The sequence below is a fragment of the Odontesthes bonariensis genome, chromosome 1 (genome assembly GCF_027942865.1).
Source record: "Odontesthes bonariensis isolate fOdoBon6 chromosome 1, fOdoBon6.hap1, whole genome shotgun sequence".
Classification (NCBI taxonomy): domain Eukaryota; kingdom Metazoa; phylum Chordata; class Actinopteri; order Atheriniformes; family Atherinopsidae; genus Odontesthes; species Odontesthes bonariensis.
The window spans coordinates 11,704,065-12,793,949 of NC_134506.1; the positions used below are offsets into that span (position 1 = coordinate 11,704,065).

Consider the following 1,089,885-nt stretch of genomic DNA (forward strand, 5'->3'; position numbering starts at 1 on the left):
TGACTTAATGAATTAAGACTAAGTGCGGAAATAAACTGTGCTCACCCGTTCCGTCCTCTTCGTTTGTGAAGATTCACTGTAAGGGAGCAGTTTGCACATGATCGAAGTAGCACAAACACAGTAAAGGGAGTGTTTAGAGATCATTTCACAAGCCTGTTTAATAAGACTCTAGTCAAAGCTGTGTGTGTTTTTCAGTGAGTTTTCCCCTTTCTGTCTATCAGGTTGCTGGTTAGTCCTACGATGATAAACCTGTGAAACAAGCAGTGAATTACACTTACAGGAACACTGCATCATTAACTGCATGTAGTTAAATGTTATTGGCAAACTGCTTGTCTTTGAGGACAGAAGGAATAAGGTGTAAAAGTGTGCCATGAGAAAAAGGTTGAAGAGAGAAAAAGGGGGAAAGAACCTTTATTTATGCAAAAAAAAAAAGCTGACAGGGGGAACTTGCTCTTTTCCAACACCCTTCAAGTTCTCACTCGCATATTAAGAAGTTACAGTTGGCAGCAAAGTTATTCCGACCCCATATTATAAATCTTTTCACATGGTTTTCCGAGGCTATTTTCCTTGTGCTGTTGGTCAGTTGTGGTTTACGTATTGGAATTTGGGCTTTTTACCATTCAATGTGAAGTGTGTGTGTGTCAAGAACTGTGTCAAGCGAAACCTTGGTGCCTTCAGCCACCAGGTCTTTCTGCAAGTCTTTTGCAGTCAACTCAACTTTTATCTACGACTACATTTCAACTCTCATTGTCTGCCTCGCCCAGGTCATGTAGCAACTGAACCATGAATTTCCGAACTATGCTCCCAATTGCACCTGTAGAATGACATGAGTCATTCATGAATAGAAATGAGTGCATTTTCTACCATTTTGTATCGTTTCCTTGCTTGTGCAAGGCAAACATCTCTTAACTTTCTGGACAGTTCTCTTGTCTTAGTCTGATTGCTGTTTATACAGTGAAACGCCCTATGCACATGTAAACTTCATCAAAAGGCAATTTGGCTCTAGAACTTTGGGATTGCTAAAATAACTAATGCAGGCCTCTTATAAAGGTTGGTGCAATGTTTCAGAACACTTGACATGCATATATTTGTTATTATGACATTGTTTTCCAGGAGGTTGATTGAATTTGCAAGCCTGGAAATCACAAAAAGATACCAGGTGTGATGAGTTTGGAGAAAACACCTGTCATATCGATTGTATTGAGCTATTTATAATGCCCTTTGAGATCTGGTTATAGCAAACAGCTGGAAAGTAATATAAACCTAATGTGCAATGGGGGTTGAATAATTTTGCTGCCAACTGTAGATATGGGAGTTGCCACTTGTCTGCTGCTGCTGCTGGCAACCACAGTGCCTGTAGGCATTTTACTGGTGGTTATAATAGGCAAAAAATGCCTTAAATTGCTGATTTCTCCCAAACTGAAAAGTTTCTGTGTAGGAAACTAAGATAAAATCATAAAGTTTTCAGTCAATAAAGATTTGATTGATTATTTGACTCAAATTCAGAGAGCAACTGAATCCAAAAAACACATTTTAAAGTTACTTGAGGGCACAAGTGGTGAGGACAGGACTCAAATGCTTTGACACTGTGTTATTCTATAGAGTTACACCTATTAAAATCTATATGTTCTATTTCTATGCTGCAGCAGAATGTGGAGACATCCTGAGGAATAATTGAGTTTCCAATTCCATAAATTCCCACCTCTCTTCATTCTGCTTGTACTCTTCTTCTCTGCATGTATAAGTCTATTTTGTGCTGAACAGCGTACTCCCTTCCACACCGATCCCCCATCCATACATGAGTGTTCACAATGTTTTCTTTTTATTCAGTTTGAGATTCTTTAATGTATTTTGTTACAGTAAACTGATCAATTATTGTGCCTCGTCATTCCTCTATTTCTTTGGTTTGAGCTTTTGATCCTGGTTGTAAAGTTCATAGATTAGATGAGTAAGTCCTCATTGCTGAAATAAGTGTCACAGCTGAAGTTTCCATCTTCATCATTACTGTGTTGCATACACAAGGTAAATATGCAAATTTGCTCATATTCAACTAGCAAATAAATGTGTTGATTATAAAAAAAAATATATGTAATGAGATTACATATTTACTTTTCATATTTAAGGACATTTGATTGATACTTATACTGACGTATAAAATGTTTGTTCCTGTGCCTGCCTACTCCTTCTAAAACAGCAGAAAAGTAATTAATGTTTAGATTAGTAATAATTTAATAAAGGTCTGACACAACTGAAAGTGACTGAATAAGCCAATTAGTGTAATAACATCAACAGTAAAATCATCTGGGCAGAGATATCAGCATCTGAATCTTGTGTCATATCTTTGTATTTTTTTCCTTTTGACTTTTACCTCCTTTAAAAACCAAACATCTTGCAAAGAAACTCCCCCACCTCCTGTCTTTTGTAAATTAGGAGGGAGGGCAACTATTTCTGTCTGTATTTCAGCGTCTTTTAAATAGCAGCTGATATCTGATGTCTTCTCAGCCTTTTGTCATACCATTGTTCCCTTTGTCGCTCCAAGTAATCCACATCAAGAGAGAAAGCCCTCCGAGCATCGTGTCATTACTTTGCTTGTCACGCTTTGCTTCAGAATCAGTTTTATTCTTCGGTGTCAGTCGTTTTGCGGAATTGGACACTTCAATCCATTAGGCTGTTTACAAGTATAGTAGTTTTCTGTTTGCTTTAGTCAAAGTGCTGCCATAAATTGAAAATATTTGTCTCTTTCAAAAGGCAGATGGTGTTGACAAAATGATCAACAAAATCTTTGTGAAAAGTAATCTTGTGAACACACCAATCAATGCTGCTTATTGACTCTACAAAGAGAAGGGGGTAATGTTTAGCACTGCTGGAGCCAGAGATTGTTGACAGAAAAAGAGATTTGATTGGATAACTTGGATCAGGGTCTTATTCATTTAGTGATAACCCACAGGCAGACATCATTTAGACAGACGAGAGCTCTGCACTGTTGTGCACACACACTTAGTGTGTATTCCTGCTTGGTTTTTTCCTTTCATTTTGACCATATGCTCTAAGCAGTTATGGCTAACTCCGTAGCTGAACCAAACGGCAGTGTCCAATTTTCTCTCTTGCAGCGTCAATGTGGTTCTTCCACCATTCCTGCCTCTAATCTTTGCCTCACTGTCTATTCTCCATTGCTGTCCTGATCCCCTGTACCCCAGTCTGTTTTTCTCTCCAGAGGGTTTGTGACAACTGTAAAGCCTTGTATCAAGGTGCTGACCCACGACGTGCTGCCCTATCCCCCCCCCCCTCTCTCCTCCCCTTCACCCCTCCATTCTGTGACTCTCCCGTTCGACACTTTGTTGAAGTATACCCTCCCCCTCCTCCTCATCTCCACTGGCCCCTCTGCCACTGCAACGAAGCTATCAGCAGCTGATGCTGTGGAGCTGATAACAGTCTCTTTTATCTGTCGCTTAGCAGCACAAAGGGACCTGGGCATTGATCAAATGCCAGCAGACTGATGGCTGCTCAACAGGCTGCTTTTTACACCCACGACACTGCCTATGGGACAGAGGGAGGAAAGGAGGAGGATTCAGCACTGACTGAAAATACAAAGTCTAATCTGACAGTCTGCGTTTACGGTAATAGAGAAGAAAAATGACACAAAGTGAACAGGTTTTTGTAGAATACGAGGAGTGGATTAAATAAACTGTCTGCTTGAGTTGATGGTTAATCTGATGCTGGGAGTTGTATGGTAAAAGTTTACATTAAGTCAACAGAAAAGCATTTTACCAGCACAGATGTATTTAGCATTTCTTGTATGAGAAACCATGTACTTTTTACATATCACATATCCTGTTAACTTTAATAATTCAAATGCCTGTAAATCTAATGAAGTTTCTGTCAGCCTGTTAATTGTACATACCGGTATGTTTAGAATAGAAATAGAATAGAAAAATACTTTCATCTTCCAATGGGGGAAATTCATATTAGTGAAGTAGCTCAAATTTTTTTTTAATATTTACAGTGATTGTATATTAACAACAAAAACATTTTAAAAAATTAATATAATAATAAATTACTAAATAAATAAATTTGAGAAAAACATGTCAGCAGTCACTGTTAAAAAGCCTTATGGCTGTGGGAACAAAGGACCATCTGAACCTCTCAGTCCTGCAGCGCAGAGAGATGAGCCTCTCACTGCAGCTGCTCCTCTGTGCTGCCTGGATGCTGTGGAGAGGATGTTCATTATTCTCCATCACAGAATATAATTTCCCCCTCATCCGTTGCTCCACCACACCACTGAGAGGGTCCAGCCTTCTGCCTACTACCGAAGCAGCCTTTTTCACCAGTTTGTCCAGGCGCTGGTCTTGGTGGTTTTCAGGAGCAAACAGTTCTTTTTGGTCCAGCCATAGAAGGACTCCACAAGGTCCCTGTACTCCTTCTCCTGTCCACCACGCACACATGCCACAACAGCCGTATCATCAGAATACTTCTGTATGTGGCAGGACTCTGAGTTGTACCTGAAGTCTGATGTGTACAGGGTGAAAAGAAAAGGAGCCAAAACCGTACCCTGCGGAGCCCCAGTACCGCACTCCAGTGTTCCAGAAACACATTTCCCCATCCTGACATACTGTGGTCTGGCAGAGAAATAGTCTATAATCCATGATGTCAGGGAGGGGGCCACATCCATACTTAGAAGCTTGTCTTTCAGTATGGGAGGCTGTATGGTGTTGAAGGCACTGGAGAAGTCAAAGAACATGATTCTCACATATGAACCAGGCACATCCAGATAAGCATATGCCCGATGCAACATGTACAGAATCGCGTCTTCCACTCCTATGTGTTTCTGGCAGGCAAACTGGAGGGGGTCAAGAGCCTCAGCAACCTGCAATCTCATGAAAGCGAACAAGGAGTGTCTCCAAGGTCTTCATGATATGAGATGTCAAAGTCACCAGTCTATAGTCATTCAGCTCCACCGGTTGCTCTAATTTGGGCGAGAAGTTTTCCACAGCACTGAGACTTTTTCCATCTGAAGGCTCATATTGAGTGATTTTATGTTTAGAGAGTGTTTGCATGGGTTCCTGCTTTCAAGATAATGAGAGTTTTCTCTGTTTTAACCAATACATTTAAACAAACTAGAAGGTGACTTAATGTCTTTTTAAAAAAGCCAAAAAAAAGTGGACTACACAGGGTATTCAGCCATATCATGTAAGATTCTAAACCACGGGATGCAGAACTACTCAGTTCAAAGGCAACTGTGAAGTCTGAAGAAAAGAACATATCACTCATCACTTCACAATAAGATAAATCGCAAGACTACTCAACATTGATCATTGTTCTCATTACTGATGTGATTTAAAGGGTTAAGTTGCTTTTTGTAAAATATTTCAAATAAAATTTCTCTCTCTTTAGGAAAATGCAGCTGCTGACATCCCTTTGGCTACCCTAGCTGTGGACCAACTTTTATTACGAGAAGCTCGGAAATGGTGTGCATCTTAAGTTTAGCAAGAGAGAAGTAATGAAAAAAAACAAAATAAAACTTTAAAATACATCAGTATAAAGCGTTGTCATCTTTTCATTGGACCCATGGATGATAACAATTAATGTTTCAATCACATGAATGCCACAATGAAAGGGCTTTGTGCTGGTAGTTGTAAATTGTTTCCTGAATAGTTCATGAACGGGAGAGGGATAATTAGCTTTGCACTAGTGCCAAATGAATAACTTTGAATTCATGCTAAAATAACCATCTACAATGGTTCACAAAATAAGAGTTGGTCCTTGTATTTTCAGGCCACAAAGAAACAGCGTGAAAGTCCACCTGGAAATAGTTAAAGATCCTTATTCCGTGATCCACATATATCCACTGATTTATGATTTCATAAACATGATTTATCCTTCACCCTGCTTCATTGTAGTAAAAGTAAAAGCCATTTTAGGATGGACTGGCCACCTATTCAGGATGTACCTTGCCTCTTTTCCAGTGGCAGCGTGGATAGGCTCCTGAGCCCCCCGAAATTCCTGTTTTCCTGTAACTGGAAATTAAAGGTGATACTCAGTAAAGCACATTTTTTGAATGCATCACTTGAGCTCATATAGAAGCAATTGAGATGACGTCAATAATAATGCATTGCTAATCAGCTTAAATGATTGGTTTGCTTAAAGGGGAAGTTAGTTTTTTCTAAAACCTGGACCTTATTTATGGCATAAAATACATTCATCTACTCATCGATAATAGTTTGGTGAAAGTCGGCATCCTTCGGACGCTATTTAGATCCCTCGAGATCCGCGTATATCCATATAACGGGAGAGAACAGGGCATTGACAGTACAGCCTCTAAATAAGGCATTATCTGTCTTTATTTCACCAATACTTTAAGACGAATGAATGAACGCGTACTATTGCACTGTTAGTTAAGAGCTGCCGTGTTGTTGTTATCAGGGGGATGACGTCATCGTTGCGCGCCGCTGCAGCACATCTCTTTCACTCCATGCTTTGTGACGGTAGGCTATCTTTACACGGAGTAGCAAATTTCGTGTAAAGATGCTGCTGCGGCAGCTGCCCGTCGATGACGTCTTCCCAGTAGACGCGTGTGTAGAAAGCCCCTCGATAGCCCCCAATAAGGCACAATTATCGGTGTTATTGGTGAGTAGATTAACGTATTGTATGCCAGAAATAAGGTCCAGTTTTGAAAAAAACAAACTTCCCCTTTAAGCCGTCCATGGTCAGTCCCTTCTACTGCATGCCATAAACATTTATTCGGTGACTGACTGATGAGCTAAAGCAACATGAAAGTCATGAAATGGTGATTTCATCTTCAGGTTTGTTTATAATATTGATAAAATCTTTCCATCTCCGGTCACCAGAACATTGCAGAGGTTCAATGAAAATATCACTTTAAGCTTATTAAAGTTTACTCTGACGTCTCGATACCTCACTGTTATCTTGTCTAGATAATCCTTTTCACAGCTGTAACTATTATTAGAGGGCGTTGCCTGTGCACCCGTGTGTTTCATTCTGTGAACACATTATTAAATTCCTGTTAGACAATAGCACATTAGTCTTTGGGAATTCATACAAAACGGTGAACTTTTGTGAAACCGCATGTCACTTCTCTGAACAAAGCCAGAGATGTAGGAGATCCCTGCAGCAGTCTCAGCTAAGAATAGAAACACATAATGACATTTTAATTTTGTGCTGCTAACAAACCCAGTGCTTCCCCTTCCCCTCATCTTTGTCTAAACTGTCAAACCTTCAACATCGCTGCTTTCAGAATAAAACAGAGGGTGTCAAGCAAGAAAAAAGTTAGATTGGCATTATTCTTAGACAGAGGCCACCTTTGGAATTTTTTTAGGCTGATGCCAGAGATACTTGTGTCAGAATTGAATCAGGGTGGAACAGCAAGGCTTTCTGTGGCTGTTATCTCCCCATGAATGAGGCAAGCAGCATCCTCAGTTATTAACTCACACTTTCCTTACATCCTTACATTATGAAGTAATCAACATCTTTAAAGAGACACTCCAACCAAACCCTTGCTACAAGGTAAGAGTTTTGGTTTTATCTGCAGGAGTTTGGAGATAGGAGTCTCTGAGATTTCTCTGCAACCTCAGTACAGCAGGGGGTGAAATGGAATCAAATGGACCGTGGCAGCAGAAGCATTACAAGTGGATACCATGTTATAACTGACGGGAAAAGAAAAGAACAAGATTGAAGTGTATTTATTTGTTTTCATGTTTCATTATCAGTATTTGGTATTTGCCACCGGACTGTCTGATTGGAATATTCTTAAAATGCAAGTTTACACCTACTACTGATTAAGTGCTTGGGTGAGTGTTTGTCAGTGTTGTGTGTTTCCAAATTGATATGCAACAGTCAAGTGGCCAAAAAAAAGATCCTATAGATTTTTGCCTTTGTCATTGGCAAAACAATATTAATTACAAACACTGCAAATTACTCTGCATTCATACCAACCTTAGTCCTGCATTTCCATTTTGTCAACTGGAGCCGGACCAGCAGCACAGCGGTGGTGCTAACAGAAAGCAACTACAAAAAACCCTTGGGTCATTGGACAGAAAAGTCAAAGGCAGACTAAAAATAAAATTCCTAAAAATACCCATCCATTTTCTATACCCGCTTTATCTAATTCAGGGTGGCGGGGGGGAGCTGGAGCCTACCCCAGCGGTCATTGGGCGAGAGGCGGGGTACACCCTGGACAGGCTGCCAGTCCATCACAGGCCCACACAGAGACAAACGAGACAAACAACCATGCACTCTCACTCACTTCTATACGGTCAATTTAGAGTCACCAATTAACCTGACATGCATGTCTTTGGGCGGTGGGAGGAAGCCGGAGTACCCGGAGAGAACAAACGCATAGCCTACACGGGGAGAACATGCAAACTCCACACAGAAAGGCCCCAGCCTGGAATCGAACCTGGAAATATATCTTAGGGAGAACTATAAGAAATGTCCTCATAACTTGGAACTGTTTTAAATTCAAATAGCCGTCCTTACCTTACTTTACTCTCTCCGTATGTTATGGCTACAGCTTGGCTGGGACAGTTGATATGACTCTCCATTCTTCACTCTGCTTTTCATAGAATACATGCATGGGAGGGGAATAGGTTGATTGATTGCATGTTCCAATTCCACTATGATATGTTATGATATGCCCCCTTTCAGTTTGTTAGTTTTGGGATTTTTGTGGTTTACTTATTGTGTTATGTTTATCTGGCAGCAAGTCATTACCATGTCGAGTGGTGAGTTTGACATCTTTACAGCTTTGTTAAGAGCTTAAAAAAAATGCTTTATTCTTGTTATCATCTTCTTTTTTTTTTTTACAAAAGAAGTGCATGTTTTTCTGTGGATTGTTCCCGTCTTCTTTTGGTATTGATTTTAAGTCTCAGCCAAAAACAGGAACTGAGGAACACATGTCAATTATCTCGGTCAGTTTGAGCCTCACTGAATGTGTAAGCTCGTGAGAGATTTGAATTCCAACAATATTATCTGGGTGTGTAAGCCCAACTTTGGGAAATTCTTTTTGACTAAAATCTCAGTCAATCTGACATGTTTACAAGTATTTTTTATATTGTGGTTAACAAACAGGTTTAATTCTGAACCAGTCTCTGCAGAAAAGGCTGAAAAAAAATCAGTAAACTGCTACACGAACAACAAAAAGTAATGTATTACAGCTTGTAGCAAAATCTAATCACTCTGATTCTCTCTGTTATGTTCTACTTTGTTACATGAAAACAGCAGTTTTGATATAAAGTAGCATTTTTTAATATCTTTTTCAGATCTGAGTGTTAATGAAGGCTCCCAGGACCTACGGGATGAAGCTGAAGCTTTGATACTGCGCTCACAGCTATCTTGTTCACTGTCAGTGGGAATTAACACAAAGGACAAGCAAGAGGTTTACTCTGAATATACATCCTGTACATTTAAATTCTCCTTTACAGATTTTTGTTTCCTGAAACAAAAAGATAACATAACCCAGGACACGTGCGCTTACACTGCTTTAAGAATGCGGACACGTGCATCCCAGAAAACCTCTGAATGAGTCTCACCACGTCTTCCGTGTTTCTTCTGGGAGTAGAAACCTGTCACTTTCCATTTGAGACCAGGTCACCAGTGCTAATACTGGGTGTAAACAGGCGATAGTTTAACTTTTTTTTTTCAGCAGCATTACAGTTCCACTGATACTGCTTTTTGAAGAACAGAAGAGTTTGAGGATCATGTTTGCAAAAAGTTGCTGAAAATAGTTGTGCTTCCACACCAGAATGGTCTGAGGGACTCAGGGTGGGGAATGCAAACCCTGACTCCCGATTGGGTGGGGAATGCAAACCCTGACTCCCGATTGGGTGGGGAATGCAAACCCTGACTCCCGATTGGGTGGGGAATGCAAAATTTCACACGTTCATTTGGTTTGTACATAAGCTGAGAACGGCCGTGGATTTTTATTTTATTTTATGCACCGTTATCTCGAGATAACGACTTATTATTTGTTTATCTCATGATAACGAATTATCTCGAGATAAACAAAGATCGTTTTCTCGTGATAACGAATTAATTTCAGATGTGTTCATCTTGATTTCAACCAACAAGAGCTGCGTAGCCACTGGGTGTCACTGTCATCGACATAAAGAGGTCATGTGAAGATGATTTATTTATATGTCTAAGTAGCTGCAGCCTACTGATAAGTTACACTTTACGTTAGTTTGTTTACTTGACTGTGTTTGTTTAGGGGCTACCGGTTAGCAGATGAGAGGCTGACAAATTCCTATCTATCCGGCTGCTTCAGCTAAGCTAACAATTAATTCGTTATCACGAGAAAACAATCTTTGTTATATCGAGATAACAAGATAATAAGTCGTTCTCACGAGATAACAGTGCATAAAATAAATGATAATCCACAGCCATTCTCGGCTTCCGTAGGTTTGGTTTACTTTCACACTGCTCTTTTGAAAGTGGACCAAACCGCCTGGACACTGACCAGAAAGGGAAAAAGCATGAGGAAGAAGAAAACCCGGCTCAATAGCCGCTTTTGGACTGTAGGAACCTTTGGCAGTTCTAATAACCTTTTAATCCGCGGGGCCGTTTTCTCCCGTGTTCGGACATACAGGAACTCGGGACCATCTCCCTTAGTTCCTATAACCATTTCAGCTCCTTCTCCGAGGTCGGGTCTTTTCATGGTTCTATAGAACGCATCTGACGGAGGTGTGTGGTGGTCGGTAGCTACGCCCCATGTCATGCTGTCACAGCTGAAATGTTTCATCATACCACACGGACACAACCGGCACGTGTTTAATAAGTTAAACTTACTCTGGTCTCCTTTGTCTGCGGCGCTCTGCTCTCCTTTCTTCCTTCATGAAATGAAAAAGTATCTCCTGACTCTCTCTGTGAGCTTTTCCAGCCTCGATATTAGACGCCTGATGTGATCGTCCATGATTAATATCACCATCATGCAGACCATGAACACGGTGGCCTCCCCGCTCTCCATATTAGCGTCTTTGTGGTGTTTTTTCTTCTCTCCTTACTTTTACCGGGTTTTGTTTAGTTTTGTTTTGTTGTTGAATGTGGCGCTAAACGGCTAACGTAACACGTCACTGACGCAGACGGCTGCGCACGGCGCATCAGTCCCGACCTGGTCCCGACTCATGTGCGAATGCAGACTGAAACAGTTCCGCTGGGGAAGGACAGTTATCAGAACGAAATTCGAGTAGGACAGTTCTGATAACTGCGTTCTTATAACTACTCTGTCCGAAAGCGGCTATTGATTGGCTAGGACTGAAAACGGAAATCCATCCCCTTCAGCTGGCTTGTTCACTGCAAGCAATAACCCTAGCCAAAAGCAACCGTAATATATATTCCTCTGACCATATCTCAATAAGCGCCTCACTACTCATTTCCAACTTTTTCTTTGTTTACCTCTGCTTCTTCAATTTCGCGCTGTTGACTTTGTTTTTTTTTTTAATCCAAAATGCACTGCGCTCTGTGTCACTTCCACTCTTTGGTTCGCTGGATAGTCAGTTTGCATTCCCACTGTAAGCTAACCGCACCAGGGTTCACTTGCAAATGAACTGAGACCCATGTTTTCGGGCAGACTGAAATTCGCTTGTTTGGTCCCCACCAGCCCTTGGATGAGCTTTCACACCTGCCCAAACGAAGCGGACTATCTGAGCAAACAAACTGGTCTGTTTAAAGCGAACCAAACAGTGCTAGTGTGAAAGCACCCTTAGCCTTCCTTTGAACCAACCTGTTCTCCTTAACAACCTGCTTGGTCAGTAGCCCACCGTATCTGTTTTGAACACTTTCAGGCATGCATTTTTTTTCTGAGCTGGCAATGCACCAAGGCAAAGATGAAAATGTTGGCAACAAAATTGCCGTTTTAGTGACTAACCAGGATGTTTTCCTAAACTTAACCAAGTACTTATTGGCTAATCTTAACCAAATACTTTGAAAGCCTAACCAGGCTTATCCAAGTACTAATACATTGTGAAGTAGTTAGACTAGTGGAGTGAAGGACGTCTAAATTAAGTTGTAAAATAAACAGCAGTTTCACAATTGTATTAGGGTCCCATGTCTGGGAATCCCCCCTCCAACCTCCTCCATGCAACATGTTGATAAATCCGAAATTGTATAATGATGTTTTGCTGTTGTCGTTTACCATTGGCCCAAGCCAGAACTTCCACGGCAACAGGATAAATAGCAACATGCAGACTGAAGAGCAGTCCCCTGTGTATCAAAAGGTGATGGTAAAGGAGTACCTTGTGTGTTGAAAAATACAGATACGCACTTATTTCAAACACTTTTTTTTACCCGATGACTCCACTTGTATCTTTTTATTTTTTATGTCTCTGTGTGGGTGTGTGTGTGTGTGTGTGTGTGTGTGTATGTATATATATATATATATATATACATATATATATATATATATACATAACAGACTGTAATGGAACAAGAAGGAGCATCCAAAGTGAGCTGTTAGATGAAGAGCTGCAGGTAACAAGCTGCACACCTCAAGCTTCTCAACAAGATAATTCTCCTTTCACTGTGCCCCGCTGAGTCCACACTCATGCCGTGTGCGGAATAAAATCAGATCACGGGTGCCCAGAGAATGATGTGAAATTGCCCAGTTATTGCATGAATTGCTTATTGAAAGGACAATAGTTTGTTTTTCTGCCCCCAGAGTTCTGTCAGAATTCAACATCTGTTGTTTTTAGGACTGAAATCTTCAAATGTGGCATTTAAATGCCCTTTTTACGCTGGTTTAGAAAAAAATTCTTTTTGCAGTGGGTGAGTGCTTAATCGGCATTCATTCACTTGTTAAATAACTGTAGTAGTTATAAGCTCAAGCTCTGAACCTATAACGGCTTTTACTGGCTATGGGAAACTATCTAACAGCAACAACATTAAAGACGTCATATGATACTTTGGATTTTATGCGCAAGCAGTTCAGGATGTTGCAAGGACTATTTTGTGCAAATTAAAAGACTGAAAACGGATTCAAATCACAAGGCTGAGGGACAATCAGAAATTATGAACTTGAAAAGGATTCTAAAGAAATTTAGAAGGACTAAATGTAGGTCACAGCGTGTTCATGTAGCTTTTTGTGTTCAACCTCCAAAGTCTTAATTCAGATGGCTGTTAGCAGTACCTGTTAGCGTTCCTTTATTAGAATAAATATTTGCAAAATATTTTAATCAAATTGTTTGATTAGACCTTTTTCTAACACAAATGTCTTCTCCGAGGTGTTTTGGCAGCTATATATATATATATATATATAGACAGAAAGAGAGAGAAAAGAGGCAACAATTGATCTGATACTATGACACTCCCTTCTTTTCCACAAATGCCCTGTTTAGCACCCCTCCGTCTCTTTTCAGCATGTATCCATCTATCTTTTTTTTCCCTTTCCCTTTTTCCTTAAAAATGACAATGGCACTCATCCCTCATGCCATCACTGATGCTGCTGTAAATCTAACCTCTGAGAAGATTGGAAAAAAAGTGTCTCGGCTGATTTATGAAACCTCTCGTACTATTGATACAAAATGCAAAATCCAATGTGGAAAGCAGCCTGGTGACATTTGTCTTGCAGTGGATCCAGTCTGTATGCAGTTTTCCAGTAAGATAAAATAGGCTATCTCTGCCATTTGTGACACCAAGTCTCAGCTTCTCATGTGAAATAATTGACTTAATTCACCAAAGGCTCTTCTTTAAAAGGGAACTGTGAAGTAGAAATACCACATTAGAGTTTGAAACACCGATGGTTGACCGGACACAAGTGAATGCCGTTCAACTTCATACCTTGCTTGTACCTTAACCGTTCACATTTGGTGTGAGGTAGGAAGGTTACAATTGCATCAAAATATTTTACAGGGTGCCTCCCCCTTTCTTTTTTTCCCTCTGTTCTTGCAGACATGAAATGTAAAAAATAACATAAGAAGATGTGTACCCACTTGCTTCCCTGAGTATTCAGCTATCTGCTAATTTCAGAATATTGCAGCCTCTTCAGCCCGTTCCTGTTCCCATGGCACAAGTGGCTCTTGTGGGGTTTTTCATAGAAATTCAAGGAGGGGTTCTGGCCTTTCTGTATAACACAGGTGCAGAGACAAAGAGCAATTATTCCAACCTTTTTGCAAAAAGCCACATTGAGACGTGGGTTGCGGAAACTGGCTGTGTTATTTTCTGTCCTCCCAAATAAAGAACCAAACCATCCAGTGTAGGTTTAGTGAATGCCTCGTTTCCAGATATATTGCTTTTTGTATCCATTTGTGACAATATATCCAGTGGAATATGTGGCGCAATGCAATGGGTTATTCTCTGAGGTCTTTTTATTTTATGTTTAGGTCAAGATAAAATACAGTGCCCCGAAAAGTTGAAAAATATAGCATCAAGTATTCAGCTAATGACATATACACACAGTTTGTATAAAATATCAGTGTCACAGAATAACGCAACACAATCAGCCAGCCTCTTTTAGAAAAGTCACCTAAATATTCTGATCCTTTAACTCACTGAATTCCTTGTTATGTTCGACTTTATTTAATCCCAAATGGATAGCATTATCCTGCATTATGCAAATGTGAAAAGATGTCAACTTTTTCACATTCATAAAAAATGTGTTCGGTGCTTTGTAGATGCTGCTTCGGCAAAAAACAAAAACTGTGCTGTTGTCTGTTTTGGTCTGAGTCCTCTCTCCCCGGACTTGTCTTAGGCAGCAGGATAAGAACGTGAAGAAATTGCTGTGACACTTGTAGCTTTGCAGCATTGTATCACGTGAACAGTTAATCTGCATCTGCCTGCTGATTCCAACAACACTGTATTCCAGACACCCCCAAACAGAGCTGGGGGGAGGATGCTGGGTTGGAGGATGTCTTGCCTTGCAATCAGGCCCAAGCAGCACATGGAGAGCTGCTGTAATTAAGGAGAAACGTCCCCCGTGAATCCTATCCATGAAACAGGACTTTAATTCCTCACTAATTGAGGCCAATGTGGGAAAGGCAGAGGGAGGGGTGAAGTATTGAAGGCTCCTGCCGGCTGGACCGACCACTGAGTTAGATGATTAGCTGTGGTGTAGCAAAGGTAACAAGGAAACTGAACCTCACCAGCACAGCCAGACACACCTGCCCACCTCTGCTTGCTCCTTTACCCCCCCCACACACACACCACTGCTCTGAGAAGGAAATCCGACCTGAAATTAAGCAAACTTTTCCATCTCAAATCCACTTTTAAGGAGCATTTTTCTCTGCTTGTGGGAGGCAGTTTGGGAAAGGTTGTGGGGGTGAGGAGGAGTGGAAGAGGGGCATGCAGTTAGACTGATTAGCTTCGATGGTTTTTACTGTCAATGGGACTGCTTTGTACAATTTCACAGAAAACAACAGAGAAAACGCTCAGTGTTCCCCAGTTCTACGTGTAATAAAGGGAATCGTGGACGTGTAAAATTGAGTTTATTCATTGTGCACGTCCTACAGTTGCACTGACAGAGAGGTTTCATTTGGTTTTATGCTTTTCACAGTTGACTGTAAACAAACTGCTCAAGGTAAAGAGAGGTGAGCCATCAAATGCGTTTGCTCCAGCTGCAGTTGATTTTGTAAAGGTGCCGTTCACTGTTTTGAACACCCCCCCCCCAAAAAAAAATTCTCACAGTTTAGTCAAAATACTAGCAACTGAAAAATAATCTCCCTCTGAATGAGACGTTTTGTTCAAACAGTGGGCCTTTCGCTATCAAAACGCAATCTGTTCGGTTTCATAAAGGCCTCAATAAGATAAAAAGTCTTGTTGAAGCGAGTTTAATGTGGAGGCTCTTCATTTAATATGTGTGCCACTCAGTACAACAGAACATACAATGTGAGGACCAGTAAGAGGGAGTAGCTGGTGGTGGGAACTACAGTCATTTTGTATCAGGATGTCAGAAACTAAAATGTTTGTGGAAATCATGTCTGTTCTAAAGCGCGTGCTGCTGTGTCCTTCTTTGAAGTACCTGCATTCTTTGATTTATCTAGGTTTGTAACCTTGGCCAATTCCCCACAAACACACTCCTTTGCAGTTTTTCCACTGTGAAGGGGAATGTCCCCTCCCATTACACTTTTGTTGCTTGCCTTGCACAAAAAACACAATAGTTAATTGGTGATATCTCTGACCTTGTTTCTTTGCATCTGATGACGTTTTCCCCCTGATCATTTGTAATTCAGTTTTGTCCTCAAAGTGCAGGGCACCCCTTTATTTACTTTTGGAAATCACTAGAGGTCCAGCAATCAAGCCTTGCTTGTTTTTGCCTATTCATCTTTTTACCCACAAGGGGCAAAAAAATGAAGGATGGCCTCAAAGAGTCGGCTGGCACACCAGACCAAAAGGTCTGAAAAATTGATAGGTTTGAAATTTACATATCTGTTGTACTACTGCATTCCCTGTGGCCAGCTTGAGTGCACAGTTCATCAATAAAATATGAACGGATGAGCAACAAACATTGACAAGATGCCTGTCCACATAAAGTTTGGAAATGTGCATATGTTTTAAACGGGCAACAGAGGTCAAAGAAGGTGTTGCTTGTGTTTTAACAGAGAAGAAATCAAGGTTTTTTTTTTTTGTCGATTTGCATAGATCTAACATCTAGGTGAAAGGGAGATTTATTTAGCTGTTGTTCTCTGTTTACGGGGGGGGGGGGGGGGGGGGTTGCATTTAAAATGTGAGGTTGAGGAAGACAAAGCCCATCAATGTGGAATTAATGAGCAGCTACTGCCATCTAGTGGTCACAACTGTTTGATGTTTTTGCCTCTCGCATACATCTCACCAGCAGGTCTTTCAAACAACACCACCTTGCCAGCTTTTGTGCAGATGTGTAAATATGCGTGTACATGCTGTCGATAGCTCTGTATTTATGAGATGATGGGATGCAAAGAAATGCATATCCAGGGAGGAGGAGGAGGATTTGGTTCAGGCATCAGCTTCTGGGAGGAAAAACTAAGGATGAGGTTTACATAGATTCATTCACAAACAAACACAACAGGAGCAAATATGGACAGGAGAAAGACATAAAAGAGGCGAGCAGTTTGTCTGCAGCCGCTTGGATGCTGTCTCCTCAAGGGCACAGGGTTAACAGGCAGGTGGGCACTGCAGCAGCTGGTGCCTGCAGGGCCCCAAGGATCCTGATCAATTCTTACATTTCATGGGAAAATGATGAGAAACCACCGCTCAGAGGAAGATGGATGAGAGAGAGTCGCTGTAAACACACAGATCAATAATATTCATAGCTTTGAGGAGAAAATTCGCTAAGTAAAAGCTTTTTACTCAAATGGATCTGAGGGGGGATGCTGGGAAAAGCATCTTTATGCTCCAGAGAAGGAGAGACAGATGGAATTAATAATTGTTTTTTAAAAAAAGGAAAAATGTTCAAAGTTCTACGTGGTTATACTTTGTTAGAGTGGTGTTCAAGCTGCTTTTGCTGCAGTATGACAAAACAGATGATGGATTGTTTTCAAAATATCTAAGAGAGCAGGAATTCTTTATCTAGCAGGGTCAGTGGACACTGGGTTTAGCTTCTGAACTGATGAGCTCCAGAATATTCCCAAAAAAGAGGAAGCTTTTGCTTTAAAATTGAATTTGAAGGTTTGCATAGACTGCAGCGGTCGAGGAGTCCCAGAAGTCACCCGCTGCAGACAGAAAACACATGTACGGTGCGGTTATGAAGTCATTTGGGTGCTCCAAAAGCCAAATAACAAACGCACAACAAACTTTGCAGAGTTGACAAAAGCATAAGAGCTGTAATGAGATGAAAGGAGCAAGAGATAGGCAGGATGTGTTGTGAGTTTGAAAAATTTAGGCGGAGGACTCAGTGGAGAGGGAGAGGTGAGGTGAGGTGAGGAGGATGTAAAAACAACAACAACAAAAACAGAAAGATGAAGATGGATAGTAGGAGGAGGATAATGAGAGACAGGGTGGGTTCACCAGAGCTGAGGAGGTTTAGTAAGGCTCGAGCGAGAGATCTGTGGGTCTTTACCAGACTCTTAAATCATCCAGTGTGACAGAGAGACAAAGGCTCGCCTTGACGCAGAGCTGCCAGTCGTCTTCTAAGCTCTTAATCATGGAGATCTGTGAGGGGCAGATCTCTTAATGTTGAGGGAGACGCCTGGCAGCAACAAATGAGACCCACACTACGCCACACACCTCTAAAGCCCTGCAAGGACTGTGATCTACCTGCAATCACCCTGCAGCAAATACCCAGCGCTCCTCTGCACAAGCTCCAACATTGCCTCTGTGTGTGTGTGTATGTGTGTGGCAAAGAGAAAGGGGGTTAAGAAGGTGAAGAAAGGGATAAGGGAGTGTGTGTGTGACTGCTATCTTTCTGTATGTGTGGGCACGTGCCCAGTGAACTCTGCCTGATACACGAGTACTGATGGAGAGGTGGCGCTGAAATATGACAGCTCTCACTTGTGAAGCCTGCCCTCGGAGTAAGCCCTGCAAGAAATAAAGAGATCACTCTCACTTTCTCTCCATTTTCACACACACACACACACACATACTCAGATGGTACTCTGTTAAGATGTGATTAGGCTGGCTGTCAGTTGTGAAGGGTCCTATCAAGGTTCACTGCACGCCAAGAGCACACAAACGACGTTCTTAGCCAGTCTGCCTGACAGAGCGCTGGTGGAGGAATGTCAAGGCTGGAAATAACAACCGACCCTGACTTACAGCCGGACCAGCAACGACCGGGGCTTTGCCAGCTGAAGAAAAAAAAAAGGTAAGATGGACCTCAAGAGCATGTTTTAAACAGGAAAGAAATACCTGCATCGATCAGCCTGGCTAGAGAAGGTATTAAGAGAGACAGGCCTATTTTGGAGTTGACAGAGCAGAGCATCTACTTTGGCTCAGTGTGCACATTGTGTGTCAACCTTCCAAAAAGGGTGAACTGTTGTATTTGCTTAACTTTGGATAGGTTTTCAGATAAGTTCTCATAGACGGAGGTAATTAAAGTAGATATGAAAGCTGATGGGATGAAATTTAAAGCAGCTACCTCGGGGGCTTTCCGAGGCCGTACCATAGCACAGCAGTGGTTTCAAAACAATGACGCCAAATAAAGCCTCATCTCCACAAAGCTTTGTGAACATATGAGCACTAATTGGCATTCCACTATGTGTACAAAATTAACAAAACTCCTTTCTATCTAACTTTATGGTACAGTGAGCTGTGCTTTCTTATTCACTTACTCCCTTCTAAATACATTTTCAAGTGATTACAATTTTACATACATACATATAATGTTAGTGTGGCTGTGTGAATGTAGATAAATCTCTGTAATTTACAACATAAGTGGATTTGAATGGGAGCTAGAAAGATGCTGCTCCAGAATGTGAATGAGAACTGTTGCTTGTAGAAATACAAAATAAAAAACATGATAAAAGAAAATGATAATATTCAGTTCCAGTACCATGTTCCAAAAAGCTACTGGTTTTTACACAAACAGAAATAATTAATACAATTCTAAAAAATGACCCCAAACATTTATATTATGGCCGTTTGTAACCTTTCCTACAGGTAATTTCATTCTAATGTTTATAAATATAGCCAAAAAATGCACAGGATCTTGTGTAAAATTAAAGCTAATAACTGTATTTTAATTATTGAAAAGTGGGTTTGTGTTTCAATTAATGTACCTTCTTTCATGCGCCTGCATCGTCAAAGACTGGGACCTTGTTATCTAGTGATGCATAATTTTAATCAGTGAACAATAGATGATTTTGAGTACAGTGTAATCCAAAATCACTACAGTTTGAGATCCCTCACTCTGAGGAGGATTACTCTTTGTTTGACTGTGCTATTTACCAAAATATGCTTTACTTCTCAGTTTCATATGTGAAAAGATCAAAAGATAAACAACCTGGAAAGTTAAAAACAACCAGTTGGGAGTTGGAAGGTCAGGGGTATGATCCATGGCTTCCCAAGACCACACGTCTAAGTGTCCTTGGGCAAGACACTGAGCTCCACGTTGCCTCCGATTTGTCGGTGTGTTTTTGTGAGGGAGTAAAAGATAGACTGAGAGGCGCTGTGTGAGTGTATGAGTATGTGTGAATGCGGCTTGGAATGTAAAAGCACTTGAAGAGGTCAACAAGACTAGAAAAGAGCCATATAAATGCAATCCACTTACCATTTAAAAAAATTAAATACTTCATTTCTGTCTTTATTTGAATCTTGGTCCTTGTATCTCAGCAGCAGATTGATGTGGCTCTTTATGCTAAGATAACCAATATATTTGATTATCTGGAACAGGATGAAGGATGGTCAAATAGAAATTGTCACATCAGATCAGCAGTGAAATCTTTGTCCCACTGAGAGGTAGACATCACAAGCCGGATTGTGAAAACTATGTATAAACTCTCCTTGACACAGTTATACACTTGTAAATACATTAATTCAAGCAGAAAATGCAGACATTCATTTGGGAAAGCATGTAAAATGCGCCTGCACAAACAAACAACACAAGAATGGTCTTAGTAACATACCTTGAAAATCAACATGATGCTCAGTAAACAGATTCACTTGTGTGTACGTTAGCGGAGCTGCTATATTTATGTGGGTCCCAGCTTGCCGATAAACAGCACGCAGCGGTGTGAGGACTCCAGGCTCCTCATGCAGACGGTTTGGTTAAAGAGAACAGAAAATTGCACATATAGAGTAAAAGTGATATACTGTAGCAATTACACCAAGATATTTTTCACCAAACTCAGGTTCCTGTAAGCTTTATAGAGCATTTTTAGTATCTTTAGAGACATTGTTTTGGATCTATGGCTTGCAGCTGTAATGCTCTAATTTGTTCTAATAGGTTTAAGAGTGTTCCGCTTTCCATTGAAGGTCACCAAACTTTATCAAAGAAGTTTAGTTCTTGTCTTGATTTAAAGACACCAAAGGGTCTTGTCATTTCTATAGTTTTTTGCCTTCTCATCTCCTCTGTTGTCCTGCATGCAACCCAGAAATCGATCTCAGCCAAACATCCTGTCTAGAGTGCACATAAAGGAGAGGAGTGAAGAGAAGGGATGCTCGCTGCAAGAGCTATAAGCGAGGATACACAGGTGTATTCTTAGCTGGAGTGTTTTTGGCATTGAAAGGTACAGTATTAAAGGGGCATAACAGATCAACTTACAATGTAAACTGCATTCAAGGTAGATGTGTAAACTAAACTGTTCATTTGACAGAGATGATAAAATAAAGAGGTAGGTTATTCCAAGTGAGAACAGAGGATGCTGCCATGTGTCATCTTTGAAGTTAAATTACTGCAAGTTCTTTTTCCCTTCCTATGTTTGAACTGCACGTGGCATAGACTTTGCACAAGGATATACAAAGTGTGACAGAAGAAAAGGGCCTCACTGTAGAAATTGTGTAGAAATACAAACAAACTTTGCTAACTCAGTCATGTGGGTTTGGACATGTGGTGAAAAGTGCATTCATCAGAGCTTGATTATAGCAGAGGAAGTGAATGAGAATTGTTAAGTTTATACTTCTAAAACCAAAAAAATGATAAATAGATGAGTTTCTATGCAACATAATCACATAATAGTCTGAGAAAAATCATCAAGCAACCCATGATAACCAATAACAATTAACAATAAGACAAGTATACACTAATTTTGATCTTACTGCTTATACTGTTGACGTTATAACAAGGTCTACACATTTACTGTTTCATTTTTGCGATTAGCATTTTTTTTTTAGCACAAACATGGTTGCAAACATGGCAACACCATATACCTTTAAAGGAAACCTTGCGTTTGAGTTTTTGTGTAGATATTACTTACCACATGTACCACCACATCCTTCAAAACTCATAAAATCCCAATCCACAGGTGTAGTTGGAACATGCTTCATCCAAGGATGATCCAAACCCCGCAACTGCCAGACAACAAAAGACACCCCCAAATGTCCTATGCCCATGGCCCAATGAGTCAGAGCTGTTCTGGCAAAGTAAAAGTCAATAAAATACGGCACGCCACCTGAACAGCTTAAGTCCCTCCTGTTGATTCAGTAACGTGGAAATGGGACGTCATTAGGACGCCAACAATGTGATGAGCCAAACCCCAAGCTGTGCCTTGAGAGCAGTGTAAAGAAACTTAAGAAAGAAATGATACAATCTTTAGTTTTTATCATGCAACTGCAAGTTTTGTGCAGTGGACAAATGCAGCTTTTTCACTGTCAACTTAAATAGTGTCATGCCAGGCGATATGTGTCTTCATTGGCTAAAGGTGATCACTCAGAACAAGTTCGTAACTATTTTGTTTGAAATGACTGCTTCCCTCCAAGGGCACAAAATGACCCAAACCATGCCTGCCAAATGGCCACAACAGCAGAACATAGCCCCCAGAATCAGATCCCGTCACTGTAGGGATTAAAGGCGACATGTTATGGAAAAATCTCTTTTTTCTGTTCTTGGGAGAATACATTTAGGTGTATCAAGTCACCAGCAGGATAAAACTTCAGTGTGGCTTCAAATAATCTTTTCAATTACTGTAACTAATGTGCCAGAAGAGATATTGACTTTCTAGAGAGAAAGACTAGAGCGACTGGATGGGTTTTCATGCTGGAAACTAAGAACGATTTCATTAAAACCAATTTTTTTCTTTTTGTGGAAAGAAAGCGTCTTTAACTTTGCTATTTCACAAGTTCAAGTTTTTTTTCTTTGTCTTCTGTTACTTAATCCAAGCTCTGGGGGATAAAAAAGTAATTCAGCTCATTCTGTTTCTTAATGTTATCATGTCAAATATCAAATGTGGCTTTTATCCTGTATAAATAAATGCTGAGCATTAAAAAAGCATTTTTTTTCTCTTTTCTTTTCTTTGATAAGTACGGTAGGTTATATACAGCTTCTTCCAACAGCATTTTTATGAGTAAATGGTGTGTCGCACTGAGATGTAGTCATCCAAATGGTTGGTAAGCTCAGTGTTTGCTGGGAGACAGGGGGGAGGCTCACTATAACACTACGCACTGAATTATTCCTTGATTTCTTATTACGATGAGAGAGCAGGCCATATGATTTTGTCCATTAGTGAAATGAAACCTCCAGACATTTTTTTACGCTTTGTGAGCTCAATGACATCAAATCAAATGCAAGAATGTCATCTCTTATCTCCTCCTTCCAAACCTCTACATTTTTATCAGGCTTCTGTTTACAACACACCAACATTGTTCTCTCGTCAAAGCAAAACCTCTTGCTAGCTAGACTGCACCCACTCTTGCTCTGCAATCATCCTCTTCTCTCCCTCTTCACCCTCCTGTTGTCTTTCCAAGGCCTGCAGATAGCCTTGCTCATTATTCATCTCATTTTGTCTGCAATCACAAGAGAGAATGCAGGGAATAAAAGAAAGACAGATTGATGGTCAAGTTATTTACCAAAGTGATACAGAAGAGATAAAGATGGCCACTGCAGCGCAGCTGAATACAATGTTTTTTGTACACAAATATGCATGTTTTCATTGCATTAACATGATTGGAATGCCCAAAAACATTAATTGTCCTGCTATGATTGAGGAGTTTGGAGACAGGGCAAGCAGATAAAGTGTGAAGGAAAAGTGATGATGACTGATTACCAACATCTCATATGAACTCTCACGGGGATAGAAGGGTGACAGGCCAAACCTGTGGTGTGTCCAAAAACTGAAATAACATGTTGCTGTACACCTGACAAATGGATAATCATACATTACGACCCATAATAACTTAAAGAAAGGCATATGCATCCAGATGCCTGTAAGTATACAACAAAAAGCGAGCTAAAAACACTAGACTGTTCTTGTTTTCATGATGGCTTTCTAGTTTCAGAAACTTCAAAAGGAAAATACAAAAAATGACAACATATATAATAAATCAACACGTTTTCAAATGTGAAAGTCTTTCCAGTTCATATGTAATCAGTTACCTGGTGACACCACTTTGGCAGAGGAGCGTCAGCAGCCACATTGCTTTCTTTAACACAGTCCATGCGTTCTGTCTTTTACTTCTTTACAAAATGCATTGGTCAAGTACTCCAGGAGGGAAACACACATTATTGGGCAGCTCTGTGTGTGGTGAGCAATCGCCTCTGAACGGCCTGTGTGGCAGTGATTCCTTCAGAAGCCACGTGCCGCAGACTCAGAGGTGTCAGGTCTCTATTGCTTCTTGCTGGAGCAGGACTTGCAGCACTGCTGTCCGTAGAATTTATGGTTACAAACACCATGTTGGGGAACCAAATGGCACCAGCTGAAGTGGTCAACACAGTGTTCATCTGCAGAGAAAACCAAAGACACATTCAGTTCAAGCAAGCTGCAATGTATTACTATCATATCTTCTTAGTGTTCTCAGTGTTCACCGATTGTTCAGCTTAGACAATGACCAAAAGAAGCTACCAAATTAGACAGAAACCTAGACAGCACGCTAATTCAGTGGAGCGAAACTCCAGAGTTTGTCTGAAGTCTGAAGAAATTCAACATATAATTGACATGTAATAAATAGATGAAACAGTAGCACCTTTGTAACCAGAAAACATTTGACAACATGGTTATTTGAAGTTACATGACAAAACTTGTTATCAAAATTTAGCTTAGCTTGCTTCTTTAAAGAATTTATTTCAGAGTTTTAAGATTTTCTTAAAAGGTTTTTCTTGAGGTATATTTTAAATCAGTAGCCTATTGTAAACAGATATTACTGTGAAAATACTTATTGTACGTAAATTAAAAAAAATTCTAGAATATTGCTTTTTGTTTTTAGGATTTGTAGGTTTTTATTCTATTCTGTTCTTTAACAAGCTGCCTTTTTTAAAACGTTGCATTGTAACTTCAGCAAGCTTCAAGGACTGATGGATAATGTTGCTATACAACTTACTGTGAAATAATGAACTGCTGTTTAGTTCTTAAATACAAAGGTTACAGACCCATTTGAATTGATCAAGCTTTTCTGCTGCTTAGCATTGGACAAGCTTTTGTAGTCCACTTCAAAAGGAACTACTGGAAAATCAGAACACACCCAATGCCAAAACTAGCTCTTCAACAAATTCATTACTCACTACCTTAATTTAGCATGTTTGTATGCTGAGTTTACTAAAGCATACTAAAGAGCTATGCCGTCTACGTCTTAGTTTGACAAGATAGCACGCTGACGTTTGGAAAGTGGCACGAAGCACAAAATACGGAAGACTACTTTGGTAATGGTCTATCAATAGTTGCAGAAATATTCCACTGAAAAACTCAGTGTAATGGGGATGCAAGAGGAGAAGCCACTATGATTCATCCTGCAAGGACCAAGATTATTGCATCACGTTTTCTAAGTGAAAAAACGAGGTAGCTGGACAAATGAGTCTTCGCAGAATGCGTTGAATTCACTTCATGAGCAGAAATCTCCCTGAAGCTGGACAAATCTGTCTTTTTCCTTCAAAGGACTTTACCTTTCAGTGTCGGCCCAGCAGCTGTGACCCGGCTGCTGGGGCGTTGTGCTGGAGCCGGGGGAGCCGGGGGAGCCGCGGGGCAAAAGTGTGTGTTGCACGCCCTAGAAGTGACAGGCCTCTGGTGGGGCATGCAGCCAGCTGCGGGGCGACCTTGCCGGAGACACTGGATGGTTCGAGTCTGAACACCTCCTCCGCAGGTCACAGAGCACTAAGACATGGGCAGAAGAAAAGCAGCAGAGAGACAGATACATAAGATTAAGCAGCGTGAGGAGAGACTTGACAGGGAACACAGGAATACAAATAAGAGAAGGAGATGAAACTCAGATGCACTAGAAGTGAAAGTATTTGTCATAAAAGGAACACAGGAGGGAGGGGGAAGGATGGAAAAAAAATCTATGCAGAGACAAAGAACAGATGAAGAATACAAACATCCCAAACAACATGTACTCGCCCTCCAGCAAGCTGTCAGGAGATAGCTTGTCTTGTGGAAACATACAGGCATCACAAGCTTGAGATCAAGCAGAACAACACGCAGTGTTATAAGAGGTTGCCCCTAAGACTTTTTGCATAATAGATGATGCAACGCATAGCCCACAAATATACCCCCAAAAAGACTCTGAAAGAGACTGAGGCTTTCTGATTTCATCTGAGGGCCATTCCCCATAGCCATGATTATACTGCTGCCAAGACCTTATTTACATCTGTGAGTTTGCACTGCCTACACTCTATAGTCTACCACTGAGGTTACAGAAATATTGGTACAATGGAGCCACTTGTGATCTCATGTTTGAGAAGTTTTGGCCAAGATTATTCTAGTCTTATCCGTGCCAGAGAAGAAAGCTCGATGTACTAAAATCAATGACATAGGAGGATTTGAGAGGCGAAAGGAATGTCATGAATTCTTTTTCTATATGTAGGGGACTGGGGAAACTGTGTAAACCGGCATCCTATCACATTTTTAAGTTAGTAGTTGCTTGGCCAGATACACATCACTGAGAATGTCACTGAGTGTTTTTACAAAGGAAAACACTATCAACCGCAGTAACGGCAACCACCTGAGCGACAGCTGCTCTGGCTTCCTATTGAACAAAGTGTCCTGAAATAACTGTTTTGGAAGCACGATTTGAACACGTCGTTATTGTCATCGTAGAATGGGTATCATATGTGGGAGAAAACCCCCTAACTGATGGATTGTTAGCTGGAACGCGCATGTAGCTCTTAAAGTCTGCCATGTAAACAGTTTGGGATGAAAGCAGGGGCAGATGTACCTGCTGCCAGGGAGACGAGTACCAGCCTAAGACCACAGCGCTGGAGGGTGTTCTGCCAGGGAGCACCCGCGGAAGCTCTGGGCACAGACCTCGGTTACACACTTGCTGGACATCCACCAAAGGTTTGGCTATATTCCTGCACCTCCGTATGGGGAACTCCACATACCTGTGTGGGAGAAGACAGGCTGTCTGCTCAAAATGACTATTCCCCAGAGAAGTTCACATTTGAAAAGATAGAAAATCGTGGATGGCACACTATTGATGACACAGTGGGATCTCAAGTGACCTTTGACTGTATTAAAGTGTGAAGGATGACTTGGTGTGTGTGTGTATGAACGTACCCCCCCTGCAAGTCTCTCTCCCCGCAGCGAAGCTCTCTCCTCTGGATGCCTGAGCCACAGGACATGGAGCACTGAAACAGAGTGCAGGCAGGAGGGACCATTTCAGAAAATGAACTCTGAGTGTGTGCCGGCGATGTGGACGGTTACAGCTGCAGACACTGAAAGCTCACTCATCAGTGTCGTAATAGAGCCAAAAAGCAATATTTTCTACACTGTATTTCACAGTCATTAAAGAGCAGACAAACAGAGCGTGTGTCTGCGCTGTTTTTTCTGGCTAGTTTACAGACTTTTTAAAGGACTTTTTTTCATTTCATATCCGAGAGACATCGAATACTCCCATTTCATTTTCTTAATCTACTGCATGTCATATTAATATTAAAGAGGTGTTTGCAGCAGTTTTTAGGCTGATAATTTGCCTTGGACTGAGCGAGCACACTGTGCGGATCAACAGCAAATCTTAGATGGAATATATTGTCCACCAGGATCATTTGTTAGCGCTGACCCTTCAAGCAGAAATTGGCGAAGGCTGTGTTTGAACAACACAATGTTGTCCAAAGGTCTGAGAACACATCAAAATTCAAACATATTGCAATCCAAACCCAAACACAAAGTTTTGACATGTAACATTAAGAAAAAACATTTTAGTTTTCTATTCTTTGCAACAGATACAAAGTAGTTGCTTTGACTATGTCAACTGTTTTTGTACAAAGGACAAAGGTCAGATTGTGTGTGGTTGGATTCACACATTAAAGCAGTGCAGAGTTCAACAGAAGCCTCGAAAGCCAAGTGAAGAAAATCATTTTTAACGATCCATTTTCTTTTTTCTTTGTTGCACCCATGACAACCAAACTGAGTGAAACAAAAAAGTTTTGGAAAGAGATTAAAAAAAAAAAATAGCGCAAAGTGTTTGTATGAGGAGAAGCTCATTAGTCTAGGCTACTACCCTTGACTTATATTTTATTCATTGCTTTTGCAACATTTTAACATTTTTGTTCGCACTTTGTATTTATTATGTTTGCATTTATTGGTTCATGTTTCCACCCAAAGAAAGAGTAAATAAACATAATTATTAAAGCAGGATTACAGGCCAACACCAGGGGGCTCGCTCTCCATAAAAACAATAGAATTTGTGGATCATTTTTCAGGCTCACTAAAATATAGATAACATGTTATAAAATCACCAATAAAGGATAATATACTGCCTCCCTTTGTACAGCTCTCCTGCTGACCCACACCACTGTTACTGTTCACATTCTTACTCAGGTTACTGAGAGAGGGCACTGACAGTGAGTCATGTGGCAACCCTCCAAATATCCCCTTTAATTAGAGGTAGAAGTCAGACTTTAGAAAAAATAATAGGAATTTTTCATCTGTTTACAAGTCAGAAACTCAAGACAAAAAACTGAAAATAATTTATAGCTGACTGAAAGACACGGATCACCACCCTTAATCCCCTCACTTTTTGTTCAGGGTTGCTGTAGTGTTCTGACGACACTGGGTTTAACTGATTCATCGGAGGTTTGTTCAAATGAAAGAAACTCGTTTGTTCGAAATATTCCAGTGCCGCAGGATTAGTAACAAGAGAATCAAACAATAAGAAAGCTTTGGTGTTCTTAGTAAAGAAGGGCTTTCTCTGAGTCGAATCGCAGCTAGACGGATGTTTACCAAGGAAGCAGTGCATTAAACTCTTAAACACTTTGTGAAAATTGGATTGGTTGCACCCAAAACACAACCAGGCGGGAAAAAAAGTACGACGGTTAATTAGTCAAGGTTAGAGAGACAGAAACACAACTTTACCATGGATACTGAGTTTGCTAAATGACAAGATACAACTCCCATAAGCACAAGTTGTTAAAATAAAGCTGCCTATTTGTGTTCTTAGGGAATGTACACTATAAAACTCTTCTTATGAGAGGAATAAGATGCTAAAATAAAGTATCATTTACTGATTTATCCAAGCTAGAAATGTGACAGTAACACGGGGGTGGCTGTGAGAAGGTGATCAGAGCAGAGAATGATAGAGTAACATGTTGGTGAGAATAACTGCGTTGTTTTCTTTCTCCAAAGTTGGACAACAACAGTGAATGACCTCCACTCTGACCCTGAGATTACTACTTTGTTCCTTTGAGACATCTATCACCGGCTGAGTGGTGGTTAGCACCGTGGCCTCGCGGCTCCTAGTTTGGCTGGGGCCTTTCTGTGTGGAGTTTGCATGTTCTCCCCCTGTATCTATTCAGGTACTCTGGGTTCCTCCCACCACCCAAAAACATCCATGTTAGGTTAATTGATGTCTCTAAACTGACCCTGGGAGCGAGTGTGAGTGTGCATGGTTGTTTGTCTCTATGTGGCTCCCTGTGATGGACTGGCGACCTGTACTGGGTATACTTTGCCAAATGACAGCTGGGATAGTCTCCCACATCCTGAGTTGTATTATATATATATATATATAGAGAATGGATATATAATGAATATATATGAATGGATATCCTTCTGCTTAGCATTTCAGGCTTGACAAAACATACCTGTACCTCATTTGAAAAAAGAAATTGTGTCGACAAAGCACTGTTTACAAAGCAGCTGGTTATGTGTTGGATTATGTAGCAGTAAACTCCATTGCCTTTATTCTTCCATTCTGGGAAAATGTATGGATTTATGTGCAGACATGTAAAAAGTCTATTTCGCAAGGTTAACACCAACACTATCATGCAGGCGTATTCTAGTTCTCATTCAGCCAAGGGGAAGTTTTGTCACATACTCAGAACAGAACGTGGGACAGTCTTCATCCTGGCCAGAGCTTTGGAGGATATTCGTTTCAGTCCAAGAACTGGGTTTACATGTGGATGACTGGTAGAAATTGGTGCATTTGTCAAAATACCTTCGTTCATGTGTAGAATAGAATAGTTTTTCATTGTCTTTGTCACAGGTAAACCGAAATTAAAAAACATTTGTAAATACTCTGTCAGTCACTTTGTTCCAACAATCAGAAGCCAGTGTCTCTTTTAAGAAGCTGCCTCGCGCTCTGAAAACTAAAGCAATTAAAGCCAACAAACCAGTTGAAGATGATAAGCTGATAGAAAAATGCGTTCAGATATTCAAACAGAGTCTCATTGGATTCACACTGCTGCAGGACAATGAACGAAAACACTCTTTGAAGAACTACCTTGAAAGACTAAAAAAAAAGAGTGATGAATGCTGTCGTCAATACACTGTTGAGTATTTTCTGGTGCACTTAGAGAAAAAAGCATTCCTGACATTAAAGCCGTTGAAGTTTGGAACGTTGTTAAATCCTACTGAATCACAGGCAACCTGTTCTGAGAAGATTGAAGATTTGCTCTCAAATTTGCTTTCAATGCAGAGGTGAAGGGACTCAACTCTGAGCTCCTTCCTCCCAGCAATTCTTTCGGATTATATTGAAGAACTCATTCTTTTGGTCACTGTCCACAGCTCATGACCATAGGTGAGGGTTGGAACGTAGATCCATGGGTAAAATCGACAGCTTCGCCTTCCAACTCAGCTCTCTGTTTACCACGACAGACCGATACGTCGTCCACATCTCTGCAGATGCTGCCTCAGTCCACATGTCAATCTCCCGCTCTTTTCTACCCCCCAGTGTTAATATATTAGTGCTGTGCAGTGATGGCAGCTTTTGAGGCTATAATTAACAATTAGAACCGTTAGTGATTACTCATTCATAATCATTATGTTCATTTCTCACAATTAGACAATTACTCATCAAGGCAACAACATGTCTAATTATTACAGCAGCATAGTGCTGGCGCAACGACATGAAATGTAATCAGTTGGAAACTATTTTACAACAGTTTAAAAAAAGCAAAGGTGTAAAATCTTTTGTGCTTGATAGAACTGATTAAAGAAGTGCTAAATGATCAAACTGCAGTCAACTCATAACACAAATTCTTTGCTGCTTCAATGGTAAATGTTCCACACATATAAAACACTTCTTTAACCTTTTCATTCAGGATTAAAAAACATCCCTTATCATACATTTGCACTCTATATACAATGAGCAGAGCTTTTCCTTTACGATCACATACAAGTGAACATATCGGGGGCAACGTGGGGCTTGGCATCTTGCCCAAGGACACATTGACATAGTGGGGATCAAACCACCAAACATCTGCTCAAAAGACGTCCACTTTATCAGCTGAGCCAGTCTGTGCAACGCTTTCCCATCTAATTCCAAGTACATGGAGTTGCTTCTCCACCTGCCTCCGGTACTTCCAGCTCAGATTGTTTTTTTTGTCAGCATCATTTTCAACCCGCGCATTGAGGTGAACGCTGAGCAGTAATGATAGTTGAGGATGAAGCCAGTTGCTTTGCTTGTTAGTCTCTTGAGGATTCTGACTGTGGAACAGATTTCTATGCTCTGTTATGGATTTCTACCTAAATGACTGTTTCTTTAAAAAAAAAATGAAAACGCTAAAGAAGAGGCCTTTGTATTCTAAATTCAAAGGGGCTGACATCAAAGCTGGGAAAATTTTCTTTTGAAGTTATTTCTTCTGCATTTTGAGAGAGACATACACACCAATAAGCAACAACATAGATGAACAAATAAAAGTGCTTTTGCCAAAAAAAAAAAAAAAAGTAATTCTGTTTTGGGGTTTTTTTTTGTTAAAAAAAAAGTAAAACTTTCTTTTTCTGTGAAAGGTTTTCCTTTGCGTCTTACCTCTCCCCAGGGGGTTGGAATCCACTGCAGCTTCTCATTCTTGGGGCAGCGCCGCAGGACGCAGGTCTCTTGGGCTTTGGGTCTGTGATGCTGTCTGCACATGCTGTCAGGAACCACCACGGCATTGGCCCCTGGATCGGTGCTCCGACAGAACACATTACGCTTCCTCAGTCCTCGGCCGCAGGACTTGGAGCACTGGGAGTGGACAAGAGGGCGGAGTTATAATACAGTCAACACAGGTGATTCTCAGGATATTTTATTTGATCTATTTATCACTTCCTGCTTCGTTCCCAACAGTTGTTAACGATACACAAATAAATTCAACAAGAAGCTGAAGCTTAAGGTCGTTACACCATTTTTATGTGACAATGATTGGAATTCGCTTTTCCTACTTTTCCTGCTAACTTCACCAAAAAACGCAGACAAACTCCAGCTGTAAAAACAATATTAAGACTATGCATTATACGTGAGCGTCAAAAGAAATATTTAAAAAACAAAAACATAAATAATCCACAAAAGTAGTGAAAATTAATCTGTTAACAACCTGATTTCTGTGCAGCATAATGTTAATTCCTCATTACTGTTTACTCCTCGAACAGATATACATGATTTTTTAATATCTGTCCTCACCCTTGCTTTTTTGAACATGAATTTTTCCTCTGAGTTCACACTTTTTTTTTCTCTAATTTCAAACAACATCTGAATGCAGTTAGAAAGGAGGTCATTCAATTAATATCAGTGACTCAGTAAGAAATTGATTAATGACAGATTAAATCATAAATGCTTGCTCATACTCTGTAACTTCAGAGTCTCGTTTGATTGCTTTAACCTCAGATTCCGTCACATTTACACTCCAGCCCATATTACCAGAGATTAAATCCTTGGCACAGACACTGTGAATGCTTTTTGTTATTCACCACATGGTGCACAAGCAAACAGAAGGTCACTGCTTTGATGGCAACACATTATAGACTTTCATTAAATTCAATAAACCAATAGCTGTGACATGAATGTGACCCCATCAACGTCTGGCCCGACAGGAGACAGTGCCGCTGTAAACTCCATGTGAACTGCTCAGAGACAGACAACAGAGTCAAACTGCTCCTCTGGGACGGACAACCACAGCCGGCGTGGACGTTTATCTGACAACGTCCCATTCATTTATCGGACAAAGGACACAGACACACATGCCTCTGCATCTAGATTCCTTAACTGCATTTATCCCAGTTGTCCTCTTGTCACTAAAATTGTGATTGATCTTTTCAGGGAGACTGGCCTCGTCCCTGCATGACCGCAGACTGAACTTGAACTAGTGATACAAATGGGCGCAAGCACACAACCCAAGGGGCGATGACTGAATGACAGCCGGATGTCCAGATTGTAAGGATAACGACAGCGTATAATTCCACAATGATTGACAAACTATCAGTGTAATGTGTGATGCACATCAGTTTAAAAAGATCCAGTCTAGCATTCCGAAAATGTGTCAATAACCAGAGATTAAAAAGCTAAATCAGATGACGGGTTTGAAAAGATTAAAAAAAAAGTCACTTCTCCGCAACAATGAATCAGAATCAGACCACTTTTGTCTGACTGCTGTTACTCACAATACAGCCACATAAAGAGTGCATGTGAAACAATATCTTTGAGACTATGATGAAAAAAATAACTGTATGAAGGTGTATGATATAAAGGTTTATGGATAAAAAAGGTTTTTGTATTGTGACTTTTAAATTCTATCATTTGCTTATAGTGTCTTTCCAACAGAGGGCAGCAGAGCATTTGTTTTAGCTTGACTGGGACTGGGACTCTGACAGGCTGCATTGTGATATGCCTGTGTATGCCCTCTCTTAGGCTTCATGTCATCCTGATTTGTAAACATATCAGCCAACAAACTAAAAACTGGCAAAGAAACAACAGATAATGGTACTCTATGTTTCAACATGCTTTTCTTTTAAAATCACTTTTACCAGTACAAAAAACAGTAGTTGAAATGTTCTGGGGTTGTGTTATGTGGCCCATGGTATGGCATCCATAAGTCACTGTTAATGTTATTGATCGTGCTAATTCAAATATGATCAAGGCTAAAACGAGATCAGCTGGACTATGTCAAGTCAAGAATCAAACTCCGGACTTCTGATGTATAAAAGCTTCATAAGCCATGCTGATCCGAAAGCATTAAAGCACAACCTCAATTAAAAAAAAAAAAAAAATGTGATGCTGGTTGAAATGTTTATAAAAAACAGAAGGAGATTATTTTCAGATCTCATGAACCAATACGTAATTCACAACAGAGCAAGTGAAAACAAAGGAGAAAAAATGAGCTCATCTTGAATTTGATGGCAGAAACATGTCTCATAAAAATAACATGGCCCTATCCCAACTTTGTTGCTGCCATCAAATTCAAGTTGAGCTAATATCTTTTATGAAATAATAAAAAAGTCTCACAAAACACAAGTTTTTTTTATGTGCTCTACTGTAAATAAAATATTAGTTCAAGAGATTAAGAAATCATTGCTTGTGTAAATGAGAATCTTACAAGCCGGGACACGGAGGATGTCATCAAGTCAAAATTCATGTCTGTGCACTGACTCATATCGCCAACTCCGAAAGCAGATCAACAGCCACAAACCCACCTGTGACCAGGATCCAGCGCTCCACTCTGGTGGACAGGCCTGTGTGTGGCATGGCTGGACTTGAGCAGGCGAGATGACGGGGCAGAGGGAGTGCTGCGCCACCTCTTCCCTCTGGTAGGTCACCTTTCTCAGGCAGCGCAGCATCCTGGTCTGTTGGCCTCCTCCACACGAGCGACTGCAGGGCCCCCAATCTCCTGTCGCCCAACTGTGAAGAGAGAGAGAGGGAATGTGGAGGGTTTGTGGCCATTGGCAAAAAAACAGTATGGACGATGCCAGGAGTGAGCGGATGAAGTGGCCATTTGTACGTGCAGCCTAAACTCAGCCTTTTATCAGGAAACCAACCGCATGACTGAGGTCCTTATCGGGGGCTACTTGTCACTGAGCTATTAAAAAATTCAAACAATGATGCAGCCTGGTTGTGTGTAAAAGTTCTGATTCTTAGAGCAGGAGACTTGCTGCTTTCACCAGTTTCACACATTGATCTGTCACTTTAGAGACCTGTGGTGCAGCGCAGAAAAGTAAATACACAACCCTCACATTTATATTTTCATGGCCCGCCCATTCCATCCATCTCTACTATTCCTATGAAAACTAAACATGGAAACCATATTGTATACAACCCTATGTAACAGCTTTCCCAGATTTCCTCAGCTAACCACACTATACAACGCTCAATAAGGCTAAAGACAGATGTTGACTGCCTCGTGTTTTTCTTCCCCTTTGCCTTTTTCTTGTCTTCACCTTACATTTCTCACCTGTCTTCTCTGCCCTCAACACTTGATTTCTAATCTCTTCACACTTGTCCGGTGTTCTTTGCCTTGTCTTTGAATTTCGAGCTGCCCCTGTCAAAAAGCCAAATGCTGTGTCTAAAATAGCCTCTGTTTGGCATCAGGGCTGAAGGGGGAGATTTCAACAAATGAGTGGTCTGACAACCACATGCTTAGAGGAGGGAGAGAGAGGAGATGGGCAGATGGCTCCGTCCAGTTTTGAGACGGCGTGCTACCACAGAGACCGTTCCTCTACGCCGCCGACCTGCTTCAGGGGAAGAAAAAAATGCTTTCATTCCCTTTAAAACGCTGCAGACAAATGAAACAGCAGGACGGAACTGTAATTTGGAAATGGGAAAGTTGTGGACCATTGGGAGCCGAAAGCATTGGTTTGGGACTTTTGGCTTGTGAACTGTTTGTTTTTTTCCCCTCTGTTTTCCCTGACTTATAAATAACAATATATCATTGGGAAAAAGTGGCTGATGCGCCACTCCGCTTTGTAATTTGTAAATCTAAAGTGGCATATTTGGAGGTAGGAAGAATGCAAGGATAGTTCTGAGAGGCCAAATCCATGCCTTTGCCTGTAGAAAACTTTTAGGCTACAGACAAGATGACATTATATTCTTTACCTAATAATAATGAGTGTGATTAGAGGCCTCCAGCTTTGAGATTTATATCTGCTCTTGCCATCACTTGAACTGAAATCACTGAAAGAGTTGACCTATTTTACAGAAGAAATTTCAACGTTATTGTACAAAAAGCACAATTGCAAATAGTAAAGTGAGTGAGGAATGCTTCTGTCTTAAAAAACAGAGAGATTTGACTGAAGCTTTTGCAGCTGCTTCACTGTCACTAAGGACAAGACAAGAACAGGTACACTGATACAAAGTCAAAGCCCACATTCTGATAGTGTGGCAGCATGTGAAGGCTGTCACAAGAGAACCGCCTTAGTTCGTTAAAAGATTCCTCTTATCGCAACATCCCAAACTGTCAGCTCTTAAAAGTACAGAAAGTTTTTTTCGAATTGCAGATATCATGATACTCGACAAAGTTCTCTTTTAAGCAATAAGTGCAACTGAGGGCAATAGTGTAGCTCAAGCTTTCTTCTTGCAAAAGATTATTTTCATCAATTCAGGGTGCGCATAGCAAAGGACAATGCCAGCACTGATTTCACTCCAGATTCACGGGCACCGTCCCGTCTTCAGTGATCTCATTACAGTAGAGCTAACTGATAGGATAGCAGAGAGGTGTTAGACACACAAAGAGCGTTGTGCTGCAGACAAATGGTGGAGTTATGGCAAACTGCGGGGAATGGTAAAGCTGGGTGGATCTATGCTTTGTAGTGAAAAACAGTTCCTGCAAATGTACACATGGTGCCGGGGATGCTAGTCTGGTGATATTAATATTATCCAGGAAAACAATGAGCTGGAGAAAGATATTAATGGTAAAAAAAAAAGTGTATCTTCCCCCAATAAAAAAAATATATATATGAACTGAGCAATAGTTCAGAAACAGGGGTCTAAAACGAACCATGGATGTAAATCTCTCACTGCATGCCTTCTTTGACTTGTCTAATAGGATCAGAAGGTTTGTTTTCTTCTCCAGTTTCCCATTTAGCAAATGTCCTGCATCTCATGGACATAAGATTATTTCCTGGGATACTTCCTGAGTTTCAAACTGTAAAATTGATTTTCTAAAAGAGCTCTTTGTCTTTTTGAGCAATTGCCTGAAAGATTTGGTTTGATTGAAATTCCTTGTGTCATTTGATTATTCATGACATCAATGTAGAGTTTTACCTGCAACTATCATTCATTGTAGGATAAAAAAAATGGGTCAGTTGCTGATTGTGTTTTAGTTATTTATTCATTTTTCTCATTTTTCTGAAAACAATTCTACAAAATTCCTCTTTTTCCTTTTGGCAGAGATAGCATATGTCACTGTGATTTGTTTCCATATGCCCGGAATGCACACAGAAATATGCAATCTGCCAAGAGAAAAAGCAAAAATGGTGTAAAAGAGTAAATGGAACTCCGGAAGAGGAGAAGATTTGGGATGGATTCTTGGGATACAATAAACAGAGTAAAATATATATAATATATATATGACCGTATCTATTTTACTGCAAGCTGGCCTGGATGATTGAGCTGACTTTTTAAAATTCTTCCTGCATCCCTGCTTTATGTTAAAAAATTCTCCAACACCACAGTCTAGTTTCCCGACAATGAGGGGAGAGAAGGTTAAAAGCGAGCCTAGAGCTAAAGAGGTTGGCAGAAACTGAAAGGGCGCAGGCGTGTGCATGGGGGTTTAAACGAGTTCTCCACGGCTCGACTGGCCGGGCCCCCGTGGGAATCCCGCCGTCTCTGCACAATAAAACACGGATAGGGCTGTCAGCACCCGCGATACACATTACAGAGATAAACAGGCATTTTCACATTCTCCTCCTGTCACACACATGCACACGCAGCGTAAATCCCACCTCTTGTCAATTTCTCTTTTCTGCTGGGCTCCTGAATGCGTGCCCGTAGAGCCTGAAGATCTTAATGCAGTCATTAAAGCTTTCATGCTGCTCAATCAACTCAACTTTTCCTGAGTTGTACCCATAAGCTTGGCTGAACTCACAGCCAGCTCTGAAATGGTGTCCACTACCACACATAATAAGATCCATGGATGTCAAACTGCTTTATTCTCCTGAATGGACAATCGCCCTGATATCTGGACTATACCATTTTCTTAACCCAAACAAAGAAGGGACCTCAGGACACACAAGGCTGTTCAATAGCTTTCGCCAAGATAAGAGAAATGGTATGCTTAAGATTAGGGTCCGGAAATGTCCTCTCAGATGGTGGGAAACTTAGTGGAAAACAGTGGCTGTATGTTGGAAGTGTAACCGATAGCTGTCTGGCTTGTTCAGCCTCTGACACCGGAGAAAGTTCCATCCAGACTTGTTGCAGCATGGCCGATGATGAACAAAATCACATCATTTACATCAAACACAGGCAGCTTACATTTCTATTTTTACCATGTGGTGTGAACCCAAAATGCATTGTCTCAGCATCCTACATTTAGAAAATATTTTTGTGAATGCAACCGAACAATAAGTGAGCACAATGTATTTGTGTTTGTATGTGTAGTGTCTCTGAACCCAAGACACGGATCTCTGACTGTTCTTTGGGGCAGTGCTGTAAATCAAGCCAGCTCCAGTTCACTCTGTGGAAGCGAGGCCATTAATTCAGTGCTGTTTCAACTTGTTACTTCACTGCACTTTCACCTGGTTTCCTCCTTTGCCTGCTGTACAGGTCCCTGAATGTACACTCTCCCTTAAAAATGCATGCCATTAAGCACACTGTCTGGACTAATTTTTCTTCAGAGAAATGAAGGAATCTTGGTGCTGAAAATAAGTGAGATGAAAGTATAAATGACACTCACTGTAAGCCGGCGTTAATGTATTCTTCCATCTGTTTAACTTGGTCTGTTTACCATCATTTTCCAATATCTTTCAAAGTCTGTAAAGATTCTATTCCAGATTTAGAAACATAATTTCCCGCGCACTTCATGGTTCAGCCTTACTGTATGTGCAGTGTTTAAACATACCGCAGGACTGTAAACACCCTGGCAGTGGTCACTACCCAAATTCCAAAACAAAGCCCTCGGAAAAAAAAATCTCTGATGAGCCACTAACTAACCAGAAATGTCTAACCTTTTTTCAAAAAGCACGAGCTACATGCTGATGGCATGCTAATATGCTAACAATATTGACGCTAATATGCTTTTGTTCTGTTTCTTAAAATATTTGCCATCATTTACAGTCGATCTATATTTTATCTGTATCTGTAATTTCAACCTACTGGATGACATTTAACATGACAATTTAACTCTTCTTTAGAGGCTATGCTGCCTGTTGACTCACTGCCGGCTCCTTCTAATTCTAATTGCAAAAATAATTCCTAAAGACAGGAAGCTAGCCAACTGACAACTAACAATAGGATGAGCATATGCCAACTTAAATCCTACTGCTAATACTAAGCGGGTCAGTCTTCATAATAGTCACCTTTACACATGTACAGTTTACATTCTATAATTATTACATATACGATTTTAGCACAAACATAGCAACGAACATAACGCTGTGAGAAAAGTTATTGCTACAACATAAGCTGCAAATTCCGCATCAGATTTCAGTCTTTAACTATCCAAAAACAACAACTCGTTTTGGCTCGTCTTTTGTGATTTTGTGTCTTTGATGCTGAACGCAGTTTCTTTGCGGGAGGATGTGTTGGCGAAGGCACTGTTCGCTTCCCAGGAGCTTCCACCACTGTTGTAAATTACTGTGCTTTTCATGAATTTCTACTCAACTCTGTGCTCTGTTTGTTTGTTTCTCCATGTTCCATCATATGTCTGTTATACAAATGTTTCTCCTTCTGTTCCTTTCAGGGCAGACCAGACTCATGTCCCACTTAGTGGTACCAAATGTTATTACAGTAAATAGGGGTCTCGTCCCAATGTATCTCAGTTGTATATTTCAGCTGCATAGCACATACATTTCTTACTTTCTTTTGGGTTTTTTTAAATTCTGTTGAGAGCTGTTGTTTCGTTTTTGACATTTTAAACAGTTTTATACAAAGAGCACTTTTAAGAAAGAAAAACAATAAGTTATTGAGATACATGTAATGGTTAATGGTTGATTCATAACTAGAACAAATCGTGGGGAAAGTAAAGATTCACACCTCTAAACACGACTCATCTATTAGAATTCACCAGACAGCTCAGACTGAAGACTTAGTAGTAGAGCAAAGATAAAAAGAAAAAAAAAGACATTAGATATCAGCAGTGGCTGAGGACTGATTGAAAAGAACAGGGGATGCAAAGTGCTTTCGTGTGTTTTTCAAAAAGGGAAAACAGGAAAAAAAGAAAAATTAGAGAGTAAGTAGAGTGGGGAGATGAACACAGGCTGAGCGGAGTGGTGGCTGACCACAGCAAACAGGCAACCTCCAGACTGCTCAACCACAGTGTATGTGTGCCTGTGTGGGCGCACCTATAATAAAACAGATCCACGGGTTCCTGAAAATTTGGCAACATTAGAAGCCATGCCACATATCCCACAAACGAGCACGCGCAAAAAAAATGCTCTGACCAACACACACAGCAGCACTTACTATGCAGGGCAGGGCTGTGTGTTGCAGAGATGGGAGCCCAGCGTCGGCCTGGTGTGGGGGTTACACATGCTGGAGTTCACCTGACTTTTCTGGTCCTGCAGACAGATAGCTTTGGTCGAGATGCGACCTGATGGAGAGATGGGAGGAAAAAAGGACCACATTGATCTAGATTAGATGAATAATTTGACATCTTTAGAGTTCATGCCTAAAAGACAGAAATGTGAAAAGCTCAGTCTTGTGACTGTAAAAAAATAAATTTCCTGCCAAAACTGAGCATCCTCACCAGTTAATGATCCAGGTGGAAACATGAAAAGAAAACTGTTTCTGAATTGCAAGAACACTGAAACGTGATGATGCGCTTCATATTGTTATTGCTAAAGAAAAAGGTGCCACCACAGTCCTGTTCACACATTTTTAACACGAGTAGACGACCTGTTCTGACTCCCAACTCACCACAAACTGATGCAAGGTCAGGAGCTTGCAGCATCAGTTTAGAATGCAGTTCACCCCCAAAGTGTCACTTTTGGTGTGCAAGATTTCCCGATAAATGTAAGTCATTAGAAGTGTCACCATGACAACATAGAAAATGTAATATTTGCACTTTTAAATAATCAAAATAAAATACACAATATATATCAATTGTGTATAAATAAAATAGAATGAAAAAAGTCAAAACTTAGATAGGCTTAGATAGATAATGAAGACAGAAAAAAAAGAAAGTGGACCAGCAACCTCACAGCTAAACAGATGTTTGAATGAGGAGTCGGGTCTCTTTCCCCCTCCTCCCCTCTGACCGCCTCATGTGGTTTGCCGAGGGAAAACTGGGAAGAGAGTAGGGCTGTGGAGCATCCTATAGCAGTGATGGTCAAGGGTTACCATGTGGGCAGAAAATTGACGTTAAGAGCTCTTGACCAAGCATCAGTGTGTGAGGAGTCAGGAATGAGAGAATGAGTTGGGAAAGAAAGCCAAACTAAGTTGGGAAAATTGCAGCTCAGGGCAGAGCTTCAGCAAAAGTCATTTCCTCTACATATCACACAAATATGTACACAAAGAATGCTATCTTAAAATAGGAGCTAAAGTTCAACAGAGTACTCCAGCGATGGTCTCTTTATTGGAAGATTTCAGTACAAAGTTGCTAATCTGATGTTATCCATTTGTCTTTGGGAAATTCTCTAAGTAAAAAAACACTGAGAACGTTGGCAGGTGAGCCAAAATGTTTGGCCATGTGCACAGACCAGCTTTGAAACAGTCTCACCTCCAGCACACGGAGCAGAGCAGTCCGAGCGCACCACACCCCAGCTGTACTCAGGTTTCCTCTCAGTGCGAGGCAGGGTGTACTCCCACAACACACCCGGGTTCTTTCCCTGAAGAAGGATCTGCGAGCCAAGAAAACGGAATGTCAGAAAGGTGTCAGCTGTGTGAGTAGAATTTGTCTTGCAACCTTTGTTCAACTTGGGAAAACACACTGATCACTGCTACCAGAACCTCTTTTCTGCTGCTAAGAGGGAGACAAACCAGCAACCATCAATTGCTACCAAAGATCTCCAAGTAAATATTAGAATGCAGGCAAGAAACTTAATGTAAAACCAATGAGGATGTACAAGACAAGTTTACTCATACTGCTGGATCCAACTAAAAATAAAATTCTAGAAACCATCTCTATTCCAAAGCACCTGAGTAAGCATTTATGGCTCAATGCAGAGTGACCATAATGTGGCCATTTCTTTTTTAGAAGTTATCTCTCTTTTCTACCACATCCTTCACATTGACCTGTTACCATCTCCATGGGATTTATTTGGACATTCAAGTCAAGCACAGAGGAACGGATGAATGAAAGTAGACATACCCATTATAGGAGAAGAATTAGGCTGTCATTAAAAGAACCCCATGAGAATAAACTGCTATGGTGAAGAGTTTTATTTGAGGTGTATTTACATAGTCAGCTCTTAGTTTGTCATTTGAAACCATTTCCGAACATTGCCCTGGATTTGGGGCAGTTAAGTTGTGTTTCTTCTGCAGCACACCTGTTTTATTCACTTTGGGTCGTGAATGATCCTCAATCCATTTGGCAGTTTCTATAAAGTCCAGCTGTCATGATCAATTCTTGTGCTTGACGAACATCAGTCCATCAGTATGTGCATAAGAAGCTTTCACAGGCATGTTTTCTTTGGTGTATATTCTACAGAACAAAGGAATCTACCATTAGTCGTCCAACTTGGACGAACAAGAACCTCATGGGCTCAATCCACTTTAACACTTCTGGAGCGCTTCCACTGACTCAACCAATCACCTTCTAATGCTTGAAAACTGTTGAATTGGTATAGCTGGCCCGGCGTTAGAAGGGGTAAGAGGACAGACGTTCATCTCAAGTGAAGCAAGAAGCTGTTGTCTAATGTCTGCGGCATATGCAGGCAAAAGCATATCCAGACTTTTGAATAGCTGGAGGGACATATCAGTGTACGGAAACATTTAGAAATAAATGGATACACTGACAGAGGCAGGCAAACTCAGTAATCCAAAAGGGCTGCTGTTCATACAGAGAAACACGAGGCAAAGACACGAAAGGAAAAATGTTTGCTTTCTTATGAGAGGTTAGTTATTGGTGTTTGTTCTGATCATTTGTCCCATTCACCAACACTTGCAGCCACAGCAATAGCTGGGACACACTGCACATGTGAGCAATAAACCAATTTTGGACACAGATACTATTTGCACATTTTTAGCTCCATTGTGACCATAACTGCCGATGTAACTCCTGTGGTTGCAAAGAAAAAAGTCAAATTCAAAAAAAGCCTGTGAGAAAATGAACAAATTTCTCACTTGATTTCCTCCCTCAGTAGATGTTTTCCTTAAGATTTCCGGTAGTAATCTCTAGTTTCATGTGTTTTTTCTAATACAGCACGGTGCTCATTTTGTGAAGTCGCTACCCTGGCAGTGAAGGTTTCAGTTTGAAAAGAGCAAAATGGTCACCACCAAACTCAAGGCACTAACCACAAACCAATGGGTGATGACATGGTGGATATCTATTTCATACAGTCTGTAATTGTGACTTACACTTAATAATATGATTTTTATGCTGCAGAGACCATGTTATTTCTCAACAAAGAACATTCTGTCTATGGGCAAAGTTGAAAAAATTGATATATTTCAACTTTTCATTTAATGCTCCCAAATCCAGTTTGCTAAATATCTAAACATCTAAATATCATTTTGCATCCATTTTTGCAAGCTTGTAGTATTCTTCTTTTGTTGATACATTTCCTGCTGCATTACAACCACCAAATATAAATCAGTGCACATGGGAGACAAGTAAAAAAAATGCTGCCAATTACAGCTACATATTTCTTTTGTTCCTATCTACCTTTTTGCCAACTATCATCCAGAGGACAAACAAATATGGGACCAGTCATCCAGACTCACTCAGCCTCTTGAAGTTTCTCATTAGTTGTATGTATATCGTGACAAACAGTAACTTGTTGCTGACAGTAAACGGTTTCTACTTCAATCCTCTCTGCTGTCAGTCAGATGAGTCCATACTAGAGATCCACTGAATCTTTTCATAATGTTTTGTTCTGTAGATGATGAAATATCTTTCATCAAGTCTTTGCAATTTTACATTGAGGAACATTAATATGAAATTGCTCTAAAATTTGTAACCGCAGTTATTTACAGATTGCTGAACCGCTTCCCATCTTCGCTTCTGAGAGACTCTGCTACTCTGAGGTGCTCTTTTTATACCCAATCACGTTAATGACCCAACAAGTTCCATCAGCAGTTTCTTTTTAAAACCACTTACTTTTCAAACTTCTGTTGACCACATCCCATTTTTTAAGACGTGTGACTGATACTGAATTCAAGATAGGCTAATATTTTTCATGAAATCATAAAATGTCTCACTTTGAAAGCCTATTGTAAATAAAATATTGGTTTATGAGATGTGAAAATAGTTTTTTTGTGTGTTTTTTATTTTACATTTTACACACCATCACAACTTTTTTGGAATTGAGGTTGGACTTAAGTTTTGTATGTCAGTGCTAGAATGCCCATGAGCCTAAGGGCCACACTTTCAATTCAAAATGCTTTGAATTAAGCTCAAATATGCATACAGTTATACAGCAATACAGGTAAAAAAAAAGGGGGAAACAAACATGGTTCTTGAGTGATGAAACCATATATGGTTTAAGGTAAAAAAGAGTCCTCTATTGACTTGAATTTTTCCTTTCTATTTAGCATGTAGGAATATTCAATGTTGGCTACTGAATGACTTCCATAATAACAGCTGGAGATCCTGAGGTTGTGTGACTGCTGTTAATCTGTCTAAATACAGCCCAACAGCAGACCACACAATATCTTGGTTTTCACAACCCAACAACTATACCACTCATCAAGTCAGATGAGTCGATGATGAATTACAATGTGGTGGATACAGATACCAGACTTACAATGCTTTCCCCTGGACTGGCATGAACTTGCCTTACCAAACCACAAGCATCTCAATTCCAGGGGGGGAAATAATCCGACATGGCATCCAATCTGGAAGCAGCCATATGTTATGTCTTTTGCCTTCTCCTCCTCCTCTCGTGAACTACTTCAACTCCCCTTTCCCTCCTCAGTTCAACCAGCTGAGCGGCTGTGCAGATGTGAACACCTTGTAACAGTTTACGCTCACACTCCCCATTTGTTTTTCTATCAATGTTTCAAGCTGAGTAAGGGTCTGCGAGTGAGGGTCTGTGCACACATCCTCCCCCATCTCCCTCAGTTTTTCTGTCACAGGGCCAGTTAAGCAGAATGTGTGAAACAGATGAAGATCTCCACTGAAAAAGAAAGGAAAAAAAAAACAAAACTTGCTTTGCTTCATTTGCAGTTAAAGTCCCTGACCTTAACTTCTCACATCCAAAGTTCAATTGCAGAATTCTTAATCTTTTAATCTCCATCCCCTCTCTCTATCCTCCCTTCTCTGTCAACCTTTGTCTCCTTTTTTGTAATTACAGGACATACTTATAGAGATTATGCTCGCATCATCTGCAAATCAGCTGCATGCTGTCACTGAGTGCTCTGCAGGACAGATGCGTGACTGGGACTCACAGACAAGCAAGAAGAACTCAGCCAGACTTAGAAAGCTCCTTTCTTTAGAAAATCTTTTTACCTTACTGCATGTTACTTCATTACTGTACAGAAATGGTCTATTTTGGTTTTGACAACAATGTATCAAACCAGACAAAGTGGTGGTGATTTTGGTTGCACAATAAGTACAACCACAGCGTGTGTTATAATCTCCCCGCTGTACATAGCTAACGTGAGTATGCCAAGCATATACTGAAGCAGGAAATCAGTTTATAAACTGTGATGGCTATTTATCTGAAGCATGACAGACAGCTTCATTCTACTGTTTGTTTGCAATTTCCTTCCAAAGTAATTTTAACTGAATCTTTCAGCTGTGATAATGCCACGCTCCTTGATCCCAGCAATTAACTTGCCAATAACAATGTCATCATCCTGCTGCGTTCCAGCTATTCTCTGGCTTACGCTAGGCTATGCTGAGTTTTCTGGTGTCCACTGGACACATTTCAGCAGTTTCACATTTCTAATATTATTCACAGTTGTTTCCCTGGCACTTTTATTTAGTTAAAGTTACTTCACATTCACACATTCACACTGTATGTACTGTAAAAGATGGGTATAGCCACTGTGATGTCATCAAGTGACATGTGAACTGTCGTCTTCAAGCCTCAAATTTGTCAGTTTACCGTTGCCATGTTAGCAAACAAAAGCAACATACAATGCTGGGTACTTTTTAATTTGTAGAATATAGGGCTGATATGAAATCTGAGTACAACTAAAAAATTATATGAGAGGAGATATTGTGGGAGGGAAACAAACAGATTATAACTGCCAACACTCAAGGACAGTATGTGGGATAAAAAATACAAGTAAACTATTTGTATACAAGTATACAAATAAACTCACATAAATGTCAACAACTATACTCACAACTAAAATGAATGCATGATTGTAGCTAGTTTAGAAGCTTTGCGTTTGCACTTGAATGAGACAATTCTTAGTGCATCTAATTTTCATAATCACTAAACATCAATGCATAGCAATTTTGTCACATAATGTAGTGACAGTGAAATAATTATTTGATGTGCACCGTGTAAAGGAGAAGAACTCTATTGTCAATTTGGCTACATTAAAACACAGCACTGTTGATGACAGAGAGCAGGACAGGCTGTGGCAACACTCCCTTCCTTCCTCTCTTGTTAATTACAAACAAGAAAACAATGTGCTACAGCATTATAATTATCAAAAGTATTTAAGTGTTTAAACTAAACTTAGCATAACAAATGAATGTTTATGTATTTAATGCATTTTTTCCACTGCAGTGTGAAGGGCTATTTGAACTTCAGAGAAGAAGTCTGTCAACATAAACGTCACATGGAGAACGTCATGTTAGTGGATAATCCATAGATGTTTCGACAATATTGGATTCTGGACTCAAAAACAGTGCCCACGCTACCATTAAGACCTTAAGTTACCTCTAAACAAGGGCACAGAAACCCTCATATGTCACACAAGAGCTAAATGAGTACAATGAAATGTCTTGCCTGGCACTTGAGCCAAAAAATGTGTAGCTTCCGGATCTGCTTCCAACTTGTGGGGCCCACATGCACATTAGTGTTTCCACTGCTGGTCTTGCCTTAGCAATGGTCTAAACACAAAGCACAGCTGAGACAGAGGAAAGTTGTGTGGGCGTTTAGTCATAAACCAAAATACCAAGTCCAGATCTGGGAACTATAAATGTCAAATATTCCAAATTTTGTGTCAATCCAGCTGGTAGGGGTTTCTATAAGTAAGTGAAAATAGTGATCTGCTTATGAACCATCTATTTTCTACGTCCACATTTGGTGCTACAGAAAAGGTTAGGGGATCATCAACTAAAGTGACTAACCAGGATCCATTCTGTGATCACCAACTTTATAGCAATCCTTTAAGCTGTTGAAAATTTTCATTGTGAACCATAGCAGTGAATCAGTTAATGAACAGTCCAGCACCGCAAAGCCCCAGGACTCGCATGCCCAAAAAAAGTGAATCTGCTATGGTTCTGAGCTGAGACTGAAACCACAAAACAAATGTTGACGTTCTTGTGTTTTAGCGCTACAGTCCACTCTCCCCATGACATGTAACCCATTAGCCAGCTTACCCAATTCTGGTGTTTCTGGTGTAGCTACAGCATTTTTGCTGCCTAACTTCAGGACTTAGCCACACCTAACAATTTTATTCTCATGAGTCAAGAACTACGTCATGCATAGATAACAAAAAAGGATAATAGCTTTGAACTATATCTTTCAAGCAACAGCCAACTACACAAAGGTAGGGGCTTTAGGTATAGTGTATTTCATTAGGGGCTGCACGGTGGTGTGGCAGTTAGCAATGATGCCTCACAGCCAGAGGGTTCCTGGTTCAAATCCTGCTATCTAGGTTCGAGGAAGATTTATGAAAACTAAGTACTTTGAAGGCTTGACAGAGATATAGCAGTGTTCTTTGTTTGTTAAAATTTCAACCCCTTTTTTTGAGACTTTCTTGCAAACTAGACAGACAAAACCACTTTGGTCGTATAGTGGAAGAGACCTTTAGATAACTAGCTTTTTACAGGAAGTGTGTGATTTTTAGCCCGGTGACCTTGTTGAGCGAAAGGCTTGCAAGCCATTCAGGAAGTCTGAACTGGACATGTATCAGAATAAAAGAGTACCCCAAATAAACCTCTCAAAGACACACATCAGAGCGTTCTTGTAGGCACATCAATGGGCTGTTCATTTGGCAACTACAACAGTAGCTCAATTTAGCTGCTCACAGACCGAAGCCTCTTTACTAAAATAGCTACATAAACACTTGGATATTTTCTGATGGTCAAACAACTGACCAGCCAAGTACGTATGAAATATAACACTGGCATTTGTCTTGGAGTTATAGGGCAATGGTTCCTGCTTTAACCACTATATGCCAGTTACAGCCCAGGGGACTGAGTGGAGACTAGCTTTTACATGAACATCACACGTGTTGGAGGGAAAAAAAACCTCCAGGGCTCAGAGGTCAAGAGAAAAATAGATGCTTTTGCTGACAAAGTTATTGAGAACATCCCCAACCATTCACTGAAACCTTCATATGACTCTGCTATTTGTTGAATGTTGGTTTTGCTTTCAGCGGTACAGGCCTGTCCAGCATCATATTTTGCTGCTTGAGGACAAGCAAAGACTTGCACTCTCTTCAAAGCTCTGGTTTCTAACACACCACTCATTACAAATGTGAAGGAAAGAAAGGGAAAAAAAATACCTGCTCATAAATCATCTGCTATACTGTGCAGAACATCTCACTCCAGGCAACCATCTGATTTTATACTCTTCATCCCTGCCTCCAAAGAGTAGCTGACATAAGGCTTTTACTCGCTCTATTAGCTTCACATCACATGGCTGCAACAGAGCACTTTTGAGGTCAGAGGCCACGGGGGCCACGTCCATGGGTTAGAGTGTTCATACATGGACTTGAACATGTGACTGTGTTTACACTAGAGCTGGTGGTACCAAGAGGCTGTTCTGCTTATAAGCGAGGGGAGAGCTTCTGCCATGGGAGACTGATCTGAATTGTGAAAGTTGCACAAAGGCTGAGTTAGACTAATTGTGCCACAACTTGCTCTTTGATGTCTGCATTATTCCCCTGTCATTCTGTTGACGCCTTAATGATTGGTTCACACAAACTTCAAAAACATTGTTTTCTCAACTACAAACCAATGGCCGAGTGACCAGTCGTGCTTAATTTTCTGTTGTGCACAGCCCCATGAGAAGCCTGCTCATTTTATGTGACCAAACAGAGGCAAAAGTTTCCTTTGTTCTTCATCTTGTTTCCTCTACACATTTTAAAACTGAGCTACATAAAAACCAGAGTGTGACAATAACCTTTTTCTCTCTCTCTTTCTTCTGTGTCTTACATTTTATCTAAAGAAAGAACTACACCCATCCATTCCCGACATGAACAAGCACTTAAAAATAATTTATCTCACACAGAAGATCCCCAGCAATAAGCACCTTTGTTCTCTTTACCAAACCAAACTACTTTTTCAACCTAAGCCTCATCATGTCCAGGCTTAAGGACAGGAGTTGCAGCAGCTCTGAGGTCTTGTCATAGTCAATTGCCATAAACGAACGTCACTCGGCAGCGGCGGCTTACTTCAAACACCATCGTCTCATTAGTAGGTCCGGCACCATACAGGCTCTCCGGCTTGTTGAAAGAGCGCTGGTAGTCGAACAAGGTCCCGCCAAAGTAGAACTTCCCCGGCCAGTCCACAGTCCAGTCCCCGGTCAGGAAGTACTTTCTCTTCAGGGAACGGACGGCCAGGTAGCTGGTGGACACTTCCATTTCCTGAATATGAATGCTTCGAGCCCCAGCTGGAACTGTCACCATGGAGTAATACTCTGGAGCAAAAGAAGAAGGAAATCAGTTATGGTTAAATCAACATCACACATTTTCTTATTATTGCTTTTTAATCCCTACGGTATGTCGTGTTTGACCCTCCTGTGATTCTACCATGCACTCAACCCCTTTCTCTGCTGAGTCAGCTCATTATCTAGATGGATTAGACCCACGTGTCTGTCCATAGTTGTACTCTGTGGCCATGTTGGTCCACTTATGTCTTCCTTTGTCATGGAGCAATACTCAGTGTATGCTACTTAACATGTACAGACACACAACACACCAAGATAAACTGACCATTAGCCCGGTGCTGAAGGGTGTACTGGCCCTTGAAGAACTTGCAAGTAGAGTTGCCCCCCTTACAGACCCCACAGGCATCCAGAGAAACCTTGGAGCCCAGAATCTGGTCACAGCCCACACCCTAAACATACACAAAAAAGAACCCATAGCGTAAGTGAGAATGGAGTCAAGATAAAAATAGAAATTTCCTTTACAAAGCGCTGTATGCGGAATTAATTAAACTAATGCATATATTGTTATCGATGTTAACATCTGGTTGATTATAACTTCTGCACCCTGGTGAGTGGATAAGACAGACAATACAACCATGGGAAGGAGATGTGCATTATTCACGTCTTTCAACTAAATGAATCTTTCTTTCTGCAATAAAACGCACTTTAACTTCTTCTAATTGTGTTCTTCTATATCCTGTGTACTCATATTACAAATTTTCTTTCAGTGTCATCACACAAAAAAATATCTCAAAAAGCAACATTTTTCTTGAGGGCAAATTTACCTCACACACTCCGTCAATGCATACATCTCCTTTGTGGTCAGAGCAGGAGGTGCCATCTTTCACCTTGCTGGACATTGCGAAGAAAAAGTCAAAGTCTTCCGCAATGCAGTACAGCTTACAGATGTCCTCATCTGCGCAGACAAGGAACAGTTATACACAGTAACATAAAGATCAACAAGAAAGGTTGCATCAATAAACTGTGCAAATTGTTGAAGCTACAGCCGCTACTGTGTTGCAAACTGTCACAAACACAGAGCATAAAGTTGCTGCTGGGACTGAAGTGGAAATGACAGAAACTGGCTATGAATGCATCCAGAGGTGCTCACGAGGGGCCACAAGTTTATTCTTTATTTCATATCAGTCATCACAGACAAGTTTCTACAGTCATCTTTGATTAAAATAAATGACGGTTAAGGTGACTTGGCCCAAGGTCCCATAAGGCAGTTCAGCATCTGTTCCTCTCTACATCACCCCCCATTCATCAGCAGCTTAAACCAGTCTGGGACGACAGCCAAACACTCTGCTCTACCTTGCGGCACTCTCTGTCTCCCTTTCTCAATGTAAAAAAGCTGGCCCGCAGGCTTCCTTTTTAAATCCATCCCCACTGTGTCTGAAGGTACAGGTAGCGACATGCACACTACACAAAGCCACAGTTTCCTCTGGCTTTTTGGCTCCAATCATTACAAAAGTAAATAGAGGTTTGCATTATAGAAATGCTTTATAAAAAGATCTGGACAAGCAGTGGAGCACAGAACATACAAGATCTGCAGAATTAAGACAAGAAAAAGCTTGTCCTGAGCCACCTGTAAATCACTTTGCATTCAGCAGCTCTGAACTTCGAACAATGCCAAGAATAGGGTTAATCACTTTTTTTATTTAATCAGCTGACCACCTTACCATCTACTTTGGTGTAGGGCTTCCATTTATAGTACCAGCCCCTAAAAGGCTTGCTGTTGTACTCAGCACACTGTTGGGCCCGGAAGTCCACAGCTCCGGGAGGGCAAGGCCGAGTGTTACACAGCTGGTTGAGACGACTGGAACCCGAGCAAAATTTACCATTGTTCTGTGGCCTAGGTAGAATACAAGGCAAATGAACATTTGTTGTATTATCACAGCACTGTTGGAAATGTACCAATAGTGTCACTCAGGTTAAGCTTTAAATAAACTTTGATTCATCAGATTAGTTCACAGGAGAACCAACAGATCAGAGGACAAGACCCACCCAAGATTCTCTGTGAAACTATTTGCCTTCGTCTTGTGCTTTTACTGCTTAGGTGGGTTATCTGTGTCAAAAGGCCATCACATTCCATAACATTGTGTTGCATGGTTAGACTTGGGTTAGCTTAGGTTACAGATACTAAATGATGACATCAAAATACTGCGACATTTTCTGCGAGATGACTAAATTGGAGCGATCTTCAAAACAACAAGGCTTTTAGGATGGTTCCAGTTACCAGCGGTGTGGACTAAGCAGCAGTGGTCTAAGGGGAGGGGAGATGGTTCGAGCTGCAGTGAAAGATTTTTAAATAATGTCAGTATTTATTGGCTGCTTAGTTTCTAATTTGCTGTATTGGTCAGGTAGACGTAAAAAAAAATCCATTTTTTTAGCTCCAAGCCTGGACTGATCCGAATATCCCTTAGAAGTAACACCAGAGAATTTGACACGTTTCTGCTCTTTGGCTCCCCCTACAGTTGTGGGATGTAACACCACCAGAATAAATAACAAATGTCTGTGTCAGTCCACCAAATATACAGCCATGCACATGAATTTGTTGTCATGTTGAAGATGCCACAAAGGTGCCATCGAACAACAGTCAAGCGACTGTGAGGCATCGCTGCGTATCTTAGCTACCGGGCAGTTTCAGGCCCTGGAGCATGAATAACAAGTCAATGTACATCAAAATGAGTCTGAAACACATAGTTTCAAGGTTCAAAAACGTATCTAGTATTGCTTAAAGTGTTGTCTAGTTATAGTGAAGCTATAACTTGGTGAAGTTACATTTAGATCAAGGTTTTAATTGGAAAAGACCTCATTCAAAGGGACCATTTCTGTCTTGAGTCTTTGCCAGTTGCATGGCAACCTGAGTCAAACCATCATTATGGAGGTCAAAAAAACACTTCAGCACATGAAGTTGTCAAAAAGCAACAATTTTGTTTGTAAAGACCATCTTTTGTAAGGATTCAATTAACATTAGTGAAGAGACAGGCTATCAGCTTCCCCTCATCCACTTTTAATTAGAAACTTTGCTAACTGCATTACCTCTTCTGTCAGTTTATTGTTACCCATTGGCAAAGTTGAAATGTTAGTTTGGAGCAACAGGTTTGAAACTGTAGGAGCATGATGAAACTTTAACATGTCATCAAAATTATTATTGAAATCCCCACTTGTTAGACAGAGGGAAGCGGAGTCTTTTAATGAACATCAGGATGCCGTGTCAAACTTCCAGGGCTTTCTTAACTCATGCCAGGCATTCCGACACAACCACCAACAGAGAAAATTGAGTTTAGTTGTTTACCAAAGTGGCTTGCACACACACACAAAAGCCACACGCTCAGCCTGGGGAACCATACTGTCTCTAATAAAAACAGTTCACCGAGTGTTAAAATGAAGCAAAACGCTTTGGAAAGGGATCTAAAAGAATGCCGAACAGAACCAGTTCACACCAGAACGCATCTCCTCTGAATATTTCTGCAGCAGCATTGGAAATGTCTGCATGAAATAGATGTCAGCAACAATGACAAGCAAATACCGTACTCATGTTGACTGCTAGATTGCATTTTTTTTCTTCAACTCAACAGCTCATTCCCTCCATTTGGACCTGGACTCAATCACAGAATGGCTTTGCTGCCAAGACTGACAGAGCTCCATTCAAGGTGTGTGTGCATGTGTGTAGATCTGCTCTGGAGCAATCATGCTTCCCTTGGTGAGAGGGGGAGATTTGGTGCAGGTTTTCATAGTCCTGATCCTATTAAGACTTAATGGCAGACAAACACAGCCCATATGGTAATGTGCTTAGAGCGGGCCAGTGGGGGACTACACGGCATACCCTATCAGTCAAGTCCTCACGATCAGAGCACAGAGGATGGACAATTTACTTGAGAAGGGAGATGGACCAACTTCATTGACTTCGGACTGTCTGTCCATAGTCCTTGTTTCTGTTCCTCGTCTCTCCGTCACCCTATTCTCTTTTCTGTGGATCAGCTTCACAATAACACGGCAGAAAGCAAATCTGAAAGTTTTTAGTGTGCAACCCTCCTGACCCTTATGGGTGCTAACATGTCCCAGTAGCCTGATAAATCTGCCCGGCGACAGAAGCGGAAACTCCTGCAGGCCAGAGGTCATCACTTGAACTGTTGTCTTCCTCATGACTCACCTGCTTCCTCCCGGCCCCACTCAGGATTTCCCACTCTGCATTTCACACATGCAAATAGATCCACATTCCTCTGCCGTGCTTCTGGTCTTTAGCCAACTAGTCAAGAGCTTTACATGTCTCTTCTAAACAAGAGTCCATCTGAGCACCACTGCATTGTTCATCCTAATAAATCAAGTGTATAACAAAACGCGCTCCCTGCAAACCAGGTCAAGATCTTGAACGTAATCTCCCAAGCTTGTTTGTGAGGATTAAGTTGACTGTATTTGATCTGGCAGGTGGTCTTCAGGGAATGAAGGAGCAGGGAAGGAAGTGGATGAAGGGTGGACAAGAAGGGGAGAAGATTCATTCAGATTTTAGAGCTGCTCCTAAAAAGCAAAAAAGGCTCATCCTCAGATATCCTTTATGAAACTGGGAAGAAGATACATACTTGCCTCCTAAAAATGTATGTGTTTGTTTGGAATAAACTGAGCAGGACGTCCCTTACTGTCCAGACGGTTCCGTTTTGGGGTTGAAGATGACTTTGGAGAGAAGATTCAGGCTAATCCTTGTTGTTCGGTGCAGATTAAGCACAGAGGGAACTTACCAAAACAATTGCAGAGATTACTGTGGACAAATTGGGGTTGTGGACTAAAACGTGACTCAGGGGTACACACTCCAGTCGGGATGACGTCTAGCTGTACTCTGTGAACTCTAAAGGGTGTAGGTGTGTTGGACTGAGGATATTGATATTGATATTGGGGGAGAAATGATGCCGTATTAGGTAAAGCACCAGTTTAATTTTACTGTCTTCATGGTTCAGCTCTACCGGTCCAGACGAGAAGTTGACTCATCCTCTTATAATGATATCATGACTTGGCATTATTGGATTTAATGTCTATCCCTCACCATCTTTCCATCCCCTCTATGTCCCACTGACCCTTAAGTTCATCGTTTAGCAGCTTCAATTCATTCTTTCAGCAGCTGCTACAACAAAGTTCCCTTTAGTGGCACAGGAATGATAAATGCACTTGACAGCTAACCTGCTTTAAAAGGCTCTCTGGCCCTTTTCGGTCTGCCAGTCATGGTATATAATGTGTATCATATGAGGACCAGAGTGCCTCTGAAAACGTCTTTGATCTCTGAAAGGGATTAGGAGACGAGTCGGCTGAGACGGTCAGAGCGGCCACATCGGTGTCTGCCTCACTGTTTGGAAGGCAGCAGTGAGACGTAGATGAGGGAGTATGGGGGGCATAATGTAGAGGAAAGCCATTATTATATGAGCAGACGCCTTTAAATGGGTTGTTGAAATGGAAAATTGAAAAAAAAAAAAGAAATATGGTATGAAAACGAAAAAGTGCACACAGCTGAAATTTTTCATTTGAAACTTTTCAAAAGGGGTGAAAAAGCTCGAGTCACACAATAGTTGATGTGTCTGCCGGAGTACAATTACTAAAAGAAACTGAGAAAATAAGGTCCAGAATCAAAAAGTCTTTAGAGCTGCCAAAATAGGCATCTGTCCTCCTACTGGTAACCATGATAATTTAATGACAGATCACCTGTTGACAGGAAAGCATGCTAGTTTCATCTCTATGGCAGCAGCCAGCCATTTCGTATGCATTGATTTCTGCAAGTAGATTAAAGCAACACAAAGTTCAATTATACCATATACCAGTTATCATTTTATGGTCACTATTGAGTAGGAAAGTGGGTAAGGCACTCTTGTTTTCAGAATTGGTTTTCTTCATTTAAGTCTTTCCCAAAGTGTTTCCCAGAAACAACCGAATGCTTGTACAGCCACCAATTTCAGCTGCTTTCTCTGACAGCGCCACACATGTGTTTTTGTTTGCTTTTCGCTTTAAAGTGGAGAACACATTTGTTTTTGTTTTTTTTTTCAAGGAAAACAATAACGGAGCAATAACAAAGACGCATTTCCAACTGTGTGCAATTTTCTACACCGAGTTAAAAAGCAAAAACACAGCATTTTTGTCACACAGCGTTTCACAACTGCATTTGATGTATTTTGTCGCTAGTCATGGCTGAGCTGACCCCCATTGAAATGGAAGAGGATGCCTAAAGCTTTAAGACATTCTCCTTCTCAACTTATCACAACTTATTCACAAAGGAAATCATTGCATTGCACACGTCACGCTCCCGGTGTGAGGCTGGTGTCAGTATGCAACGAGTTTGGAGTGAAAACATGTTGAAGCTCAGTGTGACAAAGTGGGTGAGTGACCATTTGTCACCATATGTAACATACTTACAACAGTCTGTTAACCATATCTGTTTGTTTTGATTTAATTATTTTAGCTACACATTAGTCATTGGTCAGTAGACACAAACTATCCTGGGTTTGTTTGTGTTGTGCTTTCTATTTGATTTTAGCTAAAATACATCAACATCTGTTAAATCGAGACGCATCAGTATTCATTTAGTTAACGCTCTTTATTGTTGAAAACTGTTTAATTATTTACTTCTGCGTACTCACCATGTGTTTATGGTCAAAAGGAGGAAGCAAAGAATTACTTCCTGTTTTTATAGCTTTTGACTTAATTTGTGACATCACTGGAGGAGACAAAGTGTTAGGGAAGATATCTGGTTTCGTTCAGTTATAGAAATTGTTTTCTATTCTGTTAGTTTTATGGTTGAAAGACTGTATATACATCAGTTTACATATCTGAGAGGTGTACTGCACATTAGTACATTCATTGTACCGTGTAAACCTGCAGAGAACTGACTTGCCTCTCTAGGTGGAAGAGTCCAAGGAAGCCATTTTATGATAAGGATCCTCAGGGTATTTAAGACCTGACCTTTTGTCTGAGCAAGGAAGGGTCATGACCACGAAGCTTATTTATGGTTTGTTTGAGTTCAGTTATGCTTAGTTTGACAAGTTAACTGTCAGTTATGTAGTTTTTTTTCATACAGTTTTTTTTTTTGCAACAAGCACTCAGTCAATAAACACCTGGGTGTCTGGAAGCTATTTGCCTTCTGCCACTAATTCAGCAACCCGGGTTTCGCAACTATCTCACACTCAGGTCAGACTCAGATGCTTGGTTAAAAGCCCCTGGTGTCAGTTTTCAAAGCACAGGGTACCCCTTTAGCTCCAATAGCGATTTTATTATTCCGTGGTGGATTATCAACTATTAATAGAGAATGCATCAGGACTACTTGACTTTTAACTTTCATGTCTCAACTATAATGTTACCAGTTAGGGAAACCCTGCCAGTCTAAAAGTGATGCTTCGAGGTATCCTCAGGCCAGCTTTACACCAAGAACATTGTGTGCGCTTTGCTGAACTGCTGTGTCATGGCTGCATGTGTGAGGTAACTGCCTGCACAACTGTTTTTGAACACAGCGTTGCCTCTGGTCATGACCATAGATACTCAGCTTTGTAGAATGCATAGTTGATATAACTCAAAAAGGAAAAACATCAAAGTTGCTAAATCTATTGAAATTCATTGATTGACATCATTAATGATCATCAAAAAAAGTGAGCTGTAGTTTTTACTGTCTATGAAACACTGCGTACACACTGAAACCACGATGAAAGGTGTGCTGTTGCTGTTATGAGGTCAGCATGGTGACTAACAAGTGTGAACAATGTGTTTTTTGCTAATAACCGCTTCCCTGATGCTCATCTCGTGCGTGGAAAAATAAGCACCACGTCAAAAGATGTCTCGCTGCTGCAGCACAGCTCAGATGCAAGTCTCATGCAGCCGTTATGGATGCTCTCATCTGTTAACACGGGGGCCAAAAAGAAAATCGTTACATTACACATATGTCACGCTCCCGGTGTGGAGCTGGTGTCAGTGTGCAACGAGTTTGGAGTGGAAACAGGTTGACTTCTTGGAAGCAAAGCTCAGGTCAGACTCAGATTCTCTTACTCTATTGAAACTGCTGCTAAGACTCCAAGAATAATGACCACTGAAACCAGTTGAACTCATGAATGTACTTTTTTCCCTGGTATCCTTGCCATGATACAAACATTTCACCTGCACTCAAACACAGAAGCAACTGAAGAAACTGTGAGCATGCATGTGTTATTGGACGTGAAATGTCACTCTGATGTAGCTGACTCCTAAATGAGTCAATGCAATCACCTTATTCTTCGTAGAGTACCTGTCGACCAACCTAAACAGAGTTGGATGTAGGTCAGTAGTCATGATCCTACTGAACGATTATTTCTCGTATGACTCAGGTTATACTTTGTGTTCATGTGTGGGTTTGCATGCTCAGCCATGAATATAAGCTCTACGTGGTCGAGTTTCCTTTTATTGTTAAATCTTATTTACAAAATTTTGAAATGAAAATGCTCTAAATATGTCAGACAACTGCGAGCTGGTTCAAATAAATGCCCTGCAAGCAGAAGACTGTAAAGCCTTGACAACGATGCATTACCACCCATGTATGAAAGGAAAAAAAGGACTAAAATCATCGAATAAATCCCCAAGTGTTCTCAGCAATAACAAGGGTCTGCATGTCTGTTAGGGAATTTAACACAAATACCAAAAATATCTGTTGTGCTTGTAGCAATACACATTGCTCTTTGCTAACAAAGACATATGCACGGTGGGATGGGGATCTGCAGAATTTTGTAGAACTGTATGAGTACAAGTGAGCCGCAATAGTGAATATTTACTGTCTTGCCATCTTTCAAAGAAAAAGAGGACGCTATTAGGAGTTTTTCCTTGGCTAGAGCATGGGGAGAGGTAGTCTGTCTGTCTGGACTGTCAGCCTGACAGATGAGAGCCGTTATCATTGTATTTGTGCATGTGTGTGCGTACAGATATCCATGCTGACAGCTACCTGGCAGACAGCTCTTTCAGGTGTTCAGAAAGGAAAGTTTTTGGGACATGAGCCCTTCAAGAATTTCTTTCTGGCCCAAGCTGCAGCTCAGATTTTTACTGTCAGCTGCGTGACAACATGAATCACTTTGTCATCTGTTTGGCAACTTAATCTGATCTAAAGTATTAGCATGAAGGTGATGAATCATATTATGACTATACAAGTGTGTGCAAGTGTGTGTATACCTTGGGCTGGTGCAGGAGCGCTCCCTGTACATGACCCCTCCTCCACAGGTTCGGGAGCAGTCTGACCACTGGGACCAGGCTGACCACTGGCCATGGACAGCCCTAGGACCGTGCTCCCCATATTTAACACACTGACCCCTCCGACACCACTGGAAGGAAAAAAAAAAAAAAAGAAGGAAATAAAAGAAGAGAAGAGGACAGAAATAGCTTCCTTATCAGTGCTCGGGTGTCTTGCCTGAGTTTCATGTTTTGGACAAATGCCCAACACCACACCTGGACACCCAGGCTCTCTATCTGCGGCCAAAGCATTCACACACACAAACACACGTGCATACACATCCATTGTGTACCAGACCCCAGGTGATCCAAGCCAAAACACATATCACCACCTCTCTCTCTGTCGAAATATCTAGTTTCAATACATAAGAGGAGGTGCAGTGCAGCTTAGAGAGTTTACGGTGCCCAAAAGGCTTTTGTCAATGCATTTGTGAACGGCATATATTACCATCAAGTTGATGTATTTTCCCATGATTTAGCAGGACAAAGCCAGACCTAATTCTGCTTGACTTACAGCAGCGTGACTTCATAGACACAGGGTGTGTGTTGACTGGCCTGCCTGAAGTCCAGATCTGTCTCCAGTTGAGAATGTATAATGTATCATGAGGAGCCGAATCAGACAACAACCACAGACTGTTGAGCAGTCTGGAGTCCTTTTGCAAAACTGCAACAATCAATTTTGAAATTTGTTTTTCTGAACAAGTTAAAGTTGGTCAGTAAACACACAGAAAAGCATTATCTCTGTACTTACGTCTTTTGAATAAAATTTCAAATGAATTAACAACAGATTTAAGTTTTGACTGTATTTTAGAAAAAGATTATTTATTGTAAATAAGGGTGTGGGCCAAATGTGTCCACTTATCGCTTATTAAAATTGTATGCATGTGGTCTAACTAGGTCAGTGAGTGAAATTGTCAGGCAGGTGATTTAGAGAATTTTCTCTGCGATATTTCCCAAGAACAAGGGAACCTTTCCTCACCATGTCTGGACCGCAGCTGGTGCCCTCTGCAGCAGGCATGAACTTGGTCTCGCACCGGTGTCCTGTGCGGTGACACCACAGCGACTTGCAGATATCCTGCCAAATAAAATACCCACAGACACAATGAGACATGCATAAAAAATATGGGTTTTAAGCCATCATCAGTTGTGGCAAATGGCAATGAGAGAGGAAACGGGGTGGTTTGATTCCCTGTCCTTATCAAAATCTACCTCTCACATATTGAGCAGGTAGGGGACAGCAATCCCACCATACCTAAAAACGGGGCCCTCGGGGACAAGAACAAATGGTGCAAACATGTGAAAGACTGGCCCCAAATCCGCTGTAGCATGTAGGTTAATTTACCACCCACTGTCTTGTACACAGGTCTAAGACATGCAGATGTACTATTTGATCTTCTGTTAGGGAACATATGGGGAAATGTTGAATAGCCAAGGCAATGTCATGTGAGGAAAATCCCTCAATATACGCTTTGACAAAGTCAGTTTCCCAGCAGCCCTGCAAAAGGAGAGCTTGTGGTATCTTAAACAACATTTACATGTGAATTAACATCTCTGAATGCACAGAGCATAAAGGCTTACATTTAGACGACAATGATTCTGGGTGGAGTTGTATGGGGTACTCATTCAAATCATAGAAAGGAATTTAATGGAGGATTAAATGTGGGGGGTGGGTAAGGCTGCAGTGAAATGATCATGCTAATCAATAAAGAGCCAGTTTAGCACTGGATCATTAGCGCTGTAAAGCAGACAATTCCAGCAAGTATATGAAATAGCAGCGCTCCTCATTATTAAAGGCTCCGGTGAATCTCAAAGCAGGCAAAGGGATGCATGAATATTAAGTGAGTGAGGTTTGTTAGCGCATGTAAAACCAGCACTACTTTCCTTCAATAGATTAAGATCTCTATAGCTCAAACAGAGGGCTAGGTTAATGATCTGTTGTGAGAATGACATATATTTGGCATTTAATGATTTATGTGTTTACTCCTGATGTACTCCTTAAATTTTGTCAGACAGTTTACTGCGGGCCATTACTTTTACAAAGAACTAATAGATGATAATTGTTTTTGCTTTTCTTTGTCTCTTTCTGTCCTTTTACTGTCTCATAGTCAGTATCTTTGGATTAAACCAGAAGAATTTTGACTGACAGCTATTCAGCAGCAGGATACATTAGGCAGCCGCTTGCGAGCAATGACACAAAGTGACATGAACATTCTCAGTTGACAAAATAGCGCCCAAGTAAACGATCATCTGATGCAAGGTGGCACGACGTAAAAATAACTGCTATGATGTTTGAAAAGAATTTTTAGATGGTTAAATTTGCTCTTTTGTGGATCTTCTCTGATTAGCTTTTAGCTCCCCTATCAGAACTTCTCTGTGCTTCTTTAAAGTACTACAGGTAAGACAACTATTGTACGTAGATTTGTCAGATTTCATCCAGAAGCATTTTCGTCTGAGCCCTATAATAATATCCCTTGGAAAAGGATTGAAAGGTTCCAGAGGAATTCACATATGTGCATATGTGAGGCAATGCAAGGCTATATAGATGCTAAATAAATTGCTGTGGGATAATATATTATTTTACCATATCTAACCTGGATAATGAGCTTCATAAGACAGCATGAAAACATTGTATATGTATAACTAGGTAAAACCCATCGTAACCCTCATGGTTAATCAATGGCAAAATTAAAAAAAATAAGCAGTGATAAATCAAAAGTCACCTTGACAAAATCAAGGCTGCACAGTTTAGCTTTGGAGCCAAACTGCCACTTGCATTGTGTGTCTGCGTCATACAGCTGCCCGGGGAGCTGCTCGGGATACTTGTACTGACCAATCTGCTTGGGCTCGTCCCCAAGACAGGATGCCTGGGCTGTTCTGGTAAACACAGCACACCAACAGTTTCAGTCAGGAGGAGAGCAACAACATCCGTGTGGCTAAATTAACAGTGCATGAATGGAAAGACTACCCAAGGAAACGACTGAGGTACTGCCGACTGCAGGTAGACCAGGAGAAGACCCCATTGTTGCCAGCCAGAGTGGGGGACATAATGTTGCCCTCTGTCTTGCGACAAGGGTTCCCTTCCCCATCATGGATCATTCCAAAACTGTGAAAAGTCAGAAACAGAAATTCAACATACCACGACGCCGACTAGCATGTAATGTAAGCTCTTTGTGAGAAAAGTATCTATCTCTTGGGATAGGAAACATAGTTTAGTTGCATGAGAGTTTCTGCGTTCCTCTGTTCATCATCAAGTAATATGTTGAGCAATTACTTTTTTGTTGATTTGCAAGTAATGAACAAAATCAGGATACTGATGGATGAAGTAAGATGGATGAAGTAAGAAAAAACACAACAAAAAACAAAATACAGATATCAAACGTCCAATCGCTCTGGAAACATAGAAAAAGAAACAGTTCCCATTGTTCTTTTATCAAGTGTCATAGAGGGGAGGGAGACGTGCTGTAACATACTGCTCATTTTTCAGACTGTATTCACCTCTTCAAATCAGACCATATTTGTCATTTAACATCGATGCATCTCATCCATTCATAGCGCATATCAAATTAAACAGCATCACTCTACAGTGACAATACAGACTTATTTTAAGATGGGGTTTTTTCAGATGTGGAATACAGAAAGTCAGTTTAAACATACTTGTGTCCAGACTCGTGAGCGATCGTGAAAGCCAAGCCCAGTCCTGTATCCTCATTGATGGTACAGCTTCTGTACTTACTGCACATGCCACTGATAGGAGCGAAACCTGCAAAGATAAAACAAAAAGGAAGACAAGTAAAGTGTTAGTAGGTATCATCCACTTTTCAACGCATTCCAATATGACAGATTTTGCTGGCAGCAAAAGTCTGTCACATAAGCAGGATTCTAATGTATATGCGTACAAGAGGAATTTTAAGCAAACTGCCAGGTGCAGCGTTACAAGCCCTGGACAAATCACAGTAAGATTGACAGACTGTTGCTGATACGCCAAGACAATTGCTGATGGTCAACCTTAAACCCATTCATCCACTTTATATGCTAGCTGTATCTTGATCTGGCTCACGGGAGGCTGGAGCTTATCCAAGCTGCCTCTGAAGGAGAGGCGGGGAACATCCTGGACAGATGTGGACCTGACAACTTTCGGAATAAGATAACTAATCCTAGATGTGGGATTTAGTATAACTGACAAGCTAGTAAGAGTATTCAAAAGCAGTTCCTGTTCTTTTCTTTTTCTCTGGCAGCAGTTTCTCCCAAAGGACCCTAAAACATAAGAGCTTTTGCAGAAAAACCTCAATATGCAGTTGTCGAATGTGACTCAGACTTCTAGTGCAAGAGGTTAAACTTTAACCGCACTGGCTTAGTTTTATTTTCTTTGTTTCAGTTAAGGCAGATCTGTTGACTTTGATGTTTTCGCCCCTTCTTTTACTCAAACGAATCTTTGACATATCGCCATGATAAGATACTTTTTTTCGTTTCCCCCTTTCCCTTCAAGACTTTTGTTGCCGAATGTTTCCTGTTTGTACCCACACTGTCACTATCCATGAAAGGCAAAATACTACAAAAATAACACCATGCTTGGAGCATATAGCAGTCATTAAATACTCCGAGAAAGTCACAGTGACAAAAACTTGCCAGTCCCCACTTTTTTTCTCTCCACTCAGTCTTGGTGGAACGTGTCAAGCCTCCACGTTATAGTGTATACACCTACGCAACCACCCTCAAAATGCTCAAAATGACTGCAGTTTTGGTTCCTGAGAGATTCTGTGTTGTCACAGCTGCAGACAGATGCCACATCATTTTCACCATGTTCCACAATATCTACAACTGTTTCTTACTTGTCTCGCACGATATGGTGAGCTGAAAAACTGTCTTACCCAGGGTGTCACAGGGCTCGTTCTTCCAGGAACAAATGTCAAGTCCGGTGAGGAGAACGGCATGGTCATGCCGCTTACCTCCTTTCCCCACCAGACCTGACTGCCACTGACAGAAACTATTGAGAGACTGGTCAGCATGGTGACTTAAAGTCAAACCCAACTGGAGAGAAAAGAGACAAATAGAGTTGAAGGGTAGCTGAGTAAATTAGTGCCCAGTAAATAAAAAAGGAACCTGATTAAGTCATGCAGAGTTTGTCTGAATCCACTCACTGGGTCTTGTTCCAGCAGCAACAAGCTAACCACCACAATGTTGATGTCTGTTCCAATGGTTCCATCTTTGAAAAGACTGGAAACCTACGAAAAGAGTTGAAAACGGTCTTTTTTAGTAACATCCAAGTTCTTTTTTTCTTTTAACTCCCAGGTACTCTCAACTTCAATCAAATGAATGTTCAGGTTTATCCAATGCCCTCCATCTGAGTAGACATGTAAAATAATACTCAGCCTTGAGTTTGGATGCTTAGCAAACTTGCCTTGAGTACTATAAATGATGCAAAAAGTGAAGAGAAGTCAAATCTTGTACAGCAGATCTATACGGCCCGCTAAAAGTCTGCTCATCAAACCTTTCACCTTTATTTAGTTTTAAAACATTGGGATTCTATTGATACAGAAGTTACTTATTTTCCTATAACTACTTAAGCTAATTGCTTATTGTTGACTAATCAGGGCTGTCTGCTCATGAATTGAACACCACACTAGGGTAATCAACTTTTCTTGTGCTTTAACACCAGGCATCTGATTTCTTGTGCAGTAAAAAAAACAAGTGAACATCAAACAGCATAGAACAAGAGCACTTAACAACAACCTCAACTTTTTCCAGCCAATCAGGGAAAAAATGGGAAATGTGCACAAATCTGTTATATTGTAATTTACTTCTATATGTGCTGCTCAGAGTGAACCTGCTCCTTTTAAGGAACTTTTCATTTGCTAGTTCTGCATAAGTTACATTACATTAAGTTTTTTACTCATAATCATTTCCTCTTCCGATTAGCCCAATAATGTACCATTCTTAAAACATTGTCTTTTTTTCCAGAGGAATATTCTAAGATTCCTTGGAAATTTTGTATCTTTCCAGATTTACTCTCCCACTTTAAAGCATAAACAGGAATCCATGAGAGTCATTATTTTTCTTAGTGGGAATAAACAAAAATAAAATAACTAGAAACAGCTTTGCCAAGAAATTATAAGGGAACCCCTAGAGATTTAGAGCCATTCTTCAAGTGGAAACCATCCCAAATCAAAAGGCTTTAGGGCAGTCAGCAGTACAAAGAAAAGTGAACTGTGCGTCACATATTGTCCATTCATTCAGGAAAACTCTGTTCAACATTCAAAATTTTTAATGTCATCAATTCATCAACATTCATCAACCACCACTATAATTGCCAACACATATCTCACTCCAGACTGAATTCCAAAGTTTAAAATTCACCTTTTCACAAGCAAGAGAATTAAAATGCTATTACTTCTCTCTAAGGCTACAAAAGTCCTCTAAAAATCCCTATATTGTAAATTACTTTACAATTTCTGCTGTAACACTTTCAGAAGAGCTTATTAGAAAGACTGTAAAGTTTAGGGCCGGAAGAAAAGCAAAATTCAAAAGAAAAATAAATAAATATCTTTGATTAATTGTTTTAGCATTGGCTAAATTGGTTAGCTCTAGCTTGGTTAGCGGCTTAGAACAGTATGTGTCCCTCGCCTTGCAGGTAAGAGTGGCATGTTGACAGTATACTACAATAGATCAATAAAATAAAAAACTGTGAAAAACACATTAATTCAACAGACTTTCCATGTATTTTGTACATCATCCATCGCCCTTCCTTTCCTCTCCCTCCCTTGTCTTTCCCACCCTCACCATATTCATGACGGTGAGGACGTAAGTGGTAACATTCTCCCTGCCGTGCTTCTCCAGCATCTTCCTGTCTGCCACCACCAGGGTCTCCACATTCAGTCCTCCCACTCTGTTAGAGTTGATGGGTGATCTTTTTGTCCTCCCTGGCTCCTCCACCTCGGGTAACACAAACTCATCAGGCATGATAAACCTGTCCTCTGTGGGGGGCTTGGGAGAGTCTAGGAAGAGAAAAAGGGAAGGCCAAAAAGGAAGGGAGGAGACACAGAGTGAGAGGAAGAGAGTATGATACGGAGATGTGAACACAGAACACACTCTGGTATTGAAATGACAGGAAATTGACTTCCCATGCTGCTTCCTCTCTCCACCAAAGCCTAAATAGCCTGAGGAATAAGTAGCATCAGACTGTTACACAATGCTGGCAGATATATTATTCATTTAAATTCATCCATCCATGTATCCATGTACTGTATGCACTTTACCTGTAAAGGACGACAGGGTGGCTGGAACCTATAGTTCCTTGCAAAAGCATCCCTACTCCAAAACTGCACTTGTTTCATTGATGTTTGCAGCACAATACTAAAACTTACTGCTGTAACGTGAACAAAAAAAGATCAGATGTATTAGGGTATGAGGAATAAAAGGTTCCCTTACATACATTGCTTGCGGCGGCCGCAGAAGTGTCGCCTTTGCTGCTTCCCTTGTTGGAAGTCATGATGCTGCTGCTGACGATGAAAGTGAAGATATGGATTGTCAGACGTGGAGGAATCTGCATCAGATGGGCTTCTGGGACTTCTGTGAACAATGTGCTCCGCGGAACGCTTGTAAATTACATGTGGGTGATGACCATCTGGGGCGCTGTAGTTGTGCTGCTCAGCAAGATGTTGGGGAAGCGGAGCTATGAAATATTCCTCCTGTGACACACGGATCAAGCCTGACTGGGAAACACACACATGCAAATCATGGTGAATGATTAAAAACAGGATTGCTCATTTAATTCCACATAAACTCTTGCTAAATAAATGAGACAATTATGTTACTATTGCTGCCAAATATATTTGAAAAAATCAAAGTGCTTACGTTTTTAAAAAACAATGGGCCTCATGCAAGAACCGTTCGTACGCACAGATTTGTTCTTAAATCGTCCGTACGAGTGATTTAAGAGAATTTGCGCATTCACCAATCTTTTCGTATTTTACGTTTTCTTTCAGGTACGAACAGAATTTACGAGTGATCCAGAGCTGTCGTAGGAGTTTCGTAAAATAATCCGCTGTTATTCCAATCAAGTTTGTTTGACTAATGGATTGTATATTTAATTACTTTGAAGAAAACATAAATAAATATATACATTATACCCCATAATTATGCTGACATTTTTCTGTTTGACTTAAATTGTGCACTAATTGAAGGTTCATTTGAACCTGTAACGGGAAGCGCAGCGGCTGTCTTGCTACTTTTGGATGCCTTAGCGCGTCAGGCTCTTGGAAGAGACCGTGTGGAGACAGACGAATCGCTGACATCGCGATTAAGATTGCCAAGGACTGTGCTGCTACAAATATGATGTTTGTTAGAGCCACAACTCCAGAGAAAAACAGGCCGATCAAACCCAATTCCACCACACGTCCAGGTCCTCAGCACCCTTGGATTTTTGGCCACTGGAACCTTTCAGAGGGAGATTGGAGACAGATCGGGGGTGTCCCAGTCCTCTGTGAGCCGTGCGCTCCCCTTGGTCATCAAAACTCTCATCAGTTTATCACCCATGGTACATCAAATTCCCATACACCGCTGTCCAACAAGTACAAATTAAGAGGGACTTTCATGCCGTGGCTGGACTGCCAATCATAAACATAAACGCATCAAAGCACCCGTGCTGTCGTGGAGCGCACTGAGCTGAAGGCCAGGTGGGTGTGTCTCGATACCTCGTTCATGGCGCAATATTGCCATGAACGAGGGTCTCCACCTGAACCAGCCCAGGCAGACCAGAAGGTGTGGTGCCAGAAGACCCCCCTCATGGACCACCCCATCAAAGTGCCATCATGATGAGGCAACAACTGATTGCACGGCTTTAGTTGCAGTCATCGATCGCCTGCCCATGGCGAGACGTTTTTTTTAAGCCATTTTCATATCAAACCATTTCTTTTTTATTTCGGTGACATTACGAACTACAGGTGACATGGTATTAACAGCACTCGTAATTGCTTCCCATTTCTTCGCTTTAGCAGGTCCCGTAATTCCACTGCTGACACTGCTAAAAATGACAGATTTTCCTTTTTGGATCTCTGAAAGCAGAACTTCAGTCTCAGAGCCCCTAAAGTTGTTCTTTTTGCGCCTTGATGCCATTCTCATGACTCAACTTTTCCTGACACAGGAGCGAGGAAGCACAGCCTTATATGGTATAATTTTGGGCGTGGAGCATGCAAATCTACTATCCTCGTGCACGTGAACTTAGATACGCACAGGTGTGATTCATCATTTACGCAGGTCGTTTACACACTTTTTCCAAAGTTAAGAGCGCTTGTTGAATCTGACGTGGCGTGTTCGTACGAGACCTTCTTACGAAAAAAGTAAGAGAAATTTAGAATAAAAATACGAAAATGTTCTTGCATGAGGCCCAATGTGTTTCACAGTTACCCTCACATATGTTTTCAGCCATGACAGGTTTGTTCTCATTGCACCCTGTTCCTAAATGAACTATGCAGAAATGACGAAAGGACCACAAGAATCTGTCTGAGGAGTTAACAAGTCCTGCTGTGTATTTATATATAATATATAATCTTATCATATATATATATATATATATAGGGATGGGAATTGATAAGATTTTTACGATTCCAATTCCATTTTAGATTCTGCTTAACGATTTGGTTCTTTATCGGTTCCCTTATCGATTCTCATTTGGAGAAAAAGGACAACAAACCGGTCGATTAGCATCAACTTTGTTTAGTTTAGAAGTAACACGAGTCATGACCTTCCAAACCCAACAACGGTGAGGTCCACATTGGTCTATCATGGGTAATTTAACTCTTCCCTGCTCTGGTGAAAGGAGAAGCTGGAGGTAGACCTTAACTGGGGGTAGTACCACCAGCCTCTGGCTCTGAGCCAGTCAGGCTCTGTCTCTCATGATTTCATCTAAATGTAATGCCTGAGAAGGCATTCATTTAAGCTTAACCGTTACTAACAGCAGGTTTTAAAATGAGGCAAATGGCGCTAACATGATAGGCAGTGTTTGTTAGTTAGTTAGTGACCTGCAGTGTTAGCCGAGGACATGCTAACATTGCTAACGTTGCTGGGTTCAGATTCACCGACGTTGATCATTCATTCATAGTTATTGCATGTTGGTAGTATTTCCTCCCTTTGGTGAAATATTCACTTTGCAAGTTGCCTTGTTGTCGTCTTTTTTAGGGATGTGTAACCAAACTTTCGAGCCTTTGTACCGCTTGGGCACCATGTTTACTGTTGACTGCTGGCTGCACTGGACTCGCCGCGCAACGTTGCGTGGTGACGTCATTCGCGCCCACTGGAATCGAAAAGGGAATCGTTTGCAAAATCGCCAAACGATTCCAAAGAATTGAAACACTGGGAACCGGTTCTCAACAAGAACCGGTTTTCGATTCCCATCCCTATATACTGTATATATACACACACATGCACATTTTCAAAGGACAAGTTTGTTTCCTACATGTTGAACATTCTGTATTATGAGGTGTAAAAATGCAGAGACATGCATTACACACTGAAGTCAGCTCTATAATGGATTTGACTGCAGAAAGCTGTCCAATTTGCATTGTCAGGCTATGTACAAGGACAGTGGACCTGAAGCAGCTGTCCTGCAATCAGTCCGACTTCACCTAACTACCAGTCTCAAATAGCCAGTTTCTTCTATTGTTTCATCTACTGTCACTTTCACTGCCAACTTGGTAGATTTGTCACTAGACCTAACCAGTTTTCAGAGCTCCTCACTTGCTTTGTGACTCACAACTATACAGCAGTATATGACATCATACCGTGACTTCAGCAAAAGTTTTTTTTTTCAGACATTAGCTCCATTTTATTGGAAACCCTTACTGTCATCTTTACTGGAATACATGGCAAACATTGGGGCAAAGCTACATTATGCAAGGAATGTTAACATCTAACTTGACTTCAGTTCTACAAATACACTCTACATTTAAGAAGACAGACATTTTTATGCAACTCTCCTCAGACACAATATAGACCAAATCAATTTATCTGGCCAACATGTCAAGTTTTGCCACTGTTTTGGCTCGCTGTTTCAGTCAAGTGCTTCGAACTGCCCTCTGAACTGAGAGACTGAGCTACTGAACCTTAAACATTCCGTCTGACCATGGAGTTCTATCTAATTCATTCTGCGACTCAGCAAATGTACACATAGCTGTGCAATCAAAAGACACCCATTCAATGGATTTAATAAAAACACATACACATACACCCACTGACCCAGTGACCTCTGACCTATTTCTGTGAATGCATGTGTCATGTTCTTCGCTGGCAGTGTATACATGTGTGTGTGAATGTGTGTGTGACAGCACCCGGCTCTACTTTAACTGACCCCATTCCCCCAGACTAGCAGGTGGCAAAATAAACAGAGGATGGACAAAAGGAAAGCCATGGCGAGGCTCTTGTTGTCAAAACAGTGGCTGGATATATGGCAGACTGCCATCATCGGAACCATCCATCCATTCATCCATCCATACAAGCATCCATCTCATCCAGCTGCATATCCTTCATGTGTCCATATATCATCTGTTTCCTACATCAGTCCTCCATGGTGCAATGTTGCAAGGTTTTTTAGGAAGTTAACTGTCAAAATCCATTATTTTGATGAGTCCTCATGATCCATAAGTGGGCAAGTATTTCTGTAGTGTCAACATTTTAACCCCTAACATTTCAATACCTACCCAAAGAAACAAAAAGAAAAGAAACCTTCAAATCCGATACTTTAAAACTACCTGGAAGAAAAATCCCTCTCAGCTATGAATAAAATATATAAACTCAAAGATCTGGAGAAAAAAAGACAAAAGACAAGATGCCCTCAGCAAAAAGTGACTACTGCTTCCTGAAGCAGATTGGAATCTAAAAGAGAACTAGTGAAGGTCAAAGGAGGTGTCTCGCATCAGCAAACTCTTGCAGTTGCTCCTTGTTTGCCCGTCCTTTCATCTGTCTAACATTCACCACAACCCTGACCTGTATAAACATACATCTCATCAGATAGCCTACCTTTAAAGATGCAACATGTTTTTTCTTTTGACAGCTCCTTCTGTCAAACAGGTGTGTGTCTGTGCAGTCAACCCACAACAAGGAGGGATCATTTCATTACTTATTTTCCTCAACTGAGCATTTATTAAGAGATTAAAAGGAATTAATAGTATGTTTCAACTAAGTATGAAATTATAGTGAACATGTATACATAAGTATGTATATGTATATGTATATATATTGGATTAGATTTCTCATCATATAAGGATGCCATTAGTGACTTGTTCTCTGCTTCATTAACTCACATCTCTAAAGTCTCTGCAGCAGCACCACATCTGCCAGCTCTCCACTTTCTTTCCCAGCAGTTAGCTGATGGAAGTGTCTGTGATGATAATGACAGGAAATGAATTTCATCTGCAGCAACGGCAGTAATTGTGGTCTCTCTGTGTGTGTGTTTGTGAGTCTATCAATAAAATCTTCTTTTGTCAGCATGTACTATATGCTTGGTGACTACAGCATGGCTTCACTTTAGACTCTTAATGTTTGCGTGCTGAGTGGTACGTTGAGATACATGAGCACATATGTCAACTATGCACTCTATGTGTGAAGTTTATCTGCACTTGAGTGAGAATCTATGGCCAAAACTTGCAAAGAAAACTATTTGGATTAGCAGTAATTTGAAATACCAAAGTGTATTTATTCATGTAGTGAAGATTCAAGCATTTTTTTAACTTTATTTGAGCATTTCAATTTTATACTTCTTTATACTTCCACTTTACTATATCTCAGAGAAAAGTATTCCACCTTTTTTCGACTACATTTACTCTGTATTCAGACTAACATCTACACAGTACAAACATTGCTAAAGTTAAAACGTGTGGTCTCCAGCCTGACACCATAAACAAACAGTGTGTAGCTGTGGTCACATTTCACATCTACGCCATAGTCTGCGGTTTTGTTATGTTCTTTGCTTCTTTCCTCTATTTAGGATTTTGTCTTTTGGTTTTCGGGATAGCAATTTGCTTTGCATGTTAGGTATCTAAATTCAACAAATGTAACCTGTTTGTTTGATGGTTTTTCACCTGCCGGGGGTCTTTGTCAGACCCACATCTTTGCAACCAGTTTGTTACCAGCTCTGTTTCCTGTCCTGCTTTGCCTTGTAATTTTAGATTTATGTTTGTTTGGAGCAATCTTCTTTGAACTCCAGCATCAGCATCCAGCAGTCTATAACCTGATAACAGCTTCACCAAATATTGAGTTTTCCCTCTACGGTTCCCATATGGTTGCATTTCAATACATTTTCACATGCTCGATTAGAAACCCAAGTTCCAAAACTAAAACCAGATTTGTGTACCAGAACTTTGTTTTTTTCCCTCTTCTTTCAATAATCATTTGACAAGCTGACCACATTTATATGGTGTCTCTGCACATAAAATAGTACCATATATGTAGTAGTTCTGATTAGCTCCGCCTCCAATTGATCCATCCCACGTGACGTCACAACAAAAGCGTCAGCCATTTTGGACGTGAAAACGAGTAGTCTACAACGGAGGAGCGAGGAACATTCAAAGGAAAATATCGATTCGATCAGTAAGGTTTACATCATGCCGGCATACATGCCAAATAAAGATAAAGCCTGAGAGGGATTTTCCATGGCACACCAGATGATCTCTCATGGCACACTAGTGTTCCCCCGTGCCATTTCAGGGTTGCCTTTCTACTAGATAAAACATAACACAGCGCCTTTAGTAAAGCACTACGACTTGGTCATTGCAATTCTCGTGATAGCAAGATTATAACACCGTGTCAACGGGTTTACATGTCGTTTATCCTTGTGAACAACGTTAAATGAAAAATGCAAACAAACCTTAGCTGTAAAAAGATGGCGCCCACCGGCTCCAGGGACGATCCACTGGAAAAGGCAGGTCACATAGCCCGACACAAAATATTTGTAGGCATCCAAACTCTTGTATGCCTTTAGATCCTTTCCCGTGTATGGCGATGGTTTTTTACAACATAAATATAAAGGTCGTGGGGGCCAAAGTCGGGTAAAGACGAGGCGGTGGCATGCTGTCGGACGTCTGTAAACAGCCCTGGTGGAAGCAAGTACACGTCGTTTTCTAAACCTCCAATTTTCAGCTTCTCCAAATACCTCTCCCTCTGCTGGCCCACTAAATGCCCGACCTTGCTGGATAGTGGAGTTTTTTTCTGCATCTTGTTCTTTCTTCTTTTATTCAATTTTCAGTCTGTCTGTATCGTTACTGTTACTATCGTTACTCGCAAATCGTTGTCTTCTATACGTCCAAAATGGAGGTTGCTTTACGAAAGTCACGTGACTGGGAAGGGTCAATAGCTACCAAAACAGCATGCTGATTTCAATCTTAATAATCTCACCCTTATAGATGGCACATATAAAGTACATAACAATACATTTAAAAACACATGCTTTGGCAGTTACCAAAGTCTACATAGTTATGGTTTACACATTTCACTGTCCATGGCTCATGAGTGCTGTCATGTGACTTTAAGGGTGCCCTCCAGAAAACAGCCATTTAAAAATGTGCAAACACAACTTTGTCCATATGGACAAATGTACCATGGCATGCACAATAGGTATTAGTCAAGATGAATACATCTTATTCTCATGAATAAATCATAGTTGGAAGTCAGTTAGGACCAGCAATAGTGCTTTATGTGGTTTTCTAAACTAGAGAGCTAAGACTACTGTTTGTAAAAGAGAGAGAGAAAGAGCTCTTCAATCATTCTCAGACTTAAGAAGGAAAAGAGGCAAATCACAAAAAGGTTAAGATCATCCCAGAAGTGGGCTTTGAGCATGCTTGGAACCTATAAAAACTTTCTGAACTTCAGTGTGCACCTTTACATGGCACAAAGAAAAACTTTCATTTTGTTTAACCAAACCTGAAATTTTACACATGTAAGTCCGACCAAACAAAGTCTAGTTAGCTCTGATAGCTAGCTAGCTAGCTTTTGAGTCACTCCTACATGATTGAGTCACTCCTACATGAACAGACTCAACTGGACTCAATTGTATGTATATTGATTAAGCAACCCCCTCCAAAAAATAAATAAATAAAGCTGATCTCATATTAATATTTTTCTGTTTCTTTTATATGTTGAAATGTAGAAATTGTGACTGAAAAGCAGAAAAGCAATGTAGTCTTAATGGGCTCCACATCATAGTGGCATTGGACATACTTCATTGAATAACTTTATTCCCTTCCCATGCATGGATACTGGGACAACAACAGGATAACCGATGACACTTTTGGCAATTTAGTCCAAATTGAGGGCACACTTAACTAGCATCACTACTATGGGATTCTGCAGTAACGTGAGCTCCTCTCTGACCTGAGCTCAGTGGGAACTTTGTATGCTTTTCATCAGAACAACAACCCAAAACACTCCCCAAGTCTATATAAGAAGAGAGATGAAGAGGAATGAAGAGGTGAGTGCATCAGATGACTTGGGCTCCACATTCACCGGACCTTAACCCAACTGAGATAGTTTAGGAAGTGTTGGACCGAAGAGTGAAAGAGAAGCAGCCAACAAGGGTTTAACATATCTGGGAACTTCTTCAACACTGTTGGAAAAGCATTCCAGGCAATTATGAAGCTGGTTTGGCAGAATGCCAAGACTGTGCAAGTTGTCATGAAGGCAAAAGTCAACAATTTGTAAGAATCTAAAGTGTGAAACTGTTCGACAACAATGTTTAGGGTCCCCAAGGATTGTAACATATCCCAACTGTATAAAGTCAGATGTGGGGCACACCCCGGACATGTTACCAGATCATCACAGCACTAACAGACAGAGAGACAATCACAGCCTTAAATAGAATAGAATAAAATAGAAAAATACTTTATTTATCCCCCAATGGGGGAAATTCAAATTCGTCAAATAGCTCAACATTTTTTTAAATATTTACAATGATTGAATTAACAACAATAAAACAACAATAATAATACTACTACTAACTAAATAATAATAAATGACTAAATGGCAAAATAAACAAATACATAAAAATCAATCAATCAATTTGAGAAGAACTCAGCAGTCAATGTTATAAAGCCTTATGGCTGTGGGAACAAAGGACCTCCTGAACCTCTCAGTCCTGCACCGCAGAGAGATGAGCCTCTCACTGCAGCTGCTCCTCTGTCCTGCCAGGATGCTGTGGAGAGGATGTTTATTATTCTTCATCACAGAATCTAACTTCCTCCTCATCCGTTGCTCCACCACAGCACTGAGAGGGTCCAGCCTTCTGCCTACAACAGAACCAGCCTTTTTCACCAGTTTGTCCAGGCGCCTACAGTTTCTGTCTGTAGTGCAACTCCCCCAGCAGACAGCAGCATAGAACAGTGCACTCTCAATGATAGTGTGATAAAACATGCACATCATATCACTGCAGACATTGAACGACCTGAGCCGTCTCAGGAAGAAGAGACAGCTCTGGCCCCTCCTTTACACTGCTTCTATGTTGGCAGACCACTCCAGTTTATTATCCAGCACCACCCCCAGGTATTTGCAGGTCTGAACAGTCTCTATGTCCCCTCCATCAATGCAGACTGACTGGTATGGGGCTTTAGATCTCCTGAAGTCCACCACCAGCTCTTTGGTCTTGGTGGTGTTCAAGAGCAAACAGTTCTTTTTGGTCCAGTCAGTAAAGGCCTACATAAGGTCCCTGTACTCCTTCTCCTGTCCACCACGCACACATGCCACAACAGCCGTATCATCAGAATACTTCTGTATGTGGCAGGACTCTGAGTTGTACCTGAAGTCTGATGTGTACAGGGTGAAAAGAAAAGGAGCCAAAACAGTACCCTGCGGAGCCCCAGTACTGCATTCCAGTGTTCCAGAAACACATTTCCCCATCCTGACATACTGTGGTCTAGCAGACAAATAGTCTATAATCCATGATGTCAGGGAGGGGGCCACACCCATACCGAGCAGCTTGTCTTTCAGTATGGGAGGCTGTATGGTGTTGAAGGCACTGGAGAAGTCAAAGAACATGATTCTCACATATGAACCAGGCACATCCAGATAAGCATATGCCCGATGCAACATGGATGTGCCTGGTTCATATGTGAGAATAAATACAGTCAATCGCCACTTAACCTAACACGTATGTCCTTGGACTGTGGGGGGAAACTACAGAAAACCCATGCAGACAAAGGGAGCATATGGAAAATCCACATACAAAAGTAATACAAATGTTTGGCATTTTTCCAATTTTTCTTTCTTTTTACTTGCTTTACAATCTGCAATTGATTTTTGGAGTGGTTGCGGTAACTTGCAACTTTGGCTTGTAATGTTTTTTGGGGTTTAAATACTTTGTAGAGGTCCCTTTTGCAATACTTTACAGCTGCAAGTGTTCTGGGGTATGTTTCTATAAAACTGCTAAACTGTTTCAGTTCCTTCCAACTGGGTGGGTTTCTTAAGGGTCTAGCGATCTTTAAGTCAGTTAAAAAAGAACTTGAGTGTTGCTTTAGCCATATTTTCAGGGTCATTATAATGTTGAAAGGTAAACCTCTATCCCAGAATCAATTAAATTCAAGACAGAAAATGTTTGATCTCAAGAATGTTTCTGTTTTAACATCATTCATCATTCCTTAAATGTTGTACAATTTCCTAGACCCTGCCGAAGAGGAATATCACCACAGCCCGGTGCTGCCATCCCCATGCTTCACAGAAAGGACAGTGTTCTTTGAGTAAGGGGTTTGTGCTCATTTTTGGCAAGTTCCTTGATAGCCGTAAAGCTCATTAATTATTTTCACTTGACCAGAGTATCTTCTTTTCCAGGTCTGTATGTCTCCAAACTCTGAATCATTCCATCTTTGTGTAGTGAGCAGCTTTAAATGGCACTAATAGACAGACAGTCCGATATCTGATGAGGAGCTTTGCAGTCCCTCCAGGATTACCTATGACCTTGGTCTTCACTGGACTGCAACAGGTACATGACACTGACTGCATACAGATGGACCAAACGTAACCAATAATGTGACTTCTAAATATTAATGGTAGCATTTGATTCTAGTTTAGGGCTTAATAGCAAACGGACTGAATAAATATGCACATACTACTATTCAGTTTTCTATTTGTCTATTTGAAATTTTCCTTTTTTCACTATCTCACCTTTGAGTACAATTTTGTATAGGTCTATAAAATCCCAAACAGACCCATTTTAATTACAGGTTGTAATGAAACAAAATAGGAGAAAAACAATATGTAAATATCTATACAGTATTTACACATCTAGACATCTACACAGGTGCTGCTCCATACGTTTGATAATTACATGATATATAAGCTGTATAGTCTTGCAGGCGCCGCCATCAAAGACCAGAGGTAGGAAAGCTGTAACGTCAATAGAAAAGACCTTTAGTTATCTCTCTGCATTTACACTTGTAAGACTTTGCTAGATTAAAGGGATGAACACTCACATGCTAAACACCACTTTGCTTCCTCCTCCATGCATCCATGCAGATTCACACATTTCTTTGGCTCTCACACTTGTTCAATAGGTTGAACCAGGTCACCTCCAATCGTGAGAAAAAAAAGAAGAATTTCTGTTTCTTTGAGTAAAGTCAATACCAGCTTCTGAAACAACTCTGCCTCCTTGGCATTGCACCAGTTTCTGTCAGGGGAAGACAGCAGCTTTAGCTTGTCTCTGTATAAACTAGTCTCTTTCAAGACTTCCTACCATGATATTACGAGGCAAATGAGTAAGTGCTTACATGCTGTTAAAGACCGGGGCCGAGCGGTGAGAAGCCCCAAGCTGGTGATTACCAAACTCTAAAGCACATCTGCACTCCAGCTCAGCGGAGACCACATGAGCACAGTGTGTGGTGAAGGGGGGGGGGGATCATGCAGGAGCAAAGGAGGCCCTTCAGGGATCTAACATGCTCAATGGAATCATAGTCTGAGTAATTACAGTTTGCTCATGTCAATTATGTGTCTTTAAAATGGGGTAAGAATTGAGTAAAGAAGAGATGTTAATTTTGGATCTTGGATGAGAATGAGACAAGAGCCAAGCTGCAATGACAGGGCAAAACACAAAGTTTCTCCTCCTGTAACTTCAAATGATTCTATTTTTCCACCACAGTGGAGCATTCATACCAAAATAGTAAGATTGCTGAATTACAATTGGACAATTTATAATCAACCTATTAAAGATGGCATTCATAGATAACCCTCATTATGTACAACTCATTAAGATCAAAATGAGCCAGGGGTCTTCCAGCCCTTGTTTGTCCCTACTAATTATATTTGAACAACCTACTGACACCCTCTAAGCATGTTTAGGGAACACAGCAGAGGACGGCACACACAAAGAAAGAAACTGATGATGTTGGATGAGTCTTTTGTCAGTTGGAGCCATTGGGCACAGTCCCACTTTTTATTCCATGTAGACACAGCAGGGAACAGGAGGACAACTCCCACATCAGTCCATCCAAATGGAAATGACCTCTTTCAATGTGCTGTTAATTGCTCTCTAACTGGGTTACAGTGCAGTTCTGGCCATTTTTACTGACTTAAGACATTACAGAACTGCTGTGGTGCAAATGAGATGTAACTCAAATCAACTTAAAATACATAAATCTCCTGAATCTGTATGACAGTAGCTCTTCAATTTTGCAACAGAAGTGGTGCGGCCCACGTTAACACATTCTGGGGCTGGAAGGGTGGAGATGACAGAGATGGGAGGCCGATGTCACAACGTTTGGAAAAAGTGAAGCAATTGCACTACAGTGGGTCATGATACATGGTGTAGGTTTGAAACAGTTTGGATTGTAACGCAGCAGTTTGAAGAATTTTAGCTCTTTAAAATATATAAATATAACCCTCTTTTTAAGGACTGACATGTAAAAGGATGAATAAACATAACAATTTTCATGTCCATAGACATCACCAAAGAGTATTTTGTCATACTTTATTGCACTTATCTTTATTTCTCGTTTTAAGTCTTTCTGTTTTTAGTTTTGTCTTCAGCAAGTGAAATGAAGCTGAATCAGGTTGAAATCAATCCATTAACAGGGCAATTGTGGAATGTTCCACTTCTGTACATCCTTGGTTGCCAGCAAAATCTTTTTGGCAATTATCAATATGTACTGTGAAAGACTGCCCCATAAACTTTGTTGCATTTGGTAGAATCTGTTCATACAGTATATCACTATACACTTCAGAATTCATTTCACTGTTTCAGTGTCCCAGAGTCCTCGTATGCTACGCATGCCGGTGCCATCGCACTGCCTCTTTATGTTTTACATAGGATGTTGTATGTTTAAAATCATGGGTTGTTGAAAGCCATGTGCATAATTTTGGGACAAGTTGATCCTAGTTTAATCTGTACAAAGAATGCTGTTCCAAAACTTTTTGGGATTTTGAAGATGTTTTTATGGCAAAGTTTAATCTGTCCCTTCTGTTCTTGAGGCTTATGAATGTAGAACTCCTTAACAACTTGTGGTGATTACTCTGTTTTTTCTTGTGACATCTTCTCCCCATGGAAGACATTGTGATAATGATATGCTTCCCAACTGAAGAGGGTTCTTGCCTTGGTTGCATGTTGTAAGGGTTTTCTTTTAAGCATGGAAAATATCTTTTTATGGTGCTGAGCTCACCAGCTGACAAAGAAATAGCAAAAGAATGGATGACAGAGATTCATGTAACAGCAGTTTCATTCACTCCGTTTAATACAGAAAATAAGTAATAACCATATATTTCCTGTGAAAAAAAACAGGGAAACCTAAATTAAATCTACCTTGGCCTTTCAGTGAAGTTTTATCCCAGGAAGCTATATCTAACTTGACTTGATGATTATTTTCTTTAAATGGAAGCAAGCACATATTACTAGAGATAACAATAACAATACTGTTAAATATAGTCATTCCAAATGGCCACACTGGGAAGTCAGGGTAAAGTTAGCTGAAACAGAGAGGGGCAAGATGCAATACTACACACATGAAATGACTTTCAATGAGGTGTATCCCAAGTGCAACGCCCTGCTCCTCTCTCACCTCCATCCAATCAGCCCATCACAGCGTGAAGCAGATCTAAATGTTATATGTATACTTGTATAGAAAATAAATATACATTAAAAAAAAATCAACCTTAACTATTTTTTAACCTTGCAAACACCCCCACTTCACCCACCAATTGAAGACAGGAAATAGCCACAGTTTGACCATAGCCTTCCACACATGCGTGATAAGTTCTCATTCAAAACAGCTAAAAACCCTTTTCCCTTCCTGTGTGATCAGGCACGACCAACCTTTATCATACAATAAAACTTTGGAAATCTTCCAGAAATTGGAAGTCACTTTGTCAAATTTGTCTGAAAACAGAAATAAATGAGTCATACTTTCTCTGTGCAGGTGTGCACAGGTGTGAAAATGGGTGGAATTCCAATGCCGAAGTATTCCTTTTATGGGTAGTATTTGAAATCCCTGTTTCGCTGTAACATTCAGCTCTGTGTTGGCAGTGATGAAGATTATGAGCTTTCAGGAATAGGATAGGGAGGTATGAACAAGTAGAAATGCCTGACCATTGCAGATGGAGACAGTTTAGCTTCACAAAAACAACAAAGTATTTGTCTAGTATTCCCAGCAAATTGATGTCTTCATATCACTCGTCTAATATAAACATAATTTTAAACAACAATTGGTGTTTGTGAACAATATTTGCTACGACTAATATTCCCACTAGTACCTGGTAAGAATGAACACATCATTTTGAAAAGGGCCTATAAACACCAGCTGAAAATATTCAAACATGTTAAAAAAGCTTAGCTGCATGTGGTGCAGCATTCACAGATGTGACCAGCTTTATAAAAGCAACATAAGAAATATTATATTCAAACAGCAGGAAAAAAGAAGGAACTATGCTGTTGCCTTCTTCCACTGATGTTTCCACTTCAATTGCATGTTGCAGCTTGTTTTTTTGAATTTTTTCATTGTTCTGTTTTGAATTAAGCAGGCTAAACACTAGACTGGCTTTGGACTTTTATACACAGTGACCAAGTAACTTCAGCTGGTCTGGTTGGTCTCTATAATCCTTCATGCATGAAATGCATGTAAACATGTTGTCTGACTGAAATTGTACAAAATCAAGCGTCTCAAAAGAGGACAAATACACCCAGATAATGCAGGGATCAAATCACTCTGGCATCCATACACTCAACTGGACTCAAATGGGCCAAGGTGCTCTGCACATGCTCCAAAGTTCCATTTTTTCCCATGTTCTTGTAAAAAAAAGTAAAGTGAAAGCAGATATTGATAAATGAATTCCCAATAAAGATGCTCTCATTAACATATTTTTCTGTTTCTTTTGTCAGATGGCTAAACAAGTCAGAAATGTGGGACTACAAAGCAGCCCATTGAGTCACTGAAAGCATTTTCAGACTGCCAAATCTAACCTAAGGTCTAATCCTGGTTTCATAACCACAGCGTCATCTTACAAAATCACTATCAAGTAACTTAATCAGTGCAGTGAATTCAGCTATATTTACATGTATGATGACCTTTTACAGGGGAGCTCTCACAGTCCACAGAAATGCAGCTTGATTCCGCTCCATTGGATGTTTACTTGAACAAGGACGGTGGTCCATTTAAAAGGCATTGTTCAGGTGTAACTGTGGCTCGACTCAACTATGCATGAAACGGTATTAATTGAGTGGTGGCTCACTACACCCCCATAAAGCTGGCTGTAGGGAACTCAGTTGTTAAGACCAGCTTGAAAATGGTATGGTGGTACTAAACCTTTGTGGTATTTTGGCCAGGTTGTCATTCATAAAGGGCATAATCCCTTGAAAACTACTTCCTTTGGCCTGGCCAACAAAATCTGAAGAAAAACTAAATAAACCTATCTAAAACTTTAACAATCTGTCAAACTACTTGCTTCGTCGTTTTACAACAACGCCAGTCAATAGAGTGCTGTGGTGACAATAGTAGGTCAGATTTGATGCATGAGCTCTGTTTGTGAAAGCTACAGCATCCACTTGAACACTTCAACACTGACCATTAATCTTGTGTGAGAAAGACTCCGTACAGAGTAGAAGGGATGTTAAAGCACACACACACACACACACACACACACAGAGAAACACTGTCTGGTTTTTCTCTTCCTTTCATACACACAACATCCCACACCCATGCTGAGAGCCTGATCCCCCTCTCCTGCTGGCATCTAACAGTGGGCACTACATCACTGTCAGAATCCAGACCACCAGGGAAAAGCTCCGGGCCACTCTCCTCCTGCAGAGCCAAGCTCCAAGCCCCGAGCGCCCATTCGCTGAATTATGGCCAAGCTTGAGAAGCATATAGTGGTGAGGAGACACTTCAATTTGTTGGCCTTTTCAGAAAATGGACAGGTACAAATGGCCCAAGAGCCCTTTGGAAATCAGTCACTCGAGTATGTTTCAACGCAGCGAAGGCCCAAAGGATTTGGCGCACACTGCCAAACAGACACATCATATGTCTACATTCCCAGCACCATAGATTAGTTTTCACATATATTTCATGTTGTCTCTTCGAGAAGTCAAAAGAGAATACAACAGCTACACATGTTAAATATTCAAACAGAGCCAGCGAGTGTTTAGTGGTATGCTTTTGTCATGTTTTTTTTCAGAATTTTTCTTATAAATGATCAGATCATTCTGAAATACAACCATATTTCCAAAAAAGTCGCTGTGTAACGTAAATAAAAACAGAATGCAATGATTTGCAAAACTCATCAATCAATATTTTATTCACAGCGGAGCATAGAAAACATTAGAAGAAGTTGAGAGTGAGACGTCTTACTATTTTGTGAAAAATATGAGCTCATTTTGAATTTGATGGCAGCAACACGTCTCAGAAAAGTTGGGACAGGGCTATGTTTACCACTGTGTAGCATCCCCTGGAAACGTTTCTGGACGATGTTCAAACATCGCTCCTTCTTCTCATGATAGACTTTTAACCTGCATTTGTGGATGGCACGGAGAACTGCGTTCACAGCCAATAATGCCAGGAAGCGTTTCTATAAAACCATGAGTTGATTTACTGGACAGAATCCTGTTTGTTTTCAGTGCGGTCTGAGGGCCCGAAGATTATGGATGGATGGATTATGGATCCAATATTGATTTTCAGCTATGTCCCTGCACACGCAGATGACTCCAGATTATTCTAATCTTTTGTTGATATAATAAACTGCCAACAATAGATGATTCAGAGTTTCGGCATTTTACTGTAAGGAACATTAATCTGAAATTGTTCCACAGTTAGAATTTGTTTTTGCAATTGAATCTCTTCCCATTTTTACATCTGAGAGACTCTATCTCTCTAAGATGCTCTTTTTATACCTAGCCATGCATCTGGCCTGTTGCAAATTAACCTAATTAGTTGCACTGTGTAACTCCAGCTGTTTCTTATTGCTACAACTTACTTTTTGAGCCTCATGTCGCCTGTTTCCCAACTTTTTTGAGATTTGTTGCCGCCATTAAATTCAAGATGAGCTCATTTTCTTTCATGAAATACTCAAATTTCTCACTTTCAACATTTAATATATTTTCATGTCCTATTATGATTAAAATTTGTGGTTTGTATTTGCAAATCATTGCATTCTTGTCATTTTCATTTTACACAGTGTTCCAACCTTTTTGGAACTGGGGTTGTAGACGATCAATTCAAATAAACTATTCAAGAGTTCATGGACTTTGGAGCGAGCAACAATTCTGAGAGAGATAATGGTTTTCAATGAGAAATTGAGCTCAAACTATTCATTATTCAGGGCACATTAATTTTGGAATGGGATCTATGACATCAAAGTGCATCAAGCATCAACAACGTCTGGGAAAAGAGCAAGAGTTTTTCTTCACACCACAGGGAGCCCCTCAGTGTTCTTTATTTACAACAGTCACTGCTGGTTGCGGCACCGTGTCAACGACGCCCATCAGACAGCAAGTTTGATCTTAGATGCCTCAAAAGGGCTGGGGGAGGTGTGTAACGGGACTTTATCCAGTGGTTTTTGTTTCACATTTGAGTGTGGAAACACACATTTAAGCTGTAAACAGACGTACCAAAGGGGGGACAAAGGCTCATTATAACCTAAGAAACATCTAGGAATCTAATCTCAAACCAAATCAAGTACAGAATTTCACCACGTATTGTTGAGTCTGGTTTATTGTGTTTACTTAGAATTCACCGAATCTGGAGCCTACAGAGACTGAAACATTGAAAACATTAAAGATGAATAAAGTGGATCCAACAATTCGGCAAAGGAAAATTGGTATGGTTTGTGGGTTATCGTCCATGGCTTTCTGTCCATAACTTATAAACATGGTCAGTAAAATGTCTGTATATTTAAGGCTTATGTGATTATAAAAGTAAAGTTACACCATAAATTGCTTGATTTTGCACTCAGTGGGTCTACATGATGAGAGTAATTTGATTATTTATATATATATATATGTATATATATATATATATATATATATATATATATATATATATATAGCTAGCTATAGTTGGGTTATGCTCCTTATTTGAGCAAGGGTAATTATCTTTGGATATATGGCGGTGAATGAATGTCATACATATGAATGTCATGCATGTCATACCCTGATACAATAGGTGGCGCTGAACACATTTCAACTATTGCTAATAGAGCCACTTCCGGTTGACCGCTTCACCACCAACAACAATAACAAACTCAGGCATTCGAGAAAGATGGCGAACCAAGATGAAGCTACGTCCCCTCTACATTTCGTCTGTGATGGGCTGCTTATTGCACAAACGCGATGCACAACGGCGCATTCTCCATCACAGTAATATTGTCTCCTTTGACTTCCGGGTGACGATCCCGGGAAAAAATCTCGAGCATACGCAGAACGCAAAGTCCAATTAACCACATGCTTCACCGTCTACAAGCACGTTTAGTGTGACTTTCAACTGAGTCTTAATCCGACTGCGAGTAACCCGATCCGGTCCAATTTTTAGTCAAACTAAGGTGAATACAAGAACTTCATAACTCAGTCTTACTGTAATTTAGCCTTTAATCCGATTCTTTCAGTGGCATGTAACCCCACTGATTGATATTTGTGGAAGCTCTCTTTATTCTAGTGTATCACACAAAATGGCCATTTGATTTGAACAATGATCTTTTCCCAGTATGCATGCATGGGGATAATGAGTTGTTATCCAAGATTGTTGGTCACCACAACGCTGTGGACTGACGCCTCTAACTTTTTCTGTGGGAGATCATTGTGTGTGTAAGAATTGCTGTACGTCGTGCTTTCAAAAGTCGTTTGATGATGCTGTGTTTGCTGTGCTGTTTTCAGTGAGCCCAACCTGTCTCTGACCTGGCCTGTAGGGGCCTTGGAAAGGTCACAGTAAAATCGTGGTCAGCTCCTCCACAACCTAAGACAGCCAGCCTGACGCCGGATGTATCCATGAAGAGGATATGGCAAGACACAGTGGAAATTAAAAAATTTGCAATAGTGATAGTGATTTTTTTTTAGGACCCATTCAGTTCTATTATATACATTTTCAATAACTATTATTAAGTTATTGTCAAATAAGTGGCATAAACTTGCTGGTTCAGGCTGCTTGTGCACCAGGATTTCCTCCTTTTGTTTAACATCTATTTCAAACTGAACATGATAGTGTGATATATCTGATTACATTCTGAGTATTCATATTATGTGACTGTTTTGCACATGGAGCTTAGAACAGGCCTGGCAGTGCAAGACTCAGATCTGCCCTAGTCACCCCAGAGAGAAGAATCCTATCCAGGGAGGGGGCTGAGAGGAAAGAGGGGAGCTGTAAATCACTTCAGTCTTCTGCAATCACTTGAGTGGTGAGCAGCTCTGAACTTGTACTACATAGTTAGAACCTGTGGGGTTGACACCCACCAACCCCCCATACACCCAAGCAGGAAGGATTGAGGTCAAGCAGCGGAGTGACCTCAGCTGAGAGACCCTCAAAAAAAGAACGAAAAAAGATGCATACCACCCCAATGCACTTCTCTTACAAATAAGAGAGCAATACATCTGAAATGACATCTCTTCGTCACTCATACAAAAGCAAGAATGACTTTTTTTTTCACCCAAAAAACATGAGCAGGGTTTTCCTTACGGACAGAGAGGGTGATTAAAACTACCAAATAACACCATGTGCTATTAACAGGGATTTACAGTAGAAAATCCTACTTCATCTGTCATCAATCCATCCAGCTCTGCTCTTAATACCATATCGCCCTAGTCTTCATTTAAACGGCTATATCCCACTTCCATCTGTCTGGGCTTGGTTTGGTCCAGAAGCTGGTCGTGACACCTCAGCTGTTTCCAAAAGAGTCTGTCTATGTACCCTATTTCAAATTCTGTTCTGTTTTCTCTTCTTTCCTCCTCTTGAAAGGAGCCAATAAAATGAAGATCAGTGAAGCTCCTTTTCTTTGTATATCTCCCTCTCCTCCTCTCACTCCATTTCTTCTCCAAAGCCCTTCTGACATAAACTGAGTCATCACTCCAACTCTCTGTAAAGAGACCATCCAGCCTCCCTGGGAGCTTCATCCCCACACAATAAATTCACATAATTCTTGCACAACACTTTCACTCACTAGCACTACGCTCCCAGCACAGCACAGCCAAGCACAGATCACTTCTCATTCATTGCTTCTCCCTCTTTTCTGTGCTCCCTTTTGGGTTTTCCTAGTCATCATCTTTTACTTTTCTGGCTTCTTCCTTTCCAACATTGCAATTTAATTCTGCTTTAATCCCCTACTCGAGCCCTTCAGTGTACAGAGCAAGCTTTAAAGTCTCCTTCCTCATCTTTATTTAATCCAAGTATAGTGCTAAAGACTTGATGTAAAACCAGGGTTAAACTGCTTTTAATGTCCAAGCTTAAAAGCAGGTCAATCTACACATAGATTGATTATATAGTATAAAGTGACAGACAGACAGTATTTTATTTTGTTTTTCTTTCAATTTTTATAAGAATGCTGTTCGTCTGCCCTAAAAAACATGAAACTGTGTAAAGATAGATCCAACTACTGATGGCATCAGGGTCACACTTTTCGAGCGGAAGAAGAAAAAAATCAAATGAAAGTGTTCAGAAGGAGTAAAAATAGATCAAAACGTTCATACTGGCCCATTCAAAAGCAATCAAAACCCAATCACATTGTGTCCTCGCAGCGCTTTTAAGAGAACGGGTCAGTGGTGTTTTATTGTGAGTGGGAGCAAGCCTAATGAAAGGGACAATGCGAAGATTAGCAGTGCCAGCCAGGCGGCTCAAACTTCACCCTGTCTTTAATTGCTGCAAACAAGAAGCGACGTAGAAGCAGGGCAAACAGGGGACAAAAGAGCAGGGCAGCCGCAGGAGCAAGACGTAAGAGGAGGTATGGAGGCTGGATGATAGATGGAGGCATGGCTTTTATGGTGTGTAATGTGTCCACCTGGTCCAGGCTGGTGTAGGATGTGTCAAGGAATGTGTGAAGCCTGCTGGGTCTAGACAACTCATAAACCACAAATGAAAGTGGAGGATCTTGTAATTACAGAGTCTTTGTGGGTTAAGGGAAAAAATATATATGTCTTTTGAATGGGAAGTGTTGGTGTAAATCAGTGTAATTATAGCTGAGGAAGTTCTGTCAAATCTGAACGAGAAATTAGAACATCATAAATCCGTAGGAGAATATAATTCAAGAGGTTTGGGTTATATTCCCTATTGTTTTAATTCTGATATGAGACCTCTTTAATTTGTTTTTGCTAGCTATGGAGCAGGAGTCAGGACATGATCAGTTGGTAAGGAAAAAGACTGGAAGCAGAGGATATGGAGCTAATGCACATTGTTAAAACTGAAACAAAATACTCCTCTTAAGCTAACTCCTAAATGAAAAGAAAACTAAAAATTTTGGATTTTAAGATAAGTTATATGTCAATGCAAAAAACAAAGCGGTAAATCCTTCCTATGTTTAGCATGATTAGATAGGTATACCGGTAAAAAACACAAATGAAAAAACAACATATGTGACAAAACAAATGTAAAAAACACGATTAAGACATGTTTTTTTGTCAAAAGGCTAGCTTTTTCCTCTGTCCACATCATGCTACTCACTTTGCATGCTTAGAGTACATGAAGAAGAAGAAAACACGTAGCCTGGCAAGCTAGGCTAATACACAAGCTTTAAACGCAAATTTTGCTGATAGCTACCAAGGGAAACTCCAAAGGTTGTATAGAAGTTTATGAGAAAAAATACCCCTCGATCCATAGCATAATCGCTGGTTTCAAGTCCTCAATAAGCAGTGAGCAACCAGACCTATATTGAATCACAATGAACTGAAACCAGTCAACAGGTCACTTGCTAACTTTGTATGGGCTTTCTTTGAGGTGAAAGGAAAAACTGCCCTTTGTGTGCTGTACAATTTGCAGTTTAACATCTCTCACCATTTTATCCCTTCATTCTCTAATATCCACTCAGTATTCAAAATAAGGCCAAATGACTAAGCACGAGAAACTGATGCTTACACTTAAGTGTAATGATGTCACGTTACAGTTCACCTGTACTATGACCAAAGAAACCAGGCTTTTAGAGCATAAAGGTACTGAGCTTGAGGAAGTTTTGAGATAAAAAGATTTAGAAAAAATTGGTAAAAAACTATCTATAAAAAGCATGTAATCCACTAGTTGATAGTCACTGTAGGTAAACGTAGAGGTGACTCTGTTAGAGGTTTTTGGCAGACACTTACCAGTCCCGAACACGTTGATATGGCTGCCGAGGAGGCTGACAGGTTGCGGATAAATCCCTGATACAGGCAGTTGTGAAATCCTGCGTCAGTAGTTACTTCGGAGACGCCATCGGAGCTAATCGTCTGTATGGTGAACCCTGGGCCAACCACAGAGGATGGGTGCAGGTCCAGGTGCATGTCATGCCCGAAGGCAGAGAGCTGGTAGTGCAGAAAAGGAGAGAGTGACCTCCTGCTGCGATGGCTTCTCCTGGTCACATCATGTGTCAGGTATGTGCCATCAGAGTCCACCTCCACTGGTGTTACAAACATGTAGTCTGAGGGAAAAGAGGGAACAGGTGAAATACCTTGGCTTGACTCTCTGGCGTACTGCTTAGTCTCCTACTGCTTGCATGTGTTTCCAACCTTTTCCAGTAGATTTTTAGTCCGAAGAGGACTGCGATAATTTGTATTTAGCCTGTGGTTATATGTGTCAGTGGAGACACATAAGTAACACAGACAGACTTTCATTGTTTCCTCTTTCTTTGAGGGTTGTTAAATACTTCAACAGTGTAACTCTTGGAGTATTGCAGGGAGTAAATCAGTAAAATGTAAATCATCTCTGCAAGACAAAGCAGCCAAGAGGGAATCCTTGAATGAGCACAGAACTTACTTATAAAGCTTTCATGGTAGCTGCAGCAATCAAAGCACAAGGTTTAAGATCCAAACAAAGATTCCGGACATCTTTACCACATAAGCAACAGACATTTAACTCTATTTCACAATGAGCTTGTATTCGTCCTAATTGTTTTACTCAAGACTTTCTCTTTGGGAACTAGCACTTGGGAACCAAAGGCATCACTGCCATGTAACTAATTTCATTCCCATTCTCTCTACAAACATGGGCCGATGCCAACTGGAATAAAACACCCATAGATGTCAAAAGACAAGCACTCACCATGATTTAATCCATGGCTGTTGTTGAAAGAATAGCTGGCCAAAACAGAGTGGGAGGTGTGTGTGCAGTAGATGTGCAGAGTCTGCAAAAAAGAAAAGAGAAAAACTAATAAATGGACAGGTAGCAACAGGTTGCAAGCAGATGCCAAAAAGTGGTAATAAATGGAGTTCCTCTGCTGAAGCATGAGCTGCACTTTAGTTTAATTTGTCATCACTTCCCAGCACAATGGAAGACATTAACAGTGCAGACACCAATTTGTTGCTGACATAAAATAATGCTGGAATTGCAGATGCACGTGTTAAAAATGAAAGTGTAAATATTTCTGAAGTGCAACATGCCTTGATGATATTCCAGGACAAGAGGGTGGAGAGTAGCTTGATTGAGGTGCAGCCGACCAGCGGGATGGGTAAAGTCCATATCAGAAGAAAAAGGCAGTCCATGGCGGTGGCATGCAAGTTTACACCTCCCTCGTTACCTCCTAAAAGAGCGCAAAATTAGTATTAATCTGCGGCAGCGCATAATGCAATTGGCTCGCATTGTTTGCTGGTTCTGCTCCGCCGCCTGGCTCGTTCAGGTGAAGTCAGCTGGTTGCATGGGCGCGCGGACGCGACGCGCACTCATCAGTGTGTCTCCGTGAGAGTGTGTGTGAGTGTGTGTGAGGAAAGCGGTGGGTAGTGGTGTCGGGGATCACCGTGAGGAGCGCTGACTGAGCACTGGGGCTCTCTGTGAGAGTCGGCATGCGGGATGGAGCACAAGTCAGCTGCCGGCAGCCAATCAGCTCACAGCGTCATTTACCACGCGCAGATAAAAGAGAAGAAAGAGATTCTCCTCCTGGCAGCGGCTGCCTTCAGAAGCCGCTCGGAAACTTCGCATTTAGATTGTCTAATGTGCAGATAAAGGAGCCTTCTCGTGATTTTTCTTCTGCTTTTCAGTGGCAGAAAGAAAATGCAAATGACGTTATTTGAAGCTGCGACTTTTAAACAGGTGAGGAAGAAAAAAAAGAAAGGAACAAAATTCAAGAAATACAGGGAGCATTCATATGAGATAATAGAATAGAAAATAGAATAGAATAGAAAAATACTTTATTTATCCTCCAATGGGGGAAATTCAAATTCGTCAAGTAGCTCAACATTTTTTTAAAATATTTACAATGATTGAATTAACAACAATAAAATAACAATAATAATAATACTACTAACAAATAATAATAAATGATTAAATGGCAAAATAAACAAATAAATAAATAAAAATTAATCAATCAATTTGAAACCCAGACGTCCCTGTCCCCGGCCACTTCCTCCAGCTCTTCTGGGGGGGACCCCGAAGAAACATTTTTTTTAAAAAGAGGGGGGGGGGGGTTCTAGTAGAGACTGGGGTCCATTGTTGCATTGCATGTGTTTTGACACAAAAATGTTTTCTTTATTGCTTAAGAGGGATCATGGATTTAAGATGTAAAATGAGTTGCTTATTGTCAGTTTTCTCAGATATGTATAGATTTCACAGATAGACCCTGACAGTTCACCAGTCCATCGCAGGTTAAACACAGAGACAAACAACCATGCATGCTCACAATCCATCCTATGGTCAATTAGGAATCAGCAATGAGCAATAAGCTGTTAACCTAACATGCATGTTGTCAGATTGTGGGAGGAAGCCAGAGTCACCAGGGAAAACACACTGGCACAGGCGTGGCAAGCAAACTTCACACATAATAGTCAAAGCTCAGATTCAGGAGGAGCAATGCAAATTTCTGTCCCGGTCATGGAACACTGGACCAGTTCTTAAAACTTCCAAGGATATATTTTGAGGACTTTGAGAAGGCTTATGTAGGTGTCTCTCATGGGAGGTACTTCAAAGTGAGAGCTTGGTTCACATTGCCAGCAGTAAGTCAGAATTTACTGGTATGTGTTGGACTCCATCAGGGCTGCCCTTAATAACCATTTCTCCTCATAACTTTGATAGACAGAATTTCTATGTGCAGCCAAGTTCTGAAGGATTTCCAGTTAATTTGCCTTCGGACTGTCTCTTTGCTTTTTGCAGATGATGTTGTCCTGTGAGCTTCATCCAACCGAGAGGCACTGTGACGGGAGTGTGAAGCGGCTGCTCCAAATCTGAGGCCATGATTGTCGGTCGTAAAAGAGAGGAGTCCTCATTCTGTGTTGGAGGTGAGTTGCTGCTGCGAGTGCAGGGGTACAGTGGTCATGTTCATGAGAGGAGGTAGAAAGGAGCAGGAGAATGACAGGTAGTTTGGGGCAGCATTTACAGTGATGTGGATGTCATACAATTTCAGTTCAATTCAATTCATTTTTATTTATATAGCGCCAAATACAACAAATGTCATGTCAAGGCACTTAGATAGTAAGTCCAATTCAAGCCAATTGGAATTCAATAAATTAATAATAATCATAATTCATAAAATAATCCAATGCGTTCATATAGAGCCAATTCAAAAACAATTTCCTAGCTAAGAAAACCAACAGATTGCACTGAAAACTTTTTGTTTTTCGGTCCAATCTTCCGGCCTGAGCGTGCCTGAGGCGACTGTGGAGAGAAACGACTCCCTTTTAACAGGAAGAAATCTCTGGCAGAACCAGAACCAGGAAGGGTGGCCAGCTGGGGTTTGAGAAGACAGAAAGGGGGGGAGGGGGGGGGGGGCGGCACTGTAACACCATTCAAAGGATATCTGTTGGAACAGGGAAACACGAGTTAGTGACTACAATAATATCACATATACATAAAGAGAGTAAAGTGAGGAAAGGTGTGACAGACGAGGCCCCCCAGCAGTCTAGGCCTATAGCAGCTTAACTATGGGATGTTTCAGGATTACCTGAGCCATCCCTATTCAAGGTAAACACAAGAAACTTGTGCTGACGAAAAAAAAAATAAATAAATAAATAAAGGACCAGACTCAGTGAGTAATTCCCTATACTCCCTATATAGATCTGCTCCTCACACCACAACAACCATCTTTTTACAGCCACAAGCTACCTCAGCCTCTCACCAACTGCACACCAGTCACAGCAAGGTGGGGATGCAAACCCTGGTTCGGGTAGGGGGAGAAATAAGAGGTAAGATAAGCGGGAATGGGATTCAAACCCTGGTTCGGGTAGGGGGTAATGAAAGTATAGAAGGTGCCAGAGGTGGAGGCAGGACAAGACACACTAGCAGATACACCAGACAAATTCACCTAAACAGTCCTATATTCACTAAAAATACCAGCAAAAACAAAGCCATACAACTCACTCTCACCAACTGCACACCAGTCACAGCGGGGTGGGGATGCAAACCCTGGTTTGGGTAGGGGGAAAAATAAAAGAGGTAAGATAGGCGGGAATGGGATTTAAACCCTGGTTCGGGTAGGGGGTAATGAAAGTATAGAGGGTGCCAGAGGTGGAGGCAGAACAAGACACACTAGCAGACACACTATCAGATTCAACAGACCTAACTATAAGCTTTATAAAAAAGGAAACTTTTAAGCCTGGTCTTAAAAGTGGAAAGGGTGTCTGCTTCCCGGACATTTATTGGCAGCTTATTCCACAATAAAGGGGCCTGATAACTGAAGGCTCTGCCTCCCATTCTACTTTTAGAAACTCTGGGAACCTCAAGTAAACCTGAAGTTTGGGAACGAAGTGCTCTGTTAGGAAAATATCTTACAATGAGATCTTTAAGATATGATGGAGCTCGGTCATTAAGAGCTTTATATGTAAGGAGAAGAATCTTAAATTCTATTCTGAATTTAACAGGGAGCCAATGAAGAGAAGCTAAAACTGGAGAAATATGATCTCTCCTGTTAGTTCTCATCAGAACTCTGGCTGCAGGATTTTGGATCAACTGAAGGCTTTTCAGAGAATATGTGGGACAGCCCAATAATAAAGAATTACAGTAGTCCAATCTTGAAGTAACAAATGCATGGACTAGTTTTTCTGCATCACTCTGAGACAAGATGTTCCTGATTTTAACAATATTACGAAGATGAAAGAAGGCAGTCCTAGAAACCTGTTTTATATGCGAGTCAAATGATAAGTTCTGGTCAAAAATAACTCCAAGGTTCCTCACTGTAGAACTAGAAGCCAAGGAAATACCATCTAGAGTAACTATATAGCTAGACAATTTCTCCCTGAAACGCTCAGGTCCAAAGATAACGACTTCAGTTTTGTCTGAATTTAGAAGCAGAAAGTTCTGAGTCATCCAGGTCTTTATGTCTTTAAGACATGCTTGTAGTCTGACCAACCTATTAGGTTCATCTGGTTTTATAGATAAGTACAGCTGAGTATCATCAGCATAGCAATGGAAATTTATGCCATGCTGTCTAATAATGTTACCTAATGGAAGCATGTATAAAGTGAAAAGAATCGGTCCAAGCACAGAACCCTGGGGAACTCCATGACTTACTCTGGTGTGTGAGGAGGATTCTTCATTTACAAGAACAAACTGAAATCTATCAGATAAATATGACTTAAACCAGCCTAATGCAGTTCCTTTAATCCCAATAACATGTTCAAGTCTCTGTAATAAGATACTGTGATCGACCGTATCAAATGCAGCACTGAGATCCAACGGGACAAGCACAGACACAAGTCCGCTATCAGAGGCTAAGAGGAGATCATTGGTAACTTCCACTAATGCAGTTTCTGTGCTATGATGCACTCTGAATCCTGACTGAAACTCTTCAAACAGATTATTTCTGTGTAAGTGACAACAAGTCTGTCGTGGTGAAGAGAGAGCTAAGTAGGAAGGGGAAGTTTTTATCTCTGCTACAACACTGCATATACAGCCAGTGGAAATGAGCTTCATCCAAAGGATGGCTGGGCTCACCTATAGGGGTGGGGTTAGGAGCTCAGTCATCCAGGCAGGGCTCGGAGTAAAGTCCCTGCTCCTCAACACTGAGGGAAGCCAGTTCAGGTAATTCAGGCTTCTTCAGATGCCCCCCATGGAATATATTTCCCACAAGGAGGAGGTCTGGGATGGATACTTTAATGTTTTCAAATAAATATGGCTTGCAAAAAGTGTTTTACTCTTTTGAAAATATTCTGCTTTTTCCAAAGTAGGTTTGATATAAAGTGATTTTCCAAAGCAATGACTTTGTAGTCACTCACCTAAAAAACAGGATACATTCATAGAACCCGTGTCAAGATAACATTAATTTGGTTTAAGACAGTTGTATTTTTGGTTGAGCTTACATCATTGTGAGTTTAGATACTTACATCACCTCGATGATCTACAGTTGCCAGCTTGAAAGCAAATAGAATACTTTACTATCGCAGATGAGCCAGATGACGATTTGAATGAACTTGCTGGGTACATTCCATTATGGTATGATAAACTGTTGCTGTAAGCATCCCAAACAGGACGCTAAAGCATGCAGAAAAAACTGTCAGACAATCCTGGACATTCTGGCTAAGAAATCTGCTAATAGATGATCTATTTACATTGTATAGCTAAAAAAATAGCTAAAATAAATTAGTAGCCATACTACTTATTTTATGCCATGTTTAATGTCATGTTTATTGACATTAAATAGCAGTGCAACATGCTGTGAAAATGGACATGCAGCTATCACCAAGGCTACGCCTTGAAAACGGGTACGAAAATTATTGCGACCACATGTGAAAGCTGCTGTAAAGACTCAGGTCCAGATGGTAACGATGAAAACGATGAAAACGATGCAGTACACACGAAACACCTCTAGGTGCGCTGTAAGCCACCCCCACCGGTTACACCAGAACAATAGAAGAAGCAATGTGCATGCGTGTACGCCCCTACTTCTACCAGCGCGAAGCTCACGTTGTTCCTTCAACAACGCCGCTGTAGTTAGTAGTGTCTGCAGCAGTGCTGCTATCAATGTTGTGGGGTCCATGATGATCGCTGTCTGTCCTTGTTGTGTTGTCTTCTTCTTCCGGATTTTGAATGGAAGCCGCTTTTTGTTCTGGTCACTGACGTATGTGTATACGTCACTGCGTTGGCCATGTGGCTGTGACACAGATGTAAACTAATCCGTTTTGGCTGTAACAATGGAAACGAAACGACGCCGTTGTCAGATCTTCCCACTCTGGAACCCGTTCTCAAAAACTATCGTTTTGGGGTAGTGGGAACGCCGGCTCCGTGTGGTCGCGACAGCCAAACGATAAGAAAAAGTATCGTTTACAGTGAAAAACGTTTTCGTGTAGCCGTAGCCTAACAAGGATGAGTGAACCGTTTTGAACCTCATTGGTCAATAAAGGTTGGATAAGAAAGAACAAACCTTCCTTTGCAATTAGTTCAAAATGTTTACTTTCAAGAACTTCTAAACAGTTCTGTCTTCTTTCCATTGCATTTGTCAAATGTGTGTTTTTCTTATATATGTATGTTACATACAGTGCAAAAGTCTTAGGCCAAACTTCACACATTTCTGCTCTCCTATAATTAATTTTTAAAGCTACTCAAATTGAGGGATACACTAGTGTAGTAGACAATTTAGCAAATAACCCATTTTAAATTGCATCTTTAGAAATTAATCTGTTCCCATTTCTTTAGTTGCATCTATTAAATATGCCAAAGATTACTCCATTTGACGGGCATAAAATTGTATTTTTGCACCAACAACAAGATTCCTAAGAAGCTATTAGCGGAAAAAACTTGACATATCTCAGCATGGTGCGGTTGATTTTAAGAGACATGAACAATAGGATGCAGGAAGGAGTATTAGGCCTAAAAAAGCTGTCTACAGAAGAAGAACTGTATCTGAAAGTTATGTCCTCAAGAAATAGGATAAAAAAATTGAGAAAAGGCCTTACGCAGCACCTGAGAGATGTGCCTGGCTCTCCAGCTGATCCATCCACTGTTCACTGAAGCCTCATCCGAAATGGTCTTCATGGAAGGGTGGCTGTCAAGAAGCTATTCTGAGGGAAGGGACACAGTGGGGAAAAGGCTGTAGTATGCCAGATGACACCAGAACTGGACTTAAAATCAGAGGCAGCAGGTCTTATGGAGGGATGAATCCTCCACAGAGCCCAGACCTCAACATTATTGTAGCAGTGTGGGGGTGACAGAGAACAGAACCAAAGGCAGCCAACATCCAAAGAAGAGCTTAGGAATGTCCCTCAATCCCTGAAGACTACTTTGAAAGATGAAAAGAACGTGTATCTAAGAGGGTTCAAGCTGTGTAATACCTCTGCTTTTGCCTTACATACTGTATTTTCATTTGTTTGAACATGTTTCACTGAATCGCTGCATCTTTTCATTCCCTGCCAACAAATAAAGAAATGAGGGGTGGCTCAAGACTCACTATCTCACTGGCTTATTACATTGTCTGCTTGTCATGCAGATGCAAGATATCATTTTGGTGACCTAAGTGAAAGTGTCAATGATTTGGGGTTGTTAGAAAACTTCCTTCTTTGAACTGCACTTTAGAGGATGAGTACATTGTCATCAACACAGCATTATATCAAGTTAAACACAAGTTCCTTGTAGAAAACTGCTCAGTGTTTGATATTTCTGTTCTACACAGTAGCACAATACAAGAGGAAACTGAAAAGATTGCTCAAAGTCAGGGGCAATTTAAAGTTGAACTGATAATGTTTCTGCTCTTGATACTACTGTAGCTTTTACTACTCCACTGTTCACTTGTTTCTCTGTGCACAAATGCCTAAGACGGTGGTGGCCACAGATGTTTTTATATCCAAAATCTGAATAGTGTTAAACATTGGCACACCACAGCTCACAGCACAATGCCACTGTGTTGACAGATGATGTGTTTATTTATGGGACACTAAACCAACTCTCGAAAGTTCTTAGCAGCCTCTTCCTTTCTCATACTGTCTGCGTCCGAGTTGGTTTGTAGAGTTACCAGGCGCTGTCAGGCCAGTCCGATGTTAGTTACCCAAAACCAATGCAACATATCCAGTTGCAGCTGGAAATATAAGCATTTGGTTTTTCTGGCCATGGATGGAAATAGATTGTAAGATTTTGAGACCACACTGAGATGAGATCCAGTCTTCTGTTCTGGGAAGGTGATGTGAGGCGAACAAGAGTAAAGAGACCCTATGACAAGTTGATTGTATCTCCAAAAGAGCTGTTTTAATGTAGTAAGAAGGCAACATAAGAAAGGTTTGAAAGTATTTGTCTGCAAGGTGGCACTTAAAGGTCTTTGACATAAAACACGACTGTTCGGTGTTTGTGACACTGAACATGACTGGCTGTGGATTTCGGATCCACTACAAAAATGCTGTTCCCAAAGAATACATTTATATATTCATATTCTTCTAGGCCACCAGTATGGTAACATTCTTTTATTTATCCTGTGAAACCTGAGCTACATGCAGTAGTCAAAATGACATCTTTCCACAAGTGATTTAGCCTTAAAATTGTGGTGATCTCTGACTTTTCCTGTAATGGCACCACAAAGTGAAATGACTTGACAAAAGGTGGCTCATCATCAGGTCAAAACTTGGATTTAATAAAAACAATGTTATCCAAATTACAAATGTTAAACATGCCTCTATCAACCCTGTCATAAGGATGTAATATGTGTGAATAAGCTTGTTGAGATTTTGGCAGCTAATTTAAGAGCAATTAACATACATCCAGCAGGATCCATTGCTGTGTCTCAAATTTTGTTTGAACCTTTACGCAATTCTAACTGATAATGACACCTACAGTAGTGAGTAGCCTCCATGAATGTGGGGCCACTTAGAAAGTATTTAGAAAAGCTTACTCTATGGCCACTATCTTTGCTATGTCCAGTAGCAAAAGGGTCAGAACAACCAATATTTTTTTCCAGCTAGTGAGAAGGATTCTTTCTAAATGTCAATTGCACTGCTAATGCCAGCTGTGGGGTTTTTGTCAGGCATAAACAACAAATGTTGCTGCGCTATTTGATGTTTGTGTGCAAAATTGTCACCCTAAAAACCATGCACTATGCAATTTATTATACAATGCAAATAGTGCACAAATTCAATTCAATTCAATTAATTTTTATTTATATAGCGCCAAATACAACAAATGTCATCTCAAGGCACTTAATAAAGTCCAATTCAAGCCAATTGGAATTCAATTAAATGTAATCATAATTATTCATAAAATAATCCAATTCGTTCATATAGAGCCAATTCAAAAACAATTTCCTAGCAAGGTAAACCAACAGATTGCACTGAAACATGTCTTCAGTCCAATCTCCCGTCCTGAGAATGCCTGAGGCGACTGTGGAAAGGAACGACTCCCTTTTAACAGGAAGAAACCTCTGGCGGGGGGGGGGGGGCACTGTAACACCATTCAAAGGATATCTGTTGGAACAGGGAAACACGAGTTAAGTGACCACAATAATGTCACATATAAATAATGTCATTTGAGAAATTAAACAGGGGAAAAAGAGAGTAAAGTGAGGAAAGGTGTGTCAGATGAGGCCCCCCAGCAGTGTAGGCCTATAGCAGCTTAACTATGGGATGTTTCAGGATCACCTGAGCCATCCCTAACCATAAGCTTTATCAAAAAGGAAAGTTTTAAGCCTGGTCTTAAAAGTGGAAAGGGTGTCTGTTTCCTGGACATTTACTGGCAGCTTATTCCACAAGAGACGGGCCTGATAACTGAAGGCTCTGCCTCCCATTCTACCTTTAGAAACTCTGGGAACCTCAAGTAAACCTGCAGTTTGGGAACGGAGTGCTCTGTTAGGAAAATATCTTACAATGAGATCTTTAAGATATGATGGAGCTCGGTCATTAAGAGCTTTATATGTGAGGAGAAGAATCTTAAATTCTATTCTGAATTTAATAGGGAGCCAATGAAGAGAAGCTAAAACTGGAGAAATATGATCTCTCCTGTTAGTTCTCATCAGAACTCTGACTGCAGCATTTTGCATCAGGAATGGTTCGCAAGGCCTAAAGAAGAAGCATTCAAGCCGAAACGGCATCAAAGCTGTTTAAATTAAAAAATTTAAAGCGGCGAACTGTCCCTTTAAAGAGGCGAACTGTCCCTTTAAAGAGGTTAACTGTCCCTTTAAAGAGGCGAACTGTCCCTTTAAAGAGGTGAACTGTCCCTTTAAATCAGCGAACTGTCCCTTTAAAGAGGTGAACTGTCCCTTTAAAGCGGCGAACTGTCCCTTTAAAGAGGCAAACTGTCCCTTTAAAGCGGCGAACTGTCCCTTTAAAGTGGGGAACTGGCTGGGCCACTAATGACAAAATTCTCGCAGAATGAGCGAGGGACGCCTTTGGACTTCAATATTCTTGCGTTTCAGATCTGTAGCACATTCACAGTGAAAGCACGGATGAGAGAAAGAAGGGCTGCAGGAGCTGCTGAGATACTGAGAATTGGATGAATTAAAATGGGGATTTGAGGTCTTTGAGCCCCGACATCACTTTGCTCTGAGGGGCTCTGAGAGCAAACGGTCAGCCCTAGATGAAATATGAAAACATTTTATGAATCCCAACATGCGTGCCTTTATTATGACAGTACGTAATGGCATTGGAGCGATATTTGTAGGCGTGAGGAAAATGAATCTCAGGTCAGAACTCTTGCTCTTCCCACACTCTAATGAAATGGCAGTTGTGCTCTAAAAATTCAAATTTTGCAGATTTTGGCCAAAACTTTGGGTCGATTGGAGGCATGCTGTGGGAAATCTGTAGCAGGTATCGACATGGCGTCTTCACTTTAGAATACAGCACAGACTTATCTACAAACTGACATTTGAATGGCGTTTCTAGGTTAATGCATGATGACACAGTAACCGCTCAAAATTTTGGGTTTTTTATGATTTTTCCAGGTCATCCCCCTGTTTATTCCTAGGGGGGCTTTGGGGGGCTGTTTATTTGCTTATTACGTCGCCATGGTAACTCCAATCTTCAATGAAAGTAGTAGCCCGCGAAAACTCATGGAGCCGTCGTTTTGATATATATATTGTTGGGATGTGCAGGCCCGGAAGAATAAGTATAGCCTACCTATAAATAAAGAGACACGTTTTCAATGTTAAATCCCATAGATTTTTGCCAACGGAATAGTAATAGGTGCTTTGCCATGCATTTGCTCTCTATGCAATGCTATGGTAGGCCCCAATTACAGTTGTCCAATCTTGAAGTAACAAATGCATGGACTAGTTTTTCTGCATCACTCTGAGACAAGATGTTCCTGATTTTAACAATATTACGAAGATGAAAGAAGGCAGTCCTAGAAACCTGTTTTATATGTGAGTCAAATGATAAATTCTGGTCAAAAATAACTCCAAGGTTCCTCACTGTAGAACTAGAAGCCAAGGAAATACCATCTAGAGTAACTATATAGCTAGACAATTTCTCCCTGAAACGCTCAGGTCCAAAGATAACGACTTCAGTTTTGTCTGAATTTAGAAGCAGACAGTTCTGAGTCATCCAGGTCTTTATGTCTTTAAGACATGCTTGTAGTCTGACCAACCTATTAGGTTCATCTGGTTTTATAGATAAGTACAACTGGGTATCATCAGCATAGCAATGGAAATTTATGCCATGCTGTCTAATAATGTTACCTAATGGAAGCATGTATAAAGTGAAAAGAATCGGTCCAAGCACAGAACCCTGAGGAACTCCATGATTTACCCTGGTAAATGTAAATACTAAAGGAAGCACCCACACTCTGACATAAGGTTCTACTCTAGAATGTAGATAAAGATGGATGAGATGAAGGATTTTCCCATTTCATGAAACCAAAATACTTTTAGCATCTTTGTTAGGTTCTTGCAATATAAGTCATAAACATTGTGCCTGTATGTGTGAGTGAGAAAGAGAGAGAGCATGATCTTCTTTTTCTACACTTACGGCAACCAACACTTTATGGAGACCATCGTGTTGGACCGTGTTTAAGGGTGTTTTTTGAAGGTCAAAACTCGGGTTAATAGTTCATTCACACATTGTCCACACGTAGCCGGGTATTTTTAAAACCGAATGTTTCCCCCCTCCGTTTATAAAAAAATCTGTATCCACATTACCTCGTTTTCGAAAAAAACACCTTCCACACATAACCGAACATCTGCGTTTTCACCTGTCTTGACAACCCAAATGCATTTGCTGTTTTGCGCAATCTGCCCTCGTCAGCTAAATAATAAAGTGTGCACGCCACTTTTTTGAGCACACGGACAGGTGATCGTATGACAGTGGACTGCCCCTCGATGTGAGGACGTAATAATTCCGACAGCGACAGGAGTGAGGAGTACGACTTGGGCGTGTAAAATCAAGGCAGTAAACAGCGCCTGCACAATAATAACCACCACAGTTCTCAAGGCATCCATGCTTCTTCAGTAAACAAAGGTCGCACTTTAGACTTTTAAGCAGATTTGTTGTTGTTTTGGCGCATATTGTGACGTTCGAAAACGCAAATCTCCGGTTATCTCTGTCTACACGCAGCTGCATAAACGGAGTTTTCAAAAATCTTCACTTTGCCCGGAGTTTTTAAAAACATTCGTTTACGATGCGTTTTTATGCGTTTTCATGTGGATGACAGGTCCAAACGTAGAAAAATATATTCGTTTTAGCAGATACCCGGCTACGTGTGGATGGGGCCTCAGTCCTCATGGGGATAGAGGGGATCGGTATAGAAACAATATTAGGTGTGTAAATGTGTGTCGTCATGGTAAAATGCGGACCTGGAAAGACCTGCTGTCAAAGATGGCCTCATAAATGTGCAAGATAGAATCAGACAGTACGACGAGCAGGGCTAATGAGTGTCAACATACTGACCGATGACAAGCATTTTCATTTGCATTGTTTTCAAAAACAATTCAAACTAGCAAGCCGTGCAACTTTTATTTGTTTTGTTCTTGTTCTTTTTAATTTTCAGATGAAAAAAGAAGCATCCTTTAAGTTCTTTGACAAGATTCCTACTTCCTACAAGGCCAACAAGAAGGGATCTTCGAATAGGACCCCTGTGGAAGGATACTGGAAACTAATAAGTCTCTCTACCTTTATCAACGGGCCAGAGTGCATCTTGAAAAACTCATAAGAAATAAAATCAAAACATTCAGGAACATCCGGCTTGGAAAGTGATAAACATCTTCACTGGTGTCCTGTTTGACAATTTCATAAATACAAACCTTTTCTTTAACATTGATAAGTTCTCCTAAAATTTTGTACAGTAACAATTTGCTTTGTGTCAAGTAGCAGTCAGTCAAAGTATCTCAGCTTAAAAGGGGAAATATGGCACTCATATTTCTAATTTCTCCACTATTTGTTTAACTGTGTTCACATTATACTACTGAGCGTGTATCTAAACTGCTGCCAGCAGTCTCCAGGCCCCGTTTTGTGAGTGAGTCCTGGGTGCTTGTGCTGGTGCTGGGCACATGCTGGACTTCACTTGTATCACTCAACACCACTTCAATATTTTTATTATACTGTGCCACGCAGTAACCTGTGAGGGAGACCCCTTGCTTGGCTGCTTGCAGTGCTAGCCTCTGTTTCTAATCTGACATAGGGCCTATTTACAGAAAAGTCAAACACTTCAGTGAAGCTTTAACAGACCCAAGCTGTAACTCCAGGAATAAGTTAGCTTTTCTTCAGATTTTTCCTCTGTTCATTTGTTTGTTTGTTTTTCCTGTCAGGAGGCAGTGCATTTTCTAGTGTGGGCTCCAGAATGTACTATTCCAACACAAGACAGTCCTCTTGTGTCCTCTCGGCCTACGTCTGGTCCTCATTTCAGACCTTGTAATTTCCCTTCTGCTTAAATCTGTGGAATTTTTGGGGATAAATTTGTGTCTTTATGTCCATCCCAAAATTATTTTTAACTGTGTCAGCGGTTGCCACGGTGGCAGGCATCTCTTTGCCTGTCACTCACATCACGTCCTTTGCAGCCCTGCGTAATCTCGTCTTCCATGCAGACTGAAATAAACAGAGTATGGGCAAACCACATACAAGATGTGTGTGTCTGTGTGATAACTTTGAAATAATAACACGAATTAAGTCAAAATCTGTTGAAAATTCTTTGAAAACGAGACTGTCAGTTTATTTTTAGGGATGTGCAATACTTTAAATACAGATGTAGTGTATCGTGCATTCAGTTTACTGTGTGTCTCTTTGAATGTGTGTTTCCAACTATTAGTCAATGTCACTGATTTTTCTGAGTAGCTCCAATGCAGTCTGACCTCCTGGTATTCGTCTCCACCCCCCACCAGCATCAAAGACATGAAATAGTATGGTTTAGTTCACAGTCGTCCCATCTAGAGTTCTGAAACAGCATCTGTGATATCAGTCATCTAAGAGGAAACTGCAGCTTTGATTGTATAGCTCTGGAGCAGGGCCGGCTCATTCATTTAAATAGATGAAACAGAGCTTAATAAAAACATTCACAAGAGAAAAATGGCAGATACAAACTACATGTCCGTTATTTTTACGGTTGCTGCATATCAAAACCTTTTCATGCATGAACACCAGAGCATGTCTGCTTTCTCCATTGTTGCTCATTTACAGAAGAAGATCCACCTTGTGAATCCATTTCTTACGACTGAAAATACTCACACACAGCGCCTGGGTAGAGTGCACAGGAGACGGGACAATGAGGTTACATTCAACACACGTTTAGATGCATCCATAATATTAACATTCAAATGGAAAGCAGAAAGGAGTAAGAAATGGTACTGTTGCAAGCACCAATGTTCAGTTGCTGTGAATTCTCCAGAGGATAACCTGCCATATTAACACATAATCTAACACGTCATTTTCCATACATCATTACCAGGAATACTAAGTGGTTGAACAAACTCAACCGCAAGTCCAACGCTGTGGACAAATGTGTTTTCACATTCAGCCCAAAGTAAAATGTCTGCAGTGCTTATGTGAAAATGAGTTTAGACAAAGTAACACTAAACTATGCTGGCAGAGACAGCCACTGACAAAAATCAAATTACTTGAAAAAAAACAATTAACTCAGCCTCACTGCTCAATTGATTCCAGTTGGTGTGATCTGTAAGATGTTTAAAAAAGTTTAAACAGGGTTTATAATGGAGGATAGGCCTGCTGAAAAAAGCAAATTAAATCCTTTCACACTGCCAGTAATAGATTGTTTACACTTGCTTTGGGGGTTACAGTGCATACAGAGCAGGTCCAGTAAACTACCAGTACCTCCCAGGAGACAATCCTGCAACTACAACATGGGATAAAGACATTAAACTCCTGCAGGCTAGTTTACTATTTTTCGAATCACCTGTGAAAGTCAGTCCATATATCGGGACTAAGAGAGAACTGCACGCTGTCTTTAAGACCAAAAACAATCAGTGTTGTCTCTTTTTATCCTTGTGCATCCAGGAGTTTTGTTCCCATCAACGCTGATCAGAGCCAGAAATGAGACATTCTCCTAACTACCACAGAGTCAATGAGACTGAATGCTGTTAAACACTTTCTAATTGCACTCAAAAGCTAGACGTTTGCAGGTGTTGGTGGATTTTTTTGACGAGTAAAAGGTCATCGGTTTGGAGAAATAGGGAGGAACTCTCTGACAGGGGAGCTAAGCTATGATCTTGTCAGAAGGGGGCCTCGATAGACTTGATTTCCACTTTCTGAAACAATGCAAACCAAAACTTAAAGGGGAAGTTTTTTTTAAACCTGGACCTTATTTCTGGCATAAAATACATTCATCTACTCACCGATAATAATAAGGCATTATCTGTCTTTATTTCACCAACACTTTAAGAGGAATTGATGAATGAACGCGTACTACTGCACTGTTAGCTCATAGCTGCCGTGTTGTTGTTATTATTTAGAAGCTGTATTGTCTCTGCCCTGTTCACTCACTTATATGGATAAACGCGGATCTCGAGTGATCTAAATAGCGTCCGAATGACTCCGACTTTCACCAAACTGTTATAGGTGAGTAGATGAACGTATTTTATGCCAGGAATAAGGTCCAGGTTTAAAAAAGAAAAAAATGAACTTCCCCATTAAACAGCGGTTTCAGAAAATGCACGGTGGCTTCCCAGTGTCCCCTTTCACAATATAGCATCTGCTCTACGAAATTTTTGAAGTCTGAGTTATTTCCCCCATCAGAATTCCACTTTCAAAAAATAATTTTACTGTGATTGACAGGAATCTTGTAGGAAGTATTATCTGCAAGTAATTTTCTCATTGAATTTATTGGTTTGTTGAAAAAAAATCTCTCTTAGATCACAATGCCATCACAATGTTTACTTTGTGTAAACCTTTAAATCAAAATAATTGAGAAGAAAAGCAGTAAATTACCTCATTTATAAAGGAGCAACTGTAAAATATTGGTATTTTTACCGATCAAATTTATCTAAATTATTTATTTATTTAGTTTATGATTGAAAAACTAATGTTTCAGCTGTAAGTTGCTCTAAATCTATCTTTAACACACAACATTTCTTAATACTTTTTTTTAAAATTTGAAGATTTTCCCCTAAAATATGGTGAAGCAGAAGTATAGTAAATCAAAAATCAAATCAAATTTATTTGTATAGGGCATTTCATGTACAGAACAATTCAAAGTGCTAGTAAGGCCCACATATCTCACTATTCAACCCAGTCTCATAGCAAAAACAGGAAAAAGTGACCAAACTTGCAGATGAGCACGAATTGTGTATTTTACTCATGTCCACAGGCAAAAATTGCCATTTTGTGTTTTTTGTCAGGAAGTAAATCAGAAAAAGTAGACTTTTACGTGGTACTTTACATGCCAGTCTCACGGCAAAACTTGAATTAGTGTTGCTTAACTAGTCCTGCCCCCTCCGGTAAACACACAAAACATGGACACAAGAAACAGATGTCCTATGAAAATATATTACTTTGAAATTTTTGTTGGATGGCTCACTTAAAAAAAAAGAAACACAAGCTCAGTCTTTGTCAGTATCAATACAAAGTTTTCTGTTATTAATTCTATATCTGTGAGACTGGCCTGTGCACCACGACGGTGTGTTCATTCGTGTTCACATCAAGTGAACTGAGAGCACTGACTTCAACGTCCAAATGAAGACTTGTTATACTACTCTGACTTGTCTATTTGTTCCCCAAATTTCCCCAGAACGATACAATTAAGGGCTTAATTTTAAAAAAATTAAATAAATTCTTTCACTTGGGCAGCGTGGCCCAATTTCTGGGGCTCACAAGTCAAACTCTGTTTCCAAAAATCTGTCATTTTAATTCAGATTACAGTCTTACGGAAAGGAGGACAGAGGACTTCTCTTTTACTGAACTGGAAGATGACAGCACTGTTTGTTAGTGCTCTTTGTGACTGTGGCATATCTAAATATTGCCACATGTTAAAGTCCCACATGTCTGAATGATGCAAAGCCAAGTCTGTCAAAGTAACAATGCAGCATTTGACATGTTTGAAAGGGAGGGTTTTTTTTTTGCTACATTATTTGCGATCGAAATGGTTTTAATGTTATAAAACGTTTTTTAGAGTGCACACAGTTTTTTCAAACAAATGTTTGATGTCAGAGTACTCATTCATTCTTGCGTTTGCACTGTATTTTTATCACTTTTCTGTAATGCCACAGAATATATTTTTCTTAAAACCTGTTTCAGAGTTCAACATCTAAAGAAAATCTATGTAAATAACAAGCTATTTTCACTCTTGGCCACACCACAAAGAAAACACAAATGTACATTATATTCACATGCTTTGTGCATGTGTGTGCATCTGAGACGGGATTCCCCTACTTTCACTTAGAAGTTGAGGGAGATTATTACATGAAAAGAGAGATGTCATCAGTTGTCAACCAGGTGCCATGAGTCAAGGGAAAGCAAAAGAGAACATTTCCTTTCCCATCACCACCTGTAATTCCTGTCTTGGATGACGTGAACAGCGCCCGTGCCAGTGGAGGTGCTAACTGTTCGCACCGTGTGTGTCTGTTTGATGGGTTGCAGCAAGGCCGGATTAACTTTATGGGCCTGCGGCACAGTGCCCAGGGGCACCAACCATTCACAGCCAGTGGGGGGGCACCACACGACAAACTTTAAAAATAGTTTTTTCATGAATGTTTGTACACTTAAAATGATTACACTTGACACTTGACATAAATATTCATATAAAATTCATTCTGAGCAATAGTGGCCTAATGTGAACATTAACCCCCCTCCCCTCAACCTGTAAGTTGAGCCCGTCCACCAATGGTGAAATGTATCATGTTTTTTTAAAAACGCGGTAAAAATAAAAAAAAATGGATAGACATCAATTGAGTGGTTGTGCGAAGAGAAAAATAAAAAAAGAGAAAGACTCCAGGCGTTTAGCGGCAATTAAAAATGTTCCAGTGTTAGATCGTTTTTTTATAAAAACATCGACAACTGCTGACAACCAGCTGGCTATTGCTAACGGTCCCACCATCTACCACAACCGGGCGGCTAAATATGCAGCATCAGCACGGCACGACGCTAAGAAAACCAGGTTTCTTACAAATGATCTCTTCCAATGCCAGCTGCCGAACAAACAGTCAGTGTCTAGAGATTGGCTAATCTATTCCCCTTCAACCGGCATGGTGTATTGTTTTGCGTGTAAATGCCTGGCCGGGCAGCAAAATGCTTTCACCGAGGGGTACAGTGACTGGAAACACCCGGACAGAGTCACAGCCCACGAGAAAAGCGCAAGCCACCGCGAGTGTCTGCTCGCACTTCTCAGGAGGTCACGGAATGCGGGTACGGTTGATGTTGTTCTCAGACAACAAAAAGAGGATGTGGCGAAGTATTGGAGAGAGGTGTTGCGACGCATTGTGGCCGTGATTAACTTTTTAAGTGTGCGTGGTTTGGCATTCCGGGGAGACAACTTATGGTGCTCTGGGACGGCTGTGGCAATGACGTCTCCCAGGATAATAGGAGTGTTGTTAGTTCTGCATAGGTGGATGCTCTTTGAATTGATAATATATTTCAATATAGACAAATGCTCTTCGAATTGATACACATTTTGAATCTGTACATTTTAATATATGGATGCTGTTTGGATTGATAGTGAATTGAATTGATTGGTTTTAAATGGAGATATTTGAATAATCCTACATACTGTATATAGATGGATGCTGCTTTAATTGTTACTGATTTTGAATGAATACGTTTGAAAATGTAGCCTAGATGATTACTGTTATGTTGCTTCCTTATAGTGTAAGTAAACTATTTTGCCCGAGACACAACAGGGAGGACATGTTGCTGGTTCAGTCATTTTATTCTGCTGTAGAACTCGTGGTTACAAAGTAAGCCCCAGTGGCGGTCTGCTATCTACTGGTGATAATTGATATGTCTAGGTTCATACAGGACAGATACTTTTTGAATTTATGCACATATGTAAATAATTGTACAACTGAATATGCTGTACTGGATGTTATTTGAATTTATATTTCGAATTTTCAATTTATTTCAATATGCCTATCCTTGGTTGTTTTCAGTGCATTTGATGAGCTGGTGTAGCCTATGGCCCTGGTTGCAGTATTTGTGGCCAGACTGACTGAAACACCAAGTGAGCCTTTTTTTTCAGATGAACCTCTTTGTTTTACATTTATTATGAAATACATGTGAAGTTTCTGTCACAAAAGCCTGGAGCTTTCATACTTTCACATCAAAGATCTTTAACCCTTTATTTAGTTACACTTAGAAGTCTTACACACAACAAGGGATGCACTTTACATTTGTGCTATGAGGTAAAATAAAATAAAAACTTCACCACAACTGCAACAGAAGAATAAAAAAAAGAAAGAAAGAGCTGCATAACTGAAAAGAATATCTTATGAGTTATCTAAGGACTCGGCGACTATCTTTCAGTGAGCATTTGCAGAATGTCTGAGGAGCATATATACGTCACACTCCCATCTGGCTTTGTTCATTAATTGACTCATCAAGCAATTTGTGACACAGATATGTCAAAAAAAGTTAATGCATAAAGTTAAAGTGCTTACAGAGAGTACTATTTTTTTCACGAGAGCCACATTGGCAGAGCAAAGTCAAGGCGAGGGCCACTTTTACTACCAAGTCACCCACAGAGATGTAGAACCTTTCTACATATAAACTGGTCATCCCACAAAAAAGGAAACTCAGCCAATACTTTGATTGAAGGCCATGTTTACCTCAATACTGGGATGAGCAGTAGCTGGCATGCATGTCCTTGATTTTCTTAAAGCTGCGGTCGGCAACTTTTTTTTAGTCATATTAGCTTGAACTGTCATGGGATTCAGGAAGTAGAATATTAAATAGGCTGTTTAGGAAAAATAACGAAATCTGTAGCTCCCTCTGAAGCCTGTAATCATGCTTGCAAAAACCGAGCGCTCCCGGCTGTTTTTAACCAATCAAGTTAGGGTGGAGGAATCCTACCTGTCAATCACAGCTTGTGCACACGCTGCTGAGCATGAGTCTGCCCCAGCTTGTGTGCGCTCACACTGGTGTGAACTCACGTGCACAACCTCGTCCACAGAGGGGGAGGGGTTTGGGGGGCAATTCGGAGCTTGTTAGAGGTTGGGGGAGGGACCTGAAAGTTGTGTCAGTTCGAATTTTCCGACTTTAGACTCGGAATTTTGAAAACCTGCCGACTGCAGCTTTCATGTTGTATATGTAGTTTGTTGCAATCACAGTGAGGCATTCGAGATGAGAATGGGTCAGGCGGCTTCTCCATTTTCTCTTGATAGTGCTACTATCATGTGGAAATTGATCAAATTGGGCATTTCATCTCTTTTATTCATGAAGCCAACAAGACATGCTTGAGGCACCGTCCGTACACACACACCTACAAGTTTTGACCAGTTGAGGTTTTTTTCCTCAAAAATAAACTAAAAGTATATTTTGTATATCCTTGCCTCTTGTTTGGCCATGAAGTAGGCACAACATTTCCTCTCGACAAGAGTTTTCTTTTGGGTGACCACATCCAAACACACAGCTGAGCAGCATCAGTGATATCGGTGCTTTCATGGCGCTGCTCTCAGATCAGACCACGTATGTCCTTACCGATGTCTTCCATCCGCCTCCTCATTGTATCGTTGAATCAGATGACCGTATTTCTTTTATTTATCTAAGAATCTCGTCCTTGTTGTCAAAGTCTATGAACAATATTTTATAAAAAATTATCCTTTTTGTGTATGTCACATTAGCTAGCGGTGCTATCGTAACCTGCAAGAATGCACAGGCCAGTGCAGTCAAATAAGAAGGGAATGTCGGCGTGGGTTTGACAGTTATGCCGCTTTTAGAAACAACCTTAATTGAGGTGAAAGGAGACATACAGTATCACTCGTAAATTGTAAAATTAAACATTTTTAATTCTCCAAAAATATTATATGCCAACGTTTTCCTTTGCACATAGCAACATGTCTAGATTTTGCATTGCATGACGCAATCACAAAAGTAATACTTGTCGTGTTCGTTAGTCTGAGAGAGGAAATAGAAAACTCCAAGTCAAGTTCCGAATTTGTTGAAGTTACACAGCGCTGTGGACCTCTGTCTGCCAGGCAGTCTGATCAGAAAAAGGGTACCACTCTTTTGCAAAATGAACTTTTATATTGCCATACAAATATGATGAAAATATTATTGGTCCAAAAGTTGGTGAGAAGCCGTGGTTTAGACTTGGCTTTCCCTGATTGGTCCTTGGTCCGATATCAGTCTCGTACCCCATCACTGCTACATTCAGATGTCTTCTCCCTTTGTGGGAAAACTCCTCCCTATCTCCCTGTATCCGGTACTTTTCCACTATAGGCTTCATCCCACCTGTTCTGACTCTCCTTGTAAGCATGTAGCAGTTTCTCGCAACACTCTACTCAGTCTCTTTTTTGTTTTAACCCTTCACACTGTGGGGTCAATGCTTGTTCCCTTCAAACAGGAGTGTATTAACTCTGAGACACATCTTTAGAAATCTGATCTGAATCAAATACAAAGAGCTCTCTTAAATCTTTTAGAAATCTATATAATGGCATCTGAACATTAGCATCTACAGGAATTATTTCTAAACACTCCGGATTTTAAACTTTTTTTTTAGCTATCCCACACTTCCTTCGTCCTGCCTTGCTTTTCATCTTGAGCAGCTGCTACAAAACTCCAACTAAAGAAGTTATGTACATATGTAACACAGTGATGGATAGGCTCAGGCCAAAGTCTCAATGTTTGGTTGACGGGACTTCATGAGTAATGCCTAAAGAAACTTTTAAATGAAGACTTTGAATGGTGAAAGAGATGGATTTTAGTCGCTTTACAGCACAAAAGGAGTCTGACATCACTTTAATCCATCCTAAACCTCTTGTTTTCCAACAGATCCAGCCCAGTACTTTAAATATGTGTACTAAATTTCATTATAATCCTCATTGGGATTTTGTGACTGTTTTATTTTTGTCTCAACCACAAATGTAAACCAATTCAGTTAACTGGATTGGCCTTCGACCGAACTGAAATTCTGACTGGTAGATGATTTCCTGAGCCAAAACCACTTTGTTTTGAGGAGTAATGCAGGGACATGGGATGATATATCAAAAAAAGTAATGCGTTTAAGTCGTATTTTACTCTACCAGCACTTCATATTAGTTGATTATTGTAGCGTTAAATGTGAGAAGAATGCATGCAAGATTCCATTTTTTTTATTTTTTTTTTTAACAGGACAGTGCATATTAATAACAGTACAACACAAGGTTTACACTGGGTCAAAAGAGAATCACACATTCACAAGTGAAACACGTTATGTCAGCAGCAGGGGTTTAATGTTGACAAGTCTGACTACTGATCAGCCATTGTTTAAAATGAGCGCGAAATAATTTATACGCGTTGATGTCTCTAATTGCTGTGGGAATGGTATTCCATTCGTGAGAAGCTTTAACAGCAAAAGCTGACTGACTAAAGGCACTTTTTCTTTATGGAATAATACAGTCACCCCGAGACACTCCTCGAGTGGTTCTATGTGTGGATGTTCTTAGACTGATAAAATCACTAAGAGGAGGTGACTATTGTGACTATTGTGAGGTACTGCATCAAACTTGCTGCTCACCACAACTGTTGCATTCTATCACATAGGTCACACACTGAGCTCAGCTCAAAGTTTACAATTTGAAATGTACAGCTTGAGCTCGTTCAACTTTTGTGATGGGGGTGGCCACACGGAGGGTTGATGGGTAATGTTTTTCATACACTGTTTAATTCTCTTTAGATATGGTCTGGTATTGCCCTGGGGTGTTCGTTTATGTGGCAGGCTTCCCACACATACATAAACAATCATACAAGCATGCTACACTCCCTATTGCCTATGTTTATAGACCTTATGATATATTTTGAAACAATGCAGAGATGTTCCTTCTTGTCGAGTTGTTGCTTATCAGTTGCTTATCTGTCTTATCCTGACGGTAAGACAGACTGATAGATGTTCTATGTCATATAAGTTCCCCAGTGCTATCACAGTGCCCTAAAATGGCTCGAGTTTGAGTGTAATAAGCGTGTTGACTGAGACAACATTCACGGCAGGACTAATAGACTAATAGAAGCAACACATTGAGACCTAAAACATTTGAACAAAATTATTTATGAACACGGTTTACTGAGTCCTTAAGATCTAATTCATGCCTTCCACTTGTGTCTGTGTGAGTTCCAATGGCAAGAATTGTGTCATAACCTTCTGCAGAATTCCACACGGTGCCCAATAATTGTGTTTTCACCGACTGTATACATTGTAAGAGCAGTACTTAAAGACGTGGTACTTATGCCAGTCAGTCTGCATTGATGGAGGGGAGATAGAGACTGTTCAGACCTGCAAATACCTGGGGGTGGTACTTTATAATAAACTGGAGTGGTCTGCCAACATAGAAGCAGTGTACAGGAGAGGCCAGAGCAGTCGCTTCTTCCTGAGACGCTCAAGTCTTTCAATGTCTGCAGTGACATGATGTGCATGTTTTATCACACTATCATTGAGAGTGCACTGTTCTATGCTGCTGTCTGCTGGGGGAGTTGCACTACAGACATAAACTGTAGGCGCCTGGACAAACTGGTGAAAAAGGCTGGTTCTGTTGTAGGCAGAAGGCTGGACCCTCCCACGTAGGTGGTCCCCTTTGCTGCACTCTGCAGCCCCCCGCCCTTGTTTTAATTACACCTTAGACATCACTAATCATGAGACACACACACACACACACACACATTAGGTTTTGGGGGGGGATAGCAGTGAGTGGTATCTGGTGGGCGGGGCTCTTTGGGTATGTAGGCTGCCCGGAGGGCCACGCTCCCAGTTCCACAAGGTTGCTTGCCCCTCAATTTTAAATGCTCAACATTAGAAAATATCAAAGAGCCGGAGGGGGGAGGGGGGAGGGGTTTCTTCCCGCACCCCTGTTGCCTGGTTGCTGCCTGGGGCAGGGGGAGCCAGGAGGAGGAGTTGTCCTGCTGGTTCGGGGTCTGTGGTGGCTGGGGGGGCTGCTGGCCCCCGGATGTGCCCACTGCGCCACACTCCAGCTGAGTTGGGGGATGGATGCATGTGCTGTACGAGTGTTTGTGGATGTGTTTTATTTTTTTTCTATTTATGTATGTATTTATTTTTTAATTTTTTTTAATTTTTTTTATTATATGATTTATGGGGTGACTGGGTCTGGGTCTGGGTCTTGCTGTCCTCTGGCCTGCTTGTGCTGTTCCTGATGGGGGGGGGGCATTGCTTCTCCCCGCTGCTCGCGGCCTCACCCACCTGTGGGCACGTCTTGACTCCCGGGCCGCTTGCCCAGGGGCGCTAGCCCAGGGGCACTGGGGCGTGCGCTGACCCACTGCGGTTGGCTGTCTGGGGCGCTCGGGCTCGCGGGGTCCGGTTCCGGCGCGCGGCCCATGTCTGGGTGGCAGGGGCCTGGCGGGGCTGGTAAGCTGCCACCTCTGGTCGCCGCGGGGGCTCTGCCCGATGCTTGTGGGGGCTCTGTCCGGGGGCTTCCTCTGCTGTCTTCTGGGGGGATGCGTGGTCGTCCCTGTGGTGGGCTTCCCGGGTTCTGTGCTCCTTGGGGGCTGTTGGTGGCCTGGGTCTGGGGGCCCTCTCGGCCTGCTTCTGATTGCTGGGGGGGTGGGGATTGTGGCCCTATACACTGATATTTAAGCATGGTTATTATGTGGAACCATCTATTTGTATTGCATGTTCATGCACAGTGCACACACACACACACACACACACACACACACACACACAAACACACGCTCTCTCTCACACACACATTCATTAGCCCAGTAGCATGCTCACTAAGCAGTTGTTGTGCTGTCCTGTGGTTTAAGGTCACCTGTGTATTATATGAGATTGCTGCTGCTTGTGTTTTTTTTGTTTGTTTGTTTGTTTGTCCTCTGCTTGTCTGCTTACAGGTGCTCCTGGTACTTCTAAGGTTGGATTCCCCACAAAAGCCGTGAATCGTCTTCAGTTTTGTTTTTACAGGTGTAGCAGCTGGTTGTCTTATTTTTCATTGTTTTTTATGTTTGTCTCTTCATGTTTCTGTTCCTTTTTTCTTTCCTTTTTTTCTCTTCTTCGCTCTCCCTCTTTCTCTGTCCCCCGGTCCGGTTCGGCACTATTATCATATCATGTTAAATATTGTAACAAAAATAAATAAATAAAAATGAGGAGTTGATGGGCATCAAGGGGAGCTTTACATTCATAAAGCTTCCCTTGGCATAGCGAATGTGTTTAGCATAAACGGTATTCAGATTACAATTCTGCTGCCATAATGCTGGACAGGACAAGGGAAAAAAAATAAAAAAATGAAGGCTGGACCCTCTCAGTGCTGTGGTGGAGCAACGGATGAGGGGGAAATTATATTCTGTTTTGGAGAATAATAAATATCCTCTCCACAGCATCCTGGCAGGACAGAGGAGCAGCTGCAGTGAGAGGCTCATCTCTCTGCGACTGAGAGGTTCAGGAGGTCCTTTGTCCCCATATGGCTTTTTAACAGTCACTGCTGACATGTTCTTCTCAAATTTATTTATTTAGTCATTTAGTATTATTATCATTATTATTATTATTATTATTATTATTATTGTTGTTGTTGTTATAATATACAATCATTGTAAATATTTAAAAAATGTGAGCTACTTGACAATTTTAATTTCATCCCACTGGGGGATGAATAAAGTATTTTTCTATTCTATTTCTATTCTATCTATTTGCAGCTTTATTATTTATCACTAAAGGAACATGCATAGAAGGAGACAAAGTTAGTGATGGGAAATGGGAACCAATTAAAAAATAAAAAGTGTCAGAATCATATGCTGTTGCAGTGTGTATTGAATGCAAATCAACAACGTTATACATATGTATGTGTTGCTGTAAAAATGGAGTCCAGAAAAGGTGATAGCAGCACTAGTTCCAATGGCTGCAAAATGTCTATTTTACCAGCAGCACACTAAAGAATCTTTAAAGTGCTACTGCTTTTATGTACCAACAGCTGATCATCTTTAACTGACAACAGATATCTTGCATTTTTGTGTCATCAGCACTGTGCTTTGCTTCTTTGACTAAGAAAGCCTAAATGAAAACAACATTCTCTCCGTTCCTCTGTCTTATGAAAGTTTCTTATGAAAGGCCTGCATCTCTTCTAAACTTTAGAACTCTCTCTATATTCTCTTTAAATTATTTAGAAATGTCAAGTTAGTGTGATGTACTTTACTTGTAGAAAATTGGTTTGAGAATCAATAAGGGAACTGATAAGCAGAATCAATAATGCCATGGTTATCTTATCAACTTCCATCTTTATACACAGTTATATTCTTTTTTTACATTGAGCTTCTATTGTTGCTGTCTTATTTTTATTCACAATAACTATAAACAAAAAATATCAGCCTACAGTATCCATACCCAAAAGTCCATTATGACTTACTTACACAGACTTGGAAACCATTAATTGGCCTTAAAGATTCACTGTTGCACAAAGTTTCTCAGCTGGTCATGTCTGCAAAACAAAATGCAATGAAGCATAAGCATACATAAGTCTACATACAGCATCATAACTGTAATTAAGTGATACTGGCTTCTCATGAAGATTCATCTTAAGCTTTGAAAAGTTGCTTTAGCTTTCATACTAAGCACTACCAGGCTCTGCTACCCTGGTTTAAAACAGGTTCATCTTTGAAAAAATATCTTCTTTTGAAACCCCTTTAAGCCATCCTGTAACACCATTGTTGGCTTTAGACATACAATGTATCCTATTCAAAAAGTTTGTAATAACTTATGTGTATCTTGTTTAAAGTGTTAGTTCGCCATTTTGCACATTAAGCCCTGTTTGGGGGTATTCTGGGATGAGTTAGAGATGTTCTGATCACAATTTGGACATTTGGTGCTGAACGGAGCATTTAGGTATCCACTGCTGCAGCCCCCCCACCTTTGCATTGAGTCAATGACCACTCAAGCAAACAATCATAAAACGGCATTAAACTTTCGTTTGCAGAGACATGAAACTCACCGTGTGGTCTGTGGTGGACAGCGATATGTTGGCTCGAAAATCACCGCGAAATACGCTTCCAGAGAAGTTATATTACCATTATTGTCCGTCTTCATTGATTTGTATTGGTTTGACTAGTATTACTCCGCGCGCTGTATGTCGCTGGATGTCTTGCTGCTGCTATTCAACGGTGTCCGGAAAAATAGGTCCACCAAATGCTAAAACAACTGTTAGAAGGCACATTTCGCTGCGATTTTCGGGTCAATTTATCGCTGTCCACCACTGACCACACGGTGAGTTCCATGTCTTTTCAAACGAAAGTTTAATGCCGTTTTATGATTGTTTGCTTGAGTGGTCATTGACTCAATGCAAAGGTGGGGGGGGCTGCAGTAGTGGATACCTAAATGCTCCGTTGAGCACCAAATGTCCAAATTGTGATCAGAACATCTATAATTCACCCCAGACTACCTAAAAACAGGGCTTAATGTGCAAAATGGCGAACTAACCCTTTAATATCTAAAGCTTGCCTGCATTTAAATTAAAGAACCAATGTTGACCCTTTTTGCAGTTTATGTGTGTATTTATATAGATGTATATAGATCTATATCTATATATATATATATATATATATATATATATATATATATATATATATATATATATATATATGCTAATACACACACATTGAATGAAAGAAAACTAAAATAAACGATTCCCATTTGTGCACAATGTGTTTTCAAAAGAACAATAAATCCAGACCCAGGAACAGCTTTTCACATAGCAACCTGTGTTTACTTTTGCTTCCACAAGATCACACAAACTAATACATGCACAAACCGAAATTTGGCAGAAATAGAAGCTCCATCAAGAGATGACTCAATTATGTGTTTGGCCAAGCATTGTGTCAGTGAGAAAGACGATGGTAGGGCTGAAAGGTTTAAATATGCCAAACGGCTGTCAACTCTCACCTCATCTGTTCTCCGATGAAAATAGGAAGCCTTTAATAAACCCCTCATTGGACCAAAAATATTTACACAACTGACTATAGGGGTAATCCTTTGATATCTTAATACTGCTAGATGAAGGCAAGTCTGAGCTGGGGAAAAGAGGTAGATCTGCTGGACATGCAGGTGCTGCAAAGACTTTTGCAGTTGGTTCCGGGGAAAAAAGAAAAGAAAAAAAGGGAGACATGGGACACTGAAGGTTTTATGATGGTATCTGCATGTACGCCTATCATGTAAGCGGGGCAGCATTACCTCATTTTATTTCCCCCTGGAGCGTCAGGTAAAGAATAACAGAAGGGGCATTTGTTTATTGTCACATGGCGCCCTGGAGCCCTCAGATACCTGCTGAATGGCTTTACACAGACAATAAGTTTCAGGCGTCAGGTGACAGGTGATATAAAGAGCTCATGTTTAGCAAAACCTCCCAGTCAGCACTATTCTATTCATATCTAAGCCTTTTTTTTAAATCTGTCAATGGGTGAGGCAATTGGGACAGCTGACAACTGAACCCTCCAGGTTCAAGTGCAACACATGATCTGCCTGAGCATCACTTACACCAGCGCAGGTTGTAGGAAGTAAACACTGAACACACAGAAACAGACATCCTCCAACAAAGGACATTAAATAAAACTTCTTGCCATGAGTCAGCGAAGTGTGTTATTAGTCTTTCAGTGAGCTAAGTTTTCACTCCAACAGGCGTCATTCATCTTGATAAAGTGTGCATTTATCTAACACTGCACCAGCTCCAAAAAATGTTGGGAACACAGTGGAATTTGACTGACACTTGGGAGGTGGATTACAGTATAGTGCAGAAACATTTCTGTAAAATTCAAGCAGTCTACAGCTGGTGTTCAATGTGAAGGACGAAAGTAAAGCTGTCACACGCAAGACTACATTTAGTTGACAACAGCCTAATTTTGCACCTGCCTATTGCACCCTCTATGAAGGTAAATGAACAGTGGGTTTATTTCACTAAAGCAATTTCTGAACACTATTTAAATGCAGACCATGAATGGTGTCCATCCAACAATCCTTTCTCCATACCTACTTTGTCCTGTTCTGGGTTGTGGGAGGCAGGGAAAACAGTTTCTCATTAGTTATTTTGAAATCTAACTTTATAACAACAAGTCCTCCAATCAAAACTAATAAATGGATAGTTTGTTTATAACAGAATCCATAGTGGGCATCCTCCTGTAACCAGTAGGAGGGAAATATGACTCATATGACCATTTAAATGTCATAGCAAATGTCATTCTCAAATGTTTCCTTTAAAAAGCCACAAAGTTCTTTATAGGAGGATGGAGGGGTGGACGGGTGATTGTACACAGCGCTTTCAACCACAGGACACAAGTTTGACACTCAGATACAACAGCTGTTTAGTATGGTTGCTTGTGTGTTTATTCATTTCTAGGTTACATTTGTAACACCATAAGTCTCACTTCGTCACTTCTTGTTTGGGTTGAAGCAGGGTCATGTCCGTGATGATTGGACTGAAAGTAAAAACACTTCAGGATCAAAACGTTGTGCAGTAAAAGGGCCAAAATTTAGATTTGTAGCAGGAGGCTTTATTGCTACCAAAACAAACTACTGCCTGTTCAATGATGAGCATGTATTGGTAACTGAGTGGCAGGCCGTGGCAAATGAGAGGGCAAAAAGTAAATTAACTTGTGCATCTAACACAGCTACTCATAGGACCATCTGTTGTCTTGGCTAGGCACTGAACAGGCCAACAAATAGCATATTATACTTATGACCCACTGGATTAGATACTATCTTGGCTTGTAAAGAAAATGCCAAAAATTGTCTTTTAAGTAGGGAGATTTACATTGGTATGTAAATCTGGTGATGCACCTTAATCTTTGGCTTGGTGTAATACAGATGGCAAGTGTCTCTTTTTTATTTATTTCTGTCTCTCTAAAAAATAGTAATCACAGCCTGGTGGTAATTAAATCTGAGAACAAAGGATGAATGTTTAGCTACTCCTCTGGTATTTCACCTCATATTGTTGAGGCATTGCAATGCATCAAATGATGAAAGGACAGTGATCCGTTAGTGATGTAGAAACAGAACATTTTAATAGTCATTGAATCACATTTTTTCCTTAAAGACATTGTGGAGAGATGCCTGTGTTTGTTTTACCACCAAATCATCTACATTATTGTCTTAAGAGAGCTAAGCAAGCTATAGATGAGATGAAAACCTATGAAGCAGCAGGTGTTATAAGCTCTAACTCTTGACTTTTCCAAGCAGTTATCTTCTGTATTCCCACACACTCGCATTATGTCCTTTTCCAGACATAGAATTTGTAAGGTTGCAGGGTAAATTCTGCACAAAAAGCCCTGTCCATCAGATGGGCAAATTGAGTTACATGTGAACGCAAATAGCAACAAAATTCTGTCTCTTCCTGGTAGGGTTTAGGCAATAAAATCACTTGGTTATGTTTAGGAATCAGAGTTACTTGACTGCGTTGGGAAATCATCATGATTAGGGATAAAATATTATTTTCACAACATTATTGCTGCCTTTGTGGATGGTATTTTTACAATTTATGTGCAGTCACAATTATCACTTGTCCTGACCTGCACGAACGCCCCTGGGGGTTGAATGTAGGAGGAGGATTTGTTAAGTTTTTTGTTATAATTGTTAAAACCCTTTTTTTCTGACTCTGTGTCTCTTTCTGTATTTCAGGTAGCTGTCTCGATATATCAACACTGGCTCCTTAAAATACAAGCTTCTCTTCTTTATCCGACATTCACCATGCTCCAATGGTAGCATACAATAAGACAACATTGACAGAAGATAACACCTGTAAAAGCTTCTTGCTGCTTGATTTTTTTTTTAGATCTTCCTACTGTATGCATAAACAGGAGTTTACCCAAAACAAAGGATGATAAAGGAAGATTTGTTAGAAGTTTAAAGCTGATGTTGGTCTTGCCCACCTTCGTTATGCTAGTACACTATGGTTAAACTAGCTGATGACAGGCAGGATATTCCAGCAAATTGCAAGCTAGTTATTTATCAAATCATGAAATGTGTCTGCTGAATTCAAAGGATGCTGTGTATGGAGGATTTAGAGAGAAAAAGAATAGAGAAAGAAGAACCCATAAGTAGACAAGCAGGCAAAGGCAGGTGGATGAATAATAAAGTGAACTTAATAGCAAAGAAAAATATTGCAGAAGCAGGTGATGAATTGTTGGAACAAAACAATAAGCCAAAACAATGTGGGTCAAGCAGAGCATGAACAAAAATGGGGGTAAAGATAAGTATAAGTAGTACAAAGAAGTACAAAGAAAATCGGGATGCATTGAAGGAATGTAATTAACACCGAACACAGGTTTAGAGCAACCAGCTAACTGATACCAGAGGTCCGTTTCACGTAGCAGGTTTAGTGAAAACTCTGAGTTGGTTAACCCTGAAATGAGGGAAACCCTGAGTTTTCCGTTTCACAAAGGGAGGTAACTCAACCCTGAGAAAGAGGGGTAACTCTAGCCTGTTTCACAAAGAGAGGTAACTTAACCTCTCGGTCAGTTACCGTAGTAACAGACTCTCTGAACCTAACCTGGTCGGGACCAGGTTTTATTCAAGAAACCTCGAGTTTCTTTCTGTCTCCGCCCTCTTTCAGCCACACACGCCATTTGATTTCCTCATTCATTCAGTCAGCAGAGCGAGTTCTTCTACTTCTAGAAGTCCATTAGGCACAGTAGGAGACGACTTTTTTCACGAACATGTCCTTTTGACAACGATCCCGTGGATGAAGGTGCAGCATTATTGCGCAGAGAAATAAATATTCGTTGGAGATGGTTATCAGACCGCGCACAGATTTTTGCATTTACAGACAATTATCTTTTTGAGTGGCACCATCAGAATGTGTTGGGACAAAAGAAAAAAAGACATAAAAGACAAATAAATATTTGTATGAATAGGCTTAAAAAAGACATATATAGGCCTATTATATTTTATAAAGGCACTCGTGTCTTGGGGGTGGACTCCCTCCGGGGATTCCCTCAGCCACTGCCCTCCCGTTAGAGGTGGCGGTGCTGAGCACCACCCGTTGTACGGGCATCTGCCTTCTTTCTGTTGGCTCAGTAGAAGTCTGTGTTAGTTTAAATAGGCTTAATTATTTAACAGAACATGATATAGATGATGACTCTAAATTTTCCTTAGGAGTGAGTGTGAGTGTGCATGGTTGTTTGTCTCTATGTGGCCCTGTGATGGACTGGCGGCCTGTCCAGGGTGTACCCCGCCTCTTGCCCATTGACCGCTGGGATAGGCTCCAGCCCCCCCGCGACCCGACTGACGAATTCAGCGGTATAGATAATGGATGGATGGATGATATAGATGAGAAGACATAGTTTATGTGTGTGAAAACAGCATTATGTTGGGAATAAAATAACTGCACAGTCAAATAGCCACTTAATATTTATTTTACAGTGTAAAACATGATCAAAATGAGGTACCTCCATGCCGAGGTCTCACCTGTTTGAACAATGTTTTTATATTTCATCTGAAACTTTCAACTTAAACTTAAAGTGCGGTTCTCCCCCGCAAGATTGCACCTAAATGAAATAAATGAATGGGCTACCATTCAAGCAGTTTCCCTGTAATATTATTGTGATTGCAAAGGACTACATTTAAACTTACACTTTTGCTGCTGCTGCAGCGGTGTTGCACTTATTTCTAAAAACGTATTGAAACTCGCCGTATGAGCGCATTAAGATTTCCAATTCGAGGTTGGTGAAAAACGCAGCACCTCCTCTTCCCCATTGCCAAGGTGACTCCTCGAATCGGGGCTCTATTGATGCTGGCTTTTTAAAGTTGTGGTGCACGCGCTAAACTCAAGGTGAACCTACTCAGAGTTGATTAACCTCACTCAAATCAGCGTTTCTGAGTAGATCAACTCAGAGATCAGAAATAGACTCAGAGTTGGTTGAACCTGCTACGTGAAACGGACCCCTGGTGTAAAGCATCAAAAACAAGTACACACCAGGAATACACACAAAAAAAGCTGTTTTCAAATAAGGCAGGAGGTAAAGCTAACTAAGACATATAATCTTAAATGCTGCTCAGTTTTCATTGGGCATTGTAACGTTATCTAATTTCTTCAAATCAGTTTTTTATTGGAATTTGACTCAACACTGAAAGGCACTGTAATTATTCAGTCATTTTTCATGCAAGTTCAGATATTGCATTTGAAGTAAATCTATTACCTTGTTTTTATTTCAAATTGTGCTTTGGTACATACTGGTACCGACAACTCAAACCCTGTGGAGCGTTTACCATTTAATCTGATTGTATTTTCAATACCCATAAAAGCTTTTGTTGTTGATTGTTATTGCTTTTGCGTGTTTTTCAATCTACTTAGGCTCATATTTTGAGTAAACAAAGTAATAAATGAAACTAACAAATAGCATTTTTCTTTTTTTTTTTCAATAAATACCACAAAGGGAGGAAACCGATATGGTGAATGACCTTATTTCATTAATTGTAATGTAAATGTTATCTGTTGTTTCATCCTTATACTGTACATTACCTATTTAACTATTGTTGCAGCTTGTGCATTTGGTTTTTGGTTGTCTCAAAATATTTTCTATGAATCTGTATTATTCATTGTTGAATTTGACTATCCATTGCACATAGACCGTTTCATGGCCTTGGTAAAACATATTTCAATGCCTTTATTTGTACAAAGTACTTTTAATGCACATGACAAATACACTTAAGCTTACATGTGAGAGGTTCAGTAACTATAGTAGAATGGTGCAAGCAGAATATTAAACATACAAAGAAGGAAAGTGAACAATGAAGAATCATCTCAAACAGATAGTGGGAGCGTGACAGCAGAAAAAGTCTGCCTCAGTGAGTCACTTCAGAGCAGATGGGATAACGAGTTCTGGCCAATAGCATCACACTTGCAGTTTTGTGTTTTCCACCATGCTACAATCAACGTGACAACTAGCAGCGCTCATCTCTGTCCATCTGGGATGCACCACTTGCCAACACCACATCAGTGTCCAACCCAAGCCCATTTCTGTCATCACATAGCCCAGTGTCTGCTGGCACACCATCAGTGCAGGACCACTGGCTTGGCACTGAGTACCCATAGTCAGCCCTGGTGTCCCACATACACCGTTACCCCACACTTCTCTTGGGGTCAGATTAAACCCTCTCAGGTCTTAGGTGGACGTGACAGAGCGCAGGTCCATGGCTGTGCTATTATGCCAGATTGACTGCCGTTTGCCATGGATTCTTTTTTTTTTCTTTTAACACTATGCACATTGATATTGTCACTAATGAGGTCTTATCGTAAAAAGAATCAGATTTCAACACTGCTATTTGTCAAATGTTCCATGTTCCACCAAATAATGGGGATACTCAGTCTAATTCTAGCCCCTTGCATTCAATTTCTAAGTAAGTCTTTTTTCTTTTTTTATGTGGACAAACAAAAAAAACAACATGTGTCATTGGTTTCCAGAACAAAACATTTGGAAGTCTGTCTTTGCAAATGTGAACTGTGATCTGTTGCAGACACTCGAAGGGACAGTTGACGGAGTTCAACAATGCATCTGAAAATCCTGTGAAGTTGTATATGAAAATGTTTCTCATGATGAGAAGTGTTTGGATTGTGGGAAACCAGTGAACAAGGAGAAGATGAATCATATTTGGGGAAGTGTCCACGTAGAAGGGTCAAAACCAAGTAGCCACTGCCATTTTGTTGAATTGTAGTTTGTGATATGTGAATACTTGTGTCCTGGTCTATATTAATACAGTCCATGCAAGAGCACACCCCTGAAAGGTTGTGAAGTCATTCACAGGTTCGGCACAGAGATGGACAACCATCCATGCTTACACTCAGTCCTACGGTTAATCAACCTAACGTGCATGTTTTCTGTCTATGGCAGAAAGCAGGAGTACCTGGAGAGAAGCCTCCCAGCATGGAGAGAACCATGATCAGTTAATCGAGAACATTTGTAAAAATCAATTTGCAAATATCACAATATGCTGTGATAAAACTCTCTCATGCAAACCACCACAGGAAGGGAGGACAAAGATTTACCTCTGCTGCAGAAGAGAAGTGCTTATTAGGAGTTAGGAGAGTGGGTAACTACCTGGTTACGATCAGAAAAAGGGTCATCGTTTGGGCTAAAATGCGTTCTTTCAGGATTATTTTGTTATATTACAGTAGGAATTTTGGTGGTTGCCTAGGTGACAAACTAACAGAAGAATTAACAATGTGAACCATTAGGCACAATGGGTGCTTACTGGCCCATAAAATCAGCTGTTGAGAGACAGAAAATAGTAACTGCATGAGTGAATCCCATTGAGAAGCACGGAGGAGGAGGTGTTATGGTGTGGGTGAAATCAAATTATTATGTTAATCATTTTAAAATGTATCTAAACATGTTAGTCCCTAAAATTGTACTCAGCTTTTCAAAAACCAGACTAACACACAGATGATGCAGTTGGGGTTTGAAACATTGCTGCATATATATATATACCCATTGTATTTAAATATATATGTATATGTAAAAAAAAAATATATATATATATATATATATATATATATACAATGGGTATATATACAACAAATTCTATTCAAATTTTATTCAAATTAAAGGCAGAACAAAACTTTTCAACAGGACATCAAGCAAACTCACACCTCTCAGCTCTGTCATGGATTTTGCATCAGGAGAGAGTGATGGAGTGTTGCGTCACTACACCAGAGTCTTAGAGGTTAGACAACCTGACTCCCATAGTCACCTCTTCAAAAGAAGGTTTTGGATAAGTTGGAAAGGTTTCCTTTTACAACATGAAGGAAAAGCAGGCACGTGCTCAGCATACAGTGTTGAGGAACTGTTTTAAGACTTCTGGAAAACCATCAGGTGGAGACCTCCAGAACTCACTGAGAGAATGCAAACAATGTAAAACGAGTGGTGAAAGTTTGCAGCTTTTTAGAATTTAAAATGGTTTGCTTTATTTACACCTTGATCAAATTCCCTTATAAAGGGGTAACAAAACAATTTTTCAATAGTTGTTTAGAGGCACTGATGACTTAAATACCACAGGAAAGTTACTAAATGTGCATTCTCTCTGTGTGTCCAGACCACGTCTGAGGTGGTGCAAGTTACACGAGTGTTACTGTATCAACCAGAGGAGAAACTATGAGCAGTTAAGGCCAGTTTGAGCTAGTGGTCAGCAGCCACAACCTCTCTCCTTCCCCTAGAGATCAACAGACAGACACAGAGACGAATGAAGGACCCACAATTACAGCTCAACCAGCATTTTAAGGATAAACATCTCTTGTAAAAATACACCAAATAGCCAGGAGCAGAAAATCCAGCAGGTTCACCAACCAGGGCGCGACAGGGGGAAGGCAAGTTGGCATGCTATATTTAGAACCTCTCTTCTTAAGGATAATCTCATCCCTTGACTTTTGCACATGGTTCTCAATTTGTGGCTTCTCTGAGAGACCAAAGGTCGAACGGCCATCCTTTGATGTATCTATAAATATGTATTGCTTGTTTGTTGAAAGTGCCCACAAAGCAGAAGGAAAGCAAAGAGTACAGTAGAGCTTTGAACCACAGGGAGGTAATTTATTCCATGTTAAAAAGTGTCTCATTGGCAAGACAAATAGCTTAAGCCTTGCAACTTACAGTGCTGTGTTTGGAAAAAAAGAAGAAAAAAAGCTATCAAAATCAAAAGAGGATATCTTGGAGTACTGACTATTTTCCGCTGAACTGATTTTAATCCACCAAGCCTGCACAGTTCACTTCCATAAAATCATCTTTTCGTCACAACCATAACCAAAAGGCAAACAAACCAAGGTGTGTCAAGACAAATTATCCATCTGACCCATTATTCTGTACATAGACCCTTGTACTTTGTTAATCCTGGGCCCCTCCAAGTGCCCCATTGTATGGGGGCAGAAGCTGGAAACTCTCCCCTGTTTCTGGCCTCCATGGCTGGACAATGGGGAAAGACAAACCTCTGACACCCTGTCCTCCAAGGGGACAACAATGTTGACTTTTCTACCTTAACTGTTCTCACTGGTGTGTGTGTGTGTGTGTGTGTGTGTGTGTTAGTTGGCGGGTAAGCCAATTTGCTTTTTCAATCAAAAGAAAACACAAAAGGAAATACAGCGAGTAAGAGGAGAGGACAAAAGATCGAGGGCCTCAATGATTAAGTGACCTGAAGAGAGGTGAGATCATTTCAAAGGGGATTACATCCACATACACCAGCTTCATTGTCCCCCCCCCCCCCCAGAGTATTGCTGCCATGCAGTCTTTTCACCATGTGGTCTCAAGCCTGCTGAGTTAGGTTTTTTAGGGCCGGCAAGCACAGAGTTCTCTTAAAGAGGATTCTGCTGCGAACAGAAAATACAGACTGGTTTCTACAAATAATGAGGTAAATCTTTTTAAAAAAAAAAAAAGCATTTGTAATAGCCGAAAAGGATTGTAAAATAAATCATGGACAGATCATCTTCACCATCCTTGAGCAGGGACATGCCCCTCGTCCTCCTCTTTCCTGACTAAGTTTTTTGGTGATCCTGCAGGGCATGACTGATCATGGGAGTGGCTCACGAGAACATGATGCATGCTTAGTATTAGATTTACTTTCCTCATTCAATTATCAATACCTCTCAGCTCTCAACTGTACATGTGTACAAGTGATCTAAGTAAATTGTGACCAATAGAGAACTGTTATTTTCTGCACAGCATCAAATGGCGTGAATAGCCCACACAGTTGGCAGACGCAGTGGCTCTTGAAGCCTCTGTGGGAGGCACGTATGCTGATCAAATGTAATGTGACAGCATGAAAAACTTCAAAACAGCAGCAGCACAGTGCTGACTAGCACAAGATGTACATGTTGTCCACAAATTACAGACCTAAATCGAAGGCTTATGTGACAAGAAAACAAAGCACTAACTGTCAGTCAACCAACGACGACGCAAACAATGAACACCTTCAGTATATCTCATGTGGCTCTGCGTGGCTGAATCAAAATGAAGGGATTAATGTACTGACTTTGTCATTTGGAAGCTGCAGAAACATTCTGCCTCGTTTGATGTGACTTAATGATTAAGCACCTTCAATCAGGGCCGTAACCAGGATTTTTCAAATACCGAGGTCAAATATTGCGATAAATCTTATTTGACAAAAAAACCATCCTAATATGTTGACTTTTTAGAATACAGTTTGGAAATGTGAATAAACAGAGGTAAATCACAAGCCCATCAAGGAGGTGAATATGTAGGTGAACAAGTTTATTATAACAACTCTACTGACTCTCTCTTCAACTCCCTCATTCTCATCCTCTCCTGTGTCATCTGTTTTAAAATATCATCATCAGCATCACCATTAATATTATTGTTATTATTAATATTACATTATTATTATAATTACTATTGTCACCATCATCACCATGCATGTGCATGACCCACTAAAAGGTCAAATGAATGAGTTGGGTTATTGGTCTAACCGATGTGCAAAATTTTAGACACCATTTGCAATAAAATCCAAATGGTTCATTAGGAAAAATGCAATCATTTTACCTAAGTAACTGGTTGAATCCACCCACTAAATTAACATCGTAGAATGTGCCAAACAGACCACAAGGTGTTGGCTGTATTTTAGATGTATAGTCTCAATTCAATCCATTCACTCAACACAGAGAAGACATAGGTATCATGCTGGGCCTGACAACTAGCTAAATGCTGGTAAAACTTGGCTTAATGCACCATGAGCAGCACAACTAACCTCAAGATTGTGTCATATGAGAGAGTACACGGGGTATTTCATTCTGTTATTTTGCCCCGTGTGCATCATCAATTGTTTTAAGTAAAATGAAAAATACAAGTTTCTGACCCAGTTTCTATTAGTCTGCTTTATTTACATGTAGGAAGCCATATAGCACTGAACAAAACTGTAGCTAGTGAGGCTGAATGACCACTAGCCACAGTTGGCACAAAACTGTCAAGCCCTGATTAAAAAAAAAAAAAAAGTTAGCTTAACAGCCCAAGCCGTGTCACGATTCCCAACAATTCCATTACAGGTCGCTACTTTTCTTTTTGGAAAATCGAATTGAGAGAGAGATTTGTGTGCAGTGTGTTTGTGCCGACTGGAAAACGAAATCCTAACCAAGGGGCTTTGTGACTGTTGCTTGAAATACTGAGGACAATGATCTAGCATCCTCCTATTCCTAGCCGCGCTTTGAACGCATATGAACATTATGAACTGTCACTCATTCTCACTGGCGATTGGCGAAATGAACTCACCTCCTTCTCTCTTTCTTTTCCCCTGGTCAGTTGGCTTTCCAAAGCTGAGTTTAGTTTGTTTAGTAGATTTCTTCATCTTGCTTCCATTTCCTAGCTGACTTTCGCGTCGAAGCTGTGTAATATGATAAACATGTTTCCAATGGCGGGTGGCGTAAAAAAAAAAGAAAAAAAAGTCGGGTGGCGTTTTTCCGCTCAGTTTTAAAATATAACGTGATGATAAAGGGATTATGTGGACTTTATTTTCAGAAAAACAAATGAGAATGCATGCTGATCTTTCCACCAATCAAAGTCAGAACGATTTTCATCATATATTAATTTGACATTTCTCTGAATAAAAAAAATTAAAAATTAAAAAAATTAAAAAAAACACCGGGGAAAATACCGAGGTCATGACCTGTGTGTCCTCAATGCTGGTTACGGCACTGCCTTCAATACTGCATCTTCAATCGACAGGCCTTCAGACTCAACCACATTCCTTATAGGAATCACAGAGTAGTATTAAAAAACACTCAAATAAACTTGTGTAAGAAAAGGCTTTAAGTTTCTTTTTGCAGGGCAACAATGATGACTGAGCTTAAAGGTTGAAAATAACAAATTCAGGAGAAAGCATTGTCAGATGGGATGTTGGACTAGTGAATGACAACTAAAGTCAGCTAAACACTGCAACTTTAGCTTTCTTATAAGTCTACTGCTGTGTGACAGGTATCTCATTAACTTAGTTTTGACATCATGTGAACATCATGATCCGAACTATATAATGGCAATACTTGCTGAATCATAGTAAGCTGTGACTGGGATGAGCAACGGATTTTAAGCAGTTTGTTAATGAAAAGAAGGTTTTATGAACTGAGAAATCAATCTACTGTTTACTATGATGTCCACTAATATGTTGGCTGGTTCGATATTCACCTGGGAGCTGTAATTTCCTTGTTATTTCCTTCCATCCAGTACCTATGTGGCACAGTCATGGTATGAGTAGGATGATATATCATATAGAAAAGACATTTGCTGACAAAACTACTAGATTGGAATTGGAATTCTGAGATTTTTGCTCCTGCTATCATTGGTGCAACCACTCAAAGTGTTTGATGTAGAATTCCTGCTTTTAGCCACCATCAGAGATATTAACAATTCTTATGTGTCTTCTAAATCATCCATCCATCCATTTTCATTATCCAAGGTCGGGTCGCGGAGGCAGCAGGTCCAGGAGAGAAACCCAGACATCTCTCTGCCCAGCGACACTCTCCAGCTCCTCCTGGGGGATCCAGAGGTGTTTCCAGGCCTTTCTAAATCATTGTAATGTAATAAACACACAAAGCAAAGTTCTGAAGTCTGTAAACTGATCACGTCCACATTTAGAAGATTTAGCTTCAGTGCCATCTCAGATCACTTTACAGATAAAGTTAAATGCTAAAAGTTCTGTTATATGTAATCCAGTTAACTGTCATAGATATATGCCTACATGCTAATGCATACTAATGCATGCATAGATGGTAAAGACAGGCCCTTCTTTACTTTGCTTGTGACGGTTCCTGACCATGGTCCTGTGAATGAGAACTTTACATTTTGTGATTATGCCCAAACGGTTGAGGGTTGGACATGAGCCGACAATTACCTTTAAACTAAAAGTAAGCCACGGATTCATATTTTACTGATGTAAGCAAATTTGAAGAGGTATTTTAACCTTTCACCCCCTACAAAACCATGTTCAAAGTGTGACAAATGTCCATGCATGTATGGTCAAGAAGTAACCTTGTGTCAATGCTTCCAAATCAGTTAACAGGTTTATTGTGTATTGTTTGTATGTATCCATTTGAGAACACCCACCTTCTGAGTGGAGATATATGTGGTCTGTTACTGTTTCTTAGCCATACTCAAACACCTTTTTTTAACAGGTACTGTGGTTTCAAATCCAGAATAAGTTGTTTATTGCACACATATGACTCTGGTGGCTTAGCATCTTTAAAGCCTGATGCAGAAAATATTCAGCCTTTCTTCCTAATGATTTAAACCATCATGAATGTTGTGGCATATAATCAGGCTTTCTACTCTGACACCCCTGATTCCTACAAAATAATAGAAACTATCATGCACTTTTCGTAAGCTATTATTATAGAGCATATCTCACATGTGAGTCACTGTAATGCTCTGAACTGTGGCAGCTGTAAATGTAAATTTGACAGATTAACTCTACATTAATTGTAACTGTAATCTACATTAATTGCATTACATGACATAAACCCAGCATATTCTAATTCAGAGTTAAGGAGAATTCAGAGGACGTTAAGTAAGTTGCTGTAGGACAGAAACACTGAGGATTTACAGATTTACTACATGAGGGAGGTTTCACATCTCCTGAGGTTTTGGCTTAAAGTTATTTAATATCAAATATCAAAGAGAAAGAGGGAGAACTGAGGTTCATTCACACACTACAGCCAAGTCAGCCACACTTTTTAAAAAATCCTTCATTGGGTGAACTAATGAAAGTAATACAACCGTCAGTGAGACAATGGTTCATTATTCCTCCTGCAATAAGAGACATCTGAAAGGAGCAGAAAGCCATAACCTAAAAGGAAGCCGCTTTCAAGGAAAATCTGCATAACTGCAAAAACTAGTCGTAGGTAAGGTAGTTGCTCAGGTTTTAGCCAAGCAGTTCTTTAAAGAAAACAAAAAAAGGCATATTAGATCCATTTCAGTTCTCAGTAGATCAAATCAAACAACAGCTGACATTTTTACAAAATGGGTCCAAATAAGTTACTTTTACAGGGTTGTTAGTTTTCCTGCTCCTGGGGGGCTGTAGTGGTCATCTGCCAGTCGGAAGGTTGGTGGTTTGATCCCCAGCTTCCACTGACCACATGTCGTCTCCTTGGGCAAGACACTGAACCTTACATTGCCTCTGATGCATTATGGGTGTGTGAATGTGTGTGATAGATATAAAAGCACTGTATAGACTGAGAGGTGCTGTATGAGATTATCTGTGAGTGGGCGAATATGGCTTGTAGTGTCAACAAATCTTGGAAAGATCTAAGTAATTGCAGGCCATTTACAACACTGACTTAGCATGAAATTGTATATGGAGAGCATGCTTGGAAACTGTGACTTTTTACATCCTTCAAACAGGCACGACAACAATAAAATATATCCAAGGTATTTATTTGAGTTTGGATAACTGGCCTCAAGGTGAAGGTATAATAGAGTACCAACAGCAACAATCTTTTAGCTTAGGTTTAATATCCAACAACTTGTAAGGGGAAATATCTGTTGTGTATTTTAGACACACTCCACCAACTTTGGCTGTGTTTGGAATGTCAACTGATTCACTTACTCACCCCCCATCCATTTCGGATTCTATTTGAATCCAGCAGAACTTCATGTGACGGACAGCACAAAGTTGCAATTACAATTGTTGGTTGAGAACATGTTGTGACTGATATCTTTCTATATAAGGTTGACATAAAGTTGTATGACACAAATACAGACAAACTTATAATCTTTTGCAATTGCATTTTAATTGCACTGTATCCACCTACACAACCCTTGGCTACAGCTAAAATGATTTATTACCAACAAAAAGCAATTGAATTTGTCAAAGCATAACAACTCTTGGTAAACAAGCATAATTACAGCCACAATGTTCGCATTGTTGTAGCTTGCATGCAAACATTTAACCCTTTAACTTCCTTTAATAGAGCACATTTTTCAGTGATTATAACACATCTTGTTAAAAATGTTTGGAAGTTAGGCTTCCTCAACCATCTCTAACACTAAGTTGAGGTCTTACCAAAAATAAGTAAACGTTACTTTTTTATTTTTTCAAGTTTCCATACTTTTACCCTGAAGTAATATCTCAGCAGTCTTAAAAAGGAATTTAAAAATCATAAAAAAAACAGTTATTCTTATTATTCTTGTGTAAACTAAATGAATAGAAAGAAACATGTTTTCTTTATTATTTTTCCCTCAAAGAGGACATTAGGGATTAAAAAGCGAGTAATATATTGACCTACTGAAGATCTTTATTAGTGCATATAAAAACAACTCGGGGAATAAAGTGATATCTAGACTTTATAAGGGACTCCAGGGTATCAAAACAGTAGATAGCACATATAAACAAAAATGGGAAAAGGAGAGTAACATGTGCATCCCAAGGTAAGCCTGGACTAAATATTGTGAATTCCAATGGAGGATCTCAAGCTCACCTTTCTGGAGAACATTTGGCTGGAAGACTCTTAGTAGATATTTTATCACTCCAGCTCAATCACTTCACTATTCAGGTTCCTCCAGCTGCTGGAGGAATTGTGGTTCTCAGGATGCTAATCACTTTCATGTGTTTTGGGACTGTCCAAAGGTACACACTTTCTGGCGTAAGATTCACTCCGAAATAGAAATCAAATTCGGAACAAAAATCATTTTTAACTGGTACGACCTTTTTTTTTGGACTCCAAATTTCAACAAACACAAACATAACAACAAAGAAACTGTTTGGAATGCTGAGTGCAGCTGCTAGAAAAGCAATCACAAGGAAATGGCTTAAACCAGATACCCCAACTATTAGGGAATGGTATGATATTATAAATGAAATCTATCAAATGGAGAGAATTACTTTCTCTGTGAGGCTCCAGGACTGTAAACTTGAGGAAATTTGGAATACATGGAAAGTGTACATTCTTCCGAGATACCCTGCCTATGTTTAGCAGGAAAAAGCTTATTAACATCTTGCTTGTATGTGTTAGTGTTTTTCTCTCTTTTTTTCTTTTTTTCTTTTTTCTTTATTTTATTATTTATTTGTTTATTTTTCTTTCCCTTTGTGGTTTTATTTTTGTATATCACCTCATGTTTCTGTTCTAGTTATATATATATATATATATAAAAAGGATCAGACTGTAAAGGGATGTAACCTCTGATAAATAATATGATTGATCCTGTAACGATCCTGAATAAAGACAAAATTTAAAAAAAAAAAGCGAGTAATATTACAACTTACCCATGCTTAGACAAAAAAACTTCAACTCTAAATAAGGCAGAGAAGGAGACAATTCAGAGGAGAACACTGGACTCTTTCCTTTGCCACATTTGTCTGACAACTGATGTTACATTTTACATAAAATCAGTAAAAGATTTTTAAAAATCTGTCGTGATATTAAGATAAAATCAAATGTCTTACAGGTAAATATAGTAGTAAATATATCTCAGTAAGCCAAAATATTGAATGTTGCTTTCAACCAGACCAAGCCATATATCTGTAACATTTGTTTATGTAAGGTTAGTGCAACCTGGGAGTAGAGCAAGTGACTAAATGTCTTTCACTGATTTGACCACTGAGCATTTAGCTGCTATAGTTCTGTATGTTTTTAAAACAGAATTGTTGAAATTGAAATTCCACAGGATGGGTTCGTAGTTCAGGTAGTTGATTAAACCTTTATATTGCAGTTTGGGCAGGGTTACTTTTTCAAAAGTTTAGGTAGATAAAAATGAAAAATTGAAAGTTAATAACATTGACCCATGTGTCACCGGACTGCATTTGTTTTTTATCTCTCATGAGGTAGAAACCGGTGTAAACCAAATTAAACATTACCCTCTGATTATTACATGGTTACAGATATGTTTCAAAACACAAACGAACTACTGCACAACTCTGACTCAATGTGTGAAAATGTGTGAATGTGTAAAAATTGTCCTTGTGAGTGTGAGCGTGTGTGTGGTTGTTTGTCTCGTTTGTCTCTGTGTGGCCCTGTGAGGGACTGGCGGCCTGTCCAGGGTGTACCGCGCCTCTCGCCCCCGCAACCCGACCGACGGATTCAGCGGCATAGAAAATGGATGATTGGATGGAGGAAGACAACCACAGTTTGATGGAACTTTGAACAAGGTGCACTACCGACCGCATTTTCTTAGTTCCTATAGCTGTCGGGGGCAGGTTGCTTTCTCATTTGTATCAGCACTTTTATAAGCTCTTACTTTAGAATATGAGCTTTCATAGCATGAGAGGACCCATTTGTCAGGCAGCTGAACGCTGATTGGTCAAACCTACGTACCTGTAAGATGATCACGCCAGATGATATTAGTGTAAGGTCATTGGTTTCAGCACAACACCATCACAGTTTATATCAAGCACTGAACTTCCTGCAGTTCTCTTTTTAAACAGTAGGCATTAATACTGAGAATATGCCATTACCACACCACAGAAATAACTCTAGACGTTGTACATGAAGTACAGTATGCATACACAACATAACTACACCTTCTCTGATTCATTTTCAGCAGGGTTTTTTTTGTTGGTAACATTTACAATTGTTGCACCTTCTTTGGTCTTGAAGGGTCGCACAGATGTCTCTAGAGACATACACTTCCTTCATCTCTTCTTTTTGTCAAACGCGCCACTCACAAAGTGCCAAAAGTTGGTGTTCCATGATCACCCAGAATGAGAACAAAACGCCTGCTGTGTACACTGTTGTTACCTTATTGTTTGCACATGTTTGTGAGACCATAAACCAATCATTTGAACTATTTGGTCCAAATGTGCCAAAAATTGACTTTAGACAGAAGCAGAGCTTACGCTATTCCCGATGTTAGAGTTAGATGTTAGTTAGTCAATTTTTGCACAGAACTAGTTCAAACGAGTGAATGAATAAACCCGTAATTCCTCGAATGTAATCGAATATCACCACCCCTCCACACACAGATACACATGCACGCAGTGCTTTGAACACACATATGTTAAATTCATCCATCAGGCTGCCAATATGCTTTCTGCAACATGAACAGCTGAGTGGCTTCGCTCTTCACTACACAGAACATAACTGTCAAGTATATCGTGGCTCTAGTTCCATAATAAGTTCCTAGAATCCCTGTCCCAAACCAACACAGATGGGACACATGTCTTTGCATATGAATCTTGCTTTTTTGTTGTTGATGGCATTATTACAATCTCTGGTAAGGAACATGTCATGGCTGACTGGGCCTGACATTGACTCATTTGTGGTGTCTCCGCTGCCTCTCTTAAGTAGGTGGCAACCTAGCACATGAGCAGATGTGTTGCTGTAGACAGCTGGTTGCAGAGTCAAAAAACAGCCTTTGTTCATTACTATACCATTTACTGTGTAAATTTCAAAATACTAGCAAACACTGTGGTTTTGCTCTTGAGGTTCATCCATTTTCGTAGCAACGCAACAAAGGGGAACATTAGCAACATTACATTGTTGTACTGAGAGGTTACCAGTACATATATTAGGCTTAGCTGATACTAGTTCATCCTGGAGTACGAGGTATACTACTTCTAACAATGTGATGCATCTGTTTACACATCATGCTGTCTGAGGCACTTACAGACTGTAAGTTTTGAATTTGAACAGGATACTGATGTGAACCAGCTGTTCAAACTTAAGAGTAAAGAGGATGAGCCAACAAAAAAAGTGACAACCAACAAAAAAAACACAACAGACATGGTAAAGTCTTGGGTCCAGCCCAAAGAAATGTTGATCCAGAAGTGCCTTTATGAAGAGAAAGCATAGGGTGATTTTCAAAGGACATTGATGTGAAAAACTGGCCTATTGAGTCATTCAGAACTGGATGTCCCTCACTATAAAACTCATTCATGGCGCCCTATAATAAGCTAACTGTATGAGGGCCTTTGATCTATTGTTCACATAAGAATATTGATTATAGCAGCTTGAAAGTGTACTTATTTGGTAGATAACAGATGTTTAGTTGATAGATTAGATAATCTGTAGTGAGGTATTTTCCAATGATACACAAAGTAATTTTGCATTTCCCTGGAATGAAAGACTTTTTCTTTCATTAGTCAAGACAGTAGTGTCTAAGTTGAGAGTAGGAGCCTCTTACTTCTAAAGAAACACACAAACTTGACAGTAATAGCTTCTGACTGTGACAGATACATTGATGGCTTTGCAGACTTTTCATGGTTTGTGATCTGAGCTCCTCTTCACAAAGAAGTTGCACGTCAGCGCCACCAAACACCAGCAACAGTAAATTATGACAAGAAGAGCTACCACCCCGCATATGAGCTCATGCTTCAAAGTCCCACCCACACGGCAGCGGAGTGGCGGGGAGCATCAGAGGGGTGATCCCGCTCCTCTAGTCATCTGTTACAATAGAAGCTTAACTCGGCTCGTCTGATCCCACCGACCATTTTCAACTGCTGCCAGGGCCACAGGAAGCCAGTCATCATCAGTGTTTAAGTGTGTGTTGGATGAAAGTCCAGCAGGGAAGGGGTCTCTTGTCTCTCAATTTTCCGCCCTGATTGGACTGAATGAGTAGCCATTCTGTTGCTCTGCTGAATCTCTCTCCCATTTTTTTCTTTGAGTGCACAGCGTGGAGGCAAAATGACACACTCTTACAGCCTGAGACATGACATCATCAAGGATGCACACCAACACAGACAATTAGCATTTTTTTTATGTCTAAAACTCAAGACTGCATTAGAATAAAAGAAGGATTCCGGAAAACAGATCTTTTGTTTTTTTTGTTAAAGATTTTTAAGCGACACTCATTGCCAGTAGGCTTTAATAATATATATATATATATATATATATATTTCTTTTACCACAAACATTCTTCAAAAATTCCTGTTACACTTGTTCCTGTTATCAATACAGAAACTTCAACATTTAACAATCCTGCATTTTGATAGCAGGCGACTGGCGACCTGTCCAGGGTGTACCCCGCCTCTCGCCCAATGGCAGCTGGGATAGGCTCCTGCCCCCCCGCGACCCGACAGTTGGATTAAGTGGGTATAGAAAATGGATGGATGGATGGATGGATGGATGGATGGATGGATGGATGGAGTGAGTGTGAGTGTGCATGGTGGTGTCTTGTCTGTCTCTGTATGGCCCTGAGATGGACTGGTGTACCCTGCCTCTCGCCCAATGACAGCTGGGATAGGCTCCTAGACCCTAAAATTGGATTAAGTGGGTATAGAAAACAGATGGATGGATATTAAATGTGAGAAGGTGAAGACATTGAGCCTCTTTACAATTGCTCTGTAAAACAGCATATGTTTGTAAAGCTAATGGGTTCAAGTTTAGAGTATGACATGTGTCCCCCAATGTTCACTAACACAGTCCATCTAACAGGACAAGGAATTTTCTCTCAGATCACAGCCTTCCTTTCAACTAAGCTGCTGTCTTCAGCAAGTTAGTGTATATAAGGAGGCATGCTGGCTCTTGATGGTGGATATTTTGTGATATGTGTGCATTGTGTGTAAAAACGTTTACAAATTAGATTTGTTTTCACTGTTGCCAAGGATTGACTTTAAATATGTTGGACTTCCAACAAATATCTCTTCAAATCCTTGTGAAAATTATGACTCAATCATCGCTCGAGGTAATAAGTGTTTACGCTCCGTTTTACATAATGGTGGTTTAAGAATCCCTCTGTACAGTGGGAAGGTTAACGCCCAAACGCGCATCCCTCGCCCCAGGACTTTTCTCTAATTTTCTGTAGCAAAGAGCAGATACAATAATGGGCCTCTGCAAATTCATTGGCCCGAAAATGTAGAAACACATGTCGATGTTCTGCCAAAGGTGGAGGGCCAACAGTGAGAGGTTACATGGATTGAGGGTGCTCAGGCAAGAAAGTGCCTCCCACACACCAACATCAAACATACAGTTTTTATCATTCCAAGCAAAGAAACAGCATTTCTTCAGTTTGCAACATTTAGCTTGTGTGTATGAGCGAACATTTCCATTTCAGCTCTGAATATTTTATTAGCATGCCAAAATTTAGATTTATATTACATCTTTAATATCTTGTGTTAGAAATAGTAATGGGACAAGTTTTTTTTTATTTTTTGCTTGTATATTGCATATTCATACACTAACTCAATAACAAGTTGCACAGCCTTTATTTGCCATCACAGTGATCAAAGACAGTTGCCGGTTCAGTGTTCTATTAAAGCTGATTAGTCAACTCCAAGAAAGTCGTCATATGCCTTTTACACAGGGAGGCTTCCATCAAGCTGTTCTATCATCAGCTCTTTTTAAGACATGTGCTGCTCTCCAATTATCTGATGGCAACTGAACGTGCCAGTGTCACCGGTGAATGATGTGTTTCTGTAAAATTTTGAGACGGCAGTCTGACTCGGTTCGACCTTGTAACGATCTCTTTCAACACAGCTTGAGTCTGAACTGCTGCAGTTTCATTACCAGAGACACACATAAAAGTTTGGGGTTCATTTGACATGTGATCAGCAGTTCAGAGGAAACCAACAGACTTGCCCAAACATTCTTTTTTATTTCAACTACAATAATCAGCTGCAGCAATAGGTCTTTGTTTTTAAGTGAGCATCTGAGCCAACTGAACAAGTGAGAATTGTTTGAGCTGTATCTAAAGCTTCTGCTTTTTAGAAGACCACGTATCAATATTTTTAAACTGCTCCCATCCACTGTAGGTTTGTTAGCTTCATCTTAATTTTTATGGTAAAATTAAAACTGTGACCCCAGAAAGACTTCTGAGTTTTTTTGTGTTAATTCAGCTTCCCTTCTGTAAACAGATGTCAGCATCATCTTCTCCTTGAGCTGGTAACAGCCGCACACTTTCTGTAGTGCAGTTAAGCCCTGACAGTTTTACACTGACTGTTTAATAAGCTAAAACATGTTGACAAGGGACATTTTCAGCTGCTTCTATTCACGACTGCAGAGCTTCACACAACCACTGTGTTTGCTATGAATTGTTGTGGTGACGTGCTGTTGTGAGAAATTGCAACTTTATGTTGTTGCAGAACTGAAGACGTACGCAACCCATGGATTTACTACAATCAGTAAAATTAACTTTTACTACAGCCTACGTATTAACATTTTTCACCAGATGTAAGAATGAAAAATTGAGAAAATGAAGCGTGTCTTTCAGCAAAGAAGCCCTGAGCATTATCACATCATCCCAAACAGAATTATTGGGGAAGCATTTTAATAAGACCTCACAATCAAAGTGCTGCTAAGATAGTTTTTATCTCTGCATAAGACTTATGAAGCCTGACACCTATTTCAGGGAAAATGCCAACTCATTTCTTATCTGTGCTGCTGGTACTTGCCTTGCTACTGTTTGATCATGAAAATCTACAGAGAATTTTTTTAACTTTAAGGATCACTTTTTGTTACACCTTACGTCACTCTTGGTGTCCAATCTATAGACTAAACACAAGTGAAGGCCAATTGAACCAGATCTTCCTCCAGAGCGTTGCATCTGGAAAATGGTTTGGCTGCACCACCTAAACATATATCGAAAAAAACAGTACATTTAGATGTCAGTGTTTCCTGTAATGACAGAGTTTTATAACTGTTCCTCACAGATAGTCGAAGGAGCTACTCAAAATGAATGGTTGATCATCTGGCTTGGCTCAGTTACTGCCTGAGCCTCAGTACAATCCAACTGACTACGGACTAAAGAAAAGTGTCTTATTCAGTGTGATTGAGGGGGAAGAATACATTTAGTCCATTTAGAATTTAAACTTAACCTCTACAGAGCAAAACATAAAGAGGTCAGGGTACTATATTCCTTTTAGCTGAGTGTCTCATATGGGCCTCAGCTATGCAATGACAGTTTGTCGCTGTGCAGAGCAAAGCACACATGCAGCACATCGTGAGCTCACCTTGGTGCATTGTAACAAATACTCTCACAGTCTACAGGCACATAAAGTAAAAAGGGAAGAAAAGTTGATATTGTGTGTATCCGAGCACACAGCTCTTCTGCTGTGTTGTGTCCCAACACAGATTAGCACGTTGGTATTCTCACTGGCAGAGATAGTGCAATTCCTTTTTCTTTCTTTTAACACGGGACAAATAAATTTCCTTCCTGGCAACATGCACAGTGTATTCAAACCAGGAAATGACACATTCAAAGTTTGGAAAATTGGAGAACTCCAGACTATTTTGCTCTGTATTTTATTCCTCTTTAAACCAATGTGTTGAACCCAGAATGTGGCAGAAACCCAACATCTCTTATTCTGTCTCAAGGGCAAAAAAGATGCTTGGCTTCTTAATGTGTTTTAATTTGTGATTCAATAACACAGCTCTATAGCATGTCATTATTGTTACAATATAAATCCCAATTGTTGGTTTGAATAAAACAGCTGTTCTGACCATTTTTCTTACAGGTAGCGGGTAGTTGCATGTTAATTGTATAATTCTTTAATGGACAAACTGTAGCTCAAATAGACATCCAGGAACCCAACTCACATTTTTTAATCGTAAACTTGTGCACCTTAATACTGTTAGAGAGTTATAGTTCATTCTTCCCTGTATGCATACACACAAAAAATACTAAAATGACAAGCGGAATCTTACAAGATTGGTGAACATTTGATCAATGCCTTTAAGAGTATGAACACACACAAAAAGTTTGAATCTGGTCTGTAAAAAAAAGGGGGGTTCACTGAGTTTATGGTCATTTTGCGACTTTTGTTTCAGTCAGATGCTGTTCAGAGCTGGCACTCTGCAGGCAGCTGTACAACCTGAGTGTAAACACGGCCTTCTAATCAGTTATTCATAGCATTCCTGCCGCCTCAGGGCAACCTTTGTTGGCAAATGGTGCTTTGTAAACCAAAAAGAAGTGCACTGCAAAGAATCAGTGTATAATGACGCTGTTATTAGAGCATGCATACAGCAGCTACGCTTTTAATACACACTAAAGAAACAATTAGCAGCACACAATTCTCAGGGTGCTCAGGACCAGGAAATTAAAGCACTTAAAACTTCGAAGAGAGCAAAACATGCAAATATGGCTTTTATTCCCACTCTCTCATGTGCACTACAGAAGAAAGTGAATGGATAAGTGATTTCTCACACATTTTACTGAAGAAAAAAACAGTATAGTCTGAACACACACCCTAATGCTCAAGAATATACGTCCTTAACAAAATGATACCTGCATCCGTCAAAAGAGTAGCAACTAAACATTGCCCTTGACTGTGTATCTCCAACTTACAGTGGTTTGCAAAAGTATTCGCCCCCCTTGGCATTTTTTATGTTTTGTTGCCTCACAACCTGGAATTAAAATGGATTGTTTGACCATTTCATTAACAGAAAATGCCTACAAATTTGAAGATGTATTATTATTTTTTTGTCAAGCAAACGACAAATAAGACAAAATAACTTCAGCGTACATAACTGTCCCCCCCCCCCCCCCCCCCCCCCCGCCCCTAAAGTCAGTACTTTGTAGAGCCACCTATTGTGGCACTTACAGCTGCAAGTCGCTTTGGATAAGTCTCTATGAGCTTGCCACATCTTGCCACTGGGATTTTTGCCCATTCCTGAAGCAAAACTCTTCCAGCTCCTTCACGTTGGATAGTTTTCACTTGTGAACAGCAATCTTCAAATCTAACCACAGATTCTCAATTGGATTGAGGTCTGGACTTTGACTATGCCATTCCAACACATTTAAATGTTTCCCCTTAAACAACTCTAGTGTTGCTTTAGCAGTATCCTCCGGCCATTGAACTACTGGAAGGTGAACCTCCGTCCCAGTCTCAAATCACAGGAAGACTGACACATGTTTTGCTAAAGAATATCTCTGTATTTAGCACCATCCATTTTTCCCTCAGGACCAGTTTCCCAGTCCCTGCTGCTGAAAAACATCCCCACAGCATGATGCTGCCACCACCATGTTTCACTGTGGGGATGGTGTTCTTCGGGGTGATGGGATGTGTTGGGTTTGCACCAGATGGAGTGTTTTCCTTGGTGGCCGAAAAGTTCATTTTTAGTCTCTTTTAGGTCCTTGGTATTCATGGTGTGATTCCTCTTTTTTAGATATATTCTTCCAATTTCATTTCACCAACTTAGACTATTTTGTGCAGATCCATCACATTAAATAAGATTTGAAAACATTTAAATTACAGGTTGGAATGTAACAAAACAGGTTAAAAGCCAAGGGGGGTGAATGCATTTGTAAGGCACTGTAAATAGAAAGCATAACTTATGAAATGTCTTAATACTTTGAAAGAATGGGTCCTTGATTCCACACAAGGGTACATTTCTAGTGCAATTTCATTGCTGAAATGACAGCTGACACTGGAAGTTTTCACCAGCTCTGATAAGCTATCGTATTATGTTGTAATAAAAGACTGAGGTGTAATAATAAAGGCATAATAAAGGAGCTAAAATTGAGAAAAAAACAATAGCTTTGTTGGTAGACTTTCAAAATAAATAGCAACCAGCTCTTTATATAGTTTACTGCAAATGGGAATCCATTACAAAAGCATCTGAACAAAACAATAGCTTCTCTAGCTTGGTAAAAACTAAAAAAAAAAAAATCAGAGGTAGTCCCAGTTTAACAAGTTTTTTCACCACTAGAGGGGGCAGAAGGCCCTTGGATGAATGCCAATGCTGGACAGGACAAGAGGGAAAAAATTAAAAAATTATTATTATTATTTTATTTATTTATTTATTTAAATCGGCAGATATGGATCAGCCCATTGTCACCCAATAAAAAGAGCTCCTTAGAGAAGCAGAGTCTCTTAGAGATAAAGATTAGCAGAGGCTCAGTGATCTGCATCTACAAATTGTGGAGACGTGTACATAACCATGCATAATACAATTGATACACATTATCAATCATAATATTGTCAAAAGGCTGCATCTCCGAGAGTATGGGGGGTGTATTAGTGCCTATACAAATGGCAATTTGCAAATCTAGAAAAACACTATCGGTACCGAAAGTTGTAAACCGGTTTTAGGCCAATATATGCTCAAATCCAGCTGACATTTTATTGGGAAACTTTGCATATTTCAGCAAGACAAAACGAAAGCATAGACTACATCTATTACAACAGCATAGCGTCACAGTAGGAAAGTCCACATGCTGGATTGACCTGCCTACAGTCCAGACCTTTTACCAACAGTAAAATATCTCACTTTTAAGGTTTGATATATTTGACCTTTTCTATTATGTGTAAAATATTGGTTTATGAGGTTTGGGAATCATTGCCGAGTTTTTTTGGTTACATTTTATGCATCTTGTTGGAAATTTGCCTATGGTGATCAATATAAGGGCATCAGTTTTATTCTGGTGGTTTATAATACAGAACAAAATATTCTACACCCAAAGGCAGAGCCAGCAGGCCATATTTGTTGAATTTGTTGTTGTCCATCTCCATCTTGTGGCTAGCTTTGGTATGGAATAGCAAGTACACATATCAGTTATTCATTTCTTAGATGCTTGGTTTGTTATCTTAGTGTCAGAGGTGAAGTCAGCAGAAAATACCTCCCACACCACACGAGAAAATGATTTACATTTTATGTCTTTAGCACTTGGGTGATACTTTTAAATGATTGAATATAAATATAAATGTTTGTCACTGTGCACAATACAAACGTCTTTAATTAATTATGCAAAAATACAGTTAACTTCTTATTTGTTCTCTTCTTTTCCTGCTGTGACTTTTGACCCTGATAGACACAGTCATCCTGGGGGGAGCAGCTAAGGTGAGAGTTCAGCTGCCTCTCAGAGCTCTTTACCACAGCCAGTAAAAACATTCACCCTCTGGGATTTTATCTGGCATATACAGAATGCCCACAGAGAGTGAAAAGGTCAGAAATGTGTTTCGTGTACACCCAATTGCATTATGCATTGAGTTGATCAGTTTAATATTACAAAGTTAACTGAGAAGAAGCATATGTTCACAAATGCTGCCTATGTTTGCAGCATAGTATGTGCTTTTGTAGTCAATTAAATGTGAGATTTACATGCAGTAATTAGTTTATGATCATTTAGAAACAACTTTCTCATTGTGAACCCAAGAACAAAAAAATAAAGATATGAATTACAGCTGCTTTGAAAACTGGTTAAAATGGGAAGTAGCAAGTCCAGATTTCAACCAGAAAGAACACTGAATAAAAACAGTTTAGAAAGGCTTAAAATTACAATACAATTCAAATTTTCTTAATAAAGTGCAATGATTGATGTAATGTCTGCCATTTGAAAAGGATGTCCAGGTGCTCTGTCAGCCAATCTTCTGTTTTTAAAAAATAAAGAAAAAAGAAAAAGCAAAACATCATGTTGTATAGGCCGAGTTGTTTTTTGTGAATATGAAAAAAAGGTTCTGTTTGTTTGGAATTTCTAGATGATTGTCAAGTAAAGCACAGAATACTGACTGTAACCTCCCATCTTTTGTTGCATTCTGCTACGAACTATTCTAATCAAAGAACCTAGTCTAATTCCTGCTCCCTTTAGTCTTCATCATAGAATTTACTGTAGTGTGCCCAACTGCAGACCATTTCCTCCTGGACTCAGAGAGACACGGTCCGGGTTTCTTTCCAGGCTTCAGTCCCGTCCCATACTCCCTTTTCCTCTCAGCCAGCCTCCTGCTGTGAGGTTTTTCTCTGACAGGGTCAAGGGTTGTGGAAATTCCCCCAATCTCCTTACAGGTTTCCCATCGTCTCCAGTCTGCTGCCGTGGAGATAAACACAGCACATGTGGTCACATGCGAATGTCCTCTACATTCTCTTTTTCCACTCTTTTCTCATTTCCTGCTCCTAATCATTCAAGGGTCCCATCATTCTAAATCCTCCTTCTGTCACACTACAAGTCATTCACTTTCTTTTACATTCACTCCTCCCTCGTTGTCCTTCTCCGCTCTCCTTTCTCACCTCCTTCTGTCCTCCTCTGTCAGTGTGGAGAAACCATTAACCCTCACTTTTGGTTCAGTCCTGCACAGAGGAGAGGATTGAATTTCCTGACCAGGTAACGTTTATCTGGAGTGTCCAGACAGGGAGATGTTGGCAGTATATTCATATTAATCTCACCTGAATCAGGCTTCAGTTGCCTACTTCTTGAATCATACTGTATGTCATTTATGGCATATTCTCCCCAAACAAGGTTAGACTGCATGTTTGACAACTAAAGTTTTTTCTAAGGCCCTCTTGTGTCTGTGTGTGTCTGTGTGTGTTTGTCTGCCTGCCTGCCTGGGAGTCTTGAGCTGGGCGTGGCCTGCAATCTCTACACCTCACCTGTTTCTCATTTCCAATCAAGCCACCTCACTTGCTGAAATAAAGCCTGGTTCAGATCTCCACTCCTCGCCAGTTTGTCTGTCCACCCACCGTGGTAACACCAGTTGGCTGCTACATCGGATATCGGTCTGTTGAGAATTTGTTTCCATAATGCTCTTTCTGTCTGCATTAGGCCACCCTGCCACCGGTCAAGGAATCACGTTGCTCGGCTCAGCCTCCCCGTCCGGCCCAGGTCTGGAAACTCTGCCTGCTCACATCGCCTGCTCCAGAACACCACTCTACTTACTGCAAGAAAGACTATCATTCACTGGCATTATCTCCCTCTTCTGGTCCTGGTCAGAAATCTCATCCAACTCCTAACAGTCTGTTCTCAAAAATGCATCTGCCATCTGTCATTTTGCCAGCTCCATGTCTGAAGGGGGGACATGTATGACAGACTTGCAGTAGATTTTGTAAGGTGGTGTACTTGAAAACCAGCCATGATGTTTTTGGCTTTATGTAGTGGATGTTGACAGACTTAAGTTCTTTGCAATCTTGAATTGAGAAACATCTTTTTAAATGACTGACAACTTGGATGGTTGGAAAGGCTAAGCTTTTGGTGAACCCTTGTTTTATACCCAATCCTGACACCCTTACCTGCCACCAATTAATCTGCCCAATGTAGACTCTTCTTGTAGAATTCTTCCAGAGCTGTCAGATTTTAGATTTGAATGTACTTTTTCTAAATACAATGAAATAGGTCAGTGAAGACACAGAAACAACTTCTTTGTACCTGACTGTTAAATGAAGGTTCAAATAAATTGACAAACTACAGCGTTAAGCTTTGGTTACGCTTTGTGAAGCTTCCCAACTTTTCTGGAAATGGGTTTTATTCTATTCAGTACAAAAGCCTCACACTAAAATAAAAATTTCCAAGATTTATTTTAATATGATATTGTGTCTGTAGATGGCATTATATTGGAATCCAGTACTACAGAGAAGACCCTTGGAGCTATTATATATTTTTCCATTTATATCTCAAACAGCATGGCCTTCTTTATGTATTCTTGGATTAGTGTGGAGGAACAATCATTTGGAGCTGTGTATGTACGAGAGAAAATGAGTGTATGAAGACGAGCTGCTAAATGTGTGTGTGGTCGTTTGAGCTTAACCTGCATGTTGGAAATTAGTTCCAGTTGTGAAAGTGCAATTGATGCCTTTGGTTCTTTATTATTTATTTTCTAGTATATTACCTGGAAAGCTTAATAGCACAGAGTTTGTTTCCTTTTAATTAAGCAAAGGCTCAGTGCCAAAAGTGACTCCAAATGTGTTTGTTATGGATCCCAAAGCACGAGAGTGCTTGTATTGAATATGCAGCCTCCAATCAGTAAATAACCTCCCTGCGGTTACATTCAGTTGGAATTAGGCCAAACTGTAACTTTTGGCTTCATATATTTGAAATTAGTCACACAGTACTGTTGTCTGGGTAAAGTGCTGGTCCTGCCAAGTGTTTAGAATGGATTTAATGGAGAATTTGTTGGAGCCATCATTCACCTTTTCACCACAGGTAGCTCCACAAAGCAGACTGACTGAACTGACTCATATTCTAGATGATCTTAGCAATGATTAAAGACAAAGACCATATGGCTTCCAGTGTGGGTGTTTGTGTGTGTGCATATCTGGGCTCACTGCCATCTCTAAAATAGGACGTTGATGGATGTGCATCACCTTGGCGCAACGTTATTGTGTCATAACAAAAACAATACGTTTCTGAGAAACCACACTGCTTAGTGCACTTATCGGAGCGCAACCAATTCCCTAACAGCACACATCAACACAATGTAATCTTTAAGTTGCTGTGGTAACTACAGTACATCTGCATCGGCATGTAGTCATTTTTTTTATTTGCTATAAATCTGCTATAAATATTGCTGCAATTTGCAACCAAGATACATCACTACTATGGAGGTCAAAGTATAACAAATGTCCGAAATTCCTGAGAATTCCACAGTGTGTCCACATGTGTATCTGAGGCAGTGTGCATCAATGGATCTTTATTAATAAAGTGACATTAAGATGGCTGTCTGATCATTTCTGGGACTTTCTGAAACCAACAGTGTGACAGTGAAATCCCAATGCTGTAGTCAGCGCGAGTGAGCAGGAACTCAGCATCACTCCCGATCTCTCTTTTTAATTCTCTACACTTCTGCCTGATTTCTTGTACACAGCCGACACCAAGCCTTCCAGGAGACGAGATAACTGTGTGCTGTTATTGCAGCATTTTCATAACTGTCACATTTATACTTTTTTTTCTGTTACAGCTGGCTTTTCATTCTGCATCTTATTTTTGCCAAACTGGTTATTTTCTAGAGTGTACTGGGTTTATCATCTCCTCTCTTTAAGGATGGTTCAGGCTTTCTTGTGCTGAATGAGATGATAAATGAGACATTGAAGCTCAGTTAGTTTGAATTTAGAGAATTTGACCAGCTCTTATTATGGCTTCTACTAGGATAGGAACCTTCCTGAGAATAAAAACAAATTGATGGAACCTTGTTACTGAGGCAGAATGTGATGCAACGGATATGAATGTGTGTAACATATTTCTTGCCCAAAATTTGGACCGGCGCTTTCATTCACCACAAGCAGAATAAAAAGGTATCCAAACAGGCAAAAGGAGTTTTCAGCAAGCCTAACCAGCAATTTTTTATTTTTTTTTTAGTCACTACTGTATGTAAGATATATGACAACCACCTGTGGAACAGCTGTATAAATTCTCCTGTGGCTGTCTACAGACTGCACATGATATTGTGTCATTTTCTCTACAGTCTGGCTTTCGCTCACATCTCAAACCCAGATAACATCAGGGGAGGAGACGGTGGATGTCCTGCTGTATTATAGCAGGAGGTGTTATATGAGATGCAGACTTTCAAACCCTGTGTTTGCTGCCTCTGTATTAACATTCAGTCAGAGCACACCACATGGGTTTGTCATCTGTGATCATGCTCCCTGGTGCTTCTCTCCATAAAGACAATATACCACCAGAGAAATACATGGTTGCTGTGCTAGTGGGATGTGTGTGTACAAATATGATGACATGATAACAAAAGGGAGAAAATAAGAAGATTGGAAAGGAAGACATTTATGTAAAATGCTTTTCGTTTCATTTATTGGTCATAATAAATCAGATGCACTTCTTGCTTCACTGATCTTTCTGACTGAAGACAATTTAGTGCCGTGTCATCTTACTCTGTCTTTACCCAATACTATCTTTCAAATATATTAAAAACTCCACTTTCCCCAAGTTGTTGCCAGTGTTCCTCTATTGAGCCAAACAACAGGGCCTCTTGGCAGTTCCCACCTCTTTGTCTTTCGGTTTTTCTCCCCGCATGCGAGGATTAAGCCACTCTTCCTACCTGGCACAGCAGCTTGACAAGTGTGAGGTCATGATTAAGAGAGATTCTGTGGGACAAACCAACTGCCGTGTCAGGTTGGACCTTTTATGTCCGTTGGTCAGAAAACAACAAAGCTGCATGATTTTAAAAAAAAATGCTGTTTTTATTGTCTAACTAATACTCTACCATCAAAGTCATGATATGAAAACAGCAGTTGAGTAATGTGAGCAGATTATTCTAAACATAATGCTACAATATCTTCAGGCAATAGACCAGATTCCCCGTTGTTTTGTTTGCCATGCGTTCTTCTAATTCCTTATTTACTGGTTATAGAAGAGAAAAACTTCAGAAACATCACTGACGTGATTCATCCATTGAACTCTACTGCTTCCTAGTGGCCAGATAAAGTATCAATGACTCTTTAGATCTCATCAGCTTAGAAACACAACATCACTGGTAATATCCACAGGACTGCACGAGTACTAAGGTGATGATGATGCAGCAGTCAGAGGGGCTGGGGGATCACGTTATATATCATAGGATAAATAGGATGTTCTAAGAGAGAGTCACATAAGTGATACAAGCATGCGTCATGCATGGTAATGTATAAGTGGAAGCCCTTTTATGGAATTCCCTGTATTTTCTCTAAAAGGACTTTTTCTTTATCTTACATCCCAAAGAGTACAACTACTTGGTAACATAGTATAAAATGTTTCTGAGATCCTTTGGAAGTCATGTTGGCGCAGAGATTTATCAAGGAAGACGGCCAAGAACTCCTCTCGTCAGCACGAGCTGACATGGATATACCGAGATGCAGAGCTCATTTATCTTAACCAGCTCTCTCTGCCAGTCAGTCAGTCAATGTTGAAAGACAGCACACACAGTCTCAGTGCTGAGATGCAGATAGATAATGAGCTCAAGAAATATGGTGGGTGTATCTGGTAGGATGTGGTACAATGCAAAACACACCCCTGAGGGACGTAGCAGTCACACACCATTTCTGGTTATGTTTTATCTGAGGAACATAAGATGTTTCTCTTTCATGTTAAGAAATGATATGTCTACATTTCAGATTCATACAACTGTTGAGTAAAAGAGGGCTGACATGTATTATTTTCAAATTCAGTTTATAAAGCTGATGGGAAGTGAAACAGAGGAAAATATTTAGAATTTCCACCATAACTTTATTCTTTGATAGATATAAATTCTTTAAACCTGTGCAACAAACATACAAACATGCTCAAATGTACCATGACTACGCAGAGTAGATTCATCACAGTGATAATAATTTGCACGCCAAAAAAATAGTCTGTGAGACTAATCATTCCTACAAATGGCAACAGTCTTTTTTACTGTTCACATTCTTCTAAAACAGTGTTTAAAGGATGCTCAGCCCCCGGACTTCAGATCAGGAGAAGTTTTTGTCATCCAGAACCCCATTTTGCAAAATAAACCACTCCAAAGAGATTTTATAACCTATTACATTCAGAGAAATCCTAACAACAATTATGAGAAATGGTGCCTATTGTCATACCGCACACTGTGCATGCATAGAGGTAAGGGATGGAAAGCCCCTCAGACAGAAACTCACCAAAGTACAAGAAACACCAAAGTCTGAGATTATATGTGCATGGGTTTTCAGCTGTTTGGCAGAAGGTTAAAGGTTGCATTCTGATTAGGATCAAACATTTAGGTTTTTTTATGAAACTGTTTTCTGTTTCAGGCGATGAAATAAAAATCACACAAAGCACATGTTAAAGGCCCCTGAGTGCCAGATGCACCGTTACCAGACCCACACTTCTCAGTTTGACATATTAAGTCATTTACAGTATAATCTGTGAGATATCAGACAGACAAAATATCGAACTTTTAGAACTAATCTCTAAATATCAAAACTCAATTGAAAAACAAACAAACATAAAAAATAATCAAAAAAGTCAAACATTTAAGGACATACATGGAGGCTATACTGGGAAAGCATGTGACACATCCTAAGTTGACCTAAAAGGAGCTTTTGGTGACTACACTGCAGCAGGCACGGGTCAGGGTTTGAAGTTCTGGAAATCTAACTGACAGAGCATGGGTCATCCTTGCAGGGCTTAACATCCCCTTGCAGTAACTGGATCATTACAGCCTTGGTCAGGTAGCTGGAGGTGCCTCTCTTTCCTAATGGTGGCGTGTTGTAGAATGTCTCCATTTTAACCTGGGACAAACAGAGTGAAGGACAGATGATGACACAATTTTTGAGTTTTTCAGAAAATCTATCTATGAGCCGGTTACAATCTGGGCAGACATTCAGTGGAGATACCTGGCACAGTACTGGGTAACCTGACAACATGAAGGCAGGACATTTCACCTGTTTCTGTTTCTCTGTTCCTTCACATTGACTGCGGTCTTTCTGGAAATCATTAAAGGCTTCCTTCACCAAACCGTCCAGATCCACCTCGTCATTGAACTCCAGCTCTGGGTTTCTCTCCAACACTATGGACACCACCATCAGCAACTAACAGCGTGGAGGAAAGAGTATGGGGGGAAAAACTATTATAAGGAATAAGGAGCAATGTAATATTTTTCACTGATCTAAATGTATTTACAAGGAATATTCAAAAACTAATTTTAAACTAAATGGATAATCAATTATCAACTAAGTTAGCTCCATTTTTAGATTCTATTCCACTTGCTGAACTTAGGTGGTGTTGGTGAATTGGCCTGAATACCTCTACAATGATCTGTCTGTACTCAGGCAGAACAATGTTCTTCAGCATGTCCTCCACCAGCAGTGAGAAGTTCATCTCATACATTGTCATATCAGACAGTGTAGGTTGCTGCACAGAGATGTTGAAAAAGAAGCAAGAGAACAAACAAATATATCAGTTGCTGAATCCTGTAGCTTGATATAATTCTGAGTATTCTTGATTGTTGTGACTGCTATGAAATGAACATACTGTAATTCATGCACATAAAAAGACTAGTTTCTGTGTTTGAGTGACCTTTGCTGAAATCAGTGCTGTCATTGAATTAAAAATTCCAATCACAATTATTGCATGACTATGTAGTCAGTTGTGATAAATCCCAATTAAATCACAAATACATCTTATTTTGTATTCTGTTACAATGTTTAAAAATGAAAGACTTTTCAAGGCAAAATATGTTTGATAGAAATTTTACTTCAACTCTTCTCCACCAGACGGGCTTTTCCCTTTAAGAAGGGGGCACTTTGTTAAGATAAGATGTCTTTATTGTCACTGCATGCAAATACAATGAAATTGCAGTTGGCCATCACAGTCGTATTAAAAATGATAGTCACACACAAATCAAACTGTACATCAAAAAACAACAACAGCTGAACCAGATATAGGTAGGTAAAACTGACAATCATTTAAGATAATGCAGATCTAAAGTGACAAATATCTAAATATATATATAAATATATGTATGAAGTGCCAGATCACAGTAGTCAGAATACCCCTTAAAGTTAACGATTTATGAATGAGGATGATCATGAATTATAGTCATTGTCAACTGTTTTTCAGAGACTGTTCAGCAGTCTGTCAGTGAGTGCCCTGCACTGTTTTCCTGAGGGCAGTTCGAAAAGATGGTGACCGGGATGAGAAGTGTCCTGCTTGGTAACTTTGGTAACTGCTTTGCTATGGTAACAGGTTTTGACAGTGTCCTTCCTGATGAGAATGTCTGGTGTTATTGCGTTAAACGTGGCGCTGTAGTCCACGTGTAGCATCCAAACATAGGACCCTCTGTGCTCCAGATGTTGCAGTGCAGTGTATAAGATGAAGCTGATGGCGTCCTCTGTGGACCTGATGTGGCTAATGTGGGTGTGAGCTGCATTACTAAGAACAGTAGGATGCAGCTAAGGAAAAGTGGCTAAATTATTCATAATCAGCCATTAAATGTCCATATGGGCCCAGGTTTCCCAATAACTGCTCGAAATAAAAGAGAGTCTATCAGAAGTGGAGCTAAATAGCCAGTTGATGCAGTTCGTCTCTGTCATTACTTACTGCAGAGTTGGACACTGTTTTGGGAAATATTACAATACTTAAGATGAGTGGATAACTACTACAGTGCTGCCGAGCTGTTTTTAAGCATGAAGTACTGCTTGTGTCTCCTATTTTAACAGTAGCTGGTTCAAACAGTGGCAGCAGCTGCTGGCAGGGGCAGTCCTGGTAGTAGCAAAGCCAGGGCAGCTAATGCTTTTTTCTTCTGTTAAAAACATGATAACTGAGATAGCAGTAGTTAAAACATTACGAGAGCAGGGAATTAGAGGACAAAGATAGTGCTCATGAAATTACCTGCAATCCCCAGAGATACGGATGTGCCAGTATAAAAAACAAACAAATAAATAGCCTTAATTAACTTACACAGTGAAACCTTTTTCATTTTTGTTGTACAAGCTGATGTTGAGACGTTCCACATTAATTGTAAACAGTATGAACAGGCTGAATTAATTGCTTTTATTCAAAACTACAGGATAGGTTGCTGTTTTCCCATCTGTGATATGAAAATCTTTAGTTGAGGGTTTGATACTGAGAGAATAATGCCCCTGGCAGTTTGTTTTTTTTGTAAATACTGAATATGTTCAGCTTTCTTTTTAAACTGTTCAGAAAAAAAAAACTCTGAAATGAGTGAATGTGTGAGAAATGTAGGTTCTTTGCACATGCATAATTCCATCAATTTTTTTTTTAGTGTGTGAATTCTGCATTTGACATTTATACACAATGTAGCGCTCTCACAGGTCTGAACCAGGGGCGCAAAAGCATCTAATGGCATGTTCATCAGCAATGTACAATATCTGCTACAAACCCCCCATTTTGTAAAGTGATAATATGTTGCGCACAAAATAGTGTCGACTAGCAACAGCAAAACTCTCCATTTACGCTATACTGCTGTTAATAGTCAATAAAATATGAACAGACGGTCTGAGTAAGCAGTGAGAGTGTAACAGCGAGCCGCCATACAATTTACCAAAACACTAAGGTTAATGCAGCTAAATGGAATTCAGCCAACATTGTTCCTTTTTTCTAAAGCTGTGATTTTCCTTCTGTGACAGGTTGAAATGTCACAGGGTGAGTATTTTGTAATTAAAACATTTATTGATTTTGCTGACAAACTAAAAGACAACACAACAGAAAGGTCTGTGCAAAAAGCCACAATATATATATATATATATATAACCAGTAGCTTTTTGAAACAGCAGCACACAAAACACAGCGTCACCTTTAACCAGCATAAGGTCAGTGTATTTATCCTGTGAGTAGAGAGGTGGGTACCTGAGGAAGGTGAATTCTGGCCACCATAATACCATTGGGGGTCCTCTCCAGGATCTGCCATACACGGTCATAAAAGCCCAGAGGGGTTCTGTTCAGAGAACCATCGATCTGACGCCTGCTCAGCCAAGACCTGAGGGGGAATCAGGGAAACTGCTGAACCAAGTCTTATAAACAGGAGGAAAATAATTATAGTAGCTGTTGTGCTTGACAAAATTGTCTGTGAGTCAGTGTGTATAAGATGAGATGAGATAAGATAAAACTTTAATAATTCCCAGGAGGAAATTGAGTTGTGGTAGCAGCCAGTACATGATAAGATAGAAACGCAGATAAGACAGAAGATAAAATAATTAAAACAAAAAAGATAACACCAAAGGTAAATGCGTTAAGATAAAGCTGTCTTCAAAAGCAGATTTGTGTGTTTCTAAAGAAAGGAGAGGGCATAGAAAACATTTCTAATAGTGTGTGTGTGCTTCAGAGTACCTGCTGGTGAGCTGCGGCTGCAAGACGTCCAGCAGGAGCTGCTTGATGTCACTGGGGGAGAGCTGGTAGATGTCCTGAGGTGGCATGTCTCCAGCTCGGATCTTCAGCTCGTGTTTCATGGCCTGAACAATCCATCTGGAAATTCACATGAACCACACATGATGTTAAAGACCACAAAATGAACCCTGTTCGAGTCAACGAGGCACCAATTCACAATTCATTTCACAAATAAAAGTGGATTTATCTTGGTAAATGGGGTCAAATCAAAAGTTGAAAGTCCAACACTGTACATAACCTCACAGAACTTCCAACATTGTGTTTCAATGTTTTTGATGCCATATATGGAAAAAAAAACAATTGGAGGAGAAGTGTCTCCAATAATGAACAGAAGCCATTTAAATGGAATGTCGTCCAACCCAGACAACTGCAAAATCAAATTAAGAAAATAACCTAAAATGTTATAAATAGTTTTTTTCAGCTAATGTTCTCATAATAGAAGGAGAATTACAGCAAAGTGCAAGTGCTGAATGAGATAATCCTGCTTGACAAAACAAGAAAGAGTTGTCAGGGGCAACAGTACACCCATCCTGAAGCTGACTTTGTTCCTACCCAATTCTGATCTTGAGCATGCCGCTGAACAGCTCAGGGTTGTTGGAGATAATCCATCCGATGTGGATGACCAGCTCCTGCTGGAGAACAGCCTCCCTCTCACCGCCGCAAGGGGAGCACTTGCTGTATATGATGCCCTGGATCACCCCTGGAGACAGTGGGTTGGAGATCACCTCTTCCTCATGCCCGAATAGACCAAGAGTCACCTGATAATCCCGTGCAACAGCACACGCACAAACACACGCACAGGAAAAGGAGTAAAAAGACTGCACCCAGATGCAGAGCTTTCTGCAGTGTGCAACATGTGCAAGAGTGTGCTTTCTGAAAGGCACAACTCCTACATTAATCTTTGTTAAATCACTTTGAAATTGGCCTCCTCTCCCAGACTCCCATAAAAAGGAGTAAACAATTACAAATCTCAAGATGACACTTTTTGTATTTTTTTTCTCAAAAGCTTCTTTTGAAAATTACGCCTCAGCAATCTTGCTAATGAGAGGACACCAAAACCCTCACCTGATGAAATCTAAAACTTGGACGCATAATTAATCTCTTCATTTAAACTGGTTTTCACTGAGCAAAAAGAAGGTTGGTGCGGGAAATAAACTTTGTGAATCCAAAGGAAATGCATTATGAGATTTCAATACAAAATATAATCAAAATTAACCTGACTTAAAGGGAGTCGTGCTTCTTCTTTTCCTACAGAACTGTGATAGGAAAAGAAGGAACGCATTCATCTTAAAATTTTAAATCTGCTTTTCCAATCATGTTGAGAGGAACATTCCCTCCGGTAGGCAATCTATATGCAGATTTACACCTTGAGCTACTTCAGCATAATGAAATGCCTAAAAATGTTCAGAGGGGTAAAAATGAGGTGCGATAACTGACACCCTTGAGGGGAGGCTAATCTCTGAATAACACTTGACAGGAAATGATACGCAGAAAGTCATCCAGCATGAGGTGAAGGTATCAGACAAATTCACGGGTCACAGCGTATCAATTGGCACATAGTGTGTCCAGACAAGGTGCATATTAGGATTCTGTGTGGTCACACTGGCAGTCTTACTACAGCTCGAATGCACACACAGTGGAGGTGAGTTGTGATGAGCAACATGAGCAAGCAGCTGGCCTGTGTAATTCCCATAGGATGACAGCAGGAGCTTTAAAAATCAAATATTTCTAATTTCATTTTCTGATCAGTGAACATTAAAATCAATGGCCAAAAATTTTTCTACAACAGTTTGAGACAAGGAAAAGTCGCTAGTCAAGCCCACCTGTCTACGTGCCAACTTACCTGCTTGCCTTGCACTAAAATACTAGTAATACTTGGAGCAAGGCTGTCCACTAGCTTAGTTAAGAGACTGGCAGCAAGACGGACAACAGACCTAGTGGGCGAAAAGACACAAGAACATTCTTGTAATATTTGTGACATATAACAACTTACAGTTTGGAATTTAACATACTTCTTTTGGGTGGTTTGGCTTTTGTTTCGTTCATGTGTCACTGATAGCATTAATGCAAAATAGAAAAGGAATTTCCCATTTTCCATTCTTCCAATATTCATTCAAATTGTTCTAAACACATTAAAGTTTTTCCACATAAATTTGTTAGCAAGGGTCACAGCAAACCTGTTCTACAATACTAACACAGTACGTGTGTTCCAACCACGATTCGTAGCGAATGATTAAGTTATTAAAAGGCCAAATGAAAGGTTTACCTTCCCTTAAATATTTTAATGTTCACAAATTTATGAATCCTTCGATAAGAAGATTCTGTGCCTCTTTCAAACCGCTTCCTCCTCTCGCCTGCAGGAATCCTATGAGGAAAAGTCTCCGCACAGAAACTGGTTACCTTCACATAGCTGGAGCTGACACACACATGGACGTGAAGCAACCCTCACAGAAGCAGTGAATACATGAAATGATGTCATTAATGGGGTCATACAATCAGCTGACACCACAATAGCTCTGATTATATGCTGACGACAACTCTTTCTTTAATGATGGTCCATCATTAAACCTTAAAATATAGAAAGTTATTTCTTGAGCACAGTATAAAAAAAAGGCAACAAATGTTTCAAATTTAGGGAGCATAATGTGCTGTCACACCACAAGTCTTTTCTTGAGGAACCTATTTCAAGCCTCAGTTCCTGGCTTGTGGTAAGTAAGTATTTGAGCTGATTATTGATGCTATTTCTCACCAAGCATAAACCCTAAAAACACCAGGCTATTCTCTTTTGTAGTATAATCAAGTTCCTCTTTTCTAAAATATGAATAATATAATGCTGTTATATACAATATAACGGCATACAATAAAAGTTGTCATGTCAGTCAGCATATTCAAATCAAACAATGGACACTGACCCCAAAGGAGTTGAACATAAAATCAGTCGTGAGTTGTGACAATCATCATATTTGGTCAGTAGCTGTAAACCAGGCCAGCAGCAAACCACAAACCAAATAGAATTTTAGCAACCTTTTGATTCAGCATTGTTTGGTATTCTCTAGAAAAGGGGGTGTGCATGCTTTTACATGTCCTTGCTTTGGGAAACCCACTCAAGCAAAAGAATCCAAAGAATCTGGGATAACTGAGCATATAACTGTTTACCACCTGTGCTGACACATGAGCAGGATCTGGAGATCACTGGAGAGAACAACAATCAAAGTGGGGAACGATTCATTTTTTATGGTCTTAAAAATCAGTACAGTAAGTCCTCAAAGTTGTTCCCTTTCATTATTAAAAAAAACTAAAACTAATTTCGCCTTTTTATGCTACCACTTCAAATATAAAGGTCTTCCATTTACCATAGATGTCTTTATCAAAGTCTCTAATTCTATTTCTCAAATTCAAATTCTATTTCATTTGCAGTGCACAGCCAGCCTTAGAGCAGCAGGTGATGACGATAAAGGAGCAGAAGCGGAGATCCAGTCTCTGTGTTGGTTAATGTGGAGGAAAGCCAACACTGACCACAAGCTTCAGAATACATCCAGGTCAAGGTTACTACTAGCGTGGGCTAGCTAGCTCAACCAAACTCATGACTGTGTGAGAGTTAGCAATGCTCTTTTTGTTAAACTAAGCCTGGTAGTTGCACTGGAAATACTGTAACTTTAGCTGAAACTAGTGGTGTGTTCAGTTACAACTGTCCCCAGAGAGTAAAAACTGGTCGAATAAACACCACTGTGAGAAGTCTCTTTAGGAGACCACTGGATGATCATTAGTTTTGCTGTAAATTCTGCATAACTGTACATCACTACATGGTATTTGTTTAATTTGAAGCTTATCTCCCTTTTTGCATTATATGTATTGCACACATTTTTCTTTCTATTTTTCCCTTTTTTAGACTTTGCTTAATTTCGGTTGTATTCCAGTCAACTTGTTTGAACAATAAAAGAGGAAATACTGACTTTATGAAGGTTCAAGAAAAAAAAAAACTTTTAAAACACCCCATGAAGACTGTATTCACAGAAAATCCTAAAGTTTGACAGGGCTGAACCTCACACAGCTCTCCAGCTGGTCAGCTAACCGTGACCACACATGCAGGGTCTTTGCTCCTTTTCTGCCTAGACATTACCTGTTTCCCATTCACCAGAATTGTAGTGATGTGAGGAGCTATAGAGCTGGCAAACTTCTTGATATTAGCAGCAGCTTGGCGCACTGCCAGCCTGCAGTTCAGCCAGATTAAATAACAGTTATGGTCAAGTGTCAACATGAGAGGATGGTTTAAGAGGATGATAGACAGGAACATTTCTGGAACAACGGTAATGTGTTTGATTAAAGGAGCCTCTAGGAAATCAGAATGAGAAATGAGTTAATTTTTTTAGAGACCTGCACTTTATATATTTGTGTGCATGAGTGAGAATATCAGACCAAAGCTTTCTGCTTCCAGCTCTTCTGTAGAGTCTCTCCAGTTCTTCCATCAGATTTTCTGGAAAAACAAATGTTTCAGACTTCATAAAAACATTTTCTTGTCATTTGAAGATTTATCCCCAACATGGCCAATGAAGGCAGATATGACAAATCTGAAAAACATGCCATCATTTTTCCTTCAGGAAGAAAAAAAATCATCAATAAAAGAGCAAAGCTGCAAACTGAGTTTATCACATTTCTGCTCATCTCTTCTGCTGTTCTTTTCCAGTACAAATTTGAGACTGATTCTATTAAGTTATGCAGTAGTTCGCAGTGTGTAGTTACCATCTTTGGCGAGGAAATCTGCCCCCTCTCTTCTGAGGAGGATGCTGGCAAGCTGAGCCTGACTGGCCAAGCAGTCGCAGTCCTGCACAAAGACACACGTACACACGGACAAATCGAAGATGAGACAGGTCTTACATTACATGTGCAGATAGTCACAGTATATCCCAGCTCTGCAAAGGATGGGAGCTTTTCTATTCACCAATATTAGTTTTTTCTCCTATATCAGGCATTAGTGTATGCATTTTGTTAAACAAGATTATTACGAATTTCTGGATCTTTTCCCTTCAAGTCCTAGCCTGGCTGACGCGTCCACATCTCGATGAGATGGTGGTCTGGGAACTAGGTGTGCATTTTCTCGTATTTGAGGCGTGGTTTACGAATGCCTAGAGCCGTTTATTGGGCGCTACGAATCTCTATCAAATGGCGTCTGGTTCTTCCCATGCTGCTTTGCGTGCGATTCATAGCCAATTGTATCACTTATACCAGATGGCGTATGTAGAGCGACAGAAATTCGACGAGGAAGAACAAGAAAAAAAAGTAAAATAAAAGTAAACATGCGTTCTAAGCTACTTAAAACTTAAAGCTACTTTCTAAGGCTGCATCGAACGGTAACATTGTGTCCGCTGCCATGTTGGATTAACACTCTACAACCTTCGGTGTCGTCATCGTATTGCTACACCCCCCCGTTCTGTGATTGGTTCCCTAACTCAGGCAAAAAATAAGGGTGATGGTTTCCAGGCTGCCTTTGCAGTGTGAATGAAATCGCGCGCAAAGCAGCATGGGAATTCCCAGGCTATTCAAGTCCATCAACTTACATGAAACTTCTGTATGATCTCATTGGTGGGTTTGTCCTGCCACTCCTCAACACTGATCTCTGGCTGCTGTTCCATCTCTGAGGCGTTGGGCGTGCTCGTCTGTCTCTTCACCTTTGAGTGCTTCGGCAGCTCCAGCTCCTCAAAGCTCTTAAACTCTGGGATCCTTTGCACACACAAACACAGAAACAGATCATTTTGTATGTAATTTAGAAACAGACAACAGATCGAAAAATAATTTTGTATGTTCTAATTTGCCCAGACCAAACTTTTAAAGTGACACTAAAATACTGTTTAAATAATTAAATGTTTTTGTTGTTTTAAGCTAAACTTATTAAGAAAAAATAAAACAAAACATTTCCAATTTACTCTCTGCATTAGTTTTACTGCAGCTTTAACAGTAACGATAGGGGCAGTGACATCTGACATAGAAAGCATAAGGACCAGAGGGAGTTCTCACTCTGCCTCATTGACACGCAGAAAGTCCAGCTGCTCCACAAACGCTCCAGATATCAGTGTCTAAAAGGTTGAAGAGAAATAAAGACACAATTAATCAACTTTAAAGCTACTTTTTGACATGGACTGCAACCTGCAAGAAATAAAACTGTAGCAGTGAAAATGGATCTCAAATGGCTTACATGGCAGCAGGAGGGGAGGAGTCAGAGAGGGGGTTTGACTCAGTATAAATAACAACGGTAAACTGTAAACATACTATAAAATAAATGTAGTGAGGTGGGAACTAGGTTCACCATTTCAAATGACAAATGTGTTCAAATGCAGTAATGAGTTTCTAACAGACAAATAATAAGTGCTGTTCATGTTGCCCTCGTCCTGCGGTCCAATTTGGTATCAGCCATTCCAACTGAGGCCAACTTAAAAAGAAAAATAAGAGATGCAGGATTGGAGCGATCCTGCTCCTCATAACAATAAGATGAGCAGAGATTTTTCAAAGCTGTGGGAGTTAGCTGTAAAGTGAATAGCAAATAGGCTACTCAATAGGAATAGCAAAAAAAAATTACTGAAAAGCTAAAAGGGCAAAATAGAAAAAAAGAACATAATATGTGAACATCTTTGCTTCGCACACAATTAGAGAAGTAAGAATTCCAAAACCTGTCATTTGACAAAGGATGTGGTTAAAGTCACTCATTTTTGTAGTTCTACCTTAGCCCAATTTTTCCAGGAGTCTTTCTCTTCCTTCTTTGCAGCAGGATTTGTGACCCAGCAAGGCTTATTTGGGTTTACATCTGGGTTTCTAAGGTACATCGCCATGTTGATTTATGCTGAAAAGCTAATCTGACCCAGAGCAGGTTGTATTTGGGATAAGAGATGAGCAACAGATAAGCATCCTTTACTGAGCAATCAATTATTTTACAATTAAGAAAGAAACCATCTGAGATATGAGACTAACTAAAACAGTAAACCTAGTAGTTATTGGGATTTGGAATGAACGCTACTTTATTTTTTATTAAAACTATTGTTTTTACACATTATAGCACCACATTCGGTCATCTTTGCCGGATTATTTCAGACGGCCAGTCAGTACCTTAATTTTCAAAAACTTCATTAAAACCATTAAAACATTTGATCATGTAAATCACTCTTCTTCTTCTTTTTTGTTTTATAAATGCTTTATAGCCTGAATCTCATCAAATGAGTATCTGAGAGAAAGCTTATTAACTGGCTCAAGCTGTTGTGGTTGTTTGGTGCTTGCTGAACCCCGCCGGGTCTTGCACACTACAACAATACACCTGCGACACATTAACTTAACAAAACACACAACTGTAATTGTAGTCAGATCTACTCCATCTTAATCATGGGGCAGTGATGTGAATTAGCTTAATTAACTTGTGCATTCTCACAGTCTGCAGTGTTCTGCCAGTTTTCATCTCTGGTATTGGCTGCAGCAACTGTGTTGCATTTACCTTGGTTCGTATCTGGATTGTATCCTTAGATTCCTCACATTTGTTAAAGATTATAGTCTCCTCTTCACATTAAAAACATACTGCTCCAGATCCATGTTTAATGGTTTATCATCTGTTGCCAACACTACTGTTGCCAACACTGATCACTGCTTCTAGTGAAGAAACTGTGTCAAATTTAGTGGTAGTTGTTATTTATTATTTCATTTTCTGAAACTTTATTGAAAATAGACCTCTAAAACCTGTAGCAGTCTCAAAAATGGAAAACTGTCAAATAAAACAGAATTCCTCAGTCTCTGAAGACTTGACTTTGCTCTTGAGTTTATCAGCAGGTTTGACAGGTAAAAGAATGAATACAGTGAACCCTCGTTTTTCGCGGGGGTTACGTTCCAAAAACAACCCGTGATAGGCGAAATCCGTGAAGTAGTAACCTTTATGTTTTTTACAATTATTATACAATGAAATACTCCATAACACATTGAAACCAAAGAACAAATCCTTTTTACAGGCCCAAGCATTTGTTTAACACATAAAAGTACTGTATAAACGTTTTTTTTTTTTTTTTACAAATACCTACTGTACTGTAAAATAATCATTTTCATCATCAATACGAACTGAAAGCTTCAAATTGCGGAGATCAGCACCGCCCCACCGCGACCCGAGTCATTGGATTAGAACGGGAGAAAATGAAAAATGATTTTGAAAAGAAATACAAAGTACAGTGGGACAAATAGTGACTCACGTGTATTTCACTGCTCTTCTGACTGAGCCGCTGCATGACTCCGCTCTGTAGCGTTTTTTTCTTCTAAAGCCTGCGGTGCAGGTGTGTTTTTTCGAGAGAAGAGCTTAGTTATCGGTAGTTGTTGTCGCTCTATTTTTTCTTCTGGGCAAAAAGATTCTTATATACCGACATGCCACCATCGATTATGTTTGAGATCTGTAATGAACGTGTACGTGTACATATTAAATCGCAACGTTATTGACACACAGGTAGAGTAGAAGCGGAGAGACTGTTTAGCCAATCAGAATGCAGAACACAATGCACGATGCAAATCCGTGAAGCAGCGAGACCGTGAAAGGTGAACCGCATTATAGCGAGGGTTCACTGTATACGGCATCAGGTCTTCATGGGTATAACTCAAATTTTACTACAGCTTCCTCACAAAAAGTAAGAAATGTCCTGAAGGGAATTACTTTATTCATCTCATTTTTTCGTTCAGTGTATTTTTTACGAGCCAAACAAAGCTTAATCCCTATCTCTTTTCCCACATAGTCAAGGCTAAAACCACACCTACCTTTAGCAGGCAAACAACAGATAAAAACTTAATCAGATAAATCAAGGTCGAGTGCAAATAGAAACGGGAACGCTGTGGAATAAATGAAGGACTCTGGAGTAAGGATTGGAAAACTTGATAACTTGACAGAGATAAAACTGTGAACAACACAATTTGTTCAAGAACAGTTGAGCCAAAAGGAGAGAGTCGGTGGCAGATTTCCCCTTCGACAGTTGCACTGTAGACACCCTTCATGAAATGCAACAGCTTTAATACTGATTCATTACTCTGCTTGTGAAGTCTGGGAAAGCCACAGTGTATCCACACCCTAGACAGGTCACCAGTCCATCACAAGGCCACATAAAGACAAACAAACAGTCACGCTCACACTCACTCCTAGAGACAATTTGGAGACACCAATTAACCTGACATACATGTTTTTGGGTGATAAGAGGAAGCCGGAGTACCCAGAGAGGACCGATACATACACGGGGAGAACATGCAAACTCCACACAGAAAGGCCCGCCCCCCAGCTGGGATTTAAACCAGGAACCCTCCAGCTGTAAGGCCATGGTGCTAACCTCCACATCACCATGTAGCCCTCAACTGGTTCCCTCAGTGGAATGTTTTCAATGGAAGACAGAAGAAGTACAGGCTACAGAGTGTAAAATACACTTGCAATCCATACCAGTCACACTAACGCAGGACAAGCTAGCACTAGTTTCAATTAAATCCGAGCTGCGCTGCTGAGTGCCAGACACAGTTTATTGCGCAGCAGAAACAGGGCCTCCTATTTCAGATGGGAATTCAATTAAATGGCAGAGGAGACATTTTTTTAGGGTTGTCACCCCTGCGTCCCATCAACCCAGGTGTTTTCACCTGCTTAAACACATAACATTTCTGTCACAGATAGTTTTCTTTAACAAAACTGGTATCTGTATGACCCATCTCATATTTACTTGTTTGTTGGTTATGCAGAAAAAAGGGTAAGATGGAATTTTGTCTCAGCATATTTCTGTCAAGCCCTGAAGATGTGCAGGATTGATCTAAGTGACATGTATATATATGGATGTCAAACAGGAGGCACTCCACATCAAACCATCCAGCATGCAGTGTTGTTTTTGACAACCATCTTAGATTTAGTCTTAAGCCTGATTAAAGCCTGATTTATACTCGGAAACCAGGTTGTCTGCGTGTGTGTCGCAGTTAACGCAGATATACCCCCCCCCCCGCAGACACTACGCAGACACTCTGGTGCACCTCCTCAAAATTGACCGCAGACAGTGCCGCAGACATCGCCGCAGGGAGGAGAGAAAGGAGGCCTCTGATTGGTCAACTCTACATCCGCTCTACACTATGCATATTTCCAGTTTGCTAACCGGCTAATGGTGACGCTAACCCTGCTAACCGTGACGATTCTTTCCCTCTCTGCCAGCTCCAGTAGTAGCAATATTTCTTTTATTTCTAGATCGATCAGCTGCATCTCAATCAAAGTGCGCATTCGTCCAGTCGCCATTGTTGTTGAATGACCTCCGTAACCGTAACACCCACAATCCTAGCTTGTTCGTGATTGTCCCTCTTGCGTTGTGGCGTGGGATTAACATAGCGCAGACAGCGCTTCAAGGCATAAATCAAAAATAACTGCGTCGTGTCTACGACAAGCTCTCTGCGACACACTGCTGCGAAGTATACACGAGCCTTTAGTCTTAGTCTTTTGGACTAAAATGCTTATTAGTTTTAGTCACTTCTATATGTGATAGTTTTAGTCCAGTTTTAGTCGACGAAAACTCAAAAGGGTTTTAGTCTAGTTTTAGTAAAAAAAAAAAAGAAAAAATAAGTATAGTCTACCGTGTTAAGAAAATAGTATGGTCTTAACTATCAAACAAGCATAACAAAAATGCATAGCTCATTAACTGACCCTGTACTAAAGCTTTCTGATTTTTCATTCTGTACTGTGCGTGTGTCTAGGGTTGCCAACTCATTGAAAAAAAAATAAGGGACACCTCATTGGCAGGTGATTTTTTTTTTTTTTTTGGCTCTTTTTTTTGTAAGTGAAATGATTTTTTTAACTATTTGACTCGAGCCTGAATTGAATTAAATGCATATTTTTGAGTGATATAAACACATGGAAAACAAATGTCTACCAGAAATGTACTTTATTACAAAAAAACAAAATAACTGAATAAAATAATTATCTTTCTTAAACAGAAATCTGTAAAACTGTATAAATAAATATAAAACAATAGATAGACAATAACAAAAGTGCAAACAGACTTGTAAACATATTTAAAAATATAGCTGCAAGCAGCGATGTGGGGGTCCTAGCAGAATGGCACATTAGGCAAGGCTTGGGCTGCTCAGGAAGGCGTCGTGAGTCCATGCGCCATGTTTGGCATCGATACATCAATGCATCGCAGAGATGCGGCCAAATGTCTCGTTTGCGCGTTGGCGTAGAGTTTGATTGGCTGCCACGGTTAAACGGAAGTGAAATAAAAAAATCCACATGATAACTTATGTGCGGCTTGGTCTGAAGATTGTATGTGCCAAGTCCCGTGGAGATTGGACAATCTCAGTGGCCTGAAATGCTTTTTGAAGGTTTTCGATTAAATTCAAAATGGCGGAAAATCCAAGATGGCGCTGATGATGCCATGATGTGCGTTGACCTCGTCTTTATCCAGGGATTCCATCGGTACCTCATTTGTGAAATTTGGACCAAGGAGTCCAAAGATATGAGCAAAAATGCATTTTTGCTACATATAGCGCCACCTATAGGCCAAACGTCACCAAACTTCTTGTGCGTCTTACGTTTGCAGTCTTGAGTCTGTGTTATAAGTTTGACGTCATAACATCAAATGGTTGCCAAGATATGACCTCACTTCCGGTTTGGCGGCGTCAACCTCGAGTTTGATTGGCTTTTATGGAAAATTGGAAGCCTAATTAAAAATTCCACACGATAACTTTTGTGCGGCTTGGTCTTAAGAGTCTATGTGCCAAGTTTCGTGGAAATTGGACAATCTCTGTGACCTGAAATGCTTTTTTAAGCTTTTTCATAAAATTCAAAATGGCGGAAAATCTAGGCACACGCAAATTGACGTCATAGGGTGCGTTGGACTCGTCATGATCCAAGGATTCCAACGATGCCTCATTTGTGAAATTTGGACCAAGTAGTCCAAAGTTATGCATTTAGATGCACTTTGAACTTTGGCGTGTTGGTGGCGCTAGAGAGTAAGCTCTTGGGGCATGAAAATTCTTGATATTGGCTTTGGCACTTAGCTGATTACGTGTGCCAAATTTCACAACTTTTTACCATAGCGTTCATGGGGCTGCCATAGACTTCAATTGCAGCAGAAACGGATTAATAAATATAGCTGCAAGCAGCAATGTGGGGGTCCTAGCAGAATGGCCCAATAGGCAAGGCTTGGGCTGCTCAGGAAGGCGTCTTGAGTCCATGCAACAAGTTTGGCATCGATACATCAATGCATCGCAGAGATACGGCCAAATGTCCCGTTTACGCATCGGCGTAGAGTTTGATTGGCTGTCGCGGTTACACGGAAGTGAAGTAAAAAAATCCACATGATAACTTATGTGCGGCTTGGTCTGAAGATTGTATTTGCCAAGTTCCGTCGAGATTGGACAATCTCAGTGGCCTGAAATGCTTTTTGAAGGTTTTCGATTAAATTCAAAATGGCGGACAATCCAAGATGGCGCTCATGACGTCATGACGTGCATTGACCTCGGCTGCATCCAGGGATTCCATTGGTACCTCATTTGTGACATTTGGACCAAGGGGTCCAAAGTTATGAGCAAAAATGCATTTTGGCTACATATAGCGCCACCTATAGGCCGAACGTCACCAAACTTCTTGGGCCTCTTACCATCTTGGTCGTAAGTCTGTGTTATAAGTTTGACATCATAACATCAAATGGTTACCAAGATATGGCCTCACTTCCGGTTTGGGGGCGTCAACGTCGAATTTGATTGGCTTTTATGGAAAAATGGAAGCCTAATTAAAAATTCCCTTGGATAACTTTTGTGCGGCTTGGTCTTAAGAGTCTATGTGCCAAGTTTCGTGTAAATTGGACAATCTCTGTGACCTGAAATGCTTTTTTAAGCTTTTTGATAAAATTCAAAATGGCGGAAAATCTAGGCATACGCAAATTGACGTCGTAGGGTGCGTTGGACTCGTCATGATCCAAGGATTCCAACGATGCCTCATTTGTGAAATTTGGACCAAGTAGTCCAAAGTTATTAGGCTTAATGCACTTTGAACTTTGACGTGTTGGTGGCGCTAGAGAGTAAGCTCTTGGGGCATGAAAATTCTTGACTTTGGTTTTGGCACTTGGCTGATTAGGTGTGCCAAATTTCACAACTTTTTACCATAGCGTTCATGGGGCTGCCATAGACTTCAATTGCAGCGGAAACGGATTAATAATAATAATAATAATAATAATAATAGGAAAAGCTACTAACTCAATGGGTTCCTGCAGCTTCGCTGCTAGGACCCCCAAATATAGCTGCAAGCAGCGATGTGGGGGTCCTAGCAGAATGGCACAATAGGGAAGGCTTGGGCCGCTCAGGAAGGCGTCGTGAGTCCATGCACCAAGTTTAGCATCTATATATCAATGCATCGCAGAGATACGGCCAAATGTCCCATTTGCGCGTCGGCATGGAGTTTGATTGGCTGCCGCGGTTACACGGAAGTGAAATAAAAAAATCCACATAATAACTTATTTGCGGCTTGGTCTGAAGATTCTATGTGCCAAGTCTCGTGGAGATTGGACAATTTTAGTGGCTTGAAATGCGTTTTGAAGGTTTTTGATTAAATTCAAAATGGCGGACAATCCAAGATGGCGCAAATGACGTCATTAAGTGTGTTGACCTCGTCCTTATCCAGGGATTCTACTGGTACCTCATTTGTGAAATGTGGACCAAGGGGTCCAAAGATATGAGCAAAAATGCATTTTTGCTACATATAGCGCCACCTATAGGCCGAACGTCACCAAACTTCTTGGGCCTCTTACCTTACCAGTCTTGAGTCTGTGTTATAAGTTTGACGTCATGATATCAAATGGTTGCCAAGATATGACCTCACTTCCGGTTTGGGGGCGTCAACCTCGAGTTTGATTGGCTTTTATGGAAAAATTGAAGCCTAATTAAAAATTCCACACGATAACTTTTGTGCGGCTTGGTCTTAAGAGTCTATGTGCCAAGTTTCGTGATAATTGGACAATCTCTGTGACCTGAAATGCTTTTTTAAGCTTTTTGATAAAATTCAAAATGGCGGAAAATCTAAGTATACGCAAATTGACGTCATAGGGTGCGTTGGACTCGACATGATCCAAGGATTCCAACGATGCCTCATTTGTGAAATTTGGACCAAGTAGTCCAAAGTTATTAGGCTGAATGCACTTTGAACTTTGGCGTGTTGGTGGCGCTAGAGAGTAAGCTCTTGGGGCATGAAAATTCTTGATATTGGCTTTGGCACTTGGCTGATTACGTGTGCCAAATTTCACAACTTTTTACCATAGCGTTCATGGGGCTGCCATAGACTTCAATTGCAGCGGAAACGGATTAATAATAATAATAATAATAATAATAGGAAAAGCTACTAACTCAATGGGTTCCTGCAGCTTCGCTGCTAGGACCCCCAATAAATATAGCTGCAAGCAGCAATGTGGGGGTCCTAGCAGAATGGCCCAATAGGCAAGGCTTGGGCTGCTCAGGAAGGCGTCTTGAGTCCATGCAACAAGTTTGGCATCGATACATCAATGCATCGCAGAGATACGGCCAAATGTCCCGTTTACGCATCGGCGTAGAGTTTGATTGGCTGTCGCGGTTACACGGAAGTGAAGTAAAAAAATCCACATGATAACTTATGTGCGGCTTGGTCTGAAGATTGTATTTGCCAAGTTCCGTCGAGATTGGACAATCTCAGTGGCCTGAAATGCTTTTTGAAGGTTTTCGATTAAATTCAAAATGGCGGACAATCCAAGATGGCGCTCATGACGTCATGACGTGCATTGACCTCGGCTGCATCCAGGGATTCCATTGGTACCTCATTTGTGACATTTGGACCAAGGGGTCCAAAGTTATGAGCAAAAATGCATTTTGGCTACATATAGCGCCACCTATAGGCCGAACGTCACCAAACTTCTTGGGCCTCTTACCATCTTGGTCGTAAGTCTGTGTTATAAGTTTGACATCATAACATCAAATGGTTACCAAGATATGGCCTCACTTCCGGTTTGGGGGCGTCAACGTCGAATTTGATTGGCTTTTATGGAAAAATGGAAGCCTAATTAAAAATTCCCTTGGATAACTTTTGTGCGGCTTGGTCTTAAGAGTCTATGTGCCAAGTTTCGTGTAAATTGGACAATCTCTGTGACCTGAAATGCTTTTTTAAGCTTTTTGATAAAATTCAAAATGGCGGAAAATCTAGGCATACGCAAATTGACGTCGTAGGGTGCGTTGGACTCGTCATGATCCAAGGATTCCAACGATGCCTCATTTGTGAAATTTGGACCAAGTAGTCCAAAGTTATTAGGCTTAATGCACTTTGAACTTTGACGTGTTGGTGGCGCTAGAGAGTAAGCTCTTGGGGCATGAAAATTCTTGACTTTGGTTTTGGCACTTGGCTGATTAGGTGTGCCAAATTTCACAACTTTTTACCATAGCGTTCATGGGGCTGCCATAGACTTCAATTGCAGCGGAAACGGATTAATAATAAATATAGCTGCAAGCAGCAATGTGGGGGTCCTAGCAGAATGGCACAATAGGGAAGGCTTGGGCAGCTCAGGAAGGCGTCGTGAGTCCATGCACCAAGTTTGGCATCGATACATCAATGCATCGCAGAGATCCGGCCAAATGTCCCATTTGCGCGTCGGCATGGAGTTTGATTGGCTGCCGCGGTTACACGGAAGTGAAATAAAAAAATCCACATAATAACTTATGTGCGGCTTGGTCTGAAGATTCTATGTGCCAAGTCTCGTGGAGATTGGACAATCTTAGTGGCCTGAAATGCGTTTTGAAGGTTTTTGATTAAATTCAAAATGGCGGACAATCCAAGATGGCGCAAATGACGTCATTAAGTGTGTTGACCTCGTCCTTATCCAGGGATTCTACTGGTACCTCATTTGTGAAATGTGGACCAAGAGGTCCAAAGATATGAGCAAAAATGCATTTTTGCTACATATAGCGCCACCTATAGGCCGAACGTCACCAAACTTCTTGGGCCTCTTACGTTAGCAGTCTTGAGTCTGTGTTATAAGTTTGACGTCATGATATCAAATGGTTGCCAAGATATGTCCTCACTTCCGGTTTGGGGGCGTCAACCTCGAGTTTGATTGGCTTTTATGGAAAAATGGAAGCCTAATTAAAAATTCCACACGATAACTTTTGTGCGGCTTGGTCTTAAGAGTCTATGTGCCAAGTTTCGTGAAAATTGGACAATCTCTGTGACCTGAAATGCTTTTTTAAGCTTTTTAATAAAATTCAAAATGGCGGAAAATCTAAGTATACGCAAATTGACGTCATAGGGTGCGTTGGACTCGTCATGATCCAAGGATTCCAATGATGTCTTGTTTGTGAAATTTGGGCCAAGTATTCAAAAGTTATTAGGCTGAATGCACTTTGAAATTTGACGTGTTGGTGGCGCTAGAGAGTAAGGTCTTGGGCCATGAAAATTCTTGAGTTTGCTTTTGGCACTTGGCTGATTACGTGTGCCAAATTTCACAACTTTTTACCATAGCGTTCATGGGGCTGCCATAGACTTCAATTGCAGCAGAAAGTAGAGGAATAAATATAGCTGCAAGCAGCGATGTGGGGGTCCTAGCAGAATGGCACAATAGGGAAGGCTTGGGCTGCTCAGGAATGCGTCGTGAGTCCATGCACCAAGTTTGGCATCGATACATCAATGCAGCGCAGAGATACGGCCAAATGTCCCATTTGCGCGTCGGCTTAGAGTTTGGTTGGCTGTCGCTGTTAAACGTAAGTGAATAAAAAAAATCCACATGATAACTTATGTGCGGCTTGGTCTGAAGATTCTATTTGCCAAGTTCCGTTGAGATTGGACAATCTCAGTGGCCTGAAATGCTTTTTGGAGGTTTTTGATTAAATTCAAAATGGCGGACAATTCAAGATGGCGCTCATGACGTCATGATGTGCATTGACCTCGGCTGCATCCAGGGATTCCATTGGTACCTCATTTGTGACATTTGGACCAAGTGGTCCAAAGATATGGGCAAAAATGCATTTTTGCTACATATAGCGCCATCTATAGGCCAAGCGTAACCAAACTTCTTGGGCCTCTTACCTTAGCAGTTTTGAGTCTCTGTCATAAGTTTGACGTCATGATATCTAATGGTTGCCAAGATATGACCTCACTTCCGGTTTGGGGGCATCAATCTCGAGTTTGATTGGCTTTTATGGAAAATTGGAAGCCTAATTAAAAATTCCACACGATAACTTTTGTGCGGCTTGGTCTTAAGAGTCTATGTGCCAAGTTTCGTGAAAATTTGACAATCTCTGTGACCTGAAATGCTTTTTTAAGCTTTTTGATAAAATTCAAAATGGCGGAAAATCTAGGTATACGCAAATTGACGTCATAGGGTGCGTTGGACTCGTCATGATCCAAGGATTCCAATGATGTCTTGTTTGTGAAATTTGGACCAAGTATTCAAAAGTTATTAGGCTGAATGCACTTTGAACTTTGACGTGTTGGTGGCGCTAGAGAGTAAGCTCTTGGGCCATGAAAATTCTTGAGTTTGTGATTGGCACTTGGCTGATTACATGTGCCAAATTTCACAACTTTTTACCATAGCGTTCATGGGGCTGCCATAGACTTCAATTGCAGCAGAAAGTAGAGGAATAATAATAATAATAATAATAATAGGAAAAGCTACTAACACAATGGGTTCCTGCAGCTTCGCTGCTAGGACCCCCAATAATAAATATAGCTGCAAGCAGCGATGTGGGGGTCCTAGCAGAATGGCACAATAGGGAAGGCTTGGGCTGCTCAGGAAGGCGTCGTGAGTCCATGCACCAAGTTTGGCATCGATACATCGATGCATCGCAGAGATACGGCCAAATGTCCCATTTGCGCGTCGGCATGGAGTTTGATTGGCTGCCGCGGTTACACGGAAGTTAAATAAAAAAATCCACATAATAACTTATATGCGGCTTGGTCTGAAGATTCTATGTGCCAAGTCTCGTGGAGATTGGACAATCTTAGTGGCCTGAAATGCGTTTTGAAGGTTTTTGATTAAATTCAAAATGGCGGAAAATCCAAGATGGCGCAAATGACGTCATTGAGTGTGTTGACCTCGTCTGTATCCAGGGATTCTACTGGTACCTCATTTGTGAAATGTGGACCAACGGGTCAAAAGATATGAGCAAAAATGCATTTTTGCTACATATAGCGCCACCTATAGGCCGAACGTCACCAAACTTCTTGGGCCTCTTACCTTAGCAGTCTTGAGTCTGTGTTATAAGTTTGACGTCATGATATCAAATGGTTGCCAAGATATGACCTCACTTCCGGTTTGGGGGCGTCAACTTCAAGTTTGATTGGCTTTTATGGAAAAATTGAAGCCTAATTAAAAATTCCACACGATAACTTTTGTGCGGCTTGGTCTTAAGAGTCTATGTGCCAAGTTTCGTGATAATTGGACAATCTCTGTGACCTGAAATGCTTTTTTAAGCTTTTTGATAAAATCCAAAATGGCGGAAAATCTAAGTATACGCAAATTGACGTCATAGGGTGCGTTGGACTCGTCATGATCCAAGGATTCCAACAATGCCTCATTTGTGAAATTTGGACCAAGTAGTCCAAAGTTATTAGGCTTAATGCACTTTGAACTTTGGCGTGTTGGTGGCGCTAGAGAGTAAGCTCTTGGGGCATGAAATTTCTTGACTTTGGTTTTGGCACTTGGCTGATTACGTGTGCCAAATTTCACAACTTTTTACCATAGCGTTCATGGGGCTGCCATAGACTTCAATTGCAGCAGAAAGTAGAGGAATAATAATAAATATAGCTGCAAGCAGCAATGTGGGGGTCCTAGCAGAATGGCCCAATAGGCAAGGCTTGGGCTGCTCAGGAAGGCGTCTTGAGTCCATGCAACAAGTTTGGCATCGATACATCAATGCATCGCAGAGATACGGCCAAATGTCCCGTTTACGCATCGGCGTAGAGTTTGATTGGCTGTCGCGGTTACACGGAAGTGAAGTAAAAAAATCCACATGATAACTTATGTGCGGCTTGGTCTGAAGATTGTATTTGCCAAGTTCCGTCGAGATTGGACAATCTCAGTGGCCTGAAATGCTTTTTGAAGGTTTTCGATTAAATTCAAAATGGCGGACAATCCAAGATGGCGCTCATGACGTCATGACGTGCATTGACCTCGGCTGCATCCAGGGATTCCATTGGTACCTCATTTGTGACATTTGGACCAAGGGGTCCAAAGTTATGAGCAAAAATGCATTTTGGCTACATATAGCGCCACCTATAGGCCGAACGTCACCAAACTTCTTGGGCCTCTTACCATCTTGGTCGTAAGTCTGTGTTATAAGTTTGACATCATAACATCAAATGGTTACCAAGATATGGCCTCACTTCCGGTTTGGGGGCGTCAACGTCGAATTTGATTGGCTTTTATGGAAAAATGGAAGCCTAATTAAAAATTCCCTTGGATAACTTTTGTGCGGCTTGGTCTTAAGAGTCTATGTGCCAAGTTTCGTGTAAATTGGACAATCTCTGTGACCTGAAATGCTTTTTTAAGCTTTTTGATAAAATTCAAAATGGCGGAAAATCTAGGCATACGCAAATTGACGTCGTAGGGTGCGTTGGACTCGTCATGATCCAAGGATTCCAACGATGCCTCATTTGTGAAATTTGGACCAAGTAGTCCAAAGTTATTAGGCTTAATGCACTTTGAACTTTGACGTGTTGGTGGCGCTAGAGAGTAAGCTCTTGGGGCATGAAAATTCTTGACTTTGGTTTTGGCACTTGGCTGATTAGGTGTGCCAAATTTCACAACTTTTTACCATAGCGTTCATGGGGCTGCCATAGACTTCAATTGCAGCGGAAACGGATTAATAATAATAATAATAATAATAATAATAGGAAAAGCTACTAACTCAATGGGTTCCTGCAGCTTCGCTGCTAGGACCCCCAATAATAGGAAAAGCTACTAACACAATGGGTTCCTGCAGCTTCGCTGCTAGGACCCCCAATAATAGGAAAAGCTACTAACTCAATGGGTTCCTGCAGCTTCGCTGCTAGGACCCCCAATAATAGGAAAAGCTACTAACTCAATGGGTTCCTGCAGCTTCGCTGCTAGGACCCCCAAATAGAAATTATGAACTTAATGCACAACTCAACTCAATGCAATTTTGCATGCGCAACTCAACGCTACTTTTTCCATCTGTACTTCCTCTGAGCTCTTGCTGCAGCAAGGAGCTGTTTGTCTTTGAGTGCTACAGAGTAGAACTCTGAGCAAGTATTATCGCGCACCTTTTCCACCCAGGTGTTTACCTTCTCCCATTCCTCTCTGTATTTTTGCAATCTTTTATTTTTTTTCTCGGAGGAGTACCGTCCGAGAACTTTAACGCAGCAGTGCCGGCGTCTGTGTCACGGTCACCCATGCTGCTTTGTTGTCTTGCGCTATCTTCTTCACAGCGAGGCAACCTCGACCAATGAGATGAGCGGGATTCCGTATTGTCTTACTCCTTTTTGAATATGCTGTCAGCTCATTGGTCACAAAGCAGGAGAGGGCCAGGGAGCAAGTTTACCGTACATTTTCATATAAAGCGCCGTGTTATTCATTTATTCCATTGACATTTTATGGACTATTTTTGATTCTCACGATAATACGGGACAAAATGCGTCCCTTTTCAGCTCAATACGGGACGCGTACATTTGTTTCTAAATACGGGACGATTCCGTTTTTCAAGGGACGGTTGGCAACCCTACGTGTGTCCCAACTTTACTGTAAGCGCACTAAACGCACAGGTCCTGGTTAGGGCTGCACAACGTCACTTGTGGCTTTTAGGCTAAAGCTAGCAGACTCTACGTATAACAGTAACTCGACCTGTTTAACATATCAAGTTACGTGCTGACAGAACGTACACACAAAGAGATAACCACACCGTCACTGAATGTAAACATGGCTAAACATGCTGCTAAAGTAACACACACATAATGAATTGACGTTAGCGTAACAAAAGCTAACTTTAGCCTGAAGTTAGCAGCCCATTTGCGCCAGGAGTATGTGGAAAACGTACTAATGTATTAGCTTACTATGAAATTTATCGATTATGTTAACAGCATTTGTAACTTACCTTCGAAAAAATATCCCTGTGGCGAGCCTTAAGGTGCCGCAGCAGATACTTTTTAGGTTTTAATTGACACACACAATAAGCAGAAATGTCATGCATTTTAAACGTCTGACAGATCACCCACTAACATTTTCGTCCATTTTCTTCTCGTCAACGAAAACTCACACGTCTCGTCATGTTTTCGTCATCAGAGAGCTATGTTTATCTCGTCACCGTCTCGACTTTATTGTTCTAACTAGTAACCGTTTAAAACTCCTTTTCTATTAAAAATAATTGAGTGACTTCAGTATTAATTAAGTATTCCAAACTAGTTAAAGCGTCAATTTTGTATTGATATTCCAAAGACAAAGTATAACTAAGGGATTTCCTGAACTGAATTACAAACCTGAAGCCTGTCAACGTGAACTTTGACTCCTCCGATGCTGCCTTTCTTGAATGACGCCAGCATGTCCAAGACTGGGTTGAAGCGGCTCCCTCTGTTGAGACAAGAGTTCACATGCTTTAGTTAGTTTTCTCTCCTTTTTCTTTCACCACTGGTTACATACTCTTATATTCCAAGATGCAATATCTGGATCAAACCCACGACAGCTAAAACCTTAAACAGCATCAATCTGTATATCATTGCTTTATTGGGTCTGCTGTCACCAACTGTACAGGTCATCACCCTGATCAATAGCAAACTGATGACTGTTGAGTTGGATCAATGAGAACTCACTGACTCATTTCATATGCAGCAGTGTGGCTGTTTAAGTGTTTGTAGCACATTTAACGTATGGCTCCCAGGGTAACGGTCGATATTGTTATAATCAGCCCACCAGCCACGCTATAGTGATACAAATGAGAAACATTATCACCCAATCAGCAAGCAACTACAGTAGCACCCTGCAGCCATAAAGATATATGGCACAAAGAGAAGGGAAAAGAGGTGAAGGAAGCTAGAGAGAAATGTTGAATGAGATTTTTTTTCAAAACTGACGCTCAAGACTCTTTTTGCAAAGCCCGTATCAAATAGAAAAATAGAAAAAGTGAATAATACTTGGAGAGACGGAAAAAGAGAATATCTTGAGGAATAAAAGAAAAGCACGAAAGAGCATTTTTGGAGTTTGTGTGTATTACTTGATGTTATCTTCGCGGATGAGAACCAGGAAGAGAGGTCGTCCCTGCATCTTCCAGCACAGCTTGATGAACTGCAGTGCATTCTGCATACAAATACAAACACACAAATTTCAGATTTTCATGAACATATAATTTCTGTGCAATCAGTGGCATTTCAAAGTTCTGCCAGCTCAACCGTCAGGCTGAGTTCAAGTTGTAGAGTTCCTCAGGAAGCAATACACTTAAAAACAAACATGATTGTAAAGTGGAAGTCTAGCACAGATATTCAGGAAGATTTCTGAAAACTATTGTTAGTGAGCACAGTTTGTTCCTGTATCCAGAAATGTAAGTAACAATTCTACCAGACTGAGGCAAAGAAATCCTTTCTAAACAAAATCCAGAAATGAAGCTTCATTTGCTGGATCCGAGCTCATTTAAGATGGACTAATGCAGAGCTACATCGAGGAACCACCCAGTTTTCACATTATTTTAATGGCATCACCATGGGCACCATAAGGGCTGTAAATTGGGAATTTACATGTTCTGCTATTTCCTCTACGTTTTTTTTTCATATTTGCATCAGCAGATCAAAATGGATAAACATCTCATTGTGAATATCAGGCACTGACTTGCTTACTTTATATTCTTTTATGTATTTTTAATGCTTCTTACTCTCCCCGCTGCAATGCTTTTATTTTATGTGAAACACTTTGAATTGTTTTGTACATGAAATGTGCTATACAAATAAATTTGATTGATTTGATTTGATTACAGAATAAAGTATAAAACTTCAAACAAGACACTTCAAGCATTAAGGCTGCACCATTTTAAAAAATGAATCACTGCCAAATGTGGAGAGAGTGCTGACAGCAGAGCATGATGATAAAATGAACGGAAATAACATGCTATCAAGACAAATACACACACATCTCTTGTACACCTATACACATAAAAATGACAAGACAAACAGATGTTTTTGATAAAGTATTGTGGAACAGAATACTGAAATGTAAAAGACAAATGAACCTGAACTCAAAAGAAAAAGGAAAAAAAAGTGACCCACTCTGGTCTTTTCTGGGTTACATGCTTGTATAAGAAAAATCTGTTGCCTATTTTACTTATTATAACTTGTTATTTTACTTAAAAAGCCTGTTATTAGTCACAGTAGTCGAATAAAAAGTCTAATCAAGAAAAGAGATACAGAGAATCATTTTAATGTACATGTGTACCGTACGAGTGACAGTAAATATATTCTGCCACCAATTCCACTAGTGACGAATATGCATAATTTCTGAAACTACAAATTACTCATCGTTCACATGAACACTTTTTAAATGAGGCCACAATTAATCAAAAGACAAGCTATTTCCAACTAACCAACCACTCCTCATCCTGAGGTGAGGCATTTGTGGGGACAGAACCGGCAGAATTTGCATGCTGTGTGGTGGCAAGCATCAATCGGCAATCAAACCCTAACCTTGATTTCCTTTTATTTCTACCAAATGTAAAGCTCCGTAAACAACAATCACTGAATATGAATCAGTTATACAAGTTCTACAAACAAATAGAATGTGACCCTGACTTACCTTAATGTCATCAATCAGCAGCATAACATCTTGGGACAAGTAAAAGTCACTTAGATCAAACACTATTGGGTAGCACACCACCGTCTTGCCCAGGATACGATAAATCTAGAGAGACACGCAGGCACACACAGAATTGCATTAGAAGACTGATGGCTCACAAGTAGCCACGTATACATTATTCTGGACAGCTTATAAAACAAGCCATCCATCCTAAAATAGAGGGAGCACACAGGAGTCACACCACCATTTCCGATAAGTCGCACACATCTGGTGGTGTGTGCGGCTTATCACACACGGATTGTCACAGGGGCACACGCTGATGATGTTAATATCCTTTGGCAGTCTGCCATCTTCCCCATAAATGTTCCATTGTAATATAGTTTTAGCAATGTGTTGAAAGTCATGAATCATTTGTTTGGCAATGCCTTTGTTTGAGAGAGCTGCTACAGCTCAACTTATTTGGTTGTGCTATGACCTTGACTTGGGACAAAGTGTGAGCAAAATCAGCATGAGACAGAAGCATGCATACACACACAGTAACGCACAGTAACACACAGTAACGCACAGTAACTCACAGTAACGCACAGTAACAAACAGTAACGCACAGTAATGCACAGTAACGCACAGTAACAAACAGTAACGCACAGTAATGCACAGTAACGCACAGTAACGCACAGTAACGCACAGTAACGCACAGTAACAAACAGTAACGCAAAGTAACAAACAGTAACGCACAGTAACAAACAGTAACGCACAGTAACGCACAGTAACAAACAGTAACGCACAGTAACGCACAGTAACGCACAGTAACGCACAGTAACAAACAGTAACGCACAGTAACGCACAGTAACGCACAGTAACGCACAGTAACGCACAGTAACGCACAGTAACGAACAGTAACGCACAGTAACGCACAGTAACGCACAGTAACAAACAGTAACGCACAGTAACGCACAGTAACAAACAGTAACGCACAGTAACGCACAGTAACAAACAGTAACTCATAGTAACGCACAGTAACGCACAGTAACGCACAGTAACGCACAGTAACCCACAGTAACGCACAGTAACGCACAGTAACGCACAGTAACGCACAGTAACGCACAGTAACAAACAGTAACGCACAGTAACGCACAGTAACGCACAGTAACGCACAGTAACGCACAGTAACGCACAGTAACAAACAGTAACTCATAGTAACGCACAGTAACGCACAGTAACGCACAGTAACAAACAGTAACGCACAGTAACCCACAGTAACGCACAGTAACAAACAGTAACGCACAGTAACGCACAGTAACAAACAGTAACGCACAGTAACGCACAGTAACGCACAGTAACTCACAGTAACGCACAGTAACGCACAGTAACGCACAGTAACGCACAGTAACCCACAGTAACCCACAGTAACGCACAGTAACGCACAGTAACGCACAGTAACTCACAGTAACGCACAGTAACGCACAGTAACGCACAGTAACGCACAGTAACGCACAGTAATCCACAGTAACCCACAGTAACGCACAGTAACGCACAGTAACAAACAGTAACGCACAGTAACGGACAGTAACTCACAGTAACGCACAGTAACGCACAGTAACACACAGTAACAAACAGTAACGCACAGTAACACACAGTAACGCACAGTAACGCACAGTAACACACACAAATGTCAGATTGTTAGTGTCTGACAGCAGAAAATGCAGTAAGCCCTGAGAATAAGCAAAACCTGTTCAGCACCAGCTAATGCAAACTGTAGGTATGAGGAAGAAGAAAACTCTTGGAACTGACTATTTTCTGTCTCTATAGTGTCTTTCTGAGATGTTGTCATATCTTTGGTGCTCTGGGAAATTGATGTACCTCAGTTTGTGGGGATTATGTGCAGCAGAGCACAGGTATGGTGTGCAAAGTAATGTATTCGCATCTAGTGGTGCATATGTGTGTGGGTGGATGTGTACAAACTTGAATACCTTGCAGGTCCCAATGCAGCCAACTGGCCTATCTGGACGCCCACTCAATCCCAGCTTCTTATTGATGGCTAGGAAACGGTATGCCTGCAGAAAGACGCACAAATGAACAAAAGCCTGATCAGTAAACACATGAGATTTTCCTGCTCACCTTTATCATTTCAGAGAAATCAACAGCCGTCATCTCAATCCATATAATTCTGTGTGATTGCATCGGCCCTGCTTTGAGTTTAAAAATATCATATTTGATTTGAAATGTCATGCGGTGCATTTCCATTTAACATCTTAATGAAAGCACGTCCATTATGTGCCTTTCCTATTGAGGCATGATGTTGTTAAAACTCATGCGCTGAAACATCATCCATATGGCAGAAACCACAAGTGATATTAGCTCTGTGTAAATTTGAGAAGCGGCGATAATGAAAGTCCCTGTGCTGCTATCAGTGGCGTGCTTAGTGGACACAAGCACACCCGTGGGCACCACAGCTGTAGTGAGCTGAGGTCCATAAGCCGAAACATAAACGGAGTTGTCATTTTAAATGGCAGCACCGTTCATTTAGACCATTTTTTAAGCATTTAGCACATCACCAAGTAACTCAAATCTATCTTTAAGATTTTGCTGCCATTTACAGAGCCATTTCACAGCCATATGCTTCAACTCACCTGGGACGCTTTCTGTTGTCACGTAGTGCACTGGCAGTTTACAGGGGTAACAGTGGATCTTTATATTTATGCACGAGTTAAGAAATACTGCTTTTTCAGTCGATACTTCTGCGTCGCTTGCTAGAAGACAGTGGGGTGAACAGGCTGAGACTGAGTTTTGTCTTTAGGTGCCTTCAGAGAATCCTTAGTAGTGTGCTTTTTCGTATCTTTTGGGCATTGCATGATGTGCAATAGGCTGATGCTGATATTATTTAGGCTTTAATCACATGCTTCAGAGCCTTATTGTCTTGGCGTGCCCATCCAATGCCAATTTTTGATCTTTCCAGTTAAAATGACCTCTTCACCTCTTCCACAGAAGTTTATCCCTCTATATGCAGTTTACACCAACTCTTTTCTAAAGGAAACTTAGACAGCTGTTAAAGTCTCGTCATTGTGTGACATTTGGCCATTGAAGATGGTGTCATCAGTAAACTTCACAACAGAATTCTCTTCAAGTGTGAATGTACGGAGTGAACAGGTGGGGCATGAGCACGCAACCAAAGAGGGTTCCAGTGTTGCGCTCCAGAATGGATAACGTGTGGCTGCCAAACTGAGCTGTTTGAGGTGTGTTTGTGAGGAAGTGCCAGAGTGTTTTTCTCAAGCCCAGAGAGCCCACTGACTGTCATTTCAGTTGGGGAGAAAGTACCTGATGCTGAATTTGAATAAACAAGCAGCATTAGCATAATTCTTTTAATTCAGCGTTCCACAAAATATTGTACTCTTGATATGTTCCCTAATTTTGTAAATATTGATGACTATTGTAAGTAGTAAGCTAATTATGCTAAGAGTTTAACCCATTGTGTGGGACATAGAATCTAAAAACAGAATTTCAACTTCTCTTGTAGTTGAAGAGAAAACAAGTTCTTTCAAAACATGTCTGAAGGAGGTGTTTAGTGAAACTGGAATTTCTTTTTAGCTGTATTAATTTTATTTTATTTTATTCTTTTATCCCATTCATTAATTTTTTGCCAGGCCTGAATAAAAACACACCCATATGATGTCGTCATGATTTCTGAGGTTAAGAGAATGTACAACTTCCTCTTTCGGATCTCTCTTTGCAGACTTGGACAGTGTAAAATGCTTTGATTGGAGAGCTCCTGTTAACTTTCAAAATGCAAGTGGTCTGAAAGTAAGACAGTCTAAATTCTATGTTTGTGAAGAAATATTTAAGTCTTGCTATACTTCATTTATAGGCCATACGTAGATGCAGTTTTAGAAAAATATTTCAACTACCTGTAACTATAGATTTTCAAGACAATCTAAAGAAATGTTACAAACCACGTCTTTAAAGGCTGTTTTTTCTTTAAATTAGTTTGAGCTAATTTAGAGAATTACACTTTAGCAGTACTAGCAGGCTTTCCCGTTTTGTTCTTAAGATTCTGTACATTTATATATTTAGTCATTAAGAAACTGATTTACAAAACATTTCACTCTTGAAAATAATGGAAACATTTTCTGAGACTCGCACCAGCTTTCATGTGATCAAATCCTATACTGTACTGCATAGATATCCGTCTGCTGTTTTTATCTTTCTGTGAACACAACTGCCAATTTGACTAAGATGAATTTTCAAACATCTTTTATTTTTTGTTAGATTGATGTTTTTCCCCTTGGGTACAGCATCACACTGTCCACTCAATGAAATGTTCCACTTATACAACTACAATTGATATAGATTGGAGGTGAGACGAGGTTCTTTATTTCAGTTCTGGGAATAGGTGGTTTCTGCCAGGTCAATGTTTAATCTATTCTCACTGTCCATCCCCTCCAGCTCTAAAGCAAAATACTGTAGTTTAATCAAGTCAGAAATGTTGTCTCAAGGCTCAGTTTTGTCTTACAGTCAAAAGCTTGAAACTCACAGTCACGTCTAGAGTATAACATAATATTAAGGAAGTGATAAATGTGAACCTCATCAGAGCAAAATGTCCAGCATGCAGAAAGAGCTTAAAATGAATGCTGATCAGCAGGGTTTGGTTGAAGAAGATGACTTCCGGTGGCTAAACTAGAGTGTACTCAACATTTGTACTTAACTAATGTTAAAATGCATTGGTGTTAGGAAAGTTAAGTTTTCATTGCACCAATTGTGGAAATATCAATGCTGGTGCATGATTATTGAGAAATATTCTGAGCAACACAGAAAAGATACAATTCCTACCAAGTTTTGGTCTATCTGAGGAAGATTCAACATTGAGACATGTTCCCCATAAAATCCTGACACTGTGCTTAGTGCTGAGCTTAGGTCTGCACTTTAGATATGCGACTTCAATTGGGACACTGTACAATGTAAATGAAAACATAATGTTATGCAAATCTCATAAACCAATATTTTATTCACAACAGAGACTGCTGAACTTATATTGAAAGTGAGACATTTTAGAATAATACTCCTAAATGTTAAAGTTGCAAAGACTTTAAATATTTCAGCGACTTCAGTACGTAATATCATCAAAAGATTCTGCAAATCTTGCACATCCATTGTGTGCATGGGCTACAAATTAGTATGGGATGCTTGTGGTCCTCAAACTCTAAGATGTCACTGCTTTAAAAACTGTCATTATTCTGTCATGGAAATCACTGCATGGGTTCAGTTAACGCAGTTCCCCGTGAAATCCACATATGGAGGTTACCAATTGATCAAATGCAAGGAAGAAGCCATATGTTAGCAGGTAAAGTGGAAAACTGTTTTGTGGTCAAATGAATCAAGATTTTCTTTTTTTTTTAGGACATCATGGCTTCTGAGTCCTCCAGACTAAAGAGGAGAGGGACCATCTGGCTTGTTATCAGCTCTCTGTTCAATAATCTGTACCTATGGTGGTATGGGGGTACATTAGTGTCTACTGAACTGGCAACTTGCACATCTGGAAAGGCACCATCAATGCTGAGAGGTATACAGATTTTAGAGCAACATATGCTCCAATCCAGACAATGACTTTTTCAGTGCTAAACTGCACACTTGATTTATTACAACAGCATTCAAAGTAGAGGGGTCTGACATCACCATCTGAAAACATTTGGCACATCGTGAAACACAAAATAACATAAGAAATGATAAAACTTATCACTTTTAGCATTCAATATGTTTTCTATGTTCTATTGTGCTTAAAACATTGGTTCATGAAATGTACAAATCACTGCATTGTTTTTATTCATATTTTACAATTCTTTTTTCAATTAGGCGTGTATCTAATATCTGTCTGCTATATCAGGCTCAGTATGAAAGTATCACAAGTTGTTCTATCCTTTGTTTAAAACTAAATCTAAATTTAAATATTTGTTAATATGTTCTATCATAATACAGCATCAGTAAACCCACACAAAGGAGGCACTGTAAAAGAAATCTGCCTGTCAGACCCGCCCTTCTTCACCCTCCATCCAAAACCAACTGCAATACATGACATGACCCAAAAGGTGGTGCTCTGCTACTCTCAAGTGCCTCCTAAGTGCTTTGAAGAGCCAAAATGGAGTATTGAGATAAGAAATTACACTGAAAAAGTAAAAAGTAAAGTCTTTATGAGAATAGATAATAATGAATTATATAAAACAGAGAGTTAAGAGCTAAGTGATTTTTCAAACCACTGCCTTCACAGGCTTGGAGAAGATGTAGAAGAAAAAGACAGAGAGAGGCTGGAAGAATCTCTGCATCCAATACTTCCTGTGTGCAGAATATCAATGAATGCGAACGCCAGCAGCCTATCAAAGCATCCTTTCATCTCCTAGAATTTCCACTGACCAAAGCACAAACAGCAAGCCTGATAGGTAGTAAAACGCAACAGAAAGTCAGACGTAAAAGCTGTATTTACACTTCTAAAGTGGATACAGAGAGGAGGAAAAATCAACTACTGGCAAAACTGGTATTCTAACAGTAATTTTTCAAAAAATTTTCCCTGTGAATTTTTATCACTGTTGGGGTCGACCCTAAATAGTGTAGATGGTACTATTCAAATCACAAAATGTTCAAAAAATTGGTCTTAAAAGCACATCCTGACATCCAGAGGGACTGATATTAAGCTTGCAGGTTGGTGTTCAGGCATCAAATCAATCTGATTCTTCGACTTTCACCCCGACCACATGAAATGTTTGCGCTTTGGCATGTTTAAATCAAAGTAATGCATTCGCAACTGCATAAATTGAAAGAATTGCTGGTCATTGCAACTGCTCCTTTGTGACCAAGTGGGTATCACTGAGCTGATTTATTAAAGAAAAAAAAACTAAACTAAAAATAAAGGATTCTACACTATAAATAAAAAACCCATTTTAGATTTTGTTGACATGAAAACAAGGATTTTGATCCTCATGTCTGGAATGATGCTAGAATGGATCTCTTCATCAATAGGAATTATTGTGCAGACCAGTGACATTTACATTATATCGTAAAGGGAAAAAAGAGAAAAGAAACGCCGGCCTTTTATCAAGCTGGGTCTCATCTTTATAATTTGTGTTTTATGACATTTTGCTCACCATCTCTACCAGAGGAATCTAGTAATGCAACAACATTCACAGAGGAAGTATGTTAATTACTGCTCACTGAACTTTTTCAAGTTATCCCAGGAATCCATGAAACTGCTAAAGCAATTTCACTTGCAACTTCTCTGCTTGTGCTTTTTTCTCTTTTACTCATATGCTGCAGAAGTTCTTTAGGAAAGGATAGTTAAGAGTTGGAAGTTTAAAACTTGCAAAATAACAATATGCAAATGATAGTGCTACAGAACAAGGGAGACTTTTTATTGCCTTGTGCTGCATCATTCAACAATGTGCACAATTTCCTCATCACAGAGGTGGTGAGCAAAATGAAAAAAGAAATGAAGGCCAAAATACCCAGAATTTTACAGAAAAAACCTTTTAGATTCTATCAAGGGTGTCTCTTGGGTCTAATGTGACTCTAGGAGCTTTTAATGTGTAGCACGAAGAGATACTCAACAGGAGTCTCCACAAACAAATGTTGTTCACAGTGACATCCATGTTGTCGACAAGAGATGGAACAGCTAAAAGCACAGCTATTTTTAAGGTAAACTGTGATTTGCAGGGGGATAAACTCCAGGTTTTATGTGCAGGGCTATCACATTGCAGATGTAATCGTCACTCTCACATCATCAGGTGGCTGTTGTCAACGCAATCAAATGGCTGCTAAGAACGAGGTGAGGTGAGCAAATGCAGTCTGTAGCAATGGAGATGGTGGTGACTCCCAGATAAACATGCTGTTGAAGAAGAAATGACTGTCTGCGTTTCGGATTAAAAATGCAGCACAGCGCCCGCTCTGACTCATGACTGCATATCCATCTGAGAGGCTGAGAACCACACACCAGAGAGAGGCAGAGGAGTGAGGGGGAAAAGTAACAGGTATGACAGTTCAAAGGCAGATGATAGACATGGGGGAGTGAGTTGTTTGGTGTGATGGGCATAATGGGGGTGGAGCAGGATGTAGGCCTAAAGGGGTTAGAAAAGCGAATGGGACGGACACATCAGAGAAGGGACAGAAGAAAGAAAGATCTAGTGAAAGAGAGCAAAGCCCAAAGAGATGGCAAAACAAGAGAAAAGGGCTGTTTATAGACCGTGGTGTGGAGAATAGCTGCCATGGCATGACAGATGAGGAACTGAGACTGGGTAGGAGACAAGGGTTTGAGTGACAAATATGACTGAGGAGAGACAGACTACACCGAGATGGAAGACTTCAAACAAGAGACGTGTAGATGAGGGGCAGTATCTACAGGCAAGAGCAGGATTTGAGAGGCGGTTATGATAGAAATGAAGAAGAAGTTGCTGGGGAGGTAGTGCTTGTTTTCATACACATGATAGTGTAAATGGTGTATTCTGCAAAAGATGATAAAAACAACAACACAGCAGACAGGATGAAAATAGCAGCTGGTGCAGTGCTGGACTTACAATAGCTTTATTTTCTTTCCCATGATAACAACACTAAATGCAACCGCAGATAGAGATGCAGTGTTTTTCTTTTCATTGGACCATTCACATTACCTACAATCTGTTATGAAATCTATTACACAAAACATAGTTTTGTGAGCATTAGAATGAGCATTTGATCCTTTTTAGCTTTGTGGTCAAATATGAAGTCACTTGTGAATTTTCTTGCTTAAACTTCACTCCGAGATATCCAATCAGGGATTTGAAAAGATTTAGATCTGATGAGGCGATCCATATTTGATGAGATTCTGCTGAACCCTAACCCTTTAGTGGAGAATGCTGATTTATAATGAAAACACAAAAGGGATTTCTACAGCTCACACATTCAGAATAGTGACTTTTGGCTTTCTACTGCTATGTCCATGGGTGTGAATAGGGAAAGCATGAGCCCTGATCCTTTTATGTCAACAGAGAATCATTTGTGACAGTCTTCGATAAGAAGTTTACTTACTTAAAATCATTATACACTATGAGTAAAAATTTTAAAAAATTTCAATTACTTGGATTTAATCCAAATTCAGCTCATTTATGCTCAATTCAGGATATCTTTTTTCCGAACAACTGATCTGCTCATGTTGACCTCGACACAGCCATTTAGATGATGAGAAAACTAATTCCTAATCTTCTTATTAGGTAAGCAAACATAACATCCTTTTTTTTCTTTTTTAAACAGAACCATGAGAACTGTAGCCTTTTGAAAACAAATCTGTTCCAGTTTGCCACAGTGACAGCTCAACTATTATGCTGATAAATCAACATGAGCAATCACAGTTTGGCTAATCAGTCACTTCAACCTCTCTGAACCCCTACAGTGACTGATGGGACAATCAAGAAGAAAATCTAAAGAGGTGGAACTGTTGGTTTGACAAGTAAATAGACTTGCTGACCCAAGATCTATGGGAATATTGATGAATAAATGCTAAACAGTCATCTGGCTGACTGTAAGATTGATTTGTTTAGTTGTGCTGGCAGAGGTGTGGTTGCATCAAAAGTCTATAAAAAATATAATCCCTTAAATTTACTTCTAATCATTTACAGTTACATGAATGACTGGGGGTCTCCTTTTTCAATATAAGGATGCACACTTAAATCAAGCAACAAGTCACTGCTGCTAATCATGCCCTGAAAAATGTCTGCAATCAGCAGGCTGATGTTACCATTGGTAAAATTATTCCCTCAAATAGTGATTGTCTAATCATGGCTTAGCAACTATACTTATAATGCAATGTCCATCAGGTTTTGTATTACTGCATATGAAATTATGCATTGGGCTGCAGGGACAGATATATTCAGCAAAGTAAAAGGGTACAAAGGGGGTATTTTTCACATTTTCAAATTTAGGAAGCAAGGGCAAACGTGTAAGGAATAGGCTTATTTGTTAAAGTTGGCATGTCTGGTTAGTTAGTTACCAACACAGCTTAACTTTGGTTTCAAGCTTAGCACATAAATTGCTTAATATATAAACATGGAACACAGATCATTTATGTGGTGGTCAATCAGACGTGAATATGCTGGACCTAGCCTACCAAGTGAGGAGAGAGGCGGGAGAGGTGATGGGTAGAGATGTAAATGTAAATGTATTTTATTTATACAGCCCATTACAGACAATCCTTATGATGTACCAAAGTGCTTTACAGCAGGTATTAAATAAAGAGAAGAATAAGTAAAAACAAATAAAAACAATAAAAGAATAGATCCTTGAGGGACTCAACAGGAGAGAGGAGCACTGGAAGAGGAAAGGTTACCAACCATAACGGAGAAGGTTCTACTGGACAAGTAAGACGCAAACCACTTCAATGCAGTGCTGTGGATGCAAACATTATTACTTAGATGTGACAGGAGGACTGCATGGTCCACCGTGTCAAAGGCTGCTGTGAGATCAAGCAGAACTAAGACAACAGGGCACTTGGCATCCACAGACAGAGCAATATCGTTGTGCACCTTTAACAGTGCAGACTCAGTGCTGTGACGAGACCTGAACCCAGATTGGAATTTCTCAAAAACAGAGTCATCCTCAAGAAAGGACTGTAATTGTATAAAAACAACTTTTTCTAAAATCTTTAAAAAAAAGGGTAGATTGGAAACAAGTCTAAAATTTGACAACACTGAGGGGTAGGGTCTCACCCAAAGTAGAATGCCAAGTTCTAGTAGATGCTGCACCAAGGGCGGGTCTGTCAAAGGGGCTCGTATCATCAAACATCCTGGCAAAGACCACACGTAGAAGGGCCCCTGTTCGAGTCATGAATACTTGTGGGGTAAAGCTAATGCCACGGGCCAGGGTAGCAGTTGTAAGTAAACCACAAGATGTACTTCTGAGGTAAATGGTACAGATAGAAGAGAGGGTGGGTGGGTGGGCTCGTTGACAACCACTGTTGCCCATTATATCCACACTGCAAATAGTAGAGACACCGCAGGGTCTCTAGTAATGGGTCTTTCAGGAGTTCAAGAGGCATGTCCATGAGCTTGTCAGCCAGGGCATCCCTGGGCATCACCTGCAGTGATAGTTATCAAGAAGGATGGGAGTGTACGTTTTTGCTGTGACTACAGAATGCTGAACCAGGTAAGATGCAAGGACGCATATCCGCGGATGGAGGAGTTGTTGGATGCACTGGGCAGTGCATGACTATTTTCTAAACTGGATTTGACAGAAGGCTATTTCCTAGTTGCAATGAGGGAAAGGGACCAGAAGAACACAGCAGTTACAACCCCATTTGGTTTTTTCGAGTAGACCAGAATATCATTTGGGTTGTGTAATGTCCTGGCCACATTCCAGCAGCTGATTGGGTTGGTCCTAGGGAATCTGAGTTTTGACCAGTGATGGGCAGTAACCTGTTAGAAGTGAAGCGTTACTGTATTCCGATTACTTTTTCAAGTAATGAGTAAAGAAAGGGATTACAATTGCAAAATCAGTAATTAGATTAGTTACTTTTTCGCAAGTAGGCTGCATTACTGCTTTACTAAACCGTGATTTTGTTTGTGAGAGTGTCTCATGATAATCACGTATGAGCGGTGCTACATCAGTGCGTGTGTAGATCAAAAAGAGATAACATGGAGCACGGGAGAAAGCAGGACCATGCAGCGTTTAATGCTTGAAAGTGAAAAGAACATTAGCGCTGTAGACTGTGTGGGAAGAAAATCTTTATCTACAGCGAAAAATTCCACCTCAAATCTGAGCAAGCACCAAGCAAGTCGGCACAGGAATGTGAAACTCATTGAGAAACCCCCAGATCCCCCCACTAAGTAAAGTAATTAAGTAAAGTAATTATTAAAGTAACTAACTACTTTTGAAAATAAGTAATCAGTAAAGTAACAGGATTACCTTTTTGGAGAAGTAATCAGTAACTAATTACAATTGCCAAGTAACTTGACCAACACTGGTTTTGACACCTTCCTTGTTTACCTAAATTACATCATTGTCTTCTGCCAGGACTGTGAAAGTCACTGTGCAAGGTTGGAAGCAGTGTTCAAGCGATTCAGACAGCATGGGCTAAAGTTGAAACCATCAAAGTGATTCCTTTTGCGGTCAGAAGTCAAATTTTCTGGGTCATGTGATCTCAGCCAGGGGCATACAAGTTTACAAGGAGAAGGTCAGTGCTCCAGACAACTGGCAAAGCCCCAAGAAAGTAAAGGATGTGAGTCTCTGTCTTGGAGTACCCTGATTTCAGCCTGCTCTTCACCTTCACTACAGATGTGAGTCTACATGGGCTTGAGGCAGTGCTTAGCTAAAAACAAGGGGGGCTCTGAGAAAAATGATAAGTACTATAGTGCCTTTAAGTTGGAACTCCTTGCCCTCAAATCGGCTATCATTGAAAAGTTTGGGGACTATCTGATGTTTTCAAGCTATGTAGTGGTCACTGATCACAACCCGTTACGCTATCTAGGCAAAGCAATCTTGAGGAGCGGTTGAGCAGCTTTGGGTGGCGCAGCTGGCTGAGTATAATTTTGAGGTGTGCTACAAGCCAAGGCGACAGAACACCAATGCGGTTTGTCATCTCCAGAATACCGCGAGAGAAAGGATCAGAGCAGGTGGATGCAGACAAGGATTTCATCAGAATGAATTCTGATGAAGTGCGTGCATGTCTTTGAGCCACTGGAACTGACGGTACCGGGGGACTGTCTTGCAGGCCAAGATAAAGGCAAGTGCTGGGAAAGTGATCAGTGGACAGAGCTGGGATGAGATTGAGGTGGCACAGAAAAAAAGACCCTTCAATTGAACCAGTCTACCGGAGAAGAACATATTGTTCACCCATACCTCGTGGGGTTATTCCCCACTATACATAGGCTGTCTTTTTAAGTAAAAATTTTTGCAATTTCTCCCGAGGGAGTAAAATCCCAGCAGTGCGGAGCCTCGACTCAGCCATCTTATATCGTTATGATATATTATATCTCTGTATTCAGACTGGATATTGAGCAGGAACTGCTGAAATTGAAGGTGGTATAGGGCTTTAGATCAAATCAAATTAAATGTTTTTACCATCGGTTTCATAACATGATCAAATTTATGACGTTTTGCTAAAAGGACCTGTTGTTGAATTATGCAGTGGAGCTTAATAGCTCTGCCTCTGTTTTCTCTGACTTTATCACAGATGAGAGTGGATAATCCATTTCGTTCACCAGCCATGGCAGGCGCACCATCAGTACGGATCACATAACCTTACTCCATGGTAGTTTTATGTCCTCAACAGCTGAACAAATAGAAATTCATAAATCCATTCCTCTTCTTTGGCCTTTAAGGCTTTGGAGATCAAGCAGCTCCTCTGTTATATTCTTGTCATGGTCAGCTCCTCTCCTCTCCATCTTGATGTCACTTGATGTCAGATTCAGAGGTTGTGCTTTTTCGTTGTTCGTCATTGTGACTGACTGGGTCATGAAAACCCCATCATAATCTATTTTTACCCGTCCCTTTCATTTTAAAAATGATAAAAATGACATATTCAATAGCATTTATTTTTATTAATTTTAAATTAATATTCAGTCCGAACAAGCTGAACAGAGAATCCCACACCGTGCCATCACACATCAAGCAGATGTATAGCCTACATGTAACTTTTTATCCGCAGTGATAAAACCACTGACTGTGGGCCCAGTAGCTACATATGAACAATGAAATTAAACGATTACACTTAAAATATGAACAGTTCACCTGCTGTGGCCTGAACGCACAGTCTCACACCTTCCTCCTGGTCCGCATGGACTTGAATTGCGTGCCCGCTTGTGCGTAATCAAATGTCTGGAGTGGGATTGCTGCTTAGGCTCTTGTAATGACATGAGGTTTTGGACAGATGATTTCTCATGGCTGTTTTGATGTTGTTCTGGAGGCTGAACATCATCGTTATTGGGCTTTCTGAAGAAACTTCGGACACTCAGCTGCCGTGACTTTTTTCCGAGTGAAGCCAATGAGGTCATGCATCAAGACACACAATAGCTAATTAATATGCTCACTCGCCACCAAGTGGTCAGGGGTGTGAATTGCAATATATTAAAATGACAGATGGCCTTCAGATTTTTCCATCACTGTTTTAAAAAACTGGTCAACGACAGAAAATATTCGGTTCACGCGACCCCTGGTCAGATGTCTTTAATTGTCCTTGCTATCGTGTTAAAAGCCAGGCAACTCCTAACAAACTCTTGCTACTTTTCAGGGCAAATATTTTCTGCCATTTTCATGACAGTCTTTAATAAACTCGCCCTATGTTAAAGGTTTGCAATGTTCAGCGATTAGCATAGCCACTTGTGAGGCCAGGCTAGCCTCCATTTGTTAGACTTTTTCAACATGTTTGCGTTCTGACAGCTTGTCATATGCATTAGCATGCTTTGTTTGATAGTGTCTCTTTACATTGAATTCTTTATGTACAGCAATTGTCTCTTGGCAAATTAGGCAAACACAATTGTTTCCATGTTCAGTACAAAAAAATACTGTGAATTCCATTTCTCTTGAAAAAACAACAGCATAACTGGCAGGCCATAAATAGCACATTTCAGCATGGAAGCCGTGGGCCAAATGAAATCATACCTTGGGCCATGATTGGCCATGATTGGCCCTAGGGCCAGGCTTTGGACATGTCTGACTTAGACCTTCATCAGATCTCTGACCTATGGATATTTTTTCCAAGTTGCCTGTGAGACTGAAAATAATGAGCATCTTGCATGTCAGAATGTCAAAAGCTGATGACATTGATTAAAGAAGAACAAGCTTCAGCAGTGGTATTGTAAATTATATGTTTTAGGTGGAAAAAGAAAGAGAGTGGAGCTTAGATATATTGTTAACTTGGTGGCTTCTCAATGGCAGATGGCTGTTACCTTGACCAGTTCCTTCTGAGGCCATATCTGGATGGGTTCAACTTGCTGGGGTGTCTGAGTCTGAATTCCATAGGTGTTCAGAAATACTTGAAGTCTACAAACACACAGAGAGACAAAATTAAAACACAAATGTAATGTTATGTCTGTTAAACATCGAGCTCACATATGACTAAATTGGAAAGCAAAAAATACCAATACATTTTTTTTTTTTTTTTAAATCAGGATCATCAGCATAATTCACAATTTTAATGTTGTGACTTAATACTTGTTCTTTTGTTTCCCATGCAAGTGCAACACCTGCAGTGTATTTGTAGGCATGTGCACTTTTAATCAACATCTGTAAGATTTGGTGGCAGATTCTGTAATGAAGTTTATGGGTTCTTGGAAATCTTTTTACATCAGATAATCTGTTGTTGGGCTGAATTTTCTGTAGTGGCCAATCCTAGACAATTTGTAACATGATATCTGTGCAACATTTAGATTTTTCTAACAGTGGAATGATTTATTCCAGGTGTTTTTTTTTTAGATTTGGAGATCTTTCCAAATCTCATATCCATACACGCTCTTTTCCTTTCCTTTTTTTCCCCTGAAGGCCTCAGGGAGTTCTTTAAGTTTTTTTTTGGCAGATGACACCACATTCTTCCATAGTAAAATATCAACACATCAATGATGTTACAAGTTGAAATAAGATTAAAATAAAGAACCTCTTATTTTAACATTATAGATATGAAACAGTGATAATTGGTAGATATTTTCAAATTAGAAAAGAGGTAAATTTTTTTTTAGCTATAATTTTTTTCTGCATACCACCTTGCACATATGCACTGTTTCAATAAGAATCAAATAATGGTCAGTTATGTTAATAAAACATATTTATAATTAAAAAAGTTTTTACATTGCCGTTATTGAACCACAGTGTATGTATCAGAGCAGACTGCAGAGAACTGATGATGATGACGCAGAAGAAGTCCAATGACAGATCTTATCAGCAGCATGAATTGAAGCAACAGGTTAACAAGCTTCCCAGAATCGTTTGACTATGTTTAACACACACACACACCCATATTCTCACATGCATTACCAAGTGTGTATACACCTGCCAACAAGGACTCACACAGGCTCACAATAAAAAGAGTGACAGATTGTGGTAAAGGCTGAGCCCACCACCATTACAGAGCTGGGTAAGAAAGAACAGAGGAAAACTCCCTATATGACCTGTAACACATTAAACGATTCACAAACATACACACATATGTGTGTATATATATATATATATATATATATATATATATATGTGTATATATATATATATATATATATATATGGAGGCGCACACAAATTACCTGTGGCTCTCAGCTATCAGGGACACATGAATCACAACATCATTCTCTATGGGACCCTGTGAAAGAGACAGAGAACAGCTAGATTAACATGAGAAATAGCTTTCTATAAACATGTTACATCATTTGTTGGGTTACATTGCTTTGTGTGTCAACCTCATGAGGCATTGGGACTAATGACAATCTGTTGGATTCAAACACATGGATTACAAATATTTAGATCCAAGTGTTTTTCTGCTATTTGTTACTGCTGTATACATTTCTGATTTTTTTTTTTTTTTACACCTACCATTATTATACTATGGCATTAATATTCTTGCATACAACCCTGATGCCAAAGAAGTTATGCAAAATGTAAATGAAAAACAGAAGCCACTGATTTTGAAATTCCATAAACCTTCCATAAATTCCATAAATCATTTATTCACAATAGAACATAGAATTTCAACAAACGTTAAAAATGAGACATTTTACTTAAGTTCATGTCGAAATTGACTGCAACACAATGTCCATAAAAAGTTGGGAAAGGGATATGTTTAACACTGTGTAGCATGCCCTCGTTTTTCAGTAGCTCTCTTCACTTGACAGTCCTGAGTATTGTTCATCATATGTCTCTCCTGACGCACTAAATGTCTTCATTTGGGGAACTTGTGTTCACAGGTAATGATTTCTCCAAGTGTTTCCGAGCCCTTGGAATGATTTTCCGAGACAAAATCCTGCAACTTCTTGTTGCCATCAAATTCAAGATGAGCTAATATTTTTCATGAAATAGCAGAATGTCTCACATTTCAACATTCATCTTCAATTGTGAATGTAATATTGTTTTATAAATTCTGTTTTTAATTGAAATTTTACACAATGTCCTTACTTTTTTTTAAGAATTGGGGTTGAATTTCAACAACTTTCTTCTTTGCTTTGTATGGTGATGCTGTTCATCTCTGATCCATACAAAATTGGGAAAGAATTGAACAGATTTGATTTCAATCTGCTCATTTCTGTGTGTGTAATTCAGTGTGAGAAAGAGTGATAGGGAGAGAGATAAAGACAGAAGCAGTAGCACCCCTTAAAATTCAGCTCACTCACTTAAATAACAATAGGCTGTTTTATTGCTCTGTCCTCTCTCATGTTTTAAATGAAAATAAACTCTGAATTACAAATGAAGGTTGAGGAGAGACGTGGAAACACTTGGCACGAGGAACAGTGAAGGGAATTTGCAAGGATAACAGGGATGTAAAGTGAAGGTAGGAGCCAAGATGGAGAGAAACGTTTGGCATTAAACTGAATATTTCTCCGGCATCTACATAGTGAGATGAGATGGAATTACAATAAAAGGAAATGTAAAATACAGACATCAGATTTTCTCATGGTTGCTGATCTTAGTAATCCATATTTCATAGCTCTGTGCCACAGCCTCACTGGTACTAAAATACCAACATTACAAATAACAGGAATACAATAGTGGTTTGACCAAAAGCTGCTCTGAAAAGATTTGATCCCACAAAAAAAGTATATCCTTTGCAGCCAAAACAGCTTATTCTTGTGTCATAGAGCTTCATTGTTGTCCAGAAAGTGATAAAAATGAAAGTCAATGAGCCACGTTCATGTTCAGTGATTTCCGTTAATATGGGCAGTATAATGTTTGTGAGTCTGTTCTATGTATATTTTCTTCTGTGTCAAAATACCTTCTAACAAAATTAGGCCCAGAAAAGCCAAACAGCTAACTCTGACCAACATTCTTAATTCCCACAAAATTTTTCATTTGTATTTATGGGAAAATCTAGGCCAGATTTACTGATAATTTCTGCTAGCACAGCACTCTTTTAGGTTTTATAAACCACTTGGGGGATCTGCTAAAGAGGCGCAGTGAAAAATTAGCACCTTGAGAGGCAGGAACAAAGTTATTTTTGTAGCAGGCCTTTCTGCATAAGAACAGCATTTATATGAATCACATAATGCGTTTTACTGAGATTTGCTTTTATCAATTTACTGCTGATTGTAAATTTATTTTTGGCAAAAATAAGCATTTCTTAAATTTTGCACTTGATAAAGGATGTGATAGCTGGTGTCTGGAGAAAAACTTCAAAGAGTGAGGAGAATATAGGAGAAAAGAATTAACTTATCATATATATATATATTTTTATTCAATTTGAAATACTAGATGAAGATGCTATCAGAGCCTACTTATTAAAAGTACATTATTAATGTAGTTAGTTAATTTAGTTATGTATTTATTGAAAATGAGGGATGGAGAGTGCAGTAATAATAAGGTAAATTCTTTTTTCACTACATCACAAGCAGCTAGGCTTTAGCGGTTTTATAAATGCCATTCTGTAATATATTGTAATTCTATAATATAATATACCAAGACTTGAAGAACCGAAGCACTAAAGATCATTTGGTTACTTAATCCCAAGTGCTGCTTTTATGTTGGCCAGGCAGGCTCAACAAAGGGAAGGCTCCATCTGTAGCACATTTATAACCTATTGCATTTGTCTGATTACAAACAACCTGTGTGTGTATTGTTACGTGATTAGGCTACTTGCAGATGATTTTCGTCAAGTCTGTTTGTGATCCCACACTGCATTGTGCTGGAATTGGTAGATTGCATTGATTATAAATACAATGGCTGCATGTGTTTTTCATAAATCTTTGCACTGTATCATGCAGAGAAGTCATCACCCCCATCAGTGCTTCTTGGATGGTGCTTCTTATTAGATTATGACCAAAAGATAATTCTGTTTGTATATCTGGTCCATAGGCAAGCATGATCTCTTTACCAGTATTGTTACAATATGGCTATGCTACAATGACACAAAAGGTATGTAGCAATAAAACTGAACAGTTACAAAGTAAGGATATATACAGACAGGTGTGGCCAGAACATAAAAACAAATCATTCATGTTGCCTGGAGTATGAACTCAGGGCAGAAAAGCAATGTGAAAAACGAAGTGAAACAAGAGAAAAAGGAAGACATTTCAAAGATTAGCCTGCAGTTTTCTGGGAGGCACAAGTTTGTACACTGAATAAAACCACATATAGATGAAGCAAGCGTTGATAGAAACAGCTTGAATATCTAACATTTTCAGATGAGAAAACAGCAACTCATTATGTGCTTAAACACTTACAGAATGTTGATCTCATTACTTTTATCCATCACAGTTCTATCTGCCTAACTTTCTTGATTCCAGACAATTGTTATATTTATGTATCTATGTATCCTCCTGTAAGTATGTGTCCTTGAGATCCTTTCATCTCTTCGTTGTTTTTGGAGTCGTCTCATTCATATGTGTGTGTGTGTGTGTGTGTGTGTGTGTGTGTGTGTGTGTGTGTGTGTGTGTGTGTGTGTGTGTGTGTATAAATGAATTATAACCAGAGCTGATAATCATTGCATAGAGGGACTATTCAGGGCCTTTTAAGAGGCAGACAGCAGCTTGTGACTCACGGGAGCTGCATCCTTTCATCGTGTCATTGTGGAGATGCACACCCACACAAAACACTGATACAAGCATGCATACATATAGAACATGGCAACATAGACACTCATGCTGGGATGCACATATGCTCAGAGTTTGTGGTGGAGCACAGAGTACAGGAACAACCCAATAAATCATGCATCATGTTGAACAAAGCTGGGGCGCTATTTTCTCTTGTCGATAAGAGACGATCTAACCGACAAACTCATTTTAGACAACCTCAGTTCCGTGGCAGAGAGAACAGAGAAGACAATGGCTAAGTAGAAAGGGAAAAATGGACTCCTGACATCTCTCCTCACTAATAAGGGATCAGTGGCTTTTAAGATGGAGAGATATAAAACTCTCACCTGTCCCGCTCTCTGAGAAAACAGAGGACAATCAGTGAAACAGAAGAGAAGGAAATACATAATGAAGAGTCAAGACAAGCGCGTTTAATGAACACAGGTTATTGTAAATCTTTAAAAATGTGCATCCAGTCTTCACATGTAGCTACCCTTAGGCCAATAGCAGGTTTTGTTTTTTTATGCAATATGTCTCTAAATTTCACCTTAAGGTGCCTTCACACCAGCTGCCTGGTGTACGCACTGGATGTGCAGGACCTCATGATTTTCTGTTATGATGGGATGAACAGTATGCACACAGGCTGTGAGACGTGTCTCAGGCGCAGCTCAAACCACATTGGCAGTCACATGTCATCTAGTTTTGGTATAATGCCTATTTTTGCAAATGAAGTGAGCGCCACGGAAGCATTTCTCACAAAAAATACACCACTAAAACATTTGATGGTCATACTGACCATAATAATTATAATGACCTCATATCAGAAACAATGCACATTTCACTATAGTTTCAGAGTGCAGGCAAAATGCGACAGACGATAACAATATTTCATTTTGGCAATGTAAAATGGGAAATTTGTGGCTACTTCTGTAAGGTTGGAGCATAAGGAAGATCTGCAGACAACACAAAACTGAGTATGTATGGCCATTACAGAAGTCAGAAATATTTATGCTGACAGCAGCTGCAATGCAGCGAATGTAAGATCAACGATGTCAATACACACACACACACGCACACACACACACACACACACACACACACACGCACATATGTACATACACACACTCACACAGCTGTGGCCAACAGTTCATCAATGACCTGAAAATGTGGACATCTCATAAGTGGTCTGACGCAAGCATAATAATAAGCTGTCAGACTGAACTCCTCCACAATATGTGTCCATGTGAATGCAGGACAATTTGGACTATAATTACATTCAAAGAATATGTGATCCTACTGGTTTTGCGAGGGAAAATCTGGCATCCAGACTTTCATGTTGCATTGTTAAGAGTTCATTCTAACATGATCATTTTCGAACCCTAACCAAGTGATGTTAAAATCTAAAGCCAACCAAAAAGGTTTTGTCATAACATGTTGTGTTTACATGTTACTATGGCAACCCATAAAATGGCATCCATGTAGACAACCGTCGGATTGTAAAAGAATGCTTTGTAGTCAAAACCACAATAGTTTCCTAATTGTTTTGAAGTAATGTTTTTATCTAAACATAACCACAAAGTGACATAAGTGTTATAGTTAAAGGGATAGTTCGCCTCTTTTGACATGAAGCTGTATGACATCCCATATTAGCAATATCATTTATGAACATTGACTATTTCTCTCTTCCTTCATATCACTGCGTGCTGTGTAAACTGTGCAGACTGAAGTGCAGACCGAGCACTCCCCTGCTTCCGAGCAGTAAACACCGTAACAGGTGCGGCTATCGCTAGGTGGCCTTACGCATTGACATGAAGGGAGGCAAAAATAGCGCCAAGCGATGTGAGGTCTGACTTTTTCTGGAGGGAGGATTTTGTGACGCAAATGTATCACTCTTTTGAACACATATTGTTTTGAGAAGCAAGACGCTTTATTTTCGGGACCCTAGCAAACTAGCCGGACTACCTTCGTCAACGCCAAAATGAGGCTGGAACTCGGCTCACAGGACGCAGCAGGGGATAAGTCAATGTTCATAAATGATATTGCTAATATGGGATGTCATACAGCTTCATGTCAAAAGAGGCGAACTATCCCTTTAAGTGTGAGAGCTGTGTGTTAGAATTTAGCTGCTCCACCAACCAACTCTCCTTTCTCCTGATGCAGATTTGTGTCTTGTTAAACGAGAGATTTGACAGTGGAATACGCTTTGATGTGGACTTGTATGAGATTCATACAAGCCTGTAGGGGTGGTATGAAATAATTTTAAATAAATTACAGATGTCACCGTTTCAGTTGGAGGACCTGTTGAACTGTAATAAATGAGTAATTCCTTACAGAGATTATGGTGTGGAGCAACTAAAGAGCTCCATGGGTTAATGGAAAATAAACAGTGGCAAAAGACGCTTTGTGCTTTCATTTCTGCTGCTTCCAAACTGACAAACAGACCTGTTAATGCAGGCAGAAGCTCACAAAGTACTGAATTTAAGGATTTTTTGATAAAGTAAGCTTTTCGAGAAATGATGTCATACTGATCTTACACACCCAACACATAATGTCAAACAAGCCTGAGGCCAAATCCAGCTCACCAGGCTCCAACGCTGAATATCAAACACTATACTCGATGTGGCATAAGCAGAAGCAGAGACCTCACTGTTGCCTCAATAGGACGTTTAGGACTGAAGTAAGGAAGAGCATATTGTCAGAAAGGCATCTAGAAACCAAACTCATACCACCGCATCAATCATTAATCTAATCAGTTTTGCCTGACCTGAATAAATGAATAAATTAGGCGGATGGAAGCTAGAACAATGCAACAAGGTATCAAATATTAACTTGTGACTCGTAAGAGGAGTGATGGAAGTGCTTGAAGCAACAATTGGGGAGAGAAGTATGGCTGGACAATAATTACTCAAACTTAAGTCTTGCCATGAGCTTTAAAGGAGGAAATGACGGAACTAAAAAAAAAAAAGCTTCACTGGTTCCGTCTGGTCCTATTTGGAGCAGCCAACAGTGTTTGGTCTGGCTGGAGTTGCATTTATTAAGCTTGACAAGGGGATTAATCAACAGTTTAAAAAAAAAAAAAAAAAAAATGAATACCCAATGGGGTATTACAATACAGCAGTATTTAACTCAGATATAATCTGTCTAAAAGCCATTTAAGGAAATCTTTCTGCTTCAGACGCATAATGGACATGGCAGCAGCAAAATTATATATTTTTTTCCAACTAGAAAACAAAAGCTCAGAAGTCTGAGCCAAATCGTTAAGGGCAAGATAAAGAAAGATTTTTTTTTTTTTTTTAAATTTCATTGATAAAGCTGCTGTTAATCTATTTATATCAACAAAGAAAAAAAAAGAATTGAAACTAAATAAAGCTGTGACTCAAATTCTTGATCTGGTATCACATTTAGTCTGCACATTTCCGCCTGGTGAACTAACTTTCTTACTGTCCAAACAAATTATTTGATATTAAGAAGTTTGTTTGTTGCCTGCTGGTTAATGATTTTAAACAAGTTCTATCCATCCTCCAATCCAAACAACCTGAGACGGGACGCGTCTCAAACACTAAATTTAAAAAAACAGGAGGAGTCATTTCAGGTCTTTTTTAACAACTTGCAGTTAGTGTTTGCAGGTGTAGGGTAGCAAGAAATGTACAGTAGGGATAAAAAAGGAGAATTAAAAAAGTTTAACAAACTGGTGACCAATGCAAAACGGGTGAAAAACACTAATCCTGTTTTTGTCTGTTTCATCTGCTTATAAGAGTGCAACCATGTCTCTGTGACAGGAAGAAAGAACGCTTTTGTTTACCTGTGTGCACACCAACAAACACACAGTGACTAATGCAGAAGCCACATTATTAAACAGAGAAGGCACACAACTGTCACAATCAGAATGAATAACCAGATACTCCACGACCAAGTAGATAAAAACTCCTTGAAAGAAAGAGACTAAAAAGAAAAGTGGAAGACTTAGTAAAGAAACTGTTTTGTACCGTTTAAGGCAGCAAAAATTATAAGATTTTTTTTACAGCTGAAAGACTGAATTACCTTGAGTCTTTTGGCTGTTTTCAAGCCTGAGATTAAGAAGGCAAGGCAAGTTTATTTGTAGAGCACAATTCGTACACAAGGCAATTCAAAGTGCTTTATAGCTACATAAAATCACAAGAAGGCAAATAAAATCATTCCAAAAAACATACAAAATAATCATTAATTTATTAAATTAAAAGCAAAGGGTGCAGATAAAATACTTTCAGGTGTCATGTGCACAGCTAAATAGAACTGTTTTCAGCCTGGATTTAAACATTGTCAGAGTTGAGGCCTGTCTCACATCTTCTGGAAGACTGTTTCAGGTTTTAGGAGCATTAAACTGAAACGCAGCCTCACCTTGTTTAGTCCTGACTCTGGGCAGCAGCAGGAGACCCCTCCCTGAGGTTCTCAGAGCCCGAGTTGGTTCATATGGCTCTAACATGTCGGAGATGTACTTTGGCGCTAGACCATGAGGAGACTTGTACACAAGCAGAGCTGTTTTAAAGTCTATTCTCTGAGCGACAGGAAGCCAGTGCAGAGACCTGAGCACTGGAGTAATATGGTCGTATTTCCTGGTTCTAGTCAGGACTCGAGCAGCAGCATTCTGGATGTACTGCAGCTGTCTTATAGCCCGTTTAGAGAGCCCAGTGAGCAGGCCGTTACAGTAGTCTAACCTGCTGGAGACAAACGCATGGATTAGTTTTTCCAAGTCTGGTTTAGACACTATTCCTTTGATTCTGGCAATGTTTTTTAGATGGTAAAAAGCTGCTGATGTTACTGATTTAATGTGGCTGTTAAAGTTCAGGTCTGAGTCCAATATTACCCCGAGATTTCTAACTTGATTATTAGGTTTTAGAGAGAGAGTCTCAAGGTGACTGATAACACTTTCTTTTTGTTTCTGTCGGCCACATACAATGATTTCAGTTTAGCTGGAGAAAATTGTTTTGGATCCACGACTGATCTGTTCGATGCAGCGACACAATGTATCTACAGGCCCGTGTTCTCCTGCCGTCAGTGACACGTAGATCTGAGTGTCATCTGCATAGTTGTGGTAGGACACATTATAGCTGTGTATTAGCTGGCCTAATGGAAGCATGTAAAGATTGAACAATAGGGGTCCCAGGATTGACCCCTGGGGAACCCCACAGGTCATAGCCATTTGGTCTATGAAGACACAGTTAACAATTTCAACTAAATATTTCCTGTCCTTGAGATAGGACTTGAACCAGTTTAAAGCACGATCAGAGATTCCCACCCAGTCTTCTAACCTCTGTAATAAGATCGCATGGTCAACTGTGTCAAAGGCAGCACTTGGGTCCAGCAGAACTAAGACTGAGACTTTGCCTGCATCTGTGTTCAGGCAGATATCGTTTGTCACCTTGATCAGTGCTGTCTCAGTGCTGTGGTAGGGCAAGAAATGGTTTTAGAAAAAGTTGCAGATTATTGAACAGAAATAGATTTTCAGAACTGGCAACAGCCTAAGTGAATGCTAGACACTAGAGTTTAGAAGATGATATTTCAAAAATGTCACAGATTGTGGTACTGATAAAGATTACAGAAAATAAAGCAGAATCAGTATTCTAACCAATAAAACACAGTATGACACCACAATCCCCATCAACTAGAGAACAGGAGGAAGCATCGAAAAGCCATTTTGAAATGGGACATGCTGTTAACAAGAGCTACAACACATCAGCAGGTCACCTGCAGGACAGACAGGCAGAAGTTGCTGCCCGCTGCCCCTCAGAGATACAGCTGCACTAAATATGACAAAGCGAAAATCCATTTACCAAAGAACGCTGCTGAGATTCCCCGCAGGACTGAAATGAATTTCAGCACCGCTTCATTTGACTTTTTCCTCAAAATTAAAAGCACTGAGTTGTGACACAAGATGAAAAGTGCATCTGTGATCCATCCCTTTTTTTCTTTCATCCATCCTTCTTTCAGTGCTACTGTTCTTTTTATCCAACTGTTTTTCTTATTTTTTTCGATGATTTTAGTTCACCCTCTGTTCTTTCATAATTTTTTATTCTATCCTTCCACTTGTAACCTTTTAAAGTTTTCTTCCTTCCTGTCCTCCCTCATTTTTCAAACATCCCTCCTACCATATCACTCTACGTTGAGTTTGCTTCTTCCATCATCCCTTTATGATCCCTCTCAATCATCCATCTTATTATTCATTGATCTTTCTGCCTTCCTTTTCTTCTATTCTTCATTTTCTATATTTATGTCCCCCTTTTCTCCATATTGTTCTTGCCTTACATTCTGTATACACTCTGTTTTTCCCTTTGTTTCCTTCCTGCCATCCCCTTTCCCCTAACACCCAACCATATTTATTTACTTGCTTCTTTTTCTCTCCCTCTCTTAATATCTCTCTCTCTCTCTCTCCACCTCACTTACTCTCCATCTTACCTATGATGTTTAAGACCACTTTGTCTGCGAACTTATAGCGTTTCACAGACTCAAATTTCGAGATGTTTCTGTCAAAACACCCCTGCCACAGTCACGATCAAAACGCACGTATCTGCAGAAAGAGATTCGTGTGCACAGCAGTGGGTCTGCAGATCAGGTAGCTAAAATGAATGCACCATACAGAGACCTCAACATTTTTCTTCCTACTTTCCAATTTTATTCTTACTACTTGGAGAGATTAATTACTTGGTGTAGGTGTTTTTTAAAATAGAAAATTGCATTTATGTAGTCAGGAAGGTTGTACAGTCCACACACACACACACACACACACACACACACACACACACACTCACTTAAAGAGGGGTGTCATTTCAAATCCATTTGTTTTGTTCTCTGTCTGAAGCCAAGTATTTTCCTGTGCTGACGACATGGATTTGATAACCAATTGATTGATTGTAGATGGCAGGGTTTCTGCGCGGTAATAAAAGGTAGTAAATTAGATCAACCAAAATTAAGGCCCTCGAAAGGTAGAAAAAGGTAACAAACGCAAGTTGACTTGGTAGTAATTTTTTTCATCACCACTTCAATATATTATGAGCTTACCATTCGTGCTAAATATTAGGGTCTAAATGTTTTAATTTCATCTAATTAAAAATATGATAGGCTACTTGCAGGACCTGGGTCGGAGTTCCGGTGCGTTCAGACCGGACGTGGTGCGAATTTTCGCGTTGTGTTAGTTGCGTCGTTTTGCCGCGAGTGTAATTGAATTTACTCGCGCGAGTAAACAACGAGCGAATTTTCGCTCAAGGGGCTATCCATTTCATTCTCTCATCAACCATGGCTGATATACGTACCATCGCGTCCTTGTACCTACTGTGGCAGTCCGAGATTCGTCGGAACTACAGGCGCTCCGCAGCTGAAATGGAGCGCCTGTAGTTGGTGTCCTGCCGAGAGATCCCGGCACCGATCATCCCGAGCAGGTCATCAAACTGGGTCCTGGTGAGCCTGAAATACCGCTGGAAGTGGCCGTCATCCAGACGCAACTCCTGGAGAAGGCGGTGAAATTCTCTGAGCTGAATGCACCTCCGGATGATGTCACTGACCCAGACACAACTCCATTTAAGCTGCGGAGCGCCTGTCCATCTGTCTCTGGTGAGTGGCAGATAAATCAATTAAAAAGATCCCGGGACGCATGACGTCACTGTCGTCCAGAATCTCAACGCTGATAGGCTGTCGTGATGCGAATATATTTCGCCAAAGTTGGATTTTCTGAAATCGCGCGGCGTGATTCGCCTCATTCGCGTCTTTGCATTGACTTTGTATGTAATGACGTTGCGCGAAAAATTTGCACCGCGTCCGGTCTGAACGCACCGTTAGCCTATCAGACTGCCGTTTACGGCATCTTCCGCTACTTGATCTCACGTGTCTACTGTCTATGGTCTTGACATAGCTAACCACTGGCTTGTATTTTTAAACAAAGCGACAGCATGAAATGGGTAAATGTAAGTTTTCTCAAACTTGGCTGGATGACCCATTTTTTAAAGACTGGCTTAAGCCAGTCATGAGGAATGACCATCATTCCTATAAATCGAATGAGGGAATTGGGGAACTGTTCCAAAACATGTTTACAGACTCCAATATCGCAAAAAGCTTTGCATGTGGCAAGGATAAAACGGCCTAAATAATTCGATTCGGAATTGCGCCACATTTTAAAAAGTTGCTCATAAATAGCGTGAGTGATGCGGGGCTGTATGTGCTTATGTTTGATGAGTCGCTGAACCAGTCATCGAAGAAAAAGCAATTGGATGTCCACATTCGTTTTTGGAAAGATGACCGTGTCACGTCAACATACTTTGGGTCACAGTTCCTTGGACATGCAAAGGCTGAAGACTTGCTGCAAAACATCAAAGTAAGTTGATTTCTTATTGTATTGTTATTCGTTCTTATTGTCGTTATATGCCTATTAGAAAACATTTATAATGTCATCCACAAGCTTGAGTGTGATATGACTAGCCTATGTATTACTGATTCCTATTGCCCTCAATGTGATGGGAGCAGTAGAAACTTATTTAACTAAGTAAAAATAAAAAATACTTTACTACAGTAGGCCTACCTACTTTTTTTTCTTAATTTTTAATCAGTCAACTTAATTTCCTCAGTTAATGGCATACTTTCACCTCACTATATTCTCAGTAGGCAGTTTAGGACTAGTTAAGTAACCTATCAGATGAAACTGAATTTGGTGGTCAACTGAGTGACAGCAACAAACTTTTGGGGAAGCCAGTTGTTATTGGATACGTGTAAACAACAAATTCTCCGACCTCTAGATGTAATCGACATTATTTTATATTTTGATGTGGTGTATGTGTTGTTGTTTTTTTGGTATTTTCAGAGGTTTGTTTTCTGTCAGTGAGTGTACATACTGGCTGAGTAGAGGGAGCTCTGTAAGGCTGTATGTGTCTGTTTGTTGGGGGTCTTTATAGATGAATTTATAGATGAAGGATTTGATTAATATTTCTGACAGATGAGTACTACAAAAGAAAAACATGATGAAACACGACTTACTGGGACATAAGCCACAATCTAGCAGAGTTTTATGACTATTAAAGCACAAATCGTTATTTTTAATCAACTTTTTTTTCAATTACAATTCACAGGAATGTGTTGCACAACTCAACCCAAGACACCTATTATCTGTCAGTATGGATGGCCCAAATGTCAATCTGAAAATGCTGGGGCTCCTACAGAATGAACATTCAGAGCTTCATGGGGATGCACAGCTCATCACAATGGTTACCACCCATTACCACTCTTTGAACAGTTCTTGAGTCCACAGTGTAAACCCTATAGGTAATAGTTACCAGTTACCTCTTGTGATGACATCAGTTGCTCCTTTAAGAGAGAAATTCACCACCTTAGTCTGTCGGATGTGTGTGAGTGTGTGTAATATGATGCATTTTATTAAATGTTTATTAATGTTAATCACTGTTGTCCTGTGTCATTTGTTTTAAGACGTGTCAAGTTGACCTTAGGGTGGAGATAAGGGTTATGGGTAGGATACCCCCCCACACACACACACAAAAAAAGGCTGCTGCCCGATGTTGTGTTGGTAGTAAAAAATATGGTGAAGGTAGTGAAAAAGGTAGCAAAAGGTAGTAAATTCAACTCCAGGATTCGTGCATATACCCTGAGATGGCTATTTTCTCTTCACTGCTCAATAATTAACTGAATGAGACTGTACAATTCTGTTTCAAGGTCAGGTCACTCCCAGTGTGCTGGTTACAGAAAAGCAGCACGAGGGAGGCAGCCTTAAGCGAGCATCACATCACAAGGGAATGAAGCATTCAAAGACTTTCATAAAGTTAAAAAGGATGCAATGGGATTTATTCACCAACTGAAAAAAAAAAAAAATACTTTTTTTTTTTGATTGAAATATAATCCCTTCTTTTCAAGCCTCTGCACAGATGAATGGCTCCGGGCTCAGTATCGTCCTCAGAAAGGCAGTCTCCATGCAGCTCAGAGATTCATATTTTGATAAAGGTATTTCGAAGTGTCAATGGTTTCAGCAGAAATAGAAAGATGTAAAAAAAAAAAAAAGAAATGAAAGAAATGCTAAGTCATTTTCATTCGCGCTACAGGGCCAGAAAATGTCTCCTGTGTACATTTTTATGGTTAGATCTTTTAAAAAGGTCATCTGCTGGTAAAAACGACAGGACCACGATGAGAGCTTTTCCAGCTTTCCAGGTGAACACAACGGAAAGAAGGCAGGAATTTGATTTTGGGAAATGTTTCCAGTCTGACAACATGGTGGAAAAGAAACCAACGGACCCGAGGATGGAAAGACAAGGAAAAAAGAGGGGGAAGGGGAAAGACATTGAGGGAGGGTGGAATCACCTCTACAGAGGAGAACCAAGTGAAGAATTGGATTGCATGCTGCTAGCTGGTGTAATTGCAAAGGCGCCCTGACGGAGAAAGCAATGCATTGTTCCTCTGACACAGCTCAGAAATATTATCCCCTGCTACTGAATCCTTATGAGTGAAGAAAAAAAAAATCAATTGATATTAAAGGCAAGCAATGGTGTGAACTACAGGAGTCTGAGCTTGTCAGAGCTGCTCTGTTTGATACCAAGCCTGGAGAGGCAGCGAGACTGGGGAAGGTAAGTGGCCTGATTACTTGTGTCTGTGTGTGTGCAGGGGAGCATAATGATACCAGCGCTGCAGTGAAAAACAAATATACATGGAGCTCCAAAGTCTGATGGTGGCAGGTTGTCACATAGAGTCGTTCACGTGATATTTTTCTTTCGTGTGTCAATGTAAATTCAGGATAAAGCCTTCAAGCAATACTATGTAACATTTCTACCTTAAAGGATAAGACCGGTTTTTTGACATTGGGCCCTTGATTTCACATTATAACATGATGTTCTACTCACCCCTGCTTGTTGTTTGTCATTTGGAGCTGTTCCGAAGATATTCGCGAGGCGTCTGGCTGCTCTCTTGAGATATTCGGCCATGAAACGGTTTCCTATGGGCAACGTTATACAGGCACAAACTATGCTGTTTATAATTTATTAATTACTCTACACCAGCACTGATAACGTGGAGGTGCGTCGCTTACTTAAAAAAATCCGGGTTACTAATTTTGAATTTTAGCCGAATGAATAAATAGGCAGCAGGTCTGTGGGCTGCCTGTGGCAGTAGCACGACGATGACGTCAGTAACACCCACTTTACGACAAAAAAATCAAAATTACAATAACCCGGATTTTTTTAAGTAAGCGACGCACCTCCACGTTATCAGTTCTAGTGTAGAGTAATTAATAAATTATAAACAGCATAGTTTGTGCCTGTATGAGCTTGCCCATAGGAAACCGTTTCATGGCCGAATATCTCAAGAGAGCAGCCAGACGCCTCGCGAATATCTTCGGAACAGCTCCAAATGACAAACAACAAGCAGGGGTGAGTAGAACATCATGCTATAATGTGAAATCAAGGGCCCAATGTCAAAAAACCGGTCTTATCCTTTAAAATAACAGCTTGAAAAAAATTGTGCGGCTAGAATGAGTTTTAATATTACGATTGGCCTGTCTCCTATGCCCTTCGGGGGTCTGAGTTGGAATAACTGCGCTATGTAACTTTGCAGGAGCGGCCCGGGAGCTGAGTGGAAGTACTTCGACTTGCTTTCTGGCACACCTACCGCAAAAACAAATAGACCCCTCTCACGCTCCCAGGTATAAGGCTAAGCTAGCGCAACATTGTCAGTACGATCATCATGGCAGAGGCACCGAAGAAACAGAAGAAGACGTTGACTGATGAAGCAAGGAAGAGAAAGAGAGAGGCCGACAAAGCAAGAGACCGGACTAGATTTGCTCTCGGAACAGCCTGTAGGGGGAGCTCCATAATGGGCTTTTTGAGAAGTTACATTGTATTGCTTTAAAATTTCCATCTTTCTCTTTACAAGTCATTCTTTTAAATGACATACTAACACACGCCTGCAAACAGAGAGAATACCGTTGACTCAAATCTGCCAGTGTGCGTTATTCTGAATGAGTGCTGATGCACAGGTATTGTTTGACGATGACCCAGGAAAAGATAGGTTCTTAGTTCCTGTGCCAAGCTACACTTGTGTGTGCACAGGAGTGCACACACAAAAAGATTCAAAGCGGCACGCACGGATAATTACGGTACAAAGTTTGGGAGCAGATGGGCATAACAGTTTGTAATGCGTTTCCTCTTTTACCTCTCAGAAACACACCATCCGACTATGCTTCCTGCCAGCTGAACAGTTACAAAACTGTCCCGATACTTCCCATTGGGTGTATATGAGAGCCAAGGGGAACTCACACATATTTGTAATAGCTGAAAACCTCAAAGCGAGCACAGCTGTTGTTACGCTGGGGACATGTCAGACACTCCTCCAAAGCAAGGCTGAAGTGCCAAGGCTGCTACAGGAGCTGCAATCTGTGGTCTGTATACCTCAACATGCTTATAGAGAATGATGCTGGTACAGATGAAAGGAACACTCATCTCTATGAGCCTTCACCATCAGTCTAATAGTACTTTGTGATAGTGGTGCAACCTATGCAAGCCTTGACTGATGCTGTATTTTCTGAACGATAATATCAGTGTCCTCTCTGGGGGTGTGTTTGAAGCGAACCCACATGTAAGGATAAAAGACAATTCAACTTCTTATTTAATACATTTCTTCAGCAACAAAGGATTTCATGACACTGATTGTAAGTATACTCCGCACATTATCATGCCTGAACTTCTAACAACAGCTAAGCTGACACTTTCTGGTTTCACATGCATACTGACTATATTTTTGAAGTTCATTCAAATTTATGACAAGATGCTAGGTGACTTTTTTAGAACACCCCCCCCCCCCCCTTCATATCTTTCTCAATCCATTTCCTTAGAAAAAGAAAAAATAAATATGACTGTGGGGTCTGTCCAACAACAATCTCCATGGTGTTGTTTCTCTTGCTGGGCCACAGTTATGGAGTTATCCTGGGAGCTTTCTCACCCTCACACATATCAGTGGGCGGACTGTCATCAGTGGGAATTTCTAGACAGTAAATTACTATGTTTATTCAGTGATTTCTCTCGTTTCCTAACATATATTTACTAACCCCCTGTTGTTGTCCCCAGCTGCTAAGTCAAGAATAGCTATTGTAGCTCTGTTTTCAGCATAAAAGATTGGCACACTAAAAGTTAACTTTGTGTCACCTGTGTCAGTCTGCTGAATGTATTTTGATGAGAGAAAAAAGATTAATAACTCGGGTTAATTTGCTATTGCACAAACTGGATTCCAAGAATTCCTTCCAAGACTGGCAATGCATTCTCCATCAGCCACAACACAGCTAAAACCAGACACAGCAGTTTTCAGTGGACAGCTGAATAGCAGGATATATAAGGTTCAGACACAATCATTTTTCCTGAGAAGACAGGCAGTGTTGTATCAGACATTTGTGTGTCGAAAGACTATGACCAGGTTATGCATGTCATCAGGAAGGGGGAGCCAGGGACCAACTGCTGAAATATCTGCAGATGAAAAGTGTGGCTTTCTGGTGACTGATTTTTAAAATACTTAAATCAAATCAAATCAAATTTATTTATATATATAGCACATTTCATGTACAAAACAATTCAAAGTGCTTCACATGAAATAAAAGCATTGCAGCAGGGAGTGTCAGAAGCATTAAAAATACATAAAAGAATATAAAGAGAAACAAATAAAATAATTTAAATGAATTTAAGAACAAGCAACAGTCCAGATAAATTAAAAGATATCGTGCAGATTTCATGCATAGACATGAAAAAAGAAATGTTTTTAACCTGGATTTAAAAATGTCTACATTTGGTGAAAGTTTAATCTCCACTGGCAGTTTGTTCCACTTGTTGGCAGCATAACAGCTAAATGCTGCTTCTCCACGTTTAGTCTGGACTCTGGACTGGACCAGCAAAACTATCTTTAGTTTTCTTTCATACACACATGTGAAACAGTATTTCTCTTTTCCTCTAAGCTCAAACTCGCATCTACAGATGCATCAAATTGATCTCAATGTCTTGAATCCTCAAATTACTATGTAACCACACATCCTTATATTTATATTAATGCAAGCAGTCAGATCAGTCTGGCTTTTCAATTTAAAAATGCAAACAACTGTATTTGATATAAAAAGCTGCATAATTTCAGTGTCTGAGTGACCCACCTTTGAAGTATGCATAATGTATGTTACAAACGAGTCAGTCGCTGTAGTGTTCTTCACCTGAGCTTTGGTTTGACGATAGAGGGCAGCTGTAGACGCTGCGGTAAAGTTGATGATGGAAGCTTATAACGCTGCTCTAAGAACTTCATCAGTTGGTGAAACCCAAGATTGTCTTTTTTACCAAACAAGTTCATAATGTTCAGCAATTAAAGATCCTCTTCTCTGCCTCAAAGTTTGAGGGCAAAGTTGAGAGCACCTTGTTTATTCTTGGCTGATCACTCAGGATGGCTGTGTAAAATGCACATGGTAAACGACAGCTATACAGTAACTATTACTTGCTGCTACGTTTATAAATCTCTAGTGGTCCCAGATGTCCACTTTCAAAATGCTTAATGCGTTTTTTTTAATGAATCTATTAATATCTCAGTCACTGGCTACTGAGCTTTGTTTTCTGCTGCAAAATCCCAGTAACATCAGCACAATATTGTAGCTTCATAGCACAGCCTCTGTATCTTCTCCCTTGGGATTCGTTTCATGCTTCTTCTTCCTAATTTGCTGTTGTCAAATGTCATGCAAAGACCCAACTGTGCAACTTGTCAGTTCCACTGAATCACGTGTCAGGAAGTCACCAATTAGTGATTGCTGCTTTAATTTTGGGAAGGAACCAAACTCTTGATTATGCTCAATCACTGAAAAGATGCAGAATCATTATCTGTATCGAGATGTAGTTTACCATCAAGTCATTTCCACACCTCTGTTGCATATGGCTTCACTCTTCTTTGCGATAATACCAGGGATACAGAACCAACACACATTTTTAGCCCAAATAAATAGAATTGCAACAGTCTCTTGCTTGCCGTCACAATTCTGCAAGTGCAGGTGAGAGTTTTATAAAAACAACCGACTGTGAGGCCTGTGCATGTACACAGTCAGCAGTAAACATCAACAAACAACTAATAGAAGCCCAGATGCTGCCTCTCTGAAGCCCTAGCTCCATGCTCAAATCCCACATTCACCAAATGGCTTGTTTCCACCAGCAGGAGATGCTGATATGTGCAAAAGATGTGACAGCCTTTTGTTCAGGTGAGGGTTCAGATGAAAACAGGTTCAACCCCTTCATTCTGAGGTCATCCTGGCAGCTTGCTGTTCCTTTAGTTTCTCAGTGATACATTCACTTAAACAGGAAGTCACTGTACAACAGAGCTGAGCAATAATTCTGAGACTGAAACAAAGAAACATCAATCATCAGTCAGATGCTTCTAATTGGGCCCCTAAAATAGACAACTTGTAACCTAGAGGAGCTAAATCTAAGCTCAGTCTTAGACAGACAAACACACAAACACAATTTGTGGAAGTGCATACAGGCAATGTGTCTGTTTTGGTTGGTGTGTAAGCAGCTGATGCATTAGAGCATGAATCATGTATCAAGTGTTAATACATGCAAAGTGTTTTGTGTGTGAGTGATGTCCATTTCTCTGCACGTTAAGGTCAATAGTCGTGCCTACAGGGCCTTTACTGTCACAGAACACTGGACTCAACATTTTTTAAACGCAACTTGGCCATTTGGCAAACAGCAGGACTTAGCACAGTCCATCTGTGTGTCTGTATGTGTGAAGCAAAGGATACAGGTAAAATAAGAAAAAATGTGAGCATGTTGGCACAAAAATGTGCGATTCAGTTTGATTAAGGAAGAGGATGCACATTTAAGATGGAAAATGGTGAGATTTCATGAGCGTACCAAAGTTCTAATACCCATCTGTTTCATGCTGCTCAAGGTGACACTTTGCTGTTTAGAAAGGGATAGACCAGATCATTCAACACTGTCCTATTACTGACCTGTGATCTGTTTGAAACTAAAGTAATGCATTCCACTTCATACAGAGAAGAAAAGTGTGTGATTTTGCTCCAAAGCTACTTAAAACGTTCAAATGTTCAAATGAGATGTGGCGAGATGATGATGCTGCCTCTTTACTTAGTTCATTTACTGGCACAGAAGATCGCATCATTAGTCTCCTCACACTGTATATGTGAAACTGCGTCATTTTGCATCAAGTTCAATAAAAAAAATTAGCTGACTGTAGCAGTCTGAATGGAAAACAAGGACAAAATCACAAAGCTAGAAGTCTCGAGCCACCCCTCAAGCCTATATATATGTTAAAAGGAAAATGTGAGAGAGCTGCAGTGATTAATTGAAACATGTGAGTTGTGTACAATTCTAACGAGGATGAAAGTAAAGATTTGGTATGAGCACCTTTATTCTTCAGCACAGCCTGAACCCTCTTGGGTGAGCTTACTTGTAATTTCTTTGACTTGTCTTTAGAAAAAGTTCTTCAGGTTTCTTGAATGACATTCCAAAGCTCTTCTTTGGATGTTGGCTGCCTTTTGTTCTGTTCTATCACCTTGTTTCCACAGTGCTTCAATAACGTTGATGTCCAGACTCTGGGGAAGATCCATCACTCCATAAGATTTGTTGCCACTGATTTTCAGTTCAGTTCTTGGCAAACTTCAGCCTTTTCTTCCGTTTCCCTTCCTTCAGAATAGGTTCTTGACATCCATCCTTCTTCGGAGACATTCAGTAGATGGATCAACTGAAGGACCAGATTCATCTCTCAGGTCCTGTGTCAGGTAAGGGATGTGCATTTCAAGGGAAAATACTACTACAGCTGCTGTTGGAATCAGATTATGTGACAATATGTCAGTCGTATAAACTATTCGATTTCTTATAGTTCAATGACTATTCGAAAAGTCGAAGATCACTGCCACTACTGATTTCAGATCTGTTCATGTGTTACATAGTTAAATACTAAATTATGTGTCTTTGTGACAGGCTTTTAGTAGTAGAGTGTTTTAAGATCAAAACAAATGCTTGAATGATCCACATTTCAGTGATAAGGGACTTTAGCAAAAAACATTTTTCCCTAAAAATGATCTGATACAAAGATTGGATTGAAAAATGTGAAAAAGCAGCCAATGTCCAAAGAAAAACTTTGACAGACTTAAGGAAGCTTGGAGGACTATTACTTAAGACCCTTGAAAATATCATAAGCAAAATCTAAAATAATGAGGTGGTGCTCAAGACTTCTGCACAGTACTGTATATCATAAAATTGAGAAATCTGTGTTTACAGCAAATAAAACAATGTTGAAGAGCCATAATAATTGGGCCTCAGGCAGCACTACAATGGCTGCTCAGGAGCACAGCTGAACACTATTGTCTGTTGACACAGTTCATCTCTGCATTCGCACATTCAATTTAACAGACACATTTTTAAATAAACCACAGTCGGCCTGTATAACAGCGGCCGATGCTCACAATACCAGCTGCTCTGTATGGGCTATGACTGGTGAAAATACGACAGAACAGAAACAACAATACGACCACCTGCTGAATAGTCACTCCAATGACAATTGCAGACGACTGTCGGTGGAAAGTGTCAAAGTAGCATCCACGTGAATGTCAGGATTCTGGTTTTCAAAGCAGGTCACTGCTTTCTAACAAAACAAGCTGTGTTACTTTACCTGTCACCGACTATGGTCGGTTAATGTATGTATTAAAGGGATAGTTTTCCTCTTTTGACATGAAGCTGTATGACATCCCATACGAGTAATATAATTTATGAATATTTTCTTACCCCCTGCTGCGTACTGTGAGGTATTTTCTCTCCCTTCGTATCACTGCGTGCTGTGTAGACCGTGCAGACCAAAGTGCAGACCGAGCAGTAAACACCGTAACAGGTACGGCTGTCGGCAGGTGGCAGCACGCAGTGATACAAAGGGAGAGAAAATAGCGCCAAGCGATTGTGAGGTCTGACTTTTTCCTGGAGAATGATTTTGTGATGCAAATGTATTACTCTTTTAACGCATATTGTTTTGAGAAGCAAAACGCTTTATTTTTGTGCCCCCAGCCAACTAGCCGGACTACCTTTGTCAACGCCAAAACGAGGCTGGAACTCGGCTCACAGGACGCAGCGGGGGATAAGTCAATGTTCATAAATGATATTACTCGTATGGGATGTCATACAGCTTCATGTCAAAAGAGGCAAACTATCCCTTTAACAATTATCAGTCTTGTCTTCTTTAGCTATTTTACTCAATATTTTTCACCTTTGCATGGTACATATCTGATATGAATTTGTGTTGTCCCAAAAAAAAAAGAAAAAAAAGAACACTGATACTAATTGATCCTAAAAATTAGCGTCCAATAAGGTATTCATTTGCAGTGATCTCTTTGTGTTTTCCAGATTACGCACTACTTCCCTGTATGACAGGGAATTCATGGTTGTAAAAAGAGCAGTTGTATTGTTCCTGCTGTGGTATTTTGATCAAAGTACGTTATTGATTATTAATTTAGACTTTAAATGATCTCTTGGTATCTTTTTGCAGACAGACGACGCACCTGCCTCATCAGCAGCTGAACATTGTTGAGTTCACAGCACAGAGCTGCTGCTGTCGCACCATAAAATGTACGAAACATTATTTCAGTTTAACTTAATGGCTTTTCCCCTGCAAATTATTACTTTACTCAGTGAAATTTTCAATTTAAAATATAACAGAACTTGGTCATTTTAGTACATTGCTTTTTTTATGACCAAATCATATAGTTATTAGTAATGCCGGCAAGATGAAAAAATAAGAGTTACATTTAGAGAGACAGAAATGTCTAGTTAAGATGCATCTTGATGCATAAGTGAAAATGCTGCATCAGTGAAGTGACAGAACATAACTGAGAATTTGAGTCCCTTCAGATGTAGGTGTAAACATGTTGAAAGTGAAAGTCTCCATAATATTATCGTATATGATTCATGAATTGGGATTTTTCTGGCCTCAGTGGAACAAGAAAGTTGCACATGTTTTCACGTCACATGTAACTGCCATAAAAACATCAAAGATGAAGAGAAATAAGAAAAAGATGCACAAAGCTCTAATGTTATGCTATGCATTACTGGGATGTTTTGGATGGTATCGCAGAAGAGGAGCTCAGCAGTTAGTGATTACTAAATGTTTGGGAGTGCCCATCTGGACTCACTTCAGTGACATATCTATGTTACATGTGCTTTGTACAGTAAAGGAGATTTGATTTTTAACTGTAGAGTGAAGTTAAAATATTATAGGATAAATCTCAGAGTTCCTGTTATTTAAGAAGAAATAAAAGCTTGACTAAATAGATGAGTGAAGAAAGACAACTCGACAAGTTGACAACTTTTTTGCCTTAATCAGAACCCATTATCTTGACAGCGAGTATAGACAGGATACACAGTCACAGAGACAATGGGGCTTTTATTGAACCCATGAATACTTTAGAACTGAAGCAAGATTCAGGAACAGATGGGAAGCTTCACATGTTCTGTAGCCAAAAGACACAATAGGCTGAATTTGACATTTGTGGGAGTGTGTGAAGGATGCATCTCTTTCCCTGTAAGGTTAGTATTTGCAAATATAAGGGAAGATTATGCAAATACAGAGAGGGGACATATTAACAGAGGTTGATTATGTAGAAAATACGTTGTCCTGGAGTTGTTAAGCAATCTCTCACTGCTAGCTTTAACAACCATAAGAAAGGTCAGAGTTAAAAAAATGTCAATGTATTAATATAACTGAGTTTTACAGCTTAAGTTTTTACAAACAAAAATGAAAATTAAGCTATTTTTTTTAAGCTTACTCTAAAAAAACAAAAATAACAACAGAATAGTGATATTAAGAAATAATGGATGTTTAGGACTGTGCGCAGATTGGAATTAGAGCTTTCTTTCCCTCAGTCTTTCTCCACGAAATGTGTTGAGTTAGCTAAAGCCTGTGTATGTTCATCTGGTCATTTTAACAACTTGGTCCAGTTCAAAGCTGGACTGAAGAAACAGAGAAAGAGGAATTACACCAACGTCTAAGAAATCTTTGTTCTTACTTTTTGAAAGATTGATTTTATTATTATTAGAACGATTACATTCTGCAGCTGTGTGGAAAAGGTCCGTTTTCAGCACAACACCAGACACACTCTCATTGCTACAATGAACTCTTAACGGTACACATGCATTACTCCAAGTTACATGGTGTGCATCTCCGACTTGGTCCATGACTGTTGATGCACTGTTTACTAGCATCTGTTTTGAGCTTTCAGTTACATTGGCAAACTATTTCCTTGTTGGATGAATTAAGTACCTATCTATATCTATATACGGAGCTAGAGTATTTTTGGTATGACTGGCGTTGACTGTGTTTACGTATGTATGCCCTGGTTGTGATGACAGGTATATAAACATATCATACTTTCTGATTGGAAACTTTCTTGCAGAGCTGTAAAAACAGGGTTAAGACAAGAGTCACTGTGCCCTTTTAGAAATAAATTTGTTTATATTTCATAAAATACAAAAGAAAAAAAAGCACATCACCTGTCATTATGATACAACGAAAATGGGCCAGAAGCATAAAACTATGAGTAGTTTCATTACTAAAACTGTGTACCTACAAATGCAAAGATGTGCAATGTGCAAACTGTTTCCCACATTTATATGTCTGGAGAAGATGTGGTTAAAAAAACATAACAGCATCACATTCAGACCTGATTTCCATTCAAGTTTTTTTGGGAAGAGTAGACACTAATTGGTCATTAGCTAATAAAAACACTATTTGCATGAAAATTTAACAGACGCAATGATGAAAATGACAGCGAGGAAATTTTATATACTAGAAAAACGGAGACAGTGAGGAAGAGAAAAGGTCTGTTTTATACTGAAAAGTGCATCAGAATCAGGGATTTGGAAGGAGAACTGCAAGAAAACCAACTTCTGCCTTATCTCTAAGGGATGAATGCATACAGCCAGCAATGAGATTACATTACATTACATTACGGTCATTTTGCAGACGCTTTTAACCAAAGCGACTTACAGCCAAGCGAGATGACAGAGAGGAGACACGGATGTACATATGCAGTACGGTATGTTGGCTATTTTCCTAAAACATTCTCTGGAAGCGTAAAGTAGTGCATTTTTCAGAACAAAAGAAGGCAAGTATCAAAATACATTTTTTATTTTGTGAGGTCTTATTAGCAAGGTCTTCCATAGCCATTACGCATGGCTGTGACATACGACTGCATTTGACAATTAAATTATATTATCTTAGAAAAACTAATGATAAAAAATAAGAACTCTGCACTATTCAAGTGAAACTGTCTGTTTTCTTTCATCTTAAATTCTGTTCTGTTGAACAGGTGAGCACATTGTTTTGATATAAATATTAGTTTAGGAGAAAGTTATATATGTATCTGCCTCCTGGAGTCGGTTAAAGGCCTGGGGGTTCCAGTTGGTTTTCCACCCCTTTTCACCATCACAAATCCTGAAGAAAAACACCAGGTACTCCTAGTCTTTTATAGCCTTATAAACACTGGAGAACTACGGCTTCACAGAGGTTCTTTGCAGGTGAACTGGAGATAACTGGTATCATGAGAGGCTATAGGTGTTTTAACGAGGAGGCTAGGGAGAGCTGCTGAGAGTCCACCAGATGTAGCCAATTTTGAGCTGAAAGCTGCTAAATATTGCATAAATGTTGTCCTCTATTTCAGTGATGGCACTGAAGCAGATCCTGGATTTAGTTTTAATTTTGTGCTTATGGAACCTATTATTTGTGTCTTAAATGTTGAGCTTTCAAAGCATGAAAAGAGAGGATTACCCCAAGAAAACCACTAAACGTACAGAGCGATGCATCTTCCGGACTCACTCCTTCGCTCCCCTCGTATTTTTTCTGACCTCCATCATTCTTTCCTTTTCTTCCTCTATAAATCCCAGCAGTGAAAAAGTGTGTTTGCTCCTGTAATATCCAACCAAGGGCTTCTCTTGACCCACACCTTATCTCTGATTAATGACTGATGGCTCCAACAGTACATACAAACAGTTTTTCTATTAACCTTGTTATCACATAGTGTGTGCGCGTGTGTGTGTGTGTGCGTGTGTGTGCGCGCGTGTGTGTGTGTGTGTGTGTGTGTGTGTGTGTGTGTGCATGTCAAACCAAGAAAAAAAAAAATCTAACGACAGCAACTAAGATTGTTCTACGTCACATTTGAATGGTCACTTCCTTTGTTTTAACGCCCACATATGTTTCTTGCATGTGTTTGGATAGTGAATGAGGTGTAACTTGGTCATCGGAATATATCTATAGATATCCATAGATATAAGATATATTACAAAATTCAAAAGAGACAGATGGAGCAAACGATAATGTGTGAGAAAAGACAGACTGAAAAATGCAAACTGACACTGTGAGCATGCCCAAAACGCTGAGCACATAAAGGGAACAAGATTAAAAGCAAGTGTGTGACATTGGAGAAATACGCAACTAATTCACTTCTACAGCCATTCATGTCTTCTAAGATCCTCTCAATTGCTACACCCGCTGTGTGTTATTGCATGTTTGTCAGTGAGATGTCATGCCATGCTTCTCACAGTGCGTTTCATCTGACTCACCCTCACAGCCCTGGTGTACGGAGGATCTCCTGCAGAAAAACCCCTCAGAGTCTGCTGCTGCAGCACTTTTGTAGCCGATGCATATCAAGAAAAAGCTGCCCTTATCCCCAAAGTCAAGCTTAAGAATAATCCATTTTAACCCATCATTTCCACACAGAGGGACTTGAAAGACTGTAATAATGCATGACTGCCGATTTCTCACAATTTGCCTCATGGCTTCTATAATAATTTAAAATGCTTGGCTTTATTGGTAGTTACAGTCTGTTCAACAAGCTTAAAGTTCATTGCAGTAGTAAAAGACTCATTTACATCAACAATCCATTAAAGTTGCATAAATACCCCATTCACATACTAAATCACACTTTCCTACCCTTCATACAGTTCAAGTTTGACACAAGACCACACGCTCCTCCTTCTGAGCGCCTCTTAACATGAATGTTTTTTTATTTACATTATAAATCCAAACTACTCAAGCATGTACAATTAAATTGGGATTCAAACAATGGGTCAATAAAACAAAACTGAATGCGTATTATGTAATAATGTCATTCTCAAAAATGCACAAGATTTCAGATTTAATTAAAAAGGGATGTATCAGGGGAAAAAAAGATTCTGTGCTTCAGAGCATATATCCAAGTAGCTCAAGTTACAACCAATTTAAAAACAGAGTAAAACCAAAACTATCATGGAACTTAGATTGGGGCCGCTATGTAAAGTGGGTGGGTCACTCCACGCCCTCAGGCAGGCAGATAGGACAGTTATTATGTTAGAAAAATATGAAACCTTTAGTGGTTGTTAGAGCAAATGTAAAAACGGCACCCATGAGGGGAAAAGAATATATTTTAGCCCTGACCATTATTATTTTTAACCCTACCCAAGTAGTTTGGAATTCTGATTAAAGGACTTGCTGCTTAAAAAAGTCACAATGAATAGAGGAACTAATTCATGGTTGTAAAATGAGCAGTTGTATTGTTCCTCCTGTGGTATTTTGATCAAAGTACGTTATTGATTATTAATTTAGACTTTAAATGATCTCTTGGTATCTTTTGTGTTTCTCTTTACAAGTACTAAAATGATAAGTAGAAATGGGGTAGCACGGTGTTTTGTTGGAAATTATCAAACTCATGCATTAAACTAACAAGAGAGTGGAAGCTTACCATTTATTTTTGCAGATGTACTGAATGTCAGAGCTGATGTCAAACAATCCAAAGGGAACCTGATAAAAGGTGTCGCATGTTATTAATGGGTGCAGCAAGTCATTCTCCCCAGTGGAATGACCTGAAGCAGGGACGTAAAGGCGGTAGTGAAACATTTGGCTAGAACTGAATAATGAATAAAACACATATGCAAGCTCGCCTGCAGACAACTGAAACTACAGAAGTAGACCACAAGCTTCTATATAGATGATGATGTACAGAGATAGATGTTTGCATGTATAACACGTACCCTCTTTTTTAGATTCACATCAGGGCAGGCAAATTATATGTACACGGTGGGGAAGATTCGTAAGAGTAAAATCAGGTACTAACTGCATGTGAAAGCTCTGCATACCCATGTGCCTTTTCTGCCTGCAGACCAAACACTGGACGTGGGTGATGAAGAGCAAACTAGACAGCTGCTATGTACACACGCAAACAGCAAACATTTCTTGCTTAAAACCCAAAACAATCAACTGAAAAAGTGCAAAAACCTCCTTCAGCTTCACCACTTTCCTGCTACTTTTCTCGCACTCCTTTTTTTTCCTCAACCCATCTCAGGCTTCTTTGCCAACGCAACATGAAAGCTAAGTGCCTAGCTGAGACGGAGAAGGTGCGAGGCAGAGAGATTCAGAGGTAAAAGAAAGAAAAAAATCCGCAGAAAGAATAAAAGACTAAGAGCCAGTGTGAGATGGTTTAAAAAAAAAATAAAGGCAATGAAAAAGAAGGGAGAGCAGAGGTGGGGAAGATGGCGGAGGATAGAGGGGAACAGAGACAAAGAAGCTTGCAATTTGCGTGGCTGTTTGACCCTGTGAGGTGCTCAGCTAAGCTCTAGCTGCATGAATAAACAATCAGAGCTAAATTCTCCTGACTGAGAGCAAGAATACAGGTACCCTCTTCCACAAAAAAATATGTTAAAATGCTGCATTCATGTTTTCAAGGTAAATAAAAGACCCTTCACATTAGCTTTCAGGTGGAACTGCTTAAAAACTGAATCGAATTAAATGTTTCCCAGAGTGAAGAGTGAAGCCCCTGCAACACAAACATTTCTACTGAAGTTCAACTGAAACATTTTACTTGAAACTCTGGAAACTATTTACCTTTAACTTTTCTGTTATGTTTTAAAGGTCTCTCCGGGTACTCCGGCTTCTTTCCATAGTCCAAAAATGTTAGGTTAATTGGTGACTCTAAACTGAGTGAGTGTGAGCATGCATGCTTGTTCGTCTCGCTTGTCTCTGTGGGGCCCTGTGATGGACTGTCGACCCGTCCAGGATGTATCCCGCCTCTCGCTCTCACCCCAGCTCCTGCCCCTCTGCAACCCTGAACTGGATGGATGGATGCTTTAAAGGAAATGACATGCATCTGGATTCTCACCAAGATTTGAGAAAAAAAAATTAAAGCTTTAGTTTCAGCAGGATCCAGAGGCAGAGCTATTAATGCTATTATTTTTGTTACCGTCAGTATTTAGTGGTAAGTTGAGGGCTGACAGGCATGGACACAATGATTGTTGTGATACGCAGTCCTGTTGCGTACGTGTTAATGAGAGTTTGTCTCTCACAGTAGAAAATTTGGGTAGAAGTATCTTAAATGGAAAAAGCAGAGTGAGATTTAAGCTTTGTATTCACTGTTAAATGGCTTACTTTGCCATTATTTATCACCCAAAAAATAAGCATGTCTTACATTTTATGTTTGACAAGGCTGTGAGTTCTCATCTGGATAAATAGCCGTTTACAGAGTTTGTTACTAAAACTGTAGTAGTAGCAACTCTTAGGCTATTCAATTATGAAATGTTGCCTTCAAAATTAAGCAATATAATAGATTATTAAGCTAAGCTTCTTGTTAACCTCATTAACACATTTTGATGAGTTTAAATGCCATTTCAAATGACCTAGAAAAAAAATCAGGGTTTTACAGATGTTAAGTTGGATTAAAACCATTCACACATTAAACATGACATGATAATCTTGCATGCTGGGTGGCGTCTGCTACCATCAGAGGCCAGGTTTACAAACTTCAACACCAAAGATCTAAGCAGCCACAAGGGCTTGCTGTGATATAAACCTGTGAAAATCTTGACAAAACTTGAGTGTAGGCAGGCTTTGGCCCACAGGGCACACTAGTTTAGATGCTCAGTTCATAGAAGCAAAGCTGCCGGCACAACAGCGCGTCGTATTTTCATATTATTTCCTACAGAGAGAGATCATGCTGCATATAAGTGGTCTGATGGTGATTTGATTCTGACCAAAAAAAAGACTGATCATCTCTCTTTGATCCCTGCATCACTGTTTAACTGAAAAATCCACAGATGTAGATTTTGATAAATATTCTGTCAACTGTGTTCAGTATCTCAGAAGTGAAAATAAAGATCCAGTCCAGAAAGGCATCCTATTAAAATTAAAGGCTGCAAATTTTTTTTTTTGTTAGTCTTTCTGCAAATCTTTAGATTCATTCTGCCGAAGCGTTCATCCCACCTCCAAGGACTTATTCTCTCTGTATGCCTTGTATCGGCATTATCTTCCTAAGCAAGCAACAAAATTCAACATATAGCAGGTGTATAAGCATCTCCACCCTTCATCTATGTGATTCTGAGAGCTGCCGGCTATCTCTGACACAGATTAAACCTCAGACATGATTGCCATTTAGAGCAGCTGAGTTTAATCCTCATTTGCAAGCTCAGCCCTCAGCAAGGCAAAATGAAATTACTCCTGTTGTTTCCCTGGTGATGGCTGAAATGCAATTAAGACTTCAGCACATATGAATAACACAATAGAGTGGAAAGTAAGACTGATAAGTGGAATCTAGATAAAGGAAGTGGAAGTGTATATCTCAACTTGGTAACATGCATGTCCAACGCAAGTGCTTATGAAACTCACCTAAAGGGTTACATATTATGTCCTTTTATAACAAACTGATACAATTTCCTGAGGTCTACTTGAAATGTATGAGTCAATATCTGTTTGTTAAAGCAGAGTGGCCCTTCTCTCACCTAACCTCACCTCACCTGACCTGACACCAGGATGTTTCCAGGGGCAGAGACCATGAGCACACTGCCCACCCCCTCTCTTCCCTTCCTCTGGTTGTTGTTAAGAAAGGCAATAGCTCCACCTGACTACGAAAAAAACTCAGCCAACTGTGGGGGAGGAAGAAAGTTTGCAAAGAGAAAGTGACCCTCTCTGACAGAACACAGCTACTATATCCGGAATCAGACCCTGAACGAGAAGGAGCTGCCAGAGTGTTCCAAACATCAAGGCTTCAACAGGACATGGGTGAAGGGTAAGTTTATGTATGCTTTTATGCTGCCTAAGAACACACTGTCATGACTGCTGCTGACATGAGTTTATATCACACAGTAAACACAAACATTACGAAGTTATTCCTCCAATCATACCAAAAACACTACATCTATATACAAATAGAGATGTTTACACTACTAAATCACGAGGGATTTTTTGTTTTTTTGGGCAGAGTAGAGCAGTAAGTTAGCAACAGATGCTAGTAAACAATGTTTTCTCATCAACAGTAATGGACCAGCTGGACATACATATACAGCGTAACTCATAGTAATGTGCGTGTATCAGTAATTACAGCGTTCAAACATTTTGTATATATTAATGCCATTAAATACTTGTACTTGGAGACCGACATCTTTATTGGAAACATGCTGATACTGTAATGTTATCACACCAAGAACGGAACATGGCGTTCAATGCAACAACAAGAGCGAGGAGGGGAGCCGTGTTGTGCCTCTGCGCACTATGCACCTCAGCATCCGCTGACCCCGCGCTGTCATTTTACGTGGCCTACCACTTCGTGGCTGAGTTGCTGTCGTTCCCCATCGCTTCCACTTAGTTATAATACCACTGACAGTTGACTGTGGAATATTTAGTAGCGAGCAAAATCACAGACTGGACTGCACAGGTGGCATCCTATCATGGTACCACACTGGAGTTCACTGAGCTCCTGAGAGCGACCCATTCTTTCACATATGTTTGTAGCAGCAGTCAGCATGCCGATGGGCTTGAATTTATAAATCTGTGGCCATGGAAGTGATTGGAACACCTGAATTTAATTATCTGGACGGGTGAGTGAATACTTTTGGCATTATAGTGTATGTAGCTAGCTAAGTTTAAGGAGGAGGACCTAGCTTTTTAAGATCACCCCCACCCACCTTACCTACCTACAATCTTTTAGTTTAAACCTCTGAACAGCGAAACAGTCCATGTTGAACCATGTTTGATACTCCAGTGAAAATAGTCATTTCAAACAAGTCGTTTTGTTTATTTTAGTATCATTTTTGTTTTAATTGTATATCTGTTTGATGTCTTTTAATCTATTCTTGTATTTTATTCTTTTAATTTTGTTTTTACTTTTCTGTACAGCACTTTGGTCCACTGTGGTTGTTTTAAAGTGCTTTATGAATAAAATCGGATTGGAATCAATGAATATGTAGATGAGAAAACAGGATTTTTTTAAAACAACCACAGCAAAACTGGAAGAAAAAAAGCCAAGGTCTCCACCAGAAAGATAAGCAATGTCCAGGAAAAAAAGGTCCAGAATTCAGATGAAAGCCAAGTGATGGCAGTCACGAACAGATCTATGTAAGTGTACCTGATTGGAGTATCGCATGCTGACATTGCGCTGGTCCTGCCGGGGCACGTAGCGGTGGATGGGATCGATGTCTGTAGGGCTGATTAGCTCATCAACTGCAATATATAAAAACACATACACACAAATATTGAAACCAGTCAATATCAGTACTCTTAAAATACTTAAATCACACTCAAGAAACAAAATCTAGCAAAGGAAAAACTAAAACTACATTTCCCACTCACAGTAGAGTTGTCAAAATGCATCTTTGAGCTCACGTAATGGGAGAATAAAGCAGTATATAAAATAATTACATATACTGTATATAAATGATGAAAAACTTTATTTGACACAAGTAAAGTGCTACAATAAAATCCAATAAAGTACCCTTAAGGTCAAATTTGTTTTGCATTATTAAGATTATTAAGAACAGCAGATTCATATTAGGGTACAAACACTAGCATCCAGCACTGACATAGACATACCCAGCAGCTTGGCAATGTTGTACAGAGCCTGACCCCATAGGAACATTTTCCCATCACGGCCAGAGTTGCTAGGGAAACGTTTCTGGCTTCCATGCTTGTTCTGCTCCGCCTCCACAAAGTCAGCCGGTACATGGTAGTATTTGGGGATTACGGCATGGCCTGGCATTAGAGACAACAACAGTGAATTATTTGTGCCTGCTGACTGCATCGTCTCCGAACAGTATATTTGAGTTTAAAAAGAAAAGAAAATCTACACCACTTTTGCAATACAAACATGATTTTCATGATTGAGTCTGAAATGACAACACATAGAATATGGCAACAATTTCACTTCCACTTTATGAGTGCAATTCTTGCACCAATTTTGCACTTTAGAAAAACATCTTCACACCTTAGCAATCACAAATACATGAGTTATGGGCTCTTTCAATCCCGCCGCTAATGTTAGCAATCTCCTTTTAGTTTACCATCCTACTTACAAAATAATTTAATCTTAAAGTAATGCATGCCACTGAAACTTTCTATTGAAACTTGTATTTACCTGAACCATTTTCTTAAAAAAAAAAAAAAAAAAAAAAAAAAAAAAAAAGATTTTCCTGTCAGGAACTGAAGTGCAGAAGTGTGCTTTTGACAGATCTCTCTTTATGTACTTTATGTGTTGAGTCTGCTGAACCACTTTAAAAGAATAAGGTCATTTCTGACAGCGTTGGATACACAGCTGTGCAAATTCAAAGTACAGTTTGAGGGGTACTGTCTCAGTTTGCTTTGAGAGTGAGATGAGAGAAACACAATTCACCACCGCAACAAAGACGCACCTTCAACCTTTTGGTTGACACAACTGGCAGCAAATAGAGATTGGGAAGCTGGTGAGTGATCATGAGCTCGTATCCCTTTTTCCATGAAAAACATGCACATGTTCTGAAGGACACGCACATGAATAAAGCAAAGGTCCACAACATTTCAAAAGACTCCAACCAGATAATTTTGCTGGGTTAAAATGGCCAAATGAGCCCACATGTGATTCTGTGAAATATTTATGATGAGAGAATATGTGTTTAAAAGAACTACTGCTTCATACTCTTTGCAACTTTACTATTGATTGAACTATTGAATTGATGTTTCTTTCAATTCCCTCGTTGATATTGCAGAATTACTAAATAATACATGTAGCAATTATGTCATATCTAAAAATATATGAGGCATCATTTAATTTTTTCAAAGCCCTCTTGATGGAACACGGCAATTTCCAAAGTGTACATTTTGCATTATGTCCCGCATCCCGTGTGCTCTACACAGGTACCGCTCTAGATTATTTTCAGTTGTGCATTTAATACATTTCTGTGCATCGCCAGTAGAGGATCTCCTGCTGCAGTGCATGTGCACACGAGCAACAGCAGATAAAGTCTTGTTCTAATTCTCCAGAAATTCTCCAGTGTTTATGTAGGAAATTAGTTTAATTGTCTAGTTTTGCTGATGTTGATGCAAACATGGAGACTATTGAGACATGTGGGGCAGCTTAAGTCAGCTCTGTGTCACATCATTAATTTTTCTGCACTACAGTTTTTGCTGATCCATTATGACGAAAACAACAGAAACTCCAAACTCTTGACATCCCCGTTATTTGATAGTCTTCCCTCACACTAATGGCTGCAGGTGAATATAGAAGCCAGACTCTATACTCATTAGGTAAGGCTGAGTTCATTAGAATGTAATGCCCTTGTGAGCTTGGTCACAGTATGTGGTTTATGAATATGTATGACTAAATTCAATAAAAGAACATTTTTTATCTCAACAGGGAGTGAGAACAGCGGCTAAATTAAAAGCACCAGAATATACCATATTGATATGCCAAATAAGATAGTAAGTGATTGCGTGTCTGTGTATTTCTGTGATAACTCACCCTCAAAAGACTGAAAGATGATGGGTTCAATGAGGTCCTGGTATTCTTTGACCTGTGCCTTGTTTCCTCTGAACACCCCTACAACAAAAACACACACAAACACACTATAAATAGATAAAACATTTAGACGATATTTTTTTTTCTCCTTTCACAGAGGGAGTAAAATCTAGAAATACATTTCATTTACATTCATATAAATTTTCTGTGGGAATGATTTTTGCATAACATAAATAATTCAGGGCTATAAGGTTAGTAACTTAAGACTCTCCATATATGCGTATTTCGCAAATGTCAATATTGGTGTGTACAAGAGCTTCTGTGCAGATATATGAATTCGTTGTCACTGTGCTGACTCTTCAGTGAACTTGATCAATTGTGCACATGCACAGAATGTAACTCTGAATACGACACAATCTAATTTGCAGTATCATAAGAGAAACCAGGGCTGCACAGTGGCGGTTAGCAATGCCACCTCACAGTAAAAGAATAGAATAGAATAGAATAGAATAGAAAACAAAATACTTTATTCATACCCGTGGGGGAAATTCAAATTGTCATGTAGCTCAATTAATTATACAATGACTGATTATTAGAAAAAAAAAAATTAATAATAAACAAATTTGAGAAGAACATGTTAGCAGTCACTGTTAAAAAGGGTTGTAAGAGGGTTCCTGGTTGGAATCTTTGCTGGGGCCTTTCTGTGTGGAGTTTGCATGTTCTCCCTGTCTATATGTGGGTTCTCTCCAGGTACTCTGGCTTCCTTCTAGTGCCCAAAAACATACATGTCAGGTTTATTGGTGACTCTGAATTGACCCAAGGAGTGAGTGTGAGCGTGGATGGTTGTTTGTGTCTATGTGGCCCTGTGATGGAAGGTGCCCCCCACCTCTTGCCCAATGACATCTGGGATAAGCTCCAGCCCCTTCTGAGTTGGATTAAGCCGATATAGAAAGTGGATGGATGATAAGAGAAAACTAGCATCCACGGAGCCATCAGTTGAGTAAAATAGACATTAGTGAGCTATAACAATACACAGAGTTCCAGTGAATGTTGGACACAGCAAATTTGAAAGAATGTTGTGTTCAAACTTTTTACTAATACTGTATAGTGACCGAATATTAGTGTGCTTCCAAGTGAAAAACATGATCTAACTCATAGATAATATGACTATTTATATGTGAAAAATCCCAATTATGTCTCTGGCATTACTACTGTCAAGTTAACTTGTAAGTGTTTTTTTTGTTTGTTTTTTTTACATATATTTTAGATTGAATGTAATAATCTAGCAGATACTTTTATCCAGGTACCTACAAGTGAGAAACATCATTCAAACTTCAGTACACTAAGAAATCCAGTAAGAATCTTTAACTAAACTTATTTAAAGTAAAGAGTGCAAGTAGACAAGATTGGCACAGAAGTGCAGAATAAATTTGAGTTTAGTGTGGAAGGAAGGAAAGAAAGCATTCTTGGAAGAGATGAGGCTTGAAGATATACTTAACAGTAGAAAGGAACACCCCTGCTCTCATAGCATTTGATAGCTTGTTCCACCATTAAACTGAACATTTGGTCTGGACTGAGATTCAAGTAGGGATGATGATGCCGAATGACATTCCTTTGAGGAACAGAGAGATCTAGAAGGAGCATTAGCCTTTATTTATGATTGAGTTTAAATGGCTGGCTGCAGATCCCGAACTCACTCTTTATTAGTGGCAGACATGAGAAACCAGTGAAGATCAGCAAGTAGTGGCGTGCCATGCCCTTTTTATGCTGATTGAACACCAGGCGCAGTACTATCTGCAGGGTTTCACTGTGCAAACTGGGAGACTTGCTAGAGGAGCATTGCATTAGTCAGTTTAAGAGATAAACAGACTGTAGAGCAGTTAGGTTGCTTACTGAATGAGGTACAACCTGTAAAGAGCGAAGCCACATGACTGACAGACAGACGAAACACGGCCAAGACAGCTGGTCATTGATCATGACGTTGATGAATGTTTTTTGCAGCTATGGTCAGGGAGTAGGATAAAGAGGCGATTTCCATATTGATATTGTGATGAAAAGACTGATTAACTGTGATGACCAATAGTTTGGCCTTAGTTGGAGGTGGTGCTCTATAATACACAGTGATGGGAATGACAGATATGTCATCTATTTGCCATTGTCTGGTCAAATACTCTCAAAAATTGCAATTTATATGTACTCTTTAATGTATTTTAGATTTCAATTTCTTAAAAAATTATAAAAATATTGTGAATAAAAACATAAAAAAATCCTACACTGCTGTGGGGTTGCATGGTGGTGTGGTGATTAGCACTGTTGTCTCACACCGGCCAAAACATGCATGTAAGGTTAGTGACTCTAAATTGACCCGAGGAGTGAGTGTGAGCGACTCTGGGTTGGATTAAGCAGGTATAGAAAATGGATGAATGGATCGATGCACTTCTTTGTGTTATTGGTCCTTTTCTTGACTATAAATTCTACTAGCTATCAACTGAAGCACAGGCGAGCAGGTTTGCTAGCTGTTCCAGCCCGTTTCTTTGTTTCGGGTAAAATCCCAAAACTGCACTCTTTTCCCCTTTTCCCTTTAAAACTCGGTCCCATAGCTTTGAAACAAATTAAAATAAGATCTGAGGTATTTTCTTTTCAAATGTTGCATCAGGTCTCAGAGCGTTAAAACACTAAGGTTTTTTTTTTTTTTTAAACATATACATAGCAAGAGGGATGGTCTTCAGGGCACAAAATGCACTCTCAGTTAAATTGTACTAAACTTTTTTTTTTTTTTTTTTTTTTTTTTTTTTTAAATCAAACATTATTTTTTAAAGTGCCTTTTACTTTTTAAAAACTCATTTTACTTGTTTAGGTCATTTTAATAGGAATGTATATCTTTTCAAGTTGTTAAAGGATGGTCCTATAGACATATAGCCATAAACTATATTGTGTGTTACTCCTATAAATGTTGAAACAGTTTAAACAGACATGAGGATTATCAACAGATGCTTGAAATTGTGGGGGAAATTAGTCTCCTTGATTTGCATCTATTTCCACAAGCTCATTCATTTCATTTAATAAATCACATATTTTTAAAATTGTGTCCTTAAGTCCCTAAAACCTGGCAATCAGCTGAATGCAATTTCCTGTCAAATGCTACAAGTCTGACTTCTATCTTGCCAATGACCCTCTGGAGGGATTATTACAGCAACAATGGTAGAACAAGGCTTACCGTCAATCATCATGTAGATGAAAAATATGGGAAACTCGCACTCGATTCCATCAAAAAGCTGGAGAAAAACAGAAAGAGAGGGAATTATTGCTTTACTGTGTCACAAAGAGTGGACCTTGAAACAAAAGCAGCAGATAACTGAACTTCAGAAACACCGAATATGAAACAGTACAGCACAAAGAAGACATGAGACTGTGAATGAAAACTGACAGGAGAGGAATGGCACTAATGTCCCCAAACATGTTATGTCTTCTGCTCACTTTGCATCACTAAAGAAAATCAAATAAAAATGGGTCTAAAATACAAATGATTGATTATCAATATTACTTCACATGATTATTTTAAAATGAATTGTCTGCTACATTTAGTTTTGTTGCTCACATTTGGGTGGTTGAGTATGACATCTTTTTCATGTTTCTTTTTCTTTTTTCAAGTCACTTGTAATTTATGTGCTTTGTTCTTATAGTTCAGTCGTAGAACCAAACTTTGAACAAGATGCATTAGGATAAGCAAAGTAAACGAAGAACAGCAAGATTTTCTTCCAGACTTGTTTTATGAGGAATACATCGGAAGGTCTGAGATGTCACAAAGTTTATGAAGCAAGGACAAATGCATAAAGAATACTGAGAAAAATGGTGGATCAGTGGATTATTCTGACTTTATAGGTGAGTCTGTATCAGTCTGACAAAATACATTTAAATAAATCTGTCAATTGAATGAGCAAGTGCACACCTTTGAAATGCAGAGCCAAGCACACACAAGAGTCTGACAATCTTAAATCAGAACTATTTGTTGCATCTCCTTCAAATACTATGCAGCCACTTGACCAGCTAATTGGCTGTCACCTAAAAGCAATGAAACCTGATGAGCTCAGATGGAGAGAATTTTCTATTGACATCATTGCTTGGTGGATTGGTTTCTAAATCTTAAGGAGTTTATACACCAAGCTGATGTCAGTGGGGCCAGTCAACAATTTTATTGTCCTTGTCTTTACAGTAATTACACACTTTTTTTTTTAATTTTCTGCTGATTCAACATGATGAAGTGTGAAATGTCATTCTCAGGTCGGTCACTGAGAGAGATCATTGTCTCTTCAGAGTAGCGAATGAGAGCACACACAATTCTTCTCATTTGTCTCCATCTTTCCAAATCAAGCAACGTTCCTCACAAGAAGTTGGCCATGTGAAGTGGGGAAAAAAAAAAAAAATAAATAAAAAATCGAGGTTAACTGATGAGTCAGGATTAGCCTTATGAGACAAGACAATTGCTGCTGTTTCTTTGTATCTAGACAATCTTTTTTCTGAACTGAATACGGTTTGTGTTATTTCCCTTTTCCCATCCATCCATTTACCATAGCTGCCTATTACTATTGAAGGTTGCACGGGGGTGGAGTCTATCTCAGCTGCCATCGGGCTAAAGGCTTTGTTTACAAGCTATGTACCACAGAGTTTTCAGGTTGCTGTAATTAAATATTTACTTAAAAACCTACTCTTGATCTAGGAGTGTTAGCTAATTATCGCCCTATATTACAACCTCACTTTTATGTCTAAAGTTCTTGAAAAAAAACGTTGCTGCTCAACTTTGTGATCATTTACACTGAAACAATCTGTTGGAAGAGTTTTAGAGTGAAAAATGAATGATATCATTGCAAGTATATGAGATTATTATAATGAGTGTACATCCTATTCATCCTTTATGAGAACAGCTAGGTCAAACTAGGTCAATGCTGGTTGTTTTCCAGCATTTTAAGAATTCAAGGTTGGTGTCCTCTCAATGCAGCCGTTTTCTGCTACAGAAATATCTAACAAATTATTAGTTGGCAACTTTCTACTAAAAGTAATTAAATTTTTTGTAATGTAAAAAAACATGAACCTTAAACCATGCGGTTACCAGTCAAGTGAATCAGAGATTATTTTAAATCCTGTCATTTTTATGCCCACCTAAAGAGGATCAACTCAAAAACATCGTCAACACATGATCTATTTTTTTTCAGACTCTACATGTTTGATTAAGCGACAAATCATCTTTGTCAGATGGTAAAGAGATCAAAAGAAGCTGCAAATTTGAATGATTTATTTAAAAAACTCTCAGTACAAAACATCTGTGTAAATTTGTGTTTATGAGTGTGCATGTCAGTCCATCCATCGATAAATGTAATTTGTTCTGACTATCTTTGTAACGCAGTCTTTGTCAATAATCCCCACACTGATGAAAGACAGTGTGGGGATTACATCAAATGCAAAATAATGCCAAGTAGAAGTAGGCTGCCATTATTACCGAGCAGGTACTTCTGTCTTTCTGCATGTTCTTCTTTAAATGGTCTGTCTGCATGCTGTGATAATGCAGATATGCCCTGCCTCAAACTGTGTTCTGCAGCAAAGAATAGAAGCGCTATTAGCCATCGGGTGGTGAAAAAGGGACGAGGGGTAGAAAAATGATAGACAGGAGAATGCATAAAGAAAACCAGATGCAGGGTGGGTGTGTTTAGTGATGGGGTGAGAGCTGAGGCACTTACTCAATGAGGCCTGTGCTTTTCTGCCCTTTGAGGCTGTAAACACACAGGGCTCCCTTGTGTTTTGTGCTTGAGCAGCTTGACTGATTGGTAAAACTGTCTGTCACAGAGACTGCTGCTGCTCTCTGTCAATGGTAAACAGACAAGGAGCACAGGCTCTGCCCTACTGTGAATTCTGTCTTAAACACCAACAACAACTTCAGTCAATGTCTTCTGCAGGGACACCTCACCTGCTCTTCCTGCGCCTTCTTTCTCCAGAATGAGCCCACACCGTATCACACTCCCACAGCATTCAATTACTCTGTGTGGTGGCTGATCAAAGCGGGTAACATTTCATAGACTCTCTATTCTACATGGGCCTACTGCATTTGTAATGTTATTAATAAAACTAGCAAATATTTATACAGCTTGTCTCAATACACATGACTGTCATGTCATAATCTTGTATTAATAGTAGAATAAATAGCTGTCTGGCCCAATTTCTATTTATAGAACTGGATGCTTTTGTATTGCAGGGGAGCCTTTGCTGAGGTAGAAGTAAAAATATGACCATTTCTAGTTGAGAGGGAAATGACAGGACTGATCATGAGTTTATGAAACTAAACTTTCATCATTGTCTTCCATAGTAAATCTGTGCGCTTGTTGGAAGAACCGAGGACAGGAAAGACCCTGAAGGAACTGAGGCTTTAAATACTGCTTGATAATTCTTAGCCTTAGAGTCTTTGTATCCTATTAACTGCAGGATTAAATTAAGCTAATTGCAAAGTGGTTGAGAGTTGCTGCCTCACGAGTGCTCACATTGGTGTATCAAGCAAGCACATCCACAGTAAGTGGTTTTGTTAATTACTATTTGGTTTGACCGATTTCAGCCTCACCTTTAAGTCGACAGCACTTGTGAAAAAAAAAAAAGACTTGTTCATGAGGTGTTATTTCACAGACAAAGGTGCTGTAATGCAACTTGGTATTTTCCTTCAAATATAGTAAGCAGTTGAACTCAGTGTTGAGGTACACAGGCCCCACAATACATTTATTGACCGAAAATCCCGGCACAAACTCGAACTGTGGAGCATGTGCAAAATATCTTGGCCAGTTTGATTCTAATTGAGCAGAGACATACAGAAGTGATTCAGCTCCCAACTGTGTTAGCTTGGTGTGTTAGTTCAGCTTTGAAAACATCAGTTATGTATGATTTTGTATTCTGTACACAATAATTCTGTTTTTTCTTATGCCATGTAAACATTGTCTCTGTGAGAGTGGTATAAAGAAGATAACTGTAACAGTTGGCTACCAAACTTGACTTTTGACAAAATTCAGGCGGAGAAATATAGTGGGGATGTATCAGCAGAAGTCATGCTTTTTGCTACATCATCACAGGGCAAAAGAATGACGGATCATCGACAAAAAGAAAAGCAGCCACCATGAGTCATACTCTTTCAGTATGTGAACAACTAACCTGATCTTTTCCCATGTTTGTTGCATCATTGTTGCAGAATGATGACCTTAACAGAATGTATCAGTACTCCTAAACCAACACAAACTCAAGCTGTATTTGACTTTGTTCTTGCATAATATCTGCCCACCTCAATCTTCCCCTCATTAATTCAGGGAGGGTAGTTCTAGAGCTAAAGAAATAATTTGTTTAGCATCGAGAGTCCAGCGTCTGATTCACTCATGCTATGTTCAGTGAGCTGATCGTGAAGTTGATGTAATTTTACAAGACAACATGGGGGATTCACAGAATGACAATGAATGCACGGTCATTCACATTTGCACTAATTCATGAGCATATATTCTGGAAGAGACTGACTCAGTCACACACATTCACCAAGGATTGGGGTGAAATGTACGGGTGATTAAAATAACATACAAGATGCTAAATCACAGGCAGAAAGTGACAAATTCTTTGCTTTCAATGTAGAGTTTTGCCTTGATGACCTTATCTGTCATGTCTCTCTAATTTGCCAGTGTCTTTAAAGATGAGAAGGGCTGTTTTTCATCATCAGGGAGGTTCCGTGCAAGTCCAAATTAATTTGTGTCATCAGTTTATGAAAAGTCTTTCACAAATGTATCTAAAACCTGTATAGTATATTTGGTCTTGGGGGCATATTGTGGGTAAAAAAAATAAGATTAGTGTGGAGGGGGCGTGGTGCATCAGCTGCAGGAGAGAGGTGTGGAAGGGGCTCAGGGAAGCAGCATCAGGTGAGTGATTAGTACACCAGAAACCAATTGTCTAATCACTCTTCCCTTTTAAAAACAGTAGCGAGCTGGACCTGGGGGGGAGAGGAAGGAGACACGAGGAACCGCATGTGGAGTCGGACGCAGGAGCTGGGAAGACTCCACATGAGAACGTGTAATCGTGTGAAAATAAAAATACTTAAAACTGCCAAGAAAGGCTCACTGGATTTATCTTGCTGAACGAACCCACAGTGGCACAGAACTGCCACAATTAGAAATAGACAAGAAATAGAGAGGCAATTAAAGCAGCGGAAGGTAATTTATAGAGGTTGGAGAAATACCTGTAAGGAATAAATTCAAGGCAATAAAAAAAAAAGTCTATACAAGAAGAAAAAAAGGACAAAAAGAAAGCCAAAAAGATGCATTATTGCAGTTTTTCCACTGCATTATACGAGCACACTCAACCCTTCCCTCATTTGTTTTCCACAGCAGACAGTATTCTCTCAACACAGCTGGGATCAGCTTCTTATCATGGCTCCACGTTCCAGTGAGACAAACAGGAATCAGCACTTCCCCATCAGTGTGTGAGTGGTCGCTGCATTGTGTGAGTTTGCAACCAGCTCTGACTGAATAAGTAAGCAATATTTCTTTAGAGTTGGCATGACATTAATAAAAAGACATGTAACTCCGTATTCATGGGTTATAACCTGTGCTTTAGGATTTACAATCTATGCCTATACATGTGTTAACTGTGAACATGGATTTCTATATGACCTTTTTTTCTATAGAGAAGAGCGAAGTGTGGTTACATCAACAGATGAGAATGGACCAAGTGGTCCACATCCTTTTCTCATCACAAATCCTTATCAGTTCAGCCTTCTTGAAACCTTGAGGTACAGAATGTAGTACAACCCACCTTCATTTCAGCAGGTTTGTAGTAGCAGCGATTCTTGTCTTCGTTTGCAGTGCGGTAGCCATCACGGAGGAATCGTTTGAAGCCATATTTGCCCCGTAGCTTGCGGACAATCTTGTCAAGAGTCTGACTGTAAAGAGCATCATCATCTACTGCAAAGGCAGGATAGCTTATGGTTGGAAGCAAGGCGGCATCTGTGTTCTGCCAGAGAGAAAAGTTTTACTTGACATAAAATCCAAAAAGGATTTGTCTGGTGAATATATTACTTATCACATATCTCAGCATCATATGGAATAACTGATTATTCCTATCTTGTGGGTAATTCAAACTATTTCTGATATTTATCTGACATGTACAATATGCTTTTTGCAGCATGGTCATGACACTGGTAGGGACCATACTTCCTTACGGTCACTAAATTGCAATTAGACCCATCATTAGGAATTAATATATTGACATTCGCCCAACTATTATGACTGGCTGCGGGCATCAAAAAAACTTATCCGATTTGTGGCTGGTTTATTATAGGGAATATTGTTATTACTACAGGTCCCCGCTTCACAACAAACACCTATGAATATTTCTTTCTGACATGAACTGCTACAAACTGTTCAACAAACTGATAAAGGACATAATTTGTGTTCAGGGTATGGCTGACTGTTTGATGCAACTGCTCTCCTTTGCAGTGTATGACTTCCTAATTTGCATAAATCCCCTAAGTTCACAGAGGGGCCAGGTGCACCTCTATTTAGTCCAAAACTTTTCTATTCTTCACACAACTTGAATTTGTATATTAACGGTAACTGAAATGGGATATGAGTGTGCAGAACACAATTGATGAAGGAGCTGAATATTGAAATTCATTCTTTTAACATATTAAAAGCAGTACTGATATTTTGTTCATATTTCTCTTATCTTGATATAGTCGTGCACGATGTAGGTCTCTCACCCCTCACTACACTCCTTGCTTGCAGCTCCTTCACGTCAATCTCATTTAGTGCACACACACTCTCACACACATATGCAATCACTAAAGTGTCTGCAAGTGGTGGAGTGGAGAGAAGTCATTTGCCCCCCTGCTTTCATTTGTTCATTCCTCCCTGTAACTCTGCAGCCACCTCACACTTTTGTCATTTCTCAAAGGTGCTGAACTACCAGCAGCTCAGGTAGTGTAAAGACAGAATCGTGTGTGAAATGCATTGCTGAATAGCTACTATACCCACTGACATACTGACATGAGTGCATTGGGTTGTTTGATGTGTGCAATTAACCTCTGACATGTCCATGGCAGGGTACCATTTGGTAGACATTAGGCACACAGCTGCTTCTCTGGCTCACAAAAAAAGGGGCGAGTGGATACAGGTTGTGCATTTTTCAAAGTGAGATTAGCTCACTACTCAATGCCAAAAAGCCATTTACATTCTTTTATCATGTTATCATTTTATCTGATAGCCTAATCGAAAATTGAAGACAAAACAAGGAAAAATCCGATTTGCATCATACTTTCTCTAAATAAACAGTTAATGATTTAAGGTGAGGTACAGATCAATCACAGTCGGTAAAGAGCAGACTTCCTTTCAAGATTTTCATTAATCTGCATGGACTTCAACTCGTTGTATGATGACCTGATGGTCTGAACAAGATGTGTGGGTGGACAGTGCACAACATGAGATTTAAAAATACTGGATATTATTGATTAAAAAGTTGCATAACCAATATTAGGAAAACACTGAGGTATTCATTTTATTTTTTTTCCAGCTCTGACTTTCTCACTCCAACATTTCATAGCTCCTGCGAGTCGTTAAAGTATATTAAGAAAAGTCTCATCTTGCTTGTGTTGTTGTATGCAGTGTGAGAGGATGATCAAGGTCAGTACACTGTGTTGCATAGACTCTGATCAGCCTCAAAACGTGATAAGAATGAGCGGGAGAAGAACAAGCAAACTGACATCCAGCTAATTTGAAACAAATGTCCACGATTACATATTTTGCTTCATTTTATTTGTCTTTAAAGCCATTGAGACATGATGCAGCATATGGATTTACACTACCTGTCCCAGTGTTTAGAAGCCACTTCAGGTCTGAAAGGGTTGAAGCTAATATGGGACATGGTGTACAGTCATTGCATTTCATGACTTGACTGTAATTTGACAAATGCATGCAGTATACAGATGGCTGGACTCACATGGGAGCGGGACTCTCTGGGCAGTAGAGAACAGAGGGTTTGCCGGTTCCTGTTGTGAGCGTCCAGATCCACAAATATCACAGACCAGGAGCAGCCCTGCAGCACAAAACACACACACAGAGACAGGATCTTGGCTACAGCAGAACGTTTCATGCTCCGTGGGTAAAGTAGAAATTAAAGTTTCTTGTTCTGTGTGCACACCCACAAGCTTTCCCACATGACAGGTATTTTTATCAGAAAAAAATAATGATTCAAACAACTTCATCCATCTCATCTCACACCTCTGCACATCAAAACACAGCGTTTCACTGGAAAGCCAGGCTGATATTTTTGACTTGCACTTTGTTGAAGTACAGTGTGGGAGTGCTTGAACAGCACCGAGTTGTTAGTTATCACTTCAAAAGTCTTCATACACAAAAAGGAACAACTATGATTCAGTTTGTCCGTCCAGTGCGCTTAATCATCTATATGAGAGAGTGTTGTGTGTGTGTCGGTCTGTGTGTGTCGGTCTGTGTGTGTGTGTGTGAGCGTGTGTATGGCGATAAGGGGGGCTATTTATGCTTTTTACTCAGCAGCAGAAGTGATGAAACCTCTTGGGTTCTAAAAAGCCAGTCCAGTCCACTTCATCCATCTGTCAGCAGTGCTGACATAAAACCAAGTCATCCCTGCAACCTACTAAGCAGTTCCTAATGCAAACCTGATGCATTATGTATGGATATTGCCAGTTCGTGTTTCCTTTTCTTTCAGAACAGGCCTGGGCTTCCAGTCAAATCAGCAAACTTTCCTTTAGCAATTTGCATAGAGTAGTAGATGCTGGCCACCAATGTAGGCAGCTGCATGACCGGTCAGGGTAATGCTCTGTTCAGGGAAACCTTTTCTGATGTTGTAGCAGATTAGCATAGTATATATAAAGTAAAATCGCACAAATGCATAGGAATGAGCCATCACAGTGGTAGGTGTGAAGTTACTGTCAGGTGCAACACATGAGTCTAGGATTTAGGACAGTTTGCTTAAAATCACAAGAACAAACCAGGAGGCTAGTGAAAAATTGTTTAGTGAACAGATAGGACCAAAAAATATATTCTTTGTTTCAATGAACATGTTGTGTTTTGGGGTAAAAGGAAACCCTGCATTTGAGCAGAAGAAATATATCTAATCTATAAAACATAGTGGTGCAATCATGGTTTGAGCCCATGATGCTACATCTCTTGCAAGGACACCTTGCTATCAATAATGGAACAAGGATTTATTTATTATACCAGTGAATTCTAACAGAAAAAAAGCCTCAAAACCCCAAAGTTGTTGAACCAAAGACCCATCAAAGAAGAATAAATTTGTGTTTTGGAATAGCCAAAATAAACACCTGACTGTAATGCACTAAAAATGTTATGGAACTACCTAAAAAGTTAAAGCAGTTCTTGTGAAAAAGCCCACCAACATCCAAATAAAATGTACAGGTCATACCATCTACTGAAAGCAAAAATTCAGTTTCTTTTGGCACTCAAAAATATGTCATACTGGATCATTTATGTTAACAAATAAATTATCCAAAGTTAAATTCTAAAACTAGTAAAAAAATTGTTTTTACTCAGAAATATAAACCTTTCTAGAGGGTTCCCAAACTGTACAGACTATCATAATCCATGACAAAAAATCTGAATATCCTTTTTACCGACAAAGGTTGGTAGAAGATTTAGATTATGAAAAACCCCATTTCAAAGATGCTTTATAATACAATATAATGTATTCTAACCTGAGACAGCTGACATGCACGAATTAGTTCAAAATAAAAACAATGCTGATTGAGGTTTATGTCCGTCTGCTTTGTTCTTGAAAAGGTGTTAATTTCCTGTCAGCCCCCAGAAAGATTAGGACAAAATTGTCCAACCATGTGTACACAGCTTCATGAATTTAATGGCTGGCTTAAATTTTTTCTGATCTGCCTCCAGGAGAGATCAGTTTAATCCAACTGCTTCGAGTCATCACTCCAAGGAAGGCTGCTGTCTCTGCATCCTTCACAGATGACTTGCTGAAGGGTCACAAAGAAATCTAAACTTCTCAAACTTAGAGCTGTGTGTACATTTGTCTAATACAAAGTCTAAATGTGATAATCAGTTACAGAGTCTACCGCCAATGGTAAGTGTCATAGCAGACTTCAGAATATACTAAATGTTCCGCTTTAAGACATTAAGGGAGTTACATTTGGTGTTGGAAGAATGAGAGTCAGGTGGGAAATAAAGATTGATAGGGATCATTAATAAGCAACTGCAGGGCTGGTGCACTTCCATAGCCACACAGGGACAAGAGACTCGATAAGAGACGCACTACACACTAAATACACACACACACACACACACCACACACACACATACACACCAGAGCTGCAGAGGATTCGCACAGCATGGATCATAAAGCAGCCACCTCTATAAATTGATTCTTTCAACAAGCTGAGCTTGAAGAGAAAATCCATTTTCAGGCACAGTTAAACCCCTCATTTTACAGGTGTTCAGAAAAGGAACACAGTCAACAATTTTACAGTAACAACTAACAACCACATATAATGATAATGTAAACACTCCAAGATCAGATGCAATAAATGGCTGGATAAGCCAATGTCCAAGCGGAGAAAAGAAAAAAAAAAACGATAATAAGGGAGGGGGCTTTGCTCAGTGCATTGCTTCATTTTCTAATCCATTAGCAGCTGTAATGAATGTGCCTGTTTTTTCTGTCTCATAGAGAAGCAACACAAAAAGGAAACTACTAATGGATTGAGTTAAAAAGAAGGCTGGAAGACTCTGTGAAACTGGGATCAGCTGTGGTCATCTATCAAAGTCAGGAAGCACTAACAATTTGCTGAAATAAAAACAAACTTGCCAAGTAAACATCCTGATGGTCAAACGAGCATTTGGAGATACAGTGTTGCACTGGGCACTAATTACTGTGATAATGTCTAATCGTCAAATTTTATGGCTCACGATAAATTCGGGCCCATCTGTTTTTTTTTTTTACAGTGCCACAGTGGCAAGATAGTGGCACTGTACATATAAAGGATATTTTCTCCTCACTGGTAGATGGAGATGTAATGGGCCATGCAGATCTAAAGTAATTAGACCTCAATCTCGGGTCACGTGACAGATTTAGAAAAAACAAAAACACACCCTTATCTCAAGAGGGGAAACTGCATATGACGAGAAGGGATTCACATACCTGGTTTCCAAACAGGTTAAATCCATTGATGGCCTCCAGAGCAGCTTTAGCAAGGCCAACAGAACTGCAAAGATAAGGCACACGAAGCATTACATGGAACACACAGTAAGCTAATGTCAGTGAGATTGATGCATACTGGCAGAAAGAACATTTTGCATTTGATAAGCTTGACAACATGAAGGCATTGCTTCAAACCAGAAGTGTCTCTCAGTCATGGGAATCTCCCACCTCCTTAAAAAAAAACACCATCAGAATTGCATCTGAATATTAAACTGATATGTCTCAGAATTCAATAAAGCTGAAGGTTTCTGAGATTGCGGTCTGCTGTTGATAACGGATGTCTTAAAGAATGGAAACAAAATTTGGACTGCATTTCACAGTGGCTGGCTACAGTGATTGCAGTGCAGATATAATGTGAATAAATTCCCCCTTCAAGTCTCCCTTTTTAGCCGACTGAGATTTTCATACAAAAAGAAAATGAGACGGAACATTTGAAGGAAACTTGGAGATGACTGGCATTTTATCTGCTGACATAACCAAAACACACTCAACACCATTAGTGAAGCCTCGCTTAATAACACACAGGACTGGATTTTAAACATTCAGAATGTACAAAAGTTCCTTTGAAATTGACGTTCAAACACACAAACTAATGTATCCTGGTCACAAAAATGGCAAAAATAAATAGAAAAGGCCATCTGCTCCAAGGCACAATGATGATGCAAAAGTTTAAGTTGATAGCTGGAGATGAAGATTTGCATAATGAAAAGACAGGGGGCGCTCATGGCCAGCAGGATAACATGTGGGCGGGGGCAAGTTCCAAGTCTGCCGTGCAGAACAAAAAAAATTTAAGACAAATCCAAAAATGTTGCTCTCCGCTGTGGGCCTTAAATGATTTAAGATGGACTGAGGCAAAGAAAAAAAAAAAGAGACCTTCAGTCTTGGTTGTGTATGGTATGACATATGGGGTCATTGACGCACATGAGTATAACCATCTCTTCTATGAGGGCACCAGTCATGCTGAGTGGCATGCCGGTTTTTGAAGTAATGTATGCCTCTATCTTTTTCAGGGAAGGCCTTGGTTATTTCAGCCAGACAACACCAAACCACATTCATGGTATTATAACACCACGTCACAACATCTTGTTCACACTTTACAAACACACAGTTTTTTCTGCAAAACACTAGCAAAGACAGGGAAAAAGCTAAACACTCAAGTTAACAATTTTAGATTTCTATAAATAAAAGAAAAAAAAATAATAAAAATAAAAAAATCAACACATCCTTCTTCGTTCTGTCACGTGAGACAAGAAATGCAATGACAAGTCGTTTTATTTCCTATTTTTTACTTTTGGTTGTTGTTGGTCTGAGATCTCACAAAACAGACACTAATAATAAAATCCACAGAGAACCTATAATTTTTCTATTAGTAAAAATGTTCATTAATTTCAACGATCACTTGGTTGCAGGTGAGCTGGTAAAAAAGGAAAAACGTGAATCAGTATTGCTTCCGAGTCATGTTTACAGCAACCTGACAAATGCTTTAAGTTTGTCTGAAAATATCTTCTTAACTGCTAAATGCTGACAGCAAGTCACTAACTTTGTCAGCTCTTTGTTCCTGGTCATGTACAACGGGTTTATCAGAGCTTTACCAGAGAAAAGAGCTGCCTGCTGCAGCTGTCAGCAAGTTGATAAGAGCAATGAGGTTGCATAGAGCTGTAATGCTCAGAGTAAAACTAAAACAGTCAGCTAAAAGATGCTAAAATGCACACTCACATTGTGGGGTACTGTGCCCAAATCAAAGACTATTTGGGGATTTTCAATCCATTTCTTATTTAAAAGTAGCAAATTATAGCAACCATGAAAACACTGATTTAAACAGGCTTCGGTTTTTATTTGTTTTATTTAAAGCAGGGCTCGCTATCAAAACTGCGATTTAGTCACTCATTAAATTATGTCCGTGGCAGAGGTAATATTTTGAGTAATGAAGACAGCATAACATATTTTGCTGCAGATTCAGACTGAACATTTCTAATTGTGCTATTGCAAAATGAAAAATCCCTAAACATATGACAACCTCCTTGTTATTATAGTGATACTAACATTTCATTTAATGAATCCAAAATTGAGATAATTCAAGAAATCCTGATACTTATGAGATTAAATAGTCTACTTTAAATAAAACCCTTTCAATCTATCCACTAGACTGCATGTAATGATAACATTAGGCACAGGCAAATAAAATGAGTCATTTGATTTGATGTGGACAAATGAATCCTCTGACAAACTCGCACATCCTTTCCAGTTCATTTCCACTGAGCCTTTTTTCTGCCCACTGGCACTGTAGGAGTAGAAATGACTTTTCAATTTTAATCATTTATGCATTTCTTGTTTACACAGGACCATTCTGAATAAGCTACCACCACAGTTTACTATTTGCATACAGCATGTCAGTTGGTATTATGCAACAACATGTAGGAACTAGCTCACTAATTGTACAAATCCAAAGCATGGCCACAAGGGGAGGAAACACAAGATATAGTGCCTCTTCACCACATTGAATTTGTTATCTTTCCTCAAGGATATCTTGGCAAGTTGCTGCCAATAGCCGTGGATTCTTGGAAAAAGAAAAAAAAACATGCTTGTCAGAGATAAGCCGTGGCAGAAATTGAGGATCTTTATCAAAACACAAGACGGAGGAGAGGGAGGCCAAAACGACCTTGGATGATAAATCAGTTAGTAACAAATAACAAAAGCTCACCTGCACTTGTTTAAAATAGCGCGGCTGTTTTGAAGATGTGGTATAAATTATTATCTTTATTCAAATGAGCCATTTAGATTGTTGAGCCATTTTTTTTTAATGGAGATTATTGGCTCACTGATGGAGGTTGTGTGGCTTTGCAACGCTGTGCTCATAGGTCTCCTTTGAGGAAAAAAGCTCTTCACTGACCAACTTCATCGAGCTGCTGGCATTTAACTGAACCTTTTGCTTGCATTTTCTAAATAGAATGGAGTTGATCAATTAAGACATTAAACGTAAGTTCATAGAATATGCATTTCTGAAATAAAGGTTAATCTAATCAAGAAATGACAGTTTTAAGTTTTTATTGCATTTTGGGATTTTAAAAAGTCCATTCAAAAACCAATTTTGCCCTTTCTTTGCTATTGCCTTAAGTTTAACATTTCCAAAGGTTACTAGTATTTATGATTCACCTAAGCTCTCTTGCTAAGCTCTGTACAAATGCTCAGTTCAGACAGAAGCAGCGGACTGAAAGAATTGTCTTGTTTATGGAAGAGAAAAAAGTAAACAACAGAAGGGGTTGCTGTCAGGAAAGAACTTTGTACTAAACTAAAACAGTTTTTGCCCAGTTTCAAATGGAGAACATTATCAACTGTCAATAGAATTAGGTGAAGAATTTAGCAACTGAGGAGCCGAGCTCAAGAGTTTGTGACCAAAGATCTAAAGGGAGAAAAAGGTGATCAGACATTCTTCAGGGGGGATATAAATGTTCAATTCAATTCAATTCAATTCAGTTTACTTATGTAGCTTCAAATCACAACAAAGGTCATCTCAAGGCGCTTCAATGATACAGTCCAACTCAAGCCAATTAGAGTCCAATTCATTGTAATCATAATCCAATTAATCAAATTCAAAATTTGTCCTATTCATACATACAGAGCCAATTCAAAAAACAAAGGAAAGCTAAGGAAACCAACAGACTGCACAGAAACGCTCTTCATTAGCGTCCTGCTAATGTTTTGTGTCTGCTGATGTGTACATTGGAAACTTTTGCTGACGCTGTCAAAGAGTTTAGAGCTTGTTGCAACGTTTTGGTCAAAATAATTAATGTTAAATATTTAAACTGGTAATAAGTAATAAATAACTGTGGGATTGACCTCATATCCACAAATTAAATTAAATGTACAAAACAATACGTTATAACAATCTGGAGGCATATACAAGTTATAATGAAGACAAAAGGAGAGAAAATTTTAAGTTGTTCAGAATTTTAAAAATAAATTTGGGGCCATAACTATAATGACTTAAAATACATTTGGGTCTTTGCTCTTCAGTAACAATTTAAGGAAACATAACTGTTGTCTCTGTGTGCAGAGGTACTGTGACACTGTGCTGTTCTAAAAAAGTTCTTAAGCTGTCGGAAATATTCAGACGTGGCAAAGAAGAGTGAAAGGAAGGGACACAATAAGTCATCAGTCATACGCTTTTAGGCAAAAGAGCAACAGCACAATGATCTCGATCTTTATTTTAAGTGTCCATTTCTGGAAACAGCTTCTTGAAAACACTTTGCTGTCTTCTTGAAGCCTTTTTTGGCTTTGTTGGCATGTGAAATTTCCATTTTCAGATTATTGAGACAAAGTTTGAGAAATTAAGGTAATTATAGAAGCATTGCATCACCTGAACAATGACTGAATGAAAATATTCATAATAAGCTCAGGAAGGCTAAGTTATGAGACTAAGACAAAATAAGACCAAGTAATAAGACTGAGAATCTTTGAAGCCCTCTTTAAAGGGACATTGTGTAATTTCTTCCCCCATCTAGTGGTGCAATTTTATTTTGCAAAGTCGAATGAATTTGCTCTCTAGCGCCTCGCGTTTTCAAATGTGCGTTGCAACTTCTTGAACTACGGCAGGCGGAATGTGTCAAGATTCAAGAAGCTATAGCTTCAGACTCAAGGTCCATACAAACAAAAAGACATCAAGACACACAGTACAAAGGATTACATAACACACATACAACAACACTATAAATACAGATGATAGATAACATGTCAGATAACATAAGTTGACATAGCCTTTGGTGTGCAAGCAATGCAATTAGTCATATTCCGGGAGTTACCGGAAGTGACGTCGACACAGCGGTAGCGTTAGCAGCAGTGTGTAGTTGCTGGAAAGTGTTCTTTTAAATAAACTCCCGGTAAACTTACAAACTTTCTAATGCCTCGTTTTGTGAGTTAAGAGCCTATGTGTACTACGGCAGAAGTTTGTTAACAATCAATGCATTATTAGTGGGATCATTTACGAGATAAAATCTATTTAGCATTAGCAGCTGTAATAAGCCATTCGGCGGAAATGACGTCACAATGACGTCATTTCCGCTTCCAGGCCTGGCGTTGGGGAAATCGCGATTCGAAGTGCTTTATGTCTCTCTCGGCACTTCGTCGTTTTTCATAGACCGGAAGGACATGGCAGCCTCCATAGAGCTTGCCCGCTCTATGGAGATACAGACAAGTTATTCTTCACTCAGGAGGATAAGTGAGATTGTTGACAGAGACAATTTTACACCAATGAGGACTAATTTATGAATGAATATGTTGATTTGAGCTAATAAATGACTTAATTTATTACATAGTGTCCCTTTAAAGAAAATATTTATTACTTTTTTTTTTTTTTTTAATGTTTGATCCCTCATTAATTTGTGCAAATCTTTGTGTGTCGTTTATTCTTCGACTGACCTGGAATGCAGCTCAGTGCTGCCGTTGTTGTATTTGCTGCCTCGTTCCCACATGCCGTAGTCTGGCACTCGGTAGGCTCTCTCCACACAGAACACCAGGTTCTGGATGAAGGAAACCTGCAGGAAGAAAAACAAACTTTTAACACAGGAAGGCTTTGAACACAATGAATGAACGCAGCACAGAGGCCTGCATATGCATACAGACTAGGGCTGAACGATATATCGTTATCGTATCTATATCGAGTTATGAACATTCAAGAAAGTAATTTCAAAAAAGCAACGATATAAACGATATATTTCCCCCGCGCTCGCCCTGCTTATACAGCTCCGGCAGTCACCATAAACATTACTTTTAAGATTGCGCTTGAACGCACCCCACCGCCAGCCAACCACAAAGCTTATTTCACGCTTGCTGTGGATCGACAGCTGAAGCCAACCAATGACAAACATAGGAGGGTGGGAGTGAGGGAGAAGTAGACTGAGACGCACACAGCCACACACATTCACGGGGAATTCACGGCGAAATCAAAACGAAAGAAACGAAAGAAAAGTGACATGAGCGCGGAAGATAATTCGGCCGGTGGCAGTGCAGAATCTAATTTTGTGCCAAAACATAAATCATCCTCCATTATTTGGAGGTATTTTGGATTTAGAAAGGATGATGTCGACCAGAGCGAGGTGTTGTGCAGGTCGTGCTTGGCGAAAATTAATCAATAAAACTGCACTCTTTTGTTTTATGATGTTTTTATTTTTCTGAAAAATGCTTGGTTTTCACCGAACCCGTAGTCATATCGAGATATCTGGCATGAATATCGAGATATGAAATTTTGTCCATATCGTTCAGCCCTAATACAGACCTTAATACGAAAACACAAACAAACACACCAACTGACCCAGAGCTGCAAATTGTAAACTGGTTTCCACAAGGAATATGCAATAACAGTACATGATTTATGCTGTAATAACACACATACACACTCACACGGTCAGGCTCACAGCCATGCGTGCATTTACAGTAATGAATTACTTTTGATTTTGATCTTGGGTCAAGTGTCCAGCTCTTTCATTATAAAAGGTTACCATAATGGACTAGAAAGCTGATTTCTCTCAACACTCAAGGGAAAACACTCCCTTCAGCTACAGACAGGATTTAATTAAGTTGTAAAATGTGACAAAATGTGAAGCAACAACCTTGTCAACTGACTAGAAAAAGACAAGACACTGAATAGATGAATATTGGAACAACATATTTTTGCAAGATTTCAAATTAAGTCCACCTTCCTCTGATTATAGACTGAAAACTCATCAGCAGGATCCTGGACGTCAATACCACATAAACAAATCCTTATAATATTTTCTTGGTTGTATCATTGCGCCCTCACTGGCATTAAAAAAGACATCATGTCTAAGGAACACAACCAGCCACATATATAAAAATCTAAAGGGGAGAGAAATCAAATGTGTGATGACTTTAAGGCCTTCAATCATTAAAAAGACCTGAAGGCAGCAGTGCATGTGTGCTTGAGTGATGGGAGATTTAATCGAAAATGACAAAGTAAGGGACAGAAAAAAAAGAGAAAAGAGAGCATGAAAGAAGAAAGAAAGAGGCAGTAAGAACCTGTGTCAGACTTAAATAGGCCATCTTATGAAGGAGGGCAGGGACAAATGGAGCAAAGCGGATTATCCTGTGAAAGAGAAAAAAGTGTTTGCTAGGTCTCTTATTTGGGATTTTACGAGTTGAGTGATTAATGAGGGGAACTTTTTAGTATCTTAATGGTATCTTAATTAATGTTACTGCCCATCGGCCAAACAAGCCTCTCTGCCTCCCTACTGCTACACAAACTCTGCCAGATCTGACTTCAATTTGGTCTTCTGGTAGCAGTTAGTCGGTGAACATGGGCACTGTAAAAGCTTTTAACCATGTAAAAGCAGAGGCACATGTAGGTTGTATGCATTCTTTACAGCACACACAGAGTAAGATAAACATACATACCCTTGTGTGTTCAAAGAAAGAGTGAGAGAGAGTGAGAGAAAGACTGTGATGCACACAAGCTAATGAGTCGCTCCATTTCATGGTGCATGAGACTGAAAATGGCATCTGGAAGGAGGTCGATAGTGCATTTTCTCAGAGGATAGTGCATCTTCTCAGAGGATACACAACAGCCTTTCTATACCACTTCCAGGAAGAAAAAAAAAGAAAAAAAAAATGCTGCAATGCAGCTTCTAACTCAGTCCAGTAAACGCCGATGAACTTCACAGGCGACGGCCAACAACAGTCTAATAAATACCGCACTAATGTGATTAGTCTAAATGAAACACATTTCAAACAGCGTTCAGTGAGAACACCAATCACAAATCCTCCTGCTCATTGGATATGATGTTTGTTGAATCAAGGATGGGGGCATAGGCTGCTTTGGTTTGAATTATGCAAGCTAATAAGCACTGTTTGACCATGCAAATATACTGCTGCACAGACAGGACTGCACTAAAATAAATAAATAAATAAATAAATAAATAAATGACATTGTTAATTTGTTTTGTCAGGGGCTACAAATAGAGAAAAATGAATGGTTATTGGGGTTGTGTGTGTATGCGTGTAAAAACACACACGCACACAACCTGAATAATACTAATTGCTTAGTGGTACAATATTTTACCGTGTCCTTACTTTATTCCGATAAGCCCAATTTAGTAAACAAATGGATTTCTGTACTAGGGGCACAAATGTCCCTGCTCTGTAGCAGTCAGTAAAGCTGTGAATGAGCAGGCAGTAAAAGCTAACTGAATGAAAGATATTCCTGCAGCTCCTGGAGGCCACACAGTAAAGAGCACACTATGTAAACTTAACAGCCAAGTTGTCTTGTTTTGTTTTATTAGGACGTGAACAGAAAGAAGACAAAAAATGATGGCGGACCGATACAAAGGAAACAGCTTTTCAGTTATAGCGGCTTGGTGTGCTGCCAAATAAGACGTTAGCAGTACGATTCCCTGGGGGCCATTTACGCTTTCATACAAAAATTATCTAAACGTTTCACTGCTGAAAGTCAATTGAGCAGCTCAGCAAAAATATGAATGTGAGCGAAGCTATAAAAGTGATATACTGTCCCCTGGTCCTCCACTGGTTCCTGCACTAGGATATCTGTTGGGGATTTGAGTTGCATCTAACTGGCTTTAGAGACCCTTTGGTCATATATCTTTAGCAGTTAGTGGGATCTTCAAGTGGCAGCACAAGATAATTTTATGTATTAGAATACAGATTTACAATATAGTTTTTACAACAGGGGTTTTCCTGTGAGATTCATAAACGGGGGTGACATTTGTAATATAAATCATAGTGCAGCTTTAAAGATGCTGTTTGTACAGCAAATTTAGGGCTCAAACCACTGAACTATCAAGCCATGTGGGCATGAAATAGCACTAAGGCTGGTTTCAAACCAGCTGTGTGGTGTGTACATTGTGTATGCAAAACATTCTGATTTTCCTTTTGGATAGCACGTTAGCAGCTTAGAGCATACACAGTGATTCAGTAAGATAGACATGTTAGGCTTGTCCTGACATGGGGTGCAGCCGCATACAGTTTCAGAAGGATGCCCATTTTTCACGTGTGATGTCAGAGTCAGCAAAGCTGTTCTCAGCAAATTAAACAGCCAGAGAACCGTGCTCGTTGGTCAGCATAATTACCACATCAACAACAGCAGATTCAGTGTCTAGAAAATGTGTCACAGACATTAAATCCCAATCCCTCCCCAGGACCATATTCCTCTGTTTTCCATCCCTTCATTTCAGGAACTACCTTTCCTTTTGGGCACTGAGGAACAGAAGTCATTTGGCCAACAAACAGCCCATCAGTTCTGCTGATCAGCAATGTGTTCAGTTCAGCTTTAATGCCAACACTAGTCAGCTGGTATGAAGCCAGCATTAAGCTATGTAAGCTAAGAGGCAAATCAGCATGTGACACAGAAACAATAGAAAGGGGAAGTGAGTTTGTACTGAATGTATAAATAAATAAACAAGAAAAGAAGATGTGTCAAGCTGTTTGGGATCGATTCTGTTTGTGTCTAGTGTCAGAGAGAGAGTCAAAGAGTATCAGAGTTGAGATAAGAGGTAAACAGTTTTGAACATGAGATTTACATCCTATATCTCTTAAGTCTTGTGTCTTGTTTACCTCATCAGTGTTGTAAATGATCTGCAGACCAGAGCAGATCATCTCCACCAGGTACAGCAGAAACAGAGAAACGGCATCGATCTGCAACGATAACAGGAGCGGGAGAGACTGGATCAGGTGTTATTTTTACACTGTGCCATCTTCTCAAATTTGTCAATACAGTCATCGTTCCAACAGAGTGTAGAAACTGTGACAGAAGCTTTCGGTTTGCTATTACGCCTGTGGAACTGAGTTGTTATGGCCTATAATGTGATATGAAAGAAATAACTGCAAATAATTAACTATGTGACATTTGACATTGACATTTTTTTCATATTTGTTAAATAAAACAAATATGTGACCAGTAACAGAATATCAGCACTGTGTATGCAAGTTTTTACTCTTGATATCAATAAATAAAACCAGTGTCGAACATAAAACCGTGAAGACACAGATATGCAGTGGGTATGTTCAGGTATGTCAAATGTTATTAGTTGACACGCGTGATTGCTTCATTTTTTCATTGCTGACCTGCAGGTGGTGATAGTCGCCGTAGGAGTACACCTCGTCACCGGTGTCCACATTGAACACAGAGTGCAGACACTTGGAGGGGCTGGGATCCTTTTTAAATTCCTCCACCTGGCAGGGAGAGAAACGAGACAGGTAAGAGACACGAGACAGGTAAGAGACACGAGACAGATTAGAGACACGAGACAGGTAAGAGACACGAGACAGGTAAGAGACACGAGACAGGGAGAGACATGAGAGAGGTAAAAGACACGAGACAGGGAGAGACACGAGACAGGTGAGAGACACGAGACAGGTAAGAGACACGAGAGAGGGAGAGACATGAGAGAGGTAAAAGACACGAGACAGGGAGAGACACGAGAAAGGTAAGAGACACGAGAGAGGGAGAGATACGAGACAGGGAGAGACACGAGACAGGTAAGAGACAAGTAAAAGACACGAGAGAGGTAAGAGACACGAGACAGGTAAGAGACACGAGACAGGTAAGAGACACGAGACAAGTAAAAGACACGAGAGAGGTAAGAGAAACGAGACAGGTAAGAGACATGAGACAGGGAGAGACATGAGAGAGGTAAAAGACACGAGACAGGGAGAGACACAAGTCAGGGAGAGACATGAGACAGGGAGAGACACGAGACAGTGAGAGACACGAGACAGGTAAGAGACACGAGACAGGTAAGAGACACGAGACAGGTAAGAGACATGAGAGAGGTAAAAGTAACGAGACAGGGAGAGACACGAGACAGGTAAGAGACATGAGACAGAGAGACATGAGAGAGGTGAAAGACACGAGACAGGGAGAGACGAGACAGGTAAGAGACATGAGACAGGGAGAGACATGAGACAGGTAAGAGACAGGTAAGAGACACGAGAGACGTTAGAGACATGAAACAGGGAGAGACACGAGACAGGTAGAGACATGAGGGAGGTAAAAGATACGAGAGGTAAGAGACACGAGACAGGGAGAGACATGAGACAGGTAAGAGACACGAGAGAGGTATAGACACAAGACAGGGAGCAGGAGATATCAGAGGAGGTTGAGGGTAAAGAGGAAGCAGAGAAAAATACAGAAGAAAAAATTCATATTCTTATCAGGTACAGTATAACACCGTAATAGCTTTAAATAGAATCTTACTTCTTTTTTTTTCATACAAATACATTCTAAATCTTTTCTTTAAACATTTATCATTTAGAAATGAAGGTAGTATCAAACTCCAGGACTGGACTAACCCATAACTGTTCCAGTACATCCTGGACATTGTGTTGTTTCTCTGATATAATGATATAACACACACGTCCCATGAGCAATAACCGAAGCAGATGTTATGTGCAGTATAACATCACCTGCTCTGAGGCAGATACGGGTCAGATTTAGGCCAAACAAACTCTGACTTGGTTTACAATAAACCCTCTACAACATGTCTGTCATGTTTTGTTTTCCGTGGTTTGTTGGTGGCTTTGTGAGTGCCTGCTGCATCGACTCAACTACACACTAAATCACAGTTGGGCCGCCAGCCTCGTCGCACAGTTATAAATAATTGGCCCTTTGTCCCATTTCTACCTAATTCGTTTCTCTTTTCTCTCACTGCTCTCTCAGTCATCAAGCCCCCGCCCCCCCACCCCAAGCTGTCTTCATTTTTCTTTCTACCTCCACATTTCCATCTCTCCTCACATCTAAATCTCTGCTTCCCGTACTGATGTTTCTTAAGTCTTTGCATCTTTATCTGTATTCTCAGGCATCCCTTTTTCTTTTGTCACACTACTTTCTCGGTCTCATTTTCCCTACAAAGTCAGGTCATAGTGGAGACCCCTCTGTCCCACTTTTACTGAAACTGCTCCACTTCTACCATCCCACAGTGGCTAATATGCATGTGTCTCTGTGTGAATGTGCCAAGAGAAACTCCTACAGAGTCACAATGATATGTGGTTCTACTTTCAGGATACTCTGTAAAGCACCAGAGCTTTCTTGTTTTGCTTCAAATTAATAAAATACTTCAATGCCTGCTGTTGCAACTGTCCAATTTCATGCACAATTTTAGCCACACAAAACTCTTGCATCTCATCAAAACAATTACCAGCTCATTTTTTTGTATTTTCCCACTGCAAAGGGAATTTAAATAGCATATAGCAAAATAAGTAATCAGAACGCAGATCGAGAATCGAGAATAACGCACACATTTTACAGTTAAAACTGTTACTTTGAGCTTTTAGTCGCTCTTGTGCAATTGAAATAAACTTTAATGATCTGAAAAACTGATTAAAAATTCTTCAAAGCCACGGGACTCGGGTGACAATATTGTGGGCGTTAGTCACTACAAACTACATGTTTTCATGATGCACAGTTATCTGATCGACAGTTAATCACTATAAAAGGTGAAAATTTGAGTCCATGAGAAAAGTGAAATGATGCTGGATTAACAAAAATGAAATTACGTGCTTATTGAATAATCGATGAAGAAACTACCACTTTGAAGAAACATTAGCAGGAGCTGAGGGGCATGGTTATTTCTGTATTCAGAGTAGGTGTTTTGTGTTATTTAATGAGCTAATACTTTGAAGAGAATTCTGTTTGTAACCTTAATGCTGCCTGAGTAGTGAGTTTCTATCTGTGTTACAGTCGCCTGAAAAATATGCTCATATACAACTAATCTGTATTTACAATTGTTTTCTGATGTTAGAATGGTACCTGGATGATACAAACTTCTAAACTCTTTGCTATAATTCTGAAGGAATATACAAGGTTTCTGTGAAATATACAATAAGCAGACAGTGGGGCCCAGCTGCTGGATTATTTACCTAGCAGCCACCCCATGTCACATCTTCAATAAAAATGCCATGTACTCTGTAAGTGCTGGAGACGGGCTGTAACGAACGCTGCTCCGTGTAATTAACTGTGTAAATGCAGCTTTGTAATTAAGACACAGAAAAGCTCTCCCCTAAATGAGGTCGCCAAGGTCGAGATGAGATGAAACCTTTCAGAAGGTACATACTACACAAATACACAGTAGCACAGCTGCTCTACAACGAAAAGAACATCACTCAGAAGATATACTGTATCTGGTTCTGCTTTGGGTATATTAGACAATGCATGCTGGAAAAAAATTTTTCACAGCCTGCTCTACACATTCATCCGGTTTATTGCAAGCAAAGCTTTGCTTTAACAGAACAGAACATGCCTGCTTATGTCAAGAGGCAGACTGTTCCCGGTGCACGAAAAAGAAAAGGCCCTCTCGCCAACTGTCTTTTTATGGACTTTGGGGACAGACAAAAGACTAGACTTTAACAGGTCAGATAGATATGATGGTGCAATGCCATTTACTATTTTATATGTAAGGAGCAACACCTTAAAGTGTGTTCACACCTGAACAGGAAGCCAGTGGAGAGAGGCCAGCCCCGGAGTGATCTGTTCAAATTTACTTGCTCTGGTTAAAAGATGGGTATTGCAAAAATCGAATCTCGATGTTACAAAAGCATGGATTAGAATTTTAGCATGCTATGATAAAGCAGGTCTGATCTTAGCAATGTTTCATCGATGAAAAAGGTATGAAGGGACTGCAAAAGAAAATGTCCTGTCAAAATCAATACCAAGGCTCCTAACGCTGTCTCTGCAATTAATAGCACAGTCATCCAAAGACAGAGTTAAATTATCATAAAAAGGACTCAGCCTTGCTGGTCCAATGATCTTTATTTCTTTCTTGGCTGAGTTAGAGTGCAAGAAATTTGCAAGAAATAACCATCTCTTAACAGCAGCTAAACAGGCACCAAGTTTATTGGTAGCAAATCCATCAATAGCCAGAGGCAGGTACAGCTGCAGATCACCTCCATAACAATGATAATTGATTTCACACGAACGTGAAATCTGACCTAGTGGTGCTATGAACAATGAGAACAACAGTGGACCTAAAACTGAACCTTGTGGAACCCCATTTTTCACAACACAGGGCTCAGAGCGGGTGTTATTAAACAGAACACGAAAAGATCTCTCTGACAGGTATGAATTTAACCACTGGTGAGCCTGACCTGAGATGCCAAAAAGGTTCTCCAGTTTATTCAGCAATATAATATGATTCACAGTGTAAAAAGCAGCGCTCAGGTCTGATAATAAATAATGCAGAGGATATGTCTATGTAACAGATCATTCGCCACCTTTGTAATAGCCGTTTTAGTGGAGTGATTTTCTCTAAGAGCACACTGAAATGGCTCAAACAGTTTGTTTACAGATCAATTCTGCATAAGCTAAGTTGAGACTACTTTCTCAAAAACTTTTGACAAAAAAGCTAGATTTGAGTAATTTGTAAATAAGACCGCGTCCAAAAGCCAGGCTTCCTTAATAAGGGTTTAACCACAGCAGTTTTAAAAGAAGCTTAAAAAGCTACTGAAGAAAGTGACAAGTGCAAAATATTCAATGCATACCATGTCGGCCAAAATTCTTCAACAACCCAAGATGGCAGAGGACCCAGTAGACAGGTTGTACCTACCAACATGCAATTTGAGAGCAACAACTGAAATGCAACAAACTCACCTTATCTGCCTGTCTCATGTAACAGTAGAGGATCCCTCTCATGCACTTGATGGCAGAATGTTCCAATTCATGAGTCCGCCCCAAATCATCATCAATGCGTCTGGAAGGTAAGGAAAGGGGTGAGGACACATACTGGAAGAGTTTTGGTCATTATGTCTACGGGTTAGAACATAACAGGAATGACAAACATACACTTGCACAACAGACACTGATTAGAGCAGAGAAGTTTTCTTTAGTTTTTTTTTTACTGAATACCATCAAAAATAGCATTGTAAACTTCAGAATTCCTAATCTACTTCTATCACATTGTCAATAGAAATGATCCACTTCCTTTATCAGCCATACACGGCCATACAAAAACCCGGCCTACAAAAACTTTCCTTCGCTGCATTTCCAAGTTGCTCGAGTAAACCCTTTGCATTTACATCTGTGAAGGCTTCTCTTGATTGTAGACTTTCCCAGTGAGAGACATAGTTACACCAATGACTTAGCTGGATGTTGTTGAAGAGTGTCCCTCATCCACTTTAGCTGTACCTCAGCTACATGGTCGCAAAAGCAGTCTTCGTTTTTTAGAACATTCAAAATAACAGATATTGGCACCGGAAACTTTCTGTGCCCCCTCTGAAAGGTTTTTCAGCCTAAAAATGGCCTCCATCAATTGCATTAAAACCTCTTTGGACCATGCAGTGGCAGCTTACGTGAGCATCTGCCAAATGCAAATACAACACTTGGAATAGACTCCAAACCTTTTAACTACTTAATGTATCATGAAATAATGAAGAAATGAGCCACAATTGGCCATGAAAATGCTTATCAGTCAATTGTTCACTTTCTTTTAAGTCTTTTGAAAAAAAAGCTGCAGCTCAGACAGAGTTATCCAACCCGTCCCATTTTGAACTACCTATTTAAAAAGATGAACCCTAGACTTTAAAGAAACACTAGAGAAGCGTGTGAATCTTGAAACAATGTGCTTCTGACTTGATTTGAAGTACACTGACTTTTGATTGACATCCCGGGCTTAAAACGGCCCTGGAGCACCAGGGGGCTGAGATACAGTGGTTCACAACTTTGGTTTCCAGGCCACACTACACCTTTTTTTACATTTTGGATCGCATATTTTGGCCTGTGTACGGCTGTGCATGTGCAGGGCTCACTCAGAGATTTGTTTTTATGACAGATGTATGTTGGTACATCCCATAACTGTCGCCCACTATAGACTTATGTGTCTGTCCAACAACACACACGTTTCTCCCGTTCTTAACAAAAGGCCTTCAAATTAAATTCAGGCTGAGGGAGGGAGGTTAAAGCTGAAATTCAATACAACTCAATCAGTTATGGACGCAGTAATTACAATTTGAGTCAGCATATTCCTGGCAAGGCTGTCAGATAGCAGATGCATGAGAACAAGGTCTTGTAAATTATGACTTCAGCTATTGACAAAGGAAAGCAAGGCAGACAGGAAAAATGCTTTCAGTTTCAGTAGTAAATGGTGCCTAAATGACAGGAAAGAAAAACATCAAACAGTTTTATTTTTTAATCTATCTATATCCAAATTTAAAGTTACGTCAGTTTTAAATTACCATACTAAAAGTGTCTGACACTTTAATATGTATGAGATGATCCAATGATGAAGAGGGACTACAGTAACATGACAAGAACTTCACATTTAATGTACTGTAAAAATGAAAATTAGATAACAACAAGACAATAAAAACTAATCATACTTTAGTGTTGCAACTCAAACACATGAGTAAAATGTTATTAGTCAGTGTGATGAAAGTCAAAAGTCATTGTGTCAACTTAGAATAGTTGTTTGTGACAAATCAAGCTGCAAGTCCAGTCATTGAATATCTCGCACACTGAAAGACCCACAGCAGCTGGGTGTGAAGTAAGTAATGACACTACTCAAGCCTGTCAGATGAGAATCATCTTAATTAAATCCCAGTGACAATTCTAATAGGAGGCAGCCATGACTAATGACTGGGATCTGCCTCTGGTCACATCACTGCAGTGCACTCTATTTTTACCCCTCTCTTTCCTTCTGTCTTCCCCCTCGATCTAATTTCCTCATTCCTTCTTTCTCTCATACGCCCCTTTCATATTCCTATCTCACTATCTCCCCATTCACTTGGTTTTTCTCCCTGCTCACCTTACCTCCTGACTTCCTCCCCATATCTTCTCATTCACCGACTCTTTCCTTATCAAAGCTTTTCAACCCTTTTCAACTTTTCTTTTCAGTCTCTCCCTCTTTCTTTTCCTTTCTCCCCTCTGTCCTGTAACAGGCTCACTTCATGGAAGGGCTCTTTCCACTATAGATTAATCACTGAAGAATGAGCACAGAGTGTGGGAACAGTTGATTAAAGAGTTTGGGCACCTCAATAAAATTCTGAAGTGACACAGGAGGCAAAACTTCTATTCTTCTATTCCATTTTAGTGTTTGTTTTGCATCCTTTTTTCTCTTTAAGTCAATTTTTCAGAACTGATTATTCTATAAGAATAAACTCACTTTCAACTATTAGTATGACAGATGCATAATTACAAAAAAAATAACCGACAGTTATGGTTAATTCATACAGTAACAGACACAAAATGAGGAGATATCATTTACAGGAAGTAGCAAGTACGAGCTCTGTCTAATAAACAAAGGCCAGGTAAATGAGGTGCACACTGTCACACGCACACACACAAAAACAAAGAGCATTCCACATAATAAAAGAAGATAGTCAAAAATATGCCCATCAGTCATCTGTTTCCGCAGATGATAAAGGTCAGAGAATATGTGACCTCTAGTGGTCATGAGAAAAACTGCATGTTAAGTGTTAAAGGGATAGTTCGCCTCTTTTGACATGAAGCTGTATGACATCCCATATTAGCAATATCATTTATGAACATTGATTTACCCCCCCCGCTGCGTCCTGTGAGCCGAGTTCCAGCCGAGTTTTGGCGCTGACGAAGGTAGTCCGGTTAGTTGGCTGGGGCTAAACAAATAAAGCGTCTTGCTTCTCAAAACAATATGCGTTCAAAAGAGTAATACATTTGCATCACAAAATCGTTGTGCAGGAAAAAGTCAGACCTCACATCGCTTGGCGCTATTTTTGCCTCCCTTGATATCAATGCGTCCAGCCACCTAGCGATAGCTGCACCTGTTACGGTGTTTGCTGCTCGGAAGCAGGGGACTGCTCGGTCTGCTCTTCGGTCTGCACAGTTTACATTGGACGCATTGATATCATGGGAGGCAAAAATAGCGCCAAGCGATGTGAGGTCTGACTTTTTCCTGGACAACGATTTTGTGATGCAAATGTATTACTCTTTTGAATTGAATTGAATTGAATTTATTTGTCATTACACCTTACAGCATAACGAAATTACAGTTCCAGTACACCCATCCGGACAGAAAAACATGGAAACAGACAGGGGAGACAGGTGACCATCTTGTTTCTCAAAACGCATATTGTTTTGAGAAACAAGATGCTTTATTTGTTTAGCCCCAGCCAACTAGCCGGACTACCTTCGTCAGCGCCAAAACTCGGCTGGAACTCGGCTCACAGGACGCAGCGGGGGGGTAAATCAATGTTCATAAATGATATTGCTAATATGGGATGTCATACAGCTTCATGTCAAAAGAGGCGAACTATCCCTTTAAATGGTGTACATTAGGGTGATAGACAAAAAAAATGATCCAGCCCTAACCATGTTAGTTTTTTTACGTCAAACCTAGTGATATTATTGCCTAAATTAAAACAGGAAGTGAAAAATTTTCATCCAGGCAACTAGCCATATTGTGTCCGTGAAAGTGTCAGTCATGTTATAAAAAGAATGCATTTTAGCCCTAAACGCAAATATTCTATAACCCTAACAAAGTAATGTCATTGTCTAAACTAAAACAAAAGTAGTTTAATCAGGTATTGTCATTGTTGTTAAATGACAAACTTGATCTCAAATTATGGAGGACACATGGGTGGAAGTGCTGCACTATGTCCAACACCCATCTTGCCTAATCATTAGGACTCTCTGGATCGTTAAACGAAAAACTTGAGAATGACATTTGCTCCAAAGTGGATATTCACATGTGAGTTGTATTTCTCTCGTACAGATGTGGGACGGTACATTACAGGATGCCATTTTGGAGGTAATTTAAGGGTAAGAAGAAGGAATTGTTCTCAGGGTCAGCATGTGCATTCTGATCACCCAGTGATAATTTCATCAAAATGTGATAAACTATGTGTTCTGGCATTTTTGTGAAAAGGATTAAGGATTTTAGCTCATGGTATAAGGCATCCCTTAGGCTGCGGCTACACGAAAACGTTTTTCACTGTAAACGATACTTTTTCTTATCGTTTCGCTGTCGCGGCCACACGGAGCCGGCGTTCCCACTACCCCAAAACGATAGTTTTTGAGAACGGGTTCCAGAGTGGGAAAGTTTGAAAACGGCCTCGTTTCGTTTCCATTGTTACAGCGAAAACGTTTTTGCGTCAGTCAAACGTTGACGCTGTGAGCCAATTTTAACACTTCTCTATTGTCTCACAGCGTGGCGTGACACAGTGGCGTGTGTACTGCATCGTTTCATCGTTTTCATCCGTTTTCGTCTGGACCTGAGTCTTTACAGCAGCGCGTTGCCGTGTGGTCGCAAGAATTTTCGTACCCGTTTTCAAAAAAAAACTCTTTTCGTTTTCGTGTAGCCGTAGCCTTAGTCCCATGTGCTTATGCCCCTGTCACTAATTAATGAGTCACTCATCGTTTGACAGCTTTTGGTTACTAACCAACGAATACTGCGAACATCAAACAGGAACATTTCGTAAATACTCTGATCCAATTATCCTGGCATCACAATTTGGTTGTACTACTTCACTACTAACAGTCAAGATTGTAACAATAGAGTCATGTGGAGTTCAAAGAGTATTATGGTTATGTTTACAACAAGCTGTCCATAACAAATAGACTACAATTGCAAATGTCATCAGTTTGAGATCACAACTTCACTTTAGTTCAATAGGAAAGTAATAACAAGTATACGACATGGAAATACAGCCTTGCTCTTTCCAATAGGAGTAAGACTGTATATTGTCCAAGGTTATGGAACAACTCATGAATTAAGTTAAAACTGATGATTCGATTTTTTTGCTGGGGTGCACCATTGGCATTTGAAGAAGACATAACAAGTATCAACATGCATCCAGTCATAAAACTTGAAAATAATTCAATTTAACCATTGATAATTCAAACAGATGATGTTCAAAGACGACTCAAAATAGAAGTCTATTTTTGTATAAATAAAACAAATGTTACATGGTTTATTTTGGATAGTGCATATTGTACACTAACCGGTAAGCCAAAGCCAGGGCCCAGGCACCAGCAGCACAGTATAGGGAGTCCCGGACTTTTGCCTCCTTGCAGTTGGCGTATGTTTTTACTGGGAAAAGGCCAGTGGTGGGACTCTGGTAGTTCAGAATGGTTGTCTTAACTAGATGTAGAGAAACAGAGAGTGTGAGATGGAACATGTAAACAACAATTCTGCAGCATCAGCCTTTGACAAAACAGCATGGGGAAGCAAGTGTACAGCAAGTGTAAAATTCTTTCATTTAGCAGTTGATCCAGTTTGATGAACATGTTTCAAAGGTGACATTTTAACCGTAATTAACCTTATTTTTACAGTTTACACAGTTTTAAGTCCCTACACTGCTCTTAAAACTACACAGCGCTTTTCCCTGGGAAGTCATTTTCATAAAAAGTGATTCAAATCTATTATTTTAAGTTCATGGCAAAATTAAATGCACTGGCAGGAAGTGTGCTGCACCAGCTGATGCCGCATGGAGCACTAACTGAAAATTGCAAATTAGATGCCCAATACACAAAACAATTACACAAAGGCATTCATAAAAACAGATGGAAGTAGTCCATAAGCTGTAATGAAAGATAGTTACCTGTAAATAACCATTTCCAGCCATACCACTTGCAAAAGATGTGGACAGACACAAGTTTTACACACGCATATAAAATGCCAATAGGATGTTCAGTTTTGGTTAGATTTTATTCATTCTTTCAAATTGTATTCTTTTTAGTCATCCACTGTAGCATTAGACATGCCTGTGTTAAGTTAGACAAAAAGAAACAGTTTTTATTGAAAGAATTGGATGTGTATCGGATGCGTGACACCGAACAAGAAATGTCTGAAATATATTTCATTTTAAATTGCGTTATCTAGTTAAATCTCTGTCTGCATCTGCATACATCACTATACATTCACTCTAACATGGAGGGAATTTCCTATCTAAAACAGCAGCACTTTTATCTCCAATAACTGCCTCTTTGATCCTTTTTTTTTTTTTTTTTCTCACGTTGTCGTCGTTCTGCTGTGTCAGCTAAAAGTATGGCCTGAGTTAGAAGTCAATCGTCTAGTAACGGACTACCAGCAGGTACGTTTCCTACTTCTAGTCTTTATTTCAAAGGCTTGTCTGCATTTGTGAAGTGCAGAAATAGAATATTTAACAGGCTTGTAGAGAGCTGTTACAGCTCTTTTCCTCTTCTGGTGCTGCCTGACCAGTTACCCTCGTATGCATATATATATATATATATATAAATTCAATCAAACTAAATTAAATCATGTTGAATACCATTTAGAAAAAGATAGAGGAAATAAATTTGGCAGCCATCATTCTTTTTTGATCGAAACAAGCTAAAGCGAATGTAATAAACTTAACTGAGGTTCTATTAGTTTGTGTACATGTGCCAACAGAAGTCACTATTGAACAAAAGCAATAACTGTGAGAGGAATATGACCTGGATTCATCATGTCACTGTCCTGATTTTTGATTGGGGGTGTGACAACACAGGTGGAAACACATACAGTCAGAAAGAAATCCCAACTTCTTCAAACACCGTGTCTCCAGTAAACCGTCTGCTAAACAGCTGGTTTTCTGGCATCGGATGGAACCATTTTTACCACACAAACAAATCACTCCCAAAAACTTGGTGAATGTGATTTTTATTCACACCATCTGAAGTGTTCGTTCAGCCTTTAGTGTTGTTTTTTTTAACTGAGTCCTTGTACATGATCATTTTAAGAGGAAAGTTTTGTTTTGTTTGGTAATGTTATGTTATGTTTTATAAAGCCACTTTACACTGACGTAATATTCATTCAATTCACCAAAGTCCACGGACTAACCTGTTTTGCCTTTACACAAAAATTCAGCTAAATTTAGCCCCGTTGTCCACACATCTCTTGACTTTAAAATTGTTGGATCACTGGCTACTAATATGCTGATGCAACAGAAAATACATTTGAATCCAACAGTTCCACCATATCCTAATGAGAAGGAAAAGCACCACTATCGAGAAACTCTTCTGATGTTACCAGAGACTGGGAAGCTCAACAGCAGATGATGTGGGAGGTTATTTTTTTGAAAAAGGGACACATTACATTTCAGATGTGTCTGAATCTGACTGCAGTAAAGGGTGGAGGAAGGATAATCTAAGATGGTTAAACAAAGCACATACTCTGTAGTAGTTATTGAGGACAGAACAAAGGTTCAAAGCTCTTGATGCATAAACAGATGGTACCCCTCCAGTAATCTATGCTGAAATATTACATACTGAAACAGAGAGCCTTAGAGAAAGTAATCGCGTGTGCACAGGGATACACACACACCTCTCCAGCAGAGGTCCCCTTACTGATGACTAATGTGTCGGAAAGGATCACTTCATTTTTCAACAGAACCTTATGTTGGTGCAAATGACGGGGGCATCCATTCTGGATTGTACTTAGTTACAGAACAAAAGAAAGACTGAGAAGCAGTGGCACAACAAGAGAGACAGAGGAAGACAAAAAAATGAGCGAAAGAGTGATCAAGAATATGTGTGTTTGCATGTGTCACAGAGGTAAAGACAGAATGCATGTGTGAGAAGAAACATCCTACAAATAAGAGTTACTGGGAGAGAGACAGGTGAGTGGAAATGTCACTGTGTGTGCACAAGTGTGTGTATAAATGGATTGGTCAACTGAAGGTGACAGTAACATTGGCAGAAAGATAAAGAGACCGATTGGGTGAATGGGGCAGAGTATTAATCAACCGAAAGTCTACCTCCTACTATCAGCTGAAGCATTAATAAAGTTCCTACTCACATTTAGCCACATACAGATTTGTATCAATGTTCAACTGACAACATTTGCTTTAATTCATACAATACTATTCTTATTGCAATAGCAACTTTTTGTACAAATGAGCTGACTGGAGAGTGGCCAGTTTACTAAGACAAAAACCTCCACTGTCTGCACATAATCTGCTGAAAAAAATAAAGGGAACCCTAAAATAACACTTCCTAGATCTCAATGAATGAAATATTCCAGTTGAAAATTGTTATTCATTACATGGTGGAATGCGTTGAGAACAAATTAACATAAAAATGATCAACGTAAACCCTAATTATTATCCCATGGAGGTCTGGATTTGGAATCATACTCAAATGATTGAGAATGAAAAGTGAAAAATCACATTACAGGCTGCAAGTCTGGGTGTTCTCTGGCGAATGCCAATCGCCCTGCACAGTGTTGGGCTGTAAGCACAAGCCCCACTTGTGGACGTCAGGCCCTCATACCACCTTCCTGGAGTCCGTTTCTGACAGTTTGAGCAGAATCATGCATATTAGTGGCCTGCTGGAGGTCATTTTGCAAGGCTCTGGCAGTGCTCCTGTTCCTCCTTGCACAAAGGAGGTAGCGGTCCTGCTGCCGGGTTGTTGCCCTCCTACGGCCCCCCTCCACGTCTCCTGGTATCTCCTCCATGATCTGGACACTGCTGAGAAACAAGGCAAACCTTCTTGCCACAGCACGCATCAGTGTGCCATCCTGGATGAGCTGCACTACCTGAGCAACTTCTGTGGGTTGTCGACACTGCCTCATGCTACCTCTAGGGGTGAGAGCACTGACAAAATGCAAAAGTGACCAAAACATCAGCCAGAAAGGATGAGGACAGAGAAATGGAACCACTCCTTTATAGGGGTTGTCTTGCCAACTGCCTCTCATTTCCACCTATTGTCTGTTCCACTTGCACAACAGTAGGTGAAATTGATTCACAATCAGTGTTGCTTCCTAACTGTACAGGTTGATTTCACAGAAGTGTGATTGACTTGGAGTCACATTTAGTTGTTTAGGTGTTCCTCTTTTTTTTGAGCAGTGTATTTGTTCAGGAAACGTGGTTTCAACATAGAGCACCTTCAGTAGACCTAAAACTCTGGTACAGTTTAAGGTGAATTGAAAGGTTTAACACTGGTAAAGATTATATGGCAGATTATGTGCACAATGTTCATCCCATTTATCACAGGCTTCTCTTTGTGTCCCTCTTTTCATAAAAAAATACATTTTATGGCTTGCCTGGTGTGATTTGTGTTTTGACAGGACCCTTATCTAACATTTTTAACAAAGGCTTTTTTATTTAAAAACAACACCACATTAAAGCATCTGTCTGTCAACAGAAATGTTTATGATTAAAAAACTATGCCCAAAATATAAATAAGTAGAGTATTTATGTATTTACTTATGAACCACTATGACCAGGTTACTGTAAACATGCAGTAAACCAGGTGTGTGGCCCATTTGGTAATCCCATACTTTGTCACATTTCAACTGCTGATGACTCAAATAAAAATGCAGTTTGACATGTATTGTGACTGTGGTTAGTGAGGGATTTCTTTCTATAATGCTCAGAAGATTATCTTTAATATGTTTTGCCAAAAAGCATAAAGCTTTAAGTTTGCTCCATTCACAACTCCAAAGGTTTTAAAGTATAATTTTTCATCAAACACTGCTGTGTTTTTCATCATGCGGTGAATGCTGCTCAGTCTCAGGCTGAAAGTTTCTCTGGATGCAAATCCAGTGTTGTTTGGAATGTTTTGCCTTGCCATCCATCAAGCTAATGTCCCACTAAATCAGCAGCTAATGTCTCAGACGCACACAGTCTGCTCTTTTACAATGGGCCATTTCACCGCACTGACGGGGTGGAGAAAATGAAAGAAAATGATGGAAAGAAAAATACAGTGGAAAGGGAAAAACAGATAAAGAATAATGTAATATCTTTACATTACCACAGCAAGGTGTACAGGAAAATAGGGAAACAAACCAACTGTGATCCTCATCATTCAATCCAGTCTTAATAATAACTTCCCTGCTGAGTATATGATGTTTGCTGCAGGAAACTAAAACATCCATGACATGAGTTACTGCTAAATGAAAACAAGTGTAAAGGCAACAGAAAATCTGTCTTAAAATGGAAGTTAATTTTTTTAAACCTGGACCTTATTTCTGGCATAAAATACGTTCATCTACACATAGATAACAGTTTTGTGAAAGTCGGAGTCCATCGTACTTAAAGTCGTCGTCCACATCGTCAAAATCTGATAAATATCCTGCCATCTTGCACAAACTAAGCAATAGCAAACTGTAGCAAACTCTGTGTGAAGTTAGCCGACTGTCACAGGGCACGGAATAAATAAGCTGTGCTGCAGCGGCGTGCGGCAATGAAGTCACCCCAGTAGACGCGTGTGTAGAAAGCCCCCATAAGCCCCCCGATAGCCCTCAATAACAACAACACGGCAGCTCTGAACTAACAGTGCAATAGTACGCGTTCAGTCATTCGTTTGTCTTCAAGTATTGGTGAAATAAAGACAGATTATGCCTTATTTAGAGGCTGTATTGTCAATGCCCCGTTCACTCCTGTTATATGGATATAAGCGGATCTCGAGTTATCTAAATATCTTCAGAAGGACGCCGACTTTCACCAAACTGTTATCGGTGAGTAGATGAACGTATTTTATGTCAGAGATAAGGTCCAGGTTTAAAAAAAAAACAAAAAAACCCTTTCCCTTTAAATCAGGTGGTTTAGCTTAGCTTGACATAAAAACAGCAAACATAGGAAAACAGCTAGCCTGGCTCAGCCCCAACAAGGTATATAGAAGTAATAAATACAGTATATAATGCAAACCCTGTAATGATTAAAGATACAAAAGACACAAAAAAATACTAAATGCTGCTGTTTTTTTTTACATTTTGAAAAGATCCCAATTAGCAAGTTGTTTGTTCCCCGTCTCGCGTATTTTTTTCCATCAACAATTTTTAAAATTAAGGGCAAGAAAACACACTATGTGTCTGCACACCGTGAAATCTGTAACCTTTTAACTGATTTTGCTGATGTAACCAACACTTAAAAGTTCCAGTGTTTAAAATTTGGGAAATGTTCTGGTATAAATCAATAAAGTATTGCTTAGTTTATTTATGTATTTATCTGTGTACAGTTGCACGAAAATAAGAATTATTGTGTTTTCATCTTCTTAGAAGAAGCAATTTATACCCAAATACACTGCAGGTTGCACTGTCATCTTGGTACAGAAGCCCGTAAAGGACAAAGCAAATACAGGCTCTTGGTTGGCCAGATTTTAAGACAGATTAAATGTGTTGTCATGCACCACCCAAGAAAAAAAACAAAAAACGTGTTGAATTAACATGAAAAACATGGGACATTTCCACACTGTTGCATGTGTGTTCTCTCAGCATTAGTTCATTCTGATGGGTCAAGTAGAACAAGAACAGGTATTTCATGCATGGGAATTAGGTCCACTGATGATGCAAATTCCACCACCCTCCACTTAGCTCTCACTCACCTGGACACTAAGGACTCATATGTGAGGATGCTGTTCTTAGACTTTAGTTCAGCTTTCAACACGATCATCCCCCAGCAGCTGATACAGAAACTGGTCTGTCTAGGCCTGAACTCCTCGCTGTGCAACTGGTTGCTGGACTTCCTGACTGGAAGACCACAGGAAGTCCGAGTCGGTAGCAACTCATCCTGCACCATCACACTGAACACAGGGGCCCCCCAAGGATGCGTGCTGACCACAAACGGTGATGCTGTGGAGAGGGTGAGCAGCACCAAATTCCTGGGTGTGCACCTCACTGAGGACCTCTCTTGGAGCACCAACACCGCATCGCTGGCCAGGAAAGCTCAGCAGCGCCTCTACTTCCTCCGCAGACTGAAAAGAGCCAGAGCACAAGCCCCCATCATGCACACCTTCTAACCGTGGAACCACTGAGAGCATCCTGACCAGCTGCATCACTGTGTGGTACGGCGGCTGCACTGCATCCTGCAGGAAGACCCCGCAGCGCATAGTGAGAGCAGCTGAGAGGATCATCGGCTCCCCTCTCCCTTCCCTCCAAGACATCTACAACACACGCCTGGCCAGCAAAGCACTCAGAATTGCGGGTGACTTCACCCATCCCACCCACTGCTTCTTAACCTACGGGAGAGAACCAGCAGACTGAGAGACAGCTTCACCCACCAGGCTGTCAGGATGCTGAACTCCCTCCCAGCACTGCCCCCCCTTCCCTCTCTGCACCCACAAACTCTGGACACTGACCACTGACCACCCCCCCATGCACCAGTCCCTTCACAAACTCTGGACAATCGACAAACCAAATTGCACTGTGTACAGTCAATTAATGTACACGAACTGTACATAGCTCACTGTTCATACTGTAAATTCTGTTTATACTGTTAATCTGTTTATACTGCCATATATACAGATTTGTGTGTTTATATATCTTTTAGCTTGTATATATATTTTTTTAATATTTTATTTATATATATTATATTTTACTTCATGTTTATTGCTGTTTTGCACCAGGGATGAGAGGGAAACACTATTTCAATTCTGTGTATGTCCTGCACATATGGCAGCATTGACAATAAAGTTGACTTGACTTATGTCAGTTTTGTTATTTAAATTTGATCTGTTTTCACTCATTTAACAAGACTGATATGAGTAAACCCCATGTAACCTATACTGGTTCAATCAACAACTGATGTAAAAGTTGTTCAAACCACCCAACTGAACTGAAAACTAGCCTTGGGTTTAAACGACCCCGATAGTTTATGTTGATCAACGTAAACACATTAAGTCGATAAAATAATTTTTGGGAAATAAATCCAGGACACATGGACTTGCACTGGCTTAAACTGGCTTCACAGTCTCATAAAAAATGACAAATAAGGATATTTGACAAATTATGAAAAATACAAGAAACAGACAATGAATAGAAAAAGTAGTCAAAACTCAAATCAAAGTAGAGAAGAAAACATTTTGTACATGTAGCAACTTCATGAGTCAAACAAAAATAAAACCTTGCTTTCCCTATTCCTTTATCAATGTGAGCCACATGGCAGAGTGATAGTAGCCCGACTCTGACTCCAGTATTATCAAGAAGCAGACTGACTCAGTGGAGTGTGGCCGAGATGCCACACAAAAAATAAACCAGAGCAGTTTGAGACGTCTAGAAGAGAGGAGAAAACAGAGAGGGAGAGGGGGGAGAGATGATGGAGGGATGAACTCTGACATGGAGGTAAAGCTGCCAATGGTATTCTTTTCTTGAAAATGGAGAAATAATCCTCATTCACAACAGCAGCATAAGCTCAACATCGCTGCTTTTGACTGAGCTTGGGGCCACATTGAAACAAGAGAATAAAGAAAGAGAAAGGAGGAAAAATGTAACCGGTTTGATTTGTCTTTGTCACCCAGCTTCACCCCTCTCCACCCTTTTTCCTCCTTGAAACTGAAAGAAAGCAGGTATATTGGCAGGAAGGTCTGTGTGCCGGCGATAACAATGTTGGCTTTGTTCCCTGCAAGAATCGGACAAGCACTTCCAGCCGCCACCCACCACAACAATTAAACAAGCTCAGTGCTCAAGACTGCGTTTTCGACATAGTACAATCAGGCGGAGGCTTTTTTTTTAAGAATCTATGAGGTTTCAGTGAAGCTGCTGCTGTAAGCAATGTTGTGCTTGCTGATAGGAGCAAATTGGTTCCAACTGAGAGCTACACCTGTTGCACACTAAGCTATGTGTATTGTCTTCTATCATTTTCTACACGCAAACATGGAGTCTAATGAAAACCCACCAACCATGTGCTGATGGCACATTAATGGTCACATGAACCAAAACAGAAACTCACTGTCTCTAGCGCACACACACACACACATACACACCCACACACAGCCAAGCTGCATTGTCTTCATCAGAGCTGACCAATCAGCTGTGTCATATCTGCCAGAAGTGTGGTCATGTGTGAAAATGGTGCATCCAGCCCCAACAGACATTTTCTCATGGAAAGCATTAACAATCCAGACCAGTCAAAGGCAGATATCTGAGCTTTTACCTAAAAATTGTTCAAATTGTGTGGCAGTAAAATACAAAAACATGTATCAACTTTCAACTGGAAAAGGATGACAGCAGTGGTTCCAAACCCTGACCACAACCTTGGATTTGTCTTTTGTGATGTTACTTTTCACTACTTATGTCATCAATTTCACCAATACAGTTTAAAACCATTGATTATCTGATATATTGTGAGATATCATGAACATTACTTAAGAATAACGACATTTTAAGTATAAGAGTATATATTACATTATTCTGTATCTAAGAAAATACTACCTAAAGCTTACACTTAATGAAGAAGATCTGTATTTTTCATTGTCTCAATTTTTCTGTGGTGATTCTGATATATTCTTGCCATTATACAGTATTACTTTATACTGCCTTCCCACCCTATTAAAATCATTTCATCCTAACATTTTTCGAACCGCCCTCAACCAAGAATCTTTTGGAATCTTTATCAGCCCTTAACACTCATTCTTTAAATTACTGTATACATGTGTTTTGCATGTTAGCTTTCACCTCCCTATGTGCTCCACAGCATCTCAACTCGAGCAGTTATCTCTCAACTCTGCCACCACCAGTATCTAGACTACTGGAATCCATAGTCTTGATGCTTCTTCCATCTTCATCATCCGAGTCTTTCTGTGACTGGCTTTACTTATTGTGTGTTCAATAACCACTTATTTGAAGTAGTCAACCTTGTAAGTATTAAAACTCCAGCAATCAGTTGTCACCAATCAAGCACATGCACACTAGCCTAAACAATGAGCAGAAGAAGCTAAAGATGCTGAGGTTGTGTAGCTGCAAATACTGCACGTGTTTGTTGAACATTTGCATTCAAGGCTGGTGGAACTGAAGAGAGACAAATTGATGCTACTTACATCTTTGAAATTGTCATTACCTTGTCACTATAACGTATGCACAAGGCATGGCGAAGCTCTTCTTTGTCAAATCAGGGTAATTGATGCACCGACTGTAAAGCTTTTGGAAACAAGTTAAGCCATTCAACATTAAACCTTAAAGAGCAACTTAAAGCCAAACAGAAAAGCAGCATTTTGCTCTCTAGTGTAGCCTATGTTAGCTTTGACCACATTCAGCAACACTTGTACATGTGGTTAGAATTGTTCTTTTTTCTTTAACGTATTTCCTTGACCTAGATAGAAAATGTCACGTTTTTAATAAAAGATGTTAAGTTGAATGACAAATGACTAAAAGAAGACAACTGCAGTTACACTACACAATGGATGGTGCTGACTCAAGTCTTTCCAAGTCAACCCTTAGAAGAAATGATACTCGTTTATTAAAAATGATAAAATTGTTTATATAAAAGTATACTTTGCCCCTAGAATAATTATTTCCCACAAATTATATTTTACCAAAATTAGTAACCACTGCACAAAATGCTGTGGTTTTACTTTAAATGATCTTTTTTACAAATTCAAGCTGTAAACAAATGCTAAATAAGGCACCATACAGGGAGGAAGTCCAAGCAGTGGCGGCCTGGCGCAGTGACAACCACCTCAACCTCAACACCAAGAAGACAATCATCATTGAGTTCCGGAGGTCAAGGGCCACACTACAATCAGGCTTGAGCATCAATGGGGAAGAAGTGGAGCGGGTCACAAGCGTCACGTTTCTCGGACGGCACTTCTCAGACGCCCTGGGTTGGACTGTGAACACCACCCATATTATTAAAAAGGCCCAGCCCCCTGTACTTTATTCTGAGAACGCTGAGGAGGAACAAACTATGTCCTCCGTGTCCTGACCTATGGATGTACTGTGTGGTATGCCAGCTGCACTGCATCCAAGAAGAAAAAACTGCAGTCATTAAGACTGCTCAGTGGATCATTGGCTCCCCACTCCCACGCCATGAGGAGATCTACTCGAGCTTTCTCCTCCGATGGAAGGCCCCGCCCACCCAGGACACTCTCTTTTCACCAGCCTTCCCTCTGGCAGACTCAAAGTCATGCGACCCTGCACCAACAGAATTAAACACACCTTCTTCCCCATGACTGTGAAGACACTGCTGCAGGAACCAAGACATCCCCCCAAAATAGAAACCTGTACTATTTTATACATAACATTTTGAACTGCACCTTAATATCTATTACTTGTATTACGTTTTTATGCTTGTGACATTGTAGCTGCTACAAGAGATGCTGCCAAACGCAATTTTGTTGTATTCTTGTATGATGACAATAAAGCTTCTTAAATTAAGTCATGTCTACATAGACTTTAGGTCATGGTCACTGCATAGAAATGATTTCCCTTTTTGTATACACATAACAGGTAGAGAAGCCATGGTATTTGTCTTTTTCACAATATCTTAGGATTGTTTTATTTATTTATTTATTTTTTACACAGCACGAAACAATGAGGAATTCTGGACAATGCTTGCCAACTGTGCACATATTGGCAAGACACTAATCCCCACGTTGGTTTCAAAGCATCCATCGGTGTGTAAATGTGTGCGATTAAGAAAAAAACCACTGTGTAGCCTGTAACACTGTATAGACTAAGATGTAAGAGTGTAAATGAGGGTTACATTGAGTTTAGGTTTCCATTGTTAACACATGGGAGCCCCCTGTGTCATTTCTACTTTGCCATTTGAGAACTCATTTTTTCTTAATGATATCGCATGTAAGATGCAATCACTAAATCTACGGTTGCAATGAGAGAATGCTGGCAATAACAGCTCATTAATGTGGCCAATGCTCTCTGGATCACTGTATAAAGTTTTTCCATCCAACCATACAGTTTTCAATGAAACATACTTGCTGGTGGTTCAGAGCATCTGTCAATCATCAAAAGTATTTAAATAAAAGAAAAGAGTTGAGTAATGTAAATTATTTTTACACCATGAACGTAAAGGAAAGTAAGAAAGTTTAATCTTTTTAATATATGCTCATGGACAGACATGTGAAACACCAAACTGTGCTCTGTCCACATAGTTCTGTGATTGAGTGAATGCTGAGCCATGAGGGGAATTAATAAGGCGGGCAGTTTCATAGAATAGTATGAGCAAAGTCATTCTGCATACGGTTCTATGACATTTAGCAGGTTTACTACACTCTGAAATTGAGATTTTTAAAAAAGCTTTTTAGTGTGAAATCATTGCTGCTTTTTTTTTTTTTTTTTCGTTTTTTGTTTTTTACACACCTTGAAACAATGAGGAATTCTGGACCATGCTTGCCAAATGTGCACATACGTTTTAAATTATTCACCTTGAAATGAGACAGAAATGCAATAAAGAAATATGAATTAACTGAATTAACTGATATTCCACGAAAGAAAACGTTAGGACTTTTCTGCTCTTCTGTAGTGAACTTTCCCTTTTTAAGTGAGAGCAACCAAGACGAGTCAAGTTATGCTGAACAGTATTAGCAGAATCTTACTCTCTGAATACTAAACCCAGCTCCATCTTAGATGAAGTGGTGTGTTTGGTCTATCCCCTCTGTTACTCCATGGCTCTACTTGTAATGATTTTTGTGTAAAATAAAAAGGAGGGTGAATTCAGTTTGTCCCAACAAGGCAAAACAAACAGAACAGAAAATAAAGACTTTACAGTGGATAAACATGTGACTTTGGTAATTATAGTTTGTGTGATCCAAATGCTACAACTGGTTTGCACACACAGCACTCTACACATCAGACATTTTGATTGCCAGTTAAATACCAGTTACAACTTTTCAAGCAAAATTGGCCTGTTACATAAGACTTCTGAAATATCAACTTTAAACAGCGAAGAAAATGTACTCATATCTAAAGGTGCGATTTGGGTGAGCACAGAAATCAAAGACAGTGTGTATAGCTGTGTGAGTGGGGCTGTACCACTGTGGCAACAGTGCTGCACTCACAGCTGCTGGTAATTTAACAGTCAGTACTAATGTGTATTTATCTCTCCTGCAATGAGGGTAAAGCCTCCTTTACTGATTGCATATCACAGAATTATCACCTGCACTAGGCTGCTCAAGCTATACATCACCAAGTGTGTGTCCTTCCTGAGTTCAAAATAACTTTGAGCTCATTGCAAACCAGTGATCTGACACAACCTTTCATAAATGTAGGCACAACATTTTTCATTCATCATTTCATTTGTGCGCTTTATATACACTTTCCTGTATGTACGGGACATGAAAATTATCTAGTACTATCTGGTGTGATCAGTACTTAATGCAGGCAAAGACTGTCTCCACCCTCCTGCCCTCACCAGTGAGTGTACAATTAGAAGCTCCAGAGCAGTAACACACAGGATCCCGCACTGACTTCCTACTCAAAGACTGCTAATGGAATCCAGTGGTCTGCAATTTACATACAGTACATTTATTTGACAGCTCCAGTTATCACTTATTGTCATTAAAATCATCATTAGTACCATTATGGTTATTATTAAGCGTCTTTGAGCATTTGGAAAAGCGCTATATAAAACCTATGTAGTATTATTATTATTATTATTGCCAGATTTATATCATTTATAAAAAAAATATCAATCAACCAATTAATCATTATACTGTCTAACAGATTAAGTAGCATAGCAGTTGATATTAGCCCAATGTTCAGCAAGAGCAACATTAGGGATGCCTGTGTCAATCCACCATCACTAACAGCTGCAGTAGGTTGGCGGCTCATGTCGTATTGTTCTTGTGCAAGACACTAATCCCCACGTTGGTTTCAAAGCATCCATCGGTGTGTAAATGTGTGCGATTAAGAAAAAAACCACTGTGTAGCCTGTAACACTGTATAGACTAAGATGTAAGAGTGTAAATGAGGGTTACGTCGAGTTTAGGTTTCCATTGTTACCACATGGGAGCCCCCTGTGTCATTTCTACTTTGCCATTTGAGAACTCATTTTTTCTTAATGATATCGCATGTAAGATGCAATCACTAAATCTACGGTTGCAATGAGAGAATGCTGGCAATAACAGCTCATTAATGTGGCCAATACTCACTGGATCACTGTATAAAGTTTTTCCATCCAACCATACAGTTTTCAATTAAACATATACTTGCTGGTGGTTCAGAGCATCTGTCAATCATCAAAAGTATTTAAATAAAAGAAAAAGTTCAGTAATGGACATTCTTTTTACACCATGAAAGTAAAGGAAAGTAAGAAAGTTTAATCTTTTTAATATATGCTCATGGAAAGACATGTGAAACACCAAACTGTGCTCTGTCCACATAGTTCTGTGATTGAGTGAATGCTGAGCCATGAGGGGAATTAATAAGGCGGGCAGTTTCATAGAATAGTATGAGCAAAGTCATTCTGCATACGGTTCTATGACATTTAGCAGGTGAACTTCACCTCGAAATTTAAAAAAAAGCTTTTTAGTGTGAAATCACTGTGAAATAATAATCCACACTGGTTTGGACTGCATTGTGTTATGCTTTGCCGTGCTGCTGGCTTGATTTCTGTTCATTACTTCTGGTGTTTTTTTTAACATCTGTTATGATGCATAACAATGCCAGCATAGAAGTTGTTTAGAAGTTGCAGTAACTGATTGAACTTTTTAATGCCCAAGTAATGCCTGGAATACGACCCCAAATCTAGACAAGGTGAAGAAGAGACATTCCAGATATGGGGCAGTAAAACCGAGAGCAAGGAGGAGGATTTCTACACCATTTTGCCAGAATCATCGCTTGAAATGTGGGATCACAGACAGATAAAATGAAGGAATAGCAGAAATGTAATATTGTGCATTTTACTGAGCCCTGGCTGCAGTAACACATTCAAGACTACAATGCTTCCATACACGGCACTAAGTCAACATAAACTAAACAGAGACTGCAGAAAGATTGGCAACAGCAAAGGGGGTGGGATAACATTGCTTGTTAACAACAGATTATGTAATCCTGGACAGACTACTGTGATGGAGAGTCTCTGCACCCCAGATGCCAGTCTGCTGGTTATGAGTTTCCATCAATTCCACCTGCGTAGCCCCGTGAAGCTACATGTGATGTCATCAGCTCAGCTGTTACTATGCTACAAATACAGCACATCAATGTATTCATGGTGAGATTTCCACTATGCCTTATTCACTGCTACATTAAAACTTATTTTCTTGCTTTTTGTTTCCCCTATTCATTTTTTTCTTCAAAAGCTTAAAGATATATAAACACACACACACACACACACACGCACACACGCACACACGCACACACGCACACACGCACACATAAATAAAGAGAGCAAATAGAACTACACTATGCAGCTCCTGGAGAAATCTTAGTGGAATTGCTGAAACTGTCCATATACAAGTCTCTTCCTTTCTGCTAAAAACTTTAAGCTGAATCTATCCAAGTGTGTGCAAACAGACTGGAGGTAAGAGAAACAGTTGATTATCAAATGTCTTTCAATTCCAAGCTTTGAGTGGCAGTTGAGCTTGCAATGTTTAGGTTAAGTGAAACATTCTGTCTGGCTTGCATTGAAAATTCATTGAAGTTTTTGCCTCAAACCTTTAGTATTTGAGGAAAACCTACATCTTCTATCGGCAAAGTTTTACCAAAGAGTACCACAATACATTCCCCACACACATTGCTGTGAAATCTGGGATTCTGGAGACAAATCTGTGAGCATATGAGTGAGTTAAAAACAGATTAACCTCTGCCTCTTGCTCTCCTTTTGCACTGGAGTTTAGGGGGAGCTGGTAGTTGGCAAGTCATTGGAGGGCTGTTTTATCAAAATGTTATTAAGTTTCACAGTTACATTAAATAGCAAAAGCTTATCAATACAGAATGCGTGTACTTACCCGCGTTGTAGTAGCGGTCAAGCTTTTCCCACAGAGGTTCATCCTCTCGCTGAAGATTGGACAGCTTAAGAGGTTCATAGATGGAACCTGAAGAGGAATACATGTATTATACTCCTAACACTCCTAACACTGCCTGATAGGGTCTTTCCTAAAACCAATGTCTCAATGGTCAAATGCGTCTCATAAACTTGGGCCAGTCCTGTCTTGTCTCCATCTCTTATTATGTTGCTTAAAGAAAAAGTGAAATCAATAAAAGACTGTTGCCTTCTTGGAGTTCCAAGGAAATTTGCTAAGAAAACCAACCAAATTCAGTTTAATTATCAACACTTGTAGGAAAAGGTGTTCACAAACAAGAGTGAAGGCTAACAAAAACAAAACAGGCAAAAAATTGAAAAAGAAAGCAAAAACACAGACATACCATAAGTAAATTCAGTTTTCACTGCAACCCACAGCATCACAGGGCACTATGCAGTCAAAATAATATTCATGCCCTGAGCTAAAATTTCAGACTGTAATGTGACACTCAACCAGCATTTCCCTCTGTACTCTGTAGTTGCAGGGAACCCCCCGCTGTAGTTTCTCTATTTTCAGACACTGAGCTAGATTTGCATTTTAATGGGTTCGACCTTGGGTCAATACCACAGGTACTGAAGAATTCACATTCTTACTCAAATTAGCATAATTTTCATCAGCTTTAAAGTTGTAGGGGACAAAGCCAATACATCTCTTTTAAAATATAACGCTTTAAAATTGCATAATGTAAGTCTAGTATTCCAGTAATCATTTCTAACATGAAAAAAAACAATGCATTGTCAGTGTTTGGTTTGTCAAAAATCCAATCACTAACTTCCCTTATGAAGACCACCGGATATCACTTCATTAATACTGTAAGTTTATTTTTTGCCCTTTTGGTACTTGAAGTAGAGGAACGACACACCAGTGTATTAACAGTGTGACTTTAAAGAAAGAGGGAACTTAAGCCTCTAACTATTGTTTTCTAATAGTGACAAAATATGTTGTAATCTCAACAAAGCTGGTTTCCTCTTTGTCAAGAAATGAAGTAACTCGTTTGAAATGACAAGATTAATGTAACTTACCACTTACAGCATATACGATCCTATTATCATTAAACATTTTCAATGCAACCTAAAACAAGCTCCTCGTGTCCAGATGTCCTTTCAGATCCTCTCAGTCTTTCACATTTTGCCCCGAAAGTAATCTTTTTTTTGGGAATCAATTTTCACACAATTCTTCACAATGAGAGAACAAAAACTGTTTTATGAAGTGTGTTGGGGGCGTATTCAGAATAAAAGACAATGACCCTAAAGGCTTGGCAAGCCTCTCTTATTCTTATTGGAAAAAATGTTCAAGTTCAGTCAGCGGAGCATCACTGCACAGCCGTTGCTGGGTCTATCTAGAGATGCTCTACTGAGGTCAGGTCCAGATTTAGAATTGGTCACTCCAGGAGTTTTTCTGAAGCCCTTAAGCTCCTTTATTTTTCGGACTGTATGATTTTGGTTGTGTTCCTGTCTAAATACAAACATTTTTCCTCGGCAAGGATCTAAAGTACTCTGAAAAAAAGGTTTTCACTCAGGACTGCTCTATGTCTCTCCATTCACATTCCCAGCATGATGCTACCGTCACCATATTTGACTAGAGAGAAGAAGATGATTAGATGATTATCAGTGACTGGTGTGATCTACACAAGCCAATGGGAGCTAAAGCAGAGTCTGACCTTAGTTAGCTTCTCTCAGAGGCATTCAACTGTCTTTTGGCAAATTTCCAGCCGGCTGTCATGTGCCATTTAGTGAAGAAAGGCTTCTGTCTGGCCACTTAACAGTATACTGACTTGGGGAACACAGGAATGATGGATGTCCTGTAGGATTCTCCTCTCTACAAAAAGAAACTCTGGAGCTCATTCATAGTGACCATTGGTTTGTTAATTACTTGTATAACGAAGACCTTTTGTCCCAATAACTCAGCTTAGCTGAACGGTGAGATATTGGAAGTCTCTCTTTAGGATTTAAAATGTCCTCTTTTTCAGAATGATGGAGACCAGTATGTTATGTGGACCCCTTAAATGCTGCAGAAACTTTATCTTTATGCTCGCCTTCACCAGATCTGTGCCTCGAGCCAATCCTGTCTGGCATGTCAACAGAAGGTTCCCTTGACCTTATGGTTTGGCTTTCAAAGTAAGATACATCATCAACTGTTGGACTTTATGTAGACAGGTGTGTACCCATTAATCAAAATGTAGCAACATTGACGCCACTTAGTTTACTTGGTCATTGTGGAGCACTGTGTGAAGAATAACAACGAAAACATAGATTCAGTCAATTATATTTTGTCTAAAAATTTTCTGAAAGCACTTTAAGCCCTTTGTGGCCTTGTGTCTGCGGCACAACTGCACTGTTTTCCTCAGATCAGCTGCCGCTACTTACCCAGTCTGTGCACTGTCCGATGAGGCTGGGTATTCGCAGCCACTGAAACAGCCATTCTCAAAAGGTGAAATTAAGGCCAATCGTCTCTCTCAGCTAAATCAGAAATCTATTGCAATTCACAGAAGGAGTTAGTAGCACAGAGTTAGATTTAAGACATGCATGAATCAACAATTAATTACACTCTGGGCAGGTGATGATCATGAACATGCAAAAGAATGATCTCCTTAGGAATGAATGTTATTCTAAAACCTTCGAGGAAAACAGAGTCGTGATGAATTAGCCTACTCTACCGTGGTAATGTCTCTACAATGGTAATGTAATGATGAGCAAAGCTATAGAACCATCTAAATAACCTACTACAGTACTGACAGAACTTTATGCTAAATGAAATTTACAACTGAACACTGCTTTAACTGCTGCTGAAGTTATCACATGAAAACTGAAGGAACAGGTGCATCTTAAATCATTTTAATCTATAACATTTAGCACTGAACTGTGAAGGTGCATTTTCTTCATTCTCTATACAAGGTGGCTTTTTCCTCTTCAATATGAGATGGCTTTCCGTGTTTGTCCTAACGCACCGCCTTAAAAACAGAGTGTGCGACTCGAGATGTTTTTTACAGGCCCAACAGGCTCTCTGAACTGGACTTTTACACAGTACCATCAGATAGGACTGTAAAGTGCAGGTGAGATGTAATAGCGAATTGAGACCAAGCGAGAAGTGCTTAAAATAGCCTCCAAATGCCGCACATGAGCACCTCTGACCTTTCATGCTTGTACCATCGCTACAGTGGACAAATTAAATGTACACACACAAGCAAATGTAAGCCCGCGTACAGAGGCTTTACAAACACGAGCTCTGGCACAACTGAAACCAACGTGCGTGTCACGCAGTATGAGATCATGCGAAGTAATGACTCAGACCTGATCTCTTTGATCGGGCTTTGAATTCCAGGAGTTTCCAGCCGACATCTGCGAGACCCGCCATGTTTACAAAGTGTCAATTTCGCTAGGGTTTTAGGGATTTCTGGTGTCCTCCTTCAAAATTAAGCAAATACCCTTTGTGTTAAAGTGTCAAGATTAAGATTAAATATTTATTTCAAAAGGTAACGGATTACTATCTAAGGCAAGTTTAACCTTATAATCAGAGTATTGCGATTGTATATTCTTTATATTGCATTCGCTCTAGTTACGTTTGAAAAACCATCACATTTATTTTGAAATAGCATTTCCTTCTCTCTCATTTACCGTTCTGTAGCTTCACACAACTGTCAGCTACTGTCAAACCACCAGTGAGTACGGCACTGACGTAAATGAGACAACTTTATAAGTACGTAGTTTGTGATTATTTCTGTACTTTCCACACCTATATCCATCATAAGGCGAATATATAAGCATTTAGCATAGCATGAAGAGCAACAATTAATGTAATGTGCATTTTACTTTTTAAAAAGTGCCGTTTCTCCCTGCCGTAAAGCAGTGTGCCGTATTACAGTTGGCGATGTTGTGAGGCGCTAGATGTGGAAGGATGTGGCTGTTTAAACTAAACACTTTTTTGACGTTTTTGTTGTTTTTGTTGGGACGATATAACTCATTTGCTCTTCAGGATGTGACCGCCGACCTTTTCGGGACCGCAAAATATGGGACGGTGGCAGCGTTTGGTGATTTTAACGCGGATAAACAGACTGACATCTTCGTTATCAGAGAGCGTATGTCAATGCTTACTATTCTTTCATGTGTACAGCTTTATGGCGTGTCAGCTAAATAGCCGGTACGAATTTAGTGTCATATAAAAAATGAATAGTGCCAAGTTTCAATTCAGGATATGTATCGAGATAAATAAAATGTACCTTCACTTCCGTAGCTTGTCAAACAAATGCCATGTCACTTGTTCGTTTGAAGACGCCTTATACCGCTTTATACCGCTGTTGAAAAACCCAGGTGGAATTTAAAAGTTTAATTATGGCTGAATTCCATTCAGCATCCCATAAAGCTGTTACAGCAAGCCAGCATTCAATATGCCTGGACCTTTCCTTATTAGAATGCAGCCGCAATTTTATAAGCACACTGCTGTGACTCCAAAATTTCAGATTGTGTTACGGTGGCAAACGTGTGCATGTTAACCCTTCCTTTGTCTATGTTGTTTTCTTACTTTTTCAGAGTCTGAACTGGTGATTTACTTGGCTGACACCACATCGCCATACTTCAAGCCCAAAGTTCAAATAAATAAAGGCATTTTGCCAAAGTAAGTATTTGGTTAAAGGTACATACAAAAGGTACATTTTGTATGCTTTTGTTTCCTTTGGTTCCTCTGGCTGCGTCTTAATGATCTACTTTCTGCTTTAGGGACACCGTGATCACCAGTGTTGTTCCTGGAGATTATGATGGAGACTCTCAGATGGATGTGCTTCTTACAGCTCAGATCAAATCCCCAAAAACAACAGTTTTCATCTTTTGGGGGAACAACCAGACATTAGGTACAGGTTAACAGTGAACCACCAGGAAACTTAGCTTATTCTTTTCAACACATTTGATTGTAATAGGCCCAGGGCATCACTTTTTTTTTTTTTTTGAGTACATCTTACATGTTAGCTTGACTATAGAAACATGCTGGATGAACCTACATATATATATACATATTTATGCTTTACAGTAACATTTTGGGATGTTTTAGTATCAGTCATGTAAATTTTTAAAACTTAGAGTTTAGAAGTGGCAAAGCAATAGGGAATTCTAGACTGAGTGTCAAGGTTAGAAATATGTTGTTAAATCTTTAACAATATTGTTATCGTAGAACTTTCTGTAGATGTTTTGATTCTATTACATCTTTAAAAGTGTATGCATAATAAGTAATCATCGTCATGAAAGTCATCAGCTAGTGTTCTACATGTTCTGTTTAAAGGACACTAATTCATGAAAGACAATTTAAACCTTTGCTTAAATTGTCTTCCACATTTCAGTATTTCAGCTTTGTTCATACCTTAGAGCCCAACAACATCAGTTGAGCTTGACAGTCCCTCTGAGTTTCTGTGGACCTTTGTTACTCAGGGCCTGTTTTTTGTGCAGGTACGGTTGGGTGGCTCATGCTGAATAAGACCCTTACAGATCAGCCACTTGTTATGGAGTGAGTATAAGTTTGATATTGTAATTGAAATTCTAATCATAAAAAAATAAAGTACCTGTGTGTTTAGTTTAGTTTTGTGACCTCTACATCCTTCCAATCAAATTATTTTTTTTTTAATTCTTCTATTTGTGCTTAAAGACTTAGCTTACATAATAGCACATGTACGGTAGTTGTATTTTTATTTTTTTTACTAATGTATCTTTTTTTTCCCTCAAAGTTTCAATGGGGACATGATCCCAGATATTTTTGGAGTCACCAACCCCCCATCTACTGAAATCTGCTATCTATCTAACAGGTGAAGTAATAGTTACCGAGCTCACTTTATTGCTGCTGCCATCAAACCTCAGTTTACTTTATAAAGTGCAGAGCTAGCTTTTGCCTCATGGTTTTTCCTTTCCTTTAGGATTCAAGTGTGGCAGAATGCGCTGAGTTCACCTGTCAGAATGCGCCTCCCTCACTCTAATGCTTTCATTGACCTGAACAAAGACTTCACTGCTGGTAAGTCACTGATGTTTTAATTCAATTCAATTATATTTATATAGCGCCAAATTACAAGAAGGCACTAAAAAGATACAATCCAATTCATTGTAATACAATCACAATTTAGTTCGAAATTAGTCCAATTCATACATACAGAGCCAATTCAAAGAAAATAGACCAGTCCTCTCTTTGATCCAATCTCCGGTCCTGAGCACACGAGGCAATGATGAAAAGAAAACTTTTAACAGGAAGAAACCTCTGGCAGAACCAGACTTAGGGAGGGCAGCCATCTGCCTCGACCAGCTGGGGTTTGAGAAGACAAAAAAGAGGTGGACAACAAGCAACAAATAATTAATTAATTTACTATATCAGTACTTTGTATTCACTCATTTCATAATACACAGGCAAACTCTATACCTAAAAACAATTATTTAAAAAAAAAAAACTCACAGAACCCCATATTTCGCTCTTAACGCAGTTGCGCATGTGGGAATTATTAGACCGTGACATATCAAAGGCTGAAGAACAACATTAAAACAGAGAATCACGCAAGTTGGACCGGGGATGTCAACAATCCTCAGCCCGAGTTCGTCCTCTGTCGGGAGAAGTTAGCCAATGTGAACATGGTTCCAAGCAAGCTGAAGAGGCACTTTGAAACCAAACATCCCTTCCATGTTGAGAGAAACTCGGCCTACTTGAAAAAAGCGTGGGATCAGAACCAGAGGCCGCAAGACCGTTTGTTGGATTGTGTGAAAGTGTCTGAAAAAGCAATGGAGGCTAGTTACATGCTAGTGGAGCTCATTGTAAAGCAGAATCCTCCCCGCTTGCAAAAAAAATTGCAGGTGTCATGCTGGGTCCAGATGCCGCAAATGAGCTATCCATAGTGCCGTCGTCTGATAATACAATCAAAAGAAGAATCAACGACATGTCAGAAGACATTGAGCAACATTTGACAGAGAAACTGCAGGTGAGCGGCAGATAGACGAATCTACTGACATAAGTGGGGCTGCTCAACTTCTGGCAAACGTGAGATATGTCAATGGTGACTATCAAAGAGACTTTTTTCTTCTGCAAAAAAATGGAAAGCCATACTACGGGAGAAGAAATATTCAGGGTAACTAATAACTATTTAAAAGAAAGTCTGACCTGGAATACGTGCGTCAGTCTTTGCACAGAGAGTAAAAGGATTTATTGCTAAGGTGAAAGCACAAAACCCACATACAGTGCCTTGCGAAGTATTCGGCCCCCTTGAACTTTTCAACCTTTTGCTACATTTCAGGCTTCAAACATTAAGATATAAAATTTTAATTTTTTTTTTGAAGAATCAACAACAAGTGGGACACAATCGTGAAGTGGAATGAAATTTGTGTTTTTGAAATGATGTGTTAAACTTTTTTTAACAAATAAAAAACTGAAAAGTGGGGCGTGCAATATTATTCGGCCCCTTGCGTTAATACTTTGTAGCGCCGCCTTTTGCTGCAATTACAGCTGCAAGTCGCTTAGGATAGCCTATGTCTCTATCAGTTTTCCACATCGAGAGACTGAAATTCTTGCCCATTCTTCCTTGCAAAACAGCTCGAGCTCAGTGAGGTTGGATGGAGAGCGTTTGTGAACAGCAGTCTTCAGCTCTTTCCACAGATTCTCGATTGGATTCAGGTCTGGACTTTGACTTGGCCATTCCAACACCTGGATACGTTTATTTGTGAACCATTCCATTGTAGATTTGGCTTTATGTTTTGGATCCTTGTCTTGTTGGAAGATAAATCTCCATCCCAGTGTCAGGTCTCTTGCAGACTCCAGCAGGCCCCATCCATCTTCCCATCAATTTTGACCATCTTCCCTGTCCCTGCTGACGAAAAGCAGGCCCAAACCATGATGCTGCCACCACCATGTTTGACAGTGGGGATGGTGTGTTCAGGGTGATGAGCTGTGTTGCTTTTACCCCAAACATATCTGTTCTGTTTGTAGGTGGCTTGAGTAAAATGATCACGGCACAGAACTGCTTTTCACAGGCTACTTTATTAGCCGAGCTCACGTGTCATACATACACCTTTTCTCCTCTCTTCTTCTCTGTGTCGTAACTTTGCACAGACAAAGATACTATGCCACCTAGTGGCAGACACAACATTCCCCCCTTAATTGAAAGATTATGCATGGGGCCTTTTCAATTACTCACATAAAACATTAAACATTAAAGGCATCTGTGAGATCTTTGATTAGTAACCACACTCAGGGCATAACCTTAGCTACTGTAACACTCTGTTAAGCCAATAACCCAACATTTATAACATGTCAGAAACAAAGAGTACCACATATTAGTTTCCTTAAGTGGCTATTTTAACTCTGGTGTAATACAGCAGAATAACGAAACACAACACAATCTGTCGACTAAAGTTTGAGTCATTACTGAACTTGACTAAGCAGTGTCTTATGAACAACACATTTTTAACATTTCACACACAGTCAACTATGGCATTTGACTCAGTTCTTTCCTTTCATTAACCCAGTTGAAAGTCCATCAGCCAACCAGAGTAGCAAGCCGAGTAGCCACCCTAGTACTCCTTCTTAGAGTCACTGGCACTGCATCAGCTGGCTTTACTGTAGGTGGTCCAGGACCCACAGGACAGAGAGTCAGCCGTGAAGCATTCCACTTCTTGTTATCACTTAACATGAACGTGCTTGGTCCAATCTGTCTCTGAATGGACAAGGGTGGTGTGAACTTTGAGGTTCCTTTGTGAACATAGATAGACTTTTTCACTCTCACCCAGTCTCCAGGTTTGAATACTGGTGTTTTTGCACCTCGACGTTTGTCAGTGTAGTGCTTTGACTTGTTTTGGTGTTTTTCCACTGTGCTTCTTACAGTAGCCCACTTGTCACTTTTGTCCTTAACTGGAAAGATATCCAGCTTTGTTTTCATTCTTCTATTGTGCAATAGTTCAGATGGTGACACACCAGTGGTCGCGTGCGGTGTTGCACGGTAGTCTTGCAAGAAGCCAGTCACGGCAGTTTTCCAGTGTTTCTGCATTTGTTCTGCAGCTAGGATGCATTCCTTAAGCACTCTATTCCATCTTTCTACCGCCCCGTTGCACTGTGGGTAGTAGACACTACTGCGCAGGTGACATATTCCCCTCTCTGAAAGAAAATCAGCAAAAACACTTGAGAGGAACTGTGGCCCATTATCAGTAACAATGTAGCTAGGATTCCCTTCCCTGCTGAAGACTGACTGCAGGAACGAGATTACAACTCCAGCGGTGACACACTGAGAAAATGCCACCTCTGGCCACTTACTATGATAGTCTATTAAAGTCACTGCAAACCTACAGGAGGCAGGGGCATTCTCAAAAGGACCCACAATGTCCAAACCCACTTTCTCCCATGGCTTATCTGGCGGATGGGTTGAAGCGGAGCAGGTGCTGTCTTGGCAGATTTGTCATTAAGCTGGCAGGTGAGGCATGTGGAAATGAAGGATTCCACCAGCTTGTCCATCTGAGGCCACCAGTACAGTTCACATAGCCTCTGTTTAGTACGCACTACCCCTTGATGTGTCTCATGTGCCAAGTGAACCACAGTAGCACGCAGGGAAACTGGAACAATGTAGCGATGCTCACCTCACATAACCAGCGTGTCAGATGCAGAGAGTTCATGACGGATCAGGAAGTATGGTGCCAGAGTAGGATCTACGTCTTTTTTGCATTTAGGCCAGCCTCTTTCAATCTGGGCACGTAAGAGGGTGAGTTCAGGGCATTGTGTAGAGGATGAAGTGAAATCACTTAAGGATAGAGTTGATAGTACAGATGCCACCATTTCAGGTTCCTCTATTGCAGCTCCATCAGCAGGGAGTGGCATACGCGACAAACAATCTGCAGCCTGGTTCTGTGATCCTGGTCTGTACTCAACATCGTAGGTGAAGCAGACCAATCGAGCTGACCACCGTGCCACTCTCATGCCTGCCCGACCAATTCCTTTGGTGGCAAGCAATGTGGTCAGTGCCTGATGATCAGTCCTCAGAGTGAAGCGCCGTCCCCAGAGATACGACCTCCACTTTTTGACAGCCCACACGCACGCCAGAGCCTCTTTTTCCACAGTAGAATATTTCCTTTCTGCAGTTGTTAGACTCTGTGATGCAAATGCTACAGTGCGCTCAGTCCTATCCGGGTGTATTTGGGTCAGCACGCCACCCAGGCCGTAATCTGATGCATCTGTACTCACAAAAGTAGGGAGAGAAGGATCAAATAATGCTAACACTGGACTGTCTAGTAACAACTGTTTCAGTTCGTGAAAACTGCGGTCTGCATCCGCCGTCCAATGAAAGCCAGAGTCTGTAGCCTCTCTCAGCAATGCTCTCATCGGCTCCACTACTGTTGCGAAACTTGGAAGGAATTTGCTGTACCATGAGATTAGTCCTAAGAAGGACCGTAGAGCGACCAGGTCTTGTGGAGCTGGGGCGTCATGGATGGCTGTGATGTGGTCTGTGTCAGGTAGAATTCCATCTTTGGAAATAACATGGCCCAAAAATCTGAGGCTTGTCTGTCTGAATGAACATTTTTGCATGTTAAGTTTCAGGCCTGCGTCAGCCAGGCGTTGCAGGACTGCACGCAGATTCCTGTCATGCTCCTCCAAAGGCCCAGTAACAATGATGTCACAAGGTAATTGCGTACTCCAGACAGACCTTTTAGCACGGTTTCCATCATTTTCTGGAACGCAGCTGGTGCAGAGCCCAAACCATAGGGAACACGACGATAGCGGAAAAGGCCTTCCTGAGTAATAAAGGCAGTCAGGTCACGACTGTCTTGGTGCAGTGGTAGTTGGTGGTATGCTGAAGCCAAATCTATGGTAGAAAACACTGAAGCACCTCTAAGCTCACTCAATAGCTCTTCAATGTGGGGCAGTGGGTGACTATCAGCAAATATGGCCTTGTTAGGTTCACGGAGATCAGAGCATAGTCTAATTCTGCTTCCCTTTCTTGTTGTTACCACTATCGGGGCTATCCAGGGTGAAGCATCTATTTGTTCAATTACGCCTTCCTTAACCATCTTTTCAAGTTCATCAGAGACAGCCTGACGCACAGCAAAGGGGAGTCGTCGTAATTTTTGTTGCACTGGTACTGCATCCTCACGTACCTTTACTTTATGCACAAATCCTGTGACGCAGCCGACAGATGAGGGAGCATTTGTTGTTTCCATCACAGGTGCAGGTGCAGTAGACGAAGCATGATCAGTGGCAGAAGGTGAGACCTGGTTAAGTTCATGAGTGAATGTCAAGTTCAAAGCCCTGATCAGGTCCATCCCCAGCAGAGCAGAACCTCCACGAACCACATAGAGAAAAGCATGAGCAGTTGCAGAGTCCATGGAAACAGTAGCTTTTAAACATACAAGTACTGGGATATTCTCTCTTAAGTAGGTAACAAGCTTAAGTTTGGAATGAATGAGAGGGCATGTAGAGAAATGTCTGTTGTATAAGGTCTCTGGTATAATGGAAACTGAGGAGCCCGTATCCACCAACAGTTCACAATTTGCAGCGTCTCCAGAAGCAGTTTCAATAGTTACGTTGCACTGTATCCTGTCGGTAGCTTTAGCATGATCTGAGCTCGTCATTAACACGACTACATCAGGTACCACCTCCCTCACTTGTTTAGCTGAGCGGCACACCTTTGAGAAATGTCCAGTCTTACCACAAGTGTTGCATTTTGCTTTGGATGCTGGGCATTGGGTTGCATTAGCCAGGTGTGTAGTTGCTCCACATCTGTCGCAGGTCCGCTGCTTCTGCTGCGCCCTCTGTGGTTGTCTGTTTGTAGCAGGATCAGAGCGGCGTCTGTCGTCCCTGCGGTAACGCGGCTTCTGCGGCGCGACCGCATGCACAGCTGCAGCACCTGTTAGCACACTGGACGACTGCAGAGCATGCTCCACCTGACATGCAAGTGTAACAGCAGAATCAAGAGTAAGGGACGTTTCCATTAAAAGTTTCTCTCGCACCGCCGGTGCGTAAGCCTTTTCGATGAGCTGGTCCCTTAACATCTCGTTTTCCATGGTAGCATAATCACACGTAGCCACTAATTCTCTTAGCGCTGCCATATACTGAGGCACAGTCTCGTCAGCGCGCTGTGCTCTCTGTCTGAAGTAATGGCGGGACACGACAGTATTCACCTTTGGCACGAACTGTCCCTCCAAAGCCGTCATGGCTGAATCGTATGTAGTGCCCGTGTCTGGAAAGGTGTAGAACAGGCGTTGTCCTTCTGCGCCAAGGGCATGAATTAGCAGGGCCCGACGTCTAGCCTCAGGCCAAGCGTTGCCTGTAGCGTGTATGGCTAACAGGTAATTTTCGAACATTTTCCTCCATGTAACGAACGGTACAGGCGGCTCTCCATTGCAGGGCAGGAACGGTGCAGGCATGGGTAGAGACATCGTCGCCAATTGTTCTGTTTGTAGGTGGCTTGAGTAAAATGATGACGGCACAGAACTGCTTTTCACAGACTACTTTATTAGCCGAGCTCACGTGTCGTACATACACCTTTTCTCCTCTCTTCTTCTCTGTGTCGTAACCTTGCACAAACAAAGATACTATGCCACCTAGTGGCAGACACAACAATATCGTTTTGCATTGAGGCCAAACAGTTTGATTTTGGTTTCATCTGACCAGAGCACCTTCTTCCACATGTTTGGTGTGTCTCCCAGGTGGCTTGTGGCAAACTTTAAACAAAACTTTTTAAGGATATCTTTGAGAAATGGCTTTCTTCTTGCCACTCTTCCATAAAGGCCAGATTTGTGCAGTGTATGACTGATTGTTGTCCTATGGACAGACTCTCCCAGCTCAGCTGTGCACAGTGCTCCTTGGGATGTTTAAAGCTTGGGATATCTTTTTGTGTCCAAATCCGGCTTTAAACTTCTCCACAACAGTATCTCGGACCTGTCTGGTGTGTTCCTTGCTCTTCATGATGCTCTCTGCGCTTTGAACAGAACCCTGAGACTATCACAGAGCAGGTGCATTTATACGGAGACTTAATTACACACAGGTGGATTCTATTTATCATCATCAGTCATTTGGGACAACATTGGATCATTCAGAGATCCTCACTGAACTTCTGGAGTGAGTTTGCTGCACTGAAACTAAAGGGGCCGAATAATGTTGCACGCCCCACTTTTCAGTTTTTTATTTGTTAAAAAAGTTTGACACATCCAATAAATTTCATTCCACTTCACGATTGTGCCCCACTTGTTGTTGATTCTTCACAAAAATTTAAAATTGTATATCTTTATGTTTGAAGCCTGAAATTTGGCAAACGGTTGAAAAGTTCAAGGGGGCCGAATACTTTCACAAGGCACTGTATTGTGACAAACCATTGCATTTTGCATCGAGGGGCATTAGTTGCCAAAACCATGCCCCCGGAGTTGACTGAGGTGCTGAATCAGGCTGTGCAGATGTTGAATTACATCAAATCACGGCCACTGAAATCTCGCCTCTTCTCCCAGCTGTGCGCCGAGATGGGAGCCAACAACCAAAGCTTGATCCACAGGCAACTAGGGAGCGCGCTGCATATGACGAACACCTTCAGACCTTAAAAGAGAGGTTTGAGCGCCATTTTCCACGTGTGGCTGACATGTAGGACTATGACTGGATCCGAGACCCATTCAACCAGAAATCCTCAACAGAAAAGCTGACTATAAGAGAGAGAGAGAGGAGTCCGCAGAGCTCCGTGTGGGCCGCATACTGAAACTGAAATGTAGTGAGCTCCCACTGGATTCGTTTTGGTTGGCTTCTGCATCGGAGTGCCCAAGCATCTCCCACCACGCGATTTTTCCATACTACCTGCCTGTGTGAGTTGGCGTTCTTAACTCTGGTTTACATGTAGAACAACAGGAGGTGACGCCTCTCTGTTAAACAGGACTTGCGAGCGGCTCCTCCTCAGTGCCACCGAGGATTAAAGAAATCTGCACGCCCTGACAGGCACATGTATCTCACTAATTTGTAAGTAGACAAAATATTTACAATAGCACATGTTTCAATGCTGATTGCTGAAATGTTACATTGATCATTTGTGGTTCAGGACCATGGACAGTGCAGCTTCCTTGCATTGACAGTTCTCTGTGCTGAATTTCTGAGTGCTGAGTTTTTAATTTTGTGACCTGTCTGGTTTAAATGAGTGGGTTGCTGCACTGATGAAGCCTAATTTGATAAAGTTTCAAATAAGTTTTTGAAATATTTAGTTAAAGACATGGTTGGTAATCCTGTTCAGAAACACATTTTGTAATACTGGGTGAAATGGTCCGTGTATCCTGAGAGAAATCTATACAAGATGTATTTAGAAAAAGGGACGAAAATAATCAGACCTCTGTGGCAGCTGCAGGACTGCGTTGGAGCGCCTACAAAAAACCAATCAGATGCCTCTGCTTTCTGCCTACGCCCCCCTCTGTCGGCTCCCTGCTCCGTGTGCGCACGCTGTTCTAAAGCACTGACGGAATGGGGAGGGGGGGGTGGAGCTTAGAGGAGAGGACACTTTCGAATCTTGCTAGCTCTCTTGCTAGCTCTCTAGGATTACCTACCATAGCTTTAATAAATATTTCATGAGTAATATAGTTGTCTTAGTCACATTTTATTTGGCATTAGTAAATAATGATGCACATTTACAGATAGGCAAATTAATCTTGGAAACAGAGAATTCCTGTTTATTTCTCGTCTATTTATACAATTCCCCATCTATGTCCAGCCTCCTGAAATCTAAAGTTCCTGAAATAATGAGCACAGTGTAGCTCTTGTCTTGGCTGTACAAACCTCTCATCTCAGTGAGAGGCTGAAACTCTTTGTAGATTATCAGTTTTCTTTATCTGATAAAGTGAGTACACAGGAAAAACCATCCTGTGATTGTAGAGCAATTTTAAGCCTCTGTGACAGCAAGGATCGTTATTCCTATCTGGAATGATAGTACTTGTGTATCTGCCTGTTTTCTTAATTGATATTTGCTAAACTTGAACATGTAGAGAAACTGACCAGAGCCACTTGCTATTTGGGTTCATTACAACAGAGACCCTCTTAGATTTTGCAGTCTATTCTTTCACTTTTAGTGTTTCCTTACAATGATCACTCTTATCAGTTTTTTTAGGAGGACACTATGTGAAAAACAAGACTACAAAGTTCCTGACTGCAAAACAAGACACTAGAATGGAACAAAGAACCTTTTGCAGAATGTTCCTTGGGCCATCACTAACATGAGTGTTTTTTTTTTTTGTTCTTTTTTAAAAAGGAGGCCTTCTAAGTACCACAGTATGGCACAGCCGGCAGTTTAGATTGTTCCCCTCATTATGCAGGGTCTCCTCTAAAAAGCTAAAGGGTTTCTCTTGTCTGTTATGCCTTGTTCTGTCAGTAGCTGGAAGTTATTAGATGAGCCCAGCTTACAGAAAGAAGCAGACTGAAATAAAGGTTTGAGGGCAGTTCCCATCCTGCTGATCTTTACAGAGGAACTCATGCCAGTCCTTCCCTCTCTGCTGCTCAGGCTGTCCCCTGTCTGATTCTCTCTAGAGTCTGAGGTTAATTGTGCAGTTTAAGAAAACACGGAGAATAGATATGGAAATTACTTAATTATACAGTGAAACGTAGGACTGTGGTGGCAAATTAAATTATAGTTTGTTAAATCCATGAACTGAGAATGGCTGAAGGACATGGGTTGTCCTTTTTAAACAGTGACAGATATTTCTGGTTCATTCAAACAGAAAATCATTTGAATTTGAAAATGTAAATTACCTGAACTAAAACATTTTTGTATTTGCTGAGTTTTTTTTGTGTATTTAAGAGACTTCAGTTCTCATTCTAATTTTACCTTCAGTTTCTCTTACCTGAATGATCTTGTGGCCTGGTGCTGCCAACAGAAACCAGCTTATCATAAGTTGCAGTGATCAGTGTCTTCTCATGGCTGAAAATGTAACTACTTGATACACTGAGACATAAATTCCATGTAATCTGCCTTGTTAAATATACGGTATATGTAAAAGAGGATTACCAAATGTTCAGATGCTGCCTGGTTTAGACCCAACAACCTGGCCTCCATCCTTGATTGAAGACATCACATGAGATGTGGATGCGGTGCAGTTGAGTTGTTCTATGACGTTTATTCCTACAACGTTTCTCCAGAGGAAATGCCAGGAAATCAGAAAATACAGCAAAACCTCTATTTGACAAGCATAGAAAGACATGTGTGGGATCTCCCAGAGTGAATGGAGAAATCATCTCATTCTTGTTGTACAGCATCTCACTCGTGACCCTTTGCCCACTAAGTTGAGGTCTGTCACTTACACTTTTGGAGGATTCTTGTCATCCTTCCCTCTCTGGAAACTAGTCCTCAACTTAAAGGTAGCCTGGAAAGATTAAGGCATGTCATACACACTGCAGGTATCATTTTGTGCAGTGAGGTTTTATTCCCAAGCCGTTCATAGCTTGGCCACACCTAATTTTAATTCCTATTTCTAGAATTAGGAGAAGGTTTTTTTTTTTTACATTTTGGAACTCATTGTCTTTTACCTTAATGTGCCAAATTGAATGCTTACATGTCAGTCTAACTTTATAGGTTGTATGCTTTAGGAAATGACACATTTACACACACAAACACAAGTGCATTTTACTGGCTTACTCTCACTCTATAAGCGCATTTAAATACGTCGCCTTTGTAGCTGTTGAATGTACTGCAGGGGCAACAAAGTAGGAGATAGAGAAACATCTGGTGGATGTCACTCTTGGCTGCTACTTTCTGTTAGGGGGGAGGTTCTTACAGATGGGAGAGAGAAAGAATGACAAGTAGGCAGCAAGTGAGGGAGAAATCAAAATGAGCCTGAGAGGATGGATGGTTTGAAAGAAAAGGATGCATGAAAAGATAAAGGGCCGTGAAAGAGGGGGTAAGGGATGCACATGGTTTTGGGTGAGTTTTGAGGAAGGCTCAGTTCACTGTCTGCTGCAGCCACCTGCTCCTCTGAGCAATGCCGGCTGGAGCATTACACTCAGGCTTAAGCAGGGAGAGAGTGAGTTTCGAGGACCGTCTGGATGCTACTTGCTGTAATGTTTATTTCAATTACAGTTGACTGATTCTCAATTGCATTTGCTGCTTTTTATATATTCATATTGTCCGCATGATATACAGTAAAGAACTAAATTGGAAACCGTGCTGGTTTTTATTATTCAAATTTGATATACTGCAAGTACAGTTATACTGGAAATGTTCTGCTGTGTAACTCAAGACATATCTTGATGGCCTGTTAACTACGCAGCCTTAGATTAACAAACACTCCCTGAGTAATATTTAAATACACATACCTGTGTCATAATGCAGGGTTGTGGAGTCAGACCCAAATGCAGACAACGTCAGAGGAGATGAGTTGATATGAAGATCCAAGGAACACAGGGAGTCAGTACACAGGAATTAAACCAAGAGCAGACTGGGGAATGTAAAGAAGTAGATAGTGGAGATAACGGTAAGTGAGACGAGGATCCGGCGAGGAGTGGCAAAACTAGAATGACATATATACTGGGGAGGTTGATTACTGAACAAGGAACTGGTGGCTAAATACTGACAGGACGCAGGTAAGAGTGAAGAGAGCAGAGGGCAGGAGACGGACTGAGGAGAGAGAGAGAAATAATCTAACACAAAGAATAAACAAGGATTAATTCAACATAACTGAATACTATGAGAAGCAGAACCAAGGTGAAACAAAAACTAATCTAATAAAGAAAGAACTAAGAGCACTGAATAAAAATAGAACCAATAACTAAGTCCAAAAACACCACTAAAATCACCCAGATCCTGACAACCTGAATGTTTAAAAAAAAAAGAGCAGGTCATCTAGTACATTCTATATTTCAGGTTGTTACTCTGTAACCCTAACCCAAATATTTTGTTGCCCATATAAGATGCCAATTGTGCTACATTAATGAACTTGATTATCTGAATTTGTCTTAAGACACAGTTATAGTTGCTTAAATGAAATGGTTCACGCTTAAAAATTCTAATTACAGTATACAAAAGAAGTAGGAAAAATGAATATGTAGGAAGAAAACACTGTAATATAAAGAGCCCTTACAGAAGAGAAAATATACTGGTCACAAAGTTTCTGTGTGGTAAAATTTGCTTATATGTTATTATTATTATTATTACAGGGTTCCCACGGGTCATGGAATTTCTGGAATATCATGGAATTTCATAAAAGTTTTTCCAGTCTTGGAAAGTCATGGAATTTGACCATTTTGTATGCACAGTCATGGAATATCATGGAATTTTCTTAACAGTTGTGTAGAAGCAAAACTTGAGTGTATTTTGTTGCTTACTTTTTTTGTCTGGTGTATAACATTGTTTCTTACTGGTTATAACTACAACGCTTCACCAGAGATGGTTTGGTTTCACGCTGTTATTTGCAACATTCTAGAATGCAATATCTTCGAGCCCACTGAAGTCTGGCAGTGGTGGTTCGGCGTCAGTTGGCAAACATGCCTGGCAAATGCAGGTTCCAAGAAAGTTGGCTCGAAAATGACGATTTCAGAGGCTGGCTATCGAGAATTGATGACCACAGAGCTAAATGTAGCATTTGTAAAACAGTCATATTTCTGTCAAATATAGGAGAACACGCGTTGCGGAGCCATGCGACTTGCAAAAAACATGCTTCACGATTTTTTTTTTTTCATCAAACGATCGTAAATATTTAAATTGTTTTAATTGTTTTATTTACCGTGTGTTTACAGGGCTTTCAGCCAAGAAGGGTGGTCATTTCTGAAATTTACACTTAAGTTCTGCATGTGGTTGTGTAAACCTTCATATAGACAAAGAACAGCTCTAGGGGTGAAGATAATCTTGTTTTCACGCTTTTAAAATCTTTTGAACGTCATTTCTTTTACGGAAGTGGTCCTGGAAATTTTGTTTTTTGGGTCTGGAAAGTCATGGAAAATCATGGAATTTTATATCTGACTTAGAGTGGGAACCCTGTTATTATTGTTGATATTGTTATTTGATATTAGTTGTTAGTTGTTATTAGTTCATTAGCAGTTGAATTGCAAGTCCAAGAGGAGCTCAATCTGATAAATAATGTTAAGATGTGCTAATCAATAGTGATTCACAGGCAAAACTAACGAATGAAAAAGATATATTAATGAAAATTCCATTAAATAGTGGTGACTATAAAGTGAAACTTATGTCTTATTAATTTCAGTAATGTGTTTTTTGGTGTATTGGATCAGAGCTCTTGTCTCACCCCTGAGTGACACAGTAATACAATAAGATATTTTGTTAGTGTGGTTCAAGACAGATATGGGCTGTTTCACTGCAGTGTCATGACTCCAATCTAAGTCTAGTCAGTGTCATTGCTGTAAACACTTTCATGATAGTATATTGGCTGACCCCACCACATCAGCACCACCAGTGAAGGGGAGGAAAAAAAACGTCTGGAATCGTTTCCTGGCCGATGTTAAGGCCTCATTTAGCCTGGATATAGGGCTGCCCAGCCAAGTAACCTGGCAGCAACAGGGACACATAGCATATGCCTTGTTATCTCTTTTCATAGTCTCCTTATCTGACAGCCATTGTCTCTAACTGCAATGCATACCAGCTTTGTGCTCATGCTCTTTTATTTATTTATTTATTTAATGATTGGAGTATTCACCCTTATCAGCGGTGTCTTTGGTACAATCATACTAACTCTCGGAGACTGCACCACATTTCTATTCAGAAAGAGGACTGGAAGGCAGGAGTTTATCAGTAGTCAGATTAAAAACTTGAAGGAAAAGATTATAATTGCAAAATAATTATAGTTGCCATTTTTGTGGGAAAAGTATCCACAAAGACTGCAAAACTAGTATAAGGATCCATTGCTAGGCAACAGACTTGGTAATGCTTTGTGCACCATCCAATTAAACTACCTCTGTGTTGAAGTGGCTTGTTGATTGTCTGACTAATAATGTGGTGGTGAAGGAAGAGAACAGATTTGCCATCCTGGAAGAGTTTCCAAGAAGAAGAATTGATTATACAGCGATCAAGTTTACATTTGGCAAGGCATTGTAATAAGATTTTTGCAATCGCAAATCTTAATGATACACATTCACCAAATGAGGAAGGACATTGCAGAAATATTACACTCTCCAGCAACTATCAATAAAAGCATTTTATTGCCTCCCCACATTTTTCTTTCTCAGATTCTAAGCATACAAAGCCGACGATGCATTTAGACTCACCAATTACTGAGGAAAGTTGTCAAGTATACCCCATTGCAAAGTTAAATGGAATGAAATGCCATGTTCAAATATTATTCATAAAAATGCTCTGGGAGGGGATTTCACCAAAACTCATTGTTGGATATCAAGTTGATGCCAGAACCTCTGAAAAGCAGATGCGGTAACAGGTTCACTGCTACCTGGGAGTATTAAGATACGTAGGTATCTAAAGTGTGTCAGCACCTCTAAGACATGTTCGCCGATCTGTAGCCAAAATCTAAAAGAAGCAAGATTCAGTTGGATATGTTTATCAGCGGCATCTTTTCTTTTTTGTTTGTTTGTTTTACAAACAGCAGCCAAGTTCAACATATCGATTGTATTTTTTTAGTGGCCTGCCTTAACTAAACCTGGAATCGTGTTATGCAAAGCCATTGTGTTGTACAATTCAAGCCAAGAGAATCCCATGTCTGAGCTGCCCATGTCAAAGATGAATGAAAAAAGGCTGTTTAAGACAGACTTAAAGAAAAGAAATCTTTTATATCCAGAGATCTTAATTTGAAAGATGAAAGTTCATTTTAAATCTTTTAATATCTACAATGACAAATATGTTGTCTACCTTCTCTGTTTGATGTGTCTTGTGTTGTTTATTCCTCATATATATATATATATATATATATATATATATATATGCGCCTGTCAGGGAAAGTCAAAACATCAAGATGGTTATTAAAAAGTTAATTTGCATGTTTCGAAATGGTTGCAATGACAGCTACACCTCTTTTCTCATTTAAAATCACTTAACTTGTTTACTAGTACACTATGTGAACGAGGACCTGAATACCAGCATGAAGCAAAACTCACTTAATACAGTAAAATGGACATTGTGCAAGTTTCTGTGTGAAGAAATAAGATTCCAGACTGTCGCTAATATTTAAATAAATCGTTAATTCTATGATATTACGGTGTCTCTCTCACCTGATTCACCATTATCAAAGTGAGCTCAATCTGCCAGCAGACTTTTGTCCATTTTCTTTAACAAAAATGTATTATGTCTTCGTGAAACGTTTCTGGGAACTTTCAGTCCATCCTGCACATTTTGCACCCCCCCCCCCCGGATCTTTGCTTATTTCGATCCTTTCCGCGGCATTTCTTTTGGATTGAAGAACATGTTGGTGAGGGTTATCGTCTTGTTGCGTGAGCCACTTTTCGGAGATTCACATCACGAGCAGATGCTTTTACATTTTCCTTTAGAATTCCCTGGTACAATTCCTGTTCCAGCAAAGCAAAACAGGCAAATTATAACCACCACCAATGGTGCTTTTTCATACTCTTTACAACTTTTTACAAAGGATTGAGACTCCTTATTCTTGTGTTAGCCCTGCTTGAACAGAGTACAGACCCACTACTTAGCATTCATCATTAGGGATGGGAATTGATAAGATTTTTACGCTTCCAATTCCATTTTAGATTCTGCTTAACGATTTGGTTCTTTATCGGTTCCCTTATCGATTCTCATTTGGAGAAAAAGGACAACAAACCGGTCGATTAGCATCAACTTTGTTTAGTTTAGAAGTAACACGAGTCATGACCTTACAAACCCTACAAAGGTGAGGTCCACATTCGTCTATCGTGGCCTGGGTAATTTAACTCTTCCCTGCTCTGGTGAAAGGAGAAGCTGGAGGTAGACCTTAACTGGGGGTAGTACCACCAGCCTCTGGCTCTGAGCCAGTCAGGCTCTGTCTCTCATGATTTCATCTAAATGTAATGCCTGAGAAGGCATTCATTTAAGCTTAACCGTTACTAACAGCAGGTTTTACAATGAGGCAAATGGCGCTAACATGATAGCGCACTGTTTGTTACTTAGTTAGTGACCTGCAGTGTTAGCCGAGGACATGCTAACATTGCTAACGTTGCTGGGTTCAGATTCACCGACGTTAATCATTCATTCATAGTTATTGCATGTTGGTAGTACTTTTGGTGAAATATTCACTTTGCAAGTTGCCCTGTTGTCGTCTTTTTTAGGGATGTGTAACCAAACTTTCGAGCGTTTGTACCGCTTGGGCGCCATGTTTACTGTTGACTGCTGGCTGCACTGGACTCGCCGTGCAACGTTGCGTGGTGACGTCATTCGCGCCCACTGGAATCGAAAAGGGAATCGTTTGCAAAATCGCCAAACAATTCCAAGGAATTGAAACGCAGGATGGGATGGGAATCGAAAACCGGTTCTTGTTGAGAACCGGTTTTCGATTCCCATCCCTATTCATCATAGCTTTTTTATTTTATTTTTTTATTGTGTATCTATTCATTCACTTACTCACTCCCACACTCACTTTTACACTTACCCACCTATTCATTTCTGTACAAACACTTGTGCACCGGTGTGGTGGACGGCTTCCTGAGGGGTTGGCTTTACAGCCACCGTCAACCTTGTTTGTGGAAGAAGTTTGTCTTTACTTTAATCTTACGTCATGTGCTGTCCTCAAATCTTTCTTTAAACAAAATAGGCAAGGAAAATATAACAATTTATATATTTGTATTGTCCTAATATACATCGCTCTTGATATTGGTAGATTTTACACATGCATACACGCACAAACACCTCGTTTCAGTCTGTGGAATGAGCTTTCCTTTGCTTGTTACCGTAGTTCCGGGAGCAGTTTATATTTACACAGACACATGTTCAGCATAAAGAAACTGTTATGAGCTCAATAGGGCAGAGCGTGTGTGTTTTTGTGTGTTTGTGTGTGTGTCTGTGAGAGAGAGAGGAAGATAGAGGGAGAGAAAGAGGTTTTGACCATAATCCCCCCCGTAGCTACTGCACCTACGTTGTTCCCTATAATGGTTTTAGAAGATTATTTCTTCCGGGAATAGCATTGCTGCATTCTGTGCTTGTGTATTTTGTTATGTTTGTCAATGGGCTATTTTGATGGCCCGGGTGTGAAGACACACAGTGTGGAGTGGGGCAACATATTGACTTAGAGACGGATTTATTCTGCAGAGCTCCACACTTTGTTCTTGGCCTGGATTCTGCATTTTATCTGTGTGTGTGTTGGTTATGAGACGACGGATGGTGGGTGTGTATAACAGAACTTGTTTGGGACAGTTTATGAATGCTACTCAAGCTTTTGCTAAATTAATTGTGCTTATCTTTTTTTTATGTTGAAGCTTAAAGGAGTGTGTTTGCATGAATATGTATTTGTGTGTGAGAGACTGTGATACTGAGTGTGTATATTTAAACCCACATTTACTCTTTTTCGTCATGTTTTAGACTGTGGGGAAAATGCCCTCGGATAAGAGTTTAATGAAGAAAATCTTCCAGCCCTCTCTTTGTTTCATATGTTGAAACTGTGGGGCAAAGTTGTCATATTCAACTGCAGTAACAAGTGAAATGTATGTGATTGTACAGCTTGTGCTTACTGTTGTGTCCCAGCTGACATAGTAGCAGCCCAAATGCATTTCTTTAAAGGTTTTCATCTGCTCCATGTCCCGTCACTGTAGTTAATCGTCTTTGTGGGCTTTGGGCAAGTTTGGAAAAGCTCGTTTCACAGTCTGATGGTTCCTTGCCAGCAGAGGGACAGGGCCACATATCTATGGAGGTGGCCTCAGAAGGTTTTTTTTTTCTCCAAATGTCCACAGCCCCTGTTGTCTGACATCAATCCAGCATGTTGTCTCTGTGGCTGGTTTTATTTTCAGAATAACCTAGATCTGTTAAATTTACTATCTGTCTATTTTTTTGAGTTTGTATTTTCTTTAGAACCTTCTTTAGGATCTTCAGACAAGTGGCTCCAATCTATACCAGTAAAGTTCAACTAGAAGTAAAAAGAAATGACATGCAAGTGAAATTGATTATCAAATATTCCTTTTGCAGGAACCAGTCATTAAACTTGTGCTTTATAAACATTTTATTACACTGTTACTGTTAAATGTATTCAACCTCAGGGCTGAAATTGTTTGGCCACCATTGGACATTTTAAGTAAGAACTATATGACGTTTAGATAATTTAGTTAGATATTGTGGTACATGTTTCTGGGTGGATAATTTCACAGACCTCTTTGAGTAAACTAAAACTGAAAATTCTTGTTTTATGGTACCTTATTCTGTTGTAGAATGTATTGTATCATTTCATTTATGTCCAAGTGGTAACCTGCAGAAACATCTTTGAATCTTACTCGAGGCTGTCTCTAGAAGCAAGTCAGTCCCCATAGACTCCTATGTTACAATGTCCAACTTGACAGCTGAAATGCACATGGTTTACAGCTTCGTACAAAAAAAGGTTTTTGGTTTCTATAGTTACCTGGTGACTGCACAGTGCACCTTAGTTCAAAGTTAGATCCATCCTCTTCATGTCACTTGAGGCTGAATGAACCCAGGATGACAAAAACGGCCAAACTCAGGTTGATGTGTGTGGGTTTTTTCTTTATTTTTCCTTTCTAGTGGTACTTCACAAGACTGTGGCTGAACTCAGTGACTTTGTCTGTTTTTAAAAGATCTTATGGTGCTTGTTGGGTGAACAGAAGATGTTTGACTAATTGTGCAGTTTTGTGTTCAGCTTGGGTCAGTTTGTGCAAACTGTATGGTTTCTTTTTTGCAGCCTTATAACAAGGAACAATTATCCAAAGGTTGAATTGTAATGTCTGCATGGTTTCACACTAACTTGGTCGTTTAACCTCTTTTTACTAACTCCCCACAGTGGGTGAGGCAACAAAATGTCTGTTGGAGGCAAAGTATCTGTTTCGCTGCTGACTGCTTTGACATTTCCTTCTGAATGCTAAAGGCTGTCCCCTTTTCCAGCAGAGGCATGAACCAATCTGTGGGTTAAAGAACAAATCAATGCAGACAAATGCAGAGGTCTTGACTGATAGGCGGCAGAATGGATTATAGTACGAAACACAAGACACACAACTTCAAAAACATGCAAGTTCATACACTGTACTTCCATCCCTCTTATTTTGCTTCATTACTGTCAACATCATTCAAACTCTCTCACTCCCTCAGTCTCTCTCACACACACACACACACACACACACACACACACACACACACACACACACACAAAGTGGACATTTGTCCTCAAGTCCTAATATCAAGTGATTCGATCAGTTGACCTGGTGGCCCTTCTTAAGCTCCTGTTCGAGCTACCCTGAGGGGGTAGACTGGATGTGGTGTTGCTGTTGCGGGTACAGTATATATATGTGTGTGTGTGTGTCCCAGCCTGTTTGCTGAGTAACAGGCTAACAAATAACCCTCTCAGTAGCAGAAGAGACTTGAAGAATAGAGAGGATTGGCTCTGAGTCTTACTCAATTTAAAATAATTTAAAAAAGATGTATTTCCCTTTGTTTCTCTTTTTTCCTGCCTTTCAGAGGGTTCTTCAGTCCTGCATCTCTGCCCTGCCTTCATTCTATGAAAATGCACAGTAGCATCCTTTGCAGAAATTCTCATTTTTTCCCAGCCAAAAACAAAGGTGAATACACAACTAATGGCTTAAGGTGTGGTGGGGAGCGAGGGGATGGATTGCATACACAAAACACGCAGATGTGATGCTGGTTGTCAAGTTCCCTCTGCATTTCTGCCCAGTTAAACTGTAGCTTCTCCTCCTGCAAAACCTTTTGCTGCTGTTGTTTTGTTTTTTTTGCCTCAGATTTCCACTTTAGACTGGAAAAGTCAGGGTTTACTGTAGATTTTGGGCTGTTAGAGAGGAAGATTTAAAGGAGTTGTGTTTTTGTATTGTAATGAGTCTTTGTCATCATTTGATTTAATTCACATTTGAAGAGGCAAATAATATTTGGGACTATTTTGTTAGTCTGTAGACCTGTACCTTACTAATGATATTTAACACATTACTGTTTGAATTTACAAAATTGCAGGAAGCCATTGTTGCACCTCATTTCATTTCTGCAGCAAATTACACTGAACAACTCAGAAGAGTCATAGAGGAATAACTGATTGTTAAACCAAAGAAACTTTTTTATTCTTTAGCTAGTCTAGATAAACAACTTTTTCTTAAAATGAAAAGGAAGGGATGAAGGGAGATCATTTCACTGATGAAAGGACTGATGTATTGTCCCTTCAACACACAGCACAGTGCCATCAATAGTTCTTTGGCTGTCATCACCAGCAGTCATACTTCATCATCTCTGCACATATCCAGATATCCTCAGCCTCATGCAACCACACCTAAATATAACCTCACCACCAAGCAGCAACACTAAAATAATTTCATGAAAATTTGTTTACCAATTGCTTTCTTGCTAAGTAAAGTAAACAGAAAGCCCAGATAAATATTAAGTATGAAGTAAAATGGTTTACATGTGAAACAATGTAGAATTTCCTTGGTTCTACTTGATTTTTGTTGTCTCAGTATCTTCATACTCCTCATGGATCCCAGACTAACTCGGAGGTCAGACCTCTGAAGGCCTCACCATCTGTTTCAGAACTCCTTGTTCTTTGTGTAGCTGAAGCCCCGGGTCTGATGTCACTGATTTATTTTTTTTTTTTTTCCCACAGATTGACTTTTTGACCAATCAGGTAGCTGCCTGATAAACAGCATGATGGATATGAATCAAAACATTTGGTTCATAGTCTTTTCCCAGTAATATTTAATGTTGAGTTGAGTAGAAGACTTGTGTGGATAGGTAGTATATATTATATGTCTTGTGATATTTTTAGGGTATGTATGCCATGGATGCAGTGACCTGACTTTGCTTCTGCATCAGAGCACGCGGACCTAAACATGCCCCGGCAGCTCTGTAAAAGTTCACTAGAGCTTTTAACAAGATGCTAATTGGGAGTTTAACAGCACAGGCTGGCAGAATGAAATGACTGCTCTTTTAGTGAACTTTGATGAAGGTTATGGTTTGAAGCGGAAAGCAAAGGACACATGCATAGAATAAAGTGGGTGGGTTATTACAGTATGCTGTATCTGTCTCCTACTCTCCTTTCCTCCCACCATTGCTTTTCTGCTCCATTATTCAGTTTGCTTTTACAACATTATCTCTCTTCCATGATAACTGGATAATGAACTCTTTCATTTAGCTAATCACTCTGATTTTAGTTATATTTTTCTATTGATCTTATTTAGGGTTTTCCATAAGAATGATTAGAAACCAACTGGGTGTAACTTTTTAGTCAGTCTCCACTCACTACTGGGGGTTTGATTAGATACTGCTGCCAGCAGGTTTAACATGGATCCAAGTAAGCAAGCCTCTCCTCCAATGCTGTTTATTTTAAGTGCAAATATTGCTAAAGAAGGGAAAGGAATTATGAGACATAGTTTTTTGCTACGCTAGCAGATGTTAAAAAAAAAAGATACTATAGTGTTAGGAAGGTATGGCATGAGTAATATATTTAGAATTGTACAAGTCTTGAGCCACCCCTCAGTTTTTTTCTTCTTACTTTCTTTACTGCCAGGAAAACATGAAATGGTTGCAGCAGTTTGTAGAAACATGCAAACATCAATGGAAACAACGTATGTAAGGCAAAAAAGTTTGTGCAATTCTAATGATGTTGAAAATTAGTGTTTGGTATGAGCACCTTCAACACAGCCTGAACCCTCCAAGATGAGCTTTCTTGACATTTATTTAACTGCTCTTTAGAAACCATTCACCATTTTCTTGAAGGACATTTCAAAGCTCTTCTCTGGATGTTGGCTGCATTTATTTATTTTCTCTGTCAAGATGATCCCGCACTGCTTTAATAATGTTGAGGTCCGGGCTCTGGGGACTATTAATCACTCTATAAGATCTGTTGCCACTGATATTCCATCCATTACTTGTGTCATTTGGCATAACTCGGCCTTTTCTCCTTGTGTCCCTTGATAAGAATGGCCCCATCCATGTAGACCATTGCTGGTGAGGCTTTAATTACCAGTAGATGGATCCATTGTAAATGGATCCCAAAACCTTTAAGGAAAGAGGAAAACGTTTTTGGTTAATAGCCATTTGTTAATAAGTCTGTTGGTGCAAAAGTATCTCTTTTTTTTCCCATCAAATTGTCATCTTTGACATTTTTTTTTAGATACAACTAAAGAGATTGTAATAAATTGTGTTTTTATGACAGGCTGCTGGTAACAAAGTGAGTAAATGTACAGTTAAAAAGTTGTCATGTGGAGACACAACACTAGTTCATCCCTTGTGTTAGGTGCCTTTGTCCTTTAATGAGACCTAGGTCTGTGTTAAATAGCATAACAAACTAACAAAATTCATTCATGTCAAAATGGTCAGTTTCAATGATTTTTTTTTTGGCTGAAAATGAGTAAAAGCAGCCAGTGACTAAAGAAAAACTTAGAAAAAGCTATAACAAAATATAAGGTATAAGTCAGATAAAGGGAGATTTCAGAAGCCCTCTTATTAGATTACTCTTGACATAAAGACGTGCAATGTCTGTACATTCTAGACTGTCATTATATCATTTGTCTTTCTTATGATTTTTTTCAACTGTTGCTGTTTTAATGCTGGTTTTCTCAACATTTTCATCCTCTTTCATCAGCTTCTCTCCCTGAGATGGAACACACTCAGTTTTTTGTCTATGAAATATGTTATTTAGATCAACTGACTCTGAGATATTGGAAAGGTAGAAAATTTGCAACTATGTTGACATGATTGCATTAAGAAGTCTCTGCAGATGCATGCCAATGATATATTTAGAATTTTCTGTTCTTTTACATTCCACTGGTGTTGGGCCTTGAAACTCTTTGTCATGATCATGAAACTAGTTTGAGGGAACTTTCACTGTGAGACATGTTTCATTATCATGAAAGCTATTAAAAGTTGCTGAATTGTGCCCCTAAAATGTCAACAGCAATACTGTGGAGAGACTTTGACATTTATTTGTATTCAAGGGACCCAAGTATGCCAAGAATCCATTTCCCAGTCCACTAAATTAACATAGTTCCATATTTTTTTTTGTTTTACTGAACCCTAACCTTGGCTTAAACAGGCTGGGCTCAAAGAACGCAGCAACACGGAGGTATAGGCAAATATGAATAAAAGAAATGGATCGCCTGTATAACTATTTGTGAAAAGTTTTGATCCATGTTTAAACAAAACGATAGCGTCGCCACCAAAATGCCCACGAGCAGCATATGTAAGGGCGTATTCAGACCAGGAAAGTCCGATAGTTCACTTGCTTTGGTCCGAACCTTTTTTTTTTCATTTTGGTGCGGTTCGCTTTCAGACTGTACATTTCAGTAAACGGACCAAAATATGTCAACAAAGCCACGCGCCCTGAAGTCGTTCGGCTATTGAGAATGAGGAGTCACGTGACTCCGGTCGGCCATGTTGCCAGGAGACGCTATTGGTTGCCAGGGGCAACGCCATCAGAACTTAACGGAGGCGCGCCTTTATATTCCAGATAACTTCCCGCATTTGTCATTTCGGCAGGGCAGAGACGAATACAAAAAAAAAAGAAAGAAAGCAAACCAATGCAGAAAGATAAGGCGAAAGAAAAGGGACCTTACAGGGACAAGCTTATTACAAGCGCAAAGTAGCGGTATTTGGAGAAGCTCTCGAGCATCCAAAATATTGATCCTTACGAGCTCCCTGCAGCAGAATGGCACAGAGACCTGGACCAGTTACCTCCGTGCATATATATGGACATAGTCAATTATCTTGTCTTTGGTGTAAGTTACTACTAACAAGTTAAGACTTGTTTCGACTTGTTTCGTAAACACTAGATTAACGAGATGTTCAATGTACACAAACGTTTCCAATGTTTTGATGTATGCTAAAGCTTATGTTTAGGTATTTAGTTGTCATTTGATTTTAGCCCAATGACACATTTAATTCTCAACGTCTGTACCTCTCGGGAGCTGAAAAAGCAGCTAATTGAATTACTTATTATATGTACCACAAACAGCGCTTTTTGTCCGCTCATTAAACAAAAAAATAATCGAATTAGCCCTAAATATGTTTTTTTTTTTTTTTTAAATGCTTCCTCACGCGGAGTTCAAAGTAAAGTTTACGCCAAATAAAATCTGGTGTTTAGTACAATCCGGCGTCTCCTCGTCAGGTCAGACATCTGCTCTCCCTGATGCTGCATCCATTTAGGAAACCTAAAAAAATGTATTTCGTTGTTCCTGTGTTTCCCAAACGTATTATGTGAGGTACTGGAACAGTTTTTCACACAGCAGTGATTTCCATGTTCTTGCAATTCCGCACTGTTTAAACTTACTGATTTAAAAACACACGCGCACACTGTAAACGAACGGAGACAATGGCGTTTTCACGCTAGCATCCTGCCAACATGGCGGATAGGGGCGGGGCTCTGTACTATGACGACAACTCCTCATTCTCAATTGGTCAGAATAGACACGCGCAACACAAAGTGCTAAGTTCAAAAGTGAATGTAGTCATGGACGCTTTCCGTGCCGTTATTGCTTTTAATATAATCAAAACTATATGTTTTTTTTCAATGTTTTGCTATTTTCACAACTGTGTAATTACTATGCTGCTGTACAAGTAATTTATCAACAACGACGACAAAGGGCAAGGCGGCTACGGAGGATAACGCTGATTCGGTCTTTCGTTAGCTTTACCACAGCCGGTCTAGTAATTAGAAGAACGACGCTCTGTTCTGTTACCTAGCAGCAGACAAACGACGGATGCTCCCGAGGTACAAAAAAGCAAAAAGTCTGGGATTAGGTCCGGTCTGCTTTCACACCTCCAAAAGATCCGCACCAGGGTTCGTTTGATCCGGACCGAGTCCGACCTTTCAGCTCGGTCTCGATCCTCTTGTTTGGTCCGGACCAGAGTTCGGTGGTTTGTATTCAGACCATCCCAAAAGGTCCGAACCAACGAAAATCTGGTCCGTTTGGTCGTTTGGTCCGGACCAAACGAGGTAGGTGTGAATACGCCCTAAATGTCTTTGATGGTCTGACTCCCTTCCCATAATAAGCCGTCCACTGAGTGGGTGGATTCTGCGCTCCATTAAGATGATGTATCAGCTGGTGCATATGCTGAGGGGCCTCTCAGATGTTGCAAACACCTCGATCATATGGTGTCTACAAACACAACGAGGTGATATTAAATGGATGAACTGATCGACTAATGAATGTTTCGTTCCAGGCTGTATATTAACCAACGAATAATTGCTGTTTTTTTTGTCAGAATTATCTTGTAATTGATCAATGACAGCGAAAAGCTTTAACCTTGACAGAGCATTTTTCTTTCCCTCTTCAGACATTTTTACCAGGTTACAGATCATTGAATGTTCTCAGCTTACCTGTTCTAAAGGCTTACATCACCTTTTTGATCATACTGCTGCTTTGTACCATGGCAAGTAAGGGTGTGTGCAGAGTGAAATAAAGTCAGAGTCAAAGCAAGAAGACTGCTAACCTGGCTGCTGCTGTCTACTCTCCTCCATGTCAGTTCTCCCTCTGCTGAGGCTTACCAACCTCTTAACATCATCCTTTCTGTTTATTTGCAGTATAAAATTAAGCCTGGTCTTTATTCCCACTTTGCAGCTGAATATAATGGAACAGAGAGAAATAATACTGCTTGAGAAGCCTTTAAATTGCTTCATATCCCCCTGAACGGATCCGATGGAGAGGCTATGAATAACTCATCTCATCTCTTCACCTTCAGTTCTTCTTTTCACCTGTTTCCCCCCACCCACCTCCACTCACCAAAGCAGTTTAAATGTTAGCATTTAAGTTTTGATGAGCTCATTTTAATCAACTTTTTCTTTATATGGGCGATTTACCAGACTGATCTATTGCACATCCCCCATCTATTCCAGCCTGTAAATATGAAGCAAAAGCCACAAACACAAGTTTTGGAAACAACTGTGTTTACTCAAAAATGTTAATAGATCAAAATGGATTTGTTTTAAGGGGTAAAAAATGGCTTGAAACTTACTGTATTGACATGACACAATTTCATACACCAATGGGAAGGGTAAAAAAAAAAAGGTTGAAAATTTTAGGAAAAGAGCTCTATAAAGAGTAAAAAGCACTTTACATTCATTATACAAGTATTTACACTCAATACTGCCCAATACAATTATCTATGATGGCATAAATTTAAGGAAAAAGTTTCATTTTATCGTGCATTCACTTTGAATAAGAATTGTTACTATGTAACAGTTTGTTTAGAATAAATAAATAAAGCATTTTATTTTGACCTTTCCTGCATTATTATGTTTTATGACCGAGAGCCCATGACATCTTCCTCATCACAGCGGAGGGCACCACAAAAACTGCGCAGGTACGGCTCTAAAACACGACAAACCGTCTGAGCTCTTCCTGGCCTCAGATACCACTCTGATAGGGTTTGATGTAATCTGTGGGCAGCCAAGTCGAGTCCACAAAGACCACAAAAAAAGGGTGTCGCTAGCGTCCCGGTAGCAGAAGCTCCAGCACATCCTGAGATGTTTGTTCAAGCTCTTCCTGCTTTGAGCTGTTTTGGCAGCATGTTGGTAGATGCCTTAATGTTATGGCTGATTGGTGTGATATGATCCACATGAGGATCATTTAACGTGAACAGCAAAGTGTGTCCAAACCAAAAACTCTTGTCCTTACTGGTTCAAATCACCTGTGTCCCAATAGAAAAGGTCCAGTAAAACGTTTGCAGTATGGGGATCTGTTTGAACAGAAGCATTTTACAGAGATCTGCATTACCTCTTCAGCGCAGCAGCATATGGAGTTTACCTTGGGGCTCTTTTTGTTTTTAAGATACTTAAACAGTGTCAGTTGGGGATTTTAAAACCCTGTTATCAGGCACAGAAGCACTTGTAATTATTCTCTTAGCGTAAAAAGGACTAGCTGATTGTGGATGATTGGCTCGATCGCAGTCTGATGACAAAGAAATTCACAGATGCACACAGACATTTGAATAATGTGCTGAAATCAGCTATGCGGTGTGGGGGTGGGTATTAGTGTGTTTATGCAGGCAGCTCATCATGAACATGTTCATGTGGGTGTGAAAGCATAGTTTCTGAAGTGTCATTTGTTGGGAGAGACAGTTTTAACTAAAAACCTGAGAGGGTGTGAGAGCTGAGGAAATAATCAAGTGATGTTTTTTATTTTTTTATATACAGTATATATATACATGATATAAATTGCAGATTTAGATACACCTTGAAAATATACCCCCCCCCCCCCCAATGCTTCTGAGTCTCTCACTGTTTGCATGGCTTTATTTTCCTGAAACGTGTCATATCACTTAGCGCTCTGTATCTGTAGCTGTTAAGCAGGCCCACCTTCCCACACACATACACATTTAGGTACTTCAATTATGTATGCATCTTTCCTAAGTGGTGTTGGATGGCAGCTCTGTTCGCTTATCCTTTAAATAGATGCATCCGTTCATACTGTAAAGGACCAGATCATTGATGTTGAATTGTTTCAGACTTTGACATTTTTAACACACTTCATGTGTTACACAGCCAGAATAAGATTCTCTGATCAGATGAAATCGCAGTCAGTGTTTCTATGCTTGGACACACAATTTTATTAAATTCTTATATAATTGTAGGGAACAACGTACGAGCTGGCAACTAGAACAGAGAAAATCTATTGCCTCCACGCCTTTTCAGAGTACTTTCTTGTAGCACTTCTGGCATTCGTCCTCTTTTTCTTTCCAGGTCTGACGGGTGTCACTGGGTTCTGTGCATGAGTCGGCCTGTATAAAACATATCCAACATATAACAGGTTCGATATGATTACAGGTAACTCGCTGTGATTCTGGGACCTCCAGGTTACCTGTTTGATATCACAAATATATCCCCATATATATGCCTTCACTTTTTCACTCACCCTGAGCTGCTGGCTGTTCTGTCATGGTGGGATATTGTTCTGTTTCAGGATAGGAAAGAGGGGAGGTTCAGCCATTAGCCTCTCTGTTTTGTCCTCTCTGGAATGAGCGTGAATAGAGAAGAGATGTCTCCACTTTGGCTTCCAGCTTGGCCTGACACCAAGGTGTTTAGTAAATAAAACTTTTCCTAAGGCAGAATGAGACCATGGATCTGCCTTAGTGATTTCCTGCAGTCATTAAGCAGCACTTAACTGATTTAGTTTTGCACTCTTATAAAGTGGTAAATGCTCTGCACTTACAAAGCCCCTTTTTAACCTCATCTACTAATAAATTAGTTTTAAAAATCATTTCAAATGTAACACAGAGAGCTGATGTGCTTTTGCCATCTTTAATTGATTTCTATATTTCAATAAAACCAAAGTCCTCTCAGTAAGGCTTGAGTACTCATATATATATATATTAAATACTTGCAGTATTATAGAGTAAAAACCCATTTAACAGGCATTTGGTTACGGTGAGGCGGACAATCTTAGAAGGAACGGACCGGACTGAAAGGAAAAAGCTTTTCATTTCAGAGTGAGGTGACACAAAATAATTTCACAGCAGTAAATATAGCTTCATTGCTCAGTGGACTGCATACGATCTCTTGTTTAACTGAATTTGTAAGTGGTTGTGATTGAAAGCTAGTTGGTTTGAACATTGAATTTGCCTGAAAAAGCATCCAGTGGAACTGAAAACGAAAAAGCCCCAAAAAGATGTGTGTATAAAAGTGCATTTTGCTAAGACTAACTTAAAGGAAAAAATTTGTTTCAAGATTAAAAAACTGACTTATTTCATAGAAAAAGAAAAGATTATCTGCTTCTGTTCTGTTTGAGTGCTGTCTGTTCCGCCTTCCTGTACTGCTCTCTATAATATGTCTAAAGTTGAACGAGTCCCTTTGCAACAATGTCTAATTCCCTGGAACAGTAAACATTCGTTAAAGAGAATAACAGTGGCAGCACTTGTGTTTATAGTACAAGCTTGCAGCACTTTATGAGGCTGTGTAGGGTACTTTCTGGCAAGAACTGAATTAGTGAGGAGAGAGTAGAGAAAAACAATGCAGTTAGGAGGATTCATTTGAAATGAATTTGTTTATTTAGTTCAGAAAGTCGAATTAGCTTGTTTTGATTGTGCATACTTCCTAGATGAATTGGTGGGTCACCTGTGATGACGAAGTAGAATGAAGTTTTATGTCTGGCATTAGTAACTGCTCTAACCTTTCAAAGTGAGCTGTTTTTATAGAGGGGAAAAAGAAAGGTAGAAGTGAGATTGGAAGTGGTGATTGGGGGGGGGGTGTTTGGGGAGATAGCCCCACAGTGACAGTGTTAAGATCACCTCTCACACACAGCAGCATCGCAGCTAATCAGCCAATCACGGCTGGAATCTGTCTAAGAGGCTCGATTGGCTGATTAATCCAGCTAATCAACACACCGCCCGGTGTGACCACAAACGCAAACGGCAACACAGCAAAGCACGAACACAGCATACAAATTAGCATGAACCCCGTGGAGTGAGTGCGCCCATACATAAAATATGCATCCGGTCGTTGTCGTGCTTGTCTTTTTAAAATGTTTTGAGATCATATCGACAGTATGACTTCAGTAAAGTTTTAACATTTAGAATACTGTATGTCCCGATCATTGAGTCTGTGAAATGAATAAAGTTTTTCGTTTGAGGGTGAGGTTCAAATCAAGTACAGTCTAATCCAAAAGAGCTTGTCAGCCGAAGAGTTCAGCTGCAGTGGCTTCTGTGTGGGAAGCAACTGGGAAGCATATTCACTAAAACCTTGATTTAAGAATAGTACCAAACTCGAGCTGCAGTGAGACGTTTCAGGTCACCCAGAGACAGTAATACAGAGCAAACTAAAATGCTATGTGTGTGATAGAAAGCTTTGTTAGTCATTTTAATTAACTTGTATATTTTGTCATTCTTTATAACTGAGTAATTATTGTTGCACCCTTTTGAACTTGCTATTGGCTGCAGTGGTAGCTACATTACAGAGAATTATTTGCACAGTGAAGGATTTCCACTGTAGCCACAGCCTCCATTGTTCCTGTGATTATTGCCCCGCCCTTTCTTCTTTTTCATTATCATTTGTATTTTCCCATGCAGACCACGACAACACTTATAGAAGTGCCCCAAGCCAGATCTTTGTTAATATTTATGACATGTCCATTTTTTGGGGCAGAATTGCAGAATGTGGTGATGAAAGTAAACACCATTCTGTTGAAGAGCACAGAGAAACTGAAGTGTAGCTTGGGGCTTCAAGGAATATGGGTAGAAGTGCAGGTTGTATGTTTACTGTAGAGCGAGCTACAGGCATGACCAGGGGTTGAAGACGTAAGAAAGCTGAGTAAAGTCTTCTCACTGTCATTTTACTCACCTGTTTTTCTCTTTTTTTGCTTTAAGAAGCCACTTCATTTTGGTTTGTTTTGGAATCTCAGAGTTTGTATTTTATGAGCTAAAGATAATTGTCAAAATTGATTAGAGTACCGTAGGTTAGATTTATTTTGACAGTAAAATTTGAAAGGCTCGAGTTTTCAATTTTGTTTGACTATTTTGTTAAAAATGAAAAGCTGTTTCTGTGTAAACAAGAATATTTTCATAGGAATTATATTTACATATAGCTAGAAATAATGTGCAAGTGATGGATGTCTGGACTGGATCTCATAGAACAGGATCTCATTCCATCGTGGTTAGAATGAGGCTGTCATGCTAAGTTTCATGTAGGCTATGTTTGAAATGAAATAATATTTTTTTCCAAAAACTGAAAATCCAGAAGCACTTTTACGCCTCATTACAACTTGTTTTCAAAATGACTTCTCTTGTCTAAATAATGCAGCATTTGAGCCCAAGCAAATAGTGTTTTTTTTTTTTTTATTAATCTGCCATCTTTTTTTCATTGTAAGTTTGTCCGATTCACTGCTCAGGCACTTCAGCAGTAACTTAGAGTCTAATTCAATCAGTTTCATAAAGTATTAGTTTTAACTTTTGGAATTTTGATTTAATTAAAAAAAAAATAATAAAAAAAGAAGAGATCCAAACAGATGAGACATAAAAGGGTTAAGCCATACCAACAGCTTGTAAAGGTTGAGTAGCAGCAAAGATATTGAAAATCATGGAGAACGGTCTCCCTGAAGAACAAAAAGTGTGTGTGGATGTACATGTACATGAGCATGTGTGTGTGTGCATTTCCAAGGGTATGTATGTGAGGTGCATCTGAATAAAAATGTTTTTCTTCAGGTGACAATGGGTGAAAATGGAATAACGTGTAATGGGAAACTTTTATTTTCCGTTGACTGTAATCATTTTAAAACTTGGACATATGTTTCCATAATGTTTGATGGTAAATTGTAAACAGACTAAACGCAGAGCTGCAGACAAAGAGGTTTTGGTTGTAACTGTATGAGGTTGCAGCTGCAGTGAGTAGCTACAGGACAGAGGCCAACTAATTGTCAGCATTTTCTTCATTATAGATCAATATTGTCTGCACTGTGTTTGATATAATTGCCAAATTAACCAGTGGTATCCCACATAATAACTTGCTACGTCTCTTCTTTTTGCCATCTCCAGACCTGTTCCTGACAACTGAAGAGTCAAGTTCGAATCTGAAGTTTGAAACCTGGATCAACAAGGTACAAACACTGGATTCACTTATTTGAATTACACATTTGAGTCATTTTGGTTCACCCATTTGGGGGTGTGTACACTATTGTGACCAATATAGGAATCTCCATTATAATCATTGATTTTAATTTTATTTTGATTGAACTCCACTCCTAATAGCAGATACTAAGCAGATTGACAATGTAGAGGAAGACATTTTCTTTGCTGTAACAGTCACCTGATCTTACCCACTGTCAAGACCTACAATTTGTCCACCAGCAAAGGCCAAGTTTTGCCAACTAAAGTGTCAAATGTCGTGGTAAACATTTGTAGAAGTAATCCATGTGAGCCTAAAACTATAACTCTGTGAAGTCTTGGTTTCCAACGGGTTTTTTTTACATCAAAAGACTAAATCTTCTGTCATGTGACCCAATAAGCAGATGATAAGAGTAATGTTTATTAGAGAATCTTTGTTGGTGCACCTTCTTGCCCTTTACTCTTACTGTCTAGATCTGACTTGGCGTCATTTATTGTAAAAGTTGTCATTGTTCACTCTTTAGGTGTAAATTTTGCCTTTGGAACCCAGCATGTTTCAGAGATAAACTAACTGGGGTCTCCTAAAGCGAGCCATAAAGTTTGGTGTGCCTGGGATTGCCGGCACTGCTGCAAGACTAGTTAATATTCTGGAACAGCAGGGATGGGAGACCGTGGTCCTGGGTTTTTGTTAAAGGGGCCTATTTGAAATTCAGCAGGTCGAGGCACAAGCCGAACAGTAGTCTATCTTATCACAAGGAGGGGGAATATGAAAAGGGACGGGGAGGAGGCAAGGAAGAATATAGAAGCCGAGACAGACTGAGGGATTTAGCAGTTACAGAATATGTGTGTGTGAGAGAGAGACAGAGAGAGAGAGGAAAGTGAGACCAAGCAGGAACTAAACAGAACAAATTCACTGCCGTACCTAAAGAGCAGTCGGACATATGACTGGTGGCATCTGTTGAGAAGATTAAAGAAAATGTTCCCAGGGTCATTTGAATTTATAAATTTATAAAGTGTATAAATTAGCTCCTCGTTTGAAAGCTAAACTTGACCGTCAGAAGATTTGAACCCTGAGCTGTCATATTCCCAGAAACTGTGACTGCTAACTACTACAAAGAGATTGCTTGACGTGTGGAAAATGGATGTATTTTATGTCTATTTAAAGTTAAAAGACTCTTAACAGTCAAAAGGTGGATTAAACCTTGATCAGTCAAACGTTTAGTCAAATAGAAAAATGCATTCAGTGCTAACTACACCTGCACAATGGCAGTCATTGCAGGTATAGGATTTCTAAACTCCGTTCAAGATGGGTCGTATCCAGTGTCCAAAGTTTCTTTAGTCAAAAACTCATGCAGACACATGCGTGGTGTTTATTCAGCATATTTTTAGAAAACATAGAATTATGACTTCAGAATTTAGCACAGAAGTTGCCACTAGCTGGATAGAGACAAACTCTCTTGGAAATACAGGCAATACAGAATTAAACTGCATTATAAGCTGTTTTTAGTGTTTGGCTCACAAGATGGAGCTTGTGTCAGGTAATGCAATATGAGTGGTCAGGACAGAACAGCACGATAATAGAGTCCCATACAGTACAGTCAGGGCCAGAACGCTTCTCTATAATGAGATCTCACAAGCTGGTAAACAATCAAAATAGCTAAATCATTTGCCCATGCGGGAGAAGAAATTAGAGGAGCCCCTCAGGAAGAATTAGATTTTCTTCTAATTTCAAGGAAGACATGATATCATGTAGCTATATATTGAGATTGGAGGTAACAAGGATTTCCACATCAAGTCTATTCATCTATGAGCTATTAGAGAGGTGAAGCGATCACCCATCGACATAGAAATGACACAGCTCAACAGCTCCTCAACGTTGGGCCAGTCTGCGCCTGAAAGAAAAGATGGTTGTTACAGAGGGGGCTTTACTGCGGGAGGGTTACGCCTGTAAAAATGATCCCTTATTTGAGCGCATATCTTCAGTATGGCAGTAACAATGACTTTAGTGGGCTATTTTTGGGGGGAGGGGGGGCTTTGAATGAGGTGTATATGTAAAATCGATCTATGTGCAATAAAATGCGTGTTGTATGGATCACAGTACTTTGTATTCCAAGACAGCAGAGAACATTTTCAAAGGCTGCAAATTTCACAGACTTTGGTGCTAAAACATTTTTTGTTCAGAAGAACCTTTTTTTTTTTGTGTGTTAGTCTGAAACAAGACTGAGGTGGCTAACTGAGGCTTCAGCTGTGAGACAGGAGTGGAGTTATGGGTCATATGTTTTCACTTCTGATCTAAACTTCACAAAGTTATGAAGTCTGGTATCTCAGCCACTGGGTGCTTTAGGCCTGGGAATGAGCACAACAAAACTTGGTGTACTTCAAAACGCATGAAAAGCACATAGTTTTAAAGTTTTGTTACTTTAAGGAAAAAACAATCTGTTAACCAAGAACAAACTCTGCTTAACATTTTAGTATCTGCCCATGAAATGGCATGGGGTAAAATCTTACTTTTTGGTAAATACTTCTTCTGTGTATGTCAACTTTTAGAGAGAAATCCATACTCCTTTACCTGGATGTAAGGTGTTAATCACAGGACTGTACACTTTCTATGGGACTTCTTTAATTGTTGTCATCAGTCAACATGAAAGAGATCATATGCAAGTGTCAGTTTGAGGAGTTTTGCTTCAGTGAAAATGTGAATCAGCCTGACATAAAATTAAGTCAAATTTGTTCTCAATAGCAGCCTGACTCTTTCACAAATATTCATTTGTTTCACTGTGTACCACCTAATCATTTTAATGAATTTATCTTTCAACCTTTCTCTAATCTGTTCATTTGTTGAGAGGGTTAGTACCTCTGTTCGGTGTGTTCTGTCGTGCACCGCCTGCCAGTTATCTGAAAGTGAATCTCTTAAAACCTATTGGAGAAATGGATCAAGCAAGGGATTTGGTGGGGAGCCCAAACTCTCACGAGACAGATAAAGTTTTAGCCATGTCAGAAAAAATGTCTTTTTACTTTGCACAACTCCATCTCATTCTCAGCTTCAGTCCATTAAAAAGCCAAGTACTCGTGCATTCAACCTGCAAACCTGCTTTTTGTGCTCTTGTTTTCTTCCGCAAATGAATTCTTCACACAAACAACAAGACAAACAAGCCATCCCATCTACACAAAGATAGAGTCAAAAATACAGTTCCTCCAAGCACTCTTTATGGACACATACTTGTATACCCACGCAAATATACACAAACACAAAAGATCATTCCTTTTCCCAGCATGCCCAGAGCATTACAACCCGGCGAATCCCACCATGGTCTTCGGTTCAGTGAAGCTGCATCTTTCGGTCACAGGCCAGCACTCTCCTCTTTCTCCAGCACTCTGTTTTAATTACTTTTCTCTGTTTTCTCTCTGCTTAAGTCTCTTTCCAGCCCTGCCCATCCCTCTGTTTTCTTGTGATTACACAAGAGAGTGCAGTTACAGAGGGGGTGCAGGGGTATTTAACAAGCTGCATATCTGAAAAATATAGCTGGAAAATGGTTTAAGAGGTCAGTTGTGAAACAGCAAATATAGTCATTTAGTTCATTAGTCACAAAGAAGTAAATTTTCTGCTCACTCACTTTCACACACCTATTATTACATCAGATTGCAGAATGCTGCACCACAAATATCTTTTAGTCTTTCACAATACAGATAGAGTTTAATTCACACAAACAGTAAATTAGCAAAACTGCGTCGTTGGGATATTTTTATTTTAAAAAAAAATGTATAGCTTATTCTTTTTTTATTTAAACAAATGACATGCCAACCTATGCAATAGTTAATTTCATGCTTCTTTAGCACCAATATCACACATATCGCCATGTGTTTTCTCCCAAGGAATTAATTCCCTGACATTTTCCTTCATTAAACTGTCTTTCACTACTACAGCTTTGCATATGTCACACTTCTCTGTGTTTATGTGACAGTGATGCTTGTGTCGAGAGTGATGTGAACAGAAGGCAACAATAATCGCTGGACCTGTAATCCCTTCATCTTCACACATCAATCAGCTGTTCTCAAAGTGAAACACATGCACAGTTCATGATCATGAGATCAGCCAGCACCAGTCAATCACACTTACTAAGTTGTCATCCTCAGTACAACAGTTAACGCTGCATCTGCGGGGGCTTGTCTCTATGTGGATGTGTGACTGGAAACTTTTTAAACTACTTTACAAGACTTGTTTGCTGCAGCTTTTGAAAAAGAGTATTTTCAAGATGATAGAAAAAAATGAAATGTATTCATTTTTCTTTAGTTCACATTTTACTTTATGCATACATTATTATATATAGCGCCAAACAAGAATATCAGCCTGTACATTACGTACACAGTGCTTGCAGACACACTCATTTTACACCAAGTTGACTCTATAATTGTGCTTTATCAGCATTCAAAGCATCAAACATGATGCAAATTATTAATTTCTAAAAGCACAATTAGTGTGTCATGATAAATCAAAATGAACTCTCCTCTGGACTTTTACTGATAGCCAATGGTTGTACAATGGACTGAACATAGAAGAACCAGCAGCTCTCTACTCTATGTTTTATTGATGACATAAAATGTTGAGTTTTAAGGCTTCTCAACCATCTGCCTGCTGGAAATAAGTTACAGCAGCAATTACAGATTTATGTTTAGTGTCTTTAGGGCTCATGTCCCCGTCAGCAGTATGATTAAAGCATCATTAACAAGACATGGGGACAAAAAAACACACGTTTCATCAACTAAGTGGAGATATATTTGCATTGTATTCTATGGATTGTCCAGTGTGACAATAGCTCTTTTGGTGGTAAAATCTGGAGATAAATTTCATAAAAGATTGTTTGTTATCCTAGAAATATAATTATGCTTCTCTGACATGTACATGTTCCAATATGCCCCTGCTCTCCCTTACAATGCATACATTTATACAGCACTTTCACTAGCTTTACTGCAAACTCAAACATAACATCTAACATTGTGATGAAAAAGAAGGTCCATCCTCCTTCAATTCAGAGGTTTCCTACCTCTGGACATGATAATAAAGAAAGAGATCATTTGAATCTCACCGGGTCTTAAAAATAATGTGAATAGCAACCTCCACAATGAACAGCAGCACGTGACACATTCCTCTGCATCATTAATGATTTTATGAAAGTAAACCAAAATGCAGAAGCAGTTTGTGGAAAAATTAAATGCACTTTGCATTTGAGTAGTTGATCACCAACATGTGGGACCATCATGATCAAAGCAGCTGCTTTGGCAGTTTGTTAGTCTGGAGTATTCAGGAGGGTTTAAACAACATCACCAAAGAAAGACATCAGCAATTGTCTCGGAGAAGCAATCGTTGCTGCCCATCAATGTGGTGAGGGTTATAAGACCCTTTCCAAACAGTTTGGAGTCCATCATTCTATAAGTAGAAAACATTTAAGACAGTTGACAGTCTTCCCACGAGTGGACTAACATTACATTACATTACATTTCCTGGCAAGTTCACCACATTAAAAAAAAAAAGTAGATTATGCAGTGTTCAGAAAAATTGCATCCCCAAGAGATATACCTCAGATGTTACATGCCTGGGCTTGCATGTTAAAAAGTTAAAGTTTGTGACAGTGCAATTAGAATAAGGCTGAACAAGTATGGCTTGTTTTGAGGTGCTGCTAAGAGAAAGCTTCTTTTCTCTGCAAACCTGTACGAATAAGAGAAACTTATGGGCCTGAGTTCTTCTACAATCATGTGATTCTTTGTTATACAGAAAATGATTACATTATAGAGACTAAAGGTGGTTTTACAAGCTAATGAATCATAGGGTGAGCTTCAATATTTTAAACACTGCCTCTGCATTTTGAGTTACTTTTTAGTTGAAACTTGAAAACCCCTTCCACTTATATCCTCGCGCCGCACACGCTCCTGTCCCACAGCAATAGACATCGAACTTAAGGGTTCCATCGCCTCAGTTTTTGTTCTACACTTGTAAAACTCACAGATTTGATATGTCAATATCAAATATGTCAGTATTTTCCTTGTCAATATTCTGACAGAGGTTGTGGCTTCTCATGCAAACTAAGAGCTTTTCTTTGCTCGGTAACATTAAACACACACAGAAAGTTCAGTTTTACCCCTCCTCCAGGGAGATCTGCCTAGTTCCAGATACCAATCTGTGGATCCATCCTAAATGACAATTTCAAGGATGAGTAGTCATGCAAAAACCCCATTCAGATGCCAAAATCTAAGTACTAACTGACTCAAAGAGTAGTGAATCAGAAATCAAACTAACATATTAAGATGAGCGTTCCAAATTTAATTATCGGAGTGGAGATGGAGACCTTAATTATAAGATGGTGGTAGTAGGGCACTTTCTATGAAAGTTGTCAGAAAGAATTGGGCAGAGAAGGTTGAATAGCAGTTTTTGACATTTCAGAACTACATGCACAAAAAAAGAGCACTCATAAGAAGCAGCCAATGGTATTATATCCAGTGATAAGTGAAGCGAGTGACATTGATTGTCTCATAACAATGGCATCTGTCAAAAGTTGCCAACATATGTAGATATTTTTGCAGATCAAAAACATCCCAGAATGGCACATAAGCACGCGCCTTACGATAACATTTCTAGGATTAGTTTCGTGCACTTAAAAGTTAGAGTAATGTAGTAATAAATCCGTCTTCTGAGTTTGTCACATCGCAGACAAACGTGGTTTTGACCGCAAACATGAAAAAATGAAAAGTCATCAGTTAAATAAAGTTAGGTCTCAGAAGCACAGTAAAGCGAGCAGCGCTGTCTGTTTTCAGAGGCTGAGGGCATGTCCTGCAGCACAGGGTGTTGGTCTTAGATCAGCACCAATGAACCGCACTAACATCTATGGAGCAGAGCTCTTTTTAACTAAAGCAAGCTGCTCACATGCTAAAACTCAAACGCACACTGCACTTATTAAATGTTTTGATTGCCTTCCAGCTGTGGACTAACTTGCCAACATTGGTAAACTGTGAAACTTTCATTCTCATGTCGGTATTCAGTGTGAACACACCAGAGAGGAAACAAGAGACAGTCCAGCACTCGGAGCAGTGTATCAGTGTATCGAGCTATCTCAACTAACAAGTGAATAATGAGGAGAGTGTTGGAAGGGATCCTGCACAAAATGTATCTGCTTATCATACTTATCCCTGAAACTATGGTTCCCTCGGCAGGTTGTCGTGCCCTTAGACCTCCGTAATGCACTGCTGGTGCGTTGCCAGGTGGAGCTGCCTTTCAGCTTTACTCCTCACAGAATGAATCCAGTTGTTCTTGTTCTCGTTGTTCATCTGCAGTTTAAGTGGACAGACTGAGTTCTACGAATTCTGACATCCAGGGAAGATTAATTTCCACAATGAATGCAGAACAGTTAGTTAGCAAGTCGTTAGTCCGAAGCAATGTATCATAGATCGATAACATTCCAGTATGAGGGGCTGGGTCAGATACTGTTCACTTTACATTCTCAATCCCATGATGTCATGATTTATTTATTTTTTTACCCGTCCCAAGAATCATGAGCAAAAAAACAGATTAACAATCCAATTTCACTATTCAGTAACAGACGGTTTACTGTATCCATTTAAATTGCAAGTTGTAATACGCTCAAATTGGAACATCTCCAACAGGCGGTGATGCTTTTGCACCGCACCATTCAGGATATTGTGGAAGCAAGTCACTGAACTCGTAAACCTAGCAAACCTTGTATAAAGACACTGTTAGTTTTCTTGCAAGCTCAACTGAGCCGCATGTCACTCAGTAAATGATGTTTTGTTGCTGTGATAAATAACATGAATAAATGTGTCTGGCTTTTTCTGATCAGAAAGATTGGGATATTTTACCATTCGATTGTTCACCTCAGATTGTTCCATTTTCAAATAACTTCCTTCTGTTCTGAATAGTTGTTGTTGTTGTTGACAGCAAATAATTATTTACGGAGACTGTGTGACATTACAGTGTCAGCTGTTAGGAGCATTTATAATATGACTTTTTCCGTTTGCTAAAATGTAAGTTTTTGATTTCATTCTTTTTTACAGATATACAGGATTTAAAGTTTTGGATATAAACTCAGGCTCCTGTCTGCGTGGCTTACACACAGTCATCTATTTTTTTTTTTAATTATTATTTCTTTTACAAAACTCTCTATATATCTCTCATAAATAATGGATGTGTTGCTCTCTGACTGAATCATTCTCTCACTCTACCTTTCACTTCCTGTTCTTACTCTTTCTTTGGCTCAGTTTCTCATAAATCACTAACAGAGGTATCAAGCAATGCGTCCCACTGCACTGGTATTTGTGAGTGCAAGCATTTCTGATTTCCCCTAAAAAAGACACTGATCCGCTAATACGCTGATTAGTGTGCCAAAATGTTCATGAGTCAGTGATTAAGGTGCTGTTTACACATACCCGGGTATTTTGATAAACGCATATTTTCTAACCTTCGTTTGCAAAAAAAAATTAGGTGCACACAGCCCCGTTTTTAAAAAAAAAAAACACGTCTACATTGATCAGCATAAAAACGCTATCGAGAGCTGTTAAATTACGCCAAGCCTGACGGTGGCAGTGTTAGAACAATGAGAATTCCACACAAGCTAATCAGAAGCCTAATAGAGAACCGCTGACAGGAAGAACTTCGAAAAAATGTATTTCGTTGTTCCTATGTTTCCCAAACGTATTATGTGAGGTACTGTACAGTTCTTCACACAGCAGTGATTTCCAGGCATGTTCTTGCAATTCCGCACTGTTTAAACTTACTGATTTTAAAACACACGCGTACAATGTAAACGAACGGAGAGAATGGCGTTTTCACGCTAGCATCCTGCCAACATGGCGGATAGGGGCGGGGCTCTGTACTATGACGACAACTCCTCGCCCAAAACTCCGTTTTTTTCTCTTTTAACCAGTTTATACACAAACGCTAAACAGAGTTTTTAAAAAATCTCCACTTTTGCCGGAGTTTTTTTTATGCCTTGTTTTTTGGAGGAAAAAACTCAGTTTGTGTATAAACGAAAGGCACAAACGAAGGGAAAGGTCTTCGTTTATCAAAATACCCGGGTATGTGTAAACAGCACCTAACTGTTGTGTTCGGGTATGTCAGAGCGCAGGTTCCATCCTGAAGATGAGTAATTCCTCGACTACTTCCTCTATCTCGCTATGACCATCAAGTGAAGGGACTGCAAGCAGTGTGATCTGAATGTTAAAGGTTTATGAGACAACTAAAGGAAATCCAGCTACAGCTAAAAAGGGCAGTTATTTAAAGAGTTCATTGTTTGACACCAAGCTGGTAATCCCATTTTCAGTTTGTAATGGACTCTCAGTGGTTTTATTCACTTATTTATTTTCATCAAGGGCAATAATGAAATGCTGTTTGGGTTGTCAGTGAGAGATATAGATCTATGTTGATATAGAATATATATATATATATATATATATATATATATATAGATAGATAGATAGATAGATATATGTATCTATATATTGTGTGTGTATATGTGTAAATACTATTTAAATTGAACTTTTTTTTTCTTAAGTAAACTCTATTCTTGACTACTTAACACTGCGTTTCAGCATCTCTGTGAAAATGAATGCATGTACGCAGCACTTTCCATTTAATTAATCGTGCACGGCGCTCGTGTGTTGCAGAAAACATTACAGCTTCAGCGTGATTATCCTTATTCCTCTGTTCCGTCTGGTTTCACGGCAGAGTACACACTGCATCTTACTCATGGCTCACTTATCCATGATCCTTAACAGAAATGGCAATCCACACTCCAGTTGTTGCAGTAGGTGTGAGCATTCGTGAAACTGCATCATTCCTGACTCTTTTCTGCATCATTGTTGTTCTCAGGACGGGAACTTCACCAAGACTGAAATCATGTCAAAGCCAGTGGGTCAGATTGTTGGACAATCCTCCTTTGTCGACTTCAGTAAGTATACATAAGATTTATCATTTGCTGTCTTTTTGACTGTTAAAAAGTAACAGGGAGACTGGAATCATACAAAGTCCAACATCCTTCCTTCCTCTAAGTCCTCTAAGCTCCCTTTGCATTTGGTGTCTTTTTGTTTTGGTTTTGTCACTTGCACTACAACCCTCTTGTTGCATAACTTTCCTATTCTATATTTCCTATACCCCCCCCAGCTGGCAGTAGGCAAATCTCTCAGACAAGCACACAGTCCCGCACAATATACTCTTGATTCACACTCACAATCCCACATTGAACTAGATCTGTTTTGAACATCTTATCCCCTTAAACAGTCTTGGCCAGTAGTTTTCATTGTTCAGCTCAGCTTTACATTTATCCTCAGCAAATCTCTGCTGGTTCTCTAATCTCCAGGCTGCAGCCTGCGTACCACAAAGTGGTCCCTGGTCATTTTGTCAGAGCTGCCATCTCAGCAGGGGTAGGAGTAGAATCAACCCAATCTCATGGCCCATAGTATAATAGCTATGTTGGTCCGCAAAGCAAAACAAAGGCTCCAAAAAGTAAACCATGGCCGTGTTTTTCACTCTTATCTCCCCCTTGTCTGTAAAGAGAGGAACTTTAAATGCTGACATTTGGGTTCAGTGTCCACCCGTATTCTCATTTTGTGATAAAGTTCAACAAACACATGACACTGCACTGCATATTTTTAATCTGCAACATCTTACTATATGGCAGCGTGCACTAGTTGAACACTCTGGATTTGATTGTGTATGAAGTAGAGCTGCTGCTTACCCAGAAGTAAGCGGCAGCTCTGCCTGCTGTGCAGATTAGAGCAAACAATGTCAAGCTGTAAGTAACTCTTTGTTCAGGCAGGATTAAAAAAAATCTATTAAACAGTTTTCTCTATTTAGACACAGCAACACCTGTCCACAGTCGTAAGCAAACTGTTTTCTTTTTCTTCCTTTTAATCACAGTTAAATCTTTTTACATTGTTGTCTACTTTGAAACTGTCATTACACACATTTGCATTTGGTCTGTTTGAAAGGTCAGACTTTTATCAATGGTTCTGGGGGCACCGTCAAACTAAATGTGCTTTCATAGCTAAGCGTCTGAGATCATCTTTATATCAAATTTACCCTAAATTGTCGGGTTGTATGCTTTTACTTTTTTTCTTGGCCCATGTTAGGTTGCAGCCATGCTAAAAAAAAAGATTTATTAGATGTGTTTCTGGTAGGTTTCATTGCATTTGGGACCTTTACACATTAACTGAAAATACTAAAGACGTTATTAGGTGCTGCTCCTGCCAGTCAGTGTGTGTGTGTGTGTGTGTGTGTGTGTGTGTGTGTGTGTGTGTGTGTGTGTGTGTGTGTATGTGCGTGCTTGTTAGACAGCCAGGTAAATTGAAATAGAAACAAAAAGAAAAGAGGCATCCAGTCATTTATCAGGGCAATTCTGGTTTTGTCAAAGGTAGTTTGCTAAAATCCTTTTTAGAAAAGAGTTTGTATAAGAATGTTTCATGACGGTCTCATCAGGAGAACAGAACAGAACAGAGCTGGGCTCCGACAGACGGGGACGATCAGAGAGAAGCAGGAAGGGACTTCCTGTGTTTTGGGGTTTTTTCTTATCAGTGTTAGGAAATTTGAAGTCCTTTCACATGTGGAAAGAACCCTGGGTCTGTTCTATGAGACGCTGCTCCAGATTCTTTGAAAGAGGTGCAAGTCAGTCAGGGAGAAAATCTGAGACTTCAAATAGCAGCACGGGGGACAGGAGCAGACTGAATGATGATAAAACTACTGAAGCAACAATGTCCCCCTGGACATTCGCTCTCAAAGATTTTCCTTTTATTCTTTTTCCCTCAGATCAGTTTCTCATTTAACTTGACCAACACAACAGTTGGACTGAATACACCGCTATTACAGAAGAAAACGTATTCTCCTTGCTGCAGCCTCTAATGAGCTCATCTCCCCTCACAATGGCTCTCTGTCCTCATGCTTTACAGCCCTTTGCAGGAATCACAGCAAACTTCATTTTGCAAACCAAGTGTTGCTCGATCCCACGTCTTGTAGTTTGAAAGATTTCTGAAATTAAATCTTTTCCATTTGACAGGACTTGGCAACTGTCATTTGTGCATTAGATTAATTTAAGTTTTTTGTCTTGGTCAGAAACTTCAATTTCAATTATTATAGCCACACTTGCTCATTAGTACAACAAAGCCACCTTTTTTTTTCTGTCTCTCTCTTTCTCCCTTTGCCTGTTGAAAGATTCTAAAATAAATGCGCATGTTTGTAAAACACTCTTTACATTTAGTAGCAGTAACATGGGGCAGCTATATGTCCGCAGGGTAAATGTTCAGCTTGTCAACTCGTAACGTTTCCGAAAGAAAATGCACCATTTTCTGTTAACCAGTAGATTTTTTTTTTGACTGCCAGTAGATACTTAATTGTTACACAATATGTCACTGCAGACATTGATCTGTATTACTCTATTACTTTCACTCGGGTGTAAAGGAGTTATGAAAGGTATTCTTAAAATCCTAACAAGTTGATGTTGTTTTCTGGTACGTTTTTATTATTTTTCTCATTTCATCAGAACATCATCTTTGTCCGTGTGACCTTATCGCTCAGTTTGAGCTATGTGCCGTCATTAGCTTTGTAATTTTCAATGCATTTTTAATTAGTGTTGTGCGTTTGTGTTTCACATGCACACAAGTGCCTGCGCACAAGCAGCTTTACACTGATAAACACATCCTTATTGGCAAGATTAATCTTTTAATCTCACTGCAGCCAGGGGTGTCCATCAAATATTTAGTGAGCAAACCTCCCCTCCCCCTTTTGGCAATGATCTATGAGCCAGAGGCGAAGTGACCTGTTTGCTGTGGTTGTCTGCGTGCATCTCCAGGAATCTGTGCATGTCTGTGTTCGTCACCTCTGGAGGCAGAATTATTTTTTCTTATTGTTTAAATCTCCAGCTTATCTCTTCTAAAACTTTTTTTCATTTATTTAATCTTTTCCGTATTTCTCTCCTTCCCTCTTGGCTTGGAAATGTCACATGAAGACTTTGCCCTCGTTAGCTGGGGAATGAAGCGTTTTAGGGTCGCACTTCTAATAATCCCTTAGGAGTGGGATGCCTTGAAGCATCTCTGCCTATTTTTCTTCTTGTTCATTTTGTCTTTTTCACTCAGCCCCTCCTCAGCTGTCGTTGTCCATCTTTATTGCTCTTGATCATCCGTATATCTCTTATCTCCGGCATGCTCATTTCATGCTTGTTTTTTCTTCTCCTGCTTTTCTTCATCCAAACAGCTTAAAGTGTCATTAGATCTTCAGATTTCATTATCGCAACTGTCTTTCCCCCTCCTGTTTATCGTTCTTTTTCTCGGATATTGTCTATTCGTAATAGCTTTATTTATTACTATTCTGGTAAGAGATACTAAATTATTATTTTACAATATATGGACAAACGCCATCTTGCATAATCTGATTAGAAAAATTGTTCTAATGGTGGTGTTGTAACCTTCAGCTGAGGAGCTGATTGCAGTTTAATTTTAGATTACATTAGCCACATAATCAGCTGATTCAATTCCTTAAATTGAACCACAATTAATGCCACACCTTATAGCCATTTATTGTCAGGCACACGAAGAGATGTTCCACACTAACAAAAGCCGAGTTGGGATTTGTGATGAAAATCAATGAGGCTGAATGAAAGACTCGAATCGAGTCAGGTTATTGGCTCTGAAAGGAAATAACAAACCTGAATGGGACCCTACATTCTGTCATGAAAAATTCCTTGAATATTTGAAAGCCATATGTCCAAGATGGATCTCTTTCAGCCGTAAGCGTTTTTTTTAAATTCTTTTATGTATATACCTGATCTGAAACACATACACATTCCTTTTCCTCTCACTTATGAGAAGAAAAGGAACACATGTTCCTTCGCCTCCATGTTTGCCTTCTGTAAAAGCTGCAAAGGCCATATGCTTCTGCTTTGCCCTGCTAATATGTGTCCTTAAATTGTCCTCCAACCTACAGAATTAGTCTCTACCAATCTAACGTTGTCACACTTCATCATGCTGTGTTTGTGTCTATTTTTGCCCATCTTAACTAGTCTTCAGCTTCTCTCCCAGCTTCTCTTTAAGAGAATTAAAGTCCCCAGCTTTAATTTACCTGAAAAACTTCAATCACTTGCTGTGGGTGAACCAAATAAAGAAAGTAGTGAGAGTTGGGAAAATGATAGGGTGAGGGCAAATTGCACATTTCAAAGGTGACATTAAGTGAGATGAAAAAGAAGATAAAATAAAGAGGCACCAAGGTAGATGATCTGAAAAACGATGAGGAAAAGATGACAGCATGGATAAAAAAAAATTAGAAGACGAGGGAGAATGAGAATGAGAGACAGTGGAACAGAAAGCTGCACTGCATCCCCGTGTGATCTGGAGTGGGAATTATTTCCATCACACATCACACTGTCAATTCTCACTTCATCTCCACTTTCCCCAGCCTGTCCTCTGCTACATTTTCTTCCACATAAAACGTGTCAACCAGCCTAGTTTTTTTTTCCCGTAAGGATTTTAGAATTAACAATGTCAATGTTATACAAGTGAATGCATAGAAAATATTAGGATATATTATTATAGCGGTAGCAACAATAATTCCACCACATAAAATGAAAAGGAAATGGATTATTTCCAGCTCTGCTTGTATTTCGTGTTTCTTATTGTTTGTGTTGTTTCTTTCCTGTCGGACTGCAGCTCTGTCAGCTCTCTTCTTTCTAAACGTATATTTGGCTTTATCTCGGGATTCACCTGGAAGAGCTCATTAAGTGAGCCGTCTTAGCTTCGGATTGACGAGCTATTTGAAAGCAGTTTATTCTGTCTTTCGTTTTACCCCTCTGTGTGAATGTAAGTGGAGTTATTTCTTACTATATATTTGGGGTTTTTTTCAACTGTGTAATCCGTGTCATATCTTTTATGACAACAGTACATTTTCATGTGTATCATCAAACTATTATGTGCCTTCGACGATTCCAGTCCATTTAAATCTCTCTTTTTGGCTCAAAAGCAGGTGGTGCTTTTTGTCTCTGAACATTTCCACAAAAATACACTGTGCTTAAGTGCTATTGATGAAACGGGCCGACCTATGTCATGAACATTGTGATGGTATTTGAAAGTAACCACACCTTCCAGAGCGTTGAGCAGGACATGTTGGTGATTTCTAATGAAACAGAATGTTTCTCAGGAAGCAGAGAAGCACCCTTCCACAGACTCCGCACACAGCCTTATCTTGAGGTATTCATGCACCTTTTTACATGTATTTGAATGCTCACGGATGCGTAAGGGAATCCGTCCACGCACCCATGTTTGTGTGCTGGTGGTTCTGTTTCCGGCCCGACACTCTTAATAGATGCGCAGCATATGCCAGACAAAACACGACCATCTGCCTTATCACTGAGGTAATTGCATTTTTCAAAGTGACAGCGCTCGATGCATAATTCATCATTAGGCAAAGCACAGCGGAGTCCTACATCCAAGTGTGTCACCAAACATCAGTGCAGGTAGAATGCAGGGAGGCGGCTCTGTGACCAGCAGCTCACTGTGATGCGGGTGATTTTTGAGACAGTGAGATGAGAAAGTTTTTGGCAGTGATATTTCAAATGGGAATGGCTGTCATCCTAATGCGTGTGTATGTCTGTGTGTGAAAGAGAGTGCTTGCAGGTAAGACAGTCTGTTAACAGTATATTTTCTTTTGCTCTTCCCTCAGGCATTGTACTTATTATATCATGTTATATCCAGGCTCTCCCTCTTTACTGTCTGCCTTATTTTCTCCTCAACCAATTCTGCCCGTCTTATCTTGCGTCTTTTTTGGTCCCGTCTTATTTACCAATGTTACACTGCTTTCTCTCTCTTGGTGTCCGATTTGTAATCACTTTCTCTCTGTCTCTTACTCCTTGAGAAATCGATGTACCTTTTTAAGAAAGATATATTCAAGAGTTTCTTGGCTTGTTAGAATTAATGTGGATTTTCTAAGAATGATCATTTAGCAGCATACACATACGTTTATAGGAAGGACACCCCTCTACACGATTTTAATGAAGGAAAATTCGGAAATTGGAGGAAAAAAAATGACCTAATTAAGCCCCATTTTGTGAAATCCCTCCCACACTGTGTTCTTCCAGTCCTCATACAAAAGTCTCCTGGGTTTACAGTTTCTGAGTTCAGATTTTGATTTGCACATTTTTATATGCAATTTGATGCAAATTGCAAAGTACATCTCACATAAAAGTGCCCTTTTTTTGAAGGTAAGAGCCCAGAGTCCTCTCTTATTTCAATATATGTTGTGCAAAAATGATGCATGACTGGTTATCAACAGTATGTAAACCCATCCAAAGCAATCTACACACTAATTAGCACTTTTGAATAAATGAATTTATAACTAATAGATTGTAATAAATTTGCTCATATTTATGGAAAAGGAAACTCAAGGTTTCATTGTGTGTTTGCATCGACCATAACAAAAGTATTGAGGCGAGAGAGTGTGGACGACGGGGGGCACTGCTGGCAATGACACACAACTCTCAGAGAGAGCCAACTTATTGTTAAATCAACGCACCTGGTTTTAATTTTTGTTATAACAAAAGATGCAAGATGCTTTGTTGAGGAAGACTTGAAAGCAATCTTAAGGCAAATGATTAATTTGGAAAAATATATGTTTGCTCGGGTAATATTTTATATGATTTCCTGAGAGACTGCCATTCAGTCAGACTTCCTCTGACAAATTCAGGTGTCTCCTCCTGTTGGCCCACATGAAAAATGGAGGTTTCGGACAATTGCACATTGGCTTTACATCTCATACCCGTAGGCCATGTTCATCTTCGTAAACAGCCAATGATCAAATCATCTTATTTCTGATGACACACAGCTTGAGATGGTGTCCCACCAAGTGTTCTTGTGCAAGCTGTTGTTAGGACTGGTACTGCAATTGATGCTGTGTTGCACACTATCTATTATGAATGCCTGTGGCTCACAGTGCTTTTCCATACAGTCTCTGTATGACCCCTTCTGGTCTCTCGTTTCTAATCTTTCTCTTTTTCATTTGTTGTTTTCTTCTGTTTTCCATCCTGGTCTTTCACACATCCTTCTCAGATCCCCCCTCGCCTCCCTGCCTTCTTCATTTGAGCCCAAAACTGCTGCTTCCCTCCACGTCTCTCAGCCAATCTCCGTCACACCACGTATCATCAGCAGGGAGGGAGAGAGGAAAAGCGAGAGCGAGGGAGAAAAAGAGGGTGGATAACGGAGGGCGATAAACAGTGAGAGACAGAAACTTGAAGACTGAGGGGAGAGCGATGGAAGGAAAGATAATGAAAGGCAGAGAAGTGAGGTACAAGAGGAGAAGATGGAAACTGGAAAGAGGACAAGTGAAGGAGAACATAACAAGAATAACTGACAGATGAATAGATATGTTGATGGAAGATTTCCATAAAGGAGAGGGCAGATGGGACAAAGGGAGGGTCAGCTGAGGTGTGTGTGTGTAGCAGAACTGAGGCATCAGCGATGATTGATGACGTCTGTAGGACTAAATTAGCACTCCGTCTCCCACTATGTCTACTGGACACTTTGTTTTCCTCCCCCAGTACAGTGGCTTGCAAAAGGTTGAACCCCGTTGGCATTTTTCCTTGGTTTTTTTTTGCCTTACAACCTGGAATTAATGTGGATATTTGGTGTGGGTTAATCATTTTATCGACACATGCCAACAACCTGAAGGATGCAAAAAAAACAAAACTGAAAACTTGAGTGTACATAACTGTTCATTCACCCAGAGTCAGTAGAGCCACCTTTTTCAGCAATTACAGCAGCAAGTCTCTTACCGTATGTGTCTATGAGTTTGGCACATTAAGCCACTGGGATTTTCTTGCTCCAGCTACTTCAAGTTAGATGGATTCAGCTGGTGCTCAACAATCTTTAAGCCATGCCACAGATTCTCAACCGGATTGAGGTCTTGGCTTTGACCATTCCAACTCATTTAAACAATTCCCTTTCAATCACTCAAGCGTTGCTTTAGCAGTATGCACAAGATTATTGTTCTACTGGAAGGACTCCAGGTCTCAAATCTCTGGAACACTAAATTGGGTTTTACTTGAGAATTTCCCTGTATTTATTACCCATCATTCCCTCAGTTGTGACAAGTTTCCCCGTGCCTACAGAAGAAAAGCATGATGCTGCCACCACCATGCTTCAGTGTCGGCGTGGTGTTCTCAAGATGTTTGGTTTGTACCAAACATAAGGTTTTTCTTGATGGCCAAAATGTTCACTTTTAGTCTCATCTGGCCAAAAGACTTCTATGTGTTTGGCAAGTCTCCCACATGCTTTTTGATTAACTTGCCTGTAAGCTACCTTTTTTTTGTTGTTGTTGTAGTTGTTGTTTTTCTTTTTTTTGGCCACTAATCTGTAAAGCCCAGCTCCGTGGAGTGTACAGCTTATAGTGGACCTACAGACAGATATCAGTCTCTGCTGTGAAGATTTCGAGCTCCTTCAGCGTTACCTTTTCTCTCTTTATTCCCTCTCAGATTAATGCGCTCCTTTGCCGGTCCATGTGTTTTGGTGGATGGCCCTCTTTAGGTGGGTTTGTTGCAATGCAAAGAGCTGGCTGACATCCACAAACCAGACAAAAACTTAGGTGCAAGCAATGGATAAAATAAACTATGTCCTTGCAGCCAGTTTAACCAGGTAACCACAAGCTAACAAGCTAAATTCGCCCCTTGTCTTAACATAGTGACCAGCAGTAAGAATTTTAAGGAGCAAAGCCTGGTGGCGAGAGAAAGCAAACACAAACTGGTAGCTGCACCTAAACCAAGGCTGTATTTTTGAGACAGGTTGCTGCAACCATGGCCCTACAACACTACTAAAATCACAAACCTAACGAAACTCAAAGGGGTAATGCCACTAAGCCTCACAGACAATCATATGTATTGCCAAAAGTATTCGCTCATCTTTACACACATATGAACTTAAGTGACATCCCATTCTTAGTACATAGGGTTTAATATGACGTCGGCCCACCTTTCGCAGCGATAACAGCTTAAACTCTTCTGGGAAAGCTTTCCACAAGGTTCAGGAGTGTGTTTATGGAAATTTTTGACCATTCTCCCAGAAGTGCATTTGTGAGGTCAGACACTGATGTTGGATGAGAAGGCCTGGCTCGCAGTCTCCGCTCTAATTCATCCCAAAGGTGTTCTATCGGGTTGAGGTCAGGACTCTGTTCAGGCCAGTCAAGTTCTTCCACACCAAACTCACTCATCCATGTCATTATGGACCTCGCTTTGTGCACTGGTGTGCAGTCATGTTGCTCTAGAGTCCAGTGGCAGCGTGCTTTACACCACTGCATCCAGCGTTTTGCATTTAAGTTGGTGATGTATGGCTTGGATGCAGCTGCTCGGCCATGGAAACCCATTACATGAAGCTCTCTACGCACTGTTCTTGAGCTAATCTGAAGGCCACATGACGTTCGGAGGTCTGTAGTGATTGACTGCAGAAAGTTGGAGACCTCTTGACTGTGGAATATTTAGTAGCAAGGAAATTTCACGACTGGACTTGTTACACAGGTGGCATCCTATCACGGTACCACGCTGGAATTCACTGAGTATAGTATATATAGTGTATATACAAACAACACTATATATTGTGCACCAGTCACTTACCTTACGCTGATCTTCACAAACAGGGGTCAAACATCATCATGCAAATACTATAAACAGCTACGTCTCTATCACAAATGCAAAGAACCACATGCATACCAGACATTAAACTGGGAAAGCACCAAAGAAATCCTCCAAGCAACGTCAACTACGACGACACATCATTCATCATTTTTACACATTCAAACGTTTTAATTATAGTCGCAACAACCACCAAACAGAAGTCAAAAGCAAACTTAACTTTACTGAATTACTCACAGCTACGTTGTGCAGGAAATTATCCAATTATTAGTGGTGAAAGTGTTCATGTGTGGATGAGTGAACAGTGTACTGATCCACATGTTGTAGGCCAAAATTACACAAGGATGCATGGGAGAGAAGAGCTCTGTAGACTGTGGACGGGCAGGGTTTTAGAGGAGGAAGGTACCCCGGTGTCTCAAGTACGCCTCAGTCTGCCTACACTAATGTACTATTGAAATGGAACAAAGAGATTTTAAAGATGAGCAGACCGTCACAGTGTCATCTTCTATCCATTTTGTGATGATGGATTTAATGGTGTCTCGCGGGATTATCAAAGTTTCAGATATTTTCTTTTACAATCCAACCCTGATTTTGACTCCTCCACAACTTTGTCCCTTAGCAGCTTGGAGAGCTCCTTGGTCTTTATGACATCTTTTGCTTTGTGGTACCTCTCAGTTACTGGTGTTACAAACTGACCATGTGACACTTGGAGTGCACACAGGTGAACCTTATTTAACTGATTATGAAACCTCTGAAGATAATTGGTTGCACTACATCTCAGTTAGGGGCTTCATAGCAAAGATCATGGATCCATTTGTTGCACTTTTAGTTTTTGTTTTTTTTAATAATTCATGAAAAGACTTGTTTTACCTTCCCAATTTGGATTTTTTGTGTAACTGCGTTAAATAAAATACCTCCCGAAATTCAATTTGTAAATAAAGTAAATTAATAAGCCTCTAAAATGAAACCTTTTTAATACTGAGTTCTACAGCAAACACCTGCAAATCCAAATCGTTTTGTTTGGACCTCCCTGCATAGTAAATGCTTAAATCTGTCAAATTTCTCAACTTTTCTTTGTAGGCCAGTCTTTTGTCAAATCTTTTTTATGCCAACCCTAATGACACCATCATTACTATTTTCTCAGACTTTCTCAGAATTTTTCCACAGAATATATCATACCACTGAGTTTACAGAGCTGTGATTGTCATTGTTGGGGCAGATACTAGCATATAAGTGATATACAGTGCAAGGCATGTCGTATGAAAACAAACATGTGAACTTCAATGTTATTTTCCATAGTTACTTCAACACTTATTCCAGCAAAAATTGACTGCTTTGTAAATATGCAGAGGTACAAGTCAGCCCAGATTAGATGTGTTCGAGGTCTTTGGAGAGGAGGTGTTCTCTGGACATTTGAGTGTTTAAGACATTTTTGAAGGTAGGGAGTACTCTGGTAACACTAGGCAGCTTTTTCACAGTCAACATTGTGGAACCACAAATGAGAAGAGTCTGGATTGAGACTTCGTAGTATGAAGGGATAATATAGGGATAGTAGTAATATGGTGTACCTTAGGGGTGTGTAACTGAGTTTAGATAGTTGGGCCCAGACACCACAGTCACTCTATAGGCAAACATTAGTGTCTTGAATTTGATTCGGGCTGCCTGTGGAGTTCTGTTAGAAATGGAATGACGTGTCCTTTTTGGTTGATAAAACACCAGATATACCGCTATGTTCATGACCATTTTAAGGGCAAAATAAAGATGTGAAGCAATATGTGAAGGTTATTGTTGTCATCTAAATAAATTTTTACATATGATGAATTCACTGAATGTTGACTTATTAGGTTTTAAAGTATATGTTGTAATCTATCTCACTTTTACTTACTCTCTCTCTTGGCTCAGTTGCCCCCGACATCCACATTCAGTTTCTCCTCCTCCCCTGCTTTGTACTGTCATGCATCATCAGTCATTCAGTTTTCTGCTTCTACATGGTAAAACATCTGTTTGGGAGTGCTCCTCTTGCTCTGTTGAAACACATTCAGACTAAACGTACAATGAGATGCCTTAAACAATTCAACAACTTTGTCTGCTGTCGGTTTATATAATGACCCCTGAAAGCACTCTCGTGCTTAGCTTATATATGAAGTTGTGCATCATGCCATTTTTAATGATCTTTCTTTTATGTTGATTTGTTCCCTTAGTTTTAACAAAATCCTTGCTTGGTTTATTGTGGGGTCTGACTAAGCCATGACTGAGCATGAATGATTTATACCAGTGTCCTGGAGCTTGAACCCAGGATTGTTATTGACGAAAGCGCTTGTGATTTTACTGCTTTGATTATTCAGTGTATCTGCAGTGCAAAAGCTTTACTAAACTCAAGTACAACTTAAAGGACTTCTCAACTGTACCCTTTCATAGTAACTTAAGTTATGAACCATGAATCATTAACATTATTAATAACTAACCTACATTTACAGAAATTTAGTCGATTCACAAACTTTGGCACATGGCTTAACAGTCGGTGCCAAAGAGGAGCCAAAACAAAGGAAAATATTAACTTTTCGAGGTTTCATTTCTAAATTATTGCTTCAGAACGATTTTAACAATTATGTCGTCAAAAAAATAGCTGCTGATTTAGATTGTAATGATTGAATGAAGATTAATATAGCAATTTAGTTTTATGTTTTAGATCATGTCACTGATCACCAATGATTCAGTTAGTGAATCTTAAAAAAAACCTAATTCTTTTTATTGTTCAGAATACACTGGATGTGCAAACTGTTTTGCTGCTTAGATGTATTCAGTGTTAAATAGTCACATGGTTTACAGGAAATCAAGTTCCCTCAACTTTATAATTCTTTCCTTTTGAAGATTTTTTTTCTGGCTCTTGAGCAATAAGGTGAATTATAATTGTGTCTCTTATTACTGATGAAAAAGCGGTTAAAGCAATTGTGCTTCAGTCAGCATCACTAAATTGTTTTGATTTGATGGTTTTGCTATTTTATATGTGTGGTTTTGCACCGGATGTGCATTTTCTAAAGGTGAACCTGGTGCAGTTAAGTGTTTCTGCCTTGTTTTGATTTGAAAGACTCTGGGAGTCTGTGTTTGCACTTTAGATGAAGCCTGCATGGTATTTTATTTGGATTATTTCAAGATTATTTTTTAAATATATACTAATGAATAGAGATTAAAAAGAAAAAGTGGAAGATCTTACTTCGAGTCAACTGACCTTAAAAGGCATCAAAGAGACGAGTACAGCTTGACTTTGTGTTTGCTTATGGAAAACTGGCAGGTGTTCCTGTGATCCAAGTCACACATGAAGGAAAAAAACCCTGCAATGATTTCCTTTGTTGCCAAAAAACTGTGCTACGCTCAAAGCCTACTCCAGAACAAATTTGAGGCGTTAAGGTAGCGTGAAAATATTAAAATAGCACACTTTTGGAAAACAAAGCATCACACTTCCCTTTGGTCTAATCCAACATTGTTGCTCCCTGATCTCACGCTTTGTCTCTTTCTGGCAGATGGTGATGGCTACCAGGACCACCTCCTCCCAGCATGTATAGACGATACCTGTCAACAGAGTGCCATCTACCTCGCCAAGTCGGGCTCAAAAGAGGTACACACAATTATTTTCACCACTTCTTTCTCTGCTCATTCTGCTCAAATCTCTGACACATCTTTTCTCCTCTGAGTTGTACAGCATTCCTCTGCTTGACTTTCATCTGTACTACTAGTTTTAATAACCTCTCAGAGGGGGCATAGATTGGATCACAAAGACCAGTTTGCTACAGTGTTTACTGCATGTCATTTATTCCTTAAAAGGATCCGGTGAACAGATTCTAATAGTCTTACAAACATCATTTTTCTTACTGGGTGTCTCATTGACTTTTTTCTCACACATTCTCAAAACCTAATTTAGTATAGTAAACCAACAAGCAGACAAGCAAAATGCTTCCTTTTTACACACTGGATTTGATTGAACTCTAATTACGCAAACAAAAACATAATGATTTACAACCCTTAAAAAGACACGCAAAGAGGTGAGTCTGTACAGGAAACATTCAGCCACATATTATGTGGCTGAAAGGCTGTAGATAGAATAAAAAGATAATTGTACATGGGTACAAGGGAGAGAAAATAAAGAAAAGTCAGCATTTGCAGTGACCAACTTTTGCCAAATTGGATGGTTGTATCAGTAGTTAATGAAGAAAATGATTTCTGAAAGGTTTTTATCGTCACAGTCCAGGATCAATCAGAGAATTGGTTAGTTGATGATTCATCTTTTTCATCATAACTATATCTAAATTCACTGCTTATGAGTCAGCTTTGTCAGCTCAACCATTCCTCTCACCTTTTCAACCAGATTTTTTTGCAGCTGCTTAAAACTTATTGCTACAATTTCTCTTCCTCTGCTTGGGTGGAAGGCAGAAGGTTTAATGTATTTTAACTTATGAGGAGGGCTGCTTGAAGCCCACTTTGCCAATTATTCCCCTGCAAAGCAGCACATTGTTCCCCCATACAGTTGAGTCGCTGTTTATTTGAGGAAGGCATTAGCCATGTGGCTCTCTACAGGAAGCTCTCTCTGCTTCGAAAGACAACGGTGCTGATCCAGCGACTGCTGCGACAGATCTTTACACGCTCAAATGCAGTTTCTTCTAATTACGTACATCTCCAGAAATTATTGTGTATTCGCAAGGACATGTCTTCTCATGTTCACTTTTTATAGTCATATGAACACACGCAGTCTCTCCCACCACCTACATAACATCTTGTGTCATTCTCTTCGGTTGCATTTACCATTCGGCGTAATGCTTCCTTCTTTCCTTTCTTCTTTTCTTTCTTCTTCTTCCATGAAAGAGCTGGGCTCCAGTTTCCAGTCCGAAATAGAAATATTACAGGCTTATCTGCATGTCCGCCCCCCCACACACATGTGCACACAAACGATACACATGCAAAGAGGCATAGATGTGCTCTCTCTGTGGACGTACCTTCTGTTGTTTGGCTGTCGACAGCAGAAACAAGTGATGGAAAGAGGAAGTGAAAGGAGGAAAGCTGAAGATAGGGGAGGGGAGGCGGAGAAGCAGACTTATCAGCACTGATGGATGAAGTAAACACATGTTGTGTTCTTTGTTGCCATGTTTTTGAGAGACAGTCATTGCCCTCAAAGAAAGACAGGCAAAAAGGGAAGAGTGGGCGGAGTGAGGAGGAAACCAATTTCCCGTCGGGCTTTCACAGTCTTTTACAACCATTTGGGCCCCGCTGAAAAATGTAATATTATCTTGATTTTAAATTTAAAGTAATAAATGAAAAGCTCTGCAGCAAAAACTTAGAAATGCGCTATTACTTCTAATTTCATGAATATAAGATATAGAGAAATGTTGGGATATGCAAAAGTGTGGGCATTGTTTTATTGCTTCTATTACTATTCCTTGTTTAGATCCTAATCAACACCTTCCAACTTGCAAGGCAGGTGAAGAATCACCATCAGAAACCAGGTTTATACATTTGAAGTCCACTACAATTCAGAAAAAGGCGATGAATTAATATGTTTCACAGTCTGAAATGTCATTAAGAGTCATTATTATTGCACAGTACAGAGCTGATTCTTAAACAGCATCAACATAATCATTCAAGAGAAACCTTGTGCTCTCTAAACAGCATCTGGAGGAGCCACAGGCATTTTGGAAACAAGTGATGGAGCAGATGAAGTTGTAAAATAGCTCTTTTGCAGCAGTTACTATGGTTATAAAGTAATCATTGGTTCTAAAAACCCTTTTTTGGCACACAGCCATTGCTCAAATAGATATATAATGGGATTTCACTGTATTTCATACATTGTCTAAATTCAGTTGCAGGTGTATTCAGGTAGGAAGACGGATCTGAGCGCTTGAGCATACTTCAGATAGCTTTTGGAATAGGCTTCTGTATCTGATCAGAACAGATCATAAACATGCTGCACATCTAAGATGACTTAGACGGTGATTAATCTTCCCAGACAGTGATGTGATCTGCAAAGAAGGGTGAGTAAAAGGCTCACCCGGGTACTGACATGGCTTACCTGCCGTCCAGGTGTTGACTTAGTAAGACAGTCAAACTTTTTTGCATATCACTGCATTAATGTTGGACAAAATTCTTGTAATGAAATTTCTTTATGCTGCAGGAAGTTTTCGCATACCGAGTCAACTACATGTAGAATTTGCCCTCGGATGCCTAACCTTTCGTTAGGTTCGTGATGTCATAACATCCACCTTTTTCAATAGAAGCCAACAAATAAGGCTCATATTGTTTTCAACATCACAGTATTGATCTCATCAGTTCAGCAGTATTTGTCGGGTAAACACTCTTGAGCTTTATCATACCGGATCTTCCACTACTACGGCTTGTGTGCATAGCTAGCTTCTCTGTCATATTTGCTTCCCACCCATGTACATGGAGCTATCGGTCAACAAGTTTTTATAGATTTCTGACCTCTGACAGTGAAAATGATGCGATACATGTAGAGAGGAAAACTGTAAGAAAACAAGAAGCAGAAAATGTCAAATGAGAGATAATGAGAGAAAAAGTCTATATGAAGGAAAAGGGGAAGAGAGGGTAGAATAGCACTTTCTGTTGTCCTTTCATTACCTCTTTGAGAGAGCCATCCAATCACAGGGAAGCAGCATGGAAGAAGCAGAAAGGAGGAATAGCCAGTGAGAAAATTGAGTTTTACGTATAGAGACCAACACATGATGAGATAGCTTCGGCTGTGCATGGATATCCTGCTGAGAAAAAACTAGTGTGTGTCCATAGTTTGTCTCCAAACAGCAGTTAATATCTCCCTGCCTGCGGTCTCTGCCACAGTTCTGCATCTACCTCTGCAGCAGCTCCGGGTCTTTAGTTCACGGAACTGAAGGGGACTGCAGGGGGCTTCCAACAGTCGCTCCGCTTCAATTTCTGTCCTTATGGACACACACTGACCCCATTTATTGGATTCTGAGCATTCTTTTTTTAATTTCTCACACTCTGTAACACAATAGGATTGCAATGCAGACAACAGTGTCATTGCGTTCATCACTTGTCAAGCACATAGCAGCAGGTAGTCGGTACACAGGGTGTATTTTCCACTAGCGTGACAGAACATTAAAGACAACTGGCGCAACAACAAGCAGGCAGCCTTTCCTGTCCATTGCATATTTGTTGTGTATCAGTTTGTGTATCTAATTTATTATCATGGCCTATTTCCTGTTAAGCAAAGAAAATCGCATGTGTTGAGGGTGAGCAATATCACTTTGTTCGATGTGAATATTGTAAGCCTTAATGAAATGCCTTCACAAATTTTCGACTCATAGAAACAATTTACACTAGATTTAAGGGCATCACACTTTATTACTGAACAGTCTTTAGACTTAAAGTTCCTCCTTATTCCTTAAAGCAAAGAAGTGAGTTTCTTCTTACATTAAAACTGTAGAACATTGCACGCCAATGCACCATGTCATTGTAAACTAATTCATTTTTATTCTGTTGCTCACCACACTAACACGAAATACATAAAGTGTGGTTTGCAGCATATGTTCATAATGCCTTCTGTCAATGTACTGTTGATATTTTCTATATTTTTTTATCCTTACTGGTACAACCTACTTTATACCTTGATGCTGTGAATGGGCACAGAAGTAGTTAAGTGTGTCTGTCTGGATCAGTCAAAGGATGTAGGCTCTGGAAACAGTATTCTCAAACACTCAATCGCCCACAATTAACGAAGTACTGATCCCAAGCAGCAACTCTACTGCCACAGGCCACGTCCTCTGGCTCTGTGTCAGAGAATTCTGACAAGAACTGATGAGCTTTGGGGATGTTTATGCTGTTTTGAGCTAGCTAATATTCTCTGCACTCGTAAGCCAAAACAGTATGACCAGAGATGAAGTGAACAATTTTGTGAATAAGTTGTGTGAACTTTGCGTGTCAGCGGTTTGAGTCAACATGTTGGATCATGGAGAAATGGGCCACATGTTTGCTGCATGACAGCTTGGTCAGAGCAAGTGTTTTCTGGATGGTGAGAAGCTCCAAACTGTCGTCTAAGGATGTACCAAACATGAAAGTGACAGGGTATGGGGGGATATCCTGAAAAGTTGCATGTTTAAATGTATATTTTGTTTTGTTTTTTTTAAAAGGTGATTAAAAACAAGCCGATTAAAAAAAGTAAGTTGCGATATGCTTATCGCTGGAGGGCGACAACAAACACACCTTGAGTAACGTCCAGTAACTATCACTGCTTTCCAGGGCATAGTATATTGGTTACAACAACCTGAAGGGATCTTATTGGAACTGTAAATGCATAAAAACCTTCAATCCAGAATAAGAAGTCTGCCAGAATTGTTTCTTGCACAAATTGTTCAATAATGAGAGAGTAGACAAGGTATATATTCAGCTGCTCCTATCCATCCTGGTGTCTTACACAGACACGTTAATATAAATCATTCTGGCAATATGACGTGTTGTAAGAAAACTCTGGTTCTAATAGGATAGGGGTGTCATACTTGAATTGATGTACTGTCCAATCTCATGTGAATGACAATTATTTTATATAATAATTGCACAGTCTGTGGCTCTCTCGATCCCTGATGCTCCGTATGGAGCCTTGAGGAGCGTTAACGTGAAAGTAACTTTTTAGCAGTTTTAATAACTAAATTTAACAGATTGATTAGATCTTTACTGTTTTGTATCTAATCTCTAAAAAGGGCTTTGATTATAACTTACTGGACTTGGACTGGATCTGTTGCCACCATCTTAGTGCCAGATTAAAAAGGGCACCTTCAGAGGTCTTGCAGAGTTCATGTCACTGTGGGTCAGAACTGTTTTGGCAGCCTGGATAAACAGGGTCAGACATATGCTGAGCAAAGGTTGTCAAATGTTTTTGCTTATCAGTCTTCATGAGAAAGGCAAACACAAAGAAATTCCACTGCACTGTACACCACTAACTGTAGGTGTAATTCATTTGCTTCTTTTTCTGTCTGTGTCCTTCAACAAACTTATATCCCTTCGGGGCAAGTCAGTCAGTTCTAAAAGCGTGACTTAGGTGTATATATGGGTTTGTATTTGTGGTTATTTGTTCTTTTCTTTTTTTTTTTTTTTTTTTTTCTTTTTTTTTTTTTTTTTTTTGTCCTTGTTAACATCACTATTTGAGCACATAGAAAGCACACAAACCACCCCCGCAAAGACCAAGCCAGCTGCCTGTTGTTGCTGCCCAGACAGTGTAAGGACAGCCAGTGTGAGTCAGACAGTGTCTTTCCAATCCTCCCATTCAGCTGGTGTGTCAGTGGTCAAAGAGGTGACACTGACAGCGGGTAACAGGGTCCCCACTGTGCCCTGCTGACAGAAAGACATGGCCTCACACGTCTCTGCTTCTGACATGGACTGCTTTTTTACAAAGTTGAAATTGATCTAATTTACGTGTGATGATAAAATGCTATTTGTATTTTGAGTACAGACATATCGTCCATTGGGTGCATATACATAAATGGGCTGTAAAGGCAGATGTCACTGACCCAGAGAGGCAATGTTCATTCTGAAGAAGATTCTGAAGGCAAGAAATATGTTTAAAGCCAAGCATCACAGAGCCATTACATTATCACTACAATAATAGCAATGATATGGCCCTTACACATTTTGTTGTTTGACAAGCTCACATTTCTCTGCACCACAAACATTGTGATAAAAGCATCAGTAGTTTTTTCTGCTTTGTGAGCCCCTTGTTTTTGCTTTTCATGTAAGCAGCTGTTTTCACTGTTTTCTCTGTTCAGTCACATGGTGTCTTTTACCGCCGGTTCTACTGTGATCAGCTTTACTCTCATTATATTGCTGGACCATTGCTTTTATATATTTTATCTTATTGATATATTTTATTTCTTTCTCATTGGACAGCTCTGTTGTCTGTCAATGTTACAGCACCTCCCCTATAAACTCTCCCACCACCTCCTACCTACAGCGCAAGCCACCCACATTTTAATTTCTTGGGCTAATGAAGCGGGAGCTCTCTCTGCCAAGTTGAATCAATGGGAGTCTGCAAGCACGCTGTTGCTTTTTCACTTTAGTCATCAACAAAGCCAGGGAGTGATTTCTTTTCAATCAGTGTCTTGGTTTGTGCTCCCTCGAAATCTTTTTTTTTATTTATTTTTTTATGTTTCTGTATGCGGGCTGTCAGATTTTGTGTGTCAGTGTGCATGCGAAACTGCTCATGTGTGTAGATGCAAAAGCCCATAATAAGCTGTCTACACACAATGTTCTCCTGCTGTTAGATTAAAAGCCATTTGTATGCAGGATCCTTCCTCTCACTACCATTAAAGGGTATCAGATTACTTCACAAGCGCAAAAGCTATCATTATCTTCATCTCCATTAAGTAGGTCATTTGGATTCCCGCGCAAATACATTTACACATTTGCTTCCACGTGCAACAAACACACGCGCGCGCTATCGTGCATCCAAACACTCAATTTAAAGTTAATGTGTTGACATTTGAACCTCCGAATTTCAGCATTGAGTTATTTAGATGTAGGAGCTCTCTGTTTGAGTGAGGGGACGTTGAGCAAGTGATTAATCCTTAAAGTCACACACTTGACGTTATTCAAATACTCTCCTGTATTTAGTGATTAAATGCCAAAACCTCTAAAGCCACAAGGAAGGCGTAACAACCTCATGATTTATGGAAGAAGCTCCTCTCTGAGGTTGGCTATTTATTGCAACTTCTCAAAGAAATTTCATTTTATCACACTTGAAGCCTTTAATATATCTGCTGGCCTTGTATGATTTACTTCAAATTAACCCCATATTTCTGCTGGGCAATAAAAAATATAACTCAGGGAAAATGCTCTCTCCCCTTGTCAATGGAAAATACCCTAAATGACTTTTTACCTTCTGTTCTATTGGAAAAGACATTTCTTGTGACTTCCACCTTTGTTGTTGCACTTTGTGGTCTCATTTTGCTAATCTAGCCCAATTAAGCCTTCCATGCTCTGCTTTTGTTCTTCCATATGTTCTCAGAAATAAGGATCACAAATCAGTGTCACTAGGGAATGTTCGCGAGACCGTCTTCTTTTACAGAAAATGCTATAATGTGTAAAGTAGAGCAAGTTTTTTCCAGCTGTTTAATCACTGATACAACAGACTTAATCAAGGGCTCTGATTACGTATCTTTTTATTAGAAATTAAAGTGTATGCAATGTTTAAAAGCATATGTGACAGAAGATTTTATCTCCTTCATTTCTGATGCTTTATTCTTTCCTTTTTAATCATTTTTCTTCATAAACCTCTGCTCCCTTCCCAGGCTGTCCAGAATATGTCATGGATATTTATTTGATTTGATTTTTAGAGTAAAAATGTCATCTACAATTCATTCAGTCAACAGCAATCACTTAATTTCACCTACAGATGAGTCTTTTGTGGGCGTGTCTGCGCTTTCTGCAGTATTGACTAGATGCAGTTGGTATTCCTCGGTGCTCTTCCTCTCTCCTCATCTAATCAGTGTTAGAAAAGAAGAAACAGACAGTACACTGATTGCCTCAGGGCTGACACCAGCACAGTGGTCGGCTGATAAGGTTGGCGGCCAGCACCGGCTCCACTCTGCACTATGAAAGGAATGTTGCAGCAGAACTGAGAGCAGACCAAAGGACTCACCTGTGAATTCATTTGCCTTTGGGACTTAAAGGAAAAGAGATTGAAGGTGGAGCTGCCATTTGTAAACATGGACACCTGCTTAGTTTGAATAACTGCTGACTAGGGAAGTAACACTTCATATGTTAACCTCTTTCCCCAGTTAAAACCAGTGCATCTTACCTGACAAGCGTATTGCTACATAAAGGTTTCTGTATTTACTAGATATTGGACTGAAAATTACATTTGGATTATAAAGTAGTCCCCATTCTGGGGAAAAGGGATCTAATGAGCTGTCAGTTTTGATCAAGACCTACAGCAGCGCCACATTATTCATCAAACATTTATGCACATCTGTCAGTTTCAGTCCTTCCTTTCCTCTCCTGTCTGTCATTTTTCTTCAGTCCGCCACTCTCCTTCTATAAATGATCACACTGAATCAGTCAACTTGAAATTGAGCACAGCAACAAAACTGTAAATAACTGACGTTGACATGTTTGCAGTGCCTTTTTTTTTACAGTTCCTCCACTGTAAATGTGTCTGAATGTCTCTGATCATGTGTGAGAAAGTGTTCTGTTATGTTCATCCATGACTTGCATTGTGTCTACATCGAGCAAATGGACTGGCAGCAACCTCACACATCTCCCACACACTCTTCACTTCTCTCTGCCAGCCACTGCAATGTAGTCATCTCCAGCACTTCCAATGACTCTGGATAGCTGTAATCATTGCCAAGTTTTATGCCCATCTGGCACACAGTTGCCTCCATCGCAACATCACTCAACGGACACTTAATGAGAGCCTGACTTAGCAGGACTGCATTATAGCTCTGTGTGCAATCTTACCCGGGCTGGAAAATATCTATCCTACATCTTGGCTGTCTGCTCTATCAAAACTAACTTCTGCTTACATTAAGTCATGCCTTACACTGCCGCAACAACAACATCGTCCATGCTAAAAAACTAAAGTTACATTTCAGGAGTACATACTCGTATGAAATCAAAATGATTCATTGGATTCACTTCACATCTACTTTAGAGTTGTTTGTTTTTGGCAAACAAACTGGTTGTAAGTCATTTTGAATCCTTATGCAAGTACCCTTTTTTTATCATAGTTTTGGTATTTGTACAGTATCTGTATGAAAGGCTTCTTTAAATTTGCTCATCGATTCTATCAGATGTTGAAGGTCAGACTGTGTGAGGTAGATTGTGTCAACCTTCGTTTTTTATCAAACATGCCAAAGGTAGTTTTTGTGTTTGAGCCAAACCATTTATTCTTCTGTATTGTACATTTGCCCCATCAAATGAAACCACTAGATGAAAAATGTTTAAATTATTTGATCTCTAGTGCTAATGGTTATATTCCTTGATTTAAAAAATAAATAAATAAATGTTTTATTGTTGATGCCCATTTGGTAGCAATCACAAAGGTACTGTATGACCAACACCTACAGTTGGATTGGGTGAAACTTGACGAGGTCACATCACAATTTATACCTTGGAAATACTCTACCTCTTTATACCTCTTTTAAGTGCTGTTCTTATTAAAGAGCTATTCGCGGCAGTTCTGGTTTGTGTATCTCTGATTCTCACCTGCACCTGCTCTTTCTGTTTAACATTCACGAATAGTTCAAACTTGCAGCACCTGTATCCGTGTACCTCTGTAGGATCAACACATACAAGCAGAAATGATTGGCTATTTGGTGTAATTATGAAAATGTGTTTTAACTTCATCCTCATAACATCTGTTTACCAAAAAATGAAAAAGCAGATATAAATGTACATTCTAACTTTGCCACATCACAGTGTTGTTAACTATTCACACAGACATGAATTAATTAAACAGTCATTAAGTGAATAAAATCAGATCTTTAAATTACAAGAATATGAGCAGTGTTCTCTAATCTGAAACTCTGGGCTCATCTCTGTAAAATATCCTGACTGACAGATCTCAGATCAGCTCAAAGGAAGCGGGGCAAACACAGGGAGTTCGTTTTAAATGGAGCAAACTGCTCAGATACAGAATCCCAAGCGCACACCACCGTTCTTAATATTTCAATCACCTTCCAGCTGTGGACTAAGTTACCAGCATTGTTAAATTGTGTAACTTACCTTCTCACGGCGGGTTTGTCCTACTTGCCAAGATTTCAGCTGACATGCACCTGTGTAGCGACAGCATGTCAAGAAGGGAACCAAAGTGCTGCAGTCACACTGGTGTATCCCTGTATCTATCTCCAGCTGTGTCATGTAAGTTTGTTAAAGAATCAGGAGAAAAATTAGGCTGGGGACCCTGAACTCTATCACTGCGTCCTTCTGCTCTTTGGGTTTGTACGCAGCCCATGAACCCCCACAACCCACAGTGTGTAACTCCAGTACATGCGCATAATCAGTGGCAACCGCAATACGAGATGGTCAGCTTGACCCTTCATTACACCAATCCTAAATGGGATTCTCTGAGCTGGATGACGTTGAAATTGGCTTCCGAGTTGGTTTGTTGCCAGATATGAAGGAATCAGACCAACTGTTACTGCCAAGACCCAACCAGGAAGTGACAAAAGTGTTTTACAGAAGTACTGTTTTGTTTTAAAGTAATCTTGACTCGGAAGTGAAAAAGCTGTTGTCATAAGTTGCTTTTTGGACTTGTGCCACAAACGTATGAATGATCAAAAGCTATATGCGTTACTGTGCCATCCAACTTCCTAAAGGAAACGATTTAGAATGCCATCTACTCTGATGTGGAAACGCTTATATAAGTCATATTTCCCTCCTGCAGCTGCTGGGGGCGGTACCTTACAGGACCCCTTTATGGGCCATATGTAAGAGTGTAAACAAACAACCTATATGAGCATATACATTTGAGGACTAGTTTGCTTGGACATACAGATTGCACAGTCGGCTCAGGGTGTAGTACAATTAGTATAAGGGCATAGATCCATCTTCAGTGATTCAGTGCCTTGTGAATTCAGTTCATCAAGCAGAGGACTATTTATGGAGAGGTTTTTCAAACTGGCTGTTTTTTTTAAGTTTTCTGGCTGTGAATACATGCAGAACTGTGTTCTATAATGTAGCTCATTGTTGGACCAAATGAAAGTGTACTTTTGTTCCCAGAATAAGTCAAATGTAGACCATTGTCAAAGTGTGTTTTGTTGGTTTTGATTTCTTTCCTTTTCAATTCTCTTCTGTTTAGCAACAAAAGAGAGTTTCCACATTCAGAATTTACAAGTCAGTCCAAGTGAATAATGCCATTTGCTTTCTACCTTTAAGGTAAATGCATTTAGCAAAGTCATTGTGAGGGACTGTTGGTCTCATTTTCTATTCAGGGATGTATAGATGAATTCAAAATCAATGACTCACTTTTTGGTAGGCTGAACTGAACTTCCATCATATTGCCTTTTTTCAGATTTTGGTGTAGAAACTTTCAATTTATTAACCCCAATTGCAAAGCTGACATTGCTTTCACCTTTAGAGAGTGTCTGTCTTTGGTGCATTTCATTATGCAAACACGCCTGCTTGCTTCCATCAGTGTCTTCACTTGTTTGTGTCCTCCCAGAGAAGACAATTGGAGAGAGAAGATCATGATGTTGGTTCTTTTGCATAATTCGAAAGCTACATTAAAATGTGTGCCACATGCAGAGGCGTAGGATTTGGCCTGCTAACAATAGCATCCAGACTGATTACAGATGTGTTTCCTTGCTCTCATCTCTTCTACAAGCGTTCTTATTATTTGCTCCTCAGTGTGGATTGGAAAATCATTGCATATTGTATATATATGAGTTATATATATGATAAGTTATAAGGGATCACAACTATAAAGACAGTTTAGCTGCAACTAGTATTGTTATCCCGTTTGGACTTGTATGTTTATCTGACAAAACGTGTAAAATGTGGTCCTGGAGAGCACCTTACCAGGTGTCTATATATATTTGTGTTTTTTGCAGTGGATACCAGTCCTGTCAGATTTCAAGCAGAAGGAAACACTTTGGGGCTTTGTGCCAGGGAACCTCAGCCAACCTCTGGTCCTGCACCTCGGGGACTACAATTTGGACGGCTTCCCTGATGCTCTTGTGATCCTCCGCAACACGAGTAGCAGGTAAGAGAGAGAAACGCACCAAAGCTCCATTCACTGATGCTTTTGTCTCAGAGTTGATCAAATGTGTGCTGATTTTGCAATGTAAAAAAAAGAAGAAAAAAAAAACCTAATTTAGAATAATGTTTTGTGAATTGATGAAACTAATCCTTACCTGACTGGGAACCCCGTTGCTGGTCTCTGAGCCCCACTCTAACTCATCTTTTGGTACTAGACCTCATCACATCCAGCATCCAGCCACAGGGGCTGCATACAGAATGTCGCACATAGTCACATTCAAAGCTTGTGTGCATATTCATTCCTTTAGTTACAGGAAATTAATGTTTAAAAAAAGTAACAGATTGTTGACTCTTGATTTCTCGTTTCATTTGTGAACCGATTGTACAATTTGCCATGTAACATTCCACATTTGGATAAGATTTTATGAACTATAGTGTTCCAAAGAGCATAAAACAGAATGTTTCTGTGCCTAATAAATTAAGATGCATACATAAACGGCTTATACAAATCTTTTTAGCTTTCAAAATTAGAAATGTTTTTCTTTCCTTTTTTTTTTTTTTTTAAAGCATTCGATTTGGGCTGAAGTCGCTCACTGAATTACTGTGAAATTACTGTACTTCAAATGACAACCTCTCATGCTGGAAATGTCTCCCAGTATCCCCATTCGTTTTTTTAACCCCGCTCATCGGTTTAGTGTAGGCTTGCCACGCTCATGTTTATGCAAATTACAAGCAATCTAGTCTGGAAAAAAAACAGTCAATAATCAAACTGCAAGTGCAGGAGAGAGGGCATTAATAATGAAATAGAATCATACAAAACTGATTTGGGCAGTAGATGTTGTACTCCCGGGCTCATACTCATCTAAGATCTCCCCCTCACAGTGTAGTTGTACAGACATTCATTATTTAATCTTCTTATTAATATATTAAAAATATATTGACAGATTGGGGGTTAATTAATGTGATTTCTGACGTCACAAAATAATGCTAAACTGCCCTTGGTTACAGGATGGACAGCTGCACAATAGAAATCTGTGACACTGCAGTGCAATGAAGATGGGATTGATTTAACTTGAGCTGAAGAAAAGGCTGTTAAAGTTAGTTTGCTTGTTTACTGGTGGACATTGTGCCTGATGAACCATTCATTTTAAAAATCTGTAGCATGAGCTGGTGCACATGTGCCATGGGCACCAGGGATAGGATGGATGTAGTCGTTGATGTGGATTATCTGTCCAAGCTATATAGATAAGTTGACCAAAGGGGTCAGGTCAGTGATTGTCTATGCACCTGATTACTCTGGATGCTTGGAGTGTTTGTTGTGTTGGAGATGCTAAGATGTTGGGCAAGAGCTTCTGAAGACCTACACACCAACATACATTTGAACCCAGTTTTCTCATCCAGGCACTACATAATCACCAGTAAGTCCTGCTATACTTAGCTCTTTGTGGTAACCCTCATCGAAAGATGACTTCTGTCTCACCAGCGCTAATCATACCAGCTATAGCTTCTCTCTTCTTTTCTTCATTTTCTTCATCTCCTCCTCCTTTTAAGACTGAACGTTATAATCCTGTACTGAAGCGAGGACTATGGATTATTGCATAGCTCCCAGTACAGTCTGCCCCAGCAGCAACATTTGAAATCGCATCAGCATATGAAAAAGGAGGAGGGGGAGGTAGGGGAATGAGTGCATAAACAGAGGTCAAGGTGATGACCAATAGCAATTGTTTAAATGTTCGAGAAGATCCTCACTTATCATAAAAAGTTCTTGCCGAGAGTCCAACTTTGGAATTTTGAACTGAATTTCTAGTAGAGTCACTCTGAGTAAGGAAGTGGCAGAAACGTTAGCAGCTGGGAGAAGATCAACCCAAATGAAAGTGTCCAAGGATGGTAAGAGCTTTTTTCATAGAATATAGTCTCAATTAAAAGGGAACGTTTCCATAAATGCAATTTAATGTGACAAACATCTTTGTTGAAGAAATTAAAGGCCATGCTTTAAAAGTAGCCAACAAAAGGGAGAGAGAGAGACATTTTCTCCTCTTCCTACGAAGCCCTTAAGCCTCTTAAAAAGTTCTTCTCCCTGCTCCTAAGAGTTTTTAACCTCATCAGCTCTTTTAAGATGCTTTGTGAATAATTTCATCTTTACTTAGATAGTCTTGAGTCGAAGAAATTCAGAGGAAATGACTTTCCTAGAACCCATTTTCCTAGACTTTCCTTGCAGTGGGCGTCTCAGAGAAGCCCCTGATCAGCCCCTGATCAACTTGGCCACTTTTTAGTAAAAGAAACAAGGTTTCAGAGGACTTCACAGAGTCTTCTTATGTGTTTGTTTTTTGGTTTGAAACATATTCTATGATATACTACTATGTACATTTGGCTGATTTTGCCGCAGGAGCAGTCCATGCAGCATTGGGCCTAGCTTCATCTTGACTTTCTTATACCAAGATTCCCTCAGCTAACAACCCATTTATATTGCTAATAACTGATCTATTTTAACTCCCTCTCCATCCCTCTTCTTCTTTGTCTCTCACCCCTTACTCTCTCTTCTCCTTTGTCTATCCAGCGAGTTATTTATAGCTGCTTTTCAGATAAAAGTCCTGCCAGCTAACATCACTCCATTTTCCAGCAAAATGAATGCTGATTTAAGTGTTCATCGAAAAAAGAAAACAGCAAGAGGCTGTGTGAGATGAAAGTAGTCTGCTAGAATCAGTGGAACGATTAGCAGATGGGGGTAGCGGAAGGAATAGATATGGAGTTGAAAAGTTGTTTATTATTCATGTGATCATTTTCTGTTGATGATCAAGTTTCCTCTGCTTTGACAAATCCAGTTAATTGTTTATATTACTTCTTCTATTTGTTTGTCTTTTTCCTATTGTCCTATTTATTTAGTATGAATAAAATGACACAATTACTCGCAGGAATTATGGGGAATTATGCCATCTTATTAAGAGGTGTCACAACAGTACATGTGTCAACCAGCCAATTCCCACTGCTCAGTCTGGGGATATTGGCACCATGCTTGTCCCTAAGGTAACCCCTGAAGGTCCCACCATAGATAGCACACAGTCAGCCATAACATTATGACCACTTGGCTTGTAGGTAGCCCCTTTGCCACTGAAACAGCCCTGACCCGTTCAGGCATGAACTCTACAGGATCTGACACTCAGCATTTAGTAGAAGATCCTTTGATTCCTGTAAGTTGTTGAGTGAAGCCTCAATAGAGCCGACTTATTTGTCTAATATATCCCACAGATACTCGATTGGATTGAAATCTAGAGAATTTTGAGGCGAAATCTTACCGTTCTTGAACTTTTTTGCAGTGTGGCAGGTTGCTTTGTCTTGCTGAAACAAGCCACGACCATCAGGGAAGACTGTTGTCATGGAGGGGTGTACGTCGTCGGCACCAATGTTGAGCTCGGTGATAAATTTCAAAAGGGTTTCTTTCTTTCTGTCGGTACCAATATTAACTTGTTAACCCACAGTAGCTTCATCAGTGATCCTTGGCTGCCCATGACAATGTCACTGGTTCACCACTCAAACTTCCTTCCTGCTTTTGGTGGGTTGCGACCACTGCAGACTGGGAACATCCGACAAAAAGCAGCAGTTGTGGAGATGCTGTGGCCCAGCCATCTTTCCATCACAAATTGTCCTTAGTCAAAATTGGTCAAATCCATGTACTCACCCCCTGCTTCCAACATATTAACCAAGAGAACAGAATGGTATTCTGCCTAATAGGTCCCACCTATCCTTGCTATGTATCTACTGCATTGTTCTTGTAGTAAAACTCACACCTCCATTAAAGGAATATTTTTGCAAACAGTCGTTATGAACTACAAGAAATTTTAGTGTGGATGTGCCTGCATGTCCCTGTCATGTGTTCATGTTTTCACATTTGAGTGGTGTAATATCCTCTGGCAGCTCCAAAAAGACTGCAGTCCTCCGGGTCCACATTATATCCAGGTCACAGGACAGACGGTGACTTTCTCTCTCTGCATGTCTTGCTCTGTCTCACACACACGCACTTACATGCTCACACTGATGAACATCATAACGAGGAATGCATGGCTGCTGCTGCTGCCTGCTGAAAGAAGCTCCTGTAGATGTTTCAGTGTATGCAGAGAAGCAAGCATATTGGGATCCTGGAGAGAAATGAAGCAGGATAATGAGGGAGAGATGCTGGTACGCACTCTGTAAGAGGAATGTATGAAAGTGAAGTAGAGAATGTTTTCTACCCATTTCTTCTTATTATCCGAACATTCCAAGATACTTCTGTCAAGATGCCGGATTATGAAAGATAGTTCCTGCAGACGATATTCTGCACTTTTTTATTCGATGATCCTAGACTATGTTGTGATGATGCAATGCATTATAGTTTCCATTAAAGCCATGTTCCTGAAGCTACAGATGTTTCTATATATTGTTATTTCTTTATCTTCAAATGTTTTTTTGCACAGAAGCATCTACAAAGTTCACTGTGGAAACCGTTAGGAAATTGTCAGGTACTAAATACAAAGCAGGTAATTGGATGAGTCATCTTTCTATCACTGTCAGAAGCGAACTTCCACTAATCCGGACAGCAATATAAATAGAAGTTGCCGCTAATTAGGGGCGGCTGTGGTTGCCTGCGGCCACATCTAAAAACCTGTTGCAGCTGCTTGGATCAGATGCTAATTGGTCTGAACTTTTGTTTTGGCCACAATCAGATAGCCTGGAGCCTGGCTAAGTGGATTCTCTCGTGAATGTGATGTTTCAAATCTTTTTAGTTTCCTGCTGCCTTGCAAAGCAAAGTTACACCTCTTTTCACTTTAACATCTGTAATTTCAATTAAACTTATATAGGATTATTGCAGGAACATAAATGTTGATGTTCATTGTTTTGGAAAATTCCCGAGCAGCTGGAAAATAGCAGCAGTTCCTGATGAACATCGTGAGCAGACATATCAACAAGCTGAATTTAGTAAGAGCATATATGAAATGTCTTCTTCATACTCTAAACTAAGTATTTTCTTGTAATTAAAAATCATTTAAAAAAAAAAGAAAAAAAGACTACAAACATTCATAGTTAACACTTACACCAGACAGTGGTGAATTATATCAATAGCTAACCTGTAGCATCCACAACAAAAGTAATTGAAGTTGCAGAGCATTGTATCTTGCAGACAACCTAATTACAACAGCATGATGGTGATGCTGCATCTTGCCCTAACATACACACATTATGTCACTATCTTCATCTATTTTAACACTACGCGATTTCAATAAAAGTCAGAGGTCCGCATGCCACGTGAGAGATACCTGTTGAAAAAAATTTACCACCTGCTGCTCCAGTGTTTGTTTGGTACACCAGTTGCTACCACTGCTTTCCAGGAATAACATACGTCACACTTGAATTGCTTGAGTGTATGTAAGTGATGGATTGCGTGTGTCAGCCACCAGCCCTCATAGTATGGGATTATCCTCAGCTGTAATCATGTGTTCATAGATTTTTTTTTCCAACTTCAGTAAATTGCACTTTGTGCTGATTAAAGGGGAGCTTTAAAGTGTGATCTGCCTGAAGCGACTTGGATATGATTACATGTGACTTGAGAAGGTCAAGCAATTGAATGCAAAATTGTGGAAGCCTCCAGATTTCCGGTGTCCCCAGACCTAAAGTTGTTATCTATTAACATGACCTTAAACTTCAGTAGATGACCAGTTTTCAAACATTTTTTTATCCCTACAACTATAAACATATAAAATTGTTTCTTATGGGCTGGAAGCTCCTTCACTCTGTTGGTTTTGTTGTTCCTTGTTATGTCTTCATCTCTTTCTTAGTCTATATTTGTGTCATATACTTGTTTGTTGCTGTCACATTGCCCAGCAATATGATCAAAAATGCAAATTATAAGACAATAATTTGTTTTACTCTGGTACATTAGGTAGTGTATATACATAACAGTACATTTTATTTAATTTGTTTTACTTTAAATCAATCAAACCCATCTTTTGGACTGTGTTTACATGAAATATAGATTTAACAGTTGGTAAATTACCAACTGAGCTGTATTGTATTCAATGTGGATTCAAAGCATGATTTGCCAATAAGGTTGCAATTGAAACATTATTTGGCTAATTTTAATGATAACAACTTGGATGGTTGACTCAATAAATGAGTTTATTCATACTTAAGCAGACAGAAATACTTTTTAATATTTTTTCTGCTCACCATAGTTTTTTTCAAGTTAAGTAAAGTATGATGCAGTTCAAAAGCAAACATACAATGAATGCTTGTCCATCTAGACCATATGTGGTCAATTTTTCCAGGCGCAGAGGAGTGCAGCAGAGAGGGTAGACAGCAATAAGGATGCCTTTGTCTGTGTCTTTTAAAGATTGAAGTACATTTGGTGAAAAAACACTAGACATAATGTGTTCATATTAGTGAAAAAAATTATTTTGTTTTTCCTGCTCCATGAAAAAACTGTGTATGCAGTATGTAAAGTGTGTTGTGACATTGCATTGGGCATGAAGAAAGATGTGTGCCTCAGCAGAAGGCTCTACACATAATGTCCTCTGTTTGCTGTGTGTCAATACGAGGAGAACATTTGTATTGATACTGGTGTGGACTTGTTTACGACACTAAGTGCTCCTACAGGTCCTGATATGAACATGCTAAATTCTGCTCGGATATTGAAGTGTGTGGAGTGTTTTTGTTTGGAGTTTCTGTTCGGGGGAGGATTGCATTGTGTACAGCAGGTAGTAGCAATAACCGTCTCCTCCTCTTTCAACTCTAACCAGCTGAGTGAAAATATGGATCAGACCTTTAAAAACACCTCCAGGTTTTCTGAGCTAGACTCTATACTTTGCACACAGACACATGTTTGTTTTTATGTTCCTGTGGGGATTCTCCATTTACACGATGCATTTCCAAGCTTCTTATTCAAACCTTAGCCATCACAATTAAATGCCCAACTCTAACCCTAAACCTAACCACAAACTGATTGTAACCCCGACCCAAAAACCAAGTCTTAACCCTCGGAATCTACTTTGTACCAGTGGTACAGAAAATTATCATGTGTTGGTGTTCTATTAGGTTTTTGTCCCCACTATGATATAGAAGCATGCGCACACACACACACACTCGCATTAGAATGATCTTTCTGTTGTTGGAGAAGGAGTAGGGAAAAAAGTAACTGGTTCAGCTAAATTGGAATTCTGTGAATCTATGAGTCCTGAGAAACTGGAATTTGTATTTGGTGTTGATCTCTCCCAGCACTACTTTTGCCAGACCATAATTCACCGGCCTTAGTTTTTCTTTGGAATACCAGGTTAGTGCTGGATGGATCCTAAAGTTATAACCCATTCTTTTTGGCTCTTCTTACATCTGTCCTCTGTTCAATGAAGAAAATGGAGCTACTCTCATGCCTGAAGTGGACTGGTTCGAATTTAGTTGTGCCAACACTGACAATGCTTGTTAACTATCGATGCAACAGCAGTCAGATCACTCTGTTTTAAGAATCTGGGAGGAATTCCGACGTAGGAGGAAAGCTCAAAGATGAATGAAAATCTCCCCTCTGAGGTTACAGTTAGTTATCTCTCTGTTTTGATGTTGTTTGGAGGAATCGGTCATGATGGTGGGGACTGATTCCTGTCTTGGGAATTGCAGCCCTCTCAGGGTTGATAAGTAAAGTGAGGCTTAAACATGCAACACTATGTGCGTTTATTCAGGCAAAGGCATAATAAAGGAGTTTCCCCGCCATCAAGGACTTGACAGTTAGGAAAAAATCTTAACATAAATGTTTAAGCGACCATTGTTTATACTGCCTGGTCATGGCGACAGCTTGTAATGAGGTTTTCACGGTTTCAGATAGAACAGGAGTCAAGACAATACAAAGGGAGCCAAAAACAGAAACAATAGCCGCTTTCGGACTGTAGGAACCTTTTGCAGTTCTAATAACCTTTTAATCCGCGGGGCCGTTTTCTCCCGTGTTCGGACATACAGAACTCGGGGCTTTCTCCCTTAGTTCCTATAACTATTTAGCTCCTTCTCCGAGGTCGGGTCTTTTCATGGTTCTTATAGAACGAATCTAACGGAGGTGTGTTGTGGTCGGTAGCTACGCCCCATGTCATGCTATCACGGCTGAAATGTTTCCTCATAGACACAGACAGAACCAGCGGGTGTTTAATAAGTTAAACTTACACTGGTCTCATTTGTCTGCAGCGCTCTGCTCTCCTTTCTTCCTTCATGAAATGAAAAAGTATCTCCTGACTCTCTGTGTGCTCTTCCAGCCTCGATATTAGACGCCTGATGTGATTGTCCATGATTAATATCACCATCATGCAGACCATAAACACAGTGGTGTTTTTTCTACTCTCCTTACTTTTACCGTTTTGTTTTGTGTTTGAATGTAGCGCTAAACGGCTAACGGCTAACACGTCACTGAAGCAGACGGCTGCGCGCGGCGCATCAGTCCCTATCAGGTCCCGACTCATGTTAGCCTGGGAATTCCCATGCTGCTTTGCGCTCGATTTCATTCTCACTGCAAAGTCAGCCTGGAAACCACCGCCCTTATTTTTGCCAGAGTTTGGGAACCAATCACAGAACGGGGGGGGGGGGGGTCGGCAGCAAGACGATGACAACGTGTATGCGCAACATCGAAGCTTTTAGAGTGTTAATTCAACATGACAGCGGACACAACGTTACCGTTCAATGCAGCCTTAGAAAGTGTTTCGGAGTAGATTCCACCCTAGGGTCATTTGAACCGTGACATCCAGCCAAGTAGCCCACCCGAAGTTTTTCCGATATTGGCTGAACATCAGCTGAGTTACTGAGTTATCCCGAATAGCTTAGTACAAGCGCTAACGGACCCTGGCAGTATCTCCAAAATTACCACACTAAAATCACATGTCATGAAACCAAACTTCTACAGTAGTACAAATATGGTCTGTACTCACAAAACGATGCATTTGGAAGTTTGTACATAGTCCAGGAGTTTATTATTATCATCAACACAAGCCTGATAGCTTTTCTGCTGCTAAAGCTACGTCGACGTCACTTCTGGGAGCTGGGAGCTCCCAAAAAAAAAGACAGAGTTGCACTGAACCAGTTTTAGTGTCATTTCACTTGCACCTTTTACCGTCCATCTGCGTAGAAATTAGAACGAATCAGAACCCGTCCACAACAGTTACATGAATTGTCAGAAGGAGGCTGAACAAAGGTACACATGATGTATGTATGTATGTATGTATGTGTGTAACTCAAAAGCAACAAACACTGTTTTGTAAATACAGCTAAAACAAATACAAATGAAAATAATGAACTTTTGAGTTTTTCATTTGTATCATGCAGCAAAAAAGTTTTTGCATGAAGTCTTTACATTATGCATCCTAGAATGTGTTTTATCAGCTGTGTGCAAAGTCGGTGTTGAAATGATACCAGTGCTGCTCTACAGCAGCCTCTGCATTCACAAATGGCCTGATTTCTATCTTTTATCTTTTATCTCATATAGAAAATGTATCAATAATACAACGAGTCATCACCAAAGCTGTTGTTTCTTTTTGTGATGGTAGTATTTCCTCAAATGATATATTGCTCCACAGATACGGTTAGACTACCAGACTGTCGTTGTTGTCACCATGATTGTCTATCAGAGCAGCCAGCCAAGCAGCTCCTATATGCACTGAGGTTGGCTTCACACACTCAGGAGGACACACATACACACACCTGCACACAAACACTCTCTATTCATCTGCTGCCCTCGGGGGGACAGAGCATCCTGCTGGCTGTGGGTGTTTGATGTTGAAATGGTCCACCCCAGCTTCATAAGAGCCCCCTGTCGCAGGAGGTATGGTTAAATGTCACACTCTGCCCTCCAACGGGCTGCTCTCCATACATGCATGTGTGTGTAAGAGTGCAAGCATCCCATGTAGCAGTGTGAGCTGTGATAAAGCTATTTCTGGAGTACAAAATAAGGTCACAGATGAAGACAGCTGATTTTAAGTGATTTTTGTTGTGCCTCGTGACACTACATGACACCACACCACAATGTGCCATATAACTCTTCCTACTAATTACTGGTGAGACCAGAGACTGGAACCACTATTGCTCTTTAAAATGAAGCTTTAGTTGTCACAGCTGTCTTCGGGAAGGAGCACAAATCAATATAAAGGCAGGACAAGCCTCAGGGAGATTGGGCACATCTGCATCACGCACACATCTATGTGCAGAACTCTTCAGGCTTTAGGTCAGGCGGTGTCTCTTGTAAAGGAATAATGTTGTTAACCTCTGCCCAAGGTGGTGCTCAAGCACAATCACAGAATACATCTCATGTCTCCTGTCTCCCTCTTTGCAGTGAACATGGTATAAAAGCTTTATGTGTGCATTGTTATTTTAGTTATTCTCATGTTGGTTAGCACCATCGCCTCACAGCAAGAGGGCTCCTGCTTCGGAACCAGCTGGGGCCTCTCTTTGTGGAGCTTGAATGTTCTCCCTGTGTATGCGTGGGTTCTGTCCGGGTACTCTGGCTTCCCTCCACCACCCTAAAAGCATGCATGTTAGGTTAATTGGTGACTCTAAAATTGACCTAAAGAGTGAGTGTGATGGTTGTTTGTCTCTGTGTGACCCTGTGATGGACCGGCGACCTGTCCAGGATGTACTCTGCCTCTTGCCCAATGACAGATGTGAAAGGCGCCAGCTCCCCTGCAACCATCAGTTAGATTAAGAGCGTATAGAAAGTGGTTGGATGGACATTCTCTTATTGATCTGAAAATTAGTATTTAGCAGCTATAAAAGAGCAAGCACGAAGGCATAGTTGTAAGTTGCCTTTTACTATTTTTTTTTTCTTCTTCTAAAGATTGTGAAAATAATACAACGAGGGGTTGGTCTGGATCTGATTACTGTCAATGATTCTGTTGATTAGGGCTTACTATAGCTTCACAAAATGTAAATGGCTGATGCCTTCACTCCTTAACAAAAAGAGGGTGCTTCATAACATTAATTTTTCAAGCTTTGGATTTCAGCATGTTAAACTGCTAGGCTTAGCATTTTTAACATGTAAAAACCAAATAGGTTCGCTGTTTTCGGGTGCAATTGAGATTAGCTTCTAGCTCTAACTCCTTTGATTGATGCCTCAGGCAGCCTGGGTGAGAATACATTTTTGAAGCTTTTTAACATGATCGTAGGGTGTTTTGATATGCATTTCATGAGTTAAACAAGCAGTCAACACTTTTGAGCGTTTCTACCTTGGAACTGCAGCGCACCAGCAATCATTTTCAAGTCACAGATTCATTTCTGTCACTTTGTGAGGTGAAGTCAAGCTAAATGAATTGATAGCCACTGTGTGTGTCTTTCTTCAAAGCCACCTCTGACTGGACTTCTCTTAACTGTAGATGAATGATGAGTCATCAGTCACAGCACACGTATAATCACTTGTCTCATCAATTTAGTTTTTGCTTATGAGTTGCAATGTCTTGTTTATGTGCCTTATCTGACCATATTGTTAGGTATTAGACTGTCCCTCACCCAGTGTAACTGGTTTGCATTATACATTTATAATGTCTACGGAAAAAAAAACTTTTTTATTGGAAAATCTAAAATATAGCGTTTTTTTTTTCCAATTCACCCACCAAAGTGTAACTAAGATACATTTCTGTCTGACTTCAAACATAAAGAAATGCTGTCACTGAACAGTGAGTGGTGGTCTGTATCAGTAAGCATGGCAGTAAGCTAAATCTGACACATAATAAAGTAGCATGCCTGTAACGAGTCGTGACTGCTTTCATTTCTGTCAAATTTAGATCAAATCTAATCAAATTAGGGTTAATTTTTAAGTTAACTCTTTAGTCTGTGCGTACTCACATCTAGCAGAGCAACAATTAATGTTCTCAGCTGTATAAAGCTCACTGCTCCTCACATCGTGATACGTTGTTGTAAGGCTGATGTGTTCCATCGCATTTAGTTCTCGTCTTGCTGCGAGTGCACAAGCGTGCGTGCGTCTGTGTGTGTTTTCATCCATCAGTATTCACCCCGACCAGGCAGCTGCCAAGAGCTTAGCAGGCTGTTGCTAGGCAATGCCATTTAAGATCCATCCCTCTCAGTATGTCGGGGTAGCAGTGTTTGTATCTTGGTTTCGTACCGCATACCACAGTGGAAAGTGGAGTAGGATAAGACATTTGCCTTGTTTGCCCTGCCCTCACATTTCTTTCTTCCAAAGTGCAGTTCTGTGGGCAGGAGGTTGGTTTGACATCAAATGATTTTCCAAAGACTGACGACAGAATTTTTGCATCGAGAGTTGATTGAAAAGTGTCCTTGACTACTGTAACACCATCTTTACAGGCCTACCTAAAAAGTCAGTTAGACAACTGCAGCTTATTCAGAACTCTGCTGCTCGAGTCCTCAATAAGACCAAAAAAATGGACCACATAGGTCCAGCTCTGAGGTCTTTACACTGGCTGTTGTCCATCAGAGGATAGACTTTAAAGTTCTGATGCTGCTCTATAAAGCTCTGAATGGTCTAGGACCAGAATACATCAGTGACCTCCTGACCCAGTATGAACCTTCCAGACCCCTCAGGTCATCTGGATCCGGTCTTCCATCAGTTCCCAGAGTCAGAACCAGATATGGAGAAGCTGCATTCAGCTTCTATGCTCCACACGTCTGGAACAAACTCACAAACAAAACTTTGGTGAAGGGGGGATTATGGTGTGGGGTTGTTTTTCAGGAGCTGGGTTTGGCCCCTTAGTTCCAGTGAAAGGAAACTGAATGCTGAAAGAGATTTAGGACAATTTCATGCTCCTATCTTTGTTGAAACAGTTTGGTGATGGCCCCTCCTGTTCCAACATGACTGCGCACCAGTGTACAAAACAAGGTGCATTAAGACATGGATGAGTGAGTTTGGTGTGGAAGAACTTGACTGCCCTGCACAGAGTCCTGACCTTAACCTGATAGAACACCTTTGGGATGAATTAGAGCGGAGACTGCGAGCCAGGCCTTATCATCCAACAACAGACCTCACAAATGTGCTTCTGGAAGAATGGTCAAAAATTCACACTCTACTATATACTTTCAGGTAGGGCTGGGCGATATAACGATAGTTATCGAGGAATAACTTTTCCTCGATAGCGATATGAAACATGCCAGATGTACTTTTCGATAGATTACATTCGTCCATCTTTTGACAGACAATACAAATAGCCAATGACAACGAGAGTTGCGCCGCGCTGAACCAATCACGTGGCTGGAATAGAGCCATGCCAGCCATAGACATAAAATACGTATATTATGTCTATGATGCCAGAAGCTAGTCATAGCGTGTTGCTTTTTTGTGCTGCAGCAGCCGTATAAAAAAATAAAATGAGTTCTCCCTCGGAAGAAACGACGGAAGACACAGCCCAAGGCGTAACGGATGACATGGTTGATGACATTGGCCGTTTCTCAATACCCAAGTACACAAGTCTGTACTCGAGTGCTTACGAGTGTGCCGCACTGCTTTCTGGGATAGCAAGCTGTCTGAAGTCTCCACAAGTCACCACAGAAGCAAACTCGATAAAATGGGCGGAGCAAGCACACATACGGGAATGTGGAGCGTACTTGTCTGGATGCATACTTTGAATTGGAACAGTACTTGGTCCTTCGGTGATGACGTCTCAGAAGTACACGAGGACGCAAGTACAGACAAGTACGCATATTGAGAAACGGCCATTGTTGATGAGAAGGGCCCGAAAAGTTCGGTGGTATTTTGTTTTTTTGAGGTCCGACACGAAACAGAGTAGTGTGTTATGTCGAGCACATGTTCCGACAAAGATGGGGAATACCGCTAATCTTTTTCATCACCTGAAACAGCGCCACCCGTTTGAGCACAAAGAATGAAAACTTTTTTGATTCGTTGATGTCAGAGTGCGATGTCTGTCACTATAGATGATCTTTACACGCACATGAGTCGTAGTTGTGTTCCCGGTCAATGTTTAATAAAGAGAGCGGCACCTCCTCACTGAAGCAAGCGAGCGAGTTCAGAGCAACATGTTTCCTGTGTGTTTCTTATACAAGTAACTGAGTGAGTTTACTACCTGTGTAAGGGATGTCTACATCAGCTGAGAGGTCGGGAAAGAGCTCCCAAACAACAAGAGAGACAACCGCTGCTGGAGAGCAAACAGTTGACCACTCAGATATAGGATTTTAATTTAAAACACCTGTTCTGTATTCATCTGAAACAGTTGTATAGTGCCACATGTCATGTTCAACTTTGACAGAAAATAAATATTTAATTAAAAATTAACCATCTGATATCTTCAAATATCAAATTTGAGTAACAGGGAACATTTAAAATTCACAAAACTGTGATTTGATTTGTATCGTGATCAGTCGACATCGATATATATATACATATATATATATATATATCAATGTCGACTGATATATAAAAAGAATATATATATCGTGAAATTACTTTTTCCTGTATCGCCCAGCCCTACTTTCAAGAGACTTCAGGGCCCAAGTGTACATTATTTGTATTACTCCTAGAAAGCAGGTCCATCTAACCAAAAGCAGGCTTCTCCATCAAAGTCCAACGGAACTGAGACCACAGCTGTTGCTTTGTTTTTGCCTTTTTTTAAGCCCACGTTTAGTTCAATTTAATGTTAACAATGCCATATCAATAGCTCAGTCACTTTCTCCGGCACAATATTCCTGTGAACAATGTCAGTGTTTAGGTCATGGGGTGAGCAGTATCACCGGGACAGATGTGGACTTGAAAGCCCAATCACTGGATTCATACCCAGGCTTAGGCGGTGATATTGCTCACACTCCCTTCCACTGGCTCAGCTACTCAATTACTCTGCTTTATTCAAGTTTTATTGTTCCCCTGCTGGGTTTATTGGCAAGACCATATCACTTACCTGACTATTTATATAAATTGCAATACCTTCCTTTTCTGCAATCAACCAAGACAATCATTGGAAAAAGAGTGATTGCAGTTCTTTTAGCTTTCCACATCTTGATTCTCTGTTCATCGCTAAACAAGTCTAATTGTTGGCCATTGTTTTTTGTTTTTTTTCCTTAACTAAAGAATGAATAAGGAACAATTATCAATAAAGGAATGACGACGGGAAAGATGTAGGCAGTGAGAGACAATGGGTAGAAGTGAGAGCGGGCTGACCGTGCGTTGGACTTCATCCGCCAAAGGACATACTTTGACTGTGATTGTGTTGATGTGAGTCCCTGTGCTCTGTTCATAACCACAGGGCCTAACAGAATGAAAAACCACTGTGCCTGAGGCTTTCCATAACGTATAGCTGTCTGGCTGTCACTTCATCAGTGTGGACCTGTCCACAACTACCCTTCATTCATCTTTTGTCCATGATTCATTTTCTTGCTGTCAGTCTCTTTCTCAGTCTCAACCTGTCAATCGTCGGGTAACTTTTTTAACATCCGACTCACTGTATCAGCAAGCTGAATGAAAGAAGATTGCAAAAGAATAAATGTTTTCATTAAGTAAATGTGTAGCCTTCATGAAATAGATTCTTAAAGAAACCTTTCTCCAAATGTCAGTTGCAAAAATTTGGACTTTAAAAACACAGTCTAAGTAAACTATGCACTTAATGAACATAAAGGTAACTAACAGACAGAATAGAGGCTGAAATAGGGACCACGTGATCAATTGACATCCATTAGATGCCGCAAGCTGTACGGTGGTGTGGTGGTTAGCACCGTCGCCTCACAGCAAGAGGGTTCCAGGTTCAACTCCCGGCTGGGGCCTTTCTGTGTGGAGTTTGCATGTTCTCCCCGTGTATGTGTGGGTTCTCTCCGGGTACTCCGGCTTCCTCCCACCGTCCAAAAAAAAAAAAAGCATGTTAGGTTAATTGGTGTCTCTAAAATTGTCCTTAGGAGTGAGTGTGTGTGGTCGTTAGTCTCGTGTGTCTCTGTGTGGCCCTGTGATGGATTGGCGGCCTGTCCAGGGTGTACCCTGCCTCTCGCCAGATGACCGCTGGGATAGGCTCCAGCCCCCCCGCGACCCGAACGACGGATTCAGCCGGTATAGAAAATGGATGGATAGATGCTGCAATGGAAACGGTTAAAATGTGTTTTATTCTAAATATGAGGATGCAGTGATATTGCAGTGTGATCTTTCCAGAGTGTGTCTGAATGTTTTTCCACTTGTAATATAAATATCAATTAAGTCAGGTAGCATAATTCAGTCAAAGACTAGATTTACCACAGAAAGTGTGTGAGTAGAGGCATTTTCATACAGAGATCCTTTGTGAAGTGGGGTGGGAGGGTAGAGGAGAGAGCTGGGAGAGGAACAGCAGGTCAAATTGCCAAGGAAAAAGGAGTCTATCATTGTGTTGCTTTCACCATTAAAGTAGGAAACGCCATTTTCAAATGCACCCACACCATGCTTTCAGAAACGAACACGCGGCTAGAAGGGATTTAACCAAGCCCTTGTAAGTAAGTGAAACTGTGAAACAAAAGCAGATCCCGTTGGAGATGGATAGAGTTTGAGATGAGAAGCAGAATGGCTCATATGAGGAAAAGAGAAATTAGAAATAGAGGGCATCAAGAGGGAGGTGGTCAGATTGGTTTAGCCAGCCATCTCTAGCTTGTTGAGTGATTATTGGATGGGAAGATGGAGGAAAGGCAAAGATGGGCAGGTCACAGTGGCCTCTCTGGGCCTTTTGAGTCAGATGGAGAAAAGGGTCATCGGCATGATTAACTGGTCAGGCTTCTGTCAGCCGACTGTTCCTCTTGAGTCCAATTAGAGAGGAGGGGGGATCAGCAAGAAACTGTGCAAGACTGCCTTCTAACTCAAGTGGATAATCATTCAATATTGAAAGCCCCCAGGCACAAAACCTCAGACATTCCCACTAATATTAGTGCAAACAGACGAAGTATAGTTTTTATATTTACTTCTTTCTCTGTCTGTGAGGTTACCCTTTCATTTTTGTTTTTATTATTTTCCCATATATCAATGATATTACAGATAAGATGGCAAGAATGACTTACTTTATCTTCTGTTTGATGGGAGAATCTGTTTTTTTTTTTTTGTTTGTTTTTTCACCTCTTCGATAAAACTCCTGACTGGCTTTCTGCTTAGAAGTGGCACACAGAAACAAAAATCAAATGAATGAATTCAATAAAACGATGTGTCCCTCTAGAAATGGGATTACTCTGTTCCAGATGCAAAAAAACTTAAAATTCCCAGTTATTTCAATATTCTTGGCCATCCCCAAAGTCTAGACACAACCCGGACACATGGAAAATGTGTTGACATTTGAAACCTCTAGAAACTAGGGATGCATATCAGTTCAATGTTTCTCAAATACAGATACTGTTTGAGGAATCTCAGCATTTTGGAGCCAAGGAGCCCAGTGTCTCTTCCACATCATCATATATAAGTTGCAACCACCTGAGTAGTCCCAGCTCATCTTCCCAGTCTAATTAAAGTGGGGACGGTGACGGGTTTGTCTGTTCTGGTACCTCTGTACAAATATAACGGTGAAACGCTGTGGACAGTGAGGAAGAAGACCTGAGTTGTTTGGAAATATAAAAAGCATTTAATTAGTCAAAAAGAGCAGCAGAGATCTGTCCTCACGAGGGACTGTTTTTGCCCCATTAACACATATGCAGTCCTGCAGCTGCAGGGCTTGGATTGGATCATCTCCAGTCTAGCAGGTCCAGTTGGTGGTGATGGAGCAACTCCAGTACCATCAAGGAGGCAGAAGTAGTGCCGTATTATGTGATGGGGTTTGTCAGTAGATTCAACAGTTCTGTTAAAAGTTGTCATTGTAGTTACTTTTATTTTCTCATCACCAACAACATCATACAGCTTCCTGTTTGCACATCATACAAAACAAGCTGTATCTTGACTGTAAACTCTTTTTGACAAAGGATAATGCTTTTAGTGATCTCTGGGATTAACGTGGCTAATGGCAACTAATCAAATGGAAGACCACAGGAAAACATAAGTGCAGGTATGGTTTTCTGCTTTCTGATGGTGTTCTCTGAACATTTGGGTCAGAAATGTATACCAATATGTATCACTGTTCTATCTACACACCCTGTGAGAGCTTGAATTTAATGGCCAATGAGAGGCAAAATGTTTAGTGTGGCTGCCTCCGAAATTGGCAGTTTAACCAAAAAATCTCAACTCAATGGCTGTTGGTCTTTACTGGGATCTTTGCAACCTTAAATGATAATGGGTATGCCCATGATGTCGATCGTACCAACAGATTAAGAAACAAGTCAGGAGTTCTATTTTTACAAAAAGTATATAACAGAGAGTCATATGCATTGCTGTAATACATCGAAACAACTGGAATCCAGGCTCAGAAACGTTGATTTGTAGCGGTATGTTATATTTTTTGTGCTAGTCATTTTTATAGGCTTCAATATTATGACAAGCCTAGATGGGATTATAAATAGGTGAATCACTCCTTTATTACTTATATAAGTGCAGTATTTTTGCATCTGTTGGAAAAAATGATGTCTGAGCACCTAGCAGTGCATTGTTGATGAAGGTCAGATGTTGGGTCAGTATGACAACTTTGCATTTCTGAAATTAGTACAAAAAGTACCTCAATATTAAACGTTTGCCCCAAATATTTTAAGAAATAAGTTTATTGTAGCAAATTATGGATAGTGATATCACACTCCAAGCCTGCCTTTTTATTACTGATCACCAAGATTCTAAGTCAAATGTTTTTCCCAAAGTGATAAAATGAGGGTAAAAAGGAAAAAGAGTATTGGAAACCACAATAAAGAGGCAAGAAAGTATCTCCTGAAGTACGCTCTTCAACTTTCTCATGGCTCCGGTCACAAATATCATGGGCTGCAAAGGGGATTATATACTTTCATTTAATACGTTTACAAAAACATTACACTGTCGTGGACTCCAAACAGGAGATGCTAAATAGATTATCACATTTATCGTTTGTCATCATTTTATTTAATGCCAATTTTTATCCAGAAATTTAATATACTCCAAATCAACTGTGAAGTTTTTTGCACAGCAGCTGTGCACCATTTTAAATTTTAGAGTTTTCTATCCAGTCTGCGACCATTGACACGAACCACAAGTCTGACACTGCACCCGTTCCCAGTTCTTATTCTAAAAATATGGATATTATTTTTCTGCCTAAAGGTACCTTCGATACGCTGCAACTTTAATGTTCTTCATGAAATGCGGTTGGTAAATACAGTACTGTGCGAGGAAGTTAACTGTAAAATTTCCCCTGGAATAGTCGGTGTTCACAGCATTCAAGCATGTGTCAAATCCTAAAGCGGCGTTGCACTTGAACAAAATTGTACAAATGTGTTCTCTGCTAAATGGTTGAACTGTTGTATATTATGTTGATGCTTTGATCTCGTTGGGTCTGTGTGTGCGCACATGTGAAAGAATTAAAAGGTTTTTGGTCCAATTTGCTGTAGCCCACATGATTCAGATGAAAAAAGCAAAGGCAAGGATGTGTGCTTGTGTGTGTGTGTGTGTGTGTGTGTGTTCGGTCAACATTATGACCTTGAGTTCATCTCTACCATCACCACCCCTGCAGTGCTGGAAAGAGCCTCCTTTCATGTACCAAAATCTCAGAGCGAGCAGGCGTATTGTTGAAAAAAAAAAAAACTGAAACAAACAAGAACAAAAAAAAGCAATCAAGGCCCTCCTTCAATTCAACTTACAAAAAAAATGTTAACATTTCACACATGCACACAAACACAGGAACATTTTTTTACAAGACTGGGCTTTGTGATTCTAAAGGCTTGATAATTTCCTGGTGTCATCATCATTCTTCACCAATAACGGTGTATTGCCCAGGAGGTGATTCATTGGCAGGGCCACAGTGGCAACTGATCACACTCTGTGGATGCTCTGCTGTAAAGCTTAATGAGGAGGGAGGAGGTGACTGGTGAAGACCCGCTAATAATGGATTGCCCAAAAGGACCTTTAAACAAACCTCCACTTACATTTTGTATAAGTCCAGCCAAAGTCAGTTAATCCCTTCCAAGCTCCCGGGACCCCTCCACTCACAAAGATGCATCCATTCAGATGCACAAGCACATTCAGACTGACACCTCACACTGTTTTAATGCGTTTGCCCAAAGCATTATATGTCCACCAGGAAATGTTCTCCAGCCACAACAGTGTATCTGGTATTGTTTTCACGAATAGATGTCATATAAGCATACACAGAGCCACCAGGTGTAAACAATGCCAGCAAGGCTGGTTCTGTTTATACAGCAGATCCGCGTGCTTCATATATAGAGTTACATGAAACTCTTCATGGTGTACTGCTAATATTTTAGATAAGCCATCAAATTATCAAGTTCTGCCACAATTTCATGAAACAGGTGACCTGCACCTGCTGCTGATTACCGTAGCCTGTGTAATTTATTGTAACCAACCTGCTCATTAGCATTGTATGGCGTTCAGCTATTAACGGTCTAGAGATGATTATTCACTTTACCAGAGGCCTGGGGTAAATAGTAGAAATGTTTACTGATGACTGCTGTGCGTTCTAAGGTTGTGCTCTCGAGCCCCCACTCTGAATTACACCTCAGAGATTAATTTAACACACACTGCTCATATTTTTTAGCTGATAAATCACACATAAATAAAACAGAGTGAAACATTACATAAGTTATATTAAACTGATAATCATTTATTTGAGCCTATAGTTGAAAATGATAAGCCCAAACACAATGGCAAGAAATGCAGGACACTGACAAAACAATACACAAACAAGAAAAAGAAAAATACCCGGCCGGGGTTAAGCAAAGTTATTGTGGGTACCCTGATGGCGCGCGATGGAGCTCATACCGTCTATGGACCTGAAGCGCTTACTCACAGAGAGCCAACATGTAATCCACACTCGTATCCACAAACGCAATGTCCACCGATGTCACCCGAGTACCGACTCCATGACCATCCAAGGTAACGGTTCTCTGACACGAAGAAGCCTCCTCTGTTGGTCTTAACCCCGCGATCCGGTCTTAACAGGCTAGCAGAGTCTCCGTTGTTGCCCGTTCGTTCGATAGCATTATCCAACTGTCAGTGTCCAACGGTAGAAAGTATCCAACTGTCAAACGGTGGAAAGTGAACTAAACTTCTCAAACGAAACATAACTCAAGAACTGAAACCAAACGGACACAGAAAGACAGTGTGTCGAACTGCTCTTTCTCCTAAACGTCTGTAGTTGACATGTTGACTTAAAAATAACTCATTAAACTCTTTTCCAACTCCGTATCGTCCGATGTCTCTCCCGTTCACACTCTCCTCGCCCGCTTCTCTTTCCGTTCCCATGACAACCTGGTTACCCTGTCAACCGAACAGCAGGCCGTATAGGAAGCTATAATACTCTGTCAACAGAATAAAAGTTCATATGACAAATTGTCTACAATGTTAGAAATACAATACATTACATTAGATGCTTATTAAAACTCTTGTTTAAAACACATATTAGTGCACCAAAACATATTAACACATACTTGGCTTTAGCCAATATTTCAGGTGTGTTACATTATGTAAAACACTTTCTAACGCAAAGAGACATACACGCATATTTCAGCAGTCTGAACACTAAAAGCCAACCATTATATAACATCAACAGTTAATGACTCTTTGATATAACTGCCATATCCAACATATTGTGCTGGGAGAGTCCATTTTAGCTCCGTCGCATCCTTGGCCTCCCATTTCAAACTATTAGATAGATAGATAGATAGATAGATAGATAGATAGATAGATAGATAGATACTTTATTAATCCCGAGGGAAATTTAAGGATCCAGTAGCTTATACAGAATACACAATACACTGATTAAGAATCAGAATACAAAAAACAACACAAGTGCAACACAACAGACAACACAGCATACTAACATCACAGATTACAGTTCACATACACAAACAAGGAATGAACAAAAAATGTACCAGAAGAGGAGTGGGATGCTTGTGTTGAATGTGCGGATAGTGCAAAAACAAAGTGTGTTCATGATAAAGTGTGAGCAGTGCAAATGGGAGAGTGCATTATGATAGTCTGTGCAAATGGCTAATATAGAAAGTAGAGGTGGGTGTGTTGGATGATTCACACAGTGAAGTCCATCTCGCTTCTCCTCTCCTTGTGTGTGGTGTTGAACAGCTGAATGGCCCTGGGGACAAAGGACTTCCTTAGCCTGTCTGACGAGCATGCCAGTGACCGGAGTCTGTCACTGAAAATACTCCTCTGACTGTCCAAAGTTTTGTGCAGTGGGTGGTGAACATTGTCCAGGATGGTCAGCAGCTTGCTCAGTGTCCTTCGCAAAGTGCGTGCACGCTTAGCTCTGTCTGGACGTACTTTTATGACATATAGAGTAATAGGATGAACTTTTGCTGCACACACATTTCATGGTAGGTACATCTGAACAAAATAAAACATCTCTGTTAATCACACCGTGTATCGTGCTCTTTAGTTTAGAATTATCCCGAAGTCGAATCTATATTTTCCCCTATCTAAACTCAATAATGTTTTACGATAGATATCATTACATTGATAAAAGCTTTTCATCGGTATTTATTTTAAGGAACACACTTTTTCACTCCAGGGTTTTTATGGCCCATATGCCTCCTTTTTTCGAAAACTGACACTTTTTTATTTAATTGATTTTTTTTTTTTTTTTTTTGCGGAAATGGGGCACTCACACAGTCCTTTAAGTTCTTTGAGCACCTTAGATAACACACCCCATCCTGTGGGTTGCCTTCACCTCTGCTGCCTCGACACTTTCGTTGGGGAAGGAGTCATTTAAAATCCTGAGAGAGGGAGGGCTTTCTCAGATATTCTATTTTTAGATCTACATGTTTTTTTCGCAGTCATCTCCAAAGACAGAAAGATGCACAGGTGGAAAAGAAGGGAGACGTTAATACAGTCTGAGCACCCAAAATCTAAATCTAAGAAGTCGTCGGGATAAAAAAGGAGAGAAGTGATTGGGTTTTTTTGGTATGTAGTCGCAGTTCGTTCACGTCTACAAAGAGAGGCCTCGTGCTGGGTGTGGTTCGTACAGCCATGATTTACTCTACAACTCAGCTAGTACACAGCTGAGAAAGGTCCAGCTGAGTATTATTAAAAAGATAATATGAATTTATTATGAAAAGTTCACAGCTTGAAGAATTTGTAGAATGTTAATATTCAGGAGGCATGAAGTTGCCTGATTCCAAGCCCTCGCTGGTTTAGATATGATTCGTCCATATATTTACTGACTATTTAGCTGACAAACTGTCAGTGGGTTAGACTCGGCTGGTGTCAGGCTGACCAAATGATGTCATCGCGTAGTTTTTGTTCTGCATGAAATGGCATCAGACCTCACTGTCACCATCACAGACGTAGGATCATGTGCGTTTTCTCTCTCTGGCTCACAGCGGTCAGCGGGCCTTCCTGTTGGAGAACATCCCCTGTAACAGCCCCAGCTGCCGTAGCATTGGACGAATGTTCCACATCCACTGGGACCAAACGGATTTGGGAGCCATCCAAAATGCCGTCATGGCAACCTTCTTCGACATCTATGAGGATGTAAGGTTTTTTTTCTTATTATTCAACACATGAGCACCATCTGTACCCTCTTCCTCAACATTTCCTTTTTCTTTCCAAATTCTCTGCTGTTTCTTTTCTCCATGTTTGTGACTTTTAATGCCACTAAGCTGACGTGAGAATCTGCACAATGTTAAATGACATGATGGCAAAAGGACAAGAAAAATGAATAAATTTTGCAGAACAAACAAGAATATTTGATATCTCCAGTGCAGAAAAGTGGATTATGTGTGAAGCTTTTGTCCACACTGACATTAACAAACTGATTTATATTTATGGCTTTGCTTCCATTCTCAGAAGCAATATTCCAGATTTGGACTGAGGACAAGCCAGTGTTCAGTTCAGTGCTTGTTTGTTATCAGTTATACAGTTAAAAGCTCGTGGAGCAGCTTGTGTGCGAGCTTGATTATACTCCATGTTTTCCGGCTATTGTATTCACAAGACAAAGCACTTTATTGTCTTTGAAGGCCTTGCACTCTTTTCTTTATTTAATAGTCCTAATACATACTGTATTTCCACCTCGATTTTCATCTATTCTTAAAATGTTCCTTCATGTTAAATTGTGCCACATTCTGGAAAACACATAATACACCCCTGCAGGGCTGCAGCTACATTCTACAAAACACTCAGAAGCAAAATTCTTGTTATGGCTTCTGATTTCTACAGCCACCCACACTTAAACCCACAATGTGTGATCTCATATAGTGTTGCTGCTGTATTGCAGTGTACTGTACGCATTTGTCTTCTTACATCATTAAGTACTACTGTTAATGTGAACTATTGCTGAATTCAGCACCCATGCAGTCTTCTTGCTGTCTCTTATCTAAATGCCTTACTTAATTTGCAGGGTATATTAGACATGCTGGTCCTGAGCCAGGCAGAGGGCAAAAATGACTTGGTCATCCACGCTTTGAAGAACAATTTTGAAGCCGATGCCTACTTTGTAAAAGTGATGGGTAAGTAACTGATTGACATGTTCAAACCAGTATATCCAAAAGACAACTTGAAGCACGAAAACACCTTCTTTTTTCCCAAAATGTCTTCAAAACACTATACACAGTTTTTTTTTCTTTACTGTTAAAGGCCCCTTCTAGGCCAATTAGAATCACCGAACACATGCAAGTCTTTTCCCCAAACTAGAAAGCAGATGGCAGTGACAATTACCTGTCATATCATTTTGATTTACTACTCCGGAGCTCCTCGGTTTGTGGTGGAAACAAAAGTTCATTGGTGTTCTTTGCTCAAATTGAACCTAAATGGCCATAATAAGCACAAAACTGCTGTCATAAATGTTCTTTCTCCCTAATGCGCATTTAAAATATAGCAAAACAACTTTCCCTGGGTCTCCACGATAGATTTTTATAGTGCCACCTACGAAAGTGCAACATTAACTCTGAAGGACACAACTCTTGGTGCTATTGGTTATTGGACTGGAAGCAGAGTAATTGGCTACAACTTGAAAGTGTTCATTTTAATTGCTGAAAATAGAACAGTAAGATTCCTAATGTACAAACACAAAAGTGCTTTCTTTTTGCTTCGTTAACCAGAATTTTCTGTTTCCAGTGAATTATTAGTATTCCTTTCTGTTTTTAATGTTCAGTTACTATTTTAGAATTCTACTACTGATGCAGAGTTTTACCAGTGAGCATATAATGTCAGCTTGACATATTGAGTTTGCAGCCAGTCCGATACTGTCATAGTATGCGTCCATCCTTTTCAGCTTCATGTAACCTCTCAGTATATCAATCTTTATTCTACGTATGCATAGAAAAAAATGTAGTAACTCTAATGAGGTAGTGCGCACCATTTGTAAAATATGTTGTACTTAAGTCACACTTTCTCAAATGATGATGATGACTGTACTTTCAATATCTGTTTTCAGCACTCTGTAGTCGTTTTACATATTTTTGATTCGCTGCTTTTTCTCTGTGTATAGATGCCCTTTCTTTTTTTCTGTAACTTTTGAGTAAAAATAAGCATTTGTTCTTTTTTTTCTTTTTTTTGTCAAAATGTTGGTGCAGCGTTGCTACCTTGTGGAATAAAGCAAAAATAGTTCCACTCAGGGTCGCTCTTTTCGCATCCCTTTATTCTCTTAGTTGAAAGGCTGCCTCCACTAAAACCTAGTTATCTGTGCTCGTGGCAAAGTCTCACAAAACCTCACAAAACTACACATTCATGATATTGTATGGACTGAACAAAAGTCATACTGATTCTTCACACAATATCAAAATGCAAGAACTTTACAATAAAACTAAGCCATGTGACGTGTGCAGCAATGTCTGAATTGGCAAGGAAAAAAACTGCTACAGTAGATAAGCTAGCCTGTACATCATGGCATGTATATGGTGTTGACTTTTAGAGGCTTCCCAAGTCTCACAATCTCTCCCTGCTCGTGAACTCTTTGTTGAGAGTTTTTCCCGCAGGGTGTTCGTGTTCATGCAACGTTCTGTCGGAGCCAGCAAAGTTCTAGGCTTTCTTTGTATGAATAACCCACCTTCTTATTTTAAAAAGACTCTCAAAGAGAGGGTTACAATCTCAGTCCATATAGATTTTTTTTTATGCCTAGATGAAGAGATCCTTGAACAGTTTTTTTTGTTTTGTTTTGTTTTGTTTTTTGTTTTGTTTGCTGGATTTTAGCTTAGTTTTTGGCTCCATGTGTTTTGGAGTTTGAATCTGTTGTTCTCCTGTGATCCTCAGTGGATTTTCTATGGTCACTCATTTCACCTTTAAAGCTTTTGTGCAGTTATGTCTGTCCAGCAGGATTGGCTCCTTGATGAGTTTAAATGATGGAGAGATATGAGTGCTTTATGGTGCATTGACCGAGGGGCACTTTTGCTCCTTCTGGTGGTTATTAACACATACTCAAAATTCAGTTCACAAGAAGCATGGAATAAAATCCTGTCAACTAAACAAGCTTTAAAAATGCTTGGAAAGTGAGGCATCAAGGTCTTCACATAATCTTTCTTGCTGTTTTGACCAGAGTAAAGATTTGAGCTTTAGACTTGATGTTTAGATTTCCAGATCATCTCGTAAGTCTGGACAGACTGTAAAAAATTACTATAAGAGGTAAAGTAATCTACTTTACTATAGTATTGTTGGAGAGAAGGAAGGAAGTGTTGCAACTTTCACAGTTAGATATTTTCTTCAAATCCTTGTCTGTACAAAGATGTGAAGATTAAATTGTAGGAATTGCAAATTAATTCAACTGAGTTAGTCGTACATGAGAAACTAACCAAATAGATAACAACGATGGGGAATTTAAATTGCATACAGAAATTGCACATATTTCAGTTTTTGTACAAGTCAGTCGAACTCTTGTTCTTTTTTTCGTATCTTCTCTTTATAACATTTTGTATTCTTGCTCTTCAAAAGCCCTTTAAGACGTTGGTTTTCAGGGATTCTGGGTAATTAGAGTAGGAAGACAACTGCTTGTTTTCCCTGTAAATGAAACCTCTTTCGGGTAAGGAAGAAAGAAGCAGCTGGATATTGCGTTTGTCACATTGCACATTGGAATCTAAATTCTCTGTCCAGGCATTGTGGTTAAAAAAAGAAAAGGAAAAAAAAAACAGGACACAAAATAGGGATACATTTGAAAACAAAAAAAGAATTAAGTATACCTATAGGAAACGTAAAAGCAAGAATCATGTAGTCTCTGTCTTCCTGACAGCCTCAGTGTGTGTGTGTGTGTGTGTGTGTGTGTAAGACCGACCTTGGGATGTCTTCTTTCCTAATGCCTCAATGTGAATTCCTTTGGTGCCGTCTCTCTAAACACTGCTGTTCTTTTCGGTATCCATGTCTTGTCTCACTGCAGTTCTTCAAACAACATACACGAAGATACACACACACACACACACACACGCCAAAATACCCTTTTCCCCCGCATTGATGCAAACACTGCCTACTCTCCAACTTCTCCTCTATTTTGACTTCAGTTGTAACATTTTTAGTGGTAAATATTTCATACATGTGCTGTGTGTTGCATTTTCACTACGTCTTGCTGACTACAGAGTAGCAAGCAAGAAGCCCCCAAAATAAAAATGGATCTGCCAGGTGTTACACCCTGTCAACATTTCATTCCTCTCACTGGTGAATCTGAGCTCAAAACCAGCTTGATAGTATTTCACCCCCTCTGAAAAATAAACAGAAGGTAGTTTATTTCCCGTTCTTTTCAAGTGCCTCAGATAGCATAACTAATATTTTTACGCTTTAATAAAGGGAGACTTTTGGTGTTAAATTCATATTTAGCTTTGACACATAATGCTAGCTGGTGGTGGGTCTTTGACAGGCAGATCCAGTTCTCTGTTCTGTAAGACGGAATCCTATTTTCACAGGATGACATCCCTCAACCTTCCCCTGCATGTTATTGAACAACACCCGCTGCAGGATTGACTTTGTGTCGGTCGTGCTTTATGTGTACGTGTGTGCGCGGTTTGAGTGAAAGCACCGATCCTGTGGTGCTTATGGACTCTACAGGATAAATCCATCACAACTTCTAACACACACCTCAAGCATCAGTCTTGCTTTTCTGCCTGTTAAAGGCTTGCCATCTTGCTGGGTTATACACACTGAGTTGACCTAAACCCGTATCAGCCTGACGTCTTATCCGTCCACACACCTGAAACGCAGTAGTTCCCTCACAAGTGTGTTCCATCCCTTTACTTTTGTTGCTTTTTAAGCATTTATTATTTAAGGCCAGGCTAGAGGATTTTGAGTGGAGCCACAGGCCTATAGAAGACTTGACAGTTAGGATGAATTTCTGTAGAAATACAGTTCAGTATATCCGCGACAGTTAGGTTGAAAATAAACCTTTCAGTCCTATATGTTAGTCAGTTCGACCTAATCCAAGGAAGGTTCCTACAAATTGGATGGTTGAATATTATTTTGTGTCAATATACATGCAGTAGTTTTGGGTTGTGTGATCCCATAAGACTGAGTAAAAAAAAAATAATAAAGTTGTGAAAATGGGGAAAATAGCAGAGAACATGCCAGAATCCCTTCTGACGTATTTACTAAAACGCCCCGGGCTAAATTTGTGGCTGAAAGACATGGACACAGTGATCTTAGACCCTGTTGCATGTGTACTTATTGTAGTTTCCCTCTCAGAGTGCAACATATAAGGAAGAGAATATTTCAACAAATCACTGCAACTTTTTTACGATGTTTTGTGCCTCACTATTCACTGCCATTATGCCCTTATGTACTGCTGGGGAAAAAAAAGCATTTCCTAGATTTAATGCCTGACATCGCTGTGTACCCCAAGGGTTCGCAAGTCTTGCGCAACACTGGTGGGAGGAGAAAGTGAGTGGAGAATGAAATTCATCATTGTATATATGTACAGTATTTGAAATGGCTGATTCCAAGCCAGTTTTATTTGCAAGAGGAAGTCATAGATTCACCTGGAAAATCACCATCCACATTTGCTCATTTTCACTGGCACTGTCCCCGACTGCAGAGAGACACAGTGTAACATCCCCAAATGACAAGTTTTTTGTAAACTTATCCCTGTAGATCTCTACAGCTGTGAGCTATTAGCTGGACACAGTTGACCGATTTAGTCTGATTTCTTATCAAGCCCTCGTCCAGTTGTGTTGAGAGCAACACACACACAAAAAAATAGCTTTTTCTTAATGTATGTCCGGGCGCCCTATAAAAATGTCTCTATATGGTTTCTGCACAGAAAAAGAAATGACTTCTTTGTCCTTTTTTTTTTTTCCCCACCCCAGACTTGTCCCTGTCACAGCAACTGTATGACTCCACTGTGTCTTGAGGTGTAGACTCTGTTTTGTCTTGTTTTAACAGCTGGAACTCTGGCAAATTGCCCCTTAACGCAGAGCTTTCCTTGCTAGGCATTTAAAGTTACACATGCAAATGGCATATCATTATGTTTTAGAATATCACTGTTTGTTTGATGTGTTAGTCCTCAACGAGTGCATTTACAGCTGGCTCAGTGTTCATATGGCAGAACGCAGCACTTGTTTTTTTACAGCAAAATGATCTAGAAACAGCTGACAGCCTTCTGGTGAGCCAGTAGAATTTTAAGGGGTTAATGACCCGTCTTCATTCGCTGCCTGATCCTAAACGATAAGAGCACAATGTTGGGGGGGTCTCATGCCGAATTATTTACCTGATTACCTGTTCAGATGAATGGTTTACACTCCCATAGGTGCAATATCTTTGTTGAGCATTATGCTTGCTTTTGTCAGGGATTGTGTACAAGAACAGATGCCTCCTAGTTTAGATTGGATTCTTGTCAAACCTTTTTTTTTTTGCACTGGTCTGCCCCTCTAACTTCTGTGCCTGAGCCTCCACCCACTTTTCTGCAAGCTTAATAAATTTCCGTTAAACCATTTCTATGGACTTAGGTGTGCTATTCACTACTATTTACTTGTTGTTGTCAAACTACGGATGAAAATGAAATCCTCTTTAGTTTTTGCAATGACAGCTCAATCTAATTGTTGTATTTTGATGAAGCAGATGCAAAGAAACTACTGTTATTGTAGGTCATGGAAATTGCATGATACTTGGGGATGGGAGTGTTAATCAGTTCTTTTGTAAAATATGAACATTGTGAAATATATCTAAACATGTGATGGATTAAAACGAGGTTTTCTATCAGCATCACTGACGTTACTGATCCTTTGACCTTTTAACACTACAATGAGATTGACATCTGTAGTTTAGATAAGATGGTAAACATTGAGTGAAGGCGGACTCTAATGAATGTCCTAATCCTCTGACTTTTCCTTTAATATCACTGTAAAGCTGCTATTTTTGCTGCTGTTGTGCACAAAGTCATAGTTCAGCCTGGGACAATGTGTAGCTCGAGTACAGCCTTACAGAACCATCTGAGTGACTGGAGCTTCATGTTAATGTGTGAGAAGATTCATGATCTTTTGTTTGCATCTCTTTGTTTCATCTGTTTTGTAATAAAACCTATAAATCTCAAGCCTTTGAGGTTAAATGTATTTTTTCATTGGAATAATGGTAAAAACTGATTCTTTAAGCTTTTTACACAGCGAAGACTCATACAATAGTTTCATTTTGCCTTTTGACACGGTACTAAGTGCCTGTTGTATGTACAAAATGTAGATGTTATTGGGTGTTCAGGTTCAGTACTTGGTCCACTGAAAGGATGGTGTTCCATCACTGGTAGTTATGAAGAAATTATGTATGTGTGATTGTAGATGAGATAAGACCAGCCCTCCTTGAAATACAGCTTCCAGAAAAAATGACTTCTTGTAACAATGGAAACAAAAACCCATCTTATGAGCGATGCTAAAGCCCCAACTATTTTGATTTTGTATAGTCACTTTAGGTGCTGTACTAGATATCTGGGGCCTTTAAATTAGTATTTTAATTGCTATCAAAGTAAGCCAGGTTAGATTGGTCCGAGATGGTCTAATCACAGATGGGAAGCTCTAATTGAATGTGTTTGTGCAGTCAGGATGGATTGAGGATACATTTGGATCTGATAGCTGAGGCCACATTCTAGTCTAGGACTCAGTTATCCCTTTTTGTTTTGCGGTCTGAATGCAAATGTATCCCAGCCACTTTGAAGGACCATCTACGGGTCTGACATGACTCCAGGCAGCTGAGCAACCAGAATGATTTCTAGCTCTTAAGGTTTCCACAAAAATACAAAGACACTGTGGTTTTTTTCCCAGTATTTTACAAATTCTGTGAAAAGCATTGTCAAAACTCACATTATGTATCGTTCACAGAAAACCTCCTGCTTGACTTTAATGAAAATTCCTGCAGCAACAGTAAATAAAGCAGCTTTGAGCACAGGGTGAAAGCTCAAGATCTATCCCGTCAGTACTGGGAGTTGCCTTTTAGCAGACCTTGCCCCGAACCAGCTCATTTCCAACATTGCTGTGTTTGAACGAAAGAAAAGGGCCATATACAAAGCATGGCTGCTAGAAAATGTGAAATGATTTAACAACAATCCTGCAAATAGATTCAAGATTCAAGAAAACCTTTTAGGGAACTAAAAGCTTTCAGCCTTCCAGTGATATGTCATATGTGCACATATTTATTCACAGCAGTGTTGAGCATGACAAGGCTGCTTGCCTGCTGAAATTTCTGCATTTCAGCCATTAAAAGCTAATCTGTATGTGTATGATCAGTATGGGACTTCTCCTAAAATTTATAATGGCTTTGTACCTGTCAGAAAACCTATTTTGGCGTTAACATGTCACTGCCTGCATTTGTTATTGAGGCATCATGGTAAGTTAGTACTTGAAAGTCTTGAACACATTTGATTTGTGCACTTGGTCCTGTTGCATATCTATTAAGGGTAGTTTCCCTTCAGATTGCGTAATTCAGAGGGGATTATTCAAATGAATTACTCTGAATTATTTACTAAGCTTAGCATTAAAAAGCTCACTGCTTATTGGGCTATCATTTACCACAGGAAAAGCATGTCCTAAATGATGTGCTTGACATGCGTGCCATAGTCACGCAGTCATAGACACGGATATTGCACATCTAAGGCGAGTGTGTAAAGGAAGAAACTTCCTTCTTGAAATGCCAGAAGAAGGCATTATCTGAACACATTGATTGCCAAGCTATTCTTTATTTGGAGATGCAGACAAACAAGCATTAACCTGACATGAATTTATCTGGACTCAATTGAAGAGAATCTTGTCACAGCTTCTGTACTTTCAGCATGGTCCACTTTTCTCTCATGTATTGTTTCAGCCACCGAATGTCTTGCAAGAGAACTTGTGATCACTTAAGACTTAGTTGCATGACCCCATCACTGAAAGATAGTTCCGTATAGAGATGGTCTGTTTCGGGGTTATAACAAGGATGTGCATAACTGTCAAGTTTTACACAAAGCAGAGTGGATCCACATTAAGCTTTAAGAAGCAAAGTGGTTGCTGGGTGGACAGATGGATGGATGATTACTGCTGAAGAGGGAGGAGATGGGGAAAGTCATAAACTCCAGAATTAGAAAGAAGGATAAAATGATGGGTGATGGGAAGGAGAACAGGGGGGGCCTGTATGCATGAATGTCTCATAGTGTGTCGTGAGTCTGACTGCATTTCTGTGTGTGTGAAAGAGATGAAGAGAGACTGACAGGCAGAACTGTATGAGTTGATTAGCTTCCTGCTCACTTATTAGGATGCAGATTAGCTGCATTGAGAAACATCTGGGAGCTTTTCGCGGATCCACATCCTCTCATCTTCTCTCCTCATTTCTCACATCCCTTTTCATCATATCTCCTCCTATAATAAATCCAGACCTCTTCTCTCCTCTTTCCACATTTCCTGATCTCTTCTCTTTCTCCCATTTTTCCATTTTTTCATTTCAACCCATTTAACCTTCTCAAACCTCTGCTTTCTGTCGTAGCCTCACCTCTCTCCCTGCTGGCATCCTGTTAAAGTCTTTATTTCTTGCCCTCCTGTCTGATCTTCATCAAGCCTGTCTGGCTGTACTGTCTTTTAGTCCCTTTTTTAAGTCACTGAGATGTCATCAGGGAGGTTTACATCAAGTCTTTCAGCTTGTTTCTGTGTCCAGAAGAGGATATAAGTGAAGGCTGCATATTCACATTTAACTGTGTTTGAGTGGGCTGTGTGTGCTTCCTCCCGTGTTCATCAAAATAGCATCCTGTACCAGTTTATCTTGACTATTGAAGCTGCAATGACTCTGCCTGCAAATGGGACATGAATCAAATCAGACGTTAGAGTGTGTTACATATTGCTGGTATTCAATTGATCACGTAACGAAAGCATTTGTTCTTTCAGTGGCAAAAAGAATCACAGCTCATATTTTCTGCATTACATGGTCATAAATGTGTTGCATGCATTGTCTAAATCACAAATACAGACAACACACTAAAGATAATCCATCAACAAGTAGATTATAATCTTTTCTCTTTCTTGAACACAATCTAATATGATGTTCAGGATTGCTACTGGAGGTCATTTCACACACTCCGTATAAGGTTAAGCCCCGACTCTGTCTTGGCCACTTTAGATCATTCTAAGGTAGACTTGTGTTAAGATTATACTTGCAGTTCGTCGACTTTCATTTGGCATAATCCGCTACAATTCCTGGCTTGGTAGGTGCTTTGATGATGTGCACCTCCTAATTTCTGTAGCGCACGCATGCTGCATGTGACAAACAGCAGTAGCTGTGAGCAGGTCAGTTTCTACAGGCATCCAAATGACCCCTAAAGTCCCAACTATTTAAAAGTTTTCAAAAACTGCTGAAAAGTGAAACAGAAGCTGAGACTGTGTAGTGCTGTTTGTATATGCATATTGCTTTTCTGTATGAAGAAGGCTGCAGTGAGTCCAGCATGCCTGAAGCACCAGTATAAAAAGGTTATGGAAATGTGTCCCGTCACAACTCACTCGATCAGTCACTAATGTTGCAAGCATTATCTCAGCTTTAGGCTCACCCCCCCAAAACATCATTGTCATTGGCCTCACATTTCAAAGTTTTTCCAACTTGTTTTGTCATTCATTATGACCAAGAACAAATGACCATGTCCATGTAGGTTGATTTCTCTGTTATTAGTGCCAATACTTTGGGTTTGTTCATAATGACAACTTGTGAGGCACTGACCTTATTTACAAATATATGTTAAAAGTAGGTTGGCAGATTTTGCATAATGGTTCTCAAGTGTGATATTAAGGTGGCCTTAATCCATGTCTGTATTAATTACTGTATAAATATGGTTACACCTCTATTAACTGTCTGAAAGGAAATCACAGAGAAACCTTTGATACAGACCCAGCAGCTAGCATTAATTATTTTCAACCTTTATTAAATTGAGTTTTATTCGCATGGAGCCAAACCCTCTGGGAATAGAGGTACCTTTAAGACCGATCAATTAGCACGTTATGGTTAACGGCTTAGATGAAAAAAAACAGCCCTTAATCACGAGTCACCATGTTTGATTTATGATGTTCGTGGCTTTTCCAATTGCTCGCCAATTAATTGTGATATTAAGCCACTGACAAGGATCTTAACCCAGCCCCCCCCCCCCAAAAAAAAGGAAAGAGACTGGTCTATAATCTACATACCACCACAGATGGGTAGTTTATACTATTGTAGTATTGTTGTGATGTGTTTGGATTTAGAGATAGTTTTTGTTTTTTTTTCCATGGCTCTTTTTTGTTCATGGTGCTGCAGGTGTTGAGTGTGTCCCACCTAAGGTTGTATACAGACCCCTGTGAGCCGGCAAATCAGAGCCCAAAACCGTCCCGCTGAGACGACAGTTATAACTCTGTGAGGATGTTAAACTATTTTCTCATTGAGATGTCTGATTAAGGTGGTGATATAGTGTATTTAGAGTGTTAACCTGAAGGAAAGTTGCAGTGCCTTGTCTTATTTACACTGCAACTGGAAAAGACAACAACTGTTAAAGTGTTTAATTAGGTCAGATGCCGATCTCTTTTAAGTTCCAGTTTCCAGTTAAATGTCCTTTTCTTAATTGCAGCTGTCGTAATAATGTATGCTATACAGGTTTTATAAGCCAGTGAGATGAGCAAAAGCGGACACTCCAACTCCACACTAACTCAGTAGAAGCTGAAAGTACCATAGTGAAAAATATCTGTGTAATTATCCTTGTGACGTGGAAATACTAAATCATGAGTAAGTGGTCATTTCTGGACCTTGAGTGGCTTTTTTTCCACCAGATGTTACCGTCCTGCCTTTCATAGTGTGAGATGCAGGTCGTGTGTGTGTGTGTGTGTGTGTGCATGTGTTGTGCCTTTGCATCGCTGAAAGCAGCCCTGCAGTAAGCAAAAGCTGCCTGAGGACAATAGCAAGTGATGAGCATCTCTGAGCAAGTGCTGCTCAGCTGTCAGAAATTGTTTGGTGACTGTGCATGTGTGTGTGTCTGTGTTCTTTGTGTGTCTGCTTGGGTCTCGTTTAGTTGCACATGTACCCAACTGACATGATATGTCATGTTCGCCTATCAAGGTCTGCTCATAACATTTTGTTTTGCCCTTTGTGTGTGTGTGTGTGTGTGTGTGTGTGTGTGTGTGTGTGTGTGCGTGCGTGCGTGCGTGCGTGCGTGTGCGTGTGTGTGTGTGTGTGTGTGTGTGTGTGTGTGTGTGTGTGCGCGTGTGTGCGTGCGTGCGCGTGTGCCAACGTACGATGTCTGCTGACCCAGCAGTTTAAGACTGAGCTATTTCTCTATATTTTTATGTATACGTGTTATATGTGAAATGAAGTTCCAAAGATTTATTTCCCATTAAATGATCTTGCGTAACTGTGAGGCTTCTGTTGCTGCGCTTATATCTGGCACAAGAAAATACACTGAAAGCAATTCATAGTATGTGTCAGTGCATTGATTTGTGCAGGCATAGGAAAACATTTCATTTCTTTTATGAAATCTTTTCTGTTGTATAGTATCAGTATGAAATACATCCTGCTAGAATTTTGTTTCAAACTCTAGACCCACACAAAAGCTGGAGGTTAGGTGGGCTGGTTAAGCATTGGTCTAACAATAGCTTCCACTCTTAGCACCTTCACCAGCAGTCTGTCCTCAGAGTATTCTAGCCTCATCACAGCACTCAAAAAATAGGTGGATGGATGCAGTAGAGCCCTAGACCGTTTTGTGAGCTGTTCTGTTTACTGCCCTAGAACATTATGCTTCGCTCATGCCAGTTGCGAGCTGAGGCAAATATCCTCTAGCAACTGCCCTAACGGCTAGATGAATGATGTTGAGGCTCTGACATCCAAGGATATAGCCATCTGTGTTTTTTCTCTTTGGTAAGGATGCTCATGTTGCTGCAGGGATTATGAAAAGCAGAATGAAAGGGAGTACATGGACCTGTCAGCTCAGTCACATGCAAGCTACTTTGATTTTTTTTTTTTGTGTGTGTAACGAGCTAAGTTTCTCCCTTCCGCTTTACGACATGGAAGAGTCTCATCTGGATTTATTTCTGCCTTCTTTTGTATTTAAACTCAAAATCGCAATTTTATACTCAACACAATTTATTTTATCATCTATTTTTTACTTAATGAAGGCATTCTCAACCCAGCTTTATTATCGTAGCACCTTTCAAACACGAGTATAACCTCAAGTGCTTTACAGCGCAAACAGACCATCAGCCAAGACAAACATTAAAAAATTTAAGAAAAATCATAAAAGCAGTCAAAATGGCAATAAACACAAGGGTTGAAAGTGTTTAAAATACAAAGAAAAATGGAGAAGTTCACTGCTCCTGATTTCCATATTACACAGCTGAAAGAAGGCTATAGTGGACATCTCTCTCTTGTCAGTTCAATACCCGAAAAATAATAGTCATGAAGCTGTTAATGACACTCGACACAACATCTTAAACAGGTCTGAACATAGAGCATGCTTTGTTGTCATTGTTTATCTACCTTTAACCCACACAAGTGCTTCCTTAGAACAAATATCTGGTGTTTGGGATGTTCAAATCTGGAGCACTCCCTACTTACAATTAAACTGTCACAGAGCATCAGCTGACACATCTCGGTTATTAGTTTGCTCTTTAGAAAATAGATGGTCTGCCTCGTAATTTGTAACTGGCAAAGGCATACTTTAAACAGAACTACAAACCTGAGTAGATCATTTATTTTCAGTGTGTATTCAGCATCTATGCTACCTGATTATCATGGGAACTGGCCCACTTTCCTCGGTAGAAATGGGCATTTTGTGAATGGCTCTAAAGCACTTGCACTACTTTCAGTTTGTGTCACATCTTCCTTTTGATTAAGCTCCTCATTTGTGAACTCCATTCATATTAATATGGCCCATTCTTCAAAATGAAATGAAAAACTAATGTTACTCAAAACTGTTATTCCTATTGCTTAAAGCTGCTGAGTTTGTTGAAAGCCAAACAAACCTGCTGGTCCAAATGCATCATCTGATGAATATGCCAGCGAGGTTTGCCTCCAAATTGCACCAGATGGATGAAATACAGTTAGCATAGTATCCATGCTAACAGAGAGTGATGCTAATCAGTCAGTTGCTAAGGCTTTCACTAGCTAAAACAGTCCCTTTGACTTTAATGCGGGGAATTGCAGATTGTGTTGCATTGCTGGTCTCTTCACATTTGTCCATACAGGCATTCTCGCTCAAAGTTAACAGTCTGTTTTAGTTTTACCTTCTACTTTTCTTGTTATAGTGTATTTATACAAGTTCTTATTTTCTCATGCAGATATGATGAATCATGTCAATGCATAGGTGTTTGTACACTCGTAGTTGCTGCTCACTGCTTGCCACATTGTCACATTGAAGATGATGCACAGGCTTACAAACACACACACACACACACACACACAGACCAACCCAGAGTACACAGGCTAGCCTTTCCTCCACTTGATTAGATTAGTCCCGCAAAAAAGCTGCCATCAGTCTTAATATTACACAAGAAAATAGGCTAGTTCTGTCCCAGCGAGGCTGTACAGACAGCGTGCGTGCGTGCGTTTGAGAGAGATAGCGAGACATAAAGGGGTTTTGGCAACAGACAAAATCTGTTCCCCACATAAAGTTTGAAAGCTATTTCACGGATCTTGTTTGGACCACGGAGGGATGTTATGTACTTGTTACATGTCAGCTGAGGATTGAAGTTTGGAAATCAAAAGCAGCCTTACAGAAGAAGCTCTAGGTTTATATTTCCTCTCTTATAAGTGTGGAAGCCTAGCCTACATACACACTTATGAATACCCACCCTGATTCATCTACTTCCTGGAGCTAAAGTGTGCCCACTGAGTTGTGAAGGTCTTCTGCACTGATGCTGTTAATGTCCTTTTTCTCTTTTTCTCTTCATGCATCGGTTAATTCATGTCTCAGAATTCTTAGCATACTCGTGTGTACCCACTCTCACTGATTAAGTGACTAATTTTTCTATTGTCACACAAGGGTTTTTCAATGAGCAGACATTTCAGTAAAATGCCCAGCTTGATTTAGATTTTTTAAGATATTTACAATTTCTTAGGAATATTAATAAAGGAAGGTTGATGTGAGAGAGTGTTATTTTTATATGTTACATATTTTTTGGAATTTTGCAATAATTGGTGTCCTGTGACCTTTAGTAGTGGAATTGGAGTAATCTCAGTTTTTTTTTTTTGGTTCTTCAAACCATGCTGAGTTGGTCATCATAGAAACACATCTTTTCTAAAGTAGCTGAATTTGTCTTAAATTGTGATGTTCATTGAAATTAGATCAGAAATGAGAACACAAGCATTTAATTTCGTGGTACCCCAACCCTACTGTGTATGTTCTCTGTAATCTGATGTTTACCTTTTTGGTAGGCAGCCAGCCCCTCAGCTGGGGTTATGCTGGCCTAGCAGGTTTCCTTTTTTCTTCTGCCTTCTTTCTGTTTGTCTTTGAAAAGGTCAATGGAAATTCATTTCTTTCTGGCCCATGAAGGAATAGGTTACTAGAATATTTTCTTATTTTATGTAAGCTGATTTCCACATCCTTGTCGTGCTGCTACTTGCTGTGAATATTAAGGAATAAATCATGAGAACATATAAATGATGTAATTATTGGCATAGTTAAAAATAAAAAAAGGTTCACTATTGCAACCACTGCAACACTAAACAATTAAAAATAAAATCACTTTTTTGGGTTGCTGTAACTTGGGAAGAAGAGCAGTTGTCTTCCAATTGGAAAGTCGATAGTTCAGTTCCCAGGAATCCAGGATATTGAAGTGTCCTTGGGCAAAACACTGAACCCCACATTGCTTCCAATGTGTCTATTGGTGTGTGAACTTAGCTGAGTTGGCGGAGTGTGCAGGGTGGTCATGGCATTGTGATTTTGAGACCTGCTGTAAGGTTTGTCTTATGGCCTGAGTTCTCTCTCCATCCTTTCTAAATGAACCTTACTTGAAACGAATGCAAGTCTTATCCCCCTGTGTTATTGACTGACCCAGTGTCATAGACAGTGATGAAAGTACCCTGATGTTTAACGCATGAAATTCAAACGAGTGATGAATAATCCCTATGGTTTATTGATTTTAGTGTCCTTCAGAGATGACTTTGCTTTGAAACCTGTGATGTGTTGATGCGGTGTTTGCTAACAGTTGATAAGCAGTATAATCACATACATGGGCACAATGGACCAGAATCTCACTAGGTCCTGTCAAGACTTTGATCCATTCAGAACCAAATAACCTGACGGGTTTGTTTGTTTTGTTTACTCATCTTTATTCAACTTAGGCCCCTTTCAGACGTTCACTGCTTTCTGTTAATGTGGTGCAAACTAAACCTATCACTGCGAATTACCCCCGAGTGCTTTCCATACCATTTTGTGACAGCCATCTAACTTGATTGGATCTAGTAACAAAGACATCGTCACTCTCAGCACCGCATAAGACTGAGGCGCTACAGTCACATTTAGAGACAGGGACACACAGCTCAGGTGGGCTGATCTGAAATATGATCAGCTGTTCAGAGAAATCTGACTGATCATGTTATTGAATAAATAAAAAATGACAACAATGTCCAAACTTTCCTCCTGTATGGTTTACCTATGAAAATTAGCAGCTGCACCGACTCATTTTTTGACAGTGGCTGAGCCAAAAGAATAAATGATATCCACCTCCATTTTGCTTTACACAACCGGCGCACTAATATGAATTGCTATGGCAATATGTCTTGATGCTGTGAGAAAACTATGCTCCTATGAAGACTGTTGTATACTTCACTTTATGTGGCCTGCTGTCCAGTCTCGAATGCAAATGGGAAATATTGTGCTCATTTTGACTCTTTAACTCTTTCACTGGCATGTAAGAATGAGGTTTGAGGGAGATGAATGAAAAAGGGACCAATGTCTGGATGACTGAATGCAGTTGCTTTAACAAATAGATGAAGCCATACATGTTACGTTCTCGTATATGTTCTTGATAGGGCTTGATAAATGAGCCATAGACTTTTGGGGATGTCCTAACACAGATTAAATAGTCTGTAGTGACTGAAGACCTGGTCAGTATCACTTGGTAGTATCTCTTAAGTCCTCGTTTTACATATCGACACAGATGGTTTCTTTTAATACTTTGAGTACATTCTTTGACTGTGACTACAAAGTATGCTTTGTGAAGCTGTGCTAAATTACAACAAAACAAAGTCCTATGTGAGACATTAGGGTGCTTTTCTGTGATAAAATTAAATTTCTTACTTAAAAAACATCTTACTCAGAACCAAGATGTTAAGTAGCAGCTGATATGCAGTGTGGTCAGTTAGGGTCAAGGTCTGCATGTTTATCTTTGATGGGCGCTCCATCTGAATCCCGCTTCAGGCATACTCTTAATAAGCTTGTGAACTTCAAAGCAGCAAATTTGCTTTTGCAACATGTTCACCATTTCTTTTTAAATCAAAGCTTTAAAGAAAAAAAAAATCCCCTTGTTTATTCCCACAAAGTGATGGCAGACGAGTTACCATGTAAAAGGATCAGAGCACAAGAAAATGGAGCAATGTAGTAAACAGTGCTTTAAGACTACCTCATTTGCAAACTATACCGGTGTAATTAGTCACAATTTGTTTTTGAGGTTGGATCAAATTTCAGACAGAAAGAGGTTAGTGGCATCTCACTTTATTCACATCATCAGTGCATATTTTAAGACATGTTTTGGTATCATGTAAATTACGTGAGGCTGTGTTTACAGTTTACAGTTGTCAATTTTCTAGTTAACATAGTAGATGATAGCATATTGAAACTGCTGCTATTTATTTTAGATGTTCGAACTAAGATGAAATTGCAGATGCATTTGGTTCTAACTGCTAACTTTTCTACACAACGTGGAAAAAACATAAACACCTGTTAAAATGTATCCACAAGAACCTCTCAGCAATGATGTGCTTTGATATTTGTACATTATTTCTTCCTTGAGAAATACCCAAGAAGTGCTTTGGAAAACACTGACTGACTGGATTGCCCTTGGAAGTGTAGTAACTCATTCTGTTGATTTTTGAACTCCTCAAACAAACACGTCTCTTGAGTTTGTCCTCTGAAGCTGAACCCAGCAAATGCTTGGGGAAAAGGTAATGTCACGAACAGATGGGCTGAAGAAAATAAAAGAAAAAGAATAACTCTTGTAAATATTCAGCTGGGTGCCTCTATCACAAATAAAATGACAGCATCACAGTAGAAAACCTCACGAAACAAATATCATAAAAGCACACAAATGAAGAGAGGAATGTAGCAAATCAAACAAGGAAGAAGGCATCACCTGCGAAGCTAAACGTTTTAGAGTAAGAATCAATCAAAGGGACTGAGACTCATTAATCATGATATTTACGGTATAAATCGGAGCTAAAGTTGTATCTGGTCTCCGACGCTTATTGGCGGGAGTTTGTAGAACTGTAAGATTACTAAATGTCGAAGCTTGAAGTAGAGCCCTGCACTCCCGCGGGAGTTCCGCAGGACTCGCGGGACCCAACGCAAAGCAGTGCGGCGCGGGACACATTTTGAAAGCTCATTGCGGGCGGGGGCGGGAGGGGTGATAAGCTGCGGTCTCGCTAACTAAAAACGTGAGAGGAAACTGAGAAACTGAGAAGAAATAAAGCCTAACTAAAAGAAGTTCAAAAGCGCGATCTATCTCTCCTTTTATTCAGGAGATGCGCATTGCACACCGACGAGGGACAGGGCATGGTTAACCTACTTAACGCCAGTAAATGGAGGACGATATACATAAATCACACAACGCAGATAGAGCAGTGCGGCAGCAGCCATTTAGTGAGAACAGGTGCATATACAAGAACCGGAACGGACGTGACACACGGTTACTATATCCGGGGCAACCGGAAGTGAACCGGAAGTGAACCGGAAGTGACGTCGTTACTATAACCGCGACAACCGGAAGTGATACACGGTTACCATAACAACCAAACACAATACTGGCATCACCCCCCTTTTTTCTTTTTTTTTTCTTTTTTTTTTTTATATAATAAAGTACCCGTGACCCCAACAGCACATCAAAAATACCAGGGAACACCAGGCACCACAACAACCACGGCCATATAAAGACCCAGCAAGGCAAAACATCAGTTCACAGAGAAACCTCAAAGTCCTCCAGATACCGCAGCGCACGACGCTGACATCCGGAGCGTCGAGGCACCACATCAGATCCACCAGCAGGCACATCCACGTCCGAGGAAACGTCCCTAGGCACACCGTCATCTTCGTGACGTGGGCAAAGTGCAGGCAGGGGCTCAGCAATGTCATCAATGTAAGGAGAGCCAGGAGCAGGCGGCGGCTCAGCAATAGCCGGAGGGATATCAGGGCAGTGTGGGGCAGGGTTGTCCACATCCTCATCAGACTCAAGATCCTCATCGAGAGGTCCCGAAGCCACGCTGGGACCCTCGACCTTGTAACAGTCACCTAGCCTAACCCTGTAATACAGGGGTGTCAAACTCATTTTCACCGAGGGCCACATCAGCATAATTGTTGCCCTCAAAGGGCCAGACGTAACTTATAAATGTAACTGCTCCTTAATGTTAAATAACTTTGAATTTATTACTTATTCAAATTACAAATATTACATATATATTTGCATAGATGTAAAAAAAAATATGTTGCTGGTTGCTCTGTTATTATAACATGAATCCTTTTAATTTGTCAGGTTATGAAACCCACATCACTCCATCAAACAACGATCAAACTATCCAAGTGAATAAAGAAAAATAACATCAAACACAAGTTCTGACATTTACTTTGTTCCAAACTTAAAATATCAAACACAGCTAGCTTTTACTGCCGCATTGTTTTCAGCTGTGGCTTTAGCGAACACATTCTGCTGCGATCGCAGTTTGCCTTTTAATTCTCGGGCAGTTTGTTGTTTTTCTTGGTGCCTGATGTTGGCACACTGAGCTCCGTGTTTGGTCTCAGAATGCGGACATAGATCGTACTCTTTGACAACCGCCACCGCCTCACAACACAAAAGACATACTGTTTTTTCTCCTTGAAGCACAAACATGTATTCGCCTTCCCATCTTTCTTGAAACAGAAAAACTGATGCAGATGGAAGGGCATATGCATCAGTTTTTCTCTTCCTGGACAGTTTGGGATCATTATTTGTATTTCTCAATTCCACTTGTTGGGAAAATCGCATCGATTTGGAAACATTACAGTCCAGTGGCGGGATGCCGTCACTTTGCGCGTAACATAATCGGTATGCATTGTGGGAAATGTAGTTTTTGGTCACTGCACGTATTTGACTTATTTATTTTTAGACAATCAGACCTTTTAAGCTCTCACGGGCCACATAAAATGACGTGGCGGGCCACATTTGGCCCGCGGGCCTTGAGTCTGACACATATGCTGTAAGAGGTGCGACGAAGTTGAGATCCCGTGAACTTCTGGATATTGCACCACAATCCATCCACCCTCGTGACAAGGTACCTGTCACGTGCTCTCGACTTGTTTCTATCGCAGTACAGGTACACCAGGTCGCCGGGCCGGATAGTGGGAGGCATAGCCACACGCCCAGAGGGCACCTTCGACTTCACGCTGTACGGGTGCTTTGCGACACGCTCTGAGTGTTGTCTCAAGATGAGGTCCCGGTCGACCACAGGTAACTGCCTATGAGAGAATTGGTCAAGTAGCATTTCCCGGGCAGATAATCCACGTGACCTAACACGGCTGTTCAGACGGGCTGTGGCGACAGTAACAGAGGGGTGACAGCTCTACAGTTAGGCTCAAGCCGCAGAATTTCCCCCTGGACTTCTTGAATGGCTTTCTCCGCCACCGGGTTCTTGTTGACATTCTTAGCATTTCCAACTTCAACAACCAATCTGTGCGCAGCGAGGCCCTCGTCATCAGCCAACGCAGCAAAACCCACACAGGCCCACACATAAGCGGGTCAGGGCGTCCCTGAGAGTCTCTTTACGCTCGTCGTCAATAAGACAAGACAGTGTGAAAGATGTAACACACTCCCGGACAACCAGAATGAATTGGCGGTCCCGCCTGAACACATCAGCTGCACACGAGGCGCCGGCGACATCCGGTGACTCACACGTAGACTGGTCAGACGCAAACACAGGGGCTTTCCTCAGCGCTGCACACTGGTGGCAGCCGCCAGAGACACGTTGTATAGCGGAGTCCATATCCAACGCATAGAAGTAGCGTTGCACAACAATCTTCAGTTGCGAGGCGGTGGGGTGGTCAAGCTTGATATGGAGGGACGTCAGCAGGCCATCGAGGACGGACCGTGGCACAACGATACAGTCTGTTGAGGCCGCAAGGGGGGTGTGTTGGCGAACAATTACGAGGCCGTCCTTAGCCACCGTGGCAACGTTCAGGTACCGTTTCACATCTCGAATGTTAGTCAGCTTCTTAGAAGGACGTGTGCCCTGACGGAGATGAGCACTGGTCCGTCTGAGGTCAGAGCACTCCGCTTGTAGGCCCAGCCATGCCGACCTGTTTGTGAAGGGCAACTTAGCAGTCCCGCGCACAACATCCTCTGCTGTAACCTGGCGCACAACGGACTTCGAGCAGACAAAGGCACATACTTGACAGGTGAGGCTGTCGCACTCCGGTGCATTCCGGCTGGCGGAATCAGATGGCAGGATAGCTGCTCCCGCCACATGCCGGATGAGTACTTGGAACCGACTAGCGGTGGACAGAAAGGAAGTGACGCGAGGGCTTGCGGAAAATTCTCCCCTGCACAACTTCTCAAAAGCTTGTACACATGGCTTGCTGTCTGTCAAAACACACGCTTTCTGGGAAGACTGGGTTATGTAAGGGGCAAAGTGTTTCACCGCCGCAGCTATGGACAAGGCCTCGACCTGACACGGCAGCCAAGAGCTCTGGTTCATTTCGCAACTTTGCGCTGAAGTAGCCCGCAACCCTGACAGTGTCCTTGCAGGTGATGTACAACGTGGCTCCCAGGCCCGGTTCCCTGACAGCGCCGTCAGTGACAATCCACAGCTGATCAGCAGGCCGTAGAAGCGTGATAGAACGCGCTGAGGATAGCGCCTTCTGAGCAGAAGCGAAGGCGCTGAGCAGCTCATCTGACCACATGATAGCTTCCTTCGACTCGCGCCCGGCAACCGCGTCGTCCAATGGGGCCAGTGCCGCCGCGCAGTTCTTCATCACGCGACCCAGCACTTTATATGCGCCAATAAATGAACGCAAGCCCGTCACAGTCTTAGGTGGGGGGCATGCAGCCAAAGCCGAGATGCGGTGGGAGCTGGCCCGGATTGTTCCCTGACGCCAGACCCAGCCCAGGATGCAGGTCTGTACAGGAGCAACAATGGTCTTGGTGGAGGCTAGGTTCAGACCACAGCGTTGTAGGGCCGAAAGAATCCGCCTCCAGACTGCTAGCAAGTCCTCAAGAGTTTCCGCGCCGCAGTACAGGTCGTCTGCTACCTTCGCTACAAGGCCCTGTTCAAGGAGGTCTCCAAAGACTCTGCACGTCAACTCCTCCAGCGCCGTCTCTGACCCCGGCATGCCCATAGCACTCCGCACGTAGAGACGGACACCTTTAAAGGGCGTGACGACCCCACAGTACTTCCATGAGTCCCTGGACAAAGGGATCTGGTAAAAGGCTTTGGTTAGGTCTGTAGCAATGATGTATTTCCATTGGGCTATGAGGCGCAGGGTGGAGTCGACATCAGGCATCAGAGAGGGCTGGGGTTTACTGTATCGGCCGACATCTGCGAAAGCCGTGACAAGGCGAAAACCACCACTAGGCTTCTTAATGAGGAATGAAGGGTTGACATATTCCACTGTCACGTCGACGTCCTCGGGCCTCCTGAAGACACCCATATCCTCCAACACGTCAAACTGAGACTGGAGCTCCTGCAGCTGACCCCTGGAGTACTGTGGAATCTGTGGTACTGTGGTAGAACAGGTCCCATGTTCACCCTGGCCTGGAATGGGCCCACAGCGCCGTTGTATCCTTTAAAGTGGGGATCAAACACACTATCGAACTCTCTGTGCAGGGCGCGGAACTTATTCTTAATGCCAGATGGCATGATGTCATCAGGGTCCAGAGTAATACAGTCAGAGGACAATGTTGATTTGGTCGTTGCACCCAGCTTGGGGGAGCCGACCGTCGTAGCAGCGTCACTGAGTGAAGGGACATAGATTGAACGGACACGGCACAGATGGTCGCTCTTCTGAACCAGCTGTGGCTCGCCAGTGAGATTTGGGACGGATCTTTCCTGATACACCCCGCAGTAAGGTAGGAGTAGGCCATTGGCGTGAGCTTGACTGATCACGCGAGACTTCCACGTGTGGTTCAACAGCCAGTTCACAGTCCATATTGCACAGTTCAGACGGCAGCTCAAGCTCGATGTACTCTCCCGGCCACACAATAGACTTTTCAGGGGCACGAAGCACGTGTGCACGTCGCACAGCGTGCCTGTCCATTGGTGTCCGTAGGGTGTCGTAGCTGTATATATCCTCACCTAACCGTATTTGATGTTTGGCTGCTCTGATGGAGACGTCATTCTTTTCCATGAAGGGTATTCCAGCTAGGATGTCAGAGTCGAGACACACGTCTCTCTGGAAGTGTGTCCGTGTCTCTCCCACAACCTTCAAAAGGGATGAGCCATCTGCTTGGAATGCAGACTGTGTACTTCCTGTGACAGTAACACCCAGCCGGATTGAGGCCTTCATCATGTTACCTGTAGCTCCACTGTCAACGTTGAGGTGCACAGGGCAATGACCATGGAATGCTTCCACGTAGGGGGACTGTTTGATGAGTACACGTTTTACGCCACTCGCTGGTGCTGTCTCCACACTAATGCACTCAACCACCTCATCATCAGTCTCACCCTGCTCACCCATCACTTGGCGCGATTTAGCCATGAACATTCTATCCTGGGGGGGAAGGAACGTGCATTTACTAAGGAAGTGATTGTCAGGTCTGCCTGCGCTTTTACATAACGGACATGACCTCTTCCAGCGGGCAGGCAGGGTCTGCTTTGACCTGGGGAGCTCAGACACGGCCGCCCGCATAGCTCGGCCATCCTCTGAGGCCTGCAACTCGTCCAGTAGGGAATCCAGGGCTTGTGATATTTCCGGTTTGATGGATGCCAACGTGCGGGACCGCAGTTCAGTGCCGTACCTTTGTTTGATGAGCTTCGGCAGATCAGCGTGTATGAGGCAGAGCCATGTGAGGACAACAAAGTTCTCAAGCGAGGGCGTCAACTCCTCATCCTCAGTCACGACATCTCCCATGTGACTGATGCCAGAATCCCTACGCAGTAGGTTGTCATCAGTAAAGGCCATCAGACGTTGGTATAAATCCTCTGGCCTCTCATCAGGTTCTCTTTTGATAGCTGCAAAGTCAATGAAGCGGGCTCCAGTGCACTGAAAGCCGTAATGTAGGCGAATAACTTGCCATATGCTGTCAATGGACGTGGAGTTTCTGACAATGCTGTGACGAGAGATAACAGGACAGTAATTGGCGATCTGTCCCAGCATGAGCTCGAGCATGGCCGCCTTACGTTCCTTATTGCGACGTTGAGCAACTGGAATTGGGTCGGCGGCGTCTGTAAATCCGGAACGGACGTGACACACGGTTACTATATCCGGGGCAACCGGAAGTGAACCGGAAGTGACGTCGTTACTATAACCACGACAACCGGAAGTGACACGCGGTTACCATAACAACCAAACACAATACTGGCGTAAATAATAATTGGATTACATGTTACATTTTCAACATTCTGGGTTTAGAAAAGGCAGGGTAAAATAATAACACATATTGTTTTCATTCCACATGTTTGCATTTAAATCAATGTAAGGTGAGCTGTAGGCTTAGAAATTTATGCTCAAATCCACTCAAAGTAGGGGGCGGGGCTCCATCACGCTGTGTTTAAAATCATATTAACTAAAAATATATACTTTTTCTTCCAAGAATGGGAATGTGAGGAGTGGTATATAATATATGTAGCCTACAATGTATTATTCTTAATATTCACGGTAGATTTTGGTAGGTATGTTGGGTAGGCTTATTGCTGTAAAGCCTCAGCTGCTTGTGCCATCTGATGCGCTCCTGCACTATGTGCCCCACGTGAAGGATCGGACAGTGGTGTGCGCATCTAAGATCATGTTTCTTTCCTCAAGCCAATGACAAGAACTTCCGTGAGAAGTAACGCGAACGTCTGAATCATGTGGGAATTGCGGGCGGGAGCGGGACTAAAAATCCTATCTTTTTGCGGGAGCGGGCGGGAGCGGGCGGGAGCGGGAGTGCACAATGCGGGATCGGGCGGGCGCGGGACTGTAAATTCTGTCCCGCGCAGGCCTCTAGCTTGAAGCTCAGCTACAGCACAATGAAGGATCCATGAGTGAGCTGAGTGGACAGTGGTTAACGTTTATGCACATGACCAAGCTGCTCCTCATAATCATTCATCAGTAAGTATGGATATATCAGGATTTAAAAGCATACTAAATCATTATCTCTTCTTTTCTTGGAAAACAAACTTTCAAACAGTCATATGCTCACATTAATATTATTTGACACTGTTATTCTCGGTAAAAGTCTGATACATTCACTAAACTAAATATTTTTCAGGTCAGTATTATATATTTTTCAGTTGGCACGTGGATCTTCATATAGCTACATATCCATGACCGCTCTAATGATTAAAAAGACTTTTTCCTTATATTTCCAAAGCCCACACTGATATGAGAAAAAGGGTGTTTAAAAACTCTCACAGTGAGGTTTCAGGGGGTAAAAAAGGTTTGCATGTGAACAGGTGGCGACAATGAAAACATCTCTTAGAAACCTGCTAGATACCACTACTGATAGTACATTTACTGTAATTGTTTTCACACATATATGCATATCTACACAGCTAAACAAAAAACTATTATTTCAGTGCAGTGTTTTTCAACATAAGTTAACGCAAATGTCTGAGCAGTAATTTCAGCTATATTTGGTTGTAATATGATTTTTCAGGAAGACAAAACTGAATAAATGTCATATCCATATCTGTGTATAGGAGAATGTTAAGAGAATGTTCCACTTCTCAAGAAACATCCCAGAGTTGCCTCTCATTGAGTATTTAGCTGTACAGAGAACACATTTCCTGGAGCCGTTGGGCATTGGATGGAGACCCAGAAGGTTTCCAGCAGAGTAGATGTCACTTTGCCAGTAAGGAGGCAAAGGATAAGACACTCGATTAGGGTAGAAACATTTGTATTCCTGTGGCCAAGCAAATGTGGCAGCATGGGTGGAGAGCCTTAGATATATTGAATGTATTCTTCATTTTCTTGCAGTCACTCTGCCAGAAGCGATATACCAGAGGGTATGAGCAGAACACGTGTGTGAGCAGTCAGTTATGTTGGGATAAATTCGTGATAATAGAGCCCTAGAAAGGTGATATAAGACCAGCTCAGACTGAGCTTGCATGAATTTTGAATTACCTCCCAGCTGTTATCCCAAGTCCATCCCCAGTTCTCCCTCCCAGCATCATTAAAGTGATGTAGATTTCTAAGTTCATGAGGCACACCTCAAGTGCTTTATAATGTCACAGGTTCTGCCATCGTACTGCTTCTTTTTTTTTTCTCTTCTTTTGTGATGTAAATGTTCAAGCTATGTTAAAGTGTTTTGATTCGAAATGCAGCACAACTGCGCATCTTAATTGTCAGCTGTGTGACGAGACTGCAGAGTAAAAGCTCGGTAAGAGCTCAAAGCAGGGGACAATGATTGTAGAATGCTGCAGGTGTGTCTGTCTGACAGTATCAGAGAGTGAGCGTGACAGATAGGTGCGCACCACCCAAAAATAGAAAATCTGTTTGTGGCACACAGAGTTTTATTGTGTCGCGTTAAAACAAGCTAATTTATGAGAAACACTGCGGTGCCCTGACTGTGTGGGACTTTAGCAATCTGCAGGGGAGCTATAGCCTCGCCCTTTAACATATATTCTATTCTCTCACCCAGATGTGCTCTTGATTCTGAAATTTGGCACGGCTTGATTTAATGTGAATCAGTGTTCAGCTGTACTGTCTGAAACTGTCAGCAGATGGATTTAAAGCTGCAGAAAATGAAACGGCATGTGTGCAGAGGAATAAAAACAGGAGTGTACAGGAAAGATTGACCGAACAATCTATAGGATACCGCATAATGAGCTAAAACTTGAGAGGCAAATCCCTGGGGATGAATGAGACCTGAATTCATTTGTTTAAAAGGGGAATGATATGGAACAATGGAGACCTAGTGTTTTTAAGCTTTTCCTAATGCTTTAATGGGGTCTAAACATTCTAAACCATGTAGAGGCATTTCCACATTGATGGGCATCATTTTCAATGTGTTGCGTATAAATAATAGCAGCAATTTTTTTTATGTTTTTGTCTTTGTGGCAGTTTTGTTCACCCGCTGCCACCGATCCAATTTCTGCCCAGTTTAAGCTGGTGCACTGCAAGGCTTTCTTTGAACAGGTACATAGGGTTTATTGTTGTCGCGTACAGCAGTGTTTCTGACCTTATAAACAGAATTAGGCTTTTACGTGACTCCATCAACCAAATCAAGGCAACCATAGACCCAGGACCCCATTAGTATGCTAATAAAGTCACTTGGCTGATGGCTGATATACAATTCAGCAGATTCGGCCCAGTTCCACTTACATGCACAAATAAGTGAAATGCTCTCATGGCACACACGTCCATGTGAATTGTTACATATTTATTTTTCTATGTCTATTATTGTTGGCAGTCTTTTTTTTCTTTTCTTTTTTTACCTCCACTCGCTTCCACATCTTGCCCACATTTAAGCAAAATGCAGAAGTGATTAATAATATCTGTGAAATCCCATGTGAATATAAGAAATATTTATGTTGACGTCATATTTTGCGGCCCTGTAAGCCACCGTGGAACTGGCTTGAGTCATCGTGAGCAAATCTTCTTTTTCTTGTTTGATATTTGCTGAAAGTTGATGCGCTGGTACTTACAGCACAGGAACAGCTGCATAACAGAAGACACATGTTCCACGACAGAGATGGTTATCGTGCTTCAGAGACAGATGTCTAACTATAGCCATCTCTTTCCTCCTCAGTGCTCAGTGGTCTCTGCTCCAATGACTGTCCTGAAAACGTCAAGGTAAGAAATATGACTCCACTTTTCTGATAGCATCACACAAAAAGAGGGTTTTGCCTGCTAACGTATTTTCTTCTGTCTGTTTGAACAAAGATCATTCAGAGGCGAGTCTGTTGATTGTGTCAAAATTATTGGCACCCCTGATTTTCAAGAACAGAAATCAAAATATCCTCCGAGCCAAATGCAAAAATTGCAATTGCATAAAATCCCATTTTAATAAAATGTCCAAGGGTGGTGAAAAATCAGCACTCAAAACAAACTTTTCTCAAAGAACAAAACGCCCAGACCAAGTTATTGTCTTCCTTTTGTTCAATTTAAATTGGTTCCTCAAACAGTAGGAGAAAAAAATCACATGACCTGAAACAACCATGGAATGATGGTTTTACAACATAACTGGTGCTTATTGTTTCCAGTTTTCCTCTAACAATGTTGAAGTTCAATGCCTTTTACGCAGCCATAGATGTGGGGGAAACCTATTTTTTACACTGATTGCAAAGAGAACAGCAAAGAAGATGGGATTAATTTATAGTCTACACAGCATACCAGTCCCTCACTCTGATGCCAGTGTGCACTCAAAGCAGCTTTGTACCTCTTAATAAAACCATTTTCACACATGAGCACTAAAAGTGTCGGGAAAATGTCTAAAGACTTTGGTCTAGACTCCCTCCAGAGTTGCTGCTGCACATGCACTTTATAGCAAAAGATTCTCTGTCATGTGTTGTAATAAAGGGGAAGAACCCCACATGAGGCTCTCTTCCTACCTGTTATCATTGTTTTTGTATTGACATTAATCCCTCATGCATTTAGACTTTTCTGCAATATGAACAAGCCAGAAGAAAAGAACATACAGGTCGGCAGAAAAGAGTTTGAAGAAAAATCGTTATTAGGGCTGGGCGACTTGACTTGTTATTATCGTGTTAACTTGTTAATTATTTAACGCCGATAAATATTTTATTGCGCATTAACGCAATTTTTTTTTAAATTTTTTAATTTATTCTATTATTAAAAAAGTCTGTTGCTCACAGGCTTTTATTTTGTAAAATTCTGTTGCTGCGGAACCGGAAAAGAAAGTAATCGGCGGATCCACCAAACATGGAGAAGGGTACGGAACTTTTACTCGGCCATTTTCATTTTAAAGTTCTTCCAGACGGCGGAGTCGACAGAACCAAAGTCATCTGTAAACTCTCCCAAGTTGAATTGTCTTCTCAGCGTAGTAGTTCCAGTCTAAAATATGACTTAAAGGCAAAACACACAACTGATAGCAGCTAGTCATTCAAGGAAACAGACAGTGGAGCGAGGCTTCTACATAAAAACTACATAAAGATGCTGATGTTAAAAGTGTGTTTGCACAACAAATGTTATGGCACTTTCATTCATATGGCAGCACATTTAAAATAAAAGTAAATGCTAAAAGCTATACACTACTTTTGGATTCATTTTTGGATTTTGCGTACAAAGGCGATTAATCGCGATTAATCAGGGAAATCATGTGATTAATTAGATTAAAAATTTTAATCGTTGCCCAGCCCTAATCTTTATCAACTAGTTCTTACTCTCAAAAAGGATCCAGACGATCATCTGATGTGTTCACACGTGGTCTCACTTGGTCATTGTCCGTAGCTGGTTGGGTCATCTCTGTAATGGGCTGAATACACCAAGCCGACAAAAAGTCATCAGCTTATATGGAGCATTGTTGAACATGTGTCTCTTTTGCATTGTATGTGCGACCTTTTACCATTGTTGGACTCCTTTGGCATCTTTTTTTATCTTGTGGCTGAAGATGAAGTATGTGTAGGAAGGCCACAGTGGTAGCAGAGCCAAAGCTAAAGACTAAATTAACATGTCTAGTGTTGTGCATGAACGCATTGAAATGAGCGCGATCATGAGCGGTGTTCATATTTTTCCTGTGAACGTTGAATTGAAGTCTGTTTTAAACTGACTAACATAAAGTGAGTGCAGCTGTTTCTCCCGACAGTGAACTTGTTATGATAAACCTGCGGTTGCGCACTCTGGCAATGATTTCTGCATAAATGCATGAGACTGATGCAACTGCAGTAGGACAAATACAGAGACAATTTTATTGACATGTATGGAACTGCACAGCAATACACCCACAGCAGGACAAAAACATAGAGTGAAATAAGAGTGAGGCCTACCAGATGAATCTGAATGATTTAATATACAATTAGGTACAGAAGAAAGTCCAAAGAGAGCACCGAATGTAAGTTGAACTGAGCTCATTATGGGACTGCTGACTTAGTTCAGAATTTCCAAACGGGATCTATGAACATGAACTTGTTCAGTTTTAAACTGTATTAACTATATTTTTTAGTAGTTCTTCTGACATATGAACCTGCACTATACTGAAGATGTTGCACAGTCTCAGCTCATTTCTCAACCTCATTTTCTCCAAAATAAGCAACACTTTTACAACAACGTGGCCATGTGATCTGAAGACTCTCATAATCAAGACTCAAAAGAGACCAGCTTGGATTGCATAGCCAAAAAACCACAAAGCACTTGCTAATGCTAATGCTTCATATCTAATTTGTTTGTCCTTATATCTACACAGTCGGCACTGGCAAGTTACGTCTTCTTGCACAGGTGCTGCAGATTGTGCCTATTGGCCAGCAGTTGGGAAGTCATCTTTGCAGTGCATTCATGCGCAAAACATTTTTCAGACACTGATGACACAAGCAGATCCTGTCATTGCCATTGGTTCAGTTTGGTGTATCAGAGCCCTAAGATGCCCTAATTAAATGATGTAGACATTTGTGTTCTCACATACACCCCATCCAGAGCATGGCAAGACAATTCCAGATCATCAGTTCATTTGTGAAAAAGTCTTAAGACACAAGCTCCCCTAAAAACAAGATTTTTTTTTTTTTTTTTTTCTCCATTGCTGTATTTCATGTATCACTCATACAATCGGCCTTGAAGTGTAGCCTTTCCCGTGGCTTTTTTGTTTGACTTATTATGTGTGATAGGAATGAGAAAATAGCGCTGCATGGAAAAAAAATACAGTCAATATTCATATATCAAGTGAAAAGATTTTCGTTTTGTGCACTGAAGTAACTGAAATACAATCCTAATCCCAAAAAGCGGCAGTTTTGTGTAAAATGTGGACGCAAGGAATGAAAACACTGAATCAAATGATTTGATGATCTTGTGGACCAGTATATGAACAATATAACACAGAAACATATCAACAGTTTAAAGTGTAAATCTTAGTATTTCATGGAAAATATTTGCTCGTTTCGAATTTGATGCAGCAACATGTCTCAAAAAGCTTGGGATGGGGTCAGCAAGAGTCTGCAAAAGTAGGTGGTACTTAAAGTAGTTAAGATTACAGGGAAATAACGTGATTGGAGATAAAACAGCACCTCACCGAGGCAAACTCTCTGAGATGGGCAGAGGTTCAGCAAATCTGCAAAAGACTGCATCTACAAACAGCCGAACATCCTTATAAAGGCTCTTTACAAGAGATATGAAAACCAGGGGAGCACCATGGGAATGTAGAGCATCGGTGTTTTTACTCGTGAGAAAATGAGGAACAAAAGAAAGAGAACCCTTTCATACTGTAAAACAGGGTGGAGGTTCCATCGTGATGTAGGGCTGCTTTGCTGTTTGCTTTTGCACTGAAGAATTTGACCATTATGAAGGAATTTCCAAATCAGAAGATTACAAAAACATTTAAAAGACACTTTTGTCAGCAAGTGGCATAAAACCAGGCTTGAGGTGAAGTCTCTGGTCTTCCATCTGGCCAATGACCTGAAAGAAATCTGAGCACCAAAAGAATGGTTCAAAGGGATGGAGAGCTTTCAATAAAATGCGGGGTAAGAATGTCCAAATACAAGGGCAAAGGAACACCAGGTGTTTCTATTTTCTGACTCCTGACATTGTGAAATCTTTGTTGTCGTTCGTAAATATATCCGTAAGTGCTACATTTCCTAGTTTTTGCCCCTGGTTTTTAGCATGGTGGTTTGTTTAAGTTAGGTAAGGGTTCATTTTTGCATTAGCATGATAAGGCCAGATCTTATGCATTTGAATAAAAAGTGAACAGCATTTAGAAAGTATATAATTAGAGCAATCAAATACGAAAAGAGACGGTAAATAAACAATTAATATTTGTTTGTAACTTGTAAGATAGTGTAACATCAAACTGTCAGTGGATGGCTTTTGGATCCTCACTGACAGAAGTCAATTACGCAGCTTTACTAGCAGTGAAAACTCAGATTTGGATGGTTTCTTTTTTTCATAGACTTAACCATTTTATATATTGCTGCAATCTACATCATTATCTGATGTCTTTTGCTGCTAGTTAACAGCGAGGAATGATAACTCCTGCAGAGTTAAGTGGTCCACTAGATCCCACTTTATCTTTGACCCTGGTCCCTATTTTCACATAATTGAGGCACAAGGCGTTCCATTTAATGTCTCTTGAAGTAGAAAACCATTTTAGGAGTATAAGCAACTGATTTATTGAATACTTAACTGTAAGCATATCATATTTATTGTTGAAAGCACTAATGGCTAATCGTCACATGTGGGACGGGAGGGAAATAAATTGAGAAAACACAGCAGCCCATACTATGACTCTGCATACAACCTTTCACCAGTGGGAAGTCCTTTGCAAAGCAAATTAGCTTTGACATCAACACGAGGCTGCTGGTATGAGAGTTGTTTTGCTTTTCTGTCTGTCTACTCTTCCGCCCGTTTGTTGTCTAAGTGAAATTTATGATGAGTGCAGCAGACTAGCAGTGCTTGCGGCTGTTTCAACTCCGATCCTCCTGCATCCATCAGTCTGCTCTTTCTTTTCATTTCACTCTCCTACCCCTCTTCCTCTTAGTCACACCTCTGTTCTGTCTAGCGTTCAGCCCACCAGTCATCTGCTCCTGTGGCTTTCTCATCTCTCTCTCCCTTTCTGTTTTTGTTCCTTCCTTTTTTTTTAACTCATTTCTCTTCCTTTCTCACCCAACTGCTGCATGTCACAGCATAACCTCCTCTGCAGTGTGTCTGCATGTGTAACCAGCTCATGATTAGCTGATGTAAAGCGCAGGACGGCCCGACAGGTCTCGTCATTAGTTGTCATTCTTTCATAATGACTTGATAAGACAAGAGTAAAGTATTCATATACACTTACAAGCACAAAGACACACAAGCATCCCATTTATGCTCAGTAAGGTTTAGGCCAGCTATATCAGATTTTTCACCGTGGCAGCTACTGAAAACAAAACTATAGAAATGTGTAGGATCACTGTGCCCGTCATCCTCACTGATGGACAGCTGATGTGAAAAGATACTGCAAAATTTAAAAACTTGTCAGTTCTTTTAATTTATTTGCTTGTTTGTTTTCACAGCCTTTTGGGGTGAACCAGCCAGGTCCCTATGTCATGTACACCACAGTGGACTCCAACGGCTACCTGAAAAACGCCTCAGGTAAGTACTTTCTGTTTGTTTTTTTTATCTCTTTCCATTCTAACTTTCACTGCTAAACTGCCCTCTTCAGCTATAGAGAGTGCCAAAGAGACATTAATTATTCTGGAAAGGTCAGCGCCGTAGGTTTTCTACATCCAAGGCAGTCTTAGTAATAACTAAAACTTCTTACCAAGGCAGCTGTCCTCCGGCCTGGTTTGGGAGGATTTTGAGAAAGCAATGAATGAAAAGTGAGACTTATTGATTTCAATTTTTTGTTTTCTTTTTATATCAGTGCAAATGGCGTTTTTATTCCTCAAAGACAAAGGTTGGAGTAGAGAGGGCAGCTAATAAAAGGCAAAAGCACGGAGCTGTAACTAAAAGGAGAATGCATTTATTAGATAAAGCTCTAATTCTTATTGCATGATCCTTCAGGAGTATCCCTGCACTGTTGGCACGCATTCTGTTTACTTGTTTAAGTCATTTTAAGCCTTGAAAAGTGGATTTACTTATCTTCTCTTTAAATGCAAGTCCTGATTGCATTTATATGAAATTTATTTGATATATAGATTCGATACATCTGTATTACACTGTTAAAAGACAACTAATATTCAGCCTGCGCATGTCATTTTTTATTTTGAAGTTATTCTACCCTGTTTACTGGCAAAGTGAATCAGACATTATAAGGTTACTGCTATGGCACTGTCTGGGATACAGTATTCTCATTGTTTGTTTTTTAAAAATACTGAAAAGGTTGGCAGAACACTGGAGAGCAGTGGCGGCTCCTGACATTTTTTTTAGGTAGTGCAATTTCCAGTCTGTGAAAGCTGCATCAGAGTGTGCTGTGCAACGCTGAACCAATTGCACTGATGCAAACCTGTTATGTTCCCACACAGGAAATAAAATGTCCAATCGTCCAGAAACTCCTTGTCTTCCTTAAATAAACACAACGCAGAGTCGAGGGGTTATTTGGTCTTCCAAATAACCAAAGTGACTGCAATTTCCCCCGTTATGTCCATAAGTACCATAAAAGTCCATAGGACTGAGATATATTTGTCTAGGTAGCATAATTTATTGTAATAATTTTAAATAATTTTTTGTTATTTTTTGCATAATTTGCCAATCAGTTAATATTACACCTTAACCATTATTTATTTATTTTCCTCATATTGTTCCAGGATTCTATGAAATAAGTAAACACATAAGCTCTTAATGATAAGATTCATTCAATTTTCATTCTAAAGAATGTAATTAAAATGACAACATATAAATCCAAGTCAAGTGTTTATTGAAGTTTTGGAAAATATGACTTAGAAAAGTATAACCAGTTGTCAAACATGGTTAAGTGCAGCTTACTTATGTGAGATTTCTCTCTTTTTTAAATATAATACTGCACCATTAACAATGAATGTGTCATTATACATTCTGCTATCATTGTCAACATTATATAAAAGATTTAAATCATTACAAGTCAATGATTGAGCACAAAAGGGTAAGTTATTTAGCTACATCAAATACTACCTGGAAAAATAGCAGGGTTGGTGGAGCCCTGGGTTTCATCTTTGCCTCGCAAGGCGAGCCCGAAAATCCTGCAAAATTCTTCCAAACTTCCTTCTCCGCATTAGTACGACGACTAAAGGGTACTTCTGTCAGAAACACTACTGTATTGTTGCACTCGACACTCGCCATCTTCTTCATAGAATGTTTTTTTTTTTTTTTTCTTTATTGAAAACCACAATGTTACAACAACAAGTAGAATGTTCATGGTCCCGCGCAACAGACATATGACGAAAGCCCGTTGTGCGTCGTTTGTGCGAGCACATAAACCCTCATAGAAAATGCATTGGGAGCAGGATTTTTGAAAAAAAACGGAGGTCCCATTCATGTCAATGGGAGCTTCCTGGTGCAAATTCGACCCTGACAGAAATCGCACAAAATGGGCGTAGCACCACCAGGCGCGACCTTATCTGATTGGACAATGACATATACAACCAGTTTGCCTACAGTAGATCAGTCCCACCTTAGCAACTAGATAAAAAAAAAAAAAAAAACTCCGTGTTTGGTAGTGCGTCGCACAAATCGGCCCAATGGAGGAGCCGCCGCTTTTCTCTTCTGAAGCTGTTTCCTCGTTGAAACGGCCCACAACAAGCTGTAGCTTTCTTTCTTTTTTTCTTGTTGTTTATTTAAGTCGCAGGTACATGAGACAGGGGCTGAATCAAAAATAGTCTTCCTAATAGCCTCCAGATTGTCCCATTTCTTTGGACAATATATCGATTTAAAGTAATTTAATCTCATTTTTATGGAAGGATCTTGTTAGTAGTGCCAAAAGTGAATTTCTGTCATTGACAAACAGTTCACGTTAATTTATTTTCACACAACAAATTATTGTCTTATTGCACAAATTAGGGAATTGTGTGTAGTATGAGTATTATTAAGTTGAAAATGTGGATTCAGCTGTATAGATTTTTGTGGCAAAGGCACTGGGCCTCCAAAGGATTATATATCTGCAATATCTGCAACCCTGGAATTAATGAACCCTTCTTTACCCAGCTACTTTATATTAATATGGATAGAAAGATATACATGTACAGCGAGACAGATGCTCGATAAGACAAGACACTGAGGACAGCAGTGAGGTGCAATATTAGCTACAGTTAACCTAGCTGTTTTATTATGGGAAGGACACAGAGCTGATGAGGACAAGATGCACTGACAGCCTGGGGTCAGAGTTATTTATATATATATATATACTGTGTGGATTCCTGTATGCAGCACAGTCTTTTCATTTGTCTTTTGGCACAGCTGAAATGTATGCATATTTAATGAATGAATAGAGAGATCACAGTCTAACATCATAATTATTTCACCATCCATTAGACAGCTATTATCATCTATCTACTAAGCAGTGCTAAAACTATTCTTCCAATACCAGTGGGCTGCTCTCGTGCCTGTCCTTCCAAACCCAAAAGACAGCAGACAAAACATTTACACTAGATATGCTTCCATTTGTTTTTTCAAAGATGATCCAGCCCACAATTTAATTTCCTCTCCACAAAGTAGACTGGTGTAAATTATGCAGTTAAATGGACATTGAGAGCAAAAGTGGAGAGCGCTGTTGGGGGTGGATCTCACCACCTGCACCCACGTCCACTGCAGAGAAGATGGAGCGTGATTTAGAGTCCCACTCAGTGTGGAGGCAGTAGATCTAAAAGTAAATCTAAAACTCAAATGCTGCAACAGAGTTCTTTTTATTAGTATAAACTTTTATGCTTTTAAGCCTTGATCATACGCAAATGTTTCCACAGCTGGCTGCAGGGATTTGCTACCACTCAGTCACACTGGCATTTGTAAGGTTAGTCAGCTCACAGTCAGCATACCAATTCATCCCCAAGGTGTTGGATGAGGTTCAGGTTATGGCTTTGTGTGCATCCCAAGTTTTGTCTTCCACACCTGCCTGCCAACACAATATTTTCCTTGAATTTTTGGTACATAGTGGCATAGTGAGTAATTATTAAAGTGACAGGCTACTGAATAGTTATTATCCTTTTATTTTTTAATCTTGTTTTTTTTTCCATTCGACAATTTTCCTTCTAACGATACCACATTGTTTTTGCAACTCTTTTCTTTTTTTTTAGGAAAGCCACATTTTGGAGCTCCACAGTGGGCACAAGTGTTGCAGTCTCTGTCATGTACAGTATAATGTTGCTGTGAGGCTTACATCATTTACCTAGGTATACCGTCCATTTCAAGAAATTATTTCTTGTTTTGATCTAAATTTGTTGTTTACCATTTAGAATTCAACTTAATTCAAGCATTCATCCCCATGACAATATTCACTACATTCCCAAGAAAAAGCCAAATATCTCGTTCAAATATCTGCACCATTTGAGGCTCTTCTTTTGTTTGTTGTTGTTGTTGTTGTTGTTGTTGTTGTTGTTGTTGTTGTTGTTGTTTGGAAGAAAGACCTGTACCCTTATAAAAGGAAGTACTTTTAATCAGTAGAAACGATTGTGTGTGTGTAGGTACATGTGTGTGAGTGTACACTGTAATATAAAAAGTATATTTATTCTGTAGCTCGTAGCTAAGGGAACAACTGGCTTGGCTGCCTGAGATGAGCAATGGTGGGGCATTCACACACGCACACACGTGTAAAATTGGCCTTTCTACTGGGGCCCAACGTTCTTCACCTACCCTTCACCTTCCTGAAACGATGAGAGAGCAGAGAGGAAAGGAGAGAGTATAAAGTGCTGAAAGATAAAGAAAAAAATTGAGGGGACACAATATATGGAATTCCAGTAGCGAATAAGAGGAGGATATGACAAGAGAGAAGGTGTTGAGCAAAGGATCAAAGCACAAAAGTTTAAGGAAATCAAGAGGTAATTTGGATAAATACTGATGGTATTTAGGCAGGCAGGCATGTTAAACTGATAATATCATCCTTGTACATGTAGTAAAGGTCAGCAGCAACTCCACAGTACTGTTCATTGTATATGTGTTTGTGCACTTGTCTTAAGTTGCACTTGTTATTCAGTCTGTGTATGCCGTGTAGATATATTGTGCTCTGTGTGTGCACCAGCATGTGAGACTACATCGTGACATCTTCGTCCTCGTGACTTTGCGTGTGCTGGTGTTTAGATTTGACCATGCCCCTTACTAAGCAGGTTGGATGGATGAGCATGGGCTGTGCTTCTGACAACGCCACACCTTGTTATCAACTAACTCCTGCTGAGACACAGAGGGGGGGGGGGCGGGAGCATAGCAGGTGGGCTTGTGCAGATGAATAGTTGATGTTGTTCATTAGGAGCCTTTTTATGCGTCCTCTCTCCTACTATGGACACTATCATGTGCTGAGCAGGAAAAACACTGCAGTGCGCTTCCTTCGGGATGTCAGTTCACATATCCAAGACTGTCTGTCCATCCAAGACACACCTCATCAATTTTGGTGTCACAAATTTTAATATTAGATAAGATCTGATTTTTTTTTTTTTTCTATTTATAAATGCAGCCATTGTTTGGTTATCTTTTGGTTACAAAACCATTTGGTCAGGTTTAGGTAAAGGTCATGGTTTAAAGACATGCTATGCAACTTTTTCATGATCATAAAATTGCTTGGCAATCATCAGTTTGCTTGGCTGACCCGTTCTGATGAAAACGGTGACATTTCCATCTCCATCTGGTGGCCCTAGCCCGAAACAGCGCTTGCAACTTTGCCTGTGGCGCCGCGTGCTTTGTTTAGCTCTGGAAGTCTCGCGACACACGAGAGCCGAGAACTACTGCTTCACGGCAAGTCGTAAACGGCTCTGAGCCGAGCCAGGTATGATATAGTACAAGACAAACATGCACATATGGTTTACAATTCATTCTTTGCTTTTATACTGCTTTGATAATTACTTTTACTACATACCTTTGAAGACATCGCGAACCTCCGTCGTCTTCTCCAACTCTCTGCCAGTGTCTTGAAAAATAAACCGTAAATTGCCTCTGGTGGGTTTACGACAGTCTGGCTAGACTGTCGCCTATTTTCTACGGAGCTCCCCCTACAGCTTTGGGATGTGTATTGCATGCAAGGGCGTCAGTTTGGTTTTAGAAGTGGTGGGGACAAAAAACGTAATGCGTTCTCTGCCCCCCACGGACCACCCACCATCCAGCACATTAAAAAGTAACGCATTCTAGATCGATTCCAGCGTCATGTTTAATAAGCGGCCCTTTTTTTGATGAACGCATACAGAGTTTATAAAATATATCCTTTAATGTCATGTTTCCATATCATTATGATATGATTCGAAAGTATGTATTTATTCATGAATTAATTACTGTTAATTAATTACGCTACTGTACTGTTTGTAAGAAAGGGGAAAAGTGCAACTGCAACTGCAGTTGTTAGTCCGGACAGACTATCAAAACAAACACAGACTTCGGCCAACGGGTCCTATAACTAAGCAGAAACCTGTAGTCTGTGGGGCTCCTCATTCCTCCTCATCGAGCCTCTCACTACCACCTTTCCATCAACTACATTTGACACTGAGCATATACAGAATGTTATTTTCAGGAGTTGCTAAAAAAAAAACAAGCAAATAACTAGCTTAACCTTTCCTTGGCTAACCTAATACTAAAATGCTAACGCTGCACACAGAGACTTCATAGCCACCATGGCAAATTATATTCATAATATTATAGTCTACACATGACAAATATTTAACACACATTTCACACACAGACAATATTTCAGATGATTTCTATGGATCGTATACGGTTTGCTTATCATTACAAAACATGAATGTGGAAGGCTATTGAGTAGCCTACTGATAAAAATAAAACGTTAGACAATTTACCTTAACTGTGTATATACTCCTCCACAAATAACTTGTACCCTTTCCTCAGCCTGGACTGTGGTGTTGGTGAGTGTGACTCCACGACCCTGTGTATATCCTCTAAAGTTATCCTTGGAAGAACCACCAGCGAAGTTGCGAAGAAACGCTGCATTTTTGTTTGTGTAGAAGTAGCTCTGAATGAGTTTCGCCGGGAAAAAGCGGTTTACCCGGGGTCCGTTTCACAAAGCAGGTTCAACATACTCTGAGTCTATTCCTGATCTCTGAGTTGCTCTACTCTGAGATAGAAAACTCTGAGTTTTCGGTTCCAGAAACGCTGATTTGAGTGAGTTTAATCAACTCTGAGTAGGACCTTGAATTTAGCGACTTTAAAAAGCCAGCATCAATGGAGCCCCGATTCGACGAGTCACCATGGCAACGGGGAAGAGGAGGGGCTACGTTTTTCACCAACCTCGAATTGGAAATCTTAATGCGCTCATACGGCGAGTTTCAATACGTTTTTAGAAATAAGTGCAACACCGTTGCAGCAGCAAAAGTGTAAGTTTAAATGTAGTCCTTTGCAATCACAATAATATTACAGGGAAACTGCTTGAATGGTAGCCCATTCATTTATTTCATTTAGGTGCAATCCCGCGGGGGAGAAGCGGACTCTGCAGCAGTTTAAGATGAAATATAAAAACATTGTTCAAACAGGTGAGACCTCGGCATGGAGGTTCCTCATTTTGATCATGTTTTACACTGTAAAGTAAATATTAAGTGGCTATTTCACTGTGCAGTTATTTTATCCCCAACATAATGCTGTTTTCACACACATAAACTATGTCTTCTCATCTATATCATGTTCTGTTAAATAATTAAGCCTATTTAAACTAACACAGACTTCTACTCAGCCAACAGAAAGAAGGCAGATGCCCGTAAAACGGGTGCTGCCCAGCACCGCTGGGGAGGGCAGTGGCTGAGGGAATCCACCCCCAAGAAACGAGTGTCTTTATAAAATATAATAGGCCTATATAATTTTTTTTAAGCCTATTCATACAAATATTTATTTGTATTTTATGTCTTTTTTTTCTTTTGTCCCAACAAAATTCCGATGGTGCCGCTCAAAAAGATAATTGTCTGGAAATGCAAAAATCTATGCGCGGTCTGATAACCATCTCCTGAGGAATATTTATTTCTCTGCGCAATAATGCTGCTCCTTCATCCACGGGATCGTTGTCAAAAGGACATGTTGGTGGAAACAGTCGCCTCCTGCTGTGCCTGATGGACTTCTATAAAAGAACTCGCTCTGCTGACTGAATGAATGAGGAAATCAGATGGCTGAAAGAGGTCGGAGACAGAGAGAAACTCAAGGTTTATTGAGTAAAAGTTTCTCTCATTTCAGGGTTAGTCAACTCAGAGTTTTCACTAAACCTGCTTCGTGAAACAGACCTCTGGTGTGACGTCATTGGAATGCACCGACTCCGCTGTCATTTTACAACTTCATGTTTCTACAGTGGCTCACAGTCGGCAAATCAAACGACTAAATACCAAATTGGGGTTTTCACATGTTCGTGCGCGCCTATCGCATGATTTAGACTCGACGATTTCGGTTGAGAATGTGGGGATTTTTTTTCGGTCGCATCAGAGCACATTTTTAAAAGTCGTGGGGACAAAATTCAAATCATAAATAGTGGGGGGGACATGTCCCCACCGTCCCCCCCGTAATCGACGCCTATGATTGCATGGTAAACAAACCCCGTATTACTGAGCCCTGCTTTAAAGGACTTATGAAATTAATTTTAATTGTTGGAATTTCACAGTTTTTGCTGCTGATTCTAAAGGTTCCAAGCCTTGCGATTAAAATGAGATATTTTCTGGATAATAATTTATCCGGGAAGTCATGTTAAAACGGGCTCAAAAGGAGCCACATTTTGTCTTTTTCTGCGAATTCATTTTTTTATGCGTGACGTCATAGGGTTGACACAGAAGTTCTAGTAGTCTAACTGTAATGGCGGCGTCTATGACTAAGACATCAAAGCACGGTGGAAAATATTGTGTTGCTGGAGGGCCAAATGGTGTTAGTTGCAAAAATAACAGCTTCACTGAAGGCATCTCTCTGCACATGTTTCCCAAACTAAAAAATACTGGAACTGAGGCTGACAAGGAGAAGGCAAAGACGAGAGCACGGTGGATCGTATCACTGCCTGCTGCCGCCTGCCGATAGCTGCACCTGTTACGGTGTTTGCTGCTCGGAAGCAGGGGACTGCTCGGTCTGCTCTTCGGTCTGCACACATATCCAACTAGAATTTGGCGCCGTTGTGAGTGGCTGGCCGTCTACCTCTGCTAGCTTTTTTTGTGTTTTGTCATGTTTTTATCGTTTTTTATCGTTTTCATTACTACTGATGCATGATCGCCTGAGTCTCTTGAAAATCAGAGATTCTGTGGACATAATATCGATCACGTCAACGATCAGACAAAGCCACCGCCACCTGTTTTGGCGTCTGTACCCTCTTACCTATGGCATCTACCTGGTCGGTTGCCACGCAACAGCCGTCGCAGAAGACGTGGAAAGAGAGGTGGAGTAATATGCCGGCTGAAAGCCCACCTGGCTTTGCCCTCCACCAACAACGCTCGCCATCTGCTGTCTGGTCTCTCCGGTGATTGCGCCTACATTAAAACCATGTTATTATCACATACGTTTTTTTTTAAGTGGCTGGATTTCAAAGTGCCACTTCGTTAGGTTTCAACGTGTCAAAGACAGCGCAGCAGAATGCCATATCTGCGAAACCGGCATGTTCAAATCTTTTCCAGTTTACCACAGCAAACATACACTATTGTGTCATTTGATTGATAACGTCTTAATAATAATCAGCGTGTAGTAGGAGCGATGGCTGTTTTGTGCCCGCCGATCCTGTGCCAAAAATGGTAACTTTCATTTCCATTACCCATACGGGAGGTGCAGAGAGCCTCTACAATATAGATATTAAATCAATTTAAATTCAACGAAAGTTTTTCCACATAATGTTAGAGGTGTGTTCTTTCGACCTGCTGATGTTTGTATCAGAATTTTGGTTCCTTTATGAGATATAGGTCCATCAAATGTATGTTGTTTTCGCAGCCAGCCATACTAGCAAATAAGGGACTCAACCCTATGATGTCACGGTCACGTGGCCAATTTCGCACCAAAGGCCATATAATTCACACTTTTAAATGGGCGTTTTAACAAGTTATGCCCGGAAAATTTAGTTCAAGTTGGATTGATGGTTTTAGAAAAAGACAAAAATTTAATTTGAATGATAGATGAACATTCGTTTCAGTTCATCTTTAAGTTCAAATAAACATTGTTACAACATTAGGGACATGTTGCAAACTGAGTTCTGAAGTTTTCCAGGTTGCCAGGGTAACGTGAATGGAACTATGGCTTTTTTAGGCGTATGTGCGCAGATGAAAAGCCACTTACAGAAACCACAACGCTTTATACCGCATGAGCTGAAAATATTTGGCCAAAAGTACCTCTAAGTTAGTAATTCATTTAGAATGAATATTGTTGTTACGCTAACAGGCATTAGAAAAGAGTGATAACACTCCAGGCAGCACACAGTGTCCAGACAGTATGAGTGTACCAAAGATTGTGCAAAGAAAGGGAAAAGAGAGCAAGAAAACAGTGAGTGTTCATCGGGAGGAGAATTGTAACAGCTAAGATCAATGTGGCGCTCTCTGCAAACTGTCCAATTAGTCTAATGAGTTCAAAGGATTAACAGTGGCTCACACACAAACTCACACAGCGCACACGCTCATTATAAATACAATCAAAATCTGAAATAAACATATTCCCCTGATCCATCACCACACTCATTTATTAGATAAACTTGTACATTTCAAATGAAAATTTGAAAAGGAAATGTATGGAGGGCAAACTTGTGCTGATCAGTTCATTCACTTTTTGCTGCATCATGCAGTGTTCTAAAAGTCAGCTTATTACACTCTGTCATACTGATCTATAGCCTCGGTATACCCCCATTCCCAGAGAACTCAGCAGGTCAACAGTGAGTGTTACCCTGTTCTCTGAACATTTTATTGCACACTATATGGAGGACAATCTTGAGACACGCAGGAAGAATTCACAATATGAAGGAAGGTTGGAGTAGGTGGACAATCGAAATGCAATTGGTTGAAAGGGAAGAAAATGAGAGGGTACAGAGAGAGCTGAAAGCATGGAGTAGAGCTGTGGAGAATAAAAGTAGAGGAGGTAAAATAAGGCTGGAATAAAAGAGAAAGATGAGAGAGGAATAGATGAGTGCAGAAAGATCAGAACAGAGGAGTGGAGGGAAATATTGGTGTAGAAGGAAAAAAACAAGGAGATAGGTAACCGTTCACACAGACATAGAGAACGACTATTGATCAGGCTTTTTCTCTTCTCTGATTTTTACTTCTTTACCTTCTGCCTCTTTTCTCTTTCACTTCACACCCTTTAATCTCTCCTCTCCACAGCCAGTCTTGGGTACAAAAATCGTCTTGTGACTGTTAACTTTTATAGTAATTTGCTGTCGTTGTCTGCCTGCCTGTTGAGCTGTGAGCTTTCAGACATCATTCGCTATCTCTGAAAGAAGTGCTTTCATGTGTTTCAACGTATCATGCCCCAAATCAGAGTAAAATGAAATAAATGTAACTGTGTGTTTAATAGTCATGTCATTATGATATGGTTGCCTGCATTGTTTTTTTTCATCTCTGTAAGTATCAGGGCTGTACCAAGAGCAAGTTTGTATAACAAAGTGGTAACCTGGAAGGTTAGTCATGAAATCTGTTACCTGGAGACATCTAGAGATATTTGCAGTTCTTACAGAATGATTTTTATTGACCCAAATTCACTTAAGTTGTCTCTGGAAAGAACTGATGGAGAGCTACTTACCAAGCATTGAGCTCAAAGTTCCTCAATGTATAAGTGCAGCTTCACAGTGCTTTTAAGGTGGTGGTCCAAAGCCCGCCACCTTTAGTCTTTGAGCAATCGATCCATTTCAATAGATTCAATGTTTTTGAGCATTTTTTGACTAAGATCAGCTGGAGGTTAAAGTTGATCATATTATGGACAAAAAAAACAAAACAACTCTAAATTATTAGGTGAAAGGCTGTGAGTACTGTACACCAAAACTGTTTTTATTTGTGTGGTATTTATTTGTGTGTTTTTTCAGATAATTCTTTTAAACGTGCCCTCGAGAAAAAATTTACACGTGGGCATTTAAAGTGACAGCAAACACTTTTTATTCACTTTGAAAGGACTCCCATCTTGCGTAGGCAAATGGGATTCTGAGTCCATTGCTTTGCATTGTTTGTAGCTCTCAGTGGAAAGTTGAGAATAGTTCAACTTTTCAAGGGACAGCGCAGGCAACAGCCAATCAGATTGCTTCACTGATCGCATGTCTGATCTCAGGAAAGATTGTTCCTACATTTCTAAACGTCAGGTCCACCCACTGCAGAGCAATGCTTATTTTTGAATCCTGCCTTAGAAGACTGAATTACGGTTTGATAATAATGTTGTTTTTTTTTGTTTTTTTTTTCTACTTTTTACATTTTTTTCTTATCTAGATCTAAAATGTATCACCGAATAGACACAATGAATACTGGAATTTAATTTCAAAGGTGTTTCCATTGTAGAAAATCTGATATTTCTATTTTATTTTTTGTAGGAGCAATCTAGAGTGATGAAAGCTCACTGTTCACACATAGACAACAGCGCAGTGTCTTTCCGTCACACATATGGACGCAGGTGTTGACATGCTTCAGTGCCGTTGTGTTTTAGAGGCAGTGCACGCCGGGATAAGGACAAAACGACTATAAAGCCCTCTGGGCCCTTTGGCGAATCACTACGCACATAAGCTCACACTTCCATACACCCATCTTACCTCACAATCAATGTCCACATCTTGGCATCATTGTGCAGGCTCTGAAGGGGGCCCTTCGGGCTCGGTGGACTGTGTGTGTTCATGTGTGCTCATATGCACTTCTATTCCTCATGACTCCACCCCTACATCTCTGCAATTTGCTCCTTTTATCGCCATCAAGGGAGCAAATGGTTTCTATAGCGACAGGAACAAGGAAGTTCTCCTATTTTCTTTCTCTTTTTTTCTGCCCAGCTTTGAAGCCCCAGGGAGTAAAAGAGCATATGTGTGTGCAAATGTGTGTCTGTCTGCGCTGCCTGCTCGCCCGCCCGTAATACTTGTAACAATGTCTCCTTCCAGGATCGATTTAATGGAATTGTTATTCTAGTTTATTACTTTGTTCTTTATACTTTTCCTGATGGGTTGTATCTCTTTTTGTACTTGTGTGGCCATACACACAGTAGCCAGAGGTGGTAAAACTTTGAGGATAGCTGATGGACACACACACACACACACACACACACAGAGGCACACGCTTGCACATATTAACATGTTGTGGCACCCTCAAGGGCACCGAGGTTCTCTTCTTGATGTCGTCTCCGTTTTTCTTTCATTTTTTTCTACTTTTCTTTCTCCAGCTCACAAGGTATAAACATTTGCCTGCCTAAATATCCAAGAAAGTTTCTACCCTGTTGTTCTTATTGTGTTCGATCCAATTTTGTTGTTGGTATACAAAAAAGGAATAACATGAGAACAAGCACTCACTGTACAAACCAGAGTTGGATGAATGCAACAAACATGCCTTAAATTAGGATCCAACTACAACATCTGGAATCATTTCAGGTGAATATGCAACTCAAGTACTCAGTGAAAGATACCCAAATGACTTTGTCACTTAGTCTTTGGACAGTCCTATAGGGTGTGTTACCTCTGGACTGAAAAAATAACAGGAACGTTTTGCACCAATCAGAATGTTCACAGTGTACAGGTCAGTTAGACGGCGTTCTCTGCCTGTGGTTTATAGCTACTGATACAACTTCCAGTGCAAATTGCAGAAGCACAGCTGCTGAAGTTCTTATTGGCTGCAGGTGTATTATGATAAAAATGTAACCTTTAGGTGTACAAGACTCAAGCTTTAGTTATGACTCAACCATATTAGCATCACAGAAATGTAGCTCCATGTGTTATTATTTAAGCTGATTATTGAGAAGAGAAGATAATGAATTCATGCAGGCTGAAAATATTCTTAAACAAAGGCTTTAAAGGTCATAACTCATATTTTCAAGCACCAAAGATGTTCTACTTCATGATGTGTTGTTAATAAGGTGAGAAAACAGCCCCATTAATGTCAGTTTGCTATGGTGAGTCTGTGGTTACAAGCATTTTTCCCTTTTTATCTCAGTTACACACAAATGGTCGTATTGTTTTCTTGTCTGTTTTTTTTTTCTTGACATCAAAACAAACATTTTAATTGGTAAAATATTTCATCTCTTAGACACGTCATCTGCTGAGTATTATATCCATCCTTTACCAAGTGATTCTAACCCAGGGATCAGTACAGTGGGCGGGGCTACGATGTCATTTCTGGAGCTTATCAGATGGCTGTGGAGAAAAGCAAAATAACATTAAAATACCATCATTTAGACTGGGATAGTTTACACATTACATCACATGTCCCAATGGTGTAATTTGGGTCATGATTAGCAACGTGATTATTCTGAGGATTCTGATTCAAAAAGGTTGATAACCACAGAGTTAAAGCACTTCAGTGATAGCACTGTAAGTGATCTGCTCAGGCAGAGGGGAGCATCTTCTTTGACCTCATTCAGTTTATCCAGTGTTTGCTGTCGCTGCACTGATTGGCCTGCAACCCTGAGAGATGTCTGTTTAATTTCAACTGTGTGTGTTTGTATATGTGTGGTCTAAAGTGTTTGAAGAGCCTGGGTCATGGAGCAACCTGTTGAATACAATGCACATGAAGCAACTCATAAAAGGGTTTGTGCGAGTGTGTGTACTCCTCGTTTCTCAAAGTTCTAAATGCACACGAGTGACTGCTTGTGCCGTTTTGAATCTGCTTTGTCTTCTAAGAGATGGATTGTAGGCTGTCAATCATGTGTCCGTGGTGGGATTCCCTGCCAAAACATCCACTGGCTCTGCTTTTGGGATATAGGACAAAAACACAAACACAATGTTCCTGGCCCACACACAAGAACACACAAAACACAGACACTGTGTTACACTGCTCTGCATAATACCCTCTGCCAACCTCCCCATGTTGTGAAATGGCTGTTCTCCAACTGTGGCCGTGTTTGTTAGCCAGTCTACTCAAACACACACTCACACAGCACTAAGCAGGAGCTAAGCCAGGCCCCCTGCCTGCTACGTAACCCTGCTTGATCCCCCTTCAGACACACACAAATACATTCACATACGCATCCATTCCAGCCTGCTGAGTGGCCAACTGCAAGCTATCCACCTCTTGCCACCTGACAGGGAGCGACAGTCTGTCAAAAAACATCAGTCCAAGAGTTGCTTAAAAGTCCAGTAAGCTCAGAAATCCTGCTCTATCCCGTAGCTGGAAAGTATTCATGTATCCATTTCCATTTTCTTCCAGCATCAGATTTATAATACTTTGACATGTATTTTTTTGTTTGTTTTTGGTTTTAATTTTTTTGGCCTGGATCGCTGTCAGTAAGCATGTTAAAAAAGTATCGAACCAAACTGGAGTAAGGGTTTTTTGAGTAAGGGTTCTCCAAAGTTTAATCTCTTGTCCAAACAGTAAAGCACAAGTGAAAACCCCCAATCGAGCTGCTTCTACTGACTTATTTTCTGTTTCTTTTGTCAAATGGCTGAACACTTCAGAAATTGGGAATGAAAAGCAGCCTATTTAGCCTATGTTTCAACCTGAGGTCACTTAAATCAGACTGCCACTCTGCTTTAATAAAATCCTGATTTTATAACCGCACCATCATTGGTCAAAATTATTATCTAAGTGACTTAAAGACAATGTCTGAAGAGTGAATTCAGCTATATTTACGTGTGTGGTGATCTCCCATAGAGAAATTTAAACCGCAGAAAGTCTTCTCACACAGCTCACAGCGGTGCAGCGAGTCAAAAACTCAATTCCACTGGGTCAAGAACGGTGGTCTAATTAAATAGCCAAGTTGAGCTGTAACTGTGGCTCGACTCAACTATGCGTGTTACCGTACTGACTTCTGACTATTATTTGTGGGTTGTTTTTTTTTAGAATCCCCTTCATGGTTTTTTTGTACATGCTGGAGGTCTACGGCCCTTCGTAGTAGGCACACAGCTATATTTGTGGAGCCTTTTGTTTGCTTTATTTCTTTTTTCCATGTTTGTGCCTACAGTATTAACCTTTCGAGTCCTTAGGACACATTTGGCGTTTGGGTATCTGCAATTGGGCTCACTTGAAGGACTTGAGTAGAACACCAAATAAAGTCCTGATCCTAATGGTCTGAGGTTGGGTCTTCCTTAAATTTTCTCAAAGGGTTCATTTAAGGTCCAGTGAGTGGGTTGAAAAGACAAATAATGGCACAAATCGCAGCCAGCTAAATATCCCCCCTAACAACAGCAAACAAACAAAATGCCTGCTTCAGAGCCAGTGTTTTGTTCCTTCTGGTAGTAACATGGCAGTGAGTCGAGGTGGGCAAGCTCCTGTGTCTTTTCTAAGGTAACAAAAATACTGATTCTTATTTTCTCACTATTCAACTGATAAGCATTTTTGCCAATAGATTGTCCTAAATGTTACGCAGTGGAAATTTCATTTAAGAAATGACAGTTCAATTCAATTCATTTTTATTTATATAGCGCCAAATACAACAAATGTCATCTCAAGCCACTTAGATTATAAAGTCCAATTCAAGCCAATTGGAATTCAGTTCAGGACACAAACTTTGTAATACATTCCAAATTCGCAGCAGAGGATTTCCTCCAACTTGTACATTTTCAAGTTTTTGCCATGAAAAAGTAAAACTTCCCATTGCCCTAATACTACACAGGGCATTACTCTCCAAACTCTTCTTCATCCAGGGAGGGGGGGGGGGATCTATGAATATTATTATGAGCTCCACCCACATCTCAGCATCTCTGCCCGTCCTCAAACTCTCCTCTGACCAGAAAACTCCCTTTGCTCCACTCATATTGTAAAGAACAATCAGAAATAAATTATAATCAGGGCTGCTCACTCCCACTCACTTAATGCCAGAATTTTGGGGTTACTGCGTAGGTCTCATTAACTTTCTAGTGCATGGAAGAGAGACGGTCAGCCGGACACTCCTGGGCACAGTCACCTGGTGTCTGTGTGAAGTGGGACACGGAGTGCAGTGGACTGCTTTTCCCGAGGAGGCAGCTGGACACCGTGCAGCTATGGATAAGACATGAAGGCTTACAGAATCTGATTTCATGCTATCACGGTCACAAGCACAACATGTCACGTCTGCCATTTTAGCAACCAGAGGAAAACACACCTACTTGCTTCTCCACATTGCTTCTCTTAGCTGCTCATATAACCGGCTGGAAACCCGCTGCACGAGAGGTCAGACTTCGTTTGGTTCTGGTTCCTTCAAACAGTCATTAGAGACACAGACATTACAGGCTGTTTTACTTTGCTTTTCTGAGGCTGAAGATCCAATGAGATTACTGCTGCCATGGCTAAAAAAACGGTGTTAATTACGAATCTGATTCTATCTCTCTCCTTCCTTTCATCTAGCAACAGTTTAAATTAACTAAACTTAGCAGGTTATCACTAAAACGTCGTCCAATGGCAAAATGCAGCTTTGTCCTGTACAGATACTGTTTTCCCACCCACACACATACATTTCAGACACCACAGCTTTTAACTTCAATGTCTGTTAGAAGTCAGGGATTTTCACAGTACCTTGAACAGGTCAGTGTCCCTGAAACTGTGCCCACATCGTGCTGACGCCAGCCGGCTTTCCATCACTCACATCATGCTGCCTCTTCCCAATGCCACACCTCGGCACCAAAAAGCTGGGAAAACTAACACATGCATGGGAAATTTAGAGCCATGTATAATGCTTTCCGATGAAAATCTTTCTTTTGTGGAAGGTGGCAAAATTTGATGATTTACCTTAAGCTGCCGTGGTGAACAAAGCCAGAGCCTGTGCTTTAGGGAATCAAGGAGTCATTACACTGACACCATATAATAGCCACTAATGGTTCGTTTTCACACTTCTACCCACTGAGCAATTTGTAGTTTTACATGCTATGTTCCCAGAATAAAACGGCAACTTTGTGTGTGCAACCTGAAAGAGCTTTTAAGAAAAAATCTGTTGTATTGCAGTGAGGGGGACTGACATGACCGTGGTTCAGGTGGCCAAAAGCTAAGCGGACGTTTCTTTACCCTGAACTGAGTGCAGACATAGATTAGAAAAAACAGAGAAGCAAAGCTGTTGTGCTCCTCCTGGTGTGCAATACGCAGTCCATCCACATTAATTCTGATCACTGGCTGCCTCCAGGCTTCCTCTCTCTCCTTTTCCATCCTTCCCTCTCTTTGTTTACCACATAGAGGTTGATTTATGTCGGCTGCACTTGGCAGAGTTGGGTGGCGTGGGCGAGATACAGCAGCTGAAGTGGAGCGCGAGAGGAGACCACGAGAAGGGGAGGAAAGGAAGGAGAAGCAAAAGGCCAAATCAGAGAGATGTATCAGGGGAGAGAACGAAACGTAGAAAGATAAGCTGAAAGAGGGATAAATATAGCACAAAGGACTAAGAGAGAGATTAGAGAATAGGAGAGGAGGTGGGAGATTGGGTGAGGAGGCAGGGAGAGGTGTTGCACTGGCCTCAGGTGTCTCGCTCTGATTTGTATCTTTTATGATGCCTCGTCGTGTCAGAACACAAGGTCTTATGCTGCAGTCCCTCTGGCTCTGTCGCTCTTGTTCTGTGTTTGGTTCACATCCCCCTCATTATGTTTATTTGTTCATTTTAACCTTATCAGCCTTGATCCGGATAGGTTAGATTGCAACTCTTTACAGAACATATCGTGAAACTTGAAAGGTCCCCTGGGAAAAGTAAGCAGTAAAGCAAACCGGGGATATGGTTTTATAGTTTAATCAGATATATAGTGATGAAAATGTGCACAGTTTATGGGTCACTATTCTCATTTATATGTAGAAAACATCAATATAAATGGATATACATTTTATATCATGTGTGAAATAAAATGACAGATTGACAGAAAAGTAGGCAGGGAAAATCAAAAAGAATTTTTCCAAAGCACACTTTCCTTGAGGTAAAAACTATATTGTGTTTTTTTTGCAGAGTTCAGGGTGAATTGATCTGCAATCCTTTGAGGCTACATTTCCAGATTTTGTTCTAGTTTTTGTTCAACATAGGAGTCGTTTTTGGTCCTGTATGTTCTGGTCTGAGCAGCTGTTGCCCTAGTTTAGCATGTGTCACATATTACTGCTCCAAAACAACCTTTATTGTAACAAAATGCAGTTTCAGGTTTAAAAAAAAAAAAGAAAGGCCTTATCTGCAGCCACGTTATCTGTAGGGATGGGAATTGATAGAACTTTATTGATGCTGATTATAGATCAGGTTCTTTATCTATTCCGTGCGCTACATTGGTTTTCAGTGTCAGCACAACTGCTCACTATCTGAAATCCTAAAGTATGATAAACCCATGTAATACAATTCTAAAATTCTGTAGCAAGAGACTTTTGGTCAACTAAAATGACAGGATATAATTTTCCAGGTAAAAGAAAAAGTGCTGAGCATGGTGCTGATCACTTGCTGATGATCAGTTGGGTTGGTAAAAAGAAGCAGAAGCTCATGTCCCTAAACGTACAAGCTTGTGTTGAAAAATGTCACAGCGTGTTGCTGGTAAAAGAAACATTCTCCAGACATGAGGACTATCACTGTTGACATGTTTCTTTGTGAAATGTGGCCAGTTTTGACAGCAGAACGTACAGACACATGTATGACATTGCTGCTGCACCTGCTGGCATCAATAAAGGAATTTATAAGCTCAGAGCTGTGTGATTCCGATGCTTTGGAAAATTTTAAACCGCTTCTCCATTCCCATCCCTAGTAATCTGCTGACGGTAGATATTATTAATACCATCCATTAAAAATAATGTTTGAGCACTTTGCTAATTATCCCTTCATGGTAAGTGTCTGTGCCACATTTCAATGCGATCCGTCCAGCAGCTGTTTCCTGTATGGTTAGAGTATTTGCTGGGCAAAATTACATCCTCTTTGCACCATTAAACGCTCTATTTTTTTCCCTTTCTGCTCCTCTCCCTGCCTTCCTGCAGCTGGTCAGTTGAGCCAGTCAGCCCATTTCTCCCTTCAGTTGCCCTACACTGTGCTGGGCCTCGGACGCAGCGCTAACTTCTTGGATCATCTTTTCGTCGGCATACCCCGGGAGTCCGGAGACACGGTGAGTGGATGTGTGAGGAGACATGAGGGGGGTTTATTACAAAGCTTCTGCAGAAATGCCTGCAGGCTGCGTGGTCTTAGAGGTTATTGGAGGGAGATTATTTTACAGGGGTTTGTTTGTGGTTGAGCAGACAGAGACAGGGAACAAACAATCAAAGGAAAACCAAATTTAAACCCCCAGGTGCACATAGTGTCAACATAGAAAAAAAAGACAAATTTATACATTTCTACACAGCCTTGTCTCAGAGGGAAAAAAAGAGCAAAAACAGCTGTGGAATACAGTGTTTAGAACCAGCAAACTTTTCAAGAAACGTATTAACCAATGGAATAATTCATGGTAGGAATCATTTAAGCAATTTAAAGTCACGATCAGAGAGCAGAATTATTCTTTATTTCCTCCAACATAAGCTTGTTTCATAATGAGCTGAATGTAAACAGTTCAGAGAAGGTCTTTCCTTCCACTCTTATCAAATTAGCAATGCAAAACCGAAAGAGACAGATTTTGCAGAGACTTCCTTATCTTGCACATGCAATGCTTCAATTCAACGCTTGATTGGGATTTTTTTTATGTATTTACATATTTTCTCCCAAGCTGCTGTTGATGCAAGAAAATGTGATACGCAGTGTTGTCTAATGTCAAATAACGTGCTCGAATGTGTACTCATGAGAGCAGCACATAAGACAACGTGAGAAACCCCCCTCCATTTATTTGCTTTTTCTTTTAAACTTCTTTTTGAAATGTATAATCTGCATGTATTTGCCAAACACAGTTTAGATTACAGCACCAGTCAGCCTGTTATAATTTCCTATGTTCCATTGGAAGTCTGGTTTGCTTGTGGTTTTATTTCCTGAAACACAGGTATGCAGATTGTCTCTGTTACATCTACCTCTGGTTCTCCCGCGTAATGAGGAGAAGTTCACGTTTTTTTCTTGTGCATTAAACAGTATATTACAATCGCTTTTGAAAAAGTGTATTTTGCTGCCAAGATTGTAGAAGTGGTGGAATTAATGTGAGACATTTATTTTTCGGCCCGAACTGTACTAAAAACAGAAGTTTAGAATGAAGATACCTGTCAGATTTTATGTCAGATAGACTATGTAGCGCTTTCAGTGAATGGAACGATTCGTGACATTTCACGGGAACTGATGAGGTGCAGTGAGCTCCCAGCTGAAACTGAAAAACCTAATTTTTTTAAAGACTTCACACACATTCTTCTTTCACTACTCTGCCAAGTAGACAATACACGAATGGCTGTGGATGCAGTGCATGTGTCCTCCCGCTCATGCGGCAAGCAAATGTTATACTAATATGGTAAATAATGAATTCTTTTGTTCTAGATGTAATCTACTCACTCCCATATTTCTATACTTCACTTCCTGAAATGTCATCTCTCTTCAGTTCAGCTCTCAGTATCTCTGCATTCATCTCCATCTCTGTTTTCTCGCTCAGTGCACTTGTCACTCTCAATATCAGGCACAACAGAGCCCTTCTTCCCCTCCCGTGAGATACGAAGGTCTTCATCAAGCAGCTGATTAGAATTGCAGATAGCTCGGCCCACAACTCTGAAACTGTAGTGCACCAAGAACACTCGTCTCAAACAAGCTGCTTTATTGTCTGCTTTCTGCATGCTTTTCCTGTAAATTTCCATACAATCCCTTTTTTCCTCAGTTTTCCTCCTTGTCCATTCCTTCTACAAAGTGAATTAATAAATGCCTAAAGATGCAGCCCATTATGCCGAGTAGACTCTTTTTATATTACCCAGAGGGCCTGTGGAGGACAGGGACTTCATCAAATCTACAGTACTTATAATAAGGAGAATCTTGTTCGAGCTCGATAGAAAAGAGGACATGGTTTATAAATCCTGACTCCCTGCTACTCTGTTCACTTGGCTGGTTTAGTACTTTGTTTGTCAACTCTCTTCAGCCGTCTTTCACAATTTTATTTTCAGTCCTAACTTCTGTCCCGTTATCTCACATCTCCCCTGCCATATCCTTTATCATTTCCACTTTACAATGATAGTTTTTGCCTGCTGTGTCACAGAAGAGGAGGTTTTGTTAAATTCTGCTTGGATATCTTCCATCTTCTGTCCAATCATTCCTCTCCTTTATTCTTTCCCTCCTCATCTTTATCTGTGAGTCTCTCTCCTCCTGTTCACTTATCTTCCACCCAGGGGATTCCCTTTGCTGCTCAGAGTGGTTTACTTCACTAATCAGTCCCCTCCTTGCCACTCTCACCCTGCATTTCTGTATCTGTCTCCCTCGCTCTCTCATAGTGTGCCAGTTTCCCTGGCTTTGAACCAGAGTATTTCTCTTTCTCTCTGAAGACTTGGAAACACTTTTCTCTTCCAAACAGCCAGATCAGATCTGCTCCCAGGCAGCAGTAGTGGGCTGACTCGCCTCCAACGATGCTCCCCCGCCAGTTGCCACACGAATGGCAGTGCTTTCCAAGAGCTAAGCGACAATGGCTGGCGGCAAGAATGTGCTTGTTATGTAAAAAGCAGAGCCATTGCTGCACGCTTATTCAAAATAGCTGCAAGGTGTAGTTTGTCTCAATTAATGAGGAATGGAGAATCGCAATAAAACAGCAGTGGCACTTCCAGATTCTGCCAAACATCGAACTGGAAATGTTAATTCCTCCCTGCTACAAGCAGCATTGTAATTATGGTATTGACATCACTGTTAAAATGCCCTCTCCCCTACTTATATATTTGAACTCTTAACCATTCATGAATGCTGATCCTGAACTGTGGGTGCCTGAACAGGTCCTAAATCCAGCCAGAAAAATGTCACGTAAATAGAAATCAGAAAGTTAACAAAAGCTGCTACTGATGATGATGATGATGATGAGGATGATGTTGATGATGATGCTGGGCTTTTCAGATATTAAATCACTGTTGGGTAAAGAAGTTAAATACAGTCTGTGTCAGCTCCATGTCTGATGGTGTTTATGGATGCTGAGCTCTAAGGCAACACACAACAAAGAATTGAATTTTAAAAGTCACTGAACTCAATTAACTTTAGGTTTTGATTGTTCACCCTGTTGGAGATGTCCTCCCACAACTATCTAAATCGAAGCATAGTAATTTCACTGTCTGTGAAAACGTTTCAAAGTTCAGTAGATTCTTAAGGTTTTACACCTTCAATGTGGTACCCTCTTTAAAAGCAGTATAAGTGGGGTTGAGTGAAGGACACACTAGCAGTCAGCATCTTACCTGCATTAGACAGCGGTCAGAGCGCTCTCACTTTGGAGAATCAGAGGGCAAGCTAAGAGCCACTCACAACAGGGGACACATAAAAGAGCCCAATTTTTCTTCATCTAAGAAGAGTCAACCTCAAAAACTTCACAGGAGTTCCAGCAAACACTATATAGAGAAGATGTTTCCCTGTCACTGTTGCATCAGACAGTTGTTGTTTACTTGTTGTTTTCAATATTTCCTCAGTCCAACGACATCCATGTTGCTCCACATCACTGCATGCATGCTGCTGATGAACTGTGCCTCAACAGTCTGCCGACCTTATCCCAAAACACAAACTATCAAACAGTAGAAATGAGTGAAAATCACAGAATAGCAAAAACTCTCGCAATTTTTCAAATCTCTGCTAGCATAACGTCCGGCAGTAAGATTATAATAAAGTTTATAATCTGGTAGAATCTGGAGGTCACCAAATGCTATGGAATACAGTTAAAATGTTGCCTCTTTGTTTTCAACAAAACATTCCATGCTACCAATCTGAGTGGGAAAACTGAAAAAGAACAATTTGCCATAAGTTACCCTTATTATTTCCAGAAGGCCCCCTGCTGCAAGGCCTTTAGGCCCATTGTCCACAGTTGAGCGACTCAGTGGCCTGCAGGCTCATCTGGTTGTTCTGTGCAGCATCAAGGTGGGACTGCTTTTGACTGTGTTATGTGTTTCTGCAGAAGAGAGCGTCTATCATAGTGATGCTTTAGATCAGACAGTGGTTTAAAAGAAGAGTTGGGGAGCTTTCAAGCACAGTATTGTGTGTCGACGCCCAACAATACTGACTTCTAATTAGCCATTGTGAGTGGAAACTTCAGTTTAAGCCACGAGTCTTTATTGATTGTGTAGGGGTTTGAACGCTGCAAAAAATGACCTGCACTCTTTCTCCAGAGTAATCCTCTTCTGTACTGTCAGTTTGTATTCTATTTATATACAGGTGCTGGCCAGTAAATTAGAATATCATCAAAAAATTGAATCATTTCAGTAATATCATTCAAAAAGTGAAACTTGTACATTATATTCATGCATTACACACAGACTGATGTATCTGAAATATTTATTTCTTTTAATTTTGATATTTATAAGTGACAACTAATGAAAACTCCAAATTCGGTACCTCAAAAAATTAGAATATTACTTAAGGCCAATGAAGAAAAAGGATTTTTAGAAATGTTGGCCAACTGAAAAGTATGAACATGAAAAGAATGAGCAGGTACAGCACTCAATACTTGGTCGGGGCTCCTTTTGCCTCAATTACTGCATTAATGCGGCGTGGCATGGAGTCGATCAGTGTGTGGCACTGCTCACGTGTTATGAGAACCCAGGTTGCTCTGATAGTCGCCTTCAGCTCCTCTGCATTGTTGGGTCTAGCGTATTGCATCTTCCTCTTCACATTACCCCATAGATTTTCTATGGGGTTAAGGTCAGGCGAGTTTGCTGGCCAATCAAGGACAGGGATACCATGGTCCTTAAACCAGGTACTGGAGGTTTTGGCACTGTGTGCAGGTGCCAAGTCCTGTTGGAAAGTGAAATCTGCATCTCCATAAAGTTGTTCAGCAGCAGGAAGCATGAAGTGCTCTAAAACTTCCTGGTAGACAGCTGCATTGACCTTGGACCTCAGAAAAGAGAGTGGGCCAACACCGGCAGATGATATGGCACCCCACACCATCAATGACGGTGGAAACTTTACACTGGACTTCATGCAACGTGGATTCTGTGCTTCTCCGCTCTTCCTCCAGACTCTGGGACCTTGATTTCCAAAGGAAATGCAAAATTGACTCTCATCAGAGAACATAACTTTGGACCACTCAGCAGCAGTCCAGTGCTTTTTGTCCTTAGCCCAGGTGAGACGCTTCTTACGCTGTCTGTTGTACAAGAGTGGCTTGACACAAGGAATACGACAGCTGAAACCCATGTCTTTCATGCGTCTCTTCGTGGTGGTTCTTGAAGCCCTGACTCCAGCTGCAGTCCACTCTTTGTGAATCTCCCCCACATTCTTGAATGGGTTTTGTTTCACAATTCTCTCCAGGTTGCGGTTATTCCTATAGCTTGTACACTTTTTTTTACCACATTTCTTCCGTCCCTTCACCTGTCTATGAATGTGCTTGGACACAGAGCTCTGCGAACAGCCAGCCTCTTTAGCAATAACCTTTTGTGTCTTGCCCTCCTTGTGCAAGATGTCAATGGTCGTCTTTTGGACAACTGTCAAGTCAGAAGTTTTCCCCATGATTGTGTAGCCTTCAGAACAAGACTGGGAGACCATTTAAAGGCCTTTGCAGGTGTTTTAAGTTAATCACCTGATTAGTGTGGCACCAGGTGTCTTCAATTCAATTCAATTCATTTTTATTTATATAGCGCCAAATACAACAAATGTCATCTCAAGGCACTTAGATAGTAAGTCCAATTCAAGCCAATTGGAATTCAATTAATTAATAATAATCATAATTCATAAAATAATCCAATTAATAGTCTTCTATATTGAACCTTTTCAAAATGTTCTAATTTTCTGAGATACTGAATTTGGTGTTTTCATTAGCTGTCAGTTATAATAATCAAAACTAAAATAAATAAACACTTGAAATATATCAGTCTGTGTGGAAGGAAAGTATACAGTATACAAGTTTCACTTTTTGAATGAAATTACTGTAATAATTCAACTATTTGATGATATTCTAATTTACTGGCCAGCACCTGTATTCCTGAGGTAACATTAAACAAAAAAACACATGTGATCAAAACGTAAACATGAGTTTACATTTATCCCATGCAAGTTGCCAATAAGATGGAGAAGAAAAAAACTTTTTTTATCTCGTAAATGCTCTGCTCTAATTGCTCTTGCAATAATATCTGTTTGTCTACGCCCTAACCTCTACTTTGCCCTAAATCATGTGTTTTATTTGTGGAATCTGTTATTTCTCACCTCTAACCTATTTCTTCAGATGTTTTTTGTCTGACTGCGTTCAGGTTAGCATGCCTACGTGCTGCTGTGATGAGTTTTTGTAAAGGTTGACAGAAAATGATATATGTTCCATTCAAACAAAGAGTTATCTTAATAATTCTGACCGTGGCTGAACACACAAGCTGCCACAGAAAAATGAAAACTGGACACAACTGGATGCACACAGTCGCACACAAAAACAAAAGAAAATCTGTGGTGCTCAGCACTGCCATAAAAACTGGTTGTCTGTCTTAAATATATGGCTTAAAATAGCAGTGAGGGAAAAGCATGGAACCCATGCCTCTGCCTCTGAGGACTTAACATACATATTTTGAGTATGTGTGTCTGTGTGTGTATCATGTGGAAATCTGCATGTGATTGTCAATGGTTGGTGTCACGTAATGTGTGCAGACCTAGTTGATGGTTTTTCTCTCTCCTTTTCAGAACATAAGGAAGCAGGAGTGGACGGCTATCATTCCCAACTCTCAGCTCATCGTCATACCATTCCCACACGATGAGCCCCGCAGGTACGCAAACACAATATAAATAGGTCATACGAAACAATTTTCTTGGCTTATCTTGTGATGTACTGGAAGACCCTTTTGACGCTTGTTGACTTGGACACAGCTCATCACTTTAAATACCTCATCTGGTACCATCAGCTTGATACAGACGGTGTCTCTGTTGTGCATCTCAACAAAACAATACCCAGTGAGCATGCTCACTCTCGAACACTTCACAACACAGCGTGTGTGCTCATGTTATTATGGTGTTGTTCGCATGTAGCTCAAGCCTCAGGAGGGGCTCCAGATGGCTGTTCAACTCAGACAAACACAGACAAAAATGCACCCTTCTTCAAAGTACATATTGCCAGCATAAACACCTACCTAAATATCATTTCTAAATTAGATTTACAGTGTACAACCAAAGTGAGTACGCCCCTATGTAATACAGTGTTCATGTTAAAAGATTCCAAATCAGTATGTGTATGTTTGTTTTTATAAGAAATTTAAAAACCAAAGTAACGGTAGTTTTTTCTCTTTTATTGTATTGCAACAACAGGCTCCTCAGAAGAAGATGAGATAAAATAGGACTTTATTAATCCCAATTAATAAAGGAAGTTAAAGGGGGAGTTCATTCGTTGCAGCAATATGAAGGCAACAGTTACACAAAATATATGACAATTGTATGTACATGTATACAAAGCAAAAATGTGTATAGTATTAGAGCCTAATTGACAGGATATACATGCATACATTTTTTTCTGGTGTTCTTTGCTGGAGGGATTCTTCCTTTCTCCTTAGAATATCGTAGATGTGCTTTGTTGGATATAAATTTCAGAACGTTCTAAACCAATTCACGGTTTAAAATTTTGTAATCTTAGCAATGTGCTTTTTGTCAGCCACTATGTTAGAACGTCCACTGACATTCTCTGTGTCATCTAAAAATGTCCCCTCCCAGCAAGTTTAAACCCATGCAGCCCCATATCATCACACTCCCACCCCCCTGCTTTACTGTCAGGACCTTGTGCTCATTACTGTGGTAGTCAGCCGGGTTCTTAAAAGATATCCAGGATCCTGTCTGAGGCTTTTCTTGGAATCATTTGATAATAATAATGTGCTCCCACTGCTTATTGTGCAAAGTCTTGCCTACTGTCAGTCACTGAGCTCACACAAACTGAAATTTCTGTTAATAATGACCATGCTGAGTCTAAAGCACTTGTTTCACTCTTATGTGAGGAGTACTTCGTCTGTACTTAGAAGGCCACCAACTGTGATTCTGATGAGTGATACAATTACTTGTTCTATAGCAATCGACTACTATTGCAAGTCATCTCAGTTTTACTGATTTTTAGTTTGTTAACAATCTGTATCCTGTTCCATCACAGCCAAGTCTAACCATCAGATTTATTAGTCGTTATTCTTCCGTTTCTTTGACATCTGAACATGGAACTCATTTTGTAAAATTGTTCTGCAACTAGATTAACTCAGAATCACATATATGCTCATTTTCACACGTTTGCTAACTTGTTTGCCAGTGATCACAGTTTTATTCACTTTTGTTGAGTTATTTTCGGTATAATCCTAAATGATCAGTTTGGAATTCTTCAGAAAGAGGAAATACTCTCCGTGCAAAGTTTTAAGGTGACAATGTTTTTTTTTTTTACATTTAGATTTTGTTGCACAGAGGTGTACTTACTTCTCTTATACTGCAGCACCTGTGTATTTTTTTCATGTCCAGTATAAGCCTTCTGGCATTGAGATGATGGATCAAAAATGTCAAAGTGGCTGGATTCCTGGAAATGCATCACATTTTCTTGGAGATTAGAAACGGAGGAGTCTGTCTCACCATTGTGTTCAGCAACACAAGAGAGTAATGGAGAATTGTATTCATTCATTTTAATAGCCTCTGCTAATGAGTTTGATTTTGGTTTTCTATCAAACCGCAGTGAATCATACAGCAGCATATGGCTAATCTTCACATTCTGTCTCCCTGTTTTTCTGCCTGTAGTTGGAGTGCTAAGTTGTATCTTACTCCCAGCAACAGCGTACTGCTGACGGCCATCGCACTGATCGGAGTATGCGTCTTCATCCTCGTCATTATCGGCATTCTCCACTGGAAGGAGAAGGTCAGCATGCAAACTCGAACACACTGAATGGTGATGTGTAGTTAATGTTGGCCTCTGCCTGGAGATTTATTGTGAGAGTGTGAGTGTGAGCTCGAGAGAGAGAGAGCAGATTTCACAACCAGCAGCAGATGGGTCTTACTGTTTCCTGTCCTTCAGTCCTCTAGCTGCCCCGCCACACATACACACTCTTTCTCTATCCATCTACCTCTGTGGGCCACAACCTGGAAGGACATTCAACAGTAATTGCCTTCTTCTGTGTTTCCAGCACAGTAGATCTACTGCTCATTACTGCCTAAATATGCCCTCCAGGGAGTAGATGCATGTTTTCTCATGTGTTGTGTGTTTCAGCGCCCCCAGGCTGCTTGTTTTCAGCAACACATGCGCAGTTCGGCTACAGAAAGTTGTACCTCATTATCACCTGGTCGAGGACACGCGGACACAAACATTGTTTCACAATCATTCTTGTAAATGCATTCTTTTTTGTCTTGGGTTGTTTTGTTTTTTTGCCATCCAAACACACGGTGGTAATGTCTCCTGCTCCAAGCAGTGCAGTAAGTCGCTGGCATCTTCTCCAAACCATCTGCCGTGAAAGCATGTGCAATTAATGTGTGCCTGTGGTGTGTGTGTGTGTGTGTGTGTGTGTGTGTATCTGGGTCTACACACAGGATAGCATGTGGGCATGGTTACACACACAGAAGAGGTCTAATTGCCCTCTTTTTGGGAAATATGATTGTGTGCATCAGTTTCATCTGAGCTGATGCCACATTGGGAAAAAAAAATAAAGAAATGAAATGAAGCTCTCTGGTCCCACAGACGTGCATACAACATACGGGAGGAGAAGTGCTGGGCAGAAAGCTATGGGGAGCCTTTGGATAGGCATAAGAGGAATGAAGAGGAAAATATAGACTAATGGTGTGCATTTAAATTCAGACCTGGCATGTTAACCTGGCGTGCAGGTGAAATCTGTCCCATAGAAGCCTTGCATTTGGCTTTGATCATAGCGGTGTGTGTATAGGCTAATAAGTCAAACTTGGTCTTGTTCAAAACTGAAAGGAGTTTTTGCCTTTTTTACCATCCTTTTAAAAGTTGTGTTTTCCATTGCCATATACAGTAGCTTCCCAACGACGGGTAATTTAATAGGACAGTATGACAAAACACTTGAAAACTAATCAGATCTTCATAGTCCAGAGTAATAACATTATTGGATAACTTTATTTGGAGTATATAACAACAATTGATTTAGATTTGCCTTTCTCCTTATTGGCATATGGAAATTTTGTGACATTACACTGCTGAGTTGCAGTCTTGTCGGAGCCAAAACAACTCAGAATCTCCATCATTTCAATTCCAAACAGAACACTGATCCAAACTTTGCAGGACATTTAATATTCACTCTGCATCCAAAATATAATTTGATGCAAATTTCAAATTTTATTACCAAGTTTCTACAAAGCTAAGCATCTACTATGTCTGCAGTGCATGCAACAGGATTTTAGGTTAAGCAATTGAAAGTGTCACCGAAAGGCTCCTCTGTTTCTGTTGGTTGATTGGTTAGTGAAACAATTTAACTAGTTTGGGCCATGGACTCACAGGCTTTTCACAGGCTTTTCTGTTGTCGTATATTTTAATAATATCCAAAGCTAATATCCTCCAAAACCTTGGACGTGAATTACCATTTTCCAGTTGGCCACACCATTTGCAGCATTGTCATTTTGATAGATACCTGAAAATGAGTATTTCTAGCAAAACATGTCTGACTTGATTCCAAAAATATAGTAAAACAACAGTATTATGCAACATCCCTCTGACATTACTGTCTGCAGTACTGTCTCTGCTTATGGTAAATCTGCAGTGTGTGTCAGTATGCAGGAACATTCTGCTTTAGATTGGAGAATACGGCTGGCCTTGAAATGGAAAGACAGCCATCAGGACAGACAGGCTAATGTGGTGTGACCTCCTGCACCGTCCAGGGAATTGAGATTGAAGTGAATCATGTATACTGGCTCCTAACATCCTCCCTTATATCTCATCCTCTCCCATCTCTCTTACGATGGGTTGTCCAATAAGGTCAGGGTGAGTCTGCTGATTGACATTTAGCATTTTTGTGTGTTTGCACTGCCGCCTTTGGTATTTGCTCTTCTAATAAAGTCAGATAGAGGGCAGAAGAACGGAGGGGGGCAAAGACGTGTTGTCCTGCCTAATACGCTCACAGGGCTTTTACACAAATCCTGTGAACTCCTGCCCAATGCAGTATTAACTGGTGATATTTAGTATTCATATGAATCTAAATCAGACAGGAAAAGAGAGGAAGGACTCATTTAAATGACCGAAAGCAGAATGTAATCAATCTCATCTTCATGCAGGTCAAATTTAATGAGTTGACATTTGAGCCTACTGAGACAACCACATGCCCAACTGTGGCTTTCCACCTGCTTTCAGACACAAGCCCCCAACTGTGTCGATACACTAGATAGTAGATAGACGCAAATCAATGCTGCCCAGCTTAATAATTATTCAAGCCTTGGGATGACAGTTTGGTGATATGCCCTGGATAGTCAATTACAGCAGCCCAGTTTGGTTGTCCACAGCTAAGGACATCAATCCCTCTGCTACCTAAAAATATGCTACATTAAAACAAGAAACAAATAATACAAATGAACAACATCTGTCAGTACGAGATGCTGCTTCCTTTGAAGATGGATGAAGGCTTTTTTACTAACTGAAACTGATGAGATTTAAAAAAAAAAAAAAAAAATGAAGTAAATATGCTGCTTCCCATCTTTTGGATGCAGCAAATTAGTCAACATCACAGAAGAGTTTCTCCTGCACTTCATGCTGAAGTGCAGGAGAAAAAATAGTGATGTTTTTATGCAGACATCATTGTCTAATCCCAGATTTTAAATTATTGACTCCAAGTGGTCCAAATAATTTTCAATATTTATTTCGAATTTTTTTTCAGCTACTTTTTCATGGCGGCCTGTTAACATGTTCCAGACCCAAGCCAATCAAGCCTCATTATAATGTTTTGTCATTTGCACGCTGTACACCCAATTAAACACACACAATACAATTAAACTGAAAAATTGTACGAATGGGACTTAATGTCCTTTTGAATGTTACATCTGTAGTACAACAATATTAAGGTTTTTTTTTTCACATTATTATGATAGTTATTTAAAAATATATATATTTCTGTTAGAAAACAGGTGTTCAACCATAGTACAGTATAAGGCATTGTTATGAAATAAACTGCCATGGCCATAAAATTAGCTCCATCCAGCTGAGCTACAAATGACAGACGTCACGCATTTTTAAGTTTCTTGAGGCAGTTTTCACACACATGAGCAAAAGTCCCAAGTGGCAGCAAATGTTCCTTCTGGCCACAAAAAGACTTGGTCTTTTTGGTATTTTGGTACTCACAAGACCAGCCTTGGCGGATACTCACAAAGTTTGACAAACTCAGACTGAAGAAGCCTCATTTAGCTGAAGGTGAATTCTAAGAGGCATTATTACAGAGATCTATAATCAGAGATTATAATCTGGCTATAGTCTGATGTGGATCAAGGGAATGCTTTACAAACCAATAGTGATTTCAAAATAAATATGAATGTATTGTCAAGTGCAGATAGATGTTACACACATGCAGAACTCCATGTCTCTAAGGAGCACTGAAGGTGGTATTTGCTCAGATGTGTAGACCTCTTTATGCAGCTTTTTAATAAATGCAGAGTACTGTATACTAAGCATTCAAGGTATTTTTACTTCTGTGTATTTATTTAGAGTTTTTATTTTGTTTATTTGTTCATGGTTTTTTGGGGGGGTTATTTAAAAGTAGCGTATCAGCCTCACTTAACTGTAAAATGTTCTATATCAATAGCAAGCTGCCTTCCTGTTGAACTGTACGTTACTCCTGAGGTTACGCTATGGCCTATCTGGACCCACTGAAAACACCAAACTGCTATCAGGTGCCCTCAGAGGGGGAGATGTTCTTGGTCTGTAGGGCAACGTCAGCTGTTAGTTCAAAGTGGGAAAAAGGAAACACGGCTGCTGTTGGCTAAATGTTTCACTTGACTGCATCTAGAATATTAGGAGCAGGTGATTCGAATGAGGGTTTAGTGGAGAAAGTGTGGCGGGGGTGAGGTGGTCCAGGCTGCATGTCTGTCGGCTTGTTCGTACGCTGAAATAAACACTAATCCATTAAGGTCTTTGATATTTACTTGAAGTCATAAAGATGTGTTTTTGTAGCATTTTAGTTTGGCTCATAACTTGTGTTCTCCATCATTTCATATATTTTATTATTTTCACTTAGAATGTCTAAAACACAGAATTTGCCAAGTTGGCATATACTTGCACACTCCTCACCAACTAGTAGGTTCATTGTATTCATAAATGTGGTTATGTTTAACCAGGGCATTTCTGAGAGTAGGTCCAGCTTATGTTTACAGCTGTTCAGTTTGGTCATGATCCATCATTTTACATGGATCTCTGAACTGCACACTGCAGCTCGTCCAATTCTAAATTTTAGCTGTTTAATAAGCTGGAAGTTTGGAAATAATAGTGCGCTCACAGGAAGATACAAGTATTCACAGCTTTGTTGATTTGGACTCCTATCTAATTTTTGTTTGCTTGAAATAAGTTTCTTTTAGTTGGAAAAAAAAAAACATAAGTAACAATTCTTCTCAGGCAACAGCTGTAACCAGCTGTTTCTGTGGTTATACATGTTGTTCTTAGTGATTTTCGGGAACCAGGCGCTGTTCTACTTGTTTTTAATGGAGAGTTCAATAGTTCACACAAGCGCTGAGCGTGTCACTCTTGTCTGCAGTCAATAACAGACAAATACAGGGCGAATGACTCTCCTCAGTAAATCCAGTTGTCATTACCAATCTCTTGAAACAGGCTCCAACTCTCCGTGTTGTTCTGTTGTTTGATGGCCATTAACTGTTACAAATCACAACATTGCCTCAAGGGGCTTTACACTCTTTGCAGCATATGTATATTTGAGTCCTTTGAACATTGATTTGATTCAGTAAAAACTTTTGAGTGCAACTTTAGAGAAAGTATATTTGATTTTTTATTTCAGATGTTCTAGGGAGATCAACAACCTCCAAGTCAACAGAACAAAATCATATAAGCAAAATCCCACTTAACACACCTGAAAAGGAGTGGGAAGAAGCATAGCTTATTGAATCCCACCCCTACACATTCAAAATATAACACATATTACTTGTACGCACCTCCATGTAAAATCAAAACTATACCATAAATGTTATACATGCATATCCAAATAATACAAAAAGAAAGAGAGATAGAGGGAAAAACAAAAATAAAATCACAGCATGTTTTCACTCATGTATCTCTGAAAAACGGTCTGTTTATACATTTTCTTGAATTGATACAAACTTTGACATTTTTTTAACTCCACCTTCAGAGCATTCCACATCCTTACTCCACATATTGATAAACTGAAACCTCTCATTGTCGTTCTATTACTGGTTCTTTTGAAATTAAATGTCCTTCTTAAATTATAATGTACATCTTCCAGACTAAACAATTGTTGAATGTTACCAGGTAGCTTATTATTTTTTGCCTTGTACATAAATTGCATTGTTTGATATTTTACCATATCAACAAATTTTAAAATTTTTGACTGCAAAAAAAGTGAATGAGTATGGTCCACATATCTTACCTTATGAATAACACGAATTGCTCTTTTTTGAAGAACAACTATAGAATTCAATGAACTTTTGTAATTATTGCCCCATACTTCCACACAATACATTAAATAAGGCAGAACTAAAGAACAGTACAGAATATAGAGTGAATCAAAATCTAAAAACATTTTGGCTTTATTTATTACTGAAATACTCCTTGATATCTTGCTTTGTAGGTATTTGATTTGTGGTTTCCAACTTATTTTATCATCAATTATGACTCCAAGAAATTTTATTTCAAAAACTCTCTCAATGTTCACCCCTTCAATTGAAATACATGCCTCTGTGTCCCGTTTACAGTTTCCAAACAACATAAATTTTGTCTTTGCTAAGTTTTAGGATAATTTATTATAATCAAACCACTATATGGAAATGAAGCTAACGGGTTCACTAAAAATACTGCTCTCACCCAGATTTATTTGAGTCAAGCAGCAGAGGTGTCAAGCAGATTGATGCAATATTGTCTGGAAAGATGTAGATAGATGCAGCAACCGTTACTCATGAGTACAATCCTGCTTACACCTACACAAAGTATAGCCACATAAAAGTAATGTCACATTCAGTGATATTATTGAAGACTCAGAGAATTGAGAAAAATATCTGCACACCAGATACACGTTTGAAAACCAAAACTAAATGGCTGTCATCTTTTGGACTTCAGGCACTGCATTAAAAATGAGAAAGAATCCAGCTGTAGAAATCATTGCATATGCTCAGGGGCACTGCTGAAAACTACTGAGAGCGAGCGGTCCATTGCTGCATCCACAAGTGGGAGTCAAAGTGTGCCGTGTGTCGAAAAATCATAGAAACAAGATCCAGACGCACCACCGTCCTATCTGCTCCTGAGATCATATAAAGTGAGTGAGGTGAAGTGGCAAACTGTCCTGAGGTCTGACAGATCAAAATGTAAAATTCTGTTTAAAATTCATGGATACTCCAGTCAAAGGAGAAAAGAGACCATCTGGTTTGAAATCAGCTCACAGCATCTATGACGGTATGTGGGTGCATTAGCGGGGTACCCTGCACATCTATAAAGACACCGATAATGTTGAAGAGGAAAAACAAGTTTCAGAGCTAAATAAGCTGCGATCCAGCTGAATCCAGCTGATCCACTACCCACGCCTGCAGTCCACATCTGTCATCCACTGAAAACACGAGATTCGTTATGAAAAGAAGACTAGATTTTATTTTTATTTTTTTAAATGGGGGGGTTCAGAATTGTTAAAGTGTTGCCCATCTTGGCTCCAAACACATCTATTTTATTCCATCAAATTTCCGTTTCTCAGGCCTTCTTTGAGGTCCCTGAATAAGTTCTGTGTATTCTTGACTCCAGTACAAGTTAAATACTGGTACTGATCAAATGATACTTCCTGTACATATAGTTAAAATCCTTCACTAATTATGTTTCTCTGTGTGTTTGTTGCTCAGAAAGCGGACGACCGAGAGAAGAGGCAGGAAGCCCACCGTTTCCATTTTGATGCCATGTGAAGGAACAGAGCTGCATCTTGGAAGAACATCCTCTTCTGTCCTGCTCTGCCTGCCACTCATCCAACCGCCCCCTTCTCCTTACACACTTTCACTCGTTTCAAGGGCCAATAAATGGATCCTCATTTGCCCCAAAACGTTTCCTTTTGATATTTTTTAGTCCTTGAGTCAAATGTGAAATATTTATGTTCCGTTTGATTTATTCATTCCAGTGATGGAAGCAGAGGCGCCGCAATAAGGCCATAGAGACACAGAGGGAAATCCTGACAGAGATCGCTCTCATGTTTAAAGAAGGGATTTCTTGGGTCTCACTGTAGTTAGCAGCATGATCTTAAGTTATGTTTGTAGAATAGTTTGGGAATATGGCACAGATTACTGGCACAATGCCTGACGTGTAACCGCTAAAATACAAGCAGTTTTTGTTTGTTCACTTAAAAGGAAACATCTTTGGCATTCAGTGTTAAAATGTCAACTTGAAATCTACTTGTGTGTAACAGTCTCTGGTCTATGCGCGCTTCATTCCACTCTTGACTTCTTCTACTGATCGGAATTCTCTTCTCCTGATGTCAGACTTTCAACTGCAGCAGCAAAATGGAGGGAAATGAACAAAAGTGGGCACATGCAATATATCAGCGAGGAGTATTTTCCTGCTTCCAATCTCACCCGAAATGATGAATGGCCTTCAGGTCTGCTGAGAGCAAATTCATCTTTTTTTCTGAGCTGATTGTATCACAGTTCATCATTGGAGTGCCAAAAAAAGTATTGCATCCCGAAAATGTTTAATGCTACTGCATCAAGGCCAAACAGGTGGTCTAAAACCCAAGTGGTCCTGCTGAGTGACGCTTGGTTCACTCCAGTTTAATTCACAGGGATTTTTCCTCTTTAAAAACTTTACTTAGCCAACCTCTCTGTGTCCAGATATTTATTCTCCAAGAATGAGCTCATGCCGGTCTGTGTTGTTTGCACTTTTTTTAACTACTGATTAACTGTGGGTGTATGTAAATTATTTCATTTTGTGGATTAATTTAGCAAATGAATGTTTAAGCTACTAAATGTGTTTACTACTGACTTTGAGAATAAAGGTTTGTTCTGCTTAAGTCAACTCAGCGTTGCTTTGCTTCATATTTGTTACGGGGTAGCACTATCCTTTAAGCTCCCCATAAAAATAAATGGTTTTACATAAGGCTCTTAAACCACCATTCACAACTATTCACAATAACACGCCTGAAGTACCTTTATCACAACTTGTTGTTGTTGTTGTTGTTGCAGGGAAGGGAGAGTAAAAATTAAAATGAAACTAATCATGTGTATGTGCTGTCATTTAATGTCTGCATTTGTAGGAAGCACAACAGTAGTGAAATTAAATGGCCTTTAATTTTCCAAAGGACCCCTGGAGGCGGCTTTTAGCATCTCGATCCAACCTGCTAATGCGTGCATGGAGAGAATGAACCTTCCCCGCTCTGCCAGGGAGAGTAGGAGCCTCTGAGCCTTGGCTACCTTATAGTAGATCTCAACTGATGTGAAGCGTGTGCGCGTGAGTGTGTTTTTGTTTCAGAAGAAGAGACAGTAGGCGGGTTACAAACTGTGTTAAGCTAGCAACACGGAGAAAACCAAACCGGAAATGTGAATTTGTCGCCTCAACAATAAAAGCACAGTTAAGAAAGAAATAAACGTCACACTGAACGGACACTTGGTTCATCGAAACATAAGCACACATATTTTAATCAACACATTTAATGTCGATTTTAGTGCAAACTGCTCACATTAAAAGCTTTTCTCTGTAGATGTTTAGCTTTCTGTTGACTTAGTTTTACATTTGTGGAGAGACTTTGGACAGAACAGCATAAAGAACAATACCGTATAGGCTACATGTTTTTGTGTTTGTGGGGTTTTTTTTTTTCCTCCAACAATTTTAAAATTCCATCCTAATCTATAACTTCCTAAATCATTCCCTACTTTAAGAAGGCTGCGCTCTCTTCTGAATGTGTTTCCCTTACACTTCATTTGCCCCTCCTTTCTTGTTATAGGTTGTGACAAGTTTGTAAGTTTACGAAAGAAAAAAAGAGAAAAGAGCTTTAACCGGAAAAAGTGATCTCTCGGTTGTGTCTAACTTGGCAAAGCTCGTGACAAGCCACTCATTGGTGTAAGCAGCACCCAAGGCTTAAATCAGCTTCGTTCAGGAGCATTTCTCAGTTCAGACAGACGGAGCGCAGAGTCTTTTCTCTCCTCCTCATCCTGCTCTCTGCTGTCGTGCCCCTTCTTCCCATCTCTCGTATCAATCCATCATCATCCATCCTTCTGCGCCTTTTGGATATCCCTCCAACCTCTCCGGGCGCACTATCCCCATTTGGATCGGCCCATCCTCCGTGTGCCATCTTCAGCGTGGTCCAGCTGAAAACAGCTCTTGACTGTGAGGATGCCCGGCTGAAAGGCTCGCAGAAGAGTCCTCGTCCAGCAGCCAAACGCAGCGGGGTCACCGACTGAAGAAGAGCTTGGTGCTGCCCCAGCTTCCAGTAGCGCGGCTCTGCGTAATGGATTAACTGGTGTCGGAAAAAAAGTTGGATTTTTTTTTTTTTAAGAACCTCGTGGACCCCATACAATGAACATAATAAGAGGGCATTTTTAGTCAGGAGCTTGGGAATCAAACCACAAGAGGAAATGCACAGAGGTGAGTTGAATAGCTACGAGCAGCTCCGAGGGTCTGTGGTGCGCGTGATGTTCCGCTCATTCTGATACCAATCAGTGGACAGTTTATTCAGCCAGAATGAAATGTTACCTGTTCTTCTTTCTTTCTTTGGTTTAAATCTGCGTTGACGCTTTAATATCAGGTAGTGTGGGGTTCACAAAGCTGTGACGGGGAAATGAAAATTAGGTAGTTGCGCTTCACAACGCCTGAATATTTCAAATGATTCATCTTAAATATCTCCCCGAAAAATCCCAAAGTGGGAAGAGGCCACTTTCTTTTCCCCCCCGCTTGCTTTCTGCCCCACACCTCCGCGTGCCTTGGTTCATTTGTCTTAAACTCGCCTTGTCGCGACACATCTGCCTGTTTTATTGGCCACATCTGCATGTGAACTCACGATCCACCTGCTGGTTCCAGTAGCGTGTTTGCTGCCCTGCTGCCTGCCACACAGGTCCTTCATTAGTGGGTTTGATGTTAGAAGAGTGGGAAACAGTCTGGAAACAGACATTAAGCTAAATGCCTGTTTTCAACGGTTAATCCTTAAACAAAATGTTTTTAAAGGATTAATTGTTTAATCCTAATGGTACTATGTCAGATTAATGTCGAAATGGACCGAATCCAGAGAAGTCTGTTTAGCCACTCAGTTTACCGGACAACGTGAAAGCAAATCTGAGTCATGGTCATCAAAGACAGCATAGGACGATTAGCCTACCATCTGAAATTCATAAAGGGGCGATAAAACTCATCAGGGCACTATGATACAAATAACCGGAGACAAAAACGTCTGTCACAAAGAGGCTACTGCCGCGGTTCTCTAAAGAGTCCAGTGGGGGGGAAATAAAGCGCCCCAACTTCACACTACTTGCATTGTTCGGATTATACAGGGGGCCATTTCTCCTCCGACCGAAGCGGAGGAAACGCTCTCTAAGTAACAACCGACACACTAACGTCCGCTGTTCGGCAGGCGCCACAGCTCGCTCTTGTGCTGCTTGGGTGACCCCGCTCCAAGCACGCGCCGTCGGCATTCCACGTTCCCCCCACCACACACAGCAGCAGCTCGTTTTCAGTTGAGTGAGGCGCTCCATTCTTCTTACGACTTAAATTCGCTACCAACGAGGCTCAGCTATCTGTGACTGCTTATTCATTGTATGTTTGAAAGCCATTAAATACCATTAACTGCAAAATAACTGAAGGCAAGTACTCGCTTTAGGTTAATTAGCTAATTGTTTGGCTAGTCTAATTAGCCGCCCTCTGGCTCTTGCTAAGCTACTCGTTATTTTTCCGTGTCTGACCCTCCACTTCATGTTTGTGGAGGGTCAGACACGGAAAAATATTTAACCAGCCAATCAAATCACAAGGAATCTTCTGAAACAAGGATCTCTCAGGTTCTTTTCAAATATCAGAACAGAGGAAAAAATGGGGTTTCCGTTACTCTGAGTGAGGCATGATTATTGGTGACAGACAGGCTGGTTTCAGTATTTCTAAAACTGCTGACCCCTTCTGAATTTCATACACAGGCGACTCGGGGTTCAGGCAGAATGGTGGTGGGGGGGAACACACACTCTCCACAACTGAGGGGAGCAGAAAAGCATCTCAGAATGCACGACACGCTCAACCTTGAAACCCAAGTCAGGTTCTGCGCCTGTTGGAAGAAGAACTGTGAAGCTGCAGTGGGTGTATGCTCACCAAAACTAGGAAAAAAGCCTTGACTGATGAATCTTGATTTTGGCTGAGGCAGCAGATGGTGGGCTCAGAATCTGGCTTTAACTGCTTGAATCCATGGAGCCATCCTGCTTTGTGTCTGCGGTCCAGGTTGCTGCTGCTGGTGTTAGAATTGAGGAGAGAGGTTTCTTGGCTCTTTTGTACCTCTGAATATCAATCAGCCAAGGCTGTAATTCCACACTCCAAGTGTATGGTGGTTTCTAGTCATGCCCATTTCTTTATCGTCAACGTTAGCCACCCTCCGTTGGGTACTCCGGGCATGATGACGCACCATATCACAAAGTAGAAGTTTTTTTTAAACAGGAGTCTAGCTGACTTCAGTTGCCTCCATATACAGACACCAGATCTGAATTTAGAGGGTATGTGTTAAAACCGGCTGCATGAGTGTGTAGCAGGAAGGTGAGGCCCTGATCTGTATTAGTATGGTGTTACTACTAAAGTGCTTTGTGGATGTATATTATTGGCTTTAATAGTGGCTTTGCTGTGGTAAATCTACACTTAAGTTACCTTAAGGGTCCAGTTACCATAAGTGTTAACTCTTGTCTTGTAGCCTATAAAGTGGCTACTGTCTATTTGTAATGTCTATTAAATGGACTGATTTAAGGCTGTTGTTTCAGCTGTTTCAGCCTCATGTCACAGATGGTTTTAGTTCCCAGCGTTAACCTTGCTTGTAAGTAAAAGTGAGAAGTGATGTAGAAATGTAGTGACATGACCTAGAATAGCAGGATTGAACCTGCGGTAATTTTTGTTCTTTAAAATAAACTGAGGTCAGGAAAAAATCTTTCAGTGGGATAAGTTGTTTGAAAAAAAAATACTCTGCATATGAAAAGGAGCATCAGAGGGAGCATTGTGTCTTTTCAGATCAGCAACAGATACATTTTTTTATAAGCCGATAAAGAAATTGTCATCCATCACCCACTTTTTACACATTCACACGTAGCTCTCTTCATGTTGAAGTGGCAGATGCTGCAACTCTGTTTAGCTCATGGCTTGTTTACAATCTTACAAAGTATCTTACAACTGCCCTCGTAAATTATGCAGCTCCTTCCTAATAAGATGACTTCACTATTTATGAGTGTGACTGCAGCGTCGGCAGCTCAAGAATTATTGCTTTCACAGGTAAAAGCACTCTAATGCTAATAACGGCGTTTCTTTCAAAGAATGTTTTGTTAATATTTCCAAAAGATGGCAGGATTTCCTTTTCTCGCCTCACGGCTTTATTATGGGCAGCAGCAGCATTTTGTAGATGATGGCTTGTGATTAAGAGAAAAGCATTTCAAGAGCTTCTAGCACCTTTCTGTCATTTGGTTTTGAATTTGGGTGGTCTGTTCTTGGAATGTGCCTGTGGTAGTTCCTACTCCCACCTGCAACACTTCACTGCAAGATAATGGAGAGAGAGTTGATGAGGATCTTGGAGCCTGGCGGCTATAAATATGCGTGCATATGAAAATGAGTCCATTCAAACGTGCATGCTCACTGGTGCAGTTTTGTTCGGGGCTTACTTTAACGATGCTTTTTTTTTTTCCTCATTAGACCCCTGCCTCCATGCTCTTTCTTGCCATCTTTCCCCCTTCATCCTGCCCTCCTTCCTTCCTTCCTTGGTGCCATTATGCAATTCGCCCGTTCTCTAATTCAATGTGAGCAGGCCAACCTATTATGAACTCAGTGGGGATCAGGTCTACAGCGGCTTATCGAAGCAAGACAGTGTCAGAGGCTGTAACATGCTCACCCTCAGTCCATATGTTATTGTACTATACCATATTGCATTGTTTGTGTAAAGCCATGTTCTGTCACGATGTAAGCCTGTTTCCTGTTCACTTCTGTGTTCGCTTTGTGGCTGTAGATTAACCTTGCGGTTTGTGTGAAGAGATGAGGGCTTGAAACTGAAACTACCTTTTAACAAACTTAAAAGAAATTAACTGAAATAAAACAATATTTCATGATCTACTGAATTTAGTAAAATAGATTTATATATAAAGATATGTTAGGATGTTACATGGGGCATTTTCACTACTATCTCTTAATTCTTTTAGACCTGTCGTCACCAAAAAATAATGCAGTATCTGGCAGATTCATCAGCAGGGAAGATAATTGCTGCTTGCAGCCACAATTCAGTGTGATGAGTCCTGTGAAATGGGGCCAAAAAACAAAGAAACGATAACATGGAAAAAATATTTCCCATCACTGAAAAGCGGGGGAAAAATGCCAAGTATCGGTGCTTTAATACACTAGGTAAGGCTTTTCGTTGCTAATGAACTGATACATTCATCCTCTATGTCTGAGATTTATGGTGACAGTGTGTGATATTCCAACAACAGTGTTTCTGTAGCATTGTCCTCATAAACTCTGTTATTTGCGTCACGTGGTATTATAAAGACGGTGCTTTCCTGATAGGTACCTGATTATTATCTTTCCTCTCACAGAACTCCTCTTTCATTTGAACCTTAATCACAGATAGATTCAGAAATGATATTGATCGATTTTTTTTTTTTTTTTTTTTTTTTTTTTTTTTTTTTTCTTGCCATTCACACACACCTATCCTGTGGTTGTTAAGGGATGTAGTTTTGATGATCACATAGAAATTAATACATGTGTATGTCACCTGAGACTAATGTGTAATTTATCTTTTTTTACAGTGTGGATACTCTTCTTTCTAATAGAAGAAGGTTTTGCTCTTGCACAAAGAACAAAAGGTGAGTGCTTGTCATTTCTGGTAGTGTCGTTTCAGCCCGTCTGAACCTGTCTGAAATAATGACGTTTCATCTCAACTCGTATCTTACAAACGGCTCCTCTCCTAACTCTTTTCTATCTTTTCAAACCTTTTATTCTCCGCTTGCTCTTCCCTTTTCTCATGCCAACCCCTTCTCAATTCTCCTCGCAATCCAATCGTTCCCTCATTGATCCCCCGACTCAATAACCCATCAGTCCCTGTGTTCTCCTCCTTTCTGCTCTCAGATTCTGTGGGCGATCCTGGAGGCCAGAGCCCTAACCAAAACGACTGTGGCACCTGGGTCCGCAACATCAATGGCGGGGTGTTCATGTCGCCAAACTACCCCAACACCTACCCACCCAACAAGGAGTGTGTTTACATCCTGGAAGGTAAAGCCAGGTCGTTAATGGTTTTCTGTTTGCTAACATCAGAACTGTGTAGGCAGTTTACCACCTTTCAGCGTGTAGCCTCCTTCAGTGAATGTCTTTAGTCTGACTGACACAGTTTTATATAACCTCTCGCGGAACTGGTTTTCTGTTCCATTGCTGTCGGGCAATCAGCTTGACATTTTCCGAATGAGCCATCCTCTGAGTTTGTTTAGTTGCACAGATATAGCCTTTGAAAATGATGAAGACTGGGGCATTTTGGGTACCCCCTGACTAAGGGCCTAATCCTAACTGTGCTCTTTCCATCCCTATTGGCAGGGTGTGCCTGAAGGCTCTATTATTGAAGGAAACAAAAAGAGATGAAAATCTGCCTCACTACTTTGGTTTAGTGGCACATCACTGAATAGTAAGCGTCCTCGTCAGATTTATTTTGACAGAAACATCGCATCCATCAGTAATTTGGTGGCCTGCTGTTCAGGAAACATAATGGACAGCATCATTAACTGCTAAAGGAGATGAGGTCTAGTTGATGTATTTTTTAAATTGATGAACTGTTTGTCAATGCAGTTAAAGTACAGCCTTTCATACATATGAGATGTGTGTTTGGAACTCCTCTCACTGTGGTGGGGAATTAAATTTCACACATAGCTCAAGGGCTCCTCCTGTGGACAAATCAAACCCAGGCCTGATGTTGACGAATAGGCAGAGCCTTCTTGTGTGTGCACTGGTACATCCAGTGGGCCTGATACGCCACGGATGGAACCTGTTATTTGGTCTTGAATGGCTTCAGTCTTTTTCACGTCACAGCTCCAGTGTTGAGCCTTTTATTTCGTGTTGCATTGAGGCAGAGAGACGCTCGCATTTAGTATAGGAGCTAATCAAATAGATTTGTAATCATAATTTGCAGTTAGTGAAGCTCATTGATTGTGTCATGTCCCCAAGTTCATCAACTAAGTAGATTGAGTGATTATACATTCTGCCCTTTCTGTATCAAGCTGTGTCATTTGTGTGTGAGTCTACGTGTGTGTGTGTGTGTGTGTGTGTCACAATTAGAGATGAAACACACCAGGGAATGAACACACACAGAGCAGGAAGTGCAGGCATACGAGCTGCTCATTCAAGGTTAAAATTCAATGGCAAAACAGAAAAGAAAATCAGTTCAGTTGTCTGAGCGCTGTTGCCCAAAAACACATATCACCCTCGACCTCTTTCTTTATTCTCTTTGGTGGGCATGCTTAGCTTCTCCAAGCCTGACTTGATTCCGAGCCCCATCCCCTCAACCTCGGCATCTTTATTCAGTACGTCCGTCGTGCCAGGCATCACTTGCCCTTGCCGCCCCCCTGATTCTGGTAATGGTATGAAAGTGCTGTGCCCATTCACTATGTACACATTTGGATTTACTTGATAGATGAACTAGTGAACTGCAGTTCATGCTATGATTGCAATTTCCTAGATTCACAGGCTCAGAAAAAGCAATGCAGACGTGTCAGACCGTGTGTTTGTGTGTAAATGCTGAGTGTGCATGTGTGTGCTTTAATAACCTATGAATCTGTTGCAGTCCAATATGACACACCTGTAATGATTGTGCTGTCAAGACGCCTCTGCATTTCGAGTTGTCGTTGCTGGTGGTACTGATGGTGTGTTGCACTGCATTACATTTAGAATTCTCTTGAATAACTCATATTTGACTTCAGGACACCATCCAGATTATCTTTGTCTTGCCAACCAAGATTTAATTATATAATTTTTATGGATTTTCTCCCTTTGTTTCCCCTCTCTCCCTTGTTTTCCGAAGCCCTTCCAAGACAAAGGATTCAGCTTGCCTTTGATAAGAATTACTACATCGAACCTTCTTTCGAGTGCCGCTTTGATCACATTGAAATACGCGATGGTCCATTTGGGTTCTCACCGCTTATCAATCGCTTCTGTGGGGGAAAGAATCCAGGCCTGGTCACTTCCACAGGACGTTTCATGTGGATCAAGTTCACCAGTGATGAGGAGCTGGAAGGCCTCGGCTTCCGCATCAAATACACCTTCATTGCAGGTGACTTTAAACTCCACAATACACCCTCAGACTGTGAAAGCTCATTTATGTACACATCAAAGGTGTTGTGATATGTGTGGAGAACTGGAACTGATTAGAACAGAAATATGAAAAGAGAAGTGAGTCTCACTGTGAGTTAGAATCTTTTTTTTTGCATTAGCTGCCATGTTTGTGTTCATTACCAACAGGCAAAAAGGTCCCTCGTGTGGCCTCATTTCCCTGCTTTTCTTGCTTTTGAGTTGACACAAGTTCAACTTAACAGACATCTAAATCTAAACCCAATATGCCTAGTAATGAGTGTCTCCCATCAATAGAACAGTTTAAGAAACCCCTTTCTGCTTCATCTGGCGAGACTTAATGAGATCTTATCTTGGCTTTTTTGCTTACCTCTTTCTGCTCTGTGGTTTGAGAATAATGGGCCTCCTGAATCTGATCATTGCAGACCCTGATTTCCATCTGCACGTGGGCGGACTGCTAAATCCTATCCCAGGTAAGCTCTGCGGTTTTCCTCATATTTGTGTCCGATCCATTTTGAGGAGCTCCTCCGTGCTCAGAAGCTTACCGGAGGCTATCTCCAGCTGTGATGTGAAAGCTGAACGTACGAATATACCTTGACAAGCCCATAATCGAGTTTAAAGTCAAAGGATGTACACAGACGCACAAGCATACAATTTAAGCCCATGAAAGAACACGCACCTCTTTTATCTTACTCCTACCACCCCGTCTTTTTGCCTATTCTTCCTCTGTCTTCATATTGTCCTTTTTCCTGATCCGCGCTTCAATTGAGCCTTAAATCTTTTTCACTTCTTAATAAAAATCTATCGTCTGTCCCTCTGTCTGTCATGCTCCTCTTCTCTCTGTAACCACTATCTTCTATATTCCACTTCCATCTTTCTGTCTCCTTGTTGCCCTTTGCCGTTGTCTTTTTTTTTTCTCCCACTCATGTCTTTGAGCCCCCTTTGTCCACTTCTTTTTTTTTTTTTTTTAATAACCCTTTCTTCCTTCCTTCTCACCCCTTCTGCTGCAGACTGTCAATTTGAAGTTGGTGGATGGGATGGGATTATCCGCTCCAGTCAGGTGGAAGAGGAAGATCGGGTGAAGCCTGGTGATGCTCTGGACTGTATCTGGACCATCAGGGCTCCTCCTCAGTCCAAGGTCAGTACAAAGGACCATATTGGTCAGACCCCAGGCATTGCTTCTGTGCTGCTAAAGCCCATATGTGGTCCTTTTCAAAATCATTACATCGAAAAAAATAGCTACCAGTGAGGATTGGTCAATGTGTGTTCAGATGAGTCATCTTCACTGTCATTATATCATCTTAAACATCTTTCGCTCCTCTGACACTGAATACTTGTATCTATTCATAGTCTATTCGACTATCAGTAATGCTGCTCTTAGTTACGTCATTACAATATTCCTGTTGTGAAATCTCGTTCCTCATCCTTATAAGAGCTCGTTCACCCCCCGATATAGAGTTTTCATATTTTTAGACTATAAATAGCAAAAACTCACATAGAATTTTTTCCAACATGAATCTAACAAAAAAAAAGTACAATGAAAAATAAAAAATTGCATTTCATTACGGTCGGTCTCAGAATAGATATAATGCATCGCCCGGGAAAAAAAAAAACCCTCAGAGCAGAAATGATTAAGAATTTTACCATGAAGACTTGCAGAGTTGATGTAGGGCATTAATCTGAATATAAATGAGAACGCAGTTCAGAATTTCTCAATAGTTGCAAAATATTCTCTGAAATCCTCCCATGTGAGGTAAATCTGTTCATTTTCTTTCCCCTGTCTTTCAGTAGGCTTGCTCCAACACTTCAGCTTAATAATGCATCTTTTTTTGCATCGGTATTAGTTTTGAGAACTCTCGCTGCAGCAGAGACATAGAGACACGTGTTACAGACACGTAACACATTTAGTTCCTTTTTCTATACCTTTAGAAAAGCAGATGAGCTATCTCTTTTGTGTTGATAGTTTGAATTGTCCGTATAAATTCTGGGTTTCCCACTTTAGATATTTTGCATGAATGCGTATATATCCACTGTCTAAGCCTTTCAGTGTTTTTGTCTGCATTGTGGTTTGAGTTTATTGGAGAGTCGGTACAAGCTGTGCAAATACTCACCCTGTAGTGTATTTCACCGTCAGTTTGAGGTAATTGACTTAGTTAATGCTAGGCCTGTCACACTTCACAGTTAAATTATATAATCACAGTTATTTAAGGTAATCATGCTAAAGGATGCATAAGCGTCATGATCATCTTCATTCATCTTTTTCAAAAGGTAAAAATGTCCATTTTGTTTCCATGTTTTAATAAAGCTGAAAGAGAGCTCCAATGATGCCCTTTTAATCATAACAAGGCTTATAGTATAGTGCTGGCATAAAAATGACGAGACAATTAAATCATTCATTTCAATTATGAGTATTACAATTAATTGTCTGCTTAAGTTCCATTATGCTGACAGCCCTACTTAGAGACAGTGTATCACTTAGACTAAGAATGTTCCTGTAAATCTACAGTGCTATTAGTTACAGATATGGCAGTAAATGACTGCATATTTACAATAATGATAATAATGCATCGGATATACCTGCTTTATCCTGCAGAGAAGTGCGGAGATCTCGAGCTTTTCCCCACTGACAGTAGGAGACAGGCGAGGTACCCCTGTCACTTGTCCATTAAAAGTGTACTAATTACTAATTAATCTGATGTGCATATGTTTGGACTATGGCAGGAGATCTGGAGACAACCCACCCAGATAAAAGGAGAAGATGTAAAACTCTACACTGAAAAGCTACAACCAAAAACAATTTGAAATAAACAAAAGTAAAATGCAAACTTAAAGATAAATGTCTGCAATAAAATAAAAAGCTCTTTTTGGTGACTTAAATTGTAGATTCCACTCTCTGTCACCTCCCCAAAACGCATATTTTTCTTCCTCACTGGGTGCATTACAGTATACAGTACGATACTGGATCATAATAATTCACTATATGTTCTCAGTTTTTTTTACGGTGCAGACAGGACTCCGGGGGGGGCAGTGCTGGCAAATTTCAGGTATAAAGTACGGCCCTGGAGATTCAGTAGTGTTTTTCTGTGCCAAGAGTGAGAGCCTGCTGACATGTTCTGATATTTATGACCTGATATTAAAAATCACATTGAAAAAACAAACATAGCATAGCTGGCTTTGATTCATTGCTGCTCCCTTTTCTCCCTTATGGCTACATGAGTCATTTGAACTCCTTTGCCGGTCATTGGACACAAAATCCACACAAATGAATGCACTTCGTATATATTGTAAGACCACAGATGCCCTCAAATTACATAAAAAAGTAATGTAATACCCAAAACGCATTATTAAGTCTTATGCACAAACATAATAATATTTAAAGGTAGGGTAGGAGATCCTGGATTTTGAGTCCAGCGAAGCTGCATTTTGAAAATACACAGGTAAAAAGTCCCAACCCTTTTCTTCACTTTCCCCCCGAAGGCACGCCTCTAGAGTACATGAACGCGCACGAGCACGAAGGTGCACGAGCGCTGTTCTGACAGCAAGCATCGATCGTTGCCGTATTTAGTATTTAGTTTATGCTAACTATACGTTTAATAATGCTAGGTGCTAGCCAAGCTGGCTCTAGTTTAGCTTCCTGCCAAGCTTCTGGACGTGTAATTCGTTCACGGAGCAGGGTACGCGCACAGGGGGAAGGAGGGGGAGGGAGGAGCAGATTGCAGTTTGATAGACGCATCAGAATCCAATCATTGTGAACGGTCCGTTCAGTATGATTGGATACTGTTTTTCCTAGATTGTACGTTCTAGACGCCACTAAAACTTTTCATATTTGTGTCAAAACTTTTAATTAATTGGTTGCAATGGGGGTGTGAAGAGTATTTCAAGCAATATGTAAAAAAATGTTCCAGAAAAAGATCCCCTACCCAACCTTTAATGCATATATACACCTCTATGCATGGATTTTACTTCTCTCACACACACAGAAATGAATCTCTTGAGTCAATTAATCGGTCCAACATGTGAAGGGTGAGGCAGCAGTGATGATGATGGGACTTTAGCAGTGGCTCTCGTTTTCTGGGACTGGCTCTCCAGAAATGAGCTCAGTGAAGCAGAAGGAACAGAGCAGCACACTCAGCAGCAGAATAGAGCAGCTTTCTGACTGCTGCCTGCTTACAGGTGTGCGTGCGTGTGCATGCTACACGCACGCACACCAAATGTGCTGACTTCTCATCAGCTGTTGCTCCCCCTGTCCAAGATTTTATCACGTCATTGCTGATTTGACATTTGTTTTGTAATTACTCCAGGTGGAAGTGAGATGGCACACAGCATGTCTTTCTATAGCAATTTCTGGATAATGGTGTCTCCCTTACATCGCTACTTTGGACACTCTGAAGCTTATTAGTCACCCCTGTGCTCGCTAAGTCAAAATGACAGCTGTGAAAATTCAAGCATGCAACAGCACACAGGCTCAAACTTAAGTTGTATTTTAAAGGCAGATATTGTGATGTATCTGAGAAAGAGAAGACCTGGAATAAAGAAGCATTCTTCTGTTTTTCTCCACCTTTTAAGCATGCTCACTAACCGAACTTGTGCTGCATGTCATAACAAGTCTGGTGTATTTTAGGCACTGTTGTTTTTTTTTACTATTCAAAATCAAGTTCCATGTGAATAATAAGATACTAAAATATGACTTTAGCAAGTTGTTTGTCAACTGTTTGACAAAAGCTTGTTATAGAAAACTGGGAAATGTTAAGATGATCAAAGCACTTGTCTTGTTAATTCTGAGGCCAGGCCATCATGTTGGGATTCAGCTTTCTAATCTTCCAAGTCTTCTGCCTTCTCTGAAGAAGGTCACCTACTTCATGAATGCAGCATGAGGCAAATGCAGCAGGCTGCACTGCGACAGACACTTTCAGACTGACTTTTCTAAGTAGTTGACCATCTGTATATGAATGTATTTATAACATAAGACTGGATTTTGTTGAATTTTGTCCATGCATCCTCCTTCCATCTTTTCCTGTTTCCGTGTCCAAGTGCTCACAGGGTTCTGCTATTATCTAATTCTATTCATTATCTGCGTCTGAGCACTTTTAGATATGGTGTGTTTGCTTTGCTGATTTAATGCATATATTTCATGCCTTTACCCTCATAGAATGTGCATTTACAGATTATGGTTAGACAGCTGTGAGGCGAAGTGAAGAACTGCTGTGAATTTAATTTGCCTCCTGTCTGATAAATTCAAACCTCCCGTGCATCTGCAGATCTACCTGCGTTTCATAGAATACCAGATGGAACACTCGAACGAGTGCAAGAAGAACTTTGTGGCCGTGTATGACGGCAGCAGCGCCATTGAGAACCTCAAGGCCAAGTTCTGCAGCACTGTGGCCAACGACTTGATGCTGGATAATGGCGTGGGAGTCGTGCGCATGTGGGCCGATGAGAAAAGCCGACTCAGTCGCTTCCGCATGCTCTTCACCTCATATATTGACCGTAAGTGACCATCTTCTAGACATAGTTTAGCATGTATACATTTTGTTAATGTTGTACTGTTGTCTCCTTTGAATTTAGGTCTCAAACTGTGCTACAGTATTTCTTTAGAACTGTTTGCTAAGTGTCTGATCAGAATAATCTCCTGTTGGGATATGTTACATTGACATTTAATCGTAGAAAACGGCCCTCGGTTTATAAGACGGTTCAAAATTTTCGCTTCAGTGTTTGAAGTACTCATAAACAATTATTCATTTCGGTTTCCCAAGACTTTTTTGAGCAGTCTAACTTTCTCTAAAAGACAAAGTAAGGCATGAGACGCCGTCACTTTACTACAGCACCCAGTCTGCCAGCTGCCACATTATCCACCCACACAGAGACAGACACAACAAAAGTTAATTTATGGTCCAGAATTCTGTGTGCATCAGTAGTCGCCAACAGAAACCCAAGTGCCGTTTGAGCGAGGAGAGTTAATTACCTTGTGCCATGTTTAGAGCAGAGATATGAGAAAACCAATTATTTTCTCAGCATTTTTGTAAATAACTGAAAGCATCAAATAATTTCTTGATGTGCATGTCAATGCATCCTAATGTGCTTATTATAGGTCAATTACTACAGGAAAATAGAAATTTATTTTGGTGGAAGGAGAAGCTCAGTAGGGTTAACAGATATGCTGGCAGAAATTATACATCAAGTTTCATCATTTCTGAGAGATGCTGTTTAAGGTTTCACTTAAAGTAGACGGAATAGCTACTCAAAACAAAACTTCTGCTCACGCCCTGTAATATTTCCATTAAATGCCTGAATAAACTGATATATTAATTGCCACATTCTCCTGCACACCGTCTAAGCCCCGAGTGAATGCTAATGTTGTTTTCATCACTAAACTCATGACCATCGCAGTCAGAACCTAATGGCTTTTAAGCTCAGCAAGCATGTTTTTTTTTTTTGTTTGTTTGCTTGGTTTTTTTCTCCTGGAATTCCGTGAGACTATTTGGGTCCTCGTTCATTCAGATCACACGGTTCATCTCTGAGAAGTTAGAAGACTGGTGAATAACTCCAGATCACAGTTGGCTTAGAAGGTCAGAGAGAAGCATTAATCTAAGTCACTCAGAGAGCCCCTCCATCATCCTAAATGTGCTCTTAGCCAGACACATTAAGACTTTATTAACTACATTCACACCTACATGAACACAAAGTTCATATTTCACATGTTAGTTTTGTTCTCGTGTGTGTGTGTGTCTGTGCTGAAGAAGGATGTGGGTATGAGGGTGAATTACCGCTGACACCCTCTGAGAGAGAATACATTTTGAAAGTGAGTGACACATAATCGGTTTGGAAGTGATCGAGGTGTCTAGGGAGCGGCCCCATCTGCAGGCTCACAGGGACATATATGAGGAGGACAATTCAGAGTACACACACACATTCTCTCATTCACTACCTCAACTACATGCTCATGTACACGTCCCTTTGTCAAAGTCACTTAACCCAGAGGCAGAGGAAGCAAGCAGGGACAGGGAAGTGGAGGCTCAGAGCCCTCGTCGCAGCAGACCTCATAGCAGGGGTGAAGCAAGTGGAGCAAATCACAGTCTGTCTCAGTTGTGATAAAGACTCAGAAAAGAATTTGTTAAGCTGCTAAGTCTGTCTGTAAAAGAAGAAAAAAAGGAGAGGTGGAACATTTTTCTTGAGTGAGGTACAGAGAGCATGACTATGCTGTGTGTAGTGCATAAAGACTCCAGTGGGGAACAAGTATAATCTATATGACCGCCATCTTGGCTATAAACCCCTATTAGGCTATTAGTCGTTTTTTCTTTTTTCAAACATAAAAAAGGGGAGATCTCCATGTTCCTCACATTTGTGTGTCTGGTTATTCTGGCTTCTCATAGTTTACTACTGTTGTATCAACTTTTATTATATTCCTTATATCAACTATTTTCTTTTACAGATCTGTCCATCATAGAAAAGTCATGTTGCCCTTCCTCACCTTTCTTCTTTATTCGTCCTTGTATTTCAGAGGGAGTTTCCCTCCTCAGACCGGGACAGATAGTGTCAAACATGCAAATTACCAAGTGCTTATCAGAAAATTTGTAATATAGGATTTTGATCTCTGCTGATAAACAACAGGGAACAAGTCTCATCTTTACAACATATTTGTGGAAATCATCATAGTATATACAAAAGTGATTTAGAGTTTGAAGACCTCCGAAAAGAAGCTGTTTCTGCACCTCGGGCTCAGAAATCTGTCTAAAGAGGTTGTACTCCACCAATCTGCAGTCAGACCGGGCACATATGGAGGAATTTCAAGTCAGCTAACACAGATCACTCCAAGAGCAAGATGTGAAATCTTGTATGAGCCACACAGGAACCCAGGATGATTTTTAAAGCAACACCGAGTTCACCATCTTGAGAATTTTGAACTAATATGGCAGGCTAAGAGGAGATACACACTGCTCTTCAAAAAGACCTTTGAGGCCTGCCTGTTGCTGTCAATTACATTGACGTCTACTGTGGAAAAAAGGATTTTGTGGACAGTTGAGACTAAAATTGTGCTCTTTGGTTTAGATGAGAATCATTATGTTTGGAGAAAGAAAAACAGTTGGTTAAAGTCAGAGTAAAGGACCTGAAGTGAACAGTTCATGCGGTGAAACCCACCAACATCCCAGAGATGAAGCTGTTCTTCACAGAGAAATGGATCAACATTCCTCCAAGCTGATTCGCCAAACTCTTCAACAGTTGCCCAGATCCTTTAGTTGTAGTTGCAACACAGCAGCATGCTTATGGTTAGTCTGTTCTCATGTGTATAATTAAAATCAGAGAAAAAGCATAGCGTTAAATGATTAATGCTGTGGGGGTTGTTTTATGTCAGCCAGTTACACAATGCCTAAGATTTGCATGAAAGGTAACAAGAGGAATATTAAGCCGCTGCTTTGCTACCAGCTTTCGCCCTGTTCGTGAGATAAGCACCAGCTTAAACTGTCTATGCCTAACACCCGGCATCAGTGTCCTCCATCGGCCTTGCAATTCTTCCTCCTGGGCCTAGCAGCTAGCATTGATTATCAAGTCACCTCTATCTCCGCCATCACAGTGTTCATACACTAGCTGTCAGTTTAATGTGGTCCGTCTCACCTGCCTGACTACCAACACCCACTGATGTACTGAAGTCATTTCTGCCTTTCTTTTAATTTTTTTCCATACTGGTCCCCCATGATTGTTCTGAGTTTTCCCAGACAGAAAGGCTGCGGTTCAGGGAATCTGCCATCTTCTCGCCTCGTCACACCCTGATGTCGTGTCTGTAGGAAATGATGATGAATAGCCTCGTGAGCACCATCTCCATTAGACCTCTAGCATTCAAGAAATATTGGAACATTTCCTCTTTTAATGCAGACCTCAACAGATTTCGACACCCAAAGTCTGTTATCGTTATAGTTATCGTTTTATTGATATTATCACAAAAACTATCTACTGGTTCTTTCCAGAGTTGTTTTTCTAACTTCCATTATCTCTGTGTATTGTCTTTTGCCTGCAGCTCCCTGTACAGCCAGTACATTCTTCTGCCACAGCAACATGTGTATTAACAACTCCCTGGTGTGCAACGGGGTGCAGAACTGCGTCTACCCATGGGATGAGAACCACTGCAAAGGTGAACAGCCCCTATCTGTTCAGATAACTTACCGTTATCCAGTTAACGTTATGGCTGATCAGCATCTGCTTCACATTTTTTTTCCCACTTTTGTTGTTTTGTACTGTTTTTTGAATTTACAACGACGTCATGTTTCTTATTATCTACTCTCCTTTTCCCTTCCTCTTCCAGAGAAACGATCAAAGGGGCTTTTCCATCAGATCACTAAGACCCATGGCACTGTTATTGGTGTCTCATCAGGCATAGTTCTCGTTCTTCTTATCATCTCCATTCTGGTCCAGATGAAGCAGCCAAGAAAAAAGGTACCTCAGTGTTTTGTTTGGCCGTCAGTTGTAGAAGCTGTAACCTGCCATTAAGGGGGCATGCAGTGGAACTGAAAATGATGGTGGGATTGCTGACCAGTTGGGGCATGTTTGGTTCTGAAAATAGGGAAGATCAAAAACATCTTTGATTAATGAATGTTTCTGAAGAAATGTGTAGGAGCAGCAGTGAGCCTTACTTTGTGGCCGAGTTGAGATGGGTGTGAAAACTGTTATGGAGGCTCCTCTGTAGTGGGGGTTCTTTCTGAAAGTGTGCTGAATATTTTACGCACGGTTGACTTTGTGAAGGAGCGCTGTCTCTTTGATGTGCCACAGTTCATGTTTTAGATGGATGCAAAAAAAATATCACAGTGGTGAGACAATTGTTGATTGTTCATTCATACATTAGTCATGACACCAAAGTGTGTGCTGTGTACAAGCTGTTCTAAATGCTCCCTTTAAGCTCCCTAAAACGTAACATTATTTCTTCATAACATTACAGAGTTACAGGTTAAAAGGCCTGTGTTGAAGTTTGGTTTAAAGAAATATATATATATACTCTCAGATGGGTCAGGTTTGACTGGCGTTCATCATATTTTCATGCAGTCTTTGCTACAACAGAAGATAAGACCCACCCCGTTAAGTGTTTAAAGGCTTATTCTGTTTCTTGTCTTGATGCACTTGCTGCTCGCTCGCTCGCTCGCGCACTTAACAGTAATGGTCTGAATGTACCCTCTTCTCAAGGTTGTAGCTCGGCGGCCTGGTGTTTTCAACAAGGCTGGATTCCAGGAGGTCTTCGACCCGCCACACTACGAGCTCTTCTCTCTTCGTGACAAAGAGGTCTCCTCGGACTTAGCTGACCTTTCCGAGGAGTTGGACAGCTTCCATAAGCTGCGACGCTCCTCCACCATGTCCCGATGTGTCCACGAGCACCACTGCGGTTCGCAAGCCTCTGTGGCCACCGGTGGTGGAAGTATGAAGCACAGCCGCACCACACTGAGCTCCATGGAGCTGTCCTACCACAACGACTTCTCCAAGCCCCCTCCCATGAAGACTTTCAACTCCACTTCCACCTACAAGAAGAGCTGCTACGGCTACAAGCAGCACTCACAGACTCATGACTGCGACCAGCAGGTCATCGAGGACCGTGTCACAGAGGAGATTCCGTGCGAGATTTACGGGCGTGGTGCAGGAGGAGGAGCCACAGGTGGAGGAGCAATGGGAGGAGGAGGCGCCTCAGGGATTGGTGGAGGAGGGATCGGGGGGGCGGTGGGGATAACCGGAGGAGTGGCCATGGCTGGTGGGATGGGCATGCCAGGAGGAATGAGCATGGCAGGGCCTAGTGGCATCGCCGGAGGTATCGGTGGAATGGCAGGAGCCTGCGGAACCCTCAGTATCCGCGGCAACAGCGCTCGCAACAGCACCACCATAGTTGATCCTCAACAGCGCTCCATGTCCATGGACTTCTAGATGGCAAGGGGGGAAGAACAGGGGAAAGGAAATACAAGCAGACCTTGCATTTCACTCATCAAAGAAAGAGAAACTAGGAGGACCATAGTCCCACACTGATCACCCCTGCTTCCTCTTAAACCTTCAAGAACTATTCACAGTTTCATGGGTTATCACTGGAAGACATGTCTCATACTCATGCTGAGGCTTAGATACAAGGGGAGATAATATTTGAGGTAGCGTAAGAGCAACAAACCTAGGAAACTACTGATTCGTTTGTTTAAGATACCGCAGGATTTGGAGTTCAGAAAGCGTGGAAACATCTTGTCTCTTTGCTGGTTTTCCATTCATTGAATTTCTCCTTCCGTCACAGACTTGTAGGAGAGTGTTCTCGCATGCAGAGCCAGACTTCTCTCTGGTTCCCCCAAACAAACCACTCAGATTCAGCAAGAAAGAAGGACAGAGACTTGAGTTTTTACATTTCTTCACCTGCCATGCACAAATATATGATAGATGATCTATAGTGCGTCTTCTGATAATAATTTATTTGAGTCTTTATTTTTTGTCAGTGTACTGTACTGTTAAAACCAGTAAATACCCAGCCTCATGGTGACGCTCGGCTTTTAACTCTTCTCTTTTTCAACTGTTGCTCAGATGATTTTACGAAGGTGACTTAACAATGACATGTTTTGTTGATGAGAATGAAGTCGCTGTTGTCAAAAAATGGTGGAATAGATACAATGATGATGATATTATAATTATGTAGTTTCCATGGTCACCTCACACGAACACAAGATACGCTTCACTCTGTCTCTCCTCAGGATGAGCACATGAAGAGACTCTTATTTTGGTAAGAAATACAGAAAAAACCTATTTCTGCTCTTTTATAGTAAATGAGGATTTAAGGCCATGAGTGATCATGTGAGGATTAGGAAGTGACTCAAGATATCAGCCATCCCACTCTCGATCCCTGCCCTGAATAAGAGAAAATGTCTTTTTTTTCAATTTCCACATGTCCAGAGTGTGTCAAACAAGCACAACCTGTTTCCATAGATGGCAGACATGTAACCTGTATCAGACTCATTTATAATTTTAACCACTGGTTGTATACTTTCATCGTTTTATTAAACAAATGCTTACTCACGTCTGTGTGTGAATCTTTTCCATTCACTGTTAACAGGAAACCTTAAAATGACTGTACCCATGCGCTGGAGATGTCTCTCTAAGTTATTAAACACACTGTGACATGCAGAACAGCCTACGCAAAGTGTTTGACTTTATATTAGGTGCTTCGGGGATCATTTATTCACTGAACTGTATGAGCCCGGTTGATCTCGGGATTCCAGACTGGCATATTCCAGTTACACATCTGAACGAAATACATTAATGTAGCGCTGCTCCTCATCGCTGTCTAACATTTGGATGAATATTTGCAGCATTTCCGCTGTCAGTTGCGCTCTTAACACGCACATGTAACCTCACCCTGTCATCTGCTGTCATGTTGCATTTGTCCTGACTGAACCTCAGGGCTTTCTTTTAAAACATGTGACCTTCAGATATAGCCGCATGTGTTATTCTGTGATGATGTGGTCATCTCTGACACCAGTCCATGTAGCCTAAGGCATCGCCAAAGTATTCCAAAAATATAAAAGATATTAGTGAGCAGCATCTTTTACTTGTTGAAATCAGGAATCGCTTGGAATGAAGACGGTACGCGCGTTACACAGACACTTCCTGGATATACAGGACTTATTCCTTTACTACTTCTTGTTACAGCAGTATTGTTTTTGCTCTGTTCAATTGACATGATTGGCTAGAAATGACATAAATTTATATATATATATATATATATATATATATATGTAGTTTACATGGAACAAAACATGACCTTTGTGTGTTTTTACGTCCCCAAAGACCTGCTCTAACATCACGTAATGACACAACACATCAACCAGAAACTCTACAGTTGTGGTGCAGCGCCACCAGCAGGTAGATGGTTCTCATCTGACGTCTTTATAAAAATGTACATGAACCTAACAGCAGTCTGGTGGACACATAGTGCTGCTTTGCTGAACCACCCAAAAACCAAATTCAAAATAATTCGATGATTGTGCCCTGACCTTAAATGAGTCCTCACTCGTCGGAGGCCGAGACAGAATGTATGTGGCAAAGAGGAACCAGTACCACTTCATCACTGAAATGTTATAAATCACAATATTTGTTTTGTCTTTTCATAGCATGGGTCAGACTGCTGCGTAAAAGTCTTCCACGGACACACCGCAGATTTTCAAAGGGGTTAAGGTCTGAACTCATACTCCCTGAACCTCTGTTTCGCAATTTGAGCCTGTTGAAACCTGCCTCTGGAAAAACATGATGATTTGGTGTATTCAGTCCGTTAGATGACCTCATTTTTGGGCGCATAACATTGCTGAACCTTGACCTGACCAGCTGGAGCAGCCTCAGATCATAACGCTGTCCCCGTAGACTTCTTTTTACTCTGATCAATCAGTCACTCTGAATTTATCAGACTACGTGATCCTTTAACATCGCTCCTCAGTCCACTCTTTATGCGCCCTGACAAATTGAGCCTTTTTGTTTTGTTTAGCTTCACTGATAAGTGTAAAGTTTTGAGGTTATACAGATGTTTAATCCTCGTGTCTTGCGTGTGAACATAAATCTTATTTCACCATCAAACATTGCCTTGACTTCTACTGTTGATTTCCTTTGATTTGATTTCACTAGATGTTTAAGTGATGTCCCATTGTTAACTTTTAAGGTTTTCTGACGACCACATGCACGTATAGTCAAACATGTTTCTTTAATGAATGACAAGTGACTCACTGCATCATAATATGGTTAAATACAATTTAACTCTAGAATTCCAAATTCTAGAGTATAAAAACTGGGGTGGCATAGTGGGTACAGCAGGCGCCCCATGTACAAGAGGCTACAGTCCTCGCTGCAGCTGGCCCCGGTTTGAGTCACGCATCGGACTGTCCTTTGCTGCATATCGTTCCCCTTCTCTCTGCCCCCTGCTTCCTGTCCATTAAAGGCATAAAAGCCCCCCCCCCCCCAAAAAAAAGTGTAAAAAAGAAATAAACAAAACCAATGATTTGCAAATCTCATAAACCAATATGTGATTTACATTAGCAACATTGACAGCAACATGCCTCAAAAAGTTGGGATGGCAACAACAAAAGCCTAAGTAAATGTAAGTGGTACATAAAGGAAGCAGCTGGAAGAGCATATCAAAACTAATTAGGTTAATCCGCAACAGAAAGGCAGTCTCGGAGGTAAAAGTGGTTCAGAAATCTGCCAACAAATGCGTTTATGTATTGTGGAGCAATTTCTGAGTGATGTTACTCAATCTAATAAAATCTACGATCTACAATCTTTTATGAGAAATTGTATTATCAAAAGATTTGGAGAATCTGCATACTGTGAGGGAAGGGTGTGGCTGAAAATCAGTACTGGGTGCCCGTGATTTTCAGGTCCTCAAGTGGTATTGCTTTAATTACAGGCATTTGTTTTGAATGTCATCACTGCACGGGATCAGGAACACTTCCAGAAGTCATTATGTGTGGACATTGTTCACCATGCCGCCCACAAATGCAGGTTAAAGTTCTACAATGCAGAGAAGAAGCCATATGTTAGCACTTTTCACAAACGCCACAGTTACCTCTGGGTTAAAGTTCATTCAAAATGGACTGGGGGAAAAAAAACTGTTCTGTGATCAGATTAATCAAAGTTTAAAATCTTCTTTGGATATCATTGACACCACATCCTCTGGAGGAAAGAGAAGAGGGCCCATCAAGCACTTTAGTAGCTGTCAGTTGAAAAGCCTTCCAGAAGACGTGGAATAATGAAGGTCAAAGCCATCACCAGTTTATCAGTCTGAATCTGGAAGTCCCACAGGATACAACCCTAACCAAACTGGAAGGTATTTGCCATTTGGACTTCGGTACTTCAAAACCAAACTCAGTACATATGCTCCTGTACACTATTCCAGTCACTTGGTTATTACATTCCATTGTGCTTCTTACACAATGTTATGATGTGGTGTACTGGCTCCAAGGCTTCTTTACCCAGTCTGCATCTGAGCCCTGTCTGCTATGGTAGAACCCAGCCTCTATTGACCTTGTCCTCTGCATCCATTTTTGATATTTGACCAGCCTTTTCTAGCCACTGGCAGGATGCGATACCTGACATTTTTCCTCAATCTGTTGGTGATACATGCTGTGCGAGGGCTTATCCTTTCGTCATAGTTTCTCCTCTTCCTCCTCTCCCTCAGTGGGTTTCAGCAGCGTGAGGTATTCACTTAGTAGTTCAACCACATCAGCTGTGGACATCCTGCCTCTCTTTGGTAACATTCAACAGCATTTATCTGGTTTGAATGACATTGCAATATCCTTGTTTATGAAGTGGATCATTTAAATGATGTTATGCTCGGTCCTGGCGCGCATCTTAGTGTCATCCATGCAGAGGAGGTGGCTGATTATTGCTCCTCCTTGGAACTGGCACCTATAGCAACTGTTTATGATTATCTGGTTGCAGGGATTCACTCTTATGAAGACCAACAGTGGAGACAGAGCATCTCCTTAGAATCTGCCATATTTGATGCAAATTTGTACAACTGTCTTTTTATTCCAGAGTCTCATTTAGTTCTTGATTAAGTTTGATTAAGTGTCCTAGTTGATACGGTCATGTCTCTATCTCAAGCATTCAAACACATATATAAAGACTTTATCGAGGTATCTAATAAGTTATTGCCCAGCATATATCTTGGGGACAGAGATGTAGGATGTATAGACAACCCTGAACATCCTCTCCATGAGACTGTTATCGGAAAACAGAGTCTCTTCAGTCAAAGGCTTCTTCAGTTTGGATGCAAAACGGACCGCCACAGGAATTCTTTCCTGCCCACAGCCATCAGCATATATAACAACTCCTTGGTTTAATTGAGTTACATCAACATTTAATTTCCCTCTGTGATAAATAAAGTATTTTTGAATTTGAATTTGAATTGAATTTGAATTGAGGATGAAAAAACTTAAGTGCAAGCAACCACAAAGTAGTCATCTACAATAACTACATTATACCGAGAGGGTAACCCTCCTTCATACTATTTGGGATTTATATGTCCACATCGCTTTCTTATCTTTTCAAGAGCAGATCAAACTTTTGTTCTCCTAAGTGAAAGAGAAACCACGAAACTGAAGCGCTGAGTTTTCCAGTTGAAAACTTTGGCTAACCATCGGAGAAATTTCCCTAAAGTTTCCCCAAAAGTTAAAGGCTTTGTAACCCGTAGGGAACGTTCAAGAAACATTCTTTAGCTAGATAGATAGATAGATAGATAGATAGATAGATAGATAGATAGATAGATAGATAGATAGATAGATAGATAGATAGATAGATAGATAGATAGATAGATAGATAGATACTTTATTTATCCCGAAGGATATTCAAGCATCCAGTAGCAAGACATAATAAAGCAACACAAATGTTAATACAATTATAAACAATTTATTAAAACAATCTAAAAATAAATTAAAAAAAAACAGTTTAAAAATATAGTGAACAGTGAAATAAGACCAAAGTGAAATATAAAGTGACCAGTGAAATTCAGAAGTGCCATCACTTAGAGCTGTTGTACAGTCTGATGGCCAGAGGAACAAAAGAGTTTTTGAGTCTGTTGGTGGAGCTCAAAGGAGCTTGAAGGTCAAATGGTTCTAGTGATAAAGGTAAGGTCATTAAAAATAAAAGGCTCACTGCATTTCATTAAAAAAAAAATATATATGTAAACACAACATGGGACCACAAAGAAAACATGAATTTCACGACACATAGGCAAAATAAAAAGCACAAAATATCACTGTGGAATCAAAAGACCAGTGTATTCATAAAAAAAAAAAAACTACACCTTTAGGCTTTTGCGTGCTCTATTGTCTGTTTTTAAGGATTTATATGGGCTCAAATTAGCCCCATAAATATTTCGAGCTTAAAACAATGTTAACAAATGAGTCGTTAATAAATGTGAGTGATACGAGCTCTGCCGTCATACAGCACACCAGCAGCGAGGGGGCAGCAGCGTACTCAGGAAACCTCTAACTTTCCGGAAATTGAAATGTAAGGCGAGCAAAACATTTTCAACCGGCTCCTTCTCTTTGTCCATCCTCTCTCCCAGCTGAAGCAACACCTACAGCAACACCATGGCCAATGTTGCCGATACCAAACTGTACGACCTTCTCGGAGTGTCTCCATCCGCAACTGAAAATGAACTGAAGAAGGTAATTAAATAATAATTAAAAAAAACACAAGATAAACTACATCACACTTCAGGATAGAGTTCCAAAATGTTAAAATAGCTATAACCAGGAAATGCGTTGCCAAGCGCTGCTAGCTAATGTTAGCTGTAAATTATGGCAGCTTGCTAAACTAGCATGTTTAATGGCCTGGATGTTCATGTGAAGTTTCGGATGTAAGTTTTAGTCATAACGGTTTCTTTGTTAGCAGGTGACCAGACAGACTTTCTTTTACTCAACTAAACATGTTGACTGAACCAACAACAATTATTATAAAACTTAACGCTAGCTTGTACTTATCAAACCGTTGACCTCACGTTAGCTTTAGCCTGCTTGTCACGTTTTAATCTAGCTAAACATATCGACGCTTATGTGAATGTAGCATTAAATCGTCGCGCCTCCTAACAGAAGGGCAACTATTGGTATCCCTCTGACATGAGGTACAAAGTGTGTGACTCGTAAAATGATCAATTAACCCGTGTTGAGTTTCGAGCAGCGCATGTTAATGGCTTACTGGTGGTAGGTGAGGGGGCAACACCGGATTGTTAACGCTTACAAATGATCCGGTTTATAAATGTATTACATTTAGGTTAAATGTTCCTCAATTCACATTGTTTTAGTGTGAAGCTCGTAACATTGTATACAGCTTAAGCCTTCAGACTTTAAAATGGGTATCCTATTGAATTACTTTACCTCTGTGCGAGCCACCTAGTTTTCCGATGTTGTATATTAACTCAGTTATGTTCTATCGTTAGTGTATAACTTAGCTTCTTTCTTTTTTTTTTTTTAGCTTTTTTTTAATATTATGTAAAGTATGTGTTATTGATTTGATTTATTTGATGTAGAGCATAGTCGCTGTATTATGTTTGAGTTGTGTTAGTGAGCTATGCTAGTTAGCATAAGCTCGTTTAACCAAACGTTAGCATTAGAATTGTCAGACATTTTGAGCTGCCTGTTTTCAACAGTAAAGGTTGGTTCCCTTGTATAATGGACTTACAGTTGATGGGTAAGACCCGTCAAATTAAATTGATCGAGCGTTTACCGGTGAAGAATTAGTTTTAAAGCTTATCGCCGGCTGTAACTGTCTACCCGGTAGTACCGGCTGTAACGGGAAGGTTTCGAAAGGGAGTCATGTGTGATTGCGTAAAAAGTAGGTAAGCTTCCTTCATGTGTTAGAGCCATGTCGATTCCAGTGAACAGCGCTTGAGGTAAAAGATAAACTAACAAGTAAGACTCAATTTTCTTTGTACTCCTAGGCATACCGGAAATTGGCAAAAGAATATCATCCTGACAAAAATCCAAATGCTGGTGACAAGGTAAGAACTTACATTTTTTCTCTGGTCAAAATTTCAGATGAAGTTTGGCTTCATAACAGTGGAAAGGGGGGGATATAAATAAAAATACTTAAGAAGCATTACTTGTGTGTAGTATAATGTGTAATACCTCCCTCCCCAATGACTAAATGCTACAGCTAAAATGGAAAAACACTACATTGATGTTGGCATAAGTATTATAACATTAAGTTCTGGTTAACCAGCTGTTGGAAACATCTGTATCCCTTGTGTTTTCAATGTGTAATGCACCATCTGCATTGTCGGACGGCTTTTCGGCTGATGCAGCATGCTGAATAGGCACCTGGTTAGTAGGTTCGAAGGATCATTTTCAGTGGTTGCTCAGTGTTGTTGGAGAATCCATCTTACAGTGTTGGTGTGGTTTTCATCTCTGCCTCTTCTAAAGTTGTTGCCAAACATAGCTAAAACCCATACTCTAAAAATATTTTCCAGTTGCTTTTTGCTTGAATTTAAATCAAACTTCTCTGAGTGAACAATAGGTGTGTACTAATAAGCAAAGGCTGATTCTTCAATGTTATTTATTTACACAGTCACTGGAATACTGCCCCTTCTCTATGGGAGAGTCATGTCAAATACTAATATGGATGGATTGTCCTAGCTGGCAGTTGGACCTGGAGTCCAGTCAAATAGTCTATCTTGAAATTAACCAGAAGTATCTTAAGAGGTATCTATGGTAAGAGTAGTTTAATTCTACAAATGGTTGGGAAAGGAGCTTCAATGTTTCCTTTGAGATCTCCTTTAGCATAGGATACACCGACCATCTTCATGTTTTAATTACGAACCTTGATAATAAAGTGATTTTCCAAAATATCTCTTAAAGGGGAACTCCGGGGCATTTGAAGCGTGTTTCCATTGCTAGAGGTTGTCAAATAATGATAGTATGACACAGAGAGGTGCGTATCTGTGCTCCCTGTGTGAAGATCGCTCTGTCCGCACAGCATGTCATGCGAGGCTAATACGTGGTGGCTAAGGGGCAAGCGCTAACCCTTCCACGTAAAACAACAACTTGCACACTGCAGAAACGTCACACCACTTTATAACCCATCTGACAATAAAGTCACAAGCCTTACCATCAAAACCATATGCATGGTTCTCACATTACTGGCATGGGGACGTTACAAAACAACTTTATAAACAGCATGTCACTCACCGGCTGGTTGTAGGCTCGCGCATGTGAAAGCCCAAAAGAGTCGATGGAGAATAATCCCATATACAAAACAATTATCTTCTCTAGAAAAACTGCGTTCAAGTATTTAAAACATTACAACAATACTTGCCCAGTAATATTCTTGTAATGTTTTAAATACTTGAACGCAGTTTTTCTAGAGAAGATAATTGTTTTGTATATGGGATTATTCTCCATCGACTCTTTTGGGCTTTCACATGCGCGAGCCTACAACCAGCCGGTGAGTTACATGCTGTTTATAAAGTTGTTTTGTAACGTCCCCATGCCAGTAATGTGAGAACCATGCATATGGTTTTGATGGTAAGGCTTGTGACTTTATTGTCGGATGGGTTATAAAGTGGTGTGACGTTTCTGCAGTGTGCAAGTTGTTGTTTTACGTGGAAGGGTTAGCGCTTGCCCCTTAGCCACCACGTATTAGCCTCGCATGACATGCTGTGCGGACAGAGCGATCTTCACACAGGGAGCGCAGATACGCACCTCTCTGTGTCATACTATCATTATTTGACAACCTCTAGCAATGGAAACACGCTTCAAATGCCCCGGAGTTCCCCTTTAAAGGACAAGACCGTTTTTTTGACATTGGGCCCTTGATTTCACATTATAACATGATGTTCTACTCACCCCTGCTTGTTGTTGGTCATTTGGAGCTGTTCCGAAGATATTCGAGAGGCGTCTGGCTGCTCTCTTGAGATATTCGGCCATGAAACGGTTTCCTATGGGCAACGTTATACAGGCACAAACTATGCTGTTTATAATTTATTAATTACTGTACACTAGCACTGATAACGTGGAGGTGCGTCGCTTACTTAAAAAAATCCGGGTTACTGTAATTTTGAATTTTTGTCGTAAAGTGGGTGTTACTGACGTCATCATCGTGCTACTGCCACAGACAGCCCACAGACCTGCTGACTATTTATTCATTCAGCTAAAATTCAAAATTACAGTAACCCGAATTTTTTTAAGTAAGCGACGCACCTCCACGTTATCAGTGCTAGTGTAGAGTAATTAATAAATTATAAACAGCATAGTTTGTGCCTGTATAACGTTGCCCATAGGAAACCGTTTCATGGCCGAATATCTCAAGAGAGCAGCCAGACGCCTCTCGAATATCTTCGGAACAGCTCCAAATTACCAACAACAAGCAGGGGTGAGTAGAACATCATGTTATAATGTGAAATCAAGGGCCCAATGTCAAAAAAACGGTCTTGTCCTTTAATATACGAGAAAACCTTTTTTTTAACACTGGGATATGATTGCAATGCACAAAACATGTAAAGCACTTTTGTGGAATAATTATTGAACATGCAGCAGAGCCTCATCACAGCTTAGTGTGAGTGTGGCCATCTCTTCCCGAGTCCTTATGAATTTCTCCTTCCACCTGTCCTCAACCCCATGACACCTTCCAACTATGTAAAAAAAAAAAAAAAAAGACCCCTTCAGTAGAGCCAAGACGAGTGGAGGGGGCGACAATTTAAAAACTAGATTTGCCTAATCTAGTTGACAGCAACTTGTTGATCTAATGTAAGGGATTATCTGTCTAAAAGCAAATCTAACATGCACTGATGGATACAAGATCTGTGTTTTTGTCTTTTCAAATGAATGCTCGTAACCTAGCGTTGGTTGCAGGTGGCAGCTAGGGAGGCTCGTTATGTCCGCAACACAAGGAACTCTCCTGGTGATAGTCTTAAAGCCGCACCCCTGGCACGCTTATAAGCACAGGAAGATTGGCTTTGACGCACTCTTCATTTCAAAGACAGTCACAGTTCTTTATATACTGACCTGTTTTAATGTGTCGAGAACAAAAAAGAGAAACAAACACGTCTGACTCGGGGGTATGAATCATTTCTCATACGTGGATGCAAAAGAAAGAAATGAGGTCCAACACTCTGTTAGATGCTAAACCCACTGTTTGTCAGTATGCTCCTATTTATATGCCTGGTAGGTTTCTCTGTTCAGGGAGATGAAATTGTATCCAATAATTTATTGTAACATTTTTGAATTATTTTCTCTCTTCTCCTTATGCAGTTCAAAGAAATCAGCTTTGCCTATGAGGTTCTAACCAACCCTGAAAAAAAGGAACTTTACGATCGCTATGGAGAGCAAGGCTTGCGGGAAGGAGGTGGGGGAGGCCCGGGGATGGACGACATCTTCTCCCACATTTTTGGTGGGGGGCTCTTTGGCTTCATGGGTGGACAAGGAAGCCGCTCCAGAAATGGAGGTCGGAGAAGAGGCGAGGACATGGTCCATCCACTCAAGTAAGACCAAGTTTCTAATCTCACATTGCTACCTGCGTCTCTTATATTTAGAATTAGCTGAACTCTCCTTTATGTTCACTCTTATTCATTTGTCACGAAGCAGTTTGTAAACATCTCATCCTTTCCGTAGGGTGTCATTGGAAGACCTTTACAATGGGAAAACAACTAAACTACAACTTAGCAAGAATGTTCTGTGTAGCACTTGTAATGGGTAAGTTGTATAACCAGCGTTCTAGTGTAGTTATTACTGTCGGTTGGATTGTTTTCTACGTTCTAATTCCATCTTTTCTCAACACATCCATCTCTGTATGTGTATGAATGCAGGCAGGGAGGAAAGACGGGTGCAGTACAAAAATGTACAGCATGTAGGGGGCGTGGCATGCGCATCATGATCAGACAGTTGGCCCCAGGAATGGTCCAACAGATGCAGTCTGTGTGTACTGATTGCAACGGAGAGGGTGAGATCCATAAAGATGTCCATATTTCATGCTATTAATTTCAAGTATATACCATGTACCGCTGTCTCGTGCAGCAGTATTCATTGCCAAAGGAAATTTTGGCAATTTAAACGTTAAACCATGATCAAGCATTTCTGCTGTGTGTTATTTTGGCTAATCCCAGATCGTTTTTTCTGTTCTGTTATGCACTTCAGGTGAAGTCATCAGCGAGAAAGATCGTTGTAAAAAATGTGAGGGCAAGAAAGTTGTGAAGGAGGTGAAGATTCTGGAGGTACACGTGGACAAAGGCATGAAGCACGGCCAAAAAATTACTTTTGGAGGAGAAGCTGACCAGGCACCTGCGGTCGAGCCCGGGGATATCGTCCTTGTTCTGCAGGAAAAAGAGCACGAGGTTGGTGGAGGAGTCCCCAGTACTATAGCCCGATTAATCTGATCCCGAGTTTCTTTCCTCGGTCTTTGCTAATATCAAAGTTTGGGGTGCCTGTTATATCTTGAACATAAAGAGGTTACCTTGCTTCTATTGTAGCATCCCGCACCTGGATGCTACTTCCTGTTTTAGGGTCTCATGACATGCAACTGGATAGCAGCTTCAGTGTGCTGGACAAATTCTCTGTTTGCACATGTTAATATGTGCACCTAACGGGTGTTTCAGGTTTTAAATCTACCAAATAAAACCCCATAGAACAATTTGAAATAACAAGTTTTCTTACTGTTTACATATCCAAAATCCAGAGATAAAACTATTTCAACTGCCTGCTTCAGTGAGGTAGGAATTGTGTCGTCACTGTTTGCACAGACAGGGTTCCCTTTGTTAAACGAGTTGTACAGAAAACCAGCAAAGGGCTTACATTTGGAAAACCAGACAAAGAAAGATTTATTACAAAGAGTGAATGTGGCCCAGCAGTTATCACTTCTGCTCCCCTGCTGACATTGGAAACGTAACAATATGTTATCTGCTGCCTTGTTACTGTTGCTTTACCTTCATGTGTTTTCTTTCTCCTCAATACATTTTACTTGCTTGCAGTGGAACAAATGAATGGCCTGCTATAGCAAAAGAAAACTAATCTAAGAGTGGAGCCGGTACTTGGTTCTGCCACCCTGGACTTCCTCTGTTGTGGAAGTATTTGTCTGCCTATGCATGTATGCAAACAGCCAAAGAGGGCTTCAGATAGATTTAATAGAATGCTTACCTGTCACGCACCTCGACTTGCTCAGGTAAACCTGCCTTAATCAATACTAGGGATGTCACGATACCAGACATTTAGTAGTTGATACCAGTACCAGTGAAATTCCACGATTCTCGATACCCAATTCCATACCACGGTAAAAAACTAAATAATAATTCCATTTACTTCGATATACTCATTTATTAAAAACATTTGAACATTATAAAAACAACAGTGGCACTGGTATGTAGCCTTTAAGTAATGAATAAAAATAAACCACGATTAACATTTGATCCATTTGAATTGGGATCAGGCAAGATCAGAACCATGATAGTGGGATATTCTATGACTTAATCATTTGAAAAAATATCTGCTTGGGGCCTATCGCGCATGTGCACTAGCTTACCGGCGCACGTCTTTTGAACACAACTTCATTCTTTGCAATGTAAGCAGATATATTTTTTGATCTATTTCAAAACTGGATAACTGGCATTGTCAGTTATTAACAGGGAATACTTTCGAAAGTTACCTTGTGCAGTTTATTTGTAGATGCGGTGCATTGTGGAGCGACGGGGACTTTGCAACTTATTCAGCCGTACTTTGCCTTTAAGACATAACTTTGCTCTGTTTGTTTGTTGTCTTCATAACGGGATTATTTTGGTATGTACAGATGTTCTTTGCAAAGCTCTGTTTCTGCTGTTTCTTGTGATATGTGATATGACATGCGTTTTTATATCTGTGCAATGGGGAGCTCGTTAAACGGAGAACAATGGGTGTGAATTTGCCCGCAAAGCGAACGTTAACATGACTTGAAACTCCATCTTGAATTCTGTGAATAAATCTGGATGTCTGTCTTTGAGGTGCTTCGCTAAATTGGAAGTGTTTCCTCCTTTCGTCTGAAAAGCTCTTTGGCACCATTTGCATATAGGTTTTTACGAATCTATTATTAATCCCTGATCATCCGCCTCAAACGCAAAGTACTTCCAGACACAACTCTTACTATTTTTCTTTTGGAAGAGTTGAGGCCGAGCTTCATTTAGTTTAATGGCCACGTAATGTAGTACATGCTTATATATAATGGTAGAGGGGGAGCTTTACATATATTCTTGGTTTATCCTTTAAATTTGGTGTTGGCTTAGCTGGAAATACTGTTTGAGCTGTAGCAGTGCCCTGATTTGTCCCCCCAGAGGGTGTCTATCTTTAATGTGAGAATATGTCAAAGTCAAGTTTAATTGTTTTGCACATTTCATGTACAAAACAATTCAAAGTGCTTTACATAATATATATAATATGTTGAGTGCTCTGAATTCGATTACAATCCCATAAAGACAGAAGATGGCCAGCTTAGTAGGAAGTTAAAAACCTAACAGTTGTTGTGCTTACTGTTTTTTTTTAATTAAACTTTTTGGGGATTCCAAAAACTAGAAATATATGGGGCAGCTGATGGCAATGTTTCCATTGAGTGTTGCATCATTGGTTGATGGTAATAGTGAAGGTTAATAATAATAAGAAGGTCATTTTTATCAATCTACATCTAAACGTTTTCTCTGAACTTTCAGACATTCAAGCGAGAAGGCAATGACATCTTCATGAACCACAAGATTGGGCTCGTGGAGGCGCTGTGTGGCTTCCAGTTCATGCTGAAGCACTTAGACGGCAGGCAGATCGTTGTCAAGTACCCAGCAGGAAAAGTCATTGAACCAGGTTTGTATTCTTTTCGCTTAATCTGTTTCTTTTCCAGCTCTACCAACATGTTGCTAATCAGTCTACTTGTAACATATATTGCTGACCAAAGCTCTGGCGTTGATGCTGGATAAAGGAATGTGTTGGAATGATGAACGGCGTAAACTTTGAAGCTAACTTAAGAATCTAAGGTTGTCTCAGATGATCATTGCACGTTAAAAGGTTCATGTTGGGAGTGAGGCTGGAGATGAGGGTCTATAACATTGTGAGAGTTTGACTTCTGGAAAGTTTAAAACGTAATTGTGAATAAACTTCTTTTTTTTTTTTTTCCAGGCACCGTCAGGGTGGTACGAGGAGAAGGAATGCCACAGTACCGAAATCCCTTTGAGAAGGGAGATCTGTTCATCAAGTTCGACGTCCAGTTTCCTGACAACAACTGGATAAGCCCTGAAAAACTTACGGTATGACAAGTTAGACAATGATTAAACCATCTTTTCTCTTTAGATTTTATTTGTCTCTTCTGAAAAGATAGAAACAGTGTTTTTTGGCTCACTTATGTTGCCGGGATCTGAATATTCTGGCCTTTACAAACTAATTTGTAGAGTAGATAATCTGGTTTTAATTCCTGGAGTTAGATTTATTTATTTTCGGCATACTTCAGTCCACTTCGACTAACAACTCGGGGTAGATTTAGGGATCTTTCTGACCCCTTTTAATATATATAAATATATGTTTTTTTTTTTTTTTTAAACAAATCTAGCAGCTTTTTTGGACAAACGATTGACAGCACCTTGCAACTCCCTCTTTAACGATGACTATTAGAACCTTATTTGTGTTGACTTCCTGAAAATGAAAAATTGAGCACAAGCTCTGAACCAGGACCGCTTTCTAACGGTAAGCATTAACACACTCGCATGCTCTGTGTTTGAGTGGAAGTGGCCTTCCTCTGCAGTCTACCTGCTGAATGGCTCTCTGTACAGCACGTGACTCCACACTGACTTCCAAATTGACTTTTAAAAAGTGAGAAAGATTGTGTCATGAACTTCCCCAATATCCTCGGTGTCATCATGCGCTTCGGGGGAACTTTGTGCAGCTCGTGTGTGAAGGCGATCAGCTGGTCGCCAGTCATGTCTGAACAAGTTGGAAACCTGGAAAGTTTTGGTCACCAGGAGATGGATCGCTGCATTTGTTCCTCGTAAAGCTGTGTCACTCTTTGACGACGTGATGTTCTTCCTGGCTAACAACCGCGTCACTTCTGCAGCCTCGACACAAACGAGAAGTACAGAGCTGCTCACTGAGGCCGTGTGTTAAAGCTGCATTATGCTGAATGTTTTCTCTGCACAGGAGCTGGAGGACATGCTGCCCTCGCGGTCAGAGCCACCCATCATCAGCGGGGACACGGAGGAGGTCGACCTGCAGGATTATGACGTCAGCCAGAGCTCGACATCCGGCAGCCGCAGAGAAGCGTACAACGACAGCTCTGACGAAGAGGGCAGCCACCACGGGCCGGGGGTGCAGTGCGCCCATCAGTAATCTCCTATTATCTCCCACACATAAATATAAATATATATACATGCATATGACCCACATTGTACATGGGGAGAAAATGTATAAGTTGCTTAGTAAACAAGGAGGTTTGTCAGGCTAAGACGGCCTGGTAGCTCCACAGACACAGATCCAGTATGTCATATTGACTCCTGCACCTGACATTGATTATTAACACGAGTGCTAGAATCATTTTGATCTCTGTCTGAGGAACTCCCACTGGGGCAATCACTGCGCCTAAATCCCATTTAGAGACTTGAGCCAGCCGTCATATTTAAGATTTATCAAAAGAAGTTGTTGCTCCAGTGAACACCAAGCCATGCAGGACTATGATCTGGTGTTCAAGCTCACCCCGTGCACCCCCCTTTTCCTGCTCTGTCACCTGTGTTCATGTCCAGTCCTCTCCTCTAACGGGAGCTGCAGATCAGACGAAGGAAGGAATGTTTCTTGTTTGCTGAGTGTGTGACTTGCATTTTGTTTTCATAGTATTTACATTAATTTAAAGTAAACTAACCAATGTTCATACAGAGGCAAAGCAGCTGAGTAATAACAGATCATTTGATTCGCTCGTTCATGGACTCATCCACTCGGCGCCATTTGTGGGACTCGTTTCTGATTTTTACACATTTATTTTCTTTGTAGGATTCTACTTTTTTTGGTTTTCTTATATTTTAATTAAAGAAGAACATTGGTTGTGTATATCATTGAAGTGGTTGTTGGGTAAGCTTCATCGGCCGCGATATTCCGAGCTGTGATTTTTAAAAAAGAAAAATCGTTAGTGAAATGAGGAAAAAGAAAAAAAAAAAAGAAACTAACATAGTCTGTATCTGTGCTGAGACCATGTGCATGTAAAAAGCTTTGGTTCCTGCACTTACCAAACATAAAACAAAGTGGCACTCTTCTTAAGAAATGTCTATGACGTTGTTGAATAAATTGTTGAAATGTCATGTTCTGTGTGTGGTGGCTTGCTTTATTTTTCTATTCTATTTGATTTGATAAAGATGAAGAAAACGGGTTATTTTTTTTATTTTTTTTAGAATTTATCAGCTCCAAAATGGGATAAGAATTAGTTTGAAACCTTTAAAAGAGTACAATGGACATGAGTCAGTCAAACTGATTATGTAGTTATTCATCTCCAGTTCAGCATGTGCCACCAGATCTAATCTATTCTAAAATCAAAAAGGAAAAGACTATTTAGTTTCATCGTTCAGTCTGACTAAATGGAAATATCTGATTAACTTAACACTGTATTTTTTTAACTTTTTAACATATACAAGTGTTTCATTTACCTTCTGGAGCAACCAGATTCAGTCTCAAGAAGCAAAAGAGGAAAAGACTTCTGGTGCAACAAGAGACGACCCAACATATTGTGGTGGTATCAGTGTCAGGTCTACAGAGAATAGCAGACGTGCGGATGTCACTGTTTCTACCTCAAAAAAAGAAACTAAAACCAACCACCACAACATGACTGAAAACATGATGCTTGAAGACGCATGAAAAGTTTGACTCTTATCTTGTGCATTTCAGAGACAGCCCTTTCTAACTGGCAGTCTGCCCTCTGCAGCACCACAAGAGGACACTCCTTATATCTATTAAGGCCCCTAATGAGACTTAAAACCTATTCCCAATTCTGCTGCAGTCAGAGAGAGGAGACCCTAGTTCTACCATATCATCTGATGTCCAACAGCAAATTAAATTTTTTACTACGACACCCTCCACAGTGACAGATGGGAGCCTGTGAGCTGCCTGATCCATTTTTAATTCAGAGGTCCTGCAAAGAGTACGAGGTCGTTGTCAATGTTTACAGTGTTGTCAATGTTTGTCAATCTTTACTGCACTTGAAGTGGCAGTGGGATCAAAATGAAGGATATCCTGCTTTTTTTTTTTCAGGCATCTTCTGTTGAGCAAGAATCTGCTTACCCTTACGGGCTGGATGAAAGGCAGCTTTATGGCTATCCACCAGCTTTAAAATAACAACAACGGGGCCGTACACCCATGTGTTCACTTTATTCACCGCAGCCACACTAAATGTTCCCCGCTTCAGTGGATGTTCAGAGAGCGAACAAGTCCTTCAGACGACTGTGGTGCCCAGCTAGCGACTGAAGAAGCGTCACACAGATAGACTGGAACCTAAACTACTAAGCTGACATACTGTCACAAGTTACCCTAAAGTCTCATGATGGGGCAGCATGATGCTTCTCTTCCCTAAGTGGTTTAGTTTGGGCATAGAAAGCTTAGCGGCAGGCAATGCTATAATGATAATGATATTTATATAATATTTTGTTTGTAGTTGCAGTATCTGTAGATGAACAATATTGATGCTGCTGCACCATTCGTGGTTTGGTTTCTCTACAGGACCACTGTATTAACATGAATGGATAAGATGGCATTCTCTTCTTGTAACTGGAACTCTCTGCATAGACCAGCTATTTACATATTTCAAGAGTAACTTGAAGAAATTAAATTAAATTGAATGAGGATGGAATTAAATTAAATAGAAAAAAATGCTTTATCTATCCCAAAAGAAAACTAGAAAGCTGCAAGCAGCTGTGAGCGGGACCGAGGTGTGCGTACGTTGGATGTGCGCACGTTGGGCATGCGCTGGACGCCGTAGTCGCGCAGCTCTGCCCTAACACACGATGCGTATGTACAAACACATAATGACCACAATGCGGAGGGGTTTTTGAAAATTTCTGGGGGGTGCCACTGAGCCATTTATCTCCGCCCACACACGATACCCTTTACATACGTACGAGGTCGACAGGGTGGACGTGTGTGCCAAGTTTCATGACTTTGCGATGATGATAAGGCTTTCACATTACAAACGCCATCACACGATTTTCACCGCCTGGCCACGCCCACACCATTTTGAGTTTGGAAAAGTTTCTCCATGATTTTATCCCCCCATGTCTTAAGAGTAACCTGGCCAAGTTTGAAGCTTGTAGCATTAAATCTGTAGGAGGAGTTTGATAAAATGTAAGGTGTGGAAAAAAAAGACATTTCCGACCACCATTAGGTGGCGCTGTAGGTGGATGTCACTATTTTATATGTGCGCGTTCAGGCTGGGTCCAGCAGTCAACGTGTGAAGTTTGGGACAGATTGGATAATGTATGTGGAAGTTATAAGCGACTCAATTGTTCATGGCGAGTCATAAATTTGAGGCGTCGCCACGGCCACGCCCTTTGAGGTTTGAAAAAGTTTCTCCATGAATTTTTGCCCCCATGTCTTAAGAGTAACCTGGCCAAGTTTGAAGTTTGCAGCATAAAATATGTAGGAGGAGTTTGATCAAATGCGAGGTCTGGAAAAAAAAAAAGACGTTTCCGACCACCAGCAGGTGGCGCTGTAGGTGGATGATACTATGATAATATGTACACGTTCAGGCTGGGTCCAGCATTCACCGTATGTAGGTTGGGACAGATTGGATAATGTATGTGGGAGTTATAAGCAACTTAATTTTTTGTGGCGAGTGATGGCGAGTCATCAAACTTTGAAGCGTCGTCACGGCCACGCCCTTTAAGTTTTGAAAAAGTTTCCCCATGAATTTTTCCCCCCATGTCTTAAGAGTAACCTGGCCAAGTTTGAAGTCTGTAGCATTAAATCTGTAGGATAAGTTCGATCTTATGCAAGGCGTGGAATTGGCCAAAAATGGCACGAAAACGCACTTTCCATCCACAATGGCCGCCTTCCTGTGAATGTGGCACATTGGCGGCCTGAGACTTTTTTTGTGCGTCTGGGCCTGATGAATGAGTGTACCGAATTTCGTCGTCCCACGCGAAACTAATCCTATTAAGGGGACCATTTTTAAGCATTATAGGGGGCGCTACAGAGCCAATGAGCGACTCCCAAAGATATAATGTTTAGATTCTTTCATGTCGTCGACTAGCACGTGGCGCTCGCAAAATTTCCTGAGTTTTCGCATACCTTTTGCAAAGAATAAGAAGAAAGAATAATAATAATCCTTACAGATACAATAGGGTCCTTGCAGTTTCACTGCTCGGTCCCTAATTATGTCACTGCAGTGTTATAGCTGCTCTGTGCTGGTTCCGGAGCAGGTCCCCCCCACGCTGCCTCCCCAACAGATGGCTGCAAAGCAGATGACCCTCTCCACCCACAGACTTGGCAAGATTTTGGTGCAGACACTGAAGAACCTTAGCATCCTCAAGAAGTAGTCTGTTATGTCCTTTCTTGAAGACAGCGTCAGTGTTGCAGACTCCCAGGAATCTGTATTCCTGAAAAACCCTCTCCTTGGATGGAGATAGTGTTTGGCTTATTCCTGCTCCACCTAAAAACCACAATCATCTCCTCTGTTTTGTTTGTTCAAGATGAGGCGATTGCTCCATTATTGAGGGAATTATTTCTATATTACGTTTTAAAAAAAAATGTTTTTGTCTCAAAATTGCGACATACAAGACATTGTCTGATGATTCAAAATACTTCCTGCCGATCTGTGAGTCTACCGGCGCCGTGGCTTAGTTGGTTAAAGCGCCTGTCTAGTAAACAGGAGATCCTGGGTTCGAATCCCAGCGGTGCCTTTTCTTATTTTTTTCTGTTATTCTCTTTCTTTCCCTTTGAAACTCAACTCTCATTGAATATTACTGAAAAACGATCGCGTCACGAGCATTTTTTTCTCACGAAACACCTATGGCAGCGTATTTGTAAACGGAACAGTATAATTTGCGCAAACTACAGCTTTCACTTTGTCAGAGTAACTTGCAGTACAAGCTTCTCAGCACACGGTGGCGACAACGAAACAAAATCATAACAAAGGTTTTGGGGGAAACTGCAGCAGACTCTTTATATCATTCCACGCCTGAACAATGCTCGTAAAACTTTTTCTAGTAAGAACTCAAATATCTATTTCAAAAGATACACAAATAAAAAGTGACACGGATGTGAGCCTTTTAAATGGGAAAATCCGAGTGCCCAGAGACCCTCTGTAACAGCGGAAGTTTATTGTTTTTTCCTACAAAATAAGACGTGTACTTTTTAAATGACGTACAGTGCAGGATTGACAGATAACGAAGATTATTTACTTTCAAAACTCCTCAACTAGGGTTGCCAACCGTCCCTTGAAAAACTGAATAGTTAGATTCGTTATTATAAATATTATCACTTCTCGAGTCGTTCTCTGAGCTCACTTAAATTCTTCAATTTTTTTTACTCATTTAATTTGAAACCCCTTCATGTCTTGCTATTGATTTATTTTGTTATATATATTTACATATATTTCTTTTACGATTATATTCAATATTTCAATATCTCATTTCCTTCCGTCATTGTTCCAGTTATTGTTCCTGGTTTGAGCGATCATTTGAGTACATTTAAAAAGTAGGGACAAAGCTGGGGGTTGAAAAGTTTCGAGTGGGGCTCCTACTGTGTGCTAATGCCGTAAATTACTTTTGTGTTTAGTTGGCTTTGAAAAAAGTTTTTAATGTGTGTTATTAAGTTTTGTTTCTGGGGGTATAACTACATCTGAAACAGCAAATTGCATCAATTTTGGTTGAATAATAAACAGGCAACACACAATATAGACAATGTTTAACAAAATGTTAAATAATTTGAATAAATAAAGTGTCAGAAATACGTCCGAGATGTATTTCCAGGTAGGCAGCACTACTCATTTGAGCTGTTGGTCCTCTAAAGTGCTGCGTGTTTCCTGAGCGAATCTTGCTTTTGTTTTGAAGCTTCAAACCGGAAGCGATGTGCTTTGCTGCAGCCACCTTGACTCTGGCGTCCCGGTTGGCCCTGCAAAGAACACAATGCCATCAAACGCGGAGCCGTCGGTGTGTCAGAGCTGACAGCAGATGCCGGAGCTTCGCCGGATCACGCAGATGTCGAGCAAACGGTGGAAATCGTGTCCGAGGTAAGAGCGGACGCCCCCACCGGAGGGAGCATGGTGCAGACGGGGCTGCTGCTGATGCTGCTCGGGCTGCTGAGGATCCACTGCCCTCTGCTCTGTGCAGGTGAGAAACAACAACAATGCATCTACACCCGCAGATCTGTGCACCTCTGTTTATGTGGCTTTTGTCGTTAAGCCTCAAGCACGCACACGATGGCATCCAAGTGATGCTGATTATCATTAACCACGAACATTGACTGCGCAGATTCTGCGTGTGTCGGGTTTTGTTTGCGTCCCTCACACCGATGGAGGCATTTTAATCCTCTGATATGATCACATCCCTGCCTCTCTAAAACCTGCTGCTCCACACCTGGATGGTCGTGGTTGTGGTTTGTTTTTGCCTCTGCCACAGATTGTTATTGAGTAGCAGGACTTAGATTTCATTGTTGTTATCGCGTGCAGTGAGCAGGGTCTATCAGTCATCCAGCAGAGACCTGCGGCCGCATTGATCTGTAGTGGGTAAATGATCGGGGTTAGTGTAGAAACATGGATGCTCTTTCACAAATGTGATGCTGCTATAAGCATTACATCACTGCCTTTCTGCAGCCACTCAGTCCCCCTCCCCCCCCCCCCTTCCCCTGTGTTATCATGCACTGCACCTTACTGGCATGAGCACAAAGGAGAAGGCTGCTAAAGCAACGCAAACTGAGTTCAGAAGGCTGTGTGTGACAGGGAGGGAAGTAGTTCATAGGTTTCATTAAAAACAAACACTACCCCGACCATGTGCTGGTGCTCATTTGGCCGGCCTTGTTCTCAGAGGAAGTCCCATTCACTTTCACGGATGCACACTTCCAGACATATTGCTTTGTTATCAGTTTTCCAGCTTTGGAAGCAGAACTCCCATGTTGTTCATGGTGACACCAGTATCCCATCTCCGTGTTGTTCAGGCCTTCAGAGGATTATATGTTGCTTTTTTCAGAACAACAGAAATGAAAAATTGAGGAGCTTAAAGCTGCCAGCGCAGCTTTAATCCACCTGCTTTACTAAACGACTTTATACCTCAGCTGGGAAATGTTGCACTTACTACTCCGCTGGAACGGTGCGACAACTATCATTACTATAGATACTCTTCCTGTCAAGGAGGTTTTTACACCAAGGTTGTTTTTAGTCATTTTAATTAAGTATCAGAGCTGCACCAAAGCATTTCCACCACTGAAAACATTATCCAGATCAAGTTACTGTCATGATCTGTGGTTTTGGGGTTCTGTTTTTTTCCTGTCTTTTGAGCTTTTTCATGGTTTAATGGTTTATTCTTTTGGTTCTATGTCCTCAGGTCTGTTTCACATTCTCACCCATAGCTTTCCTCAGTCCCTTCCTGTCTGCTAATTAGCTGCGCTGCCTTCACCTGTGCTCATTACCCTCAGGTACACTCGTTCACTAGTCACTCTCCCCACAGTATATAGTCTCCTTGTAGTGTCTCAGTCATTGCCAGATATTTACCACGTCATGCTTTCCTGATCAACTTTAGTTTTTGTTCATGTTCATATTTATTGTCAGGTTTTGTTGTTTCCTGTCTTCTGTTTTAGTTTTCTGGATCTCTGGCTAGTCGCCACTTATTGTTTGTTTTGTAATAAATTAAGTTTTGTTTCCCTCCCCTCCTGCCCCAAGTCTGCTGTTGGGGTTCTTCTCATCCTCCACCAGGACATCCATCCACTTTTCAGAATATCCTGGAGCTTTTTATCCTTAATTTTCCACTGTAAAGCGTCAACTGTGCGTTTGGAGACAGAGGAAACGTACACATAAAATCGTGATCACTTGAGATGAGGTGAGAACAGAAGAGAAGGGAAGGGAAGGGAAGGGGGGGGGGGCAGGCAGATGAAAATCTCAGAATCACTGCAGCAAACAGACACAGGATACATGAACGTGTGCCAAGTTAGACATGTCCTGGTTGTCGATATCCATCACTGAGCTTTTAATGACCGACCCCCCCCCGTCCTGCTTCACTGCTGCTGACTTCACTGATGCATCAAGAAAGCCTGAAACGCACTCTCACTCAGCAGAGCTGTCTCTGAGCTGCATGTCGGAGGTGAATAATCGCTGTTAAATAGTCGAGCTCTGCCTCTGTTGGTGAGAGGCTTTTAGAGCAGCTGTTCTGTGCCTTTCTTCTCAACATAAGAATGAAATAACATCCATCCCATTTTTATTACACTGATGTCGTAATTTAGGGATTCCAACAAAAACTCCACGACCATAATGCTTGAATTTTTTCCAAAAACATTTGACTCCAGCGCCTGTTCTCCACACAGAGGTGTGCCTTTTATTCCTGGAGCTCTTGGCCGCCTCACTCTGTGTGATGTTCCCTGGAGCAGTGGTGTGATGGCAGCAGGAGACGCTGTTGCCTTGGCTGCCGGTTTAACTGCTGCCGCTTCTGTTCTGGCCCTCATGCAATCAGCATAGAGCCCTCCCCTCAAAAGCCCCAGGCTCAATGCCTTGTTAGGACATAATATGTTGTGTTTTTATACAGTTCAGAAATAAAAGATCCAACATAAAATATTTTATGTTTTCTTTAGAGTTCCCAGATTGATCCTGGATGAATGAATGAATACCTGTTAAGTGTTTTTTTTGCACTGAAGCTGACATGTCCGTCTGTCTCTTCCAGCGGGCTGCAGTGAGCAGGTGGAGGTCCACACAGAGCGGAGGGGTGTGATCTACAGCCCTTCCTGGCCTGTGAACTACCCACCTGGGATCAACTGCAGCTGGCGTATACAGGGAAGTCCAGGAGAGGTCATCACCGTCAGGTAGAATCCCCTCACACATCAACTACAGTCCCATTCCATCGCTGCCGAGTCAGTTTCTAACACGATCATGTGCTCCAGTTTCCGCAACTTTGACGTTGCCGAGTCAGCGAGATGCGTGGGAGACTGGCTCCTGCTGACGCCAACGTGGAGTGGAGAATCCAGGCTGTGTGGCTCAGTGCTGCCTCCTCCCTTCATCTCCACCAGGGGGCGTGTTTGGCTGCACTTCCGCTCTCAGACCAACAGCTCCGGGCAAGCCCAGGGCTTCCGGCTCTCCTACATCAGAGGTAAGCAGGAAAGAGGAGACTACTAAGACATTATTATTGTTAAAAGTGTTGCAGATGTGTGACCCACTCCCTAACCACCACAAGCTCAGTGAAATACACAAACTAGTGTTACCGCCTTTCCTCCAGCAGTGTTACTGAATTAGGTCCACTTTTTTTTCTTTGTTACTGTTTTCATGAAAAACCTTTTAAAGCTGTGCCGTCCTTGACAAAGAAATGATCAGTGATGCATCAGATTCTCTGCTCATGTCTGAATGTCCATCCTCTGTAGGTCACCTTGGTCAGAGCCGCTGTCAGTCTGATGAGTTTCTGTGCGGGAACGGCAAGTGTCTTCCTCGTTCATGGAAGTGCAACGGTCAGGATGAATGTGGCGACGCTACAGATGAGCGCGGCTGCTCCCCCCCTCCCACTGAATCCCGGCCCGGCCTCTGTCCCTTCGGCTCCCTGCCGTGCACAGAGGCCCAGACCACCCGCTGCCTGCCTGCTACCCTGCGCTGCAACAGAGCCAGAGACTGCCCCGATGGAAGTGATGAGCTGGGCTGCCCCGACACCACCTGTGGCAAACGTCTGGGGAACTTCTACGGCTCCTTTGCCTCTCCAGACTTTTTCCACCCTAACCGGAGCGCTGTGTCCGAGCTGAGGTGCTCCTGGTTGCTGGACACTCAGGACCCCAAACCCATTGTGCTGCAGCTGGACCTGCTGCTGGGGCCCGGGGACTCTCTGCATGTCTACGACGGCCTGCTGCAGCACGTGGAGCATCTCTTACAGGTGCTGTCGCATCATAACAACAGGCGCCCGGCGCTGCTGGAGTCGAGCCGAGGCCAGATGAGTGTGTTGTATGTGGCGCAGCCTCAAAGCCCGGGACATGGCTTTAATGCCACGTACCAGGTAGCGCAGCTGTCTTTCATTTTCTATACCACACACACCTTGTAGTTGAGCTCTTTAAATCGGTCTTCCAGTGCGTCTTCAAAAATCCAAACTTTTGTCACTGGTCTGCTCATTTGAAACAAGTAACAGCTCCGTTGAGAACCAAGCAGTCCTCTCGGTGTCTAAACAGTGATGTGTCCCTCCCTCCGCCCTCCCAGGTCAAAGGTTACTGTTTCCCTGGCGAGCGTCCCTGTGGCAGTGATCAGGGCTGCTACTCTGAACGCCAGCGCTGCGACGGCTACTGGCACTGCCCGTCCGGTCGCGATGAGGAGGAATGCGCGATGTGCGCAGACGGGGAGTTCCCATGCGAAGGTGGCACTGGAGTGTGCTACCCGGCGTCGGAGCGCTGCAACAATCAGAAGAGGTGCCCAGATGGGTCGGACGAGAAGAACTGCTATGACTGCCAGCCAGGAAACTTCCACTGCGGGACCAACCTGTGCATCTTTGAGACGTGGCGCTGCGACGGCCAGGAGGACTGCTTAGATGGGAGCGATGAGACGGACTGCCTGGCTGCGGTGCCCAGGAAGGTGATCACGGTGGTCCTGATTGGCAGTCTGGTCTGCAGTCTCCTGCTGGTTATTGCCCTCGGCTGTGCCCTCAAACTCCACTCCCTCAGGAACAGAGAATACAGGTGAGCGCTCCTCCTCCTCAGTCCACGTGCATCGTCTCTCTGTTGGTTTTCTGCTTTAAAAACATCAATCGCCAACATTTTGGTTGGAACTTGTAAATGTTTTAGGTTTGAACAGGAAATACCCAAGTTTTTGCACACGTGACAGCCTGGGGAGATCTGTTGAAAGAAGCCAAACCCCAGCAACGCTTGTTTTACGCTAAACAACATTTTCATTAATCCTCCTCACCAACAGTGTAGAAATGTGCGTTTCAAAGTGCTCGCCGTGGTCGAAAAAAGTGTAACGGTTTGCTTGGATTCGAATCTTAAACAGTTTATCTGTCAGTCTGCATAATCTCTTCTGATCCCTTGTTCTCTTTCCCTCTGCTCTCCCCGTCCTTCTGCTTGCAGAGCCTTTGAGACTCAGATGACTCGCATGGAGGCAGAGTTTGTTCAGAGAGAAGCTCCTCCTTCATATGGTCAGTTGATAGCCCAGGGTCTCATTCCTCCAGTGGAGGATTTCCCAGTGTACAACCCCACCCAGGTAACACATACGTGCACAGTGGTGTATTGTGCTGTGCACAAGTCTTGAGTCCAACCCCGTTTCTTTATATTTTGATCACCAGGTGCCAGATTTTCTTTCAATCTTTTAAATGTGCTTTTTAAATGGTCTTTGGTTGCTTTTTCACTTGTTTTCAGTCCAGTTCTTGTACCTGATCATTTTCAAAGAAATAGAATTTTCTTTGGTTTGACAAGCCACTTAAAGGGGATGTTCGTTTTTTTTAAACCCGGACCTTATTTCTGGCTGAGGTATGACAAACGACACAAGAACAGGTCTTCAACATAACTGGAGCAGTGTGCGATCATCTCGACAGAGAGCAGAACGAAAGGCAGCCAACATCCGAAGAAGAGCTTTGGGATGTCCCTCAAGAAGCCCGGAGAACTATTCCTGAAGACAGAAATGACAAAAAAGCTTGGTGCTCATACCAAGTATTGATATTCATGCTTGTTAAGATTTTATATTCATATATATATGAAAATATAGAAAGAAATGAGGGGCGGCTCAAGACCTTTGCACAGAGATGTACTCAATGAAATCTCCAGTGAAATAGAAACCTAACTGATTGGTTCTTCTTGTTCCAGACCTCCGTCTTGCAGAACCTTCGGTTGGCAATGCGTAGACAGATGAGGCGCCACTCGACTCGGCGCTCCACCTCGTCCTCCTCTCGGCGGCGCCTCGGGCATCTGTGGAGTCGTCTGTTCCACAGCGGGGGCCGAGCCAGAGGCCACGCCCCACTGCTGGACCCCCCTGGACCCACGCAGATCACACTGGGGCTCCACTGCTACCAAACTGTGGCGGAGCCGGCACCCGAGGGCGGGGCCGCAACAGGAACTGGACTCAGCGATGAGGTCAGTGTGGGGGGGTTGCCGAGCTCATGGTGCTCGGCTGTGATGGACCTGCAGTCTGACACGCCGGAGAGTCCCGCATCACCTCTTTCCTTGCACTCAGTGGACAGTCCAGAGGACGAGGGGGTGTCACCTGTCAGCAGCCCCGGAACTCCACAGTCGGGGCCTCCTACACCTTGTCCAAGTGACCCTTCAGCCCTTAACAGACTTCCTCCCACCTCACAGTTATCCTCTCTACCCCCCTGCCACCGTCGGCCATCTAGAAAACTGGTTCTGGAGCTTGCAGTTAATCTGAAGGGTGTTTCCTTGAGACGTTACTCACCCTTGGGGCCCTTGTCCCCCGTCTCACCCGTTGTAGTTCCCAGCAGTTCCCAAACACAGTCGACCCAGATTCACTTGCAGGCTTCAGAGGTCACCTCACCTCCTGAGCCCGCGTCTTCTTCTGTGAGAGCAGAGGACACCGGCAGCCACGTTACTGTGGACGAGCTATGCAGGGACGAGATAAGGAGCGAGAGAAGGAGCGAGCAGGCGCCGCTGGTTCAGAAAAGCTCTCCGTGAGGAGGGAGGAGACTCCGCTGAAAACCCGAGTCAGATACTCCTCTCACTGCTGAGACCTGATTTCTGCTCGAATGAAGTGTCCTTGAACTGCGTCTGCACCAGATTCAGAGGGGAGGCACCGAACCTTTCCCCTCCAAGTGTTAGGAGGCCCAGTATCACACCCAGAAGAATATTATACCATTTAATATTCTGAATGCTTACAGTGTGCAGCCATACAAAATGATGCATCTGCAGTCTTTTCCTGAGATGAATAAAACCAGCATTCCTTGTAGTCTTGTTGTAAATCTCTTTGTGAAGCTCACTGAGGAACTTGATGTTCCCTTCTGTGATGTAATGCGCAGAGACAGCCCCGATTAACTTGTTGCAAAATTTAACTGTTCCAGAAAATCAACTCAGATTCAGCAACTGGAACTAAAAAAAACAGTTTTTTTCTGTGTCATTACCCAAAGCCATTACACACCGCTATATACTGTGAGCCATAAAAGCCTACTGAGTGAACTGTCTTCTTTCCGTTCTGTTGTATGAGTCGACATCATGCCTGTCCATCTCATTTAAGGATGATATCTTATATTTTGGATGAAAAGTCAAAAACCAATAAGCTGTTTGTTCATATCCTAAAAAAGCCTGTGTGACATTTGACAAACGAGACGGGACGCTACACACATTACTCAACAAGATTCGAGGAGGGCAAAGTTGTGGGCTCTATCACATTTGATGCACTATTGAGTATTTGTGGCTGCAGCGGCATTTAAGATGCAGTTAAAACAACAGGAACTACATAAAAAAAACCAACCCATGTCCATGGTAATTAAACATATCTTTCAGTTTGGTTCAACATTGCACTTTGTTTAGTTTTGGAGCTATTGGAGCCAAGCCAAACCATTTTGTTACGTTATTTTCTGGAATTTGTTGAAAACAACAAATATATCAATATGAACTTCCCCATGAAAGGTGGCTTTAAACTAAAGTGTGGACGTTTAGGACATGACTTGCTTTGTTTCGAAGCAGCTGCTGATTCAGCTTGTCTTTGGATCATAGTCTGTAGTCTGGAAAGCTCACCAAGCTCTCTATGAAGGTGGTTGGCAAGGATAGCTGGTTCCAACTCTTTCCTGTCTATCTGCTAAGCTAACTGGTTGTTTGCCACCACCCATATGGTTAACAATAAGAGTGGATTTTCCCCAAATGTCAAACAGTCCCCTTTATGCTTGTGCTGTTTGGCTGAAGCTTGCAGCAGTTCCATCCAGTCAAACCCCTCATCAGTATGTTTTCTGCATATTCTTCTTCTGTCATCTTTTTTCATGTTTCGAAACTTGCACCAAATTCACTATTAAATTGCTCATTCTATAAAGCCAAACTTGTATGAACACTGAGGTGAATCCAAGGATGTGGCCTGTAAATCTGCTCTGCCGGACGTCCTCCCCTTATCAGACCCAAACTGTCCTCGCTTAAAGAATCTGGACGGTATTTGCGTCTGCTCTGTTTTCTGTTCAGTGCAGTGAAGATTTTCTGTGACTATCCAGGAAATGCTGGGCAGAGAGGGCTCCTCTTGATCCCAGCCATACCGCAGACTGCACACTGTTCCCGGAGGATGTTTGGGCTGCGTGTGGACATGCCCATCTGTGCTGTGGACATGCCCATCTGTGCAGTGGAATTTTCTACGATGGGACGATAACAAAAAGCCCTCTATTTTTCAGACTTCACAGCTACTTTTTAATCATTCTTTCTGCCTTGATGAACATTGAACTGATCGCTTGTGTCTTGGATGCTTTTTGTAAAGCTCGTCTGCCTGTCATATGACACTGGTAATCTTTTATTAATCGACGTTGGACTTTGTAAGAATGTAACAGTTTTTTTCTTATCTGTTGATCTCTTTGAGGGGTCAGTCGCTCGCAGTAAGGAAGTAGTTTACAGAGACGTTACCAGAAGCCAAAGGCGGGGTGGGAGTCAGGTTCCTGTGCTGAATACATAGTCTTTCCTGCTGTTTTGTCATTAAGTGATCTGAATGTGCCATGCCACCCTCATGAGCTTTTTTCCTAGTTTAGTAATAAATTGCTGCTACATGTTACGTGCCATTACAGACTTTTTCAAGCTGTCCCCTTCTTTAAGAAAAAACACATGCATTTATTTACTTAGAGTTTTAAAAAATGTTAACCCCCCCCCCCCCCCCCCCCCTTTCCTGCTATTGTAATGATCGAAGGTTCTTTCATAAATCACAGTTGTGGCTTACATGTTTGTAGATTAGATTTAGTCAGCCTGGACACAGCTTTGTGACGCAACTTAGTGCAACCGACAAGTTTGATGTTCACTGCTGTGACGGGAAGCTCTTCTCTTGGATTGTTATGGCAGGGAGTCAAAGACGGAAATGTAATTTTCCTCTAACCTTAGTTGAGTTTATGTAATAATTCAAACTTGGTGACATTCGATGCCTTGATGCTTGTTGGGCTGCAACCAACAAGTCTTCTTGACAGCTGTGGTCTCGGTGAAAGGGATCATGTGTTCCCATCTTTAATCAATTAAATCTTTTCTAATATGCTTCACAGTAACTGCACTTGTCAAACGGCACGTATCATAACATAAATACATCAGACTGATAACCTCTCCATCTTCTTTTGCTTTGAGTTTAAGGCTTTGTTCTTGGCAAAGACCATGATCAGCATATGTTGGTATGAAAGCATTTCTTATTGACATTAGAGTTGTGTGTTTTTTTGCTCAAAGAAATGCCACAATCTCATTGTGCTGATAAAAACCTGCTCCACTTTCTGCTCAGTCATTGTTTCATGGTGCCTGGAATGAATAAAGGTAAAGCTTCAGTTCATTTCCCCCATTTCTTTAAAAAAAAAAAAAAAAAAAAAAAAAAACAAACAACTGAAAGTACCAGAATAATGTGTTATTTTGTCCCGAGTCATTTTCACGTTCAAAATGACAATACTAAGCAGCTTACTCTGTCCCCAATTTATTGTCCACATAAACACACTAAATGTGTTGACACAGAAGACAGACCTCAGCAGAAATGTGCATATAAGTCACTATATTTAATGAGCAATTACATTGTTATTATTGTACAACTTCACTCTTTTACAAAACACAGAGGAACGCCCATAAATCATACAGTATGTAAATGTATCACAACACCTCTGAGGAATGTTACCTTTGCAGAATCCATTTAGAACAGATTTATTTTCTTTACACAGTATTTACAGGTGTGACCCTAACAGCATTGAACGTGGCAGGACGGATATGTCGTCTTAAGTGCGTCTCTCTTAGTGGACTTCATGTACACATATTTAGGCCCACAACAAAATGACCAGATGTTGAGTTAAAGTGCTAAGCTGCTTGTTTACATCCTGTTTAAAGAGACCAGCAGCCCAAAGCTTCATTTGTTCTGTTGCGTGTTAAAAAAAAAAAAAAACGCTCAAATGAAGTGCAATTTAGGAGTTACCCAAATAGAACACGTTAATAATATCCCCAAGGTCCAATTAGCATACTTTATGAAGGTAGTGGCACTGGAGCTGCATTAATGAGGTCGGTTTGACTACGATGATTTAAAGGCAACTTAACATTGCACCTGGGTCAAACTGAGTAAGCATTTCACATCACTAGAAAAACAGAAATCCCATAAGATCACGATATATCAGGAGGACCATTATCCGTACAACCATATGATGTCATCAGTAGCTCAGTTAGTCAGCTGGTCTGTGATAAGTCAGTGGAACAGGAGTCAGTGTCGGAATAATGTGTCTTTGGGTAATTAGTGATAGGTCTGTGTACAAGTAAACATCCAATACCAGCTGGCCATCTGCCTGTCAATATGAATTCTTCCAAATTAACCAGTAACACGTTAATGGTAAGTACTGCATTACGACAACAAACACAAATTCTGAAATTTGATAAGAACTTTCAAGCACCTTGAGAGAGTTCACAGTGGCATTCTCAGAGTGGAGAGTATTTCTAAAGCAACAAGCTCATTAGACTTCAAGTGCCTTTCTCAGGAGACCAGAGGAGAATGTTAAAAACCTGGAAGAACAGCTTGCCGTCATGTGTTATATATCAAGAGATTGAGACATTTATCCAGCTGACAAACCAAACTTCACCCTTAAGTCTCTTCCTCTGGTGTAAATTTCTGCTGGGACAGATGAATGTCAGATCATCGCTCTCTATCCAAGAGTAATAATAATAACAACAACAACAACAACAACAACAACAACAACAAGGCACCTATGGTATCTATAAGACAACCTCTGCAATAGACTTGAACAACAAAAGAACAGTGGGTGTAAAGTAAAAAAGAATACCCAGATACAGTAACCAAGCAGAGATGCAAACAGAAAAATGCAACCATCCACAACCGACAGAAAACATGTGAGTAATTAGTGAGCTGAGCTCAAGGCCGTGGCAGTAATAGAAATATTGCTAAGTCCAGAAACTGCTTGCATATTCACCATAAAAGGTATTACACACCCCAGATACCCACACAAACCAAAGATCTACACAATCAGGAGGCACATTAGCATGAATATTTAGTTAAAGAAAAAGCACTAGATGTGAACCAGCCGATGACAAATGGAGTCCTTATGAGTGAGAAAATGAGATTAAAGAGAAAACCAACGACTAAAAACACATGCTGTAGAGCTCATCATGCCAACGCATTCTGGATCGTTTTACTTTTTTCTTCTTCTTATAGGGGCTCCACCCCAGCCCCTATCAAATGGCACCTGTGCAAGAACATGTATGAAGCCATCTCTTCACAATTCACTGAGAAAACAATGTGGGAAAACTAACACAAAAATGGAAGTCCTTGTTGACTTCACTGCTCAGTCAGTGGCTTTGGCAGTGAGGGGTTCAGTCTCTGAGGAGTCCTCCTGAGGAAACACTACATAACACAGCTTCTGGCCAATGTATGTGACTCTTTCTGCAACACAAAACACATCGGGAGAAAAAATAATTACAAGAATGAACGGGCAAAATAAACACACACAAAAAAAAATGTATATGTACTTTTGTGTGGCACAGACGAACTCACCGACTAGCCTGTAGATCCATTTGGGTTTTTCCTTCCACTGAACTCCAACAAAGTAAACTGGGACTCCAGTCAGCATTATTACCATTCCAAGGCCACAGACCACTGGTTCAGAGTACAAACTGAAGCCCAGCAGTACGGCCCAGAAAATTAAGTAGCTGATAGGGACCAAATAGTTTACCTGCACAGAACAGACACACTTTCAGAAGATTTGTGCCTGTACATGCGTATCAAACTAGAATGTATACAAAATGGTGCGAGGGTTTTCAATATGTTCATAGAATTTTTCCAGATCACTCAAGAGCTCTTTGGATAAGGATTTATTAATGCTCAATCACTAAGATAATTTTTTTCCTTCTTATTTTAACAACTGAAAAGCATTGCATACATTCTGTTTCCACAGGCCTGATGTGTAACTGACATTTACAACACTAGGAGGTGCCAAAATATTATGCACTTCTTTGACATCTATCGAATATATCTGGTTGGGACATGAGAAACGCTGATGGTCACAAAGGGCAGCTTATGATTGACAGCTCACAGTCTCCATATTTGGCATCGTAGACCAGTGAATAGACTTACTCCTTAGAAAACAAATTGTGCATACTGACCGCTTCCTTTGATTAAGGCTGCTTTAATAATGGACTATACGAGCAGTGTAGCCTAACACAGGTACTCCTCCATAACTTTCAAATGAAACCTTCTGCCTTTGACAGCCACCCTGCAGGCTAATAAAATAAGTTTAAGTATTTCAAACCTTACTTTCCATTTGAGTCATATTTAATATTTATTGGCTACCTGTTGGTTAAGGCACAGTACCTTCTGTCTCAGTCTGATTTTAAGACCTCTCTGTTAACAGTCTGTTTTCAGGTTCAAGACTTCGCAAGTTCTCAATGTCAGCAGCTACAAGTGAGAACATTTTGAAATGAAAATCAGAATGGCTCCTTTGATGACAAACTTTAAAACAAAGATGCCCTGGTTATGTTTTTGAGGAGTCCTACACTTGCTGGTGACTTCAGGCACACCAACATATGCTCTCAAGAACAGAAAAAAGGGATTTTTTTCCCCAATATGTCACATTTAATTAATGTCCCCAACTATATTTTGACATTTTTGTGTTCAACTGTTATCCATAGGGCCCTTTTCATTACTTCACATTGTTTTCATCGAGGCGCTCGTGTTGCTGCTCACCCTGTGGCTTTTTGTCGCACAGAAGGCAAGAGATGAGAGCCAGAGAAGACTTCTGGCCGCCAGACAAAACAGTATTAAAAAGTGACGACACTCATCGGCCAATCAGTGGAAGGCAGTCGGCTGACGTCACGTTTTAGTAACGCTTCGGCTTGCTTGGAACCAGGGCTGGGGTGATACCAAAAGTCTACCCGGTTGCAGGTACTGCGTGCTAGTGGAAACACGCAATAGTGCGCCGAGCCAAGCCGAAGCGAGCTAGTGGAAACGCGCCATTATTCTATAGAATCCCAGTGGACAGCCATCACTCGATGGTTAACAAACACTCAACTGAAATCCACAAAGACATAATAAAATACAACATATTAAAGCAGCCGCACCTTGATTGGCCTGTACAGGTTGGGTCTCGTCTTTCTCAGGTACAGAAGGCCGGCGATGGTTACCCCGTAGGACAGATAGTTGATAAACGACACATAGTTGATCAGGTTGTGCGTCTCTCCAACACACAGGATGACTATTGTGGCAAAACACTGTAAGAGGTGCCGTAAGGTTTAAACATCAAGCAGATATTGAACCAAAATGAAAACAATGCTTTGTTCGAGGGATTCCTTTCATATGCATGAGTCCGTCTGTGGTCAGCCCTTCTGCTCTGTGCTGATGTGAAGCTACACGGCTGGATACAATTGACAGCGCTATACTCACACAGACCAGCAGGGCAGGGATGGGTGTGCAGTTTTTTAGGTGGATCATGGCTAGCAGATATGGCAGGTGACCCTCTCTGGCCCCTGAGAAACACAATCTACAAACACAAAAACACTTCATGCATACATGGGAGGAGTAGCTTCAAACATTTGGTTGGCAGTAACAAAGGATATATAGATTAAGGTATGACAAATGGAAGGCAGACTAGTTTACCTGGAAGAGGTGAACAAATATCCATTAATGCCTCCAAAAGTGGACAGTGCTACAGATATTGGCATCACCCAGGAAAACATCCCCAGCAGCTTCTCTCCAAATGTCTGAGAAAACACAACAAATGATGGATCAGTTTATTGACCGAGTGCGACCCCCACCCCCCAAATAGAAAAATATGACTTAAAAAAAAAAACCAAAAAAAAAAACCACTTTGCATATTTCTTACAAGACAGTAGGTGCAGCGTCACAACGTATCGTCTCTAGTGGTAACTCAAGCTCTTTATTGCAGCTCACTCTCCAATGTTTGGTACTACAGAAGCAGCGGCAGACTAAACAAGCCTGGTGATGTGCACAAGGATGTAACTTCTGAGTGTCTTTTTTTTGCTTTATTCCTAAGTCACAACATAGCCCAATGTTTTTCATTCAAGCCGATTCCACACGTACAAAGAAATGGTACAAACACACAAAAACATAATGGGCAACTTATTGCATTGCTGTTTGCAGCCAATAGAAACTTTCACCCCTGAGCTCACCTCACCCTGACAACCATCAAAGCCAGGTAAGGCGTATAGGTGAGTGCAACTATTAGCAAGTCAACTGCAAAGTACAGACCCAATGTAAATAGAACTACTTATGCATTTGGCTCTCAACTGGTACAAAAATCAGTACATGACTGAAGATGGAGAACTCCTCACCACTGCCACAGCATTAGAGGTGAGCAGCTCTTCTGGGGTCATGGAGGAGAAGTAGGCGATGTTGGTCATAGTGTAGACCAGCGTCACCAGTGGGATAGAGATGTAGATGGCACGGGGTAGGTTCCTAATCATATGAAAAGTCATGAGGGAAAAAAGGCTAATTCATGTGTTGGTGTACAATGACAGATGATAAATTCCGAGCGAGGAACTGCATGAGCCCATCTGAAAAACTGAAAGTATGAAATATCTTACTTGCGTGGCTCCACGACCTCCTCTGTGACATAATTGAGGAAATTCCAGCCACTGTAGGCAAAGGAGGCCTGAAGGAAGGCCAGAGCTATCTGTCCCACTGAGGGGTCCTGACTGAATTCAAAAGCCACACTGGGTCTCAGGGCATCATAGTGGCCTAAAAACGGATGGGACAAAAGGGATGGGCACATTAAACTGTAAAATCATTGTTTCACAACCTAGAACAGTGAAATAAAATGCACATTACAATGACTTCAGTGTCAAGTTCAATTTTAAACAAGCAAACGTTTATCAAAACTGCAAGAGACATTTCATCTTCCAAAAAAGCCTCGAAACAAATTCTGAATATAAAGTAAAAAATGTAATAAGCTGAATAAGCAGGGCCTGGTCACTATATTAAGTTACAGTCTCACTTGTTGCAACAGTTTCTGCCTGAAGACCACAATCATACTACAAGTCCATGTGAAATGCACGATTCATCTTTTTATTAGTTCAAAAGCATTTCACTCAGTAAATATTCATATCATCTTAGAAACTGCATTCTTCAAGTAACTAGTTCTGTACTAATTACTTTTTATTTTGCTGATGAGGCCAATAAATCCATTTCCAGCAACTCAATTTGCAGGGCTCTTCAAACCAAACTTGCATAGCAGTAAGTAAACCACAGCAATCTATATATATATATATATATATATTTATATGTGTGTGTGTGTGAGGTTACCTCTAAAGATTTGGACGAGTCCTACTACTATGATGAGCACTAGAGCGAGAAGTTTTCCTACAGTGAAAATGTCCTGGATTCTTGTTGCCCAGCGCACACTGGAACAGTTCACCCAGGTCAGGAATACTGTGCACACAAAAACAAAAATAAACACAATTCTAATAACATGAAATTCAAATATCATTTGCCTGCTGGATGTTTCATATACAACGTCAAGTTGAAGTTTGTGTGAGCTTCCATATCCACCAGTTGAGCTCTTTAACAACCGAGGTTATTTTCAGTACAATGAAACCATTTTCTGGGTTGAAAAAGCATTAAGACGCTTGATTGACCTCAAAGTCTCGAAAACATGGGAATGCCTTAGGCACTTACACTGACCTCATTCATCAAATCCCGTTTCAACCACTGTAGCTGTGGCCGATCCCGAAAACAAGTTTCATTTCTTCATTTACTGCCCAGAAAAGAAGAAATAGGTGCAGCACTTCATTGGAACCTCAAAATATACATTTAAATAGAGTTAGTTCAACTCTATCAAGCTTGAAAGTCAATACTTGGTCTGAGCACCTTGATTCTTCAACACAGCCTGAACCCTCTTAGACAAGCTTTCTGTCATTCCTTTAAGTCGTCTTCAGGAATATTTCTCCAGGCTTTTTAAAAGGACATTCCAAAACTCTTCTGTGGATGTTGGCTGCCTTTTGTTCCGTTCTGCCAAGATGATCACCACCCTGCTTTGATAATATTGAGGTCTAGGTTTATGAGAGGATTCATCACTCCATAAGACCCGTTGCCACCGTTTCCTTTTCTTAAAAACTGCCTCTTGACAGCCACCCTTTGTCCTTTCAGTTTATCTATCTACTGTTCAGATGCATCTCACAGGTCCTATGTCAGGTCTTTTTTTTCTTTTCTTAAAGAAAACACTACACACCATACAATAATATGTAAAGTTTTCAGTCAATGGCTCTTTGGGAATAACCTTGTTGATCGAATAATACTTTTTTATGCCTATTAAACGGTGTTATATTCATTTCTTTTTCAAAGAAACAACAACAACAACAACAAGAATGGGAACAAATGATCTTTGTGACAGGCAGCTGGAAATAAAGTGCCTGAAGATATCATTTAAAAACAACTAAGCAGATAATCCATTTTAAATTGTGAGTAGACACAACTACAAAATAAGTGAAAACATTTTTAAAGACCTTCAGAAAGCCTAACAAAGTTGGCATTTTTCAAAACAGTGACAAGAAAAACTAAAGAAAAAGTTTTCTTCTCCAACACATTGCGTTTGCAGTGAACATTTTGTCCGAGCCTACTGCATGTCATCGAGAAGAAGAAATCCGACACCTTTTTGAAGAAAAATGTTGCTCCAAGAGTGGAGTGACCCACAACAGACTCGGAGAATGTCATTTTACAAGCAGAGGTTATCCAATCTTTGGCTAAAGCTTCATCTCCTCATTTGCTTTCCAATTCATAGTAGCAACAGAATATATCTGTATATTCAAGACTAAAAATTGTTGAAAATATGATTAGAATTCCTACAACTTCTCATTTCGTGCACATATTACACACTCCCCCCTGCTGAGGCTATTGGGTGTTGTGGAGAAAAGACCAGAGGAGTTGGACTCACCTTGGCAGCATCTCATTGAAAATGTATCAACAGGAACAGCATATAAACATATTACATGGCAGCATACACGGAATTCCCAAAGACACTAGATTGTGGTATTCTCTTACACTTTCTGATAACTTTCTGTGTGCATGTGGCCAAAACCCAATCTCTATCTGATGTCACCGTGTCTTAGATTTCCACAGACATCTTCTGTTGTTGGCCTTACGATCAGTGGGAAGACACGGCTCCCTCCCACATATCCTCCCTGAAATTATCAGTGATTTAAAACCTAACAAAAAAAATTTAAAGCTAAATAAAACAAAACAAGTAAAGAACAACTAACACTTAATTTTTTTATTTTTTCAAACCGCCAGTTTGCAGCGTACAGGAGCTAAAAACCAGACTGGCTGCTTCTGTTTGTAACTCAAATTTATTGAAGAGAAAATTCTCCTCTGGCCAAATTCCCCAGGTGGCGACCTGGGGGGGGGGGTGCCTTACCACTGCTCACGCCGCATATTGTTGCTCTCTGGTAAGGTCAACAACAGAAGGAGAATTTTCCCGACAACAAAGTTGTAAGTTGCAAACAGAAGCAGCCGGACAGGCATTTCATTACTGTACACTGAACTGTGGATTGCAGCTTTTAAGCAGTAGCAAACCACTACTTAACATCTAAATACAAGAGGTCCAGAAAGAGAGAGAGGGGGGGGGGTTCCTACATTCCATCACTACTGCAACATTGCACGTTTATCAGCAGAAATACAAGATAAGACATCTTCATGTACAAAATAGAATAGAAAGGAAACACTGTAATTTGTAACATTTCCTGCTTTTGGTTTCCCCACCTATAGTACGCTTTTGTGTGCATCTCTGTTTGTAGGCCCCTGCACTCCCCAAAGCCACTAATCTTGACATTGACCCTCAGTTTTGCGTGTTTGTGAATGGCACCATAACAAGGGCTGACCTAATTCCAAGCATTCAGGCTAAGCTAGTGCAAATGCCCTCAAACTCTAGTACAAGCTAATGAGTGAGACGTACAGTAAGCCCAGTAAAGTTGTTGTTTATTCATATAACAATATGCCCACAAATGAGTCTGAAAGTTAAAGTACTGTTCAATAATGCTAACAAAAAAAATACTGCTTTTAATTTTTTTCTTTTGAAACACCAAATTTAGATCTTAAAAGTAAAGTAATTAGCACATAGATACAGATGGGATTACCAAGTTACTTTTCTACTGCTGTGCCTATATTTATATACCAGTGATATTATAAACAACGCATATTTTTCCTGGATGACTCACTGAATCAGAGGGATACTGTACCATCAAAGGGTAATGACAGACAATGATACAGCAACATGTTCTACTGAAAGGAGAAACACTATTCCACATTATACTGAATTACATACCACTATGGCACAAAATGCTGAACAATTACTGTTTGGTATTATATCATTTTGATAGAGACATTAAAAAGCTCTTTGTGATTATTCATATTTTGCCAGCACAATTGTGGCCCTGTTACCAATGCTTCGTTGTCTGGTGGGTGGGGGCCACTGACCAACACAACAGCTATATTAAACAAAACACATTGAGAGAGAGGAAAAATAAATAAATAAATAAATAAAAACAGCCCATAGGGAAATAGTTTAATTCTATTGCCTCAATATAATTGACTGTTAGCCTATGTGATGTTTTCATTTAGCTTTAAAAAAAAAAAAAAAAATCTTATTTAACAAAATGTGTCCATTTTAAACCACATGAAAACTATTTCTTAAGCTCAAAGCTGTTTCCAATAAAGATCACACTGCTGTGATTTAAAAGAGTGATATAAACGACAAGTTGCCTAATGATAAATAAATCAGCTCAAATCCCATCTTCTCATCCTTTACAATACTTGCGCAGCTAGGATCTATTGGGCATATGAATGTTATCACATGAAGACATAAAGCAGCATACCAGCTGACATGTAATAAAGTATATAAATATTACCTTAAGTAATATTTACAAAAAGCTGCATTCATTTTTCACTCAGCAAATGTGGTGCATCATTGAATATTACAGTTTTTATGAAAAACTAATATTCATTCTCACGTAGCTTTCACAGTTAGCTGGATGGTTGGTTTATGCACCCAAAAGAGCAAATCAGACAGTTTTCTTTGAGACGATCAAGTTATTTTCAAATGTTCTATAGTAGCATTTGACCGAAGGTATGACAGAAGAACATAAGTCACAACGGAAGCTGGAAAAAAGTCAAATCAAAAAAAAGAAAAAAGAAAAAAAAGAATCCCTTTCATGTCATCTGTGGTAGGTGGCATTTCAACTGAAAAAGAAAGCAACATCTCCTTAAACATGCACTGAATAATCTTATCAAATCACTCATACCACAGTTAACAATGTTGCAGGTACACATCTACATGCAAACATGATTTTAAACAGTCTGGTTTGTGGATGGAATTACTTCTATCGTATGCTCTGGTGAAGAACCGGCCTGCGCATTCTGCATATTCTTGTAGATAGCTTGGCTTCTGAACCATCATTGGTGTTCTTTGCCAAGAGGAGTTGTGAGGGGGATGTGACAAAAGGAAAACTGTCATTAGGACAGTGCATCTTTTGTTACCATCTTCTCATGAACAACATATGTGCAAAGCATAGCTGAATGTTCTGTGCTTGTTCGGTATAAATTCATGCTAATTGTGTGTCCCACCCCTGTTATCAGGTGCTTATGTTTCACTTACTCTCAGAATAGTGTGGTACTTAAAAGAACAAAGGCTGAAGATCAGAGTGAAGTTTAGGATTCAGGGTAGGTTTACAAAATTGCCATGATTTTCATCTTACCGTTTCAGAATCATACGATTATACCTTATTTTCTCTTCTCACCTTTCACTCCAGCTCAATCTCACATACAGTGTCTTGAAGGAGCAGACCAGCAGGATATATAAAGACGGGTCATCGATCACCAGAGAAGGGTTTCCCTCCCACCACACTAAACTGCTTCCGCTGGTGCGGCCACACACACTCACACACACACACACACACACACACACACACGTGAATTGTTGGCAGGAGGTTTTGGTGGCACCGGGCAGAGCTTTTTCTGCTCTACAACACCGCTGTGTTTTATAGTCCGTTACTCTCAGAGTGCTACATGCATTTCCGTTCTTGTGTTCCTGTGAACCCCCCCCCCCCGACTTTCCTCTGTTTTAACTCCGACAGGAAGGAGGTGCCCCTGGCTTTGAATGTGACAGTGCAGGTAAATCTGTGCCCCCCCGTCACAGCTTCTATTGAAGGCTGCCGCAACACTTGAATACTAAACTAATTACTGCTTTTTCACTTAATGTATTCTATCCAAACTCAAAGCAAATTTATCAGGGGTCTTTAACCTCAGAAACGCCCCCTCCTCATCCAGGATGTAGTTGATGGAGTAACTAAACTGGCAACAACTTCTCTCAAGTCCAGTCTATATAGCATGTGGTACCAGACACCAGAATCCCTTAATCCCAAGTTAAAGACAGAATCTGATCTCTTCACTTACATTAATGCACTGGGCTATCATCCCCCATTTTCAAGGCAGTTGTGAACAACAATAACACCTCAGTCAAGAGCTAAATTAGTTTTGTGCAGCATTCAATATAATGTCCAGCAGCCTCCGGGAATCCGAGAAACCCTGCCAACACTAAATTGAAATCATTAGCCACACTCAAATTGAATAAGCACATGACATTTGAATTACTTATTTATTTTTTTAAGCAAACTGTAGATGAATGTAGCTTCACCAATTTGGGTCGAGTGTTGTTCTGACTTTTGGGACGACCATCTCTTCCGAATAAAGAGAAGAGGGCAGGGAAAAGGAATACAAATCGTGATCTTTCGGCTTCGTGCAGTTGATTCTGGCTCATCTGGTAAAAATATGTAAAAACGACAAAAATACATTTTTCTCCCCTTCTTTAAATGGAAAAATATGTGTAATATGTCAAAGTCATCCATCTAAGCAAGTAAGCATGACATCTTAATGGCTCAAACTCCTGCATGTGGCACAAAGCAGAGAAGAAGTTTGGCTCTCTGGTTCTGTGGAATGAACAACAGAACCTGTGAGTGCAGTCCATCCTCAATAAAAAGGGAAAATCAGCACGTGTAAAAATGTCAATAGTTTATCTAGTAATGATACTTTGATCAGTAAGACGAGTTTTCTTTTGCACTTTGAGCAAATAAATATGACGCAGTTACTCGCCTGAAAATGTGCCTTCTGCTTTTTAAATTCAGAGAAACTCAGAAATAAATGGCGATAAGAGAGTAAATCTCTTGAATGTGTGTACTGGGCTCAACAGCAACTGTGGGATTTTCAGTGTGCCTATTCTTAGAAGAACACAGCCAGCCCATAACTGGACCCGTCTGGTTTTCACGCACACACTCATGGGTGACTTGTGACTCTCATGCATTACACTCTGCAGGACAGGAAGGAGGGGGACACGCATATCTAAGCTGACTCGCATTCATAAACCCTCAACAGTTCAGTCAACCTCAGAACAGCCATGTGAAAACTCAAGTGTGCACAAAGACACCTTCAATCCTGTATATAGGACCCACTGTTTTTATTGATTATAAGGTTGCTGTGGTTGCTATCCCACAATTTCCCCGCTTACAAATTGCTGATAATGATTCAGACCTGATGTTGATGTAATGGCCGATTATAGATAGTAATCTAAATCTTTGGGATTCTAGGTGTCAAGTGCGATGCTATGGACCAAAGCAAAGGATGGGAGTGGTACAAAGCAGCCAATAGGAATGCCCAACCAGAATCTCAGCTGGCCAATGGGATCTCCCATCTTTGATGTGCAAGGTATCCAGCTCACTTCCTGTTTCCATGGGTCTCAGCAACAGGAGCGTCAAACAATGCACAATAGTTTAGACACACCCCATCATTAGCGGCGTCCACAAAGGCTGGCACCATTATGTAGTCTGACACCAATACTGGCACATCCGCGTGCATAAACACACAAAACCACACTAATCACAAGAGAACACACATAAAAACGCACAAAAAAAAAAAAAAAAAAAAAGAAAAAAAAACACCACTCAGCACCTGGCTAAACCATGCGGCAGTTGTAACATTCTGACTCCAAAAATAGCAGAGGTCCATCGGTACACTCTGGAAATGTTACCGTCAGCTTGACACATGCACACTCGCATGCAGATACCCATCCCATTTCCATGCATCCCTCCAGTTTCCCCATCCGGTTCAGACAAGACTAAACTGGCTGGTTTGTTGACAAGATACATGCACCGTATGATTTTGCCACGAGGTATTTAAAAACAGACTGCTGTAATGAAGCTTTCCGAGAAAAGTCGCTGATCAGATAAGAAGTCAGACATTGAGACTAGCATCTCATATGGAATTATCAAATGACAATGACAGCCATAAGCACACTTTAAACTATCACAGTGTCATATATCCTCAAACCATGAGAACAAAGAAACTGGCTTTGGTTTGCTTAGTTTGATTTAGCCTTCCTAGTTTAAAATGTTTCCCTCATTTTACATTCAAAATTTCTTCCCACCCCGTAGCTACAGTACAGGTGTTTAGGTTTGTCCTATTGAAGGGGTAGTTCTTTCAAGACGGGGGCAATTTTTGCTTTTTCCCTTGCACTTACTTGCTTGTCAAGCAGTTTTGCTTGAGAACATTTAATGCGTAATCCAAGTTTTACCCCTGATCCAAAGATCAGCTCCTTATGCATGATGTTGATCAAGGAAAGAATGCTTGCTCTGATGATTGTCACAAGGAGTTAACTCTGGTTCAAAAAGTCATCTGACCTAAATGTCTCAGCAAGAGTTTCTGCGGTATGACACGGTGAGCCAGAGTGTCATGATGACAGAGGCAGGAGGCACAGCACGGGACTTGACAACTAACAAATCCTTCAACAATTTTATCAGACTAACACAACTGAAAAATCTGGTCAGCATTCCAGCCATTAGTTGGGAAACACGGAGCAAGGCATCTGATAATCACTGACCATCAACACTATTAGTGTGGAAACTTTAAAATTATGTGATGACAAAATGATGTGAATGACACTTTGTCAATTAAGTGACAGAACAGTAGAAAGTCAGCAGCTGACAAAAAAAAACAAACAAAAAAACAAACAAAAAACAGAGTGTTAATTTTCCTGCCTCAGGTGAATAATAAAGTTGCATTTTTATGTTATGTTCTTTATATTCTCACAACAAAAAACAGAATAACTTGATCCCTTTTAAAGCATGATATTGTAATATTGACAGCTTCATCTGCTGCAATGGAATTTAGTCATTGCTCATAAATGTATTAATGTTCGTCAGCGCTTTATTCAGACACTGTCCACAGTGATGCAGAAAGCCACAGCGAATGTGCAATAACAACCATCGACACAAGACTAAACAGTACATCAGGTGAGGTCGAGCAGCAAGAGTAAGAGCTTTCTTACAACTTTGGTTTATATAACTATATCAGCACGCCAAGTATACTGTGGTCATGTAAAACATACCAGTAGTGGTTGGAATTTGCTGAAAATATTCTGTGTCAACACGCTTAAGCCTGATTCTTACTCGGCGCAAACGCGCAACTGTTCTGGCTCGAGAACCATTAATGACGTCATCGAAAGCGCCAGCCCCTTCACAGTTCCTTCAGCTCATAAGCGCAGTTTGCGCCGAGTATGCGTCACATTTGCAGTTCTCTCCAGACCAGCGGGCGTCACTGTTGAGGAAACAAGCTGAAAAGCATACGAAGAAAGCATACACAATGCCACCTGTGGTGTCACGTCAGCAGAGGCTGGCACATCTGATGCGGAATGAATTTACTCTGAGTGTAGAACTGTATACGTATCTCAGAGCTAAGCGGCTGCGGCAAAAACAGAAGAGAAGGTGGAATGTTCGTCCTTTGCAATAAGACGAACTTTGTCAAACGTTGTCCCAGTGTAACTTCATAGACGTGTCGTACAGATGTTTGTAGAGGCGCACCCTCTCGGTCACCGCGGTCTCTGCAGTGTTCATTTTTTCTTTTTCTTGGTCAGCTGTTTCCGGTTGAGCGCGCGCGAAGTCAGAAAAAAAGTTGTGTGCGCGACCTTGCGACGCGCGAGGATTTTCTAGCTTGCGACGGGGGGCGTGGCGGAATTTTGGGTCACGTGACCGTTTGCGCCATTTGCGACCAGCTAGTAAGAGCGAGGTTGCGCCGAGTAAGAATCAGCCTTTAAGCCAACTGAGCCATTGTGATATCAGGAACACTAACTGGATTCTTACATGAGGTAAGCATCACTTAAGCAGTTCTCAACCAAATGTGTAGTAAAACCATTTATTGGTCATCAGTAATGCAATTAGACATGTATGAACTATAAAAGCACCAAAGCCCTAGGTGTCTAACGGCTGCATTGCAGCTCACACAGCTAGCGTGGACGCTTTTATCTGTTAACATTTGGAAGACCTGACAATCCTGGTGTAAAGCTGGCCAAAGACTGTCAAGGCTACCAAAAGTGCTTTAACAAGGTACTAAGAGAGGAGGCTTCATATTCGCTGGAGCGGTACATTTCTTATGTCTTTTTGTTGCATCACTTGTAGATTACTGTATGTACATTTATGATAAACATGAAATCATCAACATAAAGTGGGATCTTCAGCGACCAAACAGGGAAGGAATCCCACAAAGGTGTGCCATACTTAATACAGACTGGAGGGGGATATAGTTGAAAGTGGCCATCTTCATAAGTTTCAGGTTTGTTTTTGATCAAACAGGGTGGAACTCATTAGTAACTGCAATTAGGCTAACTTAACAGTTGCAGAAACTTGAAAATCATCACCAAAAAAAAAAAAAATCAAAGTAAAAAGACTAGACTAACTGATAGATTATCCCCAAAAAATACAGTTTGAAAAATTAACTAAATGAACCACATAAAAGAACTGATGATTCTTGACCAAATCTATTCTGCACAAAATGGACTTGAAAGGATTTAGACTAGTTGTGACTCACAAACACAGATGGTAGCCAGGAGTCTGGTGGCGATTAATGGAGGCAGGCAGTTCTGAAAGGCTGGCTGCAAGACGTAATTGGAGAAGGTGAGGGCAATGACAGCCAGTGTAGTTGGATACATGATGAGGACAGCACTCCATAATAACAGGAAGCTAAAGAATAAAGACAAAACAGAGTTTCCCATGAGAATGGTCATCCAAATTCATAACATTCCTTAAAATATTGTCTAGAGTAGACAGTAGTACCACAAGCTGTTTTCTTTGGGCTGTTATTTTCACAAAGAGGGAGCGCTTACTCAGCATAGCTTAATGTACCGTTGATTCGAGCTACAGGAATAGCGCGACCTGGCTGGACATTTAACTGGACCACAGTCCTTGTCCCAGTATACATGCACTTGAATGAAATTGCGTTATTAACCACAATCAGACCAAAATACGTACAGTGCTGCAGACTGAGTGAGAAAATGATCAAGACATTTTGCCATTTCTATTTTTCCTCTGTAGCATATACACCTGAATTTACTGCACATATGTTGTTTTTAAGTTACTTGAATGGTGATTTTTGTCAAAATGATTCTATGGTTAAAACATATATACACACACATAATTGTATGTGTATATATATATAAATATTTTGTTAAAGCAGAGCAACATCTGGAAATGCTTTGAGTGACCATGAGTCGACGTGTGGTCTCAATGATTTTCACTCGAATCATATGTGATGCTCAGTTTTGTATGATTTTGGTCAGATGAAGATTTTTTTACATGCATTTTAAAAGTCTGGTTTGGGTCAGTCTAACCCATTAATTAGATTTTTTTCTTTTAAATCTCACATAAACATACCAACTCTTCTTTTTCAGTTTCATCCTGGCTTCTCATTTACCCTGCTGCTGAAAGCTGCTGGCAGAGCCAGTTCTGTAAAGCTACACGGTAGCAGTTGGGCTTGAGTGCTTGGCCAAGGACATCTTATCAGTTATAAGACAAAGATGAACATAAGAAACAGCCCTGTGTCTGAACAGCAGGTCCACAAAGAATAACACTTTGGCAGGACAGCAGCCGCTTCTCTGCATTATCAGTGCAGTTCTTTACTTTAATTCACTGAAAGAAAATAATCCATTCAGTTATAAGAAATAAAAAGACTTCATAAATTCCTAGGGAAAAAAGAAAAGAAAGATTTTTAAATGACTATTTCCAATTGTGTGCAGTTTTCAGTTTTAGATCAACTACAGTGCCGTGCAAAAGCATTCACCCCCCACAGCATTTTACCTCCTTGATGTTGCCTTACATGCTGTAACCTAAATGGATGTGTTTTTGGACTCAAGAAAATCATGTAAAGAATTCTTGGTTACCTTGATAACCAAAACTCATGGACCACACAAGGAGGGCAGTAATCAGAGATTATAAAAGCCAAAGGTGACCCTGAAGGAGCGGAAACATGCACTCAAAGCCAAAGAGGGAAAAACAAACAAAAAAAAAAAAAAACAATCACATTTTGAGTTCACCAAAAGGCATCTCAATTGGTCAGTACCTAAGGAATGATAAGCCGTGCTGAATACAGGCACATTCTTGAGGAAACCCTGTTTTAGTTGAGAATCTGTGGTATGACAAAGATGGCTGTACACTGGTGGAACCCATCCAGTTTGGAGAAGCCGAGAAAGGTCTGAATTGAAAAATGGGCAAAAATCTCAGTGCCTAAATGTGCCAAACTGAGGCCAGCTTCATACCAACTCTATGATGAGTGTGATGCATGTTCGTTGTTTTACTGAGGTCTTGTGGCCGCAGGTGTGTATTCACACACCCAACCTTTCTGTTGCAGTGCAGCTTCTGCCAGCACAATGTTTTGCCTTTAGTAATAGCCATAAATAGAATTTTGTGCAATCAATTGTTAATATACTTTCCAAAGTGAAGAATTAAGAGTCACTGATGGCCATACATTTTCCCTTCAATAACATACTAATTCCTAAATTAAAACAAAATCCATCATCAAAACATGAAATAATATATTTTTAGGTTCTGTGGCACATAAGTCAGTTTCAGAATCAATAAATATTTGAGCTGAAAATGGTTTAACACCATTCTAATATCAGGCTGTAAGGCAACAACAGTGGGAAACAAGCCAAACGGGGTGAATACTTTTGAAAGGCACCATAATTAAGAATCTTATCTTTATCATCTTGAACAGAACAATGAATAAAACAAACAAATTGGTAGGGCCAAAGATTGAGTACTGGGATTAACTGGCAGGACATCAAAGCACAATAGACATCATGCTTTTTTAATTTCTATTCTTTGCTCTATTTTTGGCTTGCAAATAACTGACAAAGCCAGTAAAACCTTGTGCTGCCATAAATATGGTCAGTGAAGGTCATGTGGCTTCCATTTGATCATTTGACATGTCAGCTGATCATTTAGTATTTGTTCAAGTGTGTAAGACGAGATCTCCTGTTATGACTGGTTCCAGGAAGCATCCCTACCAAAACCAACCACAGACTGTTTGAGGTATAATGCATACAAATCGAGTACAACTCAAAGCCACAAGGTGTGGCAAACTACTGCTGTGGTTGAGACACAGCAGTGTTTTAAGAAAAAAGTAGGGCAACAGCACTTACCCCACAAGCCCTCCAAAGATTTCTGTCACATACGAGTAGTCTCCTCCAGACTTTGGGATTGTGACACCCAGTTCAGCATAGCACAAGGACCCAAGGGCACAGATACCCCCTCCACAAACCCAGACGATGAGTGACAGCCCCACTGAGCCTGCATGCTCCAGCACTCCTTTAGGTGAGATAAATATCCCAGAGCCAATGATATTCCCTTTGAATAAAAGAACAAAATGGTTACACTTGCCTTTATATTACAAATTTGATGGAACATTTGTTAAATGAACTAAAAGAGCATTAGATTGAAGACAGTGAGTTTTCCGAGTCAATGCAATACAAATCAAAAGGTGCTTGCAATTCAACAACAACGTGTTCAACAAATTGCAAGTCACATTTATGGAATCTAAAATAAGTAGTTCTAAAATATAAAAAAACAACAACACAGAACTGCAAACATTTTGGTACGTGTGATGCATCTGTGAGTCTGTTGTGCAGCCGTTTTGTCCCCAATGCTAAACTTAAAATAGTCAAACATTTCTGCAGGTCCTGCTCTTAATTTAGAATGCATGCATATATATGCAAAGAGAGACAGCAACGGTTAAAATGAAACATTCATAGAGCATTAGCATGAAAACTCGGAGGCGTCTAAGATTATGCAATCAAATTAATATATGAAAAAAAAAACAAAAAAAAAAAACCCACGCACAAAAAAAAAAAAAACAAGCATTTGTATATACATACACATGACAATTGCTTATGTCACCTGTGCATTCTTAAAAGCAGAAAACAATAAACCAGGGCAGACTTCTAATTAACTCCCCAATGACTATAACAGAGCAAAGCAGCCCATCACATTACCTGTTATGAAAAGCTAGTATTATATCATCTTATGTCATCTATTTTGAAACCACAGTGATCATCACCCACGTCAGAAATAACACATCTCTCTCTCTGGGATATCTAATGTAGTCCTTTGGCATGGTGGACACATGACTCAGAGTTCTAGCACAGCTAACTCCCAAACAGGGACAGATAGAGGTTCCCTGATAGCTGGGAAATGGTTAAAGCACATAAACTACTATTAGCCACCATGTAACAAGTTCAAATTCAGACCGGCATTTGCATCTTCATCCTTTCCAAAAGAAAACAAAACTACACCTAAAGTAACCAAACAGCAGCTGTCCAAGCAAAACATGTTTTGCACTATCCTCCGTAGTATTCTCTTCTTTGGGGAGGTTTGGGATAAAAGGAATCTTCACAAAAAAAAAAAACAAACAAAAAAAAAAACTTGACTCTGTTGAACTGTAAACACTGTAGCTAATAAAACCCAGCGAAGCACACCATGGTTCTGAATGCTCTCTAATGGTGCAGAGCAAGAGGGGAGGTCCATGCCGTGCATTTATCATTGTCTGATTTGATTGTGCAGGCCGAAGCGAGATGTAGCGCTCTTACATGCCTGTGTTGTTTGTTATGTCATGAAGTTTGGCATCACAGCAGAAAGCATGAATCAGAGTTCAACCAACCATCTCAGTTTCCCCGCACGACAGCCGTGAAATTCTCTCATAAGTACCGATTATTCACCAACTTACTCAAAGAACCCCCATCCTGCATGGTGCCAAAAAAAAAATAAATAATCACTTTCACTAATTGTTTATGTCAAAACAATCTTTAGTTGAAGGGGCTTTATCTTTTCTCTTCATGAATCTTCACTTTCCCCAAACATTAAAGCCCATTAAAGGAATAGTTTGCTTTTTTTTTTTTTAATTTATTTATTTTTTAAACTGGGGTTGTGTGACTTATGACTTACCTGCAGGAGGCAGTGGTCAGAACAGTCTGTTTGGAGAAGCAGGAATGAATTCCCAAGGGGGAGCCAAGCTAACATTTTAAGCTAACAAATTCAGCTTTGGATTTTCACCCTTTAAAACGATTAATCTAAAAAATTTCATAGTGGTTTAGCAAACGCTGCATTGTCGTTTTTTTTTTTTTTTTTTTTAAAGTGGAAAGCAATAAACCACGATTTATTTGTTGCATCGGTTTCATTTGTCACCAACAAATGCGTTACTCCCGTTTTCCCTGCAGCTAGTCCTGCAGTACAAGCCCACGAAACTTTCCCGGTTGCTGGAATGTGGCTGGAGCTGTCTGGCTCACTGTCTTTAGAGAAGAAGAAAAATAAATAAATAAAGAAGAAAAAAGGAGCCGAACAGCATCGACTCTTGTTTTGAGAACAGACTTTGCAGGAGAACTCCACACACCTACAGTGTATGATAAGTACATGGCCATCAGGACCATCATTGAGGTTTTTTTTGCAACCAAATTTTGACCAACTATTTTTGATGAAAGTTTGATCATCGGTATTCCGTTTGAATTAGAAAATTAGGGATCCAAGTGCTTTGGACCAAAGGCCGTACAGATAGATGACCAGACCAGACTATTAGAAGTAGTTTCTTACAATTCCTGTTGCAGCAAAAATGGAGGAAACCAAAAAAAAAATGGAAGTCATTCTGAGAGAAAAATCTCAACACCAAATAATTTAAGAAGCAGTCTATGGATTTTACAACATACATATTGTCCTAAAGAACAAAGATGAGGCAGTTTATTCACTTTGAACAAAGCAGTGTACTAACTTTACTTTGTTATCATCCCAGGTTGCAGTAACTGAGTGAGAGGACTACTTCCATCAGACATGGAGCCTTTCCTGCATTCTACAGTGAAATTAAAGCCCTCATAAAGGACTCAGAGCAACAATTAATTGTTATGTGAACTTTTGTAGAGACTGCCTTGTGTGTCACGAACAGTATTGACATTGTTGGGATAAGTTACTCTGGCATGGAAAAGATACATGCTTTTAACATGAACAGAAGTATAACCTGATGAATTCTTAAGGCCAGCAAAGCTGCACACCTGACAGACATGATCAGAAATCTGGACACTTACATGACCACGTCTACACCAATAAAAAACAATAACCAGCTTTCTCGTGTCCCACGTGACTGCCACATTCAAAATAAATCTAAAGACTGTTAAAGACTGAGACTGTACACCAGAATTCTAATGTGCGCATACTGATTCTTTTTATATTCAAAACCATTTTTTTTTCTGCCAGGCCCTAAATGAAAGCAGTAGTAATGAGAGGTCCAGTGACGAGCAGTGAAGCATGAGACACGCATCGTCAGTACTGCAGACTGAAAGCAAGGCACTGGATATGTGAGTAGGCTGCAGCTGGTGGGCAGTAGTATGACTCAAGTTGCTTTGGAGTGATAACTATGCAGGTTTTGCCTCATCAGTTTTTGTGTGTTGAGGATTCAATTAAAACGAAAACACTAATGTCAGACGAAACTCTAAGTATTGAAGACTTATAATGAAGTGTCAACTCTTAATTAACATGATCACATATACTTTGACAAAAATAATTGTACACCTGCTGCTTGCCAAATGAACAAAAACAAACAAATTGGTTGGGCCAAAGAACGAGTACTGGGACTAACTTGCAGGGCATCAAAGCACAATAGACATGACTTTGGTTAAAGAGAAGAAAAATGACAACATAGCCAAACTGTTTTCTTATTCTTTCATAACCCTTCCACTTTCTAATGATACCTTTACTCCACTCTGTCATTCCTTCTTTATGACAGACTGTTGGATTTCTATTATATTAAGTTTATGTTGACATGCTGTCCTGTTTGAGTACTAACTCAATGATGATTACCAACGCAAGAGTTGTTCTTCTCCCCAGTTAAAATCTAGAATAAATAAATAAAATTGAAAAAAAAAAGAAAAAAAAAAAGAGTTAAAGTATCTAATAAAATTAAACAAAATCCAAATAAAGAGAAAAGTACATTCATGACAACATCCATCTTGTCACTTCTCAGGGACATCCTGTTGTCCTCCACCTGTGTCAAGATGCGATTCACTCACAGGCTGATTATCAGCTGGCCCTCGGAGTCCCTCTGCATTAACCTACTACCATAACAAAATAAAATTAAAAAATAAATAACACACTTTAACCTTTTGAGTTTACTGTATCAAATGAGGCCGTTAATTTGACAGCATACTGTAAAATGCTGTACCGGGGTTGCAGGAAACTGAGGAAGCTACAACTTCCTCATTAAAACCGTTCACCTCATTTTTTACTGTAAACTTTCTGTGCTGCAGTGCTGAACATGTTTAGTGTGGGTGTGATGTCGTGTAACGAAAAATACATATGCCGGACGCTTTAGCCTGCGGTCGACACTTGACAGTAAATCCTGATCACCAATGACAAACCGTCTAAGCTCTGCTGTCCCACAGAACCACGTGGAGGCTGTGCTTTGTCCGTGCGCCTTTCAACTTCAGCTTAAGAACATCCAGCCACGTAAGCGTGTCCATGTTCAGATCATCACGACTGATGCAACAGTTTCCACACAGAGCCTCAACTCCTACATTCCGAGCGAGAAACACTTATTACATTTTCTGTGCGGAAAAGCGACTTAGTTCGTTTTTAAAACGGTATATTCTTTTATTTGCAGTTTCAGGTACAAATCAGGCAAAACAAGATGTATGGAAACTAAGCCGTGTTTCTGTCATCGCAGTCTCCTTACAGTAAATTATGACTCGAAGGAGGACTGCAGTGTGCAGTGATAGTCTAACTTCTCCCCGTAAACACGTTACTACAGTTGGACCCTAACCCATCCGGACGCTCAAACACGTTGCCACGATAACTTTTCCTTGTAGCTCGACTCACGTGTCAAACTGCCAGTTCATGTCACAATATATGACAAAAGCTGTCAGACTCACCGATAATAATAGCGCAAGCGCTCAGGAGCCCAATTTCTTTTTTCAGAGTGACTTTGTCGCTCTTCACAGAGTTTTCATCCTTCCTCCTTTTCTCTTTGTCATCCATCTCCTCCGCCTTGGAAATGCGCTTCCTCTTCGCCTCTCGGTCCGGTTCTGATACTGTAGACTGAACCGCGCTCTGCTCTTCTGGGTGCCCTTTTAATATCCTACCGACGACCGGAGGAGGAAGTGCGCATGCGCGAGAGAATCCCCACCTTGATTTCAGGTAGGCTGATGTAGAGGCGCGCTAAAATTCAGAGATCCAACATCTGAACCTAGAAAAAGACAGAAGAACCCGTTACTTGCAGTTTTGTCAAAAATTATTCTTCACCTTATGTTCTCTTTTCTTAACATGCAAACACACACACATCTAGATGCAATATCCCTTAGAAGACACCAAGTATGAACTAGCAGGAGACAACTCACTTAAGTTCAGCTTGATTAAATTAAATGGAATGTCAAATGTAATTAGATAAATAAATAAACGTGCAAGTAAATATATAAATAAACAAAAAGTCCATTTTAGATCAATTCAATTTATAGATAAAGTGCCTTATTTTTACAAATACAACGATTAACATGAAGATTTAATGACATTTTGAACATGCACACACTCATGGCACTGGATTGACTGCAGGTTTAGGGGAATTCGTGTGCAGAAAAGGGCTGACATACCAACAGTGACAAGACTTTTGACTTAAACGACTGAAAAATTCTGTATTTAAACTGTACGGCACTTGACATATTTTGTGGTACAAAGTTCATTCTAATGATTCATTGTCAGCTACGGCAAATGTGAGTAATACTGAGGGCTTTGTGAGGGAAAATTAATTGGAGATCACTTTAAAAGGGAAACAAGAGCCACAGTAACAGCTGTGAGTCTATGGATGACTGAAACATTTGTTCAGATTTAAGTGGCACAACAACATAAAAAAAGGAGTGCTTGAATACTGAAATGACACTAATCGCCGTGTGTAGTAAACCGAGTTCAGCCAATAAACATACAGTAATTGTCTGAAAATGTACATCCATGTAGTGCCGATGCTGTAACACTGACCACCTAAGCAAATCCACTCCTTTACTAGAGAACGCAGCCACTGCCAGTGGACATTTGTCTACCTAAGACCAACCATCAATTATCATCTGACCACAAATAATCAATTATTAAATTAGTCACACCTCTTGAAAATGTGATGTATAGTAGTTCGTCTTCCACAAATGTAAAGAGCCATATTTACATTACATTGTCTTATTTACAAATAGTAAATAGCCTAGTTTACATTTTTGACAGTTTGCCATTGAAAGTATTTAGATTTTTACATCAAGTTGCCTGATGGGGAAATAACTGCAGCTACCAGGATTTAAAAAGATGAGACTGGCAAGAGAAAGCGCTCACAGCAGTTATTTACTACACACCTACGTGGATGTTTGTATATGGCGAGTCCGATTAGATCAGTGCTTTAAAAAGAAGTGAGAATGCACTGTTCAGTGGACTTACTTTCATCTCAGTTCTAATAACAATCATCTGCATTGACAATTCTAACAAATGGAAGGACTTCAAAAATCTCATCTCATGTAATTCTAGTACACGAGTATTACATCAACCAAACCTAAACTGTAGCTGTTCAGTTATTGATTTACCAACAATTCATTTGTGTTAAGCCCAAGGGTGTTCCTGAGAAAACATCATACTCGTACCAATTAGACAAAATGTGCCACAAACACAGAGTGTGACGTTTCCCCTGGAGTATAGACCCATTTGCTTTCAACAACATTTCAATAAAGTTCTAGTCTTCACCAACTACGCTCTGGACATCATTACGACGCAGTTTTTAAAAGAAGCTTCGGAGCCTGTTGGATTTCCGTTAGGCCTACTCCTAATATAAATAGATGTCTTATTAATGGAACTGTCCCATCCTCTACATGCACAAATACAACCTTACATTAAAAAGAACAACTTAGAAAAATCAGGTCTGAATTACTATACACAACAATAATATCTTGGAAACATCTCAGTCAGTCTCCAATGACCTGCTCCTCAAGTCTTTTGGATCTTATTCTAGCTTTTGACATGGTTGACAACCGTAAGATTGTCATGCAGGGTACAATAGTATATTGTTGGTGTGGCTAACAGGAGTTTTAACCCTAACCCAGCAGTCTCATCTCAGAATAAGAGTCGATTCTGTACTGCTTGTTGTGTTTTTTCTGAATAAGAGAGTGATCCAGACAGCTCCAACCATATTCAAGCAATAGAAGCTAGTTTTTTTTTGGTTGTTGTTTGTTTGTTTGTTCTGTACACACATTTGTTACCTCCTACTTAACAGAACAGTCCATTTTGGAACCAGTTTTATTCGCACCATATTTGCTTCAGATGAGTTCTACTTCCTGCAAGTACAGTATGAAATTTCATTGCTACGCAGATGGGTCACAAACCAACCTGCTCTCAAGTCCCGAGTAGTCCACACCGGTTCACATCCATTTAAATAGGTCTTAAAGAGGTGATAAGCTGGAGGGCAAACAGCTGCCTCCTGTTAAATGATAGCCTCTTAGGGCCATTGGCTTTCAATCTTAAGACCCAGGACAGGAATTTGGAAGTCATTTTTTCCTGATGTGAAATTTGACAGAGAAAGGCAAAAAGTTGTTTTTTTCCCCAATTAAGCCAAACTGAAATCAATCTTTTCTGATAACAACTACAAGACACTAGTTATAAACACCCTTAATCACCTCAAGCATGGACTAATGTAACGTCTGTTCTTGGGCACCAGCCTATCTTTTTTTTGTACCATCTGCAGCTGGGACAGAATTCAGCAGTAAGACTCCTAATTGTTCTCCCTGGCATTAAATGCATGTTTTTTTTCTAATCATTTTATTATTGTTGACTGTGGTTGATTTAGATACGCTTTGTCAATAAATCTGATTTTTACTCCAGAACAATATCCATTTCTGTGTACATTAGGGATCACACTAATAAAACTGGAAGTGAAAATGTGGTTCTATTCCAACTCAAATCATAATGGTCTATCCAATTTAGTCTTTTCTACCATTTTAGTCATCATACCTGCCGCCTGAGGATTTGATGGTCACGCACATCCAACAGTGGTTTTCATCCTTGTCCTGTATACAAGGAAACTTCTCTAGACTCCCTAAATCTTTTAACAATATTATAAACCGTAAAGAAAAAATTCTTTGCAATTTCACATTGCTAGACATTGTTTTCAGACTGATCCATGAAGTCTTTACTCAGAGACGAAGCCTTTGTTCGATGCTCCTGACACCCTTACCTGTCACCATTAATCTGGGATTGTAGAATCTTCCAGAAAAGGGTGACTTTTATATTCTATAATAAACCTGTCTTCTTTACCTCTATCCCAACGTTTTCTGAGTGAGCTGCTAGATCAGATTTTAGATTTAAGTTTTCTGCAATGAAATTGATAAGAGAAGTAATTGTGTCCAATAAAGGCTCAAACATGACTTATGACTACTGCAAGGGTTGAGTTTTGCACTGCATAGTTTAATATTTTACCTCCAATAGAGTTAACATGAATATTACTGCACTGTTAAAAAAAAAAAAAAGTTATTTTTTTTGTTTTAACTTTTCTATTTTCTTAAAAGGTGATAGAGAAAGGTTGAATGGGGCATTAATCCTTGTTCTATGGTGTGATATGTAGCCCAAAAAAAATTGGTTGGGTCTGTAATGGCTCAGAACCTCCCTAAAAGGCTCTCTGAAACAGCTATGTTACTATCCTGGGTTTAGAATGCGTCGTTTGCCCTTATTGGCGTCGTTTCAGAGCTTATCTGGCAACCTCATTATGAAATGCAGGTAGGTGTTGGCGCTATTCGGTTGCCGTTGTTTGATTGGCTGCCCTTGCTCTCACTGAAAACAGAGCTATAGAGTAATACACTGACTGAAAAGAAAGCTCATTCCCTTTAGATGAACAAGCCAGAGCTAACGTGCAATTCTTACAACAGGAATATGGCACAACACACATTTAAAACAAAATAAAATGTGATACTTACAGGCTGGGGTTGATTTTGTTCAGAATCCGTTTTATTGCCATTGTTAGTGAACAGTGTTCACTAACTAGGAATTTGCTGCAGCGTAAGGTGCAAACATGTAACATAGGATATAATAATAAAAAATAAAGAATAAAAATATATGAATATAAAATGTACAAGGTGTGTACAACAATACACAGTATCCAATATACAGAGCAACAACAGTGCAGCTTCATTAGTGCAATTTTAATGATGGTAAAGTGACTGGGGCAGGTTATGAGGTGATTATGAAGTGTTCATAAGTCCAACTGCAAGGGGGAAAAAACTGTTTTTGTGACGGGAGGTTCTGTTCCGAATGGACCGAAGCCTCCTGCCCGAGGGGAGTGGTGCAAATAGAGAAGGGTCAGCTGTGATCCCACCTGCTCGCCCCATAGTCCTGGAGACGTGCAGGTCATGGATAGATGGGAGGCTGCAGCCGATCACCTTCTCAGCGGAGAGCACAGCTCGCTGCAGTCTGTCCCTGTCGGAACTGACCCTCTACTGAGCAAAATTGTGCAATTAATTCAAGTTGAAGAAGGAGAGAGGGTAAAACTAATGTGGAACAAAACCAGTAAAGTGGTGGGAAGACAGAAAAACTAGCAAATTATTTAGAAATTGTTTTAAACAACTGCATTGATTTTTTTTCTTAAAACATGTTCTTATTTAAGGATTGTTTACTTTAATGAGGATTGCAGACATGCTGGTTAAATGGAAAGAAAGAGCTACTTTAGTGGCTTTAAAATGTAATAAACAGAAAAGAGTTACAATCAAAAATCATAGACTGCAAAAAAAAAAAAAAAAAAAATTTACATACTCAAATAAATTCAGCGAGTAACATTTGTGGATATGGTTACACAGTGCATAGAATTCTTGTCTCTTCTGGTTTTTCTTCATTGAAATAACATTTACAGTTAGTAAACCAGAGAAGTAGATCACAGAAGACTGAGCGAGGGTTGGCCCTGTATGAAGTGACTTGCTATACTCGTTTGGCAGGGCCTTCACAGATCAGGTTACCACGACAAACGCCTCCTATTTCATGGAGGTAACTGACTTAGACAATTGAGCTAATTCAGGGATTTTGATTCTTCAGATCCTCCCGATCATCCCACAGATATCCCTGATTTCTCTGAGAGGCTCGCCCTGTTTACTTGGAAAAAAGTGGCTCGTGCCACCTCATCAACCCAGCAGCTGCTCCAGTGACCTCCTTTCTATGAAATTGTCTCTCAAAAACTTCCACTTATCACCACTTCTGCTCCACCTCAAACAAACTCTGTTGTTTGATGAGGTGGATCCCTGAGCAAGTCATGTTCTCAAAATTCTACTCCACTACAAATTTTTACCCATTTATGAAGAAAAATGACATACTCCCAACTTCCCTTGCATTTTTTATATTAAGGTGGATGTCTTTAGTTAACCAACATTTATTGAGAACACAGAGCGTGAAGACCCGACTCCAAACTTAGTCTAAAATGACAAACTGAATTTATTTATTTTTTTAAATACACTGTCCCTCATTCTCCATCTCTCTCTCACACACACTCACACACACACACACACACACACACAACTTCATTTACAGTTTAAGGAGTTAAGTTGTTAAGTTGCGGCAGGCAAACTCTAACGAATGCACAATTAACTTGGAGGCCAGCCTCCCTCTCCAAAAGGAGGCCCCGACAAAGAGAGGAGATGCTTTGTTGGCAACAGGAAGGCAGGCTGAAACACTGGCTTCAGTGTGATTGCAGGAGGGGATGAGGAAGAGGAGAGACAGAGCAGGAAAATAGCCAAAGTACTGCAGTGGCATAAGGGGTGGAGTTGTGATGTAAACAAATGGATCACAGCATCCCTGTGTGGCAGAAGGAGGGGAAAGAGGAGAGGGTGAGGAAGAAGGTGAAAAGAGGAGTGAAGGTGCACGGGACAAATGCAACAGCAGCAAGAGGGGGGGTAGAAAAGAGGTGAATAAAGGAGGGAGAATAAGCAGGGAAAAGGAGCAAAAAGTAAAGGTTGGAGGTGCACAAAGGGATGAGCTAAAGGATCTGTGTTGATAAACCTATGGAAAACTTTTCCTAGGCGTATCTTATGTGATACTCAAACAGATGCTGAATCCAATAAAGTTCTCGTTTCTATGTACAAGTAAAGGTTTACACCAGGAGCCATTTTATCTCACTGCAATCTAAAAGACAACAGTTCCGTAGGGTTTACCAATAGTAAACAAGAAAAAATAAAACACTCATTTTTAAAAAAAATTTAGGTTGTGAAGGCTCAGAAGTAAACATTAAAGTTTGATGAAAAATATGCCAATGTATGAAAATACTGCTTCAATCAAATAAATATGAGGAAAAACAAAATGTAACTGTTACGTGTGACCTTTTGATGTTTTGGTTCAGCTCGCTTTACTCCAAGGACAGTAATATACTTTCCTTATATTAGTAAATATAGGAGGTGGAGAAGATGTTGTCAGCAGAGAATCACAAGGCTGTGTAGATGTCCTTTGCCCTCCAGTTTGTTGTGACCACTACAAACACACCAGCTAGGGGTGGGTATTGGCAAAGAAGTCACGATTCGATTCGAATCACGATTCACATGCCACGATGCGATTCTATCACGATGCATCACGATACGTGAATTATTGCGATACTTTCACTGAACATACTTAAAAAAAAAAAAAATACAGCCATTACCAGTGGCTGACTGGCTGTGTATGATCTGGATAGTGTCTTCAATTGATACATAACTCAAAGCAAATCAATTCATAACTGTATTTATTGAAACAACTTTTGGAGGTATTGCCATTAAAAAATATATTACTGGACACACTCATCACAAAAAGTGCATAGGATTTATAAAACTTAAAATAACAAAATAGGGATGATCAGTACAGACAAAAAAAACTGCATAGGCTTTATAAAACTATAAAAAATATATACATATATTGCAAACATCCCTTGAAGCGAAATGCATCAATTGCATGTGTCCTATCATTAAAGGCATAAAAAAAAAAAAAAAAATTATTATTTTTTTTTTTTAAATAATCGATACTTGGCGTCCAGAATCGATGCAGTAGATCGCGAAAATTAGAATCGCGATGCATCGTCATGACGATTATTTTGCACATCCCTAACACCAGCTGTGCATGAGCTGGAAAACCAAAATAAATAAAACATTTAACGTATCCTGCAGACACCAATCTACTCCACATCAATGGAATGAATCTCCCAGTTCCAAGCCAACTGTAGCACAGTACAGTAGTGAAACATCAGGAAATGTAAGCCCATGATGTGCCCACCACAGTCCGGGCCTCACTGTTGATCCTTCGCATTTCACACTAAACTGTTCCCAGGATTAATTTAACACAGTAATCAGAAACCAAAACACACATGCATTAATAATGCTCGTCTGCCTAATAGTTTGGTGCAACAAGAGAACTCAAATATAAACTTTTTGACTTTTAGTGAGACAGGAAACCTCAAAATAAACAGGGGAATAAATAGGTAGAGAAAATGCTAAGTGGGAAATAAGAGAAGCACATTCATTTATGAAGAGAAATGCAAATGATTTCATTAAAAAAAAAAAAAAAAAAAAAATTGAAAATGACTCGAAATAACAAATAAATCAGGATTAGGAAAATAAATAGAAGGAAAAATGCTAAATACTTTTGCGTTTTGGTTTTACTGCGATTGTGTTAGTGTTGTTGAAGTTATGCACATGTGCTCGTTCTAACTGTGATTTCTAAATCAATCGGATTTGATAAAGTTCAGGGGTAAAACTTTGAATTGACAAACAAATGAACAAAAAATGATTTGATAAAAATCAAATAGTCTTTGCTTGATTTTAGCAGCATTTGTTGGCATGTTAATTTATTTTTGTGTATTTAGTATATAATGGCAATTTCAGTCTTCCAATTCATACTTGAGCGGGAACCAACATTTACCAAAATATGTTCGACGCAGTGGACTGGGTGGGAGGAAAATGTTCAAGATGCTTCTAACTTCTTCTGTGACAGATCGTATCTGCAAGTACAGCAGAAGTCCCGGCCGGCACAGATGTCTTTAAGTTAGATGGTCGGACATTTTGTCAGATGATGCTGTGCTCAGTAAAAAAAAAAAAAAAAAAATAATCAGGATTTTATTACAGCTGAGCAACATTAAATGAGTTGATTTTCAATCACAATTTGATGCCATTAGCTGTTGGCCAAAGAAACAGAAAACTGAATAATTTCAAATTCTATTGGGATTCCATCTGTTATTTTTTTTTTATATATATATATATATATATATATATATATATATATGCTTTGTTTTTTATAAAAGGACACAAAAGGATGAAACTTTAAAAAGGGATAGTTTGCCTCTTTTGACATATCAATGCGTGCAGCCACCTGCCGATAGCCGCACCTGCTTGGAAGCAGGGGACTGCTCGGTCTGCACGGTCTACACAGCAGGCAGTGATACAAAGGGAGAGAAAATAGCGCCAAGCGATTGTGAGGTCTGACTTTTTCCTGGACAACGATTTTGTGATGCAAATGTATCACTCTTTTGAACACATATTGTTTTGAGAAGCAAAACGCTTTATTTTTGTGCCCCCAGCCAACTAGCCGGACTACCTTTGTCAACGCCAAAACGAGGCTGGAACTCGGCTCACAGGACGCAGCAGGGGATAAGTCAATGTTCATAAATGATATTGCTAGTATGGGATGTCATACAGCTTCATGTCAAAAGAGGCGAACTATCCCTTTAAGGCATATGGGAAGCACCAAGTCAAATTTGATCTTCTGTCTTGTATAATGACTTGGACATTGATTTAGTTTTAGTCGTTCAAAGAAAACATTTTACAAGTTTTAGTTAAGGGATGTCTATATCTGTCCCTCCCTTATTGTGAAAACAGTCTCTTGGTAACACCTAGGGGGAATTTCTTCAAATTTGTCCAAAATGCCCAATTTAATTTGAGGGTAAACCAACAACAATTAAGTGGTAAGAGTTAAGATTATGACGCCTGCAACGTCACAAAATATTCTTATACACAACTAGATCATTCATAAACCAACTATGAAAATTGTCACCAACAGGTATAGACTAATAGGGTAAGCTTTCCCTCCATATATGACGATTCTGGACAGATGTGGATGTAAGCTTGCAGATTTAAAGACGTGAGGGATGAAGCAAAGAGAACCACAAAGCAACAAAATATTAGAGAAATGAGAGGAGGGAAATCAGTGGTCAGGGAAAGCAGAAAGTAGGGATAAGTAAAGCAAGACCTGAGGAGAAAAGAAGAGGCCACGAACCTAACAACTACTCTGCTGCCAGGAACAAACTACCATTCTGTTTCAATCTCTCGTTTATCCCACCCTAAATCTATTCTTACTGTAGAGCTTCTGGAGTGGCTGCTCAAACAGTCTACCATACTGCCTACACCACATACCATTTGTTAACAGGCAACCCAGAGTTCTTGCAGTTTGGGAGCAGAGCTGCATAGCAACCCAACAGCACTTCCTGTTGGGCCGGGGGTTGAACGTCGGTGGCCGTTGTTCATGGTCGTACCCCCTCTGCCTTTAGAAAAGCAGCCGGGAAGCAGTTCACTTACAATCAGCTTTGTGCCTCTTTGTGAGAAGAAGGGGAAATGACTGGAAAGCCAAAGCACCCTCAGTTCACTGCACCTCTGTTTACTACAGCTAATAAGAGCCGCTTCAGATGTCGTCCTCAATATACTAAAATATTTGACATTTTTAACCACACTTTAAAAATGTAAAACCTCTCACAAGAAAGCCAAGCTAAAACCCTGGAACATTTAAGGTACATCACAGTGTTGGTAACAGGTGCTCACTGTCCAAAATGCTGTGAATGAAAAATGTTACTCAGTTTTTTTTGTTTTCCCCCCCTTAACCACAGATCAGACATCTGCGATTACAGTTTCAAAGTGGCTTTACAGTTATAACCACCAGGGCCTTTTAGCTTTGCCCTAAACCAACACTTTAGATTTTGCATCAATGTGAACAAACCCTGCCGTTTACTCCCCCCCAATGCATCTGTTGTGAACTTGTCAATCTGTAAAAAGTGTGACACCTGCTACCAACTGATGCGTACATGAGTCTCTTTATTTGTGTATAGTGAGAAACATTATAAACTTGTCCACTAATAATCAAAAGCCTCTTTGAATAACTTTTTAATTGAATGATTTTGATTAATTCTAGTAACAGCATTTGTTTTGAGTAAAAAATTCCAGGTTCTCAGTCATATGTGGGTTAATGGCTCATTCGGGTCATCTGTCAAGCATTTGTTTTCCAGACCATGACATCTCTAAACACTTAAACTTTCAGAATAAAAAGAGGAGGTCAATCATAAATGGTTTTATTTGTTATTAATAAGATATCAAATGGTTGAAAAATTCTTTGAAGTCATATATTTAAGATAAAGTAGAGATTTTTTTCAAACTGTGGAGAAGATAAATGAGGATTCATGGACAGAGAAAAGCTCAATTTTTCAGCAACTTTTATGAAATAAATAATCACATCAGAGGATCAATCTGTGCTCTATACTGCAGAAATCATTGGGAAAAACAACAAATGCCATAGAAAACATCAGATCCCAGCGAAAAATAAATGATACTCCAATATTCAGATACAGACCTCTAGTCCCATCTAGTGGGCAAAGTTGTCAACTACAAGAAGGGACATAAACATGTAGTATTCATATGAACATTTCCAAAAACTAAGAAACAGTTTGCTCCTTATTTCTGAGCGATACCAAATTCAAAATTCACGAAACAAACCTCAAAATGCACACATGGCAAATGCTACCCGAGTGGATTAATGGGATCTACCAACAATGCAAATGTCTTAAGCTTAGAATGTTTAATATGTACATGCCAGTCCATCCTAATAAATAAATACTTTATTTATCCCAAAGGGAAATTATTAATCCAGCCTGACCCATCGTACAAGATTGCAACATCCACCGAGTGGTCTTGGTGTAAGGTGAGACACCTGACAAGAGGGAACTGTCAGTTACAATTTGAACTGACATGCTGTACGGTGGGGAGATCTGGTGGCTCACTATGCTGCATGCGAGGGCAAGGGAGTCCCTTAGGGTTTGTTGAAAATTAAAATGCTCTGCATCACACGCTACAGCCTTTGCAGTTGCTGGATCTTAACCCAACTGGCCACCAATCTTCACCACTAACTGAACTCTTGAGGTGCATCGTTTCAAACCTTCAGAGACTTGATGAATCATGATTAAGTAAAGCCCACCGAGTCCTAACACATTACTGTGTTACATTTACAAAATTCCCTGTCAGTACACTGAAGATGTTACAGGCCAAGTTTAAAAAGTTGTTCCAATAAGCTCCGTCTTTCATATGCAGAAATATCCCAGATAAAGATAGATTTGGCCTAGTTTAAAGACCAATTCCCTGGTTTCACCTCGGTTTAGTTAATAATCCTCCTGGCATTAACAACTACCTCCTCCACTAACAGAAATCCACCATGCTTACCCTAACCCTAGGCAGATACACAAAAGCACACGGCTGTTCTTATTTCAACAAAATAATTAACAATAAAACCTATTGAAGTGCTTTTAAACAAGGCACTGACAAACATTTAGGAAGTTATGGATTAAGTTCAACACAAGAACACAGAAATCAACTTAAAGCCTTATCAGCTGAAACACAGGTCACCTCGCTGCTGAGGTCAGACAACCACGTAAAAATGCACTTGAAAACTACATTTCTTTACTTTCACAGAGCTGTTTTGTTTGCATCTCTTTAACACCACCTGTCTTTCTCTTGTCAGTCTGTAGTTTGGCAACTTAAACTTTTTTTTTTTTTTTTAAAGTTCACCAGGAAAATTTCAAAGTAGTTTATTAAGAGAAGCAATGCCAAGACAGAATGGTCATTATGGTGTTTGTGAGGAAGAAGCCATTTTGCATATTTTTGTTCAACCAGGACACATGTAGCCTACCATTTTCTGGAAAAGCACAACAGAAACTGGGAAAATAAAGTTTTAGTTTGAATACTTTTGATATGGTTTAATTCAACTAAAGACCACATTGAAGGTGAATATTTCTTTAGGTTCGACAGATGATGGGCATTTAACTAATCATTCTTTAGCAAACTTTAGCTAAAATGTCTCAATATTATTTTGTAGCCTAGTTACATTCCAATGACTGGCTTTTCTATCAAACTTTGTTTTTTCGCAATAATGCGTATATTTCAACTGTAAGTCGTACAATCAATATAAAATGGCTTTTAACACAACCTGTTGGTTTTTGATTAGCCCGCCCATGCTATTCGCATAAAACTAATTTCCTTAACAAAACGAGGCTAACTGGGGCTCCAGCTACTTCAACAGTTGACTTTAGCGCTTGTTGATTAAAAAAAACGAAATTCTTTGACATTCACCTTAGTGTTTTTTTCATGTGTCATATCTTACCGTCTCAATAAAGTGGCACACATCACCTGAATGAAACAGGTGCCTTCCGGTGACTTTTTTAGGTTGTCAACGCCCACGCGCTCCTCTTTTCTTATCTTGTTTCAGTCGTTTGGGCGGAGCTTCGTTTTTGCTGGAAAAGTCCCCGTCCGTGTGGAGTAGAGTCAGAGCAGCAGTCACATTGTCTGAGGAGAGAGGATACTCACCTGTTGAATAAGAACTGTTTGTTTTGTAACGAATTTTTATTGATTGACTTGTTTTCTTCACTGAGACCTTTAGAGTGTTTCCCTTCAGGATGACGGACACTCTCTTACCAAACGGCATTAAAGACGGCGGAGGAGACGGTAACTATTTCAAAAAGGTGAGTTTTGTCTCTCCGCACTTAGCAGGACGGTGTGTAGTTGAAAGTGCGTTGGTCTTAGTCACGTAGGCTACATTTTACATAATGTTACGGTTAAAATGGTGAAAATGAGGGGTTGAGCTTGTTTACATTTTTCTGTTGAGACTAAAGCTTTTGAAATAATGTTTTCAGAGACGGAGATTGGTAAAGTAGAATTAAAAAAGACATTTAACGGAGCCTGAGGAACGTGTGCCTTCTCATTCTATCCCTGTCGCACAATGATGGCATTTTTACTCTTTAATTTAAGCGCTTTAGAATATACTTTGTATTGTGTTACATGTAACGAAACAAACATTTAAGTTGAAAACTCGGTGTGAAGAAGAACTTTTTTGAAGCCTTTTCCGCTCTCGGTGTGTCATTAACAGCCGCAGTGTGCCTCTGCTCTAATAATAGCTTTAGCTGGTGAGACTGAAGGGACAGTGATTATCAGTTCCATGTTTGTTGTCAAATGTGTGGCTGCGATTGATGGTTAAAAGCTCTGTTTACATCCCTGGTAAGCTTGGGTATAATTAGCCCACAGACAAAACGTGTTGTTCTCATTTTTCGTGTTAAATAACGCGTTTACTCAGCTGCCCCCTTTATTGTTGATCACTGTTATTAGGGAAAATATTAGAAGTCCACCAACTCCCATTTATTTGAGCTTTTAAACCGTTGAGTGTATCTTTACAGTTACAGTAAAGAGATAAAGTCATCATCGGTGTGATTGAAATGCAAATGTCGGTGACGGGGTTACCTTGATCGAAACTTAGATAAAGGACACATCCTCCTAACTGTGTTTTAAAATGAAGTCTTCTTATCATGTAAAGTAGCCAGTGAATTGATCAGTTTCACATATCAAATACTTGTGACTGCAATGCTTTCAAGAGCTCTCTGTTTGCCTAGTTTTAGGTAACAAGAGAGACAGTTGGCAATGGTTGACTGATTATCTAATGTGTTTTCACTGAGCTCCCTGTCTGCCATGCTGTGGTCTCATTGCTCCACATGTGCTCTGGTATCCTCAGCCAGAGTGTTTCCATAGACTCGCTTATTTAGGTGGGCATCTGAGCATAGCCTTTGTGTCTTTCAATCCTCTTGAATCCCCCTCTGAACGCTGTCTGGATTGAGGCTCTGTGCTGCACTTCCTGTGTCTATAAAAAGGTCAGTGGGAGTCGGAGCCTGGCACAGCCACAACATGATGGAAGACTGTAAAGCCGCATATCCTAATAACAAAATGTTGCCTTTTTGTGTATTGCCTTGGCCTACTAGGTCTTTCTACATTGTCTTCTCCATTTCTCAGTCTTGAGCATTCGTGATTTTCACTTTCACGGCCTTTCTCTGTCGAAAGGGCTTGCACGTCCACCTAAACCGCAAGTGAATTTTCTGTTCTCATTTTGTTATGTTAAAGTGATTTGCAATTAGGAAACTTCTTGGACAAATGTTAACCAGTGGGAGCCAAGATGAGCTTTGCTTTCATTTTTTTTTTGTGCTCCTCTTTCTCTCGGGTGAAAATGAGTTTAATAATTTACAAAGCCTCACTGGATCCCACTTATGCTCCAGGGAGCTGTCGTGGTTCGGGGCTTCCTTCCCAGCCATCCACAGTTTCACATCCAACTGGCTGAGGTCCGACTGGATGGTTGCAGGATGGAAAGATGGCAGCACAAAGAGCCGAATCTGCATGTTTGTTCTCCTCATCCTCCTCGGCCAGCTAGAGCATTGACGTAGCATCTGGCCCGAGGCTGTCCTTCAGCCAGACCACAGACACAAATTGACAACATGTGCCCTGGTTCCCAAACCAGACGAGTTCCCCTCACTTGGAGACATTGTTAGATTCCCCCAAAGCAGGGTTCACATAAGAAAAGGACAAATGAGAGATGCCGTTGTGATGAAATACTGACTTAATTTAGATTTTTTTCTTTTTCCTGGATTGTGGATAAAAGATACCCCAGTCTGTCAGGACATACCCTGGATTCAGTATGTAGAGGCTTTTACAGAGCATAGAAAAATTCCACCTCGTCATTCACGCCATCATATGAAGTGTGAGTATATAGATGTTGAGCACACATATATTGGGCAAACTGATGTTTCAACCCATAACTGGGTCATGCCTGAAACCCCCTCTTGGGTAATTGGCAGTCTTTAATCACTACTTGTTTCAACCAGCAATCCCATGAGCAATTACGCCACATGTTCTTGATGAACCGTCAGTTATACAACAACAAACTGATCTGCAGTTTGATGGATATGATGCTGGACTGGACTTTGTGTTTTTTGCTCTAATGAAGTGTTTTGCATAGTTGAAGAGAAAGGCTGTACTGTTCAGACATGAGTTGAAGGCCTTTCCCTGTGCAACTGTATGGGTTCGTAAAGGCATTGGCAGGAATGGCAGCAGAGGTTAGGTGTAAGTTTAAGTTCTGCATGTCTGTTGCTCAAGAGGATGTCAAATGGTCTGAAGGGACAAACTATTGGTTTAAAGCCGTGTTAGTTCTACAAAGAGGGGAAAAAGAAATGGCCACTCGGTCATTTCTGATCAACACTCTTCAGAGGCAATACAGTAACAAAAGTCAGATTCTGTTTGAAAGCTCTCCACAAGTAAAGGTGCAGTGTCGCCCTGACAGGTTTGTGGACTCACTGGAGGCTTTGACAATCAAACAATGTGGAATGTTCATGTAAATACTGAAAACGGCATCATTCTTTTATTGTGCATCACGGTTTGAAAATAGAAACTTACTGCCATGGTAACAATCAACCACTGGCCACTCCCTAGTTCTTTGACACATCGCATACACCCTGCTTCAGATGTAATGATTGAATGACGGCATACGAAATTCAGCACACACCCTCTCCAGTCCCATGCTAACATCTTCATCCTGACGTCATCCTCAAAATAGCTCCTGTCAATGACGGCTCCGATGCAGCTCTGTTGTTGGAAACATGGCAACTATTTGTACAAATGGTTAATCATTAAACTCTCAGGTCACTGAATTGTTTGCGCAGGATCAAATAAGTTGACAACACTGCGGCAGCAGAAGAGCGCCTTTCACTCTAATTATAATGTTGCGTTAAATGTGACCTTTTGTATGAAACACTCAAGCAGCGGTGTAGAAATTTGTTCGTGAGAGCGACATAGTCCCTCCTTCTCTGTCCAGGCCTGGTCACTCATTTTAAGAACAGCCGTAGCATGACTCAGATGGGAATGTTAAAGGTTTGGCAGGTGGGGCAGGGGCAAAGCACTCACCCATAACCATTTAGAATGACTGAAATGAATACAAATAAATCTCACTCCGAAGTTTGATATCAACTTTTTTTTTTCTCCTGGAATTCCACGACATATTAAAAGTAAACAAGAAGAATAACGTGCTGCACGCTAACAGAAGGGGTGTTGGTATGTGGTGTTCATGCGCTTTTCCTGACAGGTGGGACTTCTCAAACAGTGTTTTCTGAGTTTGACATCTTTTTTACTTTAAAATGTCCTGTCTAACAGGGGATGGGGGCTGTAAATGGTCCTTACGTCAGTTGCAATGCCCATCGACATGTTGCAGTTTTCAGTCACGTCTGTCAGAAAAGAAGTATTGTGCCGACTTCAACTTTTGTCACAAATGTAATTACAATATCTAAGTGTCCCGTGCTAATGACTAATGACTAACTGGTTTTACTGTTGACTGTTCTGACTGGTTTCGCTGCATCACACGGTTTTTGTAACCCTGCTCATTTCAATCTGAACACCACACCTCTGTTGCTCACTGAGTCAGTCAGGATGACGGCCAGGAGCCAGTTTATCAGTGCTGCAGGGAATGACAGCCTGTTGACTCAGTGAGGCAGGTATGCCTGTGCTCCTTCTGGGGACAAGGGTACGCAGCACAGCCACACACAGGCCATTATGTGTAAACATGGACTGAGAACATGTGGTTCAGTCTGATACATTATGACAAGGTGCACCCCCTCTCCACATCCAATTTATATTTATTTTTATTGGGGCTGGGTGAGTTAACTCGTTATTATCGCGTTAACTCATCGATTATTTAAAGCCGATAAATATTTCATCGCGCATTAGCGCAGGTTTGATTAGTTATTTTATTATTGTAAAAGTCTGTTGCTCATAGGCTTTTATTTTGTAAAAGTCTGTTGCTGTCTGCTGCGGAACCGGAAAAGAAAGTAATCGGCGGATCCACCAAACATGGAGAAGGGTACGGAACTTTTACTCGGCCATTTTCATTTTAAAGTTCTTCCAGACGGCGGAGTCGACAGAACCAAAGTCCTCTGTAAACACTGCCAAGTTGAATTGTCTTATCACCGTAGTAGTTCCAGTCTAAAATATCACTTAAAGCTGCCGTCGACAACTTTCAGGTCCCTCCCCCTCTGTGGACGAGGTTGTGCACGTGAGTTCACACCAGTGTGCGCGCACACAAGCTGGGGGCAGACTCACGCTCAGCATGGAAGACGTGGTTGGTGACTGTTCTGCTAAGATAATAGATAAATAATAAACCTAACTTGATTGGTTAAAAACAGCCGGGAGCGCTCGATTTTTGCAGGCACGATTACAGGCTTCAGAGGGAGCTACAGAATTCGGGATTTTTCCTAAACAGCCTATTTAATATTCTACTTCCAGAATCCCATGACAGCTCAAGCTAATATGACTAAAAAAAAGTTGCTGACGGCAGCTTTAAAGGCAAAACACACAACTGATAGCAGCAAGTCATTCAAGGAAACAGACAGTGGAGCGAGGCTTCTACATAAAAACTACATAAAGATGCTGATGTTAAAAGTGTGTTTGCACAACAAATGTTATGGCACTTTCATTCATATGGCAGTACATTTAAAATAAAACTAAATGCTAAAGGCTATACACTACTTTTGAATTCATTTTTGGATTTTGCGTACAAATGTGATTAATCGTGATTAATCAGGGAAATCATGTGATTTATTAGATTAATAAATGTAATCATTGCCCAGCCCTAATTTTTATTGTTGTATTGGGTAATGAAGATTTCCCAAAATTTTAAGATCTAAAAGCCAAATGAAGGGCAACAGTTGCCTGCATAATCTGTTCTGTGCTGAGTATGTAATAAATGTCATTCATGCAGTTTTTTCACTTACCATTAAGAATATGTTATCTTCTGCTGACTTGTTTGTTTCTGGATCTCTTTGTCCCAGGGTTGCAACCCGTTAGCACAGACCGGACGAAGCAAACTGCAGAATAAGCGTGCCGGTTTGAACCAGCAGATCATCAAGCAGATGAGGATGAGGGCCGGAGCCGAGAATCTGCTGAAGTAAGACCAAACTGAGACATGCGTACAGCACTTTATATGGATGCACTGTTTGTGAGCATGATTGGTAATATTCCCACAAAGTGAGAGTCGGTCCAGAGTGCAAAAGTGTTAGGAAAAATAGCCATCCAGTATAGGTTATGGTCAAACAAAAACACACTCGTGCAAATCCAGGTTTGTGTTTGCATGTGTTACGTGAAGCAGGTAAAAAAAAAAAGTATTGTTAGTTAGTTGCAGCACTGTGGTTCACTTCTGGTAAACTGGAGCTGGTTTGTCGATTTTTGACAAGTTTGGCTTCACCTCTTTTGACATTCTGTCATCACAGGGATCAGATGATATTGCATGATAGCAGTCTCAAAGAGGAGCATTCCATGTAGCATGGAAACAAAGAGCCACTGTGATCTGTGGTTCACAGGAAACCTCAGAAAATTGTACGTGCTCAACTTGTCATTTTGATTAGGTTGCAAAACTAGGCTTCCAGTCAAAATATTGAATGGGAGAGCCTGTAGCTACAGAACCTGCTGATCAGATTTGACTTTTTTCTTCTCTTTTTTTCCTTCCCAAGTCATTTTTAGATAAAGTTTTGCAGGAAAAATATAGTGGCAAGAAGTCGAAAAGCTGTATTTCAGGGACATAGGTCCAGAGTAGGGGCAAAGGACGGTGTGTTTCTACGAATGCTGTCAGTTGTTAAACTGCTGGAAGCTGCTTTAGTGGAAGACTGCCAGTTATTAGTTAATCTCGTGTTCTTTGTTTGACAAGGATAGTTTATCTCATACCAGATGTTGTCAAGTTCGGTGAACTGTTAATGGTCTGCTGTCAGAAATGTGTCTGAAGCTGACAAACATTAGGTTTTAAGCATGTACCTTTTGCTTGACATACTGTAGCTTCATCCTCTGCCTCTGGAAGATCACCGTTCCCTCCCTTTGTGTTAGGAATAATCTGGTGAGGGAGGATGCCATTCTGTGTACTTGACAGCTATAAAAGCAGATGGCTGTTATTGTTTTGATTCCCTGTGTCTGCGTTATTATGGAAAATTGTGGTCCTGGAGACATCTACAGCAGCAGCGTATTAGCAGCTGGTGATTTGTCTGAGTGTCTGTGGACCGTTTTTTTTGTCACTAGAATGACAGTGAGACTCGGATAGTCTGTGTTGCTTCGTCAAGAGCACTTTGCATGTGTGTTTAGTGAGAAAAACCAAACAGGTGGTGTGTAGTTGATATCAGAACTATGACCGTAGTCTAGTGTCAAGACTTACTGGTGTAATACCTGATTTCATTCCACTGCAAGATGGTCTCCAGTAGTGTGTGTGTGTGTGTGTGTGTGTGTATTAAGAAGGCCTGTCTTAGCCTGCTGGTAGCCTCGGAGGCCTTCACATTCCTCTAGTACCTCACATAGCCAACCCACCTGCAGCCCAGAGAACATCCTGGATCTATTTCTGAGTTCCAGGTATGCACCCAGGTTTATTTTTAAGGCCTTAAATCATCCACAATCTCAGTGTCATTCTGCCGCTTATTTTTTCATGTGTGTGTTTGTTTCTAACAAGGTTATCACCCTACCTGCTGCTCATCGCATCAAAAGCCCATTTTGATTTCAAACTCTAATTTGACAGAAAACGGGCACATTGGCTTATACCTGTGTATTGACCCTTTATAGTCGTACAGATTAAGAAGGAGCAATATCAAATAAGATATTGCCGAGTTTATTTTTAACCATGCAGTCAGTTATCACATCATGCCTCTTGTGATGTTTTGTTTGAGTAGAGCGAGTGTGTGTGTCGTCTTGTTAGTTATTGGCCACCACCGAGTCTCTAGCTTCTCCTTTTTATTCTTTTCTCTTGTTCAGCATTCCTCTCTCGATCAGCAACAGGTGGAGTCTGTCTGGTCAGACCAGTTTTCTGTTCTCTTCTCTCGTGAGAGTGAGGATGGTATAAATGAAAACGACTTACTAAAGAAAAAAAGAATGCAAATCCTCTCACATTGGTGTTATTGAGAAGCACTGATGTGGTTTTAGACTTCCCCTTCTACTCCCTATCTTAGTGCCAGTACCCAGTACCAGCTATCTTAATTATTATATCATTTCTCTTTGGGATAAATTGAAGTATTTTTTCATTTTAATTTAATTTCATCTTTCTTCAGATCAGAGGCCCTAATGAAAAGTATTGCAAACTTTGTCAATCTGCCAAAAGCATAAAACAGCCTTTCCATAAAAGAGGATGAGGAAAACTTTAGTCAGGCCACACTTGCTGGCTTACAGTCTGGGTCCCACGCACTGCAGGATGATATTAGATATTGAAATTAGATTTTAATAACAGCCTCTGAGCTCGTTTGCATCTGTTCTCTCCAAACCACAGCACCTCTACATCCTCAACCCTAATATTTCTCCCAAACCAAACCTCCTCACAAAGCCATCAGCAGGCCAAAAGGAAGGGAAGGGATTAGCGTTAAGCAGGGCCTTGCATCCATGTTATGTTAGTATCTTTTGTGGAGGCTGAGTAGCTGGATGATTTTCTCCTCTTGCCACCGAAGCCTTCACCTGGTTGAACATGTGTACCTTTGGGCTCTTTAACCTGAAGTGGAGCGTTTTTATTATTAGTAGTTTTGCTTGACAACAATTTAGCACACATCATCCCGTATGTTAAAAAATAACATCCTGAGTAATCACAGAGAAGAGACAGACTCTGAGACATATCTGGACTGACGGCTTTAGTTTGGGGAAGTGTACGTATGTGTCTGTGTCCCAACTGTGACCGCTGACTGAGAACTTGTTAGGAGTCACTGTAAAACACAGATAAGGATATAGTAAGACCACTAGGGTTGTGAGCGTTCTCTTGTATCGCTACAGATGCACTTGAATTGCAGGTTGTGTTTTCACACACTGACATAAATTCTTCATCACAAAGGATCCAGCTGCTTTGTACGTGGACGCTAACCCCCCCCCCCTCCCCCTCAGAGGTATTAGAAAAGCCTTATCTCTGCTATGCAGTGGATCCCAACCTGTTTTTCCCGTGTAGACGCGCGACTGCATGCACACACACTCACAAGGAAATGCAACAAAGGAATATCTGAGAATAAATTTCTGATTTTTACAAAGCCAGACGCTCACATAGAATGAAATGACTTGTGGACATTATGAAGTTTGAGGCCCCATATTCAGTTACCCTCCATGCAAATGTGTCAGCCAGTCCAGGGACACATCTGCTCAGCACTCAGCAAAGCAGGGAGTGGGTTTTTGTGTGTGTTGGACAGTAAATCATGTGTGCACAGCAGGGCACAGTGACGCAGGTCTGTGGTCCAGATTACCAGAAGACACGCACTTGTTTTAATAATGAGCTCCAGAAAAGTTTGGCTACATCTGTGGGGATACAGGCAAGAAATGCAGAATTTTTTCTTTTCCTTCCTTCCTTCCTTTTTTTTTTAAATTTTTTATTACAAATGGTTTCTTAATTATTTTTCCCTATTTGTTCTATTCCCTCTTCCATTATTCATCCTCTGTATTTCTTCACCTCTGCACTCTCTACACTATGCAGGGCCACATCCAACAACAAGGTTAAGGAGATGGTACTTTTGGAGTTGAGCTATGTAAACTCCAACCTGCAGCTACTGATGGGACAGCTGGAAGGACTCAACAGCTCAGTGGAGGTCTACCAAAGCACACAGTAAGTCAAACAGCATTTAGTTTTATGTAATGATGCTGTTGAATAGATTCCATTGGAGATAGCCCTGAGGGTTTCCTGCTGTAGATGCAAAACACTTTGGCACCAGTCCTCTTGTCATATAAGAAGATCCCACCACAGATCCAAACTCTCCAGAATGCTATTTGAAAGCTTGAAAACTGACCCCTCTTTTTGTTGTTTTCTAAACTTGTCAATGTAATTTATCTTCTCGGTCTTTTAATCAAATCAAATCAAATCAAATTTATTTATATAGCACTTTTCATGTACAAACAATTCAAAGTGCTTTACATAAAATAAAAGCATTGCAGCAGGGAGTGGAAGAAGCATTAAAATACATAAAAGAATATAAAGAGAAACCAATAAAATCATTTAAATGAATTTAAAAACAAGCAACAGTCAAGATGAGTTAAAAGATACCGTGCAGATTTCATGCATAGACACATGAGAAAAGAAATGTTTTTAACCTGGATTTTAAGCACAACCCTAGTTTACCGTAGGAATAAATGTTAAAGAACGCGAACGCAGCGTTTGTTTGCAGCCAGAGAGAGGGGGGGACAGATGGCCCTGACACTCTTTAAATGAAATCCTGCAACTCTCTTTCACACAAAAGATGCTTAATGACAGAGGAGCAGAGAAAAGGGGTGTGTGGAGGAGCAGATAGACATTAAGGAAAGCAAAAAAAAAAAACAAAGAGCGTTGCTGTCGAACTGGACCGACAGGCTTCTGTGACACAATGCACAAAGCAACAAGGAAACTAATTGCTGAACCTGTATGCAAACACAGATAAGCATCTGCTAAAAGGCTTCTCTCTGTCGATCTCTAATTGATGGGTGTGTTCTGTATGGGTGTGAGTTTTAGCGATAGCTTCTAGAGTTTTCGTTGTTTATAAACAGATGAAAATAAAGCTTGTGTGTTGAAAGGATCCATCAATACCTCAGCACATGTCAATAAAGCTTCAGGAAGATGCAATGGATTTGATGAGAGATATGGAAATGTAGAAGTTTAAAAACATGCTGAGAGAAGTTTATGTGAAAAGTGGCATTTCCTCCTCGGCATATGGAATCCAATGACACACGCACACTTGTATAGAGAAATCCATGTCACCCATGACAACAAATAATAGCAGGGTAATAAAATGCTGAACAAGGTAGTTGCAGAGAATGGGGGTGTTGTATAGCAGTGACCATAGCAACACCTGAGGGTCTCTTTGTGATACAATTGGTGCATGGTTCTGTTAGCTGCTAAAGTTAGGCGGTGTGTTTCTTAGTCTTAAAACCTTTTTTAGGAATTTTTTTTTTTTTTTTTTTTTTGTGAATGAGCTCCAGACCTAGTCTCTTGTGATTTCTAAATTAACTCCACGGTTGACCTCAGAAAACCTTGAATGCCAACTTGTGTTGACACTACAGTAAGCCCGGATTAGTTTGCTTGCCTTACGGGGTGTCAGTACTGCAAGAACCAGGAGGATTTATCCTAGTTCCAGTGAAGCAGGCAGCAGGTCTGCATCGCTGCAGACGGACTGGATTCCCTGTGTAAGACAGCAAAGTTTTCCTCTTTGCAAGACATCATGTTTTATTCTGATATTTTGTACTCTTGAACAGATTTGGTATCTCACCCAAACAAGAAGCAACCACAGAAAAAACCCTCTCCATCAGCCACTAACACTGTTAGTTTCCACATAATTCTGTAGCGGCTTCAGGGTAAAAGCTGATGTCCCCAATGTCCTCTGTCACATGGCATCAAACTATAAAGAGAGGACAAACGGTCTCTTGTCTGCCTCCATGTCAGGCTCTCAGAAAAGCACCTGCTCTCTGAACCATGCGCAGTCAATACGACAGAATCTGGTATCATCTGTTCACCCGTGTCTCTGTCTAAAAGACATTTAAACACGTGCATTCTCCAAAGCTTTCACATCAGAATATTCACACTACCAGCTATACAAAAGGCCATACAGCCAGGCGTTCAGGTCACCTGTTCGGAAGATTATTGGATATGTTGAGAAAGTCCTCCCGTGTAATTTCTAAGCAGGTGTCTCACTGGACAAAGCTGTACCGCATCAATGGAGTAAGCCTTCTCATTTCAGCCTGAAATACAATCTTAGGCTTAATTACAGAAACAAACAAACAAAAAAAAGCAGCTTCTCACCTTTCTGGACTTTTCCCACAGGTCCACTATTCTTTGGATAGTTTCTATCTGTTCTTATTTCTCACTCAAACCAGATTCAGCTGTTTTGGTTTTTGTTTTTTTTTTGGAATGAGGTAATGTAACAGAAAGCACACACAGTCTATAGCTGTTGCAGTGTCGGTGGTGGAAATCTGTAAGTGCTTTCCTTGAACCATCCCATGGATCCCAACGGAACTGATTTACTTTAGTAAATAAGGAATAATTACAGTGGATGGAGGGGTAATTTGGTATCATTAGATTAATAAATATTTAGATCAAATTTACATTGGTTGCTCTTTCTTACATATTCTTGCAAAGTGCATGTTCTAAACTAATATTATTAGCATTATGTTAGTTTTGGACATGTCTTGTGCAAGAATTTTATGCAAATCTCAAGGAAATATCAGAAGGAAATATTCTCAATTGTTTTGAATCCCTTTCAAACCACAAGTGTTTTGTTTGAACAAAATTCCCCTGAAACGGACTTCCTAATCGTAACCTTGTATCTAGTGGAAGATCAGTGCCTACCATTCTAAGGCTACGGCTACACGGAAACGAAGCAAGTTTTTTTTTTTTAAACGGGTACGAAAATTCTTGCAACCACACGGCAACGCTGCTGTAAAGACTCAGGTCCAGACGAAAACTATGAAACGATGCAGTACACACGCCACTGTGTCACGCCACGCTGTGAGACAATAGAGAAGTCTCACAGCGTCAACGTTTGACTGACGCAAAAACGTTTTCGCTGTAATAATGGAAACGAAACGACCTCGTTTTCAAACTTTCCCACTCTGGAACCCGTTCTCAAAAACTATCGTTTTGGGGTAGTGGGAACGCCGGCTCCGTGTGGCCGCGACAGCGAAACGATAAGAAAAAGTATCGTTTACAGTGAAAAACGTTTTCGTGTAGCCGCAGCCTTAACCTGTTTCCAGTTAAAACAAGCCACCACTCATCAGTGTCGGAGGCGGAGAAGTCAGAACGGTGTGCTATGAATGGAAACTGAGCAGCATGCTGTGTTAAAAACAACATGTAACATAGTTTGCTACATTTCAACTGGCAACTCAGAATCACTTCTGCCCTTTGAGCGGGTTAAACTGGTGCTCTCTATGAAATCTATCCCAGCAAAGCGTCTGTTCCGTTTCTTCTTTAACTCCCACTTTTATGGGGGGTTGTTTTCCTGAGAAGCTTTTAACATTTTAGATTCCAAGCAGAACACATTCTTCCTCCCCCATGTGTCTGCCTATACCAGGCCAGAATGATCTCATCTGCAAGCACAAATGGAGTACAGTGCAGCCCGTATCTTGCTGTGTTACTGATGCATAAAGTTTTCTATGATCCACTGAGCCGGTATGTGAGAGGAATGCAGGCTTATCATCTAGTGATGAATGAGTGTGAGGAGTTGTTCCTCTACACACTGTGCTTCTGACATATTGTGCCCCCTTATCCCCTTTTTTTTATGTCATTTTTAAAAACTCTGCTTTGAGTCTGAGGAGGGCTTAGTTTTTTAAAGCCGCTTTGAACAGCAGCAGGTATCTGTCAGGTTATATTTCTTCAGCCCCGATAACAAGCTGAACCTGCTTTCCATCTGTCAGTAACAAGGGCCTCCGTGTCCCTGCAACAACAAATTCCAAACCATTATGGCTCCCACCGTGATCAAAACAGAAGTTTTTGTGACACCTTCTAGAGGTTAAAGCCAGTTTTGTTAGCGGTCAGAGATTTGCTGCATTAGTGAAGCAAAGCTTCAACTCCAGAAGGATTCATTAATGGGGAAATGGGTGGCTTTACAATGCAGGGGGACATTAGCCCTGCATTCACCTTTAAATTCTAGCTCCCGCAGAGTGTGTTTGCTGCGCCATCTGCTTAATCCTGACTTCTCTCCTGTGAAACTACAATAAAGATTAAACAAAAATGCCAACTTTCTCTATCAACAAAGTTGTTGCTGGTGGGATCAAACTGTGCCGACACAGTTTTCTTATCATACTGTACTCTTGACTTAATGTTCCACAGAGGGCCCGGTCTGTAGTCAAAGGGAGTTTCTTCTTTTAATCTTTTGTTACCAATACTTCATTCATCAAACCTATGAATGTATCTGTACAGATTAGAGCGGGGTTCTTGAATTTGCTGACCTGTTGACCTTGTTCCCATCATGTCTGTGAGCAAATTCATGTGCTTCATGTTTATCATGAGATGACTGATTGGTGTGTGTCTATTTGTCTTTCTGTTTTATTTACAGTGAAATGGCCAACATTCCTCTGATTGCTCTGGGCCTAAAGGAGACAAAGGAGGTTGACTTCTCTACTCCGTTCAAGGTACAGAGAAAAGTGCCACAATTTCACCAATCCTCCTCCTGATTTCAGCGCAAATGTGGTCATATATATATATAAAAAGCTGAAACATCCAGCGTCAGGTTCGGCTCATCAGTTAAAGCTTAAACAAGAACAATGCAAATTTGACCCACATCAGAAAACTTTTTTTTTTTTTTGTGTGTGTGTGTGTGTGGATTTAAAACCAGACTTTTTTTTCATCAAGTATTTGGGTCACAGCGTCTACACCCTGCTCACCTGCCACTACTTCACCAACAGGCTTCAGTTGCTAAGCTGGTGTTGTTTTCACCTCGTGAGTTCTGTTTTTCGTTGTTGTTGCTCCTGGAGATGCCTCATGGGGGTAGGAGCTGTTACAAGCACCTTTAGTACTTTGGCAGGCTTTTATATGTCGATAAGTCTGTCACTTTAGGTACAGGCTTGTGTACAAAAACTGGGTCAGTAGTTATTGAGGTAATCACTAAGCTATGTCCCAGAATCTTGTAAATGCCATAATGGCACGTTTATGAGCAATGCTTGTTCTGCTTTGCCAGAAGGTGTTGTGAGCGGTGTTCGGACTTTTTGATCTCCGCTCTACTTGTCACTCGCCAGTTTTAATGACCAGGTGTTTCTGCATCTGGCTTGTTCTCCCCAACGTACTCGTCACAATTACTTCTGTATCTGTTACGTTTTAGAGTTGATTTGGCAGACTGGAGCAGTTGTGAAAGACGCTAGCCTGTGACCTATATGTCAAATTTTTCAGACCCAGAACAATCCTCAATTGCTCAACTTTAACGTTGGTTTTTCCAGACCCCTCAGGTCATCTGGATCTGGTCTTTTATCAGTTCCCAGAGTCAGAACCGGACATGGAGAAGCTGCATTCAGCTTCTATGCATGTCTGGAACAAACTCCCAGAAAGCCTCAGATCAGCTGAAACACTCAGTGTATTTAAGTCCAGGTTGAAGACACACCTATTTTCAGCTGCATTTGAATAAAGCTCCAAATCTGAAGCTTGAGTTTCAAAACTTAATCACATTTTAACTACTGATTTTATCTGATTTTATCTATTGTTCTTATTTCTTTCTTTTTTTGTTTAAAATTTAAATCATGCTTTTTATTTCTACTGTTTTAATGTATCTATAAAGCACTTTGAATCACCTTGTTGTTGAATTGTGCTATTCAAATAAACTTGCCTTTCCTTGCCTTATAAAGCTGTTATATTAAGGCTAGGTTTTCCTTTTTTTGACAGGACTTTATCCTGGATCACTACAGTGAAGATGGAACCAATTTTGAAGATGAGATTGCTGACTTCATGGACCTGCGACAGGTAGTGTGTTTGACTGTTTCCTTAACGCTGAGGTACCACACAAAGCACCATGACGTCCGTTTGTCTCGGTAGTTTGGAAACTAATGAGTTGTGTCCGCAGTGTTACAGAAGACATATATCTCATCCTCAGATGTTGTTTTTGGCCTTTCTGCCTCCATCCAAATACAATAGAGATGAGAGGAATATTCTTTTAGTCTGTGGCGATTAAATCATTCTAAATGTAATTTGAAGGGTACCTTTACATGTTTCCAGAAACCATGTACCTGTCTCTTTAGATTACTTTTTGTTGGATACGTGTTTTTCTTCAAGAGATTTAGGCTTTTCAATAAGTGAGAGCCACACAACGGTCACCTCTGTGACTAAATATCAGAAAACTACAGTATTAACTTAAAAGTTTGAGTTGGGTCAGGCGATCCCTTAAATGGGGTTGCTCAAGAGCACTGCATCTTCACCACTAAAATGACCGTATGATTACAGACTATGTTGGATTTCTTTTCTTCCATTTCTCAGGCATGCAGAACTCCGAGTCGAAACCAGCCTGGGGTGGAACTGCTCGCAAAATACTACAGCCACCTTCCTCTGATAGAGAGCCGATTCTTCTCACCAACTCGCCAGACCGGCATCTTTTTTACCTGGTAAAGTTATTCTATATTCTTTCTAATTATGTATAGGAATAAAAGGGAAAAATAATAGGCCAATCTTAAACACTTTAGAAATTACAATCAACAGAAACATTTCCATAACTTTCTAACAGCCTAAATCCACAGATCAGCTCGTATATCTACCAACACTCACAGCTTCATACAAGCTTAGTTAAGACTTTAGTGGCAGCTATTTGACTTTCTGCAGCGTTTTCTGTACATGAAAGAGGATTATAGAAAAGAAATGCAGTCTGCCTACGAGGTAAACATACATGGATTACTTTATCATCAAAATCAAATATTAACAAAACTTTACCCTGGAAATTTGGAGGATCTTCCTCTCACACTAGAGCAAAGCAGCTTCCTGTATGTTATTGTTGTCAGATTAGTCATTAATCTCAAAATCTGCTAAATCAAATGGACCAGTTTTCATTCTTTAGAAATTTGGCAGTAAGCCACAAACATGTTGAGTTCAGTACTAATAATAGTTGTTTGTGCAGCTATATCAATGCCGTTGTTACTCTTCCTGTATTTGTGGCTTAATTCACACTGAAGATATTTATAATTCCAAATGCCTTATTCTGTGTTGCTAGTTCTATACTTTACAAAGTTTAATTGTCTTTTCTCTAACTTAACAGAATGACATTTTTTCCAAGGCACTTTTAAGATTATATTTCCTCTACAGAAATAAATTGTGAATCCTCTGGCTTCTCTCCTGTAGGTACGATTCCTTCACAGGAGTGCCGGTGTGCCAACAGAACCTGTCTCTGGAGAAGGCCAGTATCCTCTTCAACATGGCCGCCCTCTACACCCAGATTGGTACTCGCAGTGACCGACAGACGATAGTCGGCCTGGAGGAGGCCATCTCTTCCTTTCAGAAAGCAGCAGGTATGTGGAGATGGATTTCAAATGACCCGTGTAAATGATAACACAAAGACATCGATGTCTTTAAACCATATTAATATGTAAATGCAAACAAGAGAAATGATGTCGGTAACTACACTGAAGTGATGCAGTGAAGCTGTCACTTATGGTTGTTGTTGTTACCGAGATAAAACGGTCACATCAATAACTTCCCAAAATATTTTTGTAATAAAAACAAAATGCATGTAATTTATCACTGTAATGACACAATGAGTCATTGCTCATAGAAATAGCGCTCATGCAAACAAAGCCTTATTTTCAGTTTGGGTCAGCCTCCACCCTCTGACATCTGTTCCATGATGGAGAATGAATGCTCCTTGTTATGTGGCTGAACTCCAAAAAGCACCAATAATATGAAGTGGCTTCCTAAGTCTCAAAGGTTTTCAGGAAGCTCAAACAAGTCTTGATAGAATTATGACTTTGCAATATGGTCGGTATTGCACTATAATTACAGCCCTGAACACGGCTTTAGTGAAGTTCCTTTGACTATATTTTAGGCTTGCAAAAACTAAAGCGATTATGCAGTTATGTAGAACATTGTCTCAGCAGTTATCTAAGCTGAGTTCTAATAGATAGAAGAAGTATATGTGTATATATAAAGCACACAAGAAGCGTAGAGAACAACTGCAGAATCTTAGCTGAAGACTAGCAAGGCGGTGCTCTGTTATTAAGCTGTCCTCAACTCTCTGTCGCCAGCTTTCTAGTCTGAAAGATGAGAAGCAGGCATTCTTAGTTGAAATACAGATGGTCTTACAGCTTCCAGTAAGCAGGAAGTCTAATTTGAATAGATTCATGTCTTGGCTCAGTTTTAAAGAATCGCACACTTTTTCCTTTACTACTGTATAGTGAAATGACAATAAAAAGCCACGACTTAACCTTTGGAGACGTTTAAAACCTCTGTAAGAGAGAGCCTCGCTATTGAAGATCAAAGTGCCATTACAGCGACATCTGTGAGTTTGTGGACGAGAAATTTTCATGCCTCCTCTAAATGAAATTATTCAGTTTGGCACATGAACATTCACTGTTGCCCAAACTATTAATTATGCTGTTGGACTAATAAAATCAGACTTTGGAGGTGAATGACTCTTACACGAGACGGGAAAAGAGCAGTTCAAACATAATATTTAAAATAACTTCAAAGGTGTTGTGTCGTAGTTATTTCACTCTTTACTGCCTTTGCACCTAAAACCTGCCAATAATTGCCTGTCCAGAATGCTGATTAGTCCAGCTTACTGTAGCCTGACTGCAAACAAGTAGCATGAAACAAGAAAAGATTGTAAATCTGGCCAATCTATCAAGTTTTCTTAAAAATTAAGAAAGTTTTGAAAATTTAGAAGAAACTGATCTTTTAATCTAAATTCACTGATTAACTGCAATAGTTGTTCCTTTCGGCAACTTTCCTTTTGTTTGTAGCTGTGCTCACCTCTTGCTCTCCTTCAGGTATCCTGAACTACCTTAAAGAGACTTTCACTCACACTCCAAGCTACGACATGGGTCCAGCCATGCTCAGCATGCTGATTCGGCTGATGCTTGCTCAAGCTCAAGAGAGCTTGTTTGAGAAGACTGCACTGCCAGGGATCCGAAACCAGTTCTACCCTCTGATGAAAATGGCCCAGGAGGCTGCAAAGGTAAATGGCTGCACAGTGAAAGTATGCATTCTTTTGCTGAACACTGGCTGAACAGTAATTCTACCATCTTATTCCTGCCAGGTCTCAGAAATCTATGACCAAGTCCATCAATCCATGATCCAGATGCCAATCAAAGACAATGTTCCGCTGTTCTGGTCCACCATGTCGCAAGTCAAAACCAACCACTATCGCTCCATGGCACATTACTTTGTCGCCTCAGCGCTGCTGGACCACGAATGTAAGAAAAAATCCATTTGACACACATTAAATGTGTAAAAGATGACCGAGATCTCATAACTAACTGTAACTTTTAAGGCATTGGTCCATGGTTTTAGCATTACTTTTATCTGTTCAGGTGTAAATCAGCTCTAGGTTCATTATTAAAGCACTCTGGCGGCCTTATTTTGAACACCCCTGAATACACAGTCAGTGCTGCTCAGGCCACTGGGTTGGTTGTGTCAATTGGTCGGACTGAACCACAGCCAGACCCAGTGCTATTACATAACGGCTATTTAAAGATCCACACATGCTCTGACACACACACCCTCATAGGCTTTGTTTCCTGGAGCTGTGGTAGACAGAGAGTGAAAAGACTGCGAGAGAATTCAAGGCAGCAAAGAGCGATGTTTGGAATGAGTAGAATAGACTTCAGATAGGCAGTTGCACATTTCAAAAGAATACCTTGGAAAGAAAATTAACGAGTATATCAAATGCATAAAACTGTGTACTGGATGGTAATAGTTCTTTGAATGAGAAAGGACTGAATAGAGGAACAACGGAGCGAAGCAGCTTTGAGTTTGGCAGCTCATTAACAGATTCCTGTGTGAACAGCGAAAATGAAGCAATTAACCACAGAACTGTAGAGAGGACTCTACTAAGAAAAAAGGGCCGAATGAAAATTGCTCGAGTAAAAAGATTAACCTCAAACACGCAAATAAATACTGGTACCGTCACTGGGAAGCAGACGACATGGGCAAAGCTCAAAGAAAGTTTTAATTCTGTAGATTCACCCTTTAAAGCCAGTAAATCAGGAGATAGAGAACACTTTTCACAAGAACACACCGAGTTTTTGGAAAGTTGGCATTTCGATGAGCATATTCATTAAATAATTAGACACAGCTCTCACAGCCTTCCATAATCCAGGCCAGTACTTAACTCTTTCTGGCCCGAGGCTTTGTTAAAACAAACCTCCTAAAACCCTTCAAACCCTTTCAAATTTTAAAAACTCTCCTTCAAATCTATTAATTTCTCAACCTCAACTACAACCATAAAAAACAAAGCATTTCTGGGGTTAGACGCTTGGCTCTAATATAAATGATCTTTTCTCCTATTTTTCCTATTTTTTGCAAAGTTTAAAAAAAATCATAGTAATGCAGACAAAGAACAGCTCACAAAACCCCTATGATGAATACTATGTTTGGACACAGTGTTCCCTTGCCCGGACACGGGTCACCGGGGCCTCCCCCTGGGGCCAGGCCCGGGGGTGGGGCCCGCCGGCGAGCGCCTGGTGGCCGGGTCTGTGCCCGTGGGGCTCGGTCGGGCACAGCCCGAAGAAATGACACGGGTCCCCCTTCCGACAGGCTCACCACCCGTGGGAGGGGCCATGGGGGTCGGGTGCAGTGTGAGCTGGGCGGCAGCCGAAGGCAGGGACCTTGGCGGTCTGATCCTCGGCTACTGAAGCTGGCTCTTGGGACGTGGAACGTCACCTCTCTGCTGGGGAAGGAGCCTGAGCTGGTGCGCGAGGCTGAGCGGTTCCGGCTAGATATAGTCGGACTCACCTCGACGCATGGCTTGGGCTCCGGAACCAGCCTCCTCGAGAGGGGTTGGACTCTCTTCCACTCTGGAGTTGCCCGCGGTGAGAGGCGTAGAGCAGGTGTGGGCATACTTATTGCCCCCCGGCTGTGCGCCTGTACATTGGGGTTCACCCCGGTAGACGAGAGGGTAGCCTCCCTCCGCCTCAGGGTGGGGGGACGGGTCCTGACTGTTGTTTGTGCTTATGCACCGAACGGCAGTTCAGAGTACCCACCCTTTTTGGAGTCCCTGGAGGAGGCACTAGAGAGTGCTCCTCCGGGAGACTCCCTCGTCCTGCTGGGGGACTTCAATGCTCACGTGGGCAATGACAGTGAGACCTGGAGGGGCGTGATTGGGAGGAACGGCCCCCCCGATCTGAATCAGAGCGGTGTTTTGTTGTTGGACTTCTGTGCTCGTCACGGATTGTCCATAACGAACACCATGTTCAGGCATAAGGGTGTCCATATGTGCACTTGGCACCAGGACACCTTAGGCCGCAGCTCGATGATCGACTTATAGTCGTATCGTCGGACTTGCGGCCGTATGTCCTGGACACTCGGGTGAAGAGAGGGGCGGAGCTGTCAACTGATCACCACCTGGTGGTGAGTTGGCTCCGCTGGTGGGGGAGGAAGCCGGTCAGACCTGGCAGGCCCAAACGTATTGTGAGGGTCTGTTGGGAACGGCTGGCGGAATCCCCTGTAAGGAGGAGTTTCAACTCCCACCTCCGGCAGAGCTTCAACCATGTCCCGGGGGAGGTGGGGGACATTGAGCCCGAATGGGCCATGTTCCGTGCCTCCATTGTTGAGGCGGCCGACCGGAGCTGTGGCCGTAAGGTGGTCGGTGCCTGTCGTGGCGGCAATCCCCGAACCCGCTGGTGGACCCCAGTGGTGAGGGAAGCCGTCAAGCTGAAGAAAGAGTCCTATCGGGCCTTTTTGGCCAGTGGGACTCTGGAAGCAGCTGATGGGTACCGACAGGCCAAGCGGAACGCAGCCTCGGTGGTTGCTGAGGCAAAAACTCGGGCTTGGGAGGAGTTCGGGGAGGCCATGGAGAACGACTTCCAGACGGCCTCGAGGAGATTCTGGTCCACCATCCGGCGGCTCAGGGGGGGGAAGCGGTGCACCGTCAACACCGTGTATGGTGAGGGCAGGGCTCTGCTGACTTCAACTAGGGACGTCGTGAGTCGGTGGGGGGTATACTTCGAGGGCCTCCTCAATCCTACCGACACGCCTTCCGATGAGGAAGCAGAGTTGGGGGGCTCGGACGTGGGGCCTCCCATTTCTGGGGCTGAGGTTGCCGAGGTGGTCAAAAAACTCCTCGGTGGCAAGGCCCCGGGGGTGGATGAGGTCCGTCCTGAGTTCCTCAAGGCTCTGGATGTTGTGGGGCTGTCTTGGTTGACACGCCTCTGCAGCATCGCGTGGATATCGGGGGCAGTGCCTCTGGACTGGCAGATCGGGGTAGTGGTCCCCCTCTTTAAAAAGGGGGACCGGAGGGTGTGTTCCAACTATAGGGGGATCACACTCCTCAGCCTCCCTGGTAAGGTCTTTTCGGGGGTACTGGAGAGGAGGATCCGCCGGATAGTCGAATCTCGGATTCAGGAGGTGCAGTGTGGTTTTCGTCCTGGCCGTGGAACAGTGGACCAGCTCTATACCCTCCGCAGGATCCTGGAGGGAGCATGGGAGTTCGCCCAACCGGTCTACATGTGTTTTGTGGACTTGGAGAAGGCGTTCGACCGTGTCCCTCGGGGATTCTTGTGGGGGGTGCTCCGGGAGTATGGAGTGCCGGACTCCTTGATATGGGCTGTTCGGTCTCTGTATGACCGGTGTCAGAGTTTGGTCCGCATTGCCGGCAGTAAGTCGGACATGTTTCCTGTGAGGGTTGGACTCCGTCAGGGCTGCCCTGATTCTGTTCATAATTTTTATGGACAGAATTTCTAGGCGCAGCCAGTGCGTTGAGGGGGTCTGGTTTGGCGACCTCAGAATCGGGTCTCTGCTTTTTGCGGACGATGTGGTTCTGTTGGCGTCGTCAGGCCGTGACCTTCAGCTCTCACTGGAGCGGTTCGCAGCCGAGTGTGAAGCGGCTGGGATGAGAATCAGCACCTCCAAATCTGAGACCATGGTCTTCGGCCGGAAAAGGGTGGAATGCTCTCTACGGGTCGGGAATGAGATCCTTCCCCAAGTGGAGGAGTTCAAGTATCTCGGGGTCTTGTTCACGAGTGGGGGACGAATGGAGCAGGAGATTGACAGATGGATCGGTGCGGCGTCTGCAGTGATGCGGGCTCTGCACCGGCCCGTCGTGGTGAAGAAGGAGCTGAGCCAGAAGGCGAAGCTCTCGATTTACCGGTCAATCTATGTTCCTACCCTCACCTATGGTCACGAGCTGTGGGTAGTGACCGAAAGAACGAGATCGCGAATACAAGCGGCCGAAATGAGTTTCCTCCGCAGGGTGTCTGGGCTCTCCCTTAGAGATAGGGTGAGAAGCTCGGTCATCCGGGAGGGGCTCGGAGTAGAACCGCTGCTCCTCCGCATCGAGAGGAGTCAGATGAGGTGGCTCGGGCATTTGGTGAGAATGCCTCCTGGACGCCTCCCCGGTGAGGTGTTCCGGGCCCGTCCCACTGGGAGGAGGCCCCGGGGAAGACCCAGGACACGTTGGAGAGACTATGTTTCTCGGCTGGCCTAGGAACGCCTCGGGGTCCCCCCAGAAGAGCTGGAGGAAGTGGCCGGGGACAGGGACGTCTGGGTTTCTCTGCTCAAGCTGCTGCCCCCGCGACCCGATCCCCGGACCAGCGGAAGATAATGGATGGATGGATGGATGCTATGATTATACACATATAAGTTATTTTTGATCTGTATGTTCAGTGGGTCCCAGTGATGATGAGGACCAGCAGGAGAAGACATTATCACAGGTGTACGATCAGCTCCCTGAGGGATGCAGTCCTCTGGACATCCTGAAGAAGGATGATGAACGTCAGCGCACTGGTAAGAAGAAAAATAGAACAGCGGGACACGATAAAGGGCCTCGGCACCGGGCATGACTCTTCACATTGATCTCAGTGCCACTTCTCTCTTTTCTCCTTCCACTCTTGTGTGCTTTCTATTTAATGGCGAATTTTCCTTCTTGTATCAAGGTAAAGCTCACATTCGTCGTGCCATCCGTGGCCACGAGGAGGCTCTGAGGATTTATAGTCTGTGCCACCACTTGAACAAGCTTGAGGTTCTGCAGGATATCTTAAAAGCCAGCCACCAGCGCTCGCTCAACAAGTACAGTGAGGTTGAAAACAAGGAGGAGTTCACAGACTACATGGAGGCCCCGGACATCATCCGTGAGTGTTTTCATGAGGGCAAAATAAATATCCCGTCTTAACTAATCACAGGATGAAGCGATAAGATTCAAACAGTTGTTAAGATTGAGTTCCCATTGGATGTTCCTGAGGTGAGAGCTAATCTTTCTCATACCGATATAGAACCTGAACGGTCACCTTATTGTCACTCTAACAAATACTTGCCAAGAAAGCACCAGTGTGTTAAACCGAGTGACTTTTGTCTCTTGGGAAACTGTTAATAAAAAGTTCCTGTGTTGTGATCCATACCTGCTGCAATGTGGCAGCTATGACATTTATTTCCAAGTGCAGATGATATAATGTTTACACTGTTAACTCCCAGCCTGCCTTTTTACTGGGCAACAGCAGAAATGTGGCTGTAACAGTAAACATTGTTTTTTTTCCTCCTTCCAAAGCTAAAACGGAGCACAAAGCAGAGATGGAGGTTCCCAACACTACAAAGGTGAAAGTCATCGACTTTTTCCAGAGGCTGGTATGTGGGTTACTAAACTCTTTCCACTCACATTGCTGTTTTTTCATACATGATGGTTGCTTTATTCATTAAGGGACATAGATCGGCTCTGGATTTTTGTTTTACTTGTGCTTAGTCTTTTTACACCCAGAGAGTATTCTTTGTCATTTCTGAATACAACCAACCAAGGTGAGCCTCCTGGAAGCTTTGGTACAGTTGACCACATGCTTAGACAAAGCACTCTTGTTTCCAAAGCCTCCCGGACTTTCATCTAAAGCAAAACACTAACACTAACAGTGGATAGAGGTGTTCTGGTCTGTACTCGGGTTCATGATGTATATGTTTAAGGCCCCACACAGGCATGGAGCTTATTACTGGAGCTAGAGACTAATGGTTCATTTCATAAGTATACTGCTCATTCAGTCAATATTTATTCCTAATCTCATCATGTTGCAAGGTTGGCGTTTGTTTCCCTCTGGGATCTCTTATGCTAAATACATGAAGCGATGTTACTGTTCATTTTATCATGGTGGTTTGTGAGATGGGACACTGGGATCCTTCATCGGTGCAGCTCGGTTGATGTCCTTTTGGTAGACACATTCAGTTTGTTAAACACAGTTTGCTTTTCAAAAAACGGCCATCTGTTTCTAAACAAATCCTTTATGCAAATATTTCATAATCGTTCAAATGTCAGAAGGGATGTTCCCAGGCAGCAGGGTGTTAAGAATCTCTGGGAATAAGTACCCCTCTGTCTCTTGTCATAAAATCCCACCCAGCTCTTCATTTGCATTCAAAGCAACAACACTGTAATCCCCCGAGAGCTGAAGTGGAATGTGAGCTTGAAAACTTACATCCAGCCCTATCTCTCCATACAATCGCTGGGGTGAGAGTTAAACCAGGACAGACGGCAGTCACCTTGGTGTTATATGGGATTAATTGTCAGGATTTAGTTGAGAGGAGATTTTCCCAGCAGATAGCAGGCGTAAAGAAGAAGAATGGGAACCTTTAGAAACAACCTGGTTCCTGCATAATAACACGCAAAGCTAATCTTTTTTTATTATGAAATGCAACCATGAAACCTGAACCTTTGGATTTTAGGAGCATTGAGGTACAATTCTGAACTACTCTGTCTGACAGATGCTTTAGCTCAGTATTTTAGGATGTTTTTGATTCTCGAGTTTATCTTTCGGCTTTGCTTGAAGTTTGTTTATTTTTGCTCTGAGCAGATCCAAAAGATGCTCAAGTTAAAGGCTACATTAACCTGCACAGCAATATTCTGGCATTAACTCGATTAAAACCTTACTCTGAATAAGACGCTTCCAACGTTATCAGGATTTTCTGACCACCACCTAAGGTCATATTCAGAGTAACCAATAATCACATTAAGCTACATGGAGTATGCCAATCTTAATCACATTATGCCGACAAGTATAGACCTTTTGTTATAAAATCCTTCTGTAGTTTTCAGGGTATTTCGTGACACACACTCCTACTTACAACACTTGTTTTGGACCGTAGCATTTCCAGGTCCACTTGATATGAGCAGTATGAGCAAATTTAGGCTTCTTTTTAAAGGACACGGTCACTCGTTTAGGATTTGTTTTCATAGATCCTGTTGCTAGTTTCTCTTTTAAGATCTGGCAATACTGGCTCCAGTGTGGTTCAATGCAGAACAGAAAGACTCCAGAGAAAAGACAACATACTTTTGGGGTTAGGGAGAAACCTGAGGATTTTGAAGAGTCATGGATATGATTAAGACTTTGGATGGGTGACAACATTGCGCTTTTGTAGGGGATGTAATGTGGGTACGGGTGACTTCATCCCCTAATATGTGAACTTCAGCATGAATAGAATATCCAATATGCAACTAAATGCATAAACACCATAATTGGAATATTGTCCTGTTTAGATTAAGGTCAATAGTCTGAATATTGCTCAAACATTTATCTTCTATTAAGTTTCATTAAGCAGACAGTCCCCCCGAAGAAGGCTGACAGCGCTTGTCCGGTGGCAGCACAGCAGCTCAAAAGAACAATGCATGCCATAACCCACACCTCCATCTTTGTTTGGTTCACGTTCAGTACAACTTACTTCTTTTAAAGGAGCGTTTAGTATGGGCAGAACAATGTAGTTTAGCTGTTATGTTAACTGGACTGTCGATAAATGAAGGTCTGAACATATTTCAAGTTACACATACTGTACATGTATACTACAGCTTGTATGCCTAATTGCTGAAGTCTGATAACTCAGGTGGTCAAGTGGGATGAGAGGGGATTATAAATGATTCCTTGTCACATGGCATTCATCCACCACAACTGCATTGGGTTGTTAATGTACAGGAATCTGCTTCTGACCACGGTGCTTATTTGAAGTTTCAGGTTTTTTAAACATGTAATTCAGCGGGATTTGAAATTGTGCAAAAGCTGCTGCCACATTAACCCCATCATCCCCACACTGTGCCCACCCAGGGTCCTCTGTCATTCTTCTCAGCCAAGCAGAGGTGGACAGCCCCACGGACTGTACAACTTTGCCCAGAGGACAGAGATCTGGGTTTTACCCTGAAAGGAGAACAACCAGTCCAGGTGGGGTCATTGGATCCCATGTGTCCAGCTGCTGTGAGTTCAACTATTTTCTTTACCACTGACCACACTGATGAGCCATACTGATAAATGGCAGTATGGCAGTCCACAGAGACAGAGAATAGGCAGTTTTCCTTTTAAAAAGTAAAATTTGTGATTTTGGTTTTCCAATGAAATACAAAAATGCATGTGACTAGTCCTAATGGTTATAATTTACTCTCACTGTGTGACCTCAGAGGAGGGATTTTCTGTTCAATGAACATCTGATTACATAAAGTCATTCTCTAAAACCTAAACAGTATTTTGCTTTTAAAGAATGTTGGAATACACCACCCTCCTCTCCCTCTGCCATTCTGTCTACTAATTTAATTAAGAATTGGGGAGTATATACATTCTAAAATCCTTTTCATCCTGACAGCTCATTAAGAGGTGCTGACAAAAAGCAGACTCTTATTAGACCCTGCAGGCTATGCAGAGAAACAGATTAGTTATACCGCATAAGCCTAACTGGGCCAAACTCTTTATAACTTTTAATTCTGTAGTCAACAGGATTTTTAATTAGGGTTGACTGGTTTTCCAGCAATTGCTGACCTGCTCAGGTGACAGTGGATCAGACAGAAATAGTTCAAATGAAGTCTATAAAGAGACTGGCTCAGACCTTACAGCAGGTAAGACTCGCTTGCCTGCTGTAAAGAATAAAAGTGTTCAGGACAAAACTCCAATACTCTCTCTGCAGGTTGTAGCTGCCCATAAAGCTGTTGATGGAAATCATGTGAACACAACTGGTTGCTGTTTTAGATAAAACATCAGCTGTGAATATTTACAGTCTGACACAATATCAGACGTTGGGTTCTCTGATTCCTGTTTTTTGTCACGTCATTTTGAAGGCTAATGGGCTCAAAGCGGGAGACTACATTGTGGCTGTGGGTGACACTGACTGCAAATGGATGGGTGTGAGCGAGGTGATGCGACTTCTGAAGGATGTGAATGAAGAGGGGATCCATATCCAGGTGGTCAGCATAATGGATAGCAACCCTCCCATGGTATGTCCTGCCACATTTCTGTCTCAAGTGTTGGAGCAGTGATCCAACAGCAACGTTGTTTTTTGAGAATCAGAAGTAATTCACTAAAGTTTCCTGTAAAGAGTTTTGGATTTGTCTGGAAATTGAGTTTACTAGAAATTTAGTCAGTACCATTTTCTTTGTTCTGACCTACTTGCTGTGTTTAACACAATGGCTCTAAATATCTCTTTAGACTGTATGGTGTAATCAGAAACAGCTCTTTTAAATACTGTCTGTCTTTACCTAGCCAACCAAGAGTGCCACCTTCTGTGGGAACCTGCCTAAGACCTACTCCATGATTTGTCTGGCCTATAATGATGACGACAAGCATTCCAAGTCCCGCAAAGTAACCAAGAAGCCGTCATTCATTAGCTGGGGTCTGAAGAACAAGATGAGGAGTGCCAGCACCCTCAGCCTTCCCACAGCAGACCAGTCTGGCTCTTTGCCCTGGAATAAACCCTGTCCCACCTTCCCCAGCTCCAGTTCATACAACAACGACAGTGCCCTCTACTGAGCTAACCACAGTAAACTGCTTTTTACTGTCTGCAAATACTGTGCAGCATATTGCATATTGAGCCCAGTATGGCTATGTACAGTACTTTGCTGCACCCATACTGGTCCTGCTATGGTAAAGTGTCAGTGCCCTTTGGTGCTTCCACTGGAATACTGAGCAGTAATGTATGTAGCTTGTAGTCACCAGCTTAACAGTGACATTATTGCCAGATACTATGAAAAGTGTCTGTGCCAAATACTGTACATGGATGCCTATGTTGTTACATGGGCTCTTTGCCTGCACAACCTTGTATTTGAGGTAAAAGGACTAACACCAAACATTATGGGAATTCATTCTGTGCCATGCCAGTATGTGTACAGCACAACTGCAGTGTGGGAAAACATACTAGTTCATTCCACTGTCTGTCTATTTATACACAGCACTGAGACAGCTTTCTGACTTACACTATCATCTCAGTATTTATTTCTAGAAGGGGAAAAAAAAAGCTTCAGATGAATTGAAAGAGGAAAACAAAGCTGAACACACCCTGTGTTGGTTTCTATTTGACTACAACGAGTGGTTTTATTCTGGCGCAAGCCGTCCTTTGTTACCTCTATTGTGTTCTGAGGGAGCTGCGCACTACAGTTCCATTCTCTGTACATCCTCAGAACATGTTGATATCACACTTTGTATGTTAAGGATTCTGTCATTAACACAATTGTCATTGGGGTTTGAAGGACATGTCGTTTCTAAATGGACATTTACATTTAATAAACCTTGTTGCAATATGCTAAACATTCATTTAGGGATTATAAGATGTGCTGTGAAGTTTATTTTTCTTTTGATTTGGGAGAATTGTAGAATGCAATCGCCTATATAAGCTGCTAAAAATCATTTATACTTTGATGATGAGTTACTGTCATGGAAAATTGTTTTTGTAAGGCAACATTTGAAGAGCAGTGTCTTAGCTGAGTGCCACACCTGGGACATATTGCATATGGAAATTTTGGTGTTTTGTTTTGCTTAATGTACCAGTCATGCCACGGACCAACAAGCCTCCATGAATCATTTACCAGTCTGATGCATCTTACCCACTTCTGGCCTATTTGTCTGTTTGTAAGAAGAGCTGCGGCTGTGCATCTGTGTTGATGTGAATTTTGTACGTACCCGAAGCTTCTTTTGTCTCAAGAAGGGAAGAATGTGCACAAACTAAAATTCATGCATCACACCTGGACAGCCAACGGTGACTTTGAGCTCACTGTCAGGTTTTTACGGTTTGTCTCTGCTCGTCTTAATCCAAGTCGCATCCCACATTTTACTGACACTTTGCAGTGTTGGACTATCTCTTTATCTACAAAGTAGATTCTTAAATACGTTTGATAATCAAATTATTTATGTAATAATTGAAAAACCACACAAAAATAAATGTATGTATTTATATATATATATATATACCTGTAAGTTGTAGGTTTTAGCTCCAGTTTGTGAATGATCACGTTGTGAATTGTATGGTGGATTTCTGGGTCTCTTGGAGGAATGTATTTTATTACTTTTGCTTAAATCTTAGGTGAACTTATATACAGCTACATCTTGTTTATGTAAAGATATTTCTAAATTGTAAATGTTTTTAAACTGTATCACTAAGATTATGTAAAACTCTGTACTGTGTATTTACCTAACATGTCTTAAGTGCCATTTGGGTTAGATCATGAAGGAAATATTAAATATATAAGAAAACTGCTCCATATTGTGCTCAGTGAATGATGCATGTATACCATCCCAGAGGTTATTAACATAGCACATCTTTTTTTGTTCATGCCACAGTGCCTAGGGATTCTAGAAGCCTTAGCATATATGCAAATGATGCTAGTTCTGAAACTTTTGGGTTGCTTTGCTCCTTTTTCTGCACTTTGTGCTGCATAGCTGCTCATTGTTAGGTCTCTATCATGTGTGTAAAGTCAAATAAAAGAATAAAAAGAGGGCAAAAATGGATTTTTTTTTCATTTAAGAGTATGCTCGAAATAACATCTCTGGTTCAAAATACCAAGAAGGTTGGAAATGTCTGGAATGGAGCTTGTCCACAGTGAACACACACAAAGTCAACACTCGTATCTTTAACTATTGTAAATCTGTCAGGAACCACATGACATCTTAATCCTTCATCACAGAAACTTAAAAGAAGCATGTGATTAAATTTCACTTGTTGGTGCCTCTCCTGAGCCCTATTCAAAGGCTGTTTGTAGTGTATTTTTATCTTAAACCTTGTAGAATTGCATGGTATGAGCTTTTATCATTCTCATAGCACTGACGTTTGAAATATAATTATCACATAGCCATAGTTCTTTGTGGAATTTAAAAGAGAAATGTTGAAGACATTTAGGGAAATTATTTCTTTATTTGTTTTGCATTTATTACTATCAGCCAACATAGAATCTAAATGGACGATGGCTATCATGAAATAAAATGTTTCACTATCTGTTCATGTATGTGAAATCTCAGTTCAACCAATAAATAATCGTAGATTCAAAGACAGACAAATCAAAGATTGCACGGAAAGTTTTATTAAGTTGAACGCTGTCGCCCCCTGTTGGACAAACTGTTGAAAGGGATAGACGTCGTTGCTAAGTGAATTAAAACAGTCTCTGATTGGCCAGATTTGAAGAAAGAAACCAATCGGCACTATCTTTGTAGTGAAGTTGCTTTTTGTGGCAAGGCGTCTAGATACGACGGATTTGCAAGCGGCAAGACCTTTTACTAGCGTCCTTTTTGTTAGCGTGCTTATTTTTTAGCTGTTTTTGTCATGGGCAGATAACTATTTTGAAACACATGGCAGTGACAAAACGACATTTAGGCATTTTTAATGCTATTTGATAAAAAATAAAAAAAACACTACTCGGTTGAGACAAGCTGCGTAAACCAAAACTTACCAAGCTAGGGGTGCAAACATTTTCATGATGTTCAAATTCAGCTTCAGACGAGAGAGAGACAAGGAATTCGTAAGTTTTGCGATAATTGATATTTTCCATTTCTAGCTAGCTCTCAGAGCAATGCTGTCTTTTGCTAGCACCACCCTACTTCCAGTAATTATGGTTACTTAACATTAGCAAAACTTTTAGAGAATTAAACTAACATTTAGTAACGCATATATATTCTGATGTTTAGGTTCTGTGTGAAGCAATAGGCTTTTTTTTTTAAATATGTAGTGGGAGTGACATTGTTCGAACTGTGTCTCATTGCATGTTGTCATGGTGTTATTCGCTTAAGCATCTGCTTCCCTTATACCCGTGTGGGCTCTGTTTGTCCTCAGTTTCAGTCACTTTACTAAACCTCCTCAACCACTGTGTCAAAGAACCATCTTAATATGTGTAGCGCTCACTGTGTGTTGTAAGGCGTCCCTCTAACTTCCCCTCCGTGTGTTGTGTAGAAGCATATAGCTCATGGTTTGGTCCCTGCTGCTTCCATTGCTCCCAAGGCAGCTGTACCTCGTACCCCTCCCCCACGCAGCCCAAACCCTTCACCTGAGAGACCCAGGTACCTCACACCCTCCCTTCATAACCTTTAACTCTACTATCTTTTTTCAGTAATTTTTTTTTTCTATCACAACATCCTCTGTTTAACCAGTGTTTTTTCTTTCACACTATCCAGTCTGGTTGGGAATGGGGTCCTGAGACTATTACTAACTGATATCAGGTCGAAAATTGTAACTGTGTAATTATCTTTTCGATGCACTACAGTGGAGTGTTGCCATTAATGATCTATTTATGACTTATTATCACTGCCCAAACTTATTTCATGTTTACTGTGTTTCTGTAATTCTTGTATCTGTCAATTTATATTGAAATCGAGAAATATAAAAACCTCAAATTTTGATTTGACGAATACCATGCAACTCTCGTGCCTTTCCTTTACACAAAGTGTGTACTTCCTTGTACAGGTCGGCCTTGGCGGCAGCCATTTTGTCTTCTTCTCTCACTGGACAGACGTGGGCCATCCCTCCTGCACTGCCAAGGTCTTTCTCTGAGCTTGACCAATCAGAATCTTTCGTATCAGAGCCAAACTTCTGCTCTGCACTTTACAGCAGGTAACCACTCCAAGGTGCACACGGCGCTATCATCACAAGCTTAATTTGTCACTACCAGTGTGTCATGGTAGAAGAGATTAACTGGGTCTAAAAGTGCTACTTCTGCAACCTGGATCAAAGTCTAAATTCTTTGATCACCAACAGTAACTGCAAGATGTCAATGAAATATGTGACATGTCCTTAGTCCTTTTTTTTCTTTGGCTTGAAACTGCAAAGCCATATAAATACTAGTTGCACTGCCGTTCCTCTTCTGAGATACAGCGTAATTTCCTCTGCTGCAACATTCTTACCTTCCTCAGAGACAGATGGTCAGAGGATTTAGCGAGCCAGCCACACCTTTCATCCCCTGACCACTCAGAGGGAGAGCTTGAAGACAGGGAAGAGGAAGAGGAGAATGAGGAGGATGGGGAGGAACATGTCTACCAAACTCTGGACAGACAGAAGAATTTTACCATGTCAGAAAATGTCCATGACCTGCCACTAGAGAGTGAGGTAAGCATGTAAAAAAGGAGCTTGCATTTTGTGTGTGCAGGTTCCTCACTGCTGCATGCTTCTAAGTCTAATTGTAAAAAGGTAAATTCATTCAAAAGTATAAGAGTATATTTGTGAGTTACACCTGTTTATTTACACTTGAGGCAACCTCAAATATCTGCTTTGAAAATGTTTGTTAGACTCATGTTTGTGAATTTAAGGAGGATGAAGAAAACTATTTGAAACTTGTTTCATACTTGTTTGTTTATATTTGATTATTTTCCAAGTATGAGGATTGTGATATCAGTCCGATCCATTGGGAGGCACAATTGTAATGAGAAAAAGTTGTTTTTTCTTCACTTCAATGTGGACAAGAGATCTGTAGGTTTTTTTGCTAAAACAATCTGAGTTTGTGTAGAGCACAGTGGCTGTTTTTAAGGATTTGTTTCAAAGTGTGGCACGACATATTAATCAGAGGTATTGGGGTCAGCTGTTGTTTATTGTTCCTCTGAATCAAAGCATTTTTTCTCAACCAATCCAGGTGTTACAGATAAGGCTTTTGATTTATTTTTCACATCACATCACATAGTTTTGTTGTTTGTTCAGTTTCTATCAGTTCAGATGCTGACATTTTTGCCTTATTGCACCCCTGCACGTAGTCTTGAAAACTGCATTTGTTATTGTGATTTATGATATTGCATTGACTGCAGAGTATTAACAGTGGGTTCTTTTTCAACAGCCCAAGGGCTTTCTCAGCCCACTCATAGTTAAGTGTGTTCCATGGTCTACAGCATAATTGTAATTCTTTTGACATTTCTTCTCAATACCCTGCTTATTATATCCCAAGAGTCTGCTCCTACACAATTCTGGGATACTGCTCTAATGTCATTGTTATGTACACTGCAAACTTTGGTTGCTAACCTATAACAGTCCCAGTGGGCTCAATTTCCCTCTGTCAGTTGTTTCTTTGGGCTATCACACAAGCTGCCACCTGCTTTATTCATAGCAGTAGCAAGTTAAAGTTAGCTAAAAACAGTCAAGTGACACATAGTATTAGATGATTGTACAGCTTTCCAAACCAAAGTCCCAGCCCCACAATTGGAGCTTCACAGAATGTCATATTATAATACACATCAATGAAAACAAAAGATGGAATGGAACATAATGCACCAAAGCTCTCAGGATTTCTGCTTTCTTTTTATTCATTGTCCTGCAAATCTGTTTTTCACATTTAATATTATTCCTGTTGACTCAACACACATAGACATAATTTATTCTTCTGTCCTCTACTGTTTTTTCTTTTCTTTTTAAAATGTGCTTGTTGTACATATTCACGAGGCTTAGAGAACAGAAAAGAATGCTCAGGAAGGTGGTAGACAGATGATGATATCAACTGGAAGGGGTCAGGCTGATTTGAACAAGGCGTGATCTTTGCTTCGACCCACTGGGAGACAGGAGAACCGGTGTCAAACTCCTCTGACGCAGGAGGGGAAGTGTTTACGCTCTATGAGTTTTGGGTGCTGATGGACAATTCCAAAACAAGGAGCATGTTAGCTGAGGCCATCCATCCATCCATCATCTGCCGCTTCTCCGGGGATGGGGTCGCAGGGGCAGCAGCTTGAGCAGAGAAACCCAGACGTCCCTGCCCACTTCCTCCAGGTCTTCTGGGGGGACCCCGAGGCGTTCCCAGGCCAGCCGAGAAACATAGTCTCTCCAACGTGTCCTGGGTCTTCCCTGGGGCCTCCTCCCAGTGGGACGGGCCCGGAACACCTCACCAGGGAGGCGTCCAGGAGGCATTCTCACCAGATGCCCGAGCCACCTCATCTGACTCCTCTCGATGCGGAGGAGCAGCGGTTCTACTCCGAGCTCCTCCCGGATGACCGAGCTTCTCACCCTATCTCTAAGGGAGAGCCCAAACACCCTGCGGAGGAAACCCATTTCGGCCGCTTGTATCCGCAATCTCGTTCTTTCGGTCACTACCCACAGCTCGTGACCACAGCTGAGGCATTACATGGAACTACATCTCCTTCTCTTGGTCCTCCAAGACAGTAGCTTAAGGGAGTGGTCTGTCAGGGCACATTCTGGATGGACACTGGTGTGCTGATTGAACTGCCAAGAAAAGAAAAAGAAACTAGAGAACTTGAACAAAAGAAGCAGGACTTGAGGCCTCTATGTCATCGACAGAATCCTGGATCGGGCATCTTGAAAGCAACCTGCGTCCCCCAACAAGCTGGTGCTAGGTGCCAGTGCTGGGTCAGGATCCATGTGTACTGCTTCCTAGCTGAAATAAAGCAGTACTTAATAAAAAATTTAAAAAAAAAAGGGTTGAACTATGACAAATCTGCAGTTGAAAAATTGAACCCTCCTCATTCAATCTATTTTGGTTTTCCTCAGCTTCTTTTCTGCCCCTCTTTTACAACACAGACCTATGACCTATGACCTGGACCCATTATTCAGTCACACTGCTTTAAAGTGAATTTGCAACGCATTGAACACACTGATAAGATATCATCTAACACATGACTGTTTGACTGCCTCTGCGGCTGTTTTTCCTGTCTCCCTTCAGGCCTGTGCACCTCCACCCCCTCTGCCTGGCAGAAGAGTATCATCTCCAGGTACTGACTTCTCTCTAATGAAAAATAGGAAAATTGTTGTTCAACAGCTCGGTATGCAGCCCATTAACCCCCACTGAAATACAGGCTGGCTGCTAGAAGCTATGCTTAAAATGAACTTTTACAAGAACCTGTAAATGGGGTTATTTGATTTTGCAAAGGTGTCTTTCTTTTTTCTTTTTTTTTACAATTTACAGATTTCACTGAGGAGTTAAGTGGCCAATCCCCTGAAGCCACAGGAAAGAGAGCATCTGTCAGGAAGAGCACTAAAAGTTGGAAGGAAGCTGTTCCATGTAGGTGTGAGTGCTAAAGTGCCAAAAAAAAAATCTGTATAAGTTTGATGTTTATTATTAAAGTAACACAAACATCTTTTTTATTTATTAAGATCAGATTTATTTGTCATGCATACACATGAAATTTGTCTGCTGCTTTTAACCCATCCAGGTTGGCACCTGTTGACACACTCATGCACATGCACAGGGTCACACACTCATAGAGACAGATGCCAACCTGGAGTGGTGGGCAGCCATTTGCAGCACCTGGGGAGCATGGGTGTACGGTGCCTTGCTCAAGGGCACCTCGGCCGTGACAAGGAGGTGGACGGACACCCGTCCAGCTGTCAGTTCCACCAATTTTTGAGTGGTGAGAGTGGGAATCAAACCTGCCAACCTTCTGGTTATTGGATGACTGACTATAACCACTGAGCCACAGCCGCCCCCTGGGGCTACTTATTGTTGGCTACTTAAGAAATGATTGTGTTATTTTAGTAATTCCCTCTGTAAGTGAACTTAAAATATTTCCATGAACCTATAATCCATCCATCCATCCATCCATCCATCCCATAGACAGCTTCGGCCTTAGCTCTCATTAATATATTTTAATAGGTAAAGTCAAAGACTGTGACTGTAATTTTTGGAATTTGCTATAACAAAAAAATAACACCATGCTCAATGTTTGGCAGTTGCCTTTACTAGTCTGTGTGGTCTTGCATTCTAATGTATTTTAAGAATTCCTAGTTTAAGTCTCTTAAAAAGTTAACAGACATTTTTTTTTTAAACACATTGGATGCAGCACATTTGTACATTTTTATCCAGTTTAGATGAATGTTAACCTCTTTTATTTCAGCCACACCAACCACTGACAACCCCAGCCGTGCCAACAACCCAAAACACTTCACCCGCTCGTCTCCGGAGCCCAGCAAGATGTACAGTGAGGTGAGGAGGGAGAAGAAAACAAAGACAGACAAACACAAGATACTGGAGGAGCGACTGCAGCGCCTGGAGCAGGAGATCAGTCACAGCCAAGCCTCCTCAGACCCAAGGTCCCCTGAAGGTAATGCTGAAGAACTACTCGAGAGGGACAATTTGAAGAAAATAAAGGGGGGGTTTAATGGATGGAGTGAAAAAAATAGTTATAGGGGAAAGGGATGAAGTGAAATGAGGCAGAACGTTAAAGGGAAAGTTAGTTGTTTTGTTTTTTTTAAACCTGGGCCTTATTTCTGGCATAAAATACGTTCATCTACTCACCGACAGCAGTTTGGTGAAAGTTAGCATCCCCGGATGCTATTTAGATTACTTGAGGTCCGCATATATCCATATAACAGGAGAGAACTGTCACACTGCGGTGAGGTCAAGTGGGTTTTTTGTCCTGTCTCCATGTCTTGTCTTGTCATTTCCTGTTTTATTTTGAAAAAGTTTCTCTCCTCTCGTTTCAGGTCACTTGCCCTTCCTCTTGTGTCAGTCTGATTGTCTGCTGAATGTTTCCACCTGTTCCCTGTTAACCCTGTGTATAAGAGTCTGCGTCTCCCCTTGTCTTGTGCCAGTGTGTCGTATTCATCAGTGTCTGTGTGCGTTCACTCTAGCATTCCCAAGTTTTGTCACAGCCTTGTTCATAGCAGCCTTTGTGAATTGTTCTATTCCTCCAAGAGAGAGATTTTGATTTTGTAATTTTTATATCATAGTTTGGTTAATCATAATGAATGATTTCCTCCAAGTGGAGTGATTCTTTGTTTCCTTAAATATTTAAATAGTCTAGTGCCTCCAGTTTTCAGGAGAGTTTTCCTGTTATTTCTTACCATAGTCTACTTGGTCTTTCCTCCATAGCGGGAGTGATTTTCTGTTACGTTTGATAGTCTTTTGTGTTTTCCTCCTTTTAGTGGAGCGAGTATTATTTTTGATAATATTTATAGCTATGCTTCTTCCATTTTTGGAAGCAGCACAGCTTATTTACTCCGTGCTCTGTGACAGTCGGCTAACTTCACATGGAGTTTGCTACTGCTTAGTTTGTACAAGATGGCAGGATATTTATCAGATTTTGACGACGTGGACGACAACTTTGAGTACGATGTACATCCTTACCGGAATAAATAAGCTGTGCTGCAATGGCGCGCGGCGATGAAGTCACCCCAGTAGACGCGTGTGTAGAAAGCCCCCATAAGCCCCCCGATAGCCCTCAATAACAACAACACGGCAGCTCTGAACTAACAGTGCAATAGTACGCGTTCATTCATTCATTGGTCTTAAAGTATTGGTGAAATAAAGACTTATTTAGAGGCTTTCTTATTTAGAGGCTGTATTGTCTATGCCCTGTTCTCTCCCGTTATATGATTATACACCGATCTTTAGTAATCTAAATAGCGTCCGAAGGACGCCGACTTTCACCAAACTGTTATGGATGAGTAGATGAACGTGAAATAAGGCCCAGGTTTAAAAGACCGAACATCCGCTTTAACTTATGCAGTGGGTCTCAGAGGAAGCCGGGAAATTGTGTCGTGTGGGGATGAGGCTATGATCTTTGAGCACCGCAGCATCTCATCAGCTCAAAGAAGTCGAGGGAGTAATCAAAAGAAACATGATTATGAAAAGGCAAAAGACGGGAGTTATCCTGTTATTTTCTGCACGTTAAGGGTTCTTTATTACACCCTAAGGATGGAAGGGAAGGGAAAGAAGAAGGGAAACTCTGGTTGAGAAGTAACTGTGAGTTACTCTGAATACCAACATTATTTAGTGTATCTTGAAAATCTATAGAACCTTCTTTGCCTGTTGTGATTGCAGGCAGCCAGGCAGAGCTACAGAATTTGAGACGACACGCTCAGGAGCTGGTGGATGAAAACGATGCCTTGAAAATGACAGTTCACCGTCTGAATGTGGAGCTGAGTCACTACCAAGCCCGCTTCAGACCACTGTCCAAACAGGAGGTATGACAAGAAAATAATCAAAGAGTTTAAAAAACTTACCAAATTCAATCAAAGTCACAAATTACAAATGAATAAGACTCTACTCGACCTAATTTTTTACCTGGTTATAAGTAATACCAGCCAGTTGTATAACCAACTCACCTCAGACCAAAACTGATTATTTTTCACTGATGAATCTACCTGTCTCAGTTCATTGCCTATCAAGTAATCAATCACTGTCTGTCGGTTTAAACAGCGTCTGTGTAGAATCATCACTTTATCTTCTTACCTCTGTATCCACCTGTGATCCAGAACCCTGCTGAGTGAAATAAGGTTTCCTTTTTGTCCCTCCTTCCATTTGATCTGTTGAAGTAAACGAGCTTCCTATCACTGTCTGTTTCTGTCCATGCTGTGGTACATTTTTTTCACAGCAGAAGAAAGCCAACCTGCAGTTTTAATTATGGCCACCTCATGCTGTGTATTCACATCAGGAAATCTCTTGTTCTCATCAGTGGCAGTTCACTTCCCCTGCAGCAGCATGCCTCTCCTGGCCCTCATTAGTTACAGCTAAGGCACTTTTGAACAAGAAAACATAAAGGAAAAAAAATACGAAAAGATCTTTAGAACTGACTAATAAAGAATATATACAGTATACATGTGTGTTGGAACATTTGTCTCCCTGTTTTGCCTGTTTTTAAATAACTGAATTTACTTTGCTATGTATCAAGAATTCATCTCATTCCTTGATGGCCCAAACTGTGAAACTTGGTTGTTGTCATGCATACTGAACCCTGTTTCAGCGTATTTGTTTATTTACTGATTCCATGTGAAGGTTCAGATTTTAGGAATGACCGTAAAGATGCAGCGATGGCTAATATCATTTTCTGTCTCTTTTATGTCACGCAGAGCTCCAAAATCAGTGGGTTGCCAGTGACAGGTTCTCCTCCTCCGTGGCTGGTCAGTATCTATAGAAGAGAAAGATATTTCATTAAAACACCTTGACACTGGACTAATTATATGGCTGTCTTGTGGAACAAGTATAGCTAGCCAATGGCTAGATTAATAGGTAACTCCTTGCTTAAAATGGTCTGGATGACTGAATAACTTTTGAGTTGAAGCAGCAGATTAAAATGGCTACTCTTTTCCATCTGTTTTATAAAATGCCTTTACTACATGAAATCAGATTCTGCTTACTTATAACTGATCTAATAATTTAGAAGATAAAGTGCAAAGCTGGCAGAAAATGAACTGGAAACCTGCTGAATCAATCAAGTAAACAAAGCCTATTTTAACTTGTTATTACCTGCTCACTGTGACTTGTGGGATACAAGGTCATTTCATTATTTGGACTCAACATATGGGAAAAGGTTCATGGCAGTAATGTTTTGGTTAATTTGCGTGATTTCTGTTTGTCCTTGTTTGTAGCTTGACATGAAGTATTTAAACCCTTTGCTGCTGGCTTATGAAGACAAGATGAATGAGAAAGATGAACTACTGCAAACCACAGAGGTGAATGGTTTGTAAAAGATTTTTTTGCATTTGTGTGATTTTTTTTTTTTTTTTTTTTTTTTTTTTTTTTTTTTTTGTGCCACTTCTGCATATTGCAGCTACCAAGTGAGGAGATTAAATTACAGGAAGGAGGTCAAGGCTTCCAAAAGAAGCTGAGGCTGGACACAAAGTGTTACAAATAAGCGTAAGACACAGATAACACTTATCAGGAGCTTCACAAGGCTGAGGAGAAAAAAATATTGGCACGCAGTAAAACAGCTGTGGACAAGTAAATCAGAATATCAGCTGTGACAAAACCCCAAAAAAGTATCTCCCTGCTCCTTTGACCCAGAAATCATTCCCCCTCTGCCATCGTGGTGCATCATCCAGTGCACGTTGAGGATGGCATTTTGGCAAAGAATCCCTGTTGGACCCAGTCATAGTCAAAGCCCCCGATGATAGTCTCCTTTTGTTTTCTTTTTGCTTTCTCCAATTTAAAGCTCTCGTAATTTTCTCCCCATGATTATAGCTCTTTATGTGTGTTTGTCTGCTGCAGGAAGACTCGAAGAAGTTGCGCATTCGTTTAGAGGAAGTGATCAAAGAAAATGAGAGGCTTCATGAAGAAATTGCCAAGATGGATGTTGTCACCCAGAAAGACTGGTAAGAAGAAACATCCAGTCTGTGTGTGTTGGTGTATGTACACTGGTTATAGTACACACTGGTCGTCACCACTCTTAATCATGATGTGGTGAAAATTGGATGCTGCTTTTGTCCTCTTTTGCTTCACTTCTGTCTTTAAGTCTGTCTCTTGAGTAGATCAAATATTATAGTATGAGAATGAAAATACAGAAGTTGTAAAATATATCCATTTTTGGGTGCTATTATACTATTCTTTCATTATCACGCATATACTCTACCCAAGTAGCTCTGATGAGCAGGATAACTGCACTGACCTTATGAGAAATGACAGAACTTTGAGACATTGTGACTTCCTCTAAATGAAACTCTACTATAGTTGCCTCAACTCACAAACAGCAAGATTTCTGAAGTCATCTGTTAATGCTCAGTGCATTTGAATACATTTACATTTAGACCGTTTTTTACGTGCTTTTGAGTCCTGAACAATAAATTGCTTGCCAGTTTTCATGTAACGCCACCACTTCACTTGAAGATAGATGTTTGGCTGCAGCCATATTGCTTCATTTGTTGATGATTATGAGAACATGGATGAATGAGGAGGCCCTCATTAATCAACTGTGTGTATAAATGTTTCATAGTTCTGTCTTCCAAATTCAATACAGAATGTGCATAAGAACAAAAAAATCTGATATTTATCATGGTCTTAAGCACATTAGTAATAATCAGCTGTTGATCAATCACACATGTTCCAAACCCCCATGTTCCTGAATTTACATTCACAAACAACCTCAATTAAACACATATGGTAAGAAAACATCTCTTTAAAACAGCATGTGGAAATAGTTCATTTGTTCTTTGCAGAGTAAGGGCTAAGAGAGTGAAGAATTGAAACCGTTATAACGCTGAAGATTTATGCCATGTCAGAGGAAAGATCTCTATGCTCAATTCCAAAAACCAGATCACAGCACACAGACGAAAAATGTCTAGAACTTGAGGAACTCACACATTTGGACACATGTACTGTCAGCATTACTGGAGATAAAGTGCTTTCCCATTTGATTTCGGCCTGCTGTTCATTTGTTCCAATGAACTGACTGTACACAGATGGCATAATCCAACTCAGGGATGGTTGGGAAATGCAGAATCTACCATCTGCCTCATGCTGGAAAGTGCCAGTAGTTGAAAACCCAACCAAAACTTGTCTATGCGTCAGAGTTTTGTGTCGTTAGTATCCTCTCTGCAATACAGTTTTTCAAACCACAGCATACTGGCTGAATTGGATCTCTTTTTGTATCCTCTAGAAGCTACTATGGGCTCTCTTTAAACTACAGGTATCAAATCAAACTCTTAGGCTGGTCAAAGTGCTAAGAGCTATTTCCTTAAAACAGTTTGCGTACACACCATCAGTTAAATGGTTCCTTATTCAACACTTGTTATATAAGAAGGAAAAAAAACTTTATTTATCACCATTCGTTCTCAGAATATGTTGGTAGAATGCTTTGTCTTTAAAGGATTAGTAATAAATTCTGTTTTGATCCCAACATTCATCAGCACTGTAGATTATAGTGGGTTATATTTTATAGAGGCACTGAAAAGAGAGAAAATCATTATATATCATAGAAATATTCATGTTCAGCGTTTGATTGAGACCAAATATCTGAATGTAGTTAATAGTCTTCTGGTAGAATTGACTTTCTTTTAAGACATAAAGAAACCATTTCTGCAGCAACTAACATAAAGATTAGCCGTGATGATATTGTGTCTCTGAGTTGCTGGTAGTTTGTTTATAGATGTAACCTCTGCATGTTTCTTTCCACAGTAAACAGCTTCAACAGCAGGCCTTTCTGGTTTTGCAGGAGAATCAGGTTCTGATCGATCAGCTGGAGGCTCAGCATGTGAAGGCCAAGGCCAATCACAGCAGACACCAATCTGAAGGTACTAAGAAAAAAGTCTATATATTTTTCCAAAGCCAGGGAAAGAAAAAAAAAAAAGAAATCACATAGAATTAAATTGAATGAAAATCTTCAATTTCAAAAGCCTGAAACTAAAAGAAACCTTTAGCACGATTTAGCACAAGTGTGCTCTTGTTTTCTGTTTCTGCCTTGCTTAGATTCAAACGGTTTATTCTGCTCCAATTGTCCTCTCCTCCTCCTCTCTGTAGTAACAAAGGTCTCCAAGCAACTGATGTTGTTGGAGGCAGAAAAGCAGCATTTGCAGGAGGATCTAGAAGAGAGCAGAAGGGAGGGGCAGAAGCATGCGAAGGAGGTTCAGCTTCTGCAGGCCCGTCTGAAGGATGCCATCACCTGGGACGAACACTGCAGCATTGCAGGGAAACTCCGAAGGTACAGCTACAGAGTTTCCTTATTGTTAAACCATTTTGTTCTTTTCATAAAACCATAACAAGAAAAGGAGAATATTTGACAGGCTTCATGAGCAGCACACATTCTTCCTTGCTCCACTATTATTTCACTGAAAAATTGATTTGCAATAGAACAACGGGACAAAATAAGGAGAAGAACAAAGATAACACCTAAAGCATTGCATTCTGATAGCTTTAGAGTCTGGAACTGGATTGTGATGAATACACCAATATGGTAAAAAGCAAGCAGGGTTTTAACAGAAAACTCGTACTTCCACAAACACATGCCATGTAAAACACAAAAGCTTTTTACATGGCATACATATGCAACACAGAAGAATTGTTAAAGATAAGAAAAACATCTGTAGGTTTCATTTTATCAGGTCATTTATCAGTTTTCGCCTGTCAACAGGCACATCAATGACAGCATTAAAAATTGGTAGATGGTTGAACGAGTAGTGTTTTGTTTACGGTAACTGTTCTTGTTTTATGATATACTGTAAATACTGCTCTCAACTCCCAGACAACTGGAGCAGCAGGAGAGCAGGAATCAGAGTGAAATCGACGATTTGCTTCTGAGGGTGTCCAATCTGCAGGAGGAGAATAGGAGCCTGGCTCTGGACAAAGCCAACCTGACTGCTGATGTAAACACCGTGAAGGCTGAGCTGGAGCTCTGCAGACAAGCTAACAGGTTGTAAACATGTAGTGTTCTGGGTCTGCTGTCACCTCCCACGTAAAACCTGATGCGTAGCAGAAGAACACAATTATGTTGCTGAATAGTGTTTTCTGAATGCGTACCCACCCGCCCTAAAAAAAGAGAAAAATAATACTATTGTCCACGCAAGCAGGCATCTACATAAATGTGCTAGATTTAAATCTCTCTTTAACTCATCCTAGTTAACACCCAGTGTTTAGTTCGTCATCACTGTTGTCATATAATAACAAACACAGTTCTGGCCAACTGTGTGAATCTAGCCAACCAAGATTGAATAGCACCTATTTAAGCTGTACTGGGTCTTTAATGGTCATATTATCCTGGTTCACTATCAATAATGTGTAATGTAGAAAGACTAATTTAATTAAAATGGGAAGAACTTTTTTAAGGCACTTCATCAAATAGTTATGAATCCATTTAGTTTATCTAGAGGTGAGACTGAAGGTAATGGTATCTTCCAAGGTGACCAGAAAGGTCAGTAACATGACAGCTAGGGACATGCACCCTAATTAATAAGAAGATAATTACCCTTCTTTTACAATAAAAGGGACCTAGTGTTTGTGAATGGGGCTTGAAATGGTTGATTTATTTCAATCAGGGACCTGAGCTGTTCTGAAATCTACCCTGATGTGGAAATTTGCTCTGCCCCCTGTGGACATGTCCTGAGATTAATGTTGAGTTTCTCATTCTGTAAGTGTGAAGGCTGTCAGAGGGTGTTGGATTAGCCAGTGATGTTTTCACCCCTTTGTAAAGATGGCACTGTCTCAAGATAACATCCAGTTAGCTCTTTCCTTGTTTTCAACCCCTCCATCTACACTTTTCCTTTTCCTAAAACCCTGCTCCATGTTCCCAAATCTCTTCTTTTTTTACCTTTGTCTTTTCTCTTTCAATCTCAATCGTTTCATTTTGTCTGCATGTTTTTCTCCCCATTTTTGATTCTTTTTTTCTTTTTACCCATCCTCTGCTGTGCCTCCATCAATCAGGAAGGCTGAGAGGAAGATGAGTATGCTGAAGAAACAAAGGGAAGAGTGCGTGTTGAAGGAAGAGAAGACTCGGCATTACCTGGGGGCTGTCATTTCTGTAGCAGAGAACATTTCCAAGGAGAGAGACCAGCTAGTACACATGGTACGACTGATGCGACTAATGTTTTACAAAGATGTTGTACTGTAATGATCACGTGCACACATCAAAGCACATATTATTTACGCACGAAAAGTCCTTGAAAATAAAGAATGACTAGCGTATGAGTAGCATATGAACTGCGCATGCCCAGCGTACGTTTCAACGCGCCTATATCAGCAGCCTTTCCACATTGCTCCATTATTGCAGTAGACGACGCGCTATCAACATCTCTCGAGACATTCATCTCGATCATGCCTCCCAAGAAGCAATCGTCGTTTGCCCGGGCCCTGGGCCGAGGAAAAGGCAAAAAAACACAAGAATCATTCTCACCCAAACCTGCTGAAATGCCTGATGCACCTGCGGCTGATGAGTTACATGCTTCTGAGCGATCAAGATCCCCAACTCCTCCTCCTGACCGCTCCCGTGAATCGTCGGTTGCCTGCCGCCTCCATCTCCGCCCGTCTTGCGGAGATGGAGGCGGCAGACGGGCAGAGGATATAAATACGCTAGCTGTACGGTACACCTTCATGGCAACATATGGCAATTTATGTCCAGCGTTCTCGACCTATCAGTAACGTACCTATATCGTACCTCTAGCGTATTCAGCGTATGCCTTGCGTATGCTTAGCGTATTAACCATACGCACAAAAGTTTTGAGCATGTTCAAAAATTTATTTCTGCCTCAGCGTATGCCAGCGTATGCCAACGTATGCCAGCGTGCTTGAAACGTATACAACCTATCCCTAACGTTCCCCTGGCGTATGTCAGCGTATATAACAAGCGTATGAGTGATAATTTTCATACGCAACTCATATGCTTCTCTCATACGCAACAGTGTGACAGGGCCTTTAGATTGAATTAGTACCACAAACTTTCTCTGAATTCTCTATTGAAGAACGAGCTACACCATTTAACCATTGGAATTAGTTTTGGAATTGAAGTATTTCTTTATTTTGCTTTTTGACTAATGAGAGCAGTGCCAACTTAGCAAGGAAACAACAGATGATTAGGCTGAAATGCACACCGAGAAGCGGCTAGCGAGGGTCACAGATAGCTTTAAGCAGTAATTTGTAAAGATTGTAACAGATGTGCTGGCAGAAAGGATTGTAAAAACAACCAGCGGGCTCTCGGAACAAAAAGATTACAGGCAGGCGTGAGTCATGTGCTACAGCATTAAAGAAGCACACAATTTGGTAAATGTCAGATAAAGCTGCACCGTGCACATATACTGAGAACCTAATGAATAGTAAGGAGCAGCTGTGTAACATCTGGCTGAAGACAGTGATCTATTTAAGAAGAAGAAAAAAACACGATGAGCAGTGGGTTTTTTGTGCTTTGGGTGGCATGTGTTGTTCATCAAAGAGGCGTGTGCCGTCATCCTGGATACACGTTCCTCACATTGGCAGTAAGATGCATGGACAAATGTGCAGTTGGGGTCAGGTGATGTATGTGTGACTGATGTGCCAGCAAGAGGCCGTTAGAGCAACAGATATTTTTACAGGTTGTTCCCAGAAAAGCTCACGATCAACTGATTAAACACATCAGTTTAGGGGAGACAGGGCCCCTGTGGTATATTGTACATGTTGGCTCACTGTTCTTTACAGAAATAGTTGCTGGAACTGTGCTATAGTTAAAAAAAAAAAAGATTTCGCTAGTTTTTCTCCACATCTGGAAAGAAGATTTAAATGATACAGGAATAGTAGTAGAAGTAATACAAGAAAAGGTGATGCAGGATAAAGAACAATACAAAGTGAGTCTACAACTGTCTAAATGATAATAGTCACTTAAAGGATCGGTGTGTTGCAATTTCTGATTTTGAGTGGCCAAGTTGGAGATGGCAGCCTTTTTAATTGCTGTCATCCAGGCTGGCAGATCTTGTGACAGGAATTAATAATCAGAGCAATGAAAACATGGAGGCCACTAGACTACAGTTATATGTGTGTGTGCTCTTTTTACTTTTTCTATATTCATAAGGTCCAAAAAACTAGGAGTCAACTATATCTGTGGTGTACATGCTTTGTGGTGACAAATATGCGGGATTTTATGGTTAGGGTTAGAATTAGGTTATGCTTAGGTTTAGGGGCTAGGAAATGCATTTGTGCCAATGGTAGAGAACTACAGTAATAGAAAATCAACTCTGTGTGAGTGTGGTTGCGTGCCTCTGCTGGTGAAAGTTTTATTATTGGTTATTTGCAGCATTGTGGTGGGAGTATATTAGGTCCTATTAGATCCATTATTATCCAGAATAGGTATAAAAGTTGAAAGTTAGTTGTAATCAAATGAAACTGGGGTTGGTGGTAGTCGTCTTTGTGCTATGACTACTGTAAATCGGCAGTTACCCTCATTTTCTTTTTCCAACTCTCCCACTATCCTTCATGTCCCTCATCCAAATGTGTGTGTTCTGCCCTTGTGTTCCTCTCTTAGCTCAGTAACCCCCCATCTTCCCTGTCTACCTCCCTAGGCTTCGGTTCTTCATCAGGAAAAGCAAGGATTTGTGAGCAGAATTCTGAATGGCACAGTCCGATTCAGCAAGCTGCAGGAAGAAGTCAAAGTAAGTTTCCTATATTCCAAATTTGTTTCCACACTTCAATCAGCTTCCCTGAAAGGCTCGTGCATTACACTAGAATCGCACTGAGTTTTCAGGAGGTCTGGCCTTGCTCGCACACTTACTGTAGGCTTGTCTTTTAGAAGCTTCTATTTCTGATTGAAGACACAGTTCAATCTAAAACTTTCTGCATATTCTGCACCAAACCGAGGCTTACAGCATAGTGCGCCCTAAAGCTGTGCTGCTCCATGGCAGGCAGGTTAATTCCCTCCTAACCCCTAATGGCTGGCAGTTTATGAAGCTACATGTTTGGCTTAGCTGGTGCCTCAACTGATTTGACTAAAGCACGTTGTCAGTTCATTTTGCTGAAGATAAATCCTCAAGTGTAGTCCCCGTTGATCTGCGCACTCTGTTTCAATCGATTTATCATCTACCATCAGCCTCCACCACTCAGAAAACATAAATTGATGAACAGTTGTGTCTCTCAGATTGCATCTCTTAAGCTAAGTTAAGTGAGTAGCTGATTTGTCTGTTAACAGTGGTACAATGGACAAAAAACACTGCCAGCATTTTAAACGTGATGAAAACAACACACACATATGTATATATGCCTGTATGTTTATACTGTAGTTAATAGCATTGACAAGAGGGCTGTTGTTCATGTTGCTGTGGTCCTCTGATGTCTGAATGCTCTTCTTACTCTTCTGCTAGGTTATTATGTGTAATTTGTAATTACAGTAGTTACTACTCTGTTGTCATCTGCCATAGAGTGAGTCGTGTATGCAAACACTTTGTGAAACATGATTTAAAACATAGTGAGCATTTAAAAAAGGGGATACAGGATGTTCTTGTTCTAAACTGAACATGTCTCACATTTAGAGTCTTGTTTTTCTCCTCATCCATTCTTTGACAGACTAAAGGATTGATAACACTCATCTCAGAAATAATAGCTCATTCAAGTGGATCCCCATGGCAACCTTAGCAACATTTACCTACAGTGCTATCTTGGTTTAAATCTTACTGCTAACAGTTGTTTTTCAGTCTGTTTTTTTCACAGCTTTCCCTTTTAATTTAGTTGTTGACTATGTGAGCCATGCAATGTCAGTGCCGTGCTGTACGGCCACTGCTCTGTGTGTTGTAGCTTTGAGCAGCTCTTGTCACTCAGTAGGAAAAAAGAAAAAAAGATTCAGTGGATCTGACAGATTTATTAGTATCACTATAGTGACAGCGCTGAGAAAAAAGAGGTGTGTCTGAATACAAAGACAATTAGGGCTATCAAAGCATTGAACAAAAAGAACTATAAATGCTAATTGTGCAGGGGGGTATTTTTTCCTCCTCCTTTCATACTCAATTAGCCTTCACTCTCATTCTCTGCCAGCCAAAAAGAAACAAGCTATCTCCTAAAGATTGCATTTATACTGTCTGTGATCTTCCACGGCTAATAGACGGACTAAAGATAGATCATTGATTGAAATGTTGAAAGACAAAACGCCTGTAACAATGTTTTAAAATTTTCATATTTGTAATTTATCAAATTTTGAACCAACAACGTTCGAGTAAAACAGCTGCTGTGGCGACAATTGTGCTTATATGAATTATATAAAAGCAGTTGGTGACTGATCGAAAGGACTTTTTTCCCTATATTGCTTCAGTAGTAAATCAGCTAGTCATCTCAGCTGCACTCAAATTAAAAAAACAAAACAAAAACAACTTTTTTGGTCCGCCCAGTCGCCTGACAACACTTTCGAACAGCCACTTGTAACACAAAGGGGAAAGTAACCAACTTTCAGCTTGCCAGTTTTTACTTGTATTCTGAATGAAGCTCACATCACCCAGAGCAAGATTGGTAGAGCCTTTACTCCCTCTGTAGGTAAGGCTTTAGATTCATCTTTAGCTTGTATATACTGTATGTATTTAGCTTGACCTACTAATTTTCATAATCAGTAGTCATTTAATTGGCATGTCAACATTTGTCATTTATTGGGTGCTCATCTTGTTTATTTAGATTTTATGAATATTCTGTGGTCTTCGCAGGTTTTCCAACCTCAACAACAGACTAATTAACCCTTTAATATCCCCACTGAGAAGCAATGGAAAACTGTTTCTTTTTTCCTCTTTTATTTCTTTGGGTTGAGAATAATAAAGATCATTGTTTTCTAGAAAACGGTTGAGTTATCAGTTCATAGGGAAATGAACAAATTTGAAAAATCCTGGACTTTCATAAACTCACTTTCAGTGATACGTACTGAAACCAAACGGTAAAGATGGCTCAGGCATGCAAATTTTTCGTAAGATCCAGTGCAGTCACTTAAAAATGTGCTCTGCCAAGCAGTGGATCGGGATTTGGACTAAAGAAGGTTCAAAGAAATTAAACATGGTTGTGTGATTTTGACCTTTTATAGAAAGTGAATCATTTATAATTGGAAATCATTAGCTCCACCATTTACAGCTTCATAACTTATCATAACAAACCCCACGCGAGACAGGAGGCTTCTAGGCATAAATGTGCAGTGCCCTCCGAAAAGTATGTTGATGAATTTTGGTATCTTAACTCAAGCAGTCTGGATTTTAGATCAAGGCGTTAGTAGGAGTAGGAGCAGTTCATTATGTCTAACATTTTCCCTGAGATAGCCGTGTTGCATCGGCCCAGCTTTCAGGTGTACAAAAATAACCTAAAAACAGCATGACTGTAATGACTCACAGAATGTTGACAGCAATAATCTAACTTGTTGGACCAGGTGTTCCCTTTTGCAAGTTTCTTTTTCTTTTCTTTTTATTACATATAAATGTTCAACCTTCATTTGACTCAGTTAATCAGTTGTGATCGCGGCTGAAGCCAGAAGGCATACACCAACATAAAAAACAAGACCATGACAGAAATACAGCAAAGTTTGGAGATGGGAAGTTAAAGAAGACACTCAGAAGCACAGAATAGGAGATGGAAATATCCAGTACAGCAGTTTGGAAAGTGGGAAAAAATAAAACGAAAATAAATGCAGGACAGTTTCACATCACGTAAGCAAACAAGCTGATGACAGAAAAAGCCCCAGGTCATTAGCGCTGCCAGGATCCTGATGAGGGTGCGCAAATTTGACCACATCACCCCCATCCTCAAATCTCTCCACTGGCTCCCTGTCCCACTCAGGATTGAATACAAGGTCTCCCTCCTCACCCACCAGTGCATTCACGGACATGCCCCCCAATACCTCAAAGAACTCCTCACCTCCCACCCCCCCACACGCACCCGTCGATCCGCAGCTTCGTACACCCTCAAAGCTCCCAGAACCAAGCTCCGCACTATGGGTGACCGGGCCTTTTGTTCTGCAGCTCCAAGGCTGTGGAACGCCCTCCCAGACCATCTGAGGGCCCCACAGACCACTAATGCTTTTAAACGTAGCCTAAAAACACTTTTTTTTTAGGAAAGCTTTCTATTAATTTTATTGCACTTTTTAACATTTATTAACTTGTGCCCCTCTTTTCTTTTAAGCTTGCACTGTAGCACTTTGAGATTGTTTTAATGTAAAGTGCTTTATAAATAAAATTCATTATTGTTATTATTATTATTATTATTATTATTCAAAAGAGAGCACAGGTGTGAAAGTAACACAATTCACAGTTCAGTGAAGACTCCCATAGAATTACAAAGGCTACACTTCTTATTTAAGATTCATCAATTGGAACTGACCAAAAAACACAAAGACGAATCAGAGAGTTCTGGAGAAACAGCTGGGACAGTGACAGAATGCCAGATGTGTTGAGTCACTTGTACTGGACATGATTTAAATAATTCAGCCTCACGAGTGAAACAGGAATGAGGTAGAGTTATAGTCTGGGGACATGTGGCCACTTCTGGAGTAGGACAAATGGTGCTCAGGCAAATTTTCTCAGGTTAGAACAGTCTGTCCCACCAAAGCTCTTATTAGAACCACTCGTTGGTCTCGTTATAGAGGGAATCCACTGTCAGTGTGGAGCTTTAAATGCACTCATTCAAGAATTCTTTTATATCCTGCCATTCCATAAACCACACAACCGACATATTTTGTTGTGTAATAGCAGCCCTTCATCCTCATACAGACTTTTGATAATCCCATAAATATTTTACATCATTTTGTACAGGTGCAAATCCAATTTTTAGAAGCCTATTTGGAGGGAAGGCCTCATCTCCTGTGATCTTTGGTGGTTGACTTTGCTTGCATGGTAGTTACAGTTGGTAGATTTGAGACCAAGATCTGGCAACTGCATTCAAATTTTTATGAGTAGCACACACCACAGGGAAATGTTGAAAGCATTTCGGAGATGGGGACAAGCAAGAACCCTAACAAATGCAAATCAAAACAAGAGTATCGTAGCACCAATACAGAACTGCAAAAGCAATTATGGAAGGAAGAAAATTAATAGAGACATTACAGAAGCAATAGTAAAAGCGACAAAGAAGAAAAACACATAAATAGATCAAACCGCATTTCAACATCTGTTTTTCTTTATTCTTCTTTATAGTTTCACTTTTATTCATTCACAATTCCTCTTAATGTAAAATCCTACAGATTTACTCTTTTTTTCTGTCACTTCTATCCTTGCATGCATTGGGGCTGCTGAACCTAATCAGACGGTCATCCTCAGCATATTTACATGCAGCATGTGACTTTTGCCTTTCACTTTTCAAGTGTTTTTCAAACTTGACATACTGGCAAATGCCAATGGCGGCTTTCTTTTGAATGACCAAATCTGTTCTCAGCTCTAGCTTTCAGTGATTGCCATTCACCTGTTGTACTGGTGATGTATGTTGCAGCCTCATGAATTACATGGGCAGGGATTTTGTGTTACCTTTGAGCTATAGAGAGACAGCAGATTGGGACTACATTATTCATATGCAATTAAAATTCATGCCTCTCCATCTCCAGGAAACACCTGTTAAATATTTTAGTCAGTGCATGTATAAATATAGCCAGGTCACAGGTTTGACCCGTGCTGCTTGACATCAGTGTGGGTTGACTTTTTTGCCTGCATATAAAATCTGAATATTTTCTCATTTAGCTTTTTTAATAGGTCACATTAAAAAATCGGAGCATTTGATCCTCCTACTCTAAGCGTCGAGACCCTTCCATTCCGTCTTTTATGATTAATACTAAAGAAATCAACGATTCTAGCACTCATCTTGACTAATTGTGTTATATTCTCAAGAGTTCTTTATTACTACATCTTGTCCATGGATAATTACACCAACCACTGTGCTACTTAATAAAGAAACAGTTGCTGTGAGAGAATGGATGCCGCAGAGGTATGTAAATCACACGAGTAACCTGAACAGGGTTCTTCCATAATTAAGGGCCGTCTTATACAGCGAGCAAATTGGTCATTTTCTTTTCAGATGTAAAGGGGAGGAGAGGTTTTTAATGAAGTCTACTCTACCACTCAGCGCAGAGATGAAATGCAGGGTCCTGTTGATGTCAGGTGGAATCGGCAGAACCAACACCCCACTGACGAGACCTTGTTTAACAGAGTCTTGTTAACAGGAACTCGGGCAGAAAATTAAATCTTTATCCTTTTACCTGCTGTCGGTGTCTGTCAGCACTCTCTATTTATTTATTTGATCTCTTCTCATTCGGCCTGTAGCCTTCTGGTTGTTCTGTTTAAACTGCTGTAAATAGTTAATGGCTTCATTACTGTTTGTCCTAGTGCTTGAAACAGGGTAGATATAAATGATTGCAAATCTGTGGCTATTCAGTGTGACTAATCGTGACAAAATGGGTTGTTTCATTGTCTGTTTTTTTTGGGCTGTCACTTCTTATTCACAACTGACAGCAACTTTGCGCAAGCAGACTACCATCGCATCAAGTCTGGGAAGTTTCTGAGAAAATATGGTCAATATTGGACAGAGGAGTCTGCAGAAATCATGTTGATTGGGGATGGAAAAAAATCCCACTTCTCTCTGTGAAATCACAAATAAGCTCGGCCTTTCTGTGAGTTTCATTGATTTTGAAGTATGACAGCCGCACGCTGTCTCTTTGAGCTTGATTTAACACACTACACAAGATTAACCTGTGATGACAGTGATTTTGGTTGTAACACATGTTGGCATTCAATCAGGCTCAAGCGACAGGGAGCAGGCGAAGAAATAAAGACACAAGCGTTGTATAGAAATAACTCCCCATTTATTTCATTGTCGAGCGTGTGTAATCAGTTGTGTGGTACTAAGCTGAGAGCTGCAGTCAGGTCAGTGTGTATAGAAAGGCAGGAAATAGAAAGAGGGGGCGGGTGCACAGACAGGTAAAGACACAGTGATCAAAAGAAGTTGACAAAGCAACAGTTAGAAAGTACACAGCAGCCACAATACTGAAACTACCGATCACCATATTTTCAGTTTTCTGGTTGGAGTCCTTGAATCCAAGAATTCATGTTGATGTTACTAAAGTGAGATGTACCCACATAAATATTTTTTGCAAACCAACCAAACACATCCCGACATACTGCAGCAACTGCACTCCCCGATGGCAGAGGCCTCCCTCCACAGCCCACAGTACCTAAATGATCCGCTGCATTCTGGTGCCAGATACCAGAGGACCTCCATGGGCCTGGCCCCATGTCCATTCCTGCCCTGAAACGTCAGAGCTGTTTTTGGTGGCACTAGAACTGAGACAATACAAAAAAGGTGGTTTTAATGTCGAGGCAGATTGGTGAATATAGAGTCCAGACATCAGAGAATTAACTGGACTTTCCATTATATAGAAAGGCTTTATCTCAAATAGTTTCAAAATGCTACATTTGCATTTTGATGAGAAATGAAAAATACCATTACCGGAATTTTATCATTCAGTACATGAAAAAAAAAAAAAGAATTCCAGGTCCCTCATTTATCAACATTATACACAAAAGGTTCTAAATTGATTCTCAGAGTAAAATGGATAATGTGTGTTAATACAAGAAAGATGGCATTTGTCATGTTATTTGGTGCATACCTCCTGCAAACAGACACAATTTCTGTGCATTGATAAAACTCACAAGTTCCAAAACCCTTACTGAACAATTCATATTGCAAACCTTTCTTTAAAATGCTGCTGGAAATGTCATTTCTGGATACAACTGTAGCAATTTACAATGTCTCAAAATACAAATTGGACACAACAAACTGTAAACTGTAAAGAAAAACAACTTTTTGAAACCTATAGGAAATTGAAAAGCTTAAAAGCTACAACAGACCATATTTGACCAAAGTGTTTTGTTGACATTAAAAAGGACCTGAGGTACTGGCCTGCTTTTTTTCCCCTCACATGCACAACATTGAACAGCCCGAAAGGCTTGTGTCTGGACTTGTGGCAGAGAGGAAAAGAGTGCAAGTGGCAACCCCATCACATCTGTTCTCAAAAACTATACTGCAATAGCTACAGCACTATGGCCAAATCACAGTTTTCAAGTTGTGTTGTTTACAGGATTTCATTTAGGAATTCTTGGATTGTTTTGGATTCTGGAAGTTGAAAGATTAATCCAAAATGATTGTTGTTTCCTTTCAAATATTTTCCATTCATCAGTAAATCTGACAAGTTGGTAAGTCACAGCGCTCGCGATACTCGCTTAAATGATACATATACCATCTTCTTAGATATGATATTTCAGTCTAATGCACATCTGGGACCAGTGTTTCAACTTACAAATGAACATTTCGGCTCAAAAACAGATAGTCTTACACCTTGCAAGACAGAGAGGTCAGTCGATGAAGTGCGTTTCCTTTGAACTTCCGGCTTAAATGGCAGGCAACTTGATTCTCCTCCCATTTTCTTACTGACAGCTGGTGATTATCTAAATATGCACAAAATATTCTGACAAAACCAATTACAGAGACATACTTTTATTCTTGACTATTGGAGTACTTTGAATGTGTGCATACTGTCTGCTCATAGGGTTAGTTATATGATTATGCTGATATCATAGTATCCCCATATGATATTATGTTTTATACTATTTTATAGAGCCCCTTTTTTTTTTTTGTAACCACGAATGCTCTGCACACACCCTCAAGTTTCAAATTAGTAAATCAAATCTAATATGTTTGCACTCTGGATGATATAGTACATAAAGTTGATAAATGAGGGCCTGCTGATGGTTATGTCCTTAATTGCTAAATCAAAACATCTTCTTTGTTCTTTATTTAGGGAAAATATGTACCAGTCTGCTCTCAAATGCTATGTTATACCAAGTCATATGCACAACACAGAACATTAAAAGATCACAGACATACATCACAGAAATGTTGGTATACTGTAAGCTCCTACCGCTGACAGAGCTCTTTGTTGTCTCCGTTCCCTTTGGCCAGGCTGGTGTCTGAGTTGCAACAGCAGGCATAACAAAAGCACAGCACATCCAACTCGCTCTCACTCCCAAGGTGTCTCAAACTTCAGCTTGGTCAGGAACCCGCTGCGTCAGTTTAGAATGCAAAGAGGACGTGCAGGGTTTGCAGAGCTGGTAACGTAACAGTCGTGGGACACATCACCAAGCCAATGCAGAAAATGTTGAAGATTTTCTTTCCAAAATGTACTTGTGCATATTTAACACCTGATCTTGTGGTTTACCTAACTTCAACCAAGTGCATTTATTGCCTAACAAAGTTGTAGTAATAGAGCAACCTTGTTCTATGCTAATTCTTGATAACCCAGCAACCCTTTACTTTTGGTGCCAGCAGTACATCACTTAGTGCCACAGAATGATAACTGACTACATGCTGCTGAAGAGCAGTTGCCCATGCATCAAGAAATGGATGCTAAAAGGATACACCGTACGTTCCAAACCGACATTAAGGGCTCCTGACAGAGTGGCAGTATGTGACAAGTTGGGAATGAGAACATGTTGGCACGACATTGAAGATATTTAATCTCACTGGTCCTTTATTTACATGAAGAGCACTGATTGCAAGGCTTGTTATTAAGCCTTTGAAGAGGAGGATGTCATATTTAGCTTAGAGCTTTTTATCTAACAACAAAATACACACCAGCTCCACATTTCTGCAGCTGACTTTATCCCTAGCCCTAAGACCACTAGTTAGTATCCTCTCAGCCCCTGGAGGAGCAGTCACACATGCCCTGACACAGACACTGGCAGAATCCATAGACCAAGCAAACTGTCAGGCTCGATGGCACAAGGCTAACGCATACAATTCCGAGAGTCACTTTCTGGATCACCAACAAGTAGATTCCTAGAGGCAGTGAACCAAAGTATAAGAAGCCCAGCAGCCAGACCAGAATGCGTGGGACATGATTACAGAGTTTGGACAGGGCGTCATGATCAACAGGTCCGTTTGAGCCTATGGATACGGAGTCCAGGCTCTGCTCCGCATAGACGTCAGAGCTCCCATTTCGGCTTGGGGAGCGCTGTGAGTCCCCCTGCACCTCCATTATGGTGATGACCAGACAGTTGGAGGAGTCACGAGATGGGCTGGAGGAAGAGAAACTCTTTGGGGTCAGGACCACCTCCCTCTTCTGGTCAAAGCTGCAGGACTTTTCTCGCATTTCTAAGTGTGACATGATGTTAATGTCATCAGGCAGGGCTGACACCTGGTACTCTGTGATTTCAGTTTGGTGTCGGCAAAAGGGGCAGGGGATGCAGCCTGCTCCGTCAGCAATGTCCAGGATTTTAATAAGGCAGCGGGCGCAGACCCGATGCAGGCAGTCCAGGATCTTAGGCTTCCGGGTGTGTGCATTGTAACGCTGGTAACATATTTTACATTCTAATTCCTCTGGAGGAGGACAGTCTTTCTCCTCTAACTCGGTCTGAGGGCAGCTCATCTTCAAGTCATGTTCTGGGGACACATGGAAGCAGATTGAAAAAGAGAATTAGAGGGGCAATTAATAGCATCTAGTTGAGTATTACATGTGATTTCAATATTGAGATAAATACAAGAAGAGACTGAAACAAGAGGACGTTTCTCTGCACAGCAGGAAAAGGTCAGGACTTTGCCTTCTTCTCTGACTCTGTGTACCCGCTGGTGATGAATGATTTATGGTTTGGGAGTTTGAACAGGGTGTCATCCCAGTGCCCTTTGTGGCAAAGCAGAAACCTGTCGTGTTATTGATCTTTGGGGAGAGGTGGTAGGGGGAGCTGCTTCTTTGACATTTTTGTTGATTCTGTGTTTTTGTGTAGAGTACAGCATAGTTGCAGCTGTTAGATAAGCCCGTGAAGTGGGAGCTTCATTTTGTAATAGTAGTTTTTTTTAATTTTCTTTAGTTATTCAATTTGTGTAAAAGTTATGTTCAGATTTTCATTTGGTCTTTTAGGAATCAATGGGATTTGTTGAGAAGCATTCGTTCCAATTGTGGAGTCTGATTAGATGAACGTCTTAGCTGGTATTGATCTGTTCTTGCAACCAAAACAAAAAAAAATCATGAGATTGAACAGAGAAAATGGAAGCTTTTAAAAAACTAATAAAAAGAAATGAATGACAAAAATCCAAGTTGAAAGTCATTATGACTCGACTTCATCAACTTCTCTGACCTCACTTGTATCAACTACGGCCGGCGCAACTTTGTGTCCAAGCTATCGATACAAAACAATTATTTTCTTCTTTGAATTACAAATGGTTTCCTAAACCATTATGTACTGGTCGTGAAGTCCTAACAGGTTGAGATCAGTTACCATCACAGAGAAGCATGAAACTGTCGGTCATCATTACTGCAGCCAAAAAGTTGGAAGTAAGAGTGCGAAGACGTCAAACGTTATTAGGAATGAGTTTACACACTCAGGTCAGTCCCTTTATTGTTGCAGTTCCCTCCTGCAGGTTCTCTGTAAAAGATAATTTTAAGATTTCAAAATCCTCACAAAATAAAACTACAATATGCAGCAATGCAGCACTTAATTTTTGCCAGGCTTTTTTCCATTTTATGTTCACTCTTCAATCAGCAAACCGTGACATAAACAACCTTTTTATTTGTTTTAAAACTTAATAAGGCGTAATTATTCAGTAAAGTGGTGTTGCTTCGTGTTCCTAATGCAGGATCCAAGATGCATCAAAGCATTTTTATTTTGAGTACCTTTGAGTACTGGGATTGTGTGTTCTACTAAATGTGTCACTGTTTAAGGTTGACTAATTCTGTCTAATTAAAGAAACTTTTTTTTTTTTTTTTTTTAATTAAAGATAATTTTCCTTCGGTAAGCAATAATTCGTAGCATTAATTGTCTAAATGTCCTGGTGCCGTGAGTTGGTAATGAAGTGTTACTATGATACTCTCATAGAGGTGATAAAACGGCTTAAGATGAGACTAAAACTTTTCTGATGGTGGTAATATGGTGATGGAATGGCCTTTCTTTGGTTGTTTCCTGTTGGTCTGGTAATAATAATTACGATGATGATGGTGAAGTTGTAACCTGTTAGTAAAATGGTTCAGAAACTACTAGGTAGTAAAATTACAATGGATCACACTCAAACCTCCCTGCCTACCTGCAACCTCATGAAGAGAAAACCAATATTTAGGCATTTGCTGTTGTCGCCCATGAAGAAATACCACCCAGTCACACACTTCAGCAGTCATTTAGATGATGAAAATAAAACTCACAAACTTCAAGAATTCGTGTTATTTTATCTTTTAGCTCCTGGTGTTGTTATGCACCCTGATGATAAGTCAAACTGATAATTGTACGTAAGAAAGATGCTTGAAAGCACCTCAGTGGGCGTTGCTCCTAACGTCCAGTGCAATTGGAAAGTAGATTGAAGGATGAAGGTAAACATACATCTGTTGAATGTTGTATTCAAAACATGTCCAAACAAAAAATCCGCAGATCACTGGCGAGCATTTTTTACTGTGTTTATTTAGAAATAGAAAATAGAAATCGAAAATACTTTATTCATCCCCCAATGGGGGAAATTCAAAACAAACTTTTTAACAGAATTCTCTGAAAAATCTCCTACAGAGTGAAGTCAAACTACAGTGCTGAGGATATACAGTATATTGCACGCAAGAGGCCAAATGCTTTCAGCAGGTCTGTCACTTTCATGAGACCTTTTCATATTCACTTATCAATTTTGTACAAAATTGTACCAAATCTATCTATCCATCTATCCATCCATCCATCCATCCATCCATCCATCTATCTATCTAGTGTTGATGGTCTATTAATACTGAATAAATAAATGTTTATTTTTACAGTTTCACCTTCTGAAACAGATTCAGGGCTCTTCCAAAAACACTGCCTTCTGCAAAAAAAATGCAACATGCATCTTAATTTTCTACGGTTTAACTCTTTCAGTTTTTCCTGTCATCGTTTGTGGGAATGAAATGAAAAATAATAAGGCAGATGCTTTTCCACGTGACAACACGAAGATGCTGCTTTTGGTGTGCTTCAAGCTATAAAAGCTCATGCTCGCCCACGTGTAGAGCACCCTCCCTTTGCTTGGAGTGTGGGAGACAGCCTAAGCTTTGGCTGTTTGGTGTGAAATAAACAAATAAATAAATTGGCAAATAAACTAAAGATCAAGTCCTTAGATCACTACTTCTAGACGCTTTGCATTTCGGCACTTTTAGGTCTCTCCTGTCCACATTTTTGCCTCGGCAACAATGTGTTCAACATGAAAGAGATGTTATAGAGACACTGGTTATTAATAAAAGAAAAGAAAAGGGTTGGAAATGCCATAGTTTGAAGTTATTTCAAGTCCGAGTGTTTAAGCATTGTGAGGCTATTGGACATGTGAAGGTGATCCCTCCAGAAATCTGTATTACTCATATGCACAAAGACAGTTGTAAGCCAGTCTATTTAGAGTGCCAGCTCATTAGGTTGGACTGAAAGTATTCCCAGATCGTCAGTCTGCTTTGGTCCGTGCACAAGATCATTTGCAGCTGTTTGTGGTGTGAAGATGCTATTATCAGACACTGGAAAGTGTTAACACATGTGTTACACAACATCTTGTGCATCCAGTATAATCAGTGCCTCTTCCATTATTCATTTCTTTCAAGATTGCGGGGGACTTTTACATTTTGTAATTTATTCGCCAAATGTGGCAGTCAGCAAGGTAAGCATCAGGTTCTTGAGATAGCAAAGATAGACAATTAATAATGAATTAGTAAAGGTTGAAACATCAGAAGAGCACTTTCATTAGTCATCATTGCAGTGACTTGGTTCCTTTTGTTGCCTCTTACTTTATAACTATATTTGGACATTAACAAGTCCCCCTCCCACCAAGGGAGCTATATAAAGAAAAGCCAGTCATCCATTCATTCAGGACCATGAAATATAGATTGAATAGGTGAATGTTGCTTTGGCAAATGCCCAGCAGGCCTCTCTGTGACTAGCTGACTGTTAAATATTTCAGCAACAGGTCTGTTGCATTAAAAAGCCCCCTGAAACGTGTCAGGGAGAAGAAGGTGCTTGATCAATGCCGGCAGCAGAGTTGCCCGGGGCTCCACTTTAAGTTCGAGGCAAAAAATAAATGTGGTAAAGAAAGAGTATACACTGAGCTTGTGCCAGAAGATAATTATTTCCTCCTTATGCAACATGCATTGGGTTTTAAAGCTATCCTGTGAAATGGAAACATTCACCTTTCCATGAAAAAGGTTTTCATGTGTCACTAAGGTCTAACAGTGTATTTCATATCTCAGAAAACATTTGTAAAGCCTGTTAAGAAAGCTTTGCAACATCATCAACACTATCTACATCAGCTTGTTTTTGTCTTTGGGTCAGGGTTAGCTCAGTGTTGTCCTTTATAACTTACTGTCAGAATGCATGACAGGCGCTTTGTAAGAACGAGTTTCTAATAATAATAATAATAATAATCAATTTAATTTGTACCGCACTTTTCATAGCAAAATCTCAAAGTGCTTACACAGTTGAACTAAAATCAAAAAATAAAATCAACATCATAAAATCATAAAATCATGTGGAGGCAGAGTAGGCTTGCTTAAATAAAAAAGTCTTCAAGCCTCTTTTAAAATCAGTCAGTGATTGTGGAGCTCTCAGGCAATCCGGGAGGGAGTTCCAAAGACGGGGGGCAGCCACAGCAAAAGCCCGGTCTCCCATGGTCCTTAATCTGGAGCGAGGAAGGTGGAGTAGGTTGCATTCATGTGATCGTAGGGATCTGGAGGGTGAGTGTGGGGTGAGAAGGTCCTTCAGATAATCCGGTGAGGTTCCGTATAAACACTGATGGGTGATGAGAGCGATTTTGTATTGAATTCTGAAGGTGATAGGAAGCCAGTGGAGATCATGCAGAATAGGTGTAATATGGGCCGATTTACGGGCCCTCAGAAGGATCCTGGCTACGCTGTTTTGGATAAATTGGAGCTTCTGAAGATGTTTTTTATGTATTCCAACAAACAGAGAGTTGCAATAGTCAAGCCTGGAGGAGACAAAGGCATGGACGAGGGTCTCAGCATCAGAAAAGGAAAGAAACGGACGAATTTTGGAGATGTTGCGAAGATGAAAAAAACAGATTTTAAACAGATGCTTAATGTGGTTTTCAAGTGTAAGATGGGAATCCAATCTAACTCCAAGATTTGTAACTGTATTGGAAAGGAGGATGTTTTGTCCAGCAAAGAAAACAGTCGTCAAAGTTGAAGATTGAACCTGGTGAGGTGTTCCGAACAACATGGCCTCAGTTTTGGAGCAGTTTAACTGAAGAAAGTTCTGATTTAACCACGTCCTTATCTCCTCCAGGCACGTAGTGAAGGCATTGAGAGGAGGCGATGATGATGATGCTCCAGTTTTAACGTATAGTTGAATATCGTCGGCATAGCAGTGGAAGGAGATGTTATGTCTATTGATGATTTGACCCAAAGGCAGCATATACAGGGAAAACAGCAGGGGCCCTAATACTGACCCTTGTGGGATACCGCAGGAAACAGAGACAGCCTGGGACTTGGCCTTGCCAAGGCTAACACATTCCAGCCGATTGGAGAGAAAAGATCTAAACCAGTCCAGAACAGTGTCACAAAGACCAACCTCCACATGAAGACGGTGTAGTAGGATGTGATGATCCACCGAGTCAAACACTGCAGTTAGGTCAAGGAGAACAAGGAGAGAGGTAGACCCAGTATCCGCTGTCGTGAGTATGTCATTGGTAACTCTCAGCAGAGCGGTCTCAGTGCTGTGAGCAGAACGAAACCCGGACTGAAATTTCTCATACAGAGAGTTTTGTTGTAGATGGAGCTGCAGCTGAGCGGCAACAGCTTTTTCCAGCACTTTAGACAGGAAAGGAAGATGAGAAATTGGACAGTAATTAGAGAGAATGTCTGGATCCAGGGAAGATTTGCACGTGTAGATTCTACATCTACACGTGCAACGAACCTCTATTATCCAACTCAAACTTTGTGGTCACACTTTCCATCACAAAGAGCAGCGAACACCACTCATTCCTAAGAGAGCCTTAAGCCTATGCAATATATTTTCAACTGACCACTGAATGTTGAATGTGTTTTCTGTCTGATGATACTCTTATACAAAGCGTTTAATCACCACAGTGTGTATGAGAAAACCCAAATGCAGATTCAGACTCACAAGCAGACAGATGAAGACAATAAGCAAACTTCTAATGCCAAAACTGAAAGCATTGCAGTGGCAGATTGAGAATGGAATAGCTTAAAAGATAAAACAGGTAAAAAAATTTAAACCTGAACATTGAAATATGGAAATGTACTGACAACAGACTAGAACAAATAGATAACAGACCAAAAGAAACCATTAGACTATGACACAGTCTGTATATTCAGATGTTTCCAGAGTTAGCTGCTGAATTGTACAGTATTATATTTTAATGTAATACATGCCCCCTTTAGACCCCACTGCTGATACACATACTGTATAGTATACAGTATTTTTATATATATATATAGTATGTGTGTGGCACATGATTCTTAATTTGTGTTTGGCACCTCAAGGTGAGACATATACATCCCCCACCCTCCAACGCACGCACACACGCACGCACACACACACACACACACCTTCTCTTCTCCTCTCTGTGTGGATTGTTAAAGATAGCACAGCCCTGACCTTTGCTGTTACAATGTCTTCTTTGTTAATATTTTTGTATTGATCCAAAGCTTTCAGAGCTTTCATTCTAATTAACAATGAATAAGAGTTAAACAGCAGCAGGTGAATATTTAAATATATATATGATATGCTAAAAATACATAAACCGTACTGTCTTTATTTATTACGACAATGTTTGTCAATACTTTACAACTGCATTTACAAAAAAAAAAGAAAGTGCTTTGATCCAATTAACAGTTGCAAATATTAAAGTAGAAATAACTTGCAACTATCTACAGTTTGTTACATTTTATTATCATTGACGTCTTAGACAGTTTCTCAACTTTTTGGGAAACAAAACTTAATGTTTAACATCTGATGTGACATTTAGTCACAATGGAAACAATAAAAGCACATGGAATGTTTGTCATTTAAAAAAAAAGAAAAAAGGCTTAAATGCCTTTATCGATTGACCCTCCAAACCCTATTTTTTTTATATCAATTTTAAAGATACCTCTTTGACTCAAAGGGAATTTTAGTAGTAATAATAATAATAATAATACATTTTATTTATAACGCACTTTACATTTACAATAAAATCTCAAAGTGCTAAAAGCTTTTCAAAAGCTGACAAGACTAAATTTTAGAGCTTGATTTATTTCCCTAAAAAAACACAATAAGTTATTGGTTTTCCAGTCGGTTTGATAGCAGTACTCCTCGACATGAACCATACAAACATCTCTGGATTACTCGATTGAATGTAGAATCAATGTTTCAGTCTGATAAGTCTTAGGGCAGAACAACACTGCCGCAAAAATCTTTTTACTTTTTGGATACAGTGGGTACCTGCTATATTTATCTCAACACACGATCACTCGTGTGCCTCTATACTCCATAGTCTGCTAATTGACTTTTGAGATGTTGCCATATAAAGAGATAAACAGGAACTCTCCATTCTTCAGCTGGGAAAAAGAAAAACAGGTGGATCTAAAGTGGCGTGTTCGTTACGAACAATACCCTTGTCAAGATCACATTTGTCAAAGTGTTTTCTATCATAGGGAGCAATTAGTTTGACTCATGTCAGGGTACATTGGCTCGGTCCTCAAAGCTCCCAGTCCTCTAATGCAGGGAAAAAAATAGGACGATCTGCAGTACTGACAGAGCCCCTATAATTCACACATAAGGGTACTATAAGGTCCAGAGTCAGATGAAGGAATGACTTTATAGTCCAGCACTGATTGTAACCTGGTGATTATCATAGCACCAATGCAATTAAAAACGCTGTCTCTTATATAAAGTACCTCTCACTGTGACTGTCTCTGCTCAATAATGAAGTATGAATGGGTGGCCTCAGTTAGCTTCATATTCTTGTAGAATATTCACCCTGATGAAACACAATAGGGGCATGATTGCAAACTCTCCAAAGGCTCGGTAATATCTGAGGATGAACAAATCTTCCCATCATAGCTTCAGAATCTATTGGTTGTACTGTAGCCTCTTCGACAGTGTCAATGAAGCAGAAATCTGTCCAAAGAGTTTGTTATACTCGACTGGCGTACACTGACTGATCCAGTCACGGTTATGTAAGTCCAGTACAAGTTATAAAAATCTTTGAATGGCACGGCATGGTTGACCGAGCGCTACTGATTCGTAACAATAGACCCTGGGTTTGAACCAATCTGAGCTTTTGTTGCATGGTATCTGCACGTTCAGCTTGTGTTCTTTCGGGATGTACTTTGCGGGCATCAGGTTTTTTTTTTTTTCCTTCCCCAAGAACCAAAGACTACAGTTTCAGAGTAGCGCCTCCATGTTTCCCAGTAAAAACACTGCCCCTCTGCTGTCCCTGCACACTGTGTAATTCATACACAACAGCCATAATCAGAGTAGTCACATCCCAGTTTTTCGCTCCGCTACGTCCTCATCGACATGTAGAACACATAACCGAGACAACTTATCAGTGCAGCAGAACTTGCTGTAACAAACCGCTGACGGTAAGCACTACTAGGCTGCCAACATCTCAGTGCTGCAGAGATGCAGGGTATAAAATTCACATGTGAAAAATACTCAACACTGTTATTCTGTCACACATCTGCATCATCATGCACTTGAAGAGAGATGATCAAAAGCACGAGAAGAGACACGGGTGACTAAACCATGTTTACGGCTGCTTTAATACAATATTACACAATGTTCTCTGTCTAGCCAAACACATATCCACCTATTAGCTGTATTTGTCTGTCCTGCAGAGGGTCAGAGTGAAAAAGATGTATGACAATGCACACATTTCTCTCTTTTTTTTTTTTGTACATGTTCTAATCATCAGAAAACTGAAAGCAGCTGATGCATCAGCTCTTCCCTCAGATACCAGTCAATCAAAACCTTTCAAAGACCAAAGAGCTTAGCGAGGCCCTCCAGTGCCAGTTGCCGCATTCAAACCATAATCAAAGGACAGCCATGTCTCACTCCAGAGCTGATGAAGCTACATTTGTTAACGGCACATAATCATCTAAGTGTCACATAAGCCTAAATATTCTGGAATGGCATTTTATGTTGTCTATGGTTTTGTTTGGAGCAGCGTTGATGTGGCAGTGAACCCCCGACATGTTTTTGCCTAACACTTCACCCTATCTCTTTTTAAAATGTTTTTAATAATTTCTAACCTTAAACCTGTATCTATCAAATACTAAACTTTGTATAAAAACAAAAAAACTTTAGAGAAAGATGTTGCATGAGAGTCTTTGGTTTATTGCCACCGGCCATCCCATCCCACCTCCTTTGAGACAGGTTGTTTTGCACCAATTTTGTGGTCAAATGAGGCAAAAATGTTGCCGTTTTTTGTTTTGGCATTCATCCCTACAGTTATGTGTGGTTAGGATTTGTTTTTTTACTGATGATGTTTTTCAGACAAATGGTAGGGCTGCCTTATCAAACTTCATGGCATATTGAAAAAAATATATTCTGCAGGTAAACATCAGGCGGTCTGCAGACAAACGCAGTCGTGTACATCCAAACAAATCGGTCAGAAATAATTATCACAAAACAACATGTATATTTTGCAGTGGTCCAGGCAAAATCCCAGTGAGCTTGTTAGCAATTGTTTGACTGTAAGATTTTTGGGCAACATGATATCTTTCAAGAAAAAGGAGAAAACAACAACACAAATGGTTAATTAGTTTTTATTTATATCTCCAGCACAGTGTCATCTTAAATCATCTCCAAAAGGAGTTTTTTTTTTTTCAGTCACGCTGTCTCACAGTTTTAAATATTCACACGTTGGAATCAGCCAGATACACACAGAAACCAACTGTTGCCCCTGAGAGAGGGCCTGCATAAATGCAATTTTCTCATGGCCAAACCAGTATTAACACAAATCCTCTATAAATCTCCAGCACCTAAAAGAAACCATACAACAGTCATTGACAATCTGTTACTGGAAGTGTCTCTACTGTAAATACATGCCTCAATTACAATGTTTTGCTCCACTTCTTGCCTGCAGCAGGTGAGCCGGTTCCAACCCTTCACTTGCTGTATTTTCTTTCGTTTCACACTGCCTTCCTTATGTGCATCAGCTGGATGGATGTGGAGTCAGCCCAGTAGAGCAGAAAATGCTCATTTGTTTATTCATGCACTTACTTGTTGCATTTAATTGTTGCTGCAGGGAATTCAAATCAACGTTTATTTTTTTCAAATTAAGGCATTGGATTAAGGGACATGATGTTATTGAGATCTTCGAGTTTTTAAAGGCAGATGAGAGGAGGGTGTTTGCACCACGGCTTAGCTCTGCAGTCAGCCCGTAGAAGTTGCACGTCAGCATAACGGAGCACGCGTCTGTGCTTTGAGCAGGTTGTAACACTCAGTGGATCAACTCCAGCTGGCTTTGTGTATGGACAAAGAAGGGCACCAGGTAACTGGTCAATGCACAGAATTAATTGGAAAATGCTGACTCACTCTCAAATACAGTACAATGCACCATAATTATTCATAGTTATTGTGAAAAATAGAGCACAATCATGAGTGTTTTAAAATCCCTGCCATTTAACAGGAGGTCCCTGTCTTATCTCAGAGTGGAGTTTAGTTCACTGCTACCTGGTAATTTACAGAAACAAGGCTTAGACTGATAGGTAATCGAATCTCATTCTCTGCATTCTGCACATTGTGCTCCATGATCATGTGTATGCTGTTCCTTCAACCCCTGTGCGACCATCTCCTGACAGACATGACTGCTCGGCGGTCGTGCTTATCAGCAGGTTCCAGCTATGCCGCAGTTTTGACTGCTTCACAAAATGTGCGCTGTCGAAATAAAGATGCCATCGACACACATTGTCTTATAACCTGGAATTCTGCTTTTTGTTTGACATGATGGACTGTCACGCATCTGATGTTATCAGGCTGCAATGTGAAGAGTTACTGTACATGTGGTGGTCTGTCGTGACTCAGTGTGTTAGCACTTTTGTTGACGCTGTGTGGAGAAGGTCAGCAGCCCCCTGGGCTGCAGCTAGGAGGGGGGTTGATGATTCGGTTTTGCGTCTCTCGGCCCAGCTTGTTGTGAGGGCTAAATGTCACTGCTTCAGCTGGAATGATGCCGCTGCCCTCTCGCCTTTTGACTCTCTGATTACGATTCCACTACAGACAGCACCAGTTCCATCCATTACTGGTCACAGCTGGGAGTTTGCATGTAGGCTTGGCAGAGAGATGAGCCCTATTCGGGGCTTAAGCTCTTAACTGGCCAGATTCCTGGTGTGTGGGTTCTTAGGTCATCTCTAAACATAATTGAATCTCTGTCAACACAATGTAACAGGGGTTATTAATGCTTCAGTGTTGGTGGTTGTTTGAGTACGTTTTGTAGGAGTTTCACATAAGAATTAGAGATTATTATAATATGAAGACAGCTCAGTTTTTTTTTAGAAATGGTTGTTTCCTGTAGCAGGGCGGAGTGGCCTGTCCCTGGTGCAGATCTCTACAGTTAAATATGTCAGACTGCCACTGGGTGGTGGCTGATGACATACAGTATGCTGCTAATAACCACATTGATGATCTTCTGCAGCAAGAGATTACCTCTGCAGGTTTAGGAGGGCATCTTTGCAGCCTTGTTTTGTCTATCTCTTCAAATTGAATAGTTGTACTACTTTGTTGTTGTTCCATACTGCGTATGCTGCCGCAGTAATAGTTGTTCTTACGCTCTCACTTCTTTTCTCTCGCAGAGGCCTGCACTCACCAGCTGTGCTCTCTCTTTGTTTTTAAGATGTCAGTTAATAAAAACCATTTCAGATACTTTATCAGTCAGATCCGCTGCTTGCTGCTCTATTAACCGTTCCATTCACAGCTTGCATGTTTGCCTCGCTGAAACAATGCTCGTCATTTCTGGCCTCATGTGAAGACATCTAACAGCTACGCTGGTGTTGGTTGAGTGAAAACACGGCCTGTGAAGTGTTAGCAAATTTTAGACTTGTGATGCTCGGGATCTATTCATGCTTAAAAACTACAAATGCTTGCTAAAAGAAAGATAAAATGGTGACAAACAGGAATAAAAGGATGTGAATGTCGGGAAAAGACCTAACTGTTTCAAATCAATCTGATTTTGGCTGAAAGGTAAATAGAATGACCTAGTTTGTCTGTTTCTAATAAGAATTTTTTGGCTTTATAAGGCAAAATATCAAAAACCTTGGTCTTCCTCTGCTGGAAGCACTATGTTAAAAGATAAGATGGGTATGAAATGATGTTTTTGTAAATCGTTTACTCTTTGTGAGAGTCAAAGCCTGTACTGATGTTTTACTTATTTTGCATTCTAATACTGTGTCTCGTCTCTCAGAGTGCACTGCTAACATCAAAATCTAAATTTAAAAAGAAAAAAATTCAAATTTCTTTAAATTCCTAAATTGTAACGAGTGAACATCCACTGAGGACCACTGGCAGTCTCAGTCTCATTTTAGGCAGCAGTCTCGTCTAACTTAAGCTGAGCTTAAATATTTAATAAAGTCAACAGTGGTGTTTGATGGAAATATCTTTTTTAAATTATATATGCTCGTAATTGTTTTGGCCGTTGTCAGTTTTTGCTTCTGTTTTTAATGCAACAGACCTGTTGCTGAAATAAAAAAAAAGGAGAGAAATGAACAAAACTGCAGTAGTCATTAAGCTTACATAAGAATATGGTGCACTTTTGTTTTCTTCATCAATACCTGACGCTCTATAGCCGTGTGGACAAGGGATTACAATGGAAAACCTTTGTCAGGCACTACAGTACAGAGTTACATTCACAAATGTCACTTAAAACTCTCCTGTTCAAAGAAAAAGCCCTTTTGTTCGCCTTGTCCAGAGTGTTTGTCCACTTGTCTTGGCTCACAGGCATCTGAGATGGACCATCACACAGGGGACAAAATGTAGCGTGTGGGCAGAGAAATCTGTACCCAAGATCTTTTTTTTTGTAAGAAACGAATGCAATGTCCTCCAGACCAAACGAGAAAAGAACCATCCAGACTGTTATCAGCAACCTGTCCAAAATCTAGAGTTGGTGATGGCTAGGGGTTGTATCAGTGCCCTTGGCTAAGCTCATTTACACTTATGTGATGGCGCCATTAATGCAGAAAAGCACATTTAGATTTAGAGCAAGATATGCTGCCTTCAAGATGGCATCCTCTTCAGGGACATTTTTCAGCACAATGCAAATCCATATTTGAAAGAAAAAGAAGGTACTGGACCGGCCTACGTACAGTTCTGGCTTGTTCTCAGCAGAGTGTGTGAAGAAATTCTAAACAAAAGAAATGTGACCTGTGTAAACAACAGGTCTTTTAAGTGTTGTGACAATAAATGGCAACATTAAAAAGAGGCAAAGACTTCACCGTCACAACTTTTTCTGGAATGTCTGATATCCAGGGAGGAATGTATATTAACAAATAAAATGGAGTGGACAAGACAAAAACTGAGGTGGCTTGGGTTTATTTTGTCTCCAGTGAAATAAAAGTCGAAGTTTCTTTTCTCTATTTTGCATGCGTTTTTTCTGTCCTTTCCCATTTTTTTTTTTTACCCTGATTTGGGGCTGCAGAGTGACCATGCAAGAGTTAAACTAAACTAAAATCACGTCAGACTTCTTTATAATGCCATATAATGGTGTCCAATTTCAGCAATCAGAAAACTGAAATCAGTCTATTTTATTCAACACCACTCATATATGATTGAATGCTGTTCTCTAAACGGAATCCGTCCATGCTTAGTGCTAAAACAAATATAGATCAGACAATCTTGCTCATTTTGAATCTTTTCATCAGTTCTTGCTTTTTTTTCTGTGTACGATAGGCAGGAGCTTTTTAAGCTGCTCCTATAAGAAATGTGTCACAACCAAATCCAGGCAAGCCACCGATTTAGTGAGCCATTATCATGTAAAGTGAAAGAGTCAGAGCAACCTGTTTGTTTTACGCTTTGCCAAGCAGACAGAGTGATCAACTCCTGTATACACACACACACACACACACGCAAGCCGATTCAAGTTTAGCACACACACCATCTGTCCTTAGTCAGACCTTGTTTTTCTCATCTCCAACAAATTGTCTCAAACTGCAGAATCCAGAGCAGCAAACACACACACACACACACACACACACCCACAGACATACACTCAGATATGTCTCGCATAGTTTTTCTTTGCGTTACCTTTCTTATTATTTCTCCTTCCTCATGACATTTAATCAACTGGTACATATTATAACATTTTTTCCACTTGTATGAGTGTGTGTGCTACACTGCCAGCAAGAGTTCTGAACAGTCAGCAGCTGTTGAGCTGCTGATTTGTAGACACAGCAGCCCAAATGTAAGTCTACAGTAAAACTAACGCAGTGCTCGCCCTCCACACAAACCCCACAAACAGTAAAAGTAAAGAAGCAGGAGTCTTTTGAACAGAAGATCTGCAGATTAGTGTTTGTGTGTGTGTGTGTTGTTGTTGTTCCTCACCTCGTCCCCGTGTGTGTGACTCCCCCTCCTCCACTCCACTTGTCTCTGCTGCGCTGTCCTTCATGTAAATCCACCTCTTTCATAGCAACACTCCACATCTCATTCCTCCATGCATGTGTTTGTGTGTCTCAACGTGTATGTGCAGGTGTACCGGACGCAGGCGTCAACCAGGCTGGCAGCGCTGGAGGAGGCAGGGGAGGGGAGGACGGCTTCTTACCGGAGGGAGATCCTTCACCTGCAGAGGCTGCTGCGAGAAAGACAGGAGGCTGAGGAAAAACTGCTGCAGTCCAAACGGTAGGAGGGGTGCGAGGTGGAGAGAGAGAGGGAGAGGGAGGAGAGGGAGGAGGAGGCAGGCAGGCAGGAGAATCAGAAAAGGAGATGAATAGCGAGACAATGTATGAATGAGAGGTGCTGGAGACAGAGAGGGGATCAGGCTTGTTTAGTTATAAAGGAGGGAAGAAGAGAGGGAGAGGCAGCAGAGTACCTACATGTTTGTAGGGCTGCAGAGCACCAACAAAGCATTTATATACTAAACCTCGCAGAATATTTTTAGTCGAAGATATATTATATATACTTATATATTTGACTTAATTGAAGGGAGATCAGAAACAAATCATTCAGAAAACAAAATATGATTTTATTTCCAGGGTTATTTATCTTTTTTTGTTCTTTGAGCCCTTGCATACCGTACTTAACTTGGTTGCTAATGATTCGATTTAAAGAACAATTAAGCAATATTTATGTCTATATGTGTTTGAAAGTTAGTGTACCCGTGAGAGTTTTCCATATCTCTGCATAGATATGACCTAAAACATGTTATACTTGTTTTATGGCTACTGAAGAAGTTTATCCAGTATTATTTAAGTGTGAACAGCAAAAGCAGCCCGTCGCTCTTGGTATCTGCTGTGGCCCCCTCATGCAGCAGTAACAGCTTCTAAACATTTTGGGTCACTGTTGATTTGTCTGAACAGAATGGCCTCAGTTCTGCCATGCTGGCGGGTTTCCTCACATGAACTGCTCACTTCAGGTGGTCTCACAACCTGTTTGGTGGATGAAGAGGAAGACTCTACCGTTCTAAAATACTGCACTTGCAGCTGTACTTATGCTACGTTAAGAACTTTATTCTTGAAATTCAGCTCACAGAGAGCTTTGTCGACATTTTTGTTTGGAATTCACAAGTATGATTAAGAATTCATTGCTCATCAATGAAGGAAACACTCCCTGGCTCAGATGCAGCAAACTAGTCCCAAACCACGATACTACCACCCCTTTGTTCACATGATGATGTTCGTTCTCTGTAATTTCTTCAAACATTATATTTCTCATTTAAGACAAACACTTCTCTGTGGAGTCCTCTGTTAACAAAATATTTATCCTAATAGCCCCACAGCCATGCTATTTTCAATCTATTGATTTAAATAGTTCTGCTTTGGGGTACTTGACGTCAGCTGTTATTGATCTGCTTGTTGTGGCTGGTATGATTGACTTCTATTGTGTTGTGGTGGTTCAGCGGGTGTTTGATTAATTGCTCAGTTATTGGCGAATTTTGTTGCAAATTCGATAAAAATATTCTGCATTTCTAGTTTTAGTTATTGTTCACAGATTCGATAAACATAGCTTCTGCTTGGCAGCTGTTCTTCGTTAAAAAATTCCGAAAAATCCGCTGTAGGCACTTGCATCACTAGTTTGTGGACATCCATTTGCAGCTAAAATGAGCGCCTTTGGGAGCTCAAGAAATAAAACAAATGTTTGACTTCCAACTTGTCCTGTCCTGATTTTGGCAGCTGTTAACAAAATTTCTCTAACTTCTACTCGATCTCAAGAATATATCAACGTCAGGCTGTATTACAGGAGGCTGTGCAATCAATTAATGACGGACCACATCAGTGTTTCAACAAGATTTACAAAGCTTATGTTGTAAATTTGTCTTGTAAAGTGCATACAATTAGTTTTTCTTGAATATAGTTATATGTATTCTTGTTTTTTAGGCAGCTTTTAAAACTTTCGCAGGCTGTCACTCTCAAAATACCCTGGCTGCTACTTTGATGTTCAAGAAACAATCTAGCACTTCCCCTTTATTCCACTGTCGGTCTGTTTTTAGCTCAGTCTCTGGGCCTGCTGCCTGCCACTATCAAATGAAAGCAAGCTAATCAAATTGTTGGAAGAACCTGCCCTGCATTGCCCGGAGGGCATCTTAATGACAAATCACACGCATTACCATACACATCACTACTCTCGAGGCTTCACCTGTTCTCAGTAAGGTCATCTGTGCGTTTAACTCATGTTAGTTGAGCCAAAAAGAAACTTCCTAATGTCTGTATTTCAGACAACCTAATCATATCAGTCATGGTTCAGCTTGTCTTACACTGGTTAGAGGCTAATATTAAATTTCATTTTAAGATTTTCTTGATCAGCTATACAGGGTAAAAACTAAATTTTTAAATCCTCGGATCCTCCGGCAGTGTGCTGCTCCTTAGCACCGACCCAAAACTATGGGCTCCAGCACTGTTGGGCCTCTGCTCTGCTGCGGTGCTACACACAGCTTTGCAGATGGACATCTACCTGTTGTAATGATTCTGTGACACACAGGTCTGTGTCAAAAATCTGTGAAACAACTTACATAGGCTGTTCTCATTTGTGTTTTTAATGTTGTTTGTTTTACAGTTGGAATAAGTGCCGTGAAGCTAAGCACTTGAAAGGTTACAGTGCCGTCAGGGAAGGCTGTTGGAGTCAGTTCTGTTGAATCAACACTCTCAGAGGTTCATCTTTAGTCTTTGCTGTATTTTGGAGCTTTTGTTTCCTTTTTGACATGACTACTGCTGAGATCTTTCTTTTTTCCTCTTTAAGCCGACGTTTTAGGCAGTCAACAGTTGGATAGCTGAGGGTTAAATATTGGTAGCTTTTGTGCCGGCCTTTCAGAACCAGCGCCCCTGAGCTCTGTAACTTCATATGAGACTTGCAGACAACACCTCCTAAAACCTCTCTCTTTTCAGAAAGCCCTCTATTCATTTTAGTAGACAGTTTCACAGCTAACATGTCTTATATTTCATCATAGTAACTATCTGTGGGTTGTTGTTTTTTTCAGTCTGTAAATCCTTAATCATGTTCAACTATATGAAAACTTGAAAAGTGCTGTCGAAATAAACTTTTTGTTGCATTGCTGCAGCTTCATCAAGTAATTGGGTTGCATATGGCTGCAAAAAATGTAAAATCATTGGAGTAGCTGGTGATGAGCTACTGTAATCACTGAGGTCTTGGGAAAGCAGATTTAGAGGTTTAGACAATAGACAAACCCTTTACCCTCAAACTGAAGAAATATCTACTTCTCAGTCATTCTCTCCTCCCTCTGATCCGCTGCTTTGTATTCTTCCCATGCTACTGCAACAAAGATGCTGATAGGTTGTGATTGCCGCCTGCCAGCTGAGTTCTGCGTAACCTCCAGGGAAGCAGCACTGCCTGAGACTTGATGGAGCTTGGGAGGAGACTGAGAGTTCAGATCTTTAGTTTCTTCTCGCTCATTAAATGCAGTGCTGTCTTCCCCATTACCAAGCTGGAAATAAAATAGAAAGATGTGCTTTTTTATCAATGAAGACCAGTATCGGGTTTTTAAGGGGTTAAGCTTTGGAAAAATAGTTCCACTTTCATGTGCTTTCTACAAACATCCTGATGAGAACCTGATTATATAATCCATTCTTGATATGTAAATGCTAAATGTTCCACATTTATTTAGTGCCTTTTTAACCTTCTGCAAAGCTCTTTACATGTGTCTCTCATTCAACCATGAAGAGACAGATGCAGCACTTCTTATTCATCTCTACAATCACATACTGAGAAACATATTGAGGGCAATGTGGGGTTTGATGCATGTGTTTGACAGGACTGAAGGCAGGAGATGGTTCTAAGCTGTGCGAAAGTAGGTTCATCTTAAGTCTAAATCATTTTGTCAAATTTTTACCTTTTTTACTGAAACAGTGATTCAGAGTTAGTGCAAAGACTGATCCAAATGCAGCGCTGTTCCTTTCAAGCCGGTTGGAGATGATGGCTGCTGCAGCCTTAATCATCTTCTCTTTTCACGCTTAAGGAAATTACCAGTGTAAATTGCTGACATTCTGTTATGTTAATGGTGTACAAACTGGACCTCATGCATAATAAATGCCAAGGCCCCAAGATGCAAATGAATAAACATATTACATTACACACAACTAAAAGTGCTCTGCAAACCGGTCTGCTTGATTCAGCAGAGAAGATTATGTATTGTCTCTTAGTAATCCAGGTTGCATAGGTTCCAAGTTCCCTGTTAGTTGCATGCTGTTACCAAGACCTTTACATTTTCTCTTTCCAACGAGTGAGCAGTCAAGGAGGGAAAATTATTTCGAGAAGCATGCAAAAGAAGGATGAAACTGACAGTGATGGGAGTTGATTTTGTAAAACTCGTTGCCTGTTTCTTTGCAACCCGTTGCTGTCCAACCCGTTCCTTTAAACATATTGTGGGTGAGAACTGGCATCGGCATAGAGAAGGTGTTTCCTAATAGCAACACAAACTCACCTGAAGAATCAATAGTCATTTTGTAGAGCTGAACACACTGTAACACAAATCAGAGCCACATTTGATCCGGTTTGTGAAGAATGGATTTGAGGTAATTCCATGAAGGCAGAAGCATAAAGATGAATATGCTTTAATTAGCCTTTACAAACACTTATGACCATTAATAATGATGAACTGAGTGACATATTTGGTCATTTTATCATTTTCTAGTGTTTTTCCAGCTCTGTGCACATTTTTGTTGAACGATTTATATACTTGTCATTAGGAAATTACATCCTCACATAAAAGGGTTCATCTGACATAAATGAAGATACTTGCTGCCCTGTTTTCAGACTTTCGGGGTTTTGATTCAGTTTAATTTCAATCGATTTTTTTTTTTAGAATGTTCAAATCCACAGCAAAAAGTTATTTCGGGGCCTTTTAAGTAAAAAAAAAAACCCATAACCACAAAAAAAAAGCTGCACTCTAAGAACTCTGTTTGTACAACCTACTTTGAAGTTATTAAAATACAATGGAGCTTTGTCAGTGAGAGCGTTACATGTGAGAGGAATGACCTAAAATCCTTTTCTGGATTCGACAGGGAGACTAACAGAAGTCTCTGTCAGAACTCTCACTGCAGCATTTCGGCTCAGCTGGTGGCATTTAACAACACTGTCCAGATGAAAGATGGCGGCCCCAAAGACTTGATTTGGGAGACTTGTACTGTTGAAAAATAATTCCAAAGTTTCTCACAGTGATATCATCAATATGATGGCATCGAGAGTAGCTACGTGTTTTTGGCCAGATAAAATAACCAGATGTGATAATTTAAAATCAGATCTGTGCTGTAGTTGTAATCCCAGTGATATGTCCCAATCTATCTAGAATGTGTTAATGGCTTGGTTTGTGGCTGGACTGACAGAGCAGTAATGGCATGGAGCGAGGCGGTCTGTTGCAGAGCGATAGTCCAAGTGAGACGGCTGCAGCTCACTCGGACTGTAATTGCAGTGGAGGTGTGCAGGGATAATTGAACAACTGCTAAGTCTTTTTGCGGTTTGGTAAGTATAGTCAGACTATATCTGCGTGGTCTTATGGTCACAGCAGTCCTGCCAAAGCACACTTCTATTGAATTTTCCATCTCTCTCTGCGGCAATATTATTCTTTTTATTCAGTATGAGGGAGCAGTGGTGAGAGCGGTTGCCACGGGTAACTGTTTGGGTTGGAGGTAATTGGCACACAATATGTGGGGGTCGTTACCCAAGGAAGACAAGGGATGAATTTTGTTTTTAGTCCATGTCAGTCACTCTAAGGCACATCATTCTCACAGTCAATCAGAAAATTGAAACTCCTCCAGGTCTAAGGGAAATATATTCAAGGTCCTCCAGTCCTCAAGCCCAAACAACAATAGGAAGTTTTCTTGTCTCTAAAGTCACGCATGAGCTGCTTTAAAAAAATCCATGTGAGTCAATCTATGTTCTGCCACCGGTGTGGATATGGCGTGGTGAATGTTTCGGCAGAAAAAGCAGCCATGGTCAGCAGGAAACAAATCCATATGGCTTGATAAGAAAAAAGAGGAATATATGAACAACATTCATCATGCACGGTTAGGCTGAGGTTTTCCTCACTATAATAAGCGGTTAAGAAGGTCCAGACAGGGGAAGCTGATTGCTTCATCTGATGATGTGTGAACTGACACGCTGACAGTTTATGACAGAGCAACTTTAATGAAACGGCCATTATAACAGCAGACACGGGTAATTATATCCTGGAGCTGTTACTCCTTTGTGTTTTCTCTCCTTCTCTCTCTTTATGATTAATCTTTCTAATTATCATCTGCTGTATAGAATACCATTTAAAGATTCAGTCTGTGTAAAAGAGAGAAGGCCAAAAACCAGCACTGAATGACTGGGATCTTCAGGTGTGCAATAACTTAATCCATTAGGAACTAAAGCAGTATGCGAGGATACCAATTCAAATCTTTTCAAGGTGCTTTGGGTCTTTATTGGTTAAAGCAGACATGACTCTACTGAAAATGACTACATGGGCTCAAGAACACTTCTTAAGATCACAAATCTTGTTAAAACAAGAGAGTTTAAAGTGGAACACTCTCTTGTGAGCTGATGAATCAAATATTTTAGATTTTCGTGGCAATAACGGATGCTATGTTTCTCAGCCTAAAAAGGAAAGGGAAAAGAAAAGCCATCATAGATAGATAGATAGATAGACGACTTTATTAGTCCCTTTGGGAGGTTCCCTCAGGGAAATTGAAATCTTATTGTCAGCACAGAGTTCAGAGGGCAGCATCAGAGATGACAGGTGAGTGCAGCAGTGCACATTACAGGTGACTTGCACAACTGGTGGCGCCTCGGATGCTGAATGATACAGGTTTTGGAACACATATGCTGCTTGTCAGAAAGCAACAAGACTGTAAGTGCATTTCCGTGACACTAGAAAAAATTTAATTATTGAGTTTTAGCTTGTCAAAACAAGAAATAAGGGGGATGGGATTCAAATCACTCTTGTTTGCTCCACATATGCTCCAAAGTTGCCTCTTTTTTCAAAGCAGTAAAACCATAAAGTTGCTCTCATTATTACTCTGTCACTGTTATTCTGCTGCTTTTCTCAGATGGCTAAACTTACCAGATATTGTCCTTGAAGTGAACACCAGCCCATTAAGCCCACGTCTCTTAAAACATTTCTAAAATGATGCTCTGCTCTACTGAAATCTTAATTTTATGACTGCAACATCTCATCTGACAAAATCACCACGAGTAGCCGACAGATGCCTGTGCTGTGAATTCAGCTTTACTTACACGTAAGATGATCTCCCACAGGGATTAGGTTGCTTTTTTCTGTCACAAGATCTGGCAACCCCAGCTCCTGTGGAGGTCAGTGCAGAACAGGAGGGCTGCAGTAAAGAAAAAAAAAAGTTTTGAGGAATATAGATATGATAAAGATGAAGATGGGTGGAAACACTGCAGCTGCATGGGAGGATGTACTGTGGGTGTGACTCATTAAACAAAGTATCCTCTGGAGCATGTAAGTGGGAATATTGATGCACTCTTCTATCTGCTGTTCTCATTCCTGTTTTCAGTGAGGTATATCGTTTAGATGATGCGCATGATCTGTTTACATCTACATTCTACACCGTGTCACAACTGTTTTCGGAGATGAGATTGTGCTCGCTGCAACCAACAAGCTGCACCAAAGTTATGATGAAGTATTCATGAGAACTTACGGCACAACTGAAACCCTAGAGACAGGCTACATTTGAACTTTAATTACAGTGTGAACAAACTCCTCTGTCTCAGTTGTGTGCAACTATTTAACAGTAAGTTGGAGAAGTGAGTAATTGGGGACCAGACGCTGAGTGATATAAAGGCCCTTTTGTGTTTTAATGATGTGAATTGTGATCGTGTGAGGTTTCGTACTGTTTTGTCTTTTACATTTGCTCTGTTTTTAATGAAGTTGTTGAATAGTCTTGCCCAAAAGAAAAAGTTTGATTTTAATCTGGAGGATTTTTATTTTATTTTTAAAAGCAGAATTATGCAGTAAAAGCTAAATGCAATCAAATTTAAGAGTTAAACTTTGGAGGAAAAGTTTCGTCTTAAGCTGCTAAAGTGACCTGTTCAGCGACCTGAACGTCAAACCAGTCTCATCTGCCTGTTCTGGTGGAATACTTCAGAAAAGCTAAGTTTGATTTATTTCAGTTTGAGAGTGTGAAGTCTTTAGCAATCGTGCCCCTCTGCAGCTGTCATGTCATCTGAGTGCAATGCAACAGCAACCAGACTGAGCCCCGACGACTTAATTTAGGGATGGTTTGTCCTGCGCTGTGCCTGGTGAGTTCATTTGAGGGAGTGCTGCCGTGCTTCAGTTGAACAATCCGTTCTGAGACGGAGGAGAGTGTTGTGGTTCGTGGGACTTTCAGCCACCAGGCACAGGGATTTTTAACAAGCTTTGTGCTTTCTTATAATAGCTGAAGGTGCCGGCCACTTGGTAATCAGAGTTTGTGTGTTCTTGTGAGATCAGTGCTGTTTAATCCAATCAAGTGTTTAACCAGGTTTGAGCACAGCCAGTCAGAGTGACGTTGCGTGTTACCTCACTTGTCAGAGCATGCCCTGGATACTGATGTAGCTTTAAAAAAAAAAAAAAAACACCAGAGCTGTCTCTTGTCACTGCTGCAGGCCTGTTTAATTAAATCACAGCATGCGACGCTTCAGGCATTTCTTTACAAATAATCGGGAAATGAGCTGATGCATTCTGCTGCAGATTGTTTCCCAACAGGGTCACCTTTTGTCTGTGGTAGCCTTTATGGTGATGCTAGATTCACAGTAGAAATAGGCAGATGCTCTAAGGGCAAATGAGCTATTACTAAAGCTGCTGTAGCATTCATCTGTACCGTTTTTTGTTTTTTTTTTACACAGCAGTCTGGAAATGTTCCAGAGATGTTCCGGAGGGGTGACGCCTGACAACCCAAATGTCTCGCACCACAGGAAAAACACAGGAATTGGTATTCCTGTGTTTTTCCTGCGGTGCGAGACATTTGGGTTGTGAGACAGTGTGAATAAGACTTGATTTCCTTGCATTGACTCTGATTTTCTTCATTCCTTCAGGGAGGTAGAGGAGGAGCTGGAGGTGGTGTGGCAGGCAGCAACAAGGGAGAACCAGCAGATGAGGGAGACTCTGCTGGACTCAAAAGTGAGCGATGACCTGCACAGCTGGGCACTTTGTGGCAAAGCCTCTCCTGGCTGCCCAGCTCAGGCTTCAGATGAGAGCGCCGCTTCCTCCCACCATCAGCACAAGCACGGGCTGGATTTCTACTGCTGAAATTTCTACCTGCAGGAGTGCCTGTGCCTGCATTTGCAGCACAGAGGAGGAAAACGGTTATCTGGGTCAGGCTCTCCAGACGCTTCTCCCTTTGTTTTCTCCTAGTTTGTGAACCAAACTCACAGTAAACAGTAAACTTAGGAAAGTAAACGGAGTGGCAAAAACAACCCTTTAAAAATGCTCTAATGCACCTTAGTTTGACATCGCAGCCAAAGACCTCATTGAGATTTACCTGTGTGTTTTTAACACATTTGTGTTTTTAAACTAGTCTCAGGGTTTTAAAAACCTGCCAAGTTCAATGGAGTTACAGGACTATGAAACAGTGGGAAAGTTGCAATATTTAACTGTTGTGATCAAAGTCAATGGTGCCATCTAGTGGACATACGTGGTATGGGTTCTAAACACATAACGGGTTTAGAGGAGGCAGATAAAAACCGGGCCTCTGTGTTTGTGTGTGTTTGTCTAAATCCTGAGCTCTTAGTTTAATGCAAGACCAGTGATCCACACACTTAGTAAACCCGTTTATCACAGGAAATGTAAGTATGTGTATGTTTGATATGTTCAAAATGACAGTGATTTATTTGAAGGAGATGGTGGTATTGATTAAAGGTATTTATGTAGGAAGGAAGGGATTTGTATTCTTTCGTGTAATTTTTTAGACACATAGAAATGCAAATATATTTATATTTCCTTGGCTTTGTTTTTGTATTAGTATTATATTTGGTACGTATCAGAATATTCTGGGGGCAGTGCTAATTTTATGACTTTGTTGTGTAAGTAATAAAACAGATTTTTCACCGTTGTGAGCCTTGTTTCTTTTCCTTGCTCTGGAACAAGGTGTGCCTTGCTTAGCAGATTTGCAAATACTGCAAAGTAATAGTTTCTATTGAGCAGAGGCACACTGATCATCAGGCACTAACCTAACATTACCTCTCAGCCCTGCTGGATTAGGCTGAAACCACAAAGCAGAGCCCTGCTGACGAACGGAGCGGGGCAACAGCAGTACGCCGACTCACCGGAGACAGGCCTCATTCCTGGTGTGACTGCAGAGCACGAGGCTCGTCAACAAACCCCAGCAGCTGACTGTAAAACCAAAATGTTTGGTGGAGAATATGCCCATCAAACCAATTACAGCACTGCGCATCTCAGCTGGTCATAATGGTTACAGCATGCTGTTTTTTAAGGTGTCAGCATGTTCCAGCCTGACAGCACAGATTGTTTTTATATTGAATTCTCAAGTGACAGCAAGCTAATGATACGAGATTAGTGATTCGAGAATCAATTCTGCCTGAATTCAGGGCATTACTTGGCTACTGTAAGTGCCCAGTTTATATGAGCATCAGTACATCTAATGAGGAAGGCAGGATCTAAACTATGTCTGCGGTAGAATTACTCTGATATGACCACAGAAACCTTTAACAGCGTAGCATTTCAGTTTGAACGGCACATATCTAAAGGACAGCTTAGACTGTGGCGTTTTCAGCTTAGTCTCACTTCAGCCACACTGGGTTAAATCACTGTTTGTCTATTCCTGTGGCAGTGAATGGTGACAGCGCCACTTCTACGGGATAATCAGAGAATTTGTGAATCTTCTGAGATTCTACTCAATATGGTGCTGCACAGGGAACAGCTTCCCCAAAATCTCTGAAGACAAGAGGGTAAAAAAATCGGCATCTTGCTGAATTCTTGCCACAAATGCCATGAACTTGGGAAATTCCACTCAGTATTTATATGATGTTCCTAATAAAGAGCTCAATGACTGCATAGTCAACATTCTTTTCCTTAACAGTCTCCAGTGGTCAAGTTTTCATTATCAGTCCTGTGCTACCCCACAAATAACACTAACGAATAATGCTGCCATAGTAGTTGCAGGTCATGTGACGTGTTTTTGGCCAAAAATGGGTCTCAATGAATTCAGCTTCAAGCTGATGCAAATCCTTTCTGTGATGTTAGCCCCATCCTGGTGTTAACCCTCAGCTGGTTATCGCAGTAAAGTTCTGCTGAGCATGATTTTGGAGCACAGATGGGCCATAAAAACTTCTACTTCCTGCTTCTGAAGAGTGCCGACGTGTCTCTGCTTCCTCCTGCTGCTTACTGCTTTATTCGCTTTTAAATCATTCTACTTCTTTCCACAAGTCTTGGATATGATTTTATGATTTTATGATTTTATTCTTTTTCTTTTAATTGTTTATTTGTAAACGGTATTAGCGCTCCTGTTTACAAAGAGAATCGGACAGAACAATGTCTCCTAACCCTGCAGTATCAGTGAGCTGCACACAGTGTGAGCAACTCTTTGTGAAGATAACACAGCTCGAGAAGAGGATTGAAACGCTGCAGACATTGGTAACAACGAGGAATTTATTGACTCTATTATAGCTCCTGTGCAGGCTGTGGAGCCTTCATGTGCCAAAGGACTAACTCAGATCTTTCTACACGGGATCACAGCTGATGTGGAATCTCACACTGCAGACCTGGCTGACACACTTCCCTGGATGTGTCCAAATGACACTGGAATATCTCGTGAAGCTCCCAAACCGGACGGTACGACTGACATCTCCCACTGGAACAGTGTTGGTGCCAAACCAAAGTCATCAACCCCAGCCAGGATCTGGTCTCATGTTGTCCGTCGCAGAGGTAAATCCAGCACGAAACCTAAACCTCCAGCACTCACTCCGCCACCTGAAGTTCCATTACATAATAGATACAATCCGTTGATTTCAAATAGAGTGTGTGACGATGAATGTAATGCAAACATGAAGACAAGAGAAATGGCCCCAAAACTCAGCCAAGGGCAGATCATCAGGAGAAGCCCAAATCCCACAACCAAGGTGAGGACTACAGAAGCGATTGACACCTCCACACAAAAAGGAATAGACACCATTCTAATCGGGGGCTCTATAACACAGCATCGGAAAATATAACTTTTTCTGATACATCAGTCCTGATAGATATTTTGCCGACCATTCTGTCTACTCATCCAGATGGCATGAGGATCATTGTCCACACAGGGTCTTGTGATATTCTGAGAAGGAAGACTGGCTCTGAGATCCTGAAGAAGGATTTTTCTCTGCGGTTGGAGAGACTGTGTCACTATGGAGCACACCGGGTCTCCATTTCAGGCCCCATGCCTACTGTGGGTAATGGAATTGAACTTTTCAGCAGACTTCTTGGCCTAAACACATGGTTGTCAAATGCATGCATCGCCCATGGGATTAAGTTCATTGATAACTTTAATATCTTTTGGAACTGTAAGGAGCGTTTCAGAGCTGATGGCTTGCATCCAAATCGAACTGGATGCAGATTACTTGGTGCACACTTACATCATGCTGTTGGGACGGCAAACCCAAACATGACTGTACAGATTAGACTGAAGATTAGACACAGCAGCGAGGCAAACAACCCCCAGCCCTAGTAAAAGAAGAAATCGAAAACAGTCAACTTGCTAGGTGAATCTATCTAATCTGTTCTTCTTAATGAAACAGCCCCTCCAAATTTTAGTTTTATGGATACATGCCGAAATGGTAGGAAAGGTGGGGGAGAAGCTGCCTTATTTAAAGATACATTCCAGTGTAAAGATATCTCATTTGGGGAATTCACTTCTTTTGAATATCTGAGTTTTATTTTAAAGGGTGTTCCTAAAATCCGGTTCTTAATCATTTACAGATCTCCAGGATACTGTGCAAGTTTTATTGATGAATTTTCTGAATTGTTGTCTGTTATTTCGACTGATTTTAACCATTTTATCTCGACCGGGGATTTTAACATTCACATGGATAATATGACGGATGGTAATGCCAAAGAATTTTCTTCTGTGCTGGACATGTTTGGTTTGTGGCAACATGTAACAGAACCTACCCACCTTCGAGGACGCATTCTGGACCTGGTCAGTTCTAAAGGTGTTGATATTTCTTCTGTTGTGGTTATTGATTTGGCCTTGTCTGACCATTTTTGTATTTTATTTGATTTATTGATCACTCAGAATGTTTAAACAACCAGCTTCTCAGTTAAGAAGACATTAATGAGAAAAAGAGTGCTCAGTTTAGGGAGGCCATAGCTATGTTACCAACAATGAGCGCAGAGTCTGTTGAAGGACTGCTGGATCATTTCAACTTAAAAATTTTGAATGTAATGGAAGCTGTTGCACCGATTAGAATCAAGAGCACCTTGAGCAAACAGAAAACCCCATGGAGAAACACCACTACGGTCAAAAACATGAAAAGAAAATGCAGGAAAGCTGAACGTAAATGGAGGAAAACAAAACATCAGATTCACTATGAGCTGTACAAATAAAGCCTGCGTAGTTATAACAATGAGCTGTGCAAGGCCAGACAGCTGCATTTATCTGAAATCATTAATAAGAATGTCAACAATTCTCCAACTCTGTTTGCTATGGTTGAAAAACTCACAAATCCTCCTAAAGAGTCAAACCCAGAACTCCTCTCCACAGAGAAATGCAACGAATTTGCCAACTTTTTTAGCCAAAAAAATCAAAACAATTAAACAAAACATTCATGCCACACAGACAAACAAGAAAACTAATCTGTGTCTAAAACCTAGAAATAACTCTGCCGTTATGTCACAATTTAATATTGTTAATTTAAAAATCCTAGAGGAAACAGTTCGGCAGCTGAAATCAACAACTTGCACTCTGGACATAATACCATACGACTTTTTAAAAACTGTTTTTCCTCAGTAGAAAGTGATCTCCTACAAATAGTTAACAGCTCACTGGCATCAGGCATTTTTCCCAAGTCACTAAAGACAGCTGCCATTAAGCCACTCTTAAAGAAGATAACTGTTGACGCCTCTATGATGAACAACTACAGACCTGTCTCTAAACTCTCTTTTATATCCACGATTATTGAGAAAATTGTATTTAACCAGCTCAACGACTTTCTGAATGAAAGTGGAAGTCTTGATAACTTTCAATCAGGCTTCAGACGTCATCACAGCACTGAAACAGCTCTGGTCAAAGTGTTAAACGACATCAGGTTGAATACTGATTCTGGTAATGTTTCAGTCCTGGTTCTGTTGGACCTCAGCGCTGCGTTTGATACTGTAGATCACAGAATCCTGTTGCACAGGCTGGAAAACTGGGTTGGACTTTCTGGAGCGGTCCTTAACTGGTTCAGGTCCTACTTAGAAGGCCGGAGTTATTTTGTTACAATTGGCAGCTATGAATCTGAGCGAGTGGCCATGACTTGTGGAGTCCCCCAGGGGTCAATTCTTGGACCTCTTCTGTTTAACTTGTATATGCTCCCTTTGGGTCAGATATTCCAGAACTTTAACATCAGTTATCACAATTATGCAGACGATACACAACTTTATGTGTCTCTGTCACCGGACGACTGCAGCCCAGCAGACGTACTGTGTCAGTGTTTGGAGGAAATAAACACCTGGATGAGAGAGAATTTTCTACAATTAAATGAAGACAAAACTGAGATCATTCTGTTTGGTAGCAAAGAGAAGAGGGTCAGTGTTGGTAAATATCTTGAGACTCGGGCCCTTACAATTACTGACCAAGTTCGTAACCTCGGAGTGTTGATAGACTCAGATCTGACTTTCAGCAGCCACATCAAAGCTGTCACCAAGGCAGCTTTTTACCATCTCAGAAACATCAACAGAATTAAAGCTTTCCTCTCCCAAAAAGACCAGGAGAAACTCATCCATGCATTCATCTCCAGTAGACTCCATTACTGTAATGCTCTTTTAACTGAACTTCCCAAAAAGAGCATTAAACATCTGCAGCTCATCCAGAACGCTGCTGCGAGAGTTTTAACCCGGACTAAGAGATCTGAACACATCACACCAGTTTTAAAATCTTTACACTGGCTTCCAGTCAGTCATAGAATAGATTTTAAAAGCCTGCTGATGGTTTACAAATCCCAGAACGGTTTAGGCCCAAAATACATCTGTGATATATTCAGAGAATATAAACCCAGCAGAGCTCTTAGATCCAAGGACTCAGGTCAGCTGGTCCAGTCCAGAGTCCAGACTAAACGTGGAGAAGCAGCCTTTAGCTGTTATGCCGCAAACAAGTGGAACAAACTGCCAGTGGAGATTAAACTTTCACCAAATGTAGACATTTTTAAATCCAGGTTAAAAACATTTCTTTTCTCATGTGTCTATGCATAAAATCTGCACACTATCTTTTAATTTATCTTGACTGTTGCTCATTTTTAAATTAATTTAAATTATTTTACTTGTTTCTCTTTATATTATTTTATGTATTTTTAATGCTTCTTCCACTCCCTGCTGCAATGCTTTTATTTCATGTGAAGCACTTTGAATTGTTTTGTACATGAAATGTGCTATATAAATAAATTTGATTTGCTTTGATTTTGATACTGCAGCTCAACAACAGGACTCCCAAAACCAAAACCAGTCTCAGTGGAAATAAAAACTCATATGACCAGGAAGAATGATTTTTTTAGATAATATAATTAGTTTTAATAAATGTATTTTCTATTTGTAACATGGTTCCTTTTCCTGGGTAATAGATGATCCCCAGTCATTTTATGATGATCATTAAGATCGCTTCAGAACCGTTATTGTAAACCAGCGCATGACACAGCTGCATCATCAAACCGTTGTTGTGCTGCAGCCCAAAGCTTAATTCGGTTGTTTCTGTTGGATGAGCTTTAAATAAGTTTGTGTGCATTAATGCCTATGGAACTGACAACTTGCATATGTTGAAAGTCAACATCAGTGCAGAAAGGTACATACAGGTGTTAGAACAGCGTATGCTCCCATTCAGAAGATGTCTCTTCAGAGAAGGCCTTGTATCATTCAGCATGATAATGCCAAACTGCATACTGCATGTTTTTCATCAGCATGCCTTCATACTGCATGAGTCCGGGTGCTGGACTGGCCTTCCTGCAGTCCGCACCTTTCACCAGTTGAAAACATGGCCACGTCCTTATTCTTTTAAAGATGTTTTTAGCCTCTTTCACCTTTGCCTTTTCAAACTGGGACAGCTGGACCTTTTGTTGTACAGAAGTAAACAAGTGAAACAGGCCTTTGAAGTTGAGACATACCCGTGGCCTATAAGGCGCAACTGATGTGTGACAGAGGGGGCTGCCATCGATTTCAAGATGAGCTCGTATTTTTCATGTCTCACTTTCAACACCTGGCAAGTTTTCTACGTTCTCTAAATTCTAATTTATAAGTTTAAAATAACAATCAGAGTGATAATAATAATGCTATTATTTTTGCCATCGTGGTTTTTTTCTACAGTTAATATTTACATTTTACACAGAGTCATTCTTTGAAATTGGGGTTTTAAACGTGAATCATGAGATAAGATCACATGAAGACTGCAGTGTTTCTGGCCTCAGCCCAGCAGACTGAGCCGTGCCTTTTGTTAGTGAGGATGAGTACGTCAGCTTTCATGCAAGGCAAGGCAAGGCAAGGCAAGGTTATTTGTATAGCACAATTCAACTACAAGGCGATTCAAAGTGCTTTACAGAGACATTAAAACAGTAGAAATAAAAAGCATGATTTAAATTTTAAACAAAAAAGAAAGAATAAGAACAATAGATAAAATCAGATAAATAAAAAGCATGATTTAAATTTTAAACATAAAGAAAGAAATAAGAACAATATAAAATCAGTAGTTTTGTGGAAACGTTTTGCAGAAACGTGATTAAGTTTTAAGCTTTATTCAAACGCAGCTGAAAATAGGTGTGTCTTCAACCTGGACTTAAATACACTGAGTGTTTCAGCTGATCTGAGGCTTTCTGGGAGTTTGTTCCAGACATGTGGAGCATAGAAGCTGAATGCAGCTTCTCCATGTCTGGTTCTGACTCTGGGAACTGATAAAATACCAGATCCAGATGACCTGAGGGGTCTGGAAGGTTCATACTGGGTCAGGAGGTCACTGATGTATTCTGGTCCTAGACCATTCAGGGCTTTATAGACCAGCATCAGAACTTTAAAGTCTATCCTCTGATGGACAGGCAGCCAGTGTAAAGACCTCAGAGCTGGACTGATGTGGTCCACTTTTTTGGTCTTAGTGAAGACTCGAGCAGCAGAGTTCTGAATGAGCTGCAGTTGTCTAACTGACTTTTTAGGTAGACCTGTAAAGATGCTGTTTTTCCAGGTCCTGCTGACACATCAGATCCTTTAACCTTGATACATTCTTAAGGTGATAGTTTGTTTACGATAGTTTGTGATAGCCTGCACTGACTTTGTTACTGCCTTAATGTGTTTTTCCAAATTTAGGTCCGAGTCCATCACCACACCCAGATTTCTGGCCTGGTTGGTAGTTTCTAGATGTATAGATTGAAGTTCTGTGGTGACCTGTAATCGTTTCTCTTTGGCTCCAAAGACAATTACCTCAGTTTTGTTTTTGTTTAGCTGGAGAAAGTTGTGGCACATACAGTCATTAATCTCTTCAATGCATTTACCAAGAGCCTGTACAGGGCCTCGGTCTCCTGGTGACATTGTAATATATATCTGCGTGACATCTGCATAGCTTTGGTAGTTTATTCTGTTGTTTTTTTTATAATCTGTGCCAGTGGGAGCATGTACATGTTAAACAGAAGAGGTCCCAGGATGGAACCTTGGGGAACTCCACATGTGACTCTTGTGTGCTCAGATGTAAAGTTACCTATTGACACAAAGTACTTCCTGTTCTCTAAGTACGTTTTGAACCAGTTTATAACAATTCCGAAAAGACCCGCCCAGTTTTCCAGTCGTTTCAGTAATATATTGTGGTCAACTGTATCAAATGCAGCACTGAGATCTAGTAAAACTAAGACTAACATTTTTCCACCGTCTGTATTCAGACATATGTCATTAAACACTTTGGTCAGAGCAGTCTCAGTGCTGTGGTGCTGTCTAAAACCTGACTGGAAGGTATCATAGCAGTTATTTTGTTTTAAAAAGTAATTAAGCTGTTGAAAAACCGCTTTTTCAATGATCTTACTTAAAAATGGGAGATTTGAGATAGGCCTGTAGTTGTTCATTTGTGTCTTGTCAAGATTTTAAGCAGAAGTTTGATTACAGCTGTTTTAAGTGGCTCTGGAAACACACCTGACATTAAAGACAAGTTCACAATCAGTATGATTATCTTCATAGCTGTCATGTTCTCTGTGAAAGAGACGTGCTGTAATGTAGTTACTGCTCGACTCTAATCTCGCTTATAACCTTTCCTTCTCATAAAAAATGTCAGTTTATTGTGAGACGATCTTTCAACAGATAACTGAGAATGAATGGAATAGGTCATCAGGCTCGCATATTTCACTCTCTCATTAAAAAGTCAGTCTCTTTGTCAGGACTAAAGTATGAGAACATGTTGTCAGGTGTTTGTGCCGTTTCCACCACCAGAGGACAGAACACGCCAATAGTTTGTGCTGTTGCCGAGTGGACATGCAGTGTGCTTTTTTTTAATTTTTCTTTCCTTTAATTACAACAATAACTGAATATAGTGTAGATATTATTTTTGTTGTCATTTCATGAAATAAACAACCATCGTATATGAATATATCAGTTTCAGCCTATATAACAATGCATATTATCAGGTTTACAGATTTTTGTAATATTAAACCCTGCTTTTATAAGCATGTGCATAAAATCACATATCTGCATTGAATTTTTTCTTGTCATTAGATGTGAATCAAAGAAGGAACAAACGGACAGATTAACAGCATAGAAAAATAATGTCTTTCATTACATCATGTACAAATAAAAAAGGTATTTTATACACATTAACGAGTTGAGTTTGCCATTACATTATTGTAACATTGAACCACATGCTAAACACAGACGGATTTTACATATCGGGACATTATTTAACACAACAACAAAACTTCTAGAACTGTGTCCCGTTCGACAGATGAGACCAATGTTGGGATGTTTCCAAATAATGTACAGCGCCATGTTTGGAAGAAACCAAACACAGCATATCAGCACAAACACCTCATACACCCAGTCGAACCCTCAGGTCAGCTGATCAGCTGCTCCTGAGGGTTCCTAAAACAAGGCGGAAGCTCAGGGGGGACCAAGCATTTTCTGTTGCTGCCCCAAGGCTCTGGAATGAGCTGCATTAAGCATTAAGAAGAGCTAGACCAGGGCGGTCGGTGGCGTAGTGGGTTAAGCAGCCGCCCCATGTACAGAGGCTACAGTCCTCGCTGCAGCAGGCCCCAGTTCAAGTCCCACACCAGACAGCCCTTTGCTGCATGTCTTCCCCCTCTCTCTGCCCCCTGCTTCCTGTCTCTCTCCAACTGTTCTATCATTAAAGGCATAAAAAGCCCCCCCCCCCAAAAAAAGAAGAGCTGGACCAAAATTCCTCCTCAACAAAGCAAGAGTATGAGAACACGCAAAATACAAGTGTAGTATGGTAAAGTGTCGAAGGTGGAATAAATGTGTTCAACCCTCCTAATCCACTATACTCCAGGTAAGTGTCCAGAATAAACAGGACAACAGAGAGATGCGTCTATCAATAAATTACAATTTTTATTAGAAATGATTTGGACACAGATAGGATAAATAAAAATAGTATCGGAGCAATGCAGGCAGTAACTCCTCAGGCCGCCAATCCTAGATATCAGTTTTATGCATTTAGGACCCAAAACACTAGTTAAAATATGGCACCAATACACGTCTCACACTACACACAGATAAGGTGCTTAAAACAGTTCAAATCACAGCAAAACAAAAGCGCCCCAAAATGTACAATTAGTCTAACATGGCAGTCTGAGGAATAAGTTGCTCAATATCAAATAAAAGAATGAATGATGCCCTCTAACGATACTAAGGTTTTAAAACAAATAAACAAATAAAGAAATAAAATAAAACAAAAGCCCGTCCTAACAAACTCCTTTTATGGGGAGAAAAAAACAGCGACAGTCCCTTTATCAGTCTGAGGACGCCCGACGAGCCGCGTATCCCCGTCCGCCAATCAGCCGAAAATATACACGCCTTGTGTTAGTGATCAGTGCCCCTGCGTTTGCGCTGCAATCGTGGAACGCTGTACAGCAACGGATTCGTCTATTCAGTGGCGACTGAGCACGGAAGCCAGGCGTCCCCTCACACTGGCTGAGTTCCCAATGACCCGGCAGAGGAAGAGAAAGGACGAATCCTGCTACCGGCGCACCTAAATAGCCTCCCCAGGTGAGGAGGCAGCACTGCCTGCTGGCGAGGACCCCGTTACACAAGAAAAGGATTACATGAAGTTCCTGCTGCTAATGCTGGGTCTACAAGTTACTGAATCACAGGGTGGACTTACACACTGCTCCTGCATTTTGGTTGAGTTGAATAAGTAATGACTGGGGTGGTCGGTGGCGTAGTGGGTTCATCCATTTAGGCCGGGAAAGCATTGCCGCATTTCTACCTTTAAAGCCGGGAAAGCGTACACGTCTTTTTTCCTGTATGTAGAAAACATGGCTGTTATTCCACATAATCTGCCCAAAACACTTGCAGACTGCTGTCACTAAGAAACCTGGCATAGCAGCCTAATGCTGATTTCAAACAGGCTTCCAGCAGCATTTGTTGAAGCATTAAAACCTTGTTTAAGCAGTGACATTTGCTGATATGTGCGTTGTCTAAGATATCGATGTGGAGTTCAAGAAAGTGCTGGTTAACTAGCCTGATTAACATCGACTTTCAAATCTCTTCGAGATTCTGGTCTGACCAAGACAATAACGAATACGATTCGAAATGGCCTGGTCAACCCGCCTCCCTCGGGTTGCTACTGGTTGAGGCCAGAAAAGGCTGTGCCTAAGCTTAAGCCAATCACACCACTCTTTCCTCTGACGTATGTAACGCGCCCCATTGATTTAGCTACCAGCGGGGCTAAAGGGTGAATTATACTTCTGCAACTGCGCACATCAATTGTCGCTTGGGTCTGGTCGCGAACCAGTTTTGCTGTTATGCATCTGCGCCCTCGGTCTGGAATTTATAGGAACGCACAGCAGTTTCCCCCCAAAAGTATTCGCGAACTAGCGAGAATTTCGGTGGGCGGTGACGAGAACTTCGGCGGCGCCGACGGAAATGTTTATCTTTCAAAACAACAATGGCGTGTATGCAAGATATGGATCTGGAGTTGCTCGACATCGAAGAAGAACAGCTTCTTTTATTGGAGTTGGCGAAAATGCAAAGGAGGAAGCGTAGGTGGTCACACAGACAACCGGAAAGGCATACCAAGGACCAATCACAGCTGCTTTTTGTCTGCGCACTTCCGCTTGAGCTCTGCGTGGGTTTGCGTCCGTCCGACGTGTAGTCAGGATTTTTTTGAGGTGCGCGACGACGGGTGCAGACCCTCTGCGCGGGGGGCGTGGTCGCGCACAGAGACAGATTTGACAGTTGCAGAGGCTATGCGTCGAAAGTATAAACCGCCCTTAACTGGTAAATTAAACTCTTACCAAAGCCAGTAGGGAGCAAGGCGAAAACATCTTTCCTGTCAAGAAATGATTCAAGGGTTGTTCTTTGCTCGATTTTTAACGAGAATCTCCCGTCGAACACTTTCATTACAGCATCTACAGCAGTGTCAAAAGCTTGACGCTGCTCCATGTTGATATTGAATGAAGCGCTTCCGTGTACAATCCATGGGTTGAGTCGCAGTTCAACCACGTCACTACCTTGAACACGCCTCTACCCTGGGCCGTTGGCGCTGCTCAAAGTTGATTGCTTCCCGACAAAGTGGGTGGAGCTCCCCTGCCAGGGGGAACTCGAATCAACCTGAACAAGCAATTTGCCTGAGGTAGTGCAGCAGAGCCGAAGGTGTTGCGTCACTGCGAGGGCGGAGCCTGGGTACTGGTTAACCGCATCCCAGCACTTCTGTCACCTGAAAATCTGGTGGAAAAAGAAATTGGAGGAGAAAACTCACATGCAGAGACCTGCTGCACTACTTCAAAGTGAGTTTACGTTATATACTCGGTACACTGAGTTTGTAAGAATCACACCTTTCTGCTACATCAGGGGTCGGCAAGCCGCAGCTTCGGAGCCGCATGCGGCTCTTTCATCCTTATGCTGCAGCTCCGCGTGGCTTGGGAAAATAAATTTAAAAAGTATCCAATTGAAGTGTATTTTATTTTTTTTATTTTTTTTTTATTGTAGTTCTAAATTGGAAGATTATTGTGATCTTGAAATATTAAAATATTTCTGTCTGACGGATTTCCTGCGAGAGTTCTGTCATACCGAGTCCAGCGCTGAGATACTTCATTTGTTGCCAGAAATAAAGACTTCATTTAACTTGAGATTACTCCGGCTTGTTCTTGAGCTTCCAATTAAAGAATCGATCTAACATATATATATGTATGTATATATATATATATATATATATATATATATATATATATATATATATATATATATATATGTATATATATATACATATATATATATATATATTTATTTTTGTCGCTCAAAATATGAGTCACATTCTCCTAAAGCCGGTATATGCCCGCTAAAACGCTGTGCATTTATCGAGACTTTCAACCCCAGGTAGGCCAAGTATGGAGAAATGTAAGAAAATAAAAGTATCTGAAGAAAATTGGTGCAAAACAACCCTTTGCAGGAAAAAAGACGTGTACGCTTTCCCGGCCTTAATGGTAGAATAACGCAACAGCGCTCCCGGCTTTAAAGGTAGAAATGCGGCAATGCTTTCCCGGCCTAAATGGGTTAAACTGGCGCCCCATGTAGAGGCTACAGTCCTTGCTGCAGCTGGCCCCGGTTCAGGTCCCGCACCAGATGGCCATTTCCTGCATGTCTTCCCCCTCTCTCTCTGCCCCCTACTTCCTGTCTCTCTCCAACTGTCCTGTCCATTAAAGGCATAAAAATCCCCCAAAATATTTTTTTTAAATAAAAATAAGTAATGACACGGTGTAACATGTCACGTGTTGCTGTTCATCTGAGGTTTTATTGACCTAATTTTCAGACCAGTGAATATATATGTATTTGAGTCATGTCCTGACACCTAAAACCTTTGAAAGGTGAGATTGTGTATTTTCTCTCTCACACGACTCTACATCTTACACTTCTGTTGGAAAACTGTATATAGATTTTCATTTTGAGTAAACAACATTTTATAGAAAGACATGTAGTGTGTGAACTTTGCTTAGTGTGATACAAAGTAATTCAAGGGAACTGTGAGAAACAGGGTACTCTGGTCTTCCCATGTAGGAGAATGTGCAACAACTCAACACGTGAGGAACTAGATGTCCCAGTGAAACATTTGTTGCATCTTGCTCACAAGATTGTTTTACGTATGCTGATTGTAACTTAGCTGTGTAATAAAAAGAACTACACGGGGAAAGTCGGATGGAGTCGTTTGAGCACGGGTGAAGGAGTAAGTTCTGTCACTCCGTCCGGCTCCCCTTGCAAGTAAAAATACAATCTTGTGCACTGTGTGTTTTGTTGATCACTGGGGTTGTCTTAAGTGAACTGTGTTCCAGCTGGGTTAACTTTTAGACCCAACATTTCTTGGTCCTTCGAGCCGGATTCCAACACATCGCCGTCTGCCGAGGAGGGAGAAGACACACCGAAGTCTGTCGACAGCCAGACGTCCAGGACGCCTGGCCTGACAAAGACCTGGGGCGTGAATTCGTAGCCAGGCCGGTGATTAGTTGTCTGATCTTCCCTCGTTGGACGACGATTGATGGAATCCAGAGACAGCTCCAGTGACAAAACAACACTGAAATAAGGTAAGAGAGCGACTCTATAACCGCGGTTAAACGTATACGAAAGGCTTCTCCGCCAAGAAGGAGGATAAAATAGGTCTCTCCGCCGTAAGGGAGAGTAAAAAGAGTGAATGAGCAAGTGTGAGTGTGAATGCCACTAGTGGAAGCAGCAGCATGGACTGAAACCTAACGGTGTTAACGTAAATCCATGGTCTGTTGAAGTGCACAAAGTAGTGGATTAAATGTTTTAGGTCTCTAAAAAGGCACGTTGCCTGTACGAGACGACAAGTTGACATAATGGGGGGCGGCACAAGCAAACCTGCCCTAGAAGGGGATTGTAAATATACTGTAATAAAAGTGCTATGTGTTTGGACAAATGGTAAAAGAAATATGGGTTCAAGGGCAAATTGATGGAAGCCGATTGTAAGGCGCTGGTGGACAAACTCTGTGTGAGTGTAGCAAGTAAGAGAGGAAAGCAGAGAGAGAAAAAAAAATTGCAGCTTCAAATGGCAATAGTGTGGCTCCAGCAAGCTCAGAGAAGGAAAAAAAGGAGAGATGAGACAGTGTTGCAAGCAGTGGTAGCAATTAAACCTGACGATGAAACTGGAGCCACTTCAGATGCACATAAAATACGAAGGGCAGAAGAAGAAGAGGAAGTATTCAGTAAGCCAGAGAGTTTGATGAAAACACGGTCAAAAGTGCAAAAACCAAAGCCAGAAGTGTTTGGGACCTACCCGTCCCTCACAGTGCTAAAACAAAGATACGGAGTGGCTGAGGGTGGCGACGATTGTAACAATTGCGGGCCACGACCAGACCCTCCGCCAATGGGGATTTATCCTATGATGGAAGTGGCAAATCCACACTTTGGTGTGGACGACAATGAAAACAGAACCATACGTATTCAGGCCATGGACTGATGCTGAGTGTTCTGATGCTTGTAAAAGTTTGCCTGATGCAAGGGTTAATGTGGTTGATTTCATAAACAAGCACAGGCAGCTCTGTAATTCATTCAGACTGAACGGCTCAGAAATGGAAGTCACCTTTAGGAGGTGTCTGACATATGACTGGGCTCGGGTCAGGGGCGAGTTTACAGGGTTAATCAACGATGACACAACACTAGCCCATGATGCAGCTGCACTTACGCAGCAGAGAGACGCAGTGTATGGCCGCATGAGGGACATATTTAGAGTGCGACCAAACTTCACCAAAATCTATGAGGGGCCGTTTAGGACTTAACTATTGAAACACTCTCACACTCACTATTGAAACACTCACACATACATACATACTCTGTAGCTCCTTGTCTGTCTTACTACGGTTGAAAATATGCGTGTTTTGTGTTTTAACAATGTCTCACTTCTGAGTTATTGATCCCGGAAGTCCAAATCTGCCAATATCTTTCCAACTTTACCGAACTGGCGCTAAGTTTGTCGCTGTTCAAATTCTGCACTCTTTACTTCCGCCTTCCGGTGAAAGTGAGATACCTTCCGTATGCTAGTGAGATTTCATTCATAGATACTACTGAAACGCTCTTACATACACTATTGAAACGCTCTCACGGTCACTACTGAAATTACTTGTATGAATACATTTGAAACGCTTGCACATCCTCATGTAAGAGCATACGCACTTATAATTGAAAAACGTATACATACACATTTGAAACATTTATACAAATATATGTGAAACACTTGCACATGTATCTAAACTTTTTATATCTTTGTAATCATATGCAAGAGATTCACTTATGAAGGTATAAGTGTTCAACAATATATGTATATATAACATTTTCATTTGTGAATGCATGAGTGTTTCAGATAGATACGTATAAATGTTTCACTTGTATGCATGCAAGCATTTCATATGTATGTGTATATGACATGGAAGTATTTATGTATGCGTGTGTGTTTCTCATATGTATGTGTAAGTGTTTCAGACGAGTGTGTATAATGTTTTATATATGAGCGTGCATAGGTTTACAGAGTATGTATGTGTGAGTGTTTCAATTGTGAATGTATGACTGTTTCATTAGTATGTGTGAGAGTGTCTCAATAGTTAAGTCCTAAACGGCCCCTCATAAAAATCACTCAGTGTAAGCAAAAGGAAGCAGAGGATGTATTAGAATACAGGAGCCGCCTGGAAACTGTATTCAGGCAGCACAGTGGACTGCAAGAAGAAGGGGGTGCAGACACCCCCTACCAACAACAATTAAAGCAAGCCCTGATGGCTGGCTTTACTCACCCAATTTCAGATTTTATCAGAAAACACAATGTGAATCACTCAACGGACACAGTCACAGAGTGCATGAATTGGGCACAACATGCGCAAAATGTAATAACAGGCAAAAAGAAAAAGGCTGCAGCAGCTGCCTTCATTGTAGACGATGCAAGTGATTCACAAATTTTCTACATGGGACGCCCAGGTGGCAGAAGCAGGGGTCGGGGTGGAGGAAGGGGTTGGAACAGACAGTCTCCAGGTTTCAGAAGAGAAATTAAGTGCCGGAAATGTAATAGCCTGGTCATCTGGCACGGGACTGCCATAGTGGAGGAGGGTGTGACCACCCCAGAGGATCTGAGTCACAGCCTCCATACAACCCCAATTATACCAGCTGAAGCAAGCAGGTGGAGCAGCCCACTGCGGAAGGGCCTGCTCCAGGCGACCTGTATGTGGTTGACATTCCACAAATAATGTTAAGCCTCTCCACACAAAAACAAAAACCCATAAGAGACATTGAAGTAAATGGACGAAAAGTGTCATTTCTCTGTGATTCAGGAGCGGACAAAACAGTACTTAAACAAGAAGTTGTAGGATTTAGAATGTCAAACGAAAACATTTATGTAAAATCAGCAAATGGCCAAGTAAATGTTCAAAGTGTGACATGTCCTTTATGGTTCAGAGATCCATTAACTGGTCAGAGCGGAAAAGGACCTGTAGTGTATGCACCACAGTGCCCTGTGAATTTATTAGGAAGAGAAATGATGGCAAAATTACGGATTTCCATAGTACCAACCACTGATGGTATGGTGGCTGTGGGACCAGATGAAATCTCCCCTGAACAAGTACTAGTCCAACACGGCACATCTGTGCCTCACTATTACTGGTCATTAGACATGTCATCACCCGATATTGCAGGAACGGGGCAACAGCTGTTAGCACTAGCCCAGACAGTACAGGACGAGCCTTACGACATACACAAACCTGAAGAACTTCATGTCACAATTAGGTATAAAGATACAACAGGGCCTGATAAAACATTTGACAAGCAGTTTTCCAAACTAGGTCCACAAAGAGTGACCATCAGAGCAATCTACACAGATGGCAAGGGGAAAACAGGTTGCAGTGTACTTATACCTGAAGAGTCAAAACGACTACAATGGAATATGAGCACTCCCCATATGTCCTTAACTAAAGCAAAAGGAGACTCATGGCATGACATAGAACAACTTGTCTCCAGGGGGGAGAGAACACTGGGGTGGAAAGAAAGTCACCAGGGGTGGGAGAGAAATGAGAGTAATGGCCTTCTGAGGAAAAAGTTAGGATGGGTTACCACCCTGACACCTCATATTCATTTGGATGACCCACTTGATGAACAAACTGAATGATATGTGATAGACCTAGCTGATCACCCTGAATTGCAGGATGTACCTGAAAAGGATGAACGAATTGGATTATTTTATGAATTATGATTATTATTAATTAATTGAATTCCAATTGGCTTGAATTGGACTTACTATCTAAGTGCCTTGAGATGACATTTGTTGTATTTGGCGCTATATAAATAAAAATGAATTGAATTGAAAAGGTGTGGTCAAAAGGCAAAACAGATGTGGGTTTGATGACAACAGCGCCGCCTGTGATAATCACACCCAAAACTCATTACAGACCCAGAATCAAACAATATCCACTCAAGCCAGATGCTCTGGCAGGTATTAGACCAGTAATTGAAGAAATGATCAAAACGGGGGTAGTGGAAGAGGCACCAGAGGCCTCATGCAACACACCAATCTTTCCAGTCAGAAAAGCAGATTCTGAGAGCTGGAGAATGATACAAGATCTTAGAGCTGTGAATCAAGCAGTGGAAAGCACAGCACCTAATGTGCCTGACCCACACACACTGCTAAATCAACTAAAACCAGACAAGACCAGATTTACAGTGATAGACTTGAGTAATGCATTTTTCTCCATACCAGTGTCCCCTGAGTCACGAGGATGGTTTGGGTTCACGTACAACAAAAAGTACACGTACATGTCAACTGGTAGATCAAGGCTTTTTATCGTGTTTTTTACGAGGTATTTTAGAGTGTTATTTTAAGGCATGCAGCATCTGTGACTTTTAAGATTGTTTTGTGTGTGTTGCATGATGTGTGGTGGACATTTTTGCATGCCATTAATATTTTTATGTGGACTTTTAACTGACTGAAGTGCTTGATCTGCCACACTAGTGATGGGATTTCCGGCTCTATTTTGAGATTCGGCTCTTTCGGCTCTTCTTACTGTGGAGAGCCGGCTCTTTCGGCTCCCAAACGGCTCCCCATACACATTTTTTACGTTATTAATTAATTAATTAATAAAATTAACCTAATTTTACAACATTTTGTTTCATTATTGACATTTTTAAGCACTTATGATGAGTAAAATGCAGCATAACAATGCTTTATGAATAAAAGTTTTATTATAACCAATTAAATTATCACAAAATAGCACCACTTCCACAAAAATAACTTAAAATAAATTAAACAGTTATAAATACAAACACGCTTGACACGAGGACAGCAGAGGAAAGAAAAAAGTGGACAAACTTTTTTTCAGTGTTTCCAGTCACCTTATTAATTGAAAGCTGCTTGTGATTGGTCAGATGTGTGGAGCACACGCTTGACATGAGGGCAGTGGAGACATTAAGGCACCGACTGAAGAAAAAAAACTCCGTCTAGCACTGGCAGAAGCAGAGCAAAACGCGCAAGGAGGGGGAGGGGGAGGGAGAGGGAGAGGGGAGAGACAGCTGGGAGAGACAGCAGGCACCGAAGGACAAAAAAAACGACGTGGAAGAAAAAACTGACGGCTCTGTGGCACTTGCAGAGCACAAGCGCAACGACAGGGAGGAGGAGAGATACTGAAAGAAAAAAACGGCTCCCAAATAGGATCCCAAAACGGCTCCCATTGTGGAGCCGGTTCCTGTCGTTCACTTCAGAGAGCCGGCTCTTAGAGCCGGATCGTTCGCGAACGACACATCACTATGCCACACCCTCACCCTGTCTCACTGGCTTGCGCAGAGGAGCGCCAGTAATTGGAAATGGATATCAGGTGCGCTCACGGATTCACAGACTGGATATAAGGTGGGAGGTTGGACACAGAAGGGAGAGGAAAGGACGATTGCAACAGGACCGAAGAAACAACAAGGGGGAAACAAGAACGGAAGGATGAAGTTTTGCGATCGGTGGTGCCGGAATGAAGAAGACAGGAGCCTGACGTCAGCTACGCAGCACGGAGCAGGAGTCTATTCTAGGATGGCGGCGAGGTGGATCGGACCAGAAATCACCACAACGCCTGTGTGAAATTGGCTAAAGGAAAGTACTTACTCCCTCAAGTGTTAAATGCGTTTGTCCTCTCTTTTCCGTTGCTGGATACTGAGTACTAGTGATGTGGCGTTTGAAGCAAGGCCTCGGAGCATGTGTCGAGCAAAAAGGGGCGAGCCAGATGAAGCGTTGGTTCGAGGCTTGTATCGTTTCCATAAAAATCACGTGACTGATGACAAACGAGGCCTTGGATTCAGTGTACACATCACTGATTCATTTTGAGCGTCACTATCGCATAAAAAGGGTTTGAACCTCGCGGCACTTCGAGGGTTTTGAGTTGGCGTTCGGTATTGGTGAGAGGTAGAGTGTGCGTTGGTTGTATCAGAGTTAGTGGTTAAGTTCAGTTATTATATCAGTCATATCATCTATTATTATTATTATACTGCATTAGAATATATCGTAATTAGGTTAGAATAGTGTTAGAATAGTTTTATAGGATATACAGTGAACCCTCGTTTTTCGCGGGGGTTACGTTCCAAAAAGAACCCGTGATAGGCGAAATCCGTGAAGTAGTAACCTTTATTTTTTTTTACAAATAACTACTGTACTGTAAAATAATCATTTTAATCATCAATACGAACTGAAGGCTTCAATTTGCGGAGATCAGCACCGCGACCCGAGTCATTGGATTAGAACGGGAGAAAATGAAAAATGATTTTGAAAAAAAATACAAAGTACAGTAGGACAAATAGTGATTCACGTGTATTTCACTGCTCTTCTGACTGAGCCGCTGCATCCTGACTCCGCTCTGTAGCGTTTTTTTCTTCTAAAGCCCACGGTGCAGGTGTGTTTTTTCGAGAGAACAACCTAGTTATCGGTAGTAGTTGTCGCTCTTTCCATGCCATGGGGATTGGGGTAGAGCTGCTACAACTATGCTGGTCCAGCCACAAGATAAGAACACTGCAAAAAAAATCCTTGACTTCCTCCAACGACTGCATGCTAAACCTGCTACCAAGTCACATGCACGGGCCCAGTTTTTTAATTGTAAACAGCGGGCTGATGAATCTGTAAAGGCTTTTATTTTAAGACTGAGAGAACTGTTTTTCAGATGGCAAGAACATGATGAAGAGGGAACAGGGGAAGCAAACCTCTTACTGGACCAGCTGATGGTCGGCCTTCATGCAGGACCCGTCAAACAAGAACTGACTCGACTAATGCGCCGGAATGAAGATATAACTTTTGAGTCGGCGTGCAGAGAAGCACGTTCATTGGAGCAGGAGCTGCATGAGGACGACATTGTTCTGTCACAAAGGATAAGCGCCCCCCATCAAAGCCCAACAGCATCGATCTGGAAGAGCTGAAGAATCAACTGCGCACTGAACTGCAACAGGAGCTAATGGGAGAAATGAAGGCCCTCCCTGCTAGCTTGGTGGAGGAGGTGAAATCTCACTTGTCTGTACATGATTCAGTTCACTCTTAATGCGCCCACAGGTGGGTCAACCACTGCTGTACGGACCCCTCGGAGGAGACAACAACCCATCAGACCAGCTTTTCAATGGGATGCAGAGGGTCGACCTATCTGTCAAAATTGTGGAGTTGCAGGACACGTTCAAAGGCGATGCCCTCAAAGACCACCTCGGCAACAGGATTTTTGACACCCCCTGCGGCTGTGGGCCAAGCAGTGGGGGTGGCCTGCGGGAAGAACGAGCCCACTTCACAGCAGGAGTCTGCCTTCATCGGTGAGTGCCCTGATGTGATAGTAACGATGAATGGATGTTCCCTCCCGTTTGTGCTTGATACAGGGTCCCAAGTTACACTGATCAGCCAGAGCCTGTTTTGGAGATACCTGGAGGGAACAGAGGTAACAAGTATGAGTAATGCACTCTGGCTTACCCTGCGTGCGGCCAATGGCCTCAAGATTCCCTATGTTGGTTATGCTCTTGTTGACTGTAAAGTGGGGAGTGTCTCTGTCAGGAAAAGGGGTCATCATTGTGGAGGACGAGTGTTTGGGTTCTGACAAGGGCATACTTGGCATGAATATTGTTCAGCCACTGTGGACTGCTCTCACCCAAGGGAGCCACCCAGGGCTCTTGGCATTCCAAACAACTATGCCGTTACCGGAAGGAAAGACCTGGGCTCAAGCTTTTTCGGAGTGTCAGTACGTCGCCACCAGAGGCATCCCCCCACCCTATGAGGGTGCTGCAAAACTACCTCGGCAGCAACCAGTAGTAATCCCTGCCGATTCGGAGATGGTCATCTGGCTGCAGGTGACCGAGGGGGCAAGTAACAACGCTACTAGTGTGCTGGTGGAACCTCTCCCTGGCCATGAGGCAGAGTGGTGTGTGGGGCGAACTTTGACCACACTTTCCAGTGGACGAGTGCCATGCCAATTTTGCAACCCCAACCCCTATCCAGTAGAGGTTCCCCAACGTCAACCGCTTGCCCAGGTGACTGAAGTGGCTGACATTGAGATCAAAGGAGAACAAGAACTGGTGTTAGAGTGTGGCCACTGATGTCATTGAGGTCGTGGTGAGAAGAGTAGGGGCCAGCCACATCGTTGACGTTGCAGAGCCACACCCTGCTGCATCTTTACAGGGAGAGGGACTGACTTCCTCACAACAGGAGAAGATGACTGCTCTACTACAGAGGTGGTTGAGGGTATTTGCCAGCCATGAGGAAGACTTTGGCTGTACAGGTGTGGTGAAACACCAGATACCTACAGGAACAGCGCCTCCAAGCCGGGAACGGTACCGACCTGTTCCCCCAAGCCTCTACACAGGGTTGCGCTGTCTCCTGAAGAACATGCTGGAGTCTGGGGTGGTACAGGAAAGTGCAAGTCCATGGGCAGCTCCAATCCTGTTGGTGAGAGAAAAAAATGGCAGTTGGAGATTCTGTGTGGATTATCGCCGGCTGAATGCTCTCACCCATAAGGATGCATACCCTTTACCCTGTATTGAGGAGTCCTTAACTTGACTAAAAGCTGCCAAGTGGTATTCCACCCTGGACATGGCTAGTGGCTACTGGCAAGTAGAAATGGACCCTTCAGACCGTGAGAAGACCGCGTTTACGACACCTTTTGGCCTGAACGAGTTTGAGCGGATGCCCTTTGGCTTATGCAACGCCCCTGTGACCTTTCAAGGGTTGATGCAACGCTGCCTAGGTGAGATGCTAAATGACTTCCTCTTAATCTATCTGGATGACGTTGTAGTCTTTTCCCCTGACTTTGACAGCCACCTACAACAGTTGGAGGAGGTGTTCCAGCGTCTGCACCAGTACAGGTTGAAGCTACAACCAAAGAAATGCCTTCTCTTTCAACAGAAAGTGAAGTACTTGGGGCATGTCATCAGTGCAAAGGGTGTGGCAACAGACCCAGACAAGACGGCAGCGTAAGAGACTGGCCTACACCCCAGACTGTCAAGCAAGTTAAATCCTTTCTTGGGTTTGCTGGCTACTACCGCCGGTTTATTCAGGCCTTCTCCAAAATAGCTATGCCCCTGAATACCTTGACATGTGGCAGCAACACCCCTGTCACCAAATCTTGCCCCCTGAATTGGACCCCAGAATGCCAAAAAGCTTTTGATCAGTTGAAAGAAGCTTTGCTTAATGCCCCCATCCTTGCCTATGCTGACTTTTCACAACCTTTTAGGCTGTATGTTGACTCTAGCCTGCATGGGCTAGGTGCTGTGTTAGCACAGGTACAAGCAGGTACAGAAAGAGTCATTGCCTATGCGAGCCGTAGTCTGAATCCAACTGAGCGAAATGATCAGAATTACAGTTCTTTCAAGTTGGAACTGTTGGGCTTGAAGTGGGCGGTGACTGAAAAATTCAAAGACTATTTGTATGGCTCGGAGGTTACTGTATTCACTGACAACAATCCATTGGTGCATCTAGAGGGCGCTCGACTGGGTGCTGTGGAGCAGCGATGGGTCGCCCAGCTCGCTAACTCTATACTAGTATCGACCTGGAGTACAGAATGAAAATGCCGATGCCCTGTCCAGGTTGCCAAAGCAAGAACAACCAGCCCTTGCCCAGGCAGACAGAGTTGTGGTGGGAAGTATGTCCTGGGAGGAATGCCAGGACCAAGACCCAGACCTGACCCGGATGAAGCAGTGGAAAAGGCAGCAGTTGGCTCGACCAGCACTGGGTGAGTCCGATTCTCAGAACTTGAAACACCTGGCTAGAGAGTGGGACCGACTGGTGTTGCGGGATGGGGTATTGGAGAGGCTGTAGGATGGGTGTCAAGAGTTATTCCAGGTTGTAATTCCAAGCCAAGAAGCTAGACATGTATGGACAGCATATCACTGCGACATGGGGCACCCAAGCAGTGAAAGAACTTTGGCAATCTTGCGACAACGTTGCTACTGGCCAGGGATGACCACAGATGTTAAAGATTGGACCAGTACCTGCCCTCAGTGTGTCTGTGCCAAAGCTGGACCCGAGGTGAGTCCCTATGGTTCCAATAGACTTCTTATCCTTTTGAAATAGTTGGTATGGATTACTTGTCTTTGGGTCGACCTGCGGATCGCTATCCCTACATATTGGTGATTACTGATCTGTTCTCAAAATATGCTATTGCACTTCCCACCAGAGACCAGACTGCAACTACCACAGCTCGGGCACTGTACGAGGGTTTCATCCAGATCTTCGGCTGCCCTGAAAGAATTCTGACAGACGGGGGGGGGTGCTTTTGAGTCGGTAATGTTTAAAGAATTGTGTCAACTGTATCGCTGCCAGAAAAGCCGAACAACAGCCTACCACCCACAAGGTAATAGTGCATGTGAGCGCTTCAACCAGACACTTTTGGGATTATTAATTCTTTAGCTGAATCTGACCAAGGCCAGTGGCCCAGCCGGCTGCCAGCACTAGTCCAAGCATACAATAACACCATCCATGGCACGACTGGAATGACGCCACATTATGTCGTGTTTGGCCGGCATGCCAGGTTGCCTGTAGACCTAGAGACTGATCTGAAGCCTGTGGTAGGGCCCCAAACACTACAAGGCTGGGTGGGAGGGCATCACAAGGCACTGAGTCAAGCTTATCAAGCAGTGAAAAAAAACAAGCCCAACGTCAACAGACATGGCACCAGTCACGTTACAACAAGCGGGCTAAGTTGGCACCCCTTTTGCCTGGAGAACGGGTGCTTATTAGAAACTTTCGACGGAGAGCAAAGGGGAAATTGGCCCCTAGATGGACCCCACAGCCCTTTGTTGTGGTTACGCAGTTACGGGAGGGCCACTCAGTTTACGTAGTTAAAACGGAGGGCAGAGATGCACCTACTCGCACAGTACACCGCAATAACCTTAGACTGTGTCCTTTGAATGTGCTCCAGGATTGCAGAGAGACCCAACCATCGGAGAGTCCAGAAGAACAACCAGCACAGCTTCCACCTCCAACATGGTGGCTTCCTAGGTTGTTCCTGGGTCTTGTTCCCCAACAACCCCCTACAGACTTGCCAAACCCAACTTGTGCTGAACCACCTGACCCTCCAGCGAGTGTTAGAATACCTAATGATGAGCATGAACTTAGGCTCTCTCAGCGTGTCAATCGTGGTAAGCCCCCAGATAGATATATTCCGGAGTAGCAGGTCGGGACGACCAGCATTAAAGAGGGAAGGAATGTCAACTGGTTGATCAAGGCTTTTTATCGTGTTTTTTATGAGGTATTTTAGAGTGTTATTTTAAGGCATGCAGCATCTGTGACTTTTAAGATTGTTTTGTGTGGTGGACATTTTTGCATGCCATTAATATTTTTATGTGGACTTTTAACTGACTGAAGTGCTTGATCTGCCACACCCTCACCCTGTCTCACTGGCTTGCGCAGAGGAGCGCCAGTAATTGGAAATGGATATCAGGTGCGCTCACGGATTCACAGACTGGATATAAGGTGGGAGGTTGGACACAGAAGGGAGAGGAAAGGACGATTGCAGCAGGACCGAAGAAACAACAAGGGGGAAACAAGAACGGAAGGATAAAGTTTCGCGATCGGTGGTGCCAGAATGAAGAAGACAGGAGCCTGACATCAGCTACGGAGCAGGAGTCTATTCTAGGATGGCGGCGAGGTGGATCGGACCAGAAATCACCACAACGCCTGTGTGAAATTGGCTAAAGGAAAGTACTTACTCCCTCAAGTGTTAAATGCGTTTGTCCTCTCTTTTCCGTTGCTGGATACTGAGTACTAGTGATGTGGCGTTTGAAGCAAGGCCTCGGAGCATGTGTCGAGCAAAAAGGGGCGAGTACTCCTTGTTGTGCTTTGAGGTGCAGTGGCGGGCCGTGACTACGCCGAGCGAGAGTATCAGCTGAGTACACAGAAAGAAGAACTCCACGGACCCGCCCACTTGACAATTGACGGCGCAACTCTGGACCTTGACATTCAAAGACTCTGTGACCCTTGGACTGCTACATTTTTATCCATTTTTAGTCTCGTACCTCTTTCTTTTATTCCCTTTTATTTGTTATATTTTAATGGTTTTAACAGATGTTTTTTTCTATTTCTGATTTACACATTTTATTGTTTTTTTTTTTTTAGCTTTTGCCTTTTATTTGTTTTTAGTCTATTGCCGGTTAGTTTGATCCCCAAATAAATTTAATTGTGAATCCCATCTTTTTAGTGCCTTTCATTTCTCAGCAGTGGAATCCTTGCTGGTGTTACTGGTTGCTAATTAATTTTGGAAACCCCCGCACGTGTGACATACACACGCCTCCCACAGGGATTCTGTGATAGCCCAACCATCTTCTCCACTGCCATAAACAACTGTTTGGCAGACTTTCCAATCCCACCTCATTCAAAGTGCTTGTGTATGTTGATGACATTTTGGTAGCAGCAGACACAGAACAACATTGCCGAGACACCTCAGTCTCACTGCTCAAACACTTGGCCCACACAGGAAACAAAGTTTCACTCTCAAAACTACAGTGGGTAAAAGAGGAAGTGAAATTTTTAGGCCATCTTATTAGCAGAGAAGGGAAGCGCATCCAAGACAAAAGAAAACAAGCCTTGCTTAAGGCTCCACGACCAGAAAATAAAAGACAAATGATGCAACACACTTAATCCATCAACTTTAATCCCAACATCAGATTGCACACAACATGATTGTCAAACAGAAACGGAACAAGTATGTAAACCACGCCCAGACCTCACTGACTTACCCCTTGCAGAAGGGACGGTCTGGTACGTTGATGGATCAAGTTCTAAGACACCAGAGGGAAAAACGCAGACAGGCTTTGCAGTAGTAGATGACAGTAATATTATTACTGCAGGCAAACTGCCTTCCCACTTGTCTGCACAAGCTGCAGAAATAATAGCTCTTACAGAGGCATGCAAAGCGGCAAAAGGACAACAAGTGACAATACATACAGACAGCCAATATGCATTCTCCACCTTACATTATTTTGCTGCGCAGTGGGCTCGGAGGGGAATGACAACCTCCACTGGGAAGCTTGTAGAACATGCTGGTTTGCTGAAATCACTCTTAACAGCAGTAATGTTGCCACGCAGCATAGCCGTATGCAAGTGTGCAGCACACACCCGAGGTTGCGGCCCCATCACTAAAGGAAATGCATTAGCAGACAAAACCGCCAAGGAAGCAGCAACAAGCTTGAATGGGATGCATTTGATGCTCCAAGAGACGACATCAAACCCCCACATTGACCACCAAGTCCTTAAAGAAATGCAAACAAATGCTCCAATCTCAGAACAAAAACTGTGGTTACAAAATGATGCCATCCTTTCAAATGGTCTCTATATCAAAAATAGTAAACCAATCCTTCCACGCAATTTATATGAAACAGCTGCAATTTTGAGCCATGGGCCTTGCCATGTCTCAACAGGAGGGATGGTTAATATGATACAGAAGCATTTTTATGCATTTGGATTTAATTCATACTCAAAAAATTTTGCAGAGCATGTCTTATTTGTTGTAAGCACAACGCTCAGGGCAATGTAAGACCTAAACGTGGTCAGTTCCCGCAAGCTCAACACCCATTTCAGTATCTACATATGGACTTTATCGAATTGAACAAATGCCAGAACTACAAGTATTGCCTTTTCCTGATATGCCCTTTTTCTAAATGGGTTGAAATAGTTCCGAGCAAACATGCGGACGCTTTGACAGTAGCTAATGCACTCTGTAAGTCCATATTACCTCAATATGGCATTCCTGAGAAACTGTATAGTGATAATGGCACCCACTTTGTCAATGATGTCGTGTCCAGGATGGCACAGCATTTGGGAATGACATTAAAAAAATCATTATTCTTACCACCCACAAAGTGCTGGGCTGGTGGAAAGAACAAATGGGACAATCAAACTAAGGCTCAGGAAAACAATGGAGCAAACGGGGAAAGCATGGCCAGACTGTTTAGACCTAGTCAAGCTGTACATGCGAATCACACCCACAGGGAATGGTTTAACTCCATTTGAAATAGTCCAAAGCAGACCCTTCCGATTACCTGTGTTTGCAGCAGACGAAAATAAAGCAGTAGAAGAGACCACACTGGCAGAATGGATGTGCAAAATGTTGCAAGAGAAAGAAATTGTGAGTGCAAATGATCTGCCGAATGCTGTTATTTCTCCACAGGAACGACATGCCAAACCAGGAGATTGGGTCCTGATAAAAGTCATAAAGCGGAAGTGTTGGTCAAGTCCACGCTGGGAAGGCCCGTTCCAGGTCCTGCTGTCGACCCCCACAGCAGTGAAAATCGCTGAAAGGTCAACGTGGATACATCTCAGCCACTGCAAGACGGTAACACATTTCCCAACTGACAACGAGTAGTGGTGGAAGTCTGGCTACAAAGGGCAGCTTGATACATAGCTCACACTAGGTCTCAAACCAGTGAAGAAAACAACTGATCCACACTCATTTAGAATGGCGGGAAAACTCTGTCTGGTGGTTACAGGACTGTTTTTAGGTGGATCCCTAAGGCTGTGGACATGGTCAGGAGCAGGAGGGCAGCAGCGATCACGGCGATGGACATACCATACCAACCATGACTGGATTCCTGAGGACCCTAAACACCCAATAGACACTAACATGTGGTACTCTTATGCGCGAGTGTTAACTCGCACTTATAACAGAAGCAATTGTTATGTGTGTTCAGTTATGCCTCACTCAGCTCAACAAGCTGCATTGTATGGGAAACAAATGAACAAAACTCAAAGTAAATGTTTGGCGAGCTTTGCTGGCGTGGGTTATCAACATTCAAAATTAATGACACTGTCTCCCACGCAGTGGGACTACGAAATGGCACGTGTGACACTATGTTCTGGATAAATTACAACTACACCATCAAAGGGGAACTAAGACCACAGAAAGTGTTTATGAATTTAACTGGAAAACATGCCATGTGTTATTGCCCTGTAGGCAGTCTTAATATGACTGCTGACTGTGATCCAACGATGGTCAGTGGAGAAGGGGCTCCAGTAAAAATAAATGCAAATTCAAACGGCACTTATTTGGTGCAAGGTGGATGGTGGTTGTGTGGGCGAGATGCATATCTGATGCTGCCAGCCAATTGGACGGGCGTGTGCGCGCCCATATTCGTGACTGACCATACAATTATAATCAATGCAATTCTAGGTCAACTAAAGATGGGTGCGAGAAGAAAAAGAGATATTCCCGAGTTCAAACCACATGATGCAGTCTGGGGCTCAGATGTCCCTGATGAACACAAACATTGGTCAACCAGCAACAAAGTCTTGCTTTCTGTCTTTCCCTGGCTGGGAGTGGGCAAGAATGTGCTCCGTTTGGAAACCATAGACTATAGACTTGGAGCTTTCATTAATCTTACATCAATAGTGCATGAAGGTCAAAACAGAGAAATAAATGCTTTGCGGACAATGGTTCTCAGAACAGAATGGCTTTAGATCTTCTAACTGCAGCTTCTGGTGGCGTTTGTGTGATGATAAATACTTCATGTTGTACCTACATTGCGGACGAAATCGGAACTAATGTATCCATAGCTATGCAAGGCCTATGTAACTTTCAAAAGGCCATAGGTCAAGACAATAATGCTCAAGGTCTCAACTTGATGTCCTGGCTGACTTCAGGACCATGGTGGCACATCCTAATGCGAATTGCAATACCTATTCTGTGTGTCATGTTTCTGCTTTGCCTATTTACAATGTGCATTATTCCTTGTCTTAAATCAATGATTAACAATATGATGGCAGGAATGTTTTCTAACTATGTCTTAGTTAGAAAAACATGACCCGGGGTAGCTCAGCAAGGATACTACAGTCTAAGTGACACCAATACTGAAAACACATTATGTGAATGGTACTAGGTTGATGTTGACTCGTGGTAACTAAAAAGGAAAAACAGGAGGGAAATGTTGGAAAACTGTATATAGATTTTCATTTTGAGTAAACAACATTTTATAGACGGACATGTAGTGTGTGAACTTTGCTTAGTGTGATACAAAGTAATTCAAGGGAACTGTGAGAAACAGGGTGCTCTGGTCTTCCCATATAGGAGAATGTGCAACAACTCAAGACGTGAGGAACTAGATGTCCCAGTGAAACATTTGTTGCATCTTGCTCACAAGTTTGCATTACGTATGCTGATTGTAACTTAGCTGTGTAATAAAAAGAACTACACGGGGAAAGTCGGATGGAGTCGTTTGAGCACAGGTGAAGGAGTAAGTTCTGTCACTCCGTCCGGCTCCCCTTGCAAGTAAAAATACAATCTTGTGCACTGTGTGTTTTGTTGATCACTGGGGTTGTCTTAAAGCTATGGTAGGTAATCCTAGAGAGCTAGCAAGAGAGCTAGCAAGATTCGAAAGTGTCCCCTCCTCTAAGCTCCACCCCCCCCTCCCCATTCCGTCAGTGCTTCATCCAAAGCCGGTAGAACCGCATGCGCACACGGAGCAGGGAGCCGACAGAGGGGGGCGTAGGCAGAAAGCAGAGGCATCTGATTGGTTTTTGTAGGCGCTCCAATCCGAGATCAGCGGGACGCTGATCTCGGATTGGTCAGCTTTTTCTCAGTCCTGCAGCTGCCACAGAGGTCTGATTATTTTCGTCCCTTTTTCTAAATACATCTTGTATAGATTTCTCTCAGGACAGACGGACCATTTCACCCAGTATTACAAAATGTGTTTCTGAACAGGATTACCAACCATGCCTTTAAGTGAACTGTGTTCCAGCTGGGTTAACTTTTAGACCCAACAACTTCCCATTAGCATTGCTCGGTTATGAAATGTTATCAAATCTGCATTTAAGCTGTTCAGATAAACGGATTAAGATCAAATTTTCAAACAGCGAGAACGATGAAGGATTTTTTACCAAGAATGTCTGCAGTCTGTAGAAACCCGTGGTTTTCCTGGTCATCCAGCTGTTTGACAGATGCCAGCGATAAGCAGTTCAGATGAACCTCTGCCACTCTTAAAATATGACCACAATCGCATTACACATATCTGTCTCGTCATGAGCTGCCAGCAGTGACCCGTCACTTGGTTTTGTCAGAATTTTTGCATCCTTTCCACTAGGTAGACAGTTGTGAGACATCAACTAAAAGAGTCTGCACAAAACCTTTTTTTATTATTATTTGTTAAACTGATCTTTTTGCTGTAAATTGGATTTAAAAAAAATCTCAGATGTTTTTATCCTTTAATGTCTGCTATAACTGATTTTTATTGGCTCTTCACTTTCTCCATAAGGAGGGAACTCAGGGACATTTACCTCTGAGCAGACCAACCTTTGATCTCCATAAAAGTGAGGCAGAATAAAACGTCCCAGGCTGCGGTGTCAGCTTTACAATCATTGTTGACCAGCTTCGGTGCATCTTCTCCATCCTCCACGCAGAGGTATTGTTCTGTTTCATTGCTCCACTGTCCAGGAAAACTTTGAATCTGTTCTCTTTGAATTTGTCTGGATCAAGTTGGTTGTTTCGTTTAGTTTTTGCATTTGATTATTTTGTCTTTCTCTTTACCTGTTGTTCAGTGTGTATAACTTATCATGTTCGTTTAAGTTTTACTAGAGTTCACTTGAATTTTTTGCAAGTTAAATATGTCCAATTGTTTTCATAAATTTGCAGTTCAAGCAACGCGTTGGTGAAGTCCAGATTGGCTTGACTGCACCACAGAATAACAGCCTAATATTTTTATGTTACCGCTTCATTCTTTAAACTATATTTGGTCATTAACTTGCTACATTACATTACTATATTTGTAATATGTTTTAAAAAATGCTGAATTAGAGTTGGTTTTTTTATGCTCAATGTTTCCTCTGATGAGGCGTCATTTTTTACCATTTCAGCACCTCTAACTCCAGCATTTAGAAATTTCATCAGACAATTTTTCTTTTCTTGATAAAACAGATTAAGAGCATTTTAATAGGGTGCTGAGGCTGTGTTGTTCCTCAGTGCTGCGTTACAGGAGCAGCAGGCGTGACATTAGTAATGCTGTTTACGTGACCCCATGAGCTTTCAGTGATAATTGTTCGAGCTAGGATGAATTTAGAAGCCCAGGACATGCTTCAAAAGACCTGTGTCATCGCGACCCACCCCCCAGACCCCCTTTGGTAGTGCTCGTGTCTCGGTTGCTCACTCGCTATGAGCTGTAACCAATGCCTTTTATGACTGATATAACCTTGTAATAGATCACTTTTAGAGTTCATTTTACAAGTACATTTAAGTTTTGCCTTTTCAGCTCTCCAAGGATTTACTATGCAGAAACAAAGGTCACGCAGACTTATCATCGTGAATGTGCATTTAATTTAGCCGTGGGAACTTTGGCACACTGTGAATAGAGGTGAGAGGCACCCATGAGGAGAACTCCTGTAATTCATTGACGGTATTTTTAGATAGTAGTTATGAAACAAGAGAGGAAGTCTATTCAATGGTCCTGCGGTAACAGATTTTTACACTCAGTTGTTTTAAATGGCTCTGAATGCTCTTTGATTTAAGATGGAGGAATATTTGTGCTTAAAGTCCTTGTGACTATCAAAGTCAGAAGATGTATTATCTCTGTGATTCCTCATGTAACATTATATCATTCTCCAGTGTGATCCTGTTTCTGTTGGCTGGACCATATTGACCCTCCATCCTTTTTTTTTCTTTTCAATTTTAGGGCAAAATGAAGAAAGAATATTCTTTGGAGAAGAACAGCACTGTGTCTTTTGTAAGTCTACAGAATAAACACCAGCTATGAGCAGAGCGTTCCAGACCTGTTAACATGTTGCTTTCGCTGCCTGAGGTCTTTTCCTCTCCTATTGTTTCGCCTGCATCCTGTGTTTCTTCTGCAGATGTGTTTGATCTACTCTGTGAGACTCACTGACATGAATTGATATGTTCACCGCTCCTTACCCTCTCAATCTCTGCCGCTCCGTATGCGTCATCCACTGCACCTCTTTGCATTTTGGACTCTTTAGACCGACGATGGCATCCGATGGAGAACCGGATCTGAGGTCTTCAGTCCAGAACACACTGATGCAGCCAACCACAACATGGTCCACCCTTCCACGTTTAGAAAATACCACCACAGCCTACAGACTCTCAAACCATTCCGCTGGTCTTCTCCACAGTCAGTTTTTACGATTGATATACTGTGTGGACTTGTATATAAACACTTCCTGATAAAATCCATGAATTTTGGATATTTGACACCTTCACTTGGCAAAGCTGATATTGGCTTATTCTGTATGTCCAGATCGCACCCTGTGGACAAAGCCGGCTTCCTGTCCTTCGCAACCTTTGCCTGGATGACCCCCATGATGTGGGCCATATTTAGAAATAGGCTGGACTTGTCCTCTCTGGGCCTGTCCCAATTCGACGTAGCCGACACCAGTGGAGAGAGGTTCCGGAACTCTGTTTGCCGATTCACATTACTTTGCTATGATTTGATCCAATAACAATATATCTCTTTATGTCATCGGCCAAGTTGCCAAAACTTGAAATCTGCTAAATGACTCATGAATTTGTGAACTGTGAAAATGTTTCATCCCCATATCTAGTGGGAAAACAATCGAATTTAGTTTAAAATGGTGCAAACTGTTGACTGTTTTCACAGACTGCAGAGACTCTGGGAGGAAGAGGTGGCAAAGAAAGGCCTGGAAAAAGCCTCACTGGTCCGTGCGATCCTTCGTTTTCAACGAACCAGGCTGATTCTGTCTGTCGTTGCTGGGATCCTTGCCATGTTCGGAGCGTTTTTCGGCCCGGTGAGTCACTGTTTTGTAATATCTGCAGTCCCAGTTCCTATTCTATCAGAGGCTCCCATGGTCCTCTCTGATGTTTGTCCGAGTGTAACAATCACTGTAAATCTGTCTTGATTTTGAAGCAGTGATGGAGCAGATAATCAGATCTTTTACTTATGTTTTAACACCAGAACAATACTGTAAAAAACACAATTGCAAGTGTTATTCCTAAGTACAAGGTATTAGTACCAAAACATCATTAACATATAAAAAATAAAAGCACCTGTAACAAAAAGAAAAGCTCCTTACAGCTGATAATATTCTACATTCTGTATGTTATTATTAGTTTACCTTTAATGACACAGAAATGCGCAGTTAGATTTGTTTCTGTTGTTAAGGTGTTTTTTTTTTATGTATTCTAGATTTTATACGTGTACATTACATAAAAGCAGGAGATTAGGAGAGTAGAAAAACTAAGAAAAATGTGTTAATCTTACCTCACTAATGCTCAAATGTAAATGGACACAGTGCCCAAATGACTGGAAAGCACTTATTTAATGTTGCAGTGTGAAATTTGGTTTCTGATATCCAAAACCAAAGAGTAACTATTAACCACTAACTGGTTAAGGAACAATCCTAACCTCTTGGACCCTGGTGGTACCCTGTCACTCTGTAAACTTAAGGGAAAGTAACTATCATGATTTAAGTCTTCTTATTTCCTTGTTCCTTCTGCCAACACTGTACTTTTTATTTTTCATTGAACAAATTGAACAACTTTGGGAGATTGTGGAGCAATGTGTTGGGGCCCTAATACACCAAGCTGACAATCAGGAGCAACTGAAACATTTCTATCGATCCTGTATGGGTGAATCATCATGGCATCTGTGACTTAACATGTCAAACACAACCCCCCTAATTTGTCATCTTCATTTCTTCCTTTACCTATCTGCATCAGATACTATCTGAAACATGTAAGGATCCGAAGTGCATTTTGTTCTGAAATAGCATAGTTTAAGATTAGTATAAACTTAAGTAGATATAACCAGTTCACACATTCATTCATATGTTCTTTATGGTGGATTTATGGAAACCGCTGACGACCTGGACCTGTGAACTTTGAACATGCTCTGTTGCCCTTTTCAAGCATCACAGACCTCTCTTTCACCTTGTCCTGTCAGGCTGTTCTTGTCAACGAGATCTTGAACTATACTGAAGACCCACTAAAGTCCACAGTGACGTATGGTGTTGGTTTGGCCTTCGCTCTGTTCATCTCAGAATTCTGCAAAGCTTTCTTCATATCCCTGCTGTGGGCAATCAACCTGCGCACAGCAGTCAGACTGAAAGGGGCCTTCTCCTCTGTGGCCTTTCAGAAGATCATCTCTCTGCGGGTGCACAGCGGCATATCCATGGGAGAGGTAAAGTCTGGTTGGCACACTTACACTTATCATACCTACATATTTCTTAAGAGTTCTTTAATGCATCAGAATCTGAGTGTCCATTCATTTATTTTTTTCTTTGAAAATGACTTTAATGATTTTGTTTAGGAATATCTCTGATTCTCTCTGTGTCTCTCTGCCTTCCTCACATCCAGATGATAAACATCTTGACCAACGACGGCCACAAATTATTTGAGGCAGTGCTGTTTGCGAGCTTCACACTGTCCACTCCGGCGCTCTTTGTCGTGTGTATTGTGTATGCTTGCTATATTCTTGGCTACACCGCGCTGACCGGAGTCTGCGTTTACGTCATCTTTGTCCCAGTGCAGGTCCAGTGTACATCAACTTCATAATTAGTATAAACAAAATGATTTACTGATGCACATCACGATCAGAGCTAGCAAACTGACTTACTGTAGCAATTAGAATCATGCACTTAGTGGAAGCATTCATTCAGTATAAACACTTCGGGCATACCTTAAGCGCAGTGGTGGAGACAGAAAATGTTTAGAGGTTTGGCCAGGTTGAGACCATTACTCTCAATGGGATCACAGGCAATTTGAAGTTTCACTTCTGTATTTCCTGCTTGGCACGTAGCTGCACGGGTATTTATTTAATTTACTCACGAAACTCCAGTTTTATTAGTATATAGCTTTCTAAAGGACTTTGCCATTGGTTGTTTGGAATGGTCAGAGTGGCCAGGCTTAAATCCATGGTGGCCAGGACCATCCCTGGGCACCCTTTGGATCAGCCCCTGCTTAAGAACACAAAGAAAAGATTTCGGACAAATGCGATGCGATGTGTGCTGTAGATCAGGTCCCAGTAGTCTCTAACTTGTCTGTGCATACTATAATCTTGATCAATATCAAAACAAAATGACATGATATGCTGGTTAATTAGAAAAATGGAGCCGAATATACAGTCTTTAATGAGGAAATGTTTAGGGATTTCTGTCTTTTCGCAAAATTGAGTACATGTTTTAAAAACCCAAAGTTAACTATAGATTGAACGTATTTGCTTTTTTTTTCATTGCAGTTTTTCTTGGCCAAAATTATTAACAAATTAAGATGGAAAGCCATGCAGACAACAGACAACCGTGTTCGCACAATGAATGAGATTCTCAACAGCATTAAGCTCATCAAGATGTACGCCTGGGAGGAGTCCTTTGAGAAGACGATTGCAAGTGAGTCACACAGCTGCATGCGCACCAGTTTGCTTTTAACTTGTCTTCCATGTCAAATACCAGGATTTATTTATACTGTACCTTTACATAATAATTATCAAGGTAAAAAAATTGCAAAAAATTCTGAATTTCCACAATTAAAGTTTCAGAGAATCCAGGTAAATCTCGCCGTGCAATGGCCCGAAGTCCAGACATTAACCTGACTGAAATGCTGGCGGGACTTTAAGAGAGCTCTGAATAAATGGATGCCCACAAACCTCAATGAATTGAAGCAATGCTGTAAAAATGAATGGGCCAGAATTTCTTCAAAGAAATCAGAGACTGATGACATCATGCAGAAAATGAAAACTTAGAGTTATTCTTGCAAGACATTTGAACATCGTAAATACAGCGGCTGGTCTCTTCTAGTTTGTTGTGAGGAGAAGAGGTGATGCAACACAGTGATGAGCGTCAACTTTTCCTTTTCTACCCTGTTGCTTGCATCCAATTAAAAAAAGCCAACGCTTTCTACAAATGCTAAATCTGCTCAGTTTCAGTGTTCGATATCTTCCATTTATTTTTCCAGTCAATCAAGGGGTTTTCCGAATGTTGAAATTATCGCAGTCCTACACATTGTCCTGACTTTTTAAGAAATAGGGATTTAGATTAAAACAATCAAGTTGTCTTTGTGAGGATGTAAAGCAGCGTTTATCTTGGCACACGAGGCATTAAACTGTGTTGTTTTTTTTCCTAATTTACAGGTTTGAGGAAAAATGAGAAGAAACAACTTGGGTTGGTCAGCTACATCCAGAATGCAAACACCAGCATCACCAGCATCATCCCCACCCTCGCCACCGTCCTCACCTTCCTGGTGCACACTTTGTTGGGCTTGCAGCTCAACACTGCTGATGTGAGTGCGGCCGCATTGTTGCATGTAGAGGTGCAGTGTGATCCGCTGTCAGCATGTGGGGGTCGCAAGTCCGTGTCAACCATTTTGTGTCACTGAAGTGTTCATTCGCAGTCGCCTTTCATTTATAATTATCTGTCGACTTGTTTCTGTGTATTGTTTGAGCATCGCTCTCTGTTATTACCAGGCCTTTACTACCATTGCCATCTTCAACTCAATGAGGTTCTGCCTCGCTTTGATGCCCTTGTCGGTGAAGGCCCTGGCTGAAGCTGCCGTGTCTGTAGCACGATTAAGGGTAAATTCTTCCTTTTGAACGCTGCTCAACAGGCTGGTGTTCGAGGCATTTACTAATACACACGCCGTTATGACAGGTTACGATGGGAGCTGCAGTTTGGTCAACAACAGGAATAGCATCCCATCGTAACTTAGATAAAGGTTAATTAGCTTTGATGATATTTAGTGATGTAAAGTCCATGACTGTAAAAACCTCACCCTTTAGTGACACGCATGTCGTACTTCTCATAAATACCACCTTGATTTTCAAAAAACCCGAGGCAGCTTATGAACCCAACATGTGGCTGTTTCAGAAAGTCTTGCTGATCCAGAACCCAGAGCCTTACCTGATGCAGAGGAACGACAGCGATTCAGCTATAGCGATGAAAGATGCTACGCTGTCCTGGACCAAATCAGACAGCCGTCCAGCCCCCCCGGCCGGTGTGGGAAAGGAGCACAACACCGAGGAGACGTCAGAGAATGGAAAGACTGACACTTTACCAACCCTGAGAAACATCTCCTTCACACTCCCTAAGGTGTGCTGCGCTTGTGATGAAGATAAATTAGTTTATATCATTTCTGCTCAGCATAAACTAAACATCTGTGTGTTATTTCCTGAAGGGCAACCTGCTTGGTGTTTGTGGGAATGTGGGGAGCGGTAAGACGTCACTGATTTCCAGCATTTTGGAACAAGTTGGTCCCTCTTGTGTTTTTTGGCCTCATCATATTTCTTGGCACTTTTATTGGTCGTTTCCCTTTATCATTCCCTGCCACTCAGTCACACAAAAGATGCTTTCTTTACGTCTCAGTTATCTGATGAGTGCATAAAGCTTTTCTTATGACTGTCTGCTCATTTTTGTCTTTTAGATGCACCTTCTCCAGGGCTCCATCAGTGCTAACGGGACGTTTGCCTACGTCTCCCAGCAGGCCTGGATATTCCACGGGACTGTGCAAGAAAATATCCTGATGGGGGAACCTTTTGATCAGGCCAAGTAATTTCACCCTCAAATTTTTGTTGCCACTTATACATAAAGAACAGTTGAGTATGAAAAGAATAGAAGGTCTTTCTACTATTCTACACTAACACAGACCATAAAAACAAGCCTCAGTTAAAGAGCACATGCTAAGGTTATCTCACATGAAAAATGTTTAACTTGGAGAAAGTCCCTTTTATCTCTGCAAAGTCTCATCTGGCAAGGTAGTCAAACAAGAGCAGAGGTCATCTCCCCCGTCTGACAGCTTTATCCTTTGAAACCAACCTCGTACCAGAGATGTCGAAAGACTGACTGCTGACCCATGTACAGTGTAGACTTTATAGAGAGTGAAAACTCTCATACACTACTGGGGGCTGTATATCAGAGGAAAAATCATTTAAAGCAGTGTTAACATACCTGTTCCACATAGGAGTAAGCTGATATGAACAGTATTTAGTAAAATTGTGTGTCCTTTAGTCAAAGCAGTTTATACAATATAAATAGACTTTTATTGCTGCATGGGCTGATATAAGCTTGTTAGACTTCACATATAAAACACCTGCTCGCATTTCTTGATGTATTTTTGACATTTTTTTAATGGTTCAATAGAATTTTCTTACCTTACAATAAACCAATAAGCTGTCATGCAATGTTACTCCACAGATATGACAGAGTTGTGGATGTCTGCAGCCTCAGAGCTGACCTCAAAATACTGCCATATGGTGATCAAACTGAGGTAGGTACTCTCTTTTAACCTCTTCCTCCCAGGAGGCTCCTGCACCTGGTCTGATTGCTTTTGTTCTGATAAAGCAATCATCATACATACAATTTTTAAGACACATTCTGAAGAGGCTGCCTAATACAGTACAAAAGAAAATAATTGCATCACCACTCTGCACCCCACCTCTCACCAAATGGCCGCTGGGATAGGCTCCACCCCCCCAGACCCCGAATTTGATTGAGCGGTTATAGAAAATGGATAGGTGGATGGAGTCTTGGAAAATGTCCACTCAGCTGTTTTCTTTTATGGGGAAAAAAAATTCACTGATATGGCGCAAAACTATTTTATTAAAAAGCTGACAATTGTGGCTTTGCAAAGCATTCCTCAAATATATCATCTAAAATTGTCGTAATTAATGGCAATAATGATGAGCTGTTGCAGCTGGTGAATTGGCAGGAAACAAGAGAACTACCTATGGAAACAATGGAAAGGATTATAATATGTCTTCAAGGCGGGTAATTCAACTTGGAGTGTTTCCAGCCAAATGTGTCTCAAATTTGGAGAAAGTCATTTCAAAATGGGAAGGTTGAAAATGGGAAACATACAGGTCGACCAAGGAAGATGACAACGAGTCAGCACAGAATACACAAAGCATTATACCTTGGAAATAGGAAATGCACCACACAACACAAAAAAATACAAACCATACTGGCAGAAACAGTGACTAACCTGTAAGAAACTGGCTGAAGGAAAAAGGATTTAGCCATTAGAATTCAGTTTATTCAATGCAGTTTTACTGACATAGCAGGAATTCACGACAAAAGCAGGCCTGTAGTACTTTAAAGATACAGTCCATCCATCCATCCATCCATCCATCCATCCATCCATTATCTTCCGCTTTTCCGGGGGTCGGGTCGCGGGTCCAAATCCCTCTAATTAGAATCAAATTCAGTCCAGTTCATTATAATCAAATTATATCAAATGATTTAAGATGCAAATTGAACAGAAAAATCTAACTTAAATCATCACTGACACCTAAACAGAGGAAAACAAGGATAATTAAGCAAACTTTCCCAGTCATTGCTGCTATGGGGGTTTGGTGACAGGTAAAGCAGAGGAGAGATGGGAGTCGTTACCTCTGCAATAAATGCACAGGGGACATACAAAGTTTGGATACTTTTTCTTATTGCATCAGTTTTAAAGTAATATTGGGGACTTCAATGACAAAAAAGCCATAAGAGTTACGAAAAAGGACTCACTGGGATTTCTTTGGTTCATGATTTTATCATTCTTTCCCTCATGATTGACTGATTTAATTAAGAGCCTCTGCTACTGCGCATGTCTGACTGGTGATGTGACTGCTGCAGCTCAGACTTTTGCAGCGCTGAGAGTGGTAATGTTATCGTTCCCAAGTCCGACTTAAGCCCAATTCGCACGGGATAAGTATTACCTATGGACCCCCCGTAATTCGGAATAATTGCGGAGAATGTCTGAGTTCTTAGTCCTGTGCGAATGCGCCATGTCCGTGATTTGTGGGGTAATAATTCCGCCGCGAATTACCTACTGTATTTCGGCGAAACACAGACGTCCTGTGGTAATTTAAGTCCCGTCTGAACGCACACCTGTGTGTTCAACCTATGTGTACAACCAGGTACAACGGGGCAAAACAGGAAGTTACGACAATTACGGAATATCCGCTCATGATGTCTGTGATTTCAGTAAATTACAGACTTTTGCTTGTCCTGTCCGAATGCGCCACAAAAAATTACAGAGGTGCGGGGGTAGTTGCGAATTACCAGTGATCCATAGGTAATACTTATCCCGTGCGAATTGGGCTTTAGTAGGGTTGTTGCATCATGAGCTCATTCACACATGACACACATGGTCAGCTGTTGTCAGATTATTTAAAAGGAGTGAATGTCTGAAAGTACCCAGAATGTCTTTTACCACAAAGCGCCATTTTGGAATGCTTAAAATGTGATGTTTTCCTAACAATAACCAAGAAATTCTGTTACCTAAGCCTAGTAAAACACTAAGTGGGCATAAAAATACAGAAAAAAAATCCGGTCTCACATGGCATTGCTGAGTGTAAGTCTGATTTATCCCTCCCCCTGCCAACCTCCAAAAGAGAGTTTGTTTGTAGATCAATAACGCTTGATTCCTGGTTCCCAGCATTGCAGTTTTTTAATTCAAACCAGGTGATTCATAGTTCAAGTTAACTGAATCAATATCAAATCAGTTACTAATAGAATGTTGTGCCAAAAAAAGCCCTATGTTTAATTCCTGTAGTGTTAGAAACAAATAAATGAAAGAAACCCAAATGACAAAGTAAGCTGATGTTGATGTAAATCAGATGCTGCTCACATGTCTTTGACTGTATGTCTTTATGATACACAGAAATATAACTTAATATGCAAAGTGCACAAATGTTGCATTGCACACATTCATAATAAATCAAAAACCTGTTTTTTGTCATGTGGATTTCCAAACTTTCTAGGTGTAATCGAGGTCTTTGAAGTTGATTTTTCTGTTTATTTATAGCTGGAAATATCTTGCTGACTTCACTCAAGTTTCTTCCAGCTCTTTCAGTGTCTTATTTTGCAAATGTGTTTTTTCTTTCAAATGTATTCTGTGAGAAGAATTCCTTTTTATGTTCATTTATTCATTCCTTTTTGGTGTACTAGACCCTTTGGGGAGTGGTCTTAGCATCTTTCTGCTGTTTTGTTGGCAGATTGGAGAGCGGGGGCTGAATCTGTCTGGGGGACAGAAGCAGAGGATCAGCCTGGCCAGAGCTGTCTACTCCATTAAAGATATCTTCCTGCTGGATGATCCATTATCTGCTGTCGATGCCCATGTGGGGAAACACATTTTTGAAGAATGCATAAAGAAGGAGCTGAAAGGAAAATCTGTCATACTGGTTACACACCAGCTGCAGGTACTGTAGGACCATCATTTTTTTTTTCTTTAAAGCAAATAGTCAATCTTAAGCTAAGTAGCTTTAACTGTAAAGAAAAAGACGTAATGTATAGATTTATTCTTCACCTTTTTGACAATGTTAACATTGACTCGACCAGGATTACAATACTGCAGCCAGGAAATAGAAAAAGAAAGTAAAGTTAATTGAATAAACTAGTAAGACTTTTCTGGAAGATTCTACAATCAGCAGATTATTTGCTGACATGTTAGGATGTCAGAATTGGGTATAAACAGAGCAAACAGATGCCCTGCTCCTCACGCCAAAGATTAGAAAGACCATCTAGGCTATCAGAGAAAAATACAAAAGGCAGCGTCTGTAATGGCATCAGTGTCTGCAGCATTGGTGGCTTGCATATGTGTGAGGATGCTATTAATGCAGATGCATATATTGGCATTTTAGAGAGGTGCTACTATCAAGGCCACATCATTTCCAGAACAATGCCTGACCTTGTTCTGGAAGACTTACAAAAGTGTGGCTTCAAGGCCTCAATATGTGTGCATGACTGGCCTACCTGCAGTCCAGATCTATTCCCTTTTGCAAATGCATGAAGTGTTATGTAAGAATCAGACAACACCATCCAAGGACTGTTGAGCAGCTCAAATCTTATATCTAGCAAGGATATCAATTTATATCCTCAGTTCCTCTTTTTTAAGGAAAGGGGATGTAACACATTGGGCCTCATGCAAGAACATTTTCGTATTTTTATTCTAAATTTCTCTTACTTTTTTCGTACGAAGGTCTCGTACGAACACGCCACGTCAGATTCAACAAATGCTCTTAACTTCGGAAAAAGTGTGTAAACGACCTGCGTAAATGATGAATGTCACCCGTACGTATTTAAGTGCACGTGCACAAGGATAGTAGATTTGCATACTCCACGCCCAAAATAATACCACATAAGGCAACACTTCCTCCCTCCTGTGTCAGGACGTGTTGAGTGTTGAGTCATGAAAATTTGCATCAAGCGCAAAAAGAACAACTTTAGGGGCTCTGAGATTGAAGTTCTGCTTTCAGAGATCCAAAAAGGAAAATCTGTCATTTTTAGCAGTGTCAGCAGTGGAATTACAGAACCTACTAAAGCGAAGAAATGGGAGGCAATTACGAGTGCTGTTAATTCCGTGTCACCCGTAGTTCGTAATGTCACCGAAATAAAGAAGAAATGGTTTGATATGAAAATGGCTTAAAAAAAAAAGTCTCGCCATGGCCAGGCGATCGATGACTGCAACTAAAGCCGTGCAATCAGTTGTTGCCTCATCATGATGGCTCTTTGATGGGGTGGTCCATGAGGGGGGTCTTCTGGCACCACAGCTTCTGGTCTGCCTGGGCTGGTTCAGGTGGAGACCCTTGTTCATTGTGCAAATCTGGGCTATAGAGCAGTTTGCCCCCCCGTATCGAGACACACCCACCTGGCCTTCAGCTCAGTGCTCTCCACAGCAGCACGGGTGCTTTGATGCGTATATGTGTGTAGTCTAGTGCTCCGATTATGTTTGGCAGTCCAGCCATGGCATGAAAGTCCCTCTTAATTTGGACTTGTTGGACAGCGGTGTATGGGAATTTGATGTACCATGGGTGATAAACTGATGAGAGCTTTGATGACCAAGGGGAGCGCACGACTCACAGAGGACTGGGACACCCCTGATCTGTCTCCAATCTCCCTCTGAAAGGTTCCAGTGGCCAAAAATCCAAGGGTGGTGAGGCTGGTTACACTTCCCATTGACCTTGTTATATACAGTCAAATTAACCCTCAATTTTTGCATAATTTAAGTCAAACAGAATAATTTCAGCATAATTATGGGGTATAATGTATATTTATTTATGTTTGCTTCAAAGTAATTAAATATACAATCCATTAGTCAAGGAAACTTGATTGGAATAACAGCGGTGTTAGATCGATTCTTTCTATGGCAGCTCAAGAACAAGCCGGAGGAATCTCAAGTTAAATAAAGTGTTTATTGGTAGTCACACGTCAAGCATATCAGCGCTGGGCTCAGTGGGAAAGAGCTCCCGCAGGAAGTCTGTCAGACTGCGCCCTGATTTCCGGGTATCATGTTTATTTATAGTCTCATAGGTTGGACTCGCACTCGACCGAATATGATTGGACATGAGTAGGTTCAACATGCTTCGTCATATTCTCTGGATCAGCCAAAACAATGTGTGTGTGTGTGAATCTGCCCTTGCTTTCCCAGGCTAATTGTTGTGTCTCCCCATTCCTGGATCACTTTAGGTCATCATGGAAAAGTACAGAGATTATTTCATTCATAATGTCTAAGAACAAAGCCAATTTTAACAGCGTACTATTTTACGAAACTCCTACGACAGGTCTGGATCACTCGTAAATTCTGTTCGTACCTGAAAGAAAACGTAAAAAATACGAAAAGATTGGTGAATGCGCAAATTCTCTTAAATCACTCGTAAGCACGATTAAGAACAAATCTGTGTGTACCAACGGTTGTTGCATGAGGCCCAATGTGTGTAAATGTGAGTTAAAGATTGATGATGTTCTGTGCAGCAAAGCATAAATTATATCATTTAGCTTTACAGCTAACGGAGGTCAAATCTAAATGTGCCTCTGTCCTCAGCCAGACATCTCACCTTGGCTTACCTGCCAAATTATATAATTTATGCTTTGCTGCACAGAACATCTTCACGTAATCTTCAACTCACATTTACACACCTTGTTTTTCAGCTCATGAGTTCATCCCACTGCCTCACTGAGTTTTACTGTTTATAGAAATATATGTGCTACACATAAAGTGCATTGGTGCTAGTACCAAATCTCTACTGGCTACCGTTAGCTAGATTAGTTAAGTTAGCCATGACAAGCATCCAATGATGCGTGATTTGGAAAACATACTTAGTGAGGTGGCCTGTTACTCTACCCCCAAAATGATACCATATTAGACTGTGCTTCCTTGCTCCTGTGCCAGGAGGTGTTAAGTGTTGAGTCATGAGAATGGCATCAAGCACAAAAAGAACAACTTTACGGGCTCTGAGATTGAAGTTCTGCTTTCAGAGATCCAAAGAGGAAAAACTGTAATTTTTAGCAGTGTCAGCAGTGGAATTACGGGACCTGCTAAAGCGAAGAAATGGGAAGCAATGACTAGTGCTGTTAATTCCGTGTCACCTGTAGTTCGTGATGTCACAGAGATAAAGAAGAAATGGTTTGATATGAACATGGCTTAAAAAAAAATGTTTCGCCATGGCTCGACTGCAACTAAAGCCGTGCAGTCAGTTGTTGCCTCATCATGATGGCACTTTGATGGGGCAGTTAATGGGTCTTCTGGCACCACACATTCTGGTTTGCCTGGGCTGGTTCAGGTAGTAGGAGACCCTCATGGCAATATTGTGGAAATCTGGCATGCCTTCTCTGGGCTATAGAGCAGTTTGCCCCCCGCTGTATTGAGACACACCCACCTGGCCTTCAGCTCAGTGCACTCCACAACTGCACGGGTGCTTTGATGCGTATATGTGTGTAGCAATTGCGTAGCCACGGGTGTGCCGGTGCCACCCAAAGAGGCAGCTGGCACACCCAAAAAATTGCCGTCAGAAGATGCGTTGCGACACCTGCCCCTGGCAACCTATGCGTAGCGTTATTTCTGATTAAATAATCAATGCGTTCAAGGCCAAGCCACGCCGTCTTGCCCTTTAAATTGAGAGCTGCGCAGTGTGCACAGGTAAACAGCAATATCGTTTTGTCCTTTACTCTGCTGCTGAGCCCAATAGTTTTGTTCAGATGGTTCAATAGCTTTGTTGATCATGCGTAATGTGGATACGTTATGGCTCTGTGAGAGTGCATGAGTACGCGCATGAGTGTGTTATATGTCACTATGTTCATCTCATTGGGCACGCAATGTCTGTGTTATGTTTTTGCTGTGTTTTTTTGAGAACACAAAGTGTGCTTTTTGTATTACTGTGTTACTGATTTATTTGAGCGCACGTCCCATGTGTGAATGTTTAGACCTGCTGTGAACTACTGTTGACTATTACTGATGACAACGCACACAACGTGTGGGTGTGTTTTGTGTTAATAATGTTGTATTCGAGAGATACATTCTTTTGAATGTTTGTGGAGGTGTAACACTGTTGAAAATAAATTTGGCACACCCAGTATTCGCTGGTGCACACCCAGTGTCTTTTTTCTGGCTATGCCAGTGTTTTATATAATATATGTTTATATTTATATTTCACTCATTCTAGAAAATAAGCTCTGAACCACCTCACTGGAGTAGGTAAATCACACATCAGGAAGTGGTATCTGACTGTTGTCTCCCTTTATGTGTTTCCAGTGATTATGACTCAACTGCCCTGTGTCTGTAGATAAGGACAAAAGCCATAAATCTGTGAGCACATGTGAAAGTGGAGACTATAGTCTGCTTTGTGGGGCTCTGACTGCAGAGCTGAGCTGGTTTTGTTGACATGGTCGTCCTTATTTCTGCTTTGTAGTATTTGGAATTCTGTGATGACATCCTAGTTTTAGAGGATGGGGAGGTCCGGGAGGCTGGAAATCACCTGTCACTGATGAAAGCCAACGGTCGCTACGCTCAGCTCATCAGCAACTACCAGATGGAGCAGTCCAAAGTAAGAGTGGCAAAAAAATGTGGCTACTTCCACTCTCGCATTTTCTCTTTTCATTTAACTACATCTGTAAAATCACCTCACTTCGTCCTTTTTGTTTTACAAGCTCATGAACCCATAAACAGAAATGTTAGCTGTAAAGCGAGAGACAGTGTGTTCCACACGCTTGGTTATTTTAAGCAGACTGAGCTGTAACTAGATGTTCTTTATTGTCTTCATTGTCAGACTCAGAAGGAAGAGGAGGTGCCCCAAGATGCTGCACAGTTGAAAGAGGCTGAGCTCAGAGAGCGTGCAGACAGTGGGATAGTGAACCCCGGTAAGAAAACAAGGAAGAAAAATATGTTATTTTATGGAATAACTTTCCATGTTCCTCAGTTCAGTAGCGGAGAATGGAAAATAGATTAATCAAAGCTGTGACACAAATGACAGAATTCTCTGTGAGAGCATGCAAAGGAGATATTCATGTTGTGGCATTTTGTGTAAATTTGAAGTTAAAAATCCCAAGAAGCAGTTTAGAAAAAGGAGTCAGTCAACCATTAATAGATAGATAGGTCCAACATGTTGTTGGGCTCTTGGTGCAGTTCTCTGCTGAGTGTGAAGAAAACTGTAAGAACTATGCACGCATAAAAGAGTGACTGTATAACTAGGAGGAGATAAAAGGTTGAAATCGGGTCAAAGCTTTCTGGATATGTACAGCATTATTTAGGCTTGTTTGGGTAATTTGAGTCTTTTTGAGTGATAAACAGTTAAGAAAGGGATTTTCATTAAGATTAGTTTTAGTTTCTTACAAGAGTAGCAGAAGAAATATGTGTGTTAGATATTATGATGGAACTGTATAAAAGCTGCAGATGTGATCAGCAAGTAACACCGATGTCTCCTTTCAGCATTTGACATGACAGATGAAAATATTGATGGGACGACAGCTGACCAAAAATGTAAGTCTACAAAATTAGCACGGTCCACTTCCCACTCTGCCCTCAAAAATGACCAGTTTGAAGCGAACAACTTTAAACTTCCAGCATGCTCAAACATGTTTGTTTAAACTTTATATCCTAAACCATGACTGTACAAATACTGTTGTTGTATCTTAAGATTGTGTATCACATACATATTTATCATATTTATGACATTATATCTTTGTATTACTTAGTTTTTCTGTCAGTTTACTCAACTTTCGAATTTTTCACTTCATCCTTTTTGTCTTTCTTTTTGACCGCTTCAGGAGCACCATATCCTTTTTAACTTAAGGAATTTCATTCATCTATTTTAAGCTACTGGAAATGTTGTATTGTGCCATGAACCATATATTGAAGGAAATGCTATTTGTTGCACATGTGCAGTTTACTTGTTAAATATATCAAATGTGATGTTTTCATTCTTTTAATAGTCCAGCTTCTGCTACATTTAAACCACTTGTGGTTTTGAAATTGCACATATACCAAGAACGATTTGTTATAAATTAAAAGAACAAATATTCTCTGGAAATCTTAGATACTTTTTCATTGAAATTCAATAAGGTTTTGACAATTTTATTCGGTGACTATATCTAACAAGTTCACAAATTAAACCACAAGACAAATATGTTTTTGTCCCCATAGGCCAGGTGATGAATATACAGCCTTAAAACGTTTATAGGAGCTTTCTTGAAGAATTACTTGCTCAAAAGTTATAAATCCTCTAATATTTGGGATATCTCCTTCATATGGATTTTTTTCCCAACAGGAAATTAACAATCAACAGAAAATTGGAGGTTGGAACCCCCTTTTGTGAACGTTTTAACTACCTTGGCGATGCTGTCCTTGGCAAAGCTGACACAGAGTGAGCTCCACTCTTTCGTACTAAGTACAGAGTAAACAAACACAGGGACCTGGTTTAGGACAGAAAATAAGCAACAAAGTCTTTAAAAATCAACCAAGCCCCTTTTTACAGAAATACAGTGCTGGAAATCTATGGCACAAAGGAACACAAGTAATTTGTCAAATAAAGGGTGGACAGTTGGAAGTATTTACAGTCACGGAGAGGGCAGGTGAGGTCTGACAAAAGCATGGACCTCCTGTCTGAAAGGGTCACTGAGGACCTCTGGTGGTGGAAGGAGTGAAACAAGGAGCTACCAGACTAAATGAACAATTGAAAAAACACTCAAAATTAAGCTACAGCTACAGTATTTGGCAGGACATAGCTGGTGTAAATTAGGGGTACTTTTATCATGCAATAACTAAATTTTTTTTATTATCAAGCTGTGAATGCTGGTGATCAGCTGGTCAGTCAGGAGTCCTCCACAGAGGGGTCAGTTTCCTGGAGTGTCTACCACCAGTACTGCCAGGCAGCTGGAGGTATGACACAACACACACACACACATGCATTTGCTTGATTCTTTGCAGTAGTGCAGTTCAGATATGTTCCACACTGCTGATTAAGTTCAGTGTAACTGTGTTACTGTAGGCTACATCATGGTCATCCTCGCCATCCTGAACATAATCCTCATGATTGGATCCACAGCTTTTAGCAACTGGTGGCTCAGCTACTGGCTGGGACAGGGAGATGGGGTGAGAATAAAACCTGCTTTGCTTTCTTTCTACTCTAAACACACACACACACACACACACACACACACAGTGTACTCTGACTTATATATTTAACCACAACAGTGTATGACATGGGCAGATCTACAGGGAGATCCAAAAGTCTGAGACGCGGAATGATTCTATGCAATATCAGCTGAACCATTCCGAAGTAGAAACTCTGAAAAATATGAATGAGAGACTGCCCTCCTCTCCCTATGAGTCCTCTGTTCATGCTAGCAGATACAACATAAGACTGTGTTCAAAGAATAGACCTGTAGTGGTAGTGAGAGCAACTGTATATGAAGTGTAAAAATGCCATCCATGAACTGAGGCATGAAAGTTTTCTAACCCTGACCAAGTACTGTTATTGCCTAAAACCAACCAGAGAGGGACAGAATTGTTTTAGGAAAGTTTTGTCATGTTATTTACTGAATAAGATAGTTCAGAAGTAAGAAAACATTTGGCCAATTAAATTTTTTTCTTAATTTGACATCCCATGAAGGCACGTGGTTCAAAGCGCTCTGCGTATCTGAGCCATCCACTCTAGCTTCTTTGGAATTTCTTTGATAAAAGACTTAATGATGTCTGATCTGATGTGAAAATGCTCATATGAGTCGTACTTCCCTCCTGCTGATTGTGGGATGCTTGTTGGGTTGTATTTAAGCATATGAGCAAACAACCTATAAGCCCGTTTGGGCCTTATGGACCGGTTGGGTGGGTAGTACTATTGCCTCACAACAAGAAGGTTCCTGGTTTGAGTATTAATAATGAATTCATTAATAACAGTATGCACTCCTCTACTCTCCTTGAATACATTCTTCTGTTAGTTCAGCTTCAATCCACTAGTGAATGGGACTATTTTCAGTCTTCTCTCATGAAAAAGCTCATCTTAGTCCACCACCCAAATTTGTTTTGTGTTTTGCAGAATGTTTAAACTTTCTGAAAAATTCCTGCTTAAAATGTTATATATTTTTGGTGTGGTCTCAGAAATTTTAAACCCCACAATATATGAAGTAAAATATGTTACAAGCATAATGTATTTTGAGTTGAACAGATTTCTATCCAACACTGGCTTTCTAATATCCTAAATTGTCTCTTTGTAGTCGAGTAATGCAACTTCAAACGTGGGCGACGTCACAAAAAACCCACAACTCCACTTCTACCAGATGATTTATGGTGTGATGGTGATCGTCATGGTGGTACTTGCTGTGATTAAATGCTTCTTTTACACCCACGTCACCCTAAGGGCCTCCTGCAAACTCCACAACACCATGTTCAAAAAGGTAATGTGGAACATTTGTACCCCAGAAACCTATCAAACACTACCACTTCAAATCTATTGACATCACTATTCCAAAGTGGCACCTGCGGGAGCTACCAATGAACGTTCGGTACTAATATGTATATTTCGTTTGTATTTTCTTTCACAGGTTTTTGGCAGTCCAATGAGTTTCTTTGACACAACACCGACAGGTCGCATTTTAAACCGCTTCTCTAAAGATCAAGAGGAGTTGGACACTGTGCTTCCTCTCCACATGGACCCTTTCTTGCAGTTTTCTGTGCATGTCACGTTCACCATCATCATCATCGCTTCTGTCTTCCCCCTGATGCTTGTAGCTGTGATTATTATGGGAGCACTGTTAACCCTCATTCTCTTGTGAGTTTATACCAGTTAGGTCCAAAGATGACCACAGCACTTAAAGGGGAACTGCGGTATTTTCAACATTAAGCCTCTTTTATGAGTCGTCTGCAATGTTTTAGAACCCCCCTCACCGCTTTTTGGAATTTTACTGCTGTCTCTGGTATTTGCCTAATTTTGATTCTACTCAACCTGCTTCAGAATGGTATGTCATGTGCATGTCCTAAAAGGGCCGTAAAAGCACCATAAACGTCCGTTTTCAAAATCATCAACTCACCGGAGTGGTTACTGGTGTGCACTGGTAATCCATATCAAATTTCGTTGCGAAAAGTTGCTTCTGTCGTGTTTTATTTGGCAGCTCGTTCATGCTCGCACTATTTTCTTAGCCACCTCACAGCCGTGGATAAACTTCCGCTCAGCAGTTGAATCTGACTTGCTATACTCCACACCACTTGATGGCGGAGTAATATCAACGAACATCCAGTCTTCCATAGAACTCAATGGGATTTACAAAATGTCAAATAAAACACGACAGAAGCAACTTTTCGCAACAAAATTTGATATGGATTACCAGTGCACACCAGTAACCACTCCGGTGAGTTGATGATTTTGAAAACGGACCTTTTAGGACATGCACATGACTTGCCATTCTGAAGCAGGTTGAGAAGAATCAAAATTAGGCAAATACCGGAGACAGCAGTAAAATTCAAAAAAGCGGTGAGGGGGGTTCTAAAACATTGCAGACGACTCATAAAAGAGGCTTAATGTTGAAAATACCGCAGTTCCTCTTTAATATAGAAAGCGCAGATGAATTGTGCTATTTGAAAGACTATTTGGCCTTGAATATTGGTTGTGATTTTTCCACAGCATATTCCAGAGAGGTATACGACAGATGAAGAAAATGGAAAATATCAGTCGCTCTCCATGCATCTCTCTCACCACCTCAACCCTGCAGGGCCTCAGCACCATCCATGCCTACAACATAAGAGACAGCCTCATAAAAATGTAAGATACTAAAGTTCCTTATCAGACAAAGAGCTTAAATATGTCTCTACTTTAGGTTTGAGCAGGCTCTCCAGATGATAGCGTTAGTCTATTGACAGTGAGCCTGATACTGGTGTGGATAATTAGTGCTGTTCAGCTTGTTTCATTGACTGGATAAAGCGATATGTTCACAACATCTGGCGTGTTCTTTGTCATCTTGTAGGTTCAAGACCTTCAGTGACATCAACTCCAATCAGTATTTACTGTTTCACTCCGGTACACGCTGGCTCTCCTTCTGGCTGGACTTCATGGCTTGTTCTATGACCTTGCTGGTGGGTCTTTTTGTCGTACTCAGCAGTGATGAAGTCATCAGTCCCGCAATGAAAGGCCTGGCCATATCCTACACTATACAGGTAAATCTGGACAGCAAATTAACCAATATCTAGTTTAGATTTCAAAGACATGTTGGAACATTTGTGTTTACTGTTTTTTCTGTTGTTCAGTTGACAGGCATGCTCCAGTATGTAGTGAGACAGTCTACTGAAGTGGAGGCTCGGTTCAATTCGGTGGAACGACTCCTGGAATACGTCACGGTCAGAAGTCTCTCCTGCCACCGATCCATCCGTCCTGGCCTTCTGGACATGAAAGCCAGTCAGTTATCCTCTGAGATCCATCCTGTCTCTTCTCACAATGCTGTTGTTTTTTGTGCTTGCAGGGTTGCAGGTCTGAGGCCCCCAGGCACATAAAGGAGGCTCAGATCCCAGAGGACTGGCCCAAGAACGGAGCCATTACCTTTCGGAACTATCAGATGAGGTACAGAGAGAACACACCTATTGTCCTAAATGGGCTTGATATCTCCATCCAAGGTGGAGAGAAACTCGGCATTGTTGGAAGAACAGGCTCTGGTAAGGCATCCAGAACAGTGGTTGTTTCTCAGTCTTTGTTTTAGATAGTGCCTGATCCTGAATCCTTAGTTGGTGACAACATGTGACAACAGTTACATTGTAATATTATTTCATCCCACACACACTTGTGAATGCAGGTAAATCCTCTCTGGGCGTCGCTCTATTCAGACTAGTGGAGCCAGCAGCAGGAACCATCCTCATAGACGGAGTGGATATCATGGCCATTGGCCTGCAGGATTTGCGCAGCAAATTGTCCATCATCCCCCAGGACCCTGTACTGTTTACTGGTACGGTCAGGTAAGACAAGCTAACCCAAGGGTTCACAGGGATTTTTTTTTCACACATATCTCACTGCTGTGGGTCTGTAAATTGACCAACTCTAGTTGCTCATAGGTACAACCTTGACCCGTTTAACAACTACACTGATGAGGAAATCTGGACAGCACTGGAGAAGACCTACATGAAGGACTCGGTATGTGACCAGTGCAATACGAAGTGCATAAAACCATTCTAAAACATTCAATAGAAGAACTGTAAAAGAAGGAATACCAAAAGCAGTAGCCAGATGCACAGCAACATTTAAATCATACTGATTTAAAACAAGTGCAAATACAATGAGTCAAAAATGAACTACTGTTTAGTGCAAGCGATCAAGTCATCAACAAGCAGTAACTCAGAACGAGACCAGAATACCACGGCTCTCTGGTCTGAACTAAACAATGATGGACTTTTTATGTACTGTCTGTATGCTACTTTCACTAATAGCTATAGCAGTACTAAACGTACGAGTGTTGAATTTGATTGTGTTCTCTCAGATCTCCAAACTTGATGGGAAGCTACAGGCCCCAGTGTTGGAGAATGGAGAGAACTTCTCTGTAGGCGAGAGGCAACTGATGTGTATGGCTAGAGCGCTTCTCCGTAACTCTAAGGTATATGTGCAAATATTGTGGGTCTCTATACATGCCCATACACCTGCTTAAGTGTACCTTTAGTTTCTGATGTTTATGCTAAACACATCACCCAGTATCAGGGACACTGTTGCCACATTTTTATGTCCATCAGTTAGCTCAGCATCGTTGGTTTGTTCAGGCAGTTTGATTGCTCATTATGTCTTTTGCATTTTACAGTTTTCCCATCCTACTTCTCCTCCCCTCAAACCAGCCCCTGTTTCATTTACGCTAATCTTCCCTCCTTGCCTGTCAGATCATTCTCCTGGATGAGGCCACAGCCTCTATCGATGCAGAAACCGATGCTCTAATTCAAAATACGATCAAGGAAGCCTTCAGGAACTTCACTGTGCTCACAATCGCTCATCGCATCAACACCGTGATGCACGCAGATCGCATTCTGGTCATGGACGAAGGAGAGGTACCAAACAAACATGAATATGCAGAGATTGAATTTGTATGATACTTTACAGAGACTTATTTAAGTGTTCTCTCCATCAGGCGGCTGAATTGGATCCTCCAGATGTGCTGAAGCAAAGACCTGACTCTATGTTCTCCTCACTCCTCACGGCTGCTAACACTGTAAATACGTGAATCACTGGAACCACCTTGTTTAACCCAAAAAACACTATACAATAATCCCTGTTACATTGTAACCACTGGCGTAGCCAGGAAAAAAGACACTGGGTGTGCACCAGCAAATACTGGGTGTGCCAAATTTATTTTCAACAGAGTGTTACACCTCCACCAACATTCAACTCGAATACAACATTATTAACACAAAACATATCACATCTCATATTCTCATCAGTAATAGTCAACAGTAGTTCACAGCAGGTCTAAACATTCACACATGTGACGTGCTCTCAAATAAATCAGTAACAAAGTAACACAAAAAGCACACTTTATGTTCTCAAAAAAACACAGCAAAAACATAACACAGACATTGCGTGCCCAATGAGATGAACATAGTGAAATATAACACACTCATGCGCGTACTCATGCACTCTCACAGAGCCATAACATATCCACATTACGCATGATCAACAAAGCTATTGAACCATCTGAACAAAACTATTGGGCTCAGCAGCAGAGTAAAGGACACAATGATATTGCTGCTTACCTGTGCGCACTGCGCAGCTCTCAATTTAAAGGGCAAGACGGCATGGCTTGGCCTTGAACGCATTCATTATTTCATCAGAAATAACGCAGGTGTCGCAACGCAGGTGTCGCAACGCATCGTCTGATGGCAATTTTTTGGGTGTGCCAGCTGCCTCTTTGGGTGGCGCCGGCACACCCTGGCACACCCGTGGCTACGCCATTGATTGTAACAGTTATTGATCTTACACAACCATATTTTAAAGTCCCTCTCCCCAAAAAAAGTTTTTTATCTTCCACAAGTCCACAACATCTTTTTATGTATTACAAGACATCATGAGCATGACTAGTTATCAGTGCTCTGGCTGGAGATTTTTACTCTGAATCTGAAAAGCAATCATGGAAAGGACACATAGAACAATTCAGGGACCAATCCTGACTTATTTCGGTGTGGGGCTTTACAGCTAGTGTGCTTGCATTGTTAGGAACTGCGGAATTCAGAAGCTAGTGCAAGTTATGAGAAATTATTCACCGCTAGCATCTAACACACAAAAATACTAGAGAACAGAGGAACGCATGCAAGTGGAATCATCAGAATAGTAATGTATTCACAACATAATTTCTTTTGAAGATATTAGCACAGCACCGTTAGCAGCCGTTAGCAGTCACAGCCCTGGCCTGCTAGCTAATAGCTAGTCCATTCTACAGGTGGTGGATAGACAATGAATACATTACTATTCTGATACTACAACTTGCATATGACCTTGTAAAACTTAGCGTATTCTTCTTGTGAATCACTCTCTGGTTCAAATAACCAGCTTTACCATAATTTAGGAGAGTTTGATCAGGGACTAAGTATCATTGGCTGGTGGCCAGAGAAATGGGTGGCGTCAGATTAGCATATTCATAGATCTCCATTCACTGTATGGGGATAAATATGTAGAGTTTTTTCTATGGCACAAATTTAAAACTGTATGTTTTTAAAGAACACAGATGAGTTTTAAGGGGATTAAAAACTTCTGGAGTGGAACTTTAATCAAAGTTTATATCGTCATCTGAACTGGTGTGCTTTTATAAGCCGTAACTGAACAGATTGGATTGGGTTTTTTATTGATGCAAGAAAGACAACAGTTTGATTTTCTTTTTCATATGAAGATGTGTGAATAGTTATGTATTTATATATCTCCTGTCTGCTGACAAAAATATACGCATAATGTTCTTTCATAGGTTTTTCACTGAATTGGATGTAATCTGTTTTGTATATTTAAAACATTTTATTTATATTCTATGTCTTTTGTTTGCTGCCACTTTCTAAACAGCTATGTGTAAGTGTTAGATCTATTGTTTATATCTGTTATCATATATGACAACGGTAGTACATTCTTTAAAAAAAAAAAGCAATATATCAAAAACAAAATGTTGTCGCTGTCAAAATTTGGTAATAAAATTTTGGAAAAGTTGCACCCGTCAGTCTCACTGCGTATCATTAGCATTAACATAAAGACAAAACAAAACATTACTGGCTTTACAAGCTTTGAATAGCCTTTGATATTAGAGTTTAGTTTCCATCCAAGGCAACATATAGAGACTATATATTTGAGACTGCTTATATTACGAAAGTCAACCCGTAAAGAAATCCTGAGAAAGGGGAGGTAACAGTTTAGCAATCTTTATATATGTGTGGGCAGGGTTGGCTGCAGTTATGACTCATTGCAGTTATTGCGTAAAAAGAGAATTTTACATATATGCATCAAATCCAGTTGGTGTGTTAAGAGGCGGAGGATGTTCTGCTGTGAAATCTCATTAGTGCACTCCATCTGTGGTCAATGTATTACTGTATACTTTTGGGGTCCTGTCCTTGGCTGGCTATCTCAATCCCCTCTTTATCTCTCCATTCTCTAGCTTCAGACTGTCTACGCTTGATACAAAGCATAGGGCAATGCATAATATGTCACAAGATATGTATAATCTTTACACAGAAACATTATGGGATGACTCTTTTTTGGAAAGCATGTTAAGAGCCATTCTAATCGGTGCTCTCTGCTCACTCCTGTGTCTTTCTACAAATAAACACAACTGTAAAGGAGGTGGAAAATTTAGGTGTAATTTAGTTTATGTCTCTATTTGAACAAATTCTAAATATTCACAAAGAGCAGTACAGCTGATCCAAACAAACAACAACAAAGGGAACCTGAAAATCTTCTGGGTTGATAATGCGGTGTTAACCCCTAAAAATGACAAAAAGGCTGATGGTTTAAAAAAGCCCCAACTAACCAAGCGGAAGTGAAGATATAAAAACATCACCAGATACTTTAAAAAGTGAAAATTCCAGATAGTATTGACAAGAAGGAAACAATGGGCCTCATGCGAGAACATTTTCGTATTTTTATTCAAAATTTCTCTTTTTTCGTACGAAGGTCTCGTCCGAACACGCCACGTCAGATTCAACAAGCGCTCTTAACTTCGGAAAAAGTGTGTAAACGACCTGCGTAAATGATGAATCCCACCCGTGCGTATTCAAGTGCACGTGCACGAGGATAGTAGATTTGCATACTCCACGCCCAAAACTATACCATATTAGGAGCTGTGCTTCCTCGCTCCTGTGCCAGGAAGTTTTGAGTGTTGAGTCATGAGAATGGCATCAAGTTGCAAAAAGAACAACTTTAGGGGCTCTGAGACTGAAGTTCTACTTTCAGAAATCCAAAAAGGAAAATGTGTCATTTTTAACAGTGCCAGCAGTGGAATTACAGAACCTGCTAAAGCCAAGAAATGGGAAGTTATTACGAGTGCTGTTTATTCCGTATCACCTGTTCGTAATGTCACCGAAATAAAAAAGAAATTGTTTGATATGAAAATAAACGCTGTATCGAGACACACCCACCTGGCCCTCAGCTCAGTGCGCTCCACAGCAGCACGGGTGCTTTGATGCGTATGTGTGCAGTCTATTGCTCCGATTATGATTGGCAGTCCAGCCACGGCATGAAAGTCCCTCTTAATTTGTACTTGTTGGCACACCCGTGCCGGGCCCGCCCACTGATATGCTTGGGCCCGCCCTGGCCCACCCACCCAAGCCAGATCACAGTCACAGATCTCAAATAAATAAATAGATAAATAAAATCCCAATTTCATTTTATTGTACTTGTTTTGGGTTAAAACGTAGTGTTGCATAATCATTAAGACAATAGATATATTAAAACCGTGTGAATTTGTTGGAAAATTTGTCTACGTATGTAATTATGTCAGTGTTGCCCAGCAACAATCAGTTAACGCATTTGTGGAGGGAAATGAAGTGTGAGTTTTTGCGAGCAGACATGCTAGTTTTTGTGCTTTTCTAAATATGGATATCAGGGTATCTGCACATTTTTTATCAACAAATTTAATGACTTTTAAGACCTTTTTAAGACCTCTAAGAATAAAAATTAAGACCATTACCACGGCAAAAATATATATAAAAACTACACTCTAGGCTGTTCGGTGTTGAAAAAAAGTCCAGTGTGAAATGTGTGCTTCAGTGATACTGAATCAGTGTGTCAACATGATCGCATAAGATTTGAACGCACAAGGGAACACCACACACTACAGGACAATCGTGCCCAATTGTCACACCTCTGCGAAGGAGTGGGTTTTTGCTGCCATTTGTCTGTCTGTTTGTCTGAGGCTCTGAGCAAAATAAATCTATAATTGAACCTAATTCTCGAGTTATGTCTACTGTGGTTTTACAACTAGCAAAACAATTTTACTACCCAAGTTAACTTAAACCAGAACTTTGGACAACTCACGTGAAGCACAGACTATGGACAGTGACTTTGCATTGCATAAACCACACAACAAAATTTAATTTCCTTCGGGATTAATAAAGTATCTCCAATCTAATCAAATAAATAAAAACGAGCACAGACCGCTCATACAGTCAATGGCACGTACCCATAGAAAAAAATACACACTCACACACACATCACACAACCTGACTATCAGTAACCTACACAAACCCAGACACATAATGGCTCGGCGGCCAGCAATCGGATAAACCAATGAAGTGAATCAATCCTGTGAAAGAATGAAAACAAGTGAATGAAACCTGCACTCACCCATTATGAAGTAAACTCTGCCAGCCCCATAATCTTCCCCCTGCTCAGCTAACTCCTTGACGTCGGGTATGGTTGGTAACGTTACTGCGGCCAGCATTAGCAACTAGGCTGCTAGACTTGCTAAATCGGTAAGCATTAGGCTACTGAAGAAAGCTAGTCTTTTTAGCTACGTTATATTATCATCTTTCTTCTCGGCTATAAGTTAACCTTTGTTTACGGCCACTGGCCCTAACCTGACGCGCTAGCTGTCAAATCACCGGAAGTTTTCACCGGAAGTACTGGCGCACACACAAAACGTCAGCGGTCGCCATTATAGGGCTCGGGCACGTGACGTCACTACGTGAGCGGCGGCCATACTGGAGGCTCAGAACTGTTTTGTTTACATTGTTTTCCACTGCGCGCAGACGTACTCCCGCCTGGTCTCGGAACTTTCTTCGTTGGTTTATCTATTTTACTTATTGTCTTTGCCACTATGGTCGCACGTTGCTGTGTCGTGGGGTGCAATAGCGTAAGCCGTGACAGGAATGGGGGGGAAATCGTAAATGGTTTATCTTTTTACCGGTTTCCTGCTTGGAGGCGCACCCACGGAGACCAAGTGTCCGAGATAACAAAGCGTCGTTGACTAGCATGGATCGCTGCTGTAAGACGACCAAGCATAACTTTCCACTCAATCCCGGTGTCGATGAGAGTGTGTTCTCTGCATTTTCATTCTGGTAAGTTACAGACTTTTGTGTGCTGAGGTAAAGATCCCCGCCTTCACAAGAGGACACTGTCAGTTGGAAGCAAGGGATGTCTCAATGGGTTAAAAGCAGAGGACAAATTTCGTGTGTATGCATGTATACATGACAATAAATCTGATCTTAATCTTAATTTAATGTGGAAAATACAAGGAAAATTGCCCATCTCCAAATTCACATGGAAAGGGCGATTGGAACTGTCAGAAACAATACACCTTTTTGTCAGCAAAAGTACCTATCAACATAGTTTTGCCATGCGAAGGTGAAGACAAAACATTCTTTGACAAGATTGTGTCTGTATGTTGTACTCTGACCACCATGAGCAGGAGTGTTGTGCAAAGTTGAAGTCGTCTGAAATAAATATGCTTTGAGATACAGCCAAGTGTGTGTGTTTCATTATTTATTTACAAGTAGAGTAACATGACAAAAGTGTAAAGTGTCATTATAATTGAAACTGTTGCAAAGTATAAGCACTGACACCACATACTATATACGCAATTATGTCCGAAAGGGTGAACTTAGGCAGTAAATCTTCGTCGACAATCCATTCCTTGCTCGGTATTTCATAAGGGTCCAGTCCGTTTAAAACGCCAATCTTCTGTATGTACCGATCTCTGGCTTCCTTCTGTAATGTATCCCGGTATATCCCACATCCTTTCTTCGATTTTAACATGCTTTTCTCTCACTTTTCTCTCACTGTTTGGTCCTTGATCTCCGTCTTGCCTCAGGGTTTGTTTACGAGATTGTGCCTCCAATATGGCGACCATATCCCAGAATGCAACGCGTGTGCCCGAGCCCTATTGTGCACAGAGCGATAGAAAATCGTCTCTCCAGACATATCTTTCTTTCATTTCGCCCAGATGAAATTTAATGCCACTCTTCGAAAATCGGCTAAATTTAAGACATTTTAAGACCCTAAAAAAAGTATTTTTTATTTAAGACTTTTTAATACTTTTTAAGGATCCGCGGAGACCCTGGGATATACGTAACTGGTTTAAAACCCCAACATCGGTAACTTTGGATAAACCAAGACATGATGTCGTCGTTGGCAAAGAAACCCCTGGACCAATTTCTACCTCCGTGGATCCTGACGGTGCCAGCCGGACCTGCAGCGACCACGAAGAGGAGCCTAGCACTAGCAGGTCAACTATTGTAGCTGCCCCCACTGATGGATCTGTGAATGACCTCGGCACGGATAAACCCAATCAGGTTTTGTTGAAAAAATACCCCTTGAGATCTTTTGGTTTGAAAAGATGTTCATTGTGAACAGGGATTGGCTCGAGTATTCCATTGAAAAGGATGCAGCCTTTTGTTACGCTTGCAGAAGATTCAAATCTGTATCGTCAGACACAACCTTCTCTCTGAAAGGATTTAGCGATTGGAAACATGCTATCGAAACTGGCAAAGGCTTAAACAAGCATGTAGCTTCCAAGGAACATTTAGTATGTGAAGCGATGTGGCGAGATTCAGAAAAGCGCAAAGAGACCGGCAAAGAGATTTCCACTCTTTTAAATTCAGAACAGCTGGCTCGCAACAGATACTACATGTCAGCCATAATAGATATGCTGGATTTTTTATGGTGAATCAACTGCCGTTACGTGGCGATACTGCTGGCTTTGCCAGTGTGCTAGATGCTAGCAGTGCTAGTTCCAGCTTCCACGGCAATGTGTGAAAACTCGTTTTCCACTCTCAAAAACGTTTTCTCAGAGCATCGACTCAGTATGCTACATAGACGCAAGGCCCAGCTGATTCAAAGTTGGTTGCTTTGAAATGCACCCGCCGTGGTGTTTTTTTGTTTGTTTATTTCGAGATGCTGCGTGTGATCTAATACGTTATTTGTACGTGTGTGTGTGCGCGCGTGTGTGTGTGTGTGTGAGAGAGAGAGCGCACGCTGGTCCGGCCATGTTTAATATAATGATTATTGTGAGGGCTATGTGAATAGTAAAATAAGCAAAAATAAGCTAATAATAGTGGTGCCCCCCTGTTGGATTTCATAAGCCCCCCATAAGACTGAGATCTGGTGACGGGTCTGCTTGTTGGACAGCGGTGTATGGGAATTTGATGTACCATGGGTGATAAACTGATGAGAGCTTTGATGACCAAGGGGAGTGCACGACTCACAGAGGACTGGGACACCACCGATCTGTCTCCAATCTCCCTCTGAAAGGTTCCAGTGGCCAAAAATCCAAGGGTGGTGAGGCTGGTTACACTTCCCATTGACCTTGTTATATACAGTCAAATTAACCCTCAATTAGTGCATAATTTAAGTCAAACAGAATAATTTCAGCATAATTATGGGGTATAATGTATATATTTATTTATGTTTGCTTCAAAGTAATGTTAGATACGGTTCTTTTAGTAGGAGGCTCAAGAACGGACCGGAGTAATTCAAGTGAAAATGAAGTGTTTATTGGTAGTCACACGTCAAAGCATATCAGCGCTGGGCTCAGTGGGAAAGAGCTCCCGCAGGAAGTCTGTCAGACTGCGCCCTGATTTCCGGGTATCATGTTTATTTATAGTCTCATAGGTTGGACTCACATTCGACCGAGTATGATTGGACATGAGTAGGTTCAACATGCTTCGTCTTATTCTCTGGATCAGCCCAAAACAATGTGTGTGTGTGAATCTGCCCTTGCTTTCCCAGGCTTTCCTAATTGTTTTGTCTTTCAACTCCTGGATCACTTTAGGTCATAATGGAATAGTACTGAGACTTATTTCATTCCTAATGTCTAAGAACAAAGCCAATTTTAACAATCCCCCTTTTGAAGTGATTTTATCATTTCAACTAATTCAGTCAAATAACTGCGGTAGGACTGTCATTTTCTGTATTGTGTCACATCTGTATTAGAAGTAGCAAGACTTTAGCAGTCACCCCCCAAACTGCAAGAGCCACTTACCTTTTGAGATGTAGCACAACCAGTTAGGAGACGTCTGTCATCCCCCTTTTGATGTGACTTCATGTGTTATTATGTAAGCTTATGTGAAAGCTGTTCATCATTGCAATTAAAGAAGCAAGCAAGTCTTCGTTGCACAGGCATGGAAATAGTAAACATAATTCTAATGCTTAAGCTACATTTTCAAGTCAGGACTATTCCATCATTTTACTCGGAACAGAACCTCTTTCCGAGAGGGTTAAGACCTTCATAAGTCACTGATTATAACTCTGCAAATGAGCACATTTAGAAAATAATTGTGATGCTTTAGCAAAACCTTCTATATCAGGAGTATTAATCAAGATTCTAGAAACAGAGACTCTTTTCTAGTAAGTTTAAAACCTTCCCCACTCAACTGATAATAACTCCACAAATGAGCACATTTCTTAATAGATTATATGTAGAAAATCATATTTTGCTATATGTATTGTGTGTATGTGGCCCCGAACCCATCCTCTGTGTGGAATCTTTGTTCATAATGGCCTAAAACCTTATGTGGTTAGCAAGGCCTTGCTCCCCCATAAGTACCATAACAACACAACACTGATTAATCAAAAAATTTTACATCATTTCTATTCTACTGACACTCAAACATTGCATAAGGCAATTAACATTACCAGCAGGTTCGTCCACCGTTTGCAGCGAATAGGAGCGAAAACCCGATGGCTTAACCGGGAAAAATTCACCTATGGCCCCTAGTTGCATTTGGCGACCGACCAACCTATTACTGTTCTAAGTCTAAAGTCCCGCTCCAAACAGCCGAGTCATCCCACTGGCAATTGACATTCTAAAAATGATTCATTATCAGCCTTTAAGAGGAATTAGCTAAACACTTTAAAAAGTGAAACACAACAAATATAAATTTAACCAAGGCTCGACTATATGAGTATATTAGCCTCTTGAACAATTATGATTAACTTTTCTTTTAAATGATATATCTTTCTTAGATGACCACATGACGAGTCGTGTGGTCTCTTGTGGTCCAATCCTGTCGGTGCTCTGTTTTTCTCTTGGCTGAACGTCTGTTCAGCACTCTGATCCAGAACTAATCTTGGAAGGAGAGGTCACCAGTACATCGCTTCCTTGAGGGATATTCAGCATCCCTCTCCCTAACTAATTTTCTTTTGTGACAATTTCGTTGTGTAGTTCTCCACCATCATCTTGGCATGATGGGCAAGGCCTCCCAGAACTCAAGCTTATGAGTCCTCCGGCCGTACGTCCTGTAGTGGTTCTGAATCTGTGGAATAATATTAGCAAATCTCGCAGCGCAGTAGTGCAAAATGTCATTTGCACTGTATTTCTATACTAGGGTATCTCTCTTTGATAGGTTCAATTTCAATGCCCAATTCATTCTTTATTTATTTATTTTTCATATGGACCCCAAACAAAACCAAAGTCAAAATAAACAAAACAAAAGAAAATCAAAGAAATAACAAAATAAACAGAACCCAAAACAAAACAACTGGCCAGTTGGTATAACCCTTGCTTTAAGGAACTAGAATAGTCATCAACCTGCTGTGCAGCCTTAATGAGAAATCCAGTACCATCTCCTTATTTTGCTGTTTAAAAAATTCAAATTATCTAGGGAACACATCCTCACGATCAACATCAACACAGTTGGTATAATCCTTCTTTATAGGACAACACCAGAATTCTCACCAAGTTGCTGTCCAGCATTCATGAGAACTTCTGTATTATTCACTTATTCTGCTGTGGAAAAATCGTCAGACAGTTTTGGTATCATGACAACACACAAACAACATTCAACACCAGACACCACAGGTTAGGACAACAGATGACAACAGATGACAAACATATATCGCATTTCTGGGTTTGCCCAAGCAACCCTCATGTCTTCATTTAGGCCTAAGTAAACAAACAGTGGTCTTCATATTATGAGTTTGATCCATGTCTTCCTCTTCCAGGTCCGGGAAGTCTTAATGCAAAAGAAGACACAAACACACACAGAATTTTTGGGAAAACTTGAGAAGTTTGAATGATTAATTGTTAATTAATTGCCGAACTGCTCCACTGCAGTTTCTCCTTCTGTGTTGTTGTTTGCTGCAGGACAGAAATATTTGTGGTTAGATCTCATTTTGGGAGCAGCACAGCATCAAGAAAGCAGACATTTTTCCAATGACGAACTGATTAACTTGTTTAGGATAAATATTGTCTGTCCTCTCTGAATTCAGGTCAGAGCGTTAAAAAATAAAATTTCAGCATAACCTGCTTTATTCTTACTTGTTAGTTAGTAATAATGTTGTTTAATTTTTACAAGTGGCTGTGTTTTTTGATGCTGAGCCGTACACAGATAGTTCAGGATCAGCATTAAGTTTTTTTCCGGTTCTAATTGAATCAGAAACACCTCATGTGGTATCAACGGTGTGACATCAGAGCTGTTCCTAACCATAACATGATACCATAACATGTTTCCATACAGATATTAAAAGCCTAGTTTAATTTTATTTCTTTATTTATCCTAATTCATCCTTTATTTTTCTTTAAGGATCACATTGTGTTGCCTGTTTCCAGTATGTGTGGCGTGTGTGTGTGCGTGGCTTTATATGTGAGTGTGCATGTGTCTGTATGTGGCCTTGGGTTTCACTGCTTCGTTTGATCTGAAAGGTCTTTGTTCTATATTTTCTTGGGTTGAGAAGTGCTATATAAACTGCTATATAAATAACGTCTGATTGATTGATCGATTTAGTGTAGTAGATTAAAAACTTTCTGGTCATCTCTAATGGAACGTCTTCCGATGACCCAAAACACCTAATTACAGAACATTTCATTCATCCCATTCATATCCTTTTTCTTTCAACCACAGGCACTGACTCAGCACAGTTTGAATTTCCATCACGCCACCTACTGGCGTCCTTCTCCTTCTCCCTCAGGTAGCCCTTGTCCCCCAAGCCATTAGTGCCCCCTTTGGGAACTCCCCCTTTGGGAACTCCTCAGCCCCCACTCACCATGGCTGTTGCTTGGCAACCGAACCTTTTTCCCACATTAACACAAGTCCTCATAGTGTCCCAAAAAAGCTATGGACAGGGTATTTTCTCCCCGTCCAGGCCTCATGTGGGACAACCTGAAAACATTCATATATAGGCCATATATTATATATCATATAAAATAGTAGGTTAAATAATGCATAATATAATGCATAATAGGGATAGCTTCAGCCAAATTAAGTCTGTGTCTGCATAGATCGTTATTTTGGCTAACCAAGTTGCACTCTGCTCACTGTTTTTAAATGCGCCATAAAAACAAACCTTGACTTGTCTTGTTATGGCTCAATCTTTGCTGCCGCTGGCCTGTTGCTATTCTCCCAATGCCCTAATTTATTTAAACTTCTATGAAGCACTTTGCTGCTTTATTAAGTTAGCATATTAATTGTTTCATAAATCTGTTGCAGTTAAGTAGTTATATGATTTAGTTAAATAGTCAAATGTTTTAGTTTGAATCTAAATATTGGTGATAACTATTGACTCCGAATTGGTGACAAGAGGCAGGAAATTCCGAGCAGCTAAAATTTTAAAGTCAAATTAATATCTCCTAATAAGAATAAAGGCCAAGCCTCAATAACTTTAATATGTTATCAAATTGTTTGACATCTGACCGTCTGGCCGCGATATTAAATCCTAAATCCTGTTTTTTTCCTTTTAACTTATGTCATTTGGTCTGACTGCCTGCTCTCAGTCCTGTTTCAGGTGGAGAACATTTTTTCAGATTGTATTTTAATTAAAGGAGCAAATCTCCTAAACACTCTGTTTGTGTTCATGACTTTCGCTTTTTAAGAGAGCTGTTAAATCCTATTTCAGCAACAATTTGTATGAATGTCTCAAACACTGTTCTTCCTGGATTTATTGTTTTTTATCTCATCTCTGTGATTTTTTCATTGTAAAGCTGTTTTCAGTTTATCTACATACTTTGGTGTCTTTCCCAATCATATGCATTTTAAAATAGATGGATGAATCAATACTATTTGCTCTAATACAAAATTAAACCTATATTATAAGCAGTATATCATTATAAACTCAGGCCAATGATCACCCAGAGTCTGTTTGGATTGTTCTCACTCTCAGGGTTGAATGAGAGAAAGAAAAGACAATCTTAGGGTGTGCGCATTTATGATAAAGAGAACAACTATAAAATTAACTTGAGAATATTATGGCTCAAAAAGCGTTTGAGGCTTTTCATTATTTATTATTCATTATTCATGTAATGCTGCTGCACAGCTGATCTTTAGTTAGTAACTTCAGGCCTCAGGTCAAGCCTCCAAATCTGTTAATTCTTTCTTACAGGTCTCTTATTAGTGCTTTGATGCTGAAAAACAAAATTATCAACTTTTGTCAACCTTTGGGATCAAATATATCATACATCAACTCTTTCCTTCTGTATCATGCATGTGCTTGATTCTTAGTCTCTCGTTTGTTTTGAAAACATTTTGAACACACACACTCAGCCTCAGTGGAGCAAACTCGCACACTCTTTTTCTGCATTTCTCCAGTCTATTTTATCTGTCCCTCGTTTTACTTCTCTCCTCGGGACCATTTCTTCCATCTTTCATTCAATTTTTGTGACATATTCAAAAGTTATACACGTGTTATTCAAAGTAGCCTATATGGAAGACGTAATTGCTGAAAGTAGTGAAGAAACTTCTACGCAGAACGCTGTGTTCTGTGCGCTCCACCTCTCGGGGTTACCCCACTTATCAAAGCATTTGTTTATTCCAAAACTTTGGGTCACACCATAAAAATACTGATTTCCCCGAACGAAGCGACCCGTATAGCACGTGCAGCCACTTGTTCTCCCCCCTTTTTATGTATACCAACCCCAATATTGAACAGAAACCACTCGAGATCTGCTGGCGCAGTCAAATATCTTCGAGCGGCGATTCCCCCCACAGTTGTATGAAAATTAAAAAATCTGACCCTTAGTGTCCTTCAAGTCGCTATAAATGAAACAAGTTAACCCGACTATATTTCGGGATTATACACTTCTTCATACCCCGGAAATCTCAATCCTTCATCCTAACTTTCGTCAGAGGAGAAATTTTCCGTGTCGGAATTCCAAATAGTTGACCCCTCAATTTGGGTTTTTATAAACTATGTCGTGTCACTCATACAAAAGTGCACGGTAAAATTTTGAAGACAAGTTCCACAACTGGGATATTCATTTATAAAATAAATTTATCTTGTCTTTTTTCCGAATTCACTAGTCAGGACACTTATTGACCAAAGGACAACTTAATTCAGACAACTTCATTTAGTTTACCCAATATGCAGAAATTACACATTTAGTCATTAAGTGGTGTTCTGCTCACCTTAATCTTGGCGCCTGATTGTCTGAACAAAGCTGTCCCTCCAATCACCTCGAGGCGTCCTCCCTCGCATGGGGGTCGGTCGCACGGCACGGTGGTCCTTTAGCCTTCGAACCTCGTGTCACGGCACCATTTGTTAGATACGGTTCTTTTAGTAGGAGGCTCAAGAACGGACCGGAGTAATTCAAGTGGAAATGAAGTGTTTATTTGTAGTCACACGTCAAAGCATATCAGCGCTGGGCTCAGTGGGAAAGAGCTCCCGTAGGAAGTCTGTCAGACTGCGCCCTGATTTCCGGGTATCATGTTTATTTATAGTCTCATAGGTTGGACTCACATTCGACCGAGTATGATTGGACATGAGTAGGTTCAACATGCTTCGTCATATTCTCTGGATCAGCCCAAAGCAATGTGTGTGTGTGAATCTGCCCTTGCTTTCCCAGGCTTTCCTAATTGTTTTGTCTTTCTACTCCTGGATCACTTTAGGTCATAATGGAATAGTACTGAGACTTATTTCATTCATAATGTCTAAGAACAAAGCCAATTTTAACAATAATTAAATATACAATCCATTAGTCAAGCAAACTCTATTGGACTCTACTCGTAAATTCTGTTCGTACCTGAAAGAAAACGTAAAATACGAAAAGATTGGTGAATGCGCAAATTCTCTTAAATCACTCGTACGCACAATTTGCATGAGGCCCAATGTCTGTCACATTGGCTTCCTCTCTTTGGATTTTTGATTAAATCTTACTGGATAAGTTTCAGGATTAAAACATATCTGAATCACTTCACTCATTCAACGCAGGGAAAGTGAGCAATGCTGTAGAAAAAACTGCAGAAAACTCTTTCACACTGATGGCTAAGCCCTCAGAACAAAGCCAACAGAGGCTGGAGTCAAATACGCTCATGCTAAGATGATCAGTGATACGGAGAACGTCAAAAGCAAACGGTGATAGTGTCATAATGTTTTCAGCATCCCATACTAATTCTTAAACATGACTAAATGGAGAATATGACAGCAGCAATAACTAATGTGTAACAGAGGTGTGACCAGAATGGCATGTGTGGGTGGGCAGTTAGCTCATCTGGGGGGGGCAGAAAGCAATACTTGGGAAAAAAAAAAAAAAAAAAACGGTGGAAAACCACTACTACAACTTCAAGCATAATAATAAAAATAATAATAGTAATAATTCAATTCGGTAATGAAAATATTGTCACGGTTTGATGAGAAGTGTGGACCCCGGAGCGGATACACAGAGACAGGTGAAGTAGATGGTAATTCAAAGTATATTTATTTTAGGATGACGTAATCCAACAATCCAAAATTCCAAAAATATGAAACAAGATGATAAGACTCTGAAAGACCAGGATAACGCAGTTAATGCAAAAACAATCTGGCAAAGAAAAAGGGAAGCAACCAAATATTTATAGAAGGAAGAATAATTAACAAACAATAGAAAACTGGTGTGTCAGGGCAGCATGGCATCCCCTCCTGCTGGTGGAAGGAAAAACCAGGAAAAGAAAAGAAACACTTAAGCTGGCCCTGGAGTAGCAGCAGTGGCTGTGACAGTACCCCTCCTCCGACAACCGCCTCCTGGCGGTGCGCCGGGTTTGTTAGGGTGGGCCCTGTAGAAATCGGAAATAAGGGAAGGGGCAAGAATGAACCGGCGGGGAACCCAAGAGCGTTCCTCTGGCCCATAACCCTCCCAGTCCACCAGAAAACGAAAACCTCTGCCACGTCGACGCACATCCAAAATCCGATTGACAGCGAATGCAGGGTGGCCATCCACAACCAGGGGGGGAGGAGGGGGCTCGGCAGGAGGGCCAAGTGCGCAGGAGGAAACTGGCTTCAACAGTGAGATATGAAAAGTGGGATGAACTTTGAGGGAGTTGGGGAGTTTAAGGCAAACAGCAGTGGGGTTGATAACCTTGACCACCGGAAAAGGTCCAATGTAACGGGGGGCCAGCTTACGGGAATCTACCTGCAGTGGCAGATCCTTGGTAGATAACCACACCATCTGTCCAGGCTGATAATTGGGTGCGGGAGAACGCCGGCGGTCAGCCAGGCGGCGGTTCCTGGCAGCGGACCTAGTTAAAGCGGCCTGGGCCTCCAGCCACACTCTGCGAACCCGTCGCAAGTGTTCCTGAACCGAGGGGACGGCGACCTCATCCTCCTGGGAAGGGAATAATGGGGGTTGAAAACCAAACATAACCATGAAAGGTGACACATCAGTGGCAGATGTGGAGAGAGAATTATGGGCGTATTCCACCCACGGTAACTGAATACTCCAGGAGGATGGGTTACGAGCACACACACATCTCAGTGCGGCCTCCAGGTCCTGGTTGGCTCGCTCCGTCTGGCCGTTGGTCTGAGGATGGTACCCGGATGATAGACTCACCCTTGCCCCCAACGCACCACAAAAAGCTCGCCAGACTTGGGAGGAGAACTGAGGCCCCCAATCTGATACCATCTCCACTGGAATGCCGTGGAGACGAAAGACATGTTGAACCAGTAATTCAGCCGTTTCAAGAGCAGAAGGGAGCTTGGTTAAAGGAACAAAGTGCACAGCCTTAGAAAAACGGTCAACAATAGTCAGGATGGTGGTGTTACCTGCTGACAGAGGCAATCCAGTGATGAAATCTAATGCGATGTGGGACCATGGTCTAGTGGGGATAGGAAGAGGATTCAGTAAACCAGCAAGTCGTTGGTGAGAGGCTTTACCTCGGGCACAGATGGAACAGGCTGCCACAAAGTCCTTGGTGTCACGGCCTAGAGTGGGCCACCAGAACCGCTGACGTATGAGCCCAAGTGTACGTGCAGCTCCAGGATGGCAGGCCAAGTTGGAGGAATGCCCCCACTGTAATACCTGAGATCTGACACCTTCGGGAACAAACAAGCAATTAGGTGGCTCATTACCAGGACCCGGATTACCAGAGAGGGCCTCCTTAACCTGCCGCTCAACCTCCCAATGGGCTGCTCCCACAAAGCAGCTAGCCGGAAGAACAGGCTCAGATGGATCATTGGACGGCTGGCTCTCTGTTTGGCGGGATAAGGCATCAGGTTTACCATTACGGGAACCGGGTCTGTAAGAAAGGGTAAAGTTAAATCGACCCAAAAAAAGTGCCCACCTAGCCTGTCGAGAATTGAGTCGCTTGGCACTCTGAAGGTAGGCCAGGTTCTTGTGGTCGGTCCAAACAATAAAAGGGGTCTCAGATCCCTCTAGCCAGTGCCTCCACTCCTCCAAAGCTAGGACGACTGCCAACAGCTCACGATTACCCACGTCGTAATTACGCTCTGCTGGGGAAAGACGACGAGAAAAGTAGGCACAGGGGTGTAATCGCTGGTTAGAGTGTTGCGAGAGCACCGCTCCCACACCACTGTTTGAGGCATCCACCTCCACAATAAATTGTTTCGTGGGGTCAGGGTGAACGAGGACTGGTGCAGAAGAAAACCGAGTCTTGAGTTCTTGGAAAGCCTGTGCCGCCTCTGTAGACCAAGCAAATGGGAGAGAAGTGGAGGTGAGTTGGGTGAGGGGCATGGCTACTTTACTAAAATCTCTAATAAAGCGCCGGTAGAAATTAGCAAACCCAAGAAAACGTTGGAGCTGTTTGCGGTTCTCTGGAACAGGCCATTCAGCTACTGCCTGGACCTTTACTGGGTCAGGGCGAAGCTGTGCCCTCTCAATAATGAAGCCTAAAAATGAAACAGACTGAACATGAAATTCGCATTTCTCAGCTTTAACGAATAGTCTGTTCTCCAGCAGTCTTTGGAGAACTAACCTCACATGCCTGGAGTGCTCCTCTTGGTTACGAGAAAAAAACAAAATATCGTCCAAGTAAACAAAAACAAAACGGTTAAGCAAATCACGGAGCACATCATTAACCAAGAATTGAAAAATAGCAGGGGCGTTCGTCAAACCAAAAGGCATAACCAAGTATTCGAAATGGCCAAGAGGGGTATTGAATGCCGTCTTCCACTCATCCCCCTCCCGAATGCGGACATGATGATACGCATTACGTAGGTCTAGTTTAGTGAAAACTGTGGACTGGTGAAGAGAGTGGAAAGCAGAATCCAGTAGTGGTAAGGGATATTTATTTTTTACCGTTATAGCGTTGAGGCCACGATAATCAATACAGGGGCGTAAGGTTTTGTCCTTTTTGGAAACAAAGAAAAAACACGCGCCCACAGGGGAGGAAGAGGGGCGAATTACACCAGCTGCTAGAGACTCCTGAATGTACTTCTCCATCGTTTCCCTCTCCGGACGAGACAGATTGTACAAACGGCTAGAGGGAAGTGGAGACCCAGGAAGAAGGTCAATTCCACAGTCATAGGGACGGTGTGGAGGGAGAGAGAGAGCTTGCTGTTTACTAAATACCTCAGCTAGGTCATGATAGCATGTGGGAACCCCAGAAAGATCTGGTGATATAGGAGGAGCTACAGAAGACAACAAAAAAGGAACTGCTGACTTTAGGCAGTTGCTGTGGCATGCCACACTCCAACTAAAAATGGTGCTACGTGCCCAATCAATGTGTGGATTATGCAATTTAAGCCAGGAGAGACCTAAAACAACAGGAGTGTGAGGAGCTGGCATGATGAAAAAACGAATAAGCTCATGGTGGTTACCAGAAATACGTAGACATAATGGAACAGTTTGATGAGTAATTACAGACAGTAATCTACCATCCAAAGCATTTACATTGCGAGGTTTATTTAGTGAAAACACAGGAATATTATGCATTTTAACAAAATCTTCAGCCATGAAGTTCTCATCAGCCCCAGAGTCAACAAAAGGTCTTATTGGCACCTCCATATGGTTACAAAGTAACACTGCGGATAATTGAGTTTGAGGGGGTGATGAAACATAAACTTGGCTTCGGCCCACCTGGGTATCCCCCTTCTCAGGTGGACCTAGGCTTTTGGGAGACTCGGGCAGTTGTTGCGTCTGTGCCCTGGCTGGCCACAATAAAGACACAGTCTCCCCTGAAACCTGCGTTGGCGCTCAGCAGGGGTTAATCTGGCCCATCCCAGCTGCATAGGCTCAGGAGCCGACTGGACCACCGGAGCGGCCTGGACCACAGGAGCAGGGACCACCTCTGGAACAGAGCTGGTCGCCCTTTGTCTGGAGGCTGCAGCACAAAACGGGACAAACAAGGAAGCAGCGCGGCTTCGGTCACGTTCCCGGCAAGGGTTATTAATTCAGCCAGGGACTCAGTTTCATCACGAGCAGCCACTTCATCCTTTAGACTCTCATTTAGAGAGCGAAAAAAAATTCCCATAAGGGGCGGTTGATCCCAGCCACTCTCAGTTGCTAGGGTGGAGAATTCAATTGAATGTTCTGCAACTGACCTGGAGCCTTGGTGTAGAGAGAGTAGTCGGTCGCCAGCCTCCTTTCCCCGAACGGGATGATCGAAAACTCCTCGCATCTCATTCACAAAACGCTTGTAGGAAGCGCAGAGCCGGGAGTTGCCTTCCCACATTGCCAACGCCCACTGCGCGGCCTGTCCGGTGAGGAGACTGGTGATGTATGCCACCTTGGCGCTGTCGGACTGATACATCAGGGGTTGCAGCTCAAAAACCAGAGCACACTGGAGCAGAAAAGGTCCGCAGGCTCAGACATCCCCGGCGTAGCGCTCTGGCGTCGGGAGATGGGGCTCACGGAGAGGAGGTGAAGGCGCCGGTGGACCAGCTACTGGGGATGGATCAGGTTGAAGATGCCCTTGTTCCAGCCTCAGAGAGAGAACAGCGACGTTGGAACTCAGAGTCTCCAGCGTATCCATTATGCCCCTGAGGTCCTGGGCATGCTGCCCCAATAAGGCGCCCTGAGCCGCCAATGCCTGATGCACAGACTTTGGATCCGCGGAGTCCATAATGGCCAGATTGTTCTGTCACGGTTTGATGAGAAGTGTGGACCCCGGAGCGGATACACAGAGACAGGTGAAGTAGATGGTAATCCAAAGTATATTTATTTTAGGATGACGTAATCCAACAATCCAAAATTCCAAAAACATGAAACAAGATGATAAGACTCTGAAAGACCAGGATAACGCAGTTAATGCAAAAACAATCTGGCAAAGAAAAAGGGAAGCAACCAAATATTTATAGAAGGAAGAATAATTAACAAACAATAGAAAACTGGTGTGTCAGGGCAGCATGGCATCCCCTCCTGCTGGTGGAAGGAAAAACCAGGAAAAGAAAAGAAACACTTAAGCTGGCCCTGGAGTAGCAGCAGTGGCTGTGACAAATATGGTCACACTAGCATAAATCATGAACGTCAATTTTAATTTTTAATTTTAATTAACATGCTCCACATTCTCCATTGAGGGTTTAAATTCAAGTAGATACTTGGGGCAAGACATCCAGCCAACTCCAGCTTTTTATTACCTTCATTAAGTCTACATTTCAGATCATTATATACAACAAAAAGCAGCAAGGGTTACGGAGGGGGGGGAAACACGATAACAAAAATTAAATAAAGCTATAAACTTTGCAGATATGAGGACTTCCGGTGCCATGGCGAGATAGGCAGCAAGGGTGAAGAGCTCTGACCTCACTTGAAAATAACTTTTAATTTCACTGTTCATTGTCCAACAAAACTCAGTTTCATTAACGGAGAAAAGAGTGTATATACCATAGTTACAAACGTATAATGAGCAGGTCCTCAAAACCAAAACAAAATCCTGCTCCACCGACTACACGGAATACGATTGCCAGCAAGCTAGCTTCAGTGGCGTCTCCTGCTAACCGTTTCTCCCAAGAAGAAGGAATATCAATGTCTCAACTGGTGCAAGAACTGTCTAAACAGTGGCGGCTCCTCCATAGGGGCGATTTGTGCGACGCACTACCAAACACAGTTTTTTTTTTTTTTTTAATCTAGTTGCTAAGGTGGGACTGATCTGCTGTAGGCAAACTGGTTGTATATGTCATTGTCCAATCAGATTAAGGTCGCGCCTGGTGTTGCTACGCCCATTTTGTGCGATTTCTGTCAGGGTCGAATTTGCACCAGGAAGCTCCCATTGACATGAATGGGACCTCGGTTTTTTTCAAAAATCCTGCTCCCAATGCATTTTCTATGAGGGTTTATGTGCTCGCACAAACGACGCACAACGGGCTTTCGTCATATGTCTGTTGCGCGGGACCATGAACATTCTACTTGTTGTTGTAACATTGTGGTTTTCAATAAAGAAAAAAAAAAAAAAAAACATTCTATGAAGAAGATGGCGAGTGCAACAATACGGTAGTGTTTCTGACAGAAGTGCCCTTTAGTCGTCATACTAATGCGGAGCAGGAAGTTTGGAAGAATTTTGCACGATTTTCGGGCTCGCCTTGCGAGGCAAAGATGAAACCCAGGGCTCCACCAACCCTGCTATTTTTCCTGGTAGTATTTGATGTAGCTAAATAACTTACCCTTTTGTGCTCAATCATTGACTTGTAATGATTTAAATCTTTTATATAATGTTGACAATGATAGCAGATTGTATAATGACACATTCATTGTTAATGGTGCAGTATTATATTTAAAAAAGAGAGAAATCTCACATAAGTAAGCTGCACTTAACCATGTTTGACAACTGGTAATGCTTTTCTAAGTCATATTTTCCAAAACTTCAATAAACACTTGACTTGGATTTATATGCTGTTATTTTAATTACATTCTTTAGAATGAAAATTGAATGAATCTTATCATTAAGAGCTTATTTACTTATTTACTTATTTACTTATTTCATAGAATCCTGGAACAATATGAGGAAAATAAATAAATAATGGTTAAGGTGTAATATTAACTGATTGGCAAATTATGCAAAAAATAACAAAAATTTTTTTAAAATTATTACAATAAATTATGCTACCTAGACAAATATACCTCAGTCCTATGGACTTTTATGGTACTTATGGACATAACGGGGGAAATTGCAGTCACTTTGGTAATTTGGAAGACCAAATAACCCCTCGACTCTGCGTTGTGTTTATTTAAGGAAGACAAGGAGTTTCTGGACGATTGGACATTTTATTTCCTGTGTGGGAACATAACAGGTTTGCATCAGTGCAATCGGTTCAGCTTCGCACAGCACACTGATGCAGCTTTCACAGACTGGAAATTGCACTACCTAAATAAAATGTCAGGAGCCGCCACTGTGTCTAAACAACGTGCCAGCATAAAAGAGGACATCTCCAGTCTCATCCAGGAATCTGTCGGACCTTTGCATGCCTCTGTTGACGCTATGCGAGGGACGGTGGATGGTTTTCAAATGCGCCTGACCGCAGCAGAAACTTTAGCAGGTGATAATTTCGAGAAAGTCAACGCAGCGGAGCTAGCCATCGATTCGCTGCGCAAGCAAAATGCGGCCCTTCTCGATCGCATTGAAGACCTAAAAAAACGTTCGCGTAGGTCCAACTTGAGAATCGTAGGTCTACCAGAGGGCAGTGAAAGTGACGGAGAGACTGTGACGTTTATGTCCAAAATGTTGTTGGAACTCACAGGAGACAAAGTATTCGACTCAGCCCCAGTCTTGGACAGAGCGCATCGAGTAGGGAATACGCCAGCAACAACTGGGCAAAATTCACGCACATTTCTGATATGCTTTCACCGCTTTCAAGATAAGGAACGTCTCCTCCGCTTTGCCAGACAGAACACCTTGCAATACAAGGATGCCACCGTTCGGATTTACCCCGACTACAGCAACAATTTATCTCAGAGGAGGGCAGAATTCAACAACATCAAACATGCACTCTACCTGAAGGGGATAAAGTTCCGACTGCGGTTTCCAGCCACGCTGCGCGTCTTCTTCGAAGGAGAAACCCTGGACTTTGACACACCAGAGAAGGCAACGGCATTCTACGACCGCCGGGTGATGGCGCCAGGTATCTTAGAATAACAGTGGCGGTCTCTGAATTGTAGCCTACTGCTGGGACTCAGTACACTGTGTTTGAACTTTGACTTAAACTTGACATACTTGCCAGACAGTGAACTGAGTTCATTATCACTTCTAGGTTTACCTATTAGACTTGTTATGGGTTTCTTAGAGCCATAATTTACTGTTACAACGGCGCGTGTGCCATACTAGCGACTACTTTGTTACATAATGACTCGTACCGGCTTGTAACAACACGCCTATAGCCTGACCGGATTGTTTACAACCGGTGGTTTTTTTTCCCACTTTTTTTCTTTTTTCACATTTCTTTTTGTCAGGATATTGGTGAAATGTATGTGACTACTGTTAACCATGGACACTATATCTCCACTCCAATACGTTTCAATGACAGCTAAAGGGTCATTGTTCTCTTCACGGAACGGTTTAGAATGTATCGGAAGTCTCGTGTATTATTAGGAGGGAGCCTGCAGTCTGTCTCTGTTCAGAGGACAGACATAGGTAATGTATGTTGTTTGTTTAGGATAGGGAGGGTGCTTTTAGGGAGCTGGGGATTTTTTTGTTTTACTGGAAGGGGGTTACACACTGCCAATGTATTTTTTTTCTCATGTGACTCTGAAGGCAAGAAATCACTTCATTCCGTTATGAGCACGTCTCGTCAATATTCAATTCTTTTGTTTGTTTTATCTGGATATGTCTGATGGTAACGCACATAATGTCGGGTTCGTGGGCTCGTCACCAGTACGATTTTCAAGCTGGAACGTTAAGGGGCTCAATGGAGAGACTCACCTCACAACTGCAGATCAGATAAGGCTCAAGAAGAATTGGGTTGGGCAAAGCTTTCACTCCAGCTACAATACTAAATCTCGAGGGGTATCAATATTAATCCATAAAAAAATCGTATTCACTCCATCCAAAATAATCTCTGATCCTCAAGGCCGATTTATAATAGTATCAGGCTCTCTCTTTAACACTCCTACTATACTTGTAAATGTGTACGCCCCTAACTGGGATGACAGCAGCTTTATCTCTAAACTTATATCTCTCATACCAGATTTGGACACACATAGGCTAATCCTAGCTGGCGATCTTAACACTGTAATCGATCCTACTATGGACCGTTCATGTCCCAAAACTCTTACTCGATCTAAAATGTCTGATTTCATATGTAAGATTGGTTGTGTGGACCCATGGAGGTTTTAAAAAAATAGACCACCAATATGCTGCATCCCCAACACCTGAATTAAACAAAATTAAAATTGAACTGAAAAGTCAGTATGACTTGTTATCATTGGAAAGAACTGAAAAACACCTGCTATGGTCCAAAGGACATTACTACGAGCATGGTGATAAGGCTGGCCATCTTTTGGCCTATCATTTAAAATGTAGAGCCGCCTCTCGGGTGATCCCACAAATTCGTAAATCTTCACAAGTTTTATCTGTAGACCCAAAGGAAATAAATGCCACCTTTAAAGAATATTACTCAGACTTGTATACATCCACATTCCCACAAGACACCTCAACTATGAATAAGTTCTTAGATAATCTAGACTTCCCCTCTCTAGAAGATGCTTCTAGAGATGATTTAGACAGACCTTTACAACTGCAGGAAATAATTGATGCCGTTAAGAACATGCAAAGCAGTAAAACTCCAGGGCCTGATGGCTATCCTGTCGAATTTTATAAAAAATTTAGCAAACAACTTGTTCCAATTCTATTAGAAATGTTTAATTATTCTTTGAAACAAAATCATCTTCCACAGAGTCTTACTGAAGCCTCCATTTAACTCATTCTAAAACCAGGTAAGGATCCACTTGAGTGTGGTTCCCATCGACCCATTTCTCTTTTAAATACAGATGTTAAGATATTAGCTAAGCTCCTTGCCCTAAGATTAGACAAAGTCATATCTCCAATTATCTCAATAGACCAAACTGGTTTTTATGAGGAACCGACACTCTTTCGTAAATATCAGGAAGCTGCTTAATGTTGTCCACTCCCCAGCGTCCAGGGAGTTGCCAGAGGTGGTCGTCTCCCTGGACGCAGAGAAAGCCTTTGATAGGACAGAAATGCCTTACTTATTTGCAGTATTAGAAAGGTTTGGCTTTGGTACTACATTTATCTCTTGGATCCGCCTGTTATATACCTCCCCCAAAGCGTTGGTGATGACTAATAGAGTGGCTTCTCAATTCTTTCCTTTGTCAAGAGGCACACGACAAGGTTGTCCGCTAAGCCCTCTGTTGTTTGCGCTAGCCATAGAACCCTTGTCCATCAAGCTAAGATCTTCTACTAATATACGTGGCATCCATAGGTTGGGAATTGAGCACAAGTTATCTCTTTATGCTGATGACCTGTTGTTGTACATTTCAGATCCAGTCAGATGTGTTCCTTCTATTTTGAATACTTTAAAAGAGTTTGGAGTGTTCTCTGGGTACAAATTAAACCTAAGCAAAAGTGAATGTTTTCCTATAAACAATTTGGCACTTCAACTTTCAGACAGTGAACTTCCTTTCCGCATGTCAAAATCAGGCTTTAGATACCTTGGTATAAATATCACCCGTTCCTTCTCAGACCTATACAACAAAAACATCAAACCTCTTGTCAATAATTTAGAATCTGATATAAAAAGATGGTCTGCACTCCAGTTGTCACTTGCAGGTAGAGTGAACTGCATAAAAATGAATGTGGTGCCTAGATTCTTATATTTGTTTCAGTGTCTCCCGATTTTCCTTCCGAAAACATTTTTTCAATCATTGAACAGGGTACTCTCTTCATTTTTGTGGGACAGTAAAAACCCCAGAATTCGCAGGGAACTTTTAGAAAGACCCAAAGATCTAGGTGGGTTAGCACTTCCAAACCTGAAATATTTTTATTGGGCATGTAACATACAAAAGGTCATATGCTGGTTCCAGACCCCAACCACAGACTGGTGCCAAGTCGAGGCAAATTCTTGTCTATCCACCTCACTCTCTTTGCTTTGATAACAACTAAACTACCACCCTCACAGTTCACATCCAGTCCTGTAGTAATCTCAACTCTCAAAATATGGGCACAGTTTAGAAAGCATTTTAAATTTTCTCCTTTTAAAAGTTTTTAAAAGTTCTCCTTGTATAGCCCAATCTGTAAAAATCACGTCTTCCCAGCAGCTCTACTAGACCATACATTCAGTGGTCTAGTAGAAGTGTAACGAAGATGCTTCGTGCATCTTCGTTACACTTCGTGAGCTCGCACGAGGGTCTGGGTGCGCCTTGTTGAGCCCGAAGTCTTCGGTTACCCCATAAACGGGCCCGCCTCTATGCCTAGATCCAATCACAATCGTAGGGCGGGGTGTTAACAGATTAGCTGCTGCTAGCTCCTGCTTTGCTCGCTGCTGTTGTGTTTTGTTTATTTTCCACCACAGACCGAGAGACTGGTCGCGCTCCAACGCGTCACGTCCGCTTTCGATATGATTGGTCGAAGTAGTACGTGACACACACATTGAATTCTCCAATCAGGTTCGAGAGGTTTTTGAATACAACCCCTGCCTACTCAAAACAGAGAACAGCTAGGCAACCGACTAAATTCCAGATGGATGAGAAACATCCATCTGCGTGAGAACCAGGTTAGTTTTTGGTAGCCTTGCTGAAATTATTGACAAATTTCAACTGCAACGTTCAGATCATTTCAGATACCTCCAAGTTAGACATTTCATTCAGACGCTTAGCCCAACTTTCCCCCACTTGCCTGTGGATTCAGGGCTGGAGAAAGTTCTGAAGGTTAATATGCAACACAAAGGTCAAATCTCATCCATCTATCATTTAATTGCTTCTCTTCAGGGTGCAACACTAGATAAACTTCGAAATGACTGGGTAGAAGAACTGGGGACAGAAATTTCAGATACTGTTTGGGAATATGCTCAAAATAAAGTCAATGGCACTTCCTCTTGTGCACGTCTGAACTTAATACAGTTTAAAGTTTTGCACAGGGCATATTACACCAAATTGAAATTATCCAAAATATATCCAGACATTGAAGATAGGTGTGAGCGCTGTAATTCGCCTGCAGCTGGCATGACCCACACATTTTGGTTCTGTCCTAAGCTAATAGACTTTTGGTCAGGTGTTTGCGAAACATTGAATGATGCGTTTGGTACTAATATACAGCCCACTGCAGAACTTGCCATTTTTGGAGTGGTGGACCCTGAGGTCTCAATGATGACCACTCTGGAAAATGCTTTCGCTTTCGGCTCCCTGTTGGCTCGAAGAAGGCTGGTTCTAAAGTGGAAATCCCCTGACCCACCAAAGGCATCCACTTGGCTCAGTGATTTAATGCTCTTTCTAAAATTGGAAAAAATTAAGTATTTCACCAGGGGGTCAGTAAAAACATTTCATAAACTGTGGGATCCACTGATTTCATACTTTGAAACACTAACCACTCTCCCCTAAGATCACTATGGCCCGGCATTCATGCATTTTTTAAATTTGCATATACACATGTACATATTCGTCTGAATAGATGTTAATATATGCACTGTACGTATGTGTGCATGGGTGTATGTATAATATGCTCAGACATACTAATCAGAAACGAGACGTGCTATGTTTTGTTTTGTTTTGTGTTCTTTATTTTTATGTATTTTTATGTATGCATTATTTTTCTTTCATTTCATACTAAGGCAGTGTGTGTGGGTGGGTAGGGTGGGCTTGGGTGCGACTGTGTGTTCTTTGTTTGAAGAAAATAACAAAAAAGAAGGATATATCACAATGTACACCCTGTATTACGAAACTTTCCTTCAATAAAAATGTAATATAAAAAAAAAAAAAACTTTGCAGATATATATATGCTTTTTTAAAATCCCCACCTGCATTTATTCTATCAATACAAGACACAAACAGAGATAATAAATTGTGGACTTTTTTCTGGCCAGTTTTCTTTGGATGGACAGGGCATTTCTCAGGGGAGCAGGACTTGTTCCTGGGGGGGCAGTGACCCCCCCCCCCCAGCCCCCTCGTAGCCACGCCCCTGTGTTTGTATGTTTGGTGAAGACAAAGTCAAACGTTCACTTCATATTTTAATGCTTTATACACAGTGTTTGTGGAGGGACTAATCTATAACAGCCTGATTGAGTAGCATAGAAATGGCATCACTTTAAAGACACGGTACACTTTTTTTAGCTTTAATTTTCTAATGTTGGGAAGTTATTTGGGTAAATGAATCACTCATGAAGGCAAGGATGACGTGATTAGGATAGATTTGTTTCACTGATTCAAAGTGCAATGTGCAATCAACGTCAGGAATGTGTATTTCCTACTTGAGGTTGTTATATTTGAGAGAAAGCAGGCAGAGACTGTTATTATACATCTACCTCTTCCATCAATGAATACAGCAGATCCTGTTTCACAAGGACAGCTCTCATTTTGCCATTTCATCTGCCATCTGGCTCAAAGACACATGATGGCACCACAAGCTTTCTTGTTTTTATTCTGTCTTAGGGGCGTTAGTGAGACTTGGTCCTGTTCTTGATGCGCAGTCCTCTTTAGAAACAGACGTATAAGTTAACGAACTGCTCAGATGTTTTTATGTTTTATTTTATTCCTGTTAGGTTTCCAAAAGCAGCTGATAACTACAAATAAAAAAGAAGCTTTCCCTGCAAATTTTATAAAGTATGTATAATATTTGAATTTGAGTTTTTCGAGAATATCTTTTGTGATTTAAAGCCTTTTAAAAACATAAACTTTTCTGTTTCGCATTACTGGCGCATGCATACTAACAGTATGTTTTTTTTAACAGCTTGGGTGTTAAAAAAAACTTTTCATGTCAGGGTTTGTGGTTTTACGGGTTCAATTTTAACTTTTGCCTTCAGGTTTCTTAGTTTCTGCTGCCATGTTCTGTTAACAACGTCTAGTTTACATGCTTTTCTTTTTTTCTTTTACACTTGTTTAGTGTTAGTTTTTCCCTCTTTCCACGGTTTGTTCTCTCAGGTTTTGTAACTTCCTGTTTTTATCTAGCAAAGCCTGTTTATTTGTTGAACTCCATTGTCGCACCTGTTTTTTGCTGCTGATTACCTCTCACCTGTTGCTCAATCCCTGCTCGTTGTTGTTAGTCCTTCGGTATATACACTTTCCTTTGTCTGACTGAACTAAAGAAACTGGGCAAATGATAAAACTCTTATGTAGGGATGATTCTTCATAAAAAGATATTCCAATAACAGGCTTTAGACTATAGCCACTGCTATATTTATAGTATCCTGATCCACACTGTCTGAGGTCACCTAGGTCTCTTTTCTTATCTCTGACATATCCGATCATGCAATGTTGCAATTCATCCTTTACTAGTCACAAACCTCTGGTGGGGTTGCACGGCAGCAACACAATGCTGAGATTCATGGCAGATTAAAATGATGTGTAGTCGCACAGCAGTTGTCTCTTCGCTCCCCATGTGAGCATCAATCTAGCAGTGAAAAACATGCAGATGAGAGAAGAACTGCTGTGCTTCCCCGAGAAAAGTTGGGTCTTCACATCTACACAGAGGAAACGGAAGATTGGACCACAAATCAAGAACGGTGACACATAAGTAGCTCTTGTATGTGTCAGCAAGCTCTCCCTTCCAGCCTCAATGTAACAGCCAGGATTTCAGCGATGAGCTCAAAACACCATGAGCATGTGTGGTTGAGGTGGGAGTGCAACACTGCCTGGTCTGCTCCAAGCAGATGGTCTCAGCTGCTTCTGAAATTCTGACCTCAGAGTCACAAGTTTTCTTTCCTCTCCTTCAGGCAAAGGCTGAATAAAATATCAATGGATCAGTTATTATGCTGGGTCTGTGTTTAGGAGGAAGACAGCTCACATGCTGTGTCGTGTTTTTATCTGAAAAACATATTTTCAACAATTTTTTTTTAGTCTGATGATCCGAGGTTTTGCATGATCCCGACTGATTGTTTTTTTTTTAATCAGTAATATGTTCTCACACTGCCAAGGATGAACTGACTGAAATCGATGCAAAATAGCTGTGCTATCATTGTGGCCCTTTTGGTCTCTGCCAGCTGTTTTGACGTCTTTGTACCTGCTTTATGTGTAGTTGTTTTGTATCTCTTTGTGGTCGTCCAGCCTCTTCCTTACTGATTCTCATCTTGTTGGTTGTTTGGTGTCTTTATTCACCATTTGGCTTCCCCTTAGTTGTTTTTGTTGTTGTTGTTGTTTCACCACTTTTGATGGCTGCTGTGTTTCAAATTGTAGTTGTTTTTACCATGTTGTTGATGCTTTGCGTCTCTCTGTAGATGTTTTTGCCTCGTCCAGTAGTTTTTCATAGGTGTGTTTGGTTATTTTTTCCTCTTTTCGAAGTCATGTACTGTAAGTTTCCGAAAACATTTGCGGCTTTGCTGTGACACTTGTTTTGAAGTACGAGTCTCTACAGTACCCAGCTGTGTGGCTTGATGTTTCTCAGCAGTCACTAGTGATGGGTCATGCGCACAAGCATCGGCTCTGAGAGCCGGCTCTTTGTAGTGAATCAGAAGAGCCGGCTCGCATAAAGTGAGAGCAGAGTCCAAGTTTTTTTCCATTCGCTGCTTGGTTTCACTTTCAGTGCTCAGTCCCAGCTCTGGTTACGACAGAGCTTTGTTATGATTGACCAGCATGGGACCAGCATGCGGTATTCACGTGAGAATTAAGGAGTTTGGTTCTGTTCTGTGGATTTGTTTGATTTTTTTGGTTCATTTGTCCAATAAAAAAGTTTAATTGAGGACATTATTAATGTTAGCTTGAGTATGGTTCTGTTCTGTGGATGTGTTTGAAGTTTATTGTTAATTTGTGCAATAAAAAAGTTTAATTGAGGACATTATTAATGTTAGCTTGAGTATGGTTCTGTTCTGTGGACGTGTTTGAAGTTTGTTAATTTGTGCAATAAAAAAGTTTAATTGAAATAAACAAATGTAAAAGTGGTTTTGTCACAGAATAAATGCAAAGAATTAGGCAATTATAAGGTCTCTCATAAAAACACTGAAAGCAAAAGGGTTTTCAACACATAAACCATGATTTTTTTTGCAAAGTTAAGGTAAAATATAGGCTACAAAAGATCCTAAATAAAGAGCCGTTATAGTCGAAAGAGCAGGCTCTCGGAAAAGAGCCGAACTTAGTTCCCATCACTAGTCGTCACTGCTATGCAGACCATTTTAGTGAATTTCTTCATGTGATGCTTTAGGGGGCATCCCCGCACTATTTGGTCATTCACCCGTGAATAAACCGACGTTGCATCTGAATATGTGAGGTAAATTTACTCATGGTTTACTCACACAGCAAATCGAACGTGCGTGTACAGTATAAATACACGCGCACACGTTCAGCACCTCCGCACCCACCCCGCGCTCTCAGGTGGGAGGAGCTAAAGCTCTCGCTGCTCGGAGTTTGTCAGTTTCCTAAATATAGCGGACGAGGGTCTGTTGGTGTCTCTCTGCCGGAGACAGTTTGATACTAAAAAAAAAAAAACGCCCGCATTTGTTGAAGCTCAGTGGGGTAAGTGAAGCACACGTCTTCAGTCTGTTTACTGTCTGTCTGCTGAGTTGGTGGGACTGTAAGGGAGGGGAGCCGCCACACTTATTCTGGGCTGAGATATTTAGCTTCGTTTCAATGTGTTTCTTAAACAGCATCAATAGTTTCCAGCGCGTAGGCCACTCTCTAAAGCCTTGTTCATACTCAGGTATTTATCGCACAACGACGACAAAACCGCTCGTGACGTTGCCCGCTGTACTGTACGTGCACTGTACATGTTTGGATAAGTCCCTTAAAGGAGATGCGCATTCATAAAAACTTTGATTCGCTCACTCTGCTCAACGTTGGCGTTTTGCTGCCACTTGCCTCGGATCTCGCCAATATCCCACTACTTTTACTGTACACCATGTCTCTGAATATAATGGAATCCGCTGTCTCCAAAACAAGGTGCATTTATTTCCATGACGGTTTTAAAAGCGGCACATTGGGTGTTATCGGAGCACCAGAAACCAAACCATAAGAAAGAGTACATTATAATCTGATTTAGGACACCTTTTATTCTGTATTTATATACTGAATATGTGTATTTATGGCTCAGAGAGTGTAAGGGAGCCTGTGGTGGAATAATGGTGTGATTTTCTGCGTCAGGCATCGGTTTTCTTAATTGGAGTTGATTTGTTTTTGAGCGGTGACTCGCTTCTTGATGCCTTCCTGAGATCCCATCCTAAAGCCACTTCAGTTTGACAGTGCTTGTTGTCTGTGCATCATTTAATCAATAAAGCTTCCAGAATAATGAGAAACACCCATGCTGAAGTCCTGGAGTCCCATGTGATGCCACCAAGTCCCTTATTTTCTTTTTTGCCTCAAACTAACAAATTGTCAAAGAATGTTTACAAGAAAGGCACCAAATTCTTGCATTTGAGTCTTGTGCCATGTATTTGTAGTAATAATTAAAAAAAAAAGAAAAAATATATATTGAAGTAGGTGCCACTTGGCTGTTGAGCTCCTGTCTATTTAATTGACTGATCATAACATTTCAGGGTTCCAGGAGGACAGTTTTCATTGGTTGATCGGGTGCACTTAACCTTTTTTTTTTTTTTTTCCAGCTTTTTTCTGTGCCTTTATTGCCACAATATTCCATTTCAAGGGCTGCTGTTTTGTCACTGCTCGTACCCATCGGTAGTTATGTGCATGACTTTCAAAACGGGAATAAAGGAACAAATAAAAGTTTTTACCAGTGATGTTAATTTAAAGGCTCGGATGACGTCGTCGTCACACCAGCCCGTCAGCTCCATCTGCGATTGGCTCCAGTGGAAAAATGACACCCAAACAGACACTAATTGTTGCCCTTTTTTTCCAGCATAATCTCATTGCGGAGGCAGCTCTTGGTCACATTAGCTGCATGTTTCTAGAGTCTAATATTTTAGACTCCCTATCTTCTGATGGGATCGTGAGGTCAGATGTGATATGCCACTGAAGGGAAGAGCCTTTTGGGAACAAGCCTTAAAATGCATTTAAAGGGATACGCCACCCCCAGGCTAAATTAAGTGTATCCCTGCATTCCCGAGACATAAATAAGTGTGTGGGAGCGTTTTCCTGGCGACCCAGGCATTGTCCGAATCTCACAGCACTGAGCACTGCTTGGTTGCGCGTAATACATACATGCTAGCGTCGCCAGTCGAAATATTTCGCCCAACGTGAATTAATTTACTTGATTTACCTTCTAATTACTGTGTGGGTGTACTTTCACATCGAGTGCAAATGACTGTGTAAATCAACACGCAAGGCTTGGTTTGCTCATGTCGGTTTGGGAACTGGTTTCCGGTGCGGAAAACACAGCCGACGCACACTCCCCGCTACGTCATTGGGAATCCCCACCCCCGACTTCCTCAAACAAACCAGCGTGAAGTAGCCAGGGACAACCCAGACAACCGTGGCTAGCTAGCCAGAGTGGTTTATTTTTTCCACCGGTGTTGTCTCAGGAATTCCGAGGGCAGCCAGCCAAAGTCTTCTTCTTTGCTCATCCTTCGGAATTCTGTGGAACATTGTCGTTTGGTGTCTCTTCTGCATGTTCTCGCAGCCCCTTGCTATGCACGTATTCACCATTTTTCTCAGTGAAATCAAACAACTACCGTAGTAACTACACTGATTCAAACCACACCAATACTCTAGCTAGCTAGCCACGGTTGTCTGGGTTGTCCCTGGCTGCTTCACGCTGGTTTGTTTGAGGAAGTCGGGGGTGGGGATTCCCAATGACGTAGCGGGGAGTGTGCGTCGGCTGTGTTTTCCGCACCAGAAACTAGTTCCCAAACGGACATGAGCAAACCAAGCCTTGCGTGTTGATTACACAGTCATTTGCACTCGATGTGAAAGTACACCACTCACACAGTAATTAGAAGGTAAATCAAATAAATTAATTCACGTTGGGCGAAATATTTCGATTGGCGACGCTAGCATGTATGTATTACGCGCAACCAAGCAGTGGTCAGTGCTGTGAGATTCGGACAATGCCTGGGTCGCCAGGAAAACGCTCCCACACACTTATTTATGTCTCGGGAATGCGGGGATACACTTAATTTGGCCTGGGGGTGGCGTATCCCTTTAACAGAGAATTAGATCCAGGGATTTCTCCCATCTCCTATGCTGTAGTCTATTTTGGGACCAATTTATGGTGACTAAAATAGCTTTCAAAATATATATGGTAATGTATGTATCGTCTGAAGACGGTTTAGAAAAAAATTGGGAACCTTCAATATGCTCTAGTGTCCTTCCAAACTTTGGCGCAAGTTTTAAGTTTGGATTTTAAGTGTGGTTATTTTCAAAGATGCTCGACAGTAAATTGGATTGATCTGTTCAGCAGACCCCTGTCACTTAGTCTGTGACCGCCTTCCTGCCTGCCTCTCCACTATCTTTCGACCATGGACTAATACTTCATACAACCCCAACGAACCCCTAAGACGAGAAAAAAAAAAAACTCAAGTCATATTTGCATCAGACTGGGCCCTTTCAGTGCAGAAAATTGTTTGGCAGAAAATGACATAAGCAGGAAAACAGTCACTGTTCAACCTCCCGCTTGTATTTCTGTGTTTTAGACGGGCTTTTCTTGTTGTGTTGGTTTCTGGTGAATAATAAAGCAGCCAGCTCGTGCAGACACATCACTGATATGAGCATTTAATATTGAAAAGTAGCGGTCAGGTCACACGGGTACCATACAAGTTATTTTTTACAGTTCCTACATATTCTCTCTCATTCAAAGGCTTTACGAGGGCTCAGATCGTTATACTTAAAGGCAGCGTGAAGATGTTCAAATATTGGTAACCAATCACTGTAGCTTGTTTTTTTGGGAAAAAAAAAAATAGTTTTCTTTTATTTTGAATTTTTGTCAGGTTCTGATCTGGCCTGTCATACTTATCAGTTAATTCAATAGATATTTATTAATCTTAATTGTACAGAAAACACTGGGACCAAACAAATCGAGTGTAATGTTTTCACATTGTTTTCCACCATTTGATCGAGTTTTCTTTTAGTGTCAAGTACATGACTGTTATTCTTTCTTTTACATGAATCTAGAACAATTCTTCATTAGTGGCTTATAGTATAAAACTGGCATTAAAACCCAGAAAATGCAAGCAAATGATTAAACTGTGTAGTCTAGGGACTTTATTCAGCATTTATGTAGTCATATCTAGGGCCCTACCGATATGGTTTTTTCAGGGCCGATACCGATACCGATAATTATGGAAATGGGAGGCCGATAACCGATATGTGCAACCGATAAATAGAAACATTATTCACGATAAATTAAAAATAGCACACACTGACACAAACTTTCATATCCATTAAGTCTTTTTAATTGTAAAAATGAAAAGTGCAGGGAGCTGCCAGCAGCATTTGTAAAATAAAGCCAAACATAACTTAGAATAAAACGGGAAATAAAATAATAATATAAATATATAATTATTAGTGGTGGGCATAGATTAATTTTTTTAATCTAGATTAATCTCACTGAAATCTTGAAATTAATCTAGATTAAAATGGCTCATTCAGGGGTCCGGCAATCCGCGGGGTTCGCGGAAACAGACGTGTAAACTTTAGTTCCTATCCAAACAATAGTCGTTTAATCCTGAGACTGTTGCAATTGCCGTGTCGAGTGCTTCAATACAATAGTGTAGTAACCCCACGCATACCTTTCTCACTGCAATTAAGTTTTATTTCTGATTTATTTCGGGTTTTATTTCGAATTTAGTTTCTTTTTCACAGCTGCCTCTGCTATTCCTGCTCTTCTCAGGTGTACCTAATGTAGTTTTACATAATTTGTAACGTGATGTATATCTTGAATAACAAATTGTAAATAACAACACGTTTATTCGTGTCCCTGCCCTCACTTTCCTCATGTTTTTTTCTCGCGGGGGTGCTGCACAGCCGCGGGGCCTTTAAGAATTTAACATTCTAAATGTGACGTCACGAGCTACCAAAGCTACCAAAGCAAAGTCTCAAGCGAAGCTTCTCCAGCGAGGTCGCTCTTGGTGTACACGCAGCAGGCAGACCAGCTTATTCACATGCATGGGTCCAGCAGTTTCTCTAGCTTCGCCAACTTCTCATATTCAGCACTTGTTGGGAGGGCCAGGTGGTGCTGCTGTTGCGTTGTGTGCAGTGCGTCTCTGTTGCGCCACACGCGCTTGATCATCTCGAGGGTGGAATTCCACCGTGTTGGAACATCTTGCACGAGCGGCTCCTGAACTTGCCCAAGGGAGGTTTGCTGGACTTTCAGCTCGTCTGCGTTGGCCGGACTGTGTTTGAAATGTCCCACCATTTGTCGACACTTGGCAAATGCAGCATCAAAAACCCCTTCTCGCAGTGACATTACAATCGCTCTCTGTACAACATGTGCAACACACGGCAGATGCTCGAAGGGCAGTATCCTCCCTGCGGCCACCATATTAGGAGCGCTGTCTGTTCCAACAGAGCAGATTTTGGTGCTGTTTACACATACCCGGGTATTTTGATAAACGCATATTTTCTAACCTTCGTTTGCAAAAAAAACTAGGTGCACACAGCCCCGTTTTTAAAAAAAACCACGTCTACATTGATCCGCATAAATACGCTATCAAGAGCTGTTAAATTACGCCAAGCCTGACGGTGGCAGTGTTAGAACAATGAGAATTTTCAAAATCACACAAGCGAGTATAGCTCTCAACAACAGAAATGCTGCTAGTACCTCCATGCTTGCCAGATAAACAATGGACGGAGAGAATGGCGTTTTCACGCTAGCATCCTGCCAACATGGCGGATAGGGGCGGGGCTCTGTACTATGACGACAACTCCTCATTCCATTCCCAAAACTCCATTTTTGTCTCTTTCAACCAGTTTACACACAAACGCTAAACGGAGTTTTTAAAAAATCTCCACTTTTGCCGGAGTTTTTTTTTAGCTTCGTTTTCGGAGGAAAAAACTCCGTTTGTGTATAAACGAAAGGCACAAACGAAGGGAAAGGTCTTCGTTTATCAAAATACCCGGGTATGTGTAAACAGCACCTTTGTCAACTATCCCCCACAGATTAGCGACCTCCATAAACTTGCAGGCTTCTGCAAAGTGGCATTCTTCTGTTTTCATCACACCTAACGGCAGACAAAGTACATCGGCCTACACCCGAGCTAAAATATCAAGGTAAAAGTCATCACAGTTTGCTTACCTATTTTGACCCAGTTCCCAACCCAACTTTGAGAATAGATTAACGGCGATATTTTTTATATCGCCCGATAAGACTCTCAAATTATCGCAGCACGTTAACGCCGATAACGGCCCACCACTAATAATTATCAATAAAAAAATAAATCACTCCCTGCAATGAGAATACTTGAATATATGCTATTTTTATATTAAGAAGTAATAGAAAATTAACTGACTGAGAACTAAAAAGCAAGTGTAGGGAGCTGCTTGTAGCATTTTTAAACAGTAAAATAAACATAAACATCCCTGTACAACTTTACAATGAACCATCTGAGTCGCGTTGCGTACGGCTTCATGAAGTTGTTCACCTAACACCATGGTTGTTAGCGCAAGCCTGCTAGCTACTTGGTGGTGGTGTGACAGCCTGTCTGGCTACCCGTAACAAGATGTTACTCCAGATGTTTGAAACGCATCGACTGGCCAAAACTTAATTCTATTAAAGTTAAGTAAGAGGGACATTACGACCAATCACCATTGGTTCTAACGTGCTGGGTAACCAGTTGTTACGGAACAAGATAGGCTCTAACACCAGCAGGCTACCAAGTAGCTAGCAGGCTTGCGCTAACAAATGGTTAGTCTCAGGAACAAACACAAACACGTTTTATTTGGTCTTCATTGACCATGGCTTTCAGTCCACCTTTCGTGTAGAACTACAGACACGTTCACTTTTCCATGTGGGGATTTAAAAATTACTGTACACTATGCTGAGACTGCTTTATGGACAACCGTTTCAGTGAGGAGTATTCACTGTCATTCTGGTTATCCTTACGTGAGCTAAAGGTTTGCGTCGTTCCTCAGATCAAATGGACCATTTTCACAAGTTGTATACACTAATAAAGACGTTGTGGTGCCGTGCTTTTGCAACGTTGGTGTGTTTGTGACTTATTGCAGGGGATAAGGCTTCGTATATGCTTACCTTGAAGGGAGTTTGTTCTCTCTGCTTCAAGTAGTACTGCCACCACCGTGGCCCCACTCGCACCGCAGCCGCCTTGAAACCGCTCACAGCGTTCAGTAGCAGCTACCCCGCCCCCAACTTGCGCCATGGCTGCCTGAAACTGTGCGCAGCCTTGCGTGTTGATTGGTTTTATTCAGTGTGCCAAATAAATCAGATGCAAATCAGGTGGAAATTTATGGAAAGTATGGCAGATGCCGATATCCCCAAAATGCTAAATATCGGCCCGATATATCGGTGGGGCCGATAATCGGTCGGGCCTTAGTCATATCACCACACTTTTGTTTTTGGTGATGTGAGTAAGGGGAACAACTGAGATGTATCTGAAGAAAAGACCCAGTTCTTAAAGAGATCTGCATTTTATTTCTTCCACTCTGTCGACAAACCGTGGCAAATTTCAAAGTGGATGCTTCCTAAAAGATACTGGCCCTGTAGTTCAGGCATTTGTCTTCGTCCCTGCTGCCTCATGCCTGCTTTTTGTTTTTCATATTTCATTAGCGGAGCCAGCAGCATGTACCATCAACTTCAATTATCTTCCCTGTCAGTGGACCAACGTTGCCTGTCTGCTGGCTTTAGTGATTACAGGCTTCAGGGGACAGGTAATCAGGTCATGGTTACGCTGTCACCCTGTCACTCTGCTGAGACCACAAGGAGCATATGGATAAGAGAACTCTCCCATCTCTTACCAAGCTAACATATCCTGGATGCTGTCTACTCAGCTATGGATGCACTAAATCTTTATTGTGCCACACAGTGTGACATGTTGATATTTTACTGTTGGAAGAAAGTTAAATTAAAACGAGTGCCATGTGTTGAACAATGGGTTTCTATAGAGAGCCTGTAAATTTCTAACTATGAACGTTAAAAAAATGCAAACTTAGTTTTTCTGCGAGGGTGTGATGATGAACTAAAAGCAGTCATTGTGAGCATACACCGATATTACCGTTTAGCTGATGTGCCAGCCTCATAGAAACACTAGTATGGCTGTAAAATCTTTGATGTGTTTTATTTTCTCAGCCTAAACGTGACCTTTTTGGTTCAGTCTTACCACACTCATCTGAGTATCTTTTAGCTACAGTGTAGATATTGTTGTCTGGGGAAAAAATAAAATAAAAATAAAAACTGCAAAGCACTTAATTGCAGCTGGTGACCATAGTGGAATATTTTGCAGCTTTTAGCAGCGAAACAGACAACAATCTTTCCCTCATGAGTCGGTAGAGACTAAAAATAGAGCTAAAAGAATAGGAAATAATGAACTTGCAGGCTGGCAGACTAATGACTCTACAATTTATTCTATAACCGCTCAGTTCAGGACATCAAATGAAAAAAAAATAAAATAAAATGCTGATTCGTTTGCCCTTGTGTTATTTCTGTTTAGTTTGAGAGTCTTTAGTAGAGCCCTGTGTGGGACTGCTTTGTTCATCCCGTGAACCGTTGAATATTCTGACCATTTTTCTTTGGGTCCTGTGGGACCTGTAGGATCCGAATTCCAATGCAACCCCGCTAGTGTGAATCCTCTCACAAATGCACCGCTATTTATACCACGTAACAGCATCAGTAATTAAGAAAGGCATCAAACTATCAGTTTTTACGTAGTCAAGCCTATTGACTCTAGCATAATGCTAGCATGAAGCCTTTCTCATGGCATCAAGATGGCAAAGATTTCAAAGTGTCTAACACATAACTGAGTGAGTGGAAACACCCCTTTAATAGGTTTTTCTGCCTTTAGTCTTTCTGACAGGCTCACCTAGCTTCATGTTTGGACTGTGAAGTCCTGCTCAGATCTTCCTCCGAACTGCATTTGCTGGGATTAAAGTTGCTGTAAGCACCCCAAGCTGTTGTCACTGTGGGACCTCCAGTTTACTGTTTGACCGCCCTCTCCCTCAAGATTTTTGTCAGGTCCAGCTGGACCTGCGGGACCCCGATCCCAATGCAGCCCTTCTAGTCTGTACTGCACTTTGCTGTCATTTATGGTTGTGATAGTTCCTCTTGTCTCCTCAGCTTTTGTTGTCATTCGGTTTGAGAAGCGAGAAGAAAAAGATAGTGACTTACTGCAACAGAAGCTTCCATCAAGTGTCGGTTGAGTCAGAAATAAAGATGGATAGATGTCAACCTCAAATGTCTGAGTCATACCAAATTATCACTGCCTTTTAGATCCCTCCAGCCAGAACCTGGCAGCCGAAGCAGCAAGATGAAATCAAACAAATTGGAAAACAAAAGTGAAGTTTGAATGTGCAGGAGCATGTGAAACTGTGTGTAAAAGCTGCGCCGCTTTAGATATCATATGGGATTAGTTTTAAAGCATGCATCAGTAGATGATTTGATTGCGACAGCCAATATGGATCAGACCAGCCTGCAAAAGATTTGACTTATTGTTTAAATATTTTTTTTTTCCAAGAGAACAGTGAGAGGTTTGCAGATGTCACCCAGAGGCTCAGAGGGTCTGTTTCACAGAGCCACGCGAGAGGTTGTGTGTGTGGCACACTTGGCAGGTGATTGAATTTACCATCAATCACCTTTAAGCACCTATCACGTACTCCAAACAGTCATTCTGATCAAGGAAACTGCCAGTGGAACTAGTGAGTCGTTTCCACTGAGAAAAAGGTTTTAGTGTCTATTGTTCAATGAGGAGATACTGTAGTTGTTTCGAAAGCAGCCAGCATACTAAAAGCACACATTGGGATTTTCTACTGTTTTCACATGTAAGATACACATGTAGGGGTCACTATTGGTCTACATCAAAATGGATTGGCTCCAAGCGCACAGTTTTGCCTCGTAAGGTGGAGAGCATGTTGGCTTACAGTGGTGAAACATTTTGAAACTACATTTTCAGGTTCATTGTCATGGTTGTTAACCTGAACATCCCGCCGAAGAGTTTTCCCACAATGAAAACAGGCAGTGACCTATTATGTGTTTTCAAAATGAAAATTGTTCCATTTACGTGAAATACGTTACGTTATTTGAGCTGAATATCTGTGATGTTTATAGTTTTGGTTTGAGTTGAATTTATTATCATTACACCCAAAAAGGCAGAGGGCCAGTACCAGCCAACCAGTGCACAGAAAGTGTGCCACCAGTCAAGTGACAAAATAAGACATGACTAATATGTCCGTCCAGTTGAGGCAGACCTATTTATAGGTTTGCTGATCATATCATATTTCATGTTATACTTTGTTGTTGCAGCCCACTTTGTTTCCCTCCAATTGGTTTCCTCTTCTCTTTAATCAGAAATTGCTTGCTGTTTGCGCTTACCGAACTAAATAGTTTGGCGTGTGACGTTGCAATAGCCGAGCAACATATAAAAAAAGTTGCCTTCTTATGTAAAGATTGGATTCAGCCTTAGAAAACCCCCTAAAAAAAGATCTACAAATCCATGCTGCTCACACTCACCCCAGTGGTCTGGTGTGGTGTGACTCACTACACGACATTATCACCTTTAAACTGGTTATGATTCAAACAGGAATCTCAGGCCTTTCAGTGAAAAGGAGATTTGGGGTTTCAGATTTGACCTGCCCTTTTTGTCGGCTTAGAATGAAAGAACAGCCACCAGATTTATGATGGTACCTTTTGTGGGCAAAGGTGTTTTGAATAATATTGCTGGTGACTGTAAATGACATAGATCTTGATAAACTGGACACAGGTTGGGTGAGTGCTGAAACTGTTAAAGAGGGTAAAAAAATCTACAAGATGTGAGGGAATGTCATGTTACACTCTCTTTTTGTTTTGGGGGGGGCACATTGAGATTGTGGTTGTAAACACTTTCACCAGTAACATGACAGTCTGTCATCACTCATTGGCTGAATCAGTTAGGATCCTGTGTGTGGCTGCGTGGAGTCCATGCGCTCCCCCAGTGGTGTTTCCCGAATTCCCTCCTACTTTCTCTAATGATAGAATATTTGGGGCTGTGTGGTTAACAGAAATAGCAACACTTCTGAAGGACAGGCTTTTCTTTCTGCACTGCACTCTGAAGAAATAGAGGCTGCTCTGTATATGTGTGTGTGTGTGTGTGTGTGCATGTTTTTATTGAGGGACTATTTTGAGTTCTCCGTGGGTAACTGGGAGTTTTTATTTCTGGTCAATTACATGGCCCGCTCTAGCGGATTCAAGCTAATGCAGAGTACTCCAGGGTGGACCCGAGCATTTCCAGTTTGATTAGCTGTGGTGATGAGTGGCTTAACCTAAACCATGTTGCATCGCACACGGAAGAACAGACGAAAGGTTGAGCTCACTCCACTGGCTCTACAAGCTCGTTGTGAACTTGTAACCTCTCTTGATTGATGCTAACACCCAGACTGGTGGGATTTTGCAAGAGCACAGACTCCCTTTAGTTCTCTCTACTGCACCTAGATCCTCTTGTTTGGATGTATGTATGAAAGTTATGGTTCATTTTTAGAAGGAAGACAGTAAGATTTTTTTCTCAAATTTCTCCCTTTCCCAGCCAAAACATGTTTTTAAGTCAAAGCTGAAATGTTGATTAAATTAGCTGTCCCAGCCACTTTTACTATTATCCATAACATGTAAGAATTTTTTCCACTTTCCCTCTCTTTCAGAATCTAATTGCTAAGAGGAACAGTCGTTATCCATCATCTCCTACATCTGCCCTCCAAGTTTCTTCTTCCAGCAGTCTCCCTTCAAGGTAACATTGTCAATGTTAGGATATCACATGAAACCACTTGCCTACCTTTCAACCTTTCTCATTATAAATGCGACCTCTTACACTTTGTTGTCTTGTCGCTCTGCATTAGTCAAAGTACAGTTGTTCAAAACTGAAAGTACTTATCGTTCCATGGAACATGTATATTCTATATGTCATGTCAATACATTAGGATAAAATATAGGATGTTAATTCAGTACCAATGTTTGCATTTCATAATATGCAAAGTAAAAGCCTAAGAAAAAGCCAGATAAGTAAATGACATAGTTGTCACAGGCCACTGTCTTAGTATTTATCTACATGAAGCCATATTTGTATGACTCAATGAAAATATATGAGCGTCACTTTGATCGCTGCAGCTGCAAGAACTTGGGACGGCATTCTGTCTTTAGCTTTTGTAAAGCACGATCCAGTATGTCATGTGCTAAAGGAGAGAATGAAGGAGCGTTTGAGGAGCGTTTGAGGATTGTTTGACGTTTAGAAAAGTTGATCGGCTCTTATCATGGCCGCCACTTTAATGCCTCCGGGTCGTTTAACTCAATTTGGAACCTTCCTGAGGAAACAAAAGACTTTTTGACTGAACCTTCAGTCCTAATTTAAAAATTCTAACCTGATTAGTCCGTCTTTCATCAATAATCATATATAATAACTTTTGGCGCTCTGTAAACCAGCTAATTAACATGTGCTCCCAGTAGGTTTTTTTTGTCTGAGCCCTCTTAGACGTTATATACCTTAATTGTGTTTTCTGACCTCATGCCCATACATGCAGGTCTAGACCTCATTAGTTCTCTAAAATAGTTTCAAACTGTTTTATGTAACAGGATGATGGTTAATGTTCACTTAAGCTCTAAAAGAATGTGGCTACATTTGAGGAAACTACATTGTTTGGGGAAGAATAGGTACTTAAAGTTAGCTGTGGGAATGGCTCAGATGGTTACGGTTTGGCAATAGCATGATGAGGCACACAACACACATTTGGCTCTCAGCTTAAAACAGAAAAAAGGGAAGTGGACTTTATTACTTAAAATTCCATCACTTAGCTTCTTAGATTGCTGTTGTAAGGCTCCTGATGCTCTTTTTTGTGCAGAGAACAGTGAAGTCAATTCTTCTCCCTGTTGCTTGTTATGGCTGCAACTGATGTTCATTAAAATTTTACTCGTTTTGATGGTGATCTCAGTTTGTTTGAATAAGCTGCATAGGGTTTGGGCTCCTGTCAGTCAAGTGGTTTCCAGATTATTTGCTAAAATGTTGAACTTTTGCAATCCTGGTTCTCCTCATTCAAAAGCTGCTGACAATATTGGGGGACAAAGCAACATATAAAATGTGTTTTACGTGTAAGTTTATATGACAGAAATATTGAAAATATGTTACTGTGTTGAGCAATGCCTTGTGTAGCGGATATATTTTCCTCTCTTTCCTTGTACTCTACGCTGCTCCACTCCACTTTCCTCTTCCTGTGGTTTCTGGAAAGCGTCTAATCTCTTGGACTTGAAGATTCTTCCTGTGGGTCACCCCATAAATCAGAGTTGAGCCAGCCCTTCCAAACCAGCCAAACCACTGACTGCGTCTAACCGCTGGGCCACACACCAGCCCGTTTGATGCTATATATGCTGCAGAGGAGAATAAAAAAATACACTCAATAAATACAGAAATCAAATAAAACAATTTCCAAATATTAATCTTTCCTGCAGTCACATAAACCCGCCTTTGTTGCTCAAAGTAAATAGGTTTCCCTCTGCTCTGCCAATTTACACAGCAATGTTGGGTCAATGGCTGTGTGGCTTGGCTTAATTAAACTCAGTGTTGATTTGCAGGGACTGGCTCCAGGCCAGAGAGCCCTTTGGGCCTGCTCAGGGTCCTGACTCTGGTCCTAATGATGCCAACACTTCATTAATGCAGGCTGTGCATGAAGACAGTCTTACTCCATGCTGAGTTGAGGACTAGTTTACAGCAGAAACTTCCAAAGTCTCCATTTAAGAGTCTGTTTCCCTTTGAGTGCGCCTGACTTTTAGGGTTTTTCCACTACCCCAGGTTGTCCTGCTTTATGCTGGTGTGATAGCTTTGAGGAGCACTTTACACGGAAACGAAAACGGGTTAAAAACGCAAAACCTTTTTGCGGATGCACTATATCGTTTAGATGGTAACGGCGTTTTGGGGGCATGAAAACGCAAAAAAGTTAAACCGCCCTCCAGAGTGGAATTTTTGAAAACGCTCCACTGTCGCGCCACCGTGTAAAGGATGAAAAACGCAAAACTGCGTTTCTCGTCACATAGAAATGACGTGACAAGCATAATAAGGCCCAATCCCAATTCACCCCTTGGCCCTACCCCTTACCCCTTCCCCTCCGTTTTGCGCGTTCACGTGAAGGGGTAGTGTTGTCCCAATGCTCTTCCAAAGCCCTACCCCTCCGTTGTAGCCCTTGAAACGGAGGGCTTTGGCCAGGCAGACTCCGTTTGAAGGGGTATGATATATTTCCCAGAGTACAACGCGACTACCGGGAGATCGCGAGTCTTTTTAAAAATGGCAGAGGCAAGAGCACCACACAAATGTAAGTTCTTCTATTTTTTTTTTTGCCATAATTTAACTGTTTTAATCGTTTTAGGTTGTGATAACTGGTGTATTGTGTGAGTTTAACATGGTGGCAATGTGTAGTTGTTTTCTGCTATAAACGCACATGGGAAAAGTCGCTATTTACATGGAGTAATCGGTCAATGCATGTGAAGGTGCTGCGAAAGAGTTGTCGTTTTTTAAATTGTAACACGAGTATTTACAAGCAATGTAGTTGGTTAACCATAGATAAGTTCCTTTTGAGTGACATGAGCGTCATTTCGCTACCTATTATCACAAGTATTCATATACGTGACTGATTCACAGGGAATCAAGCACAAACAAAGAGCCTGATCAGGTTTAGCGCCGAAAACGAAGATCGGTTTCTAAAGTCATCCCCATCCCCAAAAAGAAATAGGAAGTCCAATCTCATAATGGATTACCTGATACAGGAGAGCCTGAAGGAGCAGAAGCGCCACGAGCAGAAAACGGAGCGCTTTTTAGCTCTGTTTGAGCGCATGATAGACAAACTTTACGGTGAGTTGATGCGCCATGCACCTATTGTACACACAGCCACCACTACCGCATTCTGAAACACCTTTTTTTAATTTTTTACAATGGATGAAAGTGCATGCTATAATGTCATGTCGTGTCTTGTTCCCCCAGAACATCACTGAGCCCATGCAGCACCTCCGATGTGCCATGCACCTTCGCTGTTCCTGCTCCGGTCATCTCGTTCTCGATGATTGCACTGTTGCCCGTTTATGTTCATATTGTTTATATTCATACTGTTTATTGTCCATATTTGCACCACACACTTTACAGCAGACACTTTAAGCTGTTATTTCTGAAAATAAGCTGCCTTACCAGTCTGTAATGTGAGCCTAATAAAATAAATTAAGGACAAAACGTTTGTGAGCATGATTATCACATCAACATCATATTAACGACTGGAACGGATATTGGTATGAAGAGATTTATTATACAAGGGATAACAAAAAAATTGGGGTACATGTTGTGGTCCAATCGGCAATAATTTGTAGGACGACCCGTCTGCTGGAAAGAAAAACATGGAAAGATCAGACTTTCATCCTCCCATACCAACACATTGATAGCACACACAAGGCAGTGCATTTATTTATGTCATCAAATCTGAACCAGTTACAAAGAAAACCGCTTCAAAAACGCATGAGCTGCATGTTTATCCCAAACGGAACGAGGCGAGTAACAAAAGGCTAAACGTTAGCTTATGCTTTCAGCTAGGTTAGCCAGGTTATGATACTACTCCAGTCAATAAATCAGCAAATCTCACGAGACAAGCAAATTGTTTCTATATTACACGATATCACAAATGTACGGTTAGAAGCACTTTCATATAGCCTACACACACAAATACATTATCATATGCACACGCCGGCTCTGGAAGCTACCAGCTGCTCACTCACACGCGTTATTTGCATTACGCAAATAATTGTACATACCGTAACAAGATCCAGCAATGCTCCCACATGTCGAAGACGCCTTCACCTGATGGCACTTCTGGCTAAAGCTGTCGCTTTTGGTTACGTAACAACTGACGGCGCGGACTTATTACGTTCGTGAGTGTGAAGTGCTGTCCCAATTCGAAGGGGTATGTTTTAAAGCCCTCCGCCTACCCCTACGTTCGAAGGGGCGAGGGATAGGGGTGAGGGGTAGGCGAAGGGGTAGGAAAATAGAATTGGGATTGGGCCTAAAGCGCCAGAAAACCGTGGGAAACACATCAGTAGGCTATCAACATGTCCGTCCCTGCGGACTTTCAACTCGCCTTAGGCGCGGTAATTGATGTTCAAGAGTCATTTCATCAGATAACAGCAATGATGAGGTTTACTTCGCGCGCTTGGAGTGAACAGGTAGAAGAGAAGTAGAAAGACTTGGTCTTGGTAGTGTTGCCACCTAGCCATCTGGCGTGTTTACTGCATCGATAAATATGAAACGTCACACACTTTTGCGTTTCCGTATGCACGCAGATTTTCACCCTAAAACGCTCGTCTAAATGCAGATTTAAAAGTGAAAACGAAACGCCACTTTTGTGTTTTGGTTTCAGATCGTTTTGGTTTCAGATCGTTTCCGTGTAAAGGTAGCCTGAGCTACCTTTACGTTTCCTTTACACGGAAACGTTTCAGATCGTTTCCGTGAAAAGGTAGCCTGAGCCACCGTGCTGTGGTCTTGCTCCGTAACAAGGCTTACCATTGATGTCCGTGCCTGTGTCCTCCCCCGTCTTCAGGAAAAATAAACTGGTGCTGGAGGCAATGGAGAAATCTGTTCAGAAGATTCAGAGTTGTGTGTACTGATTATGGCTGTGCACATTAAGTCTCAATGCAACTAACTGGAAATTCTCTATTTGAGTAACTAATGAATTAAAAAAAAATTTATTTTTATTTTTTATTTATTATTTTTAGAACCAGCCACAGAATTCCTAAGACAAGGCCTGAGAATCCTTTAAAAATCAAAAGCTAAAATGCAGTTAGTTTGGACTTCAAGTTGATTACGAACAGTTTGGCATTCAGTAGCTGTTGTTTAGCAATAACCTCCAGACTTAGTGGTTTTAATATATGATAGATAAAGCGTTTTGACAGGCTTACATGATGGCAAGTGGACTATACTAACGCTGTGCTTGTCTTGGCGAGCTGACCGCTCAAAGTTCTTTTTACATTACAAGCCACATTATGGCTCCCCTGAACTCCACTTGTCCTGTAAATAAACCAACTTTAAAAAGAGTCCACTGTTTACCCTCTAATCTAAAAGTAATGTTGAAACATGTCAGTATGCATGTGGATGTTGTGGTGGGGGAGAGGAATCGTGCTTAGCGGACCCTCAGGATGGAGGCTTCAGATCTACTTACCATTTCTTCACAACATTAAAAGGAAGTTATTACTTTGCTGAAAGCGCAGAATTTCAATGAGAGCGAGAACAAACAAAAAAGTTAAAGAATTCATTACGATTTCATTTAGTAGATCAAAGGACTTGGCTGCGGCTCCAGATACCTCCCAGTCATGTGGCCTCTCCACTGAGAAGTGAAAATCTCATATATCTGTAATGTTTGTGTGACTACATGACGAGAGTGCTTTATGTTGATTGTTTAAACATTTTATTGTACAGTAGCACTCATTGGATGCATTCATGGGAAATAGTAGAACTGGGAAGTTGGTCGCTTCAGGAGTTGTTGTTTTCCCAGTCTACATTCTTATTTCATAAGTTTCCTTCACTAACAGGACGGAATAAACCCAGATAATTAAAGCACTCCTTTAGGCCTTTTATGTCATGGTCATCAGTTAAAGTTATTTCCGCATAATTTCAGGGAAATCATGCTTATGATTTTTGCATGTAGAACACTTATATACCCATGAGCCTCTGCAGCATTTGACATGTGAAGATGGCAGTCAGAGGTACAGCTCAGGAATATTGAAAAGACAATACTGAATGGACCTGAGAGCCAGAATCTTAATGACAGAAGTGTATTTTTCCTGTTTTGTATGGTTGTGGGCTACTTCACATCATAATAAGTAGGAACAAATAAGGGCAGCATTTTGGTTAATGCTACTGTGATTCCTGTGGAACTTCTGCCTCTTTTGCTTGTTCAAAATATAATACTGCACATTTATTATTTACTTTATAGCGCCCGAACACAACCCCCCCCCCCCACACACACACACACACAAAAAAAAAACCCCACCCCCCACATATCCACTCACATACACACTCACTCGCTCACTCACTCAGACATGTACATACAGTGGCAAACATAGGCTCTTTAAAATGCGATTTTGCTGGGCACTGGGGAACCAGGTGAGGAAAGCATTAATTTGGGGAGCCATCCACACCAGGAACTCTCGCCAGCCACAGCCCCACGAGGGGCCGCCACAGGGGCCACCCCGACCAGGATGGACGGAGGAGCCCACGCCGCGGCCGTAATGCCGCGTGCAGCGCTCCTCCAGTCCATCCCGGACAGGCCCCAAGAGCAACGCCCTCCCAGGCAGCCCCAGCTCAACTCCCGGCGTGGAGGGCTCCCCTCGAGGAAAACACTGGAGCTGGAGGATAAAAACAAGGCAGAATCAAATTGGTATTCAAAGTAGTAGTAAAAAAAAACAAGATAAGAATAGATAGAAGCAAAAAAATAAAAATAAATGAATAATTAAAAAAATTAAATAAATAGAAATGATAAAAATAATGATAATAATAATAACAGAATACAATAAATACATTTTATTGCACATGCAACGGGATTACAGTTAGGACTCTTAATCAAGATAATCTTAACCAATTAAGACCTAAGGTGCCTTTTTAAAAGCACTCTAAAGATATTGGAAACGGGTTTTCTGAAAAAGTTGATAACACGGTCCTGGTCTGCATCAACTTCTGCTTCTTAGTTTCTGAAGAAACTAAAAGCCTGAAATACTGCATTTTCCCTTCTGTCCCTTAATGCTTAAAGAAAAAAAATCATTAGTTCCTTGTCTCAATAAATGATGAAACATTCAGATTTGAATGACTGAAGCTCAGAGATGTCTGACACACACACACACACACACAGACACACACACACACAGTCGAAATGGTTTGAACTTAGTCCAGAATCCCCTCACCTCACCTCAGTGACAGCTTTGCAAGAAACATGACAATAGCAGACAGAAGACAAAAGAAAAAAAAAACCAAAGCAAATACCGTGTCGGGATTAAGAGTTGAGTGGGAGACCAATTAGTGTTTTTTATGAAAGGAGCAGAGCCAATTGAAGTGCAGCTGTATTTTACAGGGCAGCTTGTGTTTCAATCTGTGTTACAGAAATGACATCAGTGTCTCTGTGTTGAGACAGGAAAATCTTAGTCCACTGCTGCTGCCATAAAAGCAACACAATAATGAAATGACATCACAGTGGGCGAGTAATTAAATGAGCAGACTGCTGTCTTAGAGTTTTTACAGGGTTGGAAGATTGTGAGTTACATTGCGGCGTACAGGATGAGAGGGTGTCAGTTGATGGAGCCCTGAAGCGACTGGCTTGTTAAGGGTGAAAGTCTCAAATTTATTACCATCCTTTTGTTTCTGTCATTTTCCCTTGTCATCCAAGTTTGACACACTTATACAGCCTTTTTTTTGTAATGTCATCCCTTCCTTATAGTAAATATAACATGTTATACACAGCATGTGTCTGGTAGTATGGCAGATGATTTAAGGCCTAAGCTGCCTAATCTTCCTTGCCGTCAGCCTGCCATTTAAAGGCCGGGCTGCTGGTGGACAGAGAAGAGTTTAATTATTGCATTTCAGGAAAAAACTCATTGACTAAAGGCTGAGTTATACTTCTTTTAACTGCCCTTGCGCTCGCATCTTGCGCGTATGTTAATGGCTCGAGACGTTTATACTTCATTTTGCTTTGTCGGCGGTTGCGTGTGCTGCGTGGCGATTCACCGCCAGGACAGTAGGTGGAGTAGCGGGTTTTTTCAATGACAAGCCTACTACGATGAAAGGAAATTCACCGCCAGGAGCTCTTTGGCAAGTCTCTCTTCCATAGATTCATGCTTCTTCTTCTTCTTCTTGTAAATAGCCGGTATTTTGTCAGATTTTCAACACCTTGGGGGTCTAAACGACTACTTTCTCGCCTGAAAATGTTTCAAATGTTGCTAAAGTTATATATTTACAGAGTTTAGCCTATAGCTTAAGGGAAATCAGCTTTTCAGGCCGGCTGATTTCGGCTCGGGCAGGAGTGAAGTGCACTGTGTTTTCGACCACAGCCAGTGGCTTGCGCTTGCGTCTTGCGTGAAGTTTAGAAAATTGAGGTGACACACGCAAGCACGCAAGGGGGGGCTTGCAACCGCGCAAGGGCTTGCGTTGCAGCTTGCGTCTTGCGTTGCGTCTTGCGTTACCGACTATAAACCAGGCTTTACTGACTTACAAAGCAGCAAAGGATAGTGTCAGTACCAGAGGCTAGCTTGTCAGACCGTGGGTGATGTATTAATCATAGTCTATGCTCCTGCAGCAACCAGTAGCAGACAACACCATCACTTGTTTTTTTTTTTCTCCTCACTGGAAAGGATGAAATGGAACATTTTATCATTTTACTGGATGTGATGGTTTGTCATCAGGCAGATTTACAAGGAGCCTCTTTTGCTGCAGCAGATTGAGCACACGAGCACCGTCATGTTCTTTTTCATCAGAAATTGTGCATTGTGGCAGGTCATCATTTGCATTTGAAAATGCTAATATGATTGTTGCCTCTCTTAAGAAGCTCTGACCGCGTTATATTTAACATAAATGGTCATTAGTTTTCTTCACATCAAAGAACTGAGATTTGCAACCGGGCATGTGGGAAGGATCATATGATAAACAGGGAAGTGTTAAACACTTCATCCAGTAAACAGGCTGGATCTCCCTCCAGCTCCCTCAGGGAGCAGGTCCACCGCACAGTCTGTCTGTTTACCATGTATGAGCTCCCCCAAGAACTTTCATAAAAACTCCATTTATGAGAACTTCAAAGAGTGTCCAGGCTTGCTGAGGGGGGGTTCTTCTATCATTATGCCCCGAGCAAATGAGCCTCCTTTTATTTGCCGATGGATACCATGCAAATAAGCTGCTCGAAAGAGGAGGGACGCCGCCAAGCGAAAAGGAAAGTAGATGAGAGAAGATGAGCAGAGCTGCAGGGAAGGTTAAGCTGCAAATAAGGGGTGTAATCTCTTTCATCCGTTTTTTAACAGTTCAGCAAACAGCGATGAAGAAGAAACTCTGTGACCCTGCAGCAAATTGTGATGAACCTCCGCTGCTGTTTCTGCTCTGACAGCCTGGATCAACTCCATAATATACTCGAACAAAATTGACGTTTCCTCCTACTCATACTGGAGTAGTGTCTTTATTCTGTCGGTATCAGAAGATTAGGGGTGGGGGGGAGGTTAACTAGTGGTGCGTGCTTGGTGGCAAAAGCTTGAAGCCTCATTGATTCACTGTTGGACTGACTGCTGCAGAGGTCATGATGGGGTTATCCCAATTAGACATGGACACAGGGTCCTTAATGAAGAGAGGGGATGAAAGGGTGGCCAATTACTCCGTTCAGCTTTGTACTGAAAACAACCCGGTGCTGGAAGACCCAGCTTGATTAACCTTCCACAGCTCTAACTGTGTTTGTTCTTTTCTTGAAAAATGTCGAAAGGGTGCCTATTAATTAATGCTCATGATGTTTGAACCATTTTTCAGAATTTGCTATTTTACAATGTAAGCGTTACTCTGTTTATTGGGGTTTATTGGAGTCAACACATGCATGTTACTTTGCTGGGGCATTCAGACCAAAGTCTTTTAATGGCTCTCTAAAGGATATGGGGACTTGGGAGCTCTGCAAAGGATTCCATGTCTTTAAGGGCTTCTTCTTTTGTTGTATACACACCTAAGATATGAACACTTTAGTGACATAAGAGATAGAGGAGTCAAAATGACATTGCAATCCACTTGTTTAATATAGGCACAATAAAGACTTAGGGTTCACTGTGGGTGTTTTCCTTGAATAGAACTCAGCTTTTAAGGTCTTTTTTTGGGTCCCATCTTAAGGGATGTGCTCTCCCAGCATGAGGGGACTATGATCTAACGGTCACTGGTCCAGACAACGTAAAGGTACAGTCTTTGGTTGAGCACATGTCAAGTCACCACTGGAACATGCTGCTTAAAAAAACCAAACTAATTAAAACAAAAAGAGAGAAGAAAATCATAAATGGCAAAGCATTACCCATATAAACAAGTTGTCTTACGATTAATCTCAGAAACTTGGTCAAGACACTAAAGAAGGGACTAACAGTTTAGTCTTGTCTCTGACTCATCTGCCGCCCTTTTTGTTTTAGATTTGATTAGATTTTAGATCAGATAAATCAGACAAAATGCATGTAGTCCTCCAGGAAGATGCCCCGGCCCCTTTACCCCCCTTATTTCATCTGAAAGCAGCTTAAACACTCTATGCAGCATCATCTCAGGCTGACATATGAAGCTGGTGTGCGAGTTTTTAAAAAAATGCTGTCCATCAAATGTATACTTGAGGCTAACTCCAAAAGTGACTCAGTCCCTACATACCCTCATGCTTAAATGCCCACCTCAGAGTCAGAATTAAACATGTTCACGGCTCGGTACTTGGTACCTCTTGTTCTTGCTCAGCTCCTTTCCTTTCATGTCACAGATTGATTTGTTTAGTGGGACTTTGTTTTCTAGTTAGTATTCTCTGAGACATCCTCTGCAAAGGTTGCACATTACATTATTATTAATTAATTGAATTCCAATTGGCTTGAATTGGACTTACTATCTAAGTGCCTTGAGATGACATTTGTTGTATTTGGCACTATATAAATAAAAATGAATTGAATTGAATCTGCTTTGCTTTTTGTCTGTTGCAGTGCACATTCCTCCACAAAAAATTCATGGCTGTGTTTGTGGAAATGTCCTTTTTATTTTTTTAATCAAGGTCTCTTACACACTGGGTCCACACCCATTAAGCCTGTTATTGCCTTTTGTGTTTTCCCATTTGTAATGGAGCAAGTTGCATGTGAGTATTAAGCTACAGGCTGTGGACGGATAGCTTTGTTTTGAATGAAAGGTTTTTCACATCCATATATGCCTGCTGCAGATGTCTTGGAGGGTATCACTACAGTCTGATCAAGGGAAAAAATATATTAGCTTTGCTTTGAACAAGGGGAAACAAGTGGGTTTACCAGTAGTTCAAAAGCTCACAGTTAGTTTGATCTTGTTTTGTTAAATCTGTTCAGAAAAGCAGAGTTAAAACATCAAACTGTGGCTTTATTATTATTATTATTATTATTATTATTTTTATTTATTTTTTGGTCTGGTTCCGTTACAGGAAGTGTTAGTTGATATTTAAGAGGAAGTTGGCAGTGTGGAGAGGTTGACTTGGTGTTCTACCAACAACCCATTGTGCTGTCATCATACTCGGGTGCAGTTCCTTGCTTTTGTAATGTAGCTGACATGGTGAGATGCCCATTGGTGGAATTATTCTTTGAAATATTTTAATGACTGGATACTGTTAGTTATTTGAGGAAAAAAAAACGACAGTTTAATACTCTATTCCGCAAGTGCTACTCTGAACACTTTTTACCTGAACATTCACCTTCACGTCTTTACTTGTTGCCAACTTAGTTTAGCTAAACTAAGCTAAACCTTCAGCTTCAGCAGATATGTCGTTTTAAGAAAGGCAAACACAAAAACTAAGATAGGAGACAGCTGTTTTGAAGTCATTGAAATAAAAATTTGGATTTAGAATCTGGTGAATATACATTTTTATTTGCAATTTGGGCTCATTTGTTGAGCAAGACATTTTTTGCTTGATTCAATGAATCATTCAGTCATACATACGTGGCAGTCTTTCAGTCTCATTGTTATACATGTAGTCATACAAAAGATTTAAGCATACATAGTGTTGAAAAATGCCGGATTCTCTGTGTGATAAAGTAATGGAGTTATTCTGCCGTTGTAGCCGCAAAACGGATTTAAAATCCTACACAATCCAACCTTGGAAAAGTGTGTTTCACGCCCTCATAAAGCATGGTCATACTCCCAAACAATCCAAAGGAATTGGATTTCATGGATGAGATAAAGAGGAGGGTCTTTGACTGTGAGGTTTGCTCCAGAGCTTAGCACTTCTTGTTAAAGATACATCTGGGGGGGAGGGGGTTGAATGGGGTATTTTAAAGTTAGACTGGCTTTGAAAGGTCAAAGCAAGTATACAAAAACAATAGAGGACAGTGTTACTATGTATATTTGAAGTTTTAATTCTTAGAGTCACGCATTCACTTAACTTTTACTTGTAAAATCAAAAATGTAAAGAAGCTCAGGAGGATAAATTCCATAAACATATAACCTAGTCAGTCAAAGGCTCTACATCAGTTTGTACAAACCACATATGGAATAACCATTAAGTGTTTTAACTTTCTGATTTAATGACATTACAACGTACTCCATGGCTCACATTCTTAGTTGTTAATGTGAGTGCTAGTTTTCACAGCCTGTTGGCTAATCCCTATGTACTGTATTGATTTTTGCATCAGCCAGATAGAATTTCTGCCGCAGTAACATATTACATCTGCATTGATCAGGACAACTTGTCTTCAAGACAAATGTACAAGAGTTGCAGAACAAACCTCACTGTTGTTTCACAGACATGACGGCTGGAGACATAGATCTCTCACTCCGAGGGAAGCTTGGCCATGAACGTGATGAATTTAAGTCTTGCGATTGTGTGCTTATTATGTGAATAGCATTTTGATATTCTACTGCTGTTTGGAAATTGCTTTTATATATGTTGCTCTTTTATGTTTGTTTTATTTCCTAATTTTGCTTTGCTCTGTAAAGCACTTTGAATTACATTTTTGTTTGAAAAGTTCTGTACAAATAAAGTTGAGTTGAACTCGACATAACAGTAGACAACTGCCTCCGTGAGTCACACAAGTTGCAGGATGGTTTACATGTGCAGCACCACAGCCACATGCATCTGATGGCATGTTATCTGTGCGGAATTGTCTTCAATGTTGAAGGATCACTGGAGAATTTGGTTATTTCTTTGCTATTTTGCTCCCCCTACAGTTATTGTAAAAACAAAACTCTGTCTGAGCCCTGCACACTCACAGCAATGCATCGGAATTTGTTTTCATGCTTTAGTGACTAACAAAAAACACCTATAAGACAAAAAAATATTTAAAAAAAGACAAGATAGGGTGATGTTACAGAACTTAAGAAGAATGAGACTACCCATTTTTATATACCATGATATATATATATGGCGAACGAACAATGAACAAAAGACACAACATACAACTAAAGTGTTCTAGATTATCCGTAGTAAAGTCTGCTTTTTCAGATTTTTGATTGTTGCATACGTGTGAAATAAGTACATATGCGTTGTAATGGATTGGATATATTACAATGCCATGTATTATTTATTAGACAGCAGAAGACATTCAAACTTCCAAGATTCTGGTGGGAAATTTTGCAAAAACTGTGAACAACCTTTTCATTCCATATGGTTTCCATGTTGGTCTGAACTGAAGTGGCAGTGATGATAACAGCAAGGTTATAACATATGTTTCAATATCTGATAGTTAACATAACATGGATAAACATCTACTGTTGTACTGTTATATATTTCCTGTTAGTTATGATCAGGGCACTAAAGTAAATGTCTGGAGGATGTAAACATGTTTCATTAGTTTTGATATAGAGATCAATCACGACGTCAGTCTCCAGATTTACAGCTGTAGCAGTCACAGTGCCGTGTGGATTAAGAGTTTTTCAAACTTTGACAAAACCAACATTCCTGTGGGGGATGTTTACGTATGTGGATATAAACCAGATCTTCATTTTCTTTCCACAAAGGAAAAAAGAGACAGAAACTGCCTAATTTACCTTCTACCCTCTTAAGAGCTTTTGGGAGTGAAAATTAAGCAACAGACACTAATCTTGCCATAAAAATTGGAAAACTCGAATGAACAAAGAACTCACTCTTGAAAAGTGGGACACTTACTATCTTATCTAGACCATAACTCGAAAGTTGACACTTTAACACCGCTTCTCACCAGCAAACCGACCAGATGGCTACACATGAACTGAGAAGACTCACTTTTAGTCGAATCTTAAAACTATATTAAATGTGTTTGATAACCGTGTACAATTTCTTTCAGGTTTCCAGCTTGATCACAAGACGCATATAGAGACAATTTGTACGATTCTGGCTTAAATATTGACAAAGAACTGATTTTGGTGGAAAATGCCCAACCTGCCTGATGGAACCACATTGCCCCCTAGTGGTCTGCAGTGTTGATTAGTTGAACATTTAAATCCCAGAGGACTCAGTAAAATGGACAATGTATATGCAACAATTTAACTTCTAACGATGTCCCTTCGGTATCTATTTGGTATTTGTTTAGTGTCCCCATTGTTAACACAGAAAATGAATATTCTATGGCTCACTATTCATATGTCACGATTTCATAGATATTCATCTGAATTTTGAAAGTCATAATTGTCTTTATCATGTGTGTTATTTTGATGTCTTTATATTACAAGTCTATGTTATATCTTTAATCTGCATATCTTAACAAGATGTGGTGTTTTCAGAATCACCGAGACAAATGTTCTATGAGATGGGAGTAATGGAGAAACACAGAGTTCTTTGTCTCATCCAGAAATCCCCCTATAGCACAGATCACCTTACACAGACATGCACACAGTTCAAGCATGTCATTGGCTGAAAAAGTAGTGTAAGCCCCGCCTCCGAGAGTCAAAACCCGGAACCGCGGAAAACACACGAGCTCTGTCTCTGGCTCTGTCTCTCGCTAGTTCTCTCGTTTGCTGGCTCGCTTGAGGCGTCTGCTCTCTTGCTTCTTGCCTCTTGTTGTTTTCCAGAAGCACGCTCTTGTTTTCAGAGGGAGAACAGGTCAGAGAAGAACAATGGAGAATTGATCAGATGAGTTGCTCAGAGAGATTTGAAGAGCACGGAAAGATGAGAGTATGAGCCGTGGAGAAGACGACGGAGGGGAGGAAGGAGAAGGACGGAGCAGGACCCAAAGAAAGACGAAGAAGACCCGAACAAAGAAACAGATTGAAATACTCTGAAGATGCACGTTTTACGTGTTTTTGTTCGTCCCTCGCCATCCACGTCCTTCTACGTCGCACGTCCTAACCTCCGCTGTTTCACGCCATCATCACCTTTTCCTACCAAGAAAGCCAACTCCAAGCAACCTTTTATTAATCTTCTGTGAACTTAAGTTCACTTCATCAGAGAAGCAACGGACCCACTGACATCAGAAGATTCGATCATCTAACAGCAAAGCCCTCAACACCATCGTCCCCGTTTCCCGGTGGAAAAGAGCAACTGAGAAGCTAAAAAGTCAGCCACGACAGCCAGGAAGGCCCAGAGAGCGGAAGAGAAATCCCCTCGGACCCGCGTGGCCGCTACCGTGAATAGAACTTCAGCACAGTAAGACCGACCCGTTTTCACCTTAAAGTGGGTTTGATGGATGTCTCGAGGCTTTCACAGAATGATACATTAATCCGAAATGTCAGTACAGTATTTAGATTCAAATAGTCAGCCAACCCAAACTATTTGAATAAATCCAGTAACTCTCCATTCCCATATTTTATTTTCCATTCACTAAGTGTTTTATATAATCACCCATATTCAATGCATCTCCTGTTTGTTTAAAGGTTCATGTCTAAGATCATATCATTGTAATAAACAGCTCATATATCTATATATATGTTATAATCACAGATTGTGTCGTATGCTTTCTTTACGTAATGTCTGTCCAACCAAACGAGAACTTCACGAAAGTAGCGAGATATGAGACTGATTATTAATTGAATATTAATTTAACACCAGGATCGTAAGATTTCGAACAGTTTTCCTACCTGACTGTGACTTAAATTAAGTCAAAACCTAGGTTGGTGGTGCCCTGAATTCGAGGTAAGGTTTATTTGAGACTGTAAGAACATCTCATAAATCCTTATATTTAATAGGTATATAAATACCCGGTAACGCTACACAGCCTACACAGAGCAGAATTTAAACCTTAGTAACTTTAAACTGAACCGTCACCCAATCAAGCACAGGTTGATAGAAATGCAGAAACATTTGCAGATAAGAGTGATTTTTTTTTCTCCTCTTGTAAAATATTTGTATCTTGCCATCAAATCATGCAGATTGGGAAAACAGATAAATCCTCATGACCTTTAAATCCCAAATATGCAAGGAGCCTTTGTCTGTGACAGTGTATTCGGATCAGGTTCAGCAGGGTTCTGGGTGGGTCAGAATGATAGCATCTGGCTTTAGCGATCCTAATTGTGATTAAGATAGGATAAAGTGCATAATATAAAATGTTGACTCTGAAATAATCACTTAAATGGAACAAGACAAGGTAAAACATGCACTGGGTAAACAGTCGATAGGCTTTTAAATCAGCATGGGATTTTCTATTGGATTCCATTTTTTTCTTATGTTTTGTGGAATTTTAGGGACTGGCACTTTACTGTATTATCTTTTATAAAAGGGAGACTGAAAGTAAATAAGCTAAAGTGGCCGGCGATGTTCATTTGCTTGAGTAAAAATGCATTTGTTCCATCTCCTACAGTTTTGGTGGCTCAGCTCTGGGCTCCACATCCTGCAATAATCCAGTGAGGGTTAGGATAAAGCCAGGCTTCATCTCACTCTGCCTCCTCCCAGATCAGATGAGATTAGAAACGGCTAAGGAGCTCTGAGGGGGGGGGGGGGCAGCAGGGCTCAGAACCACTGAGGCTGAAGTGAGGAGGGACATAGCAAGGCAGGTGGGAACTACAGCAGGAGGAGAAAGCACGAGGGAGCAGAGGCAAGTTCACTCGAGACAGAAAGGTTGAATCGGTTGGGACAGATGAAGGAGAGTTTTGAGCCACCAATGTGAGGTGCGTGATGAAGTAGATGAACAAGCTTTTGTATTCTCTTTGTATTTCCCAGTCTGTGTGCTCATGAGTCGTTGTTGGTGTGTTTGATGCAAATCCAATGGTCACAGATTAGATTTCTAAGCACAAAAAAAAAGCAAAAAAAACTGAGAGGGTTTTTAAAGTTTGCTTCTCAGCTCAGTTGTTTGTTGCAACATACCTCGATGTCTTTGTTGGTGGGATGCTGGTGAGGTATCCTTTATTTGTTAAGAACTTGTTAACTTGTTAAAAACTCTCCTGTCAGGAGATAAGAGCCTGCTGTTGTTTTCATTCTGACTGTGACAGTGAGATTAGTTGTGAAGACATGAGAGGCTGTGGACAAAAGCTTGAAAAGTCATTGTAAGAACCATCAGCTCCATCTAAACTTGCACATATTACAGTCTGTAATGTAACACACACCAATTTAAACTGGTTGATTTAATCAATGCGTGTGTACCGGAAAAGCTCTATTATGCTATCTATCATTCGTCCTCTGGTTCATGTGCAGAACTGAGTTGTAAATGACCTGTGATGGGCAAGTTGAACGTGCTCTCTATTAAAGTATTTGAAAGTATTAAATGCTGAATATATGCTGAATGTACCTTAACTGTGTGTCACTGTTCATTCAGGGAGGGCAGAATAAGGTGATAATCAAGCTGACTCTAACTTTGTCTTCTCTTTCAGCGAGCCATGCCAAGCTGATGCCGGAGTAACAGCAGCTGACAGGGGGACTATGTATTAAGGATTCCCTCTTGAATTTTTAACGACCTTGAGCCCACTGATATTCCTTCTCGCCCGTTATTGGAACTTGTTGTGGCAATGGGGAGGAAGAAGATTCAGATCACCCGTATTGTAGATGAAAGGAACCGACAGGTCTGTGACGCTTTTCCCATCTGTCTTCTTATATCACATCTTATGATTATGTGTGGTTGTTTTCTGCATAAATAACTACGGATAAGGACCGTCTATACACATGAGCTGTTGCTGCTGCTGCTGCTGTGGACATATACAGTGCTGTGCAAAAGTCTTGAGCTCCCCCTCATTTAAAGGCTTCCAAGCAGCCAAACTGTCTTTTAATCTTTTAAAGTTTTCTTTAGCAACATTTCTCCAGACTTTCTGAAGGTCTTTTAAGGACTTTGACTGCATTTTCACTCATTTTCACTCCAATTTTTTTTTTATCTGACTGTTTGTCATGCAACCTAATATTGACCCATGAATAGTTCAAGGGTAAAAAAATGCCCCTAACTCAAGGGATGAACCAGTGTTATGTCTACACATAACAGAGAAAAGGCTCATGAATTGGACTGAAAATCAGTGACAGCAGGTCTTATGGACCATAGAGACCAGACTTCAACATCATTAAAGCAGTGTGGGATCATCTTGACATAGAACTGAACAAAAGGCAGCCGACATCCAAAGAAGAGCTTTGGGATGTCCTTCAAGAAGCCTGCAGAACTATTCCTGAAGACGACTTAAAGAAATGACAGAAAGCTTGTCTGAGAGGGTTCAGGCTGTGTTGAAGAAGGTGCTCATTTAAAAGAATGACTTTCAGGTTTGTTTGAATTGTGTAGCCTGTTTTTTTTTTTCTTATATACTTTTAATTACTGTTCGCATATGTTTGAATAAATCTCTGCGCCTAGAAAAATAAGCAGTGGCTCAAGACTTTTGCAAAAGTTCTGTGTCTGTTCAAGCTGTGGAAAACAACATGGAGCTGCAGTTTTGTAATTGCTCGGTTTGTTTATGTTTCATGGTATCTGATGCTTGGTGTGGTGCCTCTGAATCCTGCCAAGAGCACACTCTTAACAACGTGCGATTCACTTTCTTTATTCCAGGGTCCAAAGAAGCAACAAGTGTAACTGAAATTGACAGTTTCCAAAATATTATATTTTTTGTTGAAGTATTGCCAGGTCCATCCCTTATGTAACCCTTTGCAGATCCCCTGTGGTTTCGATCTAAGGATCTCTTAAAGGTTTCTCTGAAACCATTTCACTTTTCAGAGTGTAAGGAGCACAGCTGGTGGTGAGGGCAGTGATTTTGGGTGAGCTGGATTCAGACAGCACCCTGTCATTAGCAGGGCGGGTCAGTGTTAGGGACACACAGTGGCCTTCTCTCCTTTCGTCTCTATACGCGGCCACACTGCTGCCCACTGGAATCCCTCACTGTCTGTCTCCTCTATATATATCACCCCCAACAGAACAACAAATACCAGCCTGTCTGGAGGGAGGGTGCAGGCTCTGGAAATAGGGATGTGGCTGGAAAATAAATATCTGGGGTGCTGTTTATATTTGATGTTTGGTTGTCTTGGCCAAAGCTTTTTTCGATAGACACTACTTTAGTTGTCTGGTGTGCACTATCACTGGAGCCTGCCATATATTTAGATTCTTGCCCTCTATTTTAGGTAGTTGGCTTGTGGTCTTGTTTTATCTGTTAAGAACGACTGTTTTAGCAGTTTTTCAGTCGATCACAGAGTAGATATAGAGCTGTGACATTACGGTGCAGAAAGATGCACCAGTGGAACAACAGCTGCCCCAAAAAAAGAACAGAGAAGTTTGTCATGACAGAACTGTATTTGGAAATTGTGTTCAAAAGATAATTGATATATTTAGAATGTCATGTACGAAGCAATGATAAGTAAAAGAAGCGTTGTGTTTCTTTATAATCGTAGTTAGGACAGTTGTTTACACTTTAACACAACCCTGTGATTTTATTCTGTCTGTAATGAGTTAGAAGCAGTTCTTGTTGAGTATTGTCCAAATTATCTCTGGACTCTGTAACGACGCCCAGCTTGGTTTAACGCGAACTCGGTTAACATTATTTCCTTCATCTTAGCTGGGGACAATTTGCTCCGTTAACACTCCTTAACATTAATCCTTGCTCTCCAGTCACAAGTCTATAGCTCGAAATATAAACGTGAACGCGCCCAGGACACATTCAGGACTTAGTGAGATCTGATCTCTAATATCACTTTCTGAGGTGGTCTGGTCTGCATATGGCCATGTTCTTTCAAACACTGCGAATGCAAATGTGTCCTGAGCCACAGTGTTGGATTGTGTACTTAAAGTACCCGCTTCCCTCGGATGAAAAACAACAACACATTGGGCCGAGTCGGCTTTTCTTCCTTTGCATAGGTAAAATAAAATGTTCTTCAAAGCAGGTTGCGGGTCTGAAACTGAATCCTGTGGATACAGGTGGATGCTAAATTGGATACATTAAGGCTTCGGGATGCAGGCCGTTTATTTATTTGCATGCATTACAGGGGCGTGAAATCCGATTGCAAGTGGTCACTGGAGATGCATTCTGATGCCACTTGTGACTGCATCATGCCAGATGCATTTCAGGGCATTTCAGAGAGTGAACGTGTAGAAAATCAGTTATACTTTAGATCATTGCATCACCCCTGTTGGGAGATGTACTTTTATGACCACAAACTGTACTGTTACTGTCCATCTTGTGTTTTTTTTACGGCCCATGTAAAAGGAACGACTAATAAAGGAAGTGCTCAGTGTCGTCGTACTCACCATAGCTCTTTTGGTACAAGTTTCTGGTGAGGCTGAGAGTGGACAGCAGCTCTGCTCATTTATCCAAACACCTGACATGCTTTGCCTCAAAAAAGCTCTGCATATTTACTGTATCTTTATAACATCCCCTTACATTGTTTTTCTAAAAACAACCTTATTATAAAGTTTTAATTCTTAAGATGCCAGTCGCATTTCAGTAGCATTATGTCTGGTTTGATATACACCACATGAAAGAATAACAGCATTAGAGCAGCTGGAACTGCGTTTTACAGGCGGACAAACAAATGCGCTGAGTTTTAATTTCCTTTTGTCTGTTACTCTTTACAATAAAAAGAAAGCTAACTTACGTTGTTATTTCTCATTCCATTTCTTTCTTTTATTCTAGAAATTCTAAAAATGACTCTTTTGTAAGAAGCATAAATGTGACGAATACATTGGCTCTCCTGTGACGGCTTCACGGTAAAACAACCCAAAATTTCACCAACTGGGTGCTATCAGTGTAGAGCAGCAGCTGTAGGGACAGCAGGGTTTGTGTTAACCGTCACTAAAGTCCACAGTGATCAGATAAAGTTACGCACAGGAAAACTGAACTTCACATTGTGTGTTCTCCTATGAAATCCTCCAAATCTGCGTGCACCCTGACCTCGGCTGTGAACGTCACTGTTTAAAAACACTCTTCATAGCTGTTGCAGAACAAGTGCTGACCGCTAAACGGTATCAAGTAGAGGGCATGAGTCATACAGTGTAAACAGTTACAGCTTAAGGCTTTATGATGCTGTCACTATGATAATTCAAGATCACTTCATTTTTTTTTCTGTAGCCTGAGATAGAATGGAATTATCCTATCACAATAGCCTTGATGGGGGGCTGGTGACATCTGGTAAGAGGTGAGGTGCACTGCCCGTTCAATACAGGCCTAAGAAAAGTTACTGTCCCTTATGTTCGTACTCAGTTTTCGTAGGATTAGACTGGTTTGAGAGGCAATGGTAGTCTCTTGTAGTACTTGCGTTTATTATCTTCAATGCCAAATTATAAGGACGAATCTGTCGTCATTTACTGCTGTATATGATTAAGAGTAAGAGCCTGAAACTGCTCGGCGGCCACCATAAGACAGTAGAACTGCTACAGAGGCAACTACCCCATGAAATACACCTGACACAAAAATATGAGCATGTGAGCCTGAGGAAGATACGAGATCATGTGTCAGGATTCCTGGGCATGCATGGAAGACCCACCCAGAAACATGCAGATGATTCACTGGAAGGAGTGAGCCACTCACTGAAAAAGGGATGAGAGTATGATCCATGGGCTGTGTGTGGGCTGTGTCTGAGCGGTAAATGGGCCACTCCAAGCAGTGTATTTTAGCTTTGTGGTTTAGAAGAGCATGGAGGTGTCAGGAATGACAGTTATCATTTCAGATGCCACAGTACAGTGTTAGAGTATATTTCCTCTTCTGGAAAGGTTTATGCACAAACAAGTTCCTTACTGATTTCTTTAAAAGCTGAAAACTGACAGTCAAGACTGAGGGTGTTTCATGTTATTGCTGCCTTCCTTTTTTGGAGCTCGGATGTAAACGTGTTTTCAGACAGTTATAGGAACATGTTCTATCTTTAAATTATTCCATGGGATGTCAGTTCTCTCAATCGAGATCACATAAGATCCCACTAATCACAGGCTTACTTTCACTGTTGCCATGAGATGGACTGATTAGATCTTCTCACCCACTAAGTCACAGACGTGAGGATCGGTTCATTTTGTGAGACTCTACGTACCGAGAATGCTTCTGGGGCATTTTCTGCTAAAATACACCTTTATCCACAGCTATTTGTTTGTCTCGGAGGAAATTTTGTCGAGAATATTACGTGTTCTGGTCGATGCCGTTGAAAACGAGACTGACTTTTTCTGTGTCTTTCCAGGTGACTTTCATGAAGAGAAAGTTCGGTCTGATGAAGAAAGCCTACGAGCTGAGTGTTCTGTGTGACTGCGAGATCGCCCTCATCATCTTCAACGGCTCCAACAAGCTGTTTCAGTACGCCAGCACGGACATGGACAAAGTCCTGCTGAAATACACAGAGTACAACGAACCCCACGAGAGCAGAACCAACTCTGACATTGTGGAGGTGAGTGAGAGAAAGATTGTTGGTCGTCTCTGACTCAGATCAGTGATGGTAGTATCATCAGCAAAGACTTTTGGTGCTCGGCAGAGACCTGCTGCTGTGAGTGCAACATGCAAATATGCATCACGTGAATCATTTCGCTTTGCATCAATGGTCGTGAAAGGGTAACACAGTTACACAGTTCTATTTGATTGTTTTTGTGTTATGGTAAAGCAGAAGCATGCGTTTTACTTCTGTTGCACAGAAGCTTTTGGTTTCCTTGCAGTAGAATAAGGAAGGAAGTGGCTGCAATTGTTTTTCAGGAATATTCATTCCTAGAAAGCATACCCTGAGAAGACTTTAAAATAGCTCTTTCAGCTGCCGCCTTCATTCCTATTTCTTGTTAAAATATGAGGAAGCAGAATTTACATTTTGGAAGACATTTTGTACAGTTTGGCACGACATAATGGAAATAAGGATCACAAGTTACGTTAATGCAGATTCATCCCCTCCACCAAACACCCACAAATCTGCCTTTATGAATATTCTATTGATCAGTTTGGATTGTCATTGTAAGCATTAACCTAACTGTGTGTTCGTCACAAAGGTTAAAATATATGCAGGTGTTGTATTGGACTGTGTTATAAGAGTTGTTTTTCCAATCACATTTACAAATAGGGAGGAATGTAAAATATTTCAACAGACACATGGTAAATTCTTCAAAATGTGCAACTTGTTGAATTTTTGTTGTATTAGGATTGGATTAAATGACACAGATGTAACAGAAAAGTGGCCAGGAAGAGTACGCTAAACTTTATTAGAGTAGTGGAAGTGTAGTAATATTCAGAATTCTTCAGCAGTTAGTTTTGCCATAAATACTGACAAAAAAGACATTTTTCCAAACCTACGCATCAGAGCATGAGGCTTATACTGGCGCACAAACTGCCACGTCCCTCTCAGTCTTATTTTGTTTACACGGGAAGTCGTTGATGAATTAGAAAGAAGAAGAATGTTTGAAGAAGAAATGGGTTAGTCATGCAGATGTTTCTGATTGTTCATTAAGCATGAACACCCACCAGCCACGGCAGGCTTTCTGGAGACAGATGTTGTATTGGGATCCTGCAGTATCACTAGTGTGGTGATCCCTACACTGTTGTGTCAGGGTCCCCGAGGCGGAGCTATCCTGTTTTTTTCATGGCACGTACTCATTGCCACTGCCATTAAAAATAAATACTCAATGTGACTCACATTGTGGCTGTTTATGCTTCCACTGCATGTTTGCCCTTCTAAGTGCCTGAATTTAATGCTCTCACCCTCCCTCACACACACACACATACACATTTATGTTTTCACCGCTGCAGAGGATATTATTCTGAATAACATTAATTTCCTGAAAACTCTACCTAACTCAAACCAAGCCGGACACTCAACCGAGATTTAATGATTTTCGTTGAGAGCCTGTCTTTAGTTCCTGAGGGGTAACATTAACAAAAATATTTTAAACAACTCAAATAAAGCTGACATTGTCTCTGAGGGGGGATTAGAGTAACGGGAACACCAAACTGAAAGCAAAGCCTGAGCCCCCACATTGCTAAGGATGAACAGTAACATGTGGATCTGTAAAGCCTCTACAGATCCCACAGCTGTTGGATGTTGAATTCAGTCTCCTAGATGTAGTAACAATGGGAGTGTAGGTTATAAGTATGCATGATTACGATGCCTATAATCATTCTAAAGAGTGTGGTCATGTGTATTCTCCTGCTGTAAACACCTGTGAAAGCTCTGTCAGCCATTAGTGCAGCTTAATTTGCCTTCTCTTAGCTTAATTTGTTTATTCACACAAATGTCATACAGACAGTCAAGCTGGCTAAAGCAAACCCAGGAAAATAAGAGGCTGCTCCTTTACATATTGGTCAGTCCATTTGCAACATCTGAGCATGAAGTTTGACTATGTTTAAAGTACAGCAACCTGGCTGCAACAGATGCCGTGCGTCGGGTCGGACAGACGGAGAGCTTCTTTGGAGTCATTGTCGTTGATGGAACATTATTTTTGCTGATGACCACACAGATAGCTCACGAGCTTCTTTGTCCGTCACAAAAAGGCTGGACAAGGGCATCAACTTACTGCCGGACCCTGTTTCAAAATGTAAATAAAAACAACACAAATTGTCTTTTGAAGAAAATGCACTTGCTTTGAATTTGTCATTTTTCAAAATAGTTGATAGAAAGGCATGTCATCAGGGCCCGGGGAAGGGGATGTTTTTTTGGATCTGGTATGCGAGCTAAGTTGTGTTTGTGGATTCAGGGACAAACTGTTTACTCACAGTGGTTTTTAAGTGTTGCTAAGCCCACGCATTGATATCCACCACACAATCACACGCTTCCTGAGGGCCGTAACAATTCTGGTTTCCAGTCTGTTTGCCCCACTGTCAGGGATTTCTGTAAATTCTTCCTTTTTTATTTTTTCATGTTACAGAACTTAGATGGTTCTTTGGTCCCGGTGTCCTGATTAAAAAAAAAACAAACATGTTTGTGGAATCAAAAATAGCATATTAAGTAATGAAAATACATTTTGATACAATGTCTTTGTACTCTTTTGATTGAAATAAAGGGTTTAGAGACTTTTTAGATGTTAGTTCAACATAAAACTTACAAAATCGAGCTTCTCAAAAGTATACTAACACACAGAGATAATGTGGTGGAGATTAGTTCACTCCTGCATGTATACGCTCAACTAAACTCAAGTGGGCCCAGGTGCTCTGCACATGCCCCAAAGTTGAATCTTTTTCCATCTTTTTGGAAAGCAAAGGTGTATATCGATACAGTTGAATTCCCATGAAGCTGCTCTCATTCACACATTTTTCTATTCAGACAAATGTCAGAAACTGCGATTGAAAACAGCTTTTTCAAACTGTCGCTCTGTTCTGCAGTATCGTCTGACAAAATCATCATTTAAGAAACTCAAAGACAACATCTGTGCAATATATTCGGCTATACTTTGATGTGTGATCATCGTCCACACAGAATGTCATGAGCAGGAGAATGTCTTGAACATTTACTTGCACCGTCCACGTACTTCAGATAATAAGCTAACATTTCCCCTTTATATGTACTGGGACAAGGACGGTGGTCCAGCTGTAACCGTAGCTCGACTGAACTGTGCGTGTAACTGTGCTGAGTGTCGGGACTCTTTTGGAAGCTGGGTTGTTCTACCTGCACACACATTTTTTTAAGTAATATTTTTAATGGAATTGGCGTCAACTATACAACTGCGCATGCACTGTACGACATCTCAGAGTCAGTTATGCCATTACATGTGCCAGCACTTCAGCTGCGCTGACCTTTCAGTAATACATCACTGTTAGAAACCCTCCACAAGTGTTTTTTAGAAAGATTAGAGCATTTGGGAAAACTGTCTCACTCACTTTATGCTGTGAGTTAGAGTTGGAGATTGAAATCGTTTAAATTTTTTAAATGACAACACAAAAGTCCTGCCCATAGCCTCCTATCAATTGATGTGTTTTTTGTCCTTTCACTCAGCTTGTCACTCAGCTTAACAAATTTTGTTAAGTTATTGGTCCCGATGATTTACAACTTTTAACACTTCAGAGTACCTGTAGTGATTTTTTGTTTGGCTTGTATTCCATTTCGAGTTCAGAGCTATCAAACAACAGCTGGCTCTGATACACTCTTTTAGTCTTGTTTGTGTTATTTATGTTGGAATGGCATTAGCTGGACGTGTCGTTGTTCAAGGTTGTGCTGATTAAAGATGACCAAAATGTCAGAACCGACATCAGCAAGTAATGCTTTAACCTTAGCGCTCCATGCATCACGACATGATTCGACCAGTGAAAGTCACTAGCATACATAGTCGCAAAGACAATCAAAGACAACGCTTGGCAGACGTCTGCCTAGATAAAACTGTTCAAATCAAAGCAATGCATGTTGTATAATAAACAAAACCGACATTTTTTTTTATTTTTGGCTAAGCAGCAAAACATTTCTGAAATGCTCTCAATAGATCCATCCCCATATGGAGGGGATCAAACTTTAATGCCAACCTGAAATTAATATGGAAACTGCTCCAAAGTCCTCACTAGTCAGCTAAACTTGACGGATTACCTTTGTCATAATAATGAGACAGGCTTGTGTCCAGTAGAGTTGAGTTTCAACAACAACAGAGCATCCATCCAAAGTATGCAGTTTAGTCATCTCAGCCTGCAGAGCCCAGAGATGAATGAAAACCAGAACAGAAAGAGAAAACTACAATAGAGTGAAACCTGACACCGTGGCAAACAGTACCGCTGTTGATTTGGTTTGGTTCTGAATGATAGATTTATTCATACAAAAACAATCTGTGGAAAACGTGTGTATGCCTGTGCGTTCTGGCATTTGAAAGTGATAGAGCCGAGCTTTTTTTCTGCCAGAGATGTGTCGGATCACATCTCAAGCGCGGCCCTATTCTTAGCCTGTAGCTAGTCACCCGACTGGAAAAGACTCACTGCAGGGAGAGAGTGGGTTTAGTTTATCTTTGATGCAGTCCCAAGAGCTACAAGACATCACCCTCACATGTTAAGATGCTTAACAGTGCAGCTCATGCCTTGTGGTGGCAATGATCCAGATGCCTTTGGAGATCCACTAAAGCCGACTTTGACATTTTAGATGATAAGGAGACGCACACACTCTCAGATCCTGTAATAGACACTTAGAGATAGTCCTCAGAGGCCAGACATGATGTAGTGCTTCAAACCACCAGCTATTGAGACATATTTAACCCTGTGAGACCCCCCACTCCTGGTTCTACTCTGTGCCTCTTTGCTCTCATACAATCAACTATCTGCTCTCTAAACTTAGTCCATAGGGAACCGGAGCTTCTCAATGCTTAGATTATAAATTTAAAGGTACCTCACATATATTTAAATACACTAAGGTTATTTCATGATTGGTAACAGCTGTCCTCAAACAAAACATTGGGCCTCATGCAAGAACCGTTGGTACGCACAGATTTGTTCTTAAATCGTCCGTACGACTGATTTAAGAGAATTTGCGCATTCACCAATCTTTTCGTATTTTACGTTTTTTTTCGGGTACGAACAGAATTTACGAGTGATCCAGAGCTGTTGTAGGAGTTTCGTAAAATAGTCCGCTGTTGTTCCAATCAATTGACTCATGGATTGTATATTTAATTACTTTGAAGCAAACATAAATAAATATATACATTATACCCCATAATGATGCTGACATTATTCTGTTTGACTTAAATGATGCACTAATTGAAGGTTCATTTGAATCTGTATATAACAAGGTCAATGGGAAGCGTAACCAGCGGCTGACTTGTTACTTTTGGATGCCTTAGCGCGTCAGGCTCTTGGAAGAGACCGTGTAGATATCCATGTGGAGACAGACGAATGGCTGACATCGCGATTAAGATTGCTAAGGACTGTGCTGCTGCAAATATGCAGCTTGCTAGAGGCACAACTCCAGAGAGAAACACACCGATCAAACCCGTCCAGGTCCTCACCACTCTTGGATTTTTGGCCACTGGAACCTTTCAGAGGGAGATTGGAGACAGATCGGGGGTGTCCCAGTCCTCTGTGAATCGTGCGCTCCCCTTGGTCATCAAAACTCTCATCAGTTTATCCCCCATGGTACATCAAATTCCCATACACCGCTGTCCAACAAGTACAAATTAAGAGGGACTTTCATGCCGTGGCTGGACTGCCAATCATAATTGGAGCACACATATACGCATCAAAGCACCCGTGCCGTCGTGGAGCGCACTGAGCTGAAGGCCAGGTGGGTGTGTCTCGATACAGCGGGGGGAAAACAGCACTATAGCTTAGAGAAGGCATGCCAGATTTGCACAATATTGCCATGAACGAGGGTCTCCACCTGAACCAGCCCAGGCAGACCAGAAGCTGTGGTGCCAGAAGACCCCCCTCATGGACCACCCCATCAAAGAGCCATCATGATGAGGCAACAACTGATTGCACGGCTTTAGTTGCAGTCATCGAGTTCCTGCCCATGGCGAGACGTTTTTTTTTTTTTTTTTTAAGCTATTTTCATATTAAACTTTTTTTTTTTTTTTTTTTTTTCGGTGACATTACGAACTACAGGTAACATTGAATAAACAAATTGGTTCCCATTTCTTGGCTTTAGCAGGTCCCGTAATTCCACTGCTGACACTGCTAAAAATGACAGATTTTCCTTTTTGGATCTCTGAAAGCAGAACTTCAATCTCAGAGCCCGTAAAGTTGTTCTTTTTGCGCCCTGATGCCATTTTCATGACTCAGCACTCAACTTTTCCTGGCACAGGAGCGAGGAAGCACAGCATTATATGGTATCATTTTGGGCGTGGAGTATGCAAATTTACTATCCTCGTGCACGTGCCCCCTAAATACGCACAGGTGGGATTCATCATTTACGCAGGTCGTTTACACATTATTTCCGAAGTTAAGAGCGCTTGTTGAATCTGACGTGGTGTGTTCGTACGAGACCTTCTTACGAAAAAAGTGAGAGAAATTTAGAATAAAAATATGAAAATGTTCTTGCATGAGGCCCAATCTTCCCTTCTGCAAAGCTCACTTTCTCTAAATCAGAGAATGGTTGTTGACTGATAAATACCTGATGTTCAGCAACTAAAAACTTCTCATCTGCTGTAGTTCAGGCTCTTAACGTCATTAAGAATGATTGCAGGGTCATTTACTGGCCCCTACCAGTGTTAGAATAGCACATTTTGCTCTGGATCTGACCCAATGCACACATTTACAAAGAGCTTTGAAGAGTTAAACTGTACGTAAACATTAACATGCAGTAATTTAAAGGGATTACAGTTGGACGGTTGTAGCAGATTTGCATATTAATGACATCATTTGATCCAAATGATTAAGTTGAGTTAGGGAGTGAGTTTATTTTTACATGAAAAACTGAGATTTTAGCCCTTGAGTAATTAAATGGCAATGCAGGGATTCATGTTTACACATAGAAGTTGTACATCACAGCATTTCACAGCAATAAGGTTTTTATTTATTTATATTGGTATACAACTGTATGATATAGCAGTGTTTTACGATCACAAAGGCAGGGCCTTAAGGCCAAAACACACTCATGCTGAACGAGGAGCGTCAAAACAGACGCTTCTGTTATTCTCTGTTCATGCCACCGTATCCTGGCAGCGGGACGCTGCATGACAGCTCCATATGACGTGCCACCCTTCTTTTTCAAGTGTCACTGCTCCTGAAAAGACACATTTTTCCTCTATAGTAGATCATAGTAAGTTTAGGCTTTTTGTAGTCAGAAAACAGTAATATATGGTATCCTACCAACTATGTAGGTTGTTGTCTTTCAAGACATGACGTCACAGATCAAAACGTTCATTTTTCATCTTATTAATCAAATACTGACAACTTGGATTTGGAACTTCGCCTCAGTCCACAATATGTGTGGTCAGATCGCAAGCTTCCGATTGGTGCTGGTGGTGCTGCACTTTACAGGTGTCGTGTTCTGGCCTTTAGTTTGTACTTTACTGTTGGAAGGGATGAATAATGTTGCTGGTATGATGATAAAGCAAAGGTTTGTGGCTCCTTAGATTTGAGTGCATTCTTCAGCATCTTCTTTTCTTTGCCATATTTGTCAGTGACATATTATCTACAACTTAGAAGAATATTAGATCATTGATGGATAATTTCTTTGCCACCTGTCAATTTTCACTATAGTAATGCACGTTGAGCTCACATAAAGTGCTGTACCTTAGCTTAAGGCCTTTTTGAGTGCCGAGATGAGCGAACCTTTGATTTAAGAAGAACTAAGCTTGCATTACTTTAAGCGACCAGCTGTGAAAGTGGAGTTTGAGGCCTGTGGTGAAAATAGACTCATGAGTGTGTGTGTTTAAAGCTTTAAGTAACTACTACTGTCTGGGAATGCTGAGGCCATGTGCCGGACAGACAGTCAGCTGGCCGGTGTGTTGGTCTGTCAGTTCATCCTTTTTACGCTATGATATGTGATGTAATGAGATGAGATGATGGATACCAGAGAAATGATGTCTTCGTCCAGGCTTGGATGATGTCATTGTGATTTGACTTTTTTTCTCTTTTGCGTTCAATTCTCTACCAAACGTCATGTTGTGCTAATCAACATCCATCAATTTATCAGTCTGTATTCCAAACCTGATCATGTTAAACCAACTGACAGAGGAGGCAAGTCCATGCTTTGCCTCAACGATCTTTCTTTTTATATTACGCATGACACATAGTAAATGCAAGTATTTGAAATGTGCATTCACAGTTTCTAATGTATTTCTACTCGTGCAGTCAGCCCTATGGACAGCTTTTAGCTACATATTCCAGCTAAGAAAACTTTAAAGACCCCATTATACCCTCTCTACCCAGCCCTGAGCAAAACAAAGTCAATCAGGTGGTGAACGTATATAGTTGAGCACATAAAGAGGCTTCCTGAGTTGATTCAGCATATAAAGGCCTATTTCCACACCACTATAAATGCAGAAGAATGTTTTGGCTGCACCCATCATAATTTTTGATTAAGAATGAAAGTGCTCTGGCCTGTTTTGTTATTTAAACGAATTACAAATATCTTGTGTAGTACTAAGCTGGTGTAGAGATATTAAAAATGTCTCTATTTTCTTTTAACATCCTTTTTACACGATCTACATCTTCATCAAAATTTGAAAAGAGAGCAGAATAGCTGACAATCAACGACGAGGAAAGTCAGATTACTAAGGAGTTGGTTTGTACCAAAATGGACCTGAAGATATATCTGTTTCTTTCAGCAAGTGACCAGAATCACGACTCTAAAGGTCTGACTTTCAGACATTTGGGGACAGCATCTGTCCATTTATGGTTTTAGACAGGTTATCATTTGTTTAGAAGCTTTGATTGCACTTAAAGTAACATAATGAGATGTCATCAACACAAGCTTCACTTGAACTGTATATTTTCTGCTCCTCTGAAGATTGGAATCTTTGTGTAAAGTTAAAGTTCCACGTTTAACGCAGCATATTGTTTAAATTCAAAGATGTGATTTTCTTATAGTTCCTTCTGCTAAAATGTGAGACTACGCTGACTCGTATCTGTGCAAAGTTTGTCACTACTGAGGAGATTTCACATCTGTCTCCGATGCTCTCCCCCAAGTTGTGAGAGTCCAAAGTTCACTGTGCAAGTGAGAACTGAAATGTCACTTCACCAACACAAAGGTTTGCATTAGCAGACTGAAAATTCAAAGCAGTCTTCATGCAGACTGCTCTTTGGCTGGCAAAGCTAGCATGGCCTAGCCTTGTTTTTAACATTAACATAGCAGACTATCTTGTTGTGGAACTTCATGAATATTGCCATTTTACAGTTTGTGCTAATAAATCTAATTTGGCGGTTTACTGTCGGGGGTGCTCAGGGACACAATTCTAGCGCTTTGCCTTTTATTTTCCCCTTGAAATGAAGAAGTTGTTTCAGTCATGCTGTGAAAACATTCTCCTTACTCTGCTTCCTTTTTGTTTAAAAATCTGGTGTGGACGGAGAAGAGTAGGTTTGCTATGCGGGGCCACATCTCTCCAGAGGTAGACCACTGTTACTGTCGGTACAAAACAAACCGACTCTTTGTGTGTTATACTGCTTCAGAGCTCATGAAGTCAAACAAACTGTACGGAAACGGTCTGTGCTGGCAGATGTTTGGTCAAGGTATGAACTCAATGTGTAAAACGATGACGCATTTATGAAAACAGACCAACAAACCAATTTTTATATTGGACAGTGTTTCCCATACATTGAGGAAACTATGGCGGCCCGCCATAGTTTCCGAATCCCAATCGTTTGAAACACAGCGATTTTTTTTTTTTTTTTTTTTTTTTTTTTTTTTTTTTTTTGAAACACAGCGATTTCCTCGAAAACCAACCAATATGACTATACAACAGGTGAATTAGTAATTAAACATGTCCTAAAGTGTGCAATGTCAGAGTTTTGAAGTTTAGTGGCAAAAAAGGTTTATGTGTTTAGTCGCTGTCGGGGCGATTGACACACGTTATAGATTAGTGGGTGCGCGTGCATAAAGATCAGCTGTAATCATCGTGATTTCGTTGACAAACATATTTTTTTGACCTATTTATATTCTGAGAAATAATGTGAAATTTGAGCAATGACGAGTACACTAGTATGTTGTCCGGTATGTTGCTTAAAAAAATAGTAAGCTCAATAGTTTCTGTTTAAAATAAGGTGTTTCATCCGTCCCGCATGTGTGGTTCAACCGTCCCGACTAGGCGGAGCGGGGTGAAGTTGGTTTTATATTCGACATTCGCCTATTTTCCAGCTTTGTAATTGTAATAGCGTCACGAAAACCGCACCAATTAGCCTCAGGATGGTATTAATATTTACAGAAAACTAAGACTAACATACCACAGGCTTTATCAACTCACCAAAGTAAGCCTGAAAGATCAGAGTAACCGCGCCGAATATACTTCTAAGTGAACTACGGCAGCCGGAGCACTTAGGGACCGTCGCAAAAGTGCAACGCCTTTTTTTGTTCTCACTGGATATTCAACCAATGAACACCAAACCACTTCGGGTGGGTTTGTGAACTCACTATAAAGCTTTCACAGTCTTTTAGTTTCCAGAAAAATCATTTTAGGTAGAACATTTACTCAGTGTGCATAGTTAATTCCATTTTAGATTTTTATTTTGTAATAGCTCTCTTGTTTTTAAAGATATCAACACCAAACCACTTCTGATGTGTTCCTGAACTCATTGTGTACTTCCCACACCCTTTGTTATCAAGGAAAACCTTTTCAAGTTTCTCAAAAAGGCATAAGTCCTCACTGTATATGATCCATTCATATTTTTCATGAAGTTTAGTTTTAACCTGTAAATATTTTCTATTACAATTGTTATCATTGGGTTTTAATGACAAGATGAGGTTTCCTCATAAGCCCACAAGGGTTTCTGACATCTCCAGCACACATTCCTTTTTTTTAATTTGTTGTGTTTTATTGTGTATTTTTTGTTATATTTGAATGAATGTGTGCAAATCAATCAAATAAAATAAAATCTGCAGTCGCACAAATTTACGCCGCACAAATTCACGCCGCGTGAATTTACCCCCCCCCCATAGTTTCCAAAAATTCTGTGGGAAACACTGTTGGATGTGCAGATACTTTGCAAAATTGATGAAATACTAGAAGGTTTTTTTTTTGTGGCCATGCTGATGAAGAAACATACAGCTTTAACCCACCATGTATTGAGGCTGAGACACAAAGTAATAGCTGGAGCTGGTGGGAAAGTCTTTTGAAGTGATGATGGCGCAGGATGAAAAGTCAGTGGGTCACCAGTATTTCTTACAACTTATCCCTTGTTGATCATAAATGTCGGAGCCAAATGTCATGGACATCCAGCCATCTGTTTCAAAGACCTTCAACTGTATGATGATGCACAAAGTGACCACTCTTGACTAACTGCCTTACAGACATAAGCATTACTTGAACCCTGTCAAGTGTAGCCTGCCATTGAATATTTGCTGTGTTCCAAACATGCAGATACTTGAATGCTTTTTTTTAAAGATATAAATTAGTCTGTAAAATAAGCATTGTTTGACTGCAAACTGTCAACAGTTTGATGGAGACAAGCCATTTACCTTTAGAAGTTAATGGACATTTACTCCAAAGGGAAATACAAGATGACTCATACTCATTGTTTTGCATACCAACATTGTGTCAACTTAATGCCTTTGCTTACTGTTTCTCCCTCACAGGCGCTGAACAAGAAGGAGCACAGAGGCTGCGACAGCCCAGACGCTGACGGCTCGTACGTCCTCACCCCCAGCACCGAAGAGAAATACAAGAAGATTAATGAGGAGTTTGACAACATGATGAAGAGTCATAAAATTGTAAGTGCAGTCATGATTTATTGTGAGTTGACATTAGCTCTTGTTATTTTTCACATTGATACAGATGGGTGACTCCAAATGAAGTTTTGTTGGGGTTTTGCGTTATATGAATAAAACTAAATTGAATTGAACAGGTTCTACAAAGCTCTTTACAATCTTTTTTACCTACTACAGTCACACACTGATGAGCATATCAGGCGTAATGGGAGGGTTAAATGTCTCACCATGGAAATTGAAATGCGGAGCTTCTCATTTGAGGACAATCAGTACATTAAGTGTGGCCAAAAGGAAGTCTGTTCCACAGATCTCCAGCTTGCTTAAGCTTTGCTTAATTTGAACCAGTAACACACCGGTTATTCCAGATGGTGATCATTTGTCCGATCTATTTCAAGCTTTGAAAAAAACGTGCACAAAGTTGGAGACAAAACGCAAATTGCTAATTACCGTTTCACATATTATATACTGATATAGACTGAGCTCATGTTGTGTCCTTTCATCACTTTCACTGTAGCCCACAGGTCAACCCCAGCAGCACTTTGCGCATGTAGCACCAGGCAGCATGACCTACTGTGCTGGTGCAGGAGGAGGAGGAGGTGGAGGGACGTCTCAGGCTTTAGCTGCAGCCACAGCAGTCCTGGCTGACAGCGGGATCCTCTCCTCGCATCACGCACATCCCCACAGAAACATAAGCTCCACACAAAGACCTCCCAGCACTGGAAATGCAGGTGTGTGTGTGTGTGTGTGTACTTTATGTGTGTGTTCCTACTACTCTACAAGTTTCATCCAGAGGGTGATGGCGCTTAGTCATGGATGTACAGATATATGTTCACACGGGCCTTAAAATCATTGAAATAGTAGCAAATGTGCAAGTAAGGCACATAAATTAGACAGGACTGAACAAAGTGGCGTTCAATTAAAAAAACGATATATTTATAATCAGCGTGTGGTGTGTAAGTATTTGTTGTCTCTTAATCAGCGTGTGGTGTGTAAGTATTTGTTGTCTCTTAATCACCGTGTGGTGTGTAAGTATTTGTCTCTTTGTGACACGTTTTCCATTTTAGTTTGAGAAAGAATGTAACATGTAAAACAAACGATAAAACGATATAAAAAAAGTGTTTTAATAAAGAAATTCTGTGAGGAAAGCAAAAATTACAACCAACGTGTGTGTGTGTGTGTGTGTGTGTGTGTGTGTGTGTGTGTGTGTGTGTGTGTGTGTGTGTGTGTGTGTGTGTCTGTGTGTGTGTGTGCGTATCCTCAGGTGGCCTGCAGGGCAGTTCTGATCTGGCTCTGCAAAATGGATCTGGAGCAGCTGGTGTGTATCTTATAAACTTGCTCTGACACATACAGTTCATACACACAGACCTTGGGCTTCACGTGATCCCTTAAAACAAATCCACGGCATCTTGTGACTCCTTGTGAGCAGCTGCTTGTGTCTGCTGATGGTGATCATATTTACTTTTGCATTATTTTATATTGAAAGGCATTAAAAGTTTTCAAAAGAAAAAAATATAAGCTGTGTTTTCATCATCTCTTCTGGTTCTTATGTTGTTAATAAGCTCACAGTGCCTCCATTTTATTTTACTTGATCAGTTTAGAAGGCACTGGTGTACAATGGGAGCTCTGTCAATGTTTTCTTCTTGATTTTGGAGGTTTTTACTGAACTATGTGAGGTTTTGTGTTGGCTTCTTGCAAGATCTTGAGTTACCTTGTATTATTGGACAGTAAAAGGCCATGTGGAGGCCAGTGCAGGGATCTGTGTTCTTCCAGGTGTCTGGGTGCACCTCACTTTCTTTCTTCTAGTTTCGGTTAACTGTATTTGTTCATACTCTTTGGTCTGCAACCCGTGCATCAAACTGTCCTGGAAGAATTTAACCTTTTGTCAGCTTTGGGCTCTCCCTCCCAGAAACACTGCCATTATATAATGTCTCGAGAGGGAAAAGATCAATTATTCATTTTCATCTCTTGTATAATACATAGCTGCACTTTCTCCATTCTGCCGTCAGATGTCTGTGGTGGACAGGTTGATTTAATGGATCCAATACATAACATGTTTTCAAGACCTTTTTTGAAATATTCAACCCTTTTCACATTCCTGTTTGGTGCATGGTTGATTTTTACAAACAGCACCACTCAACAGTCAATGGGCTGTATGGGATTTCTTAACCATCGCTTCTGAAACGTCCATGTATTTCCATATTTCTGTTTGCAGTGAATGGATTTGTGGGTTCCACTGGTGGAAGCAGCTTGGCAAAGCTTGTACCACCAAAAACTCCTTCTTCTCTCCCGCCTCATGGGAACAGCCTGGTCCCAAGTAACCGCAAGACCGACCTCCGAGTTGTCATCCCTCAGTCCAAAGGAATGATGCTGGTATGTGTCTTGGTGGTTTTTCATGTTTATGGGCTTAAAAAAAAACTCCTTGTTTTATACATTTGCAAATGAAGTCATACTCAAAACTGCTTGTATTGAAAATCATAAAAACAAGACCATGAATAAAACCACAAGAATAATTTTAGCCTTTGGCCTACTTATGTGTACTTTAAGTATTATTAAAAATAAAGTAGTGCCTTTCAGTTTGGGAGACATTAGGCTACTGGTACAGACTGATGAAATTTCTTGTAAGCTGCCAAGTCATATCCTTTGTCAGAAAGGGGGTGAAAATCAGGTTTAGACACAATACCAACAGAGGTCAAATAAGCAAAAAATACCTTGTACTCACAAGTCACATCTCAAAATGTATTCAAATACGTCCTTCAATTTTTTACTAAAGGTTCTAATGGTTAGAGGCATAAAATCCAGCAGAGTTCCTGTTTGATTAACTGACTGAAGCCTGCAGGAGTTTTCAGATTTCACTTTTAGCAGCTGTGTTTGGTCATTAAAGTTATTGATCTGCCCCTCTGTCCCATATCATGTTTTAACATGACGTTACCATAAACCTAAAATTGAACCCTGGAGATTTAACTTTTTGTTTTTTTTCAGGGGGGTTTTGCACTTTGCAGTGATCCAATAACTGTGTCTGTTTTCTTTTATATACAAAATGTGAAAGTCAGATGTTTTGGGAAAAAAAAAAACAACACAAACATGAGTGTAGCTTTAAAGTCTACCGGGGCGGTCATTAACATCAGTGAGGTATTATGTGACTACTTTTCTGATGGAGAAGTGAGAAAAGAAACTACACCCATCAGATCTCACACGATGATTCACAGCGCTGTGAATCATCAGGATTTCTCATCATTCTGTTCTTTTTAAAAACAATCATTAATGATCACTGAGTGACAAATAATGTTTTCAAGTAAATGCATGACTGTGTAAAATGAGTGGTTCCCAACCCTCTTTTTCTTTGTAAGAATAAAAAGATGGCTGGAACAGTGGATTGTTTGACTGTATAAAATCAGGGAGGGAAAGAGAGCAAGCTTATCTCTGCCTGGATATTTCATGTCTTTGAAGGCGAGGCTGGAAATGTGGTCTGTCGCCGTGATTCCTTTGATAAAGGGGGGTGAAGATGCACGTACAATTCCAACAGTCTTTTGACGTTTTCCCAACTCTGGCCTGCAGTTAAGTTCACTGAAAAGTAAAGATAGTCTTTGCACTGTATGATATTTCATCCAGAACCCTGCATCTGATAGTTCTCATTGTAGAGAGTGAATGTGTTCTCTTTCTGTGGCGTTTTAAACTAATCGTTTAGCTCTTTAGCTACAATTGTAAATGTCCTCTTTCAAGAATTCTTTTTTCCCCCCTAAAGTTCCATAAAAATGAATAAGAACGTGTCCACGTGTCGACCACTTACCTCTGTGTGTAACAGCACTGTTTGATGTTCACACGGACTTATGATAATCGAGTAAATATGTTGTCATTTGATCCAACGTATGCAAATCTGATTTTCAGAACTTCTGTGCAGTGAATATCACACGCTCCTCGTGATCCTCGTTGCCCCTTTTAGGTTGGTGTGGACCCCAACTTGAGAACCAGTGTTAAGTTAGTGTTAAATTCCCACTTGAATGGGTTTACACTGGTGGGAACTGCTGAACTGTCCCCACCCTGTTTAGAACTGCAGAAGAATATTGGGGCTGCTCACATTATAGCGGTTTCTGTTTGTTTCATGCCGGTATAAGATGTCGCGTGGTGGTCTGACAGCAGCTACTCCGTTGGATCATTTTGAAAACTGCCTTTCACCTCCCCCTCAGACTGTCCATGCTCATGCGTTTTACACCATCCAGCCCAGAACAACTTATATACAGAGCTGAGCAGGTCTTCCTGCCTCCAGCCTCATAACAATGTTAGAAGCAGCTTCAATGATTTATTTCTTTTATTTGTTGTTAACAGATGTACCTCAGACCACACGGGGAGTAGCAGAGGGTCATAATCTCCAAAGATTTACATCGGGATACCTTTGATAACGTGTTAATTTCATACACATAGTGTTTTTTATTTAACCCTCTGTTTGTGTGTGTGGGTTCAGCGGTGAATGACATCGTGTGGGATGATGTCATTGCTGACATTATCAGGCTGGAACGCCAGCGGCTCAGAGAGCAACAACACAAAACTTTTAAGAGCTGTGTGATACGTGTTGAGTTAAAGAGACAGCCACACATGAAGTGTTATTACCCAACTTTTTCTAGCCTAATTTAACACAATGCCTATGACTTCTTATGACTCAGTGCCTATTTATACTCTGTGTTATACACACTGTTTTGTAAATCAGCACTTCATGATGAAATTTCCAACCAGTGAAAAAGGATAACACCTTGAACCAAGTATTTGAGGGACTAAGTTGCTTTTGAATGATTAGACAATTATAAATATATATTTATTACAGAACCAATTCATAACTTAAGCAACCTGTTTTTTGTCTAAACTAAAGTCATTTGGGAGCTTGGACTTCTGTTGAACAAAACTTTTTCTGAAAAGGATTTCAAAAGCCAAAAAAGTTCAGAGCTCAGAGGTTTGAGACATTCTGGGAAACACAAAGATGAAAATAAGTAAAGAATAAGCAAATAAGTTAAATTATTATTTTTTTTAAAAACACGTTTATTTGAGGCTTTAGTTTTCCTTGAATGGAAGCAATTCGCACACGCCGTAAAAGAGCCACACTCTTAAAAGAGTCTATACTGACATCGTGTGGTTGAAACGGGGCATCGTAAATGATAATCCAGCTAGTTTCAACAGTAACTACACATCAGAGCAATAAACAAAGACATGTGTTGTTTTTTTAATTCAATGACTGCACCTTTTTTTTTTCATTTAATTTTCAGAGTAACCAGAGGCAAAGCAGCAGTCAGTCCAGTCAACCTCTGTCCACACCAGTGGTCTCCATCACAACACCCAGCCTGCCTCAGCAGAGTCTGGTCTACTGCAGCATCAGCTCTGCCTACAACAATGGTACGTGGTTGTTTTCATGAATATGCCAGAATATGTGAAGTTTTTTTATTTTATTTGATAGATGGGGCAACACTGTTGTTTATGTTCTGTTCATTTACAAATAACTGAAAAAGACAAAGAAAAAAGATCAACCTAATACATGCTGTATATTAATAGTGTGTGTAATTTGTATATTTCCCATTGAAACTTGCTGTGCTGTGAAATTAGATGTCTCAGACACTCAAGCTATGTTGCTGTTTATGGAGGAAAAATCTTTGGACATTAATAAAATCCAGCCTTTTGAGTTCAATGGAAAAGTGCTTTGTTGGCTTTTGGCACCTTGTCTAACAACTTTGCCGTAATTGTGTGTTTTTTTTTTATCGGCTCTGGCTCAGATCGGCATTGATAGAAATACACCTGGTGAACACGCAAATTTTGTAACCAAAAGAGCTGCACTCAGGGCTACGAGGGGGGGCGAGAGAAACAAATTTACCAACCATCAGGGGGAGGCTCAGATACTTGACAGCAAGAACTTGCTGATAAAAGGAGACGAAAGGGATTTAACTGTCAAGCTCACAAAGTAAAAAAGTTTTTCAAAAACATCTTTGAAGTATTTTTGAGGTGGAAGCAGGAAAAACAAATGCCCTCCAACAAAGATCAGCTGAAAATCGTTATCTGTACAGAGCAGAGAACCTCTCCACATATGGTTATTACTTACGCCCACAAGGATTCAATCTGTTTTGAAAAAAAAGAAGAAATAAGCCTTCTGAATGCAATTAACTGCTGGCACCTGTGTCCTCACTTTTCATGCAGTCCGTACTTTGATGTTTGTCTTTTCATCGTAGTATATCCATTCTATTTGTTTTGGTTTCTACTGTACTTCTGCACAAATAACCTACAATTAGAACATATATATATTATTTCTAAAACATGACTGATATTGCTCAGGGGTGAATTTGATGATGCTTTGTACTGTATGATAAAAAGAGGGTTTTAATACTATGACATTTGAGTGTCCTCACATACCTCGTCTCACTCTGTGAGCCATCACAGGCTCTCACACAGCTTTCACTTTAACTAACTCATCAAATTACCAAAAGTTAAACGGTTTCAGGTGGCTTGGCAGCTCATAATGGGAGTGTTGGCAACTATTCATGGAAGCGTCTCAGACTGATAATGAAGGTGTAATAGGGAAAGGCCTCAGTGTATTGGTCTAAAGCTTTCTGAGAGCTGCCATGTAACGTGTCGTCTCTCTTTGTCAGAATACTCCCTGAATAGTGCTGAAATGTCAGGCTTCAGCTCCACCCCAGGCCCCTCTCTGGGCTCCATGGGAGCATGGGAGCAGCACCAGCTGAGCTCCTTAGGGTGAGTTACTCGACACAGTTAACCTTTCTTTCTTCATGTATCTGTCTTTAATCTTTACTTTGAGGTGCAGTGAGGGTGGAGTAATATGTAGACGAGAGGAGGAAAACTCTGGAGAGTTAATGAATTTTTCAAGCTGTTTCTTGGTGAAGAAGAGAGTGGATCGTGACCTTAGTAAGAAACTGGATTTGGACTGCACATGTGTGCCGCTTTCACATTCTCCTCATTAAGATTAAAAGCTGCATCACCAACAAGAGACCCTCCTGGGTCAGTTGAAGCTTGTCATATAAGGATAATGCAAGACCATGAAGTGTGTGGTAGACTTTTAGAGCAAATAAGAGGGACAGTCAACAAGGTAAAGACTTTAGAATTAGAGAATAGGATAAGAAGAATGTATGCTTGTTATGTTCTTTGGTGTCACTGCATTAAAAATGATAAGTTTAGTTAAAAGTATTAGCTGGTGTCTCTGTCACTCACAGAGAAAAATAGCTGCACTTCAGCTCTTTTTCTCCGATCATGTTGATGACGATGATTCTTTCAACATGAGACGAGCTTTAGGTTATAAGGAACATGCAACAGCAGGGACTGATGGGCTGTGAGATCTGTGCGGTAACATTATGTTTATTTTATTATTATTTTATGAGTCAGAGAAAAGTTGTTCTTTCTGTCTATAGTCAGGTTAGTTTCTCCACCAGGTGGCGCTTTCTCTCCACAGTCGCAGCCACAGACAAGCTCTCTCCTCTTTATGTGTCTGCAGGTCGGGAAGCTCCAATCTCTCCATGAACGCCAACCACACCGTCAACATCAAAGCTGAGCCGATCTCCCCACCACGCAACCACTTCAGCCAGCCTGGATACATGACTCATCCTCACGCCCCTCCTCATCCTTATTCCTCCACCTCTTCATCCACTCGAGCAGAGATGGGGAGGTCTCCTGCAGACAGCGTCAGCTCCTCCTGCAGCTCCCAGGAGGGCGGCAGCGACCGGGAGGAGCAGCGGCCGAGGCCGGACCTCCACTCACTCGCTGCGGGTCGGTTAGAGGGTGGAGATAGCCCGACGGTGAAACGAATGCGAATGGACAGCTGGGTGACATAGACCCTGGAGTCACACAGCATCAGGACACACGCGGGAGGGACACTGTTATGCAATTGAAATGTGGATTTTATCGACATATTCTATTAACATTTCTATGAATTATCTTTGTTCTTTTATAGAGGAGCTGTGCAACAGTAATCTGAGCGTTCTGAATTTGTCAGAAAAGGTACGTTTTAAATACATCTGCAGCAACGCAGAGTGATAATGTGGGTCCAACTGCAGCACAATCGATTATCTTCTTCTACAGTTGGATGTGATCCTGGGCACAGAAGAATGGGAAAAAAAAAAAAACATCACTGCCAATCTTGTGGTTACATGTTTCGGGTAGCAAAGCAGAGGAGTTCTCCTAGATTTTCCCCCTCTAGATGTCAGCCAATTCATATCTGATCTTCTCAGGGTTTGAAACATTAAATGAGTCCAACATGACAGCAATACTCCCTCCTCATCATATCTGTTCCTTGTCTTTATGAAAACACCTATTTATATCAGCCAAAGCAGTATACTGTTTCTATGTTTGTTTTTATAATGTGCACAGAGCAACGCAATGTTTCATCCAGATCTTAAAATGAAAGCCATTGACACTTGTATGCACAACTGAAATATGTCTTTATTGTTTTGTACATAGTATCTTTAATATATATCACTTTTGGTGTAACTGCACAATATTGTCAGTCTGTTTTACCGGCCAACACCAACTTTCCCAAAACTACATCCGTGTGGATGATTGTTATGTTTGCAAGGCTTTGCCTTTATCATGGAGGGTGTGTTTAGGTCTGTTTGGGTCAGTGAGCTATGAATCCTCTCAAGGGAATTTAAAAAAAACTGACTGAATTTATTTTTTTTCTTATTTACAAAGGAAATGTGGTTGTGAAGCAAAACAAAGCTGAAATGAGTGCTTCTGATACACATGTGCAGAGATGAGATCAGTTTTATAAATTGGAAGGAAATGTATGTAGCACACTGAATCGTGTGAACATGATCACTTCTGCAAAACAGTTGTGCTTTAAAACTAGCAGCACTGACACTTACTCCACTGTTTCTTTAAAGGATTTCATAGTTTGATCATCTGATTGAAGCCATCCTATGTTTGCAGAATGGGATCAGAGCACTAATTCATATCTTAATAAATCCATCAGACTGTTTATCTCTTCACGAGTTTGTTGTTTTCAAAAGTTTAAGTTTGTACATATTGAGTAATAGCTCTCAGTGTATGATGTAGATGATTGACTTAAATACAGGACTGATTTCAGTGCACTGGACAAATCCATGGATTTAAAGTCCAATGTAAATGGTTAGAGAACTTTTTCCGCCAAAAAAGGCAAACGTGCTGATCGGTTGTGTGGCACAGCAGCAAATGATTAAAGCTGAGAAACTGGAACACGTGGTTTGTACACGGTGGTGAATGTGGTAGAGGTAGACTGTGCAAAAGAGCTGCAGAAGAGTAACCACAGTGCGCCCACTGAATGAGAGCGTGGAAGGGAAAACAAGTCAGCCATGATTCTGAGCTGAAAGAGACAAAAGGAGTGAAAGTTTTGGAAGACATTTTCTGGTTCCAACTTTTTACAGCTGAAGAAAACTTCTTTTGGGCTCTGAAATCATTCAGCGTGTAAATGGTAGAGAAAATCATCAGAATGCAGAATGTTTGTTCCCATGAAAGGAAAATGTGGTGATAAGAGTGCAAATTACAACCCTGAGAGAAGTGAAGTGAAGTGAAGTGGCCATAACAATGAAAATGAGGTATATAAAAAAAAAATGGGACAAATGTAATTGGTCAGTTGGTCTGTGTAAACATAGAAAGGCTGCTGCTGATAGGTCACTAGGTTTTTAGAATGTTATAATCATTAGAATAATCATATCTGACCTTAATATTTCACTGGAATGCTTTTGGCTTTAAAAAAGTCACCCAGAAGTGTGTGTAGATGGATTAAATGCAATAAGATTAGGCCCATTGAGAAAGACGAGAGCTGACTTTTGCTTGAAGAAAGGGTTGATTCAGAATTGTATGAGCCACAAAAGTCTGCCCTAAAAGTTAAACCAGCAAATAAAAGAAACTTTGTTTAGCTCTATGGTGGGCTTTATCAGTGGGGCTAAATGACTTAGCATTCAGCCCAAAATTAAGGTGTTGTGTTGCGGTGCAAATAAGATTGATAAGTTTGAAATGCTCTTGGCAAACCTGTACCACAATTTTGCCCCTAATCTGCAGCAGTTGTTAATATACTGACAGTAGTAATGACCACAAAACGTCTTGGATGCAAGCACTTACAGTCCTAAACAGCTCTTGATTTGAACTGATGTACAGCCCAACTCGGTATATATTTGAACTTTTAAGTTGACTTAATTTAAGATATAATACAGGGGTCGATTTGCTTTCAGAAATGTGGCGTCATTTTAGCGGCCAAAGCAAGGGAGATGCTGCTTTTATTTTGTGAATATAGTAAAGAACGGGGAGGATTTATTAAAAGTGTTTAATTCAACAGACTAATAATTAAAAGCCGGATATTCGGATATATATATATGTCTTGAAATACGCCTTAAAAAGATATGACCTGTCAAAAAACGTCGACAAAACGTTAATTGGCAAAAAAAAAAAAAAGGGGGGGGGGTTTCGTTACAATCAAGACTTTCGATTCTGTCCCTCGGGACGCGCGCTTCCCGGAAAAGCTTTTATTTTTGTAAAATCTCGCGAGCGGCTTCATTGTGTCGCAATTTATCTTTTGGTGCTGAAGGGGAGAGGAGGAAGTCACACATTTCGAGCGATGTTCTGACCGATTCCCGTACAGAGCCGCTCGTGGCTATGCCTTTGTGGGCACGGGGCGAATAAGGAAGTGTCGTCGGAGGTTTAAAGCATCGCAATAAGGTATATATACATTTATTGTACTCGTTTGGTCTTTTCGAAGCGGGGAAGCAGAAAGTTACCTGTGAGGGTAGAGGAGGTGGGGCTGACCAGGTGAGCATTCTTCCTGCCCGGTAACGTGTCAGCCGGCGGGTGTGTGAGAAGTCCACTTTGAATTGTTGTCTCGTGGGAAACTTTCACGTAGGCTGTATCGAAGGAGGCTCTTCTAACACCCTGTTCGCACTACCAACGGCTTGGCCTATTTTTGTATTTCTTAGTAAAAGTTTCTTCAGTATCTTCCATTGTTTTGTTTGAATGGTTGATGTTGATAATGGAAGTTATCGCTTCGGTATTGTCATGAAGCAAAACACTTTATTTATTGAGTCATGGTCACTCATCCTTTAGTAGGACTCTGCTGGAAACAGGAAAAAGCTGCTTAGGCTACAAGTTTTTATATATATATGGCACGGTTGGTGGAATAAAGGAGCAGCCGTCAACAGCCCAGTTAAGGATTTTAAATGCAGCAGCATTACGTCCATCAGTTGAAATATTTCGACTCAACTGCGCGGAATCTTGACTTTAGAACTTTGAGTGTCTGCTACACTCACATACACTCAAGACCCCTGCTTGTTTCGACACACACTGGTGGGTCAGTATAAACAAATTGTCAATAACCTGGCTGTAAATACAGATTTTATCTTTACTCTTTCTTGCGCGGCATCTGCAGCTGACGTTAGTCTTCCCCCAAATGTGTGGGAACCACAAACTGTGAAGTAGTTACAGGAAATAACTTCTGGTCTTGTTCTGACAAGACAGGGCAGTGATGGCTTACTCAACACAACCCACCGGCTGAGAGGGGAAACAAAACAAACCAAAGCAGAGCTTTAAACAACTTTATCATCTCAGCCTACAACACTAAGTGTAGCTTTCCTCAAATGTAGAGGACAACCTTGTCTTTGATAGGTGAGTTAATATCGAGAGTTCCTATGTGGTTTATCTTGTCTGAGTTCAGACTAAAGAATTAAACAAAGATCATTTTGAAATGGGATTTCAGCTGAGGGCCGGTGGGGGATTAGAGCTCTGTACATTTTGGTGGATGCAGTCAGCACTGGTGCTTTGATGTTTTAACAACAGATTAACCGGTATTATTCTAAAAAGCTATCATCCGTTATTTTGGGGCTTTGGGGCTTTTTGCAAAATCACTGCCTTAGTTTTTTCAGTTGGGTTGACCTCATTTTGGAAAGGGAGCAGTAATGCAGCCTGCGTAGATGTGCGGGGGTTTCTTGCAGTCATGCATGCGTCTGTCTGCTCCAGCACTTGCAGCAACATTGACTGAGGGAGGCAGTGTATTGAATGGGATCTGTCTGGCTGCCTCCGACTTTTTTTTAAATTTCCTTGTAGCATAATCGGGCTGAAGCCTTGACCTCCTCATTCTTATCACGGGCACACCTTGGTATTGTTCATATTGTAAAATCTCTTTACACACAGATTTCATGAAGGTAGAAATTGCACGTATGAAAATGGAAAAACGCACGTTGGACCACTGTGGACATTCTTAATAGACGTTGATCGATTATTGATCATTCACTTGCCAATGCTGATTTATTTAGGGAGGCGAGGGGCCAGAGTAAAATGTTGATATGTTGTAGAAAATGTCAAAATTTCTCAAGTGGTCCAAAGGTTGCTTTTACAAATTGTGTTTAAAAAAAACAAAAAAAACCCGACTTTGTAAATCTCCTTAAGTTTTATAAAGAGTAGAAAATAGAAAACACATCAAATGTTAAATGTGAGACATTTTGCCCATTTTGCTGACGTATTGCGTCTCCTCTTCTTTTAACAACAACCTGCAAACATCTGATCTGCTCTGCTGTGACTTCTGGAAGTGTCCCCGAGCTCATGCTGTGATTTCCAAAGATAGAATCACGTCTGCCTTTAATGCAGTGCTACCTCAGGGCCCTAAGATCACGGGGATCCAATGTTGGCGGTGTCCTTTTATTTACAGACACGTCTACAGACTTTTGATACCAACTTTTTTTTTAACAATGCGTCCCAGCTTTACCATGATCCTGGTAGTTGATCCTGTTAGTCTGGTTAAAAATGAGTTTGTGCAATGGGTTTTTGGACAAGGCTGTCTGCAAGATGGATGGACAGGAGCTCCTTGAAATGGGCAGGCTTTGCACTACAACCTTCACTTGGACTGTGATCTGGCTTGCAAAACGGAGATTTACCGTAAAGGGATCGGCACAGTCATTGCATTTAACACAGCTAGCAAATAAAGTCTAAACTGGCTTGTATATTAAATGAAAGTGTAGTTTTCCCCCATTGAGAAAGTGGATCTGAATCTGGTGCGATTGTTGCCTTATCATTCGTCACGTGCGGTTTCGCTGCCCACTCAACTGCGAGGCCACCTGGTTGTTTGTTTATCTCTGGTTCATGGTTGGAGCAGAGCCTTGTTTATGAGCGGTGGACTGTTACTAAATGTTTTTCAAGCCCCGCTTAATAAGCACGTCATTGACACCAAAGTCAAAAGAGTCAAATCTCTGGTTCAGTGTTCAGTTCAGTCAAACTTCAGTGGTTATTGTGGTCATTTCACACTCCCACGACTCTCTCTGCCTCATTTAATGGTTCAAAGCTGGACTCTTGGGATTATTGGGACTGTTCAGGGTTAATTATTAATGTATATGTTTATAGGCTTTGTTTAAAGACCACGGAGGATAACAGGTAGGATGTTGTGTAACACTGAATATTCAAAAATATTTGGCTTCAACAACTGTTGAACACAATATACTGTGCTTTATTGTGGTCTTTCTAAGGTTATATACTTATACTTTTGAATTGTTTTGCCTTTGATTTCTTTTTGTGACATCTATAGTCTTGTTTGATCCTGGAAAAGAAATGTTTGCTTTTGGACCAAAAGTTATGAGAAGGTGATGCGTGTTGTCAGCCCTGCAGGCACTTCTACACATCAGGTGTTTGGCTGCTCTGGCCAAAACAGCAGTATTGCCTCTTTGTAAAGTTGCGTGGAATGGCTTAATTCAGCAGAAGTGATGCAACTTTCGGTTTTGCTTATAGGCTTCACCGGCTCCTGAAGGAGTGAAGCCGCTCTTCGGCTGCTAAATCTCCTGTTATCTACACGCTGAAGTCCCTGTTCAGTTTGTGCCTTTAGGTTTTCATAGCTTTTTTTTTTTTTTTTTTTTTTACAGAAAAACCTAGAACCTGACCATCATGGCTGAAATATGTCATGTCTAGAATATGTCCAACTGAACTGAAAGTTGCAGGAGGTTCAAATACCACTACGCTGCAAATTTGAGCCGATGTGCGGCTGCAGACTTTAACAGGTTCAGTCCAGCTGCAGCTAAACCAGATCCGAGCAGTCAAGGTGTGCCAGGGGCCCATTTGCTCGGTAGCTCAGTGGGTGGAGGCCATTCTGGTTGCTTACTGTTACGGCAGGTACAGGGGCAGAGGAATTATCACAGGTCTGAAATCTGTTGTACCATAAAATAATCAAACTAAGACACCAGAAACTTTGTCAGTATAGGTTTACAACTAAATCTAGATAGATGGGTAAAGAGCTATGCATAGCCACCAGACAATTAAGAGGATTGTTATCTTTTATGGGTTTAACCACACAGCGAGTAGGTGAGATGTTAGGGTCACATGAATTAAGGTAGAATAGAATAGAAAAATACTTTATTCATCCTTAAATACTTTATTCATACTTCAGCGTCAGGTATGACGTATGAAGAGTAATGCTAAAAGCTGCAGTGTGTGCGATATTTTCCATTTACACAAGAGCGCACTGAACATTAGGGGTGGGCGAAAAAATAGATTTTTCTCCCCCGAATCGAGTATATTACGTCATATCCGTGTCCAGAAACATTTCATCAATTCATTACATTAAAGGGACACTCTGTAATTTCTTCCCCCATCTAGTGGTGCAAATTTATTTTGCAAAGTCGAATGAATTTGCTCTCTAGCGCCTCGCATTTTCAAATGTGCGTTGCAACTTGTTGAACTACGGCAGACGGTACGTGTCAAGATTCAAGAAGCCTCCATTGAGCTTGCACGCTCTATGTAGATATAAACAAGTGATTCTTCGCTCAGGAGGATAAGTGAGATTGTTGACAGAGATAATTTTACACCAATGAGGACTAATTTATGAATGAAGATGTTGATTTGAGCTAATAAATGACTTAATATATTACACAGTGTCCCTTTAAGTTATGTTAAAACTAGCCCACATTTGTGCTGTGTGGACATTTCAATTCATTTTGTAACTGTCTACTTTGAAAAAAACTCTTTTTGTCTCAGTTAAAATAAATGTCAGCTGCTGGACTGACTGACACAGACTGATGTGCATTGTTTATGGGAATGACATTCATTCTCGAAGTGTATGATTCAACTTGTTTGTTTTTTTTAAGGAGGAAGAAAATTGCAATTACTGTGTGGCATTTTTCACTGCCACTGCGGGTTCTTTAAGCGGTAGTTAGGACTGAGACTCTCTGACGATACGTCAATGCTTTTATTTGTCATACACAACTCTTTGGTATTCCTCCTGCACGGCCTCCTTCCCAGGCTTCGTCCAGGCTTGCTCTCCTTCCTCTCCTCCTCTGGTTCCAGCACGCTACTGTTTATAAAGGAGAGTGATTAGACGAGTGGATGCTGGTGTGCTAATCACTCACCTGGTGCTGCTCCCCTGATGCGCCACGTCCCCTCCACATACTGATTATATCGAATCGCAATACTTGTAGAATCACAATTATCAAGAATTGTGATACAATTCGAATCGGCACCTTAGAATCGTGATACAATCGAATCGTGACCAAAGCATATCGTCCCACCCCTACTGAACATCTAACTGATGTATAATATAAATCACACTTTACACCAATTAGGCACAACATTCAAAGCACTGACAGGTAAACTGAGTAATGTGATGTATTTTGCCCATGTCCCTAATGGTCAGGGCTCTTTTTAACGGCTTATTAGGTAGATGGTCACGATATCAAAGCCTCAGAGTTCTCTAACAGTCACGTCATATTGACATAACGATTCACATAAACATAACAAGCAAGCTGTGGCTGTGAAACACACTTAGCAGCTGAAATATCATCTTTTCTAAAAGAGTTGGTGTTATTTAAAAAAACAAAAAAATACAACAAACTCTGGCTTGCAGGATTTTTATCGCACTTGCAGAAATGAGCACCGTCGTTATCAAATATAATTCATCATCATGAAAATAGAGACCTCTCTTGTTCTGCCGGCCGGCCAAGGTTTTTATTTTCGTTGCAAGGAAAAGGTCAATCTTCACCAATCAGCGGTAATGGTGAACAAAGACCCCGGACAAAGGGGAGCAAAACCATTTATACTAGAGGAAGGGGCTTTGTTCTTTCAGGTGTGTATTCTTCAACCGTCACCTTACCACACCCCACCCGGGCGAAAGTCTCACACTTTGGAGAAGCATGCGGGATCTGGTCTCGTTGATCATTAAAAGATAAATAGTTTAAAACAATTATTAAAATTTGATTGTAACTAAGAAGCTACTTCCATGCGAGGAAAGGTCTTTGTTTCCATCACTATCATTACATAAATTTTCCTCTAAATATTTCAGTTTAACAACAACATTTGGATGCAGTGTAAAATGTCAGTAAAAAAATAAATAAAAGATTATGATGAATTACATCCTTTAAACCATATATTCAACTGTGAAATATGACCAATCAACTCACTGGCTATGCTCCTTACATGTTTTCTAGCACAATTGGAGTGGTCTGAACTCATTTTACTGTTTGGATGTTCCAAACCCAAACGATGTCCCATTTAACCTGTGGTTGAGAAGACTGAGAAAGATTTAAACACTTTTTTACCACGATCCCTTGTAGGTCGGATAAAGTTGATTAGGATGGTTTTGTTTTCTCCCAGCGCATCCCCTGTATTCATCACTAAATAATAAGTCTTTGTGCAGATTTTTAGGAGGCGTCAAACCAGCAAGAATCCAAAAGGCAATACTTCAGTCTCCTAAGTTGGTGTCCTAGCAAACTTTAGGTGATACCACTGGGCTGTATTATGTACAGCACTGGATGTATGACGTATGTGACTCCTAGCATGCCTGGATACACCTGGGAATGACAGCTTTATCTACACGTTGCAAGCCATTCTATCCTCCCTTTCCTTGGTGTGTATGAAAGTTCAAAATGACAACATTGCTTAAAAATGATATCTTTCAAACCTTCAATTATGGTTATGTCATTCAGAACCTTTATGGTTTTCCCCGAGTTAATGAGAGACTTTGAAAAAGCAGTTCCGTCACTTCATGAACCCCGACTTACACCCTTTTAGCCATATAAATGAAATTAATCTCTGATTTATGCAACTGTTTATGGTCAGCTACATTGACACATCTCACTCTAATAACAACGGCTTTGAAGTGTGATGTGAACATGAAAAAAACCCAAAAAAATCAGATCAGCAATGGGTAATGGCCTTAAATTTGGTTCATTCATCTTCCGTAAGTGACCACCGTGGCCTTGTCCAATCCAAGGTCCTCCACAGAAACCACTGTGGAGGATTACACTACAGGTAATCAGTGTTTCTGGTACAATAATGAAGACCTACGGTCACGTCCTCCCACCCAATCTTTGGCATCCTTCCAGGCACTAACCTCTCCGTTGCTACGAGAGCTTCAGCTTTCATGACATCCTTCCAAAATGTAAATGTCTAAAAAAAAAGAGTAGTTTAACTCAACTTTAACTTTCTCAAGGTCTGTTTTCTATTTTCAACATTACACCTGCACATTTGAGATCTTGGACTTTAAACCAGACACTCAGTGAACTACATCAGGTCTGATGATGTCCCATAATGAACAAGTTAAGACCAAATCTAAAAGCATAGTCATACATTTTGTGCATCTGCTCTTGTTAACCCTTTAATCTCACTTTAGAGTCCTCCCCTCAGGCTTAAATCAGTCTCTGCACAAGTGGTTTCTACTTGTTACGGGAGCTAAACAACATCATCTGACATTGACCCAGAGGGCAGGATTAGATTAGTGTTCCAGTATACTCTGTGACAGACATTGCTGCAAAATGACATGAACCATATTAAACTAGTAGCTTTATTTCTCTCCCGTGCTGTCGGATCAGGAATGGGAGGGTATAAGTTGCACGATGCCCACGTTTCATGGCACGAGAGCTTCAGAGTTTACGACGAGTGATCAAAGACAGTTTAATGTTTAATGTTTGTTATAATGACACCAGTTTAGCAGGTAACAAGTTCTCACAGAAGGTGAAGACATGGAAAATGTATTTTTCATTTTACTGTGAGGTTTAGTTATTTCAAACCCGAACATTTTGTGATGATTTCAACACAACTTGAAACAAATCAGCATCAGAGACATCAGCAAGTCATCTCTTGAGTAATACAGACAAGCACAGTCGGTGTACCATCAGGGCGTCATCCTGTTCCTCTTCGGTGATCCACCATCTAATCCTCATATTTATGTTGGGCTGGAGAGTTTTGAATCTACACTACAGATGTTTTAAGTAATCGGTTCCTTCATTTTCTCAGAATTAGATGAAGAAAATGAATATATTGTGCAAAGATTTCTTAAACAAACAAAAAAAAAGATTTCAGAAACCATCTGCCAGTTTCAGCGTCAATTTTTTTACCATTTGTATGCGTCATGCTCTTTTCTTATTGTCAGAGATTGGGTGTCACATTTTAAAGTACTTTTCAACAGCAGATGATATCTGATCCAATCAATATGTGCTTAGGCAGTACCTTTCCTTGATTTGTCACATTCCCGCTCTCTTCTAGCACATCCTGCTACAGACCAGTAACAAGGCATGTCACAGGGTGCCACTAAAGTATGAGCCTGATAAAAGGCTTCTAGTGGCTGGTTGCTTTCCAGTTTCAGGGTTTGTCGCAGTCACTGGGCAGATGCTGCTGCTGTTTGTGTTGGACTTAAAGCTTTGATGACACCACGATCTGCCTTACCTGCTTTGTTCCCCAGTTCTTTGTTCATTTTTCTTTTAATGAAGGAACTTTGTGGTGGGTAACTTGTAAATGACTGACAGATGAGTCAGCCAGATACACATTCTGTGTGTGTGTGTGTGTGTGTGTGTGTATGTGTGTGTCACACATACACACATTCACAAAAGCTTCAGGACCAAGCGTGCAGTCTAAAAATGAGACTAAACCTTAGTGACACCATTTTTTTTTAATCTTCAGGCAAACATCCAAAAGGTTATCAGAATAATCCAAAGCGCTTCATCAAATACCTCCCTTGTCCCTGAGTTAGATTTGATAAATGTAATTATCAGGCCATAGGTTTGGATTAAAAGTCAAGCTGAAATTACTGTAATTAAATTCCTTTGCCAGCAACATTTAAGTACCCTGAAATCTATGTGGCGAGACTAACACCATGAAGATATTTTAGCTTTCTGTGTGCTCTGCGTACTGTGATGTTGCCCAAAACTGCAGATTCATGTTCTGTGTTCATGTGCTGTGTTACAGAAGTCCTTGTGTTCCCTGTGTTTTAAAGGTTAATTAGTGTCCAAACAAGCAACCACCAAAAAACCCAAACTTGATAAGACATTTAGAATTCCAGAATTCAAGCCAAGTGACTTAAAGTCAAGTTTGTGAGCGCATAGAAGCTTGCTCATTTCCTTCATGTTGGATGAAATGAGCTATATTAGAATATTGTCCTTCTATTATGTTTTTTTTTCTTCTTCTTTTTTTGTGGACAAAAAACCAGAGCGCATCATGACTGGAAGAAGCTGCTGCAGTGGATACCTGACACGGAAAAAGGAACAATTAGTTAATATTGGGGTTATCCCTTTCCAGAGGACTTATTGTGGTTTGCACTGCACTGTTATACCACTTCCTTCTTTTTTTTTGTTCCTGTTCTAAGATTTAGAGCACGAGTAATATATATGTAACAAGTGATTGCAGTCCTTCTTGTAACAAGGGGTTACCATATTGCACACGTACGACATCCTTTTATTTTTTATTTTCTAATACCTGTAGTATCTTATTTTAGTACATCTTCTGTTCGTATCTTTTCTTTTAGAACTTAATGTTCTGCATGAATGCATGAAAGCTAATCTGGCTGTTTATTTATCCTGCGGTCTTCACGTTGCTTGTTATTGATTTGAATGCAGTGTATTGCATTCAGGCCAGGAAAGTGTCAACAGCAATAAAACCGCTATAATTTTACTCATCCAAAAAAGATGTTGCATAGTAGTTATGCTGCCAGAAGCGGGCTAAAGAAAATGCTAACACCAGATGAATCTCACTGACAGACTTTAGCGACCACCTTTAAATGCCATCTGGCAAGATTCAGGAGCCATTGTCTGATATTTGTGATACATGTGACTTTCATGCTTTGACAAAGCAAAAATCTACATAGGAAAAACTACAACGGCTATTATTTGTGGATATTTTATCGTTTTTTGGGGGTTAATGGGGGGGGTTCTGTTAAAGTGGAAAATGTGACACGGAAAAATGAATGATTCCTTTTATTTGTCTCGAATGGAATGAAGTTAGTAGTTTCCGGGGGACTGTTAGTGGTTTGTGCAACATTTTCTCTTCCCTTCCTTCTTCCCACTTTGCTTTTTAGTTCCTGTTCTACCTGTGTTTACAAAACTACGTTTACAGAAAACGTGAGAGTAAGAGTAAATTCTAGCATTAAAGTATGTATCATGTTGTTTGAACTATGTGATATTTCCTCTGAAAGCACTTATAATAAGTCGTAATCCATAGCAAAGTGGGTATTTGCTTTTTTTGCCTTAAGATTAAATTGTGCAAATACGTTCTTAAATAACTTTGATTATTGAGTTAACATCATCGGTAATAACATGAATAATAATTCATGTTGTCACATACTTTGCTCCAACAGTAGAGGACTGTGGTGTGTAATGGTGTAAAAATTACTGCGTCTGTGTGGAGACTGATTATTAGCAGCTTGCTCATTTAATGCTGTAGCTGTAGTTCATCATTTTCCCGTGTGTGTGTGTGTGTGTGTGTGTGTGTGTCTTTTGCAAGATAGTTTTCAGTGATGTTCAGATCGTAGACACAGACTGATTCCTTCCATCATGGACTCCAAGAAGTCGGGCATGCTGCACCATCTCCGCCAGAGGATGCATCCACACATCCGGCGAGGCAAGACGAGCCAAAGCAAGCCAGATGTCCAACTCGACCACACCATGGACCACCGGATGAGCTCCTCCGTTCCAGACATGAGGAAGATGAGACAGGAGTACTCTCATGTATCCTCCAGCACACAGTTCCAGCAGGACAACCCTCCCAGCTACAGTAGCCCCTCCACGCCGCTTGTCAAGCCTGCTAGACACCCAGAAGGAGGTGGGAGTGGCCTGAGTGTAGGTGGAGGATCTTGGAAGAGTGAAAACAGATTGAATGTGCCCTCAGACACCACAGACTGGGCTTCCTCTCAGGAGTCTTTCAGTAGTCTCTGTGCAGAGGAGAAGGGCTCTTCACGGACATATTATAGACCTGCTCAAGGCATGGAGCCTGAGGAGCTGGCCCTCCCAGAGATGATGACGGTTTACAGCCCAGAGATTGCCCCTGAGGAGGTTTCCCAGGACAGCTCACAGGTACAGAGAGTGCATTTTTAAGAATATTGAAAATATATAGATAAGTCCTCCTAGAATAGATAAGCATCTGAATGTTATTTTTATATTTACATTTTCTAGAACAGATGCATATTTTTCAGATATTCACTGTTGATGTTTCCATCTCATGAGATCGATGTCAGTAAAGGTAGAGTAACACTCGTGTTCTGCTTCCTGGTAGCTCTCAGATATAAAGATAAGGCACTCTGAATGAAGTGGACTTTTTGATGTACACTGGCGTGAGGGAGGTGTCGGGTCTATTTGCTCACGACTTGCAAAGTTTAACTTGGAGGCGCTGGATTCAGCTGCAACTGGATGGCCATCCAAAATCAACAGTTTGCTTCCACACTGTGCAAACTATACCTGTGTGTGTTTTCAAGGCTGCCAAGCTATCAGATATAAAGGCTGGTGTGTTTACAGCTTTTCTAAACATTCAACATTATGACAACAATGTGAGTTTGAGCCTGAGTGGAAAACTTTTGTTACATCAGCACTTGGTTCACCTTAGTCAGGGAGAATTCATCTCTATCATTTAAGCATAAACGAAAATATTAATTAGACATGATCAGGCAGTTTATAGAAGGACATAAACATTCAGAGACATTTGTTTCTCTCATTTTACTTTGTGAGTATCAGTCAAAGGCAGGAAATACTTTTGGTATAAGATATCGTCAACATATGCAGAGTATGTGTTCGAAAAGGTCACAAAGTGTGTCCGGTGTTCAGGTAAACCTTCAAATAATCAGGCAGTTTGAGGGGAAAAATAACAGTTACAAGATTAGAAAACAATTGACAAACACAGGGAAAGTGATAGATTAGGCTCTCTGTTCTGTGGCACTGACCATGCTAAAATGAGATGTATCCTTCCGTTGACGCAGCATTCAGATCACAGTGATGGCTTTAGCCCCTTTCACACTGCGACCCGCTATCTTAGCGGGTCCAAATTGCACCTTCGACCTGCGTCGAGCAATGTGAACGCTTGGCGTGTTGGTGACCGGTGTCGCCTGAAGCCAAGTTCAGGGGGCGTTGCCTAGTGGCAGAGCGTCACACGAAACACATAAAATGCTGGGCGTGTACAATGACGTAGGCACAAGCCATGCGTCGGAGGTAGGGTTAAATACACCTGTCTGCATCAAATTTTTCAAACAAACGATGGCGGGACACCTTGAGATATCGTTTTTGCAATTGTATATGCAGTTCATGGAGATGTTACTTTACGGTGTGTGGATGGTTACAACGTGGGATGCCGCCGATGAACATAAATTGAGGAAATCCAGCTACAATTTGAAGCAGAAGAACGCGAACACCGTCCCCGAAATGTGGCGGAAAATAACGTCCTCTGCTCGGAGGCTGAGGAGCTCGCGGACGGTCGGACCTCCTTGTCTCCCCAGTTGGCCATATTAAAAAATGTCTCCAACTTGATGTAGGCTAAAACAGAGTAAAACTTGTCCTCACCTGTCACTGTTGTTCTGAATCAGCTGTCCATTCTGTCTTTTAAACTCCTCACGTCACGTCACGCCCACGTCCGACCAGCGTCGATTGCGTTCACATCAAACTCGGCTCGGCAAAAAGACTAGGGTCCGACGCGGGTCGAAAGGCGAGTCGAGTTGACGCGGCAGCCCGGGTCGGCAGTGTGAACGCAACAGCGGACACGCTAAATTCGTGAATTAAACGCGGGTTATTCGGCAGTGTGAAAGGGGCTATTGTTAACTCTTTAGACCTGCAGCTGTGCCACGGCTGTCTGGCAAAAACCTTCCTTATCCAGAAGAACATCACTTATCACATTCCAGTAGAGGTAACATCACTTAAAAAATTTAAGGAAAACTTGGCCGCAGATCAGCTTTTTAAAATGTATCATTAGATTTATTTAATCTTTTATTATCCTTATTGTGTTTGCATTCATGACAGAAACTGCACCTGGAACAAAAAAAGGCATTCTTGAGCCCTTTCTAAGAATTCCCTTCGTAACTTATAAAAACCTGCCTTGTAGATTCCCAACAGGCCCATACAGATTCCCATACAGTGCAGTACCAGGGAGCAGTGGCGGCCCGACACTGATTTACGCCCCGGGCGAGACCCGGGCGCCTGCACCTCTGTGGCAGAAACGCAGTCGCGGTCCGACACTGATTTACGGCTGGCGCCCCCAACCCCCCTACTGCTTACAGAGAGATGTTGCACTTCACTGTGCGTTGTGGTGGGAGCATCGGTGTAGTGTAGTGTTAGGTTAGCAGACTGACCTGTCATTATTTCCTTCTCCGTCCGTTTTCACCCTTTTGGTCCATCACCACCTGTAATACTGTGCTGGCTCATTCTGTCTTCTTCACTTTCCCATTAGTACTATTATTGATACCACGTTCGTCGCCCTCTGGCACAGAAACAGCTCCAATATCTTTCTCTCCGTATCCATCAGGAGAACGAGCCCAGTACAAATGTTTTGGTCAAAATCCTCACTTTAGGTCCACCAAAGGCATGAATATGCAGCGTAAATGTTGCTGCATCGAAATAACACGACGTTTCTTTGCGTAATTAATTATTTCCATCCACACGACACGAAATGCCATCAAACATCCTGTTTTCTGTGTTTATTTGAAAGCCGCGCGCGTTCATCCCCCTCACTAAACATGTCCCGTTTCAGCAGTCAGGTTGCTGGGTGATTTCTACAACAGCTTCAGCCAATGATGGCCAGGCCCTGCGTAAAGCGATTCCCCCGCTCCATCGCATTTCTTTCCTATTGGTCAACGGAGCCCAGCTCAAAGAGAGGCTTCCTTCAAGCCATGAGGAAAAGGCTCATATGTAGTTTTTCCTGTAGAATAATCTACAGTGATCGTTTAAGAAAAAGTGCAGTTTGCAGGCGTTCCTCCAGGCAAATCACCAGGAATGCTAAGGGGTTAAGGCAGTTAAAATACAATCAGGTTCTACGGTAAAGTACAAACATTCAAGAATATATATATTTTTTAATACTTTATTGTGTCATAATGATAATGATTACACTTGACACTTTTTTTGTTATCACCCTGTGAGTGAATGAAAGGCTTGAAATCACAAATGACCGACCAAGTGGAAAAATACAATCAACAAAAGGAAAAAAAAAACATTGAATCATTCCCCCTCCCCCCTGCACAAACTCTGCACTGTGCTGCGTTGCTCACCTAACACGAGAGGTAAGAGTCAGGAGGGGAAGATGGGGGCGCCGAAAAACAACTGTGGCCGAAACGTGTATTGATGATGTGTGATCTGAGTCTGAGTCTGGCCAAGGGGAGGAGGGGAGGATGCTTTCAGGAGCAGCTTGGATCAAAAGAGAAAAGCAAACCTGTAGCAATACTGGCTTGTAGCAAAGGTAGAAGACACCGAGGCCAGTCAGCACAAGTTATTTGCAGGATAAGGTGGACAAATCCAAGCACGTAGCTCGTAAGTGTTTCGTTGCTGTGGAGAAGGAGGTGTGGCTTAAAAGAATTGGAATGTGTTTGGGTTTGGGTTGTAGTCTGGATAAAAATCAAATTTGAACTTAATCCAAAGTAGTGAACTAGTCCAATTCTCAACTCGGATCACCTTGTAAGAGAGAGCATGGTTCAGTAAACGCATTCATCAGAAGATACGAACAAAAGAATGTAATTCTGCCGTTTCATGTCTGCATTCTTTACATTCCATTCCACCAGTTTCTAAGTTCACGTTCTATGAAGGATCTGGCTATGATTTACCATTTGCCTTCACTGTTTCGTTTTTTTTTTTGTTCTTTCTTCAGACTGCTATTTTTGCAGTATTCTCTCTGACTTTGTCACGGCTCTAGTTTAGATGAGACGAGGTGTGGTCAGAGTGCTGCTGGACAGGTGACTGACATATAAGTCAAAACAAAATGTGCAGGATGCAAGAAAGGACATTCAATGGCCATTTTTATCTCAACTGCAGCACATAATAGCATAATGTAAATGCATTTCTATTCAAAACCCAGTCAACTAATATACTTGTCTCTAGTTATGTCACTAGTTGATATGAGATACTGTGATTCCAAAAAAAATCTTTAAAGCTTCTTCTTGAAAAATACACTTCTGAAATGTTCAGACCATTATAGTCCTACCGTTAGATGAAGGCCTGAATCGCAGTTAAAGAAAGAAAAAAAGAGCAGAACAGCAAATGCCCCTTTTTTCATCAGGAAGCTCTACTCAGTCCCCAGGACGCAGGAATTTTTAATAAGTGCTCAGAGGATTTGTGCTTATGTTAGAAATGCCAAACAGGGCTCAGTTCGAGGTCCTTTGGTTGATCAGCAGATTGAATCTTTCATTATCTGGTGCTCTACGTGCCTTCTGGCTCTGTGTCTGCAATATGATGATCGTGATTTCTGCTGTCTTGTGGTAAAGGACGAGGACAACCAAAATGTAAGTGATCCCACCCAGTTTGGACAGATGTGGTCTTTTTTGAGGACTTTGTTTGACTGATAGACTTTATGAATGACATTGCAGTTCTATCTCAGAAAGATTATGTTGGAAAAGTGTGATTTTATTTATTTATTTATTTATATATTTCTTTCTCTCTTTTTTTTAAGTTGGTGCCTTTATCCAAAGCTACAACTATGAGATTAGAAGAACTCATCTGTGATGGACTGCTTTTCTAGCGACTGATATTGGGATGCTTTGTGCTTTAGCAAAAATGCACTCATGTCAAAGTTTAATTCCAGATTATTGTGTCAGGTTCGGGACGAGATGAGACATTGGGCTGTGTTTCAACATTCGGTGTCCTAGCCAATCAGAGTTGTGTAGGAGCAGGCGGATTCCAGGCAACTGGGGGGGTATTTATTCATTGAGGGATGCTTGGTGTGGTGGAGAGATTAAAAGATCCGTTTCTTGGAGAAGTCGCACTGCACAATCCAGAATTCAACTGTTTTGAAACGAAAAAGTGAAAAGGGAAACAAGAAATACATGTAATCTTGTGACTGAGGTGCATAACAAATGAACATGCTGTGCATAAAAAGATCCAGATCCAGACACTCTGCGCTTAAACTCTTTATGACAGCATATTCTGTGTTTACAGATAAAAGCACAATGAATTCAGACAAAGTGAAATACGGCAAAATAAGAGGGAACACCAAGTTTTTCATGCCTCAAAGCACAAAGTTCTGGGGTCTGAATCTTGTGGTCTCTGTGGCTCACGGGTTCCCTTGGGTGCTCTGAGGTCAGGATATAGTGGATATAGCTGATGTGTGCCTAAAAGAAATGAATTCTTAATTGATTGGTTTATGCGTCTAGTTTGAGATGGGCAAAAAGACTGCGAGCGTGTCAGAGGGCATCCAAGATTCTCCCAGGTCCTTCCTGGTCACCATCAACCTGAAGGAAGGACGCAACCTGGTCATCCGGGACCGCTGTGGTAAGATCCTCATTCTGACACCACTGCTGCTTAAACATGGCAGGATGGGCTACGACTCACTTCCTCTTTATTTGCTTTACTACCCATCTGTATTCTAATGATGTCACACACATGATTCAAGACAATGGGGAAGATCAGTTTACACACATGAATAATAAAAGCCACACAGCAGGTTCATATTTGTGTAGAAAGCAGATTGCAGCTGCATCATAGCAGAGTCAGACTCTGGTTGGATTAGGGTTAGACACACACACACACATTCTGAGTGATATCATGCAAACAATACCAACTCTAACCCTGTGGCAATGTGATACCTTTCTGATCAGGACGAGGAAAATGGGTTAAGAAAGAAGGAAAGAATATTTTAGCATGTTGGGACTCTCAACTGAAACTGAACTGTGTGGTGGTGGTTAGGGAAATATATAGTACGTTTCCTTAGGGGTGTATATATGTATATTTCTTTTGCTCTACACATTCCTATGTTATTGTATACATTTGACTTGTATCTTTACAGTTTGTTACATACATCATCATGCATTACTTACTGAGTTTGTGCAACTTTTGTTAATTCATTCTGCAAGTCTGCATCTCATGTTTCAACATGTATTGGTTCTGCTTTCTTCAAATCTACCAAATGTGCCCTGAATAGAGTGGCTTAATGTTTGAACCCAGCAGAAAACAGCAGTTTTCTCACAGGTGGTGGATGCGTTCTACTTGCAGCAGCCTCAGTTTGTTTGCTCGGCCTCGTAATTGCTGGCCAGAAATGTCTGTTTGACTAGACATTATGGGACTGACTCCAAGGACAACACGGGTACAACAAATACGCCCGAGTGTCAGGTTTATTGCTACTGCTGTGCAGCTACAGTAACAGCCAGAGCAGGATTCCACATAGCATATTAGAACCTGTCTTAGACACACCCAGCATTCAACACAGGCCCTTTCTCTCGTGGTATGCATTTGGATTACCTCCGTCTCTATTGTGTAACTGTGTGTTTACACATGCAGACTCAGGGCAAAGATAATACAGAAATTGAGGGGAAGGATTAGTGAAAAGCAGGATTTTATTGTTCAGACCATATGGTTGTCTAAAAGCCGCAAATGAACAACCTTTTATTTATTCAGTTCAGTTCAGTTCGATCATGATGTAGCGACAGCAGCCAAAGCATGTAGTGACAGATGTTTGCTGATGATCTGGAACAGGATTTGCAACACGATGCAGGAGTAGGCATGATCACATGCAGCTGTGCTCCAACGTTTGTGCAGAAAATGCGTTTATTTGTATATATTAAATTTTTACGTTTTGCATTGGATTGTGGAGCGAGAACGCACTGTTTGTCAGAATGTTGAATAAATTAAGTAACTAACTGGTTTATGAACTATTAGCTTAACAAGCTGTGAGTGCACACTTAACGCTTCATGCACTGTGTCAAATTAAACCTCCTCTGTGAAATCCATAGTGCATGCAACAACCTACAGGACCGATCCAAAAGTGTTTTCAAATTAAGGGATCAAATGCAGACTTTCATAAATGCTTAATCCAGTACAACAGCCTGTTTAACTCTTTGAAATTAAACCCTGGGCTTTTATTTCAAGAAATCATTCATCTGATATTGCAACGTAATGTCAACCTCTGGGATTTGCAGTTAATTGACTGCAGCATTCACTCGGTTTGTTGGGAGAGTAGCTAAACTTACACACACTTTACTTTGAAGTGAAAATAATTTGACAGAACTGCAACAAATATGTGATTAAGAAGTATGAAAACAAAACACAAGGTTGGGAAATGTCCTTTTAGTTCTGCTGCAAGCACCTTTCCACGTGACCTTGGCTATATATGTGAAACTCCTCAAAAGAATTACACACAAAAGTTCAGTTGCTGTCAGTTTTCACAGTAGAAGCTAAAATTTGATTGGCTGTTGAATCAGGAAGTTGTGGTTCTATCAGTTGGAGGGGAAAAAAACGCATCCCCTGCTCATGCACACACACACATAGATGAGAGGATCAAAATGTAAGCAAGTCAGGCCTCCCATTGACTGGAAAACACTTTAATTCCCCAGACAGTAGCGTAAGAGGGTTAGAGGTTTGAAAAATGGACAGCAGGCTCATTTCAATTGTTTGATCACAGTGAGTCAACTTTGATCTTGAAAGATTGAGTGAAAAGAGGAGTTATAACAGTGCTACGAGTTCAGAGTTGTGCCAGTGTAAATAATTCACTTTTCTTTTCTCTTATATTTACGTATGCTTTTGTCTGTCCTCTTCATTTTCAGGTACCAGCGATCCTTATGTGAAATTCAAGCTGGACGGTAAAACAATCTACAAAAGTAAAGTGGTTTACAAAAACCTCAACCCAACATGGAATGAGTCCTTCTCCTTGCCTGTGAAGGATCTGAATCAGAAACTTTACATCAAGGTAACTTTCCGGTCACGGGTTTATCTTGGCACCTGTTGGAGTTTTTTTTTTTTTAAGGCTTCATGTTTTCCCCTGTTAGCTAAATATTTCTGCATAGCGCAGTGGTCAGGGGAATTTCCCTGATTGTGGTGAAGCTCCACAGCCATTCAGAAGGGAAGTCTGATTGGTATCATTGCGTGGTATCATTACCAAAATCTGTGCAAAATGAGCGTATTGACAAAACAAATTCACAGTGCTCGTGGTGCATGAGATCCCAGTGTAGAAGTAAAATCAGACACTTGTTGTGGAATTAACTGCCTCTGTAGGGTTCATTGTTGTAACAGTCTGCTGTTGTCTGACTAACACAGGTATATGACCGTGACCTCACAACTGATGACTTCATGGGCTCTGCCTGTGTCCTCCTGAGTAATCTTGAGACTGACAAGTAAGTCTGATGCTAAACTGTGTCTGTACTCTGTGTTGGAGGCAGATGGAGTTAGGACTGTTGTTGTGTAGCTTATAAGAGGACTGGAATTGGGTTTTTGAGGCGTATACTTGAAATTAACAGTGTTTAAAACTTTTTTTTTTATTATTTACTTATCTTGTTTATACTTTGTTTTTTCCATTTTTTTCTGTTTTGTTTTGAAAGCACCTTCTGGTGGACATTTAATGGAGATGCTGAATCTAATTCACTCAAGCTTTAACTTTAGGAATTATTGCTACTTATCAGCTGGTATACTTTTGCGAACAACCATTAGCTGTATGTGCAGTAAGCGAAGGTCAGCTGCTGTCTTAACCCAGTCCACTTATTAGTGTGTTATAAATTGGCTTTATTCTTAGACTTTATGTATTCATATTCTGTAGTTCTCTAGATAATCTATGTTCCTAGTTTGTACGTTACACTCTGCTCATACAACGCAAATGTATGTCCAACACTTTAAGATGACGTAGCGGGATAAAATAACTGGGTCAGATAAAGCGTCTCTTAGGACAGATAGGTCTGGTACAGTAGATGCACGCCTGAAACAACACTCACACACACATTGCTTATCACATCCAAAGAACATGACAAAGACGGTGGATGGCCTGCTCACATCATGAGTAAATATTCAATGATGCGTCATCAAATGTAGGTACAACCTCTGAGATAAGGGTGAACATAAATATGAAATGTTTCCGGATCTCGGGACTTGGTCGGACGGATTTCATGCGAGAACTCTGTCTCTCCAAGTCCAGCGCTGATACTTGACCTGTGACCTCCAATAAATACTTTGTTTAACTTAAGACTGCTCCAACTGGTTCTTGGGCTTCCAATATAAAGAATCGGGTCTAACAAGTGTCACAAGTGTTGCACGTAGCTTAAAAGTGCTGAAATTTAGTTTAGTAGAATGTGCTAATTAATTGACATTAGCGGTGCAGTGGTGGCTTCACTGAGAGAGAAACTGTAAGAACTTCATTTTAGAAAGAGAGATTTTTATTTGAGGAGCCCTAGCATTTAGCATGCAAAGTGTGGATTAAAAGTACATAATGCATGAACAGTTGGGGTTTGCAGGGTTTCCACGTGGCTGAATGACACTTTAACCTGAGGAAGGCCTGTGTGCCTTGACTGCATGATAAATCTGGACACCCCTCTATTACAAGCTAATTCAGCTAACTGAGTAACTACAGTCTTAAAGATGATCAGTTGAATACCTCTTTAAACCCGTGTCAATAAAAAAAACACAGAAAGAGAACCCTTCTGTGTTCTATTGCATTAGAACTGTGTTGTTACCAATCACCTCATAACCCACATCCTCACTTGCTGATGTTTAATAGGAGAACACCGCTGGTTAGTTTCTTCTATCTGGTGCTCAGTGAAACCACATAAGTGAAACACGATGTGCTTGGTCTTAAAAAAACTCCACTCATGTACTGAATCCTCATGGTACATGACCGCCCATCTCTGGTGTTGATGTGTTTAACTTAAGTGAGGCTGAAATGCACCTTTTCTCAGGGTCAATGAGCTCTCTTTGGCGCTGGACGACCCAAACAGCCTGGAAGAGGACATGGGCACCGTGCTGGTGGACATGAGTCTCTCACTGAGAAATGGAGACAGCAAGAAAGGCAATGTATGGCGAGCCCCCAGGTGTATTAACTGCATATGTTTGTTTGCACTGCATTTGTTATACTGTTTCTGTCTATGGCATACTAACCACAGTGTCATTTTGTTATGCACCTAATATGCATGCTCCTGGCAGCAGAAGTGGCCACGAAAACGAAGTAGTAGGGTAAGGCATGCATGGTGGAGGGAACACACCAGACAGACGTTAAGTGGTGTTTACTTTGGTCGGCGTTATACAGATATCTGCCAAATAGAAAAGAGAGATTTCAATGGATCTACGATAATGAAAGAAAAATTATGATTAAATACAGTCCCTCCAGTATTGATTTGCCATCCCATCATGCTCAGATGTTGCTTCCACAAGGAGCAGAATCAGTTCCTGTTCGGATTCCGTCTCATTTGGCAGTTACCTGTACTGATATGTCTACATATTTCTTGTCACAAGAGGGCAGCAAATCACCACATTTTAGAATGCAGATGTGATTTTTCATCATCGTCATTGGATCATCATCTCTTTTCCCCAGACTCGTCTGTTTGATCTTTATCAAGCAGTTACAGCTGTAATGCAGACAAGTTTCTCCTGTCATTTTTATGACACCATGATACAGTTAGCTCATGGTGATTCAATCTGTTTGTTAAAGAGAACAAGCAGTTTCTTGTCATGGCTTTTTTCTTGGGAGTCTGTCTCAATCACATGCTACAAACATCAGAGGCATGGCTGCTCTTTCTAGCTTTTAACCAAATCTTGCTCAGTTTCTTGAGCAGACTGTAGTTTGTTCTCCATGTTCTCTGTCATGTTTGTTATGCGTGTTATTTCCTTTTCTGGGTTTCATGTCATGTCCCAGACCCCGTCCCTTGCCCTCTATATGAAAAATGTCCAATATTCGGTGAGAGACTGGGACATGTCCATGATTCTCATAAATCATGTCTTTGAAGTATTAACTCGCAGTAATTGATAACTGCAGATTTAATTTGTTTATTTCTGCAGTTCGGCAAAATCTTAAAATCACGAAGGCCTAAAATCTTGTTGATTGAACTTGGCTTTAAAGAAATTTTGTAATTGTTTGTAAAGTTTTTAAATGGAACGTTCATACCAATTTAAAGTCCGTAGTCGATTTATATGCATATCTGTGAGTGCAACCTGTCTAAATCACTTTTTCCCCCGCACCGACTCGGCACAAAACTCAGCCTGTGTCTTTAGAGTTCATAGCAAAAATGAAGACATTGTTTAAAAGGAGAGTTAGAGCACTCATCCTTGACAAAGTGAATGCTCCACTCTGTCCACAGTTTGCTCACATTAACTCCACACCAGCCTCAGTAGCGATAAGCAGAAAACCAACTCATTTAATTCTATAGAGAGGAAGAGAATGTGTTTTTTCTTTATTCATAAGTTTTACAACATTGCTTTTAAAAATGAAACAACATTGTGAAAATCAGTGCAGGCAGAATGGCACAAAAGACGATTACAAACATGCTAATGACAAAAATCTAAAATGGCAATAAAAGTGTGACCGCTGTGTTCTTATTTCTCACTGATGAGGGGTTTTCACCCACAGAGCAGCTGCTGAATGTGTGCTGGCTTGCTTAGCACGCCGTCTTCTTGCATCCTGTCCTATGCAGTGCGGCACAACAAAAATCACACCTGCCATCTCTGCTCATTCTGAGGACTAGTCAGAAAACTGTTTCTGCATGCTTACTGACCGCATTCATCCACTTTGTGTGGAAGTGTTGCCTTACCGAGCAGGAGTACGGTTAAATGCCAACATGCAGTGTGACACGGAAACTGAAACCTGACTTTCTGCCTGCATGTGTGGAATCTACGAGTTAGATGTGGATTAAATTAATCTCAGTTCAGCATCGTGTCCTCGTGTATAATCAGCTAATTCCAGTGGATCAGGGTTCTTTATTAAAAATTGAATAGTCTTTTTTTTTTTTGGTGCAGACTTTTTCTAATCTCAGAGAAATGAAGGATCAGAGTCGTTATCTTTCATAGGAAAGGAGAGATGATACTGTTTCATTTAGCTGTGTTCCAATGGTTCATGCCGTAGTCTTCAAAGCAGTGATTCAAAGCATGTTGCTGATTTTTAGCTTTATTAGTGCAGTACCCAGTTCATTCAACGCACTGCTTTTGCTTTTTTTTTTTTTTTTTTGCTTTTGTACCCCTTGCTTTCTTCTTTTTCCCTCTTTACCCCTCATCCTATTTGTTCCCTAACTGTATCTTGCAGTCTGGAGGGACACCTCAGAGTGTTCGTTTGTCAGATACACTAAAGAAGAGTCAGCTGTGGACGACCGTTGTAACAGTGACGCTGGTCGAGGGTCAGGAGCTGCCAGTGGACACGCAGACAGGTCAGCTCTTCGTTCGCTTCAGACTCGGAGAGCAGCAGTATAAAAGCAAGGTACCCACTGAAAGGCTGATTGTTTTCATCTCTTGCAGCTCCCTCTTCATGTGCCCTGGTTTCCTCTACCCTGTAACCACATTTTCTTCTTCTTAAGTCCTTTTCTCCGTCCCTCATTTTGTCCCTTCTTAATTCTTTTTTTCACCCTGCCTTCCCAAAGCTCCTACGTTCTAGTCATTTTTTTATCAGAATGCCTTTGATTTAGACTTTGAAAATGTAACATTGGCCAGACTTTACCGTGTTCCCAATTTTTACACAACTTGGTTGAATAACTTTGTTACCCCGTGGTTTGTGCAAATGTTCCTTGTTGTTCTGGATGAATTAATCTCACAGAGACATTAGAAGAAAAAAAGGCATCAAACATTTTTAAAAATGCACTCGGGGAGAAAGGTTGTATCTCAATTTAAAGCCATCACATTGCTGAAATAAGACTTCAGTCCGCAGAGTCATTTTTTTAAAGGAACCCAAATGTACATGCAATCGAGCTAGCTCTGAGCAAATGCTGGATAGATTCACACATCAAGCAGTTTACATGGTACATTTATTCATCTGTGGTATTCAGCATAGGTTTTTTGACAGTTTTTTTCCCCCCACAAAAATGATTTGAAATATTTGAGGAGAGATGAGATCACTAACTTAGACGACCATGAGGATAAAACTGTGTGGAGGACGGTTAACTGATTGTTTATCTAAAAATCAATAAATGATTAAGTGAGCACAGTAACCGGACACTGTGTTATCATCTTACATCTTCAGCAGGTTCTCAGAGCAAACAGGTGGGTCCTGGTTTTCCAAACAATTGTAACCAACCAGAACTCAAATATTTTGCCCTGATAGAGAGTAAATCTACTTAAACTGCATTTAGAAAAAGTAAACCACACTAACTTTGCACGGACACCTTTTTTTTCTGACTCAGTTTTGTTGTTTCATGCTCTGCCTGATTCAGAATCAGTCACAAGTGCCCAATCCTCAGTGGAGAGAAAAATTCACCCTTAAACAATTCTTGGACGGCCCTCAAATCCTGGAGTTGGAGCTGTGGTCCAAGGAGGGACGACGGACTGAGGAATGCTTGGGGACGTGAGTCTCTCAGCTCTTTGAATCTGTTTATCGTTTCTTTTGTTTCCGTTCTTTTCAGAATTGCAGATCAAAATTAGATGTATTGTCCTGCAAGACGGAAGAAAACCTTTGGGGGGGGGGGGGCGACAAACATGTTAAGCATTTTGTAAGATTGAGCTATAAATTGAGCATATTTTAAAGATGAGTTTTATTTTTGATTAATAGATGTTAAGTAGTTATTAAAGTGAAGGAGGAGGGCCAGTGCTGGTTTTGTTTGGATGATTTAAATGGACTTTTTTTTCATCCTTAAAGGGATATCTCTGGACAAGATTAGAACAAGCCTGGGGTTTATAGCATGAATGATATGTCAAACATATAATTGCTTGTACAATACAAATGTGAAACTTAATTTCCTTGTTGTTTGGTGCAAAATCAGGCTTAATTCCGATGGGAGCATATGTGGAAGAAGAAGGGTGATGTTTGCCCCTTTGTTGTGACTTCTGACAGATTGTCTGGGTCGTTTGCTGTTGTTTTGATTTGAAACATCAAAGTGATTTAATGTAGTAAACCTAAAATCAAAATGTCTCCACAGACCATTTTATTTGTAACCCGATGTTTTCTGAGTAGTTGGCAGGAAACCATTTGAATATGCTTAATGCATTGGATTGTCCAGAGTAAAGATGTGAACACTGAACCTATTTGTTTTTTGTGACTTTTACTTTTGTCGGCCAACCTGTTTGATTTTTTTTTTTTAAGATAAATTTTTTTTCATGTTTAGAGATTAGAAATTTGAACCAAGTTAGGTTGGACAAAATCAGAATAATTGAAAATGGGGCATTGATTTTAGTTAGTATTTCTGTTTTACTAGTTCATATTCTGAAAAGTGTTCGGCTCTTCTAAACTTTGCAGACTAATCTACTGAGTGCAGGATGAGCTCTTAATCTTTGTGTCCACGTCTGAAACTGCCCTATGTTTTTGTTTGTGCAGGTGTGAGGTGGACCTGTTCAAGGTTCCTTTAAATCGGAGGCAGGTGTTCACACACAAACTGGAGCAGGGCAGAGGACGCCTGGTCTTCCTGCTCAAGCTGAACACGTGCACCGGTGTTTCCATCTCCGACCTCTGCGCAGCACCTCTTGATGAACCCAACGAACAACAGGCGCTGCTGGACAACTATGTCAGTATCTTGACTTCTGTCGGTATTACATAGTTGCAGCACTTCACCACCTACACGAGCCATTATTGTTTGAAGCACCACACTAACATCGAATGGATTCTGACAAATGTTGGAAATGATTGCATCTCATAGTTTATGCAGATTTCTCCAATTCTATGACATTAGAAAGATGTTCAACTGGCTGCAGATTCACTGCGCTGCTCGAAGCAGCCATCAGAAGATGGCGAAGTGTGGCTATAAAAGGATGCACATGGTCAGCAGCAATTATAAGATGGGCCGTGGCATTCAATCCATGATTGAATGGTAATAAAGGTCACAAAGAGTGCCAGAAAAACATTGCCCACGCCACTAGATCGTCAGCAGCAGCCTGGACTATTGATGCAAGGCAGGTTGGCTCCACGAATTCATGCTTCTGATGCCAAACTCTGAGCCTGCCATCTGCAGCCTTTGTGGAAATTGAGATTTATCAGACCAGGCTACACATTTCCAGTCTTCAGCTAGACTCTAGAGACTGCTGTACATGGAAATCCCAGGAGATCAGCATTTTCACAACCTCTTAAACCAGTCCGTCTGCCTCCAACAATTATGCCACACTCACAGTGAGACTCGGCTTGATGAGAACATGAACAGAACTTCCTGACCTTAATCTGCTGGCTTTTATCCATTGCACCATGTACAAGGAACTGCTACCATGGCTGATTGGATAAAAGAAGATAAAAACAGTTCAGGTGTTCCTGATAAATGCTCGAGTGTGTGTCTGTACAATTTGTTTTTATCTTTTTGCTGTCCTTCTCACAGTACAGACTGTGAATGTTGAAAGAGGACCTTGGCTCTGAAGGAGCACAGATTCTTTTAAGATCTCTTAGTCATCAGCACTTGCATGTTTAACTGACAGTCTGTCTGATCATAGCAAGAAAGAAGGCAAGTCAGTTCGGTCTGAATGTCTATCGATCAAACATAATGTTTCTTCCTTGTGATTTTCTTATGATAAGATTAAAACAATCCCCTAATTAAACTGGTTATCAGGGTGTAAAATTACCTTAAAAGACCCTTTTTTTTTTTTTTTTTTTTTTTTTAGCTCTTTTGTTTTGTGTTGAAGGGCCAAGAGATGGCAGCATCGGACTGAGATGCAGCATCTGCGTCTGAGAGTCTGAAACGGTCATTTCTGCTTCATCTGTTTTAAGACTAAGACGTGGTTTCGTGAACTGGGTGTCATTCTTCTTAATGCTGAGAGATCTCTTGACTGAAATAAGGATTCTCTGAGAAGATATACACAGAAAAGTAGCCAGGGGTCACATGCACCCAGTGGGTGAACTGCACTTGATGCACAGAAACGAAGAGCGAGTAAATACTGCTTTGGAGAAACCACCCCATTACAATCTACCTTAAATGTTGTTATGAAAAGCTTTCGTGTTAAGTACTGTGGCAGTTTGTACATGAAGATGTGCCCAGAGGAGTCTGATTTTTACATGCAGTGACTTGAATCGTGCTGGTGATGTTTAATTTGTCACAGTGAGCATTTATATGGATTTACTGTCGGTTGCCGTGCAGTTACAATTATAGACTGCTCTGTATTGAACGTTTTGTGGAAAATAGACTGGCAGAGACTTTTTAGTATTTAAATGTTACTCCATGTGATAAATCCTCCAGATACTTGTTACATATTTCTGTTAATAACAACAGATAAAGAATAGTTTGTTCTCTTTAATTATTTTTATCTGCTTCCAAACCTGACCTAACCTCATCTGCTTTTTGTCTCCTCAGAGTTTAAAAAGGTCCCTGAAGAATCTAAATGATATTGGTTTACTTCAAGTCAAAGTTCTGAAGGCTGTAGATCTGCTGGCCGCCGATTTAAATGGTATTTCCCTCACTTGGATTTTTTTTCTATCCTTAAAATTGAAAACCGTCACTGGAGCTTGTTGTTTAAGGTGTTTTGTGTTCTGTTTGGCAGGGAAGAGTGACCCTTTCTGTGTGTTGGAACTTGGGAACGACAGACTGCAGACGCACACGGTCTATAAAAGCCTCAACCCAGAGTGGAATCAAGTGTTCACATTGTAAGTTTGAGCAACCACATCATTTTACTTTTTCTCATCAAACTGACAAAACGGGATGTATTGCTGAGTGTCGGTATGTTTGCATCTGACCTCCTTGTTTGCCTCTGTAGCCCCATCAAAGAAATTCATGATGTTCTGGTCGTGACTCTTTTTGATGACGATGGAGACAAGGCGCCAGACTTTCTAGGAAGAGTTGCCATTCCCCTTCTCTCGGTACACACTACCTCACTGATTCAGACAATAGACTAATCTATTTACACTAAATTAAAGTGAAGAGGGCAATAACACTTCAGTGGGTTGAAGACTTGCTAAGATGTAATCTAGCGTGACTGATAGTCAGGTTCATGGCTGAGTTCAGCACCTGATGCCCTTTCTGTCCTGCAGATCCGCAGGGGACAACCGGCTGCCTTCCCTCTGAAGAAGGAGGACTTAGGTGGGCTGTCGAAGGGGAGGATCACTCTGGAGCTGCAGCTTATTTTTAACCCTGTAAGTAAAAGTTCACCTTGCAGTCAAGAAACGGGGACGTTCTTTCTGCATCTCACACTCATTAACTGTTTTTTATTTTTTATTTTGTCAGGTTAGAGCAAGTATAAAAACCTTCCAGCCAATGGAGAGGGGCTTCGTGGAGGATAATCCCAAATTCTCAAAAAAGGTCTGACACCGCCTTAATAAAGTTGAGAAAACATCGTTCTTGCATGCCAACACACATGGCATGTTGGATTTTTTATTTTAGGTTATTTGATTTACTCCCTGGTTGAATTTACTGAAACTTTTTACACCATAAGGGATTCATTAATTAACTGTTTAATTTACCCAAAGCTTTAAAGGAAAATGTCACCTGAAGTTTACATTTTATTAATCAAACGGGTAGTTGTTTAATCAGGAAAATAATTAGCAGACTAATCGTAACTGAAAATAATGTGTTTGAACAACTCAAACTTCACACAAAAAAAGGAGCCAAAAGCAACGGAGTCGGGGGACAAATTGTATTCGTGTTTTAATACAAAAACATTTTCTCAAATGAACTCGTAGTGGTAAACATATACAGTACACATGTACAGTAAACATTTGCCTGATTTGGCTGAACTGAGCTTTAATTGAGCCCAACTGTGACTGAATTCTTGCTCACTGTTCTGCTACATTAGTTTGATATACAGTGTGCAAGACAGGGTGCGAGACAGGGTGCCTGACTGTCTGTGCTTCCCACAAAGACTCATTGTTGTCAGACAATACATTGCTCGCTAACGCCAAATTTGGCTTACACACGGAGGACTCGGCGTGCATGTTTTCGGCCTGTGTTAATATTGTAAGTCTTATTTGACAAAAGCAGGTCAGATTACTGACATTTTCTTACCCTCCTGACCACAAAGACACATGCCAAAACACACCAACCCCTCTTGCTGCTTCGCTAGCCGACTGAATGTTTCTTGCTCAGCATGACTGGAGCGCCTTACAAACTCCATACTCATTTAAAACATCTTGAACTGTAACCATACTCGGAACACATCTGTTGTAGTATTTATTTGCTTTTTTTGTTTATTACCTTTATCTTTCAGGCTCTGGCCAGGAACGTGCTGCGCGTTAAGACACTTTACAGGGCTATCATGTCGACTCTGCAGTACATCAAAAGCTGCTTCCAGTGGGAGAGCGTTCAGAGGAGCCTGCTAGCCTTCCTGGTGAAGTGCTTTAACTGCTTATCAACACACTATCTGCATTTCCCTCTTGTTTTCCCTTCAAGGCTGCGGAACACAACTGCAGTCTGGCCAACCCTTACTTGAACTCTCCCAGAGAGAATCTTAATCATTGCAGTGTTGGACTCAGCAGAAACACAGGCTTCGCCCTGGCTCTTTGTTGGAGTGGACGCTTTCAATGTTGCTTGTCTCCTGGATGCGGAGTTAAGCCTCAGCTGGAGAGGGTAAAGTCCCAGTGGAGACCAGATAGTCTATTTTTGTTCTGCTTCCCTGACAACTCATTAACCCTCTGTCCAGTCTGTACTGGTTTGATTTGGACCCCATTATAACAACAGAGGTTCAATTAACTGACTCTTCTGATAAGGCAGATTGTCCTTCCTGTTATTTTTGAATACAAGTATGTGAAGACGGAAGCATAAAGGTAGCCTTTTAACCTGTCCATAAACTGCAAAGTGAAGTGTGCCTTTACTCTCTCACAGATCCGCCGATAAAAATGGCACACAGCAAGTCGTTCATTAACTATTCAGGCAATCAAGGTCATGGAGAGTTCCTTTTGTTTTTACGGCTCCAGTCCTGTAGGTGGCACTAGCATTTTGTTCTCCGTTGAATGATTCTCCTGGAAGACTGATAAGAAACTGTTTGCCAGCCAGTAGCACAGTTTGTTCAGTGCGCTGCGAAAATAGTTTTTACTGTGAGCCATGCATTTAGGGTTATACGTTTGGATTAAATTGACACAAACAACATCGACCTTGATGAGATCAGAGCCCAGTGTGTGCTTTTCATCCATAGCAAAATACAATTAATTCAAATCGTAAGAATAGTCTTCCATCCCCCTCATGTACTGTACATGTGCTGCTGATTATTGGATGTAATATATAAATATATATATAAATATTTTTTACCTTACAGCTCAGTATGCACACTGAAATAGAAATCATACAAGCAAGAACAAGCGTGCAACGTACACACACGCGTCTTCCCACTGCATCTCGGTGTTTGAAAGACAGTACCATCTGTACTCATGTTTTCACACTAATGCCCGATGCCTTTTCAAGCCTCAGTGAGAAGAAATAAATGGCTTCTTAATACCACCACATAAGCATAATGAATCAAAGCTTCACTCTCCATGACAGGAAACGGTGACGAACCATCTGCCGGCTGTCAGACAGACAGAGCTGATGCAGCATGCCTCCGTAGGCGCCGGTTATATCTGTGAGAAGCCTCAGTCCTGCCAGTGTAGTCTTGCTGTTACCACTGACCTCAACTCAGTCACATACCGCCGCTTTGTTGAAAAAAAGTATTTGATATATTATTTCTTTTGGTTATTTACTGTAAATTCAAACAGAGATACACCCTGTATTCAAATAGCACTTCCCCACTTTTCCCTTCTCTTCCCTCGCCTCACCCAAACGGTGGGTGGGGTCACTAAGAATTTCCATCCAACACGAAAATCTGTGTTCTCAGTGTGCTTCCGCCTCATGAGCTCCTACACGATCTATTAGTAAAACATGTGTATGTTTGCACATTTCCAGTCTCTGTAACTGACTCCCGGCAGGGATGATCTACTGGCACCTTCCAGTATCTAAGAGGGATTTACCCTGTATACCACACTGCCTCGGTTTGAATTCCAGAAAAAGAGAAATCACTACCTAAAAAGTAAAACTTTGGCCCTGGTGCCAAGTACTCACCTGTGACATAAGCATAATGGTGATGTGTCACCCAGTGCTGAATATACAAATCTATTCTTCATTGTCCACCAGGAAATGCCATTTTCTTTAACATCAGAAGCTGCTGGCTGTCAGGCTTGAGTCTGTTGATGTGCATTAGTCTTCACTGTGTTATTGTTACATTACATTTAACTTGAGTCCTGGAAAGTTAACTCCCATTGCACGCTTGAGAACAATGAATGACATGAACTGATTTGTGACAAACAAAATCCGCACCCCTCCCCCACTCGCCCACCACCACCAAAAATGAAATTCATGTGGAAATCCTGCTGCTACTCGTCTAATCTCTCCATCCCTCCAGTTCAGTAGCTCTCCCAGCTTTTCTTTTTTTTTTTTTTTTTTTTTTTGTTAAATTTTCTGTGATCTGGATTGTATTCCCAGAGCCCCTTTTTGCTGTTGAAGGCTGTGTAATGCCTCTCAAGCTGAAAGGAGCTGCAATTATCACGATCTTTATGGGCTGGGTATACATTTCCACTAAAGCGTGACTTGGTTTTCCCCCCACTCCTGAGTTTCTCAGTCATTACACTCCCAACTAATAAAACATAACCCTCCTGGTGAGGAACTGGTTTCATCTCCTCTCCCAGGCTCCGTTTTGGCTTGTGATAACAGACAAGAGTGTGCTTGGCCTTTGCACGTTAAAGCTGATGGTGGTGGTGGCTGTGGAGGTGAGAGGTCTGATCAGATATCTTTTATGTCAGTTGGTGCCTCAGAAGAATGATGTCTTTACCAGATGTTAACCTCTTTTTATTAGTGTATTTAGAAGAAAAAAAAACCTTCCAACATCTTTTGGTTCACCGCTGCTGTGGCCTGTGCTGAAAGGATGATCTTTGTGTGTATGTTTGTGCGTGTATATATTTCTTATTCATTTAATTTTTCCAGATGTTAAATTGAAAAATTACAGGCTGTATTACTTTATTTGTTTTACCTGAGCCACACACATTAGTGGGATTTGTGTCGTATGTGACATTATGGATGTTGATGATATTCACAGACGTCTCCCCGTAGCTGCAGGGAAGCAGTTTGCTTTGATGTACTCGAAATGAGCTGCAATTAGACGTATGTAGCTTAAGTCAACAGATATGCTGAGGATGAAGTGGAGACTGGGTTAGTGCCGCTGAGCTGGTTGGTTGTACCGCACAGCACATGCCGATCAGGGATTCATCTTCGGACCAAAACTTACGCCTTTGGTGGCAGGTCTCATCAGCCGTTAGCTAGCAAGAATTTAGGATGTGATGTAAAGGTTCCTCCTCCATCTCTTCACTGACATCTTGACCCTCTGCCTGCAGATTTTTCTCGTGACCGTGTGGTACTGGGAGTTTTACATGCTGCCCTTCTTCTTGGTCCTGCTCATCTCATGGAACTACCTCCAGATCAGCTCTGGACGTATCAGTCAGGACCTGGTGAGTCCTTTCATCAGCCTTGACCTGCCGTTCACACTCCTTTTTCTTTATTTAGTAGACAAACGGCCACCTAAAGCACATAGTGAGAAGTTGGTATGTTCCCATAGCAACAAGTTGAACATGGCCTCATAATAATGAAATAACACATAATACATAAGTACAGAGAGCTCACTGAATAGTCTACTCTTTAGTTTTTGTCTAGTCCCTGCACTGTAATTGGTTTGTTGCCTGGTTCTTGTTTTGACAGTTTAAAAAAAAAAAAAAAAAAAGCTTTAGCGCTCTGTTCTGAAAAGGTCACAACGCACGGTGCTTTTTCCCCCACCGAGACCACTCTGTTTCACTGATAATACTGAAAAAGTATTCTCTGCCCAATGTAGCAAAACAGCTCATTCTCTGGTGAATGCTGTGATGGTCAGATGATATAAACCAAAGCATTGTTCAAACGACAATTTATCATGTTCTAAAATCCGCGAAAGATGTTTCAAAACCAACCATGTAGTCCTAAAACAGTTATTTTGTTACCAATGAATATGTTGGTCATTTTCCAATTGTTTATGAAATACCAGAAATAAGAGAATAAATACAAAGCTTCAGATTTTCTTTCTATTATTATTACTTCGAGACCAACAATCCAGAAATGAGGGAATATGTTAAATTATTAGTGGTTGTGAAAATATTTTTTCATTTAATTCTGTAATTGCTTGAGTAAATATGTAACATAGTTACAACTATGTGACTTGATACACTGTTTTAGTGTATATAAATTATATTTAATCATCATCAATGTGTTTAAAGTGTCATCAGCTCTGGTCAAAACACTGGTTCAAACGTGCAACATTAAAGGAAAAGACCGTTTTTTTGACATTGGGCCCTTGATTTCACATTATAACATGATGTTCTACTCACCCCTGCTTGTTGTTGGTAATTTGGAGCTGTTCTGAAGATATTCGAGAGGCGTCTGGCTGCTCTCTTGAGATATTCGGCCATGAAACGGTTTCCTATGGGCAACGTTATACAGGCACAAACTATGCTGTTTATAATTTATTAATTACTGTACACTAGCACTGATAACGTGGAGGTGCGTCGCTTACTTAAAAAAATCCGGGTTACTGTAATTTTGAATTTTTGTCGTAAAGTGGGTGTTACTGACGTCATCGTCGTGCTACTACCACAGACAGCCCACAGACCTGCTGCCTATTTATTCATTCGGCTAAAATTCAAAATTACAGTAACCCGGATTTTTTTAAGTAAGCGACGCACCTCCACGTTATCAGTGCTAGTGTAGAGTAATTAATAAATTATAAACAGCATAGTTTGTGCCTGTATAAGCTTGCCCATAGGAAACCGTTTCATGGCCGAATATCTCAAGAGAGCAGCCAGACGCCTCTCGAATATCTTCGGAACAGCTCCAAATGACCAACAACAAGCAGGGGTGAGTAGAACATCATGTTATAATGTGAAATCAAGGGCCCAATGTCAAAAAAACGGTCTTGTCCTTTAAATGTTTTGGGGGCAGAAGTATTCAAAGATGTAAATGATAAGCTTCACCTGGATGTATCGCCAGTACCTTTAAAGGAGCCATGTGTAGGGTGTTCATCAAATAGATTACCTAAAAGTCACAAACTGTAATGTGAATCAATGTCTGACTGCAATATTTCTAAATCCTGATTGTGTCTTAACAAATAAACAAAACAAAAACAAGTGATCAACTTCAAACCAGTCAAAACGGAAACAGACTGATGGTGTTTTTACAGCAAAAGTAGCATTTTTAAATGGGTTTTTAATCTCGGGTACACCTGGTAAAACAAACCAGTTAAACCCTTTCCTGCTGGCAGTAGGATTGTGTTTACCCTCAGTGCTCTATGGGTTACGGACAAAGATCAATTCAAGAAAGTACTTCTCAAAGGTTGTGTTTGAATCGAAGAGACATTTGATGTAGGATTGAACGCCGGTTAAACACTTTCACATTGTACACAAATGCCAGATTCTAGTGGGTGTTGGTTTTATTTTGACCAGTGTAAAGTGACTTTAGACTGCATATGTCTGCTGTACATAAAGCAAACCTGGGTCCAGATCAGGATCTGGATTGGAGTGGAACACTTTTGTCTTTTTGCCAGCACACAAAGATTTAAGTCCACAGCAACTTGTGTTTTGCTCCCCTGGGGACAACTTTGAGGACTATGCTAATATATTCAAGTTGTTTTAGCAAACAGCATACAGATAGCGTTGTTTCTTTTCCCTCTCACCTTGCCCATGTAGTGGCCAGTGTTTTAGTTCTGTTTTTTGGCATTAACGATCTCCTCAGGGAGATATCTGGCTCTTCAACTGCTCAATGCTACACTAATTAGTCGCTAACTCTGGTTGTCTGCTGCTTGGTGGTTGTAGCAATTATTGTACAAACCATCTGAAAGTTTTTTTTTTTCTATTATTTTTATGTCCACAGGGAAACAATGCCAACAAAAAAAAAAAAGCTGTAAGAGCAGTAAGAAGCTCTTGAAACCAGTGAAGCTCCTGATGGGAAAACCAAAACAAAGAGCTGAAAGATACTAAAACCCTCAGCAGAGCTGAGGGGATATATCTAGATGGGTTTGTCTCTTTGAGCAAGTTATCTCTGCTGATATTATAATGATGATAATATAATTGCTAAACTATATTGTTGTGTGTAAGTGTATTAAAGAAAAAAGCCACAGCAGCCTGTTGGTCAGCTGTCTGTTTCAGGAGGCTAATCTTAGGGTCACCACTGAGCCGCCGCAGTTTATACAGGATTCCTAGCTCACGTCTGATCTTGGATTCCCTTGAATCTCACCTCTCCATTGCAACTGTTTTTCTTTCAGGACAGCATGGATTTGGCAGATGAAGACGAGGATGATGAAAAGGTACGTGCCTCTGAGGGAGGTTTATTTTTAGTTGCTCCCAGCTGACTTTTGTAGGCCGATGAATCGAAGAGAACTATCTTTATTTCCCATGTTGACAGAAGTATTTCTCCCTGAGCTATGGCTGTGTGTTGCTTAGCTCTTTATTCAGCACTAAATCTTCTGATGCATTTTGATTCCTGACAACTTTTAACTTGTGCTTACTAAAAAGACATTTAAGCTTAATGAAGACCTCTCCAACCTGTTTCCACTTGTCACAACACATTCATATGTAAATAGAAGGGTGGAGAAAAAGGTTCTGCTGCATTTGGGAAAGTCCCTGAGCTTAACATACCATATAATACCATCAATACCGAACTAATGACAGCACTTAGACATGCTTTTTCTGAGCTCTTTTTAAGTTAGCGATGACTGTGTTTGAATGCTTTTAGGCGATGAAATACTTCTTCAGAATGACAGCAGTTTATTGTAGGCGTTTTGGATGGCCTGCATAGGTCTGATCTGGAGTGCTTCTCATTCCGGTTCCAGTGGGAACTTGACCCTGAAATGGCTGAGAAGCTTTAGTGTGGTGATTAATAATGCTGTGAGGAGAAGCGGGACTTGTCTTACATGTGGTTTATGAGTCACTGTGCATCTGGAATGTCCTTCCTGTACCGCCTCCATCCTCACAGAGCCCAGCTCCTCTCCTCAGACCTATAACCCTCCGTTAGTCTCTGCCTGTTTGATGTGGACACGTTTCTGTTGGAAGTCTGTCTCCCTCCAGAGATGTTCCAAATCTCCTCTTTGTTTGTTTTAAAGTTGATCTTCTCGCCGGGGGTCTGGGCCGGCCTCTGAACAATACTTAGTCTCTTTCATAATGTGATGTCCAGCCCCTTTCTGAAGAGCCCTCACCTTTAAACTTTCTGGAACAGATCAAACTTGTGGTCATGGGAATGTCGCAGCCATCAGTCTAACAGACAAAGCTGAACTGGCTCCGTTGGTTTAAACAGAGTTTAAACATTTTAAGTAATTTAACTTGTCAAGTGGCCTTATTTTACTTCATATGTGTAATAAATAAAATAAAAGTTAATTTTATTTACACCTTTTTTATTTTTTCAACCTTTATCAGGGTTACAAATTATTTCTTTTAGGGGAGAGCGAAAAAGAGATTGGAGGTTGGAAATTCACGAGTTGCTTTACCGTTAAGCATTAAGATTAATTTTTTTAATTTTTCATTTGTACTTATATATATAGCACAGTTTATTCTATCACCATCTTTTATTCACATCTCTGAGTATGCTCTTCCTTTGTCTGCGTGCTGAAAAATGTCTTAAATCTGTATTAAAAAAATGCACCAAAATATCAAATATGAAAAAGCCATGACACCTTTTTACCGTCCATTCATGATTACTGCGTTGGCTTTTGGCATTTTCCAAGCAGCTTGTTTGTATTGTTTTGTGCCACAGGAGTCGGAGAGAAGAGGGCTTATAGAGAAATTCCACATGGTCCAAGACACAATCATCACCCTTCAAAACCTGCTGGACGAGATCGCCTCCTTCGGGGAGAGGATTAAAAAGTAAGAAGTTCAAATCCATCATGATTTACAACGCGCCTCTATGGGATATTTGTTTTTACGAGGAGAAATTGCACGTTTGTGAGCACACCATGAAATGGTTTGTAATTATGTCATTTTCTTCAATTGTTCTTTGTCCTGAAAATGATGTAAATTGTCCTCTCCTGTAATTATTAACTATGGCAGAAGAAAAGCTCAGTTAGAATTGATCATTACTCCAGAAAATGCTGTATTTTACGAACAATCAGTAATCAGTAAACTGAAGTGGAGCAAAACTATTTCCTTGACACTTCCTGATTTTAATCGTCAGCACATTCAACTGGTCGGTGCCGTTCCTGTCTGGTCTGGCTCTGCTGGTCTTTGTCATAGCCGCGGCCCTCACGTACTTCATCCCTGTTCGCTACATAGTTCTATTATGGGGTGAGTTTCACACGCGTTGACCGATTCATCTCTTTGGTCTTATTGTTGACGTCTCTCTGCCTACAGCTGAGCAGCGCACCACCTCTGTAAAATCCTGCCCACTTCTGTTCACCCCCTTTATTTATATTTCTTTAATAAGAATCTTTTTCTTATCTGTTAAGATCTTTTCAGAGTTTCCTGGCTGCTTCTTTTTAACATCATCAGCTTCTAACTGTTAAAAGTAGAGAGATCAAATTGCTGGCTGAACGACTACAGTGACTGTATAAATGTTGTGAATCTACCAACCAAAAATAAAACAACGAAAGTAATGGGCTGAAAGAAATATTTCTTGGACAACATGAGTCTCCCCTGCAAGTATTTGTTTGTGTGGAAACAACAAGCACAGCCACAGGAGACAAGCCTTAATGATATGTTGGTGCGAATTTTTGTTTTAGGTATCAATAAATTCACCAAGAAATTGCGGAACCCGTACTGCATCGACAACAATGAAGTGCTTGATTTCCTCTCGAGGGTGCCTTCAGATGTGCAGAAGGTAAGCTCCGCTGGATCAGCCGACCAGGAAGCCCAAAATCCCAGAGCCTGCCAGCTTTACATCTCACCACAACAACTCCCAGGCATTCTTTACTCTTGTCTGTATAATTAGCTTTGTCTGTATAATTATGCAGCCCTGTATAATTTCTGGTGTGTGTTGGTCATGGTACATCCCTGGTGGAGGTCTGCTGCTCGGCAGCTTTGCAGCGCAGGCTGTTCCCAGGCTGAGGGAGGAGAAGCTGCTGCTGCTGCTGCTGCTGCTGCCACCTGCACCCACCTGCACCATCCACTCTATCTACAGAACTTGTTACAAGGGCCACAAAATCCATAAAAACATTTAGTTCTATTAAGATTGGTCACTGTGTGCCTAAAAACATCGTAAACGCAAGAAGTCGATTGGCATCTTTTTTTATTTCTCCTTTTCCTTCTGGTCTTCACGCTGACCTCTCCTTCTCACTCTCTCTTCTGTCATCTCTCCTTTTGTCCTCAATCGTTTCCCCTCCTCACCCACTCCGTCCCCCTGAGCTGTTTGACCCTGTTTGTCTCCCTCCTCGATGCCACGGGGCTGAGAGAAAGACACACTCTGGAGCATCTCTGCTCCAGAGTGGCTGTGTGTGTATGACGATGACAGGCATCCCGCTAAGTGGTGATAGTTGTCCTCATTTGTTATGTGGCAACAAAGTAATGCTTTTTTGTTTTAATACAGAAGAAAAACATATTCAGCATAGTATATGTAGCCTCGAGTTGTTAGTGAACATGGGAGGACTGCCTTTCACCTGATGCTGTACACTGAATTCATTACGGATGATTGTTAAGCTTTGAATCTGCCTAATGATGTTTGTGGTGCTTTTGTTTTGTCCGCCTACTGCTTGTCTGAAAATGAATGTATGTTCTGATTTCCTCCAGGTTCAGTACAGCGAGCTGAGAGGCACCAAGAAGAAGAAAGTCTTGTAGAAAATACAGAAGGGACATTGTGTTTGCGTGCCCGGCCTGATGCTGCTGCATGCGCTCACCTAAGAACACCTTGTGGAGGATGGCAACTGGCTGAGCTCTTGATTTCAGAGTATCAAGTAGGCACGAACCTTCATTTCCCGTGTTGATCCTCAGCTCCGTGCTCTTTTCAGCCAGCACCGCTCAACCAAAGAAATCTTGTCTGAGGGATCGGCCGAGATAATTTTCTCACTTTATCCAAGCGGTCTCTCTGTGTATTTCTGCAGTTGTTTGAGAATGTCAGTTTATTATTGAATGTACAGTTTACTCTCTAAAATGATCAACCAAAAGCTGCTGTATTTTATATTTTTTGGCACATAATGACACTCCCTAGTAAGACTCTCATTCCAAAATGGATTTCCTTCCATTGGAAAAATGCTGAATTAGTGGGAGGATGAATTTATATATCCATTATGCAGCACTTAAACAGTTGCTTTCATGTGCAAGGTCTGTAGTTTTGGTTGTAAATGGGGATTTTTAGAGAGCCGGCTGATAAATTTGGCCCTCTATATGTCCATTAATATGACAATATGCCTCACATTCTTTTATTTCTAAGAATTAAAACAGAATCGACTAGTTTTATTTCATCATGTTCATCGTAAACTTATTTTTGTATGCAAAAAATAAGTGCCTGCATTTAGTTTTTGTTTTACAGAGGATTTTACTCTTTGTTTATGTATTGGTTGGGGTCATATCTGTAAACACTTATTTATTAATGACAATTACTAACGAAGGCTCTGTGTCGGTCGTGTCTAACAGCAATAAAAGCACCCACCATGACTGTGTAGCACGTCTCAGCTGCCTCTGTCTGTGCTGCATCTCTGTGAATCCTCCTGCGCGCAGTCTTCATTCTCCCCCTGCTGCAGGATTGTGGGCGTCTTAACAGCACAGTTTCAGAGCCCCCCGCTCTTCATTAGGCTTTCATGAAGCCAAGCGAGGCTGTGCGAGACCTCGCCGGCACCCGGGTTCCCCGCTGTGTTGATGGCCCTTGGGCAGCGCCAGGAGCAGGAGGACCTCTGCGACCTCCTCTCAGCTGCTGTGACGAGATGCCTGCAGCCAGCATCCTATCAAACACCTCGGCCCGATGAACCTCCGGTAACGGGCTGCTGAGCGCTCAGGAGGAGGACCTTAACACCAGCCACAAGGAAGAAAAGCCACACTAATTTATGGATTGGAGACTTAGAACAACAACATCTTTACTATTCTGAGTTATACCCAGGGATTTCTGGCTTTTAAGTTCGAGTGCGTGGGCTCTTAGTGAACAGCCTCTTGAATGAGAAGTGAATAAACGGCTCTCATTAAAAAGAATCTCCAATTTTAGTATCAAATTATATATGCATGTATTCCATGACTGACTCAGATGATTAAGACATAAGGATTTTTATCTACTAAATTTCTATTAACACTGGATACTGTAGTGTAATATACAAACAATAGAACACAGTGCTAGGCAGTAGCCTGCAAAAATGTGATGATTTGTCCAATTGTCTGGAGGACCGAGGGTATGAAGAATGTGGCAGGTAATGACCCGCATGTCTCTTCATCTAGTTACAGTGTTGACTTAGGTATTCAATATTAATAACCTGCTGTCACGGACACTGGAAGGACATCTCAATCTGCCACTTATAGGCTCAGCATGAATATGTATAGGCAGCGAGATGCTTCAAAATTACCAAGTGAAATCATGGTTCACACGTGGGGACTAATGTGATGTGGCACATGCATTATGATGAGCCACAAATACAGTGGCTGATTGGTCTCAAAAGACTTGTTATAACTCCAGATTGGACAAGAGAACAGTCAGCGGCGCCGCAAACAAAACCCTGTAGAGTCTGTGGATGTCTATTACTCTCCATTAACAGTCTTTATTAACTCATTAATAACTACATGCGTCTGGTGTCTGCGAGGTGGAGACTTGTGGTGTTTAAATAGTCCCCAGCATCAAGATACTGCCGTGGAGCGAAATGCTGAGCATCAGGAAGCTGTGTCCGCACTGATGGCACATCTGGCTGGTTGGCTTGTGACTTCATTTGTCTCTCAAAATACACTTCACCTTCAAACTCTGATTTGCTTGTGTAAATTGTGGGGACACAGATATGATTAGATAGTAAAATTTTTTTTACAAAAAAAGGACATCATACATATTAACTTTCACATGGAAAAAGCTTCCAATCAAATGCAGCTCAGGTTGTGAATAGTAGGATCACATCTGTCCACTTGAGCCATGCCTTCTTGTTTCCTAATATTGGCACTCATCACAAGAGATGTATAATTATTCCAAAATAGTCCTGATAATAAGAATCATCATCACAGCCTTGGAACTGCTAATGTGTTTTGTTAAAGAGGGGCTTTTCAGACTGGGCTGGGTTGGAATCAGCCACTTAACATGACCCTGAGCAGTTCAGAGCATCAAAACTCCCAGGTTTTTATTAGGCAAACAAAAAAGTTCAAGAAAATACTGCACTACATTAAGGTTTAATAGTTTTTAGTCATTTTTAAACATTTTGGGAAATATGCTTTGCAGCTTGACACAGGAATGCTGAAGTTACTGTTTGTCCATTAAACATATTTCTGATTTGATGGTGTATTTCTAATCGATGTGGTGGATGTGGCACTGATCATGTTACCTGCACTTTTCACATCCATCGTTGAGAATCAGAGACACGAGGAGACGTACTAAACTGAATTTATTTGATAAAACTAGAACAAGCTCCCTGAACATTTTCTTCTTCTTTTAATCTGAAGCCGTGTAAAGTTAGTTATGAGTCTATCAGAAACTATACATAACACTGAGCTGACATTTTACTAGCTACAGTCAGATTGGTTACTATACTTCTGATACGAAGACACATGCAGCTGCTTAACATAAGGCTAAGAATAAAAGGGAACAGCTGTTTTATCAAAAGTCTGTTCAAGTGAAGTAATATAAAATCAAGTTGCATTCGTGCTCCTAACTTGAAGTTGGCTGGCAATAAGTGAAAAAAAGAGACCTTGGATGAATTACCACAACTTATCCAGAAGATTGCACCTCAGTAACTCATTCCCTGTGGCCAGTGGGAAATTTGCTCTTTGCCATTCCAATCTGAAAACCTTTTAGTGAGTGGTTTGTAGAAACTCATAGCCTATGTTGTGAGCCGGTTACCCCACAATTATTAAGCCAGCAGGCACACGACTGATTGAATTTAGCGAATACAAACTCCTGCTCTACAATGTTCAGACATTAGAGAGCCAGGGCATCCAAGCAGCTTCTGCTATGTGCAAGCTAATGTAATGTGAATAAAACGGTTTAACTCAACTGTACCCTAACCTATTTAAGATCATGTTTCATTTAAGTTTCTCAGACATTTATAAAATGCACTTATGACTTTCAGCAACTAGAACCACTTAACATGTTCAAGTTCAACCAAAAAAGATCAGCTTGTGCTCGAACAACAACGTGGTTTAATGTCCACTGCAGTGGTGTCTGCTTGAACGGTTCCCACATTGTTCACAATCTTGTTTGCAGACAGTTTCCTCCCATTAACTTCTTTAAAAAAACTATAAGGTGTCAGTTTTACGCCTCTGTGCCTGATGACAAACACAGCATGTCTTTAGGTGTTCTGTCCCATTTCTGTGCATGTGATATCTCAATCGATCTTCTGTGTTGCCAGGTTGAAGATGTGTGTAGAGCATCTTTTAGATTTTTAAGATTTACTGCAGCCATATCTACTTTTTCAGCATTTTTTATCTTTTATGACAAAAGCTTCTTTTTCTATCAAAAACACTTTCACAAATAAATTCACTTTTATTCAATTTTTTTCCAAGTCTTCACTACATACATGAATCTAGGCACACGTGGACGTTAACTGGAACTCTAAAATATCTAAGATTTTACAGTAGCTTCTGATTCTTCAAAAACCTTTGATTTCTCACAGGTCTTTTATAAACTCAACAGTCATTACATGTATTTGACAATGAGCTTTATTATTTGATCATGTGGAAACCCCACGTGTCCCTTATCTCCCACCTTTAGTGTCAAAAATCCCACAAGGAGTCTGGATCCATGTAAATCAGAGCCAAAGTGTGTACTGGCTGGGCAGCTGCTCAAAGCCTGTGGAGTGACTGCTGTCCCGGAGCACGCCAACATCAAAGTTCTTTATCCAGAGGAGCCCGAGGCAATGAACAGTCAACAGCTCTGATTGACAGATGCAAAATGATTTCATGAGACCAGCAAAACATTCTCAGATTGGCCTTCTGTCTGGTTTTGCTTTTGTTTTGCATCAGTAAATATTAGAGATTCTTGGAAAATTCTGCTTGATTCGGGTGTAAATATGACAAAAAGATACACTGGGCATGCTGACCTACATAGGGAACCTCTGTACGAGACAGCAGATCTGATACAACCAGTGGCATTTTCGTCTATAGCTTTAGCCATCGTTAACAGGCAAGATCCATTGATCTTGAGGATGTGTGTGCTGCCCCCATTCTTCAAAGTAGTTAATTAAAGTAGTCTAATTACCTCAATACATCAACATCTGTATATTGTAGACACAAAAATAGATTTTTAGCAACCCTAACTTCTAGGAAATGACATTGAGATCTTGGTTTATCTTTAAGCATCATGGTTATTGTCGGCAAGTCCCACAAAAGCAGTCTCTCCATCCTTGTGGTCTTCCCAGCCTGCCTAATTCAGCCCTAAATGTATTTGCTCCTGCTAAAATTAGAAGATTTCTAGGCTGTTGCTTTTGAGATTTTGAAGGCAGAGTCATTGCATTTAGACATGAAAATTCTGGGCAATCCCCATGGAAACACTGCTAAAAGAAAGTAAGTTAGCGTATTGTTTTTTTTTTTGTCGTGGACATGAATTCCCCGTTTTCAGTCAGTGGAGCAAAAAGGGTGCATTACAGTTGAATTTCTGGGTCTTCAGTCAGCATGTTTACATCGAATACCCCTCACTGGTTAGATTCCCATAGTGAAGGTTGGAAAAACCTCACCAACTCTGATGTCAAACCCCACTGCTAGTTGGTGGTTGTTTCTTTAGCATTTCCTTTGATAGTAAATCAGTTACACTTATAGTTTAGTCCGATTTCAATCTATAAACATATTTATGTAATGTCTTTGTGCATAAAATACAGTATAATTTTTTGTTATTAGTGGTATCGCGAACGTGAGGAAGCCTGGTCGATTAGCACTTCCTAATGGAACACATTAAACTTGTGTTTGACGTCATTCTCAGCCCTGGTTTTCAACTTTACAGGTAACTAGAAACCAGCAAAAGGTCCAGCTGGACACAGGAAGGGGTGGTGGGTGTGCAGTCGAATTGAAACACTTTCAACCAAGAAACTGGTTTAATCCCATATGTTTTGCAGCTTTTCGCATTTCTCAAAACTCATATATTGCTAAGTGTTTTTAGGTTATGTGTAGTGCATTGTATGTAAAACCTTCATTGTTTTTACAGAGGAGGTGGTGGGACTTTGCACTGGTAGCCAAAACTTTTAAGTCAGGTAAAAGCTAGTTACTTTTTTGGAGTGCAGTGTACACATTCTGCAAAACGCTAAAATACTCACTTAAGTGCATTTAAATCTAAAAGAAACAGGATATCAGAATCCCTGAAGTCTTTTTGTAGTTTAATGAACTATGGTAGCCTGCGTCACAGTGAACCTAACACTCACTAAAGAAAACTAATAAACAGCAAAAGTATCTTTAAAATGTGTTGCACCAATAATTTATGATAAAATGAGTCATGGATCCAAGCAATGTGCCCACTGCTCGAGTTCACCTGTTAATGAACCTTCTGGGCTGTCTCACAAATGGCTGTCAGACACATAGACTGTCTGTCAGTCAAATTAGTCATACCCCTTAACATTCCTCTCTTTAAGGCCCATTATCTACGTAGCTGTGAAATTATTTTTAAAATGACCACCAGCAGATCCAAGTCCAAAAAGTCCAAGTTATTGTTCACTTTCTTTGTATTTCATGAGAGATGTTGATTCTTCCTGAATATTTTGGAGCCATAGGATTGTCTGTCAATTATTTTTCATTTGAGGGCATTTTGTTGGGCTTCTTTTTAAGAAAACTTCACCCATATAAGTATGATATTATATATAACACTTTTTGGGGACATGGGTTAGCTTGGTAAAAACACTCATTTCCCACTCATCAGCACCAAATATGTCCACTTGAATGTGTCAGTGGTTTTTACTAACAGCATTGGTATCATACTCAATAAGCAGTAAGGAATAAAAGAAAACACAGCAAACTTCAGCTCTTGCTATCATTTTATTAGGATTGTTATTATTTAGCATTTCATGGCGTTCTGGATCTTCTGCTTCTCGTGGTTGGGGAACTGACGGCTCACCACGTAGGGGATCATCACCTTGCGGTTGGAGGCTTTTTTCCACAGGCAGCTGTTGGACCAGCATTTCATGGCATTTCATGTGGTTGGAGCCACCAGGTCTCCCTCCCACAGGAACTCGTCAGTGCCGTTATTGGTTGTCAGAATCCTGGTGGTGATGTCGACATCTTGGTCTTCTTCTTGGTCTTCTTCTTGGTTTTCGTCTTGGGCTTCTTCTTGGGCAATTTCTTCCTCGATAGGTTGAGCCATAGAGAGGCCGAGCAGGAGCAGCAGCAGGCTAGCAAAGGGAGTCATCTTCAGGGTCAGTGTGGAGCTTCTCTGGAGAGAATCCTTGAAGTTTGATGTCTGACTCAGTGAGTCCAGGGTCTTTATACTCTCCTGTGCAGGTGTGTCTGCAGGAGGATTATGGGTTGGGGTCCACTCTGCAAGGTCTAGAATAAACCTCTGATGGGAGGATTCCACAGACAAACCTACTTTTTAAACATAGCCTACCATCTAATCTGCCAAAGGTTTTTTCTTTGTCCATTTTGTCCTGTTTAGGTACTCCATTTCTCCCTGACTGTTCTTACCTTTGATATACAACTGGCTTCCTCAAAACTATCAAATAAAATTTGTGTGACCTAAATAGTGCTTTTTCCTCTCTGATGACCTGTGTAATTGAAATCCCCCGTGAGCCTTTTATGACAAGCTGTTAAAGTTGTAGCAAAAGCTGCGTGTTCCTCAGTGAGGATGATCGACGGCCTATTGAAACTCTTGCATATGTAGAAGATGGTAATAGGTTCCTGTGGGATATGTTGCTGTGGCTCTGGCCCTAAAAAAGGAATACTAAATTCTTTGAAGAAGTCCATGCCATCTTACAAAACCTATGTCTGCCCCTCCATCAGGAACTCCAGTTACATTTGGTTAGGGATGTGTGTATACTAATTTAATGCATGTTCTTAAAGATTTAGTCATCTATCAGTCTGATGCATCTGAGTTTAAACTTTGGTGCCTTTAAGAAGTGAGGAATGTCAAATAAATGCTTTTCATTTTAATTCATGTCGTCGGCCCTGAATGTTTCTTTAAGCACAATGGGATATAGTTATTTCCTGGCATTTAACATTGTTCCCAGGATATAATGTGTACCCTTGTGTCACAAAAATATGGATCCTAATTTGTTCTATTTATTAGCATGTATAAATCTACCATATCGCCCTTGAATCTTGGGCTCATATAAAGTGTAAAGATGAATTGTGAAAAGAATGTTTTTTTCCGAAATGTCCCCCCCTTCTCAATCTCATCAGCCACCGTGATTAAGGTTTGGCATTGGGGATTGTGCTGTCTTTTTGGAGAGATATTTCAGCTGCATTTCTGACACTCTGAAAGGAGAGGAAGATAAAGGAGGCGTCGGGGAAAAAACTCCTTCCCGTTGTGTGAGTCCTAGAGAGGGCCTTGAACCCTGCCATTCATGCCTTTCTCTCCATCAGCTGAGTCTAATTGCCAGAGAGGACAGGAGACCCCAGGCCTGATCGTTCCTTATCCTCTTTAGCGCTTTCAGGCGAGTGAAAGGCGAGCTTCTGCTTTTGATCTTTTCTCTGATTTGCTTTTTCTTCTCTGTCATCCCTACCATCCTCTCCTCAGGAGTGACACCAACTCTTTTCACTGCCTGCCCCCGTCTCCATCTGCCCAAAATAATGACCAAGGCCCAGGCATTATTAAACAGAGGTGGAGAAGGGAGGTCAGCACTGCAAGAGGGAGAGGGAGCTCTGGAAGGGGAGTCCAAACAAGTCTGAGGAGGGGTGCCCCCATTCCAAATCTACTCGGTAGCCTCTCTGTGTTCCTCTAAATTCAGCCCTTACAGTTTTCGTGGCCTTGGCAAGCAGAAAGCCCATTCTTTGACAGACCACGGACGTGATGGCTCGTCTTTTCCCAGAGGCACTGCTACAATAAGACTCCAGGCTGCGTGAGACAATGGGGCCTGTGTGATCTCCTAGCCAGGCTCAGGATGAGACGATGCCTTGCTTGCCAGTCCCATGGGAGGGTAGACCCAGTGGTCATTGTTGACAGCTAATGGACAGCAGCTTTCCACTGGCAGGCCCCCTGCAGACTGTGTCATTTGAAGTTGCTTAATAACACTACTCAGTCTCAACCGATGGAGGAATTCTATCAAGAACAGCAGTTTGTTTGCAGATGAGAATCATTCCTCTCACAAATCTCAAAAGCTAACACATAGCACTTTGTGTGTGTGTGGGAGGGAGGGAGGGAGGGAGCAGACAGTGAGCAAAGACGGCATAAAGAGCATGAGAGATCCCCTTATTCAGTAGAAACAATCAAAATACACCAATTTAATGTTGGCTTTTTGAAAACCATTTTCAATTTTTTTCAGTAAAACAGCAAGACAATACCCAACATCAGGAATGAAATACAACACAAATCCCTCCACAGCTAAACGCAGCACATTAAATTGTTTAAATATCCATCTTGTGTTTGTCAGGAATCAAACTCTTGTTAGATCAGCCATCTGATGGCTGAATTGATATTTAATTACATGTAAAACCAAAAAAGTAAATGTACTTTTGCTAAATACAGTACACATATTTGTTTATTTCAAATAGCCTTTTTTTTACGAGCTGGAATCCTATCAATTTGCTCTTTTAATGCTATAAAAGCCACTGGGAGGGGTGCAAATAGAGGTGCGGACACTGTAGTTATCCCTGGATTGTTTGCTCCAAGGACAACAACATGACTGCTCATCATGAGCACACAAGCCCTTTGTTCCAAAAGGACTCCTAACAAATGAAATGGAGAATGTGTGACCAAAAACAAAGTCATGTGTTTTATGGCTGTTATTCGTTGCCATTGTTGCTTATGCATCTACATGATCATGTTGAAATTTTGTTGTTCCATTAACAGTAGTTTTTTATGATATCAGTACAAACCATCCACGCTGTGCAAAATGTGAATTACAACGGAATGTAATGATTTGCAAATCTAAGAAAACTATCTTTTATTCCCAACAAAACACAGGAAACATTTGAAATGTTGGAAGTGGCAGCAACACATCTAAAAAAAGGTTAAGAAGGTTAAACGAAAGGCTGGAAAGGTAAATGTTACTAAAAGGTAACAACTGGTGGAACATGTTGCAACTAGATATTGTAATTGGCAACAGGTCAGTAACATGACTGGGTAAAAAGGAGCACCTCAGAGGGGGAGAGTCTCTCAGAGGTAAAGATGGGCAGAGGTTCAGCGATCTAAAAAAAAGACACCGGATGCCCAATGATCCTTTGAGCTCTCAAGCAGCACTGCGTTAAAAACAGACCTGATTCTATCATTGCACGGTCTCAGGAAAACTTCCAGAAATCATTGTCTGTGAACACGGTGCACTGTGACCTCTACAAAATGCAGGTTAAAGCTGCAGTCGGCAGGTTTTCAAAATTCCGAGTCTAAAGTCAGAAAATTCGAACTGACACAACTTTCAGGTCCCTCCCCCAACCTCTAACAAGCTCCGAATCGCCCCCCAAACCCCTCCCCCTCTGTGGACGAGGTTGTGCACGTGAGTTCACACCAGTGTGAGCGCACACAAGCTGGGGCAGACTCACGCTCAGCAGCGTGTGCACAAGCTGTGATTGACAGGTAGGATTCCTCCACCCTAACTTGATTGGTTAAAAACAGCCGGGAGCGCTCGGTTTTTGCAAGCATGATTACAGGCTTCAGAGGGAGCTACAGATTTCGTTATTTTTCCTAAACAGCCTATTTAATATTCTACTTCCTGAATCCCATGACAGTTCAAGCTAATATGACTAAAAAAAAGTTGCCGACCGCAGCTTTAAAGCTCTGTCTTGCAAAGAGAAAATGCTGCCATTGCCTGCGTCTCTGATGGAATGGGTTTGCACCATCAGTGCTGAAAGGTATACAGGTTTAAGAGCAACATGTGCTCCCATTCAGATGATGTCTTTTTTCAGGGAAGGCCTTGCATATTTCAGCAGGTCAATGCTAAACCGCATGTTGCATCTATTACAACAGCATGGCTTCCTAGTAGAAGAGTCCAGGAGCTAGATTGCAAAATACAGCAAAGAAGTCTCTTTGGAATCCTATATTAGACAAGACTGGGACAACATTCCTCTCCCTAAAAGTGCAGCAACTGGTCTCGTCAGTTCTCAGATGTTCACAGACTGTTGTTAAACACGGTCCTGTTCCAACTTTTAAGGAGTTTGTCTGCCATCAAATTTCAGATGAGCTTTTCATGAAAGAGAACCTTTCACCTTTTGATATGCTTTCTATGTTCTGTTTTAAATAAAACACACATTTTATAAGCATGATTGGATTCTGTTTTTCTAAACATTTCACACAGCATCCAAACTTCTTTTGAAATTGGGGTTGTGTATATGGAATGCCTCACGAGAGCGTAAAACATTTTGAACAACTTAACTCAGGCTGTATCCTGGGTTTCTCCTCTCATCTTTTTGACCTTGACATTACTTTATACTCAATAGATGTAGCCTGCATCAGTTAAACAAAGTTAACAGATAATTACACCTCAAGAGAGAAGTGATCAATTATCATTTGGATATCCAACTTTCTTTTGTTAAACTGGTGGTTGGATACATATGTTAGCATGATAAACAGAAGTACATCAATTCAATTTTATTTATGAAGTGCTATTTGAAACAACATCAAGGCCTTTCAAGGTACTTTACATCGGAAAGAAAGTCAACAATTATCTTTGACCATATTTCAAGTTTGCTAGTTTCGTATTGTATTCACAGACATTTTGATGAATGCGCAAAATCTGTACAAAAACGGTTTCAAACATTTTGATTGCTATGGAATTATCCTTTAAAGACACACTTTCTTCTCGCACAGCTCAGAATCAATAGATGGCAGCGTTGCAGAGAATTATTATGATATTTGAACAAATGGCGTCTGAAGACAATGCAGATGGGAAAGGGTCTTATCTGAACAGTTTTTAAGGGCTGCAGGGAGAAAAATGTTCATTTCGTGTCGCGTTCTGTGCAGCGTTTCTTTTTTAATTTTTGTTTTTTTTAATTAATTTTCTGTTTCAGTTTCTTTTTTGCGTGGTGAGTAGCTCGCGATGGAGTGTGATGGAGATGATGATGGAGGAGGAGGAGGAGGAGGAGGAGGAGGAGGAAAAGGGCAGAGTGTTAGGTCAGGGTGATAGAGATGTCAGCACTGCTTCAGTAATCTTGTGACGCCTTAGAGAGCGGTAAGGAGAAAAAGTGGGGAGGGAAGAGCGCAGGACAGCTGAAAGACCAGCAGCGCGATGACAGCAGAGGCAGAGACCACCCCAACCACAGCAGCGGGGGATGCTGGGTGGGGGGAGGGTGTGCTGAGTAAAGCCGGGGGGGGGGGGAGGGTTGGATCCTGAGTGTTACACATTGTAGCTGATAGTTAACTGTCAGCTACGTGTTGGAGTAGGGAGGTAATTATCAGCACACTGAAGGATTTCAGCTTCCTCATTTAACATCTGAAACAGGCTGCAGTTGCCAAACTCACCTAAAAACACAAGAACACAAGCAGCTGGAGGATGGGGGAAAAAATGCATAGTGTACAGGTTTTCTGACGATTTGAAAATAACTACACAGATTGTGATTTGGAATCTGTTTTTACGCAGAAACCTTTATGCTCCCATTGGCTACCCAGCGCTCCGTGGCTTTTGCTGCATTTGTTGAGCTCAAACATTAGATCTACCGGCAGAAACCATGCCGTCTCGTGTTTTTGGGCTGTAAAGTGGAGCTTCTGGAGTTCGCCCTTCTGCTCAGTGGGTGACCCAGTAATGAAATGTGATTCAGGTGCTAGATGGATATCTGGAGTGAAATATCTCTCCGTGCTCACTGGCTGCAGCCCAGACGTCGCCTTCTGCTCGCTCCTGCAGAGAAGTGTGATCTGCGGTGTTTGGCCTTTTGTCTGGGACAATTATGTTCACCATTAACAAGCTTTCTTCTGTTATTGTTCAGATCAATTAGGGGTGGATGGTAATTTGAGTTGATGGAGGAGACGTTGCTGAGAGATTTAGATCTGACGTCGTGGGTGTATGGGGGGGGGGGATTAATGCTGTAAATCCAGCTTTTGTTCAACTATTTAGTGGTGGCATGTGGAGTGCAGCAACATTGCTCTATATCTTCTCCCTCTCTCGGTTGCATACGGAGTTACTGCACTCTCTCAGTTCTTCTGCGTTTTTGCTGTGCTGTGTTGAAACAAGAACTTCCTACAAGCCACTGTTTTAACATGCTCCATAAGTTGTCAGAAGTCTGTGAAACTGTCAAATGTAATCTAAGGATTTACAGAGCCGGTTCTCCTTGCAAAAAAACAACAAAACAATCCCAATGGGGCATCAGTTCATGCCTTCCAGAATGACCCACGACCACGTTTAAATAATTTGCTGCACCTAGTGGTCGTGCTTAGGTATTGCCTAATTAGCCAATTTGATTTTTTCCTTTATTTTTACATTTTCTGGGACAAACAGCTTTGGGTCTATGTTGCGTTGTAAAAATAGTGTATTTTAGTCCCAACAACATTTGCTTTCTGACTCTAACCAAGCAATGATCCTGCTGAAAACCAACCAGGGACTGTAGTTTTGAACTGAATGTAACTTAGAAGTGAAAAAAACAGTTGTCATATGTTGGTCTTCAACACACGTTATCTGTACTTTTGACTGGAGAATCTTTTGGATTTGCATCCTGGGATATAAAATTCTCTTTATTTTCCCCTATGCATGTAGACATAAAAATTATCTTGAAATATATTCTCATGACATTTCGTGAATTGTCATGAAATTGTCACCATGTGTTCAATGTTGACACTCCATAGATGATTTTTTTTTAATGTTTCCTTTCTTGTCTTTATAATGTGTGTGCTCAGTATCTATTTGCCTAATTAGCCAATTTTATTTTTTCCTTTATTTTTACATTTTCTGGGACAAACAGCTTTGGGTCTATGTGCAATCCAACAAACGGGCACTTATCATGTGGCAAACAGGGGTGGTGTATTGGTCTAAGGCACAATTTTTACTCTAATCAAAATGACCAAATAGGTTGATTATTTTCCCCCTTTAATTCAACCCATAGAGCTGTGGTAGTTTAGAGGCAACCCCCCTGCAAAGATGAGGAGAAAAATACGACTTATTTGAGTTGCCTTCATATTGGAATTCTCAAGTGTTTTCTTGAACAAACCACAAAGCCATAAAGAAAGGAAAGGGATATGTGGTTTGATTCAGAGAAGCACTTTCAATCATAGGACTAAAGTTGAATGACAACCTACAGCTTACATTCAGTCAATAATAAATCTACACTTCTCATGTTTCAGCTTGTGGAAAAACCCAAGCTGCCATTTTTTTTCCCAAGTCAAAGCTATTTGGTTAAGTTTAGGAAATTAAATTCATTTTTAACATAAGGACATTAAACACATGGTTAGAGTCAGGGATACATGGTTTGGTGTGAAATATTTACCAGGAAACCAGTTAGTAGGAAATGAGGCATGGATTTAAAAAAAAACAAAAAACTATATAACTATTGAACAATTTTCTGGCTTCCGGAAATATAACAATAATAATAATATGATAATATAACATTTTCTCTTGCTGGATACAATCAGCTAAACAGGTAGAAAAAAAAAGATTGCTAATGGAGTCTGGAGTCTTGGTGATGGGGTTACAACTGTGAATCAGAAGACTGGAGTTCCAATACCCTCCCACCTACTGTAGTACTTTCTAAATCTGTTTCAGTTTGAAACCTTTATTTAGTAATCTGTGTGTTCAGAGTGCTCTCAGTTTGGAAACTTGAAAGGTTTCCTGATTGGCTAGAGGCTACTCAGAGGGGGGCCATAAGAAGAGCACATTTTTCTCCATCTAAAGCAGCTCAACTCCCCAAACTTCAACAATTATCCAGGTCATGGTAATTCTAAGAATTTGGAAAAGGGCAACTGGACTGTTGTTTCTTGAAAAAAACTAAGCAAACAAAGCAAAACCTTTTTTTGTTGGTGCAAGAAGTTGACCTTTTTTAGGCACATTATATTAATTAATTAAAAATCTACTAGTTACACTATTGATTTATAGAGCATTATTATAGTTGTGCAGCTCTTTCCAATTGTGGCTTCTTAAAGTGATACTCCGGAGTAGATTCAACCTGGGGTCATTTGAACCGTGACATCCAGCCAAGTAGCCCACCCAAAGTTTTTTCGATCTTGGCTGAACATCAGCTGAGTTACTGAGTTATCCCGAATAGCTTCGTACAAGCGCTAATGGAACCTTGCAGTATCTCCAAAATGACCACACTAAAATCACATGCCATGACACCAAACTTCTACAGTAGTACAAATATGGTCTGTACTCACAAAACGATGCATTTGGAAGTTTGAAAATAGTCCAGGAGTTTATTATTATCAACACAAGCCTGATAGCTACTCTGCTGCTAAAGCTGCGTCGACGTCACTTCCTTGATCTGGGAGCTTCAAAGTAAGATGAGGGTTGATCTACTACTGTAGACAACAAAGCAAGGCTGCTCAATTTCTCCATTGATAAAATAAATTCACAACTCTACAACATAAAAATTCATGTAGAATATAGCATATACTTTGTTGTCTACAGTAGTAGATCAACCCTCATCTTACTTAGGACCTTTTTTAAATTTTCCTGGCCATAGTGACCTTACTGAGTGAATTAAACTGAATCTTGTGTGAGGAGGAAATAAGAGGAATCTCCTCCTCCATACTACAAACGTTTTGCTTGAGGAAGCGGTGTTACTGTTTTTGGCACGTGTCGTGCCTCATATATGGGCAGCAGTCCAGCGCTGAAACCTGCTTGTGATCTTTGTGTGAGCTGCAGGGAAGTTTGCTGGATGCCAATAAGTGGAATGGCTCAGATAAGGACTTATTGACAGGGAAGGATGCCAGGTGCCTTGGGAATGTTAGCACCACACAAGCTGGTCTCGGTGCTGCAACTTTCACCACCCAGGGCGTTGAGATAGCATTTACCTACATACAAGGGTCATTTTGTACGTTTTTATGCAGTGCCTCCAGTCAGGCTGCGCAATGTTGGTTAGATTAGTAGTTCCATCCATCCATCCATCCATTTTCCCAGCGGGCATCGGGCGAGAGGCAGGGTACACCCTGGACAGGCCGCCAGTTCATCACAGGGCCACACAGAGACAAACAAGACAAACAACCACACCTAAGGACAATTTTAGAGACACCAATTAACCTAACATGTATGTTTTTGGACGGTGGGAGGAAGCCGGAGTACCCGGAGAGAACCCACACATACAAGGGGAGAACATGCAAACTCCACACAGAAAGGCCCCAGCCCGGATTTGAACCTGGAACCCTCTCGCTGTGAGGTGGCGGTGCTAACCACCACACCATCGTGCAGCCCCAGATTAGTAGTTAATTTTCTCTAATTGTCTTTAGAGATACTATTCACTTTAAAATGTATTGTAACTTCTATTTGCAGCCAGATTAAGAAGAAACTCAACTACAGAAAGAAGGTTACAGATAAGACCAATAAAGAACAATAAAGAAAGGGAACGCTGATAGATTCGATTATACTAATATATGCCATTGCTTACAAATACATGCCTCATATTATTGGAAGAACAAAAGCGCACTAAAGCTTAGAAATGGAGGGTTCCCACATGTTACCCAGCTGACATCTTTGTATTCTGCACCAAGATGAAAAACGTTCCAAACTGAGCCAAAGAAATAATTCTGGCATATCAAGGGAGCTTTGGAGACGGAGAAGCGGGGAGGTTCCCAGCATGTTCGCATATGACAGTCCTTTGCTCAGCGCTGGCTGATGCAGCGACATTGTGTGCCTGTCATAGCTGCCCTTCAACAGCAGATGAAGCTGTCAGCAGGACGATGACTTTATTCTGACAGCCGCTCCGCCCTCTCTCTTCAGAGCGTTGCAAATAAATATGTTGGGTTTCAAAGCTGCCAAGACAGACGTTGGACAGTGGGTCAGGGGGCCAAACTCAGAGCAAAAGCATTCCCTTCCCCTCGTAACCTGTTCTCAATGAGCACGGCCACCTCTACGGGGCACTCATTCAGCGCGAGCTATCCAAAAGGTCCCAGGGCCCCAGATCTCACACGCTGCCTGCCGGGGGACTTCTGTGAGCCTCCCTCTTTTTCCTCTCTCTGTGCATATCTGTGTTTGGAGCCAAAAATACCCTCCACACAGACGGCAAACAGTTCAAACCATTTCTGACAGAGAGTGACTCAATTCCACGAAGATGAAATGATTTTTTTTCCCTCGCTCAGTCTGTGTGTGTGAATAGAAATATTTATCTGGGAAGTTTCTCTTTATGATGAAGTCAAGATATCACCATGAGGGCAGAATGCAGGTGATGGAGGAACGCTGGTTTGTAATGCGCAGTTTGAATAGTACTGACAGACCATCTGCAGAGTGAGATCTTCTCACCCAGTTCACGTGAAATACTCAGAATCATGTCTTTCAGTTGGTGAATGGGTGGTTTTTGGGATATGTTTCTCTTTCTTTCATATGAAAGTTTGCTGACCTTCTGTGCTTTCTAAAATTTGGTTAAAGTTACAGTTGATACCTGAAAGGTTTTTAGTTTTTTTTTTTACAAACACTGAACAGCAAACCGAATCATCCTTTAATCAAAAAAAGAACCTCTGCTGTGAGTTTTCTCCTGTTTTTTGGGGCTTTGGACTTCTGGTTTGCAAAACAAGCAATCTAGAGATGTCACCTTTTGCAGGCGCTTTGTCATGTTTAATAGAATAAATTGTCAGGTAATTAAAAATAAATAATTGGGATTTCATTTTTTTAATGGTTAATTAACAGAACTGCAATGGAAAATTTCCGGTCCACAGGAAATGCTGCATTGGTTTTCACAGCTTGATGCCAGAAAAATCTTTTAGGGGTTTTTCAGTCTTTTTAAAAGCATCACATTTACATTCTCATATCCAAGCCCTTTTCCTGAACTACATTGAATTTACTGGACTGGCCGTGTTATATCATGTTTTTATTGTCTCTTGTTTTTTTGTTTTTTTTATTAAAAACATGCTTGTGAAGCCCTGGAAATGTGTGAGGAGCTCCTTTGGAATGAAAAATGATATTTCTGGCTCAGAGTAAAGCAGGTTTTTTTTTTTGTTTTTATTTCAATCCAGACTTTTGTCAAAATAAAGCACAGCCACACTGTCTCAGATGTCCCACCACATCGTCTGTTATAGTTTTAAACTTAGGGCTGCATAAGTTGAACTTTTCTAAATTGTTTGACTTCTTACAGATGTTGGGTAAAACATACAACTTTGGGTTGGAGAACAAAAAAAACCCAAAACCTAATTCGCTTGTATACTACATATCATTGCTCTTACAATATTATGAATATTTTTGCTTTATCTATTGTAAAGATACGACGAATGAACTTATTTACCGCTATATGCACACATGTACACTGGAACCATCGAAAAACTCTGTAAAACAACATACAATAATTCCTATCTTTACAGCACTCTAATTAGACCCAACAAAACAAATGTAATGTGTTTCAAACATGTAATGTAAGTAATGTTTTGCTTATGTTTTAAAAAATACTGGAAAGAAGTTTGAATTTTGAGCTGATCTGTCTCCGTCATTCACTTTTCCTCTCTGTGAAGAGAACAAGAAACCGATGCTAATTCTTAGATAATATGTTAAAGTGAAAAACTTATTGAGGTCCAACGGGGCGTGGCCTCTAAATGTAAAGGGAATTGGCTCCTTTATTCTTCCATATGCTTTAGATTCACGCTCTACACGCATGCAACTCATTATACACACCTTTTTGAATAGAAAAAAAAGAGACATTTACTTAGGAGCTGAGGTGCGAGAGGGATGTTGTCCAAAAAATGACAAACTAAGACAGAAGCAGTCAGCTCATCTAATGAAGGCTTCAAGATTCCCATGGAGAGTCAAAAGCATGCATGTATATCTGTGCAATGCTGTAAGGGGTGAGGAGAATTACTGCTTCTTGTCTTTCAGTTTATTCACGTTGCAGACTGGGCAGGGTTTGACTGCTAACATTCACAACAGCTATACGTTGTGCCGGATGACCTTTTGGTTAAAGACAGACCAGTTCACCTGAATTCAGAAGTTCACTCAGGATTTCAGGTACTTATCCGCTGTCATCCAGTTTCCCAGATCGACAAGATTACACACAGCCAGTAGTAAGGAGATCAAGAGGGGAAAGGTCACAGCACACGGACAATATTCCTGTGACCCATGAATGATCATAGATGATTAAGAAGTACTGAGAAGGAAATCAAAGTCTCTCCATCTTTGTTAGAGCAGCTCTATGCTATAAGCAAAGGCAAATGCAAATAATCTACTCTGGAACTGGGATTATTTTCACTTCATTTGCATGCAGACATATTTGATGTTACTTCATAATAAATGTCCTTCTTAATTCCTTCCATTTGACTGAGATTTCTGTTTAATAGCTTCTGCGTGTCTCATAGATCTCTTACATATTGAAACATCAATGGACATCTGTTTGTCTTGGCTTTTTTCTTGATTTTTCAAAAGAATATTCTGCATGCTAGAATGAAAGAAGAAGAAATGACTGTGGAAGACATAAAACAGAAAATTAGAGTGGCACATGGACCTCCACCAAGGCCAGTAGTTCACTCTTATATGGGAGTTTTTATACAGGATTCAAAGCTCAGTGTTTACATATCAGGACATATTTTCAAAATAATTAGAATAATGAAAGAAACTGTTGTGGTTACGTGAACTCTAATGATGGCAGCTATGATATTTTGTTGGTCAAGAGACATTTTATAGTAGACACAAGAAGCAAAGTATTTGTTCAGGGGCTTCCTCCGAGTTTTTCATTTTCTTCAAAGGAAATCTCAGTGGGGTTGTGTGAAGTAGGAACAGGTTGATTTTTTTTTTTTATCAGAGAGGCAGAAGATCTCCTGACGGGCAGCTCACGTGAGAACAAATGTTTGGATCGGCACATCACTTCTTCTTCATAGAGTTATTGACTTTGTCACTACTCTTTCCTAACCACAGAACATCAGTATAGCAACATGTTCCACAGTCCGGGGTGCAACGATGTGTCACAACATGGACTCTCTTACATAAAAAAACACTAAGTGTAACACTGTGTAAAAATCCAAAATACAGCATTTGATCGACCTGCCATAAAACATTTAAGACTTGAGTTGTTTTAGATGGTGAAAGATTTGCTCTTCAGGTGACCCCATTCTGAGTAGCTTTTAGCTTGCCTCTCTTTAAACAATCTGATTCCTAAGACTGAGAGTGCACTAACTTTGGTTACTGCAGGTAAGACACTGATCAACTCATAACTACTACACACAACCCTGCTTAAAAAACAAATGAAATAGACCTTTAACATGCCCACACAGTGTCTTTTATAAGCTAATAGATATATGAATAAAGGAAACAAGCAGTCTACAGTCTCTACACCATGACTAAGCAACTCAGTTTTGAAACTACATTGTACTAGTGACAATGTTAAAATCATGGACTGGTTTCATACATAACAAATCTAAGGAACCACTCACGTGTCAGGTCTGGCAATAGATAACAAAAGTTTACATAAAGTTGGCATTTAGCGACACATTATTACCTAATAATGTCATTGCCTAATAATGTTTCGCTGACATGGTCTAGATTAAGGCTCATTAAACAGTATCTGTGTGCACTCCCATCACTCAGCTTGAGAGCCTCCCCTACTGTTTTAGAGCTCTGTTTTTGTTGTTTTACATATATGTGCAGCCTGTCTGCTGTGTTCATAGATCATGGCTCCACTTTGCACGATGTTCATTGTCTACATCTTTCTCTGGTCTCCTGGATAGGTGCCTTGGGAAGTTGCAGATGCTAAAACTCAGGTGTGGGAGGAGTTTGATGAAGATATGAAAGATGACTTTTGGTTGACCCTGAAGGGACACGCCAATCACAGAGGCTGAAGTCGCTAAACTAGTTAAAAACTCTGCAGTGGCCCCGGGTGTGGATGAGAAGGAAAAGTTCAGTAAGGCTGTGAATATTGTTGGGCTGTCTAGATTAACTTGCCTGTGCAGCATTGTGTGGAGGTTGGGGACATGGAATGGCAGACCACTTTTCGTCCTGGTTGCACAACATTGGAGCAGTTCTTTATGCTTGCAAGAATATTGGTGGGTGGATGGGAGTTTTCCCAACCAGTCTTAGTGTTTTGTGGACTTCGAGAAGCCTGACAACCATGTCCCTCATGATGTCCTGTGGGAGGTGATTTGGGGTATTGGGCCATTTGGTCTATTCAACCAGAGTGAGTTGGTTTGCATTGCGATCAGCAACTTGGCCTCTTTTCTGTCCATTTTGGGTTCCACTAGGGTTCTCCTCTGTCACTGATTCTGTTTATTACTTTTCTGGACAGAACTTCTATGTGCAGTCAAAGACCAAACAGTTTCCAATTTGGTCTGCTTAGGATATCATCTTTGTTTTTAGCAGATGATGTGGTCCTGTTGGCTTTACTGAAACCTGAAGCAGCCATTGGGATAGCTCGTACAGTGCCTTGCAAAAGTATTCACCCCCCTTGGCTTTTTACTATTTTGTTACATTCCAACCTGTAATTTAAATGTTTTGTTTTTTTATTGGATCTGCACAAAATAGTCTAACTTGGTGAAGTAAAATGAGAAAAAAATATATAAAAAGAAATAATACCATTTTTTTTAAATTATTTTTTTAAACTGAAAACTGGTATTTGCGTATGTATTTACCATGAAGCCCCTAAAAGGTTCTGGTGCAACCAATTACCTTTAAAATTCACAGAATTAGTTAAATTAAGTTCACCTGTGTGCAATCTGAGTGTCACATGATCTGTCAGTATAAACACACATTTTCAGAGTTGGTCAGGGTTGGGTAATAAAAAAAAATATCCAAATCTTTGATGATCACCCGGAGCGCCATCAAATCCATCAGCCTCAACATGAAGGAGCTGGACCACTTTTGCCTTGTGGAATGCGCAAAAATCCCAGTGGCAAGATGTGGCAAGCTCATAGAGAAAGCACAAAGGTGGCAAATATTTAGAAACTTGCTCTTCAAATTTTAGATCACAAGCCATTTAATTTTCATTCCAACTGTAAAATCCTAACAAACTACATGAAGTTAATCTTCTTTCCTTATCCTATTAAACGCTCAAACACAGTGTCCAAAAGTGACTTTTTGAGAATCAACAGTGTGAATATTAAACAGTGAACTGGTTTTTATCTTAAAATAAATTTCATCTAATTTTATTTTTCATTGTATGTATGGGTTAGGGTTAGGGGGGCAGCGTCTCTTTATTATTGTAGTGAAGTTTTAAAGTTTTTGCTTGTTTTTTCTCCAAATCCCCCAAAAATACAGTTAAATTAATACATTTCATCCATTAAAGCACCTCATAGTTAACACTAAAGTGCATGAGATGCAGTCTCCAAAATGTGTGGTAGAATAGAATAGAATAGAATCTTTAGGTGCCCCTAAAACAACTTTTGTTGTTATCTATCTCATTTTATTCCTAGTCACCAGTACCTCAGTATCTGGCCCAACAATGTCTGAATGATATTGTTTTTCTTCCTTTTCGCCTCCCCGCCTAGTTTCATCACAATGAGCCTGATTATTTTGTACAATACTGCTAACAGACAGATTGGCCAGGTGGACAATGAAAAGAGAAAAAAAGCACAGGCTCACTAATGAAGTTGGCAGTGTAATTTATATTTAGATGCATGATCAGGGATGCCAGCTTACTGTGTGAAACTGCAGTGATAAATGGCGGACCCACAGAAGATTTTACAACACGCACAGCCTCTGGCATAGTTAGACTGTTCTTCTAAATGTTCAGTGCTCTAAAAACAAATGGATTGATATTTTCAAATATCAATTTCAGATATTTAAAGTAAAAATCTGAAATTGTAAAACGTATCTTCTTGTTAGTACCCCTGAAAGTCTGTTGAGTCTGTTGTCCATTTGTCTATGCTCTCATCTGTTTACCATACTGTCTGCTTCTTCACTGCAGTGTGATTTTGCCTTTTGCCCCTTTCCAATACGGAAATAAAAAACTTTTTAAGAAAGAAGGATCTGCATGCTAATGGATCTTAGCAAGGCTGCACAGTGGTGTGGGGGTTAGCACCGTCACCTCACAGCAAGAGGGTTCCAGGTTCAACTCCCAGCTGGGGCCATTCTGCCTGGAGGTTGCAGGTTCTCCCTGTGTATGTGTGGATTCTCTCCGGGTACTCCAGCTTCCTCCCACTGTCCAAAAACATGCATGTTAGGTTAATTGGTGTCTCTAAAATTGTCCTTAGGTGTGGTTGTTTGCCTCTGTGTGGCCCTGTGATGGACTGGTGGCCTGTCAAGGGTGTACTCTTGCCCGATGACCGCTGGGATAGGCTCCAGTCCCCCTGCGACCTGACCGATGGATTAAGCGGGTATAGAAAATGGATGGATGGATCTCAGCAACAGCAGAGACCCCTCTGCGTCCCATGAACTGCTGCAACAAACTATAAGGAATTGTAAAACAAAAGAAAAAAAGATGTTTTTGCATTGGCCCAAAAACTGTTGTGCTCTCAGTCAGATTAATACTCGATCCAGGGAGCTTGTTTGGATCGTGTAGTAAAAACAGATCACTGATAGTTATGTATTAGTGGGGGATTAACATGACTTTCACCCTGGTTTCTGCGAACAATAAAGCTTTAATCTTGGGTCTGGCTGGTGGGCCGGGCTGCAGGGAATGAGCCAATGAGGTGCCGTGACTTCTGTAGCGTATCCCCGCCCATGAGTGTCTCTTGTAATGGTGGTGGTGAGGCCGCCGCGGCCTGGCAGCAGACTACAGTGACAGAAGCGCCCATGGGATTCCACCTGTCAGCCACACACGCGCTAATCGACAGGCCTCGTATAAGCTGAACTCTCTGTCACCTCTCTGTCAAATCTTCATCTTCTCATTCGTGTGACAGATTCCCTCCGCCCACCCCCCACCTTCCGTCACAAACTCCGCCTGTCCTCCAGCCTGGATAAAATGCACCAGCACCAGCCCTCCGTGCCTACTGCACCCAAACTACATGCATTTTCTCATCTAAAGAAAAAGAAAAACAAAGGAAATTGCTTTTTTTTTTTTTTTTTTTTGCTTTGACGCGTAATCCAAAATCTGTGCAGAATCCACATAATGCAGCCCCTTCTTCTCCCTGGCTTTCAGCTTTAATGTGACAGAGGTGGTCTTTAATGTTCAGCTGTAATTGGGCAGGAGAGGCAGAGACTGTTTGGGAGGAGGAGGAGGAGGAGGAAGGGTCATGGTCAGGTTCCTCATGGAGGTTATTCTGCATCTGTCTCTTAGCAACGACTGTCCGCTCTTTGTACAGTCCTTGAGTTGATTGGTGTGTGTGAGTGTGTGTGAGTGTGTGTGTGTGTGTGTGTTTCTTTTCCTGCTCCGTTGTTGAAATGTTTTCCAAGGAGGGCTCCTCAGCAGACGGGCTTCCTCCCATATTCACTGTTTTTAAGAGTTAGTTTCCTTGAGCATCAGATGGGCTCACTGAGGCGTGACACTGTATCCTCGCCTCCCCGGGTGTAAATTAGCATTTGTCAAAGTGAGAAAAAAAAAGACAGATACTGAATTTTGTCAGTGAGAATTTAAAGATGGACTTCCCTCTGAGCGTTTCACAGTCAAAAGGCTTTTGGAAATGACATGAAACGCGGGTGCTGCTGCAGTTTGGTGGCTTTCTGCTGCAGCTCATCATCTGTAAACTGCTCAGCACCGGCATATCTCCCTTCTCTTTGACCAGTGTCAGGTGAAAGGGCAAGCTGGGGGCAGAGGTCACTGCAGGGATGCAGGGGAGCCTCATCAGTTTGAAGGCTTCAGAGAGGCCAGACAGCCTGGCGTGATGTCAGTCTGACGCAGAGAATAGGATTAGAAGGGCAACTGGTGGACAAGTAGGGGGAATATAGGTGGGAGGGCAGATCTTATTTTATTTTCCCAGCAGAGAGAGCAATGCAGAGAGCTTCCATATGTAGATGAGTCAAGTTAGGATTCTGTTTTGAACTCCCCTCGTTCACTGACGAGAGAGGAAAACGTGTGATGGATCAAGTCTGGACTAAACTATTTCACTAAAATGTAACGTATTTTCAACATTTAATCAAAAGACAGAAACGTAACTATAGTTGTTCTCCTGCAGATCACCTGCAAAAGATTAAAGGAGATTAGTGTTTAGTGTTAAATGTTCATCAGAGACTTTCAAGGCTATTCCGCTCAAAATTGAGAACTGACAGTCCGATGTTTAATGCCAACCTCGAACAGATGGAGCCTCATCAGCTCTCACAGTGGTTTTCATTCCCCTAAACATACAACATATCTGTAACCAATGAACTTCCATCGACCTCTCCAATGTCGTCCCTGCGTGCGCAGACTTCCGGTTTTGTTATGTTGGTAAAAAAAAAACTTATAAAAAACTCGCAAACTTGAGTTTTGGGAAGATCTGTAGAGTTTTGCTTCATTGTAACTAAAGTCTGATTAAAGGCAATAAACTAAGTCGGTGTAACAATATGCGAAATGTAAAAAAAAAAAAAAACTTTGGCCTCAAGAGGACAGAGTTCAGGCAGGTTGGTTCGCTTTAAAAAAAAAACAACAACAAAAAAAAACCGGAAAAATGTCAATAAAACGGATAAACGGGATCATATTATGACTGTGATCCGGGGGCTGTAGTGTGGGCTACATTACAATGAAACGCTAACCTGCAGGAAGTGTCATTAAACACAGAGAAACAGGCGATCCCAGGAGTTCACGCGACAAAACTCGGACATGAAGCTTTTTTTCTTTTATAACATTTTATACCTATTTGCGTATTATTATTATTAATATAATCATAATTATTATTATTATTATTATTATTATTATTATTATTATTATTGTTATTATTATCATTATTATCAATTGATTCATTTTTTCGAAAACTGCCTTTCTGTGGAGTTTCAGCGCGTCAAATTTGAAAGAAAAACAACCAGCTTAGACGTTCATATAATAAAACGCGTTAAAACTTTATTTCCAGATGAGATCACTGAATTATAACAATGATACATGTTTACAAAAAAAAAAAAAAAAAATGGAATAAACGCAGAAACATGAACAGAAACATTGGCCGTAAATTGAATTGTGTAGGAGGGTTTTGGATGACAAACAGTTGCGTTGTGAAGGATGAATTTTGTCTTAAGAGCTGGAGGTTTATTACATTGTATTGAAAAATTAAGCTAATTAGAAACAGAGAGCGTGGTGTTAAACCTTTTTTAACAATGAAGAAAAGGGGCAAGGCCTGCATCATGGCTCTGAGCCGTCAGTGATGAACATTTCAGTCTGATCACAGCGTTTGGCGCCCTATCGGCCCCGAATAACCATCAGGCTTCTTTTCTTTTAAATCATGACCCTAATCCTGTTTAATTCATCCGACTATAAGTGATTTATCTCAAATAAACCAGCAGCACATTTTGAAAACACATCAGAGACACGATAGAAAGGTGAACCCCCACCCCCCATCTTTCTTCTGCTTCTCGTTTGTTGTGATTTTAAAGGAAACAGGGGGCAGAAAATATATATATTTTTAAATCTATAAAACTGATTATTTTTGTTTATTTGGTTTCTCTTGACTAACTGACACGCCATGGACTACAAAATGAAATACTTTTTTTTTTAAAAGAAAGAAAAAAACCAAAAAAAAAACCCTCAGTGGAGCATTTATGAATGTTTCACACCTCTCTTTCTTAAATAAATTAGCCACGATGACACTTTGTATTTACGTTAAATCGCCTATAAACATTTAAAGCTGCCTGTATATTCAGGTTAGAACAACTTAACGAGATATTAGAGTTATTTTCAAAGCAATACTTTATTTTAGATCAAATAAAACACTTTAAAGTGTCATTTAAACGGACTCAGAGGAAGTTATTTCGCGCCATGTTGATTCTAAAACAAAGGAACCACGTCCAAGCGCCCAAAGATACCTTAAAAGTTGATCATGTTTTCATTTTATTTAATTTAATTTTGATTGAATCGTGATTTTTTTTTTTTTTTACCCCCACCACTATGAAAACTGTTATTACGACTTATGGATGAAAAAGTAACCGCGGGGAATAATTGTCATATTTTCTTCCTGTGTCCCAAAACCTTTATTTTCACGACAGATAGTTTTTGAAAAACATTAAACTGGTTTTGAACTCAGTTTTGGGGATTTTACACGAGCTTGTCATCTTCAAAGTTAAGAAAGAGTTTCACAAAACGGTGAAGATGACGCGAAGCCTCCCAAAGCAGCTTAATTCACTCACATACCATAAGAAACAGTTGGTCACATATCCGGGGAATAATATTTAGTTTGAGCAATGCGCTGTTATTGATGATCAGCTGTGTTATAGCGGTAAAAACTGATGATAAAGCTCCACGTGGGCCTCTGCAAATTGGTTTAAATTCCTCACTTTATATTATAAACATTATATCAGAGAGACTTGTTGCGATTGGCCGCACGAATGTTCCTCCTGTACTCTGATTGGCTGAGTCCGAACCACGCGGCTCACAGCTGAGGCTGCGCTGTGTGGTCCATCAGCCGGGCCCAGAAAGCAGCAACAACACGCCGGAACGGAACTCCGTTTGGGCTGCAGCTCCTGAAGATATCAGCCCGAACTCAGCCGAGTGTTACGGGCCAACCCAGCAGACTCTTGGTCGCTTCCTTCTTTGCGGACCTGTACGTGTGTGGGAAAATGCTCCATTGTTTGGTGTTGGCCCAGCACCCAGCTTCATCCTCCTCAGGGTAAACTGTAGTGACAGAGCACTCGGGGGCCCCTCATTAGCTCTCTGTCCACTAAGAAGCAAAAAAGCTGCTTTAATCCTGTCTGTCTTCTTCAATCTGGCCCCACAGACATTATTCCATTTCCATTCTGTTCTCGTCTCTTCTGCAGTTTGACCACCTTTCTGGACCGATAGCGCCTGAACAGAGGTGTTAAAGTTGTGATAAATAGTATATGTGAAAACTAAATGCTTGTATTTATGTATCATAAAGCCTCTTGTCTTCTTGTTAGAAACAGTAAAATTTGGGATTTTTTTTCTCATAATTCCATAAAATTTAAATCATGATTCCAATTTGAGTTTTTTATCTGGATTGAATGTTTCGAATTAAAATAAAAACTTTGCGTTTGCAGGGTCAAGGGTCTGTTCTGTTTCTTCTGTTCCTGTAAATGCCCTCTGACAGCCTGAGGAAGTCCAGGGTAACATCAGCGCAGGAGCAAAGCTAAACACTCTCCTGCAGATGAGGCAGCTTTAAATGCAAGGCCTGAATCATGCCATTCTGCCTCAGCCTCACATGGAAACACACTCATGTCTGTCTGAAAGGTTTCAGTCATAAACAAGATGGTGACGGTGAAATAAACCAAATTCACTTTATTTATAAATCTTGAGTTATAATTTAATACGGTACCAATATGTTAACTTTCACAGTACATCAGAGTGGTTGTCAAAAAAAATGAACACAAAAAAAAACACACATGCACACGCGTACACGCTCAGTTCTGTCATGCCCTGCAATTATCGGGCTCAAAACAGCGCAGGGGCTCTAATGAAGTACAGCCTCTTGGGCTGGGAAGTTGTGTGCATTTCATCTCATCAGGAAGTTGCAGCTATTCATTCAACCTGGTGCTTTAAAAAAAAAATTAAAATAAAATCTGTAAGTGGAAAAGACCTGGAAACATGAAATAATTCAAAGAGGTAACGCCGCTGCTTTTCTCTGGATTTGGGCTTTTCACCCGACAAAATAGAAAAATATTACACAACTTCCCCACATTCAACCTCACTCAGCCCTGCTATCAGTGGCCTTGTGATTATTTCTCAATTTCGATGAGAAATAAAAGTCGTTGACTGTCCAAAATTCACTAATTTCCAAACAAGCAAACTGCTTTCAAATGTTTACAAGGCAAAGCCAGGATTAACTGAACAGCATGGAAGGAGGGAATAATTACATTGCCTAAGAAGTATTAACTATTTAAGTCAGGAATGTTTGTGTGGAAAATGTTCCTAACAAATGATTAACAAGCTTGGCACGAACCAATTGCATTTTTCCAAATTAGCCGCTTTCCTTCTTTCAATGTTGGTAAGAAAAATAGATTCAGAAAGCAAAGTAACTAAACCGGAGCTTTAATGCCACCTCTGCCTGTCTGTCTCACGGTACATATCTGTGAAATGTTCCTTAAGTCCAAAAGTGCTATGTCCAGAAGGTATGAAAACAACAACAACAACAAAGGAAAACAGATCAACACGAGACGGTCCCTGCAGTTTTCTTATGAAGCGGGGCGAAGAAATAAAAGAAAAATACATGGAACATTAAAAAATAAAGAGGATTCAAAACATAATTTACAAGCTTGATAAATATACACACAGGTCCAATAAATATAGTTTGTTAACCCAAAACCCACAGACCACGAGAGATCAACACAATGAAGGGGGAGAAAAAAAAAAGTCCCATCAGAAGCAGTCGTTTATGGAATATTGTTTATCTGTGAACAGGTAAAAATTCTGCCAGTGGGGTCAGATCATTTTAATGTCATCGTTAAATGTCACACATCCCAAACCTTTAAAGAATAAGGCAGATCCCTCCTCTGATATCCAGAAAATAGCAACATTACATTAAATCTTTACTTGTTAATAATCTCATTCCACTGGCAGTTCCTCTGACTCGTTTGAATCAACGGAGATTTTCCGTTGTGCTGAAAAAATGACTTGATTTCAGGTGTGGGGCTTTCTCCCGACCTCAGCAGCGCCGCAACAGCTTCTTCCTTTACTGAATAGGCATGTAGGGCCAGCTGAAGCTGCTGCCAGACAGCAGCATGTCCCTTATAAGAGTTTCAATGGGCGTTTTCCCCACCAAACGCACAAAGAAGAGCTGCTCTATGACAGAAGAGGAGACGGTGCGGAGGGACGGCAAGCGAAGGAGCAGCTTCCCGAATCTGTTCGGCTGGTTGGGGTACTGACTCCTCACGTACTCCTCTAAAGCACACTGGGATTTCTCCTGGAGACCTTCTACATGGACCATGTCCGACAGACCGCAAGCATCTACGAGGAGAAAAAAGCACGGAGAGGAAGAGGTTAAAACCAGAGCAGATCCACCAGCCGGCAAACTGAGAAACAGTTTCACTTCACAGGAGCCTCCCTGTTTGTAGAGAATAATTACATCTCACACGAGCACAGGGGAGGCAGAGCAGGATCAGTGTCGGGTGTGGTGTTACATGAAAAATGAGCGAATTATGATCATCGTACTTAAAAAAAAAACTGAAACAAAAATCTACCACATTTTCAGGGGAAAAAAAACCCATCTGAGTTTTGAAAGATGTTGAAGAGATTAAATAAGCGGTCGTGCAGAATACTCAGCAACTGTGGCTGCTGAGTATTCTGCTGTTAATTGTGAGCAGATCTGCGTAGATCTGGATGTAACTAAAATAGAATTAATAAAACTAGTAAACAGGACACCCTCTTGACCACAATAATACATAAAAAAATTAAAAAACTCATCCGTGTAGCGAATTGTAAAAGTCAGTTAACTGTATCATCGGTCCTTTGCTATCTGGGATCAAAGATGACACTTGTGCTCCCATCTAACCCCTTACCCCTGCAAAAAAAGAACTAACTGAGAAGAGGAAACTGTATAAATGAGTTTCACGGCACAGCCTATGCTTTGACTGCTGCACTCTAGAAGACCCTTGCATCTCCACACAGCACAGCTCTCTGCTTCCACTGTAGCGCTGCAGGCAGAACGGCAGCAGGGGTTAAAGAAAGGCTACTGTGTCCCAGTTTAAAGACACGTGCTCAGATGTGCTCATGGGGACTAAAATAGACCTACATAGGAGACCTTCTTTTATTTTTTACTCTGCTGCTGCTCATCCTTTTGATCCAGCTCAGCATCCAACAGCTCAGACACCATTCCTGAAAGGCTGTGGAGTCGGAGCTGCAATGCAGCCGACAGTTGAACAAACGGTCAAAGCGGCCTTTTAAGGAGTCCCATCAAAAGGTGCAACAAGAAAAATGCATTCTTATCTTATAATGACACTAAAAATAATGGTGAGAGTTAGAATATTTTTTGAAATGTGTTATTCGATTAGCAAAGAAAAGAAAAGCCTTATAAATAAGGCTTTTAAGTCACTTAGTTGATCTGTTTTCTATGTTTATGATAAAAATAGAACCTGTCAATAATAAAATGGCGGTCTGATGAGCCTTTAATGTGAAGCATCGACGTAAATGTGGGCTGTTAAACACCCAGCTCTGCTTTCATTTAGATAAAATATATCATGAAGCCTGGAAAGTTGCTTTTTCTCCGTTTTAAAAGCTACAAAACCCATTTGGTGCTTTTTAAGTCTACAATGATGACAATAACTATATCACTTCAATAGCCTGGTGCCTTAACAGTGACAAACTGGGTCATAAAGTTCGAATGAAATTCAGCATCGATGTAATATTTGCTTCTAATTGTCTCTTTTCTTCATTGTGATCCTGGAGGTCAGACATTTAATTACACTGACAGAAAATGTGAAGATAAACTTGCTTTCAGATTTTTTTTAGAGAGGATTTTCATTTTGAAATATTCCTTTTCATTTTTTCGTTTTTTTTTTAAAAACAAAAATGCACTTTTAACTTTTAAATAGGGCTTCTGCACATTTCTTGGAGAGTCGTTATTAAAATGTTATTTTTAATTTCCCATCTATCCCATGTAAACGTTCATTATTTATTATTTGGTCATTAACGATGACAGAAGGCGAAGATGTTGCAATTTAGTCATCAATAATGGGCCAGTTATTTATCCACGCATTTATTATTTTCCTCAGAATGATGGCCGTATTACTTTCTCATTTCCCACAGCGTTCGTGCGTGCATGTGTTTCCTAAATAAGCCTTTTACGCACAGTGAGAGTGGATGTGGATAAAAACACCTCACCTGTGGTGAAAAGCACGATCGCCTTAATGCAGCTGTACTCCGCCGAATCCACGTGCAGCACCTTGAGCTTCTCCACCTGCTCCTGGAAGACCCGGATGTGGTCCATGAAGGCCACCACCCGTTCGGCGGACATCGGGGACGCGTGGAGGCCTGCGGCGGCCAGCAGCGGGGCCACGTGCACTGGCATGGAGCACTGCGCGGCGTTCAGCACGAACAGCTCGCTCCAGGTGAGGCGGAGAAGAGCCACCTGGTCCGACACCTGCAGATCCGGGAAGAACGGGATGTTGCGGGCCCACTCCACGGCGCTGAAGAGCATCCGGGCCGCCAGCTCACAGATGTTCTCTATGCCCATGATGTTGTTGTTCTGCAGGCACTGAGAGCCGAACCTGGAGGTCGGGTAGGGCTCGGCCCGCAGCAGCAGAGAGATGTAGCCAGATAGATAGGAGTGACATTGTAGAGGGTCCCCGTTTGTCAGAGCAAACTGGCCGTGGTAAGACTGCGTGGGTATTCTGCCTCTTTGGACAGCTGCAACGAGAAGCAGGTGAGATGTCACATCAGACTTGCAGGCTGAAGGCACTTAAAAACAGCACAGGTGACATTTAGAGAAAAGCTGAAATGGCAAATGGCCCACACGGGTCATCTTTTAAAACAACCGATGTCAATGAAAACAACAGGACGTCTTCCAGCTACACACACACACACACACACACACACACACACACTGTTCTTTTGTTCATGAGTTCATTTCTGCGGTCAGTGGTAGGTAGCTTATGCTCGGCTGCCTTCTCAGAAATGCACACTGAGTAACAGTTTCAGACAGCTCCTAGAAAGAAATGTCACATTCAGCACGGGACGCAGAAATGTAGGCTATTTCCAGGCCTTAACCTGTAGATAACGGCGTGGCGTGTCTGTGGGTCTTTAACCGACCTCATTTTCATTTCAAATAGTTGCAGTTGACAAGTCAAACGGCCGCTTTTTCGCCTTGAGGAAAATTTCGCTGACATTCTGTAAGGCCGACTTTCTAGGTCTACTTCTCTCTGCGGTGACACCCTCTAGGCCTTTAAAAAAAAAAAAAGTTATTACAACATATGAAAAAATGTTTAAATATAAAATTTACAATGGAAATAATAAACCATTTAATAACAGCAGTGGGCTATGCTATAGTGGGCTACTACTGCACCTGTGCCACACACAGTGTGCAGGCGTACATATAATCTAGCTAAATCGGCACTGGCTTAAAAAGTACTATTTCAAAAATGAAAAATCCTCAAAAATATTCTAAATTATAGCTGCATGGATGCCTAATTTTAGTATTTGACATTAAAAACGTCCTCGTACTGTTTCACCTTACACTGACCGTGGTAGTAACAACAATAGCCTACATTTAACATGCTACAGGATGCTAGCCGAGAGCCTGCATCATCAATTTCTTAAGTGCAGGTTATACATGACATTCCCAGACATACAGAATGATATGTTCCAGAAACATATACATATATATAGGTGGATAAAATAGGCTATCTCTGCAATATCACGACTAAGGCAGCACACATAGGCTGCTATGTCCACAACAAAATTATATAGACACAAGCTAGGCTATTTGTGTAGCTTGCAAAAATTTGAGTTTATAAGACAGCCACGAGTTCAAAGGAAACAATAAGCATATAGCTTTATGGGAAACAGTCTTGTCCTAAAACATGAGTGCTACATGATATTTCACGACACCGACAGCAGCAGCTGTAGGCTGCCCAGCGTACCTTCCCTCCTCATGCCGACTTTGAGGCATTTCTTGAGGCGACAGTACTGGCACTGGTTGCGGTGGTGCTGGTCCACGGGGCAGTTCCTGTTGGCCCGGCAGGTGTAAGTCAGGTTCCTCCTGACGCTGCGTTTAAAGAAGCTCTTACATCCCTCACATGTGAACTGTCCGTAGTGCTTCCCGCTGGATTTGTCCCCGCAAACGATGCACTCGATCTGCTGGCTTTGCTGTTTGTCCATGGACGAGGAGGAGGAGGAGGAGGAGGTGCCGTTGTTGTTGTTGGTTGTGGCGCTGGCGGCTGCGGCTGAGGTGCCGGACTGATTGGGCGGCGGTGCTCCCTGAGGTGCAGCGGCTGCCGGGGGTATTTCCACAGAGGCCGCGGGGTTCATGTGTCCCGACAGCTCTCCGGGCAGAGACAGGGGTGCCACTTGGGACACCGGAGAGGAGAGAGTCCCTTGGTTGTCCCCGACGCCCTCATTGTTTCTCCATGCAACCATAGCCATATCGACCGTCTCCAAAACTTTGGGCACCCAACTTTCCTGCTTTTACGCGATATGTAGGCTAACGCACAAGATTTCTCTGAGTTAATCTCTATCGCGCATTCAAGGAAATTGCGGCATTGTTTGACAAAATTTTAACTTAGCTCAAAATCGCCTGAGACGGAGCCTGTAAGGCAGCAAAGATAGTAAAGAATGAACAGTCACCCGTTGGAAATCCAAAAAGACAGCTTCATTCAGACCGCTCTGATGCGCTTTAACATCCACAGAGGGAGGGGATAACAACAGCCGAAATCCGCCGGGGGAAGCAATCTTATTCCAAAACCACACACAAACTGATCCCTTCCGGTCTGTGTGTCCCGCTTTAATAAACAGAGTGCCGTGCGAGCGGGTCCCTCATCAGAGATGGAGTCACCGGACCAGGCTTTCCAGACGCTCCCTGCTCTCCCGATCAGTCAGAAGTTACATTAGAAAGACAACGGAGGAAGGAGAGAATGAGAGGGAGCAGGGTTGGAGGAGAGAGAGATAGAGAGAGAGGGGGGGGGGTGATGGATGATGATTTTGATGATGCTTTGCAGAGTGTTGGAAACCGATGCGTCCGCACGTCACTGACTCGATTACGTGAGCTTGGGACGGAGTAAACGCAAAGGAGAAGCTTGGAGCAGCCGCGAGGGGGTTCAGTGGAAGTTGAAGGGAGCGCCTCTCCCCCTGCCGTCTCTCCCTCTCCAGTGTGAGGGCGTGTGTGTCTGGCTTCTGATTTGCAACACTTGCTGTCAGCTGCCTTCCACATGCAACAAAGAGATATTAGTAACGAAGTGCTCCCATTTTACCGGTATTTGCCAGTGATGTCAGAACTCCCCATCTGCACAGACACCGAGGAGCCGATTCAAACCCTAACTAGTTGATGCCACCTAGTGTCATCAGTTAATTGCACAGAAAATGAAATAAGGATGCACTGAACTTGTGTGGCTCTGAGGTCAGTAGCTATAGGAGAAAAAGAAGGGTTTGCCTCATAAGAAGAGGGAAACATGAAATAATTTTGTGATCAATAATGACACAGAAAGTAACTTTCAACAGTGTATGGAATTAAGTGTGGCAGTTCTAGTAGAGTACGACCTTTCTTTCACCTATGAAATATATCTTTGAAATGTTTCCTTCTGCATCCGAAATGCAGCTGCAGTTATCAGGAAAAACTTGTGGTGGCAAACGGTAATGTTTGGCCTTCGGCTATTTGCTTTGCAATCAACCTGAATTATGAAGAATACTCACAAAATATGAAAAACACTAATCGCATAGACAGGATTTAAAGCAAGCCTCGGGAACTCTTGGTGGTGGGATGCAACACGGTTTCTCCCTCAGGATATTCTCTCATTTGGCGTTTTGATGATGGCGACGGAGAACACAAAAGTCCAAAGTCTCACGCAGGTGTTTAACAGGGTGGAGATCTGGCGACTGTGAAGGCCACATCTTATTCCAACTCATCAAACAGTGCACTTTCAGTTTTCACATTTCCCCCCTCGGACGTTCATGACCTACAGAAACCAAATAATACACCTGCTTCCTGGTACACTGACGGGACAAACAAGATGAATAATGTGCTACAATTCGCATTTGAATAATATGATATTACTGGGTTGTCGTACCGTCCCTGTTCCATCTGCGCCCTTTTATGTTGTACCGCTAGCTTTTGATGCATTTGAGTGCCACTCAGTCTACTCTTTACATTTATTGTATTTTTTTTGGGGGGGATGAAATGGAATCATTCGGAACTCCATGGAGGCCTTTGATAGGAAGTTATCTCCACGGGATAATGTCTGTATGGCTATTTTATGGATGAGACTTGTTCCAAAAGTCCTGAGGCTGAAAGGTGCTTTCCCTTTTTTTCCAGAAAGTCACAGTTGCAGTCATCCTGCGACTGATCACACTCGCAACAAGCTTCACTCTGCCTGTAAGCAAAACAGACAAATACCAAGCAGAAGTGGAAGGTCTAGGCTAAGGTGTTTATCCACACTTGATTGAGATGAGAAAATCTTCCATAGTTTATATCACTGTCCTGTCATTTGCCCTCACACTTGGTGATGAGTTTGATTAGTATTGATAACAGAATTAAGAGCTTAAAGATGATTAGTTGTCCCTTAAGATTTATCACCAACAGAGAGCTGAAAGAGAGCTAATTGGAGACAAAGTGAGGAAGAGTTTGCCCAGGAGAGACCTGCTGTTTGTGCACAACTACCAGGATGTGACTGTTTACATCACAGTGGGGGTGAGGCTCTGGCTCGCTGCACACAGACCTGCAGCATTTTTTATGCTGGCTCGCTGAGACTTTTTTTCACAAGTGAGGAAAGTTGATGAAGCTGAAATCCAGCTGAAAAGTGAGATGGGTGGTAACGTATCTCATGTATTGAAAAAAGCATGCAGATGGCATGATTTTGTGCATTAAATCGGCATATGTATCATAACAGTTGTGTACATTATAACTAGCTCTATAGGAATTTATAGTAGCAGTCTTGGCATTTCGAGTAACAGGCTGAGGTGTAAGCTCATTATGATAATGAGATTAACGAGCGTGATCTAAAAGTGCACTGCACCTAGCAGACAGTGAGTAAGTCATGACGCAGGTCAGATACCAGGAATAGAAAAGGGAAAACTAGAGTTGTAATTCAGATCGTCTACTTGCAAAGTATCTGAACTACGCTGATTGTACTGAGTACTGTCTCGTGTCTGGATGTTGGGATGGATGGGGGGAAAAAGATGCACATGAAGAATCGAATGGTTGGTGTATTCAGGCACAACACTAAAACCAACCAGACCAATCTGAGGCTAAGAAAAAAAGAAAAAGAATATCCAAAAGGAATTTTTCTGTTTCCCTTTAAGTGGTTAAAAACCCTTACTGGTAAAAGGCAACTATTTTCTTTCTCTTTTTTAAAAAACTTGTGTTTATTCCCCAAATCCAAAAGTATTGGGTTTGAAAATAGGAAAGCTGGTAAATGGATGTTCTTATTAATCTGCAGGCTGTCAAAAAGACCCGAGTTTGAGCACCATCCAGTCCAACTTTTTCAAAAGATTTTCCTCAAACTTTCAAATAGCTTTTATTCACTTTGGTTACGTTTAGAAATGAAAACCTTTAAAGCTTTGCAATCTCACAAGAACCTTTTCTGTTTTAGAACCTTTTCTGTGGACCGGACTGCTCAACTGCAGAGATGAAATCCGTGTTTTATAGATCAAATCAGATGCCCACTGATACAGTACTATTGACTGTGTGAAATATCATCCCTCATGACATCTTTATTTGTGGTGCTACTGTTCAGTCAGCATGGAAATACATACCCTCTTGAAGACCATCTGAATCCTGCAGTTCACTGAGCTGGTAAATCATGCAGAAAGTGTCTTATTTACAGACCTGTCTCCGTCATGGGCAGAGCATATTGACTGAAAAGAAAACCATTTTAATCTCCTGTCATGTCAGTAGAACCTCCTGACAGCATGCATCATCAAGCATGTTCTGTATTAAAGAAAATAGTAAGTGAAAAATTTGAGTGTTTTTTTTTTTTTTGTTTTGTTTTTACCTAAAAATGCATGCTGGGAAATATATGCACACATGATGACCTAAATAAACACATCAAGCCAAATTGCGGTCCTGATTTTTAAGCTCTGGAAAAGATAACAATCAAAGTGACAAACTTATTACAGTCAGAAAATAATGATTTACCAGATAAACGTACGCATTTAGTTCAAATACTGTTTCCTGCATTCCCCAGTCAGAGATTTGTAAATGCAGCAGTAATTCTCATAGTGATTAGAGACCATCCTCTCATGTTTGTGTTGATTTCTCTGACATGGATGCTGAACAGGAAGCCTGATCAACTTCTTGCAGCTAACCCTGGCAGCCACTGAAACCAAGCTGGAAACTCTTAGGCTGTTAAGCAGGGTCAGAGCCCAGTCAGAAAGCAACAACAGTTTGTTACTGAGATTAGCTCACCCCAACCACTGCTTTACCTGTGATCGCTGGACCGTCTCTCACCTTTCATTAACCCTGGACAGCTGACCTATGTCTCCCGCTGAGCTGCTGCAGCATTCCTCATGAGGCAAATTTCACGCTTGAGGAGCACATTGTGTTACAGGTCAGTGTGCAATAACAACGCACCGCCAACGGTCTTTCTATTTCTGAGCAAATTCATCCTGGTGAAATGTTGGGATTCTCTCTACATGTACGACTTGTACAAAGTCTTTCTTAGCCTTTGACCTCATTCTGGCTAGAACTCATTATCTGGCACAAGATTAACCCACATAGCTTAGTAAATGATCTAAATACATACAACTCAGCTTTGCCCTAAGAAACTCTGTTTTTACACCGAAATAACCAGAATTTAATAAAACAAATGTGTTTCACTGGGACTACAAAACTGTCTATACATTTCTGTATTTCATTTAATTTAAACATTCCTTAACAGCTCAATTGGATAAGAATATACCCAAATAATGATTTGAAGTTTTGGATTTTTACCGATTTTTTTTTTTTTTTTTTTTTTTTTTTTTTTTTTTTTTTTTTTTTACACTGAAAAATAGCAAATTTGATTAATTTTTGCATAAATCCATCTCAGTACTCTGTCAGTATGGTTATTGATAGCAGTAACTACCATGTTGTACAGGTACATATTAGTAACTTGTCAAATAACTGACTGTACATTTGCAAGTTTGAGAAGTTGGTGATAAAAATGACCATTCCTAACTTTAATTAAAAAAAACAACAACTAAAAAGTCTAAATTCCAATGCAGGTAATTTTTGCATTTAATTGCTAATTAGGGCTTTCAAATGTTGGTGTGTGTCATATGTGCCGGTTATCCAGTTTTCTTGCCTCTTGTCAGTGAGTGACTCTTACAGTACGACTGGGAGGTGGGCTTGGAGGATTTGGTGTCTCTAGGAAGTTTGCCTGTACTTGATCTGTTGATCTGTGGCCACTGCTGGGACGTGATGCAGGGACGTCGTGATGCTTTAGATGTTTCATTAATTCAGATGGCTGCGTTTTGGCCAGGAGGGACGGGGACAGTTGGAGGCTTGTGTGAATGACACAGAAACTCAAAAAAACCAAAACGGCAATGTGTCTGGGTGCTTCTCAAGGTCAGGTGGCAAACTTGACTTTAATTCAGAGCGACTGTCCCTATGCATCAGTCTACATTGAGGGAAACGTAATGGGAAGCAGGTTGCGTGCGCAGTCCTTTAAAACAGCCATTATACGTGCCAAACTGGGTGTGCTGTAATGGCTTTTTTTTGGCATCTAAATGATGACGAGTTGTGATTTTGCAACCACTTTTCTCTGCACCACCCACTTAGCACTGATTTGCTCCTACATTTCAACAGCACACCCACAACAAAGACTCAAACCATCCCTTTCACTTTTCTACCAGAGCGTCATTCAAAGCAAATACACTGCTTTTGTCCTTCACAGGGGCACCGTTCCTCATTCTGAAAACACTGTCCAGTATTTTGATTGATCATGTATTTGTATCTATTCATAGAGGGCAGATTCATCATTCCAATTTGTCAAGTTTCTGGAGTGCTGAGTTAATTATGTGCAGGGGGAGCCACAAAAAGGGGACAGTTTCCCGTTTAGACTCATCTGAGGTTTTTCTTCCTCACCTCGTCTACAAACGAGCAGCCAAAGCTTCACTGAGCTACAGGAGCCGCTTGGCACCATGGGTAATTAGCGTGATGAATGCCTTAGCAGAACAAATAGTGGCAGTCGGCTGTGTCGCTCATCGTGTGGCTCTGCTGTCATAGCTCTGGGGCTGCAGGCTCATCAGGGTAATGGATGATTCTGCAACAGGACCATCTCTCAACCAACAGTGCCATCACAAAGCAGGAGGCACAGTTTTGCAGTTTTTTTTTTTTTTTTTTTTCTTTTTCTGGCAGAAAACAGACAGTCCAGCTGTCTTGAAAGGGGTGTGTGCTGGTTATAGATGTCAAGTGCATCACTGGAGTTTACTAATTGCTGTTACCACATATGTTTTGAGATATATAAAAAACATCACGAAAACATCATCATCATTATGTAATCTCATGAAATGCAGCATTATTTTAAATGTGTTTTTGTGACTTTTCTCCAACCCTCTACCAAGTCTCTTAGGACTGCATATATAGTTATGCAAACATCTTGATATTAATCCTCTGAGGGATTCGTTTTTATGTAGAGCTGTCCCTGCTGAAATGATGGATCACATTATTAGATTAGAGGAGAGCAAGGACAGCCAGCAACTGGATTTGCAATTCACAGCCTCTTTTGAATATGGACCTTTTTTGCATGAAAGGAATAGGCATAATTGGGCCTTTGTCACTGAGTTCTCTTTAACAATGTAGGGGAACCTTGTAATAAATCAGGTTAGCTGTCTGAGCCACGTCACAAGACAAGGCATTAATCAGATATGCAGAGCGATCGTTTTGCATACTCACAGTAAGGAAAAGTCCAAATCTCTTAATTTTTCAACAGATGAAGGGCATATGGTTATTTTGTCTGCTGGATGAACCTGGGGCCAGAGGCAGCCATGAAGGTCTGGTTCTTTTTGCTGTCATCTGAGTACAATCTAATTGCTTGTGCTTACTCTGTGTCTTGACTTTTCAGCCCATTGTGACAGTGAATAATATGGTGAACATATGGCTGAATTCTCAGCCATGTCATCCATGCCGTGGCTTCTGAATAAGTTGACTCGCACAGATAGATAATCCAACGAGATATCAGAAAGAAAAAAAAAGAAATCAAATTGAATGAATTGTTTCGATAGCAGCAATGCTGAAGGTTAACAGAGCATGAGAGACAGGCAAGGTTGTGGAAAGGTTATTTCTGGGTTCAGGAGGTGAGATTTTAGGTATGTGGACACGTCAGTCCAACAGAGTCCTCAGGTCAATGTTAAGACAAGTGGAAGACAGTTTTCTCTGTCAGCACGCAGAAAGTCCGCACGGGTTCAGGCTTTTGTCGTGAAGTCTCAAGTCATTGAGTCAATAGCCAAAGAACATGACACAACCTCTCACAGTCACTCGGCATCAAGCGGAACAGGGAATGGCATGCTTTCCATTTCACTGCACCGTGGCCCCAGTAAGACCCCGTCTGCGTTCGAGAAACAGGAGAGCTCTCAGCCCAGGCTCAAGCATAAAAGCAAAGCTGCAATCTGGCCCCGAACACGTACATTGCTCCCATAAGGCAGCGGTACACAGTGAGTCACTGGTCAATCCATAACTTTGGATATTATCTCCACAGGCTGTTGTAGCGTGGTGGGGAGCCCGTAGATAACCAGAGGGCTTCGAGGCCAGGAAATTAGATCATGGTAAAGCACAGCACATTTCGATTAAACTGATGTCAAAGTTTATCTTCTTCTGTCCGTGTGTTTAGATGGGAAAACAAAATGTTGCCTTTTATATTAAATCACCGAGAGCTGACCCATTGAACAGCCCTTTATCACAAGCATTCCTCTACATATAGCAAACATCAATCTGGAAGAAAAGGCTTAATGAAACAGCAGATGTTGCATTCTGTATCGCTATTTGGCAGTGTTTTACTTTTGCTTTTATGGGCAACAAATTTCTTCTCATATGCAAGGGCATAAGTCCAGTTTTATTTCATTCATGTAAGGGCTCTGAAGGTAAAATCTGATTATGTTCAACAGGATAAAAACAAAGATATCTATCCATCCATTTTCTATACCCACTTAATCCAACTGTAGGGTCGCGGGGTAGCTGGAGCCTATCCCAGCCGTCATTGGGCGAGAGGCAGGGTACACCCTGGACAGGTCGCCAGTCCATCACAGGGCCACACAGAGACAAACGCATGCAAGACACATGCTCAAACTGACTCTGAGGGACAATTTAGAGACACCAATTAACCTAACATGCATACTTTCGGACAGTGGGAGGAAGCCAGGGTACGCAGGGAGAACACACACATACACGGGGAGAACATGCAAACTCCACACAGAAAGGCCCCTGCTGGGAGTTGAACCTGGAACCCTCCTGCTGTGAGGTGATGGTGCTAACCACCACACCATCGTGCAGCCCAAAACCAAAGATTTGATCAATTAAATTGTTCTTTTGCTTCTTCTATCTTCAACTGAAGATAGATTAGAATGATCATGCGCCCTTTTGGGGTTCGAAAAAAAGAAGGGGACGTAGTGGGTGAACCTATCACAGGGATTCAATCAGTGGACTGGCTAAATTTCTGAATTTTATTTATTTTTTCTCGACTTCTCGAACAGCAAAGTTAGTGGGTTGATTCTCTTCTTTGGTACAGTCTCAACAACTAATGACCAGATAGACACTTATTTCATGCCTAGTGGTTATTAAGAAATGTAAATATGCTAAAATGTCAAAACTAGCAGAACTGAAACATTATCTAAAGCCCCTTATTCGCGCTAATATTAGCATGCTAACTGAGCTAGCAAGACTAATTTAGCTAGCCTAGCAAGCCAGACCCGTACAGCAAAAAGCTGTACGGAGCCCCGGAGCAAATTCCATTTGCGGCCGCTAGGGGCATCTAGATTTCTAGGCTATAATTTAGCATGAATGACATTAGCTTTCAGGTGCGAGCAAATTTGAGTTTGATAGGGCCACAGATTCTCTTACTACCAGATTCGCAACTCACGGTGCATTTCCGGTTTCCAACGAGGCGATTTTGGTTGCAGTTCCACCCTCTTTCCACGTGGGGCGCTCAATTTTTGGAGACCAGAATGAATGGAGTCCTATGGAGCTATACGCCCTAGCGTGCCCTTATCGCAAGATATAATTTTTTCTCTAGTAATTTGAATGTTGTGTTCGAAAGAGGATGTTTAGAAAATACCCATGGCTGAGTTTTAGATTTTTAGAGCCACTCATTTGCTTAAAAAAAGGATTTTAAGTGTATATGACGTCATACATAGCTTACGACCGGAGATGCCGCTTTAAGCAAAGTCCAATGAAAGTGACCGTAACTGCGGAAAAGGTTTGGAAGAGCAGAGGTAACATAAGCGGAAAAAGTCCATCTTAATTCTGTTGTCGCTTGGTATGGAGCCAGCCGTCAAGCGGTGCCTCTGGTCGTAATTCATTCTTTCGCCGGTCGACCAGCTGTCATTAGCACAATGCTAGCGCGTTGTGGACAACAAGAAGCCAACCTGTAAGAAATCAAAGGGATATATGTACTCGTTCAGTAGATTTTTGACTTGAAACCCATGTTGAGCTCTCAGAAACTACATTCAAATCTGAGCGCTCTTGAGGAGACTTAGGTGAAACTGACCATTTGTAGCATCTAGCTCTATTGGGCCCCATTCATTCTGGTCTCCACCGACGCGCCCAGTGGAATTCTGGTGGAACTGCAGCCAAAAAGCCGGTACAATGGGGTGGCAAGGCTGTTAGATAGGGCTGAGATAGGGCTGTGATAGGGCTTCTTGTATGGCTTGCTTCTCAGCCTTGTTCTACAAAATGTAAAATCTCTCACTAAGTTCATAGTGCAGCTCTATGGTAGATAAAATTGTCAGTAGAGATGTGAAAATTGCTCAAGTGGTGTGAAAAAAATAAACGTGTAGATAACATCTCATTATTCAGGAAATCATCACAGACTGGCTAATAATTATTGGGCAGAAAAGATCAAATTAAAAACAAAAATAGTATATTTAATGTATTTACAATAAACATACAATCATGTAATCTTCTCCAAGAAATATACAGAACTAAAAGCTTTTAAAATATAAATTCATGAAGTTCAAAGGAAAAAAAATAAAAATAATCCTGATAAGCAACAGGGCATATCTAAAAATCTGAAGTGAATCTTTCAAAATATAGGTGATATTTTCTCCTAATTTCCCCCTTTAAGAGCGTTGAAATTCACACACTATATACCACCCACAACATAAGCAAACATATCAATCTAAAACCATAACTAACATTGTTAGTACAAGGTTTCACTTCAAAGGCAACATGCTGCCTAAAGGCTCAGACCAAAAGGATTATCTGTATATGAAGAGTTTCCTGTTTGTCAGAAAAATTATCAATAGCAACAAAAAGATCAAATTATGGCCATATTTACAGGAAATCTGATACTTGTTGGCCGAAATGTTCCTCTGAACATCTCATATATTATGCTTTTGCATATGGGTCATGTTTTGGCAGAAAACTCTTCACAAATTAATAATCTGATCACTGAAGTTCTGCTATAAAACCACAAAGCAAGGCCATCAAAAGAGGATAATGAGAAAAATAGAATGTAAAAAACATTTACGCTCTCAAGTTATTTTCTCATCACAAGGCAAAACATCTCAAGCACATTTAGGTGCCAAAATAAACAGTCCTGTTGCCACAGGTGGAAACAAGGTCAAGCAAGTGCTGTCACACTTGCCAGCGCGTTTGACACACCTAGAATACGTTGGCTTCTTTTTCGCGAGTGTTGAATGTTACAGTGCACAGGTTGATACGGCACAACACGGCTCCCGTCAGAGAGTCTGAGAGAAGAGCTTTACATCTAGGCACAGTTGCAGGGCTTCAATCTGTGCAGTTTGGCTGATATTCTGCAGTCAAACTCGTCTACTTTACAATGTCAGGCTGTAGCTTAACATTGGTGCCACTTTTTTTCAAGCAGTATTTTATTTTTTTTATTTTCAATGTTGACCAGCTTTGCCACTGATGGAAAGTGAGATTAATCTAAATTAGACAAGACCTTCACTAGTAGAAAAGTCCTACATATGAATAGTTATTACATCCTAAATAATACTGTTTTCTAGACCAATATACATTATTTTATAGGCAATATCTCTCTGGGACACATTTGTACGATATGGAAGTAAAGTTGAGGGAGATCACAGAGAGGCTACAAACAGCTGGAGGAAGTGCTCCTAGCTCCAGCATGTTGAGATACAGTTCTCTGCAGGAAGTCACAGAACACTTGTGTGGTGTCACTTTGGCACTTGTATGGCACTACTATGTACAGAGGAGTCAGCACTATGACAGACTGGATATTACAGAACTCAAAGACGGAGCCACCTCTAGGAGGTTGTTGAGGAGGAGATGGTAGCCAGATGTTACTTATCCATCTCCTGTCTTTTAGAAACTTGGACACTTCCTTTTCAATTGTTTGTACTTCATACGTCTAGCTGTCTTGAATGTCCTGCTAGGAGCCACTCTACCCATCATATGCTGTATGGTCAAAATTTGAGTTTAGGATATGCTTTGGGCACTGCCTAATTAGTTAAAATGAGAAAAAAATGTAAAAAATAATTATTTCAAGGATGCATTATTTCTGTGTATTAATACTGGCTAGACTCATACAGATGTTTAGGTCCATTGAGGGTTAATCTTCAGCATAAGACTATCTAATGCATGTTTACACCCAGTTGATATGATATTCCCATTTATGTATGGAATAATGTAGGGCTTTTGTCTTTTCACTTTATTAAAATGTAAGACCAAATCAAACATGAGTCGTGTTGATCCAAAATAACCCTCGAAATCCAAGTGGTGTCATAAACTGTAGATATTTTCAGAAGATAACGGTTGAATCTTAGTAGCTCAAAGGAACAGTTTGATATTTTGGGAAATGCGCTCAAGCTAGCCAGCAGTTAACTCAAACCATCAAACCTGACAAATGAAATAAAATTACGCTATTTGCACCCTAAAGTTAATTTTGATTTAGAGTTGTTGCAACTAGTTTTCTCAGTGTTAGAAAAGAGGGTAACTAATTCTCTCCCTCTATTCCAATCTGTAAGCTAAATTTACTGACCGCTATCACTTCTAGCTCTTTACCATTAGACTTGGAATCAGTTATCTAGTCTGTCAGCAAGAAAGCCTTTCAGTGTATTTCCCACACGCTGAGCCTTCACTACACCCTCCAAAAGTAACAATACATTTTGGAAGCTAAATCTATTGTCATAATAGATTTTTGATTCAAAACATAGAAAATACTTACAGAGTAAGCCTGACAAACACTACATTATATCCCTATATATTTACTGTAGAAAAAGGAAAACTTCCTCAGAAAAAAAAGAAAAATATTTCAATCACTTCATTGTGAGTGATTATGAGTCGGCGGATCTTCAAAGAAAAAGAAAAGGGCAACATCACAATGCAGTATGCATTATAAAGCTCTTCCATGGTTAAAAATAGAATTAGGAGGCCATTCGTGTTAAATGCATCTTTAACCAGTACAATAGCCACAAAACCAGAGTCTGTGTATCTTGGTGACTTCATACTGAAAATCTTTTTATTTCTATATGCATGCATTACCAGCATGCGTATAAATGAACTAATTCTGGCAGGACACTGTGTCTGCTGATGGCTAGCACACCACAATCGAGATGTCTCGTGCTGGCTTGGTGTTCTACTGAAGTGCCTTCACACTTTCAGTCTGTTTGCTCATAATGGGAGCTTTGCTGCTGATACTGGTGCTGTTGGCGAGGGCAGCCTCCCCCACAGCCTCCACCTGTTTCATCCGAAGAGAGCATGTAACCCAGGGAGACTTAATCGCAAAGTCCCCTGTATGTTATGATCATGTTGCTTTGTAATCCATGCATTACTGCTGCAGGGGGCTTTCCCACATGTATTACACCACTTAGCTAAATGGCATTTCTGTATCTATTTTCTACTGACTTCGATTTTCTTGGCAAATTATAGTGGTGATGCGTTGAAATCAGTCATAGATAGTCGTCTCAATGAAATGTCACAGGTCGAGTTTCTCTGATCCCGCTTTGTCCAAGTAACAATGCATAGGCAGCATACCTTGCAGTTAGTTGCTTTGAGCAAGACTATTTTTTGAAGAGTACGTTTTGAAGTTGGTATCTTAAATATGTATTGAAATATGCACTTCTTCTTCTTCTTAAAAAAAAAAAAGAAAGCTCACACAGTCTCTGAAAAAGAGAAAATTGGCCTCATACACCGTTCACACCAAAAACAGTATCGACAAGTAAAGGAATGATTATTACTTATTGGATCTACAGTCCTATGCTTTAAAAATGTGAGAAACATCTTACACATTGACTTGAACCAAAGTCTAATAATCCACCTTTTGAGGCAAAGTCACCTACGCTCTTACAAATGACTGGTGGCAAAAAATTGAAAAAAACAAAACAATTTTTGTTTAAACATTGTAAACGTCACCTCTCGATCATTTATTAAGACACTGAATAATGAATTTAGTCATTTAATTTTCAAAACCACGCAATTTCATTCACTTTCCACTACATCATTCTCTTTCTTTGAGGTTTCCAACGTGCAGTTTTTGTATAATGGCTTACGAACTCGTTTTTGTATCGAGTGAAAACTGAATGAAAGTGGTCAGGTCATTAACACACGGGTGTGTTAAGAATCCCTCTGTAAGGCTGCTAAATAGTTACGAGAGGGGTCCAAACTGTTTTATGGCAGTATGGAAAATTGTGTTAATTCTCATTCTTTTTGCATCTTCTGGTAACCAAACCTGAGAAATAGGACAGAAAAATAATCTTTCTGATAAAGCTCAGGTCTTATAGTAGATTTGATTTTGGTTTTTAAGAAGGGCCATCTGTTGGCCATTTTTCTTTTTTCTTCCTTTACTGCAGTCGATCTCAATTTTGCTGTCAAAGAGGAAAAACATCCCTGAAATGAACGTAAAATGTGAAAACAACTGCCTTCAGCTGAAAAAAATGTGGATATTAAGCATTTTTGGGAAACATCTCTTCAATTCTTTTCAACAGGTCTGATGTTTTGAATGAGAAGAAAACGAGGCCCCTACTGAGGACATTGCTCTGAACGGAGACAACACCAAAGAAACATCAATGCACACGAATAGCTCCAGTCTGCTGTCCCAGTGTAGAGCACCACTATAAAACTGACTCCATGTTGTCGCACATCTCATGGTCCTCCAGGTTGTATATGAACTTTGTCCTGTTGGTGGGGTTCTGGGTGATCTCCTTGCCCAAATTGTCCAGAGTCACATTGGAGGCAAAGAGTTCAGTGGGCGTGAGGTAACCCTCGTTGTTCTTGATGTACTTCCTGTAGTTCTTTCTCAGACAGTGCCATGTGGTGGTGTACAGGACAAAAGCAGATGACTTGAGAACGATGGCGATGCTGACGTACAGATGCCTGTAGGCCACGTTGTCGTACAGCATGCAGGCACCCTTCTCTCCGCAGACAGAGCTCCAGAACAGACAGGTGGAGTCGATGCCCATGCCGAAGATCAGAGGAGGCGGGATGAAGCCTGGAGCAGCAGGGGATTGTGAACAGACATGAGGTCAGAAAGCCAAGAAGTGCACCAGTTTGAGCTCAAGTACCAACTGTATTTGGGCCGACAGAGTGATGAAGTTCATTTCAAGCAAGGTGAAAAATTGCTCTGGCATTTACATCACAGAGTAAAACTAGAGAGCAACAGCCAGTAGCACAAACGCAGCAGAGACAGAGAGACTTTCTGCAGTATGCGCACCAATACGGAAGATGTGTGTGGATCTGTGAGCGCTACACAGAATGAAAGTATAAAAAGGTGAAGTTTCTTACCTATCAGCCTTAAGAGCAGGAACAGAACTCCAAGGGCATATGATTTAAGCTCCGGACTTACAGTTCTGAAAAGAAAAGAAAGCTGTGTAGGTTAATCTGTATTTCAGATCTGTATTCTATCAGCATTTTTTGGCCAAAATGTTATTGTTGACACTGGTATCAGTACAGGCCCAGAATTTCACCACGTGTGCATCCCCACCCAGTGTTTAGTTGTAGCCCTTATTGAGTCTTGAATATTTCCAGCTGAATTATTACAGCTTTAACAATCATGGAGAGGGATTTTTTTCCCTAAATCAATTATGATACAGAGTGGTATCCTCCGGCAGTTACGTGGCAGATAACTTTTTTCACCCACTTTTCAATCACTGACAATGTGTTAATAACATGTTACATGTGTTACAAACAGAAAATGGAAGTTTTAAGTTTATAAAGGAAGCTGATATTCATTAATATATGTTTCCACCAGCAGATGAAATGTAGTCAGCATAAAAACCAAAGTCCAGCACATTTTAATCTGCCATATGAATTATAAATATAGAACTACGTGTGCTGTGCTGACCACAAGACCCCTCCGGAGACTGGAAAGACAGCCGTTTATCACAAAAATGCAAAAAATTTTAATGATTTAGAGGTAAAAACTCCAACTGTCCTACAGACGGGCTGTCCTCTAGAATCATCAATAGGTACTCTGATAGGTTACGAGAAGCGCTTGTTAGCCAAAGGTCCTAAGTTTGAGTCCAACATGAACATGTAACATTCATACTGCCGGTCAAGGGGAAATCTCAGCTAAATGGAAATGTTGAATCAACGTCTTCGACAAAGCCTAGGCGTCTGTAAAACCTTCACTTTTAGACAAAATTGAACCTAAGTTTAGACTTGACGTCTACAAACCATTTAGATGTCTTTTCCACTAGATAAAGCTCAGTGGTTGTCACTACAGCTGTAGTCAGAATGATTTTATCCTCCTCCTGATTTTCAGGAACACAGTTAAAATATCTTGACAAATTAATGCAAATCTGTATAATGGCAATATTTTTTTTACATGTCAAAGGCTACTGAACGTATGACAGACGTTATAATTGCAACAAACCTCAGTTGTTCCTTGCAGCCATCTAAAAGCGTCTCGCACCTGTCTGCCACTCCTCCATAGCCATGCATTAAAAGGTTTTTCAAGTTTTGAAGGAGACTGCGGATTTTCACGTTTCAGATTTCTGTGATGTTTGACGTATTCGTTGTCACCTCAAACTAATAATTTTTTTTTCATGAGCTATAAATAAACAAATACAAACCATTCTGAAAAAAAAGGTAAATCTAATCTGGTTGTCTCTACCCACAGAATAGAAAAAGCTGTTACATTAGTGTGCATCAAATAAAATATTCACAAACAGCAAATAATTTGAATTGTTCCAGCAGTGAAAAGCTCCAGTTCTTCCTGTGTGCACTGCACTGGGGGAGAGATGAGCTCATCAACAGCACAATCCCACATCACTGAGTTCTTTTTAACAGAAGAGATTATGTCCACAACCATCTAAAAAAGAACTACAAGAACAAGAAATGATATCTATGCATATCTGCTCCATTTCCTGTTCTGGACTGAGACTGTTCTTGGTTATTATGTATGACACAACATTTCCCTGTGTATTTCCTAAGTATTTCTCTGCATTACTGTCATCACGATGAAGCACTGAAGCGACTTCCTCACAACCTTCATCAGCTCCAAATGTCAACGGCTCCCTCTTGTGGGCAGTTGGCATCATACCTGATGAGGATGATGACAGAGGGTGTCTGAGCCATGGCTCCGATCATGCTGCACACACAGATAACACACAGGAAGGTGAGGAAGGCCTGCTGACAGCCGGGACTGGGGCACTTTCCTGGTAAAGCCACCGCCTCTTCAGTGATGCTGGATATACATGCGCAGCTGCTCAAGTTCTGACACAAAAGACAAGAAATTAAGTCAAAAGGACAATGGGCCTCATGCAAGAACCGTTGGTACACACAGATTTGTTCTTAAATCGTGCGTACGAGTGATTTAAGAGAATTTGCTCATTCACCAATCTTTTCGTATTTTACGTTTTCTTTCAGGTACGAACAGAATTTACGAGTGATCCTGACCTGTCGTAGGAGTTTCGTAAAATAGTCCGCTGTTATTCCAATCAAGTTTGCTTGACTAATGGATTGTATATTTAATTACTTTGAAGAAAACATAAATAAATATACATTATACCCCATAATGATGCTGACATTATTCTGTTTGACTTAAATTACGCACTAATTGAAGGTTCATTTGAATCTGTATATAACAAGGTCAATGGGAAGCGTAACCAGCGGCTGACTTGCTACTTTTGGATGCCTTAGCGCGTCAGGCTCTTGGAAGAGACCGTGTAGATATCCATGTGGAGACAGACGAATGGCTGACATCGCGATTTAGATTGCTAAGGACTGTGCTGCTGCAAATATGCAGCTTGCTAGAGCCACGACTCCAGAGAAAAACACGCCGATCAAACCCAATTCCACCACACGTCCAGGTCCTCAGCACCCTTGGATTTTTGGCCACTGGAACCTTTCAGAGGGAGATTGGAGACAGATCGGGGGTGTCCCAGTCCTCTGTGAGTCGTGCGCTCCCCTTGGTCATCAACGCTATCATCAGTTTATCACCCATGGTGCATCAAATTCCCATACACCGCTGTCCAACAAGTATAAATTAAGAGGGACTTTCATCCCGTGGCTGGACTGCCAATCATAATTGGAAGCACGAGACACATACGCATCAAAGCACCCGTGCTGTCGTGGAGCGCACTGAGCTGAAGGCCAGGTGGGTGTGTCTCGATACCTCGTTCATGGCGCAATATTGCCATGAAAGAGGGTCTCCACCTGAACCAGCCCAGGCAGACCAGAAGGTGTGGTGCCAGAAGACCCCCCTCATGGACCACCCCATCAAAGTGCCATCATGATGAGGCAACAACTGATTGCACGGCTTTAGTTGCAGTCATCGATCGCCTGCCCATGGCGAGACGTTTTTTTTAAGCCATTTTCATATCAAACCATTTATTTTTTTATTTCGGTGACATGGTAGCCTATTAACAGCACTCGTAATTGCTTCCCATTTCTTCGCTTTAGCAGGTTCTGTAATTCCACTGCTGACACTGCTAAAAATGACAGATTTTCCTTTTTGGATCTCTGAAAGCAGAACTTCAATCTCAGAGCCCGTAAAGTTGTTCTTTTTGTGCCTTGATGCCATTCTCATGACTCAACACTCAACACTTCCTGGCACAGGAGAGAGGAAGCACTGCCTAATATGGTATCATTTAGGGCGTGGAGTATGCAAATCTACTATCCTCGTGCACGTGAACTTAGATACGCACACGTGGGATTCATCATTTACGCAGGTTGTTTACACACTTTTTTCCGAAGTTAAGAGCGCTTGTTGAATCTGACATGGCGTGTTTGTACGAAACCTTCTTACGAAAAAAGTAAGAGAAATTTAGAATAAAAATCCGAAAATGTTCTTGCATGAGGCCCATTGCCATTATCTAAACCAGCATTGTATGAATATGTATGTGTTTTTTTCTTTTTATTTATTGTTTGCTCTCCAGTGCCCGAAAAAGTCACGAACGGCTTCTTTCAGTGGGTGTTTTGGTCTTCACTCACTGGTTTGGTGCAGCCAGCGAAGCAGGCTGAGAGGTAGGTGACTCTGTTAGAGCCACAGACGGGGCTCACTGATGCTGTGTAACAGTTACAGTTACTGATACACGCCGACTCGGGCTGTTGCCAGGACTGCAGCGTCCTATGTTAGCAGGACATACATACAATTTACCCATCAAGACGAAACAACTGCAGGAACAACATGACTTTTCTTTTTCTGAAGGGCCTTTTCCTCTCGTTTCTAATATATTGCTCCAGCATGCAAAAAAAGAGTAGTAGTAGTTTAATGGTCTTACTCGTTGCTGTAGGCTACTGTAACCCCAGCAACAGGTCCCGTGTCGCAGCCCAGGAAGAGAAAAGAGACGTAGCAGGCAGTGGACACCAGGTTGACCAGCATGGCCATGCGGACGGCACCCAGAGCCGACAGGTTCAGCTTCTTAACCAGGAGCCCCCCGAGGAAGATTCCCAGACAGGCACAGGGGATGGCCGTCATACCTGGAGAGGGAAAGTTGAATATCCTAATTACAGCTTCTTTTTTTCTTTTTTTTTACAGTTATTTCACTTATTTACTATTCACCCTTTAATCGTCCTCACTGTGCACTGGAAAAAATGCCCCTCCAAATATAAGTAGAAAAACAACAAATACAAGACGATTTTGCTTGAAATAAGCAAAGTGGAACTAGTGAAAATCGGCTTGTCAAGATTTCTTGAAATAAGATGTGATATTTAGGACTTTTGAGATAAAAGTGATCTTGAAATTAGCTTAAAAACCTTCAAATGTCAAAAAAAGCTTGTTTCATATGACTTTTTCATTTAACAAGATATTCAAGATGTATTGTCTTCAAACAAGTCCCTATATCTTGCTGAAATAGTACTTGTTAGACAGTTGTGTCTTATTTAAGTGTAATGAGATATTTTGACTAGAAATGAGACAAATATACTTGGTAAGACTTTGATTTTTTCCAGTGTGGTTTTACTGTTTCCTTATTGCTTGTGATATTCGTAAAAGGGGAAGATCTCAGCATTTGACCTTGCAACAAAAAATGTATGAGAAATAAATATCTGTACACAAACTCCAAAATGGGACCTAAAACAATCTTGCTGATGGCTTGGTGTGACTGTGGTAAAAGCTTTGGAAGCAGAGGATTTTCTTCCTCTGTGTGAGAGAATTGTTTTGTTTGGAGTTTTGGTCATGGAGAGGTCCATCTCAAAAGGGAACCTGCTGACAGTCTGGATGTCTCCACTCACCTTCGTCGTGTCTACATCCTGCTGTCTATGATAAAAGGCTTCTGCTAAAAGCCTAGGCTGGAAAATATGCCTGCAGTGCAAATTTCAGGCGGTTTTATTCACAAAGTAAACATAATTGTTTCTGGAAATGTGTGTTTGAAAGGTTATTGCTAGATAAAATGTACATTATGAGACACAAATGCAGAAATCCAGAGGATCAAACAGACGTTTTAAGCAGTCCTCCTAAAAGCGCCTAATATTACATCACATGAGGGAGGGTCTCTGTGCAGTAAATTGTTGGTGATAGTGAGTTTTAGTAGTTGTGATTAAGTTAGCTGGTCGTTTTTGCAATTTTCATCAGTGTGAGTATAGTATATGTGAAGGCTCCACTGGTCTTTCAGTCCACAGTCTCCTGATCTAATGGAACTTTCACTGCCTGGAAATGGAAAAACAACATTTGGGTGTGGTGCTCATTTTAAAAAGGAGGATAATGCACTCAGAGATTTGATGGAGTTTCAGATAGGATGCAGAAGCTAGAATCCCGAGGGATTGAAAGGCTACAGCTGCTGCTATACTTACATCGGCAGGAGACGAGACCACTGGAGTGTTGGCGACAGAACCATGACAGCTCGACAGAAATAGGAACTGTAAACTCGACGGCTTATTTTCGAATTGTAGCTAATTTAATTTTTCATATTTCACTCTTCTTTTGAAAAACGTTCCTCCTTTCACTTTAACATCTCTGGCACGATAGAGTTGGACAGTGTGATATAACCAGTCGATACTTAACCGTAATTTTTTGTTTTTGGTCCTGTTTAGGTTTCTAGAAATTTTTTAAATACTTGTTAGCAGTCGTTGGCAATCGTTAGCTAATGTTTCTAAATCAACAGCACACTCGCTCAGCTCTCCTCTGGTTCTCTTCATGTCACAAACTAAATTCTTTCTGTTGGCTTTTATTACTCATTGGCACCTGACACATCAGGCTCATAATTACAAGGCTGGGTGTAAATATGTGTGCACATTTATATTTTAGATCTCTTCACTAAACTCTGGTGTGGATCCATTTTTCTTATTGTTTAATGTGTCCCAACTTAGCTGCGCTCCCTTGTGGTTCATCACTACTTTTTTAAGAGTGCACAAAATTCATTGGGATTTCAAACCCGCAGGTCCCTCTTTCACTTGTGTGTTCTAGGCATAGCTGCACATTTTAGAGCTGTAAACTTGCTGGTTCATGGTCACATGCTGGTGCCTGCTCTTCCTTTTTTATAGGTGAAAGCGCAAAAGAAAGAGATTAAAAGAAAGAAAAAATTCACTTAATTTACTCTGAAGATCGATCTACGTACCTAGCAGCTGATTGGCTGAGGAGGTCGTAAGGTTGAACTGCTGCTCAAGGTATTTGCCCAGGAAGGCAGCAAAGCCAGCAACAACCGCTATCTCCATACAGGCTGCCAGTGTGATGCAGCTGAACACCGGATTGGAGAGAAGGTGCCTAGTCACCCTTGGGATCACTAATTCAATGAAACGAAAAAAAAAAAAGAAAAGCCAAAAACATGGAAAGAGGGAGAAGAAGAAAGAGAGGCATGTGGTTAGAAATATTTGAGAGAGTTTACAATTTCTCATAAACGCACCAAATCTCTTCACCACCCTACCTCTCAGATGCTCCCAGACTGAGAGTCCACTGTTCATATCAAAGCCATGAATGGCTCCATTGGGTTTGGAGCCCTGGTACTCCAGGCTCATCGAAGAAGGCAGCATGGCCTGCTCACTCTCCCCTCCACCGTCCATGTCCTGCTCGTCTAGCGCCTGGGGAAAACCAAACATGAAGAGGGCCGACAGGAAGAGTAAGGCACCGCAAAGGAGGAAGCCGCCCCACCATGCCCCGATCCAGCGAGGGTCATCTGGGGTGATGTCCAGCTTACCTGCACAGAGGAAAGAAAAATTCATCGTCAGTAGCAGGTTGGACAATTGCCATTATTTCTATGTCCCTGTTCCAAGATTTTGGTACTGTAATGCTGTTTAAAACGAAGGCAGTGATTCACAATTTACTTAATTAAGCTTTACTTAATTAATATTGGTAAAAAGACATTTTTGTATTTCATAAAATATATGTTCATTATAAATTTCCATGCAAGCAACACATTTCAGGGCCAACTAAAAATAGCAAATTAAAAAAAAAGGAAACCTGGTGGAAAATCTCCCAACTCATTGAGTTAACTGGACTGAGGATTCAGAGAATCTGGATAAACACCAGGGATAAAATTAGAAACCAGTACTGAATGGCTGAAAAAACCAGACTAAACTGGAATACTGCATGGGCTCAGGAAAACTTCTAATTCTGCATCCACAAGTTAAAAGTCTATTATTCAAAGCAGAAATCTCTGTATAAATATCTAGAAACACCAAAATACTGTTTGGAAATTATAAATGCTGAGTCCACCTGGATAAGAGGAGAGGGACTATCCAGGCTGTTATCATTCAACATTTCCAATACCGGCATCCATCATGGTATCAGGCTGCATTAAAGCACATTACACGGATTGCTTACTGAAACATCAATAATGCTGAGTGATATTCAGGTTTGTGGAGCAGTATACTGTATGCTGACATAATCATGTCGTTTTATGGGAAGGCTTTACTTATTTCAGCAACACAATGCTATAAATCTCAATTTGAATGTATTATAACAGCAAGGCCCCACAGTAAAACAGTCCCCACTGTAAAGACGGCTGCAGCATGAACACCTCAAACTAACTAGCAGCTTCCATCTATAATCCAGCTAGAATGAGAAAACATTTCATTTTCAAAACTACAGCAACGGGTCTTCTCAGTTCCAAAACACTTTCAGAGAGTTGTGTCAAGAAGAGGTTGTGGAACACAGAGATAGACTGCCTCTAACTCACCTGTTTTTTTTTGGAAAATGTTGCTGGTATGAAATTCAAAATGAGGATATCATTTAAATCAAATGTATCTTTTTGTTTCCACATTTATACGTTGCTCTTGTACTATTCAGTTAAACATGATGAGATTTATTTTTTTTTGGATTTGACAACTTACTGGTGTCGATGAAGACAGCATCAACATAGACTTTGGTACAGACGGAACCTAAGATGAAGCCACAGGCTGGGCCGAACACTAGCGTTGAAAATAAGATACCTGGAAGAAAAACAACGGGGAGAAAAGGGAATTATATGTCAGGTTAGAAGGATGCAGCAAGGGCAAAAACTATAGATTCCTGCAATAATAACAAGGTAAGCTGAGAAATAATCACTGCACTTCACTTCATGTTTCACCAGAGGGCAGCATTGCATTGTATCAACACTACCAGCTGTTTCTTCCTTCATTCGAATATTCAGCAACCTTTCGCAAAGATCCCTTCTTATTGTTCAGTTCTCTGTATCATAGTGATGTGTTCCATTCCTGTAATTTCCAGCTAAAGGGGTGCACAGCGTAATTGATCTATGACTAGATTATCCAGCAGTCATAAATTATCAAGCAGGAAATGGGTTCTCAGTGTAAGAGCATTGGGGACGGGAAGCCACTCATAGTGCAGCTCTGGATGATGATTGAATGCAAAAGGCTTCCCTGATTTGGCACAGAGTCTGAGCGGTTCCCATAAAACATCAGTTTGAACATGAATGTGTGTGGATTGGTGTGTGTGCTGGTGGTAAGTGAAACAATAGCAGTGAGCACAAGTAGCCTGACTGCTAATAATGAGTCCATAGCAAAGGAGGCGCTGCTCCCTCCTGACTCTACGAATGGGCCAGTCAATGAGGGATTTAATGTTTAGTCCTGCCTGCGGTTATCCCCAGCTGTTCTTTCTCATAGTGTTGTGGTGTTCCTAATGCTAAATAAAATCTAATCATAAAGTCGTGTGAAAAAGAAATAATAAAAGACATAATAAAAAAATGACCTGGTCCTTACAAGGTCATAAAATTAAGCAAATACAAACTCAAATGAGCAAAACACGTGTCATGACTTTTATTTAACAAAAACTAAAAGCAGGATATAAAAAACTAAGGGTACGGTCAAATTGTCCGACTTGTTTAGAAACTTTCCTAACTGAGTGAAATGACCTGGAAGTATCTATTTAGCAGCTATGATAAGAGCAGTTATCAATTAGCAGTTATTTAGAAGCACCAATGCTTCCTTTAAAATCTCCTTCAGCACGGAATCCACTGAACAATCATTTATGAAAGAAAGGAGAAAATTCTGTCCAACAATTCCTTACAGCGGAAACGTTCAAAGTGATGCTCGATTATTTACATCCAGTTGTATTAGCTATGATTCATATGAATAAACATGAGGACAGCAGTGTGAGCAGCCTACAACAACACTGTATTTCACTTTTTTACATCTTTCAGGTACAAACATTTATGATAAAGTAATATTCTGTATTATCTTGTATGACATAGCCTCAGCAAAACAATGTGATAGAATTGCAAAAGACAAATTAACTTTTCTAGAATATTTATTGAACAGCTGTAGTTTCTTTCTTCAACCCCATCGAGGTCAAGAACAAGAGCACAGGAAATGATGATAAGAGATAATTTTTTGACTATCCGACTGGACTTTAAATTCACCCTAACTGCTTCCATATGGAGTAGGAGGACAAGCCAGGTGCTGCTAATCAAATGAATTTGATTCTCTGATCATCGGGTGGTGTGACCACCTCTATAAAGGTGTGTGTTAACACAATGCCAAAGAGGAAAGATGTCAGCAATGATCTTTTGGAGTCCATCATTCTACAGTGAGAAAGATTATTTATAAGTGAAAAACATAACAAAAATCAAGATCAGACCACGCATTGCTCAGAGAAACTGCAAGAAAAAAAAGCCAAACACAGAACTATAAGACATCACAGACTCTACAGGCCTGAGTTAGCATGTTAAATGTTAAAGTTCATGACAGTACAATCAGAAAGAGACTGAACAAGTAGGGCTTGTCTGGAAGGGTTGCAGGAGAAAGAGGTTTGTGAAAGTAGCATCTGAATAAACATCAAGACTTCTGAAACAATGTTCTTTGAAAAGATTAGACCAAAGTGGATATGTTTGCCCATAATGCACAGGACTGTATTTGGAGAGAACCCAAAACTGTAAAGCACGATGGTGGAGGGGTGATGATTTGGGCTTGCTTTGGAGCTAATGAATGAATCAGGAACTGAACTCAGTGAGTTTGACTCAATGGTTGGAAGATGCCAGGTCCAAAAGCATGCTAAAGTCGAATGTGAGATAATCTGAACAAACAGCTAAAGCTTGGATTAAACTGGTTCATACAACAGACAACGATCCCACTACAGCATGACTGTACCAAAGTGTTGCAATGACACAGTCAAAGCCCTCAATCTGACTGAAATGGTGTATTGGGACATTAAGAGAGATGTGCATAAACAAATGCCTGCAAACCTCAATAAACTGAAGCACTTTTTCAAGGAAGATTGGAATTATTGTGTGGAGTTGGGGGCAGAAGCAGAGCAACGAGGATGGAAAGTTAGGATCTGTCCAGTGGAAGCAGTATGTAGAGGATTTGTTGCAAAGTCTGTGGTCTAATTGTTGAAGGAGCTGGGTGTAAGTGGACAGAGTGTGAGGAAAATAGGGAAGAAAGTGTCAGATGAGGCAGTAAAGTCCAGTCAGTGGATTTGGATAAGAAGAAGCAATAGTAGCTGGGGGCCCAGCAGGGGGAACACTTAGGGAAAGCAGACTCTTTGAAGAAGCAAAAGAAGAAATTCTGGATATTTAAGTGGAGGGTGTGGCCCATGTGAGCCTTTTGAAACCAGGCGGCCATTTTAGGTGAGTTGCTTTGCTGTATGGCTTTGTATTTGATGACATTTTTAGTGATTGTAGGACTGTTTAGGTGAGTTTGTCAGCTGAATCTGCTAGTGTGTCTTGTCCTGACTCCACCTCTGGCACCTTCTATACTTTCATTACTTCCTATCCGAACCAGGGTTTGTATCCCCACCCCGCTGTGACTGGTGTGCAGTTGGTGAGAAGCTGGGGTAGCTTGTGGTTGTGAAAAAAAAAAAAGAAAGAAAGAAAAAAGATGGTTGTTGTGGTGTGAGGAGCAGCGATAGCTGGCATTAGGGGAGTGACTCTGGGACGCCAGTGATCACTGTCTGGCCTCCTGGAGGTGTTGTGGGCCCAACTAGACGAAACACTGATGAAAGGAGGTTCCCACCTGATGACCCCAAAGACATGTTGGTCAGCACTGCTCACTGATCTACAGTATGTAGGGAGTATAGGGAATTATTCACTGAGTCTGGTCCATTTTTTCTTTAGCACAAGTTTCTTGTGTTTACCTTAAATGGTGGTTTTACAATCTACTGAATGGTGGGGTGTGCTTCTGCATTTTGGCTCAGTTTTTGTTACTCATCTATCTACTTTTTTTTCTTTCTTTTTTTACTACATTTTCACACATGTATTTGTAGGCACTAATCAGCTTAGCTCAGTTCAGCAGAGTCACTCCCACCAGCAGAGCGGGTTAGAAGTCAGATGAGAAAGGAGCTTTGCGTTCACAGCAAACACTGAACAACACTGAAGCTTCCTCTATCCCTCACTGGGGTCAAATCACACACAAACACTAGGAACCTTGACGAGAACTTGTCACCCCACATGCAATGTAGGGTGACTAACACACACACACAAAAATTGTCAGTGACCAGCAAAATTGTTGCTCCCAAGCTAATCTGATGTACAGTTAACAAACCGTCACTACTACTCACTAACTTTATTTAGATACAACGAGCATTACTGTTCCATGTTAAAAACAGTAATGACTAAGTACGTAGAGCAGCTTTCAAAGTGAAACATCTGATAAGAACAGCAGCCACAATCATGACAGAGATGTGCAGTAAGATTTGTTCTGCCGTGACGAAAGGTACATAATCCTGTAGAAACAGTTGCTAGACACCCATCAGTCTGTTGTCTGGAGTCATCAGTCGGTACATCTATGCTAGTTTACACAGAAACACGACTGAAGCCTTGTGGAAGTGAAAATATGAATGTGGTGAGGTACTGAAACTGTGACCAAATAATCAAACATTTACTACTACAGTACTGCAAAACTGCAAAAACTACTGCAGTATCCAAACATGGTAACTGTAGTCTTACACATCTGTCAGAAGGTGAGGAGCACTCTATTAGTCCTCTGACGGAGAGACTGATACATATTCATGTGTTCACGTGAAAGTGAATCGTGTGTACTTCCATTGCCATTTTTTTCACAATAAATGAATAGCCAAAAAGTTGGAATTAAATGGAAGATTATAGCCCAGCAAAAACTTTACAATTAAAAGTTATAGTTTAACAGTTAACACATTTCAATTTTTAAATATTTTTTTAAATTTTATTTATGTATTCATTTATTATTATTGTTGTTATTGTTCTAATATACAAAATCGCTGTAAATATATATATATATTTTTTAAAGAATCTTTTTTTAGCTCCTTGACTAATTTGGAATTTCCCCCACTGGGGGATGAATAAAGTTTTTTTTTTTCTTCTATTCTATTCTTTTCTATTAACATATCTGAATTTTATCTTTAAGATACAATATCTGCTATTTGAAAAAGTTAATTAAAAAAGAAAATGTATAAACCTTATTTTGAGATTAAACAAAAACATTCTGGTTGTTTGATATAGATACTGTATACAGTTTATGTTATAGATTGGCAACTGTCAGCACTGTCACGCTGTCATATTTCTACATTTCACAGTGGTAAACTGCACACCATAAGTCCATTAAAGTTACGGAATCCATGTATAAACACACGTACATAAAAATATTTTTACAGGAAACTCTTGACGGTTCTACAACGTGCAGCATGAATTTTCAGTTCTTTTCAAACGAAACAAAGTTTTCTAAATTACAATGTAAACAACATTTTACAAAAAGATGGATTTTTTTCTAGACAGCCCTTATGACATCTATCTTGTAACATTGCAGGGCTAAAACCGGGACATTTGAAACTGAAAAATCTCAAATAAAACCTATACAGTACAATAAAAATATAATACCAAACAGTAACTGATGACACTGAATGCAGCATATCTGAACTACTGCTTTACCGGAACATGCTGTTCTGTCCACTGTCTCCCACTGATTCAGTGATATTAGTGAGCTGCAACTGTTTGTTTTGTTCTTTTTATTTGAGGGAAATACATGCTGTATGTATGTTATAAGTGACGTATAGAAATAGCGTTGATAAAGTGTCTGCATTGATATACTAATTAGGGATGTGCAACACTGTGAGTCCTAAAACATTTTTGGAGCGTGAATAAATCTAATTGTTTTAATGATAAAAGAAAAGAAAGTGGTCCGTGTAGTAACTCTCTGTCACATGATCCAACATGACCGACACTAACATAACTTAGAAGATTATTCATTTAAGCACAGTCACCCTGGGAAGGCTTTGACATTTTTAGGCATGGTTTAGTAATCCATGGAGACCTCTGGCAGCTTGAACCTGCAGAGGATGTGACCGAGAGCTCCTTCTTATTGTAAAATTGGGAAGCTTAGAAAGTGTAGTATAGGGCAGAACAGGCTGAGCTTGGCAGGGGCCTATGTTATGGTATTGATATCCATTAATATGTTGTTATGGAATACCAACCATGTGCATGTAAAGTCTTGTTAATATTCTGACACTTTGTCTAAAAAAAGTGCTTAAAATGGTGTCTTCTGCGGCCAGCAGTAATAAATGCAGCTTTGGAAAGGTCGTACTGTGTGGGACGAGGCTCCTCTACCTGGTCTCGCTGCCTGCACATGAATAATTTCACACTCAGACTCACATTATGGCCCAGTTCAATCGCTGGGCCTCTGAAACTTGGCAAGGGTGCTCCTGAATGGTGCTCATATAAAACAACCTGGGCCGGTCTGAGCGGACAGCGTGTGCTGAGTCAGAGCCCATTCCTTCCTCTGCTGTCCTACAGTGGAAGAGTAATAACCCCAGTGGAGTAAAAACATTTTGCTGCAGTGGACTCTCAACTTGCAGCCTCACACCGCTTCATTACGTGCATTTCAGAGATGAATAGAGGCTATGATATGATGCAAGGGGAGAGAAGCTGACTGTGTTGATTACAGAGCTGGACTGCACGCTTTTTGCTGTACTTCACTCTGATAGTGGCCTGCATTATTCCTGCTGTAATGCACATCACTCTGAAGACCTGTTAAAGGTTTATTGAACATATCATCTTCAGTGAAGATGGGGCTATGACTTAAATGTGCTTCACTGATGTATCAAATTAGGTGGAGTGAGAGTTTCTATCTGTTGATATAGGAACAGAAAGTCTGATTTGAAAGTTCTCCCAGGAGTCTCTTTTCTTTTTAATAACCTAATGTTATTAATTTGATCTAAATGGTTCATTCATTCAATCATACTCCACATCTGCTTTTTTCTTATCAGGGTTGGGGAGGGGTGTGTTTCAGGGGCTGGAGCCTATCTCGGCTGCCATTAGGCAACCAGTTTATGACAGGGTCAAAACAGAGACTTAAAACATTAGCCGCTCAACCCCTACGGGCAAATTAAAGTCGCCATTTAACCTAACATGCATTATTTGGATTGAGGGAGGATTGGCAAGGTAGAGAACATGAAAACTCCACACAGCAAGACCCCAGCCGAATTTTGAACCAGGAACCTTCTTGCTGTGAGGGGGACAGTACGAACCACCAGAGAGCCATTTAGCTGTGCCTGTAAGTACCTCTGCACCAATACAGAAAGCAGCTACAGCAGCTACAGCAGCTGCAGAGTCTAATTCAGGCACCGGGCCAATAATGGTAAATGCTCCATGTTACTTTGAGTAAGTAGGACGCCAGCAAGTCACCAGCACTAGAGAAACGCGGTAATTTAGAAGTTTGGTCAGCATTTTTCAGTCAGGAAGTGTAGTACACAATCAGAAATAAACCATAACCATATATGAAGCTCATGTGAAGCATTTACAACCATATACTGTATAATAGTTAGGATAATATTTGTCTAATGCTGGATATGAATGAATCCATGTGCCGACCGAAGCGCTTGAATAAAGCTCCATTCAAAGCTTCCACTGTGAATCCTCTTATCCTGTGAAAAGAGTACAATTTCAGAGACTTTCAAAGGTGGAATGAAATTCAAGAGCTCAAAGGCACATTGACCAGTACAACACAAGAACATATAGCCTCATAAAGTAATCCCTCTCAGTCATTTAACCCAGCATGAGAGAGTGGTGTTGTATTTCTCTGCAGAAACACAGTTCACTGCTGGTGCCTCCCTTGTTTCCTCCTACTTTGTTTTGTTCAGGATGTTTTTGTGCTGCAACCTTAAAGTAAAGAAGACTTACACACCAACCTATGAAAGCATGCGGGCCTGAGGACTTCAGCCATCAGTTCAAATTGCTGTCACACACATGCATTTTCTGTCTGCAAAAGGTGGGCTTTCACATAAAATAATAGCCACAGACATAGTGGGTTTACATGGCATTGGATGTGGAAATTTTTTGTACTTTAGAACAGTAGAACCTAATTCAGGGGTTTGTCAAAAGATTACAGGGGGCGTGCGAGGTATTAACTGAACAGAGAGTGTCAAAACTAGATTACCATGTCCACATGTCATGTCCTGGAATATCGAAAGTCTGTAAGATTAATAAAAAACTGCTGCAACTCACAGCTGCACTGTACATTGGTGGTTCCAAGGAGAGGTGTCGATGTGTTTCATGGAGCTGCAGAAAAATAAAATCCTTCATGACAGATCACAAACCCCCAACTGTACCAACAGCTGACTGATGTTTTTTCGATCAAAATGACATCCCAGACACATTCATCCTCTGCAATGATACCAACACGCAGGCAGTGGCGATTCTAGAGTCTGTGGGGGCCCCAAGCAAAAAAATCCTACCGACCAGTTTTCGTCACCAAAACATCTGACACCAACAAAAAATGTATGGAATAAAACCTCTTTTTATTCCAAACATGTTCCAAACATGAAAAACATTGTTATTTTTAAAATATACATGTAAAGAATAAATAAATAACTAAAAAAGACTACGTTGTCTACGTTGGCACTTGATATTCGCCTGTTGCTATTTATCTACCGGGTGTAGCTGGCCATCCAATAATAATTGTGTTCATTTAAAGATTCTTTGTGACAAGTAAAGCTGTTCATGATATCGATTTCATAAGTATGGTTTTTATTTTCCACTAGCCTTGAATTTCCAGCGAACGTTGCCAACAATCGCAAACACTCTGAGGGGCTAGTGCTCCACGAACATAGCCTACAGTGGAACTTGACGTGAGTTTGACGAAGTCAACAATGCAATTATGGAATTATAGAATGGCATGTTAACTAGATACAGTAATCTTTGACTAAATCATTTAAATTTAACTGTTCAAAGAAAACATGTTCACCACGAACGTTCGCCACTGTTTGAGACAGTTTATAAAGTAACTAGACAATCTTTGATTGAATGCACCTCAGCTCTCGGGGGCCCACTAGTGGCTCGGGGCTCCAAGCAGTTGCCTGCCTTGCCTGTTGACAAGGTGCGCCTCTGCACGCAGGTTCAAGGTCCTGAATAAAACATGACGTGCAAAGATGTGAAAACCAGACTAACAAACTGTAACTTCTTAGTAAAACTAAATGGACTGAAATTGATGTCAGAAAATCTGTGATGATTGATCAAACCAAACTGAGTTTTGATCAATCGACTTTGAGTGAAAGAGTTCTCATTATCATTTGTGTCAGACTGCTCTTTGGCACAGTAGTGTTTTGAAGACAATGCTACGTTTCCATAAATAATTGAATCCTTAACAGGTCTTGAAATGAGGTAAATACAACCTCAGACGAACAGCAAAATATGGCAAATGCATGAAAGTCTATGAAAAACTAAATACACCCTTATGGTTCAATAACTTGAAGTTGCAATTTTCTGCAGGATGTCATTCATGCAAAGCTCTGTTAAGGTCCAACCACTGCATCCAATTGGTTTGAACTACTCAATAAATAATGACACAGTATAATGTTATGTGCTGCTGTTGATCTGAGATTTTATTTACCTCGTTTAAGACCTGATGAGCATCAGATGATTTCTTCACGTTGCACTGGTAAAACTATAAGCTTTAAAGAGGGTGTACTTTCTTTTCAATTTGACTGTACTTCCATCTTTTTTGTACAGTAAATGTTTCACACATTTGTCTGAAAAACACAAAAATCTAACTCCTTATGGCAAGACCCAAAGACTGAGGGAGGTCTGACCATAAGTGTGATTCATCCTTTGACCACCATGCCCAACACCTCAAACACTCATGGTAATGCATCAGATATTTCAGTCTGAACCCAGTATAACATATTCTTTGAAGCCATGGCATAGATCTGCACGTGGCATAAATATATTGTGTCCATGTGTTTTTGCAACGCTTCATTTTAACTAAAAAAAAAAAAAAAAAAAATCAGGTGTGAATGCCTTGAAAGTGAGTAATGCCTCCATGGGGGTCTTTGTGCATCCCACAGTGTTGCTGTGGAGCCCACAAAAAGACTCAAGTGTTTACTGTGTGGCAAGACAAGATTTACATCTACCATTACTGAGATCCAAGCATTTACGCACCGCCACACACTGAACCCCATTCACATGTAAAGCAGAAACTATTTAGGGTTACATTATTTTTTCTGAAGAACAGCATGAACACGCTAATAGCTCCCTCTTTGTCAGACCCTCCATGAGGGATACAACGGATAGAAGGCTGAGTTGCTTCAGCCTATCATTCAAGTGGAAGACAGCAATCAATAATCCAATTACAATCTGGCTCTGACATTACAGTGCACACAGCTAAAGAGCAGGCTAGTGTCTCTACAGGCAGCCATTTTCTCCCCACAGGAATATATCACAGCTGGCCATTTAAGCTAAGGAGCATCATTTTCATATTTATCTTTAAATACAATACTGGATGGATTGATGCGTACAGTATTCTACAGATGAAACCTGGTGGGAGTCCAGACTGTAGCATTTATATCTACAAGTAAAAATATTTTTGACACATTTTTTTACAGACATTCATGATTCTCTGAGAATGACTGGCGTTGATAAAAAGCATCATAGTTGTGTCTGAATACGTGTATCACTCATTATTCTGTAAACTGTAGTTCATCACTGCTGCATTATTAGTAGTTTTTAATCCTTTTTTTGTATTCCTCTCAGCTGTCAGAAGGCACAACGATCTGATGATTCCTGTATCTTTGTTTCCTCTTGTCTTTGCAGGGCACTGGTACAAAGATACAAAGATTCTATTGCTCACAATAATTAGGACAGACACACACACTGAAGAATACACACAGAAAAATATACTAGATTCTGAGGGAATGCTCACATAACATTTAAAATACTCTTGTGCAGAGTCAGATCAAATTCAGGGTCATGCTCTGAGATTTGTACTGTGACAACTATTTAGCGTTCCCCGGATTACTCTTGAGTATTCCTTGTGTCCTCAGTCTTTCATTCAGGCAGTACTGATCCATGTGGGTGAAGATGTAGCCACAAAAGAGCAGCCTCTCCTTCGATCATCTCGTTTGTTATTGAGCCCATGGAGAGCTGCAGGTTAAATATTTAATCATCTGGATAGATGTTTGCTAAACTGATCCTAACTGTTTCTGTGTCATGTTACATTATTCATGGGATTTCCTTACAATGCAACTGTGCTTTCACACTACAAGCTTGTCCAGTAATGCCACTGCCTTTAGATAGGAAAAAAGAGGCAGCTAAAATACTAAGCAGTGTATTACACGAGCGCTGTATAAAGATAGGGCTCTGTGCAATTACCAAGCCTCAATAGCAGTCACATGGTCATATGTAACCATGGCAATCAAGATGCCTGGATCGTCAAAAAGCACAGAACAGAGAGGGGGTGGAGGAGAGAAAAGAATAATGTATAGTATTATGTTTAAGGGGGATGTAAGGAAAGACTTCAGGACATCCAATAATAGGCTTGATTTTAAATATTAGATATGTAAGAGCAAGAAAAATACCAAAAATGGCATGACCTCTTTGAGAACTGTAGACTTCAATGGTTAAATGTCACATCCGTTAAGTAATTTGTTCCTCTCCAACTTTGCCTCAGTTAAATTTGTTACATCAGCTGGTCATGATTTAATGGATTGCCACTAGAAACAGAGGGCACTCATTCATGGTCCTCATAGGATGGCTTTAACTGACATTTGTAATTTCTCCACGATGTTGACACCTTTGGTTTTAGAGATGTCTCAAAAATTTTGCTAACAACATATCCCTTTCAGGATCAAGGTCAAAATATCAATTTCTACTCTGTTTCGTGCTAGTTAGCAAGTGTTGGCATTCTAAAAGTTTTTGCTATGATGGTGTACATGGTAGACACAATACCTATTACATATTAATGGATGTATTCAAAATGTCATTAATTCAATTAATCACTCAGCAACTATATAGAAGGCCACACAGACACAAACAGCCATTCACACTCACCCCTAGGGTCAATTCAGAGTTAACAATTAATCTGACAGGCATGTCTTTGGGAGGAACCTGGAGTACCTGGAGAGAACCCACCCATACATGGCGAGAACATGCAAACTCCACACAGAAAGGCCCCAGCTGGGATTCGGACCAGAAACCCTCTTGCTGTGGGGCGATGGTGCTAACCACCACACCAGAGACAGTAGCCTCTTCATCACAAGAGCAAACTGTTAGCATTTATGTTAGCATGCAATGTCAGCTCTATAGCTGCTAGCTCCAGTGTGCAATGCATGATGGTCTAGCCAGTAGTGTCTGTAAATAAGAAACTCATTATACAAAAGAGATGAAAAGTTAGTGACTCCTTATGTAGTGGATAAAGCAAAGGTGTGGATGATACATGTTAGGGTTGTAACTGTGAGCATGTTAGCATACTTGCACTAGCATAAAACTGAGCTAAAGATACTTGTAATAGAATAGAATTGAATAGAACAGAAAAATACTTTATTCATCCCTCAGTGGGGGAAATTAAAAAATAATAATGCTACAGCGTGGAATTCAATTTCAGAACCTCATTACATAGAACAAGGCCTATTAATCTATGCATGTTTCTTTTAATGATAAAATAAATTTGAACTGGGAGAACATGCTAACTTCTAACATGCTAATATGAGCCCCTTCTCCCACTACTTCAAATTGTTCAAAACAGTAAAGAGATATGAACACTAACATTGGTATCTGGTATGACCAGAAATCGTGCCAGGCAGGGGTAGGGCAGACCATTGGGTGCTATGCTGTGTAGTCTTATATGCCCTCTATTTTATCTCCCCTCTGCACATCCTCTCCTCCCTCCTCTCCACGCTGTGCTGCTGGCAGAGACTGTGCAGATCAAAGCATGCACAGAACAAACCGCAGGCCTTCTTGCCCTGCAAAGAGATTTGAACTGAAAGGCAACCAAGGACAACACAAGCAGCCAAGCTTGTGAGGAGAAGCAACAACCCAGATAGCAAAATTAAGCAAAAAATGGTCAATTTTGGGTTTAAATTGAAAATACATTGTTTATTAATGTTTTTACAGGTTAAATGATGACAATATGTTATTGAACACTATATCATGGTTCAGTTTTGATGACTGTAAAAACATTTAATCAACTCTGTCTCGGTATGCTTTCCACTGCAATGCAAGCAGCTGTTTACAGACGAGAACCGAGTGAGATCATTTATAGAGGTCACGGGCCCTATACAATGTAAACTGACTTTCATAGGCTGTCAACAAATTATTATGTGCAAATTTAATATATAGGACTGGGGGGTGTAAATGGTACTGTTTACCCAGGTCCCCCTGCAGGGTGACAATAATGGAATGAAAATATTTTTTGTTTCATTTTTAAATTTCTAATTAATTAATGCCATAATGAAAGTTAGTCTGGCTGAATGAAGTGGTTGAGAGACTGAATTCTGCATTAACAATAATGATGGATGTTCCTTGAGAGCCCTATCACCCCTCTAAAATTGTGCAAAAAGGTTTAGTCCGGTCAATTCAACCAAGTTATGTACATATAGAGTTCAGCCAGACAGCCAGTCATGTCTTTCCCTAAAAAAGGGAAATCTGGATACCATGAAAGGAAAGAAAGAAAGGAGAGGGAGACAAAATTAGGTGAGGGGGAACAGCTTCTTACCCATTTCTTTGAGAAGAGAGGTGAGCAGAACAATTGAACTAACACACAGTTTGAGGTGATATCAGCAAACTAAAAACTGTTCAACTTTATATTGATATTTTAGCCCTTTCCCAGTGGAAATCATGGCATGTTTAGTGTCAATGGATTCCTTGTAATGTCAGGATTGTGAAGATGTTATCGCACTATCTAAAAAACTGAATGCACCAGACCTCCAAAACTGTAATGTTAACAACAAATGATCTACCATCATTTTAAAATGAATCAAATGAGACAGAGGAGGAGAATTGTTCATAATGAATGATGAATAAGACGGAGTCTAGTGATTAGATGAGTGAAGTCTGGCCATTTGGCTTTTATTATGCTTATTTATTATGCTTTTCTCAATATAGAAGTGAAACTAAGATCGTATTTATTATCTTATACAATGGGAAAAATCTACGTGAAAACTATTGATCAAGTCAGCATGGGGGAATCACCAAGGTGATTTATACATAGGACTCAGAATTTCGTGCTACGCCCCTTGGTACACCACTCTTTGCTGTGCTTTTGCTAAGAGAAAGGCTAAGTTAAGAAACCTGATTTAACTTTCAAATTAGATCCTTTAAAAATAAAAGTATGTATATTTAAAAACATATACATATTTAAATTCTTTAACAGGACATCTACATTATGTCTCAACAACAATAGGCTGAAATTGGTGCCCGCCTCCTCTCCTCCAAAAATGTTGAGTCCTGTTGAGTGAAAGCATACATTTTCAGACTTGCTTTCCCATCTCTCAATCTTTTCTGATTTCAAGAGGTAAACAAAACTATGCTCATGGTTCGAAACTTGTGAAGTTGCATACCATCTGTGATAACATGTGTGGCAACTATGTTGTAATCATCTTTGTTCTAGTGCAGTGAAGGAATAGAACATTTTTTATTTCAATTTTTGAAAGAATGAAAAAGGAACAAACAAAACAAAAGCAAGCCAACACAGCTAGGCCGGTCCAAGTGAAGCAGACTTAGTAGTTTGGTATGTTATTGCCGTCTTCTCATCTTTAATATTGACAATTATCTGTTTTGTGTTACTTTGTCTCTTTCAGCTGTAGCCCACAGTTTGAATGCAATCTATTCCCCCCGGCCTTCAGAGAGAGTGTAAAAAAAAAAAAAAGTGGCAGTACAACACTTCATGCAACATAGATAATGACGCCCGAAAAAAATAAAGGAAAGATAATATTATTGTTGAAAATTGTAAATTGACAATATTAAAGACATGTTTTCTGATATTTTTCACTAAGATAAGCTTTTTGGAAAGGTCTTTCATTAGCATTTTTTTATTAGGCTAAATGTTAAGGCTCTAAGGTTGCCAAGGGACATTCTTGTCAGTTTGGGGTGGTGTGAAAGGACACGGATGTGGATATTCAAAAAAGCAAACTTGATTTATTTACAAAAACAAAGTTCAAACAAAAAGCGCGGCTGAGCCAGATTAAAAAAAACCTAAACTGTGGGATAATTACTGAATAGAACAAAACAAAACACTTAACATAGCATGGAGAAAACCACTTAACTTGGTCGTGGCATGGCATAGGAGATGTTGACGGGTAAGGATCTCACAAAACAATGAGGGGACCTGGAAACTAAATACTGTGGAGGGTGATTAGGGATAGAGTGCAGCTGATGGGGAAAACACAGGTGAGGGACGTGAGGCTGATGGCATGGCAGGAGAGGGTGGCATGACATGGAAAAAACTAAACACAAGACCTGAACCTAAAACATGAGAAAACTAAGAACTTAAGCAGAAACTAAAAACATGGCAAAAGTCACAGACATGACAATTCTGGCTTACAGACATCAATAAAAACAAAAATGCATTAATTATTTACATAGGTTACACATGCACATTACAGACAGGTTAAAGGTAAAGAAGGCACATCCTCTGTCAAGGCTAATACATTATAGAATTTCAACAAACGTTTTGGATTTGTTCAAGCTCCAACTCCCCATATTTTTGTCACTGGGCTTGGCAGGTTTTGCATAATCTTGAAAAAAAAAAAAAAAAAAAAAAAAAGTTCATGCATTTGGCAGACACTTTTATCCAAAGCAACTTACATTGGTAGGCAGGTAGGGTAAGGGGGTCCTGCCTAAGGAGCCCTACTGGAGGTAGTACCTTTTATGCAGAGAATTTGAACCCAGGTAACCCACATGAAAGGTGGCAATCTTACCACTATACTATCCAGTGAAAATAAAAAAAGACAAAAAGCAATTATCACCTTCTCTTTTCTCGGCTCTTACAACAACCTCACCTCAACTGCCGTTGCCAAAATGTTTTCAGAGCAGTCACAGCTAGTAACATTCCAAATCACAAGTGTTTAAAAAGCAAATAGTTGAAGGAATGAAGGAACTCATATCTATTTATGAGACCTCTACAGAGGCCAAACCTCTGAATTGACTGAAGCAGAATTAACTTTGTATGCAAACTATAAACTCCAGTTAGATGTCATGTGCATTTTCACACGATTGCTTTCAAGGTGCAACAACGTTATCAGTCTGACCCTGAGGTGGAGCTGTCTATGGCATGGTACTGTTGCTTTGCTTAGTCATAAATTAACAGCTTTCCTAATAAAATCAAATTAATCTGATTTTCTCAGAGGTTGAAATTATATCATCTAAGAAAGAATTTTCCATTTTACAGTACAGTTTTAGTAAAAAGTATTGGTTCTTCTCGCCTCATGCGCATCATTCTCCCCATCTGTCCAGATGGAGATAAGCTAATGACAGGTTGCTGAGCAGCGAGAAGAACAGGAATAGCACATAGTGTCTGTGACTTTCTCTGAACTGTTGCCTCGGCAACTTTGACAGACAGGCTATTGTGCACATTAAGTCGATCTCCTGGTTGTTACTGTAAGTAGACTCACAGTCATCTTCTCCTGAAGCTTGGAAAAAAATGCTTTCCTCAAGGGAGCATGAACTATATGACAGAGGGCATAATATAATCCACAATTTTCCTCTTAACCTTGCCTTTACAGACTCTCAATTAAATTAGTAGTCAGCAATGTTTCATTCACAAGACTCACATAGACACAAGATGTTTTCTAACCTTTAACACACAGCCTATATAACATCAGCAGGTGTGAGCACCTCAATAAAAGCAGAGGTTTTAGCAGTATGCTAGTCTGAAAAACATCAACAATGATCTTAGAGAAGCAATTGTTGTTGCCCATCTAGTTGGAAGGGGTTATGAGGCCTATTTGGAGTCCATCATTCTACAGTGAAAAAGATTATTTACAAGAGGGAAACATGCAAGACAGCTGTCAATCTTCCCAGGAGTGGAAGTCCAGCAGGTTCACCCTAATTTCAGACTGTGCAATGCTCGGAGAAAGGAAAAAGATTTTAAAAAGGCCAAAAGCTACATCTCAGACTACAGGCCTCAGTTAGCACATTAAATGTAAGTTCATGACAAGAACAATTAAAAAGAGATTGAACAAGTATGACTTGTTCGTAAAAAAAGAACACGGCAGCACAGCTTAGGTTTAAGACTTTTGAAACAACATCCTTTCGACAGATGAGATCAAAGTAGAGATATTTGGCCATATATATCAGCACTAAGACACCATACTAACTGTCAAGCTGTCACAGCTGTCAGAATCCTCAAGCTCAGATTCTTACTAACAAAACCCCATCCCTTCATCCACACCCCATATCAATGGGTACAATACAAAAGAAGCAACAAGCAGAGATAAAAATGTTGTCCAACTTATACAGTGAGTTTCATTGTGTAACACTGGTTGCAGAGGATGGTGAGTAACTGCAGAGTACCGCCAACCTTTGATGAGGGGAAACCTTACGAAAGCTGGAAGGATGAAGTTGTCGACCATTTAAGTTTGGGGATGGAAATATTGTAACTCCATCAAAAGGCTGAAGATACCCGCAAAAATCATCTGTCATTTTGAAATTGGAGTTTTCCCAGTAAGGATTCCACCTGCTTCTGAGCAAATCATCTATGAAAAGAGCAGAAACTGTTCTGGATATGGAAAACGACAGTACAGTGATGTTCAGTCAACCTGTGAAACTTGACTTTACAAGCTCTGGTCATTACTGCATGAACATTATGGACAATGAGGGGGCAAAACATTCAAGATGATGATTATGTCCTGGTCGCACATGATGCCACTCAACAAGAGCAAAGTAATGAGGAACTACAAATTCAAGGGGAAGAGGAACTAATGACAATGCCAGAAAAAAAAATCAACTTTGCAGAAAAAAAACAAAATCCTGAAGAAGCTCCATTGACAGAGATAAAGAATGTGGCATCATTCTTCGGAGAATTATTAATTAATGTGAAACATGTCAGAGATATAGCAGGACTAAGCCAAAGCCAGCTGTGGGGATACCACTGGCATCTCCGTACAATGAAACTGTGGCAGTAGATCTACATGAACTTCAACCAGGTGTGTGGTATCTCCATATCAGATGGAGGCCCAGATGGAGTCTGTCCAAGGCTTCTGAGGGACTGTGCTGGTCAACTAGCAGTCCCTCTTCAGAGGCTCTTCAAAATGAGCCTTCAGATAGAAAAAGTCCCGGTGCTGTGGAAAACGTCTCGTTTTCATGGAGCTGAATGAATACAGACCGGTGGCTTTGACATCTCATATCATGAAGACCTTGGAAAGACTCCTTGTTTGTCGCATGAGATTAAAGGTTGCTGAGGATCTTGATCTCCTCCAGTTTGCCTGCCAGAAACACATAGGAGTGGAAGACGCGATTCTGTACATGTTGCATCGGGCATATGCTTATCTGGATGTGCCTGGTTCATATGTGAGAATCATGTTCTTTGACTTCTCCAGTGCCTTCAACACCATACAGCCTCCCATACTGAAAGACAAGCTTCTAAGTATGGGTGTGGCCCCCTCCCTAACATCATGGATTATAGACTATTTGTCTGCCGGACCACAGTATGTCAGGATGGGGAAATGTGTTTCTGGAACACTGGAATGCAGTAGTCCTGCCACATACCGGCCATATCATCAGTATTCTGATGATACGGCTGTTGTGGCATGTGTGCGTGGTGGACCGGAGAAGGAGTACAGGGACCTTGTGGAGTCCTTCTATGGCTGGACCAAAAAGAACTGTTTGCTCCTGAACACCACCAAGACCAAAGAGCTGGTGGTGGACTTCAGGAGATCTAAAACCCCATACCACTCAGTCTGCATTGATGGAGGGGACATAGAGACTGTTCAGACCTGCAAATACCTGGGGGTGGTGCTGGATAATAAACTGGAGTGGTCTGCCAACATAGAAGCAGTGTAAAGGAGGGGCCAGAGTCGTCTCTTCTTCCTGAGACTGCTCAGGTCCTTCAATGTATGTAGTGATATGATGTGCATGTTTTATCACACTATCATTGGGAGTGCACTGTTCTATGCTGCTGTCTGCTGGGGGAGTTGCACTACAGACAGAAACTGTAGGCGCCTGGACAAACTGGTGAAAAAGCCTGGTTCTGTTGTAGGCAGAAGGCTGAACCCTCTCGGTGCTGTGGTGGAGCAACGGATGAGGGGGAAATTATATTCTGTTTTGGAGAATAATGAACATCCTCTCCACAGCATCCAGGCAGGACAGAGGAGCAGCTGCAGTGAGAGGCTGCAGGACTGAGAGGTTCAGGAGGTCCTTTGTCCCCACAGCCATAAGGCTTTTTAACAGTGACTGCTGACATGTTCTTCTCAAATGTAGTTATTTAGTCATTTATTATTATTATCATCATCATCATCATTATGGTTGTTGTTGTCTAATATGTAATCAATGTAAATATTTAAAAAGATTGGCGCTACCTAATTTGAATTTCCCCCACTGGGGGATGAATAAAGTATTTTTCTATTCTATTCTATATCATTGATCAGTTTGCTGAATTTATTGCAGGTAACATCCTGACTAAAAAGAAGTCCTCTGAAATAGTGAAACATTTGATCCACGCCTGGATAAGTGTGCATTGTTCTCCTCAAAGACAGTGTTAATGGAGGAGAGTTCAACAATAACGAGGTGAGAGATATGACAGAAAACTTGCATACAGCTGCATAAAGGCGAGGAGCAATGGATTTTTGAAACGACATAACCAAACACTCAATGAAATCATGACAAAAGTGAAGGCAAGTAAAGAATGTGACTGGGAAACTGTGTTAGATTGGGCTCTCATGGAGAAAGAACACCATGCAGATTGTCCATGGTCCTCATGGAGCCCAGCAGGGCTGCAACCAACACATATTCAGTTGACTTAACAAAGTTGGAGCACCTTCAGATTGAACCTGCTGTATGATGCTCATACCCCAGATGTCAACGAGAATGGATTCATGACAGCAGATAAGTTAGAGGTGTCAGAGTTACAAAAGGATTCACCCACAGGGATGCCTCAGTCTAACCATCTGTCTGGTTAAAAATCAAATTAGAAGACTGTAACCCCTGTTGACAAATCACTCTACAAATGTAATCCAGTTATACATAACCTAGCCAAACATAACCTAACATGTACAAAGACAGAAATCAACACATTATGTCAAGGATCTATACATTGACAGCAGGTTTTCCATGTCCAAACTGCTACTTTTGAACAACTACAAATTCAATATCCCAAGCAGCAACTTTTAACAGGGTTTGAAACTAAAAGAAAATCAACATCTGACGTTTTAAAAAGGGGTTGACATTCCTTGACAAGATTGTCTCCTGCCTTTACAATATTACATTAACAATGGCATGTTCTTCCTAATATAAATTCAAAACCAGTAGGGAAAAATAAATGGACACCTGAACACCATAGAAAATATCGGAATAAAGTTTATAATGTGCAAAAATGCTCACTTAAACCCATACAGTGTTTTATACCATTTAAAGCACAATGCAGACTTCATTAATCTTGGGTAAAAATTCATAGCAGTGTTTCCCACACATAGACTAATTCGTGGCGGTGCGCCACAGATTCAACACCGGCCGCCACATATTGCGTTTCGTTATTATTATTTTTTTTAACGCTATTTAAAAAAATACTCGTATTCGTTAAGCTGCATTTCCTTTCCCTTCTCTCCCTCCGTCTCTCTGTCCCTCGCGTCTCTCTCACATAGCCTACACACACACACAGCCCCTCCCCTCCGTGCTTCCCTGGAAGCTTGCTAGCTTCAGCGTCGCGTTAAGGCTGATTTAAGGCTGATTTATGCTTCAGACGCAAAGCCTCTGACGCTCCGACGCAGAGCCTCTGCCAGGGTCAAAATCTTGACCACTCCCCCACGCAGAGGCTCTGTGCGCGTTGTCGTGCACCTCAGAAAAATCCTGACTACGCGACAGACGCACGCAGACCACCAACGGAAGTGCGCAGACAAAAGCGGCTGTGATTGGTCCTCGGTGTGCCTTTCCGGTTGTCTGTGTGGCTTCCTCCTTGGCATTTTAGCCAACTCCAATAAAAGAAGCTGTTCTTCTTCGATGTCGAGCAACTCCAGATCCATATCTTGCATACACTTTTTTTTTTTTGAAAAATAAACACTTCCGCCGGCGCCCCCGAAGTTCTCGTCACCGCCCACCGAAATTCTCGCGAGGGGAAACTGCTGTGCGTCCCGAGAAATTCCAGACCGAGGTTGCAGAACCATAACATGAAAAGTGGTTCGCGACCAGAGCAAAGCAACACGTCAAGACGATAGACGCAGAACTATAATCTGCCCTTTAGATTAGCTCAATAGCTCTGGCTAAACCGAAAGAAGACGGCTGGCGAAATTCACGAAAGGTTGGTATCACGTGCACCTTTATAAAATCACACATTAAAAAGTCCTATAAAAATATTTTATATTTTGAATACAATGTTGTCCCGTCCCGTCCCGTCCCATAGCAAACACGCGATTACGCCTTCTTTATAAAGTTAACTAGTCGCAAGTTTGTCGTTAAAAAAAAAAAATAATAATGTAGTTGGGTTGTCGAGGTCAAAACACTAGCAGCTGTGAATCAAATAAAGTATTTTTTTTAAACTCTTACACTGAATATTTGCTGCTTCAATCCAGATGAGTATTGAAAAATATTTTCCGCGATTGAAAGAGAGACGTGCGTGTTGAGGATGAGGACCAGCCTGAACCGGAGGTATCAGTCTGAAACAGCTGAACAGTCCGACCAGTGTAATTAGCTATGTTATTAATTTGTTTACAATGAAGATGTGAAAATCTGCAGATAAGCCGCACCTGTGTCACCCACCGTGACACAGGTGTCACACATCCTTACGTCCCCCATAATTTTCCTTGATGGAGAAATTATCCAGGTTCTTAACTCCCAATGTGACATAATATGTCACATTACAGATCTCTGACAGTGGGTGGTGGTATTCTGGAAAAAAATTCTGAAATGGGTTGTGGTCTATTTAGTCTGTGTTATAACCCCTTTAATTTTCATTTAAGTAGAAATGGGTTTGGGTTCTTATGGGTTAATACAATAAAGTTCTGTGTGACCAATTATTAACGAAGGAATTATTTTGAAGAATTTTTTATTTTTTACCCCCCCCGTGGCCCACCACCACACATTGCCTTCACATCTGTGGGAAACACTGCATAGTATATATCCAGAGAAAACTTGCATAATCTTGTAGTTTGCCCCAAAATTGCCTCTGACTGATCCATCAGTAGCATCTCAGAATTTATCTGTATTTTACTTGAGTCAGATGCTTTAGGAATCACACTTGGAGTATCTGAAGCCATAGCTGTTTGCCAACATTTCAAGTCTTTATGCTTAAGCTTGATGGCTCTAGTTCTATATTTATCATTCAGACAGAAAAATGCTATAATTTACTATTTTTGGCACCTTAGAAAATACGGTAAGAGCGTTTCTCAACAAGTGATGACAGTGCTGTAATTCACTAGTGATGCAGCACCATGAAATAGCTATTTTTCTGGTATATGATGCAAACCAGTTGAAGCAAAACGTTTCATGTAGCGAGCAGCTTCAAAATGTGCTATCAAAAACCCTTGACAATTATCTTAGGAGTTGTACCTCCACAGTATCTCCACATGACTCACCTATATACAGAGAAGAGTCCTTTCTGTGGACATGGTCGTCAATGTAAGACACTCCCAGAGGCTGCACAGGTGTGGCTCCAATGCCGAGCAGAACCTGGGCTCCAATCAGCAGAAGGTACATCATGTTGGTGTTGGCTCGGTTGCCGCAGTTAAACCCAGAGTCTCGATTTTCTGACCTAGTTTTGTTGGAGCAGACATCCCTGCCATCCTCAGCGTGCCATGAGTCTCCTGCCTCGTACTCATACTGATGAGTCAGAAACTCTGGTAAAGCCGACAGCAATGCCCCCAACGCCATGACAATCCCACCACAGCCAATCAGACGGGGCCGGTGGGCCTTGGCGCCAAAGTAGCTGACGAACAGGATGAGGGCCAGGTTGCCGATTTCGAAGCTGCTGGCAATGACACCCACATCGGCACTCTGGAGGTTGAAACGTCTTTCCAGAGTGGTCAACACACTTACCTGGCAGCAAAAGAGAGGGACAGGTAGAGGAGAAACAACAGAAAAAAAAGTTTTACATCATTTGTATAGATTTTTATGCTGGTAAATGTTTTTGTGGGAGCATGAACTGGATTTATTTTCAAATCTATTTAATCATTTGTATCCATTAGCAAGATCTTTGCAAATTTCAGGTATTCCACCCCATGAGCGGGTGGAGAACTCAATCATCTTCCCCTCATTCAGAGCTCACTGACAACAAAAACGACCTGTTGATATCATAAACCAAAAAAAAAAAAAATTTGTTTCTCTATCTCTATCCTCTTCCCCTTCCTCCCACCACAGCCCTAAAACTAGCATGATTCCAACCTGAGAAAAGGAGATGCATTCATGTGTGTGGCTGTAGGCAAGAAACTTCATGCAGCTGTTTTTTTTAATTATGTAACAGACACACACATTGTACCAGCTTTACCAGTGGGTGAACGTATGATGGCTGAGGGTAAGTGGTTGCTCCGGAGTTATTTTAAACATACATGTATTCGTTCACTCCAAGTGAAAGGTGAGACCTCCCTAAAGCAGTGCTGAAATAAAAGAATAAATAGAAAAAAATAATATTCAAATAAATTACATCATAACCCCCCCCTAGAAGTGAAGTAAGATTTTCAAACCATCCATATTCAGTTATGTTATATGTACTTGCTGCTGGTGTTGTTGCTGCTTGTATTTTTTTTCTCTCTCTCTGTTTGTCGACTTGCAGGTGCTTGTGATGGTTCTCCGCCTGGTTTCCCCACAGATGCCGTATGATGCTTTCTGTTTGGTTTCTACAGATATAGCCGCTAGTTGTCTGGTTTTGTCTTGTTTTTCATTCTTTTCTATCTCTGTCTTGTTTGTCTTTCTTTTTCTTCACTCTCCCTTTTTCCCTGTCCCCCTGTCAGGTTTGGCACAGTCATATATAAAGTATTGTAACAAAAATAAATAAATAAGCGGCACTTGGGAATCAAGGGGAGCTTTACATTCATAAAGCTTCCCTTGGCAAAGCAAACGTGATTGGTATAACAGGGTATTCAGATTATAATTCTGCTGTCATGATGCTGGACAGGACAAGAGGGGGAAAAAAAAGAAGAGAGGAGTGAAATAAGATGGATACTGTATGCCAACATTTTTGACATTGCTGTGTTGTTTGTAAGAATAATCAGTTCACACCAAATCATATTGCAAAATCTGAAAGATTTTTGTTGTCTTGGTTATTACCAAGTATGGCTGCAAATAGTAATTAGATCAATTATAGATTAATACTGATATAGTCCAGAAATGTATGTCATAATGTTATAAAGATCAATAAGTTATATGCATACCAGGAAACCAATAAAGATAAGTTACTAACACAAAAGACAAAAAAAAAGAAGAAGAAGACTGGGCATGTCTTTGCTACAGCTTCCATAATTATTGAAAAGTTAGATTTTGTCAGATTAGATTTATGTTGAGAGAAAATGCCCAAGGCTGGTCATACTGGACTAGAATAGAATAGAAAAATACTTTATTCATCCCCCAATTGGGGAAATTCAAAAGTACTGGGTCTGTTCTTAGAGAAACACCAGCAAAAGTGTCTGGAAAGAGGTCAACAATGCAAGACATCTGGTGACCTTCAACTTTCCAAAAAAAGAAAGAACAATCTGTAATTCACTTTAAAACTGATGTCTCGCTGTGGAGCACAATGGTTGTCACCTTACACACAATTATGTTACAACTGCATGTCTGATTACAGTTAAAGTTATTATAACAAGAAAAGAGGATCTGTGCCTCTTAAATTCCAATTTAATTTCTTTCCCATTTTAGTTCAGTCTGCTCCACTGTTTACAGACAACATAAAAACAAAAATCGGTTGTGCTGAAATCAGGTTCCACAGCGAAAAAGATGAGAAAATAAATGCACCATGTGAATCAAGAAAATGGCGAAGAAAAACTTAAAAATTGATGGCAGGCAGTATTTTACACAGGAGGATATAGGCAGCATTTCTACCTGTACTTTAATCAGTTGGGGGATTTGCTAAAGTTGCACTTTTGTTTGAGGTGCTCTTTAAAGGAGGAGGTTCCACTGCAGTCTTCAAGGAAAATAAATAAATATTGGAATCGCTGACCCTTGTGATACACATTAAAACCAACTCTGCTATGCGTTTGCCAAGATGTAAACAAAAATGTCATTGAAGAAAGTTTTTCCCCAACCAAGAATAAAAAGCTAAACAAGCAGACTGTAAAGGCCAAATCTAAGGACAGTCATGCCACTGGCCTTTAATTTCCTCCTATCAGAATCCCTTCCTTAACTGTGTTGATGTGAGCAAGCTGTAAGAGGCATTTCTGAGTATCTATACCTTCTTTACAGGATAATTTCATAAAACAGGTGTTAAGCAAAAGTGTCTCTGCGCTCATTAAAAATAACTTAGATTTACTTGTAGTATGAGACTGTGCAGACACCTATCAGGAGAATTGGTTTTGATCAGGCGAATAAGTGAGCATGCATTTATATACAGTAATATGAAAGAGAAATGGCACCCTCTATAAATTCTAAGGTTTTACATGTCAAATCTTCTGAGTCTTAAAATCAGCTAAATACAACCTCGAATGAACAACAACACAAGATGCAGCCAGTCAGTATTTACCAAACAAAAGCTAAGCCAAAGTGAAGCTACAGAGTGTGAAAAACTAAGAACATCCTTACTGCTCCTTACAGAACATTTAGAGAAAGACTGAACTAGTATAGTTTGTTTGGAAGGGCTGCTGGAGAAAACCTCTTCTCTCTAAAAAGAACACGATAGCAAAGGTTAGGTCAACCAAACAGTGCAAATCAGCACAAACACCTCATATCAACTCTCAAGCACGGTGGTGGGGGGCTTATGCTTGGGGCTTGTGTATCAGCCACAGGACCTGAACGCCTTGCAGTCATTGAATTCCCTGACCATGACCTCCTCTGTATACCAATAGATTCTAGAATTAAATTGGAGGTCAACTGTCTGACAGCTAAAGCTTGGCTGAAACCGGGTCATGCAACAGGACGATGATCCAAAGGACAGCAGTAAATCTACAACAGAATGGTGTAAGAAGAAAACAAGGAAAAATAGTCCAGACCTCAACCTGATTGAAATGCTGAGGTAGGTAGGACCTTAAAAGAGCTCTGCATAAATGAACAGCAAAATGTCACTGAGGCAACATGGGAAATAAGAGTGGACCTAAATTCCTTCACAACAATGTATGAGACTGATGACATCATACAGGAAACATTATCTCAAGTTATTGCTCATAGCTACCAAATTATGAGGTCTGTTTCGTTTTTCACACACAGCCTCTGCAATTTGGCTTCATTATCATTCAATAAATATTGAGACACATGTTATATGTTGTTGTTGATCTTAGGTTGCATTAGCCTCATTTCAAGAACTGATGAGAACCACACGATTGTTCCTTTTTGTCCTGATATATCAAAAATTACAATCAAAAGAGTGTGTAAATATTTTTTCACGGCTCTACAGAGACTTCCAGTACGTGGTCATATCAACACAGAATCATTTAGACAGATGTTCTTCCTCCTGAGGTTAAGACTTTGGTCACATCACAAAGTTCTGCACCTCAAAATGACTTACTGTAACCTCTGCATTAGAGATTTTTAGCTCAATCTTACTTTTTTTTGTTGGTCTTTTTTCATTTTAAAGCTCATTTAAAATTCTGCTCTTGTCGTCAATAGAGATTAAATCCTTTCTCTCGCGCTGTCATTCATCTGGTGACATTGGTAGGTTGGGCTGTTAGAGAAAATGTGATGTTACTGACAAAATAAAACCCCCTTGTCTCCTTTGTTGTGGAGATCACGTCATCTCTCAGGCCTGTGTACACCAGTGTCAAAGGCCTTCTGCATTATTTATTGAGGCATATGTGTGCAGAGGGTAGCAGGTTGGATGTACCTCCACACCTGTGTTTCGTAACCTGTTCTCCAGCAGACTATCCAAAAACGCATAGACATTCTCCCAAACAACGTGGAGCCTATACAGCGGCTGTGACGCGGTTAGTGTCATGCAGATGGCGCATAGGCCTGATGGATGACACGCAGCAAGTCATCAATCAATGAGAGCGCCCTGTCCCGTGCTTACTGAAGGATGTGATAACACTAATAGGCTATGATCGGAATAACAAGACTATTAACCGCATCAGCAGAAGCACCGCATCGTTATTACTTTGTGCGGATCTGAAGGGCGCTGCGTTAACCCGATGTTACCTGAGAAACACTGAGATAAGACCAACACCGAGCCCATTTAACTCACCAGATAGGCGCCCACGGTGCCCTGTGCCAACATGAGCGCGCATTCCGACACCAAGAAAATCTTAATGTTGGAAAAACACGAGGTCTTCTTCTGATTGTCATCTTGCTCCGGGTCGTCGGTGCTGCTCCGCTCTGTGCAGATCTGGTTTTTAACCTGCATCCTTCGGCTCAGGCTCCGGTTGGGTTGGACGGCATGAAAGTGAGCGGGTCCGGTCCGGCGGCGATCATCTGGTTCCGATGGTAACGAGCAGCACTGCAGGGGAAGAGCGAATCTCGTGTCAGTGGTACGTCTCTTGGCAGGAATATGGGCTACAGAGAGAAGCACTACTGTCCACTCAGCATTACGCGCAGTCTGTATAAAGACCCCTCATCGCGTGTCCACTCAGTGCATATCATCCACCACATATTTAAATACGTAGGCTACGCACCTAAGGATGACGGTTTCTAATGTCCGACGCAGAACTACAGGACGTTGCTTCCCCACATCCGGGGTGCTGCATTCCCACTCAGCAACGCTGCCGGCTTCTTTTGGTTTCGCAGCCCACCAGTTCTGATGCTGCTGCGCGTACTGTTAGCGGTATAACGCTCCTCCCATCCTTTAAGCTCAACCGGGAGAGCTGTGGTTATCTTCTCCTCTCACTCAGTTCCCCCTCCTCTCTTTCAGTGTGATTCCACGTATTCTTCTCCAAACTGTACTTTCAGCTTAAATGCTGGTACACAAAAAAAGAATCCTCCCCTGACAATTCCTGTAACCAAACACAAATAAATGCATAATAATATCGCTGCCCTTTGTTTTCATCTTTAAATGAGAGCTAGATACCGCCAAACAAACAGGCATGAAAAAAATGACAACTTAAAAAACCATCACATTCAATTTAAATTGAATTCAGTTCAGTTTTATTTATATAGCGCCAAATAACAACAAATGTCAACTCAAGGCACTTCAAAGATACTGTCCAATTCAAGCCAATTATAGCCTAATACAATTCATTGTCATACAATCATAACCTTGTCAAATCAAATCCATTTAATTCCAAATTAGTCCAATCCATACAGAGCCAGTTGCCTAGCTTCAAGGTAAACACAAGAAACTTGTGCTAAAGAAAAAAAAATAAAGGACCAGACTCAGTGAGTAATTCCCTACACTCCCTATATAGATCAGTGAGCAGTGCTGACCAACATATCATTGGGGTCATCAGGTGGGGACCTCCTTTCATCAGTGTTTCGTCTAGTTGGGCCCACGACACCTCCAGGAGGCTAGACAATGACCACTGGCGTCCCAGAGTCACCCCCCTAATGCCAGCCATCACTGCTCCTCACACCACAACAACCATCTTTTACAGCCACAAGCTACCTCAGCCTCTCACCAACTGCACACCAGTCACAGCGGGGTGGGGATGCAAACCCTGGTTCGGGTAGGGGGAGAAATAAAAGCGGTAAGATAGGCGGGAATGGGATTCAAACCCTGGTTCAGGTAGGGGGTAATGAAAGTATAGAGGGTGCCAGTGGTGGAGGCAGAACAAGACACACTAGCAGACACACAATCAGATTCAACAGACAAACTCCTAAGGAAACCAACAGATTGCATTAAAACTTCTGTTCGATCCAATCCTGAGCATGCACAAGGCGACATTAGAAAGGAAAAACTTCCCTTTAACAGGATGAAACCTCTGGCAGAACCAAACTAAGGGAGGGCGGCCATCTGGCTCGACCAGCTGGGGTTTGAGAGGTCAAAAAAGAGGTGGACAACAAGCAACATAACACCAGGCCAGGGAAACCTGCTGAGAAAGAAAAACACTAGTTAATGAAACTAATAATGTTATGTGTACATGAAGAGTAAAGAAAACAGTCAGAAGAAGTGTATCATGGGAGGTTCCCCAGCAGTCTAGGCCTAAAGCAGCATAACTATGGGATGATTCATGGTCACCTGAGCCATCCCTAACTATAAGCTTTATCAAAAAGGGAAGGGAAAATACCTGCAAAATAGCCTATACCGCCACACTCTGGTGAAACTATGCAGCCTTGTTTATTTTCTTTTAACTGACCTGTGAAAATGTGTATTTTTCACATTTTTGTGGCTATTGCTTCACTAATTAATGGAAACCCAGATTATGCAACATGTCATAAACCTGCAGGGCCACCACATTACAGCTAACAACAGCCACTAAAACAACAAAAGCTAGCTGTTTAGCTTTTATTATCCATCTCAATATTTTCCTGTACAGCTGAACTAATGTTTGCAAGACACTGGAGCCAATTGTCATCCACACATTTGCACCCATATTTGTATCTTAATCTTATCCACTGAGCGGTCTCATAAAGATGATGTTTTCTATTGTTATCAACATAGATGACTTGTCCTAAAAGAAATACAGTGCATACATATGCCCTTTCAGTCGGTAGTTGCGTTCACATGAAAATGAAATGCAAAGTTCTTGAAGTTATAATTGCGCACCATCAAATCTGACCTGTATTTATAATAGGATTTGAATAAAAATCGAGCAATATGTCCCGATAATGTGATTGAAGCCTTTTTAGAGCAACAGATTTGATCTAGCTTTGAGTACAGGGATCTAAAAATACTCAGGCAAAAAAAGTTATCCTGTATAGCCTACATTACCCCTTTCTTCCTTTCAGTATTCAAGCCTCACGTTGACCCGATTTGCTATCTGATTTTGCCTATAAATAAGCTTAAGTAGATTATTTCTGACCTCTAGTCAACATCTGGCCGTCTGTGCATTTCCAGTTTGCTCTGTCACTCACGGTATCAGAAATGATAGGATTACTTTTATTGTGAGACTTTACTGACACCAGCAGTTCAGTGGCATAAAAGCAGCAAGGCTGTGCTGGGAGATCTGACAAAGAAATAGAATATATGTTGAATTGTAACATTAGGGGGCAAAGGGCAAAGGGCTGCTGTTTAAATAAAGAATGTGAAACAGATCTATCAAAGTGGCTTAGTATCTCCTTAGTCTTGGTTTGAGCTTAACCTCTAATGTTGCTCTCACTTGAATGATAACTGGAAGTACTGTTTTCTTACAACTGCAAATTTGTCAGATGGCACTTCTAAATATCTGGTATAAACTGAAAGTGCCTTTTGTTCAATTTCAATGAATTCCAATGACTTTGCAGCACAAAGCACAGAACTGTAAGGGCAAAAAAGGAAAGAAGAGGGCCTAAATTAAGTAGGTCCTCCTCATGCCCCCAAAAGAGCTCCGACCAGGTCATAGACAAAGAAAATCTGAGACTGTCCTGGATAGTCTGGTACCAGAACATTAGCAAGAGATTCTTTGGGCTCTGCATGTGGATTGTGTGGGTGCGTTTTTATAGACTGGGCTTGCATCAAAGATGCTATTATAATCTATCTGATTGCTATCTGGGGAGTTTGGGGGCTGGGTGAACACCTCAGCATGTTCTTTGAGGCCTTCTTAAGTAGTTCTTGAAGGAGCAACTCCTGTCCGGCTGGGAAAGGCTGCTACAGTGCCCTGCATCAAGATCAGCAGTGTGCCCTTTCAGTAGTTTCAATGTTATGGCGGATCAGTGCAGGTTTAAAATTCTGCTGTGGTAACCCTTTGGACTATGTGGACTTCCTTCCTCTGCTAACCCAGTGTTGTGGTTCTTGAAGCACACAGTTAGGGTAGTTCAACAATGAGGACACTGAGCAGTGTTTTTAAGGATAAACAGGAACTGCAAAGTGTCTTTTTCAAACGTCCTATGAGACATCTAGCTAAATGTTATTTGTTTCCACAATTTAGCGAGTGCAGCACTCACTCCCACTGTTGAATAGCCCAGTCTGCTATTATAGGTGTACCCTTCTGGCCTGATTAAACACTACCTACCATTCTGAAACAGCTCCTGCTGAAATTCCTGAAAGTTTGAACATGCTCCAGAGTGTAGAAAAGGTAATCTACATTAAAATGCATACAAATGGAAACAAAGAAATAAGTAAACAAGTTAGTACTAAGAGTAGGGTTGTAAAATAGAGAATAGAATAGAACGGAATGGAACCACAGCAGTAAATTATAAATAGATTGATTTTAAAAAAAAAATACATTTCCATAAAAACTCAGTTTAAAACCAAATTAAAAAGGTGGCTTTTGAGGTTTACTTTTAGAAATATTCACACTCCATTCCACAGACATAGGGTGTGGTGGCGAAATATTTTCTCACCATATGTTTTGGTTCTCACTTTGTGGATAATTAAAAATTTACCAGAAGATTTGAAGATCCTGCATGAAGTTAACTCTAATAAATATGCACCACAAAGAGCATACCAAGTTTTATAAAGTAGTAAAAGGATCAAATCGATTCCAAAGGAAAAAGATAACCAGTGCAGAGACTTTAAAATTGGTGTGAAATATGCTGTCTTTCTGGCTTTAATTAGTATTCATTAAAGTGATACTCCGGAGTAGATTCAAAGTGGGGTCATTTGAACCGTGATATCCAGCCAAGTAGCCCACCCGCAGTTTTTTCGATATTGGCTGAACATCAGCTGAGTTACTGAGTTATCCCGAATAGCTTAGTACAAGGGTTAATGGATCCTGGTCCGTATCTCCAAAATTACCACACTAAAACCACATGCTATGACACCAAACTTCTACAGGAGTACAAATATGGTCTGTACTCACCAAACGATGCATTTGGAAATTTGAAAATAGTCCAGGAGTTAATTATTATCAACACAAGCCTGATAGCTTCTCTGCTGCTAAAGCTGCGTCGACGTCACTTCTGAGAGCTGGGAGCTTCAAAATAAGATGAGGGTTGATCTACTACTGTAGACAACAAAGCAAGGCTGCTCAGTTTCTCCATTGATAAAATAACTTCACAACTCTACAACATAAAAATTCATAAAAAAAACATGTAGAATATAGCATATACTTTGTTGTCTACAGTTGCAATTATAAAAGATATAAAAATTATACAAGTTGTTCAAACAGCAATATAAAGCTGTGTCATCTGCATAACTATGGTAACCAATGCTGTAACTCATAAGGACATCTCCAAGACAAATCTTGAGGGAGCAACACAGTTAATTTTACATATTTTAGATGTTTAATGATCCATGCTCAGAAAAAAAATTCTCTATCAGTGAGATTTGATTTAAACCACTTAAAAACAGTGCCAGAGAGGCCACCCAGGCTGTGATGACCAAGGGGGATGGAGTTGTAAAAAAATTCAAGATCATAAGGGGGCTGCAGCCCATTACAGCTACCACCAAGTTACACCCTGGTAAAGACACCAGGGCTAAAACAGAGACAAATAACCATGCAGTTACCTATGGTCAATTTACGATCACCAGTTAATCTAACATGCAAGTTTTTGGACAGTGGGAGGAGCCCAGAGAAAACCTGCACATGCTAACTCTACAGAAAAGCCCCGGCCAAGATTTGAACCAAGAAAACTTCTGTGTAGCATTCAAGTAGAACTGAAATAGAAAATGATCCATTTTGGGCCAAACTTCCTTCAGAATTTTTTACAACTGCTCTGTCTTTTCTATGAAAGCTAGATTGGACATTTTTAAAGATATTGTAGAGAGAGTTTTATATTAAATTTAGCTCAAATCTGTCTGTCTTGCGCTACCAGTTACTAACTATGGTGGCAGTTGGTCATGGCGGCCGTCACTTAGAATGCACTAACTGTTATGATTGGATGTTATTTCAATGTTTGACCGCTTGGTGGCAACACTTGTTTTAAATCAACTTACCGTACGATATAACGGAGTAGTGCAATTTTAAGCCTTCAGTTCGTATTGGTGATTAAAATTATTATTTTACAGTATAGTTATTTGTAAAAAAAAAAATAAAGGTTACTACTTCGCGGATTTCGCCTATCACGGGTTCTTTTTGGAACGTAACCCCTGCGAAAAACGAGGGTTCACTGTATATCCTATATAACTATTCTAACCTAATTACGATATATTCTAATGCAGTATAATAATAATAATAATAGATGATATGACTGATATAATAACTGAACTTAACCACTAACTCTGATACAACCAACGCACACTCTACCGCTCACCAATACCAAACGCCAACTCAAAACCCAAAGCCGCAAGGTTCAAACAACAATACATGCCCAGTAATATTGTTTTAATGTTTTAAAAACTTGAACACAGTTTTTCTAGAGAAGATAATTGTTTTGTATATGGGATTATTCTCCATCGACTCTTTTGGGCTTTCACATGCGCGAGCGTACAACCAACCGGTGAGTTACATGCTGTTTATAAAGTTGTTTTGTAACGTCCCCATGCCAGTAATGTGAGAACCATGCATATGGTTTTCATGATAAGGCTTGTGACTTTATTGTCGGATGGTTTATAAAGTGGTGTGACGTTTCTGCAGTGTGCAAGTTGTTGTTTTACGTGGAAGGGTTAGCTCTTGCCCCTTAGCCACCACGTATTAGCCTCGCATGACAGGGTGTGCGAACAGCGCGATCTCCACACAGGGAGCGCAGATACGCACCTCTCTGTGTCCTACTATCAGTATTTGACAACCTCTAGCAATGGAAATGCGCTTCAAATGCCCCGGAGTTCCCCTTTAATGGTATTATCTTTGCAGATAATCCCTGGTAGATAACTTGTCATCAGAAAATTGTTAGTTAGAGTGTGAACAGTATTATAGAGGGTAAGCACAATCAGTACACCAACCTTTCCAATGAACAAATGTTGCTTATAGTTGTTACTAAAAGTGACTTCTGTAGAGGCTTAAGTGTTACCAGTAGCTATACCTGGATTCTTCATCAAAATGGCCTAGACATTGAAACACAACCAATAGCGCGAGTACTTTTACTTTTAATACTTAAAGTAAATTTAAAAGTCAGTACTTATGACTTTTACTTAAGTAGGATTTTTGATGCAGTACTTCTACTTTTACTTAAGTATATATTTTGCTAGGTATTTATACTTTTACTGAAGTACTACACTTCAGTACTTCCTCCACCACCGGAGATCATCAGTGAAATGTCAGGTGCCAGCCACTTCACAAAGCTGGACGCCTCACAAGACTTCTGGCAGCTGAAACTGGATGAAAGCACCACAAGGTACCGTACCGTTAATACTTCCTTCGGCAGGCACTGCTTTCTCAGACTGCCTTTTGGAATAAAGTCAGCACCTGAAATATTTCACAGAACGATGGAGCAGATCATCGAGGGCTTGGATGGAGTTCGAGTCTATATTGATGACATCATCGTATGGGGGTCCACAGCCCAAGAGCACAATGAGAGGCTGAACAGAGTTATGGAGCACATACAGAAGTATGGACTGAAACTCAACAAGAGTAAATGCGAGTTTGGTGTTCAAGAGATCCTCTTCCTTGGAGACAAGCTGTCTGTGCGTGGTGTCCAGCCAGATCAAGACAAAATACATGCAATACAGAAAATGCCAAGGCCCACAGACAAAACAGGTGTGCTACGCATCATGGGTATAGTCAACTTCATAGGTAAATTCATTCCCAATCTGACAGCACAGGCTTCATGCGTACGGGAGCTTCTGCACAGGGACTGTGAGTTTAAATGACAGTGAAACATGAGCATGAGTGGCAAAAACTCAAGAAAACGCGGACCACAGACCCTGTGTTGACATTCTATGACAACATGAAGAGGATAAAACTGTCTACAGATGCCTCCAAAGATGGCATTGGTGCCGTTCTACTCCAGGCTGAGGGTGAGCACTGGAGACCTATAGCCTATGCATCTAGGGCTATGGCAAAATCAGAATGCCGATATGCTCAGATTGAAAAAGAACTTTTGAGACTGTCTTATGGTTTGGAGCGGTTTCATAGCTATGTGTATGGCCTGCCGTCTTTCACTGTCGAGACTGATCATCGACCACTGGTCTCCATCATCAAAAATAATCTGAATGAAATGTCTCCACGGATTCAGCGGTTAATGATGAAGATGCAAAGGTATGTTTTTGATCTAATATATACTCCAGGTAAACACCTAGTCCTTGCTGATGCCTTATCCAGAGCAACTACAGGCGTGAGTGCAACTGACGAGGACATACAGTGTCACGTGAACATGGTGTCGGCTACACTGCCTGTGTCTGACACAAAGTCAGGACAAATAGCTGAGGCTACAGCAAATGATTTTAGAGCTACGTCATGAGGAACATGGATGAGGGATGGCCAGCTGGTTCATGTCCACAATTCGACCATGTCAGAGGCGAGCTGAGTACTGTGGATGGTCTGCTGTTAAAAAAAGACAGGATTGTCATTCCACAGGCTTTGAGAATGGACATTTTGCACAGGATGAAGGCCATCTCGGCATTGAAAAGTGCAAAAGGAGGGCGAGCGAATCGGTTTTCTGGCCTGGAATTAACAAAGACATTGAAACACTTATAACTAAATGTGAAACATGCCAGATACACAGGAACAAGCAGAGCAAAGAGACTATGGTGGTAGCTGAGGTGCCAACAGCACCACGGCATAAAGTAGGAATGGACTTGTTTCAACTCAGGGGTAAAGACTATTTAGTGGTAATGGATTACTACTCAAACTTTCCTGAGATGGCGCTACTAGCAAGCTCAACATTGACTTGTGTCATAACACATGCAAAATCGCATGGCATTCCACACACTGTGGTGAGCGACAATGGCCCCTGCTTCAGCAGCAAAGAATGGCAGAAGTTTGCAGTGCAATATGATTTCAAGCATGTGACGTCAAGCCCACACTATGCACCGTCAAACGGGCAAGCTGAAAAAGGAGTTCACATTCTCAAGCAACTCCTAAAGAAAGCTGACAGTGACTCGGATCCGTATCTTGCTCTGTTGAGCTACAGAGCATCTCCTCTTCAGTGCGGTCTATCACCAGCTGAACTGCTGATGATGAGGAAGCTTCGAACAACCTTGCCGAGTCATCCAAACGACAAATTAAAGCAAAAGAATCCCTCAAAGATTGAACATAAGCTACGACAGCAGAAAATGATGCCAAAGTCATTCTATGACAGAACAACCAAGCATCTTCCTCCACTGACTACCAACAACACAGTCAGGATTGAGGATGCATGGCGTACAAAAGCGACCGTCCTGCAAGAAGTTGCTCCACGATCATACACTGTGAGAACTGATTACGGCCAAATCCTCAGACGCAATCGTCGTAGTCTGTTAAAACTCCTCAAGGGAATGTTGGTGAGCTCAGTGTAACCTATGGTGAATCTTAGCTCATTCCCACACCTGCTATGGACTGTAACACTAACTCTCACACACCTAATCCAAGTGAACCTGAGTTGAGAAGGTATACAAGGGAAATCAGAAAGCCTGATAGACTGAACTTATAAACGAAGAAAATGCAATATACATGTTAAACATGTAAAAATGTATATTGGTTGATGTTGTGAATGTGTTCTAACTGGTCTAGTGTTGGCTTAGATTTGTATTATGCAATCTGCTTTAGTGTTTATACTGCAGATGTGTAGCAGGGTTATGCTGAATGAGAAATGGTTGAAGTTGGCAAAACTTGTTTTAAGTCAACTTACCGTACGATATAACGGAGTAGAGTTAGACGGCATTAGGACATGTATGTTGTTGAGAACGGGAGTCATTAAAATAAGTTACTTGCTAACAACACAGCCTCTTCCTTCAAACACGAACATGACACTAACAGCGGAGGATGACTCACCTTTAAAATTGGCATACAAACAGATTGCTGATCTTAAGGAGGATGTTCAAAGACTCTCGGAGGAACTGCAAAGGAAGAACTCACTCTTGTCCAGCTACGCAATTCGCTTTCCGATGTTGTCTAGCTTCATGATGGCTGAACAGTGCAAAAAGTTAAGCCTCTCAGAGTGCAGCCCATAGGGACACAGTTGTTTGGGATACCTCCACCTGTCCCTGATTTCCCTCCTGCTCAACACCCAATCAAGATACTCCCTGGACTGAAGTAATTATTCGGGGCAAAAAGAGGAGTCCAGTTATTGCCGCCTCTTCTTCTTTTAGCTTAAACTTTTCCAACCGCTATGACCAACTTACAACATGCGATCCAGTGGGCCTCAAGTTGACTATTTACAGATCAAACTCCCACACCTGATTAGTCTTTTTTGGCTCCCACTGCACCTCAATGTTCCTTTTCTTTGATCAGCTCCCCCTCCTATCTTTAAGCATGTTTGCGGCCATTTTCCCTCCAACATTCTCCAATGCCACTGCAACCGAGACTCTCTTCTACTGATAGAGAAGGGCTACCGCTGTCACAGCATCCTTATGATGGGATCCCAGATATGTCCCCTGCATTTGTGCCGGTCCTATATGCCCAACGACGGCCTGCTCGGCATAATTGGAGATCACCAGACCACACCAGCTGCTTACTAACAATTCCTCTTCAGCCAGCTGTTGGTGATGCCAACTTGGCACCTCCTATTTGGATTGCCCTGCTTAATACTTGCTCCATCACTAACAAATCCCTTATCCTTAGTGAGCTTATATCCAGAAAATCCTTGGATTTTATGTTTCTCACTGAAACGTGGCAAAGGGTAGGGGAGTTTTTTCACCTTAACGAGCTGTGTCCTGTTGGCTGCTCAGTTATTGGGACACCTCGTGTGGCCCACCGTGGAGGTGGGCTTGCTGTTGTATACAGCGATAGATTCTTGTGTAGGGAGTGAAACCCAGACAATTCTCCCTCATTTGAATCCCAGATGATTAAGACTGGTTCAACTAATGTGTTTTACTGTGTGTTTATTTATCGCCTTCCAGGTCCTGCAGGTGCTTTCCTCACAGATTTGACAAACTTCTTAATATTGATCATTAAGCTGGAAAAGGTTTTAATCATTGGTGATTTTAACCTTCACATTGTTGATGCTAGCTGCAATGTGGCTGCTGACCTCCTGTCTATATCTAACTCATTTAACTTTAGTCAACATGTATCTGGTCCCACTCACACCAAGGGACACACCCTGGACCTTGTTTTCTCTCTTGGGTTAAACATCACTAGGCTTTATGTGGACGATGTGCATGTCTTCTTCAACCTTGCCTTTCCTCTGGATCCTCAGCCCCCAAAAAGAAGAGCAGAAAGGCGGTTTATAAATGAAGATGCTGTCAAAAGATTCTCTGATATGTTTGATCGATGTCTGCTAGAGGGACACAGTGATGCAGATACTTTTATTAGAGCTTTTAACAGTCAGTGTTTGGACATCCTTGACCAAGTGGCTCCTGTTAAATTAGCCCATGCCCCGCATAAGCATTGTCCCTGGATTGATGATTGTATTAGGGCGTTTCAGAGAAACTGTCGCAAAGTAAAGCGCCTATGAAAGTCAACAAAACTTGAAGTTGACAGGCTTAATCTGAAGGATTTAAGAGCGTCTTTAAACGAAATGCTAAGAAATGCCAGAACTCAATACTTCTCTCAGCTAATAGCCATGAATAAGAAAAACCCAAAATTCTTTTTTGATACCATTAGCTCCTTAGTGTCCCCAATTATGCAAGCCCCTTTTTTATCTCAAGCAGACAGCAATTCCCTTCTTATTTTCTTTGTTGTGAGGACCAGAGAAATAAAAGAAAACATCTCGCCACCTTCCTCTTCTCCTGCGGATGTCCTCCCGATAGTGCTTTTAAAAAAAGTTTTTGAATCCATTGGCCCTAGTATTGTTGATTTGTGTAACATTTCTCTCGTCAATGGGGATGCTGTTGTTGAGCCAATTTTAAAAAAGCCCAGCTTGGACATTTGGACAACTTGAGAATTTTAGGCCAATTTCAAAACTTCCTTTTATGTCAAAAATCTTAGAAAAAGTGGTAGCAGAACAACTCACACTCAACCTAGAAGACTAAGAGATCTTTGACAAATTTCAATCAGGCTTTCGCAAAAGGCATTCTACTGAAACTGCACTTTTAAGAGTTGCAGATGATATTATGCTGGCAGCTGATTCAGGGGAATACACTGTCCTGGTTTTATTAGATCTATCATCTGCTTTTGATACTGTTGATCATAATAGTTTAATCAACAGACTTCACGACATGGTTAGAATTTCTGGTTCAGTTTTACAGTGGTTCTCATCTTACCTGTCAGCCAGAACATTCAGTGTTTGTGTTAATCAGATTATGTCTGATTCTGCTGAACTATCGTGTGGGGTGCCCCGGGGCTCGGTATTGGGGCCTATGCTCTTCCTTCTGTATATACTCCCTCTAGGTAATATAATTAAGCAACACAGAAACGTTTCCTACCATCTATATGCAGATGATGTCCAGCTGTACTGTACATTTAAAATTGCTGAGCTGCACAAACTGACTTCTTTGATGGACTGCTTGACAAACATCAATGTTTGAACAACAATTACTTAAAACTCAATTCCAATAAGACAGAAACATTAATCATTGCACCAGATCACAAAATCCCTGAGATCAAGCAGTTCATTGATAAGGATCTAGGCTGGTCTGTAATGCCTAGTCTTAGGGCCATTTCAGACCAGGGCGGCAAAGCGTGGCGGAACGGAAGCGATTTTCACCGGCGGAGGTGAAAATACATGGAAACAGATCTGTCCTTGCACACCGACGCGGCGGTAGTCGGGCGGTAGCAGCGCGGAGACGCCTCCGTCCCGCGCTGCTTTTGGAAAATAGAACTCGAGCGGAATTTGGACGGCAGCGGCCGGCGGCGGCCGGTGGTGTCCCGTTGAAATGAATGGGGAATGCAGACAGGGCTGGAGCAGAACTACCGCGGCCGCGGACTGTCCGGTGTGAAAAGCCAAGTTGAACACACCGCCTGATAACCGGCGTTAAGACTGCCGTCGTTTCGCTGCCGCCATGCCACGCTCTGGTCTGAAATCGGCCTTAGGAATCTAGGTGTTCATTTAGACTCTGCAATGTCTCTAGATCAGCATTCTGAAGAACTGACCAGAAACAGCTTCTTTCACCTAAGGAACATTGCCAAATTAAGGTCACTGGTCTCAAAGGCTGAACTTGAGATGATCATCCACGCTTTTATTTCCTCTCGATTAGACTAATGTAACAGCCTTTTTATCTGTTTTAATAAGAAAGACCTGGATCGTCTCCAGACTGTACAGAATGCAGCTGCACGGCTTTTAACTTGTACTAAGAAAAGTGCTCACATCAGCCCAGTTTTAGCATCCCTGCATTGGCTTCCAGTCCATTTTAGAATCAATTTTAAAATACTGGTCCTTACTTTTAGAGCCCTACATGGTCAAGCCCCTGCATATATATCTGATCTTATTTATCACCATACATCTGCCCGTACTCTGAGATCAGCAGGTCAGAGGCTGTTGGTTGTTCCTCACACACACTTCTATACTCGAGGCGACCGTTCCTTTCAAGCAGTGGCCCCCAAACTCTGGAATGCCTTGCGCTTTCACTAACGTGCTCTGACTCTTTTAAGAAGCAGCTGAAAACTTTTTTATTTAAGTACGCTTTTAGTTAGACAGTTGTGAACTTACCTATGTCTCCACTTTTGTATATATTTTTTATCTTGGTCTGTTCTTTTTTGTCTTTTATGATTTTATAATTATTAATTTGTTTTATTGGTGGCGTTTTCTTATAATTATTTTTATGTATTTGATTGTAAAGCACTTTGTGATCTTTATCTGTGAAAGGTGCTATATCAATAAAGTTTACTTACTTACTTACTTATTTAAAGTAATAGTCTCCTGGACATCTTATCAGAATGTGACATTTGAATCGGACCAGCAACAACTCCAAATGAGCTAAATTGGCCAAAATACTTCTGTGGTGTTTATTTTTCTATTTGTAAAGCAGCTTTTTTTTTTTAAATGATGGAACGATTTAAATCTCTTTACCTGCTACCACTTGGTTCCATACTAAGAAAGCATGGTATGTCTTTCCACTGTTATGCGGATGACAGCCAGATTTATGTCCCACTGAAAAAGAAGGACGCTTATTCTGTCAAACCACTACTCAGGGGTCTGGACGACATAAAGGCCTGGATGAGTATAAACTTTTTAAATTTTAATGAGAAGAAGACAGAGGTGATGGTTTTTGGTGGCACTACTGGGGCCCCCTTTGTAGATCTGGGCTTCTTGTCCCAGTTCATTAAGCCAACTGTCACTAACCTTGGGGTGAAAGTTGATACCAATCTCAAGCTCGACTGTCAGGTAAATTCGGTCGTTAAGTCGAGTTTCTTCCACTTGAGGCAGCTTGCCAAAATAAAACCCTTTCTCTCTAAGCAACACTTTGACACAGTAATCCACGCCTTTGTAACCACTAGGCTGGATTACTGTAATGCTCTTTATGTGGGGGTTAGTGGGTCCTCCATCACCCGTCTTCAGATGGTGCAAAATGCTGCCGCACGTCTTTTAACTGGCACACGTAAATATGAGCATATTTCCCCCATTTTAGCTTCACTTCACTGGCTGCCCGTACATTTTAGGATCAGTTTTAAAATTCTTTTATTTACTTTTAAATCCCTCAATGGTCTCGCACCAGCCTACCTCTCTGAGCTGCTACAGCCCTATAAACCCTCCCGCTCTCTCAGGTCAGCTGATCAGCTGCTCCTGAGTCTACCAAAAACAAAGCGCAAGCTCAGAGGTGACCGTGCCTTTGCTGTGGCGGCTCCTAACCTGTGGAACAATCTGCCTCTCCACGTCAGACAGGCTTCCTCTCTGTCTGTTTTTAAATCTCATCTTAAAACGTATCTGTTCTCCCTGGCTTTTGACACGATGTGAGATGTTGAAATGTGAAATTGCTATTTTTAGTATTATTATTGTTTTAAATTATATTGCTGTTTTGTGCCTTTTAATTTATTCTTGTATTTTATTCTTTTAAATTTCTTTGTTTTTATTTTTATTTTATTTCTTTTTGTACAGCACTTTGGTCAACTGATGTTGTTGTAAAGTGCTTTATAAATAAAATTGGATTGGATTGGAAATGTATTAAATGATTCTTGATTATTACATGTCAATGCAAAGTGAAAGTCAAGTTGCAGATATCTGAATTATGACTTATACTTACACAAACATTTGTAAAGCAGAAGAGGTGAGGATGGCACAGAGACAGCAGTAAATCACGAAAGATGGGGGTCTTCTTTTATAACTGGGAAACTGGTGAGCGCTGAGTGCCAAGGTCACTTACCCAGCAGCTTTTGGCTCACAATATTCCACAGACAATTAAGATGCTCTATCAGGATCAATTCTATAGCATCTGAAGCAGCACAATCTATCAGGTGAAGTGTGGACTCAGCATGAAGGGCATCCATTTCTCATGGAGTCACCCAGAGAAGCAGCGGTGATTTAAGATCCACCACAGTGCCTGCTGATGCAGTGCAAGCCCTCTGAAGACATTATCTAAGGATGCCTCTTAATCACAAGGTCCATTGAGAGAAGGATGCATTTATGCATTTGTGCTCTAAAATAACAAATAAATCATCTAACACGGATGCAGATGATAAACAACTTCTTTCTCTGTGCCAAAACCTTTCATTCCCTTTGTAAGTTTTGGCTTCATACTCACTGACAACTGTAGTTTTGTTTTTGCATGATATGCTTGGGTGTAATGGTGCAGGTGCATTTTTGCTTAGCATTCCTATACTGATGAGCATAAACTTGTCAGTGATTCACAAAAACAAAAAATAGGGCTAGTTGTTACCAGAAAGTGTAAAAGAATTACAAAAACCAAAGAATTGAGAAATATGCACAAAGTAAAATAACCAATGACAGCTTTGCCTGTTGTTCAAACTGTCTGTGAGCTGAAAACATGGGAACATGTTATAAACTTTGTCTACCTGTCAACAACTCCAGGTATCCTACTCTTGATTGACCAATGTACATTTCCTACAATATATACAAAATATACAAGTAACAGCGTTCTGGAAGATCCTACAATCAGCAGATGAATCACTGACAGGTGAGGGTGCCTGGATTGGGTATAAAAGGAGCATCCTCCAAAGATTCAAACTTTACAGGCCAGGATAGGTTGTAGCTTCCCACTCTGTGCCAAACTCAGTAAGAGAAGAATAAATAAGTATCCGAAAATATTTTTCAATTCAAGCCTACAAAGAATTGATTACTTTTAAGGTTTAGAGTGCTTAATGTGATTCAGAGAGTGGGCAAATATTAGAGAGTCAAGGTCAAAGACAGAAAATGCAGGTGACTGCATGTAATATTAGAGCCCTCAGAGAGCACTGCATGAATAACTATAATACCATCATAATTACTATAACCACAAGGGCTCAGGAAAGCCATTTTCACTAAACACGGTGCAGCACTGCAACCAGAAACGTAACCTGAAACTGAATTACTCAAGGAGGAAAACAAATATCAAATATTCATAAATGCTGTGAGTTCTATGAGAAGGAACTCATCTAACATGAACAGAACAACACCTAAAATGTTAATATGGTTAAATAAGTGCACTTTTCAATTGCTTTTTAAGAAAAAAACATCATGTGGCTCTACATGCCAAAGATGAGAAAGACCATCCAGAGTGTTTTCAACAAAAAGTACAAAAGCCAGACGATGACATGTTGGTGCATCAGTGTCCATGGCTTTAATGACTTATCATGTGTGTAGGAAGCATTGTTGCATTTTGGAGTTCTGAAGAGACATATGATGCCATCAAAGGACCATCTTTTCCTTGGTGGTAAGTGGTTATTTCAGCAGGACAGTCTCTGAGCTCGCATGACTTCCAACAGCGTGTCTTCAGGAGCGGATAAACAGGATAATCAGACAATGAGACTAACTGTTGAGCAACTGAAATCTTGTAATTGGCAAGAATGGACAAATACTCCTCTTGCAAATTTTCAAGAGTTTTCGAGTACCTTTTGCAAAGAATCGGACGGAAAGACGGAATAATAAGAAACAGTACAGATACAATAGGGTCCTTGCAGTTTCACTAATCGGTCCCTAATTAAAAGGAAGGATGATGTAACACCATGGTAAACATGCAACAAATTTCAGATTTCGTTCCTATTTTTTTTTAAACGATGAAGCCAGTCATTTACATCATTTTTTTGGACTTTTGTCTGTTAAATAAAAGATTAAGTGGATTAACAAATGCCATATTTAAATTTGAATTGCATTTTCCCAACTGTTTTCTTAAAAAGCATCATGGTAATATGATGTTTGTAATAATGATAAAAGAAGTTTACTAGTAGTGTTTAAATATTTTGTGGGAATAATCAAAGGAAAGTTGAATGTATCCAAATAATACAGAATAAATTCCTGAAATTGTAAATATACAGAATCACTTGTACATAAAATGTTATCGGTTGAAGACCCTATTATGTGTTTAGTTCATCAGCACCCTGGCAGTAAAGCTATGTTTGTCTTTTTAGTGAACAAAGACAACAAGCCATATTTAAAAAGTAGGTTTGTCTGTGGAATCCTCCTGTGAAAGAATTTATATACTTATCTTATATACCTATATACTCATAATTACAGGTAATGTTATATACCCATGCTGCAGGCAATCTTATATTCATGTGAGGTGTCTGAACAGACACTGAACTTTTGTCTTATCAGACACTGAACTTTTGGACAACCCGACACTGAACTTTAATTGCACTTTGTCCCTGCCTTGCAACAATATGATATCAATACTTTGCAAAAACATGATATTAATAGTATAAAATCTGCCTTGCAACCTGCAAAATCTGCGAACATCTGCATCCTTAGCTGTCAGTTTCATGCATGGGATGCGCAGGCCTTATTGAAAGGAGACCCTCGCGGCCAGACAGGAAATATCTCCCTCCTATGTAACTTGTTTGTACCACTGTATAAAAGCTTGTGTGACGCACCGCAGCGGCAGTGATCTCTCCGTGTTCTGAATGAGCACGTATTTTAATAAATCAACTACCAGGGCACATAACGGACTTTGTTCATTTATTTGACTCGAGAAAGATTGATAATTCCTCCACACTCCCATCAGAGGTTTATTCTAAACCTTGCAGAGTGGACCCCAACCCATAATCCTCCTGCAGACACACCTGCACAGGAGAGTATAAAGACCCTGAACTCACTAAGTCAGACATCAAACTTCAAGGATTCTCTCCAGAGAAGCTCCACACTGACCCTGAAGATGACTCCCTTTGCTAGCCTGCTGCTGCTCCTGCTCGGCCTCTCTATGGCTCAACCTTTCGAGGAAGAAATTGCCCAGGAAGAAATTGCCCAAGAAGAAGCCCAAGAAGAAGCCCAAGAAGAAGCCCAAGAAGAAGCCCAAGACGAAGACCAAGAAGAAGACCAAGATGTCGACATCACCACCAGGATTCTGACAACCAATAACGGCACTGACGGGTTCCTGTGGGAGGGAGACCTGGTGGCTCCAACCACACGAAATGCCATGAAATGCTGGTCCAACAGCTGCCTGTGGAAAAAAGCCTCCAACCGCAAGGTGATGATCCCCTACGTGGTGAGCCGTCAGTTCCCCAACCACGAGAAGCAGAAGATCCAGAACGCCATGAGGGCCTTCGAAGGCCCTACATGCATCCAATTCATCCCTCGTAGGACAGAGTACGACTTCATCACCATTGTGAACAAACAAGGATGTTACTCTGCTTTGGGCAGACAGGGAGGCACACAGGAGCTCTCTCTGAACAGGGGAGGCTGCATGTATGGCGGAATCATCCAGCACGAGCTCATCCATGCTCTGGGCTTCCAGCACGAGCAGACCAGGAGCGACCGCGACAACTACGTCAGGATCAACTGGGGGAACATCATCCAGCAAAGTGCCTACAACTTCAAAAAGCATGACACCAACAATCTGAACACCCCCTACAACTACTCCTCCATCATGCACTATGGAAAAACGGCCTTCTCCATTGGGTACGGAAAGGAGACCATCACCCCCATCCCCAACCCCAACGTCCCCATCGGCCAAAGGCGAGGTATGTCCAGCTGGGACATCAAAAGGATCAACCTGCTCTACAGATGCTAACAACAATGTTGGAATCAGATAAAAATGTCAGAATCGAATGATATTACTTCAGATGCTCAGACAACAGAAGATATGACCCCTCTGGCCTAAAATATCTAAAATAAAGATGATGCAAAACTGACAGCTGTCTGGTTATTCTTCTCTATTTATGCGTTTACCAGGAAAAACTGTACTTCAACTAAGTTCCCTCCAATAGACGATTAGTTTGATTAGAAATAGACCTCAAGCTCATACTATATCTCTCTGAAAAAAGGGCTACACTACAGAATCAAGAAAGGTCTCTTGGTGATAAGCATGGCTGTAAATCCGATTCCTTTTTTTAAGATGTCAGAACATCATCTGAAGATGTTGCTGCTACTAGCCGCTTTCGGACAGACCGTTCTAAGAAAGTAGTTATCAGAACTACCCTCCTCGAATTTCGTTCTGATAACTATCCTTCCCCAGTGGAACTGTTTCAGTCTGCATTCGCACATGAGTCGGGACCTGATAGGGACTGATGCGCCGCGCGCAGCCGCCTGCTTCAGTGACGTGTTAGCCGTTAGCCGTTTAGCGCTACATTCAAACACAAAACAAAACGGTAAAAGTAAGGAGAGTAGAAAAAACACCACCAAGAAGCTAATATGGAGAGCGGGGAGGCCACTGTGTTTATGATCTGCATGATGGTGATATTAATCATGGACAATCACATCAGGCGTCTAATATCGAGGCTGGAAAAGCTCACAGAGAGAGTCAGGAGACGATACTTTTTTATTTCATGAAGGAAGAAAGGAGAGCAGCGCGCTGCAGACAAATGAGACCAGTGTAAGTTTAACTTATTAAACACCCGCCGGTTCTGTCTGTGTCATATGAGGAAACATTTCAGCCGTGATAGCATGACATGGGGCGTAGCTACCGACCACCACACACCTCCTTCAGATCGTTCTATAGAACCATGAAAAGACCCGACCTCGGAGAAGGAGCTAAATGGTTATAAGAACTAAGGGAGAAAGCCCCGAGTTCCTGTATGTCCGAACACGGGAGAAAACGGCCCCGCAGATTAAAAGGTTATTAGAACTGCCAAAGGTTCCTACAGTCCGAAAGCGGCTACTGTTTCACTGTATGACCGTCCTACAAGCAGATTGGGTTTTATCATCACTCCTCTCCTGATTCATCTCTAAATGACCTCCTCACTTGGAAAGATCACTTTAATTTTTCAGTGACACAGATGTAATGATGAGCCATGAAAGGTGCAAACTGGTGTTCACCAAGTGTCTGATCATTTAACTTCTCAGGAACTCTACTCCTTTGAGACTGTTTAGTTACATTTTTCACAATTTTTAGGAGAAAAGTTGAGAAATGAAATGAAAAAGTTTTGGTAAATAAAGATTTACTCCTTTTAATACCGAGCAAAGTATGTATCTGATACCTGCCAAGAACATTCTAACGATCCCTTAAACATTAACATGGTAATATAAAGACTGTCTTATTGAATTTAAGCCAAAACAAATGATGCAATAAATTAATAAATATGTAATGAAATAAAATTGTTTTATTGAAATATGTCCTTGCTTCTGTCAACCTTGTAAATGTTCAATATGCAGAGTATATTCAAATCAAAGAAATGATATGGTAATCTACTCAATTCTGAAATGTCTTCAGCAAAGCTACTTTTAATTGTCTTTAGTGCCAGTTGAAAATTATTTGCATGCACATTCATGCTGTAAACCAATAGAAACAGAACTGCTTTCTATCATTGTATTTGGTTTTGTAAAGAGATGTAAATTTTGTTAGGGTGACATAGGAACCAGCCTGTTCTTAGTTCCACAATGAAACAGGTGCTCAGATCCTGTAGCCCAGTGGGGGTGTGATGTGAGTGGGAAAGTGAGGGTGCAGGGTGAGGGGCTTCATCTGCGGCTTTAGAGTGAGTGACCACAAATATCTGTTTCACATATAAGACATATATAACCTGGGATATCATCCTTTTATGACATGCAGACTTTAGGTTTTTGTTTGGTTCAAGGACCTTGTTTGAGCTGTGAGCTAATTCTTTCCTTTTTTTAGCGCTTTACCCCAGTGAGAAGAAGACTTTGCATGTTCATCCCATCTGTTTTCAACTCCCTGTGGTATCTCTCCCCCTCAGCCGTCTGCCTGCCAACTATCGCTGCCATGAAGAGGGGGATATTTCCTACCAACTCTGAGGAGGAGCTTCTCTCAAAATCAGACAAGGCTGATTCTAACTCCACATCTAAGACAGATAAATGCCTTACACATAAAAAATCCAAACTAATCATGGAGGAAAGTGTTGTATTTAAAACTGAGTAGTCACTCCGAATTTCTTTGGCCGTCTTGCATGTACTGCTCTTTATTTTCAGTTATGTTGAGGTCAGGTGACAGCGGTGGTCCATGAGAAAAGCTTGTGCATAACAATAATGACAATCTATAAGATATTGTTGATTCTAATATTTAAAGTGATGTATCTATTATGATCTAACGGCTTGCTAAATTGAATATGATTTTATCTTCTAAGATTGAATGATTTCAACAATTGTAGGCTGAAAGATATAAAAGAATGAATAAAACAAAAGACTTAAGAAATATGCACAAAGTGAAATAACCGATGACTGTTACGATTCGTGGGATGCGAGGCGTGGAAGGACACGAATGCGCACTTTCGAAAAACACAAGACTTGATTTATTAGTCAAAAACAAGGTTAAAGCAAAACGTTGCTGAGCCGGATAACAAGACTTAACTGTGGTAAAACGAAACATGAAACACGACCATGGAAAAACAAAAGACTTGACTTAACTCGACTTGGCTTGGCTTGGCTTGGCTCGGCTCGGCGTGGCGTGAAGGCCGTGAAGGCCGTGAAGGTGCAAGGATCTCACAATGACTATGAGAAACCAAAGAGACTAAATACTGTGGGAAGTGATGAGTAAATGGATGCAGCTAGAAGAATGGACAGGCGAAGTGAATGAACTAATGGCCTGAACATGGGGACTGAGAAAACAGAAACTGTGGGGAAAACAATGTCAAAACTAAATACAAGACCTGAACTAAGAAAACTAAGGCATGAAATAAACTAAAACATGATAAAACACAAAACTAAAAACTCAAAAACATGGGGAAAACCCCATAGACATGACAATGACAGCTTTGCCTGTTGTTCAAACTGTCTGTGAGCTGAAAACATGGGGACATGTTATAAACTTTGTCTACCTGTCAACAACTCCAGGTATCCTACTCTTGACCAATGTACATTTTTCTTCAATAAATAAAAAATATAAAAGTAACACCGTTCTGGAAGATCCTACAATCAGCAGATGAATTAGTGACAGGTGAGGTTGCATGGATTGGGTATAAAAGGATAATTCTCCAAAGATTCAAACTTTACAGGCCAGGATAGGTTGTAGCTTCCCACTCTGTGCCAAACTCAGTCAAAATATCTTACCATCATAATTACTATAACCAAAAGGGCTCAGGAATACCTTGGAAAGCCATTTTCACTAAACACGGTGCAACACTGCAACCAGAAACGTAACCTGAAACTGTATTACTCAAGGAGGAAAACAAATATCAAATATTCATAAATGCTGTGAGTTCTATGAGAAGGAACTCATCTAACATGACCAGAACAACACCTGAAACGTTAATATGGTTAAATAAGTGCACTTTTCAGTTGCTTTTTAAGAAAAGAAAAAAAGTTGTATGGCTCTACATGCCAAAGATGAGAAAGATCATCCGGAGTGTTTTCAACAAAAAGTACAAAAGCCAGACAATGGCATGTTGGTGAATCAGTGTCCATGGCTTTAATGACTTATCATGTGTGTAGGTAGCATTGTTGCATTTTGGAGTTCTGAAGAGACATATGATGCCTTCAAAGGACTATCTTTTCCTTGGTGGTAAGTGGTTATTTCAGCTGGATAGTCTCTGCGCTTAAATGACTTCCAACCAGGGCTCGAAATTAACTTTTTTTCTTTGTGTCCCCCAGTGGTCCCGATTTCTGTGTTGTATTGTCCCGAATGCAAGCAATAGTGTCCCCATTTTTCTCTTGTCTGAAATTGAGCGGAGTGGTTAAGAATCATCTGAATATTGTATTAGGCCTATATTTGTAACTGCAATGTTACAATAAAAGTTACAAAACGCAAATGACATGTCCTGTCATATACAATATCTTCTTCAAAATAAGACTTATTCCATTTCCAGTTTTTTAAACTTTGGCGACCGCACTGAATAATAATATTTAAATGAGCCAAACAGCTCATTTAGGAAATGTTTCATCTCACAACATCTGCACAACACTATAGTTGAAAATAACACCCCTTTTATGTTCATTTCATCTACTTGTATCTTCAATATTTGATGCTACTAAAGCTAGCCGCAGTGAGTAACGCACTTCCGGTTTTGCCGTTTTGACAGCTCTCGTCCCGTTAACGGAAAAGAGCTACTGTAAAGCAGATATCAGAAATGCACTGCTGAAAAAGAGTTGTGTTGCATGAATTGTGACAACGACAAACCCAAGCGACAACCACACAGTAGTGCAGACTCAGTACTACTGAGTTTTCCCATCAAAAGAACTTCACTCAAATGCTTAGCCAACTTTACACCACATATGCCATACAATACGTGCCTTAACACAGTACTTAACAGAACAAACAGATAGGAGGGAAGTCTTTAAAAGCAGCTTCAGAGCGGCGTTCTGAGAGGTTATTCAATTTCAGCTTTCAGAATTCGGCGCTACTAAAGCTAGCCGCAGTGAGTAACGCACTTCCGGTTTTGACGTTTTGACTGCTCGTCACGGCCCGTTTTAACCACCTTAACATTTTCAGTCTTCAGCTCTTTTCACGCGTGTGAGAATGATTTGATTCTGTAAACTGTGTCTTGCACGTATTAGACCTAGTACTAGCGTTAGTTCTAGCTCTAGCAAGTGAGGGCAGACTTGGGCCAAAGATTCTAGAACAGAATGCGCTGCTCTGTACTGATGCACCGAAATGCATGAACATCAATGTATTTTTCGCTGTTAGCTTTTTAAACAATTAAAATGGACAGAGGGTTCGACTTTGTCAACGACATGCTACCGCAATGGCTCGGCTGTCCTGATAAAACTTTCACTCTGGAGCAAGATCATCGTACACTGGCACCGGCCAAACCTAACCAGAACCGAGCAGTTCTTGTCCGCTTTTTGAAGTTTCAGGAGAAGGAATTTGTGTACCGCGAAGCAAGGAAGCGAGAAATCAAGCATGGCGACGGCAAGCTTTCCTTCTCTCACGGTAGGCGTCCATTGTTCTGTCAACGCAAGCCGTATCCAACGCATTCAGTTCATTTTCAATGAAATCCGGCCGATCGTTGTCGCCGTGCTCGCAAAGCATGCTGGGATTCCGGCACGGCGAGCGGGGGACCGGCGGCACGTCAAAAAGTTGGGCTCGCTCGAAGTTTATGCAAATTTGCCACGGCAGACGTAGTGCGTTACCCAATGACAGTAGATCATGTAGTTTTTTTTCCCTTTGTTTATTCACCCCTGAACGTTTCGGGTATTGCTCATGTCATTGCTATTGCGGGCAAAATGAACAGCAGCAGTGGCCAGAATGGCTGTGCTAAAACGATTGTAGGCGAATAAACACACCTAAAACATCAGGCAATTGTGTGAGCATCTCCACTTTTGCAGTAAAGTAATGACCAGGAATAGAGGTTCAATCCAGTGCATCAAATTCTTTCATGGGCAGAGGTGGAGTAGTGGATTAAACGTTATCAATAATTGTGATAGGCATTACTTTCAACAAAAGAACCAAATCACACCCATGGCCATGTTTTCACAAGATGTCTTGTTAATGTTTTATTTTTAAATGAGAGAAAAGGTGCAGGGACAGGTGATGCAGCGAGAAGGAGATGTCCTGTGTCGCAGCAGCAGCACAATGGCAGCTCTCCTCACTCGCAGATCCACATCCATGGTGCAATATGAAATAATGTTCCATTGCCATACACATTAATTTCCCTCCAAAACTCCGAAACTTCGGTTGGTTAAAATCACAAGTTATTTACTTTCCCCCGGAGCCATTCTACCGTATGTTCTATCTACAACTTCGTATACACGCCCACTGTAGTAGCAACACGGCGACACTAGGCATCCAATCCGGTGAGTTAAGTTGACGTGACGGAACAATGGACGCCTACCGTCAGGATCTGTCTGCAGAAACGGTCCGTATACGGCGGGGATTTGTCCCAGTTGTGAAGCATTTTGTGGCCATGGGAAACTTTCGAGGATTTCAACATAATCCTTGTAAACTGAGAGTGCTTCACAAGGGAAGAATTCATCTCTTTTCAACACCGCAAGAAGCCGAGAGGTTCCACCAAGACATAACACGACCTGCATAAACACTGTACAGATCATATGGACATGTTACATAGTTCCTGGAGTTACGGCGGACATTGAACGCACCAAGAAGGAAAACAACAGCCGAGTCAGGTATAAACGATATACAGAGACTAATAAAGACTGTTTCTTTGTGAAAGTGTTGCTAAATGTTATACTGAAAAGACAAGGAATGTTTTAAACTTTTAGGTGGGGCCAGAAATTCAAATAAGGGTAAAAATCAAGATCATTTTGCTAAATTATTTTATTGTATTATTTTCTGTGGTGCAACACACAAGCCAACGTTATTTCTGGTACAGCATTGTTTAATGCAATCCGTTTTTCTTTTTTGAACAAAGTTGGCTTTAACTGAGAACAGAGAAAGGGGTTAATGTTAAAATACGAGACATTATGGTTGTTTGGACTCATGGCTGTTCTGTCCAGGGTCAAGGGCATGCGGACTAGCTGAGCTGGTTTATTAAAGAGGGCGTGGGAAAGCATTTCAGTGGAAATGCCAAGGGGCGGGATTAGATTTTTTCTTGTTTTGGTTATTACTGTTCTAATTTTTCTTGCGTTTTTTCTTTTCCCCTCCAGTGTGTGTTATATTTTTGTGTGTGGTTTTGGCAGAATCAGCAACATTTATAATCTCGTCAGGATATCAGCAGATGTTATCGATGGAAAAAAACTATGTCTGTGAGTAATTCCGATATTAAGATCACTAGTTGGAATGTTAGGGGGCTTAGAAAATTGACTAAATTGAAACAAGTTACAAATAGGTTGAAACATCTCAGGTCTAAAATTGTTTTCTTACAAGAAACCCATTTGATGGCCTCTGACATACCTTGTCTGAAAAAAAGATGGCCGGGCCAAGTGATTTATTCTTCTTATAATAATTATGCTCGAGGTGTTGCTATCCTCGTACACAAGTCAGTTCCATTCCAAATTACTCAAACTATCCAAGATCCAACTGGTAGATATGTGATTGCACAAGGAAACATTATGTCACATAAAGTTAATTTAATTAATATTTATGGTCCTAACGAGGACATGCCGTCTTTCTTTGAAAAATTACTATTGACTCTGTCTACCTTAGAAGGTCTCTATATTTTTGGGGGGGACTTTAATTGTACGTTAGACCCAGTAATGGATCGCCTTACGGGAACTGATACCTCGCACGTACAGACAAGGAAAAAGCTGACTGAATTCATGAAAGATCTAAGACTAGTCGATGTATGGAGGGGAAAAAATCCAAACAAAAAAGAATTTTCCTGTCACTCTTCTACTTATAAAACGTATTCACGTATTGATTATTTCCTAATATCTGTTGAACTGCTTATTAATGTCACAAACTGCTGGTATGACAGCATAGTGATTAGTGATCATGCGGCTGCCTCAATGGAAATATGCTTAGGCATATTTCCTCAACATTCCCAGAGATAGAGGTTCCAGGTATATTGGTTACAAGATCCATTCTTTCTTAAATTCATAGGAACCTGCTTAGATAACTATTTCCAACTAAACACGGATGAAACAACCGTCAGTGTAAGGTGGGAAGCATTCAAAGCATATATAAGGGGAGAAATTATTAAATATACAAGCTCAAAGACTAAGCAGAACAAAAAGGAAATACAAACATTGGAAAGAGAAATTAAAACACTAGAATTGGATCTTTATGAGAATAATGACGAGGACAAACAGCAACAATTAACAGTAATGAGAGCTGAATACAATAAACTAACTACTGACAAAGTTGCTAAAAACCTCTTATGGGCCAAGCAAGCATACTATGATCAGGGTGAAAAGCCAAGTAAATTACTGGCCTGGTGGGTTAAGAAGATGCAAGCCGAGAGAACAATTAACAGTATAAAGACAATTTCAGGCGACTTAACAACAGACCCAATTGAAATTAATGCTACCTTCAGAAACTTTTATGAACTATTATACAAATCAGAATATGCAGGAGCTACACAACAACAAACATTTCTCGATCAGCTACAGTTCCAGAGCTTATCTGAAGATGAAAAGGAAGTATTGGACGGGGTATTGACAGTTGAGGATCTTTATGACGCCATGAGCAGTATGAACAGTGGGAAAGCACCTGGTCCCGACGGGATACCAATGGAATTTTATAAGAAGTTTAAACAGAAACTTGCGCAACCTCTATTAGATATGTTTAACGAATCACATAAAACAGGAACTCTTCCACCATCGTTAAGATAAGCTATGATAACTGTGATACTAAAACCTGACAAATCGCCAACCAGTTGTTCATCCTTCAGGCCCATTAGTTTAATGGGATGCGATACAAAAATATTATGCAAAGCTTTCTCTAAAAGATTAGAACAATATCTTCCTCAATTGGTTAGTAATGATCAGAATGGTTTTATATTACAACGGCAAGGCTTTCATAACGTCAGGAGAATTTTAAATGTACTGTTTGAGAAAAACAATGCCAAAGACACTGCAATGTTGTGAGTTGATGCTAGCCAAGCATTCGATAGAATAGAATGGAAATACCTTTTTGATCTGCTGCCTAGATATGGTCTAGGAGAAACATTTCTCAAATGGATCAAATTACTGTACACAAACCCAACAGCAGAAATATTGACTAATAACACAATTTCTAAACCTTTCAGTTTACAACGCTCAACCAGGCAAGGCAATAGAACCTCTCACGATCGCAGTAAGGACACGTAGGAATATATCCGGCATCAGGATTTGGGACATAGAGCATCATATAGCATTATATGCTGATGATATAATTTTTTTCTTAACAAACCTGAGGAACAGTATTCCAAATTTGATTACTTTACTCGAAAACTTCGGCGAGTTTTCTGGATACAGAATAAACAATTCTAAGTCAGTATTGTTATTCCTAAATGAAGAAGAAAGACGCAATCCCAAAATAAATACACCATTTACGGCCACGCAAGATGGATTTAAATATCTGGGTATTAAGATTGCCCCAAAACTTGGCGACATTGTCCCCATAATAAACTATAACCCTCTGGTAGACAAAGTGACAGAAAAGTTGGACCGGTGGTCTAAATTGCCGATATCAATGATTGGTCGTATAAATCTTATTAAAAATGTCTATTATACCCAAATTTATATATCTTTTCCAAGCACTCCCGCCTCCATTACCAAGTGACTTCTATAAAAAAACTAATAGTATATTTAGCCAGTTCATTTGGAACAATAGAAAGGGTAGAATCCGGCTCAAGTTATTATTTTTACCCTATGAAAGGGGAGGACTTCGGGTACCTAACCTGAAGTGGTATTATTGGGCTACCCAATTAAGTTCTGCAATGTACTATTTTTCTTCATCCACACCACCTGCTTGGGTAAATTTTGAACAAAAATCAGTGTCAGATCTGCCCATAAAGCAGTATTTATATTCCTCAGACATCAAGACACTGGAAAAACAGACAAGAAACCCTTTTGTTAAAAATACAATATCAGTGTGGTATGCAGCACATAACTTTGTTGATGAAACATTAACTTTATCACAATTTACTCCTATCTGGGGCAACAGACAATTCAAACCTGGTAGATTGGATGGGGGTTTCAAATTATGGGCAGAGAAAGGAATTGGGACCGTTTCGGACCTTTATTTTGAAGGTACCCTTCTCAGATTTGATCAACTTTGTCATAAATACGGAGTTCCTCAAAAACACTTTTTCAAATATTTGCAATTAAGAAGTTTTATAGCATCAAAATACGAGACATTCATGGCCACACCCCCGCTATCGATTATTGAGGAAACGGTGATTAATAATTTCAATGGTAAAAAACACATAGCTAGATTCTATAACCTTTTAGCGGATTACTCAACAGAATCAGCATCAGATAAATTAAATGCGTGGAGAACAGATACACAAGAAAATATTAGTGAAGAAGATTGGGGAAGAGCATGTTTAAAAGCACAAAAGAATTCAATTAACACAAGATTAAAATTGATTCAGTATAAGTGGTTAATGAGGGTTTATATAACCCCTGCAAAACTTCACCATATCTCCCCTAACATCCTTGATGTTTGTGTTAAATCTCTGACTGAAAAGGGAACTTTGATTCACTGCCTATGGGAATGCTCTAAGATTTTGGTATTTTGGGGAAATGTAGTTAAATGTTTATCACGAATGTTTAAGTGTAACATTCCTTTGACGTCAACAATCTGCATACTTGGAATATACCCCAAGGACTTCATCAGAACCACAAAGCAATCGAAAATGATTGACTTTGGACTTCTCCATGCAAGGAGAGCGATTGCACTATATTGGAAAAATGTAGAGCCACCATCACTGGCAATGTGGAAGAAGGAGTTGATGACTTGTCTTGGACTGGAGAGATTGACATACATTGTTAAAGGTAAACAGGAGGAGTTTGCTTGTATTTGGGAATCATTTATGTCATTCCTGACCAATGAAACAGATAACACTGACTGAATAACAGGTTATGAAACGATTCTGCCCTGATTTTATTTTATTTTATTTTTTATTTATTTTCTTTGTCTGTGTGAATGAGTGGCTGTTCGAGGGGATATAAATGAAAATGAGAAAGTTTGTACATTCAACATAAAGTTTGATATGCACTTGAAACTTCAATAAAAAATATTGTTAAAAAAAATGGACAGAGGGGGCTTATAATAAGTACTTAACAATAACAACGGAAGTTTTTTTTTTTTTTTTAAGTTTTTTTCCCATTGTCCCGCGATTGTCCCAGATATGATAATGTTGTGTCCCTGTGTAATTTTTTATGGTCCCCGGGACGTCGGGACACCGTTAATTTCGAGCGCTGCTTCCAACAGCATGGCTTCAGGAGCACAGTGTGTGTGTGCGTGTGTGTGTGTGTGTTCTGGTAATCATCCCTTTATGGGGACTATGTTTACACAGTCACGGTATGGGGACCAGTTGCGGTGTGGGGACCAGCTTGAGGAAAACCCTTCAAAGTTACTGCAAAAGCTATTCTAAGGGTGCCTGTGTGGTTTTTATCATTAGCCCAAATCACATGTTTTTCAGTGTGTGTGTGTGGTGTGCACACAAGCTCCTCCAATGGTTTCTGGATGGTACTGCACGCATGGCTCTTCACACACACTTATTCCAAATATGGTTGGGTACCACCTACTACCAGGTCCTCATTACGGATGATTTTACAGGCAACGATGTCTGAAGATTATTTGCAGAATATACCAGTTAACCAAAGAAGAATTTGTGCAGAGGACCCAAAGTGAGACACAAGGTAAGTGCATTTGTATGACAAATCAAAATTCAACCGTGTTCAACCGTAAAATTTAGTTAATTAACTCTTTGGAAAACCAGTTAGTATTAGACTAACTACAGCCACTGTAGCCAACACAACTCAAAAGGTACATTAATGTTCATCACTTCAGACTTAATTAAACAGTTTCTCTGTGTCATGTGTTTGTATTTTTGTTGTTTTATGGCTGAATAGTGTATATTATTGACACAATGTGGATTTCTAATTGGATGCTAGTTAAAGAGCTGTCAGCTGTTGCTGAAAGTACATTAACTTGCAATATAGTTAATTAACTACCTAAAGCAGGGATTTAAGTTTCTGTGAGAATGGAGAAATGATAGTAACACCTGTGTCTACCTACTATTCCATGCAAAATGTCTGCTGTGCAAAATCTCTATTTCATAGTGTCAATTATTTCACAAAGTTATTAAAAATAAAAGGTTTAAGAGTACAATGAGATTTATTTTTATTAACACAAAATCTCAGATTCCCTATGTTGTTTAGAGGTTCTCAGATGATGTAGCTTTAGAGCATGATAAATGTTGAAAGTAAGCCATTCCTTTGATTTTGAAATATTAAAGCATATATATATGTATATATAGATATATATGTATACATATATCTATATATACATATAGATATATGTATACAAAACCTTTAAAGACCTCAAATTGTAACTGAATGTAATGTAAATTAAAAACTTTCCCTTCAGTTTGAGATGCCACCACGGATCAACCCCCTTAAGGATGCAAGTCATCATGTTATTTCAAAGTCTGACAAAACAACCAAATTAGAGGTGAAGTACATAAATGCAGTAAAAGGTAAGGTGGTGTTTGATGTGATTTATCATTCTCAAATGAGTTACTATCTGGTGAAATATAGACAAATATGAAAGAATGTTAGGCTTTCCTGTTCTGTTGGAAAATGTTTTTGTTGTCTTCTACAGGGCGTGGTGTATTTGCAAAGGGTTCAATTTGCCAAGGAGATTGTGTTGTTCAATATAGGGGAGACAGGATAAATGATGCAGAATCCCAGAGAAGACGAAAAATGTATCATCTGTCATTTACTGCATTTATGTTTGCATTCAAGTGGAGAGGGAACACACGGTGGTCATGCCTTGTGTACACCATGAGCGGCCTACGCTACCTGAGCGCCGGAAAACATTATTTCTCTATGGAGGGTGAGCGAACTGGGCGAGCAGAGCGGATTCTCCAGGGGCAAAGAGAACTGAGCGACCAGAGCGAATTCCAGCGATTAAACTCAAGCTAATATTATAGTAATGAGCTATGACGCGGTTCGGCGAAAACCAATGACAATCCACAGATTGTAGGGGTCCGACAATCTGCTGGGTTCGCGGAAACAGACGTTTAAACTTTGGTTCCTAGTTCCTACGTATTTATTTAATTAATTTTAATGTAGAACATGCACGTGTATGTTGTTTAATGTTACTGATGTGAATTTGCTATAGATCTCAAAAATCCGAGTACAACCTGGCATGCTTGCTGAAAACTATATAGTATGTGTATGTACGATGAGTAATGAACAGCGTTTGGTTAATGTTGATGGTGTTTTTTACGTGTTAAGTGCCTCCACCAGGTGGTAGTAATACTTCATATTAGACTCTTGCTTTTCCGAGACAAACTATCCGGTCTTGGCACTATGCTCGTCTTCCGAAGTGAAGAGCCAGTTGTTAAAGTCTTTTGTTTGAAGCAAGATCGTGTTCCTCTCAAAAGAGCGGGGGTGCTGCACAACCGCGAGGCCTTAAAAAATTGAACATTCCAAATTTGACGTCACGAGCGAACAAAGCGAGCAAAGCTAATTCTCAAGCGAAACTTCTCCAGCTACCTCCGCTACCAGGTAGCGTAGGTCGCCCTTGGTGTACACGCAGCAAAAGACTTCCAATTATACCTGTGCTATACTATACTACACTATAGTAAATGAGTGTAGTAAAGTGAGGCTTTGATTTTGTAGTGATATATTGTGTTATTTGTATTCCCTCTTTTCTCATGTTTCCTTTGTTGTGGAGAAAATGAGTCGAATCCCGCGTTGGTCAGCCGTCCATTGGGGAGTTTATTGAACAAACTGTCACAGCAAATATGCATACAGAATGTACAAAATGTCCGACGAGCTCATCTTGTGACACCCTTTTATACCGTTTTATCATAACCAGTGTACGTGGCCCTCTCTGGAGGCGCCTAGCTTTCGCAGTTTATCATAAACACGCTCATTCTAACTATCAACAATATTCATATGAACCAGTCAACAGGCACAGGATGTAACTAGGCCAGAAGTCATGAGAATGTCATGACATCCTTCTCCCACATAGTCCCCCCTGAAATCACTTATCAGTGATTTAATAAAGAAATAATCTAAAATGAAAGAAAATCATCCCACATAGTTAATTAAGAATTAATTAACATAATCAACACTAAATTATTCTAATAATTCTACAATATCAATGAACGGGACCATTTTGAATAAATGAAAAGGAATATATATATGTGTACCCGAATCACATTAAATGATTAAATTAAATTAAACGATATTGAATTCACCAACACTACAAGTTTTACATTGCCATCACACCCGTCCACTGTTCGCAGTGCATAGGTGCGAAAAACCCACCGACTGCTACTTCCGTAACTCATGTTCTTATCTTGGGAAAACTCACCTACGGCCCCACCCCACTTGGCGACCGACCACTTTACCAAGGTCGCACTCCAAACAGTTGACTGACACAACTGGCAATGCACATATTAGTGATCAGTTCTGATTGATAATACACATAGACTGAATACACCACCATCAAATCAGTTAATCACCGTTTTGTATCAAGTACAATACATAAAATTATGGATTATCACACAACAATAGTAATAAAATGCAATGTAATGCAGCTCCTCCAGTCCCGTCCCATCTCCTGTACTCTGGTGTCGTCTGCTTCTGGCCGACCATCCGTCCGGCTGGGTCTGGAACTGCTAAGCTAACTCTGGGAGGAGAGGTCGCCAGTACGTCACTCCCAATCAAAGAGATCTTCAGCATCTCTTCTCCCTATCAGACTAAACTTGGTTCCACACTCGAGGAAAGAATCTTGTGAACCGTCCGTTGGTAACCTTCATTCGTTGACCCGCTCTTCCCATGCGTTGGTCCTCAGACCTGGTCTCGCATGGTCATCTGCCTCCAGATTCCCTCCACTGTTCGTTTGAAAATCACTTGCAGCAAACACCTTCTCAGAATGGGTATAATGCAACACACCAATAGGGAGACCATTATCACTATCAACAATCTTGCTATTCCCACTTTAACTGTCATCGCTCCCCCTTCTCCCAAAATCCCAAACAGACCAGTCCACCACCGTTCACCTCCACCAGCATCACACGTCAGCTCCTCTCTCCGTTCTCTGATCTTCTTCACGGCCGTTGTAACCGTTCCATGAGCTGCAGTGTTCCCGGGTATAAATGTACAACATTTTCCCCAACCATCTGGCACACACCATTTTCCCTCCTAATATCCATTCTAAAACTTGTCTGTTCTACCAAGCCATCATACTCGTCTCATGTAGTTGTTCTCCAAAGCCTGCAAACCCTTCACTCGTGTAGTCACGAATCCTCTGTTGGTTGTATTATATGTAATTAATCCACTCACCATTTTGTTAAATATGATCCACGGCAAAATAGACTCAAATCCAGCTGCAATCTCACTGCGTGCTTTGAGCTCAAAAGGAATCCCTCTCGGCTCCCCTGTTGCATCCAAGTAAACGTGCTTATCCCTGATGTAGTCACCACTAGATCTTTAACTCTCCCTTTTTCCACATCCAAACCTTGCATCCCGTTTACCTTGTCCTACACTAACACAACTGATGTCTTCCTCCTCACCAGTGCCCAAAGACCTATCCACCTGTAGGGTACCACATTTAACAAAACATCATCTCCACACATCCAGTAACTCTCAGCTACCGGGTGTGTCTGATCCCCAAAAAGACATAGCGTTAAAATGATCATTTCTATATTTTCACAATTTGATCTAAATAAATAAATCCTAATAAATATTGGTTTCATTTAACAGTAGTATTACCTACGTGAGTTCCAAAAGCATTCAAACTCACCATCGTAATCTACTCTATAATCCGTTGGAGGCCCATCCTGTGATGTACTCAGATTAAATTCAGCACAAGAAGACTCCAATTTGTGGCCCTCCCTTATTTTGAAAATAACTATGAAATTTATTTGGCCCAAACATCAATCTGCACTTAATACCACACATAGGAAACAATAACCGTTTTACCTCTTCCGATGTGAACCTACCTTCTCTGCATTCCCGTTGCTGGACCACTGCACAGTCCCTGAAGGTGTGTGGCTCTGGAACAACAACAGACAATGCTCCTGGAGCGTCTGCACATATGAGACACTCCATTGCTGTCAGTTCTCTCATAGTGTACCATGCCCATCTATACCACATATTCTGTGCTGCCTTAAACCCTCTTCCACAGTTACACTGTTTTCCTGACTTTACCTATGCATGTACACTTCGTCTGTTCTTGGGTTAACATGATTATTCTGTCCTGTAGTGCTAATGGTATCAAATCCCCCTAGCCTTCCACGAGAAATCTTTCTGTTCTTACAACCATTGTGAACAACTTCTTCTGACCCAATCTGACATGATCTCCCCAGATCGTCCCTTCGTTGTGGCGTCCGGAGGCGGTGATTTGGTCGTCTCCTCCACCGGACCCATGATCCACCCCTCCTCACACTTACCCCTGCTTACTCATACTTACTCATCCTTCCTCACACTTCCTCACCCTTTATTCCCACGTACTTAAATTCAAGCTTAGCAGATACCTCTTCACGACTAGCTCTCGTGTGTATTGCTGGCAAAGTTTGTGGCGTGGCATGGTCTGAGTGGGTGTGTATTGTTGCATCATACTCATCTGACCCAGGCTGGCTACTTCCCTGCGGGGTGGCTTCATCACGGGACCCTTCCAGCCTCTCCTGTCTGCGGGATCCCGTCCAACATCTCCAGGCTTCGTTCTCCTGAACCCATGCTGTCGGCCAACACCCACACCTGGATGCTCACAGTGTCAGAAATCTTAACCTCTTCCTTTTGTTAATCCTTTCCCTCGGACTCGACTCCGTCTGTGTCTTTAGTCCGAACCTTAGTGCAGTGATTCAAATGGTACCATGTGTTGCTACCTTCCACTTGAACTGCTGTTGACGTTGCTCGCACCATTGTGTACGGTCCTTTCCGTCTTGGCTCAAGCCACTTCCTCCGGAACACTTCGATGTGCACCTGGTCGCCTGGCACCACTGGCCTCTCAACCAGCTGTTCGAGACTCAAGTCTCTGGACTCCTCCTGTAGATAGATTGTTCTGTGGATTGCAGTTAGTTGCTTCATGTAAGCTGTCCACTCTGTTTGCACCTGCTCGAGTGGGGGCTGAGGTTCCATTGATCCTTTCCAGGTTCCATTGATCCTCTTACCCATCCCTTGACTCTGTGGATGATAAACGGCCCCACAGCGCTGCTTGATTCGCAGCTGCTGCAGAATGCCTCTTGCACTTTTCTAACCAACCCTTAACCATTATTTGTGCTAATCTCTGATGGAATGACAAACAGATGGATCAATTCTCTTACCAAAAAATTTTTTACGACTATTTATCCAATATGTATGACCAATATCCTTGTGGTGGCGTGACATCTGGCTCCAGTACCACCCTTGGTGCCAAGACAGCAAGCTGGCACTTTGATGCTACTTTTGCTGCTTCATCAGCCGCGTTATTACCTTTACTGACCACTTCGCTACCTTTACGATTATATGACCCTTTATCACTGCCAGCTTTCCGTGGAGCATCATGACTGCAATCTAGCACTAGCACTGATAACGTGGAGGTGCGTCGCTTACTTAAAAAAATCCGGGTTACTGTAATTTTGAATTAATGTCGTAAAGTAGGTGTTACTGACGTCCTCGTCATGCTACTACCACAGACAGCCCACAGACCTGCTGCCTATTAATTCATTCGGCTAAAATTCAAAATTAGTAACCCGGATTTTTTTAAGTAAGCGACGCACCTTCACGTTATCAGTGCTAGTGTACAGTAATTAATAAATTATAAACAGCATAGTTTGTGCCTGTATAAACTTGCCCATAGGAAACCGTTTCATGGCCGAATATCTCAAGAGAGCAGCCAGACGCCTCGCGAATATCTTCGGAACAGCTCCAAATGACCAACAACAAGCAGGGGTGAGTAGAACATCATGTTATAATGTGAAATCAAGGGCCCAATGTCAAAAAACCGGTCTTATCCTTTAAAGCTATGGTAGGTAATCCTAGAGAGCAAGAGAGCTAGCAAGATTCGAAAGTGTCCCCTCCTCTAAGCTCCACCCCCCCCTCCCCATTCCGTCAGTGCTTCCTCCAAAGCCGGTAGAACCGCGTGCGCGCAGTGTTGCCAAAAAAAAAAGAAAAATCACAAGAAGTCGCTATTGGCTCTCTGAAAAGTCGCTAAAAAGTCGCTAGATTGCGTCATGACGTCATAAGTGACGTAACCACGCCCATATTATATATTTTTGCTCCTACCCGAGCTGAAATCAGCCGGCCTGAAGCTGATTTCAGCTTTAAACTCTGTAAACTTTAGCAACATTTGAAACTTTTCAGGCAAGAAAGTAGTCGTTTAGATCCCCAACATGTTAAAAACCTGCCAAAATACCGGCTATTTACAATTTTGTTCCGACGAATTCGGCGCTACTAAAGCTAGCCGCAGTGAGCAACGCACTTCCGGTTATTTTGACAAAAATAAAAGACCCGTTGCCTTTTCTCATAGGGAAAGCCATTACGTTAAAAAAGGTGCTTTTGTTTTGAAAACAGGAAGTTAACCTACCCTCGTTGTAGCTAGCTTGAAACTGCTGTTTTGACAGGAAATGACGGTATGCCGGGTTGCCGCCGTCCTGCAGTGCTTCTGTCTCGGTTTGTATTGTGTCTCGGGGCAACTGATTTGTCACTCACAAAACAAGTTAAATTGTCGCTAGATTCAGCCAGATTAAGCCCGAAAGTCACTAAGTCGCTAGATTATTTTTTTTGTCGCCAGAGATGGCCAAAAGTTGCTAAATCTAGCGACAAAGTCGCTAAATTGGCAACACTGCGTGCGCACATGGAGCAGGGAGCCGGCAGAGGGGGGCGTAGGCAGAAAGCAGAGGCATCTGATTGGTTTTTTGTAGGCGACCAATCGTCGGATTGGTCAGCTTTTTCTCAGTCATGCAGCTGCCACAGAGGTCTGATTATTTTCGTCCCTTTTTCTAAATACATCTTGTATAGATTTCTCTCAGGATAGACGGACCATTTCACCCAGTATTACAAAATGTGTTTCTGAACAGGATTACCAACCATGTCTTTAATTACCATACAAAAAAAAATACAACAACACAATAGCCCGACCAGCTGCTCACAGCTGTCTGCTTTACAACTCTCATAAGCTGCTGTTTACCCAATTTTTATCTCAATTCAAACATTTGGCTCCCCTTGGCCCACAATTTCAACAATTACAATTTCAGCAGCCCCCCTGCGCAGAGGAAAGCAATGGAAGAGCTTACCGAATGCAGAATCCGTACTCTCTCCTGTGTTCTTTTAAATTTGGGGAAGCCGGAAGAAGCCGTCAGCTGTGCTCCACTAACAGAGATCAACTGCGTAATGGTAGGAACAAAATCCAACCTGCCGGCTTGTTACAGCTGATGTCGGTTGTCGGGGCACAGAGGACACGCTCCGCCGGGATCCAGATGCAAACTCTCACGAATTCGGGGTCACCATTATGTTGTGGAGAAAATGAGTCGAATCCCGCGTCGGTCAGCCGTCCATTGGGGAGTTTATTGAACAAACTGTCACAGCAAATATGCATACAGAATGTACAAAATGTCCGACGAGCTCATCTTGTGACACCCTTTTATACCATTTTATCATAACCAGTGTACGTGGCCCTCTCTGGAGGCGCCTAGCTTTCGCAGTTTATCATAAACACGCTCATTCTAACTATCAACAATATTCATATGAACCAGTCAACAGGCACAGGATGTAACTAGGCCAGAAGTCATGAGAATGTCATGACATCCTTCTCCCACACCTTCTTTTTAACTATTGATGCCTCAAGAAACGATGGATTTTTCGGACGGCTAGTCAATGACGAGCACAGATCCCCAAACTGTAAGATGAAGAAAATTGAAGTGCATGGAAACCCACACCTTTGTCTGTTTGCCCTGAACGACATTAAAGAAGGAGAAGAAATTACCTATGACCACGGAGGTGATGACTGCCAATGGAGAACACAAGTTTGTTTAACATAACACAATGTACAGAAGTGCTCAGGATGTATTTCATGACTTTGTAGATTAGTGGATTAGAATTTGAATCTGTTGGAGGATATCAGTCTAAGGCTATGTTAAACAGTCTTAACAAGGCCCTCTATTGCTATTTAAGTAAGAAAATGCAACTGACAAAAAGACTAAAAAAGAAATCATGTGGCACGAATTACCTAAGCATCATTTAAAACTACAATCCATGACCAACACCTAATTTAAATGACAATCTTCTAACACGGGAAAAGGCACCAGAAAAATCAGGATATCAACCATTTTCAGAGGCTATTAAAGGATAGTTAACATTCATGATATTTAGTAACATAACGGTAAAAAATATTCTAAATTGATCTTATTTATTCATGAGAATTCAGCTAAAAGGTACATGTTAAAATAAATGGAGACGTTAAGCTTTCAGCATGTTGTGTGAACACAGACATTTTGGACATCCTTGTCCCAGATTCTGGGACAAGGATGTCCAAAGGTGGTCCTGGAGGGAGATTTCTTCTGAACAAAATTTCCATCTATTTGCATATTTTGCAGTATTTGCATCAAATTGACCATTTGTTTCTCATACTTTCATATTCTAAAACATTGTCACTATCACACTTTTGTCTACAGACAACCAGCATAACAGCTAACAACATGGTGGAGGAGGACTCCCATCCTACCCCCCTGTCAGAGACTCAGATGGATGATGCCACTGGTGCAAACAACACTCCTCAACAGGTACATTAATGTTCATCACTTCAGTCTTAATTCAACAGTCTCTTTATGTCATGTGTTTGTATTCTTGTTGTTTTAAGCAGCTAGAAGGAGGAAGGAAGTTTAATGTGTTAGTAATCTACTGTGAACTAGTACAGTTAGCAATTTATTGTTATGTATCTAGAAGGTTTGTGGTAGTGGAGCATAATTTGAACTTCACAGGTATTTTTTTCCTTGGTTTATTATCAAAGTATTCTGGACACTTACAACGTCCCCACAACATACTTTCCACCAATGACTGAGTGGAACCTGTGTGTGAAAACATTGGACAGAAGTGGTCCCCACAAAGAACTGTAACATTGTGTGTGAAGTGTCCCCATAAAGCCTGTTTTAATTAAGGTGTGTTAACACAGACTTGACTTGTCAGGGCTACTATTGGTACTCAATACTTACTTCTAGGTACTTAATGTAATGTACCTAGAATGTTAGTGTTAGTGGGATCTTTAGGCTAGATCTTAACCTTAACTGGTTTTCACAAATAACTGTTACCTTGAGTTTGAAGTAGGGGTGGGAATTTCAAGCAAAAGTTGTATTTGATAATCACAGGGAATCCTACATGCAAATGGCACAGCTGAATACGACATTGTGACAGATCAATAACTACAGCACAAAAGATGCTTGCTTGAGGTTATTATTTCAGTCAGTAACATAATCCCAACAAATTTATAACACATCATGGAAAAATGTGCGCAGCCTCAAGCTATAATAATACTGATTTTGAACATGTTTTTCTGAACATACCTGAGAAACAGCAATGCTAGCATGAATATTTTTTTAACACGGCCATCTTCATAAAGACTAATCCAAGCGACGGTTCAAGATTATTCAATATATTTATTCAGAAAAATGAGCATGGTGACATGCTTGGGATGAAGACGAAAGGGCAGTCTATTTACAAGTCCCGCCATGGAAAACACCTTTGATGGCACAGACGTTGCGGGCACACACAAGTCTGCACTTACTAATTTAATGTATTAGCGTATTAACCTTTTAGCCCATCTGACAGCTCTTTATCAAATTATTTACTGCGCCAGTTAGGAAGGCACCAGTAAAAACAAGGGAATGCATTCATTTTTTCAGACAAGACAATAGTAATATAAACTATTAATTTTTTCATAATTTACTGACCAATCAAATATTTCAAAATCGTTGACCTCCCCTAGTGTGAAGTGTCTGTTCCAGTTGTGTGAATACAGATGCTGCTTGGCTGGCTAGTAGGAAATACTTTAATTTGAAGTTTAAGCTTTATATCTTTTATCTACTTTTGTGTAATTATACATTTTATAATTATCGATTTTATTTACAGATGGTGACAGAGTTCCAAAATGAAGATGAAACTTTTGTACCAAGACTGAGACGGACCAAAAGTATCATAGTAAGTCTAAGTGCATGGGATGAAGAAAATAGAAAATTTAATGGTTTACTGAGCCAGGATTTATTTTAGATTTGCAACAACAATTTTTTTTATATGAATTAATCAGTGAATTATGTAAATTAATGATAAGTCTTTTGGTGTATACAATGGTTAAACAGTGAAAAATGTGCCTCACTTTTTCTTTGAGCCCAGGTTTATGACATCCGATGTCTTATTTTGGTCAAATATCCCAAATCCCACTGTCACGCCCAGAGACTCTCATTTTTGGTTTTCATGTTTAGGTTATGTTTGTTTTCAGTCCAGGTTTAGTTTTTTGTCATGCTTTAGTTTCCCTTCACTCTGTTCATTAGTTCACTCACATCACCTGTGTTTTTTCCTCAGCTGCACTCACTCCCCAATCACTCCCAGCCCTCTATTTAGTTTCCTGCCTCCCCTGTCGTTTTGCCGGATCTTTGTTGTTGCATGTTGTTTGTTGCCATCCATGTTCCACGAAACCCGAGAAGCTAAGTATTTATTATCCAGGTCATGTTAAGTCCTTTGTTTTGTTTTTCCCAAGTATCTATCCTGAGTTACGTTTTTTGAATCCGGCTTTGCCTTTTGTTTATACTTTGTTTTGTTGTTAATAAGCCGTTCCCGAGCTGGCCCCGGTCCCAGCCGTTCCCGAGCTGGCCCCGGTCCCAGCCGTTCCCGAGCTGGCCCCGGTCCCAGCCGTTCCCGAGCTGGCCCCGGTCCCAGCCGTTCCCGAGCTGGCCCCGGTCCCAGCCGTTCCCGAGCTGGCCCCGGTCCCAGCCGTTCCCGAGCTGGCCCCGGTCCCAGCCGTTCCCGAGCTGGTCCCAGCTATAGAGGCCTCCGGGCCTGACCCCGAACCCGACCAAGAGGCCTCCGGGCCTGACCCCGAACCCGACCAAGAGGCCTCCGGGCCTGACCCCGAACCCGACCAAGAGGCCTCCGGGCCTGACAAAGAGGCGGCAGGGCCGGACAAAGCCTCAGAGCCCATGGGGTCCCAGCCCATGGATTCACCTGTTCGAGCCCCTCCTTCCCACCCCCAGACGTTGGATGTCTGGGATCCATCCCTTGAAGGGGGGGCCCCCCCCCCCCCGCCGGATGTCCGGCCGACTGGACGGTCCCCGGCTGCCCCTGCCGCCACGCAGATGGAAGTCTGGGTGCCAACCAGACCACCGCCCGCTGCCACGTCATCGGGGGTCCGGGCGTCCGCCGGATCACTGCCCGCTGCCACGTCATCGGGGGTCCGGGCGTCCGCCGGGCCGTCTCCTGCCGCCACGCAGAGGGAAGTCTGGGTGCCAACCAGACCACCGCCTGCTGCTACGTCATCGGGGGTCCGAGCGTTCGCCGGACCACTGCCGTCTCCTGCCGCCACGCAGAGGGAAGTCTGGGTGCCAACCAGACCACCGCCTGTTCCTGCTTTGCCGTCTGCGGTCTGGGCGTCCGCCAGACCACCGCCTGTTCCTGCTTTGCCGTCTGCAGTCTGGGCGTCCGCCAGACCACCGCCTGTTCCTGCTATGCCGTCTCCGGTCTGGGCGTCCGCCAGACCACCGCCTGTTCCTGCTATGCCGTCTCCGGTCTGGGTGTCCGCCAGACCATCGCCTCCTGCTGCCCGAAGCCGGTACCACATGGCCGTCTTTGGTCTCCCGTCTGGCCGGCTTCGAGCCCCTCCCTCCCACCCTTGGACTGTGAAGGGTTGTCTGGGATCCACCCCTTGAGGGGGGGGCTTTGTCACGCCCAGAGACTCTCATTTTTGGTTTTCATGTTTAGGTTATGTATGTTTTCAGTCCAGGTTTAGTTTTTTGTCATGCTTTAGTTTCCCTTCACTCTGTTCATTAGTTCACTCACGTCACCTGTGTTTTTTCCTCAGCTGCACTCACTCCCCAATCACTCCCAGCCCTCTATTTAGTTTCCTGCCTCCCCTGTCGTTTTGCCGGATCTTTGTTGCATGTTGTTTGTTGCCATCCATGTTCCACGAAACCCGAGAAGCTAAGTATTTATTATCCAGGTCATGTTAAGTCCTTTGTTTTGTTTTTCCCAAGTATCTATCCTGAGTTATGTTTTTTGAATCCGGCTTTGCCGCGCCTTTTGTTTATACTTTGTTTTGTTTTTAATAAATCAACCCCTTTTTTGGAAGTCCGTGTCCACCCTTCCATCCACCACAACCTGACACCCACTTATTTTTACAAAACCTGCAAAACTGTAAATTGATTATTGAAAGTTTTGTAGATTAATTTATATTTACTGAATAATTAGTGAATTCATTTTCTAGTTTTACATCATTCTAAATACAGTGTTTTTTTTTTTTTGTTTGTTTTTTTTACATAAACAAATCTTAGATTCTGAACTATATGATTCTACACCAGAGAGTGCAGATGATTACATTCCAGATACCACTTGAGAGAGTGAGTGACAGCGATGAAGTCTTCTCCCAAACCAAAGGATTCAAAGGGCTCTTGATAATATATTCGATGTCTCTGATTCAATGAGTCCTCATCCCTGACAGCACAACACCAGACAATATGGCCTTTGACTGGCACATCCTTACCTCTGAAGCCTCTGGAGCGTACCCTCTTCAAGTCACAACATGAATGACGGCATAGTTGTTAGTGCACACCAAAAAAAGAGGTGGGAATAGAGTGTATGACGAGACATTATTGTTTGCATTGCAGTAAGCCTCACGCTAAGATGGCAAGGCATCTAGAAAGAACACATGAAAACAAGTCTGTCGCTAAAGCACTAAGCTTTCCAAAGGGTTCCAAGGAGAGGAGAAAACAACTAGATTACATTCGCAACAGAGGAAACTTTGCTCACAATGCTGCTGTTTTGGAGTCAGGAAAGGGGCAACTAGTACCATTTAAACCACCACCTAAAGAGGCACAGGCAAATCACTTCATGCATTGTGCATATTGTCAAGGACTTTTTACAAGAAAGATCCTGTGGCGACATATGCGTAATTGTAGACTTTCACCTAAGTCAGTTGCCCCCAAACCAGGAAAGAATCGCGTTCAGTCCATGTGTACATACACAGGGCCTGTGCCTTCACACATTGGTAAACAACTATGGGCCGTAATCAGTGCCATGAATCCTGACGCAATCACAGACATTATAAAAAAAGATCAAGTAATCACTGATATTGGGCAGCACTTGTTGAACAAAGGTGGAACATCGGCGAAGAATCAACAGTGTGTGGGGAGAAGATGCGAGAAATGGGAAGGCTGATTCATAATGCAAGGAGAGTCACCACATTAAAAAAAATGGAAGATCTCATAAATCCAAAGAAGTACATGGAGACTGTCAAAGCTGTCAAGTCGACATGTGGGTATGACAGTGAAACTAATAAGTTCTTGATCCCATCGCTAGCAAATAAACTTGGGCATGCCCTGGTTAAAGCAAGAAACTATTGAAAGCTCAGGGTTTAATGTCAAACAACAAAGAACTGAATTCCAGTGAGTTTCAAGAAGTCTATGAGCAAAAGTGGAATGCAATGATCTCTGCCACAGCTTTGAGGAACATCAGGGAAGCAAAATGGAATGTGCCCACTCTCATGCCTTTTACAGAAGATGTCCAAAAAATGCATGCATATCTTAGTCAACTGCAAAATGAGTGGTACGATTCACTCTCTGAAAGTCCCTCTTCAAAAGCCTGGATGGAGTTGGCAAAAGTGTCTCTGGCCCAGATAATTCTCTTCAACCGGCGCAGGGAAGGAGAGGTGGCAAGCATGTCCTTATCTGTGTTTTCATCAAGAGACTCTTCTGATTCACATGAGGATGTGGACTGGGCACTCTCTGAAGTGAAAAAAAACCTCTGCAGACACTTCTCAAGGATTGTCATCAGAGGAAAACGTGGTCGCCCTGTTCCAATTCTTCTGACTCCAAAAATGCTGGGTGGATTAGAACTCCTTGTTCAGCAGAGAGAAGCCTGTTGGGTTCTGAAGGACAATGGTTATATGTTTGCAAGACCTGAATCTTTGACACATTTCCGAGGTTCAGATTGCCTCCGTGGCTTTGAGAAGGTGTGTGGTGCAAAGTGTCCCAAGGCACTGACATCTACCAAACTGCGAAAACATGCTGCTACCCTTTCAACTGTGCTGAACATGACTGACACAGAGATGGACCAGCTGGCAAACTTTCTTCGATATGATATAAGAGTCCATCGGGAGTTCTATCGACTCCCTGAGAAGACCCTGCAACTTGCCAAGATCGGCAAAGTTCTCATGGCACTCGAGCAAGGAAGATTATCTGAGTTTCAGGGCAAAAACCTGGATGAAATTGGGATAGAACCAGATGGTATTTTATTTTATTTGACTTTTTAATTAATTTGTCTATGTTTACTAGATGGTTGATTACATTTGCAAGCTGTACTTTGTATGATTTCTACAGAAAAATTCTGGACAGTGATGAGGAAGACTGGAGCATCCAGGATGAAAACTGTCCCAGTGGTGATGGTGTGTATTGTCAGTAAATTACTCATGAAAAACTATAGCTTGCCTCTAGTATCATAAGCCAGTGGTGAAACAAATAAAATTCACAGTGTGCTTAAATCAATATACATAAACTCTTAATATACTTAAACTATCTTCAAAGAGAGGTTGTGCCATGTGGAACACTTTTAACTGTGTAGCTTGCTCATGTCGACGTCACCTCTGGGAGCTTCAAAGTAAGATGAGGGTTGATCTACTACTGTAGACAACAAAGCAAGGCTGCTCAATTTCTCCACTGATAAAATAATTTCACAACTCTACAACATAAAAATTCATAAAAAAACATGTAGAATATAGCATATACTTTGTTGTCTACAGTAGTAGATCAACCCTCATCTTACTTTGAAGCTCCCAGCTCCCAGAAGTGACGTCGACGCAGCTTTAGCAGCAGAAAAGCTATCAGGCTTGTGTTGATAATAATAAACTCCTGGACTATTTTCAAACTTCCAAATGCATCGTTTTGTGAGTACAGACCATATTTGTACTACTGTAGAAGTTTGGTGTCATGGCATGTGATTTTAGTGTGGTAATTTTGGAGATACTGCCAGGATCCATTAACCCTTGTACGAAGCTATTCGGGATAACTCAGTAACTCAGCTGATGTTCAGCCAATATCGAAAAAACTGCGGGTGGGCTACTTGGCTGGTTATCACGGTTCAAATGACCCCAGGATGAATCTACTCCGGAGTATCGCTTTCAGTACCGGGACTGGCAAAACCTATACGTTTACAACAGAATCACAGCTTACAAGACAATTTCAACATAAATAGTTTGAATGTCACCAACTATCTGGTAGGGCATGTTTATTCCCCCCCCCTCCACGTCTGAAAACGGGTTCAACATTTTGTTTTCTTAAATTCCTTATAAAACTCTGACAACAATTGGATCAACAAGAGTTTGATGGGTTCATTTGAGCTCATATGTTGAGTTTGTTAATACTTGAACTCATGTGTTGAGTTTGTTGATACTTGAACTCATTAAAAGTTAAGATCTGCAATCTAAATGTGAGTTTAATACTTTTTATTAGTAGTCGTTTTGTCAAGGTGGTACTAAGTGAAAATGGATGAAGTCAATCACCCAGGATCAGCTAACTCTTTGGTGGTGCTGGTAGGTTGACTGTGATTATAAATATAATAGAATAGTTTTGACTTGGTGAGAGTTAAATAAAGTCTAGTTTTTAACAGTAAAAGGAGAAAGGTGTAAAGATTTGATTTGTGGGTATGATATGGTTTGGAAAATATCCAGACAATATTTTTGAGACTGAATCTTATGAGTGTAAATAGAGAGAGTCTTTCTTTCTTTCATCTAAACACTTCAATCACACTGATAGTACTATCAAAAGTAGGGATATCAATTAGTCAATGTTACATCCCGGGTCGGCCAGCGGGTGAGAGATGTGACATTAATAATCCCAGACAGTTTTTTGATGTTGATAATTAAAAGGGGTTTATTTTGTTGGATTAAAAATTGGGCGGAAAACAAAGATAATGACCTCCAAACAGGAGTGTGGCATTTAGAGAAACAACCAAAACTAATGAAAAACAAACTCCATACAAAACAAAACTGGGACTCAACTTAAAGGGATACGCCACCCCCAGGCCAAATTAAGTGTATCCCCGCATTCCCGAGACATAAATAAGTGTGTGGGAGCGTTTTCCTGGCGACCCAGGCATTGTCCGAATCTCACAGCACTGACCACTGCTTGGTTGCGCGTAATACATACATGCTAGCGTCGCCAGCGTCGCCAATCGAAAAATTTCGCCCAACGCCCTTGGCTGCTTCACGCTGGTTTGTTTGACGAAGTCGGGGGTGGGGATTCCCAATGACGTAGCGGGGAGTGTGCTTCGGCTGTGTTTTCCGCACTGGAAACTAGTTCCCAAACCGACATGAGCAAACCAAGCCTTCCGTGCTGATTTACACAGTCATTTGCACTCGATGTGAAAGTACACCACTCACACAGTAATTAGAAGGTAAATCAAGTAAATTAATTCACGTTGGGCAAAATATTTCGATTGGCGACGCTAGCATGTATGTATTACGCACAACCAAGCAGTGGTCAATGCTGTGAGATTCGGACAATGCCTGGGTCGCCAGGAAAACGCTCCCACACACTTATTTATGTATCGGGAATGCAGGGATACACTTAATTTGGCCTGGGGGTGGTGTATCCCTTTAAAGCGAGGCTAAATGGCTCTGGAACACAAAACAAACTAATACTAAGAAAATCTAAGTGCGACACAAAATCAGGATACCCAAAGGCTAACAAGCCTAGCAAAAAGCTACACAGCTTAAATCAGAGTCACACAACAAGCTAATGATGTTACCTCCAACACCGAAGCTCCGAAGCAACCGACCTAAACATTTCCTTGTCGCACCAGCCTCCTCTGTTCCCTGTGACAGAGTATTTTCCAAAGCTGGAGAAATTGACAAAAAAAAAAACGCCTGTCAACCTCCTGCTCCATTCGTCCCACACTCGTGGAGTCAAGGTAAAAACAAGAAACTTGTGCTAAAGAAAAAAAATAAATAAAAAAAGGACCAGACTCAGTGTGTAATTCCCTACACTCCTATATAGACCAGTGAGCAGTGCTGACCAACATATCATTGGGGTCATCAGGTGGGGACCTCCTTTCATCAGTATTTCGTCTAGTTGGGCCCACGACACCTCCAGGAGGCTAGACAATGACCACTGGCCTCCCAGAGTCACCCCCCTAATGCCAGCCATCACTGCTCCTCACACCACAACAACCATATTTTACAGCCACAAGCTGCCTCAGCCTCTCACCAACTGCACACCAGTCACAGCGGGGTGGGGATGCAAACCCTGGTTCGGGTAGGGGGAGAAATGAAAGAGGTAAGATAGGCGGGAATGGGATTCAAACCCTGGTTCGGGAAGGGGGTAATGAAAGTATAGAGGGTGCCAGAGGTGGAGGCAGGACAAGATACACTAGCAGATTCAACAGACAAACTCACCTAAACAGTCCTATAATCAGCAAAAATGCCAGCAAAAACTAAGCCATACAACTCACTCAAAGCCAACTCACTCAAAGCCAACTCACTCACAGCCAACTCACCCAAAATGGCCGCCTGATTTCAAAAGGATCACATGGGCCAAACCCTCCACTTAAATATCCTAAATTTCTTATTTGTTTCTTCCAAGAGTCTGTTTACCCTAAGTGCTCCCACCTTCAAGCTAAAATCTAAAGAGTTGAGAAAAATATATGGGAAAATCCTTCCACAACCGGTGACATCCTTTTTTCTACTTTTTCTTCTGCGGATTGCATATAATGCTACAGTTTGTGTTATTTATGCAGATGTGGGCCCAAAGACCTGTAAAAAGACTTTTATATGTATAACTTTCTCAGTTTACCACATGCATAGAATTCTTAATCAATCTAATATTGATTGCATATTTTGCTTTGAGGAAAAATCTTTGTGCTTGAAGTGGACCAAATGCCCTATGAGACGCATTAAGTTTTTTGTGTGGAGGGGGGAAAAAACAGAAAGGTCAAGCCTGGTTAGATTTTTATTGAATGATGGACTCAGACAATCAACTTTAAGTGGACTAACAATGCCGTAATTAAACTGCTGTCTATTAGTATTCCTTTAAAGTGTTTTTTGTTTCCCTCTCAACTAAAGAGTTTGCTCTATAACTGCAAAAAGAGACATTTTGTGATGATCACAGTTGTAATACACCAGATACGGCTTCTTTTGTGTAGTTCAGGTCCATTAACCAGCTGATCTAACCTCAATTGTTTGAAATTTGTAGCAGGTGAGAAACGCTACCATTCAACCTGGATTACTTTTTCTGTTATTGTCATGAAGTTTGAATCTTACACACAAAATGCACACCGCTTAAGTAATGCCACATATTCTCAATCACAATGAGGTTTGGGCTTTGACTTGGCCATAGATGTTTCCATCCATCCATCCATTATCTTCCGCTTCTCCGGGGATCGGGTCGCGGGGGCAGCAGCTTAAGCAGAGAAACCCAGACGTCCCTGTCCACGGCCACTTCCTCCAGCTCTTCTGGGGGGACCCCGAGGCGTTCCCAGGCCAGCCGAGAAAAACATAGTCTCTCCAACGTGTCCTGGGTCTTCCCCGGGGCCTCTTCCCAGTTGGACGGGCCCGGAATACCTCACCGGGGAGGCGTCCAGGAGGCATCCTAACCAGGTGCCCAAGCCACCTCATCTGACTCCTCTCGATGCGGAGGAGCAGCGTTTCTACTCCGAGCCCCTCCCGGATGACCGAGCTTCTCACCCTATCTCTAAGGGAGAGCCCGGACACCCTGCGGAGGAAACTCATTTCAGCCGCTTGTATTCGCGATCTCGTTCTTTCGGTCACTACCTACAGCTCGTGACCATAGGTGAGGGTAGGAACATAGATTGACCGGTAAATCGAGAGCTTCGCCTTCTGGCTCAGCTCCTTCTTCACCACGACGGGCCGGTGCAGAGCCCGCATCACTGCAGACGCCGCACCGATCCGTCTGTCAATCTCCTGTTCCATTCGTCCCTCACTCGTGAACAAGACCCCGAGATACTTGAACTCCTCCACTTGGGGAAGGATCTCATTCCCGACCCGGAGAGGGCAAATTATTATTTCATGGGTAAATTAATCAATCTTTAAAGGTGATAGAGAAAGGTTGAATGGGGTATTAACCCTTGTTCTGTGATGTGATATGTAGCCCAAAAAAAATTGGTTGGGTCTGTAATGGCTCAGAACCTCCCTAAAAGGCTCTCTGAAACAGCTGTTACTATGCTGGGTTTAGAATGAGTCTTTTTCCCTTATTGGCGTCGTTTCTGGCAACCTCATTATGAAATGCAGGTAGGTGTTGGCGCTATTCGGTTGCCGTTGCTTGATTGGCTGCTCTTGCTCTTTCTAAGGGGTTACCTCATTCCCTTTAGATCAGGGGTGTCAAACTGGTCCATGAAAGGGCCGTGTGGGTCCAGGTTTTTGTTCCAACCCTGCGACAGCAGAGCTTACTTGTTTCCTTCAATCAACTGAACTGGTTAAGACCTTCAGTACAGACAGTTGATTGAAGGAAACAAGTCAGCTGTGCTGTCGGAGGGTTGTAACAAAAACCTGCACCCACACGGCCCTTTCATGGACCAGTTTGACACCCCTGCTTTAGATGAACAAGCCAGAGCTAACGTGCAATTCTTACAACAGGAATATGGCACAACACACATTTAAAACAAAATAAAATGTGATACTTACAGGCTGTACTGATTGCTGGGGTTGATTTTGTTGCAAAGTCGGAACTGACCCTCTACTGAGCATTAAATTCCGACTGAAGCCTGCTCGGAATCGTGCAAGGTTTGTGAAACTGTACTCCGTGAAATGGAAAAGGAAAAGTCGGCGGTTGTATGTACTGGGGATGCTGTTAAAAATAAATAAAAGCCATTGATCGCGAATATTGCTTTCCTGGGGAAGAATATGTAACGATCGTAGTCCGCTTTCACAGCCTTTGAAGGCACACCAGTTCCTGTTTCTCGCCGAAGGGGCGTGTCTGAAACGGAGTGGCTGTGGATTTGGGTTTGGGGGGGTGATTGCGCCAAAAGATACGTCACTTAATGCTCAAACACGGATTTGCCCATTTTCTGGCCGCAATTCAAAAAAGGGGGAGTACTTTAAACAGAGGTTCTGACACTTGCTGGCACTTAGTGTGTACTCCCCACAGCGGGGAGACTCAGAGCTAACACCAAAAACGTGAAAAAGATGATTTTGATTCTCTATCCCCTTTAAGAAGTGTTGTTGTAACTTGCTGCGCTGCTTCACAGAAACAAACACTTCCTCTGGTTTTACAGTGATAGAGATACACATTCAGATTAAATAACCTATCTTTCCTTCGTCAATCTCAAATACTTGACACTCGATACCTTCTTCCCTTCACGCCGTGCTCCTCTGATGAAATCAGTCATTCCTCTTTGTCATATAATATTGTAAGCTGGATAATGGTGGTGGTGTGACACAGCGAAAATGTTTACATGGGTGGCAGGTGTCAAAGTAATATCCATGTGAACTTCAGGATGCAGCTTTTCCCTGGTAAAAACATTATAATGTATCAAGATGAGCAGTGTTAGTCACTTTACATCACGTCAGAGGTTTTAATGTTGCCGCTTTATGTAATGTATCCAATTTGTCTCTGCAGGAGAATTGGAGAAATTCATGCCACAAGATGGCAGCAAAGTCTGTCTAAATAACCCTCTACTATATCGAACCTGTTAGCACTGTCACCTCACAGCAAGAGGGTTCAAGGTTCAATTCCTGGCATGTTTGCATGTTTTCCCTGTGTATGTGTGGGTTCTCTCTGGGTACTCAGGGTTCTTCCCACCCTCCAAAAACATGCACATTAGGTTGATTGGTGACTCTAAATTGTCCCGGAGATGTGAGTGCCTAGCCACTGGGGAGCATGAGCCAGTGTATTTCTAATGCCGGTCCCAAGCCTGGATAAATGGTGAGGGTTGCATCAGGAAGGGCATCTGGCGTAAACCATATGCCAAATCAATGATGTGAGATTGACTAGCTGTGGCAACCCCTGATAAAGGGAGAGTCCGAAAGAAGAAGAAGACTATATCTAATCTGTCATCAGCTACTGTCATGCAAACTTTGTTACTCTTCCTCTTGAGATTCTTAAAGGGTCACCTGGGTTAGTCATATTTGGTCAAAAGATAACAGCAAAGATGGTTGGGTCAAATTAGAGAGGAAGATGTGAGACTTATCCTTCTTATTTGTATCACCATCTACAGTACTATATTGTATAAACTACAGAATACAGGTACCACAAATGCAAATATCTCTGAACACGTGAATGCTTTACACAAAAGAAGTGATCTTTTGACCTTTAACAACCTCATTATGAATGTCCACATCACCACATCTAACAGAGACTAAATCAGCCAAATCACTGCAAGGCTAACTTTTAACTGTTGAAGTTTGTGCCAGTATGGTTTGAAATATCCATATTTACCTAGGTACTGAACTTAAATGCAATTTTCTGGTATTTCAGTTATTTGCAATTCAACTTCCATTCCACTACACTTGAGGTGGAAGTATAGCACTTTTTACATGACTACATTTCTCTCACAGTTTTCGTTGTGGTTCAAATTAAGCTTTGCTGCCTCATTGCGAGGTTTGTGGTTTAAACTTTAGCTGGAGCCTTTCTGTGCACAGTTAACAGGTTCTCCCTGTGTCTGAGTGGGTTTTCTCAAAGTTCTCTGGCTTCCCTCTTCAGTCCAAAGGCATACTGGTTAGGTTATTAGAGATTCTAAATTGATTGTGAATGCAGGCTTCAGGGTTGTCTAAGTCTCTTTAGTAGCACTATTATGGACCAGCAGCCTGTTAAGAGTGTACCTTGAATCTCGCCTGGTGGCAGCTGAGATGGGCTTCAGCCCCCATGTAATCCTGAATAGGATGAAGTGTGAATAGAAAATGGATGGATGGATGGATAAACAGTTAGAAGGTAAAATTCTAAGGTAAATATTTGACAAAATACAGTCTGTGCAATGTTCTTAAGCCACCCTCTTTTTCATTATGTATTTAAAGGGAAACAAAAAAGAGATGCAGATGTTCATTGAAGCAAACACAAATGAAAAGACAACTTGAAAGTGAATATTTTCTATAAGCATCTTTATTCTTCAACACCTGCCACTTCTTCTTTTGTCCTTCACTTCTCAAACACTCCATGCCGGGATATGACAAGTTTTTGGCTGAAATCACCTTGTTGGTGAAAATACAATTTTATGTCTGTTCAACTGTGTAATATTTTAATTTTTTTGCTGCTAGTAACAAAGGGTCTTAAATTCTTTGCTGATTTGTAAACTATGCTATGGTGAGGATTTTTGGCTGCAGGAAATATTTATTAATTCTATTTCCTAGCTGTTCTCATCCTATTCAGGGTGGCAGGGGAGCTCCAGCCTATTCCAGCTGCCAGAACAAATGTAATCTGAAGGTGCTTCAAAGGCAAAATGGAGGGTACACCCTGCACAGGCCGCCAGTTCATCACAGGGAAAACCCCAGAGGCAAACAACCATGCACATTCTCCCCGAGGGTCAATCTAAAATGAGCAAGTAAGCTGACAGGCATGTTTTTAGACTATTGGAGGAAGCAGAGGTGCCCTGAGATCACCCACAGAGGGAACATGCAAATTCTACACAGAAAGATTAAAACCAGTGCACAATTAGAGCCACTGAGCAACACGTCAGAAAATGTGAAGTGTATTCGTCTGTAGGCACCAGCAAGAGCTCAGGGAGACAACCCTCTTGTGAAAAAATAAGCGTTTTGTGCAAGTTTCCAGAAAAAAAAAGAAACAGATGAGCATTGCTAAATAATATATGTATATCCCTTTTCATAGTTTTGTGTTGTAGCTGAATCTCTTGCATTCTTCATTCTTTCATGTATTTTACTGTATGGTATGGTTTACACTCAACCATTCAGTGATATCAGTCTGTATGTTGGCTGCTGATTCTTCTATTTTCTAAGGTTTCTTTCCCAGTCAGTGTGTTTCTGAAGATTGATTTGTAAAGCAGGTAGCAGTAGGTTTTAGAAAGAAAATGAACACAACAACACTGCACTGAATTAGGTCTCGATTTTTAGCCAGACAGGTCATGAAATTTATCTTGATAAAGTAAGGGTCGAGAGAGGTTAAATGAGCTACCTTGTAAATTTTTTTGTCCTGCACAGCTGAGCTGTATAATATTTTTCTGCAACAAACAAGTAATTGGCCTATTTATCCATACTTTAATTGTCATTTAGGACTTTGCTCCAGGATACTGTTGAATGTAAGGCTTTGGTTACACACACAAACATACATAACTTTACTTTTTTATTAAAGATAACAAGCACAAGTATAAAGATTCTCAAGGCATACATAAACGTATAGTGTTGACACCATAAAGCATGCATATATGAATATAAATGATCAAAAAACTATCCAGTCTTTTTTACAACCCAGTCTCACAGAAAAACGTGTAATAGCTACGTTGGTCCACAAGGGAAAACGTGGTATTGTCACAATTTGGCCCCGAAAATTGTGACAATAGCCGCTTTCGGACAGAGTAGTTATAGGAACGCAGTTATCAGAACTGTCCTACTCGAATTTCGTTCTGATAACTGTCCTTCTGTTTCAGTCTGCATTTGCACATGAGTCGGGACCTGATAGGGACTGATGCGGCGCGCGCAGCCTTCTGCTTCAGTGACGTGTTAGCCGTTTAGCGCCACATTCAAACACAAAACAAAACCCGTAAAAATAATTAGAGAAGAAAAAACACCACAATGAAGCTAATATGGAGAGTGGGGAGGCCACCGTGTTCATGGTCCGCATGATGGTGATATTAATCATGGACGATCGAATCAGGCGTCTAATATCGAGGCTGGAAGAGCTCACAGAGAGTCAGGAGACGATACTTTTTCATTTCATGAAGGAAGAAAGGAGAGCAGAGCGGTGCAGACAAATGAGACCAGTGTAAGTTAAACTTATTAAACACCCGCCGGTTGTGTCTGTGTCTTATGAGGAAACATTTCAGCCGTGATAGCATGACATGGGGCGTAGCTACCAACCACCACACACCTCCCTCAGATCGTTCTATAGAACCATGAAAAGACCCGACCTCGGAGAAGGAGCTAAATAGTTATAGGAACTAAGGGAGATAGCCCCGAGTTCTGTATGTCCGAACACGGGAGAAAACGGCCCCGCGGATTAAAAGGTTATTAGAACTGCCAAAGGTTCCTCCAGTCCGAAAGCGGCTAAAGCCACGTTTTATTTGGCCTTTTCATTTACATTGCTTTGCAACCAGGTCACGTGATTATCAAATTTCCCTCAGCTAAAAATGGAAAATGGCCGACTGTCAACCTTTTTTCTGTGAAAAACATAACATTTTAAGAAAGCATTTGCATTTGTATGCATTTCGATGGCATTTCTAGCGAGAACTATGCATCATATTTTCAGAATCTTCGTCCAGAGAATGTAGACGATCTTTCGTTTAGTAGTTTACCCGAAGATTTTGGTATCTCCTTGGAAAAACGTAAGATAATCACATTTTCTACCGTTGTTAAGGTGGTTGCTATGGACGCTGCTATCTCAACGTCACCGACCTGCGCCGACATTCCCTGTAATTTCTGTTGAAAAAAATAATAAAAAATGTATATATATATATATATATATATATAAAGATATAGCCACATAACAATAGTGACCTTATCATAGAAACGGTTGATAAAACATTATCAACCATTTCTATCAGTTTGCCATTATTTCAGTGAGAGAGAGAAGGCCTGTTATCAGGCATTGGCTTTTGTTTTGTTTTTCAACTTTATTGACCAAACGTGTATCTCTCATAATATATTCATCATAAATATATTATACGCACATATAATCGGTCTTTATGCGACTATAAATAACCCTTGCAAACCGGAAGTACTACGAGTACCGTGTTGATTTTGTATGATATTACATGGTGCGGCTCTAAAAGTATCTGAAGTAAATTTATTTATTTATTTTTTAATTGTTTTGATCATCGAGATCAAGTGTAAATATAGCTGCAAGCAGCGATGTGGGGGTCCTAGCAGGACGCCACAATAGGCAAGGCTTGGGCTGCTCAGGAAGGCGTCGTGAGTTTATGCACCAAGTTTGGCATCGATACATCAATAAATGGCAAAGATATGGCCTAACGACTTGTTTGCGCGTGGGCGTGGAGTTTGATTGGCTGCCACATGCAAATGACAGTGAAATGAAAAAATCCACATGATAACTTTTGTGAGGCTTGGTCTGAAGATTCTATGTGTCAAGTCCCGTCGAGATTGGACAATCTGCGTGGCCTGAAATGCTTTTTGTAGGTTTTCAATTAAATTAAAAATGGCGGATTATCCAACATAGCACAGATGACGTCATGAAGTGCGTTGACCTTGTCTGCATCCAAGGATTCAATTGTTACCTCATTTATGAAATTTGGACCAAGTAGTCCAAAGTTATGCATTTGGATGCACTTTGAACTTTGACGTGTTGGTGGCGCTAGTGAGTAAGCACTTGGGCCATGAAATTTCTTGACTTTGGCTTTGGCACTTGGCTGATTACGTGTGCCAAATTTCACAATTTTCTCGCATTGCGTTCATGGGGCTAACATAGATAGCGCCACCTATAGGCCAAACGTCACCAAACTTCTTGTGCCTCTTACAGTAGGGGTCTTGAGTGTGTGTTAGAAGTTTGACGTCATAACACCAAATGGTTGCCAAGATAAGGCCTCACTTCCGCTTTGGCGGCATAAAACTCGAATTTGATTGGCTTTTATGGAAAATCAGAAGCCTAATTAAAAATTTCACATGATAACTTTTGTGCGGCTTGGTCTGAAGATTCTATGTGCCAAGTTTCGTGGAGATCGGACAATCTGCGTGGCCTGAAATGCTCTTTAAAGCTTTTTGATTAAATTAAAAATGGCGGAGTTTGTAGGCGTAGGCCAATGACATCATATTGTGCGTTGGACTCGTCATAATCCAAGGATCCCAGCAATACCTCATTTGTGAAATTTGAACCAAGTAGTCCAAAGTTATGCATTTGGATGCACTTTGAACTTTGACGTGTTGGTGGCGCTAGTGAGTAAGCACTTGGGCCATGAAATTTCTTGAGTTTGCTTTTGGCACTTGGCTGATTACGTGTGCCAAATTTCACAACTTTCTCACATTGCGTTCATGGGGCTAACATAGATAGCGCCATCTATAGGCCAAACGTCACCAAACTTCTTGTGCCTCTTACAGTAGGGGTCTTAAGTGTGTGTTAGAAGTTTGATGTCATAACATCAAATGGTTGCTAAGATAAGGCCTCACTTCCGCTTTGGTGGCGTTAACCTCGAGTTTGATTGGCTTTTATGGAAAATCGGAATACTAATTAAGAAATTCCACATGATAACTTTTGTGAGGCTTGATCTGAAGATTCTATGTGCCAAGTTTCGTGGAGATCGGACAATCTGCGTGGCCTGAAATGCTTTTTTAATCTTTTTGATTAAATTCAAAATGGCGGACATTGTAGGCATAGCTCAATGACGTCATAGGGTGCGTTAGACTCGATATGATCCAAGGATTCCAATGATGTATCATTTGTGAAATTTGGACCAAGTAGTCCAAAGATATGAGCAAAAATGCATTTCTGCTGCATATAGCGCCACCTATAGGCCAGATGTCACCAAACTTATTGGGCAACTTAGCGTAGTGGTCTTGAGTGTGTGTTCGAAGTTTGACGTCATAACACCAAATGGTTGCCAAGATAAGGCCTCACTTCCGCTTTGGCGGCGTCAACCTCGAGTTTGATTGGCTTTTATGGAAAATCGGAATACTAATTAAGAAATTCCACATGATAACTTTTGTGCGGCTTGGTCTGCAGATTCTATGTGCCAAGTTTCGTGGAGATCGGACAATCTGCGTGGCCTGAAATGCTTTTTTAAGCTTTTTGATTAAATTAAAAATGGCGGACATTGTAAGCATAGGCCAATGACGTCATTGAGTGCGTTGGACTCGTCTTGATCCAAGGATTCCAGCAATACCTCATTTGTGAAATTTGGACCAAGTAGTCCAAAGTTATGCATTTAGATGCACTTTGAACTTTGGCGTATTGGTGGCGCTAGTGAGTAAGCACTTGGGCCATGAAATTTCTTGACTTTGCTTTTGGCACTTGGCTGATTACGTGTGCCAAATTTCACAACTTTCCCGCAATGCGTTAATGGGGCTGCCATAGACTTCAATTGCAGAAGAAAGTAGATCAAATATAGCTGCAAGCAGCAATGTGGGGGTCCTAGCAGAATGGCACAATAGGGAAGGCTTGGAACGCTCAGGAAGGCGTCGTGAGTCCATGCACCAAGTTTGGCATCGATACATCAATGCATCACATAGATACGGCCAAATGTCCCATTTGTGCATCGGCATGGAGTTTGATTGGCTGCCGCAGTTACAGGGAAGTTAAATAAAAAAATCCATATAATAACTTATGTGCGGCATGGTCTGAAGATTATATGTGCCAAGTCCCGTGGAGATTGGACAATCTTAGTGGCCTGAAATGCGTTTTGAAGGTTTTTGATTAAATTCAAAATGGCGGACAATCCAAGATGGCGCAGATGACGTCATTAAGTGTGTTGACCTCGTCCTGATCCAGGGATTCCATTGGTACCTCATTTGTGAAATGTGGACCAAGGGGTCCAAAGATATGAGCAAAAATGCATTTTTGCTACATATAGCGCCACCTATAGGCCAAACGTCACCAAACTTCTTGGGCCTCTTACTTTAGCAGTCTTGAGTGTGTGTTATTAGTTTGACGTCATGATATCAAATGGTTGCCAAGATATGACCTCACTTCCGGTTTGGGGGCGTCAACCTCGAGTTTGATTGGCTTTTATGGTAAAATGGAAGCCTAATTAAAAATTTCACACGATAACTTTTGTGCGGCTTGGTCTTAAGAGTCTATGTGCCAAGTTTCGTGATAATTGGACAATCTCTGTGACCTGAAATGCTTTTTTAAGCTTTTTGATAAAATTCAAAATGGCGGAAAATCTAAGTATACGCAAATTGACGTCATAGGGTGCGTTGGACTCGTCATGATCCAAGGATTCCAACGATGCCTCATTTGTGAAATTTGGACCAAGTAGTCCAAAGTTATTAGGCTTAATGCACTTTGAACTTTGACGTGTTGGTGGCGCTAGAGAGTAAGCTCTTGGGGCATGAAAATTCTTGACTTTGGCTTTGGCACTTGGCTGATTACGTGTGCCAAATTTCACAACTTTCTCGCATAGCGTTCATGGGGCTGCCATAGACTTCAATTGCAGCAGAAACGGATCAATAATAATAAGAAAAGCTACTAACACAATGGGTTCCTGCAGCTTCGCTGCTAGGACCCCCAAATATAGCTGCAAGCAGCAATGTGGGGGTCCTAGCAGAATGGCACAATAGGGAAGGCTTGGAACGCTCAGGTAGGCGTCGTGAGTCCATGCACCAAGTTTGGCATCGATACATCAATGCATCGCAGAGATACGGCCAAATGTCCCATTTGCGCGTCGGCATGGAGTTTGATTGACTGCCGCGGTTACACGGAAGTGAAATAAAAATATCCACATAATAACTTATGTGCGGCTTGGTCTGAAGATTCTATGTGCCAAGTCTCGTGGAGATTGGACAATCTTAGTGGCCTGAAATGCGTTTTGAAGGTTTTTGATTAAATTCAAAATGGCGGACAATCCAAGATGGCGCAAATAACGTCATTAAGTGTGTTGACCTCGACGTTATCCAGGGATTCTATTGATACCTCATTTGTGAAATTTGGACCAAGGGGTCCAAAGATATAAGCAAAAATGCATTTTTGCTACTTATAGCGCCACCTATAGGCCGAACGTCACCAAACTTCTTGGGCCTCTTACCTTAGCAGTCTTGAGTTTGTGTTATAAGTTTGACGTCATGATATCAAATGGTTGCCAAGATATGACCTCATTTCCGGTTTAGGGGCGTCAACCTCGAGTTTGATTGGCTTTTATGGAAAAATGGAAGCCTAATTGAAAATTCCCTTGGATAACTTTTGTGCGGCTTGGTCTTAAGAGTCTATGTGCCAAGTTTCGTGAAAATTGGACAATCTCTGTGATCTGAAATGCTTTTTTAAGCTTTTTGCTAAAATTCAAAATGGCGGAAAATCTAAGTATACGCAAAGTGACGTCATAGGGTGCGTTGGACTCGTCATGATCCAAGGATTCCAATGATATCTTGTTTGTAAAATTTGGACCAAGTAGTCCAAAGTTATTAGGCTGAATGCACTTTGAACTTTGGCGTGTTGGTGGCGCTAGAGAGTAAGCTCTTGGGGCATGAAATTTCTTGACTTTGGCTTTGGCACTTGGCTGATTACGTGTGCCAAATTTCACAACTTTTTACCATAGCGTTCATGGGGCTGCCATAGACTTCAATTGCAGAAGAAAGTAGATCAAATATAGCTGCAAGCAGCAATGTGGGGGTCCTAGCAGAATGGCACAATAGGGAAGGCTTGGGCCGCTCAGGAAGGCTTCATGAGTCCATGCACCAAGTTTGGCATCGATACATCAATGCATCGCAGAGATACGGCCAAATGTCCCATTTGCGCATCGGCGTGGAGTTTGATTGGCTGCCGCGGTTACACGGAAGTGAAATAAAAAAATCCACATGATAACTTATGTGCGGCTTGGTCTGAAGATTCTATTTGCCTAGTTCCGTCGAGATTGGACACTCTTAGAGGCCTGAAATGCTTTTTGAAGGTTTTCGATTAAATTCAAAATGGCGGACATTCCAAGATGGCGCTGATGACGTCATGATGTGCATTGACCTCGGCTGCATCCAGGGATTCCATTGGTACCTCATTTGTGACATTTGGACCAAGTGGTCCAAATATATGGGCAAAAATGCATTTTGGCTACATATAGCGCCACCTATAGGCCGAACGTCACCAAACTTCTTGGGCCCCTTACCTTAGCAGTCTTGAGTCTGTGTTATAAGGTTGACGTCATAACATCAAATGGTTGCCAAGATATGACCTCACTTCCGGTTTGGGGGCGTCAACCTCGAGTTTGATTGGCTTTTATCGAAAAATGGAAGCCTAATTAAAAATTCCACATGATAACTTTTGTGCGGCTTGGTCTTAAGAGTCTATGTGCCAAGTTTTGTGAAGATTTGACAATCTGTGTGACCTGAAATGCTTTTTTAAGCTTTTTGATAAAATTCAAAATGGCGGAAAATCTAGGCATACGCAAATTGACGTCATAGGGTGCGTTGGACTCGTCATAATCCAAGGATTCCAATGATGTCTTGTTTATGAAATTTGGGCCAAGTATTCAAAAGTTATTAGGCTGAATGCACTTTGAACTTTGGCGTGTTGGTGGCGCTAGAGAGTAAGCTTTTGGGGCATGAAAATTCTTGACATTGGCTTTAGCACTTGGCTGATTACGTGTGCCAAATTTCACAACTTTTTACCATAGCGTTCATGGGGCTGCCATAGACTTCAATTGCAGCAGAAAGTAGAATAAATATAGCTGCAAGCAGCGATGTGGGGGTCCTAGCAGAATGGCACAATAGGGAAGGCTTGGGCCGCTCAGGAAGGCGTCGTGAGTCCATGCACCAAGTTTGGCATCGATACATCAATGCATCGCAGAGATACGGCCAAATGTCCCATTTGCGCGTCGGCATGGAGTTTGATTGGCTGCCGCGGTTACACGGAAGTGAAATAAAAAAATCCACATAATAACTTATGTGCGGCTTGGTCTGAAGATTCTATGTGCCAAGTCTCGTGGAGATTGGACAATCTTAGTGGCCTGAAATGCGTTTTGAAGGTTTTTGATTAAATTCAAAATGGCGGACAATCCAAGATGGCGCAAATGACGTCATTAACTGTGTTGACCTCGTCCTTATCCAGGGATTCTACCGGTACCTCATTTGTGAAATGTGGACCAAGAGGTCCAAAGATATGAGCAAAAATGCATTTTTGCTACATATAGCGCCACCTATAGGCCGAACGTCACCAAACTTCTTGGGCCTCTTACGTTACCAGTCTTGAGTCTGTGTTATAAGTTTGACGTCATGATATCAAATGGTTGCCAAGATATGACCTCACTTCCGGTTTGGGGGCGTAAACCTCGAGTTTGATTGGCTTTTATGGAAAAATTGAAGCCTAATTAAAAATTCCACACGATAACTTTTGTGCGGCTTGGTCTTAAGAGTCTATGTGCCAAGTTTCGTGATAATTGGACAATCTCTGTGACCTGAAATGCTTTTTTAAGCTTTTTGATAAAATTCAAAATGGCGGAAAATCTAAGTATACGCAAATTGACGTCATAGTGTGCGTTGGACTCGTCATGATCCAAGGATTCCAACGATGCCTCATTTGTGAAATTTGGACCAAGCAGTCCAAAGATATTAGGCTGAATGCACTTTGAACTTTGGCGTGTTGGTGGCGCTAGAGAGTAAGCTCTTGGTCCATGAAAATTCTTGAGTTTCATTTTGGCCCTTGGCTGATTAAGTGTGCCAAATTTCACAACTTTTTACCATAGCGTTCATGGGGCTGCCATAGACTTCAATTGCAGCAGAAACGGATTAATAATAATAATAGGAAAAGCTACTAACTCAATGGGTTCCTGCAGCTTCGCTGCTAGGACCCCCAAATATAGCTGCAAGCAGCAATGTGGGGGCCTAGCAGAATGGCACAATAGGGAAGGCTTGGGCTGCTCAGGAAGGCATTGTGAGTTCATGCACCAAGTTTGGCATCGATACATCAATAAATGGCAAAGATATGGCTTAACGTCTTGTTTGCGCGGGGGCGTGGAGTTTCTGCTGCAATTTGGTCTTTTTTAAACACTTGGCCGTAATCTTTTACTTTATTATAGAAGAGCAGCGGAGTTATGTCGCTATTATAAGGTAAAAGATTACGGCAAAGTGTTTAAAAAAGACATAAATGACAACTACCTTTTGACTTTCTTCTCTTTCATTAATATGGTAGATCTCTCATAGTCAATCCCCTATCCCACAGGTCGAGACCGCCTAGTGGCCTGGCGAACTTACGTTGTGTTTTAATGTTTGCAGCGTTTCTGTCTTGCATGTGTTTTGAAGTTTGCAGCGTTTCTGTCTTGCATGTGTTTTGATGTTTGCAGCGCGTGTGTTCCGGTCGTTTTTGTGATTGCCGCATTTTTCTCTTGCAGCATTTTACTGTTGGATTTGTTTCGCCGTTTGCAGCGCGTTTGCACGTGTCGGCGACCGTAGGAAACAGAAAGAATGGTATATCAGAAATTCAATAATCATGAAATCATGAAGGACCTTTTAGTGACAATAAGAGACATTCTATTTAATGGAGTGACAGTATACTCCTCATTCATCCTCCAAGTATTCATCTAAATCTGGATCATCTAAAGGGAATAGAAAATTTGTGTGGAATCAACCCCTAATTTCTCTGGGGGATACACAAGTTGTTATTATGAATCACTAAAACACCAGTTATCCACACGAGCATCAGAGGTAAGTTATGATCTTGTTGCAGTTTCTTCTGACATGCCCCATTTACCTAATTTATCAATCCTTGATGCTGCAGTTCCCTGTATTCACGAGACTTGCAACCTTTCAGTTTTACTGGAGCATCACCAGAGGGCCAACAACAGAGTTCATATGTCCAGCCTTTGAATCTCCAAGTAAACCTTGCTCAGCCTTCTTGCTCAGTTTCCTTTTCCACCCAGCAGAGGCAGTCTTCCTCTTTAATGCTTTAAACCTTTACATGTTCTAGCCAGGAACCGAGGTTTGCCGCTCCCCCTCCAGGCAGGACACATGTGTACAAGCTTGAGGGCCCTTCTTTTCCAACCTTACAAGAGAGCATGAAATGCAGTATAGAATGCAGCGTATGGCATTTAGTAATCTACTTGAATCTAATGAAACAGTGCTTTTCATTTGGAGAGATCATATTTCTCCATTTTTAACTTTTCTTAATTGGCTACCTGTTACATTTAGTATACAATTTAAGATTCTTCTCCTTACATTTAAAGTTCTTCATGACCGACCTCCATCATATCTTAAAGATCTCATTGTAAGATATTTTCCTGACAGAGCACTTCGTTCCCAAACTGCAGGTTTACTTGAGGTTCCCAGAGTTTCTAAAAGTAGAATGGGAGGCAGAGCCTTCAGTTATCAGGCCCCTCTCTTGTGGAATAAGCTGCCAGTAAATGTCCGGGAAGCAGACACCCTTTCCACTTTTAAGACCAGGCTTAAAACTTTCCTTTTTTATAAAGCTTATAGTTAGGGATGGCTCAGGTGATCCTGAAACATCCCATAGTTAAGCTGCTATAGGCCCAGCCTGCTTGGGGGCCTCATCTGTCACACCTTTCCTCACTTTACTCTCTTTTTCCCCCGTTTAATTTCTCAAATGATATTATGTACATGTGACATTATTGTGGTCATTAACTCGTGTTTCCCTGTTCCAACAGCTATCCTTTGAATGGTGTTATAGTGTGTTTTTCCCCTCTTTTCTGTCTTCTCAAACCGCAGCTGGTCGAGGCGGACGGCCACCCTTCCTGGTTCTGGTTCTGCCAGAGGTTTCTTCCTGTTAAAAGGGAGTCGTTTCTCTCCACAGTCGCCTCAGGCACGCTCAGGACGGGAGATTGGACTGAAGACAAGTTTCAGTGCAATCTATTGGTTTCCTTAGCTGGGAAATAGTTTTTGAATTGGCTCTATATGAACAAATTGGATTATTTTTAAAATAATTAGGATTACAATGAATTCAATTCTAATTGGCTTAGATTGGACTTTATTATTTAAGTGCCTTGAGATAACATTTGTTGTAATTTGGCGCTATATAAATAAAACTGAACTGAATTGAAAACTACCCTTTGGACGGATTCAACAACTGTACTCCAGACTGTTGCCGCTTCAAGTTATTTGTAGGAGCAAGGGTATCAGAGATCCAAAATCTGACAAACAGTCAAGACTGGAGATATATTAAGTTAGTCAATAACCCTGCAGATGACGTGACAAGAGGCAAATCCTTGTCAGATCTCCTCAGTCCAAACAGATGGACTAATGGTCCAATGTTGTTATACGGACCTCTAGATAAGTGGCCCAAGCTGACTTTTTGTGAACTTAAATGTGATAAAATGGAGCCGAGAAAAAACTTGTTTTCTGTGGTGTCATCAATCCTATTGCTAATGGTTCAAACACCAACAACTTTAAATCTTACTTGGGTCTGGGAACGTGAGATCTGGTCTAGTACTGTATTATCCCACTATAGTGTATTCACTCGTATTGTATTTATCTCATACTACCTCATTCCATTTATTCCATACTACCTCACTGTGTAACTCATTGTAATTATTCCAATCTACAGTTTCATCTACATTTGTATTTATTCACCACTTTACTTTACATATGCACATAATCAGCACATTAACTGCTTTTTGCACTTCTGGTTAGATGCTAAACTGCATTTCGTTGTCTCAGTACCTGTACTCTGTGCAATGACAATAAAGTTTAATCTAATCTAATCTAATCTAATCTAATCTAATCTAAAGAGTCCTGTAAAGCAGGGGTGTGAAACTAATCCATGAAAGGGCTGTGTGGGTGCAAGTTTTTGTTCCAACCCAGCAACAGGACAGCTGACTTGTTTCATTCAATCAACTGAACTGTCTGCACTGAAGGTCTTAACAGTTTAGTTGATTGAAAGAAACAAGTCAGCTGTGCTGCTGCAGGGTTGGAAGAAAAACCTGTCTCTCTGTCTATTTTTCGTTTTTTTTTTTATGGCTGTTGGCAAAGAACATACGGAAGCATTACCGCCACCAACTGGTAAGAAGTGTGGATTACATGACAACTACCCAAGTGTGTATATATATATATATATATATAAATAAATATATATACACACATATACATACATACAAATACATAGACCGTATTCATATACACACATTTATATACTGTTACATATTTACATGAACTAAATTGTATTATGCAACTTGCATTGTCTTAAAAAATAACCTGATATCCTCTGCTTCCAGAGGTCCGTTTCATAAAGCAGATTTAGTGAAAAGTCTGAGTTTATTAACCATGCAATGGGGGAAACTGAGTTTTCCGTTTCACTAAGGGGCGTAACTCAAACCAGAGAAAGAGGGGTAACTCTAGCCTGTTTCACAGCTCTCGCTCAGTTACCGCAGTAACAGACTCTCTGAACCTAACCTGGTCGGGACCAGGTTTTATTGAAGAAACCTTGAGTTTCTTTCTGTCTCCGCCCTCTTTCAGCCACACACGCCATTTGATTTCCTCATTCATTCAGTCAGCAGAGCGAGTTCTTCTACTTCTAGAAGTCCATTAGGCACAGTAGGAGGCGACTTTTTTTTTTTTACCAACATGGCATGTCCTTTTTACAACGATGCCGTGGATGAAGGTGCAGCATTATCGCAAAGAGTTAAATATTTATCGGGAGATGGTTATCAGACCGTGCATAGATGTTTTAGCATTTCCAGACAATTATCTGTTTGAGCGGCACCATCAGAATGTTGTTGGGAAAAAAGAAAAAAAGATATAAAATAAATAAATATTTGTATATAGGCTTAAAAAAGACATATAGGCCTATTATATTTTATAAAGGCACTCGTTTATTGGGGTGGATTCCCTCAGCCACTGGCATTCCGTTAGAGGTGGCGGTGCTGGGCATCACACGTTATCTGCCTTCTTTCTGTTGGCTCAGTAGAAGTCTATGTTAGTTTAAATAGGCTTAATTATTTAACAGAACATGATATAGATGAGAAGACATTTTTGTGTTTCAAAACAGCATTATGTTCGGGATAAAACAACTGCACAGTGAAATATCCCTTTAATATTTACCTTACAGTGTAAAACATGATCAAAATGAGGAACCTCCATGCCGAGGTCTCACCTGTTTGAACAATGTTTTTATATTTCATGTTAAAGTGCTGCCAAGTGCGCTTCTCCCCCACGAGATTGCACCTAAATGAAATAAATGAATGGGTTACCATTCAAGCAGTTTCCCTGTAATATTGTGATTGCAAAGGACTACATTTAAACTTACACTTTTGCAGGTGCGATAAGCATTTCTAAAAACGTGTATAAACTCACCGTATGAGTGCATTAAGATTTCCCAATTAGAGGTTGAAAACGTAGCCCTTCCCTTCCCTGTTGCCATGGTGACATATCAAATTGGGGCTCCATTGATGCTGGCTTTTTAAAGTTGTGGTGCACGCACAAAACTACTGAGTTGACTAAACTCACTCAAATCAGCGTTTCTGGAACCGAAAAGTCAGTTTTTCAGTAGATTACTCAAGAGTAGACTCGGTTTGTTAAACTTTTTGTTTAACGGACCCAATTCTTTGTGCAATCAATTAACAATATCCAATTTAATCCTACTAAGATTTCTAATAGACTTATTTCTGAGTCAAATATGTGCATTTTGCCAAATAATGAGCATAGAGCAACACATTTGATGAACAGTTACTCACATTGTAACATTAACAGAACCTTACTGAAACAGTCTTGTAATGACTCAGCCTATAGTGTAGCTTACTTCAATACCCTTTGCCTTCTAAACCTCAGAATCAGGTTATGTGGACAAGATTACATTGAAAACCCATTGTCAACAAGAATCACATAAGAGAGGATAGTTTTCAGTTGAACACATTTATTTACACAAACGTTCAACATACATGCAGTCTTCAAACAGTCAACACAATAGTATTCATACAAAATAATAACTTTTCATAACCGCAAACAACTTCAAACAGTCAACACAATAGTATTTAGCCTATACAAAATAATAACTTTCCATAACCGCAAACAACTTTAGTTTGAACAGAAAATAGCGTGAAATACAACTTTTCAAAGCAAACACTTAAAGCAAACGTGTACTCACCGCCACTCAATTCTTCAAAAACCAACTACTCGGCTAACATTTCTTGTTGAATTTCTGAGTTCACAACTGACGTGCCCTCAGATGGCTTGCTGTCAGAGGTAACCTCCAGATTTGCAACATCCGTTTGGACCAGGGACAGTGAAAGCGCCATTCCATTCGAATTGGCCTGGACATGGACTTCCTCTGCACACAAGAGCGCCTCCTCTATGTCCTCTGTTTGCAGGCCTGCCACAGAGCCAAAGTTTGCAGCAACAAGTCCACCAATGGAAGCATTTGTAAGCAAGAAGGTACAGTCTTTCCCCTCCTTTGTGCGCATTTCAAGTGTTCCACTATATGTTACAGGGTATGCCGACACCTTCTGCATCATATTGCAGCACTGACACCTATACGTTATATTCCTTGAGGGGAAGTTGTCTTGTGTTGCATGGCAACGTCGGCATCGATGCTTCGCTCTGATTTGAACTGCGACGACTTCCCCTTCCAGGTTCTCGTCGTCAGGTGTCACCGGCTGCTGCAAGTTCTGCGGCTCCTTGACGTTTGGGATTTCCTTGATTGTGGAAGACGGAGTGGTGGTCAACGTGATCCGGTTGTTGAAGGACCGAGTCGACAGGTTCGTCACCTGGTAACTTTTACCCAGGTTCACCAAGTCAATTAGTCCTTCCCAGACCGTCAGTTTCGTTTGTCCCGTTGGATCACACACCTCCAGCTCCCGCAGCTCCAGCTCCACACCTTTTATCTGGACGTTTTTGGACGTTCCAACGTCCGGAAGGATTTTCACCTCAACAACATCCAACTGTAAAAAACAAAGAAAACCAAATAAGCACGACTTTGGCCTCAACCTCTTAGTCTGAGCCAGTAAGTGTTGCTTTTGCGTGACTGCTGCACTTACTTTTTGGTTTTTCCCGCAAGCTAAAACCTCCGCAAGTGTGGAGACTTTGTTGTGACGCTGCCTCCATGGAAACTCAGATTCCACCAGCGGGGTGAAGTTGGTTTTATATTCGACATTCGCCTATTTTCGGCCGGTGTAATTGTAATAGCGTCACGAAAACAGCACCAATTAGCATAAGGATGGTATTAATTTGTACAGAAAACTAAGACTAACGTACCACAGGCTTTATCAACTCACCAAAGTAAGCAAGTCTGGCGAAAGATCAGAGTAACCGCGCCGAATATACTTCGAAGTGAACGACGGCAGCCAGAGCGCTTAGGGACCATCGCAAAAGTGCATCGCCTTTTTTTTTTTTTTTTAATAACTCACTGGATATTCAACCAATGAACACCAAACCACTTCTGATGTGTTCGTGGACTCATTGTGTACTCCCCACACCCTTTATTATCAAGGAAACCCTTTTTAATATTTAAAAAAAAGGCATAAGTAACCACTGTATATGATCCATTCATATTTAAGGCTTTTATTTTGTAATAGCTCTCTTGTTTTTAAAGATATCAAAACCAAACCACTACTGGTGTGTTCCTGAACTCATTGTGTACTCCCCACAACCTTTATTATCAAGGAAACCCTTTTATTTTTTTAAAAAAGGAACAAGTAATCACTGTATATGATCCATTAATATTTAAGGCATTTATTTTGTAATAGCTCTCTTGTTTTTAAAGATATCAAAACCAAACCACTTCTGGTGTGTTCCTGAACTCATTGTGTACTTCCCACAACCCTTTATTATCAAGGAAACCCTTTTTATTTTTTTAAAAAGGCATAAGTAATCACTATATATGATCCATTAATATTTAAGGCATTTATTTTGTAATAGCTCTCTTGTTTTTAAAGATATCACAACCAAAACAATTCTGGTGTGTTCCTGAACTCATTGTGTACTCCCGACACCCTTTATTATCAAGGAAACCCTTTTATTTTTTTTAAAAAAGGCACAAGTAATCACTGTATATGATCCATTCATATTTAAGGCTTTTATTTTGTAATAGCTCTCTTGTTTTTAAAGATATCAAAACCAAACCACTACTGGTGTGTTCCTGAACTCATTGTGTACTCCCCACAACCTTTATTATCAAGGAAACCCTTTTATTTTTTTAAAAAAGGCACAAGTAATCACTGTATATGATCCATTAATATTTAAGGCATTTATTTTGTAATAGCTCTCTTGTTTTTAAAGATATCAAAACCAAACCACTTCTGGTGTGTTCCTGAACTCATTGTGTACTCCCCACACCCTTTATTATCAAGGAAACCCTTTTATTTTTTTTTAAAAAGGCACAAGTAATCACTGTATATGATCCATTCATATTTAAGGCTTTTATTTTGTAATAGCTATCTTGTTTTTAAAGATATCAAAACCAAACCACTTCTGGTGTGTTCCTGAACTCATTGTGAACTTCCCACAACCCTTTAATTTTAATAAAAACCTTTTAATTTTTTTTAAAAAGGCATTAGTAGTCAGTGTATATGATTCAGTCATATTTATGGCTTTTATTTTGTAATAGCTCTCTTATTTTTAAAGATATCAACACAAAACCACTTCTGGTGTATTCACAAACTCATTGTGTACTCCCCACACCCTTTATTATCAAGGAAACTCTTTTTAATATTTAAAAAAAGGCATAAATAATCACTGTATATGATTCATTCATATTTATGGCTTTAATTTTGTAATAGCTCTCTTGTTTTTAAAGATATCAAAACCAAACAAATTCTGGTGTGTTCCTGAACTCATTGTGAACTTCCCACAACCCTTTAATTGTAATAAAAACCTTTTAATTTTAGAAAAAAGGCATAAGTAATCACTGTACATGATCCATTCATATTTAAGGCTTTTATTTTGTAATAGCTCTCTTGTTTTTATAGATATCAACACAAAACCATTGCTGATGTGTTCCTGAACTCATTGTTGAGTTTTCACACCCCGTTGTGTTTTCAGCAAAAAATTTAGTTTTTTATACGGAAGAAGTAATCAGTTTGTATACTACATTCTTAATGAGTGTTTCACTTTTTTAATAACTCACTTAGATTTCAACATTTTGGCACCAAAACACTTCTGGTGCTTTTATTGATTGTATTTTATTTGATTGATTTTCACACATTCATTCAAATTTTTTAAAAAAATACACCATAAAACACAACAAATTAAAAAAAGTAATGTGTGCTGGAGATGTCAGAAACCCTTGAGGGCATATAAGGAAACCTCATCTGGTCATTAAAACCCAATGATAACAATTGTCATAGAAAATATTTACAGGTTAAAACTCAACTTCATGAAAAATATAAAACAATAATTAAATACAACTCAATTACTTGAAAATAAGTATCTAACAATAGATAATCTGTTTGCACTGAAAACTTCTCAAGAAACGTTATTTCATTGCACTGTGTACTGTGTATATGGCTGGAATGACAATAAACCCTCTTGAATCTTGAATAAAGACAAATGACAGATCAAGACTCACAATGTTAAATTGAGGGTGTTATTCAGGAAAGCAGAAAAATAAGAATAAAAGCTAAATTCTAATATTATTAACTGCCATCATTTAAGCTATTTATCCACTGAGCACAGTTTTTCTTGTCGTTGCTGTCTGTATACAGGTAACTACATAATTATTACTCTTTATTTTCTGTGCTGCCCCCTGTTTGTACGAGGAGGAACAAGTATCGATACGATGATGTCATTATGAAGCCATTTTGAAACAGCTGCTGTAGTATAACAGTTACAGGGAGATTGCGCTTTTGAACAGCCATAGTTTCGATGGTTAATTGGTTGCACTGAAATATCCTAAAGTCGGGAGAGACTTTCTTGGAGAAAAGCCGGAAAATACTCTACAAATACTACATTTGTGTTGCGGTCCCCCTCAAAAAAATTCAACCGAATCCTGGCCAAGGACTTTGCGAGAAAAACAGGTTTGTACTTTTCCACTTATTATGAGTAATGCAAAGTATGTTAACATTGAAGTTTAAAACTTAAAATCACTGTTGTTCTTCTCTTAAGTAATGTCACATCTTCAGATATATAACACCAGCAGTTATGTCCTTAGAGGTTTAAATGCTCCGGACGGTGTTATGCCCAAAAGTGCATGCGTGCCGAGAAATGCGCCGCCATTGTCGGGACCAGCAGGGGATACATTTTTCGGCAAAGTGCATCCCCTGCTGGTCCCCAGCTTTAAAGAGAGTCTGGAATTCAATTATATAACTACATTATAATTTGTTTACCTGATTGAATAAACAGATGCGAATTTAAACAAGTCCAAAATTGTCTGTATTATTTCAGATTTAAAATAATCACATTTCATAGTTTTATGTTAATTTTTGTTTTGTTTCACCTAGGCTATACTGATTAAAGTTTGATATTCATAGAAAATGTCTCCAACCGTCTTTTGGGCTTATTACAAACGTGTTAGTCACGGCCCTTACTTTGGAATATTTGTACAATTATATAATAATGTGAAAGAGATGCTCTAAACTGTACAATTGTCGAATTATCATAAGTGTACATGTATTATTCATCTACATGAAGAAACGAGAAAATAGAATAAGGAATGAGACACCATTGTCAGCTTATTATTATCACTGTAACTTTATTGGATAAATGCAATAATCCACACCTGAAACGGCTCCCGCGCGCTCCCGCGCGCTCCCGCGAATGGGGGATGCATTGGCGCTCCACCAAATGGGGATGCACTTCTCGGCATAACATCTGCCGCATTAAATCTGACCGTACATGATTTAAGTCGTACTTTGTACATCCCTGATATACGTTGTATGTTTAACCTGTCTAATAGTCCGATTTGATCAATTATAAACTTGGTGTGTAGACTTGAAAATCACTGTTTTGGTACTCATTGTAAAAGCTTATCTAAATATTTTTTACCAATTAAATCTAGCATTAAATGACATAACAATTCAATAAAAAAACATCTTTGGTGACAAAAAGCTATTCCAATAATCTATTTTATGTATGTGTCTATTTGAAGGGACGAGAAAAAGTTTGAAGCATCGTCATCATGGGCCGTACAAAAAAGGGTGGAAGAATTCCAAAAGAAGATCTTTGGAAAAGGGCTGGTGGCAAAGACAATATAATTAGCATATTGTCAGGTTTTGAGATTTTAAAAAAAGAAACCTCTTGGACCTCTGAAATTTGGCCAGAGCTTTCTGTAATTTTTTTTGGCATCAACCAAGACAGAAGTAAAAAATGGCTTTATACCATTTGGCACCAAAATCGAAGAGGTGTTAGGACATCCGTGACTCAATCCAACATCAATACAGGCACTGTCAATGTCAATGAAGGCCTATCACAGAGTGAAGAAAATACAGCTGCAACTGAAAGTCAGATTGAAGATGCAGCTGAAACAGAGATGGAAGCTGAAGCTGAAGCTGAAGGAGAGATGGAAGATGCAGCTGAAAGAGAGATGGAAGCTGAAGCTGAAGCTGAAAGAGAGATGGAAGATGCAGCTGAAAGAGAGATGGAAGCTGAAGCTGAAAGAGAGATGGAAGATGCAGCTGAAAGAGAGATGGAAGCTGAAGCTGAAAGAGAGATGGAAGATGCAGCTGAAAGAGAGATGGAAGCTGAAGCTGAAAGAGAGATGGAAGATGCAGCTGAAACAGAGATGGAAGCTGAAGCTGAAGCTGAAGGAGAGATGGAAGATGCAGCTGAAACAGAGATGGAAGCTGAAGCTGAAGCTGAAAGAGAGATGGAAGCTGCATCTGAAGGAGAGATGGAAGCTGCACCCAAAGGAGAGATGGAAGAAACGGCTGCAGCTGAAAGTGAAGATGGCAATGTCATCTCCAGAGAGTACAGAACTACTCAGCCTGGACCAAAGGCATTTAAGATGAAGATTAAAAGGGAAAAATGGGACAAAATAAAACCTAGTTCCGGATCCTCAAAACTTAAGAAGTCTTGGACACATATTATTTACACTACCTTCAGAAAGCACAACCCTTGCTGTACTCTTGCATTTAAGTACATGCATTTCAGAGCACCTAACAGCAGAAAGAAAGCATCGCCATATTTAAAATTAAAGGCAATATGCACATTTTCCTCTTGTAAAGCAAGATACTTATTTCAAATTAGACACAAACCCTCAAAGACCACAAAACAAATTACAATTCATGTGTCACGAAAAGGTGAAGTGCAACATTTGCGTGAGGAAACAAGAGCAAGGCCAGCCAGCAATTTGAAGAGAGGGAAATTAGCTAAAGTAATTTCTGGTGGGGTGAGTAATGCCTTTTATAGAAAGCTGGGGAAAACACCATCACTGGAGCTACTTGCTGGCAACCTCACTCGAGCACTGTCAAAAGACATTCTGAAAGCAGTGTCAGCAGAAATCAATAAAAGCACAAGGCTTCAAGATGATATGGTGATGGAGCTGATACTGACCCAACAGATCATCAGAGAGTGTGACACAAGTTACATCTTCTGTCCGGGGTATATCCAACATCTTCAAGTGGATCCCTTTGGTGTCCACTTGTACACAGAGCAAGCAATTGCAATTTTGGTTGAGCATCTCCGCACACGTTCTCCTGTGACCCTTTTCCTCGATGCCACCGGCGGGGTTGTGCGCCGTCTCACAAACCAACCCAAGAGGGTATTGTATTATGCCCTCTGTTTGTCAGGTGATGGAAAGAACAAACCTCCTCTTCCTGTTAATGAAATGGTCACCAATGACCACACAGTGGCAAATCTGTCCTTTTGGCTGATGAAATTTCTGACAAAAGTCAGAAGAATCACTGTCAATAAAATCAGCCAGGTAGAAACAGACTACAGTTGGGCTCTCATGCAAGGTGTTCTGCTGGCCTTCAACAGACAGGACATTTTAGGGTACCTTGAGATGCTGTGCAAGGCTATTCAAGGCGCTTTGACGAAAAAAGAGCTGAAGGCCATCACTGTGCTACATCTCTGCTCAGCACATATCTTGAAGGCTGTTTCAGTTTCCTTTTCCAGGAAGACCAGTGATAAAGGCCTGAGGGAATTTGCAACTCATTGTGTGGCACATCTGGTCAACAGCAGCACTTTGGATTCTGCAGTCAATTTTTTTGCCCACATGGGGAGGATTTTTGGATCCAAGCTCTCCTCTCAGGAAGTCAAAAAGAGCTTAGAAGTCATCAAAAACTGCATCAGGAACAAGAGCAATCCAGATGATGATAACAGCACTCAGGCAATCAAAAAACAAACTGAGTCACCACAGAGAGCCAAGGCTGTGCTCGCCAACTCACCCTTTCTGCATTTTTTCAAAGACGTCTTGGAAAATGATCAGTCAGAGGGGCAAGATGTTGAGTTAAAGTGTGAGAAAAATCATTACTACTGTCCTGAGATCATCAATGTCTTGTTGCAGGATTACATGGGGATCTTCCCACTTTGGTCAGGCCTTGTGTTGGGGGATCTATGCAGATATGCAATTGATTCAGATCCAAACAAAAATAACACAGCAGACAGCAAAACAAGGCAAACTAACTGCCACGTGGAGAACTGGTTTTCCATCACAAAGACTCACATTCTATGCAAGCAACGCTTCCTCAGGCCTGGCTCCTTCATTCGGAAGCTGCATACCTCTCTGCATGGTCGCTACAAGGAACACGTCTTGCAGTACGGCCTAGATCTAAAACTGTTAAACAGACCATTGAAAGGGAAAGAAGAGCTGTTGGAGCACACTGAGGAAAAGTGGGGCAAACGGAGCGTGAGTGCAGCTCCTAAGAGGACCAAATATTTCCACCCTCCCCACAAGTTTCCCACTCCTAAGGGAGTGAACAGACACATGAAAAGAACATGGATGAGGACAAAAAGAAAGGTATGACATTAAATGGATAGAAAAATACTTTTAAAGACCCTTATCATACAAACACTTCTGTAAGTCAAATGCTAAAACTTTTTTGTCTAATATCTAATAATCCTGACAAATGTCGTACAGATTATTTTTTGTTCTAATGTACTGTATTTTCTTAAGGTGCATCAGAAATCAAAAGATGGTTTAAAACAGAACACAGGAGACACTGGACAGGTATGGCATTGTTTTCACAAATTTTCTGCACCCTTGATCATTATACAATATCTCTTTACATTGTGATTTCATAAGATGTAATGCTTAAATACCATAGATATCGCCACATAAAGGGGAGCAGCAAAAAGGGGGAGACCAGACAAACGCCACTTCTACTTCCATGTCAAAAAAATCAACTGACACAGCAGGAGTTGTATGTAACTTTTTTTTTTCAAGGTCATATGGGTGGAATCAATATCACAATAATCATGAAGAATATTTAAAGTGTAGCTCACACATGAAATTGATGTTATGTGTGTGATGTAAAAGAAACACTGTAAAATTCAGTCACTAAGCTTTTGTAACTCGCAATTAATGCTCAACTACATGAAAAACTGTGTTTCATGCTTGAATAACAATTAGCCTGTTTTATCTATATGAACAGCAGGACATTTGGAAGAAAAAGGACAGTGAAGTTGTCATTGCAGTCATTGCATCACCTGACAAGACTGACCAGTACATTCTTCGCCAGAGTGAATTCAATTCTCTAGCACCACAGAAGTGGCTGCTGGGCGAGGTAACTTTTTTTTTTTTTAAACAGCAACCATCACCTTGGTGTTATATTAGATTTTGAACAGTGTGAGTAAGTAATAATGTAATACATTTTTCAGACAATTGAGTGCTACTTCAGAACCATAATGAATGTCAAAGGGTTAGGGAAAAGAATATATATCCTCAACCACTATTCTGCTGGAGTAATAGTTTTTGGAGAACGATCTGCCATGGCTAACCACTCATTACGCAAGGTAAAAATACTAAAATCGTATGTAATGTAACATAATTAAACATTTAGAACATGAAAATTTCTCAAAAAATATACTTTTTTTTTTTAATTGCTGTTACAGCTTAACTTTGACAACTATGATGGAATCATAGGATTCATGAATGTTGCAAACAACCACTGGAAATTCCTGGTAAGAACCTTAATGAACATATTACAAAATATATAATGAAACTGAATTAAAGTAATGATATGACATTCTAATGTGCAAGTGTAATTTCTCCTTGTAGTATCTGAACAAGTTGAACCAAAACGTGTTTGTCATGGATCCCTTGGGTAAAGATGAGGACAAAGAGTCAGACGTTGCTGCAAAACGGTTTTGGTAGGTTCCGCCAATAATAATGTATAAATTGTGCATCTTCTTCAATTTTGTATATCTTGTTTAACATTAAGAATTTGGTAATTATCTGTGTAGACCACTTTTTTGGAATACTATCTTATGAAATATAATATTTTATTTTTTTAGGTATGCTCTCATTGAACTATAAATGCAATCAGGATAAAATATGTTTTGAATCTGTCAACTATTACTACAGCCAGTTCTTCAGAATGCGGCAGAACCGCTATCAGAAGACTGATTGGGTAAATGTGAAGTGGCAGGGAGCCAGAATCAACCACAGCATTCAAAAAGATGGTTGCAACTGTGGGGTTTTCGTCATGAAAGTAAGGTCTTCATCCCCAGATCTGTTCTTTGAATATGAAAACAATTGTTTGTTTTGGCTTGTTTGTTGTAGAAACATAACTGTTATGGGGTTGTGCTTAGTGCAGAACACAGACAAGGAAAATGGATGACGTTGAACTTATGAAATGATTTATTGTTATAACAAAGACGGGCAGTGAAGTGGAAATGGCTGGCAGAGGCTGTAGCGGGGGGAACACCAAAATTGTGTGTAGGCAAGCAGGGGTACTTGAGTGGCAGATGTCGGGCTCGACCTCGGAGCATCAAAACGATAGAATGAGCAAGGTAGAACATGAACTTTGAGAAACTATCAAACTGATTTAAGCCTGAGGGTTTACCACTAAGGCTGAAACCACAATTTGATGATGAGTGCACCGAGAGTCAGGGTTGGTAAACTGAGCATGACGATTGATAGGAACCCACTCACACAAAACAGGGACTGGACACACAAGGAAGTTAAAAGGGAAACATGGAAGGACACATGGAAGAAGCAGAAACGACATCATAATGCGGACATCCTTAATTTTGTCACCTGAAAGTGTCTACTTTGTATTTCGATGATAAAACAGATGGCCACAGACGTGGTGGAGGCTTTTCCTGTTGTCCCCCAGGAAATAGAAATAGCCACATCACGAAAGGACTTAAAAGACCTGAGGATCACCATGGCAAAAACCATACTGCAGTGCTCTGGTTTGTTGAATGAAGAATGATAACAACAACTTGTACCGTAGAGTAACTCCCTAAAAGAAACAGTTATATTATTATTAGTCTTAGTAATAATCCATTTAATTTGATTTGTTACACTATCCACCAATAGGAAGGGAGCAGGATCAATGACATGTGATAGGGAGTTGGCTTGGCATCTATGTCTCGTGCAGTCAGTGGTATCTACTTCTGTGGATATCATTTTACTTGGCTAGACATGTATATTTGTGTTGATATCCATTATTGACCCCACCTTTAATCTACAGTGAACATATAATTTGTAAAATCCCTATATTTAGTCTTCAGTGAAACAGACCATTGCTCCAGTTGTGCCAGGGAGAATCCCACTGAACAGAAAGGAAACACAAAATGGGTAATTTATCAATTTAATATTAAGTTCAGTTAGACTTTTTAAGATGCAGAGTAGCACTGTAAAATTGCCCCTGCAATGGGTACAGTTTTGATAAAACATATGATATCACATATACAATTAGCAGTTTGCTGGAAAGCCTGATCCAATGATGTTCAAAATGTGATTTAAAAATGTATTTCAGATTGAATGCACTAAATGCAGGAGGTGGTACCATCTGACCTGCGTTGACATGTCAGATGAAGATTGGGAGAAGGAAAAAGAGGGAGTCACATCAACATGGAACTGTGGCCTTTGCTGATTTCACATATAAGGTGGCTACATCATGTAAGTAACTTTGAATGTGTCTCTTATGTGTGTAATCTAAAAAATACATTGTAAATTGCAGATAGCATTACTTCCAATGTCTCACCAATCTTAAGATTCCACTGTAAGCCAATAAATGCAGCCCAATCTATATGTGACTACCATTCTAACAAAAGACAAAAACTGCTCTTAGTTTTTTAACTCCTTACTACAATTACTACAATGCTTATTACAAATGTTCTCAATTTTATGTTTAGAAAATTTTTTGTTAATCACTTTGCTTTTCAAACTCACAATTAATGCTAAACTAACAGAAAGGTTGTATGTTTCATGCATGAATAACAATTTGCATGTTTGATATGAATTATCAGCAGCAATTTGGAAGAAAAAGAAGAGTGAAGAACAGTGATGAACAAAATAAAAATTGTGGAATGTAAATAAATGATGCTCAGTGTTTTTATTCTCTCTAAGAACATTATGCGGTCTTTAAAGAAAAGCAAGAAGCTGTCAAGTCTTCATAGTGAGTCTATGAAGACATCAGAAGTGTTTTGAGGTCAATATGTAGAAAAACAAATGAGTTATTACAAAATAAAAGCCATAAATATGACTGAATCATATACAGTGATTACTTATGCCTTTTTTCTAAAATTAAAAGGTTTTTATTAAAATTAAAGGGTTGTGGGAAGTTCACAATGAGTTCAGGAACACACCAGAAGTTGTTTGGTTTTGATATCTTTAAAAACAAGAGAGCTATTACAAAATATAAGCCTTAAATATGACTGAATCATATATAGTGATTACTTATGCCTTTTTAAAAAATTAAAAAGGGTTTCCTTGATAATAAAGGGTTGTGGGAAGTACAAAATGAGTTCAGGAACACACCAGAAGTTGTTTGGTTTTGATATCTTTAAAAACAAGAGAGCTATTACAAAATATAAGCCTTAAATATGACTGAATCATATACAGTGATTAGTTATGCCTTTTTAAAAAATTAAAAAGGGTTTCCTTGATAATAAAGGGTTGTGGGAAGTACACAATGAGTTCAGGAACACACCAGAAGTGGTTTGGTTTTGATATCTTTAAAAACAAGAGAGCTATTACAAAATAAAAGCCATAAATATGACTGAATCATATATAGTGATTACTTATGCCTTTTTAAAAAAATAAAAAGGGTTTCCTTGATAATAAAGGGTTGTGGGAAGTACACAATGAGTTCAGGAACACACCAGAAGTGGTTTGGTTTTGATATCTTTAAAAACAAGAGAGCTATTACAAAATAAATGCCTTAAATATTAATGGATCATATACAGTGATTACTTGTGCCTTTTTTAAAAAAATAAAAGGGTTTCCTTGATAATAAAGGTTGTGGGGAGTACACAATGAGTTCAGGAACACACCAGTAGTGGTTTGGTTTTGATATCTTTAAAAACAAGAGAGCTATTACAAAATAAAAGCCTTAAATATGAATGGATCATATACAGTGATTACTTGTGCCTTTTTTAAAAAAAATAAAAGGGTTTCCTTGATAATAAAGGGTGTCGGGAGTACACAATGAGTTCAGGAACACACCAGAATTGTTTTGGTTGTGATATCTTTAAAAACAAGAGAGCTATTACAAAATAAATGCCTTAAATATTAATGGATCATATATAGTGATTACTTATGCCTTTTTAAAAAAATAAAAAGGGTTTCCTTGATAATAAAGGGTTGTGGGAAGTACACAATGAGTTCAGGAACACACCAGAAGTGGTTTGGTTTTGATATCTTTAAAAACAAGAGAGCTATTACAAAATAAAAGCCTTAAATATGAATGGATCATATACAGTGATTACTTGTGCCTTTTTTTAAAAAAATAAAAGGGTTTCCTTGATAATAAAGGGTGTCGGGAGTACACAATGAGTTCAGGAACACACCAGAAGTGGTTTGGTTTTGATATCTTTAAAAACAAGAGAGCTATTACAAAATAAATGCCTTAAATATTAATGGATCATATATAGTGATTACTTATGCCTTTTTAAAAAAATAAAAAGGGTTTCCTTGATAATAAAGGGTTGTGGGAAGTACACAATGAGTTCAGGAACACACCAGAAGTGGTTTGGTTTTGATATCTTTAAAAACAAGAGAGCTATTACAAAATAAATGCCTTAAATATTAATGGATCATATACAGTGATTACTTGTGCCTTTTTTTAAAAAATAAAAGGGTTTCCTTGATAATAAAGGTTGTGGGGAGTACACAATGAGTTCAGGAACACACCAGTAGTGGTTTGGTTTTGATATCTTTAAAAACAAGAGAGCTATTACAAAATAAAAGCCTTAAATATGAATGGATCATATACAGTGATTACTTGTGCCTTTTTTTAAAAAAATAAAAGGGTTTCCTTGATAATAAAGGGTGTCGGGAGTACACAATGAGTTCAGGAACACACCAGAAGTGGTTTGGTTTTGATATCTTTAAAAACAAGAGAGCTATTACAAAATAAAAGCCATAAATATGACTGAATCATATATAGTGATTACTTATGCCTTTTTAAAAAATTAAAAAGGGTTTCCTTGATAATAAAGGGTTGTGGGAAGTACACAATGAGTTCAGGAACACACCAGAAGTGGTTTGGTTTTGATATCTTTAAAAACAAGAGAGCTATTACAAAATAAAAGCCATAAATATGACTGAATCATATATAGTGATTACTTATGCCTTTTTAAAAAATTAAAAAGGGTTTCCTTGATAATAAAGGGTTGTGGGAAGTACACAATGAGTTCAGGAACACACCAGAAGTTGTTTGGTTTTGATATCTTTAAAAACAAGAGAGCTATTACAAAATATAAGCCTTAAATATGACTGAATCATATACAGTGATTACTTATGCCTTTTTAAAAAAATAAAAGGGTTTCCTTGATAATAAAGGGTTGTGGGAAGTACACAATGAGTTCAGGAACACACCAGAAGTGGTTTGGTTTTGATATCTTTAAAAACAAGAGAGCTATTACAAAATATAAGCCATAAATAAGACTGAGTCATATACACTGACTACTAATGCCTTTTTATTAAAATAAAAGGGTTTCCTTGTTAATAAAGGGTGTGGGAAGTACACAATGAGTTCATGAACACATCAGAAGTGGTTTGGTGTTGATATCTTTAAAAACAAGAGACCTATTACAAAATAAAAGTCTAAAATGGAATTAACTATGCACACTGAGTAAATGTTCTACCTAAAATGATTTTTCTGGAAACTAAAATGCTGTGAAAGCTTTATAGTGAGTTCACAAACCCATCAGAAGTGGTTTGGTGTTCATTGGTTGAATATCCAGTGAGTTATTAAACAAACAAAAAAAAGGCGTTGCACTTTTGCGATGGTCCCTAAGCGCTCTGGCTGCCGTAGTTCACTTCGAAGTATATTCGGCGCGGTTACTCTGATCTTTCGCCAGACTTGCTTACTTTGGTGAGTTGATCAAGCCTGTGATATGTTAGTCTTAGTTTTCTGTACAAATTAATACCATCCTGAGGCTAATTGGTGCTGTTTTCGTGACGCTATTACAATTACACCGCCGGAAAAAAGGCGAATGTCGAATATAAAACCAACTTCACCCCGCTGATTCCACCACGGTGTGACTGCTGCTGTCCATATAAATGATATCGAATCCACTGGGTTCAGTCTGGCCTAAGTAGACAAACAATAAGATTAGTGTTCACGTCGCTAAAAACCATTAAAAAAAAAAATTTGGAAAAAAAAAAAACCCTGCCCAAACACTTACTGATGCTTTTACGGACAGACGTGAACCTCAGGAACGTTTTGGCCAACGACGCTCGACCGAAGTCCTCCCGTTTATCTAACTTAAAGCACACGAAGTGATGGTAGACCTGGTACCCAGATTGCACTGTACCAGTGAAGTACCGCAGATTCTTTTTGGAGATTTTGACTGACGAAACGTCATGCATGTACCCACTGATGTCTTCATGGATTTCGACCCGTGGCTGTTTCGCTGGAGTTGCCATGTCTCTTCTCAGTTTTACCTTAGATTATAAAGGAAATCAGATTTAAATGTACATAGTAAAGAAACACGATTCCATGGGAATGAACAAATAAGCGCTTACCTGCACAGCAGCCACATGCAAAGGTGAAGAAAAATGCTTGAAGGGCAGTGCAGTCTTTAAATAAGGAGTGAACAAGTAAACTCAATTCGGTAAATCAGGGAGCAATTGCAGTTCAAAAGAATAGCTTATTAGTGGAACGAGAAAAAGAAAGTGTACAATATCGGAAGATACGTGGCACAGGTGTTCCTTCAATTCCAATAAGCGCTGTACTTAGACCTCAGAAGTGACCATTTGCGCACCAAAGGTTGTCCGTAGCGCAGGTGTGTCAAACTCATGAGAGGGCCGCTTGAGTGCAGGTTTTTGTTCTTATATTTAGATCAAATAGACATAGCCTATGTCAGACGGTTCCATACAGTTAACCTCTTCTATCCACTGAACTTCTAAAAGTACCGCGAGCTTTGCTCCAGTTTAGATCGATACTCCATCACTTACCTCTTTCCCTACTTCAATATTAAATTGTGGGACCTATCCATATCACCTATAAGCCGTGTGGGTGCAGGCTTTTGTTCTTATATTTAGATCAAATAGACATATGTCAGACGGTTCCATTACCTATGTTCCACAGTGATGCCCGTTGCAAGATTTGTCATTATTAGAAAAGAAGAATAGGCTAAATATAATTTTTAGTATGAATAAATATTGTACCGGGACATATAAATAAATATTATAATCATGTAAATATATATACTGATGCATCAAAAAATATAGGTCATATTGTACCTATATTATATATTTACTTATACTTTAATATTAAATTGAGGACAATGAGAGGTATCCCTATCCTATTACCTATATTTTTTGATGCATCAGTATATATATTTACATGATTATAATATTGATTTATATGTTCCGGTACAATATTTATTCATACTAAAAATTATATTTAGCCTATTCTTCTTTTCTAATAACAAATCTTGCAACGGGCATCACTGTGGAACATAATGGAACCGTCTGACATATGTCTATTTGATCTAAATATAAGAACAAAAGCTTGCACCCACACGGCTTATAGGTGATATGGATAGGTCCCACAATTTAATATTGAAGTAGGGAAAGAGGTAAGTGATGGAGTATCGATCTAAACTGGAGCAAAGCTCGCGGTACTTTTAGAAGTTCAGTGAATAGAAGAGGTTAACTGTATGGAACCGTCTGACATAGGATATGTCTATTTGATCTAAATATAAGAACAAAAACCTGCACTCAAGCGGCCCTCTCGTGGATGAGTTGCACCTGCGCGGACAACCTTTGGTGCGCAAATGGTCACTTCTGAGGTCTAAGTACAGCGCTTATTGGAATTGAAGGAACACCTGTGCCACGTATCTTCCGATATTGTACACTTTCTTTTTCTCGTTCCACTAATAAGCTATTCTTTTGAACTGCAATTGCTCCCTGATTTACCGAATTGAGTTTACTTGTTCACTCCTTATTTAAAGACTGCACTGCCCTTCAAGCATTTTTCTTCACCTTTGCATGTGGCTGCTGTGCAGGTAAGCGCTTATTTGTTCATTCCAATGGAATCGTGTTTCTTTACTATGTACATTTAAATCTGATTTCCTTTATAATCTAAGGTAAAACTGAGAAGAGACATGGCAACTCCAGCGAAACAGCCACGGGTCGAAATCCATGAAGACATCAGTGGGTACATGCATGACGTTTCGTCAGTCAAAATCTCCAAAAAGAATCTGCGGTACTTCACTGGTACAGTGCAATCTGGGTACCAGGTCTACCATCACTTCGTGTGCTTTAAGTTAGATAAACGGGAGGACTTCGGTCGAGCGTCGTTGGCCAAAACGTTCCTGAGGTTCACGTCTGTCCGTAAAAGCATCAGTAAGTGTTTGGGCAGGGGTTTTTTTTTCCAATTTTTTTTTTTTAATGGTTTTTAGCGACTTGAACACTAATCTTATTGTTTGTCTACTTAGGCCAGACTGACCCCAATGGATTCGATATCATTTATATGGACAGCAGCAGTCACACCGTGGTGGAATCTGAGTTTCCATGGAGGCAGCGTCACAACAAAGTCTCCACACTTGCGGAGGTTTTAGCTTGCGGGAAAAACCAAAAAGTAAGTGCAGCAGTCACGCAAAAGCAACACTTACTGGCTCAGACTAAGAGGTTGAGGCCAAAGTCGTGCTTATTTGGTTTTCTTTGTTTTTTACAGTTGGATGTTGTTGAGGTGAAAATCCTTCCGGACGTTGGAACGTCCAAAAACGTCCAGATAAAAGGTGTGGAGCTGGAGCTGCGGGAGCTGGAGGTGTGTGATCCAACGGGACAAACGAAACTGACGGTCTGGGAAGGACTAATTGACTTGGTGAACCTGGGTAAAAGTTACCAGGTGACGAACCTGTCGACTCGGTCCTTCAACAACCGGATCACGTTGACCACCACTCCGTCTTCCACAATCAAGGAAATCCCAAACGTCAAGGAGCCGCAGAACTTGCAGCAGCCGGTGACACCTGACGACGAGAACCTGGAAGGGGAAGTCGTCGCAGTTCAAATCAGAGCGAAGCATCGATGCCGACGTTGCCATGCAACACAAGACAACTTCCCCTCAAGGAATATAACGTATAGGTGTCAGTGCTGCAATATGATGCAGAAGGTGTCGGCATACCCTGTAACATATAGTGGAACACTTGAAATGCGCACAAAGGAGGGGAAAGACTGTACCTTCTTGCTTACAAATGCTTCCATTGGTGGACTTGTTGCTGCAAACTTTGGCTCTGTGGCAGGCCTGCAAACAGAGGACATAGAGGAGGCGCTCTTGTGTGCAGAGGAAGTCCATGTCCAGGCCAATTCGAATGGAATGGCGCTTTCACTGTCCCTGGTCCAAACGGATGTTGCAAATCTGGAGGTTACCTCTGACAGCAAGCCATCTGAGGGCACGTCAGTTGTGAACTCAGAAATTCAACAAGAAATGTTAGCCGAGTAGTTGGTTTTTGAAGAATTGAGTGGCGGTGAGTACACGTTTGCTTTAAGTGTTTGCTTTGAAAAGTTGTATTTCACGCTATTTTCTGTTCAAACTAAAGTTGTTTGCGGTTATGAAAAGTTATTATTTTGTATAGGCTAAATAGTATTGTGTTGACTGTTTGAAGTTGTTTGCGGTTATGAAAAGTTATTATTTTGTATGAATACTATTGTGTTGACTGTTTGAAGTTGTTTGCGGTTATGAAAAGTTATTATTTTGTATGAATACTATTGTGTTGACTGTTTGAAGTTGTTTGCGGTTATGGAAAGTTATTATTTTGTATGAATACTATTGTGTTGACTGTTTGAAGTTGTTTGCGGTTATGGAAAGTTATTATTTTGTATGAATACTATTGTGTTGACTGTTTGAAGTTGTTTGCGGTTATGGAAAGTTATTATTTTGTATGAATACTATTGTGTTGACTGTTTGAAGACTGCATGTATGTTGAACGTTTGTGTAAATAAATGTGTTCAACTGAAAACTATCCTCTCTTATGTGATTCTTGTTGACAATGGGTTTTCGATGTAATCTTGTCCACATAACCTGATTCTGAGGTTTAGAAGGCAAAGGGTATTGAAGTAAGCTACACTATAGGCTGAGTCATTACAAGACTGTTTCAGTAAGGTTCTGTTAATGTTACAATGTGAGTAACTGTTCATCAAATGTGTTGCTCTATGCTCATTATTTGGCAAAATGCAGGCCAACAGTCTTTGTAGGATGCAAGAGTCACTGTCTAAGCATGCTTAGCATATTGTTGGAACATCGTTTTTTTTTTGTTTTTTTTTTAATTCTTTTTTTGCCTGACTTTTTAGCGTGTTTAATTTGCTTCAGAAGTTCAGTAGGCTACCTCTAAATAATTCCTTCTGTTTGAATGGAGCGTGCTGAAATGGCGCTCAAGATTTGAAGCTTTGAAATGTGCTAATGTCTATTGTATCAGACAGACTTGAGTTTTCATTTAAAGTAATAGTCTAGTCTCAAACAAATTTCCTGTGCTCGTCTTAATATTTGTGCTTGGCTGTTTGAATCAATAATACTGAAAACTTGTGCAGGTTGTCCCTCCACTCCCCATTTCAGGATAATTGATTCCTTGGCTCTTTGAAGCAGTAATATCCAATAGTAGTGATGGGTCAGTCTAGACGCATATGTCGAGTTCAAAGAGCAAAATACTGTAGTTTCGCGCAGAGCTACAGAGTAATACTGTTGCGACAAGTTCTGATGTCGCCGCTCCAGTGCACAAGTGATTCATGTAAGCAACAATGGTTCTAAAGTTCACAGCGCTGTCAGTCCGTTTGAACGGGACGGAGCACAAACTGTAACTTTGACATTTACGACGCAATTTTCGCTAAATATTGACAAATAATGTGCATTGATCACTTCACTGACAATGTATTTTATCAACATTTCTTTTTTGGAGCGGTTGAGACTCATTTATCACCGTTTCAAATCATAGACCTCTGCAAGCTAGCAGGGGAGAGGTAGCCTAAGCTATACCTTGTCCTCTATACTTAATCATGCCAGTTAAGATTAACTTCAGATCTACATCATTCAGCTGAGCCTGATGTTACTGTCTGTTCCCAGGATCTCCTCCTGTTGTCCCAAACACTCCATCTGTAGAAGATGTCATTCAGTCTGTCTGTTCTCTCTGTTGTCAGAAGGAAAATGAGTTGAATGGCTGAGCTGAATGAATTATTTTTAAAAAGCTTTAAATTACTCGGAAATATGTAGCTGTACACACTTTGGATGAATTGTTTTCCTTAAAAGACCTAATTATCCTATATTTGTCATGTGAACTGAGTAGGGCTACATGCATCTGTAATCCTGTTTATTGTGCTCCAGGTCAAAAATATTAATGTAAACTTTTTCTGATTAAAACCATATGAAAAAATAAGTGTCAGATGTGCAAAAACAAACATATTTGCACCAAACATATTTTAAAATGTCATCAACAGGCCTTAATAAATAAGTCCTTTTACTGCTATTTATACTATTGGGTAGATTAATCTGCAACAATGAACTGCATTTGATTAAATTTAAGGGTTTAGATATTGTAGAAATGTGTTGAAGTTTTGAACTAATGAGGGTTGATCCATGGCAGTGTAGCAGCATAAATGGTATGCTGCCACTTTAAGACAGCCAATTTCAGCGTTTGTATATAAGTACGTCTCCACCTGTCATGAGGCGATTTGCGTCATGACGTCTGCCTGCTCCTGTTGTTGCGGATGCTGGCTGCTAACTGTTCTCTGGTAAGCGTAGCTGTTTTCATTGTTTTAGTCGGCTTTAATAGTAGCCACTAATGTAAACTGTGGTGTGATGTCCGGGTTAGCCCTTCGTCTGCTGCACCTACGGATTATCAGGACCGATCCGTCCTTTGTGTGCGTTTTATGGCTGAAAGGTAAGGGCTAGCATGGCTAGGCTACCAACCGCCCCATATAAAGAAAGGCTCATATAGTGTTCTGTTACAGCTAACGGCTTGATCTTTATTTAGTGACCTGCTCAGATGGCGGTGCCATAACCTACAAGTTTACAGCTACCTGATTAGCTTGTCTGCTGACTTTCCACCTGGATGTCACTCGCTGCTGTTTTGGCTACTGGAAGATTAATTTAAGACCAACTTGGGTCTTACTCTGTTGGCTGGGGCTTTGACTGTACCATTTTTAAATCAATTGACTGAATTACTGTATTTGTTGTGACGCCACTGTTTCATCCAGGCTGTTTTTGTGTATTTCTTCCAGGAACCGAGACTCCGTGTGGTGGCGGTGGTGACCCCAGGTGGCGGTTTCTCGTGTTGTGCTTATTTTGTTGGAGCACCCTTTTTTCTCGTTTGCTGTGGTATTCAGCCCAAACCTTAGTGAACAACAGTCAAATTGTTTTATTTTTGTTATTTTAAAATTTTGGAACTTAAAAGAAATCTTTTATCTATTGACTTGTTTGGCACACTAATAAATGTTGTAAAACTTTTGAATCTTCTCTCCTTCTTGCAGTAAGACGAACATGTGTCCTTTTACCAATTCAGTTTATTAGAGTACAATTCCAGGTGGCGTTGTTGGTTTCCACTTATTACAAACTGACCATAGATTTAACATCTTAGGCCATCATGGTTCCATAATTTTAAAGAAATACAGGAATATGTTGTACTTTACAAAGGAGTATGATATTGTCAGCCAACGTAGTGATGGTAATCTTTCAATTGTTATGTAATTGATTAGAAATGATTGATATTAATTCCTGAGGTAGTGCAGCATAAGTGTCAAAGTGATTGCGCCCCAGGGAGATGGCATAAAGGGACCATGATGCAAGGTGTGTAGGCCATTAATGGCTGTGATCAAGGTTGGCAGTGTGGCGCAAAACTACAACTAATTAGTGGGAACAGTTTCCCTATAATTTAGGCTTATTTATCTATTACGTTTGTTTTTATGTACTATTTCAGTAGGAAATAACATTTAGTAAACTAGTACACAAGTTTTTTTTCTGTTTATGAATAAGCCAAGGTGTTTTAAAGGCGTTTTACCGTATGTAACAAAAGATGTAGAACTGGTTGCATGAAATTGCATTGCTGGGCTGATGGGTCAAAGTTTCAATTGTTTCATAAAATGGTGGTGAATTTTAGTCTTAGTTTTCAGAGATGCAGGTAATGTAAGGTTTAAAAATAAACATTAATTTATCTTTATGAGTGGGACATATTTTGGTTTAAAATGAAATAAAAAATATATAAGATTTTTAAAGCAAAGGTCTTTTTTGCGCACATTCTTGTGCAAAAGGACATTGATGTGGGGAGTTTAGGAAGTATGTTACTTGACAAAACCAATTATAAAATATGTTTATGCATTTAGCAGAACTTATCCAAAGCAATTTACAATTTAAAAAAATGTATCTATATAGTATATAAGTAAACATTGCTGCTAATCGTTTACATCAACCAAAATGCAATAAGCAAACCAATGATCCAGTTTGTATTTTGAAACTAAATCATTCATTGTGTTTATTATACCATAACATGAAGTTGCATTATGACATAAATTGGGATTAAGGGTTGAAAATATATATTTTTTAAAAGGAATTAAGCAATTATTTTAGCAAGACTGATATAATACTTTTTTTTTTTAAATGAGATTTTATAAGTTTTGTATAATTTGATGTTTTTATGTGCACATTCATGCAGGGATTTTAACGTAATTATTGTGAAGGGTTATCACAGGTAAATACCTTTATTTTGATAAGGTTGCGGATGGCGTCACTTTGGAGAATCTTCTTCGCCTTGATTCATTACGGCAGGAGCTTGTCACAGGTGAGGTGCTGCTTATTTGCTGAGCTGTAATAACGTTGTTTTATTTTATCTTGTGGTGTCAGCGATAATGTTATTGAGAAAGCCAAAAATAATGTGATGATATAAAACTAGGCAGAGTTTCTCCGTTACTCTTTGTCACCTGTGCGGGAAGGCTGAATTTAGGAATTGCGTTCCAGCACGTGGCAATCATGTAGCTTAGTGAATGGTAAAATGGCCGACGCCAGGTGAGAATTATGTAGCTGGAAAATGGTTTTTGCGTTGTTCCATAGCGTTAGTGAAGAGCATCCGAGGGCTGGTAGTAAGCATGCATAATTACATGGTAGGTAGCTGTGGTACGTTAACTGAAAGTTGAAGCATTTTCTACTTGAAGTTATTGTTCAGTTAGCTAATTGCTAATAGCATGATTTCAGGTCGGTGGGACTTGAGTGGCATGAAATCCCGCGAGGCTTTGTTGTTTTCGTGCGATATTTAATTGCAACACAGTCTATTTTAAAATGTTGTAGTTGTGTAAGAAAAATAACTTGTGAATATGTCATAATTGTTGATGATTTAGTGTGCTTTGATTCATTATGGCAGGAGCTTGTCACAGGTGAAGTGCTGCTTATTTGCTGAGCTGTAATAACGTTGTTTTATTTTATCTTGTGGTGTCAGCGATAATGTTATTGAGAGAGCCAAAAATAATGTGATGATATAAAAGCAGGCAGAGTTTCTCTGTTCTCTTTGTCACCTGTGCGGACGGCTGAATTTAGGAATTGCGTTCCAGCACGTGGCAATCATGTAGCTTAGTGAATGGTAAAATGGCCGACGCCAGGTAAGAATTATGTAGCTGGAAAATGTTTTTTGCATTGTTCCATAGCGTTAGTGAAGAACATCTGAGGGCTGGTAGTAAGCATGCATAATTACATGGTAGGTAGCTGTGGTATGTTGACCGCTGAGAAATAATCGGGGAATAACTTGTTTGTCTGAGTAATAACAGTATTGTCGATGCTTGCGCTGGTTCTTTTATTATTGTTACGCTGAGTGTCTTTGTCTGTGTGTCTGTGCCATATGCGCTCTGTCTGTTCTCTGTCGCTGTGTTCGTTTCTCTGTAATCATCCGACATGAATCAAAATAAAGTACTTTGTGGCACCATTTTTTTGGAGTAAATTGCGAGTCAGACTTGGATTTAGAAGCTCGTACATGGGGGGGGGGGGGGGGATAAATGATATTTTTTGGGGTGTCTTAAGAAACTTTTAATAGTTTCATTTTGATAAGATTTTGGCTTTGGAAAGCACAAGATTTTTTTAATTAAAAAAAATATTTGGCATTTTTGGATATTTGTTGCATGTTAGACCCAATGTTGTGTTTTTAATAAGCATTATCAGTATGTGTAATGAGAGTAATTCCAATGTAGAGTAAATAGTGTATTCTACTTTTGAGCACTATTGCCACCTGCTAGCGTGTCTTTGCTGAAGTGTAACTGTAGTCAGAGTATGCAAAAAGCAATGTGGAATTATGGCAGTTGGCCTAAGTGACAATACAGTGTGTATAATAATATATATGTTATATATTGAATTGTGACACTTACGTACCCTGTCACCGACCACCTAAAAAGTTCAGGGTCAGGATTTTTATTACACTTTAAGCTCTGCAGTTGCATTTAGAATCAGACCTATCTTTATGACTAGTGGAATGAAGTGTGTCAAAAAGCGGTTTGTTCTTGCACAGGCGTGATGGTGGAAACAGGAAAGACCCAGCTCTTTAGAGAGCATCTCCTGTCCTATACTTGCAGTATTTCCCAACCCTGGTCCTCAAGGCACACTGCCCTGCATGTTTTCCATGTTTCCCTGCTCCAGCACACCTGATTCAAATGAATGGGTCGTCCTCAGCCTTCTGGAGAGCTTTAAGACCTGACCTGATTATTTGAATCAGGTGTGCTGGAGCAGGGAAACATGGAAAACATGCAGGGCAGTGTGCCTTGAGGACTAGGGTTGGGAAACACTGTCCTATAGCACTGACCCTGTACTTTGATGTTAGCTGTAATGTTATATCCTCATTTCTGAGTCGCTTTGGATAAAAGCGTCTGCTTAATGCAGAAACATGGCATAAACAATGTGGAAATATGGCAGTTAGCCTATGCCTACCTCATGTTTTAGTATCATAAGGAAAGCACAAGATTTTGTGAATTAAAAAAAATTGTTTGGGTTTTTGGATATTTATGTTGCATGTTAGGACAAATGTTTTTTTTTATTTTTAAATAATCATTATCATTATGTGTAATGAGAGTAATTACAATGTAGAGTAAATTGTTGCCAGTGGCCATGTAATGTGCACCAGGTTTGCGATTTGACTTTTGAATGTGTTGCAGAGCTTGGTACTAATTACTTTTTTATGTTTTAGATACTGATACAGCATACTACTGTTTGTAAAGGTGAGTAAAGGTTATGCACTAAGATGTTGATGTGGTAAAATGCGTTTCTTAGATTTTTCTTTTCAAGTCTTTTATGAAAAATATATAGAAAAAATAGTATTCTAACTTGGAGTAGTATTGCCAGCTACTAGCATGTCTTTGCTTTGCTGAAGTGTTATGTGCAGTCAGAATGTAAAGAGCAATGTACACCACGCTTAAGACGATCCAGACTCTTTTCACGTGTCGTTCCGCGATGGTGGAATGACCTGCCGAGCGCTACCAGAACAGGGGCGCCCCTGAATATGTTCAAAAAACTCTTAAAGACCCTCAGAGATCTTCTCATGTCCTAGCACTGACCCTGTACTTCCCTATATGCCTGCACTGTATTTGTACACTATCACCCTGTCCCCTTTGAAAAGTGTTTTCCTTCTATGTAGCTTATTAGCTTTGATGTTAGCTGTAATGTTATATCCTCATTTCTGAGTCGCTTTGGTTAAAAGCGTTTGCCTAATGCAGAAACATAGCATAAAAAATGTGGAAATATGGCAATTAGCCTATGCCTACCTCATGTTTTAATATCATAAGGAAAGCACAAGATTTTGTGAATAAAAAAAAAAAAATGTTTGGGTTTTTGGATATTTATGTTGCATGTTAGGACAAATGTTGTTCTTTATAATAACCATTATCATTATGTATAATGAGAGTAATTACAATGTAGAGTAAATTGTAGCTAGTGGCCGTCTAATGTGCACCAGGTTTGCGATTTCACATATAACTCTGACTGTTTAAATCCAGGCTGAAAACAGTTCTGTTTAGCTGTGCATATGACACCTGAAAGTATTTTATCTGCACTCTTCACTTTTAAATTAATTAATTAATGATTATTTTGAATGGGTTTCTTAATTTTTATTATTATGATTTTTTATTTTTATTATTTTTTTAATGATTTTATTGCCTTCTTGTGTTGCTGTGAAGCACTTTGAATTGCCTTGTGTATGAATTGTGCTCTATAAATGAAATTGCCTTGCCTATAATAACCTTTTGAATGTGTTGCAGAGCTTGGTCCTAGTTACTTTTTTATGTTTTAGATACTGATACAGCATACCACTGTTTGTAAAGGTTATGCACTGAGATGTTGATGTGGTAAAATGCGTTTCTTAGATTTTTCTTTTCAAGTCTTTTATGAAAAATATATAGAAAAAATAGTATTCTAACTTGGAGTAGTATTGCTAGCTACTAGCATGTCTTTGCTTTGCTGAAGTGTTATGTGCAGTCAGAATGTAAAGAGCAATGTACACCACGCTTAAGACGATCCAGACTCTTTTCACGTGTCGTTCCGCGATGGTGGAATGACCGGCCGAGCGCTACCAGAACAGGGGCGCCCCTGAATATCTTCAAGAAACTCTGGAAGACCCTCAGAGATCTTCTCATGTCCTAGCACTGACCCTGTACTTCCCTATATGCCTGCACTGTATTTGTACACTATCACCCTGTCCCCTTTGAAAAGTGGTTTCCTTCTATGTAGCTTATTAGCTTTGATGTTAGCTGTAATGTTATATCCTCATTTCTGAGTCGCTTTGGATAAAAGCGTCTGCCTAATGCAGAAACTTGGCATAAACAATGTGGAAATATGGCAGTTAGCCTATGCCTACCTCATGTTTTAATATCATAAGGAAAGCACAAGATTTTGTGAATTAAAAAAAAAATGTTTGTGTTTTTGGATATTTATGTTGCATGTTAGGACAAATGTTTTTCTTTATTTTTAAATAATCATTATCATTATGTGTAATGAGAGTAATTACAATGTAGAGTAAATTGTTGCCAGTGGCCATGTAATGTGCACCAGGTTTGCGATTTGACTTTTGAATGTGTTGCAGAGCTTGGTACTAATTACTTTTTTTATGTTTTAGATACTGATACAGCATACCACTGTTTGTAAAGGTTATGCACTAAGATGTTGATGTGGTAAAATGCGTTTCTTAGATTTTTCTTTTCAAGTCTTTTATGAAAAATATATAGAAAAAATAGTATTCTAACTTGGAGTAGTATTGCTAGCTACTAGCATGTCTTTGCTTTGCTGAAGTGTTATGTGCAGTCAGAATGTAAAGAGCAATGTACACCACGCTTAAGACGATCCAGACTCTTTTCACGTGTCGTTCCGCGATGGTGGAATGACCTGCCGAGCGCTACCAGAACAGGGGCGCCCCTGAATATGTTCAAAAAACTCTTAAAGACCCTCAGAGATCTTCTCATGTCCTAGCACTGACCCTGTACTTCCCTATATGCCTGCACTGTATTTGTACACTATCACCCTGTCCCCTTTGAAAAGTGTTTTCCTTCTATGTAGCTTATTAGCTTTGATGTTAGCTGTAATGTTATATCCTCATTTTTGAGTCGCTTTGGATAAAAGCGTCTGCTTAATGCAGAAACATAGCATAAACAATGTGGAAATATGGCAATTAGCCTATGCCTACCTCATGTTTTAATATCATAAGGAAAGCACAAGATTTTGTGAATTTAAAAAAAAAAATGTTTGGGTTTTTGGATATTTATGTTGCATGTTAGGACAAATGTTGTTCTTTATAATAACCATTATCATTATGTGTAATGAGAGTAATTACAATGTAGAGTAAATTGTAGCTAGTGGCCGTCTAATGTGCACCAGGTTTGCGATTTCACATATAACTCTGACTGTTTAAATCCAGGCTGAAAACAGTTCTGTTTAGCTGTGCATATGACACCTGAAAGTATTTTATCTGCACTCTTCACTTTTAAATTAATTAATTAATGATTATTTTGAATGGGTTTCTTAATTTTTATTATTATGATTTTTTATTTTTATTATTTTTTTAATGATTTTATTGCCTTCTTGTGTTGCTGTGAAGCACTTTGAATTGCCTTGTGTATGAATTGTGCTCTATAAATGAAATTGCCTTGCCTATAATAACCTTTTGAATGTGTTGCAGAGCTTGGTCCTAGTTACTTTTTTATGTTTTAGATACTGATACAGCATACCACTGTTTGTAAAGGTTATGCACTGAGATGTTGATGTGGTAAAATGCGTTTGTCTTAGATTTTTCTTTTCAAGTCTTTTATGAAAAATATATAGAAAAAATAGTATTCTAACTTGGAGTAGTATTGCCAGCTACTAGCATGTCTTTGCTTTGCTGAAGTGTTATGTGCAGTCAGAATGTAAAGAGCAATGTACACCACGCTTAAGACGATCCAGACTCTTTTCACGTGTCGTTCCGCGATGGTGGAATGACCTGCTGAGCGCTACCAGAACAGGGGCGCCCCGAATATCTTCAAGAAACTCTGGAAGACCCTCAGAGATCTTCTCATGTCCTAGCACTGACCCTGTACTTCCCTATATGCCTGCACTGTATTTGTACACTATCACCCTGTCCCCTTTGAAAAGTGTTTTCCTTCTATGTAGCTTATTAGCTTTGATGTTAGCTGTAATGTTATATCCTCATTTCTGAGTCGCTTTGGATAAAAGCGTCTGCCTAATGCAGAAACTTGGCATAAACAATGTGGAAATATGGCAGTTAGCCTATGCCTACCTCATGTTTTAATATCATAAGGAAAGCACAAGATTTTGTGAATTTTTAAAAAAAAAAATGTTTGTGTTTTTGGATATTTATATTGCATGTTAGGACAAATGTTTTTTATTTTTAAATAACCATTATCATTATGTGTAATGAGAGTAATTACAATGTAGAGTAAATTGTAGCTAGTGGCTGTCTAATGTGCACCAGGTTTGCAATTTCACATATAATAACCTTTTGAATGTGTTGCAGAGCTTGGTACTAATTACTTTTGTATGTTTTAGGTACTGATACAGCATACCACTGTTTGTAAAGGTGAGTAAAGGTATACACTAAGATGTTGATGTGGTAAAATGCGTTTGTCTTAGATTTTTCTTTTCAAGTCTTTTATGAAAAATATAGAAAAATAGTATTCTAACTTGGAGTAGTATTGCTAGCTACTAGCTTGTCTTTGCTTTGCTGAAGTGTTATGTGCAGTCAGTATGTAAAGAGCAATGTGGAAATATGGCAGTTAGCCTAAGTGACAACACAGTGTGCATATGTATAATAATGTATATATGTTATATATTGAATTGGTACGTACTCCGTGACCGACTAATGGAAGGAAGTGTCAAAAGCGGTTTGTTGTGCATAGGTGTGATGGTGGAGTTTGAATGTATGAAGTACTAATGGTAGGATTGTTACACAAAGTACTTAGAATTCATTATAAGTATTGATGTTTAGCAAAAAAGTATAGTGTAAGCAAAAATATTTCATGTCTTCACCATGAATAAGTGAAATGCCATGGTCACACTGAAAAAAGTTATAGACCAGTACATGATATATACATAGTCAAATAATTTGTGGTTGATATTTAAGAGATGTCATTTTTGAGATGCGTGTTGTTGTTTTTTTGGGAAAAGGGTCAAAGTGTACATTTCCACGTGTGTATTGCAGATGGGACGTTCCAAAAAATCTGCGGCTGCAAAGAAGAGACTGGCTGATCGTGAGCTCTCAGAGGTGGTTTTTCACACATCTACAATTTACCACTGATTGACAGGGTCTGGTGCAAGGAATAGTTGTGTTAATAGCACTAACTCAAGGAAAACAGGCAGCTATGCAAAATAAGTGATGTCACTTGTAAATTTATTTATTTAATTACATTAAATAAATTTACAAGTGACATTGTAATTTTCCCCTTCTTAGGGAATAATGCAATCTCAGTGCTATGCAATCTTTTACTTTTTTTTTTTTTTTTCTCCTACAAAAAGCAGCACATGCCAGTTGATGTAGTGAGGAGTAAAAACAGTACGTGAGGTTGTGTATTGACTGTAGGAAAATTCAAATGAGATGTCGGAGGGCGTGATGTATTATGTGCTTAAAAACAGCAAGAATGAGGTGTGTTATGTGTAAATAACGCTGTTCAATTTGTGTGTTGCAGGTGTGTTCCACCAAAAGAGCAGCGACTGGCACCCAGGATGACTTATGGTCTCCTGGAAGCAAGGTTGGGCGTCCTTGCACCTGGAAAGCCCAAACATCAAGCTGGCCTGAAAAGGCGCATGACTTTGATGTTCATGACTTTGATGTTCAAGACTTAAATGTTCAATACTTAAATGTTCATGACTTAAATGTTCAATACTTAAACGTTGCAGACTCCCCACTCTCAAACTCTCAAACAAGTGCTGAAAAGTTCTCTATCAAGTCTCAAACAAGTGCTGAAAAGTTCTCTAACAAGTCTCAAACAAGTGCTGAAAAGTTCTCTACCAACTTGCAAAAAACTTCTTTCCAAACTGAATCTCCAAGCTCTCTCTCTCTTGACTGTGCTATCAAGCTATCCTCAAATAATGCATCTTGCATGAATGAACCCAATGTTACTAATGAGTGTGTTACTTTGACTCAGCCTGATTTTCCAGAGAGGTCTTTCCTGACGGGCTCCTTTCATCAAGGTGATGTGCGATTTGGTAACGTGGGCAACAAGCAGTGTGGTGCCATCAGTCTGACAGCTGTTCTGAAATCCAAGATGAAGAACGTTTGGACCTGGAAAACTGGAGATCTGGATGATGTTTTAATAAAAGGAACTCTGTTGTACAAGTCTATGAGTGCACATGAACAAATAAGAGACCATGTTGAAGGAAGAGGTTACATTGCTGTGTCAGAATTGCCTAGACAACACAGGGTGTGGAATTGTGATTTTGCATTAAACTTTGGAGATTCTTACACTGGGTTTGTTTGTGTTGACAATTATGATCCTGCTTTATGTGATGTGGCTTTGCCTTTTGATGAAGCACTGCAGCGTGCACTGTTCACTCATGATGCTTGCTTGTTGACTATTTGTGGAAATACTTGTGCCATCGTGAATGGAGAGACCAGATTTGCCTTTGTTAATTCACATGCAAACACCTGGGTTAATCACAAAGGTCAGAGGGTAAGTTGTGTTTCATACTTTAGCTCTGCACAGTCACTGGTCAGCTTTGTGTATGATTATGCACAATCGTTTGGCGTAAGTACACCACGGTTTGAGGTAACAGGAGTGAGTACTGCAGTAACCAGAACTGGCAATGAATGGCGATCACAGAACGTCACATCCCGAGGTAAAACGGCTACGTTGAAGCATGCAAAGGTACGTCAGCTGTACAGCGATGTGGTAACAGGATCAAAAGGTTTGCACAAATGTCAGACGGCTACAAGTTGCTCGTTCACGTCAACTACAGTTCCAGGTAATGCAAACAACCAAACTGTGCCCACAAAGAGTGAATCGAACCCGAATACCAGACCTTTGTACAGCGATGTTTTGAGACGTGTTGTAAGTAATGTTTCACAAAAGCCTCAATGTGTTCCTGAAACTCTGTTGGGTAAAGATGACACCAAGCTGACAGCAACAATCGATCGATCAGAGGCTGCACGTAATGGTACTGGACAAAAGGTAAATCGAAAAGACACTTCTGCAAAAAAGACTAAACGTGCTCAAGCTAAAGGTGATTTTGAACTGCACAAGACAACTTGCAAAACACACAGCGGTGACGTAATTATCACTGACACACATGTCCCAAAGCAGGCATTTAAACCTTTAACTCGCAGTGATCAGGATACACTATGCAAAACTGTTGGACTTTCAAACGAAAATGTTGAAGCGTTAAAAGCAACAACCAGTGTTGATGATATGGGCTGTCCTTGTAAGATACAAAGCATTAAGCCAGATGGGAATTGCTTTTACCGCAGCCTTGCCTTTAGCATTTGTCATAATGAAGAGAAGCACTTGAAAATTAGACGGGCTGTAACGAAACACCTCCAGAAATACAGCAACAAGTTTGAGACTTACTTGAGAGATGAATATACATCTGTACAGGACTATGTCACAAAATCAAGGATACACTACTGTGGGACCTGGGCAAAGGAGATCGACATATTTGCTGCTGCCGATTTATTCCAAACTACTATCTTCACCTTAAATGATGGGAGATGGAACATGCACAGACCAACTGTACCACCGTGCATTCAGAACTGTATATATTTAAATCACACCGCCAATCATTATGAGGTTGTAACATGTGTCAAAAACAGAAATACGCAGAGTCCTTGTGCCGGAACATGCCAGTCTATCGGTAATGGAACGTTAAGACCCCAGCGGAAAAGAAAGTTCACTGAGTCAGACACGAAAGCAGAAAAAGAACGTCTACGGTGTAGTGACATTAATGTGAAGAAACGAAAAACTGAGAATGAAAAGAAGCAATATAATGAATGTGAGTACATTAGGAGTGCCAAACGTGAGACTTCTCTTGAACATTTTCACAAGAACAGCAACAATTCTGAGTTTCGGAAACAGAAATGTGATTCTTTTAACACAAACTATGGAACCGATGTGCAGTTCAAGGCACATATACTTGCACAGCGTAAACATAAATATGATTCTGATCCAAATTATAAAAAATCAAAGTGTGAATCTTCAAAAAACACTTATCAGACAAACATCATATTTCAACATAAAGTCCGTGATTATAGTCACACGAAGTACAAGAGCAACGTTGTGTTTCAACATAAAGTCCGTGATTATAGTCACACGAAGTACAAGAGCAACGTTGTGTTTCAACATAAAGTCCGTGATTATAGTCATAAGAAGTACAAGAGCAACATTGTGTTTCAAAAGAAGCTCAAAGAGAATAACAAGATGAAATATCATGAATATGATGAAATTCGTGAAAATAAAATTAAGAGTAGCAGTGACAGTTATGCAAATATGAGAAACAAGCAACAAGACATTGACTTTGTCATCAGTCAGTTTCGTCAAGACGTAAGCCGTGGTCCTGAATACGTATGCTCTGTTTGTCATCGCTTACTTTTCAGGAAACAAGTGATTGAGTGTAAAAGATCTCATTATGAAAGCAAAAGACCAGAGGTCGCTGCGCTGGCTAAGAGGTGTATAACATTGCAATATTTACACGTTTGTGATATTGAATGTGGGCAGGAATGTCATTTGTCTGATAGTCCTTGTAGCAAATTATGGGTTTGCCATTCCTGTCATCAGAAAATGCTTGGAGGAAAACTACCAGAAGAGAGTGTCACCAACAACATGCATTTGGATGAAATTCCACCTGAGCTGAAATGTCTGAACTCTTTGGAGGAACATCTCATTGCTCGTCACATTCCCTTCATGAAGCTGCTGTGTTTGCCCCGAGGCCACCAAAGAGCTTGCCATGGTCCATGTGTCTCTGTACCTGTTGATAACAGTAGTGTGACAAACATTCTTCCAAGGAATGAGTGTGATGACAAAATGATAAGAGTCAAACTCAAACGCAAGTTGACATACAAAGGTCATTATGAGTACATGTATGTCCACACAGATCGTGTAAGGAATGCACTGAGGTATTTGATGGCAAACAATAAGTGGTATGATGATGTCATTTTTAATGATGAATGGGTAAACACTCTGAATGGAAGTGATCAATGTGAGGAAAATGCGGACACCCAACAGCTGCCAGCTAACAGTGATGATGAAAATAACAGTGATGATGAAAGTAAACATGAGCCAGAGCAAGCAGAGGAGGAACTGACCTACATTAAAGACCAGAGTGGCCTCTTGTCAGACACATCATTGCAACCTGTCAATCTGGGTTCAGAGATCATTGACCAGAATTTCCAGGATATACTGAGTGTGGCACCAGCTGAGGGCAACAGTCCAGTTCGGTTGTTATCTGATAAAACCAACGAGGCCAAATGCTTTCCTGCTCTGTTTCCATTGGGTGGACCTACATTCCACGATGAAAGGGAATCAAAAATAACTCTGTCACGATACCTGAACTGTCGCATTCTCAACGCTGATGGACGTTTTGGTCGCAACACAGACTACATATTTTATGCACAGTACATATCAGAAGTGCATCAAGTCATATCAGGTGTAAAGGTGGCGGCAAATCATCTCTGAAAGAAGCATCCGACATGTTGTTGAACTCAGATTCACTCAGTAAAATATTACGAAATGATGAAGGGTACAAGTTCTTGCGAGGAATTCGTGGAACCCCACCTTACTGGATGGCAGTACAGAAAGATTTGTTCAGTATGATTCGACAATTGTCAATTCCAACGTTTTTCATAAGCATGTCAAGTGCTGATCTGAGATGGCCTGAAATGCTTGCTTCTCTTTTGAGGTTGGAAGGAAAAGAAACACCTGTGGAGGATCTTGACTGGTCTCAAAAATGTGGGCTGATTGGAAGAAATCCAGTTACTGCAGCGAGAATGTTTGACTATCGATGGCATTGTTTTCTTCGTGACGTAATCCTGTCACCAGCTGAACCCATAGGCAAAATAAAGGACTACTTCTATCGAGTTGAATTCCAACAGCGTGGTTCTCCTCATGTTCACTGTTTGTTTTGGGTGGAAGATGCACCAAAGATTGATAAAGACAGTGATGCTGATGTGGTACGTTTCATAGACAGATACATTTCCTGTGATATTCCACCAGAGTCTGATGCAGAGCTTCATGAGGTTGTGAGCAGCGTACAAAAACATAGCACAAAACACTCAAAAACGTGCCGTAAGAAAAATACAGTGTGCCGATTCAATTTCCCACGACCTCCATCAAGCCGTACTTTCATTACAAGAGCTGGGAACTCAGAGGACCTGAATGGAAAAGATGAAAATACCAATGCCAATGCAATCATAAAGAAGGTGAAAACAGCGCTGGCCAATCCTGACCTGAGTTTTGATACAGCTGATGCTTTTTTTGAGTCTCTTGGGATACATCAAGGCCTGTTTGAGAGAGCATACACCATATGTTCCAAAAAGAAAAGCATTGTCCATAAACGGAATCCATCTGATATTTGGGTGAACCAGTACAATAAAGACTTACTGCGTGCTTGGCAAGGAAACATGGACATTCAGTATATCACCGACGCCTATTCTGTTGTGGTCTATATACTGTCATACATCACAAAAGCAGAGCAAGAAATGGGTTTGCTGTTACAGCGTGCACAGAAGGAGGCGATGAATGGCAATCTTGATGCAAAAGCTGCATTCAAACAGCTCGGCAGCGTCTACCTGCACAACAGAGAAGTTTCAGCTCAAGAGGCAGTGTATCGATTGACACGTATGCGCTTGAAGGAATGTTCTCGTGAAGTACAGTTTATTCCTGTTGGTGAAAATCCTGTTAGGATGAGTTTGCCTTTGCATGTGCTCCAAGCTAAAGCTCAGCTCCAACAGTCTGATGATGACAGTAGCATTTGGATGACTAATGTGGTGGAAAGATACAAGAGCAGACCCAGATCAGCAGAAATGGAGGAGTTATGCCTTGCCAGCTTTTGCTCTCAGTACAGAGTTCTTTCAAAGTCTGAGGTTTCACCACAAAGAGAATCACAGGACATAATACAACTCAACAACAACCGTGGTTTTATCAGAAAAAGGACCAGAACACAGCCTGCTGTTGTGAGATATCCCAGGTTTTCACACACAAAAAATCCAGAAAAGTACTTCCATTCATTGCTGCAGCTGTTTTTGCCTTATTATGAGGACTTCCACCTCAGACCGCCTCAGTTTGAAACATATCAACAGTTCTACACAAGTGGTGCGGTGAAATGTGGCTCTGACATCCAGAAAGTGCAGTCAATTGTGGACTCCAACAAAGCTTTATTTGAAAAAGAAAGCGATGAGATTGACAAAGCAAAGCAGTTGCTAGATAATGACATTGATTTAGAAGACGCTTGGGCTCAGATATGTCCGGAAACAGAAAGCGAACGTCTCAGTTGTTTGGATATGAAACACAAAGCTGTAGATGATGAAGAAGGCAGTGATGATGTTGGTGATCTTATTCCTGACCTGACAGCAAACCCACAGACAACGTGCACTCTGGAAACTAATCACATGACAATGCCCCGAGATGCTGCACTAGGTTTATTGCGAACACTGAATGAAGAGCAGGCCGCAATATTTTATGCTGTACGTCGGTGGTGTCTGCAGATACTCTTTGGACAGAATCCTGAACCGTTGCGATTGTTCATTACTGGTGGAGCAGGAACAGGCAAATCCCATTTGATCAAAGCCATCCAGTACGAATCTACACGACTGCTGTCACAGATTGCTGACAATCCAGATGATGTGACTGTGCTCCTTACAGCGCCCACTGGTGTGGCTGCATATAACATTGGTGCTTCAACTATTCACAATACATTTTCCATTGGTGCAAATGTTAAGCTGCCATATCAACCTCTTGGTGATGAGAAGGTAAATACTTTAAGGATGAAAATGCGAAACTTGCAGATTTTGATCATTGATGAAGTGTCCATGGTTGACCACCGTCTTTTGTCCTACGTTCATGGCAGACTACGTCAAATCAAACAGACTGGTGATTATTCTTTGTTTGCAAATGTTTCCCTGATCTGCGTGGGTGACTTCTTTCAGTTGAGACCTGTCAAAGGCACACCTCTTTTTTCTGACAACACAGAAGCCAACATGTGGGACAACAACTTTGAAGTTGCTGAGCTTACCAAAGTTTTGAGGCAAGAAAATGCAGAATTTGCGGAGATGCTGAATCGTCTCAGAGTTCATAAAAAGAATGAACATCTCAGTGGGCATGATGTGTTTACGTTAAAGCAACGTGAAACTGGTGAAGACTCTACAGACATTCACATATATGCTACAAATGCAGAGGTTGATAAATACAATATCACTAGACTGCAAAAGCATTGCCCAGATGCAATCAGCATAGATGCCCAAGATTTTACACGGAGTCCCAAAACTGGAAGAATGGAACCAAAATTAGGCTTCCATACAAAGGTTTTCAACTCGTGCTTGCCAAGGTGTGTGTCTTTGGGCATTGGAGCAAAGGTGATGTTGAAGAAAAATATAGACGTGTCTGACGGCCTCGTCAATGGTGTGTGTGGTACGGTTGTGGAAATTATTAATGGTGAAGATAAGGATGACATTCCTATTGCTATCCATGTTGAGTTTGAAAACCCTAATGTTGGAAAGATGCAGAGGTCAAAATCCAAAAGAAGCTCTGAACGCTCTACAATTGTGGAGGTACAAGAGGATCAAGTATCAAATGCTGGTGGAATACGAAGGCAATTTCCTCTCACCCTGGCTTGGGCAATGACGGTACATAAGTGCCAAGGTCTTACTGTTGACAGAGCTGTTGTATCACTCAACAAAATCTTTGCTGCAGGGCAAGCATATGTTGCATTGAGTCGTGTGAGAACTCTTGATGGACTGATTATTAAGGACTTCAAAGAGACAGCTATATTTTGTGATGACAAAGTAGACACAGCCATGAAGAGCTTGCCAAAGTTCAACTTCAAAAGTATTGGTTCACCTGACGTTGATCAGGTCTGCACGATTGCACTTCACAATGTACAGAGTTTGAATGCTCACTTTGACGACATGCAATCCCACAAAACCTTAATGAAAGCTGACTGTATTTGTTTAACAGAGACATGGCTCAATGCAGACACCAAAGACCAGCCACAACTACCGGGGTATGTCTTTAATCACAATCCAAGAGGTAACTGTTACGATGACTCTGACACAGTTTTTGCAGCATTAAAACAACAGCAAAGAGGAGGAGTTGGTTTGTATTATTCAGACAACATTGATGTGCAGGTGTCAATTCCAAAGAGATGCAACTTGGAATGTTTGTATTTCCATATGTCTCATGTCAATTTGACTGCTGTTGTTTTGTACAGGCCATCTTCGTATAAGATTGACATGTTTCGAAAGCAGTTATCACAGGTTGTCTTTGAACTTGAGAAGCATGCAGGGAGGAAGATGATCATGGGAGACTTCAATGAGGATGTCTTTGTATCGTCTACTGTGGCAAAATTCCTGGAACAACATGGATACACCCAACATGTCCAAGCAGCTACAACAGAAAGAGGTACGTTAATAGATCATGTTTACTGTAAAGATGCAGGAGATGTTGTTGTCGATGTTGTACAGACATACTACAGCTTTCATGATGCCATTCTTATCTCATTGTTGTAATATTTGTGTTTGCACCGTGAGTTATTCACCATTAGATGTTCTACACATGTTCCGTCCGCTACTTGGGGCTTGGGTGGGTCGCAAGGAGAGAGCTAAATTGAGGACGGCTCCTTGCAGGGAGTGGGAGGGTATGTAAGCCATTTTCCAATATAAGTTTTGTGTTTTGGAGACCACAGCTGTAGGCATGGGCCGGTATGAGATTCTGATGGTATGATACCCTTAGAAAAAGTTACAAATTTTGACTGATGCACGACTACGCTGCAACCAAAAAACAGAGGGGGGGGGGGGTTGGGGGGCTTGCCTCCTTCAGCCATCATTCAGCCTGCAGGCTTGTCACTCACAGCAAGCGAGGGTGTGCGAAGGGAGAGGCACTACGCTGCAGCTGCACACAGCATGAGGGACCTACAGTTTCCCTGTGATGTCACATAAAAAAGCGACGTCACTATTATCACTTGGCTGCCACAAGCCAGTTATCCCTGTGGTAACTTTTCTGACACCTCCTGCTTAAAACCCAAAAAGTCAGAGGGATCGTGAAGCCCCGCTTTCACGGTCTGTATTCATACTGAAAATCAAGATCAAGCGAGCTTTTGCCCTTCTGCTCCACGGAAGGTTTCTGTCCTCCCTGAGCTCGCCTTAGGACACCTGCGTTACCGTTTGACAGGTGTACCGCCCCAGTTAAACTCCCCACCTGCCACTGTCACCTGGCGAGTGCTGGGCGCTTGACACCAGAAGCGAGAGCCCGCTTTGGGCTCGCCTCCCCGTAAGTGAAAAAAAACAATAAGAGAATTTTTTTTTTTTTTAATTTTAGTGGTTTTGAAACCTTGACTTTTTCATACCTTGAAACTGGTAACCGGCCCATGCCTACAGCTGTTGGCATGCTTTACAAGTGTGTGCAACCTCAGTCCCGGGGTCTATATGCAATTTGATGTGACAGTTATGGGACCATTCACTGCATTGTTTGTGTGCGTGAGCGAGTAACACAAGGCTCCACATTTACCTTTACTTTCTTTATCTGTGTTCCATTCAACATGAATTCTTGTTAGGCTTGTTTTGTTCATTTTTTGTTTTTTATTTAATCACTGTGCATATGTAATGGACTTAAGTATGACTTAAGGATAACTCTGTGTGTGTGGAGCAGGATGATTTTTGCTATTTGCATCATGAAATGGCAACAAAGTCAATCACTTTCTGACCAAAAGATGCAATGCAATGCAAACAAAATTTCCGAGTTTTTATTGGATTTGTTTTTCTGAAGGGAAGCATTTCAAATCAGAAAAATGGACAGTTGTTTTTCAAATGCCAACAAAGGAATTTTGCCCTCTTTAAGGTGCACAACAAAAGTATGTTTGTAAGCTTCCTAATGTCAAAGGACTGTACAAATCATGTTTTCCCGAAACTTAAAAAGCTGCGTGGACACACACCTTGCCTATCGACCTGCTCCAATTCCATGGCATACACTGATGATGAGACCTGCAAAGACTTTTGGACATCAGCAACACAAGCTGCAAAAGCAGCTGTCACTCATCTGGCTTTGGCATCCTTGGTGTTTAGCAAAGCTCAAGTGTCTCCATCTGTGCTCTGGAACTTAAGAAAAAAACTACAACTCTTGGGAATATGATTGTTGAAAATGATAAGCAATTTTGTGAGTATCTCTACTTTCACAATTTGAAATTCATGTGTCTTTTACAAGATTTATTTAACAAATATTGTTCTCTGTTTGTTGCTCACAGCAGGGTTCCACCTGTGGTCCTTGCCCGATTTGTGTATTTCAAACTATGCCCTGTCCGTCCAAGACCCATTTGAAGAAAAAAATGACAGAAGTCTGACTCAATGTTCCTTGATTTAATTTTATTATGTGAGTATCAATTCATGCTTTTTCTTTACATAAATGTATAACCTTTGTATTCTGCCCATGCTGTAACATGTTCATGCTTTAAAGTGCTTTGTTTTATTCATTACTAGATGGATGTCCTACATCTGAAGCCCACAGAGGGATTTTACCAGCCACAGAACCTTTTGATGGTCATCAACCTTTACTATCCATGGTCCTACCTGAAGACTGCTGTGTTTCACTGTACCCCTTCCGAACTACAAAAGTCTGATTCCCAGAAATTTTCTTCAGTGACAAAACATGTAAGTATACACACTGTTCCAAGATACATTTTAATTGTCATTGTTCTATGTTGTGCAACACTATGAATGAAGTGCTTTATTCTTTTAAATAGCCTGCTGAGGAACATGTACCAACCTATCTAGTATGCATGTTTTGTAAATTTTTCCCTACAACACATTGTTCATTCCCAGGCATTGTATGTGCACCGAGGGTCGTGTCACTCTAACAACATCCATCGAACAACAGGACAACACTGTGTTATCAGTACAAGCATGGAATATCTTCTCAACTCAATTTGACTGCCCGAAGCTGATTGATGTGATCTGTGGACGTATCAGCACAGCTCTACAGGTTGATGTGGCTGCTTTAACATCTGCTGCAGAGACTTACCGAGACTGTCTGGAGCAGTCTCCTATCTCCTCTTCTACTTCTGCAGCTTCTAATATTCAGGACATCAACTCCTCCATGCCTGCTTTTGTGACTTTCATAAATGGTGAAAATGGTGACTGCTCCTGCAGTCAAATTGGCTGTGCATACTGCACAGTCTCTATGTAATAAGATGTTTGTTTGAAATGAGTGTTTCATTTTACCTCAGCTGAAGTTTTTGTTCATCACAGAGTCCTTGCTTTGACGTCATAATTACTCCCCCAATTTAGTTCATGCTTTGATTACATCAAGACTAGATTATTACAACTGATTTTATACAAGCCTCACTCAGATCACCTTAAGATGGCCTTACACTATATGTTTGTTCAGTCTTAAGACTCTGAGACTTACTTGAGAAATGCCAAGTAATCATGATAGACACACAACACACTCCTGTTTCCCCCAATCCCACATTTAGCGAATGTGACCAGACAATCTCAAACTAGTGCTGAGATGTGAGCTCTTGTTTCACAGAGGTCTTCATCAAATCTTATACAAATCTTTTTCACATCTTTAGGTGTAAAGCCAGTTTTACCCACTGTACATCTTGTCCAGGATGCAGCTGCCACAAGTACTAAAATAGGAATACTTCACTCTTGTTCTTATGAAGTTGCACTGGCTGCCAGTGAATAATAGGATACATTTTAAAATTCTATTATTTAAAAATAAAAAGAACATTGAATGGGTCAGCTCATCAATGTATCACTGATTAGAAGATCTTATTCTGCTTCTAATTAGGTAATTCTCCCAAAACCTGCTCTTACCCTTATAAAACGGGGGAACTTTCTCTGTGGTTATGCCCATGATGTGGGATTATCTCATTCATATCAAATGTTGTACAACTATAGATAGTTTTGAGACAAACCTGAAAACACATATTTTCTCTTTGGTCCATAATTCCGATTCATTTCATGTTCTCCTTCCAATCTTACTCTGTTTTTATAATCTTTGTTTGTATGTTTCTTTTGTTATTAAAAAAATTGTTTAAAATACTCTTGATCATTTTTTTTTCTTCTATCATTATTATTATTATTGCTAAGACAAAGTACATGCCTACGTAAAATACTTACATCTTCCAAAGGTCAAACATAATGCCAACTCATGCTGTGTCAAACTATTAGCATTGATTGAACTACCAAACAATTCATGGTTTATCCCGCTACTATCAACATGAGACAACTCACAATTATATACTTATACCTACTGGAAAGCCTCAGCTAACTAGTAATGAAGTCATTTCAGTGATAGTTACAACGGTTTGGCCACAAATCGACTTTCTCTCTCAGGTGGCAGTTATGCCGTTTCCAGCAGCTTTCTCTCGCTCTGCGCAGCATTATTGTCAGTCAGTCAAATTTTCAAGCTAATCTGACACTATGTTAAAATATTCTATAAGTTCATACAATATTTAAAAAATATTCTACAATTCTCACTGATCAAGTCAAGTCAACTTTGTTATCAATGGATGTCACATATAGCAGTATACACAGCATGACCAGTATAACTATAGGAAATATAGGAAGATTACTCAACTTTTTTCACCTAATCTCACACTTGTTAGAATATTGTACAATTTCATATGAATTGAAAATACTTGTCTTACCTACAATTCTATTTTTTTTTTTCATGCAAATTGCAACAGATGAATTGGGCATTTCAGCAGAGGGCATCCAGACTGCACTTTCCGCAGGAAATGCAATTTTGTAGTTACAGCATAATATAGTATAGTACATTATGTGTTGTCCCCTTAGGAAAGTTAGGTATTAGTAAGAATACGTAACATTTCACAGCATGGCATTGAATGCTGTCACACATAACACACACACTGTCGTGGTAGGATTAACAAACACACAAGACAGACTCAACATTAACTAAATTACTACCCTGGCAGCTTTTGTAGCACTGAGTATATACATTTTAATGGCCACAGATTGCGAAGGATTCCAAGACTGTGCTACACATACCCTCTTCGGAATTAAGTGGTGCACGAGATGAAAAGGGGAATGTGCTTTCACAACCTTGCCTGAGGATCAATGACCATCAAATTAATTGTGTGGTATCAGCAAGAGGTCCTGACTCCAAATGCAAAGTTCAGTTGAACTGGGATGTCTCAGAATACCAGTCAATTCTGCAATTAAGGTTAAAATACAAAGCAATACGAAGATCTGAGAGAGAAAAAAAAGCATTTTTGCTACATATAACACCCCCTAAAGGACAAACGTCACCAAACTTATTGGGCCTCTCAAAGACGTGGTCATGAGTATGAATTAGAAGTTTGACGTTATAACATAAAATGGTTGCCAAGATATGGCCTCACTTCCGGTTTGGCGGCATCAACCTCGAGTTTGATTGGTTGCTACAGTCAAACGAAAGCGTAATTAAAAATTCCACACAATAACTTTGGTGCGGCTTGGTCTGAAGATTCTATGTTCCAAGTCCCGTGGAGATGGGACAATCTGCGTGACCTGAAATGCTTTTTGAAGGTTTTCAATTAAATTCAAAATGGCGGAAAATCCAATATGGTGCAGATGCCGTCATGAAGAGCGTTGACCTCGTCTGCATCCAGGGATTCCAACAGTACCTCATTTGTGAAATTTGGAGGAAGGGGTCCAAAGATATGAGCAAAAATGCATTTTTGCTATATATAGCGCCACCTATAGGCCAGACATCACCAAACTTGATTGGCCTCTTACCGACCTGGTCTTGAGTCTGTGTTAGAAGTTTGACGTCATAACATCAAATGGTTGCCAAGTTATGGCCTCACTTCCTGTTTGACGACGTTAACCTCGAGTTTGATTGGCTTTTATGGAAAAACGGAAGCCTAATTAAAAATTCCCTTGAATAACTTTTATGCGGCTTGGTCTTACGAGTCTATGTTCCAAGTCTCGTGAAAATCGGACAATCTCTGTGACCTGAAATGCTTTTTTAAGCTTTTTGATAAAATTCAAAATGGCGGAAAATCTAGGCATACGCAAATTGACGTCATAGGGTGCGTTGGACTCGTCATGATCCAAGGATTCCAACGATGCCTCACTTGTGAAATTTGGACCAAGTAGTCCAAAGTTATTAGGCTGAATGCACTTTGAACTTTGACGTGTTGGTGGCGCTAGAGAGTAAGCTCTTGGGGCATGAAAATTCTTGACTTTGGCTTTGGCACTTGGCTGATTACGTGTGCCAAATTTCACAACTTTTTACCATAGCGTTCATGGGGCTGCCATAGACTTCAATTGCAGCGGAAAGTAGAAGAATAATAAATATAGCTGCAAGCAGCAATGTGGGGGTCCTAGCAGAATGGCACAATAGGGAAGGCTTGGAACGCTCAGGAAGGCGTCGTGAGTCCATGCACCAAGTTTGGCATCGATACATCAATGCATCACATAGATACGGCCAAATGTCCCATTTGTGCATCGGCATGGAGTTTGATTGGCTGCCGCAGTTACAGGGAAGTTAAATAAAAAAATCCATATAATAACTTATGTGCGGCATGGTCTGAAGATTATATGTGCCAAGTCCCGTGGAGATTGGACAATCTTAGTGGCCTGAAATGCGTTTTGAAGGTTTTTGATTAAATTCAAAATGGCGGACAATCCAAGATGGCGCAGATGACGTCATTAAGTGTGTTGACCTCGTCCTGATCCAGGGATTCCATTGGTACCTCATTTGTGAAATGTGGACCAAGGGGTCCAAAGATATGAGCAAAAATGCATTTTTGCTACATATAGCGCCACCTATAGGCCAAACGTCACCAAACTTCTTGGGCCTCTTACTTTAGCAGTCTTGAGTGTGTGTTATTAGTTTGACGTCATGATATCAAATGGTTGCCAAGATATGACCTCACTTCCGGTTTGGGGGCGTCAACCTCGAGTTTGATTGGCTTTTATGGTAAAATGGAAGCCTAATTAAAAATTTCACACGATAACTTTTGTGCGGCTTGGTCTTAAGAGTCTATGTGCCAAGTTTCGTGATAATTGGACAATCTCTGTGACCTGAAATGCTTTTTTAAGCTTTTTGATAAAATTCAAAATGGCGGAAAATCTAAGTATACGCAAATTGACGTCATAGGGTGCGTTGGACTCGTCATGATCCAAGGATTCCAACGATGCCTCATTTGTGAAATTTGGACCAAGTAGTCCAAAGTTATTAGGCTTAATGCACTTTGAACTTTGACGTGTTGGTGGCGCTAGAGAGTAAGCTCTTGGGGCATGAAAATTCTTGACTTTGGCTTTGGCACTTGGCTGATTACGTGTGCCAAATTTCACAACTTTCTCGCATAGCGTTCATGGGGCTGCCATAGACTTCAATTGCAGCAGAAACGGATCAATAATAATAAGAAAAGCTACTAACACAATGGGTTCCTGCAGCTTCGCTGCTAGGACCCCCAATAATAAGAAAAGCTACTAAAACAATGGGTGCCTTCGCAGCTTCGCTGCTAGGCCCCCAAATATAGCTGCAAGCAGCAATGTGGGGGTCCTAGCAGAATGGCACAATAGGGAAGGCTTGGGCTGCTCAGGAAGGCGTCGTGAGTCCATGCACCAAGTTTGGCATCGATACACCAATGCATCGCAGAGATACGGCCAAATGTCCCATTTGCGCGTCGGCATGGAGTTTGATTGGCTGCCGCGGTTACACGGAAGTTAAATAAAAAAATCCACATAATAACTTATGTGCGGCTTGGTCTGAAGACTCTATGTGCCAAGTCTCGTGGAGATTGGACAATCTTAGTGGCCTGAAATGCGTTTTGAAGGTTTTTGATTAAATTCAAAATGGCGGACAATCCAAGATGGCGCAAATGACGTCATTAAGTGTGTTGACCTCGTCCTTATCCAGGGATTCTACTGGTACCTCATTTGTGAAATGTGGACCAAGGGGTCCAAAGATATGAGCAAAAATGCATTTTTGCTACATATAGCGCCACCTATAGGCCGAACGTCACCAAACTTATTGGACCTCTTACCTTAGCAGTCTTGAGTCTGTGTGATAAGTTTGATGTCATAACATCAAATGGTTGCCAAGATATGGCCTCACTTCCGGTTTGGGGGCGTCTACCTCGAGTTTGATTGGCTTTTATGGAAAAATGGAAGCCTAATTAAAAATTCCCTTGGATAACTTTTGTGCGGCTTGGTCTTAAGAGTCTATGTGCCAAGTTTCGTGTAAATTGGACAATCTCTGTGACCTGAAATGCTTTTTTAAGCTTTTTGATAAAATTCAAAATGGCGGAAAATCTAGGTATACGCAAATTGACGTCGTAGGGTGCGTTGGACTCGTCATGATCCAAGGATTCCAACGATGCCTCATTTGTGAAATTTGGACCAAGTAGTCCAAAGTTATTAGGCTTAATGCACTTTGAACTTTGACGTGTTGGTGGCGCTAGAGAGTAAGCTCTTGGGGCATGAAAATTCTTGACTTTGGTTTTGGCACTTGGCTGATTAGGTGTGCCAAATTTCACAACTTTTTACCATAGCGTTCATGGGGCTGCCATAGACTTCAATTGCAGCGGAAACGGATTAATAATAATAATAAATATAGCTGCAAGCAGCGATGTGGGGGTCCTAGCAGAATGGCACAATAGGGAAGGCTTGGGCTGCTCAGGAAGGCGTCGTGAGTCCATGCACCAAGTTTGGCATCAATACATCAATGCATCACAGAGATACGGCAAAATGTCCCATTTGCGCGTCGGCATGGAGTTTGATTGGCTGCCGCGGTTACACGGAAGTTAAATAAAAAAATCCACATAATAACTTATGTGCGGCTTGGTCTGAAGATTCTATGTGCCAAGTCCCGTGGAGATTGGACAATCTTAGTGGCCTGAAATGCATTTTGAAGGTTTTTGATTAAATTCAAAATGGCGGAAAATCCATGATGGCGCAGATGACGTCATTAAGTGTGTTGACCTCGTCCTTATCCAGGGATTCTACTGATACCTAATTTGTGACATTTGGACCAAGGGGTCCAAAGATATGAGCAAAAATGCATTTTTGCTACTTATAGCGCCATCTATAGGCCGAACGTCACCAAACTTCTTGGGCCTCTTACCTTAGCAGTCTTGAGTCTGTGTCATAAGTTTGACGTCATGATATCAAATGGTTGCCAAGATATGACCTCACTTCCGGTTTGGGGGCGTCAACCTCGAGTTTGATTGGCTTTTATGAAAAAATGGAAGCATAATTAAAAATTCCACACGATAACTTTTGTGCGGCTTGGTCTTAAGAGTCTATGTGCCAAGTTTCGTGAAGATTTGACAATCTGTGTGACCTGAAATGCTTTTTTAAGCTTTTTGATAAAATTCAAAATGGCGGAAAATCTAAGTATACGCAAATTGACGTCATAGGGTGCGTTGGACTCGTCATGATCCAAGGATTCCAATGATGTCTTGTTTGTAAAATTTGGGCCAAGTATTCAAAAGTTATTAGGCTGAATGCACTTTGAACTTTCACGTGTTGGTGGCGCTAGAGAGTAAGCTCTTGGGCCATGAAAATTCTTGACATTGGCTTTGGCACTTGGCTGATTACGTGTGCCAAATTTCACAACTTTTTACCATAGCGTTCATGGGGCTGCCATAGACTTCAATTGCAGCAGAAAGTAGAGGAATAATAATAATAATAAATATAGCTGCAAGCAGCGATGTGGGGGTCCTAGCAGAATGGCACAATAGGGAAGGCTTGGGCTGCTCAGGAAGGCGTCGTGAGTCCATGCACCAAGTTTGGCATCGATACATCGATGCATCGCAGAGATACGGCCAAATGTCCCATTTGCGCGTCGGCATGGAGTTTGATTGGCTGCCGCGGTTACACGGAAGTTAAATAAAAAAATCCACATAATAACTTATATGCGGCTTGGTCTGAAGATTCTATGTGCCAAGTCTCGTGGAGATTGGACAATCTTAGTGGCCTGAAATGCGTTTTGAAGGTTTTTGATTAAATTCAAAATGGCGGAAAATCCAAGATGGCGCAAATGACGTCATTGAGTGTGTTGACCTCGTCTGTATCCAGGGATTCTACTGGTACCTCATTTGTGAAATGTGGACCAACGGGTCAAAAGATATGAGCAAAAATGCATTTTTGCTACATATAGCGCCACCTATAGGCCGAACGTCACCAAACTTCTTGGGCCTCTTACCTTAGCAGTCTTGAGTCTGTGTTATAAGTTTGACGTCATGATATCAAATGGTTGCCAAGATATGACCTCACTTCCGGTTTGGGGGCGTCAACTTCAAGTTTGATTGGCTTTTATGGAAAAATTGAAGCCTAATTAAAAATTCCACACGATAACTTTTGTGCGGCTTGGTCTTAAGAGTCTATGTGCCAAGTTTCGTGATAATTGGACAATCTCTGTGACCTGAAATGCTTTTTTAAGCTTTTTGATAAAATCCAAAATGGCGGAAAATCTAAGTATACGCAAATTGACGTCATAGGGTGCGTTGGACTCGTCATGATCCAAGGATTCCAACAATGCCTCATTTGTGAAATTTGGACCAAGTAGTCCAAAGTTATTAGGCTTAATGCACTTTGAACTTTGGCGTGTTGGTGGCGCTAGAGAGTAAGCTCTTGGGGCATGAAATTTCTTGACTTTGGTTTTGGCACTTGGCTGATTACGTGTGCCAAATTTCACAACTTTTTACCATAGCGTTCATGGGGCTGCCATAGACTTCAATTGCAGCAGAAAGTAGAGGAATAATAATAAATATAGCTGCAAGCAGCGATGTGGGGGTCCTAGCAGAATGGCACAATAGGCAAGGCTTGGGCTGCTCAGGAAGGCGTCGTGAGTCCATGCACCAAGTTTGGCATCGATACATCAATGCATCGCAGAGATACGGCCAAATGTCCCATTTGCGCGTCGGCATGGAGTTTGATTGGCTGCTGCGTTTAGACGGAAGTTAAATAAAAAAATCCATATAATAACTTATGTGCGGCTTGGTCTGAAGATTCTATGTGCCAAGTCTCGTGGAGATTGGACAATCTTAGTGGCCTGAAATGCGTTTTGAAGGTTTTTGATTAAATTCAAAATGGCGGCAAATCCATGATGGCGCAGATGACGTCATTAAGTGTGTTGACCTCGTCCTTATCCAGGGATTCTACTGATACCTCATTTGTGACATTTGGACCAAGGGGTCCAAAGATATGAGCAAAAATGCATTTTTGCTACTTATAGCGCCATCTATAGGCCGAACGTCACCAAACTTCTTGGGCCTCTTACCTTAGCAGTCTTGAGTCTGTGTCATAAGTTTGACGTCATGATATCAAATGGTTGCCAAGATATGACCTCACTTCCGGTTTGGGGGCGTCAACCTCGAGTTTGATTGGCTTTTATGAAAAAATGGAAGCCTAATTAAAAATTCCACACGATAACTTTTGTGCGGCTTGGTCTTAAGAGTCTATGTGCCAAGTTTCGTAAAAATTGGACAATCTCTGTGACCTGAAATGCTTTTTTAAGCTTTTTGATAAAATTCAAAATGGCGGAAAATCTAAGTATACGCAAATTGACGTCATAGGGTGCGTTGGACTCGTCATGATCCAAGGATTCCAATGATGTCTTGTTTGTGAAATTTGGGCCAAGTATTCAAAAGTTATTAGGCTGAATGCACTTTGAACTTTGACGTGTTGGTGGCGCTAGAGAGTAAGGTCTTGGGCCATGAAAATTCTTGAGTTTGCTTTTGGCACTTGGCTGATTAAGTGTGCCAAATTTCACAACTTTTTACCATAGCGTTCATGGGGCTGCCATAGACTTCAATTGCAGCAGAAACGGATTAATAATAATAATAGGAAAAGCTACTAACTCAATGGGTTCCTGCAGCTTCGCTGCTAGGACCCCCAAATATAGCTGCAAGCAGCAATGTGGGGGTCCTAGCAGAATGGCACAATAGGGAAGGCTTGGAACGCTCAGGAAGGCGTCGTGAGTCCATGCACCAAGTTTGGCATCGATACATCAATGCATCACATAGATACGGCCAAATGTCCCATTTGTGCATCGGCATGGAGTTTGATTGGCTGCCGCAGTTACAGGGAAGTTAAATAAAAAAATCCATATAATAACTTATGTGCGGCATGGTCTGAAGATTATATGTGCCAAGTCCCGTGGAGATTGGACAATCTTAGTGGCCTGAAATGCGTTTTGAAGGTTTTTGATTAAATTCAAAATGGCGGACAATCCAAGATGGCGCAGATGACGTCATTAAGTGTGTTGACCTCGTCCTGATCCAGGGATTCCACTGGTACCTCATTTGTGAAATGTGGACCAAGGGGTCCAAAGATATGAGCAAAAATGCATTTTTGCTACATATAGCGCCACCTATAGGCCAAACGTCACCAAACTTCTTGGGCCTCTTACTTTAGCAGTCTTGAGTGTGTGTTATTAGTTTGACGTCATGATATCAAATGGTTGCCAAGATATGACCTCACTTCCGGTTTGGGGGCGTCAACCTCGAGTTTGATTGGCTTTTATGGAAAAATGGAAGCCTAATTAAAAATTTCACACGATAACTTTTGTGCGGCTTGGTCTTAAGAGTCTATGTGCCAAGTTTCGTGATAATTGGACAATCTCTGTGACCTGAAATGCTTTTTTAAGCTTTTTGATAAAATTCAAAATGGCGGAAAATCTAAGTATACGCAAATTGACGTCATAGGGTGCGTTGGACTCGTCATGATCCAAGGATTCCAACGATGCCTCATTTGTGAAATTTGGACCAAGTAGTCCAAAGTTATTAGGCTTAATGCACTTTGAACTTTGACGTGTTGGTGGCGCTAGAGAGTAAGCTCTTGGGGCATGAATATTCTTGACTTTGGCTTTGGCACTTGGCTGATTACGTGTGCCAAATTTCACAACTTTCTCGCATAGCGTTCATGGGGCTGCCATAGACTTCAATTGCAGCAGAAACGGATCAATAATAATAAGAAAAGCTACTAACACAATGGGTTCCTGCAGCTTCGCTGCTAGGACCCCCAATAATAGGAAAAGCTACTAACACAATGGGTTCCTGCAGCTTCGCTGCTAGGACCCCCAATAAATATAGCTGCAAGCAGCAATGTGGGGGTCCTAGCAGAATGGCACAATAGGGAAGGCTTGGGCTGCTCAGGAAGGCGTCGTGAGTCCATGCACCAAGTTTGGCATCGATACATCAATGCATCGCAGAGATACGGCCAAATGTCCCATTTGCGCGTCGGCATGGAGTTTGCTTGGCTGCCGCGGTTACACGGAAGTTAAATAAAAACATCCACATAATAACTTATGTGCGGCTTGGTCTGAAGATTCTATGTGCCAAGTCTCGTGGAGATTGGACAATCTTAGTGGCCTGAAATGCGTTTTGAAGGTTTTTGATTAAATTAAAAATGGCGGACAATCCAAGATGGCGCAAATGACGTCATTAAGTGTGTTGACCTCGTCCTTATCCAGGGATTCTACTGGTACCTCATTTGTGAAATGTGGACAAAGGGGTCCAAAGATATGAGCAAAAATGTATTTTTGCTACATATAGCGCCACCTATAGGCCGATCGTCACCAAACTTCTTGGGCCTCTTACCTTAGCAGTCTTGAGTCTGTGTTATAAGTTTGACGTCATGATATCAAATGGTTGCCAAGATATGACCTCACTTCCGGTTTGGGGGCGTCAACCTCGAGTTTGATTGGCTTTTATGGAAAAATGGAAGCCTAATTAAAAATTCCACACGATAACTTTTGTGCGGCTTGGTCTTAAGAGTCTATGTGCCAAGTTTCGTGATAATTGGACAATCTCTGTGACCTGAAATGCTTTTTTAAGCTTTTTGATAAAATTCAAAATGGCGGAAAATCTAGGTATACGCAAATTGACGTCATAGGGTGCGTTGGACTCGTCATGATCCAAGGATTCCAATGATGTCTTGTTTGTGAAATTTGGACCAAGTAGTCAAAAGTTATTAGGCTGAATGTACTTTGAACTTTGACGTGTTGGTGGCGCTAGAGAGTAGACTCTTGGGCCATGAAAATTCTTGAGTTTGTGATTGGCACTTGGCTAATTACGTGTGCCAAATTTCACAACTTTTTACCATAGCGTTCATGGGGCTGCCATAGACTTCAATTGCAGCAGAAAGTAGAAGAATAATAATAATAATAATAAATATAGCTGCAAGCAGCGATGTGGGGGTCCTAGCAGAGTGGCACAATAGGGAAGGCTTGGGCCGCTCAGGAAGGCGTCGTGAGTCCATGCACCAAGTTTGGCATCGATACATCAATGCATCGCAGAGATACGGCCAAATGTCCCATTTGCTCGTTGGCATGGAGTTTGATTGGCTGCCGCGGTTACACGGAAGTGAAATAAAAAAATCCACATAATAACTTATGTGCGGCTTGGTCTGAAGATTCTATGTGCCAAGTCTCGTGGAGATTGGACAATCTTAGTGGCCTGAAATGCGTTTTGAAGGTTTTTGATTAAATTCAAAATGGCGGACAATCCAAGATGGCGCAGATGACGTCATGATGTGCATTGACCTAAGCTGCATCCAGGGATTCCATTGGTACCTCATTTGTGATATTTGGACCAAGGGGTCCAAAGATATGAGCAAAAATGCATTTTTGCTACATACAGCGCCACCTATAGGCCGAACGTCACCAAACTTCTTGGGCCTCTTACCTTTCCAGTCTTGAGTCTGTGTTACAAGTTTGACGTCATGATATCAAATGGTTGCCAAGATATGACCTCACTTCCGGTTTGGGGGCGTCAACCTCGAGTTTGATTGGCTTTTATGGAAAAATGGAAGCCTAATTAAAAATTCCACACGATAACTTTTGTGCGGCTTGGTCTTAAGAGTCTATGTGCCAAGTTTCGTGAAAATTGGACAATCTCTGTGACCTGAAATGCTTTTTTAAGCTTTTTGATAAAATTCAAAATGGCGGAAAATCTAAGTATACGCAAATTGACGTCATAGGGTGCGTTGGACTCGTCATGATCCAAGGATTCCAATGATGTCTTGTTTTTGAAATTTGGGCCAAGTATTCAAAAGTTATTAGGCTGAATGCACTTTGAACTTTGACGTGTTGGTGGCGCTAGAGAGCAAGGTCTTGGGCCATGAAAATTCTTGAGTTTGCTTTTGGCACTTGGCTGATTAAGTGTGCCAAATTTCACAACTTTTTACCATAGCGTTCATGGGGCTGCCATAGACTTCAATTGCAGCAGAAAGTAGAGGAATAATAATAATAATAATAATAATAGGAAAAGCTACTAACTCAATGGGTTCCTGCAGCTTCGCTGCTAGGACCCCCAATAATAATAAGAAAAGCTACTAACACAATGGGTTCCTGCAGCTTCGCTGCTAGGACCCCCAATAATAGGAAAAGCTACTAACTCAATGGGTTCCTGCAGCTTCGCTGCTAGGACCCCCAATAATAATAATAGGAAAAGCTACTAACTCAATGGGTTCCTGCAGCTTCGCTGCTAGGACCCCCAAATATAGCTGCAAGCAGCAATGTGGGGGTCCTAGCAGAATGGCACAATAGGGAAGGCTTGGGCTGCTCAGGAAGGCGTCGTGAGTCCATGCACCAAGTTTGGCATCGATACATCAATGCATCGCAGAGATACGGCCAAATGTCCCATTTGCGTGTCGGCATGGAGTTTGATTGGCTGCCGCGGTTACACGGAAGTGAAATAAAAAAATCCACATAATAACTTATGTGCGGCTTGGTCTGAAGATTCTATGTGCCAAGTCTCGTGGAGATTGGACAATCTTAGTGGCCTGAAATGCGTTTTGAAGGTTTTTGATTAAATTCAAAATGGCGGACAATCCAAGATGGCGCAAATGACGTCATAAAGTGTGTTGACCTCGTCCTTATCCAGGGATTCTACTGGTACCTCATTTGTGAAATGTGGACCAAGGGGTCCAAAGTTATCAGCAAAAATGCATTTTTGATACATATAGCGCCACCTATAGGCCGAACGTCACCAAACTTCTTGGGCCTCTTACCTTAGCAGTCTTGAGTCTGTGTTATAAGTTTGACGTCATGATATCAAATGGTTGCCAAGATATGACCTCACTTCCGGTTTGGGGGCGTCAACCTCGAGTTTGATTGGCTTTTATGGAAAAATGGAAGCCTAATTAAAAATTCCACACGATAACTTTTGTGCGGCTTGGTCTTAAGAGTCTATGTGCCAAGTTTCGTGAAAATTGGACAATCTCTGTGACCTGAAATGCTTTTTTAAGCTTTTTGATAAAATTCAAAATGGCGGAAAATCTAATTATACGCAAATTGACGTCATAGGGTGCGTTGGACTCGTCATGATCCAAGGATTCCAATGATGTCTTGTTTGTGAAATTTGGGTCAAGTATTCAAAAGTTATTAGGCTGAATGCACTTTGAACTTTGGCTTGTTGGTGGCGCTAGAGAGTAAGCTCTTGGGGCATGAAAATTCTTGATATTGGCTTTGGCACTTGGCTGATTACGTGTGCCAAATTTCACAACTTTTTACCATAGCGTTCATGGGGCTGCCATAGACTTCAATTGCAGCAGAAACGGATTAATAATAATAGGAAAAGCTACTAACTCAATGGGTTCCTGCAGCTTCGCTGCTAGGACCCCCAAATATAGCTGCAAGCAGCGATGTGGGGGTCCTAGCAGAATGGAGCAATAAGCAAGGCTTGTGCTGCTCAGGAAGGCGTCGTGAGTCCATGCACCACGTTTGACATCGATACATCAATGCATCGCAGAGATACGGCCAAATGTCCCATTTGCGCGTCGGCATGGAGTTTGATTGGCTGCCGCGGTTACACGGAAGTGAAATAAAAAAAATCCATGTAATAACTTATGTGCGGCTTGGTCTGAAGATTCTATGTGCCAAGTTTCGTGGAGATTGGACAATCTTAGTTGCCTGAAATGCCTTTTGAAGGTTTTTGATTAAATTCAAAATGGCGGACAATCCAAGATGGCGCAAATAACGTAATTGAGTGTGTTGACCTCGACCTTATCCAGGGATTCTATTGATACCTCATTTATGAAATTTGGACCAAGGGGTCCAAAGATATGATCAAAAATGCATTTTTGCTACTTATAGCGCCACCTATAGGCCGAACGTCACCAAACTTCTTGGGACTCTTACCTTAGCAGTCTTGAGTTTGTGTTATAAGTTTGACGTCAAGATATCAAATTGTTGCCAATATATGACCTCACTTCCGGTTTAGGGGCGTTAACCTCGAGTTTGATTGGCTTTTATGGAAAATTGGAAGCCTAATTAAAAATTCCACACGATAACTTTTGTGGGGCTTGGTCTTAAGAGTCTATGTGCCACGTTTCGTGAAGATTTGACAATCTGTGTGACCTGAAATGCTTTTTTAAGCTTTTTGATCAAATTCAAAATGGCGGAAAATCTAAGTATACGCAAATTGACGTCATAGAGTGCGTTGGACTCGTCATGATCCAAGGATTCCAATGATGTCTTGTTTGTGAAATTTGGACCAAGTATTCAAAAGTTATTAGGCTGAATGCACTTTGAACTTTGACGTGTTGGTGGCGCTAGAGAGTAAGCTCTTGGGCCATGAAAATTCTTGAGTTTGTGATTGGCACTTGGCTAATTACGTGTGCCAAATTTCACAACTTTTTACCATAGCGTTAATGGGGCTGCCATAGACTTCAATTGCAGCAGAAAGTAGAGGAATAATAAATATAGCTGCAAGCAGCAATGTGGGGGTCCTAGCAGAATGGCACAATAGGGAAGGCTTGAGCTGCTCAGGAAGGCGTCGTGAGTCCATGCACCAAGTTTGGCATCGATACATCAATGCATCGCAGAGATACGGCCAAATGTCCCATTTGCGCGTCAGCATGGAGTTTGATTGGCTGCCGCGGTTACACGGAAGTGAAATAAAAAAATCCACATAATAACTTATGTGCGGCTTGGTCTGAAGATTCTATGTGCCAAGTCTTGTGGAGATTGGACAATCTTAGTGGCCTGAAATGCGTTTTGAAGGTTTTTAATTAAATTCAAAATGGCGGACAATCCAAGATGGCGCAAATGACGTCATTAAGTGTGTTGACCTCGACCTTATCCAAGGATTCTATTGATACCTTATTTATGAAATTTGGACCAAGGGGTCCAAAGATATGAGCAAAAATGCATTTTTGCTACTTATAGCGCCACCTATAGGCCGAACGTCACCAAACTTCTTGGGCCTCTTACCTTAACAGTGTAGTGTTGGTGTCATAAGTTTGACGTCATTACATCAAATGGTTGCCAAGATATGGCGTCACTTCCGGTTTGGGGGCGTCAACCTCGAGTTTGATTAGGTTTTAAGGAAAATCGGAAGCCTAATTAAAAATTCCCTTGGATAACTTTTGTGCGACTTGGTCTTAAGAGTCTATGTGCCAAGTTTCGTGAAAATTGGACAATCTCTGTGACCTGAAATGCTTTTTTAAGCTTTTTGATAAAATTCAAAATGGCGGAAAATCTAAGTATACGCAAATTGACGTCATAGGGTGCGTTGGACTCATCATGATCCAAGGATTCCAATGATGTCTTGTTTGTGAAATTTGGGCCAAGTATTCAAAAGTTATTAGGCAGAATGCACTTTGAAATTTGACGTGTTGGTGGCGCTAGAGAGTAAGGTCTTGGGACATGAAATTTCTTGAGTTTGCTTTTGGCACTTGGCTGATTAAGTGTGCCAAATTTCACAACTTTTTACCATAGCGTTCATGGGGCTGCCATAGACTTCAATTGCAGCAGAAAGTAGAGGAATAATAATAATAATAGGAAAAGCTACTAACACAATGGGTTCCTGCAGCTTCGCTGCTAGGACCCCCAATAAATATAGCTGCAAGCAGCGATGTGGGGGTCCTAGCAGAATGGCCCAATAGGGAAGGCTTGGGCCGCTCAGGAAGGCGTCGTGAGTCCATGCACCAAGTTTGGCATCGATACATCAATGCATCGCAGAGATACGGCCAAATGTCCCATTTGCGCGTCGGCGTGGAGTTTGATTGGCTGCCGCGGTTACACGGAAGTGAAATAAAAAAATCCACATGATAACTTATGTGCGGCTTGGTCTGAAGATTCTATTTGCCAAGTTCCGTCGAGATTGGACATTCTCAGAGGCCTGAAATGCTTTTTGAAGGTTTTCGATTAAATTCAAAATGGCGGACATTCCAAGATGGCGCTGATGACGTCATGATGTGCATTGACCTCGGCTGCATCCAGGAATTCCATTGGTATCTCATTTGTGACATTTGGACCAAGTGGTCCAAAGATATGGGCAAAAATGCATTTTGGCTACATATAGCGCCACCTATAGGCCGAACGTCACCAAACTTCTTGGGCCTCTTACCTTAGCAGTCTTGAGTCTGTGTTATGAGTTTGACGTCATGATATCAAATGGTTGCCAAGATATGACCTCACTTCCGGTTTGGGGGCGTCAACCTCGAGTTTGATTGGCTTTTATGGAAAAATGGAAGCCTAATTAAAAATTCCACACGATAACTTTTGTGCGGCTTGGTCTTAAGAGTCTATGTGCCAAGTTTCGTGATAATTGGACAATCTCTGTGACCTGAAATGCTTTTTTAAGCTTTTTGATAAAATTCAAAATGGCGGAAAATCTAGGCATACGCAAATTGACGTCATAGGGTGCGTCGGACTCGTCATGATCCAAGGATTCCAACGATACCTTGTATGTGAAATTTGGACCAAGTAGTCAAAAGTTATTAGGCTGAATGCACTTTGAACTTTGGCGTGTTGGTGGCGCTAGAGAGTAAGCTCTTGGGGCATGAAAATTCTTGATATTAGCTTTGGCACTTAGCTGATTACGTGTGCCAAATTTCACAACTTTTTACCATAGCGTTCATGGGGCTGCCATAGACTTCAATTGCAGCAGAAACGGATTAATAATAATAGGAAAAGCTACTAACTCAATGGGTTCCTGCAGCTTCGCTGCTAGGACCCCCAATAATAGGAAAAGCTACTAACACAATGGGTTCCTGCAGCTTCGCTGCTAGGACCCCCAATAATAAGAAAAGCTACTAACACAATGGGTTCCTGCAGCTTCGCTGCTAGGACCCCCAATAATAGGAATAACTACTAACACAATGGGGTTCCTGCAGCTTTGCTGCTAGGACCCCCAATAATTACTAATTCGGCTGTACTTGATATTTGATATATTTAGTAGATGTATGTTTTTCCAACCCAACTTTGCAAAACGGAAGCTGCTAACCCAAAACCACATTTCGACAATAACAGTTAGAATATCTAATGTATCCCAACATCTTGACTTTTTTAAAACCTCAATCCTATAGATGAAGTATAATTACTAATTCGGCTGCACTATATATTTGATATATTCAATATATATGTTTTTAAAACCCTACTTTGCAAACTGGGAAGAACTACAAATATGGCGCTAATTTGGATTAGATACATAGCACTTCACAAAGTAATTGTAGTTTATTCTAAAAACGGACGTATTTCTTATAATTTGGAGTGATAAATACTAAATTGAGAGTACAAGGAGAGATTTAAAGAGGTGGAAAACACATTTATGTCATCAGATTTTAAATATGCAATTGTGAAATTGGTGAAAATTATTTTTTACCATATTTGATAGCGCCCCCACTTGGTGGTCATATCCATATGGGTATAGTCACATAGCTTAAAGGGATACGCCACCCCCAGGCCAAATTAAGTGTATCCCCACATTACCAAGACATAAATAAGTGTGTGGGAACGTTTTCCTGGCGACTCAGGCATTGTCCGAATCTCACAGCACTGACCACTGCTTGGTTGCGCGTAATACATACATGCTAGCGCCAGCACCGCCAATCGAAATATTTCACCCAACGTGAATTAATTTACTTGATTTACCTTCTAATTACTGTGTGAGTGGTGTACTTTCACATCGAGTGCAAATGACTGTGTAATCAACACGGAAGGCTTGGTTTGCTCATGTCGGTTTGGGAACTAGTTTCCGGTGCGGAAAACACAGCCGAAGCAAACAAAAAAAAAATATATATATATATACTACATATATAAATATATTAATATTAGTGGTGGGCATAGATTAATTTTTTTTAATCTAGATTAATCTCACTGAAATCTTGAAATTAATCTGGATTAATCTAGATTAAAATGGCTCATTCAGAATATGCGTGCTACCCAAGTAATGACTAAAAATCAGTCTTTGGGTTTCTTAATACAGGGGGTGCATTAAACCAGGGTCTCATTTCCTGTTTCCAAAACCCATCACTGATTGCTTGAGAAAGCTGTTCTACTTTGATATTTGGTGAAGAAAAAAAAACATGCTCAATAAAATATACTTGTGTTAAACGGTTTATTCAGTTAAACAGGAAAATTAGTACGGTAAGCCTACAAGGTTTACATCAGTAGCTTTTTGTTAATCAGTCCAAGCGCTACTTTTCCTTCTTCCACCAGTCACTTAGGCAGACCAGCTTATTCACATTTTCTGGAGACAAACTAGATCTCCTCTTCTGCACAATATGGCCTGCTCATTTAACACAGATTAGACTGTTTTAAAAAGTGGTTTTAATCAGATGATATTTAAAGCGATACTTCGGAGTAGATTCAACCTGGGGTCATTTGAACCGTGATATCCAGCCAAGTAGCCCACCCGCAGTTTTTTCGATATTGGCTGAACATCAGCTGAGTTACTGAGTTATCCCGAATAGCTTCGTACAAGGGTTAATGGATCCTGGCAGTATCTCCAAAATTACCACACTAAAATCACATGCCATGACGCCAAACTTCTACAGTAGTACAAATATGGTCTATACTCACAAAACGATGCATTTGGAAGTTTGAAAATAGTCCAGGAGTTTATTATTATCAACACAAGCCTGATAGCTTCTCTGCAGCTAAAGCTGCGTCGACGTCACTTCTGGGAGCTGGGAGCTTCAAAGTAAGATGAGGGTTGATCTACTACTGTAGACAACAAAGTATATGCTATATTCTACATGTTTTTTTATGAATTTTTATGTTTTAGAGTTGTGAAATTATTTTATCAATGGAGAAATTGAGCAGCCTTGCTTTGTTGTCTACAGTAGTAGATCAACCCTCATCTTACTTTGAAGCTCCCAGCTCCCAGAAGTGACGTTGACGCAGCTTTAGCAGCAGAAAAGCATTTACCTGCATGGCTCCAGCAGTTTCTCTAGCTTCGCCAACTTCTCATATTCAGCACTTGTTGGGAGGGCCAGATGGTGCTGCTGTTGAGATAGCGTTGTGTGCAGTGCGTCTCTGTTGCGCCTCACGCACTTGATCATCTCGAGGGTGGAATTCCACCGTGTTGGAACATCTTGCACGAGCGGCTCCTGAACTTGCCCAAGGGAGGTTTGCTGGACTTTCAGCTCGTCTGCGTTGGCCGGACTGTGTTTGAAATGTCCCACCATTTTACGACACTTGGCAAGTGCAGCATCAAAATCCCCTTCTCGTGACATTACAATCGCTCTCTGTACAACATGTGCAACACACGGCAGATGCTGGAAGGGCAGTATCCTCCCTGCGGCCACCATATTAGGAGCGCTGTCTGTTCCAACAGAGCAGATTTTGTCAACTAACCCCCACAGATTAGCGACCTCCACAAACTGCCTAGCACAGTCAGTTTGCTTACCTATTTTGACCCAGTTCCCAACCCAACTTTGAGAATAGAGTAACAGCGATATTTTTTATATCACCCGATAAGACTCTCAAATTATCGCAGCACGTTAACGCCGATAACGGCCCACCACTAATATATATATAGATATATATATATTTACCGCTACCGTACAGATACCACTCTGTTTGAAAAAAAAAAAAAATTTAATGTGTATATATATATATATATATATATATATATATATATAGATATATTAATATATTATTTTTTTTATTTTTTCAAACAGAGTGGTATCGGTATGGTATCTGTATCGGCCGATACTGCACAGCCAGGTATTGGTATCGGGGCCAAAAAATGGTATCGGTGCAACACTAGTAGCTATTACATGTTTTTCTGTGAGACTGGGTTGCTTTTTTAATACCCGTGGAAGTGTGGGGGTCATGAATTTTAATTTGTAGATATCTGGTCCATAGTTGTGTAAGAAAAAGTGTAGGAAGATCACTGGCAGTATGTTCAGCAAGGTAATCTAAAGAGACTTCAGAGCTGCTCAGGACCATACACCTGTGGCTCGGGATGACAATGCAGGACATCACTGAGGAAGTAATAGACAAGGACACGTGAGTGCCTACATGTGCTGGGAAGCATCGACAAAAACACTGTCAATCTCAGAAACCTGAAAGCAAAGATGAGTGAGCTGAAGTCCCCAGTGTATCTGACTAATGTAAAAAGAGACAAGGCACAAAGAAGAGCACTTGATCTGCTGCAGGATCTTTACTCTTATGTTGGTTAATTGGTAGCAACAAGTCCAAATGGAGCTCCTATACTGACATGAGGCAGTGGAAGAGGTTCAGAGACTTAGGTCACATTTACACATATTTAGAGAGACGAATATTTCCCCCCCTCCTTTTTCAATAATAACATCGTGCACACAACATCGCCATAATAACTATGCCAAACCTATTGGCGGCAGTGTAGGGAAAGGAATAAAGCCATTCAAGCCAATCAAAATCCTCAGAATCGACACCAACAAATAACATGAGCGACTTACTCCGTGCAATCCTTCGCCTCTGCTCCTCCATGTAGAGCAGTTTTTGCAAATGCAATAAGGCCAGAATCGTTTGCACAAACGTAAAAATTAGTAGAACTTTAACATCATCCATGATAATCCTGATCAGTAGCCAAACAAACTGTAAACATAAGCCGCTCGCATGACGTTAAGCATTTGCTGGCGCATAATGTGACGTTTAAGAACCTAAAGCGTTTCTCCCAGTTGACACGGCAACACATAACCGGCATCATCAGAAATCTCCACTTTGGCTGGAGGTTGTAAAAATAATCGTTTTCTGTGATAAAAACGGGGTTTTGGTGTAAATGAGAGGCCAAACCGTAGGAAAATATCTGCGTCTTCCTATCGTGTAAACGGGGCCATAATTTCATACCCATTCACACAAAAGAAAAGTCTATTCTATAATAAGCTGAAACAAGTAAAGAATGAAACCCCAAACTACCACAAGAGAATTTGGCAATTTTTTGCTCTTTGGCTCCCCTTACACTTGTGAGATGTAATGCCATTGTCTTATACTGAACCCCGTACATACACAGCTATGCACGTGAATTTTTTGTCTCTCTTTAGCGGCTGACAAAAGAAACCTCCAGAAGCCACCAAAAATGTCAAGAGAAAATATGTTACATGACCTAACAAGAATAAGACAACACTATGCTATTATATATTTGATGAACAAACATGCTAAGAAAAAGACAAAACCAAACCCCGTACATACACAGCTATGCACGTGAATTTTTTGTCTCTCTTTAGCGGCTGACAAAAGAAACCTCCAGAAGCCACCAAAAATGTCAAGAGAAAATATGTTACATGACCTAACAAGAATAAGACAACACTATGCTATTATATATTTGATGAACAAACATGCTAAGAAAAAGACAAAACCAAAAACAAGCTCTAGTTTCTAAGTAATACAGTTTACTTTTTATGATTTCGGTTTTTGAAGTATTTGCATGTGTGCATTGTGTGATATGTGCAGCAGAATGTGCATTATATTACAGTGGTATGTATTGCAAGATATCAAAAAAACTTTTTGAATGACTGCAAACTTCAGAGATTTTGGCATGAAATTTGAAAAAATCTTGCCAAACATTCTTACTTGAGAAGAACCTATTTTCATGCTAGTCTGAAACTGAACTGAGGTGGCTAACTGAGGTTTCATCTGCAAGGCAGAGATGATAGTAATAAGATGATAACTTTAATTTCAGTTTCTGATTAATAACACAATATAGATTAATCTGTTGCTTTTGTAATGTTTTTACAAATCGGGCAAAAGAGAGGAAGCTCGAGAGCTGCAACCTATTCCAGGTCTGCAAAATCCCACAGCAGTATTAAAGAGAGTATAGCATAAACAGAGAGAGAGTTACAAGGCAAGACCTGTGTCAGCTGCAGGTGGGTGGAGAGGTGGGCATGAAAAAGCTGAAGAGTAAACGCTAAGCTATCTTAAGACAATGAGAGTTTTTAAATGTATGATTTTGCCTGAGGTCCCTCTCAGGCAAAATCTAATACATTTAATTTGTATTCAACTAAAACCTGAAAAAACATATTTAAATTAATTTTTAAGGTTCTACAAAGATTAATTTATTATCAAGGAGAAGTAGAGCTTTTGTTGTTTCCAGGTTTAATATGAAGCTTAACTCAGAACAGTGAAGTTGCTGATAATGGTGATACATTTGAAAAGGTCACCCTGCATTAAATGCCAGTCTGAATTGACAGAACCAGTTACTAAAGATTGCTGTTTCCTTTAAATGGAAACTGGGCTTTTTTTTATGGCGTGCTCGTAATGACTTTTACTTATCTCTGCACTTAATCTATGTCTTATAGAGAAAATTGCATGAGCCATTATGACAAAGCTGTAGCTGCAGTACCAAGTCATCAACCCAACAGATTTAGCCTTGACTGAAACTGACCTTTAAAAAGCAAAGGAAGCCTCAAAACCACCTTTTATATTTATTTCCGTTAAAAAGCAAGCACATTGCTCACAAAATAAAATACAGTTTTTGTAGATGGTAAACAGGCTGCATTGAGCACTTTTCTAGATTTGTTGACCACTCAAACAGCTTTACACTTCAAGCAACATTCACCACTTAACACACAAATATTCATATACAGCATTTTAGACTGTATGGGGTTTTATAAAGTACACACTCGTACATTGATTCATATTTTTGGGGTAATATGGGATTCAACATGTGGATTTGGAAAGTGAGGGATTGAACTACTGTTACCTCCAACTGGCAGATAACTGCTTTACCTCCTGAGTCACAGGAAATAGAGCATTTTGTTAGAAACTAAAAGCCATGGGACTCAGCTGCAAATTGGTGACAAAATGTAAATCCACATTCACAAAGCATTTTTTTAACCTTGTCTGGGTTCTACAAATTGCTTACATGTATTTCCTATTTACCCATTCACGCAAATAAACTATATTTGGTAGAAAGGAGTAGAGATGCACCGATTGCAAAATTCTTGGCCGATACCGATTTCCGGTTTTTAAGGTCTGACCTGCCAAAACCGGTTTTTCCGATACCGATTTTCTATGTAAGAAATAATTATAATCATAGAATAGACACTATATTTGTTTGGCTTGAGTACCCTTTCCCAAATTTAATACAAGTACCCTTTTCCCAGACAACATTTTGCTTATATAACTGCAATTAAAACCACAACTAGTGGTAGGTTATATGCTATCATAACCCCCCTTTTCAAGAATAAAACATCACAAATAAGAAATAGAGTGAGAGTTTCAACAGTGCCTCCTAAGCAGTTCTATTTCATCCTTACTGACCGCCAGAGGCGGTGCTTTCAAGCAATGAATGATACATCTCGCGCATGCGCAGGTCGAGTGTTTATACCAACAACGTCACTCGTGACCCCCTGCTGACCCCGGAGAGCCTATATCTTCCGGCAACATCAGCAGGTCAGTCCCTTTTCATCTTCTCGCTGCGCAAGGTATTACCGCGTCTGCTTATGAGACGAATTCCAAAACCATTTCTTCCTTCATCGTTCGCTGCTGGTGGTCTCGCGACGTCCCGTCGAGGCTGCGAGCTGCTCGCCCTTCAGAGACCGCAACGAACTGCCGAGAGGTCTGTAACCTTTTTTTTCCTCGGCTGATGAAGTGTACTGCCAGCTGTTACAAGCGCCGGTCTAGGCAGCGGGCTCGCTCCTTCTCCCGGTGCTGTGCGCCGCACGTGAGTAACAGTCTGTTTATAGTTACATTGTCGGCGAAGGCTAATTGCTAGCCCTCTCCCGGCATCTGTGACCTGCCTATGTTAAAGCGGCCAACTCGGTTGTGCCGGTTCTTTGATTTTCTTGCTGCTATTGTTCTGCTTCTCTCCTGGTGTAAGGCGGCATTTGCGCCCCCCGCTTCCAGCACAGGTGGCCTATAGTGGTTGTCGGTGAAGGCTCCGTTTGCGGCTCCCTCTCCCGGCATCCACCTATAGCTAATAGAACTTGCACTAGCCCCTCTCCTGGCGACGGCGGCACGTGCGCCCCCCGCTCCCAGCACAGGCGGCCTATAGTGGTTGTCGGCGAAGGCACCGTTTGCGGCTCCCTCTCCCAGCATCCACCTATAGACAGTGTATAAATACAGCAATAGCCCCTCTCCTGGTGGAAGGCGGCGTGTGCGTCCCCCGCTCCCAGCACAGGCGGCCTATAGTGGTTGTCGGTGAAGGCACCGTTTGCGGCTCCCTCTCCCGGCATCCACCTATAGATAAGTGTTTGAATAAACAATTGCCCCTCTCCTGGTGTAAGGCGGCGTGTGCGCCCCCCGCTCCCAGAACAGGCGGCCTATAGTTGATTGTTGGTGAAGGCACCGTTTGCGGCTCCCTCTCCCAGCATTCATCTATAACTAAGAAGAAGAAATATATGAATAAGAATTAGTAAATACGTACTATCGTCAAATATACTGTGTGTATATATATATATATATATATATATATATATAGATATATATATATATATATATATAGATATATATATATATAGAGCTAGAGGTGGTCCCGACATGGATCACAACCACTCCTGCTCGGCCTGTATGGCTCTTCTACAGCTTGAGGATGGCCATGATCTGTGTCCTTCGTGCCTTGGCCTCGGACATCTGAGGCAGGGTCTTTCAGACGAGTCCTGCATGAATTGTGGCATCTTGCCTCATGCTGTCAGGGCTGCAAGGCTGGCCGAGGTAGAGCGCCTGTTGGGCCCTCCCTTGTCTCCCCAGTTGACCCCTGACCAGCGGCTGGCCCCGTCTCGGTCTAGCCGACCCAGGCGTCGGCCTGCTGAGACTGCAGGCCCCACCTCCGGGAAGAGGGCCAAGGGGTCCGGGCTTACTTCTAGAGTGGATCAGCTGACAGCGGAGCTTGACAGCATGAAGTCCCTCCTCCTAGCTCTCCAGCCTGGGGCTGGGGCAACCCAGCCAGGTGCCCTTGTTCCTCCAGCGGCATCCTTCGGTCCGGAGGAGGTTGCGTTTTCCATAGCAGCTTCGGCTACTATGTTTCGGGACTATGCTTCGGACGTGCTCCTGGGAGACGAAGCCTCCCGTCCCTCTGCAGCGGGCTCCCTTTCTTCAGCCCGTAGCTCTGCGAGTGGTAGTGAGGAAGGCTCGGTGGGAGCCGCCATTCGTACGGCTCTAGCCAGGCTGCAGCTGGACATGCCGCAGGCTCAGCCAGCTCCTCAACCCCCGCTGAACTAACTGTACCTCCATCAGAAGAGTATCTGAGGGAATTACAGACGTTCTGGAGGGACCCTAGGGCCCCTACCCGTCCGACAGCTGATGCTCGGACCCTGGCAGCCATGCAGGACGCATCCAAGTTCGGCCTGGACCGCATGCCAGCGGTTGAGCCCACTATAGCCGCCCTGATCGTCTCACCCGATGAGGCTCTGAGACAGGAGGCGAGGTGTCCTCGGCCCCAGTGCCGGGTTACGGATGATTTGCTGTCGAAGGCCTATGAGGCGGCAGCACGCATGGCTCGCATGGGTAATTCCATGTCCCACCTGCTGCTCGCCCTGTCATCATCCCTGTAGGAGACCGAGCTGGACACTTCTGTCCACAGTGTTACTGACGCCTCCCTACAGGCCTTTGCACTGATGTCTAGGGAGTTGGGACGGGTAATGGCAACTCTCGTTCAGACTCGCCGCCAGGTTTGGTTGGCGCAGTCCCCTCTCTCGGAGGCCTGCAGAAGAACCCTCCGCAGTGTTCCGGTGGAACCGGGGGAGCTGTTTGGTTCCGCAGCTCTGGAAGCCCTCGAGCGCACGGTCCAAGCTGGGAAGACCCGACAGCAGCTGTCTGAGCTTCACAGAAGCGTGCCGCCGCCTGGCAACCCTAGGGGCTGTCCAGCTGCCCCGCAGCGCGGCACCCACTCACAGGCCAGGGGCCTCCCTCGGCCCCAGTACTCACGCCCACAGCCTGCTCAGCGGCAGGCGCAGTCCTTTCGGGCGCCTGAGCGACTGCCCCCTGGGCAACTGCCCCCTGGGCAACCTCAGGTCTCACGTACTGCCCGTCGTGCCCCTGGAGCCTCTAGAGGTCGGGGGGCCCGACGCTGAGGCCACGGGGCCGACCGTCGGCCTTTTTTCCCAGCAGCAGCTCAGCTACTGGGCTGCTTCCACCAGGGACCCGTGGGTTCTTTCCACCTTGACCCACGGGTACAAACTTCAGTTCCGACGTCGGCCCCCGACCCATGGCCGAGTCAGTATGACTGTCATCCGCGACCCGGCGAAAGCCCGAGCCCTCGCCCAGGGGCTGTTCGTCCTCCTGGGCAAGGGTGCCATCGAACCGGTAGATCCCCTGTTGCACCCCGGGGGGTTCTACTCGACTTACTTTCTGGTAGCAAAGAAAGATGGCGGATTCCGACCTATCCTCGACCTCAGGAACCTCAACAGGTTCCTGAAGGTCTTGAGGTTCCCTATGTTGACCACTGCAGAGGTTCTGCGTACGGTCTCCAGAGGGGAGTGGTTTACCTCCATAGACCTGGAGGTTGCCTATTTTCACGTTCCTGTGGCGCCTCACCATTGGCAGTTTCTGCGATTCGCCTTTCAGGGGCGTCATTTCCAGTTCAGGGTGCTCCCGTTTGGTCTCTCCCTCTTCCCACGGGTGTTCACCAGGTGTGTGACGGCAGCCCTCTCGCACCTACAGTCGCGGGGCATGAAGATCTTGCCGTATCTGGACGACTGGCTCGTCTGTGCACCGTCCCAGTCTCAGGTGGCCCTCGACACGACGTGTCTTCTTTCCAGGGACCATGGGACCAGGGATCATGGGACCAGGCCTCTCTGTGAGTGGCCTGGTCCCATCACAGAGCACAGTTTTTCTTGGGGTGACCCTCGATGCGGTCACCATGATGGCTTGCCCGTCGCCACGGGGGGTGGACGACATCCTCCGCCACCTCCTCCCGTTTCGGGAAGGCAGGCGGTTCCACTACGTGGAGTTCTTACGCGTCCTGGGGAAACTGACAGCTGCGGCTGCTGTGGTCCCCTTAGGATTGCTGTCGCTGCGTCCCCTCCAGAGGTGGTTGCACAGCTTTCAGAGGTGGCGGCTGTTCACTACATGGTGCTTGGACAGGGGTGAGGACCCTGTGCACTGTCCTGTCCCTGGGATTCTGGAGTTCCTCCAGTCACTCCTGGATGACGGCCGGTCCCCCGCTACCCTGAGGGTGTATGTGGCGGCCATTTCCTCTCGGCATGCTCGAGTGGATAACAGCACGGTGGGGAGCCACAGGTTGGTGTCCCTTTTCCTGAAAGGTGCGCGGTGGCTGCGCCCCCCACGAGTGCGGCGCACCCCGCAGACCCGGGTCTCCGCTAAGACTGCCTTTCTACTCGCTATCGCATCAGCGAAGCGCGTCGGGGAGCTGCATGCTCTGTCGGTGAGCGACTCCTGCATGAGGTGGAACTCGGATGGCTCGGGGGTTTCCCTATGGCCAAACTCCGCTTTTCTCCCGAAGGTGCTGTCTTCATCAAACCTCAACAGACCTATCCACCTGGCACAGTTTGTTCCCCCGGAGGGGGAGGACAGGTTACGCCTACTGTGCCCTGTGCGGGCTCTGAGAGCCTACGTGGCCGCGACTGCCGGTATCAGGCAGTCGGACCAGCTCTTCCTCTGCTATGGTGGCCCTCGGAGAGGCTGTGCGCTCTCTAAACAGCGACTGTCCCACTGGGTGGTGGACGCCATCACCCAGGCATATAAGGGAAGTGGGCACCCCCGGCCAGCTGGGGTGAGCTGCCACTCCACCAGAGCTGTCTCGACATCATGGGCAGCCCTACGGGGCGTTCCCCTGGAAGACATATGTGAGGCAGCGTCATGGGCGTCACCGAGTACCTTCTCCAGGTTCTATCGAGTGAATGTTGCCACTCCCCACCCGTTGGCTGTGGTCCTGCTGCCCGACTCTGCTGCTTCCTCTCAGCAAAGTGAGTAGGTGCTGGATTCCTCGTGACTTTTCTGGTATTAGTCATCCAGTGCTTGAAAGCACCGCCTCTGGCAGTCAGTAAGGATGAAATAGAACGAAAGTTACGTATGTAACTACGGTTCTATGAATCCTGGATGACCGCCAGAGCGTTCTGTCACTCAGAATCCTCGTATACTCGCGAGAAGATTCTGTAGGGACTGACCTGCTGATGTTGCCGGAAGATATAGGCTCTCCGGGGTCAGCAGGGGGTCACGAGTGACGTTGTTGGTATAAACACTCGACCTGCGCATGCGCGAGATGTATCATTCAGTGCTTGAAAGCACCGCCTCTGGCGGTCATCCAGGATTCATAGAACCATAGTTACATACGTAACTTTCGATTTATTTTCAACACTGACCATAACATTCAGTCCAGTTTACAGGTCAATAACTAACTTGCATTCAAACAACAACATTGAAAAACGTCCCAGCAGTTGTCTAGTACAATGTAATTTATTGACTACCCCTCCAGTACCTCTGGGTACCCCTAGGGGTACTCGTACCCTCATTCGAGGTTTTCAACAACACCTCAACACAAGCAGCAGTTACAAGACAAAAGAAAACTTTAAGTCCATCCAAAAAAATAAAGTGCAATGAAATCTTTGTACTTGAAAATTAAAGCTGGTGCTCAAAGTAAATTGCACCACCTCTTTTAATATTTCAAAATAAAAAGTGCAGCATATACTGTAATATAGGATAAAACTAAAATATTAATACAAACAAAAGATAAAGTGCACTATATGTACCTGAAAAGTAAAACTGGTTCTCAAAGTAAATTGCACCACATTTCAGGCCTTTGACATCTCTAAATAAAAAAGTGCATCATAATATGGGATAAAAAAAAAACATTAATACAAACAGGTAGCTTTAGGTTGTGAACAAAGTACTCCGTCCCACTCCCAATGCAATCACTTAACCATCAATGGTAGGTTTTTCTTCACAAACAGAAGCATCTCTGCCTTCTTACCAGAAAGCCTGTTTCTTTTCTCATCTATGACATTACTAGCCAAGCTAAACAAGCGCTCGCTATCAACGCTTGTACATGGGGCAAGATCATTTCAGGGAGATGACTGAGTCATCTCCCTGAAATGAGTTTTTGGAACTTGGGATGTCTGACATTGACATTAAGCTTACGTTGGAAGTCCAAATGTCCGTTGTGAAACTAACCGGGGATTTAGTGGCGTCCAGCAGTTTGTGTATATGGCTTGAAACGCTCTCAAACAACTCTGGCAGCGCTGTGTCAGAAAAGTACTGCCTACTTGGTAATTTGTACCGTGGACTCAGGTGTTTCACCAGATTTACGAAGCCTTTATCCTGCACTACGCTAAATGGCTGGATTCAGTGCCATGAACTCCATTATTTTCCTTGTGGTGGCGGAGGACTTTTCAGTGTTGTCGAACATAGCAGCCACGGTGGAGGGTTGTTGTGGTTGCTGCCACTCTGCTGCATCCCTCCTCTTAGCTGCAGTGTCCTCCTTATATTTGCTGAACAAACCCAGGTGCTTTTTTTCCAAGTGGCGTATTAAGTTTGTTGTTCCAAATGTTTTTGGCGTTGATCCTCCGCGGCTTACTTTCGACTTGCAAGCAATACAAACGGCGTGTTTTGGGTCGTCCTGGCACACAGTGAAATAAGTCCAAATCAGTGACATGTTGTCTTCTTGAGTCTTGCTAGTTTTTAGCCTTTTTTGCTCTGGGCGCGTTGAGCTGCTATGCACGTGGGTCAGCTTTCCGAAAACCGGAAATTACGACAGTGACCAGCCGGTCACCGATTGGATATAAAACCGGCTTTTTTAATCGGCGGCCGATTGATCGGTGCATCTCTAGAAAGGAGTGTATTCAAATGGTGCTTTTCTAGACCAGTTGACAATTCAAACCACATTTACAGAACAAATGACAGGCCACACAGTGCTTTTTATTTCTATCTCACACTTTATTACACCGATGGATCCAACAGATATAATGTGGCGTTCAGTATTTTGCTCAAGGACACTTCAACATGTGATCTGGGAGAACCAGGAATAAAACCACAGATCCTCCAACTGGTGGATGACTGAGCTACAGCCACCCCATAAATTCAGCGCTTATTATTATTCATATATATGCACTCCATATGCAGTATGCAACATTATTTCTCTACAATCAGTGTCTTCAACACATGGACCTTCCACTTGGAAGACAATCGCTCCAACCACTGAGCTACAGCTACCCCAAAATTGGCTTAAATATTTCTCTCTGGCTCATAAAAGAGTTAGCCTAGCTGACGCTGCCACAGTCTCGATGAGATGGTGGTCTGGGAACTAGGTGTGCATTTTCTCGTATTTGAGGCGTGGTTTACGAATGCCTAGAGCCGTTTATTGGGCGCTACGAATGTCTATCAAATGGCGTCTGGTTCTTCCCATGCTGCTTTGCGCACGATTCATAGCCAATTGTATCACTTATACTAGAAGAAGAAAAAAAAGTAAAATAAAAGGAAACTTGTGTTCTAAGCTACTTAAAACACTTTCTAAGGCTGCATCGAACGGTAACGTTGTGTCCGCTGCCATGTTGGATTAACGCTCTACAAGCTTCGGTGTAGCGCATAGACGTCGTCATCGTCTTGCTGCCCCCCCCCCCCCCCCCCCCCCCCCCCCGTTCTGTGATTGGTTCCCAAACTCAGGCAAAAATAAGGGCGGTGGTTTCCAGGCTGACTTAGCAGTGAGAATGAAATTGCGCGCAAAGCAGCATGGGAATTCCCAGGCTATAAAATCAACTATATCATCAAGTTTGACATAAAGAAAAATTGCAGTTACATTCTTTGAGCAGCACTTCAGTAAAAGTCGTCACAATTAAGACAAGTGTGCTTTACTCATACCTCAGTATTTCGATTTGTTTTTCATTATTCTTTGAGATTTCCTTGTGATGTAACAAGATCTACAAAGGAGATTGTTGGCAGGACACTTTAAGAGATGTTTTCCCATTTGAACATTTACATTTTTTCATTAATTTCTAGTAAATTTAAAATGCTGATGTGTTTGCATATTTAAGGACCTTTTGGATAAGAATAAGTGAAAATATCACGGTCAGACATGTTCAGGTTACTGTTTTACTGATGTTTTATTGATGAACATCAGATTTTCATCACACAAATGGTAAAAATCAGCCACTGCCTTCATCTCTCCATTTCTCTCCTTATGAACAGTGTAAGATTTGAAAATACTATCTGCACCAAAAGAAAATATTATCAATTCAAATGTTGTGGTTACTTGTGAAACATTGGGCCTCATGCAAGAACATTTTCATATTTTCATTTTAAATTTCTCTCACTTTTTTCAGACGAAGGTCTCGTACGAACACGCCACGTCAGATTCAACAAACATTCTTAACCTCTGAAAAAGTGTCTAAACGACCTGCGTAAATGATGAATGCCACTCATGCGTATTTAAGTGCATGTGCACGAGGGTAGTAGATTTGCATACTGCACGGCCAAAATTATACCATATTAGGCAGTGCTTCTCTCTCCTGTGCCATGAAGTGTTGAGTGCTGAGTCATGAAAATGGCATCAAGGTGCAAAAAGAACAACTTTAGGGGCTCTGAGATTGAAGTTCTGCTTTCAGAGATCCAAAAAGGAAAATCTGTCATTTTTAGCAGTGTCAGCAGTGGAATTACGGGACCTGCTAAAGCCAAGAAATGGGAAGCAATTACGACTGCTGTTAATTCTGTGTCACCTGCAGTTCGTAATGTCACTGAAATAAAAAAAGAAATGGTTTGATATGAAAATGGCTTAAAAAAAATGTCTCACCATGGCCAGGTGCTCGATGACTGCAACTAAAGCCGTGCAATCAGTTGTTGTTTCATCATGATGGTACATTGATGGGGGCGGTTAATGAAGGGGGTCTTCTGGCACCACATATTCTGGTTTGCCTGGGCTGGTTCAAGTGGAGACCCTTGTTCATGGCAATATTGTGACTCAACACTTCCTGGTACAGGAGAGAGGAAGCACATCCTAATATGGTATAATTTTGGCCGTGAAGTATGCAAATTTCCTATTCTCGTGCATGTGCATACGCACGGGTGACATTCATCATTTACGCAGGTCGTTTAGACACTTTTTCCGAAGTTAAGAGAGTTTGTTGAATCTGACGTGGCGTGTTCGTACGAGACCTTCGTGCGAAAAAAGTAAAAGAAATTTAGAATAAAAATACAAAATTGTTCTTGCATGAGGCCCATTGTCAGCATAATTATGGGGTATAATTTATATATTTATTTATGTTTGCGTCAAAGTAATTAGATATACAGTCGTATATACAATTAGTCAAACTTGATTCGAATAACAGCGGACTATTTTATGAAACTCCTACGACAGATCTGGATCACTAAATTCTGTTCGTACCTTAAAGAAAAACGTAAGATACGAAAAGATTGGTGAATGCGCAAATTCTCTTAAATCATCGTACCCACGACTTAAGAACAAATCTGTGCGTAAGAATGGATGTTGCATGAGGCCCAATGTATTTGAAGTTTTGAATTTATTGTAACAATTCCTGTTAAAACGTGTACTGGAACGGCTTGTAATGTCCCCCTCGGGGATTAATAAAGTATTTTGAATTGAATTGAATTGAAAATTGTTCATGTGTACTGACTGACTCACATGTTTTAGGTCTCATTCCTTTATGGCACAGTTACAGCAGGTGGAGTGCATTTACTTGTGAAATGTTGTTTAAAGAATAATGATAACTAGATGGTAATAACTAGAACCACAGACAGATGACGTGTATAAACATGATCATCTCATTACAATAATCTGCTGTAAAACTTTAAACCTGTCATGCGGATGCTACTTTGAAGTACACCCCCCATCCAAACATTGTCGAAGACCAAGTTCACTCAAGGGATCAATCATTTACTAATATCTATTACCAGGTTCTACTTCATCAAGTTACTAACTTAACTAAGCCTTTTAAAACATCCACGCATATAAAAGATTGACACAGCATTTGGCCCTGATGTGAAATCATTACAGAAATGTTTTATTGCTATAAGTAAATGTCTATGAGAAAATGACCCTACTTGTTATTTGATTTATTGTCTTTGTTTACACATTGTAGTGATTTGAATGGTCTAAATGCGATTAGTTGATAAAACAGTTCATATGGGCTAACACAGCTTTCCAGGTTCTGGCCAAAATGCAAAAAACTCACCATTTGGTGACATTCCAGTGGCTACATGCACAGTAAACGTAAACATGGTTTTAAATCAAAGGTCAAACTGAAACACTATTAAAACAGGGCATCTGCTTTGCAACACCGGCCCGTTCAAAGTTAGCTCATTGTGTGAGGGTCAGGTTGATCAGCGCACTGAATCCACAGTTGGAAAGAGGTTTAAACAATACCATCAATTTGTTTGGCTATGGTAGCTTTCGTTTAGCGTGATGTACAGATATCGTATTTCAGATCTAACTGGGATAAGTGTTGAAGGGAGGGCTGGGTGGTGATGTATTCATCACATGATGCACTACCCTCTGACTATACAAGATGTGATAGGAACAGACAGGCATGAGAAAGATCACCTAGCAGTGACTGAGGTCACATTGTCCAGCTGACAAAAGGTAAGATAATAATGAGGGACAAGTCCTAAACATGTAATAGTTTGTCCTGCTAAACGAAAAATAGTCAATCAACAGAAAGAATGCTAATCTTGGAAAAACTCCAGTATAAGCGATATGGATCCAAGGAGGTAACCCAGCAGATTAAAACTACAGTTTAGTCATGGGTCACTACAGCTGTATGTGATGATTTTTTCTCTCTCTCATACATTAAAGCGATACTCCGGAGTAGATTCAACCTGGGGTCATTTGAACCGTGATATCCAGCCAAGTAGCCCACCCGCAGTTTTTTCGATATTGGCTGAACATCAGCTGAGTTACTGAGTTATCCCGAATAGCTTAGTACAAGGGTTAATGGATCCTGGCAGTATCTCCAAAATTACCACACTAAAATCACATGCCATGACACCAAACTTCTACAGTAGTACAAATATGGTCTGTACTCACAAAACGATGCATTTGGAATTTTGAAAATAGTCCAGGAGTTTATTATTATCAACACAAGCCTGACAGCTTCTCTGCTGCTAAAGCTGCGTCGACATCACTTCTGGGGCCCGTTGCACAAAAGTAGGATTTAGACATCCAGGATGAGTTACTTAGCCAGGTTCAAGGAATCCAAAACATGGGCGCCCAGGCTTAGTTGGTTGCACAAAGGCCAAGCCAGGATGAGCAGACACGGATTCATTAAGCCAGGTGAAAGCGATCCTGGATAAGTGCTGCACACGGCTTTCTTAAATAGACCCCACGATCGATCATAGATTCACTGATTCACCATGGCAACAAGGGCGGCGTATTTCTCCCCAGCGGAGCAAGAATTATTAATGGAAGCATATGAAGAGGTGAAGGAGAAAATAAAACAAAAAGGAAATACTGCCACAGTTAAAAAACAAAGGGAGCAAGTGTGGCTAACCATTACTGACCGCCTGAATGCGTAAGTAGTGCACAAATACACACTCACCACTCCACTGAAACTATCACAATTAGGCAGTGTTCGAACTACGGGGGACTCGGGGGATCCGAGACCCCCTGAAACTGACACGAGACCCCCCCGAAAACATGATTTGGGAAATGTTGGGGGGTCTCTAAAATATTGGCAAAATGTGATTTCCCCTGATGAGTTATGATTGCAGACGCGATGCGTGTGGAGGTGTGGAGCCTGTGTGCGTAATTGGCATAAAGCTGTGCTGTCCGCCGCGTATGATTCTGTATAGCTTCTCATGTGTTTTCGAGATCCGCGCTCTGAGTCAAGCGCAAGCAAGCAACCAAAATGGACATGGCAGCAACTTTTTATTAAGAATGTGCCTGCCCACACATTGCCTGTACTGTTTTAGCAGTGAAAAAAAAACGCAATTAAAGGACTTGCAAGCATCTTCATCTCCTTCCCTGGGCATAGAAGACTCTGTGACATCAAGGAGGAGTTCTATAGGATTGCAGGTAAGAATTTTTTTTAAAAAAATTACAGTTACAATTACAATTACAATGTTAACATTCAGAGTAAGATACTCATTGCATCATATTACAGGTTTCCCCAATGTCATTGGTGCAGTGGACTGCACACACATCAAAATAAAATCCCCCTCAGGTGGCCATGAGGGGGATTTTGTGAACAGGAAAAACTTCCACAGCATCAATGTACAGGTGAACATGACTTTTGATAAAGTTGATTAATGAACACTGTACATTGCCTGTAGTGTGCATTAATTGGTTTAACATCTTATTTCAGATGGTCTGCAATGCTGACTATTTGATCAGTAATGTTGTGGCAAAGTGGCCCGGCTCGGTCCACGACTCCTGAGTGTTTTGGAACTCGGAGATCTATCGGTGCCTATCACAAGGTGAGCCACAGAACTTCTATTGATAACTACTTTTAACATCATGGCTGTGTTAAGACTGTCACTACTAGGTTGTGATGGTAACATTTTGTATTCACAGGTGAATTTCTGGGTGTATTGCTGGGTGACAGAGGGTACGCCTGCCAGCCTTTTCTGCTCACTCCATTTGCAGACCCTCTGGAGGCACAACTGGCATACAACCATGCCCATGCCAGAACAAGGGCCTGGATAGAAATGACATTTGGCCTACTGAAGGCACGCTTTCAGTGTCTGAACCACCTGAGAGTCAGCCCAGACAGGGCATGTGATATCATTGTGGCCTGTGCTGTCCTCCACAATGTGGCCTGCCTGAGAAAGGAGAGGGCCCCCAGAGTGCCAGCTCTCATAGACTGGGACAATCCTGCCATCTTCCCGGATGACGACTGTGGTCGGCTGGTCAGAGACCAATATGTGTTAAATTATTTTAATTAATATTGCATGTTGATTTAAGTTGGGCCTGCAATGGCAGAGGGATTTTTGTTAGTTTTTGTGCTGTATAGGCAAGGCAATTTTATTTGTATAGCCCATTTTTACAAACAGTTTGTCTCAAACTGCATGCTTTGATTCTGTGCTTTTTTCTTGTAGAGCACTGTGTGACTTCAGTTTTGAAAGGAGCTGATGGTTTACTTGCTTTGATTCATCCTTGTTCAATAAAGGAACATCATGGTACACTCTAATGTGTATTTATATTTATATGGTGATGTACTTTATGTGTAGTCTGTGGGAAACTAAATTATCTAGTGGTTCATCTAAAATCATCAGTTATCTTAAATGATCACAAATGTTTCAATAATGATAGTGGGTATAGTTAAATGTTTTAACAATATGTTCTAGGCAGTGGAATAAATATTGGTTTCCATTTGTGGCGACCGCTGACTGAGATAAGGAATGAGATTAAATAGATCCTGGAACTTAGCCTGGTCTGGAGCAGGCTAGCTTCACAGAATAAATCTCCATGGTAACTTACGTCTGAACATATCCCACTTCCCTTATCCTACTTTTGTGCAACCGGATCACGGATAAATTGATCCAGGATAGCCAACATATCCCCGCTTAATCCCTTATCCTACTTTTGTGCAACGGGCCCCTGGGAGCTGGGAGCTTCAAAGTAAGATGAGGGTTGATCTACTACTGTAGACAACAAAGTATATGCTATATTCTACATGTTTTTTTATGAATTTTTATGTTGTAGAGTTGTGAAATTATTTTATTAATGGAGAAATTGAGCAGCCTTGCTTTGTTGTCTACAGTAGTAGATCAACCCTCATCTTACTTTGAAGCTCCCAGCTCCCAGAAGTGACGTCGACGCAGCTTTAGCAGCAGAGAAGCTATCAGGCTTGTGTTGATAATAATAAACTCCTGGACTATTTTCAAACTTCCAAATGCATCGTTTTGTGAGTACAGACCATATTTGTACTACTGTAGAAGTTTGGTGTCATGGCATGTGATTTTAGTGTGGTAATTTTGGAGATACTGCCAGGATCCATTAACCCTTGTACGAAGCTATTCGGGATAACTCAGTAACTCAGCTGATGTTCAGCCAATATTGAAAAAACTGCGGGTGGGCTACTTGGCTGGATGTCACGGTTCAAATGACCCCAGGTTGATTCTACTCCGGAGTATCGCTTTAAGCCAGAGGCTGTTCTGTCATTTGATTTGCCCTTGACCAGATGTGCTGACTGTTGAGCTGACACAGATCCAGCTTCAGGGTGTCCGGAGGAGTCATAGAGACTGATACTGTAGCAAGATGACAACTTTGTGTGCATGAAATATTAAAGTAAACACTTTGGAAGCAGTGAAAAGCTACACCGAGATTATAGTTGACACCATATATAAAATTTCCTTGACACACAGAAACAGGAAAACCACATAGGCTAAGCTATGTATCTACATTAAAAAGCAATTTCTATGAAAAAGATTTGGTCCTGAAGATGAAGACTTACTTGGAGCTGTTCAGTGCTAAATTATTTGGTCAATGCTGTAATAAATTAGGAGGTCTTTTTAAGCATCATAGGGCTAAATAAATGAATGAATCATTTGGTTAGGATAGGTTTGTTAGCTTAGAAGCTACTTCATTTATCCAACTTCCTTGCATACAGTATGGTATCTCTCCAAATTTCTCAATGTGCTTCAGGCACTTTTCATACAGTTTTTGCAATTCAAAGTACTTTACTGAAATATTGTCTGTCTCTTTCTTTCTCTCTCTCCATCTCTCTATCTCTCTCTCTCTCTCACACACACACACACACAGATCATCATATTGAGCCCTCAATATAAAACTGAACTGAGGAGGCGCTATCAGTGAGGAAAAAAAACTGGAAACATGGTAAAAACATTAGTCTTAGTTACATTTCTAACATGTGCTCAAAACTAAGATCTGTAATTGTAGATGTACTGACAGTTTCTCTCTCTGAGCTTCATTACCAATCACTAAAACCCGAGTTTTGTCCTAGTTGAGCTGTGGAAAGTTTTCTGCCATCCATGTTATCACAGATGCAATTTAAAAGGGAGTCTATGGGCTCAGGGTCATCAGGAGACACAACCACGTAAAGCTGTGTGTCATCATATCATAACTGTGGAATTTAAGGCCATGCCTCCTGATGACACCTCTTGGGGTAACATATAAAGATTAAAAAGTGTCATTTTTATCCAAACCATTCGGCTGTAGGTTTTTTCTTGTTGCTACCATCAATTAACAAAACAAAAACCCATCTTTTATTTCACATTGGATAAGAGTTAAGTTAGAGCTGCAACAGATATACTGTAACACTGTAATATCTAGCACTGAGCTTGTTGTAGTCTCTACGATGATCCTTTATTTTCTTTCCTTTGAATGTTTTATTCAAACCTTTTCTAATATTTACTGAGTGATACGAGACCTAACTGAAACCATACAACTGATTTCTGTAAAATATTTGGTGAGCTTATGTTCTTTGCTGCTGACATTTGCTTTTTTATCCGAGGACATGACTGCAGCGAATCCCACCGAGGGGTTAGAACACCATATCCAAGGTCGTTGCTGTGTTTCTTGTTATCAGATGGCAGTAAAGGAGAGATGCATACAAAATCTTAGGTAAACAGAAGAGCTGTCTGATTTCATAATAGCAGCCGCCCAATATTAAAAGTGTAAAAGGAAAATCTGCTTAAAAGCAAAACAGAAATCAACTGATTTGATTGATGTAATACAAAAAAACCCACAGATCTGATACATTTTAATACCATTGATCTAATCCTTAAACTTAATCTTGCTTGCGTTTGCCTGACTTTTTGGTATTGCACTCAGTGAGAATGACATGTCATGTTCATTTTCTTCCACCGTTTGTTTTGTTGTGTAGGACGAGCACAGCATGCTATAATTTGTAGCCGTGTCCACAGTAAGGCAACATCACTTTATCTTCTGTGTTTGGTACACTGGGCTCATTTCATGAAATTGAGACAGAGTTGAATCTGCTGAAGCACCTGATGCATGATGGAAACATCAGATGAATATTTATTTGTCCAAGGTCATGCGGAGACCGGGATTTACATTTCTATGTGTTATTATTACCAAAATTATTCTCCCACAACACAGAATTATTATAATTCTAGTTGTTTAGAATTAATTAATTCATTAAATTACAGATGATAGATGGTCTGTGTGCTAACCAGTAGCTGCTTCTCCTTCTAATTACTAATTTTTATTTTGAATTGAATTATATGACAGAACACTAACTGAAATCCTTAACAAAAACTGCTCATGAACAGTGGCAATGGGATGTGCTTCTGGCTTATCTGCGTTAAAACGAGGTATCATCAACTTAAACCTTAAATCATCACCCAAAGCTAGACAAAGTAAGTTCCCCCTCCTCAGCTTCCCCAAAGACCCCAACAATCGAGGATCAGTGGATGCACTTTTGTTTTTCTTGGACAGCAACACAGTTGCGAAAAGGTTCGGATTTGTTTGCTGCACGTCACCGACAACAGTTATATTGAACAAGGCCCAGAAGGAGGTTGGCTGTGCAAGGAGACAGAAGCTGGAAGTCACAGCTATTCCAAGGCAAAAAAAAGGGGTACGAATGGTCAGGGAAACTGTTTCAAATATCTGTGCTGTATTGGCATTAAATGTATTTTTTTTTTCCAACATCATGGTTACACTGAATAAAAATGCAGCTAAGGAGGCTGACGGTACTTTGTCTTCATATGCCAAACAGAAATGTCTTGTTGTAATCTTGGCTGTGATAATTCGTCATTCTGGTCACTTTGACACTGAGGATCTGATTACGGATTGAACACATACATCTGGATCTTGGGTTGTCATGCTTGGAAACGCAGCATGTTTCTCAAAGTTTTTCCTTGTTTATGTATTGTCTGGCTTCGTAACCTGCAACTGGAATAGTGTGCATTCATGAGTCACAGTCAACCTCCAGGAATTTGGCCAGTCACAAGACACTTAAAGCTGCCGTCGGCAACTTTTTTTTAGTCATATTAGCTTGAACTGTCATGGGATTCTGGAAGTAGAATATTAAATAGGCTGTTTAGGAAAAATCCCGAATTCTGTAGCTCCCTCTAAAGCCTGTAATTGTGTTGCAAAAATCGAGCGCTCCCGGCTGTTTTTAACCAATCACGTTAGGTTTATTATTTATCTTTTAATCTTAGCAGAACAGTCACCAACCACGTCTTCCATGCTGAGCGTGAGTCTGCCCCCAGCTTGTGTGCAAGCACACTGGTGTGAACTCACGTGCACAACCTCGTCCACAGAGGGGGAGGGACCTGAAAGTTGTATCAGTTCAAATTTTCCCACTTTAGACTCGGAATTTTGAAAACCTGCCGACGGCAGCTTTAAGCCTCATCCTCTTGTTTGCAGGAGGAGGCTTCCCCCAAGAGAAAGTTCTCCCTACTTCTGGTATAAGGAAGTGTGCAAACCCAACGCAGAAGAACCCAAGACTGAAAATGAAGACTGAAATCATATTGCCGTGTCCACTTTAACTGTTTATTTTTAAGTGAATAGTTCTGTTCTTTAATATACAACAATATAATCAAAGAAAGAAAAAACATCTTAAAGCCCTTCTTAACAACAATGTTCTTTATTTTTTTCTTTTAATGAGGCCTCATTTTCACGGCAGTCACAGCAGTCAATCAATGACAGTTTCTAACCACGGGAAACTTTTTCATTCTGTGGCTCTTATAAGTATAGGAGTAAGTGCTCACTCTTTTGTGTGTGCTTGCACTGCAGAGACTGCAGACATTTACAATTCTTACAGGAATCAGTTTGCAAGGTCTTTTTTAATTCCTCCATTAGAGAAAAAGCATGTCATTCCCTCAATGGTATGTAGTTCTTTGGGGAACTCCCAGTACCCTCAGCAAGCTTCTAGAATTGTTTGGTCCAAAAGCATCAAAAGCTAAGTCCATGTCTTAGAATAATATGTTACAAAAGTAGGCCACAAACGGGTCTTACTTTGTTACAGCAAGCATAGTTCAAGTATACTGTACTGTACAATAACTTCTTTGGCATATTCAGCATAAATCAAATTCAGTTGATACATTTTTGCATGTTTTGAGGGCTCCTTAACATTAGACCTAAGTACAAACAATACTATGGGTTACATAGTGAGACCAGTATATATTAGACCAAGTGACACAAGGACAGACATCTCTTCAGAGTAAATGTTTTTTCTTGGTTGGTCTAAAATAAAATTCACAACATCTGTAACCTAGACAGTCCTGTTGAGAAGGAAACTAACAGACTTGTTCAAAGTGTATGTCGATCATGTTCTAAATCTGTTCGTGTCTTTCGTTTATTTTTCAAGGTTCTTCAAAATCGAGAGGAAGTGGTGAGCAAAACTTCACGGGACTCCACAGAAACTTGAAATAAGTGTTTTCACCCTGTCCCTTTTGGAAGATACGCATCAATTCCAGTTTAATATAACAATCTGTTATGTTACATTATTCTCACTTTAAGTGGCAGCAACAGCAATTTTATACTTAATCTAGATGCAAAGAGAGGGTATTTACAGAAAGATCTTATTATCAGCTTTGTACATCGTCAACTGGATAGAGAAGGACAAAGTCATTTGTTGACCAGAGAAACGTAAGACCTTGTTTTATATACAGTTTTTTTAATGTTGTCAGTCAGATTATGTTGACTATGCTACACACGCAGCAATTCGGTAACAGTCATCATTTATTGTGTTGTTGAAGCTTTTTGCACACCCAGTAGTTCTATATTGTACATACGGAAGCAGATTTAAAATGGAAACCAGTTACACAACCGAAACAAACCCATCAAACAGCTTCAGACATGTTTCACCGAGTTCATAAAAGGATTATGTAATCCTGAGGTAAGACAGACAGCCCCAAGCACTACTTACTTAAAGACACATCTGAAGACAGATATGTTCGTCTACAAAGCGACTGATAAACCGTTTTACATGTGTACCATTAGTGTGATTGTGAAAGAAGTATGTCCACATAAAAAGAAAAAAGGGGATGTTTTTTAAACTAATCAAACCGTGTTAAGTCTCTTATCTTGCTCATCATATTTTGCTCTCAGTGCTGAAATGATACTCTTCTTCCTCCTCTGACTGAACTCAGTCAGACACTGCTGTCAGTGGATTTTAGCTCAGTCTGTCTGCAGCTGCTATCCTTTTCACCCGTGGCCATTCCTCCTTTAGAGGGAGAGAAATCTGAAGTACATTTCACAGACTCATCTAGCACTGTGTTAGTTCCCAAGCCAGACAAAATGGTAGCTTTACGGCAGCAGTTCGTCAACCCCCTGTGGAAGCGTATCGTGAACAGGCCGTAGATGATGGGGTCCAGGCAAGTGTTGAAAAGTCCAAAGATGAACAGGATGTGAGTGAGGGAGTGAGACACCTTTCCCTCCAGGTCATCAGGGAAGAACCAGTACCACAGACCTAACAGGTAGTATGGAGTCCAGCATACAATGAAGCAGATTACTATGACAATGCTCATTTTCAGAGTTCTCATTCGCGCTTTGGGGATGTTGTTCTTTGAGCAACGGAGGTGTGGTTCATCGGAGGACACTGGAGAAAAAATGAAAAATTACGACAACGTGATCATCGGCATTCTTTTGAATCAATACATTCAAAAGACTTTGTGCTTGGATGAATTAACTTTTCATAGACTCAGAAATTTAGATGAGAAACATTTCCGGCCCATAACATCCAATGCAATAATTAAAACCAGCTACTTTTTCTTTCCCTCTACACATTTCTAAGGTGCATCAATCTTCTCATTTATGAATTACTTAAGCACTCCAAACATTACTCAATAGCCCCTTTCACACTGCGACCCGCTATCTTAGCGGGTCCAAATTGCACCTTCGACCCGCGTCGAGCAATGTGAACGCTTGGCGTGTCAGGATGACCCGTGTCGCCTGAAGCCGAGTTCAGGGGGAGTTGCCTAGTGGCAGAGCGTCACACGAAACACATAAAATGTTGGGCGTGTACAATGACGTAGGCACAAGCCATGCGTCGGAGGTAGGGTGAAATACACCTGTCTGCATCAAATTTTTCAAACAAACGATGGCGGGACACCTTGAGAACTCATTTTTGCAATGCAGTTCATGGAGATGTTACTTTACGGTGCGTCTTGCTGCGTGGGAAACCGCGCTCTCCCATCTTTCTCGCCAGCCCTTCCAGCAGAGGTCCATCTTTCACCGTCCCCGAAATGTGGCGGTAAATAACGTCCTCCGTTCGGGGGCTGAGGAGCTCGCGGACCTCCTTGTCTCCCCAGTTGGCCATATTAAAAAATGTCTCCAACTTGATGTAGGCTAAAACAGAGTAAAACTTGTCCTCACCTGTCTCTGTTGTTCTGAATCAGTTGTCCATTCTGTCTTTTAAACTCCTCACGTCACGCCCACGTCCGACCCGCGTCGATTGTGTTCACATCAAACTCGGCTCGGCAAAAAGACTAGGGTCCGACGCGGGTCGAAAGGCGAGTCGAGTTGACGCGGCAGCCCGGGTCGGCAGTGTGAACACAACAGCGGACACGCTAAATTCGCGAATTAAACGCGGGTTATTCGGCAGTGTGAAAGGGGCTAATGATTCACTGATAAGTTTGCATTTTCTACACAAATAGTATGCCTTCGTCATTGACATATAGAGGTGGGTTAATTTATTGTTTGAGGTATTTCCATCATCCATCATTGGACTTCTCAGGTAAGTCAAAAGGAAAATCTCAGGAATCAACACTACAGGCAAAACAGTGATGCTTGTGCAATCACGAGGATTCTTGCTGCTGGACTGAGACTCTATACTATCTTTCTTGAAGGCTGCTTTTGGAAACAGTGTTGTTTTGAGCTAAATGGGTATGATTACTAAAGAGAAACAACATGTACACCCCAAAAAATAACATTTTGTGATTTGCCGTACATGCAAAGTACAGCTACGGTTATTGTAAATGTAATTTCTTGTGCAGGTTTTCTATGTCACTAAGTCAGAGGTCAATGCATGTACAATGCCTTAAAAAAATATACCCCCTTTTTTGCTGTTTGGTTTCTTTACAACTTGTATTAAATAGATATGTTTTGGGAATCTATTAAAAGTTTGAGAGAATGGCGCACTTCAACGAATCTCCCAAGAAAGGGAAGATCACCAAAACTCATGGGACAGGCAAGAAGGGCATTTTGAACCATTTTACATCATAGTTGTTATAAGGATAGTCTTCGTGGAAAAGTGGGCATTACTGAAAGAAAAAACAACCATACAAAGGAACATGTTTGGAGTTCATCAAAAGGCAATGGAGAATCCCCACAGAAAGGTTGGTACAAACACATTATATCAAGAATATCATCCTCACAGTGAGGCACGGTGGTAGCAGTATCATGCTGTGGGCTTCATCGGACAGAGCTGGAAAATTGATCATAATTCAAGGAATGATGGATAATATAGGTAAGTTTTTTTACAGAAACTTTTTAAGTCCATCCATTTTCTATACCCGCTTAATGCAATGGACAGGTCGCAGGGGGGCTGGAGCCTATCCCAGCCGAAATTGGGCTAGAGGCAGGGTACACCTTGGACAGGTTGCCAGTAAATTACAGGGCCACATAGAGACAAACACCACACACGCTCACACCTAGGAACAATTTTAGAGACACCAATTAACTTAACATGCATGTTTTTGAACAGTGGGAGGAAGCCGGAGTACCCGGAGAGAACGCGCAAACACAGAAAGGCCCCAGCTGAGAGTTGAACCTGGAACCTTCTCACTGTGAGGCAACGGTGCTAACCACCACACCACTGTGTTTTTCGAAGAATTCAGAATGGGTAGGAAATTCACCTTTCAGAATGAAAACGACCCTTAGCATATTGCCAAAGCAACACTTATGTGGTTTAAGTGTAAAAGCACAGACATAAATCTGTTAGAGAACTTCTGTATGAAATAAAGATTTCTGTACAACGGTGAAACCCAAACAGCTTGAAGGAGCTGGAGCAGTTTTGGCAAAGTCCCAGTGGCTGCATACGATACTTTTATAAAGACGTATCCCCAAGAGATTTGCAGAAGTAAGTGATGCCAGAGAAAGGCTCAAAAGGTTAATCATGCACACTCAGGTTTTTTTAATTCAACAAAAAAAGAAAGGCCTGTTGTACTGAAAACACGAAGGGAACCCAACAACAACAAAAAAGATTCTTTCAATTTTGCCTTTTTAGACAAATAAATAGGGAAAATGTCAAAGGAGATTCAAAGCACTCTGGGTGTCCATACATTTTCAAAAAAAGAATCAAATGTCAGTCTTGTGGTGGTGAAGAAAAGGTCAGCGTATCAAGTCATAAGATTCATACTCTGGGCTACACAAATATCACATTTTATAGCAGCGCTTTCAACCTTTGCTGAGATATTTTTGTCTGGACCTTTCCATTACCATTCTCCTTTTGATATGCTGAACATGCAACATATTACTCCTGTTTGTGGAGCAAATGAACTGTAGATTTTATTTTTTAACCAACTATTTCTACAGAGGACAGTGCATAGAGCATAAGGTTGTATGAGACAAAAGAAAAGATGAGTAGGTAAACTTTCATTTTGGGATTATGACATCACTTTTGTTTTTCAAACCAGAACAATGCTTCAAGATTTCTGCACAACATGGACAAGTTACCATCTCCAGACTAAAGTTGATGATTAGAAGATTGAAAATTAGATTTTAGATTTCTATGGCACATACTTGCTGCTTGTGTAGCTTATTTAACCGACAATAAGGGAAGCACGATGTTGCAGCAGCTGCCTACGTTACGTGCTCAGTGTAGCCACAACATAAGAGGAACTTTTTTGCTTTCCCCCTTGAGACTTGCACATAAAAAAACATTTGCACAATGTTTCTGACAAATTATAGGTATAGAAGACTAGTTTTTAAAAAAAAAAACACACACAATGCTTATCACAGTACAGCGACAGTTTGGCAAATACTGCTACAAGAGGCCAGGTGTATAAAGTATTTGTGCATACAAATCCTCTCTATATGATTCTCCAAGATACAAATTGCTATTAATAAAGAGAGAATGTATTCTGAGAATGTTTGCACCTCATGTATTCTTTAAACTTTTTCCATAGCTTTCTGATGTTGTTATTTATCATTAGTGCCTGTAACATAGTCTTACTACTCCAGCTGTCAGTCCTATGAATAATTACAGCCGTGTGTAGCGATCCTGCGTCAGCAAGGCCACTCTGGCAGCATTGACATCACTGAGATTTATAAAAGTTTCAGTTTCTGTCTATGGATTTCTAGCCCATGCGCGTGTATGTGGATCATCTGGTGAAAAGAGGGCATAAGCATATTTTCTGTATCTGCTCCCTGGTGTGCAGTCTGAGGCTAGGTACTGCAGTTGGCAAGAACCTGCACGGTAACTGCAAGAGAAGTGATAATGGCAAAGTGGAACAGGAAAGACAAAATAACAGGAAGCAAATGAAAACAGAACCTTGGTAGAAGTAAGTTACAACATAAAAAAATGCTGAAATCAAAAGTCGAGTCCAATTGAAAAATTAAGAAAAAGATTCTGTGTTCAACACCTTTCAGCACCTGTGACTAGTCTTTGCTTGGTCTTTATCTAATATTTGAGAAACTGAAAACTAGTCTTAAATTGTACACTTACAGATCCTCTTTGTCATCTGGTTGGAGATCTGGATGAAGATCCTGGTGTAGCAGATGATCATAATGGCCAGCGGCAGCAGGAAGAGGCAGGAGAAGGTAAACATGTTGTAGGCCGTTTCTTGCCAGTGAGTGACGAAGCTTCCCCTAGTAGTACACTGAGTGAAGTTTGCTGGATAGGTAATGGTCACATTATGGAAAATAAACATCTGTGGGATTAAAAGTTGATGCATTTTAGATTTTTTTTCTTCTGACAGAAATTGCTATCCAATATTTTGTTTGTCAGAACTGCTGCCAAGGCAAGGCAATTTTATTTGCACAATTCGTATACAAGGTAATTCAAAGTGCTTTACAGCTACATAAAATCACAAGGGAATACAATCATTAAAAATAAATAAAAAAAAAAAAAACATGAAAAATAATCATTAATTCATTAATTTAAAAGAAGAGTGCAGATAAAATACTTTCAGGTGTCATGTGCACAGCTAAATAGAACTGTTTTCAGCCTGGATTTAAACATTGTCAGAGTTGAGGCCTGTCTCACATCTTCTGGAAGGCTGTTCCAGATTTTAGGAGCATAAAACTGAAACACAGCCTCACCTTGTTTAGTCCTGACTCTGGGCAGCAGCAGGAGACCCCTCCCTGAGGTTCTCAGAGCCCAAGTTGGTTCATATGGCTCTAACAATTTCTCCATTGATAAAATAAATTCACAACTCTACAACATAAAAATTCATAAAAAATCATGTAGAATATAGCATATACTTTGTTGTCTACAGTAGTAGATCAACCCTCATCTTACTTTGAAGCTCCAGATCAAGGAAGTGACGTCGACGCAGCTTTAGCAGCAGAGAAGCTATCAGGCTTGTGTTGATAATAATAAACTCCTGGACTATGTACAAACTTCCAAATGCATCGTTTTGTGAGTACAGACCATATTTGTACTACTGTAGAAGTTTAGTGTCATGGCATGTGATTTTAGTGTGGTCATTTTGGAGATACTGCCAGGATCCGTTAGCGCTTGTACGAAGCTATTCGGGATAACTCAGTAACTCAGCTGATGTTCAGCCAATATTGAAAAAACTTCGGGTGGGCTACTTGGCTGGATATCACGGTTCAAATGACCCCAGGGTGAATCTACTCCGAACTATCACTTTAACAAGCAATTCCGATCTGTCTCCCATTGCGAATATATGTTGTATTACAATGAGGAGAATAAGAAAACAGCAACCGTGGATTGTTGAAATTTTGTATTCAGCAAGACTAGACACTGAATCTTTAACAAAACTGCAGCAACTAGTATCCCCAGTTCCTAAACCATCAAATGGTGTAATTTAAAGGAAATGTAATGGAACACATTTGACACATGTTGGCATCAAGTTCTAGATTTGATTATATTTTTTAAATACAACAAAGTTGGTGAAGACACTGAAATTGTCTCAATTGTCTCATTCGTGTGTCTGTTAAAAAAAACAACGGTTAATTCTATTTTACAGAAGTTTTTTCTGCATATTAAGCCTCCAGTTTTTCTTGAAATAGAGTTTTTCATATCTAAAAAAAGATTAAATGACACTTTGCTGAACTTCTAATCCCCACTGTGACTGAGGCACGTAGGTTGAGCAAATGCCACAATCTATTATTGTACAGAGATATGAAAACACAGAATAATTAACTATTTATACATATACTTTCATGCAAATGTAAAGACTCATTTCCTTTTCCCCTGGCATGTGTAGTTTGCCGTCACTATAAATCCCCTGACCCTGTATGAAGGTCTACAACCTGCTCGTTGTACTTTATGCAGCATGGAAGTTTCAGATGTGCATGGGAAAGCCTAATGCAAGACTTCTGTTCAGTACTTATCCTTTAACCCTGCACTTCTCTGACTCATGTTCTCCCGAACAGCCACTCAACCTGTCATCAACTGTCTTGTCATAAGGCTGCCATGTGACCTTACCTGAGGGACTGAGAGCAAGGCGCTCATTGTCCACGCCACCATTAACATGGTCCTGTTCCTTTTCGGGGCCATGCCGATGGCCAGAGGGTTGAGGATGGCCGACTGTCTGTCCAGACTTATCACCACTGTAACAAAAGCACAGGAGTACATGGCCTGTAGCTTTAGAAACATAAGTAATCTACAGGCTAGGTCACCTGCCAGCCACTGAACGGTGATGTTCCACACAGCATCCACTGGCATCACAATGAAGGTAACCAAGAGATCTGCCGCAGTCAGGTTGATTATCAACACGCGCACGTGGGACTTGCGCTTGTGGCTGTTGGCTGCCAACAGCACAGCCAAGTTACAAAGTGTGGATATGCCACACAGGATGAAGGTGATGATCACTCTGACTTTTGCTGCTGTGGAAAAGGTAGGCAGCTGCAGGGCCCTGTCCACAGATGTCCAGTTACAGCGAGGAGCCAACAAGTCGCAGCTGGCATTGAGTTCAGATCCTGAGCTCTGCTGATACATGACGGCGGGGGGATCACAGCAGGAGGAGGCGTTCATTTTATGACCCTCACCAGGGAGTCAGCATTTTTTTCAGCCGCGTGGAGGCTGGTGTTGCCAAGGGAGAAAGAGCAAAAAGATATACTTGAGTCATATGCAAGAATTTGGTGGGGAAAAAAAAAAAGATTCATCCGAAAAGATTTGCGTAATTGGACACACAAATGAGTTTGGTGAGTAGCAGGGATGGAGCAGTCTGCTGTGTCGGGCACATCTCTGATGCTCACTGAGGTGGAAGGATAATTGCCTCCAACAAATCACATTATGTGCATATAGAGGAGTCTCCGGACTATTACATTTGCAGGGCAAACACCCCAGTGACACCGCTTTCAGAAAAGATTAAGATGGTTTCAACACGTTCTGAGCTTTATTTATTCACGAGGCAAACTTCTAAAGTCATCAGGCTAAGCATCAAACTAATTACGGCTTCTGATTTGAACAATTTAATTTAAATTTGTGTTTTTATTCTAAAGATGAAAACCATACATTTTACACACGCAATAGATTCAAATGAGGTCCGTAGATGTGATTTGTTTTCTACGTTAAAATATGGGATCAACTATTTAAAAACACCAGCAGCGGTAGATTCATCACATAACTGTAGACGCGCGCTAGAAACAGTCTATTTAATGTGACTCCAAAATAAAGAAGAAAACTGAAACAAACTCACGTGTGGCAGCCTGTTCCTCGGGTCAGATAATGATGAGGTAAGCTTTCATGTGCAGTGGCTGTCCTGACTCTGCTCCAGCTCCCCGTTCAGCAGAACAGTCCGCGTGCAGTCTCAGCAGTCACCACCAGCCTTCCCACGGGCTTTGTACCTTCTCCCTCCGCCGCGTGCGCGAGTCAGCCGCTCTGCGAGCGCGGCCACGAGCATCTCCCTATTCTAGGAGCGTCGGTCAGTTCAATGATCCTCAAGCTCAAAGTTTCTAATTTTATCCCCACCAGAAGAAGTGGAATTAGGAACTCCAGCTTCTATTAGCATCGCTGTGAAAACGGCTTTTTTTTTTTCTTTTTTTTTTCTTTTTTTTTACGTCGGGCAGTGCATAAAATAAACTGCTCAATAAACGTTCAGGCTACTTTTTGTTGAGCTGTTGAGGTTGAACTGGATTAATTTTGCGATTTTCAGGGCTAAAACCTTATCTTTCTCGAACTCTGCAGAAACATGCAATTAAAAACCATCTATGAGGCCAACTTGTATAATTATTATTGAACTTGCCTTTTAATCTTTCAACTTTTACAGGTAAAACACACCTTCGGCTTCAGGTCTGAATGGGTTACTTAGTGATGTTGTTGAAAGCAGTTTCGACATGTTTCTAGATTTTGTCTTCTCAGTATTGTTTACTGAATGCATTAGATTCCATCAGAGCCATTTTATACTGTGTCAAGGGCGGACTCAGACCTGCAGGGTGCTCTGGGAAAAATCTTCTTTAGCCCTCCTTGTTTTTCATGAAACCAAGACAACCAATACCTATGAGACACAAAAAAGGATTCAGCCCATCTTGAATGGCTGTCAGCGCATGCTAACATCCAAATATATATTCATATCTTTTATACAAGAGATCCGTTAAAATCAGATACAAGGTCTAAACAACGAAGAGGGAGCTGCACAAAAAGCTTCACCGCTGTCTCATGATAAATGTCCATAACATCAAAATTCTATTTGCACAGGCCTGGAAAAAAAAAAGAAAACTGGAGAAACAAACAAGACAAGAAAGGCAATGCAAGCATCAGTCTGTTATCTTTGCTTTGCTTTCCAAATTTTCTTTTCCATTCACCTCTCCTCTCTGCCACACACCGAGCTGTTCCGTTTCTGTCAACTTTATTCACATAGGAACTGCCACAGCACCTTCTAATAGCTGTGGATATTTGCAAGAATGATTCAAAACGCTTCTTTTAAAATTCTTTATCACAAATCAATTGCTAACCTGACTAATCTCAGGCATGCCAGCAGCCACTTCAGTTAACTGAGATCAACTTTCTCCATCTGACGGCAGAAGTTTAATCGCCTTTAAACTAAGTTAGGAAATATTTACCTTTTCACTGGTTCTGATTGACTCTGCATCTCCCAGCAGATTTCTTTACAAAGTATGTAACTGCATATTCAACATATAGAGTGAGCCAGCTGTACCCGTTAAACACGTTTTTTCGCTCCTACTAGAGGCTCACAGTAGACTACCTTTTCCAGTTTGGCTCAAAAATTCCATTTGCCCCAGTGACAGGACTCAAAAAGATAAATGGGGAGAATGTTGGCCATCTCCCATGAGGTTTAACATTGGACACACACTGTCTTCGGGTTGTCACAGACTGTTCTCATCCTGGTAAACCTACTTGCAACACAATCAAGAAGAACAAATACAAGTTTTAATGTACTATTAGTTATTGTGTGTGTCTAATAGTGATCCAGCTCTTATGTTAAAAAAAAAAAAGGTTAGTCTTAGAAACTTAAAGCACAAAACACACTGTGACGTATATATGCTGCCTGCACACCCACAACTAAGAGCTCTGGGTATGATTTATATCATACTGTTTCCTTGTCACTGCCTTAAAAAAAGGATTATTTTTCACTTTTTTTCCTCCTGTTTTCTTGCATTGCAACCTGTGATTTAAAGGAAGCTGATCTCCGATCTCAGCTGATTTTACGTGATTGTCCAACAATGCATTGTTCCAACTGATTCGTTTACATAGGACAGAAAAAATACTTTGAAAAAAAAATCCTTAAACATAAAAAAATGAAAAGTTGAGTAAAAGTATTTGTCCCTTTTGCTTTTAAACTATAAATTAAGATCGTGTGTTGCCATTTACTTTTAGATGTTACATGATTAGTTCAGATAAGTCCATCTGTGTGTTATTTAAAGCTGTGCTCACACATGTACACTAGATATGTTCAGGAAAAAGTGCGGACTATTTAGATTGGACTCTTTCCACCATTGCTGTTCAAACAAGCACATCATGGTAGAGACTTTCTGTTGGAGATTCATTCTCCTGGCTGAAAATTCAAAAGTGGAATGTCGAAGAACACCTGTCTGGAAGCAGGAATTATGCTGTGAACAGTGTTGTGTTTTTTCTTTGCCAAGAAAAGACGGACCAACAAAGATCACACACCACTCAAGAAGGGCAAAAATCAGAGAAATAACAAGAGACATGACTTAAGGTACATTTAGACTAGACTGTGGAAATCACCCTGCATAGCAGAAAGTTGAGGATGAGGAGACGGGCTGAAAGGTTGTGACCTTGCTTCAAACCTAGTAAACCATAGTGTAGACCGCAAAGTTATCCCCAATGCATCTTTTCCACTTCCCAGTGATTGTTTTAGCAATGTGAAAAAGCATGTGGTTTTACATGAAGCGAAAAGCATCAGTTCATCCCCCGACGAGCACTGAAGGTTGCACCTGAGCGACAAGATGTGAGATAAAAAAGTAGAGATGCAAGTAGGAGCCGCTCAGACCTAACTGTCATTATAACAGAAAAGACACTAAGCAGTTGTTGTGCTTTTCTGTGGTTTAAGGTCACCTGTGTATTATATGAGCTTGCTGCTGCTTGTGTTTGTTTGTTTGTTTGTTTGTTTGTTTGTTTGTTTGTTTGTGTGTTTGTTCTCTGCTTGTCTGCTTCCAGGTGCTCCTGGTGCTTCTAAGGTTAGATTCCCCACAAAAGCCGTGAATTGTCTTCAGTTTTGTTTTTACAGATGTAGCAGCTGGTTGTCTGATTTTTCATTGTCTCTTCATGTTTCTGTTCCTTTTTTTCTCTTCTTTGCTCTCCCTCTCTCTCTGTCCCCCGGTCCGGTTCGGCACTATTATCATATCATGTTAAATATTGTAACAAAAATAAATAAATGAAAATGAGGAGTTGATGGACATCAAGGGGAGCTTTACATTCATAAAGCTTCCCTTGGCATAGCATATGTGTTTAGCATAAACGGTATTCAGATTAAATTCTGCTGCCATAATGCTGGACAGGACAAGGGAAAAAAAAAGAAAAGACATGGTTGTGGCAACCTTTGCAAACTAAGTTCTTTATTTTCATTACGAAGTAGTGTCTCAGGATGATAAAGGTTATTACTAGACGATTCAGGGGATGTTTCAATCAGTGGTGCTGTTTTTAACATCAGACTGCTGCCAGACAAAGGAGAAAACAGACATATTGTTGGTGTGTCACTGACCTCAATTTAGTCTGCGGGGATGGATTAGCGTCTGTTCAAAGCAGCCAATTGGTGCTGGCTGTCGGTTTATACAGATGTCAGACTCTGGGAGACGATCCAAACAGGCTATAAACTTTCCAATTCCACAGAAAATGAACTCATTTCAAGTTAAATCCTCAGTAATTGTGGTGCTTGTTTTGAGGTTAAGTATTTTAACCAATCTATTATTTCACTGTGATCCAGCTAGAGTCTGTCTGCTTCCACGCTCATCCCATTTGACAACTTTTCTCCCTTCATTCCTAAGATAAATGAATTGCAATACTTGATACTGTCAGGACAGTGTGTGGTCAGACCTTCGATTTGTAGCTTGATGGTTCATGCAAACACACAACCAAAGCCACAAAGGACTGATGTCAGCAGTAAGGAGGATACGTCTGTCAACCTATCACACTATCCTTATTTTTTATGTAATAATTAGCTGCACAACAAGCTATTTTTTTTAGAAATGATGCGCGTTGGATTGAGAAGTGCTTTCAGAGCCTAAAAGGTACAAATGGAAAATTCATCTGATAACTACAGATGCGCTGTTGATTTTTAACATACATGGTATTTCATGGTTACAGGTTGGCATTGTGTCCTCTGAATCCCGCCCAATAAAAAGAATACAGACTATGTCAAACCAGCAGCAATTCTGTGGGCAAATGAAAAGAAATACAAACAAACAAACTATCTTCTAACTTTTTATATAATGTCATTTGAACACTAGAAATGTGATTTCCACAGTGTAAAGCATGATATTGGTTCAGTTTTGGTAGAATAAAAGACGGGAATGGGCTACCTTTCAGCATGCTGCGTTTACCTGTCAGCAGTCTAAACTGTGAGAAGTCAGATGTCATTTCGACTTGAATAGAGAATTGCAAAACATGGCTTCTTCTTCTCAATTGACCACACGCTAAAAATATCTGATGTGACCCTCTTTTCCTAATACACAGCTAAACTGGACTATGTGTCATCTGTGTAAAGCCTCTCGGCACAAGTCAGCACGTTAAGCACCAAAGACCTCTGGCATCAACAGACATGGCCAGTTTGGGTCTTGGATAAAATGTTTTTATTATTTTCCAAATGTAAATCCAATGCGGTATTTCAACAATCAAAACACTAGTGGTGCTTTTAGCCAGTAGCATTTAACAAATTCTTTTGAAATGTGATGATTTTGAGGCTGGATTCACCTGCTAAACAGCTTCAGTCTGGTTGCATTTGCAGATGTTTGTTTCTGTACCACTTTGTTCCTGACTAGAACATCTCAAATGGGTAGCCTGTCAGCTATAGTCACCTGACTAAGCCTCAGGGAAGCAGTGTTTCAGTGCAGGTGTAAACAGATATTACTCAGGGAAGAGGTTTTCCCTTTGCTCCTTTAGCCAGAAAAAGCCTTCTGGATTCATTCTGGTTATTGTGCGTGCCAGTGGTATCTCTATCTTTATGTTTGTATCTAAATGACAGGCTGACCTGAAGTGTTTCTGAACGAGCTCGCTCCTAGAGCTCACACATGCACTCTATCACTTATTATCTCCTAGCGAAAACTGGAGCTTTTTTTGCAAGTCACTGCAATTACCAGTCAGATGTGGGCCTGCAGAGATGATTCACACACGCGTCTCAACAAGAGTCACGCTCAACAGTCTCGTCTGTGCATGGAGATCACAGAAAATATCCACAGGCAGAAAGACTCATTTCTAAAGAGAGGCTATCTGTGTAGGAGACAGCAGGCACAGCGAACAGAAGGGTTTGTGGGACTGCGTCAATCGAGCTTGTGATGCAGAGAAAGATGGCAAACTGTTGACTCGTCAACTCTGTTAACCGTGTATGATGACAGTGTATCTGAACAGGCACAAACTGATCACCACCAGCACATCTCACAAGAGTGCCATCAGGTAAAATCTTTGCTAACCAATTAATCTATTCACAATCTGGTCATCTTAAACCCAGCAGGCAAAAAACACATGTATGGTACACAATGCCTCATCACACTGTGGGTCAGAGATGAGGTGCATTGTCTTTATGAGTTTGAAAAATAGATCAGAGTGTGTCACAGATACTGTGACCTTCGGCTTTGCGATTTGACCTTTACTGTAAAGTTCATCACACCCCCTTCATCTGGTTAGCCCTGGCTCTGTCAAACTGTTATTCCCAATATTAAGTCAGCAAATGATTCTTTTTAAGGCAGATGCAAAAATGTAAACTTTTTTCCCCCCTGAACATCAAAATCATTTTTTAAAAAGTAGCCTAGAGCTTAAAGGTTTGAATAACAAGAGATTTTCACAAAACGGAATTAATACACAAGTACAATAATGTCAGTGTTGTATATTTTTGTGCCCTCCCCCATTTCCTCCATCCCCAGCCCTGAAAATCCCAAACCATTAGGGCATTACTCCCACCAATAATGGATGTAATAACATGTATGCTACAGAGAGGGAAATAATGAATATCGTTAGCTTAATAGCATAATTGCCTAAGTCTAAGACATTCAAATATAACTATAAGACATCAGTTGCAGCAGCTGTTACACATTAAATGGCTTTTCTTATGTCATGTAAATGTAGAGCAGCCTTCAGTGTTAAAATGTGTATCCTGTAGCAATGTGTGCCTTTTTAATTCAGTTTATTATTTTTTTTTACATCTAAACCTTTTTGTTGACTTAAATGCAAACACTTTACCCTGCACTTTTACTTCCCACCCTAACCATTTTCAGGTAAGAGCAAAGTAGAAAAGTAAGAAATTTCGAGTGACGGGAAATAGAAAAGTGAGGGGACATGATGCAGGGCAAATTTCAAACCTGCGATCTGTAGTTACCAGAGGAATAGATTAATAGATAAATAAACTTTTGAGAAATAAATCATCAGTGTGAAATATCTTTACACTGACAACTTTCAAACTCACACTGGAGTTTTGAAATGTTCTAGAGATGTTCTCGAGTGGGTGGGTGAGAATGCAAATGTCTACAACATTCACGCTGGACTACTTGTAGAGAATTTCCACGCAGCCACCAGGTAAAATCTCAGATCATCAGCAAGTGTGACAATGCATGAACGTGTCAGCAAATATTCCAGATCACTTGGTGCTGCTGTGTGAATAAGCGTGTGTAAGAGAATGCGTGTGCTAGTGGGAGCTTTCTGCTGACCTGTATAATGCTTCCCTCCCGCTCGCTCCCAGCTACTGTGGATATGTACAGATCCATGCCGTACTCATATCAACACAATAAGGAGCCCCATCAGATCCATCAGGCAGTTAAACGCCATCATCATGTTAGATCATAGGTAAATGAATAATAAACATGTTATCATGTTAGCTGTCCTTCCATAAAGACAAGGTCAAATGAGTATGGGAAACATAGTCATGATACAATTTTGGGGCCTTTTTCCGTGCAACTGTAAAATTTTGCAGTGTGGACCAACATGGCTGATATATATATTCTGCTGTAAGATCGTGTTGGACTGCGAAAAGTAGGCTTACACTAGAATGTGAAATGTCTGTGCTGGTCTGGAGCGTAAACGTTGCTTTTTCACAATGTGCAACATTACTACTTTCTCAGGGCACCAAAGTGGTTACATGACCATGGTTAGGGTTAGATGATAAAGGTAAGAATAAAAAACAAATAGATACATGCTTCCTGGGTCGCTACATCGTGCCCATGCATCCCAACACAAAACAACTTGCAATGAAAAACAAGACCACTTCTCAGATTCCTGGCCTTCAGGTGTGACTCTACAATGCCTGTGTAGAGGCATTTGGATTTTAGGCTCTGGGGACTTAAGAGGTGACATTATGCTTTGAAAACATATGTTTAGCTGCTTTGTCAATTTGCCTTTTTCATACTGTAACTTTTTTTTTTCTAACTGCATGGTGGAGGGAGACAATTGTAAATAAAATTCTCACCTCAGAGAAGAACAAAGGTCTGCTGAGTCAGCCTACCTGCTGCCTTTGTGGACCCTTGAGCCAAAACAGCACTGAACATTAAAATCCCTCTTTGCAAACTCACCGAGTGAACTTCAGGAAATGCAAACAGTTTATTATAGAATTATATATCACAAAGAAATATGTTCACCAAGCAATTTACATTACAGAGGGACTCACTCACGAGTTCCTGTTCTCTTACCTGCTGTGTGGATACAATTACATGGGTTAAGGACAGTGAAATTGCTCATTTCTATTGGAGCTCTGATTGAAGAGCTCACTGGACAGAAACTGCTGGGAATGAAACAACAAATTATACAAAATGAGAATGCGTAATAAAAGAACTGCAATGCCATTCAACACAACGTACGCAAATTACCAGCCGTTTAATTCATTGTTACATTATTAGCTGTTTGGCTGTGTGGGGGCGGTGCAGCACGGAGGAAAATGATGGCAAATTGCAGTTTGCACCTAATAAGGCAGACTGAATGTGCTATGATCAAAGATTTGAAAGTGAGATGAGATTCCACCGCTGTAATGAGATTCATTAATGGCATAAATGGGCAGTCACTCAGACGCTTGGAATCAGGCTTAATACGCTGTCTTTCTGCTCTCTGTTGCATAATTAGTGAGCATTCATTATAGAAAAGAGTTTGTCAGTTGCAAAAATGCTACAGATATATAATACTACAGATTAAAACTATAATGTGTTTTTAAATGTAAGGGGTTTAGATAAATAATGATCAATAAGTAACATACTCAATTCATATTTATGCTTTTGTTCTTCTGAATAGGTGGGACAGAATGGGAGGTGGTCGAGTTTTATGACAAGAAAAAAGAAAACTTCTCAAAATATTTAGTCCTCCAGGGTGCCCATGCTCATTTCTTTCTGTTGTCCCTCTGTGGGAGGTAGAAACTCAGACAGAGCTATGCATGGCAGGTTCTCTGAGACAAAGGAAAAATAAATAAATAAATTAAAAGCAGTGCAGCTTCGTGCATGTCAGAAATACACTATTTTGCCAAAAGTATTCACTCACCCATTCAAATAATTAAATTCAGGTGTTCTAATCACTTCCTTGGCCACAGATGTATAAATTCAAGCCCCTCGGCATGCAGCGTGCTGCTACAAACATATGTGAAAGAATGGGTCGCTCTCAGGAGCTCAGTGAACTCCAGTGTGGTACCGTGATAGGATGCCACCTGTGCAGTCCAGTCTGTGATTTTGCTCGCTACTAAATATTCCACAGTCAACAGTCAGTGGTATTATAACTAAGTGGAAGCGATGGGGAACGACAGCAACTCAGCCACGAAGTGGTAGGCCAGGTAAAATGACAGCGCGGGGTCAGCGGACGACTCACGCTTCTCCATCTGGCAATCTGACAAACGAGTCTGGGTTTGGCGGTTGCCAGGAGAACGGTACTTATCTGACTGCATTGTGCCAAGTATAAAGTTTGGTGGAGGGGGGATGATGGTGTGGGTTTTGTATTTCAGGAGCTGGGCTTGGCCCCTTAGTTCCAGTGAAAGGAACTCTGAATGTTCAGTTTACCAAGAGATTTTGGACAATTTCATGGAAACAGTTTGGGGATGGCCCCTTCCTGTTCCAACATGACTGCGCACCAGTGCACAAAGCAAGCTCCATAAAGACATGGATGACTGTTTTGAGGCTGAAAAAAATAATGATAATAAAATTCGGGTATGGCTATCTATGGATTCTCAGTGTACATATGACATCCCTCTTTTTTAATCATTGTGATGTCAGTTACATTACTCTCAAGTACAATTATTTCAAGGTCATGAGAATGGTTGGTAATCTGCCTTTCTGAATCATATTATGATGTCAGTTTTCACCTGTAAGAAATCATAACAGCTGACCCCAGCTATTAGAGAATTCAGCAAGTACTACATCCTGAAAAGGTTTGCAGGTGTCCACAGTCCCAGTACAAAAACGTGTTACTGAAATCAGTCAAACAATTCAATTTTTCTGTATGTGCAGATATGAAAGGAAATATGGTGGAGGCTCTATGATGGAAGCAGATCACATCATAGAACATTTGCATTAGAAAGTGTTCACAACCCTTCTCATCTTTGCACTTAACTGTCATAATGACATATCATTAGGCAGTCTCCACTCAGTCATTCATAATGACTAAGTAAAATATGTTATGGGTTATGTGTGGCCACTGTCTATTTACCAAAACTGTAGGTGACAGTATTGTTATTCCCTCAAGCTTCCTGAAACCAAATAGTATTCTTCATCTTCAATAAAGTGATATGTAAAAAAATCTTAAAGGGGAGAAATTATGTGAAAAGTCTCTTTTTTTCTGTTCTTGAGAGAACATACTAGGTTGTCTGAAGATCCCATTAAGTGAAAAACAAGCAGGTGGGGGCAGGGGCGGGGTCGGAGCCCTTCTCACCAGAAGGACTCTGGAACACTCCGGAGTTTAGAGGGCAGAGAGGGAGCCAGAGCTCCTCCAACCCCGCCCCTTTAGACTTCAGACTGTTCTAAAGAGCTGAGAGAATGGCCACTGTGCTGAAACCAGCATGTATTTTGAACAAAGCCTATCTCATTCATCGCAATAAGACCTCAGAAAATTGTGTCAATTTGTTAAAAATGGAATAATATGTCACCTTTAAAGACATGCAGGCAATTCTAGTGTATTTAACCCACTTAGTTATATGATGCATCTCGTGGCACCAAAACAGCTCCGACCTGCTGGGGTATGGACGTGGGACCTCTGGGGGTGTCCTGTGGTGTGTGGCACCAACACATTAGAAGGGGAACCATTGGGTTCTGTGGTTTGTGGGACTGAGCTTCTGTGGACTGGGCTTCATCCAGTGCGTACAGGCAAAGCTCGACCTGATTGGGATCTGGGAGTGTTTGGGTCTTTGTTGTGTTTGCAGCATGGCAGGGTTCACGGTCCTCGTGGGGGAGATGGACATGTAGTTGGGGGGTACTTGTTTAGAGACTGACAGGAGTGACACACACATAAAAAAAGAATTGTAAAAATGTATCAGGGAACACATACAGCAATAAATATACATGGAAATAAAAATAAAAAACATACATATTTTAAATATGTTTTGCTTGTAAATGACTTTTTTTATCTTTAATAAGGTTGCTAATTTTTATGCCTTTGTTTTTCCTTATTCTCTCTTTTCCTTTCCCCTTCTTTGTTTTTGTTCTTTTATCCTATTTGCCTTCTTGTATGAGGAAGCTACTTAATCAATTATTTGACGTCCAAGGTCCATCTAAATCTGTTCTGAACAGATTTAAGGCAAAAAAAAAAACAAACAAAAAAAGCACTACAGTGCTCCATTGTGCAAAATAAAAGTGTGTACTGACTGCTCAGCTGCTCCTTAAGTGTAACACCAGCAGACAACTCACGCTGGAAGCCAATTGGCTCAGAGCGATCGTAGAAGGGAAAGCAAAGACAAAATGGAAGAATAAGATGATGAAAAAAGCAAAACAGCAAAAATAAGGGAAGAAAATATGGAGAAAAAAATAATCGATAAAACAGCGACAAAAGCAAATAAAAATAGAAAAATATAAAGAAAAAATATGGTAATTGATTGTATATAGAATGAATATAAAATATAACATAAAAGTATATATAGAAATAAATGAACAAATATGAATGAAAATATAAATATGAAAATGTATTTAAATCATTTTGATAAATTTCCTTTTTTCTTTATATTTCCAGTTATTCAGCCATTTGTTCTTCCTTATATTTCAACCTTTATGTCTTTCAATTATTTTCATATTTCAACACACATCAACTTACTTTTGTGTATATTTCTTCATTTTCTTCGTAGTTTTTAATAGATTTGTTCATGTAGCAGTCCTATCAAGTCCATACTTGATCAAATTGCATATAAACTATATGGAGTATAGTAACAAGATGACTTCAATGTCATAGGAATGTCGAAAAGAAAATGAAAAAGAAACGGCTTACAATAAGAGAATATTTGCTCACAGGGAATCGAGTGGAGTAATGCTGCAGCTGAACACATTCCCAGTTAGTAATCCAGCCTGCAGCTGTGTGAGCTGACCTGTGAGTCAGTTTCGTTTCGATGTTGGGATGTTATGACTGCTTGTTAGTCCAACAACTCAGCAGTACAGCTGTGGCTCACAGCGATGTCATCATGGGCAAAGTTAAGTGATCTCCAGGGTGCTTCATGAAAGCATAACTAATGTTCCAATTCATTTATAAGATAATGTGATACACGGGGTTCTGTAGGCGAGAGCTTTCATCTGCCTGACATCCACCAATTTAATGGTCAATGGTTTGATCCCAAGATCCCCGGTTTGTGCACGTCAACATATCCGTGAGCAAGATGCTGAAGCCCTCATTGCTTCTGCTTTGCTAATGGATATGTGTGTGTGAGTGTGTGTGAGACAGAGAAAAATGCTGTATGTACAGGAGAAGAATTGCTCTGTGTGAATGTGACTTGCACCATAAATCATGATTAGAGGTCAAAGATGGTATACATTCAGTCCATTTACCACTTACCCACCACTGAGTACAGGAATTTATCTTCATCTTGGTGACCCTGTAGCTCTTTAAACAGAGAAAAACTGAGACTCGGCATGCTATTTATCTCTTCTGCATCCAAACTGTAATTAGAAGCTGGTTCCCTTTAAGGAGTCCCACAATGTTTAAAATAACGGGAGTGGTGACCACGGTCCATAAGGTCACATGTACGGCAGGAGCTCCCTCAGTTTAACTGAGCCATTGCAGTTTGATTCAGAGCTCCTTCTAATATCAAACAGAGGATCTAAGTGCAAGCAGTGGACACCCTGGCAAAACTTAGCTTGCATTAATAATAATAACAACATGGAAGGATAGTGGCAAACTATCCACTTCAAAGTAGAAATATGTCACAGCAAACGTGTGCTATAATTAAAGCTAAAGGTGGTCCCACAAAATAATAGAACCCCACCCCCCAAAAAAAAAAAGAAAAAAAAAAAAGTTATACAGTGTATTAATGTACCCAAATAAGCTTTGCCGTTTCAGCATAGAACTACCTTTCAAAAACTAAAAGTTAAAAACACAATTCCATAGGCTTTAAATCGTGGCTTTCACATTTATTACACAGTAATACCACTTTGTTTCAGCATCACTGTTTGACAGACAACTACTATACAAAGTAGTTAGATAGCAATAACTCAATCTATTTGCTCAGCAAAATGTCCAATAATAGTCCAGACCACACCCGCCAACACACAGATTGCCACAAAGCGAGTGATCCTGTTCCATTTGTCCTCAGCTCTCCAGTTGCTCGCATGTTGCTCAATACCGTTGTGCTCTCCCAGTGAAGCCACAGCATGCCTGGCCTTACGCAACGCAGCAGGTAGGATGTGGTTAGTGTTTAAGAGGTGATGGACACCATATTGTTAGGACTCAGGATCTCAATCCAGTAACCATCAGGGTCCTGAATGAAGGCCAAGCCTTTCATCTTACCTGAGGGAAAAAAAAAAAAAAAAAGCTTTATGTAAAGAACTGATACTGTAAGACGAGAAATTCATTTCAAATGTAGGTGGGGGAGCTTAGACAGAGCGTTCTGTTATGTAGAGTCAGCACATATTATAAAAGGTCTATAGGGAGATACACAATGATATCTTTAAAATGTTTTTTCACAAAAAACAAACAAACAAAAAGGTGTAAAAGTACAATCTTTTAATCATCTGTTAGGACAGAGTTTAATAACGCGTGTGCAGTGTTGTAATGTTCACCCGAACGAAAGAGAAGCTGTAGAGACAGACATCGTTTACAGGATCATTTCCCAGCAGAGAATTTAGAATGTGTGCATTTTTTGTGCTTCACCAAGTCTGTGTGTAAATAACAACAGCAACAGATGACCAAGTCTATTACACATTTCCAGGGAGGGGGAACAAAAAGTAGCAGAGTTTTAATCAGAACGCTGAAAATCTGGACTTTAGTCTGCCAAATATGAGATTCAAGCTGAAAATATGGAAACTCTGAAGAATATCAAACTCAACCTTCAGTTCAGAGTAAATGCTCCAGAAAACTGGACTTCACGATCAGTTTATAATTTATTATATTTTATTTGATTTCACATCAACACTTTATTCGACATTGATGCATGAAAATACTGTCTTTGCAATATCCATCATAAACACTTTGTCATGATGGTGGGAGGAAGCCTGCCTTTTGTAAACCGACCACACCTGCTGAATCAACATCTTACCTTCCTCCATTATCTGGGACTGTGGGCGGGCTTCCAAGGAGAGGCTGAATACTCTCTCCCCCCTCCCCCCTTGTTTTAAAATGTACTCGCATATTCACAGCATGGAGCCTTGCATGTGTGAAATTTCAAAAGTGTAAGAATGAAGGGGGGAAAAAAAGGAGTGTGTCCATGACTGACTTCTATTTGCTAAAAACAAAAACAAACAAAAAACTGTCACGACTTCACATCAAGACCTCAGATCTTACCGTCATCTGGCTTCTTGACAAACGTGACTCCTTGCTCTTCGAACAGTTTGCAGGCTGCATAGACATCAGGAACTGCAATTCCAATGTGTCCTGTTTTAAGCAGGGATAGCTCAGTTTGAATACATACCGCAGATACCAATAACCAGTTTGCTCTAGTCAGCTTTCATCGTTACGTACCGACATGCACTGAGCTCAAAATACAAACACTTTGACCAGATTTGGTGGATATGAATATTAAAACAGAATGGGAGAAATGATAGTATTTGAGAAACGAATGTTGAAAATCACATTATGTTGCTGTAACTTAAATCGTTACAATCGTTTTTCTTACTGCCACCAACTTACACACCTGTCACCTTACCGTTTGTACAAATAGGAAACAATCTTACCAAAGCCACGTGGATCAGAGTTCCCATTGTGATAAGACTGACTCTCATCAGACTCCGAACCCCAGTTACTGAAAGACACAAGGGGGCAAAAGAGAATATACGTGAGGCAAGATGAGGAGCAGACAAACTGGGAAGGAGAGAAAGTCGACATCCACAGAAATCTGATGCGATGATTCCAAGCAGAGCTCCAGCTGATGAACAGCTCCTGAAGCTGACTGTACAAAGAGGAATGCTGCATAAGCTGATGAGGGCAAAGGACAATACTGCACATCCTCCACATGACACAGTGATGAAACAACTAAGTGTGTTTAGTCAGAGGCTCCTTCAGCTCAGCTGCAACACAGAAATATACAGGAGCAGCAATAATCCAAATAACGGAAATAAATACATTAAAGGGATAGTTCGCTCAACTCCCTGCTGGGGCCTTTCTGTGTGGAGTTTGCATGTTCTCCCCGTGTATGCGTGGGTTCTCTCCGGGTACTCCGGCTTCCTCCCACTGTCCAAAAACATGCATGTTAGGTTAATTGGTGTCTCTAAAATTGTCCTTAGGTGTGGTTGTTTGTCTCGTTTGTCTCTGTGTGGCCCTGTGATGGACTGGCGGCCTGTCCAGGGTGTACCCTGCCTCTCGCCCATTGATCGCTGGGATAGGCTCCAGCCCCCCGCGACCCGAATGACGGATTCAGCGGTATAGAAAATGGATGGATGGAAGGGATAGTTCGCCTCTTTTGACATGAAGCTGTATGACATCCCATATTAGCAATATTATTTGTTAAATTTGACCCTGCTGCGCCCTTCCGACAGGCTCACCACCTGTGGGAGGGGCCATGGGGGTCGGGTGCAGTGTGAGCTGGGCGGCAGCCGAAGGCAGGGACCTTGGCGGTCTGATCCTCGGCTACTGAAGCTGGCTCTTGGGACGTGGAACGTCACCTCTCTGCTGGGGAAGGAGCCTGAGCTGGTGCGCGAGGCTGAGCGGTTCCGGCTAGATATAGTCGGACTCACTTCGACGCATGGCTTGGGCTCCGGAACCAGCCTCCTCGAGAGGGGTTGTACTCTCTTCCACTCTGGAGTTGCCCGCAGTGAGAGGCGTAGAGCAGGTGTGGGCATACTTATTGCCCCCCGGCTGTGCGCCTGTACATTGAGGTTCACCCCGGTAGACGAGAGGGTAGCCTCCCTCCGCCTCAGGGTGGGGGGACGGGTCCTGACTGTTGTTTGTGCTTATGCACCGAACGGCAGTTCAGAGTACCCACCCTTTTTGGAGTCCCTGGAGGAGGCACTAGAGAGTGCTCCTCCAGGAGACTCCCTCGTCCTGCTGGGGGACTTCAATGCTCACGTGGGCAATGACAGTGAGACCTGGAGGGGCGTGATTGGGAGGAACGGCCCCCCCGATCTGAATCAGAGCGGTGTTTTGTTGTTGGACTTCTGTGCTCGTCACGGACTGTCCATAACGAACACCATGTTCAGGCATAAGGGTGTCCATATGTGCACTTGGCACCAGGACACCTTAGGCCGCAGCTCGATGATCGACTTATAGTTGTATCGTCGGACTTGCGGCCGTATGTCCTGGACACTCGGGTGAAGAGAGGGGCGGAGCTATCAACTGATCACCACCTGGTGGTGAGTTGGCTCCGCTGGTGGGGGAGGAAGCCGGTCAGACCTGGCAGGCCCAAACGTATTGTGAGGGTCTGTTGGGAACGGCTGGCGGAATCCCCTGTAAGGAGGAGTTTCAACTCCCACCTCCGGCAGAGCTTCAACCATGTCCCGGGTGTAGCGTTATTGGGCATTTATATATGCATCAAATATAAGGATTTATAAGACGTTCTCACTGTCTCAAATAAACCTTAAACCTCGAATTAAGGGCACCACCTTCCATTATTTTAACTTGCTTTAAGTTACAGTCAGGGAGGAAAACTGTTAAAATCTTACGATCCTGGTATGTTAAATTAATAATCAGTCTCATATCTCGCTACTTTCGTGAAAGTTCTCGTTTGGTTGGACAAACATTACGTAAAGAAAGCATACGACACAATCTGTGATTATAACATATATATAGATATATGAACTATTTATTAAAATGATATGACCAAAACATGAACCTTTAAAACAAACAGGAGATGCATTGAATATGGGTGATTATATAAAACACTTAGTGAATGGAAAATAAAATATGGGGAATGGGGAGATACTGGATGTATTCAAATAGTTTAGGTTGGCTGACTATTTGACGCTAAATACTGACATTTCGGATTAATTTATCATTCTGTGAAAGCCTCGAAACATCCATCAAACCCACTTTAAGGTGAAAACGGGTCGGTCTTACTGTGCTGAAGTTCTGCTTAGTCAGCTCGGAACACGGCAGCGGCCACGCGGGGTCCGAGGGGATTTCTCTTCCGCTCTCTGGGCCTTCCTGGTTGTGGTGGCTGACTTTAGCGGACTTCTCAGTTGCTTCTTTCACTGGGAAACGGGAACAATGGTGCCGAGGGCTGTGGTTAGATGATCGAATCTTCCGAGTGTCAGTGAGTCCGTTGCTTCTCTGATGAAGTGAACTTAAGTTCACAGAAGATTAATAAAAGGTTGCTTGGAGTTGGCTTTCTGGGTAGGAAAACTTCATTCTGTTCTTATCTTTGTTCGGGTCTTTCTTTCTCGTCTCCGGGGTCTCACTGGGATCTGGAGGGCTTCCTTCCGGTCGTCCTCTGCATCGCTCATCCTCACGTCCTTCCGCTCTCTCCTGAGATTATGGGAAAACTCCCAAACTCTGGTGAGCTCTTCTCTCCTTCTCAAATCATCTCCAAATCTCTCTGAGCAACTGTGATCTCTGTTCTGTTCTGAAACTCTGGGTTGAAACTCTTCTGGAACAAGAGCGTGTGTTTTTCGCGGGCTCCGGATTTTGACTCTCGGAGGCGGGGCGTGACGTAAGCTTACACTACTCTTTCAGCCAATGATATGCCTGAACTGTGGTGAATGTCTGCCTGTGTGTCTTTGTGTAAGACGATCTTAGTCATCATTTTATGTGGGGATTTCTGGATGAGACAAAGAAATTCTATTTCTCCATTACTCCGTCTCATAGAACATTTGTCTCGGTGATTCTGAAAACACTACATCTTGTTAAGATATGCAGATTAAAGATATAACATAGACTTGCAATATAAAGACATCAAAATAACACACAACGTAATTGATGATTATGACTTTCAAAATTCAGATGAATATCTATGAAATCGTGACATATGAATAGTGAATCACCTCTCCAACAGAAAGATTCTTTGTTCATTCGAGTTTATCCCAATTTATGGAGAGCGTCTGTTGCGAGTTCGACTCCCCAAAAACTTTCAAAAGGGTAGAAGGTTGTCGTAAATTAGGCAGTTTTCTGTCTCTCTTTCCTTTGTGGAAAGAAAATGAAGATCTGGTTTTTATCCACATACGTAAACATCCCCCACAGGAATGTTGGTTTTGTCAAAGTTTGAAAAACTCTTAATCCACACGGCACTGTGACTGCTACACGGGGGAGGTGGGGGACATTGAGCCCGAATGGGCCATGTTCCGTGCCTCCATTGTTGAGGCGGCCGACCGGAGCTGTGGCCGTAAGGTGGTCGGTGCCTGTCGTGGCGGCAATTCCCGAACCCGCTGGTGGACCCCAGTGGTGAGGGAGGCCGTCAAGCTGAAGAAGGAGTCCTATCGGGCCTTTTTGGCCAGTGGGACTCTGGAAGCAGCTGATGGGTACCGACAGGCCAAGCGGAACGCAGCCTCGGTGGTTGCTGAGGCAAAAACTCGGGCTTGGGAGGAGTTCGGGGAGGCCATGGAGAACGACTTCCAGACGGCCTCGAGGAGATTCTGGTCCACCATCCGGCGGCTCAGGGGGGGGAAGCGGTGCACCGTCAACACCGTGTATGGTGAGGGCGGGGCTCTGCTGACTTCAACTAGGGACGTCGTGAGTCGGTGGGGGGAATACTTCGAGGGCCTCCTCAATCCTACCGACACGCCTTCCGATGAGGAAGCAGAGTTGGGGAGCTCGGACGTGGGGCCTCCCATTTCTGGGGCTGAGGTTGCCGAGGTGGTCAAAAAACTCCTCGGTGGCAAGGCCCCGGGGGTGGATGAGGTCCGTCCTGAGTTCCTCAAAGCTCTGGATGTTGTGGGGCTGTCTTGGTTGACACGCCTCTGCAGCATCGCGTGGACATCGGGGGCAGTGCCTCTGGACTGGCAGATCGGGGTGGTGGTCCCCCCTCTTTAAAAAGGGGGACCGGAGGGTGTGTTCCAACTATAGGGGGATCACACTCCTCAGCCTCCCTGGTAAGGTCTTTTCGGGGGTACTGGAGAGGAGGATCCGCCGGATAGTCGAATCTCGGATTCAGGAGGTGCAGTGTGGTTTTCGTCCTGGCCGTGGAACAGTGGACCAGCTCTATACCCTCCGCAGGATCCTGGAGGGAGCATGGGAGTTCGCCCAACCGGTCTACATGTGTTTTGTGGACTTGGAGAAGGCGTTCGACCGTGTCCCTCGGGGACTCTTGTGGGGGGTGCTCCGGGAGTATGGAGTGCCGGACTCCTTGATATGGGCTGTTCGGTCTCTGTATGACCGGTGTCAGAGTTTGGTCCGCATTGCCGGCAGTAAGTCGGACATGTTTCCTGTGAGGGTTGGACTCCGTCAGGGCTGCCCTTTGTCACCGATTCTGTTCATAATTTTTATGGACAGAATTTCTAGGTGCAGCCAGTGCGTTGAGGGGGTCCGGTTTGGCGACCTCAGAATCGGGTCTCTGCTTTTTGCGGACGATGTGGTTCTGTTGGCGTCGTCAGGCCGTGACCTTCAGCTCTCACTGGAGCGGTTCGCAGCCGAGTGTGATGCGGCTGGGATGAGAATCAGCACCTCCAAGTCTGAGACCAAGTCTTCGGCCGGAAAAGGGTGGAATGCTCTCTCCGGGTCGGGAATGAGATCCTTCCCCAAGTATCTCGGGGTCTTGTTCACGAGTGAGGGACGAATGGAACAGGAGCTTGACAGGCGGATCGGTGCGGCGTCTGCAGTGATGCGGGCTCTGCACCGGCCCGTCGTGGTGAAGAAGGAGCTGAGCCAGAAGGCGAAGCTCTCGATTTACCGGTCAATCTATGTTCCTACCCTCACCTATGGTCACGAGCTGTGGGTAGTGACCGAAAGAACGAGATCGCGAATACAAGCGGCTGAAATGAGTTTCCTCCGCAGGGTGTCTGGGCTCTCCCTTAGAGATAGGGTGAGAAGCTCGGTCATCCGGGAGGGGCTCGGAGTAGAACCGCTGCTCCTCCGCATCGAGAGGAGTCAGATGAGGTGGCTCGGGCATCTGGTGAGAATGCCTCCTGGACGCCTCCCCGGTGAGGTGTTCCGGGCCCGTCCCACTGGGAGGAGGCCCCGGGGAAGACCCAGGACACGTTGGAGAGACAATGTCTCTCGGCTGGCCTGGGAACGCCTCGGGGTCCCCCAAGAAGAGCTGGAGGAAGTGGCCGGGGACAGGGACGTCTGGGTCTCTTTGCTTAAGCTGCTGCCCCCGCGACCCGATCCCCGGACCAGCGGAAGATAATGAATGGATGGATGGATGGATGGATGGATGGACTTACCCCCTGCTGCGTCCTGTGAACCGAGTTCCAGCCTCGTTTTGGCGTTGACGAAGGTAGTCCGGCTAGTTGGCTGGGGCCACAAAAACAAAGTGTTTTGCTTCTCAAAACAATATGCGTTAAAAGAGTGATACATTTGCATCACAAAATTGTTCTCCAGGAAAAAGTCAGACCTCACAATCGCTTGGCGTAGGGCTGAACGATCTATCGTTTTCGACCGAAAATCGCGATCTCAGACAACACGATTTTGCGATCGTCAAAGCTGCAGTTTTTTTTGGTGCATCATTATTTTTTTTTTTTTTTTTGAAAAGCTGCCGTCGGCAGGTTTTCAAAATTCCGAGTCTAAAGTCGGAAAATTCGAACTGATACAACTTTCAGGTCCCTCTCCAACCTCTAACAAGCTCCGAATCGCCCCCCCAAACCCCTCCCCCTCTGTGGACGAGGTTGTGCACGTGAGTTCACACCAGTGTGAGCGCACACAAGCTGGGGCAGACTCACGCTCAGCAGCGTGTGCACAAGCTGTGATTGACAGGTAGGATTCCTCCACCCTAACTTGATTGGTTAAAAACAGCCGGGAGCGCTCGGTTTTTGCAAGCATGATTACAGGCTTCAGAGGGAGCTACAGATTTCGTTATTTTTCCTAAACAGCCTATTTAATATTCTACTTCCAGAATCCCATGACAGTTCAAGCTAATATGACTAAAAAAAAGTTGCCGACCGCAGCTATTTTTTGGGGCTTTTTATGCCTTTAATGTTAGGACAGTTTGAGAGAGACAGGAAGCAGGGGGCAGAGAGAGGGGAAAGACATGCAGCACAGGGCCGCCCGGTGCGGGAGTCGAACCGGGGCCAGCCGCATTGAATTAATTTACACTGAAACTTGATTTAAAGAAAATAAATCGTGGTTGAAATCGAAATCTCTGCCAGAAAAATCGCAATTTCAATTTTTTCTTAAAATCGTTCAGCCCTAGCTTGGCGCCATTTTCTCTCCCTTCGTATCACTGCGTGCTGTGTAGACCATGCAGACCGAGCAGTCCCCTGCTTCTGAGCAGCAAACACTGTAACAGGCGCGGCTATCGGCAGGTGGCTGCACGCATTGATATGAAGGTAGAGAGAAAATAACGCCAAGCGATTGTACGGTCTGATTGTACTGTCTGGATAAACGATTTTGTGATGCAAATGTATCACTCTTTTGAACGCATATTATTTTGAGAAGCAAAACGCTTTATTTTTGTGGCCCCAGCCAACTAGCCGGACTACCTTTGTCAACGCCGAAACAAGGCCGGAACTCGGCTCACAGGACGCAGCGGGGGGTAAGTCAAATATAATAAATGATATTGCTAATATGGGATGTCAAACAGCTTCATGTCAAAAGAGGCGAACTATCCCTTTAACAAATTTTCTAAAATGTTTTGTGGCCCTTACAAACAGCATATAACGTTCCCTAAAAGCATTAAATCCACCACCACTTCATGAACAACATTAGCTCTTACTGTGTCAGCTCAATGGTGGCTCTCCTTGAAAAGGTCCAGGCCGTCTTTTCCTTCACATCTGCAGGGATTTCCTTCTTGTCCTCGTAGCCCAAGAAGAAGAGGGTGAAACGCATGGAGGGGAAGTCAATCTTTTGCAGGAGCCTGCAAGATATCGCACACCAGAGCGAAAAGCTTTTCACAAAGACGGTTTTATGTGGAGAAACACATCGCAGACTTGTCCTGCCACCCCCGTCTTCATTACTGGGTGTTTGGGCATTTCGTGACGCTTTATTTTTTGTCATTTCCACTTTCATATGGAGTCAAATTCACCTCATTGTCGATCACTAGTCCAAACATCTCCTGTTTGCAGTTTAACAACTAATCCAACTCCTGAGATGTGTTTTCAAGAAAAAAAAAAACATTTCTTATTGTTCTTGCCATTCTGCTCTTCACACATATTTCACTGAACCCTCCACACATACTCCAGGTTTGCTCAAACTAAGTGTCTCAAACCAGCCCTGTTGACTGAACGGGCGCACACATCAACACTCACGTCATGCCGAGGATTCTGGTGTAGAAATCCAGGGATTTAGTTGGATCTTTCACCCTTAGCATAGTTTGCTGCATCATGAAATCCTACAACACAAAAACACAATGACACAAACACAACTTTCAGGTAGCAGAAACACAATTTTGGATGCGCTCCACCACATAGGTGTTATGGAGGAGCTCAGCTCTGAGCTGAGCTGCTTGGCTACAGAGCTTGTGGGTTAGTCTGACACAATCAGTGGCATTCCATCATGCAGTACAGTAGACAGTGATGCAATAAATTCACAAACAAGTACAAAAATTCATTGGTCTATGGACTGATTATGCTCTGATTCATACTGGCTGTGTGTGACAACCCAAGATAATAATAATAATAATAATAATAATAAAAAAAAATTATAATAATTTTTTAAAAAGGGATGACACAGGACGGGATTCTTTTAATTACTTTGACTTATTTCTTTGGAAACAGTTTAAGACTAAGATATTCCATAATTTCGCTCATCAGTTTAATTTTTTTTTACTAAAGTACATCCATTGTAGTATTTATGCCCGCAACATCGATGAAAGTCTGAGTCTTTCAGGAGCAAAGATGGACAGTAGATCTTTAGTTTGTCAACAAATGTGTCATGGAAAAAAAATAAAAATAAAAATCATGGAACAAAACATTGTTCCTCAAATAAAGATTGGAAAGGATTTCTTTAATTCTCCCTCTACGGCGCAGCATATCATTAAACATTTCAAGCAATCTTGAGAAAATAACAGCGTGTAAAGGTCAGAGAGCAAACCTACGCAGGATGGCACCGCATCACGAACAGTCATCAATGGCTGATACAACCATATGAACAAGGGGATAACTGTGGGAAATCTTTTTGTGGCACAACAATACAGGGCTGCATTCACAAATGCCACTTTAAACTTTACGGTGCCAAAAAGAAGCCTCATGGCAACCGTATCCAGAGGCTGCGGCAACCTCCCCGTGCTCAGAGGCATCTGGGATGGACCATCACACAGGCGAAGGGTCAAGATCTTTTTTGGAAGAAAATTATGCTGTTGTGGACCATAGTCAAAAATCACCAGCTAGAGAGCTACAAGTTTAAAAGCCAGGCTCTGTGATGGTGGGTAAGTCATCTTCCACTCCCTGCTGCTATGCTTTTATTTTATGTAAAGCACTTTGAATTGTTTGTACAAGAAATGTGCTATATAAATAAATTTGATCTACACTTTTGTGATGGCAGCATTAATGCAGGAAAGCTCACTGAGAAACATATGCTTCCTTCCAGGGACCTCTGGGTATTTCTCTGCACATAATACACAGGCGTGGCGGCAGAAGAAGGCGCTACAGCTACTGGACTCGCCCGTCTACAATCCTGACCCGTCCCTGCGAGAGAATTTCTGAGAATCCTGAAACAAAACAATGCAACAAAACAATCCCAACTGTTGCCTTAAAACGTGCAACAAAGTGGTAAAAGCTTTACTGTGCCAGCTTTTTTTTTGGAATGCGTCACAAGCCTGAAATGCACGTTAACAAATTTAATGAAGTTAAGCTAAACGCGGTGCGTTACACTCTTGTGTTTGAAAGCCTCATCTTGCAGATTAGACATAACTCCATTTAGCTCCGATTGCAGGACATTAAGCAAAGCAGATGAAAACCTGTTCCTCGGCACTCAGTCGCTAAAAAAGGGATTTTCAGCTGAGCTGCACCTCTGTGCAACCGAACACACACAGCACAGTACGACCACACTGAACACATCGGGCCTGTTTGGATTTAGTCAGTTTTACACGCCATGCCAAGCTGCTACTTCAAAGTCAAAGTGTGAAATTCCATAAAAGACTGTTGCTCGTGTGCTGCAGATGACAGTAATACAGAGACATCAACTTGGAGTAAAAGTTGCGTCCAGATTGGATTACCAAAACAAACTAAACATCGCTCCCATCCTGAAAACTTATCCGAAGCGCACAAAACCTCTTCTCTGAAAGCGTGTGGGTTTGACACAGGGGTGTTATCTATGTGGTTGGTGGCTGTTCCTCTTTCCTGTGTCCTTCCTCATACACTGTCAAGAAAAAAGAAAAAAAAGAAAAAAATCCAAAGAGACATTTTATTTTATCTACATGTAGCACCCACAGCAGTTTGGCCGTTAAGTTCTGCTGTACCAATGAAGCAAATCAAGTGGAGAAAAGAAAAGTGTTGCTAAAGACTTGGCCAAGGGAATTAGTCCAATGTCATGAGGCCTGTTCGGGTTAATTAATCTTACTCTGGCAGGCTGAAGCTCACACCACAATTTAGACCTGCCACGGTCCAGAACCTTTGCAGGTGTGACCTCATTCTTTAAATTCCTAAGTTTGAACCTCAAGAGGAAGTGTTTGTAAGAAAGAGCAAACATCCACCGAAAGAGAGGGTAATCCTCGTTTATTTGTGTTTATTTCTTCATGTATTAACTGATTTGATCAATTCAAAAGGAGCAGCTCATTCGCGGCGCGCGGACGTGCTCTACGCACGCCCTGATAAATGACGTTTAAGCTCTGCAACAAGTTTGGAGTGAATTCAACGCCACGCGAGAGCAAAAAGGTTTGGCTACGAAGTTAGCTCGTAGCAACATGGACCAAGACACCAAAGTTTGTTTTGCTAACAGAAACGTGCATATGTCAACAACAGTCATGTCTAAAGAAATGGAACGTCGCCAACGACAATAAACCGCAAATTGTGTGGCAACGCGTCCGATAATGGACGGACGCAAATAGCAGGTTAACAACTCTGGGATTCATTGGCCTGTTAAGTTTGGCGGCTTGTCAATGTCTGGTTTAAGTTTAGTCAAACTTAAAATGAGACTACAATCCTCCTACCTTTGTTATAGGGTCTCCATTTTTACAAGATGCTGCCGCTGCTTCGTCTGAAAGACCTTTGTCGCTCATTTTTACAAAGACGACTTTAAAGGCTGGACTGCAGCTCCGTGGGTCTGACAGACACTCGGGTATGAAGAGAGGAGGAATTCAGCGGAGGGAGTTTTAAAGGAGAGAACTTCCGGTGTCAGATTTCAAAACAAAAGACACACTTGATCGTTTACAATGGTGAAAACCAAATCACAAACCCCACACTACTAACAAAGGTATGATTGATTTCACGGTTTATTTTAAAGAGAATTTTCGAGAGGCGTCTGGCTGCAGACCTGCACTGTCAGGACCATAGACATAGAACATGTCTATGGTCAGGACCCTTAAGCCCGATTTATGCCCTACGGAACCGGACGAAATTCGTCTGTCCGGTCCATACGTTGCTCCCGGAGCTTCTGTTTATGCCTCCGTCCGTATTGCGCACATCCCTATGAAATCCTCTAGAGGGCGGTATTATATATTGAGTCATTGTCGGCCGCGGGTTTGAGAAACATGGCGTCAATTGAGGAAGTTGCAGTCATACAAATGTATATACCCCCTGACCATCTCACAAATCCTCTCCTCCATTACCTGGCATTTTTAAATCTTAAAATGTTTTAATCTCCTACTCTTCTTTCTTCTTCTTCCTCCATAACTTCCGGAGCCAACACGCTCCTGACTCTCTACTGCCCCCACGAATTCCTCTGGTATTGCTCCGTTTCTATACACATATATATATACATATATGTATATATATACATATATATATATATATATATATATATATATGTATATATATATGTATATGTATATATATGTATATATACACATATATATATACATATATGTATATATACACATATATATATACATATATATATATATATATATACATATATATACATATACATATATATATACATATATATATATATATATATACATATATATATACATATATATATATATATATATATACATATATATACACATATATATATATATATATATATACATATATATATATATATATATATACATATATATACATATATATATATACATATACATATATATATACATATACATATATATACATATACATATATATATATATATATATATATATATATATATATATATATATATATATATATAAAAGAGCAGTGCGATAAAGTCAAAATGAAATGATAATGAAATAGCAGTGACTTACTCTATAGTACACAATAAAATGTACAGTATAGGCCTATGGCATCTTGTGAGATGTTGGCTTATGAATATGAGCCTAAGAGAAAATGTGTGCAGGGACCAAACAAAAGTTTACAATACAAATAAAAACAATAGACCGGGAATTGATAGATTTTATGTCGTACTGTTAACTAATTAATTCATTTGTGAGGACCTCTTGAAAAATATAGCGTTTAAAATCGTTTAAAAATACGTGCTTCCGATACACACGCTTTTATTTTGAAAGGCTTCGAATCAACTTCCGGTCCTCACAGTGCACTTCCGGTCCTCACAGTCTAGGTGACGGTCTGCAACAGGGTCCTGACAGTGCAGTTCTGCAGCCAGACACTCTTGGAGAATTTTCAGACACGAGTGAGTAAAAATGACCAGCAGTAAAGAAATAATCATGTCGGCATGAATGAATTTGAACGGTAATGGTATTGTTCCTCCAAAGTAGATTAATAGAGTATCAATAAGGTTCACTTATGATTTGAGTCGTCGTTTAGAATGCAGAGGGGAGCAAACATTTCAATTTTCAGAAAAATCAAACCATGATTTAAAAAGAACTGAACAAGGAGGGCTTGTACCGAGGACAGTATTTAATCAGTGGCTTCATGAGAAGGTTAATTTTATTTTGGAAATAGATCGGAAGTATTGTTCCCACTTCATTAAACAAGGTAACGTATTGCGTAACCAGGGAAGCGTCCTTTGCAATGGATTCTTCACTTATGTTGCACTGATGGAGGGCTAATAGGAACCCTAATGTAATAACCTTGCTATGTTCAATTTAGCATGACAGATTGTTGAAGTTTGATGAAATAAGTTATCCAATAACAAGTAAAAACACTGTAGGTTGATATTTTTACAATACATTAGTCCAACACCAGCAATCAATAACCAACTCAAACAAGTCATTTTGCCATGGAAATGATTTTATTATACACAGGCAGCAGAGTTTATTAGTGGGAGATAAGTGACAGGTGGCTACATCACTACTGACTTAACAACATACCCAGTTCATCACACTTGTTTCTGATGTGGCTCCAAGAGATCACCATGAGTCACACAACCAGACACCCAGCAGAGCTGACAAGGCTGTAAGAAATAAACTTTAACTGCAAGCCTGAGTACCCACAGAGTTCCTGAGACGGTTTGGCTGTAAGATAGAAACCGTTGGCCAGCGAAGAGTGCTTTTCTAGACAGTAAAATTCTCAGGATATTTCTTTCATCGAAGTTCTTATGAGTTTTGACAGATTTCAAAAGGCCAACACCTGCTTAAATTATATATCATCACCAAAACCATTAAACTAGCTATATTTAGGACTCAAGAAGATGACATATTCGATTTGGACAAACCTGCCTGACAGTTAGACATTTCCATCCCTTTGCTGTTTCTAGGCAGTAAGTACACTGCTGACATGGATGGCCTTTAAAGAGTAACCAGCTACTAAAAAGGAAAAAACGGATGGTAACAGATTGTAAAAGTAAACTATTGCGCTTGCCTCAATTTTCTTTCTACTGCGTTACATCAATGTTAACATGTAAAAAAAGAAAAGAAAAGAAAAGCATTTCCCAATTGTGAACCCCACGGGTCGTATACCACAGGTAGCTTAAAGACCCACATGAGATCAGAATGGAAGTAAAAGGGTTAGAGGAGGTGGAAAAGCCCTTTTCTACAGATGTTCGTTCTGGAGGAGCAGGGTTTCAGTAGCTGCGTCCAAACAGAGTGTAGTACTGTGCAGGCTCCTTGCCGCTCACACACATCTGGCCAGGCTGCAGGGTCTTCAGGGGAGAGAAAGGGATACAGAGGCTCTTGGCTCCCATGGATGGAGCTCCAGGCTCCAGGTCCTGGTCCCTACAGCAGAGACAAAAAAAAAAAAAAGAAAAAAAAAGGCACAACAATATGTTTAGTGCTTGAAATTATCAAAGTATAACCAGAAATCCTCACACATCTATTTGAAATGACAGTTTGAGCTGAGATGCATATTTTATGGAAACTAATCTCCTAATTCCCTTTAAATGAGGTCAGCTGGGTTGCCTTTAGCTCCCCCAAAAGGTCTCAACAGGTATGTTGGACGTACTTGGCAGTGATTTTCTTGATCCAGTCCTCACATTCAATTCCTCCACAGAATGGGATCTGGACGATCTATGAAGCAGGACAAATGTATGATAGATTATATATTCGGATGAGGACAGACAATGCAGTGTGTGTGGACTGCTTTACTCACTTTTCCCTGGTCCAACTCTTTCTGGAACTGTTCCATTGTGTCTACAGCCACCATGTAAGTCCTCAGGTCATCTGAAGCTCTGACAAACACACATGAAACAATTTATGTGTTTGTCTCTGACAGCTAAGTTTTGATCAACAGTGCAGCTATCTGACAGCAATGGCAGTGGAAACACTGGGTAATCTTAATTCATTTTGCACATGCATGTAAAAAAATCGGACTGATATGTAGCATTTAGTAATTAATCTGATAGGCTTTAAAAAAGCTGATAGCTTTAAAAAAAAAAAAGAAAAAAAAAAGCCCATTCTCAATCAAGCATAAATGGAGCCGTTTGTCTTACTTCTTGTACAAGCTGTTCTGGATGTCCTCCAACATGGCGACCAGCCTCTTCTCCACCTCTGCCTCTGGAATCGTCACCTTCGCCCCTGAATCTCTCCTCACAGCGACACACTGCTTCTGCTGCATGTCTTTGGGGCCCACCTCCAGACGGACAGGAACACCCTACATCGAGAGACAAGCAAAAACAAAGATAAAGGTACAGATAGTGTTTGTTATTCTTGATCACTGAATTTCATGTCCCCCCACCCAATTGCTAACAAGTTTTCATTTTAAATAAAAACGACAATGATTACTATTGAAAGTGATGACTGACCTTTAGCTCCCAGTGGTTGAATTTCCATCCCGGGGAATAGTTGTCTCGGAAGTCTGTCTTCACCCTGATGCCTGCATCCAGCAGCTTGCTCAGGTATTTGGAGCACTGGGCCAACAGCGCCTCCTTCTCCTGCTCTGGCAAGGATGCAGTAATCCCGCATGGGATGATGACAATCTGCGAAAAGAAAGAGAAATGTTGGGCACATTGTACACTTGAGCAAATCCTCTGTACCCAGTGGCTACATCAATGCATCTTTGTCAGTTAGAAAAGTCTAAATGTCCCTGAACGCTTTGTGCTGTTTTCCTCAATGGTGTGTGACTGATTGTACCTGCAAACAGGCCACCTTTGGTGGTAGTACGAGCCCCATGTTGTCTCCGTGGACCATGGTGAGGACACCGATTGTCCTGGTTGTGATGCCCCAGGAGTTCTGGAAAGCCAGCTGCTTCTCGCCAGGCCTCTTAGGATCCTCAAACACGATCTCAAACATCCTGGAGAAGTTTTGGCCCAGATGGTGGGATGTAGCGCCCTGCAGAGACCATATTGAAAGGTCAATGACAAAGCATCATACAAATTCACCATTTGCTTTTCTAATTAGATCAAACTTGCCTACTTAAGTGTATTCTGATCAAGGGGGTAAACCCAATGTATTACCTGAATGGCTCGGCCGCTGGCAGAGATGTATGCCTCCACCGTAGTGGTGTAATCTCCACCTGCAAACTTCTCCTTCTCAGTCTTCCTTCCCTTCACCACGGGGATGGCCATCAGCTCTTCATACACCCTGGCATATAAATCCAAGATCTGCAGCACCTACATATGTGGGACAAAAAAGAGTTTTAGGGCAGCTCAGTTTCAGTTTTGCCTGTTGTTAAACGTGGTGGACGGAGACAGATTTGTAGTTCTCCAGCTGCATCGGCAGGTCTGTTACCTCCTCAGCTGCCTCCTCTTTTGTGGCAAACGCTGTGTGTCCCTCCTGCCACAGGAACTCTCTTGTCCTCAGGAAGGGCTGAGGGTGTTTGAACTCCCACCTCTACAAGCAGGCACACGAAGGAGTAAGTTAAAGCGATACTCCGGAGTAGATTCAACCTGGGGTCATTTGAACCGTGATATCCAGCCAAGTAGCCCACCCGCAGTTTTTTCGATATTGGCTGAACATCAGCTGAGTTACTGAGTTATCCCGAATAGCTTCGTACAAGGGTTAATGGATCCTGGCAGTATCTCCAAAATTACCACACTAAAATCGCATGCCATGACACCAAACTTCTACAGTAGTACAAATATGGTCTGTACTCACAAAACGATGCATTTGGAAGTTTGAAAATAGTCCAGGAGTTAATTATTATCAACACAAGCCTGATAGCTTCTCTGCTGCTAAAGCTGCGTCGACGTCACTTCTGGGAGCTGGGAGCTTCAAAGTAAGATGAGGGTTGATCTACTACTGTAGACAACAAAGTATATGCTATATTCTACATGTTTTTTTTAATGAATTTTTATGTTGTAGAGTTGTGAAATTATTTTATTAATGGAGAAATTGAGCAGCCTTGCTTTGTTGTCTACAGTAGTAGATCAACCCTCATCTTACTTTGAAGCTCCCAGCTCCCAGAAGTGACGTCGACGCAGCTTTAGCTGCAGAGAAGCTATCAGGCTTGTGTTGATAATAATAAACTCCTGGACTATTTTCAAACTTCCAAATGCATCGTTTTGTGAGTACAGACCATATTTGTCCTACTGTAGAAGTTTGGTGTCATGGCATGTGATTTTAGTGTGGTAATTTTGGAGATACTGCCAGGATCCATTAACCCTTGTACGAAGCTATTCGGGATAACTCAATAACTCAGCTGATGTTCAGCCAATATCGAAAAAACTGCGGGTGGGCTACTTGGCTGGATATCACGGTTCAAATGACCCCAGGTTGAATCTACTCCGGAGTATCGCTTTAAGGAATGAAAGACCGTCGAACCAGAAATCTTGTAATTATCAAGAACAGATGAGGGAGTATGGTGGGGGGGGTTTTTGATCACTGACCACAACGTTACACCACTGGTTGAGTTTGATTGGCAGGTCTCTGTGGGACTGGACCCATTTAGCGTAGGCCGGATACATTACTGAAGTCAATGAAAATAGCCGAATCAGTAAAGATGCATCAGCAGCTTCAGTTAAAAATAAGGTAAATATTTCAGGACTCCATTATAAATCAGACTCTAACAAAGAACCGCTGTTCACACCTGTCTCGCTGGTGGGTCTGACAGCGATGGGCTCTGCCAGTTCAGTCTTTCCTGAACGAGTTACCCAGGCAACCTGAAATAGGAGAAAACACCATCAGTAAAGAGTACATTAGACACAATCTCTGCTCCGTTTTTATCCTTGGATTCTAGTCATTCATATCTTTGATTAAATATACCTGAAATCTGCAGATTTATTCACTTTCTTTTCATATTACACTTAGATGACAGCATAAAAAAAAAAGTGCCATTTACCTCTGGAGCAAAGTCCGCAATGTGGGACTTTTCCTTCTCCAAGGCAGCCTGAGAGACAAACATGGGGAAGTAGCAGTTCTCCACACCAAGCTTCTTAATTTCCCGGTCAAAGAAGTCTTTAATAGCCTCCCAGATGGAGTACGCCCAGGGACGCAGCACATAGCAGCCGCTTACATCATAGTACTCTATCATCTCTGCTTTAGTGATGACCTGAAGGGGAAGAAGATACATTTTAGACAGGCTGTACCTTTTAAAATTATTTCAGAGGATGGTATCAGAGTGAAAAAAAGTCACCTGAGAGTACCAGTCAGCCAGGTTCTCCTCTTTCTTGGCCTCCAAGCCCAACCTGACAAAAGACATAAAAAATAGTATGAAACAAACTTAAGATGAAAAGTCCTTTATTAAAAATCATAAGTACAGTTAATTTCAAGCATAAATGGAGTGAACAATAATTTCACTTCAGGAGCAATTCATATTTAAGGCATCACAGTTTTCTTTCTCAAGTCAAAATCTAATTTTGTTATTCACGGTGACAATGGGAAACTAAAACACTACGTCTGGTCATGCATGATTAGTTTGTTCATTCTTCAGAAATATGAATGCACCTCCCAGTCCAACCAATAATGCCACTCAAAGCAAGTTAGATTTTTGCAGAAAACAGGCGAGTATATATATCTCTATATATAAAAAAACCTTTTTAGGCACTATATGATTACATTTTTTTTGTGTCTGAGGAACAAAAGTTATTTTCTGTACTTTTCACATCTTACATCAAAATCTTAACATCTAAAAACCCTATTGTGTTGAAGGCCTTTACCATTTATAGGATACTAAGTAGCCAAAAACTCCCAAAAAGTCTACAACTCTGCCTGTGGCTCTGTTAGCCTGTGCCATGCTAAGATGTTCACACTGACAGTGCTGCTACACGAAGACCTGGTAGGCACAACATATTCCACATTCACCACCTTTGTTTACTTTGTTAGCATGCTAATATTTGGATGACAATGCTAACATGCTGATGCTAGGCAGGCACATACAGTATATAACACGCTAAACAACTTAGCTTATTATGTTAGCATACTAAGATTCGCTAATTAGCACAAATAACAATGCTAACAAGCCAATACCAGGCAGGCAAAATATAGAGCACATTCAACATCTTAGTTTAGTGTGTTAACATCCTTACATGTGCTAATTAGCACCAAGTAGAAAGCACTAATTCGGATATCAACTTGTGTGTTGAGCAAACTAAAATATTGCAACAAGTTTTATCTGCAGGTGGCACAACATGAAAAGTTAGTTCCTCACAAGAATTATGGGTTTAATCTCCTTGGCTGTGTGGTATAATTCCCTTTGTTCACTCTCCCATTCATCTCTTTGACTCAGATTTCTGACTCATTAATGCCACAAGTACTTGTCTGCGGGCGTTAAATAGTGAATAAAATGGCTGATGGCCTTAAACATATCATGTCACACCGTGCAGAGGTGAGTGATTTTGGTCACATCTTCTGAAAATGTGCACCAAAACAATCCATCCAGTGTTTGTCAAATCCTTTCACTACAAGCCAATGCTGCCAACAGAAGAAAGTCTTTCATTCTGTGAGCCATACCATGGCTGAATTAATAAACATACAATTAGTAGTTTATTACTACGGCAAAGCCAGTTTTCATGGCTGACAGTAGACAACAAGCATGAATGATGCAGATGAAAACCACGTCAACTACTCAGACTCACCACATCTGTTTACAAAAACCGTCTTCAGTCATTACACCCCAGCAGCGCAGGGTTGTGCTTAGAGACGATTCATCTTCTATGACCACATAAAAATTCCCAAGTACCAACACGTCCGTCTTACTCCTCCAGAGTAAGGCACTAAGACCGCCAGGCAGCAGAACCCCTGTTCATACCAACAGCAGTCCTGCTAAATCCCACATCAATCAACTGCTAGTGTCCGTATGTTGACCATTAAATTCTTTTGACTAAAATAAATTTAAATTTTTTTTTTAGAAAAAAGCATCTCACTTCAACAACTATAGCGTCTTTCAAACACAAGCTTGAGAAAGTGACTCAGTATACAGGCTTTTTATTTGCTCAACATTCCAAGTTCCCATTTCCAGTACATTTCAGCTAACTTTGAAGACAACCAACCGTAAATGTCATGCCATTATTCAACATGTGTTCATGTGCAGCACATTTTCCTTCAGACACAAAGATTCTTCCCTGCACTAAAGTCAGACACAAACATTTAACTGGAAACAGGTTCATGTTTTTTAGAAACTGCTGCAGTAAACAGATTCACTTGCACTTGATGCAAAAAGTAAAATAACATTTTGTTCCTCAATATCACTAAAATGATGTTTACAAGATCGACTATTATTTTACCCGAAATCAAACAACTCTCCAGTATTAAGTCGAATGTTATACAAAACCAGCTGGTAATGTTAAGCAAAGATAAATCACTGGTGGAAGTATCCTTCTTCAGTCTCTCACCGTGTCTGTTTCTTGGGGCCTTGACCCTCTCCTGAGCCTCCTGCTCCTCCTGATGACTCCTTACCCTGACCTGCTTTGTCTCCTTTACCCTTCTTCCCCCCTCCTCCTCCTCCTCCCCCCTGTTTCTCAGACTTGTTCTCCCTCTCCTTGCGGTTTTTGTCTTCTCCTCCGGTGGTTCCAGCAGCAGTCACTGGTTTGTAGTCCTCTCCAGTGAGAGACTTGTACTTGCTCTTCATCTCCAGAAGCGACTTCACGGCTTCGTCCACCTGGTCCTGATGTAGGACAAGATCAAGGTGATAAAGTGAAGTCAAAGTGCAGACCTGCACTGACAGTAGTACCAGGTCTATTCTCACTCTCTTGGAAATACCAACAAAATGGTTTGGGACCGCTCCCTTACCTTGGGGGCCTTCTCCACCTTCAGCTTCCTCACCAGCTCTCCCTGCTGGGCCACCTGTGAGAAAAGCTCCTGGGCCTTTGGAGAAGAGTTGGATTGGGTGGAAGCAGAGGTGGCCTGGGTCCGCGCAGGGCTCGCCGGGGCTTGTGTCCCAGGCTTGTAATCCTGTCCAGTCTGCTGTTTGTATTCTGCCTTTAGAGCCAAGAGCTGCTTGACTGCAGCATCTACCTGATCCTGACAAACAGCCAGAAAGAAGAGACAAACTTAGTTAAAGCAGCACCAGCTGCTGGAGGACTACTGAATGTTATGAAGACTGTAAGATGGATAATCAGGTAAATCTTACTTTCGGGGCTTTTTCAGACTTCAGTTTCCTGACCACCTCTCCCTGTTCAGCAACCCTATCATGGAGGCCAGTGGCAGATGAGGTGGGACGGGGGCTGTTCTGGACCGGGACTGGGGCCTTCTGAGCTGGAGCAGCTCCAGGCTTGTACTCCTGGCCTGTGACCTGTTTATACTCTGCCTTCAGGGCAAGCAGCTGCTTCAGCGCCGCATCGATCTGGTCCTGGAGAAGCATGTACATGTAAATTGCAACACAATTCATATATCTTTTTTAGAATCATGTATGGCCTGTGTCCACATATCACTTTTCTGACAGAAACCCGCTGACAGGGTGCTGAGAAGAACCACCCGACGGCGTTTCACCAACACTACTTTAGGCTTCTGAAGAAACAGTTTTAAGTGGGACTCCTTTCAGGGGCTTTAGTGGTCCCAGATCACAACATTCTGGGAGATGCAGCACTTTCTTTTTTACCACACAGTTTCAGCCTTATCGCACTCGCGTCATTCTTGTCCCCAGCATCTAATGTCTGACCGATCTGCTCCCACAACCTGTGCTTTTCTTTGTTCTGTCATCATGGCTCACAGCTCGGAACAGAGAGAGACAACTTGAACGAGTTTATCTTGCGTTTTTTTTAAATGTTCACATTTCATGTACATCTATAAACAAAACACTGATTTTCGTCATTAGACAAAGTATCTGAGCTTACATTAGCATTATTCAGTAGCAACTATCCATCTTTCAGAATTAGTATTGTGTCATTATTCCCCCCCGAAGGAATTAAACTAACTGCAGACATGGAAGTTGCCTCTAATCTGGTGTTGAATCACAATCCTGATCCTAGAATCCCCCCAGGTTAGCCCTCTTGGTTTACGATAATGTGGCTGTAGGCCAACTAGCATGTCAAGCTAATTTGTTTTTGGTGTTTTTAAAGAAATTCTTGTTATAACTCATAAATCAGGGCCAAGACATAAATAATACCGAACAGAGAAATAAATTAAGATTCTTAGATAAGCATCCATTATGCTGTAAATATTACGAATGCCATAACTAGTTTTCAAGTCATCTTAACTGAAATGACTAACTGTGTAATGAATGTGCAGCAAACACCTGCCAATATTAAATACAAAGCAACATCATCCGTTTTCATGTCAAACTACAACTTCCTTTTTCAAATTTTGCCACATCATCTATGCTAAAATAATAAATAATTAACTGTCCAATCCCAATTTAGGAGCAGCACCATGGGTGGTATTGTGCAAGAGAGCCGCAGTTCCACCCATAGTTCCACATTAAGGCTGTGATGTGACAGCTGACTGCTTTTCATTTCATCTCTGAAGCATGTTCATATCTGTCACTATCAATAAACTCATAGTTAGTTTGCAACAGGCCAACGCAAATCTACGCAATATTGCATCTGAATACCTTGGGGGCTTTTCCAGACTTCAGTTTCCTGACGACCTCTCCCTGTTGGGCGACGCGCTCATACAGGCCCGAGGAAGAGGAGGAAGAGGAGGTCACAGGGGACGGAGCTGAGGAGGTGGCTGTGACCGCGCCTGGTTTGTAATCCTGACCTGTGAGCTTTTTAAACTCCGCCTTCAGAGCGAGGAGCTGTTTCACTGCAGCGTCGATCTGGTCCTGGCACCATTAACAAACTCATTTATAGTTGTGGCTATTTGGGATTGAATTTGACTGCCATGCAAATGGTGTAAAGAGAAGGACGGCGGCTGGACAAGTGACGTGGGACACGAGCAGGGGGCGGCGACACAAATGACTTTTGATGCAAGAATTCACTGGACAATAAGTGAGGACAAACGACGGGACAAATGGAGGTTATATCATAAAGAAAGAAAAAAAAAAAAAGAAAAAAAACGACTTGGGACTCGAGTGGTGGTTACACAAACAGATGTGGACATGACCACGGACGGGAAAGTGTCCCTTACCTTGGGCGCCTGCTCGGCTTTCAGTTTCCTGACCAGCTCGCCCTGCTGGGACACGCGGGTGTACGGACAGGGGGCGGGGTCTGCGGCAGGAGCGGCCGCAGCCGGTGTGGGGGTGGGAGCAGCCATGCCTGGTTTGTAATCTAAACCAGTCTGCTGCTTAAACTGCGCCTGCGGATTGAATGAGGATGAGGCTGCTTGTCATTTGAACACAACGGTAAATGTCTTCATCTTACTCAGCTTAACTTACCTTCAGAGACAGCAGCTGCTGAACTGCCTTGTCCACTTCCTCTTTAGGAGCTTTGGCAGCTTTTATCTGGCGAACAGCTTCGCCTTGTGCTACAGGTTGGCGCAGGGGCTGGGGCAGAGGTTGAGGGGGCTTTGGTAGTGGTGGCAGGCTAAGAGGACAGAGAAGAATAGCAAGTAATTCACTGGTAGCATTTAATCCGAGGAGTCGAAGAGAGAATTTCCCAGTTATAACTAATATTTCCTCAGCGTCTTTAAAATCTGGGATTGAAAGCCATGAGGACAATGCCTTTGAATTAAGGCTCTAGCATGGTTGCCGCGTCTGTTAGCGCGAGCGGTGTTGATCACGTCACGATTTCGTGCCGGCTACATATAGTGGCGCAAATCGATGCGCCAGTAGTTATAATTCTCCGTCACAGAGGTGGCGCTGCTACGTGAAGGTTACCGCTACTCTACAACGAAGAAAGTGGAGAAGAAAACAATGCCACTGTCAAGAGCAGGAATACATTAATGATACTGCTGCAGTATTCGGATCATTTTAATTTTTTAATTCAGTTAAGAGGTGAAGGTCTGAAGCCCCCGGCATCACCACTTTGAGTCTCTGCCCTCTTCTCTGCCTTCACGTATCTGTCCCGTAGCTTCTTCCACACTCTCTTACAGAACTCTCCCTCTTTCTCCAAAGTTCTGCCCATCTCTGTGCACCAGTTTTGGGAGTTTACGTGTTGTTTTGTTACATGTTGTGTTGTTTTACAGAAGTGTCGTACAGGTGCCTGTATAAACACACTTCCTCACTGAGCCTGGCCTCAAAATGGTTCATCCGGTCTGTCGTTGTTGGCGTCGCCAAGTTCCAAAAATCGACTGGTGCACGACAACACGCTGCGGCGTCTTTTCAAGAGAAGCGCCAAGCCTGATACATCATTTTGACGTCACGGTCCGCCACCGCCGTGACAGACGCGTCAACTGTAACTCCAGCTTTACTGGTTACTACTGCTGAAGCCTCTTGTTTTTCATTAATTAGATGTTGCATCCAAAACTAGAGAATGCTTTGACCAAAACAAAATCCCGAGCATACTTATAGCAAATTGACTTGAGGTTAATAGCAGAGGTCTGGCTTAAAGTTGGACAACTTCCCGCTGGGTGCTACTGTTGGATCATTCAGAGAACTTGCATATAGGTAAAACTGAGGATTAAGGTAGTTGGTACATATTCAAAAGATATTTGAATGCTTTTGCTCTTCCCAGAAACACTCACTGTGTTGCTGGGGGCCTGGCTCTTGCTTTTATCCTTGGATCCAGCAGTTGGCATCTCCTTGGTGTGACCATCAGGAATGTAGATGAGGACACAAGGACTCTCCTTACAGCTGTTCGGACTACAGACACAAACGAGGACACTTGATACAGAATGCAGGAAAAGGAATAACAACTGAGGACATTCGGGTGCTTTTTAAAACGTTTTACCTGACTGGCTCGTAGGGCTCGTCACAGATGTAGAAGCCCCGCCTCTGGAGTTGGATGATGTCGCCTTTCTTCAGGTTCTTCAGACAGGGATCTCCAAGCATCTTCTCCTCCAACTGAGAGCCAGAAAGTCAAGGGTTGACATTTTGAAGATAAAAGTGGAGAATTTCACACACACATGCTGCACATACAACGCAAAGAGCTCACCTTGCTGTTTTTATTAATGTACTCTTTAAAGTCGTCGTCTTTGGTGATGACGGCTTTAGAAATGAGCGGCTGGTAGTTGACGCAGACGGCGGGCAGCAGGGGGGCGCTGTTCGTGTCAGCCAGCCATGTGATCTTTGTTGTCTTCTTGAAGTCTTTGTTGTCCAGGTTGAGGCGAGCCTCCAGGGACACAACCTTCCCGTCAGCCCCCCTGAGCGGTGAGGAAAGGTGAGCATGTCAACAGATGAGAGGGCATGTCAACAATGGGGCTCAGATGAACAGTGGCTGAGCTTACTTGTTGATCTTGGTGATGATGAGGTTCCCCCAGTTGATGAAAGTGACCACCTCTCCCTCTGAGAAAGTCTCAGCATCGGCTCCTTCAACCATAACTCGCGGTCCATACCAAACCTCCTTCATTCCCACCTCTGGGTTCTGGATGGATATACACACAACAGGGACCTCAGTGGTGTTTCCGGCTATCACTGAACCGCATCCTGCGCCCTCTCACATAAGTAACAGACGACAATTTACTTATTCATAAGACTGATGCTGCAGTTTTTAGATATCGGGCTAGATTTGGTTTCCCCCCAATCTAGGGGGGGGGCGACACTCCTAGAAGGCAATGGCACAGCAAATGCTAAAGGTGGTCTAACAGACTATTAGAGTCTGTGACTTTTTTTTTTACTGCACGTTGACATTTGCTATGATTTTTAAGAGTTGTTTCTATGAGAAAAGTGTGTGGTGGTGGGCAACATTTTCCAGCCAAAAGAAGCAGGAGATAAATGTGTAACAGAGTGAAGTAAACAAAAGAGCACAAATGAAGAAAAACAATCCGTGAAATTAACCGTGATCATGACGGAAAGCTCGGTGGCAGAGAGCAGTGTTACAATGGAGACTGCTGAACTACTCAAGAGTAATTCACTTCAATTTGTCTGAACCTTGCTTCATTGCACTTGCACAATAGCTTTAACTGGTATAACACGTTTTCACTCTCAAGCAATGAAATAAAAAATTTGGTTTGTTCTTTTTAGGGACCAAGCAGTGAAACTGCAAGGACCCTATTGTATCTGTAAGGTTTATTATTATTCCGTTCTTCTTATTCTTTGCAAAAGATGCTCGAAAACTCATGAAATTTTGCAAGCACCACCTGCCAGTTGACGACATGAAAGAATCTAAACTTTATATTTTTGGGAGTCGCTCATTGACTCTGTAGCGCCCCCTACAATGCTTAAAAATGGTCCCCGCATCGGGTTAGTTTTGCGTGGGACAACGAAATTCGGTACACTCATTCATCATGCCCAGACGCACAAAAAAGTCTCATGCCGCCATGGTCCCATGTCCACAGGAAGGCGGTCATTTTGGATGGAAAGTGAGTTTTCGTGCCATTTTTTACCGATTCCACGCCTATCATATGACCGAACTTGTCCTACAGATTTCTTTTTTTTGGTTGTAATTTTAGGTGTTTTCCATCCAACATGTTTGAAGTTGGATAGAAAATTTAGCGTACGAGTTGTAACGCATTCCAAACTGTGCACGCACAAAAGAGATGGCATCTCTGTTGGAAGCGTCTGAGGAGGCCTGCGCAGCTCTAGATGAACCTACATGTGGCAGGGCCTCGCTGCTCTGCTGAGGATACGATTTAAAGTTGTCACAGCTGGTCAACCCTTAGAAGCAAAGCTAGCTAATACTGCGTTTTGTTGTCTCAGCACTTGTAAAAAATAAAAATAAAAAATAAAAAAATCAGACAAAGTAGGAAAAAACAGCAGCTAACCTTAGGATGTTTGGCCACTTCTTTCATCTCTTCTGTCGCCTCTGGGATAGAAACTGGAACCATGTAGGAGCTGGACAGAGCCGTGTACCTGGCAGCTACTGGGTCGATGACCTAGTAAAGCAACATAGAAAAAGAAACACACACACACACGCACACACACACAGGTCAGTCAAAGAAATGGAGGAGTAGCACTTAATACAACATCTGAGTAATGGAAAGACAAAGCAGGAATTAATGCAACTGAAAAGTTTCTTGAAAACAAACCAAAACCTGTCCAACGTCAGCCCAGCTTAAGAGTAGCAAATGAAGAAGGAAAGGCACACGAAGAGAAAGACAAAGCTGATCTCATGAGTGAATCATGTCTGATTGATGGTTGGGGGGCACAAGCTTCAAATCTGCTGCTTTTTCAGTCACCATCCACTTCTACCATTTTACCAGCCGGTCTGAGCATGAATGATCTGAAATGGGGAAACGTCAACCAACCGGGCAAAATGCAAACAACAGGTTGTTTAAGAAAATCTGCAAACCTCTTCGTCTTCCAGTGAAACTAGAGCCGCATTTGGACACAACAACACCTGGAACTTTAACACCCAGGAGCTTTTTATGAGGAGCTAAAAGATTAGTTCAGTCCCGGAGTCTTTTGCATTTACAACGAGTTCTACAGAACAATGTAGAGCCAATAAATGAGGTCAGTGCAGTGATGTCAGGACTGCCGTGCTGGTCACAGCTGAATGCAGTATGATACTCAAAGCTCTTGATGCCATCTAAGCCAGAACATTCAAGGCATTTCAACAATGATCATTACCACCTCATTAAACCTGTAATTCCCTTTCATTTTAGACACTTAAAAAACCTGATCTTATTAAACAGTTTTCACTTCTGCCGGCAGCTAAAGAGCAGCATAAACAAGTCCATAATGGGTTATACGAACATCCTGACTAAATGATCACTTTCTGTTGAGAACATCTAGACAGGAGCCCTTCAGCACAGATCTGTTAGAACTTCTTCAAAAAGAACAAGAATGAACAATTGAGAAAAGCATGAGAGAGTCAGGAATAGTTGGAGAGGAAGACATGGAGGGTAAAAATAAATAAATAAATCTCCCGTTTTATTGTAAATGTTCATATAATTAGGAAAGTTAACATGGATAAAATGGAGTCTCTTTAACATGCTGAATATCACTCTGGACAGTATTTTTTGGGATGAAATTCCCGATCAAGGCCATGAAGAATCTATCCTAACACTTGCTGACAGTGAAAACCTAATTCATTCATTTTTCTTCATATTCCTCTCTGAATATCTGTTTGGCTGGTATAATAGTACAGGTGGACTTTTAGGTACTGTTAGCCAGCGCGTGGCAAAAGCAGGGTGGGTGAGAATGGGTAAGATGAGGAGGTGGAGGAGGAGGAGGAGGAGGAGTACCTTCAGACAGCTAACTGGCAGCTTGGAAACAGAAGAGTGAGATGCTGTTTAATGTCAGATACAAGGAGGGAGGGACAGAGAGAGAAGACAGAGGAACAGACACATTTACAAAGAATGGACCGTTCACTTAAACTTCTGCACGCGTTAAACCTTCCTGTTTTTGTTTCTCTGACCAACCCCCACTTTGTGCCGCTCCTTTTATCTGAAAAATGGCTAAAAACTGTGTCAATGAATTATTTTATTTTTCAGAAGCAAAGCGAACCAGCAAGGCTAAGCAAAGTTGCTGCTGTGACCACAGATACCAGCATGGTTAAATCATTCTACACAGCCAGAACGCTGCTTGTGGACACATGGAAATCAAAAAAAGAGGAGAAGCAGAAGTGGAAAGTGAAATCATATTGAGCATAAGAGGGAAGACATATCAAATCAGTTTAAAGGCTGACCAACCGTGCCAGACCTAAATAAACCACGTCTCAGCTTCAGATGCTAGCACTCCTGCTCCACTTCTAAAACACAGCTACTGACAGCTGCCTCATTTTTTATTGTCACTATGAAAGACAAGGGTACAGATTCAGAGGAATTCCTGGCTTTGCTATGATGCTGACAAAAAAAAAAAATTATTCCAAGTAGGAAGCATTTCTTTACACTCACTACAGTTAAATGAACTACAGTTACAGCTCGAATTGGCCATTTCACTGGACCACCGTCCACATGCGCAGGTGTGGAATCAAGTCGAACACTGTGGTGTCACGGACTGCGTGGGGAAAGTATTCCCCGAATTCTGCTTTTTCTGAACTTTTCCTGTCGGAGGTCAAAACCTCAACTGCGTTATCGTGGTGAGTTAGTTCAGTTTTGAAAAGCTCGATTTTGTATGACTTTAATCGGCCTAATGTGTTAACATGCATTTAAAAAAAATATATATATATATTTAAAAAAAAATCTAATTTCCGATCCAAATCGATTTTCATTCAAAAAAAAAAAATTCAACATCGATTCATAAAATAACCGAGCAGATTTTTATGATATATTATATTTGGCATCATCTGAGTTCGGAATCCCGTTGCGCAATCGTTGCGAGATTAGTTTCACGTGACTAGTCCTGCGCAACGAGATTCATGCATGTGGCGGGAAGAACCTGTGCCGGCTGAGGGAAGAGGAGAGGGAAAACATGGCGGAAGCAGCAGCACCATCAGACCTGAAGGCAGGTGTGTGGCAGCATTTTGGATACAGAAAGTATGCCGACCGAGAGAAGCTCCACGGAAGCTTTTATTCATGTGCCTGACCAAAAAGTGGACTTTATTCATTTATCCTTGCAATTACTTTTGTGAAACCCTCTTTATAACCAAGCCAAGTTCATACTGACACTGAATTATTTGAATCGATATTGAATCGAAATAAGAAAACAAACTAAATCACAACCTTCTGATACCTAAGAACCTAATTTTACCTCATTTTAAAAGCGAGGTTTTGGTCTGACTACACAAAAAATCTTTTTTCCCCTAGTTTCATGTAAACATGCTTAATATTTACAATATTTCAAAGAAGAGCAGTTGTTTGATTGTTACTGGGTGGGTGTGTTTGAATAAACAACTTCAATTTCAGAGATTTATTGTGTTTGTCGGTTGCTCGGCACCACTTCAAAACTATTTCAGGTGGAAGTTAAAGTGAAGTCCATGAGGTTCAAACAAAGCCGTCTTTCATTTGCATGTTAATACATCTTGCACTTGGAAAAGTCTGTAATTTAGTATTCAGGGTTTTCATAAACAGGTGCCATTTCCAGTTAAATTAAACAATGCAAATAACTAAATGTAATATTGATAAAGAACGCTGGTTACCACATTTAAACATACAGCAACTATAAATATCCCCACGATAACATGAAGGACTTTTTAGTGGCAAAACACTGTCTGAAGAGGGCAGGGAGGAGTGGGTTAGCTGTACATGCATATGAAGCCTGTTACTGTTAGCATTATATAGGTAGTTAACCACCTGCTATGTATCCACCTGACTGTCAGTAGCATAACATGGACTTGTAAATGAAACTGGACTGAGCATCTGTCTCTCTACACAACCAGAACTGATAGTTTCTAACCGACTCTGGGATGGAGCAGCGAGTGCCAGCAAGAAAAACCACACAGAGGAAGCAACGCTGATGTCCAGACAGTCAAAAATGGAGACAACAAAACACAAACAGGTTTGTGGGATGAAATGAGGCAACAAGTTAGTTTTTTTTAGCAGTTAGTAGGAAATAATGAGAGGGATGAGAGTGGAAAATGAGGCAGAGGAGAGGCGTTGGAAGCATGTGATAATATGACGAGAGCTAAGCAGATAGAAGCCATGCTAGCGGTGACGCCCACGGACATTTCCTGAGCCTGCATGGAATACAGGCTTGAACCTGTCAGGTCATGCTATGTTCATTCATGATGTACACTACATTCTTGTCTGCTTACAGTTAATGGCTGTATTTGAGTGACCCTTACTCTTCCAGTGCATAAAAGCAAGGTTCCACTAGAAGCCCTTAGCCATCAAAAAGCTAGCTTAGATACAAGCTAATCTTATTTTATCTTAGCTCATCAGAATGGCTTTACAGAGCCATTAGCAGCCCTTTGAGGCTGTGCTGCAGTTGTTTTGGTTAAGTGTTAATCAAGTGAATTACCATCAGCTTGCTAGCATTGGCAGTTTGAGAACACTCATGTTACGCAGGCATAATACTGACCGTGGTCGCTAACTCAGTTTATTTCTGGCAAATATTTCAGTCTGGACAAAAATGGAGGATTGACAGACTGACACTGCAACAATGTAGCGTATACTCACACCTGTAGCAAAACTTTAAAGGGAAAAAAAGTAGTTTTCTCTTGATGGAGCCAAAACCAAAAGGCAAAACTAAGAAATATAAAACTGTAACTGTATCACATGTGCGATAACCTTATGACATTTACATTCTTGTGAAGAAGTACAAATCGAGCCAATTCAAAGGTTTTATGTAACAGGATGTAATTTTTTTTTTGAAAAGGTCTAAAAATTAGGCAAATAAAACGTCATATGAACAACAATGTGTAACACACTACACTGTCAGACTGTGCAAGGCTCAGAAAAATTGCTAGACTCAGACTCTACAGGCTTCAGTTAGCGTGTTAAACGTTAACGTTCATGACAGCATAATTAGAAAAAGACTAAACAAGTATGACTTGTTTGGAAGGGTGGCGGGAGAAAGCCTCTTCTCTTTAAAAAGAACATGGCAGCACAGCTTAAGTTTGTAAAGTTACATCTGAACAAACCACAAGACTCCTGGAACAATGTCCTTTGGACAGCTGAGAGCAAAATGGAGATGACTCCAAACACAGCATATCAGCACAAACACCAACTGTCAAGCACGGTGGTGGAGGGCTGATGATTTGGGCTTGTTTTGCAGCCACAGGACGTGGGCACCCTGCAGTCATTGAGTCCACCATGAACTCCTCTTATTAATGTGTTGTTGTTCATCTGATGTTATCTTTACCTAATTTAAGACCTGGTGACTTTTTTTTATTTTCATTGTGCTCTGTAAAACTTGTTAAACTAAGTAAAACTCAAGAACTGACAGGTTTTACATATCAGGGTGGATTTCCTGTGAAACACGACTCTGGTAGTAAATGATAAACATATTTTCTGTATTTATTTGTGCTGCTGCAGCAAAGCTGAATGGTCTTCAAACAAAAAACGGCGCAAAGGTTATGATTAAAAATCACTGCATTTAGGCCATGAAACTTTATTTCAAATTGTACCTTCTTATTAAAGGCCCAGATCTTGTCCCACTCCATGTTCACCACTGACCTAGAGCCACCCTAAACACAGGAACACAAAAACAAAAATATGTCAGCGTAGGCACAGAGTTTAGCATCCTGTTACGTGCCATGAGTGTTTTCTTTAGTACACGTGAAACAGATTTTAAAAAGCCTACATTTTTAACAAGCCTGTTGACTAATTGTAGAGTTGTACCTGAGCTGCAATGAACTGTTTCAGACCATCCACAGTCATTCCCCTCCGCAGGACTCCCCTAACAGTCGGGAAGCGAGGGTCATCCCTGGAAGACGAGATGACATGAAGTTTAAGGGAAATAGAGATTAAGAGAAAAAACATCAGGAGATAAACTTCACTAAACATACCATCCATCGACGTATCCCTGGTCGACAAACCAGGTGAGCTTCCTCTTTGACAGCACTGTGTTGTTGAGGTTGAGTCTGGCGTACTCCCAGATGTAGGGCTTCCTGATACGCAGAGCACTGATGATCCAGTAGAACTGATCGTCTCGATCGTGGTACTCAGTGGTCCTCAGAGCATGGGTAACACCCTCCAAACTGTCCACGATGGGGCAGGCGAAGTCGTATGTGGGGTACACTCTGGAGGAAAGGGGAGGTGGGGTTGGCAGTTTAAATAATCTGAAGATGTGCAATAATCAACTTAAATATTTTCACTACAGTAACCGTCAAAGTCAGTTCACATCTTAACCGCCATGTGAAAAACATACACAGTTAGTTACCCTAAGTGAAGGAGGGGAATTTTTTTAATTCTATATCCCTCGGTTAGATTTCTCCGAAAGAACGATATTCACTTTGTCTTGCATGTAGGAGGCAAAGCAAACTCACAGCATGATGCTGCCATTACCATGGTTCACAATAGGATGTTTTTGCTGTTCTGCCCAAAAACCTTTGGCCGAGTCATTTAACCTATGAACTCATAAGAACCCAGACCCACTTTTTCTAAAAGAAAATTTTTATAGAATGTAAGAAAAACCAAACGGACCACATGGATCACATTTCTGGGGAAAAAAAACTTAAAGTACCACCACAAAGTGTCAAAGATCTGTATTGTTACATGTTACATGGTATATTTTTGATCAATTTATTTTAGTTTTAATCATTTGTTACACCTGTGTCACCTTGGGTCCTTATGGATTAAGACAAAAGCAATAGTAAGAGTCCTTTATTTCCAAACTCTGGGAACACTAAAAGCTTTCTGTTATCTTTATACTTCATCCTCTATACATCTCATTCTTACTCTGATGTTGTGGGAAACATAGTCAAACAAATAACATTAATAAGTGAAAAGGATTAATAGGGACACGAGGTGGGTTAGGGTTAGCGATCCAGCAACAAGATCCCGAGGTTCCTTCAGGGCAGACACACAATGTATGTGAATCACAATTCCCGGCTGACAGATCTAGCTGAATTAATGTGATAACGTGATGAGTCCAGCTAACAGTAGCCTGAATACAAAGCCTGCCACTTCAACTTACCGCTAAAGACCAAACACATCATGTTCTTTATGTTTTCGATCAGATTTTACTCCGACTAGAAGTGGTCATGCATATTTCAGCCACTCTGAAGCTTATTCAGGATGTCGGTCTATTGGCTTCTATTCTTTATGTGCCGCGTTGGCTTCTTTTTGCAATATACAGTGAGATGACACATTGATGTTGTGACTGTCCACGAACTTCGCTCATGCCACAAACAGACTGCACCAGCTTGGGCTGACGCTGGCAATGGTACTTCGTCATTTCAGCAGGGGGTGACTTCACGATGGAAGTCACACAGTCTAAGAATCTCTTTGGACCCTCCCCTAGATTGACTAAATTCAAGTACTTGTAGGCGGTTCCAGTGCGGGGGTGGGGGGCGTTCTTGCAGCGGTAGAGGGTGGGGTCTCTCATGCAGCCGTTGTTGGAGTTCATGTCGATCTTGGCTCTCATGCAGCACGTCTGACCGTACGCCGTCCCTGCTTTCATCTCCGCCCACTTCTTCATGTTCTGCTCCACGGCTACAGAAAAGAGGGAGAAGATGAACGTTAATCTGCATGTTGTACGGCCTCAGAATCCGCCGAGTAGCAACGGCTGTGGGTCTCCTCGTACGTACTGTTGCTTCTGCATTTGGACTCAACGCGCTGCTCCCTCTCCTGCTTCATCTGCTCGGGAGGGGTGTCGTCGATGTAGGCTTTGCCCTCAGAGAGCAGCTGCTCTGCCAGTTTCATGATGATGGGAAAATGGTCACTTGTGTAGGTGAACTGGTCCGGATGGATCTGGAGCATGGCAACGTCTTCCAGGATCACCTGAGGCGAAGGACAGATACAGTATGTAGAAGAAAAAAATATTAACCATTTGGTTCGTTTTTTTTTTTTTTAATTAAAGTTTTTATTGAACTTTTCTTAGGCTTGGTACATGGCAAATTAAACATGTTTCTTTATACAAGAACAAGTAGTATATGAGTAAGAATTGATTCAAATAACCGACTTGGCACATATTTGTCTCAAAAATAGGCAGCTGATACAAAGACAGGGTGAGTACATAATGATATCTGACTGCTGAGGCATACAGTATTACAGGATCCCACTTGGGGAAAGCACAACAAAACAAGAAAACCAGAGTCCTAGTGGGGGTCATCATTTACCTTTATATAGTTCCAAAACCTGCCCCAGGGGGTCACCCCCTCCTTTCTATCACCACTCAATCTACTAAGCATACATTCATAGGATGCAGTTTCAGTCATTGCACACACCCATTCTTTCACATGTGGAATTTCTGATGCCTTCCAATGTTTTAAGATGACTCGACAAGCTGTTGTTGTACCCACTGAGATTACAGAAACATTTGGTTCTATTGGGTAATTGAGACTCGTCCCCCAGTAGACAGAGCTCTGGACTTAGGGGAATCTCTGCTCCAAGCCAGCTACTTACCATATTTAGAATCTGAGTCCAGAATGGTCTAATCAAGACACATTCCCACATACAATTGGTTAGTTTGTTTTTTGATTCATGTCAACACAGCTCTTTTCATTCTGTAAAATATGATATGACTGATTGCCCATGTTTTTATCTACTCCGTTACCATGGAAATCTCACCTTCTCAAAGTCCTCCTTTTCCTTTTCAGGGTTTGTGTCGTCAAAGCGCATGATGAGTTTGCCTTTAAACGTGACCTGGTAGTGCTGGTTGAGGAGGGCAGCCTTGGCGTGACCGATGTGCAGATATCTGCTCACACAGAGACAACAAAGCCAGTTAAACTGTGACTTTATAACGTAACTACATCAGTTTCAGAAATTACTTGCAAAATTGGAACTTCCTCTAAAAACCCGCTGTCAAGCCTTACCCGCTGGCTTCGGGGGGGAATCGAACCACCACCTTGCCCACCTCGGCTCCTGGCAGTTCCACAAACTTCCCAACATCCTGCTTCTTCTCATCTGACTACAGAACAAACATACACACACATATATCAGGACATCACATGTCACGACTAAGTAAAGAATAAATTCCCTGATCCTTACCAGATCTGAGGTAAATACTACCTAAAATGAGTAACACGTTACACTGTGTTGTTATTTACTGATAAATGACTAAGCCTAAATGAAGAAGCAGTGTTGAAAAACGTAGCACACGTTATGATTCTGCTTGTAGAAACACCTTTAGTTGCAATAGCTTGAAGCATTTCTTTTCTGTATGATGTTTTCAGTCTCTCACATTGTTGTGAAGAAAGTTCGGTCCACTCGTCTTTATAACACTGCTTTAGTTCACTGAGTTTGAAGGCATTTTGTTATTAACAGCTCACTCTAGGTCCCACCAGAGCATTACAATCAGGCTGAGGTCTTTACTATGACTAGGTCGTTGCGACACCTCGATTCTTTTCTCTTTCAGACATTCTGTTGTAGATCTGCTGCTGTGTTTAGGATCCAGGGTATCTGCACATTTTTTTAATCAACAAATTTAATGACTTTTAAGAACTCTAAGAATAAAAATCAAGACCATTACCACAGCAAAAATATATATAAAAACTACACTCTAGGCTGTTCGGTGTTGAAAAAAAGTCCAGTGTGAAATGTGTGCTTCAGTGATACCCAAGGCAACACCACACACTACTGGACAATCGTGCCCAATTGTCACACCTCTGCGAAGGAGTGGGTTTTTGCTGCCATTTGTCTGTCTGTTTGTCTGAGGCTCTGAGCAAAATAAATCTATAATTGAACCTAATTTTCGAGTTATGTCTACTGTGCTTTTACAACTAGCAAAACAATTTTACTACCCAAGTTAACTTAAACCAGAACTTTGGACAACTCACGTGAAGCACAGACTATGGACAGTGACTTTGCATTGCATAAACCACACAACAAAATTTAATTTCCTTTGGGATTAATAAAGTATCTCCAATCTAATCAAATAAATAAAAACGAGCACAGACCACTCATACAGTCAATGGCACGTATCCATAGAAAAAAATACACACTCACACACACATCACACAACCTGACTATCAGTAACCTACACAAACCCAGACACATAATGGCTCGGCGGCCAGCAATCGGATAAACCAATGAAGTGAATCAATCCTGTGAAAGAATGAAAACAAGTGAATGAAACCTGCACTCACCCATTATGAAGTTAACTATGCCAGCCCCGCCATAATCTTGCCTCTGCTCAGCTAACTCCTTGACGTCGGGTATGGTTGGTAACGTTACTGCGGCTAGCATTAGCAACGAGGCTGCTAGGCTTGCTATATCGGTAAGCATTAGGCTACTGAAGAAAGCTAGTCTTTTTAGCTACGTTATATTATCATCTTTCTTCTCGGCTATAACCTTTGTTTACGGCCACTGGCCCTAACCTGACGCGCTAGCTGTCAAATCACCGGAAGTTTTCACCGGAAGTACTGGCGCACACACAAAACTTCGAACGTCAACGGTCGCCATATTGTGCACAGAGCGATAGACTCTCCAGACATATCTTTCTTTCATTTCGCCCAGATGAAATTTAATGCCACTCTTCGAAAATCGGCGAAATTTAAGACATTTTAAGACCTTCAAAAAAGTTTTTTTTATTTAAGACTTTTTAAATGATTTTTATGGATCCGCGGAGACCCTGAGGATCATGAGCCAGTTTCAGGCCAGCTTTAGCTGTCGGACAGATGGCCTCACATTTGACTGTAGAAAATGTTGGTATCCAGAAGAGTTCATGGTGGACTCAATGACTGCAGGGTGCCCAGGTCCTGTGGCTTCAAAACAAGCCCAAATCATCAGCCCTCCACCACCGTGCTTGACAGTTGGTTTGAGGTGTTGGTGCCAATATAACCTGAGCTGTGCTGCCATGTTCCTTTTAGGAAGAAAAGGCTTTCTCCTGCAACCTTTCCAAACAAGCCACACTCGTTTAGTCTTTTTCTAATTATGCTGTCATGAACTTTAACATTTAACATGCCAACTGAGGCCTGCAGAGTCTGAGATGTAGCACGAACAAGAGCACAGTATGACCTTGGGATGAAATTACAGGGACATCTACTCATGGGACGATTGCCAACTGTCCTGAACGTTTCCCACTTGTAAATAATCGTTCTTAATGTAGAATGATGGACTCCAAATTAGGCATGGGCCGGTCTGAGATTCTGACGGTATGATAACCTTAGGCAAAAATATCACGATTTCACAGTATTGATTACAGCTCTAAAATGTGTATTTTGAATGTCTGAATGTAAAAACAAGAAAAATAAAAAACTTTTCCATCGGTTATGAAACAGTGTGCGTCAGTGGACACACTTGGGAATTATCGTTGCCTTTCAGGATGCAACAATGATATTAATAGATCGGTTTTATTTAGCCCTTTTCATATAGTCAAAGCCACTTCCAGTGAATGAAACAACAGCAAATTCCCCAAAGTTCTCCTAATCTCCATCAACGAGTTCTGGGAGTTGATGTGGTCCCTATGTTGTTTCAGTGCAGTGTCTTACAGGTGTCTGTACCGCACTTCTTCGCTGAGTCTGGATTCGAATTAGTCCCTCCTGTTTGTCCTTCTCTGCGCGCGCCAAGATACAAATTTTGACTGGTGCACGACTACGTGGCAACCAAAAAAAACAGACGGGCGGAAAGGTTCGGGGGGCTCGCGTCCTTCAGCCATCATACAGCCTGCAGAGCTGCCTGCTTGTCACTCAAAGCAAGCGGAGGTGCGCGGGGGAAGGGCACTACGCTGCAGCTGCACACGGCGTGAGACGTCACATAAAAAAATTAAAATTTAAATAAATAAACGCTCATGGTATGACAGAAAATTTTAGTGGTTTTGAAACCTTGACTTTTTAATACTGTGTTATATCTTGAACCCGATAACCAGCTCATGCCTATTCCAAATACTGCGGAAATGGTCTAATTAGGTTTCCCAGACTGATGGGCAGCAGTTGCTTCTCTAAGATCGTTGCTGATGTCTTTCCTCATTGACATTGTGTTGACACACAGCTGAATGCTGCAGAACAGTAGCATGACAAAGCTTCTACTGACCCTATTGTTTCCTGTGGAAGCAGTATGAGCTTTTTTAAAAGTTAAAGTTTTGTTAAATATATAATGCACAAAGTAATATGTTTAAATTCTAAGGCCTGATAAGGACCAGAAGAATTTTTGTAAACCACAACTGGACACATAAAACTTAAGAATTAAAAGCATGTTTACTTTTTGTTTTTCACATGACTTTAAACTGAAATAAAACTTACATTTGATTTGTTCATTGGAGCCTTCTTACTGGCATACTTGTTACCCACAGCAGAGAAAGGAACCTGCGAGCTCAGGAAAGAGAACCAGCGGCTGACGTGGGGAGAAGATTTGCCTTGGCTCGGCCATTCACTATGACCTACGCGGAAACGAAACAAAAACTTATATGAAGCCGACTGAGAAAAAGAGAAAGACAGGTGCATCTTGGTTGTGGCTTACCCTTGAGGGCGGCCCACACGGACAGGTCGGCCAGGGTGAGGGCGTGTCCAACCAGGAAGGTCCGCAGGGAGAGAGCCTTGTCCAGCTCACCGAGAGCTCCGGTCAGACGGGGCTGATCACACAGACGCCGAGCGCTGAACTCTAGCCAGTGGTCCACCTGAAGACACAGTCTCAGATGAGGATCAGAACTTCTAAGTCGCTGCATAACGCCTCAAACACGAGCAAACGCACACACCTCAGTCTGCTCCATCATGTTGGCTCCGTAGAGGCCGAGAGCAGGAGCCACCCGGGCCAGGTAGCGGCAGATGGAGTTAGCATCGTTGAACTGGACTGAACTGAAGGAAGAGAAGCGAGCAAAGACTGAGACATCCTGCATGTTCACATGTACATGTTTTTGGTTTTACAGAATGTCCTTTTTGCCTAATCATCTAATGACCTACTCTGAGATGTGAAGCCTGGTGTCTTTGCCTTCCTCCACCGACACCTGTACAGAGCTCTTCACGTGCTCTGCAGCCAAAAGCGCTCCTGCAGTACCAAGGAGAAAATAGTGTTTGCATCATTTTTCCTTTTTCAGAGCAAAAGTCTGACGAACATGGCTTCAGAATTGAGTGAGCAAGGACGGGCTCAAAAAACGGCAGATTGGAATCTCTTCATGTCTGACAACCGGTTGAGCTGGTGCTGTGGGGCAAAGCATGTAAACTGCAATGATTCCAGTCAATCGGCTTTGTCAACAACATCTGGAGCTCCTTTCAAATGTTGTGCACTACAGGTTTACCTCTATAAACATTTGTTTTAAGGTCAACGCAACCACAGGGCGAAACATTTCACTTTCCAATAAAAGGCAGAGGTGCCGATCAAACGAAACAGATACCAGGGTTCATACAGAGAAATATGCACTCCCCATCCCGTATTCCACGTTTCAGGCTGCTTGCATCAGCCTGTTATTTTCAGTACGAACACAAGGGGGCGCGGTTTTAGTCCAGACTAGTCATTAAATGAGCATATTTAAGTACAAAAAACTTCTATAGCATCCTATGGAAAGCGCTTCCAAAACGTTGAATACGACTAAATAAACTGTAACAATGTGTCGGCTTCTTTACAGGTTCTAACATCATGTAGCATTGCACGGCCAAGCTGAGCTAACCAGTTAGCTTAGTGACAGCCAATTCCCATTGAGAGTACTCGCTGTGTCATTCTCAAGTTCATGAAGACTTTTTCGTGGAATAAATCAAAGTCATATGGGTCTCACAGCGAAAGTCGAAGTGTATTGTGGAACGTGGCGGCTGTTTTTGAAAAGGACGTTCTCACAACCTGCACACATGTTGGGGTTTTGAGGGTGCCACGACTACACGCTAGCTAGCTCTCGGCTTGTAACACGCCGAGAGGAACATTCATCATGAGTAACATTAGATAACTTCAGCACCCCTCTGTCTAATAGGAACATGCCGTCCAAACAGTTTAACGCCACATGTGGGTCAGGTTAAAGTCGTTGCTACTGAGAAATGCTTGGTCTATGATCAAGACATTTTTTAGAATTTAAAAAAAGGCAGCTATAATTGCTTGGTTTTTGAGATAACCAAAATAAAAAAAATGTAATTCTGTTGTTCAGTTGTATTCGTGTCTGTACAATTACAAGACAATCATAACCGCAGGTTCAATACTTTAATTTCGGGAGGCGGAAACTCTTTTTCATCTCCCTATATTTGTTATGATGACACATGCTAACAGATAAAGCAGCCGGGGTGCTGTCACAGGCAGCGTGCATGGACAGTGGCTCATTGAGGCAGTAGTGTCAGTTATTCAGTGCAGGCTGCCACTCACCTAAAGGCGGGTTGCTTGTGTTGATGGTTAGGTTTAACGCCATAGTGCCAAATCCTTCTTCAACTCAGTTGGTAGAGCCTTTACGTGGATTAAAAATAGACTCTGTGAAGTGAACCTACATGCAAGACTACTCTCCGTACGGCACCACTCCGCAACCAAAGAAAAAATTCATTTGTTGATACGACGGATAGACAACTGCATAGATGGGTCAAAGCGCCACCTAGAGGACGGGAGTATAAACACCTGGAAATCTGTTGAGCACCTCTTCTATGCTTTCTTCTCGTCTTCTTCTTTAAAGTTTGAAGCATCTAGCGGCAGTGGTGGAGGAAGTACTGAAGTGTAGTACTTAAGTAAAAGTATAAATACCCAGCAAAATATATACTTAACTAAAAGTAGAAATACTGCATCAAAAATCCTACTTAAGTAAAAGTCATAAGTACTGACTTTTAAATTTACTTTAAGTATTGAAAGTAAAAGTACTCGCGCTATTGGTTGTCTTTCAATGTCTAGGCCATTTTGATGAAGAATGCAGGTATAGCTACTCTACAGAAATCACTGTTAGTAAAAACTATAAGCAACATTGAAGCTGACAGAGCCACCTGATTGGTTTAAACATATTTTTCTGTAGGCCACGTTATGGCGAAACTGCATTTATAAAATGTAACGAGTAACAACACATATTGTAGAAATGTAGTGGAGTAGAAAGTATAGATAATAGCTGCAAAATGTAATGGAGTAAAAGTCGAAAGTATGCATTATTATTTTTACTTAAGTAAATTACAAATACGGAAAAATTTACTTAAGTACAGTAACAAAGTAAAAATACTCCGTTACATTCCACCACTGTCTAGCGGTTGCATTACAGCTGGATTTCGTCTGGATAAATTTAGCCAGATCCAAAAATGGTCCAATTCTCCAAACAGAACCTCAAAGGATACTCTGAGTGGTATTTTTATTTTTGTTCCCCTTAATTTCACCAGTCTGTTTTGCTTTCCAGTGCTGTTCTTGTTGGCCCTTCTTTCACTATTCCAGTCATGTCCCATCATACCACACATAGCCACTGAATATTATCTAATATTTTGCTTCCAAGAAACAAGGCTGTCTTGTATTCTTTTTAAATGTGGAGTTCTCCCCATTTGCTGAAGGCGATTTCTGTGGAAATTGACTGACTTTTCCCTAGTTTTCATACCTGTCCTTGTTCCTGATCATTTTCAGGGAAGTTTTTCAAACTCAAAGAAACTCAAAGAATTAACCAATATTCTGTGTACACATAACAGAAAATTAGGCAGAAAACTATTCTAAAAATGGTATCTTTGTCCCTCACACACCCTGTCACAAAGACACATGCTTTTTGCACCAACAAAGTGATTCTAAAGCGCTGTTGGTCAAATTCTTGGCATAACTCAGTGTGGTGTGCAGTGAGAACAGAACAAAAGGCAGCCAACATCCAAAGAAGAGCTTTGGGATGTCCTTAAAAAATCCCGGAGAACTATTCCGGAAGTTCTACTTAAAGAAATTACAAGAAAACTTGTCTAAGAGGGCTCAGGCTGTGTTGCACAATACTGAAAACTGTACTCTCATTTATGTTTGCGCATGTCTCATTAAACAGCCAAACATATTTTCTGCTTCCTTGACAATGTAGAAGGAAATGAGGGGTGGCCAAGACTTTTGCACTGTACTGTATTTCCTTCAAAGATGAGCAGCCTACATGTGGTACCGTTTCTGCTTTCTTACAAAAGTCACACAGACCAGATGGATGTTTTCCTGTCATTTGAAAGGTGTTGTTCACGTTACTGACACCTGTTTTCAGCCTTGTCATGTAATACTATCTGTCTGCTATTACTTTCCCTATATTTAAGTGTTCTCAATATCCTACCTTGAAATGAAAAGGCTAAATGCATCTGCCGTTTGTCTGCATCCCCAGAACTGCTTCAGTTCTTGATGATTTCTAATCTGTTTTGCTTTTAAGAAGTCAAACATTCACTTAACCATGTCAAATTGGTGGGACAGGTTAAGTGTTGCTGAAACTGTTTGTTACTGGATTCGTTGAGCCATCAGAGTAAACTTGGACATATCCTGTGTAAGTAATCTTGGCATGGTGAGATATAGATGTTTTTATTAATTTCTTTATTTAAAGTTCAAATACTTGAGTTGTCCCAAGTATCTACTTTGGAACTGGAGGCCATATAACAGTGTGTCTGATATACTTGTTATATGCTGTTGTGCTTCTTGCCACTTCATCAGTCATCCAGGCAAAACTTACCTTCTCTGTTTTTGTCTTGATGAGCTCTAAGATTAAACTGGTAACTGACAAATAGCTGTTTTGCCACAAAACTCATTGTTATTTTTCCTGTTTGTGCTTTCAAGGATCGTCCGATTCTGATTGCCCACGGAGATTCATTTTCTATATCCGCTTTATCCAGGTCAAGCTCACAGGGGCTTAAAGTCTATCCCAGCTGCCAGTGGGTGAGAAGTGGGGTATACCCTGGATAGGTCGCCTGTATCGCAGGGCCAGCACAGAGACAAACAACCATGAACGCTCATACTCACTCCAATGGTCAATTTAGAATCACCAAATAACTTAGCATGCATGTT

At 40.8% G+C, this 1,089,885-nt stretch overlaps 19 protein-coding genes, 3 long non-coding RNA genes and 1 other non-coding gene across 41 annotated transcripts; 14 read left to right on the forward strand and 9 right to left on the reverse strand.

The window, feature by feature from the left end:
* Positions 1-18,487: 18,487 nt before the first annotated feature.
* Positions 18,488-33,372, forward strand: LOC142385021 (uncharacterized). The gene is made up of 3 exons (XR_012770142.1): positions 18,488-18,718; positions 31,688-31,916; positions 32,944-33,372. It is a non-coding gene; the product is annotated as an uncharacterized LOC142385021 (long non-coding RNA).
* adamts18 (ADAM metallopeptidase with thrombospondin type 1 motif, 18) lies at positions 23,237-90,027 on the reverse strand. Its single transcript, XM_075471226.1, has 23 exons — positions 89,877-90,027; positions 88,648-89,003; positions 66,361-66,640; positions 65,709-65,923; positions 64,070-64,153; positions 63,800-63,959; positions 62,586-62,691; positions 61,897-62,034; positions 61,652-61,805; positions 59,911-60,006; positions 58,875-59,023; positions 51,392-51,564; positions 50,495-50,625; positions 49,996-50,119; positions 49,456-49,700; positions 41,489-41,609; positions 40,234-40,360; positions 34,314-34,518; positions 31,678-31,872; positions 26,991-27,061; positions 26,650-26,815; positions 25,382-25,589; positions 23,237-24,226 (listed from the first exon to the last, which is right to left on the reverse strand). Exons 1-23 carry the CDS (start codon positions 90,019-90,021, stop codon positions 24,111-24,113), a joined length of 3,765 nt encoding a protein of 1,254 aa, XP_075327341.1. The 5' UTR covers positions 90,022-90,027; the 3' UTR covers positions 23,237-24,110.
* A 60,579-nt stretch (positions 90,028-150,606) lies between these two features.
* phkb (phosphorylase kinase, beta) lies at positions 150,607-282,742 on the reverse strand. Of its 3 annotated transcripts, XM_075471505.1 has the most exons (32): positions 282,659-282,738; positions 281,735-281,840; positions 279,294-279,380; positions 263,676-263,814; positions 258,354-258,453; positions 253,835-253,942; positions 253,325-253,405; positions 249,161-249,276; positions 243,686-243,749; positions 240,479-240,574; positions 238,298-238,495; positions 232,695-232,752; positions 229,481-229,558; positions 227,581-227,739; positions 227,117-227,211; positions 195,253-195,308; positions 193,910-194,003; positions 180,992-181,075; positions 179,022-179,126; positions 177,457-177,539; positions 176,726-176,816; positions 161,275-161,333; positions 160,818-160,980; positions 160,003-160,084; positions 159,679-159,736; positions 159,383-159,473; positions 155,815-156,020; positions 155,206-155,340; positions 154,726-154,855; positions 152,161-152,268; positions 151,800-151,946; positions 150,607-151,646 (listed from the first exon to the last, which is right to left on the reverse strand). In XM_075471505.1, the coding sequence occupies exons 2-32, from the start codon at positions 281,787-281,789 to the stop codon at positions 151,509-151,511; spliced, it is 3,264 nt and encodes a 1,087-aa protein (XP_075327620.1). In that variant the 5' UTR covers positions 281,790-281,840; positions 282,659-282,738; the 3' UTR covers positions 150,607-151,508. The 3 variants fall into 3 exon arrangements, with proteins under 3 accessions (XP_075327620.1, XP_075327533.1, XP_075327444.1); XM_075471418.1 differs by lacking the exons at positions 159,383-159,473; positions 281,735-281,840 and adding an exon at positions 157,106-157,196 and having other exon boundaries at positions 282,659-282,742; XM_075471329.1 differs by lacking the exon at positions 281,735-281,840 and having other exon boundaries at positions 282,659-282,742.
* A 468-nt stretch (positions 282,743-283,210) lies between these two features.
* On the forward strand, positions 283,211-446,134 carry itfg1 (integrin alpha FG-GAP repeat containing 1). Its single transcript, XM_075471634.1, has 18 exons — positions 283,211-283,443; positions 283,895-283,979; positions 284,081-284,211; positions 284,801-284,858; positions 285,076-285,153; positions 285,262-285,356; positions 316,873-316,934; positions 326,816-326,894; positions 340,118-340,212; positions 352,160-352,311; positions 375,657-375,807; positions 376,673-376,781; positions 403,764-403,807; positions 409,165-409,243; positions 428,701-428,825; positions 435,446-435,528; positions 437,513-437,630; positions 444,770-446,134. Exons 1-18 carry the CDS (start codon positions 283,263-283,265, stop codon positions 444,827-444,829), a joined length of 1,785 nt encoding a protein of 594 aa, XP_075327749.1. The 5' UTR covers positions 283,211-283,262; the 3' UTR covers positions 444,830-446,134.
* Positions 446,135-446,964: 830 nt separating this feature from the next.
* Positions 446,965-466,403, forward strand: neto2a (neuropilin (NRP) and tolloid (TLL)-like 2a). 2 transcript variants are annotated; one of them, XM_075471766.1, is made up of 10 exons: positions 446,965-447,494; positions 451,868-451,924; positions 452,157-452,330; positions 454,123-454,371; positions 454,814-454,861; positions 455,399-455,526; positions 459,647-459,875; positions 463,399-463,512; positions 463,684-463,814; positions 464,556-466,403. In XM_075471766.1, exons 1-10 carry the CDS (start codon positions 447,485-447,487, stop codon positions 465,279-465,281), a joined length of 1,866 nt encoding a protein of 621 aa, XP_075327881.1. In that variant the 5' UTR covers positions 446,965-447,484; the 3' UTR covers positions 465,282-466,403. The 2 variants fall into 2 exon arrangements, with proteins under 2 accessions (XP_075327881.1, XP_075327968.1); XM_075471853.1 differs by having other exon boundaries at positions 446,966-447,494; positions 452,187-452,330.
* A 5,006-nt stretch (positions 466,404-471,409) lies between these two features.
* On the forward strand, positions 471,410-482,154 carry dnaja2a (DnaJ heat shock protein family (Hsp40) member A2a). Its single transcript, XM_075471981.1, has 9 exons — positions 471,410-471,547; positions 472,819-472,878; positions 476,126-476,355; positions 476,486-476,566; positions 476,680-476,813; positions 477,008-477,204; positions 479,539-479,683; positions 479,996-480,123; positions 481,007-482,154. The coding sequence occupies exons 1-9, from the start codon at positions 471,470-471,472 to the stop codon at positions 481,193-481,195; spliced, it is 1,242 nt and encodes a 413-aa protein (XP_075328096.1). The 5' UTR covers positions 471,410-471,469; the 3' UTR covers positions 481,196-482,154.
* A 3,511-nt stretch (positions 482,155-485,665) lies between these two features.
* Positions 485,666-485,739, forward strand: trnat-agu (transfer RNA threonine (anticodon AGU)). The gene has a single exon. It is a non-coding gene; the product is annotated as a tRNA-Thr (tRNA).
* Positions 485,740-486,910: 1,171 nt separating this feature from the next.
* Positions 486,911-496,434, forward strand: lrp3 (low density lipoprotein receptor-related protein 3). Its single transcript, XM_075472107.1, has 7 exons — positions 486,911-487,170; positions 489,706-489,844; positions 489,923-490,128; positions 490,397-491,013; positions 491,211-491,683; positions 492,071-492,203; positions 492,803-496,434. Exons 1-7 carry the CDS (start codon positions 487,101-487,103, stop codon positions 493,622-493,624), a joined length of 2,460 nt encoding a protein of 819 aa, XP_075328222.1. The 5' UTR covers positions 486,911-487,100; the 3' UTR covers positions 493,625-496,434.
* Positions 496,435-496,637: 203 nt separating this feature from the next.
* Positions 496,638-519,594, reverse strand: slc7a10a (solute carrier family 7 member 10a). The gene is made up of 11 exons (XM_075472223.1): positions 519,376-519,594; positions 514,612-514,816; positions 512,004-512,155; positions 502,407-502,532; positions 501,689-501,842; positions 501,437-501,560; positions 500,742-500,845; positions 500,529-500,625; positions 500,207-500,356; positions 498,645-498,822; positions 496,638-498,533 (listed from the first exon to the last, which is right to left on the reverse strand). Exons 1-11 carry the CDS (start codon positions 519,479-519,481, stop codon positions 498,436-498,438), a joined length of 1,494 nt encoding a protein of 497 aa, XP_075328338.1. The 5' UTR covers positions 519,482-519,594; the 3' UTR covers positions 496,638-498,435.
* Positions 519,595-532,018: 12,424 nt separating this feature from the next.
* Positions 532,019-561,612, forward strand: rhpn2 (rhophilin, Rho GTPase binding protein 2). 2 transcript variants are annotated; one of them, XM_075472348.1, is made up of 15 exons: positions 532,019-532,226; positions 537,396-537,511; positions 541,034-541,162; positions 545,574-545,649; positions 546,890-546,967; positions 547,478-547,602; positions 548,330-548,496; positions 549,973-550,160; positions 550,242-550,398; positions 554,807-554,926; positions 555,076-555,270; positions 555,684-555,760; positions 558,208-558,354; positions 559,206-559,361; positions 559,627-561,612. In XM_075472348.1, the coding sequence occupies exons 1-15, from the start codon at positions 532,161-532,163 to the stop codon at positions 559,891-559,893; spliced, it is 2,064 nt and encodes a 687-aa protein (XP_075328463.1). In that variant the 5' UTR covers positions 532,019-532,160; the 3' UTR covers positions 559,894-561,612. The 2 variants fall into 2 exon arrangements, with proteins under 2 accessions (XP_075328463.1, XP_075328536.1); XM_075472421.1 differs by having other exon boundaries at positions 555,684-555,730.
* Positions 561,613-562,608: 996 nt separating this feature from the next.
* cep89 (centrosomal protein 89) lies at positions 562,609-613,102 on the forward strand. Its single transcript, XM_075472509.1, has 18 exons — positions 562,609-562,868; positions 563,297-563,403; positions 563,807-563,953; positions 564,253-564,445; positions 566,991-567,039; positions 567,234-567,329; positions 568,162-568,368; positions 570,090-570,232; positions 571,118-571,168; positions 571,637-571,720; positions 572,256-572,359; positions 574,158-574,273; positions 574,500-574,680; positions 575,221-575,388; positions 576,396-576,537; positions 578,996-579,085; positions 603,105-603,253; positions 612,098-613,102. The coding sequence occupies exons 1-18, from the start codon at positions 562,824-562,826 to the stop codon at positions 612,309-612,311; spliced, it is 2,286 nt and encodes a 761-aa protein (XP_075328624.1). The 5' UTR covers positions 562,609-562,823; the 3' UTR covers positions 612,312-613,102.
* On the reverse strand, positions 583,544-603,236 carry LOC142385864 (E3 ubiquitin-protein ligase RNF182). 2 transcript variants are annotated; one of them, XR_012770273.1, is made up of 3 exons: positions 602,960-603,236; positions 587,347-588,866; positions 583,544-585,709 (listed from the first exon to the last, which is right to left on the reverse strand). XR_012770273.1 is itself a non-coding variant. In XM_075472582.1 (2 exons), the coding sequence occupies exons 1-2, from the start codon at positions 603,021-603,023 to the stop codon at positions 588,121-588,123; spliced, it is 810 nt and encodes a 269-aa protein (XP_075328697.1). In that variant the 5' UTR covers positions 603,024-603,236; the 3' UTR covers positions 583,544-588,120. The 2 variants fall into 2 exon arrangements, 1 of the variants encoding a protein (XP_075328697.1); XM_075472582.1 differs by having other exon boundaries at positions 583,544-588,866.
* Positions 613,103-645,109: 32,007 nt separating the features above from the next.
* Positions 645,110-668,970, forward strand: abcc12 (ATP-binding cassette, sub-family C (CFTR/MRP), member 12). 2 transcript variants are annotated; one of them, XM_075472625.1, is made up of 31 exons: positions 645,110-645,191; positions 645,510-645,560; positions 645,811-645,962; positions 646,089-646,235; positions 646,449-646,596; positions 647,751-647,987; positions 648,164-648,337; positions 649,044-649,191; positions 649,932-650,080; positions 650,265-650,372; positions 650,665-650,886; positions 650,972-651,043; positions 651,218-651,342; positions 651,988-652,060; positions 654,777-654,980; positions 659,466-659,600; positions 659,823-659,913; positions 660,482-660,532; positions 661,835-661,930; positions 662,040-662,143; positions 663,265-663,444; positions 663,592-663,818; positions 664,668-664,805; positions 665,008-665,197; positions 665,288-665,377; positions 665,500-665,689; positions 665,827-665,986; positions 666,083-666,161; positions 666,505-666,618; positions 666,893-667,057; positions 667,138-668,970. In XM_075472625.1, exons 2-31 carry the CDS (start codon positions 645,516-645,518, stop codon positions 667,228-667,230), a joined length of 4,107 nt encoding a protein of 1,368 aa, XP_075328740.1. In that variant the 5' UTR covers positions 645,110-645,191; positions 645,510-645,515; the 3' UTR covers positions 667,231-668,970. The 2 variants fall into 2 exon arrangements, with proteins under 2 accessions (XP_075328740.1, XP_075328739.1); XM_075472624.1 differs by lacking the exons at positions 645,110-645,191; positions 645,510-645,560; positions 645,811-645,962; ... (5 more) ...; positions 649,932-650,080; positions 650,265-650,372 and having other exon boundaries at positions 650,863-650,886; positions 650,972-651,008.
* A 29,068-nt stretch (positions 668,971-698,038) lies between these two features.
* Positions 698,039-754,351, forward strand: LOC142387520 (myocyte-specific enhancer factor 2A-like). 3 transcript variants are annotated; one of them, XM_075472648.1, is made up of 11 exons: positions 698,039-698,157; positions 709,366-709,451; positions 727,155-727,343; positions 731,905-732,108; positions 743,830-743,964; positions 744,476-744,689; positions 745,223-745,276; positions 746,174-746,331; positions 749,214-749,340; positions 750,582-750,684; positions 751,439-754,350. In XM_075472648.1, exons 3-11 carry the CDS (start codon positions 727,290-727,292, stop codon positions 751,773-751,775), a joined length of 1,386 nt encoding a protein of 461 aa, XP_075328763.1. In that variant the 5' UTR covers positions 698,039-698,157; positions 709,366-709,451; positions 727,155-727,289; the 3' UTR covers positions 751,776-754,350. The 3 variants fall into 3 exon arrangements, with proteins under 3 accessions (XP_075328763.1, XP_075328767.1, XP_075328772.1); XM_075472652.1 differs by lacking the exons at positions 698,039-698,157; positions 709,366-709,451 and adding an exon at positions 726,337-726,455; XM_075472657.1 differs by lacking the exons at positions 698,039-698,157; positions 709,366-709,451 and having other exon boundaries at positions 727,244-727,343; positions 751,439-754,351.
* Positions 754,352-754,408: 57 nt separating this feature from the next.
* Positions 754,409-793,735, forward strand: LOC142386919 (multiple C2 and transmembrane domain-containing protein 2-like). 5 transcript variants are annotated; one of them, XM_075472630.1, is made up of 22 exons: positions 754,409-754,632; positions 764,650-765,218; positions 770,477-770,594; positions 772,862-773,004; positions 773,352-773,428; positions 774,977-775,091; positions 775,221-775,250; positions 777,310-777,480; positions 778,427-778,557; positions 779,524-779,710; positions 781,475-781,568; positions 781,662-781,764; positions 781,875-781,977; positions 782,149-782,250; positions 782,342-782,416; positions 783,321-783,440; positions 786,469-786,582; positions 789,417-789,458; positions 790,901-791,010; positions 791,318-791,427; positions 791,862-791,959; positions 792,865-793,735. In XM_075472630.1, the coding sequence occupies exons 2-22, from the start codon at positions 764,700-764,702 to the stop codon at positions 792,910-792,912; spliced, it is 2,610 nt and encodes an 869-aa protein (XP_075328745.1). In that variant the 5' UTR covers positions 754,409-754,632; positions 764,650-764,699; the 3' UTR covers positions 792,913-793,735. The 5 variants fall into 5 exon arrangements, with proteins under 5 accessions (XP_075328745.1, XP_075328746.1, XP_075328748.1 ...); XM_075472631.1 differs by having other exon boundaries at positions 764,654-765,218; XM_075472633.1 differs by having other exon boundaries at positions 754,410-754,632; positions 775,224-775,250.
* Positions 793,736-820,667: 26,932 nt separating this feature from the next.
* LOC142386310 (nuclear receptor subfamily 2 group F member 1-B-like) lies at positions 820,668-826,955 on the reverse strand. The gene is made up of 3 exons (XM_075472626.1): positions 825,945-826,955; positions 824,188-824,712; positions 820,668-822,315 (listed from the first exon to the last, which is right to left on the reverse strand). Exons 1-3 carry the CDS (start codon positions 826,444-826,446, stop codon positions 822,041-822,043), a joined length of 1,302 nt encoding a protein of 433 aa, XP_075328741.1. The 5' UTR covers positions 826,447-826,955; the 3' UTR covers positions 820,668-822,040.
* Positions 826,956-836,049: 9,094 nt separating this feature from the next.
* On the reverse strand, positions 836,050-876,197 carry LOC142386476 (solute carrier organic anion transporter family member 3A1-like). Of its 2 annotated transcripts, XM_075472627.1 has the most exons (11): positions 876,072-876,197; positions 875,645-875,896; positions 870,903-871,362; positions 848,837-848,935; positions 847,432-847,701; positions 847,126-847,290; positions 844,852-845,050; positions 844,562-844,697; positions 842,670-842,842; positions 840,911-840,975; positions 836,050-840,617 (listed from the first exon to the last, which is right to left on the reverse strand). In XM_075472627.1, exons 2-11 carry the CDS (start codon positions 875,801-875,803, stop codon positions 840,241-840,243), a joined length of 2,103 nt encoding a protein of 700 aa, XP_075328742.1. In that variant the 5' UTR covers positions 875,804-875,896; positions 876,072-876,197; the 3' UTR covers positions 836,050-840,240. The 2 variants fall into 2 exon arrangements, with proteins under 2 accessions (XP_075328742.1, XP_075328743.1); XM_075472628.1 differs by lacking the exon at positions 876,072-876,197 and having other exon boundaries at positions 875,645-876,006.
* A 17,411-nt stretch (positions 876,198-893,608) lies between these two features.
* Positions 893,609-894,463, forward strand: LOC142384164 (high choriolytic enzyme 1-like). 6 transcript variants are annotated; one of them, XM_075470192.1, is made up of 2 exons: positions 893,609-893,692; positions 893,753-894,463. In XM_075470192.1, exons 1-2 carry the CDS (start codon positions 893,609-893,611, stop codon positions 894,461-894,463), a joined length of 795 nt encoding a protein of 264 aa, XP_075326307.1. The 6 variants fall into 6 exon arrangements, with proteins under 6 accessions (XP_075326307.1, XP_075326325.1, XP_075326333.1 ...); XM_075470210.1 differs by having other exon boundaries at positions 893,759-894,463; XM_075470218.1 differs by having other exon boundaries at positions 893,609-893,677.
* Positions 894,464-953,853: 59,390 nt separating this feature from the next.
* LOC142384194 (uncharacterized) lies at positions 953,854-954,642 on the forward strand. The gene is made up of 3 exons (XR_012770031.1): positions 953,854-953,912; positions 954,094-954,236; positions 954,587-954,642. It is a non-coding gene; the product is annotated as an uncharacterized LOC142384194 (long non-coding RNA).
* A 63,428-nt stretch (positions 954,643-1,018,070) lies between these two features.
* LOC142384195 (uncharacterized) lies at positions 1,018,071-1,018,865 on the forward strand. The gene is made up of 3 exons (XR_012770032.1): positions 1,018,071-1,018,521; positions 1,018,610-1,018,725; positions 1,018,811-1,018,865. It is a non-coding gene; the product is annotated as an uncharacterized LOC142384195 (long non-coding RNA).
* Positions 1,018,866-1,025,470: 6,605 nt separating this feature from the next.
* Positions 1,025,471-1,032,589, reverse strand: LOC142384200 (putative gonadotropin-releasing hormone II receptor). The gene is made up of 3 exons (XM_075470258.1): positions 1,031,996-1,032,589; positions 1,030,046-1,030,250; positions 1,025,471-1,025,977 (listed from the first exon to the last, which is right to left on the reverse strand). Exons 1-3 carry the CDS (start codon positions 1,032,542-1,032,544, stop codon positions 1,025,529-1,025,531), a joined length of 1,203 nt encoding a protein of 400 aa, XP_075326373.1. The 5' UTR covers positions 1,032,545-1,032,589; the 3' UTR covers positions 1,025,471-1,025,528.
* Positions 1,032,590-1,045,698: 13,109 nt separating this feature from the next.
* Positions 1,045,699-1,058,051, reverse strand: LOC142387890 (lactoylglutathione lyase-like). Its single transcript, XM_075472680.1, has 6 exons — positions 1,057,905-1,058,051; positions 1,055,065-1,055,147; positions 1,054,533-1,054,673; positions 1,047,472-1,047,539; positions 1,047,083-1,047,172; positions 1,045,699-1,046,089 (listed from the first exon to the last, which is right to left on the reverse strand). Exons 1-6 carry the CDS (start codon positions 1,057,971-1,057,973, stop codon positions 1,045,998-1,046,000), a joined length of 543 nt encoding a protein of 180 aa, XP_075328795.1. The 5' UTR covers positions 1,057,974-1,058,051; the 3' UTR covers positions 1,045,699-1,045,997.
* Positions 1,058,052-1,060,069: 2,018 nt separating this feature from the next.
* eprs1 (glutamyl-prolyl-tRNA synthetase 1) lies at positions 1,060,070-1,087,459 on the reverse strand. The gene is given in 36 exon segments (XM_075472629.1): positions 1,060,070-1,061,013; positions 1,061,240-1,061,304; positions 1,061,387-1,061,465; positions 1,061,727-1,061,887; positions 1,062,039-1,062,212; positions 1,062,367-1,062,564; positions 1,062,690-1,062,845; positions 1,062,964-1,063,065; positions 1,064,061-1,064,140; positions 1,064,261-1,064,333; positions 1,064,513-1,064,722; positions 1,064,807-1,064,858; positions 1,067,004-1,067,275; positions 1,067,401-1,067,631; positions 1,067,741-1,067,959; positions 1,069,160-1,069,372; positions 1,069,678-1,069,845; positions 1,069,925-1,070,018; positions 1,070,020-1,070,072; positions 1,071,172-1,071,289; positions 1,071,378-1,071,490; positions 1,071,582-1,071,789; positions 1,071,874-1,072,010; positions 1,073,350-1,073,460; positions 1,078,536-1,078,595; positions 1,078,750-1,078,834; positions 1,078,917-1,079,150; positions 1,080,393-1,080,564; positions 1,080,660-1,080,852; positions 1,081,642-1,081,768; positions 1,081,887-1,081,981; positions 1,085,253-1,085,389; positions 1,085,470-1,085,626; positions 1,085,705-1,085,804; positions 1,085,910-1,085,994; positions 1,087,291-1,087,459. Coding segments are annotated over 36 exon segments (4,926 nt in total). The 5' UTR covers positions 1,087,334-1,087,459; the 3' UTR covers positions 1,060,070-1,060,862.
* Positions 1,087,460-1,089,885: the final 2,426 nt, after the last annotated feature.

Coding starts and splice junctions, on each gene's coding strand:
- LOC142384164 (XM_075470184.1), top strand. CDS start 893,609: ATGACTCCCTTTGCTAGCCTGCTGCTGCTCCTGCTCGGCCTCTCTATG.
- phkb (XM_075471418.1), bottom strand. CDS start 282,722: ATGGCGGGTCTCGCAGATGTCGGCTGGAAACTCCTGGAATTCAAAGCC. Junction 156,021..157,105: donor TTTTAGTGCAAGGCAAGCAG/GTAAGTTGGCAC, acceptor CGGGATTATCAG/GTGACTCTTGGTCTATTCGG. Junction 151,947..152,160: donor ACAGACAGATCATTGTAGAG/GTATTCAGGCCA, acceptor CCACGCTGTTAG/TTGCTGATGGTGGTGTCCAT.
- LOC142386476 (XM_075472627.1), bottom strand. CDS start 875,803: ATGCAGGTTAAAAACCAGATCTGCACAGAGCGGAGCAGCACCGACGAC. Junction 847,291..847,431: donor AGTCTGGGAGCATCTGAGAG/GTAGGGTGGTGA, acceptor TCATTGAATTAG/TGATCCCAAGGGTGACTAGG. Junction 840,976..842,669: donor TCTGTCATCATCCTCATCAG/GTATGATGCCAA, acceptor TTTTCTTTTCAG/AACTGTAAGTCCGGAGCTTA.
- abcc12 (XM_075472625.1), top strand. CDS start 645,516: ATGAAGAAAGAATATTCTTTGGAGAAGAACAGCACTGTGTCTTTT. Junction 646,236..646,448: donor GCCGACACCAGTGGAGAGAG/GTTCCGGAACTC, acceptor CTGTTTTCACAG/ACTGCAGAGACTCTGGGAGG. Junction 650,887..650,971: donor TCTCCTTCACACTCCCTAAG/GTGTGCTGCGCT, acceptor TATTTCCTGAAG/GGCAACCTGCTTGGTGTTTG.
- LOC142385864 (XM_075472582.1), bottom strand. CDS start 603,023: ATGAAGGACAGCGCAGCAGAGACAAGTGGAGTGGAGGAGGGGGAGTCA. Junction 588,867..602,959: donor GTCACACACACGGGGACGAG/GTGAGGAACAAC, acceptor ATGTGTCCCCAG/AACATGACTTGAAGATGAGC.
- LOC142387890 (XM_075472680.1), bottom strand. CDS start 1,057,973: ATGAGCGACAAAGGTCTTTCAGACGAAGCAGCGGCAGCATCTTGTAAA. Junction 1,055,148..1,057,904: donor ATGGAGACCCTATAACAAAG/GTAGGAGGATTG, acceptor TTTGTGTTGTAG/GATTTCATGATGCAGCAAAC. Junction 1,046,090..1,047,082: donor TGTCAAGAAGCCAGATGACG/GTAAGATCTGAG, acceptor TTTTTCCCTCAG/GTAAGATGAAAGGCTTGGCC.
- LOC142384200 (XM_075470258.1), bottom strand. CDS start 1,032,544: ATGAACGCCTCCTCCTGCTGTGATCCCCCCGCCGTCATGTATCAGCAG. Junction 1,030,251..1,031,995: donor CCTTGCTCTCAGTCCCTCAG/GTAAGGTCACAT, acceptor TTAATCCCACAG/ATGTTTATTTTCCATAATGT. Junction 1,025,978..1,030,045: donor CCAGATGACAAAGAGGATCT/GTAAGTGTACAA, acceptor TTTTTTCTCCAG/TGTCCTCCGATGAACCACAC.
- slc7a10a (XM_075472223.1), bottom strand. CDS start 519,481: ATGGATGACAAAGAGAAAAGGAGGAAGGATGAAAACTCTGTGAAGAGC. Junction 502,533..512,003: donor CCTGGCTACCATCTGTGTTT/GTGAGTCACAAC, acceptor TTGTGTGCACAG/TATTCCTGACCTGGGTGAAC. Junction 500,357..500,528: donor TCCCTGCCCTGCTGGTCTGT/GTGAGTATAGCG, acceptor CACCTCTTACAG/TGTTTTGCCACAATAGTCAT.
- adamts18 (XM_075471226.1), bottom strand. CDS start 90,021: ATGGACTGCCTTTTTCTTCTGATATGGACTTTACCCATCCCGCTGGTC. Junction 59,024..59,910: donor CCAGCTGCGGTCCAGACATG/GTGAGGAAAGGT, acceptor TTTTCCTTCCAG/TGGTGTCGGAGGGGTCAGTG. Junction 40,361..41,488: donor CTCTGCTCCGTGTGCTGGAG/GTGAGACTGTTT, acceptor TCTCTCCATCAG/GTCGCATCTCGACCAAAGCT.
- itfg1 (XM_075471634.1), top strand. CDS start 283,263: ATGTGGCTGTTTAAACTAAACACTTTTTTGACGTTTTTGTTGTTTTTG. Junction 284,212..284,800: donor GGGGAACAACCAGACATTAG/GTACAGGTTAAC, acceptor TTTTTTGTGCAG/GTACGGTTGGGTGGCTCATG. Junction 428,826..435,445: donor CCCGGGAGTCCGGAGACACG/GTGAGTGGATGT, acceptor TCTCCTTTTCAG/AACATAAGGAAGCAGGAGTG.
- cep89 (XM_075472509.1), top strand. CDS start 562,824: ATGATGTTCAAATTCAGCTTCAGACGAGAGAGAGACAAGGAATTC. Junction 563,404..563,806: donor CCTTCACCTGAGAGACCCAG/GTACCTCACACC, acceptor TTCCTTGTACAG/GTCGGCCTTGGCGGCAGCCA. Junction 570,233..571,117: donor GACCACTGTCCAAACAGGAG/GTATGACAAGAA, acceptor TATGTCACGCAG/AGCTCCAAAATCAGTGGGTT.
- lrp3 (XM_075472107.1), top strand. CDS start 487,101: ATGGTGCAGACGGGGCTGCTGCTGATGCTGCTCGGGCTGCTGAGGATC. Junction 487,171..489,705: donor CTGCCCTCTGCTCTGTGCAG/GTGAGAAACAAC, acceptor TGTCTCTTCCAG/CGGGCTGCAGTGAGCAGGTG. Junction 491,014..491,210: donor GCTTTAATGCCACGTACCAG/GTAGCGCAGCTG, acceptor CCGCCCTCCCAG/GTCAAAGGTTACTGTTTCCC.
- LOC142387520 (XM_075472648.1), top strand. CDS start 727,290: ATGGGGAGGAAGAAGATTCAGATCACCCGTATTGTAGATGAAAGGAAC. Junction 727,344..731,904: donor TAGATGAAAGGAACCGACAG/GTCTGTGACGCT, acceptor GTGTCTTTCCAG/GTGACTTTCATGAAGAGAAA. Junction 745,277..746,173: donor AAATGGATCTGGAGCAGCTG/GTGTGTATCTTA, acceptor TTCTGTTTGCAG/TGAATGGATTTGTGGGTTCC.
- LOC142386310 (XM_075472626.1), bottom strand. CDS start 826,446: ATGGCTATGGTTGCATGGAGAAACAATGAGGGCGTCGGGGACAACCAA. Junction 824,713..825,944: donor AGTCGGCATGAGGAGGGAAG/GTACGCTGGGCA, acceptor TTCTCGTTGCAG/CTGTCCAAAGAGGCAGAATA. Junction 822,316..824,187: donor GATCGTGCTTTTCACCACAG/GTGAGGTGTTTT, acceptor TTCTCCTCGTAG/ATGCTTGCGGTCTGTCGGAC.
- neto2a (XM_075471766.1), top strand. Junction 452,331..454,122: donor GTGTGTTTACATCCTGGAAG/GTAAAGCCAGGT, acceptor TGTTTTCCGAAG/CCCTTCCAAGACAAAGGATT. Junction 463,513..463,683: donor GGATGAGAACCACTGCAAAG/GTGAACAGCCCC, acceptor TTCCTCTTCCAG/AGAAACGATCAAAGGGGCTT.
- dnaja2a (XM_075471981.1), top strand. CDS start 471,470: ATGGCCAATGTTGCCGATACCAAACTGTACGACCTTCTCGGAGTGTCT. Junction 471,548..472,818: donor CTGAAAATGAACTGAAGAAG/GTAATTAAATAA, acceptor TTGTACTCCTAG/GCATACCGGAAATTGGCAAA. Junction 479,684..479,995: donor AGGAAAAGTCATTGAACCAG/GTTTGTATTCTT, acceptor TTTTTTTTCCAG/GCACCGTCAGGGTGGTACGA.
- LOC142386919 (XM_075472630.1), top strand. CDS start 764,700: ATGGACTCCAAGAAGTCGGGCATGCTGCACCATCTCCGCCAGAGGATG. Junction 775,251..777,309: donor CACGAAAACGAAGTAGTAGG/GTAAGGCATGCA, acceptor TGTATCTTGCAG/TCTGGAGGGACACCTCAGAG. Junction 783,441..786,468: donor GGAGCCTGCTAGCCTTCCTG/GTGAAGTGCTTT, acceptor CTCTGCCTGCAG/ATTTTTCTCGTGACCGTGTG.
- rhpn2 (XM_075472348.1), top strand. CDS start 532,161: ATGACGGACACTCTCTTACCAAACGGCATTAAAGACGGCGGAGGAGAC. Junction 550,399..554,806: donor AGCGCTGCTGGACCACGAAT/GTAAGAAAAAAT, acceptor CTGTATGTTCAG/TGGGTCCCAGTGATGATGAG. Junction 558,355..559,205: donor ATCCCATGTGTCCAGCTGCT/GTGAGTTCAACT, acceptor GTCATTTTGAAG/GCTAATGGGCTCAAAGCGGG.